The following is a 1,153,433-nucleotide window of genomic DNA, read 5'->3' as shown; positions in this document are numbered from 1 at the left end:
ACTCCCTTGCTCCTCCTTCATTTCCTACAGTTTTTCATAATTGTTTTAAGAGCCATTTGTGCAGATGGAACAGCAGAAAAACTACACTTAAAACAGACACGGCATTATCTCACTTGTGAAAATAAACACATGGATATATGCTTCAATATGTATGCACATTCAAGTTTAATTTAGTGATTCTTGTTTTTCTGCTTTCCCATTCCTGCATTGTTGACATCCATAAAGATATTGCCATTAACAATAGTTTGGAAACTAGTGAGCATGAGTTTATGAATAGAATTTCATTGCTGTGCTATTTTGTCAGTTCTTTATTTTACATGCCATCCATAACATCTCCAAACCAGAATCTGATTGACTGAATACATTTCTGCTTTAGCTAATAATAACTACTCAGTTTTTGAGATGCAGACCATTGCTGCTAAAGTGTGGTCCTGATAAGGAGTTTGAGGATATCAAGGTCTTGATTTGGTCACAGCAGAGAGTTACAACCAAAACACTTCCAATCTTTTCTTTAGTTTACCAGACAGAAGTTTCTGTATTTGGGCAACCAGGCAAAAAACCATCTAGAATTACAAGTTATTTCCCATGTACATACCAGATGTAAACCAAAATGCAAACATTATGAAATAGTAAATAAAATCAGGAGAAATTACCAATAGCATCCTGAAAAATAGTGACAGCTCAGCCTTTCATGCTTCCTCTCAAAGTGGAAGAAAAGCCGTCTGTTAGTAAGTAGCTTAGTAGCCTGCCAGATACTTTTCTCTCTCTCTCCAGGCTGTGGCTGAGATCTCAAAAGTTAATCAGACACCTGACTCTCATTTGAGCAGTTCTGGGGGTCTGGGCCACGGTTTCTTCTGTGAGGGTCATGTAGATCTCCTTAGGGTTCCTTTTATTTGGGGTCCCATTTTCTTTTTTATCCACCTTCATAATTTACCATCTGAGTTAATTACTGTTATATTTATTCCAGCAGCATTTGTGTTAGCCAGTGCAGAGCTCTACTGAATATACAGACAGAGGCTCTCCTCCTTGCCTCATCCATTAGTTGTGACTGACTGGTGCTCCTGAAACCTTCCCAAGTCCCATGGTAACCATGGATGAAGGGAAAGCCTCAACTTCAGAGAGGTGTCAGCTGTCCCCACAACCCACCTCTGTCAATGTAATAATCATGATCTGTTAACTCACAGCAGCCCACAAAATGCTTCATCTACATCTTCAGCTCTCATCCACTGCGTAACTCACAACTTCCAAATCTATTATTGCAACACAGTCCTTCGAGCAATTGCTATTGCTTCTTAAACCAATTTATTCCACACTCAAAGGCCTCTAAACTTCCGTAATATTCAGATTGGTGCCTGCACATTAAACCCTCGCTTCTAACAAAGGTCTCAGAACTATTTGGTTAAACATTCAAGCTAGTGCAAAAACAGTGAAAAGAGTAAAGGAGATAGGCACATTCAAACTACACTTACTAGTCTATCCAATTTGAAAAATTCCCTCTGCTCTAAGTTAAAGACAAGCAGCTTCCCACACACTTGTGCAGTATAATGGCTGTTCAAAAGCTCTTTCTTATCATTACCCAGCGTAAAACGTTGATTTTGCACAGCATTTCTGAAAACAGAAAGTAGGACGTTAATTATGAATTTTAAATACATTTAATACACTGTTGCAGTTGGATGAATTTGGGAGGCACATTAATTCCATTCCCTGAGCACCTGAACCTGATTTAATTCAAGAGTCTAACTGACCTAGTTCAAGAGTCTGGAGGAACAAGGGCTTACACAAAGCCCATCTGTCTGTCAGCCCTTTCCCCAGGTGCCCTTGACTCTGGTGGTGCGTTTCAAGCATTTGACAGAGCAGCAGCTTCGTAAAAGGAGTTTCACAGCAATCCATATGGGAAGAGGAAAGAGGGAAAGAGAGGCACCCCAAACCAGAGCACTTCCTTTGAGCAAGGGAGAGGCAAGTAGCTTTGGTGAGCATGCAGCTCTAGCCTGTCCTTGCACACAAAACTTTCCTGCTCACCTATCTGGTAAAAGTGGTAAATGGTGAGAATATGAGCAAATATTTTAATTAAGGAGCAGGATAAAGCGAAATTATCATTGTAAGGGAAGATCCTGAGGACACAGAATGAAGCAGAGGCTTAAGAGAACCAGAGAAGGAATCATTCTAGGGTCATGGGAAGAGTCTGGGGACATTATTATGGAGAAGTCTTAAGACTTCCTGCCAAGAAGAAGACAGGGTAATTTTGGTGAAGACTACAGGAGACTACAGGTATTGCAGCTATGTGGGAAACCAGAGCTCTGTGCTTATGCCTCTTACAGGTCAGTGCAGAATATCCTAGCACATATGGAGAAAGCTTTGGCCCTCAGGAAATAAAAAGTAGAAAGGATTCAGTAACTCATCCATGGCATTTCACTGTAGTAGAAACAGGACTGACTTTAAAACTAGACCTAAACATTTAATGACTGATAAAGGACCTTGCCCTTGATACTACTTTTAGCCACCCCAAATGACCTGAGGTACAGTTCTCTACCCCATCCCATTCCACTGTGCAGCTTAAACTAGCCACATGACCTACCAGGTACTGCGCGACAAGAAGGACTCTTGGTCAGGCCACTTCAACCATTTTATGTTCCTATAAACCTAGATGCATGCCCTGGGGTCATGACACCACACAAGCCAGCTGCTCTCAGGGATCTAACAGGCAATGGGAACCCAGACCTAGCAGGATCCAGCCTCCCCAAACAGGGCCCAAAGGAGGCAAAAGCAGGACAAACCTGGAGACGATGGCCAGAACCAGCCAAGAACCCAGATCATGAGGCAGCATCATGGTGATGAAACAGGTCCAAGGTAAAGCTGGAAATTCAGTCTGTAGGTCGGGGTTAGGACCAGCTTTAATGGTGACCAGGAAGGCCCACAAACAACCAAGCTATCAATCTGATAAGCCAGGATACCAATCTGATGGTTGAGGTCAGGATTGATAAAGCCCATAGTGAAAAAAAAAGGTGCAACCACAGAAATGGATAAGAGAACAGCAATCCTCCACTACTTCTCAGCCAGGGCATCATAACCCTGGGCTGGGTTGCAATGGGGCTTCTTGGCCCCGTGGGTGTGGGTGTGGCTGGAAGCTCCAGCTGAGGCTGATCAAGGCATATTACTTCACTAAGGGGCCCAGCATATGCAAACGTGATGAAGAAGATGGGACACAGCTCAAAATGGTGGCACAGGGCATTAGAATCTATTCAGCAATTACAAATAACCAGTAACAGCACCCCACAAACAACAAATACGTACTTTATTCTGGCCCAGAGGCTTGTGTGGGCAGGCTAAAAACGTGCATTGAGGATGGCTTGCTGCAGGGGTGGGAGTTGCATTCTTCTGCTCACGCTGTTGTTGTTTTCTTTGCATTTCCCCTGTGGAAACACACTGGGAAAAACAGGGCAAGTGTTTTTTTAGCTATAAGGCTTTTTAGCTGTAAGACCTGAGTCTTACTTGAGAAAAGATTTAAAAACCAAGAATCCCACTTCAAAGAGCCAATGTGCTGAAAACACACATGTACAACACACGCATGCACCAAAGGGTTATTGAAACTGAATCTACAAATGTAGATCCTACATGAGGCAAAGCAGACAAGGGTCTCTTCTTGGAACTGCTTTTCTACTGCAATTCATTTTGATGTCTACTGAAAGGATAAGAATTATATCAGTACTGTAAGAGTCATTATGCCAGCCAGTTGATAATATGAAAGTGACCATGTTATAAAGCTTTTGTTTTCCTAGTGTAAGTGCAGAAATGTGAGAAAATTCAGGCCTGAGCTGAATTGCTGATTCTGTTGTTAAAAGTGCCATGTCTCTCTGTCAGCCAAACTCGGGGCTCAGCAGAGTGCTCACCATCTGCCCCCTGTGCAATATTCATAAATGTTGCAATCAATATAAAATTTGGGATGTGTGGGAAATGCTGGAAGGTAAGAATATTCTTTCTTTGCCAGATATATATTAATTGGTTGTTTCATTTTGCACATATGGGACAGTAAAATGTATTTGTTTTCTTGCCAATAAAAGAATATTTTCCTAACTCCTTAGTCACAAGGTATCTACAAAAGGAGAAGGCTCTGATGTTTCCTGTTGGGTTTATGGTTTACATTACAATTCATACACAAATGCTTTCTGGCATCTAAATCCTGAGCTAGAATTATTTTTAAAATTATGTCCTGAAATTGGAACTTCAGAACACTGTGTCGGCATCTGGCAGATATCTCAAGAGTGTCATGAACTATTACTACTTGAGGAACTTGGCAGGCACTCCACAAGCCTTGTGTACCTTACAAGTGTGTAGGAGTCCAGCTTAATCATTGTGCATCTGTATAGCTGGGCTCTGTAATGGGCATATGTCCGCCCACCAACCTCAAAAACACGCTCTGGTATGTCTGGATTTCACAGGATACATCTGAGCCCCTGAGCAATGAAGGCTGCTCAAACACGAGTCACAGCAGCCCACTATTTTATAAAAGCAAGCATTTCCCCAGGACAAACCTTGAATCACTAATCAGTCTCACTGCTCAAAGAATTTGGCATGTGTGTTTCCATCCCCATGTGTTTTACAAAGTGCTGATACTCATGCTAAGGCTGAAAGCCATTTATAAAGTGTTTGGGATCTCACATATAAGAGTGTTTCCGGGTAGCAGAGCACAGGAAGCATTTCTGGGGCCCTTGGTGAGGCACTGGTGAAGCCAGTGGGCCACCATTCTTGCTCCAGATGGAAGAGCCACCCAGCTCCTGGTAAAAAGTGGAACCATGGTGGGACTTTGCCCCAGTCTAATTGACATTGTAGCCATGCTCCATGACTACTCAAGAGCAGTAGCAGCTGTGTTTGTAGAACAAAATTTGCCTGTAAAGCAGGTTTATATGTGTCTGCTCAGTGAGGCCTTCACAGAGTTGTTTTGGTGGGAGTTTCATAAGCGATGTCCTTTAGAACCTCTCCAGTCTGCAAACATGCTCCTTCTGGACAAACATCTGCTGCTTTCAGAAGGTACCCATGTACCACACACTTCTGTACTGCTAATGACAAGACAAGGCTTTTGCCATTTTTGAGGGTCTTCATGGAAAAAGTTGCATAAGTCTACACAAAAATGTTAATATTTTTTCATGGTTTATTCATAATTCCGGCACAGAAACCACATAGCTCCAGCACAGAAAACAATGGCTTTGGCACTGCCTGAGCCAGGGAGCTAAGGGCTGGAAACCCGGGAGCCCCACTGGGGTGAGCAGCTGCACCAGAGACCCAGAAGGGGAGTCGAGGCAGATCACCAGTTTCAGCCTGGGCATGCATGCCATGGCAAAGCATAAGACAGCTTTTCCCAAATGCCTCAGTGATATTTGATTCCTGTGCCTTCTGGTTTTTTTTAACAGAGCATAGAAATCACCCAAATTGGGAAGACTGGTGAAGAGAAGGACAAAGGGAAAAAAATATAAACCAGAGCCCACCTCCCACACAGAGCAGGAGAGAAGCATAAAACCAGAGTATTGGAAAGGCAGCGCCCGAGGTGAGAGCTCCTCTCAGTCCTGTGTCGCACACACTTACTTAAGAAACCAGCTTTGCTGAAGCTGAGCACCTTACCTGACCCACCCTCTCCAACAGGCCCCTCTCTCTGTCCTGGGGCTGTCCAATTTTTGCAGTAGTTGAAATGAACCAGAATGCTCCTGGTGTCTGTCTCTGGGCCTGAGCTTCTGGGACCAGGCAGGAGAACTTGTTCCCCGCAAGCTCTTGGCTATGGCGTTTATTGCTTCTTGACACAGAGTTTGAACAGTTGCAGAATGTGTCGCAAGACAAAGCTTTTAACTCTGGCCTTTATTTAATTTGACACTGGGTGAGGCCTTAATTCTACATCTTTCTTTAACAGATAGAAATATGTTTGGTCTACATTATTTTTTTTTTGTTCTGTACCAATGGTTGGCATTGATTGGTTTCATTTTATTCACTATAAATGTTAAAATAAACAAACCAAGGTCCCAAGTGGTGGTCAGGGATTTTGCCAGACCATGGGAAGTAGTGGGCCCCGAGAGGCTCTGAAAACCACCCAGAGAAAGATCTGCACCAAGCAGGGATAATAATCTGTTCCAGAAACTAGAAAATATTTTCCAGGAGACTTGGCAATTGTGGCTTAAGATGGAGAAAGAGAAAAAGATGGATAGAGAGAAACTGCCCTTTTTCCAGGAAAAATAGAGAAATCTGAGAAAAGACCAAGATATTGCAGGGTACTTAGCCACAAGAAGAGATTGCCTTTGCATCTCCAGAGATGCAGAGACAGTCCCTTGCCCACCTGTGGAGTCTAGACAGACAAAAGCTGGAGGAAGTCTTTGTTTAGAAGAGAGATGACAAATAAAGCTGGTCGATAAGAATTAAAAAACTTAAACTAAACTGTACCAGTCTCTGACATACATAAAATGATGGCTAGGAAAGTCAGTAAATCATCTGGTCTGAATTTCCTGAAGCCAGCTGAGTTTTCAGTCCTTGGGATGGGTCATTAGATTTGGACAGGCTTTCCCATTAGGAGCCAAATTACTTGTTTAACAGAGACTCATCATTTAGAAATGCCTGGAGATTTGATGTGATGATAGCTTGATATGAAGAAGAACCACTTTCCTTGGCAATTTATTTTAATGCTTATTCTCATTGTTAAACATTTCTGATCATTTTCTCATTTGAAAGTGCCAGGCTTCCATTTCCAGCTATTGGCATTTGTTGCACACTTCTCTGCTAGATTAAGAGCTTCTTCATCCATGACATTTCCTGCCAGGAAACATTCTCTGTAATCAAAAATTTCTGAATTTTTATAAGTCTTGATTATCTCAACAGCCTTTGTTCTCCAAGTCTTTGCTATGGCCTTTTACTCTAGGTCCTGAACAGTATTTTGGCTGTTTACCACACCCATGCCAATATTTCAACAACTGTGGGCGTTGAAACAGTATCCCTAATACTGTGCACAGATAAAGGCACACCCCTGCTCAGACTGGATTGGGGTAGTAAACCCTTCTGTTTCTGTGATTTTTTTGGTCACTGTCAGAAGCTGGTCTGGATTCCACTTGCGAAGGAGGTCCCGCTCTCTTAGGTGCTTTGATGGTGCCCCTTGCTCACACGCTTCAAGTCATACTGATCACCTGACTTGGTTTTCAAGGTCAAATCATCAAGGACATTTGTTAATTTTTTATTCCTTTTTACAGCAGAGATCAGTCGTGTGCCTCTCACCTGAAGAGTTTCTTGTCAATGTGGTGAGATCGATTCTGCTTTGGTCTTGCCTGTGACCTACAGCTGATGATTGAGTCACTGTAACCAAACCACAATTTAAGTGCTTGCTGGTTCAGCCTGGTTATACCTCAGCAGCACTGAATGACCCGCTGCATACAGATGGCTGCCTGAAGGGAACCAGCTAGCAAGGTCTTTGGAGGGGCTTCAAGCACTATGTTAATACCTTTGAAACAAACCACGCAGACATTGTGTATCATTAGTTTCTTGCAAGAATGCTACCTTGTAAACCAGTGTAAACTTCGAGTGACTGTGCTCCCATTTAATTTCATTAACAATTCACTTTTCTGCTGCCTAGGATCTCTTGTCAGGCAGACCAAGCTTCAGTGCTGTCAAGTATGCTAGTTACCTACTGTGATGTTGGCTGAACACTCTGTATTGTTCTAGTGTCCTTCTGGTGTTCCAGGATTCACTAAAAATGAATATTTCTAGGCCAGGATCCGCTCCTTTATCTCTGTAGGTCTCTTGACTGCAAGTTTTCTAGATCTGCTGATTTTCAAAAAAATTCTGAGTCAGTGTGTTTTACTATAGTCCTGCTTTATGACTGGAAAGAAGGCATTTATGCTCATTAGCTTTCTGACTTCTAAATACAGATAAGAATGGAATAAGCCTGTCTTTTCTACATGAACATTAATCATTTTAGAATTTTATCTATCAAAAGGCCACTTATTTCTTGTAGAATGCCTTGCATCCTCACAAATTAGTCATATTGTCACTTATGATACAAATATAGTTGCCCCACTCTTGCCTGTCTTCAGCTGCTTTTGACATCTTCCACATTACCAAACCTCCAAACCTTTCTCTTTCTCTTATTAATGCGGAGTTAATTTCACTTGAATATTGCTCCCAATGGTTGGACAAAATTTCCGGAGAGACACTGAAATATTCATGCCATCTGAAATTTTGGCATCTAGGTCATGTTCTAAAAGTATCAGTGTTTTTCAGTAGAGATTTCAGGCTCTTTAGTGATGTGCTCTGCTTTTCACTACATTTTGAAAACAAATAAGAGTGAGTGTTGCAACTGTGTGGATCACTGTAGATCAGCTTTTGGTCCCAGTTTATTTTCTTTTAACTCAAGATTTCTTTCTTTTCTTAGTTTATATGAACATGTATACATTTCTTTTTAAGTTAATAATCATTATTCTTCCGACTATTTTTTTCTCCCAATTCCTCTCAGTTTCAGGATATGTTTTTTATGAAAATACGCCTACGACTCATCAGCAGTGTCTTCCATTTGCCCCTACTGAGTATCATGCTGCTACAGGCAGGCTACTGCCAAGTTTAATCTAGTGCCTAATTATCTTTCTCCAGTATAAAAAAACCAAAAAGATTTACCTATTTGGACACAATACCCTTTTGTTAAAAATTCTTTTCAGACAAAGATTATCTTGTAAGGAAATCTTACCTCTTCAGAACTTCTTTTAAAATAAAGCAACTAATCATATCTGCTCCTCCTCAGCCCTTCCAAACTCTCCATCTGTGGCCTTCTGCTGGAAACAAGAGCAAAATGGGAAGAGGAGGGGTAGAGGCAGACAGATGGAGTAAGACTGACTGAGAGACAGACAGTGAACTTACCTTATGGACATTCTTCTCAACCCTAAGCTCTTTCTTGTATTTACCCCAAGCCCTGGGTACTTAACACCACGTTATTAAAAACTGAAAGCAGCATAGCTTAAACTATTTTCAGTATTGACAGTATCTTCTTCAGTGCACAAATCTTTGACACTGTTGCAATTAATAATATTCTGATCATAACACCCCTCATTGCCCTATATGTAGGGTTTTTGGATTTGTGTTTCCTGTAACAAAGTATTATTATCGGAATGAGTAGTACTTAAAAAAAACCCAGTTGTTGTTTACTTGTGTCTGAGTTTTAAGCCCCCATACTGGAAAGCAGAAGAAACAGAAAATGTAATGTTATTCATCCAAGTTTTTGTGTAAATAGACGTAGCTGTTCTGTGCCTCCAGATAAATAGTTTCCTTAGTTGCTGTTGAAATTGAACATAAAATTTTCTCCTGTACCTTCTGCATATCAATATTTTTTCTACCATGGTGATGATAGTTAGGGAGTCGTTAAATTCAAAAACAGGAATGTAACCAGATAAATAAACCCACGGGATCCCAACCCATAGAGAATTGGTATCCAGGTATTCAGCCAACTCAAACTGCAAATGTTTGTGTAAGAAAAAGACTTGTATTTCTTGTTCTGTGCCAGGCCCCTCAGTAATTACGTTCCAATACAAAACTCTTCATTCACCAATTCCATGCACATGTCATGTGGAGCTCTTGCAAAACACTTGAGCAGTCCTGATCTCAGTAACATGGATAAGCTTCAGTCGTCCAATGCAGATTTAATTGGAGCCAGAAGAAGCAGAAGTGGGTAGGTGCGAGGAAAGAGTAGGGAGACAGGACAAAAGGAACAATTCAGGTATGAGGCAGCTGAGAGTAAAGAACTTGTGGTAAAAAACAAAGCAGCAAATAACCTTAAATCCCAGCACAAGGTCATCTCCAAACAAGGGGACTGCATCCCACACAATTGCTGACTAATGGTTCACACTGACATGGCCAGAGAACACTCAAACACATCCGGACAACAGTCTGGTTGATAGGACTCCACAGAGGAGGAATCAAAGCCAGGAATCCCACTGCCAATGGCAGATGTATGATTGCATTCTTCTCCCTGCCTCCTTCCTAGATCCTGAAGGCAGCAGGATGGGCAGGTGACACCAGAGAGTGCCATCTGAGATGGTTGTTTTATTGCTGAAAAACTGAACAGTATTTTGAAGCAAAGATTTGGGTAGCCAAAATTGAAGGTACTGAGACTTGTCCGAGCTAGTGAAACCCTGTTACAATCCCTTTTGCAAAGTATTTCACACTTCCAAAATAATCACAGAGCTGTATCCGTAAACACACATAGAGTGTCTGCAGGGCCTTGCCGCAGGAGTAAGGAAGGAAGGGAAAGTCATTTACTGTGGGACCAACAGTGCTTGCTGTCTGGCAGATATAGTCTAAAACAAGCCTGGAACTGAGAAATTTATCAATTGTGCCTTTTTTGTTTGTTTTAAGAAGCACTTGCCAAAGAAGATGCCATGTTACCAGGAAATGACTGCTTGATACGATACTGTATTTTCTGCCGAGTTGTTCTGGAAAAGTGACTGGACTGAATACCTGGCTCCATGAAAACAATTGTGATCAGGCCTCCTGAGACAAGGGAGGCATTTTTCATCAACACAGGCTGCTTTAAAGAAATATTTAGGGAGGCACAGTAAGCATAAGTGACACTAGAAAGACTGGTGCCACAAATGTATCTAACATATGTTGTTAAGTTTTCTCAACATAAGCCTCTTCATCATATCCCAGTGCCACGCCATTGTGGGAACAGCCACTTTCTCTCCTTGTTTCACATGAAGCTGCTCTCTGAGCTAGACCCCAGGCACAGGGTGGTCTTTGGAAAGCCCCAGTGAGAAGATGCTGCATTGGGGTCACAATTTGGCCCTTTTGATAGCAGGGTAGAATAATGAGCAGGCACAAAGGCACATTTTTGTTTGGTGTTCTAATTTGGCTGGTTCCTCAGATGAATGTAAATGATTGCTGGCAAAGATAAGCATGGAGAGAAAGAAACCTGCTGATGGACATGTGGATAGACCTGGGCTGCCTATAAAGGGTAGCAATGTGACTTGTTGACTTCCACCTTGTGTGGGTGAGCTGTCCAGTCCTGGCTGTGCTTGCAGAGACAGTCCCACATTAGGCATGTAGATGGGACCTACACTGTGCTCCTTGTGGAGTGACTGCCTCACAGGCTCCACATCAGCTCCCTCCCCTATGTGCTGCAGCTGAATTCCCAAGAGCCTACCAGTGCTCTCTCATGGGCCAAATCCAGCCATTCCTATGGGAGCCACCAGCAAGCTGCTACCCATACCCACAGGGAAGGAAAGATATTACACTATTAAAGAGTAAGAAAAATGTTTGTCTGCCCTTTAAGAATAAAATACTGACTCTTATTAGCAAGGTATGGGTAGAAAGACTACATTCAGATCAAAAGCAAGGCTCACTGCTTTGCAAAGCATGAACTGAGTTTCTCTTGCTAACAATTTTCATAGGATCTATTTGGGACACACCTATCAAATCTTCAGTAAGTTCCTGAAAAAGTACCAATTCACACAAAGGCTAGTTCTGACAGTTTCCTTCTCACAGCTCAGTCATCACATGAAAAAACCTTTCAAGATTAGTACACTCATGATATCCAAGGAGCGAGAAGCTTTAACTTAGCTTAGTGTATACCAATACACTAAGGATTAATATGGTTGTGTATTTTGTGTGCCATTCACTTCTGGTTTGCAGTGAAAGAAGAGTTATTTGAGTGCTTTCCTGTGTTTCACTATAACTTCAAGTAGAAGGAGATAGTTAGATTTAACCTGCTTCATCGGGAGTCAGCTATTCCTGAAAATGTTGTTCGGCTAGTTTGCTCCAGTGAATTATTTGGCTCACTATAAAAAACCAATCATTTACACACGAACTTGGCAAATGTAAACTGCTTCCATTCTAGTCTGGGAGGTTTTATTGCACTCTTGAGAAGAGTGGCAGTTGGGTGAATAAGGCCTTTTAAGTCCCACTGGCAGCACAGAAGGTGCTAAATATGCCCTGTAACAAAGAGCAGCAATTTTCATGATTCTTAGAGGCTGACTTGTCACTCAGTCTTGTGGGCATGTCCAAGAAACCTCGCTGGATTGTTATTTCCAGATTCTGAGAAAACAGCTTTGAGATGACTGCAAGTGCCTTCTGGTATGGAGCATCAGGCAGGGGCACATGGTGGGAGCAGCATAGGGTGGGCAGGTAGAGCAGGGCACATGAGCTGTAGGTTCCAGAGGCATGGAGGTGCAGGCACTGGGACATGAGTGACAAAAGGGTATAGTATCCATGCTGAGAGACACACACACCTCCATCTGCTCAGCAGAGAGATCAGCTGCATAAGACTGTGGGCTGCTATCAGTCTGTCTCCTCTGCTAACTGGGTCTTTTTGAGCTAAACACGTTTCTGGCAGGCAAATGGAGTCCCTGGAACAACAGAGGGAAAAGCTTCACTGGGCTTTAGAAGCTGGCTTTCAACCATTATGCACAGTGAGATTTCTTCCTGATACTAATTTAACAACTCAGCAAACATAAAGCAAATGAACAGATGAAATATGGATAATTTCTGAGATTAGCCAGAGATGAAATGTGAGCAGTGGTGTCTGTAGGGGAGGAAGCAACCCTCTGTTGTAGCAGCTCCTGCAATTCGGTAGCATTGAAGGTCTCCAGTCCAATCCCTGCTCTGTCACATCAGGGTTTACTGGTATGCCCAAGATGTCAGTGAAGAGCTCACTGGCCAGATCCCAGCTCTAGGACTACTTCTAACTCCCATCTTGTTATTGATGGAAGCAAAGGGAATAGAAGCCAGAGCAGCAATACAAGACATTGTGACTCTGAAAATGAGGAAACTGTTCCCACAACAATAGTAGGAAAATATTTTTGATGCCAGCATCAACTATAAGAACAAAAGTAACTAACAAAATTTGTTAGTCCTCTAGGATGACTACGCTACATTAAAATAGAGGGATAAGAAATTCCTGATGCATTGCTTGAGATGGCACATGGAGAAGGGGGAAGGCAGAAGAGGTAATGTTAATAAATCATTGTCCTGTCCAGCGGGCTTCCATTATTCATAGAGAAGTGCAATTACGAAGGCATACCACTGTCCCGCTTCCAAAGTTTAACATTCCTGTTTGATATCTGATCTAGCAAACAGTGTTAGGAGGTATCCAAGCAGCATGCACAGCACTTTAAATGATTAAGGGAGCAAAGAGCTTGGACACGTTGGCATTCTAAGCCATAGCTCTCTGGCAATTAAAGACATACATACATACATATGTGTCTCCTTAGGTATTTATTGATACAATCCAAACTTGTTTTCACTGAGAAGGGAAAACCACATTCCAGGCCCAGTATTACCAGTATGAAGACTGAGGCTTCTGTATCCCTGAAACAGGTAGGCTTATGATTCTGAAATCAGAATCTGCCTCCACTTCTTTAATTTCTAAAGTGGTGATGGTGCTCCCACTGGACTTCAGCTCTCCACATCTAAGGAAAGGTCACTGAAGTATTGGCAAGATCAAGTGGACAGTTCAGACACAGTCACCTCCTCACCCTCCACAAATAACAGGCTGGTTGGCTCCAAGTCCAGGACTCTAATCCTACAGGACAGATTCCAACCTAGAGATACTTTGTGCCCAATTCATAGAGTGTAATGCCTACCCCTGAAAATAAACCACAAAGCTACAAGCTTACTTCAGCACAAAATTTCAAGTACTTTAATTTCTGCATTAGGATGTGTTCCCTCCTGTTTCCCAGGATCATTGGAGGGCTAACCAAGAATTAAGAAACAAAAATATTCTATGTGATTGCATGGTTGCCCATCATAACCTTGCTGATGCTTTCTGCAATGTTTCCAGTAGTCTCTGATAATTTGGAGAATGCTGTGCCATGGGTCAGAGCATTAATACTTACCTGGGATGCTTATCATGGATCTTGGGAATGAGCTTGGCATCCTATCTTGACTCTGAAGCCCAGCTACAAAATAAGGATTGATCTGACTCACTCACCTGTGCACTTCTCTGTGCGTGTGATGCAAAACACAGCACCAACCCTGGAGTTACCATCTTCTAGTGTTGTTCACTGGCAAGTGAGAAAGTAGTTAGATGGACTTATTGAGAAAGATTTTTATAAAAATGTTCTGGACACAGAGCCCAACTGACTTTAGAGCCCAGTATGAGCTGGGAGCTGAAACATCACATTGGCTTGCCGGACCTTTACACTAGCATTTTTATTTATGGTTTGAATCACCTTCTCCTCCCCTGAGTATGATGAGGGATTAATCACTTGAAAGAAGAGGACACTCAGAGTAGCTCTAGCAGTGACTAGGTAAGGATAAAAGCCAGGAAAGCTTTGCAGGGAGAGGTACTTACTGCCTGTAATTTCCCTCTGGTTTTGAATGTTTCAACTTTCCATACCACTTCTGGGTCACTTGCCAAACCTCTTGTGGGTTCAAAACTAATTTAAAGAACAGAGAGCTTCCAGGAACCGACATATTGCAGGTCAAATGCTCTGTTGTTCATTTGATCAGTAGCATGGCCCTTCCCTTGCTGCTGTGCTCTGCAAGGGAACCTGGAGTAGAAACAGACACACTTAGACATAGAGGGTTTCAGCCTGCTAACTCTGAAGTAGATAAAGCTGATGAATGCCTTTATAGTACATCACATCAGCTCAGGTTGCTGAACTCAAAGGCTAAAGGTTGTCACTGATTCTTTGACCAAGACATCCATTTCATCCAGCTTCTACATCTTTCCTGTGGTTTTTGAGGGTGACCCATAGATATGCCTCCTTCCTGTGGAAAGACCCACTGATCTTTCTGCCTGTGTTGATTCCCCTTAGTCTGTTTGTGGCAGATACTCTCTTTCTCACTATTGTAGCACAAGAAAACATAGGGCTCTGAAGGACAAGGTCTGGTCCATATCAGCAAAAAAACAAGGGTGGGGATCAGTGGAACTGGATGCCAATAGAGCCTTTGTCTCCTTGGCATTCACAGCCACATATGAGTGTCAGTGTGAGCTGGAAATTTTGGCTGAGCTCTCACAGAGAAGTACTGACATGCAGCACCTGAAGGGAAAGCTTTCATGATTCTAGAGACAAAGCTGTGGGGGCAGCATCTGATATCCAAATAGGATATGCAGTCTAACCCAAAGCAACCTCAAAATATGGACTGTCCAGGTCAAGCCTTTATGTTCACTAGACGCATTCATGCACGCAGATGTGCATGCATCCATCCACACACTGCTAATAAAAGAATTTGATTCCATACAAAACACTAAATTGTAGAAGAACCCTTTCATTATTCTTAGGCTCATAATAAACTCCCTGAAATTTTTAATTGTGGCTGACCAACTGTTCAAGATCTGTTATCCTGTCATTGGCTATTTATTTCTCTGTTACATAGTGGTACCACTGCTTCCACTATGAGGTGCCCAGTGCAATCAGTAGATGAAGATCTCTTCTATGCTGCTGTAAATTGTAGATATTCTGTGCTTGAGAGCTCAGGGCACACTGCTGAGCCTTGTCCACTGAAACCCTTACCGCTAACAGAACTGTCTTTTAATGGAAGCAGAACATTTGGAGTTATCCTCACTTTCACACCCCAGGAAAAAGTGCTGGTTTATATCTCATTTTCTCCAGCTAAACAGCTTGTTCTGCAAACTAGCCTCTGTGCACTTCTGTTTTAACCATTGCTGACCTCCAAACCCCACAGTATTCAGTCAATGGGTATTTGGAATGCCTCAGTGAAATGTATCTAGGAGAAGGTATGCAGGTATGAGGACTCTGCTCCAGGATGCAGATTATTAAATGGCTTTACCTAGCTGACAGTGCCAATTTGGTTTTCATTACTCAACCTCTTTGCCTCAGAAGAACAAATGCATAAATTGAATTTTTGCAATGGGTGCACCAGAGCCCCATTTGAGAAGACATTTATTAGCTGTCTTACTAGCCAAAGAGCAGGAAGAGGCTTTTCAGAAAGGTTGCATCCTGTCCTCATGAGCAATCCTTGAGTCATTATCTCAAGATCTCACATTTAAAATACTGTAAAAAATGAAGCTATTCACCAGGAAATGTGCAGTCAGTCCACGTCACCTTCTGATATCTCTGACAGTGTTCTCAGGGGGATAGGTTCAGTCAGTCTCTGGTTTGAATATGGGAACCTTTTTATCCAGCTGTAATAAGTCCATTGTGACAGTGAAGATCTGTCTGGACTGCCTGTACTTTCTTGGAGGTATAGGCTCAGTATTTTCCACTCTGCAGTAAAGAATTCTCTGATAAGTATTTGGAGGGTAATCTCTCTCCACCGCCCTGGAGACTGGACTCCTTTAATCCACCTCTACCTTGGATGGGCCTTCCACGGTCTGGTGAAATGCCACCACCTGACCAGAGTTTCCCAGGCAGGGAAGAGGAATTCTACTACCAGGCACCAACACCCCAGCTGGGCATACATCAAATTGTTCTTGATGCCTTTTAGAAGAAAACATAGCAAAATAAGGAAGATGAGCAGGATATTTCAGGCTCCTGGATTACCTGGAGTGTGCAGCTTGGTGCAAGGAAGGACTCTGTGTCATCTATCTAACAAGGCAGGAAAGAGCCTTTTCTGAAGGGAGAGTTATGGGATTGCTTCAGTGAGGCCAGAATTTCACCCTTCTGCTTCTGGAAGTACCCTGTGAAAGAAGCAGGAGCTGGAGAAGCAGTCAGGTGAGAGACAAGGCTGCTCCACTACTGCTCCTACACCAGGGATAGCAGGGGGTTTGAAGGCACAATGGGAGCTGCCAACCTGCTGCATCATTTTCAGCTGAGGAGATCTCTTCCCCAGCTCTTGCTCAGTGAGCTCCATGTTTCCAGACAGGGTGCAGAAGTCTTCCTATTTTCCTAGAATAATTTTCATAAGGAAAGTACTTTATGGAAAAACCATATGTAATTGACTGATGCTACCAACACCTGTCATTCCTATTTATGTCTCTTTTTAATATCTATTTAGACAATGCTTACTTAAGTAGCACAATCTCTATTCTACAATATCCTCCCTGCAAGCTAAACTTTGCCAAGAAAATTTCACACAACCACATACAGAAATAAACAGATAAATCTCCAGTAGAAAGGGATTAACTTTTCTTTGTACTTTTTGGTGGCTTGAAAAGTTCTCTCTGACCTTAACATCCAGGGGGATGCTGGCATCTTATGAAGAGAGAGGGAAGTTCTCAACAAGCTTGCTGCCCAAGGGCACACTCCAATGCATGAAACACAGCCAAGCCTCTGATCACTGCATCTCCTCACAGTGAACGACAGCTCTACCTGCTTGGGAATGTGTGGATCAATTACACACCACCAGCTGTGAATGACTGACCACCTGAGCCATTAGGTGCAGGACAGGACTGTTCTCCTGCCAGAGTCAACACTACTTATTTTTCTCAAACCAAATTCCAAATCTTGGCACCTATCTTACACTAATTTATAGTGACCTAAGTAGCAGGACTCATAAGAGTGTTATTTCAAATTTAAATGAAACAACCTGTACGTGAGCTACAGTGATGTTATAATCTTATAAATGCTACATGAATGAGATCAATGCAATGCAAGCAGGTAATTTGCCTCCTTCTTCCTGATGAAGCAGCTTTAACATCTTCTGTTAGGTGCTTGTTGAGACTTTAAAAAACCTTTGTAGCTATTCAGATCATCTGCCTCAGTACATCTGAGCTATGCGATTTCCCTTTCCTAGTCCTGACAAAAGAATCTCATTTGCTAGTTACCCTCACTTTGTAGCTGTTGGATATCAACTACAGAAACTATGCCACTTCTCCAAAGTAGGTTTTGTTGGTAGCTTGTCACAATTCAGTGGTGACATGAAACTCAGTTTCATTTCTGCATTTTGGAACAAGTTAAAATGCTATGTGATATTTAAGGAGCCTTTGTCCTTTAACTCAAATCTGTTTGCCATTGTATTTTGGTAGCTTTTTTAAATACCAGAACAAAAGGATGGTTTCTGTGGGAGTCCTGAATTCCTTCTGCTTGTTTCTGCTGTGTCATGGTGGAAGATGCTGTTGGATCTTGACCTGCCCTGGTGAAACCGACACTTGCTGGTAGCTTTGGCTTCGGAGCTGCTGCATGCATCTGTGCCTTCTTTCCACAGTTCTTTCCATTCCATTTCCCCTTGTGTTTCCAGCCCATACTCAGACTCTGTGTTATATTACCTATGTCCACGATCACCTTTTTAGCAACATCCAGGTGACCCAGCTCCCTCTAAGGTGTACAGAGAGGCTGTTGTGACAGTCCTGCACCTCATGTAACAGTTATTTCTCCATCCACCTTCAAAATCCAAACAATCCTGCTTGCCTCTCTCTTTCTTGTGGTCCCCTATCTCTACCTTAGGCATATAGTGCTACTTCCATGCTTCTCCCTAGCTCATGGCCACCAAAGGACTGGCAGAGGAAGGCGGCAGCAGGATGGCACTGCATGGTCTGCTCCCCCCAGCAATCAGCAGAGCTGATCCCAGGGGGCACCCCTTCTAAATGGATTAAATGACAAGGAAGAAAAAAAAAAAATCTCTTTAAGATCTGCACCCTGCAGACACAGGTCCTCCCTTCTATGATCCCTGCAGGCCTGGAGACAGGCTCCAACATAGAGAAGCTGGAGATAGAGGTTAATGAAACAGGAGAACCAAAGTCCTTTCCCCCTGTTCCGTTTATCCCAGAAGCCATGAAATACATGCCTTTCAAAGAGAGATATTGCTAACACATTCCTCCACTAATATAAATTAGTGTAGGCCCCACACTTGATCCTTCTGGTAAATTCAGTGTATTGTCTTCTACTTCAATAGGACTCTCTGAGGTCTGGGATGCTGGAGAGTTGCTTTTAGCACTCAGTGCCATTGCTGCATGGTGAATGAGAGGAGTGGCTGCTTTACCCAAATCCCACCTCACTACAGAATTTCCATTGTCATGTCAGGATAACTACAAACAAACCAAAACACCTTTCAGCACAAATTCCTTTTGTTATCAGGCAACTGTATTTGCCAAAATGTCTGAGAAAGAGACAGTCACTGCCACAGCTTGGGTGTTGCCTCTGGAATTTGGAAGGATGAAATCACCACACATCCCACCACACTGCTCTCTTTGAGACATTTCTGACTAGGCTCACATGAGGTGATTGCCTCCAATTGGAAGGGACTAGGATCAGTGATTCAGGAGGTCACTTCCAGTCCTGCAGCCCTTAAATAGTATGGAAAGAGTTAGTCTGAGCTTGCCAGTAGAAAGCAACAATAATTGTTAAAAATGGCTCAGGGCCTGGAAGCATGTGACTAGGGCAGGAGAGGGGACATTCTCATCCCAGCTGCTGCTTAACTCAAATCATTAGTTTTGGTGGATCTTTAATACCACTGTCCTTTATGATCTGAGGAAATTTGTCCTCTGGGAGCAATGGCTCTTCCCAGCCTCTGCAAGGCCCTGTGATCTCTGTGTATATTGACTCATGCTGGCTACTGGCAGTCAGTCTGGGTCAGCAGCAGCACACAGACTGACAGAGTGACTCAGTGCCATTAGAAGTGGCCAGTATCCAGAGTTTTATCAGCTCCTCTCCTAGGTCAGGATGGATGTACTTGTGACGTATGTAATTTTTTCTTTCTTTCCTGCACTCTGATTCTGTCCTGGGAACATCTCCTTGTAGGATGCAACAGGCACCATTGCATCTTCTGTCCAACCCTCTGCAGGGCAGTTAGATACTCAGGAGTGTGCTTTTATATTGTAATTAATTGGGAGAGCTGCTTTAGGAACCTTTGCATCTTCGAAACAAATGCAAAAGCCAAGCAGTCTAATCGACTACCACAAAATAAAGCCCTTCCCTTCTTTCCCACATGCACTGCCAATCTTAAATAACATCCTCTTGTCCAAACTGGGACAGATCCCTGTTCACCTTGGGCACGGGGAGCCTTGAAGGAACTTTCTTAGGATATTAGACCAAAAGTACTTATGCAGAAACATGTTTATATGGATGTGTTTATATTCACACGTAATTATGCAGCACCGAGGCATTTTATGGTCTTGTCCTCTCTCTGTCTCCAGCAAAGACTGCCTTTAATGTCTCAGTGGTGTGCCAATTCAATGTTTATATCCCCCTCTGTTGTGAAAGCAACTGTGTGATGTCTGACAGCAGTATTTCCTCTCTGTTATAAGCAGCACCAACAACTGATTTTCATTTCCTTATAGAAGAAACCCACATTTGTGCTTCCCAAAGGCCAAAAAAAAATTGTGTAAAATGTGTTTCCCGAGGAGTAATTTCTGGGCATGATATGATTCCAGCCTTGAGTCCTGGTGCTGAAAATTGTTGTTCTGGAAGTTATTTCTGCAAGTTCCTCCTTTAGCCTGCAGCTGAGAGTGCATGTACTAGTAACTCAGCAGAATAATACATGTGGTAAGATATTCAGTTAATATTCAGCTTTACCCATGCATTCCTTCTTCTCTGTTTTCGTACAGCGTTCCCCTTCTTCTTACAGTTAAGCCTGGACATATTTTTCTATTTTAAATTTTCCAATGATTTGTACAAGACAGTATTAAATTGCTAAAGGGCATATTAAGTATTACTGCTCTCTTAAAACTTGAATGAAGCAATGCAAGTCTGGAATGCATTTAATAAATCTGCAGCCTGATAAGGAAACTTTCTTCGCCGAATCTGACATTCCTTTGCACTAATCACCTTTGTGAAAGAACAGCCTCTAATTCTTTTATTCTTTCAACTTTCTCACCCCAGAACTAAAATCAGCTGCAGGCTTCCCCTTCTCTCAGCACCATATAATTTAAAAACTTTTCCACAGCCTTCAGAGGAAGGTGTGCAGGAGCCAGGCACGGTAGAGGCTGCAGATCTGTCCACATGGCCATGCTGGAGCACCCCTTGCTTACATTTTTCCAGATTTTTTTAAGTTGGAAAATGAGCACATAGCACAGTCAGCTCTGAGGAGGGCTCATGGTGAGTATGTGGAAGCTGTACCAAGAAAAGACCTACAGCAGTGAATGCAGGGGGAGGAGACCAAACCAGGTCATCCAAAATTGCCTGGGAAAGCTTGGAGAGCTAAGGCTGAATATTTTTTTAACCCATTTTTTAAAAATTGCCTTTTCACTTGAAAAGCTCACAGGACATCTCCAGGATGACTGAATTCCTTAATTGGACCCACAGGGGGAGTGGCCATTGGATTAGGCCCCATGAACAAAGAGTTTGTGAAATGTGAAGCCATTACAGTGGTAATACATGGTGGCAAGTCAGTTTTGACGGATGACAACTCTTCTAGATGGCTTTGCTTTGCATTTCAGTTTCTTCTGGTAGTGTATTCCTTCATTGCATCTGTCCTGCTCACTTGCTGCACCTTCCTGCCTCACAGAGCTGTTCTGGCCTGTCTGCTGCATACTACACTTATGTTTAGCATACTAAATGAATTAAGTCGGGAAGACTATGAAACCCACTTCAACAGTGATTTGAACCCTTGTGAGAAGGCTGTATAAACTCTCAAACCTGTTGATAAAAGAGCAAAGAGAAAACCTCCAGGTCTTTATGATGAAAGCTTCAGCTTTCTTATATCATATGTTAAATAACCTTGTTATAGTCAACACTTCTTGCCTGTGATAGCCTCTTGCACAGCCCTGGACTCACTCTTGAGCCTCACTTGGAGCAAAAGGCTGACAATGGCAGAGCATGTACACACCTACACTGTACCTGCTGCCCTGCTCCTAGACACTCAGTCTCATGCCCAGGAGGAGTTGGGGACCAAGAGAGAAGGGTTAACAGGCAGAGGAGATGATGGGGTGTCTACCAGGTAGCAGGAAGATAGGACACCTCCTTCTATTCAAGAGAGGAGGATGGATGGAGAAGGCAAAATAGCGGCTACAGGACTGATGGTTGAGTCCTGGAGCCTAGTGAGAGGAAACTGTGTCCTTCTCCTTTAAAGTGGATGTACAGTAAAGGGTACCCATGCTGTGTGCCAGACTGGCAGGACAGAAAAGGAAAGCCAGTCTGTGTGAAGAGGGCAAGTACTGTATTGACAGCAGGAGCACAAGGCTCCTCATACTTTTCTGATGACACGTTTCAACCCAGATCAAGCTCTTTAGGAGTGAGCTGCCTCATGTGTCACAACCCTCAAATCCTTGGCCTCTGCACTGAGACTACCAGCGAGAATGCCAGCTATGATGGTGGGTTTATTTTCACTGGACTGAATGGACTTCCCTCTCATTCCACAGAGAGCACGAGACAGCTGTAAGTTAGCAACAGCTTTTCCTTGGAGAGGGGCCCGAGGCATAAGATTTAAACCACCTAATCTCTCTCTGTGCCCATGTCCCAGGATCTGTGCTCTGTCCAGACAAAAATAGCAAACAAGGAACCACAGGCGAGTTTACCTAATGAAAACTGCACATACCCCTTAAGGAGCTGCTGGAGGAGATGTAATGGGAAACAGGAAAAATATGGGTGAAGGCTCCTGCTGAAAGTAAAGGAAGAGATCCAGGTTCCCACTCCTGAAGTGAAGACTGGGTATGCCACATGCTTCTAAACGTGCCCAGCAAAGTTGGGATTATGATAGTGAATGATCTCTCAAGGGAGCGCTAAGGTTTAGGGTATTCATCTTTTTGGGGCTTTGGTGTCACCAGAAGAAAGGTGCCATCTGTGTGGAAGTTTAATTTGTTCTTCCCACTGCCAAAAGTCAATGGGAATATGGTTTTGCCAGTTTGATGTTTGCTCATAAAAGGCTGTTACAGCCCCAGTTTGAAAGCGACTTTTCACCCACACAGTTTCTTTGGTTGGCTTTTGAAGGCAAGCTGTCCATTATCATTTCAGTACTCAGCAACACGCTTCCTCCCTCTTCCTCTCTCCCACCAGCGTGCCTGGCCTTTGCCAGATCTCGAGACGTGGCCACTCCCTGGTTTTCATCTTCTAATATCCCGCCGCATTTCACACATCACCTCCCGCCCGGAATCTCGCATTTCTCGGTGCCCGAGCTCTCGCTGCCAGCCAGGACCACTGGTTCGTCTCCCGGCTCCATCCCGGCTCTCTGGGCAGCTCCTTTCCTCTGCCCCGCGGGAGCGCACCCGCTGCTCGGGAGCCGGAGCCGCTCCCGGCGCTGCTCCCCCTGCCCGGGCGGGGATGGCCATGGCCATGGCCGCGGCTCCCTCTAGTGCCCGCCCGGCTCCGGGCACGGCCGAGCCCTGGGACCCAGCATCGCCCCCGGCACCTTCGCCTCGCCGGCTGTTCCTCCTGGGGCGGTGGGCACCGCGTCTCTGCCCGGAGAGCCCGGCTGGAAACGTCGGCTCTTTCCTCCAAGACAGGAATTCCGGGCACAGAACAGAGTCCACCCCAAAAGCGCTGGGGGAAAAGAAGACCTTCACCTCTTGCATGGAGAATCATTTGTTCGTTTTCCCCTGCTTCTCATTATAAAAGCTATTTTTCCCAAAACAGGATGTTGGACCAGGGGAGGTAATATAAACAAATGCATTCTTTGAAAGCTTGCGGTGCATTTTTGTGGAGCACAAGCTCTGCGTTGGAAATGCGGAGACCCATAAGATATGGGAACAAGGGACCACAGCAGCAGGAGGAAAAACCCTTCCTCTGACAAAAAGTGATTCAGCCCAGAGCCTCCCTTGACTCTAGTACTTTTTGTTGAGAAACAGAGAGCACAAACTTGAGACTGAGAGATGAAGAAAACGTTTAAACAAGGCTGATATTGGTAGTTCACTAGAATAAAGCTTGAAACAGTATTATAGGCAGCTTTGTTTCCTTTTAAAAATGTACAGCATTAGTTATTTTACACCAGCACTGACCTTTGATGACTACAATGAAAGAGGATAAACAAATTCCATCTCTGCTGGTTTCCCCTCAGACTGGCTCCAGCACCTCAAAGCCAGTGACTACCAGGGTTATTAAGCAGTTTCACCTGGACCCATCACTTCATCTGGGCACAGGTTGAATCTTTCCCCCATTTGTGTCTTTCATCAGCTGTGAACTTCTCACAAAGTGTGCCCTCACCATCAGGGGCAGGGAAAATGGAGCCAGAGAGGCTGTGACTGGCCTTTTTCCCAGCTCCCTTATGGATATCAAGCTACATGAAGAATGCCCAATACCTGTACCAGGAGCAGCTTTCTTCAGCCCCTCTTGTACAGGGTTCTCCTTACACTCCACCCTGTTCATCACCTCTGTTTTGGCTTCTCTGCTCTGGTCTCTAACATCTCTTATATCTTCTAGAAGCAAAGCCCTCTTATCTTTTGTTCTAGCCCCCCAGCAGAGTTCCAGAGGGCCATAGCGTTTTGAAGCTATGCACATACACTTGCTTGTGTTCCTATACAGTGCACACACCAAAGACATGCTGACTGTGTCACTGCAGTGCTATGGTGGGACCTTGCCATTGCTGCATGTGAGAGCCTGGTTTTGCTCCCCTTGGTTGATTCAGTTTGTGATCCCCTTTATGGTGGCACTTTCAGGCAGGCTCCACTGAACAAAATCACCATTCAGACAGTCTCCAAATCTGCAGTCCCTAAAACTAAAGCAGTACTTCCTCAAGAACGAACTATCAAGTACTGGTGCAAGATTCTGGGCTTATCCACACCATTTCTCTGACAGATCTCCCCTTGAGCAGTGCAAACTCTCAATGATGAGTAAGGGAGTAATACCTTTTGACTCACTGGACTAAAGCAAACTACTTTTGGACAGACAGACTGGAAAAAAACAATGGATACTTAGATCTGGTTTGGCTTGGTAGTTTTTTCTGTTCATCTAAACTAAAATGACTGGCATGCACTAGAGAGGAAGAAAGAAGGGGAAAGCTGGCTGTTCCCAGGCACTGAGCACTGCAGTCTAGGCCCCCTGAGCAAGAGCCTCCCATAGTTTAACCTGCACTCATCCCCTTCCCACATAAGGCTTCCTCTGCATGCAAAGCATCTTTTTTTTCAGAATCTACTGTTTCAATTGAACATCACTGTGAGGTAAACACAACATTATCATCATTACTATTTGTAATCACTATCACAATTTTATCTTAAATATTACCAGTAAGAGCAGTCTTCAAGGATATGACATGTCACTGCTGGCTTCAGAGTACATAAGGGTTGGCCAAAACCTGAAGGGCTATTTTGAAAAAGGTAGGGATTACCTGCCCTGTTTCACATTATTTTTCCTAGCTCACTATTTGGTAGGAAAGCAAGAAAGTTTTTCCCATGCAAAATTTCCCCAGGGAAGTTCTCAGGACCTCCTTTTTATTTCTGGAAGGAGACATATTAGTGCAAAGTCCCGAAGTGGTTTAGAGAACTACATCCTGCTGTCTTCCAATGGTGCCCATGCTCTTTTTTGAGCCTAGGACTGAAAGAGAGGAGGAAGGTGGAGGGCGGAGCGCTGTGGGCACTGAGCAGTTGCACCTCAGCTGGATTGTGATGGGTCCGGGGCACTTTGTGCAGACACTGGTGGGAGGCAGAAGAGCACAACTCCTCCCTGCAGAGACTGTGTGTAAATAAGGCCAACAGTGAAGGCGTTTGGGTTTGCATAGTCTGGCTCTGCCACAGCCATTGTGATCCCTGTTATTCAGGAATTCTACAAAACCGTACCAGTTCTCATAAAAGTTTTGCAGAGTAGATAAATACTACACTCCAGCATTTGCGGTGAGGGGAAAAGGAAAGCTTTAAGCAATTAGGCTGGGCCACACAGCGATTCGGCAGCAGGCCGGGCGCCAGCTGTGCAGGGCTCCCAAGGCGTCCTCATCTGCCGCCTGCCACGGCACCGGCACGGCCCCATGGCCTGGGCAGCTCTGCCAGGGGCCCGAGGAAGGGGCACTGTGGGACCACATCCACCCGCTAAGGGAAGAAAGGGTCTGCTCTTCCTTATCTTAGCACGAGTGGCACCTTTTGGAAAAGATGCCAACCCACATCTAGATGTGTTTTCCCCGGATTGCCCCAGTAAGCTTTGCTATCTATTTTGCGTTTTTCTATTTCTTTTGTAGAGAAGTAAGAAGTTCTTAACTTTGCTCAAAGCTGCTCTTGGCCAAGGCTTTTCCAATGCCTCTGTTCCCTTCCCTGTGGTGAAAACAGGGGAATGGGCTGGGTCTCATCTCACCTTCCTTGCTGGAGTGGACTGCCACAGTGCTCTACCTATGAGAGACAAAAATGCTTTAGGTTCTTTTTGGTTGACCAGTCCATGTTCATAAGGATTTAGAGTAAGTTTGAGAAGCAGCCCTGGTCTCGGGGCAAAAAGAGGACATTGTATTTTCCTTTTGAGAAGCAAAAAGCTTTTTTAACTCAGTAGATACCGTTTTGGAAAATTAGAGCTGACTGCACTAATTCAATCTCCTCTCCCCCGTTTTGGAGTGATAAAGCATGCATGATGCTGCTTGACACTGATATTTGTAAGACAAAGTAGAGGTCAAATTTGCTGAATGTTTTCCAAATTCCAGTGAGGTTTATCACAAAGAGCTCCATGTACAGACCCAAGTGGCGTGACTGACAAGAACTGGATTGTGGAGTCACTAGAAATCTCAGTTACCAGACAATGCTGATGGGCCAAATCATATTCTTTGGGGCAAAGCCTAATGGAAAGCTACTGTGCAGAGAGACTCCAAGGAGTTTTTATGGATAAGCTTCTGACAGGAAACTCCATTGTGAGGAGCTGGGATTTCATGCTTCAAGGAGCAGCACTGTCCTCTACTTGCACCATCCTGCCTGGGTGTGATGAGAAAGAGCTTGGAATTCATCCCTTGTGGGGCAGGCAGGAGGCTGCTGCTTTCCCTCCCCTGTACCCTGACATCTTCCCTCTGTAGAGTGATCACTGCAGCATTTATGGAAGAGCAGCACTGCTGGGTTTTCTTTGCCAGCTTTCTGTCTGAAGAAGTGCAGGAATAAAATTTCCATAGCAAGTGCTGACAGGACTAGCAGAAACTTGTCCAAGAGGATTGGCAGAAGTGCCCACCAGCACACCACGAGTGAGAAAACAGCTCTGTTTCCCCCACCCTTCTCAGACACCAGCCCCCAGGGCTGCTGCTGACACTGTCTCTGCTCACATCGGAGGACTGATGCTACGGAGGCTTCTTTGCACCCTGATGGGTTTACCTGCCAGCACATTTCAGCCTCCCAGCCCAAAGCCACAGGGGACGGATTTGGTATTGCTAAGCCTCAGTTATTTTAACAGAGACAGGTCAGTACCCGCCCTAACACTCAGAACAAAAACTAGATCTGGAGCAGGAATGAAGCTGACACCTGCAAGGTGGGCTCAAAATTAAGAGCCTTCCCCCAGTATTAAAGTTTAGAGCAAGGCTCTTCAGCTCATGCATCTCCATGGACACTTGGAACAGAGGATTATGTCCACATCTGTGCAATCTTCCTTGAGATGCTCCCCAGAAGATATAGGCAAAAGCTTTAATGATGTGTGCTGTCCAGGTGAGGGGAGGACAGGGAAGAGATGAAAGCACCAGATCTCTCAGGTGAGAGGCATATGTCCCTGCCCAATAAGTAGAAGGTATCAGAAGTTCAGGTTTATGAGTACTTCAGACAAAACTGACTACTTGTTGAGCTGTGTGAGAACCCTTTTCACTCCATGGTGGTTGCTGAACAGTGAGGCAACGCTTCTTTTTCTGTGTTTTTAAGCACTGTGGAAAACTAAATGGAAACACAACTTAGACCACGTACATGAACACAGGTCTGATGACTTTTCAGGTAGGCTACAAGTGCCACATACTGCCAGGAGAAAATGTGACCATATTCTTGCGAATGGCTAAATTTACAAGATGTGACTTCAGCCACATCTATCTGCTTATCTCCTCCTAACTGCTACAGGAACACGGTTCCCAAACAAAAAAACATCTTACCACCATACCATATCTGCAGCTGTTTAGTTTGCAACTCAACAGATAAAAACTGGAATTAATCTTTGTTCTAAAAGGAAATAAATGGTTTGCAGAAGGCCTAAAACATGCATATTTAGGCTGTTAACTGAAAGGTTTTCCCAGTTTTAAGGAAAGACTCCAAGTAACTAAAATTTTCCATTGTAGTTGTTTTGCCTTCTCAAATCTAGAACCAACCTAACAGCAGAAAAGAAAGTTCAAGGATTAAGACACTTGCCTAAATTACCATCAGTTCTTTTGCACAACCTTTCTATGTGACATTTGGAATATCACTTACACACTTGCTGTATCCATCCCCAATGTATGAAATGGGGATAACAGCACTTTACCTCCACTGTGGATCAAAAGGATATGCATATTAATAATTTTCCAAGATGGTTAGACAATATGGTTAGTGAAGAAATACCCTACACAGACTAACCTCAGGAAATAGAGCAAATACAGCCAAATACAAACAAACGGAGAAAGTGAAAATGGGAAAGGCTCACAGCTCTCCTGTGAAGTACAGGTGCGCCTCATAGCCACTTCTTCTAGCACGTTTATCCAGCATGATCTTGAGAATTTGTCTTCTTTGAGGAGTCACAGACTAAGAACTGCAGCTGACCTCCTCTCCCTGAGCTTCCCACCACACAAACTAGATAGGGAGCTTCAAGAAGAGAAATCCCTGTGTGCTGTGGGAAACCATAGCCTAGACAGTCACTCTTGCATCTGGTACAAACTGTAACCACCTCTGTTTCTTTCCTGCACCTAACCTGGAGATGTTCATGAGTTCAACACTGATATGCAATTGGCTTTTGCTACCTGACAATGGTCCCATGACCCTTTAGATTATCCAAAGTCTCCTGTAGTAAACTGGAGAACTGCAGGAACAGTTCTCCTTGTGGCACAGTAACTAAATATTACTCTGCCTGTTAGCAGCAACACTGTGCCAAGGATTTGTTTCACTCTGCTGGTCACTTGCACTTGGAGAGAGGTTTGCTGAAGGATCAAATCCATGCCTCTGATGATCTCCTACGCATCAGATACAGGAATAAGGTGTGTGCTTATACTCTGCCAAGTTCGTGAGGTTAAGTAGCAATTTGAAAGCACAGGGAAAAACATTCAGTGCTGTCCTGCTAACAGTACAAATCACAAATTTGAAGAAGCATATGATTTTAAAGCATGGTCTCAAGTTTTCCAGATAAGACAAAACCACAGAGTGAGCAGCTTGTGCACCACTTCTGCTGGCTGCTCTGTATCATCCTTGCATTTAGACCAATAATCTTAACTCTGAGCAGCATCACCTCGTGTATTCCTGCTAATCTCTACTTTCCACAGCATCAATTCCCTTGCAGTATAGTTGAATTCTTTAGCTTTTGGGTTTTTTGCCCATTGCATCCAAAGAAGAGAACAGAGAGATGACAAAAGTGTGCATAAAGCACACTCCAGTGTGCCTGAGAGCAGTATTAACTTACCTTTTCAACCACAATCAGTTAAATACAAAATGAACTCACATTTCTCCTTCACACACTCAGAAAAGGAAATCTATGTGTTTATATTTAAAATCCACATTTAAATAAACCAGTGGTCAAATCTTCCCATCTTATGGTGTCTGCAAGGCCAAATTTGTATTTGCAGAAAACTTTCCCCTTCCCCCATCCCACTGCCCCCACAACAACCTTACTGCAGGCTCTTCCAAGATGACAGGGGCAGCCATTGGTGCTGAGACACAACCAGTATGGAGTGCTGATGCTCTCATTGCACACACACACACAGATTTTCTAAAGCTTACAATTGAGATTCGACACTCACTGCACACTGCAGCTTGGCATACAATGCCATTTCCAGACAAACCAAAGAAAACTTACAACTGTTTCTCAGCTGTGAGACATCAGGAATTGATTTATGCTAGTTGCAATTTAACTTTCAACCTTCAAACTAAGATCCTTTCCCATTCACTTTAAATATTCTGCAGGGAAGTTTTTTTATTCTCCAGTGGCCATTTCTCACGGGGTTGCCATCCAGCACCTTCTTGCCCTACCTGTGGGTACTTAAGCAGAGCCTAACTTTGTAAACCCTCCTTTAGGACAGACCCTGCAAAAGTGGATCCAGTGATTCCATTGCCAGTAGACAGGCACTTCCAAGGCTCAGTAACACCCTTGTTTTTCCCATGGAATCTGTGTGTGGAGGTTGATACACAACAACACTCAGTTCTTTACTCTGGTCTTGGCTCATGCAAGCAGATTGATCAACAGTGTTTTATGTGTGAGCTGAACTCCTTGCAAAAAAGGCCGAGTCCTTAAAAATAAAACAGAAGGAATGTTGTGGTTCTGTATTATAATGTTTTAGCTCTCAAAAATGTTGCTGTGCTGTTTTAGGCTAATGTTCTAACATCATAGATGTTCCCTTTCTTAAAATGGAGGGGAAGATCAGAGCACCATTACTGTTAGCTGGGAATCATAGGTCTTTATTTTTTTAAAGAATGTAGAATTTTATTCTTTGGCAGACAACGTTTTCTCATTTGAGAAGAGGATTAAAGTTGGCATGCAGTATGGTTTCCTCTGCTAGTAAAAAAATGTACCTGTATATTCAATTTTATGGTATCAAATACAGAAAAGTGGAAAAATTCCATGGCTTGAATTCATAGATGTGATCTCCAGCATTTCAAATTTGTGGCTTTGCTCCTGTGCTTATGATACAATGTAGCATTCTATATACTGACACTCAAATGATTCATCAAAGATCCAATGACAAAAGAATTGTAAAGAAACTGGAATGCTTTAAATACACCATCAGGTTCATGTACTTTCAGTTCTGCCAAGCTACTTCTCTACATGCAAGTAGAGAACGTTTGAGATACTTGGACTTAACCCTGCATCACCAACAAAATTTATGTGGAAGAGAAGTAAATTGAAGAGAAACAAAAAATGGCACAATTTGTCATTGTCACTTGAAACTTAAGACAAAAATTTATTTTTTTTTCCCAGAATGCTGCATTTTAACAACAGTCGATTCTCTCCTTAGTGTGAAAGCACTGATACTTCACTTACATTGCAACATCACTCTGTCTACTGAAGCTTTTATGCCTGGCCATCAAACTCTATATCTAGTAAAAATGTAGCGTATGGAGACTAAGTTGTTTCTCTTGTGGATAAAACTTCTACTTAGCAGCCATGGAACACTGGACAATGCACTTTGATGTTCTGACTGCACAATTCAAGTGAGTAAAACAATTTGGACTTCAGCTCACACCTCTGGAGAGTTTGGGAGATGGAATAACCCAAGAGCAACCTGCTCCAGTCTCACTGCTCAAGTATGACTTTCAGAGGATGCCCTACGCCGAACCCTGCTCTGTTGGGTGCAACTCCAACATCCTACCCACAGCCACTGTATCCAGTCAAGAAAACTAGTGTAAGCAAGAGGACTATGGCGCCAGCAAGAAATGTGCAAGTTTTATTTTTAAACATCATTGGATTGAAAAATAAAGAATCATATGGCTTATTGATATTTCAGGAGATAGTAGTGAATAAGTTAAAGAAGATTTCATTCCAAAACATATGTTGCTTTCATTTATAGCTAAGCTAATGTAGACATGTATTTTCTTACTTTTGTAAGTGTTGAACAGCCACCTTCTTCCCCCCACAAAGATCTCCACGTATATGCACGGGCACTTTCTACAAAGCTCTTGTGGACTAAAGGCTTACAAACAGTGATTTTCTTTTTAATTAGAAATATTAATCAGGCCCAAATATAATTATTTAAATCAACTTCCTGAGCAACTTAGAATTTGGAATGTGCTGAAAAGTTTCAATAAATAAGTCAAAGATTTACCAGCTTATAACGTACCTTTTAGAAGTTAAGCAAAATATATTTAATGACAGAGAAACAGGCTATAGGACCAGGAATATTAGACGCTATGTGCCAGACAAATTAAAGAATTACCATTTGAGGAGAAGAGGCCAGGTTGATTGTTACAAAAATACAACAATAGTAAAACCTAGCAAGTAAATCACTAAGCAGCTTCTGTATTTAGATTATAAGTAGTGATGGCTGAAGAGACCATTAAATAAACAAAGAGACAGAAACAGACTTTACTGTAAGTGGCAGTGAACTCTCAGGAAGGATGCATGTGTTAAATGACTATAATTCTGTTAAAACGTTGGCAGAAAAAGGATTGAAACTGAATTTCAGAAACATGAGAATACTAGTTCTTTCCAAAATATAACAACTCCACAGTGTGTAAACTAATCATTACTCTTTCAATGTAATTTCATAGAAACCACTTAAAATATACAATGCAGCAGATTCATATTTTAGCTAATACGTTAGTTACTATCTGTGCCATTTTCAGCTTTCTTTCATGTGCTCCCCACAGTAGTGCATTGCTACCACCAACCTGGGATGTTAATAATGAGAACAGAATCTTATTCCTAGTATTTTCTGTAAATTAGCATCTAAACTCTCCTTTATTTTCATCCTCGGTGTATAGGTAAAGACTGACCATAATTTATATTGGCTCTCAGCAGGCTCATGGAAGAGAAAACCCTTGGAAAGCCCATTTGAGCTGATCCTGAGTTTATATGCTTCATCCATCACAAAATAACTTTTGCTTGATATAGCAAACTGAAGTACCTTGCAGATGGCAGCTGTGGAATAGGAACCAAAAATTTTCTGGTAGATATTTAAAAAAGAATGTTAGATACATAGAGGTGGATTGTCCTCATCCTGGCAAGCAGCTGCAACGTCTTGTACCTGCTGCTTTCCTGTGCTCTAGGGACAGGAATTTATTGCTCTTTTTTCTCTGTTAGTCCAGCTTTCTTTGGTAACAACAGTGTGCAAGAGGCCAAGGACTCATCAAGACCCCAAACTCCGTCCTATTCTGCTCTGTAGCAGAAGGCCAAAGAGCTCTGCCCAGGGCTGCCTGTGGGTCTGTCTCTTCTGCACCACCAGGGCTGGCAGGCTGCCCAATAGCCAGCACACACACATATCACAGGGAATCCCACTCTAGGGACACCCACCCAAATAACAGCAGCACTTCACATATTGGTGCTACTTCTTTCTCCTCCCAGCTTCCAATGATCCCTTTTCTAGTGTTGGCAGATAATATTTGTAGTGATTAAAAAGGGCAACTTTCACAGTGACTCTCTTAATAACCTATCACTGAATTAGCTTTGGTTTCAGAGAGCACAGCTTCTTGTACTTCTTTGATGATTCTGAAGTATTTCAACTAGAGAAGCTGTGTGTGTTCATATTGTCAATTTTCCTTCTAGCCACACTGAAAGTAGGAGTCTGGTGTTTGTGTTGGTGGGGAAGCTGCATTGAGATTCAGATGTGAACAATTAAATTCTGCAGTTCCAGAAATACTGGTCATGGTTAACAGGAGTTCCAGATCTCCTCAGTTTTTTAACGAGTAGCTCTTTCTGTATCTCTTTGGAATTGTGACCCAAAAGAATAATAAAATAAAAAAAATACCATTCTTGAACATAAACCTCATATGTTACACCTTTTCCTTTAGAGTCTAATAGAAACATAGTCAACTGCTGAAATAAAGCTCTGCCTGGGCACTTTTGTTGTTGCAATTAGATGATTCCTTTTTTTTTTTTTTTTTCCTAGAAGGCTTTGTCAAAAATATCTGGTTTCTGTAACTTGCCTTACACTCACTAGTCCTGATTTGGTAGAACAGCAGCCTTGCTCCTCCAGCACAGGTAATCCAAGGAACTGTTACCTGGCCTCCTTCTGAGCCTGTTATCCTTGGATTTGAAGACACAGCAATGGCTCTGACCATACCCCTGGGATACCAGTGTGCTTTTGACAGAAAGAGGCACTCTTCCTACATGGCTCACTGCCTAACTTGCTGGTAGTTCATGCCACAGTGTTATGCCATAAAGACTTGTTTCTGGTGAAAGAGAGAGATGAGAATCTGCAAGATTTACTTTTCAAGAATGCCTAATCTATTCTTTTGTATTTTGCACTTCACAAAGGACTACCATGTATTCCAAAAGTTATTTTGTGACAGATGGTAGGTGCTTCTCTCTTGAACTATGCTATAGCAATGATGCTATAGAGCCAACACTGCATAACGAATCAAACCTGCAAAATCAGGTATCTCCCAATGGCTCCAGCATGTGGGAATGGTCTTGTCTGTTCCATTTCAAATCCGCTGCGCGTTCACTCAGTTCCTTAAGGAATTACTTTTAATAATAATTAAAACAAATCTTAAGAAAGCTGGAGGGGTCACCAGAAGAGAAAGGATATCTCTTCCATCCATCACCTTTTATAGATATCCTCTAGCCACTTTTCATCATCTTCTTCCTCATCATTTATAGGTTCCTCTGTTTCCAGGGGAGAAGGAATGAAGAACTCAGGTCTGGGACTTGGTTTTCTGATATGAGACTTCAGTCCAAACTTGCGTTTTAGCAGGTGGAATTGTTCTTTGACATAGTAATAAAACTCATATTCATATCTCATGCGTTGGTAGAGGACCTGTATTGCCTCTGGAGAGGGGACGGTCTTTTTTACTGTCACAGTCAGATTGCCAAGTTTCCTATGTTCTGTAAAGAAAAAACAACAGGCAACATGGTGGGTGCTGATTAGCGAGACCAGACATAAACTTTTTAATTTAAACATTAAGGCATGGCCTTACTACATTACTGACACAAATGAGTTCAAGCTGTCTCTAATAATGGATTTACTTTTAACAAAATATGAAAAAACACAGATATTTGAAGTCAGGCTTTCATGCTTAAATATGGTAGTTCATATAAGTCTTGTCTGCAGTTGCCAAAGATCTTAATTGTCAATGGTTATCTGAAAATACAAACCACATCATGCGAACTATGTGCATGAGCTACACGCAGAGAAACCCACAGTCTTGCCTAGCTTTGGAAATTTGATGTCAGGCACACCACTGATCTTAACTAATCAATTATTTCCTATGTGCCATATGGTGACCTGTCTCAGTTGTGCTTTATTATAGTTCAAATCTAAACAGAACTTGTCAACCTGAATCCATCTCAGGGTAGCACTGAAGGATTGCTGACATCACCACATGACACTTTAGGATCAATAATGCCTGCTAACTTTCTCGTCCTGTTATACCTGTTAATGCAACCAGACTCATCTTCCTGTCATGGCCTGGAAGATATCACTACTTTTTTGCTCGCCTGACAACTTTGGTAAACTGAAATACAAACCTTTTATTGTTGATAAAGAATTAGTTACTAATAAAAATACTGAATTCTCTCTCAACAGATGAGTCTATCACTGGAGATGAATGTATTTAATGGAGATGTAAAGCAAACTCCGAAGGCAATAATTTTGCTCTTTTCAAGATGGCAAGAGGTTGCCAGAGCACCATAATTATTTTCATCCTAAGTATACAACATGGGAATCTAATTCTTATTGTAACAGCAGTTCTTCAAGTCAGAAGTATCCAAAAGGGTCAGGCCATGAAGGATGGTAAGGAAAAAGCTTACATGGAGGAAGCAGACAACAAAGGTTTCATGTTTCCAACTGGGTTCCAGTGGCAGCAACCACCCTCATTTCCAAAGAGAGTCCCTGAATCAAAATGTGATTTTACCACGGGTAGAGTTTTGTTCATGTGAGCAGAACAAATGGAGTTCTTCTGCCAGCAAAGCTTAACACATGCTTAACATCTCTACTGAGAAACAGGTTTTCACAGTTGCTTACACATAAAGCTAAGGGATGAAAGGCAGGTTCCTAGCAGGAAAAGTAGTTGTTCTTGGGATCCCACAAGTCATATTTATCCCAGAGAAATAATCAAGAATAGCTTTTTAGGGAAGAGAGGAACTTTAAACAAACTCTTTTATCCCAAGAGGTAATATGAGTAAGTCCATCTAGCAAGCACAACAGCAATGATCTTTATACAAAAAGTTGGTGCAAGATTTTAAATCTTGAAAAGTACAAGAAATGAGCAGAGCAGAGCACAGCATTGGACATGAATGGTTTTCTTTAAATTTTAGAAGATTGATTTTCATATTGCTTAAAGTAGCCACAGTTGTAAAAAAAATTGATTTTTAGTTGGTGGACATACATTTTCCTCCTTGAGAGAAAAGGATAACTAAAGAAAATCAACTCAGAGCGCTTTAATAATACTACATGAGACAAATGCTGCTGGGGTAGACATTCTCTTATTCACTGGACTTCATTTGGTCACACCAATATGGTGCAAAAGAAAAAAGTTACATCTGAAATAGTCAGTTTTGCTTATCAACTGCAGCAGAGTAATTTGAAATGCAGGAAGAATGACACAAAGAGAAGGTATGTTGACTAACTTACCCACTGTTCTAAATCACAAAAAATTATTTAAAGCATTAATTCTATTTCACATCTGTACTTTTAATTCCTTCTCCAAAGGAAGAACGGCTTTATTAGTTGGTAATTATTAAAATATACTACTGTGTACTTAAATGGAACTTTTAAACCAGACTTAGTAGTTCTTTACACTGTCTCTACCCATATATAGAAGTAATTAAACAACAGCATACAGAGTTCTTTGTTCTTTAATTACAGTGATGTATGGTGAAATATGTTCCATATTTACTGTTTATCAGTTTGCTTAGTTTTATTTAGATAATAGTGAACTTTTTAAAATATACAAAAAACCCCAAAGAAAGATGGAATTTTTAATGTGCTATTTAGCTAAGAAAAAGTGTAGAGGGTCAGGAAATGCTTGCATTCCAAACAAATATTGGCATAGAAAGCAGGACCTGTATTTAGTGAATAGTGTGAAATATTTTTGGTGAAAATATCTGGGTTCCCCAAGAGCTTATTCTTTTCTGCACCACCTTCACCCATAGACCAGAACAGACTAACAAATGTCTCATCTTGTTAAAGTTTCAGCCAAGTTGTTCAAGTTACCTTCAAATTGCCATTGATGGGTATGAGGTGACTACATTCCAGGAAGGGTATTCTACTCAGCCTGTCCTTGGGTGAGAAAACTTCCTTATGATTACTGAGCACTTCAAGACATTCCTCTGTTGTGCTTAGCTGATAGCTCCTGCCAACTTTACAGTCTGGTTTTCTTTACAAATTCAGCAGCAAATATACACTACTAAATACTGCATTTATTAGCTTAAGTCTTTATACTGCCTGCCAACTTTGTTTTTATTTTACGCAAGTTATTTCTGCTACAGAAAACTCCATTTAGCACACTGGAAAAAGCCCTTGACTTACAGAGTCCCTCCAGGACTGTAAGTGAGGAAAGCCACTTTCACAGCTCCAGCTCCCTTTGGCCGCTGCTTCTCCCAGCAGAGAGAGGCACTTGTGCTTAGCCCAGGAGCGCTGCCAAGGATGACAAGGTGAAGAGCACAAGACTGTTTCCTTTGGGGGTCAGTCTGTGGGGACAGGAGTGGCCAAAGGCAATGTCCTACTGGTGTGCCGAGCAGGGAGCAGCCCAGTGCTCTGTGCCACCCTCGCAGCACAGCACACTCCTCCTCTGAATTTGCTGTTGCAGTGGCACAGGGGTTTCTGGATGTGTGCAATTCTCTGCTCTGTGCACACACCTATGACTACAGAAGTACACATGTGAACAGAGAGAAACACCCACACCCGGGAAGGCTGCAGGGGCTGTGCAAATTTTCTGACTCCTGTTTGTTTGCCTTGCAGCACAATCATTGGAACTGCAGAGCATGAAGAGCTGTGAGGTGTGGGTTGCTGGATGGCATGAGTTGGACCTGTGCCTGGCTGCATGCTCAGCCTTTTGATAAAACAAGTGAACTCTGCAATTTTTTGTACTTGTACTTTATTTAGACTGCATTTTAATCTTAAATACTCTTAAAAGGCTCTCTGATACAAATATGGATGAGATCACAACACTGCCCCTTGAAGTCACCTCAACTACCTCTTATCATAGAAGCAAAACGAAAAATTAGATAGATCTGGCTTAAAGCCAAAATTCCAATCTGCATATGCTACATAAACCCAGCTGCCCCACCAAAGGACCTCCATTTTATGACCTTTGAGCCAGCTAACCAGATGGAGGGCAACAAACTACACCTTTTACTTCTTGTTTTTTTTTAAATTTTTTTTAATGCATTTGCTTTGGCATTATTTTAAGTTACTTGAATAATGCGCTATACAGTAATGCAACCCCCCCCCCCCTTTACCTAACTACTGAAATGAAAAATGAATGCAAAAATACTAACTAGGATGCAAGTAATGTCCAGTAATAAAATTTATGCACTGCCAAGGTAAAATCACAACTGGTAGAAGATACAGGACTGGGAAGATGCATGTTACTGTAGGAAAGCTGCTATTAAAATGGGGGGAAAACGAGGTGCTATTGGTTCTTTTTTCCCTTGTGAGAAAGTTGCCAGTTCCAAGAAGATTTTCCTCTCTGCACACAGACATCACTATACAGTACTGTAACCTTCCATTACTGTAGGCTGCAGTAAATGCAGCCTGCTCATACCTTGAATTAAGACTAAACTGGCATGCAGATAGGAATGAAGAAAATTAAATTCTTTTGGGTTACCAGTTGATGAGTGTTTACTGTTACTTTCCACACTCTCACTTATTTTTTTTTTAAACTAAGAAACGGACATTACTCACTGCAGCAATCCAAACCATAGGGAAAAGTGAGTTTTATAACTTGTGGTTGCAAAAACCCTGAATTGCCATATTTAGACAAAATGATCCTAAAGGCATTCTCCACCTCAGAAGAAAATTCAGAATGACGTGCTCTCCAGTGTCTTGCTGTTTTGGGGGGTGCTACGCAAAGGCTGCCCCTCAGTGCCGCTCCTGGATGAAGGCACAGGGAGCCGGTGCCCCTGGGGGGCCCTCGAGGAGAGGCGAGCCAGGCTGGAGGCAGCGCAGGGTGGCTGCAGGCCAGCAGAACCAGGGGCTTGCTGGGCTCACGCCGCGGTGGAATAACGTCACACTGAGCTGCACTGCTCCCACGGCTGTGCGAACACGACAGCTGTCACAGATACAGCAAACTCATTTCCTGCAACTGTGCAGGGAGGCCCTGTGTCTCAATTGTATGCAGCTGAGTTACAGCACATACCTACTTCTCCAGAGTTTTAAATGGAAATGAAAGTATGTCACTGTGGTTAGATGTGACGTATGAAGGGGTGAGGGTCTCTGTTTGATCTGCCTCTCATTACTATGGTGCCAACCAGGGGATGGCTATGCTAGAAATTATCTCCCCTGGAATGTTCAGCTTAGCAAAAAATTTGCTGGCACAACCGATTTGCTTTCCAAACTTGACATTTTTAGCCTGGCTCTTGAAGGGTATCTGGGAAAAGGACAGTTCGGGGAAAATGGATGAGACGCTGACATGCTGGGCTCGCACATCTTTCCAATGGCCACCGGGCTACTGCTACTCAGGAGTCCAGGGCAGGTCCCTGGATCCAAGCTGGAGGAGGGATGATGTGCTGCAGCAACACTCCGTGATGGAGCACCTTGCTTAGGCTTTCATTCGTTAATGGGAAGCAGGGATGGTGGAGAAAATCCAACAGACACCGACTAGGCAGAAATACATCAAAAATCAAAACTGATGGAAAAGTAAAGCAGCAATTTGTCCCACAGTATATACCAACTTTATCTGAAATACCATGAATCCTAGTTATTTACCTCTTTACCACTAGTTTACTCTCTTCACAGTTATTCACACCAACAAAATATGGTGTAAATTTTAATGACACGCAGATTAAGATTAGACCTTCACATGCATACAGGGGACAGTTATGCCAGGCTCACAGCACTACTTGCTTTGTTTTACCTGAATTCTGGCCTAAATTATTGTGGTCCTTTGCTGACACAGAACAACTCCTAACTCCAGGGGATTAAGAGAACTCTCGCACACCGGCACACAGCCGTTTCCTATCTCCTAAAGGTCAGGCATGGATCTCTCTGAAAGAGCAGCTCTCCAGAGTTCATGGAAACTCCCAGAACTTTAGAGCTCTGCAATCCTAGGAAAGGGAACGTCCTATTATTTATCAAACAGGGATCTTGGGAGCAAATACACCAGAGTGTAATTAGCCTGGACACTATAAAATTATGGCTGTCAGTGACAGAGATGGAACTAGGTGAGATAGCAATGTTCTTTCTTATCACTGCAATGAATAAAGAAACTGAAGGAAAGAATAGTCTCACTGTTAACCTTATACAATTTCATTATTTATAGTAACATAGACAAAATGCAGGAAGCTCTGATAATTATAAGGTAGCACAGAAAAATTGAGGGATGCCAAAACAGAGATTAGCCAAGAAGAGTTCAAAGAGATAATCTGAACGATACGTAAACAAACAACTAATGTTAAAGGATGCAAACACCAAGGAGGCATGACATAAAATCACAGCAAAGAAGAAAGAGGAAGAAAAAAGAAAATAAAAGTTAGTGATAAATGATAAATGTAAGGAGTACTTTGGGCTGATAAGGCCATAAATAACAAACATCTTCCTACACTATGCAAGTAACATATATTTGGAAAATACTGCAGAGGTCAGCACTGCTCTGGTTGCCAACTGGACAATGCAACAGTGATATGAATTCAACAGCACTCTTACATACTACTTGAGCTGTTAGAGGCATTACATCACTATTACAAAACACTTGCCATAGAACACACTCAGCAATACAAATATATAACTTTTTCCAGCTACCACTCTCTGAAGTCTCTTCTCCTACCACTAAGTATTATAATAGAATCCCTAAACCCTGCTCCTGGAAATGTCACCATACTATGCCTTTGCTCCTACCAGTTCAGAGCTGTGGATCCAACAACATGGGTTTCCAGCTGCAGGGGATGCTTCAGCCAACCCTCCTGTACTGCCTCTGATACTGTCCTCAGCCTGGAAATGTGCTGTATCTCACACAAGATCAGGTAACAAATCTCAGCAGGATCTTCTAAGACGCTTCTTTATTTGGTGCACTTTAATGCTGCATTCCCAGTTCAGGTAGGTTAACTCAGAAGAAAAAGAAAAGTTGACAAATAACCCACACTGGTAGAATGAACAGGCAGATTCTTACGAGAATGTGGTCAGGTACTTTTATAGCCATTAAGCAACTTTTAAGTTGAACTAGACAGAGTTGGAAGTGCCAAAACCAAAGTCATCTGCAGAGGAAATGCCAGGATTGTCTAGTTTGAGTTGTTGAAACAACTCCTATGGTTGCAGCTCATACACTGCAATTTCTAATGTATCTTTTACAGCTATTTAAGAGTTATTGAATGAATCCAGTCAAATCTGGATCTGACAAAACCACAATTTAAAAATAGGTTCTTACAGATGGCTTGTGAACAGTGCTGCATAGTAGGTTATGCAGATACTAATATTATCACTTTTTTGCAGACAGAAGAGAGAGTTGCAGTGACTGAGACAAATTTCAGCAGCGCTTATGAGCAGGAAAAGCTTCACCACAGCTATGTAATGCAGAAAATCTGCAGAGATACAGCCCAGCACTTAAGAACCTAGAGCAGGCATCTTGCCTTTGTGCTTCAAGTCATGGTAGGCTGCTATCTGTGATTTTTGTCCCCATAAAGGAAATGATGAAGAGGCACACTGTGCAAGTGAAGATCTCTGAGAGGGATGGAGAGAGGTGAAGGTATTTTTATTTCCATATATAGTATTGTTAACTGAAACACTGGCATATAGTATCCTGTTGTGTAACCACATCCTAAATCAGAAAGAGTATGAAAACAACCTCAGAATGAACACTGGGGTTGAAAGGGACACTTTGGAGAAAGATGATAAATCCACTCTGGTCAGCTTACCAAAAGAAGACGACTGAGAGGTGACTTGTTTACAGCATCTGCATATTTTCATGCTGAGAAAATTATGGGTACTGCAGGGTTGGAAGCGGGAACCAGACAAATACAGACTGGAAGTACGGCACTGCTTTCTTGAAGTGGTGAAGGTGATTAATCGTTAGTACAAAACAAACACAGTTGATTTGCTATCACTTGATAATTTTGCATCAAGACAGATAACTTAATGAACTCCAGATACTGGTCTCTATGCACAAGAGAGACTGTGTGACCTGTAGCACACAGGAAGCCAAGCTCAAGGACCCAATGATCCATTTAAGCCTTTCACAGATCCAGGTTTCAAATGTCTTGCTTGTATCAACTTCCAAGTCAGAAGCACCACATGCAAAAGCCTTTTTGTCACTGCATTCAGATACCTCAGCATGAATGTCTTTTTTGGAAGATGTCTGAACACCCAATTCACTATGCTATTCACTTCATGACTGTGGAAACCTAGTGGTCACCATCCTGCACTATCAGGCCTTGAAGGAATGGGAAATAATTCCATATTAAAAAAAAAAAAAAGTTGAGACATGGCCTTAAAAATTGTTCATTCTAAATGCAGCCCCTTAGACTGTTAGCATCTTAGTTTAAGTCTTCCAAGAACATATGACAACATATGACTGCTTATTTATTTATATAACTACTGAAATGAAAAATGAATGCAAAAATACTAACTAGGAAGCAAGTAATGTCCAGTAATAAAATTTATGCACTGCCAAGGTAAGATCACAACTGGTAGAACATACAAGACTGGGAAGATGCATGTTACTGTAGGAAAGCTGCTATTAAAATGGGGGGAAAAAAGGTGCTATTGGATCTTTTCTCCCTTGTGAGAAAGTTGCCAGTTCCAAGATTTTCTCCCAACCATATCTGCACAAAGACAACTGAAAGCCCCCAAATGGTTTTTTCTTATTATTTCAAGTTACACACGGTCAAGAGAAAATTGTCTCTTTTGACCTTAGGTTCTTTTGTGCATAACAAGTGACTGAAGGCAGCCAGGGGCCAAGGCACTGCTGAAGAAGGAAGAATGCTACCAGAATAGAAAAAACACACTGTTTCTTTCAAGTTCACCCCCTCCTGGCCCACAGCCCAACTGTGCCTTGGCCAGCTGCCAGGAGATCGGGACAAAGGCTTCCTCCTCTGGCCAAAACTGAGGAAAAGGGTCTGTTGTTTAACACAGGCAGACTTGTTTCAGCAAGAGGGGGAAAAAAAAAAAGAAAGAAAAAAAGAAGGGGAATTATATTCACTAGAAGCCCTGGGAGAGGAGAGTAATCTCATGGTGTAGCTAATGCAATTCTCACCCTGTCCCTGGAAAGAGAACATCTTGATTTTCTATTGTTCAGGCTAGAAGGCGAAGTATAATGTCCCAACAGGGCTAAGCCCTAAGGCTACCAGGGTCTTCATGTCCCCTGAGGTCACTATGAACCAGAAACAAGAATGCATCTTTCCTCCTTCCAGGAAGCTCTAGGCAATCCACTCTGCCTTCCATGCCTGCACTCTTCACAGGCTCATGTGAAGAGCAAGTGTCCTCACTCACAAAAAGACAGTAATTCCTATGCACCTAGCAGACCTCCAAGAGTCTGACTGATAGATAAGCTAAACATTTAGCTATCTCAGGACTTCAACTGTGACCAAAGCTCCTGCTGGATTTCCACAAATGCATTAAACCCAAGTCAAGGTGAATTCATGCTGGGGCTCTTCACTGCCTCTGTTACAGAGCCTGCAGCCACGTCTGCAAGGGGAACCTGGGACACTTGGGATTTGCTGCGTTGAGCGTTTGTGTCTCTCCTGGAAATCATGGAGGCAGATGCTGATGTAGAAATACACTGGCTGTTCATGCCAACCTCAGCACTTCTTTAGCAGCACAGGTGAGGGATGGGAGCTTGAAAAAAGCAGAAGAAATGTCCTGGGTCTGGTGTGATCTGTTTGATCCTGGGCACCAAAGCACTCCCTCAAGAGGCTGTATCACAGGATGCAGTGTGTCAGCAACCTGTGGCAGGAGACTTCTCTTAGAAATTCTTTATATGCATGAGGGCTTTTGGAAGCAGGCCCCAGTTCAAATATAAGTATGATTTTAATCAGTTTGGGTTAATAAAATTAATAAAGAACATCTTTAGGTGCTAAGAAGCTGTTCAAACACCATCAAGATTTACACATGCATGTACTTGCTGTATATTCCAGGCAATATATTTTCTTCCAGAAGGAGTGTAAAAATAGCATTTCTGACATACTTAAGAGACTAAGATATTTGAAGATAAAGGTTTGCCTATGCACTCCATGCACATGTACCAGTCAGTGGCAAAGACAGCTGCCTCTGTAGTAACTCTCACCTGTCTTCAGTGACTGACATGATCAGCTTCAGCACACCTTTAACATTCTTGCTTGTGTGCCAGCACTGAGAACAATCCATTGAGGAAACAGGGCTTGCTCAATGATCTTTTTTCATTCAACTCCCATTTAACATTAATTTACAGACAGGGAAGAGATATGCAGGCACATTGTTCTGCCATCCATCACCTTGTTTACAGGAAGTATATTCTCAGTAGCCTTAACTCTATTGCTTGTTAAAGAGCTTAGCTAAACACTCTGAAAGCACACATGAATCGGAATGAGAGACTTTTGGGGTATGAAAAGCCATTGCTCCTGCATTTAATCCTGTAAATTATCTTATGTCTGCAGTATTTCAACCAGTAGTTTCTTGCCAGTGTTAGAGAGACTGGCTAGTATCATAGTTTCCAGGATGGCCTGCAAATTAGTTTAATGACAATACTAAACCTGACATAATGACTACTGTGCTTCAAAGTTATACTGCACAAACTTTTCCCTTGTGATTAACAAAGCAGGAGATAAAATGGTCGGCTGTCTTTTTCCATTTCAGTATTTATGGGTACTCGCAAATGTTAACACCTCTGAATGAGAATAAAATGAGACAGAAACCAGGAAGGATGTCACAACAATTACGAAAAGCTCCACAAGATAAATCAATTTTGGGAGACAATGAAGTTACTAAAAGGAACACTATGCATAGACTTTTGTTGAAGATCATTACAGTTTTCTACAATGCAATCTTTTGAATGTCTTTATTCCACCACTCCCACATTACTCACAACACAATGCAATGTTCAAAGTTGTATCAAGATAAATAGAGAAACCTGTTGAAGCAGGTGGGCCACCGCCAGCAGTCAAGCTCCCATGTGGCCATTTGCTCTCTCACACTGCACCCACAGTGGGAGGATGGAGAGAACAGGAAGAACAAAAGCAAGAAAATTCCTGGGTAGAGATAAGAACAGTTTAATCTGAAGGAGGCGGGGAGGGGGGGAGTGATGCAAACGACATCCCTCCCTCATTCCCCAGTCAGTGCATGAGCAATGGCTATCTTAGAACTCAAAGATCCCACTCCTTCCTTCATTTCTACTTTTATTGATTACTGAACATGTTATTCTATGGTATGAACTATCTCTTTGATCAATCTGGGTCAGTTGTCTTGGCTGTGTCCTCTCCCAACCTCTTGCCCATCCCCAGCCTACTGACCAAAGGAGAAAGTGACATGAAGAGAGGGCATTAATGCTGTGTGAGTTGTCTAAGTAAATTTTAACTTATCTGATAACATAACACAACACAACACAGAAAATACCATTAAAAAACAAAAGTCAATATTTCAGTGTCTAATTTCAACACCTGTTCCTCTAAACAACAAATCTGAGCCTGAATCTACAAAATCCTATTTAATTTGCTAAGCTTACTAGAAGAATATTTTTTTTCAATACAGAATATTTTAATGAAGTTCTGCGGAAAACATGATGAAAAAGTTATCTGAGAGAATAGTATGTTCAAGGTTTCCATAGCAAGAAAAACAATGAAAAAATAAACAATCAAGCTAACTTTAGAACGGCCTGTCCAAAAAACTAAAAAATTCACCTCTGGGAGGTTCAGTGTACATTTGTGCAGAAGGGACATTGACCATGTTGATGTGTGTATGCACTTACACATAACAACAGGGCTCTGAGGCACATTTTCACCCAGGCTCGGTGCTCAGTGGGTGACCAGTGCACACAATCAGGTTTTGTCTTAAAATCATATAATCATTAAGGTTGGAAAAGACCCCTAAGCTCACCAAGTTCAACCTTTGACTGAGCACACCATGTCAACTAAGTCATAGCACTAAGTGCCACATTCAGTCTTTCCTTGAACACTCCTAGGGATGGTGACTAACACTGCCCTGGAAAGTTTCTTCCAATGCTCAAACACTCTTTCAGTGTAGCAAAATTTTCCTGATGTCCAACAGGAATGGTCCCTGGTGCAACTTAAGGCTGTTTACTCTTGTCCTGTCACTTGTTCTCTGGCAGAAGAGACCAACCTGCCTACAACCTCCTCCCAGGCAGTTGTAGAAAGTGTTAAGGTCTCCCTAAGCCTTCTTTTCTCCAGCTTAAACAAGCCCAGCTCCCTCAGCTGCTCCTCATATGACTGATCCTCTAAACCTTTCACCAGTTCTGTTCTCCTCTGGACACACTCCAACACCTCAAAGTCTTTCTTGCAATGAGGGGCCCAGAACAGGACACAGCACTCAGGGTATGGCCTCAGCAGTACCAAGTACAGGGGGACAGTCTCTGTCCTGGCCCTGCCAGCCACACTGTGTCTGATACAGGCCAGGATGCCACTGGCCTTCTTGCCCACCTGGGCACACACTAGTTCATGTTAAGCTGGCTGTCAAGAGCACTCTCAGGCCCTTCTCCACTGGGCCACTTTCTAGCCAAAAAAATCTGTTGGGAAGGTCCTCCTCTGCTGCAAACTGAGTGGGCAGCTTTGGGAGGGACACACATGGAGCTTTTGAAGGAGGAAGGGGACACCTGGCCTAACCAGTTAAAACAGTAGAATCAACCCTGGCAGTCAATGGGGGGAGACAGATGCCTCCCATTGCCTTCACATCCAGTCTTAGTGCTGAGCATGCGGGTCCCAGAACCCAATCCAATGCCTGGATGGGGCCAAGTTCACCAGCAAACCCATAGCTGCTGGAGTAGGAAACTGTGACTGAGCTCTATAAAAACACATTTCTCACAGGCTACACTAGTATGTTCAGTGACTGTGGTCATCAGCTTCTAAATAAACAAAGTAACCTGGGCACATCACGTTCAGCTGAAACTTTATCCATCTGCTTGCCACAGTGGCTGACAGCATTTTTGGCACATTCCCAGAGCATTTAATTTTATTAAGTATAATTACTGAAGAATTACTGAAGAAACAAAACCCCTTAAACTTAGCAAACATAGAGTCCTCATAAATATAATTTTTTTTTTCATTTTGCTTGAGTAACAGTGGGAAATGAAAAACTACAAGGCTAAAGGAAGTAAAGGGACTATTTAAGTACCATGGGAAAAATTAAACTGAGATTCAACACTTTAAAGCGGCTGACATCTGTTTACCAAAATATTTTTGTTGTATCTTTTTCTTTTTGTCTTTTCCTGCTAAGACTCAGAAATGGAGATGCAGTACCAGATTTGACCTCTGATTTTAGCAGCAATCTGGGCAAGTTCTGCCACTATTTCAAAATCAAAAACATTGGTCTGGCAATACCAATTGCTAATAAAAGATACTAATGTATCAGGTGCCACTTCTTCACTAAATTACTCACACATGTATACAGCATGAAAACAAGTGTGGGACTAGGAGTTTCTCCCTTTTTGCACATCAGATACAAAGTGGCTGTGTACTTTTTATTACTTTTGAAGGATTGGGATGCACACCAAGATGTGGTCTGAAGGGGTAACTGAAGCAGTCTGTGAACTGAGCAGATGAATTAAGCAGGAACTCAAACCTTTGATTTCTACAAGCAGCTTGCAAAAATATGCACCAAGGAAAATAATTTTCAATGATTCAAAGCATAACCTTTGACTAAGTGCTAAGTCTGTCCTTAAAATAGGCTAAATAATGTGTTCTGCAAATGCGCAAAGTACTGGGACCTGCCAGGGACACAACGCCATATCCCACCAGCAGTGGCAGGCAATGCCAAATAAATTCTGAAATTTAAAATACAGACAGATGCTTTGTAGTTTCACCGCTCTTCTGTTAGTGAAAGCTCAAGATGAACTAGGCTGACATCTTTGGTAAGCTGTTTGCTGAAGTGTAGGACAACAGACTTAAGTTTTCTTGCTATCAACCACTTGCACTGGCATGTCTGCAATAAATAGGCAAAGTTGTACAAGACGTAATTTGTTCTTGTTATTTTCAACTAATAAGAACTAAAAATGGTTTGCTGTATAAAGGGTTTACTCCGTTCTCCAGGAACTGCTCTTAGTACATCTGGATGAACAAGTGTATCAGGATGTGTGTACGTGTACATCCATCATAAAGTTTTTCTTTCAAGGGCTTAGACTAAGAGCACTCATCTCACCTTTTTCACTATGCTGACTGGAAAGAACAATTTGCCATTTGCAAACAAAACAAAACCAAACCATTTTAACACATGAAATCTGTTTCAGCGTGCTTAAAAAGAATACAAACTCTCCATGCTTAGTATCTTGCCTGGTCGTTATGGAGTATCAGTGAATTGGATTTGCACACAAAGTCATAAGCCACACTAAGTACCAAAACTCTGGGAAGAATATGAACTCTTTGAAGTGCTATTTGGTATCCAGGGCTCCAGCTGATGTCCTGTCTAATAGATTTTATTTGCCATCACAGACACTCAAAATTTACCACCGAGTTTACCGCTTATTGAGTTAAATTAAGAGTGGAAATAGATAGGATAAGAATCTAGAATGGAAAAAACCTCACACCTGAAATACCCATAAATCCTGAAATAATAACCCTAAGGAAGATGTGGAAAGCAAGTGATACTTCTGTGGTGAAACCGGTAAAACACTAATCCCTATGAACTGGGATTCAGTGCAGAAAAACAGATTGGGGACTTCTCAAACACTGAAACATAAACTGTGGACAGTGAATAGCCAGGCCCACATCTAATCCAAAAATGTGCTGATCCAAAAAAAAACATATAGAGGATATGGAGGAAGGAACTGGTGAAATTACCTCACTGCCAAATACTTGCGCAGGTTGGTTCAACCATCATCCCCCTCACCCCAGCTGGTCCTGCCATGCATCACCCTCTTCAAGATCCCTTCATAGTTTTACTGACCAAAATCCTTCCCCAGGTTTCCCATCTTCTGCAATTCATTCACTCTCTAGCAGTTGCTTTGGTCACCACGCAGGGGTTTCTTGAGAGTTTATTAGAATAGATCTTCCTCTTCATTCACCTCCTTTGCTCTTGGTAAGAGAGTCCTGGGCTTCTGCTGTGTTTCTGGGCCCCACAGGGAACTAAGGTCATAGACGTTGTTCCTGGAATCACTGCAGAAAAATATAGTGGGGTGCTAAAAAAACCCCAAGTGAAGCCCATATAAAAACCCCAAACAACTCCACTAAAACTTAAATCAAATAGCACTCTATGATGCACAGATCTGTCTATTGGATAGGCAAGGAAAACACTAAGAAGGATGACATACTTTGTTTTTATATGTATACTTCATCCTTGTTCCTACAAATGCTACTGCATGCCAACTCCTAGCCAGCATCTTGCTCTACCCTACTGTGTACCAGTACACAGCATGAGTCAGGAGTATTCCTGCTGATGAACTCCAGACAGCCACTCACGGCACCAAACAACCCCCAGAGAGAGAAAGAGCCATTTACCTCTCTCCACTGATCACGCAGAGAATTCAGTTTCCCCAGTACATAATTTAAGCACTGACATTAAATAATGTCAATACCCAGCGAAGTAAGGCAGGTTTGTCAGCTGTCTGAAGACCCTTCAAGGATGAGTCATGGCTACTGTAAAATAGGCAGACCACTCATGGAACAGTAGGGAGTGGAAGAAAACTTTAAAGATAAAAATAAGACTTCAACACCCAGAAAATATTTAGTGGTATTTAAGATAAAACAGAATTTTCGGTGAATATTTTCATTCAACATTGTCACTTCTGTCATGTCCAATTTCCACTAGCTTTTAGAAGTTATATAATATATATCAGTCACCCATTAATTCCACACTCTCATTTTATGTAACAGAAAAAGCATGTGTTCGTGCCCAAGCAGTAAACCTCTAAACTTGGTAACATCCTAAAAGCCACAGGAGCACAGCTCTGCAAAGCACTGCAGGCTCTGGCCAACTGTGCACACCACCCATGGCTCCCTGCATGCACCAAACTCTGCTGCAGCAACATTCGTGTGCTCCCTGTCCCTGTCTGCCTTCCACACAGGCGCAACACATCCACTGGGCTCTCCCAATAACTTATGTTGCACTTCTTTCTTGCGAGAAAGAAGCAAAACCTGAAAAAGCCCACCCCTTTTGTTCTCTTTTCTTTGCTAGATCCAACAGTACTCTTTATCAATCTCCTTTCCCCCTTCCACTCCACAAAGACCAATAAATCAAATAATGTAGTTGATGGCTTGGAAACTAAACGAAGCAGTCGAGAAGCAGGAGAAGAAGAGACCAGACAAGCACACAGTTTTTCTTCTAAGCCCTACATTTGCATGCACCAAAGATATGACACACAATGACTTACAGGTACATGTGTACCCCAAGAACAGCAATACAACTTCACAGGCCCTTCAAAATTCAGCTGAAAGGAGCAAAATGGAAGAAGACAAACCTCATTCAAAATCTGTATTACACAAAAGGTCTTAGAATCATATGGCAAAGGGCACAATAAGATGCATTATTTTATAATTAATCTGTCAGGACACAAGAAAAGAGGTTTTTTCCTATGCTGGATGCATAGAGCTGAGTAATTCCATAATTACAGGGAAGCCAGCTCAGAAAAAATAACCATAAGGAAAGCAAACTGATTGTGAAGAAAGTATTTCAGGGCCTGAGAACAGAGCAGGAGCGTTTGCATGGGCAGACAACAGATGCTGCTCCAGACTTTCAGCAAACAACAGAGCAGGGAGGGATGGGTAAAAGCTAGTATTTACTTGCTGTTTTATAGCAACTGGAGGAAGATAACAATTTAAGACACTGCCCCCTGGATAGCTTTTGTATTTCTCCTGAATCTCCAACTATTATACTTTTCTCTCTCTTCAATATCCTCATTTCCCCTGAGTATGAACTGACCAGCAACTTGCATTCCCCAGAAATCCTCCCACTAGCTATCTGGAGAGAAATTTATGATAGAGGGCATAATGCTCTTCTAACATGTAGATGCCTTTAAAACCACAAGTCATCTTCAGAAAGTAAATTTGCACAGAGATGCATAAAGATTTCCTCCAAGATCTATTTTGGAGGCATGTGAATTCAGCCAACTCACAAACATCAGCAGTAATTTCAATCAGTAAGCATGTTTGGCATTCTTAAAACCTTCGCCCAAACCACACAACCTCTTTGCACGTGCACTTCTTCTAAAAATATTTTTTCTTGGTCTGTTTTTGTGTTCACTATTTGCCCTCAGCCTATATGATAAAAATTTTCTGGGTGAGCCCTGGAGAACTGAGCAGACCTAACACTAATTCTCATATGGAATTTATTTAGAAGGGGAGAAAAAAAAAAATCCCTTAAGTTGAGTAGTTACATTATTTTGAACTGGTTTTATATTTTATGCGTACATAGCGGAGCTGGAATTTCAGGGCTGGCTTTTGTTTGCATTCATCATGAAACATTTGTTATATGAGCTGCTGCTACTGCTACCAAAACAGCTGCTGCTCACTGCTAGAAAACCAGAGGCCAACTCAACAGTTTCTTTCTTTCTCTGGTAAATCTAGCTAGAAAATGAGGCCTGGTGTGTTTTTTGCTTCACTGTCATCCTTGTTGCCACCTTTTGCTTACCCAGAATGCAAACTTGAAAGAGAATGGATAGATGAGAACAAGAGCAGACACGTTCTGATGCTCCTGAATCACCTACCACGAAACACAAATCGGAACTACAGCTGCGTGAACTCCCTGCTTTGCAGCTAGGGCAGCACCTCAAATGTGAATGCCTTTCCTTCAGCTGCTCTTGCAATTCAGCTGGGATTTAACCCTTCTGTCCTGCATCACCATTTTCTGCCATCTGGAAAAATTGAGTCATGACTCGATCTAGCTTCACATAAAAATTCCTTCTGTACAAGACTGCTTCCCTGTGCAGAGAAAACTACCCACCCATCTGACAACATGCACTTTTCTACCAAGCTCCATACAGATCAGGACCCAGAGCATCTGTGGACTGCAGCTCTGAGTGCCAAGGACAGACCTTCTCAACAGCACACCAGCTGAATTTTAATGCTCCGCTTTGTTATGATTAGTAAAACACTTCAGTGTTGCTTTTGTTGCTTACTGGTAACATCGTATCAGCATTGACCTCTCTTACCTCAGTCAGACCTTTCTAAGAGAACATTTATCCCAGGCTGAAGCACAGTTCCCTGCAAAACTTCCCTGTATTTTTAAAGAGGGCACTACCAAACAATGAACGTCCACCTCTTTTACCAGCTTGGTCCTGCAGGAGAACATTTTTTCTCCTATCTTGACAACTGTTTTTCTTAAAGAGCTTTTGGACAAAGATCTGGCTGAAAATCACACCTGTACCCTCTCATATCCTTGTGCTTGCTGAGCCCTTAAAGAAAGTAGTTGATTTTTGAGGTTTTACAAATGCCATACTGACATTCCTCAACTGTCTATTAATCACATCTTCTCTATTATAGCTCCTACCAGTATGTCAATTTGATTCTTTCATCTGTTGGTGTCCAGGTGACAATTGCAGCCCTTTAAAAGCTTGGGAGTGCATCTTAACTATTCTTCCATAATAGCTGCTGATTGAATCAGGGGACACACCACAGTATTGGCAATTTCAGTTCCAAAGAAATCCTTGTTGAATACTAGTTCTCACAGCAGCATCCCTAACACTGCCCTGGAGTAAAAAAATGCCACACCCTAACACTTACCTGTATTATAGATGGCATCTGCAACGTACTGAGAAGGTATTAAAATGGAGTGCAAACAGTACAACTCAAAATATAAGGACTATAAAGTGCAGTAAACAATTACGCAAATGTTAGAGATAGACAAAGCCAGAAAACTGGAGAAGATAGTAATAAAATAACACAATGGGAATGCAGTTTGGAAGGAGAGGAAACTGGGGAGATGAGCCTAGAGAGAAACAGAGGGGAGGATGCTTTTTCATGCTACATTTGAAAACTTGTGATTCTGCTCCAAGAACAGAGAAAAAGAAGAAAAATGGAACCTTCATAGCTATATTTAGTAAAACCCTCTTTTCTCACTAAAAGTGCAACGACTTTATTTGAAGACTGAAAATAAGATTATGCTCCTAAAAGCTAAGTGAATAGTCAGCTCTGACTTGTTTCATGTTGCTCCTGCATCTTCAATACCAAATATACTTTGTTTTCAAATAAGAGGCGTTTCTCCCCAGACACTGGCCCTGAAAACATACTGTGGGACACAATGATAATTGAGCTAAATTCTCAGTTGTTTTAGTCATTTAATAAAAGTTCTTTTATATTCCAGCCTCAGCCACCTTGTGGAGCTTGCTTGTTTCCATGTAGGTGAAATGGAGACCTGTTCACCTGGGAACAGAAGCAGGCCTATTAAGTGGGATTTAATGGCTCCTTCTGTATGCCTTCTGTTGCTTGGACAGAGGTCAAAGTTGCCAAAGAAACAATCTGCATAATCTGTTACTGCTGTATTTTTTGTTTAAATGCTACTTTTAAAGCAGAAGGAGTAACCGAGGTTTAGCTGAAATGCTACTAATTAAAATAGCATTATGATTTTATTTACTAAGTTACTCAAGAAGGAATGAACTGTGAGTGCAGGTTTAACTGCCTGTCTTAAAAGTGTTTGTGGTATATTGTCATCAGTAACCCTGGATTATTTATGAGATATCACTAATGCTGTATCTGAATGCAGATTTCCTTCTGTGCTGGAGCTTTAACAAAGCTGGTTATCCATGGGTTTTCTATTTTGTGATACTAGGAACAGGAAATATTCAAAAGATGCATCAGGGAATCAACCTTGGATGATCAGCAGGAGCACACTTATAAACCATAACATCTTTAGTGACTGATATGCTCATTAGATAAACATGACTGTTGCTTGGAAGATATCAGCACCAAGCCTTCAAAATTATCTTAAAAAAAAACCAAAAAAAAAAAAACAAAACACATGAATTCTTGATGCATGAGATGCTTGTTTGACTGGTCCCTTGGGATTTAGAATATAAATAAATTTTGCTTTTATCACAACACAGTATGAAATTTTTGAAAAAAAATTACATCTTTTTGAAGAAAGAATACATCTTGTGGGTTTAATCCAAAACCAGACAGCCCATTGATAGATCTGATGAAAGAAAACTAAATGCAAGTGACATGAATAGGTGGGATGAAATGAATGCAAAATCTGTAGGCTGAGGTCTTGGAATTGCACTAAAAGATGAAGATGATGCATTAGGCTGTCTCAGTCTTCATAATCCTACAGACATACAGAAATTTTAGATAGGGGAAACTCTGTTGATGACAGATGAGCATGCAAAAAAGTACAATTTATTTGGCTTCAGGTGAAGACCTTGTCACTTGGCAGGAAAGAGAAATATGAAAAAGGTGGAGAAGGGAACAGGAAAAAGGTAGCAGATTGCAGAGCACAAGCTCAGTATAGGCATGTATTATAGCTCACAGAAAGGTAAGATTAAATAATTCTACAAAACATACTCAGCCTATCTCTACAACACACTGCAGTTTGCCAGAGCCAGTCTATGAGCTCATGTGTTCAGAAACTTTACCAGAAGAAGAACATTAGGTCTAGGTTTTTCAAACAATGATTTAAGGGAACACGGACTTCACCTTCCACTACAACTGATGCTGAGCAGAGCCTTTAAAAATTCAACTCCCATAAAAATCCAAACCTAAAATAATAATTTAAAAATCAAGACTGTAATTAGCAAGAAGAGAAACTATATCCTTCTTTGCCATCATCAGTGGCAAGATCTGGAAGACAGCCAACATCCTTGAATGCTAGAAGCACAGGGAAGGGGAACTATGGATCAACAGTAGCCTCATTCCTCATTTCTCCAGTTCATGACCCATGCCCATGATCTTGGCCTGCCAAGAGGAAATACATAAATTTCTCACCTGATTTAAATGATGTTGCTGGTGCTGCTGTACTTACCAAGTCAACCACTGCTCTTGACTCCTGGAGAAAGCAGAGCCATAACCATGTGTCTGGCAAATGGACATGTAAATCCCACTTCCCTGCACTGTAGGCTCAGGGAGCAGATACACCCAGACCGAGCACCAATGTTGCGTCAGGCTGTCAGCTGCCTCGCTTTTCGTCTCAAAATGCCATTCATTTGGGACAAGATATATTTATAGGCAACTGCTCTGCTCTGTAACTATGCACATATGAGCTAACTCAATCTAGCAAGTGCACACTAGCAAGGAAGAATAAACTGACAGGACTTGAGCCTGGATGTATACAAGCCCCATGTGGGTTGGAAAGCCGCACCAAACTTGCTTACTGCACTTTTACTCCTGATCACATTTTAGCAATAAGCCTGATACTATCTTGGATAAATATTTTGGTGCCACAGTTGTGGTTTTCAGGCCACACACATATTGTCTGGAGCAGCTTCACCTTTCTCAGCAGAACAAGAACCACAGCTCTTAAAAGCTGTCAAGCTTTGCTTCAGAACTCACCACAGAGGAGTTTTGCTTCTGAGACAAATCTTTCAAAGACCTAGTGGCTGTCTTGAAAACCACAGTAATGAGAAAGCCCAGAAGTGCTCAAATCCTTCCAAGAGCTCCTATTGTTAAAAGTGTTTAGCTTAGTAAGATTTCAAACCTCTGCAAGACAAAATGACACATTTTTCTTTTATAGGGCTGAAAAAGAAAGGATACTTTCACTGACTATCCTTACCACTCATTGGTGGATCCACTAATTTCAAGGCATCCTGGATCAGGCAGTCTGGTTTTGTCCCTGCTCTCCCAAACTTTGTATTTTCATAACTTAAGAGCTAGATTATGTATCTACAGCTTTAGATAGTGCCTTCGGTTTTATTAAAAAAACCCCAAGGAACAGATTAGCTGTGCAGAGTGTTCTAGACGTTATCGACCTAATAAAAAAGAAACGTCCTCAGGGATATGCACTGTGACTCTTCCTCTCTCCCCGCCCATCTTGCACACAGAGAACAGGGCATTTGTTCTACAAGAAACAAAGGTGCAATTAAATACTTTTCCTAGATCTTAAACTGCATGCTTTAGCATCCACATTGTTTTATAGCGCTCCTCTAAGCAATATTGAAAGCTGAGACTTCAAAGGGAGAAGAAAAGGACGGTCCGTTCACGCTTTCTATTTCCAGGACAGGATGCCGGGTGCTCGAAAAGCGCTACCCAGGCAGAATGCAAACCCACGCGTGCTGCTCGCACCGGGAGCGCCGCACACACGGGCGGATCGCTCCATCTGCTGGACAAAGCTGCACTGCTCACACCCGAGACTGGAACGTGCTCCCCAAGCGCCACGCAGGTAGTTTACTTCCCACGTCCAACCTCACGTTTTACCTCCACGTGAAATTTACAACTTTCCTCTTCTGTAGAAGATTTTCACAGTCATTGATTCCTATTCGAAGTATTACTCAGGGAAAGCACAAAGCTCTTCTAGAGTACAAGGCCAAAGGAAAGAGAGTGTATTTGGAGTCTCCAAAGCTTTTAAACATGTGAATGTGTTTAAAATTTTAGAAGTGATGCAAAAAACGCCGCAAAAAGCCCCACTGGAAAAAAAAAAACAAACAAAAGACACCACAAAACCCCCTCAGTATTTAAATTAAAACGAATCCATGTGGATTTTATTCTCTCATCAAGAGTAGAGGTGCTTGTAGGACAGAGAAGGGTTGGGCACTTCAGCACGGAAGATGAGCCAGAGTATTCCTCTTCCATTTCCCAGTCACAGCCCTCTCCAGAAAGTACAGCTCACAAGAAGCCAGCAGACTAAGAAGCCTCATATGATTTGTCCTAATTTCTTCTTTCCTTTCATTTTGTGCCGAACAAAGGCAGAATATAAGATGATAAAATGATCACTATTTAAAGACATTGCACAAAAAGCACTGCCTCCTTCCACCAGAGCCCTATGATCATTTCTTACTCAAAGTTTCTGCTCTTGGAGGTGGTGCCTGTAAACAAGTTCACTACAGTTTGTCAGAGGGAAAACCCCTTGGTTCCTGAGCTTGATTTTCCTTTTGAGCCCTTTTCCTAACTCCATCAAAAATGCTCTGCTTCTCAGGACCTCAGCTCTGCAATAAAGACAAATAGCAGCATCTCTCTCCTTACTGGGTTTAAAGAGAAGGGGAAACCTATCAATAGAAAATGTCAAGACTGTACCATTAACATTCATGAATACAGTGGATTTTAAAAATGAGAGCGTTTATATTACCTGAGATAATATTACTACTACAGTTTAAAACATTCCCTGTAAATGCAATTCTTACGAGAATCAAATTTTCATTGCATTTAAAAATATAATTTTTTACAGTCTACTTAAACAATACATATTTTTTTTCAGCTGACAGTGTGAGTTATTTCACTGCACTCAATAAAATTCACTGTCTGAAAAGCTTAAAGTCAATCTTCTTGTTGTAGAGTAAGACCTATACATTCTCCACGCTAAATGCACCTTTCAGGAAACAAAGGGGTTTTTTCCTGGTATTGGGAAGAAGTGTTTTTATAGGGCTTCTGGTGCCAAAGGAAATTTATGAACTCCTGCAGAGAGGTGTGAGGATATGGCTCATTTCTGTGGTGATAAAAAAAACTTTTTATTGCCTATTGTTTTACACTGGATGCTGTTAACTTTTACCCCATGCCACAGAAGTTGCCAAGACAGAAGAAAACTCTGTTTTGCTGAGTATAGTACATATTTGTTGCTTCTTAAAAACACCAAAGATATGAAACTCACATGTGCCTGTTTCAAAAGAAACTGTGCAAGTATTCTCTGTGTTCTGGCTATCAGCCAGGTTACAGAAGTGAGCTACAGCCAGCAAAAGTGAACAGGACTGAACAATCACTTTTTTCCTTTAGCTCCTGAGAGTGAGGAGAGATTTTACACATCAAGTTTTGTTGTAATTATTTCAGGCCTTTCAAAAAGTTAAAGAATACTTTAACATTTTGCAATAAATACAATCTAAAGCTCTGCAATTGGATCCTATCTGCCTCAATGCTGGTGAAAAAAAGACAAAATTTCAAGCAAATTTTACTCAAAAAGAGTAAATTTTTACTTTTTACTTTTACTTAGAAAAGTTACCTAGTAAACACAAAAATATATTTTAAAAATTTATTCTACCCATATACTCATCCATCTATTGATTTAAAAATCTATCTGCTGCCCCCATTCCTGCTCTTTTAATCTCTTGGCAAAGCCAGTTTTGGCTGTCAAGACAAGTTTGTAACTTTTGACAAGATAGGCATCAAAAAAGAGTCCTTTTGCAATTCTTGACTTGGTATTAACATTAAGATAACGTTTAATTTCAAGGACAGAGTGGAGACACAGAAAAACAGGAAGCCCATAGCTTTAAAGTTCTGCACAAGATAAAACCAGATTTGTTCCAATGAAAACTTTAGCATCAGAAGTAGCTTTCACATTTTGTTACACGTGGCTGTAAAACACACAAGTCAAAATATCTGGCATATGGAATAGCTGAATGCAACCTTTTTGTTAATGCAATGAAGAAAGTTATCCTCCTAGTGCCCTGTGACATGAAAATTTTCCGCCATGCTGAACTGCCAAGCTTTTTTAACATTTTGCCGTTATTCAGAGTTTCCTTCTGCCATATCAATCAGACATTAGCATCAACAAGAAAAGCACTCAATTCATACTGCTTTAAGCAGTTATCTGTGTCACCATATATACAGACAATAGGTCTCTGAAGAAAATGTCACCATCTTATCTGATCATAGAGCCACAGTTTTAATGATCTGCTTCAGAACAACAGCAGAAAAGAAAAGTATTTTTGAATGTAAAACAACTATAAGGCTTTGTTTTCTCCTAAGAGAACACTGAGCAAGAGTTTCTTGATAAATATTATAGTGCTTCAGATGAGAGATTTTACTACAGACACAAAAGAAACAGAACTTTGAATACGGCCCGCTCAGTTCAAAGGAAGAGATAAGAAAAGGTTTCTAGATTTCCTGATTTCTGTACCATCAACCTATACTGAAGGTGTCCAATACTAAGAAGTTTGCTTAGATGGCAGCTACAATGATGTGGCAACAACCCAAAGCACCTGTAACAAGTGAGTAGAGTCCCAACTTCAGGAACAAGAGGTTTAACCCACAACTTCTGCAGATGTATCTTAAATGCACATGTGATTTTAAGGGCTTGATGACATCAGGCATTTTGGATGCATGGTTTGTATTATGATGATGGTGAGACAGCAATTGCCTGGTTTTTACTGTGATTTCTAATGTACGTAATCCATTAAAGTAACACTGAACTGAAATTGTCGGTCTTCAGCTACTTTTTGCTTCAAGGCAGCTCTATAAATCCAGTTTCTGAACTGCCTTTAATCCAGAGCTGCTTATTGTAGTGGATTCTGGTGCAGATATTCACAGACCTGGAAGTAAATAATCTTTCTGTGCACATCGTTCACTGTGTTTTCCTCATCTTGTTATATTCGGCTGACAAAAGCTAAGTTCTAGAAAAACTTTCCTTCTTTATGTGGAAAGAGGAAAGACTGCCGTAAGTGAATATCAAGTGGAGCAGCAGGTCAGCAGAAAATACTCTAAACGGTATAGATTTAATCTGTAAGTGTTAGTTGCAACAAAAGGTCAGTTTTGGCCCAAGTTTTCTGCTGCTTTATGGGACCACCACACAGCTCGCAGAAAAACACGTTCTCTTCCTCGCACTTCATGGTACAACAGCAGAGGGTGTTGAAGATCAGGTCTAAGATGCCCTGAGGAGAAGAACAATGTAGGATTTCTTACATGCCTCTTGAGTATTTTTTATTTCTCTAGCTAATTCTGTTAAGCTTTTTTTTTTTTTTTTTTTTAGCAAACACTAGCACCAAATCAGAAATAACCAGAAAATAACGATGATGGAAAAAAAACCCCTCAAACATATGCATGTATGAAAAGAGGAGGAGAGAGTTAACACAAGGAAACTCTTTTCTGACTAATATGCCCAGTCAATAAGTGAATGAGAAAGATAAAATAGAGGTTTAATCTACCTAGGGAATACTGACAGAAAGTGGTGAATCTTTAGACATGACAAAATCTGTCTTTCACATGAAATCCCAGAGGAAGTCACTGTCAACAGGTGATCAAATTTCCTCCAGATACTGGAAAATACACAGAAGAGAAAGACTAACCATCACTTAATGATTCTGGTAGATTGCTTATTTTCCACCTGACAATTTCTAGAGCAGCCTGATGAAAATCAAACCCTGTGTGCTGCTTATTAGCTTCCCCCATTGTAAAAGAAGTGACAATATATGGTGCACAGAACAGCTCAAGAAGTCATAGAAACTCAAAGATAACTCTCATGGTAGATGGAGCCTATCCTTCTATTGACTGCCCTGCCTTCCTTTCGTCTAACATCCCTGCTTCGACACCAAATTGTGCAAACCTTTAGGTTGACTTCCACATACTACAAACATAGGTATTTTTATCTTTTAATTTACAAAGATAAGGGAAATACCTGATCCCAAACTGGGCATTGCTCTTATGTCAGTACAATACTCTGCTTATGTCGGTTATTAAGCAAAATCACTCTGTGGCTGGACAGGGCACCACAAAATTATATTCCCCCTTTCCAAAGAGCTGCCTTAAATGCCTGATTGCAAGCAGACAATGACTCACTGCAAGCATGTTCAGAAAAGGAATGCTGTACTTTCCCTAGTACCTGTATCACAGCTGAATACAGAATTTCCAAAGACACATCCTAGAGGAAGGATTTGGTGGACAGTCACGCATAAAGCCCAATTATGCACAGAAACCCATAATTCCTCCAAAGTGACTGACTACTGTAATAGCTGTTCTCAGACAGGAGCTGGCCATCGGCTGCATGTATTACAAACTAAATTCAATCAGCTTGGTACAAAACACACATATTAATGGCTGTAGGCATTAATGCATGACACAAATGTAACTGAGTCACAAAAGAAGAAAGGAAGTTTTACCCCTGCTTGGTGCACACCAAGCAATGTTGATGGGCAGTCAAATGTAACCAAGAAATCAATTCTGCTGGAATGGCATGCACAGCCCTCCAGAAGCATCGTATTTATTTTAAGGCATAGGACACAAGACTGCCTTTTAAAGAAGTCAGCAGTAAGAAAGTAAGGAGGGTTTGACGCAGAGAACCCTTTCAGACTGACCATGGAGTGCAAACTGAGGAGTAGACTGAATGCTCTCCATTTTCATTTCTCTACTCCAGACTCCTAAGTCTTTTTCCTCAGTGTTGTATTGGAAGTGATGTAAATGCACAGTCTTATTTGTATTTTACCTAAACTCAGCTCAGCTGAAGGTTCATTTTGATTCAACTCATAGTCAAGGCTGAAGGAAAATAAATAACCTGGTCGTGGAGAATTTCCAAAGTCTCCAGCTCTCCAAACCATTTATTGAAGATTTATTTAAGTACATATTGCTGACACCATTTTGACAATATTTTGACAGTATTACTTGAGAACCGAGTATGTCACAATTAAAAGAAGCAGCAGCCACTCCAGTGAAAACAGGAAGCTTTCTGGCACGTGGAAAGATCAGTGAGTAACAAGTGCTCACAAGGAAAGAAAACCACACAGTAACATTAAAGGTAAAAGTGGAATATATGACCTTCCCCTATCATCAAATCTGCTCTCTAAAAGGGAGATAAACTTCGTAATTGACTGAACAACAAAGAAATTTGTACCCTTCGGCAGCCATGCAGATTTAGCTGAAGTTTCTGTAAGAATAGCTTTTTAATGGAAAAAGTTACCTGGATTTTTGTAGATGCTAAGCACATCCTTGAAATAATGAGGTAAGAATCTTTCCAATAAAAGCAGCACATCCTCCAACTCCTCCAGAATGCCCACAAGCAGAAAATTTTCATTAACATTCAGCTTTGCTCTTTCAAGGGCCCATTCACCAGGCTCCCTGTATGAAATTGATGGGGGAAGACGGAGGAGGAAAAAAGCAAAGTTTAATTATGCATTTACTTCTCAAATTCAAGCCAAGAACACAAGTGAATTAAAAAAAAAAATATTCGGTACTATACTTAGAACAAAAAAAGACCCACCACCAAACCTGAGTAGCTTACTGAACTTTTCCACGCAACATTTACAATTGGATTGGCATGTAAAACAGATCACATCAAAAGGAGGCCAATCAACTGTGTGAAAGTACTCAGTTCTGAAGATATCTTTTGCCAAGTTGTATATAAGCTCAAACTTGTGAACTTTGGTATTTCAACTTGGAAGCACAACCCGTTTGATGGGAGGAATGACTGCCCCGGCGTTGGAAGGTGCTGAGAGGCTGTGGCGTCCCTAAACTACATCAGGAGAACTGTTGGGACCAACCACTGCCTGCTGTTACTTGGCAAATCCTACACAGGACACTACCATTTTCCACCTTGTCCTTCATTTTAATTTTTGCTGAAGTTGCCCTGCAGCTTTGCTATAGGATTTGCATTTATTTTGCTGCGACTGACACTGGTTTTGAAGAACAGTTTAGGTTTCTTCTACATTTTCTCCCAGGAGAAACTGGCAGGATTTCACTACATCTTTATGCTTCTCCATTTCCCAAAAGCACAGTGTAGTTAGACAACCATATGAATCCTAAATCCCTTTCAATAATTCATATTAGTTATGTTCTGGTAGCAGCAGCCATCGTTCATACTGACATGGGATATAATGCCGGTGTCCCAAGCTAAAGGAAATCAGTTGTCCAGATTGCCTGGGAGTGGCTGTAAATCACACCTCGGACCTTGTGCAATAGTGAATCTAACATTTGTCTGAAGCTCTGTGTCATGTGGAAAAGCTTACTACTTTCCACTCCTACCAGAGCAGACCTGCAGCAGGTTTTTCATGCTCTGCCACCTTCTGTGCACTCCTCCATTTTCTGCAAGAGCACAGTGTCCTAACAAACACTGTGTCTCCTGTTTGTAGCTCCTTATTGGACTAAAAAGTAGCTGAAGGGAATGCAAGGGCATGACAGGAGCCACATCTACAACAAGGTACAAAACAGTACTTCAATATGCTGCTTGGGAGCCTCACAGAGATATTTTGTGAAAGCATCAATATAGAAAATTAATGGCATTACTCACACATGAAAGTTAAACGTGCAATCATAAGAATTTGCTAATAAGGCTAAAATATGTTAAAAACGTGTTGTGAAAAATGAAGTCATTAACCTGTTTTGCAATGAAAATGAAGCCATTAATATTTTCTGTCTTATACATAACTTCACTTAAGCAAAAGAAAAATAAGGCAGGATTTTACAACATAGATACTTAGAAATAAAGACAGAAGTCACACATTTTCACTTGTTATTACTGCTACAAGGAATATGGCTTTTGAAAGAAATTCTGGAAAATGTGTAGTTGTTTCATTATGGAGAAGCCTGAATAATACAGAAACAGATTACCTTGAAGAACACACCTAATAAAGAACCAACAATACAAAAGTATTTTAAACCAAGAAAGTGTTTAAAATTATTCCTATATTATTGCACAAAAATTGACTATTGTATCAGTTACACAGCAATATTAGAACGGCATACACAGACATTAAAAATGAGGTGGCTCAATTAAAGCAGTAAAAGCCTGCATTTTATGTAGTTTTAAGCATGAATATGCTTTCTTAGATGGATACAGAAACCTGTACTCCTCATATAGATCTGACACAAGCATCTGAGCAAATAAAAAACAAGTATTACAAAATTACAATGCAGATAAAATGAGTAACCCAGAAAAAAATCCATATAAATACATTAATATTTGATGAATTATTCATGCTATAAATCAAGAAAAAAGAATAGTGCTACATTTGCAGTGCCCTCCTTACTTCAAAATATATGCATACAGTTGCCATATACAGTGCTATAATCCTTGTAATTTCATTTTTCTCATGTACTTTAAGTAATGTCACCTCTTTATTACCAATATTTGATAAAATGTTGGCAATAGCTATGGCTGAACAAATTGAAATACCTTGCATATATTTACCTGCATCTTGGATGCTGTCCACAGAAATACGGTATGATGTAAAATAACCTGGGATTAGAACATTCAGGGTAGTTTTCAAGGATACATACATTAATGTCCTGTGGGGGAGGAAAGAGAAAAAAAGAATACTGTATTTTCCTTTCTCTAACAGCAACTGTTTTCTTTATCCTATACTTTTTATAGTCATCTCAGGGCCAAAGAATTGTGCTCAGGCTATAACAAATATCTTTAAAGTAATCTATTGGTCCATTTATCTACTTCTAAATATCAGCAGGGAAAACAAAGTTATTTTGTCCCAGAATGCAAGTAAAGCAGTTTTTTCCTCCTTGCTGCAAACCCCACAATTATTATACTGAGATTACTCTATGAGTCAAAGTGGGGCACATTAAGCAACTTTCATACTCAGTAACATTTAAAACATTCAGAAGATTATTTTCAGGCTCTCCTTTCTTCTAAATACACCCTAGAGGAAACCTGAAGTAGCCAGAATAAATAAAATCAAGACAACAATTATTACCTCTCTCCCCCCCCCTCCCCCCCCCATTTTTTTTTGTTTTTGTAATTCTGCTGCATTCAATGACAGGAATGAACAAATGCAAGCTGTAATTTGTACATTTCATTCAATATTAGAGCATATATCACTTTTGGTTACAATTCGGTAAACTTCTCTGATTTTCAGAACTGAACTGTGTAAAGCCTACTGAGAATAGGGGTCATTAGAAAGTATTTATCACTTTCATGAAATATCATTAATCTAATTAGAAGCTATTTATCATTTTTCAAAGACTAGGCATAGCTACTGAACTCTGAGGAACTGCATTCCATTTATAGCTTTACTTCAGCACAATAATAAACATGTGGGATTGAGTTCCATTATCCTTATCTAATTTAATAGAGCCTTACTCAGCAAGCAGACACATCCACTCCAGAGACATATGGGGCGAAAAATGGTTGAGATAACAAAAGCAAGGACGGAAGGATCTCACCTTTGCAGAATCAATCTTGTCATTTAGGTATCTGCTTTCACAATGCTATAGGTGCTATACACATCAATAGCAAACCAACAACTAAACAACTCCATATTTTATCAAGTAAATAAAACGTGGTAGAGAACATTCCACAAGACAGGTATGCTTGGCAATATGGAACACATAACACATGGACAGCATCCCGGGCTCTCCCAGAGGAGGGCAAGGTACAGGCCTCCAGCACAGCATCTGCAACTCAGGCCTCCTCAGAGAAAAGCTCTTCCCAGAACTTCAGTCCTCTCACCTAACTTCATTAGAACCCCATTTTGGTCTTGAAACCTTTTCAAGTAGATTTCTGATTCCTACTCTGTCTCACAGTTATGTGAATCCAACTTTATAAGCACACCAGAAGACCCTGGGCTAGGAAGTAAATCATATGGTGAGGAACCATTAAAGAAAACAACATAAAAATTGCCAACTGGGATACAAACAATCCATTTCCCCTGCTTCCTGCAGTATATTCAGGGCTTACCTTAAATACATACCAGAAGATTTATGGGCAAGACCTGAATTTTGACATTAAAGGCTCTGAGCTGAAGCTCACCAGCCCCCCTCCCCATTCTCCATGTTATAAATACTAAGAAATTTTACTGTGGATGTATAGATTGCACAGGCAGTGTGTCTCTCATATCATCCCAATAGGGTTTTTTAACATGAATTACAAAGGCTTATTGTGCTTTTACTATAGACACCACCAGAAATGTTTTCAGTGATACATATTTTTGGCTTTCATAAGAACAAAGACCTGCAATGATTTAATAAATTGCTTGAATTTTAAAAAATCTGAAATATTGCCCTGTCAATACTTTAAATTATGTCCGGTCTGGCTTGCACTAGATAGACAGATTAGATGGAAGGTGGGTAGAACATGGACATAAAACTTAAAAAACCGTAGCAACACCCCAGCTAAGAACATTAACTCTTTTCTCACTCTTATACAAAGGGTGAATGGACGTCAGCTCCTAACAAAGAAACTTAACATTTCTCTGCATGAATAATGGATATGATGAGTCAGAAAATATTCCCTGAGATGAGTATCAATACCCAACACAAAAGTGTAACCAGGACCTTTTTGTAATTGTGAAAACAGTATTTGATTCACATGGCCAGAGAAACATCTGTACAATAAAAGCATTGTAAATTCATATGGAAAATCCTGCAGCTTTAACAAATAAACATCTGATATTAACTCAAAAAGAGATTTTTAGTGTCCTTTTTAGGGTAAACTGATGTAGTATTACTGAAACAACCAGGCTGGCTCTAATCTGTTCTTCCCCACTCCTTGTTGAGAACTCAAGGTTTAAGACAAAGGCCAGGTGAGCTTTCATACAAACAAACCTACAGTCTTTCGCCACACCAGGACATGCACTTCACTTTCCTGACATCAGAAGCACCAGGCTTCCTCTGCACTAGAAGTGCTGTCCTTTCCCAGGCTTTGTTTACCACCACTGCTGTGATCTGTATTCCAGCTGCTGGAGTGTCCTCCTACATTTGTGGCACCCACTCACTGCATGAGATGTGAAATCAGTTTTCAAACAAAAAGTGGGTGAAAGAAAGGTCAGCCTGAGGTGTGCTGTCATTACTGAACTTAAGCATACCTACAGGAAGATGCTGTTTGGTGCTAGTGGCACTCAGGAATTTCTGGGATTTTTTTCAAGCATGGAAAGCCAAGGCAAAATGACATTATTCTAGGCAGTGTTACTCTGCTATCTTCAGCAACGTTAATTAAGCCACAACTCTGACTAAGAACATGCTTTCTCAGCAGAACACAGATCTTTCAGGGCAGAAATGTTTCCATGTGAGACAAAAATTTGCAAGGTGACAGATGACAGACTTGCTCATTTAAATCACTGGAGGAGCCTTGTAAAAAATTATTTTAACACAGTCTGGAAAGATACAGAAGGAAACACACAGAGGTACTTTGATCATAACCCTTCACAATAAAGAAAGAAGTATTTTACTTTATTCCTCAGCTCATGGCTACAATTCATATCACTTACATCCCACTGGGCTTGTGTCTTCAAAGGGGCAGTGGGACGCCTGGGAATCAGCCCTGCGGCTCCAAGCAATAACAGAAACTGTCCTTTTTTCAAATAGTACTGTATTTTTCTACATGTAACAATTTTGTCTGAAAAGTTAAACCAGTAATTTCTGCTTCCTTCTTCCGTAAAATTGCCTTTGAAATAAAAACCAGAACATGCCTTAAATCCTTTAATCTGGGAATGTGTCAGACTAATCTATCAGAAATATATCAAATGTACATTATTACTACGTTTTTTTGAGATTAGTAATAAACAATTTCATTCACCATAGTGAGCTCATACATGCTATAAGAAGAAGTCAGCACCTGATTAAAAACATTTCATAAAATCATTAGGCTTGGAAGAGACCTTCAAGATCATCTAGTTCAACTGTTAACCCAGCACTGCCATAGTCACTCCTAAACCATATCCCCAAGTGTCACACCCAGATACCTCTTGAACACTTCCAGAGATGCTGACTATCATTTCACTGGACAACTTATTCCAATGTCTAACACCTCTTTCAGTGATTTTTTTTTTTTTCCCTAATATCTAATCTGAACCTCCCTGATGCAACTTTAGGACACTTCCAATCATCCTTTCATTTCCTTCCTCAATAAAGCTCCTTTCAGGTAGTTGTAGAGAATGAAGGACTACAAAATCCCAAAATTCCTTTGGGAATTTTAATACCATCACAAAGGAGCAAACTTTAAGGTGCTCTTTTGTAGAACAATAAGCAATTTACTGAAGCTATTGTCTTATGACAAATGCTGTACCATATACAAAATGATGTGAGGCAAGATTTGAGAACTTTTTCCTCATAAGACAAAATCCTAAGAATACTGACAGAAATAGTAACTTGTTTTTTATCTGGTAGAAGGAACTCCCAAATTAAGAAACAACAACAAAACAAAACAAACAAAAAAACCCCCCCACAAACACACAACAAAAAAAACCCAAAAAAACCCAAAAAAACCACAAAAAACCCTTGGGTTTCAAGGCATTACCTACTTTTTGATTATCAGTGTCTCAACCAAAAATTACAGAAACATCACATTCTGCCCTGGGTGCATTTCAGTTATTAGTAGCCCTGACAATTTAAAATAAGCAATCATACCTCAAATACAAACATGCCTTGCAAATAATTTCCATTCCATTTCCATCTCTTCATCTATGGAAAAACACAAAAATATCCTTTTTCTCATAATCAAAACAATACACGTCCTCTTTCTATGCCCTGCCCCTGTGAGATACAACTTCTGTGAAACCAGGAGACCTTGCTCACAGTCCAGGAACAGTGCATGCTCCTTCAGTCCAACGAGGGAAGATGTGGAGGTTTGTCAGCAGCAACCTAAATTTCAAGTTTTCATAAAAGGAAATGAAAAAAAATTATGTGGAAAACCAGTGACTGAGCCCAGCTTACGGTGACTTCTCCTGCTTACAAGGCTTTCCTTCATGCACCACTACAGTCAGCAGTGCAGTCTAGTCCTTACTGTTGCTAGCCAAGGAAAATTATTCCACTCTCCTGAGAGCCACAGAGAATCCTCTCTCAGCTTGCAAAGCGTTTTCTCACATAGTTGGTGTTTGCAAAGAGGTCAAACTGACCATTACATCCTGAGGAGAACGTTGCATCATATAAACTAAACACAACCATGCTAAAAAACCCCCAACATAATTCCCCACCTTCTCTGGCCCCAGCTAGGGAGCTCTGGCTGGCCTTAGAGTGATTGGAAAGAAAATGTAAACATGATGTCTCAGAAAAGGGCTTGTGACTACAAATATGACATGAAAGAAGGAAAAGCACAACTTCTTACTTCAGAAGGCTGCAGAAAGACAGTAAAAAGGTATAGTTGGCATGAAGGTTACCAAGTACAAATGCAGCACAACTCACTCAATCTTACTTAGGAACACAAATTATTTACACATTTTAATGAAACGTAAGATAACAATGCAATACATTTTTAACCTTAGTTAATGAGAGTTTAACTTCACCAGGTGATATTTAGTGTGTGTATTCAATCTCAATCAAATATTTTGATAACTAGAGCCACACAGCAGCAAGATGGCTTCTTTCTTTCAAATACATTTGGTATTTGTGCATCTATGCCAACAGCACCGACAGCAGAATGATGTGGGGTGGGCACATGCTGGGCATTGCTTCCCAAACCAGCACTGCCAACATCCACCAAGCCAAATGTTTCCCATCCCGCGCTGTTGTGGCACTGGGACCCTCCAAGGTGGGCTGCCAGGTGGGGTGAACTGTGCCAAACTGTGTGGGATGATTGTCCTCTGGAGATGACAGCAAGCAAGTTTAACAAGTAAACAACAAGTTTATAGGGACACCAGTGGCAGGCTGCGGAGTGACAGAGTGGGTGGCCATTGTGGGGAGAAGCTCCACAAGATGGCAGAGCAGATCCAGCTAACCCTACAATGCAGAGTTTCTGTCCCCAGACGCCCCCCTGCACCAGCTGTGACTGCCCCTTCACTTCTGTGAGGCTCAGCCAGCTCAAAAAGCAATAGAAACCCTTTTCTGTTCCTCCTCCACTGCCTTCTGGTCTTCTACCAGAAGCGTGAACAACATGGGGCTTGTCCACATTAATGCCACCACAGCACTCCAGCTGCACAGGGTGACACAGGCCACAGTGGATGACTTCAGTCACTACATTAATTTCTTTTATAGTCTCCCTTGAACATCCACACTCTATTGTCTGGGGTCCTCCATGGAATGCAGGTGGATCTCTGTTTCACCATGGATCCCCATGAGCTGCAGGGTGCCATCTGTCTCACCATGGGCTGCAGGGGAATCTCAGCTCTGGTGCTGTAACACCTCCTCCCCCCTCTTTCTGCATTGCCCTCGGCTGTCTGAAGAGCTGCTCCTCTCTTATACTGTCATTCCTCTCTTCTCCAGCTGCAACTGCTCCTGTGCAGTAACTACTTTCCCTTCTTAAACAGATTATCCCAGAGGTGCTACCACCATCACTAAAGGGCTCTCCCTTGGCCAGCAGTGGACCCATCATGGAGCTGGCTGGCATTGGCTCCACTGGATATGGGGGGAGCTTCTGGCAGCTTCTCACACAAGCCATCCCTGCAGCCCTTCTGGCCCCAGTCCCCCACCACTGCTACCAAAACCTTGCTGTGCAAACTCAATACATTTTTGGAGAGGATAATTCTGGAGTTTCTTTGAATTGACTTTCCAATTTCTTCCAGCAAAATGGATATTTTTACTTTCTTCCCCCCACCACCACATAAGTAAATAGCCTGCCAAGTCTAATTGCCACTTTTTTCCCCTGAGCTGATTTGCCTGGGCTAATTTACCTGACTTTTCAGCCAACAATGTATAAAGCTCTTTTTTCTGGCATCTTAACAAGTGAAGCATCAGGTAACAAAAAACATCTTCTGCTAACTATCTACATTTTCATTAAGTGAATAAGTGAATGAATAAGTTATTCATTCATATACAAATTTTCGCTGGCACTGACATAGCAAAAGTGATGAACTATGCTCACAATGCTACTATTTAGATGTGACAAACATGAAACATGTTTGTACATCACTATTTTCTAACTTAAAATTATGTACAACATCAAGAAAACACATAGGTGGATATATTTCTCTCTTTTCTGTTATCAGAAATCATGTGAGTAATTTGTCAAAGATATGTCTTACTGGTAAGAATGGAATTGCTTCATAGTTCTAAGCAGACATCTTATCATATCTTTCTTTTCCATTGCTTTTGTATTTCTCACCTCAAACCATCTTAGTACGGGAAAGATCTTAAAAAAAATTACGAAGAAATTGCCAAAAAAAGGGTGAGTAGCTGCCAGCTGGAAGCAGTGTGTAAGTATTAAATAACCATCCTGTTGCAGAGGACACAGATCCAGGGAAGACCAAAAATGAAGATCATTATACTGTAATCAAGAATGAATCCCATGGCAACTAACAGCAGGGAGACAGTGCATCTGCTAATTCTGTTTACTAACACTTCTTCATAAAAGAACCTGGAAAACTTGTCTGCTTGGATGATAAGCTTTAATAAAATCAGTTAGGGATGCCATATATTCAATTCTGCAAATGCCAAGGAAATACCCACCACCTTAAGGACTTTTCAGCCCTCCCTAATGGATGACATGTGGACACTAGCAAATGGATGCCTATCAGAAAAACACCAACTCATAGAATGGTTTGGGCTGGAAGAGACCTTAAGATCACCTAGTTTCAAACCCTCTGTCAAGGCAGGGATACCTTCCACTAGGTCATGTGCATCAAAGCCCTACCCATCCTGATCTGCCCAACACTTCCAGGGATGGGGTGTCCACAGCTTCTGTGGCAACCTGTTCCAACATCACAGTAAAGAATTTCTTCCTAATCTCTAAACCTGCCATCTTTCAGTTTAAAGCCATTGCCCCTTGTCCTGCCACTCCATTCTGTTTTTAAAAAGTCTCTCACCAGCTTTCTTGTAGGCTCCCTTCAGGTACTGGAAAGCTGCTCTAAAGTGTCCTCTTCCCTTCCCCAGGCTGAACAACCCCAGTGCTCTCAGCCCGTTCTCATGAGAGGCGCTCCAGCCCTCTGATCATCTTCATGGACATCCTCTGGACTCACTTCAACAGATCCATGTCCTTCTTATGTTGAGGGCCCCAGAAATGGACTCAGCACTGCAGGTGGAGTCATAAAAGAAAAAGTCATAAAAGGTAGAGTCTCACTGCCCTTGACTTGCTGGCCACGCTGCTTTTGTAGCAGTACAGGATACAACTGGCTTTCTGCGCTATAGGTACACATTTCTGGCTCATGCGTAGTCTCTGGTCTTACCAGCATCCCCAAATCCTGCTCCCCAGGGCTGCTCTCCATCTGTTCAACCCCCAGCCTGTACTGATACAGAGGGGTTGTTCTGACTCATGTGCGGGACCTTGTACCTGGCCTTGTTGAACTTCATGAAGTTCACAAGAGTCCACTTGTTGAGCTTGTCCAGGTACCTCTGGAGAGCTCCTTTCCCTCCAGGGTGTCAACCTCACCACACAGCTCAGTGACATCAGCAAACCTGCTGGGGGTACACTCGAGCCCTCTGTCGGTGTCACCAACAAAGATGTCAAACAGTGCCAGTCCCAATACTGATCCCAGGGAATGCCACCTGCTACTGGTCTCCACTTGGACATTAAGCCACTGACTGCAGCTCTTTGAGAGTGACAATCCAGCCAATTCCTTACCAACCAACTAATCCATCCATCAAATCGACATCTCTCCAGTTTAGAGACAAGAAGGTTGTGTGGGACAGTGCCAAATGCTTTGCTCAAGTCAACAGATACATCCAGCTATTTATACTCACAAAAGATTGTTCTAGAGAACAAAGTTAATTTCTGACAAGCAACAGCCTCAGCCTGGAGCCGACTGCGAGGCTGAAGTCAGTGGGCTGAAAGCAGACAGAGATGCCACTGGTGGATGAGGGTGCTCCTGGTAGGGTGGTCTCACCACACCTGGCAACGCAGGGCAGCCTTGGCAGCTTCTGTCCAAGCAAGAAAGGCTGCTAAAGAAGACTCAGGTTGTTGAGAAGCATTTTAGCCCAACCATTGCTAAAAGAGAACATGTTTATCTCTACCAGGTTACCATTTGTCCAATCTGTTAAAAAAAAGTTCATATCTACTCTTAATTCATAGCAATGCTTTACCTCTCCTACTGTCAGGAATCCATTACTAGTATCTGATACAAAACCATGCTAATCTAATTCAGAAAACTGCTTTGTTTTGATCTTGCTATACTCAAGAAATAGCTGCAGGACATCTGTTCCATAGAACATTTTTATTCACCTGAAGATTTATATTTCCCTACAGCAATTCATTTTAAGACCACCTTCTGGACTCTTTTCAGTTTTTCAGAAGTCCCAAAACAGAACAATTTTTAACTAAGGCTTTTTCAGTAAAACCAGAAAAGACCCTGCCAGTGTCTTAGTAAGTTCTCACTGAACATGGTAGTGTCAAGAAGGGAATTAAGGAATCATTTCACATCTCTGGCTCCTGGAAAACAGCATCTTTTGTTTACCTAGAAATGCTGTAGCCCAGAAACCACTTGTGTTAAAAACATTAAAAAAAAAATGGAAGAAATACAGAGGAAATCATCATGTGGATTTCCTCATTTCATGAGGAAATCATCATACAGTGGGTCATCACCTCTCTAATACAGCCTTTAAATTCTAAAGCATCAATGTTCAGCCAAGTATATTGTAATACTAAGACTCTGTGACCTGTATTAACAGCAAGTCCTGCTCACAACTGAGCAGGTCATATGCATGACCAGATTACTCAGAATGAGAAATCACACAATGAGAAAAACCACAGGACATCACAGAATGGTGTGGATTGGAAGGGAAGTTAAAGAGTGTTTAGCTCCAACCACCCTGCCATGGGCATGTACACCTTCCACTACACCAGGCTGTCCATATACAGAAAAGGGCTCTCTAGAAAGAGCCTAAGTCAGGAAAATTAGTCTTGAACTGAAGTGACAGTCAAACACACTGTGGATAAAAAAATGGATAAAACAGAAGACTGCCCGAACCTAGCTAGTATTAGACAACACTAACACAATCAGCAAGCAGAAGAACCAGAGTCAGCAGAAAAGCCTCTCTAGCTTGGAACAGGTCTTTCATCCAGTCACTTAGAGAAAAAAACCCAGAGGATAGGATGATTAAGGATAGGAAGCTAAAGGAATAGCTGGTTTCCTTAGTGAAATGAGACACTGAGTAAGATTGCACAACATCTGTTCTAGAAGGGTTAACAGCAAAATACCATTTTTTTCAAGGAATATTAACGGGAGCAGATAAGAAATCTGACCTCAAGGAGATAATAGAAGAACTCTATAATGCTGAAAGATATTCAGCATTAAAAACCATAGATCCTTACAACAGGATACTCTGGATGACAAAGATGTAACTGGATTTAAAAAGAAAAACCCAAAACACAAACCAACCCCCCCTTCCCAGTAACACCCATAATAAAATAGAAATTATGTATTTATAGAACAGAGGTCTATCAAGGGCTATTAAACACAGATATGGCAGCAATATCTGTTGGTAAGCTGAAGGATGTCAGAAGCTGTGGGGACACTCAAGGGAGCCTGCCCTCAGTTTGTACTGGCTTCCCCAGCTGGGCTAGATGATCTTCATTTCTCAAGAAGGGCCTAATGCAGAAAGTTCACACCTCCACATATGACACTACCATTTGCAGCTACCAAGGAATTTCAATGATTCAAAATACCATATGTCCTACAATACAGAAAAGCCTGTTTTAATAATGAGACATTTCTGTAGTTCACATTTTGTTCCCATTTTCTTTCCCAGGTCAAACGTTCCCATTCCTTTAAAACCTGACTGCATATACAGAAATTATACTCAGCAGATTTTAGCCCAAACCTCAAAAATGCTTATATTAACAGAAACACATTTAAATTCTATGAATGCCTCAACATCTTGAAGCTTGCATTACACTTTGCTTTTAGCAGAGGTCCACAAAACTAGTTTAAACAATATAAAAGTTTAAAAGAGGTTTACTAGAACAAATGTCAGAGTCCTGTATACTAAATATATAGTATATTGGAGAAAGATATTGGAGAAAAGAAGTCCATGAGCCAAAAAAAAATTAATTTCATTATCAATGAGCATTAGATATATTGCTTTCCTATATGCCAACACAAATCAAATAAAAGATCATTCCATTTGCCTCTTTTTTTTCCACAGGACTTAATGTGACAAGAATTGGGGAGGAAAATGCTTACTTTGTGCAATAGAGATCTTTAAAATAAGAGTGACAGAGAAGGAAAGATAGGTCCCAAGAATAAAAAAAAAAATATTGCAGGCATCAGGAAAGAAATAATTTCTAAAAATTATTAAGCTTGTCCTAATCTACAGATGTAGCAAAATTTTCACGTAAGAAAATAAGCACTCACTAGCTAATGCATGCTTTATTTCAACATACTGCTCAGTTATAGCTTAGACTATCTGCTGCCATGAATTCCAGTGATACAATTCCCTTCTGCTAAAGTTAAAGAAAGAGAAGCTGTATCCAACAGCTCCTGATATGTCCCTGAAATAATCCAGTCACATCAAGTACACTGTCTAGCAAAAAAGGAAAAGAAACCTGCTGCTGACTTCTGAATTGACAAGAGAAAATATATGAACCATCACACAGTAGACATTATAAATTTCTTTGGGTTTGACCATTTTTTCAACTAGACAGTAAATGTCAAAAACCATAGTATTGACTTTTAAGAAAAAAGTTCCTCATAGTACTAAGGTTCAAATGTCATTTATGTCCCCTTGACCTACCCCATCTGTGGTGGCACTTTCACACAAACCTGTTAAATGGTGAGGAAATAGCTAGAAGTTTGAGTTGTGGACTAATTTTACCTTCTTATTAGTCTTCTACCTAGTGTTGACTGACTTGGAATCTGTCCCTTCATCTCTCAGGGCTGAAATGCAAAAGGACCTGCAGTGCAGAGAAGAAAATCACACTGCTTCTGCATGTGGCTTCCCTGCTGCTACAACTTGAGATGGTTTCTGCTTTGCTGCCCCTATCTAATTTCCTTAGTTAAAATCTTCCTCTTGCTGAAGTTCTAATGCTTTTCTGGAAAATTACTAATACTTTGCATTATTCATAGCACTGCCACTCTGAATAGCATACACAAAATGGAACATATTGATTCCACTTTTCAGTTTGACAAGACTATCATTGTACTGACAACACCAAGTATTAAGGACCTCCTAAAATTACAAGGTTCAGAGGCATAAATAATGCTCCTATTTGCATTTTCTTTTACTTTTAAAATCTGCAGTCATGTGCTGAAGTTATTTTCTATGACTATGAAAAACAAAAGCATACTTCCCTCCCTACACAGAAACCCAGAATCTCTCAATCCCTTCATCTCAGGTGCTACAGCTTCAAAAAGCTCAGCAATCAACAAGATCAAGTATAAAATCATGAAGGTTAATAAATCTGTCAGGAAGAGGAAAAGAAGTGTAAAATATGCTTTCCCCCCCCCCCCTTTTTTTTCGAAGACAATCTCTTTGGATTAAATTCTGAAGACTTTTTTTTTTCCTTCAGCTACTGATGAAGACTTTAGTTTTCTTTTTTTTTTCCTTTGAAATAGAACTGAAAATTAATTTTGAAGAAAATAATAATCTCATTTAACAATCCATCTTCATCATAGAAAGTTTCCTATTTACCACCAGTTGGTGGATTTTTCCCCAAGAAGATGGAAATTACTCTTGACAAGCTCAGTTATGAATAGTGGCTTGCTTTGCTTGGATCAGAGTTCATAGGAAAAAGTTGTGTTTAAGGTAACCTGAATAGACTGTGTTTCAATAACTCACTGAGCATTAGCCAGCTTTGCTGAAACAATGGCAGTCCATTTTCCAGAGTCTAGAACAACAATCAGCTTAACACTCTTTGTTGGGGTTTTTGGGCAGCTTGATTTTGATTTTATGTACAGCAGCTATATTTACAAGGGATTGAGAAGCTTTGAAAATTCTAGCAAACATGAAAAAAAAGAAAGCGATGCTTGGAATAATAGCCAGAAAAAACAAACACCGCCTTTACTTCAAAGGAGAATTTCACTACCTTGTTATACAGGGAATGCATTTTCTCAGTTGACACAGCAGGTCTACTGCTTATTCTGAAAGATGGAGTTGCCATTTCCTTCAAGACATGCACCCACCATCCCTATGGTAACTCACAACCATGTAATAATATCATCAGCAAACTGGTGGGGGACATGTAGTTTTGAAAAAGGTAATTCAACTTCAAAGAGCCATCTTAAGGCAAAAACCAAAACCACATTTGAAACAGCCCATGCCTGTTTCTTGGGGCTTTTATTTTCACATTTCTTCCTTTAAATAATATGGGATTACAAGAAAGACAATAAAAAATTATTTCTTGGCAGCAGTACCCTTCTTTACTCGACTGATTATTAATGAAAGAAAAGGCCAAATGCCCCAAACCCCAACCCAGTGACAACAAATAGTTTTACGGTTTATCACACTCTGTTCCCTCACATTTTCTCCAAGCAATATTCTCTCACCAAGCTAGGAAAAACTTCTTTTATTTTTCCTTTTGAATTTGATTAAAATTCCCTGCAAAAAGGCTGAAGAAATCAGCTTTCTGAAGGACTCCCTCTGACCATCAGTATCTCTCAGATGTCTGGGGTTATTTCTATTGGGTTTCCAGTTCATTGAGGTTCCAAGATGCTTTAGAGCATTGTTCAATGGTTTGAATCCATCCTTGTTCCAGGGAACAGAAGTCATTAGTCCTTCCATTACACTAAGCAGCAAAACTTGCCTACTCTTTTAATTGCAATTGCTTATCTGTCCTGCAAAGAAGCCAATCTGTCACCTCATTGCCTGAAGTCCTTTCATATATCTTCAGTTAAAGAAGAGAAGGGAGGACACCTAAAATGAGTCTGGAGCCTCCGTATTAGACCTGTTACTCCAACAGAAGCTATTAGATGCCGAGAACCTCTCAACACAATCCACTCTTGCAAAAAAATGGAGGGAGAGTGAGGGGACTGTAGCAATACCTTTTATAGCAAGAAGGAAAATCTGGTTTCTGGAATACCTGACACCTGAAGAGCACTCCTGAGGGAAAACACAGCAGCCACTTGCCAGGCAGAGCCAAGCAACCAGAGAGAACATTACAATACATCTGCCAACACAAACCTATGGCCTTTGGTTGTTTTTGGAGAAACACACTCATCTCTCCTTCATAGGAGAATACTGAAGCAAACAAAGCAAGGATAGCATCTGATTTTTAGGCAGACTATTCCCCACTTCAGGTCTATTCTTTCCGCAATGAGAGAGAAACAAAACCTAAATTTGCACCTCTGTCCTTCATCTTTATTGCTGTACAAAGGGTTCTTTCCCTTCTGGGTGGGCTGGCTGGGAAGAACCTGCCACCTCCCCGGTGGGACAAGCAGCCCAGCTGTGTCCCACAGGATATTCAGGCACCCTACACGTGCCTCAGGTCCACAGACATGAGCCGTGGTGCCAACCAGAAAGGAGCAAGCACATGGTGCTCGAGCAGGCCCTTGAGTCCTTGTGAGCTGGGACCAGGATAAGGCACAGGATTTTACTCTGCAGGTTATAATAAACCTTAAAAACTTCAGAAAAAAAAATAGAATAAACTAAAACTTAAGCGTGTCTGGGCACTGAGGTCCCTTTTTTCTACAAATTGCCATCTCTGCCCTCCGTATGGTTTCAACATAAACTACTTCAGTCTTAAAAATACTGAATTCACAGGTGTGACCCAGCCATCCTGCAGTCAGCAGAAGAGTCCAAACCATCACTGCAACCAAAAAAATTACACGATAGGAAAATATTTTGTTGTCAACAAACACCTAAGGCTCAGGACAGCTTTGGATGCTTGTATAAAGACAAGTCTATCCCTCCCACGTCAGCCATTCCCCATGGGCGGGCAGTTCTCCTAATTCAAGGGCCCGACACTGTCCTTTGCCATCCACCACCTCAAAACTTCAGCTTTGCTCAAGCTAAGAAATTCTAGAGACCAGGATCTCTGCTTATTTCACTTTGCTGGCAGCGCTGACAGCCAGAAAACTTAGGTATAAATCACAAAAAGGAAAAGAGGAAGGAGAATGACAGACAAGGAATAAAATGAGCTAATAAATTCAGTTTTATTTTCATGGGTTGTCAGCTCCTGCAGGTTTTGACACTTGCAGAGTGAAGTGAGTATCTGACTGCTTGAAATTACATTATCATGCCACAGCCTGAACACATTCAATATGCTGGCAGTAAGAGGAGGGCTGTCTCTCTCTGCCCTTCCTCTGTCAGGAGTAAAAGGTTCTGCAGTTTCCTACCCTACCCTACTGCCTATAAAAGCGTTTTCATTTAAGGTGGTTAAAACATTATGCAACAAGAAAAAGAAAATAGGCCTACTCCTAGCAAGGAGTGTACTTAGGAGGTTTTATAGTATGGTTTTCTAGGGACAGCTACCATGATTTCATTAGACAAGTATTAAAAAAAAATTGTTGATTGTTAACATAATTTCAAAAGTCTGCCTCCTACTTCTAAACACACACACACACACATTTATTCATATATTCATTCATATATTCATTATATTCATTCAATTCACATATTAAATCATATTTTTAAGACAGACTATTTGCTGGTCAATGCCCCATCTCTGTTATTTATGCCATGTGCAAACCATAACTTTAAAAGTAATTATTTTAAAAATTGAACTAACAGAAATTGAAAGCATTCTTTTTTTTCTGGATGACAAAACATTCCAGTTTAAAAAAAAAAAGAATTCCAACATAAGACAAACAAAATATCAATCAGTAATTAGTTTTACTTGATGACTATTAAACACTGATTTCAGGTTCATAATGCCCAAAATGCTAGACTATGCACTGAAGATAACATTCATATCACTCACAGATCCTCTTGGTTTTCATTCACCTGAAATAGTTATTTGTCAGCTCATTATCATTGCTACTGATCCTTTCCTGGGATAAGTGTTATCTGCTTAGATGAGTCTTCTTGTTACTTTCACATTAACAAAGTACATGAGAACTGAAAGTGCAAATACTCAATGTGAAGCTTAGAAGAAATATCAAACACCTGAAATTCACCCATACTGAAACATCAAAACAAAGAACTCGCATTTCTGGAAAGCATGCACTGAAACAAATGCTTTATCCCACCATTTTAAGGACTTTTGTATCTTCTCTTCTGGTATCTTTACTATTACAGTGCACAGTGTAAAACTGTGGATGCAGTTCATACTTTAAATGAATTTCTATCTTAGCTATTAACAATAAATTTGAGAGTAGTCATGACAGCATCAGTTTAGAACTTAGAAAAATTAATTTGATTGGCAGAGATGTAAGACAACAAAGTCTTAATCACTACGGCACATACCCAAGAACACTCAACTAATTTTAAAGTCAAGAAGCAACACATTCAACTGGAGATGTCTATAACTGTATCTACCTTATATAAATCACCTAGTAGTAGAATTCACTTGTAAGCATGTAATTATAAAGATTGCTTTTGAGTCACCCAGAGCAGAAACCAATTTCAGAAAATCACTACTGGCTATGAGGAACATTTACCATACACACAGGACTCTTCTCTGGGTACCGCTGAGGCTTTGGACTTGTACTGATCAGATATTTGCTGTTGAAGAATTGTTGCTTTGGTAATTTACAGCCCTTGAGGGCTACACAGTTGCAAGAACGGAAGGGAACTGAACGGAATGGAATAGAATAGAACAGAACAGAATTTTTCAGTTGGAAGGGACCGACAGGGATGATCTAGTTATTCTGCCTGACCTATTCAGGGCTGGCCGAAAGTTAAAACGTGTTTTAAGGGCATTGTACAAACCGCTCTTAAACGCTGACGTGCCTTGAGCATCGACCACCTCTCTAAGAGGCCTGTTCCACCGCTTGATCACTCCCTCTGTAAAGAAACGTTTCCTAAAATATTTCCTTTTTGAATATATCTAAACTTACTCACAACAATGACCAGCAAGGACTTCCACAGCATAATTATATGTTGTCCAAATCATGGCATCTTTCTATTTCTTACTGCATCTGGCAACTACCCATTCCAGTTGTAAACTTCTATTAGAAATTTGGGAGGAAATACCCTAGGACAGGAGGTCACAAATGTCAAATGAAAGTAGTCAAGTGCAGAGACTGGAGCTGTAAATACAATTGAGTTCTCTGTATGGCTCTCTTGCTTTTGGTTTGCCATTTTTGACCGCTACTGAGAACCAAGCAGATGCTATGGTAGAACCACCCAACACACAGAAAAAATCTCACTCCTAACCCTGCAAAAGGCTTGTCAGAGTCCATCAGTTTCTAAATGAAATAAGGATTATCCCCTGCAAACTGCTTTCACACCTTCACTGAAGGCAAGGCTGGCTCTTGTCCCTGGGCTGCACAAGAATGCTCTTTTCTGTTCTTGTTCAATGATCCAAAAACACATCTCCTGAAATTATAACACAGACATACACTCTTCTCTTATACAGTTTGCAAGGCCTTAAAAAGCTGGCATCAATATATTAGCATCTTTGTTCTGTGGTTGGGATTTTCCACTCTACAAATAGGATCTTCCTATAGAGAAGCTAAAGAAAACTATTTCCCCAAGCTACCACAACACACAAAACCCAAAAAGCAACACAAGTGAGAACATCAACAGCTGTTCTGTATTCATGCTCACAAAGTAACAAAAAAATTAGCAAGATCACCATAAAAATGAAGGTTCATAATTTTAATACAGCAAGGTGCTTTACTAAAAGATCATAAGTTCTTACATATCTAAATTTCATAAAAGCACTACTGAAACACAGTGTATGGTAAGACCTTGTAATAATGTTACATTTAAATAAGATTGTGGGTACTTAGTGCTTGGACCTCTACTGCTACCTGGTTTCTGGTTTTCTGTGCAGTTCCTTAAAAATCTGCAACAGCCAGAAATTTTCAGACCACTACAACATTGCAAGAAAAATACCCTCACCTTTTTACATTCTGAAGCAATATACTCTTGTTATCCTGTATCCTGTCTGCACAAAAAAGGAGAATGGCAATACAGAATGGTATCATTAAAATAAAAGCATGGTATTAATCTTACATTTTCTATGAATACATGTTGTGAATTACATGGAAGTACTTACTGTTGCAATCTTAACCAATGCTATATTACATATTTACTGAGTGCAATTGACTCAGACTACTGGATGAAAACAGATTAGGGCAGCACATTTTCTTGCTTTTGTATAAATGCATAACGCTGCAATGTTTGGAATGCAAACTCCACAGGGGAACATTAAAAAAAATATTGGTTTGTAAATTAAAGTCACTAAAAAGTAAATGCCAGCCAGGAAAATATTTCCTTTAATATTATGTTTTATAAGTTGTTTAATCAGTCTCTCCTCCAGCTAAGGCCTGAATTACCATTAATTTTGTGGTTCAATAAATTATTAATACAAAATGGGAGAATCTAAGGGGGAAAATGGTGCTTTAGAGCACACACAATAGATGAAGAGCTGAAAAATGGGCCAGAAATTTTGCTGTGAAGAGGTAATGCAGCAAAAGGGAACAGCTGGAGACTATTAAAAGCACTCATTAGAGGGAAGAAGCAGCAAACTGTTCTAATTGGGTCAGCTGACAGGTGGCTGCGCTGTGCTCTCCCAGCAGCCCAGTCCCAGCCGCAGGGATTGGTGCTACTGTGTGATCCCCAAACCAGACCCACAGCTGCAAAGCTGCACTGCAGCACATCCAGTGACCAGTTCAAACCACCCCAGCACCAGTGGATAACACAGGCAGTGGAATGACTACTCTGTGTATGGGGGTATGTCAGGGAAAACACTGAGCGTGCACAAAATGTTTAGCCTCTTAACTACAGCTCAGAACCCAGAGTAAGTGAAAAATGTTCTTTTTTATTTGTATATTTAACGCCCCAATATCTGGTATGCACTGCACAGACAAAGGCAATTAATTAATTAATTAATTAATCTCTGCATGCCTCAGACTTCTAATCTAAACAATGTTAACCAAGTTATCAGATCCTCCCCAAAATTTCCCAGGTTCAATCAACATACATTTGTAGCTCCTCTTGTGAGGTCCTGGACAGGAAAATCAGAGTCATGAACCCTCTACTCCCTCACTGCACCAAATCTGCAGGCAGGACACTCTCTCCTGGCCCTCTTTTAAATAGACAAGCACACTCATGAGACTGACAGTCAGAAGATGAAGGCATGGGCTCCCACACCATGGTTTCTCCTGGAACTGAAAAGCTTGAAGAAACTTATCTGAAGTCATGAAGGAGAAACCCCAATGATGACAACTGATGACAACTACTGATGACAATTCATAATATAATTACCCACGGTATTAGGCAGATAAACACAGGAAATAAGACAGCCAGCTGCTGTCTGAAAACCAGTGTAATTGGCAAATATTTTTCACTGTAGAAAGAAATTTGAGGATATAAATAATAAAACTAGTTAAATATATTCAGTGAATATTTTTATATCAATGAAAACCATGAAAATAATAAAAGGAAATTCTCAAGATCCAGGACTTGAAAAAACCCCGTTTTATGGAGTTTCCCCATTCACCTTTTTCTATTATTTTGTTTGAAATTTATGAAATAATCTAAACAACACTAGTTTAACTATTTAGCCATAAAAGGTAATATTGCAAAAGGAATTTTTTTTTCCTGTTGTAAGAAATTTGACATGAAAGTTCCCTGACATCACTTGAATTTTACTTCCTTTCTTTGCAGTAATCCTAATACACTTTTAATAATTATTTTAACATTTAACTTAAAAGACAAAAGGACAGATGCTCCTTTATGGGATCACTTGCATGAGTAATCTTTAACATAAATGAGGGTGAATATTGTTAGAATATTTTTAAATTTTGCTGAGAAAAGCTTATTTATTTTCAGAGATGAAGTTCAAAAACTATGCAGAGCCATCCAGAGATGCCATGCAAACATAACTGCTAATAATAATAATAATAAAAATTTGAAATATCCTATAGGAAGATGACAAGTTTTTATTTCATTGAATGATTTATAAATGCAAAAATTCTCCCTTCTGATACATTAGCTCAGCAATCTTTTACTAGGGTGAGCTAGGAGCCATGGTATTCATGAGCCTAACAGATCAGAATCCCATGTAACCAGATTTCCTGCAATTCAGGCAATGACACACAGCCCATGCTGCTTCACACACTAATTCAGCCTTAATAGTCTTAGATCAAAGTTCTACCAAGTATTAAGGAAAGATGAAAACCCTATATATTTTTCACCCTTTTTTTATATTTGATGTCTCGAACTGAAGCTGTAATAAATACTAGATAATTACAAGCAAGCCTTCTGGAAGGTACAATTTTAATATAAAGCTTTACAAAATTAATAGTAGTCCCTCTTCATCAGAGGTGCTTCCTATATTCTGCACTTCCAAGCCCTGACCTAAATTGCATCTTATGCATATTTTTCTTTTGGTTGATACCTGCAGCACTCACAGCTGCGCTGATAAGGGTTTGCTTGTTTTATCAAAGCGTATTTACTCTAAGAACTCTAGTTCAACCTGAAACACATTCACTACAATGAATTTAAATTAACTTCTGTGAATTTATCTCATGTTACAGGACCACAATACAGGGTTGACAAGTCACATCAGTGTGCTTCACACTTGACTCAAGGTGCTCACCATTAATTACCTCTCTGCCATGCTCCACACTACCATGATGCCACTCTATTTTGGGGAAGCTTAGAAGTGATTTCTTCAGGTGACTAACAATAACTCACTCCAGCAGTCTAAGTTCCAGGCCAGGGCAAGGAGCTGGTGGATGTGGGTAAGAAGTCTCACATTGCAGCAGCTGCCTCTGCTGTATCTGACTCATGAATAAAAGGCTTGTTTTCTATCCTGACTTTCAATTAAATTTTGGTAAACACAGACACTTGCCAAAATGTTTAGAACAATTTATCTAACTCCTGAATGAATGATTGTGTTTCATGGAACAAAGTCAAAGCCTGAAGCTCTATTCAGAGAAAATCTCAAATGATCAGCGAATGGCAGAAATTTCTGTTTCTGTTTCTGACCATGGCAATGTCAGCAGTTCACATTTTCAATGTTAAAAAACCAGCATGCAAGGTGCTACAAGACTTCAAGATACTTTGAGTTTTTTTTCAACTCCCTCTTTTTCTTAAGGATCAGAATTGAGAGGAGGGAATGTTTCCATCAAGGGTATCACAACCTGGAGTTCACCAGACACAAAACCTGGTCTTAAAATGCTTTTCCTCCCTTAAGAGCCTGCTTTCTAGGGCAGCTGAGCTTCCACACCTTCAACTGCAGTTTGAGGGAATATGGATGCTGCCCTCAGCTTTTCAAGATTGGCAGCTGTTGATGAAGATGAACAGGATGGCCTGGAAAGGTTCCCAGTTGGCCACATCACCTTCCAAGAGATAGGAAGACAAGAACACCATGGTTGATAAACAGATACATACCCTTTGCCTGCAAACCCATCCCTTGTGGTAAAACAGAAAAGTAAAATTCACAGCTTCTCCAGTCTATTCTGTAAGTCTATAACTGCTATCAACACAAGGCTTCTCAAGTACTCCAGCAATGAGCTCAGTGTCATGGATCCATCAGCAGTTATGTGTTCTCCTGCCTGTTGATCTGAGGCACAATGGTAGAAGAAAAGCAAAAGCCCATATCCTCCCTCTGCTTTCATGTATCTGTTCATGGTCAGGCATACCTCATCCCAAACAACATAGGTTTAATACTGCATTCAAAGTTGAAAGTATTTAATATGCTAAATCTAAGTTTATCCTTAAATAGTCGCCCATAAAAAAGACTAACATTTCATGGTGAATTTTAAAATAATATTAGGGAAGAAATGCAAAAGTTATGAGACTTGCAATGAGGCCATCCATCAGTCCTGTGCTGGACTGGCTCATGCTCAGAGGTAAAACCAGCTGCTTACTTTCTTCACAGCTACATCTCACAATCAATTTTGCAGATTTCTGAAGCTATGATTCCAAAATCCCCAGTACCTGAATCTTAAGAAATACATCAGCTGATTTTCTTGCACCACTGAAGAAAAATTAAAAGGCAGGCATGCAATATACGATGTGGTTGGATAACTCAAGTGTTAAAAATGCTGAATATTTAAAATGAGTGACTTTTGTGAAAATTCACTTGTGTTACTGTCACTCTGTTTGAGCAGTGCAAATGACTGCCCAAGTCTGCCAAGGAGGAATGGAAGACAGGTTCTAAAATGTTACCAGGATTCTAACACTGACTTACCAACAAAGAAAATAAAAATGAAAATGCAAAAATACCTTTTATTAAGGATGCTAATGGTGCCTCAGATAACAAAATGCCTTTTGAACAAAAGGATTACTAACCTCAGTCAGACACCTTTTATTTCTTTTTCATTATAACTCTTGTACTGATCTGAGTATGTATAAATATCTGCATATGCATATAAGTAATTAACTTCTTAAAGAACATGCCAATGAAAATGCAAGGTAATTTCTATTAGTTTTTAAACCAAGACAACATAAATTAGATCTATTTGTTTCAGATCTGCTCGAAGTAAAATTTCACTGGCTATACATGGGTCTTAAGTTGCACAGTCAGTACTGAAATATTACCAGGTTTTTACAGTCAGTCATAAGAGATGCCAGTCACTGCACTTCAAATGAGAAGGCACTCAAAGTACAGACTCTACCACCCACTTCCAACATTTCCAAAAAAGAAAACTTAGTAGTATTATAAAGTTGTAGTAAAATCCCCACCCTTCATTAATTTCCTCAACCCTCATGTCCCATGCACGGATAATGAAGCAGAAGTCCATGCATACACAACATGCAAATCCTTCCAGCTCTGCACACCAGGAGGTCAAGACCTACACAGCCAACAAAGGGACCTCTTTGGGATCTCTAGGCACACTGTGAATAAGAAACCCTTCACAGTTTATAGCCATATAGGAAATGTCATTAAATTTAAGGCTATTAGACGGTTACACTGATACCTCCCCCTTCAATTACTCATAACGTACAAGTTTGTCTGTTCACAGGGCTCTGCATGACAAACAACAGAAGACAAAAATCAAAACAGTTCTATAACATGGAAAAAACCCCAAAACCAACCCCGCCCTCCTTGGATTCATGCAGATTCAGCTAGGGCTGAAAGGTGGTGTGTGGCAGTTGTTCAGAGCTCTGCTCTCTATGGCTCATCACACATCTTGTACTCTACTGCCTCTTCAAAACCTCAGAAAAACCATCCTCTCTTTCTCCTCCAAAAGCCACAGACATATCTTATTTTGACAATATGTCTGGCCTGCAACATCTCATAGCAGAGCATCAAGCTGTCCTGTCACTGCTGTTTTGCTGAACTCTCTTCAGGTTCAAGTATTCCTGAAGGCTGAGTCCAGTCAAACTGGATCTCCATTAGAGAGAGAGGGCAAGGAGTAATCCCACCATATTGCCTTTTTTGAGAGGTGTCTGTATACATGCAAATACATCAATATAAACCAAACCAGCCACCTCCCTAGCTTCTGTGTTTCTTATTTAGTATTTGTTCACCTACTGCCATGGGACCTTGGTATGCAACAAAAGCTGGCAGGTGTTATCACAGCTCAGCAGTCATACAAATTTAATACTTTTTATGAATAGCTTATTCAGCATTACTGACATCATCTTAACCTAAAAAAGACAAAAAGCAACAAAACCAAAGCAAAAACTGAGATTAGAGCCCTGGTATAAAGAACATTACAAACAACTTAGCAGCAAGAACATTAAGGACCTGAGCTCCCTGAATTGCTCTGTTTCCCAATTTTCCTCTGAGGCTGCAGAGTTACAGACATAGTCTGAAGTTAAAAATATGTCAGAATATTCACAGTGATACATATAGACAGAATTACTGTATTACCATGCAGCGCAAATCCCAATCAATTGAAGGACCATGATTCAACAGTGGAAATCTGGAACTTGCTGTCAGCTTATTCAAGATCAAACTGATTTCATTGGCAACACTTTACACAGTAAAGCTAAGTAAACTAAGGACCAGGCAAGTAAAAAGACAGAGTAAAACCAAGAGGGAAGATGATGGAGTCTCCCACTTTTCACGCATCCAGTCTGAATAACAGCACTACATAGCCCTGATGGGAAATTGGTAATCAAAATCTTTTATTTAAACATACCAGGTATCTTTCCTCCTGCCTCATGTTGGGGGTACGGATCATGTGATTCTGTTCACCTCGCCAGTCTCCAAAACGTCGAAAAAAATAATTGGATAGGAATCGGTTGACAGGATCTCTAATAATATTGATGTACACAGGCTGGTCTCCTCCAAACCTGGTGGGAAGAAAATGGGTGAATCTCATCACAAGGTTCCACACAGACACATATCTATTATCTCTCATCTGAGTGCTTTCAAATTACTTTCTACACAAATTCAGAGCTTTTACAGGTGAGGAGTGGAACTGAGAATCTTACAACTAGTTTCTAAATCTTTGCAAATGCATGTAATATCTCTCTGGGTGAACGGTAAATACAGAATCACATTAAGCTGTACACATACTACAAGCATTTTAGTTGAAAACTGTTTTTTACACTTTATCAACAGTTTTGCTGCTTGAGCTCTCTCCTTGCTGTTTTCAGATGAAGAACCTTCTGCAGATGAATCAGAGAATGAGCATTTCTTCTTCCCAACACACTTCCTATCTGTGCAGTCATGTCAGAACAGGCACCACCCAACAGTAACTGCTGTAAGGCAGCTTTGGATCACCTTCACCTGTACTGTAAGCACAGTAACGTACAAAGGATTTCCAGTTTACTTTGAAAGCTTTTCTCTAAAAGCTTCCTCTGGATGAACTGACAGATATGCATGGTATTTCCAACTTTTTATTTGCTAGAACTTGTGCAGAACCTCGTCCCCTCACCCCCAGCCTGCACCACTGGCTGGATTTGAGGTTATTTCATCATTATGCAATACCTTATCCCTGTACTGAACTTCATGAACATTTTTTTTTAAAGTCGGTATGAACATTCTTGCTTCCAAAAAGAAATTAAGTATCAATCTCAAGTACAAGTCCAAAATGAAAGGGTAACACCAGCTGTGACCAGTCTTGCACACAAGCAAAAGTAGCATAGATTCTGCAACTTAGAGATGAGAAGGTAAACAAGAGCAACTTCACCACATTGACTTTACCCTCTTGTATGCCTCCTCCTTGTGCTAAGTGACAAACATCTTCAGTTCAGTAGCTGGGATTCCAAAAGAGAAAAGGAAGAAAAACAAGCTTGTGATGGTTTGTGATTCCACAGTATTTTCAGAATGTTAAAATACTGATTTGCGTGTTTTAGAAAAACACACAGCATCAGCAGGACAGGCCTAAGACAAAAGGAAGAAAAAAGAAAAAAAGGGAGGATAAAAGGGGAAGCTGCTTACACTGTTCCATGGTCAAAATTAAAAAGTGTACCTTCATGGAACACACTTATGGACTACAAATTCTGTGAGACAAAGAATAAAATAAAATCTTTCTGGCCTGAGAAATTCATAGGATAAATTTAACCTGGAATTTTCTTCATTTAAGAACATTGATTATGCTTCTCCCTTCTGTTTCCCCAATTAAGGTGAACAATTCCCACCTAAGCACTAGATTATGCTTTATTTTTGGAAGCTTGGGGACGTAGCCATATTCAAGTATTTAAATGCTATTCTGATGATTTTCTGAGTCATAATTTATGTAATTTCTTCTACAATGTAAAATACTAGATAAAAAGAGAGGAAGCTGAAGACACCCTTTAAATTTAAAAATCCCTCTCAGTTTCTCCTCATCTTTTGAGGTGATGAATGATTCAATTTGTATAATAAAAGATCAGGGCTTCTCATAAATATTAAAGAGGCAGCAAAATTGTTTAAAATTATGAATTCTAGTAAAAGACAAGAGAAAAATCTCAGCGTTTAAACCTGATTTTTATTCTGCATGATTTCCCAGACTCCTATATACAGTCTGCAAAGGCTTGTCTCATGAGTAACTTTGCCCATCAGTAATTTCATTGACCTCAGTGCTGCAGGATCACTGCCGCAATTTGAAATTACTCAGACAGCATAAAATTTTAAAACAATCCAGTTAAAAAGGTATATGCTCCTTGCTTCCTGATTAGTGCACAACCTAGTTTGGACATGGATGTGCAAGTGAAATATGCTGAATTTAGTACCCTGAATTTTTCTCTAAGCTCATCTTTGCTGCCTTTGATCTTTATACAGAAATAAAACCTACACTTACTAAGAAAGGCATTCCTGCAAATACCACAGGACAATGTGGGCATAAAGCTTTGAAAATATTTATTCAAATAGAAAGCTTTGAGTGGATGCCTTGGCCTGGTAGTTTTGAAAACTAATCTTTTCATGTGAAATTGCTGGAAATAATAGATTGCATCTAAATTACTGAGCAGATTATCTTCCTGCTGCTTGATGCAGATAGCAATAATCAAAAATGGAGGAGGGCAAAGAAAAGGAGAAGAGCAGAGACAGTTAGAAGTGATGACAGCAGCAAGCTGGCTTAAGATAAAGTCAAAACAATCACAAGGTTCATAGAAGAAAGAGAGCAGGGCTGTCCAGCCCCAGGTTTTTGTGGAGGAACCTAAATGCTCATCAGAAGAGTGAAAAAGGAAAATCAGACAGCTAATAGCTGTCTTGATAAAATTTTTCAATACATATTGTCTTTTCTGAAGTAAAAGGAGGGGTGAGATTGCATAACCAACCCACCACATTCCCAGAGCCCATCCTTTTGCTGGTAAGGTCACATTTCTGAACACCAGAACAGTAAATTCAGGACCAAAAGCCCTGAGAAAAGAGGCTCACACAAGCTCATTCATCCCAAGAGGAGAGCTGAGACAGGAGGTCACTCTTTCACAAATGCTAGAGAACAACTTCCATTTCCAAAATGGGGACTGTGTGTGCTCCCCACCTCCCCAAACACAGGACAGCTCAAATTTCTGATTTTCTGCACAATGTAACCAGTTGCTATACACCCAGCTGTGGGTTACTCCACCCAGCAACAAGCAAGGAATTATTAGAAAAATCAAGTCTGTTCTGGTCCCTATTCAAATGTGCATTTTTTAAAAACACACAATACTTCAAATTCCAACCATTTGTTTCTATGGACTATATTCAGAGTCTTTTATAGAAACTAAGCAGCACTTAAATACCTTATAAAATAACAGTTAAAAAAAATTAAAAATTACTGTAAGTTTAGAGAAAAAAAGGGCAAATCAATGTTCCATTTGTTCAAATATGTTCTGCATATTTTTAGATACCTATCAATCACAACATATTAAATGCTCTCCTGAGTGAAACTTTTCAGATTAACAACACCTACAGGAAAGTGCTCTCGCAAAAGAAAAAAAACAGATATGTGCTCTCATTTTATGCATCACATCACCTTATTTGCACTCAAACAGCTATTGTGAAGGATTCAAAACAGGACACGATCATATCTCTAGGCCTGAATAGCAGATTTACCTTCTCTGAGCAGGATCATGACTGGATCCTGCATGGTGAAGTTGCAAGAATATTCCCATCTCCAGCAGCACACTGGTGCAACTGGGAAGAATGGGTCAGGATACCAACACTCCACCAGAACACTGCAAATGGATACACCAACCCCCACACAACACTCTTCCTGTACTTAATGTCTCCTGATTTATTCTATATATACTAGTAAATCCCGTTAGTTTTAACCGATCTGCTGGTGAAGGTGTATTTTTGGAGTCCTCACCAAAAAAAAAAAATCTATTTGCAAGCTTCCGTCAATGATATTTAGTTTCATAATAATATATTCCCCTACGTCTTTTTTAATAAAAGCAAAATAAATAAAAAAATAAAGCCAGAGAAGTATGTGAGCATGGCCCTTCATATTTCTGAAGAATTTAAATTTTATTATTTACATTACAAAAAATCTTCATTTAAAACCATTTACAAATCCCTTGCAAGTTGGGGGGGGGAGGAATCAACAGAAGTGATTTGCTTGGTTTTAAAATGGAGGCTATTTTAGCTCCTATTATTTTTCATTTCACTTCAGGAGGCTGCTGCCTTTGCATTTAATAGAAAACTCTTTGCACAAGCAGAAGATGCAGGCAAAGCACAACTCAAGAAAAAGATGATTCCCAACCTATTCCCTGTAAGAACTGTATCTGCCCCTTTTAACATACACTGTTTCCCCTTAAACAAAAAGGGTGGTTGCTAGAAATTCAATATAATGGAAGCAAAACAAGAACCAACAGCCACATATTAATAGGAGCAGGCATATTGTGTCCTTCTTATAAAGGAAGCACAATTCCCTTTTACATTGCCATACAACTGAGAATCACACGCTGAGAGTACAATTGCCCAACTATCTATACTCATCAATTATGTCAGTTCCATTACCTGCCCTGCAGCACAGCTTCACAGGGGGGCTCACGTAAAAGCACTAACACAGAATCTTCTCCTTTTTAGGACTAAAATAAGATGCAGTTACTTCAACATTTATCTTCTGAAAAAAGTTATTTTGAAATATAAGTTTTCAAAACATCTTGCATTAGCATGAACTTGTGACAAAGAAATCCCTTGCACACAAGGCACCAGGCACTTCTGGGTTGCTCCAGTGATCATCCTCAAGGATGAGCTGCAAAGAGGAATGGGCTGAGGTACAGCCAGCCTCCATAATCAGGAATTTATCTTCCTGCTCTTGTCTGGAGTGCATCTCTTGCAGCCTTCCCCCTCATGCTGTAGTCATGTTTTCAACCTTTTCCTCAGAACCAGGGGAGTTGATATAGGGCATATCTCTACTGATGCACCTATGTCACCTATATGGTTATTTCAGTCATAATAGTACTGGCATAGCTGAACTAGTACAAGGACTGTGTAGAGCAGACTTTGGTTTCATGAGGCCTTTTTCCTTCCTTGCAGAATACAAACAAGGCTGCCTCTCCCCAGCAAGCTGAACAAAAAGTTATGTCAATCTGCTTTTTTGTTCTTGCTCTCTAGTTTATTCCAGACACAAAACAAGCAATGCAGAGAGGTGATGCAATTACTACCCCTGGAAGCATTCAAAAAACATACAGATGCAGCAGTTAGGGACGTGGTTTAGTGGTGGACTTGGCAGTGTAGGTTTACAGTTGGATTTGATGACCTTAGTCTTTTCTGACCTTAACAGATCTATGATATAATGAAGTAAGTATTTTCATTTCAAAACTGCATCTTTGCCTGCACTCTTCAATGGGAGGTGTGTGCAGGGATACAAAATACCCAGTGGTTCAAGGTTAAAAGTAAAATAGTGCACACCCCTCATCAGTCACCCTTTCTGGACCTGAGATTTCAATCATAGAAATTTCAGTTTCTGAAGTGATATGTCTGGGTCACTTCACTATAAAATTATAACTGAGTCCTCTAGGAATTGTTTAGTAAGCTGCCTCAGACCAGTAAATGGCTAAAAGATAACACTGTAAAGTCTTGTGTTTCTTTATTTCACTATCCTGTAAATTTACCAGAATATTTTAGGCTGCATTTTGTCAGTCATTCATACATGCTACATAATGATGTGGGCTTTTTTTTACCCTATACTTTTCATTCTCCTGAGGATTGAAGAGTACCAACACGGGTAAATGTCCTGCATGGGTCCCAAGTAATGGAAATACTAGTTATGTTTTCATTTATATAATGCAAAGTTACAGCTAGAAACAAGTAAGAGAGTAAACACTAACTCTCCAAAAAAGACTAACAGCCGCTAAACTCTGCATTAATTAAAACCACCTTATTCCAGATACCCTGTATTTAAGACTTTCTTCCAAAGGTCTGGCTTGAGATGTCTCTGGACCTCTGATTAATATTTCACTGTAATTCAGAGATGCAAATGTTGTGTGTTATATTGAAGAATAGAAAAAACTAATTACAAAGTATTACAGTAAATTTCCTGCAAATAGTAGAATAGCTGATACAGCTTTTTGGAAAGTATTAAATCAACGAACATGATAGGAAGGAAAAACATTTTCAAAATTGAGTGAAACCACAGATTTGGCTGAGGTAGTTACATTTGCATAAAATCTTGGGGCTTAACTTCTTAGGAAGGTTATTATGCAAAGGATGCTGCAATGTACTTAGCGCTGCATATTCAGCTTCCTGCATGAAGACAGCACTCATATAACCATTCACAGAGTCCATTTTCAGAAAAATATGAACTAAGTCCAGTGCAGCATCACAAAAGTACGAAAAAATTAAAAGCCTCCAGCTTGCAAAAGGAATGAGAAGGAGAAAATAGAAGGCTGAGAGTTGACTGCACGACAATGTATAAGATATCACACATGAAATTAGACTGATGAAAAATTTGATGAGTCTTTCCATAGTGGACGAATGCACTCAGAGATCCAAGGAAAAAGAGTCAATTGGACTTCTCTGAAAACTTAGGAGGAAAAATAACTCAAAAATTACTATCTGAGAGAACAATTCACTACTGAAAAAATTTATCAAGTGCAGCAGATTCTCTATTATGGGTGATTTAGAATCAAGACTTACACTTCCTTCCTGAAAGGCAGAAGTTTTAGGTTTAAACTTATTTATCAAGGGTAACAAAGCTTCAAAATTACTCAGAACTGTCACCACCCATCTTTTTGCCTGAAGGCAGGATCAGCTATGCAACTGCCACTACTAGCTTCAAAATTCTGAAGTATAATCTGTCCTGTTGCTCTGCTGTCCTTGTTGTTCTAACCTTTTCCTAAATGTCTGATCTAGAACTCAGTACAATTCAAGTCCACCACTTGTGTTATCATTACTTATTAAGAGCTGCATAATCTCTTTATCTCTGCAGAACCTTTTAAATAAAAATTTCAGAAGTGTTATGACAGTTCCCTGTTTCCCTATTTGTTTTTCTTTTCCAGTGATTTTAGGTAAATTTTTAAAATCTCTGATCGTTCTCTTTTGGACCCCTCTGGACAAATCACCATCCTTCTTAAATCAGCTTAATCCCAAACTGCAGAAGTCTGCAGTGTGAATATGAGCATGGAAGCTGAACAACAGTAAAAACAGGATAATTGAGGAGTAATGCCTGACCCCACCTTCAGTAACTAGATTTCAAGCAATGATCTCTATTCTGAGAATATCATGTTATGAGCTGAATGGAAGATAGAAAGTCCATTGTGAAGAACACAGGAAAGCTAAGGGAGTAAGTCCTAAATTAAACTATCTTAAAATCTGTGAAAGCACTAACCACAAAGCAATGCCTTTTAAAAAAATAACCCCCCAAAAAACGCCTGCTTAAATAACATAAAGGCCAAACTGCATAGTAGATTTGTGTTTCGCCTTCCATCAAGTGACAGTTAAAAAGCATCATTACACACTCACTCAATTTAAAAAAAGTAGTATAAAAAAGGAAAAAAAAAATATGTAGGAGGGATTACAACACCATGTGGCCATTCATGAAATGTGTACTTTACAAGGCAGACCTCACATGATGGTAGAAAGTGTTTCACGACGTGATAGCAAAAAGTACAGATTATAATGAACACACAAAGACACAGTGTTAACGCCATGCACATGAGCTTAACTGATATTTCCCTACTTTTAACAGCTTACCCAGAAGGTAATTTTTTTTTCCTGCTACCATACTATTAATGACATTTCCCTAAGTGTGTATTTTTTTTTACGGAGAAAAAAATCCCACAACATAAAATTACTTCAGTAGATCATCTTAGGCTGCAATCACTGTTTCAAGATGCTGATTCAAGGAGGCATTCAAAAAGCCCAATTCTTCCCGCAGCTGAGCTGTAAAGTCAGTGCAAACTGACACAACTACTGCTCTTTTTACAAAGTATACCTGAGCTTGCATTCTAAGGGTCACAGACATTCAGCATCTTGTTATGCCAGCTCCATGAGTTTGCCTAACATACTCTTTTCAAATGCTAGTGGAGCACATAATAGGCATGTTCTACAAAACATGAACACGCTGTGTGGTATTACTTTTTCCAAAGAAAAGAAGAAACAATAATCCTCAGATTACTAAAAAATCTGGGTGCTGTAACAAAAATCGCATGACTCTAAGACAATGAAAATGGCATCATAGTGTCACTCTGGTTTTATCGACCACCAGTCAGTCTATAAACAAAAAGTGAAATTTTATTTCCAAATCAATGGACCAAAGATATACATACATAGGTTAAGTCATTGCAAGGCAAGATGTTTATTTGCAAAAAAAAAAAAAAAAACCCAAAAAAATGTAAATTAATCATCCAACCCTTCCAAATTATCAAGAAGTTAACAGGCAAGGCTTCCAAACACAAGTTGCCTGCAGAGTGTGCTTCAGCTTTCAAACATGAAGCTTATTCACATAACAAGGTTAATTCATCAAGATTTACCTCCTTTTGGTTTGTTACCCATAAACATATTTTGCAAGAACAAGGGAATGGTTTAACATCAAAGTGCTGTGTTAAAACACAATTTTTAGAGCCACTTCTGCTTAAGAAAAAACACAGAACCAATGACCAACAAAAAATCTCAGCAACATTCAGAAATCAAGTTTTGTGTTGGTCTTATCCAGACTAAATTTCTCTGTCCATCCCTGCCTTCATATAGCATGTGATTTATTGCTACCCATAGGTCAGCATTCAAGTCAGAGTTGAAGGAAAATCACTAACCTGACTAGTACTGCTGCATGTGACACTGTCTGCTGCTATAGAAACTCATTTTATTCATTTTTATTAGTTTGTGTTGGACATTGTATCTGTGCAAAAAAGTAATAAAAAAAATTTCAACAATACTGATACAGACTGTCTACCAAAGATGGCTTGTTTCAAGAAAAACAAGAACTTTACACATGAACGCTGGTGATGAAAAACAGAAAACTGGAAATACTACTTATGTTGATTCTAGAGACTAAAGGCAAGCTCCTTCCCTAGCAGAAGGCCCAACAGATCTTTCTCTCCTCCCCCAAACCTGTCTCCCCACACCTCTCACAGTGATGAAGGACACAACAGAGCTGGGGCTGGCATCCAAGCAGGGCACAGGGAGGTGACTCCTGGCTGTGCCCAGCAGAAAGTCCACCAGCTCTGTTTTCAATGGCTTTCCCTTCAGCAGATGTACCTGCAGTGTGGTTGTCTCAGAGTCCTCTAGTGACCTTTGCCATGTGGTTTCAAAGTGGTCGAGACATTCAGAAATTATTTAGAAATTTGGGGGGAGAGAGGATGGAAAGACAAGCAGAACACCTGGAACTGCTGCACGGCTCTGATTTCTTTAGAAAATTATGACAAAAGCAAAGTGTTGTCCCCTCCCTTCAAGCAGATGTACACATATGCTAAATACACACCTAAGATACTAAAAACTGCAGCTGAAAGGAAGAAGAGGGCAGCAGCCTGACAGCACTGAAAGAATAAATCCTGACACAGTAGTGCTGGGTGATAATCCATCCTGGCTCTGAACAAATAAGATATACTGAAACTGAACTATAAGGGCTAATTAAACTGTAATATTAAATAGGATTAGTGCTTTATCTCTGCACCTCCTTAGCACATCATAGGAAACTTTAAAGGAGCTAATTCCTCAGCAGCCTGTAGCTATGCAGAAAGTAAAGAACTCACAGCTCCAGTGAGACATGAAAAAGCCTGTTTTGCTTTCTGGGTGATAGTTTTAATGCTTTTCTCTTCTCTGACTTCACCCTGCCCTGATCAGCCAGCCTTCAAACAAGCAAAACTCACCAGTCACTGAGAGAGGCATGTCATTAGGTTTTTACACACTCACCTACAACATTCACTTAGCCCAAGACAGGAAGCAATGCTCAAGCTCCCTACTCTGCCTGAACTGGGGTCCTAAGTGCATGACCAGAAAGTAACAGTTTGATGTTGGAGAGAGACATGCCTTCCTGCGACCAAAACGGGAGTTGTGCAATTCTCCACATTCCTGACTCATCCTTACCCCAAACCATGGCCTTGCCACCCACCTCTGCATTCCTGCAAACGCTCTTCCCACTTCTCTGAAATCTGTGATACTTGGAACACTCTCCAAGTGTCTTGAGTCACTGCCCAATGACTGTTGCAGTTAATCCAGCACATTACTGAGAAATCAAGGCGGGCTTCTCCACAAACTTGAAGCTTCTTCCTGATTAATTTTTTTCTCAGACTAAGCAGATGACAACAGGCACTTACGATAAATTTGCAGCAATTCTGAAATATCTTTTAAGCTCTCTGCAGGTTATTCTACTTCTTCACAGCTTCTGCACTCCAACACTGTACTGCCTGGATCTACCAGCAACACCTGGTATCTCAGCAAATATGCCAACATATAAATCTTCACCTGCTTAGAGACGTTATTTAATATTTGCTCCTGATTAACTATGGATGTTTGCAACATTAGCATATAAACTTCAAATCAAAAAAAGACAATAAAAGCCTCAAAAGAAAAAACCAGCACCACTTTCTGCTAAAGAAACAGTCTTAAAATGGACTGGATGGAGTAGCCACCCTTCAGAAGCATGGGCTCCTCTCCTAAAGCAAGCCATAACTGCACTGGATAGACTGGGAACAGAAGCTGCAAAACACTTAATAGAAGCTTTTTCTGTGACAAGGGTTATGTAGAAATTCACTAACGTGAAAGAAGAACAAGAAAGTTTTCTATCTTCTGTTTTAAGCTGGAATTCATTAGAGTTATGTCTGTAAAAATTCACGTAAGATTTGCTTTCATATCTCCTTGTAAGATTTAACTTTTTGTCTGTCTCTTTGCACTACTTTGGATTGAGAAAAGACAGTACTGAATCAGAAGATGAAGATGCAGGAGAGTAAAGGGGGGATTCATTTACTCAGCTGAACCAACAGGAGCTCTTAAAAAAACTGTTCAAGAATGAGGGGAAAATGGCCTTGGCAAGCACTCAGGGCAGGATGAGATTTTTCAAGGTTTTAGAACTTTGTTCAGCAAAACTAACAGTGCTTCAAAAACATACATGTACTCAAACTCACCACTGAAGGCTTAGCTCACTTCCACTGGAGATTTATTCTGGAAAGAAGATATAGCCTTTTTTTTTGTTTTCACTTGGAAACAATCATAAGTAAATGCTGTGATGCTTTTCTGAATAATCAGAGAGCTTGAAGTGCTGACAGGTTTATAAGTGGGTACAGGGCACAAAGGCAGAAAATTCAATTGATTTGTCACTGCTGCTATTCACATCAGCAATGTTAAAAAGAGAGGCGAACAAATTTATTGTTTTACTACTGTGTGAGAAGCTGAGAATCACCAACAAGGATGAGGGAAAGGCTGAGGTATTTAATGCCTTCTTTGCCTCAGACTTTAATAACAAGACCAGTTATTTTGGGGGGTACCCTGCCCCAAGTTGGAAGACAGAGGACAGGGAGCAGAAAAGTCCCCTTAATTCAAGGGGAAATGGTCAATGAGCAGCTACACTAGTTAACTACACACAGGTCTGCTGGGCCAGATGGGATCCACCCAAGGGTACAGGAGGAGATGGCAGAAGTGCTCACTGAGCCACTTTCCATCACTTACCAACAGTACTGGATAAGCAGGGAGGTCCCTGTCATTGGAAGTCAGCAAACTGAGACCCATCTGCAAGAAGGGCTAGAAGCCGACTCCAGGGAAGCACAGCCTGTCAGCCTGCTTGACACTGGGGCCAGGGAAGGTTGCAGAACAGATAATCCCGAGTGCCATCACGTGGCACATTCACAGCAACCGGGGGACCAGGCCCAGCCACCTTGGGTTTGTCAAAGGCAGGTCCTGCTTAGCCAACCTGACCTACAACAAGATGACCTGCTCGGTGGATGAGGGCAAGGCAGTGGATGTTGTCTGCCTGGACTTCTGTAAAGCCTGTAGCAGTTCCCTACAGCATTCTCCCAGACCAACTGGCTGCTCATGGCTTGGATGTGGGTGCACTGTTTGCTAGGTGAAAAACTGGATGGCTGAGCCCAGGAATGGTGATGAACTGAGCTACATCCAGCTGGCAGCCAGTCACAGGTGGTCTTACCCAGGGCTCAGTATGGGGCTGTTTCTCTTTAACAACTTCAATAATGGATCTGCATGAGGGGATCAAGTGCATCCTCAGACAACACCAAGTTGGGCAGGAGAGTTGATCTGCTGGAGGAGGGTAGGAAGGCTCTGTAGAGAGGTCTGGGCAGGCTGGATTGATGGGCAATTGTATAAGACTCAACAAGGCTAGGTGCTGGGTCCTGCACTTGTGTCACAACAACCCCAAGCAGAGCTACAGGCTGGGGGCAGAGTGGCTGGAAAGCTGCTTGGTAGAAAAGGATGTGAGGGTGATGATCAGTAGCTACCAAACACGAGCCAGTGTGTGCCCAGGTGGCCAAGGCAAATGGCATCCTGGCCTGTATCAGCAATAGTGTGGACAGGTGGACAAGGGCAGTGATCTTCTCTATTCGGCACAGGTGAGGCCACACCTCAGTTCAGTTTTGGGCCCCTCACTACACAAAGGACATGGAGGTCCTGGAGTGTGTCCAGAGAAGGGCAACAGAGCTGGTGGAGGGTCTAGACAGTAAGTCATATGAGAAGTGGCTAACAAAGCTGGGGTTGTTTAACTCAGAGAAAAGGAGGTCCTGAGAAAACCTTACTGCTCTCTACAACTATCTGAAAGGTTTGTAGCCAGGTGGGGGTTGGTATCTTCTGCCAAGTAAGAAGTGACCAGGCAAGAGGAAACAGCCTCACGTTGAGCCAGGAAGGTTTAGATTGGATATTCAGAAAAATTTTTTCATGGAAAAGGTCGCCAGGCTGTCTGGGGGAGTGATTGAGTCCACGTCCCTAGAGGTACTTAAAAGACATGTAGATGTGGCACTCAGGGACATGGTTTAGTGGCAGATTTGGCAGTGCTGTCTTAATAATTGGACTCTATGATCTTACGGATGTTTTCCACCCTAAATGATTCTGCATCTTTATTTTAAGTCAAAGCAAATTAGAGTCACATGTTTCATGACTCTGCTTACATTTTGTCTGCTTCTCATAGCACCTTGGTGATATGCTCTAAATGGCTTAATGCAATCCCTACATACCTTGAAAACACTCAAGCAGAGATATGCAAGGCAAGCACAACTCTTTTGTTTCAAATGTGACCTACCAAAAGTATAGCAAAGCAGCATGTCTCCTAACTCCTACCTGTCTGTCAGCTTAATACATGCAGGAGGAAGGTGAATAAATTGTTTCTTATCCCTTCCTGTGAACAAAAGCTTGGTTTCAAAGGTATAAAATGCCAAACAAGAGAAGTGAGTCACTGGGCTGATGTTCAAAATGGCTGTTCCTGCAAAAAATCACAGATTCCATTAGCGGCTCTACTGCAAGGGCATATAGAAAAAGCCTCACGCCTTTTCCTGGGAGGGTGCACAAAGTTTCACCAAAATAGGGTTTAATCTTTAAGATGATCTTTGAACCTTTCCTGGATCTAGAGCTGCCCTAAACCTGCAGTTCAACTGCTGTCTCCTGCCTATTCCTTTGCATCTGTCCTGCTCCCCAGTGTGATGGCTGCTTGTGCCAAGCCATTGTCTACGGTCTTCAGCTGTCAGCCAGAAAACACCACATCAATATTCTGAGCCCTACTCTTTTAGTCTGAGCGAAAAGACTATGTTGAACTGCAGAAAAGCTGGGGTAAATTGGAAGGACAGTATTCCATAGACAATCTGAGTCCAGTTAACCACTACAGATATGAAGTTCATAGGAAATATAAATGAATAGTTTAAAGAATCAAGCAAAACTAAAACGCTTTCATAACACTGTAATATTTATAACGTGTATTTAAATCACATCTTGAAATTTCTGTAAATGCAATATTTGACAATCCATTTCCTAATGAAGTAAGTTTAAAAAAATCATCCTAGAATTAAATAACCAAGGAAATATAAAACATGCTACTTCACTGTTAAATATAACACTGCTGATAAATTTTGAAACTAGGGACTAAACTTCCAAAAATGTTTAATTTATCAGAAAACACTAAGAAATGCTGAACACCAGTAAGCAAAGTTGCTGCAATTCAGTGTTGTCTGATTTATAAGACTCATCAGCCTTTTGACTATTTCACACCTACTAGTTAAACCAATGATACTCTCAATAAAACAAAATACATGTTTTCAGGCTTGCAAGGAAGAGCACTATATATTAGAAATGGAATTCTCAAGGAACACAAAAGACCAAAATTTTGTTTAACTCTTCTTGTTTCCATATAAAAAAAATCATGCCCATAGTTAAGTTCTATATCAAGTGAATTTCCAATTGCTCAAAATACTTTATTTTTTAAACAAACAAAACTAGAAGCACCCTGGCCCCAATTATATAATTTCTTACTATACTGTCTACAGAAGCCTGAAGCCATGCACTCACATTACCATGCAAACAGAATTCTGTGTATTTAGGCAAGCTCTTGCCAAGATCTGCTGTACATTCATAATTCTACAGAGTTTTTTAAAATCTAAATGCAAGGAATCCAATCTGGTGGCACAGATAGCATGATTTCTGAATATAATTTCCAGATTCAATTCACAGCCTGGGCAAATCCCATCTGCAGTCAGCTTTAACCTCTGTATCCTGGCTAAATGCTAATTGGCATCACTCATTCAAGTCCTTCCAAAAATTCCTTAGAAGTTTCATCCAAATTCAATTTTCTTCACATTCCATGCTATTAAAGTCTCTAGAGTCTTGCTGCATACTTTAAAATATCTGCCAGAAGAAACTGCACTCCCATGATACAGAGCATAATCTGTTTGCATGGTTTAAAAATACTTCCAGAGCCTGTAGAATGGGGACTATTTTGTCAGAACAAAATAAAATTAGTTATATTGATGAAGAGTCATTCCAGGCACAAAATTAATGAACTCAGGACAGTTCTCAATCTCCTTTCAGAGTCTAGCTATACAGAGATGAAACATCAACAAAAGTGTTCTGCCACTTTTAAAACACAAGTGCACAGTTCAAAGACCTGCATGTTGACTGGGAGCTTTGTAAATCACAATCATCTCAAGAGGCAAAAAATCATATAATAACATCCTGGCTTTTCACAAACATACTGTACATAATTATGATACAGCAAAGTGAGTGTAGGGGACAAAAAAACCGACAAAACTGGAATGTGGATTCTAGTGCCAGAAGGAAGAAAACAAGTGCATTGCATTGTTTATGAGTAAAAGAGGGAAAATGTTTTATGTATTACAATTAATAGAAACCAATGAAAAATATTTTTGACCAAAAAATGCCTTACCTTGAAAAGTTGAGGAAATGAACATGTCTAGTGAATAAATAGGGCTGCTCAGCAGTGCTTATGTTTCTAATCAATTCCATCTAAAAAGAATTAACAAATCAAATTTTCCATGTTATATCAATGCACAATTTGAGACAAACGTAAAACTTTCAAACAACATACGATGATATAATTTTCAAGCCTGAATTATTCAGGACCTCCTTCCCCACTATCCTTCCCAAACATTGTCATCAAGATACCACGATGAATATTTTATGTCTGAGCAAGAAAGGTGGAGCTACAGACACCATTCTGCTACCATGGAGCTTATATATTTCCAAAACACTTCCAGAAGCGGGTATCAGTTTAAGGAAAGGCAAAAACTAAAGGAAAAATCTAAACTCTTTCTAAATCTGCAAGAGCTTTCCAAATGGCAGCTGCCCTCTGAAGACACTAGTTCTATTCACCCCAATGCCAAAACTGTAAAATGCCTGAAATTGTAACAGAAAGCTGAGCCAATGGCCATTTTTGTGTAACAATAAATGCTGCCAATGCAGCCAAAGACACCAATTGATTTGCTTGTTTAAATATAGAAATCAGGACTTGCAATTCCTTCTCCTATTACAACAAATTAGGAGTACAAACTAAATGGGTATTTTAGAAAGATGATGCTAAATTCCAGTCTAGGATCATTCACAAAATATTACTATTTTTAAAAAAAACCAAATAATTCAATTTTTCAGATGATCCAAATGGAATAATGTAAGCAACACCAGGGACATGATCATCTATTTTGTGTAAGCTGAGCTTTAGCTATGATTTACAGGAAACAAGAAGTGTCTAGTGAAGCATCATACTAGAGAGTCAATGTTTCAGTTAATTTTACTTCCTTCTCATTAATTTCCTAAGATCTATTTTCCAATTTTCTATTCTGTGTTCAAATGCAGGCTATGTTATGGACACTGAACACAAATGCACTTGAAATGACAGGTTTGATTTTCCAAACTGGATAGCAGAAAGCAATTTGTACATTAAAACAAAAAGGTAAGTCTGTGAACCATGTGTTCTGATTCAAATAATATTGATTTATGTACTAAATTTAAACACCATTAAGGTGACATTAATTTTAAAATGTCTTTCTTAAAACGTGAATGCTATAGTTGACATAGATAAAACAAAAACATGGAGAGCAGCCTGTTGTGTGGTCAAAATAAAAGTGACTGGCATGTATGGAGTTACTAGCAGGAAAAAGTATATGGTACAAAATTCTGCCCGTGCCATAGCAAATACCAAACCACATTTAAGAGACAGCAGTCACCATTTTTTTCCCGTTCCAATGTCCAGTTTCAGTAGACTGATATTTTGCCATGGTTTTTAGAATGTGTATCACATCTTACTGCTTCTTAGCCATCTTGCATCCTCCATTTTTTCCCAGACTCATACCCTGCCTCCTTCTTCTTCCAGCCAAACAAGCTACAGGCATTTAACTACCAGGAATGAATAAAGAACTACACACACTTAGAGACTTTGTTTACTTTCCTTCTGTCTTCAACAATTCTACACACATACATGTATGATGACCACTGAAGCAAACAGTTCAGCTTGTCCATCTTCTCAGGATGGACCTTTTCCTGTCCAACTAGCTTGAGTATATCAAGGTACAGACCCTATACACCACAACACAAGATTTGAGAAAGTATAGCAAGGTGTGTTACATCTGAAAAAGGCTGTAAATCCAAAGAAATGGAACATAAGATGAGTTCACTAAAAGAAAGACAATACAAAGGGAAAAAAGAAACAAGAGAATATGGAGAGAAGATGTAAAATGAATTTAAAAAAAAAAATTAGAAAAAAAAAGTCAGGATGGGAAAAGCATCCCTTAGTCATAGATGGAGTCTGGACTGCTTGATTCAAGCACAAACAGGTCTTTGCACAGCTTCTTCAGGACAACAGAAATGCATTGGGCAAGAAATTCATAAACCTGAAGAGAAAAAGTTGTCCAGATCAGAATTAGAAAGCCCAGGAAGCTTTCCAATACTTAGCAGAAAGGAACTGAGTATTGTTTTTTCATGCTCTGAAGAGACAAAGGCTTTTCTAGCAAACCAACATGTTGATATCTCTTTAGAACTGGTAGCTCTGCCAAAAAATTATATTCTTAATTCACCACGCAGAATCAAGCAATAGAAAACCCTGGAGCCTGCGTATCAGATGTCTCAATTGGATTCTGTCAAATTCAACCCGCTACAGGTTCTTTTTTTGGTTTTGTTTTTTTTCCACTAAGACAAACTATAGGACAAGTGAAATTCTCAAAACTGTATGAAGACCTCTACTATATTTTGATTTTACTTGTGTTGCTCTATCTGCATGAAGTAAGGAAGGAAGACGGCAGAAGGAATTTACTGATCTGGTATAAAAACTCTATTCATGCCCCCATGGTCATCACTGTAATTCCTTCTTGGAATAAATAATAATAAAAAAAAACACCTAAAAACTTGACTAGAGTACAAATATGCACATGTAAAGATACTATACCCATACAAAGTAATCCCACTAAATCTAATAACACAGGCAGCTCTAGTAGAATACTGCTAGATGAACTTAGCTGGGGTCATATGAGAGTGTTACAAAGTACCACATGAGCTTTCCTTGGCTCCCAGCTGTCCCCAGGGCTGGCAACAATTTACTATCAGGAAGCAGATTCACATCACAGTACTGCCACATTTCTCACTCCATTTTACCTGATGTCAATGTCACAAGAACCTGCTGCTAAACAGGCACAGGCACTTAGGCCTTAGGAGCAAAGTGAAGCTGGAAAAATGCACACAGTGCAGAACAGAAGCAGGCTCCAGGCTTTTTTTTCATGAAGTTCAATCTCTTGAGTTAGGACAACAGTTTGCTCCAAAGCAGAAACAGTACCTTCATATTTAGACACTTAATGATCAACTGGACTTGTAAGCAGATGTGGATAAAGCTACAATGTGCAGAAGAACAAACAAGCAAAATCCATTCTTCTAAAAACCCTGCCAAAAGGGTAAGTAAGGCTCAACTGAAATGATACACAGATGTCAGGAGGGAAAAAAATAACTGTAATGGCTCATGGCCACATGCAAATTGTGGCCATATTTTGCACGGGTCTCTCCCTCTCTCATCATGTTGTCCTGAACTGATTTCAATCTAACAACCCAAATTTGTTGTTCAGAAATATATAGAGACCCCTCCCTCCTTCTAAGATTATGGTAAAGAAAAAAAAAAACCACAACAAAAAGAAAAATCATCCAGCGTCTCACAGAAGAGTAAGTTTGGTTGGTTGGTTTTGGTTGTTAGATTTTGCTTGTTCAGATGTTTGTTTTTGTGAGATGAAACAAGAAAGGAAAAAAGAGAATAAGATGCAGAGGACCCACAGAGAGCAACAGTGAGCAGAGGACAAGGGCTGAAGAAAACAAGTACTTTTGGACAGAATGAGTGATGAAGGAGAATGACATGCAAGTACATATGATCATATCATCCTAAGTTTGAAAAGAAATAAAGTACAAGCAACAGATGATAAACAACCCTGGCAAACTGTTAGGGAAGAGATGAGTCAGAACATAGCCACAGTTGGAGGGAGAAGCTGTAGAGATATTTGGAAAAATATGAAAGGAGCATGTACCTGCTAGGATTAGGGCCCATAAAGAGCTATTTCCCTCTCTCACTGCTGCCCAGAGCTTTCCTGCAGCAATTAGGCAGCCTCAGTGAAACAGTACTGAAAAATACAATGATTTCTCTTGAACTAGCAAAGGGCTGGTGCTGCATTGCAAATAACACTCCAGCAGATGGCACCGTGAAGTGACTGCAGGAGGGCTGGATGGGGCCCTCCCTGACAGGGCAGAAACGTGGGGGATGGATTTTCTGTAGCCACAGCACTGCTCCTGCACAAAAACCCAACTCCTGCCTTCGAGACAGGCCACCTTTCTGCCCTGGACATGGCTAGTCCAGTCCCTAGGCTGACCACTCAGAGCAGCCCTGCTTTGTTTGAGGTTTGCAGTAAGTAAATTCTACTGGGAACAGAAGGAAATAATCAGATAACAATTCCACCCACACAACAGCTGAAGTGTTACTATATATTCTTTAAGATGCTTTATTTCAGTATGAGAATTTGAGGTCCAAATGTATAAAAATGGTGAGGCAACTGGGATTTTCCAATGTGGTCTGCTGTATCACACTGTGGTCTCCACCAATATTGACATGAAAAAGACAAAACCAAACAAACCTCTCTATCTATCCTTCCTGTGAGCTCTTTACATGTTTCCATCTCCACTGAAGGCATGTAGGGCTCAGGAGGCACAAGTACCTACAAGAACGTTGCTATATCACTTTCATCTTAGTACTCAAATCAACAAACAACTCACAACTCCCAGGAATGAAACTAGATCTTCATTTTCAGCTCTCAAAAGCTTGGAATGGTTTCAAGAATTTCTTCACCTCCCCAGGCTGGTATGACCTATTTTCTGTCTTTAAAATCATTTAAGAAAAATTAGTGATGGATTTTTAGTGTGTTGAACTGGAATTACATATAAAGTTAGCTGCACAGCTGTAACAATGGGTGGTAGAAGGAAACCATTTGAGGATAAACTACCAATTACTCTTGTATGTGACTGGCATTTCTATACTTCTAAGCATACTTATTCTTACTGCCCTGAATGCAATAAAATGGAAGTGGAGGACAAAGGGCAGGAGGAGACTTCATTTTGCAACAGTTTGAGTGGCATTTTAAAGCCACATCAATTAGATTAATATTACGTGTTATTTCCTGTATTTAATTTACTCGAAAATATTATAGCAAATGGCAAGCTGTATATTAATACATCTGTTTCCAGAACTCACTCCCTTATGCCCACAGATGTTCAAAGGCTGCACTTCTAATTGCTGGCAGACACACGTAAGTTGGGTAAATTTTTTAGTAGGAAGGAGACTGGAAAAGGCAATGAGACTATGGATTCCAATTATGTGCAATCCCCACAGTCATTAAAAACACCTACATGCTTAACTTTATTTAACAACAGCAGACTGCATAAGCTAAATATTTACAGAAAAGTCTTGGCTGGATCAGGGCTTTAACCAAACACAGGACAGAGAAATGACAGAAAGAAGAGAGACATATCATCTCAAGTGAGAAGCCCATGCTCATGTTGGAAGCCTGCAGCCCAGACCAGCTCTCTTTTTTCTTGTTCCAATGCCTGGGGCCTGAGATCATTCATTGCCTTAACTTCCTTTTGGGTACACCACATTAAAGGTAGAAAACGTCATTTATTTTTTCATATTCTGCTCTTAAAAATTTAGAAGACAACAAAAAATGCCCTGAACAACAGAATAGTTACTGTCTCCAAGCATGTTTTCTGGTGATCAAAGGCACTTCTCAGCAGAAGTACTCATTAAATTATGAGCCTATTGTAACCATGGAAATTAACCGTAAATGAAAATAAAGAGACTCAAGTTATGGCAGGGAAAACTATAGAGTAAATCATCAGCTCTGTAGCAATACTTCCAATACATTTGCTGTTTAGTAATTTAACTGCTTAGGGAGTGCAAAAGGTAATGCAGAAAATTATCTGTCAGTGTATTGGTTACATCAAAAGTAGGTCTGGGCCTCTCTGGAACCTTCACATACTGGACTAGAATACAGAAGACTGAAGACATGATCCTGTACCATGTTTTAACAAAGCAAAATCCACCTACCAGAGAAAGACAGAAGAGAACTGGAAGGAAGAAGCTGATCATGGTGAAAGATGGCGACTACTAACACCTGAAAGATTTTTGGGATTTATGGTATGTCCCCCAATCAGCAATGAAAACTGATGAAAAATACAAACCCAAAGAGCTCAAAACACAAAAGCAGTCCTACCCACAGAAATCCCATATCCCAGCAGAAAAACTAACCAGACAGGCTCAGTAGCATGGGATAGTTTGGCTCCTTTCTGATGGGACCATATTGCAACCTTCCCAGGCTGCGTGGTGCTGCCGGTAGGATACACATGGGGATGCTGCAGCAGATGCAGAGCAGGCCTTCCCTTGGTCACAAGCAGGGGCAGTGAAGGGACACTGTCCCCCTCCACAGCCTGTCACTGGTGTGCCACACTCAACCATGCATAGCAGCTGCATTTGGGCTGGCGTGGCAGCCCTGCCCAGCTGGATTCCACCTCTGGCTGAACCTGTCTTAGGGAGTGTTAGGTCAGCCAGCTGCAGTGGGACCCCAACAGACACCCTGGAGAGGAGGAAGGTGGGACCTGCAGGAGCAATATCAGCTCCTAAAGTTTCATTTGGAATGAACCGCTGCATCTAAGATTACAAACTTGTGCTCATGAACAGGCTGCAAGTAAATGACCCCAAATCACAGCACAATGTCACCGGCAGGCCCAAACCCATATTCTCATCATTGCACACATCCTTTTGTGGTTTGCAGGCTGCTATTTCTAAAAGTGACACAGGCAGCAATTGCAGCCTTTACCTGATCAGTAGCTCAAAATAGCAGCAGTGGGCCACGTGTGCAGCATCCAACTGCAGACGTGTTCTGAGTGTGGTTTTCCTGCACTACTTTTATCAATCTACTAACAGAAGTGATAGTTACAACAGTGGGTTCACGTGTACCCTGAAGAGAAGAAAATTTAAATAACTGGATCTGTCACAGAAGCAAAGCTGCAAAAATAATCCTCGTACAACTTCAAGAGAACTTGAAAAAGGGTGTCTGGTTGAAGAGGTTTCATGTGGTATTTTCACTTCCTTTAGTGAGGGTTGCGCAATAAACATGAAAAAGACAGATAAGCTCGAAACTGAGATATGATCAAGGACATGTCATATTACAGAAACATGGGTTCACATGGCCCTGGGAAACAACTTTTTGAAGCAACTTATTACTAGAAGTGAATTAAGAAAGTCATAAAAAAGAACCTTTTTGGCTATTATTTGCTCTGTTTAAGACTGAAGCTGGGTCTGAATAAGGTGTCCTGGTTATATGATAAATGGCTGCAGATATATTAATACGTGTCCCGGATCTGTTAGCACTTCACTGTACTAACCTTTCTTGCCTTGCTGGTAGTCTAACTGCTGTGCTGACTAAATTCAAGAGCTGCCTCACTGAAGTTAGTTTCTCTGGTTAGCTGCCACATCATGTTGTTCTTGGCTCTATCACCCATTTCTCTTCCTAAATGAAGCTACTTAGAGAATGATGAATTCCACATGATTACTCAGGACAAAGTAGCAATACATTTTTTCAATAGGATTATCTGCTAGCATATGCCTTTGTTTCTCAGTTTCATGCACGTACTAAGAAAACAGGATCTAAGAAAAGCAGGAGCAACTTACCTGTTCATTTTTGGTCAGTCTTGTTTTGTTATGGATATCAGATGTAACCAGGTTAAATCCATGTTTCTCTGATAAAATTCTTAAAAGCAAAACCACAGTTCGACTCCCACACTTTCCAACTCTGTTGTAGACCACTTGACTGGGGAAAGGAAGTACCTAAACAAAGATTGGAAAAAAAAAATTGAGTCAGTATATTGATATTTTTGTTTCTGTGCACCTCTGAATTGTATGTTTTTACCTTAGGCCAGCAGACAGAGAGTAGAATTTCTAAGGCCCTGCCCAGGTCAGAAGCATTCACTTCCTCTAGCAAGGCAGAAGTTCTTCAGAAGAGAAACAGCATGGCTCAGGGAGGTGGCAAGGTGAGATTATGCCCTTGAGATGCAGTTACATGTAAAAGATTGGCAACTACTCCCGAAATACTGCTTAACTGTTGGTAATGATTTTGAGCTTGCTGTTTGTAATCTCAGTGCAAATAGTCATCTTTAGTTGACTATCTCCCATAAAAAGAATTAAAAGGAGTGAATTGGCGCTTTGAGTTTGGCAACTCAAAGTTGAGCTGACATAATGCAGGAGGAATGAATGCTTGAATTGCAAAACTTCAGCTTAAAAAGAAACAAAAGAAACCAAACAACAACCAGTTGCACAGAGCTAAAATTAATCTTTTAATTTGAAATATAAACATGAATCTTTCAAACATTCAGAGAACAAATCATGCCACTGGCCAAGGCTCTGTGTGCAGAATAATAAACACAGGGCCACAGGGGGCCTGAGGCCAACTGGCACAGTCTGATCACCTCTGCACAGGTAATGTTCATTAAATCTCAAAACAGAACAGCCACATCCAACCTGGCCACTGGGAATGGTGTCCAGCCCACACTGACTCTTGCACCCTGCTCTTCTCCCCAGGAAACCAGAACAAGGAAAAGCAAATCAGTGTCTCACAGTATGACAGATGCAGCCTTGTTTTGTTCCTGGATGATGCCCATGGGCTATTGTTTCGGCAAGAGGCATTCTAAAGTCACACTATTGCACTAGACAGGTATTTCCTGTATAGCATATAGCAGCATGTGATAATACAGGCCCAGAGGAAACGGTTTCCAAGCCTTTAAGTTGGCTAACAGAGTCAGGAGCTCACAGTTTCACCTGCAGTGATTCATACACACTTAAGGAAAGATCATTTTTCTGTTAAGACAATAGGACAAAACGTTTCCTGACATAGTGCCTGCACCTGGGGGGTTCCAGGCAACCTGTGTTCAGCACAAGGAATGTCCAAAGTGATGGTATGTCTCAACATACAGGTATTCCTGTTCTTGATTCAATCATGTTCTCCCAACCAAAGGATTCCTAACATAAAAGCAGTCAGATGAGGCATATGGCACTTTCAGTGCAGAATACTTCTTCACTGCATTTGAACTGCTAATAGATCTTCATCAGGGAAGCAAAATGATTCGTCAGGCAACCCTTCAGCCTAGCTTCAAAGAAAAGTGCCACTAAAAAGGAAAAAAAAAAAGGAGAGCATCTGTATTCCCTTATATTTAATGGGAACCTACTGGCACTTAGCTCTCAGTATTACATTTCATGACCAAATGAACATTAGTGCTGTTAGTGGTTGCAATGTTTAGGATATCCTGTAGTACAGTATAAACATGGAGGCAATTTTTCCCCAAATTACCTTGGGAAGGAGTAGGTATTGGGTGATCATGGCCTCAGTTAAACTTTCCCAGTTGCAGGACATCGCATCTGCTGATTCAGCAAACAAAGGGCCTCTCGTGTATCACTCAAACACCACACAATTCACTAAGTCTCACTGTTTTGTAACATTTTTATAGGGTTTTCTATGAGAAATATAGTCCCCACAATTCTTTATCAATCTTTCCTTCAAAAGCCTTGCTTCCTATGAAATGCAAAATCTCAGCCTCAATTATTAGAGAACTCAAAAGGTGACAAATTTAAAATGTCTGTGCTACAGCTGTAGCTAATTTTTCCCAAAACTACTGTTAATGGTGTCTGAAAGGTTAACATTTGAACACATTTTATTATGCTGATTATCACATCATAATGAAAAAGAACATGAGCCCTATTCTGGATTGTCCCCTTTTTGGTTCATTTCTTTGCATAACAAACACTAGCATCACTACTTGTCACATCCCTGCAACCCGTGGATTAGGAATTACTCCTCTGCTCAGACATATGCTTCTGGAATACTTTGCTGTGTAAGTAAATGAAAGCCTTCAAGAGAAATTATAAGTAGATGCTGACAAGTGTCAGCAAAGGAGCAAGAACATGTACACTGCATGTTTGCCTAGCATCCCAGAAATTAGATTGAGAGTTCATAGAGTTACAGAAATATTTTTAAATGCTTCATAATTATTAACTGCTTTGATTTTCCTAGCAGTTTGGACTAGACAAGAGAGTGAGAAAATGTTTTTCTTTTTTGGTACTTCAGTCAAGTACAATTTTACTGCTTAAAGCTTACACACAAGTTCTAATTAAATCTTTGAATGGATTATCCAGTAACTTTGGGTGAATCTTATAAATATAATCCTTTAATAACTAGATAAAATCAAAGGAGGCCTTTGTAAATTCTCTATTCTAAGTGCAAACAACTTTATCAGCTTGAAAAAATGAGAGAGAAGTCACCAAGTATGGCCAGTTCTCACATCTGTTTGCGAAACTCACCTTCCTAGGTAGCACAAGTCTGTTCTGCACACAAACAACAGCCACAGAATCCCCCCAAAAGAAACCACAGTGATTAAATACTCACTGCAGATAAAGGAACCTGAAATAAAGGGCTATTATTTTCGGACATTTGTTTAGCTTAAAGGATACCAATGTATCAATGCCTTGTTTCAGTACATAGTGAATGCACTTAGGTCTAATCGGACAAGATTCAAGATAAACATCACAGCTCAAAGCTCACTTCAGAAGAACAATCATGAGTAGTAACCAAAACTTCCCTTGCAGCACTGCTGAGTGTAGTTGGCTTTCCGGATACACTCCTGAAGCTCTGCTCATGTTTCGTCCATTTACGTCACCATTGCACTTATCACCCCAAATGCCCCAAAGAGTGTGTCCACTGCACAAAGCCATGCACTACATAGGCTTTTGGTATACAAGCAAGTATTTGTTTAACGTGACCAGTTCCCTTAGGATGCTGCAAACGTGCTTTCTTCATTTAGAAAAAGTCCAAGTTATTTCTGAGAAGAAATACCTCTTCCAGAAACATGAGTTTGTATCAGGCAAAACTAAAAATGCAAGAAATGGAAAGCCTCTCCAGAGAGGAACTTTCTTTTCCCCCCTCATGATACTCACAAGACACTCAGACAATACAAGAGATGGTGGCAGAGAAGGCACTTGAAAAGAAGGCTCCTATTATATTAGCAGAAGCAAGGTGAAAAACAGCAGTTAGATGTTTAAAAAATGCTAATTGGATTGCATTTTATTATTATTTACTACCTAAGAGTAGGTATCATGTAGACTGGCTAACTGCTGAGATGATGCTCTGGCAACTTGATATTCATGTAACAATATACACAACTGCAAAATAATTGCAGAGTGACTTTACTGAGCACTGCATCAAAGCCCAGAGAGAATATAAACAATTCAAACATATAATTCACTTTGGAGTTACACGAATTAAGACTTGCATCCATAAACTGTAAAATTCACAGTATAATTACAACAGCTCTCTCCAAGGGTTTGGAAAGCTGTATGACAATTTACTAATCAGTTCAAACAGATTTTTTTATTTTGTTTCACAGTTAAAGATGTGAAGAACCGTTGTGAAATGAAATCAAGAAGAAAAAGCAAGTTTACAGAAAATGACTGTCAAGCATCTCTGCAGAGAGGTCTGCCAGTCTCAGAAAGGGAGCCATTCAACAGATAGCCAGATAAAAGCCCAGGCTTTCACCTTCAGTGCTTCCTTGGTCTACAGATAAACCTTTCCATCATTAAAAAAAAAGAAAAAAAATACTCTGGATAATTGCTTTCAGTGTCAACGATGTAAAGATTCACTCATAAGCCTAAATCATTCCGCTATTACTGAGACAAATCCAGTGCAATTTTGCCCATTTGTCAAAAATCCTCCAATCCAAGTTCAAGCTGCCCAGGTGTTAGTCTCTGACCCATGTCAGACATGTTTTCAGAAAGCAATCCATTATACTCACACCTTCTGTAAGTAAGTGATCCACATCCTTACACACAAGTAGGGCCAGATGCAGATGTCAGAACTGCCTTCTCCCCTCTGAGCAGACACTAACCTGCGGTCAGAGAGTGCTCCACGTTTATCAGGTGAATAAAGCAAACCAACACAGAAAGCACTGATGAGATTGTGGAAACAATGAAACATTTGCTGGCCTATCTTTATACAGCATCACACCTTACCAGTCCAACCTCTTAATTTTCTTTTCCTGTCCAACTAAGACAGAATTATAAGAACTTAAAAAATAGCTTAATTGGACAAAGGAATGGCCCATTTGACTGATGAGAGAAGAATGCTACTCATAAGGTAACTAAAAATCTAAGAGCTGTCAGCAGTCCATTTCTCTCCAGTGTCCCCAGAAATTATGTAAGGTATGTTAGAAGGCACATCCTTCCATGCTGCCTGAAGAATTTTTTACACAACTCATTCCAGAATTTTTTACTCACCATGCTTTTAATTTTTAGTTCATCTTCTACCAATATCTGTTCTCATATTGTGATTTCCTGAAGCCAGATCAGATAATTCAGTCACCAGCTTTGAGATCTTCTTAAATACACTGGATGCTTTTTTTTAACTGAAGTTTTTCACAAGCCTGCTACAGTCTTTAAAGACAAACTCAAAGGCCTCTAAGAGATAGCCTTCCAAAATTAAGTTCAGGAATCGACGCTCAAAAGTCTCATTCCAAACAAGTATCAACTTGCTCACTTTCAAAGCAATCACAATGAAAAGTTGCTAACACGAAGTTACGTCAGCAGAAAACATTACTGAAAAACGACCAAGGGAGTAAACAAAATAAAATACTAGCTAGAATCCTCCTTCCCCAGCTAAACCACACAGTTCCAGTTATATAAACATTCACCTGTAGAGAGTAGTGATGCTAGACAGAGACAAGCTTTTTAAATTAATGAACTCTAACAGACCAGACAGCATGGCCATCTCCATGGGTCACTGAAAACACACCAGAAACCACAAGAACAAGTAAGGATGAAATTTGTTTGTTTTCAAAGTTTGAATGCCATATAGCTACAGTAGAGCATTGAAAACAAGGCAGAAGAAGAAACAGAATATTTTTCTCTTGCATTTTCATTAAGAAACCAATTTAATTGAAAAAGGGTGACTTCCCCACCCCCAAAAAATGCATTTCATCTGTTAGACAAATGAGCTGTTTGGAAGATTAAGTTAAAATGTGTTCTCTAATGGTTCAACATCCCTAAGCACCAAGATAAATTAAAAACATAAGCATGGAGCATCGGCAGCAAAAGGAAACTTGGTTGTAGACAGTCTTGAATTTATTAAGACTAAAGAAAAGCATTACTATGAAGTGTCTGCCAAAGTCTATGGTCCCTGATGTGTCCCACAGGACAGATCTCTGTAGCCAAAATCAAAACTTGCAGTAATTATTCTGTGAACAAGCACTGCACAATTAAAGTTCTAAAAGCATCTCTGTTCAAAGTATAGTAAGGCACCCCCATTAAGGCTCTGATCAGGTCCTGTTACAAGATACTGTGGCTACAGAAACAACAATACCATCAATAACAACCTGGGAAAGTTACAAAGAAAAGGTCAAAGATCCAGTTTTCAATATTCAAGGTTTTAGATGCATCCTGTCAACACATTTGGCTTCACTCATACCTCACACCTGATTTACATGTCTACAACAGCAGGCTGCAGCAGAGCAAAACCTCTGTACCTCCAGCCTGGGCACAAGACTCCCCACACCACAGGGAGTGATTGCGGAACCAGGTTTACATTTCAGGCATGTGAAGTTACAGCAAGATAGCAGCATTCAAACTCGGCACAGGTATACAAAGTCAAACAGGCTGGTAGAGAGGACATGCTCTGTTCACTCAGCACTTTCTGGTACTCACTGATATTAGGCAGCCTCTGGACGGGTGAGTGGCACTCCTGGCTTTCATCACTCAGCAACGTTCACTCAAGTGATGGCAGCTCACTTTCAGAGTTGAACCCTCCTTTCAGGGTTGAAGCAGGTGACAGGGAATGACCCTACCAAATGGATAATTACTTTGGGATGGGGTAGAACCACTACCTCTAGATTTTATTAATCTTTTTCTTTTGGCCCTTAACATAGCACCCTTTTCAACCTCTTCTTCATTCTTCTTGCTTTACTCTGCAGTTTGCAACTTGTTCACCTCTTTTGAGGCCAAAATGAGATACAATGCTGTATCTTGTCTCCCTGGCGCCAAGGAGAACAGTTACTCTTCATATCTTGGAGACATCTCTTCTTAGTACATCTCAGGATAGAACTGAGAAGAATCAAAGAATATGGTATTGTCACTACTACAGAGCAGGATGAAGAACAAAGCTATTGCTTTTTTTTCTTCTTTACCCTACATGAGTGCATGCAGATTACAACAGAAAAATAACTGGGAGACCCTCATTAGCTTTCTTAAGAAAAGCAATACTATTTATCTCTTTTAAAGTTAATCAAATTGTGGAAGTTAACTTTCTGGTAGGCACCTATATCATAAGGTGATAAAGGAGATGAATTATATAAGAACATGGTTCACTGTTACTGGTATTTGTTGAGAGAACTAGCATGAGTTCTGGTAGCTTAAGAAATTTAGTGTCACTTTAATTACCCCATTTTCCACTGGAAGATTTAACATGTAGTATCAAAAACCCCTTAAGCTGCAGAATTTGTGCAAGACTGATTTTAACTCCAGAGCAGCATCATGTTACATGTATCTTGGAACTTGTAAAGTTTAAAACTGCTGGTTTTCCTTCGGAGCACAGGGTTTTGTATATTCTGTGATGTGCTCAGAACACACTGGCACATTATTCTCTGTTTAAGTAGTAAATCCTATCACATCCAACCCACTTGTTTATATTGGATACTTGCAAAATGAGAGATATTAAGTAACTAAGCCTGGTTTTAAAACTTTTTATAGTACTTCACAGCGCTGACATTCCCTTAAGTAACCTCACTACCTTATGGTTATTTCTTTCCTTCCAATGCAATATTCACAAATTCACCCTGGGAGCCAATAATATTGGATTTAAATGTGGTGAGTGTAGACTGAATAATTTATTCCTCTGTATGCACTTGTCTTTCTTCACATTAAGATTTAACTCTTTGGTAGCTATTGTAGCTGACTATTGACTGGGCTGCAGCAGTGCAGCAACACAGTTTCACCATTGCCAAGGACCTGCCATGCTGCATTTCACTTTGCCCTTTACTTTAGGCTTCCTTTCAGTAACTCCACATTCTATTCTATAGTCTCTAGTGTGCTTATCTTTTTCACTGTACTTTACACAGACACTCCATAACTCAATCACAATATGAAAGAAAGGCTGTTTACAGCCATAACTGGATTTTAATTTTGTAAAACAGGCCAGTTCTGCTAGACTGTAACCCACATGCTTATTTACCGATGAGCTGTCTCTGAGGTGCTCTTGCTCTGCATGCTTGCAAGAACTCTAAGGGAGTTCCATCACAGTTCCTGCAGGTAACAGATTCAAATCCAGTTCATGGCATGGTCTCTTCACCTGGAAGGAACATCACCAAGAAGCATCTACAGGGAGGACATGCTGCTAGCCAACTCTTCCAGTGGAACCAGAGCTCAGCAGAAATCACTAAAATTACTCAAAGGCCCAAAATACTTTCTCTTACATACTACAATCCATGTCTCAAGTCACAAATGAATCTTGTGTTGAAGATGACACATCAGAGTCAATAACAGAGGAAGCCCAGCATCAAGTGTTCCCATTTCACTCTTCTGCACTTTGAAATTACTAATCTGACTCCCTCAAAGGCAAACCAAGTATGCTGACCAGGGCATGACTCCTTTCCATTTCAAGGGAGGGAGCATCTCCTTGCATGTACTGAAAAATCCCAGTAGTACCAGCCACAAAGGCCTCCACACTCTCCCAGGACACTGGGATGCTATAGGTGCTGTCCTGAGAACTACCTTTCATAAGCACACTTGCCCCACCATGATACCATTGCTCTCACAGTGACTTCTTCAGCCCAGCCATGATGGCCCGTCCTCTTTGTCTGATGCTTTGACTCTTCTTCTGACCATGTATAGGCGTGTTCACAATCTCACACCCGATTAAAGCTCAAGGCCCTTATCAGAGTGCTTCACTGCTATTTACGGTTTCCTGAACTAAATTTTATCCCTTCTTAAAGACTGAGTAGAAGACTACCAGCTCATCTTCAAAAACATAAGGCTTTTAAAATTATACTAAAATTCCTATTTGGTGGTTGGTTTTTTTCCAGTTTTGTAAGACACCCCAGCATCCCAAGTATCAGACTTTTTTTTACCTTCAAACATTAGAGTTAAGAAAATCCTTTCAGTTCAGGATTTAAGAATACCATTAACAAACATAAGACTGGTAGTAAAAATCTGAGTGATACTCAATGGAGTCTCAAGGCTTAGCAAGACTAATCAAATCAATTTGTTACTTTCAAAAGATACTCCATCATGTTGCCCCTACACAAAAAGGCGTATTTTTGTTTTTTCACTGAAGGTTTAGGTCATCCAGACTCAGTTGTAAATGGATTTTTTTATTATAATCCAGCACTTCCAAATAAAACTATAATAAAGGTGGTTATGATTGAGTTGTCATGACCTTCTCATATGCTATGCTGGTTTATAAATACTTTCCTATCATATAAAGAAGGAAAAGAAGAAAGGAATGCTGAAAATATAAAACTGTAATCTCTAAGAGGCATTCTTGTGCTTGTAATAATCTGCACAGATTATCTGCAGGTGAACAAAGGTCATCTCAATGGATTATGTCCTAAATTTCAGTGAAAGCACAGAGCTTCATAGCTTCAGAAATGGCGAGTATGACTTGTGTACTTTTTTAGCTACAGTGTGTGACACAGAACAAAACTTATAGGTTGCAAATTTGGTGATATTATTTTTCTGTTTTGGATAACACTGGGTAGGCTGCTGTGTTAACACCAGAGACAAGCAAGATTCACCTTTAACCATGCACACAACAGCGTGACGAAGTACCAACCAAAAGGTAAAATATTTTCCAAGCATCTTTGAAATTAGATGAAAACTACAGACTACTGCAGTAGTCACAAAACCTGCATACCTGATGTCTCTCTAAGTCTTTGAAAATTTAAAGGCTGCAAATGCCAGGCTTAGAAAAGATCCAGCTCGCTACTGTTTAAATTTTTGCAGGACATCAGCATGCACCATATCCCTCACAGATTCATCTTCTTGTGACAGGCAATCTGGCTTTAATTTCCCAAGTCTCTCTGTACTTCCATTTACAATCAGTCAGCCTCCCCATATCAACAACTTTCTGATGTACTATAAACTGAAGGAGTATTAAAAGGTCATCTCTATTTTGATCTCTATTTTAAATCATCTCTATTTTGATAAATCATGGACTCAAGTGATTGTTTTATCCTTAAGAATCCTGAGCAATAAATTAAAATGAACAAAACAAACAAGTGCTCCAGTACAATTAATATATTTTTACTATCCATTTCACACTTAATAGCAGAGATTCAATTCTAGCTTTTGGATATATCTCCATACTACTATTGTGCTGTATCATTTACCACCTGCTTCAGGAAGATTGTGAGGAATTATGAATGACAGACAATTGGAAAATCCTCTGTAAAAAACAGATCTTTCTTCCCTTGAGATACTGTCATAAGACAGTAAACCAAAGAACATAAACCGATTATTGTACAAAGATTTTACACTGTGTGCTGGTTTTAGCTAGGGCAGAGTTAATTTTCTTTACAGTGGCTATTATGCAGCTGTTTTGGATTTGTGCTGAACATGGCACAAATATGGAAATACTCTGTTATAATACAGAGATTTTTTTGTTATTGCTGAGCAGACCTTACATAGAGCCAAGGTCTTTTGTACTTTTCTTCTGGCAAGTAGACTGGGGGTGCCTGGGAAATTTGGAAGGAGATACAGCTGGATAGCTGACCCCAACTGGGATATCCAAAGGGATGTTCCAGACCATACGGCATCATGCTCAGTATATAAAGTGGGGAGAAGAAGGAAGAATGGGGGTTGTTTGGAGGGATGAGGTTTGTCTTCCTAAGTCGCTGTTACATGTGATGGGGCCCTGCTCACCTGGAGGTGGCTGAACACCTGCCTGCTCATGGGAAGCAGTGAATTAATTCCTTGTTTTGCTTTGCTTGTGTGTATCTTTTGATTTCCCTATTAAACTGTCTTAATCTCAGCTCATGAGTTTTCTACTTTTTACCCTTCCCATTTTCTCCCCAATCCCACTGGTGGGAGAGTGAGTGGCTGTGTGGGGCTTGGTTTCTGGCTGGGTTAAACCACAACACATTGCTTCTAGTAAACTGAGGGAAGTGGAGAAATGCTTTATGGTTTTGTTTTTTTTTAATCATAGTATTTTATTGACTTTACTAGGACTAAAAGCTCAGTATTACTGTAAAACAGTGCTCCAAACTAGAAAAGGGATCTTTGTGGTTAAATCACTTAGTGAAGTCTCTCTTAGCATTTTAACAGCTAGGTACTAAATCTGGTAACCATAGGAAATTACTTACTCTATTTTAGTGTTGCTAAATTCTGACTATTTTTTCTAGCTGAAAATTTGTACACTGCACAATAATCTCAACTCTTCATTTTATAAACAGGATAGAATATTTTTTTTTAAATCAATGAAATCTTTCCCAACCCGCCCTGGAAGGATTACTTGAAAGGTTATCCACCCATTTTTCAACTAAAGCTAAACAAACAGTTTCAACTCCGTAAAAAAAAAAAAAAACAAAAACAAAAACAAAACAAAACAAAAAAAACCCACAAAAAACACCAAACAAACACAAAAAACCCCACACCACTACCCATGCTCTGAAAATCTCTAATAAGCATATATCTAAGAAAACAAATCTTGCTTGCTTCTAAGTGTTGTGAGGTTTGTTAGTCTTTTTTTTTTTTTTAATTGGATCTTTTGTTTGTTGGTTGGCTTTAAATGAAGCACTTCATCCCTAAAAAATCAATCACTTAAGACTGTAGAGGACCGAAGGGTTAAAAGCATGTTCTCATAAGGGATGGCTAGAACTAGAACACTAGCTCAAATGAAACTTGAAGTATCCAATAAAAATTAATAATCAAAACTAAAAAGATCTTAGCCACTACCTTAACACTGCTATCAAAATACTAGAAAAAAAAAACCTAGCATAAACCTAATGAACATAAAAACTCAGTGTAAAGGGGACAATGCTGAAATCATCTTTTAGTAATATTTAAAGTCAAATGAAAAAGACTAAATAATCTAGTTGACAGTGGAGAGTGACTACGACTGGGAACAGTACGTGCACACCAAAGGCCACTCAAAGATTCTGCTACCTTTTCCCATAGTGGTGAACATGGTGTTGGCTAAGTTAAGGATTGGACTCTATGATTTTAGAGGTCTTTTCCAAATGATTCTATTATGCTATGGTACTCCTGATCCATAATTACTAGCTAAGAATGGAAAGAATGGTGAAAAGAGTACTTGTCCACTTTCCAGCGTTAAAACAATAAAATCAGATAAAATTTATTTTGCGTATGCCTCTTATTTAGATTCATTTTGACCTGAACCTAGCCCCCATCCATTTTGGTATTCATTTAAAGCTTTGAAGCACTGTCACACATGCTAAGCATAGTGCCTTGCTGACACCTAAACAGCTGCCAAAAGACACTGGGTCCATGACAGGCGTCCCAAGGGAAAACCATAAAGAAAAGGTGAATAGACTACTTCAGTGTAATTTATCTGCATGCTATGTGCACAGCTCCCCCACAAATATATATGTCATCTCTACTGAAAGAGGGACATATCTTGATGCTCTTGCCAAGTTCTCAAGGAAAAGCTTTCAATCAAGAACAACAGTAGGTCTGATAAAGTTTGTATCATCTGTTATCCAAGGCCAGTTTCACCATCTTGCATAGAACAAAAAAAAAAAAATCTTGGGAAGATTTGATAAGGAAATAGCTGGTCCAAATACTGGAACAAAATATACCCAGCTTTATTCACAGAAATGCTCAGACATGAAATATATCCAGTGAACACTATCAGTCATGAATGAATATCCATTTCAAAGGTGTTTTTGAAAACCATGCTAGCATCATCTTAAAGGCATCACTTAAACAACAATCTACAGAAAAAGGATAAAAAAATTATCACTATTCAAATATCTTAAAATTTATGTTTTCAGAAGCTTATTTTTTAAAAAAGCCAGGAGGTAGTGAGACAGAGATTTGAAATAGCAAAGAGAACTTTCACTGGCAGTGTAGAAGTACCAGCACTGGTCATTCTCCTCAATTGTATTCCTTTCTTATCTGTCACATACTAACACCAGAAACACCAGAGGTGTGCTAGGGCTACTGGAGGTTGCATCTACCTGCAAATAAACACACACAGATCTGTCTCACAACTAATGAAACATCCAGGATTAGTCAGTCTTGTGAGGTCTTTGGTACCTAAGGACCACAGAAGAGTGGCCTATTCTTGTGTATTGGGTTTACATGGCAAAGTTCTGCTATTGCATAGGGGACTACAGGAGTAGCTTCTGTGAGAAGCTGCCAGAAGCTCCCCACATGTCCAACGAAACCAACACCAGCTGGCTCCTAGACAAACCCACTGCGGGCCAAGGCCAAGCCAATCAGGAATGGTAGTATTGCCTCTGAGATAACATTTTTAAGAAGGAAGAAATGTTATTGCGCAAAAGTAATTGGTGCCCAGAGAAAGGAGGCATGAGAACATGTGGAGGAAGAACAGCCCTACAGACACCCAGGTGAGTGAAGAAAGAGGGGGAGGAGGTGGTCCAGGTGCCCAAGATGAGTTTTCCTGCAGTCCATTGTGAAGACCACACTGAAGTAGCTGTGCCTCTGCAGCTCATGAAGGTCCACAGAGGAGCACAGATCCACCTGTAAGCCCATGGAGGAGCAGGCTCCTGGAAGGACATATTGATCCATGGCAAGGAGAGCCCACACTAGAGCAGGTTTCTCAGCAGGACTTAGTGACTCCATGGGGAAACCATGCTGGCTGAATCAGTCTGTTCCTGAAGAACTGCAGCCTGTGGCAAGGACTCACACTGAGAACTTCATGGAGAATTGTCTCCCATGGAAGGGATCCTGCACTGGAGAGGGGGAAAGCCTCCTCTGCCTGAGGAGGATGCAGAGGCAGAAACAACATGTGATGACTTATTCCCATTCTTTGTTTTCCTGTGCTCCTGGTGGGGAGGAGGTAGAGAACTGGAAAAAAGTTAAGCTTGGAAGGAAGGAGAGGTGGGGGAAAGGTGTTTGAAGATTTGTTTTACTTCTCATTATCCTACTCTGATTTTGATTGGCAGTAAATTCAGTTAATTTATCCAAGTTGAATCTGTGTTTGCCTGTGACTGTAATTGGTGAGTGATCTCTGCCTGTCCTTAGCTCATGAGCCTTCTGCTATATTTTCTCCCTCCTGTCTAGTTGAGGATGGGAGAGAGAGAGAAAAACAGGCTTTAGTGGATGCCTGGCCTCCAGCCAGGGTCAAATCACCACCTGTAGACACATTACCTTCATATCACTGTCAAGGATAACCACTGCTAATCTCCAACAGTCAAGTACACCTTTACTGGGGGAAACACCTTAAAAGCTGGTTCACCTGGTCTTCAAGGAAGAATCAGAATCACACCAGCAATGCTTAGATACTGGAAGCTGGTACTGGTAACTGGCTCACTTAGGAAGTGAGAGAGGCTTTCATTCTTTGCTTGCACTTCAGAAAATTGCTGCTGCCACCTTTATTTGAAAAAAACAGACCAGTACCCTGATCTCCTGAAACGTGATGATGCTAATTCCTTATTCAGAGAACAAGTGCTATTTTCAGTTCTTCCACTGGGGAAAAAAAAACCCACACCGGTATTTAAAAAAATCCTAAACTCTGGCACCTAGCCATGACAAAGAGCCAAAACTAATATGATTTCCTACAAACACTGGAATGTACTCTGCAAAACAGCTACAGTCCAGTACGTATCAACTGCTGGTGGCCTATCCCTACAGCTAACCACACACTGCCCATAATAGCTACCAGTCATTTCAACCTTTGGCAATGCATTGTCGTTCATCTCTACTTCCAGCTTTTAAGCATTTTATAATGAAATATTTTAAATGTTGGAGTCAGTATTGATTTCTTCTGACACATTTGAATACGTTGAATTAAAGCATGCATAGACCTCAACCATCTGTTAATTTAAATGAAGGCACCTACCTATCAAGTCATGTGAATGGAGACTACATGAAAGATAATGAAAATTATAGTGAATTTCACTCACACCTGCGGGGTTCACAGTTCAGATATGAAGCTGTAAGATGGCAAACAACTGCACTTAGCAAAAAATGCAATGCATGAGAGTTACAAAGCAAGAACATCTTAGTTCAAAACATGACCCCAAGCAAATACCAGGAATTATCTGGGGATCTATCAATCCCCACCCATGTTTTGATTAGAGGAATAAAAAACAAAAGAAAAACCCCCAAACCACTAAGGAATAAGCAGGTTTGTCCAAGGGATGATCAAAATTATCCATGTTTTATCAGTGTTTTTGAAACACAGGCAAATACTTCAAAAAAGCAAATTACTTCTAACTTACACAAGGCTATATAGCCTGTTACTCTGCTGGGCTTTCCACCAAGCTTTCAGGAGTGAGGGTGATTACAGAGGAAGCCTACAAGCTTTACTGACTGTAGGTAGCTAATCAAAGAGTACCCCCCCAACCAATCAATCATGCAGATATCTATATTCAGCTGGCCTTTCTACAGACAACTGAGCTGCAGCTGGATGAGGCGGTGTGAACATAGCTCAAAATTACATGTTTAGGCAGGCAAAAGATATTTTCACAATATATACAGAAAAGTGGGTTGGAAAAATCTGCCCAATTGCTACTGCCCATTGGAATATGGATTCCATCCACAGCACCATTAATTGGTAAGGCAAAACTCCTGAAGAGAAAGTACCAAAATCTGAATAGCTTTCAAAGTTAAAAGCTCTTATCTAGTTGAAAGCCTTTTCCTTACTAGAACAGTTTGGCATTTCTGAATGCTAATGCAAGCATGAGAAATAACAGTTTTGGAATAAGCATAGCTTTATTCTTTGAAGCAGAGTGCTCACTGTGGAGACACAACAAACGTAATTCTTTACTTCGTGCAGCCTGCTGTAGCCCTTGACAAGAGAAGCAGCTAATAGTAAATTTAAAAAACAATTAAAAAATAAAGTACTTTAAAGGAACCAGAGAGTACTAAACAGACTTGAGTGCGAAACATTTGTTCAGCCTCAGAATACCCTATCTCAGTTTGCAATTATAAACATAACAGGTTGATTTTGTCACTTCTGTCTACAACCATTTGCTTCTGTAATTGAGTAATTTGTGTTGACAGGAAGAAAATAAAATGTACATTATTCCTCTAAGTGAGCCATCTGAACTTGAACAGTGTACGCGTGCTCACATATCAGCTGAAAATTGCAGATTTCATTGCACAGCAGAAAGGTGAAGAAACCCAGATTCCTGTCTGTTTTCACTAATAACTAAGTGCAATGAAATTGCTTTCCAAATTATCCTCCTCCTGCTGAACAAAAGCCAATTGTTTCAACACACAGGTACACACATGTGGTTGATCACTTCAACTCAAGGCCTGTGGTCAGCCAAACAGAGATAAGGGAGGGCTACCACCAGAGGTAGTGGCTATTCACACCCAGCCCCTCTCTAACTACTCGCTGTCACCTGCTGCACTAGCTTCCATGGTGGGCCACATCAGTGAAATAATCTGTCCTTTTAGGACATGTCTGTACTATGCAAGAGGAGTTCTAACAGGCTGGAAAGACAGGCACATTATAGTACCAAACTGTGTTTAGAGAACAAAACAACACAAGTTAAAACAAACAAAAACAAAACAGGAGACCGTAAATGCCTACTTCCACTTTTTTCCTCTTGAAGAAACTATCACGATGCCTTCCTAACCTGAAACGTCATGAGGTGCCATGATGATGTGAGGGAAAAGCTTACGCAGCACAGTCCTATGACAGGACCAATGAACATTATTCCTAAAAAATGAATCATTACCCACATTCATTAAATTTATCCTACTGACCTGCTTCAAGTAGAGTGTTTGTCCTATGCTTCAGAAAATGTTGCCAGCCAAAGGCCATCTTCACCTGTCAGATTAGTTTCAACTGCAGTGTCTTGGTTTTTTGCATGAAAGTGCTGGTAGACAAAACCACTAAATTCCTGCCTCCCCTTGATTCAATGAGAAAAACTCCATTACCTTAATCACAGCGTGTTTTAACCTAAGTTACTTACAAACATCTGAAAACACTTTGGGGGTTAAAGTTGGAAAGGCTGCATGCTGTTGATGTAAATTCAGCAGAGTTGCTTGGCACATGAGTAAATATAAAATGAGTTAAAAGCCAAAAAAGTAAGCAAATATAAAATAACAGTAGCTTACCTTTTGGGGTGGTGGTCCGTGGTCATCCAGGTAAGTGGAATTTCCTACAAAAAAAAGAATGACGGAAATAAACAAAAGCCATCCAATGCAACTTCCAAACTTGCCAATGCATGGAGCCAATGCATCTCTATCCCGCTAGTTTTGTGGTGTCTAATAATTAAATGAAAATAAATTCCCTCTGCTTTAATTTTTGATTAGCAAATAATTTCTTTTGACTACATTTGTAATACAAGATTAGAGAAACATTGTCATTTTACAAAAAAAAAAATAAATAAAATAATGGCCTGAGGCTACTTTAATTAATCAATCAGTATTCAATTAGTTGTATTATAAAAAATTGCCAGCTGCATCCTTGTACATTTTAAGCAAGTGAGCATGGTTAACCCAAAAAGGTTTTCTTAAATAATCAAGTATCAAAGGACTTCATCAAATTTTGGTCTGATAGAACTGACAAGCATTCACATCTCCCTCTTCTAACTGTATTTTTCCCAACTTCCAAGCTACTTTTTTTTCTCCTAAACGTACCGATTGAATGGGAGTTATATTCTGATGCAATTGCACCTGCCTTTGAGATGTTCATTAAACTCAGACAAAAAGCTTCAGGAAAAAAACCAACTTCTAAATAAGTGCACCCTTCTCAGCTACAATAAAAAAGTCAACAATTTCAGATTTTTTACCCCTTCCTTACAAACACACACTGATACATAAAATACATGCTCCCCCACACACATAGGCTGTCTTCTGTAACTGTCCTTCTTGAATCCTTCTCCAAAAGTATTAATCATGTGTGTTTCCAACATCTTCCAGCAGATGACGAAACCCTGCAGCAAGCCAAAAATTTCACCCGAGCCACACATGCCTCTCCTCTCAGTCACCCTCCTACCAAAGACAGAAAAAATACCTCTGCTCTAACCTTACATCAGTATGAGGAATGAGAATTATTTTTACGGTACCTACTAGACATCCTCAAGTCACATGGAAGAGGACTTTCAAAAGCTTTCCTGCTCATGAGCTCCTGGGGTGTCGAATAGGCAACAGAAACACAGGCTAATGGGATAAAGCATATTTCAGAACCAAAGGGCTTTTCTCTTTACAGTCTGGCCAAAGCCCTCGTTTTTCCAAGTGCCAAAACCTCCCTTCTTCCCGGAGGCTTCTGAACCCAGGAGGCAGGAAAGAGGTGATTGTGTCCGAGTGTGTTACAGTTATTGAACAAGAAGGTGAACCTTTAGTGTGGAATATTCAGTAGCACCCACACCAGTGCTGGGGGCTGGTTTCCGCAGGAAAAGCAGGGGGCTGGAAGGGCCACTATTCCCTTGCCAGACTCTTGGGAGAGGCAGCCACCACCTGGACCACACCATCATAGGGAGAGAGAGCCTGCAGACCACCACTGCTGCTGCAGCACAATGAATTTCTATGTACAACAAGAAGTTTGGATTACTTCTCGGAAGTATTTTGCTTTCTGCTTTTCCTCTGTTACAAAGCCATGAAAATTCCAGCTAAAAGGCTTACAACTCATCTAAAGGAAAGTCCCAATACCCCAAACATGTTCTTCTACAGATTGTAACCTTGATCTTGGAAGAGTTTGTGCAACTACACAAGACTGAACAGTAAACTTTTTTATGGTCATCTGAAAACGCAAATCATCTTCTGAAGCATACCAGAAACTCATCCCTCTATACATTTGACACAAATACCCACCCTTTAAACAATCCAGTGACTTAATCTAATGCCATAGATAATATGGCTCATGCTCTACACTCAGAATAATTTTTTATTCGTTCCTCTGATGTGATTCTAATTGCCATGGAAAAAAGTCAGCTCCCAGACTGCTAGAAGAGTTGGCAGTCTGGTTTTCTGTTACAGTAGCTACTCTACACACAGTGACACAGACTTGAAAATAATCATTTCTACTCCCACTTAATCTGGGACAAGAACAAGGAAAACTTCCCATTCAGGATTTATCTTTCCTGCAGAACCAGGCCGTCACTAGTCCGTAGCAGCTTTCTCCTCCTTGCAATTAGGTGAGCAGAAAGATTGACACTTACTGATAAAGACCTTTCTTATCATTTACTCATTGTGTCAGGAAAACTGTTTCAGTTTGACACCCAACCAAAAAGTGATGCTTGTTGTCCAAGCAAGCTAACACACTAGAGAAGTCAAACATTAAACTACTATTAATTTTTTTTTTTATATTAGCAAAACTAAGTTTCATAATTGGTATTAAGGTGGTTACAGGAATAACAGGGGTTTTTTTTGTCTCCCCAGAATAAATGCAATTTATGCTTACCTAAATAAAAAGGAATATTAATTACATATATTAATATCTATCTTTACCATTCTCTTACCACAGCTAATTTCACAGTAGAGAAGGACTTGGATTACTAGTCAAGAGTTTACACAGAATCCTGTAGTGCAGCATCAAGAGCGTCAGAGTTCTAGGACAGAAACATTTTTGAGATATTCCTAAATGTGCTTATAACTAATCCCCTCTCTGTATCACTAATATATATTCTTAGTATAGAGACTGCATTCTCCTTTCTTGGAAATTTTAAAATTATCAATACCACATAGAAATATCTCTAGCTTTGAGCATCAGCCTTGTATATTTGATTTCTGTGATCAAAATATTATTTTTTTCTATGAGCTACCAGCTACTAACAGCAGACATAGTAGGAGAGTTGCGCAGTAAAAATCAGAGACTTAGGAATGGATTCCAAAAAACACCAAAGGCACTGTACATAAGCTCAACTGTTTATTGCAATTGCATTAACTATCTAAGATGGAGAACATTATCTTGCAGCTTTTATATGCTATGGCACGGACAACATGTGTTTGACATTACTACATGCCACAAGAAGAGAAGAGGCTTTCTCTGGTGGAAATTATATAATAAAGTGATAGAGGAGAGAGTTGCATTTCCTCACTAGGATGTCTTATCTCAACTCCTTTAATAAAACTTTAACAAAGATGAAATTGCTTTTCTCTGCTTATAACAAGATTATTCTAGTTTTGTTCCCCCCACCCCACCCCGAGAAGGAATATTTACTCTTTGAAAAGGAAATTTTCTGCCTTCCTATAATTGCACAAAAGTCTAAGGCATTAGAAACAAATCAGACAAAATAATCAAGTCTCAAAACAAGTGGTATTATGCATTCCACAAACACGCTCAACAGCGCACTTGGGCTGGCTGAACACGTCTCCTCCACAGTCTGCCAGAGATGATAAAAAAAAAAAAAGTCAGCTTTATTATAGAAAATGGTGAATACATGGAGGCAGTCCAAATTTTTCCATAATTTATTATCTTTGAGGTTAAGTGAATCAGCTGCATGCAAAATCTTTGGGGAAACCCTGTGGTTAAGTTCCTTTTTTCTTGGAATCACTGAAGTGTGGGGGTTTTGCTTGAAGCAAGCCAAGTTTAAACAGAGAAAGATGGGTCAGTCAACCAGGATTAAGGACAAATACTGCTGTGTACAGCTCAGAACCACAGATAATGAAAGTAACTGCAATTCTGGAAAAAAAACAACCACCTTTCCAAAAAAATGACTGGGGAGTGAGTACATGAATAGGAAGTAAATGGACTTACATGTGAACTGAAGACCCTTTGATAGCAATAGAAACAATGTGACTCTACTTGAACAATCCAGATATCCCATGGAAAAAATTGTGTAAAGACAGGGAGAGAAAGCCAATACTGAAAACATGGAGTCTGGACCATTTTTCTGGAGCAGGATTTTCCCTTGTAGGGAATTACAAGCAACAGTGTAAGGGAGTTGGGATCCAGCTGAGGCCACATTTAATTTGTCTTGCAAAAATCCTTTGTTCTTTTCACTTGGTCACCATCTCAAACTTCCAGGTGCCAATACAACCTCTACTGGCAAACAATCCTTTAGACCCTCTGATGTTTAAAGGAAAGGAACAATTTAATAGTTGTCTGAGGAGTCTTCTGGTCTAGAAATCAGACTCTGAAGAACAACTTCTCCACCAAGCACCTCTAATCATTAAGAGCTGCACCTTCAGAATACACTGAAGCGCCAGTGAGTTATCAGTTATCATAAGACGATAAATTCTGCTGTGTTTCCTTCTTTATCTTTTTCCCCTCCCAGTTCAGCAGTGGACACCCTTAGAAATTTGACAGATCCACATCTGAAATAATAGGATTTTCCTAGTCATGTCTTGGAGCCCTTTGTGGTCCAAAGGCAGGAAGGGGGTTAGGAACTACAACTTGAAAAGCAGCAGATTAGCAGAATGATGTTGCCCACAATTCAAATCAAACCTGAAAGTAAAAACACTGCTATTGCCGAGGTCAGCACAGCCACACCAGCTTTCACAGAGGAAAGTTTTCACAGAGGTGTGCAGAGAACATTAACACAGCAAAACCCCACTGACCAGCCTGCACAAAGTGACAGACTGAACACAAAGTGACTTATTGCCATTTTTTCCATCATATATAAAAAAGCTCTGTAGCTATAACTGGTTTCCTCTGTGCAAGACTAACATCCTATAAAATTTTCATTTTTAACCATAACAAAAAACCTAAAGTAAACATTATTTTTAAAGCATTCCACAATTGATTTTTTCTTCCTTTCTTGCCTTGAAAATAATTTTAGTTATTCATAATTTTTAAAATCATAAATGCAATAAAATCAACCACAACAAAAACCAACCTACAGCCAAAAACCAAAACTAAACCAGCAACAAACCCACATTCAATTCACTCTATATCACTGCACATAATGAAGGAAAAAACCTGGAATATGACAAAAATACCTAATTTGCTTTATTACCCAGTGACCTGAACCCTAGAATCAAATATTAAATGAAGTTTCTAAGTTTAATACTTCTAACACAATTAGGAGAAAAACTGGCACATTTAATGAGAATTTTTGAAAAGTTCTTGGAAATTGTTCTTATGTATTATATATGAAAGTACCACTGGGTTACAGATATGGAGGGTTTGAATAGCAGGAGGTTCTAAACCAGTGTAGGATATAATATACATCAGATGGCCTTCCTCTTGCAAAGAGAGGAGACTACAGAAGGTAAAGCTACTCTAAAATCACAGAGCCTCTCTGAATTGTGAGCATTAAAAAATGTACAGACAGAGGTTTCATTTAACTGTTTTGTCAACAAACTTCTTTATTAGTACTGAGGGAAGGGAGGGGGAAAAATAAACATTTAATCAAGTAATAAATCCAGCCCCACTAGGTACTTTCCTGCATGCAAAGGAAAAGCATATATACAGCTCTACTGAGACACTGCAGAGAAAACCTAATAACCAAAAAAAGGTGCCATTAAACCACAGTATTGCAGCTTGATTTTATTTCATTTTGCTATGTAAATAAAGAATGTGATCTATCTTTGCAGCCTGGCAGCTCTTTACTAAATGCACTTCAAAGACCCATTAACCTGTTGTTCACTTCAGTCTACTTTTCAGATGGCTCTTAAATTCGGCATTCTGTTACCACACAGCAACTGGACACAGATTAAATATGGTGTCTTCCTCCCCCCCTCCTCCCCCCCCGAAAAGATTTTTATTTTACCTTGTCAAAACGTGTGCCAAATATTTCATAATGATTTCTATTATTTTCTTAATTTCCTTAGCAAGACTTACCTCAACAAAATGCAGAGTCAGTTCTATAAATACACACAGGTGTTCCTGAGGAAAAAAAAAACCCTCTCAAGATGTGTGGTCAAGTAATACCTACAGCTATGCAGCTACCAACAAACCTGTTCAAAATTTAAAGGGGCAAGTTGAGAAAAGCTCATAGTTCAACAGCTGAACTGCCACCCACTGAAATAACACAAACACTGGTCTCTGACTTCATTTCTTAACCGGATAACATGAGAATTATAATGGACACTGCACCAAATTATTATGGCTAAATACTCAAATGAACTGAGTAGCACAGAAACCAGCAAGTTAGAGAATAGCTAGAAACATCTGACAGATATAAATGAGCTTAAACTTCATGACATACAGGCAGCATACTTGGGGATCTGCCTGCGGAAGGATGCAGTAACAACTGTATCTGAGAATTAACAGGGAATGAATGAGTCAAAATATGGCTGAAAGAAAATTCTCTGAAAGTAGATATAAAATCCCAACACACTTAAACTGGAAACAGAAAAGTGTTGCAACAATCAGGGGATGAAGACTGGACAGCACTGGAGATATCCAAGAGTCAAGCCATCTGCCATGAATGACCCTGGTGTCATGCTGCTTTAGAACCAACAGGCAAATTAAATCAGGTCGTATTCCAGCAATATTTCTTTTTAATTATTATCTCCTTTTTTTTGTTTGTTTTTAAGTCAGCAAACTTTCCTTGGGTATTGTTCTGGATCCTATTACTCAGTGTTCTCATTCATTACTTGAAAGATGCGTTAAAGAGCACCAGTACCAAATTTGATAACAAAACCAAATAAAGGACTTAAAATCCCTGAAACTCTGCAGAGAGCAGAAACATACTGCTTCAGTTAAAAAAAAAATGGTCTAAAAACACAAGACACAATCCAGTACAAACAAGCATACAAATTTGAACTTGGATAAGGGGAGCATCTTCATAAAAGCAGAATGGAAACAAAGTGGAAACTGCAGAAGAGAGCCATGATGGGAGGTGAAAATCAGTTCCTTTCCTTTGGATATCTTTGAGCACTCTGTTAAAGCTTTTCAGGAAGACCATTCCACTCCAGCTGAATGTACAGAGATAGTTTCACTAGCTCAGTAAGAAGCTTGTTTTAATCGACTGTTGCATGAAGAAACGTTTTAAGAATTAATATTACCCCATTTTCCTCTTTTCCTCCCAAGCAAGAGATAACTGCAAGATTTGCAAACCATTTGACTTCTTCCGAAAAAACTTCTTTCCCCCTCTACTGTGCAGAACGCATGATGCAGAGGAAGAAACTATGGGTGACAGGACCACAATACTTTCCCTTTCAGTGCACACACTCTGCCACACAAGGAACAGCACAGCCAACACGGGAGACCTCCCCCTCTCTGCACAGCTGAGGCACAGGACTGCAACTCCACAGATGGATCTTTTACAAGTCTTCACAAGGCTCCACTCACCAAAGTGATGACAATGACGCTGAGGGATGGACAAAGTACATAATGATGAAGCTTCAGTGAAGACCTTGTCAAGTGCAAGGCCTCTTAGTTTCACTTCACTCTGCCATTCAGCTACCAACTCCAGGAAATCTGCATCTGACCAGACACCTTCTCAGACCACTTCTGACCAACCTCTCAGTCTCAAGAGTTGCTTCCTACATCAGTGCCAGACATCAGCTCTGCTATTTCACACGATACTTTTCCAGAGACAAGGTTTTTATTATTTAAGCTTAACCCAACTTGCAAGCTTTATTCCTGTCCGCTGCATTGCTACAGATATATTTCTCTCTTCCCCCTGCACAGGCAATCTTGGCAAACAGCAAGTCAATGAATTTTGGAAAACACCCAGCTGGCAAGTCACCAGTTATTCAAGGAAGATTTTTATTACTATTAGTAGTATTATTAAGTACTACACTGCAAATGCTATCCAGAAGGAGTTTTTTGTTGGGTGTTTGGTTTGAAGTTCCTTTCCCCAGAGACACATTTCCAAGAAGCTGCCTAGGTCTGTGGTCTGACCCCAGCAGCACCTTCCTAGCAGAGAAAAAAATGAGCGCGCTTCACAGAAAATTGGTCACATACATTGCTAAGGAATTATTCATATTTTTATTGTGCTTAAGCCAAATGAGTTTTCCTTACATGTGCTTTTCACAACAACTGAGTCATATGGTTGCTATGACTTTGTCACACTTCTTTACAGAGGCAGCTGAATTAAGGAAAATGGACCCCCCCATACGAGGTAGCCTGCCAAGATCAAGCTGTGTGTCTGCAGTTCAGGTTCTTTTAGTATCCGATTTTAAAAAGTACAAATGAAAACTTAAAAAATAACCTTGTGACAAGTCTGTCTCCTTTCCCTCCCAGCCAGTACTTTGTGCCACAGGAGAACCACTGTAAAACTCTGCCCTATACTTATATGTCTCCTGAAAAGCAAGAGCACTCTATGTAAGAAGCAGCTATGTTTGTATTGCTTTCTTTTCTGAATATAGAATTTTAAAAAAAGAATTACAAATTGCTTAGCCATTATTAGCTTCCCATCCTCCAAGGTCTTAACCGACACAAAATTAGAAGCAGCATTTCTTGCCAAGTCTGTTAGATGCCTATAACTGCAAAATAGAACATATAAGTAGGTCAGATAAGGAACATAATGTACCTAAACGAGCTATTTCTTCTTTATGACACATTAGCACAAAATTTTATTAATCTCTACTACAAAAAATACTACAGCTTCAGGCCTTCTGAGACTTCAACATGATTTAATAGAAATATTTTCCATTACTTAAATGCTTTGGCCAAACTGCTCATTTTTCACACTATCCAGCTTCTATTCATGAACACATTTTAACTCCTCTCTACCCCAGTCTCAAACAGATGCATCTGAGTGACACGAAGACTTCTCAGTGCAAGAGCTTCGTATTTTAAGAACTTCTGTATAGAAACTGCATATTCAAGAACAAGGGGTGAGATTTAGCAAACACAGAGCATTGCACTGGACTTAAACCTGCCTTTCTATTTCAGCACCCTTTAATCTCCTGCAACTGTAAAAGTACAGGATTAACCCCATTCTTGTCATTCCAAACCCTTGCAATACATAACTTCTACTTTAGATTTCAGCCTTTACTCAGAAGAGTCATTTTGGTATTTGGAGTGGGTAACTTAAAGGTCAGTATTTCTGGAAGTATTTTCTTCCTCTACAAAGCACTGCAAGTGTCAAAGCACAAACCTTATGATTTCTAGAAATATTCCTTTTTCTGCCTTTAGCCTCTTTTCTCATCATCTTAAATAATATTTCAATCCATTTTTTTGTATAAGTGTGTGATTAGTTAGATTGATTTGTACATATTTGGTAGGATGCCCTATGAAACAAGAAGGAATGCACTGTTTCGCTCTTCAAACATCTAATGCTGTCCTCATTACTGAAGCCGAGGACCCACAACACAAACCAGGCTTACCTGTGGAAAAGACATAACAGACCTCATTAATTTCATCAACTCAAGCATATCCAGCAGTAAATACAAACATGAACCAATTTGAAACAGCAAAAATTTGGCTATCAAGATTTTTATGAGCATTTTGTATGCTCTCAGTTTTCAAAAGTTTGAGTGAAAACCTTTATAAGACATATTTTCAGATGTGTTGATAAAGTCTTGCTGCCTTAAACTCCCCAATGACTAAAACAGCATCCTAAAAGTGCCAGCAGTTGCAGGCTCTGCATTAACATGTTTATGTGGAAAAGGTAACAACACTTGTAGCAGTGCCATACAACCACAGAAGCAGACCAAGTGTCATCAGCCTCAGCAGAAGTCTTCAAATCAGCACTATTTCTCTCGTGCTCGCTACCTGTCCCGGAAAGGTTTGCACTTGATAGATCTATTCCAAACCTGAATCGTGAGGAGCTCAGACTTGATGAAGGCAACTAAGAAGGTCTAAAATGTATTTTGACTCACTGGGATAGCTGTTTACTTAGGACTGCTCTTGGATTCTTTGACCGCACTCATGAACTCTGAGTTGCAGACATTCACTATGGTAACAATTACCTAGGCGTGCTCTTTTTATATCATTTTCCTGTGTTTTATTTAGCTTGGAGAACCACATCAGGATGCCACCACTAAGATGTGGTAGTTTAATAGATCTCTAACTGCCACTCAGCAGGCCTCCTGCAGACAATGTTGCTTACCAGAGACATCTTAAAATATTTGAAAAACATCTAGACAGTGCCATGTAGACTATGGCAATACAGTAGCCATTATCTAAACTCAACTTTTCAATGTACACATGGATTAAGGTAATTTTTTTTACTACAGCTACATATAACTAAATATATATATATATATATATATATATATAAATATATAAAAGCAACAACCTCTGCTTTGCTTCAGTGATTGGGAGATTTCTATACAACATTAAATTAGGTGTTTCGAGGTATTCACAGTGCCACATTCTATAGACCAGTATAAATTAAATTTACTGTAGTACTATATCATGTATGATGATGGAACATTTTTAGGACGTGCTTGCCAACCTTCTGTAAAAGGTAAAAATTATTTTCTAATGCCAGAGTTTATGACAATGCTTTTTAACTCATGCTGGAAGGTGAGAACAGGCTTCTTCTTCTAATAGTACAGCAGGCAGAATGGTGCTATTCTGCATGTCACAGGGTCATTTCAGCAAGAGTACTTCATTTCTACAAATTTCCATAGGGTTTGGCTGAGATAAAGAGTAAAGAAATTGCAGCATACTGAAATCAACATTCAAACACACAAAAAATGCAATCCTTTTTCTTTTATTCTGCATTAGATTCTACTTTTCTCAGAAGGATGACATTATCAAAAAAGGGAAAACTAGAGAAATCCAATCTAGAGAGTTGCTTAGATGGTTTTATATTAAAAAAAGCTTGAAAACCCTCTAGAGCTAAGCCAGGCTACTGTTCAATGCTATGTAACTGTCAACAGCAATTGTGATACTAGGAAAAGGTTATTATTAACTACTATTTATATAGTACATATTTAAAATATCAACCATTAAATGTGGGGGTTTTTTAATCCCCAAGGATGCAAGAATACAAAAACCCTTACAAATGTAACACAATAAGTATCCTCTCCCCTTTTACAAATTTAGAGCTGTGATTTTCTGTGTATTAGACGCTTAAATACAAACTTACATACAAGTACAGATCAGTTTACATTTGCAAGTTATGCATTTCCTTAAGTAAAAACATTCTTACACAACAAGAACATCCAGATCTCACTCATTCATTTTCTTATGGCTTTGTCTTTCTTCACCTGGGAATTCTGTCCCTTTACAGATGAAGTTCTCTAAGTACTTCTGTAATTGGTAAGAAGTAATTCTGAAGTTAAATTATGGAGTTCCCCAGTCAACAACAGATTGCAAAACTGACCTCTCCTAAGTAAGCCCCATCTAGGATGCAGTCTTCACTCAGGAAATGTGTTCACACAAGCACTGCAAAAACAAAATCAAATCTCATTCCAGGTATTCAAGTGCTCACTGTTCACAGGTTTTGTTTTTTGATGCTTGTGCTTTAAAGCCAGGTACTTAATTTTTAAGGAATCTAGCATCTCCAGACATACAACGCTCTGCAGTATAAAAACCATCAGGACACACAAAACAGCTATGAGGATGGTGCCTGCAGTACTGATATCAGTTACGTGTGGAGAATTTAACACTTCTGTAAATTATCCTGACCTCTGATTCAAAGTTGGTGTAACTTTCTGAAGAATATGGAACGCTACCCTTTGAACAGACTCCTGTGGGAAAGAGATTATTTCCAAAAAAACCACTCAAAAATGAGTATAATGAAAACACCAAATTTGTTTCAGATCACAACCTACACACTTGAAAAGAGCACATTTAGCAGACTGCACTGCCACAGCAATTTGCTACCCTGATATGAACATGAAATAACCTTCCAGCAAAGTTGCAGCACTTTGCTCTAGGCTTCTTCTTTTGGTGCCTGGCTACATTCTAGGCTTTGGGAAACGTGTCAGGACTTTTGTGGCATTGCTTTCCTCTTTAGACCTCAAAAATTCATCTCAGACTTCCTGCCACGAGTCATTTTGTTCCAAGTCTTGACATCCTTATGGATCTGCTATCGGCAGCTCTCATGCTATGGTCAGCTAGTGTCAGCTCCTCAGCTCCTCTAACTCCAAACAAAATACAGCTGTGAAAATACCTCCTTCTCTGCTGCCACTGCAGCTTCACACAAGCTGTTTAAGAGGTCTCCACTGTTTTTTTCTCTTTTCCCACAGCAGTTTCTACTGTATTACATTATTTAACAATCAAGAGTCCTCCAGAAATTATTTTTGTCCAACTCCAAGAAACAATGTGATTCTCCCTAGCTGCCTTTTCCAAAACAGTACATTATTTTGTAAAAAAATTGGAACAAACAGGTAAGAAAAGAGAAGATCCAACTGGAGATATATTCCTGACATGGAAAATATACCAACCTAAATTATTGAAAATTAGAAAGCTGAAAATGGGACCCATAGAAGGAAAAAACTGGAGTAGAAAACTTGTAAAAATGCCATGGCAATGGGATTACCAATACTTGTATTTCAGAAGACACCAGTGTATTTACTCAGGCTGATAGATGTGAGTTCACAGCCAAGGCACAAGCAACAAAGTGCTTCAAATGCCTTGACTAGGCCCAGAGTTCCTATTCCCATGCCAGGCAGATTTCTTCCCTCCTTTGCAATCTTCCCTTAAATAACACAAAACAGTGTCATCATCTCAAACATCTCTAATAGCAATTTTTTCTTCAGAGTCATCCTTAAATACAAATCATTGTTGACGTATTTTATAAGAGTAACAGAAGCGAACCATTATAAAAACCCTGTGATGGGTTAATTTAATACAATAGCTCCTGAAAAACCATGAGAGGAACTGATTTTTTAAAATAAAGTCTACACCAGCAACACTTGCAGAACTGAACCTTAAGATTAGCATCTCTATGGAAAGAGGGGACAGCCTTCTGACACCATCACGTAGGGCCCAGCACTCACTAACTTCACTATTAACTAAAACACATCAAGTTTCCAACATCCCTAAAAGTTTACTATTCGTTTATTTAAGCCCAGGACATTATAAACTCATACACTTTTGACTTTTTCATTGGCATGTAAACAAGCAGTGCATTTAGCTCCAAAGAAACCCTGTAATATAGTGCCATTTTAGATCATGGAAACTTAAAGAAAGAGGCATAAATAAAGTGCCATCATCTGGAACATGCATTGAGTGAGCCCAAAAAAGATTTTTGCATAGGCAGCTATACAAGGTGTAGATAAAACGATACAATTTTACAGCAAGTTAGAGAATCCTATACATCACCCTGAGTGGAAACCAGGGTGGTTGTGTCACTTTTGTTTTTTCTTTATAAAACAAATGGCCTGGTACATGAACCACAGCATGAAACCAGTGCACACATACCATCGCTCCACCCCCCTCAATAAAACCAGAAAGTCTACAGCTTGACAGCAGAAACCAGGAAGACAGTTTTGTGCTCATATAGCCTTTCTGGGTTTGGTTTGTGCATTTTTTCCTCTCCTATCTCATCTGCCATTTTAGAAGTGTGTCTTTATTGTAATGAAATAATTCTACATGCAATCTTGACTGGAAGAAAAGCAACTGTGCACTAGATTCATCATGTCATATTAAGCTACTACATTTCTGCTTGGTCTGGGAAGGACGCCAGCAAACTCAGCATACTCCTGCCACCCTCAGCTAAGGAAAAAAAATCACAGCCTTGTGCTTCTTTCTGCACTCAACAAACCATAGCTTTGATGATACTCTCCATTTTTATAGTGCAGCTGAACGACAAGATCCATTTTCACCATGTATTCTCATGGCATTTGCTGAGTGCTTAGGAAAGTTTTAAGTACCATGCCTGAAAGCTGTTAACTAACAGAGGTCATTCCTTATGAATTCCCCAAGAGAAGAAAAAGCCAAACAAGCAGAAACATGGATATCAGCACCCCGTCACTAACATTGCAAAATCTCAGTCCTATGGTGCATCCTTCTGGGCTCCTGCAGGTACACAAACCCCAGGAAAATGCCAGCCTTGTTCAAGGGATCAGGCCATGTTTCCAACCTTTTCCAGCATCACTGCTCAATCTGGGAGTGCTACCAGCAACAAACAGCAGGACTTCCTTTAAGTTCAACATCTATAGAGTCTAGGACAGTGTTCCCAACTGCCAATGTCCACAGCTCCCAGGAGTCTCAAACCTTGGTTCAGACTGCAGAATCTCAGAATCATTTTGGTTGGGAAAGACTTCTCAGTTCATTAAGTCTAGCCATTAAGTACTGCCAAGTACATCACTAAACCATGTCCCTAGACACCACATCTACACATCATCTAAATACTGCCAGGGATGGTGACTCAACCATTCCCCTAGGCTCCCCTAGACAGCCTGCTCCAATGCTACCATTTCAGTGGACAAATTTTTTCTAATCTCCAATCTAAACCCCTCTGGCACAATTTAAGCCAGGGCACTTCTTTTTGTCCTATTGCTTGTTGCTAAGAAGGTATGTACTCCCAGCTTGCTACAACCTTCTTTCAGGAGAGAGTGATAAGATGACCAAGATAAATAGTGCCAGTTTGTTTAGATGCTCCTCATAAGGTTTTTTCTCTAGGTTTCACCAAACACCTTTCACCAGGTTTGTTCATCTTCTCTGGATGTCTAATTTGGACACATTTAAATGTAAACACATTCAAAGTTACTGTGGGAGCAACAGAGAAAAAGGGCAGTGCACAACAGTGCAAAGAAATGTAGACTAAAATGTTACAGCATCAGGTGGATCCCTTTCCTCTTTTAGCACAAATGAACTAGAAAACAAACATTAAGATGAGCAGTAGCTAAAAAGTTTTTGGCCTTCTATAGTCGTTTCTCCAAGTTGTAGATTCAACAGACCCTATTCGTTGGCCAAGACTGATACCATTGCTGGGGTAAGGCAGATAATGTACCAGAAGCAAATAGGTTCATCACATTTGATAATGGTGCTCTAGCCACAAATCACAAAAAAAACCCAAAACAACAAAACAAAACAAAACAAACTAACAAACAAAACAACACCCACAACTCAAAGAGAAAACTAATGAAAACCACCACTTACCTAGGTACTTATTCCTGATGCTGATTTCTCAGCTGTTCTGCAGAACAGATACTCAAATCACCAGAACTCACATAAACATTCAGAATAACATCTGCTGGAAGACCGTGCTGAAATCATTGGAAACTTTCAGCTACTTAAGTTTTGGTTACACAGAATAGTTTCTCCTCTGAAGGAAAGAGGGATTTCCTGCACAAACCTGAGTTGTTACAAGGCTTTTCTGACACTTTAGTCTGACAATATTAACACAAAAACACCAGGCAAGCAGTGCACTCTCTCCAAAGCATACAACACAAATAAAAGACAACTCTGAGGTTTCAAGAACTTTAACGTGTTCGTATTACTTTATAATACATTGCTAGTCAGCAGTGACTCCACCCACAAAGAACAGGGCAGCAATGTACATTAGTAGTAGTTAGAGAAGGCTAGGAAATGTGATTTCGCAGTACAACTAAAATCTAGGAACAATTTAGTTACTCCAAGATCACAAAGGAGAAAGCAGTTTTACTCCTCCCAGTTGCTGAGCAATATCCTGGATAAAGTACAGTTTCTGTTAAAACAATCACATAGAAAGAGGCATTTTACCATCCCAAAAATTGTTTTGAGTACAGAAGTGAGTGAAGGTAGTTCACACTTTTCAGGAAACTCATAAAGGCAGTACAAAAATATCAGAAACGCAGTTATGACTTCTTCAGTGATTAGAAGTTTTTTTGCCATTACAATTGGAAGAGTATCTTCACATTTAACATAACACTGTTTTCACACAGTTAAAATTATAGTACTTTTTACTTCCTTGCAATCTGGCAAACAATCTGGTTTTTTACTTGACTTTCGTTCTTAGTATGCCATTCAGGACCCAGAACATTATGCAATTTTGGCATTTTAACTATTTTTCTCCAAGTATGACAGTTTTATATTTTTTCCACAACTGACTTATTATTTGCTGTATGTATTGTATTATTATTATATTACTACTATACATGTATTATTTCTACATTATTCTGAAATGTATCTCTGACCTTTCTGGTATCCTTACAGTATCTTTACCTCAGAACCATCTGCAAATATAATCAAAATGTTACATCTCCCCTCTCTAAGCACTAAAACAGATATTGCTCAGAACCACAGCACCAATCCTTAACAGACATCTTCCTTAACATACGTCATAATAGCTGTAGCACCCTAGCATATGAAAAATATTATACTCGTTACTAGCATTCTCATCAATAAAGAATATCTCCTAATGTAGACTGAGGGTTAAACACAGTAAAGAAAACTCACTTCTATGAAACACTACCAGGTTTCCAATTGTAATGGCAATATTGCATTCTAGCATACCCTGAAAGAAACACAACCACACCCAGCAAACAGACCCCTTATTCAAACTACCATTACCCTCAGCACCCCAAGACACCATCACAACCAGCACATGATCATCCCTCTGCCTTCTCCAAACCTGCCCTGAGCTGTACCTGGGTGCAAACATAGTACCTGTATCACTGAGCTGCCAGTGCCATTCTGCAGCCCCGGTGATACCCTGGCAGCAGCCTCCAGCCACTTCACTCAGTCACACTGACCAGACCAGAGAGGCACCTCAGCAGTGCTGTGTTCCATTCTTGAGCAGCACTGGGAAGTGACATCTCACACTGCATGAGCAGCTTTCATTACTGTTGCAGCAGACCTCTTGTTAGGGGTACAAATGAGCCAAGACACAGACTCTCATTCAACAACGTGAAAAGGGTCATGGTTTATTCTTCTTTACAGCTCTGCCATCCTGACTCTGACTACAGCAAGCTCCTACTGTAGGGTCCAACTGCAGACTCTGACTGTGGCTATTTCCTGCTGGACTCTGACTGCAAGTACTGGTTTGCAGACTCTGAACACAGCTTTCCCCCAGCTCAGCTATGGCTACAGGCTCCAGCAGCAGGCTCTGACTCAATCAGACCCAGACTGACCTCCTAGCACATCTTTTACTACAGCAACTCTCTTCCTTGTTTCACTTTTCTCTGTGTCTCTCTGGATTGTTCCTTCTTCCTCAGGGCTCCTATACCTCCTCAAGGTCCTCTTCCTCCAGGCCCTCTGCCTCCAAGATCCTCCTAACCAGCCAACCCACCCCTTTTATCACACTTAATCTTTGTCACCGCTGCAATCCATTAAGGGCAAGGCTAGTCCTCCTCTTTGGTAATTAGTACAATTGTGATTTATCAGGGACAAGGTTGCCTGTAATCTTTTTTACATCTACACACCATAACCTCTGAGTCCTGAATAGTTGCATCAAGTTAGTTGTTCCCAGCACACAGCATTCACCCTCTGGCTTCTCCACACGTTGTGTAAATGTGCAGTGTTTTTATAGCTGACAGCAAACTGCGGGACACTACAAACAATGGTGGTTTTAACTTGAATTAATGACCAAATTAACAAATGCATCTTTGAATAGTCCAAAGCTACAACATGGCGTATAGGAAATAACTCACTGAGATACAGGTCTCGACTGTATTTTCATTACTAGAAGCTCTGAATTGAAACAGTTCACTTCAAAAGTGGGAATCCTGAGAAGCTGCTTACTTCAGAGACTTCTGTTTAAGTCTTGAAGTGTAAAGGAGGCACAGGAATCATAAGCTGCTTTGAGACTTTATTTTGCTTCCACTGAAACCTGTTAAGCTTTCTCTTCCTACTACTGTTTTTAGAAAAACTCCAATTCACATTTCTACTTAAACTCATGCCTTCAATTTAGGAGAAATCCCTACTCTGCAAAATACTCTAGAAAACAATACTCCTTGACTAATAAGAGCATCCTGTGCCATACAGTGGGACAGCTGTGGTACTGCTGCTGATGTGCTTCTTCCCAAAGACCTTTTGACTCAGTCATTCATCTGATCAGGAACAAGGAAAAACAGTACAGGGCAAGAAAACATTCAAAGCCAAAGCTGAATAACCCACTACTACTCAATGGCATTGGAGATTTTGCCAAATTAAACAGAAGGCCTGCTAAATTGATCTCTCAATATTCTCCATCCTCCAGTTAAATTTCCAGTTAACACTTTAACCATGAAAATTTTGCAGCTTCCTTAATGCTAGGAATGCTGTTTTAATGAAATAATATTAAAGAAAAAGCCCCAAACCACCACTCCAACCATGCAATATCTAAGACTGACAGCCTTCTGCTGCAAGACAAACCAAACCTAAACCTCCCAAAAGCCTCTTGCTGCACATCACAGCAAGCCAACAACCTATGGCAAGTGGGCATCAATTCATCCTTACAGTGTCATCAAGACTTCACCTGCCTCCCCATTTCATATAAGAAGTGGAGCCACCTGAGCTGTCATCCTCTCCTCCACAGGGCCTGCCTGAACCAAACCCCATGGAGCCCTGGCTGGCAGTCCCACAGCACCATTTTGCAAGCCTGGCCACCCTTGAGCAAGGCTATCATGGAAAACAACGCTCCCTACGCTCACAGACACCCTGCAGAAATCTGTCTCACAGAGAGGCACTGTGGTCCTACAGTGACTTTCAGACCTGTTGCCACCCTGCATTTGCAGCAACCACATGGGCAGCCACAGTAGCAATTATTCAGAGGAAGATCTTTCAGGACAAGCCAAGGTACAGATGCATCAGGAAGCATGCAATCCATGCACACAGTGGCTGCTGGGGTTATGGAACAGTCAACAAAAATATTCTGATGACACAAGGCAGACAAACATCCTGGTGTCATTTGTGCACCTAAAGCTTCCAGAAAACTGACAGAAACACCTTCCTTTCCAGGTCCAGAAGACAGGGAACACTCAGTTTGCAATCTCTTACAAAAATGCTGACAAAAGCAAGCTGCCCACCAGAGCACCCACTGCAAAGGCAAGAACAAATGTCAGCTTCCAGGGGGGCACTGGGGCTGCCAGCAGCAGGCTTTTCTCTTCCACCCTCCTGCTCTGCCTCTTTTTGGACTGGTCGAGCCGAGGGCAGCCTTGTTCCCTGCATCACTGATGCAGTGGAGTCCTGCAACCCTTCTCCAACTTCTCTACTGATTTTACTTCCTTGGTCCTTGGCAGCAGTCCTGATCAGACTGCCCAGTGACTGCCCAGGTGGTCACAGCTCATCTCCCAGCCCCAGTGATCTTCCCAGGTTGACAACCAGCCAAACAACTAATTATGAAGAGTGACTACTTTTCATGAAAACAGTGAGGGAAACACCACCAATATTTCAGCTATTGTGCATCTGCAGCTGCACATGGCACTACTACAAATAAACACTTTTATGCATCTCCAGCAAAACTGTCACAGCTATGTTGAGATGGACAGGGCTGGCATCACCACCAGCCCTTTAACCGGCATTCCCACCAGTCCTTTATTTGCAAACTCTACATGCCTTCTTTTACAGACCTTTTTCTCATGCAACTCTGACTCCCTCCTTCATAGACCTCTCTCTCATAACTGTGACTCCTTCTCTTATTAGCAGCTTCACACAGCACTGATTCCTTGTCTTACAGGCAGTCCCAAATAGCTCTGACTCCTTTCATTCTGCATGACTGGCTAACCCCAAGCTGTCCCTTTTCCAGCCCCCTAACCCTGACTGTCCCTTACACAACATCTTTTTACCTTATCTATCCCTTGCCTCCTCACAGCACAGCCAGCAGCCTCCTTCTCTTACTCCAGCAAACTCCCAGTCTCAAGCTCCAACTGCCAAGTGCCTGTAATTAGTGGCCAGCTAATCCATCCTGTATATCCCCCAAACCAATTGGGCAGGCACAGATGCTTCCACTCCTTGGTAATCAGTACAGCTGCAAGTCACTGGGAAAGATTCCCTCCTGCACTATCCTTTCAGCCTAGCTACCCACACTAAACCGTTATTTTCATAATGCCAATACCATTTCTGGCATCAAGTATTGTTAAAAACAAGGTTAAAGTGCATTTTTATATATGACATTTTCTGCAATCTAAAGACACAATGGAACATTTCCCTTGTAAAATTTCAAATTTATGAAGACTTGTAAAAACAAAGTACCTATTTTGAAACTGACTTTTAAGCTAGACATGGAAATTAGAGCTGGAAACATAACCTGGCTTTGGACTAAGCAGAAAAAAAAGGAAAGCAAGACAATACAAACAAAATCTTTATCTTTTGCTACCCAGACAGTTTTCAGGACATATAAGAATTAAACAATTATACAACGCGACAAAGAAATCAAAAACTTGAAACTCACCTTTCCACTGAACTAGAAAATATTTTTTGTGTGTTTAATTGAATGTTCTCCAAACAAGACATCTGAATTCAATTTACAGAAGTTTTGGTTTGGGTTTTTTTTTAATTTAGTGGCTTTGTTTTGTTATTTTAAGTACTGAAAATTTAACTATGTGAACTCATCATTGTTGAATGTCAGGATCACGGGATGTTAAAAGCATAATCCAAGTTCTGAGTAAGTCCTTAGGAAAAGTTGTGAGCAAAATGTAAGTGGAATGTGATCACATGGATATACTCCAGTGAGATGTAAGTGTTATACTGTTACTACTTTATGCATTCTGAATTTAGGTAGTTGTTTATCCTCAAAGTCTTGCCCATACAGATGATGTGCTAATTTGTTCCCAATTTAATGACTTCAGTTCAGAAGGTTCTCTTTGTCCTTTGTAATATAAAGGCCACATAAATAAATCTATAAGCTTGAAAAATGCATGCAATCAAGAGTTCTTTTTTGCCTAGTATTTCCAGATATTGTTTTGTACCTGCCATGAGGGTACTGATACACAACAGAAAGTTCTGGTGCAACAACACAGAAATAGTCTGAAGTTTCTTTCTGATGTCACTCATGACAATTTGGGTTTCTCTGTAAGCCAGCTCTTATGTCAACTTTCCAATTTTTATTTGAAGTATGTCTCAGAGGCAACTTACAGGCTGGAGTTGACCTACAGGAGGCTTGTCTTGGTTTGAAAGACAGGTGTTTGCTAAGGGAAGCAGAAGCTTCCCTTTGGACTGAAAAAAACCGTGATTCTTCCGATTATTATAATTTTGGAATTAAGAGAGCTCTCAGGCAAAGATATGGGGGTAGGAATAACAGTTCTTTACTAGTATATTTAACAAGACAAACAAGAACAACACCAGCTATGAAATTACCCACAAACAGAACAGTAACTCAGTCCCAGTGTTTTTTGGCTGCAGGCACCTTTTCCCTGAGCTGCAGTTCCCGGTGCTGGGGGCGGGCGGGTCCCGCAGAGCCGCAGGAGGGCTGGGGGTGATGGCAGCGCTGTCCCAGGGGGAGAGAGAGATGGAGAGAGAGCTCTCCGCTCACGGTGTGGGTCCTGATGCTCAGCAGAGTGCTGGATGGGGGTAGTTCACAGCGAGAAGACAGCCGGACAGGGTCCGATTATGGTTTCCCGACGCTGGGATGGCGGAGATGGAGGAGAGGCAGCGATCGTCCTTCTCGTCCGAACTCCGCGGGGGAAATGGGCCGAGGCCCAGCCTTCCGCTTCCTCTTCTGGCTGTTTGAATCTCGCGGGGTTTGCTCCTTCCCTCCCGTCCCCTCCCCCTTGTCACCAGGGCCCAGTCAACAGGTATCTTAGCATGACAATGGGGAAAATTCCACAGAGGGAAAAAGGGAGAGAACTAACCCTCAACAAGGCTTCCTTTAAGAGGTGTGGATTTTTGCTGCTGGGGCAGTCAAGTCATTCAATACAGCAGAGACCTTCATGACTAGCTAGTCCAGCTGTGATAAAATATCCATTCCAGACATTTTCTACACTGATTGTTTTATTAACAGATCATAACAGACTTTTTAGGGGTGCTACCCCAGATGACACTCGCTAGGTAACATTCTACATCATCTACATCTTCTTCTTCCAGAGGCTGTACTCACAGATGTCTCAAGCTGTTGTGCCTTGCACAGCAGCATAGGAGCCATGCCTATTATTTCTAAGAAAAGAAAAAATTACCACTCTCCTTTCTAATGTCTAGATATATATACACACCAAAAGACTTTTACACCAGAGATGCATGCTTTCCCTGAAATATTTGTACACAAACAAGGACTGAGTCATAGGTACAGATCTCATCAATAAGAGGGTAAAACCAAGAAGCCTTCTAGCACTGTGCATGATAATATTTTCCTTTGCACAGCCTGAGCCCATTCGCTTCTTTTGTTGTCTCTACACTGTCCAATAAAAATAACCAAATCCAGACTCATTTGTGGTATCTCATTATTTAAATGCAAGCATTTATGCCTTTCCTCCAGCTTTTTCTTGCAAATTTTCTTCAGCTAATAAAGTGGTGATCCTACTAGATCTCCAGCTTTATGGAAATAAAAGGCTAGGTTGCAAGAGTGGGGATTTGCATCTTTTGATCTGTAACTATTCTGTAAATACAGCACAAAATGCATAACAAAATACTCAGACACAACAATATCACAATATCTAACAGCCATGATAAACCCAACCATAATTTTAAGGGATTACTTTTTGTCCAAGTCACAAATATCAATTCCAAAATAAACAAATTCTAACTTTGAAAAGCTAGTTCATGCTCACTGTAACCAGAGCACAAATATGCAAATGAGATTATCACTCCCTACAGAACATCACTGAATTTCCTACAAAGCTGGGAATAAACACTGTACCATTTATTTTGGGGTGTTTTTGTGAGCAATAACTATCATCTCTAAGTTTGGGAAAATAATTTCTCTGCCTTGTTACACACAGTTTCAAATGGCAAAACATTTCTTTCCAAATTGTTACCTCTCACATCCGACTTAACAGTACTTTCACATGAATAAGTATGTTTGTTTTTCTAAATTTACTCTATATATAGAAAATTAGCTTGTTTGGTGGCCCCAAGCTAAAGCAAAACACCTATCTCCAGGCACACTACCAGCTAACACTGGTAATGCTTGGCATACCTGAAGCATGAAGCCCTGGAATTAAGTGCAGTACAGAGAAGGAAAAGCTGGGATCATTCAGTTGTGAAAGAAAGCTACTTTCCTACTTCTCCCAATATCTTAGACTAAGGAATATAGAAGGAAAGAATCATCACTCAGTAATCTTAGTTCTGTTGTTCAAAACACTAAGATCAGAAGTATAAAAGACTCAGCTGCCATTATGAAAAAAGACTGACTACAGACCATCTGAAGAGAGCTCAAGTAATCTAACGCCAATTCAGAAACAGGCCGCTAACTCTGACACTGGTATAAATCTGGATGGAATTATGCAGTACTTTGGGGAGGTAGATGATATTAAACTGGACATCTGCTCCTAAAACACTAAAATTCACATGCTTTGCTTTTGAATTTTGAACCCCCCTTTTTCAGGAGGTCAAACTCCCAATTCAATGCAATGCTAACTCTCTTGCTGTTTTCTATGAGAAGCTCAAGACAGACATCCAAGAAAAGCAGAAGCAAAACTTGGTCCTGGCACATACAAGAATTTCCCAGGAGCAGTTGTGATTGTTTCACTGTTCACTTGGCTCCACTTCTGGGACAGTCCCGCTCCACTGCTGCTGTCAGCTTCAAGACCTGGCTGGCTGGAGTGACCAAAGGCAACCCTCACTTGCTGGTTGTGCTCTCTGCCAGCCTCCCTGGCTTGCTGCCTCCCCCCAGCCCTCTTCCTTTCTGCCCTTATCTGCAAAACCCAACTCAGCTCCATTGGCTTCAGGCTCAGTGAATCACCATCCCTTGCCCACATTTCTCCCCAGACGTTGCGCACGCAAACTTCCTCCCTTGCAGTCAGAAAGAAAAAAACAGATAGAAAACCATTCTTATTTAAAAAATCACTCAGTGAATACTTGCACAGCTTTTTCAGAGCTTTCTTGATCTCTTACATGACAACTCTGTAGGTCTTATGGGAACCATATCTGCCAGAGCCCATGATCTCTACTCTGACTCCCACAACAGCTACTTCTTTAATGCTTTTTATGAAAGTTATCATCCACAATTGTTCACAATACCAAGCCCCGTATCACCCTCATTTTCAGAAAGGGATGAGTATCCAGCTCAAGCACACAAAGTATAAATAACCCTAGGGCAAAATACATAGAGTGAACAAAAAAGGCCAAAAATATTGCATAAAGTTCATTATTCCCTGAAATCAGTCTTCTCTCCCCTTCCAAAGGCCAGAAAAAGTTATTCTTATATCACAGTCATGTACAACAGGTTAGGAAATTTTACCTCCAAATTACTACCCTGTTCTTCCATCTGCAGAGTCTTTCAAAGCATTTACAGAATATTCCTCCTTTCATAAGAGCTGCCACTTTTTAAAGGCAAAAGCAAAACCACTGGTCCTTCTCAAACAGCTTAAGACTGTTTTGACAAAGATTATTACAATCAGATTTCAAAACTAAAGTGCCACAATGAGGTTGCATTAAAATGACTGATTTTTTGGAGTGCTGAATATTAGAACTCTGGCATTTGCCAGAACATTTGCATTTTAGTTTTTAGAGAAGATACATCTTTGAGTCCTTGCCACAAGAAATGTTTTCGTCCTGCATTTTTGATAACCTCCCAGAACATTTTCTCCTCCCTTAATTAAGAAATGTGGGTTTTTTTCCATAGCTTCTACACAAACAGGATATGAAGGCCAAAATGTTTCTGGTAACTTTCTTACAAAGAACTTGCTACTCATAATGACCTTGTTGCAGACAGATTCTCCACAACAGATTTTTCTTGTCACATATCTTATGACTGTCCCCAGTTCTCCACATAATCACATTATCATTGCTGTTTTCAATTCAAATTTATCTGACTGCAGCTTCCAGCTATTGCTTCCTGTTATTACTTTCTCACATACTGTAATTTCTGTGGAATTTTCTCTCTTCAAAGGTGCTTGAACACTGAGTCAGTTATGTCTCTTTATGTGAAATCAATACCAAGTTTTACATTGCACGGTATTTTTCCAGCCTTCAAATAATTGTTATGCCTTTTATTCTCTCCCACTACTCTTTCCATTTTTTTTTTACCCTCCTAAAAATGTGCCTTTCAAAACTGCACTATGCAGAGGTAACTGTCATTTCACTGTTGAGAGAAACATCTCACAAGTATTAGGAGAAAAGTATTCCTCTATTACCACAGCATCAGTCTGAGGGGCATGGTGATATACCGGAAAAAGACAGTCATATATAACACAAGCTTTATCTTGAATATTGACCTACCCAGCTGCATAATTTTATATAATTAAGTATTTGCAAGTATTCTAAATCTGAATGCCACAAATATTCTAGTGAAATAGTGACTGCTGTTTAGGCCAACATTCATAAACAGAATACCAATTATCTCTGCAAGACAGATGATTCTTCAGATTCCAACAACCAAATCAAGCTATACTCTTTAAATGGCTAAACTCAAAACCAGCAACAGTATCCAAGTGGTAGCCAAGAAAAGCTTAACAGGACCATGTATTAGAGGCCACAGGTAATACTTTAGTCATTAAATATTCTGCTTTTGACTTACGGATTAGGACTAATTTCCATTTGCTTACAGACACAACATTTAACATCAAATATTTTAGTGAAATACACCACAGGTACTGACTGATTCTAACTATACACCTCTGTAGCAAGCTAGTAATAGCTATAAGTTAAAACTGCTATTTTGTCGATAGCCATATTGACATGTCAGGCACCGTCATCAAGTATTTTTAAAGCGAAACAGCACATCTACATTCAAAGAATTAAGTCTAGAGTAGCAGAAGTCAAAGCACAACTCTGAAATCTAATCTTTGATCATCATACAGGTATCACCCTTTGTATGAAAAAAATGTTCTATGGAAGAACTGCATGCCTTCCTCACACACAGATATATGTATTTCTGCAGAACTTATCTTCATGACTGAAGGAAAGTCTTCCTTTCTTATGGAGGAAATATTTGACTGGATATAGCCAAAAAGGACACCTTGTCTTAAACACCAAATAACTATTTTTTGTATTTAGTTATTTTACCGTTCTGCAGATTTATTTCCCCCCCTCTTCCCTCCTTCCCACATTTATATTTCAGCAATCATCCTCATTAAAAAGAAACTTAGAAGTCCTTGACTTATTCCAACCACTACTTAGTACAGCAAAAACACCAGTGTGTTATCAACACTATTCTCATATGAAATCAAAACCCACAGCACTATACCGACTACTAGGAAAATATTAACTCTATCCCAGCCCAAATCAGGACACACAAACAGGAGTAGCCATGAGACAGCCACCATCACAGTCCTCAGGGTAAGTCTGTCATGTGAGCAAAATCACTTGTGTAAACAAAGACTGCATGCAGGATGCAGAAAGGGAAAGGAGGCAACACACCTCCTTAGAGGACCTGCCACAGTGGCAAGTGTCATGTTCTCTGAGCATCTCCTCTTGCATCTGTGTGAGCTCTCTCTCCTGCAACAACCAATTCAACCACCTCTTCCCTCACCTCTGGAATACAAGAGTATGACAGCGCTTTTATTGAAATAGGTATTCCCTAAATAAAGGATTCTAATTTTTATTCCTGCTGAGAAACATTAAGTGAAGTACTATCTTTCATTATTATATAGTCCCTATGCTGTAGGCAAATTATTTTAATCAACAGTAAGACCTTCAGACACATGCATTAAACCCCACAGCCTATGGATTCCAGCAAGCAGCACAGTTTATTGCCTCTTTGCTGCTATTGTAACTTTCTTACCTAAACCCCTAACTATGAAAAACCCAACATATGTGTCTCCTATTTTTGTGCATCTTCAGGCCCCTTTGACCTACTTCATAAACTGCAACCAGCACACTAATAGCAGGAGAGCTTTCTGCTGGCTGCACACAGTAGTAATTTTCTAGAGAACCACCAGTAAAGGCAACTGCACTCAGAAGTCCCCCCATTTTCTGCCACATAAAACTAGAAAAACTAATAAAGAAACAGTAACTTGCATAGAGTAAAAATCTTGTTTTGAGAGAGGAGGCCTTCAACTGTTTGACAGAAGCACCGCCTTTGATCCAGATTCACTGCAGTTTACATCTTTTTCACCACATGTAACTAAGTGAGAGAAGCACATAAGTATGCAAAAGCCAAAGTTGCACATGCTCAAACACTTTAAGGATTGTTACAACAAGGACTAAATTGCTACTGTACTCTCCACCTACTGGAGTACAAAATTCTCTCCATCAGATAAGACGCTGCCAGCTGGTCTAATTGCCAGTTCAGAATGAAAGCAAGAGCACCTGATGGGACAAACCTGCAGCTCAGTTTCAGCAGCACTGAGCAAACTGCTGATGTCTTTCAAAAAACTTAATGCACTTCCCAGCATCTAGACAACTTTGTCATTCAACAGAAATAACTGCCGTAAGAAAGAAAAACAAAATACACTTAAGGCATTTTAGAAAGTTTTCTAACACCAGATGTTATTTTCCAAGCAGCCAATTGCCATGTTATCACTGCTTAATTCCACAGGCTGAACAAGAGCTGATACAGCCATTCCAGGGCTACATCCTAATTAGGGTGATTTAGCCCAATCTTGAACAAAGTAGACTTGCAAGTTTCTTTTACAGGGCTTTCTTGCCCCAGAATAAAACTCATCCTAGGTCTCCCTCTACCTCTAAATTCAGGGACAAACACTTCCTATTTTCAGCACAAGAAAACATCAGAAAGCTTTCCTTTGCAACAAAGCACTCAGGTACTTTGGCAGCTTTGGAAAACTCCAAGAGGGAAAACAGACCACCCACTTCTTAAAGCTCTACACAAAGTTTCTCTTGCAGATGTGCAGTCCTCCTTTTCCATAACAGATCAGATCTCATGGGTTTTATGAGGTAGAAACATTGATCCTCATCATGCACAGTTCATTTGACTCAGCAGACATACAAAAATAGGAGGAGACAGAGGCCAAGGGTTAGAAGTATGTCACATTTTTTAATGATGAAAAGAAAGATACTTGGATATCTCAAATAAATGACTCCATATGTTTCTCAAAGTCTTCTGAAGGCAACCAATAATATCCAGAGTCAGATGCACTGCATTTTGTACATGAAAAGGCAAAGAGGAGCAGTTTACACCTAAGACACTAATATTTTACTTATGGTATTTATTCATAAATGAAATCAACAAATTCCAAGATATTACAGCAACTGTTGAAATGGCTTCACACCGCAAAGATGACTTTTCTGCACAATAAGGCAAAAAGTATTTCAATCCTTTCTCTAAATCCAAACAACATACAAAGAAACCACCATGCATGACAAATAACGTTCACATTTTTGTTCAGGCATCCTACTCTTTATCATGATCTTCTAAGATCGTGGATGAAAAAACTCATCTTCTTTTAATGAGGTTTATAAAAAATACCACTTTGGTAATTCAAAATAAATTAGAAAAAAGTATCAAATACCTGTAGTTCAGTGATGTACTAGATTTAATGTAAAAAAATAACAGTATTTAATGTTTCTGCTTGAGAAATAAATAAGTAATGACTTGACAAATCTTTCAAGATCCAGTCAGAGCAATCACCCATGCGTGAATGTCATCCTTTGAACTCGAATTTGGTCTCCTGCCAGCTCTGCCAGGGTTATGGAAGGAACACACCAGACACAAACGCTGTCACAGAGCATCTTCAGGTATAGGACAGAAAACACACGTGAAACAGAGAGGAAAAGCAATGGTAGCACTTGCCTAATTCAAATTAGTAATCTTAAAGAGTGTTCCCTGCTGTCATTCATCTTAGACTCACACAATTTCCATTTATCTGTTCATATATTAAAGATATATTTGCAGTTATAAATAACTGAAATATTCAAAGGGAAAAATTCCAAGGGAAGAACTTGTTTGATCTTAGTCTGATGTTCAAAGGAATACAAAATTTTTACAGGTTCATATATTTACTGTAAATCAATATCAAACCACAACCAAATTTGGCCCTCTGCTCTGAACTTAATTATTTCTACCCAAGAAAGGGAAAAAAGAATTTTTTAATTGTGTTAAGAACCAAAAGTTGCACCACCTTAGTTTGGACATGTTGCAGCCTATAATCAAAATGGCATAATTTTGGTAATTACTTTGGAACAAAGGCTAGGACAGCCATGATGATGCTCCCTGGTGAGACAAAGATGGAAGGAATGGTCATCGGAGTTGATCACAGCTTGATCTATGGAGAACTGTGGTAATGCTGAGGATTAGAATAACAGGAATGAGATGCAACAACAAAACTTCACACTGAGAAACCCTCCCTAACAGAAACATTTCCCTGCCAAGACATTAGCTTTCCACCTGGGAACAATGGATTGATCAACAAGTCCATATCTAGATGATAGAGAATGCTAAAAAAAAGCAAACAGGCACATAGTGTGCCTCAGGAAAGCTTTGTCCAGTGGAAAAAGGAAGAAGCAATACCAGTTAAGCTTTGCATGAGGTTATAGATAAAAATACAGTGTAACATTACTGTCCATTTTTCCAGGAAGTAGTTCACTCCATAATAGGTCTCCCCTCCGTATTCTCCAGGCTGAAGAGACCAAGTGACCTCAGCCACTCCTACCACACGACTTCCCCTCATGGTCCTCAGCTCTCTGCATTGCCCTCCTCTGGATGCTCTCTAATAGCTTACCATCTTCTTATCACAGATACTTGTTGTTTATGATTATTTGTTTATGGATCATGAGTATTCTTAGATTTCAGCTGCTGGGCTACACCTACCCCATCCAACTCCCTCCATAATCTCATGTTGTTGTTCAGGTAACACCAGGAGTTAAAAGACCTGCCCCAAAAAGTCTCACCACTATTACTGTTGCCACTAGCGTTCACATCTTACTGCTCCACCTATACCTAAACAGACAAAGCAGGGACTCAACAGAAGACCACCACACACACAAATCCAGCCCTTCACCTTACAGCTCAAACAACACAGAAGCATCAAAAATGCACTGAAGAGACACAGCTGCCTCAGAGCTACAGAAAATCTCTATTTCAATAGAAACTACTTCAGGTAGAGAAAAAGTTGGTGATAAATATTTTGGAACTAACTTCTGCTCTCTCCTTCATAATTTTAATCTGCAAATAATGTATGGAGTTCAGCAATAAAAATAAGAAAAATTTGTAACAAGAAAACATTACAAGCTTGCAGACTTCTGACAAACAGAACCTCATTTTACACCACTGAAAATATTAATCAAATTCAGCACTGGTTCAGCATCAGATTTTTCTTTTACTAATTTCTTTCTACTCTTGACAACACAAGAGCTAACAAACAGAAAAAACAACCCTCATGTTTCCATCCAATTATGCCACACCATCTTGAAGCTCCAGTTGAATTTTAAAATTCAAATGTAAGAAGAAAAAGTCAACAGCTTCCGAACAAGGCAGGTTTGCTGATATGTGCTATCAAAAGCTGCTTATTTCAGTCCAGTTCAGGCAACGCCAAAGAGTAGGTTTGATTATGTTCGGAGTCTTTCCAGTAATTACAGATCTAGAACCACCAGTGTGGCTTACTATTCAAAAACAAACAGTTTAGCCCATATGCTTATCGAAAGCAAAATAAAGGTAAGTTACTTTAAACAGCATACCAAATATATCCAGTACTAGAGGTATATATAGAATGTGGGTTGTCTCCCCCATCCCAAGCCTCTAATCATGTTTTCCTCCACTGAACAGTTGCCACAAAAATTCCTAAAATGTCAACAGCCCTAACATACAGGAAAAAAAAAAAGAAACAAAACATCTTAACCATAGTACCGCAAAGTTTCTTGGCATCTGGGCAGATGCACATGACAGAACTCTGCTTTCACTCTTAGATTTATACCACAAATGCTTCCATAAAACTACTGTTTGATGCACATATTTCCAATGCTTACAAGTAATGCACTAAAAAATCTGACATCTGCAAAACGGAAAAGACAAAGACAGCCCACCAAAGGAACTTGGGAGTACTCAAATCAAGAGGTTTGCTGTAATCAGGTTTCACCAAACAAAAAAAAGCATCTCCAAAATTCAAATTCAGTTTATCATCTCCAGCTTTTTTAAATGCCATTTTCAAGTTTTGCAAAATAGGCTCAGTCATTCAGTGTAACAGATTTCTTGAATTTTAAATTCCCTGTTTTATTATCATCTTAAAAAGAAAACCAAAAAAACAAAAACAAGAACAAAAAGCCCTAGCAAACATTACTTTTGATTCAGGTATTAACAAAATTTGAAGCAACATGATGAAACCGGCTAGGACACACGGGAACTGGTATCACAATCAAGGCAAATCTCTGGCCTTTTGACAAGCAGGAGGTTATTTGTTTAGAAAAATCACCAGTGCAGGCTCCCAACATCTGCATCTAAATCCCAAGTTAAATGTAAGTAAGTACAGTTTACATATTCTATATTTAGCCAGCACACGGTTTATTCCACATCTCACAAAGTGACCCAGCGAGTCTGTTCAGTTGCTTGTTAGTTTGCCACTGGTAACTCCATGACTCAGGATAGGAAGAAAGACCACATGCCTGGTGTGTTTCAGGACCCATGCAGGCATCCAGGTGTTGCATGACACCGCATCTTCTTCAACCCTCACACCCCAAGGACCTTGTCAAAAACTTCTGAACTCACTGCAATATACAAAAACTTATTATCACACACCCCACAAACAACTGATGCAGAGCTATAGGGTACTGGTCCAAATGCAGTCGGTGCCATTGTGAGAGGCACCAGCTGGTTGTCCAGACTCTCAGTCAGGGAAAGTTGCACAAGAACCTTGCACGAGCTGTTTTGGAGGAAGCCCAGGATTTTGCATGTATTTTAGGTGTACTGTTGGCAAGACTGAACAAACACCTTCTGGTCAATAACGCAAAAAGCCCTTGCGTGTTTCCTCTCACAGCCTTCAAGACATTTTCAATGTTCATGGCAGCATTCAACAGTGGAAAAACTGCACACAGCCTACAATGGCATCTCCTGTCATTCTGCAATGGCCAGCAAAAATTATTCAGCACCCATCCAATTAGTATTACTCAGATAACTCAGTGTTTTAACAGAAAATACTGATTACACTAATCCTAAGCAAGTCGTTGGCACCACCAGAAAAATCATAGCTCTGACAGGCAACCTCAGCCCAACACACACTACTGGTATACTTCAATGGAAGCTGGCCTTCCTTCGCACCTATCACTCTACTTCCAGCTCTACAGGACATGTTCACTAGCCATCATGATCAGGACATGGCCCACAATTAGCAGAAGACATGGCACAGCATGTCCAAAACAGTATTCTGCTGTTTATTCTGGTTTCTAAACATTCATAATTTTTTCCAGCTGTTCAGTATTACTAGCTTTACTACAAAAATCTGTATTACATTATTGATATAATTCCACAAAACAAAAGAGCTTTCTAATTTGTCAAAGATGTACCTAGCCCAGGAGCCATTCAACTTCCAGAATGTCAGAAGAAAACAAATGAGTGCATACAAAAACCCAAGAACAGAAAAAATTCCCAAGTAACTAAAGTTCCAAAACATTTGAGTAAGAGAAAAAGAATCTAAGATATGAATAAAGCTAAAATGCTGTCATTTCTGAAAAACCTTCAAAGCTTTATCTTCCTACTGCAAACCTTTTCTTTAACTTTGCTTCAAAGTACCTTTTACCACTACACCTGATGTTACAATATTTTTAAATACTTTTCACAGAAAACTAGAAGTGGACAGAGTCAGGTTGGATTTTTTTCCCCTATGACTAGAATTCAAAGAAAAACACTTATTTTCTTTCTTCAGAGAAGCACCTTCTATATTCATACAATAAATACAAATTTCCTATGAGACATAATACTAGAAACAAATCACTGGTTTGGAGTCTTTTGAAATTGTTTTATTTCCTCCTTTCCTAAACTGTCAAAAGTTGAAAACCCAGCGTTATGGCAAGCACAAATGATTGTGCTAATTAAAACTAAGTTTACCTTCAGTATTCATTTTGTCCCAAATCACAGTAATTGTGATCTCAGAAGTCAACTGAAATACACTTCCAATTAAGTTTACTAATGCATCATAATGTTCACAGAAGTCATTACTAAATGCAGATGCCTATTTTTTACATATCCCTTGAAGGATTTATTACCAGCAACTAAGTTAACACTACTTGTCCATCTATGGGGGAACTTAAATATATATTAGGTCAGACAAATTGTCCTTAAAACTACACTCTGTGATGAGGTCCACTATTGTGATCAGACAGTGCCTCACAGACAGGTGAGGTGAACAATCCAGTTCAGCAAGGCTGGGGACAGACTTTACCTGCCTTCACCTTCCCAGCACGGAAAGGCTTCCCAGGAGCAAGACATCAGCAAAGAAGCAGACAGATTCTGGCTCCATGTCAACACCCTTACAAAAAACCAATGTACAACATCACTTTGTATGCTTGGCAACAGCAACACCCAAGTTTCTAAAAACAGTGAACAAGTTGCAATTGTCTTGCCCTTGAAAATTACCAGGTTTTATGCAGAAAACAACACACCATATGCTCCCTAGGAAGAGTAAAGCCTACTCTCTCCGTAAACCAGAACTTTCTAACATGAACTCAGAAACAAGTTACCTCTTAGGAAATCAAAACAATACATTTTTTTTTTTTTCCTGAGTAAAAAATTATATTCATACTGCCTAGAAAATACAAGTGTTACACCCTTTCTAAAATATAGCCCATTTGCTAAACCATAACAAACAGGAAATAAAAGCTCTTTTGGCTTGAAGCAAACAAAGCATTAAAGCTTATTTTTATGGAGTTCAAAAATAAGATACTCGATCCTGTGTCATCTGGAACAAAACACACAATAGCAATAGAGACAAAATGCTTCTGTTTGCAGTAGTAACTGAAGGACATTTTACTACACAAAAACCTAGAGCCACTTAAAGAGTCATTTGAGTTAGATTTTATGGCGATATTGAATTTATATTCACTAGAACAGAGTCTGTCAAAAGTTTCTAGTGTCTAACAAACCTCCTTCCCTATAACAAGCTATGTGCATTTCAGTGAGATATAGAATGATATTTGGCACACCACAATGCACACAAAAAGCTGCATGAATGCACACCTTCATACTCACCACTTTTCATGCTCACCACCCTTTTTTTTTTTCTGTTAGTGTAACTGGCCTAATTTTAGCCACCACTTGCTATCTTGTTTTATATCTGCCACATGCTGATTCAGCTCCAGTCCTGCCTGAAACATGACACACACTATTTGCTCTCTAATGAGGGGGTCTCAGTTCCCATAACATAGAAGCTCACCAAGCAGAAATATTTTATTAAGTACCTGCCACCTATTTCTAGAGGGTGTTCCTCAAAATCCAGGTGAACCAGGCACAGGACCTTCTTGGCCAACAAGCACTCACCAAGTAAGTTCAGAGATGCTGCATAATACTGGACCTACAAACCCTATTCAATGAACACTGACTGCTACAGAAATTTGTAACAAATGTTAACAGCACAAAGGTAAGGAAAATGGGATTAAGTTACTCTTAAGATCAACAGGCTGCTACTTTTTTTTTTTCCTTTTTAGGAAATCCATAATCCTACAGATACCCTAGAAAAGCTTACTTATATGTATAAAAGTATCCCAAAACATGTAATTCTAGCCTGAAAGCAAATACCAGAGGCGTTGAGGCGGGTGCTGCTGCCTTTGAGCCTTGCTGTTCTTCAGAGCGCAGCTGTTCCCTCTCTCGGTTCTGTTTGTACATTAGCTGGCAGCTACAGTCAGCTGCATTTTTGAGAGAGAGAGAAGGATTTTGATGAGAGTCCAACAGAAAGCAGTAGTTATTTGTTCTCTTTAGATCAGGGGGTTTTCTTAACTGTTAGTAGTCACTGTCAACTACGTGATGACAATTTAAATATATTTCTAAAATAACAGGACATATTGATATTTACTTTCAGAAAGTCAGAGTTAAATGAAGATTTAAGATTCAAATTACTTCTTTAACAGAACAGCAAGAGAGATATTCAAAAATTCCTACAATTTCAAACATTCCTCCTTGGAGCTTTAGAGACTGCTAACTTTTTGGAATACCATTTGATTCATAGTTGTTTTTCTAATACTTGCTCACATGGTGCAGGGAAAAGCACACTGACAAAAATAAGCTTAAAAGTCCAGTAATTTCTCATTCTTCCCTACAGTGATAAAAGGTACCTTCTTTGTAAATTTAAAAAATTGTAATTAAATTAAATAAAATTTGTAATTAAAAAAAAATCTTCTACATGTAACAACAAGAAGTCCCATCAGCATTTTTTGAAATAGTAAAACTAAGTCACAGTGTAAGGTACTGCATGTGTATTATATAGACCCTTTTTTAATTTGCAGAGCAACTTCTGAAGAAATTCTTTGTCCTATTGCTTACATGCCTACCTTCCCAAGAAAGGGCAGAATAGAAAAGCAAACACATTGGGTAAGAGGACGCTCATTGCGAGCGTTATCATAAAGTTGCCACCTCAAAGTGCTGAGAAACTACTCTTACCCAAAGGTTACTTGAGGAAAATTTCCTTTTACCTGCAAAAGTCTGTATAGTTCCACAGGGCAACAAAGCGCAGCCTTGTAAAAATGGCATACAAGTCTACAATACAAAGCAGGACTTCATATTCACTTTACAGTGCCAATGTTTATCTTTATTCCCAACTCTCTTTTTATTGCCACTATTTTTAGAGCAGAGAATCATCAGCTTTAAACAGCAACTGGGTGGAAACACAGTACCACAGTTCCCCCCCTCCTTCTCAGGAAGACCCTCTTGGCCTGGCTTGTGCTTGCAGATTGGGTGCTATCACCCACTAATGTAAGTGAGGTTTGCATCAAAGGGAGTGAAAAAAGCAGAAAAACTTCTCATTTGATTCTTAAGTAGGACAATGCAGCCCACTAAAGGAAATGTACATTTTGTATGGCCTGCAGCTAAGAGGGGGTGTCCCCACTCCCAGGTGTGGCAAAATATTTTAAAGGACAATTACAGAAGCCCCTTATCCGAGAATTGCTACCCCCTTGTTCAATCTACTTTATTAAAAATTTACCAAACAGGCACCCTTCCGCTAAGGTCACAAGACATCTTCTAGATATTCAATCCTTTTTATTTTCCTTTGTTTCCTAGTTTTGGACTGGTTTTTTTTTCAGAATTCCATCACCTCCCTTTCAGTGGAGATTCAGCAGCAGACTTCGTGTTAAAGGGTGAGAAGTGACTATTAGCTGGTTTGTCCTTTTCCTGCCACTCAGTTTTTCAGAGGTTTAGGCAATAAGTAGCAACACAGTGGGGAGAGGTGCAGAGATTAGAAAGCTAGGTCTTTAACTTTTTAAAGTATTTGGTATCTGTTTATATGAAGACTATCACAAGCAAGACTTCTATAACCTATTTGGATACTTGAGGAAAAAAAAGAGTGGGCAAAATTAAGAAAAAAATAAATACAATGCAATTATGTATCTCAATGCTATGTCTCAAATTATTCAAATTAATTCTTTGTCAACTTGTAACATCACTGCACCCATTCAAGTTCTGCAAAGATATCAGAGCCTGCCATGATACTTCCAGTCTTGTTCCTTTAAAGGTTTGCTTTAAAACTTCCTCAGAATGTCTTTGCCTGCCGACAAGATCTAGTTAACCCACACATTTACAGGGGGACTGTAGGAAAAGGAATGGACAAGTACTCAAATTGCTCTTCCTTCACTCCAGCAAACAGAAGTGCTGCAAAAACCAAGAAAACTTCCTTTAGATAGGAATGCTTAGCATTGCCAAATATGAATGTCATTTAAGTGAAGGAAAATCTCAAGAATATTGCTGCTCATCTTAGTAAAAAAAATAACACAACAGCTCTCAATTCACATCTAATTTTAAGCTCAGTTTGCTCTATTTTTTTTTTAAGTTAAGCTTTAATTGAAAAAATTATTTGTTTTCTTTTGTCTCCTTAAGCTTCAGGACTTTGAACCTCGGCACAGCCATCTGAATTAGATCCAACTTGCCAGAGGTATCAATTTCATTGAAACAAATCTGCTTCAATATTTTTCACTTGAAAAAATTACACCATGCCTTTGCAAGATAAAAAAATCACATTGCAATAAGAGGGAAAAAAACCCCAACAAACAAGCAGGCTAGATTTTGTCTTTCGCTAGGAGACTAAGGCATCATATCTTTTGAAGTTAATACATCCTAGAGCCACAGTGGATTTACTGTACTACTACCCTGTTCTAAGAAACTGTTCTCCTACTGACCCAATAGGAAAAACATACCACAAAGGGGAAAAAAGCAATTGTGTTAAAAGTGGTAAATGATAGCCACCATTGCTAAGGAGCATTCCCTTCCCAACATAACCATACACATTCTCTCTTGGATTAGCTATCCATTCTTTTTCTCCCTCACACTTAGACACCATCCAAGACTCTTTTTGGAAAAACTTATTTCTGTAGAAGGCATACAGAAGCTAATAAAACCACTATTTCTAAATGTTTTCAGCTACAGTATGTTAGAAGCACACATTATCCTGATTCCTAGGCTCAAGTGCAAGAGGATATTTAATTGTGCATAAGGCACATTCATGTTTTTTTACCAAAGTCACTTCTTATTTTTCTCTTTAGTCACTCACTGTATCCTTCCTCGAGAATGACACAATGCAAGACAACAGCAGATGTCACACTGTCACTAAAAGAAACTTACACAAAGGACACCATGGTCAAGAAGTTTGCAGCAGTATATTCACCTTCTAGCTTACTACTTGGTAAGTAAGATTCGTAGTGTCTGGAATTATACAGTTAGCACCCAGGTAGTTTACCTTTCCTTTTGCAACACAAAAACTATGTTCTTGCATGTTAATTAATCGGATCCCAGAAAATAATTTTCCAGAGTCCTGGAAAAATATTCAAGTCCTACAAGTGATTCATAAATGTGACATGAAATTTTGACATATCAATCTCCTTCACACTGTCATGTCCATTACATTTTTTTCCATGCTTTACACTAGAGTTGACTTTTCACTCCTAACCAAGTTTCTAAAAGGACAGCACATGCCATGAGACCCCAGGCACACAGTGGGGCAGAAAGGCACCTCAGCATAGCCTCCTGTCCACTCCAATCCCCTGCTCAGAGTGGGGCCAGCTGGACCAGGGGGATTGTTTTGCATATCCTGGGGAAACCTGTGCCAGTGTTTAATTACCCCTACATGAAAAGGGTTTTCTGATGTTTCAGTGGAATTTTCTGAATTTCAGTCTGTCACTGCTGTCTCCTGTCCTGTCACTCCAGGTATTAATGGGAACAGTCTGGGCCTGGTGATGGGGATGCCCTTGCTGGGGATTTCTGAAGGCAGATCTCACCAGTAAAGGCTGAGGTGAAGGTGGCTTTAAGTACCTCAGCCTTTTCTGAGGCCCTGTTTAGCAGAGGGCCCTCATTCTCCTTGCTCTTGCTTTTGCTGCTGATATGGTTGCAGCAGCCCTTCCTGTTCCCCTTCACATCCTTCGTTAGATTCAACTGCAGGTGGGCTTTGGTGCGCTAACCCCACCCTTGCACACTCAAACAATGTCTCCGTACTTCTCCCAGGGTGAATTCAATACAGAACTTATCAGAAAATCATTAGTGAGTTCACATACAATAACTTATGAAAATATTTAAGCAGTTGAAAACACAAAGCACATTCACTGCTGCCTGAGCTCCCAAATTCCAAGAGAAGGGCACCCAGAGAAATCAAAGTTACTTTGAACAGCAACTCATACCAATTTCTTCACAGGTACATTGGTATCTACATCCATAGGCAACCTGGCCATTTCCACCTTGAGAAAAACTTAGATGAAACACATGGAAAATATTTTTGATCAATCTACTGGGTTATTTAACTCTTCTTAGTCACCGAACTTATTAACTATTCCAATCCTTGCTCAATAATAGCTATCTATTACCACAGATGCCAGAGAAACACCAAAACCATCTCATCTGAACCTCACGGATAAAGTAGATCCAGTGCTAAGTGTTTTAACATTCCTTATTAATTTTTACTTTACCATTTTACTTTACTTTACCAGGAGGACACATTCTCACAAGAAAGGTAAGGAAGAAAGCTGAAAGTTTAAACAATTTATTGCACATGTTTCAGCTTCATGTCATGCATAAAAAGTGGCATCCCTATAGTGTTGATAAAACTATGCGTAACCTGGAATATTATTTTTGTAGTCACGCACATGTATTGCTGATCTTGTTTTCTCCAGAAGGAGACTATGTCTTACTTCTCCTACACAGAAACCTGTAATAACACAGCATTTAAGCTCTGCACTACCTCTACACTAAAACACATGCAGGAAAAATATTCATGAAACAAATCTAGCATGCCTTCCTCCTTAGAAAGAAAATACGGCACTACAGACTGATCTCCAAATAAAACAAATAGAGGACTGAGTTACATAAATAAAATAATATTAAATAATGAAATGCAAATTCTAAGAAATTTCAAGATATGCCAGTATAACAACACTACTTTGGTCACACATTATTATTTCTAGTAAAAGAAAATAAGTATCAGGCTCTACTGAACTGCAATTCTTAGCGGGATCCTAACTTTTGTGTCACAGACAGACTGAAGTTGGTAAGACTAACATAAGAACCATCAATGCAACCTCTGAGTCTCATGGCCATCTACAAACTTTCCCAATTCTAAACTGTTTTTTCTTCCCAGGATTTTTAAGGCAGTAAAGCATTCCCTTTTCTTTCTCAAAGAAATTGCAATGCATGGAAGAGAACACAAAAGAACATTCCATGAGTTTATACCTTCTTTAAACTGTTTTCTGTGGTTCACTAATAAGTGCAGCTTCAGGAGTTTGAACACATTAGTGCTACCATCACTTTGTTCTAAGTGTCCATAAACACAGTGAAAGAAGGAAAGAATGCTTACTACTCTCCTCTTCCTTGTTCCTGCCTCCCACCTCCTTTCCTAGCTGAGCAAGAACACTTGCCAAGCCATAGCTATGACTAGCACAGTATTACAAGGCTCTGTGCAAAAGGACCAAATGCAACACACAGGTTTGCACTAAGAAATCCCACTGCTCGTGTGGCATCAGAAACTAAAGCTTCCCCATTCTGCAATCCATGACCCACTCACTGGCCACTAAAGCAAGTAAAAGACATTGACTGAAAACAGGAGAAATGCCTCACCAGATCCAGTGCAGTCAGATGAGGAGTGCAAACAGGCTAGAACAAAAGTGAAGAATGGGTGTTTGGAGAAAGTATAAACCATACTTATGGTGTTATTTATAGAATATGAGGAAGGAAATATTTTTAACCAGGGCCATATTACATATTATATTTAGCTGATTAGCTAAACCTGTCATTTTTATCTCAGACTTAACTATGTATTTAATCAGAGTGGGTTTTCTTTGATGTTGACCATTTTCACAAAGGAATTGCCTAAGACCACCACCTTTACTTCTCACAACAATTAGATTTCAGGCTTGGGTGTGGATCCAGAGTAGTCTGTACAAAAGTTTGCTGTTCTCAGGCTCTGCGAGCCAAAACAATCATGTTGCAAGAGCATCAGCCATTCAACTAATTTGCCTTCAGTTTCATCATTATTTTGTGCCCGTGGCATGGTAGTGCTTCTGTTACAGCACAAGAACAAGTTCTCTGGTCATTCTTCTCATACAAATCAAGTGCTGCCTCTGAACAAAGTAAAAATGTGGATTTAAAATTTCAGTTAAAAATAACCAGAGAATTTAACAGATGGATAAAATCGGTCTGAGCAAATCAACTCTCTTGCATTATGAGCTCCTTTGTATTAAAAATATTTTCGTTTTGAGACTAAGTTAAGGAAACACTGCTGAAGCTGACTATACAGCTTTTAAGCTGTGTTGGCTATATAAAGCTGTTTTAACATCGACTCATGCCACAAATACAACTTTTTCCACTCACAGTAGAGGTTTTGGTGAGAAAATTCCACAAAGGTGTTGAAGACAGCTGCAGAAAGGAGCAAGAAATACTCTTCAATAGGAATAGGTTCCTTAACATGGTGCTTATCACTTATCTGCTCCCCCAGTACTATTCCTGTCTCTCACAAGCTCATTTTAAGGAGACTACATTAAAAGGTATGCTTTTCTAGCTTAAATCAGGAAAGTTTTACCCAGCAACCTCAGCTTCTCTCACCCCACTTTCTCTTTTCCCAGCTATCACTCCCTCCCACATGCTTCCCTGTCATTTTGAGTCTCAAACCCAACACACGCTTCTGCAGTAGCAGGTTTCCCTACTGAGGGAAGGGGTAAGGAAAAGCTGCTAAAAAGCTTTTCCTAAAAAGCTAAAAAAAAAAAAAAAAAAAAAAAAAAAAAGAAAAAAAAGAGCCTTAAAAGCTTTTTCTAAAAAGCTCCTCCTCAAGACAGGGAAAAATGAGTTTCTTTGCCTGGGCTGGATGGAAACTGTTGGGTAAAAGCTGCACACAGTTTGGTAGACCTATTTTCATGCTTCCCTGAACTACCTTTCGCCTCAGAAGTCCCCTCAGAAAAACAGCTTCATAACTTTTCAGGAACACTGTACAGATACAAAGCTCACATACTGAACAAACTCAAAGCACCCCAGCCATGAAAGGCAGGCAAGTGCTGATGTAAGGGCAAGTAGCAGTTTCTGTGTTGCTGAGCATCAGAGTTTTGTTGGACATGGTGCACAGGTTTCTGGGAAAATCCCTGCCCTTCTAAGAGTGAAGAGAATCATAACCCTGTTCCTGATACTGCTATTAATCAGGCAAATGACACCAAAGGCACATCACCTCTCTGTGCCCTTTAAACGAAATAAGAAGTGTTAATAATTATCTTCCTCTTTGACACGCTAGATGAAAACTGAGGCATGAGGATAAAAAAAACCAGAAAATTGTCCTCTCCAGTCAGTAGTGACTGATCAAGGAAGGAGCAAGAACGACACATAGCAGCTTCTTTGACAAATGATGGAAGCATTTCTTTGTTTCAGACACTTAGACAAAAAATTTCCGGCTTGCCTTTTTTTTTTTGCAAATAATAAATTGATCATTGATACAATAGCTCCAAACAAACAAGCCTAACTATGCAGCAGGGTAGTATAAAGAAATTCAGCATACAGGCAAAGCTCTTATCTTGGGGACAGCTGGGTCCATGCCTCCCTTCCCACCCCCAAGCTTTGTAACCCTCAGTAACAACTTTCTGAATCTCAAGTCCCTCTTGCACTAAGCATGAGCAGCACATACACCATCACTGGAGCATAACAGCACATCTAGAGGGAGAAATGTGCATCAGCCCATTGGGAACCCTACCATGTAACAGCCACTGGATCCTCCACTGGTGCTACACACTCCCACATTGGCATGACATGCAATGTCCTTGAGCCAGCAGAGCTAAAAGGGGAGGGGCAGTACCACAACCACCTGAATGAACTTACTGCACACAGTTAACTGAACACCTCAGAACAGTGATAATAAGATCCAGTTACTGCCAGCCTCAGCTGTATTCGAGCTGGGGTCAGAAGGTGAAAGATACTATATGCTATTTAAAAGCCTTTCAGCTTCTAAAATTCATAACCAAAGAGTTGCAGAGGAAAAAGAACTGAAGCCGTCAGCTGTTTCCATGTAGCATAGTGCAAAAAACAGATAACTGCTGAGCTATAAAGAATCACAGAGCTTTGCCAAAATTTGCTTCATTGATTAGATGAGACAAGTATCAGATTCAAAACTAGACAGGGGAAAAATGCAACAGGCCTAATGAAGTAAGGCTGTTCATCAGAAGATTAAATAACTCATGCTGAATTTGACTGACTCCCCAGAAAAATATTACTGAATGGATGATATTAAGTGATAGGTTTTGCTCATTAATAGCAAGGCAAGGGAGAGAGCTTACAGATAGAGAAACGAAGCATTTTCTATTTCAGCTTTCATTTAATCCCACTTCCGAAAATCTCTACTTCACAAAAACAATCCTCACCCCCCCCAAAAAAGCCCCAAACCAACTCCCCCTCACGAAAAACCCCCACAGAACCTCAGATAAACAGGTGGTAGGGCTTAGGCTCTGCTATTTTGTTATTCACCCTAATTTACTTATTGTGCTATCTCCCAACAGGCAACACAAAAGAAATCTGCACATTTGTATGGGGAGTTCTGCTAGGAAAAGAACAATCAGCTACAGACATGAAAGGAACAGAGAAGTCAGCAATTTCACAGCCTTTGCCTTATAATATCTGATGCAACATTTCAGATCATATCAAAGCTGTTGTCGCCCATCATTTCCATGGAACTGCAAGAGGTAGGGAGGAACACACATGGCACCAAATCCACCCATTGAACAGGGACAGATACCCCCATGGTGCTAATTTTCCAGTGCCTTGTGTAGTCATTATTTTATGCATCCAAAGCATTCAGCTTCCAGTGACCCGCTGACATGAAGTGATGACTTTTCTATTTATAAATCTTGCCAGTGTAACTTCCCAGCTCCTCTCTCTCCTCCCCATCCTTCTCCCCCTTCTCCTTGGAAGCCTATCGCTGGCCATCAACTAGTGCTTCTTGAGTCTCATGTCATGATGACATGACAACTTGGATTCTTCCCACCAAACTTGAAGCATTTCTCTGTGCTTAAGTCAGAGGTAGCCCCTGAAACAAGGAGTAAAGGTCTTACAGACAAGCCATATAGTTCTCTCCTATTTAATGACCTCTTCTTGGCACTGAATTGCCCCATCTGAATGCAACTTCTACCTCTAATCTCATCAATCTTGTACAGACGTGGTCTACCAATATTGCCCCTCCAACATCTTTCTGTTTAATTTCACAACACCTCAGCAGCCTTTTTCCTCACCTTTTAGGAATGCAAAAGCATAAGATGCTTATGGGACACTTCTTTTCAGGTCTCACTTTTTTTCTCATTTTCAATGCAGAGATTCAGATGGTTCTTCTCTAGATGTAGGCCAGCAAAAGAGACAAGAATATTTGCTCTATGATGCAAGCTACTGAAGAAAGAAAACCTTTGAAGGAAATAGGACCACCAGCAATCCATGACTGGGAAATCACCATCTGCTAAATATGGTTTGGGTTTTATAGAGCAACAAAGTAACAAAAGGACTGGGAAACTACCCGTGAATACAAGGAGAGCACAAGGAAAATGAAGTTCTTAGAAGGTAATAAGAGAACAAAAAAACAAGACTGAACAAAAATACAGCACTAAGCATGGCCAATATTGATGTAAGCTCCTCCTAATTGTCATGAGATAAACAGAGGCATAAACATTAATCAATTACTGTAAACACTCACAAAATTACTGTGTCTTCTGAAATCCAACCCTAAACTTGTATATTGTGAGATAGTTCTCAAACTCTTTCTGAAACAACATCATAAGGCTTCCCATGCCCCAACCCCTTCAGGACTCATGCCCCTTTCAACACAAGACACTTCCATGTAGGAAAAGCGCAAGACCTCATAATCTGGATAGATTGAAAAACAACCCCAGAACATTCAGAGAAACAATGCAAGCTCTAATCTGCACAAGAACTTAAAAATCTTGGAGTATTTTACAAGGTAAAAAGACACACAACTGGAATTTGGATTTTAAAAGCAAGCTTTGTGAAGATCTTTGAGAAAATCAAGGTATCCTCCAAATAAATATGCCATTACATTCAAAGTCCAAACAATGACAGAAGCCTCACAATTGTCTTCAGCAGTAATTAAGCAAAAGCTTAGAAACATTCGCTTATTCTAACAACTTTGCTTTATGTATTTCAGAAATATCTATTACTGAACTACAAGAAGAGTTATAAGGAGCAAGTCCTCTCCCAGAAATACCCAGGACATTCCACATCTGGGGAACAAAAAAAAAAAAAAATACAAAAAAAAAAAAAAAAAAAAAAAAAAAGTGGAAATAATAGACCAAATCTCCTTGACTTGCAAATGTTAATCCTTGTAGGAGTACAATGTTGTGCTGGCACCCTCTCTCTGGGGCAGCTACATTAAACTGAACCAACCATCCACTTGATCAACAGAAGTTTTTTAAAATAAACACTCTCAGGGGTGCCGAAATGTACTATTTACTTATGGCAGAGACAAACTGCTTATTCACTCAAATAGGCACAGGCACTATGATCTCCATCCCAGTCTCCTGATGACTTCTACTCTGAATCATTAAGTATGATAAGTAGCAAACCTTGGCAAGCATCCAAATGCCTATTTCCAAAGCATTAGTACTCAGAAACCATAACACAAAACCTAATCGCTGTGCTTCCATGCTTACAAACAAAGCTAAACATCCATTTTCAACACAACAGGGTCTGCTTCCCTCAGTGCAGCTCTAAAGAGCAAGAGAGTAAAATAAATTTCAGTCAAATAATTGCTTTCCACTTCCTATCCACCCCTCCAGTCTCCAAACATCCTCTAACCCAGATTCTAAAACAAAGAAAAACAAATGCCTCATTATATAAACACAAGTTATGTTTGAGAATCTACTTGTCTGCTCACCAATAATGATGAGGAAACATTTCTTGGTGGAAAAAAAAAAAAAAAAACATGTCATCACTTTCCACAGCTTTCACTTGCAAATAAATAAAAATTAAAGAAATCTTAAGTTAAAAGCTTGAGGAGCCACTGCTGTGCCAGTCATACTAGGTCTCACAGGCAAGTACCTCTGCTGCCCAGGGAAAGGCAGTGGCAGCCTACCCCAGCTTGGTGTTCCCTTCTAATTTAATGTCAACAGGCTACAGACAACTGACACCTCCAAAAAGGGCTAATCCTATTTGTATGACGTCCATAATAAACTGTAATGGCCTGGAAATTGCTCTCTCTTCTCACTGATGAGGCACGAAAAGCAGACAAAAAGCTGAGAGGACCATGAATCTCATCGTAAGATTCTAAGAAGAATTTAATTCCTACCAATTTCAAAAGGATTCTTGTCTTCCCTGCCCCCATGGTATGAACGAGCAGCACCTAGACCCTTACAAGCCCTAACTCTAAAACCTACTGGTCCAACAAAACAAAACAAGAGGGGGCTAGGAGGACCCCTAGCTCTTCAGGAGAGACAATCCAAATAGAAGCATTCTCAAAAGTTATCTGCCCTGTATAACAATGCAGTAGCTGATAGCTGATTTCTCTAAGTGTGTTTCATAGATACTCCCATGAGCACACACAGTGGCTATTGACCCCTTGGCTGTACCTGTAGGGCTTTCTTTCACACCCCTGCAATTTAAAACAGACCTCACAGGGTGGGTCAGCAGCAGGTACAAAGTCACAACTTCAAACAAAACCCCACAACAGAGTTGTTTGTCCAGTCCAAGATGAAAAACTCTTACATCTTACCTGAAAACCTGTCTTTGTAGAGAGGGACAACCATGAAAACAAAACATCCAGCTCTTCTTGAACAGGTTACAGGAGCCAGAAGCTAGCAATATGCAAGTACTTGCCCACAAAACTAAAAAAAACAACCCAGAAAAAAAGGGCTTCCTTAAGTGCTCAAAATGTATGTCCAAAAAATGTGGTGATTATCATACAAAATACACTCAAGCAATTTCAGTAATCACAGATTTTTACTAGACACAAGAGACAGCAGACACACTTTCTATTAAGATATGAATTTAAATGACAGGAGCGAAAGGAACAATTACCATCTGGAAATGGGGTAAAAAAGGATACCTGTTCAACCATTTTACAGAATGTTCCTGTCAAAAATAATGTAAAACCTAATTCCCCCCTGTTACACCTTCATTGTATATTCTTACAAATTTTGCTGAAAGAGCCCTGTGCTTAAATAACAAACTAAGAACTTCCACATACTGTGACTGGTGATTCTGACACGCGCTACTGATTTCAAAACAGATTTTATCAGAAATCAGTGCAGTAGAGCTAGCACAGATGTTAATTAATCTCAAACCTTTTATCAGAGGTAAGGGTAGGAAAATTTTACAGCCTTTATTTTCCCCACAGAGCATCAAGTGCTGTAGCTTCTGCAGGAGTTACTTTTGCTACAGTCTCTAGTTCCAGCGACCTTGAATCTTTATCAGTCTTTGTAAAAGCCCAAGAAAAAGCAACCTTCCTTCTCCCTAATTTCATATGAAAATATGAGAATCACTGCAATAACCACTTTTTTCCTTGTAACAGCCACTGCAACAATCACCTTTTTCTTTGTAACAGCCAACTCCTTTTGGCTGACTGCTTTCCAATAGAGAATTAAGTGCTTGCCATTCACTTAGGAGGAACAAGGCTTCAAGAAACTGCATTTTCACAAATCAAGTCTAAGCAGTACCACAGGAAACAAGAAATAAATTATTTGGTAACTTCTGTGGATATGAAGTCTTCTAGATGAGGACACATTTAAAAACTGAAGCCCTTTCTTTCCTGACACTCCAGAAGCCAAATATAATAATTCCTGGAGTAAAACTCAAGAGAGGCTATGATAGCCAACAGTGGTGACACCCTTGAAAGAAAAGCAGCTGGACCACTGACTTTGCCTCAGTTTACACAGGAGTTCCCTTTAACATTACTTTCCTTATCTCTTTGACACAGCCAAAACCTGTCAACAACAATAAGATTCATCAAAAGCATTTTTTTCTTCTCAGTATTTCTATGGCTATGACCATCACAATATATCAGACTATCCTCTTCAGTCACACAATAATCTTCAAAATGTCATTTAGACAAGAGGTTAGAGAGAATTAATACACGATTTGTTCAATGTCACATGAAGTCTCTCAGGGCAGGGAACTGAAGCCTCTATCATCTCCTCAGGCCCAAGTGAAACATCCCATTTAACCAGCAGACTTGATCTCTCACAGGTGTATATACATACCACACTGCCATATAACCTGAAAGTAAACCAAACAAAGATGTTTTTTTAAAGCTACAGTAATATTCCCTCTCATCAGAGACTGAATTAATACTTTAAATCCCTTGTCAAATGACAAAGTGGACAATATTATTAAAAAGAAACAGGCACACAGACGCCTACATGCAATTCCTGATTCCCAGACTGGAGTCTGATTTTGAAAGCAGAAAATACATTCCTGAATAAATGCTATCCAATCTTCCAAATATATATAGTGATTATTATCACACAAGCATTTTTGCTATGACTTCACTGAACAGAGCATTTTAGCCAACCAGCACAATGTAGTCCAGAGACCACTTAATCTTTCTGAAAGGAAAAGGCTTGAGTCTTATGACCTTGGTCATAAAATTAGGTGCATTCTGGTTCTCCACAGAGTATTTCCTGACATCACCTTGTGTTAGGCAAAGCTTTGTTAATCTTACCATCAGACAAGCTGTGAGTGATGAGCAGTCTTTTAACAAAAGCTACTTGGAGATGAGGCTCCTCTTTTGTCTTCCAAAGAGGCTCACTTAAACTTGAGAGTTTAGTAACCTAAATGGAACTCCAAACATACTTTATCTAAAAGATAATATGTATGGCTTTTACAACAGCAAAATGAGGAATTTCAAAGAGGACAGAAAAGCTAATTAAGAAAGATACAGACTTCCAATTTAGGTTCAGGCCATCTCTTTTCAAGGATTTTAGAAAGCAGCTTCTGAACAGACTTTTTCATTCCCTACAATGTTAATGAATTCCAAAATGTAATTAATTCCACGTGTATTGCAACTAAATAATCCTTTGAGAAGTTAGACCAAAATCAAAATGCTTTAGAGTACAGAAGAGCTCACTCTTTTGAGAGCAATAAGAAAAAAAAACAGCCAATAAGAACATAACTCAGGCCTTTTTAAAAGCTTAGGCATCTCAGAAACAGGTATTGCATCACCAGTCAGTCTCACTGCAGACCTGACTGTCCTTCCTTGAGATGTTTCTCCTACTCACACACCTGAAGGGCCTTCAAAAAACTGTAAAGGATTCCTGATCCATGCATGTGCAAAACAAACCTGGATGAGACAACCCTTTTTGGCCATGTAAAGGCAACATGCTGTCTACCAGCAAAAATAAAGCATGGTAGATGCTCCTATGTTTTAGAAAAGCTTACCCTGAAGAATTCTGTGCTTGATATGATTCTATATATAAATGCAGTATTACCAGAATAAAAACCCCAACCAGTCCCCCTCAAACAAACTTATAAACCCTACTTCTTTATAAACTTGTACAGCTTATAAAAAAATTTGCATACAAAACACTGACATTTATTTTAACTGTTTCCTTTGGATAGTTGGGTTTTCTTTTTTTTTGTCCCTCTCTTAATAGGTTAACAGGAAAAGGACAGGTCAGGGAAAAAAAAGAAAACAAAACCAAACCAAATAAAAAAAAAAAAATCCAACTGCAACACCCTTATCAAAATACAGCCAATTCATACTACCTCAATTTAAATAAAAAGTTTCACTTGCTGTTTAGTCTTAAATATTTTGAAGATTTTTGTAACAGATTTATTTCTGCTTCTTTTATGGTTATATTCCCTGAGTGCCCAAAATAAACACAGCTGTTGCTGTGACAACTTTAAAGCTACCAAGCCCATCTTAGCCAAATTACCTGAGAACTTCCAGTGTCATGAAGAGGGAGAGCAACATAGCAATTGTTTGAGGAACACGAGTGGACACGTAAGACTTCTGTCTTGCATAGGAAACCACAGGACAGGCAACTTGCACATGCAATCAAACCAGTATACTTGTAGAGGCTCCTGGCAAGTTCAACAGGGGAAATATTTTAATTGACATGAACAACAAGTTTGCACAGCAAATACTGAAGATCCAAAGGTTTTATGTTTTTATTGGCCATTAGAGGGTTGCTACCAGCCCTTGGAAATTCTCATTTCTGTAATTTGAAGCACGTATATATCACAAGTCAAAGCAGGGAAGAATAAAGCAATGCAAAACCACTGCAGTTGCAGGGGAGTGGAGTCCCTAGTGCATTCCCCAAAAGCCACTGGGCTGTCCAAGATTTACAGTTTATGTCTTACTCATCTAAGGAAGACTCTTCTCACTTCCTTCCACTGCTGGAGTTGGTTTTCAATTAGTGAGCCAGAATTACCTTGGCAGAATCAGCAAGCAAGACCTCATTTGCGCAAATCTCAGTACTGCAGTTCCTTACTGGAAAGCCTGGCAGTTTTTAAACCTTCCTGGTTTGAGTTTGTAGATGGTCCAGGACAGGTATGCACCTCCATACAGCAAATTTAAGCCTACTGGCAACAGTTGCACTTTTAAATATCTTCCACAGATTCGTCAGAAATAACTCACGTATGTCTATGCCCTGCCCAATAATTTCATGCTGAAAAACAGGACTCTAGATCCCTCCTGATGGGATGACTATAGTGTGTCACTGCGAGCCACATCCAGAACAGACAGCAGAAACCACCACCTTTCCAACAGACCTTCTGTACTCTGAATTACTGTGAGCTTGAGGTCAGAACAGGATAAATAACAAAACACAGCCTCATATCTGCTACTTTACTCTCATTTGCTTGGAATGACTCTGGCATAAAAGAGAAGAGATGGTGATGCAAAGTGGAATACTGCTATTGTCTACCCAACAAACTGCCATAACATTTTTACAAGAGTCTCTCCAATCAGTATGGCAACCAAACAAAAAGAGGCATATATGGACAAAACAGAGAAGCCTGTCTGGGAGAGAGAAAAAAAAATTACTAATAGTCTGAATACTCTGAAAACACATTCATCTTCCCCACCTCCAAAGGAAAATTAATAGAACTAGCAAATGCTCACACTTCATTCCTTTGAAAATAAATGTATACCTCCTCCACAGCGTATGATGCAGGCAAAAAAAATGGAAGTTTTTCAAACCAAGTGTTTTCACACTGTTTTGATTTTCTTTTATGCGCACACCTGCCTGATGCAGGTATGATTTATGTCCAGACCACTACTGAAGTTTTGTGCTGTTGCTCAGGAACCTCCTTTCAAGTTCTGAGGTAAAAAAAATCCAAGCATCCCCCTCACAATAACATAATTAAACAGAACAAGAGCAGTGCACTGAAACTTGAATGCAAACAAAAACTCTCAAGTCAGACAAGATGACCTTACCACACTATGGAGTACACAAAACAGAGAAATCAATATTCCCTTTATGCTATTCCTTGGTTTCTGTAGTTTTAAATACAATGAGGGCAATGGCAAAACTCACATGTGGCAAACATGGTTCACAAACTAACTGCTCATTTTTGTTTGGAGATGTAAATTTTAACACCATAAACTGCAGGTTGGAAAGACTGCAAGGAAAGAGTTGCTTGTACACTGAATCTGCGGCTTCAGGGGGGAAAAAGTTTTTGGTGTTTTCTTAACGTCATGAACCTTCCAGCTGCTGTATAAAACACACATTTACGTGTATGGCTTTGGTAGTTAGCAGGACAGGATGCCCAATACCTATTCCACCAAGCAATTCTGTTAGCTCCCTGGAAGACAATAAGCCTTCTAGTTACAATAAAAAAAAAAAAAAAATTCCTAATTTGAAAGCTGTCCCAGCTGGATACCTCAGGGAGTATGCACCACTCTAATAAAAAATTTAAAAATAAAACGTTCAGCAATGTCACCCACATCGATCAACTGTGACAACCCAAATGAAACTGAAGACCAAGAAAGTATAAAGTAACTTCACAGAGCTGCATGCAAACAGACACCTTAGTATACAAAGTGTATCCCACTTGTCTGCAGAGGCAGCAGCACTACTTGCCTAGTGGGCACTAGGACTCCAGCCAGCCATAAGGACTGCTTCCCTTTCAGCCACTAGCCTGGTGCAGGATGCTAGCCTAGTCTGTATCTCCTTAACATCCCAGGTCACTCAGGCACAGAAAGGAAATTCCTACACTAATTCAAATAACAAGTGCAGAAGATCACTAACAGAGATTAATAGATCTGTCTACTTTCTCCTGTGAGAATCCTACACTTCAAAAGAACCCCAAAACATTTCAGTAAGACTGCTCCATCCCCAGAGGCTTATCATGTTCAGGCACACACAACAAAGGTTTTTTTGCACTTGCTGAGCACCTCAAAAAAAATTATAATGACCCATTCTCCAAGACACAGTGGTTTCCAAGCCTTTCATCTGCAGTGCTCAGAAGATTTTCCAGCAGACGTGCAACTACTGGCTAGAGTGGTTAGGGTAGTAGATACAAGTTTTATTTTCACCATCCCTCACCAGGCCACAAAGTGAGAAGCTGAGTAACCCCGTGATTCTTGTGGTCTATTTTCACCCAAGATAAGCATAATTTATCTGAAGATTAATATTTTTAAAATTAACAAAAATTTCCCTCTGAAATTCAGAGATTGTGTTTAATCCCATTAAAACACCACTTAGTTGCAAACAAAATCTTCTACCAACATGAGCTTGCCTCTTTTGTCCAGAAGACAGAGAGGATCTCATTAATGCATATAAATATCTCAAAGGTGGGTGCCAAGAGAATGGTGCCAGACTTTTCCATGGTGCCCAGCAACAGGCCAAGGAGAAATGGCCATAAATGACCATGACCTCAACGTGAGGAAGAACTTCTTTACGCTGTGGGTGGCAGAGGACTGGAACCAGCCGCCCATGAAGAGTCTCCTTATCTGGAGACATTCAAAACCCACCTGGATACGTTCCTGTGTTGACCTGCTCTAGACGACCCTGCCTTGGGATGGGAGGTAGACTAGATGATCTCCAGAGATGCCTTCCAACCCTAGCAATTCTGATTCTATGGCAGAAAACTTGTCAGTTTCCTCTTCAGTGGAGGAATTTCTTCCTAATTGTAATGTGAAAGGGGGAAAAAAAAAGTCATTAAAACTCAAGCCGAAACTGACGTTGTGTTCATGAAGTAATATCCAAAGTATTTCTTCTTCTCCTGCTTTCACTTGAATTTTCATTTACTTTTTACAGCAAAATCCCAGAATAACATTATCTGGAAGTGACTTCTGTTCTCCTAGTCCTATTTCCCCTACAAAACAGGGAGAAATTGACTTGGGCTGCTCAGAGGCTTGTCCAGCTGAGTTCTGAATATCTGCAAGGACATCCCAACCTCCCTGGGTAGCCTGTTCCAACATCTGACTCTTCACATTTATTTTTTTTTCCTGATATCTCATTGGAATTTCCCCTGCTGCAACTTATGTTTGCTGTCTCTTGTCCTACTGCCTCTCCATACTCTCTCATTAATTAACTGAAGATGTGGGAGAGTTTTCCCATAAGGAAAAGTAACACACACACACACTGGGCTGTATTCTCAAAATGTCCATAAAATATGGACACATAAAAAAGGATCTGCAGCTTATTTTTCTGAAATACATGAACTGTATTTTTGTTTGTAACCTAACATTGTCTCTTACAGCTTGTACTTCTGGAGTATGTACCACCAAAGCCTCACCTTCACAGACATGGAAAGCAGAGCATCTAACACGGTAAAAACGCACACTACAAATTATTCGGTAGCAATCCTCCTCTATTGAGAAACATTCAGTTTTTGTTTCATATTTCATCATAGCATCACAGAATGGAACTAAGTGGTCTTTAAGGTCCCTTCCAATCTAAACCCATCTCCCCGCTATGGGCAGGGAACACCTTCCACCAGACCTGGTTCATCAAAGCCCCACCCAGCCTGGCCTTGAACAAAACCAAGGATGGGGCAGCCACGGCTTCTCTGGGCAACCTATTGTGGTGCCTCACAACTCTCATAGTGAATAATTTCTAACAGCTAAACGAAACCTGCCCTCTTTCAGTTAAAAGTCGTTCCTCCTTGTCCTACCACCACCTGAACTAGTCCCGTCAGTCTCAGGTACTTACTCGACTTCAAGATAAACTCTCCTTTACAGAACTTCTCTGCTGAGCAGGGAAGCAACATTTAGCGATGTGGACACCTGGCTACAAAGAAAAACCACGTGAAAACTTGTGGTCACCATGAGGATGAGAACTACAGGCCACAGCGTGATTCTATGGCAGATTCTCGCTTCACCGGGCCACCTCCTTCGGGGTTACGCAGGCAACCAGGCTGGCAAAGTACCACAGCGAGCTCGAGTGTTCGAGCGCTGCTGCACTGACCCTGCTCAGCACACCCTTCTCTCCAGACTCCAGCCTCCCGCACAAGGCTGGATGCTTGGTTCACAAAATCCATCTGGGGGTTTTGGTTCGGTTTTATCTGTTTGGTTTGTCTTTTCCTTTGTTAACAACAGCATTTTCTGCCGTGGGCCATCCGTACCCCGCTCCTCCTCTCCGGGGCACAGCACTGTGCGGGGAGGCGCTGACAGCTCAGGGCAGCTGCGCCCGAGAGCCCCGGTGCGCGACCCGCGGGCAGCGAGCGCTGCCCTCCGCTCCGGACCGACCTGGCGGCCAGAGGAGCCGGCACACCGCGCTCTACCACGGCCACCGGGCACACAAAGAGCCGTCCCCAGGCGCAGTGCGGTCTCGGGGCTGAGAAAGCCTCGATGGGACTGCGCTTTCGGCAGCACGAACTTGTGGCGGGGCGCGCCCCCACGCTCGGGTCTCGGGGCGCGCCGGCCGGTCCCGCTCCGGTGTGAGCGCTCACCGCACCGCGTCCCGCCCGGCAGCCCCGGCCTCGGGCCGCCCCAGCCCCGCGGCCGTGTCCCCGGTGAGGAGGGAGGCCCCAGCCCAGCCGCAACAAGTCCCCGCCGCCGCCTGCCGCTCTTACCCAGACAGTGCCGGAGGGCCAGCAGAAAGTGCGGGGGCCCCCCGTTGAGCTGGTAGAAGAGGGAGCCCAAGCAGAAAAGCAGCAGGGTGGTCATGCAGAAGACGTAGTCGCGCAGCGAGAGGAAGGGCAGCAGCGAGAGGGGCCGCCGCCTCAGCAAGCCCCCGCCCTGGCCCGGGCCCCCTCCCGCCGCCGCTGCCGCGGGGGGCCGGGGCGCCGGGCATTCCCCGCCGCCGTGCTGCTGCTTCTTCTTCATCCTCCCCTTCGCCGCCGCCGGCTCACGCAGCCCGCCGGGGGAAGCGCATCCTCCATTCGCCTGCCCGGCTCCGGCTGCCCGCGGCCGGGAAAGTTCCCGGGAGCTCAGGGGATCCGTCCCGTGCCCATCGCCGGCTGCCCTCGGCTCCGCGGCAGGAGAGAGTCCCCGGCGCTCCTGCGGCTGCTGCTGCTACGGAACGCCGCTAAGGGGAGGGGAAGGAGGTGGTCACCATCCCGCTCCCTGGGGCTCCTCTCTTCCTCCTCCGCCGCTCTCGCTCCCTCTCTCCGGTCGGCCTCTCGCCCCAGTGTCAAGTTACAGCCAGCGCTCCGCCGTCTGCAACTCGCGGCCGACTTAAGCGCGCCGCCCGGCCCCGCCGCCCCCCGCCCGGCCCGGCCCGGCCCCGAGCCCGCCCACCCCGGCCCGACCGGGCCCGCCATGCGCCCGCCGCCTCCGCACCAGCGACCCCTGCGGGCGCCGCCGCCGCCCGGTCCCGCCGGCACAGCGCACCTGCCCCGGCCCGCCGGGCTCGGACTCCGCGGGGGCCCAGCCGAGTCTAAGGCGGCGTTAAGCTCCGCCGCCTTTATGGTCGTGTAACATCTTCCGTGGGGAGCGGCAAGGGACCGCTCTTCTTGCAGCTTTGCTGGGGTGATTAAAGCGGAGCTGCTGGCCACTGGGAACAAGGCTTTAGAAAAGTACAGAAATTACAAAATTAAGATTGAACACACTACCTTAATTTGACCCCCTTGTACATATGGCTTACGATGCAGCTTCTAATTACTTGATCATGCTGTTTTTCCTAGACAGACACTTCCAACCCTGTGACTGGTGGATGAATGGCATTCACTCAGCGCTGAGCTGTGTAATAGCTTCATCCTCTTTGTACAACATATGTCCCCAATGTGTCCTGATGGCTTATTTGGAGCTATTCTTTTTCTTGGGCATTGACAGATGTGGAAATAGATTTTATTCCTCCATGTGGCTGGTTTGCCAGCACAGCAGTGGAGGGAGGAGAGCTTGGGGTGGCAATGCTGGTTCACCATTTTGCTTTGTGGACCTGGCTGGAATAGGGGATATCCCAAGGTCCTACTCATGGCATCATAGTAAACTCTTCATTTCTAAGAAACAGAAACATTCTATTCACTGTGGTTTTTAAGAAAAATTGGAAATCAGAAGCCAAGTGTAACTCACCATGTAAGAAATTAAAAGGCAATCACACTTTTCCTTTTAAGACTTAAAAAAAAAAAAAAAATGTATGCTGGTTGAGGGGACCTGACTCCCAATCTTTTCCACACTTGCAGCTGGAAGTTTTGCTGAGGAGACTGAAATCAGGTGTGTTTGCCACTTGCCCTGAAAGGCTTGGGTAAATGCTGCCTATGCTGCTGACTTTGAATTTTTTGTTGGCAACCCGCAGCAAAGGGTAAAATATGGAAATTAATCTTGCTGGTGTGGATAAGAGGACAAAGAGTCTAACAATGAAGAACCATTCCCATTGCATGCCTTGGTAAAAAAATACTCAGATATTGTCTGAAAAAGCAGACCTCCTTAGTTTGGAGAGGAATCTCCTGGTTTTAGTTACACAGTTCTACGACATCAATGCACAGATGCTCCATAATCTTACACAAAACCTGTAGCAAAGACAATTTAAGGTATGACATTTCTGAAAAAGAGCAAGTTAACAGGATACAAAAAGTAAGCCCACTTCTGGCTAAACCTTTAAGGCTCCAGTTCACTTAAAAAAGAAATAACCAATGCCTTTCAGCAGATGAAGTCATAACTCTAATTGCATGGTTAAACTACTACTTCTTAATTCTCATTAATATTTCTTTGAAATACTTAGGAAGTACTGGGGGCTTTCTTACCATGCTCTGCTTCCATGAATGTTTTAATGTTTTATATTCTTTTGAATACTTCAGTATCTACTGTCTTGCTTGGATGATGATTGCAGATTTGCAGATTTGGTTAATAGTGCTAGGTGCTGTTGCAGATGAAAAGCAGATAAGCTCTTACATGGAATGTTTGAGAAGAATGGATGCTTTGATGAGAAGACAGGCAACACCTGTAAGGTGAATCAATAAATCTTTATTTTTCTGGTTGCAAAGAATGTCTTTGATCTCTAGGCAGAGATAAAAAAAAAAAAAGGGATGGAAAAAGAGACCAATCAATGGAGTAAAATCTAAGTGGGAAGGCTGTATTGTGGAGAGTTCTTGCCATATTTCTAAGCATCAACAGATTAAAAAACTGATCTCTTGAGAGGAGAAATAGAAATATGTGTTGTTGAAACATGCTTGAACAGGTAAATTAGCTGTAAAATTATTTACTTTCATATATGTGAACTATCACGCCTAGTTATTACAATTTGTAGCTAAGATAATGTGCAGGAAAATAAATACAATTTACTTTATGCTATAGCTTGATACAATGCAACTGTTTTCCCATTTTTATTTTTCCCTTATTACTCATCCGCTTTAGCAAAACCAGTATGATTTTGCATGCACAGTGTAAAGCAGTTAAAAAAAGTATATATATATATATATATCTCCTTAAATTATTACGATCTCTTAACAACAAAAAACCCCAAAGAATCCAAAACACAAGCCCCAGACGAAAGGACTATTATGGTTTAAAAACCAAGTATTGACACTTAAGGACAGGCCAAAGGTAAGAGTTTTCAGACAAGCTTGTTTTGACTTGTAGAGGGTCAAGTTTAGCCTGACTTACAGCATGACTTACAGTTCAACCTTTGTGTGATGATACTATTTTGCTGAGAGGACCATTGCCTTGTAGAGTGCGTGGGACAGACACTGTGCAGCCTTTCAGTTTATGTTTAATCTCTTTGTTCAGCATACGTCCTCAGACTTTGTTTAAAGCTGTTGAATCCTGCTTGTAATGTGGAATTATTGACATTGTGGCAGGCTTTTCTACAGCATTCATTGTTACAGTACCTTGAGCATATGAATTATACTTATGAACTACAAATATGAATGCTTATGAATTATGTTCATGAGATGTAGGGAACATCAACATTTTACTTATTGGGAAATGAGACAGAGGGATTAAGGTTAAATATGCCTGTTAATTTTGGTTGACAGCCTTGAGATGGCTGGGGTTTGCCTTGGTGAATTAGTTAGCATGATGCAGTGCTTTGTACGTTGGAAGCATAGCTCCCTTTGACTTCATACACAGCTGTGAATGCTAACTACTACTACAAATCGGACCTCAGGCTCTCAAACCTAACACCAAATGTAAAAAGGAGCACTCCATGGCCACCTGTAGTTCGAGTAATGCACCTGACATCATGTAGGAGTGCTCTGGTGCTAGCAGACACAGAATCAATCATTTTCAGAGTCATCTGAAAAATCATCATTTTCTGCTTGCCCTGACCTTGTGTAGCTATTTTTCCTCCTCTTCTAGATCTAGTCTCAGCTCCAAGATCTTTATCCAAACCTGTTTTCTTCCATGACCTCATCCAGACTAGGTCCAGCTTTTGCTCAGACTGATTTCCCCCTCCTGGCTGCAATAATACCAGCAAGGAGGACATTGTGAGCACAGAGGCACTTTCCCCAGCGCTGGAAGAGGATGCTCCTTTGTATAAAGGAATAGAAAGCATAGCCGCCTAAAATTTCTGAGTCCACATTCATAATGTGCTAGATATTCCTGCACTGAATCATAATTCCAAATGCATGGACTCAGAAACAAATTCAATAAGTGAAAAGAAAAAGTGCAAGGAGGTTGTGTGTCTGGCAGTTCTTTGCAGAGACTCATTTGGCCAGATCAGGATAGGTTACCTACCGGCTGGTCAGATCTGCTAGGCAAAATGTATTTTTCTTATTCCTCAAACATCTGAACACCTATTAAAAATTATTATTTTCTAAGTAAATTCTTGAAATAAATTCTCATTAAGCAAAGTTTCTCAGCTGTTATATTTCAGAGTTGACAGTTTGCAAAGGTATAAATAACTAGAAAGGAATAGGATACAGAGTGGGCCCTAGTTTTCACAAGACAGTAAGGATAGAAGAAATCTAGATATAAGGCTTCACTGAGTAAAGATTCACCAGTATAAGAGAATGACATAATGTAATGTCATCTGGGAAGCACCCATGGCAGATTTCAGATTTCAATTCCTCCAGCACTCTGCAATTCAGAAAGGGTTCAGAGTGTAACAGAGTAATTGATAATAACTATGCAAGGTTTATTTTGTTTCATTCAGCAACAGTTGATAATTTGATGAAGATGAAATAAGAATGTACCATACTCTTTAATTTTGTACATATAGAATTCTTTCAAATTTCATCTGCCTTGGCTGAAGTCGAATTGCAGCTCTCTGCTCGTGGTATTTATTTCTGTCCTTTGTGGAAGGTTCAGGAATATATATGCCTGTGAAAAATATTATAGGAAATATTTGAAGACAGGGAAATGAGCTTTTGTGCCAAATTTATATAACTTAGTGACACTTTGATGGAGCAGGTTCCCTGCAGAAGAGAAATTTATAATTTGTAATTGAAATGGTACTTGTAATTATCTTAGCATGTTCTGTCAATATCACTTGGACTATGATGGATTTATCACAAGGAACTTATATTAATTACTTGGCATGGCTGGCTATCTCCAGCCAAGTGCTACTCACAGGGCCATCTTAAATCCTTTTTATTTGTTTGGTTATTTTTTGCAGAAAATGGGTAACAAGACAATTCAGACAGTTTGCTTTCCTTTTCAGTCTGCATGCATATCATTCAGAAGGGACAGTCAAAGCTAGATTTAAAAGAAGATGCTCTATAACATATAGTCTTGATGGTCAATCCTCTCCTCTCATAAATATCCACTCAGAACACCCCAACATCCCTTTGTCTTTGTGTCCTCTTTGATTTTCAAATAGCAGTCTAATTCCTGCATCTGTTTGCAGAAACTACTCATAGAAAGGCAGAAGTTTCAATGTGTAAACATGACTTTTCACACAACAGACCCATTAAAAGCTACATTTGTTTAGACAGTTAACAGAGTAACACCATATGATGGACTGGACAGATTTAGACATGTAAAGATGGAGACGGTCACATAGGGAAAACACAGTACTGGTGCTAATTAGGCACCAGTTAAAGAAGATAGTTAAGCAGGAATGTCTAAATCCAGGAAATGAAAAATATGTTACAAACACACAGCTACCTCCAGAATAGTTGGCACATACATACAGCTCCATGAAGTGTTACAGCACTGCAACACCAGAGAGCAGCAGTGACAGGTTAGCAGGGGCTCTCAGCACCACTAGCCAGAGTGGGCAGGGAGCCATCCTGGCACTAATTTACCTCAGCCAATTTGTGAGACATTTTAACAGCTTCCCATAGAGCACCACATTCTGTAGCATAGGCAAAAGCTTCAGTAAGCTAATACACAGAGAGGTGTGTTGGGGTTGGAGCTGGGTACACTGTGGGAAGATGAAGCAGCTACCTAGTCTATATGGAGCCCCAATCCAGATGTCTAAAACTATTTCAAAAATTAATAGTATTCAAAAATATTATACTAAGAGTAGTGCCACCACTGCAATTCTATAAAATAAGGCAGATCTGAAAGCAAGGTCTCTCTTTGTCACGATGTGAGATGATTCCAACTTGTTTGGTGTTAGGGTTTTGGGGTTAGGGGCAGGGACTGTAAGGAGAAGGCAAGTGAAAAGCCAAATTGAGGTTAAAAAAGAAGTGTGAAACAAATTCATATGAGGGACTGGAAAAGAGTGGTCCACCAAAGGCGAAGACAAAGATCCTACACCTAGTGTGTTGTGCAAGGTGGAGGGGTGAATTGTACTTAGAGAGGAGAAGAAGGAAATTCTTTCCTGGTGGGGTGGGAAAACAGCAGCTGATAATGCCTTTAGTGCTTAGCAGTCTCAGACTCCAGATAGCAATTTTAAAAGCAGCTGTCTGAACAACAAGGCAGTTGTTGCAAATCCCTCAGAAAATTTGGCCTGGGTTTTTTTCAGCTCATCTCAGACTATATATATGAAAAAGTCACAAGCTGAAAGTTATTTTACTGAATTATTCATAGACAGATTGGATGTAATCAAATTATTTCAGAAAAACTGTTCACGTATCAGGAAGCCATCTAATGTCAAGCTCTGTAGCATGGATCCCTTGCTTGGGAAAGTGGTATTAACCAAAAAATAGAGGTATGCGTTGGCTGCTTTTGTATATTCTGCCCCAGGGATGTCATTACATATGTCACATCAAATTTTAGAAAAAAATAGTGTACAAAAAACGACTCACACAGAAGATGGAGTTTATTGTAAAGCCTGTGAATCAGGCTAATTCATCTTCTAACCTCCTACGAGAGTGGTGGCCATTCAATGCACGCGCTCCTCCTTTGGCTGCCATGTCCTGCTGCTCCCAGCCCCAAACCAGAAGCACACCATACTTCAGTGTACATACAAGCTTCCCTGCTGAGCCACAGCAGAGGGCATGTCCCTCAGAACTGCTTGCATTTGCTGCAGAGGTAACTTTGTCTTCCAGGCACTCAGTTCCACCAGCAAGCTTTGGACTGCAGAGTGGTGATGCGTGGCTGAGAACTGAAATGGAAGGTCAAAATTTAAAAACAACAAGCCAACAGATTAACATACCAATTGCATATCAATATCTGATAAATCCCCCCCTCACATGAGGGACTGGTAAACAGTGGAGCACTGAAGGTGAAAACACTGTCCTGTAAACAAGTATGCACACACATATATGAGGTACCTATAGGTGCAAAATTCTGATTTAGACTGGTTCATGCAGCTTATTGAAACAGCTCAGAGATTTCTTTTTTAAACTTAGTTTTTTGACTCGTTTCCCAGATGGTTACATATGTAATCTTGGGTTCTCATCCCTTCCTTGACACACACACATATAAATCTGAAAGTTTTGAAGTTGTGTGCAAAGTTTCATTTTGATTCTATACAATCAGATTAGGAGTTCTATTCAGAATAATTTCTTTTTTTTTTTAATTCAGTAAGAATAGCTCTTACTTAAGTAATTAATTCTTGCTACTCTTGCAGTTTCATGTTGTTGTTAAAATGTGAAATATGCAAAGTAGAAAGTAGGTCTGCATATCATAAAGTATTTCCACGTTTAAATTAGATTCTTTGGCAACAGTACTTCTGGAATGCAGTATGCATTTCTTTTGAAACTATACAAAGTACATCTGGAAGATAATGCTTATGAAAATGCCTGGTGGAAAAGTATACCATATAAATAAAATATTTAGGCCCTCTAAAGTAGAGCAATAAAATCTATAAAAAGAATATAAAAAGATACAGTGCAATTAACATAGTCTTGAATGTTTACACAAAAACAGCACCCAAGCATTTGTGAGAAGAGAAAGAATGTAATTAATTTATAATGAATAAAGGCAAATAAATCAAAGTCTCCTTGCTCAATTTATTGAGTTCTATTCAACATTGGGACTTCCTCTAAACCAGTGTGAGTTTTGTTCAGTCTTTGTCCAGAGCCACATGACTGGAGCAAAACTATGAATTGCTTTAAGCACTCCCAGATGCTGGAATTGTCAGTCTTAGATCATACCACTTCCAATTCTTGTGGAAAAAGAAATCATATATTCCCATTATACTGGGCCTTCATCTGCGTAATCTCCTGATTTAGAGACTTGAATTTAAAAAAAACAGAGTAACAATTATGAGCAACTGGTCTGATTTCTGTTGCTTGATGAAATAAGAAAATTTACTCTGTTGTTGCTGCTGGTATTTTGTTGGCACTATATTTTACTTCCTTGTCTCTTGCTGCAGCAGCCTTAGCAGATTTAGTGGGACTGCATGTGTGCTGCTGACTGAGCTAATCCAGACTTCAACATCACACCTTGTAAAGGCAGCTCCTATTGCCCTAATGGGAGGCTCCTTCAAAAGATGTCGCCTTTTTTTTCCTCCTTTCTTTTTATCTCCAATTAACACAAGCAGGCTCAACCATATGTCGTTTGCATTTATAAGAACAGTACACTGTGTCTCTTGAAGATCTGCTTAAATGTTGCTTTTTCATATTCACAGCATAAATCAAAAAGACTATATATGTTTGTAACTTTATGAAATATGCCAATTTACTGTAAAAGAAAGACAATTTTGCCTTCTCCTCAACCTTGCCTTTTTATTTCATTATATTTATCCATGGAAAGCAGGCTGTTTCAAGGACTGTGTGTGACAGTCCCTGCTTAGACCCTCAGATGAGTTACAGACCTCTTACATTTGTAGCCTTACATTGGCTCAAGGATGGGTGATGACAGATGTGCATCTGGGTAGGAAATCTCACCCTGAATTGCATAATGGAAACCCCCAAATCCATATGGAGATTATGTGGTATGTAAATCCCCTTTTTCTACAGGACAGATAACCAGAAAAGGGTGGCAGGACAAGGCTGCTGCTCAAAAATCTGCACATTGCACCAGCTGCATCTCCACTTTTCTGGATTTCAGCCTGTATTCCTTGTGCCATGCACAATATGATGAAGACTTATTCTTGCTGTAATAATCTGTGTCCAATTCCAGGTCAGGAAAATATTACAACACTGTACACTTGTATGTGTACCTGTGCACCTGTATGAAATGCAAGCGCTGTGTAAGAAATTATGATGCAGCATCAAAAGGGTGATTCTCCCATTGAATTAAAAAAAAAAAAAGATTGCCTTGTTTGTCTCTGTAAGAAAAATTTTTCCTCAAAATTACATTTTAATAGTTACTTTAACTGTTATTGGCTTGAGTGTTCTATCATAAGAATCTATACATTTATGGATCCTATGGCAGTTAGAGGACAAAGTGCACCTTTTATCCTCATTCAAATGATAGCCTTGTACCTCTAATTATTCTCAAGATAAAAAGCTAAAATTTCCCCACTCTGCATAACTGCATGTACTGCTCACACAAGTGACCAAAAAGTCTTTCTTCTCTAACATACAAATGTGGTATGTTTGTTCAAGCCAGTGGAAGTAGATGAAAAGCTGAACAGTGATGTCTTGAAAATTCTTTTCCTTTCTACCAGAAAATATATATCATAAATAAATGAAATCAGAAATAAATCATGATTAGACCAAGCTCTCAGACAAAACCAAAGAAGAATGTTTGTTGTAGGGATGAGATGCAATTTTAGAAATATAGGGCAGTCAAAAGTTGGGTTGGGTTTGTTTTGTTTTTTAAATTCCTGATGTTTTAAGTCTAAGCTTCAGAACTGTAGAAATGGCTTCATTTTTAGCCTCTGACTTACCCCAGACATGATCCCTCACAAGGACAAGTGACTGTGTATTGTATACATATACAATGGACTAACTGTTAGGCTAATGGGGGGCTGCAGGAGGTTTCTGTGGCCCCTTCATTAAACTAATGACAAACATTCATCTCTTATTACAGAGGATACATTCTCTTCCATTTCCCTTTTGCAACTCACTATATTTTCTATTTTTTTGCAAAGGTTTTTCAGATGTGTCCTCTGAATTCTTAAGGGAGTATATGATGCAGACTCTTATTACCTATTAATTACTAATCAAATGTTCTAATACTAATAAGCAGCTAAGTTCATGTAACTGCACCTCATCCTATACTACAGCTGAGACATTTCAACTTCCCTAAACTTGTGGACATGAAGTCTAAATCCATTTACATATGATTTGCTGTTGGGGCAGAGCCACAACTCACCTGAAGACAGTCCCACATATTTACTGTATCTCAACAGGAAGTGGAGTTCCTTTCACTAGGATTCCTCTACTTCTCAACCCCGGCTCTGTTTTAGAGGCCTCTTCCATTGAATAGATGGAATGTAAATAAGAAACCAAAGCTAGAAGGGGGTGATAATAGTAATTTTACAGAAGTTTCACAGATGGGAAAATTCTAAGAAGCAAAAAAATCAATATAATTTCAGAAGACTTGGGATAACATTGCTTAATGGTGGGAGTTATTAAATACGGAATGGCGAAGGCACATGAGCACCGCATGTGCTGTTCTGCACAGCTCAAGACCTTTGTATATTAAAGCAGGGCTGGAAGATCCCAAAGAAGTTTGGCAGGGTGACTGTGAAACATTTTATAACATTTACATCATTGTCTTATGTTTTTCAAGGGAAATTACTCATAGTGTGATTTCTACAGAAATCAACTCCCTCCTACAGCATTGCACGCTAACTTAGGAAGAGGAAAGATTAGCTGATTATAGCAAGGTGAGAATTCTCAAAGTTTGTCCAGTGTCTCCAAAGTTGAACTCTGTCCTTTACTAAGTGAATACAGAAAACATGTTAATGCTTTGGGGATGTCTGTGGAGAGAAGTTCAGATGAGATGCTGAAGTTACTGTCTACAACTCAGTTCTTTGCGTCAGAGAGGCTGACAGATGTTTGCACTCAGAGCATGCTTTGTAGCAGTTTCCTTGAAAGGAGTAGTCATGTACCTGTTCTGGCAGTGCATCCAGGTAGAAGGAATTTTTAAAGAAATTGCTTCAGGGGCTGCAGTGCTTCAGAGAAAAGTTTTTAAGAAAATATCAGAAGTCTTGAAGTATGCAGAACACAGCCATAACAACAGAAGGGGATGAGTTGTATTCTTGCAAGCAGAGATCGTGCTAGTTGAATGAAAGCAGAAAGAAGGAGATGCTAAAGGGAGAAGAATACAAAAAAAAAAAGTTACAGTAGGAAAATTTTCAGATTCAGAGCCCCCAAAACTTTCCATTGCCACTATTTTCCAACAGTCTTCATTTTGGTAAACATGAAATACATATAATGTCACTTTATCTTTTAAGGAAGACACTGACTATCAAATAAACCTGAACTGCCACTACAAATTTCACTTCAGAGCTGTCACCACTGGGTGATGCAACACATTCCTTGCACACCTGAAAATAGTAGCATAAGACCTATCAGGATGAAAGGACCAGATCTTATACTGAAAGCAAGTGGTATATTAGGAAGTAAAGTAAAACCTACAGGAATTCTGCAGTGGTTTATGTTATTCCATAGAAAGTGAGAAGAAACTGCTGTCATTGAAACTGTCAAGTCCTGTTGGGATTTGGCTGGCTGGTAACTGAAGAATGCAAATAACCGAGGATTGAAGAGTACTTTAAGAAATTGCAAATGCATCATGTTCAGAACATGTGCAATTTTTGCAAAAGCCAGACACAGAAAATCTGACACAGTCCCCAAACATAGGTTCTCTGGCTGGCAGAGTGGTAAATGTGCTGCAAAGGCAGCTGCAGAGTATGTACTGATTGAAAAAGGGCCCCGTGCGGAGACCACCTTCCCATAACTTTGTGCTTATTTGTACTGGTTTGAACAGCAAAGCCAGTGAGACTTCAAGTCAGTAATACAATTTTTAATAGGGAAGAGGGGAAAAAAAAAAGAAAAAAAACCAAAATACATGCAATAATAAAAATAAAACCACTGACAGAGTCAGAATACAACCTGATACCCTGTCAGTCAGGGTGCTGGTGCAGTTTTCCCCCAAAGGGTCCAGCGATGATGTGGATAAAAACCTGGTTCTTCCTCTGGAATCCAGTGGAAAAAGGCTGCCTTTGGCGTTCTAAACCTCAGTTTTTATCTAGGTAGGAAAGGCTTGGCTCATCCTCCTGGCTGGAGCATCTCCCAATGGGATGATGTAATCTTATCAGTTATACAGTAGGACTCAATGGCCCATTAACAGAAGATACTTCCCACAGAGATAAGGATGATCACCCTTATCAGTTATGGCCCATCAACAGAAGACATCTCCCACAGAGATAAGGATGATCACCCTTCTCAGGTGGTAATAGAATATGTATGTTGTATTGTAAACCAGGACATTATTTTTTAAATTTTCAGTTTAAATCACTCTTTAAAATAATTTGAAATTTGTAGTTGTTATTATGTGGACTTTCCAAGCATGTAATTATTACATTCTGTTATTAGTGATAGAATTTGCAGCAGTCCCTCATGCTGACATTTTAATCACTAGTACTTACTGTTGCAAAACTTCTCACAGGCAGAACTTATTTGTAAAATCAAATCTTACATCCTTTATGGGGTTTGACATCTTACATAATTAACTAATCTACTATATATCTTAGTTCATTGATTTTGCCATGGAAAAAGAAGAGAAATGGGACTGAAATTTGCATCTATTATCTTATTCCAATGGATCATTCTGCCCACCATAAATTTTCTCTTTTTATTTGTCATTTCCATGAAAAAAGTTTTATTACTGAGATAAATGTGTCATGATCAATCTGTTTAGTTATTGATATATTTTTTTACAAGTGCAGTTTTTGTTTCTGAATGTGGTTGAAGTAGTTAGCCCCCAAAGCCTATCTGACAAAAGGATGCTTTATATCTTTTTGTTTCAGCATTTTCATAAAAATCAATATTGTCTTTCTAATGAATTAAGACTACCTTACTGAATAACTTACCTTGCTGTCATACTTTGACATAGCTTTTAGTTTTTCTTACAGGTTTTTCTTACTTCTTACTATTATTATTAATAGAAGCAAAAGAGAAAGGAAAACAGTGGTTTATGTGTTCTATATATCACATTAAAGCAGCTGAATGACTGGATGAATCTTTCTAACTCAAGTTGCAGTATTTTGGAAACAAAACAGTCTTACACATTATGGAAATATAAATATTATGCATTGCATTTTAATTCCCTTTCCACTACAAAATGGTAGCTTTTTTATTACCTCTTAGTATACCAATTCTCTCTTTAAGATAATTTATTTAGTTGACTATAATCTAGTTGATTAAAGAAGTAACAGTTTACAGGACTACAATTCCTTTGCTGTTTTGATATTACAGATACACCTTTCATGGTAGTGGTTTCCAAACATAGAAAGAATGAATAAATCAATAGGTGATAAGCAAAACTCATCTTGTACATTAGTGATGGATCAAACTGTAATACTCAGCTTTGACACAGGGCCTTTCCTGGGGGGTGTTACAAGTGATTTATAAAAACTCAATGTTCCTCTGAAAGGTTAGAAAGCCTAGGTTGCTGCTTACAGAACAGGCAGGCTGCTGTTGTCAAGTTTTCATATGCCCGTTTCCTTAATCCAGTGCTGGGTGCAGAACTTCTCAGTGACCAGCCAGATGCTGTGGATGCTGCTGATTCTGCCTGAAGCCAAGCACTCTCCAGTTTTCACAAAATGCTTTGGTTTCTTCCTCTCCCTCCTCTGTCCTCCCCAGATTTCTGTGAACACCGTCTGTTTCCTGCCTCCACTCCTCATTTCTGGGCAGTGTGAGTGATGATCACAAATGCAGTTACAGTGGGTTTGTGATCTTGCAGATTCACTTCAGATCTGTCCTCCTGTCCAAGCTAATGTTGCAGCCCATCCCCCTTGCCCTTCACACAGCTTCAGCTGTTAATACTGAAATTAACAACTAGGAAAAGTAACAGTAGAAAAATTACTCAGTCATCCTCTATGTGTTCTTTTCCTATTTTCTTCTTCATTCATTTAGCCACCCTGCCAGTCTCTCAGACCTAATATCTGGAGTTATCTCTGAGTTGCTCCTCTTTGACATTCTACAGTATAGGCTGTTCCTAAACATTCCCAATTCTGTAAGCTGCTCTGCCTAGCCATTCATTCACCTTAAACAACTCCTGGCACATATTTTCTATCTCAATTTTGGTAATTTTTATTTCTCTGTCCTTCTCTGATCACAGCTTAAGCAGAACTTGGGAGGAGGATTAACTGTGGAGTTAAATCCATTTTTGTCCCTTTAAAAATATAAGATAATAGAAGAAAAGGAACAGTTGTAAAGAAGACCATTAATTTATTCTGTTGAAACAAAATACTGATTTTTGAACTTACACATTTAATCATAGAGCAAGCAGGACTCTGCCCCGAGTGGCTTTGTGTGGGCTCCATGTGAAAACTCAAAGTCCTATCAGCATTCAGCCTAATGAAATGCCCAGGCAGAGCAGTTTCCTCACCTCATGGCCTGATTACTGTTTTTAAACCTGGTCAGAGCTCTTGTATATAATGTTGTTGATCTTTCCTGGTCACACCTTACGGGCAAAACATTTGGGAGAGATATGTCTTGTGGTGGACAAGATCTGAGTTGGTAAGTGTCCTCCTGCCTCCATTGGGGAGTTTCTGATCCTAATGAATCCTCAAATTTAAAACCCCAGAGAGTATGACGGTATGAAGGAGTGACTGAATCTATGTTAATAACTTGAACAGCAAAAAGTATAAGTGAAAACCAGCAATGATAAGAAAAGTAGAAAGAGTGTCTACCTGTGCACATAGTAGGGAATAGAGAATTCAAGGGACAGAAGTAAGGTGTTGATGATGCCTGGAAATTGTGTAATATAGATTTAGATAGAGAGGACATTGAGACGCTTTGATCCCAACCTAAGGTGACCTGGAATGGAAAGGAATCATAGAATAAAAGAGAACATTCAAGGGCACTTGAAATTAGGAAGGGCATAGAATGGCAGAGGCAATGATGTGCTCAGTGGTGAACTGAAAAGATTAAGAGGTTAAGAAAAGATCTTCCTAACATGAATGACTGAGTTAGCTGGACAAGACAGCCTGCATTAGGCCAGGACCATAGCAGGACCAGAAAAAAAGAGTACTGACTGGAGGCATATAAGTAGATTGGAAGAAAATAAAACTCCTGCTCTCTGTACCTAGCATTTTCACAGTATTTTCTACACTTAGGAGGTATTCAGGTTTTGCCAGGGAGCACTATGCTTCCCAGCACCAAAACTATGGACCAGCAAAGCCCAACAGCACTGCAGTTGTGATCCAACAAGGCTCCCACCTCAGCACATCCAGATATCAAGAACTAAATGGATTCCAAAAGACACATGTACACATTTTGCTGAACAGATAACCATCTCATTACCTAAAAAAACTTATCTCCTATAGACTTTAACATGAAAGGCCTAGAGGTGCTTTCAATAAACTTCAGTGTATATGGACTGACTCCAGGAACAAACCCAGCCAATTATGGAATCTGGAAGACATAAAAGAAAAAGGCTCTGCTATAGTTGTGGTTTCCTTCAGTGAAAAAAACCCTATATTCAATGGGTACAGCTATATATCACTAACTCTTGTCTTCTGCAGCCAAGACCATATACATAAAAAACATTTTCTAAAAAGGACATGTTTTCGACCATATAAAACACCTCTCCTTCCAAGTTACTGTGGTGAGGGTGGAACATTCAAGCAATTTCTTCTCTCTCCTCATATGTAAAGGAATTTTCTATTACTCTGTAGGATGGAAAGGCATAGGAATTATGCATCCAGACCACAGTGATCAGAAGCCTGAGAACGCCTGCATTATTTGCCAGACACATAATTTCAGTCTTTTGCTATTCTGATTGGAGTTGTCTAATCTACATCTCACTTGATGCAGTTTGAGATCATTACTTGTTGTCTTATCCAGAGGTGACAGAAAAGGAATTTCATCTCCTGTTTTTGTTGTTGTTGTTGTTGTTTGGTTTTGTTTTTCTGGTGGCCTGTGGGATTTCTGGGGACTGTTATTACTGTATTTCTAAGTCACCTTTTCTTTATGCTAAACAAACCAAATTCCACTTTTGTCACTGGACACGTATTTTCTGTAGTTGTGCTCATAGATGTTGCTGCCCGTTACTCTTCAGTTGCTTAAGATCTTTTTTATATGAACCCTGTTTATATGGCTTAATGATCTCTTACCAAGGCAGGCAGCTTTACCTTTCACCATTCAAGTCTGCTCTCTGGGACTCAAATTTCTCATTTTCATGGACAATGGAACTGGAAAAGTGATCAAGTGAGAGTCCTAATTAAGAGAATCATCTTTAAAAGTTGATTACCAACCAACAATCTTCCAACTAACATTTTCCTTGAAACAAAATAAATCTAACTTGTTTTCTCTTGCAGATACATGTATATTAATCATAGTTCTCACTTCTTAGGGAACCTTCTTATTCCCTACCACAAATCATAAACTAAGCAAAATTTTAACTTAAGCTGTTATATAACTATACTGTTCTTTTCTAAGATGGCTAGATAGTTAATTAGAAAATGGAAATTTTTTTCTGCAAAAAATTGAGTGATTTAGTATCCTAATTTTATATGAAAGGTTATTAGATTAGTTTTTTGAAATCTGCTTTTGAATATATGGCTCAGGCCTAAATGACAATGTGAAAACTGAAATAAAATGTTTCTTTTTAATGTGTATTTACATTATTTTTATTGTATGTTTACATTACTTTAAATACATGTGTACATATTTTATGCATGTTTACCTCTTAATCCTTCTTTGTATGTCCTGCTCCAGTCTTAATTTTTGTTTCTATTCATTGTTTTTTAGAGACAGCTATTCAACGCATGTATTTTACTCCTCTTGACCATCAAAGCCATAGTAAAGGTACATATTTCTAAACAAATCATGACTGTTTTTCTTTTCCCAAGCCATTAGCACCTTATGGCTCAAATAAATAGCCATTAATATAAGATGGGGGAAAAAAAATCCTTCTACAGTCTGTTTTCCCTCATTGCAGTCTTCCTCTGCAGCAACAGAAATACTGAGATTTCTCCCCAAAAGCTACCTGTTGCCTCCTGAGACCCGAGTGCAGCAGACCCCAAGGAGGTGCAGGGAAGAGCCCTGTGCAGAACATTCTGCTCAGAGGGAATCTGGGCACCAGGAGGACCAGGACAGAATGCATCTTGCATTGCTTCCTGCCACAGTTATTAAAGCAGTACAGACATAACCAGTGAGACTTGCCCAGAAGCAGCTCAGAAGAGTTATTTAATCTTAAACACAATTCCACACACATAATCCTCTCAGTACTTCTTGGGAGAAGGAAGTCACAGTATGCACAGTTTGTGGGTGTAGTTTCGATTGCAATAAATCCCCAATTTATTGCCACAAAAGTGCACTGACAATGTCTTCCTCTGAGCTCTCAAGTGACAGACAGACATGCAAAGAGGTTTTGTGTCCACTGGTGATTCCTATCAGTGTACAAAGAAAACTGAACAGTAGGGCTCAGCTCCCTCTCCCCCAAGGTGACGTTCCCACCCTGACCCTCTTTACAGGTGCTCCACTTCGCATAAAGACTAGAAGATCCCTGGGCCCAGGGGCAGGGACCAGCAAGCTCTGAATGAGGGAGCTTTGCAGAAAAGTAGAAAACCCAAGTTTAAATTGTTTGAGGCAAGAGGAAGGCTCAACACTACTCTCTTACACCTTGCACAGGGGTGAAATGCTCACCTGTAAATCAAGTACTGTAGTGTTAAGAACACTATTTACTTACGTAATTTTAACCACAAGTGACAAATTGTTTGACAGCAGCTTTAAGCCAGGCAAACAGATTTTAATCTGGCAAAGATGCTGCCAAGTGACTAATTTGTATCTACACCTTGTTACAGGCAAACGTACAGAATTATGTAACACATCAGGATTTTCTAGAAGGATGAAAAATACATTTATTACTGCAGGGAAATAAACTGCTCGTCTGAGTTAACAGTCCCAAAATGGCACATTCTCTCTTGATATGCATTGTAAACTCTCTGTTTGACCAGAAACAGGGGTCTTAATTTACAAAACACCAGCAGCTGTTATTAACACCTGAGAAAGCCCAAGCAGAAGCATGCCTGTAAAGCTTGTGCAAACACATCCTACTGCTTAATTCTGTGATGCAAACAAAAGCCATATGCCTCAGAATAAAAGAATATAAGAAACGGCAATAAATATTTGACAGAGGTGGAAATAAACAGGCAGGCAGGGTTGAGAGATGATAGCTGGAGCTAGCTTACTGCATAAACAAATGCCAACCTGAACTTAAGTATGACAGGGAGAAAACAAGGTGGAAGGAAAAAGAACATGTTCAGTTGAATTCTTAAATTTCCTGTGCTGCATTCACACAGTATTTTATGTCTTTACTAAATTTGGTATCAAGGCAGTGTTCTGAATCTCACATCCCATTTAAAATAAAACTATGTTTCTCAGGGTCATGGCTGTGAAGAAATCATTGAAGACATGAATCAAACAGGGCTGATGTAGTCTTCTGTTCAAGAGACCAGAGACAACCAAAAGAATAATTTTCAATCCATATGACCTGTTCATCTCTTTACAGTACTGTTGAGGGTTAGTTCTTTCTTTTTTTTTTCCCTCTGTGGAATTTTCCCCATTGTCATGCTAAGATACCTGTTGACTGGGCCCTGGTGACAAGGGGGAGGGGACGGGAGGGAAGAAGCAAGCCCTGCGAGATTCAAACAGCCAGAAGAGGAAGCGGAAGGCTGGGCCTCGGCCCATTTCCCCTGCGGAGTTCGGACGAGAAGGACGATCGCCGTCTGTGTCCCATCCCTGCCATCCCAGCGTCGGGAAACCACCATCGGACCCTGCCCTGCTGTCTTCTCACTGTGAACTACCACCATCCAGCACTCTGCTGAGCATCAGGACCCACATCGTGAGCAGAGAGCTCTCTCTCCATCTCTCTCTCTCCCCCTGGGACAGCGCTGCCATCACCCCCAGCCCTCCTGCGGCTCTGCGGGACCCGCCCGCCCCCAGCACCGGGAACTGCAGCTCAGGGAAAAGGTGCCTGCAGCCAAAAAACACTGGGACTGAGTTACTGTTCTGTTTGTGGGTAATTTCATAGCTGTTGTTGTTCTTGTTTGTCTTGTTAAATATACTAGTAAAGAACTGTTATTCCTACCCCCATATCTTTGCCTGAGAGCTCTCTTAATTCCAAAATTATAATAATCAGAAGAATCACATTTTCTTTCAGTCCAAGGGGAAGCTTCTGCTTTCCTTGGCAAACACCTGTCCTTCAAACCAGGACAAGTACTGACTCTGAAATCTGAAGATGACAGACACAATGTGAACACTGTTAAACTGTTCAACTGTTGATCATTTTAGTCAAGTTAGCTAATAAAGAAAATATACTTAAAGACAACAATATGTATATGTTTTACTTAGAGCACTGAATCAGCCTGATTGTACAATAAAATTGATTTTACTTGGTATTTCAGAATAGAAAAAAATGACCAAAAATATGTTCATAAATTATTCTTTTCTGTACATTTGTGACGAGCTCTGCAATTTTTCAAGGCCATCTAGAAAAATATTCTAGAGTTCTGAGGCGGAAATTGGTTCACCTATCCCAAAATGAAATGCGATTTCTTTTTGAAGTTTTATTATTTAGTCAGTGCTCTCATGTGAATCATCTACTCCATGGATTTTAATAGTCGGTATCTGTCAAAATAGCTCCTACCCACTGGTCTCCTTCAGCTGGGCTGGGCATCTGCTTCCCAAATTATTGTGGCATGAACAGAAGACAGGAAGTGAACTCTGCCCATGAAAACAGCAGCAAGAACCCACCAAACCAAACCCCATACCCAGAATAGTTCCATCTTCACATCAGTAGTCTAGGCAGATGAGTGCAAGCATAACGTCTTGTTGTCATTGACTCAGAATTACAAATGTGGAATGCTAGGTAGATGTTTAGGGTTTATATGAAAAAAAAACCCAAAAAACATTGGTAGAAGAAAGGATCAGATGTGAGATCTAGGAGAGAGTGCAGAAGGGAAAAGTTTCCACTCGGAATTTTAAACCAGCATCCAGAGCTGGAGCTGACAAAACCAGTACTTAAAGACATGGTAAGGCAATCATAAGAGCTCTACTTCGACCTTTACCTTACAAGGTAGGAAATCTTTAAATATCTGGCATTTTTAAGGCTAGCAATCCCTCCTCCTTGACTGCCAGAGGCTTCTAACACTTCATCCCGTAGCAGTGACAGAACCACATATGGTTTTCTCCAGAGGGCATCCAGAGCCTGAAGGAGTTGGAGCCAGGACTTCTGAACTAGCTCAATTTTCCAGAGATTTCAGTACCAAAATTTACATCTGTATTATTGTTTCTGAAAATATAAGAGTTTAGAAAAAAAAAAAAAAGTTGAGCAGAATTCATTACTTTTAGTTATGCAACACTGGCAGGAATCTCTCCTGAATGGACGTGGAGGTCAGCAACTCAGTTTTACTGTTTCATTCTGAAAATAGCACCTTTCAGCACTGAGACAGTGAGAAATGACATCTACTGAGTGACTGGGGAAAATGTGGTGCTTCCATGTTTTTCTGATGCTTCCTACCCAGTTCTGCAGTTCCGTGGCTGATGAGGGTTGACATTACTACTTTTGAAAAGGCTTGCAATCTCCACCTGCTGAAGACAGTTTTTCACTGTGTGATTTTGGCCATCTGGATACAGCATCCTTATTTACTTCCTTTTTTTTTTTTAATAATATCTCTTTTAATGAATTCCCAGGAAACTGGGTTTTACTCTGCTGCTTGATTCAAGCTGACAAAAATCATCGTTGTTTTCTTCCAACTTGTTAAGCTTTTTCCTTCAAAATCTTTTGGCTTTGGGACAGATCATTCATCCCAGATTTTACTGTGTCTCTCCTCAATCATCTATAATCTGTCTTGGAAATAACTTTCCAAGAGTTTCTCTGCAGGCTGCCTCCTTCCTATATAGAAGGTTTGATAAAAATGAGTGGAAAAGTATTTCCTTGTTACCTACGTTGTCACATACTTTCTGAAGAATGCACAGCCCAACATTTTACAATGCCAAATGTAGCTGTAAATGAGTTTAGCACTAGCACTTGAGCCTTAAATCCCCCATTTTATCACTAAAAACACCACAAGGAACATTATTTCTCTTGGCAATGGATGTTTTAGTGTGCACTGTGAGCTTCAGTGATGAAGAAAATGTAAAGACATAGCAAGAAGCAGTGAGGCATACAATGGGAGGTGGAGCTTCAACAAGATGGTTAGGTCATTCATTGAAAATTATCCAAACTTAAATGCCAAACTACATGTAGGAATGTATGTGTACAGTATGCATATAGTATATATATATATTCTATATTGAACTGTGCTGCCTCTTTCTAATGAAAAAAATTGCTAGTTACAAAAATGTGCTAGACTCCTGCATCACTTTTTTATTTGCATGTTATTGGCTATTGACTTTTTTTAAATCCCTTTTTTTAGGGTCTGTCTGAGGTTTAAATGGGGATAGGAGAAATACTCAGATACAATAAACCAGATTATTTTGAGACAGAGATCTAAACACAAACAAGGCCAAGAGGTAGTGCTCACAGAAACTCTATTTATCATCACCTCTCACAGATTTTCCTGCATTATTTTCCTTAAAGGTAGCATGCTGCTAGATATCCTGAACCCTTATCTGCTTTTCCACCAGGAGAAAAATAAATCCAACTATGAAGCTTTGTGTTGGTTTTGCTGAATGCCCCGTGAACCTGACTTTGAATGCAGCTTTACTCCTGTTCCATGTACAAAATTCTGTAACCTCTGTGGTATTCAGCATGATTTGATACCAATGAAACATACTTCACAAATTTTTCCAGAGCATATGTAATAAACAATATATCTGAGTAGGTTTGTGGAGGACCTTGTCTCAGGGGATCCCAGCGTGTCTCTGCACCTCTTCTTCCATACTTACTTACATAAGGGGAAGAGAGGAGCAGCCACCACCTAATGCTCTATCATGTGGGAACCCTTAGGGAATTCTTGCAGCATTTACAATGTAGAACAGGTAGTTAAGAAAGGTAAAGATGGTCACTTGCAAACATCTATCTGAAAATATCATGGTTGGCATTTTAGTCTCTTCGTGTAGACTCAGGAGCTCAGGAACACTGTGTGATACAGGTCATAGATGAAATTTCTTGTTCAGTTTGCTGTACTGTGTGGTATCTTGCATTTGTCATTAACTTGTGAATAAAGTTCCTCAAACTCTTACATCCTGCACACAACTAGAAGCATTACAGAAACTGGGTCATGACAACACCATTTAGTCTATATGTATGTTGATCTATATAGTCAAAAATTCATAAATTCCCAGAGAGATTGAGTCTGGTATCAAGAAGAAAAGTCTTAGTGATCATAAGAGATGGTTCAGTACTTCTAGAAGTGTAGCAGTCAACACCCTTATGACCAAATTCCTGTGGTTTTGTATATTTAAATTATGAGTGGGGTCATTCCCTTCAACTGCCCCACTAACACAGTGCTGCTCAGCTTTGGGGAGGCTCTGGGCAAGAGTCCTGGGCTAAAAAGTTACCAGCACAGAGACTTGGGAGCATGACACAGAGACAGCCCAGCAGCTTAGGTCAGAACCCAGCCAGGAGATCCTATGCCCAGCACTCTGTCACTGGACACCTTTGCTGTGCTTTGCTCAGCTGTCTAGCTCTGCAGAATCTTCTGCTGTGGTCCAGAGCAGTCATGGTGGGACTCTCTGGAGCCTGTGTCAGGGTAGGATGCTGAGTGCTGCAGCAGGAGAGCTCTCTGGGGGTGTCACAGCTGTGAAGCATAGAGCAACCTGACCAGCTCTGCACCTCAGTCATGGAGCCAGGCTAAGCACCAATGTGCCCACTTGTGTGGTCCTCACTCACACCTCAGTGCCAGCCATCCCAAACAAGACTCCTGCATTCCTGCCTGTGCAAAATACTCCCACTATTATCCATGTTTTTCATCAAACCAGCCTTTCTTGGGGTAAGGTAGAGATAGCTGTGTTCAGAAAACACAGGCATAGCAAATGTAGCATGATGGTGCATAAACACAGCCTCTTAATTCTTCTGTCAGGCCCTGGTAGAAGGGGAAGGCCATTAACTGCACTAGAAAAGACCCAGTTATTCACACCGATACCCACCAGCTCCTAGACATTACCATAGTCTGTCCTCCCTGATGTTAGATCCTTTTTTACTAATGTGTCCACTTAAAACAAAAAAAAAGAACCAGAAAATCCTCAACACCAACCTCAAAACACTGCCAAGCATGAGTCCCGTGGTAAGATTCAACAAATTCCAAGCCAAGATATGCATGTTTCACATCTTAATACCAGAAGAATGTTGCATGCCTTCTGTATTCCAATGAAAGCAGGTTTTTTTCCACAACACAGAAGATTAATAAAATACTTTTCCATAGAAATAACTAAACAAAAGCTCCTGTTTGTTGGCTTCCTGTATGTGTGTCTGAAATCTTCAGTGAGTGATAGAGAAAACTCACTACGTCTGTTTGGCATTTCATAAAAAGAGGTGCTTGAAGTGTCCTTAAGTCCATGAAACACCATGGTATGTAACAGATGCGTGATCTTGTTGGTTGCCAGTAGAAGACTGCGCTTTTGTGATGTTAGAAAGAAACCCTTGCTACTTCTATCTTTTTTTTGACCAGAGTGAATTCTAAAGATGTCTGTTGAAGTTGAAAGCAAGGGGAGAAGAGAACATAATTTTTACAGTTCTTTACTCAACATGATAATTTAGGAAAGAGACTTGAGGAAAAAAAACAGACACACCTGTTTGCTTTCTATTTTTAAAAGAACTCTCTTCTTAAAACATGGTATGTATGTTCTCAACACTCAAGCTGTTGAGCATATCCCAAAGAAGGCTGGCAGGCGGGATGGGGGTGTGGGGTGCTACATGAGGGGGTGTCAGTGGAGCAGCTGAGGTGTTGTCTAGCCAGGTGGTTGGCAGCACAAGCAAGGATTGCCTCTTGGCGGGGAGAGCATCTGTGAGTGCTGGCAGAAGTAGAAACTGGATCCAGCTCCATCCCTGAAAACCTATACCCATCTCCAGAGAGAGTTCTGGCTCTACCAGCCTGATCCTTTGATATCCTAGACTGGGTCTCAACAAGCAGCATGTTCTGGTTTTGGTCAGACTTTGACAGGTGTGTTTGTGAAATGGTAAATGTATATAGCATTGGAGGAGTGGATTTACCAGAAAGCTTTGGAGATACAATCAGTGCTGCAGAAGGGAACAGAGTGAGTGTGCACCACTGATACTTCTGTGTGGAAGAAAGCTACAGTTGTCCCCCTTTTTTCTCCTTCTTACATGACAGCCTCTTGTTTTAGCAAATGTAGTGTTTAAGCAGATCACTGTATGGGCAATGCAAATAGTATGTCTTCCATACTAGTCCCACAGCTGTGTAAGTCAAAAGTCAAGCTGTTGCAGGGCATGAAGAGTGGAATGAAGTTTAGTTTCTTTAGTCCCTCTGCTCTCACTGGATTTGTACAGCTGCCAGCTACCTGGCAGATATTACCCTCCAACAGCACTACATATAGGAGAAGTAATTCCCACAGGTGATCCATCATCATCTGTTTACAAGGGCTGTCACTTCTGTGCAGTGACTTAGAGAAATGTTGGTCTGATAAATCTTCCTAAAATAAAGGATGGTAGAAATTACAGCCACCAACAGCTCAGGTCAGGCTGAAGTCAATAGTCTTGTGCTCCCTAGAGCTACAACAGTAATAAAACCAACAAGGAGTGTAGTCTTCATCCATGTTGTGACATTCATTTCCTCCCTCTTTTGAAAAACCCTCCAATTTCCACAGCACATAGTGCCAGCACCAGCTGGTGGGAACTCAACCTCTTCTCCTTTGTGCCATTGGTGAGGTTAAATGGAGGCTGGTCCCACACACCTCACAGCCACGTACTTTGTCCTAATTAGAAGGCATTATCTTTTCCTTAGTGTTGTGAACTATCCTACTTAGTCTTTCTTGCCTTCTACTACAGCACCCAAAATTATTTTTATATTGTTATAAGCATAGTCCTATTTACTGATATTTAAGTGAATTAGAAACAACATATGTATATATACACATATATATGTATTCCTAGGACCCATGATAAAGGCTCAGGTGCTGGTTCAGCATCGTGCAAAATGTGTGCTTTACAGCACCAGAGACCATCTTAAACTCCCACACACTGAAGAGGTGGTTGACATATGATAGCTTCCTTCCTAAAGGGGCAGGGGATGGTTTAGTTCTTATAGCTTAAAGGCAACAATGCATTTAGTAGCCATACAGTGATTCTTTACTGTGGATTTGACACTTAAAACCAATTTGTGATTACTTTGATGGCCTGTACTAGGTAGATAAGGCTCCATTCAATGAAAGCCTTCACCCATTTAAAAGCATAACAGCACTGACATCGATTTAATAAGTTAAACAGCTGCCAAATATTTTCTTCTCTGAAGTGGACTGCTTGAAAATATATGGGCAGTTATTCAGCAAAATAGTTTTTTATCAGCCTGCTAAGTGAGAGCACAGATCAAAACAATTCAGAATAGGATACTTATGAACACTTGCAATGCAAAGAAAATGACCTTGGGAGGCAAAGCACTGAACCTTATTATAATTACAGGCAGAGTCACACATACATAGATGAGAGAGAAAAAGTGCCACATTCCTGAAAGGGCAAAGCAGATCTGAAAGGGAAAACCTTGTAGGAGAGCATAGACAAGACAAAGAAATCCTTCAAAGAAAAACAAAAGAAAAATATAACACATTGAAAAAGAAAATAGGCAAAGAGAGCTCCACTAATGCTTGGGCAACTAGAAAGAGATCAACTGCAACAAAAGCTTATAACTAAAGCTAAAAGACCTTAAAACATGCTCACCCTCCCCAGAGCACAGTACCTGCCCTAGGCTAAGATAAGACATGGGCTTAAACATCATCACAAAGCTTACCTCAGCAAAACCAGCTCAAAGCTCCCTCCCAGCTTCTGACTGAGACCTCAGACTCCCTAGAAACAAGAACTAATTAGCAATTATCACATGAGCCATCCCCGCCTTTTTATTTTTATTTTTTTTTAATTGAGCCCAGCCCAGCTACACGTGCTGCTGTGCTTGTGGTCTCAGCTTGGCTCCTGGAATCTGCTTCAGCCTTGTCCTTGCTGCTCCACGCTCCCCTCTGCACCCAGCATGGGTTTGGCATTCCCCATGTATATTTTAGTGTCTCCAGCAGCAGGGCCCAAGCACTTCCTGCAGATAGGCCTGGTGGTTGGTGGCATTAGGTTCAGGCTGGTGGCTCCCTCAATAGCACATCCTCCTTGCGGCTGTAGCTGCAGGCTCAGCTCCTTCCATGGGAGCCATGGTGTCCTGCGGTGTCCTCACTTTTCCCTGGTGCACTAGAAAGCTGTGAGAGATCTGTCTTCTGAGATGACTTCCCATTGTAAGTTCATGAAACCACACTCAAAAAAAGTAAATAGTGTCACTTAAATTACCTACCTATGGAGACATTTCTTCCCTCCAGCAGGACTTTGTGGTTTATGTAACTTAACTGCACGGTCTCTTCTGAGAGGAGTGTTGGAGAGAAAGCCAGAGGTGGTGGGAGGAACGTGGCCCAGCTCATTAAAGAGAGAATAGTGACCTTTCCTATTAACTACCCGATGAACACGTAGCATCACTCACCTCTGCTCTTGGGGTATTTCGCACAACCTCATGTGAATTCCAGAATGTTTCAGCTGACCAGCAGTTTAAATGCATTCAGCTCATGACTAAAATAAGCTGTTCTATAGGATTGCCAGCCCAACAGACCCTATCAGGGCTGTGAAAGACAGGCTGTGTTCTTCCTGGCACTGACAGCCTCATCCATAATCCCTTCCCACCTCAGATGCCTCACAAGCACAGTGAAGGTACAGCCAAAGCGTGTGAGAGATGATTTGTGAGCCAGGTGAAGTTTAAGCACCAACAGCTAGAAAAACATTCTTTTTTTATTTTTAAGTGAGCAGATCTGAGGTTTGAGTGACTTAGAACCAATAAATGTGAATGTACTTTTTTTATAGAGTAGCATTTCAGAGTGGAGCTGGAGTTGGAGTTCTTAACCTCAGAAGCTGGGACAGAGCCATACCACATATTTTTATGTGGCTGTACAGGAAGAAAGGTTATCATGTTTTAGTTAGCTAAAAGAAGTTGAGTCTGAAAAGCTACCTTCCTGCTAAAACCTAACCTCAACTCCTTCTCATCCCCTAAGACTGTGAAGCAATTTCACATATAAAAATGTGAACTTTGAAAACACAGCTGCTTGCCCTGACTCCCTCGTTAGAGTAAAACTGAGCAAAAGCAAATCTGAAGGAATTTAAATGTTATCTTTCTTCCTATTGAACATTTCACTGGATAGTCTGTCAGAGTACTAGCTGACCTCCAGAACCAGGAGGTGCGTGTAACAGTCTGTTTGTCCCTCTTGCTCCCTGTGTGGCTGCAGACATAATTTTCAGTCATCTCCTTTGGTTCACAGGGACTGCTTAGTGATGCTGCTCTGGGAACTGCACATCTCCAACAGCAAATCCACAAATGTCTTTTATCTGAGCATAGATGCTTTCCTCCTCAGCTATTTACAGAATCCAAGAAGTGTTAATCAGGAAGTTTCAAACAGTAAAGTATTTCCAACTAAGAGCAGCTTTAACCCAAGTGGTAACTATTCCTACTTTGGAAGCATCAGCCTGCGACCTTGTTATTGAAGTAGAAACAAATACCCCACTGGCACATTTAGATCATCATTGTCATCCTCAACACTCAATGGTCTGGGATCACACCAAAATAATAAATTGTCAGAATTTACCAAGATATTGTGAGAAAAAGATTATTTAAACAGAGATCTGACTCTTGTAGTAGCCTGTTTTGGGCTAACAGATTTATGGGTTTTCTGGTGATCTTTCAAACACCATAGGGTATGGAGTTGCATAGTATCATGTTTAATTTAATAAATTTCACCTATTTTATCCTTATTTCTATATTACTCATGTGTTAGTATCGCAGTATTAGAGATAATTTGGTGTAATTGTCTTCTAGTTTTGTCTTAATTTTGAACCTGCCAAGTGACAGTAATCCAGTTGATAAGAGGAGTAATGGTAAGTCTTCCCAAAATAAAGCAAATTATGTTATAGCTCCTTATGTACAAATTCTTGTGTCAGCTCAGCTCCAACAAGTGCTCTCCTGGAAGTTGAGAAGCACAGGACTCCAGGGCTAGTGTGCTATTCAGACAGCAATGAATGAGATTATCACTGCTACACAGCTAAGCTTGTCTGGCATCTGTCTTGACATTGGCAGTTTGAGCAATGATTTCCTCCCCAGATGCTATGCAGAATGAGAGAGTTTGAGGTTAAAAAAATAATGGTCTGGCAGTAAACAGATTTTATAAGTATTATTTGGAGACTTAAACTTGTGCAATGCTTTGTCTACAGTGTTAGGAATCATAGCAAGTAACATATTAGATACAAAATATATATCTTTGAATGATCTACCTGAAAGAGACTGCTACATGCTGGGCTTTCAAAACTTTCTCCCAGGACACAACCTTTTCAGCTTCTTTCCTTATATCCTGCTTGAATCACTGGATGAGTTGAACACTCACAAACTTTGGGAAAACTTGAATCTGGCTCTAAATGTCAGGTTTTGGTTCTGTTCTGCAGATCTGTGAATTTATTTGCCTATTAAAAAATCTCATAGCTAATAAACAAAATAAAGAATTGTTTAATGATCCTCAGAACAATAAACATTAACCAGCTCCCATTTCCTTCTTTCCTATCAAATTCAATCACTATTCCAAAACTGGTTTCTGTAAGGTTGGTCAGAAAGAAGCAAATTTTCCCCTTGTGAAGACAAACCATTACTCAGCCTGTGTATCCTGATATTTAGCCTAACACTTGGCCCCGGCCCCTCTGCATTTCAGAGGCAACAGCGGGGGATGAAGCATTCTTCAGCTCCTCGAGGGGTCTGCACCACTGGAAAGGTCAAGCAAACAAAGTTAAAATAACCATGAGGCTTGCTGGCCAGCCAGCACTCTGGGTCCAAGATCAGCGGTACTGCTGGTGGTGACTAATGCAATTAAATCAGCTCTGGGTCCTGTACTGCAAGAACAATCTTATAGTGGTGTGTGCTGCTGCCAGATGGATTGCTCAAGCTTGGAAACCTCCCTCATGTGCACATACTTAATCATAACAGGCGCTTTTCGTGGAAAAACGTGGCACTGGCGAACGAATTTTAGCCACTTCCCTGTAGGAAACAATGGCAGGGAGCAGACTCCAGCGTGAAGGAGTCTGTGGGTGGTGAGCATGGGCTTTTTGGGTTGCAAAGAATCGTTTATTTGTTGGGAATGGCGGCAAAGCAGAGCCTGGAGGAACGTGTACCAGGAGGACTTGCTGGAGAAGGGGCCAGCTGCCTGTGGGCTGGCTGCCAGTGCTGAGGATGTTCCCTCAGGCTTCTCCCTCCAAGCTGTGGCAGTCCCCAGCCTCTCCCAGAGATGTGTTAGATGTCTGGCTGTTTCTGCTGTGGTTGTTTCCAAGTTGTTTCTATCCTAAAAATTAGTAATTGGAATAACAGTGAGAAAGTAGATATCTGGAATTTGTCTGGACTAAATGGCATGGATAGTTTCTCTGTTTCCCACTTTGTGATGTGTTAGTGGAAAGCTGGAAGGAAAGGGTGGGAGCCCCATTTATATCACCCACTATGCAGGTGCTTAATTCACCAAAGTCTCTCTGTGGTGATTTGACCCTTACAAGGAAAACACATCTGCTTCCTTTCCTTCTCATCAGGTACTCCTGGCTTTGTCACAAGCTTCATTATCACATGCAAGGAGAAAAGCAGCATCTGTTTATGGCCATATATTAACACTAAGCACCATAAATTGTGTATGAAAATGGAGTGTCAGCCAGGAGAGATCATCCTTCAGCTGCTGCTGTTGGCAACTGTTGAAGTTTGAGATGTCCTGTAGGGTAACACAGTAGTGAGCTGCTCAATTTTTAATGGAAAGGCCCTTTCCTATTGAATTTCAATTCTTACAGAGTTCTGGACAATTAAACTGGGGCTTGAGGTACTACAGATTGCTCTTAGGCAAAAGAAAAGTGAACTCATATTTGACCACTTTGGCTAAATCCATGTTGTTACCACTGGTCCTAACTATGGAAAAAGTGAGATACAAGGAAAGAAGCCCAGGCTGCACTTTCCAGTCTTCCAGTAAGTATCCCAAATTCATTAATATCAGAACAGTTAGGTCAGACTAAGGGTTCCCTTCAGATGCATCTTAACTAAGTTTATGGAAAGAGTATGAAACCTTTTCCCCTGTACACTCTTCCAGCTCTCTGTGGTTTAAGTATGTCCTCATGTAAAGCCTGCACTCACACCATAATCTTTTTAGCAGCCATAAGCAAAACTTAATTCCACAACTGATTAATTCTTGTGGCCTCTGAAGCAGCCTGCTGTAAGCACCACCACAATATAACTACACAGTCATGAACCATTATTTCCTTGCACTGATTTGATACCAGTAGTTCACTGCATTGTGAAGACCCTGAGCAAACGTCTCCACTCACATTTTCCCTGGCTATCATCATTTCACTGCTCTTCATCCCATTCTGTGTTGTGGCTGGGCTGGGGGTCAGTCAGTCCCTGGCTTCCACCTGACTTCCTGGATAGAGAGGTCCCACAAGGAACAGCCTGTTCTGGAGTCTAGGCAGTCTCTGCCACAAAGGTACCAATACACAAGCAAGGCCTGGATTTCAGGTGATCAGCTCTTATAGTGATTTCAGCTCCAAGTGATTTCAAGTTAGCTTGCAAGGTACCTCGGCTAACGCTGGGACGAGAGACCGGGAAGCGCTGTGTAGAGGTTCCACAGAGTCCTTTATTGTATTCTTCTGCAAAGGGTGTCAAGTGACAGCGGCATTCCACCCAACTGGGTAAAAGCAGGGCTTTTTATAGGGAAAGTGTAGCTTGACAGAATGACCAATGGTTTGGGGCTGAGGAAATACGACCAGTGGTTCTAGAAGGAGATAAAGTGGGGTCCGAAGTGAGAAGAAGAGTCTCAGCCTAGTCACCGTGACTAAGCAATTCTTATCTAAGGGATAGTTCTCAAAGAGGCCTTGTGAGGGGCCCTGCTCCCTCTACAATTCTGCATCAGTCTCTCCATTCAGACCTCAGGGCTATTTAGCCTCTCTTCATAGGAAAGCTGTGCTGCACTGACTGTCCCTGCCCTCATCCTGCGCTGCATCCAATTCTGACATAACATTTTCTGGGATAGCAGTGAACTTAATGTCATTCAGTAGGTAAGATATAGATAAACATGCAAACTCCACAGCTTTTAAGTTAGGAAGGAAGTTACTCAACTAAATATTATCAACTCAGACAACTGAAAGAACAATGTCCTCACTGCTTTTCTGGGACCCACATTTGCCTTACAGCAATCCCAGAAATGCTCTTCCTATTGCGCCAAATCCTAGATATGCCCTAGCACACAGCAAGGTTTGCCCAAAGCACGTTTCTCCCCGAGAAAGGCAGCCCTACAAAGGCACGAGGAAGGCAGGGGCAGTCTGCATGGTAGTGCTATGAGTGGGGAAGAAAAGGGGCAGATATCAGGGGTAGGAACTTCATGGGGGTAATTTTTAAGACGCTTGAGGCTAAAATAGGGTTAATACTTTGGAGGGAAAGTACTGAGTGCAGGGTTAATGATAGTAGCCATAATAGCCAAAAAGAAAGTGGGTAGGGTCATTGGACCCCCTGGAAGATTTAGAGGATAGCTACAGGGAAGCACTATTTGTGCATAAAGAAGGCTGAATATGCATATTTTAGCTGGGAAAAGTCTGCCTCCATGTCCTCGAGAAGGCAAAGGATGCACAGAATAAACAAACCAACAAACAAATCCACAAACCCATGCTTTGGTAATTGTATCAAGATATATGCTAGGCTTCATTATGACACCAGTGCCAGCAAGAGGTTGGTTTATCATTTTTATGGATCAGGATGGGAGAAATAAGTGCCTTAGTTCAGAGCAGCCCATGGAAGTACAGAGAAGAATATCAGTGTGTTTTGTTGCTGTAAAGAGAAAGTAAAAAAAACCTTAAAGGAATGTAAGGTAGGCTTGGCTGCAGTCTCTGAATAAGGCTATTAGAAGGTTTTGAAAAAAGTAGTTCACAGCCTTATTCTCTTGCCTCTTCTGTAAGATACTTCAGCTTCTGCAAGGCACAGCTGGCTATCCAGGTGAATTGTTTTCCCATCTCTGCCACAGAGGGAGGCATGAGCTGACTCAGGATGAGGTAAGGACAACATAAACACTCATTTTCAGACAAATACAAAGTAGCCCCTGCAGCAAAGACACAAAATCAAGACAGTGATAATTTGCTTCTAAACCTAGATTCTAGATCTGAGTACAGGGAAGTGCTCTAGCAGACATGGGACTTTCCTCAGTTTTGCACCTTCCCATCAAACCTGTTGGCTCTGACTAAGCGGCCAGCTGTGCCAGCCCTGGCCTGCACTCCTGGTGGGACAGGTGGTGGCACAGTGGGCATATATGGCTGGCTAACGTGTTCCTGGTTCTTGTAGGAGCCACAAGAAGCAAATTAAAGGGCTTGGCACAGAGCTACATTAAATGGTATAGAATGCCAGGACAGTGTTTTTTGTCTTTTTGATGCCACTCAGAAATTTTATTGGAAAAAAAGAAATACACTATTATTTATGACATTTCTGTCCCTTCCATACTGTCTCTCAGAGCTGCTCTGAGAAAACCTCCCCAGCTCCCCACCCTGTGTGGCTTTTTGTCTCTGTTTTCAAGAAATACAGTCTCATCAAAATGGAAAGATAGCCAAACTGTTGCACAGAAAATTGAGCCAATAGACTGGTCACCTGACTTGGAACATGACTGCACTAATAGCAAACTGATTTGTCTTTATTTTTCCTTTCAGTCATACATTGCTCAACACTGAGATTTACTCCGTCTTAAGGGTTGCTGCAAAAGTCAGATGGTGTTGCAGATTTTCTTCAGAGAGGTGCAGCATAGCAGTATGAGATGCAGAGAATAAAACATGCTTTGTTTTCAAGGAAAGGAGATTAGGAGAGATGTCCTTACTTCTGAAAGAGAAATCTCAAAATTAATGGGATAAACACCATTCTAATACATATTAGTATCCAGTTCTGGGAGGCTGGACTTCCCTGGTTAAACTGCAAATTGATCTGTTTCCTCCTGAGAGAAAATTCATTCAACCATTTCAAGAAAAAAAATAGGGAAAATTATATAATAGCAATAATAAAAATAATCCCGCAACTGTATTTATTCCTCTTCTGCCACTGAGCACTTGCTACCTCATTGCTTTAGGATCACAGCTATTGGCAAAGCCTAGGTCTCATCCTTTCTGCTTGCTTACTTGCTAAAATGTAACAAACAATGAGAAGACTTAATTTATTTTGCACTGAAAATGGTCCAGCTCAAAGCAAGTCTTAATGCTGGCTGCAGCCACTGTGCACCATATGAATCTGTTCAACAGATTTGCCATAATGCTGCAGGACCTGGATGGGATGTTCCCCTATATGTGCTTCTCCCACTGCACCAGCTGAGCTTCAGCAGCAATGAGTTAGTTGTCATGAGAAAAACACTCACAGCTGTGGTGTTCAACAGATAGGAACAGACTGGAACTAACCTCAGCAGATGATCTAACAACAAGGTAAGCAAGGAGAGGCAATGAGGAGGAAAGGGGCAGTGAAAACACAGGATCATCAAAGGACAGGCATAAGGAAAGATAGGCAGGAGACAGGCACGTGGGCACGCAGAAGGACTCAGAAGAGCTGTAGTGGCTGGAGCTTGAGCCTCCTGAAATACAGCCAATTTTTCAATAATCTTCATCTGTCTTTTTAAACAAAGTATCTGTGTTGTTTTCCTATTTTCTGTTACAAACATGATTCAAACCAGCCAACTGACAGACCTATCGATTTATTTTTTTCCCCTTCTTTTACATTTGCCACCTGGACTGGATCAAGTTCTGCAATGAATGAGAGGAGCATCCTATAGGAAGAACATTCAACTCATCAAGGCAGTTGTAGTGCAGTAGGTAGGGTGAGTTGAGGCTGTACCAAAAATTTTAGCTGTTCTTTTCTCTACCTTCTAAGAGCATTGGGCTTTATGGTTTTTTTTAAAAAAGTAAATGGAAGGCAGTAAGAGATTACTGTATTACTAATAGGCTTAAATACACAGATTCATTTCACAGAAAAAAAGGAGATAGAAGGAGAAAGCTCTAAATGTTTCACTTTAATTTGCCTTTTGCATAATTTCTGCCAGCAGTAGTTTTATCTCCCAGTAGTAATATGATTTAGCTATCCAATAACCATTTTTACAACTCTAAGAACACAAAGGTCACACAAATACAGTAGATCAGAACTAAGAAAACTTTAATCTTTAGCAACATTTTTACTTGCTGCTTATCCAGTAATTCCAGCTTTAAATGGATCATATATGCTCATTTTGAAGAAACCTTTTTAAAAACTTTTAAAGTGCCTCATTCTAAAAGTAATATTAATGCAGTCTAACTTTGAAGATAGTGAGGACCAGAAGCTGCTTAGCATAACACAGAAACAACTTTATAGGCCATCACAGATTTGAATTAATTGAACAGAAGCAGGGAAAGTTAAAGCCAAAAATGCAGATAACATAATTCCCTCTCTATGAAATAGCTGTTTACTGGGTTTTATTTCTTTACTCTCCAGTAGATGGCAATCCAGCACTTGGCCAATAAAACAGTCCTGTGGAGACCCTTCTCTGTATACAAGTCTGTGGGGGCTTTATTCTAAGTCCAACTTTGGACTGAGAACTTTATCCAAGTGTATCATTCAAGTAATATTTTATTATATTGCTAGTCAGCATGAGACAACACCAGAAAAAAATAAGACAAGAAGTGGAAATGGCCTTTCAGAGCAGGGCAAGATTTTAATGTCTTTAAAGGTTGCTCGTTGCTCTTCTCATTTGGAAGTTTACTTGCTCTTGGAGTGTTGTATTTCCTGTGCTTAAGAAAAGACTGCACAGAACTCCCTGAATTCTCTCCCTTCTGAATGACCCTCTCTCTAGAAGGTAGCTGTGTGTCACACAGTGTCTGTGCCTTGCCTCCTCATTCACATTGCTCCAGGGACGTTTCTGGGCTTGTCACTGACTGGAAGATCAAACCCACAGAATATGTCAGATTTGGCACAGACCCTGCCTCAGCTGCCAGCCTGGCTACTCACCTATCCCACATGCCCAGGTGACCAGAGCCTTCTGTAGGGGTTGAGGTGGGTGCAAGTGGTGGTATTTCCCTTCAGAGCAGGGAGCTGGGGGAAGTATGGATTTAGGGGCACCAAAAGGGAGATCAAGGGGGCTGGCATCAGCTGTGCATTGCATGACACAGGGATGGCTGAAGTGCTCCTCATCATCCAGTGGCTGTGTCCCAGCTCAGGGCTGCACAGGCAGGGAGACCCATATTCCAGCGAGGTTACCGGGAGAGAGGTAGGACACACCCTTCTGTGGAAAAGAGTGACGAGTCAGTAAGCAACAAAGTGAAGGGGTAGGGGAATCAGTAGAGATTCAAGTGTATTTTGCTAATATCTCTGAGTCCTCATAGGCTTTCTTCATCACTTTGTTTATGCATTTGTTTTGAAGCTTTGTGACTTCTAAAGGTATGGATTGATAGGGCAAAAATGGCCCTTTGTCAAATACTTGACCCTTGTGTAACAGAGATGAAAGCAGCAGCCCTGCAGAACAGTTTACATTTTCAGAACCTTATACCAGCCCTCAATTACTATTTGCACTCTACCTTGAATCAGGCTGGAGCTTGAAAGAAATCACAGGTTTCCATGGGATGGATTGGCAGCAAGTGGCAGACTTCTGTACAAATGTGGCTCAGAGAGTTTTACACTGTTTTTTTGCTTATTGGCTCACTAGCAACAAGTGTGGGGTTGCTTATTTGGTCTGCTGTTATCATTTGGGTTTTGTTTAGTTGGTTTTTAAAAAGGCCTTGGGTTTAATTGATGCAAAGGTGGTGACAAAGCTTGTAGCAGCTTCTTCCTTTATAGGTGAAGCCACTGAGCAGAAACAATATGTCTGGGAAAACTAACCATCTGCTTTATGTTCCTGCTGCTATGTGTGAGGAAGGATGGATTGGATGTTGCAATTCAAAGTTAGCCTCAGCCTGCTCAGAACAGCACAGAAACATAGAACAGTGCCCCACAGCGAGAGCCTGATGTCTCACCTTGTCCAGTGGTAATTGTCCTGAGCCAAGAGATGCCTCTTCTGGGGGAGAACAGCACATAGTTCTCACAAGTGGAAATAAAGGAGAACTTTCTTCTTATCCTTAAATTCTTCATATGTTTTAAAATAATTTCTCCTTTAAAATACATGTTTAAACTAACTTATTAAATGCATAATAGGCAAGGCACAACCTCACCTAATTCACACCAAATATACACCTGAGAATGTCAGACCTCTGTGTTTTCAGAGGGTAAGAAATGCTTCTCCTGTTTTTAAGACATTCATCAGCTCTCCCCTAATTTCTTCATCCGGCCCTTCCTTCCTTCCCTCCTGTCTCTCCCAGTAAGCCTCACTACCACCTCAACTGTTCCATGAGCCAGCTGATTCCTTTTCCTTCCTCCTGTGCCCTTAATGCAGCCAGAGCAAATACATGCCGGGAATACTACAGAGATGAATTTTCACTTTGGCTGCTTGGAGGGACTGCCATGCTTGGGCAGTTCAGGCACATCTTGGGAGGGCATGAAGGAAGAAGAGAAGTACAGCCTATAAATGTCATTCCCATAGCACATGCAGGATTAAACAGAGTTAAGGAACTCTTTGAGGCAGATATTGGAAACAACTGGAAACAAATAAGAGAAATCCAATGTTTCCTACTCTGGCACTGTGAAAACCTTGCACAAGCTTCAGGGTGCAACCTGACAGATCTTTATAGTTTTCTCTAAGTAGGATTTATCTAGATTTACTTAACTTACATCAAGAAGACAACATCTGTAGGATTTGACTGTTAGCCACCAAAGCTTCCTGCTTTCCTTGGGCCTTTCATGGCTTTTGCTTCAGGACTCAATGCTCCCAGGAAAAGCAGTATTTCTCAGAATTAAAGAGTGCATCTGGTATGGATACTATCTCAATTACCTGACTGAACTGAATTTCTCTTCTCCAAATAGCATCTTGAATTCACAGAGCTTTATGAAAACTCTCAGCCAAGTAGATACACCTGGAAAAAAGGAGCAGAAATAGTCACCAGCATGGAGGGTCTTCAGCTCACTGTTTTTTTGTTTTTTTCCTGCCTCCCTCTCCGTGTTGAACCTAGGATCTTTGTGAGGCCCTGAGGAGGTATTCACCAGATTAGTGTCATGTTAACTGTGTTTTCCCCAGGCCACATATACCTCTTGGGCTGCATGCACAAGGCATCACAAGCCATTACTGTTTGTGCACGCTTCTCAGTGAGCACCAGTCAATGACCAGAACTTGACAAAACCTTGGCTTTGGTCTTCTTGCATGCCAAACATGTAGCAAGACAGGGAAAGGCAGTAGGATGCACCTCACAAGAATGCAAGGAGTGAGGCTGAATCTTGGTTTACTGTGTATGCAGATAAGCATAGAGAAATTTGTACGTTCCTGGGCATGAAACAACACTGAGGCTTTGCCTGCAAGGTTAAACACTATGTTGCAGACACCTGTCAGCTCCAGGGGAAACATATTTACACATAGACAGGCATTGCATGGAAGCTTGGACCATTGCTTGTGATGTGAATTTGCATAAATCCTCACAAACTCAGGTAGAAGCCTCCCATATTTCTGAAGCAAAACACAACTGATGAAATTGCTTAAGTACACACAAAAGAAAAAAGGAAAAAAAACAAGTTTATGAATGTCTCCCAGAGGTTTCCTATGGGCCAAAAAGCAGATTTTTCACTCACGCTCACGTGTGTTAGAAAGCAGCCTGAAACCTTTCCTGTGTCATCAGGCTGGGGAGAATAAAACTGAGAAGGCAGCAGTTGGTCCCAAGACATGTTCCAAACCCAAAAAAAAGCCTCTTTCTAAAGGAAGTGGTTTAATGAATTGAGAGAGACTCTCATCTCTCATTTCATTAGATGATTTTATTAAGCATATAACTGCTTTTTTGTGTAATTGCATTGATCTAAGCCATTCTTCTGCTCTTCAGAAATTGCACTGCTCTAAATACAAAACACCTTCTATATTCTATGATGCTTTGATGGTCGTAAGGAAGTGCAGCCTATGCTGCTCAGTAACAGCAGAAGATCTGATTGCAGTGGGAGGCAGCAGAGGGGCAATCCTGCATGTCACTATCAGCAAATGTGGCCTTACTCATGCAGCAGCTCCTCTGGATGGCAGGGAATTCAGTGCTGCTAAAGGAAAACAAAAAGGTATGTAGTGCTTGCCTGTAGACTCAGTGTGCCCAGGAGTGTCACTAACCTTGCCTTCAGACAGCCAGTGCCAGCTATGAAATGGCTCACACCTCAGGGTGTAGTAGGTGGTTGGCAGGATTGTAAATTAATTTATCTTTTGGCTTTTTTCATTACCATAGAAGTCACTGGAGCCAAAGAGCAAAGAAAAAAAGAAAAAGAAAAAAAGCAAAGAAAAAGCAAAAAAAAAAAAAAAGGCAGTTGATTGATAGTCTAAATTCATTAGGGTGTCTCCTTAAGACAAGATTAATGGACATAAACACCAGACTTGTTTTCACAAATTTGCACATATGTGTATGCAATTTGTGGCTAAATAAAAAAATGCAACTTGTGGGAATTTCAGAATAGCATATGCATAGTAGTATAAGGAATGTAGAACTTGTCAGGGATGCAAAGGGCTCTGCCTACCTGGGATGGGATCCACCTTGGGAGAGCCAAGTCCAGAACTTCCAAGGCTATGCAGGACTCATCTCAGAGATGGTGAACTTAAGCAGATTCAATAAACAACACAGCTGTTTAGAGTACAAAATTGTAATCCAAATTTACCTTTCTCTCCTACTCAAACCTGTCTAGTCTTGGAAGCAGCTAATCCCACCAGGCATCTTTCTGTTTGACCATAGGCACTTATATATTCTGTGAACTTCAACTGCAGCAGGCCAAGAAACAATATTCCTTTGAAATAAGACCTATGGTTTTGTTCTAGTCTGAATCTTTTTGGAAAAATACTACTTCTATTATGTCCTGAAAAGTTTTTAAAGTGGGCTTGGAGTCTTTCTGTGTAGAATATTAGTAAGTCTAATTTATATGTGCAAAAATTCTTCTGCTTGGAGACAGGCTGAAACCCACTGGAAATGACAGAATCTCAATAACATCAGAGCTTTGGGGTCAGGACTTGAATAGTATCAGTGTACCTGCAAACACACTGATGCAGCCAGAAGCTCAGCACAGACTACCTGTGTTGCAGAATTGAAAGAAATTATTCCCATTCATACAGCGAAAGAGGGCAGTGCCTGCAAAAGGGCAAGGCTAAGAACTAATAAAAATCACAGAATATTCTGAGCTGGAAGGGACCCACAAGGATCATGGAGTCAAACTCCCGTCCCTCCACAGCACCATCCCGAGTCACACCATTTGTTTTGTACAGCTTCCGCAATGTTAAAGGATCATCCTTTAGTGGACTCCTGAGGTAAAGGGTGGTACATCTAACATTACATTCAGAGCTTTTAAGTCTCTGTGGGCTTACACATGAACCCTCTGCTCAGGCATAAAGTTTCTTTTTCTAAGTATTAGCAGCAAGAATTTTTAGCACGATTCTCCCACATCTCGTTTTCAGGTGCAAACACACGTGGCAAGAGAAGTTCTAGAATAAGGCTAGGTATGAATGTGATGGGGGTGGTGGTGTTTGGTTTTGGCAGCAGCTGCCGTGGTTAGCACACATTTGGATCAAACACAGCAGCAAAATGCTGAGAGCAATTGATGGAGGCTTTGTGCTTCGGCCGCTCCCAACGCAATCCTGGCCCGCAGCAATCTTGGAAGGGAAGCAATACTCCTTCCAGCTGTAGAAACGGCAAGCGCCCTGGCTTTTCATGTTGCGCAGTGTTTGTTTTGTTTTTCTGTTTTGTTACTCGAGAGGGCCTTGGAAACAGCGGGGGCGGCGCGCGCTCTCTGCCGCCGGGCGCCCTCAGGGCCCGCGGAGCCCTCGCCTCCCGCAGCCTCGCCTCCCTCGTCCCATTCCCAACAAATGCTCGCCACGGCCCGCACTTCCGAGGGCAGCGAGAGTTCCCCCTGCTGCCCGGGGGAGAAGGAGATTCAGCCGCCTGGATCCAGCCCAAAAGATTATTTTGTTTTCCTCTTTATGTCGTTTCCTGAGTTCAGCTTCCGGTTAACGACGACTGGTGCAGACACAGCCCCCGCCCCGCCCCGTTCCTTGGGGCTAAATCCACAAAGGATTATCTTCGAGCTCTTGCCGTGAGGAGCTGGCAGCACGCTGCTAGGCAGCTAAGCGCACCCACTAGTTACACAGCAAATTTGACCAGAACAACACCAAGTGCAAAAACAGTCAGCAAGAAGTTGCTAAAGTGAGCAGGAAGGAAGTGCCAAGGCTCCTTTGCCTCAAACCCTAGGCATTGGCATCTTATTCCAGACTTGGAGACATTACCTTATTGCTCAGGAGTTACAGCACCTCACCGGCCAAAGCAGAGCTGCGTTTGCAAACCAGGTTTGAAATCACTTCTTGTAGGCAAGAGCTGTAACTACAGCTCCACCGCACTGCACTCGTGGGTTTTCCCCTGGATTCACCTGTTAATAATTATTCCGCTGCAAAGGGGTAAAGCTGCCAAGGGGAGACCTGGGAGACCACTCACACATACCTCACTAAGCCCAGCAGCTGGACATTCTCAGGATGTAACAGAGTTTGGACAGGGCTGATGCACATAATATAATTTAACAGCTGCTTCTAGCCCTGAATTATCAGGGCTTTTAGTATTTTAATTTTTTTAAACCTTTTAATCCTGCTGTAGATGTGTTGAGAGTGTTACAAGAAGAGGAACTAGAGGCTTGGAAAACCGCAGGGAGAGAGACAGACAGAGACATAAGCAAAAAAATTACATCACTGGATTCTGCTACCCAAGCACTAAATAAAGGATCTATTAGCAAAATTAAAAACAACAACAAAAAAAGAGAGAGACCATGGAAATTTATTTACTTTTTATCTATGAACAGTATGACATATAATTATAGACAAATTTTGATACACAGGAAAACCCTTTTGTCAACCATTTTTTTTGCTAAATGAAACAGCACAATAATCTTTACACATTCATATTTTGTTTTTGTTTCTTTTTTCTTTACAATACACAGCTTTCTTGGGTTGAAGCAAACTGCAGGACATATTGAGTACTGGTATATTACAGCTACTTACATCTTTTAAGAACAGCAAATGGAGAAAAATAAGTTATTTAAATATTGATTTCATATACAGAAAGTGCAACTTTGTTAGTTGTTACATAACTTGCTTGACAGTTTTGATTCCCCAAAGGATGTCAATTAATGCTAGAAGTATCTTGGACTGAAAGTATTATTTATTCTAAAAATAATACAGTACGACTGCACAGCTGTGACTTGGTGAATCGACCACTATTGCTGCTCTTAGACATGATGGCCTGTTTGAATAATGCAATGTTGAATGCTTCTGATCATTCTCCCAGTCTGCATCCACAGCCAGGCTCATGTAGGAGCACAGGGAATTGCCACCTGGGTAGCAACAGTAGGTTAATGATCAAAGCACATGATTATGATGGCATTTGGTAATATTTTGGGCTTGCTGCTTCTACTGTTAAATAGCTGTTTGGGTTACTAAGATAAAATGGATAGATACTTAACATGGTGAGCCCACGCACAGCAGATGAGGATTCCAGCAGCAGGTTTCTTCTGTGCTTTCCAAGAGTTAATGAGTGAACTTTTGCTTAGAGCACTGAAGGTTTCAAGAAGATGCAAGAGGTTATGGCTCTTGTAATGCACCACCTCACCTGCCTGGGGAATGCCACAGGTCACTGAAACCACAGCAGGGAAGCTCAAACACTGAGAAGCTTAAGGCTTTCTTTAGATTAGAATATAACATAAAATTGAAATTCAAGTAAGATTACAAAGCACAGTCTTTAAAAGAAAACAAAACAAATATTAAACCTCATAAATCTCAAACTGCTCACTCCAGTCCTGATGGGTGTGATTTGGTTTCCCTGGGTCACATAGTCATTTAAAAATAATGGATTTACAAAGAGAGTTTGGCAAACAGGTTCAGCTTATTCCCATAATTCTCCTTCTGTTATTAAGAGAGGAGAAAGTGATTAATATGGGAGATCTTTATTATATGACTTTTCTTCCCTGCAACACAAGGAAATTTGTTTCCTATTTTATTACTATAGTCAGCTTGGACTTTTCCCTTGTTCCAGTATAACTGCTGTCCACTTACTTCTACTCTGTTCTGGCTCCTGCCAGCAATCCCAGGAAGTCTCAATACTCTTTCCATCTCCTGCTTACTGATAGTCACCATATAAGCCGCAGAGAGAAACAACAGAAAAATAATAATTATTAAAAACCCTATTTTTTTTCTATTTTGTTTTAGAATCATATAATATACTGAGCCACAAGAGAGGATCCATCAAATCCAAGTCCTGGCCCTGCACAGCACCATCCCCAAGAGTCACACCATGTACCTGAGAGCATTGTCCAAATTGTCTCTTGAACTCAGACAGGCTTGGAGCAGTGACCACTTCCTTGGGGAGCCTGCTCTACTGCCCAACCACCCTTTGGGTGAGGAACTGTTTCCTGGTATCTCCAGCCTAAACCTTCCCTGTCTCAGCTTCAGACCATTCCTTTGGGTCCTGTCCCTGGTGACCAGAGTGAAGAGATCAGTACCTGCCCCCTCTGCTTCGTCTCGTGAGTATGCTGAGACTGCAGTGAGGTCTCCCCTCAGTCTCCTCCAGGCTGAACAGACTCAGCTGTTCCTCACAAAGCTTTCCCTCCAGACATTTCACCATCCTCGTGGCCTTCCTTTGGATGCTCCCCAATGGCTTAATGCCATTTTAATATTCTGGTGCCCAAAACTGCACACAGGACTTGAGGCGAAGCTGCACAGATTTTCACCAGCTCTACAAAACATGTCCACTGTATGTGTCCTGATTCTGTCATATCAGAACATGCTGCTTATCAGACACCAATGAGAATATTACAGAGCTTTGCTTGAGAACAATTTCAATCAGTGACTTAGTTGCCTTCACATTATGTGTGCAATAGGTACTGGTGAAATACAAAATGTGAGAAGTAAACCTAACAGCTATCAATTCCACCAGGAGGCAAATTAGTTATCATCTCCATGAAATGGCCAGATACAGTAAGGAATCATGGAGTAACCACAATTTTTCTTCATCAATCTGACAGCATTTTATCAGAAGTCATTAGCTCAGTATGAGACTGGGATAATTGGGGCACCAAACAGTGAAGTGCTTTGTCTGGTTTCATACAGTAAGTTTATGTCAGAACTGACATTGGAAACAGCCACACATCCCTGGGCCTGTGCCCAGGTTCCTATTCTATCTCCCTGTACCTGCCAGACTAAGCTTGCTCTATCTTCTTCTTCTATGGAGCATTTGCACTACAAGGAGCTGAACGACACACCATATATAGACCCCAAAGAAAAAGCTGGTTATGTGCTATTCATGATAATTTGTATTTGGTATATAAAACATGTACCCAGTATAGAAAAATAAAATCTGTCATTAGTCACCTATGCGACTGGAACGTTTCACATGGAGTTTAGGCAGAAAAATATCATTGCATCATGAAAAATGGTTCATCCCATTTGCCAGAACAATGCTCTTTTCTAGTAAGAGGTAATATTAATGCAGTGGTGAGGGATATAAACTGTTCTAAAAATCACAGTGTTATTCATAAGACTATCTGAGGATTTTCTTGTCCCTGCAATTCAATTACTAGGTCTAATGAATTCTGTGGGACACAATTTGCTTTTTCAATGCAAGTGAATTTTCATTTGCAGAAACCCAGTGTTTGGAATCAATATGGTCAGGATACCAAGTCAAAGCTGCAGCATAATGATTGACAATATAACACAGTACACAGAATATGATTAAAATTAAAAGCAGTCACATATATACAAGGCAGTATATCTTGGAACAGTTTAGTAACAACAGTAAATGCAGACTGTAGTGAACAAGGAGTTAACCTGACAACTGAAACCTAGCATAACCCTGCATTTGTAAAAGCACCTTTACAACACAGGAGATGTTACAATGAGGCATTTTATAGAAGCTGCTTCAGCTGGAAATCACCCTAAATGCAACTTAAGTGTGACAGGTTGAAACAAGGCTTAGGAAATATGAATACAGGTAAAGTGAACACTAGGTAACTGCTTAAAACTTTATTTTAAGGCAAATAAAAAGCTGATTGCTAGAAAGCAGTTATAAAAATGGCCTCAGCTCTGTACAAATAAAAAGAAGCTTTCTGACTCTTCATGGGTTAGTTGCATTGAAGTGACAGAGATGGATCATACTGAAAACTAATTTCAGTCCATCAACTTCAGCCTGGCTAAAGGCTTTGTGGCAACTGGGACCTACACCAAGCAACAGCAAAGATGACTGGGAAGGGCTTTGTGTTTAGCTCTAGACTGCTAAAATAAACAAAAGGCATTTGCACCTTGATTTGTACCTGGTCTTTAGGACTGATTTCAGGTACCTGGAACCTAGATGTACAAAAGACCTGTTACGAGTATCACTATCACAAACTTGAGGAAAATGTGCAAGGGTCCATTAATTCTGTGAAGCTGTCTGATTCTCAGGCCAACCCTGTGCAGTTTATGAAATAGAAATACTTCAGATGGGAGTGAAGGGGGAGGGAAGTACCACATCTGTGTTACCTGGTGGTTGCCTCTCTTCTCCTTCAGTCGCCTTTCATATCCTTTGAAGAAGGTATCTGCCTGTCCTGGGGAGCCACTTCCTTGATCCCTTTAGCTACATGAAGTAATTAGAGTGATACTGGTGCAGGAAGAAGCAGTAGATTCTCGACCAGGCAATGTCACATATGGAGCATGTCAAATTGCCTCTGGATCAAGAGGTTTGAAGAGTCTTGCTGCTGCCAGGAGCTTGCTTATGTGCCTTTCCTCTGTGATGCCAGCTTTTTGAAGGCAAGTTTGTGACAGAGAAGGCACTTTGCTCAGTGTGTTGAATCCTGCTTCTGTGAGCAGGCTGGAATACATAGGCAGACCAATGGAAATCAGCCAGTCAGACACAGAGGTGATGAGTCCTGGGGATACAGGTTTACGGCAAATTTCTGTGAGTCCTCCACTTGGAATCTGGGGAGTAAAAAAAGAAAGAACAGAGAACCCTTAATGTTAAATGCATCCGCTTGTTTCACAACAAGTCTGTTTTTTGTTTGTTTTCTCTTCCAAATTGGTAGAATTTCATAGCAGATGTTCTAGCTTTTCTCATGTCACATTTGTCAGTATGAGAGTGGGGTGGGCTGAAAGGCTCAGATCCCTTAGCCAGAAGCAGAGATAACAATTTTGGCCATATAGACAGAGTGGGCAGTATCCAGCTGCTTGGCTGACTTTCATGTATCATTCTGAATTGGTTAGAGATCAGTGAAGAATACCCAGTAACAATACTTTTCAGAGTGATCAATTTAATTTCTCAGTAAGGTAAGAGAATTCCAATTTTGCCTATTACCTCCTCAGACAGACCAAGTTCTTTCAGAAAAAGGCACTAAAATTTTTGATTGTTTCTCCCTTCTGCTTTTGCTAAGGTGAAGTGGTTACTAGTATAATTTAAGAAATGAAAAAGGAGTGTAAAGCCTCTCAAATTTTAACACAGAAGCATTTAAAACATGCCATCCTTAGTGAGCAAGTCTCTGTTACCACTGCTTGGAGTCTGCTTAGACTTTTAAGACCATTATTTGGTCAAGAGAGGGCTCTCCACTCTCCTTTTAACTACTGACTGTCCTCCTTTGGGACTGGGGGAGGTACCTCCTGCCCCTGCAGTACCTCTACCTATGCTGTACCTGCTGGATGAACATTAAGGAGCACTTCTGTATCAGGACTTCTCAAGTATCTCCCATTTACTACTAGTCAGTCCTTTCAAAAGTCTGCTCACAAATAAGAAAATCTGCTTTATGGAAATACTCACTGCCATGCGATGCTGCTTCCTCAGCTGCTTTACCCGGATTTGGTCCATGTTTGTAGCCACATCCTTTTCAGGCTGCTCCAAGTCTTCAGAGTACCTCTGTACCAAAGCCTCAGGAATGCCACAACGACCATGCTGAATGTTCCCAGCCAGACAAAGAGGAGAGAGGACAGATTAAAGAAGTGTATCTATACAGACCAAACTAACCAATGCAAAAAGAGAAATGCAGGATGGGAGCAAGAAAGAGCCTTCCTCAAGGTCCCATAACAACTGAAAAAGCAATCCCTAAAATACTCCTTTGTTCACCCCATAAAAAGATGTACTAGTTGATGCTATCAATTCAGTGTTTCTGGAAACATGAAATCTAATCATTACTTCCTTTTTCAGCTCTACTTCCCCACATTAACAGAGAAAGTCATGTTCCCAGTGCCAACAAAGCACCAGCGGTCTGAAAAGATGAAAGCTCAGAATAAGTCTGCAATTTCTGAGTCCTCCACAACACAATAATTACTTTAGGCATAAAGTCTGATAGCAAAGACAAACTAGAGTTACAGAATGTCTAATATTCCAATGATTGTTGGTTTATGTTACCCACAAAAAAATGACAGATACAATGATGACAGACTACCCCTTGGAATGCTAGCAGAATAAAACCACTGAAGTGATTACCACTTACCTTGTCTGAGTATGGTTCTTCAGTAAGATCAATGTCTTCAGACTGCAGCTTGTTTTCGATCACCATTTCCAGATCCATTCCTCTGCTGCAGGAGACTTTCCTTGCTGATGCAGGACCGAGCTTTACCACATGCTGCTGAACACTAGCAGTCTCTGGGAGCTCCGACAGCCAGGGTGGCAGCGGGCTAGGAGGGCTACTGGGCTCTTGTTCAGAAGATGTCCTATGGACAGGTACTCCATGACAATCAATAGGAGTGGATGAGCTTGTTTTTTTTACTGGCAAACATGGTGCTTCTAAACTTGAGTTGTTTCCACTTGTGGTTGTGGGAGGATGATATAATCCATTAGAAAAGCGTTCTCGGCATTTTTTGGCAGGGACAGGTGGCGGCTGAGAAGGATGTTTTGGTTGCATTCTTGCCTCATTTGTGCTTTTTTGCTCAGCTTCTAGACCTCCCTTCAGGACTGGAGTATAATCAGCCCGTCCAAGGTCATGAAAAACTTTACTCTGTATTTCCAGAGGTGTCCTTGTTGCATGATGCATCACTAAGGCAGGCTGAGCTTCACAGTTTTTCAGGGGGAATGGAGCAGGCTTTCCACCTGCAGTCTCCATTACAGAGCAGGTCAATTCCTTAGCTCTTCCCTTCTGAGAAATAGCAGCTCCTTTGCCCTGCTTAGCCATGACATCATCTACCTTACAGCTGCCTCCATGAGATTGAATTGGCAAGGCAGAGCCAGTTGCTTTTTTAGCTATATCCAGTGAATCCTGAGGAAAATAACCTACTTTCTTGTTAGCGTCCTGTAAGTTAGTATTGGGTTCTCCCTGGAGATCATCCAGTGACTGAGATCTTGGCCATGTATCTATACCCTGGGGGCCATCCAGAGTTTCATAGCTTCTACACACAGCAACTGGTAAACTTCTGCGGTTCTTCTTCAGACCTGTGGTGGCCGGAGGCTTGACAGAGCTCTTCAGAGCACGATGTGCACAACCCAGCCGGCTTTCTTTCTCCCCTGGCTGCAGAGTTTCTATTGACTTGGTCAGTGGAAGTGTGGGATAATTTGATAGCTGGTTTCTGCTGAAATCCCTAAAGCTATGCTCACTTGATGATTTTGAGGGAGGAAGACAGGTCCTTCGAGTTTTACCTAGAAACAAATAAACCCACAATTAAAAATAAAATCTGCAGCATAATTAACATCCCTTCCAAATGCTTTTGAAACAAAATTATTTATTCCTTTTTGTTAGTTCTAAATTTAGAAGAACTCAAGGGTATTTCAAGCTTAAAGATTTGATTAGAACTTCAGCTTTATTAGTAAATGTTACCTGTTAAGTAAAATACATCCAAAATACTTACTATCCTTCCTACTCTCCAATTTGCAGAGATTTAGCTCATATAAACCTTGTTTAATGTAGAAATACTGTATCTTACAGTACAATTGATACCTTAAACTCATTGTACGAAGTAGTTTGACAGGCCTCCCTGAAATAACTCCAAAGATACATTTTTGTCTCTAATTTTAATATATAAATAATAATGTTCATCTTTTGGTAAAGTTTTCTAGTTTGTATAGGACTTTTTAAAAATACTCTGTTTATGAATTTTTAAATTATATACCAATAATGTTATTTCTCCTTTTAAAGTAGCAGCAAAATATTTGCAATGGCAAAACAAAGAGCAAGAAAGTGCATGAAGACTGGTTTTGCATCAGCCTCTTTGGAAAGCTACTTGCAGGGATAACAGAGTTTTACAGAAAAAGATCTTATGAGATGGAGAAGTGTTTCAAAAAGGAGTTTTAAGTGTGACTAATGTTAGTGTTGGTTTCAAGTCATAATGTGTACTTTTAAGCAACAGGTGCTTTCTTCTTATACTATTTGCCTTCAGAGCTTTATCCTGCTAGGAGTTCAGTGTTTGGCTTTTGAATAATATACACTGTTCACCTTGCATATGAATGAAAGAATGTGTTTAACCTAAACCAATAAATACCTTGCATTCTCTTGCCCCTTACTCTGCTTAAGGAATTTGAAAATTAAAGTATCCAGAAAACTAGCAAAGAAAATGGAGGTTACATTCAAGGAGATACAAGGAAAACACTCCCATCAAAAAAAGTTAAAATCGAAGTAAGCTGGTAAGGATGCATGTGAGCACACAGCACCTCCTTTCTCAGAAGCTGTACTGTTCACAATTCAAGCTAAATAACACCATTTCCGCAAAATGCTAATAGAGACAAAATCCCACACTGAAGTTGTCTCCATTCATGCTACCTTGAGTTCAGATAACTCAGAGAAGTAGCAGAAAGAACCTCTCTGTCTGCACCCTTCCATGAAGCCAGGCCATCGCCTTCTGAAAATAACCTGCAATCACATTACAAAGATGCATAAGAAATGTTACATTAATTTTTTAGTGCCTCCAGGCACTAATGGCAATATTTAAGGAGCATGGAGTGTTCTCTTTCCATTATTCATATTTGCTCACACATGCAAATATGCCTCTGCAGTAATTTACCCTATTGTCTGGGACTTGCTGTCACAGCTAGTGCTACAAAACCCATGTGCCTTCTTTCCAGGGGTTACACTGATCAGGGGTTACACTGATTTTAGGAAAGCCCACTCAGGAACCTCAGCACTAAAAGAGAAGTTGTGAAAAACCCTACTGCTGTGCAATATAAGCTCTTGCTGAAGCCATAAGGGTATCTAGTAAGCAGCATTTAATTTCTTTAGAAATGGGATATGTCTTGTGTAAAGCCAGTAGCCTGGGAATGAAAAAAATAAGAAATCAGGAACAGGAAAATGAAGGAAAAAAAAAAAACAAGAAGAGAAAAAATTTGTGGAAGTAAAATCAAATCTTTATATGTTAGGCATACATATACAAATGAGGTGAGAATGGGAGGAAGTTCAAAATATTTTGTCTATATCATATATAACCAAACATGCAATCTTTAAGCTCTCTGCTTCAAAATGGTTTAAAAGATACTTCTGGGTTCAATGCTATTTGTACAAAGGACAGTAGCTGAGAATATAATTTCTTTTAATGTGATTTAAGAGAAGAGCAATACCAGGAGGGGAGTTATGACTTACTACTCTTTTTTTCATCTATTCCTTCCCTTCTCCTGACTATTAGGTATAATCTCATTATGCTTCTGAGACACTAAAACAGGAAGGTAATATTTCCTGAAAACAGATTTAAAAATATATTTTAAAGTTGTTTTCACAAAGTGGAGAGTTATATAAATAATGTCCACATATGCAACATTCCCTACATTAAGGAGAAAAAAAAAAAAAAGGAAAACAACCTGAAAGGCTTAAAATATATAGCTAGTAAAGTTTAAACCACATTTTTAATGTTGGGGTTTTTGATAATAACTCAGTCTTGTGAACCTTTTGTACAGTTATGCAGTCTAATGCCTTTCATAGGGCTGTAAACCATAGAGGCATCTCTGATTCAAATTTGTGCAGGACACAGATGTCTGGGTAAAAAAATAAGACTACAAAAGTGGTCCTTGCACAAAATACAAATTTATATTATTTCCAGGTTCAGTTCAAGATACAGGCAATAATTCTTCTCTTTCAAAACTCTTCTATTGGATGTTACAATGCAATTCTTGCTAAACAAAGCACTATCAACCTCTCATGATACTTTTTGCTATTACTATATAGGGAAGGAACTTTTCCATTCCTTGTCATCATCTGCCTCAGAAGAGAGGGGACTTCCTTGGAGGATCTTTCTGGAGGTACCATAAATGCAAAAAAATTTTCAGCATTTCTTGTAGTATTTTTTTCTTCTAATGGAAGATGGTCCTCAGAAATTTAAGTATGCAAAACCAGACACAGAATGCAGTGTCCAAGTCCCAGATTTTATTAACTTCATTTTGGCATTGCTTTCTGTGGCAATATATTTTGGGTTCATCTCAACCTGCTCAATTGACACAACAAAAATGATGGCACCGTAGACAATACTGGCCTCATTGCTTTTTCTATTGACTACAAACTAGTAGAAATTTTCATTACATTAGGCAATGTGGTCTCTTGTTCTATTGCTTCCTTTTCTGAGTAATCAGGACTGAATGCTGAAGTGCTTGGGTTGCCTGCCTGGTACTATGGAGACATGGCATCAGTTGCTGAACAAGTGAGAATGCCCTTATCTCAACCTGATAAAGTTCCAGTTTGTCTGCTCATTCAGGTCTGCACATTGCAAGTGCAACCCTTACCTCTTCACCAGCCCTTTAACAAGCTGCACAATGTAACAAGTAAAGGTTCAAAGAAGCCAGGCATGAACAGGGATGGGAATGCCTCAGTCTGTAGATGCCTGCATGCAAAACAAGACAAATAACTGCACCATTGTCACAAGTCTAAGGGACAGCTTGCTCTTTCTGCCCTGTTTCTATATGGGCTAATGGTCTGATCATGGATGCTTACCTCCTGCTCTGAGTTTTTTTCTGTCTGACACTGAATACAACACAGACTACATGCTTCCTGCTCTCTGTGAACTAAAATAAAACCACAATTCTGCTAAGAGAATATTCAAGTATTTCTGCAGTGGGACCCAGAAAAGTACTTACAAAAGATACTCTGCTATAGTACATAGCAAACCATTTTCTAGCCAAAATGTAAGAGCAGCTCTGAAATCTTAAACTGATGCCGAAAGATCCAATATCAACCCCAAACTGGACACTGAACTAATCATAAAAATACGTATAACCATTCACTAGAAAATCTGAAGACCAATTTCTTTTCAGAATGCACTTGCCCTTTATGAAGTGCAGATCTTCACATTATGATATTTACACCAGACAAGTGACTAAGAACAGAATGTATTTTGAAAAAAAATGCATATAAACAACTACGGACCATGAACTTTGCAAAGAAGGTGGAGTACTTTTCAGATTAAAAAGCCTTGACAAAATCTCTCAATGAATCAAATGTTCTTTTCATAATGGTTTTCAAAACAAGCACTAAACGCATTTGTGAGAAAAAATGATGCGGAAATGTAGCAAGTCATACATAAAAACCAATATAAAAATCATCAGCGTTTCATATTCTGGAAAACTCAGACAGAAACATCAGTTTAAACGTAAGTATCCAACTAGACAGGCAACTCCAACTGCTTTCTAAAGGTTTTATTATATTGTTAAAATAAGGACAGTGTACAGGCAGCACTTTAACTTCAGTGTTACAGCTATCATTATGATTGTACTTAGAGATAAAAAGAAAATTGTCACATATGCCATATATTTAGCTATGATTCTATTATAGCATGCCTAGTGGATGTGGATTCCTGTTCAAGAAAAAAGCCTCCCCACTTTCCAGAATTTAGTCTACTGTCAATTTCAAGCATTCATCTTCAAAGCAAATTGCAATTTTCTTCAAAAAATGGTTATTAGTTAGTTGCAGACTAATAGAAAATGCACATAGTAAGAGAAGGATTTTTAGCTCTTATTTTAAATTGGAAAAATGGCCACTATAGTGGTGTACAGAATTTGTTTATACTGTTCTTGGTTTCCTATTTATGATGAATGTTAGCAATGAATCCAGGCAGTCTGAGGCCAAGACATGGCTCAAAGGCTTGGAGTGAAAATGCCCAACTCAGACCTGTTTCAACTCTTTTAGTATTTCATCACTAATGACTAGTTTAGACCATCCCTGAAGTAAAAAATGCTCAGTGAGCACAATAACCTGTTTCTTCAGATCACAGACAGCAATCTCCATTAACATCATCTGTCTTGGTAATTTTTCAGTGCATCATCTTTCACTGATGTTGTTCCTTGCCAGCTTTGCAATAACTTAACTTTCTAGTGTTCATACACTAAGAAGGCCTGAATCTCTGCAGCTGGGTTCTCATCAGAGAACAATGCAACATGCAACCCAAAGCAAACAGAAAAATATGGCCTAAAATAAAGAACAATTTTTCTTAACAGCTTTTGTATGGGTTCAAATGAAATCTTCTTAATCTCAGTAAAGTTCAGAGACTTCTCCATTGGTGGTCTTTTAGACTTGGGACATCAGTGTGCAGCCAGTGCAAGGCCCACAAGGCATGGTGGCATGAGAATATGATTGTAAGTGGAGAAGGCAGGTGAACGGCAGTGAGAAAGACTGCTGCTTTAGGGTCATGAAACGAAGACTCTTTGTGACATGGGATCTGCTTCCTACTAATGCAAATAAATAAATTAGCAACAGTAGCAGTGAAAACCACTGGTTCAAGAAAGAGGGAAGAGGTAGTCAGAGCAAATGACAATGTCAAGTAGGAAGTAGCTTGTATTAGCTAGGAACAGGAGCAAAAGTATATGATGTTATCTACTGAAAAAAAAAAAAAAAAAAAAAAAAAAAGACTGCAGGAGCTATAAGGCTCATTGCTGTCACCATTACCATTCTCCAGGTTTTCACTGCTTTCATAGCAGCCAGAATCCCGAGGAGAGCATCCGGTTAGGCCTTGGCCTTCAATGAGAAGTTTCTCCTGAGATCCTGACTGGTCGCTGTTACCTAGAGGATGTGAGAATACAGTGAAAAACAGGCAATCAGAAAATGCGGCTGAACTTCTCAACCTTCCATTTCAAACACCATTATCTTGTGTGTCCAGACAAGGGGAACAGAGCTGGTGAAGGGTCTGGAGGACAAGCCTGATGAGGAGCGGTCGAGGGAGCTGGGGGTGTTGAGCCTGGAGAAAAGGAGGCTCAGGGGACGATACCTAAATGCTCTTTAGAATTGCACTGTTGTAGCCTGGTGGGGGTTGGCCTTTTCTGCCAAGCAACAAACAATGAGACTAAAGGCAATGGCCTCAAGTTGGGTCAGGGGAGATTTAGTTTGTGAAATAAGAAAAATTTCTTCACTGAAAAGGTGGCCAGGCACTGGAACAGGTTGCCCAGGTTGTGGTTCAGTCACCATCACTGGAGGTATTTCAAAGACATGTAGATGTGGCCGTTAGGGACAGGTTTAGTGGTGGACTCGGTTGAACTTGCTCTATCTAAAGGTCTTTACCAACCTAAATGATTCTATGATCTTTCCTACTGTACTACTTATATCAGAAAAGAGTGAGCATTAGGAAAAGCCACCACAAATGTTGGAAACATTCATCCTGTTTGGTAAATGATTAACAACAGCCTAAACAAGAGTGTGAGGGAGCAGCATGGTTACACAATGAAAGCAGAGTGGAATTCCTGTGATCCTCAGCTGCCTTGGGGCCAAGTTCTGCAACCTACCACCAAAAACATTATTTTAAATGGTTGTGTCAACGTTCTTTCTAAGACTTAAAAAATCTCCAACACCCAAACCAGATGAAAAGAGCTGAAAAGAACCAAGTCAAGTGAAAAAGAATAAATTCCTAACTCTGAATTACCCTCCAGAAGACCTGGAGGAAGGATTGGGACTGAGTCTGGCACATTTGATACTGTTCCCTAACAAAGGATGAAGGGACATGAAAGAGACTAATGGTGCTGGTTCCCTCCTTCCTTGGTCCATGCAAAAAGCCAACACTCAAATGTGGTCCATCCAGCTTGCATACACTGGATTCCAGGAATTTACCCAGAATTTTTGTCAGAAATCATATTTTGTAAAGCAGTTAAATCTGGAGCTGAAAATACAGAATATACCAGTGCCATGATACAAGAATACAGTTTATGCTGTGGTATTTTTTTCCCTGCAATAAAATGTCAGAAATGGCTGGTCCAATTCCTACTCTCAGCACATGACAGGTAACTATGACGTGGAACTACGAGCTGCTGCCCCTCCCAGATTCCATCTGTTTGGTGCCCACTTCTCCTCATTATCCTGATTTGGAGCTGGATTTTCGTGCTTTCCAACCACCAAATCTTCAAGTCTGCAAACCAAAATTGAAGGGTCCTGAAAAAAAATATTACTTTAGGGAAGTTTAGCATTCTAAATAGGTCTGCAAATAATGAAGAGAAGCTCATCTTAGGTGACAAAAAGCTACTCTGATATAAGTGAAAAGAATCTAATTCTGCAACTTCAACTTTATTAGGAGCTAGAGAAGGGTAAGGAAAGAGTGGATGCCTCTTCGGGAAATGAACAAGAAAGCTACACAGGCCACACAGCACTGCCTAAAGATATTCACCACACATACTGCTGTAATTGAATTAAGCATTTCCCACTTAATAACAGCTGTTTAAATTCCTGCTAAGGCAGTTTAAGCTAAAACATAGGAATTTGCACGGAAGCAGCTGAGGAAGCCCTCACACAATCCATTCTACTGACTGATCGGTGGATACCAACCTTTTACTGACACTTGGGGATGAAGGGTGAATTCAATACTGTCTTAGTTTGCTGCAGCTAGGCTCTGCTTACTCCTGAGCAGCAAACACCCTTGCATTTTGACTGCCATGGCTTATTTCCCTTTTCCTTGTCTTTGCAACCACTTGCCGAAGACCACGTGTTCAGTGAGCAAAACTGCACTGTTGTACATAGATAGGTGGGTCGTTGTTTTTCACTCTTTGCACTCGACTGATATATTTATTTACTCTCTTTGAAAATTGCTGTGTTGTCATATAGACAACCTGAAGCTACCTTTACAATCCTGCAATTAACCATCCAAGAACCAAAAGTATGTGCAGATTAAATCAATTCACATTACACTTCTCCACAGCTCTCTGGGCTTTGAGTTTTACTCTTTATAATCTCTTATGTCTAATCTGGAAATTTATTCTTTCCTATTCCCTATATCTCAGCCTCCTGCATTGAGTAGGTTATCTCAGGATTTATTCTTGGACATCAGTATTCTAAAGTGTTATGTGTTGTACACTTGATATTAATTAAATAAGTTGGGTGGCAAGGCTTATATGAACAGAGTAATTGCAGCAGAAAAAAAGAAGTCTTAAGTCACCCCTCAAAAATCTAATGTTACACAGGATTATCCTGGAAAGAAGTATATTAGGAAATAAAAAAAAGAGAACAAAAATCCTGGAAAAAGTTTTCTGCTTTAAGGGGTTCACAAGATTCTTGGCAGAGCTCTAGTAAAACAGAAAACCTCAAACATCCCACATACTATCATATTCCTGAAGAAGTTCCACTGCTGTGAGGAGAACAGCTCTGTGCTCAGGATCTCGGATGTTCAGTTCATCCAAATCTTCTTCTTCTAAAAGCTTAAAGGTATCCAGATCTTCATAACCATTGAACAGAAAAGTGGGCATGTGTTCCTGCACAAAGGGAGAAAAATAAGAGTGATAAGACAACGTATTTATTCAACTTACTTTGTCAATAAAGTTACCAAAAGAGATTTTTGCAACCAGCAAGAAAAGCAGTAAGTTAAGTAAGTGCAAACCAGTGCACAGCAGCAAAATTATAACATTATAGTTTGCATAAACACTGTTCTGAGTTCAGGGAGGTAGCTGTGCCAGAACTAGAATGCTGCACACACTGTTGTGCTTGGAATGCAGTGTGTTAGATGGCCTGGGTATCATGCTACCTGAAGGCACAACATAGCATGGCTCTGTATGAGGGGAGAAGTATGAAGAGTGAATGACAGCCACACCAATTTATCCCAAGCACTTCTGAAGAGAAACATGGATAAAAATGTCCACCTTAAAGGCAGTATAACTATTATTATTTTACACCTTTTGCTTGCCTCTGTAGTGTGCTAGCCTGTGGTCACACTGTGCAACAATTTACAGCACCTGAGCGCACACAACTCACAGCCTGTGGCACTTCATCAGGCCTGACAGGCAATTCTGCCTGCCTTCAGCTGTTTTCACTCTGCAGCTAAGACCCGATTCTGCTAAGTGGTATCACAATCCTTAAGATTATGAATCTGGTGTGCAGCTTCCAAAACTAACAAGTTCAAAGGTGTAGTCCACTTCCTGCAAGAAAAAGTGAAAGAGAAAGCAGAGAGAGAATTTGGACCTTCAAATTGATGCGATCCAAGAGATCCTCAACTGACTTGGGCTGGGGTGGTCTGCTCTTTCGACGTCTCCTGGTGGGGCGCTTCGGCTTCTCTTCCTCTTCATTTAACACATCCACATAGATAAATTTGAAGGTGCCAACTTTGTTGTTCAACAGACCCATCCACGTGCCCATGGGGGGTTTGCTTATTATATCAATGATGTCACCTTTCTGCAGACCAAAGAAGCAAGAAAGCCATTTAGCTTTCTGATGGATATTTAAGCAAACACACTCATTTGGATTTCCACATACATGGGATGGACAACACACTTCAGTCTTCAAAAAGTTAACCACAGCTTTTGCAAAAATGTCTGATTATACTTGTTTTACAAATGGAAGAAAAAAGAATTAGGTGATATGCCTCAGACCACAGAGCAAGTCAACAAAAGGTCTGGGAATGGACCCCAACTGGTCAGATTCACAAACCTGACATGCCTCTGCAGAGCATCAGTGCTGTTTGGTACAAAAGTCTCTATGCTTGCAACTATCTGAAATTGGTGCAAATAAGAACACGCTTAAGAGTATATGAGCAGAATTTCAAATCATATCTCCTGAGCAAAGGAAGTCAATGCAGAAGGAACCAATAAAGTTGCTTTTCCCTACGTGCTCCTGACCAGAACAAAGAAATGGACACACAACTGCTTTTGCATGCCTCAAGAGATTACCTTATATACATCTGCTTTAATAGGAATAAGCTGCCCTTGGAATTTTAGGTAATTAAAGAGTCAGATAGTTTGAACTGAATACAGCACAACTAAAAATAATCAAAGCTGATATCCAGAAAAATTACAGGGGGGTGACCACTCAGTTAGCAAAGTATTTCAATATTAATTCAAACCAAGTTATATTAGCTGAAATGCCTTTAAGAGACACTGTGTGCAGGTATATGCACATTTCTTCCAAGAGTTGTGGAAATTTTTCCACTGAGGATTATTTCATTGTGGCAGACAAAGTATTTTTCCAATCTTTCAAGCAAAACCTTTGCAGAATGGAAATGAATTCATGGCACATCCTTAATTTTCCAGAAACTAAAGACACAAGTGTCTTTCCATGGATGCAGCGAAACACTTATATTCTATTACATTTTGCTAGAATTCTTTGATTGCTATATAAGGAAATCTTAAATGTAGGTCGAAGGGCTTCCAAAACACATACAAATTCATTAAAAGATTAAGAATTCTATAGTTATTGTAAAAAGGTCTTAATTTAGAATATTAGCAAAATAAATACTTGGCTGCGTAAAAACATATATAGCTGGTACCTTGAGCTTCAGAGAATCTGTATCATAAGGACTTGGAGTAAAATCAGTGTGAACCCTGGCTCTTCCACAAAAAGGTCCTCTGTAAGGAGGCTCTTCATCGTCACCATCTTCTGATTTCACACTCTCCCTGTTGCTGGTTGAGGAGTCTGTTGTGCTCACTGTCTGACCACCTGTGTAAGAGACACAGTATTAGTTCACAAAAAAAGTTTCTTTGTGAAGAAGCTTCAGAAACAGAGGCAAGACAGAAAATGAGTTGCCTTTCCACAAAACAGGGTAATCAAAGTTAGAAGTCCTTAAAGGCTGCTATTTCTTATATACACATGTGGATGAGAAAATTAGCAAATCTACTCTGCACCCCTGCTTTCCTGAATTCACCCCTCAATGCTTAACCGAGAAGCTGTTTAACAAGTCTCATCTCTGGTATGCCACAAGAGATTGATGACATCTTCCTGGCAAGTTTTGCTCACAAAATGTTTGTGAGGAAAACAAGCTCTGAAACCTACAAGGCGGTTCCAGAATTCCTCTCAAGCCTAGAAATTTGATGAATAGTGTAGCAAGTTCACATCATGTGTGTTCCATTTAAGCTCTTTCTTAAATGTAGAAGCAATCTAAAGCAGAGAGGCTTTAAATACTACTCTTCCTTTAAACTACTTAATGAGAGAAACTCAAGGTTTCTCTCACGGGAGAGTGGAAGGCCCATCTGGAGTGCTCAGGAGAAATCCAGTGTAAAGATGAGCCGATTTCCTACTGGACCAGGTCATTATTACATTTATATTAGATTATTTATATTGTAAGAGCAGGTCCCAGCAGGCAGGAAGCAGGATTTCACTTCTTCAGGGTTCTGTATGAACATAAAGCAAAACCCCCCTGTCTTTGCACCAAAGTGCTTACTGTTTTTTGCAGACCCCAATGGCTAACCCATCAGCCTTTCCACGTTTTAAACACTTTTTCTGCTTTGACTTTCTCCGATTCAGCTTACAGTGGAGATCTCTGCTCCCTAAAGCCACAGAAACGGAGCAACACAATTACAACTGAACTTACTCATTGAGCTCTGACCGCTTAAGGAACTTCTCAGGCTCTCCACTGAGCCACCAGCTTTCAGCTTGGGTTTGTCCAGGGAGTCAGTGTCTGGGGGTGGTGACTGCGGGGAACCTGGCACGATCCCAGGGCTGGACTCCTGAAAGGGATTGGACCATTAAAGTTTGATAAATGAGCATAGGCACTGAGAGGAGCTGCTTTTACACTTCCAAGGAAAAAGATTCTGTTTTCCTACTCTTTACTGGACAGGCTGAAAACTTCTATCTAGTTATTTAGCAGTACCCAGCTGTGGTAGAAACTCCACTTTATTAGGCACAACAGAGGTGATGGGAGCAAACAGACCAGTCTGAAAAAGCTAGCATTGTAAGTGGAAAAAAAAACAACCTTACACAAAACTCCCAATTCAAGGGTTTTCATGACACATGGTATTTTTGCCAGCAGTACTTGCAAAACAACTAGTGCCAAATTCTAGTTTCTGAATCGGGATTTTGTACAAAGATGAACACAAGCAAATCAGACAATGCAAGTGAGACATGAAGCAATGTTTTTGGGGTTTTTTTAGTGAGTTTTTTATATCATTGCTCATTTACCTATAAGAACAAAAACCAGAATTAGCTAGAAAATGCAGTCTGTGCATAGTACAAATACTCATAAACATAAATGCATAAATATAAAAAGATTTTGCTACGTGTCTGTCCTGGTTGCTACAGTGTGCAATAGTTGAGAGAATTTCTCTTTTAATTCAGTCAAACATTACAGAAAACCAAAAGGGTCTTTCCTAAACTGAAATTCTGTCAGCCTTTGTGAAGCACAGTTGAAACAAAGCAGCAGATACATGTGGCCAGCATAACTTTTGCTTGTTTTAATGCATGCAGAAAGAGATATTGGAACATACTTTGAATCATGATGCCTGAAAGTTATAAATATTTTAAAACAACTGTGCCATAAAGTTTGAAAACAAAAGAACTGTAGCTTGCATACAAGAGTGTTTTGTGGAGATGCAGGCCATAAATTTTTTAGATGAGCACTATTATTTGCAACCTGCAGAATCATTAGGAAAATCTCATCCCAGCTTATGACTTCAGAGATAAAGTCAATCTTAGAGAGAGAGACAGAGAAGTATTGCTAAATCACTGTAAAGCAATTTCTCAAAGGACCCCTTTTTATTGGCAGACTTTGCAGAAGTGCACTGCAGAGCCAGTCAGACACCAAATCATCTTCTTATAACTATTAAGTCATGTTTAATTGTAAGTTTAAATTAAATAATCATAAGTGTAGCACTGCCCTGGTTATGAATAAGTATGGCTAATAAACAGTTTTGCAGGAAAGGGTCACAAAGCATGGCATAACAGTGGCCACATTTCTGCCTCTCTTGGTGCCTCTGGATTCTTCAGTTTGGGGTTGTTACCACTAGTGTTACGAACTGCTCCTTTTACAGGCGCTGAGGCTTTGCATTAAGAGGAAAAGTTCCATTCCCAATTTCCCATGGCTGCGAGCATCCCCCGCGACCAGTCCGAGCCCACTTGGGGGCGGTGTTAACCAGGAAGAGCTCTGCTTTCCCAGCGGTTTTTCCAACCTACTCCTTACACAATCCAAGCGGCAAACCCGGTTTTAGACAAATGCCGGAGATTTTTGACACTCCACTAAAGGAAAAGAGAAAAAGACAGCAATTGTTTCTAGGCCACTGAAATTCAATGTCTAATTTAGAACTAATGTACTTCAGGTTTGCCTTTAAGAATAGACTATAAAAATCTGCAATGAAAGAATAATAGGAAAATCTTCTGACAGATGCCCCTTTCTGACTAGACTGTGCCTGTTTTAATGGGCTGCTGCACAGGGCAAGCTATGATGGAGAAAAGTCCTGCAATAGCAGAGAAGAGAGCTGTGTATGTGAAGTTATGCTGGGAATTTAAACTAGGGTGTAAATTGCAGATTAAATATATTACTGTGACCCTGTGTCACAGACTGGTTCCCTTAATAAATTATGATGGAAGAGAAATGGAAATAGAGAGTGAGGTATGTAGCGCCATCAATGACAGACTTCTGATGAGCTACTTATATGAAAATCTGAAAATGCATTTTCCATGGTACCGGCATCTATAGGAAGCCATTTCATAGTGAGGGATTTTATAAGAACAGAGGAATATGTCACACCATATAATCTTGTCAGAAATTTCTTCAGAAATGCCTTGATGCATGGGAATCAATATTGATCATCACTTCTACATTATTAAGTGGATTCCACTGCAGGCCTTACATACCTGCTCAGACAAAGAGCTGCTGTATTTTTTTGACATCCTTTTCTTCATGGTTTCTTTTACAGACTTCACCTTTTTGCCCAGAGATATACGGGAGGCAGAGGGTGATTTGATCACTTCTTTATAAACAAAGTCTCCTTCCTTGCCCTGCAAAATAAAACAGGGCTTAAGCCTTTAAAACAGAAGAGCCATTTTTTCCCTCAGCCAGCAGTTATTGCAGAGGTGTCCAGGCAGACACAGGACAGCAGCACAGTGCTGCTCCAAATTCACTGTTGAGACCTTGTGCAAACCACTGTAGCTTACTCTTAAGGCCTGATTTGTAAACTTTTTGTGAAAGTACTGTGTGTAGAGATGTTGGGGACTTTTAGGATGCCTTTATCCCTTTGAATTTCAGTAAGTATTTGATCTGACAGAAAGTACCACGTTTCAGGCTAAGCCTTTCTAACAGGACACACAATAGTAGTTGTGGCTCATGTTGGTCAATGCTACAAAGAGTTTAACAGGAATAAAGGTACTTCTGAGATACTAGTCAAACATATATATGTGTGTGTGTGTGTGTGTGTGTGTGTGTGTGTGTATATCTACATTTGGCTACCCAAATTTACTTTTTATTTTCAGACAGGCATTCTACTAACCTCTGTGGTTTTACTATGGACTGTAAAAAAAAAAGAAAAACAATCAAAAACCAAACACCACAAAAAAATGTACTAAATCCATCAACCATGGTAGGTTAAACTTGCACTGTTTTTTTTTTTAAGGTACACATAGGGTACTGACGAACTAAATTAGCTGGTCCCTATATAGTGGATGACAAAGACCAGCTGCTTTGAATTCATTTAACCTTTTCTAAACCAGCTTAAGGTACCAAGCACTTACTATTTATGTCACAAGTACACAGTTAACATGGATCAGCTGAGCTTTTACCAAACTTGTATGATTCAGCCCTTATTCAGATTATCCAGGTAGGACATTAAACATGGTCTTATGCTCTATTCTGTTTCAGGAACCACAGAACAATGCAGCTCTATTAGATGTACTCCAGCACCCTCCATTGGCAAGGGTGCACCAAAAATTGCAGCACAAAAAAGGACCAAAATCCATCCGGCCAAAGAGACTGACTACTGAGTTTGGTCTCTGACTTGGTTAAATTTAGTTACAAGAAGACAGCAAACCCTAAAATAAATCTACACTATATTGTACTATATTGTATTAAAGATTTATTCTTTTTTCTTCATGTATATATGTTTTCTACTTCATCAGTGTTCTGAAAAAAAGGTTCTCTGAAATTCAACTGAGACTTCATTTCTGACAATATGTTGTTTTTCCCCTTAAAAGTTGTTCATAATTACAACTTCCTTGGTAATTTTGGTCTTTTACCAGAAATGAAGGACAGCTTTTGGCCTAATCTTTTTTGAAAAAAACCTTCTACTTTATGGACTTATATGTTTTCAAGAAAAAAACCCACTTTGGTCTGCATATATTGTTCTAGTGCACTACACCTCTCCCACGACTGATGCTCCCAGAGATAAATATAACATCCAGACTTCACACTTTCTTTTATTAAAACCAATCTGATCAAAACAAGTATCTATGTTTAAAGATAAACACTCTGAGTTCAGAAATTAATTTGTTTACTGAGCTGAAAATTGATGAGTAAAATAATCACCCACAGATTTAACAAATTTAGGGGTAATTTATGATGTTGAAAAAAATAAGGCAACAAAAAACATGCCCAAAAACATGCCCAAAACCCCCAGCTGACATAAAAAAATAATATAATGCTGGCATACAAAATGGTTGACAATTTAGACTTAAGTGGACAGAAACGTTATCAGATCCAACGCTGCAACAGCAAAGAAAAACATATATGGGCAAAAGGAAAAAATATGTTTGCAATTTCATTTGATATAATGTTCTGGCTCATTTCTGTTATTTTTGACCACAGGCCAACCAACAGTAACAGTGGGATCAACATGACTAACATAAAATGGAATTAAATCTCAGGGGAGATGTGGTTTTTTTAAAACACAAGAATGCTCTGAGATCAACTGTGCAGCACCCAGCACAGTGGGACCCTGGTCTACTCCAGAGCTCTGAGATATAATGAGAAAACTAATAATGAACTTCTTACATAATGACTTCCATGCAAATAATTTGCAGATCTTCAGTGAAGTTAGCCTCATCATTCCAAATAGTAAATATTTTTACCAATGAAGTATAGCAAGCACATGTTTTGCCTTGGGTGATGCTCTGAGGAAGTCAGATATAAGAATAGCCCACAGATGTACCCCCAGATCTGTGCTTTGATCACTTGTTCCTACCTCTTTACAGAGCGTATATAAATACTTACACACACATGGATATGGGTGGGTATGTTATTCTCAAAGCTAAAGAAGTCTGAGGTTAACAAAGATGCCCTGTTCTCTTGGATCCCAAAACTATTATTACAGACCTAAATTACACTTCAGTCTATTATAACTCTGCTGTGCATTTCATTTTATGCTATTTCAAGTCTGCACCTTCTCAAACTCACCATTTGGTCAGAACTGTTTCCAATATGAAGGGAACGATTTGTCAAATCAAAGCCTCCAAAGCTACAGGTTCTCTGCAAAAAAAAAAAAAAAAAAAAAGCACAGATAGTTTTATCACCATGATTAGCTCCCTTAGAACATCTGTAATTTGGAGAACACCAATTAAAATACAAATGTCTGCAAAAATGGAAAGAAAGAATGAAACAAAGGGATGAGAGATTATAAATCAGGAAATCTGTTGTAAAGCAATGAGTCTCTCTTTTCCAGAGACAACTCCTTGGCCTAAGGTCTGCTGCTGTTGAGTCATCTACTGCCTACTCCTCTTTTTAAAAAGAAAAAAGACTTTTTGGTCTGAGGAAACTGTTGATCTTATGCATCAAGTTTTCCAAGGTGCTGGCAACTCCATCTCTTCACTCCCATCTGCCCTCATAAATAAGTCCACAGCAGCACTGAAACAGAGAACCACCAGTCTTCTAAATCTTTTAAAGCACTGAGTAACCTACCTTCTGAATAGCTGCATTTCCACTGAAATACAGGGAATCACTGGAAGCCTAGTAGGGTAAGCCCTTGGTAAGAGGAGGGAAAATCCAGCCCAGCTATCCATAAGCATTATGGCCCCAGAGATTCAGCAAGCCCTGATTCCAGATTAGCCACTTCCATCTTTTTCTTTGCAATCCAAGAGGTTATAAAACCCGAACAATGAACAAACAGCTGCACAGTACTCAAGTAACTGGGCTTGGCAGAAGTCTCATGGGGCAATGCAGGGAGATGAAGGTATGGCCATTACAATTAACTTGCATAACTTCAACTTGGGTCTCAGAGTGTGGTTTTGAAGACAGGCAGATGCCTACTGTAAGTTTTCTTTTCAGAGTACAGCTGAGATAAACAGGAGGCAGAAGATCAACTTGTGAACTAGAAGTTCTTAGGGCCTGAAATACCCAACAGAGTAGCTTCGGAGACTCTTTAAGAATCAGTTAGGTATTGATTAGGTATTGGCTCAGACCTACAAAGGACTGTGAGTCACTGAAAACCCACTGCCTGAGAGCTATCAGCTCACTTCATCTATTAGGAAGAAGCAAGCTGCATAAACTGTGACACTTAATAAACGATTATAAGAGTTCATTCTTTTAAAGTAAACACCCTTCCTGTTCACCATTTAGAAGCACACATATTAATAGCTTTTAAAAGGTTTAATTTCTAGCTTCTTGCTGCTTACACCCAACAAAATTGGATGACAATGTACATGCTATAACTGTACAGTTTATAGTTTCTGTACATGCTATAACTCTAGTGGAACTTAAAGCCAGCTTTGTCAAGGCCCCACACACATTAAAGAGAATGCTGTGATGTAAAATTTTTCTAAGTGTTTTTTTTTTTTTTTTTTTTTTTTTTTTTTAAGAAGGCAATGTGACTATGGCACAGGTTTTAAAAATTGTTTTTAGAAAAGATATGAGACCAACCAAAAGTAATAAGATGGGTTTCTAAAGCACAGCATGTTTAGCTAGGAGTAATTTGGTCCTTCTGCGAAGAACCATTATAACTAATCCTACAGCGTATGGTAATCCCAGCAATGATGATAGGACATCTGGATCTGCTCTGAGCAAACCTGTCTGTCAAACCAGCCAGAGCTCCTCCTAAAGAAATCTTCTTGGAGAGCAAAACAAGTGTTGGTTAAAAGCTTCTGAGTAAATGCACTTTATTAAGGATGCTTGTGGTTTCACTATGGACCTTCCCATACATGTAAAATTTAAATTCCACCTTCAGATTCCAGTCGGGACCCTGGAAATCCTGTAGCAAACAAAAGGTCTGTGGATGAGGAGAGGGATATTCAATGGAATGGCCATGCAATCAAAAGTAATATTCTTCTGGGAGAAAAGAAAAATTGATGCCATTTGAAAATTTCATGCATGTCCAGGCCACTGAAACAAATATAAATGACAAAAATGAATGGCAAGGCAAGACAGAGTGACCAATTCCACTGAATACAGAGGCATTGCAATTTCCCTGAGGTTGCAGCAAACAAACATTAAGAGTTTCTAGGAAGGAGTGGCATTAGTTGAAGCTTGTCAGCTATTTGCAGTTTCAGGAAGAAGTGCATTGAAAAAGTTAGTATGGGGAACAAGTCTCCAACATTTATCCCATTCAAACAAGGCTGCAGAAGCAGCTGACTAAGAAGTTCTTCAAGAACAACAAAACACTGTCCATTTCTTTAACTGTATCTCTGTGATTAAGCAAAGGTCAGTGCAGGTAGTTTTAATAATGAAATTAATAACTTATTAGAAGAACTGAAGAGTTTGTTTCTGTCACCTGTATTTACCAAGAGAGTTTTAGAGGGTATTTTTAATTATGGGGCATCTCTGGAACTTATGAGTATACTTTTGGGTTCGAGATAACTTTATTAATTGACCCACAGAAGGACGAGCAAGGTTTCTCCTATCACTGTAATATCCTTACAGGAAAACAACATCTTCTGAGTACAATGTCTGTAGCAATAAACACTACCCTCTGAGGGGCAGGGTAAGCAGTCTATGCAGAACAAACAGTAAAGCTGCCAAGAGAGAAAGTTCATGGTATTGGGTAGGAAAAAAAAAAATAAATCTCTATTTCATAGCCAAAAGAGCAGAAAGTAAGAAGTGAACCATGAAGGCCTAGTCACCTCCCAGGCTATTCAAGCAGACCACAACTGTCACTATTATATCGGAAGAAATCAGGCAGAGACCTATCAAAAAAATTTTAAAAATCTGTTATTTAAGAGGAAAAGCTATTTCTACTGTATTGTTCACTGGAACATCTTGCTTAATGTTATGGGTGCACTGCTGTTTCCACCCACCAAAGTAGGGAACACTGTCAACTAGACAACAGACTAGCTGGCTCAGCTTTGGCGATCTGGCACCAAAGGCAAGTTCCTAGGAAACTCAGAATCATGGTTAACGGAACTATCAAAACTGGGTCATATAATCGGGAAGCAGGTTTGGATCCCTCTGGAGTGTTCAAATGACTTAATTTCTCACTGTAAGCACAATTTCCTCTTTTGGCCACCCCTTGTCCCCTTTCTGTAATGCTCTGAGGGAAGGTGCTGCCATGCACCATTCCATGGTAGAAAGAGGGATCAGGAGTGACAATTCTGTTGGTGGTGAGCAGCAAGCATGAGAGCAGTGACTACCTAATGCAAAACTCTCTGTCTTTCTGCAGAGCTGTGAAAATACTGATTGGGTGAGTGAACTGATGAGATGCAATCTGAGAATGGAAGGGCCAATTAAAGGCAATGACAGCTGAAGAGAAATAGAGCACAGTTGAGTAACAACACTCAGTTACTCTGAAAATCTTGTTTGTCTCTTGGTACCCCTTCAAGAGAATACTGACTCCCAAAGTATTGCAAAGAACATATTTATAGCATCTCAAACTTCCTGTTTCTGATCTCTATTTCTATCTAGGTGATCTCTATTTCTGCACTAGGTGAATTTTAAAAAGCAGAATTTTGTCATATTTTCTCACTTGCTCTCTCTTCCCGAGTTATTCTATACACACAGAAATGGCAGACCCAACAAAACTCTTCTCTGACAAGATTGTATCAAGCTCTTCCCTTATATACCTACATTACAGTGCTTAAGAGTTTCTAATGGCAAAGAAAGCAGAAGCTCTGAAATTTAGTTAGCAGACAAAGCAGAAAGTGTTCACTGCAACCTCACAGAAATTGGAAGACCACCTTCATGACAACTCTTTGACTCACAGACTTTTGGTGGATTCTCAAGAGAACCCTTTTAGTACAGCGATCCACTGTAGCAGCCCACTTCCTCTTGGCCTCCTCATCCTCCTCCAGCAGGCATCTCCTCAGGTCCTGCTTGTCGGCCTTGCTCAGGGTCCTGTCAGTAACGGGACGCACCAGCTGTGAGAGGTTGAGGTGACTGTACAGGCTTCTCTCCACCACATAGGTAATATTGAACTCGCTGACAGAGGTGCGCCCTCGTAGCCTTCTGTTTGGGAAGCCACAACCTCCACCCCCTTTGGTTTTGTGCCGCAGTAATTGTAGGTCGCAAGTTGTGGGGGATGCTCCTTTCCTAGCAGGGCGCTGGCAAAGAAAAGCTCTGGAACAGGAATAGTTAGTATCCATTTTCTTCAATCGGATCTGCTTCCTTACACTCTGAATCTCCTCCAGGGACACCAGAAGATGGTGCTTGTGCCTGTTGCTGTCATAAAAGCAAATGCTTTCTGTACTTACCCCATGGCTCAATGAGCCAAGGCTCTTCTTCATTTCCCCATCTGTCAAGGAGCGGCAAACTTTCTGGGACTTCTCCTCTTCTGGGTAAGAGAAAAATGTCCCAAGTTTCTTGGGAGGCTTGATAAGGCCACGGCTATCTGTTTTGCTGAAGGTCTTCACTAGCTTTCGGTTAGCTCCCCACGTATCAAGACTGCTGGATGAGGGAGAAGTAGTAAGTGAGTCCGAGTCGTCCTCTGGCTGCTTTTCACAGGAGCTGTCAAAGTAGAATTGCTTCTTGTGAACTCCAGAGTAAAGTGCTGATCTGTCATCCAGTATAGGAGAGTTGTCAAGTGAGTGCTCTTCCACACCTACAGGGGACAAAAGCAGCACAGTGCTTGTCATTGTTCATAATTCTCTAAGATGTTTCCCTGTAGAGTCTCACTGTATTTATTCAATATATCACCTGCTTAAATTGGAAGAAAACTATTTTTGTTGAAATTGCTCAGAAGTTATATTTGAGTGGATAAACCTGAAGCAGTTCCTTCTGTTCTTCTCGCTTCCAGAAGTGAGGATGCTGGGATTAGTTAACAACAGACAGAAAACAACATCCTGTAAGTAAAGTCATCATTATTTTACGTTTCTCTTTCATCTGCAGCTAAGACCATGGATGTTCCCACTAGCAACCCCTTAAAAGCTGGAGCTGGGATTTGTTTCTCATGTTTTTCTTCTGATACCTGCATATGATGCTCAGCTCTAGTGAGCTTACAATAGGTCAGATGTACACCCAGGTATTAAAACCAAACAAGTACCTCTCGAGACCAGTTTTCCAAAACATAGAGCTCCTGTGAATGCGGAAAGGAGTATTCTTTTCAGAAAGTTATGGAGCTTAACTCCAGGATGAAATTGAAAAATTCTGGAGTTTTGATGGGGGAAGAGGCACTGGTTTTAATCACACAGAATTTATTTAGCAGATGCAAAAACAAAGAAGTAGGTCAAACTGCAGATGTGTCAATTTCAACAGTGTCCTGGTAATGAAAGAAACACTTAGTTTTCACCAATTTTTTCCAGAAAATATTTCACAGGAATATTATGCAACATAAGTACTGGACATGGGCAGATAGCCAGGTTTCCTTTTTGGAGTGAAGAAAATAAAGAACTTGAAGCTGCAATTCCTTTTAACATTTATCATATAAGTAACTTTTCTATGGTGTTTTCTTTTGAGCAAAGTATAGGCACAGGTTTTAGACGCAGTAATGAGGTAGGAGTTAAAAAGAAGTACACATCCTCCTCTGTCTCCCTGACAAATTTCACAGCATTCATAACTATGTATCAGAGACAAACACACAAATATGACTGCATTTATTTCTTGCCAAAATAAATTTCCTAATGACCAAACTTTGCTTTCATCTTTGATTGCTTCCACTGTCTTACAGAAAAGCAAAATTTGAACTGTTACCAAAATACCTAGGATTTACTAAACTAGCTCATTCAATAACAAGGGACACCTTTCATGATGACAGATTAGCAGCCCTGTATACAATTCCTGCCTCACCTTTAGCTCACTGTGTTGGCCAAACTTATTTGGCATACATTTGTGGAAACTTAAGATGCTATTTTACTATGATAAAGCTCATCATGACACTGAAGGGGATCACATCTGACATGCAACTTTCACTCTTGATAAATTTATTGTGGTAGGTCTGTAGATTGGAGCCTTGTTTTGACACCACTTTCCCTGGACTGTCCAGCTCACTCTTCTCCCCCTCTATATCTAAATTTGAACAGAAAATAGACATTCTCCTGGGACTGAGTATGTACTGATAAACAATTTTAGTCCACTAAGTAAATATGTTTTTAAACAGCCTGTAAAATATGCATTGTGTGTCAACACTGCAACAGATGTTATTTGGAGTGAGTTCATGACACAAAGCCATAATGACACAGATGTAGATGTGATGCATTTTTAAGTGCTATATAAGAATGGTGCCCAGGAATTAGGAAGTTTCAGTTACTTGGCTCATTTAGGAGCAGATTAAGACAAAATACATTTGGATTCAGATATTGGCAAATTCTAGTGAGTATCAGCTTAGCCAAATGTATGTTCATTGTGATAACAGAGTCAGTCATAGAAATATGGGAGAAGAATCTGAGACTAGCATGCTTTTCCTTAAAATCTATAGGAATAAATATGGGAAATTCGGCTAAGTTTCCTTTGTGAAGAAATTTTTGAGTAGGATTATGCAGAATCTTTCTTCCAAGAAACTGCATGTCAATTTTCAAAATAAGTCTACTCTTACACTATACTAAAGGCTGTTGGATATTAATGAATTTATTTAAATTTTACTGATGTTACTCAAATATTACAGCCAACCCCCCAAAACCTAGTCACCTATGATTTCACATTACTTCACATTCATAAAACAGATTCAAAGAACCACAGCAAACAGCTCAAAAACCAATCCACTCAACTGCAGGTAACTTGGAAGGCCAGGCAGCAATCCCAAATCTGACCACCCTATTTTTTGTGATCTTCCACAGCTCTCTGACATATCCAAAACATATATGGGAATACATATCTGCTTTATGAGAGATTGGGATGGACAACATTTATGAAGTACTTTTAATTCGCCATATGAAAATTTGTGTATTAAATTTTCTAAAAGAAAAGTCATAGATATCTAGTGCTAAGGTAGACTTGGCTACTTAGGGGCCCTTCCAGTTATACAGAAATTATGCAGAATTAATCCATGTTGTTATTTAGCAATAATTGGTTCTGCTATTGAGTTTTCCAAGAGTGAATCTACACAGAAACTCCAGAATGATAAAGTACAAACTCAGATTACAGATAATTTAATCAGAGAAGCCTAGTGCTAGAGAAGACAGACAGCAGATGGAAAAAGAAGGAAAGAGAAAAGGCTTCTCTTCTTTTATTATTTTTTTTATTTAAATACAGTTGCTAGTTCAGTGCTTTTTCTGCAGAGGGCAGGGGTGGAAAAACTCAATGGAAATAAAAACCCTGGAAGGAGTGGCACACTTAAGTGAAAGACCGGAGAAAACGGAAATAAGGAGGTAAAGCACTCTAAGAGAGGATATGGAGAGAAGACAGATACTCAATATCCTGAAGAGAAAGTCTGGTTCAACTGCAGGAAGGCATATGCATGCCCAGCAGTCCCTGAGCTGCCTGCTCCCATCCCCGGAGCCTCCTCCTGATTGCTCCCTGCAGCTTTTCCCAGACTCCTGGGGGAAGAAGGAGGAGGTAGGACAGGCTTTTCTGAGGGCCATCTTTCCCCAGAGTAGTGGAAAAACAGTCCTAATTTGTTTGTCCCATCTCAAAATCCACATTTTTGTTTCCAAGGTATCCCAGCCTTATGCTCAACTCAAATGGGGTGATAAAACCTTTCCAGACAGAGACAGCTGCCCATTCCAGAGCTCTAGACCGGTTGTGCCTTTCATGCCAGCCAGTAACACCATCCATGATGTAGGAGAGGCAGACTAGATCACAGATCTGCCAGCAGCTTCCTGCCACATACGCAAGATGCACGTGTTCTCCTTAAATGCACTAGGAAGAATCACAATACTGCTCAGCTCACTGCAGAGCTGAGGGGAATTGGCATATGATGCCGGGAAGGCCACCAACATAGAGAGGTGCCCACAATTCCAGTGGGGACTCAAGCATAGCTGTGCAGAGAGGCTCCTGAGGATCAGGCTCCATTAATCTGACTGCTCACATATTCATACAGGTCATCCGGAGTTAATTCTGCAGCATGGTGTTCCCAGAGCCTGAACTCTGCTTCCCTTTCCCCACCCTCCTCCTCCCTTCTCTCCCTCTCTGTAGGGAGTAGGGCTCAGTCAGAAGCCAAACTGCAGACAGGATTCCCCCAGAAGTAGAAGTCATGAGGCAGCCTCTATCCCACAAGAATGTCTGATAGAGGTTCTGTATTTTTGCCACAGGGTGATGCCACGTGGTTCAACTGCACCACCAGCCAGCTGCTCCCCTCCCAAAACTAGCAGAGAAGCTTCACCTGTGTGCCACCCAGGGCCTGGGAGGAGGGAGCAGTGTGGTAATGGCTCCACTTACCTCCTTGCTGAGCTTGTGGGGAGCTGGCTGGGATTGCTTCCAGGCTAGTTCCCTCCCCAGCATGGGGCATAAAACATAAGCCAATTTATAATCTCTTAATGAGGGGCTCTCCAGTGCTGCTCTGAGAATACCAGATCAGCAGTAACCACATTCTAGGCTGTCACTTTCCTCCTTCTAAAGCCTAAAAATTCAATAACTTAAGGCATGCACAACAGACAAGGCAGTTGTTCCTACTACCACCCCTTATGAATACTCCACCCCTCCCTCTCCCGAGCCTCCACTTTCTGTCCCCTCTCAACAAAACATGTATTCACACAGTTTTAACCACATTGCTTTTTACCTTCTGTGCTGGGTTTTTTCATTTCTTCAACTCTTATGAGTTTCTTCCTGACTCTGCGAGTAGAATTCACCAGCTTGTGCAACCTCTTAAACTTCACCGACTCCTCTGTTTCATCATCGGATTGTTCTCTTGACTGGCAAAGAAACAAAGGGAATATTAATAAAGCAGTAGTTCCACAGCTTGTTCTTTCAAGTCAAGTTAACCCAGCTCATCTGCTGCATTGTGTCAATGCAGCTCTGTAACTGGTGTTATATTTTCAGCTCGGGTCAGACAAAAACGGAGGATTTTCTTATTTTCTTTTTCCTTTTTCTTTTTCTGAAAGCATGACATACCATTTTGATTTCTAAATCTGTGCAACGTAAGATCCTAGGCACTGAAATGCATTCCTGCCCTTGTCTTTCTTCACATACATTGTGTAATAACTACTTCCACGTCCTCTTCCACTATGTTTCAGGCAGGGCTCTTTTCCAGGGTTCTTCTTACCATACCAGTTATGCTCCCGTGGTTTAGTCAGTCCCTGGTCTGTCTGGCATCTCAGAACTTGCTGTTTAAACCTGGTTATAAACAGTTTTTCCAAACTGGAGCTCTGTCACTGAAGTCTTCTCTTTTTTTCCCCCCAGTCTTCCCAGAAAATCAAAAACAGCAGCACAAGAAAGGGATGGGAAGGAAAGGAAGGAGGAGACCTCATCTGCCTCACTCACGGGCTGCCACAGCTACAAAATATTCCCTTCCTCCTCCTTGCTCCTTACACTCCTCCTGAAGGCTCTTGAGGCTGGAATTAAGATGGACAGAGCATTCCTCCAGCACTGGCCAAGGGAAAACTCTGACCTTTTGAGATATACAGTGCAGTCCATATTCCCCAGCATCCCGTTTCGTTTTGCATCTGATCCAGTATGCTCAGTTCCAGCTGTTTTCCCTCAAGTATCAAACATTACAGAGACAAAAAAAATTTCCCTTCTCTCCAGCAGCAGTGACACAACAAGCTGAAACAATCCATTCCTTGTGAACGAGAAGACAACTTCGATTTTCGAGCCAGATCCAATGTTCAACGTGCTACTTCCTCTGTTTTAATCAGTTCAGAATGTGGAAGGCAGCAGGGGGAAGGGCAGGGAAGGGAGATGAGAGGAGGCCAGCAGGGCTCTCTGGCTTGGTCAGGACAGCCCTGGCATCCTGCGCCGCTGCACATTCCTGTGTGCAGCACAGGCTCCAGCTGGAGTGCAGTATGGATCGTATACCTTACTTTGTTTGCACTCATAGTCCCAGCCAATTCACAGCATTCCTACTGGTCATCTCTAAAAACCCTCATGCAACTTCCTGTCAGTGCAGCTATCTGGGTTTCCACAGTGTGCTTATCCTTTTTTATCCTTCTCCTTAATTAAACTTTTAAAAATAAAGATCCCCAAGAGATACAAGCCAAATAAAAACAAACAAACAAAAAAAACCCATCCCCTTCTCTTCCCAGAAAAAATTCTGCCTGCTTATCTGGAGGATGAATAAGAAAGGCCAAACATAAAATGCTTTCTACTTTTGTAGTACACTTAAACACCAGGATGAGGTACTAAAGGCAGATGCCATGGGGCAGGACACCAATTAGGAGCTTCACTGGAATGCTTCCAAAGGCACACACAGTTCCTGACAGAGCCAGGGCACCTCTGAAAGCCTATCTCCCAGTCATGCACCTCACAAGGGCCCCAGAACCACACCAGAGAAAACTTCAACCAACTTCTGCAAGGACACTGTCCTTTACCAGTTTCCCACAAACTTTGCACTACTCCAAAATAAGGAGGAATACCAAACTGACCACATACGGCAGTAGGAATTGTCATTCTATCATCCAAGAATTGCACAAATGCGTTTATTGTGGTTGCATACTGGCTACATAATTAATCAACTTCCTTTGGGAGAAACAGGACTGTAAAGAGTACCAGGGTTGTTTACATCAAGTAAATTAAGCAACATCATGAGTATTAATTCAGAGATTATGCCTAGGACAACTTAGTGGTATGTCAAACAAGACAGACACATTTAGATAAAATGAAGAATGGATTATTGACTGTAATCAAGCAGTTCAGTCAAGACTTCTTGGGCCATTAAGTGCATGCTGGCAAGAAACCATCATGCATATTTTGCACTCAAGTTATGTTTATTTAAAATGCAATTACTCTAGGGGATTGCTTTACGTCATTACTTTTCGTACAGCCTCAGTTTGCAAGACTACTGTTTTTGAAACTGCGAGCTCTGCAAGACCTAGAGAACAGCTCATACCTTGTCCTCCCACCCAGGATTTCATTGAAGAATAAACAGCTAGTCCTACTTTACACCACTGCTATCTGATAAGGAACTGTGCCCCCTCAGGGTTATGAAGAGTCAACAACAACGAAGAAAGAGCTTTTACAATGTCTGCCATTTGCATTCACAAGTACCACAGCAAAAACAAGTGTCAAAATAGCCTCAGTGGCAAGGTACCGAAGTCAAACCCGAGTGGGTGGTACAGAGGGTGCTCACCAGACTTCAAAATAAATAAAGTCCAACCACAATTAAGTGCCAGCTGCTTTCCCCCAGTGCTTCAGGACTCCTAGTACCCTTTTGAGCTGGGGTCCTCCACAAGCACCAACAGATTCTTTGTATCACCAGTGCTTCACAGGTAGGCGAAAACAGGTCATGTTTTATGGGTAGGTGAGAGAGAAGGAGAGTCTCCCTCCAAATGCCTACTTTCTATCATACCAGGTAGCATGTGACAGAGAAATCCTCTACAGCGAAAAAAGATGGACAATAAGTTTATGCAAAAACGTCTTAAAAATGTGACTACACCAGTGGTGCTGCTCAGGAAACTTTATTGTCAAATAATGCCAATTCCTTGAAAATTAATGCATTTTCAAAAAGGGTTACTCTTCACTCACTTCCTGTTTTTGAATCAATTTTTAAAGAAAGGCCTTGGAATTATCAAAAGTTTCCACTTTGGCACATGGGAAACAGAGCTTAATTTTCCAGCTCAAGCAATGCTTTCTTTTACAGCTAATATTAAGCAGAAAAGAGAAATGTGAAGCATTCAGGCCATAACCGACATATTTGGAAATCACTGAACTTCCATGCTTTGACTTCCCCAACCTACTCTACCCTCCCCTCTTTCATGGTGACGGAATTGCTGTTTTTGGTAGCTGTCCCTGACTTCAAATGGGAAAATTACCCCAATGTCCCCAAAGCATGGCGGGCTGGGCAAACGGCTTCCTGGACAGCTCCAGCAGCGAGGCCTTGGCACAGGGCTTGGATGGAGTCAGCTGCCAGCCCCCTCTTTCCCTCTTCCCCCTTCACAGGCACTCCAGCATGCTGCAGCACTGCAGAAGAGTAGCCATGGTCTGTTATAGAGTGGATGAGTCTGCAGGGTTCTCTGGCACTGGAGGAATCCATGCTGCACCCTGTCCACCAACGCCTCTTGGCCTCTGGCACAGGGCTCTTCCACTGGGCCAAGCCTCGGTGTCCTTAACATGCTGATAAAACAGCCAGAGCCCCTCGAGCTCCCTGTACCCCTGTGCACAGCCAAGGCAGGCCTCTCCCTGTGCCCTCAAGGGGACAACAAACAGATTTTCAGTACTGCAAATAGGAACAACTTAACTTCCATCTCCTCCGCGATGAATTTTTCCATCCAAAAGCCCATATGGCTCAACTTTTAATTACTTTGGCTAATGCTGTATGTAGTAATTCTGTGGTGAATGCTTGAGTGTTTAATTTCTGGTTTCCAGGGCAACATTACATCAGATTGCAGACAGCTGGCTCCACAGCCCTAAACCATAGCAAATCGGCCAAAGCCGATGCACAAAACTCGCGCTGGTTGAAAGCGAGCGCAGGGCTCGGCCGGGCTGCCGGGGACCCGGCGCAGCCTGCGGGGCCCCTTGGCGGGGCTGGCCGGGTGGAGCCGCCCTTCCTTTCCCTTCCCTTCCCCGCGCGCCTTGGAGCAAGTGCATCCCGCATCTGTGATGCTCTCACCGTGCGGAAACCTGCCAGCTCCGAGAGCTTGGCTGCACAAATGTGCAAAGGACTGCAGGGAAACAGGGAATGTATCAACAGCATCTGGAAATACCAAGAACTGCATGCAGAGGACTGCAGCCACCACGTACCACACGTCTGGAAAACTAGAGAGGCCAAGGCCAATACCCACTGCCCAGCTTTTCGCTGAAAACAAATGTGGTCACAAACAATGAAGATGCTCTCAAATCCAGAAGAAATAAATCCCTTCTGCCACCTCTCACCTCCCTTCACCTTGGAAAACTTCCTACTTGTGCACCTCCAAAGGCAACACTTTTCATCACCTCATATCTAAGATCAAAGTAAAGAACTTTACGTTCAGAAGCAAATAGGAAATCAGCACGTGTACTCTGATATTCTAGGAGCTCTCTAAGTTCTGCTCCTGGCACCCTTCTTGCTTTCTCTTCTGCTTTTCTCACACAGGCAGGCTCTTTGCTGCTGCTTGCTGGGGAGGCAGGGCACACGCCTTGCTCTGCTGCTCTCTAACATCCAGCCCATTTCACACGCCACAGAAATAACAATCTTAACCTCCCTCTTTGAACTAGTGCTTCACAGAAAGAGAGGGAGAGTGAGAGAAAACTAACATCTATTAGTGTTCTTGGTATTAATTGGCAAAATGTAAACCAGAAGTAAGTAGCTGGCTTTCAACAGGACTATGTTTGGAAACACTTCAGGGTTATAGCAACAACCCTTAAAAAAACAGGCAAAGCTTAGTAGCCATGTCCCAATAAAAATGTGTAAGAAACTCTAGGGCAACATCCAGTTAAAGCTATCATAATTGATTAATTGATTAATCTGCTTCAGCTCCAGAAAAAAACCCCTAACTTATGACTTCAACATGAGCCATGTGAAGCAATTTAGAGAGATGTTAAAATTTTACAGTTCGCTTTATGCCCAGTAATAGTTCAGCCCCAAACTGAAATCTCTAGGAAGCCTTCTGTCTGAGAAAAAAGGAAATCTTTTAATACCTGATTAAACTTAAGCTGCAATTATTTTTCACTATGAGACAATTCTTGTTCAGCAAAGTGGGGCAAAAAAACACATTTAGATTCATAGACACATCACATCATATCATATCCCCCAGCCCTGGCTAGCTCACCTCAGAACTACAAGCTCTATAGTAAATGCAAAGAGACTTTGCTGTTCCCTTTAGATGTGGCTACACGTGTCCTTTCTTCTGTCTAACAGGCTTTCCATCTGCCAAAAATCCCAACCATTCTAACTTTAAAAAGTTTTTTATTAAAGATGCCTGGACAAAGTCAGAGACAGGAAAATAGAACAGAAAAGAACTTAAAAGCCCAAGGAAAGGAAAAGGAAAACTGAGAAAAGCTATGCATGCTGTGCTGTGCCTAAGAATAACCACAAAAGCCTTTTCTCTTTCTCCCTCTCTGAATCAGGAGGCACATCCTCTCCACATCATGCAATATGCTCAGTGACTTACCAGCTTCGGCATTTATAAGCCTAAAGCTCAGTTTCCAGTATTTTCCCCCGAGTCCTCAACCGCTGTCAGCCTTGTAACCCTAAAATTTAGGAGCAGACACTTCTTCTTAAGTATTGAATTTGCTCTGAATCCTGCATACAAAATGCCTCTTCTCTCGAGTTACATTATCAGACACCAAACTGGCTCCGATTCCAGCGCTGAATATGTAAAGAAGAAAAAAGCGTGATGCTGGACTCAATTAGCTGTTTTCTGCTCACTGATTGATTCCCCCAGTTACTCGCTAGCTGCATAACTCACAAGAAAGGCATAAGTCATCAGCTCTAAGCAAATCTTCTATTCACCACAAAGAAAAAAGGGAGTGTTGTACATGGCAAACAATCCCTGTTTTCACTGACGAAGGCTTGCTGACCTCTTGCTGGCCTCCAGTTCCTTAATTACTGTCTATGGAATTTCAGTGAAAGAAAAAAATACAGAGAATCTCTGCAAAGCTAGGACGAAGGGTGACCCTCAAACACCACCACTAGAGTGGAGGCTGTGTCTATAGGAAATATAACTTAAGCCCTTTACCTTAGGCCTTCTTTTATTTTCTCTTTTTAAATTCTTTTGACAGAAATCCCTGGAGAATTTCCCTTTATAAAAAGCTCATTAGAAAGAAAAATAAACCTTGCTTAAATGTTTTTTGACTTTGTGAACTTAGATACTTTTTTTTGATCCTTCCCCTCAGTTTCAGTGCTAGAAAAGAACATAAATAAGAACTGGAAAGAGAAATGATGGTCCAGAAGAGGTAGCTTTATGAAGTATTGTAGTGTGACTTTTAACTTCTCTGCCTAGGCTGGGCTCTGCTCTCCCTTCCTAAGAAACAGACTCTGGGATGCTCAAGTAAATTAGCATTCCTTTTACAGACAACCACACCTTATCCCAAACCTCACAAGAAATCCAGAATTTGGATATTTCTTAGAGCACAGGAAAAGAAAGACAAAAATTGCTACTTATTGGGACCAGGTACTGTCCAGGGGTGGAAAGCAGCAGCATAGATGTACCACAACAGCACCCTCTTTAAGCCAGAGAAGATTCCCCTTCATCAGGACCACACTAGTGGTGGCCTGTTAATCTGGATTCACTGCAAATCAATCACATTGTGAAATCATAGCTGGACTAAGCATCTATTTCCTTTGATGACTGGCTGATTTTAATGAGCCCCCCAGTCAAACAGTCTTCTTCCTTCTACTTCCTTCTACCTTTGTACTAGTGACTGTACACAGCTTTTCCACTCCCTAGTGGTCATCTAAACTAGATTTACTAGTGGGCTGTTGCTGGGTTATTATCCCTGAATTACTTCAGCCCCGAAACTCTGATGGTAAAGCCCTATGGAAAATTCTAAGCTTCAGATAAAACCAGCTAGTGTTCTCTAGTTTCAACAACATACAAGCCCACATCAAGTGAAACATGACAGCAACTTCCTTGAAATGTATCCCAGATTCCCATAAAAGTTCATGGCCATGAGTGAAACTGATCTAAGTTTGGGGCTTTGCAACTCGAGTTTTTAAGGTTTTGGGTTTCATTAAGAAAACTTCACAGACCTCTAATCCTTGCAGAGTCTGTTTATAGAAAACTGCATGAAACTAAGACGTGATAATCTGCATCATATCCTGAAGTTACAAATAACGGCCTCTAAAATTTTAAAGAGAATTAACAGAGGTTATAAATATTTTTTTTGCCAGGAGCATGAATTGCAAGGGCTGTGCAAGTCTAAAATGTGCAGTGTCAGCCCCCGTAGGTAACCATGTCTGGATTTGGTCTGTGATTACTTATAAGAAAATCAAAGGAGCATCCAACGGCTACTTTGGTGAGAGATATATTACACGTTAGCTGGTGACGACACTGCTTGCTGAAATTTGTGGGAAATATTTGTCATAAGTAAGGAGAGCATAAAAGTTTAATTCTCCCAGGAGGTCTGTCTTGATACAAGAATAGCTGCTTAGGCAAATTCCTAGCTGTTAACCGTTTCCAGGTTTTAGTTGAATTTTGTGAAGCATATTGCTGACATTTGTATCTGCAAGCCAGACACATTTCCTCATGGTGAAGGGCTTCTCTCACTGATTAGCATAATTAATTTTAATGACATTACAACTGTATTCATGTGCCACTTGTCATAGGTATATGCAGCAGAATGAAGCTCTATATTACAATATTCTATACCTGTTACAATGCAACATTTTTCTCCAATTCTCCCACAGACTCCTCTATACATGGAAACAAAAGTCTTTAACAAGACTCTCTCAACTGAATCTTGTGCTTTGGCAAGGCTAAGAAGATCCAGGGAAAATTCCTATTCTTTGGCATAGGCTGTACTATGAATGAGGGGAGTACTCCACCAGTGCTGGAAATCCACCTCTCAACTTCTTGGAAAACTAAGGGTGAAACAGCAATACATGAAACACAGCAAAATTCATATCAGAGAAACAAAGAAAAATAATGAGAGCACTTAGTGAAGGCTGTAGTAACTTAAATTACATTCTTGTAGTACCTTTAAACAATCAGGCTGTTAATGTTACTATCCAAAGCATGAAGAAGGAAACACCAGCATCAAGGAAGGGGCACAAGTGGCAACCAATGACAGGGCAATTAAAATTTTCAGTTGTACCATAAGATTATTCAGCCAGTGTCTGCCAAATAGGGCAGTGAAACACATAGCTTTTGAGATTCCTAACTCCTGAACTGAGCAAAGCTTTGTTCTAATTTAATAGGCTTGGTCTCAGAAAAGATGGGGGCAGGGAAATCACATTATGAATTATAGCATCTCCTGCTGGCTGATGCATGGGGAACAGGAAAAAGCTGGTACCACCCCCCTCACCCTGTCAGTAATAAGCAGAAAAAATAGGCAGATGCCAAGAGGCCAAAAAGGTATAAAAAAAGTGAACTAGTATGTTAGAATAAACATTAATTTGCCTTCTCACCTCCCATCCTCCTCAAACACGTGACCAAACATTTTGCAATAGAGTAAGTCAATGGGGCTTGCCTGAATGCAGGCAAACAGAAGTGGTTATGAACAAGTCTAACTGCAGCCACTGCTTGGGTGTTACTGTAAGCTCTGAGTCATGACAGAAGGAAGATTTTTCTCAGAGACTTTACAATAGACTAAATACAGGAGAAACTCCTGCTGGCAGTGAGCAGGTTTATACATTACTGCTCAGTACAATCCTATGGTGACAATGTTTTATTCTGAATAATTTGCAGCAGTTTCTCCTGTAAATTATGAAGTGTTCTGAGAAAATTCAGAAAAAATAGGTAAAAAACTCCACAGAGTATTATACAAAAACCAAATACAAACACAACAATGGTCTCTTGCTTTGCTATCATCACTCCCCAGCACTGACCTTACTTTGGGTTGTGTTATGGGAACCGTAATGATGATTTGCATTTCTCTCATGAAGGATTTTGTATTACTGTACCCATGGGAATCCCTGTTCTTACACACAGACAGAGAGAGGGGAGAGATTTCAACAAGATATGCTAATTCTTCTGCTACCAGCTTTCACCAAGAGGTGCTGGACACTGTCCCTGTGATCAGTGGAAAAGGAGGGCAGCCAATGCCTCCCAGGACAGGTCCCTGTGACAGGCACATAGTGTGGGAATTCACCACTACCATCCTGAAGCATGTCTTATTATAGGTTCTTTTTCATCATAACTGTTACTAAGCAGTGACAGTATTACAGGAATTTGGATAGTAATGATAAATACATCATCCATACAACAAGGCACATTGGTGCCTTTCAGGAAATCTTAACAGAAACTTGGTCACTAGATTCTTTGGAGCAAAGATGAAAGTGCTGCATTCATTCATAGCCACGCTCAGCAGCAGCAGCTCCCCTCTGTTACTTGAAAGAGCATGCAGGGCCTGGAGGGGGAAACAAGTTCTCCAAGAAGAACTAAAAGACAGAAACATCCTCTTCTACCCTTTAGCCTTTCATGGAAAAGAAACCTTACCAAAAATGGTGAGTCCTGGGATAACAGCAAACCAGAGCTAACTTCAAAATATTCACATTGCTTCAAATTAAATATCACTGTTTAAAGTAAAATAAACCTCATCATACTCTACTCTCCATAGATACTCATTTCTGATTCCCAATATACACTGACTCTGAGTTTAAGAAATTCATATTTATATTTATATTTAGCAAATTTAACAAATTAAACTGACTGCACCAAAAGGACTTTTTCCTGTTTACAATAACAGACCTGTACTATGAGCAATCATAATGTTAACCAATGGTTAAAAATTTAAAGAATCCATCAGTACTGTGAAAAAAAATCTATTAAAAAATAGCTGCATTTAGAAAGCATCCACATACTGAAATACAGTATAACCCTGAATAATGTGGATTTGCTGTAATTATGCTTAGATTTACTCTTGAGGTAATTGGTACTACACAAGTTACACTTTCATTACTTCTTTTCTTCCTATTCTTCACACTTACCAAACACAGTAATGACTGTCATGAGTCAGAGGTAATTATATCAGACTTCATCTTTTGTCAGAGTCAGGTTCAGCATCTCTGGGCTGAAATGAATACAACTCAAAGTCCATTCTCATCTGTTACTCTCCCTTTGATGCCTGCAGCAGACACAAACTCAATTCTGCACAGCCTTTCAACTTTTAGCTCTATTTAACCACTTGTTAAAAAAAAAAAGAAACAATAGTAAGTACAGGAGTAACAAATTATTATCTCAGTCCAGCTAGAGCTATCACTGTGTGGACTCAATGGACTGCCATCTGTTAAAAAAATGGATCTATAGAAGACAGAAAAGAGAGGCAACACAGGTGGGAATTGTCCCCAGCATCAGCCTCATGGTAGATGCAGATGTGCACAGCACACTTACAGGTCTGCAGCACTGCTGCCACTCTCTTCAGAGAAAACAAATGGGGTGCCAGTTTCCTACTGGTAATGTAATGATCCTGGGGAAAAAAGTGTTGGGAGGGCAGGGATGTAAAATAGCACTGCAGCCCACCCCCCGCCCCCTCACTGCTCATGTGTGAGCCATATTGTTGGAGGGAGATGCTGCTTTTGTTCTCTCCACTCATAAATATTATGGCCTCTCTCCTGAGGCTGCTAAGGCACATCTGGTGGGGAAGGTAATGTCAGATAAGCATGGCACAGCTCACCATGGCACCCTTCAAATGAAGGCCAGCTACACTACCTGGAAGTTTGCTGGATGGGTGAGCATCACCCGCTGATCAAAACCAAAATACAGAAGATAAGACCAACAAACCACTTTAGTCCAGAGATAATTACAACTTCATTTAACTTGCATCTACAGAAACTGTCAGTGAAGTTAATTAGTGGCTTGTGTCAGTGTCAGCACAAATATGACACACACTTCTGTCAAGCTCCCTGGTGCTTCCTCTCCATTCCCCCACTCTGTCATGAAACATGGCAAGTGGTACAATTAGCCGTCTTTAGCAGAAGGAACAGGAAAGAAACTGACTGACACACTGAACATACTGACTTCTCCTTGTGCTGGTTCTCCAAGCTGGGCTGGAGCCATAGCACAAGGGCTCTGAGGATGAAGCAGCCCTATTTTAGATGAGCTGAGAATGTCAGCCCTCAAAAGTTATCAAACGCTCTTCTATCTTTAAGAAGCATAAAAGGCACCTCAGTGTAAAGAAAGAATGTGATACAATTTTTAAGTCATCTCTTTCCCTGGACTTTCTGACTCCTGAGGACAAATAGGGCCTTATCTACAATCCAGAAAGGGATCCATTTGTAATCTGCACCTGCTTTACATCCCAATGCTTGGCACAAGGCAATGAAAGCTTGTCTAGTGTTGCTGTGAACTGCTTTCATAGCAGCAGAGATGAAACATAAAAATTCAGAAATAAATTAATAAGAAAATCATGAGGCGTTTTAGAGCTTTGATATGTCTGACTGAAAAGAAAAAGTTTCAACTGCCTACCCACATTAGCAAATAAAGAACACACGTTTTGTTGTGAAACAGGGGGACCATAGTAGTGAGACTGAAAGCTACAAATTGCTCTAAAGTGGCAAAGAAACAAGTCACCTACTGGCTTGGCAAGGATTTTGTTTGTTTATTTCTTAAGAACAAATAAACAGAACATGCAATTTAGAGCACAGCAATGATATGGGGCTGCCTCCCTTTGATGCTGACCTTTCTACTCCTCACTCCTTTGTGATTCATCTTTAGGATTTAGTTTTGTTAAGGGTATGAAACGCAAGTTTCCATTTCCTGGTACAGTAATTTAAAAAATGAGAACCTGGAAAACAGAATCCTCAAATCAATCTTTAAAATGAGAATCTTTAAATCAACATCAGTTATGTTATCATGTATAAACACATTATAGCTATAAAAGCTTATTCTAAAAAGTGGTCTTTTCCTAAAAATTAAAGCAATAACTTAACGATACATGCACTTTAGGCATTATTTTTACGGTGTGGGCATAGCTGACTTGAAAGGAAAGTATTACTTAAAACCTCAGAACACTCCAGACATTCTGCCTTCATTTTTAGATTCTCTCATTGCTTAGATTCTAACTTGTTTTTATTTTGTTTACAAAATAATAACATTGTTTCATTAAAAAATGCCTAGTAACAACTTGGCTCTGAGACTGAAAAAATAAATAAATAAAATAAAAATGCAAACAGAACCAGAAGAACCATTGCCCACGAACTTGAAATTCAAACCAGAAATGTTTAGTTCACAGCCTGTATAAAATGAGTGGGGTAATTTAAAGCTGAGGTTCTAAATATGCAGAGCACAAATCACACAAATGGTACTGAAACTCAAACCATTTGGGAAAGAAAGGGCTTGAAAACAGAATCATCTTTGCATGTCTCAAAAGCTGGTCATTTCAGATTAGTAGAGAGGTCCTTTGGCAAAGAAGTCTTGAGTGAACACATACCCTATCTCTAACATATCTGATACTTTTCATTGTCTGCTTTTCCCTTTAGTCAATTACAGCCCTAACTCCTTCACCCCAGTTAACCTCAGTTTCATTCTTGTCCACGAAAAAATACATCAAGCTGAATTTTGTTCTAGTAGGGACTTTCATTTCTGCAGATGATCCTCATTTCCCTTGAAGGCAAGCAGTTTAACAGCTTCTGTTAAAGGCAACTGGGACAGAAATCAGGAGCGAGGGCAAAAATCTTGAGAATTATCTACAGTGACTGAATAGAGATCTCCCAGTGAAGTCAGCAGAAGGTTGGTTCAAATCCTACCAGAATAGCAGAGAGAGGCAACCAAGCTCTTGGCTCCCAAGTGCAAAGATGGCTTAGGAAAATAATTTTAGACAAAAGGTGCCAAGTCATTCCATTGGGGCAGAAATACTGAATGAATCATGTTCAGTGCTCAAGAGATACACGCAGCTTTCAGTAATTCAACACAAGTGTAAACCACTATCAGAAGATTTAAGAGAGAAATTCAGTACCCTTCTGAGATTTGACCATGGTGAATGAGAGTTTTAAGCGGCTTATGCTATAGGTACCCTGGACAAAAGCCTTTAAAGAAGGAAAAGTTCAAGCTATAAATACTACTGAGGAAAAGATCAGACAACTTCCAGCTAGCTAAACAATCAGTTCATGAGAGTCAGGATCCTTTCTTCTTTATTCTTTGCACAATTTTGATACATCAGAACAGAGCATAAGGCGACATCAGTTCCCCTCTGCTCCAATGTAACTAAAGATGGGCATACTTTTTTGAACATAAACAACAAAATCCTTCTCTGCCACCAAATATGTTAAATATTTCATATAATGACTTTGCATTCCTTTTTACATTTAGGAAGGAGGAGCTAACTGGCTGCTGCAGTTAGCAGGAAATTCCATTGACAATAAAATAAATAAATCAACCAATGGTCTCAAAAGCCTATGATTCAATTATATGGGTTACAAAGAGCTTGAATTTGACAGTCAAATGTGTTCTTCTCTAAGATTTATCTGTGAACTTCCAATTAGAGAATTGAAGTGGAATAAACTACTCAGTGAAAATGAAGATATCTCAAAGGAAAAATTAATTAATTCAGTATGGCATAATACAGAGACTGTCTGGTGCACATAAAATCAACAGAAATTAAATTAAACAGCTCAGAAGAAAAATAAAAAAATGAAGAAAGCTGCCTTACTGCTTATGGATCTGACAAAAGCCACAAACTCTGGGCTGTGAGTTTGCAAATGCAGAGACAGAAGTGTTTGAAGGCAATGGAAAAGCCTGAGAAACTCTACTGGTGAATCAACAACTTCCCTCCAAATGACCTAAAAGCCCTTTTCTGTGCATTTTGAAACAAGGGGATTTTTGCCTGGGACAACTTGTGTTTACAAAGTTCAGTGACAAAGGGGTGAGATAATAAAAAAAAGAAAGAAAAAGAAAGGAAAAAAAAATAAAAAGGAGATTATACAATAAGACTGTTGAAGTCTATGACAAGAGATTCTGAAGATTTAAAATGCAAGTTAAGGATTCTCTGCAGACAGAACAGAGTATCACAAGGTCAGTGATACATTTGCTATTAAGGAAATTGCCAGGTAAATCAGGATATTTCAGTAGTTCAATGAAAGAATTTAAATATTAAATGACACTGGGGAGCTGTATCACAATGACAGATACTTACATTACAATTGGAAGACCCATCAAGTGTCGAGTAAGAGCCATCAGGCCATTCTGTAGAATCTACAGTGCTTGATTGCCTGTGCTGGGCTTCATACTCTTTCAGCTGAAATTTGAAAAGACACAAAGAACATTTTCCAGTGACCAGAAGAGATCAATCTTCATTGAAATAGCAAGAGTTAATGTAATTTCATTTTTTTCCCCTGTATCATTGTGGATCTGGGAAAATCAAAACTTTTCCACTGCACACTTCACTTATTCAAAATAAATTGTCCAACAATCAGAAGTTTTAAAAATGAGGGTTTTTTTCTTAGAAAGAAATGATCTGTAAATTCTGAAACACTATTGTTGGTAAAACATAAATTACATGTCCTCATCTCAGAGGCAGAGTTTACAGTAGACAGATTAAATCACGATGGCCTGCCAATTTCCTTCATAAAGAAAATTATCTGCAGTAAAGACTAAGAACCATCCTTTGTAATAATGATAATGATAATGATAATAATAATAATAATAATAATAATAATAATAATAAAAATTTCTCCCATTTTCCAGTAAAAGGCTTCAGACAAAACCAGTACTACAGGAGTCAAAGTGTTCTAAGTATCAAGATCTGATATTTACAAAAAACAAGGCTAGTAGCCAGACCACTAGAGGGAAACTCTACCAGTCCATATATGAACTATCAGATTAGAGAAAACCCTTTCACACCAGAAAACTTTAACAGCAGAGAAAATATTCTACAATAATCTATTTCACAATGTAATATGTCAATAAAGATATTTCTCTGACTGCCAACTGATTTAAATTATGCTTTCTCTAATGGAGCCCATACAGAACATCCCATGTTCCATCACAGTCTTTTACACAAAGGTGGAGTTGAAACTTGCACCCTCTTTTGGCTCCTGAACAAATTAAAACCTTGGCCCTATTGCTGCACAAATGCAATACCTTATAGCTCTTTTTCTTGTGGTTTATTAACATTTAGAGTTTGTAAAGAAACACTTGTGACAGCTACCCCATTTATAAAAAAACCAGAATTGTGCTGTACATCTGACATAACGTCATATGGCAAAAATAGCTGAATGTGTTTTCTTGATTGTTATTAAAGTAAAACACCACCTTTTTGGCTAAGAAATAAGCAGAAAAATATTTATCTTAAAGGAAAATAGTAAGAAATATATGTGTTCTGAATCAAGTAAGGCAAGCTCAGCAAGACCTGAAGCATTTCTGTCAGTACTTAAACAAACCTATGAACATACTCAATAAATAAGAGCTAGTACAAGTCAGAGAGATTCTTCTCCCTCACTTTAGACCGCTGCATTGAAAAAGTCTAAATTTAATATTTTCTGGGATTAGAGCCTTTTATTGCTAATGGAGAGAAGCAATACTTTTAGGACTCTAGTAATTTACCACGTACTGGGCATCTATTTCTGTTTGAGCTAAATCTCCTTTTTCTCAATAAACAAAGGAACTGTAATCTAATTTATGCTACATATTGCAATGGGGCAAACACACAGGCTTTCTCCACCTTCTCCTACGTTTTGTGAATGAAGTAAAGCTCCAGACTGATGCATCCTAAAACATTCATTCTAAAACATGTTTGTCAAAGAGATTGAAGTATGGACGTATCATACCCTAGCAAGTGCTTCCTCAATAGTGATCATCTTCTCTTTCACCATCATCATCAGCTGGATCCGTTCCTCATCACTCATCGTGATCTCACTGGCCACATAACCGACATCCTCTCCTGCACAGAAAAAAAAAAAGCAGCACAAATATTTTAAGCACATGTAAGAATTCATGCACAGGGCAGGGTACATTGAAACTGGATTTTACCCAGTGTTCTGAAATCTGGCTGCTAAGTGGACCTGGTTGGCCAGAAACAGACCTTCCCCAGAGTAGGTTCCTTGTATGATTTCAAAAAACTGAATGATTTCAAAGTAACTGAGCAGTAAAAGGAAGCAATTTAGAACTAAAAAGCTAAGTCTACTTTGACACTGCAAGCAAGCAAGCAAGCAACCATGAAAAGGAGAAATAAAAACTGTCATCACATGGTTATTGACCCTGAGAGACAAGAATTAAAAGAGGAAATGCTAATGCTGGAGAAGTCCAGCACTCAGCCCAGAGGAATACTGGTATCAGCTGCCAGAACCTGCCTGCTCAGGAATGGTGTGATGGGCCCTTGCAGCTCTCTGCTGTGGACTAGCCACTGCTTATGATCTACCCAGACAAACTAATCACCCACTAAGCTGACACATGGTGCTAGATGTATTGCACTCTAAACTACCTCTCCTTCTGGCAGGTGTTTGGCTTGTCAGCACAGGCAATTAGAACTTGCCTCGAGAACCAGCAAGGACCCACACTTAACTGGAATCGTGTCCCTTTTGGACCTAACAAATGGGCTTTTGTGGTCTTTCACAATCCATCTGAACACAGACAGACATGGAGAAGCATCTGTTTGCAACATAAGAAGCTAACAGATACACATGGGGAAACAAATTTTCTGTGTGAAGAGAAATACTTAATGCAATCCACAGCTGCATCTTTTGCAGAAGAACTAGAGAAAGACACCTGACAGTTTAAGTGGAGTCAATCCTACATTTGCAGTGGTCACCAGAGATACTTTTACTGCTCCTTCTTGTAATGTCTTCTACAATGAGAGGCTGGATTCAAGCCTAAAGCAAACAAGTCAAAGTAACAAAATGCCAAAGAAAGGAGAAATATCCTTCTAATTTAAACAGAACAGTACTTCTCTTACCAAGTCAGGAGTGGGTAAAAAAAAAAAAAGCACCTTGTTTATTTATATATATTACTTATATATTAACTGCATAACTTTGCATGTGTGCTGTCACTGACAGTCAGGACCAAAGGCATCCCTGCCTCATGTCTGCAGTCTCAAGAATTTGACTTGTCATTCTGAGCACTGTCATGATGAACCAAACCTGTGACACTTCCAGAGCCACAGACTCCAGCTGCCACACTATTACAAATTCATTTTATTCCTTTGTGATATTGGCTCCTGACTTTTTATATGATAGGATGTGCACTATTGAAAAAGCTTTACCTTTTGAAGTCTGCCTCATTAGTCCTTTCTGGTTCTTTCGGAAATTCTGCCAAAAAAACTTGTTTTTCTTTTTCCAGTCTGTTTTCCCTAAAAGAAAAGTGGAGTGGGAGGTGGGAGGATGAGGGGAAAGGAAAAAAAATTAGAAAGAAACATTAGTTAGTAAATTCTAGAGAAGCTTTCAAGCATCACAATGTATTTCTAAATCAGAAACAAGAATAAAAAACCCTCAGATTTTCGGGTTTTCTTGATTTATTCCATACTAGAACTAGGTTGATGTAGCTATTTCAGGGTGATGCACATTCTTTTATAATTGCCAGGGCTATAGAGGATTGAGACAAGCCAGCAGCTTACATAGTTTGAATTATAAACAAAAAATATTTTACATTAATTTTGATGTCTGTTGAGTTGTTAATGTCAAGTCTGGAAATGTTTTTGAAATATTTTTTGGTTTACTCTCTTTAACTGCATCACAATTATGTGGCCTAAACCACAACTCAGGTAAGTGACTTTCTAGTATCTCTGTGCATACTGATCAAGAAATTAAGTAATTAACACACACACACACGTGTTCTGCTACTTGGCATGAAATCATCAGCTACACCTGACTCATGCTCTCTATATGCCTGGACTGTACAAGGATGAGTCTCCATGTCCACAAGAACCAGATCGCCATAGGGATTGATGATCTCAAAGTAAATCATTTGCCCTAGAAAGAAAAATGGGATCTAGCTCAAAGTAGGGCATATATAAATATATATATGTTCTGTTTAATTAACTAGGCACATGCTATAAAGTTTATGCCACCTACAAACGAACATACTGTGCTTGATCTGGCAGAAATGCTACTGACAAAGAGCTATTAGTATTTAAGATCTTGTCCTGAATGACCTAGAGCTGAGCTTCCTGACTCTCTGAAATACTGCTTAAGTTTAGACTGTGTGGACAGTCCCTAGAATGGTCCCTAGCATACCATTAAAAAGAAACGAACAAGAAAAACCTCCTAGTTTTATTTTTCTTTTCCAATAAGCAACAAAAATTTCAACAACAAAGACTCTCTGGCATGACATGAACAAAAATAACAAAGAACCCCCATTATTTACTGGTGGTGGTAATTTTTGGAATACTAAAGGACAGGCTAGCAGGAATCTAACAAGCAAACGTTTTCAATTCAATATAACAAGTCGAAACATGCATATTTATCACATGACAATGCTGGGTGGGTGGTTTTAGTGATCACACTCAACATCAAAGTGAAAGCTGCTGAGACTCTCCCTCCACACACACAAATGCTGCTGACTTCTGCCAGCTCTTCACAACCCAGAACAAGCAAAACTCAAAAGCTGCTTAAGAATTCCATAGGAGTATCAAATAAAATGAAATATACTGACCTACAGAGCCTTCTTCTGAACTTGATTTATGAATGGAGAGCCTAGGACAAAAAAGAGAAATGGACTTATTGATGCAGGCTTCTCACATCTCAGGGGAGCTGTCTGGTTACAGTAAATTACAGTTTCCAAACAATATATCATGAGCTGTTTTCTCTTCCCTTTTCTCCCCAACGCAGCAAGTTGGAAATGAAAACTGAACCTACTGGTCTGACCACAGTAACTGAGTTTCCTTCTGAAATGTGCCTTTTGTGATCAGCATAGAAAAATATATGCTGACACAAACCAATGGTCAAGGCAAAGGAGTCCAAAGTTTCCTCAGAAAAACAACTATTCGCATAGTTTCCCCACTTGCATTTGCAAAACAGTAATTTTGCTGCCTTAGAAACTGTAGAACTGGGATGCTGCACTTGTTTAGCTGTACATCAATTTTCAGCCTGTTAGGTTTTTTTATCTGACAATCTTTATAAATATGTGCTCATCACACCTCCAGAAGCCACCATGTGGCAGACAGTAGTTGAGATTTAAAGACAAGGTGGAGAAAGTTTGTCCAGACTCTATGAAGTGCAACCATAACTGACTGGACATACAGCTTCTTCCTCCCAAACCCCTTCTGTGTGCTTTCTCACCAGTGTATGTTCCCTTCCTCAAAAGCTAGCTGGAGAGACTTAGTCAAGTCCAGAACACAGACTGTACAAACAACCCACTAAAATAGCAAATAAATCTTTTGTTCTTGGACTTTATGTTCACTGAACCAGTTTCCCAGAATGGATTCCAACTCAGTGCCAACAGTTCATTGTGGGATCTCTGATGAGACAACATCGCCCCGCTTCACTGCCTTTTTTCTCTGGCTGCATAAATGCAGCTAGCAGAAATTACCAAGCCTTGTGTTATTCTTTGAAGCCTTCCTGTGGGAATTGCCATTTAACCACACTGCAGCAAAGCAGTGAAATGACTTCTGCCAGCATCAAGGGCTTTGCTGGAGGCTCCATGTGCAAAGCATCAGCGCAGCGTCTTTGCTGCGGGTCGGCCCCGCGACGCGCGGGTGTCCCATTGTGTGGTGGCCGTCCTGCAGCCCTGCAGGATGGAAGCACACACACCCCAGCCTACGAAGGAGACCACAAGCCAAATCGTTCTCTGAACGAGGCCATACAGCAGCACACACACGACACACTTGTTGCTGTCCACGCACATTGTTTGCACGGGCTCCTTTAGCTCTCCCAGAGCCCCAGCAGAGGGCAATAAAGAGTTTCTGATCAATTCACTAAACCACTTGAAGGGAAATTGGAGTTCAAGCCAGGTCGGTGTTCAGAAGACACAAGCAATTACTGGCCAACATCTTATAAGCAGGAAACACACGCTCATCAATTTGCAAAGATATCATTAAATGGGAAACGAGACAGTATGAAGTTTCATTGTGGCTCAGTAATTCATCTAGACAAGGAGAGTCTGGCGTAGTGAAGCTCTGAAGTACAACCTCTTTAAAACTCAGACTGATCAGAAATTTAATACAGCACAAACTGAAAACTAATTGAGGCAAACAAATGCCAAATTTTTAGTGCATCAGAAGGGAGACATTTAGTGTTTTCCTCGCTGGTAAAAGGAGAAAAGTCAATAATATGCCACCAGATACTTAATTTTTAAGAAGTCTGATGAAAGGTGAAAAATACAAACCCCATACTTTCTGGGTAAAAATTTCCAGAAAAAGCTCTTCAACAGGGCCAGGAATTAATCCCGACACTTCAAAGTAAAGTTGTCAGCAAGTATTTTTCTAAATAAAGGTAAATGAGATAAAAAAATACATGGAGTTGGGTATGGAGATTTTTCTTTTTATGAATGCCAAGGTCTGTCAGAACTGACAGAACCAATCCACTACACGTTTTGCAGATGAGCGTGTACTCCACCCACCAAGCAGTGATTCAATTTCTTTTAAATGAATTAGGATCCATGAAATGTACCAAATCACCATCCTTAGAAAATGAAATATGTTAATGATCAGAACTCTACCTCACTAGTGAAATCACCCTTAGAGTTGAGAGGCAGTCTCTTGGCCTCCAAATCCATTTTAATCCTTTTCTTCTCTTGCACAGTTGCCAAAAACGATGCAAGTAAGCAGCAGGTGTAGCAGCAACGTTTGTGATGTGGACATCTGCTCAGTATGAGTTAGCCTGAGGCCACTAACTCACCATACACTGGCCTCCAAAGAACAGGAAGGGCAGTAGGAGCAAATATCTGACACACCTGAACCAGAGTGGGTGAGGAGAAAAGCAGGATCCACAGCAAGCAGACCGCTTCTCATTTATAACTGATTTAAGAACTATGCTAGGTTTCATCAGAGGATGTAAATTCCAATTATCATTTCATGCATTCTTTAAAGAGGAATCTTCTATGCCTGGGATGACCTTGAAAATGCTAACAGCTGCTCTGAAGAGATGCAAATGCCAACACAACTTACCACATAGTGCCTGATAAGGCACTTGCTTTTTAGTTCCACCTCACAATTCTGGTACTTAAAAATCCTCAGTGAAATCAATCAAGCATTTTACTTCCTAGATGTCTGGTGAAAAATTCCAGACTACCTTGGTGTCCCTGTATGTTTGATTTGCAAATTACACTCCCTTACTCTGTTAAATCTGCAGCGCTTCTGTGAACGTGCACTGAAAGTGATTTGTGTTCTTCCATTCATAGACTGATAACTTGTACTGAAAGTTAATGATGCAGTGACACTTGGCAGAAGTTTCAGCACTGTGTCTGAAAGGGAGCCAAATGCCATTACTCCACCATGGAGGCCTTCATTTTTGCTGTGGTCTGATGTACAACTTCATTAGCAAGCTTTCACATGAAATGTGCTCTGTCACCGCATAAAGCAGAAGAAATGTATGGGTATATGTTCACACAATGAGGAACAAAACAAGATTTACAGCCAGAGGGAAGGAGCATTTTCTTATCAACCCATAATAACTGGGAGCGGGCAGGAGATAGGGGTCAAAACTTCATTAATCTCACAAATCCAAAACTATCTCTAGGCCAGTACTTTGCGTCCCTTCAAGTGAAAGTGCTGAAAAAACAGACAAAAAAAAAAAACTAACAAAAACCCCCCAAAACAAACAAATAAACCCAAAAACCAAACCAAAACAAAAAGAAACCTAAAACAGAAAACACAATATATAATCTAAAAATTGAGTTAACTTTTGTGAGTACCCAAATACTACTGCCTTAAGAGAGCTGATGGGTTTGAGCAGATTTTAGCAAACTACATCAGGCCACTCAGCGATCAGTGACACAAAATTTAGTTGCAACAGCTGGAGCAGAGAACCTGGACCAGGAATTCATTGATTAGAAAGACTGGCTTAACAGAAATGAGTTTACATTCAACTTTAAAGTGTTCAAGTACACAAAGAAGATGGACAGAAAAATCATTCTTTCAAATGCTGGAGGTCTGCAAATGACAGAATACCTGGGGACACCAGGTAGAAAAGGATATCTGAGAAAAAGCCTACATATTAATTCTAAATGGCATAAGGATGGAAAATTCCAGTGCCAGTACAAAGAATATGAAGAACAAATATAGATGGGAATGGCTGTACAACCATCATTATTCATTCTCAAGAAAGATTAATTCTAGATATAATATTCTAGATATGGTATGGAGAAAGCTATTAGAATATCCAGAGAACTGGACAGTTGAGCTTACAAAAGAAAACTAGAAAAGTTTTGCCTGTCAAATTGGAAAGCTGCAACAAGATCAACTTGCTGCCTATTAATAAATCAGGCACAGAAACAAAGATATACACGCTGTAAAAAATTAGAAAAGAGAAGCTAACATTTCCTAATTATTTGGACAAACTTCCATCAGTATGTAGAGAAAGGGAGAACAACTTTAAAAACTTGACTAACTGCTTTTACAGGAAGCTGCTTGAAAGATAAGAGACCAGAAAAGACATCTTAAACAGACCAGACTAGACATTGCCATAAGGATTGCCTCTGGAGGGCACTTTTGGTTCTTGTTTTGCAGCCTGGGGGCTTTGTAAGAGCAATGTCAAAGCCTGACATCTAAAATGGTCTCTGAATCTATCTTTCCATAAAAGTGCTGCAGTGGGGATAACATTGTTACACCTAAGCGATACCTCTGAAACCTGGAGGTAGTTCCAAAACTTGGTGTGCAATGCATACACTCAACGCATACACTTGGGTCACAAGCCAACTAAGCCTGTCTGATTATTAAGACCAGTTTTAACTAGGTTGTAGCTTTCCTGTTAACTCTGGACTGATTCTGATCTCAGACAGAAAAACACTAGGGCTAATCTTTCACAGAGAATGGTCGGTATTACAAGAGACACAGTCATATGTGCCCCAAGAACATGCTGGTACTCCACAGAACTGGGAAAAGAAACAAATTACACCATGCACTGCTTTCATGAATGTGCCTGTTGATTTTTGAAATCTCATCATTCTCAGAACAGAACAAATATAGGAACTGAGAATGATGGGCATTTGTGTTTTAAATGCAGATGTGCTTTAACAAATGGCTGCATCTCATTTATGGACCATAAAATCCACAGGTGCATAGCACCATATGATGATGAAACCACTGCTGTTACCATCTTCAATTAACTGACAGTGCCCCTCTCATTCCTTACCAATGATTATTTATAGTACACTGAGGAAAATGGTTTAGATGGGATTTTTAGTATACCAATATCATGCATATTCAGAGTGGTGAATAAACCAATGCAAAAGCCCATGCTGGCTCTGCTGCAAAGCCATTTGGTTATCCCTGTGCATTAGAAATGGCCCACTTATATAATTAGTATGAAAAACTGACAGACTTGTAACTGCTCCTGACTGAATACAAGGTAATTTATCTAACTGGAGCTGACACAGGGAAGAAAATGGGCCTTTGGTATTTTTATCAAATTTGCATGAACCTGAAGAGAAAGCAGGCCTGCAAGGTTCTGACCTTGCTGGCACCAGTGTGAGAAAGGGACGGAAAGCAAAGAGGTTTCATTCAATTATCTTCTCATTAGGTTTCCATAGCAATGGCTCTTTAAGCAGGTCAAAACTTTCTCAGTGGAAACAAACACTGAGCTGCTTGTGGCCTGTGCATGTGTATGTGTACTCTGTGGCATCACCAGCATGGAAGCCACCACACTGGTCCCATGGGCTCGGTCCGCGGTCTGGCAGCAGGCAGATGGGGGCACGTCATGTATTTAATAACAGAATGCTTGGTCCCAGCCAGGGGGCAGATAATTGCCAGCTAAAAACTCTTTGAGAGTGAAGAGCAAGGCTGCAGGCAATGCTTCCCTGCTCTCTGTGAATTGCTCACTACGTGCCATCTCGACTCGCTGTGACAAGTCAGAGTTTCTCGTGAAACGTGCCCTTCATACTTCCTTGTACAAAATTACCAGGCTTGAAATCTTCTTCCAGCTGCTCAAAGGCGCACTGGTTTCCCTCCTCACGTGTTCCAGGCAGCGTTTGGCTGGCCTCTCACTCCCATTGTGTGGGTTATTGTGGGAGTTTCCTGCCCTACTTCTCTTGAGGAGGCTGTTTAAAGGCAGCACGAATAATTTGCCTTTGACTAAATCAGGCCTCAAACAAGTGAAAACAGGGCCATACACATTCACTGATTTTTTTCAATTCCTGCAAAGACAGGGTATATAAAAAAATGTATCTTAAGTTCAAACATATCAAGTAAAAAAAGCTCTTACCTCTTTTTTCTTTTGATACTATTTTCAATTTTTAAACTATGAAAAAAAGGAAGAATTTATTCCCTTAGCAATAAAGCGCATCCTTTAGTTACCTCAGTTTGGGTGACTTGTTTGTTTTATGCTTTGTTCTTCTCAGTTTCTGCCGTCTCTCTGCCTTACATCCTCTTTCTTCACAGATGAGCTTACAAATACCTGAAATAATTTGGGCACTCTGAGAAGTTCCCAGAATCTAAGCTGACAGAATTTAAACTTCCCCATCCATGACCTGGGGGGATGATTTAATAACCTCCTCCATTCAAATCTTGACCTGCAGTTTGGAAACTGCAGGGAAAGAAGACTAGGGAATCAAGTGTTACAAACCACTGGCAAAGGCCCGTAGATCAGTGTACCGAAAGGGGAAGAATTGAGGTTTGGATTAACCTTTCTGCAGCTTTCACTGAAAATTGTGGAAAATGGGAACATTGAAATGCAGGCTCCCTCCGAGCCTTAGGTTGATACACAGTTCCAGTTTATATCATGGGATACCGGAATGGCTGTATTATGGCACATTAGTTGTGCCATTCACAAAAAATTCTTAAAAACAGATTCAGTCAATCGTCTGTCCTGCAGTGACAACAGATACAATGCAGATAGCAGCCACTTGTGCTGCGGCCTCGGAGAAAGTCTACAGCTCCTGCTGTGACATTCCCAACAAGCCATCAGAAATCTGGCCAAGCTGCAGGAATGGAACGCGTGAGCGGCTCGGTACATCCTGCACGCACAGGGTGACAGACATTTGCCTGCCCTCAGGAGCAGCTGAAGTAGGGAGTTGAGGATGCAGCTGCCAGAGGCACAGCAGCTCCCCCATGCCGGGGGAATGCAAAGCCCCTGAGTAATGTTGCCCTGTGTCACCTGCACCCCACACATGCCTGGCTTTTCTCCTTCTGCCTGACATGTGTGTTTCTGGACAGTTCCCTGCTCTGGCAGTCTCAGATTTAGGTCTTGAATATCACAGGATCAAGAATGTTTAAACTGTACTGAGGAGTACAGCAGGATGAATTGTGGCACTTGATATGAAGTGTGACCATTTACTGGTCAGAAGTGCACTTGAGTGGTACAGTTCAAGAAAGTGCAGGTGATTCACATAGGAGGTGACAATTCATAACATGCACTGCACACAGAGGTGGTGGGAATGACTGAAACGTCAGATTCATGACACAGCTCTTACTTTGTCCACTGTTTCCATCCTTTTTTTCTCTAGCAACTGGTAAGAAAAATATTAGTATATACGGACATCCGTATCTCATCCTATTTGTATGCAGTGCTCCTGAGTCTCTCACCCACTTCCTTTTCTTTCCCAGCAGATCTCAAATACACCACATCTGAAACACAGCCCAAAGGCTGATGGAGCAAACAGTGACAGCACACAGATCCATTTCCAAAGAGGGAAAGCACACAACTTCCTTCCTGTAACATCCCCCCAGTTCTTCTAAAAACAGGATGAGAGTCAGGATGCAGAAGCCTGAGTTCAGGGGACTGGGTTTAACCTGGATTTCCTGGCAAACATGCAGAGCTCATCAGTCTGTCATGGAGACTTGAATGCTCAAAAATGGGAACAGGCTAAAAGTTAGGTTACATTGTTTAAATGCTCTGTTTACAATTATGAGAAAACCCTGCTCGGTCCCCTATCTGAGTAAACATCCTTGGGGTGTTGCCATCTCTTCGAAATAATAGGAATTGTATATAAAGTACATCCCCCAGATGAACATGGTATGGGGTCACAGAAGTAACAGTAATTGCTAAAGAACACATTTACTGAATGTTTTCTACACGAATGCTACTTTCTCTAGCAAAAGCAGAAGTCAATATATCTGTACAGAAGCACTTCTGGCTCTGGGGAAATTTTTGTTTAAAAGGAATAATATGCTGTTTTATATATATACATACACATATATATATATATATATAAAAAATATAAGATGTTGTTGCCACTTTTACTGAAGGCATGCTGAGAAGTAGCAAAGTTACACTAGCACCACAGCTGTCAGCAAGACTGCAGTTTAAAAGATGGAAATCTTGGAAAGGGCAGAGGGAAGTGAAATTCATTATTCAAAGAAGAAAGGTACAAACACCTCATTCCATGCTCTGCATTAGTTTCTGAATATGACATAACTTAGAAACCTAGCAAGCTGTTTCCAGAAGGAACTCCTACAGTAAAGCAAAAAAAACAGAGCAGTTGTGGAGCAAAGTCTGAACAAACATTACTTTGTTTTCTGTTGTTTATGGATAGCTTTTCAGGCCACATCAGTACCCTTGCTGTTATTCACATAAATCTCAGAGGCTTTTGCCTCTGAGTGAAAAGATTTTTCTTTCTCTGTCAGAATCAATCAAACAAAAGGCATATTTGGTAGGACACATATAATGCATTGAGCAGGTTCACATACGCAGTCTTTTTTTGCAGCTTCATCTAATTAACAGGAACCGTGTTGCTAGCAACAGAGGAAGGTAGTATTGCCCCAGATGCCTTCAGGGGTGGGGGGTGATGACAATGACTCACAGTGACAAAGAATTCTGCTTCCAGGCTCATTTAATCCATTTTGCCTGCCTACAAGCCCTGTTGCTGCTCATCTGTGTTAAGAGCACATCATTCCCTAGACAGATACTCTTTGAGCAACTTGCTGGACTGAGGGCACTGGCTAATTCTGCACTGACTTTACACCAGACTGAGCAGCAGGGTTAGTAAGACTCAAGGCAAGACTGAACATACACTGCTTGTCCACACAAACAGGATTTTTTCCTACCACAGACCACCAAGGTTAATCTGTTTTCAGTGTGGCGTACAGTGGAGCCTGTTGGGCTCTCTCTTCCAGCTGAGCAGCGCAGAAAAGGAAAACCAAATCAGGTTAAAGCAAACATTGCTCTTCCCAGGTTTCCTCAAAGCTTCTTTCTGTCTGGAATGTCTAAACTCTGGCAAATTAAACAACCATCCAGATGTGTTATTTTAAAATTTTAGACTTTGGTAGCATTAAGCTGTAGTGTGTGCAGGCAGCAGTGCTGGGTGAGGGAGCTGCTGAGAGTGACCATATCCCAGCCAGACACTTGCTCTCTCCTTCTTATCTCAGTACAGATTTTTCCTTGGCACTGCCCTTATTTTCTAAAGCAATCTGCTCAGAATACTGAACCAGAAACAATTCATTTCACCCTAGGAAAACATTTGGATTTTTAATATGTAGAATTTTAACTGTTCATGGATAAGCTCTTACTTGTGGAAGAGTACTCAAAAAACCCCACTTTCTAGCTCCTGAAAGTCTGTATTTTGAGTTTTGAACAAATCTTTCCTTTTGTCCCCCAAATCTCCTGTGAATATGAGAAACGAATGTATATCTGCATCAAGTTTCATATTTGGCAAACTAGTCTTCTCACAACAAAAGAAGTTTTTTAGAAGGTTTACCACACGTTTTTCATGCAGCATGAAAAGTGACATAAAAACAATGTTCCCAAAGCAACAAGCTTCCATGTCTAGTGGCATGCCCACAAAGAAAATTAAGATTAAAGCCATATACTAAGCGCCACAAAAATCCCTGGGGCCAACACAATATCCTTCCCTGAAGAGTATAAAATTCATCATGTTAGTAGCAAGTACAGGTCTATTGGATGGGCTTGAACTGGTAATTTTCAATTTTATCAACTCTGCCTCCATGGAAGAGGCAATTTCCGTGACAGTTCAGCCTTCCAGGGTAGAGGGGTGAAGTCAACACTGATGTGGCAGGCTGTCACAAATAGGCACAGACCTGTAAAATTTCAGGTTTGAAAATTTGTACAGTATTGAGTAGACATAATTTATTATTTTCAACACCTTGTCCAATTATCATGTGTCACAGGGCCTTGCTTCTTGTTGTGCAGTTATCTGGCACAAGCTGTCCTGCACCAGTTTCATACATATGATCAGGATAATCACATGCACCCTTCTACAAATTCCCAAATGGCACTTCCATTCTTGAAAGGTCCATAACAATCATGTCCCTTTCATCTGAACTAAGATAATATAATTTCCTTTCAGTGAGGCAAATGAGCTGTTTCAGAGGAGTCACTCAGGAGATTGTTTTGCTGGTACTGTCTTCTCACTCAGTTATTTGTGGTAGAACACCTACACAGTGGCACAACTTAGGAAGCTGGCTAGAACTGGTAAGTGGAGTTTTTCCCAAGTTGTGTGCTGTCCTTCTGCAAGATCTTCATCTCATTATTACCTGAGGTGGGATTATGATATTTACCCATGGGTAAAGTGCTTTGAGGTTGAGAGGAAAGTCTTATGATTATAGGAAAACCTTGCAGACTTACTACCCAGATTACAGTTCCAATCTACTTGGCACTTCTGCTTTCATTATAATGCTGGACAGCCAGGTATCCTTCAAAGATTCTTTTCCATATATGAGTATCGGAAGCACAAGGTATTAAACCCTAAGACTTCTAGGCCTTCTCTTTTACCAGCATGTAATATTGGGGCAGTGATGGTACCCAAGGTAAAATTCACCTTATCTGTCTTAGGCTGTTTTGAAAATGAACATCTACCTCAAGCAAACTGTCTCTGCTTTACTCTCTGAGTGATGAAGCAAGACAAGGCACCTCTAAAAGACAATTTATCACATTCTGAGACCTTTAGTATGAATCAGCTTCCAGGCAAGCCCAAAGCAGTTGTTCACTACCATACAACTGACTTCTATATGGTCAGTGCTCAGGCAAGTCCCATATACAACATCCACCAAAGACTGCTCTGGGACTGACAGTCCTTCTACTGAACTAGCAAAAGAAACCTTTCTATTACTGCCCAGTGATGAATCACTTGAGGATATTCAAATGTGAGACTGTAAAACCTTACAAAAGCATGTCCCATTACAAATGGATTCCATGCGCTCCCTCTGAACTCATCCAGCTGGCACTACCCCATGGAAGTGCAGGCAATTGGACATACAGTGTCAGTTGTCTTCATGCACCACTACACGTTACCCTGAGCAGCAGGGATCCAAGATCTTGGGATCAAAGAAGGCACAGAAAACAAGCACACACACATTGCAGCAGGAGGTGACAGTAAACAGAAACCCTCTCAGTCCTCACAGAATGGTTTTCATTAAGGACGCTAAAATTAAAGCTCCTTTTAACTTAGTTTTAAATGCTTCATGCCCTTGGCACCTTCTTCAAAAGCACAGTTACAAACTCAGGAGTGTACAGGAAAAGGAACATGCTGGAAGTCTGTAACTCTGCCTTTCCCCTCACCTATCTTTTTTTTGACTGCATTTAGGTCTAGTCAAAAAAAAAGTAGTATTTAAGGCAGGCATAATTTGCAGAGAATGGGAAATCACTGATGTTCCTCAGAAACTAGTACCAATTGTCCTGGTGTATACACACAGAAGAGAGAAACAAGAACCCTTCCTTGATATAAAAACCCAAAATAAAGAAGGCTGAAAGGGAGGAAGAGAAGGAGCAGGTTCCAGAACAGGTTTCATTCAGAGTACCTGAATCTGAAATCTAGATACATCAGTACAACCTAAAATTAATTTATTCCAAAGAAAAAGAAAACGTACCAAATTCCCCACCCCCCCTCTCCTTTCTCACTTCTTGTGCCTTCACTTACTTTCTTTCAGTGTCAGGTGTTGATGCGGTGCTGCTGAGACCAAGTGACTCCTGCAAGAGAAGACATGCAGCACTGAGAGCAGATACTAGGGAAGCCTTTACCCAATTTATGCAGAATATCAAATTAAAGAACAAATAAACAAAAGTGGATATCAAAATCTAAGTGCTTACCTCAATCTGGGATCGCAGCTGTAGAGATGTGGGGCTGGCATCAGGTTTCTCCTAAAACACAACAAATACCAAGTTAATGAAATATCCGAACACCAGAAAGAAACATGAAGGGGAGAAAAAGGGAAAAGAAAGAGAGTAACAGAACCAAGAACTATTTCAGAACAGTTCATACAGGAAACATTAGCTACTCTAGAAAGAATTGCTTTCAGGATAAATTCTGAAATAATCTGGTAAAACAGTTAATTTCATACTTATCACTGGAGAATACGGAAAGTAAAACTGCCAGACAGAAGTAATTCAAAACAAAATAAAAAGAGGAGTGCTTTATTTTCACTAGATCACCACAGAATTTGTTAGATAAGTGCAATTTCCAAGAAATTACCTTCAGGAAAAATTTGGCATTAAAGGTACATTCTCCGAGGAAAAAATACTGAGAGGATGCAGATATCTTTCATCAAGAGCAGTTTCTCACACAGAAACTTGCTAACAGTATGGAGTTCAAACCACTTTTCTACAAACATCTAGGATATAACCATCTACTCCAGAACTCAGTCATCCAGGCTCCCTTTGCATTTGATGGAGAGACACAGAAACTCTTACAGAACAACTTGCCTGACGGGTTTCAGCTACCTCAAGTTAGATGAGGGAGTCCCACTTCCCTAATTGAAGACTGCAAGCCAACTGCTTAAAAGGCACCTACTATTAACATGTCTAGCTGAAATCAGTGGGAAAACTGCAGTTAGAATGGAGGAAAATAATACAGTCATCAGTTCAGAGAACTACACTTTGTTGGTTGATCTTCATGTGAAATCATGGGGTAAGTGACCTGTACCTACTTTATTCTCTGGCAGCCCTAGCCCTTGTGAAGTTATTGCAAAGGGAATACCATAACTTACTCATCACAGCTGGGTAAGCAGTGGTGTTCACGCGTCAAAAAAATTATAAAAAAAGGACATGGATTTATTTCTCAGTATTGAAGGACTACTTGTTCATGCATTCCTCAGCCTACATGTAAAACTCTTATCTCTGTGAAATTGTACTTCCTATGTCCTTTGTTTACACAAAGGGTGACAGAAACATTCTTGGGATTTAATTAAAAAAAAAAAAGAAAAAAAAAAACCAGACACAATTTTCTGGAAATGCAGCCTTTTAATACTAAACAGGAAATTTCTACTGACTGCCATGAGGTGGTGTTGGATTAACTCACTCAGGAAGTCTGCAAGATCTGGAGTAGAAAGGAGCCTGCTCTGCCATCACACAATTGAGTCAGCTAGCACCGCTGGCCAAGGCAGCCAGGGAGAGCCCAGGATGGCTCATGGTCATGTCCTTGCTCGTGTGCAAGGCTGCCACCGGGTCACTGCCCTGCTGGGGGATTTTGCCTGACCATGCATTGTCTGCCTATCTGTTTTGGCTGATTTTGTAGCACAAAAAAGGAAATGATGTCCTTGAGTGAAAGTGGACATGAAAAGGTGATCACGTCCACTTACTGAAAGATCCAACAAGGACTCCTCTAGTCAAGCAGAGGCTGGACCAAGGCCAGGGTAACTCCAGAGCTGTTCACGGATCAGATAAATGAAACTAGCTATCTGGCACCAGGCATCCCTCTCTTTGTCCATTAGTTCTGCCAAAATGGAATCTAAGTTTTGCACCAGAAAAAGACTGCAGGCACATTGCTGCAAATTTCCTCAGACACTCTCCAATCCCTGCCTAGCTCTTTGCAAGGAGGGAGAGAAAGACAAGCTCCACGATCCAAACACTTGCCATTCATGAGCACCTCATTTGTCCATACTCTGCTGCACAGATGAGAAAAGGAATATTTTATCAGTTTTATGTTACAGTTTCAGTATACCAGTCAGGAGAACCCACCACATCCCCAAGAGGCCTTTAGATCTCAAGTTCCTGATTATTTATCTGTTGTCTTAAAAAGTTGATTTGCTCCAAGTATTTTGGTTTTTTATTTTTAAAATAAAACAGTTTTTTGCAAATTACCATTTATAAGATGCTGCCTGGCCTTTCACGACAAGTCTTGTGCTTGAGCAGTTGCTTGTGAAGTTGAAGCCTGAGACAACAACTAGATGAAAAGTTCCAATTTTCAGCAAAAACTACTCAGCTGAACAGTCAGCTGCATCCCATGTAAATAAATCCTAAAACCCTGACTGTATTTACTTTCTTTTTTCTCATTTGCTGTCAAGCTCACCCTATTAGAACAGGAGCTGTTTTATAGGACCAGGATGTCTGTGGAGGGTAGAAGCAAGGACAACTTTCCTCTCCCTCCTCTAGAGCCCTACTTCACAGTGCTGGAATGCAAAACACCTGATAGTCCTGCACTGTTGTGATTAATATTCCTACCTGCCTTTCCAGCAGAATAGTATTTTGTTTCTATTGCTATTTGCACAAGAAACCAAAAGAAAATACTTGGGGAAATAGTACTCTCAACTAAACTTCTAGCTTAGATCTGTATCAGATACGCATCTGTATTCTAAGAGATCATAGAACTTTCATCAGCCCAGCAATTCTATTTATTTTGGTTAAAAAATCCATTTAACCTTATATTAAACCTCACTTTAAAATCCAGAGATTGTGTTGACTTTAATCCATCAGGATCAGGGCCCTTTTTTACCAAAGGCTAATTCTAGAAGGTTGAGCAAATGTTGTACTGTTGGCATGTTCTCTAGCACGCTATATGATCTTTAATGAAACTAACCTTTAAAAATATTTTCTGAAAAGTACATCTTTATCCTTCTGAGCCAAAACTTAAAAATGAAACCAAGGACAGCCTGGGCTTTTCAAAACAGTGGGTGCAGTAAGAGATATCCCTAGCCTGCATTTCCAGAGCTCTTTCTAGACAAAGCAGGCATCAGAGCAATAGCAGAGCTGTGCGAGCAGACTTGCTGCCCCAGGTAACTGCCCTCCATGTGTGCCCATAGAGCTTGTCTGAGATGTACCAGAAAATTCATATCACCTACATGCTACACAGTGCTCTGAAGAAACCAAATGATCGGAGAAAGTACCTGATCAAGTGCAGACTCCTTAAGCTAGGCTATTAAATCCAGTGTTTCCCAAAGATGACTGATTTACCTGCATAACTTGCATACTTTATTTCTGGACTTAAGGCACCTTAGGAAGGGCACCTATCCTGTACCCAGAAACCGTTGGTGCATGTTGAATTTGTCCAATACACTATTAGAACCAGCAACAAAGATCTGAAGATTCTGGAGAAACTGAGATGTCCATAAATAGTACCTAATTCCCAGGGAACACATTAGATAGAAAGCGAAGAGTGGCTTAGCACCAGCTTGTCTAGCTCCCCTTGAGGTCCAAGGTCAGCACTGCACAGATTCTCAAATACTGATAATAAACCCAGGGGAAAGTTTCAAAAATTAGTAGTGCTAATATAGTGTAGAGTAAGCCCACTGAATTTAAAGAAGGTATTTCTGCTGGTTTTTGCATCCTCCATTAAGTCACCTACACCTGGTCTAAAACATTCTCAGCTTGCAGAGGAATTTTGTTCTCCCACCTTTAATGCCATTTCTTAGCAGTCCTATTTCCTTCCTTTGTCCTCCTTCATCCAAAGCCAATACCAGCAAGAGGATGGGCACAGGACAAGGCCCTGAGGTCCTGGCAGAAGCTCTGATCCAGCAGCTGGAGGAAGGGATGGATGTCAGGTGTTGTGCTGTCCAGGAATCACCTGGGATCACCAATCCTTCCAGACTGGGTGCCACAGAGAGTGACTGCAGAACCACACTGGTAATCTTGGGAGCCCTGGTGCAGAAGTGCAAGTTGGGGAAATGCTTTTTACAAATCTACTACTAGTACTACGTTTTGGAAGAAAACATAGTTGCAAGCTTAACCAGCAGGATTTGTAGCTTATGCTTCAAATCTTTAGTTGTTTGCCTTAGAGATCAAGAAAGAAGCTTCTTTCACAGGTACCTTTTTTTGTCTACTTTTTACATTGAATTTATGTGATCATTTACATATATTTTCTTTTCAAATTACTGCAGGTTTTTAAATACTGTGATTTTGGTTTTATATACGACTTCCCTCATAAAAATCTTCAAAACAGTTTTGCAACAATTTATGAGCTAAGTCTGAAAAATGCAACTGGGAACAAAGTACAAAGCACAAAATCCATGGGAAGCTGAAAAACTATTTCCTAACTAGAATGACAGGTTTTGAATTCATGAGAGACTTTTCCTTCCATGACAACATCAGTTCACTTGTTCTGTATGTAATGTTAACAGATAAGAGGCATATCACAGCCTGTCTGAAGGCACTGCTGTTCTGCTCCTGCAAGAGCATCTGACAGGAAACTTGGTTATCCAGGGTATGGCTCACACATTCTAGAGGGAATGTGCATATTTTAATTACTTAAACATTAAGCCACATCTATGCTCCACACCACAACTTAGTTTAGGAAATTATATTCATTGAATTAATATCTTCTCATTAAAATTTCATGAATCTCTTCACAATTTCTGCCACAGGAGCTGTATCCATTTGAATCATAAATTTAAGCACTCCTCTGCACATCCCAAGACAGGATTAATCTCACTGCGCAGACAGAAAGTGTGAAAAGTGAGACCCAGATGAGTGCTGGGAAAATACAGTGACATAACCAGTAAAAAGGAGATGACTGAAAAATATGATGAAAAAAGATGACTGTATAAATAATTTTATGAAATTATTTCAACAGGTGTAAGTAACATACACACAGCAGAAAACTTCTGCTGAAATGAGAGAATTCTGTCAGTCTTTCCCCAAATATTTTCTCTCTTTGTTCTGAACATGCATTGCATGTTCTAGTCTAGCTTCTAAAATGATTAAACGAAGATCTATTTGAAAGACAACAGAGCACTGAAGGCTTGTAAGAGTTTGATTTACTTTGAAAGCAATAATTATGCCTGTAGTCCTCCACCACACTCTATATTTCAGCCTCTGCAGAGGTGCTGGGGAAGAAGCAGGAAAGCCCCTGTAAAGAGACATCATGGGTATGCAGGTATGTAATGGAAATTCCCTACGAGTCATTAGATATGAGCCACAGGTCAGAATAAAGAAATAAAATATACCTATTCCTGTGTTGACCACCTCAGCAAGTGTTTGCAGGAACTAACAATTCTGTGAGTTTTCAACGGTACAGATTAGTTAAAGTCCCATTTTAAGTTTCAAACCACAACCTCTGGACCATCCCCTTAGCTGTTTTAGCAAAGAAAAGTTTTTCTGCATCACTGTTCTTGCACATTAGAGCCTGAGCTGCCACATGCTAAATGATAGCATCCTGCAGCAACAGCAGCAAAACTCTGGGTAGATACTCTGGATCTAGGAAATGAGTTAAGCAGGAGGGATGGTTAAAAATTAAAAAAAAAAAAAAAGGCAATTTCAAGCAATAAATACTTCTAAGCACAAAAGTCCAACTGTCTCAATGCCTCATACAAAAGTGCAGACATAGGTAAACACTTAGCTTAACTGCTTATGAAATGCAGCTTCAGAGAGAACACACTGTTAGAGCACTCACATGTCTGCTTATAGTATTGGAGAGGGAAGAAATATCCTGCCTTTCAGCCTGATGCAAACACCAGAATCTATCGAACCTAACATATCTCAGGGCAAACACTGGACCCTCTCTCTACCCTTTGCCAACAATGGAAGCAGAAGGGTTTTTTGCACCCATTTCTAATACACTGCTTTCAACACCAAGGCTGGGAGCCACAGGGCTGAAAAACATTTCACAATGATTTTGAAAAATGCAATTCATTAGCAATTATAGAGAAACTGCAGCTTTTGTAAAGCCCTGTAACAATAAAAAGTGAGGAAGTCCTAAGACATAAATTCACTTGTAAAAAACAGAAGCAGAGTCCTGAAAAATTATGGCACAAACACAAAAAACCTCAAAAAACCTCAACAGAAATGGGCTTCAGAGAAAGGAAAGTCGATATGGGGACACAGCATTCTGCAGCAGGGAAATCAAATACCTTCTGATCAATTTTCCAAACAAGATGAAGCAAGCCCAGAACTATGGCAGTTATCTTTGTGTTAAAACCGTATTAATATAAAGTCCAATATGTGATTGAGACACAGCAGGTCTTTGATTGATGCATTTTACGCTTGTTACTCAAATGGTACAATATTAAAGTGTTCTTGTTGCTGGCAGGAGCTGCCTCTGTACTAGAGCTCTTGCTGGTATAAAAAGGATGAGTAAGATCTGTCAGCTTTGCCTAAAAATCCTTACATTTATCAGCACTGACTTTTATTGTACAGGTAAAGCCAAAAAGAACTTTTGTAAAATAATGTTGGAAAACAGCAAAAGACGCGGGTTTCTAGGGAGGACTTTAAGATAGAGAGAGTGGTTTTGGCATCAGGAAGAGCTGTAATGTTTCAGTGGAATGAAAAAAACCCTGAACAAACCACATCAAGAATGGTTCAATGTGAAGCCAGAGGACTCAGGATGTGACACAGACAAGGGAGGCATGAGGTAAAGCCCAACTGGCTACTGCCCAAATGGGGCCCCTTCTTGTTCAAGAGCTGACAATGGGCCTGGGGAAGAGCCACCACTTCCCCCAGTGAGAGCATTTTGTCCTGTGGGAAAAGCACAACAAAAGGAAGAGAGAAAATAAATGAATAAACAAACAAGTAAATAACAGTTTGCTACAGGGTACTTTGGGGTAGGAACAGTCTGGTCAGCCAAGTCCAGATTCCTTGCCCAGGTGCTGGCCCTCTGGCGAGGATGGCTAATGGCAGTGTGCTGTACCTTGGCCTCAGTTACCTCCTGAACAAATACCCACAATTAATGAGGAAAGCAGCACCTCTGTGAGCCACACGTCCCTATCACCATCACCCTGCAGCCTGCTTTCTGTAACTGTGGGGCTAGGAATTTCAAGTGGTTTTGAAGTGAAGCACTCACTTATGAGAAAACAACCACAAGGAGCTCCTTGCCATGAAAGCCATGGCTGAATATGGCAAACCTCTTTCTGAATACCAACGGTCCTGATCTGTTTTGATGTGTTCTTCAAGTTCAGGCCACCTGTTCGTAAGGGTCAGTGTGCTCTCTATTTCCCTCTAAGTAACACTTTTCAGATCTTAGCAATTCTTCATTTTCATGTACACAAAGCTGTACTATATTTCTGTTAAGATTATTGACATTTTCTCAATTTCTCTTCAGTGTTTCCAAAAATAACAAAAATGTATTTTCTTTTTGAAAAGTGGTAAGGAAAGAGAAGGGGAAGCTCAGACCAATGCCTCCAGGAAAACTTTTACAGCCATGCTATAAATCCTTTCAGACACACCACAGAAACTGAGGATAACACAGGTCCACTGTCATACTCATATTGATACTATACCTGCGTACCTACATGCCAATATCCCTGCCTCAAGTACATGGAATTGCAGGCAATCTATACTGCAAATGAATGGAAGCTTTTGTGCTGGATGGATCAATATGCTCAACGCTCAGGGATTCTTATAAAATAGATTGTTACCATAATACTCATGACTTTTTGTAAGTATACCCCCATTCACAGCATCACTGTGATAGCTAACATTTAAAAACTCTATGTTGCTTTCACTTTATGTTGTACCAAATGATAATTTACCAAGAAGATCAGAAACTATGTTGACTTTGAGTTACTTAAAAACCCTGGTAAAATTGAGGAGGAGGTAAATCAGGAGAAAGCACTGATCATTAAGAAAAACCTACAGTTTTCCACCACAGATGTATGGAGTATCAGGAATGAAGCCCCTCATTTCAGGGGCAAAAAATTGCAAATTTTGCGTTAATTTTATTCTGGGAAAGCAGTGATTTGCTTTACTGTGTTAAAAAGGAGACAGATTTTTTAAAAAAATGTAAAGGTCATGCAGTGAAAAACAAAGGATATTTCAGTTTTAAACTTGCCCACGCTTTTTGTGGGTTTTTTTGTTTGGTTGGTTTTTTTTGTTCTCTAAGTTATGACAAACTGATAAGCTCCAAGGCATTTTGTGTCAGGAACTTCCATCATAGAGTCACTGCAATGCGCAGTAGAATTAAGACAGTTCTCTCCATTTTTTTTTTTTTTTAACTTGAGACACCTCATATGGCAGAGAATCAAACCCAAGTACACATGGAAAAGATCCAGCTCTTTCTGTTAGGTTCTCTAGATGCAGAAGGCAATCCCAAAATTCAGAACTGAGCAGCACTGTGGGCAGTGGAAGAAATCTGGCACAACCCTTTCTACAACTGCTGCTCTTTGGGCTGCCTGTGGCTGCTTTCAGGTCATGCACTTCAGAGCTCCTGACTTCCTCCATGAGCCTCTAGAAAAACCTGCACCTACATCCATGTTTCCCATTTTAAAAAGTCTGTATGTATAGATGTGCATATACCTGTTCTGTGGGGTTTTTTTAAACATGAAATTGAACATTTCAGAGCACGACCAAAGCCCTTATTTAATTCAATAAAACTGATTTAAGACCTTCTCACACCCAGCACAGAATTTCTGAAAGTTTTAGTGTTATTGTTCAGGAAATTGATTTAACTTTGAACTTTTTAGAGAAGTGAAAGAATCCAGTAAAAAAAAAAAAAACCAAAAAAAACCAAAAAAAAAAAAAAAAAAAAAAACCAAACAAAACAAAACCACCAAACCCCAAACAACACAAACCCCCCCTAAAACCACAGAAAAAAAAAAAAAAACCAAACCAAACCCACCAGGAAAAAGAGGCAACAGAACCACATAACAGAGAGCTGCGCTGAGTCAGGACCTGAGTCATGTTATCCCTGGCAAGCAGTCTTATCACGAGGCTCTGTCCACCAACACATTTACTGGTTTTCTCATCTTTCCATGAAGAAATTCAAACAGCCTATTGTTGCATCTTTTTTTTGTGCAAAAATAAGTACATCAAAACTACAGACATTTGGGCAAAACAGATTGCTGCTTTCCAGCTGACAGAAACACTGTATCTCTATTTTCCTCTTTCAGAGGTTAAAAACATCAACAGCTGCTAGATCAGAAAAGCAGGCATCCTGAACTCAGGTCTTTATTGGCAGTAGCCTTGCAAGCCTTGCAGCCCAAGCTCTCAAGACATCTATTCCTTGTGGCTGAGGCTGGGTAGGCCCTTTCTGCTGATTTGCACTATCACTTTAATTTTAAAAATTCAGTTCAGTTCTCCCTTAGTGATTTCTATGTTCATTATTTCATGAGAGGACCATAGTTGAAAAGATGTAACAACATGATATACACTGCATATTTCAGGACTTATAAACATGGGGGGCTGGTGGGGTCTGACCATTTCAGCCACTTTGACAGTAGAAACAGCAGGAATGTAACTGAGAAAAGGTTTTGAAAAAAAAAATTTCTATCAGAAAAACTCGTGTCAGCATATTGGGAACTAACTCTGATGACATTTCTTTATTACAATAAACTCACTTTGAAGAAACAGTTTATTTCAGGATCTTTTTCACGAAAGCACTTGAAGCAGGAAAGAAACTGGTCATACTGGGAGAAGTTTTATAATAGATACACATTTTTAAAATATGAGGTTTACAACCATTTTAAAAAGCAGAATAAATGTTTAACTTGAAATCAAACTGGTTCTGTTTAGTTAGTTGATACGTGAAACTGAACAACTGAAAATTAAGACTGATGATATGAATCCATTCCCTGGAGCTGGGCACTGCATTTCTTGCTCTCAACCTACATAAACGGACTCCAGGAATGTGAGTGGGTGAGGGGAGAGAGACAAAGGTTGATAGTTGGATGCTAACTTCAAAGTCTCCCACAAAGTGAGAGAAGAAATTAATTTATTGAAAAAAAGAACTGAAAACAAATTAATCATATTAATGCAAAAAAAGGACTAGACCACAAATTGCTAGTCTGTACTTACTCATTCTTCCTGTTATAAAAACTACCTTTGATAAAAGAACTTTTAAATTAGCTGTTCTCTCTTTACCTTTGAAATTGAAGCCTGTATTTGATGGATTCTATGGGCCAGAACCTTACTAAATCCTCATTACTGGTCATCACATGATCATTATTACAAAACTAAATTTCAAATCAACTCTGATGCTCTAAGTCACCATGGAAGATTGCTCCCATCAGAGGGAAAATTACTATTGAATGCCATTAGACTATCTGGCACAATTCGGTTATTTACACAGAAGATTTGCAATATACCTGTTTGAGAATATTAATAAGTAACTACTGCCTTCTACACATCCATGATAAAAATATTTATATACACAACTATTGATAAAAATATTCTCCATTTTCCATTTACATTTAAAGTAAGACTGGGACAGAAATTCATATGCCATAGATGAAGCAGTTCACAGGAGCAGCCCCAACCAGAGGTGCAGCAAATAGGGAGCCTTGCTCTATGGGATTACTGCTGCATGCTTTGCTTTGAAGGGCAATGGTGCCACAGTGATATCTGACAGGTCCAACACTAATCAGCACAACTGCTGGAAAGGGGTTAAATTAAAGGCTTCAATCATGCCATTAACAGCTCCTGCTGCTGGGCCAGGCTCCAGCCCAGCTGTAGAGCTCCCGCCAGTTTCTGCAAAGCTCAGCTGTTGTGCTGAAAATGCACAAGTGGGCTACTGCCACATGACCCACAATTGGGGTAGAATGCGGGGTTTGCCCTGACACACAGGCCAAAGAGATTCTTAAATCCAAAGGGTTTAATCAGAATTCTGAGGATCCATCAAGCAGCTGTAAAATGCTCCTTTCTTTGTTCAAAGCAGGAGGAGCAGAGATTCTCCCCAGAAGAGGACAGCGGAGGCCAGAGCCCTCCCCCCGGGGCCACAGCAGCCTCCTGGTAAGATCAGCTTGTGCAGCCCGACTGCTGCTCCCTCCAGCCCAGGGGCATCGCCCCACTTTCAGGATAGCACAGGCTGGTGATGCAGAGTTTTGCTTTGCCTCCTTGGGTTGTTACGCAACATGTGGCTATCCCATCACAGACTGAGAGTCCAAACAAAAGGCCAATTGCTGAATGATGAACAAACTTGGTATCAAGAATGTAGAGAAAAAACCCAACACGTGCTGCTTACAGACAAAGCATTTGAACCTCAGCAAGCATTCATCCTTCAGTCACTACAGATAACTCAGGCCACAGGAATCTGCAAAGAAAGCTGTCACCACTGTTCCAAGCACATAATCTGCAATTGTTATCTACAACTACTCATTGGAGAATTAAGAGTACTGCAGCAAAGCCTCACAAATTATTCTCTTGTGTAATGATTTCTCCTTGCTTATTCCTGAAGTTGCTCCTGAAGCAACTACAACAGACTTCTTCCCATGTTCCACTTGAAATTTCAGCCTTTTTCTCCCCCACACTTTGGGTCACACTTGACTTTAAGAGGGATGCACACACTAGCCTTGCAGAAACAAATGAAGCACAAGAGCAGGGCAGTCTGAGAGCCACCCATATTTTTTCAATGACGCAGTATGTACAAGTAGCACATGCACTTCATTCCAGGAAAGCCTGTACAGCTTTGCACTCCCTCATGCACCTTCTTTTTCCCCTATCCAGTAATGGCCATGCTTTACTATTAAAGGAATGCTGCAATCACAGGTAATAAAATTATGGCATTAAAAGGGCCACCATGCTTTGAATTCTTGTAACTTGTCTTTCAAACACACATGAAGAGGCCTCAGCAATGCATAACTGCTTTTGTTCAGAGGTCCATTCAAAACCCTGACCTTTTGCTATTAGCACTAAACAGTGAACTTATGCAGGCAATCTAGCAGCACAAGAGTTGGCCAGAAACTACAGCAATGTCCTGATGAAGTGGTCAAAGTTAGGACATTAAGGGAGTAATGCCTCACCTGTACTGCTTCTGATTCTCTTCACCATCCCACTGGAGGGAAGTGAGTAAGTGGCTGTGTGGGGCCTTATGGCCAGCTCAGGTGAGCCTCAACAGTCCTTCTTGGTGCCCAACATGGGTCTTGCAGGGCTCAAGATAACAACAACAGGCTTGACTGGAATGTGCTAGATTGAATTTATAGCTGTAATTGCTGATTAGCCATTAATTGGCAGGTGCTTGTCAGGAGCCTTGCTTGCCTGCCTGTACATTAGTGTCTAGTGCTCATTAGTGGCTGTTTTTTGTTCTCAGTGCTGCTGTGCTGCTTTATCACCTCATGGTGCTGTGCCTGGGAACATTGCGATAACAGCAGTGGTGATGTGCTGGGGCTGGCAGGTGGCCAGGGACTTGCTGTGTGTCTGTGCTGCTGGCCTGGGCGGGCTGGGACTGCGGTGTGAGCTCCAGTCAAAGGGACCTGACCCGTGGGTGAGTCCATGTGGGAGCAGGTAGATCTGGAAGCAGCTGTGGCTCTGTCAGTGCAGCGGCAGGAATACCTCTGCAGGGATGGAGCCCAGGGAGAAGCGTGTGCTGCAGAAGGTAGATACTGACACATCAGTGCCTGTGGATAAGTCCATGCTGGAGCACCTGAAAGTGTGTGGCTGTGGATAACCCCACATCAGAGTAGGAATTCCCCTGGAAGCACTGCAGCCATGGGTAAGGCTATGATGGAGCAGATTTATTCCTGAAAGGGCTGTGGCTGTAGGTAAGGCCACACTGGAGCAGGTGCACCTCAAAGCAACTGTGACTCTGGATAGGCCTAAGCTGCAGCAGCTACACCCCCAAAGGGACCGTGGCTCAGAGATAAAGGCTCCACTTGGAGCAGGCATAGTCCTATAGGACTGCGTCTGTGGATAAATCCTAGCCAGGCTAAGAGCAAGAGAAGGAATGCTCAATGTTATGGTCTGGCTCAAAGGGACAAGGGGCAGAGATTGCAATGGATATAGGTTTAAATCACTGTAACACATTATCTGGGTTGCATGTCACAGGAATGGCTAGAGCAGGAACTACACAAAGCATTGGAGGACAAGTCTTACAAAAAAGCAGTTCCAAGGGCAGCAGCAAATGGATTTGAACTGGCTTTGGTGCCCAATAGTTCCACACACCACATCACCTCTTCTGTCTTGAATAAACTCAGTGGACATTTATGGACATTTTACAGGCATAGTCCATAGGCTAGGGGAAATAATATCTGTGTATTGTATCAAGGGATGAGAAGGGGGGTGGCAAATAATGAGGATGTGCTGGATAGCGTGGCACCTGGGAATGATGTAAATGGTAATGAATGAAGAGTGGACAATGTACTGGGATAGAGTTAATTTTCCTCACAGTGATTAGTAATCTGTTTTGGATTTGTGCTGGAGACAAGTGTTGATAATGCAGGGACGTCTTTGGTATTGCTGAGCTGTGCTTACACAGAGTCAAGGCCTTTTGTGCCTCCCACCAGCAAACAGACTGGGAGTGCACAAGAAATTGGAAGGGGACACAGCTGGGACAGCTAACCTCAACTGATCCAAGGGATATACCATACCATATGGCATCATGCTCAACATACACAGCTGGGGGAAGAAGGAGGAAGAGTATGGCAACACTAGGAGTCTTCCATTTGCTTTCCCAAGTCACTGTTACACATGATGGAACCCTGCTTTCCTGGCTGAACGCCTGCCAGACCATGGGAAGGAGTGAAAGAATTCCTTGTTTGGCTTTGCTTGTGCGAACAGCTAATGCTTTACCTATTAAATGGTCTTTATCTCAACCATGAATCTTTTCACTTTTATTCCTCTGACTGGCTCCCCCATCTCACCAGGGCAGGGGAGTGAGTGAGTGGCTGTGCTGGGCTTAGCTGCCAGCTGGGGTTAAGCCACAACACATTGAAGGGCAGCTAGAGCAAGCAAGCTCCACATTAAGCCCAGCTAATTTAAAGTCAATATAAAGGCCATCTGTTACTGTCGTGCTGCAGAAACCTGGGGCTTCATCATGACTCCCTACTTCATGTAACTAAGTCTTCCCAATAATATTCTAAGTAAGTGTGTACAATGAACAGAAAAACGGACAACAAACAACCCACCAAAAACCAGAAAAAAAAATTAAATATTATGGGCAATGACATAACAAAGCACAAGACTAGAAGTGACAAAAAAATGTTGACTGCTGGGAAATTTATAGTAAGAGAAAGACCAAAGCAGACTGTAAACTCTAAGTCTCAAGGCAAGAAGTGTTGAGCAAGACTTCATCCTGGAGATGGATAAAATACCTGGAAATAAAATATGATCAGCAAAACCATAACAAACCCCAACCAGTTGCACAAAACCAACAAAGAGAAAGGCAGTATCGAAGGTACAAAAGAAAAAAAAAATAAACAACTAAATGAGACCCACAAGTCCAGAAACCTTGGTGCCTCTCAACATTGCAGTGCTGCTGTGAGCAACAATTCTCAATTTCAACCTAAACCAAATGGCAGTCAAAGCTTTAGACTGGGGAAAAGCTACTGAAGTCAAACCACTTCAGTTAATAATTTACTGCTAAGCACTTTCAGTTCTGCTTTGTCACTGCTGCAATCCCAGGGAGCAAGCGCATTGAGCTGCCTGCCTGCAACAACCCAAGGGTTTGCTTTGGGAAGGGAGCGTGCTCACTCTTGTCTCCTTTCCCTCCAGCAAATGTAAATTACCAATGCAAAGTTCCGCGAACAAATCACCAAACACCCTGTCTTTGCAAATATCTTTGTGTAAGCAGTATGACTCAGTTTGCTGGTAGGCACTCCAGCTAAATTAATTTACCATGTTATGGAAAACCTGAGCGACTAATACGAACACCTGCAGGAGTTTCTAAATGCCTGGGGTTTTGCAGCCAAGACTTGCTTGTTTGGGCAGGTGCTGCCACTGTTATTGGAGCGTCCATGGTACAAATTCCTTTGCTCAACTGTCTTCAGCAGAAAAAGCAGTCCAAATTTGCTCAGAAACAAATCTGCTCTAATCAGGACAGCAACAAAATGTCTTGACCAAAAGCCGATTTTTTTCCTTTCTTTCTCACATCCTCTTCGTACCCTCTTAGGGCTTTTTTCCAGGTTATGGCCTTAACAAGATTTAGTTACACCATCTTGAAGCTCTATTAGTGCATAAACCATTTCTTTTGAAGTTTTTATTGTTTCAGGTCCAGTTCTAACAGAAACTTCTCCTCAACATTACTGTCTCTTATTCAAGGTTATGTGCAGTCTGTGAATAAGCGTATGCCAGTGGATACAGAATGAGTTGTCAATTACACAAGGTTTTGTTGAAAAACAAGTGAAATAAAATTAGTACATTAGTAAATGTAGCTGAAACTACAGAACAATATCCCATATGTTACACTAGACTTTCACATACACCATCAGGTTCCTCTGGTCTAATAGGAATTAGATTAAGTGTATTGCAACGTGCTCAGCATGCTACTCACTTCTATACAGAAACTATGAGTTTATGCACTTCCACTGACTTTCAAAGCAGAAAGACACACACTGGCATCAATTTTTTATTTCTTCTCTCATCTGCTCTTCATTTCACTTACTCTGTGATAATTCTTACATATATATTTTTTAATATAATATTTCAGAGAAATTGAGGGGTTAGGACAACAAAGTATTTAAGCACATGCCTAGCAACAGTACTAGTGTGTTTAAACCTTGGCATATTTTTGCATGCTTTACTGCATTAAGTCCTGATCACACAGGACAGTACTAGCAGTATGACAAGTTAGTAGATAATACAGGATACCTTCATTTATCATTGCATAGCACTGCAAGTTCCTGTAGAAACTGCAGCTTTTATTTCAGTGCATAAACTGCAGTTTCTATACAACTACCCAAGCCTTGAGAGCAAAGACATATCTTTTTAAATTTGGAAAAAGAGTAAATCACTTGCTGTCCCTAGCACATCCAGAGGCCACTCTTTATCAGTGCATCACATCACAAAAGAAAAGAAGTGAAGAGGGTGGAAACTGGTCTGTACTAAGAAAGAGTGGGGACTTCAGCAATGATAGGGAGATTACCTGAAGCTTGTTTCATAATTTAACATTACTGATAAATTCATGGAAATCCTAACACCCATGTATACCCCTTATGCATTGAAATTCCACAAGGGTTCCTATGACTGCAAAAGTGGATTTAACAGAATTCCTTAGATGTCAAAAATCTACTGATTCTCTGCACTTCTGAAAACAAACGCAAAATCTTAATGAGATTGTAATGTCAAAATCTGATTAATATCTAATTTGAAGCATTACTTCTTTCTTGTGTTTCCCTGTCCTTGAAAAGTACTCAATTCTAGCTCCTTGAAAATAATCCATGGTAAAAGGATATACTGCAACAGAGCCTGTTTTTGTATGACCTATAGCTTACTATGACTTTTGAAATGCTAAAACTTAAGCTTAAATAAGGTGGTAGAATTGATTAACCATGATCTTCATCTTTAAACTTCTTAAACAGTCACTAATTTGCCTCCCAGCTCTCAGCTTGAATCAGACAGCATTAATTACATAAACTCAATTATTAGCCTTTTATATTAACACTTTTGTTTCCTAACTCCATCCTACAGATCTAATTAAACACCAACTCTTTACAGCATGCTTCTCACTGAATGGATTCTCACAACTCTTCTCCCCTGCCCTTGACAAGGCCTTGAAATGCCTGCAAGGATTCAAAATGCTGCTGCTGTTGTTTAGGTACTAAAATGTGAGGTTATCTCAGTAGATCATGCTCGCTCCAGTCCCTTTGCTGCCTATGCAAGATATCTGCTGTAAAAAGTGTTCTTCATGGTCTCTGCCTGTTTACCACTAAATTAATCTGTTTTCTTTGCACATCCTTGGCTTCTCTAGCAGTGGCGAACACTTGTCTTTTACACCATTCCTTTCTATCACTTCAAGTCTCAGTGTTAGAGGACAAAAAGACATTTTGAAGTTTACTGCAAAAAAAAAATGTATTAGATAATCAGAACAAAAAAAAAATGAATTAACTGTTTGCTTTACTATCTCAAAAATCAGCTTCTTTGTAGCTCTAAATATGGTTGCAATAATTATTTTCAACAAAATTAAAATTATGAAATTTTTGGCTAGCACTCCACGTAAAATACGATGCATTACAGAAAGACCACTTCAGTTTTAGGGGCTAGAATGCAAGGCTAATTTGCACCCATTTCTCTTTCCAACTATTCCTCCCATCTCTCCAATTCCAGGTATACTACAAAGCGATAAATTTTGATGTCTTCCACACTATGAAAAGGGAACGTAAAAGTCTTCAGAGAGGAAAAGATTTTCCTCCAGAGTCTTCTGCATATTTTGCACTTTGCATTGCCTCAAGTGAGATACTTGCCTTTTAGAGCTGTCTTACTATTCACTGTCCTTGTCTCTCTAGGACCTGCTCCCAAGGTTTTTTTTTTCCCACAGCTACATACGTAAGAGACATGACTTATGTGGTGACCATAAAGCACACAATGCACTGCTGTTCCCAGGAAGAGAAAAATTAATCCCAAACCTACTCAGTCTTAAGACTATACCTCCCACCAGGACAGCCACTGGGTTCACATCTGTCATACTGTTTTGAACTCTCTCATTGGTACTGCTGAGGAGCAGATCAGTACCTGAGCAGTAAAAACTGGGAAAAGTATGGTGTGATGGCCGTAAGAGAACAAGGCACAAAGCCCAAACACGCAGGAGATTGCTTCAGAAGATGGTGTCCCTTGAGAGGAAACAGCTGGAGACAAAATCAGCAGCAGTGCAATGCTGATGCGTCCAAATTAGACTTGACATTACTCCGACTTCTGTGGTCTTCCAATGGACAGCAAGGCTTTTCCTACTTCTTGAATGAACTACCGCGGCACAATGCTGAGTGACTCAGAGTTCGTCCAGCAAACCCGTAAAGAAAAAGAGTCCTCTCTGCTATTTTCATGTGCTCTGGCTTGAAAGAGTCTGAACAAGGCCCTCCAGGATTTAGGAGCCTGAATGACCCAGACTATGACATCACAGAAAGTAAAATGCAGCTCTTACTTGTACCAGTTCTGCCTTGAATTACCAGAAACATTTGTAAACATGACCAAAGAAAAGCATGCAAATTATCTGTTAAAAGATAAAAAGGAGTCCTCTTGGGCTATGAACCCAGGTGAAAAACCCAAACCCATCATAAACACAGCACAGAAACTACAGTGTTTTAACCTCTCACTTTCTGCGAATGGCACTACCAAAACAGCAACAAGGACATCTAGATAATAAAAATATTCAGCTCCTCTTCTAGTTCTGCTACTGGCTTTCTGTATTATTTCAGGAATTCACTTAAATTCTTTGTGTCTCAATATATGTGCCTGAAAATAAGAACTCTTACCTACTGTATTTCACAGGTTTGTCAAAGCTGCGGACGCACCTCAGAAAAGACATATGGAGGTGTAACTAACTGGAAGCACAGCATACATCACCTTTCCTTGGTGTTCTGCATTTGCAGGAGAGGAGAGGACTCTACTGCAGCAACCACCTCCTTGCCAAAACCAGCCCTGAAATCCACTGGTGAGATGATCGCTGAGAAAGTAACCACAAAACACTCTGTGACTGTCTCCCACTCAGTACCACACAAACCTCTCTCCATAATCTTAGAGGGATGCGCACCCGGTGCTTCTGCCTGAGTATTTTCATTAGACAGACTAGATTTTAATTAGACCTGGTCACTAAAGGCAGGGCTAGCTATCTCTAGTGGTCTGAGAAAGCAGAAAAAGACAACACAGACAGAAAGGAGCTATTTTGCAACTAGTCTTTATGAAAGCAAAGTTGGCAAAAGCCCCAGCAAACAGATAAAGTCGTGTTGAGTAGGTTAAATAGTTCACCCTGCCTTGTGTAATTGCATGGCTACTCTCAGGTCCTTGATTTTTATAGTAAATAAGCATTTTGAAAAAATAAATGGGGGAAACAAAAGAGGACAACTGTTTTTTTTAATAACATTCCAAGTCCCTGAAAACTACTTTTTCTCAATTTTCCCTGCTTAATTAAAAGAGTGTTTGCCAAATTGAGATAATATCTCTGTTACAATTTTTAATCTATGCAGCAATTAATGGCTTACTCTTTCTCAGCTCTGTCTGTGATTCTGGACACGCACTCAGGAGCAACCCTGTAGACTTCATGGACTGTGACTGTACTTCAAACACACAAAAACCTCAACTGAATTATCTAACCTAATTTTCATCCTCAATCTTCCTGTGTTTTGAAAAAAAAGTTAGTAATTGTGCTCTGAAAGCAGACTTTGAGCAGAATGTGTCAGCAGTTAGCACTGTGCCCCTAATTAAACCAATATATTTATGGTCTCCATAAATTCCCTCTGAAGCTACGATGTAATGCTTCTATATGGCAATTTCCTGGTATACATAAATGTTTTCAAATTATCAGCACTGCCTTACTGACTGCTTAAGATAAGGCCTCATCTAGCAATGCAAAGGAGACTTAGGCTCTGTCATGCACTAATGAGAAATGGGAACTATTCACAGAGAGCTTTGTTCTCCTCCAGAAAAATCTCTCCTGACTGCATAAAAATGTTACCTTTTGTATATTAATTAAAGGAACAGCATCATGAATATATGTTTATTTTCCTTCTTCTGACTTAGCATCTCTTAAACAGCATGTCCTTAATTTTTGTGGCAACTCCTTCAAATGCTAATTTAGGTTCCTTTGGTTAAGTGCTGCTTTCTACACTTGAGAGTGCAGAAAGCACATATAAATAAATGAATGAATGAATGAATGTCCTGAAACTTTCATCAAGTTCAGAGAATGAAAATTGCTACAATTCAACATTTGCAAGCTTAATTTATTTTCTTGCAATTTTGAGAAAATTTGTCTTGGCAAATGAAAATCCAGGAGTGGTCCACAAGAAAATGGGGAAACCAAAAGCAGCAGAACATCCTGCATGCCAAACACCAGGAACATCCACTTGCTGTGTTATTTCTCAGTGTCACTAGAGAGACATCAATTGTTAGTACTCAAATCCAGTCAATTCCACTGTTTCATCACAGGCTTGTTCCATCCCCAGTCAAGAAGATTGTCTTTGTCAGTAAACACTACATCAAAGCCAAATACTTCCAACAAATTACTTAACATCTGAATACCTCTCTTAAACTATCTGTAAAATGGATAGTTTAGCATTCAATGCACAGATTCAAATCATATGGAATAATCTATCTGCCACCACAGCAACACCACAGTACCAAGACAAAACTCCTATAAAGTCTGTCCTCTTCAGACCAATCATAAACCACTACCTTAAAATGTATTTTCAGAAAAAGATGTCTTGATGATGAAGGACAGAAGGTATGTTACATGACATGTCCTTACACTTCTAAAATGATTTTTACAGACAAATCAAATGAGCACAGCAGAAAACTGCCTTCCTGCATGGTTTTAAAATTTTGATGGACAACAGTATTTTCCAGAGGAAAGGAAGGGGAGGCATTGGGGGGGAAATATGAAAGTAATTTCAGCAGGAGTTTGTGAATAGGGTATTCTTTCATATTAATGAAAACCAGATCATAAAATAGTCTGTGAACTAAGAAATTGGCAGACAATATATTAAAAATTCTATTATATATACAAAACCACACATAATAGAAATTTTTATCTATTTATGTATAAAAATAATTACATTAAAACTGTATTAAAAACAGTAAGAGTTTTCTCCATCATAAGCAATGTTCAGGATATTGCTTTTGAAACAATAAAAAAGTAAGTCGGAATTCTAAAATGCAGTTCCATAGAAAAACAGAATGTCTGACAAGGGAAAACAAGTTACACAAATAATTTTGTATCACAAAGCTATTACATAATGTAAACCTGTGCCACATAGTTTGTCCTTTGATTTCAAAGTCGTCAGGCACAGGAAGAAAGCAACTGTGCTCAGTTTACAAACATCTCAGGAAAATTTCAAAGCATATACAAAACAGGAGGTATTAATATTACATAAATTGGAGAAAAAAATAACCCAACTTAATTTTACAGGTCAATTCTTTTGAAAGGAATGTTGGATAACAGTTCTCTTACTGCCTGAGTTGATTTCTTAATTTTCAAGCAATAAATAAGGCCTTCAGGGTTCAAGATCAATTAATTAATTACTAAATTTATGGAAGGCTCTACTACAAAAATCAATAAATGATGACTAAAGAAGGCATTAGGAATAAAAAAACTTCATAATACTGGTAACTCCACTTGAAAGGATGGCAAAATTTTCTACATAGTAAGAACATGCCAAATCAATCCATGTAATATAATTTGCATTGAACAGACTATTTAGCATTTTGCACATGACCTCTATGTTGAGACAGGTTATCTTCCATTTTTGTGCAAGGTCACATGTAAACACAGGGTGTTCTCTGGACCCTTTACTGTCATTCTTACAGTCTGACTCTTCCCTGCAAATATTCACAGCGGCATATACTTTTCAGAAGAAGCTGAAAAAAACACCTCCATCAGTGAAAATATAATGGGACTGAGCAACTAAAAAACAAATTCTTGTCCAAGCTAGTGAAATCTATATGAATATATACATATTGGCTCACACATACGTATTAGATCAATAAATATATGCTTGATCTCTGGTGCAAGATCAAATGAGAAAGGTGCACAGATGAGACTCTTGCCTAATTCCGTTACCAAGGAGCACAGGGCTGGAAGGTACTGTCATTACACATTAGAGAGAGAGAAAGGTTGTTTTCACTTAAGGCTCCATTCTAAAGAAATGAACATGCCAATCCACCACCACTTCTAGGGAAATAACTGAAAAAGCAGGTTATTCTGGCCTAATGTTTGGGAATCAGATGCTGTGTAATATGGAAAACTGAAAGGTACTGCATTTAAACAGAATTACGCAGACACAGATATTAAGGGTGGGGAACATCTGGGGAGCTAACAGGTTGGCTAAGAAGTATGCAGGGATGATAGTGAATCATAAGATAAGCACAAGCCTTAGTGTCACATTGTTGAGTAAAGAACCACCATTGTATTACGGATATTATGAATAATAAAACAGCTTGCTTAGGGAGACAGTGGAATTAACATGCTGGGACAATTTAAAGACAGGTCTGATCAACATCTGTTAAGCATGATAAGGACAGCTGAACATATCTTGGGGCAAAGGAGGCACCAAGTGATTTCTTAAAATTATAAAACAAAGCCAAGGTAAATTCCATGAAATACAACAGTACTTACAACAAAATAGGTTTGGCAACACACCTTCAACCACACACACAAAAAAAAAAAACCAAAACCCAGATACTGTTGTATTTGTGTTTCACTTCTGGTTTTTGCATTTCACACATAACTACAAAGAGAACTTCCACTCCTCCTTTTGCAATAACTGGAAATTTTATCCCAGAGCAGGTGCCGCAAACTTCATCTGGTATAGCTGAGATGCAGACTGCTTATGGTGATGTCTAATCCAAAGCTGTAAGCAGAGAAGTTAAATAAACAGCTTCACTTTTCATTTAGTTTCTAAGAGACATTTTGCATGTGCACTACCCTCAACTCACTAGTTTTCAAGGGATTTCATTTGAGTAGATTTATGATCTTTTCTATTCCTTCTACTGTTATTTTCCACAAGTAGCATAGCTGGTTGCACAAAATCACTGTTCTCCAAGAGGTAACAACATCCAAACCAGGGAGACAAATACAAAAAAGAACAAGGACTATCTATAGAAGGATGGAAAAAAGGTAGGGTGTAGGAGGTGCTCAAGGAAAACATGCTGAAGCGTGTAGGAGAAAAAGTGCTGTGAAGACTTTGACTACTGAAGAGAGAAAATTTTGTGAAGCTTTGAAAAGATGCATGGGTAGAGTAAAATGAGGAAGGCAGGAGGCAGAGGCTGAGCTATTAAGGAATGAGATGAAAGGGGAAGATGATAGCAACTAGTAATAAGAACAGCCTAGAGAATAAACATGGCATCATGGAAGGAGAGTCAGTAGAGAAAAAACATAGAGGGTTTCCTGTAACTTTGTGTCTTCTGTAACAATGCAGTACAGAGGCAATATCTGAGCTCTCACTGAGGGCTAGATGTGATTCATCTAGAACAATGCAGCTTCCTCGGGTATTTTATCCTCTATCTACTCTGGGAAAGAGGCTGACAAATCCAGCACTGGTGATCAAAGCCGTTCATCTGCCACTTAGCTGCTCTGACACAGTGGTGGAAATAGTCTTATGCTCAAAGCCAGAGATAAATAAACCATAACTTTCCCCATTTGGAAAATATCTTGCCACTCAACATAACTGCATTTATGTTGATCTGAAGCTTCTGGCAAGAGAAAGGTTACAGTGATGGATATGCTTGTGTTTTAAGAAATGTCTTTCTTTTGTGTAACCCTTTTCTGCTGGGTTATAAATTCTTGCTCAAAAGAATTTACCATGCTCTGAAGGTAATGAACAAACAGATCCAACAACAGATCCAACTTCTGTAAGCCTTGCTCACCTGTCCAGTCCTGAGATCAGCAACAGCAGGTAAAACAAGGACAAGCAGTGTGATTCGTGCCAAATAAATATTCTGAATATGAAGCACAAGATGACTTTTTGCATGCTTTTACAATAGATACTGTACTCTACCATGGCCAGAGATATGGACAATCAATAGGTCCCTTAAAACTTCTAATAGGCCACTCCTAATAAAAGGAGATATTAAAAATACATTAAATACTTGTGACTTGTGCTTGTTCACAAGAAGTTTTCATTACACTGTTTAGACAGCTTAAAAAGCAATTTATGTAAGACAACCTTTTAGATTTCTAAATCTCCTTTGGAGTTTCTATTAGGTGTGGAGTGAAAAAAAAGTGCAATTGCCTTTCAGTTAAAAACACGAGACAAAACACAGCTCATTTTGTATCATTCCATTTTGGGTGGGTTTGGGCTATGAATAATCTCTGCTCTACAAGGTCAGCATTTCTGTGTTATAAATGCCACATTACGTAATTGATTGCCATGACAGGATATGCATTTATATGGAAAAGGAATTAGATAAACACTGCCACCAAATTTTTAGGATTTACTCATTGACAAAGTATCTCTCCCTGTAAAGTAAAGTAAATGAAGTGGCTAACTTTCAAGGTGTTCCTGAGGTAACAGATCAATTACAAGGAACTGCATTAGCAGTAGGAACTAGAATAGCACTGGCTAATGCACAAGATTAAATTCAGATTTTTTTTCTTTTAAGACAGAAATTGTTAGGCCTCAGCTCATGGCAAACTTGCGATCTCATACAGAAAATATTCCTGTTTTCAAGATTGATAGAGGATGAAAATGACTGTGGTCATAAAATGATAAAGGGAAATAAGTGTCCCAGACATGTCCCAGAGATCATGAAAACAATTCAAGGACACTAACTTTTTACAGTTTATAGGTAGAGATTTGAAAAGTGCTCTGTTAATCTCTAAAGAAAGCTTTCATACTTGAAGAGCTGCTACTGTGCAACCAGAAATACCCTTTCAAAGGAATAATCTCACAGTATGTCAACAATAATGAATTATAAAAGATTCCTCAGTGCTGGGAGGACTTCAAGATTCAACAGAGAAGAATTAAAGAAGCCATTTATGTGATAGGCTGAAAGGAAACAACAAGTAATCTGCTATAAACACAATGGTGATGCCTTGCCCTAAAGGCCACTATAGAATAATGCTTGTTTTAGAAATCTAAATAGTTTCAATCAGAAGAATCTCAGTGGATCACTAAGAAGAGAAATTCAATTGTGTTTGCACTATTCAGGGAAAACAATAATATTTCCTGTTGCATGTAGCATGGATATAAAGGAAAACACAGTGTGTTTCCCACCATACTTCGCTATGCTTCCCCTGAAAGTGACTTTTGGCAAAATGCCCATCTCCTTCAACTTCATTGCAGACCTCAGATGTTCAGCATCACTCACTCAGACAAAACGTCATTGTGCTTTCTTCTCCATTTGCTGACTGAACTATGACCAGGAAGGTAGTTCTATTTTTGTAATTTTAAAAAGCAAAGGAAGTTCAATTAGGATGCAAACCTTAGGGACACTCATGCCCCTCCACTGCTCTAAATGAAGCTATAAATAAAGAAGATACCTTCTGTATTCTTAGGTTTTTCACTCAACTTCTGCAGTTTATTCTTAAACATTAACGGTTTTAATTACTTCTGTCATTTTGTGAAGCCAGACTAAGACAGGGCTAACTTAAATTTTATTTTCTTGTCCCTAGGTGTTTTCAGGTGTATAAAACACTCTAAGAAAAAATGTTCAACTTTTCCATCACTTTGATTTTCAATTCTTTCATTTCTCTTTTCTCGTGAGTTTCATGTTGGAGCTTGCAAAGTTCCAGAACAACCTATTGTAGTGGCAGTCAGAACCTTGATGGTGGCTCACCATTTCTCCTGCAATGCTTATAATGAAAAGGTCAAAACTGCTATTCAAAATCTCCTCCTTTGATTTTTCTGCCTCATCAAATAATGCCTGCATAGTGGACAGTGACCATGACAGATTCACAGAAAAAGAGTGCACTGGTGACTGAAGACGTTACTGGCAAGAAGTGGCAACCATTCTAGCTCTAAATAACATTTTTTGGTGCCTTAAAATGATCAGTTGTGCTATGTTGCTGTGGGTTTTTTAGTTATTACTTATTATCTCAAGTCATGCTGCACTACTACAATATTCTGGTCCATGCAGACAGTTCAGGGCTCACATAAGCACAGTGTCTTGCTGCCTAGTGGCACTTTTCACCCTCTGCAGCCACAAGAGTGCATTACCTGTTCTTTACTCCAGCTTAGTTTTCTAGTGACCTACTCACCCAACCTTCTAACATTTCACTCCTTACCCTTGTAAGCAAGCAATGACCAAACCTTTTTTCTCTTCTTCCACCTGACAAATGCAGTAAGAGGTCCCAGCTCCTGGGGCACCTGCTCCTGATGCTCTCGGACTCCTTACCCCACACTTTTTGCCCCAAAGTTGAGGCTCCTTCCTTGTGCACATATCACCTCCTGTGCCTCAAAAAACTCCAAATCCAAACAAAACCTACAAGAGTGGACAAAACTGAGCAGGAAGCTCTGAAGTAGACAAGTCCAAGTGCTAACAAAATTTACATTTACCTTTCTTTCCTCCTAAATGTCCTTTTCTACCCTCAGACCAAAATTTCAGCTAGAAAACTTGATGGCTACTTAGCTTCTGTAAAAACTTTTTAATCTTAGACAACATGTAAAATACTGAAAAGAATGCATTTAATTTGTTTATCTACATGTTTTTAACAACATGTGTTTCATGTCTAAATTTTCCCTGGCATTCAGTCATGGAAAGCTTTATGAGATAGTTCGTATTTCCATGTTACCAAATACAAGTGTAGAGTTGATGCAATTCTTGGTATTATTCCATTCCCACTGTTTAAAGAAAATTTAAAGAACAATAAAATTTCTTAGCAAATTAAGATGATTGATACAAAACACCTGTATATATTTCAAGAGCAAAGGTGTGAGTTTATAGGTACCATTTACAATTCAATAGCCACAAGAAAACGAATACACAAAGGCTAAACATAAAACAGCTCAAAAGGAGGAGAACCAAAGCTACCAAGTCCCTCAAAATGCTCATCCAACCTAGCATTAAGCTAGTCTTGCTGTTTACTTGAGAGGCTACTCAAAGAAAAAGAGATCAAGGGAGATAATTTTTCTGCTATTGTCTAGCCTACAAACAACACATTGTCTGAACTAATTATGGAGTAAAAAATAGCAATCAAGAAAAATAAATTTGAATTTTGCTAGAGGGTCAGTAGCTTACTTCCTTTTTAAAGTATCATTCTGATGTGACGTAACCAAAATATATAAAATAATTAAACACATATAATTAAATTATTATTTTTTTATATAAATGTAGAATATAAAAATAAAAAGTTGCCAAAAACCACATTGGGCTAAGATTCACATTCCTACTCCATTCCTGTTGAACCATGTTTAAAATATTTGAATTTTTTAACCTGCAAGTGAAAAAGAAAAGATTCACTAACTTGGTGAAGATGCCTACCTGGAAGATGAGACACTGCTATTTCCATTGCCACACCAGGAACTGTTTACATATGTGAACAGGGTTGATGAACAGATAAGGTTAAGACAGAGTACTAAATTGCAGAGCACTGTGCTTCAATATCAGAGTTCAAATTTCCTCAGGCAGAGGGAAGAACTAAACTTTGTTTTCTACAGCAGTGGATCAAACCACCACCTCCTACTACTTTGCACACCATGCCCTTCATCTCAGGCTTTCCCACAGGTGTTCAAAATGAAGTATCTCATTTAGAGTTTAACAAGAGCATTTTTTTTAGTCATCACCCATTGACATTATGCCAGTGAAATTAACATAGTGAAGAAATCAAAAGTCTCTTCCACATCACCTCTGCATTTCTATTACCCCTGCCATATGTTAGACAATTATTTCAAGTAGAGCTAGGATGGTAGGAAGGAGAGATGGCTGGCAGTCAGCTACTGACCAAGAGAACTAGACTCTTCACCAGACCTCTACATTCCACTACAAAGAGAAGTTGCCAGACCAGGAACACTGTAGAGTCTGGCACAGTTTTGAAGTACACCTGAATTTTGTTTTTTTTTTGAAGTGTGGTCTAATGGACTGGATTTGAGGTTTGAGCTGCAGGGCACCCATAGTGTCTGTCACCCCCTGGCTGTGAACTGCTTCACTGGCCAGGATTTGTTTATAGCTGCACTGGGGTACACCACTGTGTATTATTACATTGTTCGGAATTTACTATGAATTTCAGGTTGCTCTGTAGTGAATTTAGCTACAGAGGAGGAATAAGGGAATTACATAGGTAAATCTTCATCAGCAGCTGAATCTCGGGGAGGTGAGGCCTAAATAGGGATAATGATACTAAAATTACCAGCTTCAAAGGACATAACAAAGGCTAATTAATGTTTTTAAAGGGTTTTGAGGGTGGAAAGTGCTACACAAAGGAGAAATAAAACTATTTGGTGAGTTTCTGTGTAGGCTAGCAACTGAAGGCTCCAATTATTTAGCTTTCAACAGTTAACCACATGAACAAAATAAATCTACTCTGATGATTGACTTCCTTCCTGCTTTCGTTTGTGTGACTTTCAGCACCTGGCACATGCTTCAAAACTTTAAAATCTCTCTCTTTTGTCAAAATGGTCTTCAACTACACCTTAATCTTTGCTGGGCTACCATGACCCTGAGATTAGCTTGGTTGGTTAAAGCGTGGTGCCAAAAAAAAAAAAAAATCAAAAAATCCCACCAAGGTTGTGGGATGAATCCCTTTATGGACTGTTCACTTAAGAGTTGGACTTGGTGATCCTTGTGGAACTCTTCCAACGCAGAAGACTCTGAATTTGTGATCTGTGGACACGCCAAGACAGAAAGCTGTGAGAAACCTGAACTGTGTGCCCCTGGAAAGGGAAGGGGAGATGGACTTCTTTTACATACTGTTTATCAGCCTATTTTGTCTTAAAGCTTAAAAATTCTGATTTTTCTTTGGCTACCTTTTTAATCTTCTAATTTATCTGGATGTCTTATCAATAAAGCCTTATATGATGAAAAGCTTGTCTATTTTTCCACATCTATAACCATTGATTCATTACGATGCTACTCCTATCATCTTTACAGCCTTAAATGCACCAAGGTACACAATTCTACTGCCACTAGTTTCACATGAATTGTAAACCAAACAATTGCAATGGTGGTCTTATCAGAAATTTCAACAGCAACAGGCAAAAGACATTGACATAAACAAAAATTACTAGTATGTGTTTCATAACGAGCTTATGAATTCCAAATTTTGCTAATCATTTCAAGTCTTTCTTCTTTCATTAGTTTCTAATCCATGACTGATTTTATTCATCATGCCCACAAGCAATGCAAGAAGTTAATCCCTCTGATAAGGAACTGAAATGGAATTCTTTTGAACATATTACCCGTTCATTTTCATATGTATGTTTTTACAGGATTATTGCCTTTCCCAACTCTATTTGCTTGAACAGCCAAAAAAACCTTAGAATCAGGGAAAATCTGGATGTAGTAATCCCAGATTACTTTGCTCCCTTATGTAAAACAAAGCTGCAATCTAAACCATTGAGGAAAACTTAAAAATATAGATCAAGAGGGACATGACATATGGCAGTCAGAGAGCAGAATTTCCAGCTGATAGCCATTCCTTTTCATTATTTTGTGGAAAACAGATTGATCATTCACCAAAGAAATCAAGTCTCTTCAAACCGTTTGAGTTCTCCTTCAAACACAAAATTCACAGAGCATCTTGTCTGAAATGGAGTACTTCTCTGCGTGCTTCAGGCGACACTGCTGGAACAGGAAGCCTACACAACACCGAGAGAAGATAAAGCATGGAAAGATCAAAGGAGAGTAGCTGTGGAGCATCAGAACCTACATCATGAAGAGCAGGGGCCAGGCCATCAGGAGAGGGAAAAAAAGGAATCAGTTCCTTTGATTTTTCACAGATGGAGCCCTGCCTTCCTCTGGGCATCTTTGTTGGAAGAGTGTCCTTCTGCTGCAGAGAAACAGACATTCCAAAACACATCCAGATGTGCACCAAATACTCATGATGTGTTTCTCATTCTCCTCACAACATGCTCTTGATTTATTGTTGATCAAGACCTGTTTGTTTTCCCTAATGATCTGCAAGGCTGTTATGGTTCTTGCAAGTAAGATTTTTCAACTAACCTCAAGACATCTATCTTGAGCAATATCTTTACTATTCCTCGAGGAGACACAGTGGTGTTTCCCTACTTGGGGACTCAGAAGAAGCACAAGCAAGTTGTACAATTAGTTGACATTTGAAATTGCTGTCAGCTGTCTTCAACACACAGATGGACTGGTGAAGAGTAGCTGGGGAACCACAGAAGGAGAGCACAGAGAGGCTGCTTGGGGAGTCAAGTTGACACTATGCAAAGACTGAAAGGAGTAATCTTAATAAAAGACATTACATCTTTTGGGTTCATTCCTCTGTTGGTTTAGGTGCTGTCACATTACAAAAGTCTAACAATCCTCTAACGCAGCCAATATGCATTGCTGTCCTTCCCAGAGTAATGCCACTCAGCTGGGTATCTTGGAAATCCAGTAAGATGTGAATGGCAAGTTGGGCTGCACATTGCAGAAACTGTTCACCACAGTTTGGGTTGGTTAGAGTTGATTTTGTTTGTTAGCTTTGTTTTATCTGGTTGTTTTGTTGCTTTTTTTCCCCCTCAGAGATGTACCTTCTTAAATGGCAATTTAATTTGCTCTCTTTTTAAACAACTGTATCTATTGCAATGAAATTCACCAGCATGATGCTGTTCATTTCCAGTTTTGCTGTCACTTTTAAATTCTAAGGGAAGAAAGGAAAATAAAATACACAAAGGGAGCTAAAGTTAGTCAATCAATTACCCCTTCCCTCTAGTCCTCAGGCTCCAACGAGATTAAATCACAGAGTTAATACAAATCTAGTCTGTCAGTTCCACCAGATCTGTGCTGTTTCTGGCCAGCACAGTAAGAATATATTCAACTGATCTAAGGTTCAAAGTAAAATTCCTTCTGTATGTAAAGAGGCAAGAAAATTATTACAAATTATGTTAGAAGATTAAGAATACCTAGAAAAACACTTATAGAGAGAATTTCTCCCCTCCACAATTACCAGTCAGACTGCCAGAAGTGAGTTATCCTTTCCATTTATAACATATTATTTTGTTTATAACAGTATTACCAGCTCAGAAAAAAAAATTACCTTTGACAACCTATTTTTCCTGTAACACTGACATTACCAAAAATACTTTAGAAGACCAGAAGTGTTAAACAGAAGATCCTACTCCAAAAAGCAAGGATCCTCCAAAAGTATCAAAGGAAGACAAGGATACCCACACCATCTCAGCTGCAAAGTCTGCTGAATATCCAGCCTATAAATGAACAGATTTTGCCTAAGGGATTATTCACAAAGGGCCTTCCAACAAAAACAGTGGTGAGACTACAGGAGATCATTAGCTTGCAGAAAATTGAGAGATTTTTACTTAGTCTGCTAGTATTAAGTGAACTAAGAACTGTTTAAGAATGTATTCACTTTGCTGCATATGGAACAACCCTTGCTTTGTTTTCATGTTTAATGCTAGCTCTATATTTAAATGCCTTTGCTGCCTTGGTGTGTGATTTGAGACACTAAAAATAGCCTGTCTGTTCCAGAATTTCCATTGTGTCTACCTTTGAAAAGCTCTATTAATGACGAAAATGTTGCTATGAATTTCACTTATGAAGATAAGCCTAAAATACTGAGAGACTGAGACTGTACACACAGTAAATCTCCATTAAATATTTTCTATGTGAATCCACTTTATGTACCTCATGCTAAATCTCCCCTAGTTCAATCTATACTAAGAAAAAAAAAAACACAGTGATGCTTGAAAGTCCACACTTTCTACTTTTCCTGTGTGTCTGTCCAGTAAGGCCTGGAGACTTAAAAAATTAGGAAATCTTATCTCTGTGCTTTCCAGCTATTTTTTTTCTGTGCTGTAGATACCTTTTTAATTGAACTCAGATGTTGTTTATACTTTGGAGGGCCTCTTGCAGCCAGCAAGACAAAACAAAACAGTAGGATCCTGTTCCAGTGAGATACAGAAGTGTCCTCTCAGGACAGATGGTAACAGCAGCCAGTACTGAGTTTGTAAAGCAGAGGTGATTATTTCATAGCAGGAATAAGCAGTCTATTCTAGGATCCTGAAATATTAATGTAAGATGTGAAGAATGGTGGACATGACTAGTGTCAGCTATAGAACAGACACTCTCCACACAAACGTTCAGCATCCCAACTCCAGCTTTGGTGGCTAACTCCCCTGAAGATTTTTAAATACATATCATTCACTGACTGCTACTCTTCTGGGTGTTTTAGTGTGCTTCAGCAAAGGCTGGCTAGTTTCTCAAATAGCCTGATAATGCTGCCAACCACTAGTACTATACCAGACAAATGCATCTCGAAAGAGGAAACATTATTATTCCTCTATCACTCAAATTACTAACTACCCTACTTTTGTTGCTTTTCCTCCCTTTTTTCTTGCTAGACATACCATTTATATGTGATGACATTTCCTAGATGGTAATCAATTCCATCTGTAATCAAACAACTGGTTACTGAGCATCTTTTAAAACCATGCACACACAAGACTTAGGAAGACTACATGGATGTGGGAAGTAGGACAATAAACTTATGACGGTTTTATGTTCATTTATATTTTCCAGATTTGCCTGTGTACATGTGCAGGTACTGTAAAAACACATGGGATTAGGCAAGGTAATTTTTCCTAATATATTCATTGTACTTTACCACAGTGTACACAGAGAGAATCTGAACACTTCCCCTTCTACACAATGAAATTACTTGCATGAATGTGGGAAAAAATATACTATTATGCCATTTAGCTTTTCAGTGGCATTAATTTTATATAATTTGCAAGACAAAAGATGGCTGCAACTTCTCAGTGCCCCAACTGCAGCTGTCAAGAGAGTCCATCAGAAAACCTCAAGCCTTTCTTTGACTTCAAGATCATCAGCTACAATACAGACCTTGGCAGCAGTGGTTAGCTGGCCACTGTCAGTGACAGATGAGACAACAGAATGCAGTTTGCTCTTTCATGGCTAAGTCAGTACTGTCCTGCCCTGCTGACAGGCAAGGCAAAGCTGCTTTTGTCAGTGAGCCAGGCTAATATGGCCCAAGACACAAAGGAGGTAGGTCATCAAATAGTTTGTGTTGAAACGCATCTTGAAGATCATCTAGTTCCAACCTCACTGCAATGGGGCTGTTCAAAGCCCCACCCGACCTGGCTTTGAATACTTCCAGGGAGGGGCACCCACAACTTCTCTGTTCCAGTGTCTCACCCCTATCACTACATGCCCTTTGAAAAAGTGCCTCTCCAGCTCTCTTGTAGCCCCCTTTAGCTACTGAAAGGCTGCAGTGAGGTCCCCTGGAACCTTTACTTCTCCAGGCTGAAGGAGCCCAGTTCTCACATCTTTCCTGTGCTGGCAACCCCAGAACTGGGTGCAGAGCAAAGTAGAAGGGAACAATCACCTCCCTTGACCTGTTGGCCACACTCCTTTTGATGTAGCACAGGACCTGGTGGCTTTCAGGACTGTGAGCACACACTGCAAATCATGTCAAGTTCTGCATCCACCACAAGACCTTATTCCCAGGGCTGCTCTTCCTGCATTCTCCTCACAGCCTGTACCTGTGCTCAGGATTGCCCCAACCCGTGTGCTGGACCTTGCACTTGGCCTTTTTTGAATTTCATGAGGCTTCACAGGCCCATGTCTCAAGCCTGTCCAGATCCCCCTGGATGGCTTCCCTTCTCTCCAGCATGCTGGCCACTCCTCTCAGCTTGGGGTTGTCAGCAAATTTGCTGAGGGTGCACTTGATTCCACGCTCCCTGTCACCAGCAAAAATGTTAAACAGCACCAACCCAAATAGTGATCCCTAAGGAACACCACCTGTCACTGATCGCCATTTGGATATTGAGCCACTGGAGTGTGGCCATCCAGCCAACTCCTTATACACCTGAGTGGTTCATTCATCTAATTCACCATCTCTCCAACTTAAAGACAAAGATGTAATGTGAACAGTTAGAAAATACCATCCTCAGAGAGTCACTTCTCTGGGCATAACTGTATTTTAGCAGATGTCCACCTCAATACCACCAGTGATACATTCATTACGGACTTGAAAATCCACTATATCTATTCCACCTGCAGTCTTTCCTCAGCCAAAAGCCCACATGGTGTACAGGAATAGGCCAAATGCTAGGAAATGTGGGCAACTCCCATGCTGTTCACTAACATTAATGTCCAAACCCAAGCATATTCTCCATTAAAAAAACATAGGCAAAATTCCAAACACAAAAAGCAGTTATCGTGTTTAGGGACAACTAACAATCCTTGACAGCATTACCATTTGGAAAAATATTCTGGATTCAGCTCCATCTGCACCCACTGTTTTGCTACAAGATATGCTGCTTTCCCAAACAGTTTAACCAAATGATTTTTTTAAAAAAATTCAACTTCAGAGCAGGATATCTAGACTGAAATGGCCATGGTCTGATAGGAAAGGCTGGAGAGCTGATTACAAAGTACAATGTACAATCAAGATATCAACACTTGTGCTGAAACAGCTTAAAATTATTTCAAAGGGTACAGAAGCAGCAATAAACACTTCATATTTCTGTCCTTCCAGTGGACATGCTACAAAGGGCAATCTGGGCGAGCCAGGGCTAAATACATGCTCCTGCCAAAGCTCTGCCAGCTCAGGCATGTCTTTGTTATTACACAGCTCCTCCTGACAGGGCCTCTCTGTGCAGGGTTTAAAGGAAGCTTTGACTCCTGGGGTGACCTGCTCTTTCTCTTTGTTCAGAGCATTCAGTGAAAGCAGCAACCTAACCTTGGCCTTTTATGTTTCTGCTAAGTACTATTATGCACTCAGTACTGCATTTTCATATGGATTCAGTGACTGTAACTCCAGCAAACCCCTGAAAATCTTCAGTAATACTCCATGCATGTAAGCTCTGCTGTGTTCACTTCACTGAAGAGAGAGAGAAGACCACTGGGGAGGGGAGGAAGAATTGATACACTGCCCACCTCTGGGAAGAGAGGGTGTAGAGACAGCACTGCCCTCTTCATCCCTGCTAGAAGAGCAATGTATGGCAGATCAAGGTCAGGCTAGACAACAGATCAACAATACTGGTACATAATAATTTTGAAGCCACATATATTTGCTATCTGGTACTTTTTTTTTTTTTTTTTTTTTTTTGCTATCAGTGCATCTAGGATGTGCATTAGGCATTTCCCTCAGCATTACTTCCCATTCACTATCCCCAAACATCTATCAACGCACTACTTTTCCTCAAGGTGTACAGAGAGGAAAAACACCTCAACAAGTGACTCACTCTTCTGTTCATCACACTAAAATGACATTCTGGTCTACATGGCCATTTCCCCCTCCCTGTGTAGGTAAGTCAAGCCTGCCTGTTTATTAATGAGAGCAAGTTTCAGCTGCAGTCAGCACTGTTTGGATGCGGTTGTTGGGCAAGTGAGCGAGTAGTCCCACATGCTATCAGCAGAATGGCTATCTTATGTCTAGAAACTGTATTATAGAGTGACAGATGTATCAAAAATGGAGCACTAATTTAATTTTCAATTGCATTGTCTTCTCTCTGACCTGACAGTTCAAGAAGTCATCACTAGACCACTAGAGTAAGCAAACTCAGTATCAGAGACGCTGAAGAGAAATCTCCAGGCTGTTTTTCACACAGCCACTTTCTCTGACTGTAGATTCTCTGGAGTAGAATGAATCACTCGATGGTCTGTCTTTGGTTAGCTCACATCTATTTAAACCAGCATGAAGATCCGCACCTTTGATGTGAGTTAATTAAGTTCACATGGCTTTCTCCAGCCTGGCTTCTGCAGCTTCAGAAGCAAAGGGAGCCAAATTAGACCCATCTGTCTAAATGGAAGGGGTCCTCTCCCACCATAAGGCACACTCCATTACCCAGCACAGGAGCTGCCTTCCAAGAGCACCAGCAAAGGGGGTTTCATTGCTGCCAACAACTACCTAGAATACCAGGCCTGCCAGGTGTGGGGGTTTTCATGAGAACCACAGTTCTGTGCCATCAGCTTCTCTGCACAGAAGCCTCAAGGGTCTATCTGCAAAATAATTTCCTGCAGTAGACTTTTGTTTAACCCTTGGAACTTCTTGGCAGCAACAGATCTGACAAAAAATTTGCTTTTTTTTCTATTTAAAAATAGAGAAGGAACCAACAAACTTCAGTGGGGCAGAGGATGACTCCGTGCCTTGATTCTGCAGCCATTAACTGTTCAACTGAAGTCTGTAGTCTACAGACTCAAAGCCTCTCAGTTGGTATCCCAAAAAGAAAGAAAGTAGCCTTAAATAATCCACATCATCAGGTACAGCTGTTACCAAGGCTCTCTCAAGGACTTGTGCCTGGAAAGAAGAGTTGGGAGATTCATTTGTCAGAAAAGACAGTTCCATGAAGATCTGTTGGTATCTGTGGGGAGATTATCAGAAAGGTGTGTTGCATGAGAACAATAGCCAACAGGTATAAAATGCCATGGGGAGGATCTCACAGAATATTACTTAAAAATAGAAGTTTGCTCTGAAGATAGCAAAGCAGTATTAACAGCTTTCTCAGAGATGGTGCAATGTCTGCATCCCTGGAGGTCTTCAAATTCAAATCAGATAAAGCCCTGAGCAACCTGGTTTGAATTCAGTGTTGACACTGCTTTGAGCTGAATGCTGGATTAGTGACCTCCTGAGGTCCCTTCCACGCTGAAAGGCTCTGCGATGCCACATAACCTGCTACAGATTCTATAATGCATAGAATAATGGAAAGGGGTTCACAGAACTGCTGACATTTGGGAGCCTGGAACCAGAATTTTCACCCTAGACTTTTGAGAAGCATCTCTTTACAGTTTGTACAGTGTAACTGAAAACCTGCACAGTTTGATTGTGCTCACACTGGGAGCATCTTGGAGCAAGGAAATGATGCTTTTATCAGACAGTATCCTGCCGCCAAGAGTTGAGGATTGCAACCAAATGTATGCAAGCAAGAAGTACTCTAATTAAAGAAGAAATAAGAAATGCAGACTCCAAGGCTTAATGAAACATAAAAAATACCTAGAAAAAACCTAATCCAGCTAATTCCAAATATTTAATTGAGTTGGCTGAAATGTTTGCATGCATGAACAAAACTATGTAGTTATTTCCCTGGGTAGATTTCTTCAAGCTGTAATATTGATTCTTCATCTGGAGCATGAATAGCAATTATTTGTTAATAAAGTAATAACTTTATTACATACCAAATCAAGGTCTTGGGAAACCCTCCGCTTGCGCAGCTCTTCCATCCTCTCACACACATCTGTGAAGCAGGTGTTATAGTAGTCTGCATACTGCTGTGCCAGATCATCAATATTTCCCAGTGACCCGTCCTACAGGGAAGACAAAGAAATCAGGTTAATCAATTTTAAAATTGTAATTTAAAGGTAGCAACTTTAAATTACAAATATGAAGGAAATCCCTCCCCCCTGCAGCACATCACGCTCAGGTCATCCTCTCCATCCCTATCTGAGAGCACATGAACAGCAAGAACAGTTGGGAACTGCACTACCAGAACAGCTCCTCACAATCAGGTAGGACTTTGTTGAATCCTACAGAGAGAAAGCAGGGACAACAGTGCACAGCAGTGGAACAACACACCCTCAGGCACTATCTGCCTCAATTCCCTCCCACCAGCATGTACTCATATTGCTTATGTTGCTTATATTGCTTGGTTCTTCCAAGCAGCAGCTCACTCTTCTGAGAGCCAGTCATTACACACATTTCACTGACCCTACCAAGAGTAGCCTTGCTTTGTGACAATTACCAACTGCAACTAAAACCACTACATTTCTTGCCAATACACCAAATCAGCCAGACTGCAAACAATGAGACCCACAAAGACACTCTGCCAGTAGGTCTTTTAAGATGCACTGCAGGTGGCAACATGGTTTGCTGAGTCCCGTATGTCTGATTTGCAGGGCAGGATTGCTACACTGCTAATAAAAGGGCTATAGCCAGAAATCTAATTGCAATAATCTGTTAATTACAGTCCAAATTAATACTTTAAATATTATGAATTAAGAAAATAAGACAAAAACAATATAAAGGCTGAATTTTAAGTGTCATGATAAAACCTTTCTAAACATCAGATACGAATGCTGTGCCTCTGAAGTGATGGTGTGAGCAGGTACAAAATAGACACACTTAAGATAGGTCCAGAAGATGGGATGCAGCAATCTTGTGTCTCTATGCGTCTAATTTACGAAAGACCATGTATGTTACTGTGTGCATTCTTTAGAAGACAAAAATCTGCTCTCCGTGCCTATCCTGACAGAAGGACAAGAATACATTGCAGACTATTATTTAATTGCTGCTGTTAAGAGATGCACACATATAAACATAAAATTATGATTATTAAGAGAAAGCGAAGCAATAGAGAAAAATGCAAAAATAATTATGCTAATAATATACATAAATTGCAAGGTTGAGTTATAGCATATGAGCTAGGAGGAACTCTTAGTAACCACATGTACTGAAGCTGTTGTGACTTGGAAATAAGCACATGGTTCCACTCTCAGGGTTCTGCACTATGCTGAAGGGGTAGGTTTGCTCTAATGAAGTGTCACTTCCAGAGAATAGGAAAAAACATTCCAGTTTAAATAAAAGTGAATGCCTATTAAATCTCAGAGCCTGTGAAAACTATTTGCTACTCTTTTAATTTTAAAGTGTAATTCCACAGGCAGAAGAGTTATCTCCTGAAACTTCAGCAGATTCCCGAGAAACCTTTGCAGAGCTCGCACTCCCAAAATTTAGAGCAGCTTGCATTTTCCCAACACTAGTGTGCTCAGTACAGCTGGCAAACAATTTGCATGCCACTTGTTGGAGCAGCAGAAGCAAAATAACTACACTAAATATGTGTCTAAACTTTCTCCCCTGCCTCCATACTTAACATATTTTTTTGCTGTAGTTCCTATCTTTCAACCTGCCAAAGATCTCACAGGAGACGTTTCAAGCATTAAAAGACTGGGGATACAAATATACTTCTGGGAACTTCAGATTTTCCAGAGCTTTGGACAAAAAATTTTCTGCACGGCTAAGCAAATGTACAGTTTACCTGGGGAAAAGCCAGCACCTTTGAGAACACAGCAGTGCTACCCTGCTTTTCTACAGGAGCCACCTGCTACCTGCTCACAGAAGAAGTCTATGTCTTCCTCCAACCATCTCCTTGACATCCATCACTTCCCAACAAGCTGGGGAAGAAACTTGGATATGCCTGTACCACAACTTCCACAAATTTCCCTGTGCCACTGGACGCTCCTCTGGTGGCTGAGGGTGTGCTTTCTGGTCCCACATGGACTACATGCTGCTTTCAGTGTTTTAACACTCAAGAGGAATAACCAGGGCTGCACTGCTGGGGAAAAAATGAGCACCAAACTGAAAAAGGAACCGCAAAACTTAACCTTTATTTGTTCACTTTTGTGGGCAGTAGAAGAACCTGTATGACTTCCAAGGAAACAACGTGACATCTGAATCCCAGCTACTCAATCATAACAAACATCCCTCTCAAAGGGTTATCAAAAATTCCCACTTTGGAGTATCTTCCCAAGCCAGAGTCTGTTTATTCCTTGATAAGCTTTGCAAGTTAAAAAGATCGAAGGTGGAAACAGTAATAAATAATAGAAGAGCAACACAGGGAAGCATCATTTTACCAGAACAATATGAAAACTGTTGGTCAGTCCATCCCCTCTCACAATTCCGGAAACTATGCATTCCATGAAGTTCACCTGCTCCAAAATACACATAACTTTCTAACTTTTGAAGGTAATTCATGACTTTGAAATTGCCTGAAATACTGCAAACATATCACATGAAGTTTAGCTTAGCTGAGAGCCAGACAGAGCTGAGGATCTCAGCAAGCTCCATCACTCCTCCCCACACCTCTTCAGACACGTGGTCATGAACCATTTGCAGGATAGCAATGGCACTGCCAGTGGATCAAGCACAGCTCAACAAGAGCTCATTTTTCGCTTGTGCTGGCGTGCACTTCACTGTGCTATTTTTAAAGGTAGCCTCCACAAGGCTGAAGGCTTCTGACTGTCCCCAGAACAAAATTAGCTCGATTGCAGCACCCCAATTAAAGCTCAGAGGATGTGGGTGGCCCCAGTGCCAGCGAGCACGTGGCTGCAAAGAAAGGCCTATTCACAAGTGACCCAGTCCACCAGTGCCACCATGGCCAGAGGAGCAGAGCTCCAGGAATCAGCCTGCCTGACTGACAGCAGGGATTGCTGGCAGCGCTTGGGGTTTGCATGACAGGGCTATGCTGCAAATCAAAACAAGCTTAATGTCCAGAAAAGGATGAAGGAACAGAAAAAAATCCCACAAGATCTTAGAGAGGGGAATAGACAGCTGACACACATGCTCCTTACAGCCCTGCCACATGCTTTTGCTGGGTTACCAGACTGAGGGCAGCTCCAGCTTTACGCAGTTGCCATTCTGCAAAGGCCCTGTGCACCCTCCTCACTAGATGTGGACAGCTTTGGGGTCTGAAGACCCTAGCATCAAAATCAGAATAAACCACACACGTTTGCTTTTGCACCTCAACTTGCCAAAAAGGTGCAGTGGAAAATGCTGATTGAAGGATTTGTGTCTGTCACCAAGAGCTGCTTTTGTGAGTTTATCCATGCAGGCAATGCAGAGAGCATTGGTTTTGTTAAAAGAAATATATCAAATCAACCCAAGCCAAAGACAGCAAGCATCTCACAACCCACAGCATCTGCTCATATTTCATGTAAGTATATGTCATAACTAAACAAATGATAGTGTATTTGATTTATATGACCTCAAATTTGATCCCCAGACAGAGTTATCTCCATCATCCTCCTTTACTCTTCAAGCACTACTAAAAGCATGGCAAAACCTGGAAAACAGAATATGCTTCATTTTTCTGCTGCACAAATAATGGCCAAGACCTACTTTAGATATCATCAAACTACAAGTATAACTCATCTGAAGAACCATGACATTTTGTCTATTCTTTAAATTGACCCCCCCAATGTCTCCAAATAATTCTAAACTGTCTCACACAAAATCACCAACACTGTGCTTTGCAATTCTATTTTGGTTTTGAGTATTTAAAAAATATTCATATGCAAAACATTAGGTTCAGCTTGATAAGTCATGCATTCCCTTACAAACAGAGTCAAAGGAACAGTCTGAAAAGTTTTTAAAAATCTTTAGAATTATTAATAAAATAGAACACTAAAAGCATAACTATCAATATTTTAAAAATATTTCACTCTGATGCACGAAGATTAAGACCCAGTGGTAGTTTTCACAGATTTTGACAAATGTGGAGCATCATTTTAGTTTCACAGGTAGAAAAAAAGCATACACTTATTTGATACAAAAAATAATAACCCAGAGTAATTTATAATAAGCCTTCAACCATTATGTACCACTACCATTTTGATACAGATGGGTTGCATATTTGAGATACCTTATGTGAGCAGTGAAAAAATATATAGCTTTCAAATTTGTTCTTACTGATACATCTGTAATTCAGAAGCCTCTGAAATGCTCTGAGGTGTCAGAAACATTTCAAAAACCAAAACCTCATAATAAACTCTCTCATTTTGTTACAAATTTAGCATTAAAAAAAAAAAAAGCACTAACATGAAGAGTATTTTACACCAATTGTGTTTATTACCATGCAAACTGCAATGTTCTCGCTGTATAATCCCACAGATTTTCTCTGGTGGAAAAAAAAAAATTGTGAGCAATACAAATATTGAACAGAAAAACCATTCCCCAAACACCTTATTGGAAGAAAGTTACAACGTTTCCCTTAAGATTTCACTGGCACAGACCCTTCCAGAAAATAGTTTGATAGCTACGAAAAGTACACAACCCATTATTTATAAAGGGTTAAATGTAAAACAATGATTTAACAGTCTAATGAAAACAGAAATTATCTCACATTACTATTTTCAGTTGTGTTCCTAAATTTCCATTTTATAATGTACGCATGCAACGTTTTTTGGCATCATAAAACACATAGCAAAATGATGAATTGCCCTGAAACTCCCAGAGAATTAGTTCTGATATGCATGTGAATACCAAAGGAATCCATTGAGATTCCTGTTAATGGAGTGACTACAAAGGAAAGTTGGAACGATTTGGCACTTATAATAAAGTTAGAATTTATCGGTCACTGCACATCAGTTAGTTTAACGCCTTGGCAGAATCCTTTGTAATTGACATCTGAAAGTGTAAAAGAGAAAAATGTTTTGCTAGAGCGCTCTGCTGGCTGTAACATTAAGTAAAAATAAATTAATATTTTAATAGTATAATAAAATAAAAACACTAATAGCTAGGGAGGAATAACAGACTTTGCTAAGTAACAAATATATTTGATTAACCTGTATGTGTACCTAAATACTAGGCACTAGCAGAGCATGCATACTTTCTGCATAAATTTCTATGCAGCATAAGAGTTTTAGAAAAATCTTCCAAAAACACAACTATCTTACTCTGTACTTTTCTGTCTCAGAATCTGAAAAAAATGTGTTATAAAACTGCATATTCCAGTATATCCTCCTCCTATTCGGGCAGGTATTAAGAATGTCAGGAAAGAGGTCTTGACTACTGGACATATGTGCTCACTCTCCCAGCCCCTGGGTGAATTCACATAACTGCACAAACCTCAGAAATGCAAAAAGATGTGGATGCTACAAGCCTGTTTGTTCAGAGAGACAGATGGGTCTCCATCTGCACATGGCAGTGCAGGTTACAACACACAATGCAAATATATGAGTTTAAAATTAAAAGCCACTGCATCTATGGCCACAGCACATGCATAATCTGGGATTTCAGGAATAGGTCAGAAACTGAGAGGAAGACAATCTGACTTTTTTTCCTATTAAAGTATAAATGAACGTGGAAACGGCACTGGCAAAGGGAAGGTGCCTTTACACAACATGGAGCAATCATGCCCTGGCAAAGGCACATTTTTTGACCTTTACAGGCTAAGATCAGAAAAATCCATTTCCACGCCTGAAACACAGGACTACTGTGTGAAGAGTTACTGTAAACATTAGCAGCTTATTTCTGGCAGTTAGATTTTAACAGGGACGCCTACTAAAAATTTGTGGAACATGAGCCTGCATTTCAGTAATACCTTTGGTTTGGACAGCTCTAAGAAGTACATAAATGAAAGCCAGAATGTGGGCCAGAGCAAACAGGCTTGTCTGGGGAGGGGAGATGGGTAAGAGAGAGGAGGGACAAGAAAGCAGTGAAATGGGAACATCTATTGCAGGAAAACATATCTGTGCCTAATAAACACCCTCTTTTTGACAGGACTCCCATCTACACGGTACGCATCCTATGAGATATTTAAAGTGAAGCAGAACGAGCTTAGCTAGAAAGCAAGGAATGATCAGATTTTTATGGGACATTGACTAAGATGACACCCCTTTTTAGATATTTTTACTAATCATAAAAGCTTAAGAAACTTTGCATCCTTCCCTAAGCAACCTTGGACTTGTAGCAGAACTCCCTGTATTCCAAAATATACTAATACCTGATTTCAGGCTACAGTTGATTAATCTGAGTCACTATACTCCAGGTTCCTTCACAGTTATTTCTAATAAGGCAGACTGAAATCAGACCCAAACCTTTTCCAAACAGAAGAGTTAAACCTGCATCCACATCTCTGGCTAGAGCTTGTGTCTCAGTTTACTACAGTAATACACAGTGAGGACAGGCATCTGTAAGAAAACCTGCAGAGCTCCATTATAATTCTGTTACACATTTCTGACCCTCTTACCTGTCCCTTGTTACCAATGTGTATCTGCTAGGAACAGGGCTGATGTTTTGCCTTTTGGCACAGCTTCAAAATGCTTGCATTAAAAATGAACGCAACAAGCTGCGAGAGAAATATTCCCTTCTATTCCTAGGGCTCAGCAAGGACAATCTTCCATTCAGCAGAGTTAACAATTCCACTATGCATGCAATGACAGGTTCAAAGCCTGTCTTGACAGTCAGCAGGGTCAGAAATGTGAATGAGACAGAAGTGCAAGGCCAGGCAGCCAGCGTTTGCCTTGATATTCAGAAGAAGACATAAAATACTCAGTGTACAAGTCATGACATTTTTTATATTGAGAACAGCTATTTTTGAGGACGCTGAAAAGTTGTCATGGTTCCCTTGACCTCTCTATAGCCAGACACTGTGAGAACAAAAAGAACATACAGACCAGACTGATTCAATAGACTTTCTATTAATTTTTATGGCATCTGAGGGTTGAGTCATTAAACTGTGGCTTTACAGACAGAGTTATAAAAATAAATGTGATACTACTTTGTCAAGATCTCTGCAGCATGGTTAAGACCACTATAGATTCTGTACAATAAGCAGAAAGCACAATGGTATACTTTGATATCAAAGATTTTGCAGCAGTTATCTGAAATAACTGATACAACCCACTGAGTTGAGAGCACAGTCACTCTAGACCCAAAGAATTCATATTAAACCACAATTATGTAACTTTTTTCACACATATATATATATGTATATGTGTATATATATATATATATAGCTTTGCCCTATCTTTACATAAAAAAACCTCTTACTCTTTTCAAAATTCCGCAAATAAAGTGTTTCCTTCACCGGTAGCACTATAGTCTTTTCCCCCTTCACCCCCTTTTTTTACTGTAAAGCCCTGAAATCTTTGTCAAGAAGGTATAACAAAGTGTCTCTGGAAAAACCATTCTGAATGTGATTTCTGCTTTTCCCTCTTTAATTAAAATAAATTTAAAAGCACAACTATTGGGATGCCTCTCTGTGGCTTGCAACTAAGGAAGTCCTCTCTGGAAAAAATACAAATACAGTAATATACTATAATAAAAATAAAAATGTAAGTGTGCTAACAAAAAAGTTGCTTCTATGCAAATGCACATTCCAACATACTTAAAAAGTTGGTATTTATCACAAGTAGAACCAGGTCTTGACAGACAAGAATATATGCAAATTTTATTCATGAAAGTTATTTCAAAGCACCCATAATGTCCAGCTTCCCTAATAACAGTATACTGTCTTCTGTCCTCCTTTCCCCGAGGTGCTCTGCATTAAGCTCATCAAAATGTAACTCAAAGCCCTTGTCTGCTCTGATACTTAAAAGGCCACCACCATCCACCAGACTGGTCAGCAGTTAGCTACACGTTGCCACTGTCATCTTGTAAAGCAGAACAAGTCAACTCCTTAAGCCATGTAATAGCTACACCTGGCATCACCTCTCATTAGTTCTGTCTCCTTGCTCTCACTGCCTCTTTCTTTTGCACACTCTGCTGAGACTTTTTCCTCAAACTGAGTGACAATTTGGGACTGCAGTGGGTTCTAGCCTTAGACTTGGAGCAGAAACAAAGGGTAAACAAAAGAATGGCAAGGGTTAAGAAATGTACATATATCTGATAAAAGTACCATTAAGGAGATGGAGGTGAATTTCTTGTTTCAGATTTGGGAAGTTTAGCATATATTACGGGGGTGGCTTCATGTCTGAGGTAAGTTAGGGTCTAATGAAATAGATATGCAAAAGCCAAACATCTCAAGTAGATGATGATGAAATAAGTATTTCAGGGAGTTAGCCATATCAGCTGCAATAATGAAGGAGGTCTCATTAAAGCTTTTTCCTAGTAGTAGCACAGTATCACAAAACTGAATCCTCTGTGATATATGGGACAACGTAACTGAGATGTGAGTAATCATCAAAAGAATATTCTGAAAAAATCCAAACAGAAAACATGTAAAGAAAAAAATATTTGGATATTTAAAGGCAAAACAAACTGAGTAGTCAGCAGTATCTCAGGACAAGTGTGCAAGCTCAGAAAGTCTTGTTTATAGACTTGTTTCTCCAAGGTGTTAAAGTTGGTCAGAGAAAGCAAACTTTGGTAATGCTTATGTGCTAGTTTTACTAACAGAACAACTTTTCCAACCGTCAAAGCAGGAGAGGATGACTGCCTTTAAATTGAACTGTGCTATGCTTTCCTCCTGGACAGTGTGGCAGAAGGAGGACGTAGCTTGTCCAGAAAAAGGAAAGTTCACTCAAAAAAAGTCTCATCCTTCTTTCTCTGTTCCCCCTGCCCCTTCAGTGTACTATCATGCACACCTTGCTGCTTTTCTTTTAGAGCCAGGCCCATCCCAATGGACAGCAATTTCCCCCAGCCCACTGAAACCCATCAGTACTGGCTTTGGAGATGCACCAGTAAAGGAGAACACTCCAAGCCTTCCCTCATTTCTTACCACCCCAGCAGCTAAATCCTGCATGGGACCTTCCCCCTCAACTAAAACTGCTGAAGGGTAGAGGAAAGAGCACAGTCCTCTCCCACTCTGCAGCACTGGGAAAGCCCAGCAGGGATGCAGTCACCCCACGTTTCTCATAGCTGGATGAGCCTATTACCTCATGTGCACTTAGATGCAAGAGCTGCGGGGCAGCACGGCACCTTGCATCACCCAGCTTGCACCGAGCATCCCAGCATTTGGAAATGCTGCTCTTAGGAAGCTGGGTGTGACAGCAAGCACAATTACTTACTCCCACTTGTGCCATTTTGGATGCTGAGTTCCAAGAGGAAGGTGCTCTCTTGCTATCCATGTTAAGACTTCATAAAGGGCAAAGGAAATCTCAAATATCTGCCTTCACTTCAAACTGTTTTTATGAAGCGTGAAAAAAACACTGCTCTGCACACCAAGGCATGACAGGATTGCTCCTCTTTTTTGGGAGTAGGTATGGAAATCAGCAATCCTGGTTAAGGTGCCCACCAGTACAGGGCACTGCATGCCCCAGAGACACAGCCCTTGATTTGCTGTTGCAAGTGCAGAGGGCAGCGCAGCTGCCAGCAGTTGAAAGCCAGAATGCTGATATTTAAACTGCTTTCTCAAACGCTGATATTTTTCTCTTTTACCTTGCCAGAAATTCAGAAGCTTGCAGCCTAGAGGATACACCCAATACTTCTACATAAGCAAGGACTAACCTTGTCTTCACTCCTACCGCTTCCTGACAGGACGTCTTTTACCAGGAAAGGAAACAACTGTAATTGAGCATGGCAGCAATCCATGTTTCCCCCTGTAATCTTAGCAGAAGCAGAAGAGGTTTCCTGTAGCTCCTGTAAGCAAGCTGTGCCCAGGCTCCCCTTCACCAATGCCACCCCTCCTGCCTGCCTGTGCTATCCCTGCAAACCCTCACTCCTGCAGGGACCGCGTGCTCTGCACTGGCACAGAGGGGCAGTATTAATAAACTAGCTTAAATAGACACCCCACATTCATACAAATCTGAAACCAGAGAGGCTGACTCTGCCCTGAAGCACTTCAGTGAAGACTCAGCTTTTGATTCTTAACAGATGTACGGCACTGTTAACCCCAGTCTCAACCACTGTAGGTAGCATACCAATCAACTAAATATAATACTGCTCATGCAAAACTTCTTGGTGCTGGGCTCAGGTTTTTTACCACCTTAACTAAGCTGTCTCAAGTCTCTTTGGAGAGCGTTTTATTTAGGAAGAGTAAAGCACAGTTATCAAGGGATTTCAGTTCATTTAATTAAATTGAATACAATTACACTCCAGTGGGTCTTAAAAATGAAGAATCTATTTAAATACCATTTAGATGCGCATCTTTTAAGTACCACGGATTGCACAGGGCTTCATGTTCATATCAGTTAGGGATATCAACGTAGCAATAAGAACTCTATCGCTCGCCAGCTTATAATCCTTTCCACTCTGGGATTCCGTACTTTATTTACTCATTTCTCTTTATCTGTGTACAGTGACGAAGGGCTTTTTGCATTCCTATGTGTTCATACTGCTTCATCATTGCCAAGGCATTTCCTAATTAGGCTAAATAGGCCTCTTACACAAATAAAAGAGGAATATTTCTGCCTATCAACAGAGCACATCCTGCAGAGTCTGGGCTTGAATAACTGTATGGTTGCCATATCTCCCAGGTATTTCAAGCCCATATTTTTCTGAAGGGGGGACATGAAGGATGTCATGTGCTTGTTTCAAAGAAGTACTTAATCGTGTGGCTGCTGTCAGTCCAGTGGCTCTGCCCACTGATAAAAGACATGAGGACACAGAATGAAGCTGCATCAGAGAAAGCTCAGATTAGGAAAACGTTCTTCACTGAGATTTTGATCCATCACTGAAACAGGCTTTCCACGGAACTGGTCACAGCACAAAGTCCTTCAGAGTTCAAGGAGCATCTGACAGTGCTTTTAGGTACCTTGTGAGAAGCAGGAAGTTGGACTAAATGATCCTTATGGGTCCCTTCCAATTTAGATAATGTGTGATTCTTTGATCCTTTTACTGGAGACTGAATTAGTTATTCAAGTGTCGTACAACACAGAGATGCACCTCAAACGGAGGCACAAGACAGTTTGAAAAGCCCCATATGGCTAAATAAATCATAAAAAGCAGAAGCTGGCAGAACCCCAGCGTTAATGAAGCTTGCAAAAAAACTGTCTCTACTACACCCAGTGGCTGATTCTCACTAACCCAAGGCCCTGAACCACAGGCTGAAAGAGAACAACCACAGATAGAGACACTTGGACTTGGATGGCAAGCTAAGCCCTCACTTGAGCAACTTCTTTATGTATAGTGACGTGAACATCAAAAGGAGAACATCCTGCTAGCTAACCATTTGTTAGGACGGTTGTCATGCCAAAGAAAAACATCTCACCTAGTTGTAAAAGTGACAGTAACATGAAAAGAGAGTCTCAGATGGAACAAGTTTCCTCACAGACTCTGCTTCTTAGATGAAAAAAAGTGACCGCAGCCTCAAGAACACCACCCCATAAACCCAGCAAGAGTGGTAGGACAACTTCTGTATCAGACTGCATCTGAAGCCACACAAAACCAGCAGGGAGCTCTCTGAGCAAGAAGATGTTACACCACTTTTCACAGTCTGAACCATTACCGGTTTCAAAACAAAGGATGTATAGTAAACAAGCTCCTTCATTCACAGAGAATGAGGATTTGAAAGAAAACAGAGATTTTGCTGTATGACTCTTTCAAAGGTAAAGGAAAATGATGTATTTTCAGATATAGCAATCTCTTCAAAACTTCAGAGGTACAAGGGCTGGCTCAGAGGGAGTTACATGGGAACAAGAAAACAGGGCATCAGACTGTCTCTAGGAAAATAGTAAATTGCACTCTCACCCCCAGCTTGTTTCAGGTAACCAGCCCTCTGCTACCAATTACCCATTCAAAGCATCTGCTGGCAATACCTTGATGGTTTAGCTTTACATGACTCATATACACACCATTGGTTACCCACCTATAGCCTGCATTTGTCTCCAAGCAAAAACAAAACAAGGTGTGACCAACTAGACATGAAGGCTTACTTTGTACTACTGATACCCCTACTCAGTGCCTGAAAAAAGACTTTTTATTTCTGGACTAAGGTTAAATCTCCATTATTTATTTCCCACGTGCTCCCTGACATCCACACCATTCAGTCACCTCCTCTGGGCCTCCAGGAAGCCAGGCTGCACACTGACCTTCCCCTGCCAAGGTCCCAGTGCGTGCTCCAGCCATTTCCTGCCATGAAGGCGGCAATTCTTCCTTTCACATGATCCTTCTAAATCCCTCTTCCTAGCAGTTGCAAGTTACCCTTTCAGCTGGGACTCTTTTTGCTTTTCTGGCCACAGGAATACAACTCTGGATACTGACTCACTGCACCTCCATCCCCTGTCATCCTCTGTTTCTGCTTTATATGAGAGGTATTTTCCTAAGAGAGGCATGAGTCTGGAGAAAAACCCCTGCTTCGCTATTTTTTAATTTTTTGCTTTTATAAAGTGCTCAAGCCCCCCCAGCAACCAATCTGCCTAAGAAAGGCAGGAGGGTCAGCAGAAGTTAACATACCTTTTTATCCCCCTTTCCTCTCTCTCTCATGGCAGTTCATAAAATAATTAACTATCTGTAAGCATTCTGCAGTAGTTATTAGGTTTGGCAGATGAAAAACAAAGATTTGTACAATCTTTTGTATTCTATTTACACTTGAGACAAGGATTAAAACCCACAAGTAACTTGGCAAAGATTCCTTGAAGAAAGTACCGTTCCATCAGAGAGCAATACAGCATTAAGAACATCCACCTCTTTTTTTTTTCCTTCTACTTTTGGTAATTAGAAACTCAAACTCCACAGTAACCAAATCCAGTGAGACTCATCATGACTAGGTTAACAAGGATATGCAGAAGGATCCCTTTCCCTTCTCATCTTTGTGTGACCACACACCATATGTGGTATGAAGCTGTTCTTTATCATCACCATCATGCCAGTACTTTGGAGAGGTCCTTGACCTTATGTTCCCTTTTAACTTCCTGAGTTTAGATAGCTATCATGCAAAGCTTAGGTTTTACAAAGTTTATCCATCTGCGCATATATACTCACTCCCTGACACAAAATATAAACAATGCATTTCTGGGTTTGGGCTGAGCAGAAAACAATACACCTCACTGAACTGAAACGTCCCAGTGTCCCTTCAAATCAGCACACATCAGAACATGGCATCACAGGATTACACTCCATTTCTTGTCTCATTGTAAAGCACTCAAAGGTAGGTGTGATTAGACAGGAAAACGGAATTCTTAAGGATAGGACAGTCCTTTTGTATTGCAGGTACAACAGAGTGGTCTCCACTGATTAAACAAGAAATGAAACAGACCTTTCCCCCAAATCTCATGAGAAAAATTTCCTCTAGAAATTTCCTTTCCTGACCAGGTTTTTTTGATTTTGAAGTACAGTATCCTTACCAGTCCCCTGATAAAATGTTGCACAGGGAAATCTTTCTCTCCAATCTTTGTATAAAGCATGAGATGTCCTCAAAAATACTCTGAAGCATCGTGTTTTTCAAGCATAAACATACAGACATCTTGAAGATGGAAACTTGAAGACAGGAACCACAGCTAACATACAACACGCAGCCCACACCTTTTCCTGTTTTACAATGGTTATTTATTAATTCTAAGGTGGAAAAGAAACCTAATAATGGACTGGAAATCACAACCTCCCAGTGCTGGTGGATATTATGTATGAATACAAACACATTTATGTATAAAACAGGATTTTTCTTATTTTCATCCTCAGAGATTATAAACTGCAGTTTAAATGCAAAGGATTTATCATCAGCTTTCAGAGCTACTGCACTAAAGTGGCCAACCACTAAAGCTCCAAAACTCACAAGTATTAAATATTATTCTGTGTAACTGAAGGCTGCATTAAGTCTATGCAGTGATATTGATAACAATATGAAGCATATCTGACATGGATGGTGAAAGGAGATTACTCTTAATTTAGCAACAGAAAATATGTATTTTCAATTTGTGCTCCATCCCTAGGATTGCACTAGAAATTTCTCATGTAACAACACCTTTTGGCTGAATTGCAACATGCAGCACATGTCTGCTGGAAAACAGAAAGCACAGAACCAAAAGAGAAAGAAAATATTTCAGAACCGTAACAGATATGGATAAACAGAGATAATAAACAGGCAGAACACAAATGTCCATGGAAATGTATAATGTGTAAACTCCAGATTCTTCAGCAGTGACATATAATTTCTAAAGGCATATATTATGACTCACAAGATATTACTCAGGCAAGCAAAATTCCTTAAAAGCCTAAAATGCCTTTTCTTTTCTGAAGTGCAATGTAACACTATGCAATCAGCTCCAGCACATGTTTTCATCCAAGCTCCAGCTGTGGATGTGCACTTGCTGACAGAACTTTTAACAGTGCCACCATGGTGCAATGAGCTCTCACGCTTCCTCTGTCAGGCTGTGCTGGGGTTGCAGTGAAGCAAAGAACAAGCTCTGCAGAGCAGGGTCAGCTTGGTGCTGGCATTGAAAGGGGCAGGAGGCTCAGCTCATCTGAACTTGTGAAAGAACAACAAATGATACATTTTCCTTTTTTCTTAAAAGCCTACGAGCCACACACTGCTCTGCTATAAATAAACTCATGCCTTAGGCTCCTGAAGTTTTGATGTAAACAGTGCAGAAAGAAGACCCTTTACCTTTTGTTTAGTTTCTGTTTTCATCATACTTTTCAGCACTACACAAAGCATCTTCAGTTGCAGGTGAGAGGGTTAGGAGCATCTTGCAATCAAGACATAGTTCAATGTATTTTCAATTAAATATTGTAACAAGCATGGTACGGTTTCCACTATCATCTATCAGCTCTTGTCATGCTTGCTGCAAACCTTTCAAAGCATTGCTTTTATTATTATATTAAACAGTTACCTGATCTCCTTTACACACACTCCCACGCACAAAGAATATACTCCAGGTGGAGAACATTGTGAGATTAAATATTAGTAGGCTGTTACCTCCAAAGAGCAAAAGGACTGTGTATCATCATAAATACAGTAACAATAATGAAACGTAAAAGGATGTATTTATATTCTGGATAATTGCATTAACATGCTTGTAACCTTCATGGTGTATGTTTACCCATGCACATGAAAACAGACATATCTTCTGTATCTGATGATGCAAACTGATCTCAAGAGCATATCCCCATGTCCATGCAGGGCCACAGGGAAGTCAAATCACCAAAGTCTAACGGGCTCGTAGGAGAGCAGATCTGCAACAACTCTCCAACCAGATCACACTCAGGTTTTGACATGGATATTAGGAAACAGTTCTCCAATTTATTGTATGACTTTCCACTAAAAAACCTGAAAGTGTGATTTATTGTTGTATTTAATCATAGTTGTATTATACTCTTAAGCGTCTCCATCCAATTTTCCAGCTACACCCTGCTTAAAACTGTTTTTCAGATAGGTTATACAATCCCCACTCTTAATTTCCAGCTCTTCATAGGAAACATGCCTCTAAAACTTGTATGTAGCTCAAAAATGCTTATACAGGTGTCATTAGAACTTAAACCATTATGTATTTTATTATACTAATCTTAGTTCAAATAAACCTGGTACATTATAAGTCTGTGTTCCAAAACACGGTGGTAGACAAGAAAATTCTGCTATCACCATAAGCCAGGAAAAATGTTGCCCTTACCTCCAGAAGATGAAAGCAGAGCCAGGATGCCCACACCTGACCTACACCACAGGAACTACATTGTGGGGAGAGATGGCACAGGCACCTCCTTTTATTTTTATTATGGTTATTTTCAATAATGGAAATTTGTGTTGTGAACCTCTGTGCCCAAAATGTTGTAATTTTTCCCTGCCAATGAGTTGTCTCTTGATGTCAGGCAGAAATAAAACCCCTTAATAACTCTTTACCTTATTACATGTCTACATGTATTTTAATGGAGAACATATTTTTATAATAGAAACCTTACTTTTAGACTGGCACATATGAAACCAAATTTCTTCCTTTTGTCCATTTTCTCATGAAAAACACGGAACCCAGATCCTTCAAAGCCACCTCAGTATCCCTGCAGTCACAACCATCTTCCTCCTCCTCCCACCACTAATAATGCCATCAGACAAAGCAGCAGGTTCATTAGTCATCAGCTGTGTCAAGCAATCACCAAGAGAAAAATTGTTAGCCGCATTCACTGTTAAAACAGGTATTATGACAAATCACTTTGCTGGGTCATTATAAAGTAATTCCTATTCCTCCTGTCTTTCTGAACCTCCTAAAGTCCGAACACAGCGTGTACTCTATGACCATTAATACTGTTAATTAATACAAGCAGGTATAATACAAGCGGAAAAGAAGAAGGCCTGGGCTGCTGCAAGAAGGAAAAGCTACAACCACAGATTCCAAATGACAAGAGGGTGACCCAGAAAGGTCCAGGAATCAGGGCTGGGTGCACCAAGCCCTTAAGCACTCTCTCCTTCACAGTGCCACCTCTGAAGGGAAAAAAATTCCTGAAGGAACACAGCCCACGGCCAAAACTGGAACAGTTCAACCTGGGTCTGGAAGGAGAGATTCTGGCTCAAACTCCTTTGCCCTGGGCACTACCCGTTCCCTCTGTCCCTTGGCTCTGTGCCACATCCAGCAGTGACCCGGTGCTCCGTTTCCACGCCCTGGTTCCTCCACTCTGCTCCTGTTCACACAGCACTTTATACAATCAGCACTAATTTACACAGATTTATACACAGCATCAGACTAAGTTAAATTAATCATTACCTACTTTTGTAAAAAGTAATTTGCCCTAAGATACACTAAAAATAAGAAGTTTTCACCTGGCTGTAGAAAATCGTAACCAACATGTGTAGCACAGTATATTGTATTCCATGTAATAGAAGTCCTTCTTTAAGTGCTTATGTGCAACAACTTTTCTTTTTCCACATCAATTTTTCCATTTTCTTTCTGCTTAGAGACTGCCATTCTTTTCATATCCACAAAAGGAAGAAGGCATCATTACAGGCAAATTCTAGCAATCTTGTATTCCACTGCTCTTAAAAAACAGAGCTTGGTTGACTGACTTTCAAAAGATGAAAAAAGTATAAAGTAAAAGAGTATTTACAAGTTGGTATTCACAGCAAATCAGCAAGAGAAAGAATTTGCTTTCAAGAAAGAATGAAGAAGGCACCAGAACCAAAAGCTCTTATCACTCCTCATGGTGTAGGGTCTTAGGGGGACTAAACTCTCTGATGGAGACATCTGTTTTATGTGCCATGACATGCAAGAAAAAGCCTAGACCAAAGGTTATCTCTGTGAGCGGTCTTTTCTCATAAAGGGATTAGCACTGCTAGGCATAACATTTCATGGAAAGGCAAAGGAGATGCAACAGGTTAAGTTTACAGTATAAAATTGAATCCAACACCTAAACTGATAGTCAATTGCTCTCTCTTTTGACTTCTTTATTTGAAAGCAAAATATCCTCCATGGTTTTGTAAAATAGAAAAAGTAATATCTGCTAGTCTGAAAGCAGAGGCCAGGCCTTCTGGGTTCATCCTTATTGTTGCAAGGGGAATATGCTTTAGAAAATGTACTCCAAATAGAAGTCAGAACAAAAATGTTTTGAATCAGAACATCCCAAAGCATGTTTTGAGTTAATTACACAGTGCCACAGGCACTTTGCTGACATGTCATCATTAAAAATCATAAAAAACAAGTATATTGCATTTTCAAAAGCACATTCTACCTGAAGCAGTTATTCAGTTGCCTGCACGTTTCCACAGAGCTGTGCTGAGCATCCATGATCTCAGCAGTAGTGGCCTTTTGCTGCCAATCTGACACCAGAAAAACAGAGTCACCCAAAGACAAACTGAGAGAGCAACAGAACAGTGATTTCCATAGGAGGTTACAGTGATTTAATGAGGGTTTAAGGAAGATCAGTCCTGGAAGAAATCTTCAGCTGCCACAACTCCTCCTGGCAGTTCTACAACTGCTTTTATCAGTTTGGGATCTACTTCCCTGATCCTTCCAGATATCCAGACTCCCTGGCTTAATATCAAATTCCTCTTCCCAAAGTATGTTAGCCAGTATCCAAATTATATGTTATCACAGCAGCATTATCAGTTGGCATCTTTCTCTCTTTTGGTTTTTTTCTATATTACTTTGATAAGAAATTCAAATAGTCACTTTAGCACGGAGACCAAGACAGATTATATATGTAAATAGTATGACTCTCGGTAGCCAAGTGAGCTTTATGGCTCTCAAAATACTGTGCTCTCTTCAACTAACAGCAGATGGTGGGATAGGGCTGGTTTTCTCTCAGCATTAACTGCAAAATATTACCAAAAAAGAAAATTCTTTTTGTTTGTTTCAGCTGTTATAATTGATTCAGTAGTTTGAAACAAGAAACTAAATACTGCTTTGAAATAAAAAGCTGAAAAGACTTCTAATTCCATGGCATCTCTTTCAAGTTCTGTTGTATCTTTTGCATCTTGGCCATTGAAGACAGAATCTCCTCATACAAATAAAATACTTTCTTTGGTGAAACTCCTGTTCTACTAAATTTCATCAGAGTTTTGCCAATGATTTCATTAACGTCAGGATTTTGACCCCGATCTCTCTCCTATATTTATACAAAAGAACTGTGCATAAAAAAGAGGGGCACTGGAATGACTTCCCTGTACTTAAGACAATAGCCCATGTTTTGAAAGTACATCTTTAAAAGAATTAAGTTCATGACTTTCATTTCATGTTAAAATTTTTTCCCAGATCTCATAACATACAAACTTTTAGACCTTTAGCAACAAAGAGTTTGCTACCACCGCATCAATACATGATTCTATGCCAAAAATATCCCTTTTTTATAGCATTGAGTTTTGGCAATGCAGAAAATTTCTTTATTACTGCTCATAGTCTACCGCTCTCTAAAACCTTAATACACTTCCAAAATCCACCATTTCTTTCAAACACTGAAAATTATAATTATCCAATACATTCCAGCATGCGCTTGCTACAGACTAAGCAAAAGCTTCTGGGTGTAATTTTATTATCTAGCAAGCTCCATTAACAGCACAAATAGCTTGAGGTGCTTATACCACACCTGTACCTATAGAACATTTCATTAGAAAAGTGCAAAAGGGAAAAGCCACATTTACTTCCGCATGACCTAATACAGCTGCAAGCATACACTCAGTATTTATCAAGTACAGGGCTATTATGTGACTTCAAAGTCCATAAAATATGCTCCTTACAAGCAGCACTTGACAACTATTCGCTTCCCCTCCAGACCTGGGATCTGCCATCACAGGTTCCTCCTCCTGAGGTCCTATTTTAAGGAACATAATGAAAAACACACAAACAATGAAATATATTTATCCATAGAAATATGGAGATGTATCAATATAAATATTTATACAAATATCAATTTTTATTTCAAGTAACTTCATGTCAGTGGGCTGACACTATGGCCTCGTCCTAATTCCGCACCTAGAGTAGACACCACCACACAAGACTTCCAGCAGGGCCAGTGGGAGGAAGGCAACGTTTTCCCCTCCTCTTTCCCACTGCTCTAACTTCTCAGTATGAGGAGGGAAGAATCAGGCATTTTATCACTTCTAGGGAAAGCCATCTTTTTTACCGTAAGGAGAGCAAATTGCTGGAACAGGCTGCACAGAGAGATTGTGCAGTTTCTGTCCCTAGAGGTTTTCAAGACATGACTGAGTAAAGCCCCAGGCAACCTCACCTGACCTCGGAGCTGTCCCTGTTTCAGCTTGAGGATAGGCTAGATGCTGCCTAAGGTTCTTTGCATCCTGTATCATCCCACAGTCATGGCTTAAGAATGCATTTTTCTCTTTCATGCCATCAACAAACTTTTGATGATCACCTTCTTTCTTAATTTCATTCTAGTTTTCTCCTTCCAAGATTACAGAATCACAGAATGGCATCTGTTGGAAGTGACCTTAAAGATCATCTAGTTCTAATACCCCTGCCATGGGCAGGGACACCTTTCACTAGACCAATTTGCTCAGAGCTCCCCATCCAAGCTGGCCTTGAACTGGACATGCACAGCTTTGGGCAAATTCGTGCCAGCGCCTAAACACCCTCACAGTAAAGAATTTCTTCCTAATATCTAATCTAAATCTATCCTCTACTAATTTAAAGCTACTCCCCCATGTCCTGTCAGTACATGCCCTTGTAAAAAGTCTTCAAATCGGCTCCCTGCATGTACTGGAAGTCTGCAACTAGGTCACCCTGAACCCTCCTCTTCCCCAGGCAGAACAATTTCAATACGTTAGCCTTTTCTTCACAGGAGAGATGCTCCATCCCTCCTTTCCTGTACTGGGGACCCCAGAACTGGATGGAGCACTGCAGGTGGGAGAGATCTTGGCTCTTCTCTCCTGCCTCTCTCCCTCTGCTAGTGCATTCCTTTGGTAGCTTCCAGGCTGTTGCAGAGTCAACCCAGCCAGCATATCACTGCACCAACTTTTTCATGTATAGAGGCGTCCCCAGTGAATCACTCTGGTTGTCTACATCTGTGCTGCCCAGACAGTTTGAGTCATGAACTGCTACAGATCCCAAGAAATTAAGACCCATGCTCTTAACATAATTGACCATGCAAAAGAAGCAAGCCAGCTACACAGGCCACTGATGTGGCATCATAGACTACAACCAACCAGCTTCCCATTCGGAAGCCACAACTCCAATTTACTGCTTGCCTTTAGCAGCACAGGTTTGAAAGAAACAAAGCTCTAACCATTACAAAGATGAGCAGTGGAAATGGCACTGGAGCTACCTCTTCCTTGCCTTCAAACAGGGAGGGACAGAGCACTACTTAAGTTTATACTCAGTTCATATTAGGACCTTATTTTGCAGCCCCAAAGACTAGAAACTCTTTCAAAATCTACATCTGAAGAAAACTGACAGTATGCAGTGAGTAGAGCTTCTGTCTTCCCTGTTATAGGGGATCCAACACAATGTATCTTTTCATATTTGTAGCTGTGTTGCAACACAAAACACTGAAGTAAGAAATGCTAATAATGCCCGGTGATGCTTACAACAGATATAAACCAGCAACTTCATAATCACAAGATTATTCCTTTCCGTAAAGCTGACCAACTCTAAGACAAATGATTTTAGCATAGTTCTATTAGAAGACAAATAATGATTAAATAACTCTGTTTTCCCAGGAAGGAAACTAGCTTGCATGGCCAAAAGAAACCTATTCAAATTATTAATTGTGTGACAATCAGATCTTTTTCTGCACAGAGCTTCAGCATGCTAGGCTGTTGGTCTGCCCTCCTCAAACACTCCTTCCCAGGCATCCAATAGCACTTTGCTCTTACTAAATGCAGTACTGAAACCTGCCAGAAAAAGAGAGAAAGAGACTGTTCATAGAGTACCAACTGTGTGCTCCTTACAAACTGGCAGAACTGACTCTGCTTGCATTCTTAGATTTAAATTGCTAATACTGAAAAAGTGTACACAGTTGGATGCTATTAAACTGAACGTCAAGTCAATGGAGAAATTCTACGAAGAAAAGGAACGAGACAGGTTTTTAACCTTTGAATATTAACAATAAAGTCCACGTGGTAAAAAAAAACAAAAACGCAGCATAAAATGCTAATTAAATTCTCTGTTCAATTCTATAACATTTCTTCTGAACTAGATCCTATGGGTTTACCATTCATTATATTCCACGGCAGTTTTCCAAAAAGTATTTCTCGTAATATTCTTGAATGCATGCTGGTTAAATGTTAAGAACAAAAACTAACACGCATCAAGCCTATTCATTTGCTTTTAAAGTGAATAAACAGGCACTCCACTGTTGATTACCACATTCCTGTATCACTGGAAGGCTGCCAGCTCCAGTACGTATATAACGTTAGTATTTGTTTTTTTGCTGAGTGGCAGTCCTCTGCGGTAATTATCATGTTGCGCCTAAAGTAAATATTACTCTCTCGCTGCAAGTAGAAATAAAGGATTGACTCTTCCTGTATTTTTACTGTTTGCCATCCAGTCCATCCTGTCGGTACGCGACGTGCCCATTAAACATAATTCCTTGAGCCCTCGTTACTGGGGCCATCTCTTTTGTCTGTAACCAGTGAATTACGAGGATTAGTCCCTCCTCAGAAGATCACCGGCGCAGAAACTCCACGGGCCGTAACCGAGCAACTCGTCTCCGAAAAACTCCCGGGAGTAAGAGCTCCAAAGCCGGCGCCTGGGAGTGCCGCGGGGCGCCGGGAGCGCTGCGGGACGGGCGGCCCCCCCCAGGCGGGGGCTTCACCCCGAAACGCGTGCGGGGGACGCGGAGGCTGAGGCGACACCGCCTTCAGCCCAAGCTGCCCCGAATCGGCGGCACGCCGGGGCAGCTGGGGGGACAATGCGCCCATTGATCGGCTGAACCGGCGCTCCTGGGCGCGTCCCCGCCAGCGGGCAGCCCCTGCGCGGACCCGCTCCTTGGCGGTGCTCGGCGCCAAGGGGCCCTTCCGCCACTTCCACCGCGACAGCCCAAAGAGCTCTGCTCCAGAACCTCGACGAAGCCGGCCACCGACACAACGGTGGCTTTGCCCGTGAAGTTACCTTTTTTGGGACGTACGTGCCCGCAGAAGCCGGGCACGCTCCAACTCGGGCAAACTCCGCAGCAGGTGCCTGGAAGACCCGGCGAGCGCTCCGCAGCATCTGCATCCCCCCACCCGAACCCCGAACACCCGTCCCGCGGCAGGCTGCCCCCGCGGCCGCCCCAGTCCCAGACCCCGGTCCCAGACCCCGTCCCCACCGCACTCACCAGGATGCCCATCACGTCCGCCCACAGCTGGGCGAACACCTCCGACGTGCCGCTCTCCGCCGGGGTGGCGGGGCTGTCCGCCCGCTCCCCCTCCATGCCCCGGCCCGGCCGTCGGATCACCGCCGGCTCCCCGCCGCCGCCGCGGCCGGCCCGCCCCGCCCCGCCATCCTCCTTCCTTCCCTCCCCCGCCCCGCTCCGGCCCGGCCCGCCCCGGGACACCGCGGGACAGCCCCGCCGCCGCCACCGCCCCTCAAACTTTCGACCCAGCGACAGAGAGGCTGGGTGCCTCCTTCCCCGCCCGCCCGCGGGCTCGCCCGGCGCATGTGGCCGCCCCAGGGCGGCAACAAAGGGCCCCAGCGCCGCCCCGGCGGCTGCGAGCCCCCCAAAAGCAAAGAGCCGGGGTCGGGACGCGCGTGGTCGCTGGCGTAGCTCTTGCTGCCATTCCCGGTACCACTCGCCTGACGGCCGGGAGCTCCAGCGGCCAAGTCAACAGAGCTTTCTTAACACTGGGGAAAGACTGGGAAGAGATGCCAGCCGCACACATTACACGGCGGCAGCACAAGGGGCACCTGGTTAGTTCAGGGTTAGAGTTTGTGTACCGCTTTGTTTTCCATCGTTCTCCCGAGGAGCGGTGGTCTGTCACCTATCGCCCTTGGGGAGGACTTTGAAAACGCTGTCTCCCCAACGTCTGTGCCTCGTGCCCCCTCTGGTACCACCCCCAATCCCCATTATAGTCAAATAATTATTAACTACAGTCAGCAGCAGCAATGCTCCTGCATTCTACCTGGGAAACTGCTAAGTGCCCTCCCCCACGCACTTCTTGGGGCTGGCACGTTAAATAACAGTGGCCAAACCCCACTGCCTGTGTATGGAAAGAGTGGCAGAGGTCTGCAGAAGATTGACCTGAAGGCCTACCCCACTACCTCACGCCTCACTCCAGCTTCTGCTGTGACCAGCAGCAAGGAAATCCTTTACTCTTAGTGGTCATTCCTAAGCTTTGAAATGTTTGGATGCTTCTTGAAAAGCTACTGTTTCAAGCTGCCATTTATTGGAAGCACCTGTCTGCACTGGGTGTGAGGGAAAGTGATGTATTTAATGGATACGCAGCTGTCACACACTGGCCAAGCATTTTGAGAGCTCCCAAAGCTGAGCAATCAGTACTCCAACATCCCTGCTACCCTGCTTACTGCCAGGCTGTATGTTATATGCCCTGCACCACCCAAACAAAACTCAGACCCTGCCCTAGAACCTGTGCTCCCCTCCAGGCTCTCTGTTCAGCCCCAGGGTCTCCTGGCACCAGCTCCCCTCAGCCCACTCGCCAGCCCTACAGCTGACAAGGCTCCCACTGAGCGCACAGCACCGGTGGCCTGGGAGGGCTGGAGCAACAAATGATACCATTTGCTGTCAGGGCTAAAAATAGTATCTGGAGAATGAAAAAAAGGAAAAGTGGGGTTATTGCACTCATCTTCCCTCAATGTTCTCAGCAATGCTCTTTATCTATCCTGGAAGCTAAGATTGTGTATTTTAGCTTGTAGGCTAGCACTGAAGAGAAAAGCTGGCCAAAACCCTTTCTCATGAACTAACACAAAAAAAAGGGACAAGACTTTTCCAAGAACTCTGTTATTGCAGCTTTTGCTAGAGTGGTCAACAGCACAAACTGAACAGAGGAAAGGAGGTGGGGAGCAGAGGCAGAAAAAGTAAAAGAGAATTATGCTGAGAGAAAGTGGTAAAGAAACCACCTATGATTTTACTGCCCCTCCTTTAGGATGCACACGTAGGATACACCCTGTGTAATGCATCCTATTGACTAGTAATGAGAAATAATGAAAGGTCCAAAAATAAAATCTCTTCTAATTGACCTTTAAATTGTACACAACTATAAGCCTATGAAGTACAAGACTAAAGGCGTGTCAGTGAAGTCTCTTGGCACTCTGAGATGGCTTGCATAACTCAAAACTGGTTTAATTAGTCAGGGGTAATTTACTGACTGACCCTCTGAAATTCACGTTGAACCACTTATAGTAGTAATGTCAATCTACTTTAAAATATCTGAACAAGGCACACTTCATCTCAGGATTTAAGCACTCTGGGCTCATCATACACACTATCTCCTGTACTTCGCCTTTTTTATAGATGGAGGCATACTAAGGAAAAAAATCAAGCAAAACAACAACTCTGCAGCACAAACTCTAAACCCCCTCATTGCTGCATCTTGGGCGGCAACAGATTAAGATCAAATAGGTGCAAGGGGCAGTACTCCCACTTGCCCAGCCCCTCCCTGCCGACGAGGTCATTGCTTCTGTGTAATGATGACTATATCACTTACAGAACCAGGTCCTGAATAGCCACACTTTTCAGTCTTGCAGTGCAAACTGTGGTGGTCCCAGAGTTGCTTCCTGAGCCATTATGTCATCCTTTTTGTGGAGGTAGCAGCTTTCATCAGAGGAGCATGATGCATGGCTGTGGCAGTCTTACCCTCAGCCTTTAATGTGAGACACAGAGCCTTTGATTTCAAGAAAGTGAGATAAGGAAAGAAAGATCTTGCAAAATCACGACTTTAGGAGCAGTTGCTTTAAAACCAAATGGACACAAGAGAATCAAAATAAATCCATGGCTGTTTACAATAGCTACCTTCTTCTATGGTCTTGCAACTATAGTATTTGCACATTTTCAGACATTCACAGCATTCACATTTTCACAAGACATTCAATGAATATGACATGCTAAAATAATTCCCTGCTCTTCCCTCAAACAGAATCACCCCCTCCTTCTAGATAGGACAGGGTTCCTCTATTTTAATGAAGCCAATTTCCTGCAAAACTAAATCCCAGGAGCATTTTACAAAAGTCAGCTGCAAAAAGAGTATGGGAGTTTTAGAACAAGCAGGAACTCAGATCTTATGAGAGTTCTGAAGCCCAGCTATGAGTGCAGTATTTTGTGTTACAACTGCTACTGCAGAATAACAAATTGTTTGAATTTTGGCATGTCAAAATACAGTTTTTGTTTGCAGTTTTATCTGTAGTTGCCTAGACAATAACTTGAGCATCTACAAAAGACTGGTCTCTAAAAGCATCTTGCACTGGAAACCTCTCTACAGCTATTAGAAGAAATAAATCTGTCAATTTTCTGAGATTTTTGTGACATTTCACAAGAGCTCTGACTAGGTGTGTAACATTCAGGATCTTGAAAGATGGTCATTGTGCACCTTCAGGGACAGCACTGGGCAGCAGGGCAGCAATCCTGATATGATTCACCAGTGTGTTGCACTTGCAGTGCGGCTATGAAGCTCCCGGTGGTTGTTCTGCACATCTCTGAAAAGGCAATGGAAGCAATTGGCACATATGTGGTCAATCTAGTCTGGCAGAGTTTTGGCAGATGCACTGTGCATATGAGCCTGTCTTCCTATCACTCCATCAGCTACACGTGGGTGTAAAGTTAATATGAGTTCCCCACAGAGACAAACCAGGCAGGATTAACCAACTTGGAGAGCACTGGTCTGTATTCAAGAGAGATGGACTTTTTTCTAGAGGAATACTCAGAGCAGGATCCTAGCTCCAGGTTAAGGTGGCCATAGTGAAACTCATCTTTATCCTTTCTTTACCGAGGGTTTAGGGAGATGGCCTTCACTAGGACAAATCCTTGTTCCGTGCACGAACCTGAAACACAAACCTCTGAGCCATTAAGGTAAGAGATGACAAACTTTCTGTTCCAAAGTGGTGTGTGCCATGTCACCACAATGTCACATAAGTATTTCAACAAAGCATTTAATAGGGAAAAATTTAAATACGTGTCAAAATAAATTGGAAAAGCCAACATGCGCTGTCATAACCAGACTATCACAACTGTTGTCACCCACATCAAAGGCATTTAATCCAGGAAATCTACAACCTTAAGCACTTTGGTATCAATTTTAAACTATGTGCAAGAGGGTGATATCAGGTTGCCTTGGAAAGGGGGTTGTGCTCCACAGAGTAAATGGACACCAAACTTCATGGGTTCCTAATAGAGGACCTGAGGGAAATGGCCTCCTGCTCAGATACCTGGCAATTAACTCTGCATGCATGAACAAAACACATGAGGTTTCTCAACATCACTAACAACACCCTGCCCAGTAGATGAAGTCCAAATCGGAACTTCAAAGCCACAGAGAAATAAATAAGCAAGCCATTGTATGCAGAGAGGCTGCAGGGAAGGGGAGAAATAAAAATTCCAGCTAGCTCCTGCAGGTGACCTGCCAAAGCCCTAAAACTCTTAACAGAAGCACATTACAATGGAACACACTATTACCAGTGATTGCATCTTCTTTCAGTTCTCTTCCTCCTCCTGCTTGGTGGAGGTCATTAAATTGAAACACGCAAATTTTCACATCACAGTCTTTGATTGCGAATGTAGCTCTTAGTGGTTGTAGGCTCCATCCCATCAAATTATCAAGATCCATCTTAAAACAATCTTATCTCATTGTCCTTGCTACATTTTTTTCAAAGTCCTTCTAAAATATAATTTCTTTTACCTCTCCCCTGAACTTCATTTTTGAATTATTTTCCTTAAGAACTGTTTAAGTAGTATTATTATTTCTGGTAGCATGGTCCTTTGGAGTAGGGATCACCTGTATCAGCCAAAGGGGCCAGCAGCTGCCCTCCATGAGAAAGCAGACATGCCAGCAGCTGCTTCAGAAACTGCTCTCTGCCATGGGATAGAGTTGGGACCGACACACCTGACCCATCAGTCGATCTGACACACAGGCTATCACTGTCCCAGACTCTCCTACAACGTGCATACATAAACTATGAGAGAGTACAAGATTCATCATGCATCCATGATCCATCCATTTGCACATCAGACTTCCAAATATTCCAAAAGGATCATGTTTCAGTACCCTCTGCCAGTTAGACAACTATAGAAAATAAAATGTTCCTGATTTTAGAAGCCATACAGAAAGTATTTGTCCAATGGCTTTAAAATGGATGGTATTTAGATCATGTACTATATGCTGTATGGTCAGAAATCATTATTTATTCTTTTAGAGGTTTAGGTGTCAACTCTCAGTCTTACTACCAGCCTCATTGGTAGAGCAGCACGTCCCAGCATGAGTGGCACACTAATATGCCAAACACAAACCAGATGGAGTTAAGTCTGTTTAATTCTATCAGTAGAAAGCAGTTAGGAACAACAAATTGCTTTATTCTGATAAAAGTCCGAACTCTGCACATTACACCTGATCTATCATTCCCCTAGATATCAGTACTCTACTAGACTAAAAAATCAGAAGGTGGGAGACATGTACACCCAGGGAAATCATTCCTGTAGGCTTAATATTTTAGGCTAGCACCACAGTCAGGAGACACGGAAGTACTCTGAAGTTTTTCAGGCTTCATTCAAAATATAGTAGCTGTGACTTTACATGAAAAATCATACAAGGAGAAGAAATCTAAACACAGCAAACATCACAGCCCTCCTGAAAGGATATCTTTTGACTCATAAAAAGAAAGGAAAGGTTCACATCCTTCCCACATCCTTCCTGCCCACAGATACACTTCACAGAGGCCTCTCATATCCTGCCCAGTTCCCCTGTCATGGAGCACAGCATCACATTTCTTGACTGGGAGGCAATAGCACTAGGCCAGCCAGTGGAGGGGTTCTGGGAGCTGGAGCATGACTGGTGAAGAGCACATATTCTGAGGGAAACCACAGCCACGATCCTACTTAGGTGCACATCATGCCATTCCAGAAGTGCCCACAGATAAGGACTCTGACTGCTTCCCACTGTATCAGGCACTTTCTGGAGATTTTCCAGAAATCACTAAAATGTTTGTTCTTTGTGTTACTTCTGCCTTCTCCACCTAAATTCAGCATCCTCTCTTCTCCGCCTGCACAACAAAGCCAGTTTTGATGTGTTGTTTTTTCTTGTCAACATTGAAATAGTTAGCATTCACTTTTTTTCTTAGCTTTCTGCAGCACTTTTTACAAAATGTTACAAATGTTTCTACTCCTTTCAGAAAGGAGTTCGGCATCCTTTGAGATACCTAGGGTTAGTCTCTCTGCACTGTCATTTATATGAGGTTGCTCAACTAATTGAATTGTTTTCGTAAGCAGCTGCTAGAAGGGATGCTCTTTTTTTAAGAGACTTACAAAGGCCATAGAGACAGAAGTATTTATCTCAGTGTCTTTTGGCTGTTCTTCTCCCAAATAATTTTAGAACTCTGGAAGTGAAAAAGATGAAAAGCTAGCCTCAAAACCGGGAATAGAACTTTGGCCTCTGCTTTTCCCAAATGCGGTGTCCTTTGACTCCTTTGTTAAAACTCTTAATGCAAAGGAGTCTGATGATCTCATCCTAAAGCACATCATAAAAGTGGCATAAGGTACAACTCAGTAGTGTGTGGTAACTGTTTATTTCAGAGATGCTCAGTGCTGATGGAAATATCACTCCAAGTCAGCTGTGGAAAGATGAAAAGAGCATCAACAGAGATGACCAATCTCACAGTGTGACACCTACATTACTACTCACTTTCTGACCAGCATAGATTTTTAAGATAAAAATGTATGCACCTCAGAGGTGATTGCATCTCCCTTTGAAAGTGAAACTAACATTTTTAAAAGTAATACTTCCTGGAGAAACCCAAGAGCTTTCATTAATTTCAATTTCATTAATTGCATCTTTTCAAAAGCAACCGAGCATGAAATGCAAATATAGCTCTTAAAAAAAACAACAACAACAAGTTATCTGCCTGTTACAGAGATAAAACTTTACAGAGTTGCCCTTAACAAAATATTATTGCAACAAAGTATATGTGACACAAACATGTCATATTCCACATGACAGCTGGAAGAAAACAAGAGGAAGAATTGCTTAGCTTCTCATTCAGAAAAGATCCCTTCCATCCAAAAGTCACCTCCTCCACACTTCACCTAACACCCATTCCCCAATTTACCAATTAAATACTGCCCCAAAATACAGCAGAAACAATGGTTTTTTCCTCAAATGTTTATCTGAAAGTTAATACAGTTGCCCTACCCTCACCCCCATCTGAACCAGAAAAAAACAGACCCTACCAAAGCCTGAATTTCAGTCCCACAAGGATTCAGAACTGAGCTTAGAATATAGCCTTAAAAAGTGCAAAGCCTAAGTCACATAAATACATTAGCAGCAAAGGAGTAGGTGGACCTAGTTAATGCAGAAGCTGACCAAAGAAACCTGCCTGATGCTCTCAGCTAGGCACAGGTGACCAGATGTGATAATTTGATGTTTGCTTGTGTATCATGTCAGCCTGAGGTCAATTCTCTCTACTGCAGCCACTGGAGAGCAATGTACTGGCTTCAGCCTCTTCTTTCAGATCTTTCGTTCTGTTGGGGCAATTGCTGCTCCACTGCCAGAACTTTTTCTCTTACTTCCATCCCTAGAAACAGCTCTCATCAGCTCTCTTCCCTCACTTTCCAAACAGCTGCCCCACCTTTCCTTTTAAATGTTTTCTGTCTGTTCTCCAAAGCACCACATCTGACTAAAACGTGGGTGTCCTCCTCATGTCAGAGCTGCACCCCTGGCTGACCTGTGTGCCATGCAGCAAGCCCAGATATGTACATAAAGAGGGAGTTTATGGAAAACAAATGGCAGTTGGCCAGCAAGCAGGAAAGCAGTTGTGTTGCAATTTCTGTTGTAATGATTAGTGTTCAATAATCACAGACATCAGGCACCCAAATATTACACTTGCATCTAAATATAATGAAATTTTAAAAGACTTTTGAAATGCTTTAGCTTTCAATTGTCTAAGTCATTAGAGTGCACTTAGGTCACATCTTCATCCTTCTATTGAAAAATAAAACCTGGAATTTACGTTGTTATTATTTAAAAAACAACAGCAAATTGAAATTTTTACATCACTGGCTGCAGGTGCTAGGATGTTAAATAAATTATCAAACCAGTCATGAAATCTGGAGCATTCACAAGATTCTGACAATGTAGTCAAGATTATAAGTATTTATTTCAGCTGTGGCTATAAACACAGGCATGAGCTTGATCCGCAGAGTCCGTGCCCCTCTAGAAATGCCTTATTCTTCATTGCCCAGCAAGCTTTACCATCAATCACTCTGGACCCTCTCTCAAATCAGAGTTTAAAACTCCCATGGAAAAGTGTAATAAAACCTGATTTGCACACACTAACAAGAATTATAAAAGAAGTGGAGGATCATATCCAATCTGTACATTTCATTTTCCCTATATTGTTAATAGCATGTTTCACTTCATAAAACTTCATTAAGTACCAGAGAAAAGAGAGAAACATCTCTACACAAGCAGGTCCACACTGGACTTCATGTCCATAAATTCACTGAAGGGGCATGTGACACCTTTTACTTCTGCAAAATAGTGAGGAGGGGGAGTAATTCCAAGGAGCAGCTGCTTCCAGTTAGGGTAGCTCAGCTGGAAAGGAGAGGTGCCTGTCAAAGTAATTAAAATGAGAAGAAGCCATCTATCTGAGACACTAGCTTTTAAGCACAGGCCAACCCCCTCCCAAAATGTAATTAAAAAAAAAAAAAAAGCAAGTGAAAACAGGCTTAAGCATTGCTGAAAACATACCTCCAAGCAATTCTCTCAATAAATATTTTGGGAAATTAACGAACAGAAGGATTATTGTGAGTGTGGTGGTGTGAGTGGGAGGAATTTACCCTCCACAACTCAACCAGCTGCATCAATGATGATAAAACAGCCCTTGAGGGCAGTTAGCTTACTGCACTGGCTCCATGTTGATGAAGTTTTACAGGGAAAGTTTTTTGTCTCAGTATATGTAGAGTAGGCTGGTAGCTCTACTTCTCAGAAAAAAAAGATTTTTCATTTGCAAGGATTTAATAATTAGACAATTCTGTTTTACATGGCCAAATATGCTGCCTCAGTACAATACAATATGTATCCTGTAGCAACATATGACTAACAAAAAGTAATTGAGACTTGGGTTTTTGAAAATTACTAATACACTTGATCCCTGAAGTGCATCACACGTTTCTTTTGACTTCTGTGGGAAGATGTGATTTGTGAGAATAAATTTAAACAAACAACTGTTGCTTGGCTAGATGAAGGTTAAATGGACTGGAAAGGATGCAGCAATTATGTGAAAGCATGAAGGGTGTGTAAACACCAAGGGGAAAGACAGCTCAAGAGGGTGTAACTCAGGGCAATGAGATAAATGTGTGTGTTTTTAAGCCCTGAAATACTTCCTCATAACATGATGACATTATTTGTGTATACAAACTGGTCGTTTTGGTCATTGCTGTGTGTCACTGAGGACAGAACATGTGAAAGGGAATTAATAGGAATGAAAAAAAAGAGTTGCTATATTAGTGAGAGGAATATAAGAGAGAGCAGTAGTAGTAACCCTGTGTCTTAGGGACAAGCCAAGTGACCTTATGGATTCACTCTGTATTTGCTGTCCCTACCGCTGAGGAGGCAGCAGCAGGGACAGGCAGTGAGCCTACAGGGCTCTGGGCTAAATACAAGCCATGACTTAGTTTCACATGACTTGCAGCTCCTTGAATTATTTTGGGTGGTTTTAATGGATGATTCTAAGGGGTATGCTATCTGAGCAATTGCTCAGAAGTCTGAAAAGCCTATGTGGCCCTTAGGTTTCCCACGGTAATACATGAGGCACTTAGGGAATACATAAGCACACAGTAAGGTGTCAGCAAGGTATTGGGTCTCATGTAGACAATTTTCATTACTCACCAAATTTCAGGGGTTTATACAGAAATCTAAAACTCCTAGAGATAAAATTTATTATATCATTGTATATTATTTATTGTATTTGTATATGTAAACTGCATGTGCAGACATATATAAGAAAATATTGCCTTTTGACTTGTCAAAAAGACAAATTCCTTACCTCCTAAAAGCATTTTCCAAGTGTTGTGATACCTTTTTAACTCCTAGCATTTTCCAAACGCATACTAATAGATATGGACTTCTTATGAACAGAAACTAAATACAGTTATCCTCTTGGCTAGTTACTTAAATCAGTTTTCAGTGTACAAAACATGATTTAAACATATGCTTTCTATTGCCTGTATTCACCTAGCTCGAGTTTGTTTGTCTGCAAAGAGAAGTGAAAGGACACCCAAAACATGCACAATATTACCCTGGTCTGTAAACAGATTTCAGCAAGGGAGAAACAGGTTTTAAATATTTTAGCACCCATTTCCCAAAGAAATGTATATATACAAAAGTAACAGAGGTTAAACAGCTGGATTGTCTTATACAGATGCATGAGAAAGGATTGTAAAAAGCTTCAGGTATGACAGAAAACTCAGGGCAGTGTCAGACGGCTAAGTATTAGAGTACTTAGTGAGCCTAATGGTTTCAAATAAGCTCAAACTGCTCATTTTCATCCAAGAATGCCCAGGCTTGGCATTCAAGATACAGGATTTTGACAGTAATAATGACTGTTGTCTCCATCTCTTGTTCTCACTCTTGTGCCACGGTAATTACAAATGAGGGCTCATGAAGAAGAGAGTTCAAGAAGGCTAAGGGAGGGCAAGCATGGGGCTGGAAAGACACACAAATGAGTTATATAATGTTTCTTTTTCTACCCTATTATCCTGTAAGTTTTAAACAGCCAAATGGATTTCACAAGAATTAATTTTGTCAAATCAATCTCATTTCCTACTTTGGAGGATAATTGGTAGTGGACAAGAAGTAGCAGCAGCTGGAATACATATTGAATCTAATAAGGTTTCTACTTTATTCAACAGACCTGATGCCATTATAAGGTGGTACACAGGTGGTTGAAAGAAACACTTTCAGAGATTAGTTTTCAGTGGCTGGCACCAAAGGGAAAAATATATTGAGTGAGGTTTTGCAGGGATCTGTTTTTCAATATTTTAATTAACAGACTGGCCAGTAGAAAGAGAATATGCTCATTAAATTTACAGATGACACACAGCTCAGAGTGCTTAAAAATAGCTCCTGAACATGCATCCAAAAAAGTAAACTTGCTGCAGAAGAGCAGGTTTCATAGGAGGATGTACCCAGTACAGCCAGTAGGATACAGAACCACGTGCAAGACGCAGCAATCTGTGTGCTGTTCACCAAGCCCAATCTGTCAGCTAGAGTTCTGGGTTGTGTTTTGACCCAGTGTGCCGTAGATGTGAAGACTAACATGGACTAGTAAGAGAAAATGTAGAAGACAACCACATAAATGAGATGTTTACAAGCAGAGATTGAAAGAATGAGGATGCTCTATCCAAGACAAAAGAAGATTGCCAGAGAATCGGAAAACAATTTTCAAATATGTAAAACCTTTGCTTCACTAAGAAAAACAAACTTCTCTATCTATTGGGGATAGGGCAAGAATGAACAGGTTTAATTGCAGCTGGGCCAACGTTCAGTTAAACACTAGAAAATGCTTTCTAACGGCAAGGTTCACAAAAGTAATGGAATTGATTGCCTGGGGTCAGTGTGGTGCCTTCATCACTGTCTAACCTGTTCCTGAGAGCCTCCCAACATCCATTATTTTGGTACAACAGATTCCGTTCTGGGGCTTGGAGTTGGCTACATAACCTCTTAAGACTTCTTCGGTCCTTTTTTTTTTTTTTTAAATAAATACATTTTGTATTTTAATTCTTTTAAAGCTAGACTGTGAAAGTCCTTTCCACAGCAGCCAGCACTTACTCCAAAGGATGCCTGAATGGCACTCATGCCTAAAGGCCAAGATACAATGCTGCAAGTTAGAATTAGAGTTTACAGGTATCAAGAATTCCACAAAGGACATCAAAATGCTCTGCATGCCAGTGCCACAGAAGCAACCATTGTCCCCTGGAGAACTGGAGAATTTTTATACAGGCTATTTGTAAATCCTATAATTTTGCTACTGAATTGAAGATCTATCCCAGAGTTTGCAACCACCTGGCCTGCTTTTAATATTAACATTTGCACAAGATGTTTGAGTGGCTGTGGCAGCATGTAACTGATATGACTGAGGATGGCAGTTGCCAGAGGAACAGGCTGCTGCACAAGGAAGCCAAGAATCTCAAACTCAATATGCTTCATAAGAATAATTCTAAAAATTACAGCTGCTCATGGGCAAGGGGTTTGTTTGTTCATTTATACTCCAACTGAAATGCATTAAATACTGGTTTGGATATTCCTACCCCTCTTGGTCATATCCAGTGACAATCACTATAAATTACAGCTACCTTTCTGAAAGTGAAATTATCACCTGCTTTCTACAAAGAGACAATTGCTGGGGAAACACATCCATCTTTCAGGATTTAAATGCTGGAAGCACTTTGTAAATGTGGTTTTCCTGTGTAAACCAGATTTGCCAGGGAGTGTAAAACCTTCAGGAGAAGTTATACTTGAAACAGTTATTATGTATTTTTTTGTATGAGACACATGTATGTGCAAGAACTGAGAATGATGGTGGCATGCCAAGATTAGCAAAAAAAAATTGGGACGTATTTTCTTCTCTGAGACCTTCTCACCCACCAGCCTTTTGGAAATAAAACCCCCACCATTTCTGAAATCCCAAAACTGGACATTTGCAAAATCCCTCCATTGGGAATCTGAAATGGGAAGGAGGCATGGAGGGATGTGTGCATCCACACATCCCCAGAGACAGCATTTCACAGACATCTTCTAGTTTTTTACACATACTCAATTATGTCTGTCATTACAGGATTTCACAGACAGTGCTGCTATTTATAATAAAATACATTCACACAATAGTATCTGTGGCTATACCTAATACAATGTATGGTAGCCAAGTCAACAGCAAGTGACCAACCAGCCAAAATGGCAAATTCAGCACCAAGGAGGTATGAATTCCCAAGGGGTTTCACAGGCCAGTCAGCGAGCTATCACTCTCACTCTTCAACTGGGAGTGAGTTAAACAAGCTGCTGCTGCTGGGGAAAAAAGTGCTAAAACTCCACAGCCTACGCTGTCCAAGGCAGGATGCATGGAGAGTGTATGTAAGGTTCTGTCAATTAGATACAACAGTAAAATGGCATCCCACCTGCTCTACAAATGTCAAAGAGCTCCATGGCACCTGTCTGAGAAAGAAAAAAACCCCCAAGCACAAAAGAGCAAGAATTTACCACAGATTTAAATACTCCTGTAAAACAAAGGACTCTTTGTGCTAGAGCTTTCTGCAGCAAAAGTAATTTGGAAAAGTCTGGATTTTTTTTTTCAGTAGTATTTTATAAAAGAAGGTGAAAAAAGAGAAACCCTTTCCACACTTTTGCCGTACCACAAAAGTCAGAGTCAGTTTTGTTATAACTTTGAAGGTGCAAAAACTGTAGCTAAAGACTCCACTGATAGGAAAGGACTCCCTCCCTTCAAATACAAATTTTTAAAGAAGAATTAAGTTGACAACTTACACTTTATCCATCTCATTTCTCTGCCAGAAGGGTCTAAACACATTTGTAGTAAATTCTAAGTTTGCATATTGCAAAAGGTACAGTGCCAATCAAAATTCACCCACTGATTTCCCTGGAAACATGAGCAGTCCAAAGGAGCAGCAAGAAGTCTCCTTTCTCCTTCAATATCCAGACAGGGTTCTCCCTGTTGCACTGAACAGATACAAATACCAGCACTCCCTTTGTGCAGCCTCTCAGCATTAGCCATTTATGCTTGCTTTAAAATGTCTGAAAACTAATGAAATTGCACAAAACAGAAAACTGGTGTTGACATGGATACAAAGTTATGACAAAAGCTTCTGAAAAGAGCTTTTTTCCCCCCTTGGTATGACTATCTTCTCTGTCAAAAACTGAACTCAATACAAAATCATCAGTGGTTGGACTTTATCATACCTGAAAATTACCTTGGCAGCTGTAAAAGGGAGTTCCCTCTTTTCAAAGTAACTTGCCCAAACTGCTATGATGCCAGCCACTCAGAAGTCAAGATAATTCTTGCAGTAATAATGAGTGACAATGTTACCAAAATTAGAGGTAGTGAAGTCAGAGGAACATATGAAGTAAAATGGGAGCTTTTGTCTACACATAAGGTTATGAAAAGTCTAGAAAAAAAACAGTGCAGGAATATATACAGAAGTAGGAAATCAAAAGTAGTGGGACCATGATGAAATTTTTTGTGACAAGTGTTTGCCCAAATAGATCTCCTATGTTGTTTCACTTTCTAAGATATTTTGGGACCTCTTCTAATATTACTTAACATGCATTGAGTGCTTATTACAGAAGCATCACCTAAAGAAAAAGATCTTTCATATTGTACTAAACATTGCTTATAGATTAAAAGCATTTTTACTCTACATCTGAGTCAGAAATAGAGGGTGAGGATGCACAAAATTAAAGCTATCTGCAATGAGAAACACAGCAAATAAGTAATTGAGCCGAAAAGGAAATCAGGGTCTTCCAAAGTTGTGGTCCAGGCCACTGCCAACTGGACCATGCGGTCTGTACTCCTTGTGCTGTAAATAATCATGCAACAGTACATGCTGCACATCACATGCTCCATGACTCTAAGAAAGCAAAGATATTTTAGGAAATCATCTATTTTGCTGAACAACTTTTTATACAATGAAGTGTAAGAGAAATAAACCTGCTAAAAACATTACAGCAACAACAGGAGAAAATAAGCAGCTGAAAGGAGACACTCTTGTAAATGGGAAGGGAAAATCCTCTGTAAGAAAGTCCCAAATCATGTAAAGACATGGAAGCGTTTGCTGGAATGTAGCAATTCTGTACTATAAAGTCCATGCAAAATACAGAGTTTGAAAGTGAAGAAACTGAAATATCAAATATTTTGAAGTCTTTTTGCAATGAAACTTGATACATTAGAACTAAAACTATTATAGCTGGGAGAATTTTATCAGCACTGTGATCATTGTGGAGGCTGGCACAGGGACAGGAAGTTATATTTCAACTCTATTTTCCATGCAAAATTATACTAATGATAATTATAGAAGTAGTGGGTACTGTATCATACCATGATCATAATTTACTAACCCTGTACTAAAGATGAAGAATCACAGAGTATTTAACTACAACTGTACTAACCTAGGTTTATATGATTTACAGCGATATCTCTTCATTTTGGACTCTCCCACCTTTCTAGATTTCATATTCCCCTGTAATGAAAGCTATATGGCAATATGGGGAAAGGGGAAAATGAGAAACAAGACATTTAGAATAATTTAGATCCTGAAGGCCTTTCCAGATCAACATCTATGGAGTAAACTGATTGCTTTGGCTAATCTTTGCTGCTTAAATAGACAGCAGATGCTTCCTCTTGTTTACTAGCAGCAATGCAGGTAACAAACACTGTGAATTCACCACTAATTCCTAACAGATTGTATCTGAAACTGTGGTTTTCTGCTTGTGGTTCATGGACTTCTGAGACCTTACTAAGTATCTTAATGAAGTCCTTATAACGTCATTAAGAAAATTTCTAAAGTTTTTAATAGTCTTAAATTCACCACACTGATTTGCATCTGTGCCTAAACATCTTCAGGAATACAGAAAAATTGTAAATCACTTTTGCTGCTGAGAGTCTGAAACTAACTAGGAAAGTTATGGTGTCAGACCAATGGTTAAACATGCAGGGAATGCCATTTAACAATAAGTACTAATGGTAGCAACAACTAATCTGTGGAAATTTTGGAAAGCAAAAGGTATGTGGGATAATTGCTTATTCTGGGTCAGTCTGGTAATCAGCTCTCATGGCAAAGTCTGAGGAGTCAGGTGATGAAGTAGCACAGAGGCCCTCAAAATACATGTACACTGCACTGAACTGCACCATCTTTAAAGTAAGGAGGAAGAAGCAATCAAGTGGTGGAGGTGGCCACAATATTTTCAATGAAATGACGAACACTTTTAAGACATCACAAGATTTTTCTCTCAAGGTTTTGTTGGGTTTTTTTAACTATTTCGAAGTTTGTTTTCCTTGGTTAGGATCTTGATTTTCTTTCCTTGCTGTTGTTTGCTGTTCAACTTATCAGGAGCCCAGGCACACCCTACCTGTGTGGGTTCACTGTAACGTCACAAAAACGACAAGAAAAAATACCAAACTCTGGCCATCATGTTAGAAACCTGTGTGCTAATAAAATAGCCATGATGAATAAACCAGGAGGAACCAGATGTCTTACTGCCAAAAAAAGGTAAAGAGATTTAACTGGCACAAGAGAAATTTCCTTGGAATTCACACAACTGAAGTATTAATATAGAAAATGTACAGCTTTTTTGGGAATGATAGACGGGAAGAGGCCTGTGGTTGTATTTCAGCAGTAACTTCAACTCATCCCAAACTCAGAAAGTCAGAGCAGGAAGCCCAGTTAGTTTGGGGACATTAATAAGGGAGGAAAATAACAAAGGTTCTGATACTGTTCAACACCTACTACAGATGACTACATCAGGTACAAAGCAGGTTGAATAAAGATTTTTCCTGAATAGTATCACACACAGCAGAAGCTGGCAGGTAAGCAGAAAGACCTAACTACTCAATTGCTGCTGAAACACGAGCACCACAGACCACTAAGCATATCTTTGGCATGTGAGAGGAAGTGGTCATGGCAGATGTGGCTTGGGCATGAGACAGGGAGAGAGACTGAGTCCTCTCACTCAGAAAGAGGTCACTGGCATGGTCTGGGTTGACAAGGGCTCACCAGCCTCTTTCAGGGCTGCCCCACACCAGTGCCCTCATCCACATTGCCTCTGCCCTCCAGCTGTCATAGCCTTGGACAGCAAAATCCTCCTCCACACAAGTCTGGAGAGGTCAACAGCACAGGTCCAAGCACAAGAGTGCAAAAGACTGAGAAAAGGCAAGTAAATGTTTATCTTTATGGGCCAGAAATAGGTTTCACAGGGGCCCCACTGACCTTTCAGTCTGACCTAAATTTGCAGATTTTGAGGTCACTTGCCTTTACAAGAAACTTTGTAAATTCTTGTCAAATAAAGTTATTTTTTGTTCAACAGTACAATAATACACCTTACAAATAAGAAAGAAGCAAATAAGATATAGCTCCCATTTTTGTATGGCTCCCAATGCTGCTTTACACGGCATATTCATGAAGAGAATGATCTACATGAAACTATCCAGGACAGGGAAACCACAGCAAACACTACTTGCCAGTAGTTCCTCATCAAACTGAAAAGAGGCATCAAGACATTTTGACACTATTAAATATTTTTACAGTGTACTTGTTTAGGAACTGTTCACATTTTGAGTCCTGTGACCAAGACATCCATTCTGAGGCTCTTCTGGGGCCTTAGTGACCATCCTCTCCAGATCATGGTGCTCAGCAGATATCTGCAGGAATTGGCTGAGCCTGCAGAAGAGAGCAGAAAGCACTAGAACACACAAGTAAGAGAGGACCATGTCTGTTGATGAGGATGATGCAACATGATTTCTGAGTTTTCAGACTACAAAAAGCTAGAAGGAGCTGCAGGAATAACAGAGAGCAGATTAGATATACAGATGGATATAGAAATTGGAGAAATGGGCCAAGGGGAAGCAGTATGCAAAAAGGACATATTGTTGAAAAATACTTCACTTGGGAAGAAATAAGTTAGGAGGATGAGCAGGGGATGGGAGAAGGCTGGCCCTGCAGCAGTTCTCACAAAAGGATTTGCAGGCTACAGGCTGAATATGAGTCAACTTCTTTCTTGCTGTCATAGCAAAAGAAACCATTATATAAAGATTTACTAACAGATAGCACGTAAAATAAATCTTTTGCTCTCCTCAGAGCTGCAAGACCCCCATCATCTAGGCTATGAGACTCATTCTGGACACTGCACTTCAAAAAAATCTCAACCAGTTATGAAGAGTCCAGAGGCCTAAATACACCTTAAATAACCCAGAGGCCTAGTTATTAGGTCTACAAAACATGTCCTCCTGAAAAAAAAAAAAAAAAACCAAAAAAAAACAACAGCCTGGGAGCTAGCGCTAACTCACTTGGAAGATCTTCAACCTAAGAATTTTGACAGTTGACATTTCCTTGCCTCCCCTACAAACACATGACATTATATAAGCTTCTTTTTTAATGGAAATGGAGAGGAAAACATGGATTTTTACTCCTCTTGATTTTACTGTGCATGAAAATACAATTTCAGTATATTTCAAATTCTGAAAAGAATCCACCAAGCATAAAAAGAAACAAAAAATGTAGTGAGGGAGAATTGCTTACAAGTGAATTCTCATTATTCAGGAAGCCTAACCTAAACTTGAGCAGCTGAGATCAAGAATACTGCCTATTTACAACAGTCTATAAGAGGAAGAAAATTGAAAGCATTAAGAAGTTCTTCATATTTTAAGAAGAACCATAAAATAAGATCCAGTTTCTTTAATTTTTAAATTATTTTATCTTAAAACAGACAATCTGCACTTAGGAGATCCTCCCTCCATAGTGATAACCTTCATACAAGATATTTCAAGTGGTGTACTTCAAATTCATTTAAATGAAATGTATAGCATCACTACAATATATTTCGCTTCTATTGCCTGTCTACTTTCTCCTTTCAGAGGAATACACATTTAGCTTCAGTCCTCTTTTTTTTTCATTTAAAATTCTTACGTAACAGAATACGTAAGATGATTTGTGGAAATTCATTTATTTAGTTTGAACAGGGGTCTCTGCTGGAACTTTAATAATAATTTAGTGCAGTTCTATACATAAATTGAGGAATTAAGAATCTTAAAATCAATTTTATATCATCTATTATAAAGCATATATACTGCAAAGTACTATAAAGTATGCTTTATAATTTAAAAATTTTTAGAATTAATTTTGCTGAATTATTGTCTGATTTTATTTTAAGTTTAGTTACAACTGGCTTATATGAAAGGCACTGCCATTAAAATAGTGACAAGTCCTCATTTCATTGCCAGCAAAGAACCATCTTATCATAAGCTTTCACACACAGAAAGTTTGTAAGTCATGTAAAAGTTCCAACTGAAAACCAAACGTTTTCTGATTTTAGTTCCCTAAAGGCCTTTGGTTTGACACCTAATTTAATTCCCAGAGACTGAGAAGGGAATATTCTGTCGTATTGTGCTCTGGGATCTTAAAGCTCAGCATGTTGCTAACATCCGTGCATCATTGGAAACAGGCCTTGGATGTCCCCAGGCACTTTTTTCACATCTTGACTGCATTTTCTCAACTGAATTACCCCCACCCATTTGGCAGACAAAAGGTTCATAGGTATGCTCTGATTCAAAGGCTTTACTTTGTAAGGGAAAGTCACTCTTAATTGAGATTTCATTTCTTGTACCATCCCTGGGGAGTACTAACAGCTTCAGCCACCCAGTGAATCACTGAAGTTTTTTTATGTTCTTCCACCCGGGTGCCCGGAACAGAAAGCTAGATCTAAACCAAGTGAACACATAGGAACAACATTCAGTTTCTCTTGCCTCTAAAACAATGTCAATAGGTGACTAATTAGAAGATGTAACAAATGGAAAACAACCTGAATTCAAGCTAAATTCAAGAAGGAAGTTTTCACTAATATTTAAAGCAGAGAGACAAAATAACACCCTGTACAACTAACCTTTTATCCACATCCTACTGCTCAAAATTTGTATTTATCACTCTCTTTCCTTTCCATTTAAACATTCTTCATGTTCATCTTTATCAACAGATTTTATTCTAAGGGATAAATTACAAGTATAAAACAACACCTAAATCTTACCTGTAATGATAAGTAACTGTCTAATTTAATTTCTTACCTTTTGTGATGAGAAGACAGGAAGAAACAGAACTGTAATGCTTCTATTTCTCAGGTGAAAACAGTTTGAAAGTAACTATTTTCAATCAAATATTCAATGCCAGGAACTACTAAATTCAGCTATAATTAACTATATGATAGATTGTTAAAAAGCATTCATGTAGTCTATAGTTTGAAGATACAATATAGAAATATATGGAGTGATCTCAGTGACTTACCATCTGACACTGATGAACAGCAACTGCCTTGATAGGGATTATTAAGTTTATTCTTCTTTACAGCCTAGACTATTCTCCAAAGCTTCTGTGCCACTCACTTCTCCATCAACTTGCAAACCCAGAAAGGGCAAAAACCCCATCAGCCATCAAAGCAGTACTTCATACTCCAGATGAAAAGCATCAGCAAGCCAAACAGTCCCATTCCTGAGGAAGAGCCACATGTCCTAAAAATGCTGGGTAACCCCTCCTTCAAATACGAAAATACATATTGACAGGCACAAACAAAGGCTCAGAGGAGCTGAGCCAAGGGCCTTGCTGACTCCCCAGCACTACATTTCAAACAAAGGCAGAGCCACCCAGCTGCAGCCTCCCCCCTTTGAAAACACCTTCTTCCTTTCCTGCTAGACATGTGTCACTTCCACCACCACGTGCCGGCTGCTGCTATCACTGACTGACTGCCAGAGCACCGGGGTGCCAGGTCTGTGCCTGGAATACACGGGTTCTCTGGCCTGAGAAAGGAGCAGCCAGCCCTGCCCCCCGGCAGCACTCCAGCATCACCCTGAAGGGCATCCTTCACCCAGAGACTGCAGCCTTGGCCCAGCCTAGGCTGGTCCTTCCACAGTTTCCCCTCCGGACTGGACCAACCCGAGTCCTGCCAGTTATGAAAACAGCTGATAAGGATTGTCCTGCCAATTTGTTGTGGCCTTCTGAATCTTATCTAGGATTGAAAACAGCAGAAGCTGCACAAATGAAAGTGAGCTTGGAATGTGGAAAGCAAACAAACGTGTTGAAAACTGAGACTTGCACATACACAGAAAAACTTCTCTTATGCATATGCCCACACACACTCATGAAAGATTTTACATGTTAAGCCCCTAACAAGATCTCCGCATATAATTTTCTAAAATACCTTTTAAGCTCTATTTGGAAGCAAATTAAAAAAAAAAAACCAAAATATTCTGATTATCAAAGACATATCACTGCAAAGTCAAATGGGGAAAAATGATTCTGAGATGGAGTGTCATATGTCAAGTCCACCACACTACTGTAAGTCAGTGATGCTCTTACACTTCACCCTTTCAGGTTAAAAATGTCTTGTTGTCTTTTTTAGAAGGGCAAAAATGGCACTGTTGTTTTGAAGTACTGGAAGTGGGAGAAAATTGCTTCCTACAGATGATGGTGACTGTGATGATTTTAAATAATTGCCCCACACTCCATTACTTGCATAAGCTCACCTTTGCAACTCAGCAATTCCTGAATTTGCAAAGCAAAGCTGCGCTCTAGCAGCAGCTCTTTCCAGCTGTCACAGGTGGCCCTTTCATCTGCAACTATTAAATTGGGCAATTCCTGGAGGGTCTGTTTCTGCTATACTCCCGTGAGGACAAAGTGGGCCTGACCTCAGTATTACAGGGACAAACAGCCCGGGCTAGAACAACACAACATCCTGACCCCACCAACTATCCCTGCTGCTGTGGGAAGAGGGCTGAGATTTAGGTTAGATGCATACTACAGCCACCATCTTCACAGTCCAGGACTGGGATTTACACCACATTTACATTCAGTGGTAATGGCCTTGTGGCCAAAGTGAGCAGGAGCAGCCTTAGCCCATCTAAGCATGATGCCAACTGTCCATAGGAGGCAAGAGGCAGAAGCATCAGGGACAGGACAGCATGTGGGATGAGGGTGCAGGAGGGTTGGGGGCTAAGCCCAACAGTTGAGGGTCCCTGGCAGAAACAAAATGGGAAGGAAGCAGGAAACAAGCTGTTGCCGCTTCTCAGGGCTTCATTTCAAGTCTTCAGAATCTCCTATTTTCGTTACAAGAAAAGGAAAAAAATCCCCTTGTTTACTCACTCTGGTATCAGAGAAAAAAGATTGAAGTGAGCTAACTTTAAATTCTTCCATATGCCTCCACAGGGTTAAAAATTTAGAAAGCAAATCTGAAGACTACCAATCTATTTTTAACCTCATGATTCAGTCTGATTCAAGTATTCAAATGTTTGTATATAGTCACGAAGGGACTAAATCCTTCTTAACAAGACTTCTACATGCTTCTTATGTTTGTGATCTTTGTAAATGTTTAATAACAAGTATCCAATTAGAAATGAGTGTGCATTCACAAAGCTGGTACAACTACCCCACACTAAGAAATCTATAGCATAAAAGGGACAAAAAGAACAGTATGCACTGCACTCTGTCTTATTTGTATGGCAGTGTCAGACAGAGACAATTTTCAGTTTTCAAGTTGATCAATTTCCCCACCGAAAGCAAAGCTTTACAACCTTTGCTGAACAACATCAGAAAGAAAAGGTTTAAGCTTCCAAATTTTAAATGTGAGCAGGAAGTAAGCTAGTGAATTACCTTTAGCTGGTTCTCCCACCTTATATTCATTGAAAATAAAAATGCATAATGTATTTCCTCAGGAAATTGTATTGCTATCAGTCTTGTGTAGTGCACTGCTAAGGACAGTCTCACTGCATGTGCTGCCTCAACTACACATAAGACAATAAAGACATGGGGAGAAAGGGACTGAACTTCTCCCAGGGCCACACAAGAAGTTCCTGCAGCTGACCATGGTGTCCCCATGCCATCAACCCTCTGTGTATCCTGTGTCCTGCCAGTGTGGATTTTTCTAACACCTCCAGGTACCTGGGTCTGTGAGCATAAGGCAGTAACTCATGTGTGACCCTTTTCCTCCTGTTGTCTCCCTTGACTCTCACTGGTTGCCACAGTCTGCTCTAGATAAAATATTTGTGTGTTCCCATATGTTCCCCCTCCACATCTCCTGACCAAGACGTTTTAATGCCCTCTTGTAGCAGAATCTGTCTCTGCTCCCACTTGCCTCTCCTGTTGGATGCCTTTATGAGCTTGCTTCCTCATTTTTCCATGTCTCTCAGTCAAAGACGTTTTAATTGCATCTGCCTTGCCTACCAGAGTGCCTCATGCCTCCTCCTCCTTCTCTCAGTCTCCCTCTTCTCCTTCCTGCTCATCCGCTCAATTTTCCCACCTCCTGCTGCAAGGAGGCAAGAGGCATCCCTGGGCATCCAGGCACTGACTTCACAAACTGTATGAAGAGACTAAGTGGGGAAGATATTTGCTGGTTGCCATTAATGGATATGAGTCTCAGTCATTTATTCATTTATCTCCCAATAAAGTTATTCTGTTATCTATTACCTATCAATAATGGAGAGAGATTCTGTGGTTCCTCTTAATTTCTCCACTGTCAGTTTGTTAGCCTCAGGCCAAATCCCCCAATTATTTAAGACCATGAACTGAATTTGTCATGCGATGTTTATGCCTTTAAACCAAATCTATGCATTGTTTATGCATTTAAACATAAACATAAATGCATTAAATGTTAAATGCATTTAAACAATCCTGCAATGTTTAAATGCTGGAGATGGGTAAACAGAAATGGCGTCTAGTGGAATGAAAGACCTTCCAGGCTGCCCAGTTAAATTGAGATTTACACAGTCTTGAAAAAGTAGAATTATGATTTATGTCATGTATCTCCCTAGAAAATCAGAAGTGCAGAGATAAAAACAGAAATGGTATGGAGCAACTCAAGAAGTTAAGTTTTTCACACAAATAATCATTAAATAACAATTTTAAAACACAGAGCAATTTTCTACCTAGATTTTCTGATGTACTCTTTCCTGAAGCAGGATCAGGATTGCTAATTTGATTATGGTAACAGTGCATCTCATTTCAGTGATGATGGTTTTATTGCTTTTCCCTTACTATGGCTGCCCAGAGGTGAAAAAAAAGCAGTGTGAGGAAAATGTGAGGGTTTCAACAGACCCTCACTCAACTCTCCCACAAGCAGAGCTTTCTTGCAGTCATACCTCCCCCATCCAAGGGAATGAATGCCCCAGAAGACTTCCTTGGCCAGGTGAGGAGGTTACCATGCAGATAAGATAAAATTCTTACCCCTTGGCAGGGAATTTGTGTGCTTTCAGGTGTGTGTAACTCCATATTCTTTTGATGCCTTTTTGTGAAACATCCCCTCCCTTGATGCTTCAGCAAGCCCAAGGGCTGCTTTTCAGGCACAGCCAGCCTCTGCTGAAGTAAGAAAGAAAAGGCTATCTCCCAGAATCCATCTTGGCTTTTCTGTGTCCAACAGACCGCATGGATTTCCAGTCCAAATTACCAGGAAAGGGCTCAAAATTAACCTAATGCAAATTTTTTGAAGCTCTACTGAGTTAGGGTTGCAACAAACTGCTGTCTGAAATCCCTGACAGCTTCATGCACCTTTCTAGCAGCCTTCTGGCCACAGGCTCCTGCCAGAAGCCACTGCCTGGCAGGGACAGTCAGGGCAAAATCCAGGCTGGCAGACTGCCACAGTCAGGGCTCCCTGCTCAGAGTGCCCAGGAGCAGCAGTGTGCATCCCTGCCCGACCTAGGGCTGAAAAGGAGAAGGCATCAATACACAGATGCTAACCAGTATGACTGTGAGCCGTATCAGTCAGCTAAGGAAAACTCTGTACATTGAGTGATCAATGAATTGGTCTTGGTAAGTGATTGGTTATGGATTCCTGGTTTTGGTCTGCATAACAGCCCTGGGTGAATCAATCACACCAGCATGCTGGACTTTAAGGCCTGACTGCTTTTGGAATACAGCTGGGTTCAGGAACCTGGATACAAAATGGTTCCAATTTGTAGCAGCAACAGAACCTTAAGAATATGCTGTAGGCAAGCACAAGCCCCAGACTGTCTAATTTGTATTATTCCTTGTTCTGCTTTCTCTTTCTTTTTAAATAAGGAACAATACAAAGAATGACAACTCAAATTCCGAGTCATGCTGTCAGGAAGAATAATAGACCTATTCTGTACAAAAATGCCTGTATTGTTGGTTTGTTTACTTCATCTGTTGCACGGCCATGCTGTGGTCAAAGCTCTGGAGACAAAGCCCCAGCTCTGAGCCTGTTTCTGGGTGCTGGGCAGGGAGATCTTTTCCCTCTCCTGCTTTTACCAGGGTGGCAGAAGCAGTGCACCCCACCCACCCCCAGAAGCAACACTGAGGGCGGGAGCTGTGAGATAAATTGGAGACATACAGGCTTCCCATTAAATCCAGCCCTACTACTAAGATCCAGTACCTCAGTGGCACATGGGCATTTATAGGCAAAATGCCTATTAAGCATGCAAGGGAGTTAGGCATGGCTAGTACATCTCTGCACATCTGTGAAGAGGGCTTAAAGCTCACTGTCTTTCACGAGAAGGGCGTCTCCAGAACTACACTCTGCTTCATGCCACCCCAGTAATGACTAATGCCCTGTCAGAACATCTCTCTCAGACTGATGACAAGGAAGGGGTTTTAGAGAGCCCTAATTCAAATAAATAACTTGACCCAAACAGTCTGTTTGTTCCCATGTAGCTATACCAGCCACAATCTGCTAGAAACTTTCTCAAGAAAAAAAAATAGAGAACAGTACTACATGAAATCTAAACAAGGAACAAAGTAAGAAAAACAAAGGCAATGGGTAAAGGAAGGAGTAGATTGCACAACCTACAAAGACTCAGCATGATGGGGTGACATGCATATTAATAGCTCTTTTTGTGGGATCTGATCTCTTTCTATATTTATATTTAAGCAGTTTCCTCAGTTTCTGGAATGATAGTTAAATAAAGAAAAAGTCCCAGTCGTGGGTTACCAAACTACAAGAAAAATAATTATATCTTACTGTCAAGTTAAAGCCCAGAATGGAGAAAGCAATTTCTGAATCTGGGAACAGCCTATAGAAGAATCAATCCTGCTACTTTATTCTGGCAATTTTTAAAGAAGACATTCCCATTCTAGTCAAGCAATCTAAATTTCTTAAAGAAATAGCATCACAGCAGGCCATTTTGACTAAAACAGGAATAGGTCCATTTTCATAATCAGTTTCTTGAATTGCCAAGAGAAAGCCTGAATCTCAGCCTCCAGCCCCCAAGCACACCCGCCACCCATCTCTGATGAATCAGTCCTGCTGCTGCCACATTTGTGATACGGCCTGTCAATAGAGTGGATGGAGATGATCTCTGCTACACAGAGCCCAACACAGAGGAGCTGTAAACAAGGCAGGGATCCGAAGCAAAAACACAAAATATTTTGATGATTCGATAGAGTTGAGCCAGCTTCATGCAATGTTAATTTAATTCAGTGTTAAAAACTGTGCCCCCCTGTGAAGTATTTTCAAATGCCTGCAACAATGTTAGTGTGAAAAATTGTTTAACTCATCCAGTTCATTCCAGACGATGTTTCCTGCCAGCTACATTCACCACAAATGCTGTCTGGTAAATAGCAGCTGCAAAGGAAGGATAAGGATGCCAGGGTACACTTCAGTAAACACTCCTTCTCAGTGGCTCACTATATCCTGGGCCAAGCAAGCTAATACACATTCACAGCCACGTGCAAAACTCCTCAAACTCGGCTTTCAGAACTCCCCGAAGGTAAGGACAGTGGATGAAGGGCATGCCGTGGTGGGAAGGAGCTTTGCGGAAAGCGAGGCGCAGCCCCCGGGCCGGGCGGGCGCTTTCCCGGCTGCGGCTCCGCGTGGAGCAGCACGGGCTCGCGGCCTTCCCTGCCACCATTCCCGGCCTCCCCGGGCTGGGCTCTGACCTGCCTTCTCACTGGCAGCACTGAAGTGCTCGGGAATTAAACCTAGCTGTTCTCGTGCCTCTTCTTGTTTGCTCGCCTAGCCCGTCTTTGTTTTCCGAAGCCAACACCTTTCCCCACAGGCTGGCAGGCGGCAGGGAGGAAACGGGGCCGTGCTGTGCCGCAGCCAGGCTGGCTCAGCACATACCCCTTGGCAGCGCCGTAAAGGCACCTGCGAAGGATGAGGCTGCTGTTGAGCAACACTTCCCCGAGATCCTGCCCAGAAGAGGCTCCCCGGGGAGAATGGCTGGAGCCGGACAAGCCGCGATGATCGGTCTGGGAGACTACCGCAGGCGCCAAAAACCAGAGGGAGAGACAGGGTTTCCAAGAGCCACACCTGCGGGGATAAACACACATGCAGGGCAGGCATCTCTCCCCGGGGACGGGATTGCTGCCTGCTGGCGTCACTGCCGCTCCGCCAGGGGTTATCAGTCTCGCAAAGGCACTAAGGAAACTGCCGGTGTGAATGGCCCTAATCTGCTTCTGCCGCGGCCCCTGATAACCCGGGGAGCGGCCGGGAAAACAGGACGCTTGTTCAGAGCCACAAGGAGTTGAGGGGAAACTGCTTTTCATCAGTACGGAGGATGCAAAAGAGCAGGATCTATCCATAAGCCGATGCCAAGTTATTCTAGAGCTACAGTGACAAGGACCCTGTAGAGCACTCGCTTAAGAGTACCACTCCCTCCTCAGTGGTTTTAGCTGACCCCGATTTACGGAGGAGCCAGCTGAGGGGATGCTAACACGCCTGCAGGAGCTCATTCATCCCGCATTGCTACTGACTGTACGCCGCTGAAGCCTCCCCTGCCTTCTCCCTGCTCTCTCCAGTTATACAATTGTTTCTCAAGGTGGCTGTGTGTCAATTTGTTCGATTAACCAGGCAGTGAGCACGTTCGGAAAACTTGCCTACAAAGAGAAGACAGAAAAGGGAAAGAGAAATACCATCATCAGAAAGTTGTATGACAGCTTCTGTCACACAGAAGGAGACAGGCCGGAGTGGCTGGAAGGCCTGGTCTGTAACCGTAAGGAACAAAAAGAAATTTTAAAAATTAAAAAAGGATGACAAAATTAAAAATAATTAAAATTCTGTTGCTGCTTTCTTCCTCTTCTCCCATCTCTCCCCTCTTCCACCACAAATAAATAAATAAATAAATAAATAAGGGGACAAAAAGCGGACAGATCAGCAGCACTTCTAGAACTCCAAGGGAGAAGAGCACTTCTAACCTTCTCACAGCATGCCTATAACCAAATAAACTGAACAGGGGAAGAACAAATGGCAAAATTTGGCTATCCCAACTTGACAGACTTTTGCTTCAGAAAACCTTAGTACAGCAAATGTTGAGTGAGCTTTAGCTCCACCTTCCCAGCAGTAGTCTTGGAAAATAAATGGGAGGTGTCAAAATGAGACCCTGTGATTGCTAGTGCAGCACCAGTGCCTGTTTGGGCTGAGGAACCCTGGTCATCAGTATTGCACTCCATTAATTAAACCACCTAAACTCATACTAGAAACCCATGCTCCACGGCAGAGAACTTTTTAGCAGTGAAAGCCATAGTCATCCCTGGCACTGCTTGAATAGTACCTGACAGACGCTTTAAAAGCAATTGACAGCAGCCCTGGAAATAAGAGCAAACTTTCCCACATACAGCAAAACAAGGCTCTCATTGATAGGTACCAGGGGAAAGGAGAGAGGAAGACATGATGATATCATCACATAAAATCAAATTACTTCTATGCTGCAGAACCTTCCAATTTTTTTTTCTCTCTTTTTAGTCACCTCTCGTATTTTAGGATGAGGTGGTTTAACCTAGCAAGGATCCCATTTCTAGCCTGTCACCTTTTCCATAGTTTACTAACATCTATTAACTAAAATGTAAAAGTTCAAACAGATCAAAACAAAGAAAACACAGGTCAGAAGAGCTGAGCACAACTAAGAATGTGGGAGGAAAACAGTCCTGTGAGAAGCTTCTTCAGCACTAGACAAATCAAATCCCCTCTCCCTGGATACAAAGACATAACTCTTATTTATGTGAATGGGAAATATGCTCATGAACTGAGGGGGGAATAACTTCCATAGATCAGCAGAATGACTGCACTGGAGATAGCTAAAACCAGACTACATGTGCAATGAATGTGAAAATAATTTCAGCCATCTGGGCTATGTAATTTTTCACAGATGCTTTTGGAGCTGGATGGACTGTGTTACCTCTCTTTTCCTTGACATTTCTTCAATGTTTGCAAATTGTTTTCTGTGACCCGTAGGATAGGACTCCGTAAAAATTTGGTTTGTTCCTTTCTGCCATTGTTCCAAGTGTTCAAACAGACCTCTGTGACCAGTTTCCCTTCCAGAAGGATTCTGCAAAATACCCTGATCAGTCAGATGCAGACACCTGGCAGGTATTCAGTAATGTGTCCACACAGACTGAGGTACTACCACCTCCAGAGACACCTCCAAACCCCTCAAAATGCAAAGAGCTTAACTCATTGTGTAAAAAGCTTTTTCCTGGGTCCCTAAAAAATACACACCCACCGACTCAGTAATATATAGGGACACTGCTCTCAATTGCTGTAGCTACCAACATCAACAACCTCCCCCTCCATAGAAGGCCACCATGAAAATAAAACAAGAAGTTCTTAGTACTTTTCATTCATCTGTCTCAGGGCATTTTTTAAGTCTGAGGCATTAAAAATAGCAAAAACATGCTAGACTTCATGAGCTACTGATATTTTAGAGTTTGTTAGCTGGCTTTTGACCAACTGAATTTAGCTGGGTTATTTTTACTGGTTTTTTGTTTTTGGTGTTCTTTTTTTGTTTGTTTGGTTGGGTTTTTTTATTCCTATTGTAACTCTTGTGTAGAATATCAGTTTGTTATCACATGTGCTAACTTTGGTTCTAGGGCACATAGTACTAAACAAAAGAAAATCTAGCTATTTGGCATAAACACCAAATCTGTTCAAAGTTACATTTCTGGTTATAATTTGAAGTATTTCTGAATGATAACTTTTTTTGCTTTGGCAGGCGTTACTCCTGACTAGGAACAGCCCGTCCTATGAATCCAGCACAAACAGAAGTCTGAAATACATGCTGGTGTGTAGGTTATTTTGCAAGCTAATTGAGTAACCATGCACCCAAGTCTGATGCAGGACATGTATTTTGCCAGTTGATATGATCTTAGTGGCACGGTAAGTAGGATGGATGTTTGGGGTACTTCAGTGCTTTTACCACTCATTTCAAAGGTCACTTTAATTTACCTCTGGAAGCTGCTTTTTTAGAAGCACAAAGCTACTTCTGGGTGGTATCCAACAACGTATTATTGAACAGCCAGCATGGTCCATAGCACTGAGAACAGCCCCCTCAAAAGAAACAGATCAGAGCTAGTCTCATATTTGTATGCAGTGGCCTCCCAGTTTTGTACAGGTTCTTCATATACACTGAAAGCACCTGGCAATCTAGACCTGTGCTTTTGGACTTCATGCAGCTGGGACTGTGATTCTTGGAGCATTTCTCTGATGGCAAGGATAGTTTAAACAGCCCTGGATCTCCTTCTTTAGACTTTGGTGCCCATCCCACATCCCTCCCTGTGCTCTGCCAAAGCCAACTGTTTACGCAGCTGTGTGGTAAAATATTTCAAGGAGCTGATCTGGGAGGGGAGAAAATGAACTTGAAAAAAAAAATATTCCATATTTGATCACTTCACTTCTGTGATCAGTTACATCAGGAAGCCACATGAACACTTTGGTTGGCATAGCCCGGGGTGGGCAAGAGCAAAGAAAGAAGGCTGCTCTATGGGAGATGTTATTCAAACAGTGCTGCTCCTTGATGTGGAGCCACAGTCAAAGCCCTCTTCTAGGTTCCTGAGAAGTAGCATTTATGGGCACAGTTCAGGTATTCATTAGTAATAGCTTGGCCCCTTTTTAAACTTTCCTTTTCATGGGGGTGCGTGGGGAAACAGGCTCATGCGGTTCTGCTACAATGAAGATAAAGCCTTGTAAAGCTAAATAAAGCTGGGCACGATTTTTTATAAGTTTGGTAATAGTGCCCTGTGGAAACAGGCCATGATTATGACCATGGCAGTCTCTAACTGCATCTTTATGTGGCATCCCAGGTCTGCCACACAGATATTTTCGAAGGTCTTTGAAGCGAGAATGATCACTGTTGTTAAGACTAAGCAGTTCTATATCTTCTGGACTGCAGCCATCAATGAGACAAAACTAGGGTAAGCATTTCATAGAAATCTGCAGGTAGCCAAAGTCTTCCTCTGTGACCTGTTACAGTTTCTATTGATCTGAGTACACAAAACCAACTACACCTAGCAGGCAAGCCTGATTCATTGTATTCCCTCCATTTCAGAAAACTATCTTGTGTCTACTTGTGTACAGAAAAACTAAAGGCTGCCTACAAAACAAAAAAAAACAAAACAAAACAAAAAAAACCCACCAAAAACAAAACCCTCTTTCTCTCAACTCCAAAACTTCAACTTCCAAATCACAGCTTTTTTTGAAATAAGTTTATTAGGAATAAGTCTGTGACTCCTGAGGTTAGCCAAGCTCTGAGAAGTGTCATTTCAAGTCTCTTCTGCCACAGGGAGAGGTTAAAACTTCCCAGTTAAAACTTCTGCTGGTTAAAACTTCCCAGTATCTCCCAGAAGAAGGGTTCCTGTCTCAATGACAAGAACTAAAGGGACAGGTTGCTTTTCTTGTACAGTGTAAGAGGCCCCAAGACCAAGGACAGTTGAAACCCAGGCAGCAAAAAGAAAAGGTAAAAGTCTGAATTTCCACACACTCTTTTATTTAAAGGAAGCAAAAGGTGTTGGACGCTCCAAACATTTTACAGCTAGATGAATCAGCTGCTCTCACCCTTTGCAATGTGCATCAGTTTTGCAGGTGAAAGACTGTGGGAAGAGGAGGGCAGCAGATACAGACCCCAATGTGACAAAGATCAGGAGTCCTCCAAGAGGTAGACTTATATTTGTTTTAAACCTATGAAGCAGCAATACCATATAAAACCAATAACTAAAAACCTGGTTTTCTTCTACCTAAGTTCACAAACAGAAAACAAATAACAAGCACTACAAGCACCTGCTAGACCACTTTTAATTTTTTTTTTTTTTAAATCCAGAAACAATCACAAACATGCAAGCACAGCACACAGAGAATTCACTGCTCCTCATGTTGGCTGCCTTCTTATTTGAAAATAAAATACTTTTGTCTAAAAAAATCATCACTCCTAAAACAATCTGTTGTTTGTAAAAACAAGCAGAGACTCTTGGAAGTGTGCAGGACCTGGGCAGAAGACGCTGACCCTGAGATACTTTATTTAAGGTGGGTCTGCAAAGGGGTGTTTCACAGCCCTTGCAGTGGCACAACCCCCTGGTTTGCAGATGGTGAGTGAAGGCAGCATCACTTTTGGCTGTGCAGGGCCCCCTGGAGCACGGGTTCAGAACTGGGACAGCTGAATAGTGCTGCCTCGGGGATTCTGGCTCCCTGCTGCTGGCCTGTAATTCCTGCACCGTTCACATCAACACGGTTGCTTTAAGTATTCAGCTGGATCTTAGAAACGGCCTTGCTCACCCACACCACTCACTGCATTGACCCTGCATTTTAAGATTTTTTTTTTTTTGGTCTTGTTTTGGTCCTAGCAAATAGATATGACTTGAATTATGTCATCTTCTCAATTAAATCTTAGTGGCTTAGTATTTAAAGTTTGCATTTTTTTCATTTTTGTTAACACCACCACCACCTGATTTTCAAAGCTATTTTAAAAGAGCAGGAGAATGCTGCGTATCACTTTTAACATGCATCTGGTGTTATCTGCAAGTGCCTGGGGACTTCCTCTGTTCCCATCTCACTTGGCAAAAGAGGTTTTGCATAGCTGTGGTGAATTGGCAGCTACTGGTTTATGTGCTACTTTCTGAAGCTAGCAAGGAATGGGTGGTCTGCAATGCATTTGCCCTAAATTGTGAGCATCTCACTCTAGAATATTGTGGCTTGCACTCTCCAGTATCCTAGAGTAGCTTAAATTACTGTATAAATTTCAGATTTATAGGCAGATTTCAGGGTTCTTGTTCTGTTTGAAGTTTTCTATCTCCAGAGTATGTTTTCAAATGTTTTTTTGCAATGGCAATTGGTGAATTTTACCACTGATGAAACTTCTCATTTATTTTATTTAAATGAAAGTTCTTTCCCATATAATCACTGTCTCCAGCAACTAGGGATTAGTAAAAAAACCAAATATCATGAGAAATGTAATAAACCAAAAAGAGACAACCATATTCACCACTTGTTCTACACTCCCACTATTGCTCTTGCCAGTGGATCTGGGCCAACAGTTCAGATAATGGAAAACATTTGCAAAGAGGTCTTCATGTGTGAAGAACACTTAACTTTTCATACAATGGAATTCAGCAATATTTTCCTGACAGTGGGGCACTGCTTCTCCAGTGAGGTTTGCTCTGAGTGCTTGCAAAATCTTACGTGACTGACAGAAGAAGTGCTGGCTTAGGCAACTACTGCAGTAGCCAAGTTAGTCCACTGTATTTTTGCACAACAGAAAGGAACAACTGTTTGAAAGGGGACTGGATTTCCCCCCCCCCCCCAAGGGATGTAATTTCCAGTCGCCAAAGAATAAACAGAGGTATCAGCCATTTTAAAAAGAAAAGATGCTTTTTTCCCCCCGTATTGTTTGTAGAATACCTTTATAAAATTATCTCACCAGATGAACTTTGACATGCAAAGAATAGTAAATAACGATCCATTCCAGGTAAAAGGGAAAAGCTTTTTTCGTTTTTTAAAGAGAGACTCAGAGATACATCAGTCAAGATGTGAATTACTCTGTGTAATAATTACTGGCTTGAGAGTGGGCAAATACCTTTGCTGTACTTACATATCTTACACTTGAATCAAAGTGCAGCCTGAGCTGTAAACTTCCTATGTTTGGAGGCCTAATAAGAAAGGACAGTAGATGAACTGTAGAGACTGGGAAACGTTTTGATCCACACTTCAAGAGAAACCTAAAGCAAACGTGCACTGCAGAGACCACTAATGCACGTAAAGATTTTGTTGTTTCTCATTTGCTAACGATGTTAACTGTTATCAGGTGTCTAATATGATTAAGGTGAGTGACAAAGGAGTGAGAATTCAGTTCAGATTAGGAAAAAGAAGAGGTTACAGACTACTTAGGTAAATTGCATTTTTTTTTCAAACAGTCTAGTTCAGGTTGCAATTTACCCTAAGGAAGCCAGAGAATTACCTGAAGCAATCTTGATGTTATTAACACTGCAGTGGATCCTCCTGAGAGGAGGCTGACATTGAACAGCCTGTGGAAAGGCAAACAGGATGCTTCACTTTGGTGCCTTCGCTTCAGACAGAACTTTATTATCTTTCTGTTATAAACTTTAAAATGTCAGTAATTCCTTTGAAAGCTCTCAAACTAAAATTCTCTTTAGGTTTGACAGCCTGAAAAAGATTGTATCCCTCGCAGACCAAAGAAATTCTGGGTTTCTCAAAGCAGTAATTGCAATGATGCTCACAATGCTGATAATAGAGAGAGTAAATGTAACAGTGTCTACCTGCGTGCCCAAATGTACATATATACTGAATTTTAAAAACTTAGTATATTGCCAAGCAAACAGAGATCAAAATTACAAGTCTGTTGAAACATTGCAGAATGAAACAGAGTGTAAAATTCTCACCTGAGTTCTTGAAACTTATTTGTCCTTTATGTCATGGTCTATAACTGAATAAATGAATAATGATAGCTGCCTCAAAGGTACTAACCTGCCTTCAAATCATTTGGCATTGCTGCTAACTAATTAAAACATATTGAGTATCAATCAATACACATCACCTCTTTCCCTTTAGAATGCTCAGATGACAAGAATCCTTCAAAAATTATAAATAAAATAAATACCTATTCCTGAAGAAAATGCATGAAAAATAAGCACACAGACTATATATGGGGATAAAATAAATTCTTCCCATTACAAATGAGGATTTTATTTTTTTCTTCTGAAAAAAGCTTTGATAATGAAAGCATTATACTAGATATGGATGTGCATTTATGCACAGGATATAGAAAGTTTTAGTGATATGGTCAAAGTGTCATGATCGGGTTTATCATTCTTGTTCTTCTCTGCTACATTTGCCAGTCAAACCTAGAAAGCTATTCTTTATTGAGTATCACCTTTTTGAAAAGTTGAAAGAATGCACAGTTAGTAATGGCAATGTGGGAAGATCCTCATCTCTGGGGATCGTTACAAATAGACTTATTTACATCCTTCTTCAGCCACTCTAATGGTGGTTCAACACACATGAAACAAAAATTCCTTCAACCAGCCAACCAACTAAATAAGAAGAAAAAGGCCCATAAAAAACCTGTGGCCTTACAGCTGGATGTCCTGAAATGGTTCCAGGTATAGTGACATACATGACTTACATTACTTTGCTTTGCTGAGTAATAAATTAATGTCTTATTCTGACAAGATGCTGGAAAGCACTGTGGTGTCAACCCAACAGGACAATTATTCACTAATTTAATGATAAAAATGTGAGTCATTCAATTAAACTATTTATCTTGCTACAATTAATTGCATTCTTAAATGCCATATCCTGAAAGACTGGGCTCTAGTTTTGTTAGATAAAGAAATAAGAGTCACTTGAGTACATGGTGCAACTTCTGAGCCAATTACTGGTGTATTTATCATGGCAGACTTATCAGAGCTTGCAACAGGCCACTCACCACTGTGCCCTGGGCAGGACTGGTGCAGCCAAATCACTACTACTAAATTTATGTGAAGTTAATGTATTTTTCAATAAAAAAGCTTCATTATCTAATCTAACAGATGACAGATGTAGATTTCTCAGGGAGAAGATAAGGATTTTCCTTGATCTAACAGATACCCAGTAACACCAGTTAGTATGATGACACAACAACCGCATCCCTGCATTGTTCTGTGTTTCTCCCCTAATCTATATGGCACCTTCCTTTGGTCTATTAAGGAAAACATTGTATGTTAATAACTTACACATACAAAATTCAGTAAAAACAATGCTGCCACTTTTGAGGTTTTTTTTCTGCTATTTCCCCTGCTCTCTGATTATAGAATACAGGTGACTAATGCCTGATAATCTGCAAAGCATGCATGGTCAGGAATAACTTGTGAAATGTTTGAGATTTTGCTAACATTTTAAACTCAAATTCTGTGAATACCAGGTAATCTTACAAACACACACAAACTAGATAACTGTACAGAGAAAACAGAAAATGCAGAGAGGTTTTTTCCTCACACATGTTGTCATGTTTCTTCTGTAACAGCATACACATAAGCCTAAATTAATGATAACAGTGCAGTACATTTTCTTTAAAAACCCAGCTTGTGCACTGGTAAAACATTTAAGCAGGAGTTTTCTTCCTTTTACTTAAGTAATGCAGAAAGATGTATCAGAGCACATCCCAATCTCGCCTCCAGGACAGCACTGTCTCTCTGTGCTCCTCTGCCACAAGACTGGCAGCAGCGTGGCCAGTGAGTCAAAAACAAGGAATGTGTCTTTAACATTGATGAAAAAATAATTGAAGGACAAGATCTGGAATTTCAGAGATGAAAGAGCTATCTATCAATCTACTTCTTTAACTGACCCTTGACAGCCCATTGGTCAATTTGTTTGAGATTACTGGTATTCTATTAATTCCATCAATCAACAGTTTTGATATTTCAGTGTTTTGGTGAAGCCAAATAAGCCACCAAAGAAACCCAAATAAAAAATCTGGCTGATTCTAAGGCAAAGACAGTCCCATGGTACTCTGCAGTAATGTCTGGCATACAAAAAAAGCTGACATCATTTAAGAGATGCTGGCAGGTTCTCAAAACAAAACAAGGTTTTGGATGATCTAAAGAACACATCACCTCCTGGCCAATGCATCATTACTTCAGTAATGAGAATCTCGTGTAACATAAATTTTCTTAACACTATCACAATATTTATGATCAATGGACTTTGGAAAAATAAAGTGGTAGCTGAGTAGATCAGATTTTTCTCCCACTTTTCCAACAACTCCATAAGAAAGGAAGAAAACCTCCCAGTGGCTATTGTTCCAGCTTTCCAAAATCTTTTTAGCTTTCATTATTTATCTTATAATGAATCAACAAAAATTCTTTTTTTCCACTTCTGTCAGCTATTTGGCTCCCTATCCTTCACGTGGTTTTAGTCACTGGATGTAACTCACACCTCCTGCAGAGAGTCAATCTTTGATTCACAGCCTCATTTCCTTAAAAATTAGGCTTATTGCCTCCCAGTCTTGTCCTGTCCCAGGCAGGCCATCCAAAAGCAATCAACAAAGCGTTTGTCCCATTTGTGCTAACCACTTTTTGAACTCAACATATATCCAGATGACTGAATTTTACTTTCTGTCACTGTTGTCCCAGATGTCAAGAGAGACTTCATTTCACATAAAAAATGCCAAAACAAAGGACTAAAATAGCAAAGTGGTATAACTTTACTCTTGGAACTTTTTTAAAGGGAGGTGAAACAGTCAAGGGCAGGTTCAAAGTGAATGACTTGCTACAGCAGAATTCTCTGTGGTTTACTCCATCACCTCTGGCATAAGATGGTCCTTAAATAAATCCTAATTGGATAACGATTACAGTATGCCTTATATAGATTTTAAATTTTGAGATACTGACATATTGCATGTTAATTTGCTAAAATGATGCTTCCTTTAATGGAAAAAGTTAGGTCAGTCACACATAATGTTCAAAATGAGAAAGGGCTATGGAAAACCTATTTTTCTAAAAGATTTTTACATACATTTTGGTGGTTATCAAGAAGTCCTAACTACTGTGTTCTCCTTGCTCCTCGAGAGAGCTAAAAATGACGTAAGTAATTTTTTGGTTCGTATCCAAATAAGCTCAATCCTAAGAATAGTATTATATTAATTAGAAATAAGTTGGCCCTACAGGATTGTAGTGTCTTGCACACTGAGAGCAAATCTAAAATACATTTTAGACCCTGATATGACATTATCAAGGCACCAGCATGACTAGATCTGTCAGGCCATGTTTTCAGCTGGAGGAGGAAACAGTGATGGGTCATTTGACTGGTTGAACATCCACCACGCTCATAAGTGAGGCTGAAGCAGTCCCTGACGCTCTGCAGCACATATTTCCTTGTCACCTGTGTAATCCACTCTTTTAGCACAGTATCCCTATCTTACTCTCTAACAGCATGAGGTATTTTTAAAGAACAAAACATGTATTTCATATATCTCTGTAACTCAAAGAAGAAGTTAATTGTTTGTATTTTCATTGTATTTTATTTGAAAATGCAGTTCCCAGCAGACTCATTACTAGTGTATCAGTGATACTGAGGTAATGTTCTTTAATGCAGATCTGTTTTCAATTCAGGACAGATGCAGATTTTTTTTTTTTTTCAGCCATAGGGATAATCAAATTAGTCTTAGCACAGTGCATAAAACAGAGGAATTGATTCCCATGCAAGGCTTACTTAAAATTCTGTCAAACTGTCAGTAAGCATATGGAAAAATTAAAACTTATATAACAAACCAATATTAAAGAAAAAAGATGGGGTTTGCAATGCATTCTCTTAAAGAATAAACAAATGTTACACCCTGCCATAAGGTGCCAGACACATGGTAGATTTTAAGCATATTCTAATCAGATCCTTTGATTCTGGTGTAGTGTAGTGTAATTGAAAGGCAGTTCCGGAGACAACACTGGCCTTGCAACCCAAGTCCAATTTCCAAAAAAGGTTTAAATATTCTCAGTTTTGAAAATCAGGACTGGACCTCCAAAGGCTCTGGAATACTGTTCAGTTAGGTTTCTCTATAGCTTGAATAAAAGCCAAAACTCCCAAATGGGACTCCAAAATTTCCATTTATGAAAGATGATATATTTAAAAATGCCTTTGCAGTAATGGATATAGAAATACTGTCATATTTCCAAAGGAACACCCTTGTGGGCTTTCTGCCTTCTTCCTCTATAGGACAAGTCTGTCTCATGGTACAGTATATGCAACAAAAAAAGGTTTTGTGGAAAATTATCAGAATTTCTGAAATTTTGCATTATATTTTCTGATTTTTAAAAAGTAAAATAGATAAACCATTAAGAACTTAAGTATACACTGAAAAAGGTTACACAAAAAGGAATATAAAATTCAAGATGGGCCCATGTCTTACTGTAACATGTAAAACCCTTGCATTTTAAAAGCAGTCATTTGACTTTCCATACTTAAAAATTAAACAGTGAATATATTTATTATAGCAAGGTTACATGAACAACTGGGAAAACGCCGTATTTTCTTTAAAATCAGAAGCAACATGCCATATCAGTTATTTTTCTAAAAAAAATGAACCCAAACCCACTCCAAACCCTGCAAATTCCCCAAGTTAAAGAGGAATGATGATCTCTTCACTTAAGACTGGGATTTCTGAACACCATTCCCGTGGAGCACAGGCTCTGGTCCTGCAGCCTGACTCACATCTCCTGGGTGGAGCCCTGCTCTGGCCAGCACAGCCTCGCTTGCTCCCCATGGCACCACAGAGCAGGCTCCACACATGCTCTCCCTATGGCTTTGACACGTGGTGGAGCCTGACAGAAGCTTGGAAGGGATGCAGAGCTTCCAGAGAGGAGATTGCTCTTCTATCCTACTCCCTGATGCACATGGTGAAGTTTGTTTATATCCCTCTTGAGATAATCTCCTCTGCAACAGAGCTGGCCCTAATTTGCTGTGTGCGAACCCCTTTATTAGCAAAACCAGCATTTCTCTGGATACAAGAAGTATACATAAAAGATCTTCCTTTATTATTTGTTTGCAGAAACCCATGCCAGCATGTTTTCCACAGAGCTGGGTCATGGCCTTGAGGAACCTTGTCCCTGAACACTCATGGCCAACATCAGAAGAAACACTGACTTAGTGAAGTACAAATTTTAATGGGGTCCACCCACAAAAACCTCAGTGTTTATGCACTGAAACAAAAGAGTCATGCCTGGACAAAACTGGAAGGAAAAGCAATTCCATTAACCTCATTTCTACACTGCAGCTTACTGTTATCCTATCATTCACCTATCTGAAAACACCAACTACTTCCAGGTCTTGATACCTCAGCATCCATTTTTTCTACTCTGACAGACTTTTTCCTGCATTGGAATTTGCAGCTGGAAGGACTGGACCATGAACTAAGTCCATACGGCAAACTTTGGAGTAAGGCAAAGGCAGGAACATCTGCTGCCATCATGAACAGCTTGTTGGCTGTGTTCAGCTACAGAGGAGTGCCAAGCAACTGATCTGCTTTCCCATCTCTCTGGTTTGGCCGGGAGACTCCATGTCAATTAATCTAAACCACCCAATACACTGAGCACTGTCTGTTTGCTCCGGGAAGGACTGATCACAAAGGCATTATTTAGATTTATTTCTCCAGAAAGTGAAGATTTAAGGATCTGTCTTTGCATTCTGAGAACCACATTCCTCAAATCACAGTTTTTTTTTTGTCTCAGCCTTTTAACTTTAGATTTACTGCCCATTTTACTGCTGTTTGATTCTTTTTAATAGAATTTGGAGGGTTCTTTTCTGCAAATTGTAGTCATTCTAACACATAAATCCTACTTTCATTTGTGAAAACGGAAAATATTTCTTTTTATTTTCTGTTGATTTGTTTATTTATCCTCTCCTAAGTGTTTGCTTTTTTAAGACAAAAATAGGAACCACTTAACTCATAACTCAATTATGCAGAACACTCATGCATTCCTCAAACCATCCTCAAATAATTTTTACTAAAAGCTTAAAGATACTATATTTAAAATACTTTGTATCTTAGGTGACAGACTGCTACATCACCTAGGAGGATTATTTTCCTGACTTACTGCATGGACCTCTGGTAAAAGCAAAACCAGTGTGTCTCAGTTTTTCTATCCCCTTTACAGCTGTCATAAATGTTTATACCCCTGCCTTGCTGAAGCATTTGGAGGAATGCTAAATTAACACATTCTTGTGCTGTGCTTTAGGTAACACACATGGAAAGGATGCCTAGCCTGTTTCACCCACCTGTATACAAACCAAATTTTCTGGATGATGAAACTTTATAAACATGTGTTATGCAGTTCTAGAATGAATAGGACTTACAGGTGAAGTGACCTACTTTCACTGATAGCCTTAATTCCATAGACTAATGGAACTAATTTCCCTCTGTCCTCTCATCTCCAATGCTTCTTAAAGAAAATTACATAGAAACCTCTGAGTGGTTTTGTTGTGTGGTTTTTAAACAAACAAACAAACAAACAAACCCCAACATGCCCTATAATATCACCCATCAGTATACTGAGAGACCAAAGGTGACACTGATACAGCCTGACCCGCCCAACAAAATCACTGTGGGCTCCTGCTGAGCAAGTGAAATGTGGGCCAGCAGTGCACCCTTGCAGTGGTGGAGATTAGCTTTTTACCGATTTGCATGACCAAGATAGTACCCAGCAGGTTTAGGGAAAAGTTTTTTCTCTTTTCTCTAGAACCTGAAATCTCATCCAAACCACTGTGGCCAGTTTGGCCACAGATCACAAGGGAAATACTCATAAAGTTGTGAGAAATGCAGCAGAGGCTGGGTCCAAACCAAATGCTGCCATGTCTGCTTACCCTGGATGAAAGAAGGCAGAAGGGCAACCTAACCAGTCTTCACCTATCTAAAGCAGGAATGTAGAGAAGACAGAGCCAAACTTTACTCAGAGATGAATGACAATGGGACAAGAGCCAGCAGTCACAAACTGCAACAAGAGAAACTCTTGATTAGACAGAAAGACAAAATTCTTCACAGCAAGAGTGGCTCAGCACTGAAATGGGAGCCCAGAGAATGAGCAGAGTTAGCAGCCCTGAAGACAGTAAAAAGTGGACAGGGCTTGATCCATCTTTGAAATTAGCCCTGCTTCAAGTATGCAGTTGGGACTAAATGGTTTCCATAAACCCCTTTCAACTTAAATTATTATGTGATTATATAATATATGACTAATAAGAGGCATCATTAATGTTCCCATTATTTGTTCTCTCCCCTCTTTCTCCCACCCCCTCCTTTCCCTAAGGGGGACATTGGCTTGCCAAGATGCACATAATTGTGTAAGAATATTCTCAGAAGCACACACTGTCCATGTAAGGTGTCAAGTATGAAACACTGGTGCTGGCAAAGAGCCAGGTGCCAAAATATAAACTTCTAGAGCTCAGCTGGATTTTTGACTTGTCAGATCTGTTTCATAATTGCTGTTTATCCACATTCTTTTTTGCTGACATGTATTTGCTGTCTTGTGATCCCCACTGATTTAGCGGGTCATTCTGTGTCTATAAGGAATTGTATAATTAAATGCTGTGATTTAATCCCTTGAAACACATTGATGTTATTCACCAGTAAAGTTAAGCAAGGGAAAGATGACATTATCAGGGTCTGTATTTATGCATTAGCTTTACATGTTTAAATGAATATTAGTGTCCTTTTGGGCCTGTTCCCAGAGGCAAGTATATTTAAAATGAACACTCATTCAAGAATAGCTTAGTAGAAAAATTTACATTCCAAAATCAGAATGCCTAAGTTTTGGAAATTACTTAAATACACTCTCCAAAGTATGAAAACTTGGTATTAAGATGACATTAAGATGATACTCTTATTTTGAATAAGCATATCTACCTACAGAAATTTAACCAGGAATATTTATGTGAAATAATTATTCCTTCATTATGGGTGAGACTACTATTATCCAGATATGTAATACTACTCTAGAGTCTATACATTCAAATCCAGTAAAAAAAAAAAAAAGGCGAAAGTTCAAGTAAAAATAAGTTAATCACATTGCTATGCTTTAGCACAATGTCCAGTGTTAAAGGTTAGTTAAGAGACTGTTTCAGTTCCTCCCAGGGCTGATGGAAGATGCCTCCTCTAAAGGACTTCCAAGACTTTTCAGGCGTTTCCAGCTCTCCAATTTCAGCCTAAGAAGACAGATGACTCTTTTTCTGGCATCTTATGATTGCCAGATAAATGCAATTGCACTATTAACAAAGCACAAGCAGAATCAGAAAAAAGAAAAAGAAAAAAAAGTGAAAGTCAGACTGGTAACAGTTGTGGTTTTTTGAAGAAACTCCAGTGTCATATTTTGTATTCAAATTCCAACTCAGAGGTAGGAAAACTTTTATGGCTAAGTTATTAACTCCTGAAAACAGAGCTCTGTAACAGAAACGCTGACAGACGCTTTGGTACAGCAGTGCTATTGGGCACTGCTATAGTCATCAGTTTTAATGAGAGCTGTTAATATCACCTCGATCAAAATGGTTGCCCTGGGCTGACATCTCGGGCTGTGCACAGGTGCTCTCAGCCAAAAATGTAATGAAGGTTATTACATTATCAATGAGGCACAGATGCACATCCTGTCTGAACTCAAGGTGGTGTTAATGCCAAACAGCATCTCTTTCAGCAGGTCCCAGGTCTGTTTATATCAATATGCTGTTCCAGCTCAGTGAACCCAAGCACAGCCTTCTGCTTCTCTGTGGCACCGCTTGGAAGAGAAGGAGCAACTTTTATGAATGCAAGAATGATCTACTCCTGATGTGCAGGCGGGTCACAAACATTAAAACCAAACAATAATACAGTCTTTGAACATGGAGTTACGCATTCGGGTCTGGGCTGCTTCAGTATTTCAGAACTGTTCCTCCTTTTCACCAAGCACAGCAACAATACTGGTTTGAGGGAAAACTCTCACCTCTTTGTTCCCTCTTCTTTTTCTCACCTGAAATCTGATGTACTATTTTTTGATTTGCACATTTTCCAAACCATACTTTACACTTTGCTCATCAGTGCTCATCTTCACTTACTACATGATACAGATCATGCAAGCAAAGCCACGTGTCTATTTTTTTAAAGCATCTCTTGGATAGTAAATATACACAAAATTGTAATACACCTCCTGAGTAATGGGAGGTATAGCAGCACACATGGATACTATGATTGGTTACATTTCTACTAAGATAACACCTGGACATTCAGAAGCCAACTTGAGATGAACCAACCCCTCTCCTGAAGCCATCCTTCTTCCTTTGGCCTGCTAGGACCCCAGCCTGAAGGATGCAGTACTGCAAGAGGGATGATGTAAATGAGAAATGGCATCTCATCAGGACAAAGAGCAGGTTTGTTTAGCAGAGACTGACAACTGCTCACAGGTCTCTGCTGGCAGTAATGTTACTGTGCTCCCAGAAGCTGGAGTCTGGTACACACTGGTAAAGGAGCTGAGCACACATCACAAATTCTTTTTCTCTGAAAGACTGAGGGGGGTGTGTGTTTGTGCATGCATGTGCAAATACATGTGTACGTGTGTGCATGCATGTGGGAAAGAGACAGAGCTGGACAAAGCAGCCACTATTGCTCAGCCATTCTAAATGTAATTCCTGATGAACTGTGCCTGGAAAATGACAAATGTCCTGCCTCCCCCATAGCTTTCCTCTTCATCTTTGTCCACTTCAGTCTTTACCAACAAATGCAATCACCAGTGCTGAAGTTGAACTATTTGCGGCTTCACAGCTGTCCCTCTGTAACTCAAGGACAGACAAAGACAAACCCTCTCCACCAGACTGCAGCTGGGACCCCTAGCACTGATCCAATATAAATCACAGACTGAATGGGCTCTATGCCAGAATCCCTGGCACAGTATTGTGCAGGTGATACCAGTGATTCTCCGGCATTAGCATCTGTGCACTAGAACCATGCTGCAAGCTGAGTCACTACAACCACAGAACAACATTAAGCATGAATAATGGAGGCAACCAAAGCAGAGCACAGGCTGCAGTGTGACATCAAAAGGTAGAGATCGGTACCATACATGTAGAGGTGGTGGTTAAGACATGACTGAATCGTTCAACTCTGGTCCTGGATACTGCAAGTACGTATTAAGCTCTGATATACCACCAAAACAATGTTTGGAAGTGATCTAACAAGTCAACCTGAAAACACAGCATGGCAAGAAATAAAGGAGTTTGATGGTTTGAGCTTTGAAATAGAATGCCTTTAGGTGATTATTTTCCTTAAAAAATGTAAGTTTTTTTTTTTTTAAAGGATTGGATGACTGCGATAAGCAAAGCTATATATAGGTAAGTAATACTAAAACTGGAAGGATACAAGACAGGAGCTACTGCTTCAGCCAAGCAGAAGCCACAGAGCACTGTTTTTGAGTCAGGACTTGAGGGCTGCTTTATTTCTAACAAGAAAGCTGTGCTGCCTCATGCCTCCTTACTTGAATGCCTGAGTGGAAAAATGTTACATAAATGGAGATGCTCTTTGCATGTCTTAGCAGCAAGTATAAAGTAATCTAGTTTCAATTTTTTTTTTTCTGGCTACCCTGGCGTGTTCCTTTATTCTTGTCAGTGTCCAAGTGGAAAGAAGTCAATCTTCTCAGTATGCACAGAGCCATCTGCCAGCACACAGTCTATGTACACAGGACTTATATGCCTTACGCCTGGTCTCTGTGAACGTGCACACACAAATCCTGGCCTAAGCCTGAAGACACTTCCCCACAAGATTTTAATGCTCTTGACCCATTTCTACATTTCATGCAAGACTTCAAAGCAGACAGGTAGCAAAACCCACTGCAAGTGACCAATTATGTCCTAGAGGAAACTTATGTCAGGAGTAATTGCTACAAAGGAAATAAATGTTCAGCTGTCATGGTCTGAATAACTTTCAACCTGCAGCTGAAGGGGTAAGGGCAGGCCTTTGTTGCTGGTACTTCTCCACAGCTGCCACTTTTATTTGCTCTCTGCACTTCTGACTGCCACAAATCCTGTACAGTGTCCCAGAAGGGGTGGAACAGCACAGTCTGGTTCACGAGGAAATTCATTAGAACATTCTAAAACACCTTCTCCTTAATCATTACATACAAATGAAACAGGCAACCCCAAACTTTACCTATAGAAAATGCGGACCAGCACTTCAAAACAGCAGCAGCAGAAGCAGTTAAAGCTTTCTCCCTACCCCAATGTAATAGATTGCTTAGCAGGAAATTGCACTGTGATTTCCTTAAATGAAATATAATACCCTGATTAGCAAGTAATGTTTTGTTCAAAAATGGGGAGTTTCCAGCTCAGTTTTCTTCAATAATAATAATGAATACTGTAAACTGATGATAGTATACAGTAATGCCAAGGAAAGCAAAACTGATCATGGAATCACAGATTTATCCAGGTAGACAGACAACAGTCACAGCTCTTCCCTCATCCATGAAGTGAGTCACCTTATTATGGAAGGAGACAGAATTGGCCAAGTAGGACCTGCCTTTCACACATCCAAGCTGGCTGAGCCTAATCCCCTGGTTGTGCTGTGTGTGCCACATGATGGCACTCAGGATGATCTGCTCCACAACCTTCCTGGGCACCCAGGTCAGCCTGACAGGCCTGTAGTTGTCCAGATTCTTCTTCTGACCTTTCTTGTGAACAGCATCACATTTGCCGACCTCTGGTTTACCAGGACCTCCCTGGTTAGCCAGGAGTGCCGATAAATGACTGAAGTGGCCTCGATGTTGTACAAGGAAATACTTGCTTAGGGGAGAGTCAGGAGATGGACTAACTTTCCTACAACTTTTACTTTTTTTTATTTCCTTCCACCTCTCATGTGCATATCCTTCCTCCAATAGTTTAGAAATAAAGGATGTAATCTGTATTCCAGACATCTTGCATGAATAATTTTCCTTTATCGCAGACCAGCCACTACTGTCCTTGAGTAAAAGGAATTGCTCCAACTTCCAGCTGGAGGAAGCATTAGGTTTATAAATACATTTTAACATTTTAAATTCAACCACACTACAGACTTTTTGCACCAAGAAAAAGAGGTAGCACATTCATCTGTATATTGATAAAAGGGACCACACTCCTCAAGAATTTTGATTTGTACTGTCACACAGTTGACCAGTTGTTATGAGTATCCCACTGGCACAGAAATCTCTTTGCCATACTAGCACTCTGCTTCTAAAATTACATGTCTTTGCTGGCATCCCAAGTGTGTCCCTGCAGAACTTTACTCTGCAAGGGGCCTGAAGGAATGGAAGGAAAGTGTGGCTGCCCTCACACCTTCCTCAGGAGTGGGGGCTGCTCTTACCTCCCCAGACGGAGCAGCCAGGTTGGCATCAAGAGCACCGTCTCACTTTGGGAGCAGATGACAGCAAAGGAAGAAGGGAAGAAAGGCATAATTCACTAATTTTTTGTAGTGTGAATGCCATGATAATATTGGCAACTTATTGTTTCAACACTGTCTATCAGTGAGTCATGATGGTGCCACTTTATTGATGCATGCCTTGTTAAACAGCTGTCAGACTCTTCCACTTGGATAGTCCACAATGGTTCATTAGGAGGTGATTTCTCATGGATAGCCTAGACCTGACAGCTGGCAGAAAAGAAACCTTGCTGTCAATCCTGAAAGAAAGAACCATAACTTTCAGCTATTTAGACTAAAACTGGTAATATTTTTGTTACTAGAAAAGTCTTTGGAATAAACAGCTCTATGTAGCTACATCAATAGCGGCTGAGAAACAGCTTTTTTCTGAACTGTGGTCCAGGAAGGCATCAAGAGCAATACTGGCCATGATATTTGGATGAATAAATAACTCCTGTTATTACTTAAGGATAAGCAGGAAATACACAGGAGATAGAAGCAGGGTCAGGCTACTTGGAATGAATATAGACAGGTTGTCACTGTAAGTAGAAATTAAACAAGGAAGCCAAAAACCATCTGGAATGCACAAACAAATGTGGTACCAACTTGTAACTAATCACAGAACCACAGAAGAGGCAAGGTTGGAAGAGACAATAGTGGGGCTATCTGATCTAATGTCCCTGCTCCAGCACTTTGCACCTACTGCCTACCTAGTAAATGTACTAACATTTTGCCTTAAATTTTCTTACCTACTTCCAATCTTTCAGTTACATTTTCCCTTATCTCCTATCCCACTTGTATCTGAAAAATCTGAAAAATCCCTGAACTACAAACCATTTCAACAGAGCTATGAAATGTGAGGCCTTTTACAAATCTATGTAAGGTTGTTTTAAATAAGCTGGCAACTATTTCAGTTGCTGGGAGCTTATGCTGTTAATTTCATGAAAAAAAAGAAACATTGTTTAAGTATGAATAAGCTATCCAAGAAAATTTATAATTCTTTGTCATTTTGATGGGTTATGGCCAAAACAAATTTACCTCTCCTCACAAAACTTTCCTAGTTCTGTTGACAATACCACTTCTCTTTTGATTACTCCAGCCCACATTTAGGGGCTGTGTTTGATTTCTTCCCCCTTTGCTACATCCAAACCATCTCCAAGTCTTGACACTAATCTCTTCAGCATCTTCAGAATTCACCTTTTCATCTCCATCCTTAGAGTGCAATCCTTCATCTCTAACAGATATTCCCATTTTCATTACTGCAGCCTCCATTCTTCCTTTCTAACTTCCTGTGTGCACAAAATCATACAAATAAAAGTACTGCCAACTAAATGTGTTTCATGCCTGAAACTTTAATCTTTTTTCTTTCCTTCTGCCACTCCTCCATTTTTGGCACCACCATTAATTTTCCTTCAGAATCAAGACACACCAGCATCCTTCAAGCTCAATATAATTCTGGGAACTTTTAATTTATCTTGTATAAACTTATCTTAAATTTACCTTAACTTATTGTTTCCCTCCACACCTTCCCCTTTCCTTCCAGACCTCCTGCCTACCAGGTTTTTGGAGTTTCCCAGTCTTTTGCCCCATATCAACGCTTCTGTCCAAATTTCCCCAAAAGCTCTGCTTTACCTAAATGCGGCAGATCCACTTCTGATATGCTGCTTTAAAAGCACATTGATTTTTAAGCTGCCTTTGCAGTTTTCCAAGCTGTCATCCTCATGTTTTCAGGCAATGCCAGGCATACAGCTGGTACTCGAGCAAACACTTAAGAGCAGTGACCTGGGCACAATACTGAAAACAGATTAAATAATATGCTAAGGGTTGCAGCAAACACAGCCATCCTCAAAATGCTGTCAAATGTGTGAAACAAGCAAGTTGGAAGAAATACATAGGAGGAAAAGTACTTCATATGCATTTAGTTATGGAAGTTTGGCTTCTATCTAAAAGAACAATTGCTGCTTATTTTTCTAAAGAATATCAATGTCATCTCTCCCTCCTCTAGAAAAATTACAGATTATACCACAGTAATTAATTTCCGTTCCATATCTTAACCACCCTTCTTCAGGTACCTGTTCCCCTTTATACCTTGGCAAATTTCATGCTAAAGCCACTGCCTCTAGGAAGCTACTCTAGGTTTACAGCTTCGCAAGTGTTAACACAAGCTGACCCACGTTCTTACAAGAACGGGACCATATGTCGATGACTCAGAGTATCTACCCAACATTTTACTTAAAATTAATATTAATCTGCTGCAAGTCAGCTCAGATGTTGCACGTTTACAACAATACAAGTATGAACGTATCCATGTGCATAGATGTTCGGGCTTCAGCCTCTGTGCCAGACTCTTGTCAGGCTGCTACTCCTGTCTGTGAGCAATCACTAAGAGTCAGTCCTATTTCAGATCAATATTTGTCTCTACCTTCCAATGGCATTGGAGTAAAACCAGCCATTGTAGGACAGAAAAACACATTTTTTTTCATGTTTATTGTTTTTTTAAGATATTTAGGGTCTCAAAGGGTCAAATAATTGTATATTTGCTAAATTATCTATCAGTTTCCTAACTATTAGTGGATACTTCAAAAAACCCACTGAAGCACCACTTTTAGAACAAGCTTAAGGTACTTAGAGACCTTGAAAATTTGAACACACATGCCAATATCACATCACTGCAATCCTCTTCTCAATATGTGTTTTCAGATCTTGTTAAGCTATATGATTTAATACCAAACAGCTTTCCAGTTTTAAGACCATTGAGAACATGCAGAGGGTACCATCTTTTATTCAAATGAACATAAAATTTTATGGTAGTCTTTCAGCCCCTGTCTGTAGCAAGAGATGAGTTTAAAACTGTGTCATCCAAAAGGAGAAATTGCATAAGTCCCCCAAGATTTAATACCTCAGGAGCATTTGAATATTTCCCCTTTTAAGCATGAGGCAGCTGTTTCTCCTGGGAAGGTTTCTGGAAGACATCTGAGATGAATGCAGAAGGCTGGAATGTAGGATGGATGAAGGAATGCCAGCACAGGACTTCCACTCTCAGTCAATATCCCATCTCTCCCGTTAAGTGCTTTCAGAGCCCTGCCAGCTGCTCAGCTTCACCCTTTCTGCACTCCTACCCACCCCACCAAATTGCAAAAACAGCTAATCCTGCTGTCAAGGGGCAGAGCTCTCCAGTGTGCACCATCCTCCAGAGGCTATGAGGCAAACAGAGAGGGTGGAAGGCAGCCAGCCTTGGCAAGGGTCCCGCTCTGACACATACTCACATGGTCACCACTGCAGCTACCCAGGGCTTCTATCAGGAACTGCACAGAGGAGCTTTTTAATGAACTCAAGATAGCTGGTTCAGAAGGTTCAGGCAGGGATTTCATATGCGGGGTCATATAAACAGTACACAAAACACAGCTATGCTGGTAAAAAGCCATTGCATGCACTCTTGAGGGCATTAGATTTGGGATTCTTTTAAAACATAACTAGAATGAATTAGAAAAATTAAAGACACAACTAGTGAACTGGGATTAAATATACTTTTCTATTATAGTAGCACACCTCATTCTGACTGGATACTGCTGGCAAATAAAACTGCACAACGGAAATGTGTGCTTTACCACAGTAGTATGGACCTGCAGGTTATTTAATTTCAGGGGGAGAAAAACAAAACATATGAAAATATATGAATACTTGTCTGGGAAATATAGTATTTAAAACGACAGGAAAGTATTGCTTCTAAACATGTGTCCTGAAAGGCAACTCAGACATTTGCTGCCCAGTTCCATGACAAGGAGCTTGCAGCGCTCTGCAGCAGCTTCTGCAGAGCAAGGCAGCAGCTCCTCCTCTGATCCACCACTAGAGGGAATGGCATGGAGGGAGAAAAAGAAAAGGAAACTTCCCAAGCTTTTAACGATCTCTTTGCTTGTTTATTTTTAAGTATCACATGGTGATAACAACAGATGTCCTTTATGTGGCACACTCATAGTCTAGGATGATCCAAAGAACAGGTCTCCTCCCTTATCCCCTTTCCACACCAAGGAGAAAAAGCTTTCATCAGAGGGACTGATGTCAACTGCTGCCAGACACATATCCTAGAACTGAATATTTAGGGCTGTTGGTTGGCATAACTCTGTCACTTTAGCCAGTTTCACTCTCACCCCCTCTACAAAGCAAAACCTTCTTCCACAACTGAACTGATGGGTTGTGCCAGCAGAGGGTTAGGGGTAAGATCTAAAGAGCCCACTGGAGGCATGAAGATGGGAATGTGTGTGCAAAAATGACTTAATAAGAAATTGCCTCATTGTTACATATAACACACATAAGAAATTCCTCCTGCAGCTTTAATGATGGAGTGGGAAGCTAAACCCCATAGGAATTCCTCCCTCTATTTACCAGAAAGGCAAGATATGGGCTCCAGTGATGAAGTGTTCCATTAATATTAAAGCTAGAGGAAATAAAGTGACTTAATTGTAAACTAACGACCTCATCCTAATAACCAAATTCTAAACAGAAAAAGCAAGAAAAAACCCCTACTTTTAGCCATGCTGCCAACTCATAAATTAAGCAAATGATATTGGCATATAATTACACTAATTAGTCCTGATGCCAAGCAAAGACTATTTATGGATATGCATTCACCCCATTTCTAACCCCAGAGCCTAAATCTGAAGTAGTAGCTCAATCAGCACACTTTGAAAACTCAGTGTTATTGTTTATGCCATCGTGGATCTAATTTAATCAATACCATATTCTCATTAAATGCAAGGTCTGTTAAAGATGTTTTTTTCATAGGCCCTACAAATGAACTCTATTTGATTCATCTCATTACGTTACTGCTCTAGGCTTAACTATGCATCATTAACAGAAACAATACACAAGTTAAGTATAAAGCTCTATAGATCACCTTAAAATGACACAGTCACACATGATTATGGTAATAAGTAACTGAAATGATAAATGCTGGTGTCTGCAGTGATTGTCAGATGGTAGTTGGCTCTTCCACAACAAAAAAAGTGCACTCAGTGCCTGCTGCCCTTCATTGTACCAAAAGAGAAGATAATGGAAATGGGTTCTATTAGTATAGATGCTGTACTACACTATAGGTTGGATTTTTTTTTTTTTGTTTCCTGCTGCCACTAGAAAACTCTGAGAATGCTATTTCTTTCTCTGTATTTTCAGCTTTTCTTGTTCCAGTCACAAAGAAGGGACTGTAGCATTACAGTAGAGTGGGTTTTCAGTGGTCAACACATGGTAGCTCTACAATAATATCTGGAAGAGAGCAGCAAGCTCTGTATCTTGAACTATTAGAAGTAAGCATAGACTAATTTCTTCTCTTACTTCTTCCTAATTAAAACCAAGATGCCTATTATACACATGAAGAGTGTAGCAGCCTTATTTAGCTTTTTGGGCTGCCTCTCTGTTTCTCCTTGCTTTTAGAAATACTGTACATTAGCCACACTTACTTGCACACTTGCTCTCTGTTAGTCCGTGTGCTGTTCAGTGGCAGAGAATCACACAAGACACAAAAGCCTCACTGCTTTACATCTGAAATAACCATGTGTAGAAAATTTTTCATTCATTTTGTTACAGTGTTGAGAGATACTACTAAAACTTGCCCTGCTTTGCCAGCATCTATTCACTTAATTACGTATTTAGTTGCAAACCTTCAGCAACTTCATTGACTTCATCAGGTTTGGGTTTTCTTTTAGCTTTTGTTGTTTCAACTTTTTATATTCTTTTTCTTTTCCTAAGAAAAATTGGCCAACTAGGTCTGTAATTGTCATCTAATTGTTTACTGGAAACATATCTATGGATATAGAGAGTGCATGTAGAAAACAGCAGAAAATGTTTCCTGGTCTAAATTATTTTCTTGATATTTCTGCTGAGCATTTCCATGTAGAGTTCTTCACTGATTATAATTGCTAGAAAATTGCATGTTTTTGCTTGTCCCTTTGGACAAATGGGCTGAAATTAGTGGTTGCATAGATCTGCAGCTGACTCATTACAACATGAAGCAGCCGACTGTGGGACTTGGGGGTTTTTTTTGGATCTGTTATTTTAGGATGGAAATTGCTGAGCTGGCAGCCAGTCTGACCATATAAATCAACAGCAACTACATACTTTTAAAATGACATGGTGCATAATCAATTTAATATGTGAGGTTTGAGGAAAAATAGCTTTACTGGGGAAGTACAGATAATAAAAATTCAACCTATGGTTCCTCTCAGGTCACTAAGGGCAAAGCCATAAGCCAGTATTTATAACACTGGACAACTGGGTCTTTCTTTATCAGCCAGCCTTTCTTTGGATTGCTTCTGAATGAACAATAGCACCTAAAAGATTTATATAAGTGACAGAAAAAGGCCACTGGTACATAACAAAGTTATTGCTGCTATCATCCCTTGAGGAGACAATAACATCAGAGTGCAAAAACCAGCATGGATAGTCCTGCTGTGACTCCTGAAGATCTTTCTCCCACTTTGCAACAGAAAGTCATGAACACCTCCCAAGCATCTTCCCCTAAGTCTTCTGGTTCCAAGGCTGGTTTTTGATTAATGCTTTAAAAGAAGCAGAAAGTCTGGAGGGATCATACATAATTCTACTCTCCCTGTGGTGCAGTGGCACGCACTGCAACTTCTCTTTCTGAAGTAATCCCAAGAGGAGCATGGAGTCACGATGTCATATCACACTACGTAGTATCAATTGTCAAGTCAAGTCTTGGGACAAGTTCATGACATTATATGTGTGAATGTGAGGCTTGAGTTTTCCCCCACACAGGATACTCTGGGGCAGAAGTGACAGAAATCTTCTTGGGAGGGTCCCTTCTGAGGGACAGGGTAAGGGATGGCTGGAACCAACACAAAGAAAGACAGTGCACAGTCTTGGCAGTTATGGATGCTAAGACACTATCTGAAGATAGGAATTTTCAGATGGAAAGGTATAAAAATAAAGGAACCAGGCTGGGGGCCTGCAGGATGTGTAGTGCCACAGCCCTTTCACTGTGATTAAGAGCAACGGCTCACAATCAGTAGGGCTCTTCAAGCTGTCACTGTCTGTCTTACCATTAGGTGCTGTGTTCAATATCTGATTAATGGAATTGCTTATCCTCATGCTGCAAGTAGAAAAGCAAAAATCTGCTCATGTGTAAATGGAACATGTGTTTTCTCTTCAGTTATTTCATAGGTCTTCACAAACATGGCTGGAAAACTAAAACCAAAATTTTTCAAGTATTTTTCAAGTATTATTTTTAAAGTATGATTGAAATTGGAAAAGTTGTCTAAAATTTGCCAAAAGAAAAGAGCAGAGAATTAACAAAGCAAATTTTTTTCCTCAGTGAATTTTTTTTTGAAAACTGATTAATTTAAAAGCACAAGGGACGAGCCCTTTTCTATTAAATGAGCGTTATAGAAAACACAAGGGCAGATATAAGGCAATACAAAACTGGCTTCTCATCTTGAAGAGACCAAAGTGGTATTCATTGCTATGACCCTTGGGTTTTGATATCAGAGGGATCAAAACTGAACAGATTAGATACAAACTATTTTTTAAATTCAAATATTGGAGTGTAGAAACAAGGTAAAAAATCCTGCAGTCATGAAAGTATTTATTTGAAATGCTCCAGAGATTTAGGGGAGGGGAAGAGGGAAGAAAAATCAAGGGAACAGAAAAGGTGTTAAAAAGTACAAAATGAAATTGACAGGTTTTGAATTTCAAAATATCTTCTGGAGTAATTTACTTACTTCTAACACTGACTTAACAGTACCAAATAAATATCTTAATACATGGAAGAGGGTTTTTGGAAAGTCTTTTGGAAAAGCAAAAGATGCTGGGAAAAACAAAGGAAAAGGAATTCAACAACCCATTTTGCTTGAATAACTTCTTTTAAACTACCATGTTCTGTAAAAAAAAAACAAAATGAAAAATCCTCACTTTTAAGCAAATGAAAGTCCTCCTGAGAATCAGCTATTTGCTTTATTTCTCCAGAGACCCTAAAAAATGCATAAAGTATATTTTAATGAGGAAAAAAGGTTTCTTTCTAAAATATAATTCCCAATTCACCATTCATTTTTAGTGTAGGTAATGGACATGAAACAAATGAAATGTTTAGAAAATGGCTTCTAAAAATAAACTGCTTTTAGCAACATTATTCTCTGTTAACTGCAGGCAAAATAATTTTAATGCAAGACGCTTCCTTCATAATGTAAACAAAAAGGAAGATTTAAGGGCAGATTTATCAAATGCTGTGGAAATACAGCTCCGACTGATTAATGAAAATGTACAGTTCTCAGCCTTTAGAACTATTTGATGACACATCTCCTGAATAGAATACAATTATTGACAACCACTGATGTCCAGGAAACCCACTATCACCACACAGTTTTAAGTCTGTACAAAAGCTACTAACTTCCCTTTTTTTCTACCACTCAACAATATTGCCTTTTAAAACCATATTATCTTTTCAGAGCATTTGCTTTGCAACTTCTGTTGCTACTAAGGATATGTACCATGTACCATATGTACCATGAAAAACAATTAATCTGTAAAATGTATAAACTTCAAGAATCCAGTGCAGGCATATCTTGTTCTTAGAACTGGTTTGATCTCAATTATTTAAAATCAAAACTTCAAAAAGACAAAATAAGCACTACCTGTTGATCAACATTTGCTGACTGTGTACGGTACAGTGGAAATTACTACACATTTGTCACAAACTTGACACTCCAGTTCAGGGAGTGTAATTAAATCTGTTATTTAAATTACATTTGCTCAGTGCATCAGCTCAGTTTCTGCCCACTCTACAGGACCAGACATGTATGTGTATAAGCAAGAAGGCAACTGGCTCTTGCTCAGATAGGTGGAGACCATTTTTCTCAAGTTCAAAGGAGAAACTCAGGCAAATCATACTTGTTGTACCTGCTTTTAGATGAGACTTCCTCCCCTCTAAACTACTGCACCAACAATAGATGCAGAATTCTCATTTGCTACAAATGTAACTCAACAATTCACATATTTTTTCCAAACCTTTCAACTGAATTCTCAGGATTGTTGGATTCAATAGGACGAGTTTTACAGTAACTGAATGTACACATCCAAACCCGCATGTTCAGCCACTGGCATCTGTTACAGAGGGAAGAACACCACTCATCACATTGCATGAATACTTCTAGTGGAGTTTCTTGCTCTTTATACCTTTAGAACTTCAATTACTTTTGCTGCTACACTCACATCATCTGTACTTCTTGTTCTTGGACGATGAATTTTCTACAGTTCCAAGATTTTGGAGAACTATTAAAACCTAAATGCTATTTTCATAATTATTACCATTTTTTAAAAATGAGGTTTTGTCCCCAAATAGTTGGTAGGAAAAGAAAAGTATTTGGTAAAAAAAAATCTATTCAAGGAGGAAGAAGATGAAACTTTCAGTTTTCTGGTGAAAAAATAGTTTGTTTTGTCCAAGTCACAGATTTCAAACATACTTAGTGGTGTAACTTGCAGGCAAACCACATGATAAAATGTTTAGGAAAGCTGCACTGGTGAAAGCAGGCTCATGTAACATGGCTCAGAAGGTGCTCAGGGGAAGCAGTGTCTGACAAGCTCAGCATGGTGTGTTTGGATATCTTTTCTCAAGGCTTTTTCCTCCTATACTAAGGACTGTGAATTTTACTTGGAAATCCTTTTACTTGAAAAATGACTTTTATAAGATCAGGTACGTATGCATGCCATTTAAAAGATGTGTTTGGCTGACATGAGAATGTCTGGACCAGTGATTTCAAGAGGAAGAGGTGGGAGGAGAAGGAAGGGAAAGAAAAAGTTCTGAGAGTTATAGAGTAATACATTCTGTCTTTAAGGATGGAAAGAACTTCAAGATCACTGAGTCCAACCATCAGCCTAGAACCATGTCCATCATTAAACCATGGGCACACATTCTTTGAACACTTCCGGGGATGGTGGCTCCACCACTGCCCTGGGCAGTCTGTTCCAATGCTTCACAACCCTTTCCATGAATATCTTCTTTCCTAATACCCAATCTAAACCTACACTAGTGCAACTTGAGGCCATTCCCTCTTGTCCTGTCACTTGTCACCTGGGAGAGGAGACCAATCCCCACCTGGCTACACCTTCCCTTCAGGTAGTTGTAGAACATGATAAAATCCTCCCTGAACCTCCTTTTCTCCAGGCTAAACAACCCCAGCTCCCTCAGCTGCTCCTCCTAAGATTTGAGCTCCAGCCCCCTCACCAGCTTTGTTGCCCTTCCTCTTTCTTCTCTAAGAGCCTTGGTTGTAAGAGGAAGGCATTTCCTGACTTCAGTCTATAAATCAAGAGAATGAAAAAATCCCCCATAAACTGAAAAGTGTAACCCAACTGGTTATGTACCCCGATTTCTTAAGCCTTGAAGTAAATGGTAGGAGGTAACTCTCCTTATTTTGTCACTGTTGGTATAAATATGAAGACAAAAGTGAGGTGGAGGGGGAGGTAAAGGATGGGAAATGAAAACCAAAATTCTTTCATGCACTAAGAAGCAGATACATCCTCTGTATGCTATGGATTACAGAGTCATGACAAGCCTCCCAGACAGGGGAGTTATAGCATTAGGAAAAAAAAAAAAATCTTTAAAAAATTGTTCACAACTGATGTGTGTGAAAATCCAGCAGGGTTAACTATTTCATCTTCTCAAAGAACTGTTTTCTTGTGTTTTTTTTTTCTGTTTGTTTTTTTTGGGTTTTTTTTTTTTTTTTGGTTAGGAGAAACAAAACAGGTTCAAAACATTACACTGATTTAAAAAGAATGAGTATGTTTTGTGTGGGTTTTTTTTTTAAAGTATTATTAACTAATAAGGTTTTGATATATGTTGCCACGCATAAGGCAGCACCTGAGGCAGTCTTTTTGCTCTCAAAAGAAAAAAAGGGACCACATCTAAAAATTTACAAATTAAACAGCAACAACAAAGTGATTAAGAAATTGAAAAGCACTGGCATGGGGAAAAAAGCAAACAAACAAAAAAGATTTTCAGCTATGCTTTGAAATTACATGGCAAACAGATGCTTTAGAAAGATAAAGAAGGGCTTCTTTCAGGCAGTACGAGTTTTAGGCGGCCTTTGGTAGGACCAAAAGGCCTCAGATGCTAGATGAGAGAGGTGAGATCAGACAAAAGCTGTGTGAAAGCAAGGTGACTTTGCAAATGAGGGTCTTGCAGGAGAAAAATAAACCTTTTGAGTGAGTTGCCACACATCTGTCCTGTTTATGCAGTACCAACTGCATCCTGCTACCTTCCTAGCAAGGGACAGAGGATCTTCAACATTCTCTGTCCTGTGTTCTCAGCTGTCCCGTTTCCTGTCCTGTCCTGGTTTCCACCAACTCCACCCTGACAGCTCCTTGTGCTTCACAGCCTTGTAGGAATCATATCAGAATGGCTTCTTTTTTGTCATTTGTACCTGAAAAAAACTTTTCAATAAGCCAAAGTAATCCAGTATGCACCCTGGAGCAGAGGCAGGGATCATCACACATCAGCTTTCAGAGCATATATGCAGGGCTTCCCTTCTCTTGGCTGGTGCTTGCTCAAGCTTAAAAAAAAAACTGCTTGATATTTTTGTACATTGCATCCAAGATCTAAATACATTTTCTGCATGTTTGAAAGGTAAATTAAACTGCCAAAAAAGCCTGTCAAGATTAAAAACATCGAAATCCTCTTGAACTGACGACAATTCCTTCTCTTGCTTTTCATTATACTATTACACTGCACATAATGAACTTTCCTGCTAAAAGATAACCAACGGCAAAGAAATTCTAGGAAGAAGCAACTTGAGCTTAATTCAGTCATTTGCAGGAGGTGGATTTTATAATTAGTTCAGAGCAAAACCCGCCCTTTATTAGCATAGTAATCTTGTTGAACAGTATTCATCTTTCCCACATCTTTTTATAGTGTTATTATAGCGTTTTTAAGTTATTCCTTTATCAAACATTCAATTATAATACAGTGGCTTACTGGAATTTAATCTAGACACTTAACACAATGTTTCTTTGCTCCTCCTTTGCTCTGGACAGGAAACCTTGGAACTTTTTGGGCTACATGTTGTAAAAATCAGTGCCATTGCTCAAGATAGATTATACTGTGGTCTAGTCTATATAACCATATAACCATTTTCATCTTAGGTTCTGAGCCACGGGACAGACTCCTCAAGGGGAAGAGACTACCAAGGGGTCTTTACCTGCATTATTCATGAATTTGAAGGGATTATTTTCAAGAGTAGAGTCAGCAGCAATTTTTTTCAATAAACGCATCCTATGTTTATAAAATATTTCAATTTACCAAGAACACCACTCATTGCAGAAATTTGTATTTTCCATCGCAGTAATTTTTTTAAGGATTAGGAATTTTAAATGAAAAAACTGGCAAAACAAGGTACAAAATAGAAAGGAAAGGGGCAGAAAACACAAGGAGATGATGTGATTATTTTTTTGATTTCATTACTTTTAGTTTGTTAATTTATAATGCTTCTCAGGACTTAGGCTCTTCCTCCTACTTGGAGAATTAAAAATATGTTGCAATATTATAAATTCTCACTGCATTAAAGGATTACTTCTCTACCATGAGTAGAGAAGTAATCCTTTAATGAAAAAAAAAACAGAAAAAACCCCTTTTCTAAGTTCAGAAAGCTCTCAGGATTTGTCTGTGTAGCAGCAACCCATTAACACAAACCTTGTTCTGACACACTAATAAGAGGATCATCCCTTCTTCTGATTCTTCCTCCTTTACTGAATACTCCTCTCCCAGGAGTTTTCAGAAGAAGCCCTGCTGCCAGCCTCTCTTTCCATTTCCCAAGGGAACCTTAAATCTTGGCTTGGTTTCTTTTTTTTTTTTTTTTTTTTAGTTTGGCAAACATTTTAGGTAAGCATTCCATAACACTTTTTGAATAAAGATGCTGACTACGCCTAAGGGTGGCCAGATGTGACACGTTCAATGTGGCTAAGGAGTTATAAAGGGCTGGGCAAGATTTAACACAAGCTGTGACTTCACTCTTTAAGTGCAAGGAGTGACCAGTACACATGGTGACAGAGTGCTTCTGTCACCCTTGGCTTTGGCTTTTTAACAGAGCAATTTGGAGAGAAATACTAAATGAAGTCCAAAGGCAGGGTATGTCTGAGAAGGCAAGGATCCTGTTTTGATTTACAGATCAGAAGGACAGCTTGGCACCCCATGCTCTGCCTGACTTGCCACTGCAGCACATCACTGTGGGGGGAAGTGCTTAGAAGGAGTTTCACCTCTGTGTCTCTGAAAATAACACATACAGACCAAGAAATGGGCAAGAAGACAGTTCTTTATTTTCTTTTCTTTTGCTTTGTGTGACAATAGTAAAAAGGTCCCCTTGAGTTCCTTAACAAGTTTATATGAGGGATGGGGTGCATCCACTGAAGATGGATTCAAAAACATTCAGCACCTCTGAGACACCACAGCTCTGCTTTGTACAGGGATTGTTGTTAAACAGTTAAAAAAAGCACACACGAGTGGTAGTCTGTCTCCTCACAGAGAAATGTCTGCTACAGCTAGAAGAAATTAACTGACTTATCCCAGCACTTTCTTGCATGTCAATGTCTAACTTTTAAATCACAACCACCCTGCATAATATGGAAATTAAGAACATCATCATTTCCAGTAATTACCAGAAACATACACATTTTCCAACAGGGTGACATTATGTCATGAATTCCCTTGTCAAGAAGAAAAAAAAAGACAAAACATCATACTTGTTTGAGAAGGCAAAGTGATAGATTTGTCATGAGGGTAATCATCTATATAAAAAATAAAATCCACTATTATCAACTTCCTGAATTTCAGAAAAGGGATTAATTTTCTGCCTGAGCTAATAATGAACATTTTTCTTCTATTCATCATCTTCAGCTTTTTTTCTCTTGAGATTCATTTATCACTAGCTACTGAACCTGAGAAATAAAAAATAGGCAACATCCCTTTTTGAAGTAATGACTTGAAGACTATTAAATCAAGAGGCAGAAGATGGATTTTAAAGATGTACATTCAAAATTCTTTTAACAACTGCAGGTTTTGAACAGAAGATCTGCACCACTGGTTTAGTACAGGTATTGGAGAAAGTAAGCTTATCCAGTGTCAGCGCAAAGTGGGGAACGGTAATTTTTTTTTAGATAAAATTCACAGTAAAAGGAATTAAATTGAAGAAATAATGAGATCAATGGCACTATAAAGTGCAATTCATGCTGCAGGAATTAATCTAGGATGATCATTCAAGTGCATTTTAAATCTAAAATGGCCTGCATTAAAGCAGATCATGCAGATACTTGAGGTCTTCCCAACGCATCTGCCTGTGCACAGCACTCAGCCTTGTCAGACCCTCACTTGGGCCAGTGATTAACTGTTTTGTGCTACTGAGATATGGAGTGACAGCCATGCTGGGGGGAATGCCCCAAGATGCTTCTCCTCTGGTATAGTGGGGTCTAAGGCTCCCTGAGGATCCCAGAGTCTCAGCCCTGCTGAGCTTTCCCTGCTGCTGGCATCCCTGCTCTTTGGCAAAGGTAATATGGGACTTAGCTGCAGGCAAAAGGAGGAAGAGACAGCATTTGCACTTTAATTCTTTTCTTGTAAGATTCTGCTGTCATGTTTTCTTAGTATTCCTGGCTTTTATTTTCCAACAAAATGAGACCTCATATCATCAGCCTGTGAAAGCACAGGAAAGAAGATCCCTTACACACAGGAGATGGAAGGAGCAGGACTTGGTTTGCTTTAGAGTAAGATACAGAGAGAAGTCCTCCCCAAATGCCCTTTTACCTCATCCTTTGCTCAAGGTTTTCTGGCATGCCAGGGAAAACCCTACATACAATCACTGTTGGAGGTGCTTGCCTGATGCTGCTGGGTGGGCTTTCCCAAGGTTATTGTCTAAGTGCATTCACATCTCTCACTTGGGTCCTGGCAGAGGTCTCTGGGCAAATCAATGAGTCGAACTTCCAGGAGGAGGTTTCTGAGAGATGTGCTGCAGCAGCACCTAGGATTCACTCAAGGTTCAGGTTTCTGACATTAACTGGTTCCACATTTTCCATGGTGTCTCACTGGGATGCCATTCAAATACAGCTTCTTGCTCTAACTTGCTATGCTAAGCAAGTGTATGGGACTTGAGAGATTACTCTCTGAGATTCTAGCTTGCTGGTAAGAAGCCAAAATGCAGACAACACCTATGAAGTCCCAAAGCTAAGCAATTTTAGTATGCAAGGCTGACTGTGCAGGAGAGGCAAATTTCACTGGCTTATAAAGCTGGTAGTGAAGCATAGGCCCTCTGCAATTTATTTCTGCAGTTTTTCTGAAGCCAAGGGGCAGCAGAAAGGATTGAGTGTAAATTCAGTCTCCACTCATGGGCTCCCTGCTAAGAATAAGAGACAGTTTTCAACAGCAAATTCTCATTTCAGTGTTGTATTAACTAAGAGCAGGACTGCAGGAAGAGCAGAGACTTTAATATCTGGTATTGAAGACATCAAATCATGTCAGAGGTCAGCAAAACAATTTTATTCTCCAGGTGATTTCTAGACAGAGTGCTCTAACACATTTGCCAAGAAACTTGGCTATCCCTAGGCAGCATTCTAGAAGTAAATACAGCTGTTTCTAGAATTTTGCATAGTGAGTATTGAAATGGATTCTCGACTTAACACAGCAGACAGCTAGCCAGAACAAAGCATGAAATCAAATTCCATCAATCCCTTAAATTTGTTTATGCAACCCATTGTTACTGCTCACAGAACAGCTTTGGCAAGCAAAGGCCATGACAAAACATAGCTGTAGTTTATACAGAGAAATTCTTCCCATCTGCCTTTTTTTTTTGTCAGTTTTATATTGATTTCTCTTCATGCCATTCCCAGTTTAATCTGGGCACAGCTGCATTGAACCAAGGAAGGTGAAGCAATTTTTCTCTTCCAGTGAACCAGAAATGGGGGAGAAAATGGCACCTATCACACTTTTTTTTTTTTTGTAGGAATATGTTAGAACTTCTTTGCTGTAACACTGATACAGATTAAGCTTGCATTTAGGGCTTTTGATACAAATATTTCTGGTAATTTCATTTTATATGTGACAAGCAAGATGAGATTCACACCAAGGAGCATGTTCTCAAGTAACTTCTTTCACCACATGGGAATGAGCTGACTCAGCACATGAATTATGGAGTCACAACTACATGGTGCCATATTACAGTGCTTAGATTTATAAAGATTTTGCCTTAACTATAAGCAGCATTGGCTTGGGCAATAAAGGGATTTGATCTATATCTACCTCGACTTCCACCTTATTTATATGCTGAAATGGCACATGGGATGTGCCCTACAGGTGATTATCAGTGGTCACAAGGGTGTATTAATTCCTGTGGGGTCTCTCTCTACTTCAAAAACCTTCTGGTCACCACACAGCCATGACAGAAAAATTGTAAGCAGGCAGTTTCATCAGGGCAGTAGAGCATCTATTGAACATGAGGAGAGGAGCAGAGGCTGCCAACCTTGCTAAGTGGAGTCTGAGCTGGAGACTCACTCATACCAAGCACAGGGAAGAAAATTATTTAAGTTTAAAACATGTCTCTGTAAGACGACCACAAGGGCATCTAAATTAAAGGATTGCTGAAGCAGTGAGGTTTGGGGCTGCCAGCCTAACTACCAGTAAAGCTCTGGAAGTTCCTTTCAGTTCTTTTGTTTCTATGGTAGCTGTAGCCTTGACAAGAAAAAATCCCAGTGGCACAGGACTACTGCAGATACATTAAGAAACCTGAAATGCAAATGTTATATATATCATTATATGCTGTGAGGGAACTAATGCGGTTTAGTTTTAAGGCTTTTCAATCAAAAGGGCTCAGTGTAACAGAAAATGTTGCTAGGTGTGCTCACTTCTCTTCATAGCCCCTTTCAACACACTCTGAAGTTGGAAAAAATCCAGTGAGTTTTATTTACCAGCAAACTTTCATGGCAGATAAAGCAACCACTGCAATTCTTCTTTGTTAATGAGCATTTCTAGATTACTGTGTGACAGGAAGAGTATGTCCAGGGAATACCTCGCTGAACATTTAATCCTCCCTGGAATATGCTTGTGTGAGATAAGTTATAATAAATATAATGTGTTAATTGTCTAACCTATTGGGAAAGAGCAGGTACATGAATAGCTTGGTGCAAATATAGGAGAACCTACTGACAGGCATAGGCATGGTTTAAATGTCATTTACAATGACAGCGCTATAGGTAAAGGCCAGGCATGTACATCACTCGTGTAATATCTGGAAAGTGTCCTCCGGCTGTTGACAGGAAGGACTGACAATGGAAAGTCTTTTCTTACAATGCCTGATACAAAAATTCAGGAATTACTAAAGTGGCCAGCAGAAAAATGCAGGAAAGAAAAAGAGGTTCAAACAGGCAATTAATAGGAATTCAAAATGACTGATACTAACTGAGGGATGCAAAATACACCTTTGTAATCTCGAATTCCAAGTTTTAAGCATGCCATCAACGAAGGGCACAAAGTGGCACATATTTTAAAGTTCTAGAGACTACCTAGTTTATTCTTCCAACTAGACACTTCTAATTTATTGATTAGGAGACTCAACTCTTTAGAGAATTAATAGAGTTTTCTTTGAAAGGTATTAAGAGCATGATTCATCTTTCCATTTTGCTGAGTACCCAACCAGAATGTCCTTCCCTACTCGCATCTGGACAGTCATTATGGAAGACAGCTTCTCTATCTGTTCCCAAACTCCTAAACAAAGGTGTCAAACAAAGCTGTCAAAGTTCTCCCTATCAGCTATGCATATAAGAGAAAAGCTCCAATAGTTTTCAAGAGGAAAAAGATAGGCTGTTGAGTGGTAAATGAGGATATTTGGAATACATCTGTAGACACACACTTTGTCATTCCCTACTCAGCGCATCTCCAGCTCAGAAGAATGGATTCACTTACACAGCAGCAGCTGTTACTGTTTGGATTGTAAATAGTCATAAGCCATATGGTGTGGAAGGACAAAAAAACTTCACACTTTCTCACATGGACAAATATTATTATTGCAAAGCATAAACACATCAGTATATATGTCTTTTCTCTGTATAGTCTTCAGCTTGATGCTAAAAAATTTATTGGTTTCCAGATGAGCAGATTACCTGCTAACATTTGGTTTAGATTTTTAGAATTTGGATGTCTCGACAGAAAATAAACGTAGGTGTGCAGTAGATACAGCGCTTTCAGATTCACAGACGAGGTGAAAGAGACACAAAATACAAACTGAGGTAGTGAAATGTTAAAGGTGATTAGGAGGGGAAAAAAAACTCTATATGCAATTACTATGGAAGAATATACTGTTATCCACTAACTAACTACACAAACCCAGCTTGATTGTGGCTTATCATGCAAACGGATCAGCGGTTTCTTCATGCATGTGAATTTGAGCTCTCCACCTGGCCAGTGGTGCATAAAGCATTTCAGATGTTGGTGGATTATACCCAGACAGGAATAGGCCTCTCAAAAACTGATGGAACCTCTGCTTGGTAAGAGAAGCTGATACAGTCCATGAGTCCAGAAGTAGGAGCAAGGAGAAAATGCAGTCCACTCCCTTGCTGCACCTCAGCTAAGGGTTGCTTTCATTTTAAACCATGATTTCTTCAGCACTGATGTTTTAAACCTAGTAATGCTTTTATTTATGTTATTGCTAAAGAACTGTTTAGCTTATCTTTTTGCTTCAAGCACTTTAATTAAAGTGATGACTCTTCCCATTGTGTGGTGAAGCTGGCAACACACAAGAGTTAACTTACAGTTCTGTAGATCCAAGTTTCTGAGCTAAACCCCAAAACTCTTAGCAGAGTGACACTGTTTGGTAATAGCAAACACTGGCACATCCTATTTATATGGTTAGACAGACCCCGTAACACAGCCCATGACCTGGCAATTAACACTCCTTCTGTTCTGTGCCTGTCTCAACTTGTATCAAATGCTACATTGACACCCACTGGCACAACAGAGCGGTGCTGAATTAACATGAAAAAAATCCCCATCAACAAGAGATTTTGTTGGCGTCTAACTGCGCCCCAAATGAAATGAACCAACGATAAGGACAGCAGGACACTTCTGAGACCACAGGAGTGACTCCTGACCTCAGGACACCAGCAGCCATGAAGTTAGTCAAGAGACCATCCAGATTCATCATCCCTTGATGAGAATCACAGTCCAGACCTGAGCCAAGGATATAAATAGAGGCAGCAAATCAGCATCTAATATGAAACAAAGAAAAAAAAAAATCCCAATCTTCCCACAGGATTTGGTGTCCCTGCATCAAATAGGTATTTTGCTCTAGTGATGTCCCTACCATTCCCAGTTTTCAATGAAAATGACTTTATGGTTCAACACTTTTCTACCACTGTTACCATTTCCATCCTGACATCGTAAGCCACATTCTGTTACTACGTATTTTGTTACTGAAACTCAGAAGTGGGAGCAAAATGCTCCTGTGGATCAGGAGAAAAGGTCCACTACTGCCTTTGAAACATTTAGCATGCCTCAAAGTGTTTTCTTTTTATCTTGGACAGGGGATGTGGCCCCGGCCAATGATCCAGTATGGACCAGATATCCTGACTCACTCTCACCAAGCTAGCTGGATAACCCCGTAGTCAAGACACATGGGGAACCAGTTCACCAGGTTCCAGTGCTGAGATACTCTGCAGAGCAAGTTGAGAATCCCCTCCAGATCCTGGCTCAGCATAGCAGTGTTACTGCAGACATCCCTACCAGTGTGAAGTCCAGCATATCCTCTTCATGACAATCAGGTGGCTTCCTCCGCAGAACGCAAAGCATTTACTGTTCTCTTTTGAAATTACAACCAACATTTCCAGTTACTTTTCTTTTAAAATACTTCTTTAAAATTACAATGTTCACACAAACACAGCCCCATTTTTTTGATTTCAAGAAAAGGAAAATCCCACAGACAGAAGATTTCATTGCATCTTTTTCATGTGGTGTTTCTGAAGTTCAGTCTTGAGTGCAGGGGCTCTGCTCTTGGCAGAGAGAGCTCATCTGAGAAGAGAGTACCATCAGATGATGATGGAAGTGCTACTGTTCTGGGAGAAAGGTTGTAAAAACACCCAGTTACTGCAGAAGAAGAAAAAACTGTGACTGTCTCCTAGTTTTATTTTTTAGAAAAGATATTTAAGCCACTTAGAAAATAAATGATGCATGAGACATTTCCAAAGTGGTCACTGGACTTGAAGTTGATATAACTAAGTTGCAAAGGTAACTTCTATGCATGGGAACCTGTTCAATATATACGTTCAGACAACCACAGAGGTTGTTTTTACTCATAAAACTCTTGGTTTACAACCAGACTACATGATTGTGGCCTAAAGGTTCAACAGGACAATAATTTCCACTTGCAAACCTGTTATCATGAGCTAATCATGTTAGCACAAATCACACGTACAAGACAAAAAATGAAGAATTTCATAGCTTGCAGACTTTAGCTAAATTATATGGAAAAAGATTAGCTTAATTCATACATCCTTAAGATGCAGGTTGCTGGTGTAGTCCTGCATTTTCAGCAGTGGGACACCCAAAGGTTTACTTTAGTCACCCTTTTTAAAACAAGGAACTGCAAATAAGCCCTCACAAATTTGAACAAGTTTTATACTAATCATGCTCTCCCAACTGCTGTGCTGTCCCTGGAGGAAAAGACCTTGAGACAGCTGAAACAGTGTCATCAGACTAAGTACACCAGTAGAGTAAGAAAACACTGATATTTTAAGAATGTGGAAACTGAAAGATTTTGTGGGAATAGTGTACCACATGAACAAAGTACAATTCACTTTGTAAGCAAGTGCAGTAAAATGCATTGTACTGTGGCTTCCTCAAACTTATCTAAGGCTGCCTGTGGCAATGCCTGAGACATTAAGCCAGACACACTGATTATAAGCTTTACCAGATAGATCAGCCTCCCTTTCTCCCTCAGAAAAGAAAGTGTTCGTTAAGTTACTTTAGCAAGCCTCCAGTTGATTTTTCCTTTTCGTCAGGCTAATATAAATGTCCTGATTACCATCAGCAGCAAGAGAAGACACAATAAAGTTTACTTGTCCTAACCTGCAGCTATGCATATAAGTACCTCCCTTTACTTAAGCAGCATTATTCTGTCTGGCCTTTCTGCTCTTATGGGCAAAACTTGGACTTAAAAACCCCACAATCTCTCTTTGGATGAAATCAATAATTCAATGACTGAAATATTAGTTGCATTTTGATGGGAAAAAAGAAAAAAGAAAAAATAGAAAATGGCTACTTACAGAACATGCAGAATACTGTTCTCATAAAGAGAACAGTCATAATGAGTCACTTTAAAAGTTTTCCCCCCATCAGAAATAAAATAAAATCATAACCTAATTTTATTTTTTTTTTTAGTAAAAAACCCACATCTTTAAATATCAAGATAGCGATACCACAAATGATTTTGAAAATCTGGGTTACACTTATCTTAAAAGCAGCTGCTTAGACAAAATACATCTGTTTAATGAGCTGACATGTTTCCCTTTCAGATTCTTCTGAAAGACATATGAACTAACTGTGAATCAGATCTGTATCGTGATATTAAAAGAGAAATCACATTTCACATTCCACTTCCCAATGGAACACAACAGCAAACGTGCCTGTTACTGGCTATAATGGCTACATTATGTTTTCCGTTTAATAAAAGACATATAACCCTGCAGAGAGAGTAGCAAAATCACTTCCATCTTACTTTTCAGAAACTGCTGAACAAAAGAACAACAAAAATCCCTTTCCCCATTCACATGGTTTACTCACCATCACTTTATTCCAAAACTCAGTTTCACTTGAAAAATGATCCATAACAATGAAATTATTTCTTCCTTGTCAAAAGTATCACTCCAATCATTTAAATTACTGAACGCAGAAAAGGAAACATTGTGCTCCACAGAGCACTCTAAACACACACTGTTGTTTTTGCTGATGCAATGAGGCTTCTAAGCAAACGAGCAAGTTTGCAAGCAAGCTGGGTAGTGGCATTTTCCTTATGATTCAAAAGTGAAGTATGCCTCAGCTAACTGAATGCTCGCACAACATATAATAAAGGAACTCAGGGATTCATACACGTCTCTAACACAATCATTTGTAAAACTTCTACTCGTATTACCATCTCTAAGTCTGCCACACCTCAAAAACGATGAGCCAGATACAAACTTCCACTGGGTGCTATGTGCAGCCAAGAGAAAGACAGCTTGAAGCCAGAGGCTTGTATTTAAAAGTCTCTGAAGTTTAAGTCCCTAAGGTGTATGAAGTTACATTCCATGTATGGAATTTAACTGTGGGATTCCTGCTTGCTGCATACATAAATATGATAAAGTTCATCATAAGCCACACATTAAAAACATAGTCTGCCACAATGCATTACCAGATTAATGCACAAAACTACTGTCACTGGAAGAAGTTACGTAAACGCATTTAAATAGGTTTATAATTGCAACTTTTAACAATTAACACCCTCCTCCTTCAAGTGCCAAGAAAAGCACAGAAGAATTTGCAGGGTAATTTTCTAAGAAATGGGGCTAACATGATCCGGGGAAAATCTAAAAGCTGTGTCTTACTTTCCATAGAGGTCTATGGACCTGTCCCACACCTGTCTGAGCCCTGAGAGGCAGAGTTTAGAAACAAACCTCTGCCTTAAGATGAAGAGGGGAGAAATCCATAACAACCTAATGACTGCCTGATAGGTGGGAGCCTCCAGTGCAAGATGTGTCATTTATTTCATCAATCTTTAAGGCTTATGTCAGCTGCCTTGACAGGTTAACCTTGTGAAGTTTCGAAATCTTTCAAGTTCCAGACATCAGCAAATAAATGCTGATGCAGACTTTTACATGACCATCAAGCCCTCACCGGATACACCAAATAACCTTTTTTCCTTTGCCAGCTTTTACTTATTCTGACACGCTGAGGTTTGAAGCAGTATTCCCTCTACACCACTTGATGTTTCCTAATGAACTGGGAGTGCTGCACGTGCTGCAGCCCTTACTGCCTTGGAAACTGCAACAAGATGAATGTTCTCCACAGCTACAAGTTTTAATATTTAAAAGCTCATGCTTTCTTCCAAGCTTCTATCTTTAACATCTTCCTCTGATGCAGGTTCTTCTCACAACTCTGAGAAGAAGGCAGCCAAAATTAGCTAAGGATATGGATTAAAGCAGGGAGTGGTTCTTATGGGAGCCCCACTCTGCTGGGGCTGGAGTGGGGGGAGGTAGCTGGGCCAGCCTGTGGTACTTCATTCTCATGGCTGGGGTGACCCCTCAACAGCAGGGGCATGAAACTCCTACCCAGTGGATTTCACTGGGTGAGAGCAAAGTAATGCTATGGGCCTGTTTAATTAAAAACATAAGAAAAACCTTCTCCTTTCTTACAGCCTAGGAAATTCTACATAACACCTAAGAATATAAATATAAACCAGCATAATATCTATGCTACTGTAACCTGAACTAGTTACACACTCTCAGGCAGCATTTAATTAGAGAAGCAGGCCAAAATGAAAAGGAGAATAGAAATGCTGTGCTCACATCCAATAAAGTTTGCCAGGCGAGTGAAATAGCCATACTGGGCTCTGAGTGCATCCTTTGCCAAGGATATACTTTGGCTGATAAACACACTGAAGAAATTTACAATCCAGCTACCTGATCTCAGACATCCTGATCTGGGCCATCCCCAAACAATGTGGAATAAATTTAGATGCACCTTTAATTACCACTGTTTTCCCAGTTAATAGTTTCCGTGTTCTACTTATACAAACAAAATTAAATAAAACAGGATACTGACTATCTCATATCTGCCCAGAAATAAATAATTTCAAAGGATGTAATTCAGCAATCAATCTATTATAAGTGCTTTTCAAGCTCTTTGATTTGCAAAAGTCAGCAAACTATTTGTTATTGGTACGTACATTTTTCTTGCTTTATTCTTTGAATCCTGCAACTCGGCAAATATAACTCTAGCATTTTGTGGAACACAGACCTCTTTGTCCTTTTGCAAAAGATCCTTAACCCTCTGGGCTTTCCAGTTATGAACAGAATGTCTCCAATATCTTATCTGTTGCTTTGAACCATGCTCATTGAACCCAGTGGGTTGGAAATACGTCTTCACTGTAAGCACTATGGAATTTTTGTATCTCCATTACATTACTGTGATAGTGTTACTTTATTTTACTTAGTCATTATATTTTGAGAAGCATTTGAGACCATGTCATGAAACTTAATTTACATTGAAAATTACTTCATCTTAGATTACTTCTTAAAATCTAGAAAACAATTTCCACAGTTAGAAATATTGTGGTGAGAAGCTGTGATGCAAATACTAAGTGACTGAGATCTTAGTTTTGAAGCAATGTTTGGAGGAGAGTGTGGAAAAGGAGAGCAAAGGGTGAGTGATGGCAGCTTGTGCACTGCAGGATCCTGTAAGCTGGCACTCGGGATAGATATAGCAAGGAAAACCACAGAGGTGAAATGGTGCATAGTAGAAACCATCTTTAAAAGTCTATTTCTTTTCTTTTTTTTTTTTTTAACCTCAATCCTCAGGCTACACAGTATAAAATCTTTCCTCAAGATCATAATAAACATCTATCAGAGATCTTTCTCTGCTGCTTTAACAGAAGGCCAAATAATTCAGAGACCAGTTGAAGTTCAATCACATTTTTCTGCAGTAAGCCAGAGAAAGGTGCAAAATAAATCACCTTTATGTACCCTTCCTGAAGTTCTTTTATATTGATCCCCCCCAGAAAATGTGGTTTGAACATTTTTACATGTTCATCATCTAGTATATTCTGTTTTATCATGCCCTATTTCTGAAGCAGAGCTTGTTCCTGTAGTCACATACTCCTTTCTGAGCTGTGAAAGTGGAGCAGTTTTCCCCAGCAAGGAGCCTTCGTTACCCACTGCTGTCACACTTCAGAATTCCCATATCCCGTGGGTGATTAAGACAGTTCACTGTAATACTATTGTTCGCAATACAACATGCACACATTTCCCTATCCCAAAATTTAAATCACATTATTCTCCAGAATCATCACTCCAATCTGATGAGCAGAGGAAGACTTCACATATGACTTACTTGGGGAAGTCTGGGTTTTGCAGCATGAAATAAAGTTACAGGTGAACTTTTACTGACTGAAGAATCATTGCACTGGCACAGAAGCCCATCAGTCTGAAAGTCAGAATCTAAAATGAAATTCTAGCTGCTGAAACAAGTCTATGCATTGATTAACATAACAGTTAATAATTTTGGACTTCACTAACACCAAATTACATGCTCCTTTAAGGCAAACAGCTGACTTGCAGCTAACTTGGAGAAGAGTTCTCTGTCCCCTGCAGCTCTTAGAAGGAAAACTGATCACCAATAAAACTACTTTTAAACTGCCCCACAGATATTAACAGAACTGAGATTATCACTGTAGAAAGTATCCTGTCTCCTACTTTTACACCACTGTGGCTCTGAATTTGCTCACTCAAAATGCACTATAATTATGACTTGCATACTGAATGCTGAGTAAAAAAAAAAATTAAACCTACCCATCTTGGGCACAGGCAGATCCTCTCATGACAGGGCAACATCTAACACCATCAAGATAAAGAGCTGGACCTAAGCACTGCCATATCTGTGTGTGACCTGCCAGTGTCCTGCTTCCTAATTGCAGCTGCCTGTTTTGTGACTGCTGATCACATCCCCTGAACATGGCTTGAGGTAGTTATTCCAGGATGTGCCATCAGCACACTGATATTTTGTGTCTTAATGCTTCATGCCCAAATCGGTGCTCTCAGGTCAAAGCCTTACCAGCTGCAATGCAAGGTGCATCTCGCTAGGGAACGTGGAGGGGAATGTGAAGCACATTGTGGCCCTCACTTTGGTTTGTAAGAAATGCCACTTCACAGAAGACATTACAGATTTGCAAGTTATATCAAGTGTCTGAACTCTTCCAATATACACTTTAGGAGAAGTATAACACAAACACAGACTACTCCACAATAAGAAGTGAAAGCACAACTGCAAGATTTATAACCTACTGTATTAATTTAATAATCAAGTCCATCTAAAATAACAACTAACACCATGTGACAAAGGGAGCTGACAGTACCTCCCCAGTCAGTGCTAAATAATGCATTCGTAACAATTGCCTCTCACTTGATTATGGTAATGTAGTTGATACTAGACGCAATTCAAAGATTATTGAAGTCAATGAGTGTTCTTCATTAATGCCAATGGAATTTGAATCAGACTCATCAAACTAAAATATAAGAGAAGAGCTAAACGTGTAGTATGGGCATAAGAAGCAACAGTGATTCTAACCTTGGATATTAAAAATTATTGTGTTCTCACTATGTACCACTGTAGGAGATCCTTGAAAATAATTATTTTTGAATCTTTGTGACAAACTTAAACGGTTAAACCCTGCTATAGGTCCCCACTGTTAATCATGTGACATTTTGACACCCCAAAATACAACTTGGTCACAAAGCATCAAATTTTGATCATAAAATAGAACAGGTCTAAACTCTAAGTAAACTCTCTAATACTGGATTCAATTTTACAGTTCAGAATTATTACATGACATGGCAACAGTTCTAACTAAAAAATTCTGAGGAGTGAGAGGAATTATTTTTCACATTTATTACAGGAGAGTATATGAGAATACAACAGAAAAGATTCTGGTTATTAATAAAGACAAAATGGGATAAAAAGGTCTTCTACATCTCTGATGGCGAGTCCAAATACAAACAATATATTAAATCAGGGCACAGCTGTGCTAAGGGAACCTCACATTTTATCATTTGTTCTTGCTTGTTATGCTACAAAGACTTGTAAGGATCAGAAGAAAATTTGCTCAGGAAAAGCTTTATAACCCTTTTACTCAGTTTTCTTTAGTTCTTGTTTTCGTTAATTTACAACACTATAAGAGCATGCAGTCTTCAGAGGACTTGGGACACTAATGAAGATGGAAAATTCATGGCGGGTTTGGGAATTCAAAGCAGAGGTCAACATGTTCACCCTGCAGGAACCCTACACAGGTCTTCAGCATTGACACGTACTAAAACTTTGTCAAGTTCACAGATACCTCTGCCAAAATGGAAGAGAAGGGAAGTGCTGTCTTTAGCTTTCAAGCTATTTATATTTTTTTTCCTCTCTTCCCTTGCAGGAACAATGATACTTTTTGAAATCAGGATGCTGACAGGAAGAGCTCCCATTGCTCTTTTCTTTACAGATTCTGTAGCAGAAAACTCTGGTATGAATAAGAATTTGGAGTAGCAGGTAACCTTTCCCTGCTGAAACAAAGCTGGGACCTCAAGGTCATCTCCTGTGTGAGATGTAAGAAACACGAAATACTGCAGTCAGAGGAGCATAAAGTTATTTCCTTGGATCAGATATATGGTCTTTGGGGCTGTGAGTTAAAGGCAGCAGATGACATTGCTCTCCATCTGCAGCCAGACTAATGCAAGAAGTGTATCTGTGCACATATGTCCCATGCACAGACCGTGACACTTGGGCAACAATACAAGCAAAGAAAGGGTTTGTCTTGAACAAAGGAGTGCATGTGAAATATTCACGGTTTTTTAAAAAATGCATTTTCAGCTGTATTCCAAGGAAGTGGCTCAGTATTTCTTCCTTAGCAGAGTTCACCATCTTAGACAGACTGACAACAGCAATTTTAAGCTCAGGTAGAGACCAAAATAAACGAAATCAGAATGCAAAAGCTTCTTTTGAAAATATTTGATGTCTGCAAGCTGTTTTATTTACCTCTGATCTAAGTTTTATTTACTTAGGTTGCTGACGATATACAGCGTGATGTTTTTTGCAGACAATGTACACAGAGCACTGCCATTTCAGAGGGGGAAGAGAAAACCATTATACAGCTCTGTTACTTCTGCAGGACTGATGCCAGCAATCTCTGGGAAAAGTGGGTTTGTTCTTACATGGATTTCTTATACAGCATGTTCTCTGTAACTTGCCCATGCTAGAAGACAGAACAGAAAAACACTGACATTCAGGCTTACCCACACATGGACATTTTGTGGTTTTTGGAAAAAATGTAGTAAAGGCTGACACTGATTTTTTAAAAAAATCTATCAGTTAATTAAAAAAAAAAAGACAGAAAGAAAGAGGAAAAAGTAATTTTATTCTTAGCTTTCCAATGGCTCTGTAAATTATGTTGATCATGTTTACTGGCTTCCTACACAACTTTCTTACCCATTACTAGGAGGCTGCTGCCAATCACGGGGTTTACAACCCTATATCCCAGAAGGTAAAGGAGATTTCAGTCAACAGATCTTGACTGAAAATAAAAAATAAATTGATTTGTTCTTCTGTAAAGTCTGCAGTAAACAATGTTCTTCCTCTCTTGCTCAGATTTGCAAAGACAGACTTTTAAATACCACTTTCTCATGTAGCATTACTTTCTCTCCACCACAAGGGCTGCCAGACAATCCTTGTGTTCAACTTAACATTGGGCAGCACAAAAAAAAACATTTATAGTCTAAGCTAGGTTGCAGCAGGGACTGATTACTTGGCAAAAGTAAGTCAGATTTATACAAAGTATATACCAAACTCCTTGACAGTATTATTTCAAAACTAACTCAGGGTTTGACAGTTGATGGTGAAAGAGGGTCCAAGGCTAGATGTCAATATAGTTCCAACCTGGCACTTGGCAAAAGCAATGGCTGTGCCCCCACCCCTCCCCCAGCATCTGGCATTAAAAGAACAAAATTTAGCAGTAGTTTTGGTAAGTCTAATTCCTGTTTATCTATATATAATAACCACAGATGCTTTGATAACTAAAAATGACACACAAGTCCCATGAACAATAATGCTATCATTTAATTAATATAACTTTCATAACTTTGCACTTTCGCATACGTAAATAAACAGAGATTTATTTTTTAGGCTTCAGCTCTTGGAAACACACTATTTAAGAGAAATTAAGTTATCACAAAAAAAAAAAAACACAGGTTTTTTTTAACTACTCAGGATCTCAGAGAGGGGATGTTAACACCTAAAAGGTATAAAATGTAATAAGGTAAATATTTTTTTTTGGTGTTTCATTTCTGGCATTAGCAATGGGTAAATCAAAATCTCTTAGTAAAACAGAATCCCTTAGCATTTTGTTTATATCTACAACTCTCTAACATAAACCACAACGGTTGCCTCATCTATATTTTGTCCAGATCTGTGCAGGATATCACAGCTCAAGATGTCCTCTGTCTTCCAGCATGCTAAGTTCCACTGATTTCAGAAAGGTTGTGTGGCACAGCGGGAAGCACACAAGGAAACAACTTCGCTGTGCAACAAACAGCCCAGCGATCTTGCAGTGCTTAATACTAAAATACAGTGCAAACGCTGGCAACTCACAGTAGGGATGTTCTTATATGAAGCGACTGAAAATGGGTAATAAATCTGTAGTTTCACATCTAGTCTTTGGAAAAAAAGCCAACGGCATAACTTTACCTCAATTTTTAGATGCCAGATCATTTGAAAGAACAGTTTGAATGGTTTAAGCTGCATCACTGTCCTGCTTAGAGGCATGTAATTTCTTGAAAAAACCAAACTGCAAGCAGAATTATGATTATTAAGTCAGGACAAAACATCAACTCTTTATGCTGTGTTTGTGCTGTGACCTTGTACAGTGCACGTACGCTAAACATGGTTTCATTTCTTCTTCTGCCTGTTTTAAGTTGTGCTACGATTTTCTTCCTTTTTCTTTCACTCTGTTGAAATTTTGCGGGGAAGAAACTATTTGGCTTGGGCTTTTCCCGGTGGGCTTAGAGCATTCCTTCAGCCAAGGTCTACCTCACAGGCAAACACAAAAAGCAGATGGGCAGAGCCGATCCCTCACCAGGTAACGCGGCAGCTCCCAGAAGGCCAGCCCAGAGAACAACCCCCCACTCCCAGCACCCAAGGAAACACGCAGAGTGCCCGGGGAAGGCAGGGCAGGGGTGTGGGCAGTCAGGCCGGGGTTTGCTGCCTTGCGAAGCTCGTTTGTTCCCATTCCCGTGGCCCTGTGCTCCCGCGGCGGCGCTGAGGCCGCGGCGCGGTGCCCGGCGCTGGCCGCTAGGTGGCAGCGCGCGCTCGCGGAGCCGCCTCAGGAGCGCGGGGCCCTGCCCGAAGGGGCGGGCAGCGCACGGAGCGCACCCGGGCCCGTCCGCGCCCCGCCTGTCCCCGCGAATCCTCCTGCGCAACTCAGCTCCGGCCCGGAGACAATTATTTATGCGCCTGCAGAAATACCGAGTGGGTTTGTTTTGCCTTTCCGCCCCCAACAACTAAGCATGTTTTGAACAGAACGCCCCCACCGTCGCTGTTTAAGCCAAGACAGAGACCAAGCAAGCGCACTCAAGAAATCCTAGCAAACACCGACTATACCGCCGGGTTTTCCTTAAACAGCTTCGATTGCAAAAGCAGCTGTAGTTTTATGCGTATGTCAATTACAGAATCAATTAGGATGGAAAAGACCGCCGAGATCGTCAAGTCCAATGTACGACAGAGCATCACCTTGGCAGCTATACCACAGCACTAAGTGCCATTTCCAGTCTTTTCCTGGACACCTCCAGGGACGGTGACTCCACCACCTCCCTGGGCAGCCCGTTCCAGTGTCTCATCACCCTTTACATCACGATATTCTTCGCAATGTCCAAGCTACATGCCTTCCTGGCACAGCTTGAGGCCATGTCCTCTCATCCTGCCGCCAAGAGAGGACACCGACCCCCACCCGGCTACAGCCTCCTTCCGAGGAGCTGGAGGGAGTGCTAAGATCACCCCTGAGCTTCCTCCAGACCAAGTGCCCGCAGCTCCCCTCAGCCTCTCCTCGTAGGACATGTGCTCCAGACCCTTCACCAGCTTCATTCCCCTTCTCTGGACGATAATGCCTACTGGATTGGGGTCTGACTGTGCTCTCCTGGGCTGCCTCCTCACAAAAACACCAAAGATCTGTCACTGGCCTGAAAACAGACAGTAGCGCTTTGCTTTGCATCTTGAAAGACATAAGAGAAACTATTCCTGGAGAAAAAAAATTCTCAGCAGAGTAAGAAAAATAAAAGCAACACATAACCAGAGGCAGCTTTTAAGAGAAAACAGAGGGGGGTGCCCCCACTCCCAATCAATGGACTACTCACTAATCTGTGGAGGGAGGGAGGGAGGGAGGGAAACCTGATCAAAGTTTTGGACAAGGCAAAGGACTGGATCCATCAATTCCCCCCTGCTAAGTATTCTCCATCACCCCATCCATTACTCTGTCCAAGGATTAGACTGGAGAGCCAGCACAATCTATGTACTATTAAATGTGATGGCTTATCCCATTGCCAGACATCCAATGCTGTAAAAGTGGCACCATTTCTGGAGGGAACACAGATGATTATAGATACTGCATTAGCCTACCCCTTCCTTTTTGTGTCAGGGGTATTGTGTGCCTACAGTGACACAAGCAAACAAATTCTGAAACACAGAAGGTACATTTGACATCAGCATGTGCGTATGTTCATGAGGATCTCTCCTCCTTTACAGAGTGTACCAACCACAGCAGAGCACTTCCAAGCCTTTTTTTAGGCCAGGGAAATAACCTCCAGATTACACTGTAGGCATAAAACACCATCTAAATTCCAGTGTTGTGTTTGAATGCCTTTTTTTGCGGTTCTTTATGACACAAATTTGAGGCCATATAAAGACTTTTGATTACACTCATTGTATATATCCTTGAGCTAAACTCACAACTGAATTGTCCCATTTGAAATGAAAGAAAAGAATGGTTAGTAGGATTCAAACAGCTGCCTTTATCAGCTGTATGATAAAGTTTCAACATAGGACATGCTATTTTTTTCTCATCAGACAGACTGCTGTAAGATAAGTAAGAGGAAATTAGGCAAGTTGATAAACACAGTTATTCAGCAGTTCAGAAATACTCTGCAAAACCCCACTAACAAAAAAATTAACTAGAGTCCAGACGAGGTGAAGAAGGGATGCTTGGGATACACATGGATGGGGAAGAAATGAAGACCAACCTAGTGTTTCCCCCCTTTCCACACTTTTTCCTTTTCTCTTTTTCAATCTGTCTCTGTGAATGACTCTTTTTCCAGCTAAATCTCACTGCAAGACAAATGACCTGAGAAGTTTCATGAACCTTCCTTCTTTTAAAATCAATTATTTCTCCAGGCTGTAATAATCAGAGGTCACAAGGGGCTCCAAGGGGCATTATCCCTGTTAAGAAAGATACTTTCGAGTGCATTAGGGCAAACAGAAACATACTTTGAGCAGCTCTGGACAACTGCTCAGTAGAAGGGGAGGGGGGACTAGCTCTGGATTTGTTCCAGAAAAGAAGCCTGGTTGGGGAATGAACTACTTTTCAGTACCTATCTCCTGTGAAATGCAAGACAGCTGAGATACTGACACAATCTCTCATCTTGCACAACCTGTATAACTCACCTTCTCTGACATGATTACCACAATCTGCAACTCTCCACAGAGTTGTGTACATGCTGCTCCTCATCCTTGCAGAACAGAAATCAAACTGCAGAGAGACTGTCTCACCCAAACAGAAATTCTACAGCAAAGCAAGAACATGGAGCCAGGTGGCCCATACTTCCAGCTAGTCACCTCATGTCTTTCCTAACCTTTTCTTCAGTCAGGAATTATTCTGCGACCAAGGGCAAGGTGGAGAAAAAGAAGGGTGGTAGCAAGGAGGGGTGGTGAGAAATTGAGTTAAGGACCAAACTTCAGAAACACTGTTGAATATTAACAGTTATACTCATCTTTTACTCAAATTGAACTGCAAAAAGAAAGCTGTGATTAGAGGTTTTCAATGGCAGCGGGACCTTCTACACTTAGGGAAGTAATTTGACTTGTGATTTAAAATGTTTATTTTTAGGGCATTGATGGGAATGCGTGTCCTGCTTAAGGCCCTGGCACAACTCAGAGACTTTTTTCATCATGAGCAGTGCTGTCCTGAGCATCTCAGATGGCAGCCACCTGGCATGCAGCAGCTGGCAAATGGCCTCGCTGTACTCGTAGGGCAGCGTGCTGCTGTGGTTGCTCTGGTGTAAAGTGCCTGCCTGGGCACTCCTGAGACAAGAGTGACTGAGCAAGGAGTTATACCTGTGTAACTAGAGCAGTTTAATTACACTGGCAAATTTTCCCTGCAGATAAGCACCGAGACAACTAATTCTGACTCTTTTCCAGGAGAAAATTACTTGGGATGTAACTGCACCTTTGTGAAGTCTGTGAGTGTTTAAAGTGCCTTCACCCATAGCAGGAATAACCAGCAGCCCTGGACTTTACAGTCCCTATCGGTTTGGATCACACCTGAGTTTCTCATGCTCCCACTTGTGCAATAAGTATTGAAAAACACAAATACTAAAAAAACATCAAAAATATCCTCCCCCAAGTACTACATAATCCCCCCCCAACACCACATACTTGGAAAAATGAATGTAATTTTTTTCACTATTGTTGTTGTAAAAGGCTAATTTATTACCTATTAAAGCTTTTCCATTCTCTTCAGAGAATTACAGGAAGCCAATAGAGAAACTAAGGAAACTGATAAAAAAATCCCCAATCTCCCAGAAACCAGCCGCACAGTACCACTGAGGAGGTTGTATGCAGCTTCTTGACAGCAACCCCCACCTTCTCTTCCAGCCTGGTAGTGGTCCAAAGCAGACTCAACTGCAACAACATGTGCCAAGCTGTGTCACAAGCTCCTAACACGTCTCAGGTGATGCCCTGACACTTCCACTTGTTCCTGCTGCTTCAAAAGCAAGCAACCTAACACATATCCCCAGATCTTCTGCCTGAGCCTGTTCAGTATCTTCCGTCATAATTGTAGAAGCAGACCAAGGGAGATTTGAAGAAACTTTATGCTGGATGTTGCACTAAGTTATGACAGAGGATTTGACACCTCCCCCAGGCAGCAGCTTTCAAGCAGTTCCGGGCCTACCCAAAATCTTGAACTCTAAAATCAGGGACACCAAATGTATCAAAGATAAAATTTTATTTAATTTCATCTTTTCATCCTTTTAACTACACCCAGTCTAACCCTGCAAAAACACATGAAAAATTCCCACACCTATATAGTTGCACCTTGTTATTAACCAACTTGGAATACCTAGTAGAGACTCAGTGAAGGAAAGCTATCAGGCTTTACATAAAATAACCCTCTCAAATAGAATTCAAAGTATAAAGCCTTGATCACCAATATGTACAACACAGAGACTACTTCTTTCAAGTAACAGAGGTATTTGTGGGAGAGAAGAGTGCCGATTCCCATATGGCCTGGGAGTTTAAGCAAGTAAACTGCTTATTCTATAGTGCCAGTTTGCTGGCACTGTTCCTGGTTTGAGATGATAGCATCTGTGCTAGGAAAACATAAGAGAATATTTGCTTTCTCTGGAAACTAGGTAGGGCTTGTCAACAATCCACTTTAAGGAAGCATTATGGGACCCTTTTCCCTGTTTTTGTGCTTCTTTAGAGGTGAAAAGAAAGCCTGCCACCATTTAAGCCCTAAAAGCACATTTAGAAAATAACAGGAACAAGCATGACTAGGGCTAGCCTGAAGGAAATGGCAACACTGACTGCATGCACTGTGCACGTAGAAAATGACAATGCAATTATCAAAACCTGCAGAAATACTCAGACTTTGGGCCAAATCATGATTCATACTGTAGCAATTCTACTGACTTCACTGGCTCATTCCAGTTCCAAAAGAAGTTTCTTTTTAGGTTTTTGTATTTTTCCCCATCATTATGACACTCATGCATCTTCCATATAATGGTAACAAATTCCAACAATAGTCTTCAAGTTCTCAACTATCTGACATTTTCTTTTCAAAATAAAAACTACTTTGGCAAGAGTAAAAGGAGCTGAGATTTATGAATATAAGACAATGCCAAGTAAATATCTTATTTTGACAGAAGGTAGTTTTTCATAGTGAACAATGGTCAAACTAGATGTCTACCTAATACTTGTCTTCCCATGACCAGATGTTCTTGACTTTCTCACAGAAGGTCATGGATTAATACAATTTTTAAGATTATGACATTATAGAAAAATGCAAAGTAATTACTGCTTTTGAACATCCTTCCTCTCATTTTGGCTTTGAACTAGAAGATTAAAAGATTCACCTTGTTAAAGCAAGGTAAACAAACAATGCACGTGCCTGCAGTGGAAAAGGGAAGCAGAAGGGCTGCAACTATGACCTCTCAGATGGCCCTTTGAATGGGGAGGGAGTTGCCAAAAAGCAGTAAACAAAACTAACAAGCTGTTGCTGCTGCCACTACACCCTTCACACAAAAATGGGCACCAGATCCTTGTTAGCAGGTTTAGCAAGGGGTGACTAAAGCTGCTGGAAGGAGTCCAGCCTGAGTGCAGTCCAAAGAGCTGTCCCAGAAGGCAGCTGCACAGCCTGCCAGCTGGGAGCTGCACCGCATTTTCACATGCAGCTACAAAGCCTATAAATTAGGATTGCTGAGCCTGGAGCTAGCATGTGCATGACTCTCAAATATTTATTAGGGAGCAAGGAGTGACATCTCCAGGAAAGCCTGAAGAAAAAAAGAAAATAAGGCACTGAAGTTTTGTGGAGAATCAAAAAGGAGCTTGTGCTTCTCTGTGCTTCTCACTGCTCAGCTTAATAGGGACTGAAGGTTAGTTCCTCAGTATTTTGCCTTTCCATCTAGTAATTTTTGTTTGCTCTTTTCACCCAAAGCCTGATTTTATGTGTATCTATTAAATCGTACAAGTGAAGAAGACTCCTGTCATTTGGGAACGTGCCATTAAAGTTGATGTGGGTCTGTTTTTGTAATGTGTGATACTTTCATGAGTAAATCCACTGGCAGTTCAGAACCACTCTTTTTCACTAATTCTCCCAATATACAGGTAGAGAAATTTAAAAAGTAATTATTTAAATTCACATACCTTGCCTATATTTCAGAGTTACCATTCACCCACTTTAATCAGACTACAGACTTAGTTGTTTGAGCATGCACTTGTTAGTCTGATGAATTTATTTTAGATCAGAACAGCTTACATGTGTGAAATCCTATTTATTTAAGGTGCTTCCATGAAAAGTTGAAGCAGAATATCTTTTCAATAATGTTAGAAGTCTCTCCATCAGCTAAACGTGGGGAACAAGATCCTGTCTGTTCTCTTTCCTCATCAAGGTCATTTGGAGTTTTACTGTCAGTCAGCTTTGGTAACAATTTGTGACTGTTGGGTAACAATTTTATTCACAAGACCAATTGTACTGCAGAGCTACAGCCCAACTGTCTTGTGGACTCTTCATTAGCCCATCTCAGTTAATGACTAGTAGAAATTATCCAGGCATTTCATTACACAGCATTTGAAAGGGAATAATTATTTTCAGTACTTTAATTTTCCATTTTCATTGTTCTTCTGCCATTGTATCTCATACTTCAATGACTCTTCAGTAACTGCAAAAAGGTGTCTTTTAATGAGGGTCTAGTGTTTTTAAAAGGCTGGTCCTGAGTATTGCTGTCACTATGCCTAGGTCTAGACTGTTCTAAAGTAATGCTTTCATTTTCCAAATATGTTTAATCATTTCCCCAGCAGTAACAGTCCCACCAATTTAAGTCCCACTTTCTTTTTCTTTTTTAAAATCAGGGCTGTGCCCCCTTGAACCATACTATAGGGCTGTTATCTTTTTTTTTTCCCCTGCAGATATGTCCATTAATCTTTATAGCTCTGATAAGTACATTAGAATTTATTGTGTGTTTCCCCCCCCTCCCCCCAATTTGGGTGTTTTTCATCACAGGTGCTAACTGGCTAGTGGGTTCACTGGCCTAAATAATAAAATATCCCGAGTTGGAAGAGACACACAAAGCTCAAAGTCCAGCTCCTGACCCAGGACAGCCCCAGGAATCACACCATGTGTCTGAGAGTATTGTCCAGACACTTCTTGAGCCAGAAGAAAGACAGTAAGCAGCAAATGCCAACTTATAGCTTGTAAATGCAATCTCCTTGCTAAAACAACCCCAACTATTCCAACAGATATTCTCTAGATAGGCTATAAACTCTGCTCTCTCCATCAGTGCTTTTAACCTTGTTTGCCCTACCAAAATCTGCCATTAGTTTAAGTCCCGTTCGGTTTGTTAAAAAAAACGCATACATCAGCTTCGGAAACTCTGACTTAATTCACTATAAAAACAATTACTTTCCTATTATGAAAAAAAATTAATCTATTCTACTGAGATAAAACTACAGATCAGGAATAAAGATGACACATTTCTCTGCCCAAATCATGTAAATGCACAGTCTTTGCCAATGTTCTGTGACAATTTTCCTTTTGAGAGAGTTCTTTCTCCTCACCCTTACAGTGTATTTTGTGTCTTCTAGCAGAAGTACTTCAAGGCACTTTACCATGTGTGAAATACATCTGTAGTAAGTAAAATAAAAGTTGCTGCTGTAATGCAATGACCCAAGGTGCCCCAGTTTGCAGTAACCTCTGCAAGCACATGAAATGTCTGCAGCTCCAGAGCTATATGAGCCTGGTATGAGCTCTGCCATTCTGCTGACATTACAATCCATCTCCCTCTGCGAGTTATCTCTCTGCTCCAGGCAGACAATCCTCAAATACAGAGTAACATAAGCAAGTATTGGTCTGGGTACACTTAATTAGTTGCAAGAAAAATATAAAACATGTATCTTTTCTTCATATCACTTTAAATGTTGGGCAGTCTGGGAATTAAAGAAAACCAATTTACTGTATCTGATATCTGAGATATCACTGATAACAGTATTAAAAAAAAAAAGAAAACCCTGACAAGAAACTTTAAGCCAAACCTTCTCAGCTTCATTGCTCTGAAAGTTAAAATAAAACCGAAATAAAAAAACCCCAACTTGATTCATTTGGAGTTTTTGCAAAACTAAACCCTGACTGACAAGGTTTTACCAACATGAAAGCTCCCTTGAGGCATCCTTAAGTGCTCTGATTTATTACAGCTTTGTAGCTAATAATTACTTTCAGAGGGGAAAAGAAAGGTAGCTCCAGTTTGCAAATTGCTGCTTTGTGATGCAGAAGAGTAACAATAGCCAATATGCTTTACTTAGTTGTACTGTTAATTAAAAAAATTACGAAGTTATGTATTTAGTTATAAATCAACCCCAAGCAAACCCCTCAGACCCGAGAGAGCTACTGGACAAGGAGCAGTACTGCCTACCTCAGTGGAGATGAATGCTTGTGGGTAGGGTGACAGCAAGCCATGCAATGGCTAACAAAAATTACAGGTGCTATACAAATCTGTTTGGGTGATCTACTTCTAATAGTTCCTGAAAACACAGTGCACATCAAAGACGTATAAAAGCTGTATCCAGATTATTTTCTCAAATAAGGTCTTAAGAAACATGATTTGTTAATCAGGATCTATTCACTAAACCTATCAAAGACTACGATGGGGAATGTGCCTTGCTGTTAAATGAGTCTGACCTTCCTGCCTCACATCAAAACAAATAATGTTTCCTGAATAACAGCTATGGAGTTAGAAAGGTTTTGGAGTTGGTCATCAAATGCATCATGAAAGAAAATGGCATACAATGAGCTCTGCACATGCTGTTTTGCTTTGGGCAATCATTCATTCCCCTGTGTTATGAGGGTGCTATTACACAATCAGAACCATTAACAGTATCATAGCTGTGGGATAGTTGATTCCAACCCTACCACTGGTACAGACAGCCCTGTTAACACAGTGCTTAGGTTTGATCTGGTATACATAGCTCGCTGATTTTAGAATAACCGATGTAATAGTTTATAAAATCCAGTACAGAGGCTGTTGCACAGTGGTGCCTGACTAATTGATTTAAGGAGAGGCAAATGCAAGAATACAAGCAGTACTGGAAGAAGTAGTGGCCTGTTGTTTGGTGCTTGTACATCTAAAGAATTTTAAATTGCATGAACTAATAAAAGTCCATCTACTGCCTTGATGTTTTTTTCAGGTTGCAAGGACACACAGTTTTGATTTACTGTTTTTGAAAACATAGAATTACATTTCTGTATGAAAATGCTTCAAAGGGTTCATAGATTTATACTTCATGTAATGGCTTTTGTCTGCTATCCATTGGAACACAATCAGAGAAATTATTCCCAAATCATTGGTCAGCCTGTGTCAGTACTGAACTTCCTTATAGGATTCATCACAGAACTTCCAATAACTAGAATAAGAAAGTAAAATAAAAATTATTACCACTAAAGTAAATACTTCCCACCACAAAATGTCAAGCAATCATCTAGTCACTCTAGGGAAGACAATAACTGCTCTGATATCATGTTTATTCCCTTATTCCTTGCTAAAAAAACTGCTTATATTTTCCCAGAAAGAACAACACTTTTCAGATGGAATCTGTAAGAACTCTCTTCCTCAAAATGCTTGAAGGCATTATCAATTCAGCTATAAATTATATTATAAACATCAGGTAAATATCAATATTCCCTCCCACAGAAAAACTGCAAGTCCAACCAGGCCAAGGAGATGAAAATGTGGTAAGCAAAGCATATATATATATATGTATATACATATATATACACACACACACACATACAGATCCCATAGGAAGAATACCACCACTTTATCTTTTGCTTCCTTCAATGACTGTAGCCACATAAATGTTAAAATCTTCTCTTCTATACAGAAAGCAACTCTTCATAGGACATGCCATGAACCACTACAAATAAGGCTCTAACTCTTTGCTATGGGCCAGCTGCAGAGGGTAGTGCTAAAGGAATTACAAAGCTACAAGCGCTAGATAGAAATGAGGTATGTTTATATGATAGACAGTACTACCTAATAAAGCCTGCAGGCTGGATAGCAAATATTTTATAATCACAAATTGAATGCAATCCAAAGAGTTAAAAATAAAACAATAAAACAAAAAAACATACAAAACAGTGCAGTAATTCTAAAGAATAACCAAATTTTCAGAAATTACAGTATGTTTGAGGCTATTTGGTGAGCAGACACAGAGGCTAAATTAATCAAGAAAATTATTCACTCAGCATTAGCATTACAGCTGTGTTTTGCCTCCCAAGACTTTTGCCTTTATTTGCAATTGTGTTGATTATGCATATGCAAAATATTTTATCTATTCTATCTATTCCCTTTCCCTCTAAATGGTGCACTAATCTGTAATGACAAGCATGGTGCTGCACATGGAAAACTCATCTTCAGGGCAGGCAAAGGTATTTGGTTCATATCTAGAAACTTTAAAGATCTGAATGTAGGACAAAACGGTTACAAATTCTCTAACAATATAAATGTGGCATTTTACACAAGAATGATGCTCCGGTTTTAGGAAGCAGTTGTGATATGTAGCTGAATTCATTACTGATTATTCCAAAAGCATGACTGCAGCAGCAAACCAGCACTTCAATTTTAATTGGTGAGCCCTGTGTGGGGTGACAAGACATTTGCATAAGAGTGACAGTAACTTTAATCCCCTTATACCCTTGACTTGCACCTTGGTTTCTTTGAACACATTTCTAAATCGGTGAAGCTTCAGCCAAGTAGGAATTATAATACTTCTTGGGAAAGAAAAAACGTTTTCAATCTGAATACAATTTCCATGAAATAAATTATTTGCATAGAGCATAGCTATAAGTGCAAGTAACTGTATTAAAATGCCATTGCTAATTGAATTGTATCCTTTAAAGGTTGGCAGTTTGGAGCAGAAAAGGAGGGGAAAGTGTTAAATATATGTGTGATTTTAAGCAATATTCTAAACACACTTTACTTGACAAATATTTGCTGAATATTTCCTAAGACATATAGTGATAGCTATTTTCCTATTCCCTCACACAAAAGGGCAAGACAACAAAAGCAGCTGTCTGATTAGGGGCACTGTTGTCCTGAATCAATTACATCCCCACAGCAGAGAGCTCCACTTATGCACCTGTTTTTAAATAAAAAGCTTCTGTAGCTCCCAAGCCTTGTACAAGGGAGATGGGGGTGGGGCTGGAGGGAGAAACTATGAGTGAAAGAAACAATAATTCTTCTGAAGGTCAGCCAGGGCATCCTTCATCCATTGCTCTCCACATTCCCTGATTGCCTCCGAATAGGAAATCCGCCCAAATCTTCTGTTACAATCAAGAAGGGGGGAGGAGATCCGTGTTGAACATGTGCCACTTTCACTGGCTTTTGAAGGAATATAATTATTGTGTTTAACCGACTGACTTATCTCTTTCCCAGAGCTTTTCAAGTTGAAGGGTGACAGAGCTGAGGAGCCCGGGAAGTGGCTCTTCATCCTGATTGCAGTGTGCCTCCAGGTACCCATTAGTGCCTCCCCACCTCGCTCCCCTCCTCTCCTACCCCCACCCCAGCCAGGGCTGCTGCTGCTCCAAGCTCTGCTCACAGCAGCAGTACCTGGGTCCTCACTGCCTCTGCAGTGCCTGCTGACACAGGGGGACCTATTCACCTTCCAGCCTTAGGTGCTGTTCCCCGAAAAATGGCTGCAGACTTGAAGCCCACAGTCTGGTTATTTTGAAGAGCTCAAATCCCAAACAAGAATATTTCTGCAATTTATCCTGTCCCATAGCTTCTGGTAGACACCTTTATATAAGAAATTCATTACTACTTACCACACAGAATAAAAGGGAGCCTGTTTATGCAGTCTTTTACTGCATGCATAAAGACTTCATTATAATGTGAAATATTTCTCTGGAGAATTTGCATTTAGTACCTCTGACCTGTCTAAGCACACTTCTTTCCTTTAATATTAATAAAATCTTAGTCTTTGATGCATATGTACTTTTTTTAAGAGGATGAAGAAATTAGAATACATTGTTTTCTTACATCTGAATGCATGAAGAAAAATGCAATTGAACTGATAAAACAGTGAGTTTTGGCCAAGGCAGCTGTTCTGCAGTTGGTGCATATGTTCTGTTTTCAATTTCAGCTCTGAAGTGAAAAGTGTCCAAGTTCCTGTTTTCTCTACATACAAAGCAGAAGACAACTAGATAGCTACCCTCATGAAAACTGCCACACAAACACTACAAAAGGAAGATCCCCTTCCAATACACACAGAAGTATGTTTTACCATAATTCATGAATACTTTTCTATGTTTTCCATTTCGCTTTTATATGCAAAAGGGAGTTTGCAAGGTCTTTCAGAATTATAGGTTAGGCTTTTGCAATAGATATAGACAATTAAAATCAGGACTGAAAAAAAATTTAAATATTATTTTTAAATGCTTACCATCATTGGATTTTTCAGGCCTTATATATTTAAAATTACTAAGTAGATATACTCGTTTTATTTGGGCAAAAATACAATTTGATATTTAACTGCAGCAGCACTATATAATCTAAAACTGTATAGAGCACAAGCCAGCTAGGAGGTATCTGGATTGCACTGAAGATTCATTTTGTGATGGATCTGTTTTTCTCTCTGGATGGCTGGGGAAATCTAGGGGATATTTTATATGACTACATGCTTAAGATGACTGAAGTTGAAAGAAGTAAAATATAATGGAGATAGATAAGCAGAGGCTTTTAACAGTCTCAGTTCTTGGATAAATCCATTGGTACCCAGGCAGCTTTAGAAGCCTGACTGCAGTGTCTGCCATATTGGGAAATGAAATCCAGGTTCTTCAGTATTTTGGTCTCAAAGATCCAAGTTTTTGTGCATGCGCAGACAGCGGAGTTTCTTACCTCCCAAGATTACATCCAAATCCCAAAACTATGTAATTGAGGTACTGCAATTATTTAGAAATGTTGTATTCTCATAGGACTTAGCTGGACAGGATATCTGAAGAACAAATGTAAAAATCAGCCTAAACAGATTCTACCTGAAGGTGAAGAATGACCTTTTCAAAAGATACTACTATGAAAAGAAAGCCTTCAATTACTTTGTGCTGTAATTTGTCTTTGTAATCAATAAAAATACCCATTACAGATAGGCATTTCTTAAAAGTCTAAAAGAGTCTGACAGTACAAGTCATTATTTATTGAACGAACTATGAAATTTCAGTACTCCTCTTCAGAACAATCTCAGTTTACTTCTTTTATTAACTTTAAACTATTATTCATTCTGATTTTCAATCAATAAAATTAAACTGAAAAGTCACTCATTAGAAAAAGACATTCTGATCCAGTCAGTCAAAAGAGCTACTTCAAGAATTTCCAAAGAACAGAGACATAGTGTCAGCAAACAGCACTTAAAACATGGAAACAATACAGATACTTCTGAAGTAAAAGGCCAAACAAGGAAGCAAGTGGGACCTTTTGACTCCAGTTAGGTTTGCAACACATGGACAATACTCCAGAACCCACATTAGGATGTTACAGCCTGTGCAGGTACAAAATTTACTGTCTGGCTGGGCTCAGAGGATTGGGTCAATGGGTTGTGCTCTGTCAGGAGGCTGGTTAGATGCAGGCGTCTGTCCTGGGGCCTGTTGTGGTTAACAGTGACCCAGTTCATTAGCGATCCAGAGGAGATCGCAGAGCTCACTGCCATGAGGTTTGCAGCTCATTCCAGAACAGCAGGAGTCATCAATATGCTTGGGAGAGGAGTTGCCATTCCAGGAAACCTAGGCAGGCTGAAGGAGAGAGCTGACAGAAGCCTTACGAAACTCAACAAGGACAAATGAAAGCCCCTTTTACCTGGGGAGGGATAATTCCTGCAACAGTAATGGCCGGGGAGCAGCTCTCAGGGCACTGGCCTTGAGTGTGTGCAGGGATGAGTTGACAGAAATCAGCAGTGTCCTGGCAGCAAAGACAGCCAGCAGCACCCAGGGCTGCAGGAACAGGAACACCATAACCACAGCCCCTCTCCAGCCAGCACTTGTTCTGATACACAAGGGACACTGATAAACAACCAATTTCAGAAGATAAACACCAACATGGTCAAGCCTGGAACACTTGCCTCATGAGGACAAACTGAAGAAGCTAGACTTGTTTGATCTGGAGAAGAGACAGCTTTGGTGAGACCTGACAGCAGCTCCTGGTACCTACCAGGAAGTTATTGAGAAGATGAAGCCAGCTCTTCACAGTGGTGAATAGTAGGAGACTGGGAGACAACAGGCATAAAACTGAAATAACTGTTTATCACACAAAGGTTTTTTTCACTGATTGGACAATGAAGCAGTGGAACAGACTGCCATGAGAAGCTGAACAGTCTCCATCCTTGTAAGATTTCAAGACCAACTGGAAAAAAATCCTGAGCAACTTCATCTGAACTCATAGCTCACCCCACTTTGAGCAGGAGATTGGAGTAGATGCTTCTTGATCTTTCTTCAAGCTTGAATGATACTGTGATAGTTCACACTTCAAAAAAGGAAAACAAGACCCATCTCTTCTTGAATATTAAGCCAATTTAAATTTTCTAAACTTAATAATAGCATTCAAATCTCTTGTCGATAATACTTGCCAAGAAATAAAGCACCTTGCTAACTTCACACCAACTGTCATGCAAAATCTCACATTTTATTGAGAACTTAGGCCAGAGGCAAGACAAATGCACTAGTTGGAAGGAAGAATACATTCTGACTTTTCCAAAAACTTATGATGAGATTATTTTTTTCATCCTTCTTTGCCTAGCAAAACTCAGTAACAGTTTTATTCTAAACATATTCTAAATTTGTGCAGCATATACAAACTACATGTCAAATTAAACTACAAAGGTTTCCTCAAAGCTATTACAGTAACTGCAAATTGAAAGAGGGGAAAGTCTGCTGGACCAGACAACAAGAAATGAAGTATAAATACCTATGCTTTTATGCAAACTGACAATTTAAAAAATCTGTAAGTATTTTATCCTACAAAAAACAATTTAAATATTCTTTCATCATGTTTCTATGCAAGATGTTTTTTTTTCCCCCTGGGGTGGATGTTGAGTTTATTTTGTCATTTGGTATGTCAGTCTCAAATGCTGAAAGTTTTGGGCTTGGGAATACTAGGCAGCATACAGCCAAAACCAATATGCATAGACCAGAGATAGTTCAAACAGTGTATCACTCACACTCCCACAGACAAGTCTGAGAGGCAATTGGTACTGCACCTGTTTTAATATGCATGACATCAGAACATCACCTTACGTAGACATTGTAATTTAGACAAAATGTCCTATTAACAAGGTAAGTTCCCAAATTACTTAAAATATACAACCATACTTCAAGAATCATACATATTTGTGTCATTCATTCACTGGAAAATGGGCAATTTTGTAGCTCACTTTATAAAGGGAGACTTCTAGCTGCCTATTTAGACAATTTGAGCATCAATGTTCCTAGCAGATGATAACCAACATTCAGCACTTACTGCAGCAGTCTAAATTAGAAGACATTATATTTCCTAGATTATTTTTTCTGCTCATCCATAAACACCAGCTATAATCCATGCATATGTTCAAGAGTAGATCAAGTGATTGAAAAATTGGTAAAAAGAATTCTAGCTCTAAAATACTTTGCAAAATCTATTCACACCAATCATTGGAAAAAAAGAATCCCCATGATGCTATAACCGAGGTATTATCACAGTTCCCTAACTGGGACATGTAGCTCATATTTCTTTATACTATCTGCCAAGTGAGCAGCTGACAGAATCACAAAGTGCATCTTAAACAGTAAGTGGCATTTGAGACTTTCAATGACTCTTCATTAACTTAGTGAAAGGAAATGAGTAGAATAATATTTTCTACTTTAATCATCTGTACATAGCAACTATTATAGCAACCATGCTACTATTTACTTCTGCTGTAACAATGATGAAATGCGTTACAATGAAATGAAAATAAATTCAACTAAAATAAGACAGAGAAGAAGAGGAGGAAATAACCCTTGCAATTACAGCTCGAAAGCAATACCTAAAAAGTCATTCTCTCAGTTGGGGGCTCTGAAGCTGGGCACACATCAGTGACTGTATGTGCACCACATGTGCTGCTCTCTGCATTCTTAAGGCTTGTTTGACCTGATGAGGTTGCAACAATATCTGTATTTGACCTAGAAGAAAACTGCAGGTGCATCCAGCACTTCTTTACTTCTGCAGTGTGAGATAGCCTTTTTTTTTTTTTAAGTGTCTCTTTGTGGGAAATTTTGTCTGAATCACAAAATAAATTGAACAGACTGGCAGCAGGTATTTGCCAAGGGGCAAATTAATGTGAATAGAGAGTTAATAAGATTCAATACTGCCCTTCTATTAAGCCTGTACCACAAGCCTTGGGACTTTCACTTGAATATCAGGTATGTCCTCATAGCTGCAGTACAAGTAGTTGCAGTCAAGCGAGTATTAAATTAATCAAGAAATGAGTACTGTTAGCTAGCTAGCACTATTTGGTCACAGCAGCAAATGCTGATCATGATCTAAACAGGATGTGTCCCAGGGCAGGCTTCTCAGGCAGTGCCTGGCTCTGTGTGGGCACCTGTCCCCAGGGCTTGCAGCCCAGCAGGTCTGAGATCCACCTTGGACACGACAGTGAAGGGGTGAAGCCACAGTGCAGACACCAGAGAGGTTGGGCCAGGCCCACCATCAGAGCAGGAGTTATGGTTTGGAAGAGGTGTGCCCAGCAAGGGTTTGTAACCCGAAATTCAACTACAGAAACAAACCCCAGAAACTGACAAGCTGTGATTAATTGCTGAAGACAAGATCCTCTGCAGAATGAAGACCCATTCCCTGGCTGAACATATTTTCTCTGCTCTGGTGGATTAATATCACCGTGCACAGGGATCATCTACACCTGTTTTTCACAACTTTTACTTCCCTCAGACAGCAAATCACTTCTTTCAGTGATATATGAGGATGGAAAACATCAGTAATAAAAAATGATAACCATGTCTCAGTCCTGACAAGGTTATGTATTTTCAGCAACTTACACTGTTCCTGAGGGAACCCAAAGCAGATCATGCCATCATATCTCCTTTCCTTCTAGAATCATAGAATAGTTTGCGTTGGAAGGGATCTTTATGATCATGTGACATCTCCAGCTGGATCAGGTTATTTGGAGTCCCATCCAACCTGACCATGAGTGTTTCCAGAATGGGGCATCTACCACCTCTCTCTGGGCAATCTGTTGCAGTGTTTTAACCCCCTTGCTGTGAAACAATTTAATTCTTTGAATGAGTCTAAATCTTACCTCTTTTAGTTTAAAACAATTACCATTTCTCCTATCACAACAAGCGCTGTTTACTAAAAAGGTTGTTTCCCCCCCTTTTTTAATAAGCCCCTTTTGAAAACTGCAAGGCCACAGTGACCCCCAACTCTCTCAGCTTGCCTTCATAAGAGAGATGCTCCAGCCCTCTGATCATCTTCATGGCCCTCCTCTGGTCCTGCTCCAACAGGTCCATGTCTTTCCTGTGCTGAACACTACCCCAAATGCTGTCTAATGAGAGTGGAGAAGAGGAGAGTCACCTCCCTCACCCTGCTGGCTGCACTGCTTTTCATGCAGCCGAAGATCCAGTTGGCTTTCTAGGCTGCAAAGGCATATTTCCAGCTCATGTTCCACCTCTCAAATCACCAGCACCTCCAAGTTCTTCTTGACAGGGCTGCTCTTGATCTGTTCTTCCCCCAGCCTGTGTTAATATGGGGAATTGCCCTGACTCAGGTGCAGCACCTTGCACTTGGTCTTGTTAAACAGCATGAGATTTCCATGGGTTGACTTCTCCAGCTTGTCCAGGTCCCTCCGGATGGCATCCCATCCTTCAGGTATGCCAGCTGTACCACACAGTTCAGTGTCATCTGTAAACTTGCCGAGGGTGCTCTTGATCTCACAGTTTACATCATTGATGAAGACCTTAAATAACAGTAGTCCGAATATGAATCCCTGAGGACACCACTTGTCACTGATGTCCATCAGGACTCTGAGCTGTTGACCACTACTCTCTGGACGTGACCATCCAGCAAACAGTCCACTCCTCAAATCCATATCTCTCCAACACAGAGAGACTGATGTTGTGGGGGACACAGTCAAAGGCTTTATGGATTCCAGACAGATGACATCCATGGCTTTTGCCTTGTCCACTGAAACAGTCATTCCATCACATAAGCCCACTGAGTTGTTTAGGCAGGACTTGCTCTTGGTGAAGCTGTGCTGGCTGTCTTGAATCATGTCCCTGTTCTCCATTTGCCGTAGCATAGTCTCTGGGAGGATTCGTTCCACGATCTTCCCAGGCACAGAGCTGAGTCTGACAGGTTGGTAGTCCCCAGGGTCATTTTTCTTTCTACCTTTAAAAAAAAAAAAGGCATGCAATGCTTTCCTTTTCCCAGTCACCAGTGACTCTACCTGGAAGCAGTGAACAAGTCAGATGGCTGCCTTTAAAGTCCAAGTTTAATTTCAAAGCTCCTCTTCTCCTTTTCTCCATGTAAATGTGTTATGCCTTCTAATTCTCTGTACTCTTTTCAACTCTGCTGGTTGCAACTCCATTATCTCTGGAAGTTGCGTTAACACCTGCCTCCTGTGCCAGCCAAAACAACACCATCTGTTGCACAGCCTGAAAGGTCTATGAACCACAGTGTTTCCTGGTTTGCCTAAATGGATAATGAATCCTTTCTCCCCAGACACACCAGGCCAAGTGGCCCTTCCAGGGGCTCTGACAGGTACTTGGTTTGCTCCCCTAGCTCCTTTGTTCCCGCTTGGACATGGGGGCCAGCCCCACATCAGCTGACAGCACTCATTGCTAAAGAGGTCAGAACAAAAACTGCCTGAAAACGTCTTGCAAGCACATGCCAAATCCACAGCCAAGGCTGCATGAAGTTTCTAACTATGGCCCGTGGGTCATTACTGTCCAGTTGGGTTTTTCAACAGATATCAGGGGTAGGTTAGTGACAGGCCAGCTCTCACTGTTAGCACAAAGCAGGTGCAGGATGCAGGACCAAGGCTCACCTGCACTGCTCTGCACTCACATTCAGCCCATGCTCTGCTCCCAGTCACTTCCTTCCTTTCCAGTACTGCCCTTCTCATCTGCAGTATCTCAGGCCTCTGTCCTTTTCTCACTTTAAATGGCACTTGAGTAATCAATTCATCTAAAAATACAGTAAAAAGGGAAATGGGTGGGATGAGGGAGGTGATACTTTCAAGTACTGTACTACAGACCATCAGGAAGGTGATCCTGATCCTGTGTCTCAGGATTGTCCTTGAATTACCTGAAAATTTCTCCTTTGACTTATTTGTACTTATCTTACTTTCAAATTTGTGAAGTTTAAGTTCAGATTACCTAGCAGTTTGAGAAATAGTAGCATTCTAAAGAAAATAAAGGTTCAAGCAAACCAGCTGGATGTTAAACAGCAGTGAGAAGCCCAATCCATCCCCATTAGTGTGTCTCTGGATATATTTATTTGCTGTCTTTTCTTCCTGTTCATCTCAAAGTAGGAAGGACAACTAGAAGCCAATCAGACAAACAGCCAGCACAATTACCTACACTTTTTTGCCTTAGTGGAATGGAGAGGGGGAAAGAAGTGGTTTAAGCAAAAGTTCTGAAAGGAAACTATAATTTTGACATCCTAATCCTGATTTGAATTTAGCGGTTTATCAAAAATATCAAATATTACCTTTACTGGGAAAAAGTTATCTTTCTGGGATTCAGTTTGTCTCAACAGGCAACATTCAGGTTGAGTTAAAACAAAGTAAGAATGAGACTTCAGAAGTGCTTTCAAGGGAACTAAAAGTCAAGAGTCCTGAGATGAAAATCAATTGTCACAAGCAATTCTTTCAATAAACAGACTTTTCTGCTTCACCCCTGGCTACTACGTATTTCTGGTCTGAAAGTGCAAGATTGTGAAACTTTCCATCTTTGCATGATGAAGGAAGCTCCCAACTACATGTAAGAGAGAGTAATCCTTAAACACCCACAGTTACTGGGTAGGTAATACTGATGTAATGTAACATAATTTCTTTCCTACCTGTACTCTTCAGACTTTACATTGAACACAAAAGGAGATTACTGAAAGCTGCAGGACTCCTCGCAAAGATCACGCAATTTTTGTGTGCATCAGTACTCATGGATGAGGAAGTCTGTGTGGAGATATTTGCCATTTATGGCAGCTGTTGACATGTTCAGCTGGCACAATTCAGAGGTAATGGGGAAGTCTGTGCTTCAGTCCCAAACAAATTTCTCTTCTATAGCACTAAGGTGCCAGTTTCTCTACATCTGGCTCAGAATCTCTACTGCTACCCACATAGGTGAAATTTAAACATGTTTCTCACTGCAGCTTTGTGTCGACATCATCTGTGATTAGTAAACAGCAATCATTTTTAATGTTCTTTGGAAAATGTTTTGGCTGCATTTCAAAGGTTTTTATGTATTCTCATCATGATCTTTTTCTGTAATTAAATTTAAGATAATTAGCATTTTCCTTGCAGTCTGTATCTGCACATCTTTTTACCCATGTTGTAGACCATTAAATTACATTTACTAAAGGCTTCATTGTATCCTAGAAAGCAACTGAATCACTGAAGGTCAAAGTCTTATTTTTATTCAGTGCAAATAATAAACGATAGTACATAAAATATTGCAATATTTACTCCAAAGTCTCAAATGACATTTAACTGGAAATTGGTTTTATATACCTATTTACTTCTCTTAATATCTCATATATACCAAATGTTCCTTGTAAATACTGAAGGTGAGCTGAGTCACTACTCCAACAGAACAACCCACTGAGGATTTGACGAAAATGCAACTACATTTGTAAGTGTTAAAAGATCAGAAGGAAAATTTGGTGTCATCAAAAAAACAAAACAATAGACACATCAAGAAAAACAAAAAACGCAATTACAAGCTCCAAAATTTGCATATTTCAGTCTTAATATTTATCTAATACATATTTAATATATGTATTTTAATGTCATTTCAGCTTTAACAGATTGCAGCATTTCCAAAAGAGCTATCATGAATTGTCTTTGTTGAAGCAAAGCTTAATTCCTGTATCAGTATTTAAATTTACAGACTTCACCCCCATATTTACAAGTCACGTAAATTAATTGTCAGCATAATGGTCCATCTGCATTCTACAAAGCAAACACAGAAAAATTTCTACTAGTAATTTTAAGAATAAATAGTTTATGCATAAAAAGAACAATTTCAGAGTGCTACTAAGATTATGGAAGGAAATCATTTATATAGACATCACTGATAATTCACTACTGGAGGTTATCTAGTCTAACCTCCCTGCTGATATCACACTACAAACTCAGCTATTATGACTCTCATAAAAAGCTAAAATGTTGCCTTAAAGAGTCCAGATGGCACCCTGTACTTTGTTAGTTGACCCAAGGTATTTTTTCCTACTCTCTTTTTGCTATGGAACCAAATAAACCAGTAGTTCTAGTAGCACAGCAGCTTGCCATCTGCTGACACATTTTCATCTGACACCATCCTTTGTACCATGTTTTATCTTTGCATTTGCATGGGAACACCTAACCACCCTCCTCCTAGACCCAGTGTGATAGCTTCACAAATTTGCCTGCATGGAATGTATGAAATAAGGCAGTAAGTGCTCCTTGAGCAACACCTCAGTGCACAGACAGGCAATCCCATATGTTTGGGATTCTACCACTTATTTTCCTGGCTGGAGAAAGCAAAAGATCATTGAAGCTGGAGAGCCATCACTTGAGGTGAAGTGCCCTACTGTAAAATCAGAATGCTCTTAAGCTGCAGCCAAAGTGAAGTGTTTGAAAAAAGAGAAGGGAGAAGAGAGATAGTGATGTCTAGAGCAGTGCAATGTGTTCAGAATGATACAAAGCAGTAATTCTTAGAAGCAGATTTCAAAAAATGAGCTCCAAGTGTGTCTGGGGTGACTCACATACCTTCCAATGAAGGAAAACCAGAGTGAGATATTCTCACAGGAAAGAGCAAGAAACTAAAGACACCCTCCAGGGCTTGGATGAAAAGATAGTTCCAGAAGTCTGATCTAAATTGTTTATACCCAGCTGTTTTTGGGCTGATGAGCTCTGCACAGCTCTGCTGATGTTTCACTAGGAACAAGTTCAGTCTTCCCTTGGCATATAAACCGGAGAAATACTGATTTGTTTCTACTATGGTATGAATAAAACCTCTGAGATTGAAAAAAATCCCCTTAGGAACATGTTAAAGTGGGATCTTAACATGATAACTGAATAACTGTTCAGCTGGGGGAATTTTAACAAGACTGTAATAAAGCTCTTACTGTTGTTCAGGCTGATCTATTAGAGAATTTTTTCTCCATCTAGCTTCATTTAAGCTTTTTTTCCTCCCTGCTCCTCAGCCCCTCTGTCCCCAAGTAAATCCAATCAACTAAGCAGCCATTTACTTAAAATCCTCTGAAGGTCAGAGTCCTCAATCCCTTCAGGACTCTTAAAGTCCTATCATAATTTCTTCAAATCTGTTTTTCTAGATCACTGATTATTTTTTTTTTCCCCCTTAGGGGTTTTTGAAACTGCTCCTCTGGTACTATTTTTGCAATAGCCTGTTGTGCAGTCAGCACTGCCCAGGTCTGACATACAGCTGTGTGCCTCTGACAGGCCATTAGAGCCAGCCCCCACTGTGGGGAGAACTGCATCAATTTTGCTGTTTTATTTAATTTTTTTCCCACCTTTGACACTGAGATTAATGCTGTAATTCTCTGAAGTCTGTTGGATAGCCTGGAGAATATGTATGGGTCTAGCTGCTATCTTACAGCTGACAGTTGACTCTCACAGTAATCCAGTGTGGAACTGGAGGGCCCACTTAGCAGGAATTCACACAGATGTTTCTGGCACTTCACTTTATCCTGGATCTGCACAAATAACTGATCTAAAACATGGGCTGAGGAGAAATTCTCTCAATAGCTATCCCATTTTGCTCAACCGAAAACCCCAAAGAGAAGGCAAGCACTGCTGGAAACCAACATCAGATATAGCCAGGACTTGCAGCAGCTAAGGAGAGAGAAAGAAAAAGCAAAACCACTTGGATGGAAGCTGTCCTGAAAACAAATGCTTACAAGAGGGAATGATAATGGCAGATAGCAGGATATCACAAGAAGTTGGTGGCATTGCATGAATTTCTCAACCAAGAGAATTAAATTTCTCAATCACTCCCTTTTTACATGGAGCTAGGTGGTAGTATCTTCCCCACATTCCAGGCAAGCAGAATGCTGTTTTGTTCAAGGAAGTCTCAGGTGAGAACCCTGCCAGGTGAAACTGCTAAGTTTGAGGCACAAGCAGAACTGCCACAGTAAGACTGTTCACCCTGATTTTACTTCAGGGTAGCCCCATCAGCCACCACAAACAATGCAGGACTCCTCAGCAACTCACTGTGTGATGTAATTTGGTAAGAACTGATGGATTGATTGTAATTGTTCTCCAGTGTTTTCCAGGGGTACTACTGTTGCATTTGGCTGAGAGATAAAAATGGGAGAAAGTGCTGTTAATAGGTCCTGGCAGGAGCTAACTGGAACAATGTGTTATATGAAACTGCTTATTACACTGCACTGCTCTGCCTGTTTTCCTGGTATGGCACAAAGTACATCTGCCAAGAATCTTTGTTCCAAGTAATTACCCCCTAGCACGAGAACATGAGTAGCCATAGCAGAACGTGATAGGCTTTAGCACATTTCTAACTCCAAATAACCCTCTGCCCCTTCAGCTATACTTCTGAAGCAGCACTGAATGAAGAGCTAGAGGCTGAACTTTTGTCCTCTCTCAGAAGGAGTGCAGAAGGTTAAAACCCAGAATATAAAATGGTGTCTTACCACCACAGTTCAATTTTCCACTCTTGCTGGCACTGCGATGGTAAGAAATTAGTAAAGTCTGTAGGGCAACCCTTAATAAACAAAGTGCTTTAATGCCATACTTAACTTGGGATGATGATAAAGTTGATTAATTTTCACAAACTCACATGAGAAAAAGAGTAGATGAAAATACTGTTGTAAAAGCAGAAATAGCATCATTCTGGCTGTATGGCCATGTACTCAGAAGCATTAAGTGGCTGGAATTTACTGCCCATTACTTCTTTCCTGTCTTGAGTATACTGCATTTAAATGCAACAATGAGCTAGCATCTGTATATTCCACAAAGAAGGCAGCTGATAAATATTAATGAAATTTGCTCCTCATGTATCTTATGAATTTTTATGTATTCTTTCATCTAGGGGCATCATCGTACAACTTTCACAAAAATGACTCCAGAGATCCCATTTCAACCTTGAATTTCCACTTTGCTCACAGGCCCCTGCAGAGGGAAAGCAAACAGAGCACTCACTTGGCTGACAACTCTGACTACTGAAAAGCCTCTAACCCTTCACAGAAGTGGCCTTTTCTTGCCTGTTTCAAGAACAGTGGTAAGACAAATTATCTCCCTAAACAGATTAATTTTAACTCAGCAGCACCAGAATGAGTCTTTACTAGACTGCCTTTAGCTAGGCATGCTGCCCCCTGCACCTCCCCATGCAGCCAGGCACCATAAACACCATGCAATAGATCAGCAATATTAAGCCACATTTCATGGTGTGCAATAGAAAAGGAAGTAGAAAATCTCTACTGGTAAATAAGGCCATCCTTGAATACACCAATATTTCTCAAGTGCAAAATGCTTACTCTTTTCTGCATTTTTCCCCATTCCAAATTCATGAGCTCTGTGCTCATGGGCCTTTTTACAAGAAAATAGCAAAAACCCTTTAGATAAATGCAGCCCATTTCAGAATACCATTTCATCCCTGCAGAGAGAAGCTTAAACAAAAATCTGAAGCTAAGTGTGACCAAATGCAATGTGTAGCTTGTGGGTTTTGCTTCTAGGATACAAGGTTCACTGCCCACAGAACAACTTATATATGCATGAAAGCATGTGGGGTTTTTTTAACTTTTAAAGTTCTTAAAATAAACAAGGAGAAAATAAGAAAACAGGTACTCTATAAAATACATCAACTATCATGATAATCTCTGAAGTGTCTTCTGAAGTTTCAAACCAATTTTAGCGTTGCATGCATTAAAATATGCAATTTAAAAATTACTGTATCCAAACTTATAATATGCAATCCTCAAGATTTATTCCACTGAGTGCTGATTGCTGTTCCCAATCCTTCCTTGACACTGGTTAATCATGGCAGTTGAATTCTTTAACCCTAGAGATCAGAACTTGGTTTGGGGTGACACCAAGCATAAAAGGTCCTCATCACACACCATCTTATCCTTCATCTTCAGTGAGTCCTTGGTGTTTGGTCCTTTCATCACCAGGTAAACCACATGATGCACATGAGGGAATTACATTTCTCTATTCTTTCCTGATTTAGTTAAAGTTCCATTGTGTTACATTATAGTTTTGCTGTTTACAGAATCATTGTTTATCCAAATTCAAGCTAAGACCCCAAGCAAAATCCCAGCCTTGCTGGCCTGCACCAAAGTAGCTCAAGCACACTGTTAAGAAAAGAGCACACCCCTTCTTAAAAAAAAAAAAAAAAAAAAAAAAAAAAAAAAAAAAAAATCAAGTAAGGCCTACAGGAAGAGGCCACTATCAAAGTAATAACTCTACTTCAGACATCAGGAACTGACCTGCTGATCATGAAAGAATCAGAACAGACAATTAGAAATCTCTGTAAAGGCATCTGCACACACATCTCAATGAGTAAGGTTACAAGGGAGATCTTCCTCACACATCTTTAAAATATATGCACTTGTACAGAACTTGCCAGCTCAAAATTATGTTATTGTACCATGTTGTTTTCAAAGGCACAACAAGTCTGAAGAAAGCATAGTGGAAGTCAAACAACTTTTTAAAAAAATCCCATGCCAATAGCTAAAAAAGGTTTGCTACACAGTCATGGCCTTGCAGCTGGTTAAGTAATTTCTAGCCAGGTGATTTTTACTTTGATACTGAAATCGGTCTCTTCTAAAAATACAATTTGAGGCAACTTTTAAAAAATTTCACTGATCTCCACCCCTGAAATATATACCTTCTTTAAATGGGGATATATGAGAAAATAATAAAAGGAACAATTTTCATACTGCAGTGTTCAGCCCACCACAACTAAAACTTTACTGAAAATTATAAACTGACAGGCAAAACCTATTGAAGACCTTTCAGCAAATTCCAAGATACTTTGATCTTTAATTCTTCCAAACTGAAGATACCAGCACAGTCTTTGTGCAGATATCACAGTAAAAAAAAAAAAAAAAAACCAAAAAACAATAAAAAACCAATTAAAAAAAAAAAACAAACAAAAAAACCATGAATTTTCATTATCATAAAGGCTGAAGTCTGCCATATTCAGGACATGACCTTCTTAAACAAAATACTGGCTGTAGAGTAGACATGGTCACCTATTCCATGGGGAAAAAAAAAAAAAAAAAACCAACAAAAAAACCACAAAAATGTAATTAATTGATAAGTGTCTGCATGACTTCCAGCAATGGCTGGATGTTATGCTGGGAAAGCAAAAATGCCTAAGAAGTCACTGATACTTCATCTCCATGCATGAGATGCTGGCAAACCCAGGACCACCCTGACCTGTAGAAGAAATGGGGCATTTCTTCTTCCATTAGCTTGTTCTCTATGGTAGCTGAGAACAGAGATGTTACTGTCAGACAGCCACTGCCTTCTTGCTATCACTGATGTGTGCCACTGAACTGAACCTCTAAATATTCCTCAGCTGCCATGGAAGATGTGGAAAGAGCAATATTACCCCAATACACTAAAGGGAACTGATAACCCTAGCACCTTTTAGTGGGCTTCCTACCTGCTTTGAATAACTGAGCAAGTCAGACTGAGGGAAAATACCAAACTGCTCAAACATTCTTATCTGTTCACATTTTCCAATACAGATTCTGTAGCTAAAACTGCATCCATATTTTCACTGGAAAAAAAAACCTGCTTGAAGGGCATTAAACTGTTTCCCTTTTTTCCCAGTGATTGGGATTTTTTTTAGTGTTCCCTGTTTAGTTTGTTTTTTACAGCTTTAGATTCAGAATTACTTTGGTACTGTGCTAACCTAGAAGATTTTTAGTAAGCTGATTATTGAGCTGGAAATGCATTTTAGAAAGGAGTTTGACTTTGAAACCCAAACTCATTTCAGAGTTGAAAGGCCACATCTTTATACAACCTTCACAAGGGCTGAGAAATCATCACCACAGCCCCAGCCCTAACAAAAATGGAGCTGTCAGATAGCACGTAGCATGCACAACAGACAGCATGTTCAGAATGTGAATAGACAAGAATGGTATTTTTGCATAAAACCAGTGTGTAACAGCTGATTTAAACATACTTAACAGTATGGATAGTTCTGTTAGGAACATATTTGCGTTTTATAATGATGAGAAAATAGATTTCTTAATATAGAACACATACTGTCCAGCTCTTTCCTTATGCTATTACATATTCATGAGAAAGCAGTATCAGCACTACACTATAAGAGAAAAATTTGTGTTAGAAAAATCAAACCTACAGTATCTAAACTATTCAGTGTAACCTTAAAATATTCCATCTTAGATAAAAATAGATTATGGTATTTTTCACCACTTTATGGTACAATATAGTTCTTGCTCATATGATCATTAGAAGGTTAAACACCACCTCCCCACCAGTCCTGGAAAACTGAAGCCAATGTAATTTTCATTTAAAAGACTGCTTGTGTTTCACACCACTGTACCTGCTAAACAATCTTTCAGGCATGCATTTATATTGAAATTTGACATAGAATTTAGAATTGGCAACTGTGGCCAGTTCCTGCCAGTTCAGAATCTGTGGGAAGTCAGAAAAAAAAACCAACATTCCCACAATGTGTCCCTACATTATCTAATCCAAGATGACTACTAAACTAGTATCCTAGTAAATTAAATAATGTCAGCATTATATAACTTATAATTTATATCCATTTGAACTTACAACACCCTTTTGATTAATCATTCCTGATCTATTGCACATCAATAATTAAATGTCTTTTGAAATGTCAATGCTTATCAGAAAATTACTTAGTTGGGAACACATTAGCCTCATAATTTAGCTAATATTTATCTTTAATGCCTGAATTTATGATCCTATTTCTTATAAAGATTGGTAGTGAATTAGATATTTAAAACTTAGATCATGAACCTGCAGAAAAGAAAAAAAGGTGCATAATGCTCTGAAGAGAGCATCTGAGGTATGTTTCAAAGGATTAGGGAATGAGTCTTAAAGAATTGGAGGAATACCTAGAACAGGTAAATAAAAAATGGCAACATTAAAAATATGTCTCAAGAATATTCTCTCTAGCAGCAACAAAATTTATTCAGTTTCCTACAACCAGCATGAATTATCATATTTGTCTTTCAACTGGAATATATCAGGCTAGTCATGAAGAAAAGTACATTTTAAAGTTATCAATTAGATCCTGTCCTGCTTTGAAAACAGAAGGATTTTTTTAAAAGTTGAATTTCTACTTTTTTTGAACAGCCACTGTGCAGAACTGACTTTTAAAAGAACTAATCTTGCAGAAGGATTAATAAAGGGATTTGGCATTTATAGGACTACTATGAAGATCTCCAATTACATTAAACAGAACAGAAATACTTCAAGGCATCCTGTGGTTAAGAAAGAACTTTTCCTTAGAGCAGCTTATTCCATAATTGTCCACTGTGGGAGTTTTAGCACTTTTATCCAAGATCTAATACCCTCCACTGCTGGAGATAGAAACACTGGGACAGATACATAATTGTATGGGTCAAATTTGGAAACACTTTAAAAAAAAAAAAGGCAAAGGCTTGTCTAGCCTTTTTTTTTTTTTTTTTTTGTGCAGGAATTGCTCATACTTATTTTGAGGGATCAGACTGAACTGCAACTCAGCACTGCTGAGAAAGTCGTAGGCGCAGCTGCCCTCCTGGCCCTTGCCATTAGTTAAAGCCACTTGTCAGCCAACTCTCCATAAAAGGAGGGTGTTTGAAACAAATCTCACCACTTGTAGCTGGTTTATACCATTTACACACAGTGTAGATGAAGCTTTAATTTTAAAGTCCCTCTCATACTCAGGAGTTTCATATTTTTGAAAACTGGGAGAAACATCCAAAATGTATGTCTGAGAACATAACTTCCTACTCATTTCTTAGGCATATTTTTCGTTGCATTAATCAGAAGCAGACCCAAATTCTTCCACAGTCAACATACTTTCAGAAAATTCATTTTTTTTCCTCCTTCCCCACTTATCAATCTGTTAAGATAGCTCAAGTTGGCAGGTTTTGCTCTTGTTGCTCCCGCTGAAATTCTAGGGGATATTCATCAGAATACGTCAGAACAGGCAGAGATGTAGCTAATGAAAATGGAGGTTATTACTGTCTTGTTTTTATTCTCCTCATCATACAAAAATAAACCTAGTGCAAACATCCCTGTTTTGTAAAAGGAACCCAAGACATTAAAACCACCTGAGAAATAAATATAGATATAGACACCACACTCCTAGCCCTGGGGATTAAATATTCTGATGCTTAGTGGGAGCACATTGCCTTTTTCTCAATTCTGAGCATGAAGTACTGCAGGCACTCAAACACCTTTATTAAAAAAAAACAAAAAAAAAAAAATCACATAGCATAGCTGCCATCTATAGGTCTGGAGAAGGCTCAGGAGACTGCAGAAAACAGGATTGTTTTCAAGAGATCCATGTGATGAGGGTAAGTGAATTGTAGAGTGAAGGACTGGGCTTCAGGAATGATTACTTTAAAACTTCATGTTTAATTAAGGTAGGAAGCTGGACAGAAGGCTCTGTACACCCTTATGTTACTGGCAGGGCAGTCTAATGATACCACTTCAAACCTAACACTAGCACAGACTTGTTTGTCAAGTAGGATCTGTGACAGGTCTGAAAAAGGAATAAAAAATGCCCTCATGTGCCTCTATTCTCATTTGTTCTCTAAGACAGCAGCTTCAAAGCCCAGGAAAAAAAAATCAAGTAATTACTCTCACATTTTATATTGCTATTTCTGCACTCAGATCAAATCCAGTCAGGATCTGACTGCCCCAGATATCCAACACACACTTTGTACCTAGCAGAAAGAGAAGCTGCTGGGGAGTCTGGAAATACAGTGTTATTGCATAGCAAAAAGAATGGAAGAATTAAAGAGCAAGGTGGAAAGCGTATTATGGACTATTTTTAAAAAGACTTTCATATAAGAGGTTAGAAGGAACCTCTGATATTCCTGGAACTAAAGTACATTTGAATTTGAAAATACTGAGTCAAGTTCTACCACTGACGTAATTTAGAAAATCTGTCCTTGATTGTGGCACATTTTGTCAGTGTTAATCACTGTATTTCTCTCAATCTTTTTCTAGCTTCCAGTTGTTACATACATTTCTCATCTGGACCACAAAGCCCCCTAACATCATGTTTCTGTTCTCTGTGCAATACTAATCTAAAATAATCTGGTTCTTTCTTAACCATTCCCTTGACCAACTGACCTAATGGAGATCCTTTAGAAAGTCACAAGGCTCTCACCTGAGACCTTCTCAAATTGCTGGTTTCCTTCTTGTACCAGGGACCAGAAACAGTTCTCCAGAAATGGTCATACCAAATTCAATATCTAAAGGTGGCAATTATCCACTTATTAGCCTCTCTGCTACCTTGGGAGATTATGTTCATCTGATAGCTGCTGTGATTGAGAGATACAGCATTGCTGTTTGCCCTGATAACATAACCCAGCCAGAGGAACACTGCATACATTTCTTCTCTTCACCATTTGAACTCCCTCCTGCAAGGGGAGGGAATATTTTTGTCCTACTTACTGCAGTTGCACATTCATCTGTTTGTTCACCTGTCGCAGGTTTGTTTTGACAAAGAAAAAACTGACTAGCCTGAGACTCAAAAAGTATGGGGCTCGTTGAAATTACTTGTCTAACCCAATCATAAAAGGGAAATCTCAGTGCTTTATATTAAACAGCAAAGCCCTTGCTCAGCACTGATAAGGAAAAAAATACCCATATGAAAGAGGGGTTCTCATGACAAGGCCTGACAAAACAGAGGAATGAACAGGTAAGTGAGATGAAAAGGAGTTTGTCATTCACAGACAGCTTTTCAACAAATTGCTGAACTAATCTTTTAAAGGCTGTAAGAAAAGTTTTTCTACAGGCAAGGAAAAACTTCAGCAAATTAAATTGCTTTCACAATTAAGTGCTGTGTAAGTTGAAAAATTGCAGGCAATTGCTGGAATATTCTACAAATTGAGCAAAGATGAAGGCATATGGTATGGAGAAAAAAACATTTATGTGACCAAGACAACTCCATAAAATACAATGTTCTTTTCTTCCATAAGGCAGGTAGAAGACTTATAACCTAAAAAAAATCACTTACTGATGGGCTGCTGACACATTAATGGCTACTAGTTTGGTACAGCCAGGCAAGAGACCAGGTGCAGCCCACAAATCTGCATGAGGGTGATAATGAAGTGTGTGCTCCCAAGAGAGGGAAGCTGAATCCAAACCCCTGTGCCATGACACGGACCATCCACCACCAGGAGACGCCCATGCACATGTTTGCAACCTTTTGAAAAGCTGAATTTTGAAAAGCTGGAGGATTGCTGTAGGCGTAACTAACGTTACTATGTACTCGGACACTAAAATAAATGCCAGTCTGAGGCTGATCAGAATCTTCATCAACCCATCAAGTTCGTGTGAATCAACATGAGCAGTGCTGAAAACAGTAAACCTCACTGCTGATTTGGAATGCTCAAAAATGATGAGAAGCACTTCAAACCTAGGAAAGGAAATACTGAGCAAGTACTTCACACTGAATAGCACCATTTTAACAGTTCAGGAAGGCTGCAAACGTACCCGTTAGAGGATTCTGCAGTCACTTGCCCAGGTGTTTCAACAGTGTACAGTCCTAACTTGATGTACACAGCAAAGAACAGTTCCAGTGCAGCCCATTTCTACTGTACTCTTTCCAAAAAACGAAGTCAATAACAGTTTGGGTAAAATCCAACATTTAAAATCTTGGCGTTTCTCCTTGAAGTTTCAAAGGTAAAGAAAAAGCTAGGGATTTAGTTTTAAGTTATGCTATTTACCTCTTTCCTTTTACATTATAAGGGACGTAAGCTGTGGGGGCTATATTGTACTTGTTGGTGTAATTTTTAATTTGGCTGAAGCATAACATTTTTTAAAACAGAAGTAATTTGATATTTATCAGCAAAAGGATTTTAGCATGCCTACCCCTGCCGAGCAAAAACCTCTATATTCAATACTGCCCATTCACTCTTCTATTCCTTTTTAACCAACTGTCATTCATTGTCCTCAGGGTGCTCATTAATTCTGAAGTTTAAAAGATATCTATCAGCAGTATCATAAATTCATAGATGGCTACAACAGGAATCTCTCTCTCTGTCTCTCTAAGCATGACTTTTTCTTTTATGGTTTAACCTCTGTGATTAACTCCCATTTTTGTGTCGTGTGGCATCTTTTATGCAAATGGCAGAATTTCTCATATAAAGACCTTTCCTTAATATTTAACACATCTTTCATTGTCACTGGTCTCCAGAGCACATAGAAATCACATCATCTAACTGGCAGCACAGTAACTGTGCATGTGAATTACTAGTAAAATACATAAAAGTGCTTATATATTGGCAAATTCTCACTGCCATGTCTGAATGAAATATGCCAGGAGAAAGTTAAAGCTTTTCAAAAACAGTCTGCAAATTTTTAATTAACCCGTGTTTTCAAGTCATCAGATTGTGACTTACAAGACGTGGTTACTATTTGGACCATTAAAATATTTTTTCCCAAGTTGAAGAAAAAATGGCTTGTATAGGAGAGTATAAGGACTATTAGAATGGCTCAAAGAGCAATAAAATGAAAATAAAAAAGCATCCAGTAGTTTTGCATACATCTGTTAAGTTTCACAGAGTGAAAAATTTTCTGCTCCTCTACTCCCAAGTGACAGCTGAGTCATGTTGCTCTCTGAGTACTTGGTGCCTATCATCAATCTCTGCAGGTGAACCCAAACTGCAACCCAAAACTGTGCATCTCCAACTCCCAAGATCTGCCAAATTCTCACAGAATATGTCAGACATTGGCATTCAATATAAATAATATTCAAATTCCATGGTCACCCACCCACTCACAGACTGATATTGTAAAATAAGTTTGCTTTTTCTGCCAGTTGAGCTACAATTTCAGTACTTATTACCAGAGATTAAAGATGGTGGAACAGTAATAGTAGAGTGTTATTGTCAACTGAAGGTGTAGCAACAAAATTAAAAAAGCTACAAATGGCATCTATATTTTAGCAGCACTAATGGTATGAAAATAAAAGTTCAATTTCAACCAGGATAACAATTAAATGACCATTCAACAGCAGCTGGGGGGGGGGAGGGGAAGGGGATGGTGAGAAACAATTCCACAAGGTTCATCCAATGTTTCAAAATTACCAGTATGTAATTTCCCATCTCTCAGTGCTGTCATACTTTACTACATACCACTGATAAACATTTTTAAACAACGTGAAGGGCCAGCTCATGTTAAGCAAGGAACTACCGAAGGCAGTGGTGCAGCTGTACAGCCAGAGCCGCACAGATTTCCCCCTACTCTTATGTTTGCTTGCAACTTAATTCTGAAACGTTAAATTCTTTTGAAATATCCACACATGACGAACACAGCTTTCCCAGCTTGAGACCTTAGGCTGAACAGCTTGCTTCAGTTCAATTATTATTCAGGCACTGATAGCCAGCATTATCTTAGATGAAATGCAAACCAAGTGAGAAACAGATTCCACATAAAAAACCTTGAGAGCTGAAAGAAAATGAAATCAATTCCCAGCCTTTCAACTCCTTAAAGTGATAGGCAATAACAGGGATGTCAAACCGGGATAAACCCGAAAAGAAACATTTTGCGGCCCATGATTGAAAGAGAACATAAAAGGATGTCAGGTAGATGGATGCTTTATTGCTATTTTATATTTGAAGCCAGAAAACACAGCCAGGCTGTAGCTGAAGACGTGAAACTGCAACTCTTCCATCTATTTTAGGAGACCTGATTGATACTGTTAACCTTGCTGTCTGATCATGATCACACCCCTTCATCTTCCCTATACATTGATCAGCTGTTTCCTCTGAGAGCAACTTGTCATTAACACCTCCACAGATTTATATTTATATGCATGTCCTTTTCTCCCCATTATATTTTTATGGCACGCAGCCTACAAATACAGTAAATATGTTAGTAGTAAATATAGCTGCATAGCAAGAAGGAGCTGACACTAAGTTCTTACCTCGGACAGGAGGGACTCGACCTTTTACATTGTTCCCTAAGTTAGGTAGTTACAGACCATATGGTGGGCTGGGGCTGCTTGGCTGCTCAGCACCCACCCAACTCTACTCATCACTGCCCCACAGGGAGACAAGGCAGAGAATCAGAGGGGCAAAAGCAAGAACAACTTGCTCTCAAGTCTTGGTGGTCAAGATAAAGACAGTGTTATATGTTGAAAAAAAAATAATTAAAAAAAAAATTCCAAAAAACAAGTGCCAAGGTATCAGAAGCAGCACTTTCAGTTTTAGGATTTCTTTTTTTCCCCTCTCTGACTCTCAGCTCTGTATCCTGCAGAACAGGTTCACTTTCAAAGCTTAGCATTTCTGACTGTTAGGTGAAAAGTGTTCTCCATTTTTGCTACTGAAGAAAACCCCTTCACTTTCTGTTTGACATATTGCCCAGGTAGTAATGTGAAAAACAAAACCAGAAAAACTCTCCACAAATAAAAGACATGGGAAGGGGTAAAAAACTAAGAAAGGAGGAAAAATTAGGAAAAATGGAAATTTGCATTTTATTTTGGAGATTTTGCAAGACTTTTTAATGAAAATTCCTTTTCAGAAAGAGGTAAACCTTTTTCAAATACGAGCTATGAACAACTAAGAAAACAGAGTCTTTTCTGATAGTTTAGGAAGTCCTAGATCAAGCTTTCAGATCATAGGCTAGGGAGGAGAAAGCAAAATATGGCTGGATATCATCTTTTATTCTACTTATCTAAAGCAAGTAAGCAACAGTCAGTGAGTCTCCACAATTGGGCTGAGGCTTGGACTGGATTTCTAATGCTAAATTGATAGGTGTTCAGATACCAGGGAGATAAATAGGCTATAAATACACACAGGCTGACAGCTTAAATAGTTTGCTAAAATAGACAGCTCTAAGAGCTATTCTGGATAACTGTTTATCTATCCATGCATCCATTCATCCATCCAAGCTCACTCTTCTCAGCTGTTGGGCTGAGTTTTCAGACAGGATATTCTAGCTGGATAGCTTGTTGAAATGCAGCTATAACAAAGAGATGGCTAAAACAGATATGAAAGCTGAATTAGATACTTGGCAATGCAGACAGAACGCCAGGAATTGTGGAGGGAAGCAAAAAATAAAGAAGACAAAAGGGGTGAGTATGGTAAACTAAAGAATAAGTTTGCACTCTACAAAAGAAATAAAAATCCAGCTGATAGCAACTACATTTTCTCATAGCTTTCTGCTTTGGACAGAATGTGCCTTGAAAATCCATCTTCAAATCACCCCAATCCAATTCTCTCAGTATTGACTCTGGTGCAGATATACCACTCCCACACAGTGTAGAGTGAGCATGACATGGACTGTACATCTGCACTGCTGCTCCAACTGACAGAAAAAAAAAAAAAATCATTATTTCACTTATTCCCCTGCTTTAAATGTCCAACACCTCCTTCAACCCCCTATTTTATTTTATTTTTCAGGTGTATTTTCCTGCAGCTTGCTGTATTGTATCCTTCTGTAATATTTACCATGTGTCTTCCTGCTCCCTAATGACAGTGCAAATATGTCCAGTGAAACATTCTTACCACAGTTTGGAAACAGAATTTCCAGAATAGTTCATCCCCTCCTCCTGTCCCCTTTCAGCCCTTCACAGAATCATATCCCCAGAGAAACCTCAAAACAATTAAAGCCATAGCAGGATTTTACCAGCTAAATGGAGTTCTGGGTCTTGAAGTGCATGCATTCAATAGCTACATTTTAAAGTAAGTCGCACTACATCACAGCTAGATAGAAGAAGACATTTAAAAGTCTATTTTATAACAAGTTGATAGGTGCCAGCTGTTTTTCTGATCTTTATGGTAAATCCTGCACTGAAAAATAGCTGCCTAGAAGGCAGGAGCTGATAACAATTTGAGTTCACTAGTAATTTCTCTAGATCAGATGCTATCACCACCAGTGGAATCAGTATTCCAGTCACATGCTTATATTTTTCCCTCTTGGAAAACACTTTGCAAGAAATTACATGGAAATATATATACAGACAGACTGTGGTTATCCATGTTGTGTTAATCCATTTATATACTTTGGCAGGTTTCTGCTGGACTGTAGGTAGTATGCATACACACTCTGCATCCCACCATAATGTAAGCTTTTTAATATACCCATCTTTCATATAAATGTTACAATAAAGGTGTTCATCTGGTGGATAAATACCACTGAAATTTTGCTCCTCCTTTAGAAGTTCTTTATAATTTTAAATAAAAAAGAGCATTACAAATCTAAGATACATATAAAGCACTAGCTATTCTGCTACAATGTTGATATTTATGTTTTATTATTCTTCTATACAAATCAATGCTACATTTATGGACTTTCTCTGAAAAAAAAAAACCAAACTAGTGAGAAACAAGTAAATCTGCTTAATATAGACAGCAGAAAAACAAAATTGTCTTGAGACGCAATTGTTAGAGATTGCACATCAAGCAAAAGAAAAGCTTTGAATTAGAAAGAGGCCAATAAAATTTTTGTCTTTTCTTCAGGCACACCAAGTAGCATCACAGTGCATTGTCTTAAAAAAATCTTGACCACTTACATTAATGAAATGCAGTTGCTGATCAAATGAACATCTTAGAGGTTGAAATTTTAGAATCAACTATCTTAGCTAATAAAATAAAATATAAACAAACCCCCTCATATAAATAAAACCTTTCATTTATAGACAAATAAAACACAGCACAAGACAAAAAAGGTTTAATGAGTTATGTAAATAGTTCAGAGATGGTTAATCAGACACAATTAATGTGTTTGCTTCAGTTGTCAGATAAGGCTTTTAGCTAGAAAGTCTTGAGAGAGCCATGCATGTGTGCTTAGATATAAATGGCAAACATGAAATATATCAGTGTTGCAAAATAAACCTCAGAGAGAAGGCAACAAAATATGGAGTAAACAAGGCAATATTTAGATCTGGTTTGTCAAAAATTAATTTTGCAACATTAAACATGTAAGTCATAGTTATAAAGAAACCAACCTTCTGAAGACAGCAAATCACTGCAGGATGCTAAAGATTCTGAGTATATTAACCCACCCTTACGGCTTATTGAACATAATGAATTTCATTATTCTTCTCCATTTTCTATCACAAGCAACACTACATATTAGATCAAGCCATTTCTTACACTAGTAGTATTTTCTGTCAATACCCACGAAGGGGTAGAAGCCTGAAAGGAGGAGCAAGTCATAAATACATTGCATAACCTGCTTGTGAATTCTGCAGTCTGTGGTTTAATGTAAGCTTATGCCATGAACACAACAGTAAAAGAAGGACAAGGCTACAGGTTAGATGCAATTTCTAGCTCAGTGATCATAAGAACAATGTTTCCCAGTGGAAGCAGTGGATTTTCCAAAATCAGAGGTATTTCACAAGTTTCTCTGCTCTCCTCAGTGACATCCTGTTCAGCACATATAAATTTTTCTCCAAGTTACAAAAAACTTGGCATCTTGGGTCTGCTGCTCTAGGGCATTGCACACATCACTATCTCTCTGCATCAGAAGTTCATGCTCAAGCACACTTACAAACTTCCTTAGTCCCACCCTGGATGCTCTCCTTTGGCACCACGTCATCCCCCAGCACTTGTTCTTCTAATAATTCTGGACTCTGCTGTGGTTCTCACAGGTGCTTTCCTTTTTTACTGTCCCTCATGCATGAAGTGCTTTTCCCTCCCCTGACCTTCACTGTAGGACCATGAACTCCTCTTCCTGCAAAGCCCACTCCATCATGCCAATGTAGAGATGTAAGGTGAAGGAGATAGTTAGCACAGAGATGAAACCTTATTCCTGCATTTTAAGTTAATTATAGAAATGGTTAAACAAGGTACAGGAAGAGTCTGAAAACTAACATTAACAGTGCTAAACATTTGGGTACAGGGTGTGATGAACGACAAGGGTACAAGAAGGAAAAATGGCACGTCTGGAAAGGAGAGTGTCCCCTGAGCTGGAGCTCATTCAACTGCAAAAGCCTGAAACTTGTCACCTGAAGAAGAAACATCTACAGAAAGGATTGTGGAACAACATTACAAAACAAGCAGTTGTTCCTTTAAGAGACACCTGCACCTATTTTTCTTTCTTTGAAAATGGGACTTTCCAAAATATGTTTAGCAGGAAACTAAGCTAGAAAGCTGCTGTCAGACTTGATGTATTCCAAAGACTAGAGATGGAAGGACATACTACATCAATCTTTCATTCTGTGGTCGCTGGTAGATTTTTCCATGTTATATACTCCTGAGTTCTTTGTCTACTATAGTTTTAAATGACTCAAGTGCTTGGACTTCTATCACTTCCCTTGGGAGACTTATCTGATTCCACAGTCTAATAGATCTCACTGTCAGGAAATAGCCTCCATTTGCCTTTGCACAACCTTATCCCATTACTCCCAGTTATGGCAGCTTTTTCCTGTTGTGCTCTGAAACACCCTTATAACGGCTCTTATCCCAGAGTTACAGTGAAATAACAGCCATAAATGGAAACCTCTCACCTTCCATTATGAGCTCCCTTGTCCCCTCACTCCCACCACCTGGCACAACACACCAGGAGAGACAGGAGCAGTTGCAGTGAGCAGGACCTGGACTAATGGCACCTGGGACAGGCCACTGCACAAGGTTCAGCCATAATTACGGCACAGTGGGACAGAGGGAGGAGTGTGGCATGAAAGCGGTGTCAGCAGGCAGGGACACTTCCTTTTATTACCCAGGCAGTCTTGATTTAAGCTGCATGCTCAATTTTGTAAATAGCCCAATTTTGTAAATGGGCATTAATCATCTCAGTGAAACGTCTCATCAGCACCAGTGCTCCTGTGTGGTGTGCTGGTCTCTCTACCTCACTCCCCCCTTCTCAGCTTCCTCCTGAATTGCAGCCAAACACTGTGCTGGGAACTATGTTACCCAACTTTCAGTACTATTCCTGTGAGCCTGAATCCAAAATCCAGAACTATTCACTTGCCAGTGTGGCAAAGGTGAAGGTGTGTATTATCATAGCTTCCCAGTTGCTCACTACAGAGACATGTGTATGTATTAGTTAAGGGTCATACTTTGATTTTAAGACATTTGCTTTCATCTTTCCTTGGTCTTGAACAGTACTGACAGCAATAGCAATGCAAAAACAGTGGATGGCACAGGAACTCCCCGAATCAGCAAAGAAAAGTTCAAAAACACTGTCAGATAAAGAAAAGACTGTTGTGCTCTCACAGGTATAAGCCTTTTATCTTAATCTGAGATGAAGACACAGTGTCACCCATCTAACAAGGATGGCCAATCCAAAATTTAACTACCAGGTCATGTTTTCTGCTAGACTGATAAAAACTCCATTTCCCTTTTGTTCTTCTAATTGAAGACAACTTCAGTCACTTCTACTGTTCATTTCTTTCATTCATTATGGTTCTTTTAAGTATTTTGCTGAGATTTTCTTATTTTGAAGCTTGGTTACTTACAAGGCTATTTTTTTGACAGTTTTTGTGTCCTTCCAAAATCCATTTTGATTTCTCTGCACGTTTCCCTATAGTGTCCTTGGAAATACTCAATCTGTATATTATAATCTGGGGACTGTCAGTGTAAAAGAAAACATAAATATCATTGCTGGGTTGTCTGCAACACATTACGCCGTTTTTACAGACCTGTATTTTTATTAACTGCTGCACTGCTTTGCTCTTTCATGTATGGAAAACAAAGTAACCAATGGAGAACTACTGTAAATTATGTCCTCAAACTTTATTTTAGGCCTTGAATAAAAGCTATCAAAGCAAACAGTATATGCAAGGCTACTCTCACAGAAAAAAACCACAGATATTTGCCAACTAACTTATTTCCCACCCACTGGAAGGCATACAGTCCTTTTGTGTAGCAGTACAGGCCAAGTTATGAATTGTCAAAAGACTTTCTTTTTAATTGCAAAAGTCAAAATATTTAAAGAAAAGGATGACCATAAATAGGACCTAAAATGGGAATGGTCCAGGCCAAGATGTCTTGCACTTGAAATGCTGCACAGGCCAAGGAAAACAATACCCTCAACACTGAATTCCTGATACATATTTTCTTAGGTACATTGAGAAACAACCAAAACAAAAGTAAAAATGTATTCTTCTCTCAGTCTATTGCATAAAAAAAAAAAATTAAGCATGACTGCAGATAAAAGAAGTCAATAAAAATTTAACAGGAATCTAACACAGAGTCAGAGAAACCTCATCATAATAACCTCTCCTATTAAGCAGTACAACTGGAAATACAAGTAGTTTAGGTTTTTTATTAAGATAAGATTTTTATGGCTACATATTTCACATCATGGTAATGCTCATTGATGATCTGAAGCCTGAAATATCCACATACTTTTCTCACCCATCTGTCAGAAACCCCCTCATTTTCCTGTAGAGAAAGGTGACACTTTGTCCTATCAAATCCAACCACTAAACTTCCATTATTTTCACTTGGCATAAGGTCATGTTTGTAAGATTCAACAAGCAAATTCTGATGTTGTATTAGGAAAAAGGTGCAGCATGACACAGCTTTATGTTTTGGCTCCTTAGCTTAGCACATCTGGAGGGCACAATTTCACAACTGCCCTCCCCTCATTTTCATTCATTTAAATCCTTGCAGGTCAGAAAATCAACAAAGTTGTTGTTTTAGCACCCTGTTCTGCTTCTCTGGCACACCTAATAAGGAATAAACACAGTCCTGGTTATCCTTGTATTTCTAACTCCTGTAAGCACTTGACCCAAACAAACTGCACTTCAGGTGCCATTGCCTTGCTTCTCTTTGCCATCACTACACAGAAATCTGGGATTACCCAAGATCCTGGCCCATGTTCTCCACAGAATTATGGTGTAGGGTGGGATCTGCACTTAAACTGAGGCTGTTCCACCTCAGAGGGTGAAGCCATTAAATTAGCAGATAACTGTGCCTTTGAGGATCTGATGACTTGATGGGTCAATTTCCTGTCATATCAGTTCACCCAGGACTTGCAAACAGACTCTCTGGTTTTGATCAGATAAACAGGGACTGTAGCCCAAACTAACAGAAGTGCATTCTTCTTTTTTTAAACATAATCTTTTATATTTAGTTGATACATACAAAAAAAAAAACATGAGAACATTGTGGTAGACTTCCTTATTGGTCTAGTAGAAAATACTGCATTGCAAATATAAGCAGCTTTGCAAAGATCGCTCCTGACTGGCCAACAAATCCAGTAAAAATACGACTTTCGATTCAGCTTAACCATATAATACACTTTATCACCCAGTGTCTTGTGCAATAAATGTTACTGAAAAGACTAATTTAGGATCTGAATTTATTTTAATTAGTCTTTGTAATACTGCAGCAGATGTTAGCCTGTATAAAAGCAAACCTGCACTTGTGAGGAATCTCAATGAGAAGGCCCCCAACATTTGATATTCTTAAACATACTGCCTAGGATTGCAACAGCAGACAGAGGGGAGAAAGGAAACTAAAGAATGAACAAGATTCGGGAGGTTGAGGAAAAAAGGCAGCAGAGATTAATTTTGTTATAAACATGTCCTGCTATCAGTCACAGCACTATAAAGGTGAGGCTGCAGAGCACCATTAATAACTGACAGTTGTTGTTAACTACCAGGGAACACCAGATAACCTTCCCGAGAATATCTATACCCCCATCTTGGGCAACAAAGTAATGAGTCCCAGTGGAAAGAAAGCACTGGTCGTCTTTGTTGTAGCTATTGATCTCCTGATGTGATTTAGATAAGGGAGGAAGAGATAATGGAATTGATTATTCTATTTAGGAGCCAGACTGAGACTAAACTAAAGTATAATACATAAAGAGGAAAAATCCACACTCTATCACTTTTCTCTGTTCTTTGCAATTCAAGCCAACACCAGGTGGTCACAGCAACAGGGAGACATCTTAATAAACATGTGGGGTTTGGTTTCGGGGACAATTTGATATAAGCTAACATGTGACAGAGGGTTTTGTTTTGTTTCTTCTTCCTTACTTTAACGGACAAGCATTGTTTTCATAACGCAAAGCGTGGGAAGAACAGATTGTTTTCCTGACAAGAAGGTTGACAGAAGCCAACGATGGAGATCTCAGGCTGACAGCAGGACGTTCATAACTAATTTTTCTTTATGCTTCTTGTCCCCATTGTGAAGAGCAGTCAGCTCAGGCCAGGTCGTGTACAAAGAGGAGTCTTAAAAAAAGAGAAGGAATGCTTAACCTACCCACAGCAAGATGCAATTATTCTGACAAGCCTTTACTGCAGGTCACCCACAGACATGGATTAGAGCCTCAGGCCCTGCCTCAGAGTAGAAAAGAATCCCTGTTGCATATGACAGCAGACACCAGTGAGATTTATATATACCCTAAAATTGGAAAAAACCATTTCAAATATTTTTAAAGCTGCTGACCTTAAACTGCCTCTAAATTTGTTGACAGGTTACAGAAGTCACTGTTCTACCAGGGGAACACAGTGAGGGGGTATGATGGATTGACAACCATATCCTGTTTTATATTCTCTACTATACTCTCCCATATTTGCAATACCATCCTAGACCTGAAAATCAACATAAACTTTTGCTTCTGTCCTCAGTGAAGACTTTTAGACATCACACTGAGGTTCTCCTAAAAACATGTGCATTTAGATTAAATATTATTAATCTTTTGTTGGTTTGATTAATAGATATGCTTTTTAAATTACAAAAGAAAAGCAAGATAAATAAAACACATCGGTGCTAAAATCAAAATAAATATGTCCAGTTCTTGGATGTCACCATATAGTTTCTACATGTTATGAAGACAGTACATTCACCTGTTTGTGAACCTGCCCTTGCCAGTATCAGAGGGCTGGAATTCACATCAGGCAGAACTGGCCTAAAGATTTTTAGGGATGCACAACTGATTTTTTAAAAATTAAACTGTAAAAATCAATCTTTATAAACTTTTTTTTTTTTTGGGTGGGATTCTGGTTTAGTTTGTCGGGTTTCATAAACATTTTGTGTTTCTTGAACACAAAGCTGATTAAAGAAAACAAGCCTCACTTCCTAACAGGATTCCCTAGGCTGGTGGGGAGAGAAATACTTGAGATTCCTGCACCTGCCATAGTAAATTGAAGGTTTACATTGAAGCTAAAGGGTGGATTTAAAGCATCTATGCCCAATTTGACCTAATCCAAATTTTAAGGCCCAAACTGGTTTCCCACAAAGTAGAAACGCTGGCTTTCTGTCAGTTTTAGAGAAAACCTCTAAGATATCATGTCTTAATTAGAATGGAAAAGATTATTGTGCAAAACCACAAAGCACCCCCAACATCTCTGTGCACTGCATTACCGCTCTTTCCGTGGGTCTCAGCAAGCTCAGTGTGAATGACACATAGCTCAGACACAGAGGCTACCGGGAGCTCTACGGAGGAGCACTCAAAACCTGCTCTTCACTGTGTGCAGTCACTGGAACACAACACACCGAGCACCACTGGTTGCACAGAGCCCTGCACCACTGGTGGGCATTTGCATTGTGGAATCAGCCTGAGAGAAGAGAGCAAAGTAGTGACAACAACCAACCTTGTGCAGGCAGAAGCACAAACTGCAATGCTAAAGCAGCAATAATCCTTGAAGGATTAATTGGAGCGTACTTCAAACATGAACATCAGAGCAAATAGGCAGTTTGGGCCTAGTTGGTTTACAGGGGAAAAAAAAAAAATCCCTGTAAGTCTATTGTCTATATAACACAGTAGATAGACTGACATATTGTCTGAAGGTAAAATCAGCATAGGTTTTCCCTTTCAAAAGGGAATCGATTGAGCCATGAAGGGTGGATTTACCCATTTCCTTAGCAGAGAAAGTTAGATCACTAGTGTCAGTGTTTGAAATAAACAGCATTTCTGTGGGTTTCCCCAGATTCTAGCACTTGCGCTGAAGAACAACAAAGGGCAATGGTGGGAAAGAAAATGCCTGGTGTGAAAAAAATACAACTTGGGATTTCATTACTGCAAATCAAAATAAGAACATAGGAAAAATCATTGGCACAAATTTTTTTATCCCCCTATGTATAGCTGTAAAATACTATGGCTGAAAAATTATTTATTAAGAGTATATCCAGGATTTAAATACAGGTTGAGGTGCCCCAACAATCAGAAGTCACATTCTGTATTTGCTGTGAAAAATTACTAGGATAAGCCAAAATCCTAGGCAGAGAACACACCAACAATTGATGGGACCTCAAATATCTGAAGCTAAGTAGTTTTAATTCTGCATACGATAGAATCCTCATTTCAGAGCGTTTTTAGAGTAACATTACATCACCTGGATTGGTCCATGCAACTCAAACCTGATCTGATAAAGCAATTAGTTCTAACCTTACGTTTCCCTCTGATAAAGAATTTTTTCAAGCGAAAGTTGCCTTTGCATGTTTCTTGCGCTTCTAGTAATTTGGAGTATGATTCTGTAAAGTGTTAAAATTAAGCTGTGGCAGTTGACCTGTCTGTCAGCAGATATAAACCAAACAAACTCATTAGATAAAACGCAAATCCCCCCCCAGTGGCATCTTTGATTCCAATTCAATATTTTCATTCTCTAAGGCTATCTGTGAATGCTTTGACTGCTTTGACACTTTTTTTAATTATTTGACAAACCTTCCATAGCTAAGTGAAATACTAAAGAGAATATAAAAATATTTTAGAATTATTAAAGAAAAAGTAGAATTACTCCACTATTGTTTTAGAAATACATTCATACATTGCAGCTATACATACCAGAAATTCTAATACAGGTATACCCATTTATACCATATTTCTCAGCCACTCCTAAGTCGAGATGACATTTTTAATATGAGCTGTCAAAATAAGACAGAAAAATCCTAATAGAAATGATTACATTTCTAGCAATACCTTTTGGGAATTACCTTATAAAATTTCTTTCACAAGGCAAATATTCTTCCCTTCTTCTAGATTCTGCAAATCTTTAGCAAGAACTCCCAGGTAAATGGTTAAACACAAATTATCAGCTAAGCTGAAAATTATCAGTTAAGCTTCATTTAGCAGAATTAACTCATGCTCTATCTTCTGCTTAATTGCCAGTAAGGTACAGTGTCAGTTCCTCTGTCTTCTGCTTTGTGCTACTGTCCTGTCGGATGATAACTGACCAGTCAGCTTAAGTCTTTAAATTATTTAAGGGGATAACTAGTATCCAGAAAATAATTTTGTTGCCAGGCAAATAACAAGTTTTACAAGGAAGCTTCCTAATCCATTTTGGTTGTGTTTTTTGACCAAACACTGGAAATGCTGTTACCAGGCATCCTTATCAGCTGTAGGGTTTAACTTGCACATGTTCTTTAGATTATTCCTGCTGTTTGATCTTCCAGCCCTTTCTAGTTTCTATGTAAGCTGAAAAAAAATGCTGAATCCAGCACTAGAATGTGCTTTAATGCCATTCCCTTGGGCCTGCCCTCCAGCCACCTACAGCTGGAAGAGGTTCTGTTAAAGATGGTATTAAACAATGGCATTCCTGTTTAAGTTCATGTTGGTGGTTTTCTGTTTTTTTTTCTTTCTTTCTTCTTCCCTTCAGGAAACACATCCTCCTGAAATGGTTCTGGGACAATTAACATATGCGAGGTCATATATATACAAAATAAACCCAAACCTTGAGACACAAGTGTTAAGGTTAAAGAGAAACCAAAGTACACTCACTCTTAGGATTCTGAAAAGGCAAGGAAACTGTGTTAGAAATATGTATATTCTTTCCTCTACTTAATAATTTGTGATAGATAGTTGCCTGTGTAAAGAAAGGATGAAAATAACCGGAAGAAAAACATTTAATTTCCAAAGGAACCACATTTTTAGTTTATCACAATATGACAACTGAATAATTGCAATGCAAACATTGTTGAAACCCAAAAGCCCTACAAATGACTAACCCTATTGAGAATACATTATATATGCATGTGGTGAGGGCAATTGCAAGAGAAGATCAAAAGACACCATGTCTTAAGTTTAATAACCCATTTAATATTGCCTTTCAATTCCATTTCATGCTCAGTAAAGCAAGAATAACAGAACCTTTCACTGATGCTGGCCTCAGATGAACAGCATTTGTTTTGAGGGCTCTAGTTGCAATGCCTTATCGTGGTTGACAATTATGGCCTTGTAGCAAATGCCAGGGACAGTGTCAGAGGAACTGCTTCTGCACCTAAACAAGGATATGTCTTTAACAGGCTGTTTATCTTAACAAGGCTCTTACTGTCTGCTCACGTGCATAGGGAATGCCTGGCAAGCACTGCTGTTGTCCCTTCCCCACCACATTCCCCCATCTTTCTTGCAATGAAATACAGCGCCTGCAAATGGGCAAGGGGTGAAAATGGGCATGACATGCTGAAGTAAGCAAAACACAGTGCACTGTCCCATCAGAAAGGTTAATGGCAAAAAGAAGCAAGACATAAACTCATGACATGCTAAAAAGCCACTTTAAAAAGGTTAATGGCTATTGCCCCAGTGCTTTCTTAAAGAACAAACTGCGTTGGGACTCAGCCAACCAAGGGCTAAGAATATAAAAAGAATGAGCAATTGCTTGAAATCAAAGATTAAAAATTGAATCCCTACCAGAGCAGACAGCAAAGGTTTATAGTCTAGTTATGTGCACTGTACAACATACCATTATCTTATATTGTTCATAAACAAAATTATTTCATCAGTCGATCAGGGATACTGTACAGGATTTTGTATTTTGAGTCTATCCATACAGAATAAGCAAAAAGACAAATCACTAATTCATCAGGAAATTCCTTGCAGTGGCTTGGTATTTGCAGAGTAAACTGGCTCTAGCCAGGCTACTCTAAAGTCTTTAAATAACAGCAGGTGCCAACTTTGCTTTCATCTTTTCATAAACTAATAAGAAATCTTGTGTTTCACCTTGAAAAAGAATATATATGTCAGTAAAATTAGGAAAATGTAATATTGTAATAGTGTCTCAGTCATCTAATGCTATCTTTATTATAACCAATGGGAAATAAATATTAAAAAGACTTGGTGAAATTTGCTATGAAGAACTACTAGAAATATAAAAATTTGTTTTGTTGTAGACATGCAGCTGAATTACAGATTTCAGTAGTTTAGAGGCTTTGCATTAGAGTTGTACTAGGACCTACTGCAAGGTTGACCCACGTTTGGTAAAATAATGGAATTCTTATGTGTCATGTGTGCCTCAGCAGATCACAGTTCTGTCTTGGTTACATCAAAGATATGCACATTCCATAGCATATCCCTCAGCTGGATAAAGATTTGTCTTTAATTTTCATGGAACCCTCTTGTACAGTTTCAGGGGTCATTTTTTTTAATCTCCACTACCTTCACAAAAAGGGGTTAACTGTTTGATTGTATCTGTATACAGTGCAATGCTTTCCCCTTCTTTCTGGTACAGCTTTTCCATAGATTTTGCTTCATTCCCATCTCCTACACAATCCTTGGCACTCCTAGGACCTTCTGAGAAGACAGCAGTTAATCTGACCATGCATTCACATTTTTCAAAATGTGCTGCTCCACTAAACCACAACAGGACAGCGCAATACTACCACAAATCCTCCCAAATTAGCATGAAGACTTGTAGGTGTGATTTCTATCAAAGGACTGTAGAGGCCAGAGGGAATCACTAGCTAAAAAAAAAAAAGATGTGTACATCAAATCAGAAAGGAAAGGGAGAAGGATTATCACAACAGAAAATTACTAAGTCTCGCTTTACTATACACTCAATTACCTCTTCTCTTTGATACAACCACCTGTGTTATTCTCTGTGCTGTGACAAATGCAACACATTAAGCAGGAAACTATACTCTCAAACTGTTTTTAAAACATGAAGTACAATATCTGGGGTATGTAAAAAAAGGTAATCCAACTACATTTAGCTTAGAGAACACATATTTATTAATATGAAAAGACCCATGATGTTTGAGACTACAAAAGAAATGGTAACAATTTTCTCCTGCAGTGCTAATACTGTCTCTATTAGCACAAAACCCCAGTTCTAGGAGGAGGTGCCACCTTGAAACCATCTGAGTAGCACAAGACAGACAGGGTTAAAAAACTGTTGCAATTCTGTGTGTTTGGATGCAGCTTTTAAAATTCATCTTTATGTTCTTATACTGAAGCCCCAATCTCTGTAAATGGCTTCAAATTACGCAAGGCAAACTGTCTCAATTTTTGAATAACATATAAGCACATCATGTGGTTAAATAGTAAAATACTGACTGATAGGTATGATCCTGTAACATGCCAAATCTCCCTCATCTAATCTATGCTTTTGAGCAGTACTTGACAGTTCTGACTTGCTCTGAAGTAAAGCAATGCTCCAGCTAATTACTGGGAGAAACAGGAAGATTATAGGAAGGGATTTTTTCTGCCTGATTTTACAGAATCACAGAATGACTGGGTTAGAAGAGACCTTCAAGATCAGGTCCAATCAATGCCCTAACACCTCAAGTAAACCATGGCATTGAATGTCACATCCAATCTTTTTTAAAATACATCTATGGATGGTAACTCCACCACCTCCCCAGGCAGACCATTCCAGTACTTTATCACTCTTTCCATAAAAAACCTGTATCTAAAACTATTATCTAACCTCTATTTCCCTTGGCACATCTTAAGCCTCTGTCCTCTCCTTCTGTCAGTTGCTGCCTGGAGAAAGAGACCAATCCCCCCCCCCCACTACAACCACACCTTTCAGGCAGTTGTAGAGAGTGATAAGGTCACCCTGAGTCTCCTTTTCTCCAGGCTAAACAACCCCAGCTCCCTCAGCCATTCCTCACAGGCTTGTGTTCCAAGCCCCTCACCAGCCTTGTTGCGTCCTCTGGACACACTCAAGTGTCTCAACATCCTTCCCAAACTGAGGGGACAGAACTGGACACAGCACTCAAGGTGTGACCTCACCAGTGCTGAGTACAGGGCAAGAACGTCCTCCCTGCTCCTGCTGGCCACACTGTTCCTGGAACAGGCCAGGATGCCATTGGCCTCCTTGGCCACCAGGGCACACTGCTGGCTCATGTTCAGTGGGCTGTGGAGCAGTACCCCCAGGTCCCTTTCTGCCCGGGCACTGTCCAGCCACACCATCCCCAGCCTGTAACATTGCAGGGAGTTATTGTGGCCAAAATGCAGGACTCGGCACTTGGACTTTTTAAACCTCATCCCATCCGACTCTGCCCATCCATCCAACCATTCCAGGACTCTCTGCAGAGCCCTCCTAGCTTCCAACAGATTGACACACGCTCCCAGGTTAGTGTCATCTGCAAATTTACTAATGAAAAACTCAATACCCCAATCCATGTCATCCATAAAACTACTGAACAGGACTGGCCCCAGCACAGACCCCTGAGGGACACCACTGGTGACTGATCCCCAGCTGGATGCAGCACCATTCACCACCACTCTCTGGGCCCGGCCCTCCAGCCAGTTCTTATACCAGCACAGAGTGCTCCTGTCCAAGCCATGGGCTGCCAGCTTTTCCAGGAGTGTGCTGTGGGAGACAGTGTTAAAAGCCTTGCTGAAATAGAGGTACACAACACCCACAGTCCTTCCTACACCCACCAGATGGGTCAACCTTGTCACAAAAGGAGACCAGTTTGGTCAAACTCTACCTATACCTCCTAAACCCATGCTGACTGGGTCTGATACCCTGCAAGTGCTGCATGACGACACTCCATAAAAACTGCTCCATTACCTTACCAGGTACTGAGGTCAGGATAATTGGCATATAATTACCAGGATCCTCCTTCCTACCCTTTTTATAAATAGGTGTCACATTGGCCAGCTTTCAGTCATCTGGAACCTCCTCAGTGCTCCAGGACTGGTGGTAAATGACGGAGAAAGGCTTTGCAAGCTTACCTGCCAGCTCCCTCATCATCTTAGGATGTATCCCATGTGGTCCCATAGATTTATGAATATCCAAGCATCTCAGCAGCTCTCTGACTGCCTCCTCCTGGATAACGGGGAGTGTTCTGCTCCCTGACACCATCTGCCAATCCAGGAGGACAGCCGTCCTGAGGACAAGCTGCATTCCCACTAAGGACTGAAGCAAAGAAGGCATTAAGCACTTCCACCTTCTCCTCATTTACAGTTACTAAGTTTCCTCCTGCATCCAACAGAGAATAAAGGTTGGTCTTACCCTTCCGTTTGCCATTGATATATTTGTAAAAACATTTTTTTTGTCCTTTACAAAAGTTGCAAAATCAAGTTCAAACTGAACATTTTATCAAGCCATTAATACTTTACAACCCCTTATATTATAGGGAAACCGTTCTGTGACCTCAGCTATACCAGATCTGACACAGCACCTATTCTTAACACTGTTCTCCTTCTTAAATAAATGTCCTAAACTTATTTTCTTCCTCAACCCCATCTGTACCTTCAAGTTCATTCAAATGCCTTTTCAATAACCATTTTTCTTTTTGCAAAACTGAATTCAACTCCTGTGTAGAGCTGTTGCCATCAATGCTGCAAGATTGTAGCTCATCACATCAGGGTTTCTTATAATATCCTCTTTTTAAAAACACAAACATGTAATTTAATGTATTATTACATTTTCTGAACCATTCTACTTTTCTTCAGAAATTTACCTGTTTGCTGTGATACAGTTCCCGCATTTGACGTAATATATTTTTGCAAGTCAACGGATTAAACAAAAGCTTCCATAAGATGACTGTCACTTATTTTGTAAATCAGAAAGAAAAGCAAAGCTGCTATTGCCAATTATGTCAAGAGGTTAAGAAAATACCATGCTTCAAAAAAGAAAATTAAGAGCTGAGCAAGATGACAATTAAAAAGATATAACTTAATTACATAGGAGTTTAAGAAATAGAGAAGTAGTTATGTATTTTCAGACAGAAGTTTCTTCAGACTTTTACAAATGGGTTACAAGTCAAGAAAGAAGTCAAAACTAGCCCAGCAAAGAAATTTTCATTACAGTTCCCACAGAACCAGAAATTAATGCACAACCATAATCACAGTGACAGAGCAATCCTGCTCCCATGGTGAAATATTAGCTGCAAAAATTTTGTATCCTGAGCAGCTATGTTGTCCACACGTCCCAAAAAGGAGCATTCATGTTTCAGATGCCAGCTGGGTACCATGCCATCTCCAGGAAGGGCAGTGAGGGGGGCTCCCTCCCACCACAGGATGGCTGAGCAGCCTTCCAGTGCCTCCCCCACCTTCCTTCTGCTGTAAAGAACACAATCCAAGACAAAAGCCCAACTAAAATAAACCTTTGGCATAATGGCAGAGGGTTTTTTAAAATAAAAACTGCTTTTGTTTTCATAAAACAATAAATTGACTCAAAACAAATCAGGTTAGCGAGGAGCACATTGTTGATTTTCTATCTAAATTGCACATTGCAGCACTGTTTTCCTTTGTGAATTATAAAACATGGTCTCCTCAACAGACCACAGCTCTGTGTAGCCAAATAGGCCTACATATTTTACAATATAATTTGGAAACAAGACTATCTGTGAATTTCGAAATTCCTGTGGACACATGTACATGTCACCTGGCTACTTTTCAATAATAAAATTTGAATCTTATTGCTGAAAAGGAGTCCAAATTTTGAAGAGAAAAGAACCTGTTTTGAAAGTCATATGAAATGACATCGAAGCAGGGCATTACCTTTCATGAACACCCAGAGACTACAAGACATACGTTGATGCGAATGTGGCTCTTTATACTGCCTTCTCTCTTTTTTTTTTCCTTGATCTTTTGATATTTCTTGGAAGTGTAACATGACACTGAGGTCTTTAGGGAAAACACACATCGTCAAGCATAATTATATTGACTTATGTTTTTTGGCTGGTAACAAGATTTATTAGTCTTCGAGATATAATAATGTCATGGATTTACTGAAGTCAATATGTCTCGTGCCAATAAATCTTGATATTGGCAAGAGAAGTCAATGCCTACTTATGATTTTTCCAACCAACAAAGCATCCTGTTAATATCAGATCTGCTCTCATGCAATAAGCAATTCCTGATACATTATTCTGGCAGTGTAGTCTGTTTTACTCAAAAAAGCAAACTTCTTTCCAAGTCCCATCACTTGCTTAGCTGATGATTGGCTTTCAAGCATAGAGTCAGGCAGAGAGGGGCACAAAAAAAGCTTTGCTTCTCCACTTGGAAAGGGGATGAACAGTACATTCTTGCAGTTACTTCACTGTGATGTTCTAATGTGAAACCCTCTTGCAAAGACTCGGAAAGCAAAATTTCTCTGGGTATAATGGCCAAAAACTGGAAAAGCAAATAAAAGCTCTTTTTACTTGATGATAGCCAAATCTGAGATATTTATGTTGAAGTTGTATGATATTGTTACAATAACATTTGCTTCAACAATGCTGTACTGTCTTTCCCCAATGCCAAGAGTGCTATCTTTGATGTGAAATCAAATAATGACAACAACAATAATAATCTGAAAATCTTTACATCTAAAACAACTCCTCTGGCTAATTTTTTCACACACTTTAATTTACCCCTAGGTTATTCCTTCATATAACTGATCATACCTTAAAACTAAAGTTTTCTACTATCATCCAATCTGATGTACATTTCCTGATAAAATAACCACTTCATAAGAGGTCATAATATTATATATTTTCAAAACATAACCCTAACTTTGTTAGGGGGGAAAAAAAAAAAAATCAAACTTGTCAAAATACTTCAAATATTCTAACACTGGTTTGTAATTTAATTCTACACTTAGTAATCTGTGCAACAAAACAGTGAAATTCAGTGTCTTGATGGATCACTCATGGAAAACTAAAGTAATTACCCTTATTCTAATATTCCTATTTAAATGCATGGAAAAATTATTAGCTGAAAGTTCTTCATGTAGCAGAAATGGCACCTGCTTAATATTTATGCTAATGTGAAATACCTTTTACCCTAAAGGTTAAGGGTGATGCATGAATGAAAAACTAAAGCAAATAAAAACAATACAAGTAGAAAGTCCTGCTGCATAATGTCACTTTATTTTTTTTTTTCCTGTAGCACAAGTGTGACATTCTTTCTTGGGCATAACTTTTGCTGATATAAGCACAGTCTTATGAATGTCTCTTTTTAAATGTTTCCTTCCTCCTCCTGTTGCTGGTAATGCAAGTGAGATCTAAGTTGGGTTTAATCCAGTACATTAAAGATATCTGACAGTCTCTTTAGGGCATATTCAAAACCATTCCTCATATGAGCCCGAGGTAAGAAATGGCTAACATTACCTGAATATTGGATAACTGTATGTTCCCCACAAGCCCAGCAAAAGAACCAAGAACTATGCCAGAATTTTGTCTCTCCCATGTGTATCCCAGCTCATCCAAAAACTTGCACTTCAATGAACAGTCCTGAGGGTACTGGGGCATCCTTCTACCCCAGTATCTCCAAGCAAATGTTTGGTGCTACTTGTTTTTTTCTCTGTGCTCACCTCAAAGAGGAATCTGATTTCTTTTTCTTAAATGCTCCTTCCCCCTGTTTAACCAAAAATGGCAATTATATCCCTGGTTATCTTCCTGTTTTTCAGGCTTCTTCTTAAGATAAATTGGCACATAAGTTATACTGAGTAGAGAGAAGAATATTGCATGAAATTTGGGTGAGGAGAACAAGAGTTCTTTGCAGCTGGAAAAGGAAACCATGACAATTTGACTAGTGAATTAAAACACGATGAGACTTTGGTTTTTATGACAAGATCAGATAATGACTGGGAAAAAAAGACATTAAGAGAAGCTACTGAAATGAAAATAAAGAACTGGAAAAAAAGATATGGAGCTGTGTGCCATCCTTCAAAAAAAGGCCATGAAATCTGTGCGGACTGTACCTGTATATCAGATAACTAAATACTAGAATTCTCACTATATAACTATACCTAATGACTATACCATGACTATCAATAGCAAATTCATGAACCAAAAAAAACCTAGAAAAAACTCAGTAAAACAGAGAGTGACCAGTGGTGAACTAACAACTGCTGAATTTTTGCATAACCAGGAGCTGAAAATTGAAAAGAACCAGTAGAATATTTCTTACTTACTCAGCACCATACAGAACTTTAAAAATACCAACACAAATATATAACTTAAGAAATTCACGGCGTGTCTTACAGAAATTAGAGAGGAAACAACACTGGCATATAAGCTAAAGTTGAAGATATCATCTGAACCAGGCATTAATATTTACACACATTTACTACTACATTACTACTTACATTTCCAGAGATTGCACTAAAGGGAAATCTCTCAAAAATATATCACTGCATGCATTAGAACTAAATATGAGCAGTGTGCTACAAACAGCACTACTTGGATAATGGCTTTCAGCTCAATGTCCAGGATGCACAGTAGTTTGTAATTTTAACCATCATGACCAAGCTACAGAGAGCTTAGTTCAAAAGGTTTGAGGCATAATGAAGCTTAAATGATTTTTTAAATTGCTAATAGATAAAAGGATTTGAAATACAATGAAAGAACCAAATTTGGCTGTATTTGACATACAGTAGCATCTTTAAAACAGACTGCCAACAACCAAAATTTCCTGTTAGTCTTATTTATTAAGTCCAAATCCCCACCCTTATCTGAGATGTAACACAAACTTGATTTTTAGTAAGAAGAACCTGTTGCAACTCAGAGACAATGAGAAAAAGATCTTGAACATTCGTGAGGTATCTAATATTGAAAAAGAAAACCAAACAAACCATAAAAACCTTACCAACACCAGAAAGCATAAAACAAAACAGTCCTACCTGCTCCACTCCCCAGCTAGTTTTTATACATACTCCTAAGTTCTGCTTCTGCACTACGTCCTATATCAGAACTAGCACTGTGGTTTTAAAAAACACAGTTAAAAAAAAAAAAAAAAGGAAAATCCTTCCAATCTTCTTACTTGCATTTCTTCTCAAAACCTTTCTCTTTAATTTTCTTGAATTAAAGTCCAAAACACTAACATGTGCCAAGTTTAACCATTTACACTACCTATCACTAGATTGTTGTAATGTGATCAATTCTTTAAAATTTCTTCTTTGTTAAAATTAAGATATCAGATGGATCTTACCATTAGGTGCACCACTGAATTTTACTACTGGAAATCAAACCTTACCAGTTTTAGAAATAATGTTTAACACATCAGGATATAAATCACTGCAACCACAATCCCTCTTAAATGAAAAAGAGTGACAGTTGCTAGCTGACAGCTGTAATAGAATTTAAAAATGTAGCTCTGTAGAATGTAAGCAAAATGGATTAATATTTTATTTGCTCAAGGAGGAAAGAATTCACATGGTAATGTGCAACCCCAGAATGGACTGCACTCAATGGGAAACACCTCCTCAGTTCACATGGGAGGTTCAAATTCTCAAAACTCAAGAATGCTATCACTTCCAAATCCTGGATGTGCCCTTTAGGTCATCTCTTTCAAAACTTTCCCATTTATGTTAGCAGGTGATAATCTCAAGATTTAATACCAACTGCTACAGTGGTAGCTCATGTCAGTCATTATACCTGTTACGCCAAAGAAGTCTAAAAATCCACATCTTTTAATTCAAGTCTGCAATCTGCTAAAATGATTATATTTATCAAAGACTGTTTCTGTCAATTGCTGAATTATGATTGCCCCTTATCACACACATTCAACCACAGGCAGAGTTTGGAAGGGTTAAAATGGCTTCATATAGGTGAGGATGTTGCTCTGTGAACTGTAAAATCAGTATTGAAAGCAACTTGGCAAAGGATCTTAGGCCCTGGCTTAATTAAAGTTGAGCTTGTTGTGCAAGTAAACGACACACAGTCGGGATTTGCTCTCTGCATAATTTACACATCCCTTGCTGGCTTGCTCTCAAAGCATCAGAGACTAATTCTAAGGCAAGCCTTGCATGATTTGATTCAGAGGTCATGTCACTGGAATAAAAAGAAAGAAAAATCAGTCACTGATATGTTTAGAAATGCTTAGCTCAGAGTTTCAAAGGCCTGCACACTGCTAATTGTAGTATGCAGAAGAAAGGACATTTAGCTTGATAGTGTGCAGTAGAGGAGTTCAAGATTCTGCAGACAAGTGAAAGACTAGTAAGTCTTACTCAATTCAATAATATAGTACTCTATATCAGATTTTTAGAGTGAAGTGTTATAACCACTTATTTTTAAATTATTACAGGTATAGATTCTTGAATGTATTGGCGTGAATGTAAATATCTTCGAGCAAAAGCATTTTTTAATTGAAAACTATATACATCCAAGTGTACCTTTCACATTTTATGGGTCAAATGAGATCTTAGATTCATATTTCTCCAGTGATAAAAAAACTGTATAATTCTGTGTGCTCTTGAGCACATGCATCAAACAGTTTGATGCTTTTTGGCTTTCTACCGAGAAAGTAAAGTTACTGCGCTCTCCATCTGTTGTTCCTTACACTGTTGAAGTTTGGTAACTGGCAACACTCTTAAATACACAGGATATTTAAATACAGAGGGTCTGTAAGCTATCTGCACTTGCTGGCAGGGAAAAATATTTTCAAGTACTTCAAGCATAGAAGAATGAAAAAAAATTGGGGTGTAAATTGATCTCATGTCATGTAAAGGAAAGTTACAAATCTGTCTTGTCATCACGTTTTAGACCAGAACTATACTTTTAAATCACTTGAGAGCCAGTGAAAATGAAGTTTTCACAAAGACTGAAAACACCTATACTTTTGGCTTACAAAAAGAGACTAAATTATACCTTTGATACAAAACCCAAGGGAGAAAGTCAGAGTTGCAGTTGTATCAGGTAGTAGCTCAAAGAAAAGGGGCATAGTGACAGTTTTACCGTGTTCCAAATCATTCCCACCTCTGTGACAGCTCAGGCACAATGTCGCAGAAAAGGAGCAGTGAGGAAGGATTTCTACCTCAGCTCTCATTCATGTTTAGCAGCAATGGTTTGCTGCCCTCTGGGTTACAACTTACAGACCAGGACAGTCGTGCAGATGGATTTAGGAAATCTCCTGCCAATAGATATTGTCCACAACTGGGACAATGAACAAGGGAATGAGCAGGGTGATGCTTCACTTAAACATGCTTAATCTTGTGTTTGAAACATTAATGCATGAGTGCAAATGAAAGGCTCTGTACAACACAACAGAAAGAAAAAAGCCTTCCCTTTTTTTTTTTTTTACAGGTTTCAGTGCTATAAAATAGATCCTGTGAAAAAATGCAAACAAAAATGTAAGAACTATTACAACTCAGATAAAGAACAAAGTAGTAAACCAATTTAACTGTATAAAAAGAAGGCCATAAAAAACACAAGACTGAAAAAGATAATTCTTTTTCTACTACATACTGATCACAATTGAATAATGAGTTATAAAACAATTTTCGCAAATAGGCTTTGCACGCTGCATTATTCTAACGGGTCATGCTTTTTATGTGACTTCAGAAACCTTTCATAATGACAAAATGCAATGTACAGACCTTGAGATTAGTGCATAGTCATAAAACAAGGTGATTCCTCCTGCTTGAAATGAATTCATGTTAGAAAGTCATTCTCCTCAAGATAGAATACAAACTACTGGCAGAGATCCTATTGCTGATTCTTTAGGCCTTTCTCTGTAGCTCATTGCTCAGACAGAATTTCTGCTTTCATACAAAGTGACTGATGTAAACATATTCGCAATCAACTTTTGTAATCTATATTTTACACAACAAGGGAGTCTCTGGCAACTGCCTGTAGACCAAGTAGCATGTTAAAGGAAAGGGCCACAGAAAATGCCTTGTAAGAGTAACTCTAATTGTGTGGAAAATCTGCCTCAATATTCAATTACCACATCATATATATTGCCATCAAATTGCAGAGTATTTTTCATAAACAATATGCTACACCTTAATGACCGGCCTATTTTTTGTTTTTGTAAGTGCCTCACAGGCAAGTCCTGTCTGACCAACCTAGCAGCCTACTTTGATGGAATGACTACATTGGCGCACAAGGGAAGGGCTACACACGTCATTTATGCATATGTAAGACAGTTGACATGAACTCCCACAATATCCTTCTCTCTGAATTGGAGATACATGAATTGGATACGTGTTCTGCCTCATAGGTGAGGAGTAGGTTGCACAGTTGCATGCAGAGGATAGTGGTCAATGGCTCAGAGTCACAAAGGGCATTCAAAGCAACAAGGGCAGCAGGGCAAGGGAGGTGATTCTGCCCCTCTGCTCTGCCCTTGTGAGACCTCACCTGGAGTGTGGCATCCAGTTCTAGGGCCCCCAATATGAGAAGGATGTGGACCTTTTGAAGCAGATCCAGAGAAGGGCCATGAAGATGATCAGAGGGCTGGAGCACTTCTATGAGGAAAGGCTGAGAGAGCTGGGATTGTTCAGCCTGGAGAAGAGTAGGCTCTGGGGAGACCTTATTGCAGTCTTGCAGTAAACAAAGGGTGCCTTGAAAGATGGGTATACGTATTTAGCAGGGACTACAGCAATAGGACAAGGTTTAATGTTTTAAACTGAAGGAGGGAAGACTTTACATTAGATACAAGGAAGGTCTGTGCAATGAGAGTGGTGAAACACTGGAACAGGTTGCACACACTGGTGGTAAATGCCCCATCCCTGAGAACATTCAAGGTTGGTCTGAGCAATCTGATGTAGATGGAGACATCCTTGTGCATTCCAAGGGGGTTGAACTGGATGATCTTTAAGTGTCCCTTCCAAACCAAACTCTTCTATGGTTCTATGACTATAATATTATTTTTAAAATAGTAATTTTGACCAAAGAGATCAACAAACTTCTTTGTCTGTAGAATTTATTGTTTAATCCACAACAGCTTCTAATTTCAAGAACATCTCTGCTCCTAGAAAAAGAATGGGAAATACAGTGGAGATTTAAAACAAACACCAATTAAAAGAAAACAAAACCAAACTAAACCAAACAAACAAAAGCAAACACATAAGGAAAAAAATGCAAACAAACAAAAAACTTTGTTGGTTTGTAAAAACACTTGCAAGTTTAACTTGGCTGAATTTTGGCAACATGCACTGATACTCCTTAGGAATTTCTATCTAGATTTAGATTTATATTTTAGATTCTAAAATAAAACCTAGATTTTTGAAGTTAATAGAACTAGATGTGAAATCTCATTAGTTCCTTGATTATGTGAATCACAGTATTTCTAACAAAAGCCTTTTTATTAATACCCAGTGTTAGACATTAATGCTTTCTGTCATTTGAAGTTACAATTTCATTGTTACAGATGGCACACATCATTGATCCCATACCTAATAATTCTCAGGTTAACAATCACCAACTACATTAGTTTGGGTAGAAGCTTTCATGGTTTCCTATCTTAATTTAACATACTTAATAATAATTCTTTGTAGACCATTACTTATATATCATTACAGAGAACTTTGACTCAAGCATTCCAGCCCACACAAACACTGTGACCATGCATGTGTGACACCAAACAACACTGACTTCTAATGGGTGACACCCCACTGACTATTTATGCCTCCTTCTTTGAAGAAAGCATCCACACAGACACTACTGAGGTGATGTCGTGGGGACTTACTTCAGCTTTTCTTTCTGAGGGGCAGTATGAATAAGGCAGCACATAATGTCAGCTTCTGCTGGGACCAGCTCCCCTGCCAGAGAAGCTGACTGCTGCTCTCTGCCATGACCTTGCCATTGTGCCATAAACCACCACTCTGGCAGGCTGTGGCTTCGCCTTCTCTCTATTTAAACTTATGAACTTCTCCCCTTCGGTCCACACCCAATGCTCACATAAGTATGTCTGCAAGAGGCAGAGGGGACAGCCATGTGTACACAGCAGGAACACCACCAAAGGGTTTAATGCAAATCTGTGAACTTGAGGCAGTTTAGACCTCTTTATTCTACAAGTCTGAGATCAATCTTTAACCAATGATTCATAATTGAAGGTTCAACGTGTGATTTTCTATTTCAAGCATGTAACTTTCTGACACCAAGCTGTGGAGCTTCTACATTAGAACCTGATAGCACTAAGCTATACCCTTACTATATTTTTTTTTTAAAACCAGGACAAGATTTTTAAAAAAGTAAATCTGCAATTGTTTTTCTTACCTATGCTGTATAACAAATTTAACTCTGTTATTGCCTCTCTTTATTAACAGCTGCTTGGCATTCCAGTATTTATTTCCTCTTGTAGTTTAGTGTGATTGACATGTTTTATAAACATGGCATTTTTTTTTCACAACAAACAACTACCAAAACCATTTGCCCAGCATTGGCAGTGATACCAACCACTGGAGTTGCTCTCAACACATTCTGCTTCCTATAATCAGTGAGCTGTCATTGATCATTCAGTAGTTTGTGATTACTGCCTTTCAATTTTTCATCTATCAAAGGGTATTTAAGTCAATTAGAGTTGTATTTTCAAGTGATACTTCATGTGATTTCATAATAAATGAATTTTTTTTAAATCTAGATGATTTTCCTTCCTAATCACAACAACATGATCCAATAAAAGAATACTACGAAATAGAGGCCATTGCTTTTCACTGGGTGGCTCCCCTAGCTTGCTGCTGACTGAACAAATGAATTAATTTCATACTTATGAATTCACCATGCTGAGGACTTAAATTTCTGGAAAGAACATTATGCATAACATAGTATTTGGTAACTTTTGCCTTCTTAGTTTTCAGTCACTTTTTACATTATCCAAACACAAGACTGCCACATTAATTTTACTGAAATGTTTAACTTTATTTAAACCATGCAGGAGTCCAACAATTTTTGACAGTAAGACCACCAATTCAACCCAAATTTATTCGCAATGATCTGGTCATAGGTTGGTGTAGCACCTGTAAACCTTGTTCCATGCAAAGAGTTTATACCTGCCCTAAAACAGAGATCAAGCACAGAAAACCCAAAATCAAAAATTTAAGTCTGGTAAAACTATAAGCTACAGAAAGCAGACTTTAATGAAGGAAATCATTAGTCAACCTTATTTTCCTCCTAGCTTGCCTAAAATTATTCCATCAGAAACAATTTGCCTCTTCTCCTTCAAGATGTATGCTTTAGGAAAAAGGAACAATTATTTTATAAAATATGCAGTAACACCAGACCATATTTTGTGAGAGGCTGTGATTACACTGCTTTGGAAGCACTGGAACACAGACACATCAAGCATTATCTAACATCAAATTTGTTCTGAACATCACTACTTACTTCTGAAAGAACCTTATGAAAGGTGAAATACACAGTCAAAACTCCAAGCAATCAAACCTGAGATCTGTGACTTTTCCAAGAGGAAAAAAAGCTTACGTAATGTTCTATTAATGCAATAATTTACCCCCTCTTGGCCTTGAACAACCAGTTCTATGAATCGTCTCAAGCTCCTGATAGATCTACCAATCAAGGACTGACCAGCCTTCCCTGTGCCTTGTCCTTTATTGTGGTGAAAGAAGACAACAAAACACCATGGCTGTATTTTTCTGTGATGTTAACACTAACCAGAATATTCAAAGAGCAGTCATCTGACCAGCAACTGAGGAACAGAACAATACATCTGCCTCATGTGCTAGACAGGCACACAAATATCTCCCAAAAGGAAGCGTCCTGTAATACCATGTTCTACTATCAGTATTTAAGGAAAGGAAGGTGTCATACCAGACATTTGGTAATGTCCATCTAACCTCTTGCATTGCCCAGCTCCTCCCTCCTTTTGGATTCCTGTAAACTCTAGTTCTGGATACTAAGAAAAGTATTTGCTCTTATTTTGTAACACCTCTTGTCCTGCCCTGCCACAGTACCGCTTCTACATATTTCTTCAAAACTGTTCCCACACTCCTAGTCTGTTCTGTTTCTGAAAGTGCTCTTTGAATACAATATTTTGGCTTGGAGACAGGTATGTATCTGCTCTTCCCCTGCAGTTACACCTATTTATAACCCAGGTGTTAGCAGCTGTGCTCTTGGAGTCAGCCACAGCTACCTTAAGTAATCTGCAGGCCTAAAAAAATACTTCAGTCAATTCAGTCAATTTCAGTCAATTTGCTGAACAGAGGAGGCAGATGGGAGGGTGGACAGTCAGCACAAGTGCTGTATTTCAGACTTGCTCTGTTTTACCTACTAATTCTTCTTGTAAACTGTCTCCAGGTAGGAATAAAATACAATTTTTTTTTTCTATAGACTACAGATAACACAGCAACAGGAAAGAAAACTTTATGAAAATCATGACTATAATTGGAATGATCTCTGGATGTTTATTCATTTATGCAACACAAACCAATAATTCAATTTAGCTTGTAGAAGATGCATCTAAATAAAAAAACCCAACAAAACAATAACTTGCTTCACATGCACTAAATCTACAACTTCCTTTTACATAAGCAAGTTCTATGTATAGTAGAATTTTAACTAAAACCTAGTAAGTTTTTGGTACAAGTCAGTGATATACAAGTGTTTACAACACTTACAAAATCTGATAGACTTATAACTTGCTGTCAAATTATCACTTGGTGAACCATCTCCAGGTATGTAAGTACTCTTAAAATGCTGGATGTTAGACATAAGAGCTATAAGGGAAATGCTTAAATACTAGTATAAAAATGTCCGTAATAAAAATCAAAAGCTCTGAATTTCAAGGTACTTTAATGCTGCCTCAAAAGTAATGGAAAAGCCATTTTCTAACACTTGCTTCAAGGACTCCGCTAATAACATTTTTCACAAAGGACCTATATTTTTTTAAAATAACGTATTGTGAAGTTACTCTAAAGTATTTAAAATCATGCAACTGAATTTGGACACAACTTCTCAGCCTTTTAATTTTCCTTAATGAAAATCTCTTAACTATTTTTAAACTATTTTTAGTCACAAATTTTTTTTTGCAACTTGACATGCAGTTCACTAAAAAGAATAGAATTACCAAATTATTACTTTAATATCACCTATGACTTTTCTGTACTACTTACTCTGCCATTCTCTCACCATGATCTCACTTAAAAATCCATTTCTGGCCAAAGCTGAAGACCTACTTGATGGCTTCAAACAAATCACTGCCATCTAACCTTCACTGCAAAAAAATATTTTGCCATCTGATGCTTGGATATGGCAAAGAAATCAAGCAGAGTTGTATAGTGACAAAATATGCTGACAGAGCTGTGCATGAAAACATATACAAATACTCACAGCTGGTCTGGAATATAGACAGAAGGAAAACAAGTATTAAACTAAAGTGCAGCAGCACTTGCCAGCAGCAACATGCATGTCCTGAGAGCTCTGCAAAGAGGATACAGCCCACTCCTCATCACTTAAAGAGCCATGCAGCAGCTACCTAAAAGCCTGTTCACTTTCAGCAGTCAATTAACTAAACTAAGTTTTATTTTTAGACAGCAATGAAGATTGTGGTGAATGAATTTAGAAGAAAAAAACATAGACTACAAATATAATTAAAGGGATTTTGCAGCAAAGGCTGACTCTTGTTTTTTCAAGAGACAGCAATTTCTTTTAACTTCTTGCACTGAATACATAAATTTGTTTCAAGACCAACCCATGAGGCCTGAATCTAATCAAGATTTTAAGTCTTTGGGCCTGAGGACTGTGCTTTCTCAAAAAAGCAAAATTATTCACAAGCTACAAACTGCTTTCAGAGACAAGAGATCCAGACTCTCTTCTGTCTTCCAGGAATTTTAATTAAACTTTAAGGGCCTTTGGATCTTCCTTATTCAATCTAGTCAATGCATAGTAACGGTACCTTCAAATGTACTCTAACAAATCAAAGCCTTATACCATTGGACATAAAGGATAAAACTGCAGAAGCTACAAACACCTGCCTTCTGCCAAAGAAACTCTCTCCACTTGAGCTTCCTTTTCTCCAACCCACAGAAATGTGTTCCCATGGCAAAAGAAAGAGGTGCAGCCTTTCTAATTCTCTGGGGTACCAGCACATCCACTCCCTGAATATTTTTAGCTCCTTTACTCTGAAGGGTTAAAGAGAACAATTATCCTGATGTTTCTTGACATACCAAAAGGCAAGTTTCCTTTAAGCTTCTCTACCTGTTTATCTGGCAGGCTGAACTCCAAATAATTACCATATAAACTGGCTAAAATGAACCCAAAACATCAAAAGCTATCTCAAGAAGAAAATAAACACTGAGAAAGCATTACAGAATTACCTTATGATTATTTCTTAATTCTGAGTAATTGTTTCAGAGGCATTCAGTTTTATTTTTTCTTCAAATAATTCAGTAGCAAAAATATTAAATTGTATGAGCAAACGTTCTGATTCCCAGCATGCACATTTCTCCTAGTTTCCCCTATATTTCAGAGGTAGTCAAGCATGATATCATTTCTACAGATATAGTCAGTCATATTCATAGTATTTTCAAAAATTACCTCTGCATTTGCATGAATTGGATATGTGATAACATTTTTGTAATGTCTGGATCTATCTACTAATATATTTTGCTAGCCACATTTTCAATAAAGAAGTGAACTAGCTGTCATATTGTCAGTACTAGAATTATATGGAGAATATGAGAAAAGAACCTCCCAAAACTTTTTACGGAATAGAAATATACATGAACCGATTTAAAAAAGGGTCATAGAATTTACTAGTTTTGCTCACTAGAAAAAATAGAAAAATTATGGCCATTTTATTTCTTCATTACAAAAAAAAATAATGTACTACAAAGCATACAGATTGGAAGTTGTTATTTACCTGCACAGCCACAGGCAATATTAACTTCAAGTCCTTATTGGCAACAAGAGTTTTTAGCTCTGAGGGTAACATGCATATTCCACACAGGCTACTGGTCTGAATTATGTAGGCACAGCATGGATACCTTTAAACTTGGGGCCTTTGAGGGCTGTGTTTAGAGTAGACATTTATCCTCTACATGCAGTTAACTCAATTCAGATGGCATTCCTGCTAAATTCCTTACTCTCCTGATTAATCAGAGACTAAAATCCTAAACCTATACATCCAACATTATCAAAGAGAAAAGTAGCAAGTTTCTAAAGTTTTCGTGCTTGTAGGTAAATGAAATATTAACTATGGATACAAAACAGATTTACCTATAGATGTCAGAGAGGTTCAGCAAGCCAATACACCCAGACCTTCAACGTAACTATATACTGTACAAGATAAACCTGACGACAAGCAGTTCTCTGCTTGCAGCCCTAGCACTGTTAGAATATCCCTCATGCCTGGCTACATTTCCTAAATATTTAAACTGCTCTGGCAGATCCATTATTTTCTCATTAATTAAGCAATGGGCAGCACTTGGTGGCAACATGACGGAGGCAGGGAAAGGTCTGAGGAGGATAGTCACTCATACTTGTGGTGCTACTAAACTGATCTTGCAGTGATCAAGAAGTTTCTTTATCAACATCCTACCAAAGAGTACCTGAACTTAAAGGGAAAGGTCTTTTGATAAGTAATATAAGAAAAAAAATCCCAAACAACCCACACAGAAAACCTTTTATTTTATTAAGGTTGACATTTCTAGCATTTTCTGTTTAACATATTATCCTAAGATAAGAGGAAATTTCCCTGACATTTAAGTGGTCACACTAATGGCAGTGTATTGTCTGACAACAATGACATTTTTGAATTGGGCAGAGCAAGGGCTGAACAACCCTAGAATTTCCTGCAAACAGAGGGTGTTCACAAGGTTTTCCATAGGCAGGCAGGGCTGGTAGTAATTACAAATACAATCACTGATGTTCTGTGCTGATTTGCTTTGAGGAAGCTCTAAAAGCAAGTGCTACATTAAAGAATCCATGAATACTGACTGTACAAATGTTTTGACATACCATGCTAACACTACAATTAGTTCTTTTAGGCCTGCACAGACAGCCTGGAGCTCCAATTCCCCACAAAGGCACAGCCTTGTCAAAGCTTGCCCTTGACCTAAGTGGCAGTGACCGACTGAAACACACAAATGTGTGACAGGAGAAAAGAAACCAACCAATGGGTAGTGCATCTGTGCTGTGCCCCACGCCCACTGCCAAAGCACACTTTTCCAGGCAGAGTACGCCTGGAGATCACACCAATAATTTCTTCCCAAGGAAGCAAGACTTGAGACCTTTCCAAGCCACTGAAGTAAGAGTGCCACGTCTACCCAACCTGAAGGTTCTATTAATATCTCTAAATACGACACTTATTGCTAGAGCATGGGAAATGACTCACTTGACTAATAATGCTCCACTGTGGATCAGCTAACTGACAGTATTAGCAGTACTTAAAAAGATGATCAAAATAGTCTGAATGCTTTAACATTTTTTACAGCGCACAGAAGAAGAAACATTCCAATGCAACATAGCCTAATCCAAGAAGAGAAAATATTTGGGAATAGCAATACAAATTAGAATTTGTTTTTAATGACTACCATTGATTTTCAGACAGCTCTGTGAGATGGGTTCTCTACACTTACTGCTCTCCAGCACTATCATACTACATTTAGAGCTGACTTAGGATGTGAGGGCGGACTGAAAATTTCCAAATTGTCAAGTTAACAAATGACAGGGCTCATAAGGAAAACTATATCATATGGAAAGCAATAATTATTAGGTTTCTTAAAAGATATTCCACATAAAGTCCACATTATAATAATTACTATTTTGTGAGAAAATTTCTGAGCAGAAAATCAGTGCCATACAATACAAATTAATCCATGGAAAATACCAACAGATCTGATAGCATTTTCAAATATTTGCTGGAAGCTGTTTATTGATTGAAGATGCATAATTAATATAAACAAGCATTGCAACTGCAATTCATCATTAATGGTACAGATAGAATGAATCAATCCATCTAGAAATTTAAGCTTCATGTAATTGATTATTATTTAAGAACACCAGAAATGAACCATCCTTTTAATACAAACACAGTTTGAAATATTCTCCAGATGCATCATGAATTCTAACTAATTCTACGCTATGCACAGAGAATAAGAATATTTTTCTCAAATCTGGTGAGCAAGTTTAGCACAACTTATGATTTCTTATACTACTCAAGAATGATCAGGGTGTCTTAAAAAAACCCCTATGATATTAAAAAAAAAGAAAATATATACACCAAGACTTAATATAACTTCATTTTCTACTGTTTTGTTGTATTTAATGTCAGAGAAAAAACTTGAAACCTTTTAGTATGCATGACCAAAATTTGATTTCTTTTTAAAATTAAAGACAATACGCTCAAGTACAGGCTATTCTGGTCATAAGCAACTGTTTTCTCTACTGTGTCTCAAGAAGAAAAAACTCCAACTAAACTGAAAGCATCACAAAAACCTCCCCAAACCCAAAATAGATAAAGCCACCCCCAACCCAAACCCAAGACCCACCCACTCCCTACCAGTCCTTCAATATCTTCTGTTTGACTTAAAGAAACATAACTTTCCATTACTGTTGAGTGTTCTGTTAACTCAGTCATCATTTGTGGGTAGCCCTACAGTTTTCATTCCTGAAAATGACATAAGGCAAATAATAAAACAATGTGTCACACTGACTGACAGCTGCATAATGTATCTTTAAGATTGACCAGATACTGTTTTATTTGATTCTGTATGTGAAATATGTTTGGATACCATGTACCTTCCCTTGGAGATCAGTAAAGATTACTAACACCCACAAAATCGTTGTGACATTTGTTTCATGCTCACATGTCCCTATGAAAGCTGAAGAGATATTGCAGAAAAAAGAGGTTATGTCTTAAGGATGTTGCCATGGTGAAATTAATTCTCCATTTACATATTCACTGAGTGAGAAGACAGAATACTGGACATAATCAGCATGTTAACTTATATAGATGGCTAAATGTTTGCATTTTACATTGTTAAGGTTCTTAGCTGAAGAGCCTGGTTCTCTATTTGTAGAAGGGATATAGATCCAAACTTTATAGCTGTGGATCCAAGCAGGAGCTGTATTTTGAAACAAACAGTACCCAGAGAAGCATAATCCCAAATATCTCGGATCAGGCAAATAAACTGCTATTTTGAACTTAATCTATTTGCCTCATTTCTAGACTTCTACTGCTCAACTGTTTTATAATTCTTTTTATGATAAAATTCTAGAAAAATGATCTATAAATGAGGATGATGATAGCAATTCTTAATATCACACGTGTAATGGTAAAACAACTTCAAATACTCACAAGGATATAAGTTGTTCTATTTGAACTGAATAAGGTGCAATAAAGCATGTACAGACACTATGTACAAAGAACAGGAGAGGGGAAGAAAAGATTAAACATAGATGATGACAAAAACCTTGACAATATCTCCAAGTTCTCAAAAAGCTCAATTTCTGGACTTTAATTAAGCTACTTTAACACTGCTTTTTTGTATTATATTATATAATTTTGGTTTACTTATGACTTACACAATGTCTATATGCACACATACACTTCCCCAACAAACACACCCTCACAGTGTTATTTCATAATGCATATTTTATTGTTTGTTTCACTTGCACCTGGAATATTTTTTTATGCATCTGCCAGGCGCAAGACAAACAGCATATTACAATGCACTGCACTATCATAGCATTTAAAGCAAGCACATATGTGTTTATACTGCAGTGCATTAGCAATATGTCCTGCAAAAGCAGCGCAAATTGGTACAGTACCAATGCTCTCAGAGGAAGCCTTTATTGTCACCATTTTCTCCTCCTTCAACTCACCTTGAGCTGATGTTGCCATTGCTGCATTCAGTTTCACAAAGCAATACAGACAAGGCACTTAGCACCAGTTTTACTTATAGTCATTGCCTGGCCTATTTGTAAATTTTTGGAGTACAGGTGCTCACTGACACATATAACATCAAATCTGATAAAACTTATTTTGAAATGGGCCTCTAGGTATAACTATAATACAAAGTATAAATCATTTTTCCACCATTTTTGATGAAGATAGGTCAGAACTGTTGATAAATCCTCTGGGGCTTTGCATACAAAGTAGTATGAATATCAAATCAATCCAATCCCCCTCCTTTACTACTACTGCTTTTAAAATAGTGTTTTTTTTGTCTTTCCCTTTAACAACAACATCAAAGAACTAAAGAAAACAAGTTTTACATTAGGAAGGCTGTGTCAAAAAACATTTCACTTCAAACAAGGCACCACACAGAGCTGACAAGATAAGCGATTTAAACACTAATTAGCATCAATTTCTTTATTGAATTATAATTTCAAGAAAACGTTGTGTGACCCTCTGATTTAAATACTGTTTTCCCTTCAAACACGTTTGTCATTGCCAAAACAGGTTCTCAGATTTATAGGCATGTATTGTACATTTTGAAAGTTTCATTCTTAGAGATGAGCCCGTTTCCACATTTATAACCAAGGGCTGAGAGGACTGCATTAACCACAATACGCATATTAAAGATCAGAACTGTTACAGAGTATGCAAAGCACTATATCTGTACCACACTACTACCCGAGAAACAACAACTTCATACCTGCTGAATAGGCAACAGAAAATGTGTTGCCATTACTCTCTTCAACTACATGTCCCACCCAGACTGACAGACAAACACATTCTGAACCCCCAACTTCTCCAAGAAGGCTTTACAGTAATAAGAACACTGCACATAAGTGGCTTCACTTTCACACAGACACCACAACCACTCATTTGCCTGAATGATCACACAGATGTAGAGATTTGTAAAAGCATTACAGGTTAATTCACACCTACCTCATGTAAATCCTCTCCTTTAATATTCATGTGTGAAACACATGAAACACAGATTTCATAGATAAATGAACTTAAGAAGTCAGAGCTATGAATACTTCTTTCTGTACAACTTCCCACATGTGACAAGAAAGGAGATTTACACGGGGTAGATGAAAACAGACCTAAAATTACTTCATGATAGGGGGCCATTGACTGAGTGAATGCTGAAGTCTCAATTAATAAGGATTATAAGGTGTGTTGTGACTGAGATGCCAGAACATCAGAAAGGCACCCAGGGGACTAGCTCACCTCTGTCCTAATGAGGTTTCCTTGACAAAGAAAGAATATGATGATACAGGCAGTCTATATATAATTGATGAATTCTTGGCACCATTATGATGTTGACATGCATTTGCTTTAAGGAGTGTGTGTCCGTGGGAAAGGGGACTGCAACACGTCTCAGTGGGAAGCAGGCTTGGGTGAAGTGATTATCTCTTAACATTGCTGTTCTGCCCCAGGGCGGGAGGCTAAGCAGCCTGCTTCGGTGGGCACAGTTTGTCTAAGGCTTTGTGCAAAGAAGTGCTGGAGTGGTCGATGAAGTCACCGTAACAATAAATCAACTGAGCCCCCAAAGAGCATTGGCACAACACAGAGCGAAGAGCCTGCTTTCCTGGCAGGAGGAGTCCTAAGAGCAGGGTCAGACAAAGGGGGAAAGCAAGTGGGTTTAAAACAGAGGGGTTCTGAAGGACCTTAAGGCAACTAAGAAAACACACTAAAGGGTCCCTACAGTTGCATTCCTTGTGCAAGTTGCAAAAATTTACATTCCAATCCTATGCAACATAAACACCTATAAGCTAGATCCTGTCATGCAACCGTAAACAGATAAATTGTGAATAAGCTCATTAATGGGGACAGAGCACAGTAGCATCTAAGTGATTCCCAGGTTAGTCAGAAAGCACAATTCTCATGAAGGGAAGGCAAGACCATGTACTCAGAAACCATGCAACTACAAACCAAACAAACAAAAAAGAAGGAAGGAAGATATTGGGCCCCTTCATATGCCAAGAGAAAATTCAGAGCACAAAAGCTAAGATGAAGACCCAAGTGTAGTGGAGTTACTGCAGGATTGAGAGAACTTCCAAACTTTGAAGGCATAACAGCACCTCTGTGCCAGGAGACACGGGTAACTTGAATCAAGAATTAAAGACAGTCATCACTACCTTTCAAATTATAAACAACCTGTCTTCCTGCAAGAAGACTGGGCCAAATTTTTATCTGAATGGCTTTAAGAAAAGGAAAACTAAAAAAATACAGCATAAACCAGAATATAAGATCCTTGTTGATCTCCCTGTGTGCTAAAGTGAATATTTAAAATTTATAGAAAGAAGTAAATGAGGGATTTACTAGATAAATATCTAGGGCAAAAAATTAACTTTCCATATAAAACACCTCATATTTCATATATACTAAGCAGCAAATTCTGAGCTGAATAACATCAGCACACCCTAGTTGCTTTATTCAGAGACATGAGACTATCTTCCTATATGAATATTCAGAGTAAGATGCATTGAGAGCTATGGGGACTGCTGTCCCAATCCCTAATCCTCTTGCCTTACCAGCTGGTATTACATATTTGCTGCTCAATGTCTTTTAAATCACAGAATGGCTGTTCTCTACCCTGTGTAGGTGTGCCTGGCTTTTTAAACTAGTGATCCGCAAAAATAATTAGAACACTGTTTACAAGATCACAAAAAATGCTCAAATGATACAGCAAAGCACAAGTCTCAGAGATAAAAGGATTATTTAAAATTAAACAATCCTGATTCTTTCTCTGCAATTTATACTGCTGTGTTGTGTGTTTGAATACTGAAAGCCTAGCTCAGTACTTTGGTTGTATTGAGCTTTAGGATATCTCGAGTGGCCTCTGTGACTCATTTTCCAATATACAAGTTATACTTTCCTGAATGATACCATGGTTTCGTCTTCCTTTTCATTAGAAGGCAACAACAACCAAAAAAAGCCAAATAAAAATGTTTTGAATAATTTCAAATGCAAAAGAGCAAGCCAGCTGGCATCATGCCATAGTTGTTACAGAGGACCTGTCCTTCTGAAATCATCATGGATTTTTAGACTTGCAAGGAGACCTACTAAAACCCTTCCATATTTGGTTGTGCTGGTTTAAGCTGTGGAAGAGTTAATTTTATTCACAGCAGCTTTTATGGGGCTGTGGTTTGTATTTGTGCTGGGAAAAGTGTTGAATATCCAGGAAAGTTTTTGTTACTGCTGAACTGCGCTTACACAGAATCAAGGCCTCTTCCGCATGTCGACCAACCCCACCAGCAAGTAGGCTAAGGAGGCACAAAGTCCTTCTTTAGGGCTGAAGGGGAAGGCTGAAGTGCAAGGAAGGGGAACATCTGAAGTTATGGCATTTGTCTTCCCAAGGAGAACTTCCTTCACTTCCTTGTTATTCATGAGTGAACACCTGCTTGCTGATGGGAACTCATGAATGAATTCTTTGTTTTGCTTATGTACAAGTGTTATTGGCTTTACCTGTTAGTCTTCACCTCAACCCACAAGTTTTTTACTCTAATTCTCTACACCCAACCCATGTGGGGAGGAGTGAGCAAGTGTCTTTTTGGAGCTTATTTGCCAGCTGGGACTGAACAACAACATGGGAGTGTGAATGGCCTCAATGCATTTAAACTGGTTTTTCAACTGACAACTAAAGTGTATGCTGAAAAGTCAAAGCTGTTGTATTAAAGTCAACTTGACTTTCAGAACACATTCAAAGCCTCACCCTTCTCTTGTTATTGAGGGAAGAGAAAAAATGAATCCCAAACATCTCTGTGTGTGACTTATGGAGGGTGATTTTAGTGCTGGAGATCACTGAGTCTAACAAACAGATAAATGCAGGCATTTATCCCATATGAAATTAAATCCACACTATTTATGCTGAGCTTTCACTGAAACTCTAGTGAAACTGATGGCTAAATTTGCCTGATTTATCCCAGAAGTCCCAAGTAACAGCACTAGCCTTCCATGAGCAAGAACTCAGAAATCTAGAAAATGTTCCTACCATGTCTTCATGGACTGGTTAACACAACTTGAGGAAATTAATGTGGAAAGCTTAGTACCACATTTTTTTTCACTTCCCAGAGCTAGTTAATCACCCTCAAACAGTATAAAGCCTGATATTCTAACACTAAACGAGTACCAAAACATCCATGGAAGGTGATGAAGGAACATCCATGAAAGAACTTTTTCCACTGCTCCTATGTGGTGTAGTTGACTTTCATACTACTTTCCCTGTGTCACAGAAATGGATGGTGAGACACCATACATCATCATGGATGCAGAAGATACATCAGGCTGTCAACAAGGCAAAATATAGCCACGTGGTTCTAATTCTCAGCACACCCAGGATTGTAGTCAAGTAACAAGGCTCAGCTTGCACACAATTCCCTGATCCTTTTTCTCTTCCCACAGGTGTAAAAATCAGGTGGAAAGTTCTTAAAATTACTGCAGTTTTTCTGATTCTTAAGGCTGCCTTTATGGTACTATAAAGCCTATGCTGCCTGCTGAATAGAAACCCTTGCAGTTATTTTTCAAGTTTTATGGGTGTGTTTTGATATTTGGTTGAATTTCTCTTTCGGTTTTGTTTTTTTCTTTTTGATTTGGTCATTTTTTAAATTAAAAAATAATATGCTCAGCCATACAAAACTCGCTAGATTTAACCCAAAGGACAGTAAGCATGAAGAATGTATCAAGTTCTGTTTTAAGGAACTGGCAATCGAAATAAATGAACACTTCGTGTGGTATTTTGCTTTCATGTGTTAATTTCAGATTCACAGTTGATTTGGGTTTATTTGAAACACAAATAAGACATAAAAAGGTTAAAAATTATAGACTTCACTGAAAAAAAGCCAACATATCTTTCTGGTTAAACTACACAAGACAATAAAAGGATTGACATCAAAGAAAGCACCTCATTCAGACCTTTCAAAATACTTGTCATTAAAAGATGGTTTGTTGAAACTTCAGACAGGCTAAATGTATGCCAGATTTTGAGTGAAAGAATTACCTTTCCAGGGTTGCAATTACAACTGTACTTGGTTGTCATGGCAACCTGGTAACATATAGATGTTGTCAAATGAAGACATCAAGGGACAGACAGTGATCTTCAAATCACTGCATTCCAAGTGTCATTTTTCATGGTTAAATCTGTATTCAGTTAAGAAAAAAAGATTAAAAATAGAAAATTAACATTTTTAAAAAAATGTTTAAATAGCACTCAAATTGCAATACCAATCTCATTTCACAGTTACTTTGTGTCCTTAGATTGAGAGACTGATTGTTGCTTTCTCCCTTTTTTTTTCCCCCTCTAGTTAACATGTTCCCAAAATATAAGTAAGACACAGAGTTGAAAGGAAAAGAGGCAAAGAGGTCAGGATCAGTAATGAAAGTTACCATGCTTTGGTGACTGCTGAGTCCTGCTATTATCATCCACCTTCTCTTCCTGTTTTAATTGTCCTGCTACCTTGACATGGGTATTTTCAGTCAGATGTTCTTTTTGACCTGTACTCCAATTACTTTAGAACCAGCAAAAGGAAAAATGGATCTATACTAAACGTCATTGTTGAGCATGCCCCAAAGATCTGAGGCGCTGCAAATACTCCAGCTGTGATCTATTTGTACAGGTTGAGACAGAATCCAGAAAGCATCCACTACAAACACGGCTTTCAGCTCGCTTCAATAGACAGCTCATCCTGTGGTGCTGTCATCTATACTGCTATTTTTACTCCTACTGACCACAGTGGCTTTACTTGGTTGGTTTTCAACAAAGGTTTTCTGAGTTGGCATTCAATTTCTTGACACAGGCTGCTCACACCATGCTGTTGTGCTCACTAATGCCAGACTGATAATGTAGTATCAGTTTAAAGTGGGTCAAGCATGAAGAAACTTGTGCATCCTTCCATCTAACTCAAGTCCATGCAGGCGTTTGAGCTGTAACAAGACAGAGGCATTGTTCCAATTTAAAGTTTGCCTTAATACCAAGTAGCATAAGAAAGCAGAAAGGACACAATCCAATTGCAATCTTGTCAGGACAGTTATTCTTTCAGAGCTTTTAAAAAAATTGAACAGGTACAGATTGTTCACCATGGCTGAGATATTTTTTGATCTAGCACGAAACTGTCTCAAACCCCAAATTCACCACCTTATCAATCCCCACTTTACTATGAATCTGCCTTGTACCCACAACAACTAAACTAGATGCTACAAATGCAAAGTGGAAATGAAAATTTGTTTAACTCATTAGTAAAGCATAGTTTCAAGTTATTACACTTAATGCACAAAGATTTGTCAAGGCAAATGTCAACATGAATGAGTTGGCTTTGGTTTGTTTGCTAAATTCATTTTAAATGAACCCCAAAAGATTTGACTCTGTTTTGTGGCTTAGGAATGGTGTTAGTGTTCCCACAAAAATGAAACACCACAAGCCTCTCCACTCCAATTCCTACCCCTTTTGGTGAGAGAGACAAAAGGCAGAGATCCCAAGCTGAGATAAGACCAATTTTTGGAAACTGCAATGAGGTTAAAAAAAAACAAACAATAACACCAACAATATTAACACCAAAAAAAAAAAGGTAATTTATGTACAAAAATGATGACTGACCAACTAACCCAGCGCTGTGCAGCACCTGAGACAAAGAACAAAATGGCCCCCAGACCCTCTGTTTTTCCCCCCAAGCCTGAGGCCATGAAAACCAATGATGGAAAAGCATTCCATTCAGAAGCAGCATTACCACCCTTCCATTTACCACTTCCTCCCCCAGAAAAGAAACACCCCAGTCATGCTGGGAAGTGAGAATCCCTGTCCCTCACCCTGGCTGTGACATAAGATGGTATCAAATGGTGAAATATCTTGGCCATGCCCACACAGCTCCAGATTCCTCTCCTCATGGCCACTGTGAAAAAGACAACCCTTTCCTTGGCTCAAACTCTTATTTCAAAACACTTTCAGTAACCTGAATGACTTCACAGAAAACATTCTTTCCTCTGCACAGTAAGAAACAGTGCCCACAAGAGAGTTAAAAAACAAAAGGATAATTAAAAATTAAGTAAAATGCATACAAGTTCTCAACAAAAAGCCAATTTATTTTAATGGTAAATAGTTTTAGTTAGTATTTATTTTAAAAAGCTTAGATTTTTCAGAGTATTCAGAAATCTCTCCCTAAAATTATATATTGAATTACACAGTAAAATGACTGCTTCCAGATTTTCACTGTTTATAGTACTGAAGAAGGATCATCAAAAAAGGTAAGCAGTGCTCTACTATACAAATTTTCAAAATTATGACACCATATTTTTCTTGTCTTCATTCCCTTAAATGCTTCAGAAAAAGACACTACACTTGTTAAATTTCATTACCTCTCAAGCTTGTAGAAATGATAGCACTGACAAACCATATCACTAAAAAAAGAAACATGTTTTTTCCTTCTCTTGCACAAATACAATCTTCTTAGTTCAATTTCATGCAAGAGAAGGAAAATAAAAAGTAAGCTACAGCAGCCTCCAAGCCTCGGTATGTCACTGTGTGGTAAGCATCATCAGAAAGTGCCCATTCCTTAGCAAACACTGCATAAGAGAAAATATAAAGCATATAGGAAGTATACATGCACATGCATATAATGAAAGAACAAGAGTTCTTTTATTAGCACTAGTTCTGAATTTGTCTGCAGTGACATTTGAAAATTCCCTTTTAAATTAAGTTATATTAGGGATTTTCCTTACATTGAGAAAATTAAATACATGATCTTGTCAATAACCAGACATTGCAATATGAAAAGCCTATCTATCTTTTAATAATAAATGCTGGTTAAGTCTGTACCTATTTATTAAAATATTTTTCTTTAACTCTTATCTACATCAGTTCTTTTGCATTTCTGATTTGAAACAAAACAAAGCCAAAAAACATCATTTAAACATTTTTTTGACCAACAAATGAAGTATGTCCTTATTTATGATCTTAATACAAAGACAATTTACATCAATCCTGGCCAAGTTGTGCATTTGCCAATAAAAGAAGATAGAGAGTTATGGCTATATTCTACTGTAGCCAACTCTAGTCTAGCCTGTAAGAGCCACCTCATTTTGTGCAAGCCTCCAAATATCCATCAGAATGTAAAAGCCCTCCCTTACTACAGCTAGAGTGGACTACAAGTTGCTTCAGTAAGGAGTAGTTATTAAGACTTTGTGCCATAAGACTACCATAGTCAGTCAAAGGTTATTGACAACCTGTAGGTCTTCCAGGACCGCATTTATCACTTGCATCATCTGAAGCACTTCAGCTTCCCCAGCAGGTAAAATAACATTTCTAAAACATTTAACATTAACATTTAAGCTGTCTTAATTTCTTTCCATCAGGAATCTTAAGAGCTGACACCACATTTTTGAAAGCAAGGAACTTTGGCATACTAGTACATTTTAGCTACAGACGAAGTTTTAAGGTACAAAACAAACAGGAGTTATGTTAGACCAAACAGAAAACTCTTTCCCAAGTTGGATAACACAGAGGAAAACACAGCTGATCAAAAACTGTCCTCTTGTACTAACAGGGAATAGTAAGTGCAGGTAAAGCATTGCTCAACCCTTCTAATTTTTCTGAAATTACCAGGTGCTAAAATGTTAGAGATGTAAAAAAGAAATTGCTAAGGTCCAGCCAGAGTACAGGCTAGGAGCTCCACAGGAAGGAATCAGAAAGTACCTCCGCTACTCCACACATGCTTGTAAATAAGAAAACAACCCATATCAAAATGTCCTCCATTGTAAGATAAGCAAAGATTTTAGAAAACCTTCCATGCTCCTTGAGAAATAATCTACCTTGTCATTTTGGCTTCAGAAGCGTTTCAGAACACGTTTTATTGAATCAAGACAACAAGCACCTAAACAATTTGCAAGAAAAGGTCTAAAACTTGAAAATTCTTCTTTGTAAATCCTTTATTTTCTGCTAGGAAGAAACAAATGAATGAACAAAACCAGTGTCTTTAGCTTTCTAATGGTATTAATTTTTAATGTAATTAATTAGATCCATCTTAAAATGTGGGAGCTCAGCTTTGACAGTAAACAATCCAGAAGAAATTATAAGGTAAAATCTAGAAAGAAATTCCCATCATAAGTGATAATTCTATTCCCACCCTTAAGACACATGTATACACACATATACATATGTAGTTTACATAGAGAAGGAAACTTCTCCAGAACTGATTAAATCAAACAATTCTTTAGATTGGTAAAGACTTCTAAAAGCATTGAGTCTAACTATTAACCCAGCACTGCCAAGTTCACCACTAAATGACGTCCCTAAGTGCCACCTCTACAAATTTTTTATAAACATCTCCTGCCTTGAATTTTGGCTCTTGAGGAACACCAAAAATGTGCTTTTAAACAAGGAAGGGATTGAAATGAGGGACTCCAGAATTTTCAGCTCCTGAAACTGAGCACTTCATGCTATGTTCCCCACTTCTTCCCTCTGAAAACTCTGAGATCAGCAAGTAATATTTTTACAAAGTATATCCAGGGTGAAATGAAACTGATTATTGTATAAGTAATGGTTTATTTAGTTTTTCTAAATAAGATCTTCCCCACTTTGTTAATGCATCAGAAACACCCTCAGCCATTATCTCTTCTCCAGCTATTGGGAGAGATCAAATACATTATCATGTCAAAAGGAGCTGTGAATTATTTAAGACCCTATGTCAAGTTTAAATTTATTTTTCAAGGTAAAGGTGGCACTGGGATGAGCTAAACTCAAGTGTCTCATGTATCACTTCTGTGACTAGTAGTAGTTCAGGGAGAATATACAGCAGAAAGGAGACTTATGAGGAGGAGATTCAAATTAGGACCTTGGCACAAGAGATAACTGGTCTTACAACTCCACAAGCAAACAGCACATATTGGCATGAGTGGGAGAAACTAGCAAGGGTAAAAAAAGACATCTCTCTCCTCAATACACATTTAGAATTTCAACACCTTAATTTTCTATTAACATTTCCCCCCCCAGTATTTCTTAATGTTTTTTTTTTTTTTTTCATTTCCTCTTCCAAGTCACACCATGGCTTTTGGAAGGCATAGGGGTCTCTGGTGTGATTTACAGAGACACCTTGGTATAGGAAGTTGCAAATCATCTACATAAAGCACAGAAGTACTTACAAGAAGCTGAGGAATTTACTAGGCAATCTCTCAATCCACTTGTCAAAGCACCTGCAAGACTTATTTAAAGGCAGGTGAACTAATAAACCTCAGAAAAGCAGCTGCCAGGAGAGCATTCTGTTTTACTAAAAGCATTTGTAGCCTTTTTCACATCCCTCACCAAAATATACACACTTTTTAACTTACTGGTTCTTATCTCACTCTTTGCTATAATAAATCAGAGGCTGGAAAAGCTAGTGGAGAGCAGAACAATAGGGTTGAAAATCATGACCTTTGTATGCAGTAATTGAAAGCCACAGAGAGTTCAGAGTGCAGAATGGACTTTTGGACACATCTATGCTGGGAGCTTTGAAGCCTGAAATTATCCTCTCTTATAACTCTAGGCTTACACAGCAGTGTTGTCGAATTGTAAACTGGAGGAGAGTTAAATAATTCTAGTTCACAGCCTTAGTATGTAATTACAGAATCAAAGACACTATACAGATATACTATTATCTTATTTAACAGAACATTTCTTTTTCTTCTCCTGAGACAGCCAATGTTTGCACCACCTGTTAGGATGTATCAGTTTTAGAAGTGTACAGAGCAGCTACTGAGACTGCAGTATTTGTGAACAGCTTCAAAGGGCAGCTGTGTCTTTCCACACCACTGCTCCCACCATTACACTGTGCAGACAGAAATAACTCCGAGAAGATTAAACAAAAAAAAAACCCAAAAAAACAAAAACCCAAAACAAAAAACAAAACAAACAAACAAACAAAAAAAACACAGTTAAGGACCGGCACAAAAGAGCACTTAAACCACAATCCTCTGTTACTACTTCACCCTAACTTTATTCAACAGCATCATACTATTGCCTGGGCACAGTTACATCACTCAGCAGTGAAAAAATCCTGACACTGGAACTTCAATCTTTGCCACCACACATGAAACATCATCATCAGTAGCTTTTGACTGTGGCTTAACTCACTAATGTATTCCCTAAGATCACAGAATCCCAGAATTTAGTACTTTGGAAAAGACCTCTGAAATCATCGAGGCCAACCTATGATCTAACGCAACCATGTCAACCAGACCATGGCACTCAGGACCATGTCCAGCCTTCCCTTTAGCACCTCCCAGGACACTGACTATCACCTCCTTGGGCAGCCCATTCCAACGCCTTATCACCTTTCCTGAGAATAAACTCTTCCTAATATCCAGCCTGAACTTCCCTTGGCACAGTTCAGGACTGTGTCCACTCGTCCTGTCTTTGCTTTCCATGGAGAAGAGACCGACCCCCACCTGGCTACACCCTCCTTTCAGGGAGTTACAGAGTAGTGAGGTCACTCCAGAGCTTTCTCTTCTTCAGACTAAACAACTCCAGCTTGCTCAGCTTCTCCTCATAGAATGTGCACTCCAGACCCTTCACCAGCTTTGTTTCCCTTCTCTGAATCATTCATCTTCAGATTATTCAAGTTAAATACCACCGCCCCCACCCCCCCCCGCCAGCCTGGCAACCACACATTTAGATCCCATTCCCTTTGGCTGTTACACCTCTCAGTTTGAACAGCTTATCCATGCCCTTGTCTTTGGAAGAAGTGTTGTCTGACTGCAACAAGCCAATTTATCACCAAAAAGGCTGAATGCCTTTTGATTTTTCATAATAATAAATTCCCTTCAATTGAAAAGGCAGTCTTCTTAGGCAAATTAAATGCTCCCAAGGAAGTATTTTCTCTTCCCTACTGTTCATGAGTAGGGTGCTAAATTTGTTACAGGAAGCACTGCTAACCTCCACTTTCTAAAAACAAAAAAAAAACAAACACAAAAAAGACAAAAAAACCCCAAAAAACCCACAACAACAACAAAAAAAACAAAAACAAAAAACAAACCAAAAAAAAACCCCCAACAAAACAAAAGAAACACAACAAACAAACAAAAAACCACCCCTCTTAAATTGCAGGCAAACTTACTTCAAGGGAATATAAAAGCCACCAATAAATAAATATCAACAAACAAAAACCCCCATTTCATAACTAGAATGCAAAATGAAAATCTGAAATTTCTCTTCACACAAAACCAAAATATGTTTGATTTTAAAACATGCATTATTACCTTCTTAGTGGTAACGAACTTCCCACCTGCAACCAACCCCTCCTACTCTTTTTTTTTCCAAAAAATGTAACTTCTCATGAACAGTTTGGAGAAGACGGCACATCATATAATATTGTCATAGTGCACTATTGCATAATTAAGAGCTTCACTAGCAGATCATTAGAACAATATGTTAGCCTGTTTTAGAAACACATTTATGATGTCTGAAATTGTTGTAAATCACCACTAAAGCCAGTGCTAAATTTTGAATGCTTTAAGTTAAATCCAGAGACAGTGGTAGAAAAATACAATTAATAAGGCTTATTAGAGACACCTGAAGTAGTAAAAAAATCATATGTAACCTCTTCTACCACAGACTGCAAGGATATTTCCCTTCACCATTCTGCACCACAAAACCCAATCATGCTTATCCCCACTAGCTTTCACAATATTGGAATTTTTAACATGAATTTTGTTCTTCCAAGAAGAAATACTATTCCCCACATTTCAGCCTTTCCAAGTAAAAGCCAACAATCCCATTATTTCAGAACCCATCAGGAACACAACTTGGCAAATATTCTGCCCATCCTCTTGAGATGCATCTGTGAATTCACCTTTGACAGAGCTGATTTTATTTGTCTCTGTGCTCTCCTTATGCGTACCAGTTTGTCATATGCGAAGACCACTGCACTAATCTCATTTAGGCTTCTGTAACACCAGGCTCAGATAACAAATAGTTGTCTCCACATTACCATCTTAGCACCAGTAAATTTAAGCCTTAAGACCTAAGAGCAGGCTTTAAGTCAGCTCTGCTTCCATAGTATCTACACTTAGCAATTGCATTGTTAAATTGCACTGTTGTGTTGCTTGTTAAATTATCTGAGGCCATTTTGATTACAAATTATTACAGAATGCAATGCTGAACCACAGCACACTGTCTGTAAAGTGCAGCATGTCTGTGAACACCTCATGAACAGGAAAGCTGGAAAATGACAAAAAAGTCGCCTCATCTATGTACTGAACCTGAGTGGACATGTTTCTATTAGTACAAAAACCAGAGTAACACAATCGGCACAAAAACACAAAACAATTTGAGAGTTAAAAAAAAAAAAAAAAAAAGAAAAAATGTCAAAGGAAAAATAATATAGCTTTAAAGATAGAATATGGCCTATAAGTTGGGCTTCCAAGCGCAGTATGCAGGCACACAAGTAAAGGGCAATTGTCAAAACCCCGACATCAAAGTAGGGAAAGGAAACCAGAAATGCTATGTTTAGAAATTCCATTGATACAATCTCCATATCATATACACACAGTTTAAGACATGCCACATGAGTTTAAAAAGAAGAAAAACAGCTACATGCAATGACAAAACCAATATGGAACATGCAGAAAGGAGTCAAGTTTCCTGCAGCATGCAGGAAAAGTTAAGAAAACTTTATTATTAAAGAATTAGCCCTAGAATATCATATTTCCTCAGAGTTATTAATCCAGTTCTGTCACACTTTTTACCACACCTTCATCATCCTCTCGCACAATTAAAAAAAATTTGAAAGAACAATCAATGCTTCCTGCTCTCTAGGAAGTACACAGACTATGTCTGTAGGAGAGTCAGCCATGATTTTGGGGCGATTGCATCACGTGTTTAAAACAAAGGATAACACCAATTTTGAAGGAGCAGCCCTGTGCAAAGCCAAATAGAGAGACAGTAATAATTGTTTGAAACGCAGATGTTAAGGGTTCAGCTTGGAAGTTTTAGTCTTGCACCTAACTCAACTGCAGGCCACTTAGAAGGCAGAGTTGCTTTTGGCCTTTTTATTCCCATTGATAATGAAACAGATTGCCACATGTAATAACAGTATTAATTGTAGTAAAATACAATAAAGCCACAGTTCAAACAAGTATGGTGGTGATGTGGCTGAACTGGCAACTGGTTTTATCAACAGACTACATGGACTGATAGCTGAAGAACACAACAGAGGTAAAAAAAACAAGCAGGTAGCAGCAAACGCTTACTTTCTTATTTTCCAGCAACCATACCAGCCTTAACAATAGTTCAGAAAAAAGCTGGGAAGCTTTAACTGAAGAAGCCACACAGTACAATCAGGCTGAGTACTTGGCACAAGGCTCCTCTCTGGATTCAGAGAAGTATAAAAGCATTGGAAGGTTTAAGACAGGCCAGAGAACAGGAGGGGCTGAGGCTCTGTCATGATGCCTATACTTTGAGGAAGGCATATGCAAAGGGCAGGACAAACAGCAGGGTCACTGAAGGGCAGCTCTGCTGGTGCTTTTGATATGTGTGGGAATATCTCCTCTGCCCTCCCGAAAGGAATCCCCCACCCTTACCCGAGCCAAATGCCACAAATCAGGAGCCTGCTGTTTAAAATGCCAACTGGAACAGAAATACATCCAAAATACAACCTTGACTTGACTATTATTTGCTTTAAACTCAATTTCTTTTCCCATGGAATCACTTAGTAGAATGTCAAAAGATTATCGTATTATTTACTGATGATTAAGTGGGGAGATTTCTAAACTACTCAGCATGTACAACAACTGATACAAACCAAAGGGGACTTGTTTATTTGTTTGTTAAATTTTACCTGGTACTTGTTAAGCTACCAAACCTTTATACACGTGCACATACACTTAAAGAAATTCTTCTTGAGTGTGGGCCACAGATCTGCTCTATGCAGAGCAGCCAGTTATCAGGCCACAGGGAAGATTGACTGTGACACTGTTCAAGTTTAATATTCCAAACTGTGTTCAAGTGCAATGTGAAATAACCCTTGAAATCAGGCTCTAAGGTATGTGATAAATGGACTGTTACAGAAAGATCTTCAGTGTGTGTTTTTAGAAGTACAGATTTGACCATCCTTCAAAGTATTCCAGAATGGTGGCTCTTCTGGTATCACAGACAGATTCTCCCACAGATGACATGACAACTGACTGTGCACTTCAGTGACTGTTTTGTTATATAGAACAGAATTCTGATAAATTTAAAACCCCCAGAGAAGTTATAGGTGCCAGATGAATTTTAGAAGAAAGGCTCAGATATTAGATGAACTATAAAATCTACCCTGTACATGAGCTTGTTAGATCTTCCAAAAATATTCTGTTCTTCTCTCATCATCAAACAATACACCCACGTGCACTGAAAACATGTCCTTGTTTTCAAACAACAAATTATTTCTACACATTTACAACAATTTTATGTATTTCCAAATCATGTCACAATTTGACACATTACCAGCACTAAAACAGATTAATCTGTTACAGACCTGACATCATTCCTTGTAGCTTCACTTTATTAAAAATGACATTAGGCAATTATTCTAATTATGAAGGCAGGTAGAATGCTTCAGAAGTGGAGGCTTGCACTTAAGGGATAGTGCATTATTGCTTTAACAAGCAAAGTAACACATTAAATGTACTTTAACATACCAATCAAAGCATATAAATACATACACCCGAAAAATATATTTTAAGAGCCCAGCCCAAGAAAACAGAAAACAAATTAGAAAATCTATTTTCTATAACAGCTGTTAAGCTGTTATTTCTAAAGCTATAGAAATAATCTGCCTACATTCTTTTTATTTTTGAGCAAGCTAACAGAGATATAACCAATAAACCAAACTGCAAACAGTTTAAAGTAGAAAATTATCAGCCATTTCTGTTCACTCTTTGTTCAGTATCACAAAGTCTCCTGTTTCAAGATCTACACTTCTTAACCTTCCTTGCTCTAAAGGGAGCAAGTGTGAAAGCAGCCTGGCCTGCTGTTATGTGACCTACTCCTTTCCTTTTGAGGATGATGAATAGCTGATGGGAAAGCTCATGTTACACAGTTAAACAAATATCTCCATGAGGCAAAGATATCACAAGGCATTTAATACTGGAGCTGCCATCATAGCCACACAGGAGGCAAAATAATTCCAAAGGCATTCCACTTCATCAACACAGAATGTCCAACAAAGCATTGGAGGCACACCAACATAGAGTTTATAAGAAACGAGATCCTGCTGCTGTGCCCACTAATTCAACCTAAGAAATCCTCCATGTGGTTGTTAGGATCTACTGCTGCTTCTAGGGACAATTCTGCACCGTGGAACAATTTCTTGGGTTCTACTGGGGATCACTAGCGCAAAAAGTACCTGTGAATTTCTCCAGCACCATGCTTTGGTAAAAATATTTATCTGCAAAAAAACTGGTTCTTAGAAAAGAGCACTACAGTAATTGCCAAGATGCATGCAATAGCAACAGGATGTCCCACTTGTTACAGAAATATGCATTCATCACACTTAAATGAAATGTCACTTATGCGGATGATAGATGAATCTTTTTAAAAACAATAATTAGCAACACATTTCAGTGGTTTTCTAGATGTGCAATGCATTTCCATGTGAAAAATATAAAAAAAAAAGCCTGTCACAGAAGTTTAATTCAGCTATCACTTCAATTTTCAGGACTACAGTATAGCAAAGAAAAACCTTCTTAGATTTCTGAGTGAAGTATGAATTTAACTCCATTTTCAGTGATACACATCTGCTGAACAAATACACGTAACAGAAATGAGTATTGTTATCAGTTTTCTAATGATGTCTATTATCAGCAATCATGTAGTCAACTAAAGAGCAACACCTTTGAATCAAAAAAGAAACCACAGTTTTGAGTATATTATGTAACATGCACTTAACTGTCAAAATGCTGCATTGCTGTCAATATTTGGCCTTCTTTCGAAAAAGTTCAGTAGAAAATTATAATAAAAGTCTGAGAGGTTTATGAGAGTAAGAGTGTAAGAGTATATAAGAGTAAGGATCTTAGCAAACAGGCATCTTTCTTCCTTGACTTGTTAGGTACAAAATAAGCTGAAAGGATTTTACAAAGCTCCTCCACAATTAAAAATGTAAATTCCAGCTGCTGTTGCATTTCTGTTTGTCAGAGCATTTTTCTCTTTTTATAAACCTACAAGCAGTTTCTAGAACTCCTATGAAGCCAAATGAAGTAATATTCAAAGTGCTATCATTATGTGCTTTCTCACCTCTTCAGTTTACTTATTACTGTTTACCAATATAATTAATTTCTTCACATTTATTGTCAAAAGGGCTCTGCTATCTCCCATGGTCAGCCATCTTACGCAAACTGGTAAAATAGAATTAGGACTTTCATCCCTTCTTCAATCAATTTTGCTATATAAATACAGAGGACATACATTTTACTTTTACAACATTATCTCAATGGTCTTCAGATTACTTTAAGAGCACATTGTTCCTTAACATTCAAAACATATTAATGATTTCCCTAACTCTTCAGCGTTTCACTCTGTTAAAAAACACAGACCTAGCACTGATTAAAAATTAAAAACGAACAAGCATAATTTGTCAGTAAGAAAAGCTGACATTTGAATCCTACAAATATGCAAGTTTCCCCACCTCTTTAGAAGTACAATTCTGTGGCATGTAAAAATTAGTTCAGTAGTTAGGCTTCAGCCTCATCCAGCAAATACATTCAGAAAAAGCATTTTCATTACTAAATCTTCACTGAAATCAAAAGGGGCAGTATAGTTTCAAGCAAGACTTATTCTAAGTGATATGACCAAGAAAAACAGACATCTAACATAGGTGCATATAGGCTACACCAGCACTATCTGTAACCTGGTCAGAATAAGGTTAGATATTTAAGATCTTTTTTTGGTCAGCATTCTTCTCAAATTATTGTCTTGCCAAGTTACACAAAATTCCCACCTATTCTTACAAAAAATCCTTATAAATTTGCAGTTTTAGTTCCTTCGGGAGAAAAGAGTATAGAATATATTTAATTTACATATATTTCTTGGAATAACACCAATTTAATTACATACCTAAACCACTTCAAAATTTCAAATGGATTGTTCCAAAGACTATAAAGAGGTACTAGTGGCTTTAAATGGCACTTGAAACTAGTGTCATTAGAGGGTACTAAACATGGCTAACATTTATCCTTTTTACATGTTGAACAATAGTCTTTGCAGATAAGCAGGGATATTTAAAAAAATTATTAGTTCTTCCATATAAAGTAATCATATCTTGGTAAAATTAAACTCAGAACTAAGCACACAAACCGCTCTGATGATTAAGAACAATGAAACAATAGAAACCAGTAAAAATTGTAAGAAAAAAAACATACAAGTCTCTTTCATTTGCACAGCTTCAGGCGATTCACAGCACACCCACAGCTAGGGAAAAAAAACAAACGACCAAACAAAAAGAAATATTTTAGGCACTGCCTTCTTGATGGAATCAACAAAAAAGCAACTAATTTGCAAATACACTAAGTTCCCCATCTACCTTTTACATGTAGAAGTGTACAGCAGCATAACAGATGGTTATCAGGAAAATGAAGTTGAGTTAAAACCAGCTGTAGATGTTTGAAAAGTCAAAAATTACAAGATTTTTTAGTGTTTTTCCGTACTGAAACCTAAAGAGGTTGGTCAAACAAATTCAAGCATCTGCGCTTTAATGAGTATTTGCCACCTTTTTTGTAGATAATGCTAATTGTTAAGAGGGGAAGAAATGGGGCAGGGAATATCTAAACTTCTGAAAAAAAAAAAATCCTTATTTCCTGCTGTCTTCACTATATGCTGGTGGAGTAGTCCACCTTGCCACCCTGGGCACCCTTAGAGAGCTCAGCACTTGCAGGCAATGGAAAGGTCCTCAAATATCCTCCCAGGGTTGAGCAGAAAGGCTCTTTTAGAGGGAAATCTGCAGCAGGAGAACCCTAGGAACAGCTACAAATTATTACCAAAGTGGTTATTAGTTTAAGCAAACACTTCTCTCTTTAGAAAGATCTAAGTCCATCTAATTCCATTTAAAAAATAAAATCCTCATCAGTAAAAACAGAAGGAGAGAAAGCAAATCCTCCTTTTTTTTATAGGACATGCCGTGACAAGAATACACATTTTAACAAAAGCAGTGTTTTCTAAGATTTGGACAGTCTTCAGCTAAGGAAGTTATGTTCGACTTTTAAAAATCCACTTGTATGTATGAGTTTAGTCTTGACCCTGTTATGATTACAAAACTCCAAAAAATTACACATAGTTTCCATGACCAGCAAATCCAATAGGAAATATAGAAGCAGGCAGATTAGGTAGATGCAGTTTAACCAAGACAAGTTTGGTCACTGGAGACAGATGAAAACATGGTGAGGAGGAAAGGGGATCTAGATGAAAATTGTTATTCCTGAGAGTGAGCCTTGACAGAGGCCCCCCTCATTCCCTGTGCCCACAGACACACTTCCCTCCCAACTGGCTTCTCAACATTGGTGAGTTGGTAAAAGTATTTCTAGATCACCCCCAAGAATTCAGCCAGGAAAATGGAAAAAGCCTAGGACTGATGAGCTGGGTCTACCTACCGTATTTTATCTCCATGTAGAAGTGACAGGAACTGAGGCATTAGAGCTGGTTACCTCCATTTGATCCAATTAATATTGGATCAAGGCAAACAGCACTTCAAGACAGACAAAAAGTGCCAACAAAATTTAAACCCTGAGACCTCTTGCTCCAGAAAAAAAAAAAACCAGACAAACCAAGAAACAAACCTCTTTGTTCTTCCAAACTATTATTCTGCAACAGAAGCTAAAGAGCACATCAGTAGAATGGCAAAAGAAAAAGTTTTCCTTCTTGCTTTTCAGTCAACTGAAAGTTGAATCAAAGATGCAGAACTGTTTCTAAGTAAGTTGGCAGAAAAGGTCAGATCACTAAAGAATAAACCTGCTGAGATTCTTTCCTGTCATTGAGATTCAGCAGAGAGCTTGATATCTTGGGAATGAAAATATACACAGTCACAGACAGGAAAACAGTTGAGAACAAAGTCAAGAGGTAGAGAAAGGTGATAGTTACCAATTTTACTTATTTTTATTTATTGTTTTATTTTGAAATACATGGAATATTTAATTCTGCCACAAAACAACATATCTATATATGGGGAAATTGGTCAAAATTAATTTGCATTACTTTGGCTAATGTCAATATATTTTTTCTATGTTCAATTCTTGCTTAGATTTTGGCTTTGACTTCAAAAATAATTATTAAAAAATCCATCCTGAGCATGAAAGTAAGCATTGAGAGTGATGAAATTCTTAGCTTTCACACGAACAAAATATAAATAGATTTGTCCAAAAGACACCTACTTATTCTTCTAACGAATTTTGAGTCCTGGTACTTTAATTATAAAGAGACAAAGTTACCCGAGGTAAACACCATTTACTAGGCAAAAAGATGCATACACCCCATCATGTTGTTTATGTTGGGATTGCATGAAAAACATAATTATACAAAGAAGCCTATGAACACTTACAGATGGTTTTTAAGATTAAAGCCAGGAATGTTCCTCCTCCATGCCAGATCTATTTGAAGCCCAGCTACTGGGATGGGGGAGAGAAGCAGCATGAGGAGTCCAGGGCAGCCTTGTCTTGCCCTTCATCACACAACAATGTGGATCAGTATCCACTCCTTTAATTCCTCTACTTCCTATAGCAGCACTTCTAGAGGAAAAGCAGTAAGGAAAAATGGATGCGGAAAGAATCAACCTGTCTAGGGCTAGATTAAATTACTCAGACAGAAGATGGAAAAATAAGAGGTGATGGGCCTCTACCTGCTATTTCCCATCACTTCATGTACTTAAGGATCTGCAACTAGTCACTAGAAGGGACACTCACAGGCAAGGCACTGACAACAGAACTATTGCTCCATTTAATTTCAAATGGCAAATAAGGCAGGTGGGAAACAATCGCACAGTTATTCACAAAAGTGACTAGTGAGAGTAATTTAGTCTTCTGGTGAATGTGCTACAGATTAAAGATGATAATTTCTTCGAAGAATGACAGCAGAGGGGTTGTGCTGTTTCTTTTACAGAACGTATTTGGGTAATTGGTCTTTTCCAGCAATTAACCCAGAACAGTCCTATTTTTCAATTAGGCAAGAATCTCATTTACATGTTCTCAAAGACAACAGGGTATTCTGCTTCCTGTGGCTTTTAAATGGTGCAAAGGTAACCTCAGTTGTCCCTGCAAAAATATTTCACTTACATTTTCAAACAAATTGCCAGAACTTCCCTGCAACAGAGCAAGGTAAAAAATATGTCAGATACCGGAGAGGAGATGATTGCAATCTCTAGTCCAGCACTGAATTTAATTTCCTGTCACATAAGTGTATTGAGATGAAGGCAGGAGCGCAAAGGTTTAAAGTTAAGTGAAAGAGTATCTATCCGTATCCAAGTTTTGCTTAAAAATATGTGCCTATAAGTCCTTATATTTTATACCTAAAATTCAGGATTTCAAATGCAGTAGCTTCCTCTGACAAAAAGAATATATGTGTATGTTACTCATATAGTATTTTCAGACCACAAAACATTTAAATTATGCTTTGCCCTCCCAAAACCTAGGGCAGCTGTAACTCCATAATGTTTTTTCTTGTGATTGCAGTGAACTAAATCATGTCCCTTAAAATCTCCCTCCTTTAAGCAGCACACTTGAAATACACTTCACAGAAGGATGAATCAACAGAAAATTCTACTGCCTCCCATTTGCTGAGAGTTTGAAAAATATCACTTTCCTGGGGAAATCCGGAAACCACTTGAACTTACCTCACTGCAGCATTTGTATTCAAGATATTCTTGTATTCTATTCTAGGTATCACGTGAATAAGAGACCTGGAGCCATACAAGAATTTCTCTTCTTTTCAATCTCATTAGCATTGCCTTCGCCATCTCTCAGAGGGGCTACCCTAGTTCTCTTAGGTCAGCTTCAACTTTTCTTACAATGCTTTACTTTGAGGAAGAGAATTAACAGTAGTAGTTATTCTTTGCATTATAAAATAACTGGTCACGCCACATTTAAGCATGTTATCTGATTTTCCCGTTATGCAAAATTACTGGGTAAAAGGGAGCGAAAACATGAGACATCACTACTGAATTGTCATGCATGTGCTAAAAAGCTCCAATGATTGTAAGACCCAACAGGTTTTCTTTCTGCTGAACTGGGACCTATTTAAAGCAAAATGATACATTTAAAATGATTTCCTAGTGGATTCGATTAGAGAAATAAATTAATGACTGCTATTAAATAAAACATTTTGCCACTGAATATTATGGTAACTTGATTTACATAATTTAACAGTTGCAGGGACTTAGGGAAATAACAATGTAAATGAGTGCTGAAAGTATGCAGTAATGAAAAAGCAGATTTTGCCATGCATAAGACTCTCTCCCATGATTTTATTTTAAGGTAATCTTATTTCTTAATTACATTTTAAAATAAAGGTTACAACAATTTGCTGTCAACACCTCTGCTGTCATTTCACTCTGGTGTTGTTACAGATATGTAACAACAATGGGAAGCTCCTCTTCCCATTTCTTTTCCATAACAGAAGAGTTAAACTCTGAATATAGGAGACAAAGAGAAACCCTCAAAGTTGACAAAATAAAAAAAAAAATACATAATTCCCCTCCACCATTATTAAAAAACTTCAAAATAGCATTTTACTGTTTCCTGTCAGGCAAATTTTGATGCAATTGGATATTTCATATAATTAGGAAAGCACTCATTCAAATAACAGTAGGAAAAAATATTTCAATTATTTATAAAATATTGAACTAGCAGTTGAATTCCAACTGCAGTTCTAAAATTCTGCTTTGTTTAAAAAAAGATGAATCGCAGTAGTAAAATGCATAGATCACTGCTAATGTGGCAATCCACACTGATTTTTCATTTTTTCATGTCCACAGCAATTAAACACTGGAATTACTGTGCTCCATAAATAACACTATGGCTCTTTTTTAACATCCAACACTGATGTATACCACCAGAGAATTAGCCTTTCAGTTTGGCCTCACTAGCTAATAGGAAAAAAAAAAAAAAGCCAAAAAAGCCCACAAAAAGATCAAGGCTTCATAAGCTGCCTAAGGCCAGCCAAATACCCCATTAACATGCAAACCAGCAGATGCTTAACTTCAATATCCTGCTTTGAATGGCATAAATAAGGGCAGGTACACATACACCTAAGCATTCTCTACAGGGTCTCAGTCAAATCTGAGAGGGCCAATGTAACAAGACAATTTGTCACATCTAACTCACCACACAGTGGGTTTGTACAAGGGACACTGCACAAGCCAAGTAAAACCAGCAATCTGAAACCCTGTTACACATGAGCTCACTATTATTGCTGCCATGGTGCTTCTGCTCACTCTGCTTGTAAAGAAACAAAACCTTGATGGGTTTCGTGCATCTTCTGAGATTACACAGATTATCTCCATACAAACTCACCCCTCACTCCCAATATTAAGAAACCGAAAATTAAAAAACAAAAACCCCAACCTGGTTATTGTTAAGCCTTTTGAATGAAATTTAATAGGCTAAAAGGTACAATGATAAGCTTATGACTACAATCCCTCTGGACTGGTCTTCTGAATTAATGCAAATAATGTGCTTTTGCTTTATGGAATGCAATCCTAACTAATCCTACCAAAAATGAGGTAAGGTAAAGGTGAAGTTATGGACTACAAGAGATAAGAATGCAATACAAAATGTTTGTGTACATAATCAGAAAGGTAATGCAGTTATGACTGTCAAAACAACAAAACGAAAAATTATCTAGCCAGATTGATATGATAAGCCTGCTCTGTTACATACATGTTTACACATCTAGGCACAGAAATTCAAAAATGTTTCAAAACATTAAGATTATTATTTTAATGGTTCTGTTCAAAGACACCGGATGTTTCCTAGTGGAAGTTTCTTTGAGAGATAACCTTAAATTACCTGCTGTAGAAATAAGGCAGGTTCAAAAAATCTCAATAGTATAATAAAGAAAAGCAAAGTTAAATGTTATTAAAGAGAGTAATGCAGTGGAAGTAAATTTATTAAAAGCAACCTGTTATTTAAAATTCCATATCTGTTCCAAAATACAATGTGAACTGGCTTGATTTAGCACCTTGTACTGTCAGAAAATGGGGATCTTATTTGCTTCATTCTTCTTCATGAAACACCTTGAAAAACATTGATTTATTCTATAAGAGAAAGGCTTATGGAGCCCTTTCTGGAACCAAATATTTTTGAAAATCAATTTTGTTACTAAGTATACAAACAGTCTAGCTTTTTTTTTTTTTTAAGTAATTTGAGAAATGTACTAACTGAAGAAATCGAAACAAGAGTTTACCATGAAAAAAAACCTTTCTGAAAACAAAAGTAAACATGAACAAGAACAATGTAACAGGGGGTTGAATAAGGAAAAGTAAAGCTACAACACTATTTTACTAAAGTTTCACCACAGAAATTTGAAAGCATCCTGAGCTGAGAAATACAACTTAAAAGATTTGAGTATTTGCATTAATCCCAAATCCACTTCCTAATATTCTGTTTCATTGTTGAGATACAAGTTAAGAATATTCCTGCTAAAAAAACAAAAAAACAAAAAAACTTCATGTACACTGATGCCTAATATAAATGAGGATCACTGTGGGTAAGCAGTATTAAAACACTAAACCCATGACAAATTGTTAACTGCAGCTAGTTCTGCCCACAAATTCAGGAGTCAAGAACCAGCACCCCCAAATCAAACACAGAGGAAAAGAGACACATGAGTACAGCATTAACACTTGAAATAGGATACAGCTGTCAAGCTGCTGGATATCAAACTGTATAAGGTCAAGAAAAACCACAATCAGAAGTTTGCCCTGACATTTCCTCTGACCAACCTCCTTTGAGGTAGCTCTTCAAACATCTGCATTTGCGTGCCTCTGTCCTTCTTATAAGGGTTCAAAGCACAAGCATAAAAAGCCTATGTAAGCAGAAAAACTGACCTTCACCTCTGCATTTTTCCATTTTCTGATCTTTTTTGTCCTTTTTCTTCAATAGAAAATAAAACCATAACAGGGTTGGTGAACAGCATGGGGCACAGACTTCAATGTGGCATTTAAAGTAAAATCTGCTGTCTTTATTATGTTTCAAGAAAAAATTATCTGTCTGCCAGGAATTAATTTTTAAGTTTCCTTCACAACAAGAAGATATAATTTAAAAACTGAAAAGGAATATGTAACTAGTGTTGACACTGATATAACTGCATTTTCAAGCACAGTTTCCTTTATGCACAGGCCACTGGCATCTCTTCAGCAGATAGTTTGTATATAATGTTGCACACACATATGGCTTCTTTCCCCCGCTCAACCAATGCAAAAAGGCATGGGAATTCCCATGAGGTTTTTATTCAACTTTGACACCACATATTCTTCCCTTTGGATATTCTCCACTCCTTAAAGTTGTCTTGTTCTAATCTACATGACCGAGCAATAAATTATTGTTTTATTGGGAAGGGGTGATTTGATTTTTTCTTTTTTTTTAGTTACTTTGAGTCTTTCTAGTTTTTTTTTTTTTTGACAACAAATATAATCTTTTAGTCTCATCAAATATTTTAACAAGTAATGAGTGAAAAAAAGAGGAGGGGAAAGGACATTGGAAGCAAGGAACTACTGCTCCATTATAATTATTTTTTTTTTTTTTGGTAACAAGTAGATAACATGCTTTATCAGGTCACTGAAGCCTATAAAAATTATTTGAATACAACATATGCTATTAACTTCTATGCTACTGAAAGGTTTCTGTAGGGTTTAAGTTACTTTAAGCACTGAAAGAATTTTAATTAATTGTACAACATCTTTAAAAAAACAGTTAATATATTTATGTATGTACATAATCACACATGGGTTGTAATTTTATCTGTTTTGCTAGCTTTTTTCACCCCAGTGTTCATTCTGCAATAACCTATATTACCTACAGCCTTTAAAAAGCCCAATTTTGAACTATGTATGTATTGAATAAAAGTTTCCCTTAGGTAGGAAAAAAAAAAAAAAAAAAAAAAAGGGAAAAAAACCACACCCAAAACAACCCAGAATAAAAAAAAAGTGCACCTGGGTATCCTCCAGCTAATTTACAAATGCCTTGCGTAAAACATAAATTTTACAACACACTTAACCACACAATAAACTTTTTCCACATAAAACAGCCATGTCAGCACAGATGGACTTGGCCAAGCCTTTGTATGATTCTTCTGAATAGGACATATTACAGCTCCACTACTTTCATCACTTAGTAATAACTAAAAGAAAAAAAAAAAAAAAGACATATCATCACTGTCACATTTTTTGATAAAGCAACAACACAAACAGGATTCATTTGGTTGAAAAGGTGATATACTGAAAACAAAAATGCCATTTTATTGAGGAATTATTTTGCACTAGCACAACCTTCTTTATCTGCTTCCAAAATTACCACCAATGTAAGTAATGCTGTTGGCATAGGCTAAGCATGATGTATATTCTTAAAATGCTATTACTATAAGCAATGTATTATTTAATCCAATGTATTAAAAAAAAAAAAACCCACTACAGGATAAAGATTTAGAATCACAAAACCTCCAAACCTCTCCAAAAGAACCCAAAACTGAAGCAGAATCATAAGCTTAATTTCAAAGCCACAACTGAATAGATGATGTTACAACACATGCATGCAGTCCTTTCAACAAGAGGGGGACACATGCATTGCTATTCCCAGGACAATGCCAGAAACGCAAAAGGAACTTTGTCGCTCCTGAAGTCCACTACCTCTTTCATCATACACCTGCTTAGGCCAAAACAAAACCCCTGTGGAATTTGCATAGCCTCAACAGAAGTTTTCCCCCTTATCATCTAGAACCCAAGTTTCTAAAAAATAGTCCATCACTTTCTTTCACCCAGCTATGATACATGAGGAATAGTAAGTGCACAAAAGTAAATTCAGACATTATTTTTTCTCTGAAACAAGTCATGGCTAGGTGTTCAAATTGTTTTGCACACAGATGAGTAATTAATATAGTAATGTACAATTAAACCACATACCACGATCAACCCAAGCCAGTAACAACCCAAAGCAGTGTGAAGTAATATTAAGAGGAGAGAAAAACAATATTCATTTCTATAGCTAAACACAAGAAATTCAGAGAATACATTGCCAAAACAGAAGTAAACCACTTCAGCTAACAAGCTTTTGTATTGCAAGCTAACAGCAAATCATAGTCACAAGAGGAAAAAATGAGTCATGATACCTGCAAGCTGTACAACTTGAGCAGATCTGCAGAGGAAACGCCATCCTCTGTGTTCAAAAACATCAATAACTTATGCAGGAGAAAAGCAAGTGGATATATATAGGTGTAGCCTCCTAGAATCCACTGCCACATGTGAAGCCAACTTAAGGTGTTAATTTACACACAGCTGATCCCTATATTCTTATGATGAACACTTACCACAGCAATTAAATGTGGCCCCAAGTCATGAAGAGAAAGCTTCCACTTACCTAAAATGAAAAACAAACAAACAAAATTTAAATTAAGATAATTTACCAGAAAGTCAATGTTACAGATCTAATATTTAGGAGAGAATAATTAGTTTTACAACATTTAGTTTTAACTTTTTCTTCTTTTCCCTCCCTCTCACCAAAAAACCCCAACAAAACAACAACAATTAAGGGGAAAAAAATTTTAGAAACTATACTTGACTGCATGTACTACAACTAGCATATATATTTAATCAACACATATCTTCATCAATATGCCAGACAAATCCTGGTCAGCAGGGATGGGAAGAACAGCTGCTCTGGACAATTCCCTGGCCAGGGGGCCAGACCCAGGGCTCACTCCCTCAGGGAGCTGTGTCAGAACAAACTCTTGTGCCAGAGACAACAACCCAAGGGTCACTCAGTCACTGCACCCCTTCTGAATGGGTGGGTTCATTTCAGTGGCCTTACTCAAAAGCAAGAAAAAACTCAAATTCATGCATTGTTATAAACACAGCAACTATAAAATTGGTGCAGTATTTAATCCCTTCTGCTTAAATAGTTCTTAATAACGAGTGGTGTTAGATCAGAAGTCCTCCATAATTCATTAACTTTGTAAGCAAAAAGTGTGATAACAAAAATTAATTCAGTGAAATATGAAATGAGGTAGTGTCTGAAAGTTCCTGGGAATTGAGATTTTAAAAAATAGAACATATTGTCTCTTCTGTATATATGTATACAGACATTCAAATAGTTTCTAAAGACTAGCATGTAATATCAAAGAAATGGTAGTTTGGGGGGTGCACCACTCTTCAACCTTTCAACATGTAATGCTTAACATTTAAGGACACTTAAAAGAGAGGTTAGGAGGAAAGAAAAAGCAAAAGAACAAAGCTTCTCATTTACAATTGATACCACCTTTGAACTGCACTACTTCTTTTCTAAATTTGCTACCATAGGAAGTGTTTGAATAATTTAAAACATGATGTTGTACATTTAAATAAGAAACTTTGTAAGCCTGTTTCAAGAAACAGGAGAAATAAAGGATTACCTACAGAGTATAGCTGACTATATAATAAACCTGTAATTGTCAGAAGATTTAAAATAGTTTTCATGCAGTTGTACCCTTCCAATATATATTTAAAGTGCATCCTTTTGAGTTTTTTTTCCCCTTAACATAAAAAAAAAAATGTTCCTGATATTTTGGAGACAGAGATGCCATCTGATTAGCACAAGGCTGTGTTATGCAGTATAGTTGTAGATCCTTTTCACCTGTTACCCAGCACCTGGGGAAAGGGGCAGATGGGTCAGGGGCCAGAATAAAACATAATGGGATAACACAACACCAAAAATCTCCCTTTGTCAGTACTGTAAAGCTCTTCATTAACTCTTTTTTCCCCTAAAATTTGTATAATTGGTAAGAAATACATTTGCAAGAAATATATTTCCCTTCAGCCTTTTGCTTAATGTTTTCATATTACCCATAGCTAAGACATTGCTTTTCTGCATCCTTTCATCCAAAGAGACACTCTGATGGAAAGGAGGAAATGCTAAGGCCCTAAAAATGCTCAAAAATGGACAGAAACAATCACATTAATGATATATTTGATAAACTAGGATTGGGAACACAGAGCACAGGTCTCATACTCTTTCTAAGGTACCTCTGATTTCTATTTCTGTCTTACTGCTACAGGATAGCTGAAAACACAGAACAACAGTTGGCTTGATGCAAACATATATAAGCATTAAGAACTAGTAAACTGTAAGCAGCAATCCTGGAAAGAGTTATCAAAATTTTTAAGTTGGGTGGCTGTTAGAATGCTTGGGTGCTGTCTGATATTGCTAGGAATTATCTCATAATTCTGCTGCTGTTGTTCCTCCTGGGAAGGTCTGCACAGCGAGCTGCGCTTCCTCCCTCCGTGTCACCCTGCTGTTACATCACCTAACGTGCTGTTAGAAATATCCCATATTTCACTTTTAAAATCAACAAAAGCAAGAAAGAAAAGCTATCTGCCCACACACCTCAGTTCTAGTAGTTCACTGCAAAGCTTATTAAGACTCTGTTCTCCCTCCAAAATATGGCATTATGAATGTTCTATACATCTATTTAACATAAAGATTCCTCTTTGTGATACCTTGTGCCACCATCTTATTCAAAATTTTATTACTTTTAAAAACCCCACATGCCAAACCCAGTGCATAGGTAATAAAGGTGCTGATTCACTAATATGAACAGTTATAGCTGTATCCAGAAGAGAGAAGCTGTGCTGCAAGATAAGCCCTTGGCATGAATGGCTTTCTGCCAAGTTTCCAGGCTTCAGCCTCAGAGGAAGATAAAGACACCTTGAAATCCCAGATCAGAAAAACTTGTATGCACAAGTTAGCCTTGCCTCAGAGTCACTTCAGCTTCAAGTCTACATGCTTTGGAAAACTGGCATTGTAGAAATACAAAACCTGATTATGCTATGCAGATAAGGCTATTTTTTTTCTTCTTTTTTAATTCTAGCTAAAAGTAAAGCTAAATCACAGAAAATGGTGGCTATTTCACATACCTAAACACAGTCTGTTACAATCAAGAATGAAAATACTGCAAGCAATAAACAGGAAAGTTCTTCTGGTCTTAAGATTGTTTCTGTCCTGCTACCTGTAATAAAGCTAAACCTGTCAACATCTACACATATTTTATTTGAAGTAAAATATGACGTATCCTGAAGTCAGACTATTCCTCTTCTGCCCCATCGAGCCTGAGCAGTCCAGGCGTCAACACATGGGACACTGCCTTGCTTCTAAGTACTGCACATAAGGGAAACAACACAACATTTTTCTTTCTAGGAAGCTCACTCAAGAATATCTATAAGCCCTTAATCTGTATTGCAACCAACCATTTTTATTCTCCTTCATTAACTCAGTTTAAAGGGATTTGTTTCTGCACCAACTGCGGTGAACTCACAAAAAATGCCTGTAAGATGGAGATAAGCTATGACCAGAGTTGCTGCTCTATTACTTTGCTTGCGTGGTGGATGTTTTTGTGATTATAGTTAGTCCACGATTTAACGGTGGGAGGCTAATGGAAATGTTACTTGCTATGGTAGCAAGCTAAATCAGTTGGGGGAAGGAAAAGAAATGTGTTTACACTTGAAGATGTCACATAAAACAGTGGGAAGTTCCCACTCCTGACACCAGAGCTGGCATGCTCATTCAAGGACTCATCTACACTATTACATGCTCCTTCACACTTAGAAATCTATTAATTTACAATTAATTGCATTGATTTTATAGGAGATTTGTAAGTTCTGCAGTAATTTACAGACTACCGAAGAAATCAACTGTGCTTCCTGCAAAGATAAGAACTATTGATAACAAGGCCTTGGTGTGAGTTACTGAACACATCATTGACAGTCTGAATTTTTTGCTGTGAGTTCTACATTAATTACAGCAGAACTGATAGGTAGATTCTATCTATCCCACCAAGCATTTCTTCACTGATTCCTGACAGTAATCCAGCAGCAGGAAATGTAATCAGCCAGATAATGTCAGCTCAGCCTCTGAGGTCTTGTGAAGTTAGAAAGATTTAAAATATTGTAGTTATTGCATATATCATCTCACTGGTAAGGGCACTGCCTTCTCAAAAAATAAATCAAGTGAAAGTAAAAAAAGAAAATGGAACAGAAATGCATCAAACACAATTTCATCATATTTTGAGAGCTATATTGACTGTGGCACTGAAAAAACTGAGGCCCAGTGATTGAGAATGAAGTTCTTCTCAAACATACACAGTATAAACCATGAGAACATGTTTCCAAGACCAATGCTTGTCACTTATTATTTGAAAATAAACAAACAAAACAAACAACTTTGTAAAGTGGGGGGCAGGACGTGTCTATATTATTTTAATAAAATATGAGCTGTGTAATAAAACAGGCTTTTGGATATTAGTTCTGGCATATTTTTTTAATTCTTCCATACAAATATGGAAAAATATTTCCAATAAAAAACAAATATCCATTTTTTCTTCTTTGCTCAGCACTTTGCTCAGTGACAGTGTGAACAGAATTAATGCCAATATTGGGTGAATCCCTTTCAGTATAAAAGATGTCACTACATAAAACACTCAATTCCTGATTCTGTAGCATAGAGCCATGGTACAGAAATGCACTACCAGTAAGTGCTAATCATAAAATCCCTGCCAAACCATGTCCTTCATTGAGGAATCTTTTGTTTCTATCTATATCTTCTTTATAACCAGAATTTCTCCTTTTCACTAATAGGTCTTCAGTACTGCATATGGCATCCTGGCACCTAAATTATCCATTAATGCATACAAATAAATATAAACCCAAATATAAATACCAAGCACCAAGCAGATAAAACTTGCTTACGTAGATATATCCCATGACAGTGAAAGTATGGATTGTGCCACACTGGTGCTGAAAGATTTGCCTCTGTGCAGCACCTGCTCAGTGGATACCCAAAGTTTATATTTGTGAAATTCTGTGTTGGCCCAAATTATATTTGTGGCACTCCAGCAAAGTCCTGGCGGAACTGTTAAATTGGTTGTGGTTAATTATGCACTGCTCAACCAGAGAAGAATCTGAGTGTTGCAGAAACTTTGATGAAACTCTGAACTCACCTAAGAGGACATACACACACACACATACCCACGGTAGTTGTGCAATTGGAGGAACTGATGTTATTTACCTGCAGTCAAACAGGACTAAACGAGGCAGATGATCTACAGCCAATGGCATTAGTTCCTCATATACTCAGCAAGACCCTGAGTACTAGATGAAGCAGTGGTTTTTGGAGAATAGCAAATATAGGGAATAGCATGTCATAATTCTCACAGAAGAGGAGTTGGCTGTTAGCAGCCTAGGCAGCCTGGGAAACTGCAGTGTAATGGCTGAGCCTTTGACTTTCCAGTGTCCTTTCAAACAGACTTTGTAACCCTTGAGAGGCAGGGATGAACTTTTTGTTAAAATGCAGTAATGTATTAGCTCACTGGGACCTTAGAAATAATGCAAATAGTGAACAAACCAGTATCTCTTCCAATTATCTTAATATTCCTTAAAGTTAATTGTCACAAGAAGTCTTTTGTGTAAAACAGAGCTGCTTGAAGATGAGAAAATAAAGGCCCCAGAGAGAGAAAACACCCTCCTGGATCATGACTGTCACTTCAGTTTCAAATGCAGTCCCACCTGTCCCCACGTGCCTCCTTTTAGCATATCTTTACCATACGCATGTAAGCAAAGCAATAAAGTGAGAATGATAGAATGGTGGAGAAAAGAGATCTCTTGCTTTTGATAGACCATGTCAATGTGCAAGATTGGAATTTGTATAATCCCAAGGTGATGTCACCAAGAGTGGGAAGAGAAGTCACAGAATATGCTACAGACAAGCAAAATGAACATCTAACTGGACATCAGATATAATTTCCATTTGATGAAGTAGCCAATTTTAACACAGATGTTCTTTTAACATATACTAACAGCTGTAGAATGAGTGCACCTATAGGCAGTTTGTAAATGCCTTTCATTGAAAGCATTTTCTATTTTATCTAATTTTTATTAGAGGCATTGCATAAAGATTTATCTGAACAGTATGGGCACAGACACGGCTACCCAGAATTAACATTCCAGGTGCTACCAGATAATGTGCAATATACCAGCCTTGTAAACCCTCATACTATATTTTGTGTCTGAAAATTTGTGAAGTGTAACATTATTTGACTGTCTCATTTTTTAACAGCACATAGTCCTGCTTTCCTCCATCATTGCCTGTTGCCATGCTCCCACATATCTCCATAGCAAATGAGCCTTGCTGTTTACTCTGATCAAAATTCATAGCTACAGCTGACTGCTGCGGTTCTGCACTCATCTACAGGAGTAAAACAGGCTGCGGGGCTGACTAGTGATCAGCTGGGCTACACACGGCTACTGAAAAAATGTTGCTACTGACAGTCACAGTTCAGTTATGCCTCATTGTGATAGTTGCACAGAAAGTCATGAAGAGAAGGTTGGGAGCCACTTAGACATACTTAGACAATTAAAATGGGCAGTGCAAACCTCTCTAGAGAAGTCACAATGAAACAGAGTAGACAAGCAATATCACAAAACACTGGGTTTACTGTGTGGTACAACATTAGCATATGTCAAGGCCATCACACTGAAGACAGAGTCACTCACCAGACACTCCAGGCTCAATAGAGTAGGACAGACAAACACTGAGCCAAGGTGTTTGATCCGTACAGGATGGCTAGAAGTGACTAACAGCTGTAATCTATCCAAGAGCCAAGGCAGATGTTTACTTGGCAGAGGAGCCCAGAGATATGTTCTCTGCTGTTGCAGTTTCTCCTGACCACTACTTAAAATTTTGGTCATCCTCAGTTAATTTCAACAATTGCTATTAAAGGACACATCACCTCACTGTTCATGTGGTACAGGTCATAGAGCTTATTTAAATATCTGCACTGGTTTTCACTGGAGTAGAGTTAATTTTCTTCATAATGGCTCCTATGGGGCTGAGTTTTGGATTTGTACTGGGACAGTGTTGATAACAGGGATGTTTTTGCTATTGTTAAGCATCGAGGCCTTCTCTGCCTCTCAGGCCACCCCACCAGTGAGGAGGTTCAGGGTGTACAAAAATCTGGGAGGGAACACAGCCAGAAGAGCTGACCTCATCATTCTATACCATAGGCTCAGTGTATAAAGCTGGGGGAAGAAGGAGGAAGGGGAGGAAGAGTGGAGTGATGGAGCTTGTCTTCCCAATTCAACATTACATGTGATGGAGTCCTGCTTTCCCGGGGATGGCTGCACACCTGTGTGCCCATGGGAAGTGGTGAATGAATTCCTTGTTTTGCTTTGCTCATATGCACAGCTTTTGCTTTAACAATTAAACTGTCTTTATCTCAACCCATGAGTTTTCTTTCGATTCTCTCCCCCATCCTGCTGTGGGGAGTAAGGAAATGGCTGACATGCCAGCCAGTGTTAAACCACAGCACTGTCCTGATTAAAAACTCAGTCAGGGTAGTCTTCTAAGGGAAAACAGAGCTACCCTGTGGTCAGAAACCACAATCAGAAAAGGAGGTGGATGAGAAGACTGCATCTCCAAAATAGGAGGTATTTCCAGGGTTTGTTGGGTTTGGAGGGAGGAACAAAACATATAGCTATAGGAAGGAAGGAACACAAGTGATCCTTCCATATACTTAGTATTCCTTGCATATACTTGACCATGGAAAAGTCAAGAATGTAAGTAGTTACAAAATCAAGGAAGTTAAACTTTCTTGTGGAGAAAAACTACAGCATTTACGATCAGGAAAGAGCTGGAAGTTTGGGTCAGTAGAATATTCTTTGCAGAGCAAGGGGATATTTAGAAGCATCACATCAGGCTGTGATGTGATCTGTGAAATGCCTGATAGCCATGGCAGCAATGACCACACAGTGTATTCAGCTCCATGTGACCCCAGATGTGCAAGCCCAGAGGAAGCAGCCCAGTTCATGGAACCAATGCTTAACGTGTACCTAAGGAGGGCAGTATATTGACCTTCACTGTAAATATCACATACATCACTTAGATGGTTTCTTGAGATGAGCCTGTAATGAAGATCAGGAAAAAGGAAGAAGAACTGATTTTGAAACCAAGAAAACTTAAGATTATCAAGTGCGGAGCATTGCGAAAAAAGACCCTAAAGACCCCCAAACTCTATGAAGCTATCACAAATTTCTTTTTCCTACAGCTTAAGCCTGTCACCTTTGCCACGTTCCCAATATAAAACTACAGACCAGCTCATTAATTCCCTCAGCTCTATTCTCAGAACAATACATGTAAAGCATCCGAAGAAATAATAAATTGCAGAATCCCTTAGAGGGACTGCAGCTCCTTTCTTCTGTCTAACTTCTTTGTAGTATTAATATGCTCCTAACACTCCTAGTTTGTGGAATGGCAAAGGGCAGATGTCCACAGAAGAAAAACTGCACAACTCTTAAGGTTTTATTGTCAGGTAGCTCCACTGAAATAATCACCTGTAAATATGAAAAACATTACAGATATTGAAACTTGTTATTTAATAAATGAGTGTGTACGCATACTTTTATATACACAGATACAAAACCAAAAAATATTGTTTCATTTCCTCATTTTGATTTTTAAAAAATATTTATCCTAAAATGTCTACCAATTTTACCTATGTGTATTCAGGAAAGAGTATTGAAAAACTGAGATCACAAAGTATAGAAGATGTCCTGCACTATGTTTCTGAATATCCACAGTTGCAATTGGTGTTTCTTTGCAAGCATTCTAGATTAAATAAATGAAGCCACATGAGTCCTGTATGTCAAAATGCACAGAGCTGAGACAAATAGCTTTTCACTGAAGATTTCTGAAGTCATAAATTTGGAATAAAGGAAAGGGATATATAGGGATTCATTATATTCTTTACCCCATCAACTTCAATTTAGAGAAAACTAAACACATAAAACAAGATTACAATTTTATAACTCTATCACATACTATAAATTAAATCCTTGGAACTCCTTCTTGCTTTTCCTTATTCTGTCAGCTTATGCCTGTAGACAGCAATACACAACAATGGAGGTGTACAAATTCTCTGTCAGTAGAATAGCAATGTATTTTGCAAATACTGTCTTCCTAAAGCAGATGTTTTGAGTGCACCCTATGGCAGTAAACACTTCACTGTAAACCTCCTGCTTAAACTATTCTTGTACAGCTGACAAAGGTTTTAACCCACCAGCTACCATCTATGCAGCTCAAGTATCACCTTGGAAATGGTACCAAATAATTTGGTGGCAGGCAGGATAGAAAATGGTGTACCAAATAACCTGCATATATACAAATAGCAAGGGCTACAGACAATACAATAAGGAAATTAAAAAACTGGGGCTGGTAAAATTATGGGTAAAAGAACAACAAAAGACCCCTAAACCCTTATTTCACCTCTACCTCTCCCCATAACTGAGGCTCAAACATGTTGAAAGCTACTATTCAGCAGCACACTCAACGATCAGCAGTCTTTGGGGATTTAGTGTTCATTCAGCATGATTTTGCAAAATTCTACACCAAAAGCTGCATCAAGGAGTTATGATTTCAGAGTCGGGCACATACTGGGAAATCAGAACTCTTTTAGTGGGTGTTTTGATGGGTGATACAGATTAAGGTATCAGTTTACATCAAAAGGTATAATTTCTCACATAAACAGGCTTATAAAAGCTGTTATTTGAATACATGAATATAAAAGGAATTCTGTAGGGCACATCAGCAACAAGAATTAAATCTTTAGAGGGTGGCATCTACAGGAGCATTTTCCAATTAGGATGCCCACTGTGATTCAAATATGAACTCCTCAACTTGCATTTAGAGTTTTCTCAATGTTACACCTTTAAGTAAAACCTGCCAAATATATCAGCTCATTGCCAGAACAAAAACTCCACATATTCCTAAAATGTTCATCTGAGAACTGACAGTCATAGTTTAATGTTTAATTATCATGGAGCCCTATAAATTATAACAACATGAGAGCTGAAATTGCAAAAAATGTTCCAAGTTTTGAAATGACAAGCCAAGTCATATTAAAGTGTAAGTGGCAATATTCCTGAGGCATGATAGAAAAATTGATAAACACTGCTGACTCATACAGAAGAAGCCAGTATCTTCAACAAAACCCACTGAAGCAGCAAGTATAAGAATTTGTACTAGATGGTTAGACCCTTTCCAGTCAAGGGCATATTGGCTGCTGAAGCAAAATAAAGCAATTGCAAAGCTGACTTCATGCTTTTCATCTAAATTCTCTTAGACTGCCTGGCCCCTGGTGGCTCAGACTTATTACTTTTGAGCAATTTGTTTTAATAATCTTCTAGAAACCATATCAGCAGCATTAACATGCAAGAGATTATAATGAATTAAAAATAATAGCATGCTTTATATATGTGCTCATTAAAACACTATGTTTAGGTGCTAGGGAAGTACCCCTACAGCATTCTAGAATGATGCAGCATTTTGTAACAGAGCACAGCAGTAATAAACAATTTTAAAGAAAAATATCCCTGAAGTAATTTACAAAGAGGGCACAAGCACTTCGAACAACAGCATTTCAGTTCACATTTGTTCCAGTCAACAGCACTCATAGTTATTGCTATGCTTGTGTCCATATTTTCTTGTCTCATATCATGTCCTCAGTGTTAAAGTCTCCAGTAACTAAGTCAAATGAATATACAAGGAGATGTACAAGATATGTAAAGGTGAAGAGTATATGATTTTCTCTAGCCCCACTCAGTTTGATCTGCATACAGTTGTGGTTTTATGTATCTGTATTCCTTCAGAGAATGGAAACTGGATAAATGCTTCCTTTATTTTTATTTTGGTTTTGTTAAATATTTCATTTTAAATATTTCATTTTATATACTCACAATGTATATAAAATAAACATATCACTGTACTTTTGTATTGTTTCACTTTGATATTTACATAATGGGAATAGAAATGGAATGTATTTCAGAAATCTCATGCCAGACCTTCCATGAGGGGAAAACAAAATAAAAATACAATAATTAAAATAATTCAACTAAAAGAGATGTTAGAATGGAGAGGGAGAAATAGGGAGCCCACTTGTTACCTCTATCAGCTTTAAAGATTAATACTTATCATGAAAAATCTCTTGGACAAATCTCTAATGTGGCACTGAAGTCCACTGAAATGCACTGTTTTGATCCGTTTTCTTAGATCTCTTTCAGAACCTCAAATTTAGTGCTTAAATTATTTTGTTTCATTGACACTGAAATGCTATCCCCAACTATATGTCACTCAGAGTCTTATATGAATTTTTTCCCTGGTATTTTCCTATTTATATATTTATCCCTCCTTTCTGCAATACTGTCACTTCCAGAGAGTATTTCACAGAACTCGACTAGGTTAAAATTATAGAGGTTAACATTTCTATCAATTGTAGAAAATGTTATTTGCATGCAATTTCTAACAAGACTGTTGCAAATTGAGGTATTTCAACAATATTTCCCTTTCCTTATATGACCTGCAGTTACTTATGGATCCATTCATCATGTTCCCTGGTTTGATTCAATCATTTGTGGTACGTACTATGTCCCACCAGTACTCCCTCCTGAGTTTTAGTCACCAGTACACTGATAAATTTGCATTTAAAAACCTATGCTTCCAAGTTATCAAAGATTGTAGTTGCAACATCTGGTGTACAGCATGTAAGTGATGTGTAAAACATTGTTTATAAGGTCAAGAATAAATATTTTATGTCAGGAGTGATCTTTTTTTTTTTTAAAGAGCAAATGTAAAGAGGAAAGGGACAAAGATGAAAATTAATTTTCATTAACTTCTCAAAAGCAGACAGAATTTTATTGGTTTATTTACTTTTGTCAAATCTCTTGTCCTTGAAGCAGAAGAATGGCAACTAAACAAGTACTAAGTTTATTTAACATTTTCAGAGTGATGTGACCCATCAAATACAAATTATCTAGTTCTTTCATGGGTTCCTACCCATGGATAACAAGCATATAGAATCATCTTTTAATGATCTTGCATTCAGCTTGATTTCCTGTATTTAGGGTCAAATCAGTCATAACCTTTTCTCCAGTTGCTCAGTCCTCAGATCAGATTTGTTCTTCCTCCTACTTTTTATTAGTCATTGGAGTCAAGCCTAGGGGTATTATTTCCATTTGTGCAGCTTTATAACCTCAGTGCATGTTTGGACATCCTGTCGTGATCTTCCCTCTTATTTTCTTTCCTATTTTTAATGATGTCTGTTTCAGTGCTTTTAGCAAATGTGCTGGCCTCAAATTCTGTTTTAATTTCTGTAGTTATCTCTGTGGTGCTGATACATCTCATGAGCACTGATGGGGATAGACTGATAAGCAACTAAAAAATATTCCAACCTACAGGCCTAAATAGGATGACTACATCCTAGTTAGAATTCCTAAGGGATGGCAACAAAAATACTTTCTAAAGTGAGCACTTAAATTGGGACTTTTTGCATCAGGTGAAAAGACCAGCATAAAATCAGCTGTAACAACTGAATTTTAGTATCTTTTACTGCTGGATCCATGCTACAAAAGCACACGTTCTAAAAAATGACTTTTTTTTTGTGACTGCACAATAAATACGTGAGATTGATGTGTATGAAAAAAACCCCAGCTAATATTTGACCAGGGTGCCTGTTTGCTGCTAATCTTGATTAATTATTCTGAATGGTGATTCTCTTTGAGAAATAATGCACACACACAATTCAGCATAACACATCCCGTTCACAGGATCAGCAGCTGTCATATAATAAAGGAGACTGCTGGAGCTTAGACTGTGCTTCAGTCTGTTGTACAGGAGGAAACTACAAACTCAGGACTAGGAATGATGTAATCATAATAACACTTCTCAAAGATGTCACAAGCCAAAGATCTAAACAATTCAATGATGAAAGGAAAGAATAATTTTATTGTCAGTTCAAATGTATTTCAGTATTTTCTTTCTCAAATGGATTTTTAATGTAACCCTCTATCTTTCCTCATATTTTTATTCCTTTCTGCGGGTTCTATGGACATAAAGGGGTTTCAAAGAAGTTAGAAACATTTCCACATCACATCACATCACATCAAAACAGGGACATCACTGAAAATGTGTTTTTAACCAGGGCTTTTGTAGGTCCTTCAGTGTAATACTTGCAACAAATTACCAGTATCTTAGTATAGAAGGTGGTTTAACGAACATTACTTCAGGACATTTTTGTGCACATCTGCATAGAGTTTCTTTGAACACAGTGAATGGAATTAAATCCTGTAGGATGCATCCCTTGATAGCCCTGATCAAAGACTGAGTCAGACCATCAGAAACTACTAGATGTACTAGCTTCCATGCTATGCCTTCTCCAGTTTTAACCTGCATATATTCAGTATTCAGCAGCCATAGCAGAGGATTTCAAAGTAAGAAGAGCCGTTTTCACAAAACAGCATGGAGAAACTAAAAGGAGTATATACAATTTACACTGATGCTGCTGGCTTTAATTCTCCAAACCAGCTGACTATATACTCAAGAGTATCCACAAAAGTAACAAGAAACTTTCTTATGCCAGTGTAAGGAACAAGAAATTATTACTTTGGTGGTCATAAAAGTGAACTATTAATGCAGAAGACTACTAAATCCTATGAGATTAAGGGGGCTGATGTGTTGAATTAATAACATTAACTTCCTTTCCCCTCTCCCCAGGTATATTTAGAAAGGAGTCTTGTCTTCAAAGGCATTGTGATGGAATTTTGCATAGGGAATAACAGAATTGTAGAGTGATTTGGGTTGGAAGGGATCTTAAAGCTCATCTAATTCCAAACTCTCTGCCATGTCCAAGAACACCTTCTACTAGGCCAGGTTGCTCAGACCCCTTTCCAACCTGTTCTTGAACACTGCCAAGGATCAGGCATCCATCACTTCTCTGGGCAACCTGTTCCAATGCCTCCACACACTCAAAGTAAAGCATTTCTTCTGAATAGCTAATCTAAACCTACCCTCTTTCCCTTTAAAATCATTCCCCCTTGTCCTGTCACTACATGTCCTTGTGAAAAGTCCCTCTCCAGTTTTCTTGTAGGCCCCCTTAGGTATGAGAAGGCCACTATAAGGAGCAGAAAATTCAAGAAGAGGAATTTTTTTCTTTAGTTCTTCACAAAAATTTACTTAGTAAAAAAGTGATGAGAAAACAGTGTGTAGCAAGGATATATCCAGATACTGCACTGAATGCAGCATTCAACAGCAAGAAAACACTTAACTGAGTAAATCCTAACAGCTGCTTTTGTGGCTACTTATTTTGCATAGGAATTCTGTGCTCAGATTTAAAGGCTTCTTAAAGTAAACTAAATTTACAAAAATACCATTTACTATGGTATACCTTCTCTTTTCCTGGGGGGAGAGTTCTGTTCATAGGGTATTTGCATCTCTCTTTTTATCCTGATTTTCCTCTCTGCTATCATGTGCCATTAAATCTTACATAGAGGTATAAAACAATATTCAATGTATGAGACAATGAGAAAATTTTCCAACTTACAGAGTGAGCTGAGAAGTTGCAATTTCCCATCACTATCAGAGTGCCTACAGTCACAGTATGGTCAAACTCTTAGAGAGCTGCATCTTTATGTAGACTCTTCCCTCCACGCTGAGTTTCAGGAGCTACCTTGCCAATCAGTAGCATTCCGATGCATGTGACTCCAAAATTCTGCCAGGCATTCACTGCACCTTTAGGCATCCCACAGATTAGAAGTTTTTTCCTAATTGCTAAAGCTGGCTTTTTAAAGGGGTATGGATATGCTAAGTATCAAAGGATGACCTTTAAAATACACAATCCTTCTTGATGTAAGCTTCAATCATGTTAGCTGACTTAAATTTCATCCAATGAAATCAACATCCGGTTTTTAGAAGTTAAGTTCAGCAGTTTATTCTACAAATCACGTAAAAACATTGTCAATTCACGTATACAACAAATTAACTTCAGTTATGGTATAGCAGCACTTCTAAATCTACCAACTATGAAACCCATGGAAGTTTAAAGGGTTTGGAGACAAATTTGTAGCTAGCCTTATTAGTTTCGTTGATAATGTTTCCATTTTTTCTCACTAAACTCCAGCCTCCTAAACAACACGTAAAAAGATGTAAGTTAAGAATACCTTTCTTCTCTGGCTGAACCTCTTTTCACTAAGTAATATCCACTGTATTTACATTACATTGATGCAGGTGTCACCTGCTTTGAAGGTACCCAGAGACTGCCTGAATTAGAGGAAAAATAGATATTTGCATTTCAAAATTGATATACATTTTTCTAAGAATAGATTTGCACAGCATAGTCAAATTAATTCAGGAATATCATGAAGACATTGGACCACCTTGAAAGAAATATGATTTCCAGCTGCTTAATCTGTGTAAGGGAATACAGTTTTTTTTTTGCATTTTAGAATTTCTTTGAAATTCTCAATACCTGTGTGAAAAACTGGCTACAGTAAGTGCAATTAGGAAAGCTGCTTTAGATTTGCTGGACCACCAACCAAAGGTACTCAGGGTACAAATGTCTACAAATTTTATTCCATCAGAGACTAAAGAAACCTTACGTCCACCTCTATATCTCTCCTTCAAATGAAGCATCCCTTTACTCACATTTTCTTTGCAAGTATTGATGAGATGGAATTACAATGGAATTTAACAAAAATAGTTTACATTAACCAGAGAGACAAACAAATAAAATTTGAGGTTGAAAAGACATAAAAATAGCCCAAAAATCAGAGGACAAAAATACTTCTTCCAGCAGCGGCTCCTTTCTTCCACATGTTTAGCGCTGCAAATCTCAGTAACAAAATGCTGCATATCTCCACAGGATAGGAAAAGTGACAGAGATCAAAAGAGCCCTACTTTTTATTTTTCTGACTTCTGTGGACTTCTGTTCATATCCTAATGCTTTCCATTAAAATTAATGCAGCTTTTGTGAAATAAGTCAGAAAGAGAGAGGCAAAGATATGGGGAGCAATTCAATCAGAATAGAAAAGAAAATAATCCTGCCTTAATTCATGTTATCACACTTTTGTGCACCAGTTAATATGACCAGATTTTGCAATACTGAAAAAAATGTATTTATTTTCCACAATTTGAGAGAAGAAACTGTATTGCATCCATTTTATGGCATGAATATTCAGATAACCAATTTAGATAATGTAAGACTTGTCAATTCCCCAATTGTTAGCACTCATCTGACATAAAAGGTCTCCTTACATAACCTCAGCTCAAGCATTAGAAAATGCAATTCCCCAAAGCATTAGTCACTTCTAAAAATTTAGGTCAGAGAAGATTTCTACCCTTCAACATCAAAACGCTGTTTCCCTGAAAACTCACAGGGATTATATTCAATTTCATCAAAAAGTTCTACTGAATACAGCAGAAAGCAAAGTGCAATCATCAAACTTTTGCCAAAGCCTACACATGAGAGAAAAAGCTCAAAGAAGGAACTCTGGAAGAACCAGACCTCTCAGGTGATGTGTGTGAAGTAAGGGAAAGTATTGTGCTGATTTTTGTAAAGTAGATTCCACAAGTACTTTTTGAAATTGCAGTGCATCTCCTCTCCACTTACCACCTTAGAAAAGCTACAGCAGATTTGACAGTGGTCTGAAGTATGGTTTCTAAGCTAGTACTGGAAATATATATTAATAAAAGCAAAAATACCCCTCCCAGCCTTTATGCATCATTCGATGGATCACACATATTACACTGATTTATATATGTGACCCTTGTCTGTCAAATCTCCCTGCTAAATTAAGTGAAAGGGGATGAAAGATAAATTTTGATTATTACTTTTCAAATATGTAAATAAGAGGTGAAAGTTCATGGAACTCAATGATTGGTGATATTACTGCCAGTTCCTGCTACTAATGTACAATTGGCAAATCACACGATTAAAGAAAAAAAACCCAAAACCCACCACACAAAAAGCCCCAAACCAGTAGGCTGATACTCTCTTCTTGTCAGGAAAGCAAGTGTCTGTAGCCAACAGTACAAATCAAAGGTACTCCTAAAGTAAGAACAAATTCACTTTTTTCTTTTTGTTTACACCAGTTCCAACTGTATACCAGAAATTGTAACAAAAATCTCTTTTTTTTTTTTTTTCAGCTGAATTCTGTACTCTCATAATCTCATCTGTCACCTTTTTAAGTACAGAAGTACTTTTTAAGTACAGAAGCTTTGTTTCACCATTAGCTACAAATCAGGCTTGAAACATGCCAACAAACAAAACCCCACCACTTTCGGTTCTGTAGCCTTCTGCTTCATTTCTACCTGCACACTGTATGAAGTGTTAATTTAAACAGGTGAGGGGAAGTGTGGAAATGTCATGATTGCCTCGTTGAAAAGATCTGTTACCTCACGAGCAGTTTTCTGCTTCCCTACTGAGAAATAAGACCCAGGAAAGGGTTTTGAATATCTAGGTTTAGTGCAGGTTTCAAAATCCTTTGTTAGGACTTCAGCTGAGACTTTTGCCACCAGACAGAAATTTCACTCTCTCTCTATGAATCTGTTTCTAGCTTGAGAAAGATCAGTAGAGACTAGATGAAGGCTAGTCTGCCTAGTTACCTAATTACTTAAGGGAAATTACATTATAGACAACTGAGAAAAAGAAAGTCTATGAAAAACGTGACTGAAAAGCCCAAATAATATTAATTTTAAAGCCCCTCTCTGGAGATGTACTTGCATAATCATAAAATGTAAAAAATTTTAAAAAAATAGTGTCAGTAGATCAAAACTGAGTTTTAAAAAGCGTTTGCACACTAGAGATGCCAGAGTATTTAACTATGACTTCAGTGCTTCTGCTGCAATAACCATCCAAGAAGGATGTGCTTCCTTACAGGCTTTGTCATGCACACAGAAATCAACTGTGGAGATTACAACCTTTCCTTGTAAATCTTAGAGGAGCCAGAAGTGTAATATTAAGAATCCTTTATTTTTAAGAACTACTTAGGGATCAAAATAAAGTCTGTAGATTAATATGCCACCAGAAAATGAATGTGCATTGAAAAAAAAAAGTTATGTGCAAAATGGACACTACAATATACTATAAATGTATATATGTCTGTGCATATATGTATATATGTATGTATATGTCTAAATGTATAATACAACTGTGAGTCTGTGAGAAACTCCTGATGAAGCTCACAAAATCTGACAATCGACCTTTCTTTGTCTGGTATTAGCACCCTTGCATATTATTTCCCGAACCTGATGAATTTTTCTTCTACCCTTGTGCCACTTGAAGTGAGGCATCTTATCAGTGGGTCACTAAATTCCAAGCTTGCTTTTAATTTCCACTTGTTCCAATCAGTTAACTGTGAGTAAAAAGAACAGCTTCTGTTTACTGTGGAATTCTCATTTTCTGCCTCATTGAATTTTTATTTGCATAAAGTCAGAAATTCACCTAAATAACCAAATTATCCGATCCAGTCACAGAATCACTTCTGAATAAATTAAGAGCAAATGGAGGTATTTGACTACTCTTACTCTCCCTTGGTCTTTAATTTTTAAGGAAGAAAACAATTATCTTCTGAGTGCTGCATTTTTTCCCCTCAGACTTAAAATATACTAATATCAAATCGCTCTTCATTCACCCAATTCACTGGCACTATATACAGTTTCTATGTCTGTATTGTGATATTGAAGTTGAAAGCCAGCCCAGAATTTACAGATTATGCCCTAGGAGGTGACATGCACCATTAATAAGTACTGGTCCCTGTAGCTCTCATGTAGTTTATGACACAACACTGCATCCAAACATTAATAGCTCCTGTTTGTACATTGGAATTACTTTGATGAAAAATTTCTTTGCTGTTTTACTTTTTTTTTTAAGACATAACAAAAAGGCCCAATAGGTTTTACTGTAGATATCACACAACATTAAATTGTTTTTAGAATTAAAAAGTGCCTGAAGGAAAGAAATTCTTTGAACTCTAGTCATGTTTCTGTCAAAACCTGCCTAAATTTAGTCTTTGGGATGGTAGCATCTGAAATAATAACATCACATAAATTCAATGTTTATGTGAGAACTAATCTGCTAAAGTTTCCTAGAAAAAAAAGAAGCAAATACAGAGCACTTCATCCTCTCAGACAAAATGTTCTCCTCTAATTTTGGGATACTGTAGCTAATTATATGGCATTGAGAACAATTTCCTTATATAAACACATTGAGACACACAGTCTGAATTCTAATCTACCTTCATATTATACATGAATGGATAAGAAAATGTCGTAGAAAAGTATAGATAGTTCATGCTTTGTGCTCCATTTGCCCCTTGAATGACTCTAGAAAACCGTGGAGGTATCTTGCCAGTTTGTCCAATGTAAAAATAACAGAATGCTTTCTTTATTAAAAAGGTTTTTCTCTGTCTTCTAGGAGATTTTTATTTTCACACAACAGCCTTTCTTTTACAATAAAAAGCACCAAAAAAAACCCCAAACCAAACCAACCAACCAAACCAAACCAAACAAACAAACAAAAAACCCAAATCCCAGTTTATTTCATTTGATATTTTGTTGCATTAAACAACAACAAAAAAAAAGTTTCATAATTCCAAGGAACTTGTGTATCACTGACAGTAGCAGAAAGGTTGCATTCTTTTGTCAGGTCATCAAGCAATCAGGGCATAAAAGACAAGTTTTCTCTGAATCTATCGTAATTCTTTGACATTTCAGACAGGTATTCCACAAAACCTTAGTAAAGCATGACACCATTAAGATCCTCTACAAAACTTCATGAGAAGCTGTGTGGAAAATGAGGAGCGTCTGCCATTCTCCTGCACAGGGACAGAACAAGTCAGTGGCTACCCTGACCCCCTCACAGTGATAGAGGCACAGCTTATGATGAATCAGAGGAAAAAAAAAAAAGTTATGTGGTAACTACCTACAGAATAAATTGAATTCTTTGTGCAGTAAAACCACTTGATAAAGAGCTTTTACTTGGTACTTCTGACTATCTTCACCTGCCCTCTGCCCACAAATCCCTCTCTCTCTTTTTCACTGTGCTATTTCTGACATCCCTACGTATCAAGCCATAAGGCATAGCTACTGTTTAAAAATTATCACCCATCTAAAAGCCAATCTCTCTTGTCCCCAAACCCACAATGTTTTCTTTCAAAAGAGCTTAAAAACCACACAGCAATTAATTTGAACACACAAAGGCATTATGGACCATGAGTAAGCAATGCTCTCAACTCTGTATCTCTGCAATTTCCACAGCTGAGAGAATGGTTGATAGAAATGTCAATTTAAATGTCTAGAGAATGACAACTTCTAGATGACTTTTATTGTCAGTGGAAAGAAACAAACACTTCTGTTGTATTTTTGGCACTAACCTTAGGATGATCTTGGCCACATCCTAAAAAGGCTTTTTTCTCTGCACTGACTACAAAGGGGGGATCTACTAGTCTGGTTCACATGTGGATGCCTGTATTGGAAATGCTTTAAGATAGACCCTACTGTCAGTGTAAAACAATGAGGCATCCCTATCCTCTACAGCACTGCTGTAGTATAGAATAGCACAGGGGTAAAATATAGTGAAAGCTTTGCTTAGCAACATGTAGAGGAGTGCAATCCACATACCATAGCTGTGGTATTGTATGACTGATTAATGAAAAAACACAGCTTGAAAAAATACACAGCTAATATCTTCAGTAAGATTTCTATTTTCACTTTCACACAAAAAGGAGAAACTTATCTACAGAAAACAAGATGCTTAAGTACTTTCAAATGCAGCAGGAACATATTAAATATTGAAAATTTTATAGCAAAACCCAACATTCTAAGATAACTCCTTACTATGATCATTAACAATAAAAACCACATAAAGCAGTGTTAGACAAACATAAAAATTCTGCTCTGAAAGAAATATCTCTGAGCAGAAAAGGTGAAACATAAAAGACAACAGGGGAAAGCATTTTTCAAATAGCACTGTATTCCTCTAATTTCTTTCTCCTTGTTTCAAATGTCAACATAGGAAGTACATACATGGATCTAACTATGTTGTTTAGCAGGATGAGAATAGTTCAGAAAGGAGCCAGAAGTGTATTTAATATAAAATGCCATCACTAGAAAACTAGTAATAGAACTATAATGGAGATAAGAATCAAATTTGAAAATAACAAGTTTACATTCTCTAAAATAAAGTTCATTAAAACAAAATCATCTTATTCAACATCTAAAGATAACATTGATGCAGTACTCCATGTAATAAGACTGATGCATAATTTTCAGCAGATAATCTTTTACCTAAAACCCCTCTTATTCATACTTCTTTATGCTCAGAATTTAAGCAGAGCAAAAGCTTTGTAAAGCTGACTTAATAACATGCAGCAGAGACTGAAAGACCAGGAAGATGGAGCCAAAATATGAGAGAACCTCTCCTCTCCCCAAAAGCTTATCAAGCAGGCAGCTGCCTGTAATAAGGGCTGTAGAGAGCAAATAAACTGAAGATCATCTTTGTGGACAGCAGCTTTACAGCACCAGCACAAAAGCTTTAGTTTAATGTGTCTTAAAGCTGGTTTCCCAATAAATGTGAGAAAAGGTCATTTTTGATTGAAGACAGCATTTCAATAATAAGAATTACCTAATAAACTTGTGAACATATTCTTCTTTTATTATTAAGATGTAATAAGCAAAGGATAATTTGTGGAATGGAGGTTTCCATTTAAAAGATTTTCTCCCAAGCTGTGCTCAAGGAAATGATTCAGCATGGTTTTTCCTGGCTCCTGTTATGGAGAACATAGCAGAACTTTACCTAACAAGCAGTGAAACCTAAAGAAACATTTTCATTTTACATATGTTTACTAATTGCAATGCCTGGAAGTGATTTATTATGTAATGCACCTCACCACTTCTCTTCCCTCTCTCACACATTTATCATCTTTCACCCATAGTTAAAACAGCACAGTGCAGTATACAATACAATTATTTGCATTCACACAGAAAAGTCTGCAATACATAAAGGAAGAACAGTTAAAAGAGAAAAGCTGCTACACAAAATCAGCATATTCCTTTGGTTTTGACAGCTGGTTCCAGCAGTATCATTGGTGGTTTATCAAGTCACCTGCTAATGATTCTCTTTTGTAAACCCAGCTCCTTGCTTATGGTTTTTTACTCTCATGAGAGAGACTTCATGGCTCTTGCAGACTTCTTAGCAGAAGTCTCTGCCCTACTCATGTGAGGGATCCCAGGCCACACTGGACATTTGCCATTTAGGTCTGGCCACACAAACGCTTGATATGTCTCCAATAGCACTGAATGAATAGCACAAAGGTACAAAAATAAATACATCAGTATAAGAGATATCTACGTATGTAGTCTTGTAGCTCAAGTAATGACTGGAGATCTTCTCAATCTGTACAAGAGCCTGATAGGAGGTTGTAGCCAGATAATGGATCAGTCTCTTTTAAAAGTAACAAGCAACAGAACAAGATGGAAAGGGTTCAAGTTGTCCCAGGGAAGGTATAGCCAGGGTATTAGAAAAAAAATATTCACTGGAAGGGTGGTCAGGCATTGAAACAGGCTCCCCAGGAAAGTGGTTGGGTCACCATCCATGGAGGTATTTAAAAGATCTTTAGATGTGGCACTTAGGAACTTGGATGAGTGGTGAATTTGGCCATGTTAGTTTTAATGGTTGGACTTGATGGTCTTAAAGGTCCTTTCCAACCTAAACAATTCTTGAATGCAAGTTGGTTTAGAGAGATTGATTAGTTGCCATTATGATAGAATATCCCATTAAAACCATTAGAAGTTATAAAACTATCAATTTCTCTCATTGTTATGTTGTTGTTATGGGACAAATTCAATCCACATTTCACACAGTTAAGGTTATACCAAGGGACAGGGAGAGCTCTCCGCACCAAAACTAGGTCCAAGCACACATTACTTACAGGCAGGAAGCCATGGCATAACGTCTTTCAAACCAAAGACTGATGAATGTTTCATATACTCTTGTTCATAGACATTTCAAAATATGGTTTTAAATTGTATTTTTAAGAAAAGTTAGTTTTACAAGCCAGTCAAAGGAGGTTGCTCTGTAGACTGAAGCAAAGCCCTCTTCCTTCTTTTCCAATTTATATACATGAAGCTTCCACCACCAATACTTCCCACTCTACTAACAGGCCAAGGAGGGCCAAAACATCCCCATGCAAAGTTACAAACAAATACTGCAGAGAGAAACATTAATGGGTGAAGAATTATCGTGTCATAATAGCTAGGGTCAAGTAATATCAAACAAAGGGGACTGAGATGGCTTTCCTGTGGGCAGACGATTGCTCAGAAGACAACACATTTAAACTTTAGTACACATTTTTTCAATACTCTTTGCTCATGGGAGTTCTCATGAAGGGCTGTGTAGATGACACCATCTCAGAGAGACACAGTTTTAATACACTGAAAGGCACTGAAGAAGAACTGTCAGCACATAAAAGGAGCTCTAAAATAGTGGCTCTTGGTTAACACGGAAGAGGACATTTGCTTTACATGTGTATCCACGTTGCAAAAAAAAAGTAAATTTCAGGAAGCTTTGTCAAGGTTAAAATCACTCTGGATGGATGCCATCATGTAACAGAGACCAGGCATGTAACTGTGCCTAATTACAGACCAACTTTAATCCACCAGATGATCTGGCTGTTCAGAAGTCTGGCAGGAGCTATCAAGAAACACCACCTTGAGGGGCTCAGTACAGGCAGTCTTCAAAAGCTTTATTCCACTTTTGAAACATTTCTGCAGGGGTACCAGAAGGCAGTATAAAACTTAGCTCTGTTTTCCAGCCTAATTAAGCTTTTAAAACACTGAGTACTGGTGAGTAAATTTAGCACATACCCAGAGCCATGGAGCTACAATATGCTACCTAATGTTCTGAACATAGAGCATTCTGAATGCATCTTCTGAATATAACCACAGTTTAACAGATATGCAGGTATTTTACACAGTATCTCTTGTTTCAGACACCCAGCAGTAAATGAAGGCAGAGTCAAGAGTTTTGTAACAGAGTGAATTATTTCCCTAACTACCAGTAATCATGAATACTGTATTTCTACAAAAGCAGCATTAGCACTTGATTTATTTCTATCCAGAAGTTATTGCAAGGTGTTATATCAAAAGGTGTTTATAGCAAAATCTATATCCAGTGTTATAGCAAGGAAGCATAAGAGACATCCTTTCAAACTTCTCTCCACACTACAACCAGGATGAAGTGAAAACAGTCCAATTCAGATAATACCAACAGCTGTCTATTTGCTAGTTCAGTGTTTTCAGCCTTTTCTGATTCACAGACACAGAAAAGCTTTCCATGGAAGACAAGAGCTCTTTAAAAGCTTAATATATATCTATTTATATCTATATCTAATGTATATAAATATAATCTATATGTATATCTAATCTATATCATCTATATATCTTTATCTATATGATGCATTATGTTTAATTTGACTTCAATATTCCCCAACACATATGCCTCAGAAGCAGCACAGGACCCCCAGGAGTCTGTGTGTGGCTGCTCCTGCAAGGCTCATCCTTTTATTCTTTTTTTTTTTTAAATAATATTTTGTATTTCTTGAAATTGCCAATATTGAATAAGTGTTTCTGCAAACAGTTAAATATGCAAACCCTGCTTGAGTTATACAAGATCTCCTTGTTTGAAGATCCATCTCACAACTGCAGTGGTACAATTAGGATGGTTGTATGCATCTAAGTAATGGCTTGAAAAAGAAGAGAAAAACAAAATATACTTAAGTAGCTCAAGAAATGGTCTGTACTTTTCATTTATGTAACATTCTTAGTGAGGATGACTAAGAAATATGTGACAACACAGTATTAAGACTTTGAAGATGGCTCTTGAGTTTTTGGTTTGCATGCTAGTGGCTTTTTTTCCAGACAAATTAAAAAGAACTGAATAGTATCTATATTATACAGTTGTAAGAATCTTTATGAAAAAACATAAATCCTACAAGTCCCTTAATTTATGTTCAAACAATTTCACAGGTTGATTTCACCTATGATATAACTAGCAATTAATCTCTGAGTGGTATCAGTGCAGGACTTCCCCATTAGTTGTCTAGGTAGCTTCTCCAACCAGGCAAACCAAGCACCTGTTCTGCCCTCAAAAAATCTACACAGCAACCTGAGACGCATCAACAGCAGAGAACAATGAGCTTTACAATAAAAAACTCTTCAGAGAATGACAGAGGCAATCCAGCCCTGGAAGAAAACCTATCTCAGGTTTTGTAGGCTCTGTTGTAGGGAAGGAAACTTGGACTGTATCTAGATAGTCACTGCTTGAAGTTGTCTCTCAGCAGCCATGAGACAGATCATGCTGAATTCTGCTGGCATGGCTACCTCTGCCCTGCATCCTTCACATAATGGTTCACCTTGGCAGAGAATGCTTTTCTACTAGACCCCTCCACTGTCAATTTGACTTGAGAGTCCCACTTTCCTTAATTCTTTCTTCTTGATTTTGGTTTTAAGATGTCAGCTACACACTACTTTGGTGCTATCTTAGCATGTGTTCTTCAATGCCACAGACAATGGTGCCACTCCTACTGCCAGAGGCACAGGAGCAGCCATCACTTCTATCAATTAATTTCATCAGAACAAATTCAAGACAGCTGAGTACACCTGCAGCAGGGTCCAAACCTTCACACAGAAAGCAGGAGCAAGGCCCTGCAAGACCAACAGATCTTTTTTTTTTTTTTTCAGGTGAACTGAGAGGAACAATACTGGTGGCATCAGTTAGTTTGAAATCTAGACTCAGTTTTAGGCAGGCAATGGGACTGTGGATGCTGGGGCGACAAAATGTGCTCCTGTGATTCCTACCAGCAGTGCTGCTGGTGATGCTTGGGGTGTTGACCTCTCATGTTGAGGAAGGCAGCAGCGAACTTAAGCCTGTCTGCAGGGTTTTTCCTCAGCAACACATCACAGCTAGTGTCAGCTAAGCTGTTTGTGACATCTCCCTTACTCAGCTACACTTTTCTAACTTCTCCTTTATGGAGGTCGTTCTTTTGTTTTTCTATAATGCTGAATATTCTAGCTGGGCTTCTTAAATAAACTTCCATCACATGGATACAAAGAGGGAGAACTGAACAAAACTTAAAAGAAACGTAAGATTTTGCAAGTGGCTTTGATGTTCTCTAGTTTTTTATTTATAGAGTACAGATTAACTTCCTTTTGTTACCATCTATTGTTGTTTTATAATGGGCCCTGCTTTGATAAATGAATTGAAAGAGTTTGCTGCAGGTCCTTCTAAGTGCCCTGTCTTGCTAAAAAGTAGGTCTGTAAAAATGTGTTTCTGACTGACAAATGGAACAAGAAAACTTAATCTGATTTTGGATGATTATGAAGTAAAGCAATTGCTTTGAAGTTGTGAAATGTGATTTCTATACTCACATGTAATCCATAAAATTCAGCTTCAACCTAACTCACATATGGGCATTGGGCAAACATAATCAGTAAGTCCACTCTTTAACTGTTCATCCCTTTTGATATAACTGTATTGTGCCACTGAGACCCTACAGGTTCCTTTTCTTCTACCTCTTGCACCTCTACAATCAGTACCTTTTTGTAATACATAGAGGTTTTGCTTCTGAGGGGGATGCCAGATCCTTTCTTTATTAAATATGTTTGAAATATTCTATAGATGTCTAAAATAGCCCCAGAAGCGGCAGATATTCTGAGAATTCCTAGGAACACTTCAGAGTTACCAGTGAAATCTATTATGAATGAACCTAGGTAGGTGCACTCCAGCAGTAGGGGCTACTGGGTGGCTACTATTTCCCTTCTTATTTCCATTCAGACACCTTCTGCTGTTGTCACACTAGTTGCTGTCCTCAGTGGCACTCTTCCTAATGCCACTGCTTTGGGCAGAGGAGGTTTTCCATTCAGTACTTCCACAAAGTGACAGAGAACCTGAAACCCAAGTGACGAAGGTCTAAATCAGCACAAGTGCTAAGGCAGCTAACATGCATTTTAAGTGGAAGATAGTGGCCTGGATTGAGGTCGTTTCACAAACTTCAAGGTGTCCCCACAGGCAATATCCATACCAGCAAATTTAACAGGTATAACCTTGAGGTCTGCTGGTAGGTGTACAGCAGTTATCTCCATCAAAAAGTTAGAAAGCAGTCATAGATAAAAAACATGCTCTTCAGTCTGTATCATGTTCGAACTGCCCTTTCCTATCACATAGTCTGCAAATAACTTACCTTTTCCATTACTTTCCCTTTTGATTACTCCTTTTCTGGTCTCCCACAGCTGCATTCAGCACAATGGTACAACTCCTTTTACTGAACCCACATGTCTTCTTGAGAGGTAGCAACATGCATTTGAGTCCTCTCAGGCCATAAGGGAAACTAAAGGCAGACTTGAGAGCACTAGATGAGCGCTCCAGCTCCAAGGCTAAATGTAAAGGTCAGCAACTTGACTCAAGAAAAAAACGAGTTATTTGTCCATACCCAAAAAGACCATTCTCAGGGATTAATTCCAGGCTTGGGGTCATGAACTTCCATCTTTTAGAGTTCACAATTCAAGCGTTCAATGTGGCAACTAATTAGTAGGAAAAATACCCTCCTGCACGGCACAAATTTGTAAATATTTTTACTAAAAAGGTTTTTTTTGTCAGCTATATATGATCATATGACTATAATTCTTTGCTATTTGCTCTTCCAACTAGCTATAGGCGCAATAACAGCAGGATTCACCAATTCATCATCTGAAGACACCACTTAATGACATATACTGATCCTTGGGTTACCACAAAATCCAGCTTATTTTGCTTAGGTTTGGCTTTTTTTTTTAAATTAATACTATCTCCTTCCAGTTTAATAAATTGTTTTAATTTAGTTAATTTCATCTGCCATGTGCCATGTGATTTCAGAACTTAAAAACATCTCAACTTTCTTCTTTTTTTTTCAACTTGGTTGAAAATTCTTTATTCAGGGCTCTTTTCTCAGCCACCTCTTCCATCTAATGGACCAGATATTCAAGAGGCACATTCCCTTTACTCAAATGCAAAAACATGGAGTTTCCCATATCTAATGATTTCCAGGTCAGTTTTGTAAAAATAATTTTTGGGAATTGGACATGCTAGTTAGCTGCCACTCCTCTGCTCTTTCAGCTTCTTCCTTCTCTTTTCTGCAAGCTCCCTTCCCATATCAGCTTTTTAACCCCAAGGACTTGAACTCTATTTTTAGCCCTTCTATGAATTTCCAATCTAATGCATTTAAAGAACCTAACACAGATGTCTAAAACCTTGGAAGCAATTAATTAAGTCCCGCTATTTCCAGACTACACCAAAACAATTTGTCACTGCACGTAAAATGGTATAATCGTGTCGTATAAATGTTTTCAGGCCAAGTCTTGCTATGAATTATTTAGTTCATCTTTCCTAATTAAAGACTTATTGGAGGATTAATGTCTCATAACCTGGCAAACTACTAAGTAGTAGTAACAAATTATCCATATAATGACCTCAAACTAAATTTATGTAACCTGAGTAGTAATTTGCATAGGTATACAAAAATCCATTGAAATAGGGAAATCTGCATTCAAAAAAAAAGGAATCTGTACCAAAAGTAAATCTGTACTAGAAACACCAGATCACTGAATATCTGGGTATTTTCAGCACTCACATCCATATACATTTATAAGGACTGCTTCTGTGAACACAGCAAGACAATGTAGCTATGCTGTGGAATGAAAACACAGATTTTCCATTTTCCTCATGGAACTATAACTTACTTTCCTCTGTAATGCATGTAATGATACATTTCCTGGTGTTAGAATTTGTATCATAAGACTACAGAATATGCTAGGCACCTGAAATTGGTTGTGAAGAGAAAACAATGTAAATGGTTGAAAAATGTAGGGAGAGATGAAATAGGTCAATATATAGGTTGATGTGGGAAGATGAAATATTGGTCAACATAGAACAACTGTGTATATTGGTATAAGGAGGGAAGCAGGATGTAATGCTATGTTTCCACAAATAAAATGTTCAGAATTGTTATGATTTAGTTGTCAAAAATTTGATAAAACTATATATTAACAGTAAAAAAATAAAAAAATAGGCGACAGCAAAAATCAACAGCAATGCTTTGTAAGCTTCCCCTCTGACTGGCTGTTTTTCCAGAATTTGAGGCCCAGCTCTGATCCAACCCAAGTGTGTTACTACACCTCTGGCTTTTGAGAAAATGACTAAGTTAGCACAAAGAGCTGTCTGAAAGAACAGAAAGTAGAGAAAATAAAAATTACAAATAGCAACCATTGCTGAGCTGGGGCTTATTACCAGTGCCAGAATTTGAGAGGGAAAGAAAAGTAAGCTGACTTTCAAGAGGGAAAGTTATACCAACACAGCGAGACCTAAAATCCTAAAGGGAAAAGCCATGGATGCCAGTCAGGGGAGCTGGGAATCATCAGGTCACAGCTCTGAGTAGGCAGTGACAGCACTGATGACAGAGCTGGCGGCAGAAGGCAGCTCAGCAGTGCAGCGGAGCCGGTGCCGGGGGCTGCGGGCGCTGACCCTTCCGCAGGTGCCGCACGCTCGGCCCAAGAGCTAATGCTAATGGTTATGGACTGGGGCTTCACCTCAAAGTCATTAAATCCCACCTGTCTTCTGGGTGCCACCTAGCCAATAATTGCTTTATACTCCTTGTAATATATACATATATCTTGTATCCGACATATTTTTATAGCATCTAATGACAACTGACCAAACTCATCCAAACTGGCAAAAATGCCTGCTGCTTTAATATTTTGTCTGCTGAATACATGACCTATTTCAGCAAAGCACGGCAGATCAAGCTATGACTGGACAACTTCTGAGTCCCAGATTTTCAGACCTCATTTCTGCTTTCTTTATGTCCTGCTTTTACCAGGCCACAGTTCTAATAAAATGAAAACCAGGTATCAACTCTTCTTATCCCCCTTTACTATCTGCAGAAAGAATTACGATCAACATATATATTCCAGTCTGATTGGAGACAAAAAAAACTGCTTAGAGGACATAAAGAATTTATTAGGTCTTTCTGGCTTTGATCCTGTAAGCTCTACTGTAATACACATATTATCAAAGACAAAGCTGAGCAAAAACATCTGCATTCATATACACCAAATTCCCTCAAGCAAGATGAAAAATAGCCAGTAAGAGCAACTTACTTGGCTTGCAAATAGAAAAGGACTAATAAATTTGGATATGACTTCTGTAGTCTAGGGGAGAACGCCCAAAGAAACATGTTTTACTTAAGAACCCAATCCGTAACATACATGATTTTAATACTCATCCAAATACAACAGTAAAACGGAAAAAAATTCAAACCCAACAAACAGTCCTCACTGACCAGGGTTTTAATAAACCTCTAAAATACCTAACCTTACAAAACTGCTTCTTAGGAAAAAAAAGTCCTTCAAGTTAATACAACAGAAGCCTCTGAAAATCATCCAGTAGTTAAAAGCATAAATGTTAGCAAACCTAACTGAATGGGTGTGAGGGTTTTGGTACGTTGTACTCCAAGAATATAGTATGGTGTAAATTCCACTACCTAACAAAGGAGTTTTAAAATTCCAGTACAAAAAAACGGAAGTGGTGAAAAATAAAACACCTGTACCATATTCTAGATATATGACAAAATATAAAGGGTTGTTAAAAATTCCAGAGAAGTCTATTTTTAAAAGTCAGAATAATCAAAATGCAAAATGTGCTGCAATTTCTTTTTGAGTTAATGATCAATAAAACATAGAGAATAACATAGAAAATACAGTGACTTCAAATCAATTATTCCTGTCTTTGTATTATTCATTCCCTATACAGGAATGTTCTGTTAAAATATCCCTCCATCTCCAGGACTCAGGAAGCATCACCTAGGTCTCTGTTCTGTGTTTTGCACGAAATACATATGTGCACAAGCCCCTCTGCAGAGAGGAAGGGGAAAAAAAACCCAAACAATTTTGCAGGATCTATTTTTCTGAGTGTCCAAGTCTTCACATACCTCCTGTGCAGCTTGTCCTCTACACCAAGTTGCTGTTACAAGACCCAGTTATTGACTGGCAGTGAAACCCATTTATGGTACAGCTGCTCTATCTATAATGATTCTGCTCCATCCCAGTAATCCCCACTATCAAGTCCAGCCTGCCACATGGCACACCACCTTCCTAGACAGCAATTATAGGATAGCCAGTAGTGCAAATGAAGATTGTAAAATTCATTTTGATGGACTTCTGTATGATTTTAACTGTTTCCAGAAGAAGAATGTTGAGTTGTACAACCAGTTACCTTTAATATAAAGATTGCAGTTGCAATATGTCCACGGTGCACTTTGGATATATTTTTGAAGTTTTGATCCTATAGTTCTGGAAAACACAACTTCTTGAAAACAGCAGGGGGAAAATGTAACAAGATGAACGTTTGTGTTTTCTACTGGGAGCTGCAAGGTCAATGCTGATTTAATCGAGATGTGGGGAGCAGAGCTTTACCCAGAGGTATAAAAGCAAAAGATGCTACAAGATTTCTTCTCATGAAAATTTCAATTCAGTCAATATGAAAGCTACAGATTTGGATCAAAAATAGCAGTGAATCCTCAAGGACTCTTCTTACAAAGCGCTCAAATAATCTTAAAATAGCCTCTGACAGCCTGAGAGAGATAATTCTGTGGCTTTGAAAATATTGAAATAGCTGAAAATAATCAATGTTGCTGGGATCTTCACTTTAAAATTAATGCCAGGCAGTGACATTTCTTACTGTTTTGAATGCTTCTAGGCTAATTTTTTCTTTACCAATAAGGCTTGTCCTAGGAATGCTAAGAAATCTCTAAACCCTGATGAGGGAACTTGAAGAAGTACAAGGTGAAGGTAGAGGGTAACCCTCGGACAAGTTAATATATTATCATGATGAGGAGTTTGTCCTAGGAAACTGTTTAACCTCCCAGTATGTTTCTCTGTGTCTGTGAACCTCTCCCTTTTTTTGTTCTGTAGCATTTTGAAGAAAGTCCTGATTTTTGTTCTTCAATGGCTAAATGAAAAAACAAACAAACAAAAAATCCCAAAAGCAAAGAAAACACCCACAAATAAACAATGAGCTAACATTACTTAGGTATCCCATTACAGTTGCTGAATTGAAATATTTCCATCTATAGCATCATCTCAGTTGGATGTCTGTTCAAATGAACTTAAACTAGCACCATATCTGTTTCTACATACCACCATTTTAGACCAAGCTATACAGATATGGATCAAAACAAGTCTTGTGTTAGTAACTGAGCTAGTCTCAATGTTGGAAAAATTAAATTTGACCTGCAATTGTTTTGAATCAGCTAACAGTAAGTCAGGATAACTATACAGTGCATGCAATATTTTAATATACACTGTATATATAATTTAAAGCCTAATTTATTACAATTTTTATATGAAAAGGTAAAGAAAACAGTTAGAAATTAAAGGAATGGTGTTTTAAATTATCTGGGATTTTTCAACTACAACATAAAGTACATTTAAATTTTATTACTGAAGGAATTTTACTTTGCTTTACTTATATCACAGTTTATTTTAGAATGCAGCAGCACTGATAATCTCTTTGAAGGGATATGTGATCAAAGGCTAGGACTCAAAACCCAAAACATTTAAAATTAAGTAACTGTCAAGGGGCATGTGCACTAAAATGAACATTAAAAAAATCTAAGCTGATTCTAAGTTTATTTATGGAATTTTCTTCCCTTGTGTGGAATAAATGGATATGCAATTTGCTTTGGCTTTGCGTTTAGATTTAATTTGCTTCTTAAAAAAAGGTTGTTCAATGGATTTCTGGAATAAGTAGAAAATCAGATCAAATTAAATCACTCATTCTTATCAGACATATCTACTTTTATACATTATATATGCACAGAGAGACACATATACGTACCCTCTAAGTTGTCATTCACTCTCTTCCCTCATGATAATACTGTCATCTCTGGGTCCCACAAAATGAACTTATTGAATCTTCCCTACTGGATTGCAATGAAGAAATATGAAAAAGCTGAATCGTCATTGTCCAGGTCACCATTTCCAAAGTTTTGGGTTTTTTTGTTTTTTTTTTTTTTTTACGAATGCATCTTTCCAGAAAAACCATCTCACAGAGCACAGCAGTATATCCAAATACTGCATATATTTGAGTTTGCATTAAAAAGACTGAGAAATTCTGGATCTCCACTGTTTGGCAGTAGTGTCACCAACTACTTTTTAAACCATGGCATTTATTACCCTGAAAGCTGCATATACTCGTAGCACAAATAAGAGTTGTGAAGGTGTTAATTTACGAATGAAATATTGGTGACTTCCTTATTATTTCAGTCCCTAAAATTTCTGATTTCTATTGATTCAGAGGTGACTTCTAGGTCTGAAAGTTGCACAGGAGGCTTGAATCTGAGGGTGTACACAGCACCAAAACTTCCAAAATGAAATGAATAAAGCAGGTACTGTGACAGGTCACAGACCTAGTATGCTTAATTAAATAATAAAGAAGAAAACAAATAACCCAGGGACTTAAACTTTGATCAAGGTTTAAGAGTCACTGAGCATTAGTGATTAGTGATCAAAAGTGGTATTGAGGGATAGTAGGACAAGATGGATAAGTAACATAAATGGTGTGAGATTTTAATTTGACTGACTGCTTGAATGGAATCATTAACATTTCGTAACTGTGACAGGAGACATAAAAATTCAAGACTTGAGTATCAGAGAAAATATAGTACAGCCTGGAATGCCAATTGAATGGGGGAAATGAGTCTTTGCTTGTAATGACATGGAAAGTAGTTCCCCAAAATCGTCACCAGATTTAAGGTATGACTAGCAGTGAGTGACCTACCTTTTATTTTAACTATCAAGTGAACCTTTTCACAGCCCCAGAGGCTAAATGTGAACTTTTATGCGACCACAACCAAGTTAATCTCACATGGTTTTTAAAAAGCACAACTTTTAAAAGTAATAACCACAGTTAAAACCACCACAGAAAGTCTCGCCCTCCATAAGCAAAAAAACCCAACCAAACAAGAAGAAGAAAAAAAAAAAAACCACAAAAAAACCTAAGAAACCCAACAATCCAAACAAAACCAAACCAAAGAACCTTGTCTGCACTGTATACCACACTTTTTACAAGACAGCATTTTTTGCTACAAGTCCCAGCTTCTTCCATGCTTTCTTCTAGATTTATCAGTGAAGCAATTTGAAAGGTTTATGAATCAAGTCAATGTGTTCAATCAATTCCAGCCTCAAATAACCTTCTTATAGAGGCTGAGATCAGGAATTGTTATTTGAAGAAACAGCAGGTGCTCTACAGAAGTAACAGAAATAACTGAGGTTTAGAAAACTTAATCTCTTTCCTATACTTCTCTGTAGGCATGAAGTCACATGCAATTTCTCATATAGAAAACCAGCCCACTTGGATCAATTTGGTGTCTCAAATTCTCATTTTGGGGAATATTCACTTTAACATTAGTGTGGCAAAATTGGATAGTGGATGATTAATAAGCAGGGAATAGTGAGGCAGACAGCCCTTCTAAAGATGTCAACCAGCAGGCATGAAATTGTATATATAATTTCAACTGCCATATCAAGTGTAAAGTGTTTCTTGTCCACTACAGAACTGATTAAGATTTAAGCTTTTGTAACTGAAATCTAGTAAAGGATCTGAAACAGCTCCAGATCTCATCTTTTTTTATGCTGGATAAGGCAAAAAGCAACTTTAAAGGAATATTCTCCTTCCCACTAACATAATTTCAAATTTATATTGGACAAAGACCCTTGAGCCCCCCATCATGTTTCATTCCCTTGGGTGGCTGTGCCAGCCCACACTTTCTCATTTGCTCTCAGAATTGTGTCCACATAAGATGGCAGTGCAGGAGGAAACAAGGTAAATTCCTACAGTCATTCAAGTGTGCCTTCCTGCCCACTCCTGTACCAGCAGAATAAACTAAAGCACAAAAGAATTGAGAACTGGTGATTGGTGCTGTCTCCCCTCAAACATCCATTCTTTTTGTGCTCAAGTTCTCTCTGCTAAATGAGGTGGAGAAATGGCCCTTCCTGACTGGTCACATATCTTCTCAGTGTGCAAAGATTCAAGATTTTCTGTTTGCATTTAATAGTATGTGAAATTACAGAAGAGCTATCGCAGGAGAACATTAAACACTGAGAAAAACTGAATGTGAAACACAGAATAGAGGGAGCAGATCATTGTCTTGATCTGTAATCTCTAACTGAACCTTATTACTGCCCCTAAAAATAGTTATGTAGAATATTATAGAAATGTCAGCTAATAAAAAATAAAATCCCTTTAAGAATTTAAATGGCAAGAGCCTTGAGGAGTTGACGATAGGCTTCTCCCAGAGAAACAACTCAAGTAGACAGAGGAGTCAGGATTACTGGAGCTAGCTGTCATGCAGCTCTGTGAACTTTCTACATTTCTGTTAGCTGAGGGTATTGGCCCGTGCTGACCTTCTGTACTCTGCTTGAGGCAATCACATCAAACTTCCTTTCTGATGAGCCAATGTGAATGGCACTCTGCTAATGACTCTTCCTGCCACATTTCAAGATCCATGGCAGTTACATGCAAAGGAATTATGGACTCCCTATCTTTTGCCTTCAATTAATGAAATCCTTTCAGTTCAAAGACCCTCAACTTGAATGCTAATTCAAAGGATATCAAAGTAATTGATAGTCTGCATGAATAAATCTATGTGCTTTAAAATGCTCAGTCTTCAAAAAACCCATCAATTTATAATCATGGTGCCTTAAAATGGTGAAATCAGAATAATTCCTGTGCATTACACATACAGTTGGTAAATCTATATTAGGAAAGGAGTTAATTTCCGTACCAACTAATTTCACAGAGTAAATTCAGAGAGCAAGTAACTACATCCCACTTCTTCTATATGTGAGCTCTTACTTGACCTTTGCCTGGAGAATTTTTCCACAATGACAGTTTCATAGTTTGTACTTTCAGTGTTACTCCTGATTAAAAAAAAATCTCAACTAATTAGCATGTAACAACCAACATTAACAACATATGCTGGGACTGTAATGAATTCCTAATTTATAAAATGTTCTCAAGGATGCTGTATTATTGATTAAAAATTAACATTTTCTCTTGCTCTAGAGCAATTAGTGAAAATGTAAGATAATGAATATTTATAAAGCTAAGGTAGCAACTTGATCATATCCTAAGACACCATTTTTTTTTGTGCTTAACAGCAGCTAGCAAACTACTGGCAAGCAAATCTTATGTATTAGGTTTCCAAGGCAGAAATTTGTTCTCTCTGCTTTACAGCTAGAGCTGAGAAAAGATCAATTTCCTTTACAAAAACCAAAAGGCAGCAGCAATAGCACCAAACAAAGCACAAGAAGTCAAGTCAAGCTAACTTCTCATGCATATTCCCAAGTGTTTCTCAAGAGGTCAAACTGTCAATTTAGCTAACACCTTTGATGAATTCAACAGCAATGCTAGTTACAGCTTTGCAGTTTCAGTTCAGAAAAATAGTATGTGTATGCTGCATTGCATTCATTCACTGGGACTCCCCTGATGGAGTATAAGGCAGTAGCTAGACATTTTATGTTGCTGGCAAAGGTAAGATTTGGCCCATTCTTCACTCTCAGGAACAATTTATTTTTATGAGCTGTTCTGCTAGCACTCTGCACTCATCAAACAATTACACCTATTAGCACTTAGTCTTAATATCAACTTTTTAATGATTCCTTAGCCCGGAACGACCTATCAACAAAACCTTCCTATTTTGTATTTTCTGTCTTTTATTCTCTTCCCCCAGATTTCATAAGCGCAAAAAAAATCCTCCTCTATACTTATTGAAGTGGTTGCCTTTAGAGATTGCCTGGACTTGCCATATGCAAGGTGATAAAACAAACATATCAAACCTTGAAGATAGAGAAGCATTTCAGATACATTCAGTTATTAGAAATTAATTACACTGAAAGGAACACTTCAAAGTAGTTGCTAATGCTAACTTCTGGAAATTACAACAGAAAAAAATTACAAACACCGGTCATTGGGGCTTTTCTTCCAAATCAAGAAAAACATTACTGTTGTGTAGCCCATGGTCTTCAGAAACACAGAGATATATTAGACAGTCACCAGGCAGGGAAGGATCTGCCCATAAAGGATGCCATATCCTGTCAAAATATAAACGTTTCCCTTGCAACCCCCTGTCTCTAGCCTGAGTGGAAACCTTGGTGAGTTTGTCTCCAGGCAGACAGGTGAGTATGAAATTTCTTGCTTACTTCTTTTTCTGGACCATTTGGGAATTCAAACCCTTCTTGAGAGCAGCCTTCTCAATCTTCCCATAACGTAACTGGGACTTAATGTGTCATGCTTAGAGCTCAAGGTATTAAGTTTTTAATCAAAAAAGATATTTTTCTCTTTGAGGAAGAGTCTTACATAATAGCCATGGCAGCAGAACCTGCTGATCTCAGAGGTAGCTGCAATACACATCTACCTGTAGCCTTCACAAAAATGCTTCTGACAGTGAGGGAAAGGTTGTTAAAAGCTGTGGCTGTCACAAACGGAAGCATCATAGAAATGGGGTGTTTTTTCTACAGCTTGAACCTTTCTGGAGCTATTAAAATGTTTTGTTTTGAGGGGTGGCTGTTGTTGTGCTGGGGTCTTTTGTAGTTTTTTGGGGTTTTTTTTCCTGTAATGAATAGGTTATATCAATAAAAAAAAGAATCGTAAATAATCTTAAAATTAGGCTGCAGTGTTATCTCCAACTTATTTGCTAGCACCATAGACCCATGGCTCTGCTTCTCTCAGGTAAACCAGTTTGTTGTAATTAAAATACTGACATCCATTTTCTGACAAAAAGGAAAGATTCAGTGCTTTCATATGATAACTCAAAAAAACACCTTTTGTCAGCACTTTTTTCCCATTAACTTTTTGTAGTATTAATGATGTAAGTTAATATGAAAGTTTTTAATTCAGTTCTCTACTGCAGAAGGGCTGACTATGGCATTACCAATCAGAAATAAATGCTGAATGACAGCTCACTACATCCATATGCATTTGCTCCCCTTGTTAACTTCAGCAGATGTGGCCTATCAAAGGATATTGCTTTGTATTTCATTAACTTAGAAATATAGGGGAAACACATAAGGGATAAGCATTTCTAACCAGAGGATTTCTGCTATAAAAATGTTTTCTATATCTTTGGTAACTTTTGTGTCAAAAGAATTTTCTTACACTTATGCCTAGTTTCAAATGTGCAAATTACACTGCTAATTTTAACAATAAATCTTAACGCATCAAAATATTTTGTCAATATTAAATAATGCTAGAATAATAAAGTTTAACAACTTCTATTAATCATTTTAAGCTCTAGTGTTTTTTAGCACTGAGAGCACTAACATGCAGCCTTTGCCATCATGCCTAATCAGAGGCCATGTTCTTCGTGTTCTTTTTGGTTTAAAAATATGAGGTTTTATGGTTTTGTTCCTTTAAAATCTTGGTGATTTTATCAGAAAAAATAAAAGAGCCAGGAAAGGAGGGTGTCTATCTCTAACAAAAGGACACATTTAAGCAACAGGTGAAGGCTCAAATAATCAAGTGGTTCAAGAGATGAATTACCGCTGTGATAATTAACATGATTACAACCAAGTGAGGAATAAAGCTGTGGCCACTCTGTAAATATTCTAAGATGGACCAAACTGAATGGTAATTGTACCAACTACCGTTCTTCAATACTGCTCCTCAATTACAGGAAACAGCCACAGTTTCTGTGGGTTTGTTTTTGAAAGGAGCTGAGTATACACAGAAGCTACTAAAAATCCATTACTCCAGTCCTATGAATTTTGATGAAATTTGGAGCACCTTACACCTTGGAAAAGCATAATGCAGTGGGCAAACAAAGCCTCTAGTTTTTATAAGTGCTTTTTACAGAGACAGAGTCGCGATAAACTGGTAAATTTGCATGCCTCTTTTTTTCAATCATGAACTACTAACCTGGAGAAATGCAGTACTGTATTTCAATTTCCATAAGCTGTAAGTTATTGAAAATAAAGTTTCCCAGCAATACAACTTAGACTGTTGCTTCTTAGCTTATCTGTGTGAGTTTTCAGGAGAGCTGGCTTGTTGTCTTTTAACTATATATTCTACATCAGCATTTCCCAGGCCAACTCACCCCATGGGGTCTGCTGTCTGACTCTGACTGGAATTACTACTTTCTTTACTAATTCATGCCAAGGAAACTTGTGAATGAATTACTCTCAGGTCAGTGTCAAAGGTGCCATATAATATAAACACTTGTTTAGAGTTATCACTAATATACTTAATTTATTGAGATAAATAAGGAATCCCTTGGCACAAACAATATTTTACTCTACAGAGAGAAAGCTATTTTGGCAACAGTCAGCATTATGGGTTCAGAAGTAATTACTGACATAAATCAATAGATGCTGGAAATATTGATTATACATTCACTGTTAATTCTCTGGCACCATATCTCCAGGTTATGACCATCACATCTTTCACTTAAGTCTTTTTAAAAAGCCTAGAAATAAATACAGATAAATAATCAGTTAATGACTCATAAGAGAAAATCTTCGTATGCCGCTGCATCATCGGACTTTGAATGTTCCATAGTGTAATTTTTTACCTCCTGTTCATTAGTGTAAGATGCTAATATGGGTTAAAGGGAGCTTTCCAAGAAAATGAGAGAAATACGATAACTGTCATAGGGTTTCATAGTTGCATTTTTCTCTGCTCTGGTGAATGAAAGTTAAATGTCATCTCCGCATTTAATGTGTTCTGCTTTGATTGAATTGGGCAGGAGGAATATGTTCAAAATTTAGCATTTTAGATTGCTTTATGAGACAAGAGGTTTTCAGCCTCAGTTCCTAGCAATGGGCAGTATATTTGCAGGAAAGTTAAGTGGGGTTAAATGGGAGAAGGGATTTAATTTTAAGGGATAATGGTACAGTAGTTAATAAAACATTTTGGGAGTTTTTCTGGGGAGTGAGGGTATGTGCACATATGTTTATATCAAGAAGAATTTTCCCAGAGGAGAAAGATAGAGAAAGTTAAAAGCTAAACTGGACAGACAATAATATGAAGAACCAGAGAGACATACAGACACTAGGGAAGAGCAAAAGACATTAAAGCTAACTGGTCATGTTGGCATGAGAGAAACTGAGTATATAAATAAATTTAATTTTAGAATTAAAATGAAATTACTAGTCTGCATAAGCAAGGGAGGCAACCATTTTAATTAGTTTTCAAGTGGAACTTGATGAATTTGTTACCAATAATCCATCAAGATGTAGCTGTAATCACTGCTAAACTTCTTCCCTGCTAAAGCACATCCCCTGAACTTGGTCTCCCCGAGCATATTGGTCTCTGGGAGCTTCCCCCTGAAAATAGTTACATTTTCCTCTAGAAGTGCTACCAGGCCATTTTTTCTAAAGTTAATCCCTTGTTTTATCTAATTTCTTAATCCTTTCTAAGAGACACCAGTTTTGTTCTTTGCACTGCCACTGCTCCAGCCTCTGCCCTAGGTCAGGCACACATATTTCTGCAGAACAGCTCCCCACACATACTCAGAGAAGCATTTCTTAGCCAGGCTGCAGCAGGACCACATCAAAAGGATGTACTTTTGCTAAGATCTAATAGAAAGTTGAATTGCAGATAACTGAAATTTTCCTTCCACATCCTTTTGAACATAGGTCTAGGCCCAGAATCAGGGGGCTTCCAGAGCCACTTCTTACTTACAGAGATCCTAATGCAGCCCTACACCAGGGCATTTCTTAGTAGAACATATTTATTTACAAAAAGTTATTTACAAACTCCCCTCTCCTCAAGCATAGAGGTCTTCTGTTTAGGATCTGTGTAAATGTGCTGATGCAGGGATACCCCAGTGTGCTTCCTCTCTGATTTTCACAAGGCTATTAAACAGTGTTCACCCCAGAAAGAGAGAAGTCACTCTTTTCATCATTAAAATAAATGCTATGATGATCACAGCCAGGGTAAGATGATGAACAGTAAAAGTCACTTCCCAGTCATAAAAGTCACTCAGATATGTGTGCAGCAAAAATTAAACTGCCTATTTAAGCTGAAAATGGAACCTTATATTTGTCTGAATCAATATCATGAATGTTTCATGTAATACATACAGAGTGGCATGCCTTGGTTGAAAACAGATTTTCATGCTGCCTATTATATTTATTTTACCACATTTATTTTGTTAATTTTTAAAATTTGGATATTCATCTCTGCCCCAAACTGTATCTCTTCTTTGGGCCTATCATATCTGCATTAAAAGTAACAAAATTAAACTGCAGATTATCTCTTTTTTATTCTTTGATTCTTTCTTATATCTGGGAAAAACATGTTGCATAATGTTTTATGCCTGAAGTTTTAAACAATGTCTTTAAATACCTTTTGGTTCGTGCGTTGAAATAAATTACATTTTAAGAATAGACCAAGACTGACTGATGCAACCCAGTTAATTTAAAAATGGACGTAAATCAAGTTCATTCGAGCAGGCAGCCTGATCTGCTGTCTCTCCCTTGTATCACAGATTTGCTCTACTTCATACTGAATACAGCAGGCCACCCTTTTTAACTAGATGATTTAAATAGATGGCATGTGTGCTGTGTAGAATTTACCTCTGGCCAAACACCATTACACCCGCTTTTGGCAATGTCATCAACTACAGTGGCAGTGAGGTTTGTCTTGAAAGAGAAAGCAGGGACCTCACAAGCCCAGCTGTGGTCTTTCCAAGGCAACTAGACCTGGATGGAATGACGACAACTTGAGACATGAATTGTTTTGTACAGATGCACCAACCCTCCAAACACCAGCTTTCCTGCTGGTTGCTGAACAGAATTTACCAAAAAAAGCAGTTAGGTAGCTATTTATAACAGGTTACTGTGTGAGGAAGCCTGTTATATGTGCCAAATATATGAATAGGATTTATGGCCTGTCAAGCAGTATCTCTCCACAAAATGCTACACAGTACTTTGGACAGTCTTTGCAACTTTTTCTTGCTGAAAAAAAAAAGGCAAAAAAATAAAGAAAAAAAAATAGCTGAAGCAATCCTCTTAACCAAGGTAAAAGATGCCCCATGTGCACACACGTTTGTGTTTTACTTCATGACAGAACCCCTGTAAGAGGCAGCATCTGCATAATCAGCAGGTGTTCCCAAAATCCCAACCCTTTGCTCTTGCAACAGATGGGACTGCTAATGACAGGGAGCCAGAGGCCTACTGAGGAATCCCTCCTCCCAAAATACTTATTTTAAACAGGCATCTTTGAAACTTTTCAAATGAAAAGGCACAACACAGAGGTTATTTTGCAATTCTTACTTTGCAGATAAAATTTGTTATTCCAACATCCAGCCTGCCAAACAGAACTTTCCTTTTCCTGCTAAAATATGTAATTTGTTTGGTATTTATACTGCATTATTAAATTTTAGTAGGCCTTTAAATTACACCTTTGGAAAAAGGAAAAATATCAATATAGGAAGTTTAAGAAAAAAAAGGTCAACATTTTTTCCTTTTTCCTTACAATTTTGGGTGCAAAATAAGAATGCCTGTCAAACTGCTAGATAGTTATAAACTATCACAAAACCACAGGAGTGTTATGATTAGTTCCACAGAATCTCTTCTACTTTCACACCGCTGCTCATTTCTTAATTGCTTCAACATAAAGTTATTTCAAAGAAAGAATGGATTCCTGGGCAGCAGGTTTAATCAGGCTCCAGAATGTTTTGATTTCTCACAATCATAAATATAGTTGATGCTGGGAACTGAAAAATCGTTGACATACTATTTGTCTCCAAGATGCACTGTGAACTGACTCAGCTATTGCAGCCACAAAACAATAAAGCACTCTGATGTAACCTATCCCGCTTTCAGAATCACGTTTCATTACCTCCCTCTAGAAAATCTCTAGAAAATGTTTGTGGATTTTCTTCCTTCTTGACATGGGAGAAACATCTTTTTCTCACTAGTCACAATCTCACTTCATTTTGTCTGGAACAGAACCCAGACACTTTGCTTTAATGAGGAAATCTAGCTCAATTCCTCTTTAGACATAATTCATGGACTATACTCCAACCTTGTTAACCACCCTATTCATCTATATGCATCAATCTCAATGGATGAAACAAGTACTGACACTAATAACTTTGCTTCCAGATTCCAAATGTGGCTGAGTGGAAATAGAGTAAATGCAGCTGAACTCTCCTATGGGCTGTGAGCTTTATCTTATTCTCATCCCCTGAACATACTGTACAGTGCTTCAGACAGAAAGATTCTGAATATGCTATGCTGCTGTTATTGAACATCTGGTGCTCGTTTCTATAGAATTTGACACTGCAGAGGCTTCTTGAAAGCAGCAAAGATGCTGCTCTGACATGCAAGGTAACACCTTATTAAACATTATCTAAAAATCCAACTAGAAACATTCAGTCCAGTTCTTATGTACTTTCCATAAAGCCTAACTGCTATATTAATAAACTATGAAGAGGCGGAAGACTGAGTTTGCACCTGCTGTATCCTCAGTGCTATCATTAACAGTTATTTATTTGTCTGTTTATTTATTTAACACACGGCAATATGAACCTACTTCCAGCTTCTCAAAGTAATAAGTACATTATATGTGTGATGTATCCTATACAGACTCGCATATATCCTACAAATACTGGTCAATCCCTATTCTTGCTTGTCTTCCTTATATCATGCCTACTATTACATCGTTACAAGGCTCAAATGCTGCTAATAACAGTAATTGCCTTTTTTTTTCTTTTTTATTTTTTCCCAGCTACAGACCGACCACTATCAAAGTCTAACTGCTTTTCTAAACCATCTGAGTGATCTGACCTTATTAAAGAAGGAACATAAATTTTGGGGAAAAAATTGCCTTTGCTAATAAAAACATAGGCACTAGACTGTCTCATCTAGCAGAATTTGGATATTAACTGCCTCTCTCTGCAAATTACATTTGATCTTTGCCAAAAATCAGGAGTACACAGTTTAATATGATAATATAGGACCTGTTGTGAGCTAACACAGTAAAAAAAAATCATAACCAGGTCATAAATGTTAAAATGCAAAAGGAAGGAAATGCCTGTTATTCATCTTGCAGGCAGTATTCAGACATTCATGAAATTGAAAGTTAATGTACCAAGGACTTTCATTATCTGACCCATTCTATACTATCCATTAGAATCCCATAGTACTGGAGACAGAGGACCAATATGTCACTAATACAAGAAGGAAAAGGTCACAAAAACCAAGCATCAATAAGACATTACTTCTCTATTAAATTTCACAACACTCAGCAGAAAACACATTTGCTTAAACCAAAATGTTTTATTATGTAATGTAGCTAAACTGAGAAAAATATATGTTTACCAAGGCAAGGGCATAATGATTAGTTGTCGAGTGAAAATAATGACTTTTCCCTGTCCGTTTCCTCAATAAAGAAATTTTGTTTGTTTAAAGGAAAAGAAAGGTATTGCATGGGGTTTATTTTTGCTTTTTAAGGCTATTTCTTAAAATATAAATATATTGCTCTTTTGGCTATAGCAAAGGTTTCCTTTCACACCACTGAAAATAAAGTATTTATTAGTATGTAGTAAAAGCAAAACAAATTTGTTTTCCATTTCCTCTAGTGGAATATTCCATTTATTTAGAATAGCTTTCTGTAAAAACAATAACACTACTACTACAACATCATTTTCCTGTAGAAAGATGATGTACTGATTCCCTTGAGCTTTCTCCATCCCATTTCTCCCCTAGCGTTGTTGCCCAAGCTGCTCCATATACATTGTTCTTACTACACAGCTGAGAAAAATGCATAGCAGGAACTGTGATGTGCAAATAAATTACTATGAAACAACTTATGAAAAGACTCTTAACTTTGCCATTCGCTATTACAAAAAATATGGGGGTGCTCACAATATTTATTTTATGTGTTGGAACTAGTTTGTTCATGAGGCAAATTTTGCTGTCAATGATCTTGGGACTCACTCAGATGAAAATCTCATTCTTCATGCTCCCCTATCCTATAATGGGTAAAAAAAGACTTGTCACAATAGACTCATCCATGTAAATGAAAAGCAGGACAGGTGATTATGTACTGAGGGACATTGGACTGGAGGATTTCATTCACCAGTCATCGACTTGTGGGGAATGCCACAGGAAAAATGATTACAGCTGTCCAAGCACTACCTTAATAGATTGGTTCAGTTGTTCTATGTATTTTCACTATCACCAACAAGCATCTGGAAACCAGGATAAAACTTTAACTATTTAAACGTAAACAAGCACACTCAGGTCTTTCAGCAAAACAGTATTTTAAAATTATTTGCACTGGTACAAAAGCAACCTGTATATTGGATAGAGTATACTAAAGGTGCTTGTAAAGATGAGACAACAATGAAAGCATGATGACATTAAGGAGATCATAGGAACCAAGTTTTTATTTGGGATTACGGAAGTAGACTGGACAAAATGACACAACATAGTACAGCACATGTGATGTGAAGAGCAAGTCTGAAGTGGCTGGAACAGAGACATGATAGATCACTACCATCTCCATGCCTGCCCCTGCTACCCTTTTCAGTCAGGAAGGTTGGAATTTCAAGTTAATTGTGCAAACCAGAGAGTGACTGAAGAAAAGCCTGACATAATTTCAAGTCAGCTGGAGCCCTAGGATACAAATGTCTGTCTCTTTCTTTCCAGCATCTACAAAGACACCAAGTATTTTCAGTCTTTAATTGAAGATTTGCTGGTTTTAATTTTTTCTTTCTCTTTAATCAGAAGAATTACTAGGAAAAGATAACTGCAGCTAAAGAAATTCAAAACTGCAGAATGACAAAACTTAAAATGGCTGGAAGACAAACTATTGCCTTGCCTTCAACTCAGCAACTCTTGGTATAATGGTTTAAACTACTTGCCATCATAACAGAGGGAAAGCCTCTCTTCTTTTCATCAGCTCTGGGCCTAGGCTTCCCAGTGCCCATCAGCTGCCACCTTTACCCAGGTCACCCTGGCTGAGACACAGCTGAATGGTCCTACTGGCTGACCAGTTTTACTCTTCAATGAATGACAGAAGTAAAAACTTGGTTGTTCTTGGGAAAAAGAACCTTCTCCTGCATCCTCTCCAGAAGACTACACTGAAGGAATGGTGACCAGGTCTAAAGGACATCCATCATTCTTCTCTCCTGTCTTTCCTTACTTATTTAGTATTAGATATTTACCCAGTAAACAGGAAGAAACATCAAAAAACTTCTACGGCTCATCAAAGAACGCCATATCCAATTACAATATTTATCATAAGGCACATGGAAAACATCTGCATATACTTAAAATTAATCCCACTGTTTAAGGAGGAGACACAAGGGAACATTTAAGGTATTTTATAGTCTTGCTTTGGTAAACACTTTGCAATGGACTGTGGCACAATTTTTATTTAGAAAAATTGTCTTTTTAACGGTGCAGAGTCAATAGTAATGCAGACAAGGTTAGCAGCTAATGGCTAACCTCTGTCCAAGATAGCAGGCCCCTGAGGCACATGGAATTTATGCAGAATCAAAGTTAATAGTGTTGAAAAAAAAGACAAAACCCTGAATCCTTGCTACTTGATGTTGCCTCCTACCCAGTGTGCTCACTGTATTTGAGACAACAAAGACAACCCAACATCCAACAAAGACAACCAACAGTCCTTTCCCATCCTGATCTCCTGATATTTTTTTTTCTTTTTTTTTAACAGAAGCATATAACTGAAAGCCAAAATTACAGAAAGAAAGCAGGATGGAATTTTGTTAAAATTACCTTGTAGAAGACAAGAAACGTTTACTTTTACCTTTTTTGCATTATTGAGATTTGTTGACTTGAAATACCTGGATAAAATGGTAGTTGCCTCTCTGTGCTTACTAATCTTTAATAAGGGCTGGATTGAACTGGAGCACTGGATGACATCACTGATCCTCCTAAAAGAACCAGTCTCAAGTCTTAACTCTCCTTTGAAATAAGCATGTTTTTTACAAGACATCTTCTGCCCACAGGTGTGCTAATCTGAAGTTACCCCAACACATACAGACAGAAGACACTGAACTGCAATTCAAAGATTTGAAGTTCAGCAATATGATTCCTTATAATGTAGTCAGTCTGCATTCCAGATAAACTTAGAAAACTAAGAGAATGTTTCCAAGCACTGCAATTTTAAAATAATTACTTCTATTTTAGTAGAATACAGTGCACCCACGCCATATGTCTTTATATATACTGATCTCTTGATCAGTATCATGGTACCAAGGATTAGAACATGAAATCCACATTTTCCAAAAGAAAATGACAGCTAAGATAAAACGTAGCCAGTTACATTTCAATAATAGTGCAGGCCATATTGTTGTTTTACTGGGGAAGAAAATACATGACAAGTAGAGCTTTGGTTTAGACTTATTGTGACTGTACAAAAATACCTAACCTTCACAAAAAAAAAAAAAATCCCAAACCCAAAGAACCTCTTAAAATAACAAATCACTACACAACATACAAACTACAGCACCTGTCACTATTTACTTTAATTAGATCCTACTGCCAAAATTCATTAGAGAAGAATCTGGTACAATGATGAATAATAAATTCTGTTCATTCATATGGTTTTTAATTATTCTGCTCCTATAGAACAAAAATGGTATTTCCTACTTTGGCTTCTTGTTAAGAGACTGCAAAAACAGTCACAACAATTCTTTCAAAATATTGCATCAGTCATAACTGAGTTCACAGAATGTACTGCTAGAGCTTCATGTAACAGAGCTGCACAGGACAACCACACCATAATTGAGTGCTGTATTACTGGAATCTACACATCTTCTTGCAAGAGACACTGTAAGTGTTGGCCAGGAGAGGTGACTGACATCACCCAGCCAAGCCCTGTCCCAGATATCAGTGCAAGGAATATGGAAAGCTTCAAATTTTGAGCTGTGCCTAATTACCTGGTTTAAGGTCCTGGAAGGAGAAGAGTGGAATGAAATCTCAGCCTAGTGGCTAGACAATTTGCCCAGGAAGTTAAGAGTCCTGGATTTAATTCTCTCTCCATCTAGAGTGACTTCTGGTAATTGCATTAACAGCAGGTTTAGGGTCTACTTTCTAGCTAACTTGTCAAAGGAATGCTACCATGAGAGTACTGAAAGGCTTATGATCAGGTTTGCCAAGGTATTAGGTATATATAAGTATATCCATATTTATTCCAACTAGCAACTGTTGAAAACACACACACGCGTCATCACTCCCTTATTTTACATAAATGAGAACTAGAAACAAAAAGCAGGATAGTCACCATAAAGTGCATTGATAGAAAAATCTTCCATCAAATTACAGTGTAACTCTAATCAATTACTGCATTAAAATCTTTATTACAACATATTTTAATAAATTACTATTATGAAACTGAAATATTTAACAAGTATTCATCAAGATCCCATGTCAATTGATCTGAAATCCCATATTTTTATTTCCTCCTTTCTTGTTTAACTGCAAAACAATACACATCTTCTTCTTTTTAATGAATAACATCTTCAGGTAAATAATATATCATTCCTGTCCTTTTTGGGAGAAAGAAATTAGGAGACAAATTCTCAATCCTGTAGGAAATCTAACCCATTTTGAAGCTGATGGGAATTGTTAGAATTCACTGAAGGATACAAAATCAAACTTATAACGGAAACTTCTACTTTAATTATGAAGCAAGTACTGATGCCACAAGAGAAGGTTCATTATTGGACTGTTACTTAGGTTACCATGGCTCTCAGTGATATCCAAGGAAATACTATTTGAACTTTCCCATCAAAATTCCACATGGATCAAATGGAAATATTACAAAAACTTTGAAGGAAGTTAGAGAAGACAATGAGCAAAGACAGGAAACTCATTTTCTGTTTTAGATCAGTCCCTTACTTCAAATTAGATTGTGCAGGAAAGGTTAAAATCCCTAGTGGAGGCTGCAGCCCAGAATACTTGTGGTGACCTCTCTACAACCTCCCTTTTCCTTAGGTACAGGATTGCCTCCCTGTGCCAGTTCCCCACCTATGACAGGACAAAAATGACAACTCTCATCTGGTACTTCAAGGGATAAAGAAACCTGTTCTGACCAAAGGAAAAAAAAAGGACAGGACTTTGGCTTATCACTAGGGCCTCTCTCCCTCCATTTCTGTAAAACCTCCCAGATCATAGGGCATAGATGGAGCTATGAAAACTCAAGGGAGAATTCCCTGCATGCCAAAGTGCAGAGTTTGTATCACCTGCTGATTTAACTTAATCATTATCCTCTAACACCACAAGAAGAACCACTAAACAAAACATCAAAATATCCTTTTCCTAAAAGTCATGAAAAATAGAAAAAAAAGCCTTGCTACTCTTTCACATGATCTTCCATCAGTGGGCTGCACTCCAAGAGCAACAAATGTGGGTAGGAGGACAGAATCAATATAAAGCAAAAGAAAAACTAAACAAAAAACCCTCTCAAACCAGCAACACAGTTGCTGCTTGAGATAGAAATTAAAGGAAGAGAAGAAAGAAGTGAGGTAGGAGTTATATTCTCACAGTCTACAAGATAAGAACAAGGTTTATAGTAACCTTTGTGCCTCATCCTTCTTCCTGGGCACAAAAAAATGCAGTATTAAATAGTTTGTGAACTGCTGAGAAGAGGGGGCAGCAGGCTTAAGTAAAGAGAAATAAATGGTGCCCAGAAGGTCTGCTATGTATCCAGGGTACAGTTTTGTGTAACAGCAGAGAAGACCTGAGGAAGGAGTGGAGGCCAGCATTAATTAATTTGATTTGGCCATGATACTAGAATTGACTTCATTTGGCTGGGTGTAATTCAAATACAAAAGGGTTCAACTGATGATTTTGAAGACAGAAATTGTTTATTTCAGAGAAGAAAAGATACCTGGATGGAAATTAACCAAAGAGGAGAGGGACAGGTAGCATCACAGAGTATTCCTCATTCCCTTTCATATAAATTGGCTTAATGCTTTAATCTTTTGGGTTCCGGCAGATTTTCCCCCTAGGAAGAATCCTTAGCCAATAGCAGCTGAAAAATTTGGCTTGCTTAAACTCTTGGCAAAACACATTTCTAAGAAATCCAGCTAAGTAAACAAATGTTCCAATTTGGAGTCAGTCTGAAACTAAGCACCAAATGGTAAAATACTGATCAAATTGTGCACAGTCACCTAACCTATGTGTGGCGATGAATGTGTGTTAAGAAGCATCTGAATAATTTAAAATGCCTCTTTGAGCCCCTACTGAAAATATGACTTCCTATTTTATTGAATTGTTAATTATTCCAAGTAGAAGATTTAATGCCAGATAAAGTCCATGTGTGCATGCATTTTTCACATCTAAAGCTTTTAATTGTGTGACGCCTGTGTCACAAAGCAAAATAAAGTAATGCTGTCTGAATTAAATACTCCAAATGCCAATAGGTTGGATGGAAATAATTTCCTCTCCCCTCTTTTTGCTTCTACATGACAAAGATAAAAATTAGCATAAATCATACACTGGCAAATAGCTCTGTGTATTTAGTTTGAGCAAAACCCTTTCAAGTGGTGTAAATCCAAGTGCACTGGGAGCAAGTAAGATGCTGCAGTCTGCTGGGCAAGTGAGCATGAGGGTTGCTGGAACCCTCCTCTGTCTCGGCAGAATGCTTAAGGTGCTAGGCATTTAAGATATCAATTCTATATGGTGTGAGTCTGTTTCTCACTTTCAGAATTTGTGTTTTATCCAATTTCTGTGTAAGAAGAGCTGATTCTTACCTGAGAAGACTTTTTATGGAAGAGGCCTCCACAGCGCTGACTTCAGACAGCATTTTCAGTTTAGGTTTCATGCCAGAAGAAAAGTTAACATTGGTTCTAAATATAACTTCCTTCACCTTAAACTTGAGGAGTCTGATCCTTACATTCCTGAAAACCAGTTCGTTTCACCCAACAAATCAATCTCTATTTGCAGTCTGAGCTAATTTGTCAGAAATGCATCCACAAAATGCTTTTATTTGTCTTAATTCTGTTAGCTCATCTCATTTTCTCTTCTCCACCGTCCCCTGGCCGAGGAAGATCTAATTAAGACCCCTGTTAAAGTAGCACGGTGTTGGCTGGAACCTTCATTTGTACCCTTGCCAGCAGGGAATGATCGACATTAATAATAACCCAGATTGTAGCTGGTCCCAATAGCTAAAGCAAAGCAATGGCTGACCCAAAGCCAGGACCAGCGTTTTAAAACAGGCAGGGAAACGGAATGGGCCCACATACCTGGCAGCAATAAGAATCCTTTCACTGATGGATAGGAATAAATATAAAGGCTGATAGCACAGTAATAAAACAATGATGATAACCCAAAATTATTTATTACAAGGCAAGAATGCTGCTGCTTGCTCAGGCTCTGCTGTAAATGGAAGCTGACATCAATGGATGACTCTCAGAGAGAAAACATGGACCATTTTAATTTGGGAAGTGTCATCTCATTTTTTAAGGTGAAAGCCATTATCAGAGGTGACAATGATCTATAGTGAATGAAAAGAAACAATAAACCCCCATACTTAACCCTTCAGTCTTGTACATTTACTACAGATAGCAGCTTTCTCACAAACACCAAAACATCTTGGGAAGCTGAAAAACGTCAATGACATCTTGGAAAGCTGAAAAACGTCAATGACATCTTGGAAATCAAAAGTCTTGTTGGGTTTATTCAAGAAGAACTAGAAATCACACCAATGCAGTACGTTCTTCGAAGATAATACAATCAGCCCATATTATTCAGACAATGACTACCGCTGAGTAACAGGGCACTGCATTGAAAAAAAAATGAAAGATCACAGCATAAAAACATGGAATAAAGTAAAATTCTGATGAACTGTGTTCAATAACTCCTAGAGAGTCCAGTCAGCAAGGGAAACATTTCTTCTCACTGTTTCCTGCCTTAACATAACGAAACCTATATTGACACATTTAAGAGAGATAATGTGCAAAAGAAGCCTTATGGCACATCCCATGTAAGTTCTATGTCCTCCAGTAAAATGTTACCATAGAAACACCTTTGCAACAAGGAAGGTGCTCTTTTGTAAAGGGCCTGGGAGTAAACTTTCAGATTCCCATGGCAACTGTTGTGTCTAAAGGCTAAAGAACCAGGTGCCAGTGTCTTTTGGAGCAGCATGCAAGAGAAGAAAAAAATCCCCACCCAATATTTTCTTCACTGGAACTGGTAGTCATGGCCAGTAGTCATTCAAGGTAATCATCAACCTGAAGATTCTTCTTATTATTATGAAGATTATTATTATTATTATTATTATTATTATTAGAGAGTATTTTGAGTTAAAAACTGTGTGTGAGTGGGGTGCTGAAGCTATGAAAAAAAAAAGGAGAAAAGTAGCATTAATTAAAATGGCAGTGAATAATCTGGTTCTCAGTGAGTAAAATCTATAGGGGCTTTATGGTTTTTAAAGTTAGGAGGGGGACTCAAAATTCCCAGATATATTTAATATAAAGAAAACCAAAGGTTTTTTTAAAAAAATCAGTTCTTTTTACCCATCAGATTTTATACCACCTAAATCAAGAAAATCCTTTATTTTCTGTCACACGTTCTATCACCACCACTTGCTGGGAACAGCTCTTACGGGGAGAAGACACACTCTAACAAAGGTCAAAAGTGCAAGTATGCTTAAGAAGAGATACACATTTCTCATGCTTCAGCAACTTTCCTATCAGCTAATATAGAGCAGCCTGTGGAAATTCTAACAAACAGCAAACTTTTATTCAAAGCAGAGTATTAGACAATTATATCTGCATACAAAGGTATAACTCAGCTATGTTTGGACATCTTGTCCTTTCTGAAGCACAGAAAGAGTCAGCAAAAACATTGTGAAATCTAATTCTGACTGAGAAATGTAATAATGCTTGCTGTCTCTAAGGTAAATCCCTCAGTTTCTTGTCCTGAAACCTAGGTAAGAAGATCTAGGAGAGTGACAGAAAAGTGGTTGTTGATACTGAATTGGTATCTATTAAGACTCTGACAGTAACTGAATTATTACTTTTCTGTGAACTCTTGGGACTTTTATTCTCATTCTCATGAATCCTACTGGATCTAGTAAAACCACCAACCTTTTTTGTTCAGATGGAGGGACTTGTAATAATTAGATGCCTGTTTTCTGAGGTCTTTGAAATGGTCTTTAATGAGAACTTAGAAAATTACTTAGAAAATTATCTGGTAACTGTCGAAGTTATTAGAGTTCCTTGAGATCAAATACTTGGAAATTCTCAGAAAAAGAACAGTGGTAGTTTTTTCTTTATCTGAAGTAAAACTAGGAGCATTTTTTTAGAATAGCCAAACCTGGGCTGAGAATTAAAAATTACAAAAAATCTGAAAGGCGTCGTCAGCTGAAAGATTCTGTCCCTGTACACAGATGTTATCATTATCAACATGTTCATGCATTTGCTGTCATAATCCAAACACACGTTGCAGCTAGGAGAAAAAAACACAAGTGGACAGAAAGGTATTGCCTTGAATCAGTCAGTACTATGGCAAAATTCAACTCAGAGAAACTAATACAGAAGGGCAAACTTTCCTTTTAGGATGATATTATGAAACTCCAGGACATAAATATTGTTTTTTCCAAACCAGGGAGACTCCAATTCTCTGAAGAAAAGGTTCTTCTCAGCTGGGAAGTGGCAATACCTTGCAATTTCTCCTTCTGTTATAAAGAAACTTAATATTCAACTGGCTGACACCTGTTTGTTCTTAACAAACATAATTTCCTTGATCACTTGCAATTTTAGCCCTTATTTACAGTGATTTCAAAATAATTATTATCCTTCTTGAAGACACACACGTTCATGGCATTTCAGAAGGAACTCCATCAACATTTTAAACAGTTGATACTACTCAGTACAAGAAGTACAAGAAATACTTTATCATATGTTCTTTGCTATTGCATATTTTGCACATCACTTTTTCATAAACATCCTATGAATGCTTAATGCACTTAAGTCTATTTTTTCTAAATGACGAGGGCTCAGAATATAGCAGACATTAATATTTGCTTCTGATACACGGCTTTGTCTCTTGTACTATTAAAATCCATTTCTTTTTATTAATTTCAGCTTTTCATATTACCCAGTTCATCCTACTTGTTATTCAACTCCTACTCTGCATTGAGATTGACCCCATCTCTGTTATATCAGCAAATTTCATTCATGAGTCAAGGTCATTAAGGAGAATATTAAATAAGATTGTTCACTTGATGAACTCCTCTAATATCCTTCTTCCCTGAAATACTTCCACTTTCAAGATAACTCATCATTCTGGGAAGATAAGGAGGATACATGTAATAGACAATGGGTGAGGAATGGACTTGGGTGCTTGAGGCCTCTTCCTGGAACAGCAATAAACTGAAACCTGTTACTGTTATGAAGGACATTACATATTAATGCTACTGTGGCACTGGTGGTACCTGACCTGTCTCATGCTGTAGTCTCAGATGTGGCCTGGCCCTTTGCTAAGCCATTTTGTTGTACCAAGTCCATCCAAAGCTGGGCCTAGCATGAGGACTGTGCTGGAAGCATGACTTGTGCACACCCGCAAAATGTACTTGTACCAGCAAAATTCCAGGCGTGGGGTCAGGGACTGCTGGATGGACCTGGAGAGAAGCTGGGGGGGTCACTGATGAGCTGCAGGAAAAGAGCTGGTAAAAAAAAATCTCCCGGAGGAATGTCCTCATGTCCACAATGAAAGCAAGACAGCCTAGAAGACAACAGTGTTGGAGAGCAGAAACACCCCCAGACTCTTAAAACGCAATCTAAATATTTTCAGAGCATCACAGAATTTGAAGTATCATGATTCTTACTTTTTAGTACCAATATTTTGAAATTTCCAGATTATATTATGTGTGTGAATACAATAAAATTCTGCAATTCTTAAAGCTTTGATAAGTGGTTTTATAACTGTGCAAAAAAATATTGCCCTCTTATCCTTTGGTGCTGAAGGTCCACAACTATTTAGCCAGTCCATTGGAGCTGGCAGGCCAATGGGGCGAGAAATTAGACACGCTCAGCAATGCTGCTGCGATACCAGCCATTGCTAGGCTTAGTAAGATTGCAGGTGAAGGCAATCTGGCATAAATAAAGAGAAACTGAGAAGAAAGAAAGAACGAAATTTTTAAAGACCTAATTGAACTTCTTCAAGCATGTTCCAGTCACTTTTGCGCCTGTTGGGCTATGCAGATTGGCAGTACAGTAAAAGCAGGCGTGGAGAGGAGAGGTCCCCTGGCAGAGGGGAGGCCAAGCAGCAGCTGTGCAGGCTCACAGAGTGTGCTCGAGCTTTCTGGTCTGTAGTTGAACCGTGATGTGGAAAATGAAGGAGGGAAAAGAGGTGAAAGGAAAGGTAAAATGGGGAACTGAAATTGACTGATCGCATCTGAGTGACCTTGGTTCAAGCACACTGCCTCATGATATATGGAGCTACAAACTGACTTTTGAAGCATATTGGTCTATTTTACAAGGATTTCTTGTCAAATATTGTGCTTTGCTTGCAAATAGGCTTACAAGTGTTCACACGGAAATTTAATACAGTAAAGCAAGTTCTTGCATTTCTGCTGCTTCTCTGCCATGGCATAGAAGTCATGAGCTGGCTTAAAGCAGCTGTATGGATACATCCCAAACACAGCCAGGTTGGCATCTCATGTATAGGAAACTGATTTACAGAACAGCCTGATGGGAAGCTTTTCCTCTGACTTAGTTTTTTTGCTCAGTCTGAGGAATTCACAATTTTGAGTTAGAGTTAAGCTTTAAGAATTGTTATAAATTGAGTTTTAAAAGCCCTCACAAATACCTCTAAGAAGGACAGCTATAAAATCCAGTTAAACACAATTCACTTTATTTGAACTTGGAGCCTAACAGTATAATCGAAAAAGGAACTGTGCAGTCAATAGCCAAATGAATAAAGAATTTATCTGGGATTTTAACAGAATCTAGAAGAATTTAAAAGCCTCTGAAAATCCCTTTCTTAGAAAAGCAGGTAAGACCTAGGGCTCTAAAGAAAGGTCAGTTATCAAGCAGTTTCCAAGAGTAGATGTTGCATGCAAAGGCAAGATATCAGAGTTCAAGGTCATGATTCTGACTAGGTAAAATCTCTTTCACTAGCTATTTTCATTGCTATTTTACAGCTATTTCAATTAATATTGGGTATTAATCAATATGAGAAACCAGTAACAGAAGCCTAGAAGGTGCCAGAGAGTGATCCAAAAGAAGTTTCTAATGACAGCATCAAGCACTGTATCAGCATAGACAGAGTACTTGATTATAAAACGCTTATGGAAGTTAAGGACACACTAGTTAAAGCTTATATCAAAAGCCTGCAAGAAGAGGTTAGACATGCAACATATCTCAGTAATTCCATTGTTTTAAAAACATGAAATTTCTATTCTGATGTCCCTTTCTTTGGCCCTTCCTGTGTAACATGACAGTACTAAAAAATAGATGAAACTGAAAAAAAAGTTTTTTGTTTCATTTCCAATGCAGTATTGCACAAGTTTAGAACTCTGAAGTTCAAAAATACTTGTGTATAAAAAGAACAGCCCTCACCCATCAAAAAAATCCCAGTGTATTTATTTTTGCAGGAAGGCGGAGGTAATAGCTGCTTTTTTTTGTGAAGGATATGGATTATTAACTGTTTTAAAGAAGGTCACATCAGTTTACAAAACAGCACAGAGTTACAGGAACCCTTTGCACTTGCCCCACCAAGCAGTGAGAACCTGTAATTGTTCAAGTAACCAAAGTCATAACAGGCAAATCATGTTTGAATCCCATAATATAGAGGCAGAGAAAGAAAGGTTGGAAACTGCCTCCCTAACCAGCTTCTAAGACAGGGGAACTAAAATGCTTTGCTATAAAAATAATTATAAGTTCTGCAACATAGCTTTCAAGACATAATATTCTCTCTGCACTATTCTTACTTGAGTTCTTCCTGCAACTGAATAAAGCATGATTTTATTAATCAATATTTAAATTTCACATATGAGGCCTATGTTAGAGAAAACTATTTGTCCATAGTAGGCACAATTCTTCAGGTTTTAAAAATTGCCTTTTTCATGTCTGCTATTTTTACCATCCTCATAAGTGAAGTATCAAGTGCATGACTGACCTCCTTACGAGAAAAATCTAATGTACAAATTCGTAAGACATCCTAAGGTTCAGTAACTAAAAGTGACATGAAATTCCCTTTTGCTTTTTAAGCTAATTATCTAATTGATGCATTTGCTTCATTAAGCTTTAGGTTATATTTCTTTTTTCAAGTAGTAAAATGATAGTTAGCATGCATCTTAAAGAGATTTAATTTTCAATGGCTTAAGACAAATTTTAAAGTAGCATTTCTTAGAAACTTTCAGCAAATTGAATCATGATTTAGAACAATGGCACACTGAACTTTTTAAAGGTTGCACAAATATTATTGAGAAGAGCACAAGCTGCATTTTCAACCTTGAGTATCATGACATTAGTTTTGCACAAAAGTTTTTTTCCTGTTGCAAGGTGTACGAACTTTTAAAATGAAGTTTCACAGAACTGAGAAATTAGGCATTTCAGCTTAATATACGTACACAAAAATTATAATGCATGTTTTTAAAAAGCAGAAAAATTAGTACCTGATAAATATAATTATTAAAGCTAGTAGAAGAAACTGAACCATGTGTGAAAGGCCTATTCTCTTATAATAGGTGAAAAGTATTTTCAAACAGAATTAACGTTAATCATACCAGGCTATGATGCATATTTCAATAGAATAAGGGTCACTAACTTATCTGAGCTGTCATAGGGATTATTATTGCTTTTTCACAATACTGTTCTTTTTGTTGAACTTTATTAGTAATAGTATTGAATGCAATCATTAAATATAATTATAATTACATAGTAGCACCACACAGATTATTGAACCTGCTAACAAAAAAATGGATTTAAACTTAGCAAAGAACAAAGAAGCAACACTGTTTTACATCAGTTTGGAGAGATATGTGGTCTGTTCTACATGCAACTCATTATCCACTCTGCCTGTATCACTATAAAAGATTATGTCTACTTTTTACTGAAGTTTCTGTTTCAGAGGCAATTAGAACACAGAATAGATTATGAAATATCTTAGATTTGTGGAGGCAAAAATACATGCATGTAATTAATGGAATTTCCATCCAGGCTTGAGCAAGTACTAGTAAGGTCTATCTACATCAAGACAGACAGGCTTCCAGCTACCACTGTCTTCTCCAGTTTTCATAAACAACATCACCATAGAGGATGGAACCAGGTGTCACACCTTTTTTAATGTGGCTGAAGAGGGAGCAGAAGTGTTGAAAGAAGACAAAATGCAAAGGAATACTATTTTGGAAATATGACAAAGAGAGAAGTTAGAAAGCTATGTTGATTGTTGAGCAAAACCCACAAGCAAGTGGACAAAAAGCTGTTTTAAATCTGACTCTTCTGTAACATCCTTTTTTAAACTATGCACAGGTGTATATGAAGTGTGAGGGCAAAAGGCAAAGCCATTACTTTGCTGTTCAGATCAGAGCCCATTCAGGAAGGTGAGTGCTCAATACACAACAACCTTACAAGTAGCAACATAGGAGGATCCATTGCCTGGTTAGATACCTATGTGCAGCCTAGTTCAAGGGATATATCTTACTAGTAGAAATTAGACTTCCATTATGAACTGTTTTTACACTCTGTGGTGGTTTGATCATGGCTGGGTACCAGGTTCTCAACTTTATTCCTGATTCTCTACCTTCTCCCCCACAGCAATGAAGGAAGATGGGGAATGGGGATATACTGGTTTTGGCTAGGGTAGAGTTAACTTTCTTCACATTGCCTAGTATGGAACTGTGTTCTGGGTTTGTGCACAATAGCACAAATAGCACAGCACTGATAATACAGATATGTTTTGTTATTGCTGAGCAGGGCTTGCACAGGGCTAAGGACCTTTTTTAATTTTTTCACTGTGACACTAGCAAAGAAACTGAGAGTTACAATCAGTTCACCACATATTAATACTGTGGCTTTCTTCTCAGAAAGAGGAGTCCTTGCCCTTGCCTGTGGGGGTCCCTACCATGGGACTGCATGGACTCCTCCAGTGTGATTCCTTCCCATAGGTTGCAGCTCTTCACAAACACATTAGATTTTTCTCATAAAGAGGTCAATTGTGTACTTGTTACTTCATTTATTTAGGGGAATAAACAAAGAAACAAACAAATAAATCTGGATTTTCTTCTATGCTTTGTGGCTATTATTAGGATAACAGGTTGCAGGATAAACAGATCCACCTCTGAACAGAAATTAGTCTGTGAGACTCCAGAGCTAAGCCTTTTATCTATATTGACATCTATTTCTTACTATTTTGGCTTTCCTGAACCAGATGGATTTGTGCACTTGATGACGTCTCTATCTCCCTGCTGAGTCAGCTACCCCTGTTTCTACCTCCTGACTGCTAGTTTGTTTTATTGGATTTAGCTTCTGTCGCAACTTCCTTGTTCATCCACACAGGTTTCTTGCTAACATCGCCTCACTTCCCACACATTAGACAGGACCATTACCAAGATTGAAAGTGGAAATTCTGGAAAACCAACCACCTCTCCTGGACACCTCTAAAATCAAGGGCCATATCCCATGGTGTTATTCCAAGAAGATTCATCAAAATGTAGGAGCCTGTTCTCTTGAAGTAAAGTGTTATGATCCTGCTTTTTGCCTTGTTAAAGCCTTACCACATCCTGAACTTCTTTATTTCATGATCACCACAGAAAAGGCTGCCCACCCCAGGCTTCAAATTCCCAAGCAGTTCTTCCTCGTTTGTAAGTATGTGATTCTGCAGAGTGGTATTTTTGTTGGCTAATTGATAACTTTTGTAATAAGTGAATCTTTTCCCCCCTACAATTCACATTTTTATTCCGTGATGTTGTCTCTACACAAGAAAGATTGCAAGGCAAAAGCAGCAGAATCATAAACAATGAGAGCCAAAGGACAAGGGGAATTATAAAGCAACTGTCAGTGGTATGGTTTCCTACTTGAGCATTCATGCAGCACTTGAAAAAACCAGCATACATTAAAATGCAGTCAGGTATTTTCTCGCACAAATTCATCTCCAGCTGCTCAGCAGGCTTAAAATAAATTTTCTAGCACATCCCGTGGCAGATACTCTGGTGGTATGCCTAAATTCAGAAATAGTGCAATGGGTAATCTGCCTATTTTGGTAATTTAACATGGCACTGCATGATGAAGGCGTTTGTCCCATTGTTCCATATGACAGCAGCATCCTTTCTCTGCCCTGTTGCAGGAAGCTGGCTGTGAAACTCACTGGCACTCAGTCAAATTCTGCAGTGGACCGGACAGCAAACTGTAGTTCAGAATTCAGTAAGGTCTGCAAGTGTGCAGGTTTACACAGTAACACCTGCCACCCTGTGTCACTGTAACCAGCAAGCCACTTACAGCAGCCTGCTCAGACTGCCACTACATTTCTAATTTTGATTCTGCACTCATAACCCCTTCACCTGTAACCCAAATTATGCAATGCAATAAAACATCCTGAAAGTGGGAAACAAATAGGCACCAAAAATTAGTTTCAGTAACCCTTGCTGTGTGGAAATTGAATGATAACACTCCCCACAGGGATGTAGAGATTTAGAACTAATCATATCTGTTCATATCAATGATTCACCATTCAGATCCTGGACAGTATGTAAATACCAGGGTCCCTATAGTGTCTTCAATAATTTGACTAAACTCACTTTCAGCTTTTCTGCCTCAAAACCATTTTAAAAGATGTAGAAGTTTGGTTCAAATCAGATTTTAAATTTTGTGTATAAAAAGATAAAGATTCTTGGGTTTAGCACTAAACACAATATCACTTTTAACGATCCCTTCATTAAAACCATTACAAAAGAGAAAAAAGCCTGCATTACATGGCATAGAAACCTTTAAACATTAATTAATCAATCACTGAACATTGCTGTATGTGATTCCCTTGTACCAATGTGAATTTAGTAAGAGAAAATTTGAGAAGCATTTGGAGCTTTAAAGGAATTTAGCTACATTGTGCAATGCCTCCCATACACAGCATGATGGGAAGCTGTGGGTGCTAAGATCAGACAAAGGTTTGTAACTCAAAAGTTCTGTGTGCGCACAAGAAGTGCATGTATTTTCTTGGTGTGGTAGGGAGAAAATAGACAGTTAACTATTAATCATTCTCCTATCCCTTTGCAACTTTAAAACTTTCAGACTGATACATAGCAATAGAAATTGCAAAAGATTTTTTTCTTTTGTTCCATTTATTTCCCCTCCACCATCTCAGCTGTCAATAATTTCCACAGCTTTTTGTTCACTTTAGATAAAACAGAATTTTTCAAACTTGCCCATAGAAAGAAACCAATCTCACCGTCAAAAATATGTTACTTAAAGATGCGCACACGCACACACACACACACACCTCTTAACGAGATGCAGCCACTGCATCTGATCTACACATTAGCAACCATGTCATGACCAGCTTGCTCACGTGCAGCTTCTCCTAGCTTCTTAACTTCTCCACTTCCAGGGAAGCCATTTCACTATAGACTTTCACATAGGCAAAACATTTATATATCTCTCAGGGTTTTTGAAACATTCACCATCTTTCACTGACTGAGTTAATGCAAACTTTTTCATGAAAAAAATTACAGTCTTTACTCCTGCTCACTTCTGCCTACTCACTGCTAAACACAGCCACTTCCAGGTAAGTTTGAGAAAGTGGAAATAAAGTAAACCCATGTTTGTGTGCTGTATATCACTTTTACTATGCAAATGATTGTTTAGAGAAGAATAAAAGGCTGTAAATATTTTGAGAAATGGGCCCCCAGTGCCTCTTCAGTCTGCCAAACGGCGGCGCGTGCTTTGTAATTATGTAATATAGAGAATACCAGCTGGTTTGAATCGTTCTCAGGGGCTTTGGATGATATCGAAATGCTCAGCTCCCCCAGTGAGAGCCATAATCAAGCAAGTAATACGGTAGAGTCAGACCAAATTGACATTGAGTTGTTGGCTCTTAACACACTTTAAACCAGATGTTAATGCTGTACACTGTGATTTTAAAGTTTTTTTGTCTTTTCTTTTCTTAGATAAAGGATTACTTCTCTGACAAAAGAATGCTCTTGTATACAGACACTCTCTCAATGTTGCTATTTACATTTTCTGAAGAAACAGGCAGGTGTTTATTTTCCACTGCTATGGCACAGAATAGAACAAGTACTTGTTTTGCTGTCAGTAGTTTTGGGAGACAACCAGCCCAGATACTGAGCTGTATTCAGCATGACAGTGGCTAAAATTGGAATCTTAGGAGCAAACTTGTCAATTCATACAGTGGCACTTACTAAGAAGTGGTAACTTTTTTTAACATGTAAAAATAAGCAAGCATCTCCATTAAAAAGTTGTTGCAATGGGTTCTCCACTGATTTGCAAAGCAATAGACACCTAGAATTTCTCCAGACCTTGTGGTCTTTAGATAATCACAAAAAGGTGTTGTGAAACCGTAAGATTGTGTAATTTTTGAGCAATCTAATAGAAAAGCTGAGAAGGGTCTCAAGCTATTAGTATTACTACTACCCTCCTGAAGCATCACAATTAAACCACTCTATATAGAGATTATGTCTTCCGTCATATTTTTCTTAATAATTTCTTACAGCCATGCTGAGACAACTTTCAATTTTTATGAAAAGGCAAAGTGCTGCCTCTCTTTCCATACAACATGCTCCCAGGTCAAAGACTCTGTAAGGCAAAGAATGAATTGTGAACTACTCACCATCTTTCCTATGGACTGTGACTGTTAGCGGAGCTGAACTTAGCTACATAGGCTGCTCCTCTTGCTGCTTGGAGTGACAAGTTTCAAAACCACCTCTCACCTCCTGCAGGTGCCTAATGCAATAGTGGGATTGTCCAAATAGCAAACTGCACTTTGCATTATGGACTGGAGGCCCAGCAATCAGCTGGGTGAGCCAGCTCACTGCCATGGTGCTCAACAGTCAATCCTCCCACAGGACCAGGGAAAATTCTACACAATGGTCATGTAAATCCTATTCACAATTTATACTGCTCTCATAGTATTAGCCAAAAATCTGCCAAGTCTGAAAGACCCAAGAATGGCTGCCATGTGTTACATGTATCAGTAGACCAGTCCAAGTTCCTCTTCATCCTCATTCCCCTCCTCCTAGCATTGCCAGTTTGCCACTCTGATCCCTTGACAGTCATTCTGTTGGTTTTAAGCTGCTTTGCATCCTGCCATCTGATCTGAGATGTGAGAAACAGAGTGCTGTGTGATTACGTGTGCTGTTAGACAAAGCCACTGTATAAGGCATAGAGGCCAACAACTGCTTGGTTGAAAAAAAAAGAAAGAAATGCAAAAATGTCCTAACCCCTGCTGTATATTAAAATGTCCCAAGGTGAATCACATTGACATTCCTGAAACACAAGTATAGTTCACACAGTTCTTGTAGTAACTTGTAGCAATTCTTCACCAAAAAATCTGTATAATACACTTTTATCCCCTTGAAAAACCACAAAAAATTGTTTCAAATATTATCAGTAGTCTCCTGCTAGACACCCAAGTTAAAACAGCAAATAGACAAGCCCCTGGGTAATAGGAATAAAGGCAACCAATTATGTTATCAATTATTCAGATGGATAACTACTTTAAACAGGACAACACGGCTACCTTAATATTTAATAATATTTAAGACACTAACAAACTACAATGTCACTTAAGATTTTTATGGTCTACTGGGCAAGTATTTTCTGAAAGAGCACACAAAAATAAAGGAGCATCTGAGAGACTTCTATTTGGATTATGAAAAGATTTTATCAGTATTTCAGGTGACATTTTAAAGCTACTTTCCACAATAATCTTCTATCCCAAATGCCTGTTATAAAAAAAATATGGTAGCCCTGTATTTCAATAGCTAACGTTTCATTTTCTATTGGGCCTATCTTTTTTTCTTATCAGTTACCTTATTTCAGTATATACAAAACTGACTTTCAATCCTTCTTTTCCCAATGGGAGTCCATATCAAAATGGAAACTCTTGGGAATGGGTGCCAAGATGAACCTTTCTCTTGAATTTAGCTACAATTTAAATAAATAAATAAATAAATAAATACCCCCCCCCCAAAAAAAAACAACCAAAAAAACCAAGAAGATATTAAATCAGCTCTTGTATGCATAAAAAACCAGTTCCCTTTGAGGAATGCAATAAAAATGTATGCAATTGCATTTCTGTGTGTAGGATATCAACTCTACTGGTATTATCTGTTGTATCAGGGGTTTTTTAGTTCCATTTATTCAACAGAAAGGAAAGATATAGAGATTTCTGCCCTGATGAGCATTCAGAAATTTCTTAATTTCTTTACAGGAGTGCCTAAATCTGGACTAAATCTGTACATTGGTATAGATGTTTAGCTTCTGGCAGGAGTATCTAATGGCAAGGCATTCATCACCTGATAAAACAACTGAAGGTAGGTTTTTACTCCATGTCTATTAAAGAATGAAAGCATCACTAATTTAGTAGGACAATTCTTGTATCATTTAAGATTAAAATCATTGCTACCAACATGTACCTTTCCATGCCCAATATTTTATGGCAGGATTGATACACATAATATCCAGAGTTAACCTGGAGCTGTGCGGGGTATCTGAGCTATAGTTTTATTGCTTACATTTTTTTCTCTAAAAGGTAGTTATCCCCGAGGTTTCTTTCCCAAAATCTTCTCCTGCAACCATGCTTCACTGATTGCTTGTGATTCAAGGGCATGACTGTGCAGGAAATTCGTCACAGCAGGCTGGAGGGGTGTTCCATTTATGTTCAAAAAAACCACAGACTCCACAGTAATATGTCTTCAGCCTTGCTCCAGCACAGCAAATACACAGCAAACAGCTCCTCAGAAAATATCAACACCTGACTTCCAGAGGGAGCAAAAGCAACATGATTTTTGATTAACGGTTGGATGCCTGGCCTACTGATACAGGCATATTTAGAAAAGGATTTGAAAATGGAAGCAATTTAAGTGCAGTGAAATTTAAGGTAATAAAGACTTTTTTCAAAGGATACGCACAATTTTTGTGTCAGATCATAACTATCTCCAAGAGGACTGTGCCGTTTCTTTGACTAAACTAATAAACATGGTTGCTTTCCTAAAATTTATTTTATTATACATGTATCGTTCATTCTGACAAAAAAAATCCTTGCATTTGCGATTTTTATTTTTGAGCTGCTCCTCTGATGGTTTTTAGGAACTCATTTAATATTCTGTGCAAGCAACAAAGTATTAAATACGTCGCTGCTTTGGTAAAACTAAAAATAAGCCATGTACCTTATTCCAGCACAACTACACAGTGACTGAACTAGAACAAATAATAGGTTTCAACTAGATGACATTTCTCCTTTTTTATCACCACTTCCCCAAGGGCTGTATGCCAAATTGGAGAATGATAAAGTAAGGGGAAATTATTTAGTAGGATGGATGTTATCGGAAACATGGGAATGCGATCTAAGATCAACCAGAATAAAATAACAGATGGCAGGTATACAGCCATTATGAAAAAGGCTTTTATATATAGTAACATGAGAATACTTAGCAATAGTAAAAACTTCAATTATAAATGGAAATGATAAAATTTCATGACATTCCAATGAGACTCAAATATTCAAGTAATACTTGAACTTACAAAGAGCACAATGTGGTACTCATCACATCAGAATGCAGAAAGGTTTTTTTCACTGCGCGAGTAAATTAAGGATATAAATACACAATGTGGACTAAGGAAAAGGATCGCTTAAACTGCTTCTTTTTTTATAGAGACCTCTCAAAACTCTATGGAGAAGAGTGGAAAGATATTTCAACCACTACTACCAATTTGCTATAAAAACCCCTTAATATTCAGGATACTTAAGAAATTTGAAGGCAGGCTAGCATTTCATTATCCAACAATGGCAAACAAAGAAGTATGAGTACTGTGCATAATGAAAGAAAAGATTGCCAAAGATTTGATTTCTAGAGGATGGGAATACAGTTAAACACATTTTCAGTTCTATAATGAAAGTCTTGGCAGCCATACCTACTATTTTAAGAGGTTATATATTGGTTACTACAAACTTGGGATATTCTTAGAAGTTTGTATTGATTCAGCTATAATCACATTAAGTAAAAACTAGAAAATAGTACAACACCAGACAATACCAGTAAAGAATGCAAGAGGCATAACAAACAACCTAAAATTATCTATTAATATCTAATGATTCTCAAAATGCTGAAAGTGCAGTTTTGCAATGTTCAGTACTAGAGATAATGCCACTAAATTTTTTTTAAAAGCATAAAGGAGTAAATTAAAAAATCCAACAAACAAGATTGCTGATTTTTCAAATTACACAAAGAATGCTTGTAAATTCAGATCTGCAAAAGGAAGAGGTGCATAGATACCAGTTACTGGGCAGGTAGCGTATCTAGGAACCACCAATACGGCCCACACTAACGAAACAGGAAGCTTGAACTCTGGAAAATGATGAGGCTGGAAAAGGTTCAAAGAGAACATAAACTTGCAGGTTGATGTTACGATAAAAAGCACTAATGAAATTCTTGGGCAGGAGCAAAAAGTATTTAGCAGAAATAATGACTTCACCACAGTGCTAAACTGACATAAGAGTGTTTCACATGTACTTGGCATGCATAATCCAAAAATTTTTTTCAGAAACTGAAGAAGCTCCAAGGAGAATTAAAAAAAAAATAATTTGGTTTTGATATCACTGCATAAAATATTCAGAACCAATGTATATGTACCACACATCAAGAAAATTATTTCAAGATGATTAGATAAGCAGCTTTGTGAGTCTTCCTTATCCTGCCCCAGTGCCTCTATCCCATTCCCATGCCTGAAAGGTGCTACTGCTTCACACAGCAGTTCTGCAGGTAGGAATCATCCCAAAAATGGTAGAGTACACCCTCGCCAGCCAGGTGTTTTCTGACCCCCTATATTAAAAGGCAGAACACAGACTGGACTCCTTAGCTGGAAATAACCCTGAGTAAGGTTGCAATGGCCAATGTTAACCCCTGGAAAAAGAAAGAAATAGATGGAGCCAGACAGTTCCAATGGGAAGCTGGCATGATGTTTTAACTGTGGGAACACACAGGTACCAAAACCACTGAGCTCAGGTGTTTGTTCAATCTCCCTGTCTGTGCCCACTGAATGGCATCTCAGCCTGGAAGCAGGAGTGAGAGGAGCTTGGGAGAAAGCCATACTGTGTCTGTAGGACATATCCACACCTCCTTTTCACAGTGAGTCAATTCACTATTAACTGCTCTGCAGAAACACTGATGTTTGTGTGACCCTGCTCAGGTAAAAATCTTAAGGGAGAAGTCTACTTGAAAATTAGACATGTTTTACAGGCTATCTTTTCAAATTTTATTTTTGAAATGGGAAGACATAGATTGTAAAGAAAGTTTTTAAAAGATTAAGGGAAAAACATATTTAGGTTTTTCTGTAATTACAGATTCAGCATTTGCCTTACAGATTCCCTGGAAATAGAACAATAACTTTCCATCACTTACATGACAAGTGAAGTCAAGAACACCTCCCATGTGACTGCAGATTTTGTGAACTGTGAATGATTACGGCCACAGAAGCCAAGGCAACTCCCCCTCAGAAACAGAATACTGACATACCTATTCCTAAGTCATATACAGAAAATTTAATACAGGAGACACTTACTATATTTGAGCTGTGATAGGAACTTCTTCCTCTGTACACTTGTCCCTACATTAAGAAGCACCTTTAGATTCACTCAACTGCAAATACCATGGAAGTTTAAAGACTTATCAAGATTTATGCATTAGAAGAGTTGCTTTCAGTTAGATGCACTAGCATTGGAAGAAACAAGTCTTTCTAATTAGGCATTAAGGTATCTTTTCAGAAAAAAAACCAACAAAACAAATTCAGATGGGTTGGTGGGGAATGGAGTGTGACTGTTTGTAAGTCAAATAAAATTCTAAAGTACCATGCATCTTGAAGTCTTTATTCCACTAAAATTTGTTTCTTCTTTTGCACACAAGAAAGCTTGGTGTAAGTGGAATTGCAAGAAATCAGTACAATAGTCCTATACATGGTAACTTTTCCTCTCACCCTAACTCTGGACCATGCTGCTTAAGAAGCAGGATTTTAAGGATTTTGACAGCTGATATTTTAGATGTTAGCCACCTAATATCTTCTTGAGCACCTGACAGAGAAGTTTAATCTCTTGACCAATCATTTTTATGTGTACCTATCCTACAGAGTCAGCATTCAGATTGTGCACTGTTGGAAGTAATATCAGAATGCTTCTGTGGCAATTCTTTGTTGCAAAGGCTTTAATTGTTAATGCTCACATAGAGCATTAACATGTTTCTCTTCAAGTTCTAAATGAGGTTAGCCAGTATCCAAAGTACTCATCTCACAGTAAAAATTGGTTCAAATTAATCTTCTGGTCCACAAACTGATCCTGTGACTGAGCACTAACTGTAGCACATACAGCCTCAGCTTTTCAGAAGTGCAATTCTATTCATACCAAGGCCCTAAAAAGCAGCTACACTTTCATGAGAGAACAGGAACATACTTTTATGCCAGCAATACACAATATGAAAGCCACAAAGGAGAATGAGAAACATAGGTCTCACTTTTTTAGGACTGCTGTTAAAAAAATCCCTCATTTTCCATAGATTACATTCTGTGTGACTGAGAAGGAAACCCAAAAAGAGAGTGAGATAAAAACAAAACAAAACAAACAAAACAAAACAAAGAGTTAGCAAAGGAATTCTTAAAGGATAGAAGGCATTTCACAGGATTAGAAAATACAAGTGCCCTCTCAGATGTGGAGAAGAATACTAGGATTAGAAAAGAAGAAAACCCAGTGAGATGAGGCACAGGGTTACAAAGACAATACATGGAAGCAAATCAGGCAGGTAATCTCTACAACTGAAGAGATCTTGAACAATATATATATGTGGGAGGCAAAAATGTGTAAATATATTGGGTAGCCATAAGTTATGGAAAGAAGAAAGATGTCAGAGCTTGCAAGGAGAGAATAAACATGGGATACATCTCTTGGAAGAGAGATGGGAAGGGATATTATGAAGCAGAAACTATCTAGGGATGGTATGAAGAATGATTTACAGGAAAAATATCAGGAAGCTTCAGGCAAAAGGAAAATAGAAATTTGGCTTGAAGGGGAATGAAAGAAATGCTTAGTAGAAGGGTGGGTTTTGCTTCTTTTTTTTAAAAGAAACTTCAAAAGTAAATGGTTAATAAAGGACAATTGACAGAAAAATTGTATGGAACATATGGGTAGTGTAAGGCAGACAGTTCAAGGAATTGGCATTGGATGGGATTTTTCCACTTCAAAAGGCAGACTATCTACTCAACACAGATGCCCAAAGTTCACAAGATCAGAATGAAACACTTGAGTGGGCCTAAAGAAACATCAGAAGCTAAACCAGAGATGCAGAAAGTGGAGAGAACTAAATGAATGTTCTCAACCAGATATACAAGTACTGCCTGCAACCATGAGAAATAGTAGAACCAGCATTAACTGATCTAAGCCTCCTAACTGAGCAATTAATCAATCAAGGCAACATATAAAGAAATCATATTTAATAGTAGTTAGCCACATATTTTCTCAGGATGAACAGCCACAAGTTTAATCAATTTCCAGAGGTCTTTAGCATTCCCACCTGATACATTCTATTTTTTTCATATGCTGTACACCTGCAGGATAAAGGATATACTAAGTGCCCTTAAGTGTGTATTACTCTACAAATAGTTACCTCAAATTGATTACTGAAGTATATATTTACTGCCTGTGTAAGCTGCGACTTAAACTACTGGTGGACTCAAAACAATCTTAGATGATAAGCAACGTTACCCAACAAGCACTTACTGTTGTTTTAAGACCTGCCAGAGAGTAGACATGCACTGGGATATTGAGATGAAAAGATGAGTTATTACTTCCACTCAGTTAACAGGAAATTACTTGGTCCAATAAAAGGAAGAAAGAACATAGTTGTATTTTTCCTCCTCCGAGTTTGCACTTGTAAAGCTGTCATATCTTGTCATGGTCAGGGGGGAAAAAACCTCACAAACTCTCTGGAAGAATTTCTTTCAAACATACTTACTCAAAAACACATAAACTGTGTTTGGAGATACTTATTTTGGCAGAGATCTGAAAAGTTACATCTTGCTCAAGTCTATGAATCGGAAACTGAGACTGTCCTACTCCTGCTAAGTCATGCAGCTTCAGAGGTTCTCTAACAGAGAGCTATTATTGCACTTTGCTCACGTGTATCCACCAACCTCAATCACCTTGGCTAGTGCATTTCTCATATTTTCAACTCCTTCATTTCACTTTATCCTGTCTCAGCTTTCAGGTCCAGGAGAGTTCAGAAATGCAATTTCTCCCTTTCACCACTTCAGAAGCATCCTGTTTGTTCAGCTGACCTCATCACCCATGAGGGATTCAACTTTAGGCCTCCTTCTCATGCAGGACAGCACAGTACCTGGGAGATTTGTCCTTTTTATATACACAAGACTCGAAACAGTATCAAGTGAAGCAGCACATCACAGATTTGTCAGTATTATTATATGGCTGAATGTGAAAGGTGCAGACTGCAGTGAGCTCAAGGCCTTCATTTTGTGTGTGAAGTTCGGCCTTGCATTTATATTGCCATTCACTGATTCTATAAATTAATCTTATAGTTGGTTACTGATGAACCTTGTGGTTACTATGCTGAGTTAACCTTAGTGTCATGAAAAGACTTGGTAATATCCATATTCAGTCTCATTATTTCTATTTCTTTGCTTTTGCTTTTTCTTCACTACCTGACTACTAAAGGAACCGTATAGGCAGCAACCCTTTAGTCACTTAATTTCCTTAAAACTTTTGGAAAGTCACCCTTTTGAAAGCCACCTGGAAGATCTGACAATATCCTTTACCCATGCACTTGCTAAGAACTTTGAAGAATTCCAGTGGCTTTTATTATTTTTATTCTATTTATAGAACAGAATAGCTACACCTGACTGCTTATGCACTTTATCCACTTAAAATTGACAGTACTATTCCACACAATTATGCAAAGATAGAAATTTTCTGATTTACTGGTTATGAGCAGAATTTTTTTTATATGCAATACCTGCTGGTATTTCTCTTTCAATACTGGCAAAAGTAATTACAAGAATACGAACCATAACCAAAATCCTGACCAAGAATTCCTACTTAAAATTAACTGGATATGACTTCCTGTTGTTTCCAGATTTTGGCATAATTAGCTTCATATTTATTTTTAATTTAAAATACCTAATTTACATTGGAGAACTGTTTAGTTGTGAACTTCCATCATCTTAAAGGTCTCAAATGGAAGATTGCAATGGATTTAACAGAAATGAGTATCTGTGGCATAGGTACCTATCATCTCTGTCAGTGCTCCTCAATAAATATCTAAACAATTCTGTTCTCCCATCTCATCAGCAACTGAATAGGTCAGGCAGTTGGACTGATAGATGACATTCAGACAGTTAGATGCTCATTTAGGTTCCCTCCAACTGTAATATTTTATGTTGTCCATCTACCGCTAATCTGTCTTACTTCTAAGAAATAAAAATTTAAATTATGTACAGAAAGCATACATTAGGCACACTGTAATGCTATCTACAAATGATCCTACTAGGTTATGTTACTCAAAATAACATTGCTGTTGGTAATATATCCAACATGACCAAATACATGCATGACCAAATATATTAAATGCTATTTAATATATTGAAAATAGTCTGAACAATTTCATTTTATTCCAGTTACAATAGTTGTCTCTAATAAAGATACAATAAACAGCCTGTGAGCAAAACACAAATATGTTTTCTTCCAGCTTTGATTTGAGGAGGGCTCTCTATGCTTCACCAAGCACAGAAAGATGGTTTTCTTTCTTGCATCAGACATAAGCAAGGAGAAGATTTTGTATATGTCTCTTGACAACATTTCATCTTAATACAATCTGGTCACAGCAGCTACTGCAGAAAATTGCTCGCGGTTTGCTGGCACCATGGGAGACCATCATTACTGACAAGATTGAGAAACCCATCAAAGGCAATTCAGGACTCAATCTAACTGTGGCATCCAAGTGCCGTGCTTTTTTATTGGGGCTATTTTCTTGCATCTCTTTAATTCTTATTCATGTCCGTTGGTCCTTGACTCTCATTGCGATTCAATGCAATAAAGGCTTCAGCTCAACTGAATTCAATCTCAGAAATCATCAAAAACTAAGATTTATGTTATAGTTTTTGGAAAACCTTATGACAGCTACCAATTCAGGTGAGGAGATGTAATCTCTTCTTCAACAGCATTTTACAAAGATATTCGCCTGACTCCTTCACAAAGGAAATGCACAAGGCAGCCTATTCTGTATCATGTTGTGATGACAGAAGTCACTTTCTCTGTGGATGTTTGGCAGAAACCAGTTACCACCTGCATCAGCAAATTTGTTTAATAGGTTTTTTGGATTGATTGAAAGTCATATATGGTATGGTAGTTTTTAATAGAAAAAATATAAAATCCTCCTTTCAGTCTCATGGTCACACACTCCAAATCAGACTGAAGCCATAGCTGCTTTTAAAATACCATACAAAACTATTCTTTTGAAAAACACATGACTTGCTGAGCTTGCAAACATCACGCAATAACCATCAGAAAACAAGAAGCAAAAATCATAGGTCTATTTTCAACTTGTTACTTCAGACAATATACCACTATCTGCAAAGGGGAAAGAGACACTAAAATTCTTCAAAAGTTACAAAAATATAAAAAAAGTTACAAAAAATCCTTTTCATGAGCATGTCAACAGATGCAAAGATTCACTCTGTCTTCACCTGAAGTTGACACGCCTGTCATTACAGTGCACCAGTTCCGTGGTCTTCATCTGTAATACAAATCTCTAGTTTTATACCAGTCTACTATTCCTTACAGTGGCAAAAATTAACAGCTAGCTTTTCCGAAAAAAAAAAAAAAAAAAAAAAAAGTATTACTCAAATAAGGAATCAGGATTCAGCTTGGGAAAAGGAAAGAAAAAAAAAAAAGAAAAAAATTCTGTGATTCATCTTATTTCTTTTTTTTTTTGTACTAACTTCCAGTACCTACTTGAAAGTTCTTTCAAAAAACTACATCCCCAGTCTCTTGCTAGCAAGTAGTAGGATATTCTAGCTTTTGATTTTCATCAGTTATTGAAAAACTATCTTCTTTCTACGCTCAAAAACCCTTGTTTACAAATTTAGTACAACTAACTTGTAACTATCTAGCTTGGAGAATTAACTTGGGGCAAGGTAGAGTGGTGTATGTGTGGAGCAGTGTGGGGATTTTTGCTTTTTCATGTCATATAATCAGACATAGAAAAGAGATTATGAAGAAAAGTCCTTCACTGCAGCTGGGTGCTGAAGATACCTTCAAAAATCTTGTGATCCATTAAAAAAACCCAAAATATCCAGCTGGTCTTCTTTTGCAGCCTAAGGCTGGTTCTGTCTCAAATGAAGTCATCACCAACTAGCTTCACTATGGACATTGTATTACTCTATTACATCATTAAACAAGCAGAGTGCATTAGGCCAAGGCTAAGAATTCCTCTCTTTCATCATTACATGACACAGATCCAAAATGAGATACCAGATCATGGTCCAAAGCCAGGATTGGCCAACACACTAGCAAACCAGCAAGATACTGCCAAACTTTCCTCTGGGAAAGGGATACTGTGCCAATGGAAAAACATAGCTGTGTGCTGAACTGCCCACATGTGAAGGGATTAACCAAAAGGAAAATTATTTTGTTGTGGAAGCTATCCTAAATTTTAAGTAAATTAGCATCTTAAGTTCATTCACTTTTCAGGTATTTATTCACTAGCTGATTCCCATCTACTATGTGTAAGATCAGAATCACACCAGTATCACACCTCTATTAATTGAAGCTAATTTTGGTTGCCTTTTTCTGGCTTGGAAAAAAAATGTAAATGATCACACACACAGTATAGAGAGAGTGTCATTAAAAGTATTCAACACATCTAGTTCCTCAACTAGGACAAAGGCAGTTTCTTTTAACTACAAATCTAATTAAAAACAGCTTACATAGAGCATTCTCCAGGGTATATGAAAATATATACCATATGCAATACAGAAAACATGCATATTTTAAATCCCTGGACTTAAATCTAGCAGAGCAAATAATGCAAAAGAATGTATTTCAATTTAATTTAGAATGCTAATTATTTTTTATTTCTTTTTCAGGTAGGGCTTAGGTTGTTTGGGCACATTTAACCATTTTATCTTTTGTCTTAAGACAGGTTTTCTAGTTGGGCCATAAAATCTGTAGACAACACTCCAGATGACTTAGAGGTTGGTGTTGTCACAAATACTACTTGATAGAAGAACTGAAGCTTTACATAATTCTGCTCATTCTCTGGAAGATCCAGGAAGATCTCACATTAAAATACCTGCTTAAAGCAGAAGTGACTGAAAATGCACCTCTAAGTAAGGATCTTCTTCTCCCGATAAAGACAAGCCTACCTTGGTGGGACATCTAGTAGTTAGCACAATTGCTGACAGAGGCAGGACCCAGGCCTTCCCAGCCTGAGACTATTTGAAGCCCCCTGCTCAGGAGTGCCCTGCTTATCGATAAGAGGCAGAACTGAGAGGGAGCTACCTCTGTTCAGAGCTGGAAAACCAAGAATGTGAGGCAAAGGGCTGAAGAGAGAACGAGCATTAAAAATGTTGATATGGTAGCTTTGTTCCTATTCACAGACCATCGCATACAGCTTAAAAATTGTTTTCAGAACAGGGCCTAGTTTCATGAATTCCCAGAGGAGTTTTTTCTTCACTGAGCTGTACGTTGTGTAAGTTGACATTTACCTTTAAACATAATAATCTACTATTACGGTAGGCTGTAGTTTGCAATGATTTCCTAGGAAACCACCACAATAACTTAGGAAAGTCTAAGCAGCAGGCCAAAGTGCTCAGTCTGGTCTGCCTAAGCATCAACAAAAAATCAGCAGTTTATGAATGCTTAAATTACATAGGTAGGAGAGGATGGGTCAAGGTCACACTTCTATATTTTACATTTCTGATTTTTTAGAGAAACAAAATATGCAGGGCAGCTCTCCAAAGTTTTACATGTCATTCAATTCTGGTGCTGACCTCCTTAAAAACTTGAACTTTATCCTCATGGAATGACTGAGAAAACTGTGAAGCTGCATTTTCCTTGATAGTTCAGACCTCATCAAGAAACATCCAATTGCTGAGTCAGTAAGATTTTTAAAAAGCTTCTCCATAATGCAGATCTAATGCTGGATTATTTCCAGTCTACTTTTTTGACCCTTTGCTGAATTACGTGGCATGGATTTTTCAAACAAAGCCTTCATTGCCTGCCATTAATCCTTTTGGGTAAGCAAATCAGCAGGCCTTTTAATCACTAGGATTGATGCAACCACTCCTAGAAAAGCACCACAAACCATCTGCCAATTTCACAACTATCAGATCCACGAGTGAATGAAAGTACAAGATAAAAAGCATGGTACAGAATGCCACAGCTGAATAAAAAATTAGAATCATCACAGGAGAGACAGATTTCTACTGCACTGTACTGCAATCCATGGAGCAATTAAATCTCCACATATAATTTCTATTATAGTAGTCCTTGCTTTGAACCGCAAGTCTAAGCACAAAACCTTTTCTGTGTATTACAAGAACAGACAAATGCAGTCACATATGCAACAAACATGAACTTAATGTAGGTTTTCATAGGCTACCTTGCTCCTACTGCCTACAATCAAGCTTTATCTGAAACAGCACTTCGAAATAAAGAAAAGTCTGTGTACACTTTACACTTACAAATGTTGTAATTTGTGTCCTATACAGTTAAATAAACTCAAAACTGCTTAACAGGATATGAGATACCCCTTCAAAATGATGATAGACTAATCCTGCAGCAAAGTAGTTGCTGAAACACAATGCAAAACAAAACCCAGGTCTCTTCTGAAACAGTTGAAGATGGAGAGTGGCAGTGGAGACAAGGAAGGCTCACCATCCTCCCTCTGCATATATGGATTAGAACAATTAATCTATGTGTTTTCTTTTAACATACCTAGTCCTTCTTGAGAACATAATAGAGAAAACCCCATAAATACATTGAAATCTGAAATGATTGGGGAAAAAAATGTCCAACCACCATCACAAACGATAGGAATTAATAGTGGCTACAAGCAGAACACAAGAAACAATTTGATGCTCAGCTGGAAAGTGCTGGCAATGGCACAAGCAGCCGGGGTCCCTTCTGAGCCTCCCTCAACCTTGCAAAGATCAAGCATTTTTAGTGTAAGTTCAAAACCCAGAGAGCCAACTTTTTAATAGTAGCAATCAGTAAAAAGAAGCCAGCAGTAAACAGAAACTATAAAAATTATAATTATTGTTCCCTTTCTCTTCTCCCAGGGCAGAGATTTCCACCTTCAGAGACAACAACTGCATCAAAAGTTTAGAAACAGAAGTTGATTGGGCATTAACCACAGATTACAAGTGACAGAAATAAACCTGTAGTAGGAAGACAAGATCGTGGGAAGGCAGAGACTTTCCTGCACTGGTTTGGCTAATTGCCACCAAGCCCCCAGTTTTCCAAAAAGGAGCTGCTCACCCCTCATCTGGGCAGGCTGACACCCAGTACTTCTCCTCAGGCTGAGGGAAAAGCCACCCCAGTAGGGCAGAAGCAGGCAAGATTCTCTTAATCTGATACTCGACCACTAACAGCTTGGGAAAATGAGAATCAAGGAAGTTGCTGATGAACAGCTTTGTCTGAGTACTGAGAATGGAGTCAACCTGACCCTGGCAGCTTCTAGATGGGCTCCTAAGGTGAAAGCAATCACTAAAATAGCAGGAGATGAGACAGACCTGCAGTCCAGCTTTTGTCAGTAGCATGTGGTAGCTTCAGCCACATGCTCCACTTTGAGAAGAGCTCCATTGGCCTTTGGGATCTTCTAAGGTTCTCAAAGGTTCATGCTTCTCTGAGTACTCAGGGAGAGGGCAGCCTCCTTTCTGGATCCTCACTTAGAACAGGGACCAGATGAATCACAAATACAAGGTTTCCTGCATAATGGTGAATGGCCAGAAACTGCTCTATTTATGTTCTCGTTGCTCGGGAACCTTCCACTCAGCTGTGTCTGAGAGACAGAAAACACTGCAGAGGCCAAAACAATGCCTTTGTTTGAGGCTCCTTGTAGAAGCCGTGTGGAGGCCTTTAGCCAAGATCATGTCCCAGGCCTCTTTATTATCTGTATCCATGTACTAATAGAGAACACAGGCACATTCTTACTAAGGGAAAAAAAAATCCAAAAAGCATTAAAAGATATTGTTTTGTTAATACTTTTTTCCTAAAAGCTTCAAACCATTATTGGCATTGTGAAAAAATTTGATCACAGTGTTTTCAAATTTGGATGGCCAAGTTCTATAAAAACTGAAAGCTGTCTGGTTAACAGAAATACAGTTTCTGAAATCTGGATCCTTTGGAAATCAACTTAAGTGTGTATTTCTGATGTGTAAATGTGCACTTAGATGTCTTATTTAAGTATCCCAGTAAGACAACACCAGCATGATTATTCAATGTCCAAACAGAAGATCTTAATTAAAATTAATTTATCTAATTCCATGTCTTGATGGACATTTATCTGCAGAATACATAAACACCTAAACCCACTAAAAAGTGGTGCTATTCACTTAAAAGTATCTTTAATTCCAATAGCAGATGTGATTCAGTAGGCCAAGTGGCAACATTAATACAGGAGAAAGCGATCCAGAAATGTATTTATTATTGGCAACAGTTTTGGATTTGTGCTGAACCCAGGGATGATAATACAGAGCTGTTTTTGTTATTGCTGAGCAGGGCTTGCACAGAGCCAAGGCCTTTTCTGCTTTTCACACAGCCACATTGCTCAGGAAGCTGGGGATGCATGGGAAGCTAGGAGAAGACACAGCCGGGACAGGAGACCCAAAGTGACCAAAGGCACATTCCAGACCATGTGACATGGTGTTCAGTATATAAAGTGGGGGGAAGAAGGAGGAAGATGGGATGTTTGGAGTGATGGTTTTTGTCTTCCCAGATAGCTGTCTAATACTGCTGAACCCATTTATTGCATGACTACAGTTTTTAATAAATTATTATTTAATAATAATAATTTTGGCTATATTTTAAGTTCAAGGCTTATGAGATTTACATTATTTATTTATTATCTTACTGGTGGCTCCAGGCCATTCCTGAAAATTAATGACCAATGAGATAAACAAGGACTACTGTGAGGTGTTAACCTTTGCAGATGACAGCAGTATTCCTATGGGGTAATTTAAAGTTTTGTTCTGATAAGATATGTAGAAAGAATCTCTTTCTGCTTTCTAAAATAACTATTTTTGAGAAGAGCTACAGTTTTGTTTGCTGGTACCCTTTCTTAAAACCTTTGAATGATGCTCCTGATGCGCAGGGTCTTTCTGAAGGCTTTAAGCTCTGAAATTTGGCGCATTCAGTGTTGATTACAAGAGCTAAGGTTCTGCCAACAGAACCTGCTCTTTTAAGCATCACAGGGGAAATATGCTTTGTTAAATTGGGTCAGCTGGCCTGCTCCTACTGGGGCAAAAGCTTCAGTATATTCATAGAAGGACCAAGCTATGATCTGGCTTTATGTTTGCCATTATCTCTTGAATCAAAGAAGTCATCGTTACTTTTAAATTCCGTGAAATATTTAGATAAGGAAATCCAGAAGATTAGTCTCCTACAGGCAGAGACTCCCAGACTTCCTGAATGGCCCTTCTGTTTACTATATGTTCTTCCTATTTGACATTTTCTCAGTGCCTTTTATCTTCCAAATGCCCCATTCAATGATCTCTTATCCTTTTTGCAAAACAATAAGGGGGCTAAATTTTCACACTTTTGAATCTGAATTTTCATAGTTTTAAATATATATCTTATTTAAGACTCCCTTGAAGCATAAGAAAAGAAAATGGATATGTGCTGCAAAGTTCAAGATCTGAAGTGCAGAAGGGTTGAAGTCCAGTACAAAGAAAAAAAAAGAAATAATAATAATAAAAAATTGCCATTGTAGACATGGACCAAAAATTAACATCACATTAATATTGAGGCATTGGTCTAACAGAGAATCTAGTCTGCAGAATAGGGTGGTTTGCTCTGTAGTGATTGCAACACTTATAAATATTGCAGAGGCATGAACCTTGCTCTACACTCTACCCATTTGTTAACCAAGTCTGGTCCTCAACTCTGACAAGAAGGGGAGACACAGAGACAGATACTCAGATATTCATGACTTCTGCCAGGTTAAACCTGCTCTAACACCCAGATAAGCACTCCTGTCCTGCCCACACAGCCGTATTCCTCTTCCCCCCTTTCATTTGAATCAACTTAAAATTTTTGCAAAGGTTCGAAAAATCTTGGAAAAAAATAGAAATAACAGTAATCCTGATGTAACTTGAGAAACTAAGAAAACCTAGAGGAAGAACATCAGTTAAAGACAGCATATTTGCTGCCTGCTTTGAAAAAAAAAAAAATCCACAAAGTTTAGGAGGCAAGTAGCAGAACCAGAGTTAACATATGCAGGGAGCTGCCCAAGACAGCCCACACCTGCAAAACAAAACAGCCTCCTGGTCTGTGTCACTTGTGGTCATGGCACTTTCCTATACTGATCTTAATCCATGCTGAATATGAAAAAGGCAGGTCCTCTTATGTCTGTGCTCTCTGTTTAGAGCTTCTACCCCTCCATCTCTGCAGTTAGTCACGTAAATAAAAATAATTTGTCAGGCACTTACATAAAAATAATGCATATATTTTTATATCCCTAGTTCCTGTAATGACTGACTACAAAACTATGATTAACAATCACTGTCTTCACATCTCAAGAGACTGCTATGCCTTTTTCTCATGATTACTACTGAATACAGCATTACTTAGATGCTGAAAGGATGCATAAAACCCCATACAGTTGCTTTGTGAAGTCTACAGCGCTGTTGTAAAACCATGAAATGCACTTCCCTACAGTTATTGTGAATATACTTGAAAAGAATGCAGTGTATTTTTATGATGGAGTACACCATTTCAGAAATAAGGAAGATGAAAATTGCTATCAGATTCGAATTTCTATAATCAAGCACTCATTAAAAATTAAAAGTAACCTATATGCACACAGCGATACATATTTTTTACATTTTACATATTAAAGACTACTGAGAGGATGGATTTTGTGCATAAACTGAATCCTTTAAAAACTTTCAAACATACCCTTATAGTAATTGTATGACCTTGTAGTTTTGTTCCATTTTACATTACAGTCATTTTCAATTGAATCAATCTTTCAATTGAAGATCAGACTGAGTGAAAGAACCATCGGTCAGTAGAATTTTAGAACATTTTAAAGCCTTACATAAGCAGGAGTAAACCTGGTCCTTCAATGAGGCAAACATGAATACAAAGTGATACTGTGGCAGCTACAGCATATTTCCTTTACCTTCTTTGTGAAGACTTTCCTCTATCACACCTGTGCTTCCATAGACTTTTAACCAAGCTACTGTAAAAACATGGAAATTGCCCAGTCAGTCCTCTCTTGGATAGACATTCCTCCCCACATGATCTACTGAGTCTGCCACTGAGCCTATCTAGTGTCTTACAAAGTCCCACAGATTAAGTGCTGTCAACTGCACTTACCGCTTCTGGCATCCCAGAAAAAAGAGGGCTCAGTCATCTCTGTGAGTCCAGACAGAGTATCTCCTACTTTGTCACTTGAGATATTTAAATATATTTCCCCAAGATGTATGGGCAAGAGGACCAGGGATAGGATCCAGCACTGCTTCGTGATAATTTACTGTCAAAGCTGTAATTAATATCTTGTCGGGTGCTTTTGCTCACATCAGGTAGCACTGGTGTGATTGAGTAATAGTCTGGTTGTAGTGAAATTCAAGGGCTGCTCTTAATAGCCTGTGTAGATGAGGACATGATCTTTTTTGAGAGAAAAAGCATACTATATGGGTTCAAACTCTGTTGTGCTACTTGAGCTTAAGGCCAAGGAGTGGGGCTTTGCTCATAGATATTGTCCCTACATAATCTACTTCTCTGTGTATGTGCTAAACTCCTGGTGAAACACATCACGAAGGCAATAATTGAGTTTCGGCAGTCAAGTTTCTTAACTTCTGAACACTGCCTAACTGTGATTTCTTCTCATTGGACAATTTCAGGGCTTTGCCCTCCCCATACTACCTCCCCACAAACATACACATTATCCTCTATTTTCTGTAAGGAGTGATTAATAAATGAGAAACTGTCATTGTAATAGAAAAATGTCTCTCAGCTGAAGGCCTTTTATTGCACAGTGACCACTGGGATCCTGTCACTGCAGTAGCTGCCAAGCATCTGTGACATGGTTCTTGCTGTAAGCCACCCCAACAGCCAGTGAAGATGACACTGCAAAAGAAAGGTTGCAATGCTGAGCTAAGCCTTTGAAATACAGTGGCAGTTTACCAACCTGACACTTGTTTTTTTTTTTACTTTTTCATAGTCCTGAATTGTTTTGTTCAATGTTTTTCTTAACCTAAGATTCACACACATTTATTTTGTTTTCTTCATTAACCTTTCTTGATTCTACCCGGCACTCATGCACAGAGTTACAATTGGTTTATTGAGCACCTTGCAGATGTGTGGTACACACTATCCTCTTAGGCTATATATTTTTCTTAATAGAAAATACTAAGATATTCTGTAGAAGAACCAGTAACCAAGAAAAACCCTGTTCCAGGTTTATGAGTACAACAGAAGTCAGCAATTGTACAATGATGTACAGAAAGAGTTCTCAGGGATTGGTTTCCATTTTAGAAATTCCTCTCCATTTCTAGTCTATCTTCCAAATCTTCTATTACACTTCTAAATAAACCCTTATAATGAACACATCACTCTTCCATATGAAAAGCTGCATATCAGCTGACCAGGAAAACACTGTCAGGGTCTTACAATCCTCACTGCAGAGCAGCTAGATCTCTGGAAAGCAGGCATGTACACTAACCTATTAGCAAGAATAGAGAAAAAGAGGATGAAACTTCAAACTTTACTTTAAAAAAGTAAATGGAAATTGCAGCTCAAAGATCCAATTATTAGAGTGTGTACTGTATCTCAAGCAAAGGTTGTTATGAGTCACTGTCTTCAGTAAATAAATAACAGATTTTAAGGATTGCATGTGAATGTATCTAGCCTGGCAAGCACCTGCAATAATTGAAGATACTGCTTCTCCACAGCAATATGTTATTGCCTTGGTGCTGGAGCTTACTGTGTTGACCTGCATTCTTCAGCCACTTCGTGTGAAATCCAGCGGCTTAACCCAAGCAGCATTTTCATGACAATATAAAATAAAACCACTTAACTTTACACTGGTTGGTGAACACTTTCATGATCTGTTGACACATGTATCCAGGAGGTTGTTTTTACACTTTTGCAGCTGATTGCCATGTAACATGCACTTATGATTTTAATTGTAAAACGCTGAAAATTAAATACAAGATTAAAATGTGCACCCCAATTTGCTTCCCCAGGCTGATTTCTGGAGCAATTCTGGTCTAGTGTGGAACTAGGATTGCTCACAAGCCTAGCACTGGTGCTTCAGACTTTCCTACAACTAGCTCAAAATTAGTACACAAGTTCAAATCTTCCAATGAGAATTTTTTTTTTATATATATATATACAGCAAGAATCTGAATTTTATTACTCAGACTTTTCCTGCAACACACTCTAAACAAACTAACTTAAACAAGGAAATGTGACAGTTACGGTTTGCCCTGAGGCAAAAGCCCTAAAGAGCTATGGGTTGCAGAGCTAAAGCTGTGACAGTCTGTACCACACACATAACTGTAAAACAAAGCGACAGAGTGAAATCATCAAGCATCTGAAACACAAAAAAAATCCCCTCCATTCTCTACATCAGAATTTATCAGTGGAGTACAACCAGTATACAAAGTTTGCACGACTGAATGCAGCACGTATCACATTTAGACTGATGGAAATGAAGATGCTTGTAACCATGTTCTGAATTGTCTGAACAGTAGCTCGAGACACAGTTTTCTAATAGTCAGAGCAGAGAAATGTACTTGTGGCAGGGGACCTGAGGGAAAAAAAAGCCACCATTTTCAATTATTTACTTGATGACATCCTACACTCCACAGCATAATCACTTCTGTAAATTATGAAAGCTTTACTCCTGTTGTAATGACTTGGCAATAAGTCCAAATGCACTGGAGCATGACGCAACATCTAAACTATTACATGAGGTGTAAAAGATTATTACCTGGCTCAGAAATTATTATTGTAAATAGCATCTTGTGCAATTAACAATATCCACTGAATGTGAAAAAAGACAAGTCAGTTTCAGGCAGCCTATACATTGCTTTGCTAACATTAGCATATTCCTGTGAAACAAAGACTTCTTTACAGTTAAGAGCCCAAAGTCTTGAAAATTTGGAATGCATGTGTTTGAGCAAGAGAGAGCAGAAATGTCTTCACTGCATGTCTGTCATCTGTTGGCTGTATGTTTTGAACTCCAGCATGTGATAACCTCAGACACTGTCTGAACTAGATAAACATTTGACAATTTTCTGCTTAGCAGAAAATAGTCCAGATGTAGGTTCCAACTGTCATATGCTATCCTTAGTCTTTTTATCTATAATCAAAACATAATAAACTTGTTTCATCATAAAATAAATTTGGTGGAATAAGGCTTTTAGATCAGTTCATAATGAAAGCTGCCTTCTATGCTCTCTTCTTACAGGGCAAGTAGGAACAACTGCAGTTTTGAACATCACAAAAGTGTTTTTTACAAGTTTTCTGAGAACAAGAAATACATTTTTGTTTTGATGGCTTATGGGTTTGGATCCTAAATCATCAATGTAACTGTCCTTAGTAAAAAGATAACGCGATTACAATGACTGTGTCCAGCTGATGACAGTAGGGCTCTCTATTTTCAAAAGAGACTGCCCTATTTTTAATGATAATTTATGCAAAGTGACATAAAAAAATCCCTAGCATTTTTCAACCCTTTTATGTTGAGCCCTTTAACGTCTTAAAGTAATCAAAGTGAAAGTTTCAGCTTCCTGTGCTTCACAAGAGCACCTCATCAATAAAAAACAAGAAAGGATTTTCTCCAATGGGAGAAAAATCTACAACAAATTCTCCTGCCCTTTTCCTAAGTCCAGGGATGCATTACTCAGGGGATACCACATATGTGCTCATTACAGTGTTACTGCATTTTAAAATGTTTCAGTAGCCTCTTGGTTTTCATTACTTTCTTCTCTACCTCCTCCTTTTTAATATCTCTCCTTCTTTACTTTCATTGCATAGAAAACACACTAAAAGCCATTACACCCACTGTTGAGGCTTTTTGTGCTGTATTCAATATTTCAACATATGCCGATTTCTGAAACAAAATGTTGGTACTCTAATTATAGTCACAATCAGGGAATATTAACTTATTCCTTTAAATAATCTTTAATTTAAATATTTTATATCAGACATAAAATGCAGATTTGGGCTACTAAAAAAAATGGGGTATTTACAGATCTATGTATGTTTCTTACAAATACAATGCAATCAACTTTAGCTCTTCATAATACACAAGGTCCAGAAATAACATGGAATCAGATGTACAACAAACCTGTTCTTGGCAATAGAGAAATGCTTTCTTTTCACTGTCTCTTTATCCAAAACCCAAATCAAGTCAAATTGAACATTTTCTGAATTTTGAAAACCTAGGCTAGATTTTTTCCATCAGCATTTTCTTCTCTTAAGATCTCCAGATCACAGAAATACCAGACAAGATACAGCTCTTGTGGTCAGACTGATGAAAAGCAGAGGTTTCTTTTCAGTTTTGCTGGACTGGTTTGTGGAATCAGCATATGGAGTGACTGAATGTTCCCCTACATTTCTGCAAACATATTAAAATTTCTTGAGATTCTTCCAGAAGTAACACTAGGAAACAGTTGAATTCTAGCATGTGCCACTTTTATTACCTAGCACGTCCATTCAAAACTATAAAGAAAATAAGAATTATTTTAAACAAATTTATGGTCCAAACCACTACCCACTTTTCTTAAAATGAAACAGCTATTCCAGAGACTTTAGCAGCCTTAATATGCAGCATGGCAATTACCAAGATGGGGTCAAAGCCCCCCTTAATGACTTTAAGGCATTACTGACTTGTCAGTTCCTACCCCTATTGAGTCAATACTGCAGTATAGCTGAAGAGTTCCTAGAAATGCAATCTGTGAAGTACTTAATTTCTGACTGCATTCTTAAAATCCCTCTGACAGGGCCTCACGAGGTGTGTGAGACACCAGCCACAGTCAGTATACTTTTGGCACTGAGATTTCATGAGAAAGCCTGTGACTGGACTACACCCCAAAATGGAGATTTGCTAAAGCAAACTTCTGAAGTTTTGATGAACAGCTGATACACACAATCAAGTCAGTAACCTTCCCAGAGTCTCCTTTCAGGGTGGGTGCTAAAACCTTGTGAGTGCCTTCTTCACTGAAAATACCCCAAGATCACAGCGTGATCCTGTGTACGGAAAAGCTGGGCACCGCACCACCTAAAATGCAATCAGTATCCTTCTGCTATTTGCCACCTAATATATAATCACTATTCTTCTGCTCTTTGAATCTACAATTGTAGTTGTCTTCTGAATCACATAGCACGCTGCAATTTAAATGACCAACTGTCCACACCACATAGCTCATTAGCAACAGAGCAAAGCTGAACTCTCCCTATTGCTCTATTTCCTTAATTAGCTCAAAATCTACTCTCTCACACTGTTATAATGTATATTAATGAGATATATTTTATTCATCTACTAATTTATTACAAGACTTTTATTTCAAAAACTGGATTCTGAAAGGAAGACTCACAGTTACTGTTATTTTCAGAGTTCAGGTTTTTGATCATCTGATAGTCAGGAAACACAGTAGGAGATTCTTTGTATCAGGGAGGTAACCAGGGACTTATGAAATCAGAGGATTTATCTGTAGTTAGTTGTGCTATCAATAAAACAACAGAGCTCCTGCTAAGGAAGCAGTTTGTTGGGGGCATGTAGCACAGTAGGAACACCATGTCTGTCTTTAAAGGTGACCTGAAAGAAATTATGTTATACTGCTGAGCTGTTTATTATGGGGCCTGTCCCTTTCACAGCACAAAACCTGTCACACTTTAAAATTACTCCAAAATGTTACTCCAAAAATCCTTGTTTGAAAAAATCTGCAGGAAGAGCGTAACATTACACAAAGGAAGAGGGTCAGTATACAAGCACCATACAAATCCACACAGTGATAGATGACAAACCTTCACCAGGAAATTATATCACTGCTCTTTTGCTATGCACTTCATTGCTTCAGTAGTGACACATTTTAGTAAAGGTCTGTTGTGATAGAACATAATGTTTTTAAACTAAAAGATGGTAGATTTGGACTAGACAGAAGGAAGAAATTTTTTACAATTAATTTGGTGAGACATTGGAACAGGTTGCCCAGAGAGGTGGTAGTTATCTCCCACTGATGCTACATTAGGTGTCATGACAGTAGCTTTTGTAAACAAATAATAAAGTATGTAAATAACCATTCATCTATCTTAATTTGCTACCGGGTTCTTCATTAGTTTAAATTCATACTAATCTCTTCTTTGCCTGAAGTTAAATATCTTCACCATTCAGTTTTTAATTTGCTCAATATTCTATCTTTTCCCCTCCAAAAGGGACAAAATTATGAAATTATTATTAGAGATTAAATAGCTTTTATATGCACACATATATAAAGGTAAATCCTCTCTCCATGATATAGGCAGGCTGGCTGAATGGCAGCTAAGGTGTGTTACATCCCCAGCTGAGGTTGGCACAGCCTAAGTTCCATTTTAAAATTTTTATTTTAAAGAGATATAATCTCAATAAATGAAAAAAAAAACATATTTAGTTGACAGAAAATGTAAGGATAATACAATGTGATTTTATTAGAAGTGACAATGCATGTATTTTACTCTGTACTTTAGCAAACGAGTCATGTGTGTTTGAAATGGAAAAAAGTCTGATGAGAAGCATACCCCTCCCAGAACGTGGCCTTCTGCACCAAGGTCATACACTTATGAAGATGTTTTTCCTCCATTACAGCACATTTTCATTATGATTTATGACTGCAAAAACCTTTTCACATTAAGATTTGTTTGATTGTCTGTTTCTATTAAGGGTATCATAATAATATTTTTCCATTTTCCAAATAAATGTTCCATACTGCCTACCATCCACCAGACATGCACAAGAATGTGACAGTGATTAATTTCTGTTGCTGAATTCTTTATTTCCAATAACTAATTTAAGAAACTCATAGCTTTTTAATAACTAAAAGTTATAAATTCTGCAGGGTATTTTTGCTTACGTAATTGATAAAACATCTTCATATAACACCTATAAATTATGATTGTATTATATAAATCTATCTCCTCTGAAGTGTCCTATAGGACACAGCAGTATAGGCAGCTGCTTTGCACTGAGGTACAAAATTTAGACTATGAAGAATAACATATCACCACAATACCAGAACTTCTCTGAAAAAAATATATATAAAAATACTTTTTCTGCTATAATTTTATCTGGATGATAAAGTTCTGATTAAATCATATATTATAGAAATAAATCATATATCAGGTTGTCGAGACTGTTCAATATCATCTTCCCATAGGAAATAGCAAAAGTACAATTTGGCTTGGGTTATTAAAAGCAAATTAGACAAACTACTGGAAAATTGCCTGTGGAGAATAATGGTGCAGTGGCACACAGAAGGACAGGTAACTTAATAGAACTTTCCTAATATCTTAGAATTTCTCAGTTGCTCATCCTTCCTTAGGTAAAACTATAATCAAGCGCAGACAATGTTGGAAGCAATTGCAAAAATAAATAGGAAACTAACACTCCATTTTTAGAGCAAGCTCATTAAATTATCCTTGCTTTCACATAATCCTTTCTGATAGCCAAGGCCCACATTAGAAGATCAGGAAATTTTCAAGTGTGCTATCATATATGCTTAAAAACAATTTAATTATTAGAAAATAATTTGGTCTTGGTATACCCTATGATTTTTGAAGAAGCTATGAGAAGTGTCTTCAGGCAGTGATGAATCCAAGTCATAGTACAGATGGATAATCAGACCTTTCATCAAAGTAGCTGAGTGTTTGGTTTCACCATTCCATTCATCTGCAAACCACTAAAGCCTCCAGAAATTATTTGTCAGCTGATATTTAATATGCATATTAAATATATATATATTAAATATATATTAAATATGTATTATACATATTTATATAATAGGTATATATTATATATAAATATATATATTTGATATATAATATGCTGGTATTTCATCAGGCTTTAATATCCACACTTTTATTTTCCATTTTATTGCACCTTACAGGAAAGTGTAGGCCAAATATTTGGGTTAATAAAAGTTAAGATGACTTCCCATGCAAACATAAGGTTGAAAGTCATGTTTTGAAACTCAGACCTCTGAAATATTATCTGCTAAGAACAATGTCTCTGGGCACTTGACCAGACTACATAGAGGAGTAAATAAAGTCTTAAGATGCTCAGTAGCTGTCCCCTATTGTGTATTTTACTGGGATTAAAAGAAAATGTTATTTCAGTAATGCATATCATCACAAGTATGCTATTTATACAGTGTGCAGGCAGGGTCATCGTTTATTCATACTGCACTCTTTGGTTGTAACAGCAGGAGCTAAGGAGGATACAAGAACACTGACACAGTCCCTTCACCATACCATACTGGAAAATCTCTCCAGACTTTCTATCCACCTAAGCTTGTATCACTTCTGTGCATGCCATATGCAACCTGCCATTTTATGTGTGCACAGGATTTTATTGTTCATTAAAAAGAACCTCACTAAGATGTTCCTGCCAAACAGCTCCTCTCACACAGTACACAGGACAGCAGAGACTTTGAGTGTGAATATGCAGTTGAACTTCAACAGCCCTGGAAGAGGAAGGGTTGAACACCCCTAGTCTATAGGTCAGTATACAAAAACATTGTCTGCGAAAGGCCTAAGTACTTCTCAGACCTACTTTAGACATTACTTAGTCAAATTTAACAAGGGTGTATTTGGCTGATCCTGTGAGAAGAATGAAGTTGTTACATTTTAGCATTCTGTCCTTTTAGAAATTATCATGGGATTTATTAAGTGCCAGTCAGTCATGTCTTTTCATGGACAGAAAGTCTTCTTGGATGAGACAAAGGCAACGTGTTACATTATTTTTGTATCATAAAGCAATTTACCAGGCATGGAGCAGTGTAGTAAAAGAAAATTACAGTAATTCTCAAATTGACCAGGATGAATGTGCTCCTGCCTTAAATGCACACTGAGTATCACTGAAAAGAGAGGTCTGAATTCCAAACAAACCTCAACATGCTTCAGCCTGCAGCTGAACACACCCTACTTCTTCTTCACTCTTTCTCAAAGGCACTATGGTGGAGTTATCACCAGCTAGATGCTTTGTTGGGGTCAATTTTGTCTTACTCCAGCCAGACTATTATGTAGGAAAATTACAGTTTTCAAATTGCTGCAAGTATGAACACCACCTTGCTTTTGCAAACAATAATATAATTAGAGGCTATTATAAAATAAACAACTCTGAACCATAATTCTGTATGTTTTCACTAAAAATGCACAGACCATAATTTTTAAGTACTGTAATTATTTTAACATTGAAATAATATTTCACAGAAATGTTTTGTCCAACACAGATTCAGAAGGACCCAATACCTTGAACAGTTGAAAAGTCATAAATGTGCTCACACTTCCTGCATGTACCTCAAGATTTTACAGAGGTGAGCTAAAAGCTTTGAAAAAGACACAGATGGCATTTTACCTGAAATAACAGTTGAAAAATATTGAAAAACAAATGAAGAAAACCAAAACACCACAGGGTAGGGAGTGATTTAAGGAGGGTAGCAAGATTACTTATGCTGGTAACAAAGATCTTTGAACAGTTTCTCAAGGGCAAAATCTTCAGCTTGACAGTGGACAAATCTGAGTATACTGTGTCCTACAAAGGATCCAAATAATTAAACACTTTCTGACATGCCAATCTTTAAAATATTTAAGTATAAACCATATTTTAGTTTTGCCTATAGGAATTTATTTGAGAAAGAATTTTCCACCTCCACACCTTGTTTTCTTCTTTAATCCAGCACTGAAAAACAGTGGAAGACATGTACCTATTCCAAACCCAAGGAGTTAACTGGAATGAAACTTCAGGCCTGTTGGGTATCTACAGCTGAGGAATGAAGAAGCCACACAAAATACCAAATGTAAGGAAATGCTATAAAAAACATAAAACTTCATACCATTATTGGAACTTAGCAAATGCTGAATCCTTTGCTTTCTAGGAAAGCCTAATAAAGATACTCAAGCATCCTATAATTTACATCTATAACTTAATCTAAATTTCAATATAATGTGTGTTTCCCTTTAAGATTGTATTATTAATTTTAACTTCAAAACAGAAAGCAGTTCAGGAAAGTGCTTCTATACTAAACCCTAAATCCTGTCGTTTTAAGTGAGAATTGAATAGACAAGAATCACAGTCTCAGAATGCTGCAGCCTGAGGCAGATCTCCCAAGAAAATAATTGCCAGAGCTCTTTGCTGACAAGCAGCCAAAAGAATAGAGAAAAGAGTCACTGTGAAAAACTGGAAATAGATTTGAGATCTAAAGGGAAGATAAATTAAGTATCTGCGCATTTTTTTACTTACAGAAGTACTGCATACCTCGAAAATATTTTAAAAACCCATAAGCAAACTACTACAGAAGGTGGATTTGAGAAATATGACACTGAAAATTATTAATATTGCCATTAACTGCAATAGAACTAAAAATATTACTGAATTAAATTTGTAAATATTCCTCTAAAATATTAGCATCAAAAGGACCTCACAGCCTAACAGTTTTCCTTCCTTTTTTAGCAGCATTACCTGGCAGCAGCATGAACAGGATGTTTTGCTACAACACTAGATTTAATTTATCTATGAATAAATTAATTTGTCCATAAGCATCTTGTGCTGTGACTAAAAAAACCTGATCCCTTGCCTACTTCTAACAATGAAATTCCTGCAAAAACTGAGTAAAAGCAGAAGATATGAAATATACCATGACAGCGCACTAGGCTGCTAGAGCAGTGAGCTTGCTGTTCACCATCCGTGCCATGGGTACCTACCTACAGCATGGGGCAACCTTGAAGCTGATAACACAGCTGAGTCTGCTTAATCCTGGCAGAGCAAGTTGTGTTCTTAGAATATTTTGATATGTATGACTGATGGCAGCACATGTGGAGGAGCAATATAAAATACTGTGTTAGGCTACTATAGTGCACTGATATTATATGTGGCAGTAAAAGCTGGTTTTAATGCCTTGCTGGGCTTTTTTTGAAGAACATTTCATAATGAGCAATTTGATTTTAAAATATTAACACTTTATGCATTCATGATGTGGATATACTAATTAATATTCTTTATCTAATTAAAAGCAGGCCAAAAGTTAAGTTCTCACATGGTTGTCCACAAAATCTATGGCAACATGGAAAGAACTAAGCATGGAGAAGCAACAAACCCCCACTTGTTTTCTCCCAGAAAGGACATCACAGCATGACATGGTGCATTCACACAGGGACAAATTACATCCTCCATTATACTGTTCCTTTTGCATGTTATGCCCTTTCTCTGACTTAACATTTTTTTGGTCAAAAGTGCAAGCTCTGAATAGTCCTTCTACCAAAGTGTTTGCAATAAAGCTTTGGATAAGACCACTGCACTGTTTACATATTTGGTTTGACCTCACTATAAAACTTTATCAAGAAGAAAGCTGATCACCAGGCAGATAGAAGAATTTTAGATCTAGAAATAAAGAATTTAGAAATATAAGAATTTAGAAATGTAAGAATTTAGAAATAAAACTGGACATTGCAGAACAGCCATTCCACTTCTCCCACAAATATTGCTGCTACTCTGTCTTTATGTGTATCCGCACATTCCAATTCAACTTGCCCAAGTATTTTCTCTTTTTTCTTCAGGATCATTACAGTTGAGCTGCTTATTATTTTAACATAAAATGTAGAAAAGTTTTGGTTTAATTTCCTGCACACTTTTATTTTCATGTCTATCTTCTTTGAAATCTTCCTCCATACTAACTGCATTCATTTCTTTTTATCTTATTTCCCTTTGTTATGTAATCCTTTATTGCTCCCAACTACAATTATTTTCTTATACTGCAGTTCCTGGGCCTATCACTAGACCTGCTCCTACCTCCCTCTGTATTTGTCCAGAACATCCCCTCATTGTTATCCAGCATGGTCCAAGTCCTTCCCTTCTTCCATTAATATTTCTTCCTAACATTGAAAATATGATCCCACTATGACATCATTATGTATTGCTCCTCCATTTTGGTTTCCCCAAATCTAAACTAGACATCTCTAGCCATTTTTAAAACACTCCCTGAATGTCATTCTGGTACTGAAACCTGCCCTTACCAGGGACTAGAGTTTAACTCTTTTCCTGATATGACTCTCATGGTGGTTATACAACCAAAGGAAAAATGTACCTCAGCAATCCATTAGGAGAAGTACAAGAGAGGAATGCTGAATGAGCCCTTCTCCCACCATGCTAGGCTGAGCACATTCTGTGATATCCTATGGGGGGGCACAGATACAAATCAGTAGGACAAAACAGGAAGAACAAAAAGTAGTATGATTATTATTAACCAGGTTGAGTAAGCCACACATAAAATTATTTTGGGCTGCAGAAAGAAAACAAAAAGGGGACACCCTCTGATGTACACAGAAAGAAGTTATTTGAATACAAAGGTTTTTCCTTCCAGTTGAGAAACATAAAATTACATTAATGTACAACAGCACAGCCTGTCCTTATCATATTTCCAAACTAAAGGAAGAAAAAGAGCTTTTGCTTCCACTTTCAGTGCGCTGACCAACACTGACATAATCTGGAAAAGGACCACTTGTGAGGAGAATGTCCAGATACATTTTAACTGCTGTTCTCATGCAGCTGATGAGAATATTTTCCTAGAGACACAACTGAAGATATTTCCAGAATTATTTGAGTAAAATGCTGCAGTGAACACAATTCTTACTACTGACTCAGAGCATAAACAGAGTTCCTTGGGATCAGCTCAAAGAAAACACAGTATTCCCAGAGTTCACCTTGTGGCTTAGCAGAGAGTTAACTTTTTCTATTTACTGTAAGGAGTTTACAGCTGTCATTTAATAGCTCCCATATTTCAGTTTTACAATGGAAAGTTAAAACGTCAAAATGAAGGGTAAATTTATGTTTTCTACAGGCTTTTCATCTGAAGAATTGTTTCCAACATTTCTAGAAACGCATACTTATCTGTGGCACATGCTTATCTTTCATCTCCCTTCTTATATATACACTTGAGGAATAATACATGTTTCTGTTGTGAAATCTTTTAAGCACATGTGGAAAAAAAAACACCCCTCAAATGCTATACTACAGTACATGACTAGAAGACACTACAGCCTTAGAAAACATGACAAACTAAGCAGAAGGAAATCTGGGATTGGATTTTACTTGTTTTATTCAATGGACAGGCATTGTAATATTTACAAGCTGTGACATCTGACTTAATTTTGTTTCTTGCTGGCTAGAAAGAACAAATTGCTTAATTTCATTTTCAGCAACCTAGAATTTAATTCACAAGATGACAGAACAGCTGCAGCACATTCAAAGATAAGCCTTCAGCTAGTAAAGTGAGGTTTAAAAATGTAATGGGCCCTTCCTTGTAATGAATTTATATTTTCATTTTTGAGTAAGTAGTACTACCACAAGAGACTGCACAATACACTGTTGCATCAGAAAAAGCATGAACAGAACTTAGAACTTAGTTCAGGGAAATATTAATGAACACGGGTAAAATAACAGGTTTAGGAGTCTGGCTCAAAACAGAGCTGATCCGTAATAGAGTCTGTGTGTGATCAGGAGAAAAAAAAAGCATGAAAATAATAGAGATGGGTATCCAGAAAATGTGAAATGTGTCCTAAAGAGCACCAGCAATAATGTGCATTTTATTGAAAAATAAAATGTAAAATGTTCATTATATAAAAATGTCAATGTAATAATTTTATGAGGTTTTTTTTTTATTAATATACTTTTTTTTTTTTTTTTACGAAAGCAACTTTTTTTTTAAGGGGCCTCAGGATAAAGAACTAAAGACTGAGACCTTGAACAATGGCTACCTCACTTTTAGATGTTAGGTTTTTAATAAATTTTACAGGCAAAAGAATTCAATTTTTTTCTGCATTTTTGTGTCAAGGATTCTTGTCTCTCAGCCTTGTGTCATATTAAGGGAATTATACAACTACATGGTGAGTTACTTCAGTTGGCTCATCCTTTGGAAAACTAACTCTGCCAGCACAGAAAAAGCAGAAGGCAAGTTTTCTGATGGTTTAACAAGATCTATTGACTCACCTTCTCATGATAAAATCACTTGATCTAATGCACAGTAGAGAAGTGGGAGTATGGATTTGGGAAGGAAAGCACACAGACTGTTTCTTTAAGTAGTCTCTTGCCACAGATCAGCTTCGCATCTTTCATGTATCCTCAATGTATGGGCCATTCCTTAAATTTTACTGTCCAAGATCTCTCCTCTTCCTTGGCTGTCACCTCAGAATTCTTTCAACTTTTTTTTTTCTGGGGAAGGTGAGATTGTGCCCCATGACATCATTGTGCTTTCACTACTCTGTCAACAGATGAGTTTTTTCTAATGCTGTTATATGTTATCAAAAAAGTTGTGATATCTCTCCCCAGTTACCCATGTCCATATATCTTTGCAATTTATCCTTTCATAAGTGCTTAAACTGTATTTTCAGAGGCAGACTAAGCATGGAAAGCACCTGATGAGGAGGGCCACATAAATCAGGAGAGGCACTGTAATTAAAAGAAGGACTACTATTAAAGCTCTAAGTACTTCTTGCTTTCTAGTGATTTTCTGAAGTACTTGGTTTCTGACACTGGAAAAACACAGGTCCAAAAGGCAACCAGGCATTCCAGTTCCTCTGACAGAGGCTTTGGAACAGTAGGTTCATTTATGAGACCTTTCTTTAAAAGAAATTCACAATGCAGAGAGCTTTAGACATCCAAGGCCTAAAGGGCTCCTGAAGAACGCTGGACACTGGGAGTAGGTGAACTGACAATATGAGGAAAATGCCTCCATTATTATCTTTTGCAAACAGCTCAGTGTATTGCCTGTTTCCATGAGATCTGTGAAAGAGAAGTGCCTGAGAGTACTCTGGCTTCTTTTCAAGGAAACAACTGAAAGAGGAACAAAATCAGCAGCTAAGGGCCTGGATCTACAGAGTGCCAATTTTACCTCATGCTGTTTCAAGTGTAACTGGAGCTGCCATCTCTCTCAATTTCATCTTTCGTGAAGTTTGGTAGCGCAAAATCCAACACAGAACTAACTCCAAAAAGCCTGGCCAGTACTGTGAGCAGCCTCAGCCATGATATGTGATTTTTGAGGTTGTCCTGTGCAGGGCCAGGTGGATACGATGATCCTTGTGGGGCCCTTCCAACTCAAGATACTCTGTAATGCTCAGTGCTGAGCTATGTGGCTGGGCAAGAGATGATGTGTGCTAACACCAAGCTGTGCACATCACAGGTGTCTGTGTCTGAGATGCTGCAGACAAGAAAAAACCAGCATAATCCATTGTGATAAAGAAAACATTCAGGCCTACAGGCACAGGCCTTGGAAAAATGAGCCTAGGATCAAGAAGAGCCCTTGACAACAGCAAACTTGAAGTTTTTCCTGGCTTCTCAGAAACAGCTCCTGTAGCAGTAATAAATTAATTATTCCACTGTGTCCAGAGCTGAGGAAGCCACAAGAGTGTTGCAAGCTGGAGAACTATGCAGGCAGCTCTAAAAGCCAGGGGACTAGGGGTCTGCCATAGTAGTCTCCTGAAAAGCACAATCAGTAGGGAGAAGCTAAGTCTACAGTGAAATATAAAGTCACTTTTTTCCCTCCAAAACACCAAATTTATATAATTCAAAGAACAGGAGAAATAAAATCCAGTCACAAAATGAGAACACAACTACTTCACATAAGTTCTGATACAGAAGAGACAGAGCACATGGCCAGCATTTGATTTCACACTAAGTTTGACTTGGTCTTTTGTTGTGGTCAACAACAATTTTTTCACTGTGATGTACTCTTACAATCTATGTTAACATTCATGTGAGACAGACAGACATTTGAGGAACAAACACATTTCCAAGTCTACTAAACTAATAAGCAGAACTGAAAGGTAGTGACTAATTCTCTTTGAAGTTCTTCCCTCTCCTGAATACATCATCTACAAACACTACAGTAATCTTGTAATTAATTTGTTTTCACAGCTCCAAGCCTCTACTTACTATATCCTAACACTGATTTAACAGGGTTAATTCAAAGAAGCATTTTAGGATGACCTAAAAATATTTTGTAGTCTACCCTGCAGGTCTACTTGTAGTTATGCTGTCCTTGCATAACTTCCTCTGCTGAGCTGTCAAACATCTCAGCTCCTCTTTCACTGTTTAAGTAACTGGCAGCAAAAATCCCATTTGGGAATCCTAGAGTGCCTTCTTCTGTGTGCACCCAGCCCAATGCAAATGAAACCCTAGCTCATATGCAGTACTGAAAAACATCTTGGAGGGCTGCAAATGAGAAAACCCTCTGGATTTTGCTTTGGGATCATACCAGCACTTACAGTCACTGAGACAGCAGATGAGGTTAAAGGATAGTGCAGTTCAGGACAGACCAGTTTTCTGAGGCTCTTTCCAAGACACTGCATCTTTTGTCAGTTCCCAGCTAGGACAAGCATCAGAGATTGTGCAGCCACTACACAACTGCATTTGCTCAGAGAAAGTACTCTGTCAACAGACAGCAAGTTTTTACATAAGCAAAGGCAACCTTATGCCAGGAATTTTCAAATAACAGCATCCATGGCCACAGCCTGTACAGTCAATCAGTCCTGTCTCATGTACATCAGTCACACATTAAACAAATTATAGAATCTTTGTAGACATTTATTTAATGAGAAAACAATACAAGAATTGTGCTGTCCATATAGACCACCATAAACATCAGTCATTGGTTCTTAATGCTTTAATAATTAATTCATACTTTCTAAAAAGAAAAAAAAAAGAGATAGCCCCAAAATAGGAAAGTTGAACAATTAAAATCTATAAAAGTATAAAATAAAATGCTATCAAAAATTAATGTCTCTGAGGTGCTCAGGTGCTCCTTTTGTCATTCTACTACTTATCTGAAAGTTAAAGGAGAGAAAACCTAAATAAAAGGAAGCGGGAGTTTGACTTGGGAAGTTGTGGGGCTTTTTTTCTATATTTCCTTTCACAATCTTTTTTCAGTATTTGCATTTTGGGTATTATGGATATTTAATCTTAACAGACCTCCTGAATCCAGCAGGAAGAATTAGAGAAAGGAGAGCAAGTTTCACAAAAAGCAGAGATATAGACAATAGTTAAGGAAAGAGTAAACATTGTAATTGTGCTACATATTAGTGTGAACCTACATAGAAAAAAACTGCATAATTTTACATTACATTATCTTTATACAACGATTATTTTTATTGAGAAGTCTCTCTCCTAAAAAAATTCCCAACTTTTTACCCATACCCAATTTCCACAGGAAATCTGAGTTTGACCTGTTCCAGAATTGTATAATCAGTGCTGCTCTGGAACCAAAACAGAGACTACTTGTGTGTCCAACAATTTGACAGGGTACCACTGTCATTTCCCTCATGCCTCAAAACAGAACCATTAGCTGGGTGCTGCAGGTAACACTGCTAAATGAAACATGGTTTTCCTGTTGCAATGAAAGTACTACAGTGTTGAAGTTCTGCTTTTCAGACAACAGTGAAGGTGTAAGGGAATAATATAACTAAATTTTATATATATACATATATATACACACTTATGGAAAGAAAATTCTGTTCATACGAAATGTCAATACATCTTATTACAGTGACGGTGCAGCAGCATGTCTTTGATATTATTAAATTCACAGCTTTGATAAACAGCCTACAAATTATCTCTTGAAGGGAGCTGCATAATAATACCTGAAGCGTAAAGAGAGGAAATGGAGTTTAATTAAGTGTTGCCCAGCTAAATCACACAGATAAAAGCTTAAGAAGGTGGTAAAAATAATGAGGACATCCATCTCTGCATGGAGCTGGTAAGACAGAGTGGCCAGGTAAAAGGCTGTATATGAAAAGATACTGAGCTATAGTGGGTTATGCACCATCACTTCCTGATGAGCAAAAGCTCCCATTCTCATTCCTCCCTTTCCACATGCAACATTCATTTTCTCCCCCTTGTCCTCAGAGGAGAAAAGCAGTATCATAAAAGAAAGAAAAACTAGTAAGGATGAACTGGATGTATCCAAATTAATATTTAATACTTTTAAAAAAATTTACAAAGCTGTAGTGCAAAGTACATTTAGTAGCCCAGCAGAAAAGGCTTGAGGAAATAAAAACGAAGATGCAAATACAGATGGAACTACCATGGGAAAAAGATACCAGGGTTATACTGGGGTTGGAAAGCAATGGTACTCAAATATCTTTAGAGGAATTAATAGATTTTTTTAAAACAAATGGTTGTTTTTTTTGTTTTTTTTTTCTTTTTTTTTTTGCCATGATGCTAAATGCTCACATTATGCAGTTTTCCCTAGGTATCACAATTAATACACCTTTACTGATAATAAGTAATAAAATAATAATATATTATAATAAATGACACATTAGTTAAATATAAAAATTATTATGCAATTATGTAGTATATAACAATTTTAATATGTTATTATGTATAATATTATTTATTAATAATTAATTGACAATAGGTTATTAAGTACTGCCTATCTTTTAGAATATATAGCTTTCCATTAGCATAAAAAATTTAAGTACCCTAATACTTTTGGAAAATATAAAAATTTTTTAATATATCAACAGTACAACATCTGTAGCAACAGACAGATTTCCAAAAAGCATGTTGCTACAGAGCTCCAGTATTTACTGACATCCCACAGGTTACAGTGAGCCTGTATTTAAATTTGCCTCATTATGAATAATCCTTGACTGAGACCATTTCATAGAATCCTAAAATATCTGAAATTGGAAGACAGCATCAAGACAGTTCCCTACTTCTTGCCAAACTACCTAGAACTAATCCATGCAACTAGAAGTTTCTGGATGATGCTCCTAAACATATAGTTTATTTCTATTGCCCTAATTAAACAAATGAACTTTCAGAAGCAGAAACACATTAACAGTCTCCTAAATTTAGCAGCACTTTTTTACAATTACTTGTGTAAGCAATAATTTAGTCATTTGATAGGATATACATTTCTAGACTTTTATGACTGTGAGAAATAATTCCAATTATTGTTTTTTCTCCACTCTGATTCCTAAATTCAAATATGCCTTCAGTAAACACAAAAACATGTACAATGCCTAATAGTTTGAAAACAAAGTCCAGACATTAATTTAATAGGGAATCATCTTCATAAAGATACAATCCCAACTACATCACACACAAATAATCCAAGCAAATTTACACTGAAGTCAAGGACTCCAAAGCAATGTACCTGCCCTTCAGAAATGAGCAGAGGCAGATATGATAACTCTCACAGTTTTGTCTTTGCCTAATGAATGAACCAAGTCTCTTTAAACTGCTTCATGTGACATAATCCCATGGAAATATTTCTTCTGAGAAATTTCATGTTTCTTGAGAGTGTTGGCTAGTCAAATGCTAAACTAAAGCTCCAAGAAGACGAGTCCTGGTGCTTTCTGTAGTGATTCAGTCTCTTAACTGGAGACTCAGCAGTCAAAACAGAGAAGAACTTCAGCAGCAAATTGCCTGTACTAATAATAGAGACAAGGTGTCATCTCCTAATTAACACACCAACTATTGAATATTGATTAGAGTTTGCCACTTTCAAAATAATTGAATCCATTTTGCCTCTAACAGCCAAGAGTGTTAAAGATTTGTAATAAAGAAAAGATCTTCAGTTGAGGAATGCTTTGTCAGCTTTCCTATTGTGTTCTGCACACTGAAAGACACGTTCAAAATAGTTACTCCTATTCAATAATTTTCCCTACTTTTTGGTTAGCAAAAACAAACCACCTGGGATATCCCAGCTGCACAGAACTAATGCGCATCTTCTTATTCCTACATACAAAAGTAGATCAAAGTGCAAAGGATTTAAGTGAATAAAAAACCTAGAATTAATACTGCTAAATGCTACCTCATTTACTAGAAATTGGGATAGAATTACAAGGGTTGCAGAGCAAACCCATCAAAGTCCAGTAACATGAGAATCAGAAGATGGGTTTTTCTGCTAGATTTTTTTCCCCCCACCAGTTATGCATTTTTGGAAACAATCAGATCCTAAGAAATAGCTGTACTTGAGATAAACTGGAAAAAGACTCTGGGAAGGTATCTGCCTGGTTAACAGGAGAAACAAGTTAAGGGTATAATCCTTCTCCTTGCCTGGGGAAAAAAAACACCGCTGACCTTAAAATGTTTTCTTATTGGGAGTGACAGCAGCATAAAGAGACAAGACCAAATTTCCTAAGAAGAAAACTGAAATTAAGCTGAATACTATTCAGAAATATTCGCTTTAGTGATTTTAGTTCTTTAGTTCCCTCAGTTTCACATGTATGCCTGATAAAACATAAGATCGATTATAAAACAGTAGATTTAAAAATTTTAAGTAATCATTCCAAGTCCCACCTAGTTTCCACCATTTCATGTTTGCAAGAGAGGTTACTTTATGAGTTAAAAATTCACTTGTGAGAAAATATACATCACACATATACATGCATATGTGACTTTCCAAGATAATTTTTAAAGAATAGATAATAATTTAGTATAATTTAAATTCTTTTAAAGAGCCTTTTTTTTTCTACAACAGGGATTAAAAAAAATGCATTTAATAAAAAAAAACCCAAAGTCATCCTGATTCCATGATCTTGTACTTAACAATTTTGTGATGTTTGCTTCCCAGATGTTCAAGTAACTGGAAAACTACAACTGCCTGTTCACAGAAGTGACTTCTCAGCTCTACATTATCTACCCTGAAAGAAGTGCTAGAGCTTAGCAAAACCATTAGACATGAGAAGTAATTTCTGTGGTTAAAAAGCAATTTAGGTATAACAAAATGAGGGGTTGCTGGTCAAATAAAGATGTTTATTTTACCATGTTTACCTAATAGGGAAGTCTGTAGTTATTCCTTTGCTAATCTACATTTCTCACAATATGGAAGTTGCCATCTGCAACTTATGCAGCAGCTGGAGGGAAATGGTGACACATATCCACCAAATACACCTTTTCCTCTCACAGAAGGAGCCTTCTGTGCTTGGATTTTGAGGGAGAATATTCAGGATGGAAAAGTCAATTTTTCATTAAAAGTCACTGAAGCTTATCTTTAAATTGGTGCCAAAATGGTTCTTGCAGTGCGACCTTTTGTTTCCAGATTCATCATGTAGGGAATTTTTACAACAAATTCCACACCTCCTGCAAAGCATATTTTAAAATGGAAGCTCCAATACAACATTAGCAATGGCCATGCCATGATAAGAGAGAAGAGAATACAATCATTGTTATAGTTTGCTAAGCTCCACCTGGAGAACCTGGTCGCTAAATGGATTACTTGCTGACTTTTCACCTCCGGGATTCCAGCCCTGACTGGAATGACTGAAAATCATTCTGATCAGTCAAGTGAAAAAAGACCAAAGTGAAATTAGACTGGTGGTTTCAGATCAGTTCCCTCAGTACTGTACTTCCAAATCACAAAACCACAGCACGTTGAATGCTGCTAGCAGGGGAGAAACTGAGAGGCTTTGAGGCTTAATGAGCATGAATCCAGCTGCCTATCCAGCTCACAAACACTTTAACATAGACTATAACCACCCCATACAAACAGGCACAAAGTAGAATAAATGACTGCAGATTACCATACAAATTAAGCAGGAGGAATCCCTTGCGAACATGTACTGAAATGCCTGCACTGCAATCACAATAATAAAATTGTTAATCATATTAGATTACTTCTGACAGCCAGATGATACTTTGGTAAATGTTTAAATCAAGTCTCTAACGATATTTGAATATTTCTATTTCAAAAAAGAAATGCCATTCTCTTTTCATTGCACTCACAAAAACTGAATAGCCCTAGCACATCCCATGACCCATGTGTGCAAGAATGATTTCAATTTAAAAATGGGAAAATGGGGGAACAAAGAGGTTGGAGTGTTTTATCCATAGATTTTTAAGGCCAAAAAAGGACAGTGTGATCATCTGATCTGATATTAGTCCTTCCACCATCTCGGTACAAAGCTGGGCAGTGAAAATCAATCAGAAAACTGCTGTTGCTATGCAGGAATTCAAGATGCCAAATCCCAAGCTCAATTTCCTGTTAATTTATGGAACTAGGCATAGAAAATTTGCCTTGAAGACAGTGTTTTACTGCAGATTAAACAGGCTTGCCCTGTGCTGCTGTCTTTAGCTGTAGCTCAGCCAGCAAAGACAGAAAAAGTCCCACTTCCTACAGTGAGACAACTTAAATGGGAGAGAGCTGGCATTCATTACCTGAGTATAGGAAACACTCCATTAAATGACAGCTTGAAACAAGTCAGAAGACCTCTTTCATAATTTAAATAATTCAGGGCTAGTTTTTTTTTTTCCTTTGGTAATCTTTTTTTCCTAATCTAAAATCATCTAAGATTGCTTCTTTATTGCAGAACTGGCAGAAAATACTTGCTACGTGAACGCAAGTGACAGTGTAGGTATGGAAGAAACTGATTTTTTACACTGGAGCTGAGATGTCTCAAAAAGAAGTCTCGTCAAGATTGTTTCCAGTAAAAATGAACATTTTTATTAATGAGATTATTATTTAGATGCATTTAGCACATTGTCATGATTTTCATTAAATAAAAAATCGGTTGAAGTAAAAACAGAGCCTGTGAACTTCTCTAGGGGATCAAGCATCATTCCTCACTCAAAAGTGTTGTTGGTTTTGAACCGCAGAACATTCTCAATTCTCACATCAGAGCAACAAACACGAGTTCTTATGAAGCAGCCACAGCAGCCCAGCTTCAGTTTACAGAAGTCTGACATTATTCTTCTCCCCAACCATCTTCCATGCTCTGTTTAATGAGATTAGGGAATATTAGCAAATATTCAACATTTGACTACTGTGAAAATGTGTGAGAAAAAATTAGAAATAGATTGAAACATCCTGTGTATATGGAGGATCTTCAAATATGGTTCACTGCAGAAGGTTTGATGAGCGTATCTGCTCAGATGACCAGGAAATTTCACCTACAAGGAAAACAGGCTGCATGTGCTCCACCACTCTTTCACTAACCTAATACTGGAAAGCCTTCTTAAACACTGGTTTTGACCATAGCTCATACAAGGAGTTTCCCGTTTGGAATTATTTGGCTTTATTAATATTTATTGCTTTATAGGATTTTTCTTAATATATTTTAAAATGGTTTATGGTATAAAAATGCTTGTAGAACTTCTTTAAAACTTGCATTTAGTGAAAGAGTATGCCAAAACACCTTCTAGAAATCTGAAAAAAATTCAAACTCCTGATAGCTATTTAGTTATTGGCATGAAAAACCACAGATCCAAATTGATTTATTTCATGTATCACAGGTACCTTATACTATAAGATCTCTCTATGTCTACTCTTCAGCTCCCTGTCTTTCACACTGTTGAAAGGAGACTGTATCCATAAAGTGAACTTCATTTTTTTGGCTCAGTCTCTGACAACTGGGACCTGGATTACTTACTGCAGTCTATTGAAAACCACGTGACATTATTTTTCTCTAGCTATTCATATGCCAGAGAAATTCAGTTATAATAAAAACTTTCTCAGTGAGAACCTTGGTAAAAACTTGTCTGAAATTAATTGGTCTCCATACAGACACCAGTATAAGACAAAGGAGCTGATACACTATCATAAAGGAAAGATCAGAATTACTAATGGCATTTACTGCTATGCAAAAATAAGGGGTTAGATGCAAGTTAATTGCATATGATATTTCATCTCCTTCATTATAGAAACTCATGTACTCTGCCTTAGAAGAGCACCACTATAGAAGATGATGTTATCGTTCTTTTGATGCATCACCAGAAATTGAAAATTACTTTTTAAAGAGTCTATTGGGGAACCAACAATTTCCACAATTTTTTTCATCCTTTATTTGCCCAAAATGGATTTTCTTATTGATTTTGGAGCTATCATACATTTTAGTTCACAGTAGCCTAGCACACAGAAACATTGCTGGGCACATCTATCTCTTTTGCTCTGTGCTATTTAGATTTTGGATTATACAGTCATTCATCTCTCAGTGTGAAAGCCTCCGTCGTTTTCCATCTCTGCAACCTATTAATAATTTTTAACTATACTTTCATGTCAACTCTTTTTCTTACCAGTCAATCCTAATTAAAAATAAAAATCTAAAAATCTACTTATGATTGTTTTAAGTAAGCCTTTAATGTTTTGTTTCAAGTAAAGTGGAGGATATGTCATTTGATTCCTACTTTCCCATTTGACATGTGCAGCAGTATCCAAAACTACTGCTGGTCCAACAAAATACAGCTAATAGAAGAGTTCGTACGACATCTTTTGTCTCAATACATTTAAGAGTGGGTATCATTAAGTCTAGTTTCGTTTAAGAGCTAGATATGAGACAGTACATTTGTCTTATTTAAATGCACCCTTGTATTAAGAATCTGTGTCTATTTGTACAGAAAATGTAGGTCTTGGAGCATGAACAACCTGAGAGTTACTGTCTATGAACCAGATGGAAGGATTTACCTTAGAATGGACTAATACTACTGCAGGGCATTTCTAAAATGCTGAGACCAACTTGTAAATTCTTCTCTCTGCCTGGATACAAGATTGAAACCTGATACTACATCTAGGGTTGCATTTCTAGAAGTTGGGCACTGCATTCAGTCGTACTTCCTATTCTCTTCATCTTCTGTGCAAAAGCCATTGAGGGAAGAGAAGACAACAATATCCTTGGCACCCTAGGCATATGGTAAAAACCCCAGCATCTTCAAATTAAGATTGCATTAAGAGTGAATCCCAGCTGTGATGTCATGCAGGTGTCCTAACCACATGTAACAAAATGCAGCAGAGAGAAAAATACATAAAATTAGTTAACCAAAATAACAGGATGGTATGATCTTGATTTTCATGTATTTTGCAATGTCAATTTCTAATATGTGTTAATGATATATTTACATTCATCTAAGTATTAAGAGTTCAATTTAGACAAACATTAATGTTTAAGGATAGAGTTTTTTATTCATTCTTTAATACTTGCAGCTATAGTTAGATGGGAATTAAATATATCCAACACCAAGGTATGGGGATCAAAAGCAGGAGGTGGGTCAGGAATGCTCAAGGCATCATTAAGAACAACATCCCTTCCCAGCAACCAGCTTCAGCCACAGTCCTTAGCAAGCAGGGAGAGAGGGAGAATGCTTAAATTCCTGTCTTTGTGAAAAACCAACATTTTTCCTATGGGAGACCTTTAGTTTATTGAACAATTCTTAGATTTTGCTATATTTATCTTAGCTTTTCTCCAGATTCTTTGCACAATGGGAGCTGTATGCAAGCAATGGTTAGAAGTTCCCACTCCCTAAACCTCCCACTACTGGCATGAGGTTCTTCAAGCAGAGCCATAAAAGTTAGCCCCCATTATGCAGCAGTGTCATTCCCACTGGGCTTGTGAGAGGCATAATTCCCCTCTCTCACAGAAAAAAAAAACAAAAATACCAAAAACAAAAAAAAAAAAAAAAAAAAAAAAAAAAACAAACAAACAAAAAAAAAAAAAAAAACCCAAACAAAACCAGTAAAACACATTTCACATGCCAGAGGAGACCATCTCCCTACCAGCTGTCTGTATTAGAAGGGCCCTTGAACACCCTTGAGTTCATTTATGCAGCTGATATTGGCAAGGCTTGTTTTTTCCTCTTTCTGGTGATTGTTGCTATTTTAGGGGAAATGCTGTTCGAAACAAAAGCACCTGTAATCACCGACACTTCATAAAGTGTCCTCAGGCACAAAAGCAGCCAAACAATGGATGCCTGCTCATATATTTGCATATATTTTGTTTCTTTATTCAGAGGAAGCTATTAGACATACAGAATGGTTCAGAATGCTGATATATAAAGACAATGGCATGATATATTTAAATTAGCCTTTCACCCCACTCCAGCAACACTGCTTAGAATGGTATTTTTATTATAGCACAAAAAGAAATTTCCACACAACTACACTGTCATGAACTGAGATTATAGCAGCATATCCTACAAATAACAGCTCAGGTGGGTAGATGTCCAGATATGGTCCCTAATGAATTAATATTTCCACCAATGGTAGTATATACAACCCCAGATCCCAGGTGGCACCCTGAAAACTTAAGCTTGTCTCAGTAACTTAAGAAATTTTCTTCTATAATTATAGCAGTGTTTGGGTTTTGTTTTTTTTTCATTCCTGAGGAACAATACATTTGTGCTCTCTTAGTGACCTGCCTCTGGAATTTGTCCAGTTAGCATCATATCACTGTACAGGAAAGGAAACTATAACTGATCACAAGTTTTCTGAGAGTTCCTGAATTCTCCTCTTCCCCAAATAATACCTGCAAAAAGTAGCACAGAAAATAAGACTATCAAATTAATTGTAGCATTGAATACTATCTTATTACTAAATGTTGGTCAAAAAAATTATTTAGTAAACTTTGGCTAACCTACTATTATTATTTTAATACTAAGATGAACTTCTGAAATCACAATCACCAGAACTATTGCAAAATTAACTAAAATAGTGAAGGGGAAAATAGAGCATTAAATAGTCTTATATAACCAACAGGCTTCCTTAAAAAAAGACTCTAATTGCAAATATGCAAAATGATTAATCATCTTTTAAAAAAAAGAAAAACAGAAAACTGTTGCAATCTTATAGGTCTCTTCAGCCTTTAAAAGCATTACCATTTTGTAGATGTAATTAAATCTCCCAAACTAAAACCAAATATATTACCAAATATATTCAGGAACAGTTACATTCTTTTTGCCCTCCTGCTACTACGACCCTTTATCTGAAACAATTATTTCACCTTCTTCTCTTGTGCCTGCTCCCGAAGCAGTAATCACACTCCTCAGCATTAACTGTACTGCATTTAACAAGCCAAACTCTGTACCCTGCACATGGTAGGCTTTCCATTTTTTTTAATTACCCTAGCTCCACCTGTCCCAGTTCAAATTCCTTTTCCATGAGCATGGCTAAACATCAGGTGAGGTCCTTGCAGCATGCTGTATATAATGAATGCTCACCTATCTCTACCCAAATGCAGTTTCTGAGTGGCTAACACAACAGCCTTTTTTACGGACTTAGGATACAGATACTTAAGGATGCATGAGGTTATGGTAGGTTTGGATTTTTTTCTTACTTGTTAATTTGTCATTGAAAGGGTCAACTCAGTGCAGAAACTGGTATCCTATAAGGCTAAAAAAACTTCAAGTCCCAGAACCTGTCTATCCCTAAAGATATGTGCACAGCACACAGCACTAGGGTGTAAGGCTGGGCACATACTAGATCTCCTGGTACAATGACACATGTTGATGAGAACAGTGACAGCAATTACTATCATTTTTACTGTTAATATTATTACTGCTAGTGTATGGGGCTTCTTTGGTTCAACATATCCACACACCTCAAAAAAAAAAAAAAATCAACAAAAACAACTAAAACAACAAACATGTAGCCTACCACTGTAGCACTTTTATGCTACAAAATTGAGTTTATCTGCAATGTGCAGCTCAAGGATGCAGTATGAAAGCATATTGGACTGTTTAACAGTGCAAAGCCTCCGGCAGTTAAGTGCTACCAGTACTGTGCAAACTGGTGGCCAGGATTGGTTTTTGGAGCTCTCTGTTTCCTAAACCATACCTAACATTGACATGAAGAGGGCATCAAAGCTCATCAGGAAGCATGCTGTAAATTCGAGACCATGCTAAAAATCAAGCAGTACAACCTAATCAAATATTTAGAAGTCTACAAGTAATCCAAAGGAATGATACTGCACTTCCTAAAATTGAGTTTCATTACGTCTGTTAATACAAATCTTCAAGTTCATAGTGATTTTTCCCACGCTACTATCTCAATCCTCTTCCTCTGTTGATAGTCCCTCCTAAATTTGTGTCAACTGCAAAAACAGAGCACTAAAACTTCTCAGAATTTAATGAAAAATACTAATTACTCCATTAACTTCTTAATCTTTAGGAAATACCACTTCTTAATCTTTAGGACCTACCACTTCTTTTTCACCCTCAAATCAATATTTTGTTTTTCAATATAATCCATGATCACATCCTGTTAGCCAGCTCTTACACTTCCTGACATTCCATATACTAAGCTTCATATTCCCTGGTTTAGTAAGATTTTTTTGGTCATTCCTCTCTACAAATAACTTGTTGCACTTCAATATCATTCTTGTCATTACAGATTCTCTCAAAATTATTAATTCCGAACCAACAAACTTATTTGCAAATGTCCTCTGAAATCTGGGGCATAAACTTTGTAGTTCTCCGGAACCAAACACGCTAAGCTCTGGAAATTCAGATGCGGTAATTCCCATTCTCATACAATCCATAACTCCTTGTGCTTTTGATCAGTGTAGTCTTATAGAGTAGAAAAACCCAATTCTTCACTACTCCTTTATTCACATAGTTGAAAACCTTAATGCTTAAGTTTTATAAGGATTTAAAAATACTGTAAAGTACAAATCAGTACAGCAACTTTTATTATACTTTCATGGGAGTCTGTTTTGTGTTGTCTTAATACTCTTCAATTAGTTATTTAAACACATTATTTGGTTCAGAACCTCACAACAATGGTAATGTAGGCTGACAGCAATACACATGAAAATTTTTTGAGCTTTTCAAATTCTAACCTTAGTGATGAACTTCTGATGAGTCTAAGATGTCCTCTTAAGTCAATCACTTGCCTGATTACAGATTATTTTTTCTAAAATAAACATTCCATTTCAGAAGTAACTCCTGCTAGTCTCCCTAGCTACCTCCAAGAGCTCCTGAATTGCACATATCTCTAAAAACAAGTAATTGAAAAAATGGAAGGTGAAATAGCCTCTATCAGGGGAGAGAACAGATAAGGTCACACACTGATAAGGGATTTTACCCTTTTGTATTTGCAAGCTTGCCAAAGGGTCATTGGCTGAAATCAACTGAGGAGCTCCTGATTCATTCCAGGATGTACTCCACTTGTTCAGGCAGATTCTTTTTTTTATTTTTTTTTTTTTTTACTATTTGCTTTGTGGAAAAAAGCAAACATACTTGTTCCCTTTTCCCTATGAAAGGAATCGATTCAACTGTGGCACATCTCCAAGAAGCACTCATTTCTTCTAGCAAATCTCAAACTGGGACACCAGATTCAGTGAAACTTTCTTACTATCCTAAAATTGTTTGTGCCAGACACATTCGGAAACTATTCAAAGGTGAATTGAAAGTTTTGTGCCTCTAGTTATATGGTAGTGCTTTGGGTTGTTTTGGTGGGGTTTTTTGTTTGTTTTGCTGTTGTTGGTTTTGGGTTTTTTTCCTAAAAGGAGAGAATTTGCTTTTCCTTCATTCATTAAAATTATACAGTATCTTCAAGAATAAATTTTCTAATTTTACCTCTTGTTCAATTAAAAGACATAGTATAACAAAAAGCATATCTCAGTAAGTAATCCACAAAATAACCAAATCTCTGAGCTCATTCTCTTCTCAACAACCGAAATAAAATAATAGGAGCTAGAGGCTTTTTATGATATAAAAGGTTGATCTCTGTGCAGTCTCAGAGGCAGGTTTTTATTATTTATTCCCTCTTCCGTTCATTCTAGCATCCCCTTTGACTGTAATAATTATATCTGCAAGATAAAAAGAAAAAAAAATTACTTTATAAAGTTGTTTTTTGATCCTTTTCATTTGCCAGAACTTCTTGACCAAGTTTACTCTTTCTCTCTAGAATTAAATGAAACCCATACACTGAAAACACGTAACACGAAGACTCCTCCAATATTACCAACCTTATGACTTCCACTGAGAGAACAATGCTCAGAACAGTAAAACCCTGAACAGCTACTTTTCAGAGGCACTGCACAACTCCTGACCTACCACCGCTGTGTAGAACCACAGAAGAATTGGTTTTGGAACCAAGCCTACCAAGCAATCAGATGGATGTTGCTTCCTCTCTCCCAAAGACAGCTAATTGCAGAATTCTTGTGAAGAAGTAGAAAAAAAACAAAAAACTAAATTCCCACATTTACATTTAGATAGGTAAAAACACAGCCTATTTATGGTCTGTCTGAAAATATCCATGGTACACAGAAACAGGCACTACACCTTGCCAGATTTAGTTCTGACATCAGATGCAAAGGAATATGTGTGAGCATGCAGTTTGCACTGGAGGAATGTTTTAATAGAAAGAAAGAACAAGCAAATCCTTCAATATGCTTCATCTCAGAATGCAGTCCAATAGCACAACGATTTCTGAGAAGTAGCACTACATTCTCCCAGAAAAACAAAAAAAAAAACTAATCATTTTACACCAGAAAGCTCTGGCCAGACTGAAATCCCTCATTCTCAGGATGGATTTAATCATAAACAAACTCCTAAAGAAAAGTCATACAAGACAGAGATTCAGTGGCAAAAAAAATTCTTTCCTACTTCAGAAAAACAGCTATTTAGGTCTTCTCTGTATATCACAGAAAAAATTCCATTTAAGAAAAAGCAATATTATTCTAGAGAATATGAGAAGTAAACTATCAGGTGTAGAAATACTCTTTTGAAGTACTGTTTCATAAATAGTGAAAATTCATTCCACTTTGACTAGAACTGTTGGTAATGCTGTCGAAAACCTCAGAAGTTGCATCATCTGCACCTATTTTTAAAGAATTTTAACAACTATTATTTAGCCCCTATTATGATAACTGCAACAACCAAAGTATTTTTAAAAAAGCAAACTGGCTTTGTTGCAGGTTTTTTATTATTTTTTTCCAAAATATATGACTAGAGAAATTTCTAGAAAATATAGAGAGCATTTTATATAGGCTGCATGTGAGTGAATTATTCATGTAAGTAACTGGTCATTACGAGCTCTAATTCTTCTGTGGATCTCTACATCTTAGCTACACTTGCCAAGCTACTTAGAATGGATTCAGGTTCACTTCCCCAGTAGGAGACCAAAACATCTCATTTTCTTTCAGTGGGTTTTATCACAAATTATTTTTGCCTGAATGCCCTTCTCTAAAATCTCACTAAAGCTTTTCACATGTAAAATTATTTCACCATTTATAGTTTCTCTTCTTTTAATTAATAACCTCGGATATAATTGCAATATGACATTTCACAGAGTGCAATTACAGTTTAATAAACCATGTGGGGCATTTAGAGGCAAAGTGCCCTAGGTTTTCAAGTACTCTGCATTATTTGCATACTCTTTGACATGCTTTGTGGTTTAGTCTGATGTAGCTTTTCTAATTAGAAATAAACAGAAGTTAATCATTCAGGAGTCAAAGGGAAAGTAACAGTCAGAAAAAAACCCCAACCTATTTTGCAGTTATACATTTATTCTATGCAGTAATTTAGACACAATTTATCTCTTTTTTTTTTTTTTTTTTTTTTTCCAAATGGAGTGAAGAAATAGAGGGACAAGGGGAAAAAAACAGACAGAAAAAAATTTCTGTTAATCTTTCTTCAGTAGTCCATGCATCACCTCTGTCCACGTTAGGTTTTGGGCTGTATCTTGCAGAGTTCTTCCACAGAGAACAATAAACACAGTTAGTTAACCAGATGATTCAGAAAGGAAGAATTTGATAAGGATATCACCCAAGTTGTAAATGGCTGCTTCATGACTCATTTGTCACTTAAGAAAATCTATGGTATCATTTCATTACTCATTCTCTAATATTTTGGGACTATCTCCAGAGGGGATAATTACTTGGGAAAAAGAGTATAATAAAATTATCTAGGAACAGGGTCAGATGTCCATACAACTGAAACACTTCATTCAATAAAGCAAGTGTGCAGCTACTGTCTTGCAGGAAGCTCAGAGAAGATAAGGAAGCTGTGAGCATGGGAAGTTGTTGACAGACTTCAGAGTACTGAGCAAAACTCAAATGAAATAGTCATAATACTGAATAAATCCTGTTTTAAAGTATGTCACTTAGCCTCCACTTCCAAACTACTATTTTCCAAAGTAAGTCACAACCAGAATTATCAAGATCCTTGAGTGCTCTCTGCTACAGGCAGGCATGTCAAGACCTTCTCAAAATTACAAAATTTGACAATAATTTTCCCCAAAAATATGATCTTTTCCTACTTCAGACTACTTCTTAAGTCAACTATTTTTACAATAAATATTTATTGTAATGAAACATGCTCTGAATTATGGGAAAAAGAAGAAACTGGACCAACTCCCTAAGGAAAAATCACTAGGCATTTTTTCAAAGAGAAAAAAAAAGTTTTTTATTCTTATAGTAATGACAGGATAGGAAATGATGCATCAACTATTTTTTGCAATTCTCTAATTCCCCTTGTAAAATCTTACCTTAAAATATTGGTTTTCTGCTATTATCCCAATAAGTTGCTAATTATTCTAATTAAATGTGTGTAAATTAGCAAGCTAAGGGTTTTGAGAAGCATGCAGTGTGTCTTCCTTCTTGCTGTGTGTATATTCCAGGTATCTTAATTATTATTTGAATATTTCATTGCATTTCATTTTTCAGGTGTTTTATATTGTGTCATTTGAGTGTTTGCTAGAGTGGACCCCTCAAGGAATACCAATTGTTTACTCAGACCCTCAACATTCTCACCACTAATTTAGTGATATTGAAACAGAGAACTACAAGGTATGTTTAGTTAGGTTCAGCACTACACCTATTACTCAATCTTAAGAACCTTCACAGTTAATATCCCAGTCTGGAAGGATCTTTCTTTTCTTTCCCTCCCCCCCCCCCGCCCCTCCCCCCCTTCTTCGTTATTCTCATCTAATAAAGAAGTTTTGAAATGTAATGACTTTAAATCCACAGCTGCTAGGAGGACTGTAAAAAAGCCTGTGACCACCAGGTGCTTACCTTGTGGTTGTACTGGGAGATTTTCTTTGCTAATTTACCATTGCACTTTCAATGAAGTATTTTGGTTCAGAAGGTGATCAAAAGTAGTTGGTACTTCTGTAATGAGCAAACACGCACACACTGTCCCTCTCCAGTTTTAGTAAATGGAAAGTAGTTGCTGTATGAGCTCATGTCCCCAGCACCTGTGAGAGCTGCTAGCAAGGCAGATGGCCAAGAGGAGGATGAAAAGAAGATGGATGAAGGAAAGAAGGAACCAGACGGACAATCCAAGATGGTATTCATCTAATTCTTCATGGTTCTATTTTCCTCTTTCTTCCCTTCTGTCTCTCTGTCTGTTCCAGACTGAAAATCAGTTGCCCTTTTTCAAGACCTTTTACAATTTCACAAGCAAACTAAGGAACACAGAATAATTCTACTTTTATGGAGCACAAAATGATGAGCAAAATAAGTTTAATTGTTAATAGTGAAAACACTAATCAAAACATGTTTATCCCTGAAAGAAAGGCTTTATGGTTATGTAACTCTCCCATCATATAGGCTTTTTTTTTTTACAATAGTCCAAAAACATTTGGTATTTGTCTTCCTCAGTTCCTGACCACCGCTGCATTTTATCTGTTTCTCAACCTCCTTACTCCATTCCGGAAATCTGTTCCAATACACATTTAAACCATTACTAAAAAGCATATAATTAGACTTAAATCAATAGCTGGATATCTGGATTGTGCAGTGGCAAAAGTCAGGCAATTCCACAGAAATAGCCCCTGAGGGATATCCTCTGCTGCTCTACAAGGTTTTAGATTTTACTTTCTGCATTTTGACTGATTAATACAAAATGTACCTTGGCATTTTTGCTGCTTATAATGAAAAACGCTTGCAACATTCAGCAAGATAGACTTACATTTGCCCAATATTTCTAATAGAAACACTAGCTTAAATTTTTTGAATTACCACAGTGGATTTTTAATTATTTCACATGTACACACATGCACACATTCTCTGTTGGTAAAAGCAGTGGCTGTTTAATGTTTTTAAATGAGAATTAAAAATCTGTTTATTTGATTTAATCAGCTCATTGAGCATTCTCTTTGTTCCTATAATCCCTTGAATGGGGATGTCAAGGCATGTGATAGCACACAGCCGTGACAATAATCTCAGGAGGTTATCCATCGCTGCCATTTATAATAACTAATGTATTTTAGTACTAACAAGACAGCCATACTCATTATAGGGGAAATCTACTCCTCCCCATGCATAAGAGCAAGAGCAGCAGCTGGCTTTAGGCAAGGAATTATGGAGGTCTTCTGGGTATAGAACCCATTTGCAAAATGGGAGCTGGCTCTGTAACCCTCCAGACAGGCCCAGTCACTCCATCACCTCTTTACCTTCAGCATCAAGACAAAGGAGCAAATAATAATTATCTCTTAGTTGACTTTCAGAGCTTCCTCCTGTTGTATCACATTCAGAAGTTGCCATGGACTCACCATTCTATCTGCCACCAAGTATGAGTGCTGTGGGACTTACCAGGAAAAAGAACCTTCCACATCCAGTCATAGATGGCTTTCATATAATATTAGATGGCATGTATAATATTAGACTGTGAATGAATGGTTGTATGAATTAACAATCACGCCCATTTTTACTTCAATGATCAGAACCTTCAATAAGCCTCCCTTGCAAATGAAACTCTTTTCAGAATTGTTAAGCACCAGCAAATACCACCAGAACTTTAATCAGGGCAAACCTGTTTTAGCTGTTTCAATCTAATTTTAGGGTTTTTGCACAAAAAAAAATTGAATATTTTTGGCCACAGTTGATACATTTATGTAAAAGCTGTGTTAGGGTAAAAGATACTGCAACAGCAAAGAAAAAAAAATTAAACAGTTTCCTCCTATTCCAGTTTCCAATCCACTACAATAATCTTCCCTGATAGTTACCCTGCTTCTCTTTACAAATTCATTAGTGTCTGAAGTTGTAACTCACAATGAACAAGAAAAATCTGCAATATGCTTCAAAGGACTGTGCAATGCTGATTAGCATTCATTTGAATGATGTGTGCACTTGACAAGGCAGGTAAAATAAGTCAATATGGTTATCATGAGTGTTCAGTCAATCGGTTTCCAGAGAACTATACAACTGTTTCAAGTAAGGCAATTTTTGCCTCTTTTCTTAAGTTAAGATAGAAAGAAGTTGAGCCATTATCCTTCAGCCTTGAAGAGAGATGATGACTTGGTTTACCCACTAAATTGCAGCTCCAAACCTTCAAAGAACAAAGGAAAACTAGACTGCAAGGGCAATCATAGAAGGACAATAAAGTCTTTCAGAGTTTATCACCGTCAGGTTTGAATTGCATTTTTTTTTTTTTGGTGGTGTTTTGGTGGTTTTTTGTTTGTTTTTTTTTTTCCCCAAATCCAACAGTTACTTGCATTTTTAAAATTTTATTTTCTTTTATACTTCATCTTATATGGAGCATGTGGTTGCCTTTACCTACACAACAGAAAATATTTTTGGGATTTCTACTGAAGCTTGAATCTGCTGTCATTATTTAAGCATTCCTATTCCTTTTTATGCTCCATGGCTGCAGAAACCATGATTATGAATATCAATCACTAAAGTCCCATCTCAAAAAAGGAGCATAATATAACCTCTGTGAAGTAACTAGGTCCTTGCTAATTGCAGCTTGAGGTAGCAGGACAAGTTCTGGTCAGCAATATGTAGAGAAATAATAAATTCCTTAAATGCAGCAGAGTTACCTGAGAGCCTTACTCAGTGACACTGAGATCAGAACATAACCATAAATAGCAGTAGATGAGAAAGCACAGTAGATGCAGTGATGCCTACCTGTTTTTCCTAGAGGTGACATCTAAAAGAGCTATTACTACAGAATTGAAGAAATAATGATATGAAAGAAATATGATATCCAAATTCCCATTAGATTCTCCTAGAGATAAACCTCTGAGGCTGCAGAATCAGACTCCCATTTTTAATGTGTTAAATGGATGTTTTTAAGCCTTTATTTGCTAACCACATGATGATATAGCCCAAAGCAGCAGCCACAGATACCAAAAATTATTTAAAAGAAGGAATAACTTCCATGACACATTTTTGAGTGGCATATTTAAATGGCTGCTCAGTCTGACGATCTGGATATCATGTCCCACCTTTGAAGATGGCATCATTCTGCACAGGTAATTGCACTGACTAGAAACTGCATCTCCCCATCAGAAATGATTGAGGAATTCATTCACTGCATTTGGTGGTAGGTTTGAAATCAGCTTGGGTCCCTGACTCACTCCATTAACTAAGTCAAGTCACTTCCTAGTAAAATATTCAGGGCTTCTTGAGAAACAGAGAAAAAATATGTAAACAATTAAAGATAGAGTTAAGTGTCAATTTAATCTCAACATAATCTAATACAAATGGAGTTACTTCATAGATACCTGTTGTATGCCTAAAAAAGAGCTCACGTGCAAGGGAAATTGTTAGGTAACAAATCCAGGTGGGTAGAAGTGACAGACACCAGATTTGCCTTGTGCAGTGAAGCATGAAGAGAGGGGGAGCTTCTTTTACAGCTGTAATGAATTCAGTGCGAGCACATTAACAAGCCACTTCTATTCTGATTTATCTTTACCATCAATTAGATAACTTTTATTTATGCCTTAGGGCTGTTCCATGTTGGCACTTGCTGTGCACTGTTACCCCTGTGAATTTATTAGCCAAAGATGTAATTTAATCAGTGATTTCAATTTACCACCAGCAAATCACATTTGCTGTCATTATTTCTGATAATAATGTTTTCCAACCACGTGGTGCTTTGTTGTGTTTCATTTATAAATAGTGTCTTCAGTATTGTCAGTCTGGTCACATTAGGCCTCAACCTGTGTCCAAGAATGTGCTAGATTCCCGAGTTCTAACTCTCTACTACTCCACAACATAGCACACATGTTAAAAACATAATCAAATTTTAAACTAATGCTTCAGGACAGTTGCTTTTCTACCTCAGTTACAGCTCTGTTACTTTCAGGCTATTGGTCCCAGTGGTCTCAGCACAGCAACTGATATCAACTAAACCTGTGTGAGTCAGGTTAAGGATGACAAAACACAATGGATCCGCTGCTTTGTGCTTCCCCTCAGGCATCTTTTATCATTACTTTGCAATATTAACATTCCCAGTGAATCACTGCCATGTCTAGGACAGGAGCTGAAGTAGGTAAGGAACAGCTACCATAATAAATATGCCATCTGATTTTCAAGGATATTCAAGTTGATTACGCCAAAGAGCCCCTCAAGTGGCTTCCACTTTGAAGTACCTGCAGCAGGAAAGACTTCATGAAGCTCCCAGCTACCAATGCTAACAGCATTGCTTGGGGGAAGAACTGGAAGAGGTGAGAAGGGCCCTAAGTCACAACACAAGAGACCCCTACAAGAGATCCTACTGGCTCTGCAAATATTTCTCAGATATTTTCTAGGCCTCTGCAACTTAAGGGTAATTTCTGTCCTGAAAGGCTTAATTCCTTTGTCACCTGCTTTTCTGTGGCATGGGGAAACAAGGATCATTATGATTTTTTTAATACATAAAATAACAAAAACAAAGGAAGACTGAAGCATTTCCTCCATATAAACATGAAGTTTGTAATTTTTAAAATTCAAGTCAACATGAATATCTGACTGCTTTGCATATAAACTCAAGGTTCTGAACAAAAAGGGTGCTGCAACAATTGTCTTCAAAGAAAAGAAAGGAAAAACATGAGATGAATGGTGAAAGATAAATAATGACTCAATTAGGATTTAAAAGGTGCAGTCACTTAAACCAGGTTCTCTCATCCCAACGTTTCACATTTCTCTTTGATATTAAAATTAAAACATTGATTATGGATTATTATTTCTAGATAATTTACCATGCGCATAAACCATAATTCAGTTGTGAAACATTAAGCTGTTACTGAACGGTATTTTGTGTTCTATTGGTTGTGTTGGGTAAACATAATTTTTTACCGTGTTTTTATTTACTCTGCTAAGGGTTCAAAGCTGATATGGTTAATGCATCTCAAAATATATAAGAAATTCACCTCTGAATAACAGTATTTTATACCTATTTTTAATGAGTAAAGACTCTTAATAAAAGCAATGAGTGAAAGTACTTGTAAGTATTAATGTCTGCTTGTTCTACAATTTAGTTCTTCACATGCACATTTTTAATTAGGAAGACTTATGGAAAGCAAAGTGGATCTAATCCATTAGGTAATACAGAATTGAAATATTCTTTTCCTGTGGTTTGGAAGACTTCTTAACATGGTGCAAATAAGTGACAATGAAAATACCCATTCTTCAAAAGAAAGAGATGTTTAAATTCATTTGCACATTTTCTGTAAATGAGATTTAAAATGTAAAAGTTGCCACACCTACAGAATGCCTGTAGGGTTGACAAGGCTCAGTCCTACTACTTTAAATAACCTGTGTCAAATCCTCAGATGCACCATCCTGTCTTTTTGGCAGGTTAATAGGGACAGATTAGGCAGACTGTCCTGCCTGGTACTCCTAAACTTCACCTTTCTATCGCCCAATACAACTAGTATATTAAAGGAAATTATATGGTCAGGGGTCTGTTTTACTAAGTACTGTAATCAGTTCAGACACAGAACAGATCCCAAAAAGGATGACTAGGCCCACATCAGCATAAACTTAATCAGAATCAGGAGCTGCAGTCAAGCAATTTTGTGCAATTAGAAATCTAGGCTACTTCCTTTACCAGTTTTTGTCAATGACATTGGTTAGATAACTGTCTGCTATCATCACTAAACTTTAGAAAATTCCCAAAACAATTAAGGTCCCAGATTAACATTCAGTACAATAATAGAGTAAAATAAGCTTTCAGTTTCATGGATGAGTCTTTAAGGTAAATTAAAGCCAATGGGGTAGGAATGAAAAGCCTTAAAAGCTGTCAGAGGACAAAACAAGTTATTCTACATAGCTTACTTCTCAGTTCACAGCATACAAAACAGTGTAAGGGAATTGTGTCTGATTTGCTACAATTTTAATTCCTTACTTGCTTGATCTTCATCTGTGACACACCACAAAAAGTTCCATACAATATATTTCATTTGTGCTAGCATTCGTCTTCCTATGGAAAAACAAAATAATATAATTCCAAGTGTTCCTAAGGTTGAATCTTGCTGTATTTAAAAAAGGTACAATGAATTTAAAGAAAACAAACAAAAACCCCCCAATAAAAACAAAACAAAACAAAAAAACTCCCCACAACACAAGCAAAACAAAAAAACATCAAAAAAAAAAAAAACAAATAAACAAAAATCCCAAAAATCAGTGACAAAAATCCCCTGACCAAAACCACTTTCAGAGCTTTCCAGATATCCAGATGACACTATCAGCTGGGCAGTGATATTTTCCTGTATTAAGTGCCTTCAAAAGTCAGAAGACCTAGGTGCACCATATCACACAATATAGCCAGAATAATCTCAGTGCTTATCAATAATAAATTGTGCATTACAGATTTCAGAGGTTCCCTTTGTACTTCATCACTGCAATCAAAATAGCATTCAAAGAAATAATTTAAGTTCTGGACCTCTCAGAGGAATTAAAACATATTTTATCCCATTCTCAAAAAAATTTTGCCAAAAGAATCCACTGTTGATCAAAGGTCCTATGTATTTAGGGTTTGCATACATATTATGAGTTATCTGAGAGAGCTACTAATGTTAGTAAGATCCATAAAGCACGGACTAGTAAAAGGTTACCTCCTTCAGTACTTAAAGAATAAATGTGGCTTAATCAGAAGTCATCAAAATGCAAAGATAACATAGCAACTCAGCAGTTAAACAGTTCATAACTTCCACCTGCATGCCACCTCTTAAATGACACATTTCTAACACAATTACTAAAATAACAATATACTGCAAGGCAGCACAAGCTTTTTGAGGATGTGAAGAACTCTTATCTCCCATAGAGGACACTGGGAAGTGGCAGCACTCTACACCTTGAAGGATCGTTCCTGAAAGTTTTGCTTAAAACCAATGGGACCTGGCCTGTCCTAACACAGTGATTCTTGGACAGTTAAAACACACATGGATAGGGACACAGTGAAAAAGCTCAGATGCTTTTGTGATGAGAGAAATGAAATGGAATGAAGGCATGCATCTATTCAGAGGAAGACCATGCGCAGTCAGCCAGAAATAGAGAATATGTAAAGACAGCATGCTTGCTTCTGGATTACCTTTTTTTTTAAAAAAAAATATGATACTGCAAAACTTAAAATGTCACAAATTAGTTTCCCTGAAGGGTCTCCAAAAACTCGGACTTACAAAAGGTGATATCTACAAAACAATAAATGTTCATTTTGCAAAGTTCTTTGTAAAGATGTATGAAAAGGAGGCTCAGCCTAATTCACCACTTAGGCAGTTAAGGAGTGCTTCTTTCAGCATTCCTCCGTGGCCTGTGTCAACCCCACTATTCTTAATAGCATAAGGATGCCTTGACACATTTCATTTACTGTAATAGTCAAAATTGGCGATGCTGGAAAAGCTTTTCAGGCACATGACCTCCCTCTATCTAACTGCAAGTCATCTCTTGTTTACAAGTGCTGGTATTGTGCTATGCTGGTATCATTATCTATATTATCTGTAGCACGAGTTGTATTATAGATTTATTTTTTAATGATTTTCTTTTCCTTGGATGAAAATTCTGTTTGCATTATACCTCAAAAAAGTCTCCAGACAAAACAATATTGGCATTTTTAAAATTTTCCAACCTATTATTACTAATAGTACTTCATGTTTCTGCCACAAGTCATTCGCGGATACTCAAGTGCTATATAAACAGTAATTAATTATGTTTCTCAACATGCTGGTAAGGTACCATGGCTATTATTTTCATCTAACAAGATAATAAATGAGTTGTTCAAGGATGGAGAAACAAATCAGTGATTCAAATGGAAGGTTTGAATCCTGGGTTCCTGCTTTTATTGATGACCAACACTTCCTCTCCTTTTGCTGGAGAGAAACAATCATCAAATTTTTAATGAGTTATCTGTTAAACATCTAATTGTGCATTACACAGACTAGCAGTATCAGTGTGCATAAATACATCGTCACCCAACTATTTCATCTTCACTCCAGGACAAGTAACTTTCAGCAATAATGAAAAAGGAGATGTATCAGAAAGAGATCAAAGGTTAATTGTTATCACATTAGACTCTAAAAATACGCTCCCCTTTAACACCTCATGACAGATGCCAGAAAAATAGACAGAATCTGCCACAAGGGAAGAAAATATGCTAATTTGCAGATAAGCCAGCTATAGTCTACAGTAATAAAGTCAGTTCTTGTTGTTTCTTAATAACGAGCTGTCAGACAGTGGGATTAGAGTGTAGTTTGACACCAAACTACGCACAGAGAGCCACGGTGTTGTGACGACACTCATCTCCTTCACTCCTCTGGGACATTACAATTCCATTACATATAAAACTGCACCACATTTCCTTGGTAGAACAAACCAACTCTGAAACCCTTAATGTAATTCTGTGGGACGAGTGGGCATGAGGGAAGCCACTTACTTCATAAGGAAACAAAATCACATCACTACATCATCATTTCTCACAAACACACTCCCTACTCTGCCTGGTACCCTCCCTTCTTCCCCTTGCCCCAGGGCACAACACAGTACTGTGCAGTACATTGCCTTATGAATCTTCTTCAAGTACCCAATTATCCTGGTGCACCAGACTCGTCATTAACATGACAGCTTTGTGCAGCATGCAGTACATGCTGTCAGAGGTAAAAGATCCTACACAGGCACTCTGCATTTCCATTACAACATGGAAAGGGAAGACAGACACAGGTGTGCGCACACTCCAACAAATAACTTTGCTAAAGACATTGATTAAAAGTAGAATTTAGGATCTTTTATTTAAAGCGGCAATATAATTTCTAGACATTCCAGTGCTGTCTATGCCTCCAGCAGTAGTCCTCCTGTGTTGTGTTTTTTTTCTTTTTTTTGGTCATGATAGTCAGTGAGGTGGCATAAGTACATTTTGAGCACTTTTAAAAAGAGTCGAATAAAAAATTCCATCAGACTGAAGCTCCTCCAGAAGAATTAAGCTTCCTATTTTCTTTTCTCTGACCAATTTTCTTCTTTTTAAAACGTAAACTCTTCATTACTTTTCACAAACAGAGACTCAGTCACAAAATCTCACAGGGTATCTTCACAGTGAATTAGTTGTGCTGGTTTAAATAGCCTCCCACGTATAGAAAGGTGCATGTAAGTGATATAGGACACTCACCCTCTAAGTGAACAGTCCTGGCTAAGCACAGACATCTGACCCAGGACACACCTGGCAAAGTGAATTGTGATGGATCAAAACTGGCACTCACACGGCGGGAAGTAACTAATGTTACCCCTCTGAGCATATGTTCATGCACGGTGACATATGCCCTCAGCTCCTACTAATACCAATGAAAAACATAGCCTGGAAACATCACAGTCAATATCTCACTGGATCAGGCCTTTTACGGACAAACCTGCAGGACAGATGAGTGGTCAGAGTTCTTAAGAATGTGCTGCAGATTTTCTAATTACACAGTGTTTGGCACTTACGTTCCGCATCTCGCTTCTTCTTTCTTGAATTATTCCTAGCAATCCCTTGCCAATTCTTCACGTGATCATGCAGTTCATTACAGCTGTAAATATACACATTCCTTTTCTGCAACCTATCATTATTAGGAAACCAGATGGTACAAAAGTATCTAGAATAAAAGTGAGATTAGTGAGATTTCTTCTTCCCTGAGTAACAGATTTTCTATTTTAAACCCATATATAATAAGCTTGTAGAAAACAATTACAGAGAGTTAAGGATTTTTTCTGAAATAGGCTGAAAAGGCTGTGCAATAACTCATAATTCAAAATTAATTTAATCTACAGTAATAGACACAAATGGAAGCAACCTGAAACGTCTGGTCAAGTATTCTGGTATCAGCATTTGAGAAGATGTATCTTCCTAGTCTGAAACGGAAGAGAAGGGGAGCAGCTGCAGAGAGAGAAGGGAAGTAAGCAGAGAACTCTCACCTCTCTCCTTTGTGAAGTGGGAATGAGGTGTTTATTATTCAGCATCAGGTGCTTACTTTGCCACAGGATGATATAACACAGAAAGCTTCTGAACACGATCTAGAGATAACATTCTGTACAGACATAGCACATCTATGTTTACAGAGGACACGGGAAGCTGAGGTTGTGGGGAGTCAGTGAAGAAGCACCTTTTATTCCATGCTGCACATAACTAAAGGACAAACATCAGCTCCTTGGAAGAGCTGTACAAAACCTGTGCTCTGAAATCAGTGCCCTGTTGTGAAACATGATAATGCTGTTCTCCTGCTTGGAAGCACCACTCTTTACTGAACAATAAAGTACTCAAAAAAGCAGCATCACTCTCAGAGTCAATTACACAGAACACACAAAAAAAAGATGTGTAGACAGGGAATAAGTACTGAAAGGTAAGGATTCAGAAAAAAGTTTTAAAAATAGGAACTAAAACACTCTTCAATATCAAACATTCAATCCTTCATTACTTTTCTCTACTGCAAAGGCCCAGAAGCATCACTCTATCGCCTTCTTTACAGCATAATCACACCAATGTCAACCACAGACTTAAGCGTCTTTGAAAAAAGATCATTGGAGATGATGGGGGAATTACAACTAGATAAGAGAGTGAAGAAGGGTGGAAAAAAACAAATAGAAGCAATAAGAAACTGAGTTCTAAAAAGCTAAATTCAATATTTGTGTATTATATTGTAGGAGCAGCTCTGACAAAAACCAAACCCATCAGATAATCTGACAATTACAAAATATGCATAATTTTTCCTAGTTATGAAAACTGCAGCTGTTTTATAGCAGAAGGTTATGAATTTCCATATGGCTTAGATTATTATAATTTTTTTAAAACCAACAGCAAAATAACAACCAATTATAATTCTCATCTCTCTGATAATGACATTTTTCTAAATAATGTGAATTGCTTTCATTATGAATTATCATTTTTTCCCATAAAAAAAACCAAATACTTACAAAACTTTACAAATGCGTGGCTTATCACATATTCCTAAAACAAGTATCCTCTTGTGAAGCTGCAAGGTCAGAGGCATAGAATGCACACATAATCATGTTAGTGGTAAGAAGGAGCTATAAATATCTTAATTAATTTTATTACTAATCTTCCTCCCAAGCTCCTTTCAAGTTAAAGTTGGCAATCATCTTCACCTTGCTGAAACTTTGTGAGTGGGAGCACTACAGAGCTGGAGGATGTGACAACTTTTCAGTCACAAGGATATGCTGCACAGTACCTAGGCAGCATCTAGGTGAAACTTGCAGGAAGGCAGAGAGTACCTGTCTTCAGCTTTTTAAGGGCATTTAATGTGACTAAGTTCTGGCTCTTATTACCTCTGTAAAATTACACTTTAGATTTCTTTTTTTTTCCTTAGCAGCTATTAACCCTCTGAATGTTAAATCATGTGCACTTCTGACTTTAAAAAGTAAATTTGATAGCCTGGGATTAATAGTCTTGAACAATATTGTCTATTTTGGTAAATATACAAATCTCTTCCTCATGTGCTGTGTAGGAAACCAGAGGTGCTAAATGCAACTTCCATTCTGAAAAGCAACACTGTAAAATTAGGGTTTATATCTGAGTTTTTCTGGAAGGGAAAAAAAATAATGTTCTATAACTTGACAAACAAAATGAGAAATTCAGAAATCACCTGGTGATAAAAAGATCAGTTTCCTTGAAAGGAAGAGGAAATTACTAGCTGAATATTTATTCCTTTGCACCTCTGCCCATACTCATACACTCAACAGTAGAAATTAAAAACATCATTCGGGGAGATGAAGACCTCAAATTACCAGAACCCATGGGACCATTCACAATCTGTGAACCACTGATATTAGCAGACTTCCCACATTTACAATAATAAAGATCTACCACAGCTCACTTTCAAAGTTTTCTTATTTTAATTCTGATTACAATTGAGCCTCTGATTTTTGAAGACAAGCACATTATCTTAAGCCTGCCCTTCCATTAGTATTACCATTATTCAAATTACTAATGGTATTTTCAAGACTCAAAGTTATTCCTAAAATATACTTTAAATTATTTAATACAACAGAAGTCATTTATTAATGGAAACTACTGTCTCTTTGAAGAAAAAAGTCCCCACGTATGATTAAATTTTAAAAATAGTTAAAATACTATTCCCCAATTAGACACATTTTCTTATCTTAAATTAGCAGTAATTATTATTGCTGTCAATGTTTAAAAAAACCCCAAAATTAGTAGAGGTTAATGAAAATGGGTAAAAAAAATTGTAACCGAGATGTTCTACTTCATTAAAACTGATAGCCAATACCCTGTTTTTATAGAAAACTATCTCAAGCCTTTTGAAACCCTTCTGTAGGACACACAGTGCTGGTGCTGTCGGGTGCACGATGTCAGCTGTTCCACCTGATACTGTACTTCAACACCAAACAGCTACCTTTTGCCAGCTTCCAATTCCCTTTAATCTAGGGTTATGTTTTACTTTGCTATTGAAAATCCACTACATAAATCCACCCAGCTGACCTACACCGATGTAGGTCATATTCAGAAAACTGCGAAAGAGTCTGAGGAGTGTTTGTAGAACCAAATATTCTAATAAACTTTATATGCACAAGTGAATTCATAATTTTGGCTGATTTACCAAACTTAGGAAAAGCCTCACTGTGCCTGGAATGTATCAGCTGCATTTTAAATAGTAAAATTTGACTCCCATAAGAAGCACAAAAGAAGTGTTAAATTCTGCAGATGGTGCTTGCACAACTAGAACGTCCTTGAGGAACCAGCAATATTTTGGGGCTCTACCACAGCCAGACTGCTGAAGTACCTACTGTCACAGAGGACTAGCAAGGAAAGAGCCTACACCACCATGTGCCACTGAGCCCAAAGAAAGAAATAGCACTGTAAACTACCTCCATTATAGAACCATAATGGAAAGTTCAAAACAAGGATTTGGGTCAATGGGTCAGGACTTGGAGAGATCTAACTGTTCAGCAGAAGGAGCTCTATACTGTGACAGCATATGACTTCAAATGGATGCAGCCATCTTCTGCTACCGAAATAGGAAGGTTTTTGTTTGCTAACCCCATGGTAAAACTATCAAAACAAACAAGTTATATGACTATAAAGGAAACATTGCTGCTACCTACTACTTGGGGTAACATGCAGCACTGAAAAAGTCTTAATTATTTTATCATGCCATTGTAATAATATGAATTGGCAGAAGTTAAAAAAAAATAAAATTCAGCATCATATTAAAAAGATTTGAATGTATTAGCAACATAAGTCTTCTGGAAAATTGCCTTTACGCACAGACAGTCTTGTAATTTCCAGATTCTCTGTTCTTCTCTTATGTGCCTTTTAATAAATGCAGCATATTTATTCTGTCATGGCACAAAAAAATATTTATTAGCAGAAACATTTGATAGTAATAAAGCCAGGAGGAAAACTACCTTTCTTTCTTAACCATGTTGCAGAGCAGCAGTCCCTTGGCTTTTCCCATGCCTAGACTCTCTGGGATTTGTGCAGGAGGAGACCGATCAGTTTCTTTTATCTCCTTCTGCTCATTGTGGCCTCCACCTCAAACCTTGCTCGATGAGATTGCAAAGCCACATGAAAAGATGGTCTGTACATTGCACGGACTCTGCATAAGCTCCACGAACAATAATACAGGATTCTAATACGGGATTATAATATAAACCTTTATCAACACGATCAAATCAGGATGTGGGGGAAAATGAAGAAATTGCTCTACCTGGTAGAGTATCACTCTCAAGACCACAACTGTGTTATCAACATTTCATTTTGAAGATTTTTAATACAACCTTCTAAAAAATATATTCTGCATTTGTTTCCATCAGTCTTGACATTCAAGAAGAGTAACAGGGAAAAAACCACGCAATTCCATTTGGTGCAACAGATAAGCAATAAAAGTAAAGGTAACTTATGAATTTTGAATCTAATCACAGTAGATTGCTAAAATGACCGACAAAGTAGGACATGGCTTTTGGAGATATTTTTCTACCCCATTTAAAGCAAACAGCAGAAATGCCTTTAGAACTTCGGGAATGCTAAGGCTGTTGAGAAACTGTTCTCAATTTAAATTCTACTGCCATTTTAAAAAGCTGAGGTGGGAATATAAGATAAAATCTCTGTATAAGAGGAGTTACATCCAAAAAATAGTGAAACAAATTATGACATGTAGCATGGGCTGCCCAACTGCTTCTCAGTCATGGCTTGGGACCAAGCATTGCTTGTCTGTTTGTTTCACACTAACAGCTGGACACTCTTATGCATGGTAAATGGCCTTCCTAATGAATTATGCTTAACAATATAATCTACAGATCTTTTCCAAAACAGAGACACCACAAAAACTTGAGACACTTGATAGGCTAAGACTAACCTCCTCTTGTTCAAGGGCCCACACCATAGAGGTGTGCACAGCAACTATTTCTGGCCATGTAAAAGGAGATGAGCTGTTCAAGTCCTCTCCAAACATGGAGAGGGAAGATGAGAAGCCTTCTGGCAGAACTGGCTTCAACACAGGACTGCACAAGGAAGCCCACACAGCTGCAGTAGAGTGGGGCAACCTCCAGGGTCAGAGGCAGATGTATGAGCTTCTCTGTCTGGTGTGAGGGGTCACAGACTGAAAGGAAGGCGACTGCCGTCCTTTGAGCCTGCAGGATGTCATCCTAGCTTGGGAGAAGCTGGACACAGAAGCCTGTCTTCATGCACTAGGCTGGGCAGGACTGAGGTAGAAGTGTGCATTTAAACCAGTTTACAGATGACAGAAATGGTACTCTGGAGGTCCTGTCTCAGTGCCACTGTTTTGTTTTAGCTACAGCTCTTAGTGATATTGTTTCTGGCATCCAGTCCACCTTGAGGGTTTAATATCCTTTTCTCTCTTCTCCTTGTCCTGTCCATTCATCCTCCTATGTCACTGGGGTCTGCAATTTAAAGATATACTTTAAGATATAGCATCTGTCTTAAAGAAGAATATGACAACTTCAGCTATCATAAACATGTTTCCCACATATCAGAACTTAACCTCGGCTGCACATCAGGAGATTTTGCTCCATTTTGCAAGAAATAAACTATTATTATGAAACAATATATGTTATGGGGTTTTTTTTTAGTTAATAAATTTAAGGACATAATAAAAAAGCATAAAAACAGAGACTGTCATTTTCAAAAGAACTTGAAATTTTTAAGGCATTTTTATTGATTGTTCCTGAGTAATTTGAGTCCTTCAAAAAATTTTAGCACAATTCATTAGCCATCTGATAAAAAGCAATGTTGAAAGCTCTCATAGCTCAAAATCTCCAGAGAGGTTAACAGTGTGCACAGTGATGAGCTCTTGTCTATGTGTGTGCTCTGAAATGAGGCAATGCTCATTGAGGGAGTCTCTTCATCCAAGCAATATTATCTATTATCTGAGCAATATTATCTAAAAATAACTCAGAATAGAGAGACGGCAGTAGCCTAGCAAACAAATTAGTAGAAGTACTTCTTGGTTACACCTACAGGACCAAATTTTATTGTGCCATAGAATGTTCCTGGGTTCTAAGCCTTAGTGGTCTCTACTACTAAATCATTAGAATATGCTTTTGGGCTGTGATGAACATTATGCTCCCTAGCAATTTCCTGCCACAGTTCAGGGGTTAGCATACACTGGAGACTGTTTCTAAAAGGCAGTCTGCCTACAGCCATGCTGGCCCTGCTTATGACAACATGAAAAGTGTGTGAAAATGTATTATGAGTATATGGATATACCATAACAGTTCTGGCATGTTTAATTTAGTAATAACTGTGTGTCAGTTACAGCAGATCCCAGAGGCTGATCCAAATACATTCATAACAAGCTATTAATAGACACTATGTTCAGCAGAAGATGTTTTAATTTTTTGAAGTACATGTTTAACTGCACAGCTGGTGTGTCTAAATAGCTAACATAAATGAAGACAAAAGTTATGAACCATACTAAAGAAGCAAAATTTACCAAAAATTTGCTTAAAATTTAGAGTAAGTGCATTACACTGTTTCTAGACTCAGCCAGTGAAGGTTTATTTCCAAATGTAGTTAACACAGTGGGAAGACATCAGATCAGGGTAAAGATCTTTGTTAATAGAAAGGAGATTCCTACAGCAGCAATCTTTTTATACTGTTGATGCCCAACCTAAGGAAAAAAAAGTGCATTGCATTTGTGCATAACACTGCAATTGTTACGAACCCAAGGTCACTACTTTCTGAGCACTGAGTGAAAATAACTGGTATATAAACAAAGATTCAAGCAGCATGCCGCTTCCAAATGTATACTGTCTGTGTTGTTTTTACTTGTTTAGGATATAAAGGGAGTTTTGTTCTTCGGAAGAAAAGAGAATTGGCAACATTCCACCAAATGTGCTTGTGTGCTGCACCTCAGGGGGCCAGTCAGTAACTTTATTTTGCTTTTGTTTTGTCTTTACATAAGGGTCTCCATATGCTTTACCAACATATCCATATGCCTTTTCTTTATGCCACCAAATAAAAATTTGGGATTTTCTTTATTTTAAATAACAACGATTTTGTTAACATTTATCTGATGTGAAATGAAAATGAAAATTAAAAAGAAAAAAAAAAAAAAAAAAAGAACCAGTTCTATTTTCATCTCTGGAAGCCCACAGATGGATAATCTTTTGCTACCGCTCTGAGTTCTCAGAAGTCAGTTCTATTACTTAGAGTGCAGCACATGATGTACCTTAGAGATTTTGGGATAGAGCCTTCTAAACATCATCTCCTCAACATAGACAGCTAAATTCTTCTCCCAAGAATATATAAACATTTTGGAAAAGCATGTACATGAGAAAAAAAAAGCAAGTACGCAAATTTACTTGAATGTCTGTCTTTATAAATATTGTTTTTGCTAAAACTTTTAAAGCAATGGACTTGAAGTTACCAATAACTACTGTATCAGTAGTTTATTACTTTCAAGTGTACATTTTCCAAGTCGTACATCTGCTAGGCTCTTTTGTTGTTTTGTTTTGGGTTTTTTTTTGTTGTGGTTTTATTTTTGGGTTTGTTGGTTTTTTGCTTAGATTTGTTGACTACTACTAAATAAGAATATGGAACTGAATAATCACAAGTGAATTCTTCTCTTGAAAATTCTTATTACCCAGTGACACTTTGAGTTCATATGCATATACACACACACATATATATGTGTATATGTGTGTGTGTGTGTGTGCAACCACAGAAGGAGGAACATAGTATGTAAGAAAAAGGACTTCCTTACTCATAGGTTGTGAATGACTGCAGCTGGTCACACATACACTTAACAGCACTAACTCTTAGAGATAGACAAGTTAAAATACAAAGGGCTTTCCCCTCTTGCATGATAATTGTATCTTTCCTACTGTAAAAGAGGCTTTATGTTACAGATCTGTTACAGTCTGCTTGTGTTTTGAATGTTTTCTTTCCTAAGGTTAAAACCCCTATGAATTACATTTACTTTGCAAAAAAGTGCAAAATATATAAATACACAGAATATGACCTACTGTGACAGACAGACACTTATTATATTCTGAGCATTCAGGCATTTCCTTACGAGCTTTCCCTTCCCACACTGTCTTTTCTAAGACATAAGCATGGAAAAGGATCCCACAAAGGCATTGCCACTGAGTAACAAGACCTTGTAAACTGAAAGCTGGATTATGCAATCAGGCAGCTACATGGAGATAAGAACAAGGGAGTTAATACTTCAAAATTTCACTCTGCAAGTTTTGAAGCAAATAAATTACCAACACAACTGAGCACCAACAAAACTGCATTACTGCAATGAAAACATACAATGTATCTGCACAAATGCTTTAAGTTCCATTTCTCCTTAAAACATAGCTGATGGATGCTGGCAAAGTATCTGCAACCATGTCAAAATAAAAATATGATCAAACATGTTCAAAAGTCAGTACAGCTCTTGCCCACGAGTGATTTTTACAGTAACTGCCAATGACTCCCAGGAAGGCTGTGATTTCCATCACAGTGATGAAACTTTCTCTCTCTTTCCTCCCTGTCTTAAAGGACATTTTCTGATAGTCCTGTCCCATTGTCCACCTACTCCTGTAAAAACAAAACAAAACAAAACAAAAAAAAAAAAAACACCAACAAAAAACTAGCATTTTCTGGTCCATTTTCTGCACCATGAGCAAGTGCAATGGGAAATCAACACTGCTTGTGCCATTACAGATTAATGGGGTTATCTTACCTCTTACATTACACTACCTTAAGGGTCATGTTTGTGGAATTATGCAAGCTTTTCTATTTCTTAGAGCAGCGATCCATAAATATATAAGACAGCCAGAGAGAACTGCAGCACATTTCACTACAAGAGCTCAGAAATAAGCAGTACCCTGCAATAACAGGAGGAATTAAAAGTCTGTGTGAAAGCCCATAGTAGAAAAGCGCATATTTTACTCTAGTCTAATATTCAGCAACCATGTTACTCAGATGGCAACATAAGATGAAATCAAAATAAACATGCTTCCTAAAGCTCAAGGCTACAAGAAGAATAACAAAAATTACAGGGTGGCAGATCATAATTGTTTCTTATGCAGTGACTCTGGCTAAAATCACTTGGGCTTGGCTTTCCATATATTCCTATATTGGCGACAATATAACAGTGTCTGTGAGTGCTATATGATTGCTAAATCATTTTAAAGTACTTTTTCTTCCTGTTTTTAAAATAACCTGCACAATTGGCTTGCAATAGAATAATTTTTGTCAGACTTCATGTCCTGCAAGCAAGCAAAAATTTATTTTGAGAAATCCAGAGAAAACAAACACTTCATAATTTTTAAATACTCCTCTGACATTACCAAGAAGGAAGAGTTCCTTCAAACTTCAGAGAAGCTAAGAAGTGAGATACATATTGGTGAAAGGGACATCTTTTCTATAGGTACTGCCTCATAATTCGATGTTTGCCCAAAGACAACCCTTCTGAAGTCTTCTGGTTAGAAAACTCTCCTGATAAGAGGAAGCTGTGGCTTTGAAGCACAGTAGTCTATTAGGATGCTTCCAAGAAATTCTCCTTAAGACTTGATTCCCCACACTCAAACAAAAAACCAAAATCCCCTAAAGAAGTTCATCTACCAGTAACAAGAAAAAATAACTTTTCACATTAGTATGCTGCTGTGATTTCTATCAGTTCTCTGTGCTTGGTTAGCCCTTTGCTCCTCCAAAAAGGGTGGTTCTAGCTGCACGTGGAAGATCAGTGAAGTAGGTTAAACTTGAACTGAGCTACTGAAGTTATTTTGCTAGACTTTGTTTCAGCCAGAGAGGCTATGTTTCAGATGAACACAACTTCTCTGTATCTCACTGACTTCTGAGACCTGAAATGAACTTTTTTCCTGTCAGTAAAATTATTGTGACTTTGCTTCAAGCAGTTTTTAACCCAGTTCATGGTGAATTGAATTTTCTTTCTCTAAACTACTCCTGTATTTTTCACGGTGTACACAGTTCTGCTCTGCACTGCTGACAGACTTCACACACTGGAAAATTTGCCTTGTGCCTTTGTCCAATTGCATGGAAAACTGAAGGGAAATATGTTGAACTTCCTATTAGATTTTTCAACGTCCACTAAGACAGCACATGGATATTATACAATACTGCAACAAGAGTAGCCAGACCTTTCCCTATAACACCTTGTTTCTGCTTTTCCACTTCTTTGTGCAAGATGACAAATCAACTGACTTTCACTGTCACTGATTCTTAGAACTTCAGAGTTAATTATCACTTCCACTTTTCCTCTACCACTCAGCTGAGATGCTCCAGTTCTATTGATACCTCATTCTTAGTATCTCCAAGACCCTGCTTGTGCTTCCTACAGACAGCTCCTACTCAGACTCTTATTAACCCTTAAGAACAGGTAAGTCCTGCTCCTTGACTCCCTTCAGTCAAAAGACTGAGTCAAAAGACTCCCCTCATCCACACAAAACACAGCTGCAACAGCCATCTTCCTCCCCTGTCGATTTGATTATGTCAAGTCACTCCCTCTTTGAAGACCCCCATTTCTATCACATCAAATTTAAGCTTCTTGTCATCACATTCAAAGCTTTAAATTGCCTGTCACTGTCCGCCTGTTCCCTTGACCAGTTTTCCTTATGCTCTGAGTTCCCTAGAGGAAAGAACATTCTCCTTGAACACTTGTAAAATCATTAGTTGTATGACAGAGGTTATTACCACAAATAAATCACAAACAATAAAAGACTCCACCAAACCTCATTTTTTATTTCACTGTTAACCTTGCAAGCTAACTCCTACAGCTCAGACACTATTGAGATAAATTTCACTACCCAGTTGACATCTGAAAAATTTCTAAATCATCAGCCTCAAAACCTCTCTTCCCAGAGTAACAGATAAAATTGCAGCAAAGAAACTGAGTAATGTGCAGAATGCACAGAAATGTTTTAAATATCAAAACTGAGAACTAAAGAACCAACATAAATTCTGTCCAAGGTAGGCTTACACAACAGCAAACAACACTCTTTTGCTTCTAAATAAAATCCTATGAAGATTTTTATGACTCTACGCACAATATTTCACACCGTAAACAAATTGCTTTCCCACATCACTCTGTAGAGTAGCCCTGCTTCTCATGTGTTTCAAACTGGGAAGAAAATTTCACAACTACTTTCCCTGCTTCATAAGATTACTCTGCATAGTAACACAGCTACCTTATGTGCTTTTACATGTACTTTAATATAAAAATCATATTTAAGTAATACATTTGTGTGGTGCTTGACTGACTGCAAGGAAAGACTTCAAAAGTGGAAAAGCTGTGAATGTTGTTGCTCTATCTTCCCCATTTTTCATTTCGAGTTTCCCAACATCTTGCTACAAATATTACGCAAAAAACTTATTCTGTACATGGGCTTTCTCTGGACAACTAGATTCTTTAACATGACATGCTAAAAAAAATAAGAGACAACTGTGCATCATCATCCAACTCTTCTCCAAGGGTATGTCATTCTGAATTTGAGACAAGGGCTAAATAGATGAAAGGTCCCATATCTGTTCTGAAGCACTTCACTCTTTACTTGTATTCCAACTTTCTGTGTGTTAATTAAGACAAACTAGATTTCCACTTGAGCTGACTTCAATATGTCAACATCTGTAGCAGATTTAATCCCCTTTTCTGTAGCTGCCTTTGCATCAAATGCATGCTATATTTTTATCAATTCCCTGCTTGCTCATGACAGATTTAAACACCCGCAACAGCTCAGCACAAAAGGACGACTCAAGGTTTTAAGAATTCCACTAAGTGCCACTGGGAAACCTCCTTAGGCAACCACACTGCCCTACAGCCTACATACATCCTCTGTGACAGTAAAAGTACCTGCTGCTCTTACCACTACTCCCTCCTCTCCTTTTATTACTTAACCATTTCATTCATACACTGAAATCACTCTACAATGTTTATAGTTCCTTTAAAACAAATCAGTATCTGTTAAGTTCATGCAAATATCTTGGGCATGGCAGGCAGATTCCAATAGGAAAACATTCAATAAAAAATACAGTGCTTTTTTTTCTGAAGCAGCTATATTTCCACAAATTTCACAAAAACTATAAAAAACTCATGATGACAGAAAAATCTGGTGGATGTATCCAATTCCCAGGTCTCTGCTACTAGTGTCTTCTGTTCACCTTTGTTTCCTGAGCTTGACTTTATTTGCTCCTCTGGTTATGATTCTGGGACATCATGAGAGAAGATATGCAGCACTCTGCTACTGCAGGAGGAGGTCCCAGTGTTGCCAACTCTACTGCCATTCCCCTGCTTTCATCCCAATCACTTCATCTTCCCCTCATCTTCTCTACACCTCATCAAGTACTTGCTTAATTTTGCACTGGGTAGACTTATTCCTCAGAAACAAAGCCTGAGCAGAGAACCTAAAGAACTTCCTGCTGAATTAGCAACCTAAATCTTTAAATGAAAAGTTAATAGGAGCCAAAGCTGTGGCAGAGGAGATGGGCAGCACTGTGTCGTTTAGGAGCAGACAGGAGGAGCAAGGGAGGACTCCTCTCTACACCTCTCAATGAGCTCAGCTGTAACACATAACTGCACCTCCAGGCTGTGGCTCCACACCAGGCTAAGCACTACAGCTACTGGTTACTTAGACCTGTGTTTCACTGCCTGGTGTGGTGAAATGCAGGTTTGGTGAAAACTAGAACTGCCAAACATGAGTGGGATATATGCAGCAAAGAAAGGGACAGATTATGACTATGGAGACAGCAGTGAGACCAACTGAAATTCCTGTTAGGTTCTTGCAAGAGCTTCAGTTATTTTTCTGAGACAGGAACTTGTCTCATCTGCATTCATATGATAAAACTTCAAACTCAATAAGGCCATTAAGTGCAATCACACTGGAAAAATAATAAAACAGATAAAATAAGATGTCAAATTGAACATGTCAATTTATGATGTTTGCTGAACTAGCCACATTCCTAGTGATACCATCAGACGCATCACAGATTTGGCTTAGAAAATACCTCGAAACAAATCTCATACAGATATTCAAAATGAGTCCAGCATAAAGTGCTTTCATTTTGGAAGATCTATGAGCATCAGGAAGAGAGATACAAATCCTTTATTTTTTGCTTCCAGACTAGTTTTTCTAAGACAGATAGAAGAGATGCATCAATTTAAACACCCTACACTAATGTAGCAACACGTGGGACCTTGTTTAGAAAACTGATGCTCTTTCTGCAAGAATGTGTAACCCTTTTTAAAGGCTCTTCAAAGCTTAAATAAAATTTGACAGTTTTCTTCCTACCATATGTAGAGGTAATGAATCTATCAAGTCTCTTGAGGCAGCCAGCAATTATCTCTGACATTAGATACAACACACTTACATTTAGCCACACAAACATAATTTTAACTATGGGCCAAAATGAAACTTTCAAAGCGCCTATGAAATAAGGACAGAACAGCTGGCAAAATGAAAACACACTGCAAACAGATTGAAAAACTGCAGTGAGCTGATTTTCTCCTGATTGCAGTTATGGCAGCTAAGGATATCCATCAAAAGATGTTCAGTGAGGTGGTTTGGCCCATTCCACCATAGAACAGTTTGTGCATTCTAGGTCTGGGGCACACCTTCTCTGAATATTTTGGTGCTGCTTTGAACTCACTCTTCCTCAGTCCTTACACTGCTACATGTTCCCCTTGTTCCTACTTTTATCAATTCTGGTTAAAGAAGGGAATTATTTATTCCCCTCTATATTTTACAGGATTTGGAAAATCTAATTCAAACAATAATAAAAAAGGTACTGAGATGGCCTACTCTTGTCTAATCTCAGTTTCCAGAGTCTGACAACTTCCAGCATTCTAGGGCAGGCAGTTTTCTTGCTCTCCAGTCACCTTTGCACAGGGATGGTTAACAAGCTCTTGAATGCATTGCTGCTCTCTGCCACGTAGAAAGGCTGAGGTGTCAGATATTATTAGTTATTCAGTGATGCTTTCTCAGACAATTCACTGTCCCTTCCAACTGGGCCAACTTGAAGACACAGCCCAAATTCAGGATCACCTTGCAATGGCTCTTGGGGACAAGCTGTCAAATGTTCCTCTCAGCAGTACAGTCCTGGGCAAGGTTAGATTTGTTCCTGCAGTAATACAAGATGGAGACCCTAAAGTAAGAGTGACAGTTTGACAGATATATATCTTACTGTCATCCTTGAAAATTGGTAATTTCAGGCCTGTATGAGTTACAGCTACACAGTGATCTATGCGACCCAGTGAGAAGCTTCCCATCTTTTCATTTTCACTTATCAAGTCCTCAAGTCTACATCACAGGAGAAACTTGGCCTGCTTTGTCCTCTTTCCTCTCAGAGCAGGTATTACTACTGATAAGCCAACTATCTGTTTCCAGATGACTGCATATACTAGCCAGACCTACTTTGTGATTATCTTACATGCTTGTGTGTTAGGTCAGCAACTACCTGTGAGCAAACTGAAAGCTACACAAAACCTGCAGCTGTTGAAGTGCCCAGGTCTGCTCACATCACCCCCACTGAGCTTCAGCACAGGTACGTATTGAGCAGTAAACCACTTCCATAGCAGTGCTCAGTCCTACAGTGAAGGACTATGTGTATAGGACAGCAAATTCCATTTTTCCTGTAGTGCTCTCATCTCTGTATGGAAACACTATGCCTTTGAATATACAGAGTCTGTTGTACAGGACTGATACAGATCAGAAATTTTGCACTGAGACTGGAGGGAGTGGAGGGTAGACTAAAAAACAAAAGAGAAAAAAAACCCACCAAAAACCCGAATTCCAAAGTGACTAGCATGAGACAGCATGTCTACACTACAGCAAAGAAATAGAACTCTATTTTAACTTATTTTAATTTCCTTCACCCACTCCTTGTAAGTCATGAGCCGGAGACCCCTGAAGTCAGAGTTTCCTGGCACTGATCAAGCCTGCTTGGGATTTGCTCACTTCGGAAAATCCCTGTTGTCACCACATGGGAATTTTTCAGCTTTGTTAGAAAAAAGCTGCTTTTAGTCTCAGCTCTACAAGACAGAGGCCTCGCCCACCATTCCACAGTTCAAATTATAAACCCAATACATGTTTGAAACAGACACACAAAGTTACTAAGCTTTCAGAATGGCTATGGTTAAAATTTATTTTGATAACTGCTACAGCTTTCTATTGTTAGAGCATGATGAAAATTAGCAGACTTGATGTATACTGTGAAGGTGCATGTTAACTTTTGTGCCTGACACAGCAACTGGAGGAAGAAGCAGAACAGTAATTAACTAACTATCTGGATGTTGTGCCAGTGTTAATTAGACACTGCAAAAGCTGATTTAGCTCCACAACAATTTTCACTGAGGTAGTCACTTCAGGCACTTCTTAAAGGGGCCTTTCTGTCAATCATACAAAAAGGTTCTTGTTTTGCTTCTTTTTTTTTTTCCTCAAAACTGTCATAACATACTTAAAAACTTGGCACACAAAAGAATGAAGATCAAACCATGCCTCCTCTCATTTTCTCTGCAATCAAAACAAATTCAATACTTGAAACATCAGGCCTATATGACTTGTGCAGAATGTGTCCCAGCATAGCCACACTTAATTAGTGAATGATTTAGCATACTAGGACAAAGCAAAATTTCAATGACTGCTTCCACTCTCTTCCTCAGAGGTGATCCAGGTAAAAACCAAAAAATTTTAAGAAATCTACATATCTATGTTTATGTACATATACATAGAAAAAAAGGAAACAGATCTAAGAAAGCAAGACAGCTTTGTCCAGGATAATAAAATTGTCAGGCTTCTAGCTCTTATGCACCAAGCATGCAAGATATGTCATGTCCACAAATTGTTGCACTTGTAGCTGGCATTTTAGAATGAATTAGATAGCTGGATGGTTAAATGACAGCAAGTACTGTACATCTTAAGCCATGAAGGAAGAGAGTACTTCCGATCTCCTTAATATGTCTTTTTTTCCCCTCCTTCTTTAAGGTAATAAACTTTTCCTGGAAAAGGTCAGGCCAGAGTGACAGAAAATCATTCTGATTTGAATGATTTAGGAGTCATGAAAGTAACATATCCTCCTATATTTAGCAAGGCTAGATTTGTGCAGAAACCTTCACAATGCAAAAAACAAAAGAGAATGTGGGGTGGAGGGGAAATTACAAAAAACAAAGAAAAAACCCCAAATACCAAAGCAATAATTAAAAATAAAAAAAAAGTAAGAAAAGCAAGAAACCAAGTCTCTGCAAATAAAGTCTTACCAAAAATACAACCAACAAGAGAAGGAAATAGACAATTATACTTATTTTTGAACACTAACCCTCCTATATCTACTCTAGCACAACTTTCTACCATTTTTTTACATAAAAATAGGTACTACTTTAGATTACTTTAGAAGAAGTTGGGATAAATGCATTTTTGAATGGTGGTAAACCTTTCAAAAAGCATGGAGGCTCAACTGTGAGGTGACTTGCATCTCCTTCCTTGAAATATGTTGACCAGAAGAGGTGAGCTAATGCAGAGGGAAGATAGGCAGTGGCAGGTTTAAAGCTCATGATAATGCAGTGATCTAGCTCCAAGACACGTACAGTAAAGCTTCTTCGAAGACTTATTTCATTGCATTCTTTACCAAACAAGGAAATCTCCTCTAATCTGCAAGTAAAGGAAATGACAAGTGTGAACAAAAAAAAATGAACTGGTTACAGACTATTCAACCTTAGATTATATTATTCTGAACTGTTAATTAAACTCTTTTTATAGCTCTCTCCCGAGTCTGCCTGGGGCTATACCTTTAAATTACCTTTTAATGGGAAATTGATGTGAACAGCATGCTGCCACAAGACCAGGGAAATGTGTCCCCATTCTTACGATGTCTGCTGTGCACATCAATGGACATGAGGGGTTCATGTAGAACTGCTACCTCTATTCTTGGCTGAGTGAGGAGACAGCCAATTAATTGGCTGTCAGGAAATGCATACAGCACTGCAATTGTTGGATGGAAAATGAGAAAGAGCATACAAATCAGAGAAAAGAACACAAGATAAGCAGGTCAACTACCATAAATAGTGTGAAAAGGAAAAATAGCTACTGGAAATAGACAAACAGAACAGTGGCTCAAACTTTCAATTCATTGTATTTATACTGACATAAGCTTGGCCAACATGTTTATACAATGACATAAACCACACTATGATATATTCTGGACTATTTCCAAAATCTTGATTTACACTTAGAGGATAACCCCGATAGCACAAGTCAGATGAATGGTGCAAATGAGATTATTGATATGATAAACTGTTACAAAAGAAAATGGAGAGAAATAGCAATGGCTTTACATTATAGTTTTAAGTTAGGAATGTAGGATAACACAAAGTGTTATGGGGTTTTGTTTCATTATTATGTCTGTCTTGTTTTGCAGAAAATACAGGTCTGATAGAGCCTGTAGCTTTAGAATCTTAAAGCTCTTGTCACACACAGCATTTTCTGCTGGGTCTAGCCTGAGAAAATCCAGGCAAAATACAATGATATAAAATGCAAGGTATGAATTTATATCAATAAAAAGGCAAACTATGTCAAATAGGTCATAAATAGAATGAAACAAAAACAACCTAAACACTGCCCTCATATTCCATTGTAGAAAAATCAGCTTTCACAAATATATTCAGAAGTCTAACTTGGACTAACAATACTGGCAGAAAACATTTAGAACTCTACAATCTAAAGAAAGACAACATTCATAATTTTTGAAGAAAGACTTAAAAGAAAAACTACATGAAAGAAATCACTATATGACATAGAAATGTCAAGGTCTTAATTGAACTTTGGCAGTGATATAAATCAGAATATCTATGCTGGAACCTGAATTTATGACAGAAGAGCAAGTCAGGTCAGTGCCCCACTGCTCCCACATCCCTGGGACTGGGGAAGTAACAATATAATGGCTCCAAGGAACAATTACTGAAACAGTATTTAAAAAAAAAATATATATATACACAATAAATTATTCTATCCTTACCTTATAAGTTACTATATAGTATAAAAACCAAAAGCCTGTACATGATTCCAGAATTTCAGGACAGACTTTACATTTTACTAATAAAACCGAAACCATAAATGTAAAAATCTTGTTAAAGTTAGAATCACATAGAAGTTGATGTTTAGACAGAAGTATCAAGAAGTATCTACATCAGTGCAGCATCATGCTGTGCACTTATGTTATTGGTAATTTCTAAACAATCACCACACTTTTAACTAAGAAGGAAGAAACTAATTACATTCAGCAGAGCAGAAACAGGCCTAAGATCACAAGGCTGAGAATTTTGGTTCTACAGTATCAATCCTAATAAAACAACATTAAGGATACATTACAATATCTACTTCATTACATATTTCTTAAATAGCACCCACATCTTCCACTTGAATACACAAGGACTGATCATGAGATTAGAAAAGCAGGTAATTCAACATTTCATAACCAAAATCATCTCCTCCTTTTTTTCCTCCTTAAACAGTCAGTGGGAGAGGGAGTAATGATTTCCTATTCTAACAGATTATCAGCTAATTGATAGTCTTATTGGGCAGAAAGAGCAAGGAGGGAACAGTAGGAATAGATTACATCCTGCTGACTCAACACAGCTCAAAAAAGCCCTGTATTTGAAAGCAGGAAGGAAAAATACTCACGATGGATAAATTCCTTCCCATCCCCTCAAAGAAAAGGAATATGATATTTGCATGCAAATCCCCATGAATGATCATTTCCATGTATTTCCACTGTATTTCAGGATGTTGACATGTTACCCGATCTTGAAAATTCCTGAATACGACTCTGTTGAATTGTATTTGTCTCTACTAAAATTATACTGCAATTGCCAAGAAACTGCATTTCTCTTGAGAGAACCTCAGCAAAGACAATCAAGTAGCACGCAATGAAAGTTAGGGGTTGATTTCCCCTCCTAAGAAAGATGTGTTCTTCTTGAGAAGGTCATGGACCACCCAAAAGATCACAATAAACTATGGACAATTAGCTAAGGTTTTGGCCTACCTAGTAATTTTGAAGCAGGTAGGTGGAACATTTTACCACACAAAATCTACAATGCACAGCTGGAAACAAAAGAGTAAGTACACAGCATTTAGACTGCCAAGTGGTTAAAGGCATACAGAGGTATCCAACAGGATGTAAACATACCCTGTCACAACTAAAATAATTTAAAATTGTTCTTTTTTTACAAAGGAGTTATTCAGAGTGGGGTCTAACTCTTAAACAACATTATTTTGCTGTTTAACTGCCATGCCCACTACTGCTGATAAAATGCCACCCACCAAGGGGAAAAAAAAAATCTTTACAGCAGACAAAAAGCTTTGCCAGTGGCAATACCACTGAAAAAGTAACTTTTAATAGGTGTTACAATTGAAACAAATTGCTGAATTATATATTTTATTTAAATTCAGCTTTAGCATCAGACTACTTTAAAACGTAAACAAGCATAGTTTAGTGCTGTCAGTTATTCGTTCTTAGACTGTGTACAGGTGGCACATATTGAAAAAAAAGATTGCCAGGACACATTCTCACTCTCTCTCCCTGGGAAAGACAAAAAATACTGAAGGATCCAAGAAGGAAAAGAGGTGCTGCTGACTAGTTTCAAATTGTACTGCGTCACTCTTCCATTCATTCAGCTGTATAAATGCAAGATATAGAATGAAAAATATTACTGATATTCCCAGTGCACCGAAGTAAAACACACAATTTACTTGTATACACTTTTCTTGGATTTGAATGCTGATGTCCACAGAGCTTTTACCGCAAGTTTCCATTTGTTTTCCTTATGGAGAGAAAGACTGAAAGGAGGAAAAGAAGGGAGAAGGGATGCACATACTACCTACAAAAATAAAAGAAAACCCTTTAAACTAAAAGCTTACCATTTCAGGCAGCTTTTAGTTAGAATAAAAACTACATTCATTCAATGTCACACTTGTAAAATATTTCTTAAAAAGCCCCCTACCTATTCTCTTCCCTCAAATCCCCTTCAAATCCTCTGCTATCATATCTACAAAAGCTTGATAACAGCGTAGGCAACGCAGTATTGCAGAACAATTCATAACCTTGGATGTTGAAGTTTAGTATCAAATGTTGTTAGCAACATACCTTGATTCACAAATATTTTTTCACGCATACTGTATCATACATATTACTCTACATACACTATTTGTAATAGAATTGATTTTCAAGCACAGTTTACAGATAAGACACACAACTGTAGAATGCATCTTTTTAAAAATAATATTTTAAAACTTTAGAACCTCCACAGTGTTGAAAGGCTGCCCTCAAATGACCGTGTCCGGATGAAGGCAGCTATAGCATAAGAAGTATGGAGTGTATGCATCCTTGGGCACCACAGGGCACACAAATGTACTCTACTGTTCCCTCTTCTCCTCCCGATGCCAGCATAAACGCTCACAGTTATACTCTCCTACCAATGTGTTTGGATGTCTCAGCAGTTCAGGCATTTCTTCTTTTTACACAGTAATGTCATAGACTGGTTTACAACACAACTTTAGTCTGAGATCTTCAATAGCCATATTAAAAACAGCAGCTAACAAAAACATCAAGAATAGAACAATGACCTGAATTTGCAATTAGTGTCCAGGTACTTGTGAATCCCTCATGGTCCAATTAACCCTCATTTGGTTCAGAAATTCTCACCAGTACCCAAGTTTCCCAGGAGATATTCAATTTAAGTAACAGTTTACTGACTTGATAGGCTATAAAAGTCTTTAATTAAAAGAATATATTTAGATTAACTTTCTTTATCCACTTGTATTATCTGACTCTTTGTGCTACACAAAAGGCGAAAGATACAGGAGTCATGCAATACTGAAGGGTTGATTCTCATTTCATATTACCCATTTTAAGACTGATACCTGAGGGACTTAAGCAACTGCATAACATGGCAGAAAGCCCAACAAAGCTGTTGACATTACAAGAAAATAGTCTTAGGCACTAGAGGGAGCATCTGCCTTCACAGTCACTGAACAAATGTTTCCATGTCCCTACAACATATTCTGTATTATACGCAAAAACAATTTTGTGTGCTGTGTGTAAGGTACAAGTCCTACCTTTCCCATGAAAAATAAACAAATAAAAGTAAAAGCAGTATTATAAAACCATCATGTTAAACAAATATGCCTTCTTGTCTGTTTAACTTATTCAACACTAATTTTAAAATATTTTCCTAAATTTCAGATTCCAAAAGTACACCTTTTCTGCAGAATTATCAAAATAGCCTAACAGCATTAGAATATCATGGCTTGCACTGTTCAAGAAATGAAAGCAATGACATTTTACTTTAAGGCCACAGTTTCAGACTTCTGTAGACACCTACATCTTGGCTAGCTGCCTAGACTCACCACGAGAGAAGGGCATTTCTGGGCTGTGATTCACCTGACCAGTTCTAGGCAACTGTCAGAGGATTAATGTGTGAATCATACTCCCCAAGCACTACTTCTGTGAGCAGCAAAAGTAGCTGAACTCACCCGTGGATGCATACGCCACAGATAATTAGCTCACAAGGTCCGCACCCAAAAACATAGAGAGAGCACACTAAGAAAAATGATATGTGGCAACATCAGTGATTTTAAACTGGGGGGACTGTACAGTGGATCACAGTGGCTGGTTACCAGTGGAGTGTACTGGCAGCATGAACTTATTGTACATTCTCTAGTACTGTAAAACTCTTCATTCTTGCTACATGTAACAGATGCAGTTAGGAAAGCAAAGATACAAAGTGCAGAAATCCTGTAATACAGCTTACAAAAAATAAGACAATCTAAATACCTATCAAACTTGCATAGAGAACCATTTGAGATATTATTACACTTTCATCCCCTTAGAGTGATGGGAAACAAAGTATCTGCCACCTATGGTTCTCCTTAATGCCTCAGCCTTGCTGTGAATTCCTTTGCTTACTGGCAGGTTTACATACTCACTTCAAGATAGCCCTCAGCTCTCTGCCTGTCTGGATGCTGCTAACTGAAACACTGCTGAGAATCACAGCTTAGTTTTAACATGGCAGCTCAGTAGCCACGGTTTTAATATCAGGCATTATGTTCCCACACCTTGTGCCAAGCCCTGAAGCAGGAAATTCTATTTTCAAATGCATCAAATTGGTACTGCTGCAGTCAAGGTAATGAAATCATGTAATTTTAGCTTGTTGTGTGGTTTCTTACTGTTGTCTACAATGATCAGCCACATCAAACAGGATTTAAATTTTGGGAAGAAATACTAACTCTGCCTATGTCCTCTAAACAAAGTACAGTGACACTGGTTCTCCAGAATTTTTATGAGAAAGCTCCTTTCTTCTTCCCCTTGGCACAAAGGTCATTGCCCATTGTGAAGGACAATGTAACACAAAGGCAAAATTGCCACAGTTTCTTCAGTTATTGTTCCAAATTTACAAAGCAAAGTGATCTCCAAATAGGACTTTTACTGAAAGAAGGTAAGATACCAACAGCCTCTAAAGTCTGCTAAGAGTGTTCAAAGATGGGTTCACAAACCCACCAGTTTTGACTCTAATAAAGCTGAATATAAAATTTTGTTCCAAAGAGATCTGAGCTCCTGTAAATTTCAGATCTCTTTGAAAACACTTCTCTTTGCATTTCAAACATTTTTGCAGTAGTGTTGCAAAGCCTCCAGAAAGCTAACATAAGCATTTATCTTTAAAGGAATAATACAAAAATAAATACAAAAAAATCACGAAAATAAAACTTAAGATTCAGCCAATATACAGGATTTCAGAATATAAATATATATATATACATACATATATTTGGTACTGCAGTAATTAGGCAGCTGGAAATTCCCATCAGCCTTGAGGTTTGTGAGTCACAAAGACTGTGCCTGAGCTACAGGGTACCTGACCTGAGCATGTACGGGTGCAGGGGAAAAAAGAAAAATAAAATAAATAAAAAGGGACAACACAATTAGAAGGAATTACTGCACAGTCTAAACTTGTCCCAACATGAAATTGGGACATCACAAGACCAATAATTTAAAGATGAGCAGAGGTGAAGAAATAGCCTTTCATCTTTTTCACTTTCTCCATTTATTGAGTGTGAGCCCCTGCACGACCAAAATGCTCAGTTCCTTTGTGTTAGATACAAAATATATTTCTCCCTCTGCAAGAGAACTACCCGTTTTCAAAAAAATTATGTGAACTCAGATTCACTTGCCAGAAGATGTGTATTTTGAGCAACCGAGAGACACAGAAAATAAAATCTTTGATTCCTGGGTATGTGGGAGTCATATTGTTGCCCTCTGTGAGCCTTAAGGCAGAGGTGATAACACTACAAGGATGAAACAATTGTGGAATCAGATAACCCCGTATTTTTCTCTTGTGGAAAAAAAAAGTTAAAGTTATTGTGATCAGTAATACCATACTATTGAAGCAGAACATTTTAAGTCTAGGAAATTACTCCTTCCTATTGCTATCTGGTTTTAAACAGCAGGCACAACTACTTCAAGTAACAACTTCCTAAAGACCTATTTAGTTATCTAAAACATATGAATTTTTAAAAAGCAGCTAAAAAGACATGTATGAAAAATCATTGGTTCTGATCCACAAGCTTAATTCTGTTTGACTGGGACCACAAGCATTAAAAGCTACATCTGGTGCTAGGTGAACTAAAAAATACAGTAGACCACACTCAGTCTAGGACAATGAAGAAACAAAAGTCATGTTTCATGTTTATGTCTCCAAGACATATTAAACAGTTTAAAGAATGCTTCATAACTCACATCAGCTCCTTCTCCCAGTTACCAGGACAGTTTCACCCTCCAAAAGCTCCATAGCAGTGTTTGTTTGGTCCACAGGCCAAGCACAGTGCATTGTACATCATGTTGTGAGAGGGAAGGCTACAGACTACATATTCACTTCACTCCTCTTCCATTCCCTGTGCTTTGTGGAGTTAAAAAAAAAGAAAAAAAAAAAAAGCCCTCTCTGTAGAAACTGAATTCCTTCTATGCTTCAAAAACAAAGCTTCAGCTATACAGGAAAGCTCTAATTTTTTTTTTTTTTTTGGGGGGGGGGGTTTGTTTCGGTTTTTTTTAATTTAAAAGTAAAATCTGCCAAGGCTGTATCTCTTCTGAAGATTACAGATAGTTACGTTGTTTTCATAAGCTCTGAAAACACATATTAGAGCCCCCTAACCATTTTCTTTACAAACTGTGGAACACTTGCTGTATCAGAAGCAATCCATAAATATGTATTACTACTTCATAAATATGTATTGTGTTACAGATGAAGAAAACAACTGAGTAGAAGACCACATAATTGGTATGGTCCTTTATTTAAAAATGAAAAAAACCCCACGTAATTCCACTGGGAATTACTTTACATGTAAGCATGGAAAGATAGTATAGCAAAATAGTTTCCAGTTCTTTGTACTTGAACATAACATTTTTGGGTTTTGAGCTTTTTTTTTTATCAGGTTGGGCTTCTATCTGTTTATTTATTTATTTAGGTTCACGTTTTGGTTTGTTCTGTATCTTTTTTTTTTTTGTTTGTTTAAGTTCTGTTAAATTTAAACTGAGGCAAAAGCAGTGCAGACTGAGCTCCTTGGGTTGTTGGGAGGACATTAGATAGGGCAGTTTTGTATTCATCCGCATGGCAACTGCGCTCATGCAAGTCCACAGCATCTTGCACTTTGATCATTGCATTATTTTTCTTTCTAAGGTTGGCAAATGCAACAGTGCTCAGTTGTGATCACTTCCTGAAGCTATTGCTTTGAGTATGCCACCCACATATTTCATCTCACATTTCCTATTAGGCTGAAAGAAATGTAGGCACATTACTGTAATTTCATGCAAGTTCTTCTTATCAAGCAAGCTAATCAGCCATTTGAAGCCTGGCTGTATATTTTGAAATTCATAAATACAAGAAAAAAAATTAGTTGGTTGAACTTCCCTTAGAAAAATATGCAGGTTTTCAAATTTATTCCTCCCATCTAAATTGCTCCAAATTTAAGAAGATATCTACAGATCATCCAGGAGCTGCACTCTCCTCAAACACTGGGCAGAGTCACTGGTGAAAGACAAAAAAAAAAAAAAACCCAAAAAAATAAAAACAAAAAAAGAACAAAGAAGGACAAAAAAAAGAAAGAAGGAGAAAAAACAAAAGAAAGCTCTTCAGCACTGAGCTGATGTGAGCTGTTGGAAGTCACACACAGGTTCATTAGTTTAGGCTATGGAATCCTTGAGCAACTTGAATCAACAGAGAGGAAGAAAAGACCTGAAGCCCAAGACTCACCATCCAGAAAAAATAATTTACTAAAGCTTTGCTTTGGTGCAGAATTAGAAGGCAGAAGAACAAATTCTGTATAACTTTTAAAGTAAAAATCAACAGTGATAATATCAGAAAATGGTAATTATTTTTTATTTTTAAAATAATGGAACAAACAAGATTATAATGAAAGAAGGATGCTCACTACTGGGAATATCACCTGTACCTCAGTTCATCAATTAGACATTATCCAACTGCATATTCTTCTATGCAAAATGGTGTCTTGTAGACATTGAAGATCTCTAAGCAATTATTAACACATGTGTTGCAGGCTGCTTTGCCAAAGACGAGCGTAAGAAAAACCAAGAATCATAATATAAGCAAGGCATAAAGGTAGGGATTTGAATCACCTCCATGCCCAAAGACACACCCTTTGGACTCTTGAAGTCTTTGATATCATTTGTAAAGGTAATTATACATCCATTCCCAGGGTTAAGCCTGAAGAATTTCCAACCCACAAGGCACATTTTAAGTGCTGCAGCTTGGAGAATCCAAATCAAAGTGAGCTAGTCTACTCCAGAAAGAAAACTGTAAAAAAAAGGCAATAACTTAATTTGCAGGAGAAACTCGAGTTGCTCCAACATCCTTACACATATTCCATCCATGTATCTTCACAAATCAACAGTGAAAGAGGTCTGCAATACTTCATAACATCTATCATTCTTTCATTATTTTTTTCCACACAAAATTAGAGAGCTGTTTAGAATAGCATGAAAAACACCAGGCTACAGAGAAGGGTCATCACCAAGAACACTTCAAAAAGTGACATGGTCACAGACTGTATCCTACCATGTACAGCATCACCAGTATGATGCCTTACAGCAGGCAGTCAGGGTGAGAACCCTGTCTTTCTATGAAACGACGTATTCTCTTTTGGCAGAGGAAGGTTTGGGTTATACATCTTCAATTTTCAGACAAAAACAGTACTGCCATCTGAATATAACATAACACTACTGTTTAATATTCTGCAATTTAAATGAAAACAACAGCAGACTTTGCAATTCAGTAACCTGAGGTTCTAAATTAATGAACATGAGATGATGAGAGGGGAATATAAATGAAAGGGCTCAGCACTAGAACTCCCACAAATAAAGATCCAAGGATTTGAGAAACAACTTACAAAAACATCTGATTGTTTCACTGCTATTTTTCAGTAAAGACTGGAAATACAGCACTATTTTCTGGCAATCCACTGACGCAGCTCTTTATTGAAACTAAGTGTCTTATTACAAAATGAAGATATCATTTACTGGGAGTTTATGAGTAAGAAATTATTTTAGACTTTCTAATTTACCTCCCATCCAAACACCATAAATGTCTCATTGTTCTCCCGAGAGCATGTCTCTGGTGGAATATAAAGATGGTGCTTACAGCAGCATTTTGAGACAGTTAGTAGTTAATCATATGCAAAATTGTTAAAAACTAGGGGACCAAATAATTTTTAAACCTCCCTCATGCATCATGCGATTGTGCTGTTGGGAGTCTGACAGCCTGATGAATACTGGGTCAAAGTTTTGCAGAACACAGTGTTTAGGTGACTGAGTAGGTAACACAGTTATAACAGCATGATAATTACAAGGAGAAAAGGCTTATGGGAAAGCCTTACAGGAAATGCAGACATGTGTAAACATGTCCCTCAGCAAGGGAACAGAACAAAGGGCTCTAAAATTCAAGTGTGAGGGCAGACTCACAGAACACAAGAAGGGCAAGCACTCTATGTCGTATTTAAAATGCCTTCTTAGTATCATACTGAAATAGGATGCAAGGCTTGTCTACATCTCATGAGATTTTTCCTGTTCATCTATCAGAACTGACTGCCACTTCATTTCTTAATTCTTTGGACTCCCATTTGATTCCTCTTTTGGGCTGATGTCATTGCCACTCAAACAGATGTAAGATAGCCTGCAGCCCATACATATTCAAACCCTAATTAGAAAATCGGAGTAGAAGGCAAGACATTCTCTCACAGGACCACATATACTATGGTGACCAGAGAACCCCTGTTAATCACCATTAAAGGACGACCTCCATGTTCTAAACCAAGTCTCTGGATTTTGTCCCATGTGGAGTTTGTTATGAAAGGGTTTTACCTTACCTGTCTTTAAAGCAATGACTTCAGGGACTTGTCCCGTTGTGGGCTCAACAAAAAGGCAGTCAGACAACCTAGCATTAGCCCTATCATCATGTCAAGAAAGTTGCTGCTCATCATATCTTTTGCTATTAGATTGCTATTAGATCTTGATGATCCTGAATTTCATTAGAAAAACCAAAACCACCCAAGCACACACCCACAAAACAAAATCCCAACAAAAACTGGACCACAAAAAACAAACAAAAAACCCAAACCAAAACTCAAACAAAACACAAAAAATTCAAACAAACAGAAAAACCCAAAAAAACAAACCAAAACCCAAACAAAACAAAACAAAAAATAAACCAAACAAACAAAAAAAAACAACAAAAAACAAAAACTCAAAAAGCAAAATGATCCCCAAGCTCACCTTTGTACACTAAGGGTAGCAATCCATAGGAGTTTCAAACTCTGAGCCTATTTCTGCAGAGAAGCCCAAGAGGCTGAGTTTTGTTGGTTTGCTTCAAGCACACCACAGTTAGCAGCGCAGCTCCACTGGCCCAGTGTGAGCAACCTCTGACTCCTTGGCTGCCTGCTCCTCTCAAACATGAAAAGAACTGCATGATTTCAACAGTCAAAAAAGTCTTTGAAAGCCACACTGATTCCCCTACTACATGAGGCAATAAAACACAACGTCTCAGTCTCCTCTTGAAATGAATTATGTTTTGAGCACAACTTATTCCTAAGCTGATTTTCTATGACTAACTTCTGGAAATGAAAATTCCAACATCTTAGTGTGAATTTTCAATAAAGACTGTGAACCACATTCACTGACTTGCCCAAGAAGGAATATGAGACAAAGAGAAGCCTAAAATCAAAACTAATTCAATTAGGGTGTTGGAAGTCCTGTCAACATTACAATGTGAGGTTTTGCAGTTTAGTAGCATAGCTATATACATAAAGCCATACAAATACATGTTTCCTTTTTTCCATGTTTTACAATATTTTTAGTATGTCACAAGTAAGCCTAAAATTATTTTTCCTGGACACCAGTATGCCTGATAACCTTTGTAGAGTATCTGGCTATTAAGTGTGGAAACTCACTTTTCAACTTGCACAGCACTGAAAAATGCCAGTTTACACTATTTATTCTCCCTTTTTCACATTTTGGGGAAAAAAAGGAAAGAAAATTTATAATAATAATATTATTCAGAATATCATATTCAGAACTTTGGAAATGCAAAAGAGAACAGGTCTAAAATCTGACTGGGTCTCACAGAAGTGAAAAACACATCTCTACTTACTGCTTAGCTGGCTAAGCCACTGTTTGTGTGAGTGCCAAAGAAAATTAAATAATATTCATTTGGAAGGCATTCAAGGTTTCATTTCACATGATTATAATGAATTAAATGCAGACAGCATTCACAGCATCAAAAGTACTCAATCAAAATAAAACAATGAGAAAACAGGCAAGAGAGCATGATGATTTAAGTATGAGCAATTCTATCAGAAAGCAAATAAGTTTCAGTGACACAGACAGGGGAAAATAGGTAAATCCCCTACATTACACTTGGCCTTTTAGTTTTCTTGCACCTTCCGTAGAATGAACACCATTTGTTTGAAAATGTATAATAGTACATTAAAAAGTGAAACAGACTTGATTGACAGAGAGGGACAGGGATTAAAATCCCCAAGGTTTACTAGCCTAAAGGCAGCCATGACAAACTGCTGCCAGTTGCCCAAAGCCTGCACAGCTACTCAAGCACACAATCCTCAAAATAGTAATATGTGGCTGAGGACAATCCCTGCTGTGCAGAGCTGAATTTCAAACTGGGCTCAAGAGAAGGGAAAACATCAACACAATCACACACCAGTCACTCACATCCTACATTCATTATCAGGTTTTTCAAAGGAATCCCCAAGGCAGCTATATTTCAGAGAATTGAAGGTTTAAAATAAAAGAAAAGGAAAAGAAAACCAAAGCAACTCCCTCTACTCAAAACTGTATTTATTCTATTTTATAAATGGGCAATAAAACATATGAAATAAAATCGCTCAAGTAGACTTCAAGACAAAAATGATTTTTGGAAAGTGAAAAATAAATACTAAGAGAATGCATAACAAGAATGACACTGCTACCAGGCAACTGAATGCTAGCCAACACAAATTCTTAGCCGAATACTATATACTTATAGCTTACTTTCCAGTAAACCCTGGAAAGAAATCTTGATTTGATGTACAGAAAAGTATAGCTACCCCTCTTGTCCCTTCCTATGTGAAAATTCTGTGTATCATGGCAAGTAAGTACCAAGTGCCAGCAGTAGGATGTGATATGTTAATGTGTTCTAATTTTGATTACTTCAGCAGAACTGATGTGCGAAGAAATTAAAGTCTCTGCATTAGACAAATTAATAGAGTTTAGGATGAATAAAATACACAATTAGAAAACTGTTTAAATTAAGAAGAGAATTTGCATAGAGGAGGGGACATGACATTCATTGAATGGCAGTCTACTGATTATTTTTTTGTACGTGTTTTCTGGTGTCAGACTGAAATTTTATTTATTAGGGTACCCTGAACAGGGTTGGAAGAAACTAATAAAGGCTTCAGAAGGATGTGTGTATTTTACTGATCTAATGTGCTTCAAAAAAGCCAGTACTAGTCAAAAATAAGGCAACATTTAGTAGTTCATGCAGAGAGTAGGCAATCAAAACACAGACATCTTACTGATATGTTACATGTGCAGATGAGAATGTTAAGTACAGCCTGGGAGTTGTTGGTTGTATTTACGTTCATTTTACTGCAAGACCTCCACAGTCCTCATACAGCACTGACCTAGTGGGAATTCTTCTTTCATACTGCCCCTTTACACTGGTGGGAAGTATTTAATAAAAACCTCTGAGATTAAACAGATCAGAACAGTTAGTGAGACTGAATGCAGCCAGCAATGTCATTGTCATTACCCCATTGAATGAATTACCTATCATTCTCACAAACAAAATGTGGCAACCAGCAAACCCTGCTTGTGTCGGGCACAGATGGGAAAGCTCCCTCCCTCTGCTAATTGTCTGGGAAGGAAACTCATTAAATAGCATTTTTCACCTGTCACAGTCCAAGAGCAAACTCAGCAGCCCTCTCTGCTGCCCACTTGTAGGGGAAGGCATAGCTGGTGCTACACTGAGTTCTCTGCTACAAAACAAATGCCCTGTTTCTTAACACAAAAGAGCAAAGGACCATCCCTCTAACAATTAAGTTCCAGTAGACCGTAATGTCATATGCACAGTTAAGTTTCTATCGTCACCCCAAATAAATGTTATAATTCCTCATTTTCATAGGCAGTAAATCATAAATAATCTAGAGGATTAGTTCTGTATTTTCTTACGGGTTTTTTTTCCTTCTCATTTAAATCACTATCAGCACAATGAAGCGTTATGAAAAGACATTTTGATTTAAAAAATAGGAAAATAGAGTGTTTTCAAGTTACTTTTACTTTTGCATAAAACAGGCCCATTATTTGCACTTACTAGAAAAAAATTAAAATATAATACAGAGTGATTTTTTTCTGCTTTGTGCTGTTTTATTATACTATTTAATTTAATAGCATCATAATTTTGTAAAATTCAAAGAACAGAATGCATATACAACATTAGTGTAAATCCATGCTAGACCAGAAAATCTTTAACTTCTGTGGTACACTGGTATAAAACAATAGGATTTGATCTTTGGCATTTGCTAGAATTGTTAAAATAATTCCTACACACTTGTGCTACTTCATTGGGATGTGAAATTTGCCAGTGGACTCAGAGAAAAATTAATTACTGCACAGAAAAAATCTTACACAATTAGGTTCAAACAGAGTAGATATTAGTAGAGTAGAAACTCTCTAACAGAAGAATACACTAGTGCAATTATGTACACTCGTACAGAGATTGGGGGGGGGAAGGAAAAAAATTCCCAGAGTTATACATCTCATAAAAAATAATACATGCAGTTACTTCAGAGTACTACAGCACTCAGCAAGAATGCACAGTTCTTACAGAGACATAAGCAGAGAAAGAATAGTAAAGTGTTTTAGAGAAGGGGCATGCACAAGCTCAGAAAAAGACAGCATGCCACTCCCAGAAATACAGTCTTATAGGGAGTTCTACCAGTTTCCTGTCAAACAGCTCAGTAAAGTGGGAGAGTGGACATAAATCAAATCTATAATCAAAATTTCTCCCACTGCTGCTTTTCTTCTCCCACCCCAAAGAAAACCTCACTAATGCTTATCTGTACTTCTATATATCATAGCTGGGCTCTCCCGCACACAGACCTGTCCTTGTATTTTTAATGGTTTTCAGGAAGAACAGATTTTACTTCAAAGTAATGCTGCTTTCAAAAAGAGCTGCTTAGCTACCAGTCTATTTTAATTTATAATTTGCATGCCAACTCTAAACCATAGAATTTTCTCTCACAATGACTGACAATACATAATGCAGAGCATTGACACTGAAACTGAAAAAAGAATTAAGGAAAACAAAATTAGTCCTATTGATAGGAACATGCCATGTGGCATAGTTTTGAAAGGACTGGTCCCAATACTTCAGCCACTTTTCTAATTTAGCATATATTAAAGTGTTGCTCTCTTTATCATTTCATTGAATCCTTACATAGTACAACAAGCTAAAAATTTGAGTAAGATTACTCACTTTCTGCCTTTGCCATAGACCAAGATCTAAGTGCTGTAGGAAACAGAACAAAGAACAAATGGATACCTCTTCCTTTCAGTAAAATTTTATCCATAGGGAAGGAGAGGCGATGGTTTTGTAAAACCAGTAAAATAAAAAGCAAGAGCAGTACAGGTCAGCCCAGTAGCCCTCCCTAAAGCCTGTTTTCTATCGGCCTCGTGATGGGAAGTTGAAAGAAGGAGCACGATAGGGAGAGCTCCATAGCTCTTCATGCTGAACTCCAGCCAAGTATGGAAAGCTGCATGCGAGACTGTCACTGGCCAGCCTGATGCAAGGGAAAAATGTTGTCCCCAAGAGTAGATTCACACTAGAACTACCCAGTGCAAAAGCAAGATGCTAGCAAACGGTAAAGGATCACAAATAACAAGCAAAGAGAAGTATCTGTGTAGTAAAGAAGGAGCAAATGCACAGAATTAAAGAGCAGCACAGTCCCTGCAACAGGTCATGAAGAGGATACACTATGCAGCAGCTCAAAAGGAGGTAAGGCAAGCAAGCTTCCTCTCCAGAGAAAAAAGGATCAGTGCCTACAGAAGGATGAAACTAAGTTTGTCCTAATTTTTTTCTGCCAGCTCCAAGAGCTACTGCTGCAGTAACAATTGGAAAACAAATGAGTAAAATATGAAGAGAGACTCTCCACAGTGTAATTTTCAGACTCACAATTCACCCTTTATTGTTTACCTACAGGGTTAGACAAATCTGTTGCATAGCCTAAATTTGCCTATTTTTCTACTTTGTGTCCTACTTTCATTGGCAATTCTTCAACTAAAAATATTGCCCAAGTTCTTTGGTTTCATTTGGCTCCTTAAAAGACTGCCACAGTGTCATAAAATATCCAAAAGAACACGCCCCCCCATATTGTGAAAAGTTATAGTCACTGCCATCCTATTTGAAATCTTTTGTTTGTTTCTTGCTTCAGATGGAATATCTCCATTATGTTCTCAGATGTCAGACATGTCTTGTGAACACAATGCTGTCTAACTCTAACAGACAAAGAAATTTTTTTTTCCATAATGGGTTTTGCTTGTATGAAGAACTGGGCCAAGTATTTACTGTTATATAATTTCCTTCAGTGAAACTAATTTACAAGGAAAATGAATAATGGGAAAGACAAAGACAATATCAGCTATTCTATATCCACCCTGTTCCTTCCTGTATCTGTGCCTGGAAAAACCAAGCAACATAATAACAATAGTGTAAACTCCGACCTGCTGTAATGCCATTGAAGTCAACGATGCTACAGCATGAATGAAATTGGCACAGCACCAATTCAAATTTTAGCAATGACGAAGTCTACCCCAGCATGCAAAGGTTTTCCAATTACTTGACAATATGAAGGTAACCTTTCTGTTAAAAGCACAGTATGCTGTAACAGGAATTGTGCAGGTAGGCAAGAGGCATACTGTAGACTTAAAACAAAATCAATGCTTCAGGAGAGTAAGTGCTCTAATAAGCTGCATGAAGGATTAGTAGGAACAGCAGCAATGTATTGCCACAACCAAACAAAATCCCATCCTGTTTGCTTCACTGAGAACATCGAATTTAGGACAGGAGGGACAGTGTCATAGCTGTAAGTAATTTTTTATCATAAGTCCCCATGTCAGGTATTTTCATACATTTTCTTAAGAAAGCCATCCTTTGGGACAAAATTTCTATGCTTGATTTGTTCCCACAATTTCTGAGGGCAATCTGTCATTCTTGTAAAATTGCATGCATAAAAAAACAACCAAAACAAAACAACCAAAAATCCCTCAAACAAAACAAAAAATCCACAACAAACACCTAAGCATAAAAACACTGTTTCAATTTGTTTTCAGCAAAATTGCATGTCACCTGACCACGATATTATACAAAATTAAATGCCCATTTGAAATGTCTCTGAAAACCTTTTTCAAGTACTACCATTATTTAATATGTGTTCATAAAGCTGTAGCAGGGTGCGTAATATTACATCCCTGGATTGCCCTCCCTGGGCAGTTCCACATGACAAACACCTTTCTCTTGGCTGAGCTGCAGCACCTGTGCCTGCCACTGCTATCCACAGCTTCAAACCACACCATACATAGAAACTTCTACTCTATCTTTTAAAAGACTTTTTAGGCTTTCATATACTTATTGTTGAAAGTTTATTTTAGATTAAGAATGTTTACGCATAAAGACTGCGACTGAAGTCTACCAACCTTTGCCAAACTGGAAAAAAGTTTTAAATTAACAAATAAGGAAGAAACAGATGGATTAGGTACAATATAAAAACAAAATATGACGTTCAAGACAATTATGGATTCCAAAACATGGATGCATATTTAATAGCTTTAAAGAGATAAAAAAACCTTTCACAACATAATAGGAGCAAACAGACCATTCACACAGTGCTCTTATATATCCAAAGAGCACTTGAATGAATCACACTTTCCTTGGCAACAGATGGGCCAAACAGAAGTTGATGGTGTGTTGCACTATGTGCTGAGCTGATGCTCCAGAGACTAAATCCTGACAATGCCTCGCTGACCTAGACACGCCAGCTTGTGCCTCAATTTCCCAGTCTTCAAATCAAAGGCCAGCAGCAGTAACCTTACTGACATGCTTTTGATTTACTCAGGACAAGCACTGCAAATGCAAGGAGCCAGGTGGTGTAGTAAGTAGCGCTATGTCACATGTTTTCAATCACACAAGCTTAACTAATTTAGATTAAAATACAGCCTTGTGCAGGCCAGCCCTGCAAACAAACTGCTCTGGACATTGTTAAGCACCTAAAATGGCATTTTTTTTCTAAGTCTGCAGTCAATTCAGGTCACGAGCAAACAGGATGCAGTTTCACAGCCTCAAACAGGCTAAGAGAGGCACTGACTCAGTTTGAGTTCTGTTCTTTGCGCAGTATAAAGTGTACTGTGTTTTTGTTGAAATATACATCCTCTGATGTATTGGATTGAGTGAAGCAGAGCACAAACTCATCTGCAAATATGTGCTCCATTACCCAATTCCTTAGGTGGAGGACTTCCTTTTGTAGAATCAGTTGCTATTCTTGTTTTCCTACCAGCAACTTGTGTGACAGGTGTACAAGGACTTCTCTATCCCTATGAAGCCATTCTCCTTCTCTCAAGGTTGCTTACACTGTTTTAGAAAACAAATCTGAGTCATGCACTGTGTGCATAACAAGGCCTATAGTACATCTCTTTTCTTAATATGATACCATAAAATTTGGTTATTGTAATCCAAGTGAAGCACTGAATCCAAAGATCTTACATAAAAAGAGCAAGCAAACCTTGTAAGGCAAATAGAAGGAAATAAAATAGAAGGAAATAAATACAATAAATACAAAACTGAAGAATAAACAGTAAAAGTAATGGTTTCAGGTATTTGTCAGGGACTACCAAATTTTTTATAAAAACATAGGGAAAAATGAGTTTTTAAATTGATTCCATAAATGTAATGTGGCAAAGTATACACTACATTGCCAGTTAAAAAAGACAGCAGCTCAGTCAAAATAACAGTGGATGTACTCCCTTCAAGTGTCTGATAAAACGATGTTTGAGCTACAACAGCACAATTCCAGAGTACAGCTCTATGCATCCAGACATTTATCACTGGCAAAGACAAAGAAATGAAGGCACGCAGCCAACATTTACTGAAGGGAAATAAATAACAGTACCTAAAATTACTCCAAATATACACAGCAATACAGCCATAATTTTAGGGGGAAAAAAAAAGAGTAGCTAATAAAGGGATGCTTACAAACAGCTTCAGTTAGAAATCTTGCTCTTTACTATTTACCCATGTAATATTTGCATGCATTCACATTCAAAATAGTGAACAGTACTGAAAATTCTTTGTTTGCCTTGAACTGTTCAGTAACATGCACTACCATCTTAATCATACCCTAGGTATGTTGGCAGCAGTGCAACACAAGTGGGAGTCACAACTGAATTTTCTTCTGTAAAGACCAAATCAGCCTTTAAAGATTTAGAAGAGTTCTGAAGCATCTTATGTATGAAACAGAAAACAAGTTCCCTTATATTCAGAAGGCACTAAGGAACAAAACTTAATTGTTTAGAGGCTTAAATTGAATCTAAAAACTCTCTTAAATATAACTTGATGGTGATTTTTGCTGCATTATGAGCAGTAAGTTCACTTCACTACAATGAAGCATATACATACGCTGAGGTGGTAACAAGAGTACATATATTTTATTGTCCCACACACATTGAAGTAGTTATGTATTCTTCACTAGATTTTTATTTTCCAGAAGAACACACACAGTGTGTGTGTGAGTTCAGTACCTCTCCCAACTCTCTTCTATACCCTTTAACAACGTTCCAGACTTGCCAGAATTATGCATTTTTCATCTATATATTGTACTTATATTTGTTAAGTTTAGGAAGCCAGCATTATTTAACACTACACAATACATTATCATGTAGCATATTAGGCAAAAAGACTGGTGACTGAATATCCCTAGCAAAGTTGTAATAATTTTAGTCTAAAGTAATCAGCCAGAGAAATAATTTTGTTCTACATGAGTCTTTAATCCTAATCAGCCTTACTGCTAAATTCTTTCTTACTGGACCAAACCACAACATTAAAAGAGGTATTTTCTACAATATAATGCCCTGCTATGTAGAATTATTGCAATTAGCTCTAAACCCACAAAAGGTCTCATTGACTTCAGTTCAGGCATAAGCATCTGCACTGCTCTGTATTGTTAAATATTCCACACCAACAGATGCAAAGCATTACTGTAAGTTGCCATTGATCCAGGAGATACACTGGAGGGAGTATCTCAGTATCATTGTTATGCAAAAAACATGCATGCAAAACCCCAAAATCCAATAAAGAATGTGAACTGGATTCTCATTTTGTTTTCAAACGGGGGGGGGGGGGGGGGGGGGGGGGGGGGGGGGAAGGAAGGGGGGGATTTCGAAAAGGGGCCCTTTACAGACTTGCTTGGCTTTTCATGATGGATCAAATTATGTCACTTTTCCTTCTACTCCTTGCCCCCAAACCCTAAAAAGGCAAGGAGGTGGTCTCTTAAAATATAGCTACTTATATCAGGCTATTGTTTCTTTTCCCTCCAAGACCACCCAGCTTTTCAAAACTGAATCATCTCTGCACAAGACAGATTGCAGCTCTACCACAGCTCTCTATGCAAAGACCTGCTACGGTGCACTATTTACCATCCCTGCATAAACAGAGCATACTGTACTGGCTGAATACACACACAGAGACAGGAAAGGTGGTCAGAGAAACCGTGAAATCTTAAGGAACTGAGGTGGGGAGAGCCATGACTGAAGTCCTCTTCAAAGCTCAGGAGACTGCTTAAAAACAGGCACTTTTTTAGAGAATGTATGAGAAGCCTTCATTTTCTTCCTACGTCTGGAGCTTTGAGTCTGTATCTTTAAAGTAGGAGTGTAATTAAAATTTTAAAAAACTGGAAATTATCACATAATAACTGAATTCCAAGTTCTAGCATTTCTGCAGGAAAAAAAGATAACCCAAAGAAGACTCAAGTTCTACTTTGCCCTGGAGCCTGGGGCAGTACATTGGGCATTACAAAACACAGACTCTTAAGTATGGCTTTCTTGATACCTGCTACCATTTTCAGATGATGACACTTCAGTTTCCCCACTCAGATACCAGTATATTACTACTGGTCTTCACTCAGCTTTGAAATCTACAAATGAGAAGCAGAAAGTATGAAAGGAACTATGGTATTATGAAAATAAAGCTGGGATATGACACAAGGGATAGACACTGCTTAGGGGCGTGTTTTTTCTAGCTGGCTTTGGCCAGCTTGAGAAAAACTAAAATAAAAGGGACAAGGTAGGAGCTTCTTTGAATACAGAAAAAATCACAGTGGGAAGTTGCCCAACACTAGTGCCTGCTCAGACAGCAAGATTTAGGTGACACACCCTAGGCAATGAAGTAGAGCTAAATTATATACACAAAAATGTGTCAGGCATTTTGTCCTCAGCTTATCAAAGCACAACACTGCACCAATGTTGTTCTGTATTTCATCAGATTTAAAGTAATTAGTTTTTACTGTGATCAGCTGTACATATTTGTGACCAGTCATGACCTTGTCACCCCACACTAACTTTCACAGAAGGTATCCTATACCTCAGCAGCTGCTCAGCAGTGAAGTGGGGCAGGCAAAGAACCTCCTAAGACCATGATCAAAACAGGGAACTTCTTTCTGCTATGACGTGTCAAGGGGCATCTAAAGAAAAAGTTATGTTTGAAATACTATGTGTCATTATTAAATCTAATTAACTAGTATCAACACAAGAGTTAGACTGAAAATCATGGGAAAAGAGGAAAAAGTGTTCACTAGACTACTGTCAGAAATATAATTTTGATCCTGTCTGGATGTGGGTTATATTTTAAATACTTTAAGATACTCAGTGCTCTCTTGCTACTGGCATTTAATATGACACTTAAGCAAAATGCTTCAGTTTAGACTTTGGTTTTGTCTTCTTAATTTTCCTTCTCAGTTCCTAAAAAATGGTAAGAGTTGGAATGTGCAGCTTGTCTTGGAAACAAGGTTGCTGGTCTTTTTTTTCCCTCATATACAGCATAAATATCATAATACAGCAAAATAAGGTAAACAAATTGGGGGTGGGGGTGTCAGCATGTGGAGTTTTCTCAGAAGCACAGAGCGACAGGGTGACATCGACACAGGCTGTAATTAAGGAAATTCCAATGAGGTATTAGGAAATAACTTATCAAAATGAAATAGTCAAGCACTGAAACAAGGGACCAGTTGAGTTGTTGAATGCTTATCTTTGAAGAAACTTAAAACTGAGCTGGATGAGGCTCTGGGCAACCTCCTGTACTTCCTCATAGTGGCAATGGAGGGCTGGACTTAGTTCTCCAGAGGTCCCTCCAGCTTAAATTGCTCTGATTGCAAACCACCTAGAAATATCTTGATTTTCAAATGGCCACTATGTGTAAGACATGTTAAATGACTACAGTTAACAACATGGTAATACTGCCAGCATTTCCCTGGCAGGTGAATTTCTGCTTCTCGGGTAGGCAAATATCCCATGCATCAGTGACTTGGGATGCTGCCTTGAACATCTTAAGCTTGCTGGACAAAAATCAATTTCTTTTTTGCAGTCTTGGCATGCTTCCGTCTCTCTCCATCCCTATCCACAGCTGTGGCCTGTAACTAGTTTTGTGCCTGTAAAATAATCAGGGGCATTAGTTCTTTGTGATAACTGCATCACACTTTTCCCAAGCTGACATTTTTATGAGGTTTGATGTTGCCTGCTTCTAACCTGGGCTTTGAAACCCACCATGTGCAGACAAAAAAATAATAATAAAAAAAAATTAATTGTGCTCCCATAATTGAAGTTGAGCTATCCAGAAGCCAGCAAATTAGTTACTCATTGGAACAGGATGTTTGCAAAAATAGATGCTTCCAAATATATTCAAACATAGTAGAAAATAGCTAAAAAGGAAGGTGGTCGATAAACTTTCTACCACTCTGATACCGACACTGGCATTTTACTGGAGTAATACTCCAATATAACCACATCTAAAATCTATGTGAAATTTCAAAACACTGGTATAGTTTAGTTCTCTACTTTAACACCAACATATCTTCACAGAAATCACCCCAACAGTAAAATATTTTTTATAAACATTAATTATAAACATTAAAAAAAAATAAGTGCAAATGTTCCTGCCATTTTTTCCCAACCCTCCATTTTCTCCTAACTTGGTTAAAAAATAAGAGCAACCTCACAGGCATCTGACACTGACAAGTGCATTGGATTAGGCTTTGGACAGAGTAATAAATTATCATGATTGTTATTATGCTTCATATTCATCAGCAACTGAGCTTTTACAAACTTCAGGAACACAAGTATAGCTACAATATCACAAATACCAAAATCCCTTTCCATGAATAAGGAGACAATAGGAGCAAAAGGGAAAACAGAGAGATTTTTGAACTATGAGAAAATGGCCATGTGGAATAGTAGGTGTTGTGTTTAAAATATTTTAGTGCTTGAGCATATACAAATATATCCACATATTTATGACACTGACTTTGTCAATTGACAGTTAGAAGTTATTAATGCCATTCATGATGATTAATTCTGATGTCTAATAAAGATAGTCTTACTGGTTTTTTTCTCCCTTCATAACTGTCAATATGAAAAGCTTACTGAACACAATATTAACACTAGATTGAGATGAGAGCTTTTGCCACAAAAAATTTCACTTTTTTCTAACTACAAAAAAGGTCAAAAATCCAAACATGGCCTAAAGCCAAAAGTAATCCAAAATCAATCAAAATGTTTTATTTAGATGGCTGCAACTTTTTTTTTGTTTTACCGTTAATTATGATAGCTCTTGAAGTAAACACCAAGAAGTATGATTTCATTTAAACAGTGTTAAATTAGAATGTCACAATGATTTAATCAAAAACATTTTAAACCAGGAAATTCCCAACCTCTTCCTATTAAGGTTGAAGCCAGGAAAATTCTGGTGTATCTTGCTGCTTGGACTGTTCTTTGTGTGCATGACATTAAGTATTTCTATTACAGAAGTGCAGTGAAGAGATAGCATTCCAAAGTCAACCATTTTAGGAACAGGAATGAACTGTGAGTACATTTTTGAAACTATATTTACATAAATGAATTATCACTGAATCAGAAGACCTTAAACAAGGAATAAAAGACAAAGCAGAAACTGTCCGCATGTAACCATGAGAAGTAACACTACAGCAACTTATGCTTCGATTTTTAATTCATTGTTTTTATTGGAACAAAAAGTAATTGAAAAATGAGTGAAAAGCTAATGAGCTTCTGTTGTATGTTCTGGGTAGTGAGTCAATCTCACACTCTAAATCATCCACAGGAATCATTAAATACAGAAAGGGATGCTGTAGATCTGTGTCTCAGCATTGAATTAATTATTTTGTCCCTGGATCAAGCACATTTAATCTTCAGATGTTTTACAGCTGTTTTCAAGATTTACTAGTAATTCCTTAGATGTACAGGACTTAAGAGTGTTTCTATGTATGGAAAAAGTAAAATCTTTGCCTTTTCAACTACCACATTATATGTGGACATGCTTAACACATGTCCTGGTACAAACTTCCTGCAGTTTTCAGATGAGGAAATGGCCTGGGTTAATATTAACCATTTAGTTCAAGTGTTTAGGTAGGCTGAAAACACCTATTTACAAAGGAATTTTATGGATTATTTTCCCTTGGAGACAGAATACAACTTGATATATATATTCTACCTGGTATTTATCAGCCCCTGCACAACTGAACTATGTGCTGCCTAGATATAATTTTTAAGGCACTGTCCTTACAGACCTGAGTACCTGTACACTGCACTCTAAAATCACAGGAAAAGGAGGTGACTCAGCTTCAGAAACCAGCAACATGCCAGATGTCAGTCAGCCAACAGGAATCAAAAATGCCAATGGGAGAGCCTACTGGTGCATCTTCAACCCCCCCTTCCCCTATCAGGGGAGCACAAGCAGCAATACCTCCATTAAAGCCATCTTGCATGTAATCAAAGTTAGATACATAAACTTTACACATCTCAACTGTTGCTTAATGTTTTGAGGTAAGTCTCATGGATTTTTGTGTGCAAAAAAGCAGTTTCAACTGAGCACTGTCCCTCAGCCCAGATGAGTGTCATCTCCAAGGCAGAACCATTTCCTGAGTGTGGGCTAACATATTCCCAGATGCAAAAGAAATAATCTTCAATCTTTCACATCCTTGCTGAAGACTGTTACACAGAAGGGAAGGCTTCCCCTTCCTCATGTTTTGGGGTGGTTCCCCTCCCCTCCCCCTTCTTTCATTTCTATTATAATTTTTCAGTTTAGCAAGTTGATAGAAATAATCATGTGGATATCACAGACACTTCAATGCCTAGAATCAGACCTCTGAACTCGCAGGAAAATTTATTCATGAAAACCTGGGTACTAATTGACTGAGACGTGTTGTCAGACATACCTTGAGAGCAGGTTCAGGCTTCTAAATTTCTTTTTCTACCTAGTTTTGAGCCCACTAGGGTTTGGCTTTCAGTATGTCACTGAAACACATGAAAATAGAAATAGGGGCGGGACAGCAGAAAGCAGTTTGTCAGTGACCACTCTGCAAGTTTGTATAGAGTAAAAGATGCCCTGTGATGTCCAAGGACAAATGGTATCTTCTGTCACATCATGTCCCAGAGCAGACTCTTTTACATATTTCAAGTGTTCATAGTTACGTATGCTTCAGTGGTTCCCCAAACAGAAGTGCTTTCACTTACAGCCTGACACAGTCCTCAAAGACTGAGAAAAGAAGGTCCAGAAATCTACAATTTTCAAAAGTACTGTAGCAGAAATGGGAGACTGTTCACAGCTTAAACCTTTCTTAAAAGCCTCAGGTGATCATTAATATATTAGATGCTTTTACAGAATTCATAAGTTATTAATTAATACTAACAGTTATTAATTAACAGATTTACTATAACTTGAGCAAGTACAAACAAGCTTTTAATGAAAATCAGTGTTCTGGAGAAAACAGTGATCTTCATACTTGACTGATCACTGACAGTGCCTTTCATTTCCTTCATTTTGTCAATGAAGTTGCTATTTTGTAAGCGTATTTTAGGGATAATTGGAGAAGCTGAGAAATTAACTTTAGTTGTCTCAAGCTACTAGTAAAAACTTCAGTCCCATCTAGTTTTATAGGTGAACAGGAGCAGCATTGAAGGCTACATGAATGCAATAGAATCAAACTGCGGAATGTTCACAGAGACTAACAAGTCATGCTCCGACTATTTTCCCAAAAAAGTTATTCCCTTTTTAGAAACAAGCCACCTATTTCATATTTCTGGAACTGGCAGTTGTTTTTTTTGGTGAGTCATTTTATTTGTTTGTTTTCTCCTCCTAGGCCATGGTTTGGGGAGATCTTTCCCCTCCTTTAACTACAGGAAGGATGAAACAGGTAGTTTGAATTGCTGAATAGCAATTTCAACAGAATTGCTGTTCATGTAAATCACCTACCCCCTGTGGCATGTTTACTAACCAATCAAAATATTTTCTTCAGACAAAGCATTGCAATAAATTTAAATGAAAATAAGGACAACCACAACACAAGACATATAATAAGAGATTTGTGCAGAGCATGGAAAGTACCTTATAAGTAAGAAAATTATGTTATTATTTACAGCGCAGAATTTTCAGAATAATATAGTGTATTTATCATTTGCTGCAGTACAGTTGTTTCCAGCAACTTAATGAAAAAAACTCCAATAATAAGTTGCTATTGGAATTGCTGGAAATAAAAATATTAATCTGAGCAAAGCATTTGAAAAGCCATGCATATTCTATGAGAGCAAGTCTTTTATCACAGTCTTACTATAAAAAACACTTACTGAAATGTGCATTGCAACCCAGCCAAAAAAATTCCATCTAATGATTTCTAGGGTCCATTGCAAGTGGAGATGGAGTATAACACAACTCTCATCAAAAAATTATAGGACAAGGCACACATGTCAAAGCTGAACAGAAAGAATGTGTAAATACCCTGTAAAATAACTACATCCCCTCAACAGACATATGTTAAAGACCCTAGTTGCTAGCAAGCTCAAAAAGGGCCCAGAATGGCAGAATAAACCACAGCTTCAGAAAATGACACCTATCCCAGTCCAGGGTAGAGTCCTCAGTTTGCTTTGGTCTGTGAATGGATAGTCCCAGCAACTTTGCCCTTTGGATTTGTTAATATTTTACATATGTAAATGTATGTGTGTAAATGTGCGTGTGTATACATATACCTATGTATCTACATGGATATAAAGATGTGAAAGAACCAGTACTGACATCCTGAACCAAGATGCAACAAAATTTCACTCCTCTTCCAATTCAAAATTCCAATATGCTGGCATTTGGCAGGTCACCTGCTGCCATAGTGTGAGCCACTCTGTTCAGACTCTGCCCAATGCAGGATCCTCTAAAAGCATGCACTTGAAGCTGATGATTGCCTACAGCAGTAAATTTCTGGAGGCAGGAAAAGAGTCCTGTGTTCCTGCTACCTGCTTCCCCATTCCAGCTCTCTGAGGAGTGAGATGGCCAGACCCACCCTCCCAGGTGGCCAGTCTGCCCCAGATCCCTTGTCTGTCTCTGCCTTTCACCTTCAGAGAGGAGAAGTGTTGTTTTGTTGGGTGGGATGGGTCCAGTCAGACCTGGAGATGTGCAGCCTTTGTCGTCCCTATGGCAGAGCCCATCATATCACAGACTCCACTGCACACCCAGGTCTCAGCACCCTGGGGTCTGTCAGGCTGTGCCCCTCGCTGCTTGCGACCAGTGACTGACTGCACAGCCAGCTTGAGACACAGAGTGTTTCCAGAACCTCTGGGAAATAAGGCATTCCCATGTGAAATTTCCAGAAGTTGTTTACCATCTGATTGTCCTTTTCATTACTAATTTTCCCTCCCTCCAACTCCTTTCTGAACTGAGGCTGCATATTCAGACAGCAAACACAAGAAAATACACCGACATACTGAGCTGCCCAACCCAGGCTCAGTTTATATCCATTCCCCCTGTATCACATCTGTGCTATTGAAACAAGTACACCATGGAAGAGTGCATTGTCACAAGTGCTTGACAGGAAAGAAGCAGAAGCCAGCTGATCCAGCAGTTCCTAGCCACCTCCTTTACTTATCCATCCTGAATGCAAGTTCACCTACCCAGAGAAGGCCAAATGTCTGAGATACATTAAAAGGACATCATTGAACTAGTGAGGACAATGCAGAGGCAAATAAAAGAACGTGCCAGTGGGAATATTGTGAATGCAAAAAGGGAGAGACTTGTATACAGGGAACTATGCCATGATCTGCCATAGCCTATCAGGCAACCTGGCGTGTACATTCTATATAAGAAAAATGGGAAAAAGTTGGAAGCATTAAATTGAAGAGACTACAATTTTAGCTCTTTTTGCTTTTTTCAAGAAAAAAAAATAATAACAGCTAGATCATAAAAACTAGCAATTACATAGAAAAGTTAGAATGAGAGTGACTTATCTTGCAACATAAAAAACTGTGCAATGAAACTGAAAGCAGAGAAATGAAGCAGGGGTGAAACTGGTATTGTTTTGCAAAACTAAAAAAAAAACAAAAACAAAATCAAAGTACAAGCATGGATATACCTAAAGTTTTGACAGCCATAACTTGCACAGCAGTCAAGGATACTCAGATTTTGTGAAACCAACATAACATCTTGAAAGGTTATTAAAATCTCATGTTTTATGGTATTAAACCCGTCTTTAAATATATGTAATCAGAGTGAAAACAGTTGGAAGAAGTAGCTATATGCCTACTGTGCCATTTTTACAACTTCAGTTATCTGATGCTGTCAAGTATACTGTCAGAGCCAAGACACTAGCCAAGGCAGCACTGGGAATTGGTATTTCTACAAACAAAGGGCTCATTCCTCATCACCGAGGCTTGTCATAGCCATCATTCTGCAAAGTCAGTGATTCTTAAATAAATCAGAATTAACAGACTAAAGGAAAAACTGGAAAAAAATACTGTGCTGCTGAAACTGCATTCACACATAAAGTTGGAAACTGATCTGCATACTGTACTTCATAAAGTATGCTGGATTTTGGTTAAAAGTTTAAACATGAAATTACAGTATACAAAACAGAAAGGATTTAGTTTGGGAAAAAAAAAAAACCTTATGTTTTAAATTTACCCTCCATTTTTTCTTTTTTACCCAAAGCAGGGAACATTTTAAAAAATTGCATGTACCACCTCTGTCTTAAAGAACTATTACAGCATTAGGACAGGTTTAGCTACTGAATTAAAACAAGAGCTCTATCATCCAAAGTGAAAAAATCAAGCCTAGAGTTGAACTAAAAATTTTCCCTTGGAATGGTAAGAAAAAAAACAAAAAAACAAAAGTTCCTGATTCCTGACAGGTCCTGAGGTTATTTTATCGTTATTACTATTTTGCATGGAAACTAACAGTTATCTCAAGGGTTTTTTTAAGCATTACAATCTCTTTGTTTTATCTACAATTACAGATTGAAAAAAAATCAGTACAGAAAATTGATGAAAAATCAAAGAAGTCCTCTAGTGCTATTACTAGTTTAAAATTATTACTGAATCTTGACTGAAACCCCCCTACCTCCACAGAGACAGAAAGTCAACTTGAGTCCAAATATCTTGAATCTTGACTAGCTAGCACAGATGGCAGCATGGCTTAGAGCACAGGGTCTAGTTTAAACTCAGTTATCACTAGCCCATTTTGTAGCAAGAACAAAAATAAAAACTCTGAGAATCCTCCAGTGCCCCTCAACCTGCAACCCATGAGAAAGGCTAGCTTTAGAATGGCTTCCCCATAAGGAAGTCTACTTTTCCACATCTGGCTGGGATAACCTTAGGGCATCACGGGCCTTGGGAAGTTAGTTACAGATGCAAGGTTAGTCCACACTGTTCATCAACCAGCACAATAGCTACATTTAAAAAAGGAGATAAACTGAAAATTAAGGTTACAAGCATGAATTTACAGTACCTGAAAATCTGCTTCCTGGTCTCCATCACTTTGGATAATAGGGTCAGCATGTGGAGCTGATCAGATACAATTATTACACCCTAAATTAACACTCTGCCCTAATAAGGAACACTGGGAAGGCCACCAAAGAATCAACTTTCAGACACATTGAGGCCTCAGGTGAGATGAGTCACAGGAGCCCAGCATCTCTGAAGAATTCAGTAGGTGGCCAGGTTTACCTGCAGCCATTGAAATGGGCTGCCTGCTCCTTCTGTAAGTGGGGATCATACACAGCCTTTCCCATCCTACATGGGCAAGATGGGGGAAGTTGAAGCAGTGATGCAGAAGCAGTAACACTTGTCCATTTCTAGAAAACCCATGCCTGCCTAGAGGTTTCAAAAAATTGGCATCTACATTTCCATCAAGGTCCAGGTTTTATCCGTGGAGCTTTGGGAAGTGTCTGTAGTGTTCAGCTTTATATAAAAAATAGAAGTAAAGTGCATTCGGCCAGTTTCTTTTTCCTATTTACTTTTTTACTGACACTGCTTGGGATTGTATGTGTTTATATTTCAAGTCTTCCAGTAAAGGACAGGTAAACTCAGAAAAACCTGACCAGTTGCAGCACTACAGTAGCACTACTACTGATTTTAAGAGAGGAATGACAACATATCAAGTGGAAATAGAAAAGGTAAAAGCTAAGAAGACATACAAAATTTGTATTGTTTATTAAAATAAATAATAACACAGTAGCTTCTAGTTCTCACACTAGTATTTACAAATTGCTTTCAACCTTTACCATGTTTTAATCTCCAGTTAAGTACATCCTATAGCCTTCAATAAGCTTTTCCTTCCTGATGTCTGCGAGGCAGAGAAGTACTATTCTCCCAAGCTTCATAAATATGGTGCCTGCAAAGTCATTATTAAAACCACTCTTGTGAATGCTCAGGTTCTAATTTATGACTTCTCTGGAATGATTTAATCAAACCAAGATGTCCAATAATCAAGAAAGTTCTTCCAATGGGCAAGAGTAACAGATCTTTCACAACCCGTTAGAAGATGTGCCAAGACGAGTTCCTTTCCTGTGTAATAGAAGCCACAGGAATCAGAGTTTCTGATCTAAGTCCAACACCTCAGCACTGCCAAAAGCTGACAAGCCTTTTTTTCTCCTGTTTCCTGAAAAAAGCTCTGTAATCACACTGGATTTTAATAGGATAACTATCTCTTGGACTTAGACTGAACTCAGTTGTATTAAGCTATGATTAAACCTTATGACAGTTGCTACATATAGCATTACTTCACATACCTATTTTAATGCATCCTGAGAATCTTATACAATCCACTACTACAGTCCAGGTTGCTAGGGTTTTCTTAATACATAGAAAATTTCTCATTTGTCAGGGACATTGTATGAAGAATGGAAAAATAGTCAAAAGAGCAAGTGACAATTCCACTCTGCCAGTGCAGAATTTAGATGCCGAATTTAATGAAGTTATTCTGTTTTGACTAGCAAAACCATGAAAAGATTTTAACTGCTGGGAAAAAATTCTCCTAAATACTTTTTCATACTGTGGGGCACTGCTCTGAATTTTTTCACAGCCACAGCACTTAGGAAACTCATGGCTACAAAATTCCTTCACCAAGATTTAGGGACTGATATAGCAAACTGACCATGCAAAAAACTAGAGCTGGTCCAGCAGAGTTTACCTGCTCAAGTGTTGCATTGCAGCTTACAGATAAGGTGTCTTCACCTCACTATTGAGGCACACTCCCATCAGTGGGAATGTAACCTGAGGTCATGTGAAGTTTTCTTTAAAATTTGAAAGCATCATAAAGCTGTTCTTGAGTAACAAAGAACCAGCATTAACAGGATCTCTTGTAGACAAAAGAAAGGAAATTTATAGCTAATACTCTATACAGCCATTTCACACTCAACAGAGCAGAGGTTGAGGAGGAAGAACATTGAGATCTATGCATGTGGCTTCCCACAGCTGTGCTGATACAGTGCTTCCTGCAGAGTGGGAGGACAAGCATACACACACAGACTAAGCAAATCACACCTTAACTGAGGGACTAGTGGACAAGTGCCACTCCAGCCAGCCAACTTACTGCATCAGTAATGCATTTTGTTAAGCAATTTCACACCACTGAGATCCTCCAAAAAAATGTAAGGATTTTTCTCAGAAACTTTTAAAATTCCTTACCAGTTTTGGATGTACAGTTGACTTCTAGATGTTATTCACCTAAGGGTACCAAAGGAAGCAGAAGTTCAATAGTAACGTATAACAGTCTGGACATCTGAACTTCTAACCTCTTATATTACTGATTTAGTGTACAGCTACAGCAATACCCCAGGGCTGATTGGTGCTTCACTTACCAGGAGAAAAAGCTAAACACTGACCAAAATGACCTGATTTTCCTCCAGAGGAAGGACGGCAGCCGTAACACATAGCCTTAAGATGAAAAGTCAGGAGAACTTCAGGACACAGACAAGTACTCTTTCCTCAGTTCCTGTTTGAGCTAAATCACTTAAATGTGTGTCCCAATGACCTAATTCTGTTTTCTAAAGATGTATTACTTGTGCAAGAGAGACCATAACAACCTCTTCACAACTATTCCCAGGCAATTGCAGAATTACATATCTTAAATATGTACAATGCATAGTGAAATGTAATAGTGACAAAACATGCAGAACCCAATTTAGCAGAGGGATTATAACAAGTTAATACAGTTACATCTCAATTCAGTAAAACAAATGTATCAGATTTCATATTACACATTCATGGAAATTTTAGCACCTACAGAGAAATGAGTTAGCTTCCTGAGGCACCGATACTTTCAAATTTAAGGTGTTCTGAAGGCATAAAAATATCATCAATAAATGATAACAAACCTTTCATCTAGCATAATTTTTCTTTTAAACCTACCAAATTGGGAAAGAACCTATTTTCTCTCAGTTCTCATCACTCCATAGTTACTTATTTGCCCACAATATTCTTCAACCAAATAGGATCTAGCTACTTACAATAGTGAAATAATCACAGTTAATATTTCAAGAGAGTTTTTATTGGAAACAATTTTCACTGTATGCTTGAACTGTATTAAGAACAGTTCTTGTGAGCCTAATGTTTTGTGATTATTAAAGCTGCAAAATGCTGACATGAGGCCCCACAACTTGCTGTATTAGCTTAACTCTCAGCAAGGACTAAATCACTCAGAGATGTAACAGGTTTGGGTATAACCCACTATTATTTTGAATTTTAAGTTTGTGGCAGATCTGTTAAAACTATTATAACCTAATCTAAAGATAACCAGACTTTTTATGCCTGCCTATGCATGGATTGCTTCTTATGAGCAGGAACAATGGGAACATGCAACAGATTCCTCTGTATCTGGTGATATTTAGGACTGTTTGAAGCAGCTCCAGTCAGCCTAAGGCTACCAGTGTGGTGCTGACCACACACAACCTCTCAGCAATTGTTGTATGAGAAAATGCTGTGGGCTTGTGAACAAGTGGAACCAGCTTTTTCCTACCCATTATTGGCCTGATACTCTTCCCATCCAAGCTCTTGATTTTTGCTGACTGATTTCAGTAAGAGAATTTTAATCCCCAAATACTCCCATTATTTTAAAAATCCTTAATGTAAAGACAAAATACACAACCATCCAAAACCAGAAAAAAGGGGTCTCTCTCTATAAACACAGAAACCTTATACTAAGAAACAATTTGGGGGAAAAAAAAAAGGGGGAAAAAAATCAAGTCTCTGTAAATTACCATTTTGAAGCAAAAAAGCTAATGTGTATTGCAAAACTGGATTTTACTTTACACATATCTAAAATGTAGCTGTTCACATCCTGGCAAATCCAGCCAGAGAGGAAACTGTTTGCTGTCCTGCCAACAGTTTCTTTATAGTTTGAGCAGGTTGCTTCCCTTCAGTTTGAAGGCTAATTTAGCTGAAAAAGCCAGCAAGCCAAACTCTTCTCCTGGTGAAGTGGTCTTTACTCACCCCTACAGCCACCCACATGCTCACTTCAAATGTTACAGCTTGGCCAGGGATCAGGAAACAAGTCTGCTCCCTTTGCACTGCTTAAATGGAAGCAGATATCCCACAGGATTGCCAAATGGGCAAAACTGAAGTCACAAGATGCGATCATGTGCTTGATAATGTTTGCACACATGATGATCACACTTTCTAGTAAGCTAATTACAGTATTTTGGCACATAACGCCCACAAATGTCTTAGAAGAAATCTATGCTTAGATATTGCTAAGAGAAATCACCTGCTATGCAAAAAAACTATTCAGCTAGAAAAAATAGAGGAGATAGGAGACAGTTTTTCAAATGATTGTCTTTAAGAAACAAAAAGGCTAAAAAGTTGAGATAAAGTTTAGGTTCTCCTTACAACATACTTGACTTGCAGCCAGACAAGAACAGTTTACTAACCCAGTGGACAATGTAATCCTGCAATCCCTGTGCTGCAACCCAAAAACCAATGTGCCAAAAAAAGTATGTGGCTAAGTCAGAATGGAGGACTGTTTGTCATTGCTCAAGACCAGACAATTAAGTGCTGGATCTTCCTAACTACTGCTTTGCTATAGTTTACCATAAAAATGAAAAATAAATGAGAAAATAAAGACAATTTAAAATTCTCACATCAAGTGTTAAAATCCCAGAAACATTCATCATGTCTCATAATTAAAGCTACCCTTTTTTTAATGAGGCTTTGAACAGGAAAACACACTGGGTACAGTAATGAACAAGAAAATGGATAGAGCCTGCTGATTTTATGGAAACAATTAAAATATGTATTGCAAAATTAAAAGGGATTAAAACAGTTATTATTTAACAGTTTTTTCAATTTTGCTGCATTTTTCTCCAATTGCATGACACAAACAGCAAAAGAAAGAATTTTTTTCCCTCCAATTTCAGAGATCAATATACTCTCAAAGTATCTCCACATATTTATGCAAAATTCTGCTAATGCCAAACCCTAATACTTTGTTGTTTATCTCCTACTGGAAGACATATAAATTATGGTGAGCAGGAAACATTCACTGCACCTCACATAGCATACTTCTGAGATTAGATATGTATGTGTGTCTCTGTAAAAATAGCTGTTGATGGTTACAATTTTCTTGAAACCTTACCAAAGCAGCAGCAACAGTGCACTCCCCATCTTTCCTCACACATACATATTAAAAACTTCCAGAGATACAGACAGGAGCTCATTAGCAAACTGAAGACAAGTAAGATGAAGCGCCTCTAAATTATTATTTTCCCATTAATTGTTTTGACACTACAAAATAAAAATCTGTGAAGAGATGTCAAAGCAAAGCAGTGTCTATAAAGCATTATTTAAAGATAATAAGCCTTCATAGACCAGACTTTTGTCTGCTTCCCCAGGATGCCACCTATTTCAATTTGTCAAATAAAAATAGCTAAATAGCTAAGAAATTCAACAAGCATTAGTGTATGCTTAAATTTTTAATCTGATAATTGTTATAGATGCATTGTCAACCATATGTTCGGTATCTAGCTGAATTATCATCAATTTATCTGATGGCAATTAAGAATTCTCATGTACATGTTGAAGAAATCTATTTGCATGTCACATAAGCCATAGTGCATTTTGGCTTAATAAATATAAAATCCACATCCACTCATTTTTTTTCTTTCTAGACCAAATTATGCTTCTGTAAAAAGACATTACTTAGTAATGTCATGTACAGCTTTTAATTTGACATTAACAACATCATGATACACCTGATTAAAATATCAATGAGTGTCTATATTTTGCTTCCCAGACATTCCAATCTCTTATTTCCTCTATCGAGATCAATAACTCATTGCAAAAATGTGTGCTTCACATTTGTTTTCAGTAGTTATTCCACTGCCCTGTCACTAACATGAAGATGGCCATAATCCAGTCTTGACAAGTACCCATCTCATTAATGTTTTTTAATCATCAAGGAAGGAATCCCTGTCAAGTTCTAGATAAATTATGTCAAAGCACACTCAACACACAAAAGCATCATACTCTCAGGACACTTCACTATAAATGGGTTTATTATGGAAATCTGAAATCAAAAAGCATTGGGCAACAACATAGGAAAAAGTAAAAGAGAATACATAAGAGCAGGGGGTTTAGTGATATGTTCAAATACCAAGTGGGCATTTTTTGCTTTGGGTTAGTGCGGTCTTTTTAAGTTTGCTGAGCTTTGATGTTGTTCTCCAATCCCTGTCCTCCCCAATATCACAAAAAGATATGAACTCTCGGGAATACTATTTCTTTTTCCGCCCAGCACTCTTCTGCTGCCACCAAAATGCTTCAGCCCTGCTCTTTCCCTCTTGCTTTGCACACTCCCGTCTGACAGCTTCTTACACAGCATTGCCTGAGGGTGAGCACAGGGTTCACCAAGAGCACAGCAAAATAGGGGCTGTGATTTCAGTTTCAGTGCTAGTTCTTCAGCCAGGAGCAGCAATTGCAGAAAAATGAATCCAGCTTTAATGATGTAGCTCCAGGCTAAAGCATGTTAAGTATCTTGGGGCAGGGGGTGATATGTGCACAGACTGGTCAGCACAAGCAAAACTAAAACATGCTGAAAAATGCTCACACACCAATTCAGAAAACCTTGAAGTGAGAATTCACCAGGACTAACTTCAGTCAAGTAAGTTCTCTCACCCTTGACTTCCTCCAGAAGTCATGAAGAAAGAGAGAAACTCAGCAGGAACCTTAACTTTGATCTCTTGAATCAGTCCAGGATAAACTTGACTCCCTTCAACTACAGAGAAGATTAACTTTTTTTCAAAATCTCCCTTTTGTCTCTATTCAGCCCATGCAAGCAGACTTCACAAGTTTGTCATTTGGCAAATTAATCATAGAAGAGATATCCCTGACAAAAAGGCCACCTACTCTTAAATTTCAAAGCAGTGCTCAAATTATTGATCTCAACAGATAAAGCTAATTTTATTAACAGCTTCTCGAATTATTTTGAATGTAAAACATTTTTTCTCATCTTGTTTCCAGAAACGATAGCTTAGTCCAAAAAACTAAAACCACAAAAAATAGAAATTCAATATTAACAAAGTTTAACACACACACGTGTATAAATGTAGTGATCAGGCCCATTAAAAATATTATACCTTGACCACTGTAAGTCATTCTACTGAGGTAAAATTTTCTCAAGTCAAGCAATGAAAAATTTCCATACCTCTAAAAACCTGCCACATTGAGAAAAAAGCCACATGACAGGGAAGAATCATACAGAACAGTGTATTCTCAGGGATCACTGTTCAGTGCTATTAAATGTTATCACCACTAAGTACATAGAGTTTTTCTTAATCCAGACCCCTATCTTCAAAAATAAAAGTAAAATAATGTGAAGGTTGAAAGCGCTGCTAAATACCCATTATCAAACTTCCTAAAAAACCACAACATTCTCCCATTAAGGCAGTACCACCACAATGCCCTCAGATCTACCCCTCCTCTCTTCTCTCCAAGAAAAGGAAATAGCCTTGTAGCAAGATACACTAATTTAGCTGCATTTCACTAGATGCTTTTTAGGTATAAATTTATATCTTTACTAGTAGAACAAAATGAGACAAACATATTCAGACCATACAGAATTGTAACTCAATCCTTCATTTTAGCAGTTTCTGTATTCAACATTCAACAAATGCATCTTACACCTTTTTACTTTTTAAGGTATATTAAATGACCACCTTATAGAATTTTTATAACAAAAATCTGTTAACATCTTAAGATGTTAAAAACACGTTTTAAAAAAGCTATGCTGACTAGTCAAGGCAAAGCAGGACAACTACTACACAACTGAAGGAAACTTCAAATAAATTTCTGAATCCCTTTCTATATACCACTCATTTAAATAAAGAGAAACAAAAAAAATACTTTTCTAATAATATATGATGAAAAACTTCTTGCTTTATCTGTGGCTGCGTTTTGGAAAAGTTCACGGGGAGCTGATAGTCATGTGGTAGCCTTAAAGTTTTGAGGTTTTTTTAAAATCAACTAAAAGAGTAACTATGTTAATCCATCCATATTCACGGAAGGCTTCTAGGCCTGCCTTGAAATAGCTTTTGAAAATCTGCCAGACAAATGAAATTGCTTATCTTTGCATTGTCTCGTGTGACTCATATTGGCTAACCATCTCAATAAAACTGGACTTCTCCACTCAGGCTTTCTGATTACCATCCATAATTAGCCCCTCCCTTCAAAGAGACTAACTTTTGCTTACAAACAAGAAATAGAATATGTTGTGTTTTGATGTTTCACAAAGATCAGGAGAAAAAGAAAATTGAGCTAAATATGCTAATAATGGGGAAAAAAAAAGGCAAATCCGTCTAAAGAGTTCCTGCTTTCCCAAATATTGCTCCTTTTAATGTTTATTAGGTTCCACCCACCAAACTTAATGGCATTGCATGAATATATCTGAGGAAAGAATTTGGCAAAAAGTTGTTACAAAGTACAGCAGTGGCTCAATATTTAGATTTCTATGCCAAGGGCAATAGAGTGCTGAATATATAAACATACTGCTGGGCTTCAGGATTGCTGTATGCCAAGTTATTCTCTTCCCACATATGGGCCATAAAATTCTGAAAGCAGAGGCAGCGATCCTAAGCTTTAAAGCAGCTTATGAAAGTTAGCCACTGAATGCCCCATTGACTGGGCTTTTCATTCCTCAGTTTTCCTTCAGAGTCTCCTGGCATAATGGATGGCATACCTATAAATTCATGTCCCCGTACATCAGATTTCTACAGTTATTCAGCTGTCTCAGTGCCTAATTGGATTTTTAAAAACACTGAGTAATTTAACATTTATTGACTTCAATGGAAGTATGCATTCATGTGATTATCCGACTCCATAAGTACACTAACATCTATAATTTAACTGGATTTACAATGAGATCACCTAATTGGATACTCCAATTCTGTCATTGCTAGTGGTGTGACTCTTCCAAAGATGCTGAGTTTTTGCAAATCCAAGGGACTCAGAGCTTTGTAGATGCTCAGCACTTCTGAAAAAGCAGACACTAAGCTTACCTGCTCTAATCAGAAGAAGGCTATCTATGATCAAGTATGCCTGACACAGCATGTTTATTTAAAGTACTGAAGTATCATGCACTGTATACTGAGAGTCTACCTGAATAGGAGACTAAAGGGTCCTTCCACTTCCATTCGGCACAGACTTGACACAGCAGCTTGTAGCAGCTGTGTTTAGGTAGGCTGGAAGAACAAAACTGATTCTTATTTCAAAGATCTTTAGCACATACATCAAAAAACAGAAGGCTCAAACTGAATTATCTTTAAAAACCTGTCTTTCCCAAACATAGCATAGCCTCCATGCTGTCCTACTCTTTGAAGAAACGGGACCAAAGACAGACATCCATTTCTGTGAGACTCATTTTGGAATTTATTTATTCATGCCTGTTTGGAAATTTGACTGGCATATCCCTGTTGCCTAGCCAGTTATTCGTATAGCTAGAATCTACTATACAGGAGACATCCTGATGGAGTAGAAATACATCAACACACTACAGGCAACTAATGTCAAGGGAATGAAACAAAGTAATGAAATGAAAAATGCAAGCACATACAAGAGTTTGTCAGGGAGATAAAGACTGCTATTTGTTGAAATCATCTCACCTTGAAAATATGCTTTTAATCTGTGCCCTTCAGGGAGCTCTCAACCCTAGCCAAAAAGGGAGCTCAATGTAATGAATTATTATCTACTTTGTCCATCCTAAAAGGAAACTTCTCATTAAATTGTGGTGATAACAAAACTGCATTTCTTCAGCATTTAGTGTGAAAACCCATAATATAGAAAACTCTTAAACAAGATAGGGTAAAGGTTTTGCCTCAATAGTCTTATTAGTGGTAGTGTAAACTGTAGAGTAATACAGCAGTGATAGTTACATTGTCCTTTTTAAAAACAAAATGAAAGAGATTGAAGTAAAGACTATAAATGTAGCTTTGGTTAGGACACAAAAAGGGTAAAAGTCAAGATATTAATAGAGCCAAGACTAAAAACCAGACCTTTGCTTCCACTGCCAGAAAACAATTTCAAAGGCACAAAATACAATCACATGATACAATCAGTCCTGTAGATCAGCAGATCTTAATTCTGTCTCTGAAAACTTCTAGATGTAGGTTTTACATTTCACTGGTCCATGGAGCAGAACCCATGAGCACCTTAAGGCCCAGGTTGGAGAGGAGGATTTCTCAAATGCTTTTATACTACAGACTATGTCTATGTCTTACATGCATCTTTCCTTTCATAGGAACTGACAACTTTTCACATGTCTTATGACATCTTTTCAATGACTATATAAGTTGCTTATGTAAAAGAGCAATATTAGTAATGTGGTTTTGTCTTTCTTGTAATGCAAATTTAAAACTGAAAATTAATAAGATACATGCAATTAGTTAGCTCTCTAAGGATCAAATAATACTTGCTACATACTTACCAGACCATAAATAACTTGTGAACCACAGAGTGAAAACCTTTATGACACAGTTGAAAGTCAAGAAAAAAGTAGGTGAACAGTGAGTTTTACTCATTTCACTTTATTTCTCAAACAAATCTTAGCATTGTTGCCTTAAATCTACAGAACATAAAAGGGCTAATATTATAGCAAGTGATACTTAGTAGCATTTTAAAACTAGGTAATGAATTGAGCTTGGAAGGTAGGGCAGATGATTCAGATGCAGAAGAGGAAATCAAGGAAGGAAGTGGGGATGTAGGAGAAAGAAAAATGCTCTTCCCATTTCTGATTAGCCAGATTCTACAGATTCTTTCGTCAAAGAAAATATTTAAGATGCAACTACACAAACACCTCCACTCCTAAATCAAATTATAATGCTGTTGGTTACTGTTTTGTAGTAAATGCAAACCTAGTTAAGGTTTTTCCTATTTTCCTTTTTTTGGGGGGGGTACAGGGGCAGGTGGAAGGGAAAGAAGTTATTTGCTTTTGAAGTACTTCTCTTCAGTTATAGGAATAGAAACATATAAGCTAGAAGAAAAAATAAATACTGAACACTAAAATACTACTTGTTCAGCTGTCACTAAAAGCTTTTCAATTAACAATTGCTCAGATTTGTCTTTTAAATACCAGCCCAAAAATTTACAGGAACACTGAGAATTCTTGAAGAAGAGCTAAATACAGCTTTTGACCTTGGAAAAGACTGAGAGTCTTCCTAATTCAAAAGAGTTATATAGAGCTAGGTTTTCTATTTTCTTCCTTTAATAGATTCAGAATTTATTTCCTTGGTTGTCCAGCATTCTGTTTTCCAGATAGTCCTGTTTGCTTGGTTAGTCACATGCAGACAGCTATTGATATAGTGCAACTGTAGGTTTCTGCACAACACAGTCCAGACAATGAACACTTAGCAGTTATCTTTAGCTCAGTCTATAGCTAGGAACAGAATTATACCCTGGCTCAGTCTTCAGTTCCCAGAACTCAGCTGGAAACCAAGCCAATGTAATCACAAAACTCCCTAAAATACCTGTGTTAACACTAAATAAAATGGGTAGAAGCTGAAGGATCCTGAACAAGGTGTTTCCTACATAAAATCAGTTTAGCTCAGGTCTGAATTTGTATAATGTTTAATTCAAAGCTCTTGTTTCTTGTTACCAGTAGCTTGTGTAAGTTTGATGCCAGCTGGCAAAACCCAGCCTGTCACCTCAGTAAAACTACCTTCCCAAACAGCCCAAGCCCCCAGCAAAATGTCAGTAAGGACAAACAACAATTGAGAACATATGCCCTCGGCTCCTCTGACACTATCCTTTCACAGTACAGCACCATGCTCAGCATGGATGCATGGCACTGGGGAAAAGCAGACAACTCTGCATATGTTCCAATAATACAGCAACACTGGCAGCTGTGGGCTGGCAAGTTTTTGGAGTGTTGTGCACACTAACACAGGAATAGAGAGGGTGCGGTTTGCATTCTAGCTCTTCATTAAAATGAATGCTATTTTCTTGAGGGCTAAATTCCTCCTCCTTACCTTCATTTGTATCTGATCAATTAAAAGGGAGGAAATTCTAAGAGGAAGAAGGGAGAAGATAAATAAAATAGATCCTTGTCGCTGAGGAAAACAATGTGCTAACAAAAATGCAGCCATGGTAACTTAGCAATTACATCCCAGCCTGCTGTACGATAATTAGAACTGACGAGGTCACTTATACCTTGGCTTCTATGGAACAGAGAGGGAAGCACGGACATCAGTTTCAGTACTTTTCGATGATGACAATTTCATTGCTGAATAAAGTACTAATTGCTTTAGTTGTGAAAGAAAATATGCCAAACAAGTTTTAACACTTATCGTTGAAAAATCTGCTTTTCCAAAAGAAGTTACAAACCAAGCAGACCAGCACAGCACACACACTGCAAATCCTTCATATTGCAGTGTTGTCGAGAAACTTTTTTTGTTGTTGCTCAAACCCATGCACATAGTGAGTGGTGAAAACATTTCTCATTCCTGTCTGAGAAACAGAGAAATGGTCAGATTGAATCAGACAGGCTGACTTTGCCAGACTTGACCCAAATGACAGCACGTTTTCAGGCTGCACTGCAAGGCAGCATGCCACAGATAAGAACACTGAGGTAAGATCATGACTTACTGGCACAAAGTAAGTAGGTTTTTGAAATTGAAAGCAATTAAGCTATTTGCATGTTTGTATGGTAATGTTCATTTCTGCAAAAGCTTTTTCTAGGTCATTGGAAAGGAAGCATTTGAATACCATTGCCTTAGATTTTAATGACACATTATCTAGTCACATGTATATCAGGTGAAAAAGAACCAATAAAAATAGCTTTTTAGTCAGAGGAAACGATACAACTTTAATAAATCGGGCTCTTGCTTCATTTACAACCAAACAAATTAAAGATTCTAGTTCTAGGTTTGCAAAAAGTCAACAGCTAATATTGCTGCTCAAGGGACAGTATCTCAGTAGACATCTGGAGAACCTTCCGATTAATTAATAGATTCCTTAATTAGACAGCTGTAGTGTTAGAAGAGAATTCAATTGTTTAGATTAATAACCCTACTAATTATTCCTAAAGAAAATCATCATCTACCCATAAAGATGAGGAAACACTGACTTCCTAAATGCCCATCTGCATGATTAGCTTCACATTCCCAGAACATGTTAACTAAGTACTGACAGACTTAGAAGACTGTATGTGCCATAGGCACATCCAGAGCAAATCTAAAAGCTATGATTTTTCTGGTAAATAGTATGTATATATACATACATATGTATAACTGAAGACAAATGCGCCTAACAATAACTTACCTATTTCTTGATTCTGAAGTATGACCCTGACATGGGAATCTGAGAAAAACAATGATAAACATTAAGCCTGTCTGGGGACACACAAAAACTGAGGCAGTTTATGAACATGATTATATTTAAAATCATCAAGGTATGCAAGTGACACACAACAGCAAAGAGGAGCCTATGCAAAACTGAGACAGGGCTGCAGGGTTTATGAATAATCTTATTTGTCTTATCAAGATAGATATATCCCTTTCTAGGAAAGAAATGCTGAAATTATATGAGGTATTTCATACCAGCCATAATCATCTATGGAGTGTGACAGCCAGCTTACAGTTCTGTTTAATAATGAGCTAAAGACCTCATGCAGAATGTTCCTGTCAACAGAGTTGAATCTGACAGTATGCCTGTTTGATGTTAAATATGCTAAAAATTCTCATGCTGGTTTTTATCCTTTGTGTCTAAGATCCCAAATGTATAATGCAGGTAGTACATCAAGGAGTATTATTAAAATTAATTAATGATTTTGTGAAGCACAAAGGTGCTTCACTGTCATTCACCTCAAAACCCCACTGATAAATGGGTCATTTTGCATGGAATTTCATTTCATTAGCGTACAAAAATGTAGTAGGGGTGCAGAGAGGAAAAAAAAATAATATATTCTGCACATCAAACATCCCACATGATACAAAAGTTTACAATCAGTTGGAAAATAATTAACTATGAAATAATTTCACATAAAATAAGAGGAGATAGGGTAAAGTAATTAAAATTGCAAAGGAAGCCACAACTTTTTTTTTTTTCCATTCCAAGTACTTGCTTCTACAGATATAAAATTTTCTTCCTGCATTCATGAATTCTTTAGATTTTTAGTTCTTTGCTTGCTGTTGATTTTTGGAAAATGGAGTGTACTGGGTAAGTCAAAAATGGAAAGAAACCACACCACAACAAATTATAAAAGCTACTTAGTTACATAAAAATTCAAGGAGTGCCTTGTAGAATTCTAATAGAGCAGAGATACCAAGGATGTTTCTAAAATCCTACAGCATCACTTTATGCACAGCTTCCTCTGAGAAAAATAATTTTTTTTCATGCATGTGTGTTCAGATTATTATAATAAACTCCATGACATTGGGAAAGAAACCTATTGCTCAAGTGAAACTATGCCTTAAATTCATAGAAATCTTGTCATTGTTAACTCCAGCCAGTGCTTATTTCACCTGCAATGTAGTGCTTGGACATTATAATCAAAATCAATATTTCTTCGCATAAACACCTACAAATTCTGCAGTTGTATGTTAAAAGTTTCTTAACAATATTGATCAAGTAAGTTTACCTGTTCACTTCTATCCTACCAAGTACCTGCCAACTTGTCTGTACCATAAGCCCAGTGCTTCCAAAACACACCACAGCTCACTCAAAATGCAATCTGCAGAGCAAGAACTGAGTAGAGAGCAGGAGAAGCACGCAGAGAAACATTCAGAGACTGCTTGGATAAGGATGGGGTAGAAAGATGGTGTGGTTGACCATGTCTGGACACCAGGTACCCAAAGCTGCTCATGGGTCAAGATAAGGACAAGGTCAAGGTCACTCACCAGTTACTACCATGAGCAAAACAGACTTGACTTGGGGAAATTAGTTTATTACCAATCAAATCAGAGAAGGACAATGAGAAATAGAACTCAGTCTTCCTTCCCACCTCTCTCTTCTGCCCAGGGTTAACTTCATTCCTGATTTCTCCACCTCCTTCCCTTGAGCAGTGCAGTGGGACAGTGAATTGTGACTGTCGTCAGTTCATCACACTCTGTCAACTCCTCCCTCCTCACAGGGAGGATTCCTCACACTTTACCTGCTCCACTGTCAAGTCTCTCCCATAGAAGACAGTCTTCCATGAACTTCTCCCATGTGAGTCCTTCCCACAGGCTGCAGCTCTTCACAAACTGCCCCTGTGTGGGTCCTTTCCATGAGAAGCAGTCCTTCAGGAACAGAAAGCTCCACTGTGGGACCCCACAGGGTCACAAATCCTGGCAGCAAATTGGCTCAAGTCTGGCCTCCACTCTCCGCACGTCCTGCCAGAAGCTTGCTCTAGTGCAGACTTGCCACACTGTCACAGCCTCCTTCTGGCATGCCCCTGCTCTCCACCATCACATCTCCCCAGAGCACATACTAATAATAAATTATAGGCTAGAACACATTAGACCATTTTTTCCCTTGTTGAACTCTATCTGCAAAGTCTGTCTCTACAACGACACAGTCAGGGTTACAAGTAGAGAAGGGGGAGGGAAAAAGAAAGCAAATAAAGCCACAGTCTAAGACAAGGATATCCATCCACTATTCTACCAACCAATACATTTTCCTAACAGAATTATTTGTTTTATGTAACTATTATTTCTATTTCATACAGGATAAAGACACAAGTAGCAGAACAGAGACCCACAGTACTGCGAACCTCCCCATTAAAATGGTCTACTTAATTTAGTAACTTCCACAGTTCAAAGAACAACTAAGTGAAGAAGTCCTTGGCATAATCTGGAAAGAAGATAAATTATTTAAAAAAAAATGGATCATGCACTGGGATGAAGGGAAAAAAACCACATTACTTCATGCACTTTTTAAAACACATTTATAAAAAGAGCAAATTATTATTTTTTTTAAACTGTCAGAAAAAAGAAAACATATGAATTTCAAGAAACAAGTAGAAAATAACAGCAAAATCTGTTCAGAGGAATGCTGTGTGTAGGAAACCACCTTCCTGCCTTGTTGAAGTATACCAAAAGTTAACAAAAGCACTCCAGGAAAAAAATGAACACTAAAGCCTATGGTAGAAAAGTTTTTCTAGTAGATTTATTTCAGGAATAAAACCCACAAATTCCTATTTTGCAGTGTTAGGGAAAGACAGCTATCTATTTAGATTGTGATGACTGCAGTCAATGAGTGTATTTCATCACTGCTGCTGACAAAACAGACAGCATAGAAATGTATCTGACAAGTATAAAGAGAACCTGAATGATTTATTATTTGCATTACATTAATAACTGAAGTATCTGAAGGAAGATGAACCAAGTGGTATTAACTGGTTAAAAATAAATCACTGGCAGTGCATTTCTAGAAATAACCTTTGTCCATAACTCATCAAGAGACTTTTTTCCATGTTACTTTTTCTTTTGCATTGGACATCCTTTCCTCCTGATGCCTATTTAACTAAGTATCACATATAGTCAGTGATTCTACTTACCCAAGAAACATGAAAAGTTCCCTAACATAAGAGTTACCAAATCATATTTAAATTGCAAACATCAACTAAGAGTAGATTATTTTCTGAACATGGAAGAGACTTACTAAACAGAAAAGTAGCTTAAAGAAAAATGTATTGAACCAAACTACTAAAATTAAGCAAAGAGCACAGGACTGGTCTTGATGGCTTAAGTAGCATCTCCAAGGTCGTTTAGCTTTCCATTTGCTCTTCTTTATTGGGGATTTTTGACAATTTAAATGATTAATTACTTGAACTATGTAACTATTTAGGGTGGTATAGATTAAGACAATTAAGAGTCTTTTTTTACCCCTTTCAACTGAGTAATCAGGAGAGAAGACAACTTCTAGCTATGCTGAAGCATAACTGCATTCAGCCTTCAGTAACTGGTTACCATTAGCAGATGACAGGTGATCTGTCAGTCAGACTAAAGGTAATGCCAGAGGCCCTTGCTACTACTACAAAAGATTTTTGTAATCACCTTAAAATATATAGAGAAAATATTGTTAGTGCTACAGTTCCAGCTATTGGAATAGCTCTTGCAGCTGAACTAATTATTATTAAAATACCCTCTCCTTAAATTTTTTGCATCATTATGCTGTATTGAGAGCAGCAAAGTGTAATAAAACCCAATTCCCCAATGAAACAAATGTGCATTTGTTTTGAGAGACTAATTTTTATGGTAGACAATGCAAAAACAGGAAGAAGTTAACACAGTTGAAAACAATGGTCATACAAAATTTAAAAATTAACACACAAGCCCATATGCAAACAGAAAATTGAAGACTGGAACGGAAAGAGAAATCTGGGACAATGGGATTTTATACCTGTGCTTGACAATAACAGAAGTCTCATGACACCATTATATTTAAATGTGACTCTTAATTCTTTCTTTACATACTAGCAATGAACAGAACAGATGTGGGGGGGTTTGGTTTTTGTTTGGGGTTGTTTCTTGTTTTGTTTTTAATACGCATGCCAGTCAAATAATTTAGTGTCAAATTATAAATGTCAAAGCCAGCCTGCCTTTCTATCAAGAACACACAGAATATGAGCATGTTGCCAAATTCTACAACACTGTCAAAAGTATTAACAGCACTTTTTTTCCCCTCAAGGCATATGGTTTAGTAAAAACCCAATGAGCTTCCATTTTTTTAATATTATGTTATCTGTAGCTGAGTGAAAAGCTTAAAAAGCACAAAAGCAAAAATAACAGACAAAAATTAATTGATGATAATACAGTGACAACACAGCCATGGTGGCCTGGAAGAGCTAATAATGGGCTACTGCACTCAGTAAGATCCGTGGATAGCAGTGCCCTGAAACAAATTAGGAAGAAGCTGGACTGAATGAAGAATCACCATCAAGAGGACAAGTACCAACGTGAACACAGCAGCAAAGTCTCAAGTCTGTGGTCCTCATATGGTCAGAAAAACATGGTAGCTCCTCGCCACATCCAGCACAAGAGAGATTTACTGCAGAATGAGGGTGATGAAAGGAGTCAGAGTTCTGTGCAGGCCTCTGTAGCAAATACCCTCCACTGCCCAGAACTGGGTTAAATTATGCCTACTGCTGGACCAGCACTCTTATTCCTGAGAATGCAACTGTAATTTTCTGGAATTAACTTCTAAGGACTTCACAATATCATTTCTCACAACAATTATGAGCCATCTATTAGATACACCTACAGACGTGATACCTTTTTATTTTTCCTTCTTTCTTTTCATTAAAGGGACATGATTGTACTCACAGGCACAAAATATCCCTGGCTCCCAAAGAGAGCAGGGAGAAGAGAAGCAAAACACCATCAAGAAGTGATAAGGATAGCATCCTTTCTCCCTAAATTCACCTCATCCTCTTCATGGCATGAATTCTATGGCTGCACTCTGCGCACCAAGTCTGACCCTGCTAAAGAGTAATACACATTTCCCTCTTTTCGCTTCTGTATTCACACTGCATCCTAAATATTTAACATCTACCTCATGATTTTTGATAAATACCGTTTTGGAAAGAATGCCATTGCTCTGCAACAGATTCTTATCTCAAAAGTGCTGTATCTTTCCATGGGATTTTCTGTCAAGGCACTTCAATGGAAAATAAGTAGAACTGTACCATAACAAATACATTTACACCTCCACAGTGCACAGGGTTTATTTAATGTGCAGATGCAGTATAATCACACTTTCACCACCTGCTTTATATTCGTATCAGATGCACAAATAAGTTTAAAACTATGACAGAAAAAAAATATGGTCCTTTAATGCTTTAATTTCTCATTTTCAAGGCACACTGGCATATGTACAAGCAGCTTTTTTCATGGCTCTGCAGTGTGGAATGGAGTATCTTATACTGGATCTCATAAATCAAATCATGAAAATATATATACATTAGCATAATATAGATACAATTTGTTTTGGATAGATCACCACCATGTAAGAGAGTACCCCTGTATATTTCCACTGTGAATTATTTAAAAAAAAACCCAAGCAACCTAAAAAAAAAAAAAAAAAAAAACAAAAACAAAAAAACAAACCAAAAACAAAACCAAAAAAACCCTACTACCACAACAGGCTGACTTTCAGGAATTAAGCAGATATTCAAGCAAGAGTCCCAAATATACAACATTTAATTCTTAATTCTCATTTTAATGGTCTCAAGTTACACAACTCTTGATAAATAAGTGGCAATAAAAAGGAAACCCACTGAAAAGAAAAGGCATTGCAATTTAAAAAGGTCTGAAGAAACTATTGCCTTTAAATTTAATTGCTCTGGATTTATTTCTATTCAGCTGTAGACACCATTAAAGCCACAGGAGTCCTGCACTTCTTATATAAGTTTCAGTCTCTATATCTGCAAATCAGCTTGCTTGCTGCTGAAAGTACAAGTAATAGGATTTATGGCACTTGTGGAAAATAGCAACAAACACCTCCAAAACCCTTGAATCAGCAAAGTTATTTTTTTCAAGAGCTACTAAATGATCAAAAAGTAATAGAAAATATCTTTCTGAGTATAATTCCAGCCATCAGCATTTTCACTACTATGAATTTGGCAGAACGTTTCTTTTCATTTGGGTATCAGAGAATACATGTAGATCTTTCATAATACTCGCACCAAAATATTATATTACTCCAATGCTGTGACATAGCATGTTCATATCATAACAGATGTTATGATGGCAACAGTGTGTTGCCACCTTAGGGTATTTTCTCAGCAAATTGTTTTCCATTTGATGTCATCTCTCTGTTGGACATTACACTGTTTCGGGAATGGTGGCCCGGGTTGATTCCAGGTTCTGCTCCCCCTTTTGTCATTAGAGTTCTTCAGTGTTTTCTACACTCCAGCAAGCAGTGCTGTTCATGCAGCTCTCTGCTGCCCAAAGATGCTTCTCAAATCCCACATGCAAATAAACCCAGACCAAAAGAACCCAAACACCTCATACGTTCTGACAGCTCTATGTTTCTGGGCTTTTATTTTTTTCTCTTTTTTTTTTTCTCCCCTTGATTTTCTGCTTCTCATGTTTTTAAAAAGCATGAGGCAAAAACTATTTTGTCAAGAATTCTTAAATCCTCTTAAAATTTTAATCTCTTTCCTCCTCGTGCCCTGGCAGTTCTTTCCCCATAAGGTAGGATGATGGCTCTACTTCATATTAGAGCATGCAGCAGGGAAAAGAATGGATTTACAGGAAACCATTTTATTTCAGTACCACAGATTCCTATTATACGATTTAGTATTGGGAGCAGTAACTCACAGATCAAAGGAGCAGACACACATTCAATCTCAGACAGGACATGAGACATACATTTTAGTTCTGAAATACTGAAAAGCCAAAGGTACTCTTTATCCCTTTGAGCCAATTTATGATAACATGGCAAAAGAGGCCCAAACCAGGAAGGATGACTGAAGTCAAAGCAACTGTGCCACTGTGTTAAGTGATGCCAATAGTGACAATAGAAGTGTTACTCCTCTAGTCCTAGGATTTCTGTGCAAACAACCAAAGCATGTGCCCCTTCTCAAATGAGCTGGCTCAAACATCTGACTTAGAGCTTGCTGCCTTTAATGAATTGGAAAAAATGTGTCTTCTGCCTCTGCTGTTTTGAGCAAGTTCTACTCTGAGAAATCATGAGCTGCTCTTTGCCCTCTCCATAATCCCTTTCAACAGTCCACTTTGAGTAATTAAGAAGACAAAGGCTTGTTACACCTTTTGAAAGGTTTTCTTGACTCCCAAGACACATCACTTCATCATCCCTGTTGCTTTACATCATTCAGACAGAAGATTCAGATATTTGGAAGCTACTAGGCTCCCATGACAAAAGCTTTTGTTCCCAAATTAAATGGGGTCTTCCTTTTACTTCTTAATGTATGTTCATATTCATTAGCAAGATGACATTTTTCCACAAAACTCCAGCTACAAAATGTAGCAGATCACATTCACTGCACTAACACCTTACAAAGAACTGTGCTGACTCAGGACTGCTGCAACCCATATCCACATTCTGGATAAATGCATAAGAAGATGTGAAATAAAGGTAACAGAGTTGCCCATCACCTAATTTTAACTCCAAGTTTTTAGAGTTTTTTCTTGTTATGGTTATTATAACTAGGAAAGGCATTTTGATTAATTAAGGAAGAAAAAAAGCAAAAAAAAGATGGTGTTTCCTGAGTAAAGCACTACCAGACAGATATGGAGGTTTCTACAATTCTTCCTTGCTGTGAAATTAAGTTAGTCTCAATATAGACCTGACTAACCACTGCAACAGGTACTCAAGTGTGCAGCAAGACTCTTAAGTTGATATCCCATTCTACCTTATATAAAGTTTTTTTAATTTTTCTTCTTCATCCTTCCTCCACTTCAGCAGTTTTCTCCTGTCCAGAAAACATTTCCAGCTTAGTCTGCCTGATTTTCTCCTGGCAGCTTCTCGGAAAAGCACATCTCCACAGCGGCCCAAATAAGACTTCTTCTCTCAGGGCAGAACAATCTCCTTCCGACACTCCTCTTGAAGATGGAGCACTTTACACAGGAGCTTGCAGTGGGCCCCTGAAATCCTTACAGATCATTTCATAGCTGCTAAATTAGAAGAAATTCTGTTTGTGATAGAGGTTTCTGAATATGTGTCCTGACATTAGCATAATAAATAAAAACCTTCCACTCTTAACAGCTGCAACCTCAAAAATCTATGAGTGACTGAGCTCAATGGACCTCAGGCCACACAGTTCTGGATTACCCCCCCTTTCAGTAGTTTTCTTTCCTCTGGTGCATGAAACATCCATTCCCTCCAGAGGCCCCCTGTGACATCTGTTGAAACATCTGCTTCATTTTCTATTCTGTATAATATCCATAAGAAAGCACTCAAAAAACCCACAACCCACAAAAAAAGTACTTGCAGTTTTTACACTGAAAACATAATAAAAGCACACAGCATTTGGAGAACTTTTAAGAACTTGTTCTCATCTTGAGCAACATAGTAACAAGCTTTACAGGGAGAGGAGAATACACTTAAACACCAGTATTCCCAGTGTATCCTATGTCATTTACTTTTCTCTACCAGTTCCAAAGAAAACATGTACATATACTCTACGCAACAGAAAGTGGAAAAAAACATATCTCATCATGAATTCACATTTGCAACACTGCCAAAATAAACATAATCAAGGGTAACCAAACACTACTTCTTTCATCATAACCCAGCTTTTTTTCCTTCACATGTCCTTATTCCTTTAGCATACAAGGACAAGAACTCAAGGCTTTTTCAGCCAAGGTCTTTAGCTTTCTGCATGTGCTCTGCTTATCCCTAAAAATTAAGTCAAACCACTCAGTATGCTTATTACAAATTTATATATCACTTCACCAGAAGCAATTTGTCCTCACAGTATTTTAGAAGTAATGCACTGCTAAGAAATCATATCTACTATTTTAATTGAAGAGTCATAAGCAAATTTTCACAACTAAAGGCACATTGTTCTTGTTATTTTAAAAAATCTTTTCCAAGAATTAATTTAGTACTTAGCAAAGATACCGTGTCTGCAGATCTAAAATCACTACGACCCTATCTATAAATTCTGACAGAAGAAAAACCCAGATGCTAAAATACTTCCTCATATTGCTGAAAAACCCTTGCTTCACCTGTGTATCTAAAGGGAAAATGGGAACAATGTAACATGGCATAAGAAGGTTAAATGAAGAAACAGCTTCTCAGTAAAACAAATGTTTTAAAGCACATTAAATGTTTTAAACTTGGAAATATTAGAAATCATAACATATGATTCAAAGCAAGTGGTGGCAGGTAGACTCAATGCTGATCAGTACTGTGTTTATATAAAAAATAAAACTAACAAGAAATGGAATACTGTCAGCTGGAAAAACTCAGGCCCTTAAAACACCCCAAAGTGCTTCTAGAATTTAGAAACTTAAGACACTCCTCCTGATACCCCTTCTCCTGATTTTGAAAACAACGTATTGTAAGACAGCCTCAGATCGAGCAAGTTACAGTAAGCATCAAGACAGTTAGTCATAAGCATATAACTATAGACTTGTGTCCTTGTAAGTGTACAGACATGCTTTTTTCCCCCACTAAAATTACCAATGAGATTCATCCACAAGTGCTAGCTTTCTCCTACTAAACAGTATTTGCTACTATAGCATATAGATTTTCAACTGAGAAAAAAACAAAGGGAGAAACAATTTATTTTTCAAGTTCCACTAGAAAAATTCTAAAGAATAAAACCTGATAAGCCACGCCTTGTTTCTACCATATCTACCCTCATTAAATAAATGCATATGTTAGCCCAAAGAATACAATGAGATTATTACACTAAATCGTTTAACACAGCTTTCAATTTTATAAATCAACACTCTACTAACTTAACTAACCTAGCATTTTTTCTTCTTAAAGAAAAATTCAGAACTATTACACAACACAATGTGCAAAGCATCATAATATCATGTATTAGGAATAGGTTTTTCACCCCAAGGATGGTTGGGCACTGGAACAGGCTCCCCAAGGAAGTGGTTACAGCACCAGCCTGGTGGAGTTCAATAAGCATTTGGATAACACTCTCAGGCACAGGGTGTAAAACCCTTGGGGATGGTGCTGTGCAGGGCCAGGAGCTGGACTTGATGAGCCTTGTAGGTCCCATCCAACTACAAATATTGTATGGTAATACACAAAACAGGAACGATACTGCAAGCCTCCCTAGTAATTACTGTAAATAAATCTTTAAACCAACTCAGCAAGGTTTCTGAAGTCTTTAACAAAGGCAGATGCTAACTAATTCATTTTGACAAGTGGTAGTTTGAAGATGAGTATTTTGAAATATTGTGAGAAATAAGAGAACACAGACTGTTGTGTAAATAGCTGTATTTCAGAATGCTTTATACAGTAAAGGGCTGTCAAATGCACAGTTTCTCTCTTTACATACCATCTATTTAAACAGTTCTACTAGTTTGATGCATTTGAATATTTTTTGCAATCATTTACTTAATATTCCTGTACAGATCTCAAGAGTCTCTTGGTTCTGGGCTATTTTTATGCAACCCATAAGAACTTTAAGTTGAACTGTTTTAAACATATCACTTCAATGTAAATGCATCTATCTCCATGTGTTATATTTGTTTAGTGCTGCAGATTGATGTGACATTCCATTTGCATTCCTTTTTATTGTATGAAAAGCCCTTTTTATCAAAGTTGTTGTCTTGATTTTTAATGAAGTGTGTAGTTCAAAAAATAGTAAAATACAGGGTTTGCAAAGAGTCCAAGTCACTGTACAACTAGATTTTCTTCACTTGACAGATTCTGCAGGTACACACAATGGAGAAGCTTGAAGTAGAAAAAGCTTTCTTATTTTTATTAGCTTAAGTAGTGAACATTCAGCCACTATATTTAATATTATTCAGAATGACACTGTAGGCAACCACAGTTCTCATGTTGATATTCTGCTTTTTGAGATGGAATTAAATTCAACCACATAATTGTGTATATGATTTTCTATTCAATCTACTCTTATTTTTAAACAAAGAATTTTAATGAGTTTATTCAGAGTTTATTCAGTGTTTAGACACACCCACAAGAGTTTTTCTTCAATGTATTTGCAATATTACAGCTCAGTGGAAACATTGAGCAAAATGGTTGTACCCACTGAAGCAGACACAACTAGGTATGAAAACTTAAGAACCTGAATAAAATCTCCAGATAGAAAATAAGAAATTACTTCTGGATGAAATGAGAGAAAAGACACAATTAACAACATAATATTAAAGAAGAGGAGCCAAAACGGTAAGGTACAATGATGGAAAAGCATACAGTATCCATATCAATTGAGACACAGGTACAATCTACAGTAACACAAGTCAATCCAATTTAACTGCTCTTAATATACACCAGGATCCTGACAAAAGGCCTAATTATGTCAATTCTGCTACACAATTGGTTTAGAAGAGCTGCTGTCTTTCATGATAAACACTGGATGTCAGGATGGCTGAACCTCCAACACACAGAAGTTTCCTTTCGAAGTGAAAGCACAAATATCTTCAGGAAGGAAAAACACTACAGAATTATTTTTGTTTCCAACTGTGCTTTTAAGTTCAGCATCATGCTCGGTTTTTTTTCTTCTACACTTGTGGGTTACTCAGTTTTTCTATCAAACTACTTCATAAGGGAGATTACAAAAGAGAGGATGGTACAAATGACAAAGCAAAGCAGCATCTGCAACTCCTGTGCAGAGCTGTACCCAAGGGCAGCCTGGGGTGGCACAGTTCCCCCAGCCTACTGCCCACAACTCCGTCTGCTCTGTGGTCGAGTTAATCTCAAAACTGGATAATCTGCCCTGGGTTAATAAAAAACAGACCTTAGCAAATAAGAGCTAAAAATACCATTCTATTTTATACAAAACCCAGGTAGGAAGATACAAGGTGGGGAAAGAACAGGGACAGGAAGACTTTCAAGAACAGTCAATATTCAGTGTTTCAACTTTTCTTTTAGCAAATTAACATCTGAACAAACATGGCATTTTCTTCTCTAGAAAATCAAGACCCAAATCCTCAACACCCCTGAAATTGCAATGCCTGTAATATTTTACCTAATATTACAGACAGCTGTAAAACTGTTTATGCTGCAAAACCAAAATCTTTTCACCACTACGAAAGTTTGTTCGGTTTTGATTTTTTTTCATCAAAATTACTGAAAATAATGCAGTTATTTGATTTTAATGTATCAGCTTCATGTGTGTAGTCCAGTTCAGAAACAAAATGAGCACAACTTCACAAAGTCAGTATTAAGACATGGATACTTCTTTCCCTCATGTTCATGCTGGTTAACACACACCTCTAGCTACAGAAATGCACACTGCCCCCAAGCAAGGCTGAAAGATAATTGATACTCATATTTACAATTTGTTCAAGGCTTCCCCTTTATAATTAATCTTGTTACAGCAAGCAAAAGGCATATTAGACATAAAACAGCATGCAATTTAACTGCTTTTTGAGTTGTATGAGGCTAGATATTGAATTATCCCAGTGACATAAGATGGTGTAAACCAGTGCATTCTGAAAAACGTTATTCTTCTTTGAAATATTAAGAACATTCTATGAAGTTAACATGACTCTTAACAATTACAAAGATAACTACTACTTCCAGGAGACTTAAACCTGCTTTTATTTTATTGTTACAATTTATTAAACAAATTCTGCTCAAGTAATATGATCAAGTGATTAGAAATTGGCTTTTATAGAAGTTAGCAGCTTTAGAATTTTAATTAATAAATTCAATTGCAAAACTTGAATTTCAACTAGGCAGTAAAGGACATGCTACTCTGTGTTAATGATACAGTAAGATTAATTGAGGTGATTCAAAATAAGAGCATTCAATATAGTAAAAGGATTTTCAGGAGGGGAGCAGAAGGATGTGAAGATGTAAACTCAAGGCTTCTAACTTAAAAAAAAAAAAATAAAAAAAATCAATCACATCCTTACCACATGCATTTCCATAATACTAACTAGATAAACACAGGCAAAACTCCCTGTGCTAAGTTTCAGATCTTTTTGATTAAAGTCTCATCTCAGTGAGTAACACACATGCTTTACAATTTGTCAAGGGATGCTGCAACTTGTTTCTGCAGCTGGATTTTTTAATCTCATCTGATTTGTATACTGCATGGTAATGGGAAAGAACGTGGCACGTAAAACAGGTATTTGAGTGAGATAAATTATTTCTAAGCTATTTTAATTTTCTACTTCAACAATAAGCAATTTGACCAGATAGCAAAGTAAAGTCATACGTTCTTCAGCACATGTTAAATTTTATTGAACATCGAGCTATTTTCTCCCCTTATTTAACAAACTCCCCATGGAGAATACTGCATTATTTTCCTTACTGCCTTCCATAATTCTTATTTCTGGAACTTTCAGATATAATTCTGCAAGCTCTTCTCCCCCAAATCTCTACTTCTTTTATTCAGAAGGCTAAAAGAATAGATTTGCCTTCCATTTTCCCTGGAGCACAGATTCTTCTAATTACTTGAAATATTTTGACTTTGTCTTTGTATCTATGAAGTTCTTTGGTCTTAGATTCTGGTATTTTCTAATTTTTGACCTACTGAGTCTTCTGCAATCACAAAGGTCTATGTGTTTTCCTAGGGTATAGTGTGGAGCGATGGAAATAAAAGCCTGGAAATGTATCCTTTCACATTGTCTTTTTAAATAAAACTGGAACTACACAGGACCCTGTCAAAATAGGAAACTGCACCATGTTGAATAAAATAGAATTAATAAATCACTATCAAGGCAGGTGCTTGCAAAGCAGGGTATCTGGCTAATCTCCTCCTTCCTAATTAGAAGAATTAAGCATGACTGCAACATTCAAGTGTTATTGAGACTGACTGCAGCTACAGCTCAAGTAAGAGAGTTTTATTCATGCTTTCTTGAAAACTACCATTTTGGTTGACAATACTTTATTTATGACAGGCTCAGCTGAATTTATGGGAAATTATTTCAGTTGGGAGACTAGGAATTTTTTTTTTACCCCCTTCATATGTCCCAGATGATCTCCTCACTAAACATGCAATCAATATAAAACAAGTGGATGTTGAAATTGTCTTTCAATTCACAATGGACTTGGAGGCCACAATCATTTCTTTCTGACTCTAGAAGAACAGGGCTCAACTAGATGCCTCTGATTTACCTTCTCCAGTCAATCTTTTAAGCAGCAATCTTAACATCTGATAAACTGTGCCTTTTTATTAGTAAATAGAAGGCCTCCCATAACCTTCATGACACATGGCTGCAGACAACTGCAACCAGCCTACACCTGCTTTGCTCACACTTGGTCACAAGCACGTTTTATTTTCAGTGGCAGTCCAATAAAAAATTCAAAATACTTCCAAGATAACGTGTTATTCAACAGAGATAATTGTATCAAGTATTTTTCTATTGCCACAATGGCTTTAAGCAAAAAGAAAGAAAGGAGAAAGAAGCATTCATGCTGTCTGAAAACAATAAACAAAATCCTTCAGAGATACATGTCTCTCAAAACCCCCAAGTCAACAGGGAAATATTTCTACAACATTATTTAAATAAAATGAAAGACCTCACACACTCTTATATAAGCACTCGCATTGTTAAGCAAGCCCCAGAATGATTTTTCAGAGACTGGGCAGACTTCCTTATTCTTTGAGGATCTGACTGAATTAGGCCATTAACACTAGTTTCTAGAGAATGATAAACACTTTGAGCCATTAAAAGGAATACAGAAATCAGTGACGTTCAGTCCCAAGGATGGTTCCTTATTTTATCCTGCACATATCTGAAAGACTGTTCCATTTTTTTAAATAAATAAATGTTGTCATTTTTATAAAAGTCATGTTACAAAATACAACCATAAAAGATTTTTCCGGTCTTAAATTATGTTTAAAAGTTTATTTCCTTCCTAATGTTCCAGTGGAATGACTTTTTGGCAGAACTAGCTGGAAAGTAGAAAGCAGATTTAAATGCAGAGCTTAACCCATTTATTTCTGATCTGAAATAAGTACTAATATTTATAAAATTCTGAAGTCTTATCCAAGCTTTAAGTTACTAAAATAATCTTTATATTCACTTCATCTTATTTGCCTTTTGATATTTTTTCTCCTGAGAAGTTAGAGAGATTATTTGACAAACTAATGGAAAAGTCCAACGTTCCCTTTTTCTTCAACTGTTTAACTTATTTCTTCATGACTTTCAACAACCCCTTCCACTGGGAGAAATTCCTCCCCAAGAGACTCTGCAGTGAGCTATTCACTGCAACCCTGCAGTGTTTTGTCTTAAGTATTACAGAAACAAGGATTAGGATTAAACACATAGATTTATTAAACACCCATGTAAAACACTCTCTATTCCATAACAATCTGATCACTAAGGCATTCAGTTTTTGGCCCAAAACCAAAGGGGGGGGGCGGGGGGGGGGGAATTAACTAATTACACTCCACCACAAAAGGGAAGATGCCCAAGCCTTGAATAAAAAAGAAGTATCAGTAAAGTACATGCAACACATTAAACCAAGAAATTTAAACCAGCTTAAAAAGAAAGGAAAACCAAAAATGGACCAAAAAACAACAAAAAAAAATAACCCTCTCCCAAAATCGTGGTCAAAAACTTTTTTCCTCCAAATAACCATTATCTGTGGAATATGCAAAAAACTACAGTAATAGCTGCTTTATACGAAGTCTCATTCCAGACAACACCTTCCATGTGACTTGAAACATTTGAACTTTGGCCATGAGTGAATGATACTTTTTCTCCTAGGGGAACAGCTCTCTTGACTAAAAGCAAGTTAACAGCATTAGAGTTTATAGACCCTCATTCTACAAAGCCAGTTAATTGCTTAGTGTATCAGTTTTATTAGTGCACTGCAGCTTTATCAGCATCCTCCACTAGCTGTAGTCACTCCCACAGTGTTGTATTTATTTCACTGTTATTTGCTTACAAATTTCCAGAAGTCAGTAGATCTTTTCTCCTAACCAACTATTCCTTCTACATTACAACAGAATAAATATTATAAACTGAAAAAAAAAAATCCATTTTATAGGCTGATATAATAGCAAATAATAGCTGAAATAAAGGCAAGCCCTCATAATTTTACATGGTGGTTCTGCAGCTTTTCTTGGGATCTTTCAACAAAGGCATCTAGAAGCGCAAGCATATGTTTTGGTATTAATTAAAAATTAAGCAAGAGCTCTCCTGTACAGCTTCATCATACAAAGCTGTCACTATTTGAATTGAATACTTGGAGTTTGTACAAGGTGTCTTTTCTTGCAGTAGAAACAGTACTGAAGAGAATAGAGAAGTGGTGATGATGAGCTTCCACAGAGAGACCATGAGAAAATATCAGTGAGATCATTGTATGGCATATAACTACACAGGGCAAAGCAACCATCACCTTCTCTGCCTCAAAATCATCTCAGGAGAAAGAAGTTAAGTTCTTTTCCCCCTATGTCGATTTAATTTGGACAATCTTGCTATGTCAAGAAGTTAAAAGTACAAGTCCTTTCTGAATTACACCCTCAAGGAAGTACATAAAACTGGTTATTGCCTTCATAGCCAGTGTAAATTCTCCATAGTTTCAGTTGTTCTTTTTCAGAGGCTCCCACAACAAGAGCATTGCAAGCTCAGCAAGTGCATTCACACATATTGTATAACATGTATTGTTCAGCTGCTGCTGAACTTTACTTTGCATTCCACTGTCAAAACAGGTTCTGTTGTTTTAACTAATACCTAGTACTCTACTGCTTGAGAATGGACAACACACACCCCTCTGAAGCAATGGAAGATGTTTGAGGATAACACAGATAAGTAACGTATTAGAGTAAAACTGATTCTTGCCAGAATCTTAGAGGTCAATAAACATAACGTGTGTGGAAAAGTATATGGACCAGTTTTTGTCATAAATAATTACTGATCACTTCTAGAGCAAACTACATTCTTTTCTAGTTAAAGCCACACAAACTAAAAGGAAAAAAAAAACCTACTTCCAGTATGTATGGCTCTCAGCAATTACTTCACATTTTTCATGACTACTTCCTTGATTATTACTTTCCTTGGTGATTACTTTATGCTATAATACTCCATATCCTTTTTCATTTCAAAGGATTTAGAAGGCAGACCTCTTCCACAACTTGGTTTCCTGCCTTTTTGTCCTTCTGGAAGAGCCTTTCTAAGGAATCATTCCTTCTACCTTCCTCCCCCAAAGAAGAAAAATTACTTAAATACTAGGCTTTACTTCTAAAAGAATAAACAAATATCACTAACTGATAATGATATTTGCTTCTATGTTGCATTCAACTAAAAGCAACTAGAGTTAGTGAAGAAGATAAAAAAAACCACTCTGCCATATTTTTTACTGAAATCCATCAGAAAAATACTGAGCAAGTGATGGAAAATGTTTATCTAAGTTACATAAAATTATGTGCTGCATAATCATGGCATATTTATCCATGGCACTGCAATTAATAATCAGCTGTCAACATCCTGGAATGGTTTTCCAAACACATTAAACATAGGATGCTTAAATATTTTTAACTTATTTTGTTAACATTAGTCTTTGAACAAGCAGAATTATTTTTCCAAAACACTGCATTATTATGAATGCCTGAATAGGATTAAGAGGCTTTTTTGAAATACAAAAGACCAAGTAGATTTCATCTGCTATGTGGGAAGCCAGTGCTGTTCACGGGCTTCTCAGGTTTACATTACATTCATTACCCATAAGCACTGTTAGGTGTTGACAGTTCAAACTGCCTTCACTGGAACGACAGGCCCTGCAAAACTGAACACGCACAGAATTTACGATTCACCACCCATCTGCCAAGGCTGAGCGTCAGCGCTTCAGAAGCGCGTGTCACAGCAGGCACATCAACCCCCACCTTCCTGGGGGAGGTGAGAAGGGGGAGTCAGGGCCAGAACCAGGAGCCGAGGGAGGGCTGGGGGGAAGGCCCTCAGCTGTCCCTGTAAGCTTCAATTTCACCCAACACAGCAGTCGCCAATAAAAATCTTACCAAGAGGTTTACACGTAGTTTAAATAGCACATAAGCCTGTGCCTCAACCTGCTATGCCAGAGGAGTCAGCACGAGTTTATAATTTGATGAAGATTCCCAGGTCCAGAGGAGGACCTCAAAGATGAAATAGAGGGCTGAAGCATGTATTCTGTGAGCAAAAACAGTGTTGGGGTTGCTCAGCCAGAGAAGAGAAAGCTCCAAGGGGACTTCTATGCAGCCCTTCAGCTCCTAAAGGGGGAGTCTACAGAAGAGCTGAAGAGGGACTTTTTATAAGGGCATGTAGTGACAAGACTAGGGGGAATGGCTTCAAAAAGAGTAGGTTTAGATTGGATGGTAGGAAGAAATTCTTCACTGCAATGCTGGTGAGGCTCTGGAACAGGTTGCCCAGTGAAGCTGTGGCTACACCACCCCTGAAATGCTCAAGGCCAGGTCATACAGGGCACTGAGGAACCTGGTTGAGTGGAAGGTGGCCCTGCCCATGGCAGGGGAGGTTGGAATTGGATGATCTTTTAAGGTTCCTTCCAACCCAAATTATTCTAGGATTCCACAAAGAAACTATCAGAGACTCAGGTGAAATTAGGAGAGCTTCTCTTGTCAGTGACATGAAGATGTTTAGACAATCTCTTTTTGTGTTCCAAAATCCAGGAACTCCTTCTCCTGATTCTAATATTAAAAGCAAGTACCATATCCTGAAGTATTCTTATTCTAGACTTTAACTTTCCCCTTCCCATAAGGAACATAAGTTTTGTCTTTAAACCACAATTTTATTTCAAAACATACTCAAATATATTAAAAGCCTATTTTTATCCAATATGATTTTTATTATGCTAAAAAAAGAAGTCACACTTCAAATAATTGTCTGACAGTGCCAGTATGTTAACCATGAGGCTGTTACTAATTGACTTTGTGTCTAATCAAATTGTGTAGTGCAACCACAAAATGCTAGACAGATTGTACACAGAGAATTTCACTCAGGCATCTTCTCAAACTACTGCTCATGAAACTTTTAGAAAAGAAAAAATACTGAACTGAAAAGAAAAATACTGAAGAAAAATAAGACATACAGTGGAAAAAATAGATCAGTGTTCTAAACACAAATTTTGAAAAGGCATTATGTTGTACCATAGAAAAAAAAAGCAACAAAAAAACACCCAAACAAAACTGCTCAACCTTTAGTAGAAAAATTCTTTGACAAAGAATAAACTTTAAAGCACATACAAAACACCAGTATTTTATTATGAAGTTGATATTGAGAAACTAAAGTCAAATGATGAACAAGTAAAACCTTTCAACAAATACTGGTTGTTTACAGCACACATTGCATTTTTCAACTTTTTATAAAGACATAAGTAAAATATCAAAAAAATAAAGCCCTAATGTTTGCCCTTGAAGATAATGTTATAAAGCAGATTATTTTCAGCAGTTACTAAAAAAAAAAAAGTTTTGGGAGGTATGGAAAAAACCTACTTTTACTCAGTTTTCAACAGCAGAGGATAGAGAACACAAAGGCAGGAGATACGAAAAAAGAGGTTTGAGCACTTAAACTCATCAAGACAGAGGCTTATGCTTGGATTTGGAGAACGAGATGAAAAGTACTCCATAAGCATGAGCAGAGAAAAGAGTCATAAGGTCAGTGAAAGGATTTTTGCACAAAGCCAACAGAAAATTTGTTGCAGAGAAAAAATGTTTCAGTGATTTAGACCATGCCCTTACCTATTCTGTCCCTAGCAGAAGCAGCAATAGGAAAGGGGTTTTAGAGCAGGCATGTGAACAGTTTCTGCAGTTTTAGAAGCTCCCGACTTGCTGTGTCAGGAGCAGTTTCTTTATCCATTTTATACCCATGATCCATGAGTTTTGAGTCCACTGTAGTTTTCACATCACAAGATTTGGTGAATAGCAAATCTACTCTGTTAAGTTGTGATGTTTCCAAGTTGTATCTGGCGCTTCCACAGTTGTAAATAGGTAGGCCTGGTTTGGATTATTCTTCCGCTCCATGTTCTACTTAGCTTTAGTGCAGAACAATATATACCTGATGCCTTTTGCCCACTTGGTATTGTGAAGCTTCTCCCCAGCATCACCACAGAATCTGAGCACTCAAAGAAACCAAAAAACAGAAAGAGACCATCCACAAACTCCCTTCTACCCCATCCCAAAAAGGGAAAAAGAAATAAAAAAATAAAAAACAAAAAACCCCTAAAAACAACAAAAAACCCCATCATTAATTCCATTAGGAATTTAATAAGAAACGAGAAGCCAGTTTCTGAATGTTGCAAAGCATAGAAGGTTCACCAACACACAGGAAGGTCAGTCTCACACAGAACACTTAACTCAAGGATTATTGTATGGAAAACAGACAAGTACAACACTTGAGAGTGAAGGGTCTGTTTATTTCAAATCTAGGGACCTATATCTGCATCTAAATGTAATTAACCATGAGTGTCAGCAGGACAATCCCACCCACCGGAAAAGCATATATAATACAGTGATGGATCAGCAAAGTATATGGAAATATTCTATTTCAGCTGTAATAAACCAAATAAATGTATATGGGGCATTTATAATAAAGATAGAAAAAGTTTTAATCTCACTTTGCAATTTCTTCCTTTGACCTATGCTGGAAACCAAAAATAACCAATCTTTAAAAAGCAACAGAATTTCATGGAAGAAAGAAAACTCACTTTATACAATAAACTAAATTTCCCTATTCCCCCCCCCCTTCTTTTAAACCATAGAGATTGAGGCTGTCATTGGAGTAAAGACAGTTTTGCCAGATTAAATTTTAAAAATATACTAGCATTGTAGATAATTAGGATTCTCAATGATATTTACCATATATAATAAAATATAACCTTGCAGATAAAATAATTGGTATTTGCAAGGAGCCATGCACTAGCATGCTCTACATATTGCACTACTCGCACACGTGATGTTGTGGCGCACGCTTATTTTATCCAACTTACTGTTATAATGGGCTGTTCCTATGTACCCCTATATTTTCCCCAGTTGGTTTGTCCCCAAATTTTAGCCACCCCTGAAACTACCTTGTTTGGCATTCCCCACCCCTTGCTCCAGTCCATCGCTGTAACCCTGCCCCTTGCTCCAGTCCCTTCCCAGTCCATCGCTATAACCCTGCCCCTTGCTCCAGTCCCTTCCTTGCCCCTACCCTGGGGGCCAGTCCCAGGTTGTCCCACTCCTTTGGAAATCCCCTGCTATTTGAGGCCCCATTGGCCCATGTGATCCTTTCTCCTCCCTGTTTCCCTCATTGGTTGTAACCCTGTAAGACCCTGCTCGCCATTCCCCCCCCTTCCTCCCAAGGAACCTTTATTGGTCACCTTATTTAATCCTTAGCACAGAAGCACTTGGGGTTCTTTGCCCCTGAACCCTCCAGCACTAAAAAATCCTTTGGAACGTCAGAAGCTGAGAGCCTCCCTCACCTCCTTTCCCGAACCCTAGACACATGGACCACAGTGAAGAGCAACTAGCTCTACAGATTCTTCCCCCAGGAAATCCTGCTCTGGGGCAGTTCTCCACACCTGGCAGAGAGCCCATGTGCCCCTAAAGAGCTAGCCTGGGCTCCAGTGGGCCCTGTCAACATTTAATACCAGTTACTTGTATCAGTAACTGCCCTCTATTCTTTCTGGGGAAATAAAAAAAAAAAGAAAAAAAAAAACAACTAAAAAACCCAATAAAAACAATCAGGAAAAAAAAAAATCTGTCTGCACAAGAAAGAAGTATTTATTTCTACTGAAAACAGGAAAGCAGCACAGGAATATTGTGGTTTATTTCCAGGCCTTCAACTGATCTAATGAGCACATTCAGGTGACTTAATTTGCTATTATCCATAAGTTTCATCACATGTAAAACGGTACTTATTTCCATTGTAAAACACTTGAAATGTACTGATGAAGATCTCTACATAATCAAGGACTTTTATTTTTTAGTTAACTAAGTAGGCATCTAGGTCAAGAGATTACAGAATCTGAGATTTAAGGAACCAAAAAAATGATCACATGCAGTATTAAAAAGTATTCCCACAGCCTTGAGAGTATCACTGCTGAGATAATACAGAGCAAAAAAACCAAAACCCTACTAAAATAATTGTTCCCCATTAGTAAGAAAAGCATTTTGATGGAAAGTGATTAATTTATTCAAAAAATCATCTATAGCTTCAGAAAAAAAGATCTCTCATAGTTCAGTTTAAGTACATTCAGATTTGTAGATCTTCTACAGAAATACAATTGCACTGGCTAGAAAACAAAACAAAAAAACTACTAACTATGAATTGGCCCATTCTCAGTTACTATTAAAATCAAATTGCTGGAATATTAAACACTAACTTGAAATAATTGACACTGAGCAACAGTGTTACTTAAAATAACAAACAAACAAAAGCCAACAGTAGCACAAAGGAAAGCAGTTTGTAATTATGATTTACCAAACGACTGTGTTCTTATCTTTGAGGAGATATTACCCAGCCTTTGCTTAATATAAATAAAACAAAAGCAGTTTTGTCAATTATACTATTTTATTTATGCTCAGGTTACTCCGTCACTGAAAATAATTTATATAACACTCCAAACTTTACGTTTCCTTTGTCATTGAGAGCTGACAGGAACTGGGAGGCTGCCAGCCAGCTCATCCAGCTGTCACTTCTACTCCTTCCTACCCAAGAGGGGAAAACAGCAAAATTCTTGTCTTGCCTCTCCTCAGCAAGATACTCCAAGCAAAATACAAAATTATGTCAGTTGGTATAGCAGCAGCACCAGAAGACTTAAGTGCAGACTACATCCCCCTAATGTATGAACCCATCAGGCTTCATACATTTGCAATCTGCCAAAAAGACAATTCCACCAACAAGACTACAAGGCTACTGAACCAAGGACAGGAGTGGATAAGATAAAGGTCCCTGTTTTCCCTTTGTCAGCAGAGCTTTGAAGACAGGCAATCAAACTGGAAAACTCAGTCCCAGTTCCACTCTACCTCTCTCATATTTTTCTGTTTCGTACTTCATCTTGCCCACTCAGATGGCAAGACTAAGAACTCAACACAGTAGCACAAGACAACCTGGCATAAAGATAATTCTCACTAAAAGATATCACAACACACAGTACCAAACTTAGTGTGACACTGGCTGAACTCAGTATATCTAAATTATAAAGGATATTATAACTATCAATATTTACTGCAATAAAACATTTGCCCACAATAATTATACATTGACTAATCCTGGAGTTTTGGGATTTCTTTTTATTGGTTGTGTTTTTTAAATGACACTTGACTCCTTACACTGATCACTTAGTTCAAGGTCAGAATACCACACGACTTCCTCCTCTGCCCCCAATTATTGCTCCTTCTACAATCCCCCAAAATTTCTTATCCTTTGAGACTCACTGCTTCTATTTGGAAAACCAACATATGATGTACAGAATAGTGTTGTGCAGATTACAGCATAAATTCTGTGCAGCAGTTAACTCTGAAGTCCTGGAACTGAAACAGTATAAAGCTAATTACAAACGCATATAAGCCCACATTACATACATAAGTGTATGAAGCACCCCATTCAATTGCAGCTGTTTATCTATTTTCCTGACTCCAGGACTTCAACCACTGTCTATCAATTGTTTAAAGATGGAACACCTCAGTTCCTTTTCAACTTAAAGGTACATGACAGAAAAAAGACAAAACAAATTAAAAAACCCACATGTCCACTTCAGTAAACCTTCCTAGTATCAGTTTTTAACACTTACGAAAGAATTCTCACTTTCAAATGCTTTGCTTCTTTGCTTACATGGCAATGAGGAGCTCAACCAAGTCTGCTATTGTGAAATGTTTTTGGTGTTTTTAGTATAGAATTAAACTGCATCTATTTATCTGTTACAGCCCTTCTGCCATCTGTGACAGATCATATTTCTTGAATTCGTCATCAGCAGATGACTTGTTTCATATGCTACCCCTTTACAGTGCTGTACATGCATTCCAATCACTGATATTTTTCCTCTAGGAAAGGAATCCTTGGATTTCAAGAAGCAGAGGGAGACTAATGACAGAGCCCTCAGCAGGACACTGCAGCTCCTCGACACCAATCAGGGATTACATTTCCTGCCTTCCACTGCAGCAGGAAAGCACCAGCTGAGCAGTTCAGAGGAGATCTAAGTAGTTTAGAAAAAACCCTCAGAGCCAATCACAACTGCCTACTGGACACAGCAGTCGCAGAGAACTGGATTAGTATGCAAAGCAGGAGGAAGATGCAAGTTATTTATTAACTCCCTCATCTGGGTGCCTTATTAAACTACTAGAGAAAAGGCGAAAGAGACAGAAAGTATCAAAAATCATGTTAGGAATTAACTTCCCTCTTCTACGACAACTAATTTGATAAATAGTTCCAGCATCAGGGCTCCTAGATAATTGATCCAACTCCTCTGCTGCCTTATCTCCACACAGACTTCTTTGAAGGCCAAAAGGACCCAAGAATACAGCTGCCCTCCCAAGCACACCAAACTAGAGAAAAAGGGCAAGGGCTGGAAACATGAGGGCCTGAGATCCCTGGCCAAACAGCCTTCTGAATAAGAAAAAGTTGTCATCTTGTCTGGATAAATGGAAATCTTTAGAGGGGCACCATTCCTGCATCAGGCAGCAATCCTTCCTAGCATGTCAACAACAAGAAGCATGTGCAATGAAATATCAAAACTGATGTTATCAAATGGGAGATCCTCATTCCTGAAATGATCAAGATAAGCAAGAGCAACACGTAGAGATTTTCTGCACATCACATACAGGAGTCAGACTGACAGTACAAAAAAAAGCACTACAACCTGCAATGCTGCTGTAACTACAGAAGGTGATCTCAACATTTCAGTTCCCATGCAGCAGTCAAGGTCTGCTCTGAGTTGCAAGACTGTAACAAAAACAGCTCTATGCAAACTTCGTGTGATGAGCTGTGAATGCTGCTGCAGTAGACCCCTAGTTTTGAGTGCATGAAGGACGAAAGACAATGGGGGAAAAAGTTGTTCTTATTTATCACAGGGAAAAAAAAAAAACATAGCTGCAGAAGCAATCAATTGCAACAAATGTTAATCATAAGGGGGTTAGGATTTCAGTAGAGGGACAACCCCACATGTATAAATTGTCAGCAAACAACCTGTCACGCAATGCCAAGACCCAAGTTTATTTTGGAATACTGATACGCAAACCTTAAGGGTCTAAACAAACATGGAAAATGTAGATGGCCTTTAGAAGATCCCAGTTACCTAAAGCAAGTCACTGCCTTATCCAACAGCATTTAGCTACTACTAAAACATTCAACAACAGTCAGTTTAGCTTTGTCAGTTTAGTTGTCAGTTTAACTATCAGTTTATATGACAGGCCGCTGCTTTATTTATTCCCCATGCATGAAACCAACTCTTCCAAAAAGCCACCATACTCACACGCACAAGCTTTTGTACCTGGGCACAGGACAGCTGTACTAACCTACACTTCCACCACAGCCTTCTATGTGTTGTCTTCACTCTGTTACATTTCCTTCCTAGTTTCCAAAAAGACCAAGAATAAACTTGCAATGACTCTCCTGCATGGCCTTCACCCCATCATATCCTTCATTTTTATCTCCCACATTGCTTATCTTGCAAGTCTTGTATCAAAACTTAATTATTTTCCCCCCAAAGTCAAACTCAGTTTTCAAAAAAAAAAAAGTACCACCATGTCCCAAACAAACCCTAAAACATAACAGTTTTATTTAAACAAGTCTGTACTTTGAATTAAAGTACTCTATTCTAGATTGAGCATTTTAACTCTTGTTTAAAAACTGACTGCTGGGTTTTTGTGAAAAAAACAAAACATTAAAAAAATCAAGTCTCACATACTTAATAAAAATAATGCTTCCCTAAAATATTGTAATAAAAAATTAAAACAGAGTTACTATCCAAGTAAATACAAAAACTGGTTTTAAAATTTGGAAAGGGAAGCCAGAGGATTCTAAAGTTCTGGGATTACAGTCAGAAGCAAAAATCCCTGCAAAAAGAACAGAAGATACAAACTTAAAAGAGCTCATTTACCTATCAGAAGCAATTAGCAAAGCAAATAAAATGTAACCACTCACAGCAATATACATTTGCCATAACAAAGCCAAAAAACATCTTCTCTAGTCCTTGTGAAGCAGAGTATCCTGTTTGTACCACTCTCCTCATTTATACTTGGAACAAGAGACTAATAAAGCTCTGGCCTGCCTTTTCCTCAGTTAATGTATTGCTTCTATTCACACTCATGAGATGTCCTTAGCAACTAATGATTTACCTCACCTGTTCCAGACAAGCTGATTGTAATAAATTAATCTGGCTTTCAACACTACTTCTTCATCCATATGGCCCCGACTATACACTCATCATTTATCTACAGTGTTTTCTGAAACAAGCGGTGCTGGTGAAGGAAATGGTCACACAATAAAACAATATTCCCCATTTATTTAAAATAGGCACAATTTAGAATGAATACATTCAGTACCAAAGCTTAGCTTAGCCCTAGGATTGATCAGTCACAAGTGCCTGAATCCAACTGAGCCCTTAAATGTGCACCTTTTACAATTATATTTAGGCCAATCACTGAAATAAAGTGTCTGCTGCATGCTGCTTCACAGACAAGTGATAGCACTATTGCTGTAGGAACCAATACACAAGGCATTAAAAAGGCAGACAATTACTATTATCTCAATCACACTTGGAATTATGTAAGTCCATGCCAGCTGCTGCAATTTCATGTGTTCTCTTTATTGTTCACTTTCCCTAATTTAATAATATTTTAGAACTTGTAAGTAATCAAAAGCATAAAATCATGCCTTATCTTCCTTTCACATCTTCACCGTACAAGTCTTAATATTTTGGTTGCTGGTGTAGGGCGTTGCAGCCTCTGGTACTGCATGCTGTGAAACACAAAATAAAGCTTCACAAATGTTCAAACAGTTCATTTGCACTGTATCAAGAGGGAAACCAGTAAGGAAAAAATGGTATGAGCTATCCTCCCTCTCACTTCATTACACTGTTACAAAAAAATGAATAAAAGTCTATTACAAAAGTCCTTCTAGGACAAAGAAATGAAAATTCTGACTCAAAAAGAAACAAAGAAGGAAATTCTTAGGAAATAAGAATGGCTGTCATGCAGTTCTGTTATTACAGCCAAAATATTTATCCCAAAAGCAAATAATGATGTGGCTCAGTTTTCCTAGACTCTATAAATCTATTTTGTGACACTGTGATTTACCACACATCATGCCTTAAAATTTACAGTATCTACAACATAAATCTGTATTTTTTTACTTGGTATTGTTCATCTGCTATTAGTGTTTTAGTATGAAAAAAAAGCACAAGACGAAACATACCAAATTCAACCTTGCACTGACACTGCTAAAGTTCTGTGACACTGGTGGCAAACCCTGCCCTTTAAATTTTGCGAGCAATCAAGTAAAAATCCCAGCCCTACCCACTGTTGTCATACAGACACATAGACAGAATACTTGGTACACTCCTCCAGAAGCATCCTGACCTAGAAGAAAGCACCAGTTCCTCAGACAGCCCGAGAAGATCGGCACACACTTGCATGCGGTGACAGCAGCCCATGGTCTACCCATATTGCACATGGATGGGCTGTGAAGGGGCCTGGAAGCCTGGGACAGCCTCAGGCTGCAGATGCAAGCACTCCAACAGTGCAGGTATGCTGCTCTCAGATATCAGAGAGAAGATGCTGCTCTACCATCAGCCAAATGACACTTCCCAGACATCCAAAACAGTGATGAACGCAGCAGCTTTCACTGCTGGCAATCTTCAAGGTCCCAAGCACCTAAATTGCAGGCACCTATAAGTTTCCCATGTAACCTATATGGAACTGATAATGTAAAAAAGACAAAAGTGACTGGACCTTTTGTTGATCAGTTGCATTAAACTATGGCAACTAAACTCCAATACTACATGCAATCACTGCAACACAGTACAAAGTTTTCTTTCGTATTTGCCACAAGGAAAACTGTCAATATAAAGTTTATTTAAGTATTTATATGACACAACTCTACATCCTAGCAGATGCAAAGATCTCCTTTATACATAAAGACTAAACCCACCTGAACCTTCAGTAATTTCCATATAATTTTTTACTACTTCCAAAATTAATCTTGGAAGTAATCAGTTCATCCCTGTCTACCTTAGTTTAGTCCAGGTACTTCAAATACTATTTTTGAGCCCAAAGGCTTGCCCAGCACTCTAAATCTACAGAACAATGAAGATTCCACTAATTATGCTAATTAATTAAGCTAATTAGGCAGCTTCAGCTAATGTATGTAAATGCAGCTGATTTCAGAATATTTCATTTTAAAAGGCTAACATAATTCAGCATGACTTACGGCAAACAGACACTTTTATAGTAAGTGTAAGCAAACAGCTGTAGTGGGTTGTTTCACACAGGAAAATATTGCTGTCATACTCCCACAGAGAGAAATGCTCAGGGGACTCAACATTACCTAACAAATCAAAGAAACTAAGCTCAGCTCCAGGACAGTGAAAGTGTAACTTGTACACCTACCTAACATATGTGCCTCGCTGTCCAGAAAATTCCCCAGCAGAATATCACAGTCAGCACCAAAGTCTGAACCGTGCTAATGCTGTTATCATCTAGTTAGCTTTAACCCAAAACAGTCTCACTCTGCCTTTGTGCAGGCAGAGGTCATGATGGTAAAAAGTCACAGGTCTGTTTTACCCTTTTAGACCACAAATACCTTATTCAAGGTTCACAAGCTAAACCATCAAAACAGAATTAGCAGGATATAATATACTTTTTACATTATATTCCACTCCAAAAAATATTGAATATGCAAAAGTATTTCAGGGTTAAATATGTATTAACTTGTCTTTGAATCTGTTAACACAAAGATTAGCTACAGATTACAACTGCCCCATGAAGGTCCAAAGGCTTCAAATAGTAATTTCTATTGCTAGGCTGAGCTTCAAGTGATTGACTCATCTGAAATCTGGCTTACCAAAATGTAAAGCGGACACTCACATTTGCAAAGTATACCTCCTTCTCATTTTGCTGCATAAAAACACTAAGACCCTATTAAAAAATACTATCACTACTTGGTAGATAAGCATAAGGCTACAGAAAATAAGTGTCAAAAGAAACAGCCAAACTGAAACCCTGACCTACATTCACTTTGGGTAGCTAGCAGGGTAAAAACCTGTAAAATGAGGACTAAAGACCCTGTATTTTGGTAGCAAAAAAAGTACTCAGATCTTTGCAAGAAAGAATTTAATGTGACAATTAATAATTATTGTTAAATAAAAAGGAGAGCTGCAGTGTACATACTAGCAGTCTATTCCGTTTTCGCTTGCTGTTTATCTTACTTCCTTTTCATTAAGGAAATGCCTCTCTTCCTTACATGGAACTGCAGCGACATTTGACAAAGTAATTAACAGAAGGATGATCATGATCAGCTGCCTTTGCCCTGTTACCAAACACAGTCAATACACAGTTCATGACTCCAGCAGATGTTCGTGCTTTACCGACTCACTGGAAACTTAAGGTCTTAGTTTTTCTGTCCTTCCTGTATTACATCAAAAAGAAAATCTAAACAGAGAAACCACTGAATTACTAGCAGCAAGTATTAACCCATCCAAGACAATCTACTATACAAATCAACAAAAAATAAACTGCCCAACAGTATTCTTTCCACAAATACAGAGCTATTATGAAACAGGCAAGCTTGAACTCTCTTGACAAATGGCAGAAAAGCTTGTTTGAGTAAAGGACTCTGTCAGGGTCGTTGGCTACTCATCCATCACTCACTACCCCTCCCACTCAATTCTTGGCTAAAATAATGCCGCTCACAAAACATGAATCTACAGTGCAGAGGACAGAGGGTCATATAGTATAATGAGGCAGAGTCAAACTCTGACTGCAAAGAGGCATTTGTGAATTCCCCCATCACTAATGTCCTCCCTCATCTCTGCCTCTAGTCCACCTCCATATGCCACCCAACTTCACATGACCATGAACTTACTCACATCACAGGATTTATCCAAATCAAAGCTAACCCTTCTCAAAGGATACAAATAGGAGTGTTGGGTGTGCCTGTGCTCAGATAAGATGAAGGTTACAGATATTTAAAATTAACAGCCTAATTAAAAGGTTGGGTTTGGGGTTTTGTTTCTTTAAGTACAACCAGTTTCAACTGCTTATAAAATGAGGGCCTTATTCTAATACAGACTACTTCAGCTAATGCAGTGAAAGCACAGTAGTTAAAATCTGATTTGGCAAAAGGCATCTCTAGTCATGCAAGAATGCAATCTCACTGAGCAGCTATGAGTATGAGGTTACAGGATAAATGTTCCTAGGCCAACTCTTCCTCATCCCAACAATTTCTGGGCTTCAAACACCGGAGTTTTGGCTACACCCTAGACACCCATCTGCGCTTCACAAATATAGCAGAGATCAGCTGCAGAAACTGAGGACAGATACCAGCTAGGGATTCTCAGTTCTTCCAGTGAAGAAGCTGAGAAGGAGAAATTAACAGATAAGGCTTTACAGACTGGAGAGATTCTGCAGGGAGCCTGGGCCATTAGAAATCAGAAGTTCACTCAAAAGGGCAGAAAATAAATGGAACACCTCAGATCCTTAATTTTAGCCAAAAAAAAAATCCAACAATTTCTAGACAAAATAGACTATGGTGAAAAAAATAGTTTTGAGGTGCAATTTTGGTTGGCATCTCTCCTGCCTGATTTTACAAGTACTTAAATCCTTAAGGAGAGGATAAAGATAAAATCTTGCTATTTTCTATTTCCAATGCACCCTCTCTCACGCTATCATAGCCACTACAAAAGGTGTCAGGCTGGAAAGAATCTGACAGAGTGCACACACCTCCAAGCAACCAGTACTAAGGTGATCTCTGCTGTACTTCAAAACCCATTTTCTGATGAATAATCTTAATACAGAAAATTTCTAAAGACCATTCTTAAGAATATTTTATATCAGTGGTATGAATACCACTGTTAATGCAACACACTGACTGAAAGCTTAAGCAGGAATTCCACACAAAACACAAGTGGAAATAAAATTCTGCATTTATTCTTGTAATACTATTGGTCAAAAATAATAAAGGCCCTGCATGAGAGCATGTAGAAACAAACCAGTCATTCAAGTGTTCAGAAATCTCTCTAGTTTAGAGTTTTTCACTCAGCATTCCTAACAGGTATATGACCAGTAACTATAGCAGTGCATTTTACATCGTGACTTGACTGCTAATGAATCTGATCAGTATCTTATCTTAGTTAAAATCCAAGTTTAATAAGAATGGAAAAGTGCTCTCTGTGCTATTGCTCAACAGTGTTCTCAAGAAACATACATTATTATTAAAACACCTTAAAATCAGAGTTGCCAAAGCCCAACACAGAATCACTGAATGGTTGGAAAGGATCTTAAAGACCATCTCATTCCAACCCCACTGACATGGACACGTTTCTAAACCAGGTTTCTCCTAAACCAGGTTGGTCAGAGATCCCCATCTAACCTGCCTGGAAACACTTTCTGGGATTAGCAATCCACCTCTCTGGACAATACGCTGTAGTGCTTCACCACCCTCACTGTAAAGAACTTATTCCTATATCTCATCTTGACCTATGCCTTTCAGTCCAAAGCCATTCCCCCTCATCATGTCACAACATGCTCTTGTAAATAGTCTCTCACCATTTTTCTTGTAGGGTCTGTTCAAATAATACTACTTGAGGGTCCTTGTCTATTCTCCTTGAGTTTTGATGCATGAAGGTACAAAAAAACAAATAATGAAAAATGAGAAAACGGACAGAAAGAGGAAATGTGAGCAAAGCTCCTCTATACACATATTCTATTCAAAAGGCATTCTACAATAATTTGCAAGCAAAATAGATCTTTCCTTTTAAGTGCTAAGAACATCTGTATATTAGCTACCTTTCCAATAACACATATGTACCTAGATATGGATTTGGGATATGATGGGAAGGGGTGAAGAAAAGGACTTGCATTACACGCCAAACAGAAACAAGGCTGGCAGCTAACCTTAAATTCTTAGTCCATAATAGAAACAGAGGAAAAAAAATCCCATTTGTATATGTATGTGACCCTGGCTGTTGTAGTCCATCTAAGTAATTTTAGCTGTAGTTAATTTCCAGCAACAAAAGGAGACACAAAGGGCTACATGTGTATTCTTGAATATACAAGATTATAACTAATATAGAGTCTTCTTAAAATTTACTGTTATCATCTATTAAAGAATAACTAATTTTACAGCTTTCTAATGTATAGCTCTTAAGCTCTAACTCACTGACCATAACTAATAAACAGTGTAATAGTGTATCTGAAGTAAAACCACAGACTGCAATTTTGTTGATTGTAAATCATCATAATTTTAATGCAAAAGCAACAGCAAATCTCTGTAATTACTGGGTGCATTTTGAATCACTTTTATGATTACTGCTCTATACCCATTAAAAATCCAAAACACTGAACTGCACAGGGTATAAAACTAGAATTATGATATACTACAAACTGTAATTGAAATCCATAAATTTCCTTACCAGTGTTCAAAATTATTTTGCTGCCAAGAATTGCAGCCCTGCAAAATTGACTTTGCAAACATTTACTTTGTCTAAGAAAGCAGTAGGGGCAGGGATAGTAGTAGTTGCTTTGAGACATGCAAATAAATTAAAAATGTCAACTATTAGATTTGGCACTCCTGCTTGTTTATGCAATACATGTGGATACCAAACTCGCCAATTAAAAGAAAAAGCCTCTTCTGAGTGCTATAAGCCAAAACTGAAAAGGTCTGCAGTGGTATACAAGCAGTTTGGACCTGTAATTAAAAACTTCAAGACAACTTCTAGCACATGGGGTAACTCACCACCTACAGCACTGTACAAGAATATTCCACAATGTTCTGAAACAGTGTATATCATTTTAAAAAGAAAAAACAAAATCAAACCCAGAAAACAAAAAAAAAGAAAACACCCACATATTACTCAAGCAATCTACTGCATTTCCTCAGTAATAAAAAGAAAATTGGCTTCTAGAAAGGCATGCTTTTTTAGGAGAGGTGGAAAGGAAATCAGGAAAATTAAATACCTCGTAACAGGAAAAGACTTTAATGTTTCTAGAGATATAAAAGTTTATGCTAGCTAGATGTTTGCTAAAATAGTGGATTAAAAATTCTAAAACAAGCCCACATTAAAACTTATATGGGTTTAGCAGGAAAGGGATATCAGAATATTTGTGGATGTGGGCTACTTGAACAAGGAGATACCAGAAGAGCTTTCCTTACTTCAGCTATCAAAACAAAGACATTGAAGAAATACACTGCTCTTAGTGTGCTGTGAGTCTCGGGTACCCCTCAAATGGGGACCGCTGCAATTGATCTCTTCATAGGAGACAGACACACGTTGGCGATTATGCATAGGGCACTGTATTGGGGTTGTTCTTTTCACACAATAACCTACATAAACTTTAAAAGGCCGTCATTATTTATATTTTTTAAAATATGAAAATCAAATCCACACTAATATAGGTCGAAAATAGAGCTTCTATTTAAAAGAAAAAAAACTGAAAAACACTTCTGAGGATCTTGCAGTGCTTCCCTTAGGATGACTGATAGGAATAAGCCGGTTGCCAACTCCAAAAGACTCCTCCGCCCCTACATACTGATGTCATTGTCTGCTTCAACTGGTCACTAAAGTATATTTTAGGGTGCAATAAAAAATTCCGGTGAGTATTTTCCCAAATTAATGACACTGAAAAAAAAAAAAAAAATCAGTAAGAGACAACTTGCAGATCCTTCCTGCAGAATCTCCAGGGATAGAATTTGAAGAGAATAAGGTAAAAACTACACTTTGCCCTTTCTTTTCCTTTCTTCTCCTCACCTTTTCTTTCCCTTCCCTCCCCACCCACCCCTACATCCCCTAACCTCAACACAGTAATCTCTACTCTATCAGACCATACATTCTATTCTATACCATTTGATTATGAGCCAGAGTCATGGTTGAAAAAGTAGTCTTTAATCTGAAAGCCCCTTTACACAGATTTATAACTTCCTCTAAGTGATTTCCTAATTTCCCCAAAGCTCCAGGCTAGGAGCAACTGGAGAATGTTTCCTCTAAAAGCATTATATTGAACTGTTTGTTTTCAGGAATTGTGTGGTAAAAGTGGGTAACAACCATATTACTTAAGAAGGTTTTTGCTATTGAAAAATAAACTGCTGAAAACACCAAACTTCACATAAGTAGATGAATGTGTGGTTCAGCAATTAAGCATAAAAAACCTCCAGTAGGCTGCATCTTACCCCCCTCTCATTAACATCAGTATTTGTGAATTAAAACATACTCAAGTCTATTAGGATGATAATGCAGATAACATTCAAAGACATGCATGGGCTCTCACTGCATTAACCACAAGATTTGCTGATTATGCAAGTCGGGAGCAAGATGCACAGCACTACACAGATGCAGACATGGGGCTTTTTCTCATTCATCCTTTCCATTGCTAAGGCTTGAGGAAACAAGAGTGACATTTTTTGCCTTTTTTTTTGTCTTGCCTGTGTATTTTAATTGTCCAGGGCTTTTCCATTAACTTGATTCCTTTCCACAGCACATCCCTTCCCCTAGTTAAATTACTGTGCAATGTTTCATGATACTGCGCATATGTCGCTTGCAGACTGCTTTTACACAAGCACATTCGGGTAGCACCTACAGGCAAATCCTGCTCAGGCACGACGTGTTTAAAGTGGAGAACAAAGTTGCCCTCAGTTCCCTCTGCCCACCAGAAAACCAGCAGGAGCTCAAATGTAGAGGACACAAGGATCTCTGTCTGACAGACACTGTCACCCATGTAGGGGTCCACAGCTGTGCAGAAGTGCTCACCTATGAGGCAGGGTTTATGATCACAGCATGGGGCAGAAATCGAGACTGCATGCCACAAGATGGGCTGCTGCTCAGCAAGAAAGCATGCACCCTCATCCAAAACTTGTGAAGTGACCTAGAACAGTGACTTTTTCATTAAGGAAGATAACAGAAGTTGGTAACACATGCATTGTTAGAACAAGATTTTATTCTTTACAGGGAATATTTATTGATCCTCCCAGATAACAATGCTTGTTTCATTAATCAAAGTGACAAGATGCTTAACAGTCAACCTAGACTTGTCTAGAATTGATTATGTCAAATCAACCTAATTTCTTTGTATACCAGACAAGTTGCCACCAAAAAAGCAAATAAGTGGAGCCCAGAAACCTTAATTTCATTACATCTCTTGATGCTGTTGCACAAGACATTTGGGTTAGTAAACTAGAGAAGCACAGCATAAATCAAAATAACAAATGAATAAAAAAAATGAAGAAAAAAGTATTTTTACATACAAAAGCTTAAAAAGAGGGATCAAGACAAGTTTTGCAGGGGGCTATCCTCGTTACAGCAATAATCACTGGTTTTAGCAGAGAAACATTTTTTTAATATCAGTAGGCCATATTCAACTGGATGGAGCATTAGCATACAGAAGAACAGGCTTAGACTTCCAAATGCTCTAACACTGGAGGGACAGCATGGTAAATACAGGAATGTTACTCTTCAGGGACAACAGCAAGAATGCACAACTGACCACAAAGCATTGTATACACCAATAATGCACAATAAATGGCTGGCTCTGCTACCCAAGGTCTCAGAACCACTTGTGGATCCAAGGCATGAATCCATATTATCACACCATTACAAAAGGATGACAGCCATATGAGGGCAACCAAACCAAATTATCTACTGCAAAGGGTTATGCCCAACACCAGCAAGGCCCCAGTGGAACTCAACGGCCAGAGCCCTTCAGTGCAACAAGGCAGGAGACCAACTTCAAAGAACAAGACTTGGCCTAGCAAGTATAACCTAAAAGAAGGATTAATGAACCATCTTTATTAGTTAAGCAGACACCTTTAGGTAGAACTTAGTGACATCCTTGGGCAGCTTAAGCTTGTCACCAGAGGACAAGACAAAAGCCTTTATTCTCCATGATGATGGCAGATGCGGCAAGAAGTAATAAGCTAAAACTGTTGCACAGATGATTTAGGAAAAGGTTCTAACAGCAAAGACAGCTTAGTGCTGTCAAAGCAAGACAGCCAAGACTAAGATCACCAGTAACGTGACCTTTGTAAAAAGTTATACAACTGCTTGTCAATCACCAGTGTCAAAGACCAGCTTGCAACTGAGGAAAAAAATACTTACCAGTATGTCACCTCTACTCCAAGATATTGGACAGTATTTCAGTAAAAAAAAAAAAAAAAAAAAAAAAAAAACAACAAAACTACTAAGGGTTAATGCTACCAATTTTCCAAACAGCAGCAGGACATGCAACTCCCTGTGTGGATCTGATGTCACACAAACAGAATTATTTTTACAACTTGGGCAGCATCCACTTGGTCAAATCTTAGATACACTGAAAGGGAACACATAGAAAATGGCAGAACCGTTTTCACTCCTTTTTCTGGTATTTAGAAATAAACATTTCCATGTAGTCCTACCACTTATTTGTGCAAAGGAAAAAAGAAGCTTATATAAAACTGCAAGAAACATTCTTCAGCTGCAAGCTGTCTAAACAACACCCAGAGCTGTGATTTAAACATGAACCCTGAAAAAAAACGCTTTTCTTTTCCCATTTTTTCTTGTATTTAAAAGACACTGACAGTATTTGGAAAGCCGGGGTTTAAGTAATCTTTATACATAGTTTTGGGGCTATAGAAAGAAAACATCCTTAGAGTGTCACTAGCATACCCTTTCAGCCCTTTTTTTCCCCCTAGGCTGATGGTGTACATGAGCAAAATCAATGGGCTAACAGGTCTAAAAAATGTGTGTATTTATCAGAAAAGGGAGCAGAAACTAAAGATTCTGAAGAAAAAGCAAGGGAGCACATGGGCAAACAGCCAAGGGCTCCTCTGAACACATAACTTCAAACGAAAAAAGAACAGGAAATTAGTTACAATGTCTGTAAAATTTCCACCTTTAGGATTGACCAGACACAAAAGCAAACCAATCCACCCATCTCCAAACCAATCCGACCCCTTCAAAGTCAGAATGATCTGGTCCTTGAGGCATACAGTTCTAAAAGAGCATGGTACAAACTCCCAGTGTAAAAAACTTTTTTTCCTCAATCTGGCTTTCTAGACATTTCCTTACTATAGCTAATACAACCTTTCCAAGTTTTGCTCCTCCCTGGCAATTTAAGTCTAGTAAGGCACCAATAATTAAAACACAGGATTACTCTTCCTGTATGAAGAGTATGATATGTTAAAAATCTTTTTGAAAGGGATATATAGCATCAGTGGGTAATTAAAACACAGTTATGCATTTATTCCACTTCTTGACTTCTCAATATTTTTAATCTACCAAAAAAATCTCATTATTACTGACTACATTTTCTCTTCCCCAACTTCCAGCTGAAAAATGGAAAACCATCCGGAATTTCACCAGACTGTTTGACAGGCTATAACTTACAAGCCTCCAAACTGAAGAAAGGGGTGGGTGGACAGGGGGGAGGTGGGTGAGAGAGAAAGAAGCAAACAAGGAAAGAAAAAAAGAAAAAAAAATAAGAGACAAAAAAGGTACAGATTTATTTAATAGCATTTGGCTGACAACATTAAGTCGGGTGAAAGGGCACCCAAAACCTCAGCGGCTCATTCCAAGGAGAAGGGACTTTACCAGCTCATGAAAATAGCAGCTAATAAAAATATATTTTAAAAACCATTTAAATCTAGGCAATATTTCAACCAGAAACCGTAATGGTTACATTTTTTATTCAGTACTTGGAAGGCACAGTTGTAGCTCCTTGGCAAAATCCTCAGTCCATTCCCAACAAAATCAACAGCAAAATTTCCACCAACTCCCATGATTAGAGTAATGACCACAGCCTAAAATCTTGACAGCATCTACTGTAAATATGATTTTAATTTGAAAACTCTACTATAGGAAAGACAACTGATAACATTTAAAAAGCAGAACTTTCCTCTTCTATCAAAGAGCTATTTACCCAGCAACATACAATTACATATTCTGTAGGTCTCACCTTCAAGCAGCTAATGAGCAGACCACAAGAAAGTATTGCAAGACAAAAATTCAATTTTGTAGTCTGTTCAGGTTTTTATTTTAGGGGTTTTAGTAATGCTTTTAAATATTCATACATGCCCCCAAAGCCATGTAATATTAAAGCCATAAATATTTCTCTGTTAGCTTATTACTGACCATGAGATAAACATAACCACTAATAGATAATTACTAATCAGGTAACTATCTGAAAGAGTCTAGAATTTTATTATTTTTTGTAAATGAAACACTTAGCAAGACAAACACATACTAAAATAAATAAAGACATCAAAAGGAAAAGGAAGAACTAAAAAAAAAGAAAAGAAGAAAAGAAAAAGAAAAAAAGCCAAAACTGTAACCACCCAAGAGCACATAAGTTCCAGGAGGGGGCCCTTGCTATAAAATAGCAAGGTGCTAGTGATAAAAGTAGCAAGGTGCTAGTGATAATACTCAAGTCATTCTAAAAGTAATTTTTAGGATGCCAACTCTAAAAGCTTACTGCAGAATTTATTTATTTATTACCATGATTTGAAGGCAAACCAATGCTAGCACTTAGCTAGAAATAACACATCTTGAAAACTTGCAATTAGACAGCTACAAACTGAAAATCATCAAGCACATGAAGCATATATAAATACTGCACAAACTACCAGGAAAAACAACAAAAAAGGAAGACTTTAAAAGCAGAATATGCTAAGTAAATGTATCACATTGTTTTTGTCTAGTTTCATGGCAAATTCAAATAAGATAAAGACATTTTTCCATGGTAAACACGACAAGAGATACAATGAGAAGAAAAGAAAAATAAGTCCTTGAAATTCTTTCCCTACCTTCACCTTGAATTTAATTCATATTCATTGCAAGTACAAAGCTGGTATTTATTATTGAGAAGATGATACTCATTTCCTCATCCCCACAGAAAGAAATATGCTCAGCACAAAGGAATTTCTGCCTTATTTTCCAAAATTAGATCAATAATATTAACTATTACATCAATTTCAGCCACTGAGAGGTCTATAAAACAAGTTGTATAAAACTTAGACAAAACCATACTTCTTTCAAACCCATCACACACATATAGAACAAGGATATACTGCAATAGCTTATTTCCTGATAGACTCCATAGGAATTGACTTAATTAATCCAGTGGTTACATAAGCAGTTATTTTAATACACGTAAGTTAATATAAATCCTTTTATAAGTGTGCTTCCAGCTCTATAATTAATAATTCCTTAGGGGAATACCTCAGTCCTTTAAAACTCCTTATAGAGGTGAATTAATAGCCACTACTGAAGGCTCATAGGAAAGCCACCCAATTTCATAAATGATGCAACGGTTTATAAAGAGCACAACACTCAAACTAGTACATACTTCACATGCACTTTTGCTGTAACACCGATATTAGGCCACCTCTTATTATGATACACTCTGCTTTCAATAACATGCATAAAACTTACCTACAATTACATTCGCTGCAAGCAAAGCTGCCTTAAAAAAACACCCCCACCTAGCTCAAGGTTACGCAGTGCTACTCATATTTATAGAGGTAAATGAGCACTGAGGCCACCAGCCTGGAAGCACTCAGGAGTAAGCCTGGCTCAGCTGATTTCCATTGCTGCCTGATAGCAAATAAGCTCCCTTCCTTTCACTTGACAGCACATGCATGTCTTTCTATCAAAGAGAACAAAAAAATTTTCCTGGGGAACTATTGCATCAAACACTATTTCCCAAAACACTACTGAAAAGAGAATTTTTCAACACAGCTTCAAACCAGGAGATTTTAGACTACAAGCCAGAGAAATACTGAAGAATTTTGCTTTAACCTTTGCTAGGGATGCAAGTATTAGCTCTTGAAGAGATATAAAATGAGTGACTGTGAGTTGGTTTTGTTTGGGTTTTTTTGGTCATTACTGGCAATGACACATACACATTTTATTACTTCTAATCTAATTTGGTCTATGAAGTATGTCCCTACTGTGTGCAATTTTTGGAGCTGGACAGAAACCAGCTAGTGGTATTCTTGTCAAACTTCCTCTTGCTCCATCCTACCTCACAAACTACAGAGCATTATTTTTAACACTGTGCAAATACTAAGTGTATGTGAAAATTCTCTCTCTGAAACACCCTCTTGGCAAAACCTTATTTAGAAGTTATCATAGGAAAGTCCAGTAAGTTTTCTTCACATGAAAACAGCAGGTTAAATCAAAATTGCTCTTCTTTTAGTCCCATTTCATTATGCTCTGTTTTCTCATATTTTAAGTGTTAATACCTTAAAAGGAAAAAATCTTCTTGGTTAGCAATTTCAATTTCCACCATTAGTTTCTACAGATTAGTGTTTTAAAATGAGATTCCCATCTGATCTTTGGTATGATGTGAAGAAGAATGCAGACTGAGGCTGAAATATTTACCCTTATATTTAGGTTGAAATTTTTAGCTTAGGAACTAGTGCATGAAGTTCTATGATAGTCTTGATTCTTCATTCTGGTAGTTTTCATTCCCTAACTTCAGAAAACCCTCTGCTAAACTAATAGCTGGATATTTAGGGGGAAACCTTAACTATGAAGTAAACAAGTGATCAGAGATGCATTTGTACAAAAATTCTTAAAGCAGTACGATACAAGCAGTTATAAGTAGAAAAGGTTTAAATAAAATCCCAAGAAAATCATTTTGGCAAACAAAAAACAACTGAACAATAATTCAGAGATGCTGCAATTAGAAGCAATTATTATGACCATATTATTAGAAATAGAAAATTATACAAAAAGAGAAGCCTTTCAAAATTTTGCATTGAAGGCATTTTGCGTTGAGGTTACAACTTATTTTTTTAATAATACATTGAGTCCTGCTTCAAAAAGATGAAATCACTCCCATACAGCAGTTCAAAAGCTATTATACATCCTCCTTTTCCTAGATCAATCCCTTCTTTCTGCCACAAAACTGGGGCTCGAGGGACTTTGGATGACTGCTGCTTGTGGCAGTTTTAAGACTGAAATATTTAACGTCAAAGTTTAGAGCTTTCATTTTATGAGAACAATCTGGGTTCAGCCACCTGTGTAAGTCAGTGGGAAGGCAACTGGGGACACTGAGCAGAGAATGGGCAAAGTGATTGCCCCACTCTCCTGAGTGGGACAGAAAGTTTCTCTTCTCATTAGAACATAAGGGAGGAGAGAGAAGGATCCAAATAGCAGCCTGAGACACTGGGGAGCAGGAGAGATGTTATGAAACTCACATAGAATATAGATTAGGAGGAAAAAAAAAAAAAGTTGGGAAGACCAAAGGCAAAACATGTATATTCTTGTGTGGGAAAGAGATTGCTTTCAGGGAAGAAGATAGTGTATCTTGAGGCAGACTTTGGGGAGATGCGTTAGGAGAAGTCAGGGAATGGGTAGCTCTGGGGTACACAGAAGGCTCTGGGACAGCAGGGCTGGGAAATGTGGAGTCCAAAGGACAGGAGCTTGCTAGTGCAGAGGTTCCACTTCCAACTGACTTCTCTATCCCCAAAGTAAGGGTGCTGATGCAAAAATGGCACATACTCCTAGTTTTGTCTGGAGGCTGTTTTGTTTTTTTCCTCAATGGAATATTAACTTACTAAGCTTTTGGTTTATACTGGCTTTTGGCCTTCTTCACAGTATGAATAGCCTAGTTCCAGATCTCACTCATGGAAGTTCTCAATGCCTTTTTCTCCTAATAAAAATATTTCCTTCTGTGCATGTGAAAGCATGGCCAAGTGGCCACTTAATTAACTCTGGGAGAAAAAAAACAGCACAAGCTTTCCTTAGCCCCCGACTGAAAGGCGAGGGTTTTTTTCCCTGCCTTTTAGCTCTTTTCTTAACCAGGCCTAGTTTACTGTGTACTTTTTGAGGCAGAGACATCAGAACCAGACTTAATTTCCCCAAAAGATTGACATCATTTGCAGTGATGCAAGCAACATGCCTGCATCAGGGTGTATTTCCTCAAAACCAATGCAATTATTCTGGGAAAAATGCCAGATGTGTAGAAGCCATACATTTGTACCTGCCCATAAGTTTTATTTGCCATATATTTTGCTATTTCTCCCTTATTTTAAGTTGCTGAGAGGACAGCTGTAAACAATTATGCTAACTCCAACCAATACTCATTAGAGGAGATTTCAGAGAATATTTACCAAACATTTATTCTAGAATAATGATTTAAAGATTTATGTTCAAAAGTCTGCCTCACTATTCTTTGAGTTATTAATGGGGATACTTTAAGCTCTGAAAAGTTCTGATTTTTTTTTTCATGCTACTGTTGTACTTACTGTTCTAAACACATGCAATCCTGTTCTTGTCCACCACGACAATTACAGCCTGTAAGGGTATGCTTGTTAGCTGATTTAAATTTGAACACCTCACTCAAAAAGCAGCATCAAATGAAATCCCTGGCAAAACCCCCACTGACTTCACTGGGAGTGAGACCAAGTGGAAGAACAGGGCTCCCGAGAGGCATGAATCACTGTCATTCCCATCCTGCTGAGGTTGTGAGAATGAAGATGAGATACTATTTGAAAGCCCTTCTACTTGTGTTTCACGTGACACACCACTTTTTTGTTTTGCAAAATCATTAGAAAAGTTTTTTTTACTATCTGCAAGTAACAAACTGAAGAGGCTGGATGAGTCACTGGAGACAGCTTTGGGTTGGCTTGGCTCGCAGACTGCCAGTGTCATGAAAGGTTCACCCGATTCTCCCCTTCCTGCTGCACAGCCATTCCCAAAATAACAGGGCAGTGCTAAACATAGCCATGTCGTGCTCTTTTAATAAAAGACAATTCCTGCAGGGTGCACAAGCCACCACATTTGTCAAGATAAGCACATCAATGTAAGATGTCATATTAGCCTAGACAAAGAGATTGAATAGATAGCTTTGTCAAACACCAAGCAGAGGGGCTCATTCAAACTGACAAAGCAAGAAATTCAAACACTGAACCTACATTCTAGTATTAACACATTCCAACCTCTTCTGCTGTAGAAGCATCTCAAACCACTAAGCAAGTTCCTGTAAGTAATATAATAAAAAATTTGTTCCTAATCTACAATAATAGCATTCCTGTCAATTCAAACCACTCTGCTGCACTTTTCAAAAACTCTGTAATGGCTGTTAGTATGTTTCAAGTTATATATGGATCTATACACCTCAGTGGATAGGGAGCCTCTAGAATTACATTTGCACACAGTGTGTAACTAACACAAAGAATTAACAAGCATAACTAATTGCCATGCAGTCAGGCCACCAGTTATTCCTTGATCACTTTTCTGCTACTTTTACTGTTTACTGTTACATAGGGAAGTTTACTCTAAATCATAAGACAATAGACAAAAGACACTGCTGCAGCAGGTCCCTGTGCCTCATCTGTCTACAATCTGTCATGACTTTAAACAAATCCTTAAATTCCATGTCAGAAATTAGGGTCACAGCTGCCCTATATATTATGGAACATGTGAGATATTCATATTGGTCATAAGCAAAGCTAGAAACGTGGCTCACAAGATTGCTTCTTTGGTGAGAAATTATCTTGGCTTTTTTGTATTCCACACGCATATTTGAGTGTATGGGCTTCATCATCCTACATATGGCAAAGACAGAAGCTCTGGAGTTGGAGTTATCAAGACAAATATTTTCCTTAAAAGGTATTTACTTTTCAGAACAACTTATGATCACCAAACTTACTTAAAACAGGACAGGTTATCAGTGTTTGAGTGAAACTGGTAGACAGACTTTTGTCACACTGCTGGTGGTGTCCCTGTTGAGGTGCAGTATTTACATAAAACCCCACAGGTGGGAAAAATCAGTTCAGCTTTGCACTGTAGAGCTCTGACTGAATCAAGTCCTTTGGGGGAAGCAAAAAGCCCTCAAGGAACTACCAGAGGCTAGGCATGTCTCTTTTGCCAGGGCATTTTAAGTTTAGCTTTTCTTTCAAATTTAGAGCTTTGTGGAGGACACAGGAAGGATGCCCCTTGCAGGGCAGCTGGTCAGTCCCACACAGCTCCTCCACCAGCCCACACCACGATCAGAGCTCAGAAATTATTCTTAACAAAACCGTGGAAAGAGGGCAAGAAAGCTGTGGAGTTGCTACTGTCCTCTCTCAGGACTCCACCTGCAATGTACCCCAATGACATCTTCCCTCCCCTCTAAATTGAAAAATAATGAAACCCATGAAGGATTGCATTCAACATTTCTAGAGGAGACTGAATACACTTTAAAATATTCAGGGACAATTCAAATGCAAATACACTATGGTACTGTATTGTTCATATTCTGCAACATTTTGCTTTAATGGGCCGATGGGAAGAAGATATTTTCCAGTTTGTTTTTAGCGAGTTTAATAAACCGGGACTTTGAAACAGATGCCAAATATATGAGGTGCTATGTTTTCTTGAAAAGACAACAGAGTTGTGAAGTCAAAGGCAAATTCAGTGGTATCTTATATAAAATACCTTTTCACTTCCTGAACATTGCCTGTAGCTTTGCTAATTTATTGCCATGAAAATATTGTTACTACTTAATGCACTAGTACTTCTGTCAATAGGCAGCTTTCCCCAAGGCATATTTGAGAACGCTCTGCTAATCAGAGTTGATGCAGTTATTCTAAAGCAGCCAGGTCTTTAGAAAAAGGTTCATGTTTAATTCCAGTAGAGGTAAGTGTTGCCATTTCTTCAAAGCACAATATTTTTAATTTGCTGAATTCACTTCTGTAGATATCTAAAGTGCTGATTACATTATCCAGCCCCACCTTGAACCAGTGTATTTCAAAGTAATATTACTGGCATCCTTACTTCTTAACACTTAAATTATGTGAAATATTCCTCATTTTGTAGTAGCAACGATTAAACAAAAACATAATCAGAACCACAAATCTGTGCTATATTATCAGCACATAACTTAAAAGGAATGTGTTTGGGTGTTTAAACAGATACTCACTTGGATCTGACATTTTACTCTTCTACATCTGCTTGAACTCTTGAGATTATGATCTCATGCATCTGAATTTTTAGTGTCTGTTTTCCAAGCATGCTGATAATCATGAAGAGCACAGTGAGTGACAATGAAATCACGTACGTGTACATATGTCACACTACAGTTTTATTCTCTCTAATAAATATTGAAATCTCCATGACTATAGCTTTACCGAGGCTAAGCAAATAATCTTAATTGGTGTGGGAGATTTAATGCATGTATGTTTTTAATGTACTTGTAATTCTCTGCAGATGAAAAATGGAATAAAGTTATTCAAGAAACAGGTCAGGCCATTTATTTCAATTACAAATAATAATGACTTTCCAGTAAACTATTAAATGTCTCTCATTCTGTATTCAAGATAAATAGAGTACTAAATTTCTCTTGGCATGTTTCACAACAAGGTACCCTACTTGTCTTTATATTGACAAAATTGAATGCTCCTCTGGTCTCTCTTCCACAGTTTGGTTTAGTGACTTTACTCCTGCTCAAACCCAGCATGGACATTACCCATTTTAGAAAAATCCCACCAAAGAAGTGTTTTTGTGTGAAGTTAATGGCTACACTTGTCATAGCCAGCTGGTTCACGTCAGTGCTAAGTTTTCCTTCATTCATCTACACTGTAATGCAGAGGGTCTGCTCATTTTGGTTTCCTTCTGCCATTAATTTATTCCCCAAAACTTCTATAGGGCAAAAGACTGTTAAAAGTCTTTCTACACAGGGCACACATCATTCACTTCCTAACTAATTCAGAATTATAACCATCAAAGATAATTTTTTGAAAAGCAAGATGTTTTAATTGACCATGTGCTCTTGTCTGAAGGGCATTAACTCCCATCACCTCCACAAGAAGTTTCTTAGACATGTGGGACTCCAAAGGCTACCAGCCAGCAATAGCAAGTATGGTAAATAAACTAAAACATAAGGCTTTGAGTGCTATGGAGCATTACCAACATGGAACAAAATCTGACTCCTGTAGAGTTCTCCTCCGTTACAGTTACATTCCTTGGTTTACCTGAAATACACATAGAATACAATACAAGGAGGTGAGGCCTCATTCAGTTTCTCCATGGAAATAATCAAGATGGCTTATGATAATTCTCTGTGTCTGAAGTCACCCACACACATGGTTTCAATTCCAAGTCTGTACTTCTTTTAAGGGTTTTATATTAAGCTCTGCTAAGTAGCTGTTGGCCATCTCTGCTGGCTGTACTCAAAGTTAAACTGAAATTCACCATAGCAATAGACTTGTATTCTGCCCACTGTTTTTCCACCTTTCACCTGAAACTACAGCAAAAAAGAAAGACACCAAAAGGATGCTTTTAACATCTCCACATCCAATATTAATTTTTGATCTCTTGACACATTTACAGTTCAGCCAGCTAGCAAAAGGCTCTGAAGAAGCCACAGGAGCAACACTTCCAGTTCTCTGGAATGTTTTAAAATAAAACACCAAATCTTGCTTGAGAACCTTATAACTGAATCCAAGAAGTACTCTTCAGGAAAGATGAAATGCATATATACATATGTACACATACACACACCAGCAGGATCCTTCTCTCATAGATAATAATTTCTGTGTATAAATATTAAGAAGATGGCATTCTCCATGTAAGCCATGGAAGTGGAAGGCTAGTATGCAGCTCAGCATAACCAGAAATGCAAATAGATATTGAATAGGTCAGTGGGCTAGTGCCTCACTCCAGAATGTCCACATGACAAGGATGAGTGGTAAACGTATACAATAAAATGACATAAACTTCAAGTTGCTTCTTTAATCCTGTATGCTGCAGAAAATACATTCAGTTTCTTTTGACATGCAGAAGCCTGTATGCTGTATATTCTGTATTAAAACTCTAATGCTTAAATTATACCCATAATTTTCTACAGTTTGACTTTGTTGATTTTTTAGGTTTTGTTGGAGTTGTTTTTTTTTTTTTTTAAGAGACACTGCTATAATATGGCTCTTTCCCAGATGCAAAAACACAGTATTTAATCTTTCTTGCTATAAACAACATCCAATGAATAATGTACAGTGACGTGATCTTTCACTATTCACTTTAAGTCATTCTGGAGATAGATTGCTACGGTGGGTGGTATTCAGAATAATGCATGTTGAGCAACACACACTCAAATCTTGCCAGCTTTATGGTTTCTTACAACATGCTACAATGTGAAATGATTCACGCTGAGAAGAGAGAATTTTTTTTTCTGTAGAAGATAACATTATATGCATTTATTATCCAAAATAAATAAATTGACAGCCTGAAATAAAACTAGGAAAGTAAACTTGGTTTCTCTCTGTATTTCAGAATATTATGCTTAGATTTAAAACAATTAAAACTGAGCGATGTTTTCTGTGTAAGGCAAGCTTGTCCTGACAGTTAATCCGCATTATTATCAGACCCATCAAATTAAAATAAAGTCAGCAAAAGAAGAAATCAATGCCAAGGATTTGAACTGCCTTGATGTCATATCCTGGCATCTTACAAATTTTACAATTTCTGTGGAAGAGTATGACAGAATCATTTAAGCTGGAAAAGACCTTTAAGACCACTGAGACCATCCGTTACTCAGGACTGCCAAGTCTGCCACTAAACCACGTTCCAAAGTTCTACTTCTACACAAAATACCACAGAGAGAAGGCAGAGGATCCACTTGGAAAGACTGAATTGGTAATGGTAACTAAGAACACACACAAAGTCAAAAAGAAGTGAAACATAGGTGTGGAGGTGGTAATGTGGTGCAGCTACACTGACAAGCCAGAACTTCCATGGAATTTCTTTTATATCAGACATGTAATGGTAATTTCAGTGCAATGATGTGTTCCTCTCAATTGGGGGGGGGGGGGGAGGGGGGGGGAAAGGAAGAAATCTCCCAAAAATGGTAAGCAACTTTTGGAAGATGCCGTACTTAGACTATATTTTCATGAATGTTAAATTTGACATCATGTCTCTTACCATGTTATCAGACAGAAGTTCAGGAAAAGGGAACAAATAAATATCCCAAACTAGACAACTGTGCTGTATTTGAGAAGAGACTATAGGCCCCTGTCACTGAGATATTAAAAGAATGGAAAACTGGAATTCGCTTGGAAAACTGGAATTCGCATTTTTATTATCTGCACCTTTGCCATGTTATCCAAGTTGAATTTTACCCATTATCCTCACACCCACATCCCTGACAACTGATAATACATTCTCAATTTTAATTCCTCACATTTCTGTAAATGTAGACTTGCAGCCTTCCCCATCACCTTGCTTCCATACATTCATAAGTATTTCAGAGGGGGAAAAGTACCTACAAGTTGAAGGTCATCATCAACAGCTCAGTCTTTCTGAAAAATGAGACTTCAAATCATTGAAGAAAATACAGGCAACTTAGGTCAACAAACTACTCTGAAGCACTTCACACTGAACTCTGAACCCCCCATGCATTATAATACCTTTTTTTTTTTGCACAAATAATTTTCTTCTCCATGGTACTACTCATTTTATTCTATTCCTTTACTTATTCTGCCTATTACATTTTCAGTAGGAAACCTACCAAAATTTCAGACAGAACAGTTTCAAACTTTCAAAACTGATAAATCTTAAATTGTAACCTTTTCAAAAGATAAGAATTAGGTAAACATTGAGGTTTCATCAGACTGGAACAGACTCTTCTGAGATGTTCCCTTTCCTGGTCACTCAGCAGACTGCGCATCCTGGAGGTTGACTGACCTGTGCTGGAGCAGCTGATGAATAGTTATGACATTCACCGGTCACTACCATCTTCCAGGAAATAAATCCAGGAAACAGTTGGATTCAGCTGCTGGAGTTCTTCCTCCAGCCAGATGACAGCTTGCTTCAGGAGTAATTTCACCAACAGAAACTGACATTAAAACAGGACTACTAGCAAAACGCGAGAGAAGCCATTTCTTGTCAACACAACGGAAAAGTTTCACAGAAAAGATGAACAAATGCCCAAACCATTAAGACCATCTTGTCCATTTCCACTATCCCAGCTCAAATTAAACTGGACTAAAAGAAATAGTTAATGAAAAAAAAAGGGAAGCAAAACCAAAACACAGCACCATGCCATACTACCAATGCCAAAAGTGCTGGTGGATCTGACCTGTGTTGGCCCCACTACTCTCCACACTTTGCTGGTGCTCAGTCCCTACCATACTCCCCTCCAAAATGCCACCGGCTCAACTGGAGAAACTCGGCACCAGTACGTGGCAGAGGCGGGTCCAGGCCCTGCTGAACCCCGCATCTCCAGCCCGGGCGCCCCGCTACTCCTCCGCACCCGACAGCCACGGCTCCTCCTGGGGTGGCGGCCAGCGGGAACCCTCTTACCTTGTTGGAGTAGGGCGGTTTGCTCAGGTTGATGCCATCGCGGATGAGCTTGTCCCGGATCATGATCTTCAGCTTCAACCTGGGGTACGCGACCAGCCCCCCGGCACCGGCCGCCCCCCGCCGCCCACCGGGCCGGGCCCTGGGGGCCGCCCCCCTCCGGGGCTCCTCCGGCCCCCCCGCCCGGCGGGGACAGCGCCCGGCGGGGCCGGGGGGCGGCGGCGGCGGCTCCAGGGTGAAGTAGAGCCCCGCCGCGCTCTCGTCCGCCTCCTTCAGCCGCCGCACGGCTTCGTGGATTCGGCGCCGGTGGTGGGGCACGGCCACGCCGATGGCATCCAGGTCCGGGTCGCCGATCTGCTTGCAGACCTCCAAGTCGTCGTAGCCATTATCGACGAAGGACTCCGCGTACTGGGGGAGCTGCAGGGTCTTCAGCCACTCGTAGACTATGTTGGTGCACATGCTGGCTCCAAAATAATAACGATTGCAACTTTCAGCACTGAAGCCAGCCTCCCCCTTTCCACTTTTCGCCAAAGGAAATAAAGCCACAAAAACTGCGATGCAAGTAAGAGGTCTCAAAATCAAGGTCAAGAAAACATCCACCAGGAAAAGGGAAAAAAAAATCCTTAAAGCAGATCAGTAGGGCACCGCAAACACTGCTTATTCCTCCTCTTGTACCAAGTACAGCCGCTTTCTGCCACCAGAGAAAGGAGTCTCGGACACCAGAGAAGCAAAATATAAGGGTGCATCCCCTAAAATCCCAGGTCGCTGCTGCACAACATCCACCCACTTTCTCTGGAAGTAATTCGCAGTCGCTGTCTCTTTTTCTTGTTTTTTTCTTCCTTTCAGTGTTAGTTTCTGTTCCTGCTTCTCTCTCACCTCCCTGCGCTCTGTCGTATGATGGATGTGTTTACTACAAGTAGCTGCTTCGGCACACGATGGTGTCGGGGGAGAACCGATCGCAGGATCCCGCACCCTCGCCCAGCGTGGGCAGGGGTGTCGGTGTGCTGTGCCCTCTTCTCCCGTGCCTCTTCCAGCAGCGGGCGCACAAGGCGGCTTTTGCTTTCCTTTTAAACGGCTCTTTTCGGATTAGGAGGAAAACAGAAGGAAGAAAAAAAAAAAATCCCACTCACTTTTCCGAGTTACTTTCCCAGTTTCCCTTCATACCCGTAATGCTGGTTAAACGTGCTTCGCTGGCAGCGAGACTAGAAACTGCTTTCCAACCCCACTTTCTCCGCGCGGATGCCGGCGGTGCCCTCCTGCCCCAGCGGGGCACACAGCCCTACACCCGACCCGCACAACTTTCCCCGCGTTCCCCTATCTCCGCTGGCGCTCCCGCCGCTGTCCGCAGCCGCCCTGGGGAGGAGGCGGTGGCGGCGGGGCCGTGCGGGCGGCCGGCGCTTCGTGCATCCTCGGGCAGCGGCGGATAAGCCGATCTGCGGCAGGTCACCCGCTCTGCCCCCGCCTTCCCTGGCTGCCGCCGGAGCTCTCCTTTCCCGGCCACCGGTACCCGGGAGCGGTGCTTCCCGCCCGGGTCGTCTCTCTCCTCTATCCCGGAGGCGCCTGATGCGCCGCCCGCATGTCTCCTCCGGCTCCTCCCGGTGCGGCTCTTCCCCGCTCCTCCTCCGCGCCCGCCACCCCGCTGCCCGCCCGCTGCCCCGGCTCTCCCCCAGGCCTTTCCAACTTTCCCTGCCGGCAGACCGCCGCTCTCTGCCGCCGGCCGCTCGCCTGCCCAGCCCGACCCGCCGTGCAGCCGGCCCGGGGGGGCCGGGCAGCCCGGCCGGGCAACGGCTCGGGGCTGCCACCGCTCCGGGGGCTCTCCGCCGGGCTCTCCCGTCCCGGTTGCCCCGCGGCAAGGGAATGCCAAGGGGGCACCGCCCGCGGAGCTGTCCCCCAGCGCCCTTGGGACAGCCGGACCGACGGCGGCGCCGGCTGTCCCGCGGGGACAGCGAGCCCTTGCCGGTGGAAGGGTGTCGGGGGGCACAGAGCGGTGCTGTCCCGGCAAGCGGCGCTGCCCGGGAAGGGGCGCGGGCGGCGGGAGGCTCCAGCCCCGCTCCCCCCGCGCCGCCGGGGCCGCCCGGGGCCGCTGAGGCGCCGCGCGCTGCTCACGAACGCCGGGCTCGCAGCGCCCCCGCCGGGCCGCCGCGGGAAGCGCCGCCGGCCCGGCCCGGCCCGGCCCGGCCCCGCTGCCGCCCCCGGCTCCCCCTCGCCTAGCGCCGCGGGGACACCCTGCCAGTAGGATTTTAGACCGCTTAAACTTCTTTTCCTGAGAAGATCCCTCCACATGCGGGCTGGGGGGAGCTGGGGGCAGTCGGTGGGGCACCCACCAGCCTCCCGCAGCGCAGGGGTGCCGGAGGAGGGACACGCTCCCTTTTGTAATTTGGCGGGGGTTTTATTCCTAACGGGTTTCCTGGAGGACTTTTTTGAACAGAGGTAGGAGCACATTTGTCCTCAGGCTTCATGTAGTTCGCCACAGGATTGCACAGCAGAGCGGCGTTCCCACGGAAAGCATTGCCCTGCGAGGTGTTTTGGAAAGGTTAGCTACTTACCAGCGGCTAAAATGCAGCCTCTGGGTATGAAGCCTAGGGATCAGGTTCATCTGCTAAAGAGGGAGGAAAGGAGGAAGAGCATTTTACTCCTTTTTGAATCTCCTTATTTATTTATTTATTTCCCCCTGTATCTTATTTTCCTTCCAGACTGCATAGTATGTCAAACGCTCTTCTCAGCCCAGAGACAGATTGAAACAGCAATTATCTTCTTTTCACAGACCTGGTGAAAGACTGACAGCACCAGCAAAATTAGCAAGGAGGTTCTGTGATCTGGAGCTGGAACTGATGGTATGAGAGGCAGGGAAAACTGACTGATGCAGGCCATATTCATTGGTCCCATTGACAATACATACTAAATTACATCATTTTTATGTGTGCATTTTGGAAGGGTCTTGAAAGGCTTTTAAGGTATTGCAAATGTTATGATTTGGTTGTGCTTGGTAAAAGGGTAAGACCCTTTTGATGGGATGGCAGGAGGAGAAGTGTTGCACCCCTATGGGACTGTAGAGGCTGGCAAGGTTACAACATTGTGAACCTCCCTGGTTGTTTGGCACTGATTTTGGTTTCACATAATTAATTCACCTATCAGCAAATATAGTAAAGTTTGATGTGACTTTGAAATCGAAAAATAAACAACTATAAATATAAAATATTATGTCCGCCTTTAAGAAAGACAATCAGAAGTCTAGAGAACAAAAGACAGGTCCACCTCACCTGAACCCCCCAGGGAAAATCTGGGGCAAGTCTTTGTGAAGACTTACATGAGAATTGGGTGGGTAGTTGGAAGGATTGTTCTTCAGGGTTGATACTAGTACCAGCACTGTTCATCATCTTCACTGATGCTCCTAGTGCCAAGGTGGAATGCACACTCAGGGAGTTCCCAGACAACACCAAATAGAGGGGAGGGCAGTCAATATGTTGGGAAGATAATTCAAGTGTAAAGAAGAAAGCAGGTCAAAACTGGCAGAGAAGAAAATGGAGGCATGTTCTGATTGGTAACAGCAAAGTCAGAAAAACTCCTGTATGTGCTTTTTATTAGGTGCAGTGATATTATTCAGCAACACTTAGAGTTGTTTATTTTTTCGACCTTCACAACTTACTTGATTTTTGATGATTTTTTGATGAGAGAAGGTGTGAGTATATCCAGTGTCTTACCGCAACTGTTAATCCTAAGAAACATACAGCAACACAACTCAGCATATAAAGAAAGATTTGCCCCTATAAACTGTGCAGGGAAATCAACTTAGAACTTCAAAAATTGGTATACATCATGTCAATTCCCACAGCTGTACTAACTCATGGAAAGTAATATCTGTTAAATGTTCTGGAGATTGACTTTTCCTCATTAAAAAAATCAGATGACCATTATTTAAAGTACTGTTTCATAAAATATTGGGAAGATTTAGATTGGAAAGGACCCTGGGAGTCACATAGTCCTATACCCCACTCAGAGCAGACCTAATTGCAAACTCTGATCAGGTTGCAGATGAGTTTCCCCCACTGACTTCTGAAAATCCACAGGGATGGAGGTTCCCAGTCTTTCTGGGTGGTCTCTTCCAGCACTGACCTACTCTTACCATGAAGAATTTCTTCCTCTGGTCTGGTCAAAGCAGTTGTGACCTTTGTCTCATGTCGTTTTGCTGAACACTTCTAAGAATGGTTTTACTCTGTCTTCTCCATGGCTTTCCCCACAGGCAATGAAAGACTGCTGTGTGGTTCCCTTTGCCTTTTTATCTGTAAAATAAACAAACCAAGTTCTCCTAGCCTCTTCTCATATTTTGTCAGCAGACAAAAACTTGAAAACTTGATGTTTGTGAGGTATGTAAATAAAAGTTTTACCACAGAAAAGAAAAACAAAGAACAAAAAAAGGAGACTAATGAGAACATTGCAATCAGGAATTTATATGAAATTTAAATGTAAAAATAGAACTGTTTACAAAACAGATTTATCACTTAGAATTTTATAGAAACAAAACAATGTTTTAATTATAAAGGAAACTTTAAAATATACAAAAACATGACCCTGCTCTAAATTTACTCATTATATTTGTAATAAATGCTCACTGAGACTATACAGCAGGGAATGTGAAAGGATCTAGCTGATGAAATATCCATTTTTCTTTGTTGTAAATATAAAATTAATTTGGATTTGAGAGTGCATTTGAAACAGAACAGCTACTTTTTTTTACTGTGATTCTCTTTTCCCATAAAATTTACAGGCATTAATTTCAGTTCTCTTTTAAATGAGATAGATAATGAAACCAAATAGAAATGGGAATGAATACCCAAATCAATGCTACTGTTTTCATCAGAACAAGTTTTGTCATAAGAATTCATTCTAAAAATTATCCTCTTTTTCCTGTTTAGTAACAGAAAGAAAAAAATATAAGAGCCCACCTTCTTCCACAGACTAGCTAATTCTCCATTAACCAGTCAACTCTGAACACTTTATTTTTGATGTCAGAGTCAATGAGAACATAAATGAGATTGCACGAGTTTTACCTTCTTGGCCTTTTGTAACAAAGACTCTATCCTGAGAGGAAACAGAAATATCCTAAGCCAAAACAAAAATTTTGTGACTATTTACCAGTTACTGACAGACACCTGTTTTCATAAAGCAATGGTTCCCTATAATAATTCAGGGTGGTTTGTCTTTACAACCATAAACCACTGACTAACTCTCATTGCTACTTGCTTTGAGCCAGGAGATAGCACTTGATATGGTCTGGGCATAGTTGAATTTTACCTGAGCTCAAAACATTTTGCTTCACACTGAATGCTCTTTAAGTGAACTGTTTATTGTAGGTAAATATAAGAAAAAATCCCAAATTATTACTAGTAGTTGCATTCTTACTACACCATAAGCTGTGGAAATCCCTACAAATCAGCATGGTGGATAGAAAGCAAATAAATATTTACAATCTAGTGCTTCTATGTGATACTGTCTGGAAATCATAATGAAGAAAAAGGTTAAAGCTTTGCTCTCTTGGTCATTTATTTCTGTTTCCTTTTCTCTATGAAGTTCCACTTACTCTTCTTCATCAAAAAGAGTTTCTTTATAAGACACATGCATGAATCATGAACCAACAATCTTTATGTGGCTTTCCAGTTGGATTTTTTTTTCCAGTGAGAAATTTAATTTAAAGCATTAGCTAATGCCTAAGAAAATTGAACTCATGGTCAGTATAGTCACATGCCTTAAACAAATATGTTGTGAAGATCCACAAACATCAAGCACCAGGTTTCCAGGAAACCAAAGGGAAGGAAAGGATTTAATAAAATGGGATAAAATTAATCTATCTTCTCTAACTGGCCTGTGTAACTTGCCCTAATACGTGTGGCACTAGCTGTGATTACCAGCTCTTAACTCCTGTGGAAGAGAAAGCATATGCCAGAGAAGGGGAGAATCCTTCAATTCTCCAGAAACTACCCTCTCCCTTCCAAAAGGGTCCTCTGATGTCCTAGGACCTCAAGGTAGTATCTTGGCCCTAAAGGATACCAGAGAAAAACCCTTGCACTCAGTTCAGACCAGCTGAGCCTTCTGTGTGCTCCCAGAGCAGCATCACCCATTCATCCTACAGAGTTTCATCAAAGCTGCCCTATGACAAACAGGTCCTAGTTTCTCCCATGTTTGTTTTTACTCTGGCTCTCTTCAGCAATATATACACAATTTATATAGATTTAAAACCTATTTAGGGGACAATAGAGAGGAAATAATGAGATTTTTCAAAATCACTCAAAACCCAGACTTTCTTAACTAGATATTCATTACAACTCTGTCTTTAAACGTCTTTCTGTTAGGTACATAGCTGATAGTAGAGACTGGCTGTTCCTATTACCTGTTAACACGTGTACAGGTTTCCTTATTCCATGGGCTCTTTCTCCAACTGCTCCATTCTTCCATCCTTCCTCCATATCTATTATCCCAAGCCACTTTATGCAGTCCTCTGTGCCTCATGGACTGTGTTATTTCACCATCTCCTATTTCCACAATTTCTCCCCTTTTTCTTTATATCACTTCTGAATAGCCTTTTTGTTCACACTTCTCACTTTCAGGTTTTTTCTCCTTCTCTTGCTGTGTCCAGATCTAAGTCTTTCCACCTACACTTTCCCCCCAGCAAAAACAGTTAAGTTGGAAAATTTCCTTGTAATTCTTTCCCTGTTTTTGTACTTACTTTTTACTTAGGCACCTACCACCTAGACAAAATATAAGGCTAGAGGGGCTTCACATCTGATTCAACATGGTCATTACTAGATATTGTTTTTATGAAGGGTGAAAGGACCATCCTAGCTTTGCCTTTCTCTCTTGAGCTCAGCTACTGTAGATGTTATAAGCACACAGATCTTCTTGAGTGGTGCTTCAAACACAAGGTCTTAAAGCAGGAGCTCTGCAAGGTAGAAATCAGCAAGAGCAAAGAAGCAAATACTTATTCTGTTTCTTGAGGGTCATTGAACATAAAGTGCTTCCTCACAGGAAGAAGGTAAGATTATTACCCAGGTGGCTGTCAGGTAAAAAATACTGGAGTGAAGCAGTACTGCAGGTTAGCAGTCAGGATTTGTCCTCTTATGGACCTGAATCCATCACATCAGCAGGACCATAAGTCATGGAGGAAGAGAAGGAACCAGCTGTCATGAAAACACAGGCCACGTATGTTAGACCATCTGAAACAGCTAAGGATTTAGCTCCTGGCTTTGAAATAAAGAGTCCTGATACTGCTGAGATTGTGAGGAACCTCCACCAAAAAATTAGAAAGCTTCTGCCGTGCCATTTCAAAACAAAGGCAGGATAAATTGTTTGGATTTATGCAAAAGCTTTTCTCCAAATAATCAATGTTTGAAAGAATCAAATATTTCCCTAATTCCCCTCAGACATCCCCATTCTGGATGAGTAATGAGACATTTATCATCCTGTCAAAATAAATGCTGTGAGACCTTTTAGTTATGCTCACCTCTCTCTCCATAATAGATTTTTGTCAGTCATTCAACAAGGTGTCCCAAAAGACAGTGATGTATCTAGGGTCCTGCCTTTTGTATTGTCTTTTTTTTTTCCCCTGTCTGGGACTAATTCTGGTATTCCTTGATGTGTCAGGAATCAATCACACATCACAGAAGTCCAACCCATCACACCCTCCTTGCCTCCACTGACTGCCACAGCACCACACAACACCAGCAATTCATTAAGTCAGTGTTGATTCCAGCCTTCCTGCAGCTTATACCCAGGATGTTCCTGATACAAGTAGATGCAGCTGGTGGATCTATGGGGTTTTAACTGCTTAGATGGATAAATACAAGGCTAGCAGAATATAATAAGGTCAGGGAATTACCAAACAGGACTTAGATGAGTTCATTTACACCACACATATTTCTATTAAAGTTAAGAGTATAATTAGAAATGTGAGTAAGAAAAAGGAAGAAGTAACTTGGGTTTTCTGTTCCTCTGAGTCATGACAGCTAAAAGAACCTAGAGTTTTTCTGTAGATACAAAATTGAGATGGTGGGTTTTATCTCCAGAGAACACACCCGTTTTATATTTTTGACATCTTAGATTTTAGTTATTTTTTCAACAGCCAGTAGCTCAACAGAGTTTTTTTTATCTTTGCATTACTGGGCCTTCATTTCTTGATAGCATACATGCAGTTTTCCATCAATGTACAAACACTTCTATTATAGTGAACCATCATCTATCTTTAATTATCAGTTTATATTTGAAGTCAATCTGGGAAGACTGCTGAAGGGTAGAGACCCTGGCTGCAGAAAGAAAGATCTGAGATTTAACCTCTGCGCCTCTGGTGGGAGAAGACAAGAAAAATTAGTTATAAAGCAAATAACTTCAGAATTTAAAAAAATACCATATGTGCAAATCACTGATGTTTTTTAACCCTGGAAGTGTTGGTAAGGGGAGAATGTTTTCTTTCCTTCCAGGCATCTGTAGACTTTCACATCTCACCCACTTCAGCTGAGTATGCAGTTTAGGAGTGTAGTAGAAGTGGAAAAGGGCTGTACATGTGAGATGATCCAAGCTGTGACACCAACTCCGATCTAGACATGTGTCAAACCTAGCCCAGAAACAGCCTCAATGGCAACACCTTGGCATTTGTCAGCAAGGTTCTTGTTGTCATTTCAGGTTGTGACATTCAGAAGACACTGTTTTCAGTCTATAGCTCTGGTTTTTAAGTATCCAAGAAAGGCTGTATCTCAGCTTGGTGGACCAGTGACATTTCTCTGCTCCCAGATTCTGTGCAGGTAGATTCTCAGCTGTGTCACAACCTCTTACCAGAGTAGAATTTGGGGGGGTCCAGTTAGTTGTCTTTGCAGTAACTCTTATGGTAAGAAGAGCAGTCCCACAGCCTGGAAAACAGCTACTGCTGATGTCAACCAAAACCTCACTTCAGAGGTTGAGAGAACAGGAGTCCAAAGCATGTCATGAAGCACACCCACTTTTCCATCTAACAAACCTCTACAATCCTGCTAATGATTTGAGACAGGTCAAATCATGTCCTCAAAGTTCAAGACTCTGATTTGGAATTAAGAGGCAAGGCTTGATCTAAAAGCTAACAATGATGAATTAGCTTACTTTGGATTAATCAAATATTGGGGCAATTCCTCTTTCATTCAAACCCCATTAAATGATTAATGCATCTTTGTTTCTGACCAATCTTAGCCTTAAAAAATTATAATTGGTTCAGGCTGGTCAGCTGAAGTGTCAGAAATATCCCGAGGAGGTATGCTGTAATGAATAATTTCTCCTTTTTACAGAAAATATAAAAATCCAACTCTTTCTAGTGATGCCAGTCAATGGATTTATGAGGCAATCTGTAGTCCACCTTTCCATTAGCTGCCATGTAAGATACGGTTGTAGACATTCCCTCTCTTTTTACAATAAAAGCTCACCTCTCTTACAGCCGCAAAAAATCAAACCAAAAGAAGCTTCATCAACTCCAGCCCAGGCAAAATACCATACCTTCAGTGAAGGGTTCATGGGTTTTGTGTTACAAGCTTTTAACAAAATCCTATTTCACACAAATGAGCTCTTTTACTTTCAGAAAAAGATAGTCCTCTATGGATGTTTCCAATCAGAGCTTTTAAACTCAAAAGTCCCTATTTCATGAATGTTTTCTGAGCTACCCACCACCTGTCTACTCTAATTGTAGGAGGGATCATCAGAAGTGGCACATTCTTGAAGTAAGAGCAATAGAGACACTAAAGATTTTTGGGAATTAGATAAGGAATATTAAATGGAAGATCCTAAAAATGAGATGAGAGAAAACTGTTCAAGTGGGACATATATGTCTCTGTGTTCTGCCTAATAATTCAACCTTAACCTTCATGAATATAAATTTTAATACATAATTAATTTAATTTTAAAAACTTAAGTAAAATTTTGAGGGCACTTTGTACAAAGCATATAGATAAAATTTTGCTATGCTAGAAGACTTCACTAAACTTCCAGAGTAAACCAAATCTGAACACTGGCTCACTCCTCAGTGAGGTGTATAGCAATGAACAGTGTTCATAGATGCCAGACCAGTGATAGTGGAGGCTTTCAGAGCTCCAAAAAGTAAAGGTAGAACACCGTATTATCTTCATTTTGCCCCTGCCTGAAGTACAAATAGAAAAATGTGTCTTCTTACACTACAAATTAAAAATATTCACTGCTGTTCTTTTAATATTTTCTGATCTGGCCTGTGTTCCAACAGTTTCCACAGTTCCCCTGAGACATAACACCCCTAAAACATTCCTGCAGTCATCAAAGTTGTCAATCAACTCTAAAGTGCTAATTCTGAGCAGCTGTAAAGACATATCACTCCCTTAGCATGTCACAACTGCTTCTCACACATGATGGTTTATATACTAAAATAAAGAAGGACATTTTGCTTTATTTGCTTACCTTCCCCTCAAGGTGTGGCAGACACCTCACACTCAGGGCACTGCACATCCTTTGGAAATTGTCATGAAGAGATACCAGCAGTATATGCAGTCCCTCCCTATTTGCATTTAATGTAATCGTATTCAAAGTTTGCTGTATATTATTACATAAGCAAAAACAAACAAAGGAGCACATTGAGCAGAAATACACACTTTTTTTTGTCAGTGCACAGCTCAATTTTTGAGATTTTAATTTCATGAGGAAGAATGTAAGAGCTTCCTTATTTCACCAGATTTTTACTGCTAGAATAAACAAGAATGAGTGAGGTCTTGCAGCAATCATTCTTGACAGCCATGAACTGTAAAAATGATAATAATATTTAGAAACTGCTAATACCAATATAATTTTTCTACTTTACAACAGGAACACCACAAATATATCTGCCTCTGTTAACAGCAATGCTAGTGAACCAAAGCAAGTGACTGAAGTGTAGCATTCTGAAGATCACTAAAGTGAGTTAAGCACTATAAATCCAATTCTGTTTGGCTTCTGTTATTTTCTCTATCAAAAATTTTTTCAAGTTTTTAAGGGGATAACTAAGCAGTTCAGTTAATTTTGTTTTCCTTTTTAGTTGCAGAACTAGCTCTTGTAGATCGTGCTGCCTAACCAATGCTGTCAGCAAATTATCTCAAGTACATCTTGAGCAGTTCTGCATATTTCAGCACAAGTTTTCTTTGAAAAGATGACTTACGTAGATCCATCTGCAAGAAGAAGCTCATTTGGTGAGATTGTCTTCAACAGACACTTAAATGTCTTACAAAATAGAGGCAGACTCTGAACCTGAAGTAATTTCCTTTTTGAATGCTGCTAGATGATTGTTATTGAGGAGAGAAGGAAGGAGTAAAGCAAGCCTGGAAAACATTGCTGGTCACTACCTGTCACTACTGCTTTGAGAAGAACTGTTCACTCACTTCAGCAGTTATTTTTCTCCAAGTATTCCAGACATCATACAGATTTAAAGCACTTTCTGGTCAAGTTTTTGACTCTGTTTAGCCATCTCCATTTTTTCAATGGAACACACAGACCACTACAGAGACCACAAATAATTATTCATTGTTTTGAGCAGTTGAAGATTAATTACTGGAGATTTAATTACTTCAGTGAGGTGCCTACTGTTCTTTGCCTCTGTAGCAACCATTGTGTTTTCAATCCAGAATATTCAGAAATCATGAACTATGTCTGATATTTGATGTATCAAATATCAAACCATACCAATCATATGATTCTTCATGACAGCTGTTTTTTTGCAAGGGCAGCTTAGAGTGTGGAGGAGTTCCCTTTCTTTCCTTTTCTTTTTTTTTAAAGAAAGAAAGATAAGATTTTCACAAAATCACTTGCTTTGATGATTTGGAGTTTTAGTAAATTTTGGTAAACTTTGCACTGCTAGCAGTGCAGGTGGCATCTCAGCAAAGCAGAGTAGAGAGAGAGAGGAAGAATCATCTCCCTCAACCTCTTGAAGCAGCCCAGGATACGGTTAGCATTCTACTATTGTAGTCACTGCAAACAGTAGGATATGACTATATTAGCCATTGCTTCTGACTTCATTGCTCCCCATTTGAATGCCAGAATAAAAACCCAGAGATCCCAAATAACTGCAGAAGTGAAACTCTGATGGACTTTGATGCCCATGGTTGTGGCAGGCTGTGCTAAACAAGGCTGCCATGTGGCTTCACCCCACTTTTGGCTCAACCCCATGGGTGCTCAGCACAGACAAGGGACTCTGTCTATGCAGCTGTTCCTGGGAAACAATAGGAATAAACATTACTGCTTCCCTGCATTCCCTCCACCACCAAGAGCCTTACAGTCATCTGAGTAGCAGGGACTTGTCATGCCTGCCTCCATCAATAACAAAATTAAAATCTTGATTGCCATTAAAGAAGCTTCTTTTTTTTTTAATTTTTGCTAGGCTGTAACAAGCATTTCAACTGTTCATTTGTGTTAATGTTGCAAGATAGGGTGTAACCTGTAGACTAACTAATTAAATGCTCTTTGATTTTGAGTGAAGTGTTTGCTACAGTCTAGACAACAGAGTCTAATTAGCGCTGGATGTTTAATGGAACTAAAGACCCATGAAAAGCAAAAGGTGCTGAAATAAAAAGTCAGAGAGAGAGAGATGTGAAGATAAATGAGAGTGAAATAAGGAAAACAAAATAACCCTTTGCTGTGTTGGAAATACCATTCCCTCAGAAAAAAAAACCAAAAACAAACACTATATTAATTATGAACATTTGAAAAAATCCAATCAATGTCCAGCTGTTTAGGGTAATATAATGGAAAGCTATCCAAAACACATTATGTCAGCAAGCAACGAATTAAGTGCATTTTGCACTATCTCACTGCATTTCAATTCTTGCAGGCAGCAAATTCACCCCAGTATTTTTTACAATAGAATAAAAACTCTGTGTGTATTGCTTTGTGAGCTATGATTCACAGCCTCTCAGCAGGAAATTGAATGTTGGCTTTACCTGCACCTTCCTCTGTCTGTAAATGTAGTCAATCTGTGGTTTTCCTCAGCTGAGAAAAATGTGGATGCAACTTTCAATTACTATATAGTTAAGTCCGTAAAAAAAAGCAAAACAAAAAACCACCCAATCTCAATAGATTGGTCAGCTTTAAACCAATAAAGTTTTATTCAATGCATGTGTTCTCTCTAAGAAGGGATTAAGCTGAATGGTTTAGGAATAACAAAGCTAGATTGAGCCCCCCAGCTCTGCACTAATTCCCTGGTACTATCACCTGCTGAAGAGCTGGGAGCAAGTGGTACCAAATCAATGCCAAATGCTATGGCCCACTTAGTTCTTCAGCATCTCTCATTCCCAGGAACCACCTTGTTTTGCATAGGGGAGTTAGTCTTAGTTTTAGGTTTGGTGGCACACTTGGTTTTCTCCTGTTTTCTTCTAGTGCTTTTCACTGCATTTTCAGTTTATTTATTCTGACAGAAAGCAAGTGAACAAAGGAGTCAGGAAGCCAGTAATACACTGTACATATTCTACTAACACTAATTCCTGAAGAGGATGATTTAGAAAAAAACGCCAAACTAAAAAACCTCACCAAAGCCCAATCAAACAAACAAACAAAAAGAAAAGAAACCCCCACAGCAATTGCACTACAAAACAGATCCCTTAATCCTGCAGCAGCACATCAGTAGATTTATAATCCAGCCCTTGCTTTCTAAGAAATAACATTTGCCTAGTGAGGTACAGGATCCCTGCTGGGGGATGCAGGAGGGCAAGGATCCCTCCAAGGGCAAAACTTCCTGAGGAGGGACGTGTGCCCTCTGCTCTGTGGCAGACTGTGGGGGAGCAGAGCTGTGCTATAGGTCAGTGCAATGCAGAAGTGGCACCTGGCCCCTTTCAGACATGAAGAAGGGGAGCTTGAGCAGCTCAGACTTTGTTTGGCTGTCATGGGGCAGGAATAAAAATGACTCAGTATAGTTCTGGAAGGTCCTCCTGCCTCTGAGCTCTGTGGCTTTTCTCCTGACACCTCACTGCCCATATACAGTGTCAGACAATGTTTGCCTTCTCTATAAAACCACTGTAGCCTCTTCCATCTCTTCAAAACATAGAAACCGGGAAAATGTACTCCCGAGCTGGGCTCCTGTGCAGCACTGAGACGTGCTTCCTGGGAGAGGCCCCATAACATAGCCAGGATGAACTTTGATAATCTTGGTAGAGATTAGCAAACACTTGGTGGGCATCACAGTGGAGCCTTGGAGCTCAGGTACTGTTTTCCTTCTGGTCAGAAAACAAACAGTACTAAATAAATATTTTAAAAAATGTGTTCCGGAAATACATCAGTGTACTTCATCTGCACACTGGAGTTCATCCCAGGGGACAGAATCAACCTAGTTCAAAGCAGCCTTCCTGACTTAGATTTAGCCTGAAAAACAGATATTTAACTCTCAGTGTTTCTCACTACCGATATCTTTCTATTGCTATTTTCCAATGCAGCTGCAGCCACACTGCTCAGATGATGGGTTAAATGATTTCACCTTCTCTACTTGTCATTCCTGAAGCTACTGCTATTGCTGAGAAAAGGAAAGAACTGACTCAGCAGTCACAGCAGCAGGGTTTCATATAGATCAGCACAGCACACAAGGTGGCACCATATGTTCCTGCCCTTCAGCATCTAACAAATATCAATTAATTCCAGCAGGCACCAACACAGAAGCAAATGCTAATTAGAGGTTTGGAGAAAGTGGTGGTATTAGTAGTCTAAATATTGGGGGAAATTCATACTATGCTTAGAGGCGTTTGGAGGAGGACAAACTGAAGGTCATTTGCATATTTGCATTTAATAAGCTGTGATAGCAGTCAGCCACCCCCCACTCCCCACATGCTAAACCAGAGTTAACGTGGTCAGAGGAGATTTGGAAACAGGCTTAGATGTTCATATTGGGTAAAATGAGGAACTGGCTCTTGTGTGAGTGGATAAGAGAAAGAAAATACTGAGCTAAAAGAAAGAAACCTTCACTCCGGAGTTTTGAGAATGTCAGAGCACCTTGGTGCTGCTTATCCATAACTAACAGAATAAGAAACAATAATTTCTTCAAAAGTACAAATTTATGTAATTTCAATTATTTTTTGGGATCTATCCCGGTTATATACAACACATTTTACTTGAATTTACTGCAGTATTTCTAAGGCATTTATTCTCTATTACTGGAAAGCTTTCATGGTGACATGGAAGTGGGGACTTAAGTGCTCTGATTCCATAGATAAGGACAGAGCAGAGATCTTACCTTTTTTTTTTAAATAAAAATGAATATTCATTATCTCTACTAACAAAACCTGCTGTTTTCTTTAAAATTTTTTTAAAGTACTGTGACTTGATGACTGGAGTCTACTGCCAGCGAGGGAGTGGAAGTTGCAGGTAGGAGCTCTGTTTAAGTGAGCCCTGGCAGTGGATTGAAACACTGTAAGGTCGAAGTTCAGCCTTAAGAATTTGTGTACCCAAGCTCTTTCAAAGATTCCAGTCCAAAGGATTAGAATATCAGCAGCAGTGACATAATCTTCAATCTGGGCAGTTGATAAAAGAAGCCAAAACCAGCAAAACAAAACACAAAAAACCCCAAAAACCAAACCCCCCCCCCAAAAAAAAAAAAAAAAACCAAATGAACAAACAAAAAAAAACAAAAAAACCCCACCCAAACAAAAAACCACACCAAAACCAACAAAAATAATCAAATCCAACAATGCAGGTCTGTATTTTGGAAGGCACCAAGAGGCAGCAGAGCCAGAGTTCCTAAAGCCATGGAAAAGTAGCTTTCATAACACTGATTACTACTTAACAGAGCCATAGACTCTTGTGAAATCCCACCCCAGAAGCTACACCTGTCAGATAACTTCTACTGCAGTGTGTACTGGCAACCAGAGCTATTTGCACAGAAAAAATAGAGTAAGGAATAATTATTGAGTTTCCAGGTGTATTTTCATAGAATTTAGAGGTTTTCTTTTCCTTCAGTGCCAGGGCAAATGAAGTCTCTGGAGATCAACATCCCAAGTATTTCTTTTGGAGCAGAGGAAAATCATACTACTGGTGGCTTGTCCTTGTCCATCAACTAGTCTTTGTTTTCCAAGGTAGGTTAGTGCAGTCCTTTGCTTATCTGTTTTGGTTTCAATTTCTTTCTCTTTAGAAACTTTGTTAATGCTGGAGGTAAAATGACAAAAAGCTAGTTCAGGCTTAGAAGGTGAAAAACGTGGAAAACTTTACCCCAGTGCTGGTTTTCCTGACTGATTAAGCAGAAACAACTGGAGCAACAGTAGCAACACTACTGCAAGGTCTGCATGTCCTCTGCTATTCACATGGATTAGTGATGAGAATAAAGAAATACAGTGGATGGAGCTCAGAAAGCTAGAAAGTATCCTGGAACACTGCTCATGGAATTATTTAAATGAAACTCCTCAAATGTGAATTAGTATCTGATGTTGGGTGTTTCTGAAGTCCCAGATGTTTCTTTATGAGGACGAAGGCAAGGGGAGGGAGACTTCACCATTGCTGTCTGTGCTTAACTCACTGCAGCAGTACCAGATTTCCAACATGAAGTCACAGCCTCAAAGTATGGCCTTTTCACTGTCCATCAGTTCACATTCCTTTGAAGACTGTGAGTGGCACAAGGTCACCCAACTTCAAAAAGCATACAAAAAGCCCATTAAATGCTTAGAAAACAGAAACCACTGAGATTCGTGAGAGAAACTTTTGCACCAAGGACATTCACAAGAACAAGCCACCTTTTAATACTGAAAAATTGAAGGGCATGTGAGACATGACTTCAGGAAAGTTTAGTGGTTAAACAAAAATGCAGACAATATAGCAAAACAATTTGTCATAATACCCATGACTGACTATAGTTTCCAGTGCATTTTTTTCCTCTCTCTTTGGCTTTCTCAGCCAGGTGAAGAATTCACATATCAAATAATTGACTTAAAGGCAGCTATGGCCTGACTTTGTGCCATTGTCACCATCAGTAGTTTTCCTATTCACCCTGAAAGCCCCACACCGATTTTCTTCTGGCTCAGGTATTTTCAGTTTTTTTCTTTTCTTTTACATGCACTAAGCTTTGGTGGATTTTCAAAAGACTAGGTAATAGGTAATTTACTGACCACAGCCCTGAAGTCTGAAAGAAAAGACAGTACTCAGAGGATAGCCAGAGTCTGCTTTACATTCTCAAATTATTTCATTCATGACCCAGACCAAAGAAAAATCCGAATCCCTATCAGAAGATTAAGTACATAGACTTAGAGAGATCTGAGAGGCTCTGTGTGTCATATGAAAAAAAAAAACCAAACCCAAAACTAGAAGATAGTAATGGATGCTACCCATGCAGTACAGACCAATAAGCACCCTTGCAGTCACACATATTGGTATTCTAAACACCAAAAAATAACCCTCACTGGGTTTAAAAAAAAAATCCTAGCCCCTATGCCTGGCCTTCAGGTATGTTTCATCCCTGGTGGAACACAATGGAAAAGCTTGAACTGTCGAAGGACTTTTAAAAAATGAATGGAAAAAAAATAAATCCATTTTTGTGGTTTCACCAGGAAAGTGAAATTCAAAAGTAGATGGAAAAACTCATAATTTGTGATACAAACACTAAAATGCTTAATCCTAATAAGATACGACTCTATGATATTTGGTAAATGTGATATGGAAAGAAATTACTTTAGTGCTTTACTTGTCCATCAAAATTTTTAAGATGCTCTTCAGGCTTTGAAGGAGTCTCAAGGGAGAATTTGGTAGAAAGGAGGATGACATTTCTGTGATCCAGATGACAGCTGGAAAGGCAGCAGCAATTTTCTGTTGAATTCAGGCTGCTGTATGGAAAACACTGTTTTAAATTGAAACCTTGATATATTAATGTAAATTGTTTGCAACAAGAAAAGCATTGCTGGCCAAAGGACACGTTCTAGGCAGCACGGGTTATCAAAGCAGTAACACCCCAGTTCTGTCTTTAGCAATTCTATATGTAACTAAAAATCAAAGGAAAGGTTTGATTCGTCTTATTTTGTGAACAAGTTGCAATTTGTGTCCCTAGGGTCTGGTGGATTTTGGAATTGGGCAAAACTGCTGGATCAAAACAAGCTCTGCACAGTGATACTGAGGGAGCACCCATGTTTTATATCCTCTCAGCTGGTCCAGGAGTTTGAGGTTTTTAGCTCTCCACAAAATGACACTGAGATGACCAAAACATTTGCCATATTCAGAAATAAATACACAGGCCAATTTTTTTGGCCTCTTGTCTGGAGAAAGAGGTAAATTGAACTTTTCCATGCTCTGTGTAGTTCTGGGAGGTGCTGGGATTTTAGTCACCTGTGTAAGGACCTCAATCAATAAATTGCAAGACAAAGGCAAAAAGGGAGGAAGAAACAACCAACCATCTAGCTCAGAAAGCCCTGCTGAGGCTGCACTCAAAGTGCTTTTATAACATAAATAACAAAAGCAATTTTACAGCTTGGTGATTGAAGTGACATAGCTGTATAGAGCAATTATTAAAGTAGACAAAAAGCAGATTTTCCCATGGGGGTCAGCCTACAGCCATCACTAGGACTGTGCAAAGTTGTGGGGTGGAGGAGGGCACAGAGCACTTTTTATACCTGGCATAAAGTTCTGGTAAAAGGAGCACTCTTGATCTTCAGACTGAGTCTTAACCCTCTTCATGGTATTTAAAGTTAGGGAACACTGAGGGAATTAGTGAAAACCAAATAATTTGCTAAACCTTGTCTATCCAATTCAGCAAATGCTTATCAAGGATTGTTTATTTTCAGGCAGAAAATTATTGATCCAGAAGGATTAGCTGGGGCTGGGAAGTCAGTGCCAGACTATGGAACTGGAGACAAAACCTGAATATAGCAGGATCTGAAGAAAGACAGATTGCCAGAAACTGTAGAAGAGTGACAGGGCAGGAGAGTGGAGAGGGAGCAGATTGCCCAAGAAGAGAGGGCAAAGCCTGGCAAGGACACAGATGCTGGGAAACTGGGGACAATTAGCAAAGCAGGAATAATAGGATCCTATCTGGACCTTCTAGGCTCTTCTAGCATGAAGGGATGAATGCGTGGCTGAGATGTGTGAGGTGCTGTAGGGCAAAAGGAGCAGCAGGACAGGTGTGATGGGGACAGACTGCTCTGGCCAGGGTCTGCAGTCCCCAGCAGTCCTCAGAGGCCAGCCCAGGACACTGGGCTGGGGAGCAGTGCTGGGGATGCACACTGGCTGAAAACCTGGTGTGTGGGAAAAAGCAGAAAAGGTCTGCCTTGCAACAAGAGTTGTTCCCACAATGCTCACATAAAGCAAAGCTGCTTTTGTCTTAAGTGGCTTACATTTTCACTTTTCAAGCTAGGAACCCAGTCTATTCTGACCTGTTCGCCATGTTTCAGGTTAGCATAAAATCTACAAATCTTATATGCATAAAAGATAAAGGAGTAGCAAAATTTAACACCTAAAATACAGCTTTCTATCATAGCTCTCTATATTTCTGTTCAACATTTGAAAGGGGGGGAAAAAATCACTTCTTTGTTTTAAGCTGTTTTGTTTACCTCCTAAGGATTTCCTTCAGAATAAGCGATGCTGACCCATCTGCCCACAGATCTCTGTAGCCTGAGCTGGATTAGTTTTCCACCTGGCATTGTTTACTAAATTTACTAGAAATTTTTAAAAGCAGAGAAAAGGGAAGTGGTAAATAGAAATCCTCCAAGCCCTTTTTCTAGATTAAGAGACAGTGGGGAAAGTTTGCTAGATAATGGACAGCGGACACTGTTGCTCTATCCAACATGGTTTTCAATTCCTGTGCAAACTCTGTTAAATTTGTTCTATTTGTGAATGTTCAAGCTACAGATGTATACTCCTAACAGCTGAATGAGTAATTATAAGCAAAATAAATAGTACACAAGCTTGGGAATGGCAACCAAGTCATAGGAGCAGAAATTGATCAGAAGAACTGCAAACCCTTCAGCCTGGCACAAAAGAGACTTCTCTGATGAGTGTGACAAGAAGGGTCATGGGCAAAGTAAATTGAATCCAGGCTGCCTGTCCCTGTTTTGCAGAAATGTGATGGAAAGCAGGAGGAAGGAGTGTGCTCTTGAGTTGTAGACAACTCTAAGGAAAAAAACCTCTCCTCATACAACCAAGATATTCAGCTCTTGGCTTATGAATACGAAGTGCAAAGCAGCTGTATGAGATCCCATATACAACTATGGGTTGACAAATTTTACTTACCCTAGGGAAACTACATTTTTTGGGGTTGGTCCTTCCAGGCTGTGATCTCCAGCAGAGTACAGCATTTATAGCACCACGCCATAGAGATCTTACTCTGAAATGCAGGGAAAGCATTAATTAAAACATAAAGTGCCTGTACAGTCATTTTCCCAGGGTCACAAACAATTGCTTTGCTTGACATGAAGACTTAATGTAATGACTCAGATCCAGAGAAACAAAAGAATTGGAGGCTACAAAACATCAGTGTTGGAATTCATTTCTGAAAAAATTCTGGCTTTGCTTTTGTTTAATTAATTGCAGTTTAATTTTTTTTCCCCTTTGCTTATAATGACAGTAATTTACCACAACAGGGAGGAAATCCAGACAGGTTTGGCATGGGCTGTGTTGTCCTTGACTGGTGGGGGAGAGCTGGGCTGAGCCAGCAGTGGCCCTGCTATTGCTGCCTGGGTAGGGTCCAGCCCTCCTGCCCTGCTCCCCTCCACCAAGCCTGCCTTTCTCCCCTCAGCCTCACTAAACTATCTTCATCCACCATTTCAAATAGCAGCTGTGCTGGCACTGCATCTTAGGCTTGCAATTAAATTGCAGGTTGAGGTCTTTTCATGAAAAATGCCATGGGATTATGAATGATCCCAAGCAATCCAAATAGGACATCTCTAGCACGAGAGGGCTCTGCTGCTTGTTGGGTTCATCAGGGAATTTGTTCAAGTGGTTATCAGGCGTGATGCTGTTTACCTTTTGTGATTCAATGAGGTCGTGGTACCTCCACAGGCAGCAATCTTGGTGATATTCCCAAGCATATGGATAGGTACCCGAAAGCAATGCTCATCTCCCAGGTTCACAGCTTTCTCAGGAAAAAATTGGTGCTTAAGTGCTTCTGGAAATTCCCAAAGAAGCAAAGCTTTACAGGTAAGCATGGCCTGATTTCCACTTATTTCAAAGAGCTAAATATCTTTGAGGGTCTGCTTCTAACTGCTTTATAACTCCACATTCCAGCATAAGGTGGAGCCAGACCCTAAGTTTCCACTGCTCTGGGTTTTCTTTAGCATGGACTAGTTCTTTCACTGGCGTACAGAGGAGTGCTAGCAGGCGAACTCCAGAACGATTCCTATAGGCCCAAATGCTACAAAGACCACACTTGGATTGACTGGCACAATGCTCTCATTGTCCTCACAATCTGTTGTTGTAGAATTTGAAGAGTTCGAAATAATCACATTCTGTCACATCTGCACTTGAAGAGAAACATCTAAAACTTTTTTTTTTTTAAATGTTACAAATGAATTGAAACTAACTAGTTGCTCCTTCAAAAGTGGCATTAATGAATCTACACCCTGTATGTCTTCTGCTAGTCAAGGAGCTCTTCCATAATGCACAAAACATGGAAATGAGGCTGGGGTTGCATAGGGACACTGAAATATAAGCAAGCAGCTTTGTGAGAACATGGTCTGTTATTGTGTTGGTAAATGGGATCTGCAAGACAAATAAAATCTGAGTAGACTGAAGCAAGAGTGAAACATGATACAAACTCCACTTTTGTCCCAGGGGACAAAATGTGATTTGTTAACACCCACAGTAGCTGCTCATGGCAGAAATATCTCAATGAGTATTGCTGGTATGGAAAGGCAGCAGAACTCCTGTTTCATCAAAATCTTTTGAGAACAGGGTTTGTCATAAGCTGCTGGTGTTACCCAGTATCATATCCAAGGTGATGAAAGACATCAGTTTTTTTTTCTTTGGAACAACTGCCAGAGAAATACCTGATGGGTCAATGGCCTTGCTACGTGGAAGGGAAAATTCATGGGCATCTTTTATCAGGAATGCATAAGTAGTTATTTGCACTTGTTCATTCTGCAAGAGAGAAATTGTTTGCATGTGAGCAATAATAAATTAGGCACTTTAAATCGTTGATCCTCTGCTGTCAGAAAAATGTCAATACAAAGGCAGTTTCCAGTAGCTAAGATTTGTAATAGAAATTCTAGCCGTTTGTGCAAAGGGCGTTGGATTTAAGGATCTCATCTTTTTCTGTAGTGGAAAAATAAGTAAGAACCTTGTCTATTTAGGTGAATCTATATGCTTGATAAAAACTTTATAGGATTTTCAAGTGGCTATTAGATTTAGAATGAACCCATTCAAACATCACCCTTGTTCTTAGCTGAAATGCTGGATTTTGCTAATGCATGTAGCTGGTTAATGGGGTCACTGCAGAATTGAAAGAATAATTGTCAGAAACAGGGTAAACTGTTTTCTCTGCATTTTATTGTTAGCATTACTCTTTTGAGATGTATTTCAAACAAAGTTACCTAAATTGCCTCAGAGAACCTCATTGCAAAGTGATAGATTCCAACAATTTAGCTGAAAGGACAGGTTGCCTTACAGTCTTAACACACTGTTCTGTGAGCTGCCCCCTCCCCAGTTCAACAGACATTATGGGTTAATCTTTGAATAAAGAGTTACAGTTGTGCTGCTTCACCTTCATTGCATCACTGTGACTATCACTACTTCAAGCAGACTTCCTACATATTTTTTTTTTTAATTTCCCAGGGCAAGAGTAATTATGCAGATTATAATCATGGTTTCCACAAAATGCATTATAGCAATCCTTATGAAGAAGGTTCCATGTAAAATGGAATGAAAAGATACATACATAGGACTCAATTGAGTCCTGCAATAAAAACTTAGAGGATATTTCTTCTGGAATGCAGTTATGTAAAAATGACTTCTGATTTCCAACTGAATGGCTTCTTACAATATCAAGTCATATCTGCTTAGTTGTTTGACAGAAATTACTTTTATTGCCTCTTCCCCTTAAGATACAGGACATACCAATGCCACTTTTAAAGCCTCTTTTCAGAACAGAACTGCCTTTTGCAGCCAAAAAGAGACAAAGACTCCAGCGAGGACTTCCAGCTCTCCTCTCGCCCTGCTTGGACTAACACTATAAGGATGGCCTTTCTCTAACTTTTTTTGTTGCTGTTGTACAATTTGTAATTTATTGCAAGTATCCAGGGAGGTAAATTGACAGGCAGATGCATGTTAGGGTGATATTTCTCTTCTGATAGCACTAGATGGACCCAGACATAGGAAACAATGTAGTATCATGAGATATTTTTGCTGAATATGACACTTTCAATTGAGCATCTTCAAGACTGCTTCAGCTTTAAATCTGAATTTGCCTGATATAACAAGGATTTGACATCGACCCTTCACCTGACAGTAATAAATTTTTTATCTTTTAATAACATACACTAGTGCTGCTTTGTGATTTCAGGGAGCTCTTTGAGTAAACAAGTCATATTCATCACCTAGAGACTAACATGCCTTTCCAGAGTCTATAAAGATGAGAGATAAGCTGAAAGGCAGGCTTGAAAAAGTTTTCAGCCATCTAACAGAATATTTTTAGGAGCACACTGCTGCACCAGTTAGAAATTATTACTTACTCTTATTTTTTTTAAGGTACAGCTGTTTATATGATTTCTCAATACTGTTTGATCCAAATGTACTGAGGGTTTCAAACTGGGTCTTTATGCCAGTTTCTTGGAAAAACTAATATTATGTGCATATACTGCCTAGCTGCCTATGCTGAGAAAATTATTTTTTCACTCAAACATCAATTTATAATTTCTCTTAAATTGCTCATTACACTAGAAGCAATCCCCTCCAAATTCTGATTCACTCTCTGGTCATCAACTGCTGGAATGAGAAAAGCAGTTCCACTTGTACCATCATGCCCACACCCCATGGCAGAAATGCTGAAGCCTGGAGAGTGTTTGGTCTGGCAGAAATTACTCAGCATGGGGAAGATCAGTATTACAGTGAAATAAAGCTGCTAGACAGTGATGCTTTAAAACAGAAAATGAAGACCCTACCAATAAAATTGAGGACTTTTGTTTAAAAGGCATACTTGCAATGTCCAGGGGACATCAGCACTGCAGTGTGAAGCCAACGCAGCATCATGTGCTGCATGTACCCTTGGGTCCTCCCAGCAGAGCACAGCACGGACTTTCTTCCAGACCCAATTTTGCATGACAGCTGCCACTTACAAGGAACTTCATTTGGCAGCTGGTGGTAGGAATAAAATGTGTCCAGAACAGTAGGATGAAAAAAATTAATTAACTGTGGGAAATAAGCTGGATGAGGGGAAGCAGCAAGATTTGCTTGAATTTTGAGGAATAACCACAGCAAAATATTTCAGAATATAGAGGGGGGGGACACATGAACATACCTGCAAACCAAGAAGAGTCTCCAAATATCTATTTGGAAGGTGAAGGCAGAAAGACAAAAAACACACACAACACAGAATGGAAAATAAGCCACATATATGTTTCAAAGTTCCTAATGAGACTTTTGAAACTGTGTTCAAACTGGAAGGGAATATTTTTGTGTAGCACAGTGGAGAATAATTACTGACAGATTGAAGTGAATAGCACATGCATTGTACCATTTATTTTATCAATTGAATTCTATGATTTGTTCCTTATCCTACAGTGTTGTAATGGCATTAAGTGATGATTGTGTGCTAGCATGGGTAATCAGAATGAAAATTAGCCTTTTTCAGTTGAATTAATTGTCTCTATTTATTCTGCTTCCAATTCAGTTTTAGCCATTATTTGTGGTCTATTTTAAAAAAGATTGCATCTCTTCTGCAAAACCACTGTCTTCAGCAAAACCACTGTCAGAAATAAGAACAGTTTTACAAAAACTGAAATAATGCAGTGTTTCTCATTTCAGTTGGCTGTGCCTTCCATACTTAGTTTTTGGCTTGAAAAGAAAGCCATTATATTCAGATAATAGTTTTCCCAGCCAAAAGCATGCACTCATATGGAAAAGATTGACTGTTAGGCTATAGCAAAATCTGTAATCTACACACAATGAGATTTTATAATAGCAGCCTAAGCTAAGTAAAGGCATTTTGTTTTTATTAAAAAAAAAACCTCCTGAGAAACCACAGGGCTGATGTCTCTGAATCCAGACCAGCAGCCTAGTACCCCATTGTGCTTTTGACAAAAGCTGATGTGTTCAGTTCCAGAAAAGACTGGGATGCTTGTACCTGTGTTTTTGCAATATGGCAAAGGTTGGTATCTGATACAGCTTTGTCTTGCACAGGAACTGAGTCCCACCATTTGTGAAGTGCTTATTATTGATCAACCATAATAATTTCTAAATGAACCAAGGTTCACTTCATTGCCATCAGACCTATGTAAAAAATCCACACTGCTGCTTTCATTATGTATTTTGGGGTAAATTTTTCCTCTTGCTCTGCCTTTTGCCCCCACCCCCCCCACCCCTTCCCCCCAAGGCAGGCACTAACTACAAGTCTGTGTAAAGCATCCACTGAAAAACAAGATTTTCCTGGCAAACACAAATTAAAGGTGAGTAGGACTATACAGCGTGCAGCATACCAAAGTGTTTGATTCAGTCAGATTTCGGGTGACCCACAGACTGGTGCTGCTCTTCCTGTCCCTGGGAGATTTTCTCAGAACTTAAGAGAGTGGAAAGGCTGTGTGCAAAGCTGGTCCCTCTGTTGTACTCTGCTGGTTAGTGAACAAATTTAAATTGAAGAATAATAGCATGAGGTGGAAGAGTAACAGAAGCCAGACTTATAGGAATGTCTCATAGGAATCCAGGGATGCCCAGTGTTTGCTAAACATGACACTGGATCCCAGCAAGTAGTTGGAGCAGTGTCTCTCTGTACACAGACCATTTTCTTCCTGCCATCCTTGGCCCATCCCCTCCACCTCTGAACTCACCAGCTGCCCATAACACCCCTGTGATGGCAATCCACAGGCTTTTCTTCTTCCCATCCCTCACTTGTCCAAAATACAGCTGCGCTTTGCCTGGGCTCTCCTGCCCAGCCTCTCCTCACTGGAAATGCTACTCCGGAACCCAGGTCCCTCCAAATACTCCCTTCCTGTGTACCCAGTCCCTTGTCCCCATATGTGCATCCTGCCAGCCTCAGGGGTCACCTCACCTGGGAAGGGGCACAGAGTGGGGCAACAGCCCTGCAAAACCCCAAACTATACACATGCCATCGTGCTGCTTCTCATTTCTCCTCCTCGTAGTATAACAGCATCTTCTTCATGCACCTGACTGGAAAAGGGTGCCTTACACAGTGGTAGGAAGAGTTAATATGAAAAGTCGCTGAGTGTATGAATCTTTTAAGTGACTTGATCAAAGTGGAAATTTCTAGAGACCCATATTTTAGTTATGCAGGAACTTTTAATGGGAACTTTTACTACAGCATATACTAGTTGCTGCATTACTCCCGTGTGCAGAGGAGCAAAGAATAATGCTGTCAGGAAGATATACAACTTCCCATTTCCTATGTAGTAAATCATGCCATGTAGGACAGGAGGAGTCTGCAATTTCAGTCATTCTTGATGCCCTATAATGTACCAGCACAGCTTTTAATTAAAACTGTGGAGCAGGAAGGGTTTTATTTCACTCCAGAGCAGGATGGGTGGTAATGATGAGAAGGGGATGACTCTTTGCTTATTAACTTGCAATATTACCAGTACTCCTCCCATGAACAGCCATCTGGTGCCTGAGAACAACAGGGCTTATTATTACAGGGCACGTTCACTGCTGAGCTTGTGAGGCTGTTGCAGATCCCACTTACAGAGACCTGGCAGCAAAGCTCAGAAACCTGGCATGCCCAAGAAAGCCCTGTCTCATGAGTCTTCAGCCAAAATGTGAGACTTCACTGAAAACTCTGAGAGTGAATCAATGAAAAAGTCTACTCTTGTGTCACTTGCATTGCCTGCAGGGAGCAAGTTTCCCAAGGCATAGCAGACCTGCAGAACAGCAACTGCGAGGGCAAAGCAAAGGGCACTCTGCAAATCATTTTTTTTTTTGCACCAGAGGGTTTTTGTATTTACAGCACTCTTTGGACAGATTTGGCCATGTATCAGTTCACTGAAGTAAGCTGCAGATCTTAAATTAAGAAACATTGCCAAACAGTTAATTTGCCCTCAAGCAGTGGAGGGTAGGGGTCTTTTCTTAAAGAACTGTAAAAATCAAAGGCTGAATCTTCACATTCAGTTCACAGCCACTTTGGAAAATCTTTGGGGTCAGAACCCCAGTGTCAGAGTCAGAGAAGCCAGCGGGACCACACAAGGGGTACCTGAGTCACCTTCCACCATCTGCAAAGGACAAGAACACCACTGGCATCACTTTGAGGACATAGAGATCTGGTCTGCAGTCAGGGGCCAAGGCTGCAGTGTCAGACTGGCTCTCAGTTTCTTGCCACCAGCAGAAGAGGGGTCAGTGCTCTCCTCACCCTGGCTGCCAGAAAAATTTGAGGCCTGGGCTGTTAACAGGCACAGGTTGGCTCCAGGTGTGACTGGAAACACATGGCCCATGTCTGATAGTGTCCATATGTGAAGTGATGTCTGGGATAACATGGGTCTCTGGTCAAGCAGGTGTCTCCTCAGGCATTGTTTCCAGCTGCTCTCTCCAGGTGATGACAATGGGGCTGCCTGCTGCCTCATGGGCCGTTTTTTGTGACCCTCTTCTAAAGCAAAACCTGTTGTACACATCCCCAGGACAAAACTTCATGCCAGTGCTCACTCAGATACTTTCCTCCAGTTCTGATAAATGCCATCCTACACAACACAGCCACAGAGGTAATTTTATAGCTGGCTCTCAGACTTGTCGCCTCCCCTGTGCTGCCTTCTCTCTTCCTGAGAGCAGCAAATGCAAGCAGCTTGTCTCCATGTCCATTGCCTTCTCAGCACCCTGTCCCCTCCAGAGCTATCATTGCTCCTTCAGCTGGATGCCAGGTCTCTCATGATCAGTGAATTTTGCCGAACACTACCACTTCTGGTTGGATTTTTCAAACAGTCCAGCTTCTCTTTTTCCATGTTGTTTATGTTAGGGAGCAGTTCCCTGTAAATGCACAAAATGTCATGGTTTCTCATTTTAAATGCAATCTTAGAAGACTTTCTTTGGAACAATAGCTGTATAAACATGCCAAGAAGAGAATCAATGCTGTGCCAACCAGCTCAAGGCTTACTTGTTTCTGCCTCCTTGCCTCTCTGAGCTATGCTGCAAATTCTTTTTACCAGGCTGAAGCCTACAGGACCACAGGCTTAGATCCAAATTTTTCCCATGTTTTTACACTGCCTGTAACAATCAGGTAGTAGACCAACAATAGTAGGTCAACGATAAAGCAAGACATGCAACTCACACTCTGACTAGGAACAAATGACAACCTTATTGTTTACAGTGCAAATATAAAGAAATTTATTTAACACCTACAGGAAAAAAATTAGGTAATTGCTTCCCATCAGTCCAGTGGGGGAATACAGCAAACCAGCATTGTTCACATAGGCTTTGCCTTTTCCCCAGGTTAAATCAAAAAGAACGGGGTTTTCAGGCTTGAAATTTGCTCTCTGGGATGTGGTACATGGCCAATCCCTGTCACTTTATACTTTGAAAGACATCTTGATGGTCTGTGTTAAAACCCCTGGCTAAACTGCATCCACTTCAACCACCCCCACTCCTACTATTGAAATACACTGAAATTTGTGAAAGGCCTCAGATGCAAAGCTCCTCAGGTCCAACATGCTGCAAATCCCAAGAGTTGCTCTGTTGCCTGCAGAGGGCACACAAAGAGATTTTCTACTGTTCCTTAGGGCATAATCTGCTAAATACTTCGAAGTAGTTGTGATACTGGTGTCAGAGCCTCATAGCCCCAGGTATATTTAGGTATCCTTCAGTTTTCTTTACCTGGAGAAAGTTTGAACTGGTGACTACAACCCACAGGCTACTTGCCAAAACTGGTTCCTGCAGCATAACTAGACTACTGGAGAGAAAGAAGAATCCTAAAAAGAACAAGCAGTTGCATGTCAGACATAGAGCCAAACCAACTATTGGCCTTTTAAAAATGAGGGAAAGCTCTAGAAGTCAATGCAACTTCCATGGATCCTGTTCTGACTAAAAAGTATATTTAAAAATGTGCAAAAAAAGAGTTTTCTAAAGGGGTTTAACTGAAACAGCAGAATAAGAAAATAATTTCTAGAATGTCTTGAAAAAAAAAATCTGTGAAGTGGTTGGAACGCTAAAACCCAACCAGTAACTGATCTGCTAAAGACAAAATGGGAGGTAAAGGCTTCTAAGTTCACAGCTATATTTGACTTTGGATTCAAGCATATTAAAAAAAAAAACGATGCAGTGACCTTGATTAGTCCTTTTTCTAACCCTTTCACATTGAAAAAAGAAAAAAACAGCAGTTCTTCCTTCTATAAATTAACATTATGTTCTGACATACATCTTGAACAACAGATATGTGCATACTCAGTCTGAAGACAGCAACTCTAAGGAGGAGAAGTCTCAAGAGATCTTGGACCAGTGTGCTGTGTCCTTGGAGATCCTGGAAGAAAAAGCACCACAGTCAGTAGGTGACACTAACACTCAGGTAAAAAATACTTAACTCAGGTGGTGCTAAGAGAGTTGCAGGTACACAAGAGAATTAGAGGGTACCAGCTCGAAATTGTTTTCTGTTCACTCTGTCACAGGAGACTGCATTCCACATTATTCTTTCCAGGAGTGTCTTGCACCACCGAAACCAGAATTATATAAAAATTTCTCATTATGTCTGCTTCATTAGGCAGAGGAGTTCATAAACTTATCAAAAGATAAGCGCAGTCTGACATTTTGGTTCTGTTTCCTTCAAACACTAAGCTCTCTATCAAGTCCTGCTCATACTGAAACTGCAGCAAGATACAAAAAGGCAGTTACCTTGTCCAAAACACACCAACATTTCCATTTTTATCTTGACTGTGGCTTTGCTACAGTCCTCCACCAGCCATTCTGAGTAGCACTGGAATCAAACAGCTCTAAAGGAGCATTTGAGGATAAGGGAATGTTCCCCAGGTTTCAGTGGGGGCAGCGGGAGGGAGGGGGAGGTTACAGCTTCCTCCTCCTCCTGAACAGCCTGTGCACAAGCCTTAGCCCAGATTGTCTCCTGTGGCTGGAAAATACAGAAAACTGTTTGTTACAGCAAGTGCAAAGCTGTGCTACTATAATGAGTTGCATATGCCAGCCCCCAAGCCCTCACTGAGGGAGCGTTAATTACACATTGTGAAAAATTAGCCAGCAAACTAGGAGTTGAGAAACTGGTTCTTGCTGCCATCCTCCTCTTGTGGGTTTACCTCAGAGCAGGACTGTGGGGGAAAACTTCCCATCTCCTCAGGCCAGACTGAGATGCCTCCTGCAACCTTTTCTCCTGAGGGTGGAAGCAGACAGTGCCTCTTTCTTTGCTGACCCAAGGCCAAGGGACCAGCCCAGGGGACAAGGCAGGAGGAAGGAGCAGTCAAGATCAAGATACCACTGAGCACCCACAGGCCAGTGGGTAACAAGGAGAGGCTGGTTCAGTGACTCTGCCTAGATGAAAATTCCCGGAAAAAACATCTGGATAAGAATAGTGCTGATGGGCATATAATCATATATCTGTATCTCTTAAATGCATTTAATTTAAAGCACATTGGCATCAAAACTGTTGAAACACATGATGTGCAAAGGAACCACATTTTTAATATAGGTCTCATCATATCCCGAGTTTCACTAAATGAAAATGCTTCACTTTGCAGTCTCATTCTGCCACTCCCCTCTTGTCAGTCCATTGATCTGTGCAGTCCTACAGTACCCATAGGCAGGGAGCTACTTCTACTGTAGTTTTTTAACTTTTATTGGAGACTACCAGACCTAGTGAGTAGCTGGAGGCAGCGAAACAGCTCCAAGTATCTTGAATCCAATTAAACTGACGATAAAACAATTTTTTTTCATTCCAATGCATTTTCCTTTTTATAACTCCATGCACTGCAGAGCTTCCAGTTCATTATGTGTAACCATCAGATATTAAAGAAAAAAAGCAAAACAAGAAGTCTGGAACTAGCAGACTTTTCCCACAGATGGAACTGTATTCTCAAATACTAAAACAACCAACAGTGAAATATTTTGCTATTTGACATCAGATTTCAAAAATTTCTCCAAGGTACAGCAATTTCACTTCTCAGATTTAGCGCCCAAGCCTCTCTTTGGATTCATTATTTCCCCACCATTGAGAGTATGTTTACAAAGCCAGGTTGTTTGTATTTCCCTCTCTCCCCAACAGCAAGAGACAGCAAATTTATTAAGACTGTAAGCTAGAAACTGGTCTATGGCAAAGCTGAGCCCCAACCCAAGAAAATAATACACCTGCTGTACTGTAAACATGGCAAAGAAAAAAAATAACAGTTTCATCTCTTCTCCTCTTACATACTGGATTCTTCATTTAATAGACATTGACAAAATGCAGCTACAGAAAATACTTAGATTTACTCAGTCTGCACAATGAACAACCTTAACTTTTCTGGTAACTTAGAAAGGTAACAGGATGCCACATTGCCACCATCACTATGCACACTGCAGAATGTTTTTAGATATGCTTGGGGACATGAGGGATGAACCATTTCACACCTCCTGGGGTCCCTCAGGGCTACTCCCCATCGGCCTGGCTGTTCTTGTTATAAAGCCCAACTCGCACCTTCCTGCTGCTCCAGCCAGCAGAAAAACAACTGGTCAGGAAGAAAAGGAGTAAGCTACACTCGTTTCAGGAGAGATTTGAATAGTTTATTTTGCCCAATCAAGAGCCCTTCAGCATAATGACACATTCATATACACATATATGAACTTTTTTTTTTCTGAAACATTAATGTATAATACATTTTAAATTTAAAATACCAGCTGCACAGGTATTTTTATTTACAAAAATATTCCATACTTAATTTTTTAACTTCATTATGATGACATAGTTCAGTCCAAGTACATGTAAGTAAAATAACTCTATGCAATCTAACATAGTTGAGTTTGTAACAGTACAGTTTGCAGTTCATATGAAACTATATTTGTAGACAGATGGATTTGCAACCCTACCTAAAAATGCATATTCCAGTAATCATCCTCAGAAGAGCTAGTGGGGCTCAGCAAGACTTAACTGAAGAATAAGTTGCAATGAACATAAGGGAAAAAGAAAACACACATGTACACACTAACATATACAGAAACAAGAACTGCTACACATCAAGCATGCTTACCCAGGAGTGGGCAATGTTAGAAAAATTTACGGATGTATTTTTTTCCCCCATGGTGCTGGTACAATGAAACAGCAGCATAACTAGAAAGCAGCATGTTTTCCTAGTTCTAACCACTACAGATAGCAGAGCTCAGGTCTAAAATAACACAGTACTGCTTATTTACAATTCTGTTTTAAAAGGGAATATTTAAAACATGTTCCCACCCCTCTCCCTTTTCATCACCTGTGACTGAATGGTAGTGGTAGTCCACATACAACTCCTTACATGTTTTCAACTGAAACAGTTTAACTTCTAGTTATTTGGCTGGTAAAATGGAACTTACGTACTAACAGAAAGAAATACAAGTGTCAAAGTAACCTAGAGCTGTAGGTTAGCTTAAACATTTCTAGGTGCACATGGAACTGCTAAAAGAAATACTGATTGACATCTTTCGTTTGATTGTTTGGTGTTTCTGCCTCATTTCTCTTCTTCCTGTTTTTCCACTTCTTAAAAATTAATTAATGCCTACATCTTTAAGTCTAAACTTTATAAGGTGCAAAAGAACCCAGAAACAGTACACTCATCGCACTTGAAACAGTAGTAAGGTAGATATATAGCACATCTTTATAACGGGTTTAAGAAGAAGAAATTGGCCCAGGTTAGTTTTTCAATGAAAACTGGAGCAAAATTGGTTTAACTGATTCACCTATACTTCACCCTTTTTTCCCCTGATTCTGTTCACTTCCACTCCACAAGCATCATTAATTTCTGTCTACAGAATATTTGAAGATTTTGTGGCAGTAGCAAAGTTATCAACATCCACCCGAAAAGACTGATATCAATTATCCAGGCAATTGTCTGGCATGAGGAAAGATTCAAGTGACAAGTTGCCCTTCTACCTGGAGAGAGAGGCAAGGCACTGCGGTCCTTGCCTCCCACACCAGACTGTCTGCAGTCAGTGACTGCCCAGACATGTTAAACCACAAGCAGAAAGTAGAGGGCACTTCAGCCACAGACTCTAAGTTTTCCAACACGTTTCAGATACAGAAAAACCCAACAAAACAAACCCACATAGAAACAAATCCTGATTTACATGTAAAGAGCTGATGTATAATCAAAATACACAGAATGCACGAAGAAAATGTTTATTGGACAAACCTCACTTGAATTTTGGAGGATTTTAAAAGTCCAAGAAATAGAGCTGTAAAAACTCTTTTGTGTGTACCAGAAGAAAATCCAAACCATAGAAAACCAGTCAACCACGGACTGCAGCTATTGAGAAAACTTTAATATTAGACTAGTTCCCTATCTTCTTGCTCCATAGTTGGAGAATTGTTCAAGGATGTTCATAATGGGAGGTAAAAATAACTGATTATTTTCTGCAAAGCAAAATGGGCTATTTGTTTTCATTGCTTAGTAATTGTATCATCTCGATATGAGATATGAATGTATTCATAAGCTTAAAACAACTTCTATGGATAATATACATACTTTAAGTACTTTGACTTAAAACTTGAACGTAAGTCTTTTTAAAATTAAAGGTTAAAGTGTACATATAAAAATTATTTAAAACTAAAAGTATATTCTTAAGCAGTATGTATAAATATAACAGATTTCTTTTGTATTATCTAGTAACAAATGTGAAAGTGTTGCAGTAATTTATAAACTGAATGTTGACACAGAATATGTGCCTTTCATTAGATTCTATATTATATATACATATTTTGCTAAGAAAACACACATTCTAAATAAATCACATAATTAGCAAAGGTGCCTGAAAGTAATCTGTTCTAAAGTCTTTATTGAACATGTGTGTTTATATACAAATAATGAACCTGAACTGCATAAATGCAGAAACAAAATTAAGGAATAAAATACCATGACTGAATTAAAGTGCAGGAAAAATTCAAGTTTAAAAGTTCAGGTAAGATCAGTGCCGTTAATTAAGCAAAAAAACCCAAACCGAACCAAAAGAAAACAAATAAAAACAAACAAAAAACCACCACAACAAAAAACAAACAAAAAAACACCCTAATGAAACAAAAATTCCCACCCCTCCAAAAAAACCGCAAACCAAAACACCACCAAAAAAAAACCCCGAGAACAAACATAGAAAGGAAAACAAAAGGAATACTAAAAGGAAAAAAAAAAAAAAAAGAAGAAAATGAACTTGCTTCCAGAAATCCTCCTTTGGATGTAGCTTTCCAGTATCACCTGCCATGCAAGTACCACCTCAGGCACAAAAACTTTGCATAAAGACAGACAAGGAACACAGCTATATATTACTATACTTTATAACTGACTTTTTTGCTGAAGAACAATTCACTGGATATGCCTGTGGTGTAACACTTTCAGACTGATTTGGAACACACACACAATTTGGCAGGACTAAGGTGAAGAAAAGCTTCTTCAGTTTACAGTTCCTAATGAGACACACTACATATAAACAGATAGGTAGCAGCAGGTAGTTTCTTACTTTCATTTAAAAAAAAACAGTAATAGCTCAATTGTATTTTAATAGTTTTCCCAACACTTTAAAAAATTTCACACAACTAAAATGCTAGTGAAAAAAAACAGAGGTGCTTCCCTGCAAGGATTTCAATACACTTTGCTGTACAAAAGGTGTAACACCAATAGCACAATAAGATGCAATGATGTGTGTGATTGCCTTCCTTCCATTGGGAAGGAAAAAGTAAAATTTTAGACTGAAATTGTACATAGCCCCTTTAATTGACCAAGAACCATTTGTGTATTTATCTCATGAGCAGTGTCATTAGTCTTTCTATCTAGAAGCATGCCCTGAACATAAGCAACAGAAGAGATTCAACCACAGTAGATTCTGTAACACCAAAAAAGCCACTACTCTTCTGATACTGGCAGATGGCCTCTCATTGCCTCCTATTATTTTGCTTGCTGGTGGTTGTCAAATATGTCTTGATGAGAAAGTTAAGTATGCTTTCCTTTCAAGCCAAGGTCATCTTTTATTGAATGGTACCATAATTTGTTGAGGAATACTTTTCAGTCCTCTCCCCCAGAACCTCACCGGATTAATTTCCCAGGATTCTGTTGCCCTGAAATGTACTTTATCTTCACCAGGTCAAATTGAGTCATCTCAATTTATAAATGTGAGACAAGGAAGGGGACAAGTGTTAGCTGGGGTGGGGTTTTTGGGTGTGGTATGGATTGTGGTTTATCTTGTTTTCTTCTACCTAGATGTCTCACAAACTGGTGTCAAATGTGCATTATTTAAACACTAAAACATAAATTAACATGCAGAGGCAAATATTGCATGGCAAACTGAGTTAAGTAACTCAAGTAAACTTTGCCTCAGTAGTTATGGGACAGAGCCATCAAGAGATCATAATACTGCTTGTTTGAATTGTCATATTCTCATTTTTTAAGTCCTTTGAGCAGTGGGCATACTAGGGCATGTCCTTGTACTGGCAACACAATTCAATTGTCTTTTTAAATTAAATGTTGCTATACATAAAGTGAGAAAATGCATCAGTTTATGCTTCAAAGCCCAAACATATTTGCCTCTCATTTGAAAAGTGATTTAAGAACCATATTCCATATTTTCAATATTTTGCATCCTTGAGGTGTTTTGTAAGATTGCCCAGTCTGTGTGCCTGCAACATCACTTCACAATACAAACATAACCAAGGTTTTGCTTTGGGAACATTCAGAAAGTCTGTGAAAAAAGTGCACAAAATACAATGTTTGGAGAAGCAAGCCCAAGTGATGAATTTCAGACAATGCAGACTTATCAACTTCTAAGTACTCCCTTTTATAAAACAAAACCGACCACCAATTATTCCTACTTCAAGGAAAAAGGTCTAAAGGAATTTTTGAAATGCAAGCATTTATTTTAAGGAGTCCTCTCTTTTAAAAAAAAGAGATTCCCTGGTCATTCCCACTGATACAGCTTTAGTACAGTAGCCATTAACAAGTTAGCTCAGTTGTATTGTTAACCTCACCCAAACTGAATATTATTTCAGCAATTTCTAAAGTTTTTGTGCACACTTTACCACTGCTTACAATGAAAACGCTGCTTTAGAGACCAAATCCAAACTTTAGGACAACTGCCTTAAGTGCTGGGTGAGGCTGAGACAGGTACTTGTAAAATAGCACTACTGGCAGAATTTAGAGCTGCTAAACAACATACTGACAATTATTAACTATTAGATGCTTGCTTGCCATTATTCATGCATCAGCACCTCCATGGTGTGTAAAACTTTGGAAACCTGAGTCCAAGATTATCTGATTTAATCGTAAAGGACTAAAGGGGCATCTAGAACTTAAGTCTTGAGCAAAACTATCTCAGCTATTTTAATTAATGGCTGCAAAGATACATTCTGTTAAACACTTATAAAAACTCACAGCATGAATGAAACCCACAGCCAATTCTAAATGTTACACAACCTGAACCAATAACTATTTTTGGCAAAAATAATATTTAACTAAACAGAAGTTGAAGAATTCTTACCACAAGGAAGATGTTACCACATTTCACATTGCACGGCCATAACACAAATGAAAACTCCCAGCATGACACATTCCAGTCATATTATTCACTTGACTTTTTTAATGCAAAAATTACGTATTCTTTTGTTTTGCACGTCACAGAATATGATGTGAATACAAGAATACTAGATCAGGGGTCCAAGAAAAGACTATGCACAGGTCAGCTATGTATACAATTTTCAATAAGAACTCTTCCAAGCTTCCAGCTTTTCAAATGAAAGAAGTGGCAGCAAACTTCAACTCTTCTTCAACAATAATGGTAAATATAGTGAGTCCTGAAGAGGGTAATTGTAAGTCAGGTACTGTCCAGCAAGACAAACAACCTGATTCCAGCTCTTGGACCCCTGATTTATTGCCCCTCCTTACAGGAGGGTATAACACTGGCAGCAATTACAATAGCACAAAAACTTTTGGCATATGAAATATTAACACAGGATTGACCCTGCATTGCCCCTGCCCATCTCACCACGATTTCCCTTTACACTCTTTTCCACATGTTCCAGTTACCTTCTCTGTTCCAACTTTATGCTAACCAACATCTAAGAAACACTCAAGTTTCTTTCTTTTTTTTTTTTTTTTTTTTTTTTGTGTGTGTTTCTTAGATATAAAGCTCCTCAGTTAAAGCCAGGACTGAGGTAAAACAGTGTGTCATTTGTGCTAGGAAACAACAGTATCCAATGGTGAATACTCCTTTAAATTTCAGTGGTCCTGCCAAAATTAATGAAAAAACAAGATTTTTTTCATCAGGACAAAATTAAACAGATGCAACTGATGAGAGTCATCAGAACTGGTACCACTTCTTGTCTTTGTACTTCAGCATCATCTAGAAAAACAAAACAAAAAAACATTCTAATTGCTGTTTCTGTAATGTACCAAAATGTACTATGACACAAACAAATATTATGTTTACAAAGCAGCAGGAGAAAAGATTTTAGCAAGGCTTCTCAAAGTTGCAAACACATAGCTGAACACTGAGTGTTCAGCATGATGAATTTTCTAATGGTAGCATCATTGCTGATGATCTAGCCTCAGAAAAAGACATTCTTGGGAGAATGGAGAGGTTGCATGGGAGTTTGGGGTGTGGAAAGAAGTCGACAAGAAAATGGATGAGAACAGCTATTCTACGGTAGGTACTGAGGAAAAAAAACAGAATTCACACTCAGAGGGTTTGCACAGAACAGGATCTTTCCTAAGGACAGCAGGAATCTGACATAAAGCATTATTCCCCTTATTAATTCAGTGACAATAAGCAATTTTTTCAGTTCCACCTTTAGAAGCTTACAAGCCACTCCAGCAGACTGCATGCTCTAGAGCAATGTGCCATGAGACAAAGCTCTTAACAATTATTACTTAATTGCTAGGAGTAACAAGTGATGGATGAAAGAGAAGTACCCTCTATCAATGATGCTGCATGCCCTTTAGATACCTCTACTACACCTTTGCAAAACTCAGTCACTTGCAGAATTTGCATTTATTTCACAGTCAGTTTAAAGTTCAGTTTAACATACTCACCTCATGAGCATGTTTTGAGAAAGAATCAGCACTGTAAAGCATAGCTGCAGTTTTTTCTTCCAGTTCTCCCAGTTTCTGTCCTCTTTCATCCAGTGCCAACCGGGCTCGTGCCAGTTCACCAACTACACCAGATGCTGCACCTTTGACACCTTCAATACCCCCAGGTCCTGGAATATGCTGGGCAAGACTCCTTGATGCCTTCCCAGAAGCTGATTCTCCAACTGGAGGCATTTGCAAAAGCAGCAAATACAGAATAGTAAGTTTTCCTATCATTATTAAATATCACTAAAACTAGTTTATAAAGAGGTGCAGTTTCTTTGCATGGAGACCAAATACCCAATTGTAGGTATGACTATGAGCAACACTCATTCCTCTGTTACTAGATGTTATTACATTAGAACTGAGACATTCAAATATATTTTCAAGTTTCCACGTAGGTTATAAAATTGTAACCTCTTCACAGTTTCAAGTATGAAATTAAAATTCTCATATTCATCAGCAGAATTGTTCAAAAAACAATTCACCAGTACAATATAGCTTATTTCACGTGGAATGTGTTTTGAGTTCAACAGACAAAGCAGGATTTTGAAAGTAAAAGCTGTGGTTAGTTCTGCAAGTGCTTTGCTGGTAAGCCAGCCAGCATGATTCCACCAGCAGAAGTTTCTTTTGATGGAAATTCAATTTTATATGCAGACACCTGAGGATTAGGTGTCTATGCTGTCATTATTGTAAAGACCTTGGGGGGAAAAAAAAAGTAATGTAAAAAGACAGTATGGCTGTAAGAAAAAATCAGCACAAATGGTCAGCTGAACAGCTCCAGACTCCAGTGATGGCACTGACTACATCGACTTTGCTCATAAAGAGACTTCAGCCACCCAGCTCAATCCAGACACTTCATTTGCCAATCTCATGCAGAATTATATACACTACAGAAATTTGAGTATTTGTTTTAAACAATGAAATATGGTTTGAATATTTTCCTTTTTTTTACCTCTAGAAAAAATAATGTTAACTGGTTAAATATGTTTTTATGCAGTATTTCAAGACTCTCTGATTTGCTTTCATGCTTCTATTAAGAATGATTTAAATTTAAATTAGTACCATAAGCATCTTTTTGTGAATTTCCAAAATAATAAAGAGAAATTATTTCACTTATTACAGATTCTGCTGTGACCCTCATGATAAATATGGCTAATTTAGAGATATTCTCAAATGTCTTTTGAATCATCATTGAACTCTGTCAGGCTACAATTCATTTGGATTTTTTTTCTTCCATTCAGTACTGTTTTCCTTGGAAAGGTCCAAGCCAAAACTTAATGGCAGAAACTTGAAATTATATAAAGAGATAGCTTCTAAAGTTAGAAGGTATTTTTCCTCTGTCTCAGTCATATTAAATTATAAGTTGTGCACCTAAATTTCTGTATTGGAATATTTGACCAACCTTTCATTATATTACATATACATTTATAAAAACAACCAAAGAAGAAACCTCTGACACTGAAAGTGACCTCTAAATAGCTGATATTTGCTCAAAATGTACAGACTCAAGTAATGAAGTCTAATTTTTTTTCTGTAGAGATCAAAAGAACCAACATAAAAGAAAGGACTAGCAGGGCACCTTGTCCATTTTGACAGATCCATTTCATGTTAATAAGAAAAAGGTTCTTTAAAATAAGCTTGCATAATATGGCGCTGCATCTAGCAAATATCTAAGTAAATAAATGGAAGCTATTTTCCTTATATATTAAAGTGCAAAAATGCCACCAAAGTTAAAAAAAAAGTAGAATTAAAAACAATGAGAAAAATATAAAGCAATGAATACTTTGCCAAATCTGAGTTTTACTGTCCTATAAACAGAGGACTGAATTGAAATACCAGACAGTTCTGTCCTTGCTGTATTCCTAAGGCATCTTTGCACAAGTAAAACAAGAAAAATCTAGCAAATAACTGAAGTAGACTTAACTTTTATTTTTCTCACTGTCCAGAACAGAACTCTCCAAAAGCAGTCCCTTTCAGTTTACCAGCATAAACAGAATCATTGGCAATATTACACACTTCATAACGATGAATAAAAATAAGATTATAAAACAAGACATGGGACAACTCTTCTACCGCTGAATAAATGAGCTAAAAGTACCTGTGATAAAAACATACCAACTTTTCTGATATTGTTCATACAACACAAAATCTATGAAAAAAGTATTTGTCACTCCCTGTTTTATTTTCCTTTTCACAAAGGTAATATTTTATCAACATAGAAGTAACATAGTAATACAACATAGTAATACATTTATCAAGGATCACTGGCTTCCTTGGGAAGAAATATCATAAAAATAACAATTAAGAATAACTTACAGAGTTCCTCTCTGTCAAGTGACTGTGCCCCACCTCCAAACAGGCCTTTGAAGAACCCCCTGTTTGGTGCTTCTGGTGTTTCTACAAGAGTGAAGAGCTCACCCAACATTTCCTTTGCAATGAAAAAGAGACATAGCAAGGCATAAATTATTAAAAAGAATGGAATGTTCTTTCACTTTCAGGATTTATTTAATGGATTTGAATTTAAAAATACATATGCTTCAATGGGCATATGTCTTTGCAAGGTGATGTAGGAAATAGAAAAAAAACCCCACGAAATTCGTCCAAACAATCTGCTTCTGATGGCTGCAAGCTCAGAGTTCATGGAATTCAGAAACAAAGAAATGCATTTGAATCCTTGAGTAAAGCTTATTTGCCCCTCAACAACTTAGGCAAGACTCCTGACGTTGTTCTATTCAAACTGTAACTATAAATACTTATATCATGAAAGTAGAGCCTGCAACTCTGCTATTTCATTATTCTATACAACTGAAGCATGAATGAGAATTTTTCAAGCTGTTAATGCCCCTGAAATATAGTAGCTTCCTTCAAATATCCTGCGTTAGCATTCCCCACTGGTGTCAGCACACACTTCTTCCAGTGTCAATTGATCAAGGGAATTTTAACTACATGTTAAAGGAAGAAAATTCCTGTTGATCAAAATTAAGTAAGAAACTGATTCAGCTACAATAGCATGGATGAAACAAAAATTTAAGCTAGCAGGAATTCATCCAGAATCAGACCCCTCAGCAAAGGAGAACAAAAGCGGGGGAAAAAAAATCAAAGCACAAAAGCCCAAGTGCTCAGCTCAAAATGTATCTAATGAAAAGTGATTTTTAAAAAATACTTCATTACCTGAAGATTTTCACATGTTTCTTGGCTGTAAGTGAGCCTCTGTATTTCAGTTGGTGAGACAAGATAGAGTGCTTGTCCATTATTGGTGAAGCAGAATGTTCTGGCTATCCGCATATTGGTCAGTGGCAGGTAATATACATCCAACAATGGCCTTAAACTTGGCAAACTTAAGGAAAAGAATTAAAAAGCCCATTAAATATGGCAGAAATGTCTATTACTGGTCAAATGGCTCATTTTTAAACTGCTATACATAATTTTTTTCTCTTCACCATCTGAATGAGTACCACATAAACAGGTATCATTTAATGACATTACAGAATCTCAAAACATTAGATTTTTCAAGGTAGCACATCAAAAGTGAAATTTAAATATCTGCATCACAGATGCATTTAAATGCATTTTTTAAAATGATAGTCTGAGCATGTAAACCACAAATTCACTATTTAATGAATGAGCATTACTTTATAATTACCAAGGTATTTTGACAAGTATCTACCAAGAGTTTAAAATTAAACGTCCTGTCTCGTCTCTCAGGTTAATATTTTCTTCTTGACTAAAAATACAAGCCTAAAATATCTCTCCTTGAGAAAATTTAGAAATATGAGTGTGCTGTCAAAGGAAAGCAGAATACAATAGCCTCAAACAATCTTATGAAGTAAGTCCCACTTTTTTCTCTGACTAGATATTGAAGAGAAAGACCTCTTAGAGCAAAGTTTGCTTACCTTGTTATTTTCTGATTTTGCACATGTAACTGCAGAACTTACTGTATCAATCTACTGAAGAACAGACAGCACACTTGGGCTAGAACAATATTCCCCTACCAAACATTCCCTCAACATGATAATAAATGCAAGTAAGAAGGGACAAAACATCTAATTTCTTGACAAGTAGAACCCAAAATAAACCGTCTCGAACATCCCTTGTGAAGTTCTTCTTAAAAAAAATTACAAAAGTTGCTAGTTGCCAATCCCAATAATACAATAAACAGCTTCTGCTGCAGACACTATCCGCATAAGGTTATTAATTCTAGACACTAAAAAAGGCAGCCAAGGGGAAAACTGAAGTTAAAACCAAAAAAAGATGTAGTAACCACAACAGTATCAGGTTGCCTTGTTTTGTTTTTTCTTTTTCTATTTTCACATGATGCTGAAATTTCCTTTGGAGGCAAGTTTTAGAAGTGAGAAATGAAAAACAGCATTCTCTTGTAAGCATATCACCCAGATACGACACCTCTGCCATGCACGTATCTAAAATAAGAATGTTCCTAAGAGAGTCAGTAACAGGGAAGTGTTTTGCTTCAGATCAATGGGAGCATAAAGCATTCTTACAGCTTCAAAACACAAAAACATTAGATCAGATAGGACAAGCGTGACATCCATGAGAGCATTTCATAGTTTCTGTTACAGATTTGTTTGTTACTAAGTCCTATTTGAATTTATATCAATAGTTAAGTATTGGGCATCTTGGGTATGATAGAGTTCTGTGACTACTTTACACAAACTGCAGTAAGGTCCACTCCCCAGCAACAATTCATGCTTATGAAATGGAGCTCAACACTGGAGTCTAACTTCTCCACACAAGGTAATAATTCAGCACTTATAATTTAGCACATATGCAGAATTCATTAGAAACCATGAGAATCCTGAAGACAGGATTTTTTTCAATACATGGCATCTGAACATTACTAAGTTTAGTTTTAATTAGGAAAAACAATACTGTTTGCCCTGCAAGGTGAGCAGCATTTTGTAGAGATGTTTAGAATACGTAAAATATGGGATATACACCAATGGACTTACAGACTTTCTTACTACAATTAAAAAGCATGTTTTGATTGATATCAGTTTTAGTTTTACTCTTAACAACTTCCTAAAGAAATATTTTTTTCAGAATTTTCCAAGCTGAAAGCCTTAAAAATAATCTTTTAGGAACTTTACTGGCATAATGCCATGTTCCATATTCATCTTATCATTAGGCTACAATGATAAAGGACACAAAAATTACATAGGTGACCTGTAAGTATATTTAAACACTACAACATGTTTAAACTCATAACTTAAACCCCATACGTTAGATGACTTTTACTACACAACTGCTAGCAGTAATCTTGCCTTCATAGCCTGAGCTTGAGGCCTTTAAGACACAAGCAAGTTGAACAACAAAATATTGAGGCATGAGTGTGATGCAAATAGCTGCATAAAAACAGGCAGAGTTCTGGTCAGGCACAATGTAAAGGTCTGGCTCCACGCAGTTTTCTCCCTCAGGGAGTAAATTCAACTTTTAGACCAATTTAAAGTCATGAACTTATATCACCTATTTGGATCTATGTGTTGAATCAGTGTAGCTTGAGTTACAGTGATAAACTTTATCATGTTTTAAAGACATAACTAACAAGAATGTGCAATCAAAATTATTCAGGCTCAAGTGTTAGAGAACTATCAACCCTGAGCGAATGTAATTTTTAAAAAATTCATAATCCTGTGGAAAAGGGAACCTGTGTAGCAGAAGACTATTTCTTGTTTTTGTATTTAAGTTACTATCAAGTCTTACCTAAAAGTCATAATATGTCCATTGGCACAGAAACATGCAAGGCAGATACTATTATTCAATGACACTATGTCTCCACGAAGAACAAAAGAAGTCTCTGTTATATTTTGCTTATAAATACAGTTCTGGGATGGCAGTGAGATAACTTTTGCTTGCTTTTCTGAACATATCACTGCATATTGGTTTTCACTGATTTCCTGAGAGGAAGAAGGGGACACTGAGACAGGTCGTCGCTTTTTCACTTTTTCTTTTTCATCTTTATCTTCATAGTGTTCTCTCCAAGGTTCATGTGCTGGTGGGACCAAAGATCCTGTGGTGTCCAAAAATGCCATTCTCAAGATTGCCCCTTTTAGCCTCAGGATAGTTCCTACGAAAGAGTAGTTGAACACGTTTCTAAAACAGTTCTCCTAAATTGCTTTTCAAGCTACAACATATCCCTTTAAGAAGCAAGGAAAATGAATAGAAAACAAGATCTTCAGCTTGCCTCCCTAGCAAAACACAAACCTTGGGCATTTATCTAAAAACCAATGAAGCACAAACGTAACTAGGGAAAACATTAAACCAGTTTTCAAGCATAAAGTGGGTGCATACTCTTTCATTAACTTCAAGGGAAATGTATTTGTATTTAAGTTCAGTGTCACAAATGCAACTCAGTTCATTCTCTCCTGATGAGTACACAGTATGTTTAATATCAACAATAAATGTTATTAGTCAAAGGTGAGCAGCACCTTTCCCTTCAATTGGTTCAGAAACAAGCATGTGATTTTTTTTTGTTTCTCCCTGTAGTTCACACTTGAATCCACTTCTCTAGCTTGACATGAAAAAATTTTCCCTCCATACTGTTCAAATCACTGCCTCTCTCTGTAGCCCAGATCTTAAGCGAATAAATTTTATTTCACTTTAATTTATGCACATATAAGTAACAACATGAACACTTGCCAAGTACAAAATATAAAGCAGTATCTTTTAAGGATTCTGCTGCAGATCCAAAGAGGAAACACACTGCCTTTCCTGCAGCATTGCCTTTATGACCAAATGTTATCAAATCTGACCACTGCTGCCAGTATCTCACTCGATGGGCACAAATCCATATATGGTCTAGATGGCCATTCCTAGTAATTCCTATAATCAAATTGCATTGCAATTTGTATGTTTGATACCATCTGCATAGCAAAATGGACTAGAGCAGCATGTTCTGCATGAGACAGTGGTAGCAGGAAAGCTAAATCTATGACTAACAGTATATCCAATAAACCATTAATACATATTTACAACAAAATCAGTTGCTGTGCATCAGAAAAACATAATACAAGACCTTTCACAGCGAGCCCAATTAATATATTTATCACTAATATTTCGAGTTAGCTGTACAGTTCACAGCCTTAGTTTGCACTCCCTTTTCTTGCTGCGGGAAAACTGATTGATTCTTATCTCATGACTGAAAAAACAGTAATAAACTGAACACTTGGTAGTATTCATCTCTTCTGCTATGTCTGTTTAACAACTGCAAACACTATTTTCTCAGCAAGCAAACACTAATGTTGCATTTTCATATTTTATGAAATTGTACTTTCCACTTCTCCAATTTGAGAAAAACAAAATAACCAGTCTAGCTTCTTAAAATTATGAGCTAAATCAATGGTACATATTTTTAATTAATCAATAATTGAAAAGAAAACCCCAAAGAGTTTCTTCAGAAAATATGAAGAACGACAATACTTTATCAAAGCATACTTTAACCTGTTTGCTTTGTACATACCACTAGGAGAAACAATGACTGGCTGAAGAAGTCTTTGCTCTCCTCCTGGGGGTAAGTTCAGTACAATGACAAGCACTGTACCCAGCGTGGTCCCAACCCACAGGCATGGGGAAGGTGATGTATCAGCCTTTCTTGTGAAAGTCTCACAAAAATGAAGAGCTGAAATTGCCTCACGTGACTCTTTATCAATGCTAGTTACACTAGAACTCCGGGATCGACTGAAAGAGTTGTCTTTGACATCTGAAAATAAATCAGTATTAATTAAAAGAAGGAAAATTGGAAGGATTAAGAGAATTTAATTATTTTTATGTTCTTTAGCATCAACTGTATACTAACTATAATGCTATTGATTTTTGTAGCCCTATCCTTCCTTAGTCATATTTCCTTATTCGCCAGTTTCCAGCTGTTTCTTGAGTAAAGCACCCAATCTTTGTTGCAGAGGTTGCCATTAGGTAATTGTCATGAACAATTTTAAGGCATATTTCTGTCTTCTAGAGCCAGAGAATAATAGTCATCAAGTGATATTCCTTTAAAAAAGTTTAATTACAAACCACTCTGCCAATTAGTTCATTGATCAGATGAAAAAATAATGGCTCCCATGGAACACAGTTAACTAATGTTAGGAAGATACAAATATTTTACTTCAGGAAATGCAGTGGCATCCACACAGCATGATAGCATGGAACCTGTAATGACTCATAATACTGTTCCACTTTAGGAAATTGTGTGCAGGAGATCTAACAGGCACAACCCCAAACTTTTAGTAAGAGAAAAACAAATGCTAGCAAATGCCACCTGGTACTGCTATGCAAAGCTGAAGATTTCCACTTGGAATGTTGTAGCATAGCGCCAGTAATAGCACTAAAGCTTTTCCAGCTGTCTTGCTCACTGTTTAGCAACGAGTGAATTCTAATGTTAAAAGTAAATTGTGCTGCTCCACTCTTGTTGCATGCTATCTGTAGGTGTGGCAACACCTAACACATCAGTAGACACTGAATTTATCTGTGCACTCACAAATTAATGCTATACTTTCTTATTTCATAATCAAAAAGTTACAGTGTAAGTCAGCCCTGACCAGCAAAGTTTGATGCAATTTTTATTATGCTTTTTAAAAAAGTAACTCAAAACTCTTTGAGTAGGGTATAGATGCAATTGACATTTTAAAGCAGGATTAAAAGCTAAAGAACAACATTCAACCATGTACTATTTGTAACTATTACTATGTTAGTTTCATTAATTGTTGAAAAACTTTCTACAAAGAATAGCTAACATGCATTTGGAAAGCATACATACTAGATTTCAACTGACTAAATACACACATCTACTTAAAACAAACAGTGAATCTTCTCAGGAGATAATTGCCTCATTCCAACAAGGATAGAAAAAAAAAAAACCACTTTCCTGTTGAATTTTAGCTGTCAAATATAAAACATAGATTATAGAAACTAACTCAATCACTCAGATATTGACATACTAAGTTTTCACATTAAAACCCATAAATCCAGTGTGAAATCAATAATTTGTTTTTGTAAGTCTTCTAATGACCACCACCTCTTATGATGCTTGTTTTTTTCAGGCTTGATTATTTGATATTTGAATGTTTTATTCAACTTTAACATGGATTAATCAGTCTGAATATCATCAATAATACAGTAACTGCAGTAAGCATAGCTTCATATGTGCATTTGTGAGAAGAGCATGTAAACAAATTCCAGAAGCATTGGAATGGACAAGAGAAAACCAATAAAAATGAACTTGTCAGACAATATGGGCATTTTTTAGAGTGGACAATCCATTCAGAAGAGAGAACAGAGGGTTGAAAGTTTAACTGCTTTAGTGCATCCTATTTATCCTGAAGTCAAGGAAGAAGTTTGTTAATGGATTCGATTCAGATGAAGAGGAAGGAAGAGCAGTGTGATGAATCACTACACAGCATCGAAGGATGGAAAGATGCGGCTCTTTTGAGGAAGTAAAGCAAGGAATAGCACCTAGTGGCAGTAGCATCTTAATCACTGGATTAGAACATTGAAAAGCAATGGTATAGTGCAGACAAGGGTATGATAAGTTCTGTTTTAGAAAGTGGAGAATACAGAAACACATAGCTTAGATTTTATCTGTTCAAAAAGGAAAAAGAGCTGGTTAAAGATCTAAAGACAGAAAACTAATTTAAAGAACAAGATCATGGAAGAATAGGTTTCAAGAAGCCATGGAAAGAAATGAAAGACAATGACTAGGATAATGAATTTAGGAGGAAAGCATTTCAGCTGTCTCCTACAGCCAGTAGATATGGCCACATAAATGACAAAAATGCAAGCAAGCCAACACTGAAGAACACTGCAAAAGCTATATCGCTATGAGAAAAGAGAGAAGCAAAATTAAATGTAATTGCTTGAGAAAGTGATTTACAGACCTGAAAACCTAGAATAATTTTACACAGAACAAAATGAGGTCTCTAAGCACAGATATTCACGTACATGCAAAGTCAAAACCAGTCAAAGGCTATTACAATGCAGAAGGTTTTATTTTATGAGTTTATCAGAAATGATGTAAAAAACCCCCCCCTTCCATTATTTCAGTAGAAGGAACAGCAAATATTAAGTGATGTAGAAAACACTAACTCTTTCAAGATTGGAAAGTGCTGAAAAAAATTCAGCATTCGCTTTTCACCAGTCTTCATTAGGAAAAAGTAACACTTCCAAGTACTTATTGCTATCAAAGAACTGTGAGTAAAATGGCAGAATTACAATTGATTAATTAAGTATAAATGTGTTCCAGTTTGTCAACTATGAAATTCACCCTATACCAAAATTATCCCTAAACATTAGTAAACATAGTGTGGAACAACAGAAACATATTGAAAAGAGTTGTCAAATTCTTCCACTCTTCTGTGCCAACATGGCTACAGTCACATTGCTCTAGTTCCAGACACTGAGCTCAGAAAGATGAGGAAAAATTCCAGTTTCAGAGGAGATAAACAGAAGCTACCCTAGGGAGATAAACAGAAGCTACCCTAGGTTTAGATACCATAACCTAAAGAAGGAACTGAATTCTGTAAAAAAAAAAAAACAAAAAAAAACCGCAAAAATGAAATTAGAGAGATGATGACAGATTTCAACAGCATAAAAAAAGACTAACAAAGACAGGGAGTACTTGTTATGCCTGTTTATCGGGGAAAGGACAAGAAAATGTTAATATAGAAGCAAGGAAGTTTGATTAAATGACAGGAAATCTGTCTAATTAGACTACACAATACTGAAAGTTTATCTGGTATATTTCTAAAAACTTATTTATTGGAGGCTCATGAATGGATCAGAGGTTAAACTGTCAAAACATCTGTATCCCTGCCAAATGATCCTTGTAAATCCTTCGATAAAGAATCTGAGAATTGCTTCCAGCTTTACATTTCTCTGAAAGGGACAAGCTGTAATTGTTAATCAGGGTGGTCCAGCTCAGTTTCAGAATATCCCAGTGCCATGGACTTCTCCCCTTGTTGGCAACAGCAGCACCTGGCAAACACACAGTGCTACAGCTGCCAGTCTGATCCTGGCTGCCTTCTGCTGGGCTGGTGGTAGCAATTCTGCTGCAGAAAGAGGAGTAAGCTGTGGCAGGCAGAAGACAGCTGCATTTATTACTGTAGGTCTACAGTTGTCCCCCGTCATCTTTAGAGAACAAGTCAGAGGAGCTCAATCTGATTTAACAGCTGGCAGCCAAAGTATTAAAAAACTCTCAACCTTCTCATTTTTATGCTGTTTTAGTTAGGCAACACAATGACCTTTAGTACTACAGACCTCACAACTGAAATGATCCTTACTTAAAAAGTTACTGTGCATTTTCAAGAAAAATAAATTCTCAGACTGGTCATCCATCAAAACAGCTGCATATTGCTTTCCTTCAGAGAGAGTGGTCACAAGACAATTAACATTTATAAAACTATGCCAAACTATTTGTTGAGAGCACCTCAACATATCTGGTTAAGATATTTCATTTTCCAATTTAAAGTGTATCAGATGGTCCTAAACAGGCAGCAGTTTTCCTAATGCTGTTGGTTTAGTCATGCTTTTGCTATCCAAGCACTACTGATAAATTAAGTGATGTCTAAAAATTATGATGAAAGTGTGATAAGCCATATACAGGAATTGCAGGCTTACCTTATGATGACAGCAATGATATTTTGTGCCTGAGAGTCCCCAAAAAGAGTGGAATTAAAATTTTATTTCTACACTTCAGATAAATGCAACATAAAATCATGATAGCTTACATAATTTAGGCCTCTTACTTTAACATACTCACATTCAGATTTAGTAAAATAAAATCAACTATATAAACTTACCTAAATCAGGCTTTAACTCAGTTGGCAAACTTAGCTTCCTGGACATCTTTGCTGAAAAGTGAAGTATATCTTTTTTTTAAAAAGAATAAACATAATTCTGCTGGTCCTTATTTGCTTCTTTCACAATATTTAATATATAATAATATATTACATTCATTGAGGTACTTTAAAGGATTTCCACTAAAGCAGAGCCTCACTTCCTCAAGTGAGGGGTGCAAATTAAATTCGGGAAGACAGCAAAATCCCTAAGTACAGCACTTTATGACTTTTTCTGAGCTTGATTTCTCTTCAGGCAGGACTTAATGGATTGGATGAACTTGGCTTTGGCTCACCCTCAAGTTTTAACTCCTCAGGTGAGAAGTCAGAATTGCAAGGATGTGCACTGATTCTTACAAAAAGTTAAGATCCCATCCCCCTTTCTTATGCCCTACTTTCGGATCAAACCTGAGGCATTTAAAATAAAAAAAAAAAAAGAATTTGAAATTACACTAAAATTCATGCACATGTGTAAAAAGCTAATCCCCTGAGATAAAATCCATAACCTTAGAAGAATGAAGACATTAAAGAGAATAATCATAAAACAAGCAGTGTACAAACACTTGCAACATCTTCAAAAAACCAGAAAGATCTTGATAGTACTGCTCAAGTGAAAAACAGTTCACTTCAATTCATCCCTGACTTAGAAATATTTTTTATCTTGCAGTCCATTTAAACTACAGAACAATACAAACAAATGCTGCTACAGAAAACATCACAAATTAACTAGCAGACAGACATACCCCTGCTATCTTTCTTTCAATAATTACTGGAGAAGGAATTATTTTTATACAGCTTATCTGATAGACTAGAACTACACTCTAAATTTATTTCCCAGCCATACGCTTCAGTTTTGATCTATCATTAAATTTTTTATAATCTTGCATGGGTAATACTTCTCTTCCTAAAGTAGATAATTGAGCACAGCCTCATAATTCTACAAGTACCTTGTAATGGATACCACTCAAAGCAGCCTGAACGCTGCTGCTTTTCTCTGTTAAAATTTGAGTTACCTCATTCTAATTATCACTTTAACAGAACTAATTCCAATTTCAACATACCCTGAAGAAAAGCATGTGACTTAAAGTTACTTCCACTCCTTCCAAAAGTTAAATAAGTCACTGTATCATCAATTATGCTCATCAATATTGCAAATGCTAGTTATCTGAATACTTGAACAGTTTTATTCCTGTCATACATCATAAAAATTTGAGAACAAGATTCCAGAAATAATCTTCTAATTTCCTTTATGTGTCAACGTTAAAAGTATGTTTGAATTAAATTGAAATTACTTACTCTCAGGCAGAAATGCTAATAACCCATTTTAGTGCAGGCTGAAATTGAAAAGGGCAGCCTGACTACATGTTTTCTACTCTCATCCTTGCATTAGCACTGGCAAATACCTAACTTAACAGTGAAGCCAACACGCATCTAAATGAGGATTCTGCCAAGGGTTGCTTCCAAAAAAGATCAACCCCTGTTTCAGATCAGAGCTCAGAGATACAAACAGAAAACCAGGGTACACAACAGCACTACTGATGAGGAGCCCAACTTTTTGTTGTCAGCTTGAACTTAAATCTGCTCCTGGAGAGATCATGAAATCTCATCTGGAATAGTGAATTACAAGATGGGCATTCCTCATAACACTTGTTTTCTCTGTTAGTCATTTAAATAATAAGAGCTGAGATACTGAACAAAACCTCAAGTATTTAGAAAAAATAATTGGAGCTGTTTTTGGCTTTTAACAGCTTTCACCATGTGAAAATACCTTAACCTGTTTAACTAATTAAAGACCAGTACAGTCACTCTTGGATTTTCAAATAGAAACATTTAGCACAATCCTAACAACTGGGAGAAAACTGACCTAAAAACAAAAACCAAAAACAACAACACAACAACAACAACAACAAAATTTCGAGGTTACAGATCTTATAACACATAATGACAAGTATAGGCAAATGTGTTGGATTCTGAGAGCCGATCCAGTTTTAGCTTTTTGTTCCTTTCCAAAAGGCCAGCTGTGTGAACTAGGCTGGTAAGATAAAACAAATTTGTCAATTTTCAGCATACACTGAACTATGCCTCATTAATAGGACAAGAGGATACATGAATTGTTAAAAAGGATATCATTACTGGAAATTGTGAATTACTGTGCTATGCAAAAAAACCCCAACACTTCAAAATACATGTTAATGTGTCAGAAACCTCAATAATTCAAATGTAAATGAGAAATAAGAACCTATTCCAACAGCAATAGTGCCATCTTGTGTTTAAAGAAAAAACTGCCTAAACATACAGTAAGAAAAAAGGAATATTTCACCAGCTAAGCCCTTTTCAACTAACATTACTCAGTATAAAAAAAACCAAAAACAAACAACCCAACAAAACAACCCTGCTTGTATGCACATTTGCTTAAGTTTAGACCTATATTTAGTAATTCACTAAATTAGAAATCCTAGAGTAATATACAGGTGCATACAAACATTCTGTCAATATATATAATTAGGTATCATATTACAGAACTGTCCAAACCAAGGATTCTTGGAGATTTCTCACAGGTCAGGCTTGGGAATGTAGGTGCTAAAATATCAAAGACTGCCTTTCCATAACATGTTATGTGTCAGTATAGCAGGAACAACCTTCAATTCAATGAAGAAAACCTGAAGCCTGGAAAGGCTTCTCAATAGGAAGTTGTGTCTTAGAAGTAAAAGCTACATTTCATTTGCAGTGGGTTATCCTGAGCTGATACTTTAAAATGTATAGCACATCAGTTTGAAAGGTATACAGTGATTTCTTCTCCATTCCTTTTATTTTAAAATAAAATTCTAAAGATTATAAAGGAGATGTGCCTTGGTGATTTTACAACCTAGAGAACAACTTATGAAGCCTATTTCATATAACATCACATGACAAATAACTAAGCAGCTTAGAATTTGTTAGATATACCAAAGTTCCCAAATTATTCTGTTTGACAACTACACAGTGAAATATTTACATTACCAATTAACAAATGTTGAAATCTCTAAAATTCATATAAGAATAATAAAACCAATTTACAAGAAACTGTAAGAAAACATGTACTTGAATACATCCGAAATTAGATCAAAATATTAAAAACCCATTGAAACAAAAGGTGTTTAACACCAGGGGAACTAAGAAATTATCATGAACATCTTAAAATTTGATTCAATGAAAACAGCATTAACAGTCAATTATTATAGCAATGTTTGAAAAATTTAGGTATACATTTAGAATGTAAGAAATGTGAGAAACCTCTGTCAGTAATAACAGCAGGGATTATAAAAGTTTGAAATTAAATCTACTTGGCCTAAGTGTGTCTACCAACACTGTTTGCGATTATTTTTAAATGTATAAAGTGCAGGAAGCAAGACCAATTTTTCTGAGAAGTGTTTGAAATGTAGGCCACTAGAACAGTTAAAAAGGTTTTTAAAATTTACCATAGTTTGCACTCACCTTTACTAAAGGTTTTTACAGAAATGGTTGTTTACATATTTACACTTAACTTCCAACACAATTTGTAGCTATAATATTTAATCATCTGTATCTCTTCATGCCAAATACTTAACTAAACAAATTATGAGTAAAACAGCTGAAGATTCTGCTTTCACTGAAGTTGGATCTCAATGTCTTTCTATATAAATGATACGGCCTTAGAAAATGAGTACTTACTAGCAATTATTTTTGTAAATTCATTTACTTTTAGTATACTTCTGTATATTACTTCACAGCATGTTGTTGATACTTTCAAATAGGTGACATTTGTAAGAGAATGGGCTGAATTCAATAATGGCCATAGTACTTCCTAAAATTTCTAGAAATGCTTACTTAAATCAAGTATCTCAATATCTCCAAGGTAACAATTAACTATAATCTTTTCAAGGTTCATCTTTGATGCAAATAAAAGGGAAACATGACCCAAAAGCAACACATTCATGACAGGTCTTTATCTTGATTTACTATCCATTCCTTACCACAGAGCCTTCAAAGTTGAGTATTTAGAAGAACACAACAAACCAGAACAACTGATCAAAATGTTGGTGCATGAAGAATTTGCATATTGTTTTACTTGGGTTATTGTTTCAGTTTTACATGGTTTTTTTCTCACCAATCACAGAAACCTTGTTTGTTACTGTCACTAATAGAAATTTGTAGAAATGATGATGCTCTGCATCAGTTGCAATAAAGTGATAAATTGACAATGGCTTCATGTTTAACTGCATGTGTGAAATTACCACCTTGAAGCCTTGCCACTGAAATGAAATTATTTCACACTTTGCTAGCAGTATTCCCCTGCTCCCTGTTCCCATGTGACAAACACAGGAGTGATATTAACAGCAACTGAAGTTATCAATGTAAATGATTTTAATTCTCTTTTGCTCCACATTTAGCAGATTGTATTTCACAAATTGATAAAGAATGGGAAGAACTTGAACTTGATTGCTCTTAGTGCCAGAGCAGAGAGCTATGACCATGACATACACATCAAATACATCAAACTCATCCCTGAGAACACAGTTGAAGGCAAACAATTTGTTTCATACAACATGGTGATGTTAATGACAGTGACATATTTTAAAAAAGTCATTGTCCATGCACATTTGGTTGTCAATTCAGTTTAAAACAATGAAAAGCAAAAACATGCAACTATTAACACAGAAAATGTGTTTTATTTATGTGGAACAGCTTAGAATGTAAGTTCAGAAAGAGCTAGAATAAGCATGCCAGATAAGCTATAGAAAACATGGTAGTGAAATAATCACATTCAGTGCCCAGCAACCCACTCAAAACTAGGAAAATGCAAAACAATTATTTATCTTTGAGCTCCCAATAAACTGTGCAAATTACACAAATCACAGTATAACTTACACCCTGAAAAATGCATTGCTTATAAATAAATGTTTTGCTTTTTTTAGCTGTGAAAAACATTCCTAATACTTTCACTTGAAAGGCTTCCAGCTGAAACAGATGGGAATGGCTCTATAGAATCCTCATTAGCATACTTTATTAACGCTCTAACATAACTCTTTGAAAAGAAGTGGAGGGAAAAAAAAAAGAGAGGTCAGTCAGTCACTTTTTCAATGCATTTTGCACAAGACTGTGTATCTTATGGTCGAGACAAACATTACCTCAATGGACATTGATATAACAAGCATAAGATTAGGTGTTGTTTTTCTCAACCTGAACATTAGGTTCTAGTTATCCTGAATTTCCTTTAAGGGAACATATTAATGCTCAAGTAAAAGACAATTTCTTTTTAATTACAGATCAATTCACATAATGTATTATTGACAGTCATTTGCTTTCTTGACTTATATTCAGACTTTTACTGCCCCAAAATTCAATTTACCTGCCATTTCTGATTGCCATTGCAAGAAGGCCTCAGCATGGATCAAAAATATGCCCCTTGTACAGTATTTTCCCATTCTGTACTTCAAATTTCAAGGATTACTTTGTCATACTCCTGTTTGTCTGAATTATGATGAAAGGGATTAGTATTTTAAGATAAAAAATTATTTTGCCAAACAGAAAAACCAAAGGGAGACTTCAGGAAAATAAATCTCTTCATCCCTAGCCTTAAGATTTGCTTCCACACAGCCTGTGAAATAATAGCTTAGCAACTAGTTTTACTACATAATTTCAACCTAAACTGACTGAAGAGATAAAATGAAATTATCCTGCAATGATATAGTAATTTGCTAAATGAAAACAAAATTAATATTAGCAAAGTGATTCTGCAATGAAAACAACCATATCCCACTTAAGGAAGAAAAGTCCCTTTCCCAAAGCTAAATCATACAGCCTCTTCTATTAATTTATTTAATGAGCCAGTTGTCAGAAGCAGAGTTATTGCCATTCCAGCCATGAAAGGGTTCAATCTACCTGCATACAACATATCCCAAGGCAATTTTGTTGCCACACTAAGACAAGTCTAGAGCTGGTAGGGTATTCTTCCACTGCTGAATGCAGAAAAGAGTTCTGGAACAGCAGTGGGGTATACTTATATATATACAAGCCAGTCTTATTCCAAATGAATAAATGAAACCATGATAGTACCTCTTTCTTGACCACAGGCATATAAAAATCTGAGCACATGGCTACGAATACAACATGTAAGAAGAAATGGTATCAGCCATATGTTCCCAAAACCAGCAAACCTTCACAAAAGTAGTGGAATCATGTTGTGACTTGCATAGACTGAACTCCTACTATGTATTAGAATTTCACCCATCCAGAAAAAAAAGAGAAGTGCAATTGCAAAATCAGAGAATTTAAAACACCAATATCCTTGATTTTCAAAAATTATTGTGCCCAGTGTATTTGTGTATTTAGTACAGAAGCAGCCCACAGAATTACCAATTAGCATAAAGAATGAAAAAAATTAATAATGCATTGAAGTTTGACTGTTAATTTGCCTTATATATTTTTTTTTTTTTTTTTTTTTTTTTTTTTTTTTGCTGCTGGGTTAGTGCTGCATAGAGTAAGGCACTGGATTAGAAAGAGTAGAATTTTTCTAGTTCCTACCTATGTCATTGGTTACCATCTTGGAAAACTTTCTGCTTTTGGTCTTCACTGTAAATAGTATTTTAATAAATTAAAAAAAAAAAAAAATCAATCTAAGTGTATCAAAAAAGTGAACTAAAGAAAAAATAAGACTAAAGAAAAGAAAAATACTGTACCCTTTTCTATAAAATTATTCATTTTTTGTTCATCATCAGAATTGTTTGGTGAACCAGAACCTACAAGTGAAGACAGAATGAAAAGTATATACATTTGACATGAATGAAGGGGTATATTTCTGACACAAAAAAATAAATGTATATCAATACATGTATCATACAATATATGTATATACACATTACACAATATACATATATTATATAACATTATATACAAGCTCTGAGTTTAACAAAGATACAAAGAAAATATGAAATACGGATACTGATATTCTCTGTAACTGCACTAGATATTATAAAGAACAAATTACATTGGCATGACAGAATTCTGCCATGTTGGAATTAGCCACAGAAATTATAATGCAAGGTACAATGCTGCACATTGCAGTGAGTTTATTGCTAGAAATAATTCTCTCATTGAACAAATGTTTACACTGAATAACTAAATGGCTCTACTAATCATTGCTTCAGACACAGAGATTAGCCAAAGTTATGATTCCAAAACACAGCTGTAACAATAGACACAAGTTTTATAAATCTGTTTGGGTTTTTTTCCAATGCAGTAAATCACTGTTGGACCACAGTTGTTCAACTACCCTGCAGACAACTCTGAGCAAATACTGCCACCTGGAGTTTTCTGTATCTCAACCCTGAAAAACTGATCATGGCAACAAACCACAACTTAAAGCATATCATTGTCACAAAATTAAAACATTGTCAGGAAATGAAAACAATTAATCTTAAAATTTTGAAATTTAATTAGAATTTATATTGTTGAAGTGTAAAACTAGAATAGAACACAAGCATTTTGACACTTCTGAAGACAAAAACTTGATAATTTAAAAGCTGTACAATGTTTTAGATCAGATAAACACTCCTACAGTCTAAGCCTATTACTGCTTGACATCGGTAGAAAAAGCAGGAGGTAAGATTATTCCTCTTGTATTTTCACACTATATCTACAGTTCTGTTTTACTGAAACTGTAGGATACTTGCTCAACTTGCAAAGGCAGGTAGCCCCTTTCACTATTCTCTCATCTATATAACCACCCACTGGAGGAAGTTGAACAGAAGTTACCTTCCACTTCTGTTTACTTGGACATGGAAAGGTGGATTTGAGCAATTGCAGACTTCAGTCCAAACAGTGACTGGTCTCTTTTACAGATCACATTATAACAAGAAAAGCCAATAAGGCATTCAATTGCCATGCCCATCCTCTAATCCTAGAGCAAGTAACATGCAAACATTTTATGTTTGTGTACTTTCCTCTTAATTAGAAAGCCCCCAGACTTTGCTTAAATTTAGCCTCCATCCTTCTTCTCAAGCTTGCCAATATTCTGCAGCAAATTTCTCAAAAACAGTCCTGTCTTACCTCTGAAAGCTAAATGCCACTTTCAAGCATGTTTTCAGTCTTGTACTTTTGTCCAGAAAAGATAAAAAATTCAAACCAAACCTAAGGAACTGAGGTTCTTCTCTCTGCACAAACATCAACAAATTTCTTCCATACCAGGGTGGTGAATCCAAGACTTTTTTTAAAGAAAAGGTTGAGAAGTCTACCATAAACTTCATTTCATTCACTTAGAGCCAAGGTCAGAATCCAGAGAAGCAAGGCACAGTCCAACCTCACTACTAGAAGATTCTATTTTACAGGATAATGCAACAGTCTTCTGCAGCTCACACTCAACTCAAACAAGCAGGAGGAAGGTAGGGGAAGCCAATTGTTTAATTCAAGAGTTTTCCATAAACCTGAATTTTCATCTTTGGACTTGCCTTTATTGGACTGTTGGCAAAGTGATGAATTGAGTTTTACTCTACCTCAACATCCAATTATGAAAGAAACCCTCTTATTTAAACTACACAGTGTTTTAAGTGGTACAAGTTTGGAGTTGTTTGGGCTGACATTTGGGTGATTCTGGAGCTGGGGGAAAAAAGGATACACATTAAAGCTTGTGACTTAGTAGCTGTTCATTACAGACATTTTATAGGACTGTACCAGAACACAGATTTAGCCTCGACTTTTTAAGTGCCATAGTGAGTTGCTAACTGTGCTCAACCTTGACAGAGAAAGAATTTACTGCAACTGCAGTAATGCATGGCAAATTGTTTACAGGCATTGGTCTCAATATGTAAAAATGAAATAGAAAACATGCAAATCTCAATCTCAACATGAAAAATGCTTTCATTATAAACTATATTGAAGTTGATGACTTCAGCATGCCAATACTTAGCAACACAGATTTCTCATGAAATCACACCTTCAGGTAAGACTTAATTTAAAACTCATAGCTAGGTTTTGCTTTAATTATAAATAAATCAAATTTACCCTAAGAAAGAGCTAGCAAAAATGAAAATGACATTGATTGATCTAGAGGAGTTTCTGCACAATTTAAAATGAACATCAAAAGACATCTGTCAAATGAGAAATTAAAATTTATGTTAAAATTTCTACTAGAGCTATGAACACAATGTTTTGGTTTGTTACGCTTCCAACTTGTCTTGGAAAGGTACAGGCTACAATAGAAAAGGAATCTGTCTTTAGACTTCCATCTTGATTAGCATTACACTACATATTACTTTATGTGATTCATTTAAATCTGCAGTTGAGTCCTTTAACCTTGAGTAGTTTTGAATGAAATAAAATAACATCTTTAAAAATTCTCAGAGCGGTAAGTAAAGATAAATGACAATTTTTAACTACCACAAAAACTATTCATTCTAATACTATACATTGATATTCATTATTTTTTATTTACATGGTTATAGCTTCGACTAGCCAGTATTAAAATAATTATTTTAAATGAAACTTTCAAATTTTTTCACATACAACAGTGGCAACTGAAAAATCAAATTAAAAGGTGCAGCAGGAGGAGTATTAAGTAGGAAACTCCTACTTTTTTAGGATGCTGGTTTCTGAAGACCTCTGATTTCACAGAATAGTAATTTGCCAGTTAGGAGGAAGCAGAAGTAAACCTGCTCAGAAATAATCTCTACCACTTTTGAGTAATACAAAACACAATCACACGAATGATTACAGGAATTTGTGCATCTCTTATCAATGCATCAAAATTCCATTGTGCAGTATGTTCCCTGAGGCATAAATATTTCAGCTTATATCTCTTTTCAATCATCTTTTTGACATATTCCTATTGCATCTCTTAAGTCAGCCCTGTTTTAAAAATGCAGTTGTGCAACATGGCAACATTTATGACAGCTTCAACAGTTTGTGTGAGGATAACAGGTTTTATGTAATTACTTAACTAGTAAGTGTTAACTTAATGTATGCCATCTTCTGGGAAAATAACAAGCTGAAGATCAGGGAAAGTTATGATTACCTGATGTGGGTGACTTGCAGCGGTCTTCTGGCACCACCGTACCTTCATTTATATCACAAAGACCTGCAGAAAGATGAAACCACTGTATTATAAATGCAGCTCCCATTTTATTTTTGCTTCCACTGCAGTCAGGAACTTCACTTCTTAATAGAGACAAACAAACTAGTTGCGATAGAATTTATGTCACATACTACTTTTTTTATATTACCCACAGTAACTGTAGAGTCATTTCCTCCTCCTAAAGTTTTCTTTCTAAAATACACTCTCCCAATAAATTTCAGTGAAAATCACTGTATTTTCAGCTAGACAGTCTTATCAGAACAGTTAATTATTTACATGCTACAGATACATATTAAGCATAAACATAATTTGTTTGAAAAGTCAGAGTTGTATTAAAAATGTAATTGTAAAAGAAAATAATATAGAAGAGGGTCTTCAAGATTACAAACACATGATGTGCGAAACTACAGTGCCTTTTTTCAAACTACTTTTCCACTGTTACAGTGATATGCCTTGCATTTGGCAGTTAGTATTGCCAAGTTAATTTTCCAGAAAAACTCCTTATTGGGGTCACTAAGAGAATTCAGGGTGACAGCAATTCTTAAAAATTCTTCAGGCAGAATTCTTAGGGTGTTTAGATAGGTGTTCTCCTTTGCACAGAGGAATTTCACTGAATTTCTTACATCATCAAATTGGATCAATTTGAATAGCTGCAGTATGTTAACACCTGAAAGCTAATTCCTTTCATTCCAGAGAAGGAAATAAAACCTAGTCATACACAATGAGATGCAAAAGATGGAAGCTGCCTCAAAATGGTTGTAAGTATTATTCCATTGCCTAAATTAAAAGTATACAAGAAATTTTTCCGTTTTCCTTTTTGACAAGAAATTGCTTTCAAGACTACCCACAATTAAGAGAAGTGCATTTTGTTGATATTTTAAGGTTAGTAATATATCTTCAGGTTTACATAATGAAACTTTCCTAAAGAAATTTCATTATGTGATACTAAGGCAAACAAGCATGCAATACTGAGCAGTAATAGCTAAGAAATATTTGGTTGAATTAAAGGGTTTTGCATGCACAAAAATATTTCCAATACTCAAAGAGTTTGAGTGGTAATGGTAGTGGCTAAGGCAAGAAAGGTATAACATGGAGAGCCTCTCCATACAGCTGTACACTACATATTCACAAATGCATCTGTACATATCTGTTTAACAAACAAAGATACAATAGCTCTACTCCATCAAAGCTTTAAAATTTCCAAACTCTAAACCAGAAGTTCAGAGTTTAAAGGGAAAAAGGTTCTCGTGAAATACCATATCAATATGGAACACATTGAAAGTATGTTACATTAACAAATCAATTTATCCAAAATAGTCTTCTTTAAGATTACTAAGAGCATGTATAGCTTAAACCCCAAAACTCAATGACTAGATTTGTCAAATGACCTTAAGGCTTTGTTAGCCTATGTTTAACAGTCCTGGAACCAATTTAAATTCTAAAATGTAAAATTAAATTCCAGGTGGAAGCTATATCTTTCCACTACACAGGAGAATGAAAACAGACATTAATTTAGTCACCTGTCAGTAAATCAATGAACACTATGGAATAATTATAGTTTTACACTAGAGTTTTAAATAGGCATGGGAGATTAAATGCTTTGAACTGGACAGGATTGTGTAAAAAGATTTATGAAAAATCCTAAAGGTGCTTTCACAACAAGCAATACAAGTTTTAGATAATAGCTGTGCTGTGATGATAAACCCATACTGTGCTCTTAGAAGTAACTGTCCATTCAGGAGCCAAACCAAATTCATACGTGCAGTTCAGGAACATAATTTCTCTTTTCCAGAAAGATTAAGTCTTTACCTTCAAAGGAAGAGTTTAACTTCTTGTACTAGTTCTCCTATAAAAATTCATAAATTGATAGCAATAGTCTTTATCCAAGAATGAAGACACCTGCACACTTGAACTCTTTGTAGGAACTTTCAAGGCTATAATTTGATTAATATACATCTTAAATAATAACAAAAATAAGTGTGCATTATGGTAATTATTATGGCATGTAAACCTTGGATATCTCTTCATAGTCATTACTGTTATTACTTAGGAGAGAAAAGGAACAAGAATAGATGAAAAGCAATTTTAGCTATGATTGTATTAGTAATTAAACTGAGCAGTGTATAACAAGGATGGTCTGCCCATGACCAAGCTGAAGAAACTTGCAACATAATTTCTGTTGCTATTCATCTTAAAACCCCAGGTATCCTGATAGAAACACTGGCAGCAAGACAGCTCTCCTGGAAAAAATCTCTGGTTTCACTTTTATAGCATCCATGCAAATTGCTATGAATTATAAAAGCAAACTGATCCAAGAATTTCTGTTTCAGAACTACAAAAACTTCTGTAACACCAATGTCACTAAAGACATTATTACCATCCTGCATTAAAAACTCCCTAGAATTACAGCTGAAATTAACTGATGTATAAAGTTTCATGAAACTTTTGTCAGTTTTTTGCACAAGCTTTAAGCAGACATATCTCAGAAGAACCTACAACTTGACTGGAAAACAAGGTAATTAAAAATTACAACTAAAACTAACTTGATATGATGTAAATGTTAGAATGAAAAACAACCTGAAAAACAGGGTCAAAAAGCAAAACCCCAGGCCCAACAATCAAACTTTCTGATACCATTTCAGCCTTGGCTGATGTCAGTCATAGCTGATGTTGGTCTCATGACGTTTAAGTTAAAAATTCAAATAGTTCATGAAACGGGATGGGGAAAGAACATAACCAAGCAACTCCAGAAGAGTTTCGGCCATGTAATTTCTTCCAGTTTGTCTCAACTCCACTTTTTGAATCACTCACAGATTACTGACAAAAAGCTTTTTGATGTAAAACAAAAAATTTTAGAAGTCGTGTGCATGTAAGAACTGCTTCAGTTTTGTCACAAACCTAAACTGCCTCTGATAGAACTAAGAAACACTAACTTTTATAGAGTTGTACTATACTGCACTAATCAAAAAGTCACATAAAATCTCCTAAGTGTCACCAACAGTAATTTGCAAAGGAAGTGTTATGATTCATGTTCTCTGTGAACTTATGGAACTCAGCAGGAAAAAAATAACAGCTGTATAAGTTTTGGTGTTTCATCACAAAATTATGACCTGTCTCATTTTTTTATCAGTACTGATTTATTGACTCCTGTCTTATTTAACAGTATATACAGCAAAACTTGCCTAACAGTGTAAGCCTCCATCGTGTATAGTTTTCATCACACTATAAAGCTTTTACTTGCACATTTCACATCTTCAGGCACATGGCCAAAGTTCATTTTCTACACCCTCCCCCCTCACTATTAGACTCTGAAGGCAAATGCTGATTTTGTTTTTAACCTTGACAAGCACCTGACAACACTGTCTGGCAGGCCTTTTACAAAACACAGATACTGCATGCTTCACAAACTATAAATTGCCACCCAAAACATGTGAGTAGTATACCTGGTATGAATCACTGATAAATTCCAAAACACGATCCCAACTGGGAGCTTGTATCTGTAGAGCTAGCCTGAAATGACAGTTTACAGTCTAGCTAGTGTAGAGAGCCTTGTCTCTAAATAGATGCTGCTTTAAGACGGGAATCTGAATTTCTTTTCTGAGTAGAAAAAATAAGATGACAGAGAAATACATCATATTCTTGCAATACAAGAGAAGGGAAAAAAATCTCGCATTTCCATTCATATTTAGGAGATACGTAACTCTTATTCTATGAAATTTTTTTAAAGATGCCTTTGTAAATTCTTGTTGTATGATTAAGGACATACCATTTACTAAATCCTAAGTATGTTGGCAGACAATGAGGATCTATTGAATTGACATTTTATGCTAAAGCATAAAGAATATCAGGGTTTTTAATGAGGAAGAACCAATCCTTCCTGCCTTTTTTGGAAGTGGTTGAATGTACAATAGCAATATGCTGTTCTGTTGCATGCTGACTGAATGCATGTGTAGGCTAGTATGATTTTTCTTTCTTTAAATACACTGTTGTCTCAAAGAATAGGGATTTCCTAAACCAACCACATTACATAGAAAGCACTTTTTCTAAGAAGATTTAGATATTAAGGAGTAATACACCCTGAAGATTATTAGCTGTATAGCCATTGAAAACAAATAATTTTGAAGTACTAAAATAAAATTTTTTTCAAGACAGTGATTCGATGAAGGCATATCTTTCAAAGCAAAACCAAGAAAGCACAAGCTCCTTGCATTTTTGAAAACATTAAATGCAGATAGTAAATGTCCAAGAAATGGAGAAGGCAAAATCCAAAAGCGTTCTATCTCATCCAGTTCCAATCCTATAAACAAATCAAAGGGTAGTGCGTAAATGTAACAGATTCATTATTTGTGGAAAATTATTGAAGCAATTGTTGAAGTCAGTCCAATATGTACACTGAAAGAATTACAAATAATTAGAAATGTGAAATTATAACTAAAAACATAATTTTCAGTTTTTAAAATTACTAGCTCAAATTAACCAAGAAACTGTCAGGATGGTAAACAGAAAGATAATTACATGGTTAAGAAATTAACTCTTGGGTACAAAACTTGCTTAAACTTATTCCTAATAAAATAGTCCAAGTAAATTCAGCTTTATGGTATTTACTAGTTTTGGGATTTCTACCCATCTTTGTCTTTTTAAAAAAAATTTAAAAAATCAATCAGTGCCAGATCCTGGGTGGAGGCAATTTCTTTTATGCCTAGCTCCCTTTCTGCCATGGCAGTAGAGGAGGAAAGACTATAGAGAAAGCAGTATTTGGCAATTGAGACTATCCTTCGAGATGTATTTCTTTTTTCTCACTGGGGGAAAAGAAATGGCAGAACTAAGATGGACTACAATTTCAAGTTTGTTTTGCAGTCTTTTTTTTGTGTTTGTTTGTTTTTGTTTTTTTTTTTAACTCCATTTTTACAGCAGCTTAATCTACTCCATCAAAAAAAGGGCTGAGATGACCTACCTCTGCCTGGGGGCTGGAGAAAAGTGGCATCCTAAGAAAAGGAATAATGTTATGCTTTAAAAAAATAAGCTTTACATTCTCCAGATTCTTGGATGCTGTGAATGATGGAGTAAGTCAGACTCAATTAACTGATGGTTCTGATAGGTTACCTTCCTCACACAGACAGCTGGAGTTCAAAACTGCTTGGAAACCACAGTGCTGTGCAGTACACAAACATCTCCACTCTTAATCCCTATAAACAACATTTTTGTAGAAGCAACCTTTCACTTTCAGAAGAACAAGCTCTCTGTAATCACAATGTTTATTCTTACCATTGCTACCAATACTGTAACTCTGGAGTTCTGAAGCACTTTCTGCCAGAAAGAGAACCAAGCAAGGAAAGTTTCTAGTAAAATAACACTGAATTTTTGAGTAACATCTTAGCTCTATAAACATGATCAAATTCTGACACAGAATCTCTCAGAAAGAGCTCCTTTTGATTTTGAGATTTATTTATTTGTTTAAAAACAAAAACGGAGACTATTATGGTTGCTTTTTTCCTTTAAGTTTCTTTAAAGATATCACGAACGAGAAATACAATGGATGCAGGATGGATTGAAATCAGTTTCTATAAGTAAAACAATGACTTAGTACTAAGAAAAATAATTATGGTGAGTGAACAAAACAAAAAAAAATCAAGTTCAGATGTTCAAAAAATATTTGAATGCCATGAGATGACTTACTTATATAAGAGGTGCGAAGCTTTTTCACAGACTCTGAATATAAGTTAGAAAGGCCGCACATGCAAGAAGCCACAGTCAGCATACCTTCATGAAGCAATGAGAAAAGGAAAGACGGAGACACTAACAGTACATTTGAGACAGAAAAGCCAGCCAAGTAACTTGTACAACCAGGTTATTCAAGTGCTATTGCCATGCAGACTGTTAGTATCAGAAGTTATGAAAAAAAATACAGCTATATTCATGAGCAAAAAGGACTTTTATCATGAACATCTTAGAGACACGTTGAAACACAGAGTTATGTGGATCCAATTTATTAGATTAAAATAACAACAGTTCAGAAAACAAAGGCAAGTGATGCCTAAAGATCCAAAAGGCAATTTATAATCTATATGCAAGAGGCAGAATTTAAGCCCTTTATTCACAGGACAAATTAACACAGTCAAACAGCAAAGCTATTTCTTTCTCTCACAGTTTATTTCATACAAGAAAAAAAATTTATGTGACAGGATACCAACTGTGTATATGCTCTGCTCTATATGAATGATTTTTAGATCCATTTCCTCAATTAAATAAGATGACTGGTGTTAATTGGATCTTTTTCAAACCATCCATTTACTAAAATACCTCCTAGAACATTCATTTCAATTTGAATACAATATTACCTGAAGAACTTGCAAGGACTTTACTCTGGATCTCCTAAAGAAATTAACACTCAGTCATGAGGAAGGGTTTTTTGAACAGTTTGTTATTATGTCTTGTGCTGTTTTCTGAAATAACTTAGGAGTATCCATGACACATTAGGGAAAAGAATTTTAAAATAGCAAATTTTCCTTTTGGTTACAAAAAACTTGGCATTTTGATTGATTAGTCACTTTTCTTTTTAACTGAAAAAGAACACTCTTCAGCATAATTTTAAATCAAGGTCCTTTTTTTTCTTTTTCAAAGAGATTTATTTTACCAATTTGTATGTAGATGTTTATTTTGTTCATTTAAATCCAAGGTTTCCTCTCAAGCATAATGTAACAGTATTAACAACGTAACATGATTTAGTTCATCAGGGACATTTCTAGTCAAATTTTAGAACAGGAAGCCAAAAGATCCCAGCAAACACTCAGGCTATCTGCAAACATTAATGGATTTATACAAACATGTAATATGGATACTAGCTTTATCAGAAATATCAATATACTTCTTCATGCTGTGTAAATTAATGTAGAGTGCATAAACCTATTGTAAATTTATATTTTTTCTTAAAATATACATTACACTGAAAAATAAGGAATGGTAAGAAGCATCAGTAGATTCCACTAAGCAACAATTTTTGAAGAAAGAGGAATTAACAAAGCTGCAATAGTGACATTAGCAACAGATCAAGAAGAAATAAAACCACAGTGAAGGATGTTTGTATTCAAAGAATATACAATAAGACTAGACGACTAATTGTGCCTTTCTTCTGCAAGGTTAAAATATACTTTGGGTTACTCACCTCCAGATGGTTGCCGAGTTTTTCGGGGAGATCGTGGCTCCCTGCGATAGGGGTCATTGGAGCCATACAGTTCAATAGTGCCTAGATTCAAGAGCACTGTCTTCTGGAGATAATCAACCATGGCAATACCATTACAGTTTCCAAAAACTACTCTGGAAAAAGAGAAGTGAAAGCAAAGACAATGCTAATTAAATGATGGTAATGTTTCATACAAATTTTTTGCAGTTCAGCATTTCATAGTTCCTACTTTTTAGGAATTATCCTAGATTTCACTTATTTATAAGTTACTAATATAGAATGCAGTATTGATTAATTGTTCTCTTGTAAAAACATGGTGCTGAGTAGAACAGACCAATGTCAATGTACTTGCCTGTTGAATGCCAACCCATCTGACACAGAGCCTTATGTGACACTTCCTCTTGGCTGAACAGTGCCAGGTGAGGAAGAACAGTGCTTATTTGCTTCTGCTTTTAGCATCATCAGTATCTGCCATGACCCAAAAGGGATTCTCCCAGAAGCACAAGAAACTGATTACCTCTATGTTGCTGTGCAGCGCATGTGAACACACACAGAGACTCAATTTTAATGGATAGTTTTAAACCACTTTGATGGAATAACAAAAGAATTGTGTAGAATATACTTACAGGCCATACGCTGAGTTGATGGCTAAGCTAGTTATCTGTTGAGGAGGTTCTCCACTCACCCACACCAGCTGGATAACAAGCTCGATTTGGTAGCCTGGAGACTGCTTGAGAGGAGAATTTTTAACTCTGCAAAGTAAACAAAACATGGTGTCTCCATGGTCTCCATTTTTTCCTTATGGGACCAGAGTTCATTAAATTCTACACCATGCTGGACTTCAAAATGTTGGAAAATAGTAAAAACTATTATCAAAAGCAAATAAAAGCAACCAGAAGAAAAAGCCACATTGAAACTGGGAATTAATTTCTTTTGATTCACTACGTAACTGAAAATTAATTGAACAATGATCACAAACGTTTCATTTTTTCCAACCTCAGAACAAGGCACAACAGTGCTATTGTGTTGCATTTCCTTGAAGATACAGGTGTTCAGTCAGTGTCTAAAAAAGAAGGTGTTAACTATTTTTTTCAGTTTCCAAAAGAACTCTGATTTAGAGAATGGACGGGGATGAGAGGTATACGTGGAATAAGTATAATGAAAAGGGAAACAGAAGCATAATGTATTTAAATAAATGCAAATAAAAAGATGATGATATGGCAAACCAAAATGAAAACAAGTAAATTATTGTAATGGTAGACCAATTGTATGCAATGAACCTGGGACTAGGGGAATTGAAACTCCTGTGAAGATTTTGTTTGCATGCTGACAAATAAATTTACGCAGAAAGGATTAGATCTCAAATTTTTTACATAAACCAAGTTATGTAGAACAAGCTCCTGTTTCCTGAATTCCACTTATTTAACCTATTTTTTTCTCTCTAATGGATATTTTGGTTTGACAATATTTTACGTAAGTTTAAAATTTCCCAGTTTTCCTACTTAGATGAGTTTCCCTCAGAAGTACACCTCTCCACCTCAGTACAATCAATACAATTTGAAAATTCTTACCCAAATAAAGCAACCCCTTCAGAATTAGTTGTTTTCTGGATGGATACACTCAAATAATTAAAATCTAAGTTGGGATCTTAAACTTCAGAAAACAAAGTATACACTTAATTTTGTTTCTCTAGATACGTATTACACATTTCTTACATTCTGTTAGGAAAGGTGATGGCTCAGAAATCACATAATGCACTCTTGTAGGAGAGTTCAAAACCAGACTTTTTAAACTCTGATTTCTCTAAATGGGTAAAAGCTCACACAAAAAGCTTGCAGAAAAAGCTCCCAATTTAAAAAGAACAAAAAACTCGTCAAAGACCTACAATGAGGGTGCTATTGGGCATCATACAAAGTGAAGATCCATGACAAAGGAGCATTTAACTCTGCTTCCAAAATGTGAAGTTGTCCCCTAAGAAGTTTTTTGAAAATAAATATATTTATAATTCTAAAGAGTTAGAACTCAGCTAGCTATCTGTAAGAATTTTCACTTCAGATTTGCTTCTAAAACTTAAGGCTCTGCAAAACTAACAGACGAAACCTATTCAGACATACTTGGTCTAAAGGTAAGGAGAGCCGCAAAACATCAGTTTTCCTATTCAAGGACAATAAGATATCAAAAGTGACTGAACTGCTGCTATTATAAACTGTTTGCTCTAAGGCACTATCATCTATAGCTAGTTTAAAATCTATGCCAAATTTTCTGAAAACCAGGTAAATCAAAAAGAAAAGGATTTTTTTAAAAATCAGCTTAAGAAGTTTAAAAAATTAAGACTGCAGTATTTCTTTCTTAAAGCAGGGCTCTAATTTCAGATACTTGGAAAACCTTGCTGTACAAAATAAAACATTTTCACCAGCAATGACAATATCTATAATGATATCGAAGTACACATACTCTAATCACATTTTCTTGCAATGTTTCAGGCTCACTGAAAGTACAACAGAATATACTTACTTTAAACATGGGACATTATCACGAATTCCATCAGAAGAACTGCTACTAGTAGATGGATGAGACTGGGGAACAATGGATTGAGGATTGGAACCTGTGCCTGGAGTTGGTACAGGTGGCACCTGCTCACCGTCTGGAGTTTCAACATCATTTATTTCATATAGGAGACGTACTTCCAGCATCTATTAATTAAAGGAAAAAAAAACAAAAACTATCAGTAAAGTCTGCCTTTCAAAACATGGAATATGAAATAAATGAAGTGCAACTGAAGAGAGCAGTGATAAAAATGACATCTAGAACTTATCCATCTTTTGAAAGATAACAGTTTAACAAAGAGTGTGACTTAAAGACACATCTAGTTTTCAGAAATAGTCATACTCTCGTCATACTCTCACAGACTATCTGAATACTGCTAGAACCTGAATGTCTGACCTATTTCCCAGTTTTTAAGAGTTCTCTTCTTAATACCAAAAGAAATTAAATACTGGACGCATTTAATTATCATTCTGCTGACACACACTGACAGTTGCAAAGATGACTTAGTCTATGTACTCCAGGAATGGTAAAACATAACTAAAGCCACACAGACAGCTAAACTTTTACTGATGCAATACTTTATACATGGTGACTTCATTCAGTGTTTGATGTTGTGTTGAACTGGATCATACATTTTAAAGAACTGTAAGTTCATCATGACTAGACTTTCTTCTCCAGGATCTGTAACAATATCAGAATTAACTGCAGTACAGTGTAAAGGAAATATTCCACTGTTTTATTATCATCTGCAAAATAGAACCTAACACATGGACTACAGAACTATAGAACACAGAACTATATAGTATTTTTTTAAATGTTCAAGAGTACTGAAAGCAACCTTGATTGGGGCTGATTCATCAAAATTGGTTAGAAAAAACTATTCCCTAGGAAGGGAATATAGTTGTACATGAAAAACACAGAAGGACAACCCCTACACCTCAGTTTCCTAAACTAAGACTTATCATAAACAATCAGAATAGGGAGGGGGTGGTGTGTGTGTGTGTGTGTGTTGGAGGAAGGAGGTGAGAAAAAAAAACTACATTACAATTAACACTAGTTAGAACAGGCAACACTTTATAATTAAATGTTAGGTTTTAGTTCATACATTCAAATACAGAAATGTGCATGGGTGTGTTTCTGATTTAACAAGAAACTCATCAAACTCTTGTAATACGATCACTGTATCTTACAGAGAATAAAACACTGACACATTTCAGGGCATGTTTGGCACATTTTTACTCTTCTAGCTCTGCATACTGCAGAAGTTTTGACAGGACAGATGGTAATTATGAGGACTCAAAGGATCAACTCCCTAAAAGCTTTGAAATTTTTCAACTCCATAGCACATTCACTTCTGTTATCATTTTACCTTTGATACAGCCAAGTTGCGATCCACTATTTCTTTTGATAGAAAGATGAATGATTTTTGGCTGCCAAACCTCAAAAAGTCACTGAAAACAGTGTCTCAGTGTGCAATATTTATGTTTGTTTAATTACTTTGTTTTTTAATTCTACTTCTGTTGAATTTCATAATTAATTACTTTCTCTCCAAAAACATCTTTATTTTGAGTAAATTATTTTTGTCCATTTCACTAATATAATTAAAGATCAAAAAAAAGGAAATTGCTAGAACAGTCTTACAATCGCTAAATCCTACAAAGTTAAAAAATGGTCATAACTCTTTACCGGAATGACTTCTGTAGTAACTTCCTGTTTGCTGAACCTGTAAATAATGACATGTGCAGAAACGCCGGCTATGCACAGCATTCTACTTTCTGGACACCATGAGATGATCTGAATAGCATATGGATCTTCATCTACAATATCTGTGTTTGGCCTGTCATCTTTATTCCGTGATTTTTCAAATACTTTGGCTGTTTTTAGCTTATAGAGTACTTGCAGCGTTACTAGGAACAAAGCAAAAGAGAAAAATTAGTTTTGATCTAACATATAGCCAATATATTGATATAGCTAATTCCTGAATTGCATCCTTCTCAACCGGAATTTTAATTCTGTGTTAGATTATCTATCAACTGTCTTCATGCTGATTTCAAACTTCACAGGCATATTGTCTAATCAATGGCCCAAATTACTGCTATAAATACTAAACACAACATAAGGCAAGCCCTAAATTATAGCGTCCTTTCTCCTCTTCCACATTTCAGTGGTTTAATCTCAATCACATTTCCCTAGTTCATCTGTAAGACTCTTATTAGAAAGACTCCAAAGTTTTTAAATCAATAAAGAGGTTACTCAAAATTTCTCCCTTAATAGGTTTATTTATCTGTTTTAGAAAGAAACTAAGTATCTTTAACAGAATCTCCTTTTGACAGATCTATGCTGAAGATAATTTTTAAGCACACAATCAACCAGGTTTGGCTTACCCCCTCCTCTCTCCCAGGTTCCACTCCCACTCCAAACTGAAATTAAAGATCTGTAACACTCCAAATAGTCCTCCTCCCAGCTTTTAAACATATACATTGCATCTGTTCCCTCCCACAACCACACATGCCTTAGCCTTTTGGAATCTCACCAGTTTTCCACAAGTTTTCAAAGACAACCGATGACAATTCCAAGATTGCTTTAACCAGGTTTTAAGTACCAAGAATAAGGTTAGTTCCAACTAGACCAATTAAAACATCTAAGTTTGTGCAATCATTTCTGCTTTGAATTCTTGCTGCATTTTCACTTGAGCTGTGTAAAATATCAGATGTAATTTACCCCTTAACTGAAGATGAAAAACCTAAAACTGCACAGGAAAAATCTCTACTGAAAACACTTACTTGCTGATGCATCCCAAAACTTGATTGACCCATCAGCATGCCTATGAAATATAAAAAAGTAATGAGATGATGAAATAATTAGCTGGAGTGCTCAACCTCTATAAGAAAGTGAACAATTAACATTCTATTTTTATTAGTCTTCCTAGTGACACCACTTTCACAATTTATTAAAAGCCAGTATTTTACCAACATGTGGTCCAATTACTTCAGACAGAAGAGACTAGAAAAACATTTGAAAGCTAACTTCCTGATGATCCCACTGTGCCATATTAATTTACCCTTTTAAATACTGCAGCATACCTAACCATACACTGCATCTTGAAAGATGCCCTATATTAGGAGCAACACTTGTAAAGAAGATGGCTAAATACACAGTATCCCACTGTTAATGAGTCACCTAACTTGTTTATTTAGCCTTGAGTTTGAGAATCAGATGACACTATTTTTTCAGGACTGTCTCAAAGTCTCTACAATGCATCGTACAAGGTGACGGTAACCCTGATTAGGGCTAATGGGCTGTTCTAAAAACACTTTAGTAGTGGTCTCACTTTCAGTGATACACTGCACAGTTATAAATTAAATTTCACTTACATTCCTTACAGTAGTATTAGAAAGATCAGTCTCAAAATGATCAGATTTAAGTATTTGCCTGCCCACTCTGAGATAAAAAATTGGCTTCCCTTTGAGAGCTGAACTCAGTAATTACTTAATGGATTTGCCATGCTTTAAAACAATACTCAGTTATTTTGCAAAAATCAACCAATAAAAGATTATTTTGATTCAAGATACTTTGATAGTAAGCACATGTAATCACAATACCACATAATAACAATAATAATACCTGTGAAACAACTGCTATCATTTTATTTCTAACTCCCCTTCCACATTCTGCTTTACTTTCTCAGTAACACATCAAGATTATGCCAAGGACATGTCTGGTGATCATAATTTCATGAATCACTCAAACCACTCATACAACACAATGTTCTAAAAAGAGAAACAAAAAAATTCTCACTTCTACTTAATGAACTAAGGAAGTTATTAATAGAATGTGGTATCACTTACCCTGTAATAATTATCTCTGAATAGCTCTGAGTGATCACACCCCAGTTGCCGCCACTGATAGGCCATTCCTGGAAGATTAACAAATACACTGAGGAAGAAAACATCATACAGTGCAAAGTTAAGGCAAATTACTGCAGATCCTCCCCAGACATTAGCCACATATATCCTCCCCTGCTATTAGCCACTGTCAAAGACAGGCTGAGCCAGGGTGAAGCTTTGGTCTTAGTATAACCACTCCTGTTATTTGTTAGCTCCTCATTCTCAATATTTTAAAATACAAGCGTGCATAGTCGATGTTGTACCTTCTTACTGTAACCTTGACGTTTCTGTCGAGCACCAACTGAATAGAGTGCAGGTATGAGATCCACAGGACAATCAGCAAAATATTCACAACAGGTAACTGGAGACTCATGTATAGTCAAAGGATAGGGATTCTCAAATATAGGATACCTTTAAAGGAAGAAAAAGGATAACTGTTAATCTAGGGAAAACTTTAAGTGCAGAACACAAGTAAAATACTAAGGACTAAGCTGGCATTCTTTTGGTACAGAGAAAAATAAATGCATATCAAATTAGACTATGAACAAATACACAATGCAACTTCACTGCTCATTTAGTATGCAATAAAGACAGTGTACTACTCTAGACGGAATCTGAAGTTGGTGCAGTTTTTAGAGTTTTTCTAGAACACTACTATTCCCTTTAGTTTTATATCTTCAGAAGTGCACTAATTCAGTGGCCTGTGGAAAAAAAATTAAGCTGCCAAGTCTCAGCTGTAGTAACATAGAGCTATGAATTTATTTCTAACTCTTCAGTCTATTCTTCTAGGGATAAAGACAGAAACACTCCCATCTCATTTTGTAATAGCACACTGTACTAAAAGAGAAAATTTTCCAGCATTCTGCATGGACAACTTTTGCTTAGTCTACTTCCAACTCCAAGATCATGTTCTGAAAATTACAGATAGCAACACTCAGTTACCAATTAGAAGAACATACACACACATGCTTCCACCACTACCTCTATCTGAAAAGTGACAGAGGTTTAATGAGGAAAAAAGTCAATAATACTAACAGAGATGAATGTATCTGCGTTCAAAGAACATTTATCTCCAGAGAAATGAATGCTATACATTGTTTTGCCCTTTTTATCCCCCTTTTTTGAGAGCTGTAAAGACACAGCTTCTCAACCCATCTAAAGGAAAAATTAGCAACAACAGATGAAAACATTCTGCACATCAGGAAATTTATACAGGGCTATATGGAAAGCTACGAAAATATTTTAACAGTTACATTCAGAAGAGGCTTAACTTTAACAAAATAAGACAAATCCCTGTGGGAGCACAATGTAAAAGGAAGCCTGTAGATTTTTCTTGGTATTATTTTTTTTTCAGGCATCAAACAATTAATAGTTTGCAGGACAATCACATCTAAGACCATTGTAATTAATTTGGAAGAAGGTCAAGTTTTGTCTGCTGAAGACTTTTTAGAATGAAATAGAATAAGCTTTAATATAACTTCAAATTTCAGGCACTTCAAACTAAATATGAATGTTGACACTTAATGCTATTGGTATATCATAAACAAGGTCTGGATACAGTATATAACCATGCAACATTTGGAAACTCTAAATGAAATTGCTCAATAGCTGCAGAGATACCAGGACAAAATTTGAACTTCTTCCAAATTCTGTAGTCTTCATTATCTAAAGTGTCACCATTGACTTGGAGGACAAATATTTACAGGGTTATAATAAATAAATAAATACTTATTTAGCTTCCTAGAAGGAAGCTCTTCACAAGGATTTTTCTTCATTGACTAATGGAGATTTTTAATGAGGAACAGTACCAAGGTCTTGCCTAGTTCCTCTGCTCCTCTTCCCTTAACAGTTAGTTACTACCATTACAAATTTTAATACCCTTCCTAAAAAATTTTGCAGTGTCTAGAATTTTTAACCACCACTAATAACAGTGTATGGACTATTCCATGGACAAAGCAACAAGAGATGCAATGTTTTAGGCAGGTATTATTTGTGAATATTGCAATACTGTGAATACTCCTGTTAAGCAAAATTTCTTACCACAGATCTAAGTCAGGGAGTAGATGCTATCATTCAAATTTTATGTATATATTATTGCATCAGTATTGAGTTACTTTAAAGCAATACAGGTAGCAATTTATTTGGCAATAAGATCAGCAAAAATTTAAGTGATGACAAGAGCGAAAATTACTTTGGTTATCTGATCAGTTCTTCTCCCTGCTGCCCTCCTCAAAAACGCTAGCTCCCCGAACTTCAAACTCCCCTCACAACACTACGGAATCAACTTCAAAATAAACTGTGATACTTAAAAAGCAGAAGTGATCCACTAGTAATTCTGGTCAGTCAATCAAGCCTGGAAAAAATCACATGACATTCTACTCATCTACTACACATTAACTTGAAAAAAGTTGATATAACAACATTGCCAGTTCATTTGAAGAAATTTTATATTTAATATTCAAAATTTTATGTAATGAGGTATTAGGTTAGACTAAAAACCTATAAAGTAGAACAGTAGGCTGATCATTGCAGCCAATTATTAAAAAGACTACAGAAGATTCTTACCCATTTTGTGCAAGGTCAATCAGTACTAAATCCTTTTCTAGGAGAACAACTACAGCATATGGTTCCTGAAAGTCTGAAAACAACAACAAAAAGTTATCTATTGGAAAATGGAGCCCATGCATGTCTGCCCAGCGTCAAGAATGGAATCAGTGCTTGCACTCTGGCAGCTGAGATTAGAAAGCCACTTAGATTACTATAGATTTTGAAGGTATTTTATACACGCAGACTCCTGACTACTTCAAGTTAAATTTGGAAAAATCATGTTCTTTTATTCAAAATTCTCAACGGCTCAAATAACAGAAAAAGGAACATACAGAGCAACTTGTATAGCAGGTTATATGAGAGAAAGAGCCAATTTCTGAGTAACATCCTCCCACTTCTAAACTGCTTTTCCTCATATTCAGTGGGGTTTAACTTTTCATTGTTTACAGAATGGCTCAAAAGACAGCTGACTTCACAGTAAAATAAGAAACTTAAAAAAGTTTCCAAAGTTTAAATTGCCCTCTTTCAGACAGATTTCTAATTCCAAGCTAAGCAGTTTTATATACTGTGATGGAAGCTGACAGCTAAAACCATTGGAATCATCAGCAAGATACTACTATTAATCTGAGATAGCTACCTAAACTATGATAAGAAATCCCGTGCTTCAGAAGAGAGATTAGAGGTTAGTGATGAAATTCATATTAGTATTGGAATGAATAAAGCCACTAAAAGTATTAAATAATGCAAAAATGCTCCTCATGGTTTAGCACTGACTCACTTATGTGCCCAAATATCCACAAATGAACACATCTCCAGTTGCAATGCTTTTTGTCTGCACATGCTTTTGGGATTAAAAAGAAAAACATGCTATGAGTAATTGTCTTTTTTCTCGACGAAAAATTGGTTTTATAATAGGCTCTTCTGATGTTTTGGCAAGTAAACCACACTTCAGACAATAGGGATAACAGATGTTGCTGCTGCAGTATGATCCCCAGAGATAAAACAAAAAGACAATAGTAAAGAATATTCTGATGGGATAAAACTCCAGCGATAAGAAGTCAAGGTACACAGAAAAATCTTCAGAGAGCCTACCATTAGGATATGGAGTTTCACACAGGGTTAGAAAGTCAACAATAGAATAATCCATTTCTAGCACAGCAGTACTTTTCCCATGCATGACTGTTAAACAGGGTCTTCTTCCTACAGTGTCATATGACAAGCCTCCTGAGAGAATGATGAAAGGCTCCCTGCAATAAAGCAGAAGCATTTAGGATCAAGTCAGGATAACATGCTAAAGAGACTGGGAAGGTTTTGCAATCTTATGGTAAAGTTAAATGAACTATCATTAAGCTGAGATGGTGTAAAAATAATGCAAACCAGCTCTCATGAAATACAGAGCTTGGGTATGTATTTCAAATCTTATTCAAACTCTTCAAGTCAGACATCTCCTTCCAAGCATTTTGTTGATTTAACCAGTCTTTATAATTTCATGGTAAGATGAGATTTTTTTTTTTAAATTTTGTACTGCTTTAGAGTTGCTTTTTTCCTACTGCAGACTCAGATTTGCCAACAGTCCCATTTTTCTGTAACATAAAACACCCCAGCAAAGTCAGGAAGAAATAGTCCCATTTACTTGCTGTACAGTAATATGACTGCCTTGGAGATGCAAACAACTGCTTGATAAGCTTTAAAGACATAACATCTTTTAAGTTTCATCACATATTTACTCTAGATGCTTTATCCATTTCCCCCCCACCACCATGCACAAAATTCAAGAAACTACATTGTCATACATTATTCTTACTGCAAAATCAAGTAGCTGAGTAGAGCAAAACATAGATGCTTCTTCTAGAATTGACAAGAGAGTAGAGGCTTCCCTTGAAACTTTTTTAAAAAGCCTTTGCAGAAATATACTTTAAAATACATTAATATAGTGCCAATATGCACGTAATGTATAGTTCACTATTTCATTTATTGAAAAACAAGATGAAGTAAATATGTTCATTTTACCAGGTATTTTCATATTTTTTGATTGTCAAGAGTCACTCATTTTAATACTGTTTATGTTTGAAATAGGACATAATCCTTTTTAAGGAGTAGAGTGACTGTTCATAAGTATGCAGCTCAAAAAAATGAACGGTACTCATTACTGACTATTTCCTGAAATCTCACATTATGTTCTGAAGGAAAAATAGGCACTTTGCATATCTATCAGTTGCCTCTGATCTACTTTTACCCTCACTTTCAGCAGAAATCTTACCTTTCATTTGAACCTTTCTTGGAAGTAGCTAGTATATGAATACCTGGAGAAAATTTCTACAGAGAAAACACCCCATTCTGACATATTGTGAAAAGAGGGAACCTTTTTTAATCCTTTCCTATAATACCATCTTTTCCATACTGTCTAAATGGCTTTTCCCAGTTGGCATTTGAAACACAAAGTGAGGCCAGATACATCTGAATTCTTGACAACTGTATATTAAGGGTTTGGTTTACGCACATGCTGCAGTTCATGAGTTTAACACTTGGCTGAAATGTACTTTGTGTTTGTAGCACTGAAGGCAAAGCAGGCTGAGATAAGCTTCCAGCTTCTACAATTATTTCACAATCTGCTTGAAGACCTGTGACTGAAGATCTGACAGGATCAAAGAGTACTGCTGGCTGAAGAAGAGACCTCAAAGGAATGGCCATAAATGAGACCATGGGTCCATCAAGTTCAATATCCTACCTCCAACAGTAGCCCAGAGTATATTTTTGAAAAGGATTAAGTTTTCTGAGTCTTCATCTAATCTTAGCTCTTCATATTGAAACTTTACATAATCTTTTATGATCAGGTCCGTGAAGAAATTTCAAGAAAGTTACACACTAAATTTAAGTGGTATTTTAAAGGATGTCAGTGAAGAGCAAAATACTGGTGAGATCTTGTTGTGTTGGAACGATTTACTGCAGTGTTTGTTTTTGTCCATAGAAATCATCAGGTTTTTTTTAAACAATAATGCTGCCAGTACAATTTGTAGAATAATCAGATTTGCAGATTCACTGAGATCAACTGACAGCAACAAAGTAACAAATTTCACGTGTTAATTTTCATACATCACAGTGATAACTGTATGTCAGCAGCTTCTCCTGGTTTCATTTCTCACGATAATCAAACTGCTTTGGGCAGGCTTGCCAGAGACTGTATCCTTTAGATGCAAGGAATGGAAGAGCTAAGAATAGAGCACACACTGATCCACTGATCTGTCACACAGATTTTCCACAAATGAATCAAAGATTAAACCTGACTTGAGTCTGCCAGAAAGACCAGTATAAGTTTGAGTATGAATTTTTCATATTTTCATTAAACCATGGATTTGCCATGAACACAGAACGTACATTTACTAATTAAAATGTTACCCTTCAGCTGTGATACATATTAAAAGTGCACAACAATTAGAAATACATAATCTAAAATAAAAATTTAGAAGATTTGAACTTTATATAATAGATGAGACTAATTCAACTTTGGGAATTTCATTTTACCTACCTGAAACAATGGAAGACATTCAGAAAACCCCAGGGTTCAGATCCTAGAGAATTACTTTATAGCACTTTTAGCAGCTGCTCATGCAGAGATTCTTTGAAACAGGTCAGCTTCAGCAGGTTTGTAAGTAATCCCCTTACATGAATTTCCTCATCAGTGAAATATGTAAAATCACTTGGAGAATATTACAAGAATTTGACTATAAAAGGGGGCAATGAGTAATTGAAAAAAAATTCAGAAAACATAGCATTAGGTCTTGTAACATACGAAAACATAATACAATTGAGAGTTGAGTGGCTCACAACGCAGGAGGATGTTTCCCTTCAGTTTTAGAAGTAAACTGTTAAATATGAGCCAGCTTCTGACAAACCAGATGTGTGAGAGAATGGCTTATAGACAAATCAGGTCATTGGTACAACCTGGCTTACTTTTCAAACCACGAGTATATCTGTGGAGAAGTTAATCCTAGTATGAAGATGGAAAATACTTCAAGAATTAGTTTACTTTGATACTTGAAGTCCTGAAGTAGCAGTGAAAATAAAACTACAAATTTATGTTGGGACGTGTGGTTTTAAACCAAAAAGATCACATAAGAAAATAGCACTATTCAAAAAAAATTGAACAGATTAACAACTTTTACTTAGTGGGAGACATCACTAATGTAACCTCTGGGTTCCAATTGCACACAACTATCTTGCTAAGACGCACTGCCCAGTCAGTCAATGACAGCTGCATCAGCTACCAAGATAAAACCCTTCTCAATTATGTTTTACATGGAGACTTGGAGCTCTAATTTCTATTAGACACAGGGAATTTTATAATGCTAATATCAGCCAGAGTAAATACTGTAGGATACTGAACCTGCACGCATGGAAAGTGGCATTAGGAAGGACTGAATCTGGAGGGGAAGGGAGTGGCATGAGGAAGCTTGAGAGTGTCTCTAGATTCCCTTTAGACAGAAAAAGTACACATAAAAAGCAATATAGGAACCATTTCAGAAAGCTCAAAAGGTAAGCTACCTTTGAAATTCAGTGCTTCACAAAAGGATGGAATATTTTAGATGAAGAGAGGCTGCAGTACAGTGACATTATGCTCTGAGATTGCAAAATTATGCCACTTTCCACAAGGAATGTACAAAGAATGTACTTTTTTCACCCCTTATTCATCAGTACTAACCTTTCTCCCTGAAATAAAGCTACAGACATACTCCTGTTGTAGGGTAAATTACTTTGGCTTTGAACACTGCACTTTTTGCACTATTTGCAGTAGACTTAAAAACCAAACCAAAGAAACAAAAAACAACAGAAAACCCCACACAGTTAGTAAATACACAGGTATCTCATAAAACCCAGGAAAACCCTCATGCCCTCCTTTTGTCCTGACCCCTGTTTTACAATATGGAAAACAAAATGCAGGAAAAAAAGTGAGAAGGAATTAATAAAAGCGTCAATAGTAAAAAGAATAGTGCCTATAGCCCTTAATATAGGTTGCCATCAATTATGCTCCTTCCTTTTGCGTGGTTATGAACCCCTTTCCTCCAATAACAGAACTTATTAGAACTAGAAGCAGTAAAAAAAACAGTTAACATCATATCAATGAAATGTTTTCCACTGGAGGAGATACTGAAACAGACCTAGATCTTTGACAACTCTAGACAGATAAGGGAGAAACAAAAATGTATGAGAAAGATATTCAAAATAGAGCATGGAAATAATGAACATTTTTTCATAATAAATATTTGAAATAAAACTTAAATAAGCATTAAATAGCATCCCTTAAATGTAAGCTTTTTCACCTTGCTTTGGTTTTTTCTGTTTTTTCTAAAATTTGTTTTTGAAGAACAGCTATAGTGAGCTGCTATAGAAAAAAAGTGTAGTTGATAATGTTTCTTGCATTGTTTGAATAGCCTGAAAAATTTTGTCCTCTCCAGAAATGATTTTCCTATGTGCTACAGAAATTAAACCATGAATAAGAAATGACAGCACTTTCGATAAAACTTAGAATCTAATCTAGGACATGAAGTACTTAAACAATTCCAAATGGTAAATAGAAAATCATCAAAAACTTAGGTATTGAAAGGTAGCTCAGTCTTGCCTTAAAATTCTTGCAAGATTACAAGTGAAACTAAAAACTGAAGTGCAAATTGAAGTAGCAGTAAATGAATGGAGATTTTCAGGGCACTGCAGTGCAGACTGGTGGGGTTTTGTTTGTTGCAGGTTCTGCCCCCCGCCCCCCCCCCCACCCTTTTAATTAAAATTCAGGAAGAGTTATCAGTAATTGTAGATTTAACAGTACATTGAAGATAGAAAACATTAAAGAGTAAATAGAAATGTAGCGAAAACATTTAGTTTGGATAAACACCAGAAAGTGAGAGGTGAAATAGAAAAAAAAAAAAAAGTCAAACACTAGGAAAAAGTAGCCTCCCCAAACCCCCAAGAATTCTTAGAAATTATACTAGAATAAACTCCTCCTTAAACTATGTAAAAAGTCATGTAGTTTTCACATTGTAGTACTATAAGGTCACAGAATAAGCTCCAAATTAACTTTTCTCCTTCAGAATGACTATTAATAAAAGAAGGCTTTTGATTACAGAAATTGTAACTTGCTGAAGTTGAAATTTTTTTATCTCTCTTTAGATCAGCTTTTGATATTTCAGTTGAGAAAGGATTATGCAGACAGATGTAGATTTTTCAAGTAAAATATAGCTTTCCAGATGATGACAGATTTTTACAAAACTGCGAGCTAGCCAGAGTTTTGTATCTATTTACCTCACTTTTAGCAAAAAACAAACACCTAAAGCCAGTGATACTACAGGCATATCAAAACGTAGTGTAAAGGAACCATCTTCAACAGATTTGAATGCTGAAAAGCAAATAAATTGGTACACACACCCTAAATATAAAAGCAAACAAACAAAATCAGCTTTTGCAAATAGTGCAACAGATTTCCATGAATATTTTATCTTTATATTGCATTTTTTACTCAAACACTTCAGAACCACAAATAAAAGAAACTCCACACAGTTCATGAAATCCATTCATCCTAACTGCAGTCTTGGTAACAAAACACGCTAATCTATAGATGCTGTAATTCCATCTGAGCCTCTTGTTGCATTTACTGCTTTGTTACATTCTCAATGTGCATAATTAGGCATATCTCGTTGCATAAATTACTGCACTCTACTAGAAAAATTTTCATTAATGACATTTTAGGGGGGAGGAACATGTATTCAAAATTCAGACTATTCAAGTCAGGATACTACTTGTTAAAGTTCAATTTACCATGTCTTGGGGATTTGGTGTCTTCTGTGGTTTATTGCATTTTTTCCTTTAGAACTCTCAAGAAATTGAGCAAGAATGCATACAAGTTTTAGTAGCATGGAAGAAGAGTGTAGCTAATGCATTAGCAGAATCTTTGGTTTGTACACAGTAATTAATTCATGCAAGTTTCTGTAGTTTATTCACCAATATCTGATTTATCAAAGTTAAAACAAAGCTGTACCATCAGAATATGCCCCAACAACTGGGAAATAAAGTCCATTCCCAGAGTGTTACACTGTTACACACGTTCATTTTGCATACAAAACAAGTCTTACCCAGCTCTAGTTGTTTTATATTCCACCTTAAGGATAGGCTTACAGGGTTCTGGCTTCTTTCCATCCTTCAGCTGCTTTCCTAAAGTAAATGATTTTCCTGTGTTAATCTTACAGTTCCATAACATTATGGCAAGTAATGAAATTCACTGTGCAGTTTAAGGAGTATAAAATTCATGCAAACATATATTCAACAATTTTGACAGTTATAGAGTATGCCTTGGAATAATTAAAAATCTGTTAAAGCTTTCAACACACCAACTTCGAATGTTTAGAAAAAAAAAACCTGTAAAACTGACTGCTACAGAACATTTGTTTTCAAATGTATAAACCTCCCCTAAAGTGCTGTTTTAAGTAGCACCAGCAGATTTTAAATTTATGTTGTGTCTACCCTTTTGCAATTAAAATTGGTCAGCTCCCAAGTAAAGTGAGCTTCATCCTGTGTATTATCCTTCAGGGCTAAGACTTCAATTAAGCATGAAAAGCCCACTCTCTCTCAACTGTGCAATTATCCTCACTGATACATCCACACTTAAAAATCTGGAGTAAATAAGTTGCTAAGACACGAAATACAGACATGCACCTCACGTGAGCCTGGCACTTGTGCAGAACTTACTTGAAGAGCAGCACTACATTTCACAGAACAACATGTAATGTTAATTTCCTAGATCAACATTAATGCAAGACCTCTCCGAAGTGGGAACATCTTACCAGATGCTATTCTTATTCTGTTACAAACCTTTCTGAAAATTTATGTGGTAATCTACACATTTATACATAAAACAAGTACTTGCTTTATGCATTTTCAACAATATATGGGATCATAAAGGCAAGTGAAAAGCAAGCCCTGCAAACTATGCATTACTTAACTCTGAGATCAGTGCTGTTGTGTGAGAGACAAGCTTCAAGTCTAGAGATTCAGAGGAAGCTGGACTGATTTGGATTCTTATTTCATTAAGATTTTTCTTCTTCAAGTAAAATCTGTGATAAACTAGGATGACTGAGAAAGTTTTTTACTGCACTGCAAGTGCACTTTTAATACTTGGTTTTTGCAAAACACATTTCTATTAAATAAAGTTCCCTATGTTTAGAGATGTCAAATGCAGTGGGTATCCATTTTCATCTTACCATGTGGAGTGATTGTCTGGAATGGTTTGGTAGGAGATTTTACATTCCATATGGTCAAGGTACCATCTGAGTGACTACAAATGAATTGCTTTCCTTCATGATGCCAAGCCACAGAGTGGATAGCCTAAGCAAGAAAAAGCAGAACAGCATAAGTTGTGTATCTTATTACCATTTTATTTTTACACCTTCCTCAATGACATTAAACAGAAAAAGGCAATTAGAGAAATTACTAATTAAATAACATCCTATTATTTACCCATGGCAAGCTTTCTGTACATCACTAGTACTTTCAGACACACTTTACCGACCAAAAATACTGCCTTCACTGTAGTGACCTGTTTAGAAGGAGTTAGAGGGGAACCCATCCTCCTCAGTGTAATATTGAAGTATTCTTCCATGAAGGGTAGCCTGAAGAGAAAAACTGCAAGCACTTATTTAAGCTTTGCTAACCAAGTTTTTTCAGTATTGGAAAAAAATACTGTCCAGAAAAAACAACATGGGATGAGATTAAGTTCAAGTATTGCATATCATTTTATGTGGATGTGCACAAGAGGCCAGCATTGGCTCAATACTTCCATAAAACAAGAAATGAAGTATTGAGACCTTTTTGAAATTATGATGATGATGATGAAAGAAAAGTATTAACTTGGATGCTCTAATATTGCGACAGTAGCTTCAAGGTGCAGGAAAGCACAGGAATCTACTTGTAAATCTTTCCATAAACACAAAATTATCTCTAGATTCCTAAATTTAGGAATGGAATGATTACACCATGCCACATAAAATCTACAGAAAATAGCTAAATAAATGAAATCTAGTTGCTGCCTTCAGGCAAGAGGAAAGTAAACAGTGCAAAGAATACAGATAAGGCAAAAATATTAACTAGCAAGAAAAGCTTGGTGCCATTTCTGCTTCCAGCATCTCTGTTAGTACACAGAGACATTATGAAACCATTAGGTGATGTTCAAGGGAATTTATAGCATGAAAATATCAGTAAACAATGAAACCTTAAAGTTTTTCTCTACTACCCTGAAGGTGCAAAAGAAACTATTAACTGCAAGAAGTAAAGAACTTTGATATTACTGAAAAGGTAGATTTGATGACAAAGACATTACTCTGGGTAAACTAGAAAATCAGGTGCTGAATAAGTGAAAAGTGATGGGCTTTACAATACCCTCAGTGGGTACGTTCAGTAGTGATTCTGTCTGTAAGAAGGGCTTACACTCACTCCAACTCTGCAGGGACCTTGGGATTTCCTCTGTGAGGAAACCTGGGTATATGAGCAGTTGAGAACTGTGACCAGCAATGACAGCTTGAGCAGTAATTACTGGGTGAAAAGTACATCTCAAGACAGATCCAAGCAAGCTTTGCTCAAACTGATCATACACCAATCAGGTCTTCATATTTCATGAAGTTATATAGAGAGACAAGACAATTTGCAGCAAACTGAATGGGAGAATCCAGAGCTTAAATGACAGAGGAGTCATGAAGCTATGCTACATGAGTCTAGAGTCCCCAATAAAAATTTCCCAATATCAATTAATATAACATCTGGATTTATGCAAACGACAGATTAAGTTTAGTATTTCCTAGTGAAATTTACTATTGTTCCCTACGTACTGTGGAACCATTGCAGATTTTGTTAGACAGATTCTGCATATCAATATCACATCTACACATGTAACTCAGAAACCTACATGCCTCATGATGTCAAAGTGAAATAGTCTTGATTATTCTGCCTGTCAAAATTTTTTTATTTAGCAAAAAAACTGCCATTGTAAAAGAAATCATGCATAAATATTGATTTATTTTTTAATTTACCAACATTATACCAAATAAAGCAAGGGATCAACAAGTTTGAGAGTGCAGACTCAGCAAAGAAAAGGTTGCATTTTTTAAAAGCACTTGTCACTGACAAAATAAATGCCTACAGCATGCTTAGCAATCCAATATAATCAGTACATTTTACATAATTTCCCACATGCAGTCTAACCCTGACAGCAGTAGGCAGCCCATAGTGCAAATGGAACAGTTTGATCCTACATTTATGTAGATTCCACATTTATGTAGAAATAAGTCTTAAGAACCAGTAAGAAAGCAAGTTTCATAAAACGAAGCGAAAACAAATCTCAGAAATGATCACTTCTTTTTCTTGAAAAACTGCAAAAAGAAGGGAAATGCAACAACCTGTTACTGTTGAAACAGCATTAATGCTTAAGAAGATAAAAAGATCTGAGCACAAAGGAGGGCTGCTCCCACTTTCTGCAAGGAAGATGGAGGGAGGGAAAAAAAAACAACTCTGAAAGAGAACAATGAGCCTTTTGGCTTTATGGCTGTTTACTGCCTAGTTTTAGTCTCTTTAGTATTAGAATCACTTGTTGTAATTAGTAACGCAGATAGATTCTTTTAAAATGTAACTGAAATATATGTTTTATGTTTTTTAAAATAATCCAACTAACAACTCTGTGGGCTGGGTATGATAAACTTTCATATATAGCAATATCCTTTGCTATGACACAATTCACAAACGCTTGTAAGCCTAAAAAATTAAACTAACTCTGTAAGTAGCTCCAGCACTGTCTCGAGGTACACAACAAGCTGGCCTAGTGAAAAGACAGTTAAAATGAAACAAGTAAAATAACCTCAAGTAGTCCTAATCAGCTGATGGCACTAGTTGACTAGCAAGAGTCTCAATCACCAAAACAAAACCGTCATCTGAAAAACCATCTAAATACACAAGAACAAAAAGGTTTGACTTTTTTTTTCCAGGGTTAATACTAGTGCTGGAATTTGGAGGAATGCATAAAATAGAAAAATGATGCAGAATCCACTGAGTTTGCAAAACTACACAAATCTTCTAAGACACTGAAGAGCCTCTAGGAGTAATACATTTTTATTCTAATATTTTACACAAAACTTACTGATGCAGAATAAAACTCTCAGTTTTAATCTTACTTCTTATCATTATTAAAACTTCCTGTTTAATTTTTGGTGCCATAATGCTGGAGTATGCTTATATCAGCTGGTGCAGCTTTAACTGTCTCTCAAGTCTTTTTTGGTCATATTGGACCAGAAAGTAACTCCTTATAAGAAGATCATACCCAGCTATCACAGAGGATTTTTGTTATATTTAAGGCACAATCCATAAGTGGAGTTGTCTGCACAGGTAAACCTCACTACCTTCTGAGTCCTTCCATTTACAAACATGAACCAAATACAGGGATTCTTTACAGGAACTTACACAGAAACCCTAATAAAAAAGTAACTAACTTTGTCTAGATAAATCTTTATATTTAATTAATTACCACTGAGGATTTCTGTTTAGAAATATTTCTACTAACCCCTTCACTTTAATTCAAATTTAACGTACCTGGGCTGGACTCTAGGGAACCTTGTTTCAAAATTTCTGAGACAGTTACATATTTTCTGGGGGAGTGGGGAATCGAAGCTTACTTTTTGGAGTAACAACACAATTGACCTGGCTGTCCTACATATGCTTAACATCATTACAAATTGTAGAAAATTTCCCTGAGTTTTATGTGGAGACAGGCTGTACAGAAACACAAAATCAACCCACCATCTGGTCCAGAAAGACTACCACACGTGGAAAAATTACTGCTATGCTACCTCCAAAGAAGGTGAGTGTACCTGATTTTAAGAAGGAAACATTTTGCCAGCAACTGCAGCAGTTAATTGAGAGAGATTTACATCGGACTGTAAAATGCAATCACAAATTAAAAAAAAGTCTGAGGAACAAAATTAAAAGCATTTATATGCAAGACTCCTACAGAAATATTTTAAGTAGATCACTAGCTTTTCAAGATATTATTGCATATTTTAAAACATTTTATGACTTTATTTTTTTTTTTTACTTCTGTAATAGCTTGTCCCTAGAAATAACTATTGGTTCTTGGTACTTTTTTAAGAAGTAAAAAAATTAATAATTTAAATGCAACCTTGCAATTTAAGAGACAAGTTCATCAATAAAGACTCAGGCTTTTATGGTATTTTTCCACCGGGGGAATTTAGCTGTTTCACTTCATTGAATACTGATACAAATAATCTCATTCTTTTAAATTCCTACAGGCTTATTTTAGCCCTACAGCTGATTGTATGTATATGATTTTGGAAAGTTTGAGACCACTCTTCTCATCTGCCATTGTTTAACCCCAGCCAGCAGCCAGGGACCACACAGCTGCTCACTCACCAGTAGATGTGGGGGAGAATCAGAAAAAATGGTACAACTCATTGAGGTAAGAATAGCTTAATAATTCCAAGAAAAAGAACTACTCAGCACAATTAAAACAATGGTGTGTTATCAAAGTCATACATAGTGAATCTAAACACACAGCTCTGTGCCAGCTACTAGGAAGAAAATTAAACCTATTCCAGCATAACCTAGAACAATGCATGGAGGATTTCAATGATGAAAACATGAAAGTTATTAATTTCAGTAGTTTACCCTGTTTTCAATAGATTTTTTTCAATCCAGTTTTCTAACACTGAATTTAGATTACTCCAAATATGGAATGCACCAGAGACATCGATAAATCCTTCCATAATTCTTTGGATTTCTTAATGATCCTTTACTCTCTTGTGACATTAACAGAGCTTGAAATACACTGTGCATGACTGGTAAAGCCTATGATTAGCTGTTCTGCAAATCAGACTGGTTTATTTACCATACCTTACCCAGATTTCACAGCCTTATTATCAAAGTCCTTTCATTTCCATGGATATGGGCAGCATTTTTGCTTAAACATGAATGGATAATGATACTGACACCTTTTCTACAGGTTTACCAAAGAGAAAGTATTTTAAAACTTAGGAGTATCTATGCTAACTCTGTTGTCAACAACCTAAGGAAGGGGAAAAAATGCTGCAAAATGAAGAAAACAAAGAAATGCAGCTGCTGAGACTTAAGTGACAACACACAATGAAGATTGTTTCAATGAAATTAAGTACATTGACACACTTTGGTTACTGTCGAGTCACACACCAGGGTTGTTTCTCTTTCCCCTGTCCTCTTAATTCCACAAGCTACTTTGACATGTTTTTAATGCTTTAGAATAATCTCTTGCACTCAACCATGTACCAGAACACTGAGTCTAAAAATAGTAATATAATGCATTATAGTTAACGCTGTCAAAGCTTACTTGACATCAGAACAAACAAAATATTACTTGAAGAAGGGACTTGATTATAAGACTAGCTTTAGTTTTCCGAAGTTGCAGCTGAGCAATTTGGGGTTTTTTTTCAGAAAAAGCTAATACTTAGTTTCGTTTCTTTCATGAACATACACGCTGGGAAATGACTGCAACATAAACTTTATTTCACATAACAACTGCACAGCTTCCTCTCCCTAAATCGCCAATGTCTGCACATAAAAAGCTTAAGAATGGTGCAAAAGGAATTTATATTACTTTTTCATTGAGCTTGCCCAACATAAAAGGGATGTTTTGAGTAAAGGAATTCAAAGAAATTTTCTAAACCAAAGTTCATTCACAGATTCAGTTCCACTATGTACAAATAAGTTCCTCCATATTTTCAGAGAAAGAATGTGACGTGTGCATTATTCTAACTAATTCTAAATATTCAAAATATATTTTTTCTTCTAACAGTAATATGTCACTAAGGTCAGGATTTAATTCATAATATAGAAAGATCAAGTACAAATTATAACTAAATACCCAGAATTTTCCTGTAAGTAGAATGTTCTGGAGGTAAAATATGCCAGCAATCAGCAACTGACCCCGATCAAGACCTAGAGCTGTGTCCCCCAGCCATGGTTAATGTTACCCACCTGCTCCTGTCCTTGGGATGAGTGTCCCAGTGTCCTAGTGCTGCAGCTATTAGCTCAGGGTGCTGGGAAGGCACACATGTTCAGACAGGAGGAAAGTGTGCACAGTGTTCCATTAACCTAGCTCTCGTGCAACAAATGAAACTGCCCTACCACAAAATGGGAATTCGCTTCAAGAGAGCCTCCTAAAAGTCAGGCCATTTGAAATGAAACCAAGCAGGAAGCTACAAACTCATATAATCAGATTCAACATCTTCCCTCGTGAAATAAAAGATATCTTCCCACAAACCTCTGAACACACAGGGATTTTAACCCTCCTTATGATCTTCCTCTGCTAAGGAAGAAAGGACGACATTTGGATCCCTGCACACATCTGAAGTTTTGAGTTAAGAAAGTTACATCAAATGATGGTGAAACACTGCACAGACCTTCGAGACATGCTGTTAGAATAAGATTGACTACAAAGTGATGAGAGAGGAGGAAACCAATCCAATGGTAAAATTTCTAGCAAACATTCATTATGGTATCGATGTCCTAGCCACCTTGCTCATGATGCCTCAGGAAGCCTAGCCACCCACTAAGATGGCAAGTGTGACAAGATCGGACTAAGTACCTCTCTTCTTACTGGTTGTCAACTCCTCACTCAGCAGAGCTCTCATCAAGAACAAGTGTAGCACCAAGGGTATAAATCCTGAGGCTTAAAATCCTACTCCTGCTACGGAGCAGAATGTCACATGAATCACCATCTGTGAGAGAAGAGGTGAAGCATGTTGTGACAGAGATGCTCTCTGTCCCTTAAGGGTAGGTTGGCATGCATGTTCATGATGGAATACAGTCAGTGCATGAAGTAAGTTCTCTAACGACACCATGAAACCAGGAAGCCAACAAGAAACTAGCTAGAAAGATTCTCTGCACAGAAACGTCCTAATTCAGAGTTTGTTTGCAGGAAACAAAATGGCAAAGAACCTACTTTGCTCTGTGTCACACCAACCAGAGACAGATGAGATCTCCTGAGACAAGGTACTGCTCCACTGTTCCACTCTGAGTCTTCTGTGTGCACACCCTCGTGAGCAAGGAAACCACTACATTTCCAGATTGTCTTTTTTTATTCTTCCCTTCCTAACCATTCCCAAGTTATAAGAAACACATTTCTTTACCAAGGGTGAGACCTGAGGTATTTCATTACCTCTTCTGCCACCAAAAAACCCGAACTGAACACCTAGATGCATTCACTTCTAAATCCTAAAGAAAAATCAAAGACATAACATCTGAACTACTCACTGATCTCTGCAGCCTCTCAAGTCAGAATTGGTTCCAAAGGTTTTGTGAGAGATACTTAGTAAATTTTTTTGCACAACAGCAAAAAACAAAAACAAACAAACAAACATTAAAAAAAAAAAAAAAAAAAAACCAAAAAAAAAAACCAGCCAACCTCCCCGCCCCCGCCCCCCCCCAAAACCGTAACAATCAGCACAGTGTCTACCTTAGGTAAGTTTCTAGAAACTGCAACAAAATTTCAGTAAAGAACATATAGCTGAGTATAATACACCAGATAGAGGTAGTCAACATGCTTTTTGTGAGACATAATTAGAGTCAAACAAACCTCCAAGAATGGTAACAGGCATGAGGTTCATGGAAACACCACTTAAGTTGTACAAAAAATTTTTGAAGTTCTTCAGCAAAGTATCTCAAACGAAGCTAAAAGTAAACAGACTAGATATCTTTGGACAAATAAAAAGTAACTGGTTAAGGAAGTAAAGCAATCTGGAATAAGACAGGCTGGCACTAATTGATTAGTTCATGGATGAAGCTAAATGATAGAGACCCTTAGGGAACAACACTGCTCAGTTTACTCATAAGCAACTTGGAAAATTAGAACAACAATATTAAGACGGCAAAGTTTGCTGAGAGTACCAAACCACATTCAAGCGGAAATCAGGATTTCAGTGAAAAACTGCAGAAAGACTTTAATTTTTACTGTCCAACTATGCCAATGAAAAATTATGCCTAAATGTCAGCACTTTGACCTGACAAGTAACAACTGAAGGACGAGTCTCTGGTTTTATAGTGTGTTGTTTTAAGGAAGCATCTGTTTTATGCTTGCAGCATCAAAAGCCTAATCCAATATCTAGAGAAAAAGAAAACAAGTCCAAAGAAAATTATTCCACATGATAAATCCAGTGTGCCTGCATCTTCATATATACTATGTTGCTGTGTTTGTCTTAAAAAGAAAGACAAAATACAATGATTTAAAATATTAGAGAAGAATACAACAAGTAAGAGGTCTATGAAGAAAAAGATGATGAAGACATGAGTAAATTTATGAATAAAAAAGATAAAGGGAATTAATTAGGTTCATGCAATGAAAATGAAAGGGAAAAAAATTGTTTGCATAAGACACCCTGGGACTTTTATGGACTTTTCTGATGATCTAAGGCTTAGACTACTTCAGAGCCTCACTGTCCAAGCAAACTCTTGATTGGTAGAATACATACAAGTACTGAGCCAGATCTGCCACCAAAACAACCCAACTACTCTGCCCCCCCCCCCCCCCCCCAAATATTCCAAAGTTGGTACTGAATAATGACAAAGCCATTTTATGGTCAACAAAACGTAATCAAGACCAATTTTGTATTATTTTAAAGGAAATACATCAACTTGCATATTATGCTGACTCATTTTTTCTTCATCTCCATGGTTCAAAAAGTCTGTTCTCTCAAGAATCAAATTTTAAAGAAATAAATGCCACCTAATGCCACTGTTTTTTTAAACCTCCCCCAGTCTTATTTCAAAGAGAATTGATCTTGAACTGATTCTACACAGCAAGGGTGGTTAAAGAAATGTTGTAGTGAGACTATTTATTTAGTGATTTCTTCCCCTACCCTTTCCTCTTGCAGTTTCCAGAATATGTGAAAGATTCTAAGTTACAGAAATTGCTAAACCATCTAGTTTCAACTTAAGCCCTAAACGCAGGTAAAAGTCACACGATTAACAGAAAAAAAGAATTAAAAGCTTAATGAAGAAATCCAATTAATGCCACCATTCATTACTTTACAAATTTAAACTCAGTGAAGTCATTTGGTCTGAAGTTTATTATCCTAGCCCTTCTGCACTTTCAGAGAAGACTTCCAGTATTTGCAATTTCAAGGAGACCTACTTATTGATCCACTGGTGATAGAAGTAGGAGATTAAAAAATAATAAAACTAACTATTTGAATAGTGAATTATATCCTCAGAGTAAGTAATGCAGAATAAAAATGTTACCTCATCATGTGTATATCTGTAATCTGCCTTCTTTGACTTCAGGTCCCATAATACCACGGTCCCAGATTCAAAACCAATCAGAAGCTGCATTAAGAAGACACATTAATTCTTTATAAGGAAAAGCAAAATTATATCATTTGCAATGCCTGAAGCCCTTGTCCCAAAAAATATGTAGCATAATACTACATACAGTAACTACAGGTAGTTATAAAAACAAAAATTAAAGAGGTGAAGGCCTCAGTTTTAGAGAGGCTTACTTTGTACTTAATTACCCTGAAGTTCCAGAAAATAGAATGGACATTCATCCAAAATTAGAAAAAAAAAAATGAAAGCATCCTTATGAAGATTCCTTGGAAATCACTTTGAGTTTCAGAAATATCTATATTAAACCTTGCTATGTATATTCCACCCTGAGTGAAAATAAGGGCTGTTGAAAAGGAGAACTTTATTGTGAATTTTCCTCACTGGAATTCATCCTGCTTAAATTTGCTGGAAGAATACAACATTCTTCCTGAAGTTCTCAGTAAGTTTCTTTATAGACAACAAATTCTATGTACTATGACCTTTCTCCAGATGTTAATCACAATTGAAATAACTGGCTGAAGGAACACCAGAGACATTATTTTTTCATTGGAGGAAAGCTAGATAAATAATCTTTTTGCAAGCAGCAAGTTTAAACCTTTACTGCAGGGAGTGAGGACTCAAATTGCCCATAATAGCTGGTCTAATACACTGTTGAGTATCTAGGTGTTTTGCTCGCCTCTCTTAAGTGCTACTTCTCTAAATGGAAATAGGGAAAAAAAAAAAAAGCAGACTATGGCCAACAATAAGGCAGTAGTAACAAGTGAGTGCCATAGGTTTTGCCTGGACAGTCTTTTCAGCATGTTAAGATTTTCAAGGTGTACAGTTGTCTTCAGTGCAAAAATAACAGATCTCCTACAACCTTACAAATAAAATACTTAATCTCCTTTGGTGCTAAACAAATACTAGACATGTTTGATCTATTAAAAGTGAATATTCAATTTCCCCCATTAATATTATGTATACTATTATTTTTAATTATCTTGTGTATCATATGCCATACATTATAATTTTTTTTATTTTAACTTAAAACATTAGAAAAAACACTGATTAGAAAGCTAAAAGCATGAACAAATTTTAAAAGCACATACATGGGGGATGTTTGCAACTACAAAGGGTTTTTGCACTAATGTTTTTCTTATGAGAAGTAATAAAAGTGTAAGGTCAGATTTCAAAACACTGATTGACAGCCTGATGAATAAAACCAGCAATTTTTAGACTTCAATTAACAATAATTAGATGTGGGGTGGAATACATGAAAATAAATTGATCACTCGTATTTCCTGAAATTACAACAGCTTCATTGCATTCATATGCTAGAGTCCATAAACCTGGAATATGATTCAAACCTAATTCTACAGAGAAACCCATTAGTTATGCACTTAATGCAGTGAGCCTCATACTAATTAAAAATCCTCTATTCATTAAATTTTCTTCTGCACTGAAACCTCAGGTGTTTAGGATACAAGCTGATAACTAGCTAAAACTTTCAAACCCCTTCTAAGACAATAGGATCATTCCCTCTCTCCAATTTAATCTACTACTGACATGAAAAACACAAAATGGACCAAAAAAATTATCCTGTATATGTAGAACACTAGCAAGCAAAATGGTATGTCACAGGACAAGATTCCTGTCTTGCAAGGGATTCAAGAGCATGTACAGGACTGCAAGAGCATGTAAAACTTGTTGTCAAGATGAACAGATGATTATGTCAATACTACCTCATATGAACAAAAATACAAGTCTAATACATCGATGTTTCTCACATATTTTAGTTTTCTGAAATATGTTATTGTTCTGTAGGCCAGTTTCATTAGCAAACATCACCTAGTGATTATAATAAATAGCCTTAATATGGGAGTATGAGTTAGATGTCAAATTACACAAAACCCTGTCTCAGATAAGTTAATCCAAAGACAAACTATGTGGTATTCTATATAAATACGCAATATAAATAAGCATTTTATAATTGTGAAATAACACCCAAGAGCATGATAAAGTGGAATTAATCTCCATCACACTTGCAGCACTCTAGTTATGATTGGTGGGGGTTTTTTGTAACATCTTAATTTTTATCAACATAAGTAAAATTCTTTGCTTTTATTTCCAAAAGTTTTGCCGCTAATAATTTTCATCTACGTTTTCAAATGTTTCAGATTACAAGATTATTTATTCCAGCAATGTATCCTACAGTCATGTTTGTACCTTGCTTTGTATTACTTTCACGGCCTAAAACCTTCATTGTCCTCATATACTTAATCCTCCCTTAAATAGCAGTGGTATTTATACTTTCAAAAAGTCTTGCTTTGAAAATAACATATTGAAGAGTTTTTAAAATATCCTACCTTTCCTTCATCCATTGGATTGTCACTAATGTGGACAACAGGTCCTGGGTGAGATTTGGATGACCTAAGAAAGAAATATTTGCATTAAAAAGAACCTGTCCCCTGCCCTAAATGGTATCTCAAAATAATTAGAATAATACAGATTCTGCAGGTACAGAGTCCATGTAAGCATGTTGTGACATTTCAAAATGGAGTTACTTTTACTTTTCTCTTCAAGCCCATAAATATTGTGTCTGTTTGCAGACACTTAGTTTCTGTCTTAAGGAAAGATTAATTTACTGCATATTAACAAAAGAAATTACCATTAGCTTTAAACATTTTATCTTAGCATCTGTTGTTACAGAATTGACACTGTAAGATAAAATGTTGACTTTTACACTGAAATACAGGTTTTGCCATTATTCATAAACTGCCCAAGATGGTCATTGTTACAATGACACAGAATTAACACTTTATGTTGACTTCTTGATGTTGAAGAAGATGGACTAATAAAGAGCGGTTTGCTTCAACACCCTTTGGCAAGTGATGAACTTCATGTATTTTTGAAAAAAGACATACTGGGAACAAAACACCAGCACAGGAAGAGCAGCACACAATTACAACTTTTCACCCAGAAACCACTATATGTGTACATAAAATTTACCATTAAAAAAGGAGGTGTAGTGACAATAGCTACAAAATGTATTTTGCTCTTAGAAAAGACTTATTTAAATTTGCATTTCACAAACTAACTTCCAACTTGGAATGCATCAGCCCTCTTAAGAAATGCCATATCTTTAGACATTGGTCTTTAAACCCCAGCTGTAGAAGTGACATGTCTGTCCAAGTGCCATCCACACCATATTTTAGTGTGTTATTTTTCTTCTATTCTATCCCCATACACAGTGATCTTCACATCTATTTCTATATTGTCTATTTTGTCCATTTGCATGTCTATCCCAGGAACTATGATAAAATACTGCAAAAAGGCAGAAAAATATATCAGCATTAGCACGGCACATTCTTGAAAATAAAAAAAGTATCTATGTGAGTATGTACTTTGATAGTGCAGGTGGTACAGTAAGATGAATATGGAGGCCTCTAGATAACAATGACATTCCTGCAACTGATGTTAACAACATCTGGGACACTGCCCTTCCCTGCCCTCCACAGACAACACAAGGTAAACTCACAGTTCAATGGCTTTATTCCACATGATGACATAGCCTGAGAGAGTAAATGATTCCACATTGACAATGTGAATGTTTCCTCTTTCGGTGCCCACATACAGCCATTTGCTTTGGAAAGGCAGGTGACAAAATGTTATCCTGAAAGAGAAAGCCACCAAAAAGGAATTAAGGAAATTTTTTTTAGTAGCCTACACTACAAGCTCTGTGTTGCCAAAAGGTAGAAATAACGCAATAGGCAAACAGGAATATATAAGAGGAGTTTGAGGGGAAGTAGAAAAGCAAGTACATGACCAACAAAAGAGATGAACAAAGTAAAACCTTAGGCTGAACAAAGAAATAGAAAGCAAGGTATTCTAAAACTCATAAATATTTTTTAAAATAAAGAAACTACAGTCACCTTTAAAAGTTATCATATAGAATGCATTTGATTGCTGTCATGTCAAACTTAAAATACAATACTCTCATAGTCTATAAATCTCCCTTTGGAATCTATGTACTTTCAAGTTTTAAAGAACAAAGGAAGTTGTCATATGCAGATAAGGCTGATTTCAAGAAAGGAGACAGACAAAAGATATAACTCAAAACAAATAATCAAAATTCATGCCTAAAAAGCAAACCCTAGTATAATCCTAAACAATTATTAAAATAATTTTTAAAGTAGTTTAAATTTCAGGCTGTAACTTCAATCATGTTTTAATTTTCTGCCTTTTAGTTTTTTCTTCTGCTGTAAGGGAGTACCTGCACAAGACTCAACAGCTAATAACTATGTTCTAGCACTAGCTCCAGCACAAATATCAGCACTTGAAAACTTGATTATTTCTGCCCCCTTGGGTCCTGATTATTGTTGACTATTTTTTCAAGATAAGGAAATAATGTCTGTACAAAGTGACAGAATTCTAACTCGAAATTGGAGTCTAGAAACTTTCTGGAAACTCTAAACCATTTTAATCTGACAGGGTCTGACATTGAAAGAAATTGCCAAATTACTTAGCTATCAAACTTGGGGCTTTCAGAAACACTTTAGCGATAAGGTAAAACAATTATTCAACTAGAATTTGTTCTGTCGGCTCTAATCCTTAGCTCTACATTTTTTTTGTTCTTGTTTTCTCCCAATTGGGTTGCTTATTGCCAAATCCATGCATCACTTCACAAGCTTGTTAAGTATTTAGGCAAAGAACAGCTTTAGATCTTTTGCATTAGATGCTGCCTATGCACACCAATTTGAGCTGAAAGGAAAGGCTAACAGCATCAAAAAGATGTTAATTTACACTGCAGGTTTCAAAAGTTGAAACTTCTGTAGTGATACTACCTGGACTCAGAAGTATACCATTTTGGGGGCTTTTCACTTATTTCTTCCTAATTAGGAAATGGACTTTGCTCAAACAAATGCCTAATCTAACCACTTTCCAACTCAATTTCTTGTCCTTGAATATTTATGCCAAAAGGCTGCACTAACTTTTTCATTGTTGTTTGACAGAAAAAAAAATACTACATACATGACTTGAAATGCCCTTCCAACTCAGCTTGAAGAAGTTGTAAAACATTTAACTAAGCACACTAATCTGCAACCACCACAAGTTGACAATTTGTATTTCCCCAACATCCTTTAAAAAAAAAGTATTTTAATGGAAGCTAAATCACATACATTGGTACACATTCTTCCTAGGCAGGCAGTTACAGTATATAAGGATACAGCATAAACATAAACCTTCAGCACTCTGCAACACCACAGCAGGTTTTGGTGCCAGCACTCCACATGCCAGAAGCAGCTGGCAACCAAATTGTTTGGATCCAAAATCATGGCCTGGCAGCCAGAAAAAATAATCAGTAGCAGGATTGTAGGCTTGTCTTGATTAGCAAGTTAATATTGTTAATTAAAATTGTCCAACACTTTAGTTACAAAAACCAATCTATTTCACATCATTTGAAGCGGGCAAAAATAAAAGTTGGGCCTTCAGTTTGGCTAATACAGCCCAAGGGTAACATTTAAAGAAGCTCCTCAATATTCTTGATATTCTTTTGAATATGCAGGCATATTCAATATACTGTCTCCTTTGTGCAACTGAGATCAGTTTTGTCAAGAGTTAGCAAAGAGTGAAGTGATTTCATGGCAGTAGTAAACAAAACAGAACAAACAGCTTCACAAAATATTTACAAACTCTCAAAGGCAGGAGATTGAAGACTTATAAATTGTAAAGAATAGGCACATAACAGAGTTCTTAACCTTCAAAGCATTTTACCATTTTTCTACAATCAGATTTGTGTGATTTTTCTATAAACTAAAAAATTTTCCTAGATCTTTTATTTCACAGAAAAACTAGTTAAATCCAAAAACAATGACATGCTGATCCTGCTGTAAGAACCAACATTTCTCACTGAATGTAATAAATGTTCTTCCATTTGCAAATAAAAAATATATACTACTTTATCTTCTTAATAGAAAAACTGTATATCTGCCAACTTTCAGAAACTCAACGGAGTATTTTGACTGAATGACTCATTTCAGGTAACTGCATTTATTTTAAAAATTTGAAAAATAGTATTTCCAACACCAAAGTTCATGCACTGAGCTTCTCTCCTTACCGATTCAGGCTTAACCTTAAACTGTGTCTATTTTTAACAACTTTGGAAGTGTTACAGCCTTCTTAAAAACTAAAAATCAGTGAAGCCAGGACCATCTGAATGGCCAGCAACGCTGTTTGTTCTGCTGAGAATTGGACTGATGATTGAAGAGATTTGAACTCCTTCCGGAGGATGGAAACAAAAGGTTAGAGTCTTCTTGGTAGTAATGCAATGCTTGCTTATTTGACACTTGGCCACAGAGAGCTTTTTTTATTTTTCTGAAAAATGCAGGTTTTTCTTTCAGAAACCTATATTTTTGCTACAAGACTAGAATATACTTCATGCATAATGTATTTTAAGATCAACAAAAGTAGAATTTGCTATATAATCCTCTAGCCATTTCTACAACTAGAGCAGTCTTCCCCCTCTCTCCCTACCCACAAACGGATATATACATAAGTGGAAAATATAACCAATCGTTGAGAACACATCAAAAAGACTACAGATGAAAAAATTTTGTGCTAGTCTTTCTTGCACACACACCCCAGCTGCCCAAAAACAATGTAGCAGTCAAAAACTGCCATACTTTTCTCGTGTAGCAAGCCACTCTGGCCAAAAATACTGATACAGAAGCATCTATGATTTAAAATTGTCTAGTTTTGTACATCTAAAGAGACAGCCTGGGATTGTCTGAGCCAGCAGTCACAGAAAGCAGGCTTTTGCAGGCAGTTCTTTCATGGCACAACAGATTCCTCATGTTGTCTCCAAGGCAATTTCAGCTCTCTCAGTATGTGTAGGACATTTAATGAAACAGACCAAAGTTTTAGCATAAACCAGTACTGGGCACAGAGCATGTCATTTCAAATATTTCATTTTCCCATGTCTTCACAAAGAGAAAGATCACTTTATAGAAAAAAAAATGCTTTAAGGAGATCTATTTTTTTTCAATGTGAAATCTACAGCAAGATTTTAGTATAAACTAACATCACCATTAAAATAAGGCACTGTTATAAAAGCAGTCAAGGTAGTTTTAAATTCTCCTGTAGCAGCAATATGTTGTAAGCACAAAATCTTCCTCTTCACCACACCTGTTTGCAAAGCTGCTCCCTCCCCACCACTCAAAAAACCAACCAACCAAACAAAAAACAAAAAAACAAATAAACAAACAAAAAAATCAAAACCAATATTTTTCTTTCTTGCAAAATGAATTTGTAAAAGTTTAAGCAATAGCTCAAGAAAACAAAAGTATATACAGAAAAGCAAGTGACACACCCACAAGGAAAGATAGTGATAGAATATTTACTCTTCTGTTGCTAATGAAAATTAATTTAGGATATTGATTATGTGAGAGTCTTGGAAATGACAGGAGATTCTGCAATAAGCTTTTTAGTAAACCTGCTGAAAGGATTCCCTTTCTTAACTGCAGACCACGTATCTTTTCTGATAATCTGTCAAAGCTATTAAAAAATATCTTAATTGCTGATGTTACACAACATATATCGAAACAACTAATACAGCAAGTGATAATACTCCCTACAGGAATTTAATTACAATAAAGAACACAATTTATTAAATTCATACATTATTCAAAGAATTAGTTTTTAAAGAGGAAATATTAAGAAAAAATGGCAGGCTGTTAACTTGACTGTATTATTATGACAGCAGAAATCCTTCTAAATTAATCTTACCTTTTCCTAGTCTACTGCATTATGAAGCATTACACATTCTTCAGAATTTTTCACTGCTTTAACAAAACACAGTGACAAATACTTTGAAGTATGACAAACACTGATAACAGGTTTTATTGTTAAATCACTAAAATATTTCTGGTGCCTCAGACTATCATTAGAGGTCTGCAGTAACTGTAAGTACACAGCTGCTCAGATCATTATTGTATATGCAAAATAAAAGCAAAAGATTAAGCTATCAAAGCCGTATTCTGCACACCTTTATCCTCAACCTTTCACATATGAGATAGCACCACATAAAATTCGGAAGCTGAGAAGTTTAATTCTGATGTAAGTGTAGACTCCACATCCATGGACTCTCATCAAAGTCCTCCATGGGCTTAAATAGCCAAAACACAGTGTCAAAATTACTTACTGATTAAAGCAAGCAGTAGCTTTGATATCTTCTGACTGCTGCAAAAGGGTCTTTTTCCACATCTGATAACTTCAATAAGCTTTGAACATCTACCTGCACAAAAAAGGCCTCAAAGACCAGAAGGCATATGCAGAGGAAGAAATCCTCTTCAATGCATCCCAAAAATGTCCCACCAAAAGAACATATGGGTAAATGCAGTATATCATAGGAACTGAACCAGCTACTTCAATTCCATTTATATCCCTCAACAGCACTCCAAAATCATGCTTCCCCAAATCCACTGACTGGAAGGGCTGCCTCTTCAGGCAGTTGAGAAGCACCTGTCTTCAGTGTCTGAGTTGTGGTAGACTCCAGTGTCAAGATGGAGTAAGCTTGTGTCAGAGCAAGATACTCAAGTATCTTGGGACAACACAAAAAGTAACCAGACCTCTGGCATGTCAGACACACCGAGAGGAGCTCACAAATTTATAGTACATGGTATTTGATCTGCAGTAATGAAGTTTCAGATTTTTTTGAGTATTTTGTGTAAATTCTTTCAATGCTGAAAAATTCTCTTAGTTTTCTCATCAGTTGCGTTGAAAGGCGTGTGGGGAGTCACAAGCTCTTAGTGGAAAAAAAAAAAAAAATGGCCTGTCAGAGATGTAGCCCTACCACACAAGACAGGAATAATTTTTCTATCACTGATGGAGAAGCCTGTCATTTAGGCAGAACTTAAAGACTAGAGGTCAAATTCTGCCCAAGAATGTGAGAGTTGGCCATTATATGCCTCATATCACTGTGAAAGTAAGTGTGAAAAGTACAGCTACCAGGGCAACTGAGGCAACTGAAAAACAGTTTCTCTGAAATTTGAAATTTCTGTGATAGGACTCCGCATTTTGGTTCTGCCTCAGTGCTAAAGGCAGCAGAAGGCAGCTGATGCAACTGCAGTTCCATCAACCACACTGACATATGGAACTCTGCATGCATGCATGGTCTCAAGGAAACATTTTTCAAAGCAATTTGATCCTTGTGAAAGAAACATTCACATACACAAAAAATTCAGACAGTCAGTATGTTAATTTTCTTCTGCTAGTTTCTTGAAACAAGATCAAACTCCTTCTAGTTACATGCCCTAGTGAAACATCACTGAGTTAAAATTTTAAGCTCACTAGGTAAAAGGCTTTTTTACATGACACCATGAAGGCATGCAGACCCAGCAATCATTTCCTCTCACTCCAAAGAAAGTCACTTTAAAAGGTGTGGAAAAAAAGAAAACAAACTCCAAACCAAAATCTTAGTTATGTGTGAAAAGTGAACCAAAGCCCTATAAACAATTCCTATCATCACCTGCTCTCACAGTCCAGACAGCCTGTATGTCCTTCTGCTATCCACAAAGTGGCAGACTTGGTCAGTTTATAAACTCAAGGTGAAAGAAAACTCAAGTCTGCTAAGGCACAGGCTGAAGATAGTTACAGTATCTAACAAGGTAACATATGTGTCAATAGAACTTTAAAATCTTCTTAATAATAAGTAAATACAAGTGGGATTTTCAGTTTTCTCTAGACAGTGTTCCAAACACAATGTTAAAGCTGCTGTTTACAGCAGGATAGAAAGCCAAAGATATTTTAAGCATAATTTTGTAATTCTGAATTATGCAGTTTCATGTCGAGGAAAACGATTTAAAACCCACAGCACAGAAGCTGACATATTAAAAATTTAACTGCTATCAAGGCATTCAGAGATCGATATGCAGAGCACTCACATGAAACAGTTCTATTTTTATGCCATTCTTGCTTTGTTACTTAACATAAAGACAAACTTTATTTTGGCATTAGAACAGGGAATGCCAGCTCAGGAAGGATGTAAGTCTTGGATAATGAAATAAATTTTTCATACTTGTATACAAAGCTGGTTTGCTTTGGCTAGAAAAAAGGCCTAAAATTTGTCATCCCGTGCAACTTTTTTTTTTTTTTTTTTTTTTAAATCAAGTCAGTTTGTCACTTCATCCTCTCAAACAGGATCTCTGGGATCCCTGGCTGGTTAGTGATGCATGTTTGACTTGTCACAATTTAGATCACTATCAAGTTTAGCAGTTTCTGCACGGCCGAAGCAGGTTAGTTATGTATATATGTATGCATGTATCTTAAAACATGCTTTACACTTATGTTTTAACTACACTTATTTCAGAGCTAGCCTAGTGTAACATTAATCTTTTCTACTGAGTTAAAGCAAGTTTTACATGAATCTCGCATTAGTTGTTAACACACAACAATCTTGTGTTAAAGATATTTATACATAGATATGTAGATGGCAAAGGAAATAGATAGCGATCAACTGAAGACATCTTAGAGAAGCAGAAAACCTGAGATATTAAGTTCACACACTGCACTATGCATTCTGAAAAGAGGTAGCATTTAGACACTTTTGCAGGACAAGTCACAAAAGCAACTAACTGTTCCACATCATTATGCATTTTTGTCCTGGCCCCTACACACCACTTCCTGCAGTCAAGGAACAATGTCCAAGCATGACATTGGTTTACTATCTCCTAACTCGTTTGCTGACTAGAGCTTAAAGCAGCTGCAAAGCCACCAGACATGCTGCAAACAAAAGACTAAAAAACTTGAACTAGCCTGTTTTGCACTGAGCTTTTGACATCTGTCAGTAACTTCAGGTAAATGATTTGTTAGACATCTAAAACCTCACCAATTCCTGCTTCAGAAGACTTGCTTCAAATTACTAACCATTACTTTTTCAAAAGGCAGTCAGGAGCTATGAATGCATTAATGCTCAGTTTGTTATCTAAAGATTCTTTACTAATTTAATGATTCTAGAGAAAGCAGCATCTTTCAGGACTCTTGGCCACTGCTTTTAAAGAAATGTTTCGCTCAAATCTAAGATGATGTAAGTTACCCAAAGACATTTTCCATTAATCAGAACAAAGCCTGTAATGGAGCAGAATTATATTAAAAAGAATCAGCTCTTTCTCACCAGTCCCTGCTCTTAAAAGTCATGACTAGAAAAACAAGAATACCCATCGCTTTCCTATCATATACTAGAGACTGCATCCTGAAATAACTTACAGATTTAAACTCAAATTTTCAGGTAAGTTTACAAATTATTTAAACACACAACACAAGCATTTATAAACAAGCTAGCTGAGGGGTTTGTATCTTAAAGATGTTTAAAGCACTGAAAAGTGAGGTAGCCAAATTCAATTGCCAACAGGATAAACAAATATGAAATCTAGAAATTGTGTAGTTAGACATTGGGCAGTAGTTCTTCCACATGACTAAAATAAGGAAATTAGGCAGAGCTATTAAAAGGCTGTGCCAGAAGACTACAGAATTAGTTAATGAGCTCATAGCCTTATCATTTGATATTTTCATTAATTTTTTAAACACAGCTAAAGAACAGTTTTCAAGACTAAGAAAATCCTTTCATCTGGGCAGCTGACTGCTACAGTTAGCTTTCTATGCTAAAGACAATGTTTCAGTTCAAATCCAAACCTTACATATGAAATTCTTATTAAGAAGCAAAATCTGAATAAAAGTCTGCCTGTGACAGGTTAAAGTTCAATTCCTGTGAAACAGGACACACATACTGCCTTTCTGCAATTGCAACACACTACCAGGTATACCAAATCAGTTACATAATTTTAAACCTTCACCTAAACAGAGGCCTAGAGCAAATACTGATGCTGCTACAATCATTGCTTCAGTCCTATAATGAGTTCCAAGATATTGAAACTCCCTTCATAAACTGACAAAGCATCATTAGTGAAGAAAGTTATAAGGCTGTGTTGTAGTACACAAAATACTTTAAATAAGTCCTGCTTCAGAAGTTAGTTATCCTTATGAACAGATCTTAATCCCACAACATAAAAGTACTGTAACATTTTTAAAAATTAGGTTTATAATAACTTCATGCTTGTGACTTGAGATGTAGAGGCCAAAAGAAGCTGACTTTAGCTGTGGTATGGGTTGTGGTTCGGATGCCTCTGCCACCCAAGATGCTGACTTCTCTGACCTGAGAACTGCTCATTACACCTCATCCTTGATGAGCTGCACTTGGACTAAACTCCCCTTGAGCTTACCAGAAACACTGTCTGTTCCCATGAACTAACAGGTGTCTCATGAACATCTGCTTTAAACAAACAGCCTTGGAAATTTATTTTCCTTGTCTGAATAATCCAAGTGGAAAAATATTTTTGTTGTTGAATAGTCAAAGAAAGTTACCAATTCAAATTGGCCAGGATGGAAAATTACTACAACTAAAGCCCACTCTCTTGCTACCCTATAAGCAGTGGTCCAACGTGAGACACTTTTGAGCTCTTGATTATAAGGGTCTGATGTATATTAGAGCCCACTGTCTAACAACCTTATAAACAGCAATCAACAGTGAGATCCCTTTGAGCACTTGACTCCCAGAAGATAAAGGCTGATGTCTATGTCTCAAACACAGATAACTGGATGGCTGTGGTGCCAGCCAAGGACTGTTATTATTAACAGACAAGAATTGCTGGTAAATCCAAGGACTGTTGGTATTAACACACCATGAGAAAGAACAAATTTTGGCTGGAGAAGGGGGGTCAGGTGGAGATAGAGAAGCACTTCTCCTTTTAGAAAGAACGGAACACAGTACAATGCAAGTGCAGGAATGAGTGGCAGGAAGTGGACATGGACTATTGGGTGGGAATAAAACCACCAAAGATGTCCCAAGCCCTCTGGCACAGTTCCAGAAAGGCATGAAAGAACAGACTGTCCATAATTAATTTATTTCATGAACACTCTCCTCAAACTTAGTTGTTAATATACAGCATAAAACTGACCTAAGAAAAGCCTACTTGCTTCAGATTCATATAGCATATCGAAACTACTAGGTATAATGAATTACAAAGAACTGAGCGTTATAAAGGCTCCTAGTTAGAATCATTCAACAATGAATTTTTTGCAGTTCAAGTTCAAAATATTTACCTTATAATGATATAACCATATTATTTTATGAAGTTGTATTTTATGAACTAGTCAAAAGAAAACAGAATATTTGAAAGCTGTTAACAGTCATCTAGCATGACCTAAGTGGCTATAACACTTAAATCTAGATCTCTAGATTAAATCTCTAAATTTAGATATTAAATGTTCTGGCTACGGTTATATGTTATTATAATAGATATTTTAAAATTAAAATTGCTAGAAGAATAAGCCCTTGTCTCATGCTATGCTTGCACCACTCATGGTAACTATGGTGCTCTCATTACCTACCTTGGCAAGACAGGGTTAGTAACTAAGCCAGCCACTAAAGCAATCTCAGTGACTGAGACTCCTTTCTACCCCCACTCAGCTCCCTGGAATGAGTTTGGTTACTGACATGATTACATTTACAGAAAAAGGATAGTTTAAAACTTTCAGTTTGCTCAGCTGAAGATACCCACACATCTAAAACTCTAAATCACAACAGGTTTGTGCACAATCAGAATCACCTCCTCTGATACCTGTTTCAAAGTATTAGTTAGAAGCCCATGTTTAAGTGTGGTTTCAGGATATGAACCCTAATTTTATAATTATGCAGACACTACAAGTAAGAGAAAAGCAACTAAATAAAAGGAAGAAGTAGAAAATTCAGTTTGGACTCCATATTTCTCATACTTGGACAATCCTCATTAAACTGGTGGTAATAAACTGCATTTCTCTCCTTTTGACTTTTATGCTGCATAAAGGAACACTGCCACTCCTTTGAGGGAGTGAGAATTTGCCTCAGTTAACAAAGCTTTCTGTTTTCTGTATAACAGTTCCAAGTCATAGAACTGTCTGGGCCTGAAGGGGTCATTAAAGAACACCTAGTCAAACTCACCTGCTGTGGGCAGGCACATTTTTCAGCAGACAGTTGACCAAAGCCCCATCCAACCTGTTCTAGAACACGTCCAGGGATGAGGCACCCACTACTTTTCTGGGCAAGCAGTTAGTGTCTCACCACCTTCACAGTGAAGAACTTCTTTCAATATCCAATCTAAATCTACCCTCTTTCACTTTAAAGTCATTACCCCTTGTCCTATTCCTACAGGCCCTGGTCAGATTTTATGCACAGTGATCACAGAAATAATTTCAAAAGGGACTTAGAATCACTTAATCCTCTATACAAAGAAACCCCAGTAATCTGCATTTATGTTGCTCCCGATCAAATTTGTTCATAATCTGGTCTTTAAAACTGCAAGTTTATCATTTCATTCACCCAACAGTTTGCTTAGCACATTGCATGACACTACATTAGACGGTATTTCATAAATATTAAGCTATCTATCACTTAAAATTTATTACCTCCTGCCCTATTCAAAAGAAATACAAGCCACACATTATTCTGTGTTCTCACTAGTATCCTCTGAGCTCCCCAGGCAGTCCATCTCTAATGCATACTGTTCAAAAGCAAACAGCATTCCAGCTGCGACTTTACATATACGGGAAAAGGAATACCTCCTAAAATGGAAGGAATAGTTGCTTTTAAAACAAAGAATACGTTTTTCAGAAATTTAGTCAACAGACTTTTACAAATTTAATCTTAAATGTCTCCCTAGCTTGCTTACAATTCTATTACTTGAGTATAAAAATTTTTAGTCAAAATGCAAATGGTTTTCAGCTACTCTGATACAAACGAGCTCTAAAACTGCAGAAATCCGCTTCACCATCAAGGGAAAAAATTCTAGGTAAAAAAAATTGAACCAGTGTTCCCGGTTGTCTTGTTGGTGCACACACTTGCTCTAATTCCAAAATTCCTCTGAAGGCATGCATTCAAATTATTCTATCCCTCCACATTTTAAAGACACGAAAACTGATGTTCAGCAATGCAACATGAAGTGACAGAAAAGCAATCTCAGTTTAGGTCACCAAAGTGTCTTATTCACAAGTACTCTAGGGCCTAACAGATTGAAATTCAAACCCAGTGTAAGCCCAGTTTCAATGATGTACCAAGTTATGACCTGGACTGCATGGACAAGATCTGATTTTACGCAGTGTGATGCTAAGGGGCCCTGCAGTAATAACCAGTCCCTACCGTTCCCGGTTAAATTTGAGTGAATGAAGTATAGCCGGTCTCTTCTGGCGCAAGTTCCACAGGTGTAAGGTGTCATCAGCCAAGGCACTCACAAGAGCTCCCTAGGAGAACAAAAACGTCTTAGTCAGCTTGTTTTCATAACCCTAGCAACACCGTAGCATCACAGTGAAAATATACTACATACTTATTACCAGGATGAAAAAATGTTTAAGCATGTGCAGCAGCACATAACACAGATAAGTTCTAAGTAGTAGGAATGAGATAACTGATGTGATCTCATGTTGTTCAGCTCACTTGTATTTGGTTCAGTGCTATAGTGAGAGCAGATGGGGAAGGAACTTTTTCCAGTATGTGCTCATCACTTTCCTCATGCCATCTCTGCAGAGAAATCAAGCAATGAACTGCTAATATCTGTGTGCTGACAAAGCTAGCAAAATCCCTCTAGAAACCTGTCCCTAGCTCAAGAACAGCACTGCTGTCAGATCTCAGCTGCTACATCCCTAGAAACACATATCTGAAACTGAGGCAATATTATTCAGTTAATGTCTAAGACAGTAACTACATCAAAATAATATTAACTACTGACTGAAACTGGTAGTACTTTTCCAAAAGTACTTCAACACTTCCAGAGATAACTTGCAATGTTCAAGGACATGAAAAGATATTCCTAGTTCTTGCTTATAGCAAAAGAGTACTTTGGAGACAAAGATATTTTCAGGAGTTAGTCAAGCATTTTCCAAAACTAAAAAATTTAATTTATTTATAATTGTTATTACAGTTTGGTACTTGTGCTACATCACTTATATCAGCTAATTGTAATGCTTGGTTAATTAAAAATTAAAGAAAATGTGTCAATATCTTCTCTGAATTACACATAAATCATTTTACTAACCTCATTAATCAGGAACTGAAGTTGGAGTACTGCAGCTCCACTGTCATGTTGACAGTAGCATTCAACTCCTGGCCGACCAAAGCTGGAATTGGTACCATTAAGGAACAATTGTTGCATGTAATCAACAAAACACACAGCATAACCAACATTTTCACTTTCACCAATAGTACATTCACACAGGCTAACATCCTGCTTCTGGCTAGTGCACCCAACATATCTAACCACACAGAGCTGAGTAGTTACTAAAACAGTAATTTATGAATGCCACAAAGTAACACAAAGAAATTACAAGGCCGACATTGAAATTTAAAAATTATGTATAACAGCTTAATTTACAGAGATTTAAGGGATTCTTCATGACAGAGAACTTGAAGAATGATGAAGCAGTTATTTTAAAAATGTTAAATATCAGGACGACAATTAAAGGAAATTAATCTAACTAAGCATCAGAAACAAATGATTACATTTTCCAAATGCCAATGGATCTTTCTCTCCATTTAAGCATTACTTAAAGATGTTCAGAAATCTTAAGATTACTTTAGAAAAGAGCTGAATAATGCAAGGCACGTTAAAAAAAAATCTGCTGCGACAGAGATGGGAAGATCAGTAGTCAAAATATGGAGGAGCCAATGGGAAATTATGTACAATGTAAATTTTCAGGATCTCTGTATCAAGACTTCCTGGACTCACACCAGCTATGAGATAGCAAAAGCCTTTTTGTTTTCACTCTCACACATAAATCGGTCCTATCCTTCTGTAATGAATATTGATAGAAGCAGCAGAAAAACAGATTCTTCCCCTTCTCCATACTTAACTCATTTTTTAGTTGCAAACATTCTGTATTTTAAATGCAGTTATGCACCTGTTCTGATACAAAATTAAGTTCTCCAACAGCTAGGACACTAAGCAGAATTAAGAGAGGAATTAAGCAAACTGGTCAGTATTTCATCATCACTGTTTGCTCAGGGTTTCTGGACTATCATTTATCATGGCTGAACACTTCTTGTTTTAAAGAAGCACCTTAGCTTTTGGAGTAAAGGAAATTATTCCAAAGCTGTACGCAAAACGGAGAATATGTGTACAATTTCTTCTCTCATGCTAAAAATTAATAGAGCAGTAAAATTCTCACCCATTCTGCAAGCTTTCCATTTACTGCAGAATTTCTGAACAAAACCAAAGTGGATAATATATACATTTTTAAAAAACAAGTGCATTCATGCTACAGACAGTTGAAAGGCTGAAAAGACTATTCGGCTGCATGCAAATCAAAACTCAAACACATCTTCTGCTCAGCCTCTAAGCTGGTAAAATAAAATATAAGTAGAACAGCAGCAGGGAGAAGTTTGCTTAAAAACACTGCTATATGTATAACTTTTAAACTTGAATCACATTATTCTAGACTAATGAATCTGCATAACATCCATCCAAATGGTGAGAGATACACTAGACAGATGTTGAATAATCCACCAAACTTAATACCAGCTTTCTTCCTCAAACAGAATTAGTAATTTAATTTTGTTCTGCCATGGAAGGACTTAAGGAGTCAGTGAGCCTCACCTGTTTGTTTTTTTCTTTTATTTTACATTCTTATCAATAAGTTTACAAACAAGTCATCTGTACTCCAGTCACAGTTTATAGCTTTAAAAAAAAAAGTAGAAAAGCAGAGATGGTGTTGTCCCCATAAATTATACCTTCCTACACAAACTCAGAACACTTTTAATGTAAAGTCGTTGCTTTTACATTAACGATGGATTTGCTACACAAACTGACAGATTGAAAAAATCCACAAGGAATAACAAATTTTAGAGTTGATTGCCTTCTGCCTTGCTCATGCATCTGCATACACTTGAATTAAGAATTATTTGCTATAGTAGACAAAACCAATTTTCAAATGTGAAATTCAAAAGCTTACGGGAAGTGAATTTTAAAACTTATCTACACTGACATAGGCAGTCTTCTAATGAAAGATTTTCCCAGCCCCTCCTTGGAACAACATTTTCCAACATAATTAAATGCAAACCTTGTTCATAAACCTGGAGTTTATTTGGAATTGAGACTCTACAGCTACCTTGCTTCAAAATAAGAGGAATATGACCCAGAAAAACATAAGTCCATAGACTGCTCAAGTTACTACTTCCTTCAAATTCGATTCCTCAGATGCTTTCTTCAAGCACTTCTGATGTTAGTATTTCTGGAAGCACTGTTATAACTAGTCAGTAAAAGCTTCATTATTAAGCGTATTTCAATGTTTCCCTAAACAAAAATTCTTCCACATTTTCTGGGACACCTGAACCGTTTTTCCAGAAATCAGTAGATGTGAAGCACTAGGAGTAAGATTACATAAGTTTTCAATATTCAGAGCAAATCTATCTTTGACAAATTAGTGAAAAACTCACATCCAGGTGTGAAAATAGTTTGGCCTCTTCTATAGCGCTTGCTGTCATAAAAAAAAAAAAAAAGGAAAAAAAGAAAAAGTCCTTGCAGCTAGTCTTATTTAGTTCTTTTACTCAAGGATTATGCCATCTTCACTTTTTCACCTAGTAGCTAAAATTATTCTTCTCATCTCAAATTAATATCATCCTCCTAACCAGCATTAATCTTCTTTTCTAAAGCAATGCAAAGCCTCCCAGTTTTGCGGGGTATGCTGAATTGAAAAAAAGCACGTCACAAAGACTGACTGTAGAAGGATAATACATGCCCATTTCAGTACATGTGAAGCATTTCTCAACCACACAAAACAGGCAGCAGCCCAGGGAATGCAGTTTGCCCAAATCCGATGCACTTGTGTATGTGTGCTTTAGGCAAGAGAGCTCACTGTACTAAGCAGAGATCATCTACTACATCATCGTTCCCAAAACAGGCAAAAATTATAATGAATAATGACAAGATGAGCAAAGCATTGTAATTTTGTAGACAGGAAAAACTCTCTGCCAAAGACCTAGGGTTGCTCTAGAGGAAATACTGTGCTCTGAGCAGTTTTCTAATCAAAGACCCATCCCTGCTACTTCAATTCCAAGCAGTTCATTCTACTATTCCTGCTTCATCCACAATTCCAAATATTAAAAAACTGGATAAAGTGATAGCTTCTAAGCTGTACCTTTAAATATTGCTTATATGTTCCCCACTGCCATTTGGAAATTAACCCTGGAAAGCACTAGTATTTGTCTTCATTGCATATTTTTTGAGAAAACAAGAGACAATAGTTGTGCCTGAGAGAAGGAAAAGATAACAAGCTCATGTCCTAGCATTAGTGCTAATTCTTGTAACTGCTAGAAGTGCAGGTAATACAAATACAAGCAAATCACAGTAAGACCTTGACTTAATAAAAGACTAAATTCACTTTATAACAAAAAGCAACATTTTCAAAAGATATTTTTTCAAACAAGCCTACACTTCAAGCATTTTATTTAACAATATGCAAGTTGCCTACTCAAAATACTCTTTTTAAAAGTTATTACTGTTATTTATAGCTTAGCTACATAGTTGCAACTCTGTGCACATCTGCCCTAAGAAAACACATTTGAAAGAGAAAATTAATCCCAGAATATCTATGAAAATCAGAGACCAGTCCTTTTTTTTTTTTTAGTTGTTGAATTTTAAACTATTTAGTTACTCCAAGTAGACCTAGGGACTGGGGCTTCTTCACCTGTGGTTGACCTATCTGACATACAAGACAGTCCAAAATCTGTAGCTATCAATTCAACTCTTAGCATAAGGCAGTCATCAAAAAAATCACAGAATCATTTAGATTTTAAAAGACCTCCAAGTTAACCAAGTCAAACCTTTGACCAATCACCACCTTATCAACTAGAGTATGGCACTAAGTGCCATGCACAGTCTTTTCCTGAAAGCCTCCAGCAATGTTGAATCCACCACCTCCCTGGGCAGTCCACTCCCTTGATGATAGAATTCTTCCTGATATCCAGACTAAACCTCCCCTAGCCCAGCTTGAGGCTATGTTCCCTTGTCCTGTGAGAAGTTGCCTGTGAGAAGAGGCCGACCCCATGTGGCTACAGCCTTCTTCCAGGCAGTTCTAGATAGCAATGAGGTTCCTCCTGAGCCTCCTATTCTCCAGGCTGAACGCCCCCAGCTCCCTCCCTCAGCCGCTCCTTGTAGCGCTTGCACTCCAGACCCTTCCCAGCTCCGTTGCCCTTCTCTGGACACGCTCCAGCCCCTCAATGTCCTTCCTAAAGTGAGGGGCCCAGAACTGGACACAGCAGTCAAGGTGTGGCCTCATCAGTGCTGGGTACAGGAGGACAGTCCCTTCCCGGCTCCTGCTGGCCACACTGTTACTGATACATGCTAGGATGCCATTGGCCTTCCTGGACACACACTGGCTCGTGTTCAGTCAGCTGCCAAAAAAGCACCCCCAGGTCCTCTTCCGTTGGGCAGCTTTCCAGGCACTCTTCCCCAAGCCTTCAGCATTGCACTGCTGTGACTGAAGGGCAAGCCCTCGCACTCGGCCTTGTTGAACCTCATAGTGCTGCCTCAGTATTGGATTAGCACAGATCCAGCCTGTCCAGATCCCTCTGCAGAGCCTCCCCAGCCCCCACCAGGTCAACATTCCCATCCAGCTTAGTGTCATCTCTGAGCTTACTGCAGGTGCACTCCATCCCCCCATCCAGATCATGAGTAAAGATACTAAACAGAACCGGCCCCAATACTGAGCCCTGAGCACTTGTGACTGAAAACCAACTGGATATGACACCGTCCTCTGGTCTGGCCATCCAGGCAGTTTTCACAGCAAAGAGTACACCTGTCCAACCCATGGGCAGCCAGTTTCTCCAGAAGAATGCTGTGGAAAACAGAGTCAAAGGCTTTACTCAAGTCCAAGTAGACACCATCCACAGCCTTTCCCTTCTTGCATGAGGTAGGGCATGTGGTTTCCTAAACCCATGCCGGCTGGGCCTGACCCCTTGGCTCTCCTCTAAGTGCCATGTGATCACACTCAAGATAACCTGTTCCATAACCTTCCTGGACAGCAAGGTTAGGCTAACATGCCTGTAGTTTTCCAGATCCTTCTTCTGGCATTTCTTGTGAATGGATGCCACATTGACCAGCCTCCAGTAGACCTTCCTGTGTAGTCAGGATTGATGCTAAATGATGGAGAGCAGCTTGACAAGCTCTCCACCAGCTCCCTCAGTACACTTGGATGAATCACATCCAGACCCACAGACTTATGAGCACCTAAATAGAGCAGCAGGTCACTGGCTACTTCCTCCTGGATTACAGGGGGTCTATTCTGCTTCCAGTTCCTGTCTTTCAGCTCAGGGGGCTGATTACCCTGAGCTATACAAAGACATTTAGTATCAATTATTTTCCAAACTATCACCACACAGACATTGACTTTTTTTTTGTTACACTGTGATAAAAAGTCTTGATGATACAACAAAGGCAGACCAGGTATCAGACTTGCCACTGCTACAATCGCTCAAGAATATTAACACAAATCTGAAACTGTAGCAGCTTTTAATATTCATTCCTAGATACTTCTCAAAACTATAGCTGTAACACCTAACAGTGCCTAAACATTTGACAATTTTGACAAAAAACGATCATTGGCTAGAGAAAGGCAAAAATCACTGATTTGAATTGCATACAAAACATTAAAACCAAGAGATTACTCAATGTATTCTTATATATACCTCTCCACAGTATACAGCTTTCCAGGACTGCATAATATACCCGCATATTTTACTACAGTCGTGTATGTATAGCAGTTTTCCACTTAATCAGACCCTGAATCATTAAAAAAAAAAAATACCACTGTATCTCATGAAATCTGAGTACTATTACTTTTGCATACATAATCTACAGGAACCATCTCAAAGAACAATCTGTCAAGACACAGTTATTTAGCAAGAGAGTTATTAAAAAAGTCAGAAAGTACTACAATCAAACACTTTCTAGAAAATATACTTTGACCTTTCACATCCATGTACTACCAAACACAACAACACATAATTTGTCCTTTTGGTGGTGTGGGGAGGATAAAGTAGCAAGGGCAATAACAAGTTCAACATTTAAAAAATTGATGTTAGATCCTCTTATAAATATCATAGTAGCTTAACTGGAATAGCAAACTACTACTGCTGTTTGCTATTGCAAACTGGCTGGAAGCAGAGTTTCTGAACTTCCAAATCAGCTACCAATAATGTTCATTCCTACATAACTACAGATCAGCTTCCTGAGGTGTTCACTTTGTTTATAGAACAATGCTCAGCTCCTTTAAACACTAGAAGCCAAACGGCTCCATGTTAACTTGCAAAGAAAATCTCAGAGGATAGAGCAAAAAGGAGCTCTGTCTTGAAAAATGCCGAAGTCTATAGATCTCAGCAAGTTTGTTAACTGTTTCTTGTACAAAGGTACTTGTATCAATTTTAAGGCACAAACTCACCCTTTTCTGCTTCGATTTGCCTGAGTTTTATATTTTAAACTTAAACAATGCCTGAACTAGCTCGCATGTAAGCTGATAGAGAACTCATAGGTAGGGAGCAGTAACTTAAGTACAATGCACTTTTTAACAATAGTCAGGGGTCAAAGCACTTCTTGAACTTCAAAGTTGCTTACATAAATATGCACAAATACAGCGTTTCCCAAACAGCTATGAAAAGTGCCAGCAATTTTTCTCTAAAGGCTGAATTTGGTAGAATTTTCTCAGAGCTGCCAGTGAGAGGCAATCATTGGAACAAGATGTAATCGAGCAGTACAAATGCAAACTGGATAAAAACAAACACCAAAAAACTCCCATGATTTAAAATTAAGCAAGAAACAAGATTGGTTTTAATGATAAGTTTCTATATGCACAATTCACAGATGGCAAAGCACGCTGTTAAATGAAGAGGTAGAAACATCAATTTAGACAAAACAAGAAAAAACTAAAAAGACTACAGGCTTTCCTTGATTTTACTCACTTTGCTTACTGATACAAGTTGCATTCCTTTAGTCTAAGATTTGTATTTCAGCAGTAACAATGCAAAGAAGGTGACTAATCCCATACTTTTTCTGGATAGCATAGAAGAGAACAACAGTGGAACACAAGGGTAGGAAACACAAACACTGGTTCCTATGCCTACACAAGATGCAGTGAAATGGGTGGTAACAGCTAATTCAGTAAAGTTTTTCCAAGCACTGCATACATAAGAGTAAATCCAAGAAATAATTATCATTAAAATTCAGAGATAAAAACCTTTGTATTCTGTTGCATGCTTCCATTTACCCATTCCATGCCTACATTTTACCCATTTATTCCAGTTTAGTTCCCAAGTCAAATTTCAACATATTATTACATATTATATCACAATATTAATAATTAACCAGGATTTTCCTCTTTACATGCATAGCTTCTTGGCCAAGAATAAAGGCAGGGGCATTCTATGCTCCTAGAACTGAGGTGTACTTGGAAAAAGAATGATGTTTCTTGCCAGACTCCAGATATTTTATACAAACATTGCCAAGAGCAGCATTAACAAGTGTACTGTTCTAGAACTAGATGCCAAATGAATTTATGTACTTATTTAATTTAGCTTATGAAAGCATAAATAACCTTGGATATTATCTAATAAAAGGTCAATTTAACATTTAAAGAACATAGCCAATCCGTGTCCAATTCATTATTGTCTGTCAACACCTATTTCTGGCTGTAAAGCATTTTGCTAGGTCCAGAAATCTCTCTTCATTCACACAGCATGACCTAAATAGTTCCCTTAACTCTTGTCTGACAACAGTTCTCTTCAGTCATTTCCAAGTCACCAACCACTGAATAGAAGTGACAGAAGACCAACTGTAACCACCAGTCATTCCATATCAACTTTGCTCACACACAAGCCCATTCTCCAATCCCCTTCCCACAAACTTCATAGCAGTGAGTGTAGTCTCCTGAGCCAATTTTTCTGTACCTCCTTAACCCTCTACACCATTATGGGGTTATTTACAATAAGACCACAGGTACTGCTACCACTCTTCATGCAGCCACTTTTACTCACTTGCTTTGATAATGGCATCAGAAAAAGCAGGTGACCTAGGCACAGGAAGAGGTCTTAAAGAAGATCTCAAAATAAAAGTTGGTCACATCTATAAATTTCTCCCCCAGACTTTGCTGTAGTTTCTCAGTACTGATATTAGCTCCTTCCTTTGGACACAGTCCTTTAACACTCGACTTGCAGATGAGGCTTAATCTACCCTTCTACTTCCCACACCATTTTGCCTCGTACTGATGATGGAAATAACTTCCTCTTCCAGACATCCTTCTCAAGAAAGTTGAAGCACTGAAAGTGATGCAGGTATACTAGGTTTCTGCTTACATAGCCTTTTGAAGTAGTTACCAGCAAAGTCACTAGTTGAAGCACTAAGTGGGTCAAGGATTAGAAGTACCAATACTTCCATGGCACAGGCAAGATGGAGAAACTTAAGATTCCAAATCCAGCTGGCAGGTACAATTTTACCTCTTCTGTCTATACCAAATTGGTATGACAATCTGTCCCCAGACTCATAGCAGGCACAAGTTGAAAGACCTTCCAAATACCACACATGATGTTCATAGGCACAGCATCACAAAAAGCTGCTACTGCTTTTTAAGTATTTCAGCTAGCAGTCTCTAAACCCTAGTAAATCACACATAATGGAATAAATGGGTCTTGGGTCAAAGTTTCCCTCATCTGCTCAAAGCAGAAGTAAAGACCTCTTAAATATTCTCATTCAAAATGACACTAAAAATTGTTAAAATTAGCCTCAAGTGTGAGCAATCACAGCTGTCCTTTAATTGCTACTTTAAAGTATTTTGTATCACTAAAACAGTGTTTTCCATTTTATCTTACCTTAAGCCTCCTCAGTTCCACTTGAGCATAATTTTTAGTTTTGCATATCACCAAAGGACTGAGAAACTTACTGTTTCACTACTATCAAAAGAGTAGTGACCATCTTAAATGTTTGCTTAAAATTACCACCATGAATGAAAAACAAGGTACAATTCCAACAATTCAGTAGATGGCACTATTCCACAAAAATCAAGAGAGGAAACAATGTCCTCGCATAAACAAGGCATACCATGGAGCTAGAACTCATTTTAAATATGCAAAACCAATGCTCGCTCATTAGAGTGCCTTGCATTTTTTCACGCTCTTCACAGAACATGGAAAAATACATGCCTAAACATTAAAAGAAATTACTGTTTTGTGGAAATACCTATAATTTTACTAAGCTATCTTGTTGACGCATTTCTGCTATTATAGAGCTCAACACCATAAAAATAGCTACATACCAGTGTTGCATAAAGTAATATTTTTATGGTTTATATTTACCAGAAATCCAACTTGACACAGACTAATAAAAGGTTGACATTGTCCCTAGAAGTTGCTTATGCAACGTTAATTCACATCTGCTCAAATGCATGATGGTAAATTATTTTTAAAAGTTAATGCACTACCACAACATCAATTGTAAATGTTTTGCATTATTCAGCCTTATTTTTTTTAAGAATTAAAAACATAAGTTGCCACTAACAAAACCCAAATTGCCAGATTTAAAAAAACTGCCATTAAAACATGTGTCATGAATATTAGTAAGTTGTAAAGCATAGCCTTAAAAATAACCCTACCCATTCCACTTTAACTCTTCTCTTAAAATTTGTTGCAGGTGGCAGATTAGATCCAGTAGTTTGCTTCTTTCTCAGTGTACTTGAGGACTTCAGATGAGTGCTTTCCTTAGCACCAAGAAATGCACCACTGGACAGTGCTCAAGAGTTCCCACAGGAGTACAAATACAGAGCTACTGTTTTGGACAAGCTGTAAGTTTCAGAAACCCAAGGGTATTTCTTAGCACTGGGAAGGGGATAATTCAGTGTTATGAGATTTCCAAGTACCCAAGGCCCAGTTTAAGACAATAACAAGATGGAAAACAGATCATCAACAGAAAAAGCAGCCCAAGGTACTTCTCCTATACATCTTTACTGCAGTTTCTCCTAGTACTTTAACTAGGAGATGGAGAGAAGGTATTGCCTTGTAATGGCAGCCTCAGTGATTTTTTTTTCTGATACTTTAGAGAATCTCCCTATTTCTTATTCATTTTACTTCCAGTGCCTGTCAGATTCTAAGTGATATCTGATACTTCAGGCAGTGCTTATCTGCCCTGCCATTACAAGAATGTTTGGTTTACTTGCAGAATAAATAATCTGAGTCTGAAGAGCTATTTCAATCAACTTCAACTGAAGAGGAAGAAGTCTTCAGATAATACTTTGCCATATATTTTATGAAAATATGAGGCTCAAAAGGGGGGAGAAAGGAAGCTGGAAACAGGGAAATCCAGATTAGGCCCATATCCCAACCAAAGCATTACCTCAATGTCCTAAAATACAGGCTCTGTGTAGTAACAGGAAGCATTTGAAGAGTTACAACATGCATGCAATAGTACTACAAGATTGAGTCATACAGTAGCAAGTTTGACAGTGAAAATGTCTGTCTTTCCTCTAGACAAAAGTATCCAAAATAATATATACCCATATATTACAACTCATTTTGCATAACTGAAACCATTTCAGTTCCAAGGGAACTTGAAGAAATGCCATATACAGCAAATTGTAGCTTCAAGCCCCTTAAAGATACAGACAGGCTATTCATGCTGCTCAGAACTTCCAAGTTTCTTCCATAATCCTGCACCTTAACATAGATATCTACCAATATTTCTGCATCAATAAGACAATCTTAAGAAAAAATACAAGCACTGAAGGTTTATATTTAGATCTCTGATTTATTAGGAGCAAGTAAACTTGAGCATTTATGCACACTTCCTGCATAGTAAAAGAAAAGCTGCAGAAACAGTAGACGTTTTCCTTTCCACACAGCACTTCCATCTCCTTCACCATCACTCTGCTCCCCACATGCCAAGAGAACACATTCACATTTCCACTGTTCCTTTCATCGTTTTTACCATGGTAAAGAGAAGGCAGTGTAAAGAGCAAGTCTGCACAAAGATATGCTTGAACAGAAATACAGCCAGATTCCTCAAAAGTACTACCTACAAAGTGACTGCTCTTAAAGTAAAAAACTAAGGAAGTCTGAACTCTTTTTAAGCAATGTGGTTCTCAGTGGAATCTTCAGCAACATATTTACACAAGAACCACTTACAAGAAAGTGAAATGGCTGCTGTTTAGTTAAAAGACAAAACCTACCAATTATGCATATTCCAAAAGAGTAACCTCAATCATCACTACTAGTAACAGTACCACCCCATAAATAAAATCTAAAGAAAAAAAAAAAAGAAAAAAAAAATCAGTTATTTGAGGCAGACTATTACTACAGTCCAGCGCTTTACTGAGGCTTCAATGTTAAAGCCTGAAGTTACAGATGTCAAATAGACAAGGTTTCCTACCTTCAGTATGGAAGATTCCAGCTGTGAAAAAGGACATTTCAGAAATGCCATAACATGAAAACATCCAAGGGCTCAGACAAAAGAAAAGCATTGTCTGGAACAGGACTCTTCAACCAACCTCAAGAAAAACTCCAGATAGTTTCTAAGCACCAAATCCAGATCATTAAAATTAATGTGGTATTGTAGCCCCATCAATTCAGACCTGCTTTGAGTCAGAACCTGCATTTATGCAGAGTAATTCAGTGTTTAATGTTTTTTGATTAAATACTTGGTTTAATGTTTTGAGTGTCAGATAGCTTTTTCTTCTCAGCAACAGAGAAAATGAAATTAATTTGTTTTGGAAGTTCACTTCTATAGCACCTTCAATATAAAAATCTAAGAGGAAAACAGATGTGATTGTCAGCCAGCTACAACTCACTAGGAGCTGTAAAACTGGAAGTTTATGTGTACTCTCCATGGTTAGGAATAAAAAACACACGAGGCTCAAATATAAGCTGGAACACTAAACATCTGAGCTGATGTATCAGACAAGTCACCTAGTCACCTATGGTGCTCCTCAAACATTTACTAGGGAAAAAAAAAATAAACATGTGGGAAAACTACTGTTTCCAAGATTCCACTAGAAATGTTTGAAGAGAATAATTACTACTACAAGTACCTTTACAAGGTACTGTTTAAATTGTACTTCTTCTTTCAAATATCAGCATAGCAGAATAGCAACAAAAACAGGAACAAATAATCCCATTGTATATTTACAATGGCCAGTATCTCTGTGCAAATTAAAAAAAAAAAAAACAACAAAAATACCAACAAGAAGAGCTTTAGACTTCCTGATGGTAAAGAACTCCACCACAACAAAATTCAAGTCACACACATATTAAGAGAAAAATCGAAGGAGCCTTTTCTGGCTAACTGCATGGAGATTCACTTTAGTTCTTTGAAGCATTACAAGTCTGGAAGTGTTTTGGCTGCAAAGCATCCCTATTTCTTTTGTAACAAAGGACTATAAAAGTTCCCAACTGATACACTGGGCACTGCAATCTGAAGTCTGATTACTACTCGGTTTTCCCCTCACACACTCAGTCTGCTCAACTCCCTAAACTTGGTGAACCTGCAGAGAACTAGTAGTCTTCAAATTCACTGTCAGGTGCAAGACTTCAGAGTCAGGACAAAAACATTTCAACACAATCAAGCCTTACCCCTCCTCACAAACCATATCCATACACAAACTTCATCCTCTTGAAGCAGAGAAGAAAGAGGAAACAGTTAAATCATTCACCCTAGATCACCAGAGACATAGGATAGTTACATTCATGGAAACTAATCACGGACAAGAGATATAATTAATTCTATTAGAAAAAGTACCATACTATAAAGCACACCTGAAAAACTAAGGCAAGTATTTTTTAAGAATTATTTTCTGACAGAAAAAAAACAGTCACATAGAGATGCTGAAAAATTTAAAGATGAGATTTCAAAGGAAAAGTAGAAATTGTTTCTATTACCCAACAATTTCTAATAAGACAAAACAGCAACTATAAAAGAAACAATATCATCTCCTTGAATAAAAGTGAAAAGAGAAACATTAATTAGTGGCCTGTCACAAAAGCAAAAACCACCATGATAGACTGATACATGTATTCCAGTCAAACATCAAGACAATTAGTGCTTTGAATGGCATTTAGTAGTAGTCATTATTTAAAAAAAAATTAAAAATATAAAGATAGAGACCAAATATACCAAGTAATAGCTGTGGGCAGCACTGAGCTACTAAGATGTTTTAAATATGTTTAAAAGGCTTTTCAGGAGCTGAAAAATATATATTTATAGCAGTTCAGTATGATTGATACAGAATGCACTTACACTGATCATCTTTACCTAGTGTCCATTAAAACACTAAGAGAACAGTAACAAGTATGCAAAACCAAGTTGAATTTCAACATAAGTGAACTTCCCCCAAACTACAATTGTATAATTTACAGTTATTGTCTGTACTACAGCAAAGAAAGACAGGTAGAGAATCCTCTGAAACTTTTAGGGTGGTATTTTTGTAGAATGAACTACGTGGAAAAAGCTTTCAAACTACATTTTAAAACATTTTACCTGTATTGTAATCAAAGTCTGTATAATTCAAGTTTGACAAGAAATATAATTTCAGAAATATTTTCCAAGAACAATCTCTTTATATGAGTTTTTCTACAGCAATTGAGATTACACTCCTAGAAATGCCAGTCTGTTACTCTGTATATGAAAATAGCAAGCATTAGCAGTGTCTTCTTTGTCAAATTGGTTACAATTACTCTGGTAGCACACCGTGACCACTGAGGAAAGGCACAAAGTAGCATTTCTCCTTTAAAACTTACTCAAGGGCATAGTTTTCTGAACTTGACAACACTGTGCTCGCATTGCAACAGTAACTTCCTCTGCAGACAAAAAACCTGAGAGCAGAGAACATTCTGAGATCACCCCGTGATCATCACACTCCTGTCCGCACAACAGCTTCCTTGATAAACTCACCACTTCAACAGTCTTGGCATTTTACTTTTTACCATACCATTAATACACTTTCAACAACTGTTCAGGCATCTCAATTTTTAGCTTTAGTAGCAAAGATATTTCCTCACCAACAAACCAGAAAAGCTAAGAAAATTATAAGTTGGGTCCAAGAAAATGATAACAATATGAAGTACTGAGTTGAAATGAAGATGTGCTTCTAGTTACATGCTATGATATAAAACTGCAGTTTCTATATATTTTGAAACTGAACTTCACTGTCAGCATTATCTGATGGGCTGCTTCTCTCATTGGGAATTGCTGACAGAAAGAACAGATCATCAGAAGTCAATAAAGTTCATTTGGAAAACGCCATTTCCTCCCTACTTGTTTTTTTTTTTTTTTTTTTAACCAGAACACCATTTATTTGATCTGAAAATTATTGGCAGAGTATTCAGAAGGGAAAAAAATATTTTAAACTGCCAGATTTCAAAAGGAGTTTTTGTCCTTTGCTACTCAGGTAAGAAACACTACTATAAAAGTTAACTTATGATGCCTATCCTCTAAAATATGCATAAATCAAATGCTCTCTTTTTTTTTTTTTACACTAACCCTTTGACTGTTAACGTAATTGAGACTTATATTCACAATGCTTCCATGTTTTCTCTAAGAAAATAGGTATAATAGTCACATCCGAGGCAGCCAGTTACACTGGGGAAATTGAAAAATCTTGGTCCTATACCCTTTTTAGGGTTTGTTTGTTTGTTTGTTTTAATTAAAGATAGAGAAGAACAAAAAATTCTAAGAAAATTGTAGTATTCTTTGTCAGTGGCTGTTACTTGAACTTTCATTTCCTTTGACCAACAGTTCTTATGAAAACATGGAGACATTACTAACAAGAAATTCCTAACATTGCGTTTGACACGAAGGCTACCTGATTTCTCTCCTTCCCTGTTAGTAACTCACTAGGATTTCTAAAAGGCTCTACTTCCCACCTTATTATTTTAAAGAATGAGGAAATATTCACCATGCCAGCTTATAGGGTTTTTTGTTTGTTTGTTGTTGTTGGGGTTTTTTTGTTTGTTTGGTTTTGGTTTTTTTTGTTCTTTTGGATGTGTGTGTGCATGTGACTTCCCCTTTTATATGCCATATAGGGGTGGCTGTGGAGGTAATCTTAACTGCATCAGTTTACTACCCAGATTTGGAACACATATAAAAGGGAATGCCAGGCAAGTTATTGTTTGCAGTCCATTCTCCATATTAATAAGCATCACTAAGGCTTAGTAACTGTACCTCTAACATCAACATTACAAAGTCCAGTTAAGAATATTTTTCAGCTGTGAAGATGAACATGTGCTCTTTTAAACAAGGTAGTATGACTGGATAGACCATATGCTAAAAAATTAAAGCATGCTAGTACTATCAATTGAACATTAAGCGATCACAAAAAAAAATAATCAGCATTCCATCTTTTTCCCTAATGAGCAAGCTGGAAAATGCAAATAACTTTTGTCCATCTGCTGCTACTGACTACACATCATTGTTACTAGTTGGGAAAGAGGGAGTGCTTACAGTAGAAACAGATAACAAAAACATTGGACACTGGCTGCATTAGTTGGCTCCTCTTGAAGTGTTACATTTATCATTACGAGGTGAAGCAAAAATCTAATAAGGTTACTTGCACACATACAGAATACAAGCCAGGCAGCAGCTTCAAGAGGCTACAAAATACAAACCCCGCCTAAATAATGTGAATCACACAAAATAAAATAATAGCTCACTAAGCAGAACTACAAACGTATTGCTTCCTTTGGATCCACACTCTCTCTTTAGCTCCCTGGCTTACAAAGTTCCAAAGTTAAAACTCCTGTGGAGTTTACACAGAATATAAAGCAGGAAATGACAATTAATTATTGGAGAATTTGTGAGAGATACCTCAGAAAAGGGCAAGTTTGATCCATAGCCTTCTTGGTGGAGAACCTATCTCCACTCTCCACCAGCACACCTTATAAGAGCACTGTGTTGTTTGAATGGGACAGGCTAAAGACTTACTGTGAACATGGAAGCAGTGCCACTGCTGTTATGTCAATTCTAGAGGAAAATTAAGGTTCAGGTTTCCTTAACATAAATCAGGTTTTGTTACTACCTTTTTAAAGTGTTTACTAAACAAAATCCCAGACATTTAGCAAAACTGGCAAATAAAGTAGCCTTGCATTATTTGCATTAAGCTGTAAACTTCTCTGGGTAAAACAGCAATCAAAGAATTGATTTGGCAAACTGCAACACTTCGGACTGCCCTTTTCCAAGTATTGCAAGATCTGCATCATTATTATTACAAAAACTTCTGGGTTTATGTTTTAACAAAGCCATCTGGACACAACATTGAGTCATGTGCTCTAGCAGGGTGCTTTTGAGTAAAGGGGATGCACTAAATGACCTCCATGGTCACATCCAACTTTACCCATTCTGTGAACCTAGCACTCCTTAAAAGCACTTTGTTTTCTGTACTTGCAGACACACATTTCTAGTTTCGCCTACTTTCACTATTCTTGGCACTTGAAATAGAATTCAAAGCAAAGAAAAGCCTCTAAGTATTTTGAAAAAAAAATCTTAAATCTTTGAAGTAAAAAATGTAAGATTAGACTACTTAATCTTAGTATTAAGAATACTAAGACTATGCACAGAAGACTGTGCAGAACCTACTCCTGACATTAAAAAAAAATTACAAATACAGTATTAAAATCAATCTTAACTTAGCAATTTATATAGTTGCCTCAATACAAACACTATCAATTACTAGATTTTTTTAAGCAAAGCTTATGGATTCAAAATACACTGAATCATTACATAAAGTGATTAAGTTAAAATAAGTAGTACACAGACCAAGGATGTCATTCAGTTGTGCAGATCTCAACACAAAGCCAGTTTTAGCATTTCTTGAGAGATTTTTCAAGTGGAAAACAAAATGGTTCTCATTTGTGTCAGTCTTAAACTGAACATCAATGTGCCGGAACTAAATAACAGCCACAGAAGAAGCAATTTCATAAATGCATTGTAAAAATCACAAGTAATCAGGATTCAGTATGAGTCCCCAGAGGCTGACAGAACTGCTACATGTTTTAGAAATTTAATAAATAAGGCATCATACCACTCTACCAGCCCTCACTACTGAAATACTTCTGTTTCAGCTTTTTCCAAGACCTTCATTATTTTAATGTGCCTAAATTCAGTGACACAAATATCACTGACAGAGATCTAAATCATGTCATTCGACTTCCACCTATATTTGCACTGAAAGTAAACAGCACTGGTAACTTAGTGCTTCCTTTGATAAACATGTAAAGCTGTACAATTACCAAGTGCCTATGATAGAAGTGTTGACATGAATGGGGTCACTAAGTTATCATTAATAGTACGAGGCTACATTTGACTGGCATTCAAGTACCAACTACAACACCACAACTGAAACTTATGGGTCAGCAAAATAAGGGAACTCCAAAAGCTGCTGGCAGACAGCACACAGGCACTGGGTAAGCAGTGCAGTTTTGCATCAAAAGCAACACAAACCCATTCAACAGGCTGGCAAACAAATTACTACATGTCAAAGAATTACATCTCTGGGAAAGCAGTCTTGTCTACTTAATGAGATTAGCTTTGCAGGATCAAGAAACACAATTTTTCAAAAATCCTATGATCAGTTTGATGGTACATTTTAAGATAGGCACACTGAGAGCAGCAAGAGGAAAAAGGAAGCCCCAGCAGATTAAAGACCTACCGCAGTACTACCTCTCACAAAACTGTTAGGAACTCCAATATTTCTCAAAATGTAAAACCATTACCGGATAGCTAAGATCAAGGGCAAAGTGAACTGTTCCCAAAATGTCCTGCAGTTCTAGTTATCTTCACATTAAATGCAATAATTTTCAAGCTTTATTCTGCTTTTCACTGAGGTTCTACATAGATAAGCCAACTTTTAGTCACCTTATTGTGTAAGAACACTTATCTTAGCCTTTTTAAACCTTTGTACAACAAAGGGACCAGAACACTTAGAAGTCTAATGCAGTCACAAAATTTCTGTCAAAGTTTTGTTAGAAGTGTTTGCAACCTTGACTCGTACCTTCATGCTTTCTTTATCACATCTCAAATCTTAAGGTGCTTCTACTCTTCCAGAAATGACTTTAGTAAGACTGCTCATGTCAGGGTACTACAAGTCTGAAAGCCTAAGCTGGGCCCCAGCCATCCAATTCCCTATTAGAATTTAGCCTAACCTCATCAGATCACACAATCCATATACCACTTCAGTTTCACAAATAGCAAAGTGATACAAGGAAACAAACTATGCTAGTGCTACAGTAACCTGCAGCCTTACAAACCTTTCAAACTTTCCAAATATTTCCTTCCCCAGTCTCACCCAGCAAGTCCGAAGCTGCAAGGCTATATCCATTAAGTTTCTGCTCTGTCAGTAGAATACCTAGAGGGAACTTTTCATTGTAAAACTGACTTTTGTAAATTACAGTAGGAGTTTCAATACAGTTGTACTCAGGTATTTTTGAACAAAATAAATCACGATTAGAAGTTACATTAATAGAACTAAAGTATATGCAATAACGCTCCAAATGAAAGACCTGCTGCGTCCTCATGGCCACAGTTGCTACAGCATGGCCTTACCCACAGTCCCTTCAGAGATAAATGTGCTCTAATGCAGCTTTACCCATGGCTGCAGTGCTTCCAGGGGAATTCCTACTCTGATGTGGGGTTATCCACAGCCACACACTTTCAGGTGCTCCAGCATGGACTTATCCACAGGCACTGATGTGTCAGTATCTACCTTCTGCAGCACACGCTTCTCCCTGGGCTCCATCCCTGCAGAGGTATTCCTGCCGCTGCACTGACAGAGCCACAGCTGCTTCCAGATCTACCTGCTCCCACATGGACTCACCCACGGGTCAGGTCCCTTTGACTGGAGCTCACACCGCAGTCCCAGCCCGCCCAGGCCAGCAGCACAGACACACAGCGAGTCCCTGGCCACCTGCCAGCCCCAGCACATCACCACTGCTGTTATTGCAATGTTCCCAGGCACAGCACCATGAGGTGATAAAGCAGCACAGCAGCACTGAGAACAAAAAACAGCCATTAATGAGCACTAGACACTAATGTACAGGCAGGCAAGCAAGGCTCCTGACAAGCACCTGCCAATTAATGGCTAATCAGCAATTACAGCTATAAATTCAATCTAGCACATTCCAGTCAAACCTGCTGTTATCCCAAATCCTTTCAGCTGCACACTGGATGTCATAAAGGATTGTTGCAGTTTAACCCCATCTGGCAACTAGGCTCCCCACAGACACTTGCTCACTCCCTCTGGTTAGATGGGGAAGTAAAATTGGAAGAGAGAAAATTCATGGTTTGAGATAAAGAATGTTTAATGGAAAAAGCAAAAACCACCTCACACACAAGCAAGGCAAAACAAGGAATTCCTTCAGGTGGGCAGGAGCCACCTCCAGGAAAGCAGGGCTCCATCATGTGTAATAGTGACCTGGGAAGACTAAACCCACCACTTCAAACACCCTTTCTCCTTTTTCTTCCAGCTTTATATCCTGAGCATGACACCATATGGTATAGAATATCCCTTGGGTCAGCTGTCCTGGACTGTGTCCCCTCCCAACTACTTGTGCACACCCAGCCTGCTCATTGGGAGAGTGGGGTGAGACGCAGAGAAGGCATTGGTTCCGTATAAACCTTGCTCAGCAGTGAGGAAAATATCCTTGCATTATCACAACTGTTTCCAGCACAAATCGAAAACACAGCCTCATACCAGCTACTGTGAAGCAAACTAAGTTTACTCCAGCCAAAACCAGCACACTAAGTTCCCCAACCAGTAAAAAGAGAGATTTAAAAAGACACCATTCTATTTATTACAAAGAATTCAGTCAGAGCTTTCTCTGTGTAGGACTCAGTCATTTAAATTCCATGTACTTTTAGGAGACGCATGCCTCACCATGCCATTGTGTCCCTATTTCATTTCAGAATACCCAAAAGTAGCTGATTTTCTTCATTTAGAGGATGGGAATTTTTCACTGCGATAACGATAGCCATGTGAACAAAGTACTGGACAATACCACAAGAAATGCAGTAGTGTTAAAAGAAATGGAAATGTGACAAGATTAACATCTACTTTAAGCAAAGTAGTTTTCTTGTTTAAACTATTCTGTGTGAACTGAGCAGCAAGGCAGATAATAAATATTTTCTTGATAATAAATAATGAGTGTCTCACTGACACGACACTACAGCAATACTTTTAATAGCTTTACCCAAGTACTCTTCACAAACCAGGCATATTTGTTCAAAGTCCAGAACACTAATGACAAGGGTTGAGACCATTTTATTCAGTGCACGAATGCCAAAAGACCCTGATCATGCACAAAAAAGTAGTTCAGTTCAAATTTGGTATATCTACAGAATCACCTGAATTACAGAGTAATTTAGGTCAGAAAGGATCAACCAGGTTTATCTGATCCAGCATCCCACTTGAAGATGTGCCAACTTCAGTTGGATACTGTTTAAAAAAATGAAATCTTTGCATACGCTAAACAACTCCAGCCATTGTCCTACTGCCAGTGTAGAACTACTAGAGAAGAAGAAAGAGCAGGTATAGAACTATTTCAATTAAAAAAAACAAAAATAACCCCAAAAAACAAAAAAAAAACCCCAAAAAACAAAAAAAAAAAAACCAAACAAACAGAAAAAAAAACACATTAACATCTCAAGCTGATATTTCCATAAGGAACAAAATCAATTAGACTACCTTGCAAAGTCTGAATAATCCAAAGGAGAAGTAATTTTAATGCATATAATCACATCACAGCTTGGAAAGGGTCTTTTGTTAGAGCTTCAGAGAATTTACCAAATTGCTTGAATTTTGTAGTATACATCTATGGCAAAACTATCCAGATGCTGCAACAAGCACTTCATCAGAAACTGACTGACTGACTGGAACTGCACGGAACCATGTACCCAGGCTTTTGAACTACTTTGATTTTTTTTAAAAAAAGTGAGTTCTCAAAAAGGTTGGAGAATAGAAATCACAGAAAACAAGCTCAAACACATTAAAACTTCAGCCATTTTCTTGCATAAGTCATCTCTTAGCGCTGAAAAGACTGTGGGGAAATTTACAGATACTGATATTCAGGACGACTGGAATCTTTTGATTTTTAATGATGGAATGATGAACAATCTAATTTTTCTCCTTCTTGTGAACTTAGTTTGCAAGAGGCAAAAAAGCTCAACTCTAATAAAACAACCTATTCTGCTTGGGAATAGTCAGAGGCACAATTTGGTCTGTGTGGAAGGTACAACATCTACAGATATTCCCTCCACTCTCAATTATTTCTAGTGAAAACAGTCTTCCTTTCTAGAACTCCCTCTATCAAGAGAGAGTGTGAACTTCATGCTGCAAATCCATATTTTTAAGGTATGAAACACCAGTAGATATTGTATTCATTTTGGGGGACTATCACAAACCATCTAATTTGATATACTGTCCTAGTTTTACTATACAGAAATTAAAAAGTGCAGAAAAATGAAGAAACTCGTTTAAGATCAAGCAGTTAAACAGCAGGGACCAGGAGAATCCCTTAAATATTTCTGCTTTAGCTTTGAAGTTTATTCTACCTTATAAAAGCAAACAAAAAAGCTTATCTATTATTATTAATTGTACAGGGCCCTGGACTTAAAACTTCTTAGGAAACACCATCCTAAAGGCAAAAATAAAAATCCTGAAAAAGTTTATTACTTTTTATATTTATTTTATTTATCTTTCTCTAGCCTCTTAAGAGTTTACACACCCCCCTGTTCAAATCACTTCAGGCTTCCAGAGGGCCTTCTAAGTAGAAGAGCAAAAGCAATGAACAGCACAGAAGCGGGATATTACTTATGACACTAAGCACTGTCAGGATGTCACAGGCTAAAGTCTAACCGATTACACCAAGTTAAACCTTGAGTAGATAAACCAAACTCTAACTCATTAGAAGGTTTTGGTATCTGCTGGGAAAAGAAACCACAACCAATTATGCATAAAACTTTCTTAAGACCAAGGACTATATGTCCTACTGTAATGGTTCAGGTTTGCACAGAAAAGAAGCAAAGCATAGATGAATTTTTAGCTATCTGATATCTCACTCATTGCGACAGCAGATGAAGAGGTGAAAGCCATCCTGGTAAACAGTAGCTAAATCCCTTCCAGTATGGAGAAAACCAAAGATACTGACCTGCAGTGACAAAACAGGCTATCAGCAGCTTACACTGACCATAGTAGCTTGAAATCAATAGTGAGAACAATTGCTCCCTGTGGGGATCACATCCACAAAAATCCAGCACAGAGGAGAGAGAGCCTGAGGCACAATTGCCACACAAGAAGCAGGCCACCAGCCAAGAGTCACACACCTCAAACAGCTGGAACAAGTATCCTGTAACCAGCACCACAAACTCGGAGGAGCAATGGAACCAGCATGTCCAGGTGAGTGCCACTGCTTGCAAGAAATAATTTGGGATTTTTATGGCACAGTGCTTCTGCTCTTGCATCTACCCCACCCCTCAATTACCCTTACAACAGAGAAAACAGAATCCAACAGCTAAAGTGCTTTTAACAGATTCTAGTGTCAAGAAGAGGGCCACATCAGGCTGCTCAAGGCTTCTACTCTACTAAGCTGCTCACTCTGTAACTTTTCCTTATACACCACAGAGAAACTAAGCTGTTGTTCATAGCTGAGAATAAAACAGAGCTTTTGTTATTAATTGCTAAAAATGTTCTTTCTGAGGTGGGGAAATGCTTCTCTAATTAAGGATATGTCTGCCTCCAAAAAGCTTGGTTTTAAATCTCCTAGCTAAATAAGAGTTAGAAATGTTTCTTAGTAACTAATCAAGCTTTTTAAAAGGAGTACAGGGATATACTGCTCAAGTTAAACAAATGAATAACCCCAAACTAACTTTCATGACTCATAAGGTTTAAGTTTTACACTAAAAGCAGTCACTTTCTTGTATTTTTACAGACTTCTCTCCCTCTTAAAACTGCAGGATCTGGAACTACCTGCTGCTTATGGGCATAGAATGGCAAAGTTGCCCCTCTGGCACATGATGTTACCAACTCCACTCATCAAGCCTAGAGGCAAAAAAATGTTAACAGAGTAGTAATTCTAGTTCTAATCCCATTAGTGCAACATGACACCTCTAACTTAGGTACTTCCATTTTTACAATTACTTTGTAGATCTAGAGAATTAAATACAGTGTTGATGTTTAGTACATTTATCCATTAAGATAGAGACAGTGTCATTGAACTGGCAGTATCTTTGTAACAACGGATTCTGCTTCTTCATTAAAAGCTTCAGTTCTATTTTTACAAATAATTTTAACAGTACTACAAACATTTAGTATAAGAAGTCTCTCTGTTCTTCCAGTAGTGGTTACAGAGTCCTCATAAAGTAGAATGAGACAAGAGTGTGATTTAGAAAACTCCTCACATTAACCTGTTCTGACCAATACTGGCTTGGAATTTAAAATGCACAGTTGGAAGACTGACCAAACACAGAGAACTTCTGTAAAGAGGTTAGCTGATAAATAGCCCAAATCCAAATCAAGACTGTAACATTATTTTCTTCACATACTAATGAAATCTAAAACAGGTTCTCACTCCTTGATTTAACAATACTTTACCTTTAATACCCTTTCCAAAAAAACTCAGACTTGTTTCCCCATTTCTCAGACTACTTACTTGCCAACAGAGAGCACAGAAAGATGTACCTATACTTAAAGGCACAAAGAAGACACTAATACCCAGCTCCCATTCGCTGGTAGGCAATGAAAGAAACATTATCATTCCTTTACATCTATACTCTCACAACATGAACACAGAAGAAAATGAGGATTGACTTCCTTTGCACTTTTACGATTTTTCAATTAATAACACTTTACTGACATTCAGTCTTTCTAGTCCATACCTCATTTCAATTAAAAACACTTTTGCAGCATTAAAGAGTAAGCGGCTCCCACTTTAATGAATCCTTGCACATAATTCATTATTCATAAAAACCTTAGTGGGCAAAGCATCCTGAGGGTTGGCTTTATTTTTGAGCAATAGAATGAAAGAAGCACTTCTTACAAGCCTCACTTTTACCCAGCCTTCTCCAGCAGAAAGCAAGAGGCTGCTTTTACATTGGGAATATGTCTAAGTCTTTTCCTTCTGCCTGCATTTCTCCATCACAAAGAGAAGATAATCACAGGAGATGCAAATTCTGCAGTGTTGTTTGGTTACAGGGTTGCCCTATCAACTAAGGGCTTTAAACCAGCTTTTCCAAGATTCAAGAGCTGTATCAAAGTACTAAGAAGCATATTCATCTTCATCAAGTTAGAGGAGTAGTAACATTTCATCCTCTGCATGAAACTTCTTCCCTTCTTTAGAAAACACATTTTTTGCCATTTTCTCACAGTAATGCTTACTTCCCAATCTTGCAATCTCTCTCTCAATTATTTGGAAAGCAATTCACACTCCAAGAATTCACAGGTATGTGTAGCCATGGATGAGTGCCCAGAAACAAGTTTTGTTGAGTCATCATTATCCAAACTGCAACATCATGTTGCCCAAAATTACAGGTGAGTAAGCTCTAAACAGGTACATTTTGATCTCTTCCTCCAAACCAAGTTCTATGTCTCTTTTTGCTTTCTCATCTATTCTAGCAATATGAGAGTAATTAACACCACCCACACACAGTTCACTTTTATCTTAAGTCAACCCTATAACCTCTTCAAAAAGAAAATCTATGAAACTAAGTGCAGTTTCAAATATGGCATTAAGAACATTGCATTATCATCCCTATTCCTCATGCTCTAAGCTAAGAAATCTGGAGAGTTCATAATAGAAATCTAGTTTTTCAGTTTTAGTTTTTCAACTTTTAAGTCAACACTCTTATGGCAATTAACCTTATAGAGAGGGTAGCATATCAGAAAGAAACAAATAAGGTCTACTTGGAAACTAATATAAACACCAGAAGAAATTGTCAAATTTACCTACAGTTTAAAGAGGATTAAGTCAATTTCTCTAGCAAGATGGCATAAGCCTTCCCCATAATGTTTAGAATTCAGTCAATTTCAGAACAACAAAGAATTCATTACATTCTCTTATGCTGACAATTAAAAGTTCTGGCAGCTGCAGGGTGGATTAAAGAATCTACAGGACACCTTTTAAAAATAAAAAGTTTAAACACATATGTTGTTACATGGCTTGGATAGTAGCATATGGCTGTGGTACCATATGGCTATAAGCATATGGGTAGTTCACTTTTTAGTGAACAAAAAGAAGCAGGATTACTAGTGCTTTACTTCACAAATTCATTCTGCTTGTCTCAGTCACTTGGAGGCGTTTAGCAAGATATAATTCCTGTACCTTTTACTGTCCCCACTTGAAACCCTCATGTGGCAACAGAAGTAGTAGCAGGTCACTAGAGAATTACAAAGTTTATCTTAAGAACAAGCACAACAAAAATAAGCCCTCCACCCCAAAAAGCCCAATTAAAAACCCTACAAAAAAAACAACCAACCAAACACCATCTCACCAAGCAGCACAGAATGTTTCAACCCCAGAGGACAGAGCAGAACAACAAAAGAGCTCAGCCCACATCTCTCTTTAGATCTGCAGTCAGCTGCTCTAAATTGTCAGCACACTAGTAACCCTCTACAAAACTTATCTATTACCTTGAGGTAATGGCAACTGAGCAGCCATGCCTCACATCATTGACTCAACTTGAACTGACACAAAAACAACCAGAACAGCCAAGCCACCCACCAACAGCAAAGAGAGTTTGCTGTTTTTCTCCCCTCCTGCATACCTGGTTCCCACCAGACTTCTGAATGGTTTCAGCAGCTGAATCAAGGCATCACTTGTGTGAGGTGCACTAAATCCACTTCAGAATACAAAAGGATACAGCCTTAGTGCTCCAGTCTGAGTCCCAATGGCCAGTATTTTCTGAACCGGATCAAATGCCAAGGCTGAAGGTTGGTAGGGGAAACCATGGCGTACAGTCTAACAATTCAGAGCAGCACAGTAACAATGGGTCAAGAAGGATACCAAAAATAAACAGAATCAAGACAGTATGTTAGAGAACAGTATTACAATTTAAATTAATCACAGCGTTAAAAGGAACTACAAAGCAATTTAATCAAAACCTGAGAAAATCACTGTCTTAAACAAACCAATTACAAAAGACTTTTTTAGTCGTAATTACTAATTCATCTTCCAGCATCAAGTAACAGACTTTCTGAAACTTAATTTGAATGTTACATTTCTTCTGTATCAACTCACCATTTCATTTCTCCATCTACCTCATTCCCTCAGTAATCTTATTTTCAGCCCTAACAAAGATGCTAAACTATTAAAATCTGAGATGTTCCTAGCAAGTTTGGTAACAAAGCCAGACTTGTCATCAGAGCTATTACAAAATCCTAGACTTGCTTTTCTGAGAATCACTTCAATTTCAAGCTAACAGACCCAACATGATAGTGCAACCTCTCTCAGCTCAGTGAAGAAAAAAAAAAATAGCAACTTGAGCTTGACAGAACTTATCTCTCACCCTCTACTTCCCTCAAAGAGAACAGGCAGCCCCAGAATTGACAAAACAAAAATATACCTAATTGAACAAAAACAAAAGCCCTCAACCATGGGATTCTCTCTTAATATGGAGCTATTGGCACATTTAGCTTTTTTGGTTAGCCAAGACTAATTTGGTAATTGACCAAGCAATGACTCCATTAAATTTTTCGGGCTGCAATTAATCTGAACTGAGAACATAATACAAGTGCCACCTACTCTTACTTCCACTCCAAATGCATGCATGCTAAGCCATACAAATGCCAGCTTTCTAATTTCCAAGCCTTTATTTTAAGGCAGAGGTATTTCAGGACCTTATAAACGCACAGCAAACTTCTCAAATACTCCTTGTACTTCACTGAAGTTGCAGGCATACCCCACAACTCTCTGTATTTCACAACTGAATAAAGTCTAACTGGCAACAGCCCTGCTCTTCTCCACATCCTTCATGACAAACTCCTGAGAGCAGCAGAAATGCCTGCAATACCAGGAAAAAAAAAAAACCAAACAAACAAACAAAAAAAAAAAAACCAAAAAAAACCGAGGAGAATCCACAAACAAGCTCATCCATGTCAAGCTAGGCCATAGGTGCACTGCAAAGATAAAAATAAGTATTGATATTCCAATCAGCTTTTATTCCTCTTGATTCAGCTGGTGGTTAATTCACTGCATAATTTTCTGAAGTGTGCAGACACAAACTGCAGTTATTGTATCACACACAAGCAAATAAATAAATGGGAACTTCAGCTCTAGATAGGATTTGCAATAGCAGCATCACCAACTTGGCAACACACTGCAGTGAAACCATCCCAAACATCGAAAGCCTTTTTCAGGCATAAAGGAACAGGATAAATGATTTCCAAATAATGCAGAGGGACAGATGCCCTGTCCTTCGGGCCCATTAGCAGAGGCTTCTACTCAAACGCCGCGATAATCAGATCTGTGCTACAGCTAAGTATCACTCCTTCCCCCATCCATCCAACTCTTTCTACGAAGCTCTAGTGAACACTGCCAGTATTACTCGCGTGAAAGAGCCTAGACGACGACAAACCCCGAAACTCTCCAAGGAAGACTACTGAAGAAATCCAGCAAGACCCGTACAGCTACACCCACCGCTTTCTTCCCGTCTTCGGCCCCGAAATAATCAATCCAAACAAGTAAACAGGAGCGGCGGGCAGGCTCGGCGAGGTCGGTACGGAGGAGCAAAGCCCGCAGCGCCCACCGCGGCGGCGCGCCCCCTTCCCCGGCCGCCCGCCGGCTCGGGGCTGCAGCATTCATTCACCTTGCAGAGCTGGAAGTGCTCGGACTGGAGCGTCTCCTGGATTTCGGTCTCCCGGTTACCCGCCTGCTGCTGCTGCGCGGCGGACGACGCCGAGGCGACGGCAGAGACCGCCGTCAGGCCGTCCAGCACCTTCCTGATGTTAAATTTCCTCATGGTCCTCGGCGGCGGCGCTCCCGCTCCCCCGGCCTCGCCGCCGCCGCGCCGTCACCGCCGCGCCGCCCGCCCCGCAGGCGGCAGACGAGCCCCCGCCGGGGAGGGCGGTGCAGGGGCGGCCCGCGCTCGGGGGCGCCGCGCTCCTCCTCGTCCGCGGGGAGGGCGGCGAGCCGTCAGTCCGGCAACGCAGGGGCGCTTCGCATCGGGGCCCGCGGGCTCGGAGACGGAGACTGGAGCCAAGCAAACAGGAGCCGGTCAGCCCACCAAGAGCCGCCACCGCCGGTCCCACGCTCGCCGCCCGCGGCCGCCCCGCGCCCTGCCCGCCGGGGAACCCGGCTCGCCCCGGGCACAGCCGGCCCCGCCCCGGCCGCCCCTCCCGCCGCCGGGGCTGTGCGGGCTGCCTCGCCTCTGCTCCCCGCTGAGCCTCCGCGCCCCCCGCACAGCACAGCACCGCACAGCACAGCACAGCCCCCTCACATCGCGGCAGCCGCCGCTGTCACCGTCCGCGTGCGTGTGTGTGTGTGCGTGTGCCGGTCCCCTCCCGCCGCCGCAGCCTCTCCCCCCGCAGCAGCGGCAGCAGCAGCCGCCCGCCCCGCGGCTCGGCTCGGCTCAGCACCCTCCGCCTCCTCCTCAGAGCTGCGTGTGCTGCCAGCCAGTCACCAGTGGGGCTTCTCCAGGCTGCTGCCAGCGCCTGCCGCCACCCGCCCCCACAACCACCCTCCTCCTCCTCCTCCTCCTCCTCCTCCTGCCGCGGAGGGAGCCTCCCCCGCCTCTCGGTCGCTCCCCCTTGCCTGACAACGCGGAGCGCAGCGCCCCAGGCAGGAAGAGCGGCGGCGGCGATACCGCGGCGCCCGGCCCGGCAGCGGCGGCGCGGCCGCTCATGCGCGCTGCGAGCGGCGGCACCCGGATGTGGCGGAGCCGCTCCCCCCGCCCCGCCGCGCCGTGCGGGGGCCGGGGCGGCCGGGCCCGCGCGCTGCGCTCCGGCAGGGCGGAGGCGGTGGCAGCTAACAGGTGGTGGTGGTGGCCCGAGGCTGCCGCAGGCGGAATCGTCCCTGCCGCCGGCGTTGCGCTGGAGGCGCTCGACGGCTGCGGCGGAACCCAGCTGCGCGCTTGGTTTCCCGCTGGAGATCCCCCGCGGCTGCGCCTCGTCCCGGGTGGCGCGGCTGGTGCGCGCTGCGGCCGGAGCAGCTCCCGCGGGTCCTGCGGCGGGGCCGTGCTGGGCGGCGGTGGCCGCCGGAGCCGGGACAGCGCGGAGCGGCGGCGGGGAGAGCCCTGCGGAGGGGTGCGATGCCCCCGTACCACTCACCCCAAGCGCTGTGCTGGTGCCGCGGCTCCGGCCCGGGAGTGCTCGCTGTGCCGCTGGACTGAAGGCTGCGGCCGAGCTGCCCAAGACCTCCCGGCGGAGTTACGGCCAGCGCTGGCGTCGCAAGGCGAGCGCCGAGGTTACGAAGGTGTTTCCATTCGTTCTTGTGGCTGCAAAACCAATTTAAACAGGCGGCACAGAGTCAAACGTTTCGTTCTGATAGTCCCTGTTATACAGTATTCTGTACTGGCTTTTATTTTTCTTTTATTGCCAGCTTGCAATTTGGGATTATCTAGTCAGTGGTCAGGCAGTAGACATTATTCGTCTCAGTCATGTTTCTTTATTCATGAAGGTCGTAATTATTTGTGACTCGTTATTGAACTTCCTTTCTGCTAAAATTCAGTAGTTCATCCCTTTTGGAGGGAAAACTTGCAGAGATATGAATCAAGACGTTGGCTCACATTTCCTAGCCTCAGCATGAATGCCTTAGCAGTAGAAGGCTCTGCACACTGGAAAATGGTCCTTTCAGGTGATGTTTCCAGCCTGATGGCCAGGCATGCTGTGTTAGCACAGTGTCCAGTGTGGTAGCGCACTGAGGGATGAGCGTAATCAGAATGCAGCAGAATAGCTACAATGCAGCCATCTTCATAGTCTCAGAACTAAAAATCCCACAAGTTCCTCTTAAACCTGTCAGTTCTTGTTAATTTACAGCTGTATTGCCAGCAGGTATATGATGTACAAGCATTTGAAAGAAACTGAGACAGTTAACATATTCTTGCAAAGTGAACTTACAGTGCTGTTCCTTTGTGTTACTAGGACTGTTGGACGTTTCCTGGAATCATCTTGGTAAAATCTGAAAGAATGCTTCCAAAGATGACAAAAGTCCTAGGAAAAAAATAGAAGTAGACTTAAATAAGGTTCAGTAAATACCTGATGTAAAAATCAACTTAATTTTAAGAGATAAATATGTGCAATTTCACTGTGTCTTTAATTATCTGTAACACACTTTAGCTAACTGTGTATAAATTACAAAAGTAGTGTCTGTTTTCCCATGCTTATTATAACACACTGAACTGGGAAGAAAACTTGTAGAACTTGGCGATGTTTGAATGGTAAATATAAACTGTTACAGGTAGACAGGTACATGTATAACTTGAAAAATGTAAGTTGTAGTCCCTTTGAGTTCTCCTGTTCAGTATGTTTTGCACCAGGATCTGCAAACGCTCCTAGATACAACTTTGATAGCACAACTACCCTGATTTGTTATAGGAATATTAATCACAGCAACAACCCCCTCAAAACTGGGTGACAAATTAAAGGACATTAAAATATCACTTTTTGTATACTGCAGTCTCTTTCTTACTTTCTATTTACTTGGCCAATGAATGCATTCTTTATTTGGACTGTACATTTTTAGAGGAATATTCGATTTGATTTTCAGTTTACATAATCACTTAAGAGGAGAACCTTATTCACTATTATGACTTGTATCAATACTTGCAAACATTGAAGCAAGTGATACAACATACACTAGTTTGGACCAACGCTGGTTGTTCTCCCTCATGCTTTCAGGTTGATGCCATTCAAGGAATCAGTGTTCTCTGTGACTTCAGCTCTTTCTGTAAAAATGCTTTAAATCATTTTCTCCAGCGAATTAGTGAAAAAAATTGTTGGGTTCACTGGTACATCAGTTGGAACAGTAACAGGTTTTTTTAATATCATAGTTCAGTGAATATCCTCTTTATCTCTCAGGATTTAGCTGCTGTATTTGAGACCTTCTTTGGGCCCTCCAGCACTTGCACAATAACCACATCCTGTTTTACAAACAAGGCAATTCTGCTTAATCTTCATGTTACCCACTCTGACCTTCCAGCCTCCAATGTCAGAAATCACTTGCCAGTTTTATAGCCCAGTCCAAAGTTCAGTATCTTGCACAGCTAGACAAGAAGCAGTCAGACCCAGCTAGTGTGCAACATTGCTGTATTCGACTATGACAGAGTCCAGCTGGGATGGAGCCAGTGTTAAATGTTCATAAGTTTCTTAGGCTCCAGCAGTGCTGTGGAAATCGCCACTGTCAAATGAATCCACGGGGCTTAGGTTTTCTTTGCCTGTCATTTCTTACTGATCTTGTTATCTAAGGCTGTTCAAAAATGAGAGAGGGGATCGCTTGCTCATTTCTTGATTGATATTCTACAGATACCATATAAAAAGCCACTGTTTCTCATGGGTATCTTAGACAATGGGGCATGAAGCGTTGTCCTACATACCAGTGTGATCCCACAGACCATCAGTTAGTGTAGGTCAGACTTGTGTCTTTTGCCTCAAGATGCTCTCAATAACTTCACAGATGACTGTAGGGTGCAGTTATCACTGTGCTTATGAGCCTTCTTGTTTGTTTTCGAGGGGTGATGTATCACTAGTGTTACTTTGAAGAAGAAAGGAATTTTTGTAGTCCCAGATGAGCTGGAATGAGTAAAAGCTCACCCAATTGTATACTAAGATTTGTTGGAATAATCAGCAGCAGTGGGTAGGTAATGAAGTGAAAGGTCCACACATGGTGTTTGTCCTTAGTTTGTACATGAGCCCCAAAAGTGTTACTGTTTATGTCCAGGGAAGGCTGCAGGGGATTTGTTCACCATGGTAAATATTGCAATATTTGTATATGAGCGTATATGAGAAATGGATCATCATAAGTGACCTCAAGATCCCTGCTTGGCCTCTAACAGCACTAAAGCTTTTGAAAGTCAGTCAGTCCAGTCTTTGAAGTCCAAGAAGCATGCTTAGCTTTCCTGAGAACTTCTTAATGGTGCTTAGTCACTGCAGTCAGGATCAACTGAGCCCTAGCCAAACATTTCCTCCCCATAAATAGAAAGAAACTTGGAAACATTTCTGGACTAATATTCAGGTTGTTCTACTCAAATGTATTGGACAGGGCAGCGTAACCACAGTTCCAAGTAAGTTTTGGAATCTTTCCTGGCTGCTGGGAAACTGCTCAAGCTTTCTAGATTTAGAGCTGTTGCCAAAAAAAATCTGTGATTTTTTACCCACAATAATCTGCATTGGTGACGAATCCTAAGGAGTACTTCCAGCTGCAGGTGAGTTTTTTTTATTTTTCTGCAGCTTGGTTTGAATAAGCCATAAACAAGGTGGAAACTAAGAGTATGTGTCAATTAGCTGGTCAGCTCCAGGGAAAAAAGCTATGCTAGTGCTTGCCATAACCACAGCTGGAGGTGAACTGTCTACTGTCTGTAAATTCACCCATTTCAGAAACATCCTGATTGATCATGCCTACACTCACACAGTGAGCTTCTGCATCTGGAAGCCTCTATGGTCTTTGGCAGGCACATAGATCATGGGACATCTGGAATAAAAGACCTATAGAACAGCATGACTAGCACTCATATATGGATGCCGTTGGGCTGTATGGGCATATGTGACAGAGAGAGGGAACATCCTGCTGCAGCAGAGTCTGCGCCAGCATTCCTCCACATTCAGATTGGGTCAGCAAATAGAATAACAGGTGCATACATTGGTTATTGAAATATGAATTGGCAGGGCTCTGCAGCACCGATCTATGCAACCAACATAGCAAACAATATATAAGTGCCCATGTAGCTGTTGTGTGGAGCGACAGCATGGCAGAAGAAAGGCATGGATGTCTTGGAAGAGTTCAAGGAATTGTTGCCAGTTGAGCACTGTGGGTCTCTGCTGGCCACTACCAGTTACAGGAGGTTAACACCTGTGATGTACAAACAAGGGAGAGTACATACGTAAGTCTAAAGGGAGGAATGACAGTAGCACTGCATGATGGAAGCATGAGAAAGAGGTTGTGCAGCATTCTCAGTATCTCACATGCTTCTTTGCACCTTTGTCCCACCACTGTCATGCTGGACCAAACAAAGGCGGTGTCAGCTATTAAACTGTGTGCTAAAATTTACTTCATCACATCAAAATATGGGTATTACTTAGTACTGAAGTGCAGTGTTGTACTTAGGCCCGTAAAATTCATATCTATTATGCTTTGGATCTGATCCTTTGTCAATTTATTCCATTCCTTTCTAATTATAGTTTTTATGGATACTTTCTGTGTATGAGTTGATTTCATAACATTTATCTCAAACTGAAGGGGTTTCAGTCTATATGTTTTTAGGATAACCATTATTCAGGTACTGTTCGTAGATGGTCAAAATTTACAGGAGGAACAGGTAATGCATATATTCAACACTTAGGTTTTCTTAATGTGTTGTAGTTCTTTAGATACCAAAGCAAAATTACAAATAATGATACTGAGGAATTTCTAATTTTAACATTATCTATGCAAAATTACAAATAATGATACTGAGGAATTCCTAATTTTAACATGATTTATGCAGTCACTTCAACATGTAATTAACCTGATGTTTTCTTCAATTCAATCCAGGCGTCTTCTTAACAATACATGTAAGATTAAGCTACATCCCGAGAAGACACAGTGTACTCCACTGACAGAATCCCATGCTCATTACCAGTACATAACTTGCATCATTACTTGCCTTTTCTTGTATTGCTTCTGTAATTCCATCTATTCTGATGGATATTTGAGACATATAAATGCACAGTCGTATTAGCACAGAGCAACTGAGGTGAGAAGGGATCTCTGGTGATCATGTGGTCCACTGGTCTGCTCAACTCATAAATTGAGTCCAGCTTTAAAGTAAGAACATGTTGCTTACAGTCATGTCAAATTTTGCATGCTTCCCAAGATGGAGATTCTTTAACCTCTGGTCTTTCTTTCCTTTATTACAAAATAAAATTACGATTTCACATTCTTTGTGCTGCATTTCTCTTTTCTCAGTTTTACATTAATAGCAGGCCTAAGTCAGTATTAAAACCTCAGTGATACAATGCTAGTCAGAACAGGTTTTTAGTAACTTAAGGCTGTTTTCCACCTGGAAAAATATGGGCCAGTAATTTACTGAATATAGAATATTGTTTCATATAGATTTATCATACACATTTTAGAGTTTTCAGTCAAGTATAATACAAATGCTTCTTATTACAGTGCTACTTTTTGTCCTGGGTGAAGTAAATATGAAATACAATCTGTCTCCATTAAAAGACAGCAAGGTATTAGAAGTGAAATCAACAAAAGCTGTATAAAATAGCCAAATTAAGATGAAAAATGAGTGTCTGCCAAGTGAGGAAAGTTCATTTTGTACTAAATGAATTAAAGCTAAAATATGATGGACAAAACTAATTTATCCATTCTGAAAGCAGAATTATAGTGGTGCAATATCTTTCAAATATAATGATCTGTTTATATGCAATGTTTTGTGTGAAGTATAGCATTTCAGACAGGTTCTTTCATCAGCAAATCATTTAAAGTGATTATCCAATGCAAGGAAAAAAATACTTGTTTTACTGTCATTCTATGTACAATGCATTAGTTCGAAGGTCTGTTATACAGTAGTTTAACACTATAGACAAGTATTCAGACTACAGAAACATTAGGCCTTTGTTAAAAACTGCTACTATTTCACTGGTATTTTTTCTTCTTGCTTTAAATTAAAAGTGGTGAATTACATAAATCACAAGGCTAAGCAAGCAAGCAAGTGAACAATCCCTTTAAATATGTTGAAGTTAGAAGATCCAAAGCACATTGATGCTTCATTTAATTTTAGGCTTTCTTAAAAAATACAGTTATTTTTATCCATGTTACCATCTTTCTGTAAATGTAAACCCTTCTTCAGTATAATAACACCATATATATATATTTCAATTTTATTGTTAGCTCCATCCTGTGAGAAAATCTCAGATTTCAAGAGAACTGAAACATTTGCCATAAAAGTATGAGCATTCTAACATGCATTCTAGCATACTCTTAACTTCATATGCCTCTTTCTGCAACTTCCTCCCTCCCTCCCAACTAGTGAGACAGGAGGTGAAATACAAGGACAGCTGAGACATTTCAAAGAAAATGCTGGTGTTCTCCAATTTGAGATCAACATAATAATCTGAAATTAACGAGCTAAATAATTGTTTCAGAGAAATTAAATGGGTAGCAGAAGCCTAGAATATGCAGGATGGATTCCAATTCATTAAAGTAATTGATCCTGACAATTCTCATTTCTCCCATTCTTTAAATTTTTTAGGGTCTGTCCCAAAACACTACTAGTCAGTGAGCTTCTTTATTTGGTTTTAGATCCAACTGGTGACAGTCTAAGATTTTTTGAAGTCCTAATTGAGGCAACTGAACTTTGACATGAAGTAGGTGGCTCAGTTGAAGTCTAGAGGAAATTGCAAGCTTCGAGTAGATCAGCTCAGCAAGCACTATAGTTCATGGCATTGTCATGACCAAAATTCAGACCTATTGCAGAGATTGGGTTCAGCAACTTGATGCATTATCACGGTTTTCAGCTTTACTGCAGGCAGGGTGTGTAAGAAGTCATTAATATCTGTGCCTTCAAATGTCCCTGTGAGTCAGCCTCCTTTCTGCTGTAGCGCTCCAGTTAGACTGGTTCCAGCATCAGTTATGAATAGCCAACATTTACTAAATTATACCTGTATATTATAGTCCATTACCATGTAGATGCTCACTTTGAAAAATGTTTCCTGAGTAACAGTGGAGAAAAACTTGGCACAGAGCGTCCCCCCCCCCACCCCCCTCCTTAGGCAAGACAGACAGGTTAATGGGAAAAAAGAGATTGCCTTTATTTTAGCAACTGGAAATTGAGATACACACACAAGGGGAGCAGTGCTGGTTTAGTTGTACAAGTCTGTGGTACAGTCTGTACTGCTGCGTGCAGCTGCGCCTAAATTACAACCTGCAGTAGGAGCCGTTTAATTTGCATTAGATTTGCATCTCTCCCCTTCCAGGGAGAGCAAGTAACTTCCTTGGAGCAATGTTGAGGTGTGTCTGGAGGAGTCACAGAGGCTGCTGGCACAGCCTGAAGTTATCCACAGCTCTGCTTCCCAGCTAGGGAGTGGAAATCTGTTTTCCCTTTCCACAGCCAGCCTCTCTCCTTTAGTCCTCCTCAGCACATGGCTCCTCATGGAGGCTGAGTGACTCTTACTTACATTCTGAAGGTTTTAAGGCAAAAATGGTGGCTAAGCTTTTGAAAAATACTCTAGCCTAACTAATGTCCCTCTCCATTCCCTATCCCTGTAAGTATCCGAGGCCCAGATGGTCCAGGCTTTGAGCAGCCTGGTCTAGTGGAAGATGTCCACCTGTGACAGAGTGGTTGGAACTACATGGTCTTTGAATTCGCTTCCAGCCCAGTGTTTTACTGTGATAATAAATACTGAACTGCACTAACTCTGGGCCGCGAGGGTTTCATTGTAAAGATGGTTTGGTACATAGTCAGGGCACTATGTGAGGGCTGGTGGCTCTGTGGGTCATCGATGGCTGCTTATGGGAGTCCACTGGCCCAGCCTGGAAAGCAGGGTGTGAGACACCCACCAGCCAGGAGCAGGCAGCCATGGGGCCCTGGGGCACCCAAGACCTGGGCACCATGGGAAACCTCCATGGGGATGTGTCAAGGCTGGGCAGGGCCATGGCGAGCTGCAGAATGGCCTTGCTGCAGCATTTCTGGGGCAGGAGTTGATGGCTCCTGGTGCTGATGAGGGGTCCTGTGTCATGGGGAGCCCTGGGGGCTGGCATTCAGGGACAGTTAGGGCTGGGAGTGCCCCCAGGGCTCTGGCATTTTTATGCCTACATCTAGAGTAACTATTAATATCTAAAGAGCAGTCTTATGTCCCATGGAAATGTTTTTCTATGTAATGAATCTTTTTGTCTAGAAGTACAGCAAAAGCAAATTTTTTGAAGGTAAAGGTGTATCCTATACATAACCATTATATCAAGTGTCAGTGAGTTATTCTCTTGCTCTGTATTTATATTTTGCTGATATGTTCTCCATATATCAGCTGATACATTCATGTCTTCTGCCTTCCTCCTGCATATGCCATTTAGGTTTGGAGACACTCCTGAACACACTGAATGTCAGGAATCCCCTAGAGCCACCACATACCAGAAGTCACCACATGCTTAAAAGATTCATGAGGCTGCTCTATCTTTAAATAAGTGCTTTGAAATACTTTTATCTGTCTTGCTGGTCCCGCAGCAAGCCCAACTTTTTAAAATCAAGAACTTAGCCCACTGAACAGTATTTTCAAATAATTATTCCATTAAAATAATCTAAGCATAAATTTAGTGAAGTATTTATCTAACAGATGGAGTCTTAATGCCTGTGACTTTGGAGCTTTCAGGTGTTGACAGATGTATTGAAAATGCGTCCTCCCAGAAAAAAAAAAAAAAAACAAACAAAGCATATTAGGATTTTATCATAAGGTAACTTCAGCTCTGCTGAAATGGAACATACAAGCAGTAACAAACATTGCCTTAAATCCCCCTGTATACAGAACTGTTCACATAATGCTGAGGAATAATGCTTTGTACCTCACATGTTTCAAAAGCATGGTATCTTTGAGCTAAGTGAACGATTAAGTGAAATAAGAAGTTTATCTCCCTATTATGATCTCCATAGGTTCTTATTGCTGCTATCCAATTCTGCATTCAACACTGTAACTCTCATATGTCATATGCAGCTTGTTTTCTCTCAGTCTCTACTGAAAATTATGTGACCAGTATAATTCTTCCCTTTGGTAGTTTTCTTTGAGGTGGAGAGTCAGTTGCACATATCTGCTGCTGTATTTTTGTACATGAGAGGGTATGATCAAAGAAATATGCCTTACACTTCAGCAGAAAATGATAATATTTGTGACAATACATATTTCATGAAAACTGTAAATTTAATTTAGTGAAGAAATAGGGCTTTGTGTAAACATTTTGAAAATTATCTTAACCTACTATGTAATATTTAGTTTCTAAAGTAATTATGAGCTTTGTGTAGTGTCTGTGTAATAAACATACAACTTGAAATAGGATTTAGATACCCTACTCTCTCCAGTCAGATCAAAATGGATATTTCTCTTGGATAATACAAGGTATGCAAGTGGGTAAAAAATAGAGTGATCTGGAGGTCAGTGACTTCCAGCTCCAGTGGATTAACAGAGAAACACATCCCAAAACTGAAGATCCTTTGGTGGAGATCTCCTCTTTAGAGCTCCTTCTTGTTTGAATGTGGAATTGTGAGTACTTCAGCTGACCTCAGTTCCATGAGTGAAAACTATGGAAAGGACCGTGTAACCCTCCACTGCCCTATAATCTAATGAATTTTTCACTTAGTCTTCTTTTATTCAACATTTACATCCCTCTACTCTTCATTTTATTGCTCTAGTTTAGAAGTCCTATTCCTTTCATGTGACAAGTGAGACTTAAAAAGGGGGAAAAATGCAGGGAGTTCTGTCTTGTATTACATATAATTATCACTTTTCTCATAGTGTATGAATTTCTTTTTCTTCCCAAGAGAGAGCACACACTGTAGGAAAAAAAAAAAAAACAGAAAACAAAACAAAACAAAAAACCACAACAACAAAAACAAACCCCAAAACAAAAAAAAAAAAACAAACCAAAAACAAAGCCCCTTCAAAAAAACTACCCACAAAGAAATCCAACCAAAAACCTATCAGAAATTAAAATAATGGATCTGAATTGATATACCTTATACATGGAAAACCTAAATATCACAGGAGACTGTTTTGAATGAAAAGAGCACTCTTTCTTTCTGAAGTATCTTTGTACACATATGAACTATTTAACGTCTGAGGTTACTCTAAGAATATTTGCTTTCTTGACCTTACACTGAGAGCAGCCTCCAGGTCAAGAATTTTAACAGAGAAAAACCCCTCTACAAATAAAGTGAATAACCTCCCCAGCTTTACTGTCTAGAATAATTTAGTGAAATGTAGGTTGTCAAAGATAAAGAAAAACTTGTTTTGTTTTATTTAGTTTTTAATGATGTCCATCTGATCAGCCATTATGTAAAAGGTAAGTGATTGAGTAGACCTGTGTAAAAGACATAAAATGAAATGAAAACCCCCCCTCAGATACAAGTAGCAACTTCAAAACAACAATAATGTTAACCAAGTATTTCAACATATTAATATGTGCATTTACATGTATTTATTAATATCTTCAAAAGACAGTTTATGGCATCGAGGCAAGAGAACTAGTCAGAAGACTTCACAAAGTTAAAAAAAGCCATGTGAATAGCAAAATAAAATGCTTGTAAATTAATATATACCATGGGAAAATTTCAAATAAAAATTTAAATATTTATTTTCATGTTTTAAATTACCAGCATCATGTCTGTAAAGAAAGCTCAGGGAGAAGCTATGCTTGGTAATAGCAAATCAATGGAATGCATTTCTAAATTTCTAGAAAATACTAATGCATATTGCACTGGTAGAGTGAACGTTATCACTGTAAACACTATTGTGAAATGAAAACAGGTAAGGAGAATCTGACTTGTTTAGGAGAATTGTAAGACATTGGAGAGTAAGACTACATCATTGAGGAAAGAGAAATCAAGGAGACATTAGTTACATGCAAATAATAGTGAAAAACAGAAGGTTATAAGAGGTTATGAGAAGGGGATATGTCTATACTTGGTATAAAAATGGAAAAACTTAAAAAATGGAAAATACTGAATTAAGAGCTAAAAAATTAAAAATTGACAACAGGCTATATCACTCATGCTATACCAAATGAAGTGGTGTAATTTAATGGGAAAAAATCATCAGCCAAGAGCTGTGAATTATTTCTGAAGGTATTTGGATGATTACTAAGCACATCCTCTGATAATTAGCCAACAATTTTGAAAAATATTGCATAGAGACACTCATGACCAAATTAATCAGAATTTTTCTGGAGTAGGGAAAGAATTGCTTCTACTGAGGAATGAGTTGCATTTCTTCATTTTGGAGGTTTTATTCTAACATCCTGTCCCCAATATTTTCCACTGCCAGACACAAGATTATATAGACCACTGATTTAGCTCCACTGGTAAAAATGCTCTTCTACTCCCAAGTAAGGAAACATTTATTTATGTTGCCATAGCCTTTTTACTTTTGGCTGATTTTCTTTCTTTTAGCAGTGCTTCTAAGTATCTAGAGTTCTTTATTGTTAGCAATTCCCTGATTCATGGTATTTCCCTTCATATTTTGGAACAAGCATTTCCCATCCTCTAAACAATATGAATGGGACAATTAATCACTTTCTAAGTAATATAAATTAGAAACATTCCCTGTATAGTTTATATGTGTTTGAGAGACCATGTCAAAACTTACATATATTGCACAAACACCACATCTGACCTTTAAAAACATTAAAATATTTGGACAAGAATCCTGGAAGACACTTGAAATTTGAGCAGCACTTATGCCTGGATATTTTTACAAAATTTTCAGTGTGTAGCAGGAAATGTCTGTTTCTGTGAAATATTTGCAGTGTTTCAGGCTTGAAGGGAGCTATGAAGGATGTGCACTTTTAACTCTAAGAGCCCTTTACAGATTATTAAACGTACACATCGTTCTTTAAATATCCTTTACTGTATTATAGGCTTAGCATGACTATTCAGATCCATAATTTTAACAGCATATGTGAATTTCTCTGCTGAGCTGAGGTTTGAGAGTGAGCACTGTAGCGGTTATTTCACTTACAAGTTTTCATATTATCACAATGCTTTTTTCACACCAAAACGTTGCTAAGAAATTTACCCTTTAACTATTTGTACCAAAGCAAGCAAATAGTTTGTATTACACACACACACACACACATATATATAGTGTTTTATATATACTTTTGTTTTGGGTGAATGTTTTTATTGTGGGGATTAGTAATCAAAATAAGAAGGAAAAGAGAGAATCAAAGGCTAATCTGAAAAATCAGAACATCATAACCTGGAAGTATGAGATTCAGTCCTTGAAAGTCTGTACTTCCCAGTGGTAGGATAAGTCACATGAGAAATTCCTGCCTCTGAATATGACTGAATTCAACCCAGATATAAGGCAGGAGTTACTCCATTATTTTTCAGATACTAGAATGGTACAAACTGTAAAATCCCTAGTCAGAGAGAGAAAACTAGGATTTTGATAGGTGTTGACTGAAGTCTGCAGCTGTCACTGATCAATTGCCTTGGAACTTTCCTAGGTTGCCCGACTCAGAATAAACATCCTAAAAGCAACCCCTCCCTCACCCTGAAAGTAAAACTCAGTGTTTAGATAACAGCTGTCAAATGTGCTGTCAAAGGACAGGGCAAAAAAAATTATTTATTCTCCAACATTCCTTTCCACCACCACAAACTGCTCTTTTGGACTGAACTGCTCTCAGATCTGGCGAAGGAATGAAAAAGTGAGAATTTGTGTTTCAAGGAAAAGCATTGAAGAGCTCACTCACTATGAAAGTAGGAATTCCCTTGAGTGTTTTGTGTAGCACATAAAACGAGAAGGGTCAAAAGAGAGTACAGGCAGTTCTCCTGGGGAGAGTTCAAAGAACAAATCATTCCTCTAGCCATCTGGAATCCCCTATCAAAGTGAAATCCCCGAAATACACCTGTATAAGCCAGACATGCTTTACAGTCAATGGTGTGAAGACACAAAAAATCAGGACTATTACTCCTGATGCTTACTGTGAGAAGACCTTCCATCAAGCCTAATATTCTCTTAGTCCATTCAGTCTGACTAAGACAAAATAAAATGAAGTCTCGATAGGTGTCTATACTTTTTAGCCTTCCAACACCATTTGAAACACCTATATGAAGGGAACAGGTACTGGGCAGGACAATGATTTGTGAACCTGTTAGTGCCCAAAGAGAGCTGAGAGGAAGATATAACTATTGCATGGTTGAGCATGGTCACTATGAAAGGAGGCATTAACAATTCTCAGCAGTAATATCTCTCTGATTATAAGTGTGTCTTTGCTAACTTTAGTCAGTCATGAAGAACATAATGATGGTGAGATGGTGCATAATGATGTAGGTCTGAAATTTTTAATAGAAACTCTCTGTGTGACAAATGATGTATTAACTATAACTTGGATTGAGTCTTTAATATTCTGCCCAGTGAAAGAATCTCAGAAGTCTTATGGGTAGTACCAAATTTACAGACAACTTTCTCATTAGTCTTTAGAGTTTTCTCAGTTGATCTTGCAGCTGGTAAGGAAATGAGTAAACTTTGAGGGGTGAAAAGCCTCCCAAATCTGTGTTTTACTTTCCTAAATATACCAAGAGACCAGTGTGGTAGTTGTTGCAGTCTCTGCACTGGAAATTGTACTTCACTTATCAGCAGTTGAGAATAATATAAAAAAGAAACGTTTTTTGAATAAGGAAACTTCCTTTTTCTTACATAAAATATTAGGAATATGCACTTTTAAAAAAGATAATGTGAACTTTACAAAACTGGTGCCTCTTGATATTCATGCAATAAATTAGTTTTTTTAAAAAAATATTGCATTTGCAAGGCTTGTGTTCAGATTTATTAATTCTATTCTGAAAATTAGAATTCCATGTCTATTGACCATCTGTGCTTTTTTCTTTTAACTAAAATGTGCCAGATTTATAGATAAAAAAGTTTTTCCTAATTGGCAACAGAGCCAATACTACTTTGGATATGTAGAAACCAAGACTGGTGTTATACTGACTAACATATAATGATAATGGACCACCCCCTTGGCACCCTAAGCATAACAGAAATAGTTGGTTTGCCTCTAATTACAGTTTTAATCACACAGTACATAAGGAAAATGGAATAAGTGCTTTGATTATTGACAATGTAAAACCTGGCTCATTTTTTCATTGTCTTATTGGAGTTGTGACAAAGCTAAGAAATAAAATGTATATTGTACAAAAGTTGATGTGATGTAGCTGACTAAAAGCAGAGAACACAGCCGAAGTGGTGCCCCATGATAAATAACAGAATAGTGATCCCAAAATCAGAATCTAACCAAATAAGTGTTAATATTAGGCTGTTGAAAAACAGGAAGTTTCAGTGTCTGTTCCACTTAGGAGAAAGAATGCAAACATGCTTATATTTACCTCTAAAATAGCAAAAGCTTATCTTTCACAATAATTATCTTTTTAATGCTACTGCATAGCAAATATTTTTTTTTAACTTATGCAACATAAAAGCCAATATGATCTCAGTAAATATAGACACAATCTTACCAGAGGCCACTGCCAAGCCTAAAAAAATTTCCTAAGAAATCATTCAGCATTGTATGCCTTTGATAGATACATTTTAGGCACCAAACCCATTATCACTAAAAAAGTAACATGTTTATCCTGAGCAAATTTTAAGAAGTCATAATTATTTTTTTTTTGCATACAGGTCTGTAAGGAAAATAGTCAAAATACTAATGATTGGAGTGTTGGCATTCATCAGGGCTTTAGCTTAAAACAATAGCTCTAAGCTATTTTGCTATGAGCTCCATTTCTCAAAGCTATGTCATGTTTGCAAATGCCATTATTTCAGAATACCCATATTTTGTTAGTAGCCTCCTATTCTCATCCTAAGTAGTTGGTTTCCAAGGAAGTTCTGCACTGGTAGCCAACAGATTAAAGGTATTTGGCTGCTCAGTTTGGTGTTTTTCCTCTCTTCATTTTACTTAGCAGGTGCCTCACCATTCTCATGGGAGATGTTGAAGCAGGAAGAGTGGAGTCAATTGGCACAGGGTATATCTTCTGTTTCCTGGACAAGCTGAGCCGTTTCTTGACTTTTTCCCACTGTTGTAATGCATTTTTGAGATCACAAATATTACACTTCTGAGGGAACGATGACTTTTGTTTGCAGCTGCCAGAAAAAGAAGTGCCCTTTGTTTGCAGCCTGTCAATAGAATGACCTTTCCCTCCTGCCAATTTATGCTCAAGAAATACACGTGACTGTTTTCCCTTTGCTGCGTGTTTTAAGATCTTCCAAATTTGTTTGATCAATGGTTCAGAAGCTTTCAAACTGACATGAGAAAATACGCATTTTTGCAGACTCATTTTCAGTTGGATCTGAAGCAGCTGAAGCTAGAGATCAAGAGTTAATCTGTACTTAATGAAGGAAACTTGCTGAATTTCTATAAATGCTTGCCTATGACACATATCCAGAGTTATATAAGCAGTCTGCCATTTATGCAATCTGCTTTGGCAATATTTATATTTGTATTCAAATCTTCCTTGTGAAAATAAATCAAAACTTTGTAAATGCCTATCAGCCAATAACCTGCCTTCTGGAACGCTACCTCAAAGGCAACAACTGCCTTCAAAAGCTGCTATCAGATTTTCAGAGTTGGTGTTTCCAGCAATATTTTCTTCCTGCTGTGTTCAAAGCAGATGCTGTCTTTGTATTTAGTGGAGCAATGCAGATGCACCAAAATTCCATATGTCTGCAACAAAAATTTATAAAGTAGCTTCAGATGCATTCTTTCCTGTGTGACTATGTGGTAGGCATTGATGTACTCGGATGACTTTTGCCTGTACTCAAAGTTCTCTGGCAATCACATGGCTATATTAGCATGTCATTGTATCCAAGCTACAAATCTCAGCTAAGAAGTAGCATATGTTATCCCGAGCACATGCCTCTTGTCGGCATTGTGATGCTGCTTCTTATCCGCACCTGAGCACTGTAGATCTCCTACCAATCTCCTTTCTCTGAAGATCAGTGCAAAATTGACATTAGGCCCTCTGAAATGCTCCACTGACAGCACATTTCCCATCAGCAGGATCTGTTATCTCCTGTTGCACTGGGTAATGGCCAAGACCATCACAGTGGAAGCTCAGACATGTAATTGCTCTTGCCTACGTGCAACCAGATATGCCAGCTGTGGGTATCTTAAGTGCTTTTAAAAAACACACCTTAGAAACTACTGCCTGCACTACCACGTGTTCTTTGAGTGACAGGAAGCAGGGATCAGTTTTTTAGGTGATTTTATAAAGGACTCCTTATTTGGGTGCCACAATACCTGTCCACTAAGGTTCCTGATTTTTGATAGATTTTAGCAAGTAGCATGCTCCATGCTGTGCACAGGATGGAACCTAATTTGCCAAGTCAGGAGCCATGGCTGCATTACATATATAACATATTAATCAGTCTGCACTTCCCTATTGATCTCAAATATAAAAATCTACATTATGTAAGTTTCCTGAAAGCTAGGACACATGCAGAAATGACAAATCTTATTTTCTTACAGAGAGTAAGTTACACATTGAAGACAGAGCAGTGATAAAGGTGAAGTCCCTTAGCCCCAAAGAAAAATGTTGAAGAGAATTTTAACCAAACATGAAGATCAAAAATTAGGTTGTAGCAATGTAAGTTGTTGTGCTGGGGTAAGTTTGGGTGGTGTCTTTGAGCCCTTAGTAGCCTGTGAGCAGCAGTAGAATTCCTCTTGCCTTATATGTGGCATCTCACAGAGATGTGCTGTCCTAACTGTGCCTTTCAGCTGTGTTTTGATGGGAGCCATGTTGCCCTTCTACCATCTGGCAGTTGCACCACGACCACTTCCAAAAGCATCTTAAAATATTATCAGCTGACTCAGTAATTCAGAGGTCATGCCAGTGTTGTTTGCAACCAAACATATATTTAGCACAGGCTGAGTGAACTTTTGCTTTCAGGCAACTACAGCTTTGATGCAGTAGCATCCTAAACTAAGTCTCCATTCTTTTCACTGAGTCAATGGTCTGCTGCTGCTGCTGTTGCTTCTGCCCAGAGTATTCTGGTAGCCTCAGCTACATAAACTCTTGCCTGAATTTGCTTCCTGATGGCAAGCACTTCATCACATGGCTCCTCAGTGTTTGCTCTAGAGGATGGCTGTAAGCACTCCCAAAGCTGGGCAAAGACCTTTCCTGGAAGTTATAGGGACCACCCTTCAGCTTTTTATTGTAGCCTTTGAAGGGAGAGTGCTGCCTGAATTGACAATGTTTCTCCCTCACTGCATTTCAGTGCTAAGTGCCAGTGATTAAAGGCCAATGTTTGAGGGCATAGCTCTCAAACAAATACGATCTGTCACATCAGGACACAATTAGAAAAATTGCTCAACTGTTAGTTTCTGGTTCTTGGGCAAGAACTGATGAAATGCAATTCAAGTATTTCTAGTCTCTGAAGTTGACTTTGCCTTAAACAGACTGGATTACTTGTGCAGCTACATGGAGAGGAACTGTAAGCAAGAAGGCAGTAAACATCATAATTCTAAACAATTCCCAGTTGCACTTACCAGGATGACAGCCTTCCCTCCCTCCCCCCACCCTTTCAGTGTCCATCTATCAAGACACGCATTTTTGGAGAAAGTCTTGGTGCACCTGTTTGTTAATGGCATTTTCCATATTCCTACTCAGAGCTATGTGGCACTGGAGAGCTGTCATGTTTGTGCCTAGTATAAGGCCTCAGAATGAAATTTTGTGCCAAAATACAAGGGTATGTGACTTACTACAGGTATCAGGTATGCCCTGAAAAATGCTATGAGCTGCTCTCTTAACAACTTTAAAATCCCGTAGCACCTTCAGGGCTGTGTCTTGAACTCAGGCTCTGAAGAGCTGGGATGTTAGGTGGAAGCAGATGCCAGTGGATGGAGAAAAATGATATGTCCATAGTGCAAAAAAGAGCATGGTCCACACTGTAGTCGTATCAGCACCATGTCATCCCAAACTCACTGGGCTTGCTAAGATGTAAACCTTATTAGTTCATGCACATTGGCTTCCTTTCACAGACAGTCTGCTTCCTGAGGCTAAACCAGCATGCTGGCACATGTACTGCACCATATTGTCACACCAGCTCATTTGGCAGAGCTCAGACACTCGTGCACTCCTCTCCTTGTGCACTGTAGCTCCACTCCAGGTATCTGGGAGAATAACAAATGATTGAGCAGTGGCTCTTTACACCAGTACATACATGCATGGTGCTGGTAAGCATCTATAGTCCTGTCCTTACTGCCTTTAAAAATCTAGTCCTAGATGAATGTAGCTTTCCAGAACTGATAGGTATCTGATAATAACCAGATGACTGCAGGAGTAATACAAGACACATTTTTGTGGACCATGATGGGGTGATTCCTTTACAAGATGGGAATGATGCTTTCTCAGCTCACACTGATGCTCTCAAATAGAAAGGTATGAGTGCACACATCCAGACAAAATGATCTTCCATCAACACATCACTTAATGAAAGACCCACATTACTGTTAGTCTTATGACAACACTCACTTTTAGAATAATACCTGGACCTTCACTTTTCTTTATAACCTCATTTATGTTTGTTCTTAATTATGCTGGGGCTTCTTCATTATCTTCTGTATCCTAGCAGCCATGATTTTAGCAGCCAACTGCTTGATTATTTTCTTCTTAGGAACTAGATAGAACACCTGCTTGTTCAGCAATAGGAGATTCTGTGCCTACCATAGTATGTAGGCTATGACTGCATTATCCTTCAAAGATAGCCAGGTAAATAAAACATATAAAGTCCAAAATCCACATACTGAGCCATTAGATGCTCTCCCTATATTTCTGAAATCCTCTTCTTCCAGTCTTCTCTGCCCCCTTGAAGACCCTTTAACCCTGACAGATGAATTGGACTCCTACTTCCTATTTCCCTCACTTTTCTCAAGCCAGCTCTAATAGCTCCATGACAAGATGGCATTTTGCCACTCCCAAACTGAGCATTACTATTTCAAAATTTTACTTCTTACTGTTACTGAAAAATCTAGTTTTGGACCAGGAATAGGGTCAAGAATGTGTAATCTTTGTTTTTGGATCCGGACAACAACACTGGATCATGTATATGCTTTCCATTTCTTTTGTTTCTTTTTGTTTTCCTCTTTTCTTCTCATTACTTGGTTACTTGGTCTCTTTTAGCTTTCCTCCTCACGTGTAAAATTAAAATAGAGATCACTTCAGAACATTTAGAAAACGTCTCCCCCACCAAAAAGAAAAAAAAATAGCAAAAAACCCTAAAAATCCTTCCATACTGTTAATTTCACATCTGCAAAAGTAGATACAAAAACACCCTACCACCCACTTTCGGTCAATAAATATCATTACTGCAAACAAGCATGAGTTGTAGGAGCTGAAGAAATCAAGATGCGCTTTTGACAGGTTCATTTGGCAGTGTAGGAGGTATTCTACAATTCTAAAAATATGTTCTATTTTCACAGACATTTTGAGATGTCTCTGTAAGTTCTCTTACAGAAGATGGCCCAGGGCCCATATGGTACAAGTCAATCTGACAGATGTTATATAATAATCTTTCTTGATTAAACTAGTACAAGACATTCTCTTCTCACCAACCAAATAACAAGAAAGAAAGAAGCCATCCATTCTGAAATTAAACACCACCAACTACACAGACATATGAGACCTTGCTATAGAAATGTTCTGGTCACATTTGGGAAATTTTGTCCCTGTATGTCCCCTCTTTACAAGGGGTCCATTACCAGAGGAGGTAAAGTGACAAACAGGACTTGTTAGTTTGAGAGCTTACATCCATGCCATAAATTCAAAACCCATATTAAGGAATAGTAATATACACCAAAATAATTCATTAAAAGGATAGCAGTAGGAAGAGAGGGACTAATTACAGAACTGATAATTATTTAATTACTTCACACAGAGAAACGGAAAGTAACTTAATTACAGAGAAAATCTATATGATATTTTCTTGCTGTAGAAAAGGTCATCATAGGTTTTGTATCAGAAATTGCAGAAGTAAGCATCAGGTATATTTTGAAATATATATCTCATATATCTTGAATATGCTATCTATACATGCAAGGACACATTGGAATATTTTCCCAAGGGAGTTTGTTGAAAAGGCCTGGGCATGCAGCATCTTCTAGGAGCTCATAACAACTATTGCAAAATAAAAAACAAACAAGAAACAACCAACCAAAAAAAAAAAAACAAAAAAAACAAAGAAAAAACCCCAAAACAAACAAACAAACAAACAAACAAAATAAATACCCACCAAAAAACTTCATGCTTTTCTTCAAGTTACTCAGAATTGAATCTGAGTATCTAAAGCTGTTGATGAGAGGGAAAAGGATGTAATGTGACCATGCCTATACTGCCAACAGAAAAAGACAATTTAGCTCTGAAACATCTGTGCTGATCATCTAAATTAAACAAGAAAAAAACCCCCCAAAACTGTAACTGTTGTTAATGCCTGTGGCAGAAAAAGCTTCAAGCTCTTCTACATAGACATTTTATTTTCTTATACCAAATATGCTCATAAAGACTGAAGTTTCTGGTTTTGACTCAGTTTTGAGTTGTTAAAACTGCTTTAAATATTTAAATTTATTTTATGTTTGCAGAGCCTCACCACATTGTGTTGTGATACAGAACTAGTTTTGCAAGCCTGCTTTTTATTTTGGTATTTTGTTTATATTAGCAGTCATGTGGGGATGACTGCAATTCATTATTAAGTTTTTACAGAACTGGATCTTTAGTCTAGATGCAGTAAGACTGAAATCAAAGGACATTTTATACTGTAATACTTTTCTTGATTTAGAACTTTCTCAAGTTTTAGGACTTCTTTCTTCCCTTTTCCCTCTCTCAGAACAGTTAATCATCCTCTCTTGTTTAGCTGGTAAAAAATGTAGGCTTATGTGAACACAGCAACCTCAGATACTGAGGACAGGACAAAAAAAAATCCTCTGGTCTGGTGATACAGCTGTATATCTGTGTCAGGCTTGTCAGTCACTCTCAATTTCATGCTATTTATTCTGATGTAAAGCCATTCAAACATGTAGGAAGACTCCCATTCATTTTATTGGTCTTGGCATGCTTGCCTAAATCTCAGCTGAAGCAACAATTTTCTGTTCATCTTGTATGAAATTAGATTTCATCTTATTGTACCAGAACTCCTGGGAACTAATTACAAATCTATTTTTATGTTAAAAACAAGCATATTAGAAGTTTACAAATTGGGTGTATGTTTGCTTTCTTTAGCTCTCATACTGGGCTCTGGAGTATTATTCCCACATGTAAACAACATTGCAAATATAAATTGCCTGAGTGGCTTCCCTGTTGTCAGAAACAGCTGTTCAGTGTGCTGGTTACTGCAGCTTTTTTCAAGCAGAGATACTAACCCCCTGAACTAGTTCTGTTTCAGCAAACTGGGATACTGTAGGAATTACTCACTTCACTACTTTTCTTTGTATTTTAGAGCAAGCGTCTATTTACAAAATGAATACGCTAATGTTGATTGGTCAAATCAAAAATCGTGGGCTTGAACTGAAACACTCAAGTGTATGTGTCGCTTGTGCCTAATGCTAGTTGTGCTTCAGTGTTCTGATAAACAGAGTTCTAACACATCAGCTTTCCGTGCATCCTCGTAAATAGATGAGGATAAATTTGATTCCTTGTATTCGCAGTTCATGTTTTGAATCTTGAATGCTTTTGACATTCTTAGAGGAGTGGCTGGTTGGTTAGACTTTTAGTTTTTTTTTTCAAATGCAAGGACCAGTTATTCCTTTTTTGTTAAAATAAGAAGAGTTGCACATATTATTCAGTAAGACCAGGTGACTAAATTTTAGAGAAACACCAGACAGTATGAGAATCATGATAAAACTATATATTTCTCTAAGGGGAAAGAAAGTTACTGCTGGATTGCAGATAAGGGAGCACACCATTTGCATGGACGCTCATATCTCTGTGCAGTCAGGATAAGCAGAACACACCAGATACTTAAATGCTAAATGGTACAACTTCTCTGGTATCTTTGTATCTCTCTGACACTCTCCAAATAATGACAATTATTTTCATGAACCATCAGTAAACACCACCAATAGAATATTAAGATTTAAGCAATCTAACACTGTATTAGTAATATCAAAAATCATCTGTGGCTTTCTACAAACTAATTTTGTGGTAATAATGATTGTCTGTCTATTTTTGGTATACACTTATTTTAACAGAAATCTCAGCAGCTACAGGAACAGTTTTTATCTAAGTGGGAATTTCAGAGAAGAGACAACTGACAATGAAATATGGCACAAGGAGAAGTTTGAATTGATGTTAATGAGTGCCTATAGGATGATGGCATAGTTCAGTGAATATTTCAGCTACTGTGACGCCTATACATACTGTGAGCAATACATTGTTCTGAGCAAAACAGAAATTCTAAGCACTTTGGAACAAAGAGCACTATCAGTGAAACATTAGAAGGATTAAATATAATGCAGCTGGGCTTTACCCTTGATATGGAGGGTGTGGTATGCTTGTTTAAACAGGCACTCCTTATAGCTGTGCCAGTTGTACCCGTGGTGAACAAACAGGTTCACTCAACATATTTGTCAAATCTTAAAAAACTGTCAATGGCAGCATGGATGTTGCATGGGACTTCCTCAGAAGAAGGTTTAATACCAGATATCAACATTAGTTTTCTTAGCTATTGCTTCCTCAGACTTATAAAGATCACATCAAATCTGGTAAGAAAACTCAATTTTGAGTAATATTTGCATGGCTCCAATCACTGAAGGAAAAATAAAACCTCTTATTTTATCAGGAATTCAAAACTTTCCTACTACTAAGGGTTACTGAAGTTACATGGAACTGCTATTGACATCTTCTGGATGATTCTTTCACAAGTATTCTGTCTTACCAGGTACACCGGCTAGGTAGGGATTGGCCCAGAATGCCTGAACTATAAAAAAATAGCAATCAACAGCAACAGATGTTGAAATTATATAGGAATAATAATAGTATAGGAACCACTCCCCAGACTGTTAGTGGTGAAGCAAGCAAGAAACTATATATATATATATATATATATATATATATGTATGTATGTATTAAAAATTCCTTTAAAAGACAGTCCTAACTAGGACTTTGGTTTTGACCCTTCTGCCTTTTTCAACTAAGGATGTCTCCACAATTCAGAAAAAAGGAAGTAAACAGAACTTTAAAGTTATTGAATTGAGGGTGCTTTGCAAAAGTGTCTCTCTGAGTGATTTTGTAAATCTATAGCTATCCCTGGTGACTCTGTATGCAGAAGAACCTAAATAGGTGTACTAATATGAGTCTAAGGAACCAGTTTGCCTACAAAACAACAGAAATATTCAGGTGATTAAAATTTCATTACTACTTACTTTATTTCTCATTTTAATTCAAAATTAGTGTGAGCTACCTACTCTAGGCAGAATATATGTGATCAGGTGATTTTAAAAAAAGTATTGCTTCAGATATCAGGTAGCACCAATAAGAAGTAGCAATACTAAAGAAGAGTGTATAAAAGACAGGAATTTGATGCCTTATCTAATGACACTAAACACTTTTCCTCATTAGGCAGCACAAAATTTCAAATGTAACTCAGCAGAATCCAAGTAGTATCTTTATCCTTTTAAAATACTGCCCGTTATTTTTATATATCATGTTTCAATTCATATTCTTAGCCTAATAATTCCTCAGTTACTACTTATGCTCATTTAAACTTTTAACCAACTGTTCTGCTGTATCGCCTCTTATATGAATAAAGAACATTTACTCCAAGCTAGTAGTACAAAATATAGAATTAGAAATAAATCCTGCATGTTATTATATTAAAAAATAAATTTAAATTTGCTGTTAGTTGGACAGCTCTGAATTACAAATTGGAAGCATAAATAAAATTTGAACACCCCCATATCCTCTTTATTTCAAAATCTCACACATTCACATAATTTTGACCTTACTAGCTTTATGAAATACTCACTGTTGAGCCAGGCTTACAGTGTGGGGGTTCTGTAGTGTGAAATTAATGAGCTGGATGGAATCCCTTATATTTGGGAGGCAGAAGGAAGTTCTGTGGGGAAAGTGTGAAGTCTACCCGTGTCAGTGGAAATGTGTTGTGTGGGCACTGAGGTGCCTTTAAGAGGAGTTCCATAACCTGACATTTTCTTACTTTCAAGAATTTTCTCTGCATGGATGTCATACTTAGTCAGCCTTAACTGATTCAAACAAAATTCTTCTACACATGAACCTGCACAGTCAGTGGGGAAGCACTCAAAGTAGTGCTGGTGAAGCCAGTCACAGGTTCTGACACCACAAAAAGCTAAATTCAGCAAGCTCACAATGTACCAACCCTAACCCAGTCTGAATCCAGAGCAGAAATACTCCATTAGTCACCATTCAGACTCTGCTACCTGGCAGTGTAGTATGAGTGGGATTAGAAATGTTCAGAGTCCTTTATCATCATCTGAAAGCAGGAAAGCCTTATCTACTAAGGTTGGAGGCAGTTGGTCTGGGATATTCAGTGTGTTTTTTCTTTCTGTTTTTAACATTGGAGTCTGTTTCCTTAAAATCTTGAACACCATACTTTATGTTTACTTTGCCATAAAGTTCATAACACTTCAGCATAAGTGTGGGTTGGCTAAGGGCACCCGTGTATGTATATACAATCTACATGTTGAGAAGTACATTTATGCTCTCTCGATGGAAGTTCATGTAGAATTCTTTTAATTTGAATTCTTTTTAAAATTGTTAGTCTTTGATGTAGACTGTTTCAGGTGATTTATGAATTTGCCAGAGGAAAGACCAGCACAAAAGTTCCTAATTCGCACCAATATAAGTCAGTACATTCTTCAGCTATCACCTCTCAACTTTCATCTCTTCTTTAACCCCCAAAAGGGAATTTCTAACACAAATATATGTTTGAAAATAAAATACAACTTGGTACTTATCAAATTAATTTTGCCTTGTTAAACTATTCATGAGAACTAAAGGAGAAGTGTTGTGTTTTTATGATTTTCCCAGTGTTTGCAGGTAAGTGTTGAATAGGCAGGTACTACAACTTTTGGAATGCTTTGTGCTGGTGTCTGCAGGATGGGTAACACTCCCTGACAAAAGATTTAACAGCTTTTAACACTGTGTTACAATTACACTTTGATAATCACTTACATTTAATTCTACATCTTTTTGTAGTAAGCACATACCTTGGCTAATCTCACTTCATCGTGTTAGCCTGTTATTTGATGATACTGACAACTAAATCTTTGATTGAGGGATGAGAATGATTTTCCTTTTTATTCAAATATTCTCAAACTCAGAAAAACAAAAAAATCAACTTTTGGCTGGAGTATTACTAGTTTGGTTTCTACCCAAAAGGAATTTTAATATGTTCAATCAGAAATTTACTTCAGAGTATAAGCATGAGAAAATGGACAGACATTTCTCACTGAAACAAAAGAAAAAAAAAAGAAAAAAAAGGCACTGGTGTTATTTTGAACATCTGTAAAAATGCAATGGAGAGATGTTGGAAGCTGAAATTGAGTGAAAAACAGCTTCAATTTGTTTTCTTCACTAACATGGCATGCTGTGATCATCATGGTTAATATGCCTAAGAGGCAGGGGCTGGAGGAGCATTTCTGTGCATTTTCAGATAGAGCTGAAAAGAAAAACCTTTGCAAAGTGGAAAATAACTCTCAACAAAAATTATTTGCCCTTTGCTGAAAATGTTCATTGAAATAAACCAAATCCAAGTGCAATAATTCTGAACCTTGGGAAAAAAAAAACAAAACAAAAACAAAACAAAAAAAAACAAAAACAAAAAAACCAAAACGTGATTTGATTCTGGTTTTGGGTTTTTTAGCAGCAGTCAAGGAAGTAATATTGTTACCTACAATCAATTGTTTCTGTTTGCCAAAGGTGTACAGAATCGAATTGCTCAGTAATGCTGGGTACTGCTTAGGAACACAGTGATACAGTAGCAGATCTGAGGTGTGTTGCACACAGACTTCTCTTTGACAACCAAGGAATGAAAGCCACCAAAGTAGGCAATTATGGACCATCCCAGTAAAATTACTCCAGACTCAGGTAACTACAAGTTATGACCAAGGATGTGTTTTTAAATCAGATGTAGATTGTATCACACATTAAGGATTCTATCATATTTTTTGATGTTTGCCTTGCAACAAAGTATGCAGGGAAAAACCTGGACTAACACGTAGCTCCCCATAAGGAAAAAAATTATTTAAAGAAGGTAGAGTTGATCAGGAAAAACAGAGAAAAAGCTATGAAAATTTTGATCAAGCTATATGAACTGGGTAACAATGGTTTTGCTACCTGAAATTTTAATGAGTCACCTCCAAAGTAAAGGTGTGTTAATGATGTGAAACCACAATATTTCAAGCAGTGCTGACTTCAGTTGATGTAACTAGAAGTCAATAGTTTTTATAACCAAGGTTTGGACATTGCTAGCAGTATGCAAAATATCTTAGATTAATATAAGACATAAGTATGGGAAGCAGATGGAAGAACACAGCAAAAGAATATTTAAGAGAAATTGTAGTTTTTGGCAGAGTTAACTGTCTGCAGCATGATGTGTATTGAAGTTAGGCTGCGCTCAGATAAAATAAATGAACAGGATTTTGCATAGAGAAGAATATAACAAAATGCCAACAGATTTCTATGGAGGAGATAAGTGGCAGGAGGTAAGTGTCATTATTCACAATAAAAGAACATAAAACCATGCAATAACTCTCTGAAGTAAACCTTAAAACTTGCAACTATTTGAAAAATACTCAGAGACTGATTAACAGGAAAAAAAAAATAGGATTCCCATGAATTTTAGTGCAACATATTCAATCATGGAATAGTCTGGGTTGGAAGGAACTTTTACATGACTTCTAGTCGAATGATAAGGGACACATTCAGCTAGAACAGGCTGTTCAGAAGCCTCGGCCTGAAAAGCTTCAAAAGTTTGGTTCATTACATTTATTACACATTACATTACTTTTTTTCCCCATAGCTTCCAGCCTCTGTAAAACTATGGAAAGTAATTCCCTTTCCTGAATTTCATGGGGAAAAAAAAACAAAACCCAAATCATGCAGCTGGAATAGGACTAATTACAGGATGTTGTTAGTTTGATTTTTTATATATAGTTTCCCATTTAATTTTGAGTATGTTTTACCATTTGTTTTGGTTTAAATTCCTGAATATTTCCATCGAGTGATAATGTTGGAAATATACTGGAGCAAAAGAAGTCTTAAAATTGAACTTTGGAAGATTTCTGTTTTTTTACAAATACACTCTTTTCTTACTTTCATGATATTTCTTTCCATAATAATGTATTCACCTGTTGCAACATAATTACCTTTGCAGTCACATGCATGCACTGTCACTGCTATTTATATCTTATTTACTTTTAAATACAAATTACTGTCTAATAATAATGGAGTTATTTTGCCTCTTTGAATCACGGTACCTCTTACTTCAGTAAAGGAATTTTTATGCAACAGATGTGAGATTAATTTCTTCACTTTAACCAATATAGGCTATTAATAATTTGTCTGAAAAACGTTTACTTCTTCAAAAATATTTTTAGATACAACTACTTAATATTCAGCACTGTAGCTCTCACACAAGAACACCTTCCAACTCTCATCTACATGTGCAAGAGGAAACACAAAAGAGAAGAAAATCAAGGTAATAATTTTTTATCTAAAGGTTACATCAGAGAGGATAAAACATAATGATTCCACTTGTGTGTTGGGTCATCTCAGGACAATCTGTAAAGTATTGCATTCTCATTTCAATATTTTGGGCTGCTTATTCCTGTTTCCTAATGTTCATAATTACACCAGCTTTGAAAATTACTCTTTCACATCTATTGAAATCAACTTAGACTTAAGATGTACATACCATTCCTCACCATGCATTCTTAAGGAAATCAAAAAGCTATAGATTCACCATTTCACAGCACGCAGATACAATAAACAGCTATGATTTTACGAGCTTGGTGTTTCAGATGGCAGTTTTGTATAATCATAAAAAGCCCTTATATAAGAAGATTGTGTGTATTGTTCTTTTGACTACCCCATATTGCGTATAAACTCCTAGAAGATTAATATTCCTAATTACATACAGAATGCAGCCATCATTTAAAGGGCTATGCCTGGAGGGTCACTAACATCATTAGAGTCACAGTTATGAAATGAAACCGGATGCCAAATCACAACAGGATGCAAACATTCATTGAAATTCCAAAATCCCACCCTCTACTTTAGAAATACACAGCTGCTTTATGAATTTTTAAAATGCTCCTTTTTATTTCAGACTTTATTACACTCCGACACTAGCCAAAATACTATACAAACAGGAACAGATTACTGCAATATATTCATCTTATCTTTAATTGGGTTATTCTGGAAATGGGAGATTCTCCAGGTAAACCTGTATCATTACAACATGATGCAATTCAGTTTACTGCAGTGACATAAGGGAAAGGAAACTATAAAAACACAAAACAAAACAAACAGAAGAACCGACCAAACACACACAAAAACACTCCAAACCTTTATAGATATTGAGACACTATTAGGTCTCAGTCTCTTTTTAAAAATATGTCCTTCTGTATGCCCCTGATTCTCATAGGAACCTTTATGCTTTATGTCTATATCTCTGTGGGATCCTCACTGTGATTAAAGGCAGGATGCATTATTGCTGGGTAGCTACAAACACGGAGGTAACTGAGGGACCTCTATGCCAAGGTGACCTGCAAGTTACCAGGAAAGATCAGGAGGGAGGGGTTTGTCAGTTACCAAATGCAGAGCCCAAAAAATAATGGAGATCAGAGAGTTCCACAAGACTCTCTAGGCTTTACTAGGATTGTCTGGCTTTAACTAGAAACAACAGAAATTGATCTTTCCCTTGAAAACAAGCATTAAAAATAATTATTATTCTGAATTCATATACCAGCTGGCACAAGTAGCATTCCCTCTTTTGAATATACAATGCCTAGAACTGAGATCAGGCATGGCGAACCAGCAATTTCTCCATCCTCTCATTCATCTGTCTCCACACAGTCATTTGAAAATATAATTAAAATTAGGTTTAACGTTAAACCTGCTAGTCCCATCGAAATTTGGGATCAGATAATTGGCAGATTACCAGTGATTACTCTTGCTTGTGTGATCTGATACCTAACCTCAAGGTCTGGAATATGATTTAGAAACTATACGTAACAGGACACTACTTACACACTCTAAGATTTTTCCTTGGCATCAGCAACTTCATATAAAACACTTTCTGATGAGACAATACCTAAATCCAAGTAGTTTTCCTTACTACATTACTATGGCTGGCTTATTCTTGTAAAATGGTTCTGACACTGCTGAACAGAGGCTTTGCAATACAGTTTACAAATTATGATTAATTGATTGTGCTTTCCAGTCAAATATGGCAGGCTTCATGTCTGGATGTATATAACACACCGCACACAGATTAACAGCTGTGTCATTGAGCAGAGTTCTAGATCTCTTGGCATGGATTCTCATCCTTGGTATACATTGTTTTCATTATGCTATTACAAATGTACTGTCTCTCAATTATTTTTTTTTAATAGAAGAGATATACTCCAATTTAAAGTTTGACATTTTTTAAAACAAATTAACACAGTCATTTGTAAGGACTGACATGTTTTTGATTAGGGGATTTTGTGGTTTTTTGAGGTTGGTACTTTTTGGTTGCCTGGAAAAGAAGGACATAAAAATGAATGAATGAAAATAATTTTTCATACTCTGAGCTCACTCTAGAAAGACCAAGTAGAATTTTATCAAATTTTATGAAACATTCACGTTTGATCTGAGTAAAGTCAGAGGAAAAAAAATTTCCCCTAAAATGATGGGACCTAATGGCAGAGATTTTAATGAAAACACAACTCCTCAACCATAATATCTTTTAATTGACTAATTGCTTCTTGAACTCAGAAACAACAGAACACAGAAAGAGGATCACACTGAGGAAAGGTCCCTAGTGATTTTACAAACCTGCAAACCCCATGTGAATTTATGACTTTGGTAGAGATGACCTTTGACACTTGTAAAAAAGGTTCTCAAAAGGCGGTTTGGATAATACTCCTCTGCAAAGAGTGATAAAGATGCTAATTAAATAAAGATTTGGTCTCTTAAAGCAGACTACAGAGAACTTTGAATAGCTTCCTTCCTCTGGGAGCACACTTGTGTCCACATGTTCCAGGTGATCACAGCAGAAACATGGTGAACCAGAAATAAAATTGTTTTTCCCCATGAGGTATTAGATTGTACTGGCAAGCTAATAATGAAAGGAATAAAAGTGGGACTTGTAAATAATCAGCTTATATTTGATTAAATATGGTACCAATAATAATAATCAATGGATCATTTGATCAATCAGTTGTGTCTAGGAACAGTAGTTATTCTTTAGCAGAATAAAAACCTCACCTCCATTTGTACATACACAATGTACTGACACCAAGAAAAGGAGTAAGGAAGTATAGTTATCTAGGAACATATATTTATAGATCAATGAAAGGTGAAAGGAACCAAAGGGAGATACTCCTAGAAATAAAAAAAAAAAATAGAGGTGGTAAAGATAAGAACAAAAATAATGAGAAAAATAAGGCTGAGGAGAACACTCAAACCTTATAGAAGGCTTATGACCTTTGAAAGGGATAGAGGAATGCAGGTGAATGGTGAAGATATTTGTACTTCCTGAACAGCATTATTTCCAGAACAGTTTTCCCTTGCTCCTATGTAAGACAAAACCCCTCTATTGCTTTTGTGTATGCTTTATTTAACGTGCCATGAAACATTACATTAATTTAATGTTGATCAACCTAGCACAAAAATTGGCAACTCCTTTTTGTAGGTTTTCCAGCAATCCTCTAAGCTGGGGCTTGAAACATGGCAATTAACTACTTATTAAAAATATATTAAAATTAAATGTATGGCTCAGGACATTCAGATTTTGAAAACAGTTGGCTGGCTAGGATAAACTGGTATATTCTGAAAACTTGTATGTTATAGCCATTTGCAAAAGCCAAAGATTTGGCCTTTAGAATGGAATAAACTTTTCCCATTTACTGTGGATTGATTTATGTTGTTTTAGAAGTGATTTGGTGAGGTTTAAATTTTTTTTTAACATAATTGTGTATTCTATGAGAACAACATGAATTCTCCAGAGTAGGACTTTTAAAATTTAACTCCAAAGATTTACATAAATTCTCTGAGGGTGAATGACTGTAATTTGGAGGAAGAGCCCTACCCAGCTGTGCTTCAGGTTTCAAATAAATAGTTTTTTTCCAGGGTTTGGAAAAACCCAGCTCCCAAACAAGTTGGAGAGTTAACACCACAGAACAAATACCATTTCTGAGTACCCTGATAAAAGCTCTTGCCCTTATTACTTAAGAGTGAAATCTTAAGAGTTGTAATTTTAGATATGTTTGATGAAAAGCGAGAGAGACTTGCATGCTGAGTGGGAAAACTGTTGAATCTGGGAAGCTTGATAATCATATCCCACTGTAGGTACTTTTGCAGATGTAATATACTTCAGGGTATTAAACAGGTGCATCAAGCAACGCTGAAGAAGAAATAAGGTCAGGAAGAGCTAAACTCTGTCAAGATCTCACTTCCAAATATAACCCTCTGATGGTTTCATAGTTCATGATTAACAGAGACCATGACTCAGCAAACCCTGAAATATGTTCTTAATTATTCAAGCACTCCTTTAAAGTAGACAGTCCTTTAGTTAAAGTCAAGACTGTATACTTTGGTGTATCACTGCTGTTAGCAAGACTACCTATTTTACATGTCAGCCTGTGGGAGAGTAGGAAAAAAACCAAAACAAACTCTGCCATTTACTCTTCCTTCAGAGGAAAAATCCTATTCTTCCATATTCTCTTAGCATTTGCATTCTTCTCCATGCACCCAAAATTAGAAACCACTCACCTGAACAGCCAGCCTGTCTTTCTCAGCTTTCCTTACAGTTAATGGAGAGAGAATCTCCTTCATGGGGCAATTTGCAGCAGGAGCTGTGTCCATGTGAGATGCCTTCTAGAGCAGGGCTTTCTGCCCCCTTGCTTACCCAGGTGTATGGGATCACCAGCTAATAAAAATGACTACACTCAAGCAGTTTAACTGTGCTATCAATATGGTTAAAGTATTTTAAAAAGGTATTAAGTCTTTCCCTGAAAACTCAAGAAAAATTGAAACTATTAAAAAATAATAAAAAAAGGTCAACACTCACCAATAAGGGAACTTAACTCTTGTCTTTCCCTCGAGTTACATAATCATGCAAAGTTTTATGCAGTGCAAATCTTATGGGAACATAATGAGACCTTTCTACTGAGCGAGTTTGTGTAGCCACTTTCATTTTTTAAATCTGGTGAGTTTTTCTGGATTAAGTTTGGTTTTTTAAGTATAATTTTTTTTATTTTTTGTTTGTGTGCCTGTACTGCCAAGTTGATTAATATGGGTTTTGTACATTTGTGTAATATCTGCAGAGATCCACAGAGCATTCTTGTAGTTTACAGTGCCTGACACTGTGAATGTTATATTCCCAAAAAGGGGGACAGACTGTGATTCTTGGATAAATTACACTTTGCCTATTTGCAGTATTCTTCTGCCTTTGTGATGCTAAGGGAGGGTTTTAAGGCTGCCTTTTCCCTTGCTGAGATGATCCGCCAGGATGTGTTGCTGCATTTAGCAGTCCTCTCCACCCTTCTGCTTGCACTCACACTGACACCAACTTTTGCTTTCCCCCATCTTTTACTTCATCATTGTGAAGGTAGAGTGCAAGATGCCAGTCTTCTTAGACCGTCAGTGACAAATACAGTTATGGGTCCTTTCCTTCATTTCTGGCCATACCATGAAAGGGTGGCCATGACCCCTCCTAAACCCCAATGGTGCTAAACCAGATACAATTAGGAACTATTTAAAAATGGAGTTCCCCTTTCTGGCTTGTGCTTCTAACTGCAGGCAATTTAAACATTGTTTCTTAATTGCTCCTTAAGTGGGTGGACACTTCATTTATTTTAGCTTATGCCGTAGTATGGCAATCAGGACTCAGCATTCCCAGACATTACGTTCTTAAGGGCAATCTACAGTATCTTCTCCTTGGGTTCTAATTCACCCCCACAGTAATTTTTCTGTCCTGAGTGCAGCTGTCTTTACTGCAGTAGTGAACTTCCATAGACTTCCATCAAGAAAAAAATCTTGAAAAGAGGATCAAATCAGGGAGGTGTGCACTTTAAGGTTAATACAATCACAGATAGACACACCCCACGTCTTTCCCTTCCTACTCTATTTCCTTCAAGTGACTTGAGGACTTAAAGCATGAGAAAATGGACTGGGAAAAGCTAAATGTTGCTAGAGGTGTGTCACTGATACATGCTCTCCAAAAATCTACCACTTAATTTCTTTTCCTTTATCAACTTTTTTTTTTATTGGTTCCAGAGTCCCAGAGATCCCAGCCTGCTTGCTCATTCTAGTAACATGTACAGGGCTGGCTGAACAAATCCCTAAATCAATAAAATCACTATTTTAGAGAAGAGCAAAGGAATAAATTGTTCTGGGAAGGCAAGCAGTATTAGAGCTGGTCAGAAGCACACTGAGAATATTTTGGATATCTTACTTGATTCGACTCTTTTTCAACTAAGCTGAACCTATTTACTGAACTGAATAATTTACAAAGTATGTCAGAACGTATCTCCTATATCAGACACATCTATCTATGAATATTTTCGTCTGCAGGCTGATGTACAGCTTGCAGTAGACAAAGTTGTATAATTTTTAAGTGGCAAATGACTTGGCTTTCCAAATCCAAACTTACCTTAAATATTTGGCTCAGTTTTCCATTCATTTGCTGACAATATGTAAAGGGTGTTTTTAGCCACCGATAAATACGAAACTATCGGACTGTTTTTGCAAATATCATCAATGCCAAAACAAACCTCAATGTAATTCCTTTGTGAGTCAGCAAACATGATTTCCCTGGACCTCCTTACCTTCTGTGTGCTAACCATGACCAAAATGGTGTGTATGATGCAGTTCTCACAGCATATCCTTGTAGTTTGATTTTGCTTTCTCTTGCAAAAAAAAGCCCAAAAAACCCAAAAACAAACAAAAAACAAACAAACAAACAAAAAACAAAAACAAACAAAAAAAAACCCCTACAAAACAAAAAAAGCCTCACTTGCTGAGCTGGCTTTTATGGCCATTCATTCATTACCTCCACTTCACCATGTAAAGAATACTGGAGAGACTATTTTTTCCAAAATTAAATATGATGTGTCACTAAAATGGATAGAGGTGCCTATTGTCCAAAATTATTTGAAATGCTAGAAAACACATTTTCATATAGAAAGTTTTCAAATAATGTTGTGAAATATGGATGGACATGACCTTTTCTATTAAAAGTTCACATTTCTTGTGTGAGAATGGGACATTCATACTTAGAACTGCTTTCACTGTCTGTAGCCAGGCCATGGTGCTACTGAGAATCATATCAGAATGCCAAAAAAACAGTGTTTCCACCATTCTGTAAGGTTATTTATGATGAAGTTAGGAAAGTTAGATGGAATAAAAACTGGCCAGGGATGTGAAAGGCAATAAGGGTTTCTATAAACAGGTGACAAAAGGAAGCCTAGAGAAAATGTGGGCCCATTACTCAGTGAGATGGGAGACCTGATTATGCAGGGTGTAGAACAAGGCTGAAGTACTGAATGTTTCCTTGTTTTAGTCATTACTAGCAATACTGGCCTTCAGGAATCCCAGGTTCAACAGACAAGGGAGAAAGGCTGGTGGAAGAAAGTTGTACCCTTGGTGGAAAAGGATTTGTTTAGGGTATATTTAAACAAGTTGTATATGCATAAATCCATGGGCCCTGATAGGATGCACTCACAAACAGTGAGAGGGCTGCCAGAGTTTACTGCAAGGCAATAATCTATAATCTATTATGGTGACCAAAAGTTTCTGAAGAATGGAGGAAACAAATGTCATCTCTATCTTAAAAACGGGAGAGAAGGAGAAACCAAGGAACTACAGGCCAGACAGGCTCACCTCAGTCCCTTGGCAGAGAATGGAGAAGCTAATTTTTGAAAGTATTTCTGGGCATATTAAGGACAGAAAAATCAGCAGCAGTAGTCAGCATGGCTTTGTCAAGGGTAAGTGCTTGACCAAATTGATAAACTATGAAGAAGTGGCTAGCCTGGTGGATGAGGGAAAACCAGTGAATATTGTATACCAGGACATTAATAAGGCATTTAACCCTGCTTCCTATAAGATCCTCATAGACAAGCTGCTGATGCTTGGGCTGGATGAACAGTGAGCTGAAAACTGACTGAATGACCAGGCTTTGAGGGAAGTGCAAATTCTAAATGGAAGCCAGTAATTATTGATGTGTCCCAGGGTTCAATACTAAGTTCAACTATGTTTAATATCTTCATCAGTGACGAGGATGATGCGACGGCTTGCCCTCAGAATGTTTGTTGATGACACAAAACTGGGTATAGTGGCTGATAGGCCAGCAGGTTGTCCCACCATACAGAGGAATCTTGACAGGCTGGAGAAGTGAGCCAACAGAAACCTCATTAAATTCAACAGGTTAAAATGCAAAATCCTGCACCTGGGGAGGAACCACCCCAGGCTGGAAGACAACCAGTTGGAAAGCAACTTAGAAGAAAATGACCTAGGAGTTCTAGTGAACACTAGGATGAATATGAGCAAGCAATGCACTCTTGTAGGACAGAAGTCTAAGAGTACCTTCGATTAGAGAAATTATTGCCAGCAAGTGGCAATAATAAACTTCCCATCTACTCAGCACTGGTGAGGCCACATCTGCAGCACTCTTTCCAGTTCTGGGTTCTCCAATACAAGACAGACATGGACATCCTGGAGAAAGTCCAATGTACAGCCATAAAGATGATGAAGAGACTCAATGATCTCACATATGAGGAAAAGCTGAAAGATCTGGGACTGTTTAGCCCAAAGAACAGAAGGATTTGAAAGTTCTTTCCAGAAGACATAAATACCTGAAGGAAGGATGCAATGAGGACCCAGGTGCTTTTTGGCAGGGACAGTACTAGGGACAACTGACATGAATTGAAATACAGGAGGTTGCCTCAGGAAATACTTTCTCACTGTGAGGGTGCCTGTGTGCTGCCAGAGTCAGCAATGAGGTTGTGAAATCTCCATTGCTAGAGACACCAAAAAGCCATCTGGACATGATCCTGGGCAGCTGGCTCTAGGTGACACTGCTTGAGCAGGAGGAGTTTGGACCAAGTGAAAAGTTCATTTCAGTCTCAACCATTCTGTGATTCTGCTAAATTAAGAGATTAGAGAATTGTATTTGAAGCAAAGTATCAGTGTACTGCTCTCAGACATCCTAGCAGAAGCAGCCCTGGGCAGTTTTGCATTGGGAACTTGCTGCAGGTTCCTGTGTGCTTTGGGTTCCTGCCAGCTTAGAAGGGTGGAAAGCTCTTAGCAGCTTCTGAAAACATGACTAATCCCAGAGGGCACAGATCTGAGTACCATATTTGATCTTTGTTTCTGGAAAAGCTTGCTGCACTTATATTTTGTAAAGGCGAAGGAAGAGATATTTTTATGTGAAGGTGTTTTAGAAAGAAAACACAGATTGCCTTGAAAGACATTAATGGGTTTGAATTATCAAAATAATTGTAAAGTATTCCTCTCCCCTTGGTTTGTTCAGAGAGAAAATTAAAAATTTAAATTAAAAAATAAAGATATTTTATAGAGCCTTTGACTTTCTGTTACAAATAAACTTGTGAAATTCAGTCTTTTTTTCTTCCTCCAGAGAATGGTAAATTTGCCAACTCAGCATTATCACTAATGTCACTTATGAAACTTTAACTTAGTCCTCAAAGTTAAAGTCACCCTAAATTCAAGATGCCTTTGATCCAGTAACCTATAAACTTAGTTTTAATGTTAATTTAATCTCTCTTCATATGCACATGTGTCAGGTCATGTTGTTTATCTTTTTAGTGGCTGGACATGGTAGCAGAGACCGCTGTTTTCACTTCCTCGTATTCCCATGAATCCTGTATTCCCATGAATCCTGTATTCCCATGGCTCAGGCCAGAGCCATGCATGACAGACAAAGAACATGGGATGAAGGCACATCCCTCTGCCTAAGAGTCTCAAGCTGGTTTATTACCAGTGTGACAGAATGGTGGGGGTGTTTAGCTGGAATCTTCATTGTGCATTGAACACACACTTTTTGAAAGACTTTTAATTTGTATTTTGGCAGAGTTTACCCAAAGGATAGCCCCTTTCCTCCTGAGTTGACTCCCTCATCAAAGAACCACAGGGTTTTCTGAGTTGCTTAAGTAAATGCTTGACCATGCACTTTAAAAATGGTAGAACATGATATTTTCCTTTAGTCTCAAGGTCAGAAATAGTTGAACTTTGTTTTTTCCCCCCACTAGAAATTCATTCAAAATCAGACACCCACTCTATAATATTATAGTCTAAAGGTAAAAAAAAAAAAAGTGACACAACCATAAATGCTTCAAGGCACAGTCCTGTTCTGGAAATCATTGGGTAATCATCACTTGAGATTCCTGGTAGCCTTATGTAGCCTTACTTGTTGCATATATATATATATGTATATATATATCTATATATATATGTGTATATATATATATATATTTATATATATACATTCATGTTCATGCCAATAGCTTATTATGTAAACACATGCTTATCTCTAAAGCCTGGAAACATTTTAAAAAAGAAATCATAACCACAGCAGTACATATTTTAAGCTTAGTGCTCTTCATTCAGTCAAAAACCAGCCAAAATATTACTGTTAAATTACTTACATGGTTTTCTATCTGGTTTCTGCTAGGTATCATAGTCATTATTTAATTTGTTGATGGTTTTTCATGTTGACCAAAATACTGCTGCAAAACAGCATTTCAGGGCACTCCAACTTTGCTACTGCTACAGTGATTCACCTGGGCTGCTCAAGAGTGTGAGCAGAGGCAGAAGGGCTCTATGCAAAATGGGATGTGCAGTTCATCTGCCTTCTTCTCTCTGTAGCTTCATGCTGCAGTGCCAGGAGGTGGAATGACTGCTGGATTGATTCTCTCACAGGCAATGCCAACATCCTCTACTACTTCTATAGAACTCCAAATCCAATGTCAGTAAATAATTAATACAAATAAAATAGCAATTGTGTTTTGATTACAGCTAGGGTTTTATGTGCCAAAGAGAGGCAAGAAGTCTGTAGGAAGAGAAGAATGCATCATTGCTTCACAATTGATGGGTTTGACATATATCAGCAGAGTTTTATTCCTTTGCTTTTGGCATGGTGGGGAGGCCAGGGAGTGGCAGGGGGGCACAGGCCCTCCATGGAAAGGCGGCTGTGTCTGAGGAGGTGGTGGTGTTGTGTAACCACACTGACAGAGTGCGTCACAACGTGTGACATGTGGCAGCAGAAAGAGCCTTAAATAGCTCTCACCATCTTTTCTCCTCCGGAGGTTTTGAGGAAAATTTGGTTTTCTGAGTAATGTTTTATCCTTCCTAAAATCACCTGATAATATGGCTCAAGCTCCTCTAGAGAACATCTCCCTGAGTTGTCGGGGAGTTTTAGGATAGAATCAGTGAGAATATTGGTTTTTTAAGACCAGATGTTAAAATTGTACATCCCGGAGACTATGGGATGAATATATGTTCATTAATCCTGCTGTTAAAATTGATCAACGTCCCTTCATGACCTCATCTCTAACAGAAGCTGTGGCTGAATTAATTCTTGCTTGTGCTGAAGCCATTATTAGAAAAGTGTCTAATAATGACTAAAATTTTCCAATGATAGAGGATCCATTGCAAAATACAAAACTTTGTTTAACTGTTAATTATCTTTTGTACTAAAATGTCAACTTTGTTTCTGAAGGTTCATGAACTTATCTGGATTCATCTCCCACTCAGGACTTTGTTATTCATTTGGCTGTTAGACTTCAAGGACCTTATTACCACATTTCTGTTCTTTACTCTTGTACTTACAGGCTGTAACCAAGTCACTGTTTATCTCTGTAAGTTAAATACATTGAGTTCTTTCACTCTTTGTCTCCAGGAGCTGTTACTGCATGTTGCTCCCTGCTCTGATCTCTCCAATTTATCTATGTAGTGTTTGATCTGTAACACCAAATTTGGACTAAGCATTCTAGCAGTGCCTGTGCAAATGAGGAATACAGTGGAAGCAAAATGTGAGCTATGCTGCTTAAGATTCCACTTTTATTCCTCCCAGAACTGTGGTGACCCTATCAGAATGCTGAGCCCACATATCCAGTTCATCAGTGTCCTGAGTCCTCTTCAGAGCCACGGCATCCTTCCTGTAATTGTGGTTTTAATTTTTCATTTGTGGTTGAATGCATTTTTTGGGGCAGCACTAAAATGCAGGCTGTTACCCATACCCAGGAGTGCTGTGTCATGTCAACCTATACCCATTGCTCTTTACTATACCTCAGATTGTGACATGAACTTAGTTTCTGTAAATTGCCTTGAATCTTGTAATGCAAATTAGCAAACCATCCCCCAAGACTCTGGTGAGGCGCCCCAAGACCCTGAGACTCAGCCTAAAATCCTTTTTCTGCTTTCATTTTTCTCCTTTTTCAGAGTTTCCCTCCTCCTCTGCCAGAAGAAAAAACTATTTCTCCATGTGCTGTTCCTCCACATCTCAGCCTGGGTCAAATCAATTTAATAGATCAGCATTTATTACTGATCCTCCACAGAAAATCTTTTTACCTCAAAGTGAGATTTTGCAGCTGGATGGCCAGGCCTCCTGAGACACAGCCCAATGAAAGATGTTTCGCTGGTGAGACCCACTCAGAGTTCATGCTTCACAAGAACAGGTGTCCTTAAAATGGAATTTATTAAGCTAAGACTTAGCCTTTCTCATATATTTCAACATCCAGTGTCCATCCATGACTGTGTAATGCAACTTGGACTTTTCACCCATATCCATCACCTGTCACCAGGCCAAGGATGGGGCATCAGCTGGGGCTGTCAGTGGTCTGTGTTGGGGACTAAGGTACACCAATGATGTTTGGGATTAAGAGTGAAAGTAGGAAAGGAGTCACCCAGGAGGAGCTTGCTGGTTTGCAAGACACACAGGCAACAGGGTCACGTAGGATGCTTGAGGCTGTGGCTTGCAGCTAGGAATGCGCAGGCAGCTGCTGGATTGGTGACAACCAAAATGAACAAAAGTCCTTCAAGGGGCAGAAAAGCAGGAACCAGTAAGCTGAGAGCAGAGACTGAGGCAGCTTCAGAGTGCAGATAAGTCTAGATTCTCTTCCCTCCCTCCTCTTCTCTTATTTCCCTCTTCTACTATCCTGACACAAGCAACTTTTTCTCCAGGCACTCCTTGTAGACAGCATCCAAGCCCTGCATCCAGAAGAAAAAGGCCTTCTGGAAGCCATCTGTAGCTTAGCTGAGCAAATAAATCTATTCTCCTATGTATGCTCTGGCCATTCAGATAGTTAGGGATGGCTGACTCTTTCTTTACTTTTCTCTAAGATTGTCTTCAATGCTGTCTTTTATAGCAAATGAGACATATAAAATGTAATAAAGGAATACAGAAGGCAGTGTCCTCCAGTTTGCTTCCAACCCTCCCCACCACTGCCTCCCAGCTTCATTTGCCATGCAGCAGCAGTCTTTGGTAAAACTTCTCTGAATATATTGCTCAGTAAACAAGAATTAATTAAAAGAATAAGATGGAGATCAATATTGATTTATAGACAGAAGACAGAGAGCTAATCCTGAATAGATAAATAGATCTGAAATTACATCTAGAAAGTGGATGGAAAGAGAAGAACAAAATATGTGTCAAGTTCTTGTAGTGAAAAGTAAGACCCAAATTCAGCTTGGCCCCAGGATTTGCATGTCTGATAGAAAAGGGCAGGACTAGACAACTTTCAGTATACCAGTGTCAGTGAGGAGTAGGATGGGGGAATACCAGAAACAGCTGCTTTCTTTTCTGGGCTAAGTTTTTTATTTCAGGTCTAGGAAATGTTTTCATCCCCTTTAGGATGTCATGCAAAATCCTCTCAGAGATTCCTGAGATGTGTTCCCTTGCAAGAGCTTTTTCCCTACCTTTGTCCCTGTGTATTCTCTCCTTCACTGAGAGAACAATTATTTCCAAGATTCTCTTCTTATCACCAAAACATAATCTAATTCCTTCCAGCTTCTCCATCCATTTCTTTCTCTCTCTAATCCCTCAAAGAAAATTAGTTCCATCATATAACATATTTCCACTGTGGTATATGAATGTCATACAGAGGGCAGTGCTGCCTCTTCACAGGCTCCACTGCTTCCAAATGTTACACCGCTCCTTGTGATAATTTTTTTTTTTTCGCAGGATTTGTTACTTTTTAAGCTAAAGAGAAATCCACTTCAGGAATGAATTTACACTGGCCTTGTGCCACCTAATTTTGAGAACTGAGACACTGAGTTTAACATTTCTGAGACAAACTGAAATATGTTACAGGCTCTATGTAGCTTAACCTCTAAGGAGGGAGAAAAGGTGTTTGAATGGGGATAATTTAACAGAAGCAGTATTTATAAAAGAAGACCCTGACCAACTGAAGGAAAAGGACCTCCTCTTAGAAAGCAGTAGCAAGGATTTGCTTTCTGCACTTCAGAAAAGGGTTTTCCAAATGACAAACTTCCAAATTTTGCTTCTCTGCCTCAAAGCCCGTGGTTTGCAGCATGATTTGGTGCTTAGTGCATGAACATTTGTGAAATAATGACTGAGGAAGCATAGTAGCAAGTCCCTGTAATTCTCTTAGTATTACATAGTGCAGTTTCTCCAAGGGAAATAAGAATTTACACTCTAAGGGGTCCCCCAGCCACTTAGAGTACATGTCCTTCGAGGTTCCATTAAACTGCCCTTACAGTGAGCCTGGGGCTATGCTGTTCTCTTCCCCAGCTCTCGTGTGTTTTTTGGCTCTTCAGCAGGATCCCTCATTATTTTGGAGGGAAATACAGTCAACAGATTGAAGATCAAAAAGAGTCGAAAGCGAGATGCAGAATATCAGCCCAGTCAGAACTGAACAAGCGCCATTTGATTTTCTCTGCAGAGGAAGCAGTCTAGTGATACACATACAGCTGTGCCTACTGTTTGGAACATACTGGGAGGTGTTTGATCACTTCTGTTGCCTACTTAACCATCAACTGTTAGGTTTGTTTTCCCTGATGTGATACAGCAGGGGGAGGGGGCAGGTCAGTGTCACCCCAGCTGACAGAGATTGACAGAGATGTTTCCCCATCTGCTGACTGTAATTGGTTTCCTCTGTTCGAAGCCAGAGTCACTACCCTCCTACCCTCCTTCTCCTTCCTTATATTTCCAACTGCCATCCCATTATGCTCCTGTGTGCTGCTCTTTTTGGTGTGGTAAAATAGATGTAATGACCTGAAATCGGACAAGCAGTAGAGGCAGAGCCTGCACCAGTTCAGAGCAGAACATAGTGGGCTCTGAACTAGTCTTCAAGGGCTGTGCAGTGATGGTACCCAATCCCTGTCACCAAGCTTTTGGTCCAAGTGATACCACAGTTAGGGCTGTACAGGAGATCCTTATCTGCATTAGACATGACTCCAACACAGAGTGGCAGCAACAGGACTAGATGAGCTCCAGCTGTGTCTTCCACTCTCTGTTGTTCTGTGAGTCTGTATCCCAAAAGAAAAGCCATATTTGGTGGTGTTTTGTCAATATCCTTGTAGATAAGAGATCCCAGTGACCATTTTTATAGAACCAATTAAATAAAAACTAACTGCAGAATTCAACAGCCCAGGAGTTTTAACAGACTTTCTTATTTAATAATATAAGCATTTAATTTTTGTGCTTGGCATCTTTATACAAACAGGTGGAGAGGAAAGATCTGTGCGGGCTTAACTTGTGTTTTTTTGACACAGCCAAATGTCAATACTCAGAAGTGTGTCATGCAAATCAAAGCATCAGATCTGAATGGCTCCAGTCTTAAGGAAGTTTGTACAGAGATACAGATTTTACAGATGGCTTCTATCTTTTCAATGATCTGGCAAAGGCCTGGGGGCTCAACTACAGATTAGTCTGGAGATCCATGATGCAGACTGAATTAATCCGAGAGTTTATGGTTGAGGAAAGAAAATAGTGTTGCTCTCCAATTTAAAAAATAGTCTTTCATTACACTGAAGGCGGATGTTGTCCTAGTAGCCAGTTGCTCTTACAATGAAGGACACATTAAGATTTCAGCCAAAGCAGAGGAAACCTATTCAGGTGTGCCCAGGATGCAATCTTCTGTGAAGTGTTCCCATTCATCTGTGTGAACATTTTTTTCACAGCAGTCAGCCACAAATAAACCTTCATGGAGTTTCTTGTATCACAAGGACAAACAGATTAACAGCAGGCTTTGCATATATCAAAGGAAAAAAAAAATGGTTTCTCTGTGTTACTGAACTACACTTCTGCACTAAAGATTCATTCAAATATAAAGTTAGTTTCATCCCAGTTCATAGGTTTTGAAATGGAGAGAGGTAAAGTAACACAAGCACATGCTAGGACACATATGCCAAAAACTAATAAAAAAATGCAGTTACACACCTAGGTTAATAATAGCTTTGTATAAATTCTCTCAGGCTAGGTGGTGTACTGACTTTACAGTCAGTAAATAACTTCACCTCCACTTCTGGCACTAAATACAAATTTCCTTACAAGAAGATTAAATACTGAGATACAGGAAATAACCACCAACCAGACTAGATCTGTAAATAGGGCATGCGATAGGGTTCAGTTCTCTCCATTAGCTCTTTTGGTACTGGTAGATAAATAGTTTCAACAAAACCTTTGATTCTATAAAGATGTCTGTATCCTACTGTTTGGGTTTGTTTTAAATGGAGCTAATTGGGATTAAGTATCTTAATATGCAGACTTTAGCCTTCCAATACATCTCTTTCTGCAGTAATAAATAAGAGCAGCGGCATTACATGTCCTCACAGCACCACTAGAGTGTAATAGCTTTAAAGTTTATGGGGGTCTGAGACAGAGGTGATGGACACTGCTCAGATATCACACACTGAATATATAGCAATGTATATTGCACTCACTTCCTACCCACATCCTGAGGGGACTTTTCATAGACACAGCACTCAGATGGTGTCAAATCAATCATTGCTAAAGTCTGCACAGGCCAATTAATACCTCCTGATATTTCCTTCTGGTGTCCACAAAGATTGATACAGGAATTGTTATTCTTTAAATTTTGCATATGTTTTTCTGTGTTCTGTAATTTCATCATGGCACTGAAGGTGTCTTGGCAAAACCTGGACCCTGGCATACACTGTCGTTATTCCTGATGCTTTGGCAGTGATAGGGGAAAGGGGCAATCTTCCCCTGTTTTTCTAGCTTTGAAAGTCTGTGTGGCTACAAGAAAGAATTCTCTTTCCTGTCTGCTAGTTAGAAGTTGGTCATCACCGACTTGGAGTTGGCCAATCTTTTTATTTGCAATTTTTTCAGGAGCTTAGGAGGACATACAGTGGCCAGCATGGCTGTGTCCATTCTTGCTGGGCAATGCCCATTTAATTATTGCATTGCCCTGCCTCCAGACCATCCTGCTTCTAATCTGAGAAAGCCAGAAAGTGAACACTCCCTTGGCCTCCTGGCAGAGTTTCTGGTGTTTCATCATTTAGGATCCTGTGTCATTGATCTATTTGTGCATATAGACTTTGAGCAAATCAGGCCTAAAATATATTTGTAATCCAAATAAAACTTTTAGAAGAGCACACATTAGCTTTTAGTCATTCTGGCTGCACTGTGTACAAACAATGCCAAAGGGAAAAAAATCTAGTGGTTATAAATTGTGAGGTGTGACAAGCCCTTGCATGTGTCAACAACTAAAACAATTATTTCTGTAATCAGCAAACACAGAAAGTTAAAGAAACAGGGAGATTATCCTTCTAAGCAGTTGCTAACATGAATTTAATTTTAGGCAGCATATCTGATCTCTCTTTTCTCAATCTACCTCATTCACTCATTTGATTATTTCTTGAAAATTGGATTTATGAAAATAAAACCTTCATTATAATTAGAAGTGTCAGAGTGCTTTGAAAGTGAGGGCAATGGTATAGAAAGCATAAGAAATCTTTCTTCCTAGCATATATACATCTGTGTGTCTTCCCTCATTCCCTACATAAAATGCTACATTTTATTTACAAATAAACCACCAGGCAGACTGATTCTTGCTATGAGGAATAGATCCATTTTCTTTGTAACTAACCTACTTCTTTATTCTGTAATTTAAATGGATCAGTGTAAGTATGTTAGTGGCCTTACCTGAGGAGACATTTCAAAAGAAGATTGCTGAGTGTGATATACAGTCTAAGTTCAGTGCTTCCTGTTTCCAAGCATGCACAGATTTCTATTTTTGTAAAGCAAAGAAAAAACTAATGAGCTTTAGACATAAAACATTTGGTATCATCCTGCAGCTGCTGTTTGCTAGAAATGCTGACAAACCTGTTTTTAAGTCTGCAAGGACCACATGACACAGTATGATTCATGTTCATGTTGACCTTTGTCTTGTTTGTGATTGAAAACAATTAAAATTACCAGAGTCAACAGAGTGAAAACTATGTGGAGTAATTGAGTTTGGTTATCTGCGCCTCTAACTCTGTTTCTGTGTTTCATCCTTCTGGCTTTCCTTTGCACAGAAGCTACTGAACCATTCATGCGTACTCATGCGAAGGTCTAGATTCAGTGTGTTTGACAGCTCAGGGAAGTCATAAGGCAATGTTGTCAAACAGTTGCAGAGAAGATGCAGTAGACATTAACTAAACTGTCAATAAGCTACAACATTAACATTAAATTACCAAATCAAATTTGTCGAGTAGAAATGCATTTTTCTTAATGGAACAGCATTTGGACATTTGATTATTAAGGTCTCCCCCAAGACACCAGAGTAGAGCAAAAAATTGTATTAATGTTTTTCTTAATAACAGATTTTCTTTAAATATTTAGTCTCTTTAAATATTTAGTTAGGAACTATTTGACTAGGACACTTTATTTTTAAGGAACACTTTGATTACACAATGATTTCTTCCTTGCGCACATAGTGTCCTTCAGTCAGGTGTTCAACACCTCCTAGTGCTGGCAGAAGGTGATGACAACCCCTTAGTGATTCAAAAGGGTGAAATTTTTGCCAGTGGATAATGAGTGCTTTGATTAGTATAAGCTGCAGGCATTCAGATGGCCCCAGTCATCCTTGGTGCATTCTTTCCCTCTGTATTTGCAAGATACCCTCAGAAGATCCAGGGACCTATTCCTAGTAGGGTATAGGAATGAACCTGGTACAATATATTAAAAAGAAAAGTGTATACATTTTATTTTAAAGGAAAGTGTATCCCTTCAAGATAAGGGAATTTATCTTCTTTGTAACAATGATCTTAGAGTTTGGATAATCTCTGGGTAATGTTTCTTCAAATGACAGCTCTAAGATTTTTTTTTTTTTTTGACTGTTGCTGTCAAGAAAAATGCAAGAAACAGAATGTCTGAAGTCTTGTCTTTCCCTAAGCAAGGCCACAGAATTTTGCTGAGGTGGGTACAGAGCTAGAGCTTGGTGAGGTGAGCAAGCAGAGAGGCAGCCCAGTGCCTTTAGATGCTGGGCCTCTAAATGCCACCTTACAGTGCCAAGAATCTCAAAAGCAAAATATGTTGCTATTACAAGTAGCTGAAAAACAAGTAACACTGGCCACATTAATTTGTTGCAGTATGAATGAGTTTTATTACCACTTCTCCACAGAGGGTTATCAGATTTTGTGATAGAGTCAAAAATAAGACCTTTAGCTCAGGAAGTCCCTTAGCTGGTCTTATCTTAGTAGTGCCAATGACATTATATGTGGCTAGGTTACATACATGTGTTAGTCAAACAAGAGAAGAAACTTAAAATTTGGAAAACCAAAAACAAAATCAAAGAGAAGAAGATTATTGGCGCGAAAAAGTTCAAGAGCTCTCAGCATTTCTGAAGGCATTGTTAAGGAAATTTGCCTTATAGATTTCTTTCTTTGTTAATTATTTGTTTTAATGAAAATAAAATCTTAATTCTATACACAGATGTTTATTCATGCTTGAGTGTTTTTTAAAAGGATGTAAGTTTACAATTAATATTTTATATCTCCATAACTTCTATTTACTGATACTACAATGAGTAGATTAGAGCACATGCTCTAGATATTATGGAAAACATGCTCTTCTTGTGGAAGTGCTTTTAAATAAAGGTTTTTAGCTTTGACTTAGAATATCTTTTCACAGCAAACAGGTGTCTTTTATTTGTCATTTTTCGTGACCTTTTCTCTCAAGAATGTCTGCACATATGCTGACATTTTATATTTGTCATCCCTTAGACTTAGTAATTGCTGTATTTGCTTCCTAATGCCACAGAGTTCATTCGTAGAGCCACTTCTTTTTATTGGTGTACACTCTAAGGCTTTTCCATCATGCTCCTTCCTGTAGCATTCCATTCACTCACAGAAAAAAAAAAAGGTAAAGTCTTCGTTTTTGCAAGAGTGACTACTTTTCTCCTTTGCTACAGGAACTACTAACAGCTAAATCATGTAACAAATACATTTTATCTTTAACTTACTGGGCTTTTCCAGCTTAATACTACTGGTTTTTGCCATTACACCTGCTTCTTTGATAGTAATTGATGTCCTTCTTATTTCCTAAGCTCTGTTCTGAAGTCAGTGACTATCTCTGTTCTTTGCTTTTTCCTAGTGAGAGGAAATGGGTGAAAATAAAGAAATGTATAAAATAGATGTTTCTGGAGAGCTTTTTTTTTTGGTTTTGCTTATCCCTCCCTCTAAAATCTCCAAATTATAGTAATGCACACAAAAAATGGGATTTTTTTTTTTGGAGAAATTAGTATTTTTGAACATTTGTGCTTCAGCATATAAGACAGTGATTAACTGATAGGATTAAACAAACTTTCTATAGTACCTTTTACGTATTTTCCCTCCACATAGTTTTCTAATTTTAGCCTCAAGAAGTCAGCAGTTTTTACAGAACAAGACAGACCGATGTCTGATTTGAAAGGTTTCCTTGGGCATATAAAATAGAGATGTACCATGGGAAATCCCAGTACAAATGTCAACCATGCTGCTTCCTTGAGGCTTGAACATGAAGACTAGCTAGAATGCATTTCTTACTAATTCAAGCTTCTAGAGTCCTGTTTGTGTGTCTGTTTCATGTGTAGTGACCTCCTCATAGGGAATAGAAGTTACTATTCAGAATGTTATATCATTTAGATGCCTAATTTATGGACAAAGGCCCATTGTGCTTGGCACAGGAGAGACCAGAAGACATCCTCTCCCTCTGTAAAAGCTCAGGCTAAGTGAAAAGGCTAATAAAGACCCAAGAAATAGACTTTATTGATCAAAATATGCTCTAAACATATTGTTGTCCAAAATCTATAGGCATCAGAGCAAAGGAGACTTACAGGGAAGATAGGGAAAAAAAAGTTAGCCTTGTGACTAACCATGGACCTTTCTTTTACAGTATGAAGCGTGCCAGAAACATAAAGCCTCCATGTTTGAAAGTTAATAATAAAAATGTAGGCTATCCAGAGGCTGGTATTTTCATAAGAAATGAGAATAAATGCATAAGAACATATCAGCACCCTTACAGAATCCAGCGGAGAGGTTTGATTAGATAGGGAATGGAAGTCCAGGGATGGCGAGCACAGGGAAATCTCAGTGGTCAGTGTGGGTTGGATGGGAGCAAGGCAGAGACTGCATTTCACAAAAAAATAGAGAAGGAATTTGCAGTAGCTGACATATGAAGTAAGGGCCCCACCTCAAGGAGGATGAGAAATGCATTTACTTAGAAGTGCAATGCAATTTAAATTATTTTTTTAGTTCCAATATGTGTGAAAATTTTGAGAACAGGCAAAGATGAAGACAACATACTCTTCAAAAATTTGGAATGTGGGAAGAGGGTTTTAGCCATACTAAAAAAAGAAATAAGAAGTAGCAATTTTATAGCATGATCTATTAGATTAAAACAGGTCTCTGTTGCTTGCTAGGGCTTATTTTATTTTCTACAATGCAAGCTATGTCACTGTAATGCAAGCTGAAGGCAAAGACTGTCTAATCTATTCTTCAAGAAACATACTTCCTAGGAAGTAGTGTTCCAGGGATTATTAACTAGGCACAGATTTAACTGCTTTGATGCCTTATAGCTGACATTAGACAGATCTTCACATCAGTGCTGCCTCACTAAATATTTTACCACCAGGTATTTTTTCATTGTTAGAGTTTTTTATTAAATAGCTGTCCTCCTATGGATAAGCATTTATATGTATCTCTGCCCAAATTAGGAATATGTCATATCAGCATGCATCTTAACTCCATTCTGGTAATGCTATTAATAGATATGAAAATATAAATATACCTATTACCTATTCTTAAAAATATACTACTATTATTAATAGTATACAGGCTAAAGTACATAATCACACAATTGTTAGGATTAAAACTATCTAGAGCATATATATACTATCATATATATTGCAGTTTCTGCATTAGGTCATTAAAGTTGTCAGGTTATATTAATTTTAGAGTCCAGATTAATTGCAAAAGTCTACCTTAAATTTTTCAGTTTGTACAAATGCATGGGTCAATGGATTACAAATTCTGGTGACTGTGCAGATACAGGAAAATTATCAGGAAAAGTTTTGACTTTATAAAAAGCAGGTGTCTCTTGGAAATGGTGCCATTTTCATTCTCGTGAAATTAAAAAACTCTGATGAGATGATAGATATCATGATTCCCCCTGTTTTCCTTATTTTTTTTTTTAAGGAAGAAAAACAAAGTGAGGTTCAGTTACATAATCCATTTTAAACAAAAGGGGGGTTGTGTAAATCTTAGAAGGCCCATCTGTTCAAAGGTCAAATAACAAATCAAAATACTTAACATGCAGTTTTCTGCATAAAATAACTTTGTACGTGAAATATGCGGTATTTCATCCTAAGCATTATTGGAAGATGTAAAAAATACCCTCAAACATAAAAAACAAACCAAACCAAAAGACCAAACTGAAACAATCAGGTTCCTGGGCACGGAGACTTCTTGGGAAGCAGTTACCAGCATGACACGATTTTTGTACACAGAAAGATGTAAAACAGAATAAAAAGTAAAAGTTTTCAGAAGCAATGGTTTACTAATTGCATCATCATCTCAATCTAATTTTTCACTAGACAGGTTTTGTTTTTGCAACTATTTCATAAATGAAGAAATAGAAAACATTGTCTCTTAACTAAAAGTTGTCAGGGAATACTGAGCTCTAGAAGATTGCAGAGGTAAATTTAGATGAGAAATATAATTTTCAGCTTTGATTATGCTTTATTCTAAATAAAATAAAGGCTCCAAAATGCTTAAGAAAATATGGTCCCAAACATGCAAATTATTCTTTTTTTTCCCTCGTCTTGCAAAGTTTCAAGCTCTTGCAAGGGATTGGAAGAACATTACTTAAGGTAAAGTGTAGAAAATTTTTAGCTGTAGTTTAGAACTGGAAGAATAAAGTACACTGCAAATCCTGCAAGTTCTCATCTCCTGTTTTAACTCTAAAATTATGATCAGTTTTAAAGAATTTGATGAAACTGTTCAGAGGAATAACATTAAAGACCTGCATAAACAGCGGCAGCAGAGGAGTGAAACAGATTACAACATTCCCTAGAACAAAATACCACGAACATAAGAAAACTGGAATTTGACATTTTCAGTAGGGTTTTCTCTCAGCTTTGTTTTTTGCCATGCTTTCAGAGCATGCCGGGGAAATGCAGGCTTAAGAAATTTTGATATAGACCATTTGCTTTACAGTGATTGGTATGGTTCTAAAGACATGTTTAGGCATGTATTTTATCAAATTCAGGTCTTAAATTTTGAAGCATGATTTTTCATCTCTCATTTAGAAAATTAAATTAACTTAGCTTGAACCTCTGCTCCTGATATCACATCCAGCTTCTTACTAAAAGGCCAATGTGCTTTTACTGCTGCCTATGTGTTACATCTGTTTATTGTAGAATAGCTAATTCTTCCCTTTCAAAAAGCCTAACATCCTCATAGCTTTTACTATAAAATACCCATAAAAATACAGGTAGCATACCAGTAAAATACAATTAATAACGGTGATGCAATACAGTGAAAACTACCTTTATACTTGCTTGCATTAAGAAGCAAGAACTTCAGCTAATCCTTAAAAATGCACATATGTAGAAAAAGGTTTTCTGGTTTACTGAGTTATGTGACGAAGAATTAACAGTGTCTTCAAAAAAAAATTCATCAGCCATTTAAATTTCTCAGAGTTAGCATACAAATCCATATTTCCAATGTCAGTTTCATAATTTTGTTCTGAAATCTTTAAGAGGCAAAAGATTGTCTACTTTTGTTTTTCCCCTGCTGTTTCTCTGACGGCACTTACAATGTTCTCAGAAAATAGGAAATCATCAAACGATGTCTTAAGTATCCATAAAATCTTGAAAAATCCTTACTCTTTCTACAGCCCTGCATTTCCTGGAAATATAAGCCATCAGGCTCAACATGATGGAGGCGTGCGTACCAGCATGCCCTTGAAGACTTCAACAGGGAGAGTGAGCCTTGCACTGGGCAATGAACTGGCCATCTCAAACCCTGTTGTGTGGGGGAAAAAACACTGAAGAAGAAATAAATTATAAAAATGACCTTGTGGATGGAAAGAGGAATACTGTTATGAGAAGAGACACAGAGTCAAACCTTAATGGTAGATGTTCCTTTTTCTTCTATATCAGTCTGGTATATCAGCATTTCCTTAGTTCTACATCCTCATTATGCTACCACTTGCCTTGCAGCCATCCTTCTTTTCTATTTTAACTGGATGCCCTTCAGTGTAGAGCCTTTCAGGTACTTGAGCAGCCTCCAGCTCGATGGGGGCTGGTGCTCTGCCAGAGACTCCAGGGACTGGTCTAATAAGCCATTTGCGTACTAGTTACCATTCAAATTAAGCTTTGTCCAGCCCTTCCCTGAAATAGGCAATGAATTCAACATGATAGTTGTTATAAAACTGTAACTGAGAATTAGAGCTGACAAAACAAAGATGGTTGGCCAGGTCTCTTCTCTGTCACTGCAGGATGTCAGGGGTAACTCAATTAAACATAACTGAATTCCACCGAAGCGAAGGAATGGAAAATCTGAAAAAATGCATGCAAAGATAAATGGGTGGCAGAGGAGCAAGGACCCAGACTATGTCTGAACTAAAGGTTGCTGGTAAGGTGGCTGTAAAGTTGGTAGAGAAGGGATGTTAAATGTGAGATGAAGGTCAAGCTGGATCAGCAAATTTTTAGGGAGAACATTAAATATCAGGTGGCAAGATGAGGATGACGCACATTAGCCTGTGGAGGCAGAATTGGTTGTGTTGTTTTATATGACTTGCAAGGAGTGCACGTGAGATTATAACGCTGGATCACAAGAACATAAATAAGCTGTTTTTTCACACTACCCAAAAAAACAATATGTTGAGGACAAATAATTTACAAATGCTGTCAGTATATTGAGTTTATAAACTCACATGATAGACCTACTTTCTCATAGCATTACTTCTTTACTCTATGGACCTTTTTTAATGGAAAACACTTCTTATTTAGCCATGCATATACTTTCTCCTTTTAAAATGGCTTTTGAATGGCAAGCTTTCACCTGGTTCCAAGTTCACACATTGTCATAAAAAGCTTATTTTTAAAATAGATTTCTAAATCTATCAATACTTCTTCACGGAGATGTGAAAAACAACATGTTCAGAAGCATTAATTGTCTTGTACCAGTTTGCCTCTATTTAAAGGGATGCACCAGCATTCCTCAGCAGTGGCAGCCAGGATAAGCAGTGCACACATCACAAAGTGCTGCATCTCAGACACCAAGTGCAGCTTCCCACATGGACCTGTTGTTTCTTAAACAGCAGGGAAATTATAATGGGGTTTCCTGAGGGACCTCACCCTTGGTTTGCTTGTGTGCTCAGGGGCAACCAATGCTGCTGAGATGAAACCTCCTTGGACAGTTCCACAACCCCAGAAAATACTGAGCCAGCTCAGGGTACCCTGTTGGGGAGGGACTGATGATTTTCCCTGGTCCTACAGGCTGCACTAGGCTATTGGGAAAGACTGCCTTTTCATTTAGGAAGGAGGTTTTTTTGAGCAACAGTCATCTTCCCTATAAAGTTTGTTAATTTGCTTCTCACTTTTCCTTTCTAACTAGAAAAACTCCTTACTGCAGAGCTGCTGTCTTAAGAATATCTATGCAGCTCCCAAACTCCTAGATTACTCACACTATGTAACGTTGAACACCCTGAACATCATCAAACATTGCTTCATCAGTAGCTTTCCTATGACTGTCTCCAATAGGGCTGAGCCCTCACGTCTGTGTTTGCTAGATATTTTAATGTGAAACAGGAACTTGTTCTGGATCAGCTATTTTAATGTAAATTATGGTGGCTGTTGAAGGTGCCAATTAGACTGACAAGCCTGCAAGTGGTCTCACTTTCCCCAGTTTAACTAGTAACATGTTTTTTCTGCTGTTGCATTGAGGCAGCTGTGGAAACTAATCCAGCTTGTGGGCCTGATCCTACAAGGCAGAGCACTTAACCTACCTCACAGAGCAATTTAAAACCTAATGGTCATGTTGGTAATCAAAAATGTGCTGAGTGAGGAGGGGGAAAAGGGAGATAAGGATGACTCAATACTACTTAGCCTGAAATGAAGCAACCCCAGCTTGTCCGCTACCTGAATTTTAACAAGCACATGTTTTTTGTCTTCTTTAGGACAAGAGATTTTTTTTTGAAAAGGGGAATTTTTGGAGGCTCCCTCTTACATGACAGGAGAGCACAAGAAAATTGATATTAGTGGCAAAGGTGAGGAAGGGGCCAACAACAGAAACAAGAGGATAGTCTAGGCAGATATTTCACAGCAAAGAAAAAGAAAAGCGTTTGTAGTGGATTATAGTTGAAGTGACAAGTAGTGCTGCTAAAATTTCTTTTTAGACGGATAGTTCACTCTGTCAGTGAATGCAACCCCTCTGCTTTCCTCAAGACAGTACTGACAAGCCAGGAAAAGGATTGTTGCAGTAGCCTTCTGGTCATAGCATGGAAATAAGAAATTTATCTGTGAGGGTGGAGAGGAGAGGCAGCAAATTTTTGAAAGGTTATAGAGGAAATAAGGAAAAAACTTCTCTCTGGTATAGCTTTAGGATCACGGAGAAAACTGTTGTAAAGAGGAAACTGGCAAAGTAGATGGAGCGGTTTCTGCAAAGAAAAAAATACTCCTGTCATGCAAAGATTTGGAGATCTGTTTTGAGCCTGTGGTGACAAGACATCCATAAGGCGATTTGGGGATTCTAGCCAACATTAAGACATGATGAAATAGGGAGTAATTTGGGGTAGCCAAGGTAAGCAGAGGATATTACACTAACTAGCTATTTGCCCAGTTTCAGGGCTGCAAGTAAGTCAAAGTGATACAAGCAAGAATATTGCTTCAGTTAGTCTCTTCCATGCCTAATTTGTCAATTGCTGTCATTGCTCTCCATGGCACCATCACCACCACAGCAAATGACTACAGTGTTACAGACTGAGGTGTATGTGAGGAATAAGCAGCAGAAAAAGATTAGCCTATCATTAATCATTTTGTTTCTCAGAGACAAGTATTCCAATCAGAATTTTTACATGCCTTAAATTTTTTATTTTCAGAAAAGTTAATTTTTTGCAGATATTAGTGAAGGTTTTATCTTCTCCTCTCAGAGACTTCTGTTTAACTGTGCTCTATCAGTCCAGCAAGCTTAAGCTTAAGCTGAGAGTAATTTGTGTCCTCTGCAGTAATAATGACCATCAGCTGAAGTGTAACTCTCATCAATCATGGTATAGCTCAGATAGTTTTCCCGTTATTGCACTGGTCTTACAAATGAGAATCCTAAGTTAGAACTTTTTATGCAGAAAAAATATGCCAACAGAGAAGACTCATTCAGGAATAATTACATACAAATAGTAGCAATTTATTTTAGGACCATAAACTAAACTTTCTGCTGTACACGTGATCAGTGCAATCACAAAGCAAAGAGTAACTGCAAACCTTACATGGAGACTGCTGCCATAAAGGTCCTCAAATATCACACTAATTCTGCCTTCTGAGCAGGTACAGAAGTAAGTGTGATGTTTTTCAGGAGAAATTTCAGAAGTCTGAGAGTTTTATAGGAAGTTTATTTATTTGGAATTATGTCCATGAATTTTATATGCACTTTGGTTTTCATCCAACTATCATGTCATGAAAAAAAAAATCTGACAAATAGTGAAAAAATAATTCTAAATGGCATTAAAAAGTATTTTTTCTTCAGTATATTCTCTAGTTAGTGAAAAATACCACTTCCAAACAGGTATATTTCTACAGAGGAGCTACTGATTAAGTTGTGCCCCACTCTCTTACTGTAAATCAACAGCTTCTATGGCCTTGAAACAAATTGGCAGCTGCTTGCAATTTAGCAGGTGTATCAGCAGAAGTGACCCATATGTTAACCTTTCACTTTGCAACCCTCTGCTGATTGTGAAAGAAGTGTGAAGAAATTCTAAGGCATTCCAGTTCCCTCACTTAAATGTCTACAGCATGTGCTGTTTCAGATCTACAAGTTCTTGAGTTAAAAAAAAAAAGGAAGAAAGAAAAAAAAAGAAAGAAAATAACAGAAATTTCATAAGGACAAATGTTTTACGGTTTCATGTACTTTTCCTTTGAGGAGACTGGGTGCTTCACTTTAGTCATCTTACCTAAAATGCAGTGGGCATCTTCTAAAGGGTATCCCCTATTTTCTTCGTTCTTTAGAATGTTGCATCAACAACGGCACCTCACTCCATCTGATGTGTAAACCCAATCCAATGAGATAACATGCTTCTCTGAAATGACACCACCAGTGAAGTGGCACTTAAAGGAGTCAAAGTCACAGGGTGAAGTGAATTGTTGTTTGTGCAGTTTTGTCAAATATCACACTGCGACAGTCTGTGTGTTGTTTTGCCTCAGTTTATGTATGGCACTCTTGGGACTGCATGTTATTTCTCATGGCATGAAAAGATGTGATCTTTATAAGTAAATGGCAGATGACATTCTGCCAGCTGAGTGCTAAGTGTAATTTCTCCTCCACCAACTCTGGATTCTTTCTGTGAAACTGTTTTCTTACTAAGGATGACATTAGATGTGGCAGTATGGACCACAAAGCTGGCTCCATAATGTATGCAAAGCTGAACATTTACTCAGTCCCTTTGGGATGTTTTCTACATCAGATAAAAGAAGCTTGATTTTTTTCCCCAGATTTTGTCCTCCTTTTTTTTACTTGGAGCTCTTTTCCCCAGAGCATTTATTTCCTCTAGCTTCATGAGAGTATTCACTCTGCATGGATACATCTGTGACCCTATAAAAAGGTGAGTGTAAAATGGACAACTATAAATTTAATTTAAAGGTCAGTGGCAAGGAATAAAATGGAAGTAACAAAACTGGCCAGAAGGCACTGACATTAGATGGGAGTCTTAATATTCCTCCTTTCCCATTTCACTGATGTTTTAAAGTCTTGGAAATTGTCCTTCAGGGTAAGTTTAACATGCAGAAAGTAAAGACTCATCTACCCTTATTATGGTCTGGGAACCTTGCTGCTGGAGCTTGCAAAGTATAGCAGCGGAGCACAATTTATGCATTACAAGTCCAGGGAGGGCAGAAGCTTGTTGTCTTTCACAGGAAAGAATGTTAAAGAACAGCTAAGTGGGAGAAAGCTTTCCTGGAATCACTGCTGAAGGAGCCATTGTAGCTCTGACTTTATTTTTTTCTGGAGAGCACCTGACATTCAAAATGCAATGGACATTTCCTAACTACTCCTGTTGAAGATGCATCTGCAGTTCACATAAACCCTCACTGAGGAAACTACAATAAATAAACACTAACAATAGTAATGAACATAATGCAGAACATGGAGATCTACTGGGTAAGCCCTCAGTGGTGAGGCTTGCTCTGAGCTCCACTCCATCATTCTAGGCAGTCAGCTCACCTTGGCCTCAGGGACAAAAGCAGCAGAGAAAACTACAAGGTCAGTCCAGGGCAAACTCCGGACAGAAAAAGCAGATAGGTCTACCAGAAACAGCGTCTTCTAATGGGATGGCAGAGCTCTTTGGCCTCAGAGATGTGTAAAGAAAACGCTCTCTGAATGCAGCCCAGTTGCCTCTCTCCCTGGCAGGATCTGTGCAGGCACTGACTGCATTGCTGCCAGCCCAAAGACCTGGAAGAGAGAGCCCTCAGCACAGCCCTGACACTGCTCCAAGAGGGTGAGATCCATGTGCCTGTTAACAGTGCAGGGCCCTCGCTCAGCACCGCTGCTCTTCATACCTTCTAACTAACTTCCTGAATTCTTATGGATTATCTTTTATGAGCTGAGCGCAGGATTAGGAGTGGACTTAGTTACACATGGACTTTGAGGTTTATGATGTTTGGTACAGAGAAATAGACTGCATTCTTGATTTGCATTCTGCTGCAGCAACAGCCTCTCACTTTGCAATGGATGAGAAAAGAAGATCAAAAGTCTATTTTGAGACTGTCTGGAATTGACTCTACAGATGTTGCTCTTAACAAGATGCTTTTAAATTGAATCAATTTATTTTTAATTTCACACACATATTATGTTGTTTCTAGACCCTGCAAGTCACAACTCCAGCTGAACATACTACCTCAAATCTACATTGAGGAAAATGAACCTTATTTAGTTTTTAGTTTTACAAAGTAGATCCTGTACAACAGACATCTCGCAGAACAGTTTTACTGACTAAACCTAGCTAACACAAATGCATACCTAATGAGAATTTAATAGGTGTAAAAGACACAGTACTGTGCCTTGATTCACCATCAGTTAGCAGGATAAAACTTTCCAGACTGGTTCCCTGAACCTGATAGTTCCAGATATTTAAGGAGTCCCAATGGACATCCAAAGTTATCCAGGAAAACAAGTGACACTTTGAGATTTAAATTTTATACTATTTGTTGTGCTTGCATATGTAGCTCTCAGGGGATGAAGTCTAGTTTAAATATCACAGAATTATTAGAAGTTTTGTTTTTAAGAGTGTCTCTTAAAATGCAACAAAGAGCCATCTGCTCTGCAAACTCTTAATTTTTAGAATTTCACAGGCTTGTGACTCCTCAAAACTTCAGCAACTTTCCCTCAGGCATTTAAATTTTAAAAAATATTACTATTAAATATTAATTTATTTAATGTTGAATTATTCCACTTAATATACCGAATTAAGAGAATATTATAAAGTCACCTTCACATAAAATGCTAATAAAAAATTCCAGAGATGGGAATGTCCCTGTCTAACTGCCCCTTTAGAATTGGAGCAGTTGGGTAGGATGTGAATCTTTGAGATGCCATGGCTTGCATTCTGACTGAAAGAGGATTATTTGCATTTTGGTATGAAACACTGCAAGAAATTATGCATTTCTTAGCTGCAAGGTGACAGAGGAGGGCAACTGAGCCATGCAAGCAGCCAAGCAGTGGGAGCAGGCTCCCCCACCGTGGCTGGCAGGAGGACCTGCCCACACCCTCACATGGAATCAGCAGCAACAGCAGCTCCTCACAGGCAAAGGAGGTGCCTGGCTGGCTCACTGGCCAGACTGCCCTGGGCTACTGGGACAGCCTTCAAAGCTAGAGCTGCCATTTTTACCAGTTGCTGCTGGGTATATGACTGGTTGGAAAATTTCTGACAGAATAATGTTTCCACTACAGAGACACTTCTATTAAAATTGACACATTTCAAGGAAAGAATGACTGAGTTGATTCATTTGGACTTTTCCCATTTGAAAAATGAGACTTTTCATTTCAGTTCTCTGCCATGAAAAGAGCTCATCTCAACTTTTATCACTTTGATTTACTGTGCATTTAAATACTAAATGAGCTGCTATATAGACATAATATAGATACATAGTATTCTGACATTACAATGATTTAACCTTCTGAAAGTGATTATTCTGACCTAGTGATTTAACCTTATGAAAGAAGTTTCACAATGCAATCCTTTTGCTAGCAGGTCTACTCTGCTGTTTCTGCATCCTATTCATAGGAAGTCTGAAAGATGAAGCTTAAAAAAAAAAAAAAGATAAATTGGATTTGCCTATGCAATGCAGCTAGTCAGGTTCCTGAGCACCTCTGCACAGGAACCACTGTTCCAGACTGTCATGTTCTGCAGGGCAGATGTTTGAAAGAGGCTCCTGATTTCCATGGGCTTGATCACTGTCCCAGCTAATCCAAGAGGCCAACATGACTGTTGCTTTCTTTCTTTCCTCTCCACTTGAATCTGTCAGTATGCTCCAATCTGATGGAAAGCCAGGGCATGCAGGACTGACCACAGCTGCTCATCAACCACCCCCATGTCCTTCTCTCTCCACTGGCTTTTGAACCAGGATGCAGCCTTTTAGTTAGTGGCTGCCAGGCACAACTGTTAGAAATGTGATGTCACAGTGAGGCTGCAGAACCCAGCAATGTGGGTATAACTGAACAATCATGAGTGAGGTGTTTGCTGAGTGAGGACGTTTCCTGGGGAACTGATGAGCGGAGGAGTTAATAGCTGACATTGTGCTTTGGCTCATGAAATGCTAGCTGATATTAACCTCCAGAGAACACTCCTGATGGGAGCCAAAGTGCTCCTAAATCTCCTCCATAGGCCCCGGTAAAAGTCCTGAAATCACCAGGTGGGAGTAGCCAGTGCCTGGCTCATTGGTCAACCCCAGATTCCTGTACTGAGTCTCAGCTCCACACCAGTATGGGAGTTTCTCCTTTTCCTATGCAATGCAATAGACCGTGAGAAAAGGAAGTGGCAATAGAACAACTTATGATGCCTTCCAAACCCATTTGGGAAATTTCAAGGAGTTCTGTATTGTATAAACTAAAACGTATTATTCTTTACAGGGAGTTGTTCCACAAACTGTTTCTGAGGCAAACAAGCAGCTATTTTTGGAGGACATAAAAATACAATAACAGAAGTTATTAATGGGTATACCCTTGTCAGAGAAGCTCAATAACATTATCAACTCAATCACATCCCCAGTCTTTTACAGCTTCTCTACAGTAATGGTAGCCCAATAAAAAGAGATTGCATACAGTTTATGTCACTTTTTGTACATTTTTAAGGTTATTTTATTTTCTTCTCAGAGGGGAAATACTTTCTGGGAACATCATACTGAAAAATAAAAACTCCTCTTTCCAGCTTTTCTCCTAAAAAGTAACAAAGACAGCTTTGGGAATCGGCATCAATGTAAGCAGCTCCTGCTGAACTGTCCACTGGGAATTACCTGAAAGTAATTTCTTATGGAATTCCATTGACAGTGATAAAATTACACCAAAGGTGAATTTGGTCCTGCGTACAAGGAGGAAAGACAGAATCACAGTAGGTATTGTGGCACTTGCATCTGAACACATTACTGGGTTTGGCATTTTTCTCTTTGTATCTAGGCTGGGAACATGAAGGAAAATCATTAAGGAAAGAAGAAATTAACTAGGCATAGACTAAGGGCAGCTATCCAGTGAGATGCAGTCGTTATCAATGTGCTCAGGACACTTGCCATGAACTCATTAAAAAACCTTATTGTTTTACAGCTGGTGATAAATGCTCATTTGAATTACTCTACAGCAACATTGCTTTTTCAATTAAAAGTTGAATAAATGTAGGTTTCATTGTAGAAAAATTCCACTTAATAACTGGGCTGGCTCTGGAAGACAAGAGGTTTGAGAAGATTGGTTTTGTTCAGCTTCCTTGTACTGGTAGTCTTGGCAAGAACAGAGAAATTAAGCAAGACTGGCCATATTCAGCAAGACCAAGGTGGTTGTGGAAGGCTGAGCAGACTCTGGGCACCAGTGTTGTGCTGGACTGGAGAAGGTGTAAGCACTCAGGTAGTGACTCCTTGTATAAGGAGAACAACCAGCCAGTTTGCCTGAGCCTAGCAGATTGCATATGGAAAGCTGCAGATGCAAAAGGAATGTTTTATTGGGTGGAATTTTGACCCTCCACAAGCCAACCAGGTATTAAGACTGGGACTGTGGAGCACTCTCCTGATGCAGTGGGTTTTGTACACTTTCATATACATGACTATATTGTATATTTTCCAAATAAAGCTGTTTGCAATTTCATCTTCTGAAAGACTCTCATGTGATTTTATAAGGTAGAAGAATACCTAGAAAACCATTAGGAAGGTCACAGATTCAGTTTCTGAATCATGAGAATAGATACATTTTTGAACAAGGAAGATATAAAGAAAGACTGTTGAGAAAACTGAGTCTGGCTCTGGCAGTAACTGTTGACATCTGGTACGAAGTCACAGAATCAAAAGGGAGAGACACCGAAACATATGACCTCAATGAAATAACAGTTCCTGTGGCATGGTGGAATAATATGAGATAAATATATTTACAACAAGAAAAGGGAATTGCCTACTCCTCTAAGGATGCTATGAAATGCAGTATATTAGTATTCTTCTGTCTTAAAATTCGTAAGTATATTACAAGTAGAATGAGGAATGAATCTGAACAAAATATTAGTTTAAGAGACAAATAATAAGAAATTGGTTACTTTATTCTGTTTGCTATGCTGCCTCTTTTACTGTTCCTCTTCCAAAGTGCAAGAAGACCTCAATATGTTTGTGATGCCAAAAAGCCCTTTGGATTTAGAAACAAAATTCTACCCTTATAGCAGAACAGTCATTCAAAACTGTAATAAATTATATACCTAATATGACAAAACAGTTCTGAGAGTGGGTAAAGTGAGGGCTTCAGAATTTTCCTTTTTAAATTTTTTTATTTCTTGAGTGCTTATGGGGCTCCCACTGCTGCAGAACCTAAAACTCACCACTTTAAGAATTTATTCTCCTAATGCTTAGATAGTGTTAGAGAGCTAAAGGAGCAAGTCCATGAGAAGTGACTAGTCACTTCTAGACTCCTAGAATCCTGATGGAACTCCTCAAATTTCTTTCTTAGATCTTTGAGAAATTAAAAAAAAAATCATTTTCACAGATAAGTTCCCTGGAGTTCTGCTGCTTTTTAACTCCAGAGAAAGTTCTTTATCTCACAGGCTCAGCAAATGTATTTAAACCCCCAAACTGGACAGCTTAAATGCTCCTCAATTTAAACGCTTCTTGGCCATAGTGAACCAGACCTAGCAGCCATCCTCAGCACATTCTGCAGAAAACATATACACAAATAGATTTAAGCCCAACAAAAAAAAAACAAAACAAAACAAAAAAAAAACCAAGCAAAAACTACAACAACAAAGAAGTTTTGGAAGCTGCAGTTGTTCAAAGTTACAGAGAAAGAAAGGGAAGAAAAGGGAGAATGATGCTGAGCATCTCCTTCTCATCATTTGAACACACACATATTTACTCCATCCAGTAGCAAGGAGTGTTCTAATTACTAGTTAATTCAGAAACTCAGATTGCAGTTGCTGTCTCTAGCCTTGGGATACACAAAACCTCCCAACCACTGGACCTCAGCTAATATAATACTCTCAATCCTGACTTTCAAACATGGCCCTGCAGCCTACAAATGTGAATTCACTGGGCAGCAAGAACACATTTAAACTTTCAAAATCTCAAAGCAATAACTCGTATTCAATCCCCTAAAACCCATTAATACTTTCATTCATTATTTGTTATCAAATAATGAATGAATAATACCTGTCTGGTAGAGATGAATTCATACCAGTAAGACTCTCTCAGGGATGGATATTTTAAATGAAAGAAAATTATGCCTTCTGAGTGTTTTAGGTTGTCAGCTATGGAAAGTGATTTGGAACTCCAGATCACCTGGCCAAGTGGTCCAAGTAACACCTGGAGGTCTGTATCAAATGAAACTCTCTGTGGTTCAGAAGATGGTGAAGATTTAAGACCCAAAGTTTGGTCTGAAGCATTTCCCATTTACAGTTCAATGCTGAAGCCATTGGAAACACCCCATCAGAGTGCCAGCTCCCCCTTGGAAGAGAGGTGATCCAAGGTTTTTGCAGTTTAAGCACCAGACATAAGACTTTGAGTTCAAATGGTCTTAGAAAACTGAAGGTCAGTCCTTTTGCAGCTTGAAACCTGTATGACTTTTCAAATGTTCCAGCTGGGTAGGAAACTGAATGAAAGGCTACATGCCAGCTACAGAAACTTCTACTTTAAGAATGAACTAAGCTGTTCACTCTAAAGAGGAATCACCTAATTTATGGTTAGTCGTGTTCAAGTTAGGTATCTGATCTTGCCATGTACATACCTCCTTAGCTGGTGGGAAGAGAAAAAGGCTGAACAAATTACTCTTAAGCAGTGCCTGAATATTTTATAGTAAGAGCCTAGGTGAATATGACCTGGAATAACTTTTTGGATGGCTACATCTGGAAGGGACAGATCCCATTTTTTTGTATTTAACATTATCAAGAGGAGACACTAAGGCAGTACTGTCAAACACCTGGTTTTCATCAAGAAGAAAACTACCCCTGACACATCAGTCATACATATGCTCATTTAGGCCAAGAGCCAAATGACACTGCCATCCAATGAGGGATGTCTCCCTAGCAAGAAATGAGGTTTAGTTTAGAAGTGGCAATAGGTTAGATAATAGCACCTGGTCTCACTGCTTGTTTCTTTTATTCTTTATTACTATTATTATTATTATTATTATTATTTGGCATCAAAATGCTTAAGAAGCTATGAAATAAAGCTCGAAATACGTGCAATATACCTCCATGAGTCTTCACCAGACAAAACAGGAGGATAGGGTGGGCTTGTGTTGATCTTTCACACATGGTTTGCTTATAATATGAGTGTAACTGTCAGTGACAGCATTTAGCCTGTTGAAAGAATGTTTTTCCAGCGTCTTCTCACAAAATTCTGTTTTCCAGCAAACTCCTTAGATACCGAGTCTCTCAGAATAGAGCAAATGGATAGCCAAAAACCATGAAAACAAAATGACTGTCACCACTGATTAATGAAAATAATATGCATGCTAGTAGGCGCACACTCACTAATCACATTTTCCACATACAAGCCCTAATCTTGTATTTACATTCAAAAATACTTATTTTGCATAAAAAGGAGCAACAAAAGAAGCTCAAAGTAAATACTCTGTGGGAGAACAGTCTGCATCTCGTCTGCAACAGCCTGTGTCTGAACTGAAGATGCAACAGTAGCAGTCTCCAGCTGATACCAGATTCCTAGTGACGGAATGGGGTTATACAGAGAAAAGATTCTGATGTTTCTTACTTATCATCACCTGAGTCCTGAATTCTCCAGACTAGGAAAATATTACTTTGATAAAAGTGACAGAAAACAAATTGATGAAAGTTAAACATGAGCAAGTAACTCTTTCTTCAATATTTTCGCAACATTAAACCCTCCAACTTTCTAAAAAAAAAACCACAGTGAAAAGGACAGGACTGCTGTCATTCGTTGCATCGTGCATGTTCAAACACCAAAAATTGTACTCCAGACAATTGTACTCCAGACTCCTGCTTGCAGTACCAGGTTCTCTGTCTTTCTTCTCTCCTAGCAGCTTCAGCAATTTCCAAATGGTGGGCATGTTTCCTCTATAGCTAGGAAAACAACAAAAGCCAAGCACAGAGAACAGTGGTCATCATCTCCTTTCCTCCATCCTTTAGCCCTGGGCCCAGTTGGCAATTGCCTCCTCTGTGTGCAGATGGTGGCCTTCTCACTCCTCCTGCAGTCCTTTCTCTTCCTTGGTTCTGACTGCCAGCTTTCTGCTGAGAATCTAAATTAATTTATCTAGCAGAGTGATGTCACCTCGTTAGTTCTATCATGAAGCCCTGCTGAATGGAAAATAAAAGCAAAGGAGTCGAGCCTGGAGAAACATGGTGGGATTTTTCCTTCATTGTCTAATTTCTGCCACAAGACTATAGGTGTAAGAACCCATGTAAATGGTTTAGATTTAATGAGCATCCAATCTGCAGCTGAACCTATATTTGTATGGCACATAGCAAGACCCTATTTTTTTTTCAGTTGGCTGAAACTCAGAGCATATGGAAAGGACAAGTACTACAAGCTGAACAGTCAGTGCTTCCATAGCTGGCTGGGCCACTCTTAACATTCAAAATCAGACTTCCTCTTCACAGTGCATCCAAACCAAAATGTCAGATCTAAACTTTCTCTTGAACTTTGCAAAGCTGAAGTCTAGCGCTGAGCTCAGCAGCGGCTGAAGAACATGAGCAAACATGGTGCAAAGTCTTGGCCTGCCTGAATGCTGAAAACCAAGCCTTATCTTATTTATGTAACTCTATCTAGAGAACAGCTCTAGGTCAGGGGCCTGGTTTTCCTGGCCATTATAAAGTAACTTTATCTCTTAATTACATCTAAATAACTGGCTCTGTGAGTCAGAAAGGAACGCAAACAGCCCTCATGCAGAGGAGTCAATATCTTCCCTCCTGTGTGCCAAAGTTTCTGCCCCCACTTCTCAAGCCAGTGAGACACAGCCATGAGATCAGCTGTCTGCAGCACCACTGTGATACAACACCGTAACTTCAGGTTAAGATGGGAATCTTCTCCTTTCCCTTACTTTTGCAGCATGATAAAGTGAACCATGAAATGGTAGATAGCAGATTTTTCACCACTCTTCCCATAAACCTATGTCCACATTTATTGAGATTTTTTGGCTATTTGAGATTTTTCGGCTATTTGAGATTTTTCTTTGTTTTTAAGAATAAGACCAGTACTGTGAAGACTTCAGTTTCTACAAAATCATGAACTTGACCTAAAAGAAACTCTGAGGGCACATGATTGCCAGTAAGATTGTGTTCATCCTCTGCTAGTGGCCACAGCCAACCCAAGGCTGTCATGAGGAAAGTAGCTGGTTGGGAGTAGAGACAATGTGAGCCTTGTATCACAAGTTCAGATGTCTTTTGGCTACAGAGATGAGGAATGTACTCTCACTTCACATAAATGCACGTATATAGTCACTGACTCCTTCCCAGCAACCAGGTTGTCTGAAATCAAACTAGTGAGGAAGACTAGCGTTTTTGCTATTGTTGAAAACCTGTCATTTATAGCCACTTACTGAAAGATGAAAACAAGAGTCTGCTTTTTTGTAAATAACTCCCTGAGGTGTGAAGCATCAGAGGAACAAGCTTGGTTACACTGCCAGCTATTCAGCCATGCAGAGAATCAGCTTTGTAAGAAATTGTATAATTAAGTTTGCTTTTAAATTGGCATTTAGAGAAGGACTTCAAATTTCTCTGGTTTCTGTTTTAAAAAAAAAATTATATTTTGCACAGTGGTACTTTTTAACTAAAAAAAGAACTTTCTTCCTTGTTGAACAAAGATATGTTTTCTCAATTTCTCAATTTCTTCGAGCTTTTCTAACTTACAAGATAAATTTACATCTCAAGTGGCAATTTTTCTGTGCAATGTTTTTGACCCAGACAAAAAGAGGAGAAATATTAAAAGTCTAAAGTTATTGCTAGAATTTTTCATAGGTGAATATCTCAAGGAAAGCCAATATCAAGTAAAGATTCTGTATTTCTAACACCGATTGATTTTAAAGCTGGATTCCCAATAGAAATTGTACTGAAAAAAGAGTAGGGACCTTGGAAAACACAAGCCAGAAGAAGGGGAAAAAATTCAATTTTGAATAGGAAGGTGTTGGAAGAGCTAATGTCATCCAGGGACATAAGGGTAGAAAACCTGGGAAAGACAGTGAAATGCTCCATAATCTGTAATTTTTCTCTTTCGAATAGATAACAGTTAAGAAGACAACATTGATTTGGTTTGACCTTATGAAATAACACTAGCTCTTCTTTTTGTGAAAAATCACCATTATCAGTTCATTAAAAATCTCATCAATTCGAGTAACAGCCAGCATGGTACTGCTCTGACTTCACAACAAATTAAAACAAATACTGAAGGTCCATCTTCAGCTACCTTTTGGTAAAATCTTATTTTCTCAATACTTTAAGGTTAATGCATTTAAGTGAGAATTAGAGATGCCATATGTGGACACACCATGAGATACAGCAGGCGGGAAAGGAGTGAAAATTGCGTATGGATGACAATTGATGGCTTGGACTACATGTGGTCCTTACTGTTTTGAGGAACAGTGACCAGAAGCAATGTTTACCCAGGCTGGGAAGCTGGGAATGCTTTTTAGGTTCATTATTTTTGGTGGGTGGTGTGTGTTTGGAAGTCATCAAGCATTACCATATGGCAAATATACAAATCAAAATGTCAATTTTATTTGGTTATTACTTGAAAGACTCTCCTCTTCCTGTACAATAAGTAATGTGTTTTTCTTTCTCCTCTTTTTAAATCGATAATTATTTTTTAGTTTTAGATTACATAATCCTTTAAGGCTTTGCTGTTCTTTTAATTAGTTTGCTATCACTATATTTTAAGTAGCATTTTTGAGCAATCCTGCATGTCCTTTAATCCTGTCTGTTCAGCATCTCTTCTGTGGCTTGTTTTCTTTACAAGTATTTTCCAAATGAAAAACTTTCACCATCTTTTGAGTCTTAAATCATCCCTTCTGCAGCAGAAAGCACAAGCCAGTATGTCAATTCTAACCTTTTCAGGTTTTGCACTCTGTGAAATATTGCAGAACATCAAAAGCACTTGAGCAGATATTTTAAAAGCATGCAGAGAATTTAAGCTAATTTTAAAAACAATGCTGTTATTGGTACATCTAACAAGCAATACCCTACCATGACCTTTTAAAGCATCAAGCACATAGTGAAAAAAACCCAAACAATTTTCTTCTTGTCTTGTTTGTAGTTTCTCTTAGTGAAGGAGGGAATAAAAGAAGTTGTTAACCTTAAAAATTCTCCCTTAAGAGACACTCAGCAGCTGCATTTGTGCCTTAATATCTCCATCTAAATTAAACTGCAAATTTTTGCAATTAGCTGAAGTGGTAAATACTGACTTTAAAAGCTTAGTTAGGTCTTCTGTAAACTACTTTTGTTTTTCTGCTTTCAGTGAGTTCTGTTATGTCTTTAATCTAAAGGTGAATTCATTATTTTCAGCACTAACAGTTAAGCCATACTAGGCTACAGACTTCAGAGAAAAATACTTTTGACTAAGTGTAGGCTTAAGACAAGATTTTTCCCAGGAACCTGTTTCTAGTGTTTTTATTTGAGACTGAGCATATGTTGTATCATTTTATAGAATGACAGAGTCATTAAGCTTGGATAAGACTCCTAAACTCAAGTCTAACTGGTTACCCAGCACTGCCAAGTGCACCACTGAACCACATCTGTGACTGCCACATCCACAGACCTTTTGAACACTACCAGGAACAGTGATTGTACCACTTCCCTGACCATTCTTTAAGTGAATTTTTTTTATAATATCAAATCTAAGCCTCCCAGGGGGCAACTTAAAGCCATTTAATCTGGTCCTCTCACTTGTTACCTGGCAGAAGACTGACTTCCACCTCACTAGAAGCTCCTTTCAGGTAACTGTAGAGAGCTACTTGGGTCTCAGTTACAACTCTTAAAATGATCCAGACTTTCAAAAGCCATTTACACTGGGCACAGAAATTCTTAGAGATCTTAGATCTAATTCTTAGATCCCTGTAGGAGTCACAAGTAAAGTAAGCACTGGCTGTGACACAGCATTCAGAGCAGCTCAGGGGGATAACTCTGGGGCAGTTCACATATACATATAGGACTGTGTCCCAGTGGGATCTAACTAACATTGTGCATTACTTGGGAAAAGTCTGCTCCCGCGCACACACACACAGCCCTGCAGACCACAGGGGATCCATAAGTGTGCAGGTTATAGGGGCTGCCCTGTAGCTCTGGCTCCCAGCATTAGGCTGAACTCTACTTCAGAAAAAAGACTAAATCCACAAGAGGGCATGTAAATGGGCTATAAAACATAGGCCTTGCTCTTGTGCAAGCCGGCACCCACCCTTCACAGTAAGAGTGACTTCTTCTTCCCAGCTGCACTCTGATGCAGAGGCAGCAAACCGGCTCCTCTGCAGCTGCAGAAGAGAAAGCTCTATTCTAAAAACAGCTATGGAGCTATACTGAGCTTTAAATGCAATTTGTGTATAAACTTCTTTTGCTTTCATATATTTTTTTAAACTTCAACACTTGAAGACTTTTCTTTTTAAACTATTTTACTGAAGTATCTTCCTGCTCTACTGCTTCCCCATCAGCTGAGCAGTCACCAGCCCTTTTACCATGCATGCCACATACACAGCAGACTCTGAATTTGTGGCTGGGAGCTAACCTGCTTCTGATACTCTATGGGAAGATTCTGGTAAGACTTTGACAGCTCAAACTGGTGCAAAGTACTGTGGTCTGATTTGCTCCAGGTTAGTGCATTCTACGCATTTTGAAGCCTGTAGCCTACTTGGCCTGTATCATGTATGACACGAACACCACTGGCCTCCCCTCCAGGTAGGGCATCAGCTCAGCAGGCTGCTGGCTCAGCTTACATCCTACATCACATGTTGGATTTGCTGCTTCGGGTCTGATCTGAGTTTAAAGTTCAGGCCCTGTGGGTTGAAGACATTTTATTGTTGTTAGTCAAGTCTGAAATATTTTCCTCCCTGATGTTCATAAACTGACTTCTTGCTATCTCTAGTTTAAAGCCCACAATCCCTTGCTACAACCGTGGAAACCATTTAAAAACATTGCTTATATGTTTTGAAGAATATGGTGTATTTTAATCCAGAGCTTTGTACACAAGTGAAAATTTGTGAAATAAACCAATCCTCTGGGATGCCAACATTTCTGCATTCATAGCTTGTCACATTAAGGAATCTTGGTTTTCCCCACTACAAATACTTACCCTTCTCAAAAAGTCAGGCATCCAGAAAACCTCTAAATACATTTTGAATATTTAAAACTTGTTTGCCTTAAGATCTCACTCCTAGAGTCCAGCATCAGAGCTCTCTTTTACTTGAGCAAACTTCTGCTACAAAGCCAGTTTTTTTCTCTCTTCCTGCTTCCTGCATCTGTAACAATTTTAAGCTCTTCAGCACAGGACCTGTCTTTCCATGCTACCACGCTGTCCACAGCACAGTCTGAATGCTGTAGCTGCACACAGCATGCAGGAACAGAAGTACAGATCTTGTTTGTGCCTCTATCCAACCTTCACTGGACCATTCCCAATAACAGCATCATGCTGCAAGGTTCAGTGCTGAGGACACAGCTCTGACATTGCAGGTGTACTATGATTTTGGCAGGAGAGCTACCAGCTGGAAAAAAAAAAAAAAAACAAAACACAAACAACTCCAAGAAAGCAAATTATTCTTTCTCCAGATTGGTTTCCTGACCCTGCCCTACACAGATATGGCTGTGTAGATTCATTTCTTATGTTAAACCCTAGTAAAGCTTTTGTGTGATTGCGGGTCAGCAAACAACCAGCTGGCTTTTCCATGCTGCCATTCCTTTCTCTCTTGCTGTCCCTGTGAATGTGCTGTAGTTTCACTAGACATGCTGACCCTGAGTATCTGGAATATCATAGCTCTGCAGTCCCCCAAACACTGAGACACCACCCCAGCTACAGACAGAAAGCTTGTGCTCTAAGAGGTGTCAAAAGGCAGAAGACACATCATGTTCTTGTTTAACAGGGTTACACAGTTCTTGTTTAACAGGGTTACACAAACAGACTTTTTGACATTTTCTTTGTGGGTGTGGCAGGACTGTCCCCCCTCCTCTCTACCACAGATAGTTGGTGCATGAAGAGATAATCCAGGTTGAAAGGCTCATCAAGGGGTCATCTCTGGTGCCAAAAGGGCCCAGGCCTCAGCTAAGAATCAACACCTTAGTCTTGAGAGCATATATGGGAAGAGATAAAAGAAATATTCTTGACTAAAAGACATCATTTTATAAATTATAAAAGACACATGAGTTTTCACAGAGGCAGAAGCCTTCGACACACACACCCCCTAAAAATGTTTGAGATTTCTCCCTCGAGTTCGGATGCAAATCCATGGTTATTTCCCTGGAAACTGAGGGAAAGGATCTTGATGTGTGCCCCACCAATAATTGGATGGTAAGATACATTGAATCTTAAGTTCTATTATTTCTTTGCTAGCTGTAGCATTAATAGGAAACTTTAACCCCATGCTGTATATACCTACCAGTAGTTTCTCTTTTTGTCCTTATTCCATAAATTTAAGTCTCATGTTTGTTTGTTTTCTGTCTATGAAATAAATAATTCATTCTATAAGAGACAGAATCAGCCATTATTAAAGAACTTGTGAATGAGAGTGGGTTTTGGGGTGCTGGCTGCCTCAGTAAGGCTACTGCCTGCTGCCAGAGGCCTGGCCAAAAGACAAGGACTCATCTAAACCCCCACATCCCTTTGTAACAGAGGGATCAGGAGCCAATTTAAACTTTATTTCTTTCATAGGCATTTTGACAAACCAAGGCTTGTTAATTTGGCATCCTGTGCTGCCTGTGCGCTGAGACATGAAGAAGGTTTCCTCTTCAGCTATGTTGCCTGTACATGAGGAGAAGCAGCAGGACCTGGAAGGCACCACATTCCCTGCCAAGTGAAGTAAACCAGCTCCAAGGCACTGCGGCTCCTGGGCCAGTGGGCTGTTGGTCACTGCCTGGAGAAGCAATTTTTTTTTTTTTTGCAGTCAGCTCAGCAGAGCAGAGGGCAGAGAGCCAGTTGTCCAGAAATATTAGAAACAATTGCTACAAGAGAATTTTAAAAACCACTGGAAACTTTTGAAGCGTGATCATGCCAAAAATAAGACGGAACAGCCTAGTACCTAGAGAAGATGTCTGAAGAAGCTTGTACCTCTCCAGAGATTTATCACTGATTCACATCTCATTAATTCTCTCCTCTTTCCTCAACACCTTCACCAAAAGTTCTCCTTTTGGCAGTTTTCTGGAAATAGGGCATGACCTATGAGCATGAGACAGCAGAAAGTCTTTCCTCTTGCTAATATTGTGAGGCAAATATTGGTAAGACTTTGCTGCATATTTGTCAGCCGACCCTCCTGCAAGTTCCAGTCGGGCAGCAGCAGGATACCCACGCTGGCAGAGCATTAAATAAGCCAGAGCTCATGACACCCCTGCCATCTGGCAGGTGCCAGAGTAGCTAATAGCACAGCAACTCTTCCCTTCAGACACACAAATTATCTTCAGGAAAGCAGCTCTCCAAGAGGTGTACTGGCATCTGACCCCTAGCCATGGTAGATGCTTGGCCACATGGGCACAGCCCAGGCAGGGCAGCCCTGGCCACATTGCAGGAAAGGGATCTGCTCATCCTCTGGCTCAGCAGGGCCACTCTCAGGGCTGCACTGGCATAACATCCTTCTCTGGACAGTCAAATGCTGTTCACATCATTTGCCTGAGGAGCATTACATCCTGATGACTCAAGAGGTTCAGCAGGGACCATGTACTTGGACATGCTTTAAATGGCCTCAGGAGAGTTTAGAGACCAGAAGAGAAATCTGTACTATCCTTACCTGTACAAACTTTTTTCCTCCTGTACCTTACAATTCAGGGTCAGAGAAACCAGTGTTCTTTATTCCCATCATGATCTTGCAGAGAGCAGCACTTCAGTTACCACCAAACCACCAGGACACTGAAGGAATAGGAGGCCCTCTGCACTTCCTGAGACAAAGACAAATTTCCAGATATCATCAAGGAGGAAGGAAAGATGCAACACCTGTTTGAGTAGAAGCTTGTATCTGAGTAAGACAAAGTATCTGCTTTTTCTTTTTTTTTCCCCCAGTGGAATTTTCCCATTGAAGCTAGGGGAAGAAGTAAAAGTCACTTCCTATGAATTCATCTTATGAAAAACATGACTCAGAATGGGATTAGAGAGGATTATTTCAGATGAAGTACTCTCAAGAAAAATTCTCTCATTTATATTTGTGTCAGATGCAGAGGTAGAAGCTTGGAGATGTGGCTGGTGGGCTGCCTCAGAAATACAGTCTCCTGTTATGACTGACCTGGTGAAAAAAAAACAGTTACCCAGAATGGTTTGATGACAACCTATTTTCCCCGTTTTATTTCAATGTTGTTGTTATCTGGGAATTGTGTCCTTCTAAAAGATCAAAGAGTTTCAAGCATTCAAGATTTCAAAAATTCAAGACTTCCAAGCATCAAGGTTCTTTCAAGCATTAAAGCAGAACTGAATGTGAGTCAGAGCTGGGATCTTGCTGGACTGAGGAAGATAACTGAAAAACAACACTAGAGATTTTTCTGTAAAAAGGCTTATGTTTTTCCAGTGGAATATGCTTTTTCCAAGGGTGAGAAAATCCTTGTCAGGAAATCCATTCCTTTCAGCAGACATTGCTATCTGCTATGAGTTGTGATGCTTTCATGGGTTTGTCTTAATAACACCTGGAATATTGCAACAGATTTGGAAGAACAGCCACTTTCCTCCACCTCATCTGAATGATGAAGTGCTGAGGCAGGAGAAGCCCTCACCAGGGAGCAGAGGACACAATGCTCCCAGTGCCCAGATATCTGTCTCCCCTCCAGCTCTAAATGCAGAACAGATTTACATCTATAACTAAAGGATCCTCTGGGCCACAGCTTAATGATCTTTTAAGTAATTCTGGATCTGTCTCAATCATGCTTTCAGTAACCATTAACTAACCATTTACCTGTTCACACCAAAATACGACTATTTTCCAGCTGTTCAGTATACAAACATGCATCTCTGAATTGGATCTAATTCAAATACCCAGCTTCCCTTTTTTACCTATTATGTCAACACACTGAATGTCTGCAGATATCCTCAAAATTTGCTAGAGAACAGTCAGTTACAGTCAATTCTGAATATAAAATGTTTTCCCTTTTGTTTGAATTGAAAACTAACCTGAAAGTCTTTTCCTGGTAACAAACCAAGCTTTGTAACATGAATTTTTAAAGAAAATAAAAAAGGGAAATTATTATTTGGATTATTCACAACTCATCATGATATCAAAATGAATGTGTACTCCTAAGCAAGAATATAGCTATTCCCTTTGATGAATAGGAATTGCTCTATTTTTAAGCAGGAAGTGCCTAATGAGGGCAAACAGGCTGGCAAAGCAAACTCTCTGTGTGTTTGCGTCCGAGACTCTACTTGCCAGCAGGTTTTACCCACATGTTTTATTTTAATATTCAGCCTTGACTAATAATTCAATCAATTTTTTCTCCTTGACTATCATTTTTATTCTTGTTCTTCCTTATTTGTTGCCTTAATTAGTAGATATCTGTTTTATTCTTAGACTGGACTACTTAGTAGGGGGAGGAGAATTTTGTTTGTACTTTAACACATCAAAACAACAAATTTGTGATAAAGTATGGCACCTTAAGAACATCTGTCTGCAGCCTTCCCCTGAATTTTCATGCATCCTATATTCTCTTCCAGACTGGGAACATTTCACTTAAATTTTATTTTAAAATACCCCCAGAAACAAACAAGCACACAAACAAACAAACAACCCCTAAATCAACCTCAAAACAAAAAAATACTTTCTGTTGAAAAAAGGCTAAAGAAAATAACATGTTCATTTAGAAGAGATTTCACTTGAGTGTGCAGAATTCAGGACTCCACACACCTGGAAGAGCCCAGAGGTGTCTGACAACCTGCAGATTGCTAATTTCAACATTACCTTTTCTTTCTCGATAACAGGTTGTTCCCTTCATGTAGCATCATCAAGCTGTCTCTCCTTTCATTATGTGTTCTATGGAATGTTAGTCTCCCTTAGATGACTAGCAGTAATATATGAATACAGCAGTCCATGTGGATTATGGTGAAGAAGGGGAAGAGAGCTTTAGAAAACAAACGTAAACTAATAAATACTTAAACACACCTAATCTTTACTTAGTTATTAAAACTGGCTAAAAAGCCTCAATTCAAACAAATCTGATTTTATTGGATGGCAGGGTTTTAATGAAACTGGAGGAAAAAAAAAGTTTTCAAATCAAGATTTACTTTCCATAAAATCTAAATTTGAAGGTAGGTATATAAAATGTAAATGCAAAATTTTCTCTAACAACAGACTCGAGACTATTTATCCTCTCACAGCTCAAATTCATGACATAGTGCAACTACACCAGATAAAAAAAAAAGAAAAATGTAGAATGTGATTCAGTCAAGCACATTGTTTCTATGATTCCTTATTTTTGACATTTCTCCAGTTCCCATCTGTAACTGCTTTTAAGGCTGTAGAAATCCTGGTGCAATTTATATGTCTTTAGAGATGTCACTGCCATACCTTATTTGCACTTATAATCAGCTCAGACCCCATGGACAGACTGTGCCACCTTGAGAGAGGGAGCAAGGCACTTGGGGTCTGATTCATTCTGTAGAACAGGACTTTTACTCCCAACTAGCTGAAACAGCAATGAACACCGTAGGTTGTTTTTACTGGACATGATTCTTCAGTTGGGTTTTTGCCCCAGGCTGTCAGGCAGCACCAGCCTTAGGAGACAGCCCATCCTCACATATGCTGAGTTCAATTCTGCAGCTAGACACACCATCAGGAGAGCATGGATTTTATTTGGGATATAGGTTATCATCCTTACTCTACTAAATCTTAACTATATATGCCGGTCACCAATCTCAAGATCATACCACCACCTGAAAACAATGTTATTTTCAAGAAAAGAGGAGATTTTTAGAGGATGGAGACTATTACTATTCTGAAAAATCTAAGCTAGATTTTTCAGATACAAAAGAACAAGGTAAAAATGAAAAACTTGAGCTCAAATTTATGTGAGATAAGATTGCAAGTATTTGGATACATATCCAAGATCTTTAGGTCAGGTTAAAAGATGAGCCCTACAGACCACAGAAGTAAGGTAGATTAATTCTGGACTACTGCTAAACATTTTTTTAAGATTTCACTGTATTTGGTTCACTATGCACTTCTGATTTTTTCTCTCCCCTCTTACTACCTACAAAGATCCAGAAATCTTACAGTTTCCCTTTTTGTTTTACCCTGTTCCCATGGTAGATCATGTCTTGGCTAAGGAAAAGCAAAGGCTTTTGTTTGTTTGTTTACCTGTGGACATTAACTAGGACAGCATCTCACAACCTGTCAGTAATAAATAACAGAATTTGCTCCTCCTCTTTAAAACTGCAGTTCATCACACTAACTCTTTCAATGTGCTTTTTCATCAGCATTATTTGATCTTCAAAATCTCTGGAAAGAGGACCACTACAAAAAGTTTAAGCCTAATTCCAGTACAAGCTCCTATCAGCTTCAAGAGCACACTGCCTTTGTCAACTTCTGGAAATGAAGGTGTGTGAAATATAGGTCAATTATTATCTGGCTTTAACAACAGAACTACTCTTCTGTTTTGCTCTGAATGAAAAAGAGAGCTGTTAAACTCTTTTGAAATACTGATAGTGTCAAGGGGAATACTTTATTTTATGAAACTTAATATTTATGATTATGTTCTATAATGCAGCCCCAGCTTTTGAAAACAGCACCACTTTAGTGCAATGCATTTTTTGCAGAATCAAACAATTGGAGATAAAAGAGATGTCATTTTAATACCAGGGTTATAGACATACTAATGACATTGAGCAACACACAGACTCTAGAGAAAAAATTGCATGCGTTTTTTAAAATACAAAGTCTAATAACGAATATGTTCAAATGTGAATAACAAATCGTACCTTCCCCCTCAAACACTCATCAACACTCTGTATTTGTATACTGAGGAAACAAATCTCCTACATTCATACACACAATGTTACATTTCCTCTGTGTGCATTCACCCACCTTGCACACGGGATCTGGGTTAGTGCAAGTCAAGAAAACAAATCCAACCATAATTTTCCCGTGAATGTCAAGCCAGATAGGTCTCCAGCTGTTAAAGTTTGCCTTTATAAGGCAGATATAAGAAGCACCTGCATGTACATGCTTTCCCAGCTAATCCTCAAACAGGGGCTCAGCCAACAAAGCAGCAGTTTGCCATGAATGACACTACCTTGCCATTTGTACTTGCTCAGGGCTTGAAAACCCCTTTTCACATCTGCCTCCAAATGGGGCTGCCTGGGACAAATCCTATCAGAAATCTCTCCTGATCTTATTCACAGTAACTGTTGACATATCTTCCTTTTATTCTATTTGGAAATAACATTTTTTCAATTAATTTTTAGAGTCAATTGCAGCACATGCTCAGTAACAGATAAAACACTGAATGTCCAAAGCTGTCTTGTCTGTGCCTGGCAGTCCCAGCACAGCTCCACAGTTCATCTATGATTCACCAGGAGCCACAGCTTGATAAAAGACTGGACCAATTTTCAGTGAAGCTTGACCAAGTCTGCTACAATATGTTTCTGCGAAGAACTTTGGTTTATGATTGAGAAGAATTGCTGATAATAGCTGAGTTTTGATGCAAGTTTTTGAACTTTTGTACTGAACTCTAAAAACACAATATGGACTAAAAAGCTTAGTGCTTCTTGAAAGCTGAGATAACAATATTTCTACTGGAGCTGCTGTTTGTTGTAGTACATGAAAGAGACCTAATATTGGCAGGTTGCCTTCTGCAGTGCTGCAGACCAGAATAAGCCGAGTGCCCCTTTCATCACACAATAGACAAAAAGAACCCAAACATTTTCCATCTATCTCCAACAAAATGTTTCCATCTTACTTGATCACCATTCAGCAGAAACACTGATGACAAGAAAATGCCTCAAAAAGAATGAGGTACACAGGATGTTAGGAGAAGAAATATTAACTAAGTGTATCAGACAGAGGAAAGTCAAAATGTTTGAGATTTTGAATACTGAAATATTATAATTTGAAACTAACAGTGAAGCAGCTCTGTCTTATTAAGGAAACTTTCCTCTGGACAAGTTGGACTGTCAGTATGCATCCTGCTCACCCCTCCTGCTCTGTACTTACGTGCGCATAATTGTTGTGACACAAATCTTGTATTTACACCTGAAGTATTACCTCTTGTGGATTATTTTACTTTCATAGTCACAAAGACAAGACCTCATGGGTCCCAGTGTACGTGAGGTTTCTTAGCTTATTTAGCACTGATGTATTAAAACCTTGCAGAAGTGTAGCAAAAAAAAAAAAATGTTTCTCTATCACATCAGTGTTGTTTGGTCTAGAAATTTCAAGTCTACTGAATATTTTTTCCCCCAATTCACAAAGCCCCCAGCAATCTTATACCACTGATCACTCTTTTGCAAATTTGTTCGGCATATTCCATGCAGGAATGCAGTCTTTTTCCACTTCCATTAACTCTTTCATTCCAGTTTTCTCCAGTGAGTGTTCTGACTGTTCAGTCTGCTCAGTCAAGTAGCATAAGCTCTCCTAACCTCTGACAAAAAGTCACTTTTTTAGCATTTTGTTATTTAGCATATATCCTTAATTTTGATGTTTTAACTTGACACTAAAATATGTCATTTTGTGTTCTGCAGGCCTCAAAAGTGGCCAAACTGCTTTGAGAGCAACTGGAAAAAATTATTTTGAAGGTGATGGCTGAGAGTCTTTGCATACACTGAAAACACTGAATTTTTGCTATTCAGATGTCTGCCCATGGAAGAATATATATGATTTCCTTTTCCTCTCATATTCTAGAGCCAGGTAAAAATAAAAATAAAATGGAGGGGGCAACTCTTGTTAAGTTAAATCAAAGCTCTCTAGTGGGAACCAGATTTTATTCAGATCTATAGACTTACAAATCAGTCTCACAGTATTAGAGAAGTAAGGTGCCACCCTTCACCACTTTGGTTCACTTCCTGGACTCTGTGCTACTGCTTGGGTTTTTTTCCATTCTGTTTTTAATTCACTCCTTATAATAAAGTCAATCTTCACTGCCCACCCTGAATTACATTTTAGTACTGCAATTAGGCTCATAAACAATTGCAACATGATCCCCTCGGGCTAGGGACACAGCAGATCAACAGAGCAATCTGTGCTTATTGTCTTGTATATCATGCTACTACCACAGTGAAGCTTTTTGCTTCTGCAGAGGAGACGTTTGCACGAGGAGCCTAGAGGTCATTTGATTGTGCCTGGAGTAACAGGAAAAATAATTCATTACCCTGGTTCTTGTTTTGATTAGAAAGGAGCCCAGTCTTGCCCACAAAGGTGGATGTCAGAGAGATTGTTTACTCCCCATGTGCTTCTACCCTAAGACATTATTCAAAAAAAATCCCTAACTTTTATTTGTAGAAAGAAATTTACATTTATAATTTTAAGTAGATCACAGGTACCCTAAAACTTCAATTTATGTATCAGATTATTCCACCAGAAGTAGGTTTTACAGCTTCTCAAGTTACCCTGCCATACTTATATAAGGCTTTTCACTCTGAAACACTGCAAAACTTTGCCCAGAGCTGGGACTGTATCAGTGGAACTCCAGAGCACTGAAAAAGATACAATCCCTGCTGGTTATATGCTGGAACGGATTTCAGCTTTTGTTCTTGCAGTTGTGGAAAGAAAATGAGCTGCAGACTTACTTTTACTGGCTCAGATGCATCTACTGTCTCTCATTGAGAATGGCACAAACACTCAGTGACACATCACCAAACAGATCATCTATCCTCAAATGTTTTTCTTCTTTAAAACAAATAGACTTTTTTCTTCTTTATTGCCTTCCTATTTTTAAGGCTGGGAAAGGTCAGCACATTGGCTCTTGCTGCCTACCAATGTTTGCCACAGGTATGCCTTTAAAGTAGGGTAAGAGCAGCAGTTGATTCCAGGTTTTGGGTTCAGTGCCTTCGTTCAGCTTGGAGTTGAGAGAGAGAACCACCACCACCTGTAAAGGCTTTCACTGAATTTTCGCTGAATTCAGTTTCCTCTGGGGTTCTTCCCACAGACATGCTACTGAAAACCACCCACTGGGAGTCCTTCTTTCCGCTGTCTCACTGCCTGCAGGGGGGGAGCTGCTCTCCTGAGCCCTTACAGAGCCCATCCACCCTGCCACAGAAGGACATTTAGGGTGAAGGCATTTCAACTGCGATCCCAAAACACTAAGAACTGTTTCCAACTTGCATTAAGAAAAAGCAAGAATGGGACACTTGGTGTATACATGTGAAATACCCTAAAGCCAGGTACAAGTAAAATACATGAAAAAGTGATGCACTTGAGGTGAAGCCACAGGACAATTCACAACCCAGAGTTCTGGGGAAAGCAGTGTTAGTAAGCCGCATTTACATTGGAAGTGAGAGTCAGCAGTATTATCTGACTGGGAACAGCAAACACAATGCCTTTAATCTAATATAGGTGTCATAAAATATGTTGCTTTTACCAAAACTGAAGTGGGTTTTAAAGAAAAGAATTATTGCAAATACGGAAGGCATTAGGCAATAGCAAACAGGACAGGACACAATAAGAATTTGCCAGTGTTAAGTCAGATTAGACTGATTTTCTTCTCTGCTGAAATAATTAGTGTTCACACAGGGAAAGATATGGTTGGTTTAACATCAGAAAAAATTTAAATTACTATCACATAGGCAGTAATTAAATTGGAGAAGCTGCAGGAAATGGGCTAAAGAGAGTGGCTTGGAAAAGTGTTTGAAGCTGGAAGAAAAAAAAAAAAAAGGTGTGCAGCTTGTTAGCAGTTGGTCTTTTGCTCTCATCTTACATAATGTTCTTGTTAGTGCTTAGAGCATGCTGGTGAAGTTAGTAATCCTATGAAGTTGGGAGAAATTACAGAGATGTAATAGGGTTAGACACTTGCATTGGCAGAAATGGATGACCTTGCAGTCTGGAGTAATAGAAATTGCACAAGTGACTGCCATTCCACAGAGAAAGCCTGTTCGTTTCAGGGTGGATAGCTAAATCTTCTGCTTTAAGGCATGGATATCAACTAGAAATGATGGGAGAGGAGAAAGATCTGATTGTTTCCAAGTGTGGAATAGTCACTTCTCACTGTGATCATCAGGAAATGCATTTCTGTAATGCTGCCACATTCAGCCATCTTTGCAGAAGGGCAGAATTTTCCCTACCAGGCCTTTTCCATGCACTCAGAGAAGAAGCACATTAAGAGGCTGGCACTTAGAACACTGTGACAGGGCACTGTGGTGAATGGAGCACTCATCCTTTGCAAATCCATTCTCTCAGGTTCCCAAACATGCCAGTGGACATAGCGTCCCAGTGCCACTACTATACCAGAGACATTCAGCTTTTAGAACTTCCTCAGTGGCCATGTCAGAGACTATTTAAAATGAAAGGAATCAGATTCTCGGGAACAAGATGTCAGTGAGAAAGAAGTGCCAGTATGTCATTCTGTGTTAGGTCAGCTGAATGTGATGTGAGCCTTCAACAAAACAATATCCAAACATTTTATGCATCTGGACAGTATGCTTACCTTAGAACTAATTCTTCTTGAACTCCTAAGATATATTTTCATTTGTCCAGCTTAAATTTAGCTTAAATAAAAGCACAGAATGTCAAAGAAAGCCAAACTGCAGGACAAGTCTTCATAAAATATTAAAGATTGGGGATGTCACAGCAAAAATTCTGTCTTTGTACCTTATAAAGCTGTCACATTATACTTTATAAAGGGCCAATCTGAAACTGGGGAACCCATTCATTCTGAAATGAACTTACAGACCCCTCCCCTCAAAACAAACAAAAACACCCCCCCCAAAAAAAATAAAAAACCCAAAACAAACAAACAAAAAAACAAACAAACAAACAAAAAAAAAACAACCAAAACTTGTTTCCAAGCCAAACAGAAGGTATATCTCAAACTTGGTCTTCAAGAGCACAATCACATGGTAATTCAAGTATTAATTCAAGTAAATTAGTTGAATTATTTTGTACTGTACAATTTATAAAGTGTATTTCTAAAATACAGCCCTAAAATGTAAGAGAACTTTTTCCTTTGCTTCAGAGCAGAACAAGATCCATCCTTCTGAAATAAGCAGCTTCCTAAACACATTTCTGTCTCAAGAGAGGGTGTGGGGAAAAAAAAGCAGACACTCAATAGGGATGTTCACATTGCACAATACATTATTAAAAGAGTCCTCAAAGTGAAAGCTACAGAAAAAAAACCCTTGGAAACCAATGTGAGACAGTATTGTCACCTAGAAGAATATGAAAAAAGTAGACTGAATTGTCTAAAATATCTTCTAAAGATTAGTGAGGAAAAGCTCTTGATTTCCCAACAGAAGAAAAAAACCTGAATTATTAATGAAGCTGAGTACTGACTGCTGTTGAAATTGAAAGTAGGCCTGCAGACTCAGACATCTGGCCCTGAGCATGGCTCCACTCCAAGTCTGAGAGAAGACAAGAAGAGAAAAGCTTTGGCAAACAAGCAAATACACTGCTCATTGGAAATACTTCCGCCAGAGAGGAGGAGCAAAAGTTCTCCATTTCTGCCTAGCCCAGGGACACCCTATGACAAATGTCCCATGAATTACTTTATGTTTCAAAATACATCTGCTAAGGGACATAATTTGGTGAACACATAAATCAACGAGATCAATCTGGTTTGTAAGAAACACTTTAAAAAATAGAAAGAAAGAAGGAGCTGGAGAGTACCACAGTGTTTAATTACAAACATGTTTATCTGCTAGACACACTTTTCTGAGATGCACATTCAAATTTTGCAACTTTGGCAGATCTGAGCAGATCCCAGGCTGTTCAGGCATGGCTGGAGCTGAGCTCTGCTTCGTCTGCTGCACAGCAGCTCTGTCCACAGTGGGACATCACATCTCTGGGTATCAGATGAGGACAGCTCTCCAGACAACAGGCTGTTGTAGTGGCAAAGCAGCCTATCATTCACTGCCTGCACTGTCATTGCAGTGGGTGGAAGGGCTGGTGTCCCCTCCATTGCCAAGGGAAGGCTCAGGGCTTGTGCAACAGGCTGTTGCTGGGGTCCATAGAAACAGTAAACTCCCCTTCCCACATCCTTTCATCATTCAGTTTTGGAAGAAGAAGTAGGACAAGATTTCCCAGGACCTCTCACAGGCACCTTCCATCCCAGCCCTGTTCCTGTCTAAGTCCCTGCTTCCCCATTCTCTTTCTACAGCAGCAGCAGAATGGTCTCTGTCCCATATACTTGTGGAAGCAATATTCAATTTTGTCTTCTCTATTTAAAAGTCCAAGATAGTACTGAACTCAGCAGAGCCTACAGGGTTTGGTATTGAGAACTAGTCTTGGTACAGTTTAATGACCTTTTGTATTTCAAAGGAAGGACATGACCTTCTGAACGTACTCAGCAACAGAGAGATTGAGTCTTAGTCAAAGGCTGCAGGATATGTCATGGTCTCATAGTTGTGATTATTCCAGGTATTCCTGGGAGTGCACTTTGGGTCAGAAAATGCTCTAGAGCTCTAACCGTTGCTGCTGTCTGTGGGGCTACAGGCCAGGAAGGACAAATTTCCCTAGGTGCCCTGTAGGGTAGAAAAAGCCCTTGCATTTCTAGCTATTAAAAACAGGATGAGAACCCAACTTGCAGCAAGATACCATGAACAGAAAACATTGTTTTAAGGACTGGAAAGGCTGGAGGCAACTGACAAGACTCCAGTTTCCTGTGAGGAAGTTTCTCCTCTTTGAGCTTGGTGGAAGTGCTTAGTGCCAGAAGCAGAGAGACTCTTCTGGAGCCCAAGCCACTGCTGCTGAGGCTTCCCAGGGTAGAGAAACAGCATGGGGAATAGTCCGAAGTTGCAGTCTTACAGGAATTAAGTGATCTAGCAATGGTCCTGTGACACATGATGTATATCTAGGCTCTGAACCACTTCTGATTTGAGCACAACTGTATTACTATTTTGAATGCATTGGGGAAATTTAAATAGAGAAAGAAAATTTAGTCAATCCCTAAGGTTACTATAAGGTCGCATGCCCATGTTGTGGTACTCCTTATGCTTCTTTGTTATTCACTTACATGGTATATACCATAACTTACAAGCTTAGGGAAAAGGACATCTGGAAGACTTGAGTTTTATAAAAATAAAACTAAAAATATTGCAACTTTTCAATAGTCCTGCAATTGTGAGAGAGTTGCTGGTCACTACACATAGTCATCAGGAGAAAAAGTCAGTGAAAAAATGCTGGAGAGGTAAAACACGAGCTGAGCATCAACAAAAATAAGGGATAATATAGAATTTCTGCCTCTAGCCCTCTTCAAGGTAAACTTGCTGAATAGATACATTTGTCATGCATGCTTTACTAAGTTGTCATTAAACTGAGCACATAATGTCAAGGCTGGGCCCCGGAACCAACATTTTCAGCTTCATGGCCTGGCATATGGTTGTGCAAAGCACTGCAAATTGTACAAACTACCAATTGTAAAGGGCAGTGCAGAATGAAACTGAAATAAGTCAGCTCAGAGTCAAACTTCTAATGAGAAAAATATTTAAAACCATAATTAGAGTCAAGTTAAATCGGTGCTTACATCTCAGGGAGCACATTGAAAATGAAAACATATTGTAAAGTCCTGGTCTTCACTTGGTGAATTAAGAGATGCTTAAGGTACTTTTCCTTGAGGTGATACAAAGCTGAGGTGACAAAAGTTCCCAAGAGGTTAAAAACCAAACTTTACTGACAAAATAGAAGATCAGGAACTCGGCAAAATTTAAAGCAAACATTTGATAAAAATAAAACATTTAACAAAGGCTTGACTGGGCAAACTCTAACCCACCTAACTTGAAATGACCCAGATTTCAAGAGGAAGAAATTAGGAGAAGAAAAAGAAAGAGAGAAAAAAGAGACAGAATGAAGAAAGACAGCTATTGCCTTGGATCCAGCTTCCTGTCAGCTGCTACAAAATCCAAAGCCAACAGGGATGTGTGACCATGTGTGTCTGAGGGCAATGGTTTTTGTCTGCTCTGGCCTCCTCTGGCCATCACCTCCCCCAGGTGGGGCTTCCAGTCATCTGGCCACTCTGAAACTAGACTGAGATGACAGATTCCAGAGTGGGCTGTGGGACATTGCTGTCCCTGTGCCAGGGACTGACAGCCATCCTGGGCTGGACTAGAGGCTCTAGTAGGGTGGGGAGTAAGCAGTGCATCATCCCACCTTCACAGAACTGGCCCACTCCTCCTTACACACACTTCAGTTGTTTTGAGCCAATAATAATTTTCTCAGTCTCTCACAGATACTGGAAGAGCTCCTTTACACCTAGAACTCAGAAAAGTTGTACTGATTTCATATACAGACATATAAATTATCATCAGCATGTAGAACAAAACACCACAGTCAACATGAGTAAACATTAAATTTAGGAAGCCAGGCTTCTCAGAAACATCTGAAAATCAGATTAGCATCTACTTTCCAGTCTACATACATCATGACTGAAAATTCTGACCCCTGCCTCTCATTAGGAGCTCACTTAGTTTGCCTCTCAGCAGCACTTACCAAATTCAGACTTTTTTCTAATCCCATTTTTCAAGTTTCACAAAAATCCTGCTATCACTGCCATTTGTGATCACATGTGGTTTGAACTGAGCTTTTGATTTTCCCTGTAGCTTAGCAGCAGAGCTCAAGCAGCAGAACAAGGACTGCCAAGTTGATACATGTGAATGGATGTTTTTAGGAAAGGATAAGAATACTTTACAATTCAATAGCACACTCACCTGGATTTGGGGCTTTGATTATACTGAGGTGTCAAGTGATGCAAAACACAATTTATTTCTGTTCTTTCTCCTCAGAGACCTACATTCTATGAGTGAGATTGTAACTATGGGGTTGGCATGTAAATAACTTATTTGAAGGATATGATTAGCAACTTGCTGTGTTCTCAGTTGCCCGCCTCTTTCTATCCACCTTGGTATTCGTTAAGGATTGTATATTGCTCTCGTTTTAGAATATTCCTTTATGTAGTTGTCTGTAGGAATCAAATTTACAATGCATAGTGGCCAGATTCTTTAGCATTAACATACATTAGTTCGAACTCCTTTTTCTAAGTGGAGTGTGAAAACAGTCATTTCTTCTCCTCCACACTCTTGAAGGGGGTGGGAGGGCTAGACAGCTCCTCAGTGTAACTGGAAGTAATCTGTGCTTTATGGAAGTTCTATGCACAAGGAAGGCTGTATACTATGCACAGCAACTAACAGGACTTTTCTTGCAGGAGTCCTCAGTACTGATATTGCTGTTGTAACACTGTAGTTATATCCAACCTCTTATAGGGTTGGTTCAAACATAAACCAATTATTTTTAAAAACAGGATTCCACCCCCTTCTTTTACTTTTCCTGAATAGATGCAGAGTCCTACCACATTCAAATTTTGTTTGCCAATTCATAAATAAGTCCCCTGGTAGTACCTGAATATAGTACACAGAAAATAAATAGCAGCTCTTTCAACAGTTACAATTCTGCACTGCTTTTTAATTTTTTTTTTTAAATTTAAACAGAAACCATAAAATATAAGACAAAATCAGTGTACAAGGGTAGAAAGACCTTGCATATTTGTATAGTGCTCTTTTCTGGGTGTATCACTACAGTGAGAACTATAACAGAAATATCACCACAAACCCTAAAAAAAGGTATTTTAAATAAAGCGTATGCCTACAGCATGTTAGCACCCGGCTCTCTCACGTGTGCTTTGCAGAATCAGAAAAAGATCATGAAAATCTCTACATCCTGAATATACAGCTGCTCTGAAGCTACACCAGCCATTAACACAGCTACCCAGCCCCTATGTGGAGAGTTTACAACCATCACGCTTTAGTAGCAGTAAATGGCAAGAGAGATGGCAAAGGGGTTTAGCCGAGCGCAATTGAAATTCTGCTGGAAATCTCACCCCACCAGGAAGTGTAGCAGTTAAACAGCCTGGAGTGCCTCCTTGGAGTGTCTAGGAGTTCTGTAAAAGGTTCTCTCTGCTGAAGGAAGTCAAACTTGTGTACAGGCATTTATGTGGCCCTTTGAATACTTGCAATACATCTACACAGAGCTATAACTTCATTGCAAACTAAGAGTTATTTGAGTGTATGACAGATTTCTTAGGTGGTCTTGTAGAGGTTAATATAGTTTTAGAAAGAAAATTGTTTCTGCACACAGGTCAGAACCTCACGAACAGCAAAGGAATTTAGCTTGTTGGAGTGACTAAAGTGATAACATCATACTGCTCTTCATTTAGTATCACCTCTATCAATTACAATGCACACATTTCCAAAACAACACAGATATTGCATGATTATGTTTAACCGTCTTCTTTAAGAATATTTTTCTTCTGTTTATAAAGAGAAGTGGGAGAAGAATGGGTACTTCAGAGGAAGAGAAATACAGATTTTCTGGAAATGCTTATGAAATATTTTATATCTCAGTATGTTCTCTGTAAAGTGAAGAGGAAAGAGGATGCACTTCACATACTTCCTGACTGAAAAAGGAGTTGTTTATCTTTAAACCAGTCTCTCTCTCTCTCAAAAAAAAAAAAAAAATCTTTTCAGTTAGTTGTCACATTAGCTTTTAGGAACTTGCTATTTTCCTCAATGGATTGGACAAAAGAAAACCAAGTAGATGCATCACGTAATACAGAAAGAACAAAATATCACTCTAGAGGTCTCAATTCAAGAGTTCTGGCTTTGTTTCTGAACTTCTGAAGCAGGAAGCAAGACGTGCTTGTGCAGAAACGTACTGCTGCAGACACCCTCTCCATCAGCCTGAGGTCAGTGCACTCCCTCAGAGAAGGGGGCATTAAAGATCAGTCTGTTTTACAAAAAACTCTCTGTAGAAGGAAATTGAACATCTGTTTCAGTTGCACAGTGGACTAGACAGAATTTGAAGCTCTTCCAGTTGCTTTTTGCTTTTTAAACTGAAGGACCAAGCCTGAAAATTTCTGGCAAATAAAGAGAAATGGGAACACTGTATGTTTATACAGCCCTGCAGATGAGCTGTGGATCATTCATCCCTGCTTCAGTTTAATACAGCATGTAGGTTTACCAAAGTCATACATGTATTAATTTTGTCTGTAATTGGCTTAACAAGAAAAATAAAATGGAGACACTGTAAAATGAGGACCGGTGAGCCTGTATGTACCAACTCAAGCAAAAATAGTAAGAAATTGGAATGGTTATAGAAACCTAAAAAACTCCTAAAAGAAGAAACCCCGATTCCCCTTAACCCCCTTTCTCTGTAGACAGAGAGAAGTTTTCAGTATTAGCTTTGGGCTGATTATATTGCTTATTACCAGTAGATAGCACATCTCAGCACATTCATCTGTACTCTTGTCCCTTACGCAGATGTCCCTTCCTGGGCTAAAGCCTGGTGAATGAAAACGTCTCGCTATGTCAGCAGCAAAACCACCATTATCTTCATCTGGGTCAGGATTTCACCAGCTGTCTACCTCTTGACTTTTGGCAAGACAAAATCATCTCTCAACTTCAGCTAGGCTTTGGACAAATAAATTTATGTATGGCATTTTGCATAGAGTAAGCATTATAAAAAAAATAATGAGTAAGTGAAGGGGAAGCAGAAATCCAGCCCAGACAGACATCTTGCACAGACTCTCCAATCTTCTTTGCACTGGCTAACACAAAGGCTGAAGCTGCGCTGAGCCTTCACTCCAAAACTCAGCTTGGGGACTTACAGTCCTAGTGCTAACCCCAACAAAGTCCCAGATTGCTCCCAGTTAGGAAAAATTATTTTAGTGTGAGAACACAGGATCTAGAAGGCTCAAATATGAGAAGAACTCATTGCTTCTCTTGAAATGATTAAAAGGAAGGCCTTGCCAGCTGAACAAAGTCTGATTCTATACATACTGAGCCACACTGGAAAAAACTTAAGCTACAAAAGCAGGTTTGTAGAATTCCACATTAAAATTTTATAATTCATCTCCATGTTTCACTTTTTTTTTCATATTGAGAACATATGGTTATCTATTTTGATTTTAAATTAATTTAAAATAATTTTGAGTAAGTACTTCAAAAGATTTTTTAAAAAATATACATTGAATGGTACATAATTTAATAAGTATACCCAGTAACAAAATAGGGTGCTTGCACTTGTACTACTTGCTATCCAGAAGAGAAACTCAAGGACATTCAATACACTGACACAATACAATAGTTATATATGCTATATCTATATTGCACCAATAAAGGAAGTTAAACTAGGAAAAATTAGAGTTCAATGTGCCAAAAAATTTGCCTTCTTCCCTAAAAGTGAGAAAGGTAGCATGCATTGTGTAATTATGATTAGTGTAAATGAGGCAACTTCAAAACATTACTGAAAACCTTACTTGATAATTGTTTTGGGTTTTTTATTCCTGTGAGTTTCTTAAAACCAGTTCTTTTGGCTTGGGCTTCTCATACCCTCTAAACTGAATCAGAACTTGGCTGTGGCCACTTTTGAAAGTTTCTGGTCACAAAAAAAAAAAAAAAATCAAATAGAAGGCTGTTGCATTAGGTAACACAGAACCTGTTGTTTGAAACCAATAATGTGCATTCCACAAGACCACAACTATAACTGAAAACAGACAGAACACCTATGTGTCTCTCTATGTACAGTTATTTTATGGCTTTCACGTCCTCTTGCCTTTGTCAGAGAGCTGCTGTGCCAGGGTCTTCCAGGACCACAGACAGATATTATTTAATAGGGACTCTAAGCTAGTCAAAGGATGAAGACAAGTGTTATGAGTTAGAAGTTGGAATCTACAATTCCCTGAAAGGAGGTTATAATGAGGTAGAGTTTGGTACCTTCTGCCAGGTAAAAAGCAATAGAACAAGAAGAAAGGGTCTCAAGTTGCACCAGACAAGGTTTAGATTGGATATTATAGAAAAACTTCTTTACAGAATCAGTAGACAAGCAGGGGGCTGCCCAGGGAAGTAGTCGATTCACCATCCCTGGGAGCATTCAAATGGTATGAGGATGTGGACGTGGTTTAGTGATGGACTTGGCAATACTGAGTTAAGGACTAGACTAGGTGATCTTAGAAGTCTTTTCCAACCTTAATGGGTTTATGATTAAGTTTTCCAAAAAAAAAGCTCTTAGTAAGCAAAGAGCCTGGTAGCAGATTCTTTGTACAACTTCATTACATTGCCATGGAACAAATGGCTTTGGAGCTACTTTTATAGGCCAGGCAGCAGTTTGACTGCAGGTACTGCTGCACTGCCATGCATCACAGTGGAACAGTACATCACGGGAGCCATCAGCCCTGGTTTCAGTGCAGCAATATAATATATTACGTCTGTGGCAAGCAATCCCCTCAAGGAGGCAAACATGGGAAACGCACTTATGTGCCAGGCTGCTTCAGTAGGTAACTGGAGGCAGAAGGAGGAAGGAGGATGTTTCAGTTAATAATTTAAAAGACATATGGGGAAAAGAAAAAAGTACCTGGCCAATGGGGATATGTTCGCTCTACCCTTAAACTGGAAATGTTCCCATTAAACTCGCTCCAGAAAACTGGCTGTTTCTTGTTTCATTAGAGTGATTGAGAAGGAGCCCAAATTGTATTGCTTTCCTGCCTCTTAATTTCCCTCAGGTTGCATATTTCCAATGTGCATATTAAATACAATGTGGTTTCAGATGCTGATGTAGAAGTTATTTTGTGGCTGTGAAGTGAATTAGATGTATACTGTATCTGGACTCAGACCAGCAAATCTTGCTCACCCTCTTCAAGTAAGACCTTCCAAATAAATTGTGAAAAGTTACAAAATGGGCCAAATTTTATTCCTAGCTAATATATCAAGCAGTTTATGGAAAATTAAAAGTCTTTACTACAAAACATCTTCTGCCTTCTCAGCTGTGTCGCACTAATTATTTAGTTAAAGTTGAAATTTTGAAATATAATTCAGAATTTTATTGTTGGTTCACAAAGTCTATTGTCTTTTCATGTCTGCCTCATTCTTCACACTTAGTAATAATCTTAAAAGAGCCACTTGAGTTGCAGCTGAAATATTAAATAATTTATATGTAACTTTTATTAAGTATAATCATGTTTTATAATTACCACTTGCAACTGAAAATGCCTCTTTCAGAAACTCAATAGTAATAATTTGTCAGCAATATTTTCTTTATAATTAAGAGCGACTTGGTTAAAAAAAATCATCCTGCTAGCTAGACCTGCCTTGCAGAGAGTACTTGTGTACAAAATTATATAATATGCTGCACAGTAATTTAACTCACACCATTTTACACTCAGCTTTCTGCTTTTGAGGTTTCTCACCTTTTAATTTGCCTCATTTCTGAGATGGCTGCGTACAAAAACAGACTATGGACTGTGTGTCCTAGGTTTTGGTGATGTTGGTGTTTTTAACCTCAGTGCCAGTCCACTCAGACATTCCAGCCCTAACCCAACAGTGCTACTTGGAAACTATAATTTATTCTATAGCTGGGATGATTAAAATAAAGAAGGGGGGAAAAAAAACAAACAAAAAAACCCCACAAATAAACAAAAGAAAACCCAAAACAAACAAACAAACCAACAAACCCACAGTAGCAAGCATTTTCTGCTAATGATTCCTTTCACTTTGTAAGGGAAAAAAGTTTTTCTTAGTAATCTAAGTAAATAAATACTCAAACTGTAAGTTATTGCCTCAGAAACACCATTAATTTGGAGAGAAGAACCTTGTTTCAGAAGCAGTTTAACATTTTAGAAAGAGAAAAATGGTACAGTCATGCATCAGATGTGGTTTAAAGAAGCCAGGCATATTAACATGGGTAGACATCTCATGTTCAGCAAATGATAACTGTTTGCCAGTTGATAAGGCTGACACAACAAAATGCAGCTTACAAGGAAGTTTATTGTGTATTACACATTGAAAGCAGTGGGCAACACTCTTTTTGCACTGATCAAAGGTAAAAAGATAGTCTAGCTTTACCCCACACCTGAGCAAATAGTATTGCTTGGCTGGCAAATGAAAGAAGTAGAGGTCTTTTGACCTACCTGCATAGATTAATCCTATCAGAGGACTGCTGCAGTCCTAATCCTTCAACTACACTTCTGATTTTATGCACCCATCCTAAAGCCATTTATGAGCTGTATATGTAGCCAAAGCAAAAAAAAAAAAAAAAAAACAAAACAAAAAGCCTGCTCCACAGGACAATTTGTCACATCCAAAGGAAGAAGGCTCTGTGCATGGGAGGGTTCACAGGTTGAAAGAACTTTCCTCTCTGCATCAGCTACATATGTCCAAGCCAACTTGCCTAGATTTGTTTTAGAGAACAAGGTTCAAGAAAAATAAATCCTATTTCACCATATGTAGTGCTTCTTATAAATGAGCAGGCAAATATAACCTCACTAGAAGTCTTACTTGAGAGACTGAAAATGCTATCACTGTTTCTCACTGGTCTACCAACAGCTGCAAGACATTAAGGTGTGCAATACAAAATTAAACAACCTCACTGAAAAATGAACTATTACTTACAATAGCATTTATGCTCGTATTAAAATTAGAACCCAAAATAAATGTTAAGTTATGATTCTACCACTACTGAAAGAGATCAGAAAGTCCTTGTAGATCGGCATCTGATGAGGGAAAATACGACAATGATTGCAAAGTTTCCTATGAATGTCTACACACTGTTATATAACACCGTGTATATGCATGGAAGTGCTGGTCATATTGTGTCAAGACACATTTACAGGGAACAATCACATTCCTTCTTCCCAGATGACAGCAGTAGCTGGAGGGACTCAGGCATATTTGCTTTGGTTTGGCACAGCTCTCGGAGGGGTGCCCGCAGCGGGTGTCCTCTGCATGACACCCTGCCTACTATTCTGGTCATGGCACAACACGGCATTAAAAGCTGGATCAAAAGCTAAAATAGAACTTTTAACACTGAGTGTAAGAAATGAGATTGCTAGATAAAATTGAGCTAAAATGCCTCAACCTTGTCAAAACCAAATTGTCTTTTGACCTTCCTCAGATTAAGCCTTTCAACAGAATCTGAATTTAAAAAAAAAGGAGAAAAAGTCAGTTTTGGCAAGTGAACCTTTTTTGATTTGCTTTGTGATGCATTCTGACCACTTCTAGTGCACAGACAGGGCTCAAAGCTCACTGCAGTGGGCCAGTAGGATCAAAGCATTAGATGTAAAACCTGTCATCCCTAGGAAGACAGTGGCATGTCTTCCTTTACCCATCTCCTTACTAGGCATTTTTCTCATCTTTCCCAGGAAGACTGGCTAAATGTATAGTACACAAGGACGTGCCCACAAATCAATTGGACTGACAGCATCAGCAAGGCAGACAATACAGTGAGAGAGTTTTAATTTTATTAATAACATTTAAAACTAATATGCAACTCTGCTAGTGTTTTAATCAGCCATAAAAATGTTATTGCACAGAACCCTTATGGTTCAAATGATGTAAATATTTCAGGATGCAGAGCTGCTACCAGCAGATAATATTGCTTGTGTTTCTTACTAACTGACAAAAATGGTTAATTTATACGGAGGAAGCTTATCTGAGTCACCTCAGCTTTATGTTAAGATCCCTATAAAGACATGCTCAAGACATGCCATATGCAACCAAAGGAAGCAAAGTGTAGGTTAGACCTCTAGTCTTCCTAACTGCTTGTTTTAGGATGACAAACCAGATCATTTCAAAGCAAATCATGCAGTTAGGGATCAATAAAATTTCTTGTGTATTTTTAAATTTGCACACTTATCTTTTCCCTTCTACTAAAGGCCTGCTTGGTGCTTAGCAACTATGAGCTATCTGAACTATTCACTATAGTCACTGCAACCCAGTGAGAGAGATTTACAGAAAAAAATGTAAAAGGTTATGGAACAAGCATCTTCGATATGAAATCATAAAAATGATTCAGAATTAGCCAGTTCATCCCAGTACAGAATCAGAACAGATTCAGTACAGATTCAGAATACAACACAATTTTCCTTTAATTCTTGTGTATATGTACTTCATATATACATAAAAAAATACATGTGTATACACATATGGATATATATATGCAGGTTATTTTTTTGTTGTTGTGACTGGTTTTTTGTGTGTGTGGGTTTTATGGAGGATCTAAGTGGGTGCGTAGCTGTTATCTGGAATAAGGTTCCAGGTAAAAAAAAAAAGGAATCCCTGACACAAACACTCAGAGCTGAAAAAAATTAAAAAATCTTTTCTTCCTCACAGAAGAAAGATTACTTGTAGAAAGCCAGAACTCTTTTTAAAATTAAAGCAAAACTTGGTAAAGACAAGAATCACATCCACACACTCAAAGCTATGTAAAGCCACAATATTGAAACCATGGGAGCAATAAATACCATATACTGAGAAGTCCTTGAGAAAGGGAGCAAAAACAGTTCAGCATTGCTAGCTGATACTTTAACAGAGGCAGCCCTTAGAAAGTGGAAGATATGTGTCCAAAGGAACAGAATAAAAAAGATCATGAACTTCTACAGACTAAAACCTAAACACACAGTGAGGCAGACATAAATGCTTTGAAACACAATTAGTAAAAGTAATACACCCATGGACATATAGATTGATTGCAAAGTCAATTGATAATAATGTAAGAGCAGAAATGTATGTAGAGAAAAGAGAAAACATTTCCTGCACAGTGTTTCACTCTGGGAGAAGCTGGGAAGATTCCCATGTTCCCAGAACAAAAAAACAACAACAACAACAACAACAAAACCCCAACAACAACAACAAAAAAAACCTCAAAACAAAAAGAAGTGGGGGTCTTTTGAGGGAGTTTTTTTTTAAATGAGTGACTCAGAGGAGCTGTCTGAAATTGAAGTAACTGTAGAATAAGTTATGAAACAAATTCACAAAATGAACTTAACAAATTGCCAAGTCCAGATGGTATTCACCCAGGAGCTTTAAAAGAACTCAAGGATGAAATAACTGAATTACCAAGGATAGTGTGGAGCCTGTCATTACATCAGTATCAGAGGACCACGAAAAATGTGATGTCATTTTTTAACAAAGAGTTTCAAGGCCCCTTGGCTTGTAGTGGACAAGTAAATGGAAACTTCAAATAAAAATAAAAAAACCTGCAGAAATATTAGGCATCTGAATGATCAACTTCAGGAGTCAATAGGGCTTTGAAGAAAAATTATGCCTTGCAAAACTGTGTTTTGAAGGGAGCAAGAAACACTGTAGATAAGTCTCATACAGCTGAAAATAACTGCCTCAATTTCCAAAAGGATATCTAACTGAAGTGCTAAAAACAAGCAAGTACATCATAAAGGAGGAATGTGCTAACATAGACAGATAATTTGCTGAAAGTAGAAACTGAAGTTGGAAGTAAATGGTCATTTCTTGCTGACTAATGGTTCTACCTGAATTCGTGCTAATTCCCATCCTGGTGAGGTTCTTGAGAGAGGGTGAGAAATGTAGTGAGAAAGTTTTCGTATTCTGTTAATATTAAGTTATTAAGAATGAGGGCCAATGCAAAAACAGGGCCAAAGAACTGAGTGGACAATAAAGAAGCAGAGGAAATTCAGAGTAGGTGATAAAGGATATGCAGAAGACAAAGCACAATTCCAGCTTCATGTATAAATTTTGCTGACCATTACCACTCACAAGTGGTATTGTGAGACTACAACAGAAATAGGAACATAAGATGTATCTATATAAATGTAATAGGAAGCTCCATGAACACACCAGCTCAATTCTTTGCAGTGCTTAAAAACCTAAAGTTTAGGCACTGCTGGATGATAAACAGAGAAAGAAATATGACCTACATGATGCCACAGCTCATTTGGTTCATGAGTATGACGAGATCATGAGGGCAACATCCACATCTCTTGTGGGAGCCTGGAACAGATTCAGAAGTGGAAAGCAATGAAGATCATGAACATGAGGACTGGACAGCTCATCCACATAAAGAGATGAAAAAAGCAGGTTACAGTAGAGGTACACAAAATCATGATGTTCATGAATGGGTTAAAATAGGCATCACTAGTTTGTTCTCATTGCCAATAAAATAAATGAAGCATTAAAGAAAGAAATCCAGAGTCAGATTTCAAGCAAACAAGAGGATAAAGGTTCATTTTACAACTTTTCCAATAATAGCTGTACCTGGGAGAATATTCAGGATTAGCTGTGTTCCTACTCTTTTCACTTGCCCACACGCCTCCATTTGTAGCCACTATAGTAGCTAGGAGAGAAAGCAATCCCCTAGTCTGACCTGAAGTATTTTTTTCTATCATCATATTAAGATGCATGGCACCACACTTCCAGATCAATTTAGATACATCTGAACCACAGATCTTGTCTGGATTTCAGAATAAATACTGTTTACCACAACCAACAGCTTTTCAAGAAGGAGGTATCATGAATTTGAATACCATCTCTACAAAACCAGGCATATAACAGATGAAGAGATTTTAAAAGAAGAGGGATCTCTTGTAATTCTTTCACTGCAGTTTCCTTTTGGCAATTGACAATAAGATTTTCACTTGCTAAATATCAGTAGAGCTTCTGTTATTTCACTGCGGCTCCCCAGGAACAGCCAGGAAAGAATCTTAGAAAGTAAATACCAGTGCTCTCGGTCCTCATTAATTAGATAATCCTTGAGACTGTTCCTAAGAATGGTGATGTGATGGTCTATACTGCTGCTACCACTGTCCTACCAAATAGCACCAAAACCTCACAGAGCAGAATTCTAAACCAAAGATATTGCAGGGACCCTTGCCAGGCCAGTTTGCACACGGACACGCAGTCTGCGATCAAAGGAGACAGAACTTTTCCTCCAAAGAAAAGAGGGGAGAGAAGAGGAGGAAAATGGATGTGGGAAGAAGATGGTTAATATTCTTTCATGCCATAAATCTGTACTCAGATTTCATTATACTGTTGCAGTTTCCATCCTACAGATTTTTCTCTTAGCTTCCTGCCTTCGTATCCTGGCAGGCCCTGTTGCTCAAACACTTTGGTCTTTCTCTTCAACTGACTTAAGGGCAGAAGCCCTCCCCACGTGTAATGCTCCTCTTTTCATTGTTATTTCATCATCTGCAACCTCCCCAGGAGAGAAGAAACTGCAGGTGTATGAAACAAGGCCAATTTCCTTTCACTGGTGTTACCTGTACAAATGCTAGAAAAATTGGCAAATATCAGGAATATTCCAGTCTTTCTAGACATGAAGTACTAGGAAGCCATGTTTCTAGGATTAATATCTATTCAATTAACTAGGTTTTCAGTTTCCTACTGCCCCTTGCACTTGAAGTAGCATGTGTAGAACTCAACAATAACCTATATAGATGTATGCAGACTAGTCCCCTATCCAAATGAGTGTATTTCTGTCTTGCCCTTGTCTGTAAATTAGAAAGGGGAAAAAAGTTTTAACTGAGACCGTGAGCTGCATAACACACGTGCTGTGTGTCCAAAGCTTGTGTGGCCAGGGAAGGGCTGGATGCACAGCTCCCACCCCCTTCAGGAGACAGCTGGGAGCAGTAAGTCACTGACATACAGTAAAAGGGCAAGAGATCACCAGTCTCAGCACTCTGAAGTACATTTCTTCTCATTAGAGCTGAGCATTACTAGATCTAATGATTCAAAGGAGCGGCCTAGTATCCCTGCCACCCTCCACAATCCTCTAGAAATCCCATTCATGGAATGTGTGACTCCTTCAAGGCCAGGGAGAAGCTGGGGGTGAGTGAAGGTCTGTTTCTCTGATGTATGTTCTCCAGTGGCTTTGGTGACAGATTTTACCCACATGAAATCCTGACTGTGATGGAAACAGAAGTCTTTATGCTACTGATATTTCTGCTGGTTACTTTGCAATGAAATGATAACTTCCATAAACAGAATAAAGGGCAACAAGATGGGTTCAGTTCAGGCTAAACAAGCATCTTCAAGAATAACATCACACACCACCAGGTCAACACTAAACAGCTGAAGGAAAGTACATAATGTCTCTGGATACAAACTGAAACAAAAACGGTCCCAGAAAAACTCTGTTTCTCCTTAAAACAATAACAAACTAGATTCTGTGTGAAGATGCTACATTTTTTTCTTATCTCATTAGTGGATGCTAGAAATCTTTCTCTTGTTTCTGACACCATTATCTCAGTGCCTATACAAGCCACTTGAGCATTGAGTCAATACCAGCTCAGGTAAGAGTCTTTCCAACTCTCCTGCTCTCTCCTCTTAGGAAACTCCATCCAATTAACATAACTCAGTTTACAAGCATATGAGGCCATTATGAGCGTTGAACTTTCTGTAATTCTTCCATGATTTAGTCTGGCATTTACTTGTTCATGATGACAGGCCCTTTTACACAGCACTTGAATACAAATATTCTAGCTAAGTCACAGAAAATCCATGCTTTTTGAGGTGGCTCAGAAATAGTATGAATTACTGGCTCACTCCTAAATGATAGCACTATAGGCATTTTTACAAGTGACACTAGCCCAAGTGAAAGTGGTTTATCCTTTTCCAACAAATGTCAATATATACAAATAATATAAATCCACCTGTAAGCAAGACCTCAGGCCAGCTACTTCTTCCAATCCCATGAGCAATCTGCTCTGAGCAAATCCATTCCCTCCCTGTTACCTGCAGCACAAAAGAGCACCAAGAGCTGCCAAAGGCTGGGGGGTCCACACCTAAAACAGAGTCCAGGGACTCACATCAAGATGGCAAGACAGCCCCATAAAGCCTCTTCCTAAATTTGTGACCAAGCTAATTCTTTTTCTGCCAGAGGTACTGCTTTGCACACATATGAGTACACACCTTGGATTATGTTGTTTATTTGTTTTCTCTCCCCTGCTTCAGATCTGAAGAATCCACTTCAATCAATGTCTTCCCACTCCAGAGAGAGCCTGACCAACCTCAGGGCAGTCTCCACACTCTATTCTGCATATCTTATTTTCAAAGAGAAAGGAGAACTTTTTGTAGATGAAGTTTTTTCAGCAGGGGGGAAGGATTATATCTATCATGTCAAGCATCAAAGAAATAACTTTTCTGTCAGATTAGCTATATTAAGTAGAAATGCTGAAATGGAATTGATTCAAATAGAATTGATCACATTTAACTAGATTTTAAAATCTGTTAGCTCTGCTGAAATAGTAAGAACCTTTTTATGTAGCTTTGGTGGTTTTACTTTTTTGCAAATTAAAAAAAACAGCTGGGAAATATAATTTCAAAAGAACTGACATTTGTTGTTAAGCAGATTTTTAAAGTGCATTCCTGCAACAAACGGAAATTTAAAGTCAACATTCTCTTCCTAGCAAAACAGCCCTTGATAAAGATGAATAAAACCTGAGATAAAAATAAAATTGAGATATAAATGGAAAAAAAATAATATTTCCTCTCAAAGAGTCTAAAGACTCCCAAATCAGAAGTAGTCAGTGTGCAAATAAAGACTTAGATATGAGGGCCAAATACTTACTCTGTTCTGGGAAAGAACTGTAAATCTCTCTTAGCCAAAGACGATGCCAGGAAAAAACATTGTCAGTGGTGAAACTGAGGACTGAGAAAGGATGTAAAAAATTGCTTTAAGTGGGGACTCGGTCTTTTCAAAATACACTCCTAAAGCAAAACAACTCACCTCCATATCAGTTGAATGAGTCTTGAATTGATTGAACATCCCCTTTCTTTTGCGAGCAATATGGCATGTTTTGTGGTTTTGAATATACTTTTTAAATAAAAAAAATGTTGAGAGATTCTGGCACAACATCATTCTATCATATTAACTTTACTGTAAAGTTAATGTGAAGAGACTCTAAAACCACAGAACTATCTTGAACATTAAGACAGGTCATGGAAACAATAATTTTGGAAAAAAGCAGCCCCTTCAGTAAACAAAACAATTTAAACATAAACAAGGAAAAAAACCCACTAACTTGGAGTCCTCTGTGATAGATGACATTCAGTAGATCCAAACCCTTTATTTTCACCTGTGGAGGAAGTATCTTAGGGCAGCATGACTTAGACCTCTGATCAATATTATAAATATAAAGAGTTTCCTCATTGCGCCACAATTTCTGCAGCAGTGCACCACTTTTCTTCTTGCACATGTCAAGACTTTTGTCCTTCTTCCCTCTTACCAGAACTTCCCAAATATTTAAGAACCAGAAACCTACTGGTGGCTCCACCCCCCACAGTTCACAGCACCTGTGGGGCAATTACTAACTATCCACCTGAATCACAAAGGTTTACACAAGGCAGTCTGACGGTTTCCAGATGATAATTATGGACACAGAGAAAAGCTTGAGTGAGGAACACTTAGGAGGAAGTTTTAAGAATTAACCCCATTGCAATCTCTTCTTAGCAAGGTGATAAAATTGGCAGTGATATTCACTAATTTAAACAAAAGGACTCCCATCCCCAGTCTCATGTCTGCAATCATATGCAAGTTGCCAATCTGCTTTAGAGAGGCTGGGCTTTACCTTCCAAAAGCTTTCTAGTCACAGCAGCAGACATTTAGGTGTCTTCTCATTAAAGCAGCAAAGGTCTGTTAGCATGTCTGTCCTACTGAGATATTTTTTTTGCCAGAGAGCAATTATGCCCCATATCTCTGAACTGTCATCCAGCCTTACAAAAACAGCCTCCTGCATGCATCCCACAGCATTTTCTAAGGGAACAACTCGGCGTAGGGAGGTCAAGCCATCTCTTCAGTAGAGGATCAATTCAGTAGCATAATTATTTCCAGACAAAGCAGACAGTTCATATTCATGTCAGGTGAAATCATTGTCAGTATTACAAAGCTACTCCTAAGATTAGCAGTCCCACTGTATGGAATGAAGTACAGAACAAGCAGTTCAGGAAGAACATGGCTAAAATGGGGTACCTGCAAAGTGCAAGAAGCATGGAACTGAAAATAATTTCTGAAAATTATTTCTGCCGTCTAGGAGCTAACTCTAAGTTACATCTATTAATGAAGTCTATGATTTCAAAATGTCATATTATTGGGGCTATACTCACTAAAACAGAAAGCAAGAAGATACTAATGAGAGAGGTCACCTGCCTACACAAACAGGAATTCTGCCTGGTTTGGCCCAGTGCTATTAATGAAATCAAGACAGGAAAGACTGGAATGGCATATGGCTGACAGATGCAAGCATGTAATTTGATGGTGCAGTGGAAAGAATGACTCAGTACATCATTACCAATTTAGTATTTTTCAATTTCTTATGAGAAAAAGACCTTGCTTCTGGTTCAGCCATTTAGAAGTTAACCTTTCCATGAAGGCAATATGTGTGGGGTACTTTTCAAATGTAAGCTTTATCATAAATTACAGCGCAATACAAGGGATAGTTAGAAACAACTCTATGTAAAGTGGCATAGTGTGCCCAGGTTCAGCTTCAGTCTTGTAATTTCTGATTAATGTTTGTCCAATCTGTTCTTAAAGACCTTCTCAGCTTCTGAGGTCTAAGAATATCTCTCATTACCTTTACTTTTAGGTTGTTTCTTTATTTGAGTTAGAGGCTTTTTTCCTAGCACTCAATCTCTACTTCTGTTGCTACAATTAAAGCTCACTGAGCAAAATACTCCATGAACTCAGAAAATTTTACTCTATTTTTGAAGTGCTGAGATCACATTATTCCTTTGTGCTATGTAAAAACCAAACCAAACCAACAAAACATGCTTTCATACAAAGAATCCACCTACTATCTCCTTCAGTTTTGAAGCTGTAACATTGATAACCACATCCAGAGAAAAGCTTATCTGGAGATAATAAATTTTTCATCCAGCCCAGTTTCTTAAAGACCATATTCCCCTAGCTGATTCACAAGAATTTCGTGTGAAGTAATGTCAAAAGAACTGTTTCCTTTCAAGGCATCATCATGCTGTCCAGGCAGAACTCTTAAGTTCACAGATAAATAGTTAATGCTCTAAGTAAACTGCGGGCTATGGAAAATGGATAGTAGACCATTCAAACTATTTTTCATTATTAAAAATTGTAGGCAGTGACCCTGTATGCCTTTTGTCTTGCTCCATCTTCACTTTACAGTATGCATCTCTTGGATGAAAGCCCAGAAAGATTATGGGATGGTGGTATACAACTAAACAAGTCCACCTCAGTTCTTTACCAATATATTTCAGTCCAGTCCTGTCCAGTCAACTCTTTCACATCAGTGAGGCTGGTACTTGACTTTCACTTGGCATTGCAAAGTGAGCAACAGCTTGAATTCTGAGTCATTTGGCAGGAACACTCACTCCAAAACAGTAGCCTCAAAGTTTTATCCTCTCTACTCTTCCTGTCTATTTTTCCATCCTTTTAAACATGGATGGTTATAGAAGAGTGAAAAAAGTATTCTTCTGTTCAGAAGTGAATATACTGCATACATATTGTTTTCAGCAGAGTATGAACCGTACCCTACATTAACAGTTTAAATATCAATAGAAGGTATAGGCTTTTTTGCCTGGTAAATCATGTACACCCCTGGAGGACTAAATTGCAACAATCCAAAAGCCTAGGGAAAAGGGATTTGATACCTGACACCAAGGTCCCATCTTAGTTTGCTTAAATTTAAATTACTTTAATCGATTATTTTCCAAAGATAGATTTATCACAATTAGTTGCAAGTACTTGCTTCACTGGTAGCTAATACATACACCTAGCAATTAGAAGAAGAGCACTCTACTACATGTTGAGTTTTTTCTCTTCTCCAAAATGCAGTTTTTAATCAAACACTTAGCTGTGTTTAGATCAAGCCTTTGGGGCATCCATCTAGAAGCTCACCTGTAGGAAGCCAAGAAGTGACACTGCAAGATCTCTCTGTATTTGGAAATATCTAAAGGCAGAGTTGTAAACTCTGTACCCTTCACATTCCCGAGGTAATCAGCTGAACCCCTACACATTTTTCTAGAGTGCAATGAAATTCAAACACAACCAAGGGGACACATTAAAGGATTTCCTTTACTCTTAGCTGAACCTTTCTTGATGCAAGCATCCCACATGCATATGCACATGCATTAGCTCAGATACCCATGCCTCTAAGGCAATTTACCAATTGCACCCCACACCTGTTTTTAATCTGATTTCAGAACCGCAGCTTCTGTACCATGATCTCCTGTGCAGCTACAGATCCCGTGTTACTCTGTGTGTCAACCCCAGTGATGAGAGACTCTTTCAGCAGCAAGCAACCAGCCCTTTTCAGGCCGAGTATACAGATGTTGACATGTGATGAACTTCCCCTGTATGACTCATAGGCTTAATTTCCAGCCCCCCACACTATCCCTACTCTCACCCTCCCTCCCCCCCCCCCCCCCCCAAATTAACAAGCTGCCCCAGAGGGGAAAATTGTTGAGAGGAAGAAATGACGATATTCTGCCTCAATGAATTCTGCACATGCCCCAACTCAAAAGAATTAATGGGGAAGGAGAGAGGTCTAGCAAGCACTCTGGCAAGGGTTTAGACTGTGGAGGGATGGGCCAGGCTTGTAAGCTCTTGGTAACCATTACACTCTCCATGCTGAGCACAATCATTTTCTGACCACCGCTCACATTTTGGAAGCTCTAGAAAGAGGCTCTGACTGGAGTCTGAGTTGGAGGAACAGCCTTGAAGGAATTGCTTGTTTTGCCTTCCATGAAGCAAATCAGATTAGCTCTTGCTTAAAGTATGTTGATTTACATTAACATGTCATTTGTCTACATACCATTAAAAAAATGTTCCTCCAGTTAGAAATGGGTTTGGGGTGACTAGATTCAAAGCCTGGAAGTGAATCAGCAGTTCTGAAATTGCACAGGCAGACTAACCAAGCAAACACTGCAGCAAAATATGGCCTGGGACATCTCTCCTGCTTGCCTCTCCTATAAAACACAGTAAGGCTCTTGTTTAAAATAATACTTAAATATTTCAGTAGAAAATAAGTGATTTAGGACCACCTCCCTTTAGGCTGAGGTTTTTGAACTCTGATAATACAAGGTTATGCCAAACAGAATGGCTGAGAACAAACCTTCCCTGGGGGCAGGTCATATCACAAAACAACAGAAATGGGAGTGCTTTTACCCTAAATTTACAGAATACCTCTGTGAGAGATACATGGCTGATTTAGTCAGAAAGGCTGCTCCTGAGCTATCTCCTTGGATGAACTAGCCCTCTACTTTGCTTGGTTCCAAATAATGACATCTTTGAAATCCCAATCAGAGGTGTTGACAGGAGACAAATCCCATGCCAGGCCTGTAAAAAGGGCTACCAGTACTTAAACAGATGTCACTGTCAGCACATTTTTGATGAAAATAGTCTCTCTGGAGAACCATAAAAGGCTCGCTTTGCCCAGCATTTACATACCTAGGTCTTCACAATTCACATTGGTAGCTTCATCATTCATTTCTGTGTTGTCCCAGAGCTTTGCCAGAAACTACTCCCTGGCTAGGAGACAACAGTCCTCCTGGCAATATGTGACACTTCCACTTCTGCCAACAGTGGTGTGCTATCCAGGGACACTGGTGAGGAGCACTAAAACCAAGTTCCAAATCATCAGCCCTGTTCAACCACCCAACTGAGACAGGCAAGACATTGGTCAGTGCACAGGCAAGCCTTGCAGCTGAATGACTGGATTCACATCTGTATCTTCTTGCATCACAAAGCTTTATCTTGAAATCTTAAATAACATTTTTTTGTACATATCCTGTCTTTTCTCCCAGCTAAGAAGCAATAGGACAAGAGCAAATTGCCTCAAATTGTGCCAGGGGGAGTTTAGATTGGATATTAGGAAAAATTTCTTCACCAAAAGCATTGTCAAGAACTGGAACAGGCTGCCCAGGGTAGTGGTTGAATCACCATCCCTGGAGGTGTTTAAAGGTTGTGGTGCTTAGGAATATGGCTTAGTGGTAGACTTGGCACTGATGAGTTAATAGTTGAACTTGATAGTCTTAGAGGCTTTTTCCAACCCAAACAATTCTGCAATTCCCTCTTTAAATGTAAGGAGGGAGGAGAAGGTAAGATGGTTTAAGAACTCAACCTTTAAATTGCAAGTTGGCTTTGGCTATGAACAATACACATTAACCCAGAAATAATCTGATACGCTCCTAGACAAAGCCTTGCTGATAACTTGTCCCAACTCTTGATTGCCCAGCAAACAATCCAGAAATGGACACTTCTTCACTGAAGTAATGCAGTCATTCCTCTTGTCCTGAAAGCAGATATTCCCTGAGATACTGCTCCATAAACAGGCAACTATAATACTAAATGGCCAAGTAACTAGCTGAGCTGGGTCCTATCAATGAAACCCTTATAAAGCCTAAAAAATAAAGTCCAAGAAACAAACATAACAAGAAAACTGGTCTCCAAATTCATAATACTCCACATGACATCAAATGGCTACTAGATAATAAGGTGGTGCCCCTTTTTTAAAAAAAAACTGGTTCGAAAACATAGACTGAAAGGTTTAAGCATTATTACCTTGCAATTTTCATCCAAATGATTACACAAGGATCATTAGCTATAATAATACTTCACTATAAAAATGTCTGTTTTCCCCCTACCCCTCCAGCCTCTTCTTTTATGCACCAGAGGACTGCATTTCTTTCAACCAAAATCATTGAACCTACCAAAATTTGATAGGAATACAAACCCAGAACAGGACATTGACTGAATAAGATTTTAAAAGGATTTCTTTTGTGGCCCTTTGTTCATTGAAATAGAAGGTAGAGATGCTGAGAGTTTAAATTCACAATTGCCTAAAGGCTTATGAAGGAAGCCATGCAAGTGACTTGTTTCTAAATGATTTTAGCAGGTCTTCAGTCTTGCAGCTCTTACTGAACACATGCTCAGCATGTTGTTCAGCAGTGCTCCTCATACAATTTAGTAAACTGTAAATAGGGAGATCTCTAGAATCCAGTTCCCACTCCTTCATCACCTCAATGGAATTTTCACTTATTAATTCAGACAGTAGTTAAAGGAAACTTTGCAGAGAAGCTAATGTAAGAAAATATTAGTTCAGGTGCAAAAACCCACGAATAGAAACAGAAGTCTGTTGCACACTCATGCTTTTCTTTCCTTTAGTGTATTGCAACTCAGTCCAGGTTACCAGTTTTTCCTATTGTCCAATACTGCTGTAATCAATGATGGCACAAATATTGATTGGAGCAGGAAAACCTAGGACAGATGACACAAGGAAGTAACAGATTTTTGCAAGCAGACTGAGAATGTAACCTCTGCTCCTCCTGCAGTTTTAAGTCATTTTTAGTCCTTTTGATTTAGCAAATTTTATAACTGACAAACAATTTGGCTGCAGAATCTAAGAAAACCAAGAGCCTAAAGCATAACATTAATCCAGTCAACCATTACAGAAGTCTTATTAACTCTTTTCTTTTTTTAGACAAAAAACCCCATATAAGACATCTTGCAAGCTAGAAAAAACTATGACCACTACGGTAGCAGCACAATACCTTATAAACAGACTATAAATAGACTGTTATTTTTAGATCAGTGTATTTCTTAATTGCCTATAAACTTACCCAGTTGCGAGCACTTTGTGAAGACTGATGAAAGAATACATTCTCCAAATTTCCACAGGGCATAAAGACTCTGCATTGTATCATGTGGAGGGGATGTTGACATTAACTGACAGAAGCAGGAACACAGCAAGAAAGATATTTTTAAATGAGAAAGGAGAAGAAGAAGCCCTATTAACTCTCCTTCTGCCCCCCACCTGGAGCTCCTCCCCCACCTGGCTCAGCTGTGGCTGGATTTCAAATGGTCTCTAGTGGGACCTGGATTACTGTGGATTTGCAGGTAAAAAGAATTGAAGCCAGGTTGGAACATCCCACTGAGATTCCTATAATCCAGATTTTGTCCTCACCAGGTACAGACCCTGCTGATGATTTATGTATCATGCTGTCTCAGTCAAATAGTAAAATCCTTTTTACCTTAGGAACAGTCATTCTGAGATGAAAAGTATCTGTATGTCTGTATCTGTGTGTCTCCTCATCATTAACAGAAAGACTGAAGTGACTGATGTCACAATTTTAATAACAGAGGCCAGAAACACCAGTGAAATATTGACAAGTGGAATTTGTCCACAAAGGTTTTACAAGACTCATAAGAGAAAAAATAACCTTAATGAAGACAGATGCGATTATTGAGAAAATTACTGGGTGTTATGCACTGTTTCTTTCCATCCATAGGATCAGTGTGGTAAATAGTTCAGACTGGACCAGCAATCTCCTGAGAGGTGCTGAGTCTTCCCAGGGAATGAAAAATCATCACTGAGTCCTCCATGGCTTTGTCTTTGGGCACACTTCCAGTCTTGCTGCCCCTGCAATGCTCTCTACCTGTGTTTCTACCTCAGGTTTTCAAGTGCTTCCACAGTTTTCTTGCTGGTGAGTCTCATTTCCAAGGCCTTCTTACTGTTCTGTAAAGCGCCTCAGCTCTACCACAATTACCCCCTTCACCCTCTCCATTAGTGCTCATGGCCTCCAAGAAGGACTCCAAGCTCATGCCCCAGCATCCTTGAAAGCATCAACTTCCCAGCAGAGAAATCCTGACAAGGATCGCTATTCCCTTTACTTAATCCTTATTTTTCAGCAGAGGTATTCAGAGAGCATGCAAACAACCCCCTTTCTTGGCAATCTGAACACTTCTCTAGGGCCAGATCCATCTCAAGTATTTTCTTTGGTTTGATAAGGTGAGGTGGGGAGCCAGTGCCAAGTTTTTGGCCAAGGACATTTCATTAGAAAATGAGCAGCAATGCAGAACTTATCAGTAGCATAGCAAGTTTTGCACAGCTGTAAAAAGTTTTATCACTATGAGTAACAGTGCCATCTGCTGACTCCCACTATAACCATATTGGGAAGATTCCATATTAGATAATTAAGCAATAAATTTTTCCAAAATCCAATATATTTTCGTAGAAAACAGCTATTGTTACGGGTTTTTAAAAGTAATCTTATAGGGTTGTGGAGTAAAAATAATTTTCAGTATGACTTCTGAAGTCACGGAATCTCAGCTGTTCTCCTATGGACCTGAGAGACAGCAGTGTCTTATTAAATAATGCTCTGATGTCTTTGGAATATTTGGATTACTTTACAATTTTGCACAAAGCATCAGAAAGCTTTGCATAGCTCTCCCTGATTTTCCCCCTCTCTAAATTATTTTCTGGGTCTGGTGAACTGAGAGCCTAACTTTCCATATGGAAGCAGTACCCTTGAGGGTTACAGAAAAACTCAAAGCCACAGTGTCTGAGATCCAGCTATTTGGAAGAGAAGCTGTTGATTTTTAGAAAATTAAAATAAATAAATAAATAAATAAAGTTTTAATAAAAAAATCCTAGTTGTTGTGTCCACTGAGTCTGCCAGTCTCAGGAGCCTAAATCCTAAACACTGGCCATAAGGGATCCAATATAACACTGACTAATTCCAATTAATCCATTTTAGGTACCAGTCTCCAAAATCCTGGTCATAGTTTTCTTCACATTCAGACATATTAGCTGCTTTTATTATGATTTTTAAGATAGTGGTCATTTTTTTTTCAATAAAAATGCACTTGATGGAACGTTCCTTTCTGAGTAAGGAAAATTATTCCCATACCTCTATATTCCTTGATCTTGTCAAGGGAAAGCTTTTTGTTTGCCACTCTCTTCACTACAGTGATTTTCATACAAAAGATGTTAAAAATGGATACCTACGGTATTACATGAGGTAAGGGGCAAAATAAAGATCCTAGTATGGGGAAACAGTAAAACAGTATAGATGCAAGACATGATGATTCAACCTAAAACCTCCTGCAAATGATGTTTTATCACATAATTCTTAGCGGTCCAGACCTTCCTTTTCAGCTGGCTATCACTGTGCTGAAGTGGGCTGTTTGAAAACAGCATATGGGATTTGCTCCTTCCCAGATGTTCCTTTCCTGCCACCCCAGATGAGTGAGTAGAGTCTACAGTTTAAACATTACAAAGACCTTTGCTGAGGGGGTGACATCACTATATAATGACATAACCAATTCTAAAATATTATCATGACATCGTATTATTTACTAGACCCAAACTGGCAGAAAATGCAAGAAAGGCAGATTTACTTACATAATTTTTCTTCTGTGTTAATATGACAAAGCTTGGATGGGCTAAGCATACATAAATTAAAATACTGAGAAAAAAACACAGAAAATAAGAAGCAAAAACTGCATACAAGGTCTGCCACAAAGATTACGAAGTTTTTGGCTTGTACAGTGTTGGTTTTGAGTGATAAAAGAAATTCTGAGATTATAAGAACCATAGGAATGCTAGAGGTGAGTGTGGGAAGGTAAATTAAAGCAGATTTCTGAGACCTATGTCTGCCAAGGAGGGATTTCACTGAAGGTTTTGGCAGAGGTTTTTGGAGCCTGAGATGCTGTTACAGAGTTTATATAACTAATTAAATAAGAGAAGACTGGAATTAATAATCCCATTGAAGAGAGGTCTTTGTAGCTGTTCACAATATCTTGCAAATATGCTGAAGAGGGCTTATGCAGTAATGTCTTCTTCTTGGTCTGCTTCACTCAAGTCAATGAGAGGTCCCAAATTTCTTCAAGCAGGCATAGCGCAAAACTGTCATCAGGCCAACATTAATATGTGTATATTACTGCTTTCATCTGGTAACAGGAAAGGAGGATGTCTGCTTTTTCTTTCAGACTGGAAAAGTGAACTTGGGAGGTAGATTGAACTGTCATGAGTTTTCCTGGTTAACAAGTCCATAGCATGATCTTTGGCTTCACTTTGTCCCTTTTTGGTAATTTGCTGTTCGCAGAATTCATCCTAATTTATCAGTTTTACTCTGCATCTGTCTTGCTCTTTCAAACAGGAGAGGAAGCAGGGTTTTGATGCTTGAAGAGGCCCAGTTGAATACATCTTACTTGAATGTCCACTTCCAGTCCATCCAAGAGTTACTTCATGTACCTTTCAGGCTGTGCTCCAGTGTACACCCCACCCTGCAATATGCTATTTTCTTTTCACCGTGATCCTTTTGACCCCTGGTCAGCTTGTTACCTTCTGAAATTGCCAGCAGAATTCATCCCTGGAAAGCTGCTATTCATGCAATTCACATACATTCCTGTGTTTCTGCATTCATCCACCTTACTCTTCCATATTCTGTGTCATTTTGAAGGGGGTCTTCAATTCACCACATTTTTCAAATTAATTTTGATTTATAACCCTGTTCTCCAGCACATCCACAGTTCTTCCCAGTCTGGTGCAACCTGTGAATTTAATGCAGTTACAATTATGTTGCTTATGACAAGATGCTGCTCAAGATGTCTTTTGTGCTGGCACTTCAAAGATCCAGGCTGGACTGCCAGGCCAGGAAATGAGTTCTGTTCAGCAGGAAGTAGTGGATAGGATTCAGTTCTGCCCACACGACCATATGATAGATACTGGTCATGCTGGGAACTGTGGCAGGCCATCTCAGCTGATCTGTGATACATCCAGGAGAATGGTTCTGGAGTTCCTCCCAGGAATGCAGGACTTTGCTAAAATTCAATCCAGATTTATTCATGAGACATATATACATAATTCTGCTCTTTATTATTCAGCAGTGACCCTGGGACCATGTAGGAGTGTGTGTGGGCCAGGTGTGGGGTGACTCTTACAGCTATATTTGTACATGTAAGGTTCAGTGCATGTCCCAGAGGCTTCCAAGGACTTTGTCAGTGCATGCAGTCTGTGTCAATATCCTTATTTTTATAATGAGCATATCATGCCTCTCATTCCTTACTGTATTTTCTATATATTTTGAGAGGATGACAGAGTTAAACACTTGTTAATTTAACTACCCTCTTTTAATTCCTAACAGAAAACTCTTTCCTGATGGAGGTACTTTTATGTCAAGGAGCTTCAATGCTCCCTTAAGCACAACATTTGAATCCTTTGAAAGCCTCCTTTCTATGTTAATTTTTATAGCGGTACACTTACTTGTTCATAGTGGTAAGATGTTAATGTCTCCTTCTGTTAATTCACCTGGGCCAAATTTGTCTTGCAGGAAATCATTGTATCCTACTTATATGAGCAAGAAACTGGTGAGCAGTCACAATGATTTTAGGTAATGGTAATAATTTTTACTTGTTGAAATATTTTTTTTCCTTGAATGAATTATAGATGGGGTTTTACCATGATAAAAAATTATTAATCACTTGAAAACTAATAATCCTTTTTTAAACAGAAGTAGAACCCTGTGGACCTCCTGTTAACCTGATGAGAGAACTGCTACTGGTTGCTTTGCATGAGGAGTGAAATTAATGTAGTTGTGGTACAATGCCATATGAAGCAGGCTCTTGTGCAGATACTTATCTGCAATAAAAGTGTCAATACTCAGTACTGTCTCTGCACAGTGAGAATTTTTCTGTGGAACCTGTATAGCAGAATATCTATGCCAATCCATTTCTCCATGTGGAGGCAAAAAATTGCTTAGTGAACAAGTCAGCCCCAACATTTATATAATGGATTTGGATGTTCAAAGCAGACGAATAGTATTAAGGATACAATCCTTACCTAGAAAGCCTCACCTGTACCCAGGAGTGGATCTTGGAATTTCCTTCCAAAGCTGTGGTCACTTCACACACACTACTTAAGAACACTAATGTCTGGAGGTCCGGAGAGGCTTAGATGCGGGGTTCCAGTTCCATCATACATTAGTAATTTGATGCTGGATCATAGTTTTGCCCATCTAGAAATAAAGAAATTTAGGACTAGATCTACAGTCTTTGTTCATTATTTTTATTTTTATGACTGACTGAAATTTAGATTTATCAGCCTAAGAGGACCACAGATTCCTGAACTACTAACTGGATTTATTATTGAATCATAGAATACCCTGAGTTGGAAGGGACCTACAAAGTCCTTGAGTCCAGGTCCTGGCCTTGTACAGGACAGCACAAAAAGTTACACCATGTGCCCAAGAGTATTGTCCAAATGCTTTTTGAATTCTCTCAGGCTGGTGCTGCAACCACCTCCCTGAGGAGCCTGTTCCAGTGCCCAGATACCCTCTGGGTGAAGAACCTTTTCTTAACATCCAATCTAAATCTCCCCTGGCCCAGCTTCAGGCCATTGCTTCTGGCCCTGTCATTGGTCAGCACAGAGAAGAGATCAGTGCCTGCCTTTCTGCTTCCCCTCAGGAAATAACTGCAATGAGGTCTCCTCTCAGTCCCCTCTTGTCAAGGCTGAACAGATCAAGTGACCTCAGCTGCTCCTCATACAGCTTCCCCTCCAGACCCTTCTCCATTTTTCTTGCCTTCCTCTCGATGATCTCTAATAGTTTTATTTCCTTCTTATATTGTGGCACCTAAAAATTGTCTATTTTTTTAACAGAATATTACAGTGGAGAGATTACAAAAGACATGTCTGCAGTCAATATACTGCAGAGGTGCTATTGGTCTGGCACAAGATGTTTTATTTTTTGGCTGTTTGCTGAATTCATCCTTTTGCACTTTAGATTACGCAATATAAAAAATAGCCAAACTGGCATTCTTTGCTGATACTTCTGTGTGAGTTTAATCTCCACATTTCTATTTGTGAAGCTGAACACAGTTTAATCAAAAAAGAAAAATATGCATCTCCAATAATTAATAAATTGTGAAAAGCTATTTTAACTACTTTGATTAAGAAACTTCTCTACATTCAAGATGAATCCCATATATTTACTGCATGCAAAAAACACAACTACTCAAGACTATAAAACACTGCTTACTGGGGAAATTAAAAAAAAAAGTGAGTCAGAAACATTTGCAACCCTCTTTGTGATCATTGCAATCCACGAGGTTTTGTCGTTGTTGTTTTGGTGTGTTTTTTAATTTTTTTTTTGTTTGTTTTTTTGTGGTTTTGTTTTTTTGGGTTTTTTTTGTTTGTTTGTTTGTTTTGGTTTGGTTTTGTGGGGTTTTATTTGTTTGTTTGTTTTGTTTTGTTTTGTTTTGTTCTTGGTTTTTCATGCCATCTTCTGTAGCAAGGCTTGGCTGCCCTGGAGGCAGCATGTGCTGCTTTGCAGCACCTCCCCCAGGTACAGGAGTACCATGTCCTCACATCCCTTGTGGCTTCATCTATTGGCCATTATAGTGACCATCTATGGATGGAGCAATGCTCCTTTATAAGTCAAACTTTCCAGCTGAGAGCTGTAGGCAAGATAGAAGACAATGGTGGGAAGACATGAAGGCAACCTCCATAGCTACCAAAGCAACCATATTCTTTTAGTGCTATTCCTGTTCTGAAAGCCAGAATTGTCCATGTGTGGCAGTTGTCCAGTTGTTCAGGTACAGTGCTGCATGCAGAGGGTCTCCTCCTTTGAGCACAGCTACATCTGAAGTTGTCTGTAGCAAGGAACTGGCAAGAACAGCTCCTTGCTACAGGTGACTTCAGATAGAGGCATGCTCCAAGGCAGCTTGGGCCTCTATTTTTGTACCTTTTCATTTGCTATCAAAGTGATGAACACAAGATTATTTTTTCAGATGTCAGCAACTCCCAGTGATTATTCCCTTGCTCACTTACAATTGTTTAGTAGCTGAATCACTTCCCAGCCAGCAATTGTGAGTGCAGAGATGGAGGCATCTGTTCACACAAACTGAGGTGTGGGAACAAATTAACTCTAGGTTTGGAAAGGGATGAGGGGGGAAGGAACAGACTCATTTTAAATACAAGCCTCTCAGGCCCTAAGGCAGGCAAGACAGTCCAGGAAAATGCCCCATACAACCCTGCAATGCTGTTTGAAATGGACCTTTCCAGACCAGAAAGATGTTCTGCACTCATAATAAAAAAATAATGAACAGCAGTAAAGCTCCAGGGTTATACCTTATTATTGTCTGTTGCCAGTCTGTTTCAGATTAATTTTGTAGCTAGGCTGAAATAGTTTACCAGATTCTGTTGCTGTGCATGGCAATAGGATTTGGTATTTTTTCTGGTGCAGAAAAGCTTTCATCTGTGTGCGATAATTAAGGTATCATCAGTCTGGAATTGCTTGGTATTGCTGGGTGAGGTGCCCCTAAGCTTTTGAGCCATTGAACAGTGAATGCTGTTGGGTTTTTTCCATTTCTTTTTCTCTCCTATAAAGCTGTTTGCTGTATTTCCTAAATGCAACAGACTGCCTCTCAGCACCCGAGCTGACTTCCCACCCCTCCTTTTCTGATGGAAGCCTATGCAAGAACAGTCTTCACAAGCTTTCCCCAAAGCTGTTATGTGGTCTGATAACAGCTTCATGGACAAACTCACAATCAGCCACTTAAAAGCAACTTTTCCAGGGGAATACTCTGCACTCCTAATGGCAATATTCCCGAGGTTAATTAGAATGTATCCAATTTTCATTGTACTTCCATCATCACAGCTTCCCTGCAAGCTGCTCTGAAGCAGCACAGACCTTTGGAGCTCTTACCTCATAGACTGACAGCTTTAGTCTTGGCAAGGAATGAGCAGAGGAGAAGGGAGGAGGGAAGGGGAGAAAGGAGAATGGTCACTCCTGGCAGAAACAGCAGTAAGAGTTTATAACCTTGCAGAATTCACCCTGGAATCTTGCCCCGGCAGGTTTTACACACAACAACCTAGCCACTCTCCACACTGCATCCAGAACTAGATAACAAAAAAGACCAAACCTCTAAAACACAAAAAATCCCTGAGGTCCAGCATGACTTCAGAATAAAAGAATGGTGCCTCAGAAACAGATTTGCAATCTATTTATTGCAACATGCCTGATCTGGACAGCTTCAAGCTCTTTTGGAAAGAACTGCCACATACACAGTCAGCGAGTGATTGCCCTCACCAGTGAATATATGTCAGCACTGCTGCAATCTTTTATACCTGTGTGCATTAGCCAGGAGCTCTGAGAGATGGTTAATGATTTCTTGCCTCCAAATCCACAGGAACAATAAACACAGACATTGTGCAGTGTGGTTTGGGCTTAGGTTTGCACACATGGTGCTTTGAATCTGGTTTGGTTAGGTTTGCTGGTCTCAGGACACCTGGAGTCAGAGCAAACTGTGCTCGCCAGCACACGCATGCTGTGATGCAATTAAGAGTTACCACCTTTTCCCTTTGAGGTTAAGAAGAAGAAGCTGCAAATTAAATGTTGCTCCACTGCTGCTGTTTCCAAAACCACAGGAAGACTTGCACATGCAGCTGACTGAACCAATTTTCATAGCAGCTCATCAAAAAGGGGAAAGGCTGATGGCTGTTTGTCCCGATAAAGGCTCAGGAAACACAAAAGTTATGCAAAGGCAACAGGCCCTACACTGCTACACTTTTAGCCACTTGGATCCAAGGGAAATACGTAATGGCAATGCAGTGAACCTTCATACACTGAAACCTCTGCAGGGACCTAATTTTCAGCTTCAAAAGCAAGATGGGAGAGCTGTAGGATTTTACTTTGGAGTGACAACCATGTGAAGGACAGGCATGTGGATTATAATAGGACTGGAGATGAAAAGTTACTGTGACTTAATATTTTCCTTCTTAATTAATTGGCTTATGAGTAGAATGAACTCAAAAGAAAACTAAACCCATCTTTCCCTTGCCAGAACATTCTATCATCAGCAAGCAGTTCAAACAACTCCCTGACTGACAATTCTTGAAAGCACAAGACAATGATAATTTTGTGACCTTCATGTTTCCAGAAAATTTGGTCAAATTTGGCCAGATAGTGGAAAAGTGATGGCCAATTTGCAGGCCTTATTCTCCACAGAAAACTCAAGAAATGTTCAGCCCAGTGCAAGTATTTGGGTAAGCTCCAAAACTGAGTCAGGGCACTTGTGAGTTCTTGGACAAATATTGCAGACAGACAGACACCCAGCCATAGGATGACTCAGGAGTTTTGTGAACTAGGTGGACTTGAAATTAGAGCCTACAAGAAAAGGACTTTGTAAACAGGCAGCTCTAAATTTCCTCAGCTGTTGTGTTTCTGCACAAAGGTCAGGCATCGGGGCAAATTCAAGGCAGAAACACAAAACTCTTAAGGTTAAAAAATTGAGGTAGGGATTCATATAGTATTTGTAGTATTATGAGCAAAAAATATTATCTTATTGGAACTTAGAGACTAAGGCATTTATTCAACTTTCAGTCTTGATAAAGTTAATAAACAGATCTTAGGATAAATGGTTTATTTATGAAAGAGACAGATATTTATGTAATAAATAATCACCCCTACTACTATTTAGTTGATTAATCTCTAGAATAATCTGGGGTCCTGTGTGAATTGATAGTAGTGGGTACTTATGTTGGGTGGAGTGCTTGTCATCCCAAAATGTCAGCTACTCTCAACCCTGCCAGCAATCACCAGGTGAAAAAGAAAAAAATAAAGAAAAACACCAGAAAAAAAGGGTTTAGAGAATGAGAAAGTCAGCACTCTGGTAGCCCTCAAAATTTTTTTTCATCAGGAAAAGAAGAACTACCATCTCCCCTTGTTATCATTGGAAAGGTTAGCAGTTAATGAAGGTTGTGCTAATAAGCTGAGCTGGAACAGCAGAGCACCACTACTGTCAAAAGAGCAAGAAAAACTTTATCAGGAAGCTTTTTTTTTGTTAGATTGCTTCAAGACAAAATTATATCAGAGAAGTGAATGGGAGAATTTAGGAGTTAAGGCCAGAACAGAATATAAAACAACTTCCTGGCGCATGCTTGCTCTGCAAAAATGCTGCGGTTTCCTCTGTCCAGATATAGTACCACTACTTCAGCTGCACCTAAACCACCACCATCACCACCAGCAACAAAGGCACACAGGAAAAGGCAGATCTGAAATGTCCTGACATTTTGCATGCACAGTTGGAGTTGCAGGAAATGGTCACTGGGCACATTCTACTATTTTTGGAGGAGCTGTTTAAAGTGCATTCCTCACCCAGCATTGACTGTGCAGAGATGGGCTGCAAAGATTAATGCTGAAATATTCCAGGATGAAGAAAAGCCTCAAATGCTGGCAAATAAATTTCTGTTGATGAAGTTCATACTGGATCACATATATACTGCATACTGGTCTTCAGAGAAGAACAGAGATAAAATTATTTAAGTCAAATTCATCAATTTATTTTATTTCTGAATTTAACAACACTTTAGTACATTGAACAAAAATATAAATGCATACTAGAAAAACTCTTCAATTGAGAATTTATTTTAGTTACTTTTTACTGTCTTCATGCCCTCTGGTCACTATACAATGGAACAGAGCAGTCAACATGCCAGCAAACTTAGCTAGAATGAGGAACCCCACCAGTATGGAAGTAGGAAAATTTAGGTTGCCACAGACTAGTGTCAGGTAACCCCTGACTGCTCTGGCCATAATAATTCTTGCTTTCTCTATCTTTACATTCTTCTGATCGTGGACCATAAATATTTCCTATGGTCATACATATTTTCCCATTGCTGTCATGCTTGGAGATAATTGTTTGAATTTGCCCATAAAACATTCCTCTCTGCTGACTTGGCATTAGATATCACTAGCTCTCAAAACTGCCCAAGTCCCTAAGAGGAGACAGTACTCTCCCATCCCCACTAAAACAAAAATACAAATTGTAAAGTAGCTACTGCAAGTTCACCTTATCATGGAATCACCACAGGCTGCAAAGCATCTCCTGAGTCTGAGATCACCTTTCACTGTTACTAATAAAGAAAATTATGCAAATTAGTCAAATGCATGCTATCAAAGCAAATAATTACGTGGTTGAATAAAGAATTGAAAATTGAGAACATTTTAAATGTAGATACTTATCTTTCCTTGGGTTTGAGCCTTAACTATTTCTCCCTCTTCTCCCTCATTTCTCTTAAAATGTATTTCCATTGCATTCACTAGAAACAACTGTTTATTTGAGCTCTACCTCCTGCATCCAGCACCCCCATAATCCCTCCATGCTCTTCCTTTGTCCCACTCCACCCACTGGTGTTTGGCCTCTCAATTGTGCAAAGAGCAGAAAATCATTGGACAAAAAGCAGCAAATGACTGAAGCACCTGGAGCTGTGTATGTAATGACTGGCCGCTCCCCCAGTGTGGGCTCCAGCAGGGTCTCTTTCTGGCTTTGGCAAAAACTGCAGGAACTTAGTATCTCTGAGATACTATCCCTCACTTCCTTTGCCAAATTTGACTGAGGTGATGCTGCTGATGGAAAAGGAGAAATGGAAGGAATGAGAAATTTGGGCAAAGACTGACAGGCAGAGCTGTCACATCATCTTTGTTTTGATAGAACAACAGACTACCACTGCCAGCCAACTCTGAAAACATTATGTCCTCAGATGCTGTGCTGTGTTTGGTTTGTCTTCTCCTTTCCAAGTCTTACTGAAAATGAATACCCGGAGAGACAGATCCCTCAGTCACACTGCAAGATTAGAACAGAAGCCTCTCTGAAAACAGAATGTATGTATGCTTCTCCATCTACCCCACATCCATCCTGGCAATGTTTGAACAAGATGCAAAAACAAGTGGGTCTTAAAATATCATTCATACATATAAATTATCACAGCCCAATTCCATTCACCAGACAACTAACTGTTCTATAATTTGGAAACAAGATATTTGGTGGCATGACAAATACAAGACGTCAATTGCTGATTGCACAGACATTTATTGTTCTGTTGCCATTAATACTCTAATCTACCCAGTGGAAATTATGTGCTTGTATTAACAAAACATGAACCAGACAGCTGTGAGGATTACTTCTAGCCAAGCACCTGCTCCCCAGTCCTCGTGAGACTTCTGGGAAAGATGTGCTCCCAGAACTGTCCTTCAGGTGTGTGTGGAGAAGAAGGAGCTCTAACTGTAAGGCAATCTGAGGCAGAGAGAGTGCTTAGAAACATGAACTATCCCAGTATCCAACCACATTACTCTGGGCTTTCTTTTCTTTATGGGGAGGAATTGGTGAAGATGAAGAGAGTCAGTGAAGTTCTTCACAGGCACATGGGAATGAAGGCTGTCACTTCCCTGCCCTGTTACTGCTCTAAGGGCATGGCAACACAATCATTGTGTGGCTTTCCTGTCCTGTTATGGCTCTTTCTCTGTGCTTGTCCTCAGAACTCCTTCCTTGTCAGCCCTGGTCTGGTTCTCACTGAAGTGAATCATCCACTGCATACACTGCACATCCTTAGGCAAAATATCTCATGGAAATGCAACCACAATTTAGTCACAGCTTGAATTAGATCCACTCAGGCACACACTATGGAGGGGGGGGGGGGGGGGATGTTGATTTGTTTGTTGCATATATACTGGCTGTTAATTTTTATTGCTTGTAAATTTTCTCTCTATAAAATCTGTGTTAAAGCTGGACTACCATGGTAAAGGAAAGTTACCATATGGGGAAAATATGCTTGATTAAAGTGGCTGTTTCCATGTTTGCTCAGTGTTGTGACACATCTTCACATTGGGTAAGGTGATTGGCAGAGAAACAACAGCAGTGAGCACTGATGAGTGTATGAATGCCTGGAGCTGAGTAGGGCTTGGTTTTGCAAACTTCCCAGTGCTTCCAAGATTGAAGATTTTTCTGCAATAATGAAGAAATTTAAAAACATAAATAAGTGTCACAGTTCCTGCTTTAGACTACTGAATGCAAAATGAAGAAAAACCAGGGAGACTGTCTCATGCAGAGGATTAAGGTTATTTTAACACTACAAGTACTCTACAGAAGGTACAATCCCATCTTTCCTGTGTGTATTAGCTCCCTCCATTTAATTTAATTTAATTTCATTTAATTTCATTTCATTCCACGGAAGAAGGATAGTCTTCTCCTTAAACCTGAGTCTCCTGATCTATCACAAACATTTAGTAGCATCTGAAACTCATATCACCTCCTCTTCCTTCAGCACCCCATCTATAAAATGTGGATAACACTTCTTGTTGCTTTAAGGGCAAATGTGACATACAAAAGGGCACATAACATTTTAGAAGGTTGATACCTGCTTATCACAACAGCACACTGTTTTTTATACTTTTTACACAGTTTACACTTTCTTCACTGGTTACAATTAGTTAACATAATAATCACTGGAGGGAAATTCTCCACCTCTATTCTTTCCGGGGCCTTTCTAAAAATACTTTTCACAGTTGCAGGGCTTTCCTCTTCTATTTATCTTCTTTTTTCCTTGTTCTCTTTTTGGTTTTTATGTTAACAGTCTTGGTCAGAGAATACTTCTCAAAACAAACCTCATTCATTAACCCTCTTTAACCCACAGACCAGCTGTGGGTCCTACTATAACTTCTCCCTTAGTCTTCAACCTTGTATATTTTCAATACAGTTTATTCTATGTGTGTATGTAGATATATATGGAGAAATATAGAGACTGTGATTCTCCTGGCCTCTAGCTGGCATTATAAAATGAGAATAAATAGCTTTCAGTAAGCAGCAAATATGGTGGACAATTCATTAACTTACCCTCTGGTCTAAAAATGGACACCAGTTAGACCTGTAAGCACTGATTCTCATGATGTGCCACGGCAGAGACATGATGCACAGGTTTCAACAAATTTTGCACCTTGGGATATTTAGGCATTTGAAGTTTTCTTAGAGAGGGACAAGACTATTAGCCACTGGGACAGAAAGCTCAAGTACAACCCTCCCTAACCTGGTCCCTTTGTGCAGAAGTCCCTGTGCTGGTTACTGTTGGACATCTTCATTCTGCAAAATGGAGAATGGGAGAATGGTCCCATCATCACTGCATTCCTCTTGGTAGGCTTTGCTTCAGTCCTTGTGGATGCAATAGCAGCTGTTTCTTGTCTCATCTCACATCCATCCTGAAAAAACAGGGTTTTTTTTTTCAGACTTTCAGCCTGTAGCCAGTCATTTTCTTCCTTTGTCAATAGTCTCTCATCACTCAACTCTAGTCTCAATCCCTTTATTCACAGAAGCTAACCTAGAGCTATTTTTTATTCAGCTCAAAATATACCCTGATGTCAAGGCAGAAACCTCTGAGGTCCACATTGTATTTCCTGCTGGCCTGAGGCAAGTCTTATTCTCATGTGTTCCCTTCACCTCACTTACTTTCTCCATTCTGCTTTCTCCTGCTAAGGCCCAGGTTCCATGGAATGCCCTAGCTTGTCCAAAGACTAAGCTTTTCTGAGGTAAGGTGAGGTCCTAGAGGGGTTCTCCCTCCTGGCTGTCACATCTCTGCATGGGACAGAGCAGGGATGCAGCACATGAGAAGCTGAGCAGGGGCAGAACAGGGAATTAAGGAAGTACTTAGACAAGAGTCCTTTCTGAGCCAAATGGACCCCAGCTTTGTATTGAGGACAGGTAAGGTCACCATTAAGCTTCAACTGACTTTTGGTATTTGGACCAGCCTGCCATGAAATCCTCCCCTGCAGTACCAGAGCCTACTCCATCTGTGAGGTGCTGGTTACAGCTTCTCTAGAAGTACCTGCATGTGCTGAATTAATGGAAGGGAATTAGATTGTTATATGATGAATTAAGACTCTGGATAACCCTGTGGGGTCAGACTGAAAACAAAGAGCCTTACTCCCTGGTCCTGCATTTGCACCCAGCAACTGCAGTGAGCAAAGCCATTGGGGGAAAAGTCAGCTTCAATGAAAGAAGAAAAGTATTGGTAATTCTTGCAGGGAATACCTGCAGAGAGGGAAGATGCTCTCCAGTTGCATCAAAAGCTGTGCTGCACACGTATGCACTGTGCAGCAAAAAGCTCTTCCTTTGGGCATAATGGATAAACAAGGTGGGGATGAAATTAAGATGCATTTCAGAAGACTCCCCACAATGCAACAATAAAGTTAAGCTCAGCTGAAAGATTATACTGGTGCTGGCTTTTGATTTCCCAAACAAAAATTGAAGTGAAATAAGCACAAGCAACCCAGAGTTTAAGTGTTAAGCATGCTAGTGCTAAGGTGATGTTATTATTTCTTTACTTCATTGTATAATTTGAGAGAGTTTTGCTGTTCAAGGAGGATATTATCCTAGTGACAGTCTCCTGCTTCCAGATCCCAGGGGCAGCAGAAACACTGGACAGCTGGAGTCCAAAAGCAGGAGCTGAGGCTGGAACTAGTGCAAAGGGTGTTTCTGGTGAACATAGTTTTCTTTCAATTTTTGTCACCAATGTTTTTGTTCCCTAAACCCTACCTGACAACTCAAGAGCAACACTGCTTGATGAAAAGTTTTGCAGTGCATAATCAGTTACAGAGGACTAACAAACAATGTGAAAATCACCGTGATTAATTTTATTTTTAATATTTTTACAAGTGGAATAACCAGACTTGCTCTGATCTAGTGATTTTAGCTCGCTGACAGGTGATAGCTTTTGATCCTCACTCAGGGGCCATGAAGTTCTTTCTGCCAAAACTCTCAGCCCTTCATATATTTTTTTAACTTGGGTCACCTAGGTTTTTCCTCTGGGGCTTGTTAGCAATGAATGTCTGCCTCACCTAGGCATGTTTCAAAAGGAAGATACAATATGGAATAGCTTTTGTGGAAGAATAGGAAATTAAATGCAATTTAACTTGGGTGTCAAGCATAAAAAAAAATTATTTTGAGGGAGGCTTTGCTGCACAAAGCAATCGAATGTTCAAATGTAACAACTCACCAAGAATTCAGTCACCAAGGTGTCTCCTTTTTGGGCTTATCTTCTGAGGCCAAATATGCAGACACTCTTCCCTTGACAATTCTCCCTCAGTCACTCTGAAAATCTTTGCTAAAGCTTTTGATTCCAGCATCACACTAATGGTGTTTCTCCGGGAGGCCAGTTAGCAAGAAGAAAAAGGAAAATAAAAGGTGTGAGAAAGCAATTTTTTGATTGTTAAACAATAATTTAGTGTTGAACTTTGCTGAACATTTGGAGATGTGGAAAATATATGTCCAAAATTAATCACATGCACAGAAAAAATGAGCAAAACACGGGCACAAATGATTACAGTATTTGGTTCCAGATGTGCTAGTCATGACACAACACTCATTTATAAAAAAACTCATTCTGCACTGTCATACTTGTTTCTTCTCTGGTGGCCATGAAAGGCAGTTTTCTAAGCTGAGAATTCTGGTCTGTGGCTCTGTGGATGGCCCAGACTGGTGCTCTGGATACAAAACTTTCCTTCAATGGTCACTTCGTGGCTTTTGGGAGAACCAGCTACATGATACACAAAACCAGACAATCCAGGGACTGAAACTCCAGATGTCAGGCACCATTTGGAGATGGAAGTCACCCTGAATTTACTGCCACATACACAGAGCAGAACTAATGGGGATGAGATATTTCACCTTTTTCCCCCAAGTTCAGAGCACAATCTGTTCTGTTGCCAGGTCCATTTAGGTTACACAGATAAAGATTTTGCAAAACATCCTTGACCTTGCCACAGTGTTTTCAAAATGTTTAGTGACTTTCAGTGGGAAGAGAGACATTCTGTAGGGAAATAACTAGGAGTGTAACACTACTCTACTGCTAGCAGTGGTTAAAATGCCAAGGTGTATTTAAAGAATTCAAATTAAATTTGAGTTTTACAGCACCACAGGAACTGATTAAACGTATGCCTTCTTTTGACAGAGCACTCTGCTCTGCCTGCTGTCGAGGGAGATACTGGGAACTGGACTCCAGCTGGCTGCTATGCAGTGAACAGTGCTGCTTGCATGGCCAGGACCTCCCATGGTTTTATCAGACTATGGTATGACCTCTTCTCATTAATACTATTTCCATGGGGGGTCTGCTCCAAATCTCAGGCAGAAGCCGTGTGAGCAAAAACCTTACCACTTTTTTCTGAAGAGGGAAATACTGCACAGTGCCCATGCAGAAGCAGTAGCATCTGTGAGCCCTCCCCTGCCTCTTGCCACATCTCATCTGTTGGCAAGGGGACAATCCAGCCTATCAGCTCACCCATTTAGCTTTTCTGCAACTCAGCTGAATGCCAAGTGCCCTGTGGCAACTCCCTCATTTCAGCCTTGAAGCAAACCCCGCTGAAATACTAGGGAGACCTGCTGGTCTCCCGTGGCTCCCCACAGCTGAGACTGAAATAGCCCCATGTCCTAAAAATACACTCCCTTCTAGCCTGAGAATAGCCTGTTTGAGGGTTGTTTTTCTGATCTCATTTATTTCCCATCACTGTGCCTGTGATTACTCTCCCTCAAGTCCTCTCTCTCCCTCCTACCAGCATGCCTTGCCTAATTCCTCCCGCGACATTATCAGCTGGGATGATGAGCAGCTGAGCTCGGTATTAGCGCTGACGCAGGCGGGCTGGCAAATGGGAGTGCGGAGCGTGAGCGCCGCCGGGAGCGCTTTCCCGGGAAGCGGGAGGTGGAAGCTGATGGGCTGGCACAGAGCGAGAGCCGGAGGCTCCCCAGCCTCTTTCCCCGGTGGCTCCGGGCGCAGAGCGACACAGGGGAAAGAAAGCCCCATATGCTTCGCTGCCCTCGGCTTGCCAAGGGCTCCTGACTACCTGGCTGATCCGCGCCCTGCCCAGTGCCGTGTCACACAGGCAGCTTCGCAAAAGGGATTCGGTGCTTTTTATTAGGCTTTCCCCCCACGCATTCACCCTTAGGATCATGAAACGTGCCTGGTGTGGCTCCCCAAGGCCTACTCTAGCAGGAAATGGTGGAAGATAAAGCACCATTTGGAAAACAAGGCATGCCTTTATTTAGCCTTCCTAGAAGGGGGACTAAATCCTGAGATTTTCACTGCCCACTGCTCTAAGGCTGGGTTGTGCCACATCCTTCATTCACCAGCTCAACTGGGAAGCACTTGGGATTTTTTTTTAAGTCTAAGTCCTTGGCATCAGCTGCAAATATGCTAGTTCCCCTTTGTTCCAAAGAAAGGTAGGTTTCTGCACTTGAAAATGTGTACTGAGCAATGACTGGCAGTAATTTTACATGATAAGTTCTAGCTGACTAGATTGAGTCAGTTTTCCCTCAGAAGACCTGCACAACACCTTGAGCTGGATTTCTTCCTTTACAGTTACTGTCATGATCTGCCAGGAAGTCACAACGGGAAAATGTTACATAACCAGACAGTATTTCTCCATTCCACTTTGTTACCAGCTCAGCCACCTGTCCCTGCATGCTCCTCTGCTAGTGATGCTCATGGTGAGAAGATGTTTCTCCTTTCTTATTTGACCAACTACAGGAAAATTACTATGTTCATGCTCTGCTTCGCTAATAAATCTGGATTTATGTGTGAAAGAAGGCAAAGGAGTTTGGGAAAAAATTTGCTATGAAATGCAGATGTCCAGTGGACACATACAATATAAGTAAATAGAGCTTTAAACAGTCCTTTGTCCTGTAATATTCTTACTTAATTCGTAGGGAGCTGGTGGTCACTGTTCCCAAGGAGACAGACCCTTCCTGTATCTCATCACAAGGACAGAAAAACCTCAGCAGGAGAGCCATTAGCGTCTGCTGCCTGCTTAGCTATGGGCTCATATTATTTCCCATTAGCTTGCATAAAAGAAATCCCACAAGGATGAAAGCTAAAAGAAGCATTACTCCATACATTCTGCATTAGGCTGTTAAAGTGTGGAAGAAACAAAATGTGTTGCCCAGTGATCTGTCACCAGTGGGTGGGCAGGTGGTGGCCCTTGGGGTGTGATTGGGTGGGTTTGTTTCACCACTAGATGACACTCGTTTCTCTTGAAAAGGCTCCTGCCACCCCCACCGTGGCTGCAGGTCACAGAAATTTTGAAAGCAGATTAACCTGGCTCCAGGTAGGAGCTCCCTGAGATCCTCTCAGACAGTCACTGCCTGATCAATTGCAAGTGGTTGCACATTAGGAAGCCTCGCCTTATAATTTTGCGAAAGTAAGGCAGAGAAAAAAATGATGACTCGACTTTTGAAATTTCAGGATCCCTCCCAACAGAAACAAGCCAACAAGTGCTCAGTGAGAGAGCTTCTCCTACTGTCTTGCAGAGCATGGCTGTAGATTAGCAAGTGAAGGCATTGAGCTCGTTGTGAAAAGTGTGGGCTCAGGGCCTTGGTACTGCAAGACCCCAAACTTGCTATGAAACCATGGGCAGGCTGTGCCTTTCTCCTAACACCACTTAAGCCACAGGGTTTATGTGGTGTTATGGCCAATAGCCAAATTGTACTCTCTGCAAAACCAGGACAGCTCCTTGTGCCCCAGCCCTCTGAGGAGACAGCAATCATTCCTGTATACAAGCTCAAATACCACAGGGTAACAACACACTGTAGCCACCACTACAATGGAGAACATTCTGAGTGATGTCTTCATTCTGCTTCAGCAATTGATTATAAGTATTTAATAATGCAAATTTTGGAAAGGTGAGGCGGTAAAAACAAACAACAAACAAAAGCCTGAGATTAAAAGAGCCAGTAATAAAAAGTCGAAACTTAAGATGCTAGTATGGCTTTAGGTTACACAGCTATCATGTAGCAGAGCACTATACAGGACACAGGGAAGTGTAGAACATAGTGTTTAAGGACAGCTGTAATAATATTTCTGAAAACTCTCAATAAAGAAATGTCCATGTACTTCTGCCACATGCTCTTTGAGTCCCAGACAAATACCAAAAGGGTGAAGTTCCTATTCCTCCCAGAAATAAGAGAACAGAAGACCATTTAAACACAATCAGAGATGGCAGTCCTACACCCCCCTCTGACCGACTTTAACAGGCCGGTAGTGCCATGCAGAATCCCATGGGATTGTACCTCCACAGATCTGCTGCAAGATGGGAGATTTATGTTTTTCATGGCTTAAAAAAGTGATTATCAAGATAATGGGGGCAATTTGTCTGACTAGCCTTTACAGAAACTTCCTAATATGAAGATCCTCTTCTCACATTGCGCATCTTAACATGAATAATTATAGTCTTATGAATTTTGCTGTTTCGTGTTGTCCCTGGTTTATGGTCTTTGTTTCCTCTTTTTCTACAAAAATGGAAATCTGCTTCCAAAGTACCTTTCCTCACTTGTAGTGCTGGCCAGACAACTCACAACTTCACCCACGATCAATACATAGTTTTCCTGAGTGTGTAATAAGGTAGGAGATGAAGATAGATTTTTCCTGTGTAAGCTTTCCACAGCAAACCTGAGTATTTACTCCTCTTGCATAAATCTACTTACCTCCTTTTAATCATGATGATTAAATCAATTAAATACATTTTACTTGTCTGCACAAAAACTAATGAGAATAAGATTTACAGGCAACCAGGGCATTCTTGATACTGAATTATTAGCCTGAGTTAATAAAAATTAATTCATTAGTCTGGATGGAGACTTGGGCTAACCTCTAAGTTAAGACTTGTGAAAGTTAAGACTTTTATAGAGCAGGACAAGTCTGAAGACGCACCAGAGTACCAGTGCCTTAAACCTGACTTTGCTCCTGTGTCAGAACAAAGTAAAGCTCTGTGCCTGATTAGATCTATGACCATATATAGGAGAAAACAGTCAATTTTGGGGAAGCAATTTACAGGAACAGCTTGTTTACTTTAGGACAAACAGTGCTGCCTGTGAAAACCCCATCTCAAGCACAGCTCCTGCTGACTTCAGTGGGAATCTGGTATGAGTCAAAGGTGGAGGCTCAGTAGTGCTCTATGGAGAAGTATAATCATAATTATAGCATGGATTATAATTGGAGACTTACAAGTCAATCAGCTTGCTTCTGGTAATATCAGCAGCTGCTTGGTGGCTAAATTGCCTAGACTAATTCTTTTTTAACACCTCAGCCATAAGACTCATCATTAGACAAATGCCATATCCTAATATATACTGCAGCTTAAACACAATGAGAGCTTCAATGTGTTTTTTAATGTCTGTGATATTCTGTCTTTTTGCCCACATACAGGGAAAAAAAAAGTTTATTGTAGGCAGAAGACTGCACGGACTGTTCCCCATCAGAAAGTTCTTGCAGTCATCTTGTCCCTGGGAAGTGATAAGCTCCTGCAGACCTCTGGTGCATGATGACATTTGATAAATAAGCAATAAAGAAAACAAATGTTTGCTGCAGCTCTCTATGCTGCAGCTCAAAAATTTGCTGAAAGAAATTATCAAATTAATATGTATCAGATTCATAAATGGGAGAAAAAGGTCAATCAGTTGTTCAAAAATCAAAGCAGCTCCTGTTACAATCCATCTTACTTGTACAGTTACCTACTCAGTCAATGCAAGAATACTTGGAGGGGAAAAAAACCTGACCCTTGCTTATCCCAATCCCAAATTTCCCTCTTGTACAACACGCAGTGTGTGGATTTGGTTCCAGCTGAAGAACCTGTCTGCAGTCAAGCAGATGCATATCCAGTGGTGATAGCACGTGTGCTGTGTCAGGCCCCTTAGTGGAGCAGGCAGGGTCAGCACCACTGAATTAGCAGCCTGGAGTTGTCTGGAATATTTTAATGCTTGCTCATTCCCTGGATCTGTTTCAAAAGGCAAGCTTTGAACTTGACGATAGCAGCCAGTGTTTTCAGAGCTAGGCTCCACCAGCAGTTAATTCAAACTGGCCTGATTTTCAGTGCTCCAATTTGAAGCAAGTTCCTCAGCTCCTCACTCATGTCACTTTTAGTTAAAGGCTTACCTTTTGGTAACTGATTGGGAACATTATGACCTGCCTTTAAATGTAACGTGCTACAAAATCAGACGGACAATTTATGGGACAGCAGACACTTCCCTTGGCAAGTTTCTAACTTCCCAATGCATTATATCCTTGTAATGAGTCAATAAAACAAGTAACACTGCAGCATAATGAATGTCAAGAGGCACAATGGACAGCGGGTATTTTTGATGATTTACTCTATCAGCCTCCTGAGCAAGCAATTTTACTTTCTGAGAGTTCACAGTGGTACACGGTAGGAGGTGAGCGCCTCTCGGTGCTCTGCCTGCACCTCCCGTACCGCAGTGGGATCGATATCGTGCACCGGTGTCAGCCTCGCTGGGGGAGGAAGGTCAGCCGAGTTAAGCCGTCATCTGGCCCGCAGACAAACCCTGAAAACAAAAAGCGGAAAAGCCTTCAGGGGCTCTAAGGTTTAAGGCAACTCAGGCTGGACACAGCCAGCGCCTGCATTCCCGGGGGCTGGAGCAGCAAGGGTTCAGCCGCGGGTCAGCGGAGCTGGGCTCAGGTTTGCCGTGCAGGGGTCACACGCTCGGTTTTAAACGAGGGGCTGAAAGACACACGAAATCCTTCCAATTCACACAGATTCCTTCTCTTTCAAGTGGAACGGGGGCAGACGGGGCACAGGTCTGTCTGCAGGGCCCACATGAAAGCACTGGGCTTTGTTACTCTGCCGACCCACTGCCTCCCAGTTATTATTTTTTTTACTTTATAGCGTTACTCAAAACTGAGTGCACATTTTGCTATAGGGGAAATAGAAGACTAGAAAAACAGCTATCCTTGCCTTCAGCCTCTCGGAAATTGACCCGGGTCAGCGAGAAATAAGCACTTCTTTCCTGTAGCCGCCCAGGTTGTTGGTCCCAGGGCACAGCTCGGAGCAGGAGCTCCCCGCGGGCCGTGTCCCGTCCCCGCTGCGGGCGGGGCGTGCGGGCAGGGCTGGAAGGGCCCGTGAGGGCAGGGGCGGCCCAGCAGCGCCGCCATCCCGGGGAGGTGTCGGGGCAGGGCTGGAAGGGCCCGTGAGGGCAGGGGCGGCCCAGCAGCGCCGCCATCCCGGGGAGGTGTCGGGGCAGGGCTGGAAGGGCCCGTGAGGGCAGGGGCGGCTCAGCAGCGCCGCCATCCCGGGGAGGAGCAGGCACGGACACAGCTCCCCCTGGCGGACGCGGCCGGGAGGGAATGGCGGCGCCGGGACGCCACGAGGGAAGTCCAAGTCCTTTCGTAAAATATTCCCAGTGGGTATTACCTGTTCGCACTGACACGATTCACAGCGCGTTCTAAAAATACAAAAATTCCTCCAGGCAACAATCATAATTATGAATTTTTAAAAGTGGCTGAATGATTCAGCCTCTAGATTCAGATGTCCGAATTAGGTGTCTCCTCTATACTATCTGCGCTATTTTTGATTAAATTAAAAAAAAAAAGCAACACCAAAACCAACAAAACAAACAAAGGAAAACCCCTGAAAAACAAACAAACAAACAAAACCAAACAACAACAAAACAACAAAAAAACCCTAACACAGCAAACAAAAAAACCCAACCCAAATTAAAAACAGTAGCGCAACATTTCTCATTTCCATTTCTCATTTCTGTAGGTTTCTATTTAAATTAATTTCCATCTTATGCCACATACAGCCACACTGCTGCCTGGGTGACAGTACGAAAGCAGCAATGAACAACGAATGAGGTAGAACCCATTTAAAAGGACAGAACAGGGAAACTGCATCGTGTTGAGTCTGAAAGCAAAGTACTTGACTGCCAAGAGTGCTATCTCACAATGTTCTGCCCTGTGGATCCTGCTGGTGAGCTCCTGGCCTCTTGCAAAACTCCAGCTGAATGTCACTGAGCAGGGACTTAATCTGGTAAAACGTCTCAGACTTGATTTGCAATTGTTCTGCACTGCACGCCAGCTCTGTTGTACCAGTGCTGGCTGTGTGTTGAATTGCAGCAATGATATACTCAGCACACATGTGCTGACAGGTAGGTAGGGAACAATAATGGACCTCCAGCTCATGCTAAGTTCAGTGAGAAGACTCAAAACAGAATGATACTTCACCTGGACTTGTTTGTCTCTGCATCCGATTTGTAAATGGTACCACAGCGATCTACATTCTTCTCATCTTAGTCATGTTTTCAGATTTTTTGTTGTTGTTCTGTGGTAAACAAATCAGTCTTTAGGAGAAAGCTGATATGGACATAGACAGACAAACACACTAAACAGAACTTAAATATCTCAGCCTATGCATATGGTATTTCAGAGCATCAATTAACAAAACAGTTTCCATCTGCTCCATCACAGCTGCAATGTGCTAAGCCAGTAATATATATCAGGGAGAAAAAAAGAAACCACTTGAAAAAAAATCTAAATTGCCAATGAAGTCTTTTAAAATCATAACACTGAATAGTTCAGGTGAAAACCATTTAAGCAAGTTTAAGAAATGTGCTTTTAGGAAACTCACCTTTTGCACTGGAACAATAGAAATGCATTCTCTTGCTTTTCCTAATGTTTTTGGTGAAATTTTGTAAAAGTCATTCTACCAAGAGTAAGGACAAGGTAAGAGGAAGTTTCTCATTCCTCCATTAGCTGAACCTCACATTCTCTCATACCACATTTTTGTGGTCTAAGAGAGGAGAGTACAAACATAGCTTTAGGCACTTATGGCTAATTTTTAGTCCCTTATCTTTCTCCAATTCCCAAGAGTAAAATTTTTATGGGGTATGTAAAGTATGTAAAAAAGCATGTAAAATGATATAAAGGCTTTCATTCCTTTGTCTGCTCTGGTGGACTAGGGGTGGAGTAGCTTTAGTCTTTCCTGGATTTTTAGATCTGTGATTCTGACCTCTGCCAACAATAATCTCCAGAGGTAAGCCAAGGTTTGGGTCTGGAGAAAAAAAAAAAACAAAAACAAAACAAAAACAACAACAACAACAACAAAAAACAACAAATAAAAAACCTGACTTCCCCCCTCCCCAATAATTGTGGCCTTAAAGATGGAGGAGTGGAGCATAGAAGAGGAAGGACAGATTTTTTTTCTCTGTTCTTTAGTGCCCTTTTAGGCACTTTCTGCTTTCTGTATGTCTGACATAGTTCTGGTTGCTCCTAGCTCTGCCACTGCTGAGTGCTTGGACTGCCTCTGCACCTGTCTGTAGCTGACATCTACTGGTTTTTGCCATGAGTAGAATGTCCAGACATTGGATGGAAATCAAATCTAGCGCACTACAGGCTGCAAGACAGTAACCTCCTTTTAGCATGACACTTCACTTATATTACTTATTAGCAAGTCAAACCTTATAGAAGCCCATGAGCACGCAGCTGCTGTATCCCTTCTTGCATGTTGCAGCTTTACAATGAGCTGGTTTATACACTGAGCCAGGTTCTCTCTTGCCCTATGCTTGGTCTTGTGAGAATGTGTTCCCCATGGTTTCTGGGAAAGATATCTGGGAGGTCCTGTCAGTGGGCCCACACCCACAGAAATCAGCTTTCTCAGGCTGAGAGCAGACAAGCCTGGGTATTATTTTCCATGGATTGTGCTGCGCCCACAGGCCTGCCATGTGCAAGGCAAACACCTCACATGTACCCATGGAAGAGTGAGCATTTTGGTGGTTGCCTTTTGGGGGAAAGCCATGTGTGGGGTAGGGAAGCTCCGGTTTCAGAGGGGAGTGTGCACCCAGATGTGACCTGAAGTGACGTGTCCTGACTACACTTGGGCCTGTACATGATCTCATTCTCAGAACAACTTGCCAGTCCCTGAAACACTGACCCTAACCACATTCTTGATGCCACAGAGATCAAAGTTCCTGAGTCCTAGCTAAAAATGTCCCCTGATTCCTGCCACCCCCCCCCCCCCCGCCCCGCCCAAATATATTTTCTTCTTGTGGCTGTTGACACCTTCACTGCATCTTCCATTTGTGCTGTTATCTCACTTCATGCAACACAAATTGTTTCCTCTCTTTTCCTGGCTTTCTACTTCTCTACTGTCTTTGTCATCTTTTGAGATGGAGGACAACAGCATCTCTTTTTGCTGTGAACAAGAATATTTATATCACTTAAATATGACCTGGACTCTGAATCTATTAGGACTGATTCAGTAAATGAATGAGAGGAAAAAAGGGCTCAGAGACTGAGATTTCTTCATTCTGCAAACTGCCATGTGATAATGCAAAGCTGTTCTCTTATGTTTTCTGCCAGACAAAATATCTAGACATTTTTCTTCCCTTTTGGAGGGGAAATGCTGTGCATGTGCATAAATTCTGTCTTCCTTGAATTAAAATGAGACTTCACAGAAGTGGGTAAATTGCACCTTGCTGGGATGAGCAGACTGGCAGCTCAGAACCAAGCCTGGTTTTACAGCACATTGCTTGTCTCAGTAGCGAGGCGACATGGAACAGTCTTGGTCTGCTTTTTGGTCTGTAGCTCACTGTGTAAATGCCAGCCAAATTAAAGCAAAGCAGATGGGACAAGTAATATGAAGATTAATGAAGCTACTTGCATTAAAAAGTAACTGTAGATACATATTTTTATGGAAAAATCCTTTCTAATTCAGAACAACCGATCAAAAGAAAAGGATCAAGCAATGATAACTGATAAAGCTTAGCAGAACACACCTACAAAGAATTATTACAAATGAGTAAGTCTTTATGGACTCAAACCCCATTAAATTGAATTATCAGGTGAAAGACTTATTTTCTTTCTCAGCTACCTGCACCACACTGTGAATCTACCATTTTTCCTAAAATTTAGAAGAAATCAAACTCTGATAAATTCTTTAAGGGTTATTCACAATGAAATCCAACATATTTTAATTCTCCTGTGACTTTTGCAGTTTCTATCCAAACTTTTACAAATTTCTACCAAAGAGTGGTATTTTTCCTTTGTATAACTGGCTACACTTCAATTGAAAGAGAAATGAGTTTCAGGAAAGAGCACAGTAAACAACTTCTTTTAGTTTTACCACACAAAAAATGCAGCTCAACCTTAATGATATGCTGAAAGATGCCCTCTGCTCTAATAAAGTTCTAAATCAATATTCAAAATTCCAGCCAATCACCAGGTATAATTGTAAAACATTTCCAATATTGCTCTAAACTCTGAGCTCACTAGATGTTTCCAACTGCATTGCTGGTTCACAGGAGGAAAACCAGGCTTGTCTCTTACATGCCACTGTGCTGCTTCTTGAAATTGCTGCTTCTTGATGTTTAGACACTAACAGACTCTTCAACAGTGTTTTAAGTGCAGAGAGTGGAATCACCTTTTATTTTATTCATGAGCTGGAGTACTTAAAGGTGTGGGGGAATCACAAAAAAATAAAAAAAAAATCTTACCATTACATTTGAGACCGTCTCTAAGAAGCATACAATCTTCTGCCATACACAGTTACCAAATTCTCTTTATCTATGTAAAGAAATGGCTGCTAGACTCTTCTTCAGGAGTCAGACTTGAAACTTCAGGGGAGCAGTATGACAGTTAAACTGCAACTTTTAGAGATAAACATAGATACATGTACTATCTTTCATACATGGAGTCCTTCCATGAACAAAAAATGAGAGGCTGTGTAAGCAACAAATTGTGCCGACAGTCGCAGAGATGACTTTCTGTAAGAAATGTTCGAAGGTCCCTACTCCCACTCCCCCAAACCTCTTCTGTGGTGTTATGCCACCAGATAACTGGTATAATATGCTTTGATGCAGCCATTCTGCTATTGCACCTCCAAAATGAGTGTCATCTTAAAAGATCAGGCAATCGTGTCTTGATCCAGAAAAGCTTGCCCTATCTGTTCTGTTCTGGAAATGGCTTGACTCCCTGTGTGAGTCCTTTGCTGAAGTTCTTCACTAAGCAAGAACACACATAATTTCAAGCTTGTCCTTATGCCCGTACTGAATCTGGCCCAGTATGGCTAAGCATAAGCAGGACTCACGACTATCCAAATTCCAATACTTTTATTACAGTAAATGTAATGTTATGGTGCTTAGAAGTTGTGTTACTCCTGCAGGGCAAAAGAATAAACATGTTTTACCCATGTGAACACATAATTTGACTATGGGGCAGCCTGGTCTACAAACTGGAGGCAAAAATCCTATCAATTAAAACACAACATACTGTTCTTGTTTTCCTTATAGTAAAGTGCTAAACACAATGGCTCTTTAACTTATTGCAAATGGCTGTTTTGAAATAGCTTCATTTTAGTTTTTTGTACATCTTTTCCCAGTAACTTAGTCTGTAATATAGTGCACCATGTAATAAGCTGTTTTGTTGGTGTAAAACTGATGCATATAAAATGTTATCAGTCATCCGTTTCTGGTCCAATATATTTAAATTCTTTGACACAATCCAAACAAGGCATTTTCTCTTCCAGGCTCCATTGAGGTAAGTTGAGTATTTTGTTCTTCTGGAATATGCAAAGGGATTTAGTAAAACTGTTACTGTGCTTCTCTTAAAACATTACACACTGCAAAGTACATGCAATTAAACAGTGTGACAGTAATTCCCACCCTCATCATATCTGCATTGTTGAAATGATAAATGAGCCAATAGAGACATTCACAAACCAAACAGCAGATTTCAATGATGCCACATTACCCTTCAAAATGAGAAAATTATGAAACTTAGAATTATGCTTAACATCCAAGCTAGATTTGAAAATGTGGGTCTGAGTACACTGTGCCTGAGTTTTAAGTCAGTTGACAGCTGATTACACATGGGGATGGGTTGTGATCACGAAGGTTATTAGCTGAATTTTTGACATTTAGATGTTGATAATGCTGGCTTTTGGAGCAGGATTGATTTTTACAACAGAATGTCATTATAGCACTTGCAGTGACATGAAGAACAGAACTTCAACTTGATCTTCCTCTACAGAAGCTCATTAGAGATTCATATAAGAAGACAACCAACACGTGCTATTGCCATGGAAACAAGATGGAATATTATGAACCAGTATATCCCATATTCCAAAATAGAGAGGACAAAGAGCAATTATAGCAAAAGACTGACAGGCTTTTTATTTGCAGCCTGTATGGGTCAAAGCAAAACTTAGCTCTAGCTCCTTGAAATAAAAATCACCAGTGCAGTTTAAGGCCTCTGGTTTCTTCTTATTCAAAATTCTTCCTTTTCAAAGACAAAACTCAGGCTAGTTAGTTTAGTTTATGATGTATGAGAGGAAGGAGGCCAAATGAAGGCATTGGCATCAGAGCAGGTGTGTAAGTTTCACGAGGTACAAAGCACACATCTCATAGAACTGACAGAACAGTAAGTCAAGTTCAAGCCAAATAGTGAGGTATGGATAAAACAGAGGTGAGCAAAATCAGCAGAAGCTGAACATCTGGTCATTAAGATGCAGAGGAAAGACTAGTTTCAAAGACAACAGCTAGCCAGTACCAGTGGCCAGAAATGCAAAGGATAAAATTTCTCGTGATTTACATCAAATGGGTGAATCTCATAGTTTCTTACCTTGCCTAGATAATGAAATGCTTTTGGTTATCTTGACATATTGCAGGCATACAATACATACTTAGTCTAACTTCCCAGGCTTCTTCTTGTGACTACATATATAGAAAATACTTTAAGCCATTTAAAACACCTCTGTCTGTTCTAGAGAGTTTTCACAATTGTAGGAGTCTTGATCATTGTGTCTGAGTACAGAGTGATAATTTGTGAGTGTTTTAGGAAAGAAAGGTGGATAGGGCAGCAGCATGTCATGTTAGGTTTTTTTTGTGTTTGATTACACAACCACAAATACAGGATAATGGAAACAAGAACTTAGAGGAAGTATTTCACCCTTTGAATAAAAAGCCTGTGGTTGTCACTTCATTCACATGCTGGTTTACTTTTAAGAAATATTTTTAAATTCCAGCTGAGAGTCTATTGTAATTAGTATTTTGAGCAAAGTCAGCATAGGCAAAACATATCTTAGTAAAGGCAAACAAAGAGAATAATAGGGTTTTAAGGAGTGTTTAACAAGCCTTGGAAGGTCATATCATGAGTTTGTCATTACAGAGAGTTACTGTGAGAGTCCAAAACACTTTAAGAGAATGATGGAAGGGAAAAATATTACAGTACACAGAAAGCTTGTGAGCCTACTCAATCAGGCTTTGGTAAGCCTCCCAATGCCAGCATATGAAAAGTGTGATTTGCTACTATTCAATTATGATAAACTCCACAAATTGTCATCCACTTGAGCCACATCAAATGACTTTCAAACATGACAGGTTACATTCAGTGTTTCAACTGTGATTCATTCTTGACTGGTTCTGTTTTGTTTGAAAAAAAAAGACAAAAGGCACTGTGATTTTGGGAGAAGAGTCTGAATGGAATATCAATTTTATTGCAAAAGTTATTCCAGTAAAACATAAAAATTTTAATAGTAGCAAGTAGTCTTGTGAGAAGCAAAATACCAAACATTTTGCTAAAAAAAACACTAGATCAATTTTTTCACTAGCAACAGGCAAAGACATAAAATGTGATACAGTTGCCAAAAATACTTGAAAATAATAAAGACTTTTTCTCACCTTCGCATATAAGCCTTCTTTCCCAGACTCTTAAATACAGTTCACAAGTGATAGCAGCTGCACTTTTTCACTAAACCTTCACTGTTTTTTCTTTTTGTCTGAATTTTTCTTCTTCCGCTCTGCTTGCAGAGCTGCTTCCTGAGCTGCCAGCTCCTCTTCTTTTCTGCGCTCAGCCTCCAGCAGCTGATTTCTGTATGCTTCCCGAATGCTGTAAACTCTGCCTCGTGCTTCATCTAAGGATGCCTAGCCAAAAACAAGCAGCAATACTGCCCTGCTCAACACATCAGTCTTGATTTCATCACAAGCAACTGCATCCTTCCTGTTCTGTTTCCCTTTGTGACTCCGTAAGTACAAGGAAAGCATCTCTCCTTTTCACATGGATGTTAATTGATTTCTCAAAGGAAACAGCTATATGTCAATCTTTTCACCATGAAGAAGAGGAAGTTCAGGAAAATCCTTAAACTTAAACTGCTGGCATAATAAGCCAGTTGTGTGAAAGGAGAATAGGACAAGACAGTAATTACCTGTCTGGATCTAGTCCCTTTTCAGTTACTGGTTTGCTTTGGAGTCTTAAACAAGTCTGTTAAAAACTAGGTGTCAGAAATGCTGGAATAGCTTAGGAGCTGTAGCCTTTTAAGATGCTAAAGGAGAGTAAATCATAATGATCTTCAGTGAGACTTGGGGAAAGTGGGACTTTGACACCTCTGAATACTTTTCCCTTTCCATTTCCATCCTAAAAAATGGGGATATCTGGAAATCTTTATATAGTTAGTTCCTTGTGGTCTACAGATGAAAGAACTGCAAAAGTGCTTATCAGCACAGTGTGCATATTCAGAAGTAAATATAATTTTAAATTAATACTGTGAAACATTTTTAATGGAAATACATTCTAGAAAGAGTTGAGGATCTACTCTTGTGAAAAATTTGCCCTTCTAATACACAATAAGTTAGGCATCTAAAATCATGGCAACATCTCAAAACCTGGACTGGCATCCTTAGTCAGCCACTGTTGGAGAACTGTGGCTGCTTGCTGACCTGTAGTTGAGTAATATAAATCAGGCTGTCTGAGAACTCGTTAAGGAGATTTTTTGAAGTAAGATTTCTGTAAATAGGCTGATTTGATAATGCTTCTTATCTAGTTTTAAGAGCTCTGAATAGTCACCAGCTGACTGATAGTTGCTATTGTATCACCACTGTAACAAATAATTTTGTTCCTGTTGATGCTCAACAGTTAAGCCAATTTGGTAGGATATTTATACCAATTTCATGTGCAGTGCATTGGCTGAGTTAATCCTCACAATGGATCCTACCTTAATGCTACCACATTTGTTATTTATAGACATGTTTTTTTTGAGGTTTAATAATCTAAATTCTTCATTTGCTGGCATCATGAATATTCCAAGAAAATTGGGTTTAAATGAGACACATTAAGAGCGACTTATCACCCTGTATAGTTTTTTTTTTAATTACTTTTCAAAAAGCTGTATACAATTCTATAACCAAAAAAATAGCCAGACTGGAGATGCTTTACCTAATAAGCATCCGGTAACACATGTCAAATGGTCTGTTTTTTGACTTATATGCATTCTTTCATGGTGATATAATAGTGTTTTTGCAGAGAGTGTACTAAGAAAGTACTAAGAATATCATGCAGTACTATTTTTACTTTAGAACTTTTAGTTTTAACCTTTTAGCAAAGTGAAATTTGAAGTTTGTTCATTGCTTCTAATCACTAATACTGAATACAAAACTTTTGGTAATGGTTTATCAGGATATTCAGACTTTTGGCACTTATCACAGCAGTAGTTAATTGGAAAGTAATCTTGAAAACATACCTGCAGGTTCTCATACATTTCAAGTATATTTTGCTTCAATAAAATTCTGTCATTTTCTTCTTTTTGTTTTTGTTTCAAAGCCAGCATGCGAAGTTGCCTAAAATGGTTGATTTTTTCTTCTTGATGTAACTGTTGCTGCTGAATGATAGACTCATTTCTCAGCACAGATTCAGACATTGTTTTTCTGAAAGCAATACAAAACAGATATTTGTCTCATATCAAATGCAGTTTTGGTTGTTGTCTATTTTGCTTAACATCTATATGCAGGTATTTGGCTTATATTTGACATCATCATCATCATCATCATCATCATCATCATATGGTTCAATATGGTTAAGAAGTCACTTCTCCTCTGCTTCTATATAAAACCAGTAAAAAAATACATTCCTGAGGCCAGGTCTTCTTATACTTGAGTGTCTATTCTAAAACTATTTGTAAAATCATGCTCACCTTATAGCATACGAAACATTCCTACATGTGACAGTTATAATTTGCAAGAAATATATTTTCAGAAGTTTATGATACTATAATTCGGCATTGAGATAATTGCAATTTATCTTCTGGGGTTTTTTTCTATTTTTTTTTTTAACTTTTGTTATAATGGTAGGTAAGTGGATAATATGCTTCTATATTTTGTCCTAAATGACTAGTGTAAATATCAAGGATATGAAGACAAATTAAATGCTTACAAGATTCATGTTCGTGGAAAGTATTTTGAGCATTTTTTCAACATTTTTAAAGTCATTTGAAGATCAGTGAAATGCAAAAATGCCATACTGAATACAAATGGACTTAACAATGAAGTGGGTTCTAATTGCAGCACAGCAAATAAGGAGGTGCATGTAAATTAGCTCAACAAGTTCATGTCAATACTTGTAATAAAGCAAATAGTTCTTTTGAATAATAAATATAATTATTACAATTATTTCAGCTATTAACAATTATTAACTGAACTGCATTTGTTAAATACGTTCTTTTAAACCATCATATCATCCTGACAAATTTCTTGTGACCCTGGGATTGGCTCAGTTGGTTGGAGTGTGACACTTATAACACTAAGCTTGTGGGATCAATCCCTGTATGAGCTATTCACTTAAGAGTAGGACTTGATGGTCCTTGAGGGTCCCTCCCAACTCAGAATACCCTGTGATCGGCAAATACGTGCTCCCTTCAAGAATGCTTAAATAAGATATTCGCCTGAATGCTCATTTTCTTCAAATGTTTATGTCAGGTACTCATTACATGCAGTGCAGTGATTCAATGCCTATGACGTTTATTATGTTAGGGCACTTTACCTTGTGTAAGGACTAAGGTCTATAAGCTCCCATTTTTTTTGCTGTGTTTTTAATCTTGAGTCAATACCTGTTTGTGGTGCTTGCTTTCCTGTGGTAAGAAAGTATAAAACAAAACAGGTTAAACTGGCTATTTGGTCATGCTAGGGAGCTCCACCTAAATTCTTATATAATTTTTTCTTCCTTTGGCTCAGCAAAATACATTATAAAATGTGAATATGGCCTGGAGAGGCTATCATATTTCTGCCCTTTTATTTCCAACACTTAGTATAGAATCAAAAATGAAGCATTTAGAATGAAGATAATATGTGTATTTTAGCTAAATCTCCTCTACTCAAGAAAGTTAGTAAATCTAAGCAAGAATATTGAATTTGAAGTGCCTAAAAGAGATGAAAGCAACTTCTGGGTATCATATGCTTTTGTTTAAAAAAATAAATAAAAATCTCATTCTCCAATCCTGGCTGTAGTTTAAAAAAATTACATTCCCTTTTGGGGAGAATATTTAATTTAAGAAATAACTGTTTAAACAGAAAACATGACAGATTATACTGGTATTCTGAAATCTTAAAACTTCTTTAACCACATGGATAATAACTATGCCATGTTTTATTGTAGCATCCTTGCAATACAGTGACACATCTGATATTAAGCACGGCACTGGGCTGAGCAGCTTTGTCATTATTCCTCTGCTTCCTTCTTTCAATTTATCTTGATGTACTGAAAAAACTTGCGAAATTCGATGAGATTTAATGATGACTGCACTAATTTTCTTTTATAAAAACTCTTTAATTACCTTACTTATAGCAGTAACCAATTGAAATACGTTAAAAATATTGCTGGACGTTTCTTTTGAGGAATAGGAAGAGGTTTCTGAGCACTAAAATAATTGCTGTTTATATATTTACTGTCTATACATAGACAAATATACCAGCCTTCTCTGCTGATCTCAAAGGGTGACTTGGATCTTTGGAAGTGCCTTAGACACTGGCCATTAGAACAGTATTCTCCAGAATATAAAAATACTCATTAAGATATTGCATATTTCAGAAAAGTTCAATTCCATCACTGCCAAATGCTGCACTCTGTGAAATAGAACCACAGCTTAAAAGCCCTTGGAGTGTCACTCTTTGCTTCCTAACATCATATATCCCACTCTAAATGCTTAGTTTAGAACAAAGCTTTAGGTGGACAATCATTAATTTTGAACCCGTTCAGCCAGTAACTTAGAGGAAACAATACTGTTTCAAGTAACTAATGCTGTGTTAAAGGCATTAGGTGAAGATTAATTCTACTTTAAGTTCTGAACCTTTCCTGTGAAGATTATTTACTGGGACTGAAAAATAATAATCTATAGAAAAGTACTGGTCACAGGTTCTAGTTCCATGCGCGAGTCATGATCAGATATTGTCACAATTAGACTGGGAAATATTCTTTCAGTCTTGTGATGGCCTGATTTCAACATATTCACAGAAGGAAAAAAACCCCAACAAACAGCTTGAAGTCTTGTTTCCCAGTTCAGGTTTTCATCAGAGTACAGAAATTGGCAGAGAATACACATGAAGAATCCATAGAAATTGTAATCACTAAATAAAATCAGACACCACTTATGGAAGCTTCCAGGAAACTGACACTTCTCAGTATGCTCTTTTTGACACTTCACTTCCAGAGCACTCTCCATGAACAGTTTCCATGAACATGAACATAAAGGGAATGCACTTTAGGTGTATTAGTCTCTTAGTGGCATGCTATTTTAGCTGCTAAACTCTTTTTTAGCATTTCTACACTAATGAACTCTGGTAACTGGAATTGAGGGAGAAGATATTTTCCACTAAACTTCCAAAAATTTCAGATTAATTTAGAATTATAATTCTAGTACAGAAAGGCTTCATAAAGTTTTCTTAAATGTAACTTGGCAGCCTCCAAGAACTGTGAGGCTGTATCTGTGTCTGGAAATAGAGTAATGAAACAATTAAAATAAAGAGGGGATAGAGAGCAAGTCTGCCATTGCACATTTGGACACATTTATCAGAGCTGATCTATCCATCTACTACCTATATTTAATGCAGAAGTCTTTCCTAAGGAGTGGAGCATGTGGAACAGAAGACACAGAAAGTTATACCCTTACCTGTTTCTCCTGAACTAGGTGTTAAGTCAGCAGTCTCAGCCCCAGCTATAGGTTCCTCTGAATCTCTCACAGAATACTTATTAATAAAACGCACACGTTCCTGAAAAGCCTACAGATCAAAGTTTTATAATCCAGAAAACAAAACTTTTACTGCATATTTTAAATCTCAAAGAATTTTAAAAAGTAGGATTCTATAAGTCTTCAACAAGACTTAACATCAGGGTGCAGTGTGCAAGTCTGTCTGGTGCTAGAATCAGAAAAGATGCCAGGATTCCACTGAATCAGTCCTGAGATGTTGCACACTTACACTAAAGATGACCATCCAATAAAATACTGGGAAATCACTGATCTCTGGGCAGTTTAAAATAGTATTTGGATTAAAAGTAAAACAACAGCTGTATACCTGAAAGTATGGCTAATGCACTTCCTTAGGAGCATCCTTTCATCCTAGGAGCTCCCATGGCCCCATGATTTAGACTTCCTCTTGAAAAATGAGACCTTTGGGTGCAAACCCTTCCAGACTCAATTTTGATGCCGAAACCAGACATCAGCACTTCTGTCTTTTCAGAAGGCAACTTTGACTCACTTGACATTCTCGTAAAGGCTGTCATTGCCAGAATGGACAGAGAAACCCTTTGGCTTTTGGTCAGCCTGGAGTCAGGCACTCAATTTCCTAAGTCAGAGGGTGTGATCCCTGGAATAGGCAGACATTGAGTCAGGGTTGTCAAGAAGAAAGGAGAGGAGAAGCTACTTAATTTGGATAGCATTCCCCCAATTTAGACCTTGTTTTAGCATAATCTCTTGCTGCAGTTTTCTTAATGACAGCTGTTTAAAAATAATGTCACAAATGTAAGTGGCTTCAAAAATGGAACCCTGTAGTTGCAATTCAGTTGATTTTCTGATTAAAGAAAGGTAACAGTGATAGAACCACATTCTGAAGAGTCTTTACATATCAAAGGGGATTCATTTCTAGCTAATTTTTAGGAGGCTGTACTTGCATTTGCAGTCTGAGCACAACCAATCAAAGATGCAGAGTGGCACTTCTCCTTAGTTCAGAATTTAATAGAGTAGTGTCAGGAAAAGTTTTGAGCTTTGAACATACTGGAAAGAACTGAGAAAATCAGAGTGTAATTGGGAAGACTCAAGTCTGAGGTTCATTTCTGGAAGGAAATATAAAAAATCCCACATTTCTAAGCTGGGGATTCTGGCTGAATATCCCTTAATGGGCAATGGTATTGGTGGTGATAGGGAATGACTGTCAGGTGAGTTTGAAGACTGTATTTTGTTCTTTCATTTTTATTTGGTAATGATGCTTCCAATGCTGAATTAGCACTGCACTTTTTGCTTTGTTAGAAAGAACATGTACTATTTTTCCATCTCAGGCATATGTCATGTCTATAGCACCCAGATGCACCTGGCAACTAGATCAGTATTGCTTCTCCAAAACAGTGAATTCTTACTGAGCATGTTACAGGCTCATGGGTATCCTGAAATGCAGACTGAATTTGGAATACTGGCTGCAAGAGATAATTTGAGTACTGATATGACCAGGTGCCAGTTCTTCAGGAGAAATAATCTTTTGGCATGTTTATAGCAGTATATTTCTCGACAGAATCTGTTTATGCTAACCATTACACTTGTCACAAGCAGCAGCTTTGCACATGTGTAAAAGTAGTGGGCTTTCTAAGGAGAAACTTTTTTATGTTTTGTGAAGTAGAATCTAAAGTCTCAATGATCTACAGAAGCCTGAAGTAGATGATCTGGATTCCCACCCAGAATTCAGGCACATAATCACTTTTAATTCTTTAAACAGTAAATTTCCTGTCTTCCAGAGGGGTGAAGGGGACAGTCCTATGAAGGCAGGTTTCTGTTGTGGCAGCTCTACCATTACAACTTCTGGAACTTGTGAATAAACATCAGTGCAGAGATAGCACTCTGATATTACCTTGACAGCTCTCCCTGGCTCTGCAGATTCCCATGATTCTTTCATGGCTCTGATCTCATCTACTCGCCGGGTGTCTTTCTTCACCTCCAAAAAGTTTGCCTCTTTCTGTTCACTAACTATGCGTAAAATCGAGTAGGGTGTGTTTGGATCTCGTGGCTGAAAGTATCATATACATAATGTAATCACTGGTATACACCTATTACCACTCTTTAGAATTATGTTTTTGTATACTGGTAATTTTTCTGACTGATATACATTGTACATTGACAGGCTTTGATATGCATTATGACACAAATAGTCTGCCAAAGGAAAGAAAGATACTTTGCAATGTCTGGAAGCTCTTTGTAGTGTTTTGTTTACATGTTCTCCCCCACCTCCATGCAGCATGCTCCACACTCACAGTTCTTCTGAACAGTTTGTCTGAACAATATTGTTTTGTGTGATTTTTCATGAAATTGCTTCATGTCCCTGCCAAACTTCCCTTCCCTTCCCTTCCCTTCCCTTCCCTTCCCTTCCCTTCCCTTCCCTTCCCTTCCCTTCCCTTCCCTTCCCTTCCCTTCCCTTCCCTTCCCTTCCCTTCCCTTCCCTTCCCTTCCCTTCCCTTCCCTTCCCTTCCCTTCCCTTCCCTTCCCTTCCCTTCCCTTCCCTTCCCTCTTCCACCTTTCCCCCTCTTCCACCTTTCCCCCGCTTTCCCCTTTCCTTTCTCCTTTCCTTTCTCACAGGGAAATCTGCTGTGCAGCAAAGTTAGTCAACTAAAAAAATCAGTAGACATTTCATGAAAACTTCAATGGTTCTTTCCTTAAATTACATACCACGAGGCAGCAAAAATCCCAGCAAAGGCAAAGCTATTAAACAAGGAGCTGTCAGTTCTTTCACTGCTTTCCATTAATCCATTTGCAACCAATAATGTCAATTATTCCTTTTAAGGCATAAAGGCTGGCAACAGCTTTTCCAACAGCCACAGAACACTCAGATGATCCACCCCAGGGGATAAAAACTTTCAAGTAGGCAAATACATACCAATTTTTCTGCCACTGCATGTCTGCATGCTAATGACAATTGTGATATAGGAGACAGGAACTGACTACAGTGGAAAGACCTATTTCATCTCCCTAGGAACCCATGGAAACCACTACAGTGAGGGATTAATGGGACACAAATATGGAATTTAGTAAGCCTTCAGCAGAGACAGAAACTACATAACAAAAGAAACAACCAATTGTTCCTTCATACATAAAGTTGTCCCTTTATAAATAAACAAACAAATGAGAAAATTGTATCTCTAAATCCAGGATGCACATCTTTTATATTCAATCTTTCTCAGGCATTAAGCTAAAAAGGTGGGAAAGCAGGATATATAAAAATACAAGGGACATTAGATGTCCAAGCAGTACTGATCTGCAGACTTGAGAATATCTCTATATTCAGTACAGGAATGGCACATTCAACAAATCAAGGCTTTTGCTTTGTTCTCACCTGAGATTCAAGTGATGCTCTTTCTTTCTGAAACTTCTCTTTTTCTGTCTTCTCAAATGCTTTATCTTTTGATCTTCTGGTTGATTGAGGAATATTTGCCATCTTTTTTACTTGGAAAGAAGTGATAGTTAGGGGAAATCTGTGCTCCTCATCCTTTCCCCTGTATATTACTCAGATGTAGTTATAATGCATTGTGAATCCATAAATATAGTTCCCATATAAAACCCAGGGTGGAATAACAGCAAAAAACAGCCATACAGAGAGAAAGGAAAGCCAGTTAATTAGTTGACACTGTCAAGTATTTCCAAGAAAGAATATGAGGACCAAACTCCTTTTAAAAATACACTTACAAGGTTAACACGTTGTGACAGCTGTATTTGTCCTCAATAGCACTTTACCCAGGGCTTAACTGAGAGTTTTCCAGGGTGTCTGCCAGCAGACACTGCATTGCTGCTTTGTTTATGGGTCAGTATAAAGACTGCAATGCACAGAATCACAGCCTGACTCTAACTTCCCTTGTACAGTCTCATACAATCTCTGTCAGTGTTTGTTATGCACCAGGAAGGTAAGAAGCTCAGAACAGGTAAAGTAAATGGTCTCATTAATTCACATCCTAAGACTGTTTAGAACAGAGAATGTAGATACACCCCACAAAAATGCAAGGAAGTTAAGACAAAGAAACATGTTTGAGACTCAATGCATATTTAAGAAAGGCAAAATTGTCATTGTCAGCGCTATCTGAGAATATTTTAGATTAATTATATTATCAGTACATAGCATACTATATGTTTGAATTAATGATACTGACAATTGATATTTGCAACACTTATTTTGCAATGTCTTAGCTGGTGAGAGCTGTAAACAAGACTTCCCATGTCATATTCTTTTAAAAATAAATTAATAAATAAAGCATGTAATAGCATGTAACTTTAAGAGCAAAAAGAATGTGTCAGTAGAAACAACAAGGGATGAATCCAGATCACTATGAGGAAGATTAAAAACCTGAGTCTGATATGTCCATTTCCTTCCACCTTCCTACTGCCTGAAACATTGAGACAAGTGCTGAAAATCTAGATTCAGCCAATACAGTAAAACAGAGGACTTCTCTCAGAAGAACTTTGATATGAGCGACTGTTTCACAGTCTGATGATAATAATAAGATACCTTTCACTTAATGCTTTTAAGGTAAGAGATCTTTCACTTAGTGCTTTTCCAATTTCTTTCCATTGAGGACAAATCACTGTACTGCACAATTATCAAGCTTTGGATGAGATCTCTAATATAATGGCTATTATATATGTATATATTATGGATATATATATACATGGATATTTAAAGTTGTAAATATTAATGATATAGAAACATATTTATAACTCATATATAGCTCCACATACAAATATATTTTATGTGTATATAACTGTATTACATCATACATTGTGTATGTGTTTATCTAGAAATGGTACTATTTGTATCTCCTTGTGCTACTTAAAAAATGTCCAGTGACACCAAAGTGTAAAGCTTAAATTGATTCAGTGCTGCTAAGGCATATAGTAATGAATGAAAGCAAAAATTAAAGTGGTCTCCACAAATATTGAGTATACAAAAACAACTCCACAGGAAATGCAAATATAAAAGAGTGATGACATAATTCAAAGTTATAAAATTATGACATAAATGGCTTTCCCTTTAATTTCACATTATCATTACATACTAGCACCATAAATCAGGCTGGTGTACATGTATTATTCAAGGAATTATTAATTTTTAGAGATAAATTATGAATTATTTACACAAACACTCAAGAGACATTCAGTGCAGTTAGCTAAGTGATCCCAGACAAAGATTTTCTATGTCATGGGATACTACAAGCTTTGTCTGGTTTCTTGAAATGTTTTGTGACTCCAAGTTATAACATTTTGATGCACTGGACTTATAGCATACCCTGCTAAGTTAGTAAAGAACAAGCAAGCGTAAGAAATGACAGGGCTAGAATGAGGTAACCTACTTTAACTCCAGATATGAAGGCATCGGGCAAGATTAAGTTGAGATCTCCAAGCTCTCCCATGTGCTGTGCCACCCAGGTTCCCCCAGCCCTTCCCCCTCCCTCAGCAGAGTAAGCAGTATCCTCAGTTTGGGGATCCACCTTCAGGTCATTGCCTGGAGGGGGCAATGACTGCATTTTGGCATGCTGCCCACTCTGATTCATAGGGAGATGTGAGTAGCAACTTAGGGCTTTTTTAAGGGCAAAACCAGGCAAATGCTTTGTATGGGATATGATAAGAAAGGCAGGCAGATGATACAAAAAGTAAAAGGCCATTCCAGCTCACAGCTTATACATCAATCATAACAAAGTCTCAGTGGCAGTTTTTATATCTGTGTGGCACCAAGAAAAACTTGGGCATCACACAGGCTGACAGTAAGGACACACAGCTCACAGTAACTTTAAAATTAGGTTCTCTACTGCTTTTCAATTATTTATACAGAAATTCATTTAGTCTAATGCCAAATGGGACCAAAGCGATCATCCAGTCTGATGTCCTATCTATGACAAGTTAAACAACTGCACCAAATGATTCCTTGCTGCAACTTAGCTTTAGATTGAGAAACATCAATTGTAGATTTTAGGCAAGACAGATAACTACTCCTAATTTATGAAATTAAAATTACAGAGAATTTATCTTATTCATAGGCATAATACAGAGAAGTCTTTTGAAGCTTTCCTCGAGAAAATATCATGCTTCTGCTAGTTGAAATAGGCTCTGAGCATTTAGTGGGTTTATACAGTAGCTGGTAGTAAAGACTGTTAGTTGCCCCATGAGGGACTTTCAGATTTCATGAAGAAAAGATTGAGAAGTTCAGATGTTGCTTTTTCCATCTTTGACTGGACCCTCAGAAGGATTCTTGACAGATGGCAATGTCAAAAGTCTTTCCAAAGCTGGGCTTGCCCAGACACTAAAGTTACAAAAAAGTACACCAGGATAGAAGCAAACCAATAATCTGGTTGCAGTAGTAGTGTGGGGTTAGAGTGTGGTTTAGAGATCTACAGCACCATCATGTATCCTCTGTGGAGTATTTGTTCACTGAATACCAGGCAAATGATTAATCACTACTGACAGGCAAGCTGGGAAAGAGAGAGAGACATCTGAACATCCTGTTAAACATCCCATGGAATCTTCTCTTTGGCACAAGCCAGCAAGCTCTCCTGTGGGAAAATAAAACCTGTGGGGAGAAACTTTCACTGCTCTGGAGGATCAAAAGGAATAATCCACAGCATATTGCCTGTCCTGCTTTTTCAAACTTGCCTCTACTGCCTGGGCTGGGCACTCTATCTTCTGCTTTCCCAGTTGCATAGACAGCCCTCTATCACCAACAGCTTACACTCCTAAGTTAATTTAAGGCAATATGTAAAATACATGCTGCAGACAGCATTCAGTACACAGTGATGATTCAGCTCAGGGCTGTGACAGTTGCACAATAAAACTTATGATCTTACTACTAAGAAAAATAAAACCAAAGAACCCAAAAACATAATAGCTGAAAATCCTATATACAAAATGAATCTTAAAATAATTTTGTTCACACAGTCAAGCAACTGAAAATGGTACTAGCATTTGCAAGATTGCCTGCTTATTGTTCCCCTTTTACACAAGAATTATGATCTTGAGCTTACATTTTTAAAAGTATTTTTCCATTGAAGACTTGCTCCATAACAGTTCTCAGAAGAAGGAGACAAAAAACTCCAAATACAGAAGAAGAAAGAGAGAAAAGAGTGAAGACAGTGTAAATAAAGTATGTGGAACTTCCTAATTTCTGGGTACTTATGTTTTCCTACCTAATGCCTTTTTAATGTTTTGTTTGCACAGTGGGCTCTTTGATGAAACAGTTAATGAGATTTCATATATAATAAATATGACTAAGTATTATTCACAAAGTAACTTTTGCTAACACAGTTCTTTTACAAGAACAAACATCAACAAATACAAAGTTCTCATAGCATCTATATAGTAGAGAATTTACTTTCTTCAAAAATGTTCTAAATAAGTTTAGAACAAATAATAATTTATAATACTGATGAATATCAATAGTATAACTAGCATGGGTCTTCATTTTAAGGGAGACTAGTTTAAAAGATTTTAGTAGATCTTAAAACGAAGTTGGAATACGCTTTTGCCATGATGAATTAGCTTTAATACATAATTAACTCCAGATGGCACTGTTGGCTTGCATGAAAAAGGGATACTTGAAAAAGGAGAAATTTTTTTCAGTAGTTTTCACCTTGCTCACTGCAGCATTCTTAAAAATCACATGGTGAAACAATACGTTTTTTGTTATGCACCAACATTATTATTAATTTTGTGTCTCACTACTTGTGTCAGCAGTTTTAAATGGTAAAGGTCAGTTTTCAAACTCATTTAAGACTAGTTCACAATCAGAAAAAGTAATAAATGTTTGGGCTTTCCCCCAAAAGTAAGCAAGTCAGCATTTCAGATAAATATTGCTGTTAATGAGGGTACATAAATAAACACTAAGTATTAAATGAGTATTGGTGTTTAAACTTTTTGATATAAGTTGTGTTTAAACTCTGTTGGTGGCCTAGACAATCCTGTTGGTATCCTTGTATAAAGAGAAACACTCAGTTAATAAGAACTATAAAATGGATTTGGGTTACTTTGAAAGGCAGCATTTATGAGAGGGCACAAAAATTACACCATTTAAAAATAATCCCAAGAAAAAAAGTGCTTGTTATCACTGACTGTAGCTTATATATGTTTGACTGCAAATGAGCATCAATTAGCATGGAGAAGGGGAGCTGTGAACTGGAATACTGCTACCTTGAATTCAACACGAGAACACCCGTGACATAGACAAGATTCAGTGATATGAGCTGAGAACTAGTGAACAAATTTAAGAGATTAAGTGACCTCCTTTGACCTGCAGTTTCACAGACCACAGTAAATCTGTATAAAAGGACATTGTCAAGTGCAAGCTGTCACTATGTAGCCAGCTCAGAAGGGTAAGAGGATGTAATAGGATGTCTATTGTAAGAAGCAGTCTAATAGGGAAAATTAAGAGAATGAATGGAATCATCTAGGAAGAAAAGATGCTATTTTGAAGAACACAAAAAATACAAGCAGGTGAAATCACTAAAAGAGCTGTGTACAAGCCTGTATGCCTACATGACATAGCTCCTCAAATGCCAGTAAAACTGACTAGAGACTACAGTAAATCAAGAAGATATATATTATTAAAGTTGTGTAATAATAACTGAAGAAATACAAAAAACCTCTCTAATATTTAACACATACCAAACCCAAGAAATTAAATATCCATCAGCAATTACCGGTGCTGAATCTAAACTCAGTCCACAGTACCAGAAATTAAAAAAAAAAAAAAAAAGAAAAGAAAGAGCAGACATTTAAAAATATCTATGTAAATAGAAAAAAAAAGTGACCACTTGTCAGTAAAAACCAAACCACCCTAAATAATTTTTGGGGGGTATTTATAATTGTATGCATGTGAGGAAGCAAATAATTTCTTCTTATTGCTTCTTTTAAACATTGAGTTATAGAACTTCAATGTTAATGATACAGAAAAATTACTGAATGATGGAAAGTAATATTTTAGGTTCTGGAGGAATCTAGTTGTGAGAACACAGGAGAATCACATGCATGTGTGCATGATGTTCTCCACCAGCAGCTGGAGTAGGGCTGCAGCCTCAGAGCTTGTAGGGGATGCAGAGGCAAGCTACTGGGTACATTAGGTGTCTAAGTGTAGCTGCCAGAAGGATCTGCCTTTTTAGAAACATAAAACCTGTCTAGAGGACTTCCATTCTTTCCAGCACAAGAGGGAAAAGGAGGATGAGGCAGCTGGTGCTGTGTTAATGTTTGTGTGTGTGCTCCGAGTGTCTGTTTGAGATCTGTGTAGCTGGCAATGCGTGTTTGTGTGTGTATGTATTTATATATATATACACACACACATGCACATATACATGGTGTGTATGCACGTGTCTATGTGCACGTGCGTGGTGGGATTACATCTTCAGCCTCACAAGCACTTGGACCTTCGGAATGTGAAGTGGCAGCAGCCTTACCTCTCTCAGGCTCTTGGGTCCAGAATGATAAACTTCAACATAATTAAGACCTAAGTAATTTTGTGTCAGCGTTGCTGATAAAAGAAGAAGCAAATACAAGACATTTATCTAATTTACAGAACACTGGCTAGGATTCTAAGTACTTTTAATTTGTCTTGAGATTGGCTTTTACTGTCTCTTAAGAAGAAATGCTACAATAATTTGTAAAAACCCAAAATCTCCTGTAATTTCTTTGTCCTCTTCATGACTTAGACATACAGACCATACTTGGGAACTTTTATAGTCTTTTCTCTTGCTAAAATCTCCTAGCAGCACAGAAGCAATATGTTTCCCAAAGCAGGCCTTTTCCCCCGGTACATTTTCTTAATTTATCAGCAGGCATGTTTCTGTTCCAATTCTCTACCTAAAGCTGAGCCCTAAGAAGATGAGTCTTGCAGTGTATTCTCTGATTTCCTTATATTTTCTGAACTGAAGGTGCAGATTCATGCAATCAAGCTTCATTTCTACGAACTATGGAACAAAAAGTTTTGTTGCCTAGTTATTTCACTGAGTGAGAGAATGTTGCTTGGAGAAATATATATATATTTTTTTTAATCAGTAACATGAAACATTTGACTAAATATGTACTTATATCAACCTACCTTTGATTTCATCTTTCTGCTTTTCTTTGAGTTCCTGAACAAGCAAAGACTCACTCTCAGTAAGTGGCCAACTATCATGCAACACCAATGCCTGTATTGAATACTGGTAAGACTGTGAAAGAAAATGCAACATGCTGGAGTCATAACAATTACAGCAAGCATTCAAGTCCTGCAGGTTAGTAAAGTGTCAGCTATTGAATTCAGCAAATAAAACACATAATTAATTTACAAGCCTGCACATAACAGCATTCACAAGAAGCTTAAAAATTAATGTTAATTCCACAGATCTTATTTTAATTCCTGTAAAATTAAACAATTACTCATGTGTTTATCAAGTAAAACTAAACTGGGCTACACAATAAGGAGCTAAATTCCTGTAAGATTTCCATGTAACTTACCTATGTATGCCATGTACTAAAACAAAGACTTTTGTCTTTAAGACCGACTACAGGGCTTTGAGCCCTTGTACTAGCACTCAACAATGCCTTAGTTTGAGGTAGAGGTGACAGGGTCCATGGGCTCTTTTAACTATTGCCTAAACTGAATTGGAAACTATTATATTAAGAAATTGTTTTCCAAAATTCTAATGCCAGTTCTGAGTCAAAGGAACAACTTTGGAATTTATTTCTCAATAGGTTTTGCTTTCTTAGGTTATTTTAATTCAATTAAATTCAACTACCAAGAAAAAAAATCACAGCAGAAAAACATGTGGAGATATAAAACAACTGTTTTAGAAAGTATCCTTATTTTCTCTAAAATAGACAATACTAAATGACATCAAGTAAAACCCATTGTTTGACATTAGCCTCTGACAAACTTGGCTTGAGTAGCAGATATTATGTGTCTGTTATTAAAGCTTGCAGCTGACTGGATCTATGCAAACTATTACAGATGGCCTTTGCTAGTATCGTATTTCAAATAAAGCTCATATTGAAGCATCAAAACGTTAATTTAATTTCTGGCAATTTTTGATCTTTATGTGAAATTTATGCTATGCTTATATTGGATTTGCCAAATGAAGAACACTTAAAGACACAGTAAATCACCTTGATATTAAACCCCCTACTTATTTAGTCATTCATACATGTATATTATCCTTTTTTCATCACCTCATTCAAAAGCTACCAAAAACCTTAATTTTGGATTCCTTTTTCTTGCCCCAGGATAGGAAAGCTCCATGCACCAAAATAGGTGGTACAATAACCTGTAATTGTTAGCAATAACCTTTCACTGTTTGTTTGCTTTTATTTCTTCCCAAATCCCAGTGATTAACAAACTCTTACTTGTTGTGGACTTCCAACATTATTTTCAAAGTTTTCTGAGGATGAAGATTCATCTGTTAATATCAGTGCATGTTCCTGTAAAAGGTCTGTCTTGGAAGAAGTTTTGCTGTCCTTTGATGAATTATGACTTCCTTTTTTTAATTGACCGGTTTCCAATCCCTTCTTTGTACTATTTTGAATAATCTGTAGTTTTTTTACTGCAAGATGAAAAAAAAAGTCCAGAAATTCTACAAATTACTGGTATGAGGTAAACAGATGCCCCCAGAAAGTATCAGAAAGAATTAACATAGACATTTTTCTCATACTGGATTATACTCACAAGCTTCTAATTAAAATTATGCTTATTCCAAATACTACCCTGATTTCATTTTGCATGCAAATCACAAGTTTCTTCAAAGTAAATAATAAGAAAGTTGAGACTGTGTATATATGACTGTTGTTACTGTTTATAAAGCATATAATTTTTCCTCTCAAAGGCCATGTTTCTTTCCTGTATTAACCACCACAGCACCATGCTATACATTACAAAATATAGATAGCCTTGTGCTCCCTATGATAGATCCCTTTGTGGCTAACCAAATTTAATGAATTGTGTAAAACTGGATGAAGGGAAGAGGTGCACTGGCCACAGTTCTGTCAATGCGTACCCTCACACAAGTCTCTTATCTAATCTCTTTATGTCAACCTTAAACAAAGATCATAGCTAACCTGAGCTAAAAAAAAAAAGCCAGTCTTGAAAGGAGATATACAACTATTTGTGATCTACCCTTTATCAGTGCATATAATTGTCACCTAAGGAAGATGTTCATGTGGGAAAATGGTGAAAACCAGAATGTTCTGAAGAAGAGCTGGCACAGAAATATTAACCCATAAAATATAAATTTCTTTTCTTTTCTAATGCCATTGAAATGCATAATATTCTTTTGCCTGCATATCTACAGAGAAAGTTTAAGAGAATTCTAAAAGTTAACATCTCATAGAAAATTGAATAAGGACAAAGAATAACACCTGTGTGGAATCAGCTTCACCTGTGTTACACTAACAACAGCTGGACCATCAGCTGGGAAAAGAGATATCATTTTGACTTCACTGAGGAAAAGAGACTTTACTCCTCCTAGGAATTACTGTATGAACAAAGGATGATACTGCATCATTGCAACACTTCAAAAGAAAAATGCACACTTTCATGCATGTTGATGAAAAATCCAGGGAAATTCACAGGAGGTGGCAGAATTATTAGACCAGATTCAACAAAATTAACCGGTGGTGTGTAAAAGTATAAATGCCCAATCAGAGGTTAAGTTTGCCCCTAGAAACTCAAATGGAGCCAGGAAATGTTGTTTCTTAGGAAAGCCAAATATCATGGATTACTTCCTATTGCATCTTTTCTCTGCATAATCTGGTGCTTCTTGTTCCTAAGAAAAGCAGTAGAAGTCAGGAAATCAAAAAAGACCTTGCAGAGATGGTCTATTAAAGAGGTCTCAAACTCCTAATCTCAAATTCTGAGTTACTCTTCTGCATTGCATTCAGAATCTTTAGCACCAGAGCATCCCTCTTGCTGTCCTTGTGGCAAGGAGACTTGTGAGAGAAATGTGAAGGAAGACAACACTTGGTTTCTTTTAAACCGTTTTTTTAGGATGTTGCAACTCCATGGCTGTTATTTTGTAAAAGGTACACTTAAGCAAGCCTGTAACTGTGGGATAGTCTCTCACTCAGTTGCTGCTGAGCTTTCTAGGTATCAGTATTTTCCCATTTTCTACGTATCTAGGTATTTTCCCATGCTGTGAACTTTAGAGTAGACATAATTCACAGTGGTTAGATTATTAGGTCTTTCACCAGAAGGAACCAAAATCATGAGGCTTTCACTCAATAGCAGTGCATTTGGATGAACAAGAAACAATATCAAAGACCCGAATTTTGAATATTCTACATCGGCAAGTAAACCTGCTGCAAAGAAACAATTTGTATTTCAGATGGAAGAAGAACTACATAAAGACATTTTCTAATTGTGTAAATTGCCTTTAGGTTACCATTTGCAATATTTGCATAAAGGTTTCTAGTCAGGAATGATCTTCAGTGCCTGTCTAAGCACTGTTAGCAAGGGCCACTGGATGTAATTTACAAAAGAGCAGCTTTCAAGCAGTGAGGCCACCTAGATGTACTCCCTCAGAGTCAACAGAGAGGTGAGCTCCACTCCAGGATGTGTTGTGGTCGGGGCTTCAGGAGATGTGCACTGCAGGAACCTACCTCTACCAAGCAAGATAGGTGGAGTTCAAGGGAGGTTGTATTCCTTAGGCTACAACTGGTTTTCATGAATGCCTCGCTGCTCTCTTCTTCTCTCTCTCCTAAACATGAAGAGCTTGAGTACTGAACAATTCTATAAAGATTTTCCCAGAGGAAGATCCTGCCATGAAGGTAATTCACCTCAGAATGGTGGAATCCCCCAAAAGACTCAATCTGGTTCCTTTGCAAGGAACGATCACTTCGAAAAGCTCCTCAAAACACATACACAGCCAATAATTCTCACAATGGTCACCAGGTGGTGCTGTAACACTGACGTATTTTTATTACTACCTACATAAACGTGTAACTCTTGGTTTTCCTGAGGTCTAGCTAGAAAAAACTTCAACCTACCTCGTTTCTAGATTCAAACAAATATCTGAAAGATATTTTGATACTTTTTAGCAGGATTGTATCAGACTGTTACTGTGGAAAAGAAAAAGATTGTGAGCGTTCACTTGCCCGTCTGCGCTTATGCAACTGCTGTGCTTGTATCAACAAAACCAAGTGTGGTTGCAATGTGTGTGTCAGCATGTAAGTCCTTTATTGTCAAGCAAATGTTCAAGGTCCAAATCATCTGCTACATCTCAGAAGAGCTAAATATATTCAAAATCAGTTGGTTTAATGTAGTTTTTCAGCTGTAAAAGACAGTAATAGAAGAGCTATGACTGGAGATGAATTAACAGGCTGTGGGTGGGCAACTGAGATAATGTTTTATTGGTGCACAATAAATATTGCACAATAACGTCACTTAAGAGAACTTCTGGAAACACAGTGATCAATTCTCTGAGAGGCAAAACACATGTGGTAGCAAATAAGTCCCAAACTTAGGGATTGTATATAGCTTGACTAATAAGGCTGGTGCTGATGGTATAACAGTGTTTTGTGATTATTCTTATTCTGAGAAAACACTTTTTTTTTTTTAGAGAACAAAGAAATACTGACAGGAGGAATCTTGCTGTATTGAGTGTCAGTTGTATGAATCTTCACCTGAGCTTGGCATCAGTATTTCTGAGTGTTTCTATATTGTAATTGTACAGGCCATAAAAGCACTTTTGACAACAACAAAGACATATGCTTTTAAAATGGCATAAATTGAACCACTACTGAATCTAGAGACACTCAGTAGATTGGGTAATTCCATACTGTCATATTGGTTATATTGAGTATATTTCACAATATTTTCATTTAACTTGGATGCTATGAAAAATTCTACACACAGTATCTTCTCTGTGATATACAAGACATATATTAATAGAAAATAACTTCTGTGTTAAAGTCAATTGGTCTAGTACTGAAAAAATACAAGTATTGCAAAAAATATAAGTAATAGTAAAAAATCCCAACAAACAGTGACAGCTTCACAATCATTGGTTCCAAATGGCAACTCTCTATATATTAACACACATTTAAAGAGCATCAGAATACTACTTTCAAATTCAAATATAGTCTAAAATCATAACTCGATTTTATGGCCACCACTGCCAAATAGGCCCTGATAAAGAAACCTTCCTATTTTCAATCAGGTTAATATAACAGATATTTCACTGAATAATTCACAGTGGATTAAAATAATTTTAAATTATCAGAAATTATTTGTATCATAGCAGATTAGAGCTAGAATATTTGTGTCTGATTTCTGAGGATATTTTGTGAAGTTCTCACATGTGTCCTGGTAGACTGGCAAAAGCTAAACACCACTTCTAGTTATTTTGCCCCATCCTCTTCCTTTCAACTTCTGGTGGAACCTGTTTCTCTTCTCTATCACTTGATTGTGCCTTTTAACCTATTTCAGGCATCAGACTATCACCTTTGCAATGACACAGTCTCCCAAAACAGCTTTCTCCTTCACTTTACTGAAGGTAGCTCAGCAACTTATTGCCACTATTGTGATGCTGATCTTAAGCTGGGCTATTTTATACTTTCCTGTTTCTATTTCCACCAGTCTTCTATTAAGTTTACTATTCCACTTCCACATTCCAAAAACAGTAGCCAAAAATAGTTACTGATTATATTGGTAATTCAGAGAGAATCATGACAGCTTCTCTATGACTTCCTTTAAATCCCTAATGGTTTTCATCTTAAGAACATGGTCTCCATAGGATTAAATTTTACATTTCTGGTAATAACAAGATGCATTTGATACAGTAATCAAGATGTTTCATAAATATGATTAATTATTTTTTCCCATAAAGCATTGGAATTTCATATTGCACATTATGCTAAAGAATCATGTTTAAAAACCCCACAGTTCAAAATAGGGGAGGTGAGCAGATGAAATATAATGATATTTTGGGCTTCAGCAGAGCAATAATCCAGTATTTGAACAATTTGTGTTTGCCTCAGGTTCCCAATATGCTCAAATAGGCAAACTCAGATTTAGAGAAGATTTATTGTTTAGAAGTCTTCATAGAAGGACTGAAGACTTTCATATCCTACAAATCTTATGTATAGTAGTGTCCATGGAGAGTACAGTAGCAGACTTGTTGGCTTATAAGCATCTGTTTTGTTTAAGCAAACTTGTAATTCTTATGAAGAATTAATTTTAAAATTGTAACACAACTAAAGTAATTCAAAATAGTAGACAAATAAAATGGAAATAATGTGATTTAGAAGTGAGAAAAACTTCTAAACAACAAGGAAAACAAATGTTGATTATCAAAGAAGTTGGTATGGTAGTACCCTCTAAAATCTATTATGTATAAGAAGTATAATGGAGGCAGGCAGATGGTAATTAATTTTTGTTTAAAATTACCTGAGCACTACAGGGTCCATGTTCAAAATATGTCTAAGATTTATGCATCTCATTCAATTGTACTTACTGGTTTTGAACAGTAAAATTAAAGATTAATGAAAAGAGCAGAGAAAAACAGTATTTTCTGTGATTATCTACAGTTACTGTAAGAATGTATATCCTGCAGTGAATAAAATTATCAAATATGGCATACAATACTTACACTGGGAACTCAGAAGTGATTGATTACTCCAGAAATTAAAAACTGGGATGACTGCATTGCCCTTTCCAATGACACTTGTAATTTCTTTCTCATTATCTAGGACTTGTAGTTTAATGAACACATCTGAATTAGAGGTTTGCACCTGCAATGTAGCAGTATGTGATGCTGTGACTTTTACAAAATACCTAAAGAGGAAGAAAAAATTATAACAATATAACCAACTATACCTAATAATTCTTTTCAAGGAAAGTTCCTAAATGTTGTGCTAAACTGGAAGCGAACACTTAAAACTGAGTTAAAAATAAACTGTGTTTCCTGGAACCTGATGTGCTAAGCTTCCTGTAGTGAAGTTTAGTGCAGTGAATCAACGAACAAAGCAAGTGCTGCTGCTGAAAAATGGGGTGATCTAACCATATATTTTTTTACCAAAGTACCTGAGGAAAATTATTTGCTTTCAAAAGGATAGGGATATCTCCTTTGATAGCAGTAGCTACTTTGGTCAGCTTAAAAACCTGTGGCATTAAAAACCTCTTTTCTGAGGAGAAAATTCAAATAATTGTTATGTTCAAATAGTTATGTTATAACCCATTGCTTCATCGATAAATTCAAATTGTTATGACTAATCTCATGAAACAAGCAAAGAAACAACAACTCACAAAAAATCCATCACCCTGACTTCAGCACATTTGGAACTAAAAAAAAATTATATATATATATATATGTAAAGATTGGTAACATCAGAAGGGGGAAAAGAATGAAAATCATCAAGAAAGAGAATGCTTACAAAATTTTAGTGCATCTGTTTTGTTTCCATTTAATGTTTTTTTTCATTTTTGTTGAAACTGATTCCTTCTCTTAAAGAGACCTCTATCTGAAGAATAATCCATTGGTTTGACATATTGAAAAAGCTTTCAGGAATCAGGATAAAATGTTTTAGAATTAACCTTCAAAGTATACGCATTTAATCAGCTCATAGCACAGGGCCTGTTGTAGTGCAGTGTGCAGTTCTTTGTGTAAAAACTTCAATATAGTAATCCAGTAATGGTCAGTTCAGAACTCAGAATTGATTTTAATGAACTTTAAAAAAGGATTAATAAAAACTAAATCACGTTTGTTAAATATATTCTCCTAAAAGAATCAGCATGCTAAGATAAGACATATATAAATTTTTCTACCAATACTGCAAGATGGAAATTAGTCTGATATATTGGGAAGAAAGTGTTTTATTTCTGTATTAACGAAAACTTTATTCCAAAAACTGAAAAAAATTATATAATTTTATGGCTCTTCCCCACATGCAAAATCTTGATTTTAATGCAAGTTTATTCCCCAAAAGTATTACGGATTTTCAGTAATTGGCCTATGGGTAACACTGAGCCTACAGAAATGCAAAATACTGAATTTTGATCTTTAAGTTATAGTCTGTGTACTTCACACCTGTTCTTCATTAAGTAGTGCAAATATCACAAGTATCATTTTCACTAATCAAATGTTAACTTGATAGCCCATAAAATTCATATATTTGCATCAATATTCTCCCATTCAAAGAAAGAAAAGTAACATGCTTCTCTGGCAGGGATGATTGATATAAGCCTCACAATTTATTAATTCTTCTCTCAATATTTACCTAAAGAGTAGGAACTCACTGTTGGGTATGTAATACTCCTTAAATTGTTGAGTAGAATAGCTGTTATTTACAGCCTCACGAGAGAGAAATGGAAGGGCACTCTGGGAGCTGATGAAGCGGAGCTTCCATTTCCCACCTGGCACAGGTTGTTCACCAGTGTGTGCTTCAGCCACAAAAGTGTATCCTTTCTGAAAGGGGAAAACAAGTCATTTTTTGTGGGAATAACACTACTCAAAAGGCATTCTGTGACTACATGCAACACACTTTTTGTTCATTACACTTATTAATATATAATATAATAAGATGTCCTTCATCAGCAAGAATGTTATAACTCCAGTCTATTCTAACTTATGGAGCATCTCTTGTTTTTGCAATTTATATTTGGCAAAAAGTTACATAGCAAGTTAAATCCAATTTCACCTAACGGAAAGCTGATGAGTGTTTTTAGGGGCAGTTACAACTAAAGTCCTGAAGTCACTTTCTAACCAAATTATTCGATGATTTAAAATGCTCCTTCATGCTTAGGGAGTGTGAAAGTAGGGGTGGATGAGTTTGCTGCATGGAAATTTAGAGATGAGATTACTTCGGTCTTCAAATCTGAAGTTAAATTACATTTACCCTAATTTAATAATGCCACTGCAGATACAGCATGAAATTACAAGATATTAACCTTATTTTAATGAAGATATTAATTTATGAAAAAGTATTTCTAGTATTAGAAAATTCAAGTAAAAATAATAAAAAATACAACATACAATTAATAATGCTGAAGCAGATTTAGGTGTTTTTTATGAATCCTGAGAATAGGAACATGAGGAGCCAGGATATAACATAAAAAGTTTCAAACTCCGATTAATTTGTATTTGTGAAAATGAAGGTAATATGAATGTAATTACTTGAAAGGCAGGGGCAGCAAAAAGGGATATAAGAAGTGAAATGGCCACTTGTAATGTTGCAGGGGAACTCAGAATTAAGTCCATTCTTCATTTAGTCTAACTAGCCCTACTATCTCCCTATTTCAAATATTAAAATTTCATGTTCCACCCAGTAAATAGTTCAAATTAAAATTCTTTGAAAGGCTTTTTATCTTCCAGTCCTCTTCAAAATTCTGTTTAAAGAAATCAGCATTTGGCAGCAAAACCAGCTTTGTTGAAAATTCCTTATAATAGGGTTGTGATTTCAGGACTATCCAATAATTCAGGGCTGCAGCTCCAGGAGTACTGAATATTTAGAATGAAAGTAAAATAAATTATTCATGATTCCAATTTATGCAATTGTCTCAGTAAGGCACTTTGCAACCTTTAATCCCCACAAGGTAATAGCAATCACTCAGAGTAACCATTCAGGAGAGCTCACTTATTTAAAGATCTAGTTAAGCACAGAGTTACAGGCCCCTCTATTCTTATCAAGTACACCTGGAAATGGAGAAGGATTTAGCCAGATATTCAACTGCTTTCTGACAGCACAGGACACGCAAGAAGAACAATTTATCTTCTGTGTACACCTATCTATAAAGAGAATCTTATACAATCTTAATTTTCACTAACAATATTCAAAAAATATAGACTTAGGATCAAAAGTTTGACTGAGCACTTTCTGAATACTATGAGCAATTAGAAAGTAAAATAACTGAATTTTGTGTCTGGTAGGAAGACCAAGTCACTACTGAGAAGTAAGAAAACAGATGTCAACAATACCATTAAATTTATGTCTCTCTTAAAAAAAACCTTCAAGAGGTTTCACTGCTTACTTAGATATCTTGTTACAATTCACTGCCTCTAGCATCAGAAAGAATTGTTTTCTAATATACCACTTAAACTGACTTTATGGCAAAGTAAGATGAATCCCTTACATCCTTCTATGACTAGACAAGAGAAATAACTGAGCACTCTCCTTGCTCAAACAGACTTATATTTTCTAGACTAAATATGATAGTGATGATTTCTTAAACTCTTATCTAAGTAGGTCAGCTGAAGCTTGAGTGCTTATCTCTATCCTTTTCTACAATCTGCTCAAAAGACTTGTGAATAATAAAGAGAGTAGAACTTTAAAACTACCAAGAACTAAACCAAATTCAACTGTATCCAGCAGTAGAAAAAACCCACAAAAAATAAGAAAATTCAATGCAACCCCAAAAAAATCTAAATATTGCTCAGCAAATAGCCAATTTCCATCTAGGCTGTAATGTCTGCAAAAAGACAGACTTTACTGCTAGTGTGCAGATTTTGTCTTCATTGTCAATCATTCTGAAATGAACTTCAATGTATTCCAGGAGTGTCTCTACAGCAGAATATCTGCAATAGTATCTGTTGACAGGATCCCTTTTAATGTCTGTTGTAAATTGCTGAGTCATAGTTTGGAAGCAGAACTGGTAGGTGTATTTTTTTTAACATTACTTTTTATATAATAATACTGCCATTTAAGAATTCAGGCATACTTTATAATTCCTTGCTTGATATACTACACTGTTGACTATTTTTTACAAAATAATGTTACAAAAAATTCTAACATATTAAAATAACACTATTGTATTCTGTGTTTACAAATTGCAAAATGTCTTGTCAAAGTATCAATAGAGCTTTCAAAAACTTGTGCAGGTCCACTGAAACAATAATCAACTGTTTGGAAATAGGAAGAAACAAGCTAAATTGTAGAGTATAAGGTTATATTCTTACTAAAGAACTCAAAAGTTCAGTGATTGAGAAATGCAATAAGAACAAGTAGAAATATACAGCGTGCCTGCACAATTCTGTTTTAATACTCTAAAAATCACTTTTTACTGCTATTAACCACATTTAATATTACAAAATATAGACCATTAGTTTAGCAAACAATAACAAAAATGTGGCTTTAAGAGGGGGCTTCTTCAATAGGGAAGAGCAGGAATCCAATGTGAAGGGCCATTTTCATTGGTAATAGACAGAATCTCTGAGGCTACTGTGCTGTATCCATGGGAAGAAAGACGTATCCTTATCATTCCTTATTCAAACTTTTCATGGCCGCAAGTTAAACATGGGTACAAAGTTTACTGTGCTCAGTGTTATGCATGATAAACAGGAAAAAAAAACCCCAAAACAGCAGCTGGAAAGAGTACAGAGGAGAGAATAATCAAAAGTTTACTAATACATATTCAGCACAGAAGCAGATCAGTGATGTTCTCTGTTCAAATTGCTAATAAATGAGAGCGTGCTTTTAAGTAGAACACTATGACACAGCTAAAAATCTCCACAGAATTTGGGCATTTTTTATTATTTTTGAAACTTTACTTTTCGCAGCAACTTCTTGCATTTACCTTATTTTTGGGATAAACATGAGATGCCACTTTGAAAAAGGCAAGTGGCATTTCCTCCTCTGTGTCATTATCGAGGACATGAAGTCTACAGGAAGGGATAGTGGTAAACACCTTTGTCAATATAAACATGTCTTCTGGGACAATAAATATTTCTCTAAAAAAATTAAATCATATTAAAATTATTTTCACAAATAAAAGGATATGTGCAACACAAAGTGAAAAAAATACTGCCATGGTTTAACTCCAGACAGAAATTAAGTACAATGCAGCTGCTCACTCACTCTCCACACCCAACCCACTTAAGGGAAAGAATTGTAAAGAATATATAAATTTAGTGTGTTAAGAACCGTTTAACAATATAAACATACTATACTAATAAATATTCTAATAATATTAATATTTTTAATGATTATGAGAGGGAGAGAGAGTAATAGAACCCAAGAGAAACAAATGATGCTCAATACAATTGGTCGCCACCCACTGACTGATGCCCAGCCTGTTCCTGAGCAGTAATCAGCCCCCTTCCAGGTAATCTTCCCCCAGTTTACATATTGAACATGACATTCTCTGGTATGGAACATCCCTTTGACCACTTCAGAACAGCTGTCCTGGCTATGCTACCTCACAGATTTTTGTGCACCTCCTCACTGGCAGAGCGTGAGACACTGCAAAGTCCTTGATGTGGGGTAAGGACTCAACAACCAAAACATCAGTGTCCTATCAATATTATTATCACATTAAATCCAAATACACAGCACTCTACCAGCTACTAGGAAGAAAAGGAAGAAGAAATGAAGAATAAAATGAACTCTGTTCCAGTCAAAGCCAGAACAAGAACATGTCAGAATTTATGGAATGCAGACAGACAAGAAGTAAGTTTTTAAGCAGATTTGTGAAAAACCACAGTGTATCAATACTACTTCCCCATAAGAGTTGTAGAGGGCTCTGTGAAACTCACCTGAAAACCAGAAACCATGCATTTGGTGGTTGAGCAGAATATGTTACTGCATAGTCAGTGTAATACATCTTACACCATTCATCTTCATAACAAGGAAACTTTTCAGCTGAATTACAATTTCTTTTAAACATTTCTCTGGGAAGCAGAAAACAAGATAAAGACTTCAATCTAATCAGGATAGCATACATACATATATATATATATATATATATACACACACACACACACTGAATTTTACTTATGCTGATCATGAAGAACATTACTTTGTGCATGAATGTAATGCAACAACATAAAATGTGTTACTAATGTTTCTCTACTAGTTGTTCATTCTTAAATTATGTAAGAAATCATGGAGGGATCAGTTCTTTCAGACCTCATGGCAAATATATACACATATTTCTATTCATCAGTCTGTGACTACAGCTGCTTCTAATATCCCAAGATATTATGGCTTCTACAAAACTTTACCTCTTTATATTTGTTTTAATAAGTGTCAGTTAGCATAACTTCACTTTCTTTATATTAAATTATCATCTTAAAGCTGTGGAATTAGGAGATTAAAATCCCTTTATTTAGTTTTAGAATTTTTTTGGAACAGAAAAGGAATAAAAGCAAAACTTATTGGCCAAAGTGCTAGATTGTTATGTTAAATGAAAATCTGTCAGCAGTTAAAAAAAAAATCAAACATAGGCATGAGCACATTAGCATGATTCTAACACTCAAACGTATCCCTCAGGACAATGCCTATGAACCCCATAAGTTTTATAAGTCTGAAGGCAGACTAAAAACTGCATGTCATCTTTGCTGACATACAAATGCTGCAAATCTAAAATGGGTGGGTAATATTTGGAACAAGACTGTGGTTGCATAGTCCTGATCCCATCAATGTACATGATTGATTATGAGATTAGAAAGACTAAAAGGTGAACTGAAATTATGCCTGGTGTTTGTGTTGCTCAAATTGCTGGTTATAAGGAATGAGGATTTATATCCACAGGCAGTAATTATTGCCAGTTTTCACTCCTCATCCCTGGAAGAATTGATTTACTGCTAGATCAGTTGTGTGAACACTTACAGAGAGAATTTTGGAGGACTTAATGGAAATATGTGATCCCCAAAGAGTGTTAGGCTTGCAAAGGACTTAATGAACACTGTTGGAATTAGAATAGCCATCTTTCCAAAGGATGTAATAAAATCTCAGGGAAAGCATAGAAATACCCCTAACTACATTTCTACTACCTAGAAATACATCTAATTTCCTTGAAGCAAGTGCAAAAAAAATTCCCCTGTTGAGATAATAAACTGGATACAATTAATTAGTAAAGTTATCTCCTTTCTACTGTCAACCATGACTGCTTAACAGATAGCATAAATCAAAGTTTCTTTAAATCAACTGATTAACTGCTTAAATAAGGAATCAGTATCAGAGCTATACTTATGGAGCAGTCTACCAAATACTAAAAGATTAAATACATGCAAAAGGTAATATTTTAGCTCAAGCTGTAGAAAAAAATAGGTAGCATATCTAAAAATTAAATTTTACTCATATAGGGTACACAGAAAAAAGCACAGCATATATTTAGTAAAACCATTCCATCCCTTCCATCAGGGTTTTGTAACTTTGACACTACTAATGCACTTACCATGTTTATTTTGTGAAAAAAGAAGTTTATGACAACTGTCTGCGATAAAATAATTTGATTTATTGCATGATTACCTTAACAACATTACAGCATACTGTTCAAAATTTAACTCAATCATAGCCCAGAGGTTTTTCAAAGTTGCTTCAACATCAGTGTTTTCTTTAGTACCTAGAGATAATAAAGTAAGTTAGAAAATATAACATCCAATTTTGCTATTGTTCTAAAATTACACCTGCCAAATACTTTTGAAAAATGCCACTTGCACGAGTAAATTGCCTTATTTATTTGGAGTTTTACAGAATTCTCACTGAGCTGAAAACTGTTTTTTTCCTTTGACAGAGTATATTCCATTTATCATCATCTTTGTACTTTTCAGCACTCCTACAATTGCAAAAATGATGTGATCAATATTTTCTCCAATTTACAGTTTTGCCACTATAACATATTGTACTGATATGTGGTAATCTGTCCTCAGACAACAGGCTATTTAACCCCCAGCAACTTTCATCTGCAGATACCAGGAAGGGGTAGGGAGGTACCTAAACTATCTGTGTAGCCAACAGGAAAAGAATTGGGCAGCTCCAGTGGGTAATTCATCCCACCCATGCTGGAAAACTCACATAACAGGATGCACTGTCATCTCAAGGTGTCTGCTTCTATACATGGAATATAGTTGAAGACTAGACTGATTTTAAAGTTTTCAGTAGTACAATATAAATCTTGGTTTATTCCAATAAATACCTTATCTTTTAAAAATAAATGCCACTTTTTCTAACTCGAATGTGTCCGGATTCAAGGCACAAACTTTGAATCTCAGACTAAAGTTCATCTTGCTAGCCCTTTGGATATCAGCCTAAAGACACTGTTACTAGCAAATTCCTTTCCTCTTGTGGGTATTTAAAGATTATAGCAAAATCTTTTCTCGTCTGGTCTTTCTGAAATTACAAACTAACAACCTGTAAGTACAAGGCATATATTTCATTCTGATCCTTACAATTCTACTCAGAATTTTATGATTGTTGTATTTCTTTCTCCCTGGACTGCGGACACTGCACTTGGACACAGTATTCCAGCTGAAATAATAAAATTGCTGAATAGGAAACGTGCTATAAGTCCTGAACTGCTATGCAAGATTCCTCTATCTATATGCACAAGAATGAAGGATAGTACCAGAACAGTATCTTTTGAGGACAGCATCACTCTTTGATACTGTGTTCCACTGACTACTCACTATGATGCTTAGGTTCTTGTATGATTTCCTCTACATTTCCAGAAAAAACCCCTAACATTTAGTCCAGCTCTGACCTAAATCTACATTAATATAAATTCTGGTTTAGTACCTATGCAAATCTAGGTGGGGGGGGGGGGGGGGGGGGCCTATCTTTCAGATACTTTTTAGTATCATATGTGCTGAGTGGTTAAGTGTACTCAATAAAACTGCAAGTTTTATTTAATTTGTTTCAGTAAATTTTACCTATATATTAAATAGTAAAGAACTCTTTACAGGGAAGATTTGAATAAGATGAAGTATGAAAGGTTTATGAAAGGCATTTTTAAATTACACACCTGGTTCTCTGCTCTTCAGTATTTTCCTAATATAGGTCCCTCTCCATATGCTTTGAATTTTGAGAGCTGCTGCTTCTTCTTCAGATGTGGGAGTTCGAGTCTCCCAACTACTAAGGGATTTCTCCTCACTGCTCTCTGAAGGAATGGAAGAATTAGTAACATCAACAAAAATGGAAGTCCTGTAACTGCCTGTAACAAATTTAAAAAGAAAAGAAAAACCAACAAACACAAATCAACAGGAGAGTGGTTTCAAGCATAAAATTTCTATGACGATTATATCACTCTTGAAATTTTTTTTAATCATAAATTGGAGAAAATATGCCTTATAATTTCACAAAGTCCAATGTCAGCTCTTTGGTAATTGCAAACATCAAATAATTTACTTTTTCTCTTCTGGAAATGGACAGCTATTGAAGAACATTTTTTAAAATCATGTCTCCTAGCATAATTTCAAAATGTTCTTCCAAACATGAACCAGAGGGATTTGATACACTAAAGCCTGACTCTATAAACAGCTTAAAAGAGCTTCACAGGATTTAAGTACTTCCGTCTCTCAATCTGATAATTTTATTAAGTAATAATATTAACACCAGTATTGTTCAAAACATTTTGTTTAGCTTTTGCAAAAGGAGACACAGAATAAGGGTAAGACCTATGATAAAGGGAGAGTTCATTTTTCTGACTGACTTTATGTTACCAAGGAGTTTTGAAGTGGAACAGAACTACGTGGGTTCTGACAGGTTAGCAGTGAGCTCTTTGAAGGCATTCTTGTCTAGAAATTAGCATCCTGGGAGCCATCAGCACCCGGACTTAGGGAAGGGTGAGGAGCAACACTCCAAGGGGCCAGTGCCAGGGGGGTAGTTTGGAACTGCACACATATGGAATAAAGGGAGCAAGACAGCACGATAGGAAAGAAACAGTGCTGCAAAAGGAAGTACCAACAAACAAAAAGGAGAAGAGCAATCTGCTTGACTGAACAAAAATGTAGACAGCATTGCAGGCAAACAAACTATCTTAAGATATTGCTTTCATCAGCCAGATCACACATTTCAATCTAATCACTTTTACTCAATATTGCTAAATTTGGATGTGTTCTCAAAACATCATTTATCAGTATTGCATTTCCAGACCCTAGAAAGCCTCTTTAATACTTGGGGACTGAAATATTACACAAGCCCACTTCAATATAAACCAGATTAAAACTCAACTATATGAATGGCACAACCACTTTTATAAAACAGAAGCAAATAATTAATCACAGAATAATACAGATTCCAGTGGACCACTTGGTCATCTGGTCCAATCCCATATCCAAAGCCAGATGAATTCAGAATACGTTGCTCCTGTTCTTGAATAAATGTCCACTCCATTTTTTAATACTTCCATAAACATGGAGATCTCATAATTTAAGTGGGCATCTTTTCCAATTTTTTGACTAGCCCCATGGCAAAACAAGTTTTCCTAATATCCAACTGGAGTTTAACATAGTCTACGGTATGTCCTGTCTGTGCAACTGTGGAAAGGTTTTGGCTCTCTCATTCATTCACCACTGTAACACATTTCAAAATGAATTTGCTCAATCTAAAAAACTTGTCTATTTTACAATTACATAACCCAGTTGGAAGATTACTTCTGACCTGCTAATCATTGTCTTCATGGAAGGGAAATAGACTTCAATTTTTAGCTTGTGCTTTGGCTCAGAGGAATGAGTTAAGCTACAGAGCCTACATTCCTCATATAAGGCAAAATAACATATCATAAAGTAACATTTGTATACATATGAATACACATAAACACAGAATGACCTAATAGGTAAAAGTATCCTAACATAGAGCAGGAACCAATAAGATAGGAAAGTAAATACAAAAATATTGGTGTGGCATTCCTCTGTGAACCAGCTGAAAAATTCATCTACTGAAGATGTCAAGTGGACCCCATAACTAGAAATAAATACCTATACCTCTAGAAATAAAACACTGCATTTGTGAGGATAAAGAATATATGGATATACAGTAAGTTAGTTAAATGTTGAACTGTTTCTGAAAACACAAATATAAAAAAATTGTATGGACTGTCACACAGAAATCAATTTTATTTATAGAAACTGTCAAGAGTTACTGCAGATCAGGCCAAAACCCAAAAATTATGAGTATGTATTCCTAAAGTAGATATTCCTTAGGATGTTCTTATTTGTTCTAATTTTTTAAAACGTCATAAGAACAAAGCTATTTTCCTTTGAAACATTTAAGGAAAACTAATGAGGTGTAAATTATATATTCTGATCTTTCAAGGCTTTTTTTTTTTTACTTAATATTTCTTAATATTTTTCCTTATAAACAGAGAAATGTATACTGCAAAATGCTTTGAATCAAACTAGTGAATGCTTTAAATCCATCAATATTGAAGTAATGGATGCTTCAAATCTGACATTATGATTGAAAACAGGTTTGTCAAAAATCTCCGACATGCCTTAGCTCTTAATCAGAAGACACTGTGCTAATAATAAAATTGGAGCTTTCAAAGCAGCCTAACGAGCCACTGTTCACCATAAAATCACTGCAGTTTTCCTGGAGGCAATGTAGTAATGATTTGTTTGAAAAAGGAGTATTTTGCATGTACTCAAGAGACACTTTACATATTCAACCAAATAATGTCAAACTTTTCCTCACTCCTTACTGGAACTCAAGTTGAAATCCAAAGTGCTAGAAGAAATGAATACTCAGAATTCTCTTTTCAGTCGCACACCACAACTGCATAATCACTCATCTTAACCTTGATTCTGGTGGAGAGACAAGCTTGTTCTGAAAAAGAACTGGACTTCCCAAACACAGTTTAACAGTTAAGATAAGCTTATAGAGAAGAGCTTGACTTACACCAAAAATTTCAGACCAGAAGGTTTTAATAGAACTGTACACAAAGGGCACTCCATTTCCAAAGTGGAATTTTTCCATGAGAAAGAAATGTAGCCCTTGAAATGTGCCTAAATGACTGTCAAGTGTTTGAGACTCTTGAAAACCAGTGCCACAGACCTCTACTGGCTCCTCTGGCTCACTATTGGGCCCAATGAAACCAGGACAAGGTAAACAAAGAACATGTGTAACAGAGAGCAGGCAGGCATCCTGATACGCTTTCTTTCCAAGGAAGCATCACGTAGGTCTGTAAATTCAGCACCTCATGGCTGCCCAAAGTTCTGCAGGGACCCTTTATTTACTCTCCTTCCAGAATACAACAGAAGAGCCATGCCATGGTGAAGCACTCAGCCTCAGTTACTTCCTCCCTTTTGTCATTTGTTCTCATGGCATGATCTTCCACTTGTGTCTTGTGGCTCTTCTGCTAACTGCTCCACATGCATGGATGGTACTTGGCAGTCAAATAAATACAACTAGATCATTTTTAGGATGGCTTCTCAGAAACCCTATCAGGCATGACCACTAACTGCAGTAAATCATAATATCCTTGCCCCTGGCAAATCTTGAAATTAATTCAGCACACAACGGAAAATGAATATGCCAATATAAAATGGAGGTGCCGTTTCAAAAAAGCTCATATTTGACCTGGTACACTCGCAGACACAGATGACAAAAATATTTAATTCATCTGTTATGGTAGTTTACATTGATGTCTGTTAGGTTTCAAAGGGTTACAATCTCAGGTCTTGACAAGATTTGAGAAACTAACCTGACAATACAGCAGTGCTAATGTGGGGGCAGGGCATTCAGCTGATGCCAATCCTTCAAGGCCTTTCTATAATGCAGTTTTCAATCATTTTTTCCTGCTATCTATCTCTTTTCCCCTGACACTTCACTTGGTTTATGCTGTATTTCATTAGGGTTCTGGATGGAACCTGAACAAAAGCATGCATTTACTCCCCAAAGCAACCTTTATTAAGCAGGGCAAAATGTCAATAAATGTCCAATATCAATAAAACCAAAGGGAAACAATTACCTTTCCAGTCCAATAAGGATCTCCTGTAATTTAATTCTAGAAAAGCAAATAATTTAAAAGGATATATTGGACACTGAAAAAAACAAAACTGAAACAGACTTTCTCAATATATTTATTCAACTTTTTTGATTCACTGCCCAACTCTAAAAAATATTCTGTCACAGTGGATTTCATACTTTAGTAATTTATATGAGATCTTTGATACAACCTGTCAACTGTGCTAATTATTCAAATCTATTTTAAAAATGTCTTCTAATGCTGACAAGTGTTTAAGTTTTTTTTTTTTAGAATACAGAAAATCAGTAGCACAGTCAATTTTAAAAAATGTGACAGGTGTTGTTTACTTTAAGTGGTGTGATAAATGTCAATATGCTGACCCTTGTAACATACTCTTGTCATGGGATGCAATTCTCTGAAAAATACCTGATGTCTCACAGGAAGAATAACCTTCAGAAGAGAGGAGATTCAGAGGAAAAGTTCCCAGTAAAGATAAACAAGAATATGTGCTTGTAAGTGCTTTCTTAAAAGGATAAGAGTATTATGACATTGTGTCAGTAATGATATTGTGTACATTTTCATTTAGTTTTTTTATACTATTTTGATAATCAGAATAAACTGACTAATCAAAAGGAGATTAGTATCATTTTGTTTGATCAAGTAGAAACACTTTATTTTGTAAGTTCACAATAGACAAAGCTAGTCCCCATAAAAAGCCTTCAAATGGTGATCATGTCTCTTCCCACCAATCAAGCAAATTATTTTTATGTTGTGATATGAAACCATATACATAAACCTTTTATTGGTAAATTAAATGCTAACATGAACAGATTAAAAAGTTACAGAGACTGAAAAAAAAGTCCTAAATTGGAAAAGAGCCACATATTTGGTTGCGAGACAAACTTACTTTTGAATGCATAAAACTCCAGCCTGCATAAAAAAATGAAACAAAGAAACAGTGGGAAGAGAATTATCCCTGCTTGTAATGAATATGTTGGCTCCTCTCAGAGTACATTCAGGTACACAGCATACCCTGACCACAGGCTGGAGAAAAGGCAGATGTTACTTCAGCCAGTTCCACACCACAGGGGTACAACTAGCCAGCCAATTAGCCAGGCAACAGTAATTTCCCAAATAACAAGCTTAAAAAACAAGCAAGCAAGCAAGGAAGCCAGACAACAAAAATTAAAATACCCCTCCCCCCAAAACCAAACAAAAACCTCTCAACCCATTATTAAGAAATAGCTGAACTTTCAATTAAGGTACTAACGCGAGTCTTCCTTGACTCCCATTTTGGGAGCAATATGGGTATTTAAGGTCTTTCCAGCTGATAATTTGAACAAAAGTTATGAGGTACAGTGCAAGAGGTAAAAAAAGTAGAAGTTTTCTAATGTTTGTCATGCATAATGTTCAAATGCAACTCAAAGAAGACCAAGGGCAGTTTTATACATTTACAAAGGGAAAATAGACTTTCTGGAACAAAGAAAATGATTGTTTCTATTCTGAGACGGGCCTCAGATGTCCTGACAACAGTAAAAGTCTTAGGCTTAAAAATTAACTGTGCCTACTTAAGCAAGAAAAAACAAGAACAGAGAAGAGTTGGCTTCCCTGAAAATAAGATTGGGCAGATATATTTGAAGTGATTGGCAATATCAAAACATTACCTGAAAACACAGTGTCATCCTCAGATATACCAATGTCTTTAAAATCCAAAGTTAAGGACCTGAAGGCAAATTTATATCTGTAAAGATCCTTCTTGTCTAATACATATTCAATCACATACCAAAATGCATCACTGAAAGCCTAAAAATCAGAAAGGGAAAGGCATTCAAAGAATGATTAATTTATAAAGACTGATTTATCTTGCTTCTCATTATTGTTTCAAAAACTGTTTTCTATTCTCTTACCATGCATAAATGAAGTCTTTAACTTCCTCTAACAAATACTGTATCTCTAAATTAACCCTAGCTGTAGGACTACAATGCTTCAAGACAACAATAGGGCAAAAACCTCTTTCATACCTGGTTTATAAAAATTAGAAAATAGGACTTAATCTACAGTGCGTTTATCACTCACTGTAGAATGAACTACAAGGATGTAGTTTTTGTCCAGGGGGTTGATGGCCTCATACCAGAGGACAGAAGGACATATTACAATTGCTACCATGACAATGGGAATTCTAAACTTGAGGTTTAGGAACAGAGACTGATAACTGAATGGGAATGCTTTCAAGATTAGGAGGTGCCACAGCATGGGAAGATTTGGCTCTATTTTTATGCTTTGACATATTGATGCTCTTTAAAGAACAGAAATCCAGTCTTTTCCTCCCCACTCCTAGTAGATGGGAATTTAAGAGCGTGTTTTACAGAAGTTGTTTCATAATCTGAGCTGAAGAACATAGTAACAACTTACTGGAAAATACAAGATTTTTCTCTTTCACTGCCCTTAGTTTAAGATTGTTCTGCTTTCTGGAAACATTTTATGTATTTTAATACCAATAAACATGTCCTTTATTTTTAAATTTGTAAAGAACTAGGGAAGACAGAATATAGTAAATTCTTTCTCATATTCAGAACAATTTTTCACTGTTTGTATTAAAAGACAGATAATTCCATATTTTCATTCTTGAATCACTGTCAGCTCAGTGCCTTTTATTTATCTAATTTCTGTCTTTTTATTCTTTTTCATCTATTCATTGGTTTTCTTAGAGGGGGGAAATGAAGGGATATGTGTGTTTATGATTACTGAATTTTTCTTAAGGTCTCTCAGTTTTGCACATATTTCACAGGAGCATAGGCCTTTAAAATCTGTATATTCCATTCCTGAGTTCAAAGCAATTTTTCTTTCCTGGTGCACTTGGCATGTAAATTATCTCTTTCATGAGTGGTGCACCTGTAATCCATCTTTACTAATTCTGTTATTTTGCTGAATTTGAGCCTGGTGTCAAGCCCATGCATAAAAGGGCTAGCTTAAGTGTTTTAATTTTTAATACCAGTGATGATAAAAATAATTAACCCTTTCTTCTATTCCATCTTCTAAACTACACAGTCTAAACTGCATGAGCTTTCTAGTACTTTCATGAAAATAAACAAATCTAGAATATATAAAATAGTGATTTTAAAAAATCAAGTGATAGCAATATGATCAACATTTGCATATACATAAAAATTAGTGTATCTTCTATTAAAAATTTTGTTGCAATCTTTTTATAATATAGGAAAGCTATAGAATAACAATCTAGAGAAAAGTGTAATATTTTCATCATGTATCTTTAATTTATCATACATACAGAGCAAGAAAGTTAAATAAGAATACTGTAGTTTCAAGAAACAAAGAAAACCAGCTTGAAACAGTGTGAATGAAAGAACTCATTACTGCCTTCAGAAATACAAGCTTTAAAAATGTTTTCCTGTTCCATCAACATTAGGCACAGAAAACAACCATTAGGCTTTTCTGCATTTCAGGTAGTATCTTTCAAATTCAAAATGAAGTTTTAATATAAGAACAGCTCGTGTTTTCTGCCCCAAAGTATGCTAAACTAGATTGACGAAAATAGACTCAATTTAGAATGTGCTGCTCTGTGCACATTGCATTTTTCTTCTTAAAAGAAGATAATTATCGTATAGTTGCAAGTTACGTCATTTGGGCTTACACTTTATAATTAATGTCACATTCAGAGCATGCAGCTGGTCCTTGTTAAGTGCACAGGCATTGTTTTGAAGAGGATAATGACAATATCAAGCAGTTATCCAGCTTCTGTAGCTTTTAGATAGACATTCATTAAAACTATTTTCTCACCTTGATGTTTTCTTTCACTATTTTGGTATCATGGAGGCCAGGAGGACAATGAGCTACTTCCAATTCCCTCAAGGATTTAGGAAGCTCATCCTTATTGCTGAAATTATTTATCACATTTCCAACAGCTTTCAGGATAGCTGTAGCCTGTTCTATAAATCGAGAGCTCTCCTGAGGAAAGAAGAGAATAAACCAACCTTTTTAAGAAAGATTGCTTTAAGATTTTCTTTGGTTTTCTTTTCTAGGCAATGACAGAATACAAGCTTTTTTTTTTTTTTTCCTGAATACAAAACTTTCGGAATTCATGCAGTTATTCTTTATATTATAAACTGCAAAATCAATTAAGTCTCTTATATTCAAAAGCATATCAAATTCTGACTGATTTTAGCCAGTGAAACAAATAACAGGCACCATAAGATACCTACTGTTTTCTTTCTCCTATATCATTAATCCTAGGAAACTTAATCAAAAATAAAATCCATATAGAGACTTTCTACTGCGGTGATAATAAGACTGTCAGCTGAAGTGCTCAGCATCTTCTGTTATAGAAGGACAAATTAGTATTAGTATCCTGCTGAAAAAAATGATCAAATACATGCTAAAGCACCAGTAAGCTTCATCAGGATTTCTGTGCAAGAATGTGGACGTATTCCTGAAAATGACAGCCTGCAGAGAAGCTGCTTCAAAAAGAAGTGCAGGGAAAACTCAAGGACACAATTCTGGTTTATTTTCTTGATGAGAAATAGCTTTTTGATCCAAAAAATGAAGTCAAGGGGATAGTACAGCCACAAGATATTTTTAATGACTCAACTTATATTTCAACTTCTTTACCACAATGAACATGATAAATTTGCACAAGCTGTTTTAATGCTCTATTATTAGGACCCAGAATCCACACTGCTATGTAAATTTCCTGTTACACTCACCTTTTAAAACGTTTCTGCACAAATGTTCTCTAGAAAATATAGACCTTCCCCTCAGGGACTTAAATATTTGGGCCTACTCCTTGCTAAAGAAACCTTGAAAATGTGGATGACAGTGGTGTCTGTCTGGATTATGGACAATGAAGAACAAAAGCCATAGTAATTTCTTCTCTGGGCCTCCTATCTTAGCTACAAAAAGTTGTTTGAATAAATAGCTCATTTTATATATAAAACTACTCTGGGACCCAGTGAGTAATATGTGATCTCGTGGAACCCAACATACTTCACTGATGTGAGATTTTATTTAAATAGGCAGGTATTTTTAAATATTAATTAATATTAATACATGTATTTTATGACATGCCTCAAATAATGAGGCATTATTATACTCTGACATATATATACCAACAAGAGCATTTTTCACATTTTATGCTGTACTTCTACGCAAACCACAATACTACCCAATTTTAACTTACATATTTACATAAGATAATTTTTGCAATATGCATCTAGTACCTGTTGGCAGTAAAACAGATATCCTCAATGCCTTTACCACATTCATAATAAAATGAATACTATATCATTGAGTATAATAATTCTAAATGGAAATCCAATACTACTTCGCTTTAATTAGTAGTCAGAAAAAAACGTTATTATAATGTTTGATTAGTCATTATGCACACCTTCTGAAGAGCTGGAATTACAGCATCCTCTTCTCCAAAGACACATGGCACCATGGTACACAGATGAATATGGTGCCCTATGGGACAAGTTACTCTGAACAGCAGGATGTGTCGCCTACAAGCAAGAAAGAAACCCAAGCAAACAACATTTTTTTTTATTACAGCAATTCTTAAGCTTTTCCTTTCACATATTCGGTAATATCATTGTCAGAATTGTATTTACGTGGAGAAGCTTATCCAGGCCACAGCTTCAAAGTGTTAACCAGAGATCCAGCAGTGAGAGTAAGAAAGGAGAGGTAATGCTCCCCAGATACACTGGCAGTTTTTAATTACATCTTCTTTTGACTGAAATTCAAATGCCTCCTAGCCACTAACAGACAGTGGGAAGAGAATGCCTTCCATGCTTTCCAAGCGACTTGTTTTGGAATGAAATGGGAAAGTGGCCAATAAACCCATTTGTCTCCCACACCTTTTGTAAACTAAATCTGACTGAAAGCTTCCTGTCTCTGACTGGAGTAAAGAGAATCAAAGGTGGAAACCTATTAATTTGAGCTGATTGTACCTCCCTAGCTTTGAAATGTACAGGTGAAAAAATAGACATTTTTGGCCTCTCAACAGTATGGAGAGATACAACTTTTAGAAACTACACTAAAAAAATACATGTGAATTCAGAACTAGATGTGAATGTAGTCTATAAACATAGTAATAATTATTCCAGTTTTAGTCTGAATAAAAACAAATAAATGGAACTATTAAAAATCTTAGATTTAATTTCAGTATGCTAGAGTTGTGGTATTTTCTTTCTATGCCTATTTATTTGACATCTTACTTAATTTTTTAAAAACACATTTTGCTTAATCTCTTTGAGATTAAACTGGGGGTTTTCTCTTTTTGGAAAAGTAGAAGGCCTCAGTGAATTTGTCAGGAATGTTATGTTTATGACAAGACATAAAGATGTTGTTATCCTGGTTTCCCTGGAAGGAAGGGTTTTCAGAAAATAACATATCAAGGGCTCTTGCTTTTTATCTATTTCTTTATTTAAACAATCAGCCAATGCCCCAACTGAATATTTAGAGTTACATGCAAAGAGAAAAAAATCATATTAAGCAGTATGTGAATGAGAAGTAAGATATGCAAGACTTCATGGATAATGTTAGACTTTCTCCTGTCATGCTTCTCAAATCCTTTTTCAAGAGAAGCATTGAAACTCCTATGGTATCACCACATTTTTACAGTTACACTAAAAATGCTAATCCTTAGATTTTTCTTGCTACTACAGGGAACATTTCAAATAATTCTAGTTAGAAACACTTTTAAGCAGGAATTAAAATATATTTTTTAGCAAGTCGGGGTGATTTTTTTTGTTAAATACTCCTAAGTAAGAGTAAAGAACTCAGAATCCTTATAAAAGTGTTGCAAAATTCACAGTAATTTGGCAGTCTTTCCAAATCCTAGCTATCAACCATCTGATACTCCTAAAACTTATGTTTTAGGAAATAAACTCTTACTGGGTTACTGTGTAAAAGATTATTTCAAGCCTTAACTAAAAAGTCAGGACAGAAATGAAGCCTCATACATACCCAATAGGAAGATTTACCACAGTAGCTTTGGTTGCAGATGTATGCATCTTTAACACAAGTTCTCCAGGAGTCACAGATTTCCAAGAGAAATATTCAACCCTCAGCACACCCACTGAACATTCTTGTTTAGTACCTAGGTTAAGAAAACAAAACAAAATACAACACACATATTATGGGGAGGGTGAATAACAGTAACATTCAGACACACTTATGCAGAATCTGTAGCTACTTCACAGTCATTAAATTCTTCATTTAGGTTTTGCTAACACAGAAAAACTCAGTCACTTAAAATGCATTGGTGTTACAAAATACGGCTTATTTGTACTATTTGCTAGAAAATAATGGTTATAAAATGTTTTACTGAGATGTATAGATCTGATGCCTCAAGAGACTACCTAGAACAGAGGCTAGATGGTGTTAAAGGAATAAAGTAGGTATTTATTAAAAACTTAAGGCATCACATCAGACATATTTCAAGTCACTTAAGGCTGCTGTAAAACTACAATCAAATGCTTTCTGTCCACATGCACAGGAAGCAAATAGCCATAAAATTTATATTTATTTATAGCCTATAGATTAATTAATTTAACTGAATGGTCAGTTTGGTTTTTTAAGCTTTCTTTTGATTCTCTCTGCTCCACTCTAGATGCATTTAATTACATCCATGTCAAGTGTTAAACTATCTGATTATCCTAAGCCAACTACCATAAAATACATTAACTCTCCTGAATTCCATTCTATGTTTTTCATTAAATACAAGGGATTAATATTTAAATCATTCAAGTTGTTAGGTCTTGAAAAAGCCAACCTAAACATACTTGAGAGCTTATCATATACCAGTTTAAAAATAATTTCAAAAATATACTTTGGTTATACTGCTGTTTTTGCTGCATTATTATCAGTTAAGGTATTAAGTATCTTGCAAGTATGGATTCTCCAGAAAAGAAACCCCAAGAAACACAAGGAAATCCATTCCAGAAATATGCAGATTAAAAGCTTCCAGTAAATCACAATAAATAGAAAACGGAGGGATTCTTTCATTAAAATGTCCATCATCAATATGAAATAATGACAAAATATTGTTTGAATACTAGTGTATTTCTTAAAATCAATTTGACTATATCAAAGCATTGCTAAACTCTTAAACTGTGCCCAAGTACACAACAAACACAAAGGACAAGCATATTCAAGAATGGGAAAACACAACACTGACATGTACTTTTGTGTGTTGGCCTTACCTTCAGTAACATTCCAGTGTACTAGTGCAGAAAAGCTAACCAGGATTTCAATGGGCATCAGACTGTCCACAAGTAAATAATAGAAGACTTCCTCATCAGAAGACTGTACAGAAAAATGGATGTTTGTTCATTCATTTGCACTGAGTGCTGTCCAACTGGCCTTATACAAAGCAGGACTAAGATTCTGGATATGGTGACCTTAGCTATGGTATGGGAAGTAAGGAATTAATTGTCACTACTTCTTCCAAATTTCAGAAATGTCATTTAAGCCCGGAGCCACATGCTGCATGTATAATAGTGTTAAGAGATAAAAGGAAACAGAACTTTTTTTTTTTTTTGCATGAGAATATATGTACTTTTATATTATACTGATCATATGTACCTAAGTGCAGTACTTTTCCTTGCCAAACAACAATTAACAGAAGACCAAAAATTTCATTTTCTTGCGGCAACATTCTGATTCAAAATAATTATAGAAAGCTTGAAAGAAATAAGTTCTCTTTGAATTTGTACATATGAGTGATCCTCCCTTAAAAAGGGGTTTTTCTCCTACAAAACTCTATGAGGGCAACAACTTTCACTCTCAACTTTAATACATTATTCCTATGCCAATATTATAAACTATAGAATGATTCTATTTTTCCCAGTAATTCTTCAAAATCTAATGGTGAATGAGCTTCTTTCTTCAGAACTGTTACAGTACATGTCTTCCTGGTTATTCCAGAGTTACATTTTTTTTTGGTATTTTTATCCTCCTATCATAATATGAAAATGTTCTTTTATAAGCCTGATACAGAATTTACCTAATAAAGTAAACATATCACCTCTTTCAATGTTAGAAATTAGAAAGATTTTACAGCAAAGGGTTACAGGGTTTTTTTGGTACAAGAGTACACAGGCTTACATAGTCTTAATACTGATTATGTCTTACAGAAGTATATCATGCAGTCATTAGGAATATTTCTTGTGATGTGATTACAGAGAGGCGGAAAATTGCAGGTGTACTACAATTATGGAACGTAATCCATGTAGTTAACCTTCTCAGAACAGGATTTTACATGAACTTCATGCCTGGAGTTTACATTTCAGTACTCTACAATTACACTTCAGATACACTATAAAATAAGACCTGGGAAAGGATATTCAAGCAAGTTGAACAACCTTCTGATAATATGAACTAATGGCAGGTTTAGGGAAATTCCATTATTCATATATAACTAAAGAGTATTTCTAAATCCCTGCAGCAGGATGCTGTAAATAGCAAAAGGACTTAACATTTAAAGAGAAAAAGGAGTGTTATGCTAAAAAGATTCACAATTTCGGTTTTACAGGAGAAGGAGAATTGAAGAGCATATTCTGTAGCAGAATCATTAAATTCAATTTAGACACCAAACTGTTAAAAGGTAGTTTGAAATCAAAATAAAGAGTGGTTGGAGATCTGACTCACTATCATTTTTCTTTATAGAAGCCATTTTTTTGTTATTGCGCAGTAGCATTCCACAGCATTTTTCCTTTTCTTAAACACACATATATAATGCTGAATATTTGCTTGCAAACATACATTTGTATTGACTGCAGTAATCTTAATGCATTATTATTTTTCAGTAATAATGGTTCTATATGCTCTACTGATATCTTTTAGGATATATGTATTATCTAATTACGTAAGACTTTGGAAAACAAAAAAGCACAATACAATAATTTACCTTAAAACCTGTTTTCTCATAATTATAAGCATATGTATGTGGCTTGTGGAAAACATACAGGTTCCTAAGAGGAATATAAAATTGAAATGTAAGATATATTGATGGTTAAGAAAAAAATCACTATAAATTACATACTTTATTTAAATGTCTATTTTATAGCACAAGATAATTTTACTTTCACAAGTCAGACTCGCAGCAATTTCTCAAAAATGGTTCAACATTTTTAGTTATAAAAAAGGTGAATAAAATTAATCTCCAGAGAAAACAGCTGAAATTAATTCATATATTTGCTTCATTTCTACACTTTTCCATTGGAGGTCAGGCCACTAATTTATGCATTTTCAATCTCTAAATGGTAACATGCTATTACTCTAAAACGTCCATACTCACATGAAAATTACTGTAATGAAAGTTTATACAAAGTATAACTGAAAGAAGGACTGTTTTATATATATATATTTTTTTTTTTTTCATTTCTGTGCTGTTTGCAGACCTTCATAAAGCCATATAGTTCCTGGCAACAATTTTTTTTTTTCTGATTTTGTTTTCACCAAGGGAGACCTAAATGGCTTCAACTTTAATTGAGGATGGACTCAGATCCAAACCAATATTGTGATTACTGAGAAACTCCACGGGGATCCTGATCTGCTGCTGACATATCGATTCCTACAATGACTCAAATACTCCTCAGTTCTCAAAGTTGATATGAACTATGAACATTCTTCTTATTTTCACTGTATCTGAGAGGTAGGCATGACAGACAAGGAAAAGTTTTCAACTGAACACATGAGTAAAATGAAAATCTTAGGTGCCTAATTTCTTCTGAGGGATGTATTTTTCAAAGGTCAATCAAGATTCTGTGTTAACAGCTACTTTATCAGTTGACTGTGAAAATAAACTCTCACTCATTTAGAGATAAGACAATGACAAATGCTTTCTTCCTTAATTAATATTAATATTGGTCTACAAAAAGTCAACAGCACTTTAACATTTGGATAATAAGGTAGAAAGTTCATATTCCACATTCTCTGTATGTGAGCAAGACTTTTAAAGGAAATTAAATTGCTTGTGATGCTTTCACCTGAATGTCCCATCTTCCTCAACCTAGGACTACCTAAAAGTAGCACAGAAACCTTAACAAGGCCTAAAATGACCTATGAGTTTTTATTCCTAAAGTTCCTGTACTGGCAGCTGGTATAAAAGTAATACATTCTCCTTTAGAGAGTGAGTAGGATTTAAACACTTATTTATAAAAATACAAGCTTCACAAAGAAATCTCAGTTACACATTCAAACAAGAAAATAACTGGGTGGATTTTCTCTGATAAATTACTTCCCTCAGCAATCTTAGATTCTCTAAAGGATATGTATTGTACCAGGCTCCTTAAATCTGAAAGACAGAAGCTGAAGATATGATGCTGCAAGTACACTAGCTTTTTTTTTTTTTTTATATTTTCAGAGGCATAAATGCCTTGGAATTATATTGAAAAGGGAGTGAGACAAAACAACTAGTTGATCAAGCAAAGCTATGCTAATGGCAACAGATTTCAACAACCTTTTTGTTTTCTTTAGAGTTGTGTTGTTCTGATGCAGACTGTGTCTGCCCAGTGCCTCATGGGTCATAAAAGCACCTAATGACCACAACACTCCATGATCTACAATCTTCCACCCTAGCTGCAGTCTGACAGCTGCTTCACGGAGCTGGTGGTTGTGTTCTCCACTGTCATCTGGAGGACACACCCAAGGCACAGAGCAGGGCTGCAGCTTCATACCCACTGCCAACAGGGACAGTACGTCTGGTCTGAAGCCTTGAAGCTGCCCTGAAAAGCAGGATAGCTATACAAAGAAGATCTGTTAAGAAGATACAAATGTTTTATACCCATATTTTGATTTTTACCATTTTTATACAGTATATTGTATGGAATAAAACCCAAGCCCTCTATTCCTTACTGGAAACAAACACAGAAGTCTTCAAAGGTAATCCACGTTTCCCTGGAAACAGAAATATTTTCTGACCCTGTTTCATCCTTTGATTTAGCCCCTGTCTGCTTCTTCATATCAGTATCAGCTCTTTCTGACATTTGTTTTGCTTCTAAACTGATATTGTCATGTACTTCTGCAAAGATAAAAAGACACAGAGCCGATACAATGACAATATGCAAGTAAAAGTGGTATAATTCTTAAAAAGTTGTCCTAAATTACAAGGAAATTATCCATACATCAGTTTTTATGCATGCAGTTTAAAAGTAAAAGCTATCCCACTAACCTAAAGAGCTTAAATGGTGACTGAAGCAACTCTATATGGAAATTTGGGGTTTGCATCTGCAACTGCTTAAACAGTCTGCCTCAATAAACTACCACATATTGAACCATGCCCTAGAATCTTCGATGTCAGCTATTTAGGTACACATCCATATGATTTCTGCAAACCTAAATTCATCTATATAAAGAAAAATACATTCCCTTGTCCAAGCTCCTATTCAGTCAAAGGCTAGTGAGGCAGTATTTTACAACCCACAGAAAAAAATAGAGAGAAATTTGGAGGACACAAAGACCTAGCCTTGCCTCTGGTACTTAGTACCCCCTATGATGCTACTCACACAAATCAGTCTAACTACTTCTAAACAGAAAAATATTTTAACTAGATTACATGAATTTTCGTGTAGGAAGATGAGAATTAAGGTCAGATTCATATCAATATATGAACACATACCAATATATGAGAGATCTTGCAATAACTCCATAACTTTATATGTTGTAATGCAACTTTCTCTGCATTTATTCTCCAAGATTCATATAAATAGTTACTGAAAATGTTTGACATGGTCCAAAAATAAGTTTTAAGAATAGATCAATGACTGAGAATAGAACTGAGCAGCTATTAATTCAGAATGCTTGCTGAGGAAAAAGATGAGGTAATACTCAAACATAAGTTATAACAAATGAGAAAGCTATCAGAAACATACATAATTTATATTTAAATGTGCTTTGTAATATTTCATTATCACCAATACACACAGAGCTAATGTGTAGCTGTAAATTAGCTTGCAACTATTTTAAAGAACTGAAAGAAATGCAATATAGGAAAAGGCACCAAAGGCTTTTTTCTTTTCCTTCAATTATGGAAAAACTACCTGAAAGCTGAAAAATCAAGACTTTATTTTCAATATAAGTTAACATGGGTGTTAGCTTTCAGTAAAACAACCACAGTGCTCTTATTTTCAAGAGCCTGTTATTTTTCTGACCAAATCCTTTCAAAGTAATTTAAAAAAATGAAGTATTAATTTTGAAAAAAATTCGAATACTCTTCAAAGAGTGATGTAAAGCACATTTCAAAGGAACATTCATTAAAATGAAAGCTGTTTCTTTTTTGGTTTTGTTTTTTTTTTTTTGCCATTTTTCAGGAAAAAAAAAGAAAATACTACAATTTACACTTCTTAAAAAAAGAGCTCTGTGTAGAAAGTCCACTTTATTTTCCTGGAGAGAACAAATACTTATGAGAAGTGTTTGAATTTTTTGAACACCAAACTGAAGATTTTACTCTACATAATCATACATGCTATTACCAGTTCTTTGAAATCTTTTCCTGTAAAACCAACATCCAAAATAAGTAAGACTGCTGATATATGCAGTTAAGGATTAACACTGATGCCAAACAATATGGCAATGGCAAAACTCTGACTATAAACTTTATGCACACTTACCTGCATTTTGTTGCAACAAGGAAATGGTCTCCTATACAGCGAAAAACAAAACAAGAAAAAGTAATGATGGTGATTACAATATTGCATTATTTTGTTAAGAGAAAATACATTATTATGGTGCAGTTCTTCCAGAGACAGAGAAACAAGATGGTACATTGTCATCATGGATTTGGACTGGGTTTTTAAATGAAAAATAAAAGTAGCAAATTTCATCACAATACCTACAGACATATCACCAACAGACACATTGATGCTTTTCTAGAGAAGTATGTGCCATCTGCAATGTGAGATAAAAGCTATTTTATATACCTACCACTTCACTATTAAAACAGTGCTCTTTGATACTACTGTTTTTTGACATTATAAAGTAAGTGTTGACAAATATAAAGCAAGCTTCATTCTAAGAACTAATATTCCTAATCTACAAGCAATCCTATTTTTTATTATTTCCATTCTTGAAAAATATATAGAGGACTCCTTTTCCCACAACCAGTTTTTGCTGTGCAAGTGGCAGTGCACAACTGTGTAGTTCATTTTATATCACTGTATAAATAAAAAGTCACCTCTTTTTTCACAGTTTTGGGAAAAACTTTATCCTGGTCAACCCCAGCCCCAAGCTAGAACTGCTGAACTAATATCAATGCAATATAGCTGCTTCCACTAGAAGTTCAAATGAAATTACCCAGCCTTTCAGAAAGTCCACTCACTAAATTTACAAAGACAGGGTCTTTGTCTTTGAGACATTAAAATCTCTGATTTAAAAATGTGTGCCGAGTCATCCTTCCCTCTTACTCACTTCTCACTTCTCCCAGTGTATGCAATATGACATACACTGGAAGAGTCACTTCAACCTCCTTTCAACCTCCTTTTCTTTTTTTCTCCTTTTTTCTTTTTTTTTTTCGGTTGGGCAAGGAGAAAGAGATTGCAGTTTGCAGTTTACTTCCTGTTTGAATGTGGTACTATTAATAGATTAACTGGTCTAGCTTTGCTTTTGCAAAGACAAATATTAAAGCCTTTTAAAAGGCTATTGGAAACAAATTTTCAAGTTCCCTTTCATTCCAGGTCTCTCTTTACCTAGATTTGTCACCCTTCTCCCCACCCAAACTCCTTAAATATATATATATATATATATATATATATATATATATATATATATATATATATATATATATATACCCTCATATATCTTTACATGTGTCAAAGATGCTGATGCTGAATCTGGTAGCATTGACCTGCCTGGCAGCTGGACACACACAGTGATTTTCTGTTCTGCATTTCAAAACGGAGCTTTGTGGGAGCTGTGCTGACTTGGAGATTTTATGCTTTATCAGTACAATCAAGAAATATATTTTGAGGGGCAGACTGACATAATTTAGACAGTCTGAGTTAGACTGGATGGCAGGTCACAACAGTACCTAAATCTTGCACAAGGTCATTATGCTGGAAGTCCAGGTCTGCCTGAACCCTGCTATTACAGACTGCTCTGCATACACTGTGTGAAGGGACCTGTGAATGCTTCCTTAGAGGAAAACCTTATGGCTTCCTACTTTAATTTCTAGCTCCAGTAAAAGTCTTCCAGCAACATTTTACAGAATCTCTATGGGCTCAGAACACGGAAACGGGCTCAGGAATCTCACCTCTGGCAAAATTTTAGGTGTTTGATATTTACTGAATTAACAAAGGAAAGAGCTGAGCAAATAAACTACAGATTTGAGTCTCTATCCCAAAACTGGAACTAGCAAGTAATTTAATATACATAGTTTAACTGCAATATTGTTTATTATGGGAATTTGGAAGTCGCATTTTTGCACAGCACAAGTCTGAAATTCTATTCCTAGTCCGTTATGGGTTTTTGTTTTTTTTTAAATGTTCATGAGTCAAAGCTGGGGACAGATCTAATATTAAGAGCAATTAAGAGAAAAATTAAGACACTGCTGAAATTGCTACCACTTGAGTTAAGAATTCAGTAACTGAAATATATTGCATTTCACAGTTATTTTTAAGATTAATTTCTTGTTTTTATATGACCTGAAAAGGTCTTGCAAATATCCATGTACTTCAGCTGTTTCCAGAATTCCGTACACACAACTGTTGAGAGCAAGTCAAGCTGTGATCACTTGTCATGTCACATTGAGAGTCATGTCTCAACATATGAGTCTGAAAAATCACATGGACTATTGCTTTCCTTTAAACTATGACTTCGGAAGTACATATGCACAGAGCTGTCATATTTCTCCATGTGAGCCTACAACTTTAAAGACTCCAATGTTGCCAAACTTTTGTAGGAGTTACAGGATTTACCAAACAGATACATGTCAGCTGTACAATTTACTGAGTTTCTTCTCGGAAATCCTGGGCATGTCCAAAGTATAAAATTATATGAGCTCTACTGTATAAGCCTTGCAGACTGCAACATCTGTACAACAAGTCTAGCACTTTCTGTCCAATATACTGCTAATGGGCAGTACACATTATCCATGCTTCTAGTATGGACATGAAGTAGCTTAATATAGAGCTACTCTCTCAGTACTAGCAGTTGGCAGCAGGAAAACCTGGAGAAATACAGAAAGTCCTCAAAAACTGCATCAACAGAATTTTCAGTAAAGGAGAATGTGCCCTGGAAAATCTGGATGCTTAATAACTTCATGCATTCTGAGCTCTGAAACCAATCTAACCACAGCTGTGTAGAGACTCCCATAGGTTCATTTACTCAGTTTTTGGAGCACAAACACAGCACAGTCAAAAGCTGTCTGCTCTTTCAATGGTACAGGATGTGTTCATCTACCTAATCTTCACTGACTTTGAGACAACTGGAGTGGCAAGAAAGTTCTAATTTTTTTATACTACTACCTCATGTACCATGCCTAAGACATTGCCACAGGAACAGAAAATAAAGGCATTTTTCCTCCTTGAACACACATTTCCTGAAAAGTCAGGTCTGCTGCCACACTATCTTACAAAGAAATAAACTGGAAAATAACATATCTAACTGTGAACATGGAATGATGCACACAGATTCTGGGGGAAATTCTTATTGTTCTTCCTTCAATGAATGGCAAATCTGAATGAAAATTCTGCAGATAACTTAAAAATCGAATTTATCATCTATTATGTTTCATAATCATTAATGCATGTTTGTAAAAATAATGGTAATTCATAAATTTATAACTATCTTGTTATGTTCAAGGTTTCATTCATATTTTTAGCCTCCTAACATGAGATATATTTTTATTTTATTCAAATTTACCAAATAATAAGTTTTATAATTTATATGATATTCTTATAAAAATGGTGGCCTTTTCTATTGTAGAAATGATGCATGGCAAAACTTAACACACTTTCTTAGAAGTCTTCTTCAAAAAATAAGTGCTCTGAATATAACTGCAGGTGAAGGAATAAAGTTTCAGGTACTCTATTTTTAAGAAAAAAAAATCCATTTCAATTCCTTCAAAATGACAAAGATGACCAAAATATTTATTAAGATCCAAACCTGTATTAAATTTCAAGGTTTGATATTGACCTGACAGTCATACAGATTTATGTCATACAGTCATGAGAGTTATATCATCAAAGTGTTTTGCATCTACAGTCATTTGCACAGTCTTTCTTTGCTCCTCAGTCACTGTGTTCACTAAATGGAATATCAGTTCCCATTTTAGCTGTGATATGAGAGTAGGTAACAGAGGTGAGTTTTGAAAAAAGGCAATATTACAAAAGAACAAACAGCTGCAAAACTGTGCACAAACTGAGATATAGAAATATCTTAAAAATACCGGATTACCATCTGGCATCTCTTTATTCAATCTCTGATGTTGAAGGTTCCAAATATGTCTGTGCAAGTAGATAACTGTGGGCCCACAAAGTGTCTCTATACCACAAATGTCTAAATGCCTCTTCTCAAGTCCCTCTTCTAATTAATGTGCCTCATATGCCATGTGTAATTTCCCCCAGCAATAAGCACGGAATTTCCATTTTTTGCAGGGTGAAGTAATTTTCAAAATTATAAAATTTTTAAAGAAAATACTTTATTTTTTCCCATCTAGCTCTCCTGGTGACTCAATACCAATTCAAAGCATTTATGAAATGCAACACAAGGACTAGAGCGAAAAAAAGAAAAAGCTTATTATGGCACAAAAGTCGGTAATATTTATGGGGAATATTAAAAGGGCACACAACAGACCATGCAAATTAAATAAACTGGTATCAGTTGCACACAAGAAGATAAGACTGAGCTTAAAAGTAATGGACAAACTGAAGTAAGAAACATGAAGGAAACATGAACATTAAAGAACAAGTTTTTTGTATTTGTGTCACTGGGAAAGAGTGGCTACTCTAACCCTTTTGCTCTAAAAATTAGCATTGCCAGGGAGCTTGACACTGAAGAAGCCACAAGGAGAAATATCAGTGTTCTGCTTAAGATGTATGAACAAAGTAATCAGGTCAGTATATTAAAATATCTATTAGCCATTGCACGTACTGATGGTAAACATATTCTGATTTTCTTGCTTTGCATTTCCTCAAACAAACACACAGAGCTTTTTTCTCAATGGAGTTGGAGATAACTTGTTTCAAAAAATTCATCCCAATGAAGAATATTCAAGTAGGCTTTTGAATGGCAGATCTACAAGGAAACACTACTCCAGGATAATCTTTTTCTCACAAGTGTTTGACAAAATTATTGTTGCATAAATCTGCAAGACTGTGCAACTTACATATGATGATGGTTATGGTTTTCTTCTGTTCACAAAACACTTTCACATATATTTCAGTGTGTCCTACACTTATAAATTACTTAGCTTCTATTGAACAAAAATAAAAGAGAGCCTCTCCATTTAAGAATTTGGCCCTATGTTATGGAGTTTTTAAATAAAAAAATTAATAAAATGCATTTTCTTAAGAACAGTGACACAAAATCAATTAAACTACTAAAATCAGATATTTCAAAATATTTTTTTCCTAATGCAAATCCAAATGCTTCCAGAACCATAAAAGCACTGAATGGGAAAGTCAGAGCAAAAAAAAAAAAAAGTTTGAAAAATTCAGTAATGAAGCATTTCTATTTTTTGGCATGAATACTTTGAGGACATGATAATGGCATGTCTTTCAATTTCATATTTTTCAAAGAAGGTACATCCAGCTCATAGAATTTTGTCTTTCATGTATCACTAGTCTCTGTTTCTCTGACAGCAGACCATAGGAACAGTGAATCAGATATTCAGTTATTGATGTTACTGATGTTACAATGTTACTTCATGCAGTTTACATTAGAGTGAACTGATATATGCCAATTTAAACTTGTTGAGCATCTGGCACAGCAGCTGACTGAATTTCAGTCAGCTTAAAGCATAAAACTGCTGTATCCCAAAGATTTACCAAATCTGTATCACAGGTTTTAAAGCAGATATCTCCTGACTAGTAATTACTAGTAATCCAAAAATGGAGAAAAAGTTATTCACATTCAGTATATTGCAATACAAAATTCTAAAAATTAGCAATAGTGTAGTGAATTTGGGATATCAAAGTTTCTCTTTCAGTGTTCACTTTTTTAATCACTAATTGGCTTGTTTTTAAAAGTACATGTTAATTATGTCAAGTTTAAAAACTACTGAAAGCAAGCTTTTCTTTTATGAATTTGCCAGAGGTATCCACATCATTTTGTTGATGAAAAGATTTAATAAGTGAAAAAAAAAGATTGTTTTCCAAGTTAAAAACCATTTTCTTTTAAGCTGTAAAAATGAAGTTCTACTTGCGTACTTTAGCTATTAACAGGCATAGCGTTTTTCACCTGAGGTTTAAATTGAGGCAAAAGTTCATGTATAAGTCAATTAGCTGCTCATAGCTTCTTATATTTCTTGTCTGAATCAGATTGCCCTCAGCCTACATCACAGTCACATCTTCTTCCAACCACTGCAGTTTTATCAGTGTCTCTCTCATGTATTTTCCTACTCGTCCTTGTCTCTCCTTGACTGCAAGTCCTGCTATGATAGATCAGCCTTCTAAATCATTCCTGGACTAGGGGACAAAATCTAAGGGATGTTTCACACTCTTTGATGCTTCCAGCACATAAACGTCTACTAATTTGCAGCTAGACAAATCAGTATTTGTACACCTAGAGACTGAAGTAATGAAAAGAGTAATTATTATATGCTCTAAGATGCTACTTTGTTTTAGGGTGATTTTTTGATGCTTGTATTTCTAATTGCCTGCTCTGTTGATGTTGGATATTAAGTTCTGCACTTTTAAGATTGATTCTGAGAATGAAGAGGGGGAGCAGAAGTGCATAGTGTGTCTGCAGAAATTGCACTTGTTCTTTCACATTCTTTCTTTCAGTGCAAATTTGCAGCACGGACAGTGACAAACAGCTTTGTTTTGATTCTAATCATTATTTTTAGCTAGCAGAAGCAGAGAAGTTGTTTGGACTGTAGGTTTTTTTTTGGAACTGCTCAAACTGGTTTTGGACTGAAAATTTGGAAAAAAAATGGAAGCTCACACTTGTGGCCTGTCAGGGCTTGGGACATGGCATTTTTTAGCACAGAAGGGATTCATAAGAGATTGAGTGAGATGAGCTACACTCCACCAAAAGGACTTGTTGAATTTGCCATCTCAACAGAACAGCGAGAGATTTTATTGTTTAATATAATTCATTTTTTCATGTCTGTGAATATTTTGCATATTAAATAAAACATTTTTTCTACTTTTTTTCCAAGGAAATATTCTCAAACCAGTGGGGAGGAGAAGCTGCTTGAAAGTGCTTTCTAGAAAGACCTCATTCGGAAATTTCCTTCCAAATTTGTCCCAAACCAAGACATACTTCCAGCTCCTTTAAATCCTGCTGCTTTTTCTAATTATTTTTGTATGATGCCATAACTAAAAATACTTTTAAAGGTAAAGTACTATGAAATTACTAATTAGGCTATTATTTATAAAATGCACACAAAATACTGAATAACTAAATATATCACAGAATCACAGGCCATAGATATACTGCATTACAAAATATTATTCTTAACTGCAGAATTGCCTTATTTTAAAATAATTAAATCCACTAATGATATCCACACATGTACATTATCTAAACACACAGTATATAGATAGATATGAAATATACAAACAGCATGATTATACTCTGCAGAGGAAATATAAATAGACACTCCCAAAATTACATAGAAAATTACTTCCCATTCATTTAAAAATTTAAAGCCAAAAGAGAAAAGCTATCAAATGGTCTTCTGAGTAGTGTTTGCTGCATTAAGAATGAAATTGAAGAGATGCTGGCACTGCCACATTGAGTTTCTTTGTAGGTGTTGAGTAAATTAAATTACTTCACTGGAGCTCTGTTTGTTTGTTTGTGAGTATTTAAGTCTATTTCTCTATGTTGCCAATTATTTCCCTATATGAAATTTTTTTTCATGGAATGTATTGTTCAGTAACTCTTTGATAGTATAATATTTTTCCTCTGTTAAGCATGTAAGATTTAAATATTAGAAGGAGCAATTTGTTGAAGATTTATCTAAAAGCAGACTCGGGAAGCATATACACAAACAGAAACAATAAAAAAAAGTATTACAAAACTCAGTAATTACAGCTTCCCAAAGTCATCCTAGTAATGTTTTATTAAACTTAGGTAAGATTAATCTTATCTATCTTAGAAAATTACAGTGTAGACTTCTACCTAGTAACTAGCATTGGCTTGGGTGGTTTGAGCCAACTTGTAGCCAGTGCTGCATCCAGTGAACCTGTTTGGAGGAATGTCATTCCCTCACAGAGTTGCACAGAAAGCCTGAGGGTCTAAATCATAGCTGAGGATTCCTTTAGAACACAGAGCTTCTGAAATTTAAGAGCAGGCCAACCAAGCAGTGAAGTCTTTCCTCTTTTTCCAGATCTAGCCAGAAGTCTTTCCATTAAGTCCTAAATGAGGATGCCATTTTAAGGCATGTCTCAATAAAGTTTCCATTTTTCTAGTCACATGCCTATGTACATCTTCGCTGTAGCCAAAACAAACTAATCATCAAATAAACTAGCATTTATTTTAAACACTGCAGACTATCTTCTTAAGATACTCCCATCAAAAGGATTTTTAAGTGCAAAACCAAGACAGTGTCAGCAATATAACTTTTAAAATCCAAGGGAAAATTAAAAAAAAATAGCTAAAGGAAAAGGTATTAAGAAAGATTTCCCACCCAATACACATCAATATAACTATAAAGTGGAAAGGGTAGGGAAGTTACTTAAGTAGCAAGGGAAAAAGCTTTCTGAAATGTCTTTGAAAACATATTTCAGTATTCAATATTTTCTATTTTGTTTTTCACTACCCTTTGTAATATAAAACTAGGTCAAGTTAAAAATTAGAAATATTATTTACCTGAGAATAATCTGCATTTGAGTGTCTCCCATTGTGATTCATATCCTCATTACTTTCACTTTCATCACTTTCAGTAACAGAAGTGAGGTGGGTTAAAGAATGAAATCCTTTTTTGATGGTAGACTGCAGAAAGTGGCTAAATAATACAAGAGAATGCAAACACTTTAATCCGTACATTTTCTTTCAAATGACAGTCTTCATAACTATTCTTAACAGAATTTCATCAAAATAATTAGTGTCTCCTTTATTCTGAAAGATTCCTAGGGCAGCACAGAATCCACAATTTCATATATTTCTTGTCATTACTGGCTTGGCACTGTACACAAACCTATGATAGAAAGACCTCTTAACTAACCCTCAAAAAATCAAAACCCAAGCCAGCTGAAAACTAGATGATAATGTCAGAAGTGAATAAATTACTATGGCACTTAGACAAGAGAAAAAAAATACTACTTGAATGGAGGTAGGGCAAAAAAAATAATTTTTTTGTGTCAGACTACTTTTTTTCTTTTTCCTCAAAATGGGTCTCCATAGCTACCAGACCACTAAAATACAGGATAACCAAGGAAACCTGTGCAGGCCTATTCTGGTACTAGGAGAAAGCTCCGTTGCTGATTTCACTGGAGGCAGGAATAAAAACTGAAGGAAATATAAGTAACTGTTTGCTTGTTAAGTGAAGGACTAGAACAAGACCAAAACAATTTTCCATACATGCTAATTAGACTTAAGTGTTTAATTGTGATATTTTAGCAATAAAGAACAAATTAAAATCTAAGCACGTGTTATCTAGCCCCCTTTTTAAGGACTGAGGTAATGAAAGATCAAGATCTTTTGCAATAACAGTCACAATTATCTTGCCTTTTAGTGTTTCAAAATAATTTATTAGAAGAAAAGGAAGAGATTAAAAACCTTCAGTCCCAATTGTCTATCTAAGTCCCTTATCTTATTTACACAGCTATATTACTTTAATGAAATGTTAATACCTGCTATATATTTTTGGCTACTACCTGTTAATTAAATCACAAAGATTAAATTAGCTAATTGTCATGGAAACTCAGAACATTAAATAAACTATCATTCCCCAAATGGGATAAGTTGATCATGAAGCAACCTATCAAATATGAAAAAGCAATATAAAATCTGTTAAAATGTAAATACTTCAACATCTTCATTATCTTCAATACCAATCTCTCATCTATCAAATCTCAGCTCTATCAAAGCCTGTTAATTGCTTAGAGCATTATAATGTATTTCTACTCCTTCTGTTTGAAAACAAGCAGTAATTTAAGCATTTCTAACAAACAAAATACAGCTGCGTCAGCACAACAATTACATTTCCAGAATATTCCAAAGTCATGCCTTCTATGGAAAAATGCTGCTTCTCAAAAAAATTAAAAATCTCTAACTGGTTTATTGTCAGTCTATCCAATTATGATGATCAAAATGTAGAACCTGCCACATATGTAATTTAATCTGATTATTTAGAGATGTACTCAACAAAAGACCTACACACCCTAAGAAAATACACATATCTCCAACAATTTACAACCTGTTGTTGGACTCTGTCAGGAAAAGACATATCCTCCAAAATGACATAAACCTTTTGGTGTACACTGGGTATAAGATATATTCAATGCTTCGTGACAGAAGCTCAGTCAGAATAAAAGAGACAGAGTTGATAATTCTAGAACTTGTCTGAATGTTCACATTATAAGCTGAAGCCTGACAGAAGTGCATTATGCTGTGTGTCCTAGGGAAAAAGCCCCACAGTTCTGATGCATTTTATGGTAATCTTTCCTTTCTTGTCAGGGAGCAAGTATTATGCTGACCATGGAATACTGACTAGTATACTAGTGTACAACAATTTCTGAAACTTCTCTAAGACACTCCATATAAAGACTTTGGTTTTCAAGGGTTTATAGGACTTCCAAACTGTCTTTAACACAAGGCATTTTTACAAAGCTGTTTTATTGACCATAAGCACCTTCACCTGCACTCTCAGGCTTGTTGTAACAACTACCATGAAGAAACAACAGCCTCTTTTATTCATAAACATTAAGTGTTCCATATCAAACTTGGGATGCCCATGAAAATACTGACTGGCTAGTCAATTATTTCCTTGCTATGTGTTAGAATTAAAAAAGATTAGTAGTTTGAGGAAAAATTCAAAATAAATCAAAGAATATTAATATTTCTGGCAGAAGTAATCTAGCAAAAATTCTAGGTATTTTTGGGTCAGCTGGGTAGAGAATCTGGCAGCGTGTCTTTGCCTGACAGCACTCCCCATCCTCCAATGTCAAATTGTCAAGTGGGGACCCTTGTGTGCATGACCACCCTCTGGGAAGCTTTCTCAGCAGTGCAGACATGGGCAGATTGTAGGGAGAAATAGCTAAGCCCAGAGACTTGCATCTCCAACAGGAATTCTGTTGCACTCCCAAAACAGGAGATGTTTGTTAGCCTCCAGAAATGATCTGACCATTTTTTCCCTGTGACACATGTAAAGATAAGTCATTGCATTTTCACAGTGCACTTTCACAATGCTAATGCTGAAACTATGTTTATATACTTACGTGTCTTTTGGTATTTTGATAATATTCAATTTGTATTTAAAAAATGGGCTAGCGATCTCAACATGTTTTTCAGGTTTCTCTACCATGGGCTCTGGGAAAAAAACAACTTGTTAAATATATACATTCATAAAAGTATTTAATACTGTTAATGCTGAGAAATAATTTCCAATGGGGATTCATCACCCCTAAATAATTTTCCAAGTAACACCTCATCCACTAGAATGAAATAAAAAAAGGGGTGGTTCTAGGTGATAAATAGTGAAAATATAAGTGCTTTACACTCCGATCATCAGCCTGCAAAGTATTAAATTGTGCCTAACTTATATGTAATGTTGTCCAGGAGAGCTCAAAACAACTATGGCAGCACTTTTTTGCCTTTGCCAATTCCCTCAATTTCTTATCCCAGTATACTTTGCTAGTCTGTAACACTTTCATGCTCAAGCTGTCTCATATCATGCATCTAACTCCATTATGCAGTACAGACAAACCCCAGGAAAAAAATTACTCTAAAACCGTAAGTTGATGCAGCAGGACTAGTCACATACTTGAAAATTTTAAAAGGTCTTCAGAAGCTTTCATGGCCCTGCATCAGAGAGCTTCTGTGTTACTTTGATAACATCCCCTCTTCATTTGCTCCACTAGAGTGCTTTTTTCAACATAAATTAAGACACTCCTCAAAGCATGTAGGAGATATGGCTAAGAGGAAGTAATACAAAATTGAGTTCAACTGAAATTAAGCTAACAGATGATAAGTATGGTTCTGAAATAATTAAAATGTAATCAAAAAATTCTTTTGGAGTTTTTAGTATACAAACCTTGGGGTTCAGATGTCACAACAACTTGCTTTTTCTGACGGAAAAGTTTCCAAGGAGGAAGTGGTGGTGGTTCTGGTGGTGCTACCAGAGGACTGGACCTAGTTCTAGTGATCAGGAGAGGATGGCTGTGTATATGGGAAAGCCCATATTGCCTCATCTTCTCTGAAGAATCAGACTGTGGAACATGGAAGGATAACCTGACTGGGTGAGATCTTCTTTCTCCTTATATTTGTCTAACAAACAAGAACAGTATGCACACAAAGGAATCTAACAGCTTGTATAACAAATGAAGTTAATATAGTCCACCTATCCAAAAACATGTTGATATGAATTTGATATTCAGCACAAAAAGTATACTTAGAAGTGTTTACATGTACTTTACTATTCATAATAGATTCATCACTTCTTTTAACTTATTTATATAACCATAACATACAAGTGAAGAGAATGAATATGTAAGAAAGCAATAGGCACAACATTTCCTTTTAAATGATCATACTTAAAAATTCTTTCTGAGGGGAAAAGTCCTTACTTCATGCTGAATTTATAAAGTGGCAGAATTCTAAAATCAATTGATCTTTTAGATGACTTGTAAAAACTCCGTAATGTATTCCTTTGATGGAACACATAATTAAAGATAAACATATTTGATGGCTCATTTATGAAACACATTAAAGACACTTCAGGTGACCTGTATACCAAAGCCCTTAGGAACAGACTTAAGAGCAATTTTAGATATGGACATTGAGTGGTGCTCTTCCCACTAAAATAATAATGGTCCAGTACTTCACATCCCAACTGAAAGTTCTGTTACAATATTTCTACATCCTTTAGGCTTTAAAAGCACACTTTCTTTTACATGATAAATAAATCACCAATAATTTATTTCTTTAACATACTCATCAGCAGGTCTCTGCTTCGACTAGGTTCTTTAGGTTCTGTATTTATGAACTCTGTAGAGAAGAATGTTGTTGTGGTTCTCAGTTATTTCAAGAGTGGGGAACTAACTAAATTTAAAATGCCAGTTAAAACTTCCAAGATTAGAAAGGATTTTGAAGATAACCAGTTAGCTGTCATAAAGGAGAATTTAGATACTGAATACACTACACACTTACAAGACTCAATTACTGATTTTTTTTTCCATGATTTTAAATAAACTAAGACAAATTCAAGCCACAACAATCCAAGCAAATCCATACAAGAAAGCAGAGCTAAAAGGGGTACCACAAAAATTCGGGAGGGAAATTCTGGCACAAATGCAGTCAATGACAAAATCTTCTCCAAGTTTAAGGAGCAACTCTTATCCCAGTGAATCAATTTTCTAAACTTTATTTCAATCAGTATAGTTTGTCTCAGCCCTTGAATACAGCTTGAAAATGGTGGGGTTTTTATCCATAAGAAATCCTCTACACTTCTAAATTTAACTTCTGTCAAGTCCCATTTTTCTATCAAGTTTTTACTAAAATACTAGTTCAGACATATAGATTCATCTGTCTCATCCTATTTGGTCTGCCATACCTCTTTTTCAGTAATCTCTATATCCCAACAGACTGTAGTCAAGTTTGAGACCCAGGGTGTTAGGTGGCAGGAAAGATATAAGCCCATGTCCCTGCTTCCACTTTGCTTTTTGATGACTAGCATGACTTACTATTAGCAAAGAGACAATGTTGACTGAGACCTTAAATTAAAATAAATTAAAACAATACCACAGATAACAAGTTAATCTTCAAAGTTGCATAAAATACACAGCACAATTTTAAAAAAAGAAAATAGTACAACAATTAAGTGCACTAAAGCATGACACCTGCAAATAATTTCTGGAAACTTCTTTACTCAATGAAACAGTTTCCTGAGAAGGCAGCTTAAAATGTAATGATCTAATTATGATAGATATGATTTAAATGTACAAAAAATGGAAACCTAATTAGTAATCAACTCAAGAAAGCATGCTCTGGCATTATAAAAAGCTTTCTGAGAACTGTGAGTGACTAAGTGGAAATTTAAGTGTTGATTTTACCCCAGCTGTAATGCAGCTACGATTTTTCCAGCTGATTTCATCGGTTACAATACTAATGATAGAAATTGGTAAAAACATGCCCTTTCTTGTATAACAACAAACAACATACTGGATAATGTGTATCAGGGAGTCTTAACTGTAGTCTTCAAAATTTAAAATTAATGTTTTTCAAGTAGCCCTTAAAATAATTAGACTTTCCATTCAGAACTGTCTCATCATGATACATTTTCTAGTCCATATCTAGTCTCTTCCAGGAGACTTCAGCTTCTGGGATCCTGAAGAAAGTGGAGGAAAACAGTAAAATCAGCAGGCCTTGGCATGTTCAGAATACAGAAGTACCAAAATACATATTTAACTGATAGTCATCATATAATAACTGTTTCACTGTGCTAATTGTATTCTTTTTGTTCAACAGTGTTGCAACAAAAGTAAACACCCTGATAACAAAATAAGTAATGCTTTCCTGTCCTGAGAATGCAGAATCTTACCATTCGTGTTAATAAAAAAATATCCTCTTCAAACAAATGCAGCGGTGTACAGCCAGCATACACGACCATTTCTGGCTGGGTTGGTGTGGGTGATTCTACACAGAAAACATCAAAATGCTTTAGAACAAGGTAAACAGTAAAAAAATGTAGCTGTATCTCACACTAAGTTATTGTGTTTTCGCTGCCTTATTTTTGTTACTATTTTCTTCGACTTTTATTTTATTCAAAAGAAGAGCTCATTGTAATGCACCTTGAAAAGAAGACAGGGATGGGAAAAAACATCTCATTTAAACCATCAACAGCATTTGCATGTTCTACTTATTTTACATAAATGAGCTCTAGAAAATACAATTTTAAAATATGACAGGTCATAGGTAGCTTTCAACATTATTGCCTTGTTTTACTTCAAATTTTAGATACTAGCATAAAGAAAATAATACACATAATCTGTGTAGATGAAGTAAAAACATCCTGATTGGTCAGTAATAGTTAAATGCTTCTCACCAGTGAAGGCAAAATTTGATCTTCCCAACAAAAGGATACAAAGCCAGAGCTCTGGCCACTGCTGCCAAGGGATATGGAGACCGAGATAAGTAATTTGAGAAACACAGGGCCTGTAAACCAGGATTACTGGTCTCATTTCTATCAAGCAGATGAAAAAATGGAGGAATTGATGGCTGCCTCAGAAAGTATGAAGCTCTTAACCCACATACGTTATAGAAGCTTTTTTGCCTGAAATTCTCCTGTAGGCAAGGAATAGAAACAGGGGCACATTCACTTTGTTAACCCCAGAAATCTGTTGTACCTGGCAACTATATGGCCATCTCCTACTCTTATCTGTGAAAGAAGCCATTGCTAATTCCTGAATGATGAAGAGAAGCCAAGGATGTCTGACAGTCAGTTCATTCAAGCTGAAGGGAAATTAAAAATCTAAAAGATAATACTTGGAATATACGTCTCTGGTTCTACCAAAAAGACATCTCAAAAAGAAAGATATCTATTGCTCTCTACTTTTCCATAGTTATCTCAAAAAACTTGGAGACAATATTTCAGTACACAGGTTGTGACACCTGTTTTTCATCACGATGCTTTTTTTTAGGAAAAATTTCTTCACAGAAAAGGTTGTTTATCATTGGAACAGGCTGCCCAAGGAAGTAGTTGAGCCATTATTCCAGGAGGTATTTAAAAGATGTGTACATTTAGCATTTAGGAACATGGTTTAGTGGTGGGCTTGGGCTAGGTTAACAGCTGGATTCAATGAACTTAGAGGTCTTTTTAAACCTAAATGATTCTATGATTCTATCCCCATCTAACACTCCAGTAAAATTATCTGTGTCTGTCATTGTTCCCTTCAGCTTCATCTCAGATATAGGAAAATTGCTTCCTCTCTTTAGTAAATATTCAACTGGAAGTTGCATTAAGAATAGGCATTTTCTGTGAAATTAAATAAAACAAAGCTATCTACATATAAACAGGCAAGTGTCTGGAAAATAAGATTTATCAGACCTAAAATCTATTTATTTAGAGGATAAGCAACATTTTATTCTCAAAGTAAAATATCTTTGCATCTTATATATTCTTTCAGCAATTCAATTACCCAATTAAATATAAGCTAAAGTCAAATAAGAGTACTTTCCAATGGATTCTTGGTTTTTCTCACTCTATACTTGCGATTCCCGTGTGAACTACAGCTGTTGTGTTAGTTGTGGGTTTCAACTTATTCAAAAGCAAGGCTATAATTAACTTTAATCTCAGTCCTTACCTACATATCCGATCTATTACAAACACAGCAATATTAGCTATCATGTCCTGCACACTACAGAACAGTATGTGCCAAAAGCCATACCAATCTCATTGCATGTGAGAAGTATTTCTCAAATAAAAGTATTTAATCAAATACCAGGTGGAATGTAAAGCTGTCATACACAGTCCAGATGGGTTGTGAAAGAAAATGTTTGCAAGGCAGGCAATAAACAGCAATGAACAAATTATTAGAGCATGCAAATGATTAACCAGGCATATCGTATCCACTTTAATAATACTATAACAATATTAGCACATTATGCCAGTAGCTTTAAAAATTACATATTATTTGATCTTTTTTCTGTTCATAAAATGAGGATGATGTATGCAAATTATTTGGCATTAAGTGTAATGATGATTAGTGTGGATTCAGCATTTGGGGAAACTGGTTAAAACTGATAGCCTTGATAAAATTGCATTATTAGATACAAAAATGTTATCATATATAGTACAACAAAACAGATTCAGCAAAGCCTATTATTTCTATCAATCAGTGTAGATATAAAAATTCTGCAGTACTTTGTTAAAAAATTCTGAATCCATGTAACAATTGGATTTCACACTTGAAGATTTGCAAAATCATTTACAGAGAATGAATACCAAACAACCAGAACAAATGCTTCAGTCCCTTTGAGAAGGGAAAGCAAGATTTTAATTGATCCATGTAAAATACACATCCAACCTCTTAAAAAAAAAAAAGGCCAGGAATTAAAATTGTTTGTTTTAATACATCTTAGCTGTTTTTGTTTATCATATGTTTTGCATGTGACTAGCAAAAAATTTTCTCACTCTTAATGTTTCTTTTAAATATTTATCTTTCAAACAAGAGATGATGGTGTAGTTTAACTTTCCAAGGAGTAATGATGTCAGATGAAGACCACAAAGGTGATCTGAGGGCTGGGGAATGTCTCTGATGAAGATGGGCTCAAAAAGTTTGTGTTGTACTTCCAGTATCTAAAGAGGAGCTTACAAGAAAGATGAAGAGAGATTCTTCAGGCCATGGAGTGATAGAACAAGGGGCAATTGTTCTAACTGACACCTCTTTCAGAGGGCTTAGATGTAAAAAGAAAATTCTTTACTGTGAGGATGTTGAAGCACCAGAATAGGTTGCTCAGAGAAGCTGTGGATGTCCCATCCCTGGATGTGCCCAGGCCAGGCTGCATGGGGCAGGGTGGCAGGGGTGTTGGGGCTGTAAGAAATGGGGCCTAGTGGAAGATGTCCTTGCCCATGGAGGAGGGTTGGAACTAGATGATCTTTAAAGTACATTCCAACCCAAACCATTCTGTGAAAACACATCAGTTGGCTTTCAAGATCCTGATCATCAGGTGTGCAGCTCAGATGTTAACTTCTGCTCTTGTGATAGGCATGGATTAGCTTTGCTTAATGGAAGGTATTTTTTAGTTTTCAGAAAAATAACCTGTGTGCTCTTTAGAATTGACATAAATATCGCAGAATGATGATATACACTTGAAAAACCAAAACAATTGGCTTCAATCCATCTTGCAAATGAAAACTCTTGAATAGGAAAATAAAAATAAGAACATTACAGTTATGTGACATTTATCTCACTGACTCTACAGACCTACTTGTTTGATTTCAAAAACTTCTAAGTATAATAATAATCTCAATACTTCTGTGACATAGAAAATATTATCTTTAGTTACAGAATTTGTATCAAGGCACAATGAGATTAGCAAAATACATGGTTGATTTGTAGAACAAACTCCCGAATTACTAGCTAGTGCCCTTTCAAATGGAATAGTGGTCCCTTTCCAGCAGTTCAGAAATTATTAAGAAGCTCAGAAGTTTGGAAATCTAAATAAAAGCAAAGCAGTGATTCTTTATAGGAACGAGGTGACCGAGTACCTTGTTGCATATAGGTAGAATCTTACAAAGGGAAGACCTTGTAAAATCATGGCTCAGGTCTGCTACTTTGGCTAAGCAAGAAAGGACTGTGGGAAAGTGACTCAGCTGAATAAGAGGTAGAAAAACAAGTTATGTTACCATCGCATGTTCACATTGTGGAATATGGTGGTTGGTTGAACTATGTTTGTAATGTAACTGATAAAGGCCTGACTGCTTAAAAAGGCCTGGTTTTTACAATATAGCAGCTCACCTTTGCACCTGCCTGGGGACCCTGAATCACTTCAGACCCTCACCTCACAGTACTTCATCTCATTTCATATAATTTCATTTTAAAAACTGCTGATAAAAAAGTGGGATGCCCTAAGTACGAAAGGTTTGTTACCAGAAGAAAAAGCTGCTGAGTGGAAGAGTGCAGATTGGTATGCTACAATGGGTCAAGTAGGAATATATTGTCTGCCAAAACTTCCCAAAGACTGGCTGACTGATAAGCCAAAGGACCAAAGAGTTGGTTGCTCTCAGGAAGAGTTTGGACTGACCATGGTAAGGGCCTATTACTCAGCTGGATCCACACAACTGGATGAATAGAGAAACAAGTTCAGTGCTCCAGTGATCCTGCAACTCATACTGCATTTGTGGGGTGCAGTAAGCTTTGGTCTGACCGTGCAAGTGGTTCAGAGCTGCATATGTTTGTATTGGATCTGGCTGGGATTGAGCTTTCATCGGGGCAGCCCTTGTGGTTCTTTTTTAGAGACGTGAACCAAAACACTGGAGGTAACACACCAGTACACCAGTGACTGCTGAGATGAGCTCTCACACTAATAAATCTTCTGTTTCTCATTCCACTACCCCAGCAAGAGCACTGGGCGTGGGCAAAGGGTTCAGTCCTAATTCTCTGCCCCATCCCACTGTGGGGAGTGAGCAGGTAGATGAGTGGCAGCTTAGCTGCCAGACAGCATCAACTCACCACAGCATTACAGCCAACAAAAAATCAAAAGCCTGTAAGAGAAGTCTCCAAGTATTTAGAAGTAACTGGTACTTCAATGTGTCATAAATAAGAAGGTTGTGAGTATAAAGTGCAATGAATACAGAAGGTTTTGCCACTTTAAAAGTCAAATATAAATAATATTTGGAGTAGTTAAATATCTCTTTAGAAATAGTCCCTATTTATCACAAAGATGAAAAATTTCCTTGAAGTCAACAGTCAACAGGTAGAGGGAAAGCTTGCAGGAGGGGGAAAAAAAGCACTTTTATCATGCTGGGAATGAAACACTTTTAAAATGAAAAAACAAAACAAAACAAAAAACAACAACAACAACAACAAAAAAAAAAAGGTTTAAAAACATATTGCTGCATTAAGTAAAGTCACTGCTACAAAATTCCACCAGAACAATTTTTACAACTACTGCCTCTGAATCAAGACCTAGTGTCAGATGTTATTTTAAGCACAACAGTGGTTCTGATGTCCTGGGCCACTCTGCAGACCATGTGTCTCATAAAGCCTGCAAGATTTCCCTCTTTTGTCTACACTCTCAAAACAAAAATGCATCATAATTCAGTGTTATTTCAAACTGCAATTCCTCTTTTCCTCCTTACAGTCTAAAAATCATAAATTTGCTCTGTTAGTATAGAGATACCTACCTCTTACTCTTCTCCAAAAGTATTTTCTAGTTCAAACTTAAGATAAAAGAGTTCTCTGATCATTGTACTTGAGCCTTGAATAAATAATCTTTCTAAATAACCTCTTCACAGAACACTAATTTTTTTTCAGAAAAAAACATAAACTGTGCTTTAAACGGCAGAATAAAGATCGATATATCATGTCGTTTTTTCATATGAAAGCATTGTCTCTTTTTTTAAATGCTATTTCACTCATTTTGCACAATTTCTAGAATATCTTGGATCCTTTTGCTTACCTTTTGCTTTCTTTTCTACATGACATGCTTGAGTACTAGTTAGTCACATTACTTATATCCACATGAAACACCCCATTTCCTATTCTACACCTGCTAGGCTAAAGCCAGCTACATTCCTGCAATATATTTTAAAATTTACTGCTGTTTAACTCATTTAGTGGTACTTAAACATATATATTTGCTGATGACAAACCACAATCTTGGTTTGCTGTAGTTTAAAATTACTTAAATCACTAACTTTGATCAGGATTCAAATCAAGAAGCAGGGATACCATTTATGTAGTAAATTTCATTTTTACTTTGCAGTTATTTCCCTTAGGAAAAAGTTCTGCCTATTCTCACCTACTGATTTGTGCCTGCAAGTTATTCCAGTTAATTACTGTTTTTTGCTGCTAGTCACATGGAAATGCCCCATGTATCCAAACATATGCAAAGCCAAGAGCATTTGAGCTTACTGTGCATTTGCGAAGATCTTGAATAGTTTGTGCTAGTAAATTTGAGATATCTTAGTTGATTGTTTAGCTGATTAGTATTTACTTGTGGTTTGTTTAAAATGTATTTTCTTGAGGTTTTTTTTTTAACATTAAATATAAATGCACAAAGCAAGAATTTCATTTTTATGCTCTTATGAATATATCAATAGAGGAATTAAATTCATCACTATGTATTTCTTGGACAAACATTTTTTAAAAAATTAAGATTTACATAATGGATTGAATTCTAACAAATATTCTTGCCCTCCCCCTCCCCCCCAGCTGCCCTGCCCTTTGACCAAGAAGCATTCCTGCTTTTTCCAATTGCAATTTTGTGTATTAAATGGATATTTAATAAATAAACTACAAAAGAGGAAGGAATGCTGCTTTTTGAACACAGAACTCTAAGACAATTTGCCACTAAAACATAGTACTACAATATACTATTTATTCTTAATCTATGTTGCAGATTACACTAGAATTACTTCAACGTGTAATGTGAGCTATAAATAACTACAATTTAAACAAAATAAAAAAGTAAATATAAACTCCCCCTACTTAAGTTCAAAACCAAATTTTAAAAAGGCCTTTTGCTTTACATATAACTCCTGCCTATATTTTTAGCTTCGAAACAATAGGACTTACTTTCAGTTAAGTCCTGAAGGCCTTGGGCTTTTGCCAACTTTTCTGGAGACTGAAGTGCTACCTTGCTTTTTTCTTTCTCTCCTCCTTTTCTTTTCTTTCCTACTTTTTTCTGCTCTGCTTTTTCTATTAAGCAAAATAAAGATTATGTTTTTTTTCTCAGATAAAAACTTCCAGTCATCAAAAGGCATAAAGTGTAAATGATTTAATAAGATTTTAGATAAATTTTAAAAATAATCAACCACAAACTCTTTGAAGTCAAGAGATGAGGGGCAATAAATAAACAATGTAATTTAATTAAAATAAAAATAAAAAGTAGTCCTTAAGATGTAAATGAAGATTTACTGAGAAGGAGCTAGGAAGGCTTCAGTCCCACCTTTTGGTTATTGCAAAACTTTTATGTCCGTACTACAATGTAAGAAATCATTGTATTTCCGGCACTGTGTCAAATATTTTCTTCATGTCTTTGTTCTCATGCATCAGTAATTAAAAAAAAACACAACTATTTTGAGGAACCTGTGTCAGGAACTCACTATCCTCAGAAAGAATTTTATTCTAATATTCCACCCATACCTGCCCCCTGTGAGTTAAAAGCCATTCACCTTTGTTTTAGCACTCTATGCTCTTGTAAAAGCCTCCAGCTCTCTGGTAGCCCCCCTTTTTAGGTACAGGAAGGTGTTCTAAGGTCTCCCCAAAGCCTCTAGGCTGAACAATCCCAGCTCCCTGACTGCCTTCATAGGAAAGGTTCTCCAGCCCTCTGATCATCTTAGTGTCTCTCCTCTAGACTTGTTCCAACAGGTCCATATCTTTCTTGTGTTGGGACCCCCAGAGCTGGATGTTGCACTCCAGGTTTGGATCTCACAAGAGTCGAGAAGAGGGGGAGACTCATCTTCCTCATCCTGCTGGCCACACTGCTTTGGATGCAGCCTAGAATACAATTGCCTTTCTGGGCTATGAGCACACACTGTTTGCTCATGTACTGCCTCTCATCCACCAGAATTCCCACAGGAATCTTCTCCACAGGGCTGTTCTCAGCTCTTCTTCCAGTCTGTATTCATGCCTCAGATTGTCTCAATCCAGGTGCAGCACCTTGCACTTGGTGTTTCTGAACCTCATTAGATCCTCATGGGTCCAATTCTCAAGTTCATCCAAGTCCTTTTGGATGGCATTCCTTCCTTCCTTTGCGTCAACTGCACAACACAGCTTCGCAGAATCACTGAATGGTCCAGATTGAAAGGTACCACAGTGGGTCATCTGGTCTGACCTTCCTGCTCCACCAGGGTCATACTAGAGCACATGGCACAGGATTGCATCCAGACAATTCTTGAGTATCTCTGCTTCAAGGCCATTCCCAGTGAGGGAGAATCTACAACCTCTCTGGGCAATGTGTTCCACTGCTCAGTCACTCACACAGTAAAGAAGTTCTTCCTCATATTCAGGTGAAGCTTCCTGTGTACCAGTTTCTGCCCATTACCTTTTTTCCTACTGCTCAGCACCATGGAGCAGAGCCTGGCTTCATCTTCTTGGAACCCACCTTTTAGATGCTTATACACACTGATGGGGTCCCCTCTCAGCTGTCTCTTCTCAAAGCTGAACAGGTCCAGCTTCCTCAGCCTTTCCTCGTAAGAGATGCTCCAATCTCCCAGTCATCTTCATTGCCCTTTCTGCTGGACTCACTCAGGAGCTCCATTTCTCTAATGTGCTGTAGAGCCCAGAACTGGACACAGCATTTCAGATGCAGACTGGGTAAAGGGGCAGGATCAGCTCCCTCGACCTGATGGCTATGCTTTTCCAAATACATCTCAGGACATCATTGGCCTTCTTGACCCCCAGGGCACAATGCTGACTCAGGGACAGCTTGTTGTCCACCAAGGCCCCCAGGTCCTTATCTCTCATGGTGACATGGATGGCTCTGTGTCATTCAAACATTAATCCCAAATATCAACAGAACATCTGAACAAAGCTTTTAGCCTCAGAGTTGGAGATTACAGTGGTAATGGTTCCCAGATTCTTAGGTATTTCAGTTACTAATAGAATTTTTAAGTCTTAGGCAGGAATAAATTTACTTAGTTTTCAGGGAAAAAAATTACAGCACCCTGTTGAATGAACAACAGCACTGTTCCCAGTAACACATCCATTCCAAACTCTGAAATATCTACCACACTGATGGATGGGTCAAAATGATATCAGGATTTCCTAAGAAGAGAGAATACTACTTTAGCCAGGTAACTTCTAAGACTTTTATAACATTTTGAACATTGGGACACAGTATTTGGGATTCAAAATGAGGAAATCAAAGATTTTTCCAAAAATCTAGGAAGAAATAGAAATTTCAGCCTATAATCTGTACTCTCCAAAGACATGAGAAGTGTTGTGAAATTGCACCCATGCCTTCAAGTTAAAAACAGCAACTAAAAACTCAAGTCTCAAATAAAAACAATGAAGAACAATATACTTGAACAAACAAGTTTCTAAATCTAAGTCTTTTCATTTAAATGTAAATAGGATTAGCAGCTCTTGAAGAAAATTATTGTCTATACCTAGTGGCATAACAGAAAAGTTGCAATAAATAGAAATGCAGATAGATGTTAAAATATATTTGTCACAACCCTGTATGTAATCACACTTTACAACACCCAATATGAAATGCATTATTAATTGATGGTCAGAGCAGTGTTACCTTTGGAGAAACTGTAACCCCTCTGATTGGTATCACTCTGCAACAAACCAGACTTCAAAGAAATGGCTGTGACATGAAGCTGAAAAAATCTCTGCCAGAAAGTGAACCTATTTTTATAAAATAACAGACGAGTACTGCTTCCAATGAGATCTTTAGCTAAAACAAAAATATTTTGAATTTACATCACTGCAACATGTTCAGTGAAACAACAAACCCACAAAGTTGTATATGGCAATATATGCAAAATATATTTATTTGAAACAGAAATTACGTTAACCTTATTTATGCTTGGCCTACAAGGATTAGACTAAGTAAAATTACAGACCTTTGGTAACTTTATTGGCTGACTCTGCTTTCTCAGTTACATCTAACGGCTTACTCATAGATGAATCTCGACTTTTTAACTCTGAGTCTTTGGTCTCTTGAGATTTTGTGTCATCCTCAATAATCTCAAATTCTGGAGCCTTCTTCTCTGGCATCTTGAATTCTGGCACAATCTCCTTCAAAAAGCCCCAAACTTTGTCCAAGTATTCAGGCCTTTAAGAGAAAACACAAATGTGTATGTCAATGGTAGGGATGTTTCCAATAAGAGGTAAAAGTGTGATTTTCACTAATACAGCACTATATCACAACTGACAGTCCAACTTTAAAAAATGCTACTAGGCTATTTTAGTAGATAAAACACACTCTGTAGCAGAAATATTTGTTGAGACAGTTTATGGAAAGACCCATAAAAAAAGAGATGGTGGTTAGAGATGCATACAAATAAAGCATCCTTTCTCAAGATTTTTAGCAGATACAAGTTGTGGCAAAGAAACTTGCAGATCACTTGACAACTACAACATATACTGTGATTCTAGGTCTGTATATTAAAAAGCTTCTCAAAGGTACTTCCAAACTGGAAAGTTTTTAATGTGACATAAGAGTTGCAGTCATGTTGGTTTTCCACAGAAACTCAGTGAGTCCAGAAATAATCTCAAATATGGTCATTAATGAGCTTCATGCAAACTAACTGAATTCAACTTCTTTTAAACAACAAAATAAGTGATTGTAAAATGAGCTAAAGTCATCTTCTAGTACTTTTCCAAAGATTGTAGTATTCACATTTTCATATTCCATGATACAATGTATTTGTAATAAGTGAATACTGTTTTTGTTGTTGAAGTTCTAAAACTAACTATAGAAAGAAATAAAATTCAGGCTACTTAGATTTTTAAGTCCATGAACTACATACATACTACCATAGGACACAAATAAATCAAAAACCTAAATTGCAAGCATAGGTTGAGACATAAAAATTACAGAAAAATGGAATAAAATATTCTTTCACTGAAATTATTTGATAGTGAAATATGGTTATAAATAAACAATTATATCTAAGTAAACTATATATAAACCATAACTATTTGTTGTCTATATATTCATTTGAATATATATATCAAAAGGCAGAATTGTGTAATTTAAAAAAAAAATCTAAATATTCAGTATCAGTATCTGGGTAATTTGTTTATTAAAAGGAATGTCAAGCTGAAAAGTCACAATGTCTTTCAAAATACAAAATGAACATAAAACACATAGGAAACAATAAAAATGTTATTGTAGGTAGGAAGCACTATTTTTGGTTGAAACTAAAAGTCTGCCAACTCTTACAATTTAAAGAGTGGAAACACCAAGCTGACATTGATTACTTCCATTTTCATGACATACTTTCTATGGTATATTCAGATGTAAAATTATTATCAGTAGACATTTTTTAACTGCATACTAAAGGAAACATAGATTTCTTTAACCTTGTTTTCATCACACTGTTTAATATTAGTTAAATTAACTTTATAAAGAGTTGGCATCAACATGCTAAATAGCTTTAGAAGAAACTGTATGACTTACAAAAGAAAACACAATAAAATTGCATTTCTCAAAGGTACATTTCCCAAGCGCCTGAATTATAAACCATTAACTTTCCAAAATTGATGGTGAAGGACTTTTAGGGCTCAGCTTTATTTTTCATAATGCCTTATAGAACTAAATATTCAACAACTAACACATAAATTGTTAAACAGAAGAATTTACTGGAGAGGAATAACTTCTGGTATCCATCCAGTCAGTGTTTGTAGAACTGTAAATTCCTCCATCTCTCTTTTTCTAGTTTCATGTATACTGTAAGACAAAAGCAGACATTTTACAATTATAATGTAACCAACTACAGTAAACTCTACAGTCTACATTGCTGTCTACCACACACAGAATAGAACAAAAAACAAGTCATTACTTGAAATTTTAGTTTTCCAAACCACTGCTGACTACTTCCCCACAAAGTCAATGCCTTTGCATCAGGGCCATTATTTTAGTGCTCCCTCTGGTACAATGGCATTCTTTTCAACTTTGTTAGCAAGCATACCATGTATACTTGCACACAGTTGTAGGGTTGGAGATGTGAGTTTGAAATCCCTTGTGCTAAACAGAGTTATGATTCTACAACTTCCATTTCCTAAGCAGCTTCTCTAATTCCCAGGTTATTCTGAACAAGTTGGTTCTACTTCCACTGTAGCAAAGTTCACTCTTTCAAACTGACACTCTACTACTCCCTGGAGAGGTTTCCTGAGAGGACCAAGGCCAAAGATACCAGCACTTGTATGGCTAACCATTTTGTTCTGGAGAAATGCAGTATTTCCATCACATTCCTGCAAACAGAGCTGCTAACAGGCAGCTCCTGTGTAAACATATTTTAGATGATTCTTCTGACAAACATAACTTGCTATGACGAGAACAGGGAATCTTCACTACCCAGATGTGTATTTTGAATTACTTTCTCGAGCTTATTCAATTAAACTCCTGTTATTCCTTGCTTATTCTAAAGGAACCTGTAGCCATAATTATCAATCACTGCATCATAAGCCACTTCTACTTTTCCGGTCAGTTCTAGGGAAGTAGATCACTTTCCTAGATCACAAAACAACACAACTATAGCAAAGGTATCAAAAGCAGCTCACACAACTCCACTTTCAATATTGGTTGAGTGTGGCATTGTATTTTAATTGAGTATTGTATTGTATTATTTGTATATTGAGTATTGTATTGTATTTCAATACTGGTAAAGGCTGACAATAACAATTTCATTAAGAGTTCACAGGTACTTCTGTTTGGCAGAAAGCCACATGTGAAGTTTTCAAGAATAATGTCAAGCAAATGAAGCAAATAACGAGAGTATTCCAGTTTCTTTATAAGTTTTCTGTCAATATATTTACAAACACATCTAAAGAGGAAACCCTGCACCTCCTGTAGCTATAGAGGATTTTGTTTTACTGATTTACAGCGTCAATATTTGGAAGCGTATAATTGTCATTACAAAATGTTTGCAAAATATCTCTCCTATGTATACTAAATCAACTTTTTGCTATTACCACATGACTTCACAAAACAAACCTAAAATGAGATGACAAAACATACCTAGTAGTTGCTAACTTAATGAGAGCTTTAGACAGCAACATTGGCCAAAGTTCATTTTGGCAGGTTGTAGCTGGTAATAACAAATTCTCCTCCTCATTGAAAGGCATAGTGTCATCCACAATGATCTTTCTCCAACACCCCTGTGAGAGGGGAAGGGGCAGAAAGCAGAAAGAAGAAAAATTAGTTTGTGGCCTGACAAGTGAAGAATATGTAAGAGAACTTTAAATGTTTTCCCAAGAACCCAATGCTACTGTAACTTGATTTATATCACAGATGGCTTTAAAATAAGTTCTCACATAATATATGACAGACATGGAAACAGCATTCATAGCATTTTATTACTGCTTTGACTTATTTGTTTCAGAGATTAATCTAATTGCCATTATTTCCAAATGTATTTAATCTCATATGTGTAGTACATCATGTGCACACATTCACTGCTGCTTCTTCAGCTGCCATGACAGATGTCTGAGAAACAGTAATGATTTAAAAAAGGCTTCACTAAGACAGCAGCCTCTTCAGGTCTCAATCTGGAAAATACTTGTGATATAAGCAGTCCCCCTTGCTTCCCAAAAACTACCTGGGGATGTTGACTGCAGTTAGTCTCCTGTTAAACATTACAATAGTATTTTATAAAACACTATACTAAACAGAACAAAATGATGAAATGTAAAAAAAAAAAACTTAAAAAATTTTAAAAAATAAATATATATATATACACAAAATTCCTGTGTTTCCAGTATAAGAAACAAACAGGTAAGACAAAGTACTGTACTGATATCTCCAATACCAGATACCTCATTAGTAAGCTGAGCTAGTAATCCACAAAATAATTTTGTCTCCCATTATCCAAATAAAAGTCTCTGTCTCCCAGCGTTGAAGATAGAATAGAAAATAGGTAGGCCAATAGCAAGTAATTCTGTTAATTCATGCACAAAATGATAAAGAATGACCAAATCACTCAAGTGCTCACCATGTGTTATCAGAGATAATATGCAAAGTTATTGTTTTCTGCTTGCAACTAAACTATGGGTTCAAGCTGATATGACAGCTGATTAATGCTATGAATTCTGTATGTCTAAGGAGAAAACTAATTTAGGCCAGAAGGCAAAGATATTAAAAAGGCAGAAAAGAATTTAATATTTTTTAGGATAAGAACTATTTTGTGACACCCCCCCAAAAATCATTTAGACCTCCCTAGTTTGAAAAGAACCTAGTAAGTGATATGATCACATATTCATCTCCTCTTCCAATAATTGCTGAAGTTCACTAGGAAGAACAGTACAAGTTGACAAGTAAAGTAAAAGAAACCAAAGAGGTTTTTTTTTTAAAGTGGCGCAGGTCTACAGATGGAAAACAGTGATGAAAAAGAAATAATTACAGAAAGAAATTCAATAAACCTCAGGAATGCAAAGTGGAAGTAGAATTTGGAGTAGAATTTATATATTGTGCCAATTAAGTGAAAATAATTACTGTCCACAGGTTTGATAACATGCACAACAACACCTTCAGGACTCAATGTGGAGTATGAGTGAAATCAGTTCATTATTCTTCCACCTTTTGCCTTCTTTTTTCATTTCATTTTCTACTTTTTCATATAAAAAACTTTCTCCTCTATCTCTTCTGATATTTGTCTTTCTTTGTTTGCACATTTTCTATAAACTTCCAACATGCGACCCTTTTCCCCCCCCCATCTTTCTTTTTGTAAAATACACCTGCATACCCAGAGGCAAAAATTTGAATAAACACACAGGCCCAAATTAAAAAAAGAAACAAAAACAAATAAGTGTCACAAAAAGTGACAAAAGTGACAAAGAAAATGAAGCATACTGGTCACTCTTGGATATGCTTTAAAATATAGTCTTTTGCCACATGACTACATAGTATCTATAGCATTAAATTCACACATATAATAATGTCCTCTGATGAGGAACTTATTTCACATGTGGAAGCAGTATAAGGCACGAGGAAAGCACAGCCATGTAAATCAGATAAGCGTTCCCCTTACAGGGAAGGTCACTTTCAAAATTTTGTTTCAAACTGACTGTCTCAAAAGTATTTTCTACTTTGGGCAAGTGGAAGTTTAATAGGGTTAGTTATAGGTCTTAGCATGCTGTGACATTTTCTGTTTCCAAATGTAACTGAAATGTAACAAATGTAACTGAAATAACTCCAACAACATAGATAACTTCTAGATGTCAGTTCTTCCATATGTCATTAATTTCTTTATTAAAATCAGGTTTAATATGCAATTAAGTGTTCCTTGTTGACTGCCAAATGTGTTAAGAAGTTATTGTCTGTTACCTTTAGAAACCCTTGGGATACTTCAGTTTTATCAGTACATCTTCAGAAAATGGTCCTCACATTTAAAGTATCTAACTATCTTTAAATACACTTAGATACAAACAGCTCTGTAAAATCAGCTGACTGAATTACTTAAACATTAAAAGAAATTTAGCCTAATAGCCTAATACACCAGAGGTGTGGGCCACATGTCTGACTCTACTATGTATTTGCATCAAACCTACAAAAACAAAATATGGCCCTTGCAATAACAAGTAATAACACTGTTACTGAGCCACAAGTTGTACAAAAATCACATTAACTGTAAGAGGCATTTTAATTAACAAGCATCAACAATTTGTCCTATTTTCTACTCCTAAAAATTTCCTTTTTCAATAATATAAAAAATATATTTTCAAATTAATAAAATTCAAATTATATTTTCAATAATATGAAAATATAATTTTGGTTTTTTCAATAAAATATATGTCCACTAACCATTAAAATTTGCCATGCTAGCTGCATCCTATTTTTTATATTGATGAAAGAAACAACTCACCATCCAATAAAGTTTCAATACATATTTTCCAAATTTATTGTACAGTGGTACATGTTCCTTGGTAGCTTTACATAAGGCGTAAATGTGTTCCCAAGGTTTCCAAACAAGTGTGGGTGTTTCACTGTTTGAAGAACTTTCATTATATATCCTCCAGAGAGCATAGATTTCACTTACAATCCATCTCATCAGCTAAAACAAGAGAAAAATAGAAAAAAAAATATTTTCCAGTAACATATTTTTGAAAAAAAGTCAAGTTACATTATAATGATCAAAGAATAAAACAGATCCTATTGTAAATAAAAAAATGACATAAAAATTTAGCTATGGTTTAATGAAAAAATTAATTTCACTGTTACAATTTCACTTAAATTCATTACAATACCTATCTACAATAACACAGGACTTCATGAAAGTAAGTAAAGGCACAGTAAAAATGAAGGTATTCATCATTTAACAAAGACAAATGAAAAAATATGATCTTAAAATCAATTATGTTACAAGACCTGCGAGTTGTCACTTGTTTAATTGCTTATTAAAAGCCAGCTGCTAAAAATCAAGTCATTGCCTTCAAGTCATTATTTGTACTCAGTAAAATAAATCCTAAATTATTAAACGTGCTTAGTAATTTTTAAGACTTAAAATAATAACTTTAACTGATCATGCTTTATGCACGCATTTTTAAAATATGCAGATTTCTGATGTATGCCATACTTTTACAAGTATTACCAAACTGTTAAAATTATTCATATAAACCTGAATGAAAAAATGTTTCTTTTATGACATGAAACTCTCCCTAAAATTAATTAGTAGTTCTATGGATGGTCCAAGAAATATGTCCTAAAATAAATTGGTGGTTTTGCAGACTTCAAAATTTACATGACCTGTCTTCAGCTGTTTCCTCCCTTATATCTCTGGTGCTTAATTTTGAATTTACATTGATGTACTCAATGAAATAGAAATTATTAAGCAATATTACATTCAGTAAGGGACTCGGATGTCTTGGTTCCACCTGGTTTATGTTTTCCCATGACTTGCAGAAATTCAGTAAACATTTATTCAACTCTGGAGAGATGGAAAACTCTGTCTGAGTCACAGACATTTGCACACACATACAAGCCCACTATGACTTCCAGAAAGTTTGAATAATTCTTTCTAACATAGTCTTTATTTACTCTTTTATTTAGACAATATTATCCAGTAGTAATTACCTTAGTTCATAGACTCCATATATATATATATTTTTTAAGAGTCTGGAAGAACCTCTTACTGTCACGGACTTTCCAAATTCTAAAAAAGGTAAATGCTAATTGTAATAATCTATATAATTTATTGCCACTTTATCACTTTCATTATTTTGCCACTTAAAAATTTTCTCACAACTGATTTCTTCTTGGTTGGAATTTGGAACGAAATTCAAAAAGTTAAAGAAAGATAAGAGAAATGAATTAATTTTTTTTAAAGGGACAATAATGTCTTTAATTAATGTTCACCTACCTCACAATGAAATATGTGCTCATTTGCTGAAACAAGGTCAAATGAGGTTTCATTTCGGACTATCACAGGAACCTAATAGGAAGTAAATTAGTTAGGTCCATAGCTAAATTATCTGGAAAAAATTAAATTAACATTAATATTTAACTGCAGTGAACATGCAAATGTTGGACATCTGGCAAATATTCATTACACATTTGAAATCTAGAAGTGATCAACTTGTCACATACCAATGGTTTGATATTTCCTAATAAAACTTCCTTAAAATGTAGGTTGAGAAGTCTTAAAAATTTATAATTATTATTTTTACCAGGAGATTTAAAAAATATCAAGTTGAATAATCACATAACTAAATTGAAATGCCCTCAATTTCTTAAGATATTTGCACTTCTGCATTTAAATCATGATCATAACACTGTCTCATACTTTGAGATTTCCTTAGCCACCCACCAGGGTTTACAGGGATTTATTTGACCGTGGTCAGTCAGACAGTGGTATTTTCTGATCAGTGACTTTATCAAACCTTTTGCTGCATTACATAGTGTTCATGACTATTTCCTTCTTGCACAGCCCATTTCCTTTTTTTAAGCAGTTTAGCAAAAACAGACTAGGATAGCAGTTTACTGAACTAAATGTAACTGTGCCTCTCATCACATATTGGTGTTTGTTGCTTGATTCTTTGCTTACTGCACTAAATAAGCTTGTTTATGCTTTCTTTTATGGTTAAAAATATATGAGGTAACAAATAATTCTTAATAACCCTTTGTCTCTTGGCATTTTCATAAATTTTTATATAAAATCTCTGGTAATCATTGTTCACTGATTCAAAATATGTTGGACCAAAGGAAGCATCAAAGTTTTAATCAGGTCCTAAAAAAACAAATGCTTTCTTCATAGTACACTAGAGATAGATTTTAAAAGCTATTTTTAATACAGATACATGTCTCCATGACCTTCTGGGCTGCCAGCTCTCTTGCCCTCATCTTGCAGATACCTCCACTCAGTTTATGCACTTTGGCAGCGTTTCCGATCCAATCGTTTTGATTTTGTCAATTACTCCTCTGACCTCCCCCTCTTCCTCCATTAAAAATTAAACTTAGATCTGTTTAGTGTCTAGTTAATAAAAAATGGAACTGACAAGCTGACAAAAGGAAAACTGACAAGCTGAAAAAGTTGGAAGGGTGGTCCAAGTGCTTTAAAATTCCAGTATTTCATCTGAAGTAAATCACATAAGCCCTTAGATTAGTAACAGTATTGGAGAACATCTAACTTTGAAATGGGAGGCTGTTTATTTTCTCTGCAATTAATTTTACAATTAAACTGAGTAACAGATATGCATAATTTAAAAATTTTATGGTTACCTTGCAGACAAGTACTGTCAAAGACACGGACATGTACTCTGTGTAGCCCAGAAAAATATGATAATTGAAGCAAAAAATAGTACTGCAGTTTTGGTAAAGTTAGTTCATGGTTTAATGACAAATATCAATACTTCAAACACCTTCTCAATAGAAGTCCCAGCTGGAACACACAGAAACTTTTCTGCCATGACAGTAATTCTTAAATGAGAAAAAAAGAACACAAAGAAAAATAGAAAGGCATCTCTCTATCCAGTTGTCTTCCAAATGACCATGGGAGTTAAAAAGTGAAGCAGATGTGGGAGGATACATTACCATGATGTTTTGCACCAGGAAGTGCTGGTCCATGGTGGTCTTATCCCATTAATAAAGGCTCTCAGATTGTGTATAGTATTATTGAGAATGCTCTTCTTCTAGCTAACTGTAAAGAATGGGGTTAGTACAGGTATTCTTACAATCTTTAAGACACTGAGAAACCCCTGTTATGTGGCATCAAGCAAACTTCAGGTTCATCTATGCAGCAGTCTGTGCAGATCCCATCCATTATGACACAACTTGAGCTATGAAAGGATATCCTTACAAAAAACAACTCTGCTCACTCTGCAATTCCTGTTGTAAAATGAAAGGACGGTGAAGAGCTTGCTGCTGTGGTTACATAAAGGAGATGCAGGTGATGTAATTGCCAGTAAGGAGCAGGAGCTGTCTGCAGACTCCTCCATTACCATCAGCTGTGTGAGCTCACTGTGGGCCCACGGTTTCCAGCCCCAGGGCCCAGCCCTGTTTGCAGCACAGGTGAGCTGTCACATGGGTCACTGACCCCTCATGTACACTGGTCTCCAGGACAGGACTGACTGTGTGGTCAAGTGGCTTTTACCTGTTCAATTAACTTCCTCTGCTAATTTCACTCTACTATTCACAAGTTAGGCAATTAGCATTTTTTCATCATGACCTTGCTTGTTTCTTACCTCTTTTGTTAAAAACTCTTGTGGACGTTTCCATGAATGCACTTTTAAGGATGCTGGCAACCTTATTTTCCCTTCAGGATCATCAAATCCAGGCTACATAAGATATACATGAACAAAAATGGATCACTTTTAATAATTATAGTATTATATCTTCAATGAGATTTAAAATAATATATTGTTCACAGGATAATTCAGTTAAGGAGCAGAATAACATAAAAAAGAACTAATAGTATCTACAACTGAACAAAAAAATCCCAAACCTTAAGATGAAGATACAGCACAAAAGCCATTTAGAGTGTCCAGAGAAGTTTATGTGGTCTGCACTCCCTAAGAGATCTATTAGAAATTCTTTTTCTTTTCCCCTTTCAGAAAGATCTCCAAAAAAGCTTAAATTTTTAAGTCAGTTAATCTCCTACAAAGTTAATCCTATGTACTTTTTCTAACTCAACTTCTGTTGCTTTTTATGTTGAAGACTGAAAGTAAATATCTACAGCAATTATTAAGACACAAAAAAAAGCATGTTCCATGCATTTAGTACTGCTATAGAAACCAGAGAGAACTGTAATTAGACAGCATGGATTAGCCCATTAGAAAGAGAGGCTCATGTGGTTTTCAATACACATTTTTGAAGTGATGCTTATCCTCCATGTGCACAGAAGCATCAGGATATGTGATATCTGTTTACTTAGTGGCACAATGTAGGATGAGGAAATGCCTCTAATCCAGGTTGTGCTGACTGAGAAGCTAATCAGTTACATGGTTTATGCCTTTTATTTGTGCCTGGATTTTAAGCAGCTCTTAGGAATATTATACATTCGTGTGTGTTTCACATCAGTCTACAATGCACTCCACAGAGCAGAGGAAGAGTTGCTGGGAACAAAAATCTGTTATACTGTAAGACCCTAATGATTAAAAGAAGGCAAACCAAAGTACATCACAAATGCATAAAAACCAAACACAAACCAAAGACTCCCAAATAATCTTTTCCCCACAATTTTAGTTTGTTTCATCGTGTGAATTTTCTCAACATAATAATCTGCAACAAGCTCTTTCAGTACCTAAAGGAAAAAATATAAACTGCAGGGGAGGGAAGGGAAGAAATTATTTAAGAATACCAATTTTTTTTCTGAAATCTTAAAGAATGCCTTGGAACCTGGACCATACCAAACTGTATTGAGAGTGTTTATATTCTGCTTTCAGAGACATCTGACCCCGACTTCATGGCATAACAGGAAAAATTAGCTTTTAAACACTAGATAAACCAGAGAAAAGAGGCAGATGGGAATGATACAAAACTATGCAAAGGAGGGAAAAAAAAAAAAAACCAACAAAAACCCACACGCCTGGAAAGATACAACCTTTCTTTGGCTTACTAGTGCAAAAAAATGCTTTGAAGAAGAATATTGTAGGTTTAGCTAAACTTGGTTGAAAAAATCAAGTTTTAACTGATGTCTTATTTAAGGTGGCTATAAGAGACAAGTGCCAAGTCTCAGGTGTTCATGCTCTGAAGACGGGAGTCTCAACCACAAGTTCTACAGGAAGGACATGGAAGAAACAGGCACAAAAGACAAAGACAAGGTCAAACACACAATCTCAGCAACGCAGTGCACTGCTCTAAGAGAGGCCATTGTGTACGGGTGCTTGGTAAGAGACCTTCAGTGTTACAAGGAAAGAGATCACTTCAGGCTGATTTCTTTACCCACACAAGAAAATAGGACTGTTCATATTTGTGTTCCAAGTGTACTCAAAGGTCCTGGATAACATTACTGATTTTGTTTCCAACTGAAATAACCTATATGATGTTGAATTCTGGCTGCCTGCTTGGATCAGAAGAGGTCACATTACAAAATACTTTAGATCAGAAAATTCATCTGCTGTGACTGACATATAATTCCTTCAATCATGTAAAAAGAGCAATGTTTCATACAGCTTGTAGATAAAGAACTGAAGAGTCCAGGAAACAACTCAGAACAATGCTTGTGCTAAAATAGAAGAAAGGTTTTCAGATATAGTTATTTTGAACTTTATGTACTATAATAATGTCTGGTAGACCTGACAAACTAGTGCTAGATAAATGTTGAGTACAGCCCAAAGACACCAAATGTGTTAATGGAACAGGAGAAGGACACGAAGGAAAATTATTTACTTGACAAGCTAATGGCAGTATTCAGTACAGAAGGTAGACCTTCTCTCAAAACACTTTAGCCCCATAGCAGTATAATAAAGTCAACCTTAGGCTAAGAAAAAAATAATCTAGAAATATATATGGTAACATAAACATAGTACACAAGGACACATTCAGAATAAATATATGAACAATGCAGAATTTGCACAGAAAAATAGATGATAGAGCATGGTATTTAATGCATTTTAAATTTCAATTTAAAATGCTGAGTTTAAGAAATTATTTAAGAAATAAGTTTAATACTACTCTGTATAAAAGACCCATACATTCTGCAATGATAACCTGTTTAAAGAAGTAAAAATCCATGTGACTTTTAATTCATTCCCAAGCTGGAAAACAGGAATTTTTCTGCATCTGGCAGGTGCTTACTTTCTTCAAAATGAAAATATTCCCTCGAATCATTCTCTACATGATAGAACTGCAGACAGTGTTTCACATGTCCAGAAAGTGCAGTGTACAAAATAAAGTACCTCATAATCCATTTTTGCAAAAGTAAAGATGGATGCATCAAAACTTTTGAGCCCACAGAAACTGCAGTGCCCTGAGGAGTGTGTCAGTGCCTGACACCACAACAGTTCAGCTGTTCCCTCATCCCCAGCTTTAGTTATGCTATGAAATAGATTTGGGGGTTGCATTCTTTTTTTTAAACCATTAATGTACACACATTAATGCCCACAGATATGTTAACGGTTAATTTTAAAAGCAGCAAATAAACAATACTTCTAGTTTATTACTGTAGTTTAGTAGGGAACTACTTAAACATATTGAAAATATATGATTGAAAATTAATATATTTAAGAATAACACATTATTCTGAAGTTGTGACAAATACTTTATTAAATACAAGTACAAAAAAATTAAGGGGAAATAACATGTGTCATACAACTTACTGAAATTTGACCTTTTCCAGGTTTTTCTTTTCCAGCTTTTCCAGTATCCCATTTTTCTGCATTGATATCTGCATCATTCCATTCTGGCCAAATAGGAAATCTCCACTTCCCATTGGAAGGCATAGTGGGCCTAGGAGACACACAGTAAATAAATATGATCAATAAATATCATAAATAAAAATGAACAGCATTATCAGACAAGGGCAGTAGAAAGACTTCTATAAAATATTATTTTTAATGTACTGTAATAGAAATTTTAGTGGTTTTAACTATGCTAACTTTTTTGTCACTAAGATAAGCAAACTTATAGAAGTGCTTGATATTGTTATCAGGTATAAAACAGCAGAATATTTAAATGAATTAATGCAGGGAATGCTGCTGAAGTAAATTGGGTAGCTGAAGCACAAAAACAAAATTTGAGGATAGTTTCTTCCTTCTTCTTTTCCCCTGCTTCAGGCCACATTGTTCTCCTTTCTGTCCTGTGCCAGTCCTAGCATTCATCACTCAGTTCAACTCACTTACTCATCTGAAGGCTTTCTTTTCTTTTTTCTGATTTATTTTCTTTAGGTAACCAGAAGGGGCTTGCCATGATTAAAAGACGTCCTGGGGAAAAGGACTCCCACTTCCAGGCATCTGTGAGCTGCTAGACCAACCAGCATAGTTTCATTCTCAGGGCCTCTTGTGCTACCAGCACTCACTACTTTCTTCTTGGATTTTGCAATCCTGGCAATAATTTTGCTGAGGCTGGAAGTATTTACACAAGACTAATACACAATATGTTCATAGCCACAAAGTAGCACTAGTGTACCTTCAACTTTCCAGTGCCTACAAAGAGCTGAAAAACTGGATTAGCTAGAATATTCATTCATTGTTTCTATATAAGTGCAACAAAATGCGTAACTACGTTCTAAAGTCAAACACAGACTACTTAAATGAGTAGTCTGCTTAAGGAAAATGCTGTGTAACAAATGTTACCTGAAAAAACTATTAAACCGAATAACCCAGAAGGTGGAAGCAGGGACAAGACACCTGGGGGAACAGAGGCATTGCTCAAGTGTAAGAGCAGTGAAACTACAAAAGCAAAAGCTCAGCTGGAGTAGAAATAATCAAAGGATGTTAAGGACAAGGAAAAGGCTCCCATAAGTACATTGGCAGCAAAGGACAAATAAGGAAGTGCGTGTCTGCTGCTCAGTGGGGTGGGGAACAGCTTAGTGACAAAGAACATGGGAAAGGCCAAGATACTCAATGTCTTTTGGTGTCTTGGGTTTTGTTGGCAAATTTGGCTCTCCCCAGTTCAAGATTCTATTTACAGAATCTGTGGGAGTGAAACATTACCCACAGTAGCGGAAGGAGCTGGGCAGCACTTAAACCAACTGGACACAAAGTTCCATGGGACTAGCTGCAATGTGAGCAAAGATACTGAGGGAGTTGACTGCAGTCTGATTTGGATCTTGGTAACTACAGTGCTTGGAGACACTTTAAACTCAAACAGACATGGATCTAAGCAACCTGATGTAAACTGGCTCTGCTCAAGTAGGAGTTTGACTAAATGGCTCCCAGAGGTACTGTTCAATCAATGTCTTTCTATAACTCCATAACACTTCAGTTGTTTGTTAGCAATAGTAAGGACAAAGACATACACAAACATATAAATAAAATAAAAATTAAAATTTCTCACTGTCTAGACATTAACTACATTCATCCACATTATCTTAATGGAAGACAGCTGTTAAAATTCAATACCATCTGTGCCTTCTGCTGTGCAAAACCCACCCAAACACAGCTTCTACTTCTCTAGTCGGATGGAAGATGTAGAGTGATGCTTAGCTTTATTTTTTCATCCTTGTCACCTCAGTCATCTGTAAATTGACTCTATTACATTTGATCTTACAATAATTGTACAATATTTTCTCCAGTACTTTCTTGAAGACTCAAATGCTTAATTTTGCTTTATTTTATATTCAATAATATTTATCAAGCAATTGAAAAACTGTGAGGTGTTTATCAACTTCTCTGTATCATTTCAGTTGTTTCAAAGAATCTGTTGCATCTCTGCTAACCACAGATGAATGAAGAAAAATGAAAAACTAAGTGCTGGCTGTATCAATAGATTCAATATTTGTGATATTTTGAAACCTGAACACTTCTAACACTGATTTAAATATGACTCCTGGCAGTTTCTTACACATGGTAAAAAAAAAATTGAGTTAAAGTCTTCTTTTTTTTTTTTTTACTTTTTTATTACTTTAGATGAAAGACAAATGGTATATGTAGCAATTTTAAATATTTAAAGACTGCTCCTAATTTTTTTCTATTGTTTTTCTACTTCTAAATCTGCATTTGCTCTTTTACATATTTATAGAGAAGGACCGAAATTTCACTTACTTATAACAATAATAAAGATATTCTGACACTATTCACAAATAAAATCAATGATAATTGCAATAATTATAGAACCATATAATGGTTTGGGTTGGAAGGGACTTCAGAGATCATCTAGTTCCACCCCTCCTGCCATGAGTAGGGACACCTTCCACTAGCCCATGTTACTCAGAGCCTTTTTTCATTTCTTGCTATAAGATTTCTGAGTGCTTTGGGACAATAATGGAATAATAACAAAGCATAATTTTAAAATTAAACAATGAGATATGGAAGACTCACTTATCTATCACACTAAGACAGAAAATTATTTTCCACCACACTTTGACATAACAGAATACCCTCAGCATTAACAACATGGAAGACATGGAAACAATGCTACCTATGATTCAGATGTCTAAATTAAGTTGTGGAAGCCTAATACTACTGCATTTCAAACAGGATAATTCAATAAGACCTGGAAAATTCACAAATAATTGCAATTTAATTGCTCTCCAAACAGAAATAATAAATAGTAATAAATGAAAAAAGACAGGTAAATTAATTAAAATACTTCATTTGAGTAATGGTATTAAGAAGTTCCTGTATTACAAGAATTTAATAAAATAATGGTGAGAATTCTTTGAAATTAACTGCAAGATATAGGGACAATGCAAATTACTGGTATTTTATGCTCAAGCTGGATTGGTTCATTGTGCAACAGTGTTTTAAAAACCAACTTACTGGCAGACTTCCTCTTAATCCTGTACAAAACCATAAAGGAGAAAAAGGAAGAAAAAATTGCCAAATGAAATACCAAGAAATCGGCATTAATTGACCTCTGACCCTTTAAGCACCTTCTCCAAGAATACTGGTATAATGGATATAGCACCAGCAGGGGAAAGAGGGGACGGCCAGAGAGACAAACACAACAGGGAAAATGCAGACAGATTGCAAGGTAAGTTCTTCAGAGACTTCAGATTTAATAGAGAGCCAAGAAACAAACCCACTGTAAATATGCTCTCAAGTAATACAGTCATTAAGTCTGTAGACATATGCACTACCACACTCTGCAAGCAAGGTCTATTCAGTTTGGTTAATGGAGTCTAGGAAGCAAATATTTTCTTCCTAAAATAGATATATCTACCTGTAAATTATCTATGACCATTCCTTAGAGAGGGAACCCAGCAATTCTGAATAGTCTTCTCAAGAATTACAGAAGCATCGGTAGGTACATTCAGAACAGCACAGCTACTCCAATCTTCCTTTCCCAATACTCATGTCATTCTGGATCATCAGACAATAATAATTTCCTGGCACCATGCAGGTTTTTTTAGAAGTCAGGAAGACACCAAGAGGAAGTTTAAAAAGTGTCTTTTTCTCTAGATTGTTGGAACATGCTGAAAAAAACAACTTCTGTCCTCAGCAAAGCTTTTCTATTAGGAAAAAGAGGGCAGAGAACAAACATGCTTCAACTTTTTCTCCAAATCTGCCCTGCAGGGAAGCTACTTCAGTTATTCTCTAATCTCTTCCAGCCTCAGAGACAAAAGGCTCCTTTGAAGACCTTATTTATAGCAGAAAGTTCTTTTAAACTATAATCACTGAAATTATTTTTTTAAAGTAGCATCTGAATATCTTAGAAACCCAGAGCAGAAACCATGGTAACACTCAAGTTCATAAGAATCTCTAAAGGATACAAGAAAGTTTGGCCAAATATCAGTAACTCTGTGGCAAAATGATTTGCCCTTTTTCTTCATTCCTAGTGCCATTCTTCAGAAGAGGAACAAACAGAATGAGTCACAATCAGAGGATTTAACAAGCAGCTAATAAGGCAATACATTTTTCTCCTTATTATTAGAACAGTCAGTACCAATTACAAAATAAAACCAAAATATGAACAAGCTGTTTATAATACCTTGCCATTAGCCTTATCTTGAATACTGGAGCCAAAACTTATAGAATTCTCTGAAGAAGCAAAATACTCTAGTCTGTGTACTCAGAGGTCTCACATTTGGGGAGACTCAAGCCATGGATGTAGTTCAGGTATGATGAGCAGAAAAAATAATTGTAAATCTATGTTGCAATCACAACTGCTTGAAAAAGCCTGTGACAATAGATTTTTATTGTCATTTCACTTTTGTGCACTGGGGTAGGGTTTCTTCCTCAAAAAGCAGAGTGCATTCTGTGTGAAGCAAGTTCAAATTTAAAATTGAAGTGATGATGGAAAAGATGAACACCAACTGATTATTTTCTACAGACATATCATTTTTAAAGTGGTCTGTTATTTAGATCACTGCTTCCAAGTGTGATTGTCCTCATTTCTAAACATAGCTGATGTCCTTGTAGGTGTCAGACAAAATACTAATAGATCTCAGTAACTTGTCAAAAATGAGCCTCTTTTGAAGGTACACACACACACATTGCTGAGAGATGGTTACCGAGCCTCACATTTGGCTTTGCCAGATAGAAGTTCACTTTTTCTTAATTTTATTTGCCTTCATGTTAATGGAAGCCAAGTTATTCCTTCTTGGTTTGTTTTCCACGTTCTAGGAGGGGGAAGGAAAACCCTATATGCCAAATCTTTTCTGCAAATATTACACAGTAGCATACCTTGGACATTGCTTGAAAGAAAAACGAATAGAAAATAGCAGTTTAGAAGCAGTGTAGGTTTTAAAACTTATTTTTTGTTTGTTCTCTGTTTTCAGCCTGATCCATTTGTTGTCCTATAAATATTGCCTGAATTCTTATCCTTGTAATTCTAGAAATCCAGCTAAAATTGAGTGTCTTTTGCTGTTTTGATCCATTTATCCCAACTAAACCTTTTTACTACAGAAAAACTTGAAGTCAGAAATGAATATAAAACACTGAATCTAGTAACAGACTTCTGCCATGTGCTAGGGGGAAAAGAAATGAAGATGCATTCAAAAAACTGGTGACAAATAGACTGATAAACAACTGAATACTCAATACAGATCACAATGGATTTGTTTTATCTTGTGTGACAAAATCTATGTAAAGCAAAAAATTCTTTTTTTCCTTTTTTTGGAGGAATTTCTGTAAAATTCAACTTTCATGCTCATAGCAAGCTCAAGTGCAATGTTAGAATTTTGGACCCTGATCCTCCAATTTTTGCATTCTGGGAAGAAGAGTTTCTATTGCACAAACTATAATTTGTAAACTGCTCAAAGACAGAAGTAAAATCAGAAGTAAAATTGAGAAATGGTATCATGTATGTACTGCTTTCAAATGGTAGCCCAAGACCCTGTAGCCTGCCAGAAAACTCAGCTTACTATTTTCTGTGCTGAGAGACAGCTGTAGGGAAAATCCTCTTCTCCTGATTCTATGGAGCCAAAGATCTGCTTAAAAAAAGCTCTGAATACAGAATGGAGAAAAAAATACCTTTTACTTATTTGAAAAACATTCTTCACAGTGGAAGCTATCAGATTGCCTAGAGGTCGCTCATTTGACAGCCTTTCATGTTCAACCACACTGGAGATCGCTTAAACCTTTAAAAGAAGTCTTTAAAATTTATTTATTTTATATTACATTCCCAAGAGTGGAATATTGAAAATTAATTCCAACAGATGCCTGCCAAGGCAGAAACACTGTATTATCTAGCTCTTAAATGAGCACTTGTAATGTACAGAAACAAAAACAGTCAACAGAGGTGGGCTTTCTATCCAGTTTTACAGGTGGAAATATGACATACTATATATATATATCATATGATATATATTATTATCTATCTAAATACCTATATAATGCCATAGCAAGAGCCTGGAAAGAAGGTCTTTTCTTGTAATTTTCAGGTGCCGGTCTCAACCAAAAGAAGTGATCTCTGACTGATTCTTCCAAGATGGTCATGGTTGACTATGAGTGGTGCTCCAGGTGGGACTGTGAGCCATTCCAAATCCTCTGAGGTTAACTGGTTTCAGAAGGTGGCAGTAACAGGCCAAGTGAACAGACTGCCGCAAACAAGGGGTTCAGCCACATCTTGCAGTTTTCCAACAAGTCACAGATTTGAAAGCATGTAACTTCTACATCCAATTTGCAGATCAAATTTCTGTCTGATTAATGTGCGCTTCTTCCAACTAGCAGCAAATGAATCGGCATTTTAAGTTTATAAGCTGACCTGAGGCCCAGCTGTAAGAATGCTAAGAAGATTTCTTTAGACACTAAAGTTTGATACTCAAGTTATCAAGTAGAAGAATATTAACTGCATGGCATTGCTTCTTTGTTGGCTTCTGTAAAAACCTCTTGCGCTTTCTGTATGGCACCTGAACAACCAACCAAGAGCTAGAAGTCTCTGCATGGCAGAGCATGCCAGTACTTCTGTGGATTTAGGCCAACTCATTTAAAAAGAACTTTGCATGCATTGTTAAGAAAAACATGAAATCCCATTTCTTCCATGGTGGTTATTACAGAGAGTTCACATAAGATAAGGACCATTCTGCTTAAGGAGATTAATAATCCCCAGCAAACAGAGTCTCTAACATGATACTTTAAGAATGCTTTCAAGTTTCTAGTTTCAAAGCACAATTATTAGTATTTTTCCTTTTGCTATGTTTCTGCTACGCAGTTCTGCTGCAAGCTGCTTTTCTCCATCACACTGTTCATAACACTGTTCATCATAATAGAAGTCAAAGCTCCTCTTGCACAGTCTGATTGTACAGTCTTCAACCAAGGGCCCATGGAGCATCTGCCTGCAAGATTGTCTGACAGTGCTTTGAGTTTCATGGAAAGAAAAACCCAAAACTAAGATCAGTAGGGAGTACAGTATTTAGTGTGATATTGCCACTAGTAAATTGCTTAATATTTTTCATGCCCGTGAGCCCATGAAGTTTGAAATCTACAGATCAAACAGGCTGAGCTCTCAGGGGTTCCTTATCTTAATTAGAATTAACTAGAAAAATTAATTTGAATACATCATTTTCTAATTAACATGTAATCTAGTTAATAAAAAATTAAACTCATTGGTCATCTTATATGCTATCCTAGTACACTTATATTTACCTGGGGGGGGGAAAAAAGCTTTAGCTCAACACAAAGCACAAAACTAAAAAGAAAGTTAAAAGTAGAAGGGAAAAAAAAGTACCAACAAATTGACTATGTAAAGTTGTACTGCATCTACACACTGAAAAATTTCAATTAATGAAGCACAGATACTGAAAGCAAGAGCTTCATTTCTCTGCTCAGTATTTCTAGGTCTAATTTAGAAAATTTTTTTCTGATACTAACAAAATTACTGCCCTAACAAATATGAGTTACTTACAAAACAAATAGACAATAAAAAACAATAAATAAAAAAATGTTTCTTTCATGTTTAAGAAAGACAATGCAAACTCTTCAGGAACATCCCTAGCTTTAGTCAGGTTAGAATTTAGGTATTAATACAACAGTATAGTAGTAGAGATTGCAGATAGTCAATGATGCAGTAATTAACTTCTGAAGAATAATCATGAACCTAAGATCACAACACATTTATTTACTAACGCTGCTATGTCTGGGAAAGTACGTATGTGCAGGATGGTACCACTTGCTCAGTGTTTCAGATGGTTAAATTTTAAGGTACACAGATACCTTACCCTTCAGTTATGCAGCTGGATGTCCTGGAATCCTGGGCCATTACAGATTTATTTTGTGCCTAAATTATTGAGAGCAGGAAACGCCTTCTAAAAGGCTACAGACAGGCATTCAAACCAAAACAACTGTTTATCTTTGGATTGCAATTAACAGCATGCTAAAGGAGACCACGATCTCAAAACATCCTCAGCTTTGTCAGGACAGTAGCTGCAAACTGGAGATGAAGAACTGCTGTAGCTCAATGTACACCAGCCACTGAGTCTCGTGAAGCCTTAACTGGCTTTGGCTAGAAAGGATCTGAACCGAGCTATCTGAGACAGAAGAGCCCCCTGAGTTATCAAAAATCAGCTTTGTAGTAAGAGTATAAAATCTTGTAATATGTTACCAGTTACAATTGTTCAGCAGCTTATGAATGCAGTGAAAGTTTAACATTTTTCATATAAATCTTTTCCTTGCGAAGTCCAGTGAGTAGCTGTACTGGGTTTGCTTAGGATTGAAGTAAATTTCTTCAGAGCAGCTTGAAGGGGGGGACAAGTTTTAGTTTTGTGATGGAAACAGTGTCGATAATAGTGATACTTCATTTATGGCTGAACAGTGACTACACAGAGCCAAGGTCATGCTTCTCACATGGCTCTGCCAGCACATAGGCTGGGGGTGCACAAGAAGGGACCAAAGGGGACTCAGCCCAGACACCTGAACCCAAACAACCAAAGAGACTTTCCTTACCAAATGTTGTCATGCTGTGCAATAAAAGCTGGGGGAAGAAAAAGGAAGTGGAAGACACTCAAAATGATGACATTTGTCTATTTGTCTTCCCAAGTCACCATTGCATTGATGGAGCCCTGCTTTCATGGGGATGGCTGCACACCTGCCTGTCCATGGGAAGCAGTGAATGAATTATTTTTCTTGCTTTGCTGTTTACCTATAAAGCTGTCTTTATCTCAACCCACACATTTTCACATTTTTACCCAGATTCCTGCGCTCATCCTGCTAGGGAGGAGCTAGCAAGCAGTGTGGATCAAAGCTGCCAGATGGGGTTAAACCATTACACTTGACAATGAAACTAATAATATTTTTAAAGACACCCCAGTTTCTAATAAATTAGGCAGAATTAGCCATAAAGTGGGTACAACTAATAAAAAAAAAAATGCAAAATCAGGGCTAGAATCCTCAATGTCTTTTGTTTAAAACATTCACCCTGTTTCAAGTCTCTAGCAGAAGCTGGTTATAACCTCCAAGCCACACTCAACACTGACCGTGTAGCTCATGCACAGTCGAAAACAAGCATAAGCACCTACATATGAACGTAACCAGCTTTTACAGTAATACAGCAATCCCTTCTCTGCAATAAAACATGTTGTAACATATGTTGCAAGTCAAAGATGGACCCTGGGCTACTCCCTCGAACCACTAAGAGGAGAGCAGGAGCACTGAGTGAGAGAATGGGTGAACTGTAGCCCAACACCTTTTCTCCAACAATACTGCAACTGAAAACCTGCAAAGAGCATAAAGGCACATCTAGTATACTTGTCAAATAGTTTCACAGTCTCCAAGTATTTTTAAGAATAGTGCTCAAGCACTTCCCAAACTTGATGAATGGCTATATATTCATATAATCTTCAATGGGTTTATTTTCTGCAGGCTTGTCCACTGACTACTTGTAAATTTTTACTGCCCATTAAAACTTACATCAACCATGTGAGATGATGGTGATGGTGAAATGAGAGGTCCAGAACGACATTAAAATCTTCAAGTTCAATTACCATGCTCATATCCACGAGACATTAGTTCTTACCATTCTCAACCTTCAGCCTATCTAACAAACCCAAAACATCAGAAAATTGATATGGTTCTCTAAACTACCAGACCTGAAGAACACATGCTGACAGTGAGTGGATAAAAACTCAATCACAAACCATGGCTGAAACCTTATCCTAGGCATATGGGATTTGAAGAATGAACTAGAAATGCCACTATTTTTTTCTCCTCTTATGGTCCCATCCTTTAATCTTAATAATAAACATTAGGTAATCCTAGGCGTTGGTGCAGCAGCCTGCTACTCACTGCAATCAACCAGGCCCATAGCTAAAAAAATTAACTCCTTCCAGCCAGCGCAGGCTTCAGCCTGTCTCTACTGGTCCTTAAGGACCATCAGTGGTAAATATTAGTTACTGAACTCTTTAAAAAGAACTCCAGCACTGCTCTGACCTTCCCCTATACATATTGGTGACCTCTGTCTGTGCCACAATTACCCCTAAATCACTTGCCTCTCTCAGCACCGACCATTAACTCCTCACTTTTGTCCCTAATAGCCCAAACCCTAATTGAGATAGATGCTGATGGCTTAAGATTAATTTAGAAGATTAGGCTTGATGGCATAGAGCATCAAATTAATTTAAAAGCATTTTAATTCATTACCCATTCTTACTAGCCAGAATCTCTTTCAGTGCCACCAAAGACATCAATTCCTATTCACCATAGCTATTGAAACCTGGGAAAGATCAGATTCTGAGTAGCCTCTAATGGTGCAATTAAGAAAAGCTCTAAGGGCAGCAGTTCTTTTGAGCTCTTCAGACCATCATCTCCAGCAGCTGCCTAACTCCTGAGGGAATTGCTATCTAATTAGAAAGCAATAATGAAGAGAGACCCAGTGGAGTATCCTGCAGAGACCCAAGGGAAGTCTGGCTAGCAAGTCCAGAAGAATTTTCCTGCCTTCTCCATATGCTTCTGAGGTCCCACTCCAACAAGGCAATATATCCACCCATAATCCTGATTGATTTTCCACAGTGCAGATCTACAGTCCTCACTGTTCTAAACACTTGTGGGGGAAAAAAAAGAAAAAAAGAAAAAAAAAAGCCTGATCTCACCAGAAATTAAGAAAAGTGATTTTAAGGTGATCAAAATATATTGCACAGATGTTTGTACACATTACTCTCAGAGGATTTCTGCATTAATTTTATCCACAACAGATGAAATTATAACACTTTTTTTTTTTTGTAAGCACTGGCAGCTTTCAGGATTTTTTTATAAATTGTTTAAAGAAAAATTAGTATTTTTCTTTTTTATATTACTTATATTTCTACTTAGAATTTTGATCATTAGAGATATATAAAAAAAGTCACATTTACTATGAGAAAGACAGTATTAGTCAAAAGACAAAGTATTTTTAACATTTTTGTCCTGGCAACTGCAAGCTTTGTTCTAAAATAAAACAGGAAATCTATCTTGCAATTACAACAGAATACAAAACTTACAAGGCAACATTTTCTCAGGCAGGCTGCAAATATCCATTTCTCTTTCAAATTACATAGTTATATTACTTAGGTTTTTATAGATTTACACAATTTTTTACAGTAATTGTCTCATCCTGAACAAGCTGGGTAACAGAATGAACACAGATATCTAAGTGAATCAGAGAATATTCTGAGTTGGATTCCACTAGGATCAACCAAGTCCAACTCCTGACCCTGCACAGGGCATCCTAAGAGTCACTCCATGTGCCCAGGAATGTTGTCCAAATGCTTCTTGAGCGCTGTCAGGCTTGGTGCTGAGACCACTTCTCTGGGGACCCCTTTCCAGTTCCCAAACACCCTCTGGTGAAGAATCTTTTCCTGATATCCAGCGTCAAGCTCTCCTTCATGCCATTCCCTCAGGTCCTGTCATGGGTCAGCAGACAGGAGATCAGGGCCTGCCCCTCCTCTTCCCTTTGAGAGGAAGACTGCAGTGAGCTCTCCCCCTCAGTCTCCTCCACACTGAACAGACCAAGTAACCCAGCCACTCCTCATATGGCTTCATTTTGCAGCTGGCCCTCCACAGTGTTGTATTCATATTCAACTTGCCATTGACCAGGGCTCCCAAGTCCCTTTTTGAGGTGCTGCTCTCCAGCATCTCGTTCTCCACCTATCTGTAGTGTGTGTGTGTGTATATATATACACACACATATATATATATATATATGTACAGAGGTGGCCAGTCTGATGTCACCCCATTCACTATCACCCTTCACGCCCAACCCATGAGCCAGCTGCTCACCCATCCACGATGTGTTTATCCAGCTATGTGTGGGGCATTTTGTCCAAAAGGACACTGCGAGAGACAGTATCAAAAGCTTTACTGAAATTCAAATATCTAAGAAGTAATTACTATATCTCCAATGAACACAGCTGCAATCTTACAGTCTGTGTATAAGATTGACTTCTAATCTCCACAACTCCTTAAAAAAGACTTGGTAAATTGCCTTTGAAAAAACATTTATAATCATTACCAACACTTGCTTAGTGTTAGGAGAAAATCACTACCCGAGGGAACATAGAGCACCCTGTTCAACACAGGATTTGCCAAACAAAATGAGGAATGAATCACAGACTTTCACAGTTCAGTTGTTCTACCATGCTTCACCATATTCAGCAGTTCTTCTCAACAATTATAAGGAGCATCAGTATGCTATTCATTTTATCTCAGAGCAACTCCTGCAGAACCAGCTCAGTACTCTTCTGATTGTTTTTGACAATGACATAGATTAAGCCTTATATCAGAAAATTGAATTTTCTCTGCATTTGGGTCTAAAACTGTACTTTCTAGTAAATGAATGATGTTTGTATCTTGTTCTTGTAGACCAAGATTACATCTATATCACATCTATACCATAATACAGATATTCCTCATTACACAGCAATTTTCCATTCTCAAATAAAGAAATAACATATCCGTCTGCTATCAATTGCATTCCCACCTTTCTGACATCACAAATCTTATGACAAAGGGAAATGCAGTCTAGAAACATGGTGGAAAATTGAAAAATTACATACAGCCTCCATTTTGCATAAGCCTGTGGTTCTAACTTTTGACCAGTAAATCTAATCCAAATAAAAAGCTCCCTATAAAAGCTACCAACTGTAGATTAAACCTTGAACTGCCTAGTTGCTTGTTGCCTACCACAGAAATTCTTTAGTTTTATAGCAGTGGTCTGCATAGCAGGTAGTGCATACAAGGAAAAAAAATATTAGAGTTTGAGTAGTGCATGTATATAACTGATAAAGGAATAAATACACATACATGGGAAGAGTGCACTCAAAAACTTTCCAGTAACTGGGCTGTGCAACAAAAAATGTTTGGAGACCACTGGCATACAGCATGACTAAAGAAAAGAAGAAACTGTTTTAATGCTTCAGTCCTTTCAGAGGGACTAAGAATGCTAAAATATCTTTCTGATACTGAATCTGGCATATAAATTCCAATCCATCTGGGAAACAAGGGCATGAGAGAAGAAAGGCTGTTCAGGATGTTAGAAGTGTTTCCATGGAGAAATTTTTAGTCTCACTGTGTTCAGTTCCCAACTACCCACAATTTCCACTGAGTTCTATAACACCAGGTTTTCATACAGGTCTTTGATGAGAGTGTACTGAGATGCATGTGGTTTTTCAGCAGGATGAAGACCATACTGAGACTAAATACTGTAATAGAATAGATTTGATCAACTCACTTAAAATTGACAGAGCAAAACAATATGACTGAAAGCATACCACCTGCTGAAGTCAAATTTTTAGCTATTTTATAGCACTATTCTCTACAGTTTCATGAGAAAATGGGCCTACTTTTTCAGTAAAATTTTTGTTTCATGACAAAAAGATAGGTACACCAAAGTTTAATAAACTGTCAATAGCTTTCTTTGATTTAAATTAATTTCTATGGCTCAATAGATGCCAAAGAAAAAAATCTTTCTTGACAATTTAGTCAAGGCTTATCAGGTGATTTGCTGAACTTGGAAAGACATGCATTGACCTAAATCAACCTTTTTTCATCCATTCATCTAAAAGGCCTTAGAAAAAACTCAGAATGACAAAAAAAATCTTTACAACAGGGGCTCTCTGCATCACAACAGTTTATAACATGATAAACCCAAAAGACATGCTACAGTTAAATAGCTTAATGAAAAAAAAAATACAAACTACTCATTCTGTGTTATGGCTCTGCATTGCAATCAGGTTATTGTAGCATGTTAGTAGACTACAGAAGAAACAAAATCACCAAGCCACCATCTAGAGACATCTTCAAGCTACTCCACCTTATGTAAAGTAACTTTGCTTTCTCCAACAGCTAAAAAACAAAAATGTCCCTGAAAATTGAAAGATCATCAGAAAAAAATTTGGTAAACTGTTTGAAGCAACAAATATGAAGGACAGAATGGCTGTGGCCAAGACAATGAGAACAACAGAGTTACTTAGCAAACGGTGCAGTGGGAAGAAGAAACTAAATACTGGTGGCCTACAACAGAAAGTTTAGCAAAATGGGAATCAAAGTATAAAATATAAAATAGAAACATGAAAATATGAAATAGGAAACTATGGTGTGGTAAAGGCTGTGTAACTAGATATGAAATAAACACTAAGGGGCATTTGAGATTTATTTCAGGAAAGAGGTGATACAACTGAAACCTTCATTTATGGCAGAAAAAAAGAAGCCAAGGCAATAAGCACATACATGAGATACCTTTTCCATTTGAATCCTGACAGTGCCATGCATTCAGGCTTACATTAGGATGAGAAGGCTGCTAACACCATAGAAGCAGAACTCACAAGTCAAAACAGTGACAGTGAATGTCAATGCTCTCTATTTATTTGTCTTTCTGGGAAGAAATAGACATTTGCATAGAAATATACAAATTCGAGTAAAATTAGTAAAATTCACACTAAACACATTATAGTAGAATTCACACTGAACACCCAGCAAATAGCAAATAATTTAAAAATAAATCAAGAGATGCTACTTACACAGAAATATTTAAGAAATTAATAGGAAGAATTATTTTTATTAACATACTTGCTTCCCTGAGATTCTTTATAACATAAAGCAAACCTTCCAGACACTGGGAATTGTCTTTCCCTACTGATGTGCCATAACAGTCATTAAACATTTCGCCCCCAAAACTTCAGCTAGTTTGGTTTCCTCTGCCTCATTCCAAAATACCGTCCCCCGTTCCAGAAATTATTGTCCCGGTTCACAGTTTGAACAAACAACCAAAACCCTGACAACAACCAAACCGCACCTCGGCTTTAGAAACCAGCTTTGTCGAAGCACCCACAGGCGCAAGTGAACTTCCTCAGCACAAGTTCTTTGCCCCCACAGCTCCTACGGCCACGCACCCGCCTCGCACAGGCGCCCGCCGGCCTGGGCGGCCTCCCGGGCCGAGGCAGGGAAACTCGGGGGAAGCTCCCGGCCGGCCCCGGAGGCGGCAGCAGCAGCCCAGGCCGGGCACGGCCGGGCCACCAGGCGCGCCCCCCGCGTCGGGCCGGCCGCGGGGGAGCTGCCATCCTCCCCCGCCCACCCTCCCTCTCTGCCGGGCTCTCACGTTTTGGAGGAGGCGCTGGAGCGGCTGGGGAGCTCCTTCTTGCCCGCCTTGGAGGCCATGGCGGCGGGTCGGGCTCACCGCGTCCGCCGCGTTGCCGGGCGACCCCGCGGGGCGCGCAGCTGCCCCGGTGTGCGGGAGGGCCTCAGGGGCCGGGTCAGCCACAGCCCGGACACGGCCCCGCCGCCCGCTTCGTGCTCGAGGGGACAGAGGAACGGCGTGAAATGCCTGCGTACGGCTTCGAGGTAACAGGTACCGCTTCGGGCGGCAGCTTCAGGAATCTGGCCAAAGAACGTGGTTTGTCCGCTCGCCGGCGATGATCAGAGAAGCTGTCGACTCCGTCGAAGACAGAGAGGCCCTGCAGAGACCTGCGCAAGTAAGGGGACTGGGCACTCAGCACTTACATGAAGTTTGCCCGAGGCCAGTGCTGGATTCTGCACCTGGGACGAAGCAGCCCTGGATGTACGGACAGACTGGGAAACAGGCTGGACAGCAGCACTGCGGGAAGGGAGCTGGGGGCCTTGGTCGATGTTAACTTGAATAAGAATCAGCTCTGCCCTGGCAGCCTAGAGAAATACTAGAGCTAGACTATGCAAGGCTTTATTTTCTATTTAAGATTGAGGCAATTAATTCCTGCTATGAAGCCCATGATTATCAAAGTTAATGCTGTTCCATCAAGGTCAGATAAAATTAGCATTAATCTGCTGGTTTTGAATTGAGCAGGTAGTTGACTTCAACTTAGTTTATAAGCAGACTCTTTCAGATACATTCCAGAGACTGCATATATTGCTAACAGATCCCATTTCTAACACTGTATTTGCTGTTTCCTAATCTGTAGTGAATAATGAAAAATCCTTGATAAAACAGAATCTACTTTGTTTATTCTTATTTAAGCTCAGTCTTTTTCAGATATAAAAATCAATGAAAAATCTATTTGTCAAATTGCAGAAGGCATGAGTAGTTGAAAAATAGGAGGAGAAATAAGTAGATGTTGCTATATCTAGAGGTTCATTTTAGACAAATGTCATATCTTGATTTATATCAAGATGACAGGCAGCCAGATATACAGTCATAAATTTCAAAGTGCGGAATTCTTCCACAGCTTGGTATTTCCTTCAGCGTTATGTCCAACAGCATCCATTCTAAATAAGGTACTTTGGGACACTACTCACTTGAGAGCCAAGTAAACATTTGAATTTTATTTCTTTCTTTTCAAACTGAGGAGCTGGTCTTTTCATACAAGTATGCTATCCAATATTGATTACAGCAAACAGATAAAAAACAGCAGAGACAGAGGTGGGCTCAAACATCTGGCTATACCTCTTCACTACCAGCACAGGGCTGTTCACCTCCACACCTTGCTGGATGCCAATACCATTGTGTAGATGGGGGAAAGGATTCAGTTTGCAATCCAGAATGCAGATAAAAACACCATGGAAATTACAGACTTTCTATTCCTTGGAAATTCCCTTTCTTTCCTATACTTAGTGGACAGAGAAAACACTATGGGAAAGAAACTATAAAACACACACAGAACTGTAAGCGGCACTTGTCAAAGTTTTCATACTAGGAAAACTTCCTTCTTGATCCCACTTCAGATGACCAACAAGGTTTGCAGCATCCCAGTAAATAAAGCTTTCATAAGACATGTATGTAAAAGACAACGTAAAAGTAACTCAAATTTAAGTGCCTGGGTCTCTAAACCTTTTTGGGTGGTAGAAGAACAGAAATCAGGAAAGCATAGTTAAGTACAGAACCTTTAATTCTTTGCTCTGTTAAATGACAGTTACTACATAGAAAGTTCTGAATGGACCTGACCTTTTACCATAAAATCCTACAATAAGTTTGTTTGCCAAGAGTGATGGCATTAAAAGCACGTATCTAGGTACTTTGTGAAGGAAAAAAAAAAAATCAAGCTTAACATCCATCAAGCTGCATGTTTTTATTTATGCAAGAAGTTCATTTAGAATTCCATAACCTAACAGCATTGACAAGGACAGCTTGTTTGGAAAGCAAAATTAATCTGAATTTCAAACAAGCTAGTTTTCTAACTGGCAAAGAATCTGTAAAGTCACATCAGCTGTTTCACTGCCCTAATGTGTCAAGCCATGAAATACATCTGACAGACACTCCCTGAAGGAAAGAAATTGTTAGGGTAGAGGCAACCTGACAGAAAATGTGGAATAAATGCACAAGACAACAAAACAAGTGTTAGGAACCCACTGAGGTATCAGTAAATAAATACTAAGGTAGCTCATACCGATTAGCAATTGTTGTATGACCTTCTGGTCATCATTCTTCTAAGATACCATTCAAAACACCAGCTTCTTTGTTTTCCCCTGAAAGCACCACATCAACAGCTACAGCAAATGCAAGTCACTTGCAAGAAAGCAGCCTCTTAAATATTTCGCACTTTTTTATAGCAACACGTAGTTGAAGAAAGCAGAAAAAGAGTAACTATGAACAGCAGCACTACCAAAAGCCCTCAAGGGTCTTGGAGCTCTGACTTAACTCTCCTCTGATTTTACAGAGGACACAAGTATTCCAGAACCAGACAGTGAAAGCTTTTGCCTTAAGAGAAGACCTAGGAACGTGGTAGGGGGGCAAAGCAGAATGCCTAGAAATAGCTGATGGGTAGGCTAAGGACACTCATTCTTCTCCGCAATGCCAAGTGACAGGATTAGAATCAATGTGAGAATTTAAATACAAGAAATCCCTTTTTAAAATAAAACTTAATTTTATTTTTAATTACAGTGAAGGTAATCAAACACTGGAACAGGTTTTTCAACAAGACCATGGAGTTTTTATCAAATTGGGCATAATCATGAGGAACCTGCTCAAAGTCTGAGCAGAGGTGTAGGATTATATAATCTTTCAAGGCCACTTCCAACTTTACCCAGTCTGTGGTTCTGGGAAGTTTTCAATGAAAGAAAGGTTTAAGGTTAAAATCAGCTAGAGGCTTCTGTTGGAAGAGATGCTGCATTTTCAAGCATGAGGCTCCAACAGTCATGAGATGAAAGGGTAATAGAATGGATTTTGGTGGTGTATTTTTGAGACCCTTTTCCCCCCGTGTCTTTTTAATCACATGATAGGAAAACCTAGGTTCTGAAATGAATACGTTTAACAGAAAAAAACCCCATTGCCCTTAACTTCCAAAACTCTTATCTGTTTGCTAAGTGAAAGAGTAGGTAGAAGAGATATAAGGAAGGTAAAGGTCAGTGGGAAATTGTGAACAGAGGAGGATAGCATTGTACTGGCATTTCATTAAGACAAGGCAGTGAAGGATCAGGAAGAGTGAAGGGTGAGTGAAGGGTGATCAAAAAAAGATCAAAAATTGTGAGTGGTGAATAGTAATGCCAAGAAAATGAAAACATTGCAGTGTGTGATAAAGCCTGGGAGGAGCAGTCTGTGTACTGAGTTGGGAACAGTCAGTCACTGAGGTGACATAGGCAAGGGAAATGAATTTGAGCAAAACCATCCTCAAGCAGATGGACTGAAACTTTGCACAGGCAGCTCTATCCTGTTAACTCTTGATATGAGGCTAGAGAGTAAAGTGGATTATGAGAGAGTTTTCTTGGGTGAACTGATGAAATAAGACAAGTGTGTGTGGGGGGGGAGGAGGGGGGGGGAAAAATCACAGCCAATTACATAATAGAAAATAGTCTTTACCTAAGCACAGTACTTCCCAGCCATTTCAAAACATCTTATGGTACCATGTCTCATCTGATTTTGTCAGGGATGCAGTTTTTGCAACATTCCAGCCTCTCCTGAACCTGACACTGTGCCAGAAAGGTAGGGTTGTGTTACTTTTTACAATTACCTTTCTTATTTTCAAGGTCTTTATTTGCTAGAGCACTGTTTTACCATGTTCTCATGCTATAATCTCATTTTGGAGAAACACAGACCCAAAACATTCTGGTCAATATCAAGCAGCTGTTCAAGTCCAATTTAAATACAGCAGTACCATCAAGCCCCATGGGACTGCCCAGGCCACTTACTGCCAACTTTGATCATCTCCCCACTCACATATGGGGATAAAACAGTGTATGCCCCAAAAGCAGGCAGCACAGGAAAATCAAAGTAGCTCAGAGAACCATGCAGAGTCATTGCCTTTCTTTTGTAAATTTACATTTGATGATACAGGAATATATTTCTGTGTCAAAAGGAAATGTTTTCTGTTTGATACAATGTAAAAACCTATCTGAAATATGGAGTTAAATAAGACAACCGTGATTCTCTAACTACTGGAACTGTTACAAAATTTGGATATGGGCTGAGGAAGTAGTATTACCTCTTAAAAAAATTATAGCTATTTAGCTAAAAGATACAATGAGATTGTGACAGTAGCCTGAGGGACAGAAGGGTATTTGTTCTTTAAATTGAGAATATACAATCTTAATGTACTGTAAACTACAGAACTGCAGAACCTACTAAATCTCTTAGCTCACTCTTTTACTTTAGTATTTTTGGGTTTATATTTTTTTTTACAATTGAAAACATAACTTGTTAGGTCTCCTGCAAAAAGGTTAAGTCATCTTGTTCTAATAAAGGCATACTGCAGATCATAGCAAATCCTTTTTAACAGGAATTAACTTTAGTGTGTTTTAAGTGCAGCTGCAGTTGTATATGCAGGCTAAAAGCAAAAAGTTGTAATATTTGAAAAATGGAAGACTGCTGGATAAATATGTTTTAACAGAAATGCAATTAACATTCTTCACGAAAAGTTAGAAGCAAGACCATGAACTGATGTTAAGATGTCTAACTTGTTTTAACCAAAAAAATATATTGTCTTCTCTAAATAAGAAGTTTACATTCACTAACTTTTGAACGTCATAAAAATTACATAAATTGTCACACTTATGCCAAGTGCCAGCATAACCATTTGAGGTATAAGATGTCTCATTTAATTGTGTTTAAAATAATAACCCAATGAAACAAAATGGCATCCTGTGACAATCTGGCAAAGTTATTGCTTCTTAAACTATTAAATACAAGAAGGCAGTGATTTTGGGTATTTTGTGGCAAAGTGCCATTGAAAACAGCAACTCAAGTTTCAAGCGAAGTAGTTTGCAGGTGACAGCACCTGTCAAACAAAGCCACTGTATCACTCCCCTCTCAGCTGTATGGAGGACAGGAAATCTAACAAAAGGCTCATGGGTTGAGGTAAGACCTGGCAGTGATCACTCACAAGTTGCTCTCATGAGTAAAGAGACTTGACTGAGGTAAATTAGTTTAGTTTATTACCAAATGAATTGGAGTAGGATAATGAGAAATAAAAATTCAGTCTTAAAAAACATCTTTTCCCATCTCTCCCTTCTTCTTGAGCTTAATTTTACTCATAATTTTTTTCTACCTCCTCCAGCCAGCGGTGCACAGGGATGGGAAATGGGGGTTTGCAGCCAGTCCATCACAGGATGTCTCTGCTGCTCCTTCCTTCTTAGGGGAGGACTCCTTACATTTCTCCTGCTCCAGCACGGGGCCACAGGTTCTGCCAGGAGCTCTTCCAGCATGGGCTTTCCACAGGGTCACAGACTCCTTTGGGCATCCACCTGTTCCATGGTGACATCAAGTACTGGGTCTCCAAGAAAAACTTGAACTATCCCCCACAGATTAATTATTATAGATGAAAAACTATTTTTTCAATCTAAGGAGCTAGTACAACTCAACAAACCTGACACAAAGTTTAAACAAAACTCTGGAGCTTGGAAGAGTTCACATTCTTCTAGTACTGAAGTTAAGATACATCAGAGAATCCTATACTGAAAAAAAAAAAATAAAATCACTGTTTGTGTCTGTCTTCCACATATTTTTCCAAATCAAAGATCTTGGGGTTAATTAGGGTAGGGCTTCATGACTAGTTTAACTAACCTACACACTTCTCCATGAACTGCAGTCCCATTTCCCTCTACCAGGGAGATGCTACCATTTCTCTCTCAGGCTAGTCTTTCTTTACAGTTTTCTTGTTCTGACTGGATCAACTTTCCCAATCCACCTGCTTAAATATCACAATGCTCCTTCTCCACAGAGGGGTATAGAGAAGGCAGTTTGTAGCACAAAGCAAGACTAGCATTTTATTAAAGCTCAAATCCTTTTCCTCAGACAAGTGAGGGATTTGAAAAAAAAAAATATTCCATCCCACAGGTAATTTTATACTACTGGCATTAGTAGTGACAACCTGTATCAAAACCAGTACATTTTAGTGTCATGTCCTTTCTACATTCATCCAGAGGTTTAAAAGAAATAGCTATGTACAAAACAAGCGAAGTGCTTAAATATAGCAGCAGTAACTCTTCAAGCAAAAGTTTTGACATTCTTGAAAATAACCTGCATAGGGTTATCAGTGACAGGACCAGGATGAGATTCATACATTCAGGCAGTCAAAGTTTGAGTCTGGTCTCCATTCTGCTGTTGAATCTAAGCACTAAAGAAAAAGAAAAAAAAAAAAAACCATGATCCACTACAGCTGGGAAAACTGCCCATGGAGGTAAAATAGGCATTTACATTTCTGCAGGTTTAATTAAAGATGGGGGGGAAAAAAAAAAAAAGACAACACAGCAGAGATTAAGCATCAAAAGTGAGTTTACAGTCAAAATGGAGTTGTTCAACTGATTTACAAGGAAGATCGTGATAGTTTCAACTCCCAAAGAAAGGAGTTGCATTGAAACAACTTTCCCAGGGCCATACACAGTCTCCACGATTTGAGGTTAAGACCACATGAACACCTAAGCACCGTGCTACGATATTGCTTAGAAAAATACACTGGCTTAGAAGACAACCCAAGATCCCTTTTATCTGAATTCTCTTTGAATCCAAAGCTTGATAAACCCAGTTTTAGTTTATGCCAAGCCTTACTGTGGTAATTTTAAATAATTACTTAACACAGCACATACTAGAAGATAAAGTTGTTTTCAAGTGTCAATGAAAACACTTGAGTATAGGGTGGAACATATGGGAGGATTCATGTTCTCAAAAGCATACACCAACACACAAAAGATGCCCAAATATATTTATTTAACTCTTAAAAAGTATGTTACTCTTTAGAAAAAAAAAAAGACAGCCTAAGACTCTTAATACAGATTAAAGTATATCAAACCCTGCATATACCTAATTCTGATGTTTACCTAAACATCAGCACCATCAAACCCAGCAAGGTAAGACTTCCGAAGTCAGTAGCAATGAGGTACCAGGACAGAAGAAACCTTAAAATGAAGAGGAGCTTCAAAGCCTTTGAGCCAAGCAGAGCTAGAGTGAAATATCTCTAAATCCTTCTGAACTTCATTTGCTCCAAAATACATGAGTGTTATAACAAAAACATAAGCATCTCAGTATACAGTTACAAACTGGTAAGCCAGTTCTTAGCTCAAAACAGTCAAAAGAGTTCTAAAACTAACAAAGACAGAGCTTGGGGCAGAAAGGTTGACAGACTAGCATGAACCAATTAAGCTATTTCCCTCAAGACCTCTCTCCTTGCTCATGGTATTCAGAACCATCTCTAGACAGAAGAAAAAAGAAGCAAGTTCATTATCACAGGACAGTGAGATATTTACTTTTTGTACTCTTGGTAGTTTTCAGTGTTAGTGCATGAAAAAGTTACTGGATGTTTATTTCTGAATGTACATAGGGATGAGGCTACCAAAACCATGTACCAGCAGCACAACTGTATTCATTAACATGTTTCATTTGTAAAGTATTAGCTGAAAATATTCAGCCTTAAAATACTGGAGCTGTATTTTTATTAGTATCTCTACAACCATGTCTTTCCCTTGTTTAACACAGTATTTTAACCATCTTGTTTTTACTCTGTGGTAAAAGCCATCTACTCCACTCATTCTTAGTGATCACACTAGGAAAGATGCATCCCATCTGTCATTGGCCCCTTCAAGATTTCTGGGGTATCTTGATCCAGGAGAACTAGCAGTGAGATCCTCATGGTGGGAATAATAAATAGGGACAATTGTGCCAGTGAGAAGGCTCTAGTGGGACAAATGGTGACAAAGGTAAAGTTTACTTTAAAGGTGCAAGAGTCTATTCAGCTAAAAGTGAGTCCTATTTGGAATGTAGCATATGTCCTAGAAGCAAACTAGACACTGAATGTTGTCTTCATTCCTTTTAGGAGTGTAAACACTACCTTATGTTCTCAAGTAAGAAGACACTAATCAGACTTAGATGCAGACACTCTAGCAAGTGGAATAACTCACAAGATACTCAGTTTCATGCTAAACAAGAATATGTAAACACCCAAATGAGTCACCAATTCAGATAGTACCAGACACCCCATATGGATTGTCACAATGCAGCACCATAGCAGCATTTTGATTTAAGGCAAAGTCCTGCTGCTCATCCCATCACATTTACTGAACTGTGGTAGCATTAGCAGCACTGTGATTTACTCTCTGCTTTCAATGGGTCTAGGTCCAGTTTTGGTTTCCCCACATCATTCTCATCATGAGGAAAGGTTTTGTAATTGGCAAGGATGTTTTCCACCAAGAATCGAGCAGCTTCATCGATGTTGATGTTGTCCTAAAATATTGAAAGCAAGGCAGTCAGTGATCTTTTTGAAACAGTCACACATTCCTATTAACAGTCACACTTTCCTATTACAAAGCTGTCAAAAAAGAAATTAATTCTTCTGTCTCATCAGCAGAGCACAAACAGTTTAAGTGCAAGAAGTCATTGCTCACACTATTTTTCCTAAAGGAGTTAGCAGAAAGGTTGGAGACAAAATGATTCATTCATATTACAAGTTGAATTCTTACTCTCATCTAGTAGGCAGTCAGGGGAATCTGTCACCTGAATTTGGAAGACTAACAAATGCTGAAGTGCATTTCTGCATCAGGAAAGATCCTAGGCAATTACATCATCTGTAGTACTGTCCTATCTTTTGGAGCCGCCTTCTATTTCTGATGGAATTTAGATGCATTTTATTTATACAAGACGATCTTTTCCACAAGCCTCAAAATCACAACTATTTCCAAGAGCCTCATCTAGCCACTCTACATGTTCTTGTGCATACTTTGAAGAGTACACCTTCTCATACACCCTAAAAAACATATGTGCACAGGATACTTAGAGATGTACACTGGCAGAATATCCCAGTTTCTGAAGGTCCAAGCTGGCTAGTGCCAAGAAGTCTGTGACCACAGGTTTGACCTGGTAGCACAGGGCTGTAATGTTTGGAATTGCTCATCTTTGATTCCAAAAAGAAATACCAGCCCAGTATATTACTGATGACTAGACTTAAGATCCAGTTATCAGTTCCAACAGAAAGGGAAAAGCAGATGAGTAGGATATCCAAGTGGGCAGGATTTAACCATAAACTGTTTCCATATGCTTAGAAAACAAGACGGTTGTCCTAAATTTTTGCTATTTCAACTACAACTCTCCAGAGTTCTAAACAAGTCAATTAATACCCAAGATAGAACTTATTGTCGTGATTTTTCTCTGCACCAAGAAACTTGTTTTACATTGTCTTATTTTAAATGCCACCAAAATACAAGTTGTCATTAGAACTTCACATTAGATTTTTTTTTCCAATGTCATTTGCATTTACTTTTAAGCCATAATGCAGTTTACACATAGCAGTATTACTGGTAAATAATAATTACAGGTAAAGCTTCAGGGAGGACTTTTACCAAAGCAAAATCTTGGTGTTCTTTTTGAGTTAAAGAGCCTTAAAAACAGTTTTTAGTAACAGATCGGTAAATTTGAAAGTATATTTTCAAATGCAAGCAAATTGTTAGCTAATTTAAATTATTCCTTTAACTGTATATCCCTCTCTTAGGGCAATCAAAGAGCAACTTGTTACTTTTTTTCTTATATTCTTCTTAGAGACTCTGCTTTTTAAGAGTTGTGTAAACATCATTGTGTAACACTTCAGCAGCAGTTAAAGGAAGTAGGTAAGCCAAGGGAAAAGTGGGACCTTGAGTCTTATCTTACTTTATAAAGGATTTATCAGCCAGACCAGTAATCTGGTCTGTCAGCCACACTGTCCTCATCTAGAGGATTCCTTCACCTTAAGAATTAGTTGAACTTTCCGGAAATATTGGGTTTCACTTCCAACTAAGCTGCTGCCAGTTTCATCTATGTATTGATGAAAAGTCTGTAGAGTAAAACTGCACAATACATGAAATTACCTAAAGTTAACTGAATAAAGCAGCTGTCTTTCTTAAATAACTATACAGAACAATTTGTTTTTCTTCAGTTTAATCTTGACATTGCCTAAAAAAAAAAAAAACAGAAAAGTGCTCTAGCAACACTAAAGGATGGGTAAGTAGTAATGAGTAAGCAAATAGGTTGTTCATGACAAATCTTGCAATTTCCTACATAAAGTGACAACAGAAAATGCAATTTAAAAACCTGCACCTAAAGATTACCTGTATCTTTTGGGGAGCTTGATCAGCATTTAGTAGTATCAACATCTATAGCATGACTGATCCTCATGCATGCAAGATGAAAAAAATTATCAAACTTAGATAATCAAAGTTTCCAGATAGTTTCAAGCTGCTCTTGGTTCTAATCTAAACCAAATATGCCTCATCTTCTTCAGGAACAAAGCTAGCCTGCAGATCACTTCAAATTTTGCTGAATTTGACTGCCACTTCCTATACTTAACTTTACTGTCTACATGATTTATTCACCCCTCCTATGCCAATATTCAAGAGACTAAAAATATTTTTCTATTGAGCTCACCTTGGCAGATGTTTCAAACCATCCAACAAAGCCGCCTTCTCTGCAGAACTGGTCCATTTGAGAGGGGTTCTGGCTGCCATCTTTCTTCTGGTCACACTTGTTTGCAAGGAGAACAGCAGGAATGGGGCTGCCATTGGGAAGTAGTACTTTACTGTCCAAATCATGCTTCCATTTTGAAACAGCTTCAAAAGTGGAGCCTCTTGTGACATCAAAGACCACAAAAGCACCAACTGCCTCTTTGTAGTATACTCTGGTCATATTTCCAAAGCGCTCCTGGCCTGAAAGAGAGGATAGTCAGAGTATATTTATATTGAAGAATGAGCTATATTCAGAGTAAACAGACTACTGTACCAGCTTAATTCATAGAAGTTTGGCATTTGGGTCTAGTCACCTAAAGCAAAAAACTTTGCCTCCTCTATCTCATGTAAGTTCATTGTAACAGCTATTATGTATACTACACATGACAAGTCAGATGCTTAAAGTAGTCTGCAGTCCCAACTACCACTTGGAATTTTTCTTAATAAAAACTTACTACTCAGCTTATATACTTATATAGTCAACTTATTTGTTGAGCAGAGTTTTGAGAAGTAATGCCTAAAAACACTACCAGCATAGCTATATACAAATCATTATTTCATCAAATAATATTAAGGCTTATATCTTAACCTAGTTATTTCAGCTAAAGACTTAAGCAAAATCAGCCTTTTGGTGAATGGTGAGCAACAAAGGGTTCTGCAAGCTTCAAGGATAAACTTCAAAGAACCTTGTGAAGAAGTCATCTACATTATAGTTTTTTCCTCAAGGAAAAGTTCAAAAGGACCTGTTAGCTTAACAGTTCTGGCTAAATCTGTTAACTTTGACTTCATTTTTTCAAGTCTAAGACTTACTCTGAATTAATTTTCAACTACAGAAGTTCTACAGCAATCCCAGGATTTAAGACAAGAACAAGTACAGTTATTCACCAAAAAAAAAAAATCCTGGGGGAAAAAAAAAAAAGGCCCATAAGCCAAGAAAACAAAATAAAGCCTTTTCTTATGAAGTACAACTACTTTAGCCAGAATACTTGAAGTGTAGAATGGAGTGTGCCAGTTCACTTATTTTTCTGTTTGAAAGGTCAGACTATCATGGTGTGTTTACATTTGTGTGTCTAGCAGTATCAAGTCCTAGCACATTGTTTGGGAAGTCTAGGCTACTAAAATAGCTTCCTGCTTTGTTGGGAACCCTTCACTGGGAAAAGCAGTCCCTGAACTCCATAGTTTAGTTTTACAGTGTATCACCATTTGAGCTTTTATCTTTTTGTGCATATGAGGTTTAAGAACACAAAGGAAGAGCTGTATTTGGAAACCTAGATGTCCTCTGTTTATAAACATTCAAGTCCATCTTTGATTAGCAAGGACAGACAGATACAAGGAGAATTGTGTGTGTTATCACCTTCTCATAAAGAGACAGAAATTCAATAGATGAAGGAAGTTGGCAAGAGATCCTGTTCAGCAGTGTGCTTTTGCAGCTCACTTGCCTCACTTTAATGTCAGTACTTCACAGTATGATTACCTCATTCCCTATAGACAGTTTCAGAAAAGATTGCCTAAACTGCTATGAAAATGGCCTGAGTTCCAGAGAACTATAAAGAAGCTGACTTTATTTGTTTGTTCACTTTAAACTATGATGCTGCAGAAAACAGCATCATTACCCAGCATATTCTTCAGGAAGACTACAAATGACTTTTTTCACTACAGGCTGATTATCTCATGTAAGAACAAGCAGGATCCAAGAAGAAAGCTCTTATCTTCATACTCAAAACTCAAGTTTTAAAGCAGCATTGACTTTAAAGCCATGCAACAAGTCAGGCACCAAGCCTGCATCTCTGACTATTCCTCTGGAAGAGCCACACTGCTAATACAACTCTCCTAAACAGAGTACACAAGTAATTCACATTGTGTCCCTAGCCTAGACTCTTATGCCTAAAAGAAGTTTTTGGAATAGCCTTACTACCAACTGTATCACTGACCACTGTTTTCATTAAATAAGTACCATTGGGAAGGAGTTAGATCAGAAGGCTTTGACTACTTCTGCATGCCAATGAAGTCACATTTAAAGAAGCTTTACCCTAAGAATACAGGGATTTTGGTTGGGTTTTTTTTTTTTTTAATGGAGTTCCACACAGTCAAATTTAGTTACATTAAGCCAGTCACTGCATAGAGCACCATGTAAGTTTTGATGAGCCTCTTTCCAGCTTCCCCATTTATTTAGCTGTTAGTTTCACCACCAATTCCTGCCACATGGGAACACCTTGGACTATGCTAAAGTATCCAATGCAGGGAGATATCCCTTCATACCATAGGGAGCCCCACAAAACAGAGTGTAATCTCAAGGTCTCCAATGCCATGTACCAATCTCAGTCTTCCACAGAAAGAGCTCTTCGACTGAGCCCTGAAATGGCCCAGAATTGAACACCACTTGCTGTTATTTACACGAGACTGAACATGAATCAGAAGCAGCAAGGGAAATGGTCCCATTAGTCCTCCCAATTCAGTTGCTGAAGAGCTGGGGAACTTCCAGGCTCTACTTAGGGCTGTTTTTCCAAACACTTGATGAACATTTACATAAGAAAATTAAGTTATATTGATTAGTTGCAGAAAGGGTTGCTAGAAGGAGTAAACAGCATGATGACTATGAAAACTAAGTTATTTAGAAATTGCAGAAAAGGTTATCCAGTTACCATTTCTCAGACAGCTGTGCATGCTGTACATAAACAAGGCTACAGCCACTGAGCACAGTGAAGGACATTACCATGGACTGAATGCCTTCCTGCCTATTGCTCTCCCATTAAAAAAAAACTTTAAAAGACAAAAACAGTTGGCAACATGGCAATACTAGCCTCCTATAGCAATAACCATTGCTAAAACACACAACATCACATTTAAGGTGTACAAAAAGTTGAAATTACTACAGCGTTACATATAGCTTCCAAAGAAACAAAGCCACATAGCATAGCTCAGAACCAAACCTGAGGAGTCAGCCAAGGTTAGCCTTGTACAGTGGCTTTTCACAGTGTAAGAAGCCAGCAGTTCTGCTAGGAATGGAAGCCAGCATGAAACCATATGTTGCTTAGTACTCTACAGCAGCCACAGTATAAACCATGGGCTTTGGCTGTCCATAATAATAATAATTTAACTTTTATTTCCAGAAACTCTTAGCTCTCTCGTAGCATAAGTTTTAGATTTAGAAAAATATCAATATATATTTTTCCACAGTTCTAATCTGGGTGAAAGTTGAAAACTGATGTGTCTATCAGCATGAAAGCTTCTATCCCTACTTACTAGATTTAAGCTTTATATTAGGAAGACTTTCTATCTCTTACCCTTAAACACACACAAGCTCAACAGCATTGTATTCTTAGAGATGAATGACTTTTAATAGGTCAAATACAGCCAAATATGAGTGGTTCCCTTTTCCAGAGTAACCCAAACCCCAAACCAGGTTATTACAAGGCTGATTTCACCTCTAGAATTCACATCCACTAACAATAAATCTAACCTGAATACTACCTTACAGCTGCTTTTTCATCCTGTCTGAAGGCCTAATGAAGATGGATATATTGTATTTCATACAAAAGACAGAAACAATAAAACATGGCCTGCCCAAGAGTTAAAAGTTTTTTAGTAAAAGGTATACAGCATGAGGCAGGAAAAGGATTCAGTTTAGAGAGTTGACTTTCTTTACAATCCTGTCATTACTGACAAAGCACATACTGACCTTCTTGCCTAGGATGCAGGCATTCTAGCATTCTAGACAGCCTATTGAAAATTTAACAGGACCTTGAGGCAGAGCTTTTTCAAGTGCTTTTTCTGCTTGCAAAAAAAATAAAAATACTGACACAAAAAACTCAAAACCAAACTCGCAAACTCTCATATAGTAAAACCAAACTAGAAAACACTAATCCTCCAAATTCTCAAGGCTGAACATCATCCTCTTTGTTCTTAAAACTAAATGTCTCAACTTCAGCCATGCACAATTCAGAGATTTGTCATGCTCCTTCCTCTGTCCAGGAAGATAGTTGCTATAGTCATTTCTCCATATGTGACAACAGTGTTGAACAGAACAGAAAGTGGATCATATCCCCAGAGGAGAAAAAGGCTAAAATGGATCAGATTAAACTAGACTTAAAATCTCCAGTTTGTATAATCCTAGAAGGAAGAGGAAGATCACTAATTGCTTAGTACAGCAGTTTAGAAAAGACATCACATGATTAATCATTCTGGTAGGCCCAGGGACTAGGCATAAATCTGATGGTACCACTAGAAAGTATAGTTTTTGTTTTAGTAGCTCAGGTTTAAATGAGGAGATAAGATACAAGACAGCCACAGGGATCAGAAGTTTAATTTTGGGAGTATGGAAGTGACTTAGTGTAATGCAAAGTTCTGCATTCTCTAACCACAATTTTCATATTGAAATGACTCAGCACATATTGCCACCATATTTTCCAGTAATTGCAACAATCTTAAGTGAAATATTTGCACATTGACATGCATCAGGAACTAATACAGTTCCCTACAGCAGCACCACAGGAATAAAGTTGAGTTTAAAACTGCATCACAACTTGGGAGCTACTCTTACTCCCCAGTTTATATTGTAATGGCAGTGAGCTGTACATGAAAAATTACATGAAAGAAGTTATAGCCAGGTTTGCCATTAGAAGCCTTATATTTGTCTTTTACTGCAAAAGGTAAGTTATCATTGTAACCTTGCCTTGAAGTATCTTTTAAAGAGTTTCTAGAGCAATCTAGAAAAGGGAGTGTAAGGGAGAAACACTTGCGTCCTGTTTATTACAGCAGTGTGACTTACCATTGTAGCAGTTCTTGCGTATATTTAGCAAAAGAGACCCTACACTCCTATTATTTCAACTTGTAACTCCTCCTACATGATAGGAATTAGGGCTAGAAAAAGCAATTTAAATGTACAAATGACTGCTGGCTATGCATAATAATGAGTTTTTCAGGCTTCCTTCCCCCAGACTACTTACTATATTCATGAGTTAACATGCAGTTCATATCAAATAAGAACTTGCTCAAAGAGAGCAAGAGGTCCCATCTAGAAGTTTCCCCAGCTATTCTTATTTGCTATGAAGCTAAGTAAAGGTAAACATTTAGGTAAATACTGGTTTACCCTGTCAATGCCAACAGTATAGCAAGAGTTCCCCTATCTTGTAAAAACTCAAGCTTTACCTTATTTGAGGCCACAGAACTCAAAAGAGAATTGTCTTAGTTGCATTTAAACCCTTAATATCTCATCAGGAACACTGATAGACAACTGGACAAGGTTCTCCCAAGTTTCTCTTTCAGATGAGATTAACTGTTCTAGCATCCTCCAGCAGCTGCATCATAATGAGGAAGAGATGGGTGACCAAAGGCTACAAATGTCTGACAATTGCAAAAATGAACAAGTAGTTTCTTCCATTAAAGCAATGTTAGTTCAAGCCATCTTTAAAAGGATAATCAGCTTAATGGGTAACCAGAGCACAAAATATGATTTTAACAAATTTGGAAGTTCTACATCAGAACCCTAAACTATTGACTGATACATAGCCTAGACTGCAGTCATCCAAAAAGTCAGTATACAACTAGATGAAGATTTTTACTCCAAGCTGTTTGCTGTTGGTATTAACTAGAAAACCACAGCAATGAAACTAGGCAGTTCGTTGCTTTTTGGGGTATTTTTTCCAGGACTAAATAATAGAGCTGCTAAAAGTCTAAAAAATATCAGAGCACTCAATTTGTGAATAGAGTCAAGGATCTCTCACCAATCTTGTTGTTCGGAACACTGAAGATGAGAATTCAAATAGTTGAAAAGGCAGTTAAAATTCAACAGAAAGAAGGAATAAGCCACACAGGAAAATTTTAACCTATAAAACCAACTCAAAAAACCATCCAGCTGTAACTGCAGTAGTAAACAAAATGACCAACAGATCTAGTGAACAAAATTCAGTTAGCTCAAAACACAGAAGTAGCTTCCTACTAGTGCTCATTTAATTAATTCTGCTTTTCTATCAACAGTTACTATATGTTGCAGTCATCACAGGCATCATGGGATGCTTAGTAAACCATAGTGATTGATTGTAATAAACCAATTTTTTAGCCTGGAAATGCTTCTCACAATGCAAGGAGATTTTTTCTAAGCATCTCAGATCAACTATTTACCATGACCACTAATAGTCATTCATACCAAAAATCAAGAAGGACAGTCAGACCAATTCTGACTGCCAACACTATGGCTCTTAGGTTCTTGCTTTCAACTACTCTGACTTAACTGACCAGCAAGCAGGCAGAGTTACAGCATTTAAAATTCAGTGCCAAACTCCACAACTGAATTGATTCAGTCCATTTCCAGGACCATGAAACATTTGTGCTTTTATTCAATGTAGATGGTGAAATAGACCAATTGAACAATAAGTTAAAGCTTTTATTTTTTTCCTCCAGGAACACCCAATGACAATTCCATATCTACAATTCCAACTCTCAGTAAATTTACTGTCATTCAGTGTAATAGATTTAAACTAAATCACCATCCAAAATGACTGGGAACACACTTCAATCCTCTAATTGAGTTAGAATTACTGTCACTTTCAAAACTCACCTGGGCCCTTCAAGAGCCACAGGCAGGAAAGACCACACTTTGGATGCCAGCTGGATGCTTGGAACAATACAGCAAATATCCAGAACTGCCCTAACGATGAAACTCCCAGTACTCCAGACGTCTAATGTACATTTTAGCATTACCACAGTCGGGTGTGAGTTGACTGAAGTGCCTTTTTAGATATGTATATATAAGCATATTACTGGCAAGTTACCACTGCTGACAGCTATCCCCCATCTCCTCAAACCAGCACATCTTGTCCCAGAACTGTCCTACCTAATTAGATTGGATCTGTTATTCTGTAAGAAGTAGGCTAACCAAATCACTATCAATATCACATCTCACATTCAAGTTATGTCTACCTGCTTTTCCCCACAGAGAGAAGTCACAGATTGAGAGTCGACAGACTACAAGACTGATAATACCAGATGGCTCCCAGCTCCTCAGTCTTATACATGTTAAAACCACAGGGATGTTGAACTGTACATTTATTTAATGACAGACAAATATGCAGATGACACCAAGCTGAGTGGTACAGCTGGCACACCTGAAGGATGGGATGCCATCCAGAGGGACCTGGACAAACTTGAGAAGTCGGCCCACGGGAATCTCATGAGGTTTACCAAGACCAAGTGCTGCAATTGGGTTGGGGTCCCAACATACAGTGGGGAATGAACAGATTGAGAGCAGTTTGGCTAAGGAGGACTTATGGGTGCTGGTGGATGAGAGGCTGAACATGACCCAGCAACATGCACTTGCAGCATGGCCAGAAAAATCACTTGTATCCTGGGCTATGTCCAAAGCACCATTGGCCAGCAAGGTGAGGGAGGTTGATTCTGCCCCTCTGCTCTGCCTTTGTGTGAGACCCCAACTGGAGAGTGGTATCCAGCTCTGGGATCCCCAACATAAGGATGTGGACCTGTTGGAGTGAGGCCAGAGGCAGGCCATGAAGATTATCAGAGGGCTGGAGCACCTCTCCTGTGAAAATAGGCTGAGAGAGTTGGGATGGTTCAGCCTGAAGAAGAAAAGGCTACAGGGTGACCTGAGGCCTTCCAGCACATAAAGGGAGCCCTACAAGAAAGACAGAGAGGGGCTATTTACTGATAGGACAAAGGGGAAATTGTTTTAAACTGAGAATAGGTTTAGATAAGATATTGGGAAGAAATTCTTCACCTCTGTGGTGCTGATGCACCAGAACAGGCTGCCCAGAGAAGCTGTGGATGCCCCATCGCTGGAAATGTTCAAAGGCCAGGTTGGATGGGGCTCTGAGCAACCTATGGTCTAGTACCATAGCAATAGAGTTGGACCTGGATGATCTTTAAGGTTCCTTGCAGCCCAAGCCATTCTGTGATTCTATGACATTAGCAGCTCTAGCAGATGTTAGAAACCTTCAAGTGTTAAGGAATATCCAGCTTGACTTTTACTTTCCACTACTATGAAAAAGTGGTATTTGTGGTTGTGGTGACAAACAGAGAGGCTAAGAAGTGCGAATTACTAGAATATTACATCTTCCTTGATGAGTCAAGTACTAAAAATAGCTTCACTGATTGCAGTACTTAGAGTTTCTAACAGACAAAAGCAGCCTCAGACAATGGCAATTACAATGGCTAGTGCCCTTTCTTACTAAGAGAGGTATGGGTAAGCTAACTGACCACCAGATGGACCTCTTCCCAACACTAACCCTTTCACAAATGCTTCAGAACAGTCTCTAGGGCAAAAGCCAGTTAATTCTTGTTCAACTGACTCACACTTTATTGTAAGAAAAGACCTTTGATCCTCTGGTTATGTCTATATCAGAAAGCTGCAGGGTGCAGCTGAAGCATTTCTGTTGAACAATGCAGCATCAGAGGAATGACACCGACAATATATTGTACAGACACAGTATGTAAGAGAGACTCCATTGGCATTGAAAAGCTACTGACGAATATCAGTTTAAGTGCAGCTGTATTTTGGTTATTTAGATCATATCACAGAGTATCTCCACATGTTCATAGAAGTCACTATTTCATCCTGAAGTATTAGGAAGCAGTTGGCTTTAAAGTCCTATCTTCCAACACAGCCAGTTTCTATCCTAACAATTTGATAACTACATGAAACTTCAGAATCAATGACTAGCCCTTCCATTCATTGTTTGCTATCGTTATACTTTAACACAGGACAGTCCTGTTCACTACCCATAAAACAGCAAGAACACAGATGGCAAGTGCTGGAAGCCAGACATCACATTTCCACCAGGAGCTATGATCACTTCTATCAACGTAATTGAAAAGGCATGCCATTCTCTCCCACAAAGACAGAAAAATTTTCCTCAAATAATTGCACAGCCCTCATCCGGAATTTTACAGCAAGACTAAATCTTTCACGGCTGCCTGTAGTCTTAGGCTCATCTAATGATTTCATTGTCCAAACTGACTTCTATAGTTTACTATTCTGTCCTAAGAAGTTGAGAGGCAACCCCCTGCACTTAAGAGTTCAATGTGTTTTGTCCAACATAACATGTATTTTACGCAGCACTATGACAGTCATGTTTCTGTAAGAATTCTCCTCTTTCTTTGCATCTTTGTGAAACAGCAAGTGAGAAAGTTCCTGTTCAAGCACTAGATTTCAATCCCCACAAAAATCAGAGTGCAGCCAAGCTAAACAATTTCTAATTAGCTGTCAAATGCAGCACCTACGGAACAATTCCCCTGCATTAGTATTCTAAAGAGTTTACATAGTCCAATTAGTACCATCAACTGGCATGCATTGGTACTTCCTACCTTACTTTAACAAGACTTACCCGAACAAGTAATCTGCCAGTGTTGAGCTATTTCATGCCTGACACCCTCTGATCCATATCCTTTGGTGTGCTGCCCTGCAGCCAGAGCTGCACTGTGTACTTCACAGAGATGCTGCATGGCACTACAGCATTTCACAGCACACAGGAGAACAATTCTAAAGTCAGTTTGTCTCCAACACAACTTCATCACGAGACTGAAAAAATGTTAATCTCTAAAATGGTCAATTTGTCATGGCACACTGTGTGTGATTGGAATTTTGTCTCAAACGGCTGCCACTTTGCTCTACCCAGCACTCAGCCTGGGAGCATTTAAAGAACAAGCTCCCACAAGCTGTTTGCAGTGACATTCAGAGGCTACTTCTCAACCTATTATTTGAAAAGCTGCTAGAATCTGTACAATAAGGAATATTTGTTTTCATTACCTGCTAATGTAGAAGCCACTGCTACTGAGAGTTTACAAGCCTTCTCTAGGCAGTTAAGACACTTCTAAGCAAGCTCTATACAGCCCTGAAATCCCACCATTTCTCGAAGTACAATCTCACTCCATTTATCTTCTTCTTGTGTCTCCATAGCCAGGAGAGATCTTCGAATATTGGACATTGTACCACAGTAGCTTGAGAAGCATGATGCGCTTTGTAGTAACCCCTTATTGCTGGTCATGCTAGCTTTAGCATCTACAGGAATTTCACAAAAGGTATTCCTCTATTTTCATGCAAGAATATAAAGAGACATTCCCTTCCTGCAAATCACTTCTTTCACTTCTGAACCTCTGAAGCAAATATTTGGAGGGAACCATTTACCAAAAGCAAAGCAATGGTTACCACTGGAATTCATAGAGGGTATCCTTGACAGCTGTGAGACTGAATTCAGTGGTCTCACTCACTACCGAGGGGAAGAATCTTATTTTTTTTACAGCATGCTAGTACCTTTCCTGGAACCAGTCAGCTAAAATTATTTTCTTTGCTTTATGTTACAAGTTGAGAATTACCCCTTTATAGCGCTTGCCAACTCAAATTGTACTTGCACATAATGCACTTAGGCAACACTCTGCCCTAATGTGTGCCCCACAAAAACCAAACTGGTAAGAGGCAAAGCAGAGATGTAAATAAGGTTAAGCACCAAGACTCTGAAGCTGCAACTTGTGAAGATGCAAGGAGAGTTGATAAAGCTTGATTTACATTCATGTGAATGCCACATATTAAGAAAAAAGTGTATATTCAATATTGTCTGCCCCCGTTTGTCTCTGAAGGGCAATGTGCTTGACTTGTCAAACAGGCTTAATTTCTGTCTACTTGAGTCAGTATTACATGAAGGGCAAGAACTTAATACTTGCCCTCAAATGTGGGTGATCCATCTAAGACTATTGTTTCTGCGAAATATTCTAGTTTGTTTTATAAACCCAAGAATTAGTTATGTTGGGCTTCATACATTATTTTTCCTTCTGTCTACTGTATTGCACGTAAGAACTTAGCTATTGTCTGCCTTTAAGGTAGATTTCCCCTGTCTATTTTGCGCATATCCATCCAGCAAGCCCTTATTCTCTGTATCAGAATAGTAGGAAAGAGCTTTTATTGTGATCTTGTAGGAACCACAAAACTTCTGAGCAACTGCTATGTGACATCTGTTTGAAAATAAGGCTGACGCATCATCTATTCCATAGTGAATAAAAGTTCAAGCACCAAGTGTATTTTCATTGTTGACAGAAATTGAAAGCACCTGTAAGATAAATACACTTAACTTTATTTTGAGCCTGTACTAGATCAGGTGGCATTTTAGGATCACATCTTTAACCCCATTTCTCATAGAACATCTTGATATGCTTTATGAGGAAATTCCAAGCTTATACCCAAGACGTTCAAAGAACATCTGTCTCAATTCTCCCATTTAACTGAACAGTCCTGCTTTGCATAATCAAAATTACCATACTAGACTATCTACCAACACCAAGAGAGTAGTATTTCCCATATGCTTATGGAATTCAATCAGTACAATGGTTAGGCTTAGGCCAAGATAACGTCTACAGTACTTTGAGTGGGTACATAACATAGTACTAAGCAAAAGAATTTTTGCCATTATGAATGCTTTGGTATACCACTGATAATACATCACTGATAAGAATTCTAATGAAATTCCTTCATTAGACTGACAATCATACCTCACTTGACAACATTTCATTAAAAGTGTATTTAAACAGGATTCCCAAAACATAAAACATCCAGAATCTATCTGTATTCAGAGATGTCTGAAAGCAAAAAAAAAAAACATCAAAACCCCAAGTATAACTACACCCAGCATTTATTTGGATATTTCGCTGTAGAGCTCCAAGTACAGCAAGTCATTCTGAAATGAAAGCTCATAGCCTCATCCAGCTATTCCAGGAAAGTCATAAGGAAGGCCACCCACACAAGATTTCCCACAGAGGGGTGGTTTCCAGAAGGACACGAAGTACACCTTCAATTCTGTTTCTTGCCTTTGTGTTCAACATCTATGCAAGCAGGTCTTCTGCTTTCCATCCCCAAACTTTATCTGCTAGTCCTGCATGTTTTCAGTAAACATAATTCTTAAGTAAATTCTCTCATGCAATTCATATTTAAACATGTGTGAGCAGGAAGCAATCAGAAATGAAGTCTTTCATGTCTCCATGAGTCTGGAGACATAATCACATCGAAGATTCCCCAACCCTGACTGGGAGCTTTCTGACCTGCCTCAGCTGTAAGCAAAATGACAGCACTCCTAACCTCCACCTGAAGGCTGTCCCTGGAACCTCCATGACCATATAACTAGGAAACAACCTCAGAAAACATAAAAGTTTCTGAAAAACTCTGAGCTGCAAGTTCTGCATTCATTTCTGATGCAGTTATTTATGTGCACATCCTTCACTCATTAAGAATATTAATAATGGTGAGAAAAAAAATCTACACGTGTGAGGGCAGGTTACACACAGGGATTGTCTTGCCTCCACCTTACACTCACTTGTACCAGGCACACAGCTAAGCAATTTTTTCATGGTTTCTTTGCAAGAGTTGCCATTTTAATCCCTTCAACATGCATTGTGGCCAAGGACAAGTTGTTACCAGAATACCTTGACTACTTTCAGAGACTGCTGCCTCCAAATTCTCCATGCTTAGGAGAGACTTCTCCGCAAAGCAAGAGAAGAATCCACGTCTCTGGCACAGAGCCACAGGTATGGATACAGAACAGCACAAGTTTTCTGGTTGTTTCCCTACAGACTTTCAGGGATGCATTAACATCACTTAACACTTGCTTTAGGCCATATTTAAAGAAATAAAAATAAAATCAGTCTATAACTCAAACAAGTGAATGTCCCAGTACACAGGAGCAACCTGGCAGCCTCTGTGACATGCCAGTGGCACAAGTGCAGATGATATATCTGGAATACAGAGCTGCTTGAAACTAGAGTTTTCACATGGAAGTAAACCATCTCACATAACTGCCTGAAGGCCTTTGAAAGTCAGCCATATCTATGGTTTCCTGTACTCTGACCCATTTCTCATGACTATCAATAGAAAAGCCTAGAAGTTACTTAGAAAGTTAACTTCCTATTAACATCAACTCACATATCTTAACACTCACTTTTCATACAAAAAGACGGGTTATTCCAGTTCTTCCTCAGCTTAGTATTTAACAAAAATACACATCTGATTTCTCCATCATCTTGGGGATTGTATATAGCTATAACAAGTCACAGTTCAGTTCCTTTCAAGAAGGCACACAAGAACTAAGTAACAAATTTATGTGCTACATGCTGCTTATCATTCAGCTCTTTAAAGCCTGTAGAGCATGTTTACAACACCAAAGTACAGTGATTCCTCTTCTGTTTGGCCAACTTCATAACCATGCACCGTCAGTTAAAGCATTACTTCAGTTTTAATAAATATTCATACAAAGAAATTCTCAAAATCCTGGAAGAAGAATGCTATTACACTGAAGATAGTTCAGAATTCCACAAAAAAGCTTTAAAATCAAATTTATCTACCAGTTGCCATTAGTGACATTCTTCATGAGAAGCCAAACTCAAGCCACCATCTAAGACCTTTACCACACCTGCCCTCCAGCAAACTGCACTTCATACAGACTAATGTGAGTGACAGTGATAATCAAGATGAGCAAAAAAGCTAACAGTTGCTGGTTTTACTAAGTCAGTTTGAAAGTTTCCATGATACTAAAAATCCTTCAAGTGTTCTTTCAATATCACCTGACAGCTCCATCAATATCCCACATACACCTCTTGAGAACACTGTGGTCAGCGCAGTGCTCACTAAAACAGCATGCTTGTCAAGGAGGAATCTCTAGTGTTTTGAAATAGACTATAAAAACACTTCCCCATCATGAAGATTTCCTTGTTTTGCATCTCTTTACCACAATGACTCTGTCCTACATCCTATTTGTTTTGCCAATCATTTATGCCCTTTGATCAAGGTTTTAACACCTTCAAAATTTATCCAGAAAGGTATTTCTCATTACTTCATGCAACAAAATAAAAATTAAAAAATAAAAAAACAAAAAAACAACCCAACAAAACAAAATCTCACCAAACAGAAAACTCAAGAATAATGCCTAAGGGCAGCTAAAGTTCCTGCATGAACAGGCATATAGTCTATTCATCTTCTTTCAGAATGCTTCTTTATGTTGTAAACAAGATAATTTGACAGTGACTGATCAGTCTAAGTCTCAAGCTTTTTCATAACCTTTATTCAAAAAGTTACCTGTGTCTAAAAACAAAAATACCTGAATATCCATGAAATGCAAATGTCCAGGCACAATAGCAACCTTCCTCAAACATTTTACATCCCCTCCCCTTTGATGCTGCTACAAGAATTAACGTAACTTTGTACCTTACAAGAGGGCTATTTTCAGCAGAACAGAAGGCATAAGCAGTGTAACATGGTCATGCTCTATTTGACAGAATTATCTAATCACAAAAAAAGCCCAAACCAAAACAACCTCAGCTAGCACAAGAATTTGAAGTCATCCAGTAACATGCTGCATTGCAATAAACAGCACAATATTCAACACTTTTCCTACAATCACATCAGAAGCCAGGCATAAGCATCTGCATCATGATCTTTAGCTGATGCATGAACTACAGCATCAATTCTTATCACTGACTTAGGTACAGAACCTTAGTTTGCATCACCCAGCTCTTTAAGGAAAGCTTTTTATGATGAACTGTTACATACAAGCTTTGATCTGGTGAAAGTAACATCCCTTTCTATGCTTAAGGGTTAGACTTTAATTCAACAGCCTTTTTAAATGCATCAAAATCAATTCAGAATGCCAGCACCACATTGCTTGCAGGGAAGTCACATGTAAGATTACTTACCATAAGATTCAGATCTCTTCAAGAGATCTAAAGCCATTTGTCTGCGCACACCAGCAGGCAAAATTATCTACGAGCTGTTGAAAGCCAGAAGACAGCTGGGTTGATGAGTTAAAACGGAATGACTATCACATGCTTAGACACTGTGCTACACTTCAATAAAGTGCTTTAGAGAATATTATCTATTATTATAGAAGCCATTTTCAACCTGGTTCTTTAACTATTAACACCAATATAAACCTGTTAACAGCCTCAGGTATTTAGAAATATTCCTGATTGTATACATAAACAGTTGCAGAACACACCCCTAGGTTGAAGACTTCAGCAGCTTTAAGACCATCAAAGACCCTTACGGATACCAAAATACCCTTTATTCTAATAATTAACTCTCAGATGTCGAGATTTCAGAAGTTGCTGCTGTCACACTGGCTAAGTACAACCCAATCAAAAAAATCACCAAGTTTACTTCTCTTCTTGGTCATGTTTTTTTTTTTTTTTTATTCATTGAGCAAGATCCCTCCCGCCCTTTGGAAACAGAATACCCTAAACTAGCAGATTAGACTAAGAGTTTGGAGCACAAACTGCAGAAGAGTTGTTCTGTTCTTTTTCATCTCTGCTAGGCAATGACTAGGCAGGGGTTTCATACAAAAGTCTGATAAAATAGGAAAAACATTTCAGTGGCAGGAAAAAAATTAATTCTTCAACCAATTTCAACCACAAGCCTCCAGGGATTTATCAGCAGCTCTTGACTTGGTCTTCACTAAGCAGTGTCAAAAATACACCAAGGGCAATAATAAAGAATGAAAAATACTGTTTTCTAAATTATGACATTAATGCATGGATGTATTGATAGAACTTCCCAAGCTGTAAATAGGTTCCATCCAAACTTTGTGACAAGCTAAGTTTCTGCCTATCCCGTTGAAACAGACTGCTCTGGCAAAGCACACAGCCTACCCAAGTCTGAGCAACCAAGGGCTGAGAAGTCAAACACAAGCGTGGCAGCCTGCCAAACCCCAGGATGCCAACAGCCTCCCCTCTTCAATCTTAGGAACCCCAGGCTCGCTAAGTACACCCAGAGGATTGCAGCAGTTTGCACTGATACTGTTAATTGAGTCATAGAAGCTTAAAGCTGATTCACAAAAGCAACACATCAGAAGAGAAAGCTGGCCAACATTTTACTTGCTCTTCAAAACAGCAACTAGAAAATATTTTCTTTTGCCCTACAGGCCAGCAACAGAAAGATCCATGGCGTGTTTCAGCATATGGCAGTAAGAAGGCTTTTCAGTTTGAGGAATCATATTTGAAGCATATTAGAGCAAAAAGACCAGAAGCTGAGGTACAGCTGGTCTGTCACAGGGTTACAGCAGCCACATGTCTCACTTCCCTATTTCTGAGCTTCCACTGATAAGCATAAAGTTCATGGAAACAGTGACTACTGGGTCTTTTCCCTTGTGTCTTCCAGTAGGGTAAATTTAAACACGAGCATTTGAAATAAGGTCTGCTTTTTCATAGCCAAGGAGATATTCTGAGGGTGGTAGATAGGGATGAAGAGAGCTACAGACTCACACCGGGGTTGCAACAAAACTAGAAACACAATACCAACCAAGGTGATTATGGAGCTAAGGGACAGACTTCTTATGAGACCACGTCAAAATAGAGATTGTTCTGTGGCATTTTAACACCACAGCATAAGAAAGTTAGCCGTGGTAGGTATACAGTGGAGTCTTGGAAACAGAGATGCTGAAAAACACAGGAAAGGAATAACGCATAGTTTGGGCAAGTGGACAGGACTTTTCTGCTTCCGTGTGCTCAAAGTATATTTCTAATATGTAAATTTGTGATTTGAATATAGAACTAGGCATAATAGAAATTCCATTCCCTCACTCGATGCAGCAGGGATGAGAGTTATTTTTAAAATAACCAGGTGACTCCAAGCATGCAAAGTTTAAGCATTCTTCCTTTGAGGACAATTTCAGCTGTCAGAGCTACCTGTAAAGCACAGTGCATTTTGATGCATTACAGAGCCATAATCCTGAATCAATTTCAGCAGCAGCCATAACCAAGGCCACGACCACTCAGACAAACAGGTCAGGAGCAAGAGTATGAGCAGGAATATCGCGGGAGCCCTGGATCCAGCAGTGAGAGTAAAACAGCTGTTCGAGGACTGCTACGAAACCCTGGGCCAAGCCTAGAACCCCACGAAGCCTGCTAACAGGAGAGGGAGAAAAAGAGAAACACTTCACTCCCGCATCAAGACCTCCCTCTACTTACACCTCAGAGACAAGAATGAGCGGTTGCTTATAACGGGGCTAAGACGAAGAACAAGAAGAGAGATTTCCCAGCCAAAACGAGCTGTTCTCCGCAGAGGCCGTGCGCCGGGTCCCCCAAAAGCCGGGCTCACAGCGCCCTCGGGGCTGCAGGGAGCAGCCCGCCCGTCCCGTACCTGCGATATCCCAGAGCTGCAGCCGCACCAGGGTCTTGCTGTCCCAGTTGATGACTTTAAGCGCGAAATCCACGCCGATGGTGGCCCGGTAGTGCTGGGAGAAGAGCTGGTGCACGTAGCGCTTGATAATACTGGTTTTGCCCACACCCAGCTCCCCGATCACCAGCACCTTGAAGAGGTGCTCCCGGCACTCCGGCACGCCGCTTCCCGAAGCTCCTTCACCGCCGGCCATCCCTCCTCCCCTCCCTCCCGCGGAGTGCGGCGCAGAGGCCGGGCTGCCGGTGCCGCGGCTCGCCCGCTTCTAAACTTTCCCAGCCAGCAACTTCCCTCCAACTTTCCTCAGCCGGCTCCACGCAGGGCCGGCCCCCGCCGGGCGGGGGAAGACGAAGCAGGACAGAGGGTGGGAGGGAGCGGGGAACCTCAGCCACCACCTGACTGCAGTCACAGGACGCGGAAACTCCGCGGGCTTATAGCGGCCCGGGGGAGGGCGGCGGGAGGGGCGGAGGGAGGGATCGGCCCGTCCCGCCCCACCGCTCCGGGACACCCGGGACACCGGGCGGGACGTGGGAGCGGGCTGGGGTGGCCATTGCGGGAGCTGGGAAAGTCAGCTGTCCGTCGGTTCCGTTCTCTGGTACTTTGCCAAAGCGGTGGTGGCGGCAGTGAAATTTTCTCCCGACAAAGTCTCTGAAAGCACCTGGGTTCTCTCCCCACCTTCTGACAAGAAGTGTTTTATGGCAGAGAGGTCCGTGGGACAGAAGGCTTTATCAGGATGTATATAGGAGGGTTCCAGCGGCCCATGTTCACTCCCAGTGTCCATTCCCAGGAGCCAGCCTGAGGAGCTGTAGGCGCAGGGTGCTGCGCCCCGGGCCCCTCTCCTCCCTCGCGGGCCCTGCGGTGCGGCCTAGGGCTGAGTGCGGGCAGGGCCGTGCCGAGCCGGGACAAACAGGGCCGGCAGTGAGGGCAGGGCCGTGCCGAGCCGGGACAAACAGGGCCGGCAGTGCGGGCAGGGCCGTGCCGAGCCCGGGACAAACAGGGCCGGCAGTGCGGGCAGGGCCGTGCCGAGCCCGGGACAAACAGGGCCGGCAGTGCGGGCAGGGCCGTGCCGAGCCCGGGACAAACAGGGCCGGCAGTGCGGGCAGGGCCGTGCGGAGCCGGGACAAACACACAGGCCCGCGCCCAGGCGGCAGCAGTGACGCCGCGATGTCTGCCGTAAGGAAAAGGCTCGGGTGAGCAGGGAAGAAATCACCTCCTCATCTGTAGGATTTGCACCAAACAATTGATTCCTTCTTGTTGCTAAATTGGTCTAATAAAATATTTGTATTGTTCTCTGGTTGTTTTGAAAATTACCCTAGGCAATCACAGAATCATGGAGTGGTTTGGGTTGGAAGGAACCTTATAGATCATGCAGTCCCAACTCCCCTGATGTGGGCAGGGACACCTTCCACTGGACCAGATTGCTGAAAGCCCCATCCAGCCAGGCCTAGAATATGTCCAGGCATGAGGCACCACATCTGAAACAGATGTGTTGTTAGAAACTAACATAAAACAAGTTTCCTGACCTTGGGACCATGTAGTACCCTGTGTGCTGATTACAGTGCTGAGAAAAAAAAAAAAAACAAAATCTTTGCTAACATGCTCTCCAAATGAAACACACAACCCCATGTGTCTGTGCCAGTAACAAGAAGATGAAGTTGGACAGCTCAGTGGTAGTGTCTTCATGCTGTAATGTTTATTTATCATGTCAATACCTAAACAGAACTGTTTTCTGCTGGAGAGCAATGACAACCACCCAAAAGAGAAATGTTATGTGGTTGTCTGGACAGCCTGTGTGTACGGAGGCAGGTAACCCAAGGGAAGAGCTGAGTTGCAGTGAAGGGATGCCCCCAGTAGAAAGAAAATAGTTAAAATATTTTATAATATCTGTCAAACAATCACCAGTCACTCTTGGCACTGTAACAGTTTTTTTGTACATACTAATTTCTTTGCAATACTTTAAATCAGTGGCTTCAGTAAAATGTTCCAGATATCCTTGGGTGGCTTTTGGAGAACACGTATTTCCATGTCACACAAAGATGGTGCATGCAGTGCA

At 38.6% G+C, this 1,153,433-nt stretch overlaps 5 protein-coding genes and 1 long non-coding RNA gene across 10 annotated transcripts; all 6 read right to left on the bottom strand.

The window, feature by feature from the left end:
• Nucleotides 1-34,023: 34,023 nt before the first annotated feature.
• UST (uronyl 2-sulfotransferase) lies at nucleotides 34,024-180,796 on the bottom strand. Its single transcript, XM_062488933.1, has 8 exons — nucleotides 180,544-180,796; nucleotides 126,422-126,465; nucleotides 109,790-109,945; nucleotides 102,473-102,552; nucleotides 87,446-87,599; nucleotides 63,676-63,773; nucleotides 61,450-61,607; nucleotides 34,024-34,307 (listed from the first exon to the last, which is right to left on the bottom strand). The coding sequence occupies exons 1-8, from the start codon at nucleotides 180,794-180,796 to the stop codon at nucleotides 34,024-34,026; spliced, it is 1,227 nt and encodes a 408-aa protein (XP_062344917.1).
• Nucleotides 180,797-225,315: 44,519 nt separating this feature from the next.
• Nucleotides 225,316-747,879, bottom strand: LOC134041888 (SAM and SH3 domain-containing protein 1-like). 3 transcript variants are annotated; one of them, XM_062488930.1, is made up of 20 exons: nucleotides 747,424-747,879; nucleotides 319,337-319,465; nucleotides 282,677-282,727; nucleotides 282,507-282,556; nucleotides 271,194-271,234; nucleotides 269,806-269,892; nucleotides 268,376-268,488; nucleotides 266,743-266,844; nucleotides 252,659-252,791; nucleotides 247,773-248,608; nucleotides 244,045-244,116; nucleotides 241,515-241,658; nucleotides 239,257-239,392; nucleotides 238,216-238,385; nucleotides 236,916-237,125; nucleotides 236,062-236,212; nucleotides 233,433-233,546; nucleotides 227,079-228,217; nucleotides 226,406-226,537; nucleotides 225,316-225,576 (listed from the first exon to the last, which is right to left on the bottom strand). In XM_062488930.1, exons 1-20 carry the CDS (start codon nucleotides 747,877-747,879, stop codon nucleotides 225,316-225,318), a joined length of 4,527 nt encoding a protein of 1,508 aa, XP_062344914.1. The 3 variants fall into 3 exon arrangements, with proteins under 3 accessions (XP_062344914.1, XP_062344915.1, XP_062344916.1); XM_062488931.1 differs by lacking the exon at nucleotides 747,424-747,879 and adding an exon at nucleotides 342,216-342,311; XM_062488932.1 differs by lacking the exon at nucleotides 747,424-747,879 and having other exon boundaries at nucleotides 248,262-248,608; nucleotides 319,337-319,459.
• Nucleotides 747,880-781,929: 34,050 nt separating this feature from the next.
• On the bottom strand, nucleotides 781,930-885,842 carry STXBP5 (syntaxin binding protein 5). 3 transcript variants are annotated; one of them, XM_062490132.1, is made up of 29 exons: nucleotides 885,707-885,842; nucleotides 885,077-885,459; nucleotides 883,133-883,230; nucleotides 857,303-857,384; nucleotides 856,411-856,511; nucleotides 844,723-844,857; nucleotides 843,551-843,614; nucleotides 841,122-841,205; nucleotides 832,058-832,181; nucleotides 830,933-831,011; nucleotides 824,907-825,061; nucleotides 823,833-823,905; nucleotides 821,531-821,678; nucleotides 821,229-821,296; nucleotides 820,164-820,204; nucleotides 819,067-819,287; nucleotides 817,348-817,526; nucleotides 815,460-815,585; nucleotides 814,816-814,967; nucleotides 807,594-807,656; nucleotides 804,265-804,324; nucleotides 804,110-804,157; nucleotides 797,531-797,581; nucleotides 793,201-793,440; nucleotides 791,445-791,808; nucleotides 788,898-789,063; nucleotides 788,043-788,154; nucleotides 785,688-785,908; nucleotides 781,930-784,998 (listed from the first exon to the last, which is right to left on the bottom strand). In XM_062490132.1, exons 2-29 carry the CDS (start codon nucleotides 885,227-885,229, stop codon nucleotides 784,957-784,959), a joined length of 3,450 nt encoding a protein of 1,149 aa, XP_062346116.1. In that variant the 5' UTR covers nucleotides 885,230-885,459; nucleotides 885,707-885,842; the 3' UTR covers nucleotides 781,930-784,956. The 3 variants fall into 3 exon arrangements, with proteins under 3 accessions (XP_062346116.1, XP_062346117.1, XP_062346118.1); XM_062490133.1 differs by lacking the exon at nucleotides 804,110-804,157 and having other exon boundaries at nucleotides 885,707-885,841; XM_062490134.1 differs by lacking the exons at nucleotides 804,110-804,157; nucleotides 804,265-804,324 and having other exon boundaries at nucleotides 885,707-885,840.
• A 117,124-nt stretch (nucleotides 885,843-1,002,966) lies between these two features.
• On the bottom strand, nucleotides 1,002,967-1,014,982 carry LOC134042567 (uncharacterized). Its single transcript, XR_009933062.1, has 3 exons — nucleotides 1,008,330-1,014,982; nucleotides 1,006,178-1,006,536; nucleotides 1,002,967-1,005,289 (listed from the first exon to the last, which is right to left on the bottom strand). It is a non-coding gene; the product is annotated as an uncharacterized LOC134042567 (long non-coding RNA).
• A 7,881-nt stretch (nucleotides 1,014,983-1,022,863) lies between these two features.
• On the bottom strand, nucleotides 1,022,864-1,108,296 carry ADGB (androglobin). The gene is made up of 33 exons (XM_062489002.1): nucleotides 1,108,174-1,108,296; nucleotides 1,105,099-1,105,191; nucleotides 1,102,779-1,102,850; nucleotides 1,101,285-1,101,473; nucleotides 1,098,443-1,098,582; nucleotides 1,097,066-1,097,152; nucleotides 1,095,321-1,095,532; nucleotides 1,085,619-1,085,713; nucleotides 1,083,114-1,083,288; nucleotides 1,082,299-1,082,389; nucleotides 1,079,729-1,079,864; nucleotides 1,071,367-1,071,397; nucleotides 1,069,613-1,069,778; nucleotides 1,067,664-1,067,727; nucleotides 1,065,958-1,066,060; nucleotides 1,064,720-1,064,852; nucleotides 1,063,140-1,063,254; nucleotides 1,061,537-1,061,704; nucleotides 1,059,403-1,059,541; nucleotides 1,053,797-1,053,985; nucleotides 1,052,305-1,052,398; nucleotides 1,050,588-1,050,722; nucleotides 1,049,630-1,049,783; nucleotides 1,046,338-1,046,525; nucleotides 1,044,711-1,044,895; nucleotides 1,039,474-1,039,670; nucleotides 1,038,191-1,038,302; nucleotides 1,031,459-1,031,568; nucleotides 1,029,983-1,030,138; nucleotides 1,028,038-1,028,146; nucleotides 1,025,916-1,026,003; nucleotides 1,024,621-1,024,804; nucleotides 1,022,864-1,023,028 (listed from the first exon to the last, which is right to left on the bottom strand). The coding sequence occupies exons 1-33, from the start codon at nucleotides 1,108,294-1,108,296 to the stop codon at nucleotides 1,022,864-1,022,866; spliced, it is 4,398 nt and encodes a 1,465-aa protein (XP_062344986.1).
• Nucleotides 1,108,297-1,130,453: 22,157 nt separating this feature from the next.
• On the bottom strand, nucleotides 1,130,454-1,151,576 carry RAB32 (RAB32, member RAS oncogene family). Its single transcript, XM_062488928.1, has 3 exons — nucleotides 1,151,345-1,151,576; nucleotides 1,134,149-1,134,426; nucleotides 1,130,454-1,131,979 (listed from the first exon to the last, which is right to left on the bottom strand). The coding sequence occupies exons 1-3, from the start codon at nucleotides 1,151,574-1,151,576 to the stop codon at nucleotides 1,131,830-1,131,832; spliced, it is 660 nt and encodes a 219-aa protein (XP_062344912.1). The 3' UTR covers nucleotides 1,130,454-1,131,829.
• Between the last annotated feature and the right edge of the window lie 1,857 nt (nucleotides 1,151,577-1,153,433).

The sequence above is a fragment of the Cinclus cinclus genome, chromosome 3 (genome assembly GCF_963662255.1).
Source record: "Cinclus cinclus chromosome 3, bCinCin1.1, whole genome shotgun sequence".
Classification (NCBI taxonomy): Eukaryota; Metazoa; Chordata; class Aves; order Passeriformes; family Cinclidae; genus Cinclus; species Cinclus cinclus.
This window is presented reverse-complemented; position numbering and strand designations above follow the sequence as displayed.

Excerpts from the sequence above, each read along its gene's own strand:
- LOC134041888 (XM_062488930.1), bottom strand. The coding sequence starts at position 747,879 with ATGTGCACCAACATAGTCTACGAGTGGCTGAAGACCCTGCAGCTCCCC. Across the intron at positions 282,728-319,336 it reads TTTCCCAAGACCTTGATTTG|GAGAAACCTGATGCCAGCCC; the intron begins GTATGTAATAAA and ends GTTGTGTTTTAG. Across the intron at positions 225,577-226,405 it reads GGAAGCAGCATCGCATGGCA|ATTCCAAGTGGAGGACTCAC; the intron begins GTGAGTATTTCC and ends TTTACTCCCCAG.
- STXBP5 (XM_062490132.1), bottom strand. The coding sequence starts at position 885,229 with ATGAGGAAATTTAACATCAGGAAGGTGCTGGACGGCCTGACGGCGGTC. Across the intron at positions 844,858-856,410 it reads CTCAAATTTAACCGGGAACG|GATAACATTTTGTCACCTGC; the intron begins GTAGGGACTGGT and ends TTTCTCTTTCAG. Across the intron at positions 791,809-793,200 it reads AGTCATTGTTTCTCCTAGTG|GAACTATCCTGAGGCTAAAA; the intron begins GTATGTACAAAG and ends ACTCTTTCGTAG.
- RAB32 (XM_062488928.1), bottom strand. The coding sequence starts at position 1,151,576 with ATGGCCGGCGGTGAAGGAGCTTCGGGAAGCGGCGTGCCGGAGTGCCGG. Across the intron at positions 1,134,427-1,151,344 it reads GCAGCTCTGGGATATCGCAG|GCCAGGAGCGCTTTGGAAAT; the intron begins GTACGGGACGGG and ends CCTCTCTTTCAG. Across the intron at positions 1,131,980-1,134,148 it reads GGTTTGAAACATCTGCCAAG|GACAACATCAACATCGATGA; the intron begins GTGAGCTCAATA and ends TCAATATTTTAG.
- UST (XM_062488933.1), bottom strand. The coding sequence starts at position 180,796 with ATGAAGAAGAAGCAGCAGCACGGCGGCGGGGAATGCCCGGCGCCCCGG. Across the intron at positions 102,553-109,789 it reads GACTGACCAAAAATGAACAG|ATGGAATTGATTAGAAACAT; the intron begins GTAAGTTGCTCC and ends AATTCTTTTTAG. Across the intron at positions 34,308-61,449 it reads TAGCATCTACAAAAATCCAG|AACATAGGAAACTTGGCAAT; the intron begins GTAACTTTTTCC and ends TTTTCTTTACAG.
- ADGB (XM_062489002.1), bottom strand. The coding sequence starts at position 1,108,296 with ATGCCTTCCAATGGGAAGTGGAGATTTCCTATTTGGCCAGAATGGAAT. Across the intron at positions 1,059,542-1,061,536 it reads TAGTGAAAGAAAACATCAAG|GCTTTCAGTGATGCATTTTG; the intron begins GTGAGAAAATAG and ends TCTGATTTTTAG. Across the intron at positions 1,044,896-1,046,337 it reads AGTGAGTTCCTACTCTTTAG|GTATTTTGTAAAAGTCACAG; the intron begins GTAAATATTGAG and ends CTTCCTCTTTAG.